This window comes from Lutra lutra, chromosome 17 (assembly GCF_902655055.1).
Source record: "Lutra lutra chromosome 17, mLutLut1.2, whole genome shotgun sequence".
In the NCBI taxonomy this organism is placed as follows: domain Eukaryota; kingdom Metazoa; phylum Chordata; class Mammalia; order Carnivora; family Mustelidae; genus Lutra; species Lutra lutra.
In genome coordinates this window covers 11,227,295-12,169,091 of record NC_062294.1, presented here as the reverse complement: position 1 = coordinate 12,169,091, position 941,797 = coordinate 11,227,295, and the positions used below count along the sequence as shown (strand labels likewise).

The 941,797-nt window shown below is 45.7% G+C and overlaps 20 protein-coding genes, 5 long non-coding RNA genes and 4 pseudogenes across 56 annotated transcripts; 11 read left to right on the top strand and 18 right to left on the bottom strand.

Annotated features, from left to right (window-relative positions):
• Positions 1–5,165: 5,165 nt before the first annotated feature.
• LOC125089553 (armadillo repeat-containing protein 10-like) lies at positions 5,166–12,483 on the bottom strand. Its single transcript, XM_047711825.1, has 3 exons — positions 12,324–12,483; positions 7,656–7,784; positions 5,166–6,660 (listed from the first exon to the last, which is right to left on the bottom strand). The coding sequence occupies exons 1-3, from the start codon at positions 12,481–12,483 to the stop codon at positions 5,867–5,869; spliced, it is 1,083 nt and encodes a 360-aa protein (XP_047567781.1). The 3' UTR covers positions 5,166–5,866.
• On the bottom strand, positions 11,628–59,863 carry FA2H (fatty acid 2-hydroxylase). The gene is made up of 7 exons (XM_047712072.1): positions 59,079–59,863; positions 32,984–33,076; positions 23,058–23,200; positions 22,354–22,460; positions 16,297–16,469; positions 14,557–14,809; positions 11,628–13,116 (listed from the first exon to the last, which is right to left on the bottom strand). The coding sequence occupies exons 1-7, from the start codon at positions 59,724–59,726 to the stop codon at positions 13,037–13,039; spliced, it is 1,497 nt and encodes a 498-aa protein (XP_047568028.1). The 5' UTR covers positions 59,727–59,863; the 3' UTR covers positions 11,628–13,036.
• On the top strand, positions 59,714–60,286 carry LOC125089696 (uncharacterized). The gene is made up of 2 exons (XR_007124021.1): positions 59,714–59,854; positions 60,097–60,286. It is a non-coding gene; the product is annotated as an uncharacterized LOC125089696 (long non-coding RNA).
• A 44,078-nt stretch (positions 60,287–104,364) lies between these two features.
• LOC125089551 (uncharacterized) lies at positions 104,365–105,752 on the top strand (annotated as a pseudogene).
• Positions 105,753–136,482: 30,730 nt separating this feature from the next.
• LOC125089549 (40S ribosomal protein S6-like) lies at positions 136,483–137,672 on the bottom strand (annotated as a pseudogene).
• A 3,526-nt stretch (positions 137,673–141,198) lies between these two features.
• WDR59 (WD repeat domain 59) lies at positions 141,199–236,175 on the bottom strand. Of its 4 annotated transcripts, none has more exons than XM_047710895.1 (27): positions 236,004–236,175; positions 218,339–218,388; positions 213,387–213,522; positions 207,974–208,059; positions 206,900–206,980; positions 203,824–203,861; positions 200,547–200,635; positions 197,299–197,415; positions 192,174–192,251; positions 190,143–190,299; positions 186,819–186,898; positions 185,319–185,451; positions 185,059–185,183; positions 183,171–183,335; positions 180,265–180,360; positions 179,976–180,132; positions 179,434–179,503; positions 171,090–171,243; positions 167,577–167,633; positions 161,957–162,090; positions 160,239–160,320; positions 156,616–156,728; positions 154,940–155,090; positions 154,786–154,858; positions 152,769–152,895; positions 152,472–152,614; positions 141,199–142,019 (listed from the first exon to the last, which is right to left on the bottom strand). In XM_047710895.1, the coding sequence occupies exons 1-27, from the start codon at positions 236,055–236,057 to the stop codon at positions 141,784–141,786; spliced, it is 2,982 nt and encodes a 993-aa protein (XP_047566851.1). In that variant the 5' UTR covers positions 236,058–236,175; the 3' UTR covers positions 141,199–141,783. The 4 variants fall into 4 exon arrangements, 3 of the variants coding, with proteins under 3 accessions (XP_047566851.1, XP_047566853.1, XP_047566852.1); XM_047710897.1 differs by having other exon boundaries at positions 213,387–213,478; positions 236,004–236,142; XM_047710896.1 differs by lacking the exon at positions 167,577–167,633 and having other exon boundaries at positions 236,004–236,174.
• An 8,545-nt stretch (positions 236,176–244,720) lies between these two features.
• Positions 244,721–346,502, top strand: ZNRF1 (zinc and ring finger 1). 3 transcript variants are annotated; one of them, XM_047711734.1, is made up of 5 exons: positions 244,721–245,779; positions 332,255–332,350; positions 342,424–342,529; positions 344,140–344,231; positions 345,466–346,502. In XM_047711734.1, the coding sequence occupies exons 1-4, from the start codon at positions 245,356–245,358 to the stop codon at positions 344,195–344,197; spliced, it is 684 nt and encodes a 227-aa protein (XP_047567690.1). In that variant the 5' UTR covers positions 244,721–245,355; the 3' UTR covers positions 344,198–344,231; positions 345,466–346,502. The 3 variants fall into 3 exon arrangements, with proteins under 3 accessions (XP_047567690.1, XP_047567691.1, XP_047567692.1); XM_047711735.1 differs by having other exon boundaries at positions 345,172–346,502; XM_047711736.1 differs by lacking the exon at positions 345,466–346,502 and adding an exon at positions 344,505–345,165.
• A 1,899-nt stretch (positions 346,503–348,401) lies between these two features.
• On the bottom strand, positions 348,402–353,850 carry LDHD (lactate dehydrogenase D). The gene is made up of 11 exons (XM_047711725.1): positions 353,705–353,850; positions 352,869–352,981; positions 352,514–352,655; positions 352,168–352,309; positions 351,872–352,031; positions 351,441–351,640; positions 351,218–351,346; positions 351,006–351,133; positions 350,342–350,432; positions 350,144–350,255; positions 348,402–350,068 (listed from the first exon to the last, which is right to left on the bottom strand). The coding sequence occupies exons 1-11, from the start codon at positions 353,780–353,782 to the stop codon at positions 349,903–349,905; spliced, it is 1,461 nt and encodes a 486-aa protein (XP_047567681.1). The 5' UTR covers positions 353,783–353,850; the 3' UTR covers positions 348,402–349,902.
• Positions 353,851–362,073: 8,223 nt separating this feature from the next.
• ZFP1 (ZFP1 zinc finger protein) lies at positions 362,074–395,381 on the top strand. 6 transcript variants are annotated; one of them, XM_047711730.1, is made up of 6 exons: positions 368,855–368,996; positions 369,520–369,651; positions 374,207–374,265; positions 390,675–390,801; positions 392,424–395,240; positions 395,291–395,381. In XM_047711730.1, the coding sequence occupies exons 3-5, from the start codon at positions 374,251–374,253 to the stop codon at positions 393,497–393,499; spliced, it is 1,218 nt and encodes a 405-aa protein (XP_047567686.1). In that variant the 5' UTR covers positions 368,855–368,996; positions 369,520–369,651; positions 374,207–374,250; the 3' UTR covers positions 393,500–395,240; positions 395,291–395,381. The 6 variants fall into 6 exon arrangements, with proteins under 6 accessions (XP_047567687.1, XP_047567683.1, XP_047567686.1 ...); XM_047711731.1 differs by lacking the exons at positions 368,855–368,996; positions 369,520–369,651 and adding an exon at positions 362,074–362,128; XM_047711727.1 differs by lacking the exons at positions 368,855–368,996; positions 369,520–369,651 and adding an exon at positions 362,076–362,128 and having other exon boundaries at positions 390,650–390,801.
• LOC125089510 (uncharacterized) lies at positions 389,875–394,069 on the bottom strand. The gene is made up of 2 exons (XR_007123962.1): positions 393,962–394,069; positions 389,875–391,008 (listed from the first exon to the last, which is right to left on the bottom strand). It is a non-coding gene; the product is annotated as an uncharacterized LOC125089510 (long non-coding RNA).
• Positions 395,320–408,281, bottom strand: LOC125089509 (uncharacterized). Its single transcript, XR_007123961.1, has 3 exons — positions 408,195–408,281; positions 396,956–397,221; positions 395,320–395,862 (listed from the first exon to the last, which is right to left on the bottom strand). It is a non-coding gene; the product is annotated as an uncharacterized LOC125089509 (long non-coding RNA).
• Positions 408,282–409,526: 1,245 nt separating this feature from the next.
• On the bottom strand, positions 409,527–421,863 carry LOC125089548 (chymotrypsinogen 2-like). The gene is given in 8 exon segments (XM_047711823.1): positions 409,527–409,541; positions 417,689–417,709; positions 418,197–418,330; positions 418,962–419,142; positions 419,382–419,460; positions 419,562–419,641; positions 419,725–419,828; positions 421,727–421,863. Coding segments are annotated over 8 exon segments (702 nt in total). The 5' UTR covers positions 421,815–421,863.
• Positions 421,864–430,427: 8,564 nt separating this feature from the next.
• LOC125089504 (chymotrypsinogen 2-like) lies at positions 430,428–433,677 on the top strand. Its single transcript, XM_047711733.1, is given in 8 exon segments — positions 430,428–430,519; positions 431,445–431,548; positions 431,666–431,745; positions 432,089–432,167; positions 432,475–432,655; positions 432,733–432,866; positions 433,448–433,484; positions 433,487–433,677. Coding segments are annotated over 8 exon segments (789 nt in total). The 5' UTR covers positions 430,428–430,467; the 3' UTR covers positions 433,609–433,677.
• A 185-nt stretch (positions 433,678–433,862) lies between these two features.
• LOC125089503 (chymotrypsinogen B-like) lies at positions 433,863–452,312 on the top strand. Its single transcript, XM_047711732.1, has 7 exons — positions 433,863–434,186; positions 434,968–435,071; positions 435,161–435,240; positions 435,631–435,709; positions 436,119–436,299; positions 451,404–451,537; positions 452,005–452,312. Exons 1-7 carry the CDS (start codon positions 434,048–434,050, stop codon positions 452,164–452,166), a joined length of 879 nt encoding a protein of 292 aa, XP_047567688.1. The 5' UTR covers positions 433,863–434,047; the 3' UTR covers positions 452,167–452,312.
• LOC125089508 (chymotrypsinogen 2-like) lies at positions 444,812–448,045 on the top strand (annotated as a pseudogene).
• Positions 452,313–452,966: 654 nt separating the features above from the next.
• BCAR1 (BCAR1 scaffold protein, Cas family member) lies at positions 452,967–476,222 on the bottom strand. The gene is given in 14 exon segments (XM_047711724.1): positions 452,967–453,933; positions 457,637–457,726; positions 458,548–458,724; positions 458,727–458,963; positions 458,966–459,294; positions 459,297–459,468; positions 459,470–459,535; positions 459,537–459,650; positions 460,381–460,497; positions 460,674–460,835; positions 466,458–466,759; positions 466,762–467,068; positions 474,144–474,146; positions 475,717–476,222. Coding segments are annotated over 14 exon segments (2,625 nt in total). The 5' UTR covers positions 475,753–476,222; the 3' UTR covers positions 452,967–453,420.
• Positions 476,223–476,841: 619 nt separating this feature from the next.
• Positions 476,842–489,442, bottom strand: LOC125089506 (circumsporozoite protein-like). 2 transcript variants are annotated; one of them, XR_007123960.1, is made up of 3 exons: positions 488,556–489,442; positions 479,595–479,875; positions 476,842–477,618 (listed from the first exon to the last, which is right to left on the bottom strand). XR_007123960.1 is itself a non-coding variant. In XM_047711737.1 (2 exons), the coding sequence occupies exons 1-2, from the start codon at positions 488,902–488,904 to the stop codon at positions 479,676–479,678; spliced, it is 549 nt and encodes a 182-aa protein (XP_047567693.1). In that variant the 5' UTR covers positions 488,905–489,442; the 3' UTR covers positions 478,267–479,675. The 2 variants fall into 2 exon arrangements, 1 of the variants encoding a protein (XP_047567693.1); XM_047711737.1 differs by lacking the exon at positions 476,842–477,618 and having other exon boundaries at positions 478,267–479,875.
• A 17,459-nt stretch (positions 489,443–506,901) lies between these two features.
• On the bottom strand, positions 506,902–634,221 carry CFDP1 (craniofacial development protein 1). 4 transcript variants are annotated; one of them, XM_047711368.1, is made up of 10 exons: positions 634,015–634,221; positions 625,356–625,473; positions 623,655–623,874; positions 623,208–623,335; positions 612,264–612,383; positions 609,375–609,379; positions 606,631–606,721; positions 519,158–519,316; positions 509,812–509,945; positions 506,902–507,145 (listed from the first exon to the last, which is right to left on the bottom strand). In XM_047711368.1, the coding sequence occupies exons 1-9, from the start codon at positions 634,076–634,078 to the stop codon at positions 509,855–509,857; spliced, it is 996 nt and encodes a 331-aa protein (XP_047567324.1). In that variant the 5' UTR covers positions 634,079–634,221; the 3' UTR covers positions 506,902–507,145; positions 509,812–509,854. The 4 variants fall into 4 exon arrangements, with proteins under 4 accessions (XP_047567324.1, XP_047567323.1, XP_047567325.1 ...); XM_047711367.1 differs by lacking the exon at positions 506,902–507,145 and having other exon boundaries at positions 509,618–509,945; XM_047711370.1 differs by lacking the exons at positions 506,902–507,145; positions 509,812–509,945; positions 519,158–519,316 and adding an exon at positions 576,206–576,275.
• A 7,363-nt stretch (positions 634,222–641,584) lies between these two features.
• Positions 641,585–661,122, bottom strand: TMEM170A (transmembrane protein 170A). 3 transcript variants are annotated; one of them, XM_047711991.1, is made up of 3 exons: positions 660,861–661,122; positions 647,621–647,791; positions 641,585–643,371 (listed from the first exon to the last, which is right to left on the bottom strand). In XM_047711991.1, exons 1-3 carry the CDS (start codon positions 660,991–660,993, stop codon positions 643,241–643,243), a joined length of 435 nt encoding a protein of 144 aa, XP_047567947.1. In that variant the 5' UTR covers positions 660,994–661,122; the 3' UTR covers positions 641,585–643,240. The 3 variants fall into 3 exon arrangements, with proteins under 3 accessions (XP_047567947.1, XP_047567948.1, XP_047567949.1); XM_047711992.1 differs by having other exon boundaries at positions 647,690–647,791; XM_047711993.1 differs by lacking the exon at positions 660,861–661,122 and adding an exon at positions 660,130–660,811 and having other exon boundaries at positions 647,690–647,791.
• A 4,680-nt stretch (positions 661,123–665,802) lies between these two features.
• On the bottom strand, positions 665,803–682,147 carry CHST6 (carbohydrate sulfotransferase 6). 2 transcript variants are annotated; one of them, XM_047712373.1, is made up of 4 exons: positions 681,607–682,147; positions 671,305–671,378; positions 670,779–670,927; positions 665,803–670,443 (listed from the first exon to the last, which is right to left on the bottom strand). In XM_047712373.1, exon 4 carries the CDS (start codon positions 670,425–670,427, stop codon positions 669,246–669,248), a length of 1,182 nt encoding a protein of 393 aa, XP_047568329.1. In that variant the 5' UTR covers positions 670,428–670,443; positions 670,779–670,927; positions 671,305–671,378; positions 681,607–682,147; the 3' UTR covers positions 665,803–669,245. The 2 variants fall into 2 exon arrangements, with proteins under 2 accessions (XP_047568329.1, XP_047568328.1); XM_047712372.1 differs by lacking the exon at positions 670,779–670,927.
• A 2,409-nt stretch (positions 682,148–684,556) lies between these two features.
• Positions 684,557–707,986, bottom strand: TMEM231 (transmembrane protein 231). Of its 5 annotated transcripts, none has more exons than XR_007124049.1 (8): positions 706,700–707,983; positions 706,428–706,597; positions 692,221–692,349; positions 691,749–691,892; positions 689,251–689,332; positions 686,835–686,940; positions 686,180–686,465; positions 684,557–685,984 (listed from the first exon to the last, which is right to left on the bottom strand). XR_007124049.1 is itself a non-coding variant. In XM_047712191.1 (7 exons), the coding sequence occupies exons 1-7, from the start codon at positions 706,836–706,838 to the stop codon at positions 686,285–686,287; spliced, it is 951 nt and encodes a 316-aa protein (XP_047568147.1). In that variant the 5' UTR covers positions 706,839–707,983; the 3' UTR covers positions 684,557–686,284. The 5 variants fall into 5 exon arrangements, 3 of the variants coding, with proteins under 3 accessions (XP_047568147.1, XP_047568148.1, XP_047568149.1); XR_007124050.1 differs by having other exon boundaries at positions 684,557–685,836; XM_047712191.1 differs by having other exon boundaries at positions 684,557–686,465.
• A 4,442-nt stretch (positions 707,987–712,428) lies between these two features.
• GABARAPL2 (GABA type A receptor associated protein like 2) lies at positions 712,429–722,869 on the top strand. Its single transcript, XM_047712326.1, has 4 exons — positions 712,429–712,603; positions 712,934–712,989; positions 714,132–714,304; positions 722,264–722,869. Exons 1-4 carry the CDS (start codon positions 712,570–712,572, stop codon positions 722,352–722,354), a joined length of 354 nt encoding a protein of 117 aa, XP_047568282.1. The 5' UTR covers positions 712,429–712,569; the 3' UTR covers positions 722,355–722,869.
• A 10,932-nt stretch (positions 722,870–733,801) lies between these two features.
• ADAT1 (adenosine deaminase tRNA specific 1) lies at positions 733,802–766,730 on the bottom strand. Of its 10 annotated transcripts, none has more exons than XM_047712316.1 (12): positions 766,407–766,630; positions 765,931–766,139; positions 763,027–763,215; positions 762,664–762,732; positions 761,670–761,724; positions 761,091–761,221; positions 757,263–757,863; positions 754,079–754,224; positions 752,222–752,321; positions 744,886–744,972; positions 742,036–742,903; positions 733,802–734,919 (listed from the first exon to the last, which is right to left on the bottom strand). In XM_047712316.1, exons 2-11 carry the CDS (start codon positions 765,938–765,940, stop codon positions 742,771–742,773), a joined length of 1,521 nt encoding a protein of 506 aa, XP_047568272.1. In that variant the 5' UTR covers positions 765,941–766,139; positions 766,407–766,630; the 3' UTR covers positions 733,802–734,919; positions 742,036–742,770. The 10 variants fall into 10 exon arrangements, with proteins under 10 accessions (XP_047568272.1, XP_047568271.1, XP_047568273.1 ...); XM_047712315.1 differs by having other exon boundaries at positions 733,802–734,608; XM_047712317.1 differs by lacking the exon at positions 733,802–734,919 and adding an exon at positions 735,497–737,267.
• A 4,347-nt stretch (positions 766,731–771,077) lies between these two features.
• Positions 771,078–787,911, bottom strand: KARS1 (lysyl-tRNA synthetase 1). Of its 2 annotated transcripts, XM_047712313.1 has the most exons (15): positions 787,762–787,906; positions 784,882–785,061; positions 783,156–783,315; positions 782,030–782,195; positions 777,845–777,938; positions 777,092–777,278; positions 776,880–777,005; positions 775,787–775,906; positions 774,646–774,808; positions 774,368–774,541; positions 774,131–774,216; positions 773,700–773,785; positions 772,940–773,066; positions 771,844–771,987; positions 771,078–771,361 (listed from the first exon to the last, which is right to left on the bottom strand). In XM_047712313.1, exons 2-15 carry the CDS (start codon positions 785,025–785,027, stop codon positions 771,263–771,265), a joined length of 1,878 nt encoding a protein of 625 aa, XP_047568269.1. In that variant the 5' UTR covers positions 785,028–785,061; positions 787,762–787,906; the 3' UTR covers positions 771,078–771,262. The 2 variants fall into 2 exon arrangements, with proteins under 2 accessions (XP_047568269.1, XP_047568270.1); XM_047712314.1 differs by lacking the exon at positions 784,882–785,061 and having other exon boundaries at positions 787,762–787,911.
• A 44-nt stretch (positions 787,912–787,955) lies between these two features.
• TERF2IP (TERF2 interacting protein) lies at positions 787,956–795,440 on the top strand. Its single transcript, XM_047712325.1, has 3 exons — positions 787,956–788,736; positions 792,872–792,996; positions 794,992–795,440. Exons 1-3 carry the CDS (start codon positions 788,055–788,057, stop codon positions 795,394–795,396), a joined length of 1,212 nt encoding a protein of 403 aa, XP_047568281.1. The 5' UTR covers positions 787,956–788,054; the 3' UTR covers positions 795,397–795,440.
• Positions 795,441–801,455: 6,015 nt separating this feature from the next.
• Positions 801,456–807,182, bottom strand: DUXB (double homeobox B). The gene is given in 8 exon segments (XM_053447816.1): positions 801,456–801,839; positions 801,842–801,891; positions 801,894–802,170; positions 803,155–803,199; positions 803,201–803,302; positions 803,605–803,778; positions 806,360–806,571; positions 807,158–807,182. Coding segments are annotated over 8 exon segments (1,113 nt in total). The 3' UTR covers positions 801,456–801,611.
• Positions 807,183–816,351: 9,169 nt separating this feature from the next.
• Positions 816,352–829,461, top strand: LOC125089851 (uncharacterized). Its single transcript, XR_007124078.1, has 3 exons — positions 816,352–816,414; positions 827,650–827,718; positions 829,035–829,461. It is a non-coding gene; the product is annotated as an uncharacterized LOC125089851 (long non-coding RNA).
• Positions 829,462–880,835: 51,374 nt separating this feature from the next.
• Positions 880,836–916,318, top strand: LOC125089850 (uncharacterized). Its single transcript, XR_007124077.1, has 4 exons — positions 880,836–880,924; positions 904,394–904,507; positions 912,067–912,134; positions 916,233–916,318. It is a non-coding gene; the product is annotated as an uncharacterized LOC125089850 (long non-coding RNA).
• Positions 916,319–930,146: 13,828 nt separating this feature from the next.
• On the bottom strand, positions 930,147–931,612 carry LOC125089923 (dnaJ homolog subfamily A member 1-like; annotated as a pseudogene).
• Between the last annotated feature and the right edge of the window lie 10,185 nt (positions 931,613–941,797).

Genomic DNA, 941,797 nt, shown 5'->3' with positions numbered 1-941,797 from the left:
AATAAGGTGCAGAGAACTATTATAGACAGAATACCATATGGGAAGGATTGGATGAGCAAAAAACTGTGGGAGCCTGAGCAAAGGTTCTTGTGTCTGCTTTTGTGTGCTTGAAAATATGGGGGTGTGTATGAGGGAAGAGACACACTTAAGAGGGGGAAATCGTCTCCCCCATTAAGTCAGTGCTCAGCCTTCTTTTAAAGTGTGAGGCATATCTTTAAAAAAAATAAATAAATAAAGTGTGAGGCATGTTTTATTAAAGTTAGCTGTGTTCCCAGCTAGAAAGTCTAAATGACGTCATTCATGTACTCACTATTTTCCTCTGAAAGGACAGAATTGGATCGCAGTTTGGATTGGGAACGCAGAGGTGAAGGATGTCTGCGGTGTTTGCTTATTCATTTATTGTTTTCCATCTATTGTGTCACGTTTTCTTCTTATTTGAGGTTTCCTAGAGGCAGAATCTGAGAAAGAAATTCCGGTACATGTGATTTATGGAAGGAAGGCTCTCAGGATAGAAGTTAAGATAGAGCAGAGGGAGAAAAGAAAGCTAAGCAAGGATGTGGTCTCAGTGAAGACAAGTCTCAGCTAGGTTGCATGGAGAGGTCTGGACCTTGAAACTCTGGAGCAAGAGACAGTTTCTCTTCTGCCCAGGATAAATCACGTTAGGTCACAAAAAGTCTCAACAAATTTAAGAAGATTGAAGTCATACCACATATCTTTTCTGACCACAGTGGAATGAAACTAGAAATTAGTAGCAGAAGGGAAACTGGAAAATTCACAAATATGTAGAAATTAAACAACTCTTGAACAACCATTGTGTTCAAGAAGAAATCAAATCAAAACTACAAAATACCTTGAGACAAATGAAAATGAAACACAACGCACCAAAGCTTATGGGACACAAAAAGAGCACTACTAAAAGGGAAGTTCAGGGATGCCTGGGTGGCTCAGTGGGTTAAGCATCTGCCTTCAGCTCAGGTCATGATCCCAGGGTCCTGGGATTGAGTCCAGCAATGGGCTCTCTGTTCAGCAGGGAGCCTGCTTCTCCCTCTGCCTTCTGCTCCCCCTGCTTCTGTTCTCTGTCTCTCTGACAAACAAATAAATAAATAAAATCTCTAAATATAAATAAAAGGGAAGTTCATAGTAATAAATACACTCGTTAAAGAAAAAGTTCAAATAAATAACCTAGTATTATACCTCAAGGAACTAAAAAAAGAACAAACTAAGTCCAAAGTTAGCAGAAGAAAGGCGATTGATATTAGAGTACAAAGAAATGAAATAGAAAATAGAAAAATAATAGAAAAAGGGGCACTTGGGTGGCTCAGTCAGTTAAGTGTCTGACTCTTAACCTCAGCTCAGGTCTTGACCTCAGGGTCATGAGTTCAAGCCCTTTGTTGGGCTCCATGCTAGATGTGGAGCCTACTAGAAAGATGAGAAAAAGAAGAAGGAAGGAAGGAAGGAAGGAAGGAAGGAAAAAAGAAACCAGTGAGCCCAAATGTTTTTTTTTTAAAGAAAAGATAAACAAAATTAACAAACCCTTAGACTAAGAAAAAAAGAGAGAAGAGTCAAATAAAATCACAAATGAAAGATATTATAGAAATAGAAAGGATCATTAGAGACTATGATAAACAGCTGTATGCCAACAGCCCAGATAACGTAGAAGAAATGAATAAATTCCTAGGAACATACAACTCATCAAGACTAAATCATGAAGAAATACAAAGTCTGAACAGACCTATAACTAATATGGAGTGGCTCAGTAATCAAAAACCTCCCAACAAAGAAAAGTTCAGGGCCAGATGGCTTCACTGACGAATTCTACCAAACATTTAAAGAACTAACACCAATCCTCAAACTGTTGTGAAAAATTGAAGGAGAACTCTTACAAACTCATTTTTTGAGGCTGCATTACCCTGAAACCGAAGCCAAAGATACAAGATAACTAGAGGTAATGTGCTTAATGAATATAGATGTAAAATTCCTCAATAAAATATTAGTAAATCAAGCCCAAAAGCACATTAAAGGGATCATACACTATGACCAGGTAGAATTTATTCCTGGGATGCAAGAATGTTTCAACATATGAAAATCAGTTAATGTGATATACCACATTAACAGATGAAAAGATAAAAACACATGATCATCTCAATAGATACAGAGAAAAGCATTTCACAAAATTCAACATTCTTTCATAATAGAAATTCTTGACAAACTAGACATAGAAGGAAATTATCTCAATTTAATAAAGACCATCTATGACAAGCCCACGGCTAACATCATACTCAATGGTGAAAAACTGAAAGCTTTTCCTCCAGATCAGGAATAAAGCAAGGATGCCCACTCTCACCACTTCAGTTCAACATAATAATGGAAATCCTAGCTGGAGCAATTAGGCAAGAAAAAGAAATAAAAGGCATCCAAATGGGAAAGGAAAAAGTAAAGCTGTCCCTGTTTGCAGGTGACATGATTTTATATACAGAAAATCCAAAAGACTCCATTAAGAAAAACACTGTTAGAATAAATGAACTTAGTCAAGTCACAGGATACAAAATCAACATAGAAAAATCAATTGTGTGTGTATGTGTGTATGTCTTATTGACATACAATGTATTCTTTGTTTCAGGGGTATGGGTCTGTGATTCATCGGTCTTACACAATTCACAGAACTCATCATAGCACGTACCTTCCCCAATGTCCATCACCCAGCCACCCCATCCCTCCCACCCCCTCCTCTCCAGCAAGTCTCAGTTTGTTTCCTAAGATTAAGAGTTTCTAATGGGGGCACCTGGGTGGCTCAGTCTTAAATGTCTGCCTTCGGCTCAGGTCATGATCCCAGGGTCTTGGGATTGAGCCCCACAACACTCTCCTTGCTCAGCAGGAAGCCTGCTTCTTCTTCTCCCACTTCCCCTGCCTGTGTTACCTCTTTCACCATGTATCTCTCTGTCAAATAAATAAAAAATTAAAATCTTTAAAAAAAAAGGGGGGGGTTCTCTTAAGGTTTGTCTCCCCCTCTGGTTTCATCTTGTTTTATTTCTTTCCTCTCTTCCCCTATGATCTTCTGCCTTGTTTCTCAAATTCCACATATTGGCAAGATGGAAAACTACAAAGCACTGATGAGGGAAATTAAACAAGACAAAAACAAATAGAAAGACATCCTATGTTCACAGATTGGAAAACTTAATATTGTAAAATGGTCCATACTACCCAAAGTGATCTACAGATTCAGTGCAATCCCTATCAAAACCCTAATGTCTTTTTTTTTCTTTTACAGAAATAGAAAAACAAGTCTAAAATTAATATGGAACCATAAAAGACCATGAATAGCCAAATTACTCTTGAGAAAGAAGAACAAAACTGGAGGTATCACTCTTTTTGATTTCAAAATATTACAAAGGTACACAATCAAAACATTATGATACTGAATAAAGGCCAACATACAGAACAATGGAACAGAATAGAGAGCCCAGAAATAAATCCACACATATACAGTCCCCTGATCTTTGGCAAGGTCCCAAGAATACACAATAGGGCAAGGATAGTCTCTTCAACAGCTAGTGTTGGGAATACTGGATATCCAAATGCAAAAGAATTAAATTGGACCCTTATCTTATATCATACACAAAAATCAACTCAAAATGGATTAAAGACTTAAACATGAGACTTGAAACTGTAAAACTTCTGGAAGAAGACATAGGAGAAAATCTCTGTAGCGTTGATCCTAGCAATAATTTCATCGATACGGCTCCAAGAGCACAGGTAAAAAAACAAAGCATTATATTAAACTAAAAAGTTTCTACATAACAAAAGAAACAACCAAGTGAAAAGGCAACCAATGGAATGGAAGAAAATATTTCCAAACCATATATTTTGATAAGGGATAAATTTGCAAAATATATAAGGAATTCCTACAACTACAATAATCTGGTTTTTAAAAAAGGACTTGAATAGACATTTCTCCAAAAAAAGACACACAGAAGCTAACAGGTATATGAAAAAATGCTCAACATTACTAATGACAGGGAAATGCAAGACAAAACCACAATAAGATATTACCTCATACCTGTTAGCATGGCTGTTATAAAAAAAAAAGACAAAAAGTGTTGGCAAAGATGTGGCAAAATTGGAACATTTGCATACTTCTGAGAATGTAAAATGGTCCAGTCACTATGGAAAACAGTATGGAGGTTTCCCCCCAAAATTAAAAGTATAACTACCATATGATGTAGCAATCCTGCTTCTGAGTATATGTCCAAAAGAATTGAAATCAGGACCTCAGTACTATTCATGTTAGCCAAGATGTGAAAAAAAAAAAACTTTAAATGTCTGTTGACAGATGAATGGATAAAGAAAATATGGTATATACTTACAATGGAATGCTATTTGGCCCTAAAAAGATGGAAATTCTGCAACAGGCAAATACACAGATGAACCTTGAGCTAAGTGAAATAAGCCAGACATAGAAAGACAAATACTATATGACCCCATTTATTGAGGTATCTAAAGTAGTCAAATTCATAGAATCAGAGAGTGGAATGGTGATTGCTGGGGGCTGGGGTAAGGATGATATGGGAAGTTACTAATTAAGGGACATAAACTTTCAGTCAAGTAAGATGAATGAGTCCTAGAGATTATTGTACGACAGTGTACCTACAGTCAACAGTAACATACTGTACACTTAAAAACTTGTCAAAAGTGTAGATCTCATGTTAAATGTTCTTTCCACAATAAAAAAAAAAGAAATGAAAGTACTGTAATACTATGAACAAATGTTTGCCAAACAATTAGATGACCTAGAAGAGAGAGACAGGTTCCTAGAAACACACACATTACCTAAAGGACTGAAGAAGAAATAGAAAATCTGAACAGACCTATAAAATGTAAAGGGATTGAAAATAAATAAATAAATAAATAAATAAATAAATAAAGTAAAGGGATTGAATCTGTAATCAAAACCCATTCAACAAAGAGAGGTCCATGTCAAATGATTTCACAGGTGAATTCTACCAAACATTTAAAAATGGATTAACGGGGGGGGGGGGGGGGGGGGTCTGGGTAGCTCAGTGGGTTGAGCGTCTGATTCTTGGTTTAGGCTCAGGTCATTATCTTAGGGTCATGGGGTCAAGGTCGGCATCAGGCTCTGTGCTCAGCAGGAGCTTTTTTTTTTTTTTTGTAGAAACCTTTTTCCTTTTTATTTAAAAAAATTACAAAATTTATGCTGATGGTTAAAAAAATTCAAACAGTAGAAGAAGGTATACATAAAAAGGTCCTTTCCTCAGTCCCACTCCCCGGAATCTGGCTATCGCTCTAGAAACTGTTCTCTGGATAGAAGCATAGTTTTCATTTGAAAAACACATCCACATTTTCTGGAGGCCTTTCTACATAAGCACAGTCAGGCTTCCTTGTTTCTTTTAAGGTAACTGATTTCACCAGTTGCCTACAGATGGACAATCAGATTGGCCCCAGCCCGCCACACCCAATGGACGTGGTGAGGACGAGAAGCCAGTCTGACTCAGATTAGACTTGGGAAAGCGGTATGTCTGCGCAACTCCTCACAAGCGCAAGACCAAGGTTGCTCCTGCAGCAGCCCTGAACCAGCCAGCCAGTCACACACGAATGCGGTCTCAGACGGGGGCGGGAGGTTAGCTTACTCGTAAATAAGGCAACTGGCTGGTCACATCAAGGAGGTAACTGAAGTAAACTCAGCAAACGGCAAAATGAAATGATATCAGAACAAGCTCTTCTATTCATTTGAGATCAATAAAGTGGTTCAAAATAAACCGGAAGACCATGGCAGGGTCCAGCTGTGTTAATGATGAAATGTGAGATCTACTGTTTAGATTTGGCAGCTGGAAGATGAAAACTGCCACCATCAGAACCTGGGTAGGACCGTTACCTTTTCCTTCACGTCTGCATCATGGTGTTCAGCTAAAGCTCTCATTTTCTGGGCACATTCTTCTCCATATAGCAGGAAAAACAAGGAACCTTTAGGGAAAGTAGGCTGAACAGCTAAGCAGCCTTCTTTTTTGAGGCAGTTACTTATATTCTGGGAGAACGTAAGAACTCGAAAAAGAATCTCCTTTGCCACGTGGCCATCATAGAGGGAAAGGAATGAGGAGTCCACCTGGGCACTAAGTAGTCCATCTGCCATGGCTGGATTTTCAGACAAGTTCAGAAGCAGTTTCAAAACTTGAACCTTGGTACTTCCATTTCCTGTAAGCAGCACATGGAACAGGTCTGTGATGTAACTGCGAAGCATGTGCTGGTGGTCATTGGTGACCGTCATGTTTGTCAACAATCTCAGTCCGGCCAGTTGCACAGCAGAGTCCAGGGGCCCGGAGAGGACATCCTTGCAAACTTGATTGATGTATACCTTTATCTTGACTTGATTTTCAACATTCACACTCAGGTTATTCAATGCATTTAAAGCTTTCTCTTTAATACTGTGGTTGGGATTGTTGATTTTGCTTCCAATGACTGGAATACCACCCAATTCACGAATAATGACTTGGTTAGCTGAAAAGGCTGCATTGTTACCCAGAGTGACCAAAGCTCTTTCAATAATTACAGGATCATTAGTTGACTCAAGCAGGTAGAGGAGTTTCTGGAGCTGGTCAACGTTGAGGACATCATCATGGGAACCATTGGTTAAGTCTTCTGTGGAGACTGTGATTCTCTCTCCCTCTGCCCCTCCCCCTATTTGCATTCTCTCTCTCAAATAAATAAATCTTTAAAAAGATGAATTAACAGCAATTTTCTCAAACTCTTTCAAAAATAGAAAAGGAGAATATACTTTCTAACCCATTTTAGGAAGCCAGCCTTACCCTGATCCCAAATTAGACAAAGGTACCACAAGAAAGAAAACTAGAAACCAGTATCATTGATGGATACAAATGCAAAACTCTTCAACAAAATTTATAAAACTGAATTCCGGAACATATTAAAGGATTATATGCTGTGACCAAATGGGATTTATTCCAGAAATGCAAAGCTGGTTCTACATATAAAATCAATGGAATACACTACATAAATAGAACAAACGGAAGAAAAGCCACAGGATCATCTCAGTTGAGGCAGAAGAAAACATTTGACAAAACTCAAGACCCTTTCATGGTTGAAACGCTCATCAGACCAGGAATAGAAGGGAACTTCCTCAATATGATAAAGGACATTTATGAAAAACCCATAGCTGACATCTCATACCTAATGGTGAAAGACTAGATGCTTTCCCCCTAAGATCAGGAACAAGACAAAGACACCCATTCTCATCACCACTATTCAACATTGTACTAGTTCCTTCCAGAACAATTAGTCACGAAAAAAATAAAGGCATCCAAATTGGATAAAGAGATGTAAAACTATCTCTGTTCACAGATGACATAATCTTGCACAAAGAAAACTCCAAGAATCCATAAAAGCTGTTTTACTAGAGCTAATAACTCAGCAGAGTTGCAAGATACAAGACTAACACACAATCAGTTGTTCCTATAACTTGGTCATGAAAAATACAAAATGGAAATTAAGAAAACAATTCCATTTACAATAGCAGCCAAAAGAATAAAATATTTAGGCATAAATGTGACCAAGTGGGTGAAAAAACTTGTACACTGAAAAGCACAAAACATTGCTGAAAAAGATGGAAGAGCCGTAAGAATGTGTACCTGGACTCCACTCCTCTCCATCCTGCCAATCTCTTGAGGTACCTCTATTTGCAGCCGATAAGCAAAAGAACACACCAATGCAGTTCACATAGGGTATGGAGCGGAATGGGGGAAAGATGCAGAGTGAATCTGGAGAACAAATGGAAAATAACTAGCACATCTCATAATTTCAGTGTTTGGTGTCTTCGTGAGTCTGTTTCTGTTGCATTTTGTTTCTATCAACTTTTACTCATGGTGCCTTTTTTCCTTGTGTGTTTTGTTTTATTTTTACTGTCAGTTTATAGCCCTTGGAATTTCATCTGTGGGAGTTTTCTGAGGCCTGGTTGACATTGCATTTCTCCACAGAAATCTGTAAATCCTTCTTCTGAGAGCCTTGAGACATACTTTACACTAAATTTTTGACTTGAGGTGTTTGGGACCACATGGTTTGCATAAATGCAGGCTTCAGACATCCATAAGGGCTATGCCTGTGGTTCTGTATTCTCTTTTCTCCTCACCATGCAGGCAATGCCCTGGGAAGGTGGATCTATTGCTGGTTCCCTCTTACACTGATGATATGGACCTTCGGATTCTGTGTTAGATACATATGGTGATTCCTTCTGCCACCTCTGGTCTTAACTTCAGTTGTAGGGGAACGCTGTGTCTGAACATGGTCTCAGCTTTGATTTCGGCCACAGTTCTGCTGGATAATTCCTAGGAAGCTCTCACTCAATTTATACAACCTGCACCCCACTTCAAGTGCACATATCCATCTTTCTGCTTTTGCTCCAGGACTTTGTCAAAGCCAAAGAATCCGGCTGGCTTGCATGTCAGGAAGGCTCATGTGTGAGGAGGGAGTCGACACCCCTGAATATAACCCTCAACCAAAAGGAGAGGAGGCTGGTGGATACATGTCCCAGGCTTTTGTCTTTTAGGTGAACAATCCTGCCAGGTATTCGGTCTGCGTCTCAAGATGCCCCTGCAGAAACTGCATGAGAACTTCACATACTCATCCCAGGTGGCCCCCCACTTTCCCTGTCTAATCCTTTCCAATTTCACACTGTTTCTGCAATTGCCTTCCAAATTAACTACCACATCCATGTTCTCACTTTAGTGTCAACCTAAATGAAAACAGGATCCCACCTTTATGCTTTTTCCAAAATGAGATTTCTTCTTCTCTTTCTTCTCCTCCTTCCTCCTCCTCCCTTCTTCTTCTCCTCCTCCCCTCGTTCTTTTTCTTCCCCACTCCTCCTCCTCCCTCCTCCCTCCTCCTCCCCCACTTCTTCCTCCTCCTCCTCCTCTTCTTCCTCCTCCTCCTTCTTCTCCTTCCCCTTCTCTTCCTCCTCCTCCCCCTCCCCCTTCTTTTCCTCCTCCTCCTTTTTAAATAATTTCTTCTTTCTCCCTACTACAAGCTTATAAAGTATTTGGGATGGAGTGAAAAAGAGACTTCTGACATTTTCCAAATCTCACATTCAACTTGCAGCATCCTGACTAGATAAAATTTATTCATTGTGCTATCATCACTTCACTGTAACGAAAGCTCCAGTTGAATTTCTGCAGCCATCATATCTTCCTGGAAAATTAGAACCGGAAATTCATACACATAGTTCCAGATTTCCTTCAAAAGCAATCAATGAGACAAAACAGTAAGCAAAGTGAACAGGTACAGTGGAAAATTGCTGTGATTTTATAGCCACTGACATCAGATTCCAAAACAGTCACTGCGAGGGTAGCCATAAGGGACAGAGCCTCATGCTGTCACCAGAGGGCAGCAGAGGCCAGGGAACAGGTGGAGAAGGCTCTATCAAACTAGGGAACCTGCCAGAGATCTGACAGAGACAAGACTAACTTTTATTGAGGCCTGTTATAAGTTGGGCATTGTGTTGGGCACAATAAGAAATGGTACAAAGTTCAAAGGCAGAGAACAGAAGCCAGAGCCAATGAGGAATGGAACGGAGTGGAGTTAAGAGGGCAGTTCTTCAGGTCAGCCAAGAAACGCCCAAAGACAGCATATCTGCAAGTACAAGTGCAGCGCCAGAAATTAATGTAATGGCTATGGACTTGTCCTCTGCCAGGCAGCTGGGCTGTTGCTACAGAATCAAGGCGGGGGGTGCTGTAAATTTCGAGGATCCCTGAGAGTCAGTCAGCCTGGATGTTTACACCAATCAGAACTTAAATGGCCCTTTGCCTGAGCAACCATGAAACTTTCTTGATGATTTGTGAATCTTCTCTCACTATAGAAATAAAGATAGTCAGGGGCGCCTGGGTGGCTCAGTCCGTTGAGCGTCCAACTCTTGATCTCAGCTCAGGTCATGGTCTCAGAGTCATGAGATCAGGAGTTGGAGCTCTGCATCAGGCTCCCCATTCGGTGGGGAGTCTGCTTCCCTTCCTTCTCTGTGCCGACCCCCGCCCCGCCCCGTGAACCCATGGGCTCCCTCTCTCCAAAAGGAAGTAAATAAATCTTAAGGAAAAACCACACACACAAAAACTAAACATAAAAGAAACATAGTCATGTGCCACGAGTTCCAGGCTTTCCCCTCATGTTAGCAGTGCTGGCATTTTGATCATGTCTCTTGCGCTTGGTAATAAAATCCCCCAACTCTACCAGATGGTCACCAAGTAGGGAATGCACTGTGAGTGCCAGCTTGCTTGAGGTTAATGGCCTCATGGCACTTACATTCTTTTCTGTACAGTGAGGCTGACTGTCTTCCAAAGGCTCTGTGGAAATTCTTAAGCCCCTGGAAAGTTTTAGTGGGCGCAAGAAGAAGCCCCAGGGGAATCTATCCAGTGTTCACTGAGTGGAACTTTTCATTAATAGATTGGCTTGGTTTCACTATTTTTTTCCCCTAAATCTTCTTATTACCATGCTATAAACTCACTTGGATTTTGGCATGTTCTAGTAGTTCTGTCTCAATCCTTCATATAAGGGGTTTTTTCCAATTTTTTTCCCTCAAATTTGGTCATCTTAGACTTTGGTGGATTTGCCCATTTACACCTAGTGAATCTCTTCCTTTGCTTCTTTTTGTTTCTTGCTATCCCTTGAGGGGCGATGCTCCGTGGGTCAGATCTCCGGTGACACCTAGGAAGCGCAGGTTGTGATTTCTGCCACTTGCACGGGCCCAATTCCAGGAGTTTGTGGGATGGGTGGCTCAGAGAGGTCACACGTATCTTCAGGATGGAAGCCTGGGTGGCTGCTTCAGCCTGAACAGGTGCCAGACGCTGGGACTCCTTCTGGGTTCCAGAGCCTAACCGACATTAGCTTATTAGCTTCCTTCCTCTTCCTCTTCTACTCCTGGTTCTGCCTCTGGAGGGCAAATCTGGTCCATCTCCACCAATCAGATTGAATTAGACACCAAACATTTTGTTTTTAAGATTTTTATTTATTATTTTATTTGTCAGAGAGAGAGAGAGAGAGGTAAGCAGAGGGAGAAGCAGGCTCTCCACTGAGCAAGGAGCTGGATGTGGGCTTTGATCCCAGGTCCCCCATGATCATGATCTGAGCAGAAGGCAGACGCTTAACCGACTGAGCCAACTCGGGCCTCCCGAGTGTTGAGGACAGGTTCCTCTGGTGGGAACGGATGTGGGTGAGAAGACCTCTTGAGAAACTCTTTTATCTGCACTGAGCTAGCCTGAATTTCTAGTTCCCACTGTGGGCCTTTGTTGTTACACCCTTCCCTCTTTGTTTTAGGAAAGTCCATCGGGATCTCAGCTGAGGTCTGATAAATCCCAGAAGAATGTTGTGTCCAGGCGCCAGCAGTGAGGGGCGTTGTGGTCTGGGGAGAATTTACAGCAGTAATAAGACGGAATCAGAGGGTAAGAGTTGGTAAGCTTTTTATCATCAGGATGCTCCCGCAGGTCTACACAGCCTGGTCAGTGAGAAAAAAAAAATGTTCCCGCCCTGCTGGACCAGCCTCTCCCTCCCCCACCCTGCCGCCCCTCCCCCCCAGCCAGGACGTCTGGTGGGGCACCACCCACAGGAGCAGCAAAACTTTCTTGATTTTCTTTTTTCAGCGTTTTTATTTTTCAAAATATACAATTTTTGTACACCTTTATTTCACAATTGTAGTTTGCATATTTATTCTGAAATCTTTAAATAACTCCACGGTAAACAGTACAAATCACAGGATTCCTCACGCTGCTTCTCTTTTTAGCCTTTACCCTCAGCGAGTTTTCAGGAAATTTCAAGTAGTAACGGTTTGTGGGTAAGAAGAAAACAAGAACAGGACAACATTTTTTTACATAAGCCTGACACGGAGGATTAGACAGGGCAGTCTGAGCAGCTACTTGGTCTGGGGCCAGACTAAAGGCATTTATATGGTTTATAAATAAGACTCTCTTAGGAGCAGTGAGGGTTTTGGTTATAAGGAAGAAGGGGCCAGAACCTCATCTGCTGGGGGGAAGGTGCAGGGAAGCAGAAGGTCGGGGAGATAAGGCACCGCATGAAAGCTCCTTCTTGGTGTCAGGAGGCACTAGCTGGAAGGGTCCTGAGTGAGGGGGGTAGAGGCCCACCTGTGCCAGGTAGAGGTCAGGAATGGCCAGACATAGGGTGGGGCTCCTACCCACAGAGAGGCCTCTTCAGCCTCCCTTGGGGAAAAGCTTTGAGATTCTGAAGACAGGCGGGTTAGGGCTAGAGAAGCTGCTGGTTCCTAAAGAAAGGAGCCTGGGCTCCCATCAGGTTGGAGGCCCCACCAGCAGCCCCCGGCCCATCTGCAGAGGCAGGTGAGGGCCATGCGTGTGGGTGCTGGAGGAGATGCAGCCCAAGACATCTGGCCCCACAGCGGGCAGGTGTGATGGGTGGTAGACAAAGGCACTGCCGCCGGAACTGGAGGTGGCCTGCGGGAGGCGTCATGTCGTCTCTTCTTGTGACAAGAGCCCTTCATCTACCTCAGTGTTCTCCACTCATCAGGAGAACAGCAAGAGCCACCAAAGTCTCCCCAAAAAAGGAAGGTTAGGGAGATAAGGGCCACAGGCCCTGCACATCCACTCTTTGCAGCTCCACCATGGGGAGAGGAGTGTCCTAGGGAGTCCAAGCTGTAAGACACAGGTGGGGACTCAGGTTTGGCCTCAGAGGTCAGTTTCCTTCATTCCCCTTGGGAAATTCCCTGTTGGCCTGGTCCTGAAGCAGTCCCATGGGCTAAGGCTCAGGGCAGGGGTGCAATGGAGAGGCCGAGATGCTCCAGGAAAGAACTCATCCCCGAGAGCTACTTGGTGGGTCAGGAGCGCTGTCTCAGGGTCAGTCCCAGCCTTCTTGGTCTTCCCAGCACCCTCACCGAGCGCAAAGGCCCAACAAAGCCTGTCCTGCCTGGCCGAGCAAACCTTTGCAGGGTCTTGGGGGGGGGGGCGGTGGGGATGGGGCAGAGGCCATGGCCGGGCAGAGGGTAGGACGGTGGGGCTGGGAGTTGTCATTGCATCTTCAGGTGGGGTTCTTCCGGTATGAGGGTGTGGAAGAAGTGATCCCACAGTTTACTGCTGATGCCGTATCCTAGAGAGGGAGACAAACGGGGAGAAGATGAGGCACTGGAGAGGACGTGCGAGGAATTTCCTCAGGAAGGGAGCCTGGGGAGGGAGGACCAGTGCGCAGGTGGGGTTTGAACATCTGTTCCTGCTGGCCTTCCCAACTTTCAGGGCCATCCTGGCAGAAGTCGAGAGCCCGGCACTTGTGTTTCTAATCTCCCGAGGATGTCACTGGAATAAATCCAAGTTCCTTATCGGTCCTGAGTTCCGGGGAGAGCCTGGCCCCTGCCTGATGCTTCCCCTCTCTCATACTTCAGCCTCTTCCTTCTCTTTGGAGATGACAAGTTCATTCCTGCTTCACAGGCTGGAACAGAGGCTTTGGATCTGTTGCTCCTGGGATGCTCTTTCCCCGGACACTGGATGCCGGCTCCTCTTAGCAGACACCTCAGCTGCAAAGACAGCTCTGCATGGACACCTTCCTGGACCGCTCGACCTAGGGCTGGGCCGTCGTACATGGGAGACCCTGGCCCGTGTGGCTGCTGGGCACCAACCACTAGAGCTAGAGCTATGGAGGTACTAGATTCCTAATGTCATTTTATTTTACTTGACTTAAATTTCAGTTTGAAAACAGAGAGTTGATTGAGTTCTGGAAAACTTGTAAGCACCGTTTACAACAACTCACATGTATGAATTTATTTTTTTGGCACTTTTTATAGTCAATTTTATAAACTCTAAAAATAGATCAAGTATTTCTAATGAAAACTTAGCACTTGAATTGAGATGTGCTGTAAGTGCAAAGTCCACACCAGATGTTGAAGACTTAATATATGACAGAGAATGTAATATATCTCATTAGCAAATGTCCATATTAGTTACAGGTTGAAATGGTAATATTTTGGTTGTATTTGGCTTAATAAAATATATTATCAAAACTAACTACATCTGGGGTGCCTGGGTGGCTCAGTCATCTGCCTTTGGCTCAGGTCATGATCCCAGGGGTCCTGGGATCGAGTCCTACATCGGGCTCTCTGCTCAGCAGGGAGCCTGCTTCCCCCTCTGCCTGCCCCACCCCATTCGCATGCTGCTTCTCTCTCTCTCTCAAATAAATAAAAATCTTTTAAAAATTTAGAAAAAAACTATATCTGTTTAATTTTACTTGTCAATGAAGCCACTAGAAAATCTAAAATCACATCTGTGACTCGCATTATATTTTGTTAGACACAGCTGGACCCTCCCCCACAACCTGTTGGTTTCTTCTTTCTGTGGCCCTTAACACGGCGTAAAATCATCTTTGTTAATTTATTGATTTTCTTCTTTGTCTCCCAGTGAGCGGGGTCAGAGCTCCTGATTTGCCTTGCTGTAGATTCCCCTGTACCTAGAATAGTGCCTGGACTTTGCTAAGGCTTCAATGGTGATTGGCAAATAAAAGAGTAAGCAAATGGTGGAGGCAGGGACGTGTGGGCCTCACCTGACTTCTGATGTGCAAAGTGATGCTTGGCGTGGTAGGCCTTCATGTTGTACAGGTAGGAGCCCTTGTGTGGCGAACCGAAGTGTAGGTAGTAATGGATCATATCGTAGATGATGTAGCCCAGGAGGCCCCCAGCAAACATTATGCCCCCCACCGCCTCAGGGAGGAGGAGCCGTAGAATGATGTAGAAGAAGGCAATACCCAGAGAAGCTGGTACAGGGGGGAAGACCAGGCGGGATTCATCGAAGGGTGCCTGTGGATGGAGAGGGTCACATGTCAGAAGACAGCCAGGCCAGCCAACCTGTAGTCTCAGCAGCAGAGGATAGGGGCAGAGCAGCCCACACATTCCAGCAACGTGTCATGGGGGGTGGGGGGACTGGCACCTTCGGTGGCTTTGGGGAGGGCAGGCCACCATGCTTGAGAGCCCTTGAGATCCTGTCCTGCTCCCAGTTTCCAAGTCGGGATATGATCTGGAAGCATGTCCCTGAACATGGTGGTGGATGTGATGTGGGTGGGACCCTCCTGGCTCAGAGTCTTGCTTTCTGCTCATGAGGTCACTTTGGCTCTGGAATTTGTAAAGTGCTAGAGAGGAGAGCTACCACCAGATGCCACGCAGGGTCCCCACACCGAGGCCTGATGTTGTCTGGGAGGGCAGCACCCCAACAAGCTGAGGTCAGTGCAGGCTCACAGGGAAGAATGGTACTGGAAGTGTTCACAGATACATTCTCCCCATCCCTACATCCTCAGGGGAGCCCTACTTGGTTCCAAGGGGGTGTGGTCACAGTGAACCAGAACAAAGAGCCAAGACTCAGGCTCTGGAGCATCAGAAGCCAAGGGCTTGGCATGGAGGTACGATTTCAGAGATGCCTTGGTGAGTATTCTGGGAAGAGCCCGACCCTCTCTGGGCTGGGAGGGTGGGTGGGGAAGAGCGAGAGAAAGCAGGTGATAGTCTCAGGGCCATGTGCTGACGTGGGCCTCCCCCCGCCCCCCAGCTCCTTGAAGAGGGTGGGAAGGGAGGAAAGGGGGAGGGAGAAAATAGGGAAGGCATGCCCTGGGTGAGGCGGAGAATAGCACCCTGCAGGAACTGAGAAGGAGGGGTGGGGACTGCAGCCTCCTACATCAGCTCTGGTTTTGCTCCCAGCCTCTGGATGACATACTGTCTGTCCCCCAAGGGACGCAGGGTGGTGGAGGGTTGAGTGCCTGGACTCGAGTTCACAGAATGGGACACAACCTCCTGGGTGCGACTTTGGGCAACTTCCTCTGTTTCTTAATTTCTCCAAGCCTTAGTGTGCTGCTCTGCGGAGGGGGACAACCGTAGCACCGTGTTCCGAAGGAAGCTCTACGGGGGGCTGTGACTTTTTACTGTTTTGTCCAACAGTGTCTAGAACAGTGCCTGCACGTGGTGAGCACTGGGGGCGCGGGAGAGGGGGCGTCTGTCCAATGAATGAATGAATGAACTGGTTGCTGTGAGCAATCAAGGCGATCTCCGAAATGGACCCGGACCTGCCTCGTGCCCGGCGTGAATGAGGACTGCGCGCAGGCACGACGCGCGCTCACGAGGTGCGCTCACAACGCCGATGCAAGGCCCGCGCCCGGTCAGACGAGGCTCTAGTCATCCCTCTGAGCAGCACCGAGTACCCTGATTGCCTCTTGCTCCCCGGCTGCCTCCCACAGAGACCCGCAGGCCCCTGGGCGCTGGGGACAGCTGCCAGGCGACAGGCGGGAGCCTGCCCAGCTCACCTTGTGGTGCTGGCCGTGCAGGACGAAGTGCAGCATGATGAGGTAATGGCTGTCCCTGGGGGGCTTCATGTGGAACAGGAAGCGGTGGATGAGGTACTCCAGCAGGCTCCAGAGGAGCACCCCCATCACGAAGAAGCCCGGGAACGTGGACTGCGGCAGGGCCACCGAGTACTCTGCAGAGCGGCAGGAGAGAGAGGGGCCGCGTCAGGGCGGATGGCCCCAGGGCGCCTCGATGGCTGGCGGCTCCAGGCGGCCAGTCCCGTGTCACTGCCCTGTCGCCTGGGGAACGCCCACCCTCCATCCACAAGCTAGGGGGCCGCGCCACCTTCGAGGGGGCTCTTGGGTCAAAATGGGCAGTGAGGCCTGAGGATCTGTGCTGGGCTGGGCTGGCCAGAGCGGTCCTCTCAGGGAACGATGGCGCTGCCGAGGGTCTGAAATCCTCCTGAGGGAGGCTAAGAGGAGCAGCTGTGACCAGCGCTGGAACTTTCCCTGGTGCTGTGGTCTGAGTGTCCCCCCACCCCCGCCGCCAAATTCTTATGTGAGCCAAAGGGAGGGTGTCGGGAGGTGGGGCCCTTGAGGGGCGCTTAGGTCGTGAGGGTAGAGCCATCGCGGACAGGACTCGTGCCCTCGTGGGAGAGACCCCACTGAGCTCCTCCCCTTTCGGCCTTGGGAGGATACAACAAGTTTGGGACCTGCAAGGGGGACCGCTCACTGGACCAGGCTGGCATCCTGATCTTGGACCTTCAGTCTTTGGAACTGTGAGCAATCAATTTCTGTTTTTTTAATAAGCCCCCCCAGTCTGCGATGTTTTGTTAAAGCAGTTGGAATGGCTGACAGACGTACCTGGGAAGGGTGACCTTGCTTTAGTGGCACTGGGGAGAGGGAGGGATGACACCAACTAAGCCAGTAGAGCCAGGGGATTGTGGGCGAACGATGTTAACAACAAGGGATGAGGGAGGGAGGGGCAGGAAGAACAGAAAAACCCAAGTAGAGAAATCTTAACAGATAAGACTTGAAATCACAGCATATACAAGAGAGATGTGAAAAACCTCAAGATGATTTGCCTGGAGACCAGAAGACCAGAGAGATAGACTTGTCATCAGGTGTGAGGTTCCCCACCCCCAACCCTCTGATGACAGCCCACGGTCTTGGAAGCTCTCACTTCTTGTCCTCACTCATTTTTGGCTTCATGGGGACACCGGCTCTGGCCACTGTTTTCTCCACGCCTATTCTCACTCGGAGTTGTACTTTCCTCCACAAGCCATTGCTTTCGCCAGACTTCCTCTCTCTTTTGAAAAATAACAGCTTTCATGAAATATAATTCACATATCCTATCATTCACCCCCTTAAAGTGTATGATTCAGTGGTTCTTTAGTATAGTCAGTATTGTGCAGCCAATCACCAGTCAATTCTAGAACATTTCTATCACCCCAAAAAGAAACCCTGTCTCTGTTAGCAGTCACTCCCCATTCCTCCCCACCCCTGCTCTTTCCCAGCCCCTGGGAAAGCACAAATATGCTTTCTGTCTATGGATCTGCCTATTCTGGACATTTCCATATAAATGGAATCCTGCCATGTGTGGTCCTTTACGACTGGCTTTTTTTTTTTTTTTTTTTTTTTTTTTTTTTACATATACTATTTTCAAGGCTCATCCTTGTTGTAGTGTGTGTCTGGTTTTCATTCCTTTTTTTCCATGTACCACCTCCGTTTATCCGTTCCTCAGTTGATGGACATCTGGGCTATTTCTACTTTGGGGCTATTACAGATAATGCTGCCATGAGCATTCCAGTACAAGTTTTTGTGTGGGCATGTTTTCTGTCTCCTCTCTCCGCCTGCTGGGTCACTTGGCTTTTCCTCTCTTCTCTAGATGCCCCTCGTCAGGTACCATCACAGAAATGCTACCCCTGTCCTCAGCACCAAAGCCTTGACCCTCGACTCTCACACATTCTCTGCTGGATCCTGGAAGTCAGCCGGGCTCACTGGCTAGCAACCCCCCTTCCCCAGACTTCCACCTTCACCCTGGTCCTGGACAGCCAATAAGCCTGTCCACAGGTGCCCATAGTCAGCAGCTGTCAAATGAGGCCAATCATCTTCTTCTTTCTGCCTATCCTGTCACCCTTCTTCCACAGCCAGGGGTTCTAACATCCACACATGACCAAAGGCTTGACTTATCCCTCCCTCCTGCATCCATCCAGGCACCAGGCCCTGTGGTTTCTCCCTAACAGCTCTTGGTGAAGCAAAAGAAGCCAGAGCCAAAAGCCCACGTGTTGTATGATTCCACCTGTACAGAAAGTCCAGAATTGGCAAATGTACAGAGGCGGAAGGCTTATTTGGTGGTTATAGGGGCTGGGGAAAAGGGAAATGGGGAGTGACTGCTCAGTGGGTACAGGGTTTCCTTTCGGGGTGGTGAAGATGTTTTGGACCTAGGCAGAGGTGGTGGTTGTATCCTGTTGCAAAGGTACTAAATGCCACTGAATTGCTCCCTTTAAGCGGGTTAATTTTAATGTTACGGGAATCTCATTTCAATTAAAAAAAATCTCTCTGGTGGATCCCCTGCTCTTCATCCCTTACCGCATTATCACTTCTTGCCCAGTGAGGCATCTGCTTCCCAGCCCACTCCCCTGCATCCGGGCACTGCTCAAACTCTTCCATGGTGGCTCCTTACCTTTAGATAAAGTGCAAACCCCCAGCAGGGCACTCAGAGTTCCTTGAGTCCCGTCCTGCCAGCCACATCCTTGCCTTGCTTCCCTGTCCACCTGTCCTGGGGCCAAACCAGAGTCCTTAGGTCTCCTTAGATGTACCTCATCCTCCTTCCTCCCCGCTCTCACCATATCCCTAATTTTGCTCATGTTTTCTTTACTTCCCTCTCTGCCCCCTTATCCTTGGAGATTCAGCCCAGATGTCTGCTTTGAGAAACCTCCGCAGATGCCCTTCATCCCCACCTGGGCTGGTTTCCGAGCTCCTACCCCGCCCTTCACATGACGCTTAGGGCTGCCCTGTGGCTGCTGTTTCACCCTCCATCCCCATCTTACAGAGAGTGGGCCCAGTGTAGATGACCACAGGTGGCTGCTGAGGAAGGAAGAAAGCCCAGGAAGGCAAGGGGAGGAGGTGACCTTCTGGCTCTCTGAAACAGAATCCAGGCTCAGCCCCATTCTGACAAAACAATGAAGGACCAATATGAACCTGACCTTTTGTACCAGGCTGAGCTGAGGGGTGGGGGTAAGGGTGAGCAGTAACCATAAGAGAGCCTGGAGGGCTTCTCAAATGGGACCATACTGCTGACTGCTGACCCAGTGGGGTGGGGGGAGCAGAGGCCTTCTGCAACCCCCCCCCCCAGGGCCTACCAGCCATGGAGCAATGATTCACAGCCAAATCCCTAGGAATTGGCACCCGAAGGCAAGCTTCCTCCTCAGTCCACTTGCTCCTAACCTGCAGCTCTGCAGGTGATTCTCCCAGAGTGGTGAGCTCAGTGGTGGAAATTCATCAGGATGTCAGCCTGAGCTGTGTCCCCATTTGGTACAAGATACCTGCCTAACAGTTTTGCGTGAGTGACCATCTGACCTTGGCGGGGCTGCTCAGGTAGGCAAGAAAGCCCTCCTTCCGGGGAAGCTCTGACACCTCTGGAGTCCTTCAGAACACTCTGGTGAAGGACACAGAGCACAGGCTCTGGATTTGCAGACCTGGGTTCAAATCCAGACTCTACACCACCTTGGTGTTTTCTCAACAGTAAAATATCCTACCCACCATGAAAGGCTGTTGTTCGGAGAGAGGAAACAGACTACCTGATTATATACTAAGGATATACACTATATAGTAAGACTAATACACTATTATATATTAATACTGATAATAATATAGTGCTCCTCATATATAATTGGTAGCTACTATAATTTTCAGATGGGACCACTTAAATTTAAGTACGAGGCAAAAATACATCCAAGTCCTAACTTGTGCCCACCTTGTCCTGATTCTCCTTGTAGAGTTCTGGAGGGTCCCCTGTTGAAGGGTCCCAGCCCAGCCTCCTGCCTCCCCCAGCCCACAGTGCAGGAGCCCTACCTCACTGCTTAGCTCTCTTCTCAGCAGGAAAAGGACCGGATACGCAGGAACATTCCTTGGCCACGGACTTTGGTCTTGACCTTGGCTCAGGTGGCCTGCATCCGTAAGATGCCGCCTGGCCACGATTCTGGCATGGTGCTCACTCTCCTCTGCTCCCGGGAACTGCTCTGAGGGCTGTCCTAAATTTGCAGAACCTCTCTACCTTTCCAAGCATTTTCACACGTGCGTCTGGGAATTTCAGCATTGAACTGGCATCTCTGCTCAGCTTCCAAAGCTTCTTGGCACCCTGACTTTTCTGCCTTTATTCCCATTTACCCTCTGTCCAACAGCTGCACTGGGACCCTTTTGAGCATCCCCTCATGGTTCTTATCCTCTCTGCCTGTGGTCTGTGCCTCGCCTGATGAGCTAGGGGATGAGGGAGGGCTATGGACACATCTCTCTCATGCCATCATTCCTGGCCTTGTGGTCACAGGCTCTACACTGGACCTCTATTAGACAGCACAGTTCAGCTCTCTGCAGTGGCCTGCCTCTGGACCCAGCCCTCAAACCACCCTCCCCGCCACACAGAAGAGTCCCCTCCTATAGGTCAAACCTCTGCCCGCCCCCTCACCCCAGCATCACCCCTGTCGGCCCATCCGGCCGGAGCTGGTACCGAGTGGCATCTCTGGAGGAATCCTACAGAGGGACCTGGGCCAAAGCTCTGGCATCCCCTTCCCCCTCCGGCTGCCAGGCTTGGCGGCCCTGCCACTGTTGGTGATTGTTAGGGGAGCGCCGGGTGGACAGTGGGCGATTCAGTGAGCAGGCCTTCTGAGCAACAAGCCCCGTGCTGTGCCTGAGCTATTCAGCGTGGGCAGAAAAGGGTAACCTTGGCTTGCAGGGCGGGCGTGTTAACCCGTGGTGCACGGGAGCAGTTCTGGGTGCTGGGGGACTTCCTGCAGCTTGTCCATCTCCCACCCCTCCCAGGGCTAGCTGGGAAAACGGGCTCTCCTCGCTGCAGCCTCCTGGTCCCTCTCACCTAAGCCATTCAGGCCTCAACTTGCCACTCCCGGCAGAGGTGGGCAGGAGAGAAGCCTTGGAGGGTGGGGAGAAGGAGCCCATATCCGGCAGAGGGAGGGGGGTCTCTGAAGGTTCACAGTCAAGAACATGACAGGCAGTCAGAAGAGGAAAGTCCACCTCAACGACCCACAGCAGCCCTCTCCTGCCTGTCCCCCAACCTCACCTCGGTCTGAGCCACCCTCCCTGCTGCTCCGGGAGCTAGCACCTCCCCGAGGCTGGCTGTGCTGGGACAGGAGACCATCTGGGCAGGCGGCTTATTCCTAGAGGTACAAGCAGGGCAGTAGGCTGTGGAAGTGGCCACACCCAAGCCCGTCCTAGCCACGGGAACTGAACCACCCACTTGACCTGTCTGAGGCACCATCTCCTCATCTCTAAAAGGGCACGGTGACTGTACCACTCTCATGGAAATGCTGGGAGGGCTGAAGGGGATGGTCCCTGGAAAGCAGCTGGCCTGGCACATGGTAAGTGCTCACAGTCATTAGTGGGGTTGGTACTCCAGGTCAGGGTTTCTGCTGCATGGGCCTCTGCCCAGGGAACACGGCAGGATACCCCCACATCCTTCTCTCCCAGGTTCTAACCTGTGCTGTGCTCATGGAGCATTGTGAGTCCAGCTCCCAGCTGTGCACCTAGTGCAATGATTTCATTCTGTTTCTTAACCAGCTCAAGTCACATTTCACAGCACTAGACTCAGCAGGAAGCCCTCTTTTTTATTGCTATGAAATGATTTCATTTAGTTTCTGTTAACATGTGGCTGTTTTGTTTTTTTTCCTTTATCCATTTGGGGTTGGGGTGGGGGGAGCCTGCCATTGTTCTTTGGGAGTCTATTGCTACAGATAGGTCTCCTCTACAAATGTTCACGATGTGGCTTGGGGTTCTAGGTTCTTCAAAACTCAGGAACAGAGACAACACTGGAATCTCCTGCCTTCAGGAAGGAACCAACGTTACCTGTGCTGAAGGACTCGAAGAGTCGAACGTTGCCCTGAGCGAGGGTTCGGTAGTGGGACCAACTGAAGTACAGCATCAGGGGCATCCAGATGATGGGGACATTGTACCTGCAGGAGAGCCATCAGGGTAAGAGAGATACATGCACTGGGGCTCGACTGCGTCCAGCTTCCCCAGAGATGCATCTCTCAACTAGAGGAAGGGATGAATGAGACCGAAGCCTATATGCAAAGCTTATGGAGACACAGGGCCAAAGGGACACTGCTTTGGGGGTGGGGAGGAGAAAAGAAGAGAGAGACTGTAAGTCTAACTGCTTCTGTCTCTGAGATAAGTTATCGGAAGAAAAGAACTGCATCCCTGCGGCGAGACTGTGTGCAGCTGGATGGATGCTGACCTCTTGTGGCAAAGGAGCCAATTGCAGGCAAAATTATTCCCGTGGGCTTTAGAAGCTAGAAAATCCTCCAAAGAGACTGGACTAAAACAGGGGTGACATCAAAAGTGGTTCCGGTTACATGTTACGTTGCCACTGACTCAGTGGATAAGCCTGCAGAGGAATGGAGTATGTCTATGACATGTTCCAGTATTCTCAACAGCTTATAATACAGCTGGAGTCTCTGGGGAGGGCCCCAACGGCCCCTTCCCCTTCTGTATCTGACTAGCAGCATCAGGAGAGAGGGAGCCCACCACGGGCCCAGAGCAGGGCTCACCAGACACTCTTGGAGAGGGCCTCGATGAGGTCAGAGTGGAAGAGGCGGATGGGTCTGATCACTGGCTGGTGGACCCACTCATCATACTTCTCTCCCAAGTGGCCTACCTGCCACAGTAGGGGCTTCTGCCAGTCTACCAAATCCTGCAAGAGACAAAGTCAAGTGGACTTGATATTCCCACCTGTGCACACTCATTCTTCCAATACCCCAATCCCCATCCTCCACCTCAGCTCATGTGGTCCGTAGGGCACTACCCACCCTTCCACTTCAGTGATCCCAGAAGTGACGTGCTTATCTCAGCCCACTGGTCACAGAAATGTGATCTAGGACAGGCCCATGACCTGAGTGGATGCAATGAACTGTCAGACACCCTTTCTTTCTTCCTGCTGGAGATGCTAAGTTGGCAGGGCACAACCCTGGATTTGCTAGTAGAGCCTACTCGAGGACTTGGTCAATACAGAGAATAGCCAAACCAGGAGCTGGGTACACTGAATCTGAATGATGACACCTGTGCACCCAGATTCAGCCACGCCTGAAGCCTAAAGTCCTTCCCAGGACTCGTTAGGTACAGGAGCCAATACATTCTGTACTGGTAATAAGAGGCCTTTTCCCTTTTACCATTGGCTTTCTTCTTGATGTTGACCTGAGCGTTTCATTCATTCATTCATTCATTCATTCATTCATTCATAAATTTGCTTGATATTTCATGTATGTATGTATTTTTATGCAAGCTGCTAAGAAAAATAAACAGTAATGTAAATGACCGTCTTCACTTTACCTAGCTTAGTGCTTAATCAGAGTAGACTCTAGAGTCAGGTCCAGGTATAAATCCTGGCCCCATCACTTACTGTGTAGCCTTGGGCAAATTACCCAACCTCTCTGAGCTTCAGATTCCCCAGCTATGAGATGGAAGTAATAATAATAGTACCTGCCTAAAATGCTTGGCAACATGGAACATGCCATCAAGATAGTTTGTTTAGCGGTGATACAGGCAGGCTGAGATCAGGATGTAGAATGACTGGTACAAATGCCCTGGTCTGGGGTTGGAGACAAAGACTTCGCAGAAAACCCAGGGGTTGGGCTAGAGCTCACACAATATGGAGGACAAGGAAAGGAGGAGAGGGACAGGGTGTAGAGGAAGACGTGGAGTTGAGAATGACTGTGGCCCATTTGGTACCTTGACACTGATCCGCAGGGCAGGAGGAAGAAATCTGCTGACAACTTCAGATGGCAGAACACCCTGTACCAGGCCCACAAGTGGGCACTTCTTCCCCCAGGCCAACTGTTTTCAAGGTAGGGATGTATACATACCCTAGGGGTATTCCCAGGCTGATCCGCAGATGCGGGGAGAGAATATTAGAGACCCTTTCTATTTGTGATATATTTATCTCATTTTTAAACCACATATGAATATTTTCTAATGTACATAATATGAGTACATTAGCACATGCAAATAATTTATACATAATTAAAATGGACATACAATGGAGAAGGCACTCTCAATGTTTTAGTCATAGGGATACAAGATAAAATAAACTTGGAAGCTGCAGCTCTAGGCAAAGGAAAACTCTTAAAGATTTCTGATGAGTCTGGGTATTGAAGAAGATTAATCTGGACCAAAATCAGTAAACTAAAACCAGTAAAGAACAATGAATTTGTAGTGATGGGCCATCTTGAAAGCCAGACTCTGCCATTTATCAGAAATAGGCAAGTGCCTTTACCTCTTGGAGCTCCTCGGCTCCAAAAGCCAGCTGGCTCTGACCTACCACCCACAACAGGAGAGAGGCTGAGATGTGCCCAGTGTGTGGTGGGTGTCAGTAAATCTCCAACATAAGGGAGTAGACATTGAAGGTGAGAAAGGAGATAGTATCAGGAGAGTAAAAGAGGAAAAGGAGGTGTACATGATGGAAGAACCCTTGAGCCTGGGAGAAGGAGTCAACAGTGATTCAGAGACCTGTCTTCCCACATCCCTGGCTGGAGCGTCATTCTTGCCCAGACCTCCGTGCCAAGGCTGGCATAGCTTTAGCAGATCTCCAAGCCCTGCCACAGGTGAAAACAGCCCCACTACCACTGCCTTGGAGCAGGGGTCTAGGGGCCTCAGGGCAAGCAGGGAATTCACTGGGCATTCTTTCTGTTCCCGTGACCAGGGGGAAAGGCCCAAAGATCTTTGTGTTTCCTGCCATGTGAACTTGGTAATTCCTACATAGGGGCTGCCTTCCTGCTTCTCAGGTTAGGAAATGACTCAGGTCAGCCTGGAGACATACCATTCAGCACCAGTTATACCAGGCAACCACCCAAATTCCACCTGGTGCCTGCTCACTTCCTGGCCCCAGTCTCCACTCCTCCTTGACTTTCTCCCTTGGGTCTCATAGGAAACAGATTCATTGGGTACATGCTGTCTCATTCCTTCCATTCCTTGGCCTCATGTGTCTACACATACATGCACACAGCACCACCTACCAGGAAAAAGAACTGGAGGAACCAGCTAGTGGCCTGTATTTACACCCTATCTTGCAGCAGACTGCAGAGCCCCACCTCAGAGGAAGCAAAGCCAGGGTCATGGTTAAGAACTTGAGGCTCTGTCCCAAATGCAATAACCTTGAGAACTAACATCTGCAGAGCATTTGTCATGTGCCAAGCATGGTTCTAAACACATTGGGATTCAATAATTTGATCCTCACCATACCCCTAATGGGGCAGGTACTGTTATTATTATTCTGGAGATGGGAAATGAGACTGGGTAACTTGCCCAAGGTTGCCCAGTTTTGTCTTTTTGATGAATTGGCTCCTTTATCTTTGGGTAATAGCTATCTTGGTCCTTTGTCCTTGTCCTGAAGTCCACTTGGTCTGATTTTAATGGAGCCACTACTGGGCATTTTTTATGCTTGGTGTTTGCATGGTCTATCTTTTCCCACCCTTTTACTCTTCTTGAGTATATCTTTACATTAAGTGCATCTCTTGAGCATAGCATATAGTTGGGTCTTGCTTTTTTGATCTAGACAGGCAATCTCTGAGTTTTAATTGGAGTATTTAGTCCATTTACATTTAATGCTGGGGTAGGTCTACCATCTTGCTATTTGTTTTCTACTTGTTTCCTCCACCTTTCTTTCTTGTCTTGTTTGCATTAACCAAGTATTTATAAATATTCCTTTTTTACAAAAACAGATTTTATTTATTTGAAAGAGAGAATGAATGACTGGGAAGGGAAGAGAGAGGGGGAGAGAGTGAGAAATGGACTCCCTGCTGAGCAGGAAGCCCGATGTGGGGCTTGATCTCAGGACCTGGAGATCATGAGGTGAGCTGATTGCCGACACTTAACTGACTGAGCCACCTAGACATCCTGAAATATTCTATACTATAATCTCTATTGGCTTTTTAGTTATGCCCTTTTGTGTTTTTCCCACAGTTGCTGCTCCAAGGATGATAATATGCATCCTTAACTTATCACCATCTATCCTGAATGAAACCCCTGGAAAAAATGTATTTTATATATTCCATTTTTGCATGTTACATACAACATTTGATGTCTTTTTCCGTTTGTGCACGTAATTCAGACTTAGCTATCTGAGACAGTGAACGTTTCTAGCTATAACACAGTGGTATGGCCAGGCAGGCCCCACCCTCAGCCCAGCAAAGGTTTGGGCAAATACTCACCTATTGATCCATTTTGCCCTTATTTCATAAGTGCGTAGAAAACAGCATAGGATTTACAAGCTTAATTCAGTTGTGACACAGGATATATGTCTAGATGAGCAGCAAACTGGGATTCTAGCCTGAATCTTACACCCTATTGCGAAGGGAGCAGAACAATAGGACAGCATATATGGAGGGCTGGTTGTTTTCAGGTGTGGTGGACAGGTCCAGCCCCCGCAGCCCCCACCCCCTTGAACACAGGGGTCTCTCATTCAATGTCCTGTGGACCATCTGGTCTTTGGAGATGACTTTGGTCCCTCCTTGGGTAGACCAGTGGTCACTGGCCACTGTACAAACGGCAGACTTGCTGTCTAGAGTTGATGGCAAGGCTACCTCTGACCCACTCACTGGCCCTGAAGGGTCTCAAACCTGACTCCATGTCTAGCTCATGGTGTGTTTTTTGTGAGGTCGCCCTCTGCTTCACTCTGGTGGCTGAAGCACCACCCTGGAAGAATCCCAAGGAGGCTCACTCTCCCTTCTGCAAACATCCCCCTCAGTCCTCAATGGCCAACACCTATATTTCCATTACTGGAGCCTTAGCCCACTATTCCAGGGGAAATAAAGTGAGACTTCCATCCAAGTACAGAAATCCAAGCCTGCTGACCTCCTCCCCATTTTATGGGAAAGAACACTGAGGCCCAGAGGGGGACAAATGACTATTGAAATGGGATTGGTTGGTCTTGGAGTGGGCGCTCCCCCAAATCCCCCCAGCCCAGTCTTCCCTCCACACAATCTCCTGGGGGATGGGCCATTCACCATATGCTCATCCTTGGTTTGGATAGGACATGCACCAATGAGGTGCTTTTTCTCAGTTCTCTTCCAGTCTGATCACTGACAGAAATTTTCAGCTGGGTACTAATACATCCAGCACCTCTCACTCACTCACTGGGGCATTTCCAGCATGGCAGCTGGATGGGAACTGCTCTTGAGAAGGGGGATGATGAGAGAGGACAGCTCAGAATCTGATGGGATGGGAAGATGGGAATCCAAATAAATTTCACTTCCTCTTCACCTTGGCTCATGATCCCTTGGCTCCTTAGTCCTTCCAAACAAATGGCTCTCTTTCACCCCCTCCTAGCACCTAGTCCTGCCAGTTCCCACCCATATTTCCTAGATTCTGGAACACAAGGAACACATGGGCAGAGAGGCCTGTGGGTTCTGTATGAGCAGGGAAAGGAGGAGAACAGGACCGTTGACCACACCTCCGGTTGTCAGGTACCTGGGGGCTCCTGTAGCTACCTTCCCAATAGCAAATCCTCTTTTTACAGATGTGGAACCTGGTGCTCAGAGATAGCAAGTGATTCACTCAGGGGTGCCCAGCTCAAGCGGACTGTGTGGATGAGGGTGAAGATATGCCCAGAAACTGCTTGTTGGGGGTGGGGGTCCTTTTATGAACTCAAAAATCCTGTGCAACAGGCTGGGCACCAGGAAACACATGCAAATGGGGGTAAGTTTGGCCAAGATCCTACTCCTCTCCCCCACCAGGCTCTGTCCCTGACCCAAGGGAGGGGGAGGGCTCTCCTGGGCTATGTCAGGAATGCAGCTGCAGCAGGGCCTGCAGGAGGAAAGGGCAGCTGGCTGCCCAGAGGGAGCACGGGAGGGCTTGCACGCTGCCAGGGTTGGAAGGGGGCCTCCCTGTCCCCCCAGGTTCCCCTCCTGTCAGACAGCACAGGGGCCAGGTGGCACCGACCTCTTCCCAGGGGCCGCCCCAGCTCAGGAGCAGCGAGCAGAGACTCTGCTTTTCCCCAGACAGGGCACATGGGAGGAGAGGGACCTGCGGCTCGGTGCCAGCAGTTCCTCCCACCTCCACAGCCTTGACCTCGAGCAATTGTTTGGATTGCCACGTCCACCCAAACCACAGAACTCCTACCTCCAGGGATGCCTCCCAAGCCAGGACGGTCAGGGATGGGCTTCCAACCAGCCATGCCCAGTGGGGAGAGGAGTGAGGACAAGAAGCTCTTCCAGAATCCCAGCCACTGTTTCTCTGTCCCCATCATAGGCCCCCTGGGCCCAGCCTTCGTGTCCATTATCCTATACAAGCTGTGCTTTTGAGAGCTAGAGCCAGAGACGACCCCATTCTACAGACGAGGAGACTGAGGTCAGATGCTCAGCGGTCTGTGCTGCAGACTTGCCCTCAAGCCAGCCGGAGGTCTTAACCACAGGGCTGGGGGGCCTCCTATCAGCTGACTCAGGCCCCCCATGGCTGTGAATTCCCAGTACAGAGGCTTTGGGGGTCTTGCAGGGGCCTTACGGGCCCGTCCTGTACAGTCTAATGGGGGCCCCCAGCTGGACAAGCTCAAGCCCACAGAGTCAGTTCCAGTCCACCCTCTTCCTCCTTGTACCAGGGAAGTGGTAGCCTCAGGCTTCCCCCTATGAGGTTTCAGAGATGAGTGTGGCCGGGAAACAGGGGTGGAGGGCCTGGGAGACAGAAGGCCTGGCCATGTCACATAGAAAGTCAGTGGGACCTCAGTCCTCGGGGCTGAGGAGCGGCTGAGACTCCTGCCCTGCCCCCATCCCAAAGCAGGCTGGCTGGCATTTCACCAGCAGCACACTTTCTCTACTCTTTCCTACATTTCCAGATCCTCCTGAAAACCCCAGACAGTACAGGGTGGGAATAATTTCCCCCATCTTGCAGAAAAACAGGCCTGGAGCTATGTGTGGTCATCCAGGCGTATGTCCTATGCCCCCGCCTGCCCCATCCACGGCCCTCATGGGGACACAGAGGGCAGTACCCACCCAGTGCACCTCTCTGTTTTCGTCCTGGGTTATTTTCTGAGCCCTGCTGTGCACTTTGGAAGAGGGGCCAGAAGCTCTGGGCAAGAGAGTGAGACTCAGGAGACGAGGGCCCCAAAAGGACAGCCTTTAGGAGGTCCCTGTGGGTCTCTCTATGGACTCTCTCAATGCCTACTCTGGGGAGGGTCAAGGTGAGAAAGGAGGCCCAAGTAGACCCAAGGTGACTGGGGGTCAGAGTACGGGGAGCTGAGCCAGGCCTGCTCCCACGGTGCTGAGGTTGACCCTCCCAAGATGTGGGCTGGGCAAGGGGTGCTTGTTCTGATCCGGGGACCCTTCTCCCCAGTTCTCAGTGACTTATCTGAGGGTCCTGAAAGGTTAAACCCATGAAGCCCACATCAACATCCGTGTAGGCCCTGGGGACACCCCGGATTAGCCCCGATGCCAAGGGTTATGTGCATGGGGATGCGTGGACAGGGGACCTGGGGCTGGAGAGCCTGCTGGTGCACTTTCTTTGTAAGGCCCATGGCTGGATGATTCCACCTGTTTCTGAGGGGTAGAGCCTGGGTCTCACCCTCCGGTAGCTGGTAGCCCGCAGGGACCTGGAACAGTCTGCGAGAACAATTCTGGATTCCCCCAAGGCAGGGTGGGAAGGAAGCCTATACCTATACCTCAGGCTATACTCAGCCTATACCTACAGCCTATACCTATACCTCAGCCTCGTCCCTCCCCTCTGCCATCCCCTCTCCCAGGACAGGGTGGCTGTCAGGCTGGAAGGGGTCCCAGATACACAGCAGAAGAGGCTCTGCAGTAACCTCTGGCCACCGCTAGGCCAACTAGCAGGTCTCTTTGGGCATGAGACTTGGGATCTTCCTCATTAGTTAAATCAAGATCAGTCTAATCCCTACCCTGTAGTGTTGTTGAAAGGATTAAATCAGATAATACATAATATGGATAAACGGCCCAGCCCAGTGTCTGGCACGTGGTCAGAGCTCAATAAAAGAAGGGGTCATTCAGGGCTAACCCCGCTGCCTGGGGAGGTTCTGGAAACCCCTCCAACCCCACCAGCTCTCGCTGGCTCCTGGGAGGCTGGCCCCCAACATGGGAAGGGTGGAGGGGGTTGCCGTGGGTATGGGTTGGGGGGGGGGGCTCTGATGAGGACGCAGTCAGTGGTGGAAAGAGGCAGTGGGACAAATAGGACATGTGTGCCTAGAAGCTGGGCCGCTCTGGCCACCTGTACCCAGGCAAGCTCCAGGCTGGCTGGGTTCCAAAACATAGGGAGAGACAAGTAGAACATAGTGTAGGGTGAGTAGCTGCGGTGAGGTTTCTCATTCCACAAGGAAGTTTAGATCCTGCCCGAGTGATAGAAGGAATGATTTAGAAATTGTTCCGGTAAAATCCCATGCAGAGCCCGAAAGTCAGACCACACCGCACCTCTAAGCAGGGCGGGGCACCCTAGGCCACTTCCTGGCCCTTTCTGCTGTCTTTTTAGAACCTTCCACCCTTTGCCCTGGTAACCCACCTCAGCTCCCCCTCACTCATTCCGGTACAGCTCACTCCTCCTCCAGCTCCTAGGGCTAAGGAGGCTGGGGTTCTAGAAGCTAAGCCTCCCCTCCTTGGCAGCACCCAGAGGGGCTCCCGTAGGATGCAAAGCACTAAGGGTTAACTTTGGAAAGTCCTTCTGCCCTAGGAATGGTGTGCAAGTCCACCGCAGGCCGGGGGAACTCCAGCTGAAGAAAAGCTACCACCTCTTGGTCTCCTTCCGCAGGCAGCTCCTCAAGGTCCAGACCCAAAGGACCCACCCAAGCCTCTGGCCTGGGGCAGAAACAGATGTAGGGTTTAAATCAGACCAGGGACTTGGAGGCTCTCGCAGTGTCTCCACTCCCCAGAGGGGGGGTGGGATGGACCATGTGGTAGATGAATTCCAAAATAAGAAAAAGCTAGCAAAGCACTGTTCCCCCTCCCTGGGAAGCCCAGCTCTCCATGCTGTCTCCAAGGCCCCCAGTGGGGTCCGTGGCGGGGGTGGGGGGGGCTTTCCAGAGCAGGTCTCCATGCTGTCTCTCAGCCCGGAGACACAGGAGGAGGGGGAGGAGGAAGAGAGAAAGTGTGCGAAAGACAATGACAGAGCGGCAGGGAAGGTGAGTCAGGCTGTGCTGGCGAGGAGCCAGGAGCAGGCCCTGGGAGGGGAGGCCCCTGTTCCCCTCTGGTGGAGATGGAGGCCTGGGGTAATGGCGGAACAGGATCCGATGGCTCGTCGTCCTGCCTCATGCAGTGACATGGCTCAGGTCAGTCTAGAACGTGTGGCCTGGGGGGACTCGGAGGACCCTTCCCCGGGGCAGGGCCGGCAATGCAGGATCTGCTTGTCCTCAGCAGCCTCTTATAACCACTTGTACCGAGACCCCCCCCTCCCCAACCTCAGACCCCAGCCTGGGCAACAAGCCATGTGGCCAACCTAGGGGTTGAGGTCAGCACCCATTTCTGGGGAGCCCTCTGGGGGAGAGCTGTGCGGCAAGCCCCTCCCTCCAGCTGGCACATTTCCCTTTTGGTTTTTATGTCTCCCTGAGGGGGCTGGGCCCCAGAACAATCTGCCGGCAGCTCCTCTAGCACACCCAAAGGTGTCTTTGCCATGGGCAGAAGAGGTCCCCGAGGGGCAGTGGCAATTTCTACATCACAGATCCTATCTCCGAGTTCCTGGGGTCCCGGCCAAAGGGGCCAGGAAACACTCAGCTTTTGTGGAGTCCTCCCCACCTCGGGCCACCTGTGTTCTCCGGGTGTGCTTCTCCCATCTCCCCATGTGGGAATAATTGTGTGTGGGGGGTCTGTCCTCCCCCTCACCCCCGCAGGGTGTGAGCTCCCTGGGGCTGGGGCCTGTCCTGCTTGTCTCTTGTCCCCGATGTCCAGCACAGGTAGGGGACATTTATGGACGTGCACAATGGGATCTATTCCAGGATTGGGGATAGTCCCACGGCGCGGGTTGGAGGGAAATGGCTCTCAAGGCTGGTTCCCCCCTGATCTCCCAAGTATATCCCAGGCATCCCCCTGCCCCCAGTCTCCCAGGCAGACAAATGTTGTAAATGGTTCCAAGCCCATCTCCCCTGGCTTCAGCAGGCTCCCAAGCCAGTATAGGCTGGCAACTCCTGAGAGTGATTGTTGGTCCCTGGGGGCAGCTCTGCCCTATGTGCTGGTCAAGGTGGGTGGGTCTGGACCTTCTGAAATTATCATTGTGCTCTTCCCAGCTCCAGGTCCTTGTGGGAGACCGCCCTCTGGGGTCTTCAGGGCTGGGGTCTACGTAGACCTCCTTGGGCCCAGCTTCCCCACACTCACAGCCACCTTGGCTGGGGTTTGTTGGCTCAGATTGTGACTGTGAGCTGTGAGCACCTGCTTCCCCATCCTCATTCCTCTTGGGAAAATGTTATGAATAACCACAGCCTTGTGCTCCACACACTCTGGCCTTGGCCATGGGAGCCCTGGGTCATCACCCCGCCCTGCCCCGTGCCAGCTACCTTGTCCCAATCCACTGCTTTGAGCTTTGGTTCCATCCAAGGGTCTGTCTTTTGAGTGTTCCCAGAGGTCACAGTCCCATTCTCCACAGAGCCCTGGGGAGAGAAGATACAGGTGATTACCTAAGGCCCTGGGGGGGGGGGTGGGGGGCTGGAGGACAAGGCAATAGGGAGCCACCCCACAGCAAGGCAGTCCCAAGTGGTGAGAGCCCTATATGATGGGGCAGGGCAGGGGAGTGGCAGATAGGGTGGAAATCAGGACACTGAATGGCTTTGAAAATAGGTAGATACAGGAGAGAAAAGAAGCTGGCAGAGAGGCTATAGAGAAGTGAGAGCCATTAGTGGGTATGCTGTGGGCAAGGGGGCCCTGCCAGCCTCTCTCTCTAGGTCCCCGGCAGGTGTCAGGCAGAGGGAGTCACAGGGTGGCACCCCAGGTACCTGGCAGCCTCACTGTGTCAAGCCAATGACTACCCCAGCTCTCTCCCTTCCTGATAAGATAATGCCACAGCCTGTGCACACCTATCAGAAAAGCCGCAGAGAGAGGGAAACGTCCCTCCAGGAACTCCCATGTGTAGGTCAGCAGCCGTACGTGGGGTGGAACTGGCAGCCAGAGGCCCAGATGGGCTCAAGGTGAAATCGAAGTTGCCAGGAGGCCAGGTCAGAGGGAAATGGAATGTACCAGGAAGGTCACATGGCTGCAGCTGGCCCTGATGTCGCCCAGGGTGAGGCTGGAGAGGTCAGGCCAGTGTGTAGGTGAAACTCACGTCTCTCCGCAGGAAAGGTGGGGAGAGCCCGTGCTGAGGGGAGGCCTGCTGGGGACTAACGGGAACCGTGGTGCCGGCGGCCATGGTGGGGCCTCGGGAGCAGGGTACCAGCAAGAACTGAGAAGCCCGTCTGGGAAGTCCTTTTGGGCTTCTACCGGCACAGTCCTTACAGTTTTTTCCCAGATGAACCGAGAGAGCCTGGTGCTGACAATGATACTGGCATTTTCTGGGGGAAACCCACATTCACCCAAGTAAAATGAGGCTTTCTGTCTTGGGGTGGGTAGTTCTGTACCTCAGTCTGGACCGCTAGGCTGAAATGCAAATTCTTTAAAAAAGCGTCTTGAATGACCTCTTACAGACAGAGAAGAGTGGGTTTTATAGCTATTATATGCTGAAACTCTCTAAGTGTCCAAAATAAATGTCCTCTAATACACCTGCCCCTTCTAGTTCTGTTCTAGCCTCAAAATACCCCAGAGTGCCCCCCCAGCCACTGCGATATTGATTCTCCCTCCCTCCTGGATAATTATTTTCTCCTGGGCACCCCAAATCCTTTCTTAAGTACGGTCATCGGATCCTTCTCTGCACCCATCCCAAACAGGGCAGGGGAGGGTTTTGTGCTAGGCTTTTCAGATTTCCCTGAACGGCAGACACACATCTGTTTGGGGGCACAACCAGCTGACCAACCCTATGGCATGGGGCACAGAGCCCTCATCCACCTGGCCCGTGTTTCTGCTCACTCAAGTCTGGACTGTTCTCTTAGGGTTCCGGTCCCTTCCCTCCAGGATTGTGCACACTTTTTCCTTTGTCACCTGCCAGCCTGACACATATTTGAGGACAGTCAACACCCCAGCCCCTGCCACCTGCCTTTCTCCAAGACCATCGGAGGATGCAACAGGGTCTCTAAGCATCAGGATCGGCCCGCTGTTCCTCTTCCATGGCAGATGTGACAGGACCAGTACAGAACCCAGCGGGGCTCGCACCTTCCTGGCGTGGAATAGCAGGGGAACTGAGCTCCCACTGGCCCTTTGGGCGGCCATCCTGTGCATTCATTCACTTAGCTTAGGGTCACCTGAAGCCTTTTGTACGAGCTGCTGCTGGGGCATCGTGTGCAGAGCTGATGTGGTCCAGGAGGTGGTTTGGACCCTCAAACCTATTCACCGAAGGGCCCCAAAAGGTGGGTGATGACTGGATGCCCAGAATGGGGTCAGGGCAGGGGGCAGGTAGAAGGGCGTAGAAAACAGAGAAAGCCTGGAAATGAGATTGGAGATGGGAAGTCTGCAGTGACAGGAAGCCTTGGTGCCGTATCAGCTTCCTCTTTGGGGCTGATAGTCTCTGTGCAATATCACTGTGGCCCCCTGCCTCTTCTCCCAGATCTTCTTTCCCACACGGCTTTCCTCTGTTCATCCATCACACATGTTTGAGCACCTACAATGTGCCAGAGCACCAGCCCAGAGACTGTCTCTCTGACCCTGGCCCCACTCCTTGCCTCTGGAGAATGTTTCCACATCATAGTCTGGCCCAAAAGCCCCGTGGTTCCCTCTGATGCCACTTCCTACACTTCCCCTGTAAGTCGGCTTCTGGTTGGCCTCCCAGAATCTTTCCCTTCTATTTCCAAACTCCTCCGCTTCTAATGCCCTTGGATGAACATTAATTTTCCCCTGTAGCCAGTATTTTCCTTCTCAAATGTCATCCTTTCAGGATGATGACAAAGGTTAATATTCACAAACATGTACTACGTACCCAGCCTGTCATCATCCTAGGAACCGTACAAACAACTGTATGACCTCTTCATTCTCCAACGTTTAAAAAAATCATACTTTCCATGTGTCCCACTGCCCCCATTGCTTATCTATAATTTACTGCCCCTTGTTGTTTTTTGTATGTTTGGGCAATTATCTTGTTTGTCCAATGGTGTGATAGGTTCCAATAGGGCAGGATAGGTTTCCTCTTTCCTAGGATGCCTAGGATGGTCTCCCCAAAATATTAAATGCCCCAATCGTTATTTCTTGAGTGGGCATGTGTCAGTATTCTCTGCACACTGGCCACAGTTCACCAAGGTACTACAGGATGGTGGGCTTGGCTGCTGGGTTATCATAAAACCCTGGGTTCTGCAGGGTTCCTGCCTCTTGGAAATGGAAATCAAACCTGCTTTGAGGAGAGAAGTGGCCCAGGACACTGAACACACCATCTTAAAATGCCCCTCTGGATAGGACAGTGCCCAGATACAAGGGTCAAACTTGCAATAATCTGGGCGATATATCCTTGGTGCCCTTTGGCCAAGTACAACAGGATAAGCAGGATGAAAATTGCCTCAGACTGATACAGGAGCACTAGCCTTTTATTTTGCCAAATAAATATATTTTAAAAAATTATCAGCAGCAGCATTTCAAAACTGAAAGGAAGTTTCCAGACCAAATCAGTAGAAAAGGCATACTTCCAGAATAAAGGGCAGTTTTTTTCTAAAGAAGGACATTTGGCAACTTTACACTGACATTTCTGTTTTTAAAAAATGGGCCCTGGGACGCCTGGGTGGCTCAGTTGGTTGGATGACTGCCTTCGACTCAGATCATGATCCTGGAGTCCCGGGATCAAGTCCCGCATCGGGCTCCCAGCTCCATGGGGAGTCTGCTTCTCCCTCTGACCTTCTTCTCGCTCATGCTCTCTCTCACTGTCTCTCTCTCAAATAAATAAATAAAATCTTTAAAAAAAATTAAAAAATGGGCCCTACTTGTAAATATTTTTTAGTGCAGGAAAAATTACAACCTAAAATTTTGTTTTTAATTATTTTCTTGGTTCAAAGTAGCCAGTGAGGGGCTCGACAGACTCTGAGTAACAGGAAGTAGAGCAGCTGTTCACTTGTTCCAGTTCTCAGGTGTTTTTTCTTTCTTTCTTTTTAAAAAGATTTATGCATTTATTTGAGGTTGAACGTTGCGGGGGTGCGGGGCAGACAGAAAGAATCTCCAACCAGACTCCACGCTGAGCATGGAGCCCCATACAGGGCTTGATCCCATGACTCCGAGATCACAGCCTGGGCTGAAACTGAGACCCCTATGCTAAAACTATTGAACCACCCAGGCGCCCTGCTCCTAAGGTTTTCTTAAAAATTACTAAAAACCCAGTTTCACAGAGAGGTGTTGGCTTCCAATGGAAACAGAACCCTGACGTTTTTTTCCTTCATCTGGAAATATTCCAGGTGAAAGGACGGGAGCGGGAGGGAGCCACGCCCGCAAGGCATGGCTCATGGGCTCGCATCCCCAGCACTGAACGGGGATTCCCGTAGGAGGGGGAATCCCTTGAACCCTGGGCCAGACCCCCATGAATGAAGCCTGGCACTGGGGTGCACGGCCCCTGTGCACGGAGGATGAGGAAAAGAGGGAGGCAGGGAAGGGGCCAGGTCCCACTTCCTCCTGTCCTTCTCTTCCCTCCTTCTGCCGCCCCAGCTTACTCTCAACTCGAGAGAGCTGGAGCCACCAGGTAGCAATGTCGTGGGTGATAGGCTCTTGGCAAATGCATTCCAGACGGACCATACACGCAGGGTGCTCCCCAGGTGGCCTCCTCGGGACCACACCCCTCACGGGCAGAAGCCCCGTTATTAATCACAAGGCCATCCGTGCCTCTGGTCTGGGAGACTTCAAGGAGAGCGTGGGCGAGCAGCACGTTGGTACGGCCAGGAGCTCAGGACACGCTCAGGCACCAGGAAGTGTCCTCTAGCATGTCTCTCACCGACTCTTTCTCGAGTCCACTGTGAGAGTTCAAAAGCTCTAAAAGGCTTCTCCACTCACAAACAGGACGAAGCCCTTCCCGAAGATGGGCCCGCATCCGCGCTCTGGAGGCCGCTCCCGTCTGAGCCCAGGCGCGGGGGGGTCCCAGGAATGAGTCCTCCTGGGAGCCACTGCACTGCACACACTGGTCTGGGCCGCGTTTTCCAGGCTTCCGTGCCCCAGTGTTTATTTTACAGTTGAGCCGGGCTCACCCTTGAATTCCACAGGCAAACACCATCCATGAATCAGAAGTGTGTAAAGGTCACTCCTGGGAACTAGGCTATAACTCAGGCTTGAAAAGATTTTTTTTTTTTTTAAGTTTCTTGGAAACTTCCACAATGCATTATTTAAAAGACTCTCCTGGTCCTGGAAGCATGCCCCAAAGATCTTCAAAAACCAAGAGTGTCAGAAAACAAAGAATACGTGCGTTCTTCACGAGCTTGGAAATGGCTCTGCCTTCTGGTCGAATGTGTTTCAGTATTGTGGGAAGGGAAGGGAGCGCTCGGGACTCAGGCTCTCAGGCTTTTTCCAGAATGGTCAGCCGTATGAATGAATGGGGCTTGACCTGGGGTTTGTAACCCACCCGTGGAAGGTGACAACTTCAGGGTCTACCTGAAGGACACAGATGGTCATGGGATAGCAAGAATGGAGCTGAAGACCCACCCAGTCATCCCGGGGCCTCCGACCTTTCCACCCTGGGACGGCAGGCTGGAATACGGCTGAAAGCACTTTTGTGATGGGACCCAAGGCTGGGAGAAGCCTGACCAGGGCAGCTGGGTGCTGCTGGGCCGAAAGCATCTTGCTCTCCTCATGCATTGCCCTGTGACTGTCTCCCAAGCTGTACCACGGGCTGGAGATCCCGCTGTCCTGTTCACCGCCGGGTCCCAGGTAGCTGGCAAGGCATCAGCATTTAGGATAATGAGTACATGGTGGCCTGTGGAGGCTCTAGGAGCCTAGGCCTGGAGAGGCCACCAAGGTGGGGATGGGGCAGGTAGAAAGAGAGCTGCCCAAAGTCTCCCAAAGCCCACGTGTACTTGGAGAGAGAAGGTCAGTGTGCTCGAGAATGGCCAACGTGCTCTGCCCGGGAGACGGGGTAGGCAGGCACCACGCACTTTGAGGTGGGAAGTACTGACCGTGTTGAGTAATATGGTGGGGGCAGTAAAGAGGGCATTCCCATCTCCTTGGGTCTTCTAACCACAGTGCGGAGCTGCAGGGAGAAAAGCCAGTGGGACAGCAGGGCCGGCCCTCGCTTCTGCCGGTTCCCAGCTGCTGGGGAGGCATTGTACTTCTTGGGTCTGCCCAAGCCACAGCTCCCATCTCCTGGACACCCCTGCCCCTTCCCCTGGGCTCCATCCTCCGCCCTCTCTCACACTGAGTTCAGCACTCTCAGACCCAAATTCACAGACGACACAGGAGTTATTCCCGCCAGCTCCCCAAGGTTCTGCCAGTGCCCTCCACATACCTGTCCCTCAAGAGGAAGTATCTGGAGCCAGCCTCTAGTTCGAGATGCTGCAGGTTCTCCTCAAGACTAAGGGACCTGGTTCGAGACCAGGCTCCATTCTCAACGTGCTATGTGACCCTCAGAACAAGAAACTGCTTATCCCTGAGAGGGTGCCCCAAGTTCCTGCTCTGTCCTCAGAGGTTGGACAGGTGACACCAGTGAGTGAAGCAGGCAGGGTGTGGCTCATAACACAGACTCAGTTTGTTTGCACAAGAAACATGGAGGCATATCCTTCACCTCCACAAGGAAAGATGCTCGCTCTCATTTTGGAAACATGAGGTACCACCAAACAAAACCACGAGGCACCCTTTTGCTAGAGATGAAAGAAAGAAAGAAAGAAAGAAAGAAAGAAAGAAAGAAAGAAAGAAAGAAAGAAAGAAAGAAAGGAAATGCGCTGAGAGCAGTAATGGAAGGTCACTGTCCCTTGGTCTTGAGCATAGCGGACTGCGGTGAACCAGAGGGAGCAGCCCTGACTTAGGTCCAGGTCAGGTGATGCAGGAACTTGGGGTTGTAAACCTTCTAGTTTCTAAGAAAAGCCAGGAAACCAGCTTTTTAGGGGGAAATCTCCAGATTTTAAAATTTGCTTTGCATTTAAAACAAGCAAACAAACAAAAGACATGGTCCAAACCAAACTGTCTGAACACAAACGTGGCACTTGGTCTGCAGATTTGAAATGTCTGGGGGAGCCGCAGCCCTTCGGCTTCACGGTATAGCCACAGGAAGGACACGCTCAGGCAGGCAGGAGCCAGGGTTCTCGTGCCCAGAACAGGGAGTCTAGAGAGGAGCCTGGGCTGTGCCCACATGGGGCAGGCCTACGGGGTCAGCTGTACCGAGGACCTGGGTGGGTGGGGTGCCAGAGCTCTAAGCAAGGTCCAACGAGTGGTGACCCTCAGCCTCCTCCTCCCTCCAGCCTAGCGGACAGGATTGATTGGCTTCAAGAGGAAGCAGAAGTGGGTGGCAGATGCTGATTTCTACCGGTTCTCTTTCCCCTTGTGTGACTAGAAAGGAGACAAAAGTCTGTTATGGGGAAGGAATCATGGTGGAGACACAGGCCATGTGCCAAGGTGGTTACCTCCAGGGCTCATTTTCCGGTACAGAGGCCTGTTCTGGGTTGAACTATGACCTGCCCACGCCACCCCAAGTTCCTACGTTGAAATGCTGGTTCCCCCAGTGTCTCAAAATGTGACTTTATTTTGGAGGTAGGGCCATTGTAGATGGGATTAGTTAAAATGAGGTCCTCAGGGCACCTGGGTGGCTAAGTAGGTTAAGCCGCTGCCTTCGGGTCAGGTTGTGATCCCAGGATCCTGGGATCGAGTCCCATATCAGGCTCCCTGCTCTGGCAGGGAGCCTGCTTACCGTCCCCCCCACGACCTCTCTGCCTGCCTCTCTGCCTACTTGTGCTCTCTGTCTGTCAAATAAATAAATAAAATCTAAAAAAATAAAATTAAATTAAAAAGTAAAAAATAAAATGAGGTCTTTAGAGTGGGCCTTAGTCTTATATGACTGTGTCCCTAGAAAAGGGTGATATTTGGAGACAGACGCACCCTCAGGGAGAACATTGAGTGAAAACAAAGGCAGAGATGAAGGTGAAGCATCTATGAACCAAGAAAGCTAGGGAGAGGCCTGGAACCCATTCTCCCTCTTAGCCCGAGAGGGAACCAACCCTGCTGACACCTTGGTCTAGGACTTCCAGCTGCCGGAGCCCTGAGACCACTGATGTCTGTCGCCTAAGCCCCCCCTGCCGGGCCGTGGGACTCTGCAAGCCCAGCCAGCTCACACCAGGCCTGAGCCAGTTTCCTTTGGGATCAAGCCAGGGCCACCAAAGGAGAAGGAACTCAACCAGGAATGAAAACAACAGGCAACGAATCTGCATCTCCTCCTCCGCCGAGGACACAGCAGTAACCAGGGCCTTGTCATCCACATAGCCTTCCTACCGGATCCACTGGGGCAGCCCAGAGAGCCCCCCACGAGGGAGACACGCAAGCACCATCTGCTTCCTAGCTCTCTGGTTTCTGTCCCGTCATCAGGGCTGGCCTCAGTCCCCTTCCTCAGGGCCTAGAAAGTCACTCCTCGGTTTTCCCCACTCAGTTTTCAGAGGAACTGGGAGCGGGGCCGGGGTGGAGGGAAGGGGTCAGGCAACCCGCCGTCTTTAGTGGATACCTTGGCCTACTTGGCCCTTCCCCTCTGCTGGGGCACGTGGCCGTCGGGACAGCCAGGCCACGTCCACAGTGAGCACCATCGCCAGCCTGCACGTGGGGCTGGTGTCTCAGTGGTATCCTATGTGATTCTCCCTGAGAGGAGGGAAAAGCAGGGGGCACAGAGGCCCCAAGTCACTGCTTCAAGAAGTCTCATGTGATGGCTGGGACAGCGAGACAGGAAACTACTTCTAGGGCTGTCTCTGGAAGGTTCTTCATGCCCTCCTCTGCCTCCTCTGGGAGCACTCCCCAGGAGGCCCCCAAGGCCCTGGCTTGGACTCGGCCTTAGCCCCCTTCCCTCCTCCAGGGCCCCAGACTCTGTGGTCCCCAAGGAGGGTTTGCTTGGAGGGTGTCTGGGCAGTGGGGGGAGAGAAAAGAGAACAACAGAGAGCCTGCCCTCTGCACACCAAACAAACAAGCCTGCCCGGAGGCGGTGAAAGGCAGCAGTGTGCGGAGGGCGGGGGCGCGGGGGGCGGGCTGGGGAGGGCGGGCTGGCATAAAGGAATGTTGTTCAGGAAAGCCGGGGCTGGGCACCCAGAGATGGACAGATGGCCTTTTATCCCGCAGCCTGGGTTTGGCCTGAAACTCTTTCTCTGAAATGAGCTGGTGCCCAGGCCCTGTGTCCAGCTGTCCCCCAGTCTCTAGAGGCCCGAAGGAGGGCAGGCTCCGGGCGTCCCACGTGCCTGGGGAGCACAGCGTCCTGGGCAGGTAGGAAGGGGCAGGCCTCCGGGAGGAGGACAGTGTCCCAGCCATAGCGGCGCCCAGAGTCTTCCTTCTGGGTTAACAAGCCCACCCCCGAGGACTCCAGGGACCACTTTCAACAGCTAGAAATGTGGCAGCGGGATCCGCTTGCTTTCATTTCTAATAAGCTGCCCTCTGCCAGACTGGGTTTAAATCAGAGGCCAGGCCTGTCCTTAAAACGTTTAACATACAGCCTATCTGTACAAAACCCAGGAAAGCGATAATAATACGTGGCAAGTGACGAGGCATTCCAAAAGCACCCCCACTTCTCACCCACCCACGACGGCTGCAAGGAGAGGGGCTCTGCCCGCGGCTGCCCCTGCATTCGCGACAGGAATAAGAAAGGAGAAGAGAAAGCGAGTGGGCAGTGTGTGCCGGAGCGGTGCCCAGCTTCTCCGGCTCAGGGGATGTGGGGGTACCGGTACCCACAGGCCAGTCTGAGCCTCCTGGATCCTTGACATGGGCTCACCTGGTGCGGCTTCTCCTCACGAAACGGTCCCCCTTGGAGGACGTCACCAGAAACCTCATCCCCGGAAGCAGAGGCCAGTCTAGGTGGACAATCCAGGCCATCAGAAAAGGGGCCCAGTGGATTAAAAATACTAAATTTCTCCTCACATCTCTCCGGAGTACACCCACAAGTTTTTGGGCTGTTAGTGGGATTTTCTACTAGTCCCTGCCATGGACCATCTGCATCCATGGGGAGCCTTTCCTCTCTCGCCTCTGACCTCAGATGACGGCACCATTTCTAGAAAGGCACCAAGAGTCAAGTGGACATGTGATTTTTTTTTTCCCAATGAAAGCCTGACTCTGGGATTTGGAGCAGTTGGGAGCCTGGGGTTGGGTGGGACAGTGCGGGGGGCGACCTGGGCTTGGTCAGGGTGGACGAGAGGCGTTCTCTGAGGCTCTCCTCCTCAGTCCTGCCTTACAAAATCCTGCCGGGCTCCCCGGCCCCTGGGTTTCAACTCCAAGAAGCAGCCTCAGCAGCCTGCAGGAAATGAGTTCCCCAGAATCCCTTTTGGGGATCTGATAGGACGTTTCTAGATCGTAGTCCCTTCAGACTTAGACCTCAAGGCACCTCAGGGCAGGCTTACAGAATGTGCTACGCATGAGGGAAATACATTAAAACCATCTAAAAAATATATTATCACTTCACTGGCCCAATCTCTATGTTAAAATGCATTTTGTTTAATCATGTAACATTCTAATCTGTATGGATTATCCTCAAAATACTGTATTTTGCTGTTTTTATTTTTTTTTTAAGGATTTTATTTAATTGAGAGAGACGGAAACAGAGCACGAGCAGGAGCAGGGGGGAGGGAGAGCAGGAGCAGAGGGAGAAGGAGAGGGAGATGCAGACTCCCCGCTGAGCGGGGAGCCCAACACTGGGCTTGATCCCAGGACCCTGAGATCATGACTTGAGCCAAAGGCAGACGCTTAACCAACTGAGCCACCCAGGTGCCCCTATTTTGCTGTTTTTATTATTATTTTTTTTAAGATTTTATTTATTTGACAGAGAGAGATCACAAACAGGCAGAGAGGCAGGCAGAGACAGAGAGGGAAGCAGGATTCCTGCTGAACAGAGAGCCGGATGTGGGGGCTCGATGTCAGGACCCTGAGATCATGACCTGAGCCGAAGGCAGTGGTTTAACCCACTGAGCCACCCAGGTGTCCCTATTTTGCTGTTTTTAAAAGGAGAAACAAAACCACTGTTTACAAATGACTCCATATATCACTATCCCAGAAACAATATTCCTAAATTTTCCTTTTATAATCTATCAGTTAAAGAGAGATAACTTACTCGTTCTCATCATCGGTTACAAAATGACAAATGATTATATTGCCAAGAACATGAGAGGGCCCTCACCTGTTTGTTTTGTCAGCAAAACAGAACAACCACCCCCCAAATTGACCTACCTCACACCTGCTACTTTTTACAGATTCCAACTTACTGGTCCGAACAATTCCCTCTTCCCTCGCCTGGACCTGGAATCTTCTTTGAGGATGCTTACGTTCAGAGGGGTTGACTGGCTTGTCTCCAGTGGTACAGATAATTCTAGAACACAAGACTGTTGGACTCAGAGCTTATGTCTTCTTTTCCACTCTCATTTAACCTAACCCCAAACGTACCGCACATCTCTTAAACTAGCAGAATCAGCACAGTTAGCCCTAGAACTAGTGTCTCCTGGGGAGTTCTGGTCTACGCGCCCTGTTTTATGCTTATCAAACACTATGTTTGTCCTCATCCCTATAAGGTTCTTTAGCTCCAGGGGATGAAGTCCTTGAACAGTCCTAGGGCAAGCTGTCCTTCTGGGTGGTCAGGGCCTTTCTGATAGAGCCACCATTCAGGGACATCACTTACATACACAGTCTGGTGTGGTCAAGGACAAGAAGGAGCTATTTGTGAACAACACGAGGATACCAGCTTGCTGGACCAGAGTCACCAGATTAGGACGTCATTATTCTAGAGAGAAATACCTTTCAGCTCTGTGGCACAGCTCTAGATGAATGCTGCCCCATAGAATTTCTGCACTGATGGAAATGTTCTAGATCTGTGCTGTCTGATATAGTAGCTCCAGCCCCATATTTCTAACTGAGTGCTTGGAATGTGCCTCATATAACTGAAGGACTGGATTTTAATTTTATTTAATTTTAAATTAAATAGCCACATGTGGTACACAGCTACCATATTGGATAACATAGCTCTGGACTCATACATTCAACGACTATTTGAAATCTCTACATGAGTGTTTCCTTGGCATTTCAAACCTAATGTGGCCCCAGTGTACTCTGATTACCTCACCCCAAACCTGGGCCTCCACCCCAGTATTCACCGTTTCCGTATCTCAAACCATCCATTTGCTTAAGTCACCTTGGCGTCATCCTTAAGTCTTCCCCTTACTCTCAGCATTTAATCCATCAGCAAGTTATAGTGCTTCCGCCCCCACGACATTTCTAGTTCCTAGCCATTTCCTTTTGTCACAGTGGTGGCTCTGTCAACAACAGCGGTGTCCTCTTAGCTTTCTTCCTGCTTCCACTCTTGACCCCCTTCCGCCTCCCCTCTGCAGCCAGAACAACCTAGTAAAATGCACACCAACTTTGCTAGTCTTCCACTTACAGTCCTCCAGTCCATTGTTCTCAGGATAAAATCTAAACCCCCTCAGGATGACCATGAGCTCTGCAGAGACAAGGCCCCTGCTTCCCCCGCCCCTACCCAGACCACATTCCTCCTCACCTGCAATGCTCTAGCAGCACCAGAGCCCCCTTTCAGAGGCCACCTGAGTGACCCAGTCAATTAAGCATCCAACTCTTGATTTTTGGCTCTGGTCATGGTGTCAGGGTCGTGAGATGGAGTCCCACGTCAGGTTCCAAGCTCAGCGAGGAGTCTGCTTGAGATTTTCTCTCCCTCTGCCCTTGCCCTGCTCTCTCTTTCTCTCTCCCTCTAAAATAAATCTTTTTTTTTTCTTTTTACCAAGTTCTCCTTTATGATGACTCCTTGTCATCCATCAGATATCAGCTCTTCAGAGAAGTCACCCTAGACTCCTCCCATCAGAAGTTCCAGCTGTCACTCTGTCGCAGCCCCCATTCTGAAATATATTATCTATTCTGTTGTATAATACATATACACATAGAGACTCTTACAATACACATATATAAAATACTCTATTGTAGCTCTTATCAATCACCTATAACTGTCCTATTTGTCTCCCTCCCTTCACCACCAGCAGACACACCCCAGGAGGGCAGTTACAACATGTCTTTTTGTCCCAAGCACCAGAGCTCAGTCTGAACGTGAAGAGACTATTGTGTTTGTGCAATAAACACATATATCAGGGTTATGTTAAAACAAGAAGAAGACGTGGGGAGAATAAGGTGACTCTGCACACCCCTGGGACCCCTCGGGGCCTTTGCCAGCCTAATATTTGGGGACTGTCCATCCCTGACTGGGGTGAGTTCCCTGGTCCAGCCCTGCCCCTGTCCAGGTGAAGACGGAATGAGGGAAGCAGGTCGGAACAGACCCCCAGACCCTAGCTGGGGGGGAAGGGACAACAGCGAGGGACCAGGATGTCACCACTCCCCAGCTCCCCCAGGGTGCATGGCTTTGCCCAAGAGGGTCTGAGCACATAGCCTCTCAGGTTCTGAAGACATCCATCTCTCAACAGGAATCTACCTTTTCTCAGCGGAAGTTGGGGCTGAGGGGGCTTGTAGTCATCCTGATTCTGTTCAACATACATGTTTGGTCTTACAGATCTCCTGCAACCAAACCCTGTAGGGATGCAGGGAATGATGGAGCTGAGGCCGGGAGAGTTTAAATTACTCACACAGTGTCACATAGTCAATGGGACACACAGCTGGACCAGGGCACAGGTCTTGGGCTGCAGACCCCAGGCCCCTGCTCTTTCTGGCTGTGTTGGGGAGAGGGTGGGTGGCCTGCACAGCTGCTCTGTGCCAAGCCACATGCTCAGAGCTTGGGGATGCCGATTCTTAAGTAATCCTGAGAGATCTACCCACTGAGCAACTTTCACCCTTTCAGTTTTCCATCCCATTTTCCCTCTGCCCTTAGCTTTCTAGAACAGAGGGCAGCAAATTTGACAGAGCTTCTGAGCCACATGGGGTGCTTGTTTAAAACACAGATTTCTGGTCTTGTCTCCAGAGAGTCTTTTTCCTTTAAAGATTTATTTATTTATTTATTGGGTGGGGGCAGACGGGGAGAGAGAAAAATCTCAAGCAGATTTCCTGCTGATTACAGAGCCTGATGCAGGGCTTGATCCCACAACCCCGAGATCTTGACCAGAGCCAAAATCAAGAGTTGGACAACATAACGACTTAGCCATGTCCATCTAGGTTGTCAGAGTGGCAAAGTGGTTTAATGATATTGGTCCTGGGTGGAATGGTGTCTCCAGCCCCTACCCCACCACCCAGACCAAATTCATGTTCACCCGGAACCTGTGAATGCGATTCTATTTGGAAACAGGGTATTTGCAGATGTAATCCTGTTCCTTTAAGGTCATACTGGGTTAAGGTGGACTAGAAATCCAGTATGACTGGTGTCCTCAAAGGAGGGGGGGAAATTTGGAGATGCAGAGATACAGGGAAAAGTGCATTTGTGCAGATGGAGGCAGAGATTGAAGGGATGTACCTGTAAGCCAAGAAACCAAAAAAGAGGCAAACAGATTCTCCGTCAGAGCCTCAGGAAGGAACCAACTCTGCTCCTACCCCAGTTTCAGACTTCCAGTCTCTGGGACTGAGATGAAACATTTCTCTCATTTTAAGCCACCTCCTTTGGGGTACTTTGTTACGACTGCTCTAGGAAAGTAGCACAATATTACTAGAAATGTGATGCACGTAACAGTTCAAGTGTTGTTGCTTTATTTTTCCACTGATTTAAGAACATACATTTCTCTGGAATGCCTATAATGTGACTACTTAGTTTTTCCCCAGTGTTTTATTATTGAAAATTTTTAAACTGCAATCAAACTGAAAAAACCCCTCTACCTAAGTCCTACCATTTATTCATATCCTACGGGTTCTTTTTAAAAACAATCTTTAAAAGTTTGCATATATTAACACATAACACGTGTAATCATAAGGCATATCCAAAGGCAGGATTACCAAATAAATGTGAAATTTATTTGCCTCCCTTTAAAAAAATTGGGTCTAATTTCCATATAGTAAAGATGACCTATCTTTCTTCTTCTTTTTTTTTTTTAAGATTTTATTTATTCATTTGCAAGAGAGAGAGAGTGAGAGAGCACGGGCCAAGGAGGGGGAAAGGGAGAGGAACAAGCTGACCCCTGGCTGATTGGGGAGCTGGACACCGGGACTCGGTCCCAGGACCCTGGGATCATGACTTGAGGCAAAGGCAGATGCCTAACTGACTGAGCTACCCAGATGACCCAAAGGTTATCAATCTTAAGTGTATAGTTTGATAAGTTTTGACAGTCATATGCTTCCTTGTACCCAATGTCCAAATCAAGATATAGAACATTTCCATCATCCCTGGAAGACCAGGAATCTATTTTTAAGGAGCTCGTCTTTTGATTTTGATGAAGGAAGGTGGGGCGATAAGCATCCAGTTCCCTTGGCCAGAGGGCCAAGAAGTATGAGATTTACAGCACTTTGCAAGAAGGACCCTAGGTTCCCTGCTAGTAAACGTGGCTATCTCACTGTTCTTCTAGCTTCTAATGATAGGCTGTGGGTGGACACAATACCAGGAAGGCGCACAGGACCACCCATGTCCAGAATTCTAGCCACAAGCCCGCCTCCACGCACTCTCTCCACACCCCTCCGCACTCTTGCATTCCCTGCTGAAATAATTACCATTCCATGACGACTAGGACACCCACTTTGGATGCCCCCTTCCCTTCCAGTCTTGGTGACTAGGGCCTGTCGCCTGCGTGGGCTTCCTTGAGCTGCTTACTCCCTGCTTTGGCCACATGACCTCAGTGTCCAGGGCATGCTAGACAGCCCCAGCTGTGAAAGTCAGACTTTCCCCAAGACCAGCAACATTGCCCAGAAATGATGCTCAGTCCCTGTCCTGCCCTTTGCTTTCTCTAGTGGAGCAGGTGGGGGCAGAATCCTGGCTGGAATGGAACAGAAGGAAGACGGAGAGAAAAACAAAACAAAACAAAAACTAAAGGCTGAAACCTAATAAAAAATTAGTGGTTTCCATGGTACAGAATAAAGCCCCAAATGGACCAAACCATATCTTTGAATGGTTGATGTATGATAAAGGTATTTTTTAAACCAGTGGGAAAAGTGATTATTCCATAAATCTACTGGGATAACCAGTTGGTCATTTGGAAAAATATAAACCTAAAATAATCTCTATTTTGTTCCTTATACCAAAAAAAATTTCAGGTAGATAATAAATTCAAGAAAAAACAAACAATAACAAAAACATTAAGCATAACATTATTAGCAAGATACAAACATATTTAAGATTTTATGTATTTTAGAGAGAGAGAAAACATGTGTGCAAATACCCGTGAACAAGGAGAGGAGCAGAGGGGGAGGGGGAGGGAGAGAAAGAGAGAAACTCAAGCAGACTCCCTGCTGAGCACGGAGCCCGACATGAAGCTCAGTCTCATGACCCCGAGATCATGACCTGAGCCAAAACCAAGAGTCAGAGGCTTAACCGACTGAGCCACCCAGGCTCCCTAATACTAAAATATATTTTTTAAAGATTTTATTTATTTGACAGAGAGAGAGAGAGAGAGTACAAGCAAGGAAGAGGGAGTGGCAGGCATAGAGGGAGGGACAAGAATGCTTCCTGCTAAGCAGGGAGCCAACGCAACGTGGGGCTCGAACCCAGGACCCTGGGATCATGACCTGAGCTGCAGACAGATGCTTAACTGACTAAACAACCCAAGCACCCCTACAATATATCTTATGTATAAAATCTTCAAGTAGAGGTGGTCTTTCTAAGAGTGATAAAACAGTATGTTTTACAATATAGATATTTTAAAGTTTTTTTTTTTTTAGATTTTTTTTTTTTTTTTTTGGTCAGAGAGAGAGGGAGAGAGAGCGAGCGCAGGCAGACAGAATGGCAGGCAGAGGCAGAGGGAGAAGCAGGCTCCCTGCCGAGCAAGGAGCCCGATGCGGGACTCGATCCCAGGACGCTGGGATCATGACCTGAGCCGAAGGCAGCTGCTTAACCAACTGAGCCACCCAGGCATCCCATAGATATTTTAAAGGTTTAAATGGAGAAAAAAACATTAAAGGAGTCAAAAGACAAATGAAAACTAAAGGACAAATAGTAATACATATGATAGAAAATGATCTAATATCCTTCACATATAAAGAGTGATTACAAATCAATAAGAAAAAGATTCCCCTTGGTTAAGGTTTGTCCCTATGTATGTGCAGTGGAAATACCAGGGACCTTGAGACCCGCCACATTCCAGGATCTCTTAGAACTACACGTTTCTCATCTATGAGATGGGAGAACTAACCAAACTATTAGTTCTAGAAGGATCATTATTATCCAAGTGTTCTTTTTCTGAGTCCCTGGAGATTCAAGTTGCAAAGGTCACCAAAAATCACCTTAACGTGCAACTATCTGCAAGCCAACTGGCCATTTATGAGTTTAGTTCATGCTTAAACATTGACTCCTGCCTCCTCCCAGATCCCCTAGTCTACTCGGCAAAGTGATGGTTGGGGTTGCTGTCATCCGACAACATACAATGTAACAAAATGCAAACCCACAACAAAGTGAAATTGAAAATCAATGCCAAAATCCAAAAATTTCATGAAGTCAATGAAGCGGAAAGAAAACCGTTTTACTTGCAATTCAACTACAAAATAAGGACCTGGCAAAGTTAGGCTGTTTAACACTGAAACACAGGCGACCAGCAAAGGATGAGGCTCTTCAAAAGAGAATGAATGACCTGTTTATCAAAGGATCAAGAGAGATTCTTAGCTCTTAAATACTCTTGCAAAAAGACTCTTAATGTGTGAAAAGCCAATGTGAAGTTTGGAATGCCACATTGTGCTTTAATACACTTTTGCCAGAAAAACTGCTCATGTGCACAAAACCCACATTACTTGATTTATTTGTTCAATCTAAAAACCTGCACTCAAGTGCAATCTTAATTTGGTTGTCAGGTTAAAATAAATGAAAAAAAATTTTCAGTTTCATTTTTGTTTTAATTTTTTTTTAAAGTAATCTCTGTGCACAACTTGGGGCTCAAAGTCATGACCCTGAGATCAAGAGTCTTACGTTCTACCAACTGACCCAGGCAGGCACCCCTTCATTTCCATTTTTAAAGATAATCAGTTCCCGTCTCCCAACCCCTATCCCATTTTCTATGAGATCTAGTCTTCATTTAAAGTAGATTCATTTCAAGTGACTTTTTTCCTAGGAGTCAAGGACCTTCCTATTTAGGTCCAAGGAACAACCGAATTTTTTACGGCACCCTATTTGCAACGTGCAAAAGCCATTACACTTGGCATGCCAATGGGTCTTCCCTGGATAAGAGAAAATGACCACTAAGGCAGGCTACTCTAGCCTTGTCCCTGGCTTGGGGGGAGTGGTATATAGGGTCACAGAAGCCATCTCCAGGTGCCCCAGTGCGGATGTCCTTTATTCTTCCATGGCAGCCAGATTCACAGTGTGGGCCTTGAATTGACTTAAAAATTTTTGAGGTCTGTCTTTCATCTCTGTGGATAAATGAGGCCCCTTTCATAGACTTTTGTTATTATAGAAGACTAAGGACTAGGGGCACCTGGGTGACTCAGTTAAATGTCTGCCTTGATCCCATCATCTTGGGATCGAGCCCCATGTCAGGCACTCTGCCTGCTTGAGCACAAGAACGCTCTGTCAGATAAATAAATAAAATCTTAAAAAAAAAAAAAAAGACTAGAGCTTAGCGACTGAGTGGGTTATTATGGACCACGGACATTTGGAACTAATAAAACTAAAACTATTACTAGAGATCCACTTTCCAGTGGGAAATCTGAGCTAAACACTGTTGGGAAGGTTCTAGGGGCACAGAAGAATGTAGAGAACTAGACTAACTTTTAAATTCTATTCCTTTTAAAGGAGAAATTAAGACTACTTCATGTAGATAATTATCAACCAAGTCTATTGTAGATCGCAAGGTTGACCTGCATAGTCACGCATTCTTGTATCAACAGATTTTCTGGCTGTTAGTTTTCCCAGGACAGGATTTGACGACATATTTATAGGCATCACAGTCCCCCAAATTTGCTTATCTGGTACTACTACTTAAATACCTTGCAATATACTATCAAGGCAGGAAAACAAAATATTTGGCGAACTGTGCCTCACAACAAAAAATCTTGAGTATTGGGTGCCTGGGTGGCTCAGTGGGTTAAAGCCTCTGCCTTCGGCTCAGGTCATGGTCCCAGGGTCCTGGGATCCAGCCCCGCATCGCATCGGGCTCTCTGCTCGGCAGGGAGCCTGCTTCCTCCTCTCTCTCTGCCTGCCTCTCCGCCTACTTGTGATCTCTGTCAAATAATTAAATAAAATCTTTTAAAAAAATCTTGAGTATGAAGTTTAAATATCATATCAACCTAGATGAGCAGTGATTAGAGAAGATGGGAGGACCGCAGTTTCAAGGATATATCCTTTAGAGAAATTTGCATGAAAAGACGCAGGAAAGAGTAAATAGAACTGGAAATCCAGGCATCCTGGGTCCTGCCTGTGCACGTCATACAGGCACTTAAAGCCACATGGGGCTGGCCACAGCCCTGAGAGCAATAAGGGCTCTCGACGGGCATTTTCCGTGACCGACTTCATGCCCATCCCCGCAGGGGACTCATGGGCATGCGTGAATGGCAGTGGCTACTCTAGAAGACACTGGCCACCTCTCTGGCTGAGAATAACTGGGGACAAAGGCAGAAATGAGTGTGTCCCTGGATAGCCCTCCATCCTTTCCACCAAACTCCCAGCCCTTTCAGCCAACAAAGAGGAACTAGAAAAAGATTTTTTTTTTTAACTTTGTAACTCTTAAAGTATCTTGTGTGTGCTAAGATGACCACTTTCCTTTTTCATTATTTGTAGGTTTTGGTTTTCCAAGCAGCTCACTCATTCACCGACTCAAACATTGATTCGTTCCTGTTGGCATACACCGACGTGCTAGTGTGTCTTAGAGGAACCCAGATGAATCAGACAGTTCCAGTGTTCAGAGAGTTTATGGTTTAGACGACAAGATTGGACACAGAGAGAAAAACACAGTAAATAAGGAAGAACGTTATGAACTCTGTAATGCAGGTGCAGGCAAAGGGGGAAGCTCTGTGTAAGAAGCGGCACTGGAGCCAGACTTTAGAAAGGGTGTGGCCGTGGGCGGGCCCTAAGAGCTTGGGAATATTGTTGTGACAGGACAAAAGTCCCTTTAGGAAAGGTCGCAGGCATGGGAGTGCGGGAGAGATCTGCCTGGGAGACTGTTGCAAGAATGAGCTTAGGGGGGCGCTGGCCAGAGTGGGGCAGCAGCAGGGAGACATCCCAGAAGGAATCCAACTAAGGGTGCTCATGAGGATTAGAGCGTGGTCTGTGCCAAGCCAGCCACTCTGTCTTCCAGTTATTCTGCATTTTTTCCGAGAAGCCTATGGCTTCTCGAGGACAAAGAAGACAGTGCAGACAGTTGCCATCAATAGTAAGGAAGGGGCGCCTGGGTGGCTCAGTTAAGGGTCTGCCTTCAGCTTAGGTCATGATCTCAGGGTCCTGGGATCGAGTCCCAAGTCGCGCTCCCTGCTCAGCGGGGAGCCTGCTTCTTGTTCCTTCCTCTTCCCATTCCTGCTCTCTCTCAACTAAAGAAATAAAACCTTTATTAAAAAGAAGTAAGGAAAACACAGATAATCTCCTAGACATAGTACTGAATGGAAGCAGCTATCCAGCAGAGCACGTTATACGGTTCCATTTAACCTCTGCAAACTTCTCTGTGAGATGCGGAGCTCGAGAAACTAGCGAAGAAGCCTGAGAATGAATCACCAGGGCTCCAGGTGGTAAGGTAGGTGCAGCGCTGCACCCACTTGCCCCCCGCCAGCCTATGTCCCCACACCTGGGATCCGGGAATATGTTATCCTACGTGGCAAGAGGGACTTTGCTGATGTGATTAAGTTTGGGACCTCGAGAAGGGGAGATGATCCTGGATGATCCTGGTGGCCTTAGTGTGGTCACAAGGGACCTTAGAAGTGAAGTATGAAGGCAGGAGAGTCAGAGAAGAAGAGACGTGAGAGCAAAGGTTGGAGAGATGCAACTCCTGGCTGGGGAAGCCAAGTATACCAGCAGTTTCTAAAAGCTGGAAAAGGGGGTCCCTGGGGGGCTCAGTTGGTTAGGCATCCAACTCTTGAGCTCAGCGTTGTGAGTTCAAGCACTGTGCTGGGCTCCATGCTGGGCGTGGAGCCTACTTAAGAAATAAGTAGATAAAAACCACTGTTTAAAATAAATAAACAAATAAATAAAAGCTGGAAAAGGCAAGAAAATGGATTCTTCCTTAGAAACTTCAGAAGGAAGCCTGCTCTGCTGACTTATTTCTGACTTCTGAATTCTGGAACCATAACAGAATACCTCTGCGTTGCTTGAAGTCACTGAGTTCCTGGCGATCTGTTAGAGCAGCCACAGAAAACTCAAGCAGGTGTAGAACTAAAGGATGTGGTCTCCAGAAGCCAAGTGAAGAAAGTTTATCAAGGAAAAGGAATGGCGACTGCATCAAGAGTTGCTTCCAGACCAGGTGAGGTAAGATGTGAACTGGTGACTGGGTTAGGCGAGGCAAAGGTCCCGATGACCCTGGCCAGGGGAGTCTGAGTGGTGGGGTAGGCACTCTGAGTCTTCCTGCATTTAGCTATTGGATTACTCAAGCCCTGAGGCTCTGCGTGGCCAGACCCCCAAAGGCTGGCAGAAACACTCATGGGAGATACTGTGGACTTCTCAGCTGGAGAAGGATGCACCCTGTGGGATAAGGACCCAGCGCCCAGTCATTTGGACATCAATTACGCCAACAGCACTGGCTGGGGAGTTGAGGTTTGTCTTCCTCCAAGGTCTTCTCGAACAGAGGGCTTCTATCCAGAAGCATGTGGACCTCCCAAGTCCACACGTGTATGTGTGTGTGTGTGGGGGGGGGGGAGTACGAGCCACCCTTTCACAGTTATTAGCCTCTTGACGGCAGGTTTGGAGTGAGGGGAGGATTCTGGTTGGACTATGATAAAAGCTGTCACTCTCTCACTAGAAAAATGCACAACCCCATTCACCAATCCCAGAAAATGATCCACAGAACACAGGGATTAAGAAGCTCTGCTTTCTGTATTTTCCAGAGTATGATATTTACTCCACCGATGGGACCTGGGATGATTTTAGGAGATACAGGGATAAGCATTTCTTATCTGAATAGCTCTCTGTTTTCAAGTGTACGTAAAACTTGTGATGTCACTGGTATTATTGCCTAGGGTAAGTAAGTGGGAAAATAGAAAGTGAGTCTACCTAAAGATAAATATTAAGTATAATAGGGGCGCCTGGGTGGCTCAGTGGGTTAAGCCGCTGCCTTCGGCTCAGGTCATGATCTCAGGGTCCTGGGATCGAGTTCTGCATAAGGCTCTCTGCTCAGCGGGGAGTCTGCTTCCCTCTCTCTCTCTCTCTCTCTTTGCCTGCCTCTCCGTCTACTTGTGATCTCTCTCTGTCAAATAAATAAATAAAATCTTTAAAAAAAATATTAAGTATAATAGTTCAAGTGGTATACCAATTTAGGAAAAAAAAACTTGACATGGACACCCCAAGTCTGGGAAACACAGTATCTATGATCTTGGGAGGAGATTTGAACCCAAAGCACTTTCCTTTCCTAATTATTTCTTTTAAATGCCGACTGGAGCTCAGGGGCACCTGCTGGGCTCGGTTGTGCATCTAACTCCTGGTGTGAGCCCAGGTTGTGATCTCGGGGTTGTGAGGTGGCTCCCATGTTGGGCTCTGTGCTCAGTGGGGAGGTCTGCTTGGGATCTCTCCCTCTGCCCCTCCCCCTGCTCACATGCTCTCTTTCTCTCCTCCTTCTTTCTCTCTCACTAAAATAGATAAATAAAAGGGCGTCTGGTGGCTCAGTCATTAAGCGTCTGCCTCAGCTCAGGTCGTGATCCCTGGGTCCTGGGATCGAGTCCCTCATCGGGCCTGCTCAGCACTCCCTCCTCCCACTCCCCTGCTAGTGTTCCCCCTCTCTCGCTGTGTCTCTCTCTGCCAAATAAATAAATAAACCTTTAAAAATAAAATAAAATAAATTAGACATATAAAATCTTAAAATAAATAAATAAATGCTGGTTGCAGCTCGATAAATGGACCTCACACCCCCACTAACAACATGAGCTACAGGTAGAAGAACTGAGTTTGCAGTGAGGAGATTGGACTGCCACCCCCAACCCCTGTGGGTCAGGGTGAGAAGAGGGCTTGATTCTCTGCTCAGCATAGCCCTCTCACTCGCTCTAGGTGGGCAGCTCAACTTCCTCAAGTGCAAGACCATGGTCACAGCAGACCTTGTTTCATCCTGACAGTATGTGGGCTCAAACGAGTTTGACTTGTTTTGTGTGTGTGTGTACGTATGTATGTCTTTGTGTGAGTGTGAATGTGTGTTAGAGTACCTAGGGGTGTGTGAGGAGGTGTGGCAAAATGGAGAACAGGGGAAATCAAAGGGACCAGACCTTCTTCCTGGAAATTTCATAGCTGAGCTCCAGGATGCTCCCCTCCAAGGACTACACTGGGGAAGAAGGGCTGCTAGAAGAAGAACCACTCAGAAATGAACTTCAGGGGTGCCTGGGTGGCTCAGTCAGTGAAGCGTCTGCCTTCTGCTCAGGTCGTGATCCCAGGGTCCTGGGAATGAGCCCTCCATTGGGCTCCCTGCTCAGCAGGGAGCCTGGTTCTCCCTCTACCACTCCTGGCCCTGCTCAGGCTCTCTCTCTCAAATAAATAAATAAAATCTTCAAAAAAAAAAAAAAAAGAAAGAAAGAAAAGAAAGAAAGAAAAAGAAAAATGAAATGAACTCCAAACAAAAGGAGCTGGTTAATGACATTCCCCTTTCCCATCTCCCCTCCTGGTCCGCACATTATGGGAGCTGGGCTCGAAGCTCCCCACATGTCAGCATCTCTGGTCTAGCAGGAGGAGAGAAGGGAGGGGAGGAAAGCAATATGAAGGTTGCTTGAAAGGCTGAGCCAGAAAGAAGGACAGAGATGACTCCATTCGGGCCATAAGAAGAGAGTTTCTCTCTGTACAGGATACTCCATTCCAGTTTTCTCCTCTGACTACTTTCTCCCTCAGTTTAAAGACAACACTATACTAGTTTCCAGAAGAGAAATCCGTAGACAGAAGCTGCTGGCAACTGGGTGTGTTGGTTAAGTATGGCTGCTGGTCAAGTTTGAACCTTGGGTCTATAAGCACGTTGTCAGTTTTTAATTTTTTCCCCACATCCTCAGATTGGGGCTCAGATATAAGGATGCCTGCAGCTTGGCCGCATTGGGACTCTGGCTAACAGGTGAGTGCGGGGGTAGGAAGCGGGGGTAGGAAGCAAAGTGTTGGGTGCTTAGCAGAGCTGGGAGGTAGAGCCATTGAGGGCTGCTGGCCTGGGGTGATCCTTGCTTTCTGGGAAGAGAAGCCTCACCCTAAGGCCCCTGTTCATAGGACACAGTTGCAGTGTAGGATGGCTCCCATGAGACATCACAAATCTCAGACTCTGTAGCTCGATTCCAGCCTCTCGTTTCCTGCACTCAGCTTGAGTTGTATCTACAGCTAAACCTCTCTTGCCCCTTCAGCATGACCTGACGCCAAACACCAGCTGCCTGGATTCAGACGGGCTTGCCGCTGCAGATGCTGAGCGCTGGCATTTTACCTATGAAATCTCCCAAATTCAACCCCATCTCCCCTTGGCTACGTGGTAGTCTCCTGCCTGGTCTCCTCACACCCCCTTGGGCTCCCTCTGTTCCTTCTTGGCCCTGGAGCCAGGGTGTTCTTCCAAAGATGCAAATCTGACCACACCACACCCCTGCTTGATTGAATCCCTTCCCTGGTTTCCTGTCCTTCTTAGAATTGGGTCCCAAATCCTGCCCGCAGCCTAGGAGGCGCGGCATGATGTAGCTCCTGCTGATCGCTGGCCTCTTCCCCCTTCTCTCTCCTTGCCCACCAGCCTCTAGCCACACTGGTTTTATTTGTCCCTTGACTGTGCCAAGTCCTTACCCTTCAGGGCCTTCTTCACACATGCTGTTCCCTCTGTCTGGAATGCTCATCCCACCACACTTGACTAGGCGAACACCCAAACCATCAATTAACTCTCAGTGCAAATGTCACTTTCTCAAGAAAGCTCTTCTTGAACTCCTCACCTCCAAATCCACATTCTGATGGTACCAGATGATGAAATAATTATTGTGCCATTAGTATGTTCCCTGATTAGCCTGTTAGCTCCGATAAGACTGTATTGGTTCTGTCCATTGGCACCTCTTCAGTGCCTAGCTCAGTGCTGACAATTATCCAAGGACCAATGAGTGAGTGGATAAATGATTTACACATTAGACTAGACAGTGCCATGTGGAGCCACCAGGAGCAGTGAGAGACACGTCCTTTTATCCAAAGACCTAAAAGCACTTGCTGGGACCTCTCTGAAAACAAGAGGTAGAAGCAAGCAACAACTCTTGGCTTAATGCCCAAGCATGATGGTCCCACGGTCACCAGTCCTATAGCCACACCTGGAGTGAGTTAATCCCTAGCTCAGCCTACCTGGGGCCCTGTGGATGGAGCAATCCCCTGTATCCCAAGATACTTGGGATGGAGATAGCATTGATTTCGGAGTTGGGTACATTTGGCTTTCCCACCAACTAGTTCTTTAACCTTAGACAAATTATAGAGCCTCCCTGAGCCTCAGTTTCCACACCCTAAAATGGAGATTAAAAAAAACTTACCCGAGGATCAGCTGGAGACCTAAATAGCATCACAAGGTGTCCTGCACGGCAGCAAGCGGTTCACAGTGCTAATCCCCGTGCCCACCCCCCCACACCCAAACACTACCCTGTCATTTCACCCTTTTGGACACCCATGCCAGCATGCAAGACAAGAAATAAAGGGAGGTCTGAGGGATGGGAGGACAGAGTCCACCCAAGACACTGCCCCAACCTCTCCACCTACCCAAGGGAAGCCCTAGTGCACCAGGAAATCCAAACTGGCTGAGAAGGATAACTGATCTGTGACTACTGGAAGCAGCCGGAGGCTGAGATGGGGAGGGAAGGGCAGCTGAGGCTGGAAGCTATTATTCGACAGAAATAAAGAACAGATGCAAAGAGGGAGAGGCTGATGAGGGAACAGGAAGGAAAGCTTGGGAGCGTGAGGGGCTGGTAAAAGGTGATCCAAATTGTCAGAGGGCAGAGGCTGCACAAGGAACAACTAGGAAGGAGGGAGTAACTTGGGAGGTGGTGGTAGAAGTAGCAGGTGGAAGAGGGTCAGGTCAGGAGCAAGGCTGGAGAGGAAGGACAAGTCCTGGTGAGGGGGGCGTGTAGTGACCTGTTACCTGGAGAGAAGGGGGAAGCGAAGCTGAGGGCGGAGGCTGTCACCTTGGGTCCTCCTAGAGGGCAGGTGGACCGGGCTTGCCAGTGCGTGGAGAGTGGGGGAGGGAATAAGGGGAGCAAGGGGGAGGGAGAGACCCCGGGCCCGGGATGTACCTGAGGGTCTCCTTTCAGCTCGCCCACGTAGTACTGCTCCAGCCAGCGGCGCGCGTTGGCCGAGTGTCGGTGCGGCGGCCCGTCCAGGTCGGCGCTAACATCCTGGCCAGCCCGCGCCCGCAGCAGCTGCTCGCCCCCCGGGTGGTGCCGCACGAAGCCAGTGAGGTCGTAGAGGCGGGCCCCGCAGCGGACCCAGCAGGCGCCGGCCGCCAGGCGCCGCTGGACCTCGGCGGGCGAGAAGGACACGGCGGGGGGCGGAGCGGGGGCCATGGCGGGAGACCGGAGCTCGCAGCTGGAAGCCCGGACTTCTGCTCGGCGGCAGCCCAACTCTCCTCTAACATCCCGGGAGCCGGGACAGTCTTGACGGGCCGTCCGCCACCGCACCTGCTCATTTGCATGCCGCCCTCCCATTGGCCGCTCGGCCGGACGCTGCCCGAGCCCCGAGGCTCCCTCTTCCTCATTGGCCGAGGGGAAGCCCCAGCGACCCGAACTGGGCGGGCCACCCGCTGAGGGCTGCCGGCCAGGTGGCCCTAGGCAGGTATAGGGCGCGCCCGCCAGGTGTGTCCCGTCGCCAGAGGAGAGCGAAGGGGACGGGCAGAGGCAGGCGGAGCAACTCTTCCTGTCGCGGGTGGCTCCATGGACGGACATCCTTGGTGGCCTGATCGCTTTTGGAATAACTCTTGCTGCTGCCCTTTGGGAGAAACTTGGCAGTTTTCGATTCTCAGGCTCCAGGAGCGGGCGAGGAGTGGGAGAGGCAGGGCGAAGACGAGAGTAAGGTGAGTGAGACTCTGGGCTCGGGCGCCCCCAAACTCCATAATCACAATCTATAATATTTTAATGTGATATTTAAAAAAAAAATCCTACCGTTACACAACAGCCGCGAATGTATTTAAGGCCACTGTACACTTAAAAATGGTTAAAATGGTAAATTTTAGAGACATTATATTTTATCACAATAACAGTATGATAGTTATCACAAAATATAATAAAGTTGTTTGGTTTTTGTTTGTTTTGACAGAGAGAGAGGTTGCGAGCAGGGGAGGGGCAGAGGGAGAAGGAGTGAGAGAAAAACCGAAGCAGGCTCCATGCCCAGCACGGGTCGGACTGGGGCTCCATCTCACCACCCTGAGATCATGACCTGACCCCATCGAAGCCTCACCCAACTAAGCCGCCCAGGTGCACCTCTAATAAGGAATTTTTAAAAATCATGTTTCTGTAAATAAATGGAACGGGGGCTAGTGAGGCAAGAGAAGCAAGATGGTAAAGTGCAGGGTTGGATCTTGTCCTTGATATTTAAAATTTTGGTATTGTGTTCATTATGGATTATTTTTTGCCTTAATTTTGAATTAAATACTGCATTGAAATATCCTTTGTCTTGATTATGAAGTTTTTTTTGGCATGGGCATAAATTTTGCACCCTGAGTGACCGCCTCCCTTGCAAAACTCTAATCTTGCCCTGGGCAGAGGACCCCAAGGGGAGAATAGAGAATCCAGCTGGGCTCTGTCTCTCTTAGGAAAAGTTATTTTCAGGATCATTCTTGTTTATGTTCTGGGACTGGGCACCTCTGCCCAGCCAGCACTGGGAGAAAGCCTGGGCCAGATACCTCAGAGGCCACCCCGATAATAGATGTGCCCAAGGACAGGAGAGTTGTCCTTTCCTTCTCCCCCTTCTAGGCCTCTCCTGGCGCATCTACAGGGAGTAGGCAAGACTTAGGCTGAGTCTGTGGGTCTGGAAGGAACTCCTGTCCAAAAGGCCTGGAGACCTTAGGTCACAAATGGTGCTTTTTACAAGTGGTGAATGCAATGTCACCCTCACCTCATTTCCACACCTTCTCTGTTCCAAATACCTTGCATGTGCAAAGGCAGTCAGGCACACACTCGCAGGTGTCCTCAAGTACTCCTTGCTAACAATATCTTGGAGGAAAACTCCGTTTACATTTCTCACCATTGCCTTAAACTATTATCTGAAGTTGAACAAGTAGTTTAAGGCATCTATTCAGAATCATAACACATTTCTTGCCATAGTAATTCCAATTCTAAAAAATGTGACCTTATGGATGTGTTGAATAAGAATGTATATGTAATGACATTAATTGCAACACTGTTTACAGACTAGAAACAACCCAAATGTTCACCATGAAGGAGGCCTGACTAAAAACTAAATGAGCATGCATTCACAGACAGTGAAATGCTATGTAGCCACTAGGAAGAACGAGGTAGATCTGCATGTACCGATAGAAAATAATCTTCAGGACACTTTAAGTGGAAAACAGCAACTGTGTACCCCTATTATGAACATTCTTGTACATATGGGGTAGAGTTTCTACAGCTTCTGTACCTACGGATGCAGGTGCTGGGTCATAGGGCATGCAAGTTTTCCAGTTTACAAGATAATATAAATTAACTTCTAAGTGGTTATACTATTTTACATCCCCATGAAAGACATATAAAAATTCCTAGCCTTGGGGTGCCTGGGTGGCTCAGTGGATTAAGCCTCTGCCTTCAGCTCAGGTCATGGTCTCAGGGTCCTGGGATCGAGCCCCACAACAGGCTCTCTGCTCAGCAGGGAACCTGCTTTCCTGCCTCTCTCTGCCTGCCTCTCTGCCTACTTGTGATCTCTCTCTCTCTGTCAAATAAATAAATAAAATCTAAAAAAAAAAAAAATTCCTAGCCCTAATTCTAGGTACCAGCCAAGGACATCACTTATATTCAACATTGTATTAGGGGTCCTAGATAGTGATAGAGGGAAAGAAAGGAAAGCAAAGAAAAAGGAAAAGAAAAGAAAGAGAGAGAAAAGAGAAACAAAAGGCATAAAGAGCAGAGATGATGGCTCAAAAATCTTTCTACTTGTAGATAACATTATTGTTTACATTGAAAATGTCAACCAGGGGCACCTGGGTGGCTCAGTGGGTTAAAGCCTCTGCCTTCGGCTCAGGTCATGATCTCAGGGTCCTGGGATCAAGCCCCGCATCGGGCTCTCTGCTCAGTGGCGAGCCTGCTTCCCCACCCCTCTCTCTGCCTGTCTCTCTGCCTACTTGTGATCTCTGTCTGTCAAATAAATAAATAAAACCCTTATTTAAAAAAAAATGTCAACCAATTCACAAAGCAACTAGAACAAATAAATAAGTGGATTTAGCAAGTTCACAGGCTCCAAGGTCAAAATGCATAAATCAATGTGTTTTAATTACTGGCAACTAACGACTGCAAAATGAAATTTTAAAATCCCACTTTTAATAATGTCAACAAGCACAAAATATAGGAGAATAAGTTAGACGATGATAACAAGTAAATCTAAGGCTTCTAACTGAATACCACAAAACACTGCTGCGAGAAATGAAAGTGTTCACAGATACAAGTTCCAAGTTCATGAGCTGAGAGAGTCACTATTAAGATCTCAAATCCTTCAACTGTTTTAAGCATTCAACACAGTTTCGATCATAATCCGACTTTAAGAAATTGTTAAACTACTATGTAATTGAAATTTGCTAAGAGAATAGAACGTAAGTGTTCTCACCAAATAAATAAATAAATGACAAGAAAACAAAAGGAAGGGATGTCCGGGTGACTCAGTTAAGAGTCTACCTACCTTCAGCTCAGGTCCTGATCCTGGGGTCCTGGGATCTTGTCCGCATTGAACTCCCTGCTTAGGGGGGAGTCTGCTTCTCCCTCTGTCTGCCATACTTTCCCTGCTTGTGCTCGCTCTCTCTCTGACAAATAAACAAATAAAATCTTTCTTAAAAAAAGAAAATAAAAGGAAAAATTTGGCAAACTGATAAATCTTTTATATTATTTTTATATATATAGAAAAAGAAAATAAAAGGGAAAAAATGACAAACTGATTAAGTCTTTTATATTGCCACATACATCCTAAAATGTATGTGGCAATATAAACGACTTAATGTATGTGCAATATAAAAGACTTAAAATATCCAGAGCAACATTGAGAAAGAACAAAGTTGCAGGACTTACACTTCCTGCCTTCGAGACTTAAAACTACATATTCAAGACAGGGTAGAACCAACGAATAGATCAATGGAACAAAAAAATCCAGAAATAGATCCAAACATATGAGGTCATTTGCTCTTTTATTGAGATATAATTTACATACAGTAAAACTTGGCCTTTTGTAACATATATGAATTTGAGGATCTTCTGTACTGTTGTTAACGATCAGTTTTGCTTCTCTCTTTGCTAATATCACCCTGTCTTTATCACTATAGTTCACAATACATCCTGTTATCTGGGAAGGCTGATGCCCATACCCTGTTCTCCTTGAAGAGCATCTTGTTTTATCTTGGATTTTTTTTCATATAAAGTTCAGAATCATTTTGTCAATGTCCATGAAAAAGTCTACTGGGATTATGAAAGGAATTGCACTGAATCTATAGATTAATTTGGAGACGATATGTTTGAAATACTGAGTCTTCCTATTTATGAATGTGAGTTAAATCTCTACTTATTCAGGTTATATGTAATATTGTTCCATGAAGTTTCAAGTTTTTTGCATATAGGACTTGCACACATATGCAAATTAATTCCTAAGTATACCTTATAGAGTTTTTTTTGTTATTGTAAATGACTTTTAAAAATTAACATATAATGTACTATTTGTTTCAGGGGTACAGGTCTTACATCAGGGGACATTAGTCTTACACAATTCACAGCACTCACTATAGCACATATCCTCCCCAGTGCCCATCACCCAGCCATCCCATCCCTCCACCTCCTCCCCTCCAATAAATGACTTCTTTTTAAAGTAAGTTTTTTAATAAAGATTTTATTTATTTATTTGACACAGAGATCACAAGTAGGTAGAGAGGCAGGCAGAGAGAGGGGGGAAAGCAGACTCCCCACTGAGCAGAGAGCCCGATGTGGGGTTTGATCCCAGGATCCTGAGATCATGACCTGAGCCGAAGGCAGAGGCTTAACCCACTGAGCCATCCAGGTGCCCCTAAGTAAGTTTTTTGTTAAAGTATGACATCCATAGAAAAAAGTATGTAAAATCATAAGTGCACATACAACTCAATGAATTTTCACAAAATGAACACACACTCATCAGAAGATAGACACTAGCAGCCCCACAGAAGTCTCCTTCACGCCTTTTTGACAGTTACAACCTACCTTCCTCCCCAAAGAAAATCACCACAATGTTTCAAAAACGATATTTGTTTTTTCTACTTTTGAACTTCTTATTTTTTAAAAAGATTTTATTCATTTACTTATTTATTTGAGAGACAGATACATATATATATATAGAGAGAGAGAGAGTGAGAGAGAGAGGGCACAAGCAGGTGGAGGGTCAGAGGGAGAGAGAAGAAGGCTCCCCACTGAGCAGGGAGCCCGATGCAGGACTCTGTCCCAGTGCCCTGGGATTATGACCTGAGCCAAAGACAGACTCTTTTTTTTTTTTTTAAAGATTTATTTATTTATTTATTTGACAGACAGAGATCACAAGTAGGCAAAGAGGCAGGCAGAGGGAGAGAGAGGAGAAAGGAGGCTCCCCGCTGAGCAGAGAGCCCGACGCGGGGCTCGATCCCAGGACTCTGGGATCATGACCTGAGCCGAAGGCAGAGGCTTTAACCCACTGAGCCACCCAGGCGCCCCCAAAGACAGACTCTTAACCAACTGAGCCACCGAGATGTTCCTGAACTTCATACTAATGCAATCATATAGAGTGTGCTCTTTTGTAACTACCTCCTTTGGCTCCCATTATGTTTGTAGATGTTTCGGGGTATGGTCATCATTCGTACGTTCCTATAGCTGCATACTATTCCACTCTGTGAAGCTGCCACACTTAGTCAGACGTTCTGTCATAAATGGCTATTTGGGATGCTTCCAGCTTGGGGCTACTAAGAAGAGTACAGTTCTGAACATTCTTGTACATATCTTTTCATCAGCATTTCAATGCATGTCTGTCGGGTAGATGTTCAGCAGTAGACCTGAGTGTGTTCAGCCTCAGTGGATACTGCCAATCGGTTTTCCAAAAACACATTAAATTACACTCCTCCCCTTTTCCCGAAATTCCAATTTCTCCTCATCATGGCCACACTTGGCATTATTCCTCATGTTTTTATTTAGTTGTTCTGGTGGGTTTATATTGGTCTTTCACTATGATTTACATTGTATCTCCTCAGAAACAATGGGATTGAACTTAAATTTTATTGGTTATCCTTATAGCCTATTTTTCTACTGAATTCTGTGTCTTTAAAATAGTAATTATGTGAGTCTCTTTTATTCTGACCTTCCCTCTTTACATATGAGTCTCTTTTACTCTAAACAGGAGTTCTTTGTCAGCTATGTGTACTGTACATAGTTTCTACCAAGTGTGTCTGGCTGTCTGGCTGGCTTTTCTTTCTTTCTAGATTTTATTTATTTATTTATCTATTTTAAACTTTTTCTAAAGTTTTCTTTTTAAGATTTATTTATTCATTTGACAGAGAGAGATCACAAGTAGGCAGAGAGGCAGACAGAGAGAGGTAGGGGGAAGCAGGCTCCCTGCTGAACAGAGAGCCCGATGCAGGGCTCGATCCCAGGACCCTGAGATCACGACTGGAGCCAAAGGAAGAGGCTTAACCCACTGAGCCACCCGGGTGCTTCTAGATTTTATTTATATTCAAGTTAGTTAACATAGAGTGTATTATTGGTTTCAGGGGTAGAATTTCATGGTTCATCAGTTACATATAATACCCATTACCTTTTATCTTTCTTAATGGCTTCTTTTGAAGAACATGGGTTCTGGTTTATCATAAAGTAATTTGAGTTATCAGTATTTTATTATTTTATGATTGGAGCTTTTTATGTCTTACTTAAGAAATATTTGCCTACCACCAAATAACAAATACATTCTTCTATATTATCTTCTAGAAGCTTTCTTGTTCTACCTTTCATTATTAGATCTCTATTCTACTTGAAATTGATTTTTGAAGATGATGTAAGGTATGGGTCAAGATTCTTTTCTTTCCATATGGACATTCAATTCATTCAGTAATCATTATTGAAAAAAAAAAAAACAACAGTCTTTTTTCCACTTCTCTGTGGTATCAGTTTCTTGGTTCTCAAATCTGTGCCATTAATATATTCGGTCTATTCTTGAACCAATACCATACTACTTAAGTACTATATACTTTTAATAAGTCACAAAATCTGGTAATAAATCCTTCAACTTTGTTCTTCTTCAAAACTATCTTGGCTGTTCATGGCCCTTTTAGTTTCCATGTTTATCTTAGAATCAGCTTGTTCATTTTCACCTTAAAAAGCTGGTGGGATTTGGGGGTACCTGGGTGGCTCAGTTAATTAAGCTTTGGACCCTGTATCTCAGAATTGTGAATTCAAGGCCCATGTGAGGCTCCATGCTGGTTGCAGAGCCTACTTTGAAAAAAAAGAAAAAAAGCTGATGGGATTTTGTTTGGAATTGCACTGAGTCTATAGGCTGGAGAGAATAAGTAATTTTATGTTGTTGAATCTTCTAATCTGTTAATATTGCATTTATGTTAGGCTTCTTTAACTTTACTCAGTGTTTTCTACAATTTTCCATGCAGAGGCATGCACATCTATTAGATTTATTTCCAGGAATTTCATGTTTTTTATACCATTACACACATACACACACACACACACACACACACACATACATGCCCGTGCACATATACTGTTTGCTATTTTATGTATTATTATATATATTACATATATCACAGCTAATATAGCTATATATAACATACAGAGCTGCATATAAAATATATAATATATTAAATCAGCTAATATGTATATAGCTATATATATTATATAATGTATAATATATATGCATAATATATAATATATAATATTAAAATATATTATGCTATTATTATAATATTCCTGATATTGATAACCTAGCCTTTTTCTTCTTTACTGATCAGGACTGCCAGAAGTTTATGAATTCCACTAGTTTTTTCTAAGAACCAAATTTTGGCTTTCTTGATTTTATAGATTATACCTTTGTTTTTTTATTTCATTGATTGCTGGTTTTATTTATTTTTAAAGATTTTATTTACTTATTTGAGAGAGAGCGCATGGGAGCTGGGGGAAGAGCACAGGTGAAGGAACAGAGCCAGAGGGAGAGGGACAAGCAGAGTCCCTGCTGAGCAGTGAACCCTATGTGGGGTTCAACCTCAAAACCCTGAGATTATGACCCCAGCAAGAACCAAGAGTCAGAAGCTGAACTGAGCCACCCAGGTGCCACACTCCTGCTTTTATTTTTATATGCCTTCTATTCTATTATTTTGGTTTGGTGTTCTTTTTTTAAAGTTCTTGAGATATATACTTAATATACTTAATATACTATACACTATATACTTAAATGATCAGTTTTCAGCTTTTGTTCCAATATAGGAATTTAGGCTAAGTATCATCAAACAAAGTTGGCAAAACCTTCCACCATCATGGTAAGTTTGTCTGTTTCTCCTGTAGTTCTATAAATACTTCCTTAACATATTCTGAGGCCACATTATTAGTTGAAAAAAAAATTCAAAGTTGTGACACCTTCCAGTGAATTTGACCTTCTGTCATAAACAGAGTGAACCTCTTCATCTCTTATAATGATTTCTGCTTTTACATATATTTAATATTCCTAGACCAGCTGTATTTTGGTTATCACAAACCTAATATAGGTTCATTTGTGCTTTTTTTTTTACTTTTACTTTTTCCATAAACGTATGTTTAGATATCTCATAAATAGTGAGTAATGGGTTCTTAAAACTTTTTTTTTTTAAAGATTTTATTTATTTATTTGACAGAGAGAGATCACAAGTAAGCAGAGAGGCAGGCAGAGAGAGAGAGGAGGAAGCAGGCTCCCCGTGGAGCAGAGAGCCCGATGCGGGGCTCGATCCCAGGACCCTGGGATCATGACCTGAGCCGAAGGCAGAGGCCCCAACCCACTGAGCCACCCAGGCGCCCCTCTTAAAACGTTTTTGACTGACAGCTTTTGTCTTTTTTTTTTTTTAAAGATTTTATTTATTTATTTGACAGAGAGAAATCACAAGTAGGCAGAGAGGCAGGCAGAGAGAGAAAGAGGAGGAAGCAGGCTCCCCGTGGAGCAGAAAGCCCGATGCGGGGCTCGAACCCAGGACCTGGGATCATGACCTGAGCTGAAGGCAGCGGCCTAACCCACTGAGCCACCCAGGCGCCCCCAGCTTTTGTCTTTTAAAGATTGGGAAGTTCAGGGGCACCTGGCTCAGCTAAGTGTCTGACTCTTGACTGAGGCTCAGGTCATGACCTCAGGGTTGTGAGATCGAGCCTTGGGTGGGCTCTGCACTCAGCAGGGAGTCTGCTTGAGATTTTTCACTCTTTCTCTCTTTCTCTGCCCTTCTCCCTGCTAGCACGTGCACACACACACACACACACACACACACACATACTCTCTCTCAAATAAATACATAAATATTTAGAAAAAAAAAAGGATTGGAAAGTGTAAAAAATTATTGCAAAGGAAAAGTTGAATTTAGCTTTTGCTTAGTTCGGGAGCCCCTTCCAGAATGGCTGACTTTTGTGCATGAACGACCCCTTACCTAGTACCCACATATACAAAACCTTAAATCCCCCAAAACCTATGCTGCAGCCTCCTCCTTTAAAAGGCACCTCCTGGGGCACCTGGGTGGCTCAGTGGGTTGAACCGTCTGCCTTCGGCTCAGGTCGTGATCTCAGGGTCCTGGGATCAAGCCCCGCATTGGGCTCTCTGCTCGGTGGAGAGCCTGCTTCCTCTTCTCTCTCTGCCTGCCTCCTTGCATACTTGTGATCTCTGTCTGTCAAATAAATACATAAAAATAAAAATTTTTTAAAAATCTCTAAAAAAAATAAATAAATAAAAGGCACCTCCTGTGGGGCACCTGGATGGCTCAGTGGGTTAGGCCTCTGCTTTCGGCTTGGGTCATGATCTCGGGGTCCTGGGATCGAGCCCCGCATCGGGCTCTCTGCTCGGCAGGGCGCCAGCTTCCCCCTCTCTCTCTGCCTGCCTCTCTCTGCCTACTTGTATCTCTGTCTGTCAAATAGATGAACAAAAAAATAAAAATAAATAAAAGGCACCTCCTGTAACTCTCATTTCCTTTTGTTTTTTTGTTTTTCAATTAAAAAAAAAGTTTAATTAATTAATTAATTAAAGTAATCTCTACACCCAATGTGGGGCTCGAACTCACAAACTAGAGATGGAGCATCACACGCTGCTTGGACTGTGCCAGCCAGGTGCCCCTCATTTCCTTTTCATTTTAGGAAGATTAAAGTTAAAAGTGACCCAACAGAAGGAATATGGCTCAGTCTTCTCCTCTGATAGATGAACATGAGCCCCGAGATCACAACTCTAGTGACAAGTACAGCTGGGAGCCAAGTTCTCCCTCACTTCGAGTTTAATGTTCATTCTTCTATTCTCCCTAGACCGGAGCAACTCAAGGAGCCTTCTTGCCTCCATGGTCATTGCTTTGTTTCTCAGAGAGCCTCTGACACTGGAGGTGCTTCATAAATATTTGTTGAAATCGAACATCTCTCTGTAACTCGGATGTTCCCCTCATGCTGGGACTAGTGCCATGTCCCTGACAGTCTCTCTTCCTCTGGGCCCCACCCCTCCTAATCCATTCTCAACACCACTGGAGAACTGATGTTTGATTTAGCACGAGTCATCGCCCTGCTCAGAACTTGGCAGAAGTTTCCTCTTGCAAAAACAATGAGATACAAATTCAATCTGGGATACAACCCCCAACGACCGCCTCAAAATCCTTCCAATGGTGAGACCCTCTTGTCTCTCCACCTGGCTGGCCTGACCCCTAGATTCAGGGGCACCTCTCCATAGAATCTTCTCCTTGGCATACAGTGTCCTGTACTGTTACCCAGCCCCTAACTAGATCAGACATGCTTGAATCTCCAGCACTTAGCACGCAAGAAAAATCAACAGATATCTGCTAATAATTATGCCAGTAAATATAAACATGCATTTCCCTCTAGTGTACATGCATACGCAGAAACCATACACACACACACACCCACCCATTTTAAGCACTCATCTGAACACGAAATACTGCTGATATTAGGATATCTGAAGGTAGTATTTTTTTTATTCCACATGTCATTGAATAATGACCTCATTCACTATGGGACAAACCCTAGGTTTTTGGTGGTCTGTTTGGTTGCTTTTCTAAAGGGCAGCCTTGTGTCTCAATGTGGTACGACCATCATCTCTACTGAAATATTTTCTTTATCCCAAAAGGAAACCCTATGCCCATTTCCTTCTGCTCCCACCCCTACCCTAGGCTCTGTCTTCTGGTAATCTATCCTCCAAGTCTGCAGATTGACCTCTTCTGGATATTTCATATAAATGGAAACATAGGACCTTTTGTGTCTGCTTACTTCTACTCAGTATACTTTTCTCAAGGTTCCCCCATCTATAGCATCTATCGGGACTTGATTCCTTTTCCAGGCTGAGCATTCTTCCACCATTGAATGGATATACCGCACTTGGTTATCCATTCATCAGCTGAAGGACATCCACAACATTTCCATCTTCTGACAACTGTGAATGGTGCTGCTCTATTTGGCTTCTTTCTCTGTAAAATGGGGATTTACAAAGCCCCCTGGCCTGGCTGCCTTAAGGGCTGTTGTGAAACAAAATAAGAACACATAAGAAACATCTCATGAGACATCAGCCCCCTGCACGTGCCTTGTGGGGGTGCTGGTAGTGAGATATTATGGTTACAGTTCTGGGCAGGTTTACCCATTCTGGCCTTAGCCTTCCCTCCATGCCAGCTTGTTATCCAATGCCAGCTTCAGGTCTGGGAGAGACCAACTCCTCACAGCTGAATCTAGATGTCCACTTTTGGCCATTTCAGGTAAAGCAATCAGGGCAAAGGGGCTAATTTTCTATGAGGATGAGAACTCCCTTTGGGCTTCTGAGTCATCATCTGGCCTTGCTGCTGTTAGGACTCAGTTATTCATAGCAGAGTAGAATAACATCTAAACAAATCCCCTGCGTGGGGTGCCTCTAGACAGGTAGGATGGGCAGTGAGAGGCTGGGGTTATGAGAAAGTCTTCTTGTGGCTCTACACTAGCCAAATCATCAGGGCAGAGGGTGACCTTCAATTCCTCTTTGTCAGCCAAGTGCTCACTCTCTGATCACTGATCACTGTCTGATCCAGGACACCAAGAAAGGAAAGATATCTATATGCCCCTACGAAGGGGAAAAAGAACATAAAGCTATAGAGTATTTGTTAAGCAACTCATTTATTTATTTTTTTAAAGACCTTATTTTTTTATTTGACAGAGAGAGAGTGATCACAAGTAGGCAGAGAGGCAGGCAGAGAGAGAGGGGGAAGCAGGCTCCCTGCTGAGCAGAGAGCCCAATGCGTGGCTCAATCCAAGGACCCTGAGATCATGACCTGAGCTGAAGGCTGAGGCTTAACCCACTGAGCCACCCAGGCACCCCAAAGCAACATTTAAAAAAAAAAAAATTCTAAATTGCTATGGTGCTGAGTGCCAAAAGCAGAGAGAATACATGCATTGAGAAACGAGAGTTTAGAGAAATGAATGAGAAAATTCCCCCAGGCAGTAGGTACTCAGGTGAGTTAGCACAGGGAAGGGATTGGTGCAGGGTATTTGCCTGGGGGCCAGGGTGCCCTTCTGATCTTTTGTGACATCTACACACTTGCTGGGCTGCAGTGTGTGAGGTGAAGTTTTCATCCTTGTCCACCAGATGATAGTACCATCTACACCCTTGACCTCCATGTTCTTACACTCAACCCCCAGATCGAAGATGAAACGGAGCCAGGGAAGTGAGAGGCATGGATCTCAGGTGCTTGTAGAGGGTTGGGAGCCTCTGCACTCTCACTTTCTGCAGACCAACATTGGCCCCAATATGTTGATGTGAGTATGTCCACCAGCATCTTAAAGATGGCGGCTCTTGTTCTGCTCTCACGCTTTGGCTCTAACTCCTTGCAGATCCCTGCCCCTGCTGGGACACTCATTGTCAAAGGTCAAATGCTTATCAGCCCCTGTCATGGCTCCTCCTTTTTTCTCTTCCATCTCGAGCATATTTTCTTTTTCCTACTGCCTCTGAGATGGAACTATTTCACAAGGTCACCCTCAAGTCTCCATTTTTCCCTCTGCTTCCTTGGCTCAACAATCCTCTCTCATTATTGAATTTTAAATCAATATCTCCCTCCCTAACCTTCTTTCAAATCCAAGGAGGTAGTTCTGGTCACCATCCGAGCTTCCCATGTGCCTGAACTCAAACCCATTATCTTGCCCCTCAAAAATCCAGCCTCTCGGGGTGCCTGGGTGACTCAGTGGGTTAAGCCGCTGCCTTCGGCTCAGGTCATGGTCTGAGGGTCCTGGGATTGAGTCCCGCATCGGGCTCTCTGCTCAGCAGGGAGCCTGCTTCCCCCTCTTTCTCTGCCTGCCTCTCTGACTACTTGTGATCTTTCTCTCTGTCAAATAAATAAATAAAATCTTAAAAAAAAAATCCAGCCTCTCCTATTTCTGCAATGACATCATGAAACTTGGAATACTCAGTGAGGGACCTCAGATCCCGCTTTTAGTCCTCGTCTCCCACAGGATCCAAACCAATCAGCATTGTGTCCTTTTTACTTCTGAGGGGTCCCTCATCTTCACCCCACCTTTGCTGTCTGGATACAGATCCTTACATCACTCACTGGGACCGTCATAGAACCTCACACCATTTTATTCCATAAAAACTGTTGGAATAACTAGTTAATTACTAAGGCAGATGGAAGTCTGTGACTCAATTTGGAGTATAGGAAGCAAACATATGAAATCATTGGCAGAGCTGCCTGGTTTGGGTGAGTATCTACTTGAGAAAGTTGTTAAGAACATGCACCAAGATGATTTTGGAAGTTACCTCCCATGTTTATATTTCCTGCCTTTTTTTTCTCCCTGAAATGAGCATGTGTGGATCATGGGTTAAGCAAAAATAACGTCACTTAGATTAATATATTTATTTATATGGATGGTACACAGATGTGTTATTACTATATAAAAAATTTTTACAAGTGATAAAAATCAGATCAAGGGCTGGAGGTGAAAGAGAGGACTGATTATAAAAGGTCATGAAAGACCTTTTTGGGGGCAAGAGAAATATTTTAAGTCTTGATTTTCGTGATGGTAACATGACTGTATTTGTCAAAACTCATAGAACTGTATGCCTTAATAGGGGTGAATTTTATTGTATGTAAATTACACCCCAATAAACCTGACTTTAAAGGAAAGCGGTATATAATATAGAAACTTATAAATTGGGACACCTGGGTAGCTCAGTTGGTTGGATGACTGCCTTCAGCTCAGGTCATGATCCCGGGGTCCCGGGATCGAGTCCCACATCGGGCTCCCAGCTCCATGGGGAGTCTGCTTCTCCCTCTGACCTTCTCCTCGCTCATGCTCTCACTGTCTCTCTCTCAAATAAATAAATAAAATCTTAAAAAAAAAAAGAAATTTATAAATTGAGTCAGGTAAGCCCTGTTTCAGTCATCATGTCCCCAGCCCAGGGCCCCAATTCTACTTCCCTCACAAGGGGTGGTCACGGTCCACGATGTGGCATAGTTCCTTCTGATTCTCTCCCCACCCACACTTCTGTTCCACATGTACGTCCTTTTTTTCAGGTTTTGAAGATTTTATTCATTTATTTATTTGAGAAAGAGAGAGGGCAGGAGGTGCAGAGAGAAAGGGAAAGAGAGAATCCCAAGCAGACTCCCTGCTGGGCGCTGAAACTGACTTGGGGCTCCTTCTCGTGACCCTGAGATCACGACCCCACCAAAATCAAGAGTTAGAGGCTTAACCAACTGAGGCATCCTGGTGCCCTTATACTTTCTTTAAAAAAATGATTTTATTTATTTAGAAGAGAGAGAATGAGAGAGATAAACAAGCAGGGGAAGCAGCAGGCAGAGGGAGAGGGAGAAACAGACGCCCCACTGAGCACGAAGCCTGATGGGGGGCTTGATCTCAGGAACCTGAGATCATGACCTGAGCCAAGGGCAGATGCTTAACCAACTGAGCCACCCAGGCACCCCAACCCCTATACTTTTTTAAACTTGACATATACCTTTGCATTAGTTTCGGGTACATGTCATAATGATTTGACATATGTATATACTGTGAAACAGTAAGTTTAGTTATATCCATCATCACACGTAATTACATTTTTTGCCTTGTGATAAAAACTTGTAAGATCTATTCTCTTAATAAATTTCAAATATATAGTACAGTATTTTTAGCTATAGTCACCATGTTCTACATTACATCTCCAGGACTTTTTAAAAATCTTTTAACTGGAAATTTGTACCTTTTGACCACCTTTACCCATTCTACACACTCCCCCTCTCTTGCCTTTGGCAATCACCAACCAGTTCTCTGTATCTATGTTTGTTCTTCAGTTCCACATATAAGTGAGATCATACAATATTTGGCTTCTCTATTTCAGTTAGTTTCAGTCTCAATGCCTTCAGGGTCCATTCATATTGTCAGAAATAGCAGAACTTCCTTCTTTTTTATGGATGAATAATACGCCATTGTATTTTTTCCATAACATTCCACACACACACACCACATTTTCTTTATCCTTTCATCCACTGATGGACACATAGTTTATTTCCACATCTGCACCTTTCCTTTTCTACCTAACAATGTCGCTTAGAAATGGGAACACCTGGCTGGCTCAGTCAAAAGAACATGAAAATCTTGATCTCGGGGTCATGAGTTCAAGCCCCAGGTTGGGTGTAGAGAGTACTTAAACAAAAAAAATAAACTTAAAACAAGAACAAAGACAATATGAAATACTACTAACTTATAGAGATTTTCCTCATTTTCTGTTATAACTTTATAGTATTCACAGGGTGGATATATCACAGTGTATTAAACCAGTCTCCTTTTTGTATATGTACATTTAGATAATTATCAGTATTCTGCAATTACAAATTACTCCAGAATGAGTAGTCATGTATATGTGATTTTTATATGACTTAGATGAATATTTTTAGGGTAAATTCCTAAAAATGAAATTGCTGGCTTAGGGGGTAAATGCATTTACAGTTTTATTAGATAGGGTCAAATCCCATTCCCCAGACACCCTTTTGTACTCCTACTAGTAATATATGAGAGTCAACAGTGCGTGGTCAAACTTTAGAATGCTTGCCCATCTGATAGGGGAGAGACTTTGTAGCCAATTTGCATTTTTCTTAGTAAGAATCAGCACAATCTTTTGAAAGCCTTCCTGATACAAGTCTCTTCGCACTTAAATACTACCTACATACTGACTGTTGTCGAGTTAAAAATCTTCTAGTGTGTTGCTAAAAGCTGCTGACTATAACTTACACTCCTTTTTTAGTATGCAATGTCTTCTGCCATCTGTCTCAATCCGCCTTTCATCTGTGTGTCCAGTTTTTGTCCAGGTATCAGAAGAGCAGACTGGATTCATTACTCCTAAATACACTCTTCTCTTCTCTCCTCCTCTCTCTCCTCCTCTCTTTTCCTTCCTTCCTTCCTACCTTTTTTCTTCCTTCCTCCCTCCCACTCACTCCCTCTTTCTTCCTTTCTTCCTTCATTCCTCTCCCTTTCTTCTTTCTTTCTTTCTTTTCCCTCCCTCCCTCCCTCCCTCCCTCCCTTCTTTCTTTCTCTCTTTCTTTTGCCTTTGAGGTTTTGCTCATTGTGGTAGTGCCCTCTTTTGGGGATGGCAGTTGTTCTCTTTCCATGAATTGTTATTTGTCTCTGTTTCAGGGTCCAGATTAAATATCCACCCTAATTTCCCCCATTCATATTTGCTGTATCTGTTCATAAGCCATCCTCCTTACCAGACTATAGATTATACCAAAGACTTTCTCTAGAAGAATAGGGGACATATTGAATCACCAGAGGAGGATTTTTCTTTTTAACACACATACTCATATGTTCAGCTCATCACTCAGTATTAGGTGTATGAAAATTTCTTGAGAAATTTGGCATATTCTAGGGGATGTGGATACAGGGGTGAAGAAAACAGGTAAGTTCTCTATCTGAAGAAACTTACATCCTAGGGAAGACCATTGATAAATAAATCAGTAAATAAATAGGAAGTCAGAGAGGGAAAAGCACCAATCAGCAAATGAAAACGGTGATGTGAAGACATCCTCCTCTATTCAAGATGAAATAAATCAATGTAACCAAAGCTGGTTCTTTGGGAAGACCATAAAAATTGATAAATCTCTAGCCAGATTGATAAGGAAGAGTAAAGAAGACATAAGTTAACAATATCAGGAATGAGAGAGGTGAGCTCAAAATAAATTCTACCACTATTAAAAAGTTAATAAGGGTTTACATTTTTCCCTAACAAATTTGACAATTCAAATGAAATGGACTAATTCCTTGAAAGATACGAACTACCAAACCTATTAAAGAAAAAATAGATCTGGTGAATGGCCTTATAGCTATTAACAAAATAGAATTCATAGTTTAAAACTTTCTCACAAAGGAGATTTTAGACCCAAATGACTTCACTGGTTAATTCTACCAAACATTGTCTTCACTGATTACTTTACAAATATCTTCTCCCATTCTGTCCATTGTCTTTTGGTTTTATTGACTGTTTCCTTTGCTGTGCAAAAGCTTTTTATCTCAATGAAGTCCCAATAGTTCCTTTCTGCCCTTGCTTCCCTTGCCTTTGGAAATGTGTCTAGCAAGAAGTTGCTGTAGCTGAGGTTGAAGAGGTTGTTGCCTGTGTTCTCCTCAAGGATTTGGATGGATTCCTGTCTCACATTTAGGTCTTTCATCCATTTTGAGGCGATTTTTGTAGGTGGTATAAGGAAATGGTCCAGTTCATTCTTCTGCGTGTGCTGTTCAATTTTCCCGACACCATTTCTTGAAGAAGACTGTCTTTTTTCCGTTGGACATTCTTTCCTGCTTTGTTGAAGATGAGTTGACCATAGAGTTGAGGGTCCAATTCTAGGCTCTCTATTCTGTGCCATTGATCCATGTGTCTGTTTTTGTGCCAGTACCATACTGTCTTGATGACTACAGCTTTGAAATAGAGCTTGAAGTCTGGAATTGTGATGCCACCAGCTTTGGTTTTCTTTTTCAACATTGCTCTGGCTATTCAGGGTCTTTTCTGGTTCTATAGATGGATTATCAGGAAACATAGACTTTGAGAGTTATTTCCAGGGGTTAGAATAGCTTTCTGGAGACCGGTCCACATACTCTACCCCAAATTTATGGCACACAGTAGGGACATTAACCATCTTAGGTTAATCAAGCACAATCAAAATAAGGGCAGATCTAAGCTAAGTGGAATGACTCCTTAACCTGACCCCCTTAACTGTAAGGAACTGTATAGGCCCAGGTACAAATACCTGCCTATAAACATCTGTCTCACAGATATACCCAGTAGTAAAGATAAATAAAGCAGGACATTAATTAGTGTTAATCAGAGCAGTGAAAAGAGAATTTATCCAGTAATTACTGCTAGTAGGGAAAAGGGCTGAGCTCCACTCTGATTTGTGCAGACATGAACAGGTATTTAATTTTTTTTTAATATTTTATTTGTTTATTTGACAGAGGAAGAGAGCACAGCAGGGGAATTGACAGGGAGAGGGAGAAGCAGACTCCCTGCTGAGCAGGGAGCCTGACTAGCAACTAGTTCCCAAGACCCTGGGATCATGACCTAAGCTGAAGGCAGACACTTAAACGACTGAGCCACCCACGTACCCCTTGACCAGGTATTTTATTTTATTTTTATTTATCTATTTATTTATTTATTTTGACCAGGTATTTTAAAGGGAGAATGAGGTGAGTAAGGAGGGGAAGAAAGTGGGGCTCTAGTAAAAAATTACAAAGGGTTGGTCAGTGTAAATATGACTAGGCTAGCTCTATTAGCTGACAATGGTCCAAATTAGGACTACATCTTCCCACAGAGACCGGGAGACAGAGACCCCCTCCTTTCTGATAGGAATGGCTTCAGGTCCTTGAGAAAGACACTCCTGAGCTGCAGGAGATACATATGCATCTCAAAGACAGAGGAAAGGGGCACCTGGGTGGTACCCCTTTAAGCGTCTGCCTTTGGCTCAGATCATGGTCCCAGGGTCCTGGGATTGAGCCCCACATCAGGCTCCCTGCTCAGTGGGAAGACTGCTTCTCCCTCTCCCACTCCCCCTGCTTGTGTTCTCTCTCTTGCTGTCTCTCTCTCTGTGTCAAATAAATAAATAAAAGCTTTATTTTTTAAAAAAAGACAGAGGAAGGATTCACTGTTTCAATTGTAAGCCCTTTCTAGTAAATGCTCTAAGAAAGGTGCTTCAAGTCCCTGGAACAGACTAAAATTTCCTAGCAGGCTTGAGCTTTCTTCGGCAGGTAGGGAAGAGCAGGGAGGTCATCCCAGGGACACGGCCTTATGATGCCAGAAGCCACACTAGAATTTAATGGAGTCCTTATATGCGGAGAGTTCTGTAGTTTTCAATGTAGACACCTCCCCACCCGCAACATACATTCTCTTTCAGTACCTTAGTACACCCTCATCGCTACCAGATCCATACTGGAATCCTTTCTCTCCTTTGGAAATCTTGTGGTTGTCCCCACAACTTATTGTGGGGACGAGGCCCAGCAGGTTCCTTCCCATACCCATCTTCTTGGCTTCCCTGAGTCCAACCACACATCCAGGGAACATATCAAGGGGCTTCTCAGCTTCAGCTCAGGACATGTACTTGTAGGTCTACTTGGGGAAAAGGAGAAGCCCCTCAAAATGCCAACCAGTAGTCAGAGCCTAGAAACAACCCGTTCCTTCTGCTCTCAGCATACCTAACCTGGGATCTGGTCTGCATGGCCAGTCCCTCAAGGCTCTTCTACTGAATGCTGAGATGCTGCCCACTGCTCTGCCTTGCTCCCTGTGTTTCCCAAAAGGTAAGATGATTTTACTGCAATAATATTGAATACCACAGTCAGGAAGTCATCCTTACATCAATTTTCTCCAGTCCTTCTGATGATGTCAAAGAAAAAGCCTCAGATGCTACTAGATCTTTAATGCCTTGCTGGAGATTATCTTTGGCAGCCAAACAAGCCTTGCTAGGACTGATTGACAGTAAGTAACTGTTTTGTTTTGTTGTGTTTATCTTTATATCTACTTTGTATTTTTCCAAAGATAGATAGATAGATAGATTGATTGATTTTAAAGACAGTCAGAGAAGGCACAAGCGAGGGGAGGGGCTGGAAAGGGAGAAGTAGACTTCCTACTGAGCAGGGAGCCCAACTTGGGGCTCTCTCTACCCCAGGCCCCCAAGATCATGATCTGAGCTGAAGGCAGACGTTTCACTGACTGAGCCACCCAGCTGCCCCTAAAGTTACTTGGTATTTTTGGCAAGAGATACTGGGCTTTCCATTTGTGATAGTGGTGCAGAGGTTTCTTTTTATATACTTTTTTTTTTTTCAGTAAAAAAAATCCATTAAAGAAAATTGCTGTTTATTTAAATAACAATGGCAAAATTCATCAGGTGGTAATGGCTGTGTTTAGAATTCAAAGAGCAAGGAAGGTCCCTGTATATGCCCCTGGCAGTGTCCTTACCCGCTCTGCGTTCCCTGGGTGAGTGTCAGCACCCCTTACGTATGCCAGGGGTGTGTCCTCAGCACCCTAAGAGCCTGCTGGGGGAGGAAAGCTTTGTGAACACAAAACAGGTTAGAAAGTTGTGTTTAGAAGACTGGATGGGAATGTAACCCTCTCCCTCCCTCATGACCTTAGGCTGTATCCCTCCCTGGGGCATCCCTCCCCCGGCTCTCACCCCTGCCAAGCTGGCAGGTTATCACCTGAAGAACCTTAAGGCTCTTGGAGGCTTCCGCCTGAAGGCCTCAGCGTAGAAGGTCTAGAAGGAGGTGCAGAGGGAAAAATTTAAATTCGGCACCTTGCAAGGGTGTGTTGCGGATGTGTGTTGGGGGTGTGTGTCAGGGGTGGTCACCATCTGGAGTCCTGGAAGTGGATGGGCAGTTAAGCAGGGGCGCTGGACCACCTCTGGGCTGGGAGCTGACTCCCAGTAGGGTGCCCTCCTGTCCCTTCACCACTAGGTGGCAGAGTCTTGCTGACAGGCTGGAACCAGCCACGCCCCTGCCCCTCCGGACCCGCCCAGGACCTCTGGGGGAGGAAGTCAGTCTCATTGCCCTTCAAAACCAAACCCCAGACAACAGGAATGGATCTGGAGGGTATGATGCTAAGTGAAAGAACTCAGACAGAGAAAGATTAATACCATATGATCCCACTCATAATAGAATCTAAAAACAAACAAAACTACCAGTGAATAAACTAACAAAAGCAGGATCAGACCTATAACTACCGAGAACAATATCACGGTTGCCAGAGGGAAGGGAGGTGGGGGGATAGGCCAAATGGGTGAAGGGGAGAGGGCAAAAAGAGGCAGAGCATAAGGAATCCAGTCAATGACATTGTAACAGCCACGTAACTGGGCAGATGGTAGCAACACTTGTGTATAAAGTGACAACGTATGATGTCAAATCACTATGTTGAACACCCGGAGTTAATGTTAACATCATATGCCTCCTATACTCCAATAAAAAACAAGAAAATAAAACAAACAAAGCAAAACAAAACAAACACACACATGGGGTACCTGGGCGGCTCAGTGGGTTAAGCCTCTGCCTTTGGCTCAGGTCATGATCCCAGGGTCCTGGGATCGAGCCCCGCATCTGGCTCTCTGCTCAGCAGGGAGCCTGTTCCCCCCCGTCTCTCTCTGCCTGCCTCTCTGCCTACTTGTGATCTCTCTCTCTGCCAAATAAATTTTTAAAAAAGTAAAATCTTTAAAAACACACAAAAACAAATTCCAGAGATACCTGGTGCACCAGAAAATGAAAATGACCCCAATGAGGGATTTTTTTTTTTTAAGATTTTATTTATTTGTCAGAGAGAGAGAGAGAGAGAGAGAGAGAGAGAGCACAGGCAGAGGGAGAAGCAGGCTCCCCGCTGAGCAAGGAGCCTGATGTGGAACTTGATCCCAGGACCCTGGGACCATGACCTGAGCAGAAGGCAGCCACCCAACTGACTGAGCCACCCAGGTGTACCCCAATCAGGGATTCTTTACCCACTTCATGCTTGGACTCCTTATAGAGGCCTGGTGAAGTTGTGCCACCCTCACTGAATGATGTTTCCAAGTACATAAAATATATAGGAATAAATAAGAAGATCTAGGAATTTTGAAAAATGGGCATAAGCGACTTTTCTAGATCTCTGCAATGACTAATATGACATGAAAATGTCTCCAGTTTCTATGGGTACTGCTAATATCATTATGGTTTATCTGCTGCCTATATCCAAAATGGAAGAAAATCCTAAACACCATGTAGAAGTTGGTAGACAGGTTTTAGAATTCCATGATTTCTACCTGCGAACCCAAGCTTAAGAAACCCTTAGTGAAAATAGAGGTGGTAAGGATGGGCGAAATTTAAACAGAGTGCCTTAAATCATGCCCAGGGACACCTCTGTCTCTCCATGTGGGAACGTGTCAAACATTTTCCTGTTCTGCCCAACCTCAGTGTTTCCGCAGCTTTGACCCCAAGAGGCTGGCTGAGAGCAGCACTAGACAAAGGCATAGTCCAAGCCACCAAGGGTCTCAGGAGACATTCCTAGAGAAAGTAAAGATTGGCAGGAGCCTAAAATACCATCCAGGCACACCCACTTAGTTTCTAGACATTGAGACAGAGACACAAGAGGAAGGGAGTGCCTAGCATCTCAGCACTCACTTGGGACAGAGCCAAAGGTCCATCCTTCATTTCCATTTCCCCACTTTGGTCTAGAGGACAAAGTGGGAGGGACACCATGAGGGAGATCTCCCCAAAGCAGACCAGGGCACGGTCCAGGGTCTTAGTAAGTCTCCAGGTAGGCATGATGGGGAGCCTGGTCTCTTTGGGAGTAGGGGCGCTCAGAGTAAGCCTCCCTAAGAAAACAACATTTAAGGCAAGACATGAAAGAGGGAGGGACTGAACCAAGAGGATATCTGAGGGAAGAGTGTTTCAGAAAGAGGGAACATCAGTGCTAAGCTGCTGAGGTAACAATATGCTTGGCGTGTTTCCGGAAGGAAGTCATGCAGCTAACACAGAGCAAGGGATTAGTGAGGGAGAGAACAATAGGAAACGAGATGGGAGAGGTAACTAACCAGAGACTAGATCCAGAAAAGCATACCACCCTTTTCTGGGACTGTGTGAAATAGGGACCCAGCGGAGGATTTTGAGCAGAGAAGAAATATGATCTGACTTATACTTTTTAAAAAAATATTTTTTTTTAAAGATTTTATTTATTTGGGATGCCTGGGTGGCTCAGTTGGTTAAGCAGCTGCCTTCGGCTCAGGTCATGATCCCAGCGTCCTGGGATCAAGTCCCACATCGGGCTCCTTGCTCGGCAGGGAGCCTGCTTCTCCCTCTGCCTCTGCCTGCCATTCTGTCTGCCTGTGCTCGCTCTCTCTCCCTCTCTCTGACAAATAAATAAATAAAATCTTAAAAAAAAAAATTAAAAAAAAAGATTTATTTATTTGACAGAGAGAGATCACAAGTAGATGGAGAGGCAGGCAGAGAGAGCGGGGGGGGGGGGGGGAAGCAGGATCTCTGCCGAGCAGAGAACCCGATGCGGGACAAGATCCCAGGACCCTGAGATCATGACCTGAGCCGAAGGCAGCGGCTTAACCCACTGAGCCACCCAGGCGCCCTTTTTAAAAAAATATTTATTTATTTTAGAGCGAGCAAGAGAGCACAAACAGGAAGGGTAGAGGGAGAGGGAAAGAGAATCTGAAGCCAACTCGTGCTGAGCGTGGAACCCAACACAGGGCTCAATCTCATGATCCTGAGATCATGACCTGAGCTGAAACCAAGAGTCAAAGGCTTAACCAACTGCACCACCCAGGTACCCTGATCTGACTTACATTTTTACCAGGGTGATCATGTGTTCTGATTCACTGGGGTCAGTACTGGCTTACTCCTCTTGGCCATTGTAATTATTATTAGCACTCCTTTTTCCTCTCAAGAGGATGGTCACCTACAGTCACATTGGTAGGATCACCTGGCTGCCATGTTGAGAAAGACGGGAGTCAAAGGTAGGAGGAAGAAGATCATTCAAGAGGCCACTACTGTAATCTGGGCAAGAGTGAATGGTGAGTTTGGCTAGGGGGTTGTAGGAGTGGAAGTGATGAAAAATGGAGAAATAAATCTAGAATTCAGTTTTTTTTACATCATAATTCTTTAGACTTCTGAGAAGTCATTGGCCAAGAGGTGGATGCTGCCGGCCCATGATGAGCCTCGGGTTCCTCGTACCATCTCTCCTGCCCTCTACTGCCTGGCCCACAGAGACTTGTTGAGGAAGCAGTTGGATGCATAGGAGAAAGGATGCTATAATCTAGGGGTGGTGGGGACAGTCTGGCTGTCCCTCCACAGAGCCTGGACCAGAGAATCTCTTACATCCTGCAGGGATCCAGCTCCAGATATCCAGACAATCTTCTAGTGTCTTCCTGTCCCAACCAGAAGCTCAAGAATTCAGAGGGGGCACTCAATTATATGAGCCAAGCTGTGTTCATGGTTCAACACTCAAAGAGTATCCATCACTTTTTGCTAGGACTTCACACCCTATATCCATGACTGGCTACATAATCTGTGGGGCCTAGTGCAAAATCAAAATGCAGGGCCCCTTGTTAGAAAAATTACTAAGACAAGGGTGGCAGAGCATTAAACCAAGTGCCAGACCTTGTGCAATCACATAGGTCATACACCCATGAGGTCAGCCCTACCTGAAAGATGTTTCACAATCACTTCTGGAAACCAGGAGTGAATGTCAGATGGTATGTAAGAAATGGAAAGACATGGAAACCTAGGTTCACAGAACTCTGAATTGAAATTTCCACCTCCACCACTCCAGATGCAAATAATTATATGTCTGATGAACTTCCTGCTGAAAATAAGCATTATAATGAAAGACCTACCAGATCCAGTAGGTTTCTGGTCTCAGCTGCTGGATATTTTAAAAATGTGGGGCAAATGATCTTCTCTGATAAGTCACATACAGATGGGCAGTAGGCATGGAAAGGAACTGCTGGAAGGAAATTGTTCTTGGTGGGAGGGCAGGCATGAACCAAAAGAAGTCACAGGGTAAAGGGCCAGTTAGTGGCATCACAACAATTAATAAAGTGTCAGCAGCCCCCCACAATGGACTAGCCAATGTGGTAACCATAAGTCTGCTGAGACCTAAGTGTAGAGGTGATGCACAATGATATAGGAGTGCAGAAAAGAGGACAAGATAGGTCCTACGACAGGTCCAGGGGTGGGATTGTGGGAATGCTGCTTCGGAAGAGCAAACAAGATGAGTTGTGAGATTTTCTAGGGGATTTGACTAGGCAAAACCAGTAATTGTTCCAGATGCTCCCCACAAGTCCAGGTGACGATTCTCTCTCCCACCCTATTAAGTTGGCCTTGATCTTTGACCTTGATCTTTGCCCCAGTCTACCTCATTTAATCTGGGCTCCAGGAACTGTTTCACTCTTTAGCAAGATGGTCAATCAGGGTCTGTCCTAGAAAACAGCAACTACACTAGTTATTTCAACAGAGAGAATTCGATGTAGGGAATTCAATAGGGACTAGAACAATAAAAAGGCAAAAAGGGAATATTGACATAATACAGATATTGTAACTTCAAGAAGCAGCTCCCCACTCCAAGGACTAGGAGAACAAAGGAGAGACATTAGGTCTATTGGAATGCAGACAATTATAGGAAGGGGCCCAGGGTGCCACACCTCAGACCTCTTGGGGAAAGTCCCCACCAGGTTAATGTGGTATCTCAAAGGTTGAGGGATGGACCTTCTAGAGCTGGGCCCCAGATTTCAAGGGAGGGGGCACTGTCTGGCTGTTATCTTTAAGGAGAGTGATGAAACTGGTTTGGGAGACATAGAAAGTGCCTGTTAGGGTAGAGCACAGTTGCTGTAGTGAGGTTGGTAGAAACAGAGCAAACAGGATGGAGCAGCTCCCTCCTCCCTGTCCCCACATTTCTGTTCCCCCTTGCACCCTAATTGGCAGACCTCAATGAGGAGCCAGCTGCCAAAATGAAAACATGAATGTCAGAGTCTCAGCCCAGAACTATAAATCAGAGCACAGAGCATAAGTTGGAAGAGGAGAGATAGTAGATTGGACTTACCAAGTCACAAAATTGGACATGCCAGAGTGGTCTGTCATAGGATGGAAGATGGTATACCTGAACCCTAGTCCAGGAAGAACCAGAGGACAAAAGTAAGCTATGTAGGCAGGCAGCCCAGACTTGCATGTTACCCACCAGAGTCACAAGTGTCCCAGATGTAGTGCTCTGAAATCCATCACTGTGACAGCAACGAGGCCATGCCTGCCATGAGCTTTTCTCCACCATGACCACACATGGCACATATACTACAGCATACCTGTTCCTAGTAGACCCAGGACTCCCGTGATGGCTAACTTTGGCTCAAGAACTTCCTGATGGTTTGCCTAAACCTTCCTCAGAGGCCTGGCAATCTATAATTCTTCCATCTATCTCTGTTCCCATTTCCACCCCTCCCCCACTTTGTTTATTTCCTTCGGTCAGGTACCCAACTTCACAAATTCAGTACTGAAAGCTTCTTGGAGCATCTGAGTTTCTCAGCATTGTCAGAAACAAGTCCTCAGGATGGTCAGCTTCTGTTCCAGCCCCCATTCCTCTGGCAGGAAATCCCTCACTTCTGGTCCCCAAATTTCTACTAGAAACAAATATGTTGAAGCCTAACAGCAGCCTCTAAAGATTCTGCAAAAGACTCCACGTGCCAATAAACAAAAGCTCACAAAGTCGAAGGGATGAAAAGTGTAAACATCATTGGTACCCTGAAACAGCTCAGGCCTCCGGATTGCCCAGAGAGCCCCAACTCACCATGGGGGCAGGGGGAAGGTGGGGTTCTGAACTGGTTTAGGAGAAGTGAAGAAAAGGAGAACAGTGGTATTGTCTGGTGCTGTCCTTGAGGACAGACAGATAAGAGCCAAATATTAGAAACTAGGAGGAGGAGGAGGAGGAAGGAGAGGAAGAGAAGGAAGGGAAAGGGAAGAAGAAGGAGGAGAAAATTAATTAATCCTGTCAGTACCTAGTCTAACACATCTAAGCAATGTGTCCGAAGGAGCCAATCAGTTTCAAGAGAAGGCTGGGGGTGGGAAAAGAGATTAAGAAGAATCATTTGGATTAGGAAGAACATCTAGAATGTTCTAAAGCTAAGTCAGAATTCTGAGGATGGTTTTAGGCTTTGGGGATTAGAGAGATTTGTTCTGTGACTGACTTGTAACCCTGGGAAGCTTTCAGACCAGTAGCACCCAGTCCAACTCTGAACACGAATGACAAGGTTCAACCTAACTTGAATCCCAGGGTATTTGTGTGGAAGTGTCATTCCTCTTGCCCTGCTGGCTCTCCTGTTGACCCATGATCATGATTCCTCTGTGCCTTGTTTTACTTGAGGACCACACCAATGACCACCTCTCTTCCTTTCACTGCTAAATGGGATCAGTATTATTTGACTATAAAAATTTTCTGACTTTTTTTCTTTCTTCATCTTCTTCTTCTTCTTCTTTTTTTTTTTTTTTTTTAAGTCAGCTCTAAGCCCACTGTGGAGTACAAACAGAAAGCTGTCTGTTGTGGTGAGGGCACGTGTGATGTGGCATAAATGGCTGTGTCTACCAGAGGAGACTTCCTGTGTGGATAGGAGGCCACATCCAGACAAAACTTCTCTGGCTTCGGGTTTTCACAGGTTTTAGAATGTGGGCAAAGCTTCTAAAGGGAGCAAAGCCCACAGCAAGTCAACACCCTTGAATTTCCTGCTGATCCCTGGAGAGAGTGAGCCCCAGCTCTGATACCACCTCCTCTATGAAGGCCTCCCTGATGCCGCAGGCATAGTTCTCCCTGTGTTCTCTGATGGTGCTTGAAACCTTGCTCTTTGCATGGCCTGGTTCAGAGTAGATATTCAATAAAGTGGTTAAACATGAGCCTAATAAAGTATGCTTTACAGAAAACTATATAGAAGCTACAAATATAAGCTACCTATGAAAACTTAAATTTTCTAGTAGCCAGATTTTAAAAAGATAAAAACAGGTAAAATTAATTTTAATAATATATTTTAACTTAATGTACACAAAATATTATCAAAACAATATGCAATCACCATAGAAACCTTTTTTTAAAAATTGATGTATAATTGACATACAGTATTATATTAGTTTCAGGTGTACAAACTGGTGATTTGACATTTGTATACATTGGGAAATGACCATGGCAATGTCTACTTGCTATCTGTCAGCTTACAAAGCTAAAACAATGTTATTGTCTGTATTCTGCATGCTGTACATTACATCCCATGACTTTTTTTTTTTTAATAACTGGAAGCTTGTATTCTTTTTTTGTTTTGTTTTGTTTTTTAAAGATTTTATTTTTTTATTTGACAGAGATCACAAGTAGGCAGAGAGGCAGACAGAGAGAGAGAAGAGGAAGCAGGCTTCCCGCTGAGCAGAGAGCCCGATGCAGAGCTCGATCCCAGGACCCTGAACCATGACCTGAGCTGAAGGCAGAGGCTTTAACCCACTGAGCCACCCAGGCACCCCTGGAAGCTTGTATTCTTTACCCCCTTCACCCATTTCGTACCCCCTGCCCATGCAACCACCAATCTGTTCTCTATATTTATGAGTCTGGGTTTTGCTTTGTTTCTTTTTTAGATTCTACATATAGTGAAATCATGCAGTATTTGTCTTTGTCTGACTTACTTCACTTAGCCTAATACCCTCAAGGTCCATCTGCATTGTCGCAAATGGCAAGATTTCTTTTTTTTTTTTTTTTTAAGATTTTTATTTATTTATTTATTTGACAGGCAGAGATCACAAGTAGGCAGAGCAGCAGGCAGAGAGAGAGGGGGAAACAGTCTCCCTGCTGAGCAGAGAGACCGATGCAGGGCTCAATCCCAGGAACCCGGGATCATGACCTGAGCTGAAGGTAGAGGCTTTAACCCACTGAACCACCCAGGAGCCCAAATGGCAAGGTTTCATTCTTTTTTATAGCTGAGGATTATTCAACTATATATATTTACCACAACTTCTTTATACATTCATTTACCGAGGGACACTTAGATGGTCTCCGTATATTGGCTATTCTTAGTAATGCTGCAATGGACATACGGGCGCCTGTATTTTTTTGAATTAACATTTTCATTTTCCTTACATAGATATCTAGTAGCAGAATTGCTGAATTGCATAGTATTTCTAGTTTTAATTTTTTGAGAATACTGCATACTATTTTGCATAGTAACTACACCAATTTACAGTCTCGCAACAGTATACAAGCCTTCCCTTCCTTCCACATCCTTGCTAACATGTGCTATTTCTTGTTGTGTGAGTGTTGTTGTTGTTGTTGTTTTTTAATAACCATTCTGACAGGTTAAGGTGATATCTTGTAATTTGTAGCTGCATTTCCCTGATGACTTGTGACATTGAGCATCTTTTCATGTACCTTGTGGATGTCTTTTTTGGAAAAATGTCTATTCAGATCCTCAGCCCATTTTTTAATTGGATTGCCTGGGCTTTTTGTTTTTGTTTTGTTTGTTTGTTTCTTTCTTTCTTTGTTTTGTTATTGAGTTATGTAAGTTCTTCATATATTCTGGATATTAACCCCTCATAAGGCATATGATTTGCAAATATCTTCTCCCATTCAGAAGGTTGCCTTTTCATTTTGTGGATGGTTTCCTTTATTGTGCAGATCTTTATAAATTGCTGGAGTTCCATCTGTCTATTTTTGCTTTGTTTCTGTTGCCTTTGGAGTCAGACCCAAAAAAGCATTGCTAAAACCAATGTCAAGCTTTCTGCCTATGCTTTTTTCTAGGCGTTTCATGATTTTAGTTCTTACTTTCAAGTCTTTGATCCATTTTGAGTTAATTTTTGTATATGGTATCAAATAGCGGTCCAGTTTCATTCTTTTGCATGAGACTATTCAGTTTTCCCAACACCATTTATTGAAAAGACTGTCCTTGAAACACCAGTTATTGAAAAGAATTGTGTATTCTTGCTTTCTTTGTTGTAAATGAACGGACCAAATATGTGTGGGTGTATTTTCGGGCTCTCTATTCTGTTCCATTGCTCTAGATGTCTGCTTTCATGCCAATACCATACTGTTTTGATTACTATCTGCCTGCCTTTCTGCCTACTTGTGGTCTCTCTCTCTCATGTCAAATAAATAAATAAAATCTTAAAAAAGAGAAATATTGAAAGGGGTCCTCTAAGCAAAGAGAGAGAGCCCCAAAGTAACATAGACCAGAAAGGAACAAAGACGATATATAGTAACAATCACCTTACAGGCAATACAATGACACTAAGTTCATATCTTTCAATAGTTATCTTGAATGTAAGTGGGCTAAATGCCCCCAATCAAAAGATACAGGGTATCAGACTGGATAAAAAAGCAAGATCCATCGATATGTTGTCTGCAAGAGACTCATTCTAGACCCAAAGACATCTCCAGATTTAAAATGAGGGGGTGGAAAACCATTTATCATGCTAATGGACATCACAAGAAAGCTGGGGTGACAATCCTTATATCACACAAATTAGATTTTAAACCAAAGACTATAATAAGCGATGAGGAAGGACAGTATATCATACTTAAAGGGTCTATCTAACAAGAACATCTAACATTTGTAAATATTTATGTCCCTAACATGGGAGCAGCCAATTATATAAGCCAAATAATAACAAAAATCAAAAGAAACACATTGATAATATTACAATAGTAGTAGGGGAATTTAACACCCCACTCACTGAAATGGACAGATCATCTAAGCAGAAGATCAACAAGGAAATAAGGGCTTTGAATGACTCACTGGACCAGATAGATTTCACAGATTTATTCAGAATATTTCATCCCAAAGCAACAAAATGCACATTCTTCTCGAGTGCACATGGAACATTCTCCAGAATGGATCACATCCTGGGTCACAAATAGGTCTCAGCCAGTACCAAAGACTGGGATCATTCCCTGCATATTTTTGGATCACAATGCTTTGAAACTGGAATTCAATCATAAGAAGAAAGTTGGAAAGAACTCAAATACATGGAGAATAAAGAGCATCCTACTAAAGAATGAATGGGTCAAGCAGGAAGTTAAGGAAGAACTAAAAAATTCATGGAAACAAATGAAAATGAAAACACAACTGTTCAAAGTCTTGAGATGTAGCAAAGGCAGTCCTAAGAGGGAAGTGTATGGCACTACAAGCCTTTCTCAAGAAATAGGAAGGTCTAGTGCTCGCTTCGGCAGCACATATACTAAAATTGGAAAGAAATAGGAAGGTCTCAAATACACAACCTAACCCTACACCTAAAGAGCTGGAGAAAGAACAGCAAAGAAAGCCTAAACTCAGCAGGAGAAGAGAAATAAAAAAGATTAGAGCAGAAATCAATGGAATAGAAACCAAAGGAACTGTAGACCAGATCAACAAAACTAGGAGTTGCTTCTTTGAAAGAATTAATAAGATTGATAAACCCTTGGCCAGATGAAAAGAAAAGAGAAAGGACCTAAATAATAAAATCATGAATGAAAGAAGAGAAATCACAGCCAACAATTAAGAAATACAGACAATTATAAGAAATTATTATGAGGGTGCCTGGATGGCTCAGTCAGTTGAGTGGCTGCCTTTGGCTCAAGTCATGATACTGGAGTCCTGGGATCATGTCCCACATGGGGCTCCCAGCTCCATGGGGAGTCTGCTTCTCCCTCAGACCTTCTCCCCTCTCATGCTCTCTCTCACTCTCTTTCTCTCTCAAATAAATAAATAAATAAATAAATAAAAATCTTTTAAAAATTAAAAAAAATTAAAAAGAACATATTGTGAGCAACTATATGCCAACAATTGGGCAACCTGGAAGAAATGGATGCATTCCTAGAGACATATAAACTACCAAAAATGAAACAGGAAAAAATAGAAACCTGAACAGCAGACCCATAACCAGTAAGGAGATTGAAGCAATCATCAAAAATCTCCCAACAAATAAGAGCCCAGGGCCAGATGGCTTCCCAGGGGAATTCTACCAAACATTTAAAGAAGAATTCATACCTATTCTTTCGAAGCTCTTTTAAAAAATCGAAATGAGGGGCACCTGGGTGGCTCAGTGGGTTAAAGCCTCTGCCTTTGGCTCAGGCCATGATCCCATGATCCTGGGATTGAGCCCCGCATTGGGCTCTCTGTTTCATGGGGAGCCTGCTTTCCCCCCACCACCTCTCTGCCTGCTGCTCTGCCTACCTGTGATCTCTCTCACTGTCAAATAAATAAATAAATAATCTTTTTTAAAAATAAAATAAGGAGCACCATTTTATTTTATTTTTAAGATTTATTTATTTAGGGGCACCTGGGTGGCTCAGTGGGTTAAAGCCTCTGCCTTCAGCTCAGGTCATGATCCCAGGTCCTGGGATCGAGCCCCACATCGGGTTCTCTGCTCAGCGGGGAGTCTGCTTCTTCCTCTCTCTCTCTCTCTGCCTGCCTCTCCGCCCACTTGTGATATCTCTCTCTGTCAAATAAATAAATAAATAAATTTTTTAAAAAAAGATTTATTTATTTATTTATTTATTTATTTATTTATTTATTTATTTGAGAGAGGGAGAGTGAGAGAGTCTTCCCAGAGGGAGAAGCAGACTCCCCGCTGAGCAGGGTGCTCGTGACCTGAGCTGAAAGCAGTCACTTAAACGACTGAGCCACCCAGGCATCCCAGAGAGCACTACTTTAGATACTCTTTCAAAAGGAGTGAAAAATGGGGTGTCTGGGTAGCTCAGTGGGTTGGGCCTCTGCCTTCAGCTCAGATCATGATCTCAGGGTCCTGGGATGGAGCCCAGCATCCAGCTCTCTGCTCAGCAGGGAGCCTGCTTCCCCCTCAACCCTGCTCTCTGCCTGCCTCCTCTCTGTCTACTTGTGATCTCTGTCTGTCAAATACATAAAGAAAATCTTCAAAAAAAAAATAATCAAAATGGAAGGAAAACTTTCAAACTCTTTTTATGAGGCCAGTATTACCCCACCAAAAAGGAGAATTACAGACCAATATCCCTGATGAACATGGTTGTAAAAATTCTCACCAAAATACTAGGCAATAGGATCCAATAGTACACTAAAAGGACTATTCACCAGAACCTAGTGAGATTTATTCCTGGGCTGCAGGGGTAGTTCAACATCCACAAATCAATCGGTGTGATACGTTGCATTAATAAAAGAAAGGACAAGAACCATATGATCCTCTCAACAGAAGCAGAAAAAGCAATTGACAAAGTACAGCATCGCTTCTTGATTAAAATTCTTCACAGTGTATGGATAGAGGGTATACACCTCAATGTCATAAAAGCCATCTATGAAAAACCCACAGTGAATATCATTCTCAATGGGGAAAAACTGAGAGCTTTTCCCCTAAGGTCAGGAACACATCAGGGACATCCACTCTCACCACTGTTGTTCAACATGGTACAAGAAGTCCTAGCCTCAGTAATCAGGTGATAAAAAGAATGAAAATGCATCTGAATCAGCAAAGAAGTCAAACTCTCACTCTTTGGGGCACCTGGGTGGCTCAGTGGTTAAGCCTCTGCCTTCATCTCAGATCATGATCTCAGGGTCCTGGGATGGAGCCCAGCATCCAGCTCTCTGCTCAGCAGGGAGCCTGCTTCCCTCCCCCCCCCACCCCCCGCCTGCCTCTCTGCCTACTTGTGATCTCTGTCAAATAAATAATTAAAATCTTAAAAAAAAAAAAAACCACCTCTCACTCTTTGCAGATGACAAGAACTCTATGTGGAAAACCCAAAAGACTCCACTCCAGAACTGCTAGAACTCAGGCAGTAATTCAGCAAAGTGGCAGGATATGAAATCAATGCACAGAAATCAGTTGCATTTCTATACACCAACAATGAGACAGAAGAAAGAAATTAAGGAGTCAATCCCATTTGTAATTTCATCAAAAACTGTAAGATACCTACAAATAAAACTAACCAAAGGGGCAAAGGATCTGTACTCAGAAAACTATAAAACACTCATGAAAGAAATTGAGGAAAACACAAAAGAAATGGAAAATGTTCCATGCTCATAGATTGGAAGGATAAATATTGTTAAAATGTCTATCCTACCTAGAGCAATCTACACATTCAAAACTATCCCTATCAAAATACCATCAACTTTTTTCACAGAGCTGGAATAAACCATCCTAAAATTTCTATAGAACCAGAAAAGACCCTGAATAATCAGAGCAATGTTGAAAAAGAAAACCAAAGCTGGTGGGATCACAATTCCAGACTTCAAGCTCTATTTCCAAGCTGTAATCATCAAGGCAGTATGGTACTGGCACAAAAACAGACACATGGATCAGTGGAACAGAATAGAAAACCCAGAAATGGACCCTCAACTCTATGGTCAACTCATCTTCAACAAAGCAGGAAAGAATATCCAATGGAAAAAAGACCATCTTCTTCAACAAATGGTGCTCGGAAAAATGGAGAGCCTCATGCAGAAGAATGAAACTGGACCATTTCCTTACACCATACACAAAAACAGACTCAAAATGGGTGAAAGACCTCAATGTGAGAAAGGAATCCATCAAAATCCTCGAGGAGAACACAGGCAGCAACTCTGTGACCTCAGTCACAGCAACTTCTTACTAGACACATCTCCAAAGGCAAGGGAAACAAAGGCAAAAAGAACTATTGAGGCAAACTATTATATACTAAAAGAACTATTAAAGGCAAAAAGACTTCATTGAGATAAAAAGAATTTGCACAGCAAAGGAAGCAGTCAACAAAACCAAAAGACAATGGACAGAATGGGAGAAGATATTTGCAAATGACATATCAGAAAAAGGGCTAGTATCCAAAATCTATAAAGAATCTGTCAAACTCAACACCCAAAGAACAAATAATCCAATCAAGAAATGGGCAGGAGACATGAACAGACATTTCCACAAAGAAGACATCCAAATGGCCAACAGACATGTGAAAAATTGCTCCATATCACTCAGCATCAGGGAAATACAAATCAAAACCACAATGAGATACCACCTCACACCAGTCAGAAAGGCTAAAGTTAACAAGTTAGGAAATGACAGATGTTGGCGAGGATGCAGAGAAAGGGGAACCCTCCTACACTCTGTTGGTGGGAACGCAAGTTGGTGCAGCCTCTCTGTAAGACAGCATGGAGGTTCCTCAAGAAGTTGAAAGTAAAGTTACCTATGACCCAGCAATTGTGCTACGAGGCATTTACCCCAAAGATACAAATGTAGTGATCCGAAGGGGAACCTGCACCCCAATGTTTATAGCAGCAGTGTCCGCAATAGTCAAACCATGAAAAGATCCGAGATGTCCATCGACAGATGAATGGATAAAGATGTGGTATATACATACAGTGGAATATTACTCAGTCTTCAAAAAAGTAAATCTTGCCATTTGCAATGCCATGGATGGAACCAGAGGGTATTATGCTAAGCAAAATAAGTCAATCAGAGATAGAAAATTATCATATGATCTCACTGATATGTGGCATTTAAGAAACAAAGTAGAGGATCATAAGGGAAGAGAGAAAAAAATGAAACAAGATGAAAGCGGAGAGGGAGGCAAACCATAAGAGACTCTTAATCTCAGGAAACAAACAGCGTTGCTGGTGGGGAATGGGGTGGGGGATGAGATAACTGGGTGATGGACATTGCGGAGGGTATACATTGTAATGAGCACTGGGTATTATATAAGACTGATGAATCACAGGCCTGTACCCCTGAAACAAATAGTAGACATTAATTAATTCAATTTAAATTTTAAAAATTTAGGAATATTTGTTCTGCTTCTGTGAAAAACACGATTGGACTTTTGTTGGGGTTGCATTGAATCTGTAGATTGCTTTGAGTAGTATGGGCATTCTCATAATATCTAACAATTATTTAACAATAATTTTTCATATCTGTGAGCATGGAATATATTTCTATTTATTCGTGTCTTCAATTTCTTTCATCAGTGTCTTATAGTTCACCTCCCTAATTAAACTTGTTCCCAGGTATCTTGTTCTCTTTTTTAAAAATTATTTATTTAATTAGAGAGTGAGCGAGCAGGGGGAGGGACAAAGAGAGAGGGGAGAGAGAGAATCCCAAGCAGACTGTGCACTGAACATGGAGCCCAACATGGGCTCACAACCTTGAGATCATGAACTGAACTGAAATCAAGAGTCACTAAACCGAGCCACCCAGGGTCCCCTATTTTGTTTTTCCCCCCAAATATTTCATTTATTTATTAGAGAGAGAAATGAGGGAGCATGAGTGGGGGGAGGGGCAGAGGAAGAAATAGACTCCCCGCTAAGCAGGGAGCCAGGTGTGGGGCTTGATCTCAGGACCCTGGGATAATAACTTGAGCCAAAGGCAGAGGTTTAACCAACTGAGCCAACCAGGTGTCCCTATTTTGTTCTTTTTTTTTTTTTTTAAGATTTTATTTATTTATTTGACAGAGAGATCACAAGCAGGCAGAGAGGCAGGCAGAGAGAGAGGAGGAAGCAGGCTCCCTGCTGAGCAGAGAGCCCGATGCAGGGTTCGATCCCAGGACTCTGAGATCATGACCTGAGCCAAAGGCAGCGGCTTAACCCACTGAGCCACCCAGGCGCCCCTATTTTGTTCTTTTTTGATGCAATTGTAAACAGGCTTGTTTTCTTGATTTCTCTTTCCAATAATTCACCATTAGTGTTTGGAAATGCAACGTATTCTTGTATATTAATTTTGTATCCTGCAACTTTACCAAATTATTAGTTCTAACAGTTTTTTGGTGCAGTCCTTACGATTTTCTATGTATTATATCATGTCATCTGCAAATAGTAATGGTTTCCTTCCTTTTCAGTTTTCTTCCTTTATTTCTTCCTTTATAATTTGGGTACCTTTAATTTCTTTTTCCTGCCTAATTTCTATGGTCAGGACTTCCAATACTCTGTTCAGTAAAAGTGGGGAAAGTGGGTATCCTTTTCTTATTCCCGATCTTAGAGGACAAGCTTTCAGTTTTTCACCATTGAGTGTGATGTTAGTCATGGGCCTTATTATCTTGAGATAATTTCCTTCTATTTCTAGTTCGTTGAGAGTTTTTAATCATGAAAGATTGTTGAATATCATGAAATGTTTTTTTGGCATCTATTGAATTTTATCCTTTATTCTGTTAATGTGGTATATCACATTAATAGATTTACAAATGTTGAAACATTCTTGCATCCCTGGAACGAATCTCACTTAATCATGGTATATGATCCTTTTAATGTATTGGTGAATTTGGTCTGTAATATTTAATTGAGGATTTTTGCATCTATGTTCACCAGGAATATTGGCCTGTAATTTTCTTTTTCTGTGGTAGCCCTGTCTAGTGATAGCAACATTTAAGGAGATATTTTATTACCTTTTCAATGTATTAAGTCTTTGAAATTCAGTATGAGTTTTATACTCAAAGCACATCTCAATTCAGGCTAGCCACATTTCTAGTGCTCAGTAGCCACAGGTGATCTGTGACTGCTATAATGAGCAGTACAGATTGATTTAGGGCACCAGCTGCACAACAGCCATTATGCTGAACACTTTCTACCCATGTCATGACAATACAAACAATTATAGTCAGATTGTACTACATGTTTCATTACTTATATCCTGCCAGGCATTGTGCTAAGAGCTTCTCTTGGATTATTGCATTTAATCTTCAGATCATTCCTGTTGACTATATGCCATTATTATGCCCACTTTCCATATAAGGTGACTGAGGATTAGACATGTTAAGAAATGAAGCTTACACCACGTAGCTACTGAGTGAAGGAGCCAGGCCAGGAAGGTTTAGGCAGAAACTGCCTTCATGAATAGCTTCTACCTTGTCTCCCCAAATCCTCACATCCACCTGGCAAAGCAGGTTCCTAATATAAGTCTTTTTGAAAAATAAGTTTATCTGTATACTTTTTCAGGCTAACTTAATGAAGATTGAGCTATAAATATGTATTCATTTTGGCTAACTAAATTTTCACCACCACAATATCACTGACTTCTTAAACTAAAGAAACAGAGCATAATGTGCAATCCTCTATCTGCCTTTACTTGAGAAGTACAAAAGCGTAACTTACTTCCCCATTGATTTGATTGGCAATTTCCAGTTATGCAGATTGTTGATGTTCAAGCAGTGATCAGAACAGAATAATGCTGTCTATGCTTCTACCCATGTTCTTCAATGTGGTTTAAGTAGTTTTCACAAAGGCGAAGATCTTTCAAACCACATTACCTTCAACCTTCTTCAGTAGCGTGAAGGGCATTGCAAAAATAGCAATTTTAGGGAAAGCAAGGGTATCAAGCTCCTGTGGCAATTTCTATACTATTTGGACATGGGATCCCTAAGATTAGTGATACTTTCTATTCTCTTTGGGAAAGTGGTTAGAAAAAGCAAGAAAAGAACGCTATGATCATTGCTTGCAGGTTCTGAAGTCCTTACAGCTTCTGGTGTTAGGTAAATTCCACTGTTTTGCCTGCTCAGTAAGGCTGATTTTTAAAATGTGGTGACAAAACAGTGATTTCAAAGTAGTGATTTCTCAAATTTTAGGGTCTGGTAAGAATCACTGGGGATTATAATCACCTGCTTATAAAAATGCAGCTTTTTTGCCCAATCCTTTGAGATGTTGATCTAATTTATTTAGAGTAAACTCACAAATCTACAGGGCATCCCCAAATTTTCTCCTCCATAAAACAATGAGGAAATTGACAAAAATGTCCAGCATCATTTTTTTGGTCAGAATCTTAGAAATTAGCCAAACTCTTGCAGCAAATCAGAGAGCATTTATTCAAGAAAAGTTGCCATATCATTTTCTGTAAGTATGCCAAATAAAAACTTAATTTGTTAAAAAAAAAAGAAAAAGGAAGAAAGAAAAGTGGCCAAATCTTGGTAAGAATTGCAAACATTGTGGTGTTTTAACTTGCCCTAGTCCTTACCCTTTCTCTCCACCTCTATGGTAACCTTGAAAACTAATAACTTGAAATCATGGGTCAATCCAGTGGTCTGGCAGCCCACAGAAGGGGCTGGGTTGGAGTTCCTTGAAAGCATCCTTCCCAGAGAATTCTCATGATGTGACCTGACTTGTGGCTCCCTGGAAGTCCTGTTTGCAGGGCTGTTCTAATTTCACCTGACTTGGAGCTCACCCCATGAAAAAAGCCTTTTCCCCAGCGGCACTGGTCAAAAACATTTAAAGATATTTCATAGTCGCCTGAGGTGGTCGATAGTAGCTGGGGCAAACAATAGGATTTTTTTTTTTTAAAGAGCTTAAAAGGAAAAGCTGGGTTATGAGATTTTCATTGGACTTTCACAAGATCTGACATATTCTTGCAAATTTAGAAGCCACCCATGTGTCAGGTCACGTGTATGCTCAAGAAGGACGTAAGAAAGCCCTAAATTCTTACCTCTGGCTGACACTGAGGCTCTACACAAGTGGGAAGTGAAGGCTAAAGTGGCTTTATCAACTACCAGGATGAGTATTGAAAGCAAGCCCCAGGGGTTGCTCAGTCAATTAAGCATTGGCTCTTGGCTTTGGCTCAGGTCATGATCTCAGGGTTGTGAGACTGAGCCCTGTATTGCGCTCCACATCAGGTTCTGTGCTCAGTGCAGTCTGCTTGAGATTCTTTTCACCTCTTTCTGCTCCTCCCACTGCTCATACTATCTCTCCTCAAATAAATAAATAAACAAAATGAAAGAAAGGAAGAAAGGAAGGAAAGAAAGAAAAGGAAACAAAGAAAGCCAAACCCAGCATACATACAAAATCCCCTGGGAAAGACTTATTGGTTCCAGGCATTTACCCTGTCCAGTCATTAGTTGACACTAAGCAAACCAAAGAGAGTTCAGTGGCCAATATGATCAAGGAATACAGACTTCAGAGAATTACTTCAATAAGGTCACTAAACAAAAAAACGATAACAACAGACAGCAACTACAAAAACCCTGGTGGGAGAGCACAGAGGAAACTGATTTCCAGATTTATCAAACTATATCACTTAAAATGTCCAGTTTCCAATTAAAAGTTGTGGGACATTCAAAGAAACAAGGAGGTACAGACAGTCCCTAGCTTACAATAGTTCAACTTACCATTTTTTGACTTTATGATGATGCTAAAGTGATATGCATTCAGTAGGAACTATACTCTGAATTTTTATTTTTTTTCCTTGGCTAGCAATATGTGGTACAATATTCTGGGGTAATGCTGGATATGGCAGCTCTCAGTCAGCCATGTGATAATGAGGGTAAACTACCAATACACTTACGACTCATATAACCATTTTATTTTTCACTTTCAGTATAGTATTCAATGAATTACTTGAACTAGTCAATACTTTGTTATAAAGTAGTTTTTGTGTTAGATTACTTTGCCCAGCTGTAGGCAAATGTAAATGTTCTGAGCAGATTCAAGGTCGGTTAGGCTAAGCTATGAGGTTAGGTGTATTAAATCCATTTTTAACTTATGGTATTTTCAACTTACAATTGGTTTATTAGGGTACAACCCCGCTGTAAGTCAATAAAAGTCTATATAACCTGCACAGGAAAAAAGCAATCAATAGAGGCACCTGGGTAGCTCAGTAGGTTAAGCCTCTGCCTTCAGCTCAGATCATGATCTCAGGGTCCTGGGATCCAGCCCCGCATCAGGCTCTCTGCTCAGCAGGAAGCCTGCTTCCCCACACCCCTTTGCCTGCCTCTCTACCTACTTGTGACCTCTGTCAAATAAATAAACAAAATCTTTCAAAAAAATCAATCAACAGAAACCATTCTAAAAGAAGCCCAGACACTGGGCTTATCAGATAGACTTTAAATCAGCTTTATTCTATATGTTTAAAGAGCTAGCTGAAACATTTATAATGAACTAAAAAAAGTTTGAGAATAATGTCTCACCAAACAAAATATTAAGAGATGAAACTTTCAAAAGAACCAAACACAAATTTTAGAGTTGAAAAGCACAATAACAAATAAAAAAAGTCATTAGAGGAGGTCAACAACATATTTTATCAGGCAGAATAAAGAATCTGAGAACTTGAAGAGAGGACAACGGAGATTATCCAGTCTGAGGAACGGAAGAAAAATGAATGGGCAAAAGTAAACAGAGCCTCAGAGACCATTAAGTGATACCAAGTGATATCATTAAGTGATATTAAGGGATATCAGTAAGTGTGCCAACATACATATAATAGGACTCCCAGAAAGAGAGGAGAGAAAGGTGCAAAAAGAATATTTAAAGAATCAAGAAAACTCCCCAAATTCAATTTAACAAATTAATCTACATATCCAGGAAGCTCAACAAACTCCACAGAGAACAAATAGAAAAAGAGCCACAAGACACACCATAATCAGACTAATCAGACTTTGAAAGATAAAGAGAGACTCTCAAAAGCAGCAAGAGAGAACTGACTCATCACATTCAAGGGAGCCTCGATAAGATGAATAGCTAACTAATATCATAAAAACCATGGAAGCCACAAGCAATAGGACAACACATTCAGAGTGATAAAGAAAAAAAAATCGTCAATCAAGGATTCTATATTGGCAAAACTATCCTGCAAAAATGAAGGAGAAATTAAGATATTCTCAGATAAATTAAAAACAGAAAGGATTTGTTAGTAGCAAATTCACCCTATAAGACATACCAGACAGAATTCTTCAGGCTGAAATGAAATGATACTAGACAGTAACCTAAACTCACATGAAATAAAGTAAAGGCTAGATTACAGGTAAACATAAAAGACAGTAATCATGTATTTTAGTTTTTAAGTCTTTTTATTCTCCTGTCTGGTTTGAAAGACAACTGAAATCAAGCAATAATTATAGATCTGTGTCAATGTCCCTTAATTAATAAAGATGTAATCTGTATGACAATAATAGCACAAAGGAGAGAGGGGAAGAGAATGAAGCAATATAGAAGCAAAGCTTTTGTTTATTACTGAGATCAAGTTGTATTAGAGTTAGATTCTGACAGGGTAAGAGGTTCATTGGGCAACCAGAAAAACAAAAACTCAGAAATGACAAAGGAATTAAAATGACACAGTAGGAAATACATATTTACTACAAAGACAATAGCAGAGATGTTTGAAGAACAGGCAGAAGCGCAGAATGATAAGATAAGATTGGAGGTACAAGGGATCCTAATAGTCTTGCAAAGCCTGGTAAGCCACCGCTAAGAGTCTGGAGTCTGTTCAAAGGGCAGAGGTACAGGATTCTGATGTCTCTCTCTCTCTCTCTCTCACTCCCTGGTAAATAAAATGAATAGCAGGTAAAGTCTTGAGTGTGCTTCCTGTTTTCTGGGGACCCATGACTGATACAAGTGTAAATAATGTGTAGAACCAAATTAAGAAAGTAAGAAGGTTTAGACCATCAGATAATTACTCATTGAAGGAAAGAACAACTTTGAAAGCACAAAAATAATTCAAAATTAACTGTTTTGATGGATTTCAAACTGTTTTGATGGATTACAAAAATGAATATTTTTCCATAGAAAGTTTCAACAATTTTCCTCCACTATTGTGCTCACTTCTTCATTTGCATTTTGTGTGAAGTCAAGTGTCAATCTGGATGCCTTCTGGAGTATTGGAGTGCTGATTAATGAGGCTTAATTTTATTAAATACTTCCTCGTGGCAACCTGAACAAAATCCTTTCAAAGCCTTTCCTAATGTCTTGGTATGACTCATGAAAGGTGAAGACATAATAATCTCTGCTCTTCATCAAAGTTGCAGGAAACAAAACACAGGGTACAAGTATGTCACCATGTGAGCAGAGTAACCAGAAACCTGGAGGGGTCAAAGTGACTGTGTTTGAAAACCAGTTGTTGAAGAGACCCATAGTGGATTTTGTAGGAAGCTTCAGATAAAATTGAAGACTTGCAACTCAGATTTAAGCAGAGGGATTTTTTTCCTTTTTTTCTTCTACTTCTCCTCCTCCTCCTTCTCTCCCCTCCTCCTTTTCCTCCTCCTCCTTTTTCTCCTTCTCCTTCTTCTTCTTCCTTTTTAAGTAATCTCCACACCCAACATGGAGCCCAACTTGGGGCCTTGAACTCACAACCCTGAGGTCAAGACCTGAGCTGAGATCAAGAGTTGGACACTTAACTGACTAAGCCACACAGGCACCCTAGATTTTTCCTTTCTAACTGCACTTTTAAGAATGGATACTTCATGTCCCATACCTTGTCTTTGTCAGAGCTCCTACATTACAATAACATCAGGCAAACTAAAATCGGAAGACTTTAAATGGGAAACTATCACCCCCCAACCTCACCTTCCACAATTCTTAAAACATACTCATTCTTATCCTACTTTCTCCTTTGGTCCATCCATCTATAAGGTATATTGATGGCTTATAAGATTTCATTAATTCATTCAGGGGACATTTACTAATGCACCAACCCCATCCTTTGGGTATGCAATGATGACTGTGTTAGTTATGACTCTTGGTTGTAGGTAGCAGAAAAAAAAAGAATATTCTGGAAGAAACAGATGGGAAGCAGGAGAAGCGGGCTTGGAAAATGGACAAGAGAAGGAGCAGCTATGGAGAACCAGTAAGCAGGAAGACAACCACCTTTTTTTTTTTTTTTTTTAGCAGAAACCACTTGTTTAGAATGCTACCATTGCCACCACAGGTCACTGCTGGATGCCACCAACACCATGAGCAAGACCTTCTCATCTCATTGTCTTCTGTGTCATTAGTTCAATATTCTGGATGGGAGAAGTGATTGGCCAAGCCAGGTCCCATGTCCATGCCCTGGTGGCTGGAGACAAAGAGTGTTTCTTGTCCTTTTTTGCTGCCATAGTGGGAGGCAAACTATACAATGCCAGGAAAAGGAGGGATCTCAAACAATGGAAAGAGTCTTGGTAAGTAAAAACAACTATAAATTTCAAAAAAAGAAAAGGCATTGACTTTCCCCCTTAAGACTTTCCAAGTCTTGAAAGGAGAGACAGACAGCAAATAGAGCAAACCCAACACAGCACATGATACCAGAGACACAATCAAGAAAAAGTACAGGGGCGCCTGGGTGGCTCAGTGGGTTAAGCCTCTGCCTTCTGCTCTGGTCATGATCTCTCAGGGTCCTGGGATCGAGCCCCACATTGGGCTCTCTGCTTAGCAGGGAGCCTGCTTCCCCCTCTCTCTCTGCCTGCTTCTCTACCTTCTTGTGATCTCTCTCTCTGTGTCAAATAAATGAATTAATTTAAAAAAAAAAAGAAAAGAAAAAGTACAATGTCAAAGTTCTGAGCACGAACTTTCAGTACTTTCAGTCAGTTAAGCTAGGCTTAAATCTTGGATCCACTAGATGTAGATCAAGGTCACACAGTGACCTTGAAGAGCTATCTAGCCTCTAGTTGCCTCCTCACTTGTAAGGAGAGATGAATAAGAATAATCTCTTCAGGGGATGGTTACAAAATAAAGTATACAAGTGGTTGGCATAGTGCGTGGTCCCAGTAACACCTCAATAAATGTTAGCAATGAGTATTATTACAGAGGGCCATGGGAGCCCTACCAGAATAGGCCAGAAAGTTCATTGTTCACACACACAAAACTCAGACCTAGAGGTTTGATCCACTCACATCTTTCCAGAAAATAGAATCATTTTTAACTTTGTCTTTGGGAGCAGGTAAGTGACTCTGCCTAAATCAGGGACATAAACTACCAGCATATCTTTTCCCTGGTTTCTCATTTAATTCATAGAAAAATGGGCAGAGATAGATCAAAAGACTTGCTTCAGATTTACAGAAGGTTTAGCAACTTCAGGGACAAAGTTGGGAGACTTCAACCTAGAAGGAAACCGCGTAGAAAGAGGTTTTGAGAATCTTGATGTTGGGAGAGGAACTGGAATTTTATGCACATACCCAAGTAAGGATGTCCAGGGAAGCCAGCTGAAGTTTTAAAACATTACCCGCCTTCCCTGCCCCTCTATCATCCTACCATATCGAATATTCTGGGATTATTTCAGAGAAGAGCATTTCTCCTTGTGGTTCCACTTTCTTATCCTGTGATTTCTATAAAACCAGATGATCATTTCATTTCTTTCATCCTCTGAAGCTGCCCTGTCCACTAGAATTTTCCACAATGATGGAAACATTCTCTAACTGCACTGTCCAACACAGTAGCCACTGGTTATTAAGTCTAGTTATTAAGAGTATGAAATACGGCTAGCATGACTGAGAGACTGAATTTTTTCTTCTAATTAATTTAAATTTAAATAACTATGTGTAGCTAACAGTTACTATGTGGGATGGTTAATTTTATGTGTCAACTTGTCTGCTCAGATGGCTGGCCAAACATTATTTCTGGCTGTCTGCGAGTGGGTTTCTGGAAGTAATTAGCACTTGGATCAGTACACTGAGTCAAGAAGAAAACCCTTACCAATGTGGGTGAGCATCATCTAAACTGTTGAAGGCCCAAATATAACAAGACAGAGGAGGAAGGGTGAATCAGAGCACAGTCTTCAAGATTTTGGAGTAAGACCCTGCCATTATCTACAGATAACTATTCTGCTTTTGAGAAACAGCTCTTGGCCTCCAGCTGGGCCCAGTAGAGACCGAACACTTGACGATGGGCCATTAGGTTACCATGCCACCTGAACTGCCTGTACTGGGGGTATACTATACCACACCAAGCCATAAAGGTGGGTGTGCCTGGCAACACTCCATCACCAAATGGAAGTGGTATATATGTGATCAGGTGGGAGCAGGTTCTGAAGGCCCAGGAAAGCTATGCAATTGGATGGCCCAAATGCCCACGGTCCCTACTCCTACTACACTGCCTTATCTCTCCCAGGCTTCCCTATGGCCTTATAGGGAGTTCCCTATAATTAGGTGACAGAGAAAACAAACACTCAGGCCTAGTTTACAGACTGTTCTGTATGATATACAGGCCGTGCCCCAAAGTGGAGAGCTACAGCTCTACAACTCCTCTCTGGGATACCCCTGAAAGGTAATGTTCAGGGAAATTTTCTCAGCGGGTAGGACTTTGGGCAGAACACCTAACTATGCACTTTGCTTAGAAGGAGAAATGGCCATATGTGCAATTATGTACCAATTCATGGTCTGTAGCCATGGATGATTAGGGACGTGGAAAGAACATGGTTGGAAAAGTAGTGACAAAGAAGTGTACAGAAAGAGGTATGTGGATAAACCTTCCTGAATGGCCCAAAAATGTGAAGATATTTGTGTCTCATGTGAATGTTCACCAGAGAGTGACCTCAGCAGAGGAAGATTTTAATAATCAAGTGGACAAGATAACTTGTTCTCTGGATACCCCTTGGCTTCTTTCCCATCCCACTCTTGTCATCGCCACATGGGCTCACGAACAAAGTGTTTGTGGTGGCTGGGATGGAGGTTACCCACGCATTGAGCAACGTGGGCTTCTGCTCAACAAGGCCAACCTGGCTACAGCCATCACGGAGCACCCGCTCAGCCAGCCGCTGAGTCCAACCCTGGCCCTTGATACAGAACCATTCTTGGGAGTGCTGCACCAGCCATCTGGGATGGATTGATTACACTGGACCTCCGACATCATGGAAGGGACAGCGTTTTGTCTTTCCTGCAATAGATACCTACTCCGGATAAGATTTGCCTTCCCTGCATGCAATGCTTCTGCCAAAACTACCATCCATGGACTTCCAGAATGTCCTATCACATGGCATCACTTCTGACCAAGAAACTCACTTCACAACAAAAGAAGTGTACAAAGACCCATGCTCATTGGTCTTAGAATGTTCCCTACTGTCCTGAAGCAGCTGGCTTGCCAGAATGACGAGGTAGTACTACACGGCGGGGTAGCAAGGTTCTCCAGAGTCTATATTTGCTCCAAGTCTGTGTCCAATAGACGGTGTTTCTATCCAGTAGCCTGGATCCACTAGTCCAGGGATCACGAGGTGGAAAGGGGAGTGGCACCACTCACTATTACCTCTACTGACCCACTAGCAAAATTTTTGCTTCCTGTGTCCACATCTTTATACTCCGCTAGCTAGAGGTCTGTTCCAGAGGGAGGACTGCTTCCACCAGGGGACATAACAATGACTCCATTGAACCCAAAGTTAACCCCACCATCCAGCCACTTTGGGCTCCTCATGAATCAATAGGCAAAGAAGACTGATCCCGACCACGAGGTGCAAACTGGGCAGCTAGTCAACGACAAAGAAAAGAAGGAGAATGTCTGGAATACAAGAGATCCGCAACGGCGTCTCTTAGTATTTCCATGCCTTGTGATGAAAGTCAATGGAGAATGACCACCATCCAGTCCAGGAAGGACTACTAATGGCCCAGACCCCTCAGATATGAAGGTCTGAAACTCTCCAAGTAAAGAACCATGATCAGCTGAAGTGCTTGCTGAAGACAAAAGGAATATAGAATGAATAGTAGAAGGGAAGTTATAAATATCAGCCATGACCTTGTAACAAGCTACAGAAACAAGGACTGCGGTTATCATGAGTATTTCCTCCTTGTTTTGTGATGAATAGGTCTGTGTGTATATATATGCACATATTAGGCAAATATTTTAATGTATATTTATGTATGATATATATTTATGTATAATATAGAATATATAAAATATACATTATGTAAATATACTATATTATATGTATATACATACATGTATTATATAAGTATATATTATACATAACATATATATTCTATATACATACATATATATTTTATATGTAATTATTATTTATATTAAATACATATTAAAATTATTTATATTTTTTAAACAATTTTTAAAAAGATTTTATTTACTTATTTGACAGAGAGAGAGAGATCACAAGGCAGAGAGAGGAGGAAGCAGGCTCCCCGCTAAGCAGAGAGCCCAATGTGGGGCTCGATCCCAGGACCCTGAGATCATGACCTGAGCTGAAGGCAGAGGCTTTAACCCACTGAGCCACCCAGGTGCCCCTTATAATACATATTTTATCTTTATTATAAATTATATATTTTTATATATTATAATACATATATCTTATATAGAGAAATACAGGTGTAGGTACAGATATAAAGATACAGACAGATCTCTCCATCCTATTGGTTCTGTTTCTCTGGAGAACCCAGACTAATACAAGACCCAAGATTCACAAGCCAGGACCCTAAAAAAAAAAACACCCTTAAAAAGGACAGTGTATGGCTTCAGTAATGGGAGAACAGATTCTAATAAGCTCAGGGGAGACACACATTCTGATGATAACACCAATAACAGCTAACATTTATGATGTGTAGACACTGTTCTAAGCATTTTATGTGATTCCTTTTTAATAACAGCTTTATGGAGAGATCATTCACACACCACACAACTGACCCGTTTAAAGTTTACATACAACTGAGTTGTTTTTAGTATATTCACAGAGTTATGCAACTATCACGACCAACTGTAGGACATCTCATGATGTAGAACATCACCCTTGCTCTACAATTGTCTCCATATTCGCCTATTCCAGACATTATGTAACTCATTTCAACCTTCACAAGCACCTTATGAAGCGGGTACTATAAATGTCCCCCTCTTACGCCTAAGGAAGAGAGACACAGGTCACGCAGGCGGACAGTGGTGGAGCTGGGGTTTGAACCCAAATAGTTTGTCTCCACGGTCCACGCGATATCCCCGAGTTCTCGTCGGCATGAGCAGCCCTTTTGAGCTACGTTTGAGCAAACCTCTCCCTGCATCCCAGGGAGCTTGGAGGCAATGCCCCATGTAAATCTGATAACCCATGAAAAGAATTAACAGCCAACATGCCTGGCGTGAACACGGCCAGCCAAGCACTCACAGTCCGAAACAACGCCGTGAAGAAGAGGACCACAGGGCACCAAGAGGGTTGCTTCTGTCTTCCTTCCTAACAGATGTTGCTGTCATCAAGGGCAGCCTACAGCAAAATCAAAATGCATCCCTGATCTCAAACGTACGGTGCTAGCTGGGAAGAGAGGGATGGCCAGCTTGCAGCTAAATTTTGTTCACTGCTGAGATTCACCTCTCAGGCCCATCTTGGAAGCATCAGGGAAAGAGAAGGGCTGGCGGCCACAACTCCAGGCAGCTGTGTGCAGGGGCTGAGTGTAGGGGGGAGGCTACCTCTCAGGGAGGAGAAGCAAGAGCTGCTTGCTTTCCTACGAGCAAAGCCTTAGTCGCAGAAGTCAATCATCCCTCAGACTGCAAACCTTGCCTTCAAATGTGCCCCGACCCTATCTCAAGGCCCACATCTATCTCCTAGGGGAGGGAATTATTCATCTGGTTGATTTATTTTTTTTTTAAAGAGTTTATTTATTTGAGAGAGAGAAATCCAGAGACAGAGCAGGAGCAGAGGGGGAGGGGGAAGCTTGCTCCCCACTAAACAGGGAACCCGAGATGGGACTCATCCCAGGACCCTGAGATCATGACCTGAGCTGAAGGCAGACACTTAACCAACTGAGCCACCCAGGTGACCCACCTGGTTGGTTTAAGCAGGGCTAACCTTGCCTCAGGCCAGGACTCTGCCGGGAACAGAGGGCAGGACTGCTCCTTTTCCCCAAGCACAGTTGTTAGGTGCAGGACGGTGGGGGGGGACACAACACTGATGAATGCTGTTTTGTTTTGTTTTAAAGGTTTTATTTATTTATTTGACAGAGAAAGAGAGCGCAAGTAGGCAGAGCTGCAGGCAGAGGGAGAGGAAGAAACAGGCTCCCCGCTGAGCAGGAGCCCGATGTGGGGCTCGATCCCAGGACGCAGGGATCATGACCTGAGCCGAAAGCAGACCCCCAACTGACTGAGCCACCCAGGCGCCCGGGATGGATGAGTGTTAAGGAGGTTGCCTGCACCCAGCTCCAGAGTTTACCAACTGTAAAGCTTTGGTGAGGGGGCAGCAACAGGACGGCCTCCGTGTGTGTGGCCTGCGCACTCAGAAGAGCTGCCCCTGGAAGCCCTTAGAAATACTTGGCGCCAAGAACCAGTGGATTTGGGTTTCTTGCTGCTAATATGACCCCCTGAAACTCAGTGTCCAGCCTCTGATTAGGTTTTAAGAAGCACAAAACTGATCCTAAACAGCTTTCCTACTTTATTTTCCTCTTCCTCTAAAATTCTTAGACCTCCCTTGACATTTCATTTGTTCAAGCCAACATTTGTCAAAGCGCCTACCACGTGCTTGGGGTTCTATCAGCCTGAAGATATGGAGCTGGGTAAGAGTGGTCCTTGTCCTGGGGGATCTTATGGGCTAGAGAGAGAAGCAGAGGCAATATGGGCGGGACCAGGCTAGGAGTGAGGAGAGCACAGGGAGCAATTAGAGGGTAAGGAGGCACCTTGTCTTGCGGGGAGAAGGGAAAACCAACAGCTCCACAGTCTCTCCTCTTTTGACTTTGGAATGACAGTTTCCCCCTAGAAACTCTTCCCTGAAGAGTTTAAAAAAAATTCTCTCCATGGCCTAATTCCATATGTCACCACCCATAACCTTCCACATTCTAGCAGAATAAAAACAGAAAGACGATACATTATCTTCCTTATCTTACCCACAAAAACTACATTTAATCACCTTTACCCTTTACCCATTTTACCCACCTCTCAAAAGTTTATACTTTTTTTTAAAAAAAGATTTTATTTATTTTGACAGAGAGAGATCACAAGTAAGCAAAGAGGCAGACAGAGAGGTGGGGGGAAGCAGACTCCCCGCTAAGCAGAGAGTCCGATGCGGGGCTCAATCCCAGGACCCTGAGATCATGACCTGAGCCAAAGGCAGAGGCTTAACCCACTGAGCCACCCAGGCGCCCCTGTACTTTTTGAAGTTGGTTAAAAGGCACAAACTTCCAGTTGTAAGTCTTGGGTATGTAATGGACAGCCTCGTGACTATAGTTTACAAGGCTGTACCATGTCTCTGAAAGTTGCTAAGAGACTCTATCTTGAAAGTTCTCCCATAAGGAAAAAATGTAACTGTGTGGGTGACGGCTGTTCACTGAACTCATTGTGGTGATCATTTCACAATATGTCAAATCATTATGTGTGCCCCTGAAACCGTGTCATTTGTTACTTCTATCTCAATTTTTAAAAACTGAAGAAAGGGAAAAATACATTATTAGTATTTACTCTTCCATTAGACAAGATTGAGTACTGCTTGCAAAACATGGTAGTAGAGTCATGCGAAGAGTATAAAGCAAACAAAAATTTATGCCTTAGAATAAATCAGAGAAAAGGAGAGACAGAGTTAAGAACCAGTTTCCTACTAGTAACGAATTCTATTAATAAGACCATAGTCATAATTATCTTCTTAATTACCTATTAGTTGGGGCGCCTGGGTGGCTCAGTGGGTTAAAGCCTCTGCCTTCGGCTCAGGTCATGATCCCAGGGTCCTGGGATCGAGCCCCACATCGGGCTCTCTGCTCCGCGGGGAGCCTGCTTCCTCCTCTCTCTCTGCCTGCCTCTCTGCCTACTTGTGATCTCTGTCTGTCAACTAAATAAATAAAATCTTTAAAAAAAATTACCTATTAGTCATTACACTATTACCAATAACAATGTTGCTAATTATCAACAATGAATACCCAATAGATGGACCCTCCTACAACCCAGATATTCACAAGCTACTCACACATTCAACCAACCTTCATTTCATGGGATCTTTAGAACTTGAGCAGTTCAAGAGAAGAAGGCATTTTTCTCTCTTTCTTTCTTTTTTTAAGATTTTATTTATTTATTTGACAGAGAGAGATACAGTGAGAGAGGGAACATAGGAGAGGGAGTAGGAGAGAGAGAAGCAGGCTTCCCGATGTGCACAGAGCCTGATGTGGGGCTCGATCCCAGGATCCTGGGATCATGACCTGAGCCGAAGGCAGACACCCAATGACTGAGCCACCCACGCGCCCCAGAAGGCATTTTGCTATACTCTTTTCCTAATTACTCTTTTGGAAAAGCATTTCTAGCTAGAACTAATAGTCTAACAAATTGGTGACCCATGTTACTTCTTACAGAGAAGTAATAGTCCAGGATTTGTCTTTACTTGTCTTTAGTTATTAAAATGCAATTTGTTTTATGACCACTTATAGTTGATTTATTATTATTATTATCATTATCATTATTATTATTAATTGTTTTTCATAGATTTATTTAAAACTTCTTGTGTTTAGGTCAAGTACTGACTAGAAAAGCTCTGGAGGGCACCATCAAGGGTGAGAGAGAAAGAGTCACTGAGCACTTACTCTACTCTCAGGAAAGTACATCTTGAGTAATAGTGTAGTCATTCTCCAAGGTGGCAAGAATGACTTTGTAGAAGAGGTCCCGAGAACCCCTCGCTCCTTCTGCTGTAGGAGGACACAGTGAGAAGACCGTCATCTATGAACCAGGAATCAAATTCTCAGCAGACCCTGAATCTGCCAGCACCTTGATCTTGGACTTCCCAGCCTCCAGAACTGTGAGAAATACATCTCTGTTGTTCATGGACCCCCTAGTCCATAGTAATTTGTTGCAACGCCCAAACAGACTAAGACACCACGGAAGAGAACGCATTCACAGGTTTTGGAATTAGGATGGGCGCGTGTGTGGGGACCATTATTCAGCCTGCCACAGGGAGATTTTAAGCTGGGAGCTGCCTACAATCCTGCTTTTACAAATGAATCAAAAAATGGAATTTTAGTTCCGGTCTTGATTTTATTAGCTCAGCTGTTGTTACCCTACTTGCAATATGGTAGCTGGACGTTACCAGCCATGAGAACCTCTGAGAGCTGAAAGAACCCCTCTTGGGTTGAGCTGCATAAGAATCACTTGGAAAGTCTTGAGGCACTGGGTGTTTTTGGCTTCTCTATTCTGTGAACTGGCCAAGATCTGTCTCATGGCTGGTTTACTCCTTTGGGAAATGTCCAACTCTACTCCCAATATTCATACAATGTTCCCAATGACAAAGTCTTAAAAAAAAAAATCAGAGTCCATGAGAAAAAGGAAATTACTGCCATCAGAGAGATAAATGAAAGCCCATTTACTGTCACCCTTATGAAAATAATAATGCCTCAAGCTAGAATGCCTTAATGTAGATTCTATCTTGCATTCTGTTTTTATTTATTTATTTCATGTTTTTACTTAAGTTCTAATTAGTTAATATAGCATAGTGTTGGCTTCAGGAGTAGCATTCTACTTCTAAAGAACTACATAGAATTTTTAAAGTTACTGTGTAGAATTAGACAAGGATATAATTTTTTTTTAACATTTAGGAGTTTCTAGAATAGATTGTTATTTCACATGTCATAGAAACTGCAAATGTTTCTATAAGACAAGGATAGATCAGCAAGGAACATGGACTAAGTAACTACAAGGTAGCGATAAACTCTACATTTAGATTGGAAATGTGGGGACACCTGGGTGGCTCAGTTGGTTACGTGTCTGCCTTCGGCTCAGGTCATGATCCCGGGGTCTTGGGATCCAGTCCTGCATCAGGCACCCTGCACAGCAGGGAGTCTGCTTCTCCCTCTGCCTGCTGCCCAACCCCCTGCTTGTGCTCCCTCTCTCTTTCTGACAAATAAATAAATAAACAAAATCTTAAAAAAATAAAGACTGGAAAGGTGTTGCTTAACAGTCAAGGGAATAATACAGGTTACTTTAAATAATACCTTCACCTGAAAGCCCCAAGGTCCATTTCAACAAATCAGCACCTGCCATTATTTTATACAACCGAGTGAACAATGGCATTAAAGATATTTTTGTGTTCAAGGAAAACAGATGGCACAATTTGTTGCACTATGTTATTTTTGCCTGCAGCTCATTCTTTTTCAGTGATCTCTCACCTATAGGTATGAGGAAATGGAAGAGCAGAGGTAAGAAGCTAAAAGGCACAGGGCATCCACCTGAACTAACAAGATGAACACCCAAGACAGAATCCAGGTCATGTCCTGCCCACTCATGACCTAGTAATCATGGGGAAGTTGTCCTGAGTGACTGCCCTGGCTTTTCCACTGAAAACTTGTCGTGAGCGACACTTGCTTCATTTCTTAGTGGCTCTGTCTTTACCTGAAATATAGCAGTGAGAATGAGAAACTTGGGCAGGGGACACTCTTCATGTTTGGAGTTCTAAGCTCAGTTGGTCTCCAAACAGCTGTGGAATGGGGTTGACAAGGTAGACGCAGAAACACAGCCTAGAGTAGAGACTCCAGGGAGCTCCTAATGGGACGATTAGCTGCAGCCCACTTTGGGGCTACAGAAGGATCACCAAATTCCATCTATTTAGGAAACAAAGACTGGTACAGAGGAAATGTCAAAGATGACCAGAATGTGGGCACCTGGGTGGCTCAGTCAGTGAAGCCGTTACCTTCGGCTCAGGTCATGATCCCAAGGTCCTGGGATCAAGCCCCACCTTGGGTTCCCTGCTCATCAGGGAGCCTGCTTCTCCCTCTCCCTCTACTCCTCCTCCCTGCTTGTGCTCTCTCTCTCTTTCAAATAAATAAATAAAATCTTTAAAAAAAAAAAAGTAAAAAAATAAACTGTCCATCCTGGTGTGAAAAGTTGTATACATTTTGCTTCTTTTTATAGGCTTTATTCACTTTTCAATGGTTTGAAACATTTCAAATAATCTGATATACTAGAGAATTTAACATGTAATTTTAATTATAATCCTAAGGAAGATTTAACTAAAGGTGCAGTGAACGTTTAAGGCTGAACAGTTCTGGCTTTCTAAATGTGTAAATTTGATCTTTAAAATATAGAAGTGTTTTAAGATTTTTGTCTTGGGCGCCTGGGTGGCTCAATCAGTTAAGCATCTGACTCTCAAATTGGCTCAGGTCACAACCTCAGAATCCTGGGATCAAGCTCCTGCATTGGGCCTTCTGCTCAGTGCGGAGTCTGCTTGCCTCCTTCTCCCTCTGCCCCTCCTGCCTCCAATAAATAAATAAATCTTTAAAAAATATTTTTATCTTATTAAATTTCTTTTATTTATTGGATAAAAGTTATCCAAAGCCTTAGCAAAATTTTATTATTAGATTTGTAAGGCTTTTTTCTTAGGTGTCTGCAAAGTTTAGATTTAAGGAAAAGAAAGACCTTCCTTAACTTTCCTACATAAACCATACAGGAGAATAAGTTTTTTATAGAAGCACCTAATGAATCAGAAGGATAGGCTTGGAAAGGCATCTTTCTGCAAACTTTAATAAAGCAATGATTCTAGGCAATAACCATCACCTGCCAAACTCACCAGTAAAAAGCTGAGGAGTCACGTTAACAACAGATAAATCTGGCAAAACCTGAATCCGGGGATCCTTCTTCACATCACAAAAAGAGAAGCAACCAGTTATTATGTGTCTCCTGATGGAAGAACACAACACAGTATTAAATGTATTTTTGCAAAAAAAAACAAACCTGAATGCAATCAAATCTCTAGATTATGGTTGCAAATTTAGCCCATAAAAATACAAGATGACCAAATATTGCACAGAGCATTCTTATCCTAAAGAAAAAAAAATTATTCACCCTTAAGTTGAAACTCAAACTTTACTGAGATTCCTGTATTTTCTCTAGAAACCCTACTCCAGGTCTACCTATCCACTCACAGGAAATACATGCAATCAGCAAAATGTACAACGTAGAAAGTTCTATAGGACAGATGTCCTTCAACAAATAAAATGTGAAAAAACAATAGGGTTTTGTTCTTGTTTTTGTTTTTGTTGGTTGGTTTTTTTGCCAACTGGAAGAGAAAAATGATTTTTTCCTTGACAGGTAAATTGCAAGAATGGAAAAGAGTGGAAACCTATAGATCCTTTAGATTCAAAGAGATTAAAAAGCATAGCAACTAATTTAATATATGGATTCTGGTTACTGGTTTGAAGAAACATTTGTGGCACAATTTAGGAAACTTGAATGCTAACTAAATATTTAAGAATTATTGCTGGGGGCGCGTGGGTGGCTCAGTGGGTTAAAGCCTCTGCCTTCAGCTCAGGTCATGATCTCCGGGTCCTGAGATCGAGCCCTGCATTGGGCTCTCTGCTCAGGAGGGAGCCTGCTTCCCTTCCTCTCTCTCTGCCTACCTCTCTGTCTACTTGTGATCTCTGTCTGTCAAATGAATAAATAAAATCTTAAAAAAAAAAAAAAAGAAGTTCTAAGTGTCATGGCTCTGTTTCACAGAATATCGGCCTCCTGATGATACATACTTAAGTGTTATGGATGAAATGATATGATGTCCCAGATTTGCTTCAAAACAATCCTAGGACAAAGATGGGATGGAAAAGGGGCCAGGCTAGACATGAAATGAGATGAACAGGGCTGACAGGTGTTGAAGATGGGTGGGAAATGCGTGCGGGTTCTTTATACCGTATACTCTTTGTGTATATTTGGAATTTTTTAATATATGTTTAGAATTTTTTAAAAAGTTTTTTAAAAGGGGTGTTTAAGGAAAACTAAAGCTTAAACGTATAACTTAAATGGAATGTTAAGGTGCGATCAAGTATAAATGTTCATGCCTTCGTAATAATTGAAAGGAATGACACATTTCAAGTATAGCTTAGTGAAAATAAATACGCTATTGTTTCCTCATATGTTTACAGAGACTCCTCTGGAACCCTCGGGGTCTCTCTCCATCCATCTCTGATTAGGAACTCTGAATTAGCATAACAAAAAAAAAGTTTTGGAGGTTCCCAGCAGCGGATTTGCAATGTAGGTGGGGAGGGTCAGCCTAAAGGTGGAGGACTAAGTGGAAGAAACATTATGGAAACAGAAAAATTTATGCCTCACACTTTTAAAATTCCACAATGGCTTGAAAATACAGCTAAAGGGAGAAGCCTCAGTAGGCAATTAGTATTTAGAAAACTTGAAAATAGAGCACGGTTGCTGTACTATCACACCTGGTTAGAATGATTTAGCAAATATTTACCATTTCCCATAGTACTGAAGTAATGATACCGTAACTTCTGTATGATTACCATTGTCCAAACCCACAGAGCGCAGGACAGAAGAGTGGCCCTGAGCACGAGCTTTGGGTGAGGATCATGTCTCAGTGCAGGTCCCTCAGTTGTAACAAACGAGCCACTATGGTAGGGGACGTTGGGAATGGGAAGGCCGTGCATATATAGGCACAGGGGGTATGTGGGAAACCTCAGTACTTCCCATTCAACTCTGCTGTGAACCTAAAAACTAAAAATAAAGCTTTTTTTTTTTTTTTTTAAGTGAGGTATTGGGGCACCTGGGTGGCTCAGTTGGCTGAGCATCCAAGCCTTGGTTTTGGTTCAGGTCATGATGTCAGGGTCGTGAGATCAAACCCTGCATTGGGCTCTGCACTCAGTGTGGAGCTTGCTTGGGATTCTTCCTCTACCTCTATCCCTCCCTGCTCGTGCTCACACTCTCTCTCAAAAGGAAAAAAAAAAAAAAGTGAGGTATCACTGCCTGTTTTGGTCTGCCTCCTACTCCCAGGAACCACACTGATCTGTTTAACATATGTATTTCCAGAATGTCGTTGTTGTTGTTGTTTTAGATTTTATGTATTCATTTGAGACAGCACAAGCAGGGGGAGAGGGAGAGAGAGAGAAGGAGAAGCAGATTCCCCCCCCCACCCGAGCAGAGAGCCCGATAGGGGACTCGATCCCAGGACCCCAGGATCATAACCTGAACCAAAGGCAGACGCTTAACCGACTGACCACCCAGGCACCCCCAGAATGTTTTCAATATAGACACACGCATGCCCCACAGAAAAAGCATAGCATCATACCATGTGTTTTTGTTCACCTGAGGAACTTTCTTGGCGCATCTGACAGGTAAATGACCCTGAATTAAGGTGAGGAAATCAAGATTCTGACTGATAAACACCATAATAACACTCTTGTATAATTTGTTTAAAACAAACATAAAACAACTCCCTGAGGCTCAAACTACCAAGAAGCTAAGGACTTGGTTAGTAGATAAGAACTTGCTGTTACTCCGACCGTGACTTCAGCCTGTGACTTGCTGTCATCCTGCCTGAGGCAGGAAAGCAGCCCCCCTCCTTCCCCCACCCCACCCCGCTGGCTGCCCTCTCATCTAGGTCCTGCTGTCCTCCTCCCCAGCATCCACGGCAGACAGGACCACGCTGAGACCAGGCCAGAGCCAGACCAAACCCGGACCCCGGGGACCTCATGCCCCATAACAGATAGAACCTGAACTCCATCAAGCCACAAAGTACCACCAAGGAACCACCCCCCCAGCCAAGGGGGCACCCCCAGCTGCTGCTTTACCAGTACCAGCTGTAACCCCTCCCTGCTCCCCTTCCTATAACCTTCATTAACGTGTCCAGTCACAGAACGAGCCTTGCCTCTCACAGAAAGGTAACATCCAAGGCAAAGCTTGCCTTCCGAGGCCCCACGTGAGATCAGCTCCCGCCCATGCAGATCCTGCAGTCAGGTCCCACGCCCCACGGAGCGAGCGAGCCAGAGGGCCTGGGGGGTGCTCGGCCCCTCTCCAAGGAGGCAGCAAGCCAGCCTCTTTACCGACAGGGGTGCTCCTCGGGATCCTAGCCTACAAGCTTTTTTTTTTCTTGAAATTGTTAAAAACAGCGGTCCCTGCCCTCAAATGCTCTTAGATCAACCCTCAATGACGATCGCTCCCCACAGAGGAGGTAGTGATCGCCTTCCCGTTACCCAGCTCCCGTGTCTCTGGGTAACCACTCCCCACCCAGCCTACCTGTTCCACTCCTTGGCTTCCAGGGGCCCCAGAGACTTGGATCCTCGACGAGCCCAGTGTAGACCTCCTCTCCCGGGGCCCAGGGAACCACCAGGAACACAGTGCAGGGCTCTTCCAGCTTAATGCCAAGCACCTTCCCCCGGGGCTGGGCGGGCCAGGGCCTCACTTTACCCAGCGGCTGCGAGGCCACAGCTGCTCCACAGGGGAGGAGGTGCCAAAAACTGGACTGGGAAATGAGTCTTATTCCATGTTTTTTTCCCCCTTATTCCATGTTTAAATATGTCCGTGTGCAGGTTGTTGGCTTGATAAAGTTGGAATTCTAACATAAATAAAAGTTCTTCGCTGTATCCTTTTTTATTAATATTATCATCCTTTGCTCCCAATTGCTCCCAATTTCTTGAATTCGAAGGTCTTGAAACAGACCTAGGCTTATCCGTCTGATGTAACATTCTGTCTTTTTTTTAACTCCTTCTGAGACTCTTTTACAACAGTCACTGGGATGCTTGGGTGGCTCAGGCTGTTAAACTCTGGGCTTGATCTTGGCTCAGGTCTTCATCTCAGGGTTGGGAGTTCAAGCCCTGCATTGGGCTCCATGCTGGGTGCAGGGCCTACTTCCATTTTTTTTTTTTTTAAGATTTTATTTATTTATTTGACAGACAGAGATCACAAGTAGGCAGAGAGGCAGGCAGAGAGAAAGGAGGAAACAGGCTCCCCGCTGAGCAGAGAGCCTGATGCAGGGCTGGATCCCAGGACACTGAGATCATTACCTGAGCTGAAGGCAGAGGCTTTAACCCACTGAGCCACCCAGGCGCCCTCTATTTTTATTTTTATTTTTTAAGATTTCTTTTTGCAAGAGAGAGAGAGCGCAAACACAAGCTGGGGGAAGGTGCAGAGGGAGAAGCAGCTCTGCTCGGAGCAGAGAGCCTGATGTGGGACTCAGTCTGAGGACCCTGGGATCATGACCTGCGTGGAAGGCAGATGCTTAACCGACTGAGCCAGCCAGGCCCCCCGGAGCCTACTTATAAATCAATAAGAAGGAGTTACATTTTCTTGGGCACCACTGTTATCCCAAGGACTTTATAATATACAAAAATGCCAGCACTTTTTATAGGGAAGGACATTTAAAATATGGTTTGTCACCACCTATTAACTAAGCTATGAACCTTAAGGTGATGAGGACAGTCTGCTTACTTGAGAGCAAAGTGATGCTGCATCTAAAATGGGAAACACACCCGTGGAATTAATTTAGTGATAATCCTGTTCAATAGAGCCCTAAATCACAAGCACATATTCTTCAGGTGTGGGCTTTCCCGGCCCATATAAACATGTTGCCTCAGGTACAGCTGTCCCACTCAAAGCAAAATTGAGGGGCTCACGTGCTTTAAGCCTAGCTGTCTCCAACAACACGAAATTCTTCTCAGGCACTAAGCAGCCAGGAAAAACTTCTCTTTCTAGATTTAAAGAAAGTTGCTTGTTTGCTTTTGGCAAGGAAGACTTACAGTATTTAACTAGTTTTTTTCTTTTTTACACTAAAGGGTCCAAACAACATAGCAAAAAGAAAAAAAAAATCAAGCCGTTCAAAAAATTAAAAATAGGGCGCCTGGGTGGCTCAGTGGGTTAAGCCGCTGCCTTCGGCTCAGGTCATGATCTCGGGATCCTGGGATCGAGTCCCGCATCGGGCTCTCTGCTCAGCAGGGAGCCTGCTTCCCTCTCTCTCTCTCTCTGCCTGCTTCTCTGTCTACTTGTGATCTCTCTCTGTCAAATAAATAAATAAAATCTTAAAAAAAATTAAAAATAAAACATAAAAATCGTTTTTCACCCCAAACCCTTCCAGGACAATTCTCCAGAAAACATTCCAATGACTGGTGTATGCTTGCATTTATAAATGTATCTGCATATATTATTCTTTTAAAAAAGCAGGAATAGGGGGTTCCTGGGTGGCTCAGTGGTTTAAGCCTCTGCCTTCGGCTCAGGTCATGATCTCAGGGTCCTGGGATCGAGCCCTGCATCGGGCTCTCTGCTCAGCGGGGAGCCTGCTTCCCCCTCTCTCTCTGCCTGCCTGTCTACTTGTGATCTCTCTCTCTCAAATTAAAAAAAAAAAAAAAAAAAGCAGGAATAGGACCACACCTTATACACAGTTTGGGTGTCCTTTCAGTTAATATACATGGGAGCACGTAAAACCTGTGTCCCTGTTTTCCCAATGGTGCATATTATGCTACCCTCTGGACATACCACAGTTTATTTAGGTCCTTCTTTATAAACATTTAAGTTGTTTCATTTTATTCTGCTAGAATAAACAATGTGAAGGTCAACGTTTTCATACTAACATTTTTTTAAAAGATTTTATTTATTTGAGAGAGAGAGAGAGAGAGAGAAAGGGCACAAGCAGGGAGAGCAGCAGCAGGAGAGGGAGAAGAAGACGCCCCCTCCCCTCTGAGCAGGGAGCCCAACAAGGGACTCGATCCGAGGACCCTGGAATCATGACCTGAGCCAAAGGCAGATGCTTAAGCAACTGAGCCACCCAGGCGTCCCCTAACCCTTTTTATTTTAGAAGCATTTTAGATTTACAGGAAAATTGCAAAGACGTAAGAGACAGTCCCCACATGCCTCACACTCAGTCTCCCTCCTTATTAGCAGTTGACATTCGTCTTTCCCTCCGATCACTTTTCTGTTCCAGGATCCTATTCAGGATCCCACATTGCATTTTAGCTGTCATGCCTCCTGTGGTTCCGCTTGGCTGTGATAGTTCTTCAGACTTCCCTTGTTTTTTGATGACCTTGACACTTTTGCGTACTGGCCAGGTGTTTTGTAGAATGTCCGTCAGTTGGGATTTGTCTGATGTTTTTCTCGAGATTAGACTGGGCTTATGGATTAGAGGTGGGGGGGTGGGGAAGACCCCAGAGGAAGAGTGACCTGTTTGTCACACCCTATCCACTATCATATCACACTGTCAACATGACTAATCACTGTTGCTTTTGACCTTGATCACCTGGCTGAGAGAAATATGTTTATAGGGGCACCTGGGTGGCTCAGTGGGTTGATACTCTGCCTTCAGCTCGGGTCATGGTCCCTGGGACCTGGGATCAAGCCCCAAATTGGGCTCTCTGCTCAGCGGGGAGCCTGTTTCCTCCTCTCTCTCTCTGCCTGCCTCCCTGCCTACTTGTGATCTCTGTCTATCAAATAAGTAAATAAAATCTTTTTTTAAAAAAAGAAATACGTTTATAAACTTCCTGTGTTGACATAAGGAAGGTTAAGGTGATGAATTGAGTCTTGAGGGTTTCCAAAGTAAATTGTGGTGGCAAGGCTGAGTATTAGGGGCAGGAGACCCCTAATTCTCTAGGAGACCCTGCCAGGGGAGTGGAGAGAACGCTATGCTACAGTACAATGAACTCTGAGGCAATATTGGAACTATAGAAATACATTACTCAGAATAACCCCAGTGGGGTAAGTACAGTAGTCTTCCCTTATTGCCAGGGGATATGTTCCAAGACCCCCAGTGGATGCCTGAAACTGCAGATAGAAATAAACCTTATATACTGTATTGTGTTTATCCCCATGCACACATACCTATGATAATGTGGGATTTATAAATTATTAAATTATATATAAATTATAAATGTAGTCTCTTTCAACATGCCTTCTCTGTACTGAACTTGGCCCCCATGTAAGGGTGTAAGATGGTAAAGTGCCTACATGATGACCTGAAGTGAGGTGAGTAGCATGAGTGTTGACCTTCAGGCTACTATTGACTTTCTGCCACATGTCAGAAAGAGGATCACTGGCTTCCAGATCAGGGTTGACTGTGGGTAGTTCCACGGTAGTGAGCTGCAGGCAAGGGGGACTACTGTCATGTTACTTAAACTTTGCAGAGGCGGAAACTGAGGCACCATGCCAAGGACACCAGTGAGTTGAGAGGCAGTCCAAGCAGTCTGGACACCGGGTTGCAGGCTCCTACCCCTGTGAGCACTGTCTCACCGATGCTATCCTTAGTCTTAACTTGCATTTCCGTAAGACCGGTTATCTGGCCTTTGGTTTGTTAGCTAATGGAAGTCTTTTCAAGACCTCAGGGTGGTACGCTGTTGGAGCCAGCATCTGGGATCAACCCAAGGTATAATTTCGGTATGACACTGGAATAGGATTGCCGATTTAGCAATTAAAAATACAAGATACCTGGGACGCCTGGGTGGCTCAGTTGGTTAAGCAGCTGCCTTCGGCTCAGGTCGTGATCCCAGCGTCCTGGGATCGAGTCCCACATCAGGCTCCTTGCTTGGCGGGGAGCCTGCTTCTCCCTCTGCCTCTGCCTGCCATTCTGTCTGCCTGTGCTCGCTCGCTCTCCTCTCTCTCTGACAAATAAATAAAATCTAAAAAAAAAAACAAAACAAACAAGATACCTAGTTAAATTTGAACTTCAAATTAACCACAAGCAAGCATGTTCCAGCTGAACTGCAAATTGCCTATGCATCCTGTACCCTGCCTGGAACCCTTCTCTCGGGCTAAAGGGCCCCCAGGTCTGATTTCTGAGGCCACCTCAAGTTTCTGTGACTTACTTCTCTTTCATAAATCTCTTCCCTGCTTCAAAAAGCTGTGGTAAAGTCTGTTGTGTGCCCCTAAGATCTCTTACACCAGGACTCTATCAGTGTGGGAAGGTAAGTGGAAAGACCTGGAAGGCTGAGGGTTTCAAGAAAAGAATGTTGTTGGTTCCCAAAAAGGAAAATGCATTTTGAATGTCTGTGTTCCCACAGTTAGGTGACAGCTCCTTGCTGATGCTGCTTTGCCTGATGTAAATCCAGTGAATCTCTATCTTTGGGATACGTTGAATCTCAAATCTTTAAGCACTAAGTCTAGTAAAGATGTTGCCGTGTATAATAAAGAGCTAGTCAAATTAACTATGTAATGTTAACTATTAATACATTTTAACATTTTTCAAAATAAAAAAAAAGAATGGGAGACAACACAATGACTCATAGAAGAGGAAAAGGCACAGTGTGCTTACTATGCAAAGAGCCTTTCCAGAGAATTCTACTTATGATATCATTATGAAACAAATCATAACATCTGCTTGCCTCATGTTACTTATGTTACGTGCAGGAACGCCACAGGCTTTAGAGTTGGTGACACCTGGAATAGTTCTGCACCTTTGCTTTATAGAGTGATGATTAGGGATTTACAGGAGTCCCGTCCTTGCTCTGCCCACACCCGGCAAAGCGGGGGTGAGAACAAAGGTCTCCGATTTGTCAGCGCCCTTCCCACCGCCCCAGATCGAGAACCCAGAAAGCCCTCCTTATAACCAGCACTGTGCACGCCAAAACGCAAGATCATAGAAGAGCAGGGATGGTGTCCAATTAACAAGTGTGCCTTACAAACGTTTCAGAGTGCCTGAAACCCAACAGATAACTTGTTAAGCGAAGCTATGGAAAAATGGAATCAGAATGAGTGGAACATCCTTTAAGAAATAATCCCTCGAGGGATGCCTGGGTGGCTCAGTTGGTTGGACGACTGCCTTCGGCTCAGGTCATGATCCTGGAGTCCCTGGATTGAGTCCCACATCGGGTTCCTGGCTCCTGGCTCCGCGGGAGTCTGCTTCTCTCTCTGACCTTCTCCTCGCTCATCCTCTCTCTCACTGTCTCTCTCTCAAATAAATAAATAAAATCTTAAAAAAAAAAAAACAATCCCTTGAGAGAAAATGAAACAAGATGGGATCCGGAGGGAGACAAACCATAAGAGACTCTTAATCTCACAAAACAAACTGAGGGTTGCTGGAGGGAGGGGGGGAGGGAGAGGGTGGTTGGGTTATGGACATTGGGGAGGGAATGTGCTATGGTGAGTGCTGTGAAGTGTGTAAGACTAATCAATCACCGACCTGTACCCCTGGGGCTAATAATACATTATATGTTAATAAAAATTTTTTAAAAAATAAAAAATAAAAAGAAATAATCCCTTGAGGGACTCTCGGGTGGTTCAGCCGGTAGAGCGGCTGCCTTCGGCTCAGGTCATGATCCCAGCATCCTGGGATTGAGTCCCACATCTGGGTCCTTGCTCGGTGGGGAGCCTGCTTCTACCTCTGCCTCTGCCTGCCACTCTGCCTGCCTGTGCTCTCTCTGTCTCTGATAAATAAATAAAATCTTAAAAAAGAAAGAAAGAGGGGCGCCTGGGTGGCTCAGTGGGTTAAAGCCTCTGCCTTCAGCTCAGGTCATGATCTCAGGGTCCTGGGATCGAGCCCCGCATAGGGCTCTCTGCTCAGCGGGGAGCCTGCTTCCCTTCCTCTCTCTCTGCCTGCCTCTCTGCCTACTTGTGATCTCTGTCAAATAAATAAAATCTTTAAAAAAAGAAAGAAAGAAAGAAAGAATCCCTCGAGCATCAGTGCATTGAGGCACATTACATATCTGTAAACCCGCAGGTTGATCTTTGCGTGAAACGGTATCAGGAAGTAGGTAGAGGGAAAGACAGTGATTTTCCCTCATGGGGATTCTTGTGGAGCCTCCTAATCAAAGCAAGAACGCCCTCTATGATCCTCTGGATAGATGCTACTAGGAGAATTCTTCCAGTGACCGGGAGCTCACTGCCTTTTGCTAAACAATTCAAAGTTGAAGTCTCCTCTGGTGTAATCAGATACACCGCTCCTGCCCCCACCCCTCCATCTCGCCGATGTCACTTTTCTCTTTAACCCACTGAGCCACCCAAGCACCCCGACTTTTCTCCTTAATATCTCAGCAAGGCAGGCTGTGGGCTGCCTTCCCTACAGCTCTCACTGATTTCCTGGAACCTGATATGGATCCAGGCAGTCTGGGCTGCAACCTATTTGCTTGCAACTCGGAGACAAGATTCAATGCCTCCTTTAACCCATCACTCCATCCTGATCCTTAATCCTCTGCTTTCCTTTCCCCAAACCCAGGGACGCAAAGATACTGAGTGTGGCTGACTTGGATGGAAGGATTGGTTGTAGTTGAGCGTAGAACAGGGAATGATCCGAAAGGGAATGTTAAGTATCACTACTCTGAGAAACTTTTCAGCCATTTCCCCATGTCAGCAAATTTCTCAGCGTGTCCCTCTGTGGGGCCAGACCTTCTGCCAGGTGTCTCTCTCCTCCCCATAGCTCCCCGGGAGTGTGAAATTCCTCTTGCCTTATTAGGAAAACAAAGCTTTATTTTTTAGCATCTTTTTTTGATGGCGTCAGAGGCAGCCCACCTCTCATACCCAAAGGGGCTCATCAAGTTTATTTCCCTAAATGAGAGTACTGTGAGACTCTGAGAGTCACATTATACCCATAATATGTGACACCTGACTTCAGCTTTACTTAACTATTTTACTTTCTCCGTACTTCAGTTTCCGCCTTTCTCATTCACTTCCAGAATTGATACTGGTAGAATCCTCTGAACCACCTCGCCCACCACCTGTATTTTAAACTAGGTTTCTCATTTAAAAATGCAATTTAAAATCAATGTTAATAGCTCAGATTTTAAGGGTACCTGGGTGGCTCACTGGGTTAAGCGTCTATCTTTGGTTCAGGTCATGATCTCAGAGTCGTGGGATCGAATCCCCTGTCGGCCTCCTTGCTCAGCGGGAAGCCTGCTTCCCCCTCTGCCTGCAGCTCCCCCTGCTTGTGATCTCTCTCCCTCTCTGACAAATAAATAAATAAAATTAAAAAAAAAAAAAAGCTCAGGTTTTAGCAGTGCGTGAGACACGTTCATACTCAAGAAGGTGCGGGACAGGATCTCGAACGGCTTTTCTTTTCAGAGGGTTTTGTTCAATCCCTGGATCAATGAAGCTAGGGTGCATTACAGATAAGGCAGATTTTCCATTTCACAAGTAAAGAAACAGGTACAGTCTAGTGTGGATTAATTTTTATCCTCAACCTCGGTTCAGACCTGGGAATTGATCAGATTCTCTGAACAAGGTCTCTGCTGCCACCTGGTGGTAATAATTTCTCAGCTTCAAAGATGTGAATGTTCTGGAAGTCCTGGGCTCTTAAAAATTACACCTTGAGCTCTTTCCGCCCTCTCTACTTCAGATTTTCCAACTCTATCAGAGCCTTTTGTGGAGAAAACAAGAAACAATATATCTTCTATTTGTACTGCACAAACTTTACACTCTGTTGTATCAAATGTGTCCAAAATATTCATAGAAGGGACAAAAAGTTTTGATTCCTTTAAAGTTACAGATTGGGGACACCTGGGTGGCTCAGTTGGTTAAGCAGCTGCCTTCGGCTCAGGTCATGATCCCAGCGTCCTGGGATAGAGTCCCACATCGGGCTCCTTGCTTGGCAGGGAGCCTGCTTCTCCCTCTGCCTCTGCCTGCCACTCTGTCTGCCTGTGCTCACTCTCGCTTCTCTCTCTATGACAAATAAATAAATAAAATCTTTAAAAAAAAAAAATTAAAAAAATAAAGTTACAGATTGACCCAAGTCTTTTAAAGCCAGCAAAAACATTAGTTAGTGGGATGCTTTCCAGATGGGAAAGAAAACTCACTTTTGTTGCACTTTTCTTTCTTTCTTTCTTTCTTCTTTCTTCCTTCCTCCTTCCTTCCTTTCTCTTTCTCTCTTTTTTCTTTTTTAATATCTTTTTTCCATTTCTGATTTCCATTATGAAAAGTAGAAAAAACACAATATTGAGGGGTATTCTAAATTAAGAAAGTAACAGAAGAAGGTAATGTCTGGCCTGGCCCTGGCCTTTAAGACAGAGTCCCTCCCAGCTTGGACCTGTGTGTGCTGGCAAACTTGCAACCTTCCGAAAGCCCCAGAAGGTGAGAGAGAATGTCTTCCTGAATGGCAATCCAGAGAGCCTGACAGCCAAGAGCTGAGTTCAATGACAAAACAAGGTCATTTTAACCTAATCATTTTCTCTTCCTTTATATTATATCTGGACTTAACGCAGCAAAATAAAGGTAGGAATGAAAGATTGTTTCCAGATTTATGCTACTGGAATAAGTATTTTTATGATACAAGAAATGTACTTTTCTCACTGGTCTTCTGTTAGTCCAGTCTCAGAGTTGATTGATGGGCCTTACCTATACATGGACACTCAGTGTCCCTGGCGGCAGCGCTGGGGATTTCTGGAGTCTGGTCCAGTCTCCTAGGATGAGTCGTATATTTTCAAAACAGTGGCAGACGCCACATGTGTCATCGACTCCCGGGAGTTTTAACTGCTTTTCAGACCACAGGTGTGGCTTGAAAATAATGACAACCACCATAAGGGAACAGATGAGAACTAAAATCCAGATGAGACTCTAGACCCTAAGATGGGGGAAGGAATTGATTTTTCCTCTCCTCCGCTGGGCTGGACAGAGCAAGTCCACAAGCCCTTGTATGACTGGTTACAAGATCTGCTGATTGTTACTCAAGAAAATCTTCAGTTAGGTCCAGAGCTGGTCCAGCACATCCCAGGTGATGCCCAAAGCTCATACTTGTTTCTCAGAACCAATTGTGGTGCATCATAGTGTCTCACTTTTCTTTTCTTTTCTTTTCTTTTTTTTTTTTTAGCAATTAAACTTTGAGATAATTATAGATTCACATGCAGTTTTAAGAAATAATACAGGGGCGCCTGGGTGGCTCAGTGGGTTGGGCCGCTGCCTTCAGCTCAGGTCATGGGACCCTCGGCAGGGAGTCTGCTTCCCTCTCTCTCTCTGCCTGCCTCTCCGTCTACTTGTGATCTCTCTCTGTCAAATAAATAAATAAAGTCTTAAAAAAAAATACAGAGACACTGTACCTTTTGTCCAGTTTCCTCCAAAGGCAACATCCTGCAAGACTGCAGTACAATATCATACCCAGGATTTTTTTCTCTCTTTTTTATAGCTTTACTGAGCTGTAATTCGTATTTTAAAAATTGCACACATTTAATGTATACGTTTTGATGGGTTTGGACATATGTATAAACTTGTGATACCATCGCCACAATCAAGGTAATAAACACATCCACATCTCCGCAAGTCTGATCTCACCCAGGATCTTGACATAGATGTGATTCACTGATTATTCACATTTCTGCAATTTTACTTGTACTTATTCGTCTGTAATTCTGAGCAACTTAACACCTGTGTAGGGGTGTATTCACCACAATCAATATACACAACTGCTCCATTGTCACAAGGATCTCTTGTGTGCCTTTGGACAGCCTTACTGCCCACCTGCCCCTCCCCCATCCCCTGACAACCAGTAATCTTTTCTCCAGGCTGATAATGTTGTCATTTCAAGAGTCTTATGTAATGAGAATCATACTAATATGACCTTTTGGGATTGTCTTTTTCTGCTCAGCATAATTCCCATTAGACTCATCCAGGTAGTTACGGGTATCACTGGCTCATTCCTTGTTATTGCTAAGTAGTGTTCCTGGTACAGATGTGCTCTCATTAACCAATCGCTTATTGTAGGACATTTAGGCTAACGCCATTTGGGGGCTATCACAAATCTTGGCCATTTTGGTATGATTTTCTCTGTTTCTTCTTTTTTTTTTAAGATTTTATTTTATTTTTTTTTAAAGATTTTATTTATTTATTTGTCAGAGAGAGAGAGAGAGAGAGCACAAGCAGACAGAGTGGCAGGCAGAGGCAGAGGGAGAAGCAGGCTCCCCATAGAACAAGGAGCCCGATGTGGGACTCGATCCCAGGACGCTGGGATCATGACCTGAGCCGAAGGCAGCGGCCCAACCAACTGAGCCACCCAGCGTCCCTTAAGATTTTATTTTTAAGTAATCCCTATCACCCAAACAGGGCTTGAACTCACAACCCCAAGACCAAGAGTCACATGCTCCACCGACTCAGCCAGCCAGGTGCCCCAGTTTCCTCTGTTTCTCAGGTCTTGCCTTCCTGTGGTTACTTGAACATTTTTAGAATCTCATCTTGATTTATGTATATATTGTTTTCTCCTTTCAAATTTTTCCATTGGGACCAAGCACACAAAATGTAAAATGTATTATTTTAACCATCTTTAGGTTTATATTTACATTGTTGCATAGGCATCACCCCATCCATCTCCATAAATCTGTTCATCTTGAAATTGGAAACTCTACATTCATTAAGTAACAACTCCTCATTCCTTCCTGCCCCTAGCCACAGGCAACCACCATTCCACTTTCTGTCATGATTTTGACAACTCTGAAAACCTTATGTAAGTGGAACCATATAGTCTTATGACTGGCTGATTTCCCTTAGCATAACATCCTTCAGGTTCACCCATTTTGCAGCACATTGCGGAATTCCTTCCTTTATTGAGGCTGAATAATATTCCACTGCATAAATATACCACATTCACTTACCCATTCAACCGACGACGAACTCTTAGGTTCTTGCTTCCATGTTTTAGCTGTTGTGACCAATGCCGCTATGAACATGGTTGTACAGATTACTCTTTGGGCCTTTGCTTTCCGTTCATTCGAGTATGTACCCAGAAGTGAAATTGCCATTAATTCCACATAGAACTGTGTGGTAATTCTGTTTTTAACTTTCTGAGGAACCGCCATACTGTTTTCCACAGCAACTATACCATTTTACATTCACAGTGTTTTTGAGTGTATCACACTATGTAGTTTGGTTAGTGGTGGTTCTGGGTATTACAACATTATGTGTGACACCACAGCCTACTGGTATCAATGTTTTACCCCTTTGGGTGAAGTGTGGAAACCTTCCTTCCATTTAAGTCCCTCTACTTCCCCACTTTTAAATATCATTGTCTTGAGTGCCAAATGATGTTATAATTTTTTTTTTTATTGTTAAACATGATTTATAAAACTATGAGGATAATTATTGCATGGACCCATATTTCTGCTATTGCCATGGTTCCTTCCTCCTTTCTGATGCTCCAACATCCCTTCTTCTAACATTCATTTCTGACTGAAAACTTCCTTTGGCTATCCTTTCAAGGTATGTCCACAATTGCAAATTCTTTTCATTTTCCTGCATTCCGCAGGATAGTTTTGCTGGACATGTAATTCTGGGTTGATAGCTCCTCTTTTTCAGCTCTTGAAAAATGTCCACTTCTTTTTTTTTTTTTATTGTGTTACGTTGGTCATTAGTTTTTGATGTAGTGTTCCTTCTTTCAAGCCTCCAGAGAGAGTATCAGATGAGAACTTAGTTGTCATTTGAATTGGTGTTCTCTTGGAGATAACATGTGGTTTCTCTCTGGTGCTTTCAAGATTGTTTCTTTGTCCTTTGTTTTCAGAAGTTTAATTATGATGTGCTTTGACATGGATTTCTTTGGGTTTATCCTGTTTTGATAAACGAATAAATTAAAAATTTTTTAGACAAATAAATAAATCCCAAGTAGATGAACAGTAGTTTTATGTTTTTCACTAAATTTGGGAAGTTTCTGGCCATTATTTCTTTGAATGTTTTTTTTTTAATTTTTAAAAGATTTTATTCATTTATTTGACAGAGAGGACTAGTAGGCAGAGCAGCAGGCAGAAGGAGAGGGAGAAGCAGACTCCCCGCTGAGCAGGGAGCCCGATGTGGGGCTCTATCCCAGGACCCCGGGATCACAACCCCAGCCGGAGGCAGCTGCTCAACCAACTGAGCTACCCAGGCGCCCCTGAATGCTATTTTTTGAAAGCTTTCAGTCCCTTGAGATTCTGATGGTCCAAATATATCTTTTGTATTGTTCCTAAGATTCTGATCTCTTTTTTTTTTTTTTTTTTCCCAGTCAACTGTTCTCTGTTCAGGTTGGGTAAATTCTAGCCTCAAATTCATGAATTCTGTTTTCTGCCATCTCCATTCTACTCTTGACTTCATCCAGCAAGTTTTAAAAACTTGCTATTGTATTTTCAGTTCCATAATTTCCATTTAGCTATTTTCTTTATAACTTCTTTCTTTGATAAGACTTGTCCATATTTTTATTTCGAGAGAAGTTGTAATTGGTTGTAGAGGCTTTTTTATGATGGCAGCTTTAAATCCTCATCAACAGGACACCTGGGTGGCTCAGTGGGTTAAGTGTCATGATCCCAGGGTCCTGGGATCGAGTCCCGCTTCGGGCTCCCTGCTCAGTGGGGAGCCCGCTTCTCCCTCTGCCTGCTGCAGAGAGCTTGTGCTCTCTGACAGATAAAAAAGTAAAATCTTAAAAAAAAAAAAAAATCCTTGTCAAGAGATTCTAACATCTATTCACCGCAGTGTTGCATCAGTCAATTATTTTTTCTATTCAAGTTGTGTCAGCCTGGTTCTTGGTGAGACAGGTGATTTTCTATTGTATCCTGAACATTTCGGCTATTATGTTAGGAGGCGCTGGGTCCTATTTAAATCTTATATTTGAGCAAGCAGTCACCTTGTTCAGGTTTAATGTTTATAAGTGGGCCTGGCCTACTTTTCTGGGCTGCAGTTCCAATGACAATTTAATTTTCAGAGCTTTTGTGATGTTATTTTGGGATGCTTAATTTATCTGGAGCCACTGGGGCTCCTCTGGTTCCTGCTAATGCTGTCTGAGGGGGCTAAAGGAGTTTTCCAGGCCGGCTGCCTGGTCCCTCTGGGCAGGTAGGACTAAAGAGGCTTCCTGGGCCAGGTGCTGACTATGGTGAGATTCCTCTTGCCAGTGTCTCTGGCCACCTAGTGTCTCAGGGTGAGAGTGCTCACTGGTCACCATGTGTCTTTCAGTGGGGAAAGGGGTCTCAGACCCAGACAGGAGGGAGAGCATCTCCATAGTTGCTAGGCATAAATGGGACTGCCCCCTTCTTGGTGTCAGCAAGTCCCCAATCAATCTTTTGCTGGGGCTGCCTGACTCAGCTGGCCTTGGTGGAGCTCTCATGCCACCTGGGCTGTCTTCTACTGCTAGGCTGGGGGTTGGAAAATGCTGGGAGCAGGTTACTTTCTTCAGCTGGTGGGGGAGGTGGTTGTAAAATGTCCTCCCTCTATGTTGTTCCTCCAGCCCTGGCATCCCAAGCAATTCACCCTTCTCTTTCCACCTTGCAGAATTCTCAGGTTGTCACCTGTACTGTTTCCAGAGTTAACAGCTGCACTTTGCAGGGAGGAGCAGGGAGGAGCAGGGAGAGGCAAGCCTACCCTGTCCTGCCCAGACCAGAGGTCCTGGTCCACTACTGTACCCATTTTGGTATTTCCTAGGTGTATTGCTGCAAATGGAAAGTTCTTCCTTTACATCTATTACTGGAGGGATGTCATAAAGTATTATCAAGTAAGGCTAATTGTGGTGTAAAGCAATAATACAAACACATTATTCTACAAACAAAAAATACCTTCTAGTATTTGTTTGCACATTTGTATGTGAGAAAATTGTGTAAGGATAAGCACAAGGCTGTTAACAGTGATTGCTGGGGAGGCAGGAGGAAGATTATTAATTTTGTCTCCATGTATTCTCTCACCGATTGCAGTGAAAGCTTTTTTTTTTTTTTGAAGAACAAATTAAAATAATTTTTAAAAATCAATTCTGAAGACTGGAAACAACACCAATGTCCTTCAATAGGTGAACAATTAAGCACACTGTGGTCCATCCAGACCATGGAATATACTCAGCAATAAAAAGGGACAAAGCTATTTGGCTGGATCTCAAGGGAATTACAATGACTGGAAAAAGCCAATCTCTAGAAATTATACACTGTATGATTCCATTTATAGAACGTTCTGGAAACTACACAATCTCAGATCTGGAAAACAAATTGGTGGCTTCCAGGAGCTTAGGAGGTGGTGTGTGTTTGAGAGTGTGTGTGTGTGTGTGTGTGTGTGTGTGTGTTGGGGGGACAGTGACAGTGGCTATCACAGGGCAGCATGAGGGACCACTACTCTATATGCTGACTGTGGTTGTGGCGGATACATGAATCTACATGTGATAAAATTGCAGAAAGCTAAACACACACGCATACACAAGTGCATCTAAAATTGGCGGATAAGGTTGATGGATAGTACCAAAGTCAACTTCCTGGTTGTGATATTTATTACAATTACACAAGATGTTCCCCTAGGGAGAAACTGGGTGAAGAAGACACCAGATGACTTTGTATTATTTCTTAGAATCATATGTGAATCTACAATGACCTAAAAATAAAAAGATTAAAAGAATAAATTCTACCAGAGGGGAGTTGGGTGGGGAGATGGGTGAAATAGAGGAAGGGGATTAAGGGCTACAAACTTTCAGTTATAAAATAACTAAGTCACAAAGGTGAAAAGTATAGCAGAGGGAACTCAGTCAATAATACTGCAATAACACTGTGTGGTGACAGATGGTAACTACACTTACCAGGGCAAGCACTGAATAATGTACAGAATTGTCAGATCACTATGCTGTGTAGGTGAAACGAATACAACATTGCATATCAACTACACTTCAATAATAAATAACAAGAAATGAAATCTAAAAAAGAAAAGCTAAAAAATGTTATGAAATGCAATGATGATGATGATGATGATAACAATAATTCTGGCACCATCAGACAGCGGTTCAGGGAAGCATACGCCCCCTGTGCTTGTTCTTAGCGACGGCAGCTGTCTCATCCTGGGAAGCAGTACCAAGGCTGACCATACATTTTTCCCAAAGAGATGATTTTCATCTCTTTTTGTCTTAGAGTCTGCATTCCCACTGTTGCCGTCCTAATTAAGGCACAGAAATAGACTTCTAACCGATGTCCCTTTCCACCATCTCTTCACTTCTAATTTGCACATGGTCAAACTAAGACCTGACCTGTCAGTCTCCCATTTAACCTCCCTCGAAGGCTCCCCATCATCTACAGCAGTTATTTCTCAAGATCCTCAAATCACAGGTGTTCCTAATTGGTCTGCAAGTCAAGCCCTCCAGGGGAAAGAGATAATTTGGTGTGTGTGTGTGTGTTTCCTCAAATTTGACACATAACATTAACTACAATTTTAATAAACATCTAATTTTTTAATTAGTATGTTCTTAATGATATCCCCAAAGACTACATATGTGCATATAAAATTGTGTTGGACATTTCATTTTGTCTATCAAATGAGTGTGTTGTCTATTAAATTTGCATTTTCACTATTTACTGGTATGTATAGCATATCTTCATTTTTCAAAATGGATCAACAGCTTAAAAAGATTAACTGAAAAATAAAAATAGTGATAAAAGTGGACTGATTAACTTTCTTACACACACACACACACACACACACACACAAACTCAAAATGGATTACAGACCTAAATGTAGGACATGAAACTATAAAACTCCTAGAAGAAAACATTGGAAATAATTTATTTGATATTGGCTGTCACAACATTTTTCTAGATACGTCTCATAAGGCAAGGGAAACAAAAGCAAAAGTAAACCATTGGGACTACATCAAATAAAAAGCTTTTGTGCAGCAAGGAAATTATCAATAAAATGAAATGGTATATGGAATGGGAGAAAATATATGCAAATAATATATCTGATCGGGGTTCCTATCCAAAATATATAAAGACATATACAACTCAACATCAAAAATACAAATCATCCAAATAAAAAGGGGCAGAGTACCTGAATAGGCATCTTTCCAAAGACATACATATAGCCAGCAGACACATAAAAAGATGTTCAACATCACTAATCATCAGAGAAATACAAATCAAAACTACAATGAGATATCCCCTTACACCTGTTAGAATGGCTAGAATCAAAAAGACAACAAATAACAAGTGTTGGCAAAGGTGTGAGGGAAAAGGAACTCTCATGCACTGTTGGTAGGAATGTAAATTGGTACAGACACTGTGGACAACAGTAGATTCCCCCCAAAAATTAAAAATAGAAATACCATATGATCTGGTAATTCCACTACTCAGTATTTACCCAAAGAAAACAAAAATGCTAACTTGAAAAGATACATGTTTATGTAGCATTATTTACAATATCCAAGACATGGAAGATGTTATACACAAATCCAAGTGTCCATCCATAGATGAATGGATAAAGAAGATGTAATAAATAGCACATGACATGAGGAATTTAGAAAATAAAACATAAGAACAACAACAAAAAAAGCAGAAACAGACCCATAAATACAGAGAACATGTTGACTGTTACCAGAAGTGGAGGGGTGGAGACTTGGGCAACATGGGTGAAGGGGAGTGGGAGGTACAGGCTTTCAGTTATGCAATGAGTAAGTCATGGAGATAAAGGCACAGCCTTGGGAATATAGTCACTAGTATTGTAATAGCCTATAGGATGACTGATGGCAGCTATAATTGTGGGAAGCGTCTGACCATAGCATAACGTATAGAGTTGTTGAATCACTATGTTTTACACTTGAAACTAATGTAATACTGTGTGTCAACTCTACTTCAATTTTTATTTTTTTCTTAGAGTTCTAGTACTTCATTTTTTTTATCCAACACTTTCATATATCACCCAGTGCTCATCATGACAAGTGCACTCCTTAATCCCCATCACCTATTTAACTTATCCCACAACCCACCTCCCTTCTGGCAACCATCAATTTGTTCTCTATAGTTAAGAGTCTGTTTCTTGATGTGCAGTCTATCTCCCTCTTTCTCTTCCTCTCTCATTTTTTTACCTTTGCTTTTTGGTCTTGTTTCTTAAATTCCACATATGAATAAGATCATATGGCATTTGTCTTTTTCTCACTGACTTATTTTGCTCAGTATAATACTCTCTAGCTCCATCCATGTCATTGCAAATGTCAAGATTTCATTTTTTTTTATGGCTGAGTAATAGTCCATTATATATATATATATATATATATATATATATATATATATATATATATATATGATCACATCTTCTTTATCCATTCATCAATCAGTGGATATTCGGGTTGTTTCCATAATTTGGCTATTGTGGATAATGCTTCTGTAAACACTGAGGTGCATGTATCCCTCTGAATAAATATTTTTGAATTATTTGGGTAAATACATAGTAGTGAAATTGCTGGATTGTAGGGTAGTTCTATGTTTAGTGTACTGAGGAACCCCCATACTGTTTCTGTGGTGGCTGCACCAGTTTGCATTCCCACCAACAGTGCAAGAGAGTTCCTCTTTCTCCACATCTTCCAACACCTGTTGATTCTTCTGTTGTGGATTTCAGCCATTCTGACAAATGTAAGGTATATCATCGCAGTTTTTATTTGAATTTCCCTGATGAGAGGTGTTGAGCATCTTTTCATGTGTCTTTTGACCAACTGTATGTCAAATGCCTGTTCATGTCTTCTGTCCATTTTTAATTGGTTTATTCATTTTTGGGGTGTTTGTTTTCTTTGGGTTTTTAATAGACTCCATGCTGGGCATGGAGCCCAATGAGGGGCTTGAACTCACAACCTTGAAATTAAGACCTGAGCTGAGATCAAAAGTTTGACACTTAACTGAGCTATCCAGATGTCCCTGGGGAGTGAATTTTATAAACTCTTTATGTATTTTGGATACTAACCCTTTATCAGATATGTCATTTACAAATATCTTCTCCCATTCCATAGGTTGTCTTCTAGTTTTTTTTTTTTTTTTAAGATTTTATTTATTTATTTGACAGAGAGAGATCACAAGTAGACGGAGAGGAAGGCAGAGAGAGAGAGAGAGAGGGAAGCAGGCTTCTTGCTGAGCAGAGAGCCCGATGCGGGACTCGATCCCAGGACCCTGAGATCATGACCTGAGCCGAAGGCAGCGGCTTAACCCACTGAGCCACCCAGGCGCCCCTGTCTTCTAGTTTTGTTGATGGCTTCATTCACTGTACAGAAGCTTTTAATTTTGATGTAATCTTAATAGTTTATCTTTTTAAGATTTTATTTATTTGACAGAGAGATGACAAGTAGACAGAGAGGCAGGCAGAGAGAGAGAGGAGGAAGCAGGCTCCCTGCTGAGCAGAGAGCTCGATTCGGGGCTTGATCCCAGGACCCTGGGATCATGACCTGAGCTGAAGACAGAGGCTTTAACCCACTGAGCCACCCAGGTGCCCCTCAATAGTTTATTATTGCTTTTGTTTCCCTTGCCTCAGGAGACATATCTAGAAAGAAGTTTTGATAGCCAATGTCAAAGAGGTTACTCTGTTTCAGGTCTCATATTTAGGTCTTTAATCCATTTTGTACGGTGTTAGAAAAAGTGTTCCAGGTGCGCCTGGGTGGCTCAGTGTTGGAGGACACGTAGAGTAACAAGATGCTGAATCCTGGGCACTTTGGTTCAGGGGCTTCCTCAAAACCTACTGGTGGTCATCATCTTCTTTAGAGAGACTGAAAAGTTTGCGGATTCTGCTAGCTCTTTTGGGTCCCGGGCAACGAGGCACAGTAGTATCAGTGAGTCCAGGATTATCCTTCTTCCCTTTCTTTTTTTGAACAATGACCAAATTGAAAACACTGAGATTGGCATCCACAACCCCAAAGAGATTGGCACTTTCTTTCTCCAGTCCTCCTTGGTCTGTAGCAGGAATGCTCCTTACTCAGCAGCACGCAGACACAGCCTTGGGTCAAGACATGCTGTTTCGTGGGGAAGCCTTGTTTGTCATTGCCACCACTGATCTGGACCACATAACCCTTCCATTCTTCACCCAAAACATCAGCAGCAACTTCTTTGGCCAAACGCTTCTCCTAAAATGTATGAGGTTTCCATTCATCATCCACTTCAATGAGTTCCTCACAGCCAGTAGCTGGGAAAGAGATGTTCAGCTTCACCCGACCACCTCTGAGGTGCCACAACAAAGACAACAGCGTCTTGATCTCTTCATCAGTATTTTATAGTTTTCAGAGTACAGATATTTCACCTCTTTGGTTGGGTATATTTCTAGGTATCTTTTTGATTTGGGTGTAACTATAAACGGGACTGATTTCTTAATTTCTCTTTCTGCTACTTCACTGTTGGTGTATAGAAAAGCAACAGATTTCTATATGTTGATTTTGTATCCTGAAACTTTATTGAATTTGTTTATCGGTTCTAGCAGGTTTTTTGGTGGAGTCTTTAGGGTATCTATATAGAGCATCATGTCATCTGTGAACAGTGAAAATTTTACTTCTTTCTTATTGATTTGGTTGCCTTTTATTTCTTTTTGTTGTCTGCTGTCACTAGGACTTCTAGTACTATGCTGAATAAAAGTGGTGAGAGTGAACAATCCTGTCTTGTTCCTGACCATAAAGTTCTCGGTCCCTGTCCCCGGCCATTTAGGATATTAGTTGTGGGTTTTTCATATGTGGCCTTTATATGTTGGGGTATGATCCCTCTAAATTTACTTTATTGAGGGTTTTTTTTTTTTTAATCATGAATGGATGTTATACTTTGTCAAATGTTTTTTCTGCATCTACTGATCATCACATGGTTCTTACCTTTTATTAGTGTGATATATCACATTGATTTGCAAATACAACTACCATTGCAAGCCACAAATAAATCCCACTTGATTGTGGTGGAAGATTTTTAAAAATGTATTCTTGGTTTTGGTTTGCTAGTATTTTATTGAGAATTTTCACATCTATATTCATCAGGAATACTGGCCTGTAGTTCTCTTTTTTAGGGGCGTCTTTATCTAGTTCTGAGATCAGGATAATGCTGTCCTCATTGAATGAATTTGGAAGTTTTCCTTCCTTTTCTATTTTTTGGAATAGCTTGAGGAGTCGGTATTAACTCTTCTTTAAATGTTTGGTAGAATTTGCCTGTGAAGCCACGTGGTCCTGGACTTTTATTTATTGGTTTCTTGATTATTGATTCAGTTTCTTTGCTGGTAATCAGTCAGTTTCCTATTTCTTCCTGTTTCAGTTTTGGTAATTTGTATGTCTCTAGGAATTTACCCATTTCTTCTTGGTTGTCCAATTTGTTGGCATATAGCTTTTCATAATATTCTCTTATAATTGTTTGTATTTCTGTTCTATTCATTATTTCTCCTTTCTAATTTGTGATTTTATTTATTTGGGTCCTTTTTGTTTCTTTTTTATAAATCTCACTAAAGGTATATCAATTTTATTAATTTTTTTCAAAGAACCAGCTTCTGGTTTCACTGATCTGTTCTATTTTTTTTTCCTTTTCTTAGTTTCTGTATCATTTCTTTAAAGATTTTATTTATTTATTTGACAGAGACAGACAGTGAGAGAGGGAACACAAGCAGGGGGAGTGGGAGAGGGAGAAGCAGGCTTCCCACCTAGCAGGGAGCCCGATCTGGGCTCTATCCCACGAGCCGGGGATCATGACCTGAGCCAAAGGCAGATGCTTAATGACTGAGCCACCCAGGCGCCCCTGTATCATTTATTTCTGCTCTGATCTTTATTTCCTTCCTTCTGCTAGCTTTAGGCTTTGTTCATTGTTCTTTTCTAGCTCCTTTAGTTGAAGGTTGTGTTGTTTATTTAAGATTTTTCTTGCTCGAGGGACACCTGCGTGGCTCATTTGGTTGGACGACTGCCTTCGGCTCAGGTCATGATCCCGGAGTCCCGGGATCGAGTCCCACGTCGGGCTCCCAGCTCCATGGGGAGTCTGCTTCTCCCTCTGACCTTCTCACTCACGCTCTCTCTCACTGTCTCTCTCTCAAATAAATAAATAAAATCTTTAATAAAAAAAAAAAAAAGATTTTTCTTGCTCGAGATAGGCCTGTATTACTATCTATTTCCTCTTAGGACCACTTTTGCAGCACCCCAAAGGTTTTGGACAAGTGTGTTTTCATTTTCATGTATTTTTAAAAATTTCTTCTTTTATTGCCAGGTGGACCCATCCATTGTTTAGTAGCATCTTATTTAACTTCCACATATTTTTTGGTCTTTCCAGATATTTTCTTGTTGTTGACTTCTGGTTTCATAGCTCTGTGGCCAGAAAAGGTGATGGGATGACTTCAATCTTCTTGTATTTGTTGAGACCTGTTTTGTGGCCTCATATGCTATCTATTCTGGATAATGTTCCATGTGCACTTGAAAAGTATGTATATTCTGTTGTTTTAGGATGAAATGTTCTGAATATATCTGCTAAGTCGACCTGTCCCATTGATATAATAGGGAGGTTAAAGTCCCCTACTATTAATGTATTATAATCATAGGCTAGTTCCTTTATGTTTGTTATTATTGCTTTATGTATCTGAGTGCTCCCATGTTGGGTGTACACATATTTACAATTGTTATACCTTCTTGTTGGATTGTCCCCTTTATTATTATATAGTGCCCTTCTTTTTTTTAAAGATTTATTTATTTGAGAGAAAGAGAGCAGAGGGACGGGCAGAAGATGGAGAGAGAATCCCAAGCAGACTCCATGCTCAGTGTGGAGCCCAATGCAGGGCTCGACCTTTAGGTCTAAAATGAGTCACTTGTAGGTCACATATGAATGGGTCTTCGCCCCAAAATCCTCAGTAAGAAATGAATTTACACTGTGACCCATTATACATATATGTGAAGTGTGTACATATACACTCATAAACAGGTCACACAAAATGGTATTTATCCTTTTTATGGTACACACTCATTGTTTCTCCTCTACTCTTTCATTTTTTTAATGCTGTTTTTTTTTAAGATTTTATTTATGTATTTGACAGACAGAGACCACAAGTAGGCAGAGAGGCAGACAGAGAAAGAGGAGGAAGCAGGATCCCTGCTGAGCAGAGAGCCCGATGCGGGACTCAATCCCAGGACCCTGGGATCATGTCCTGAGCGAAGGCAGAGGCTTTAACCCAGGCGCCCCTAATGCTGGTTTTTATGTACTAAATTGATTTCACAATCCATTACTGGGTCCTGACCTATAGTTTAAAACAGGGATGTACAACACATTCTGAGACACGTACTTATATTTCTTAAGTTAATCCACTTGGAATTGTAAAATTCTATGAAACAAATACATATTCCAGTAGAAATATGAAAAATATTTCTCTTTCCTGGCACATATAATATGTGAAGAGTTGGAAATCATTCTGAAGAATAAAACAGGTGGACATCTGAGTCACAGCCACTTGGAATGCAGATAAACAAAAAACAGAAAGTCTGCGAGGGAGCCCAAATGAAGAGTGGTAGGAACTTACTGGAACTCAGCCAACCTGCCCAGTGGCAACAAGAGACTGGAGTATCAATGCTGTGAAGCCAGTTCATTTTCCTTTTGCTAAATGAAATGATTAAAAGACTCCTGGGATTGGGCTTCTGGGGGGGTGTAGCCAGTTGAGCATCCAACTCTTGGCTTTGGCTCAGGTCATGACCTCAGGGTTATGGGATCAAGCCCCACATCAGGCTTTGTGCTCAATGCAGAGTCTGCTGAAGATTCTCTCTCCCTTTTCCTCCTCGCCACCCCTCCACACCAGCCCTGTGCTCTCTCTCTAAAATAAATGAATAGGGGCGCCTGAGTGGCTCAGTGGGTTAAAACCTCTTCAGTTCGGGTCATGATCTCAGGGTCCTGGTATTGAGCCCCACGTCAGGCTCTCTGCTCAGCAGGGAGCCTGCTTCTCCCTCTCTCTCTGCCTGCCTCTCTGCCTGTGATCTCTGTCTGTCAAATAAATAAAATCTTTAAAATAAAATAAAATAAATGAATAAATCTTAAAAAATTCTTGGAATTGGAAAGAAACTTAAAATATCAAATTCTATTTTATCCCATCCAACGACAAGAGTAAATCAGCATTCCTTTGAAAAATCTGAGCACTGACTTTGGTCCTATCCCAAAGAGTTAACTTCAATTAGAAAAACAATTAAAAACAATTTCATTAAAACACTGTTCAATCATCTCCTTTTTTTTCTCCCCCAAACAATGACCTGACTTTTATTAGCCAAGGGAGAGCAGCTTGAAGAGAAATAACAAACATAAGATACATCTTTAGAGTCCGTAAGTACATCATGTATTTATAATTTAAGTGTCACTTTTAAAAGGCTACTATCCATCAGTTCATTGAAACGTACCAACTTGTATCACAGACTCCCTTATCAACTAAGTTAATGTCCACTGTCCTTCGGCTCAGGAGACCATCCTTTGTATCTGACTGTGGTCTGAAATGGCATCAGAAAGGATGCTGTTCAGTGGTTTAAGGTTCATACCTTGAAGGTAAACATGGCTCTGGAGGCAGGTGCTTTACTTCAGGAAGATTTCCACCTGGCTCCGTGGCTCTGCACATCTGTCCCCTCCTTCCCAGTTACCTCTATGCCACCAACAGCCAAAAGGAAGAGAAACAAAAGCTCGTGCACAGCCGGTGCGGTGGCAGTCTTTGAGGGGTACGTGCTCCAGTCTGGTCGGGAATGGCTTGCTGGAGCTTCCCTCCTGGTGAAGAGCTTATCATCCAACATTCATGGAGTCCTCTGGGATTGGCGACAGCTTCCCTGATCCATAAGTTCAGAATGTGCTTTCAAGCAGGCAGTGACATCCACACCCGGTGGGACATACCTCCTGGGTCCGAAACCACTCCATCATGTGGCTGGTGTGCCCACCATGCCCGCAGGTCAGGCAGAAATTGGATGATCCTCGTACCGCCACGTGGCAGATGGCACACTGGAATGTGAAGCCTTTGCAGATGGCACACTGTGTGCCGCGGACCTCGCTCCGGCAGTGGCTGCAGTACACACCGAACTCTGCAGATGGGTGGAGGTGGCCAAAACAAGACACGCGGAAGGTTAGTTCTGCGAAACGCAACTGGGCATGGTGAGTGAGAATAATGTCTTCATGTGAGGAGTCTGCAAGGATTCTATTACAACAAAGATTCTTTTTTTTTTTTTTTTTTTAAAACAGCAGATGCCCTTCTTCCATAATCTTGCTAAGTCTTACAAAGACACACTGCTGTCACTGCAGGCTGGGTGCAGGGGGACAGTGCAGGAGATGCCTGGCTGCTGGGAGGCCCAGGGTGAAAAGCCCAGGCGATGGCTACACCTCATCCTCTCCTATGCTGACGACTGCATGGGCCTGGCTCATAGAGGTGGTCACCAACTGTTGGCTGACAGAAGGTCACTGAAGGACTCAGTGACACCCAGCAACACCTGATCACTGTCACCAGTCCTCCCTATTTGAACACCAAGTGGCACAGATGCGCCGTGTCAGGATCCTGCAGTCAGGACCGCTGGGTCCCCAGCAACCTGGAAGAGACCCCGAGGGCTAAGCCCACCACCTGCATGTCCTAGTGCACCTCGGGCATGACCCTGAGTCCAGGTGGCCCATGCGGACCCCCGTCTCCCCTACCCAGCTTCCAGTGTGCTTCCCCAGGAACAGACCATGGCCACACACTCTCCTCCGACGGCGCCTTCTGTCTGGCCCTGCCTAGAGCCTGCTGCCTGCCACCTCTGCGGGCCTCCGCAGAAAAGGCTGCTTCCGTCTGGGGTCCCGAGGAGCGCTGGGGTGGCAGCGGCAGACCCGCGCCCCATTACTGCCTCAAGACCATCACCTCTCCCCTCGAGGAAATGCCACCTGGCTTCGCAGCCCTTGCCTCTTCACTGCCCTCACCTGCGGCACTCTGGACACACATTCCCAAACCCCGTTCTCTCATGACTTCTGTTTATGGTTTTCTTTCTTCTCTTGACCCCAGTTCTTAGCACCATCCCCGGTGCCTTCAAAACCCAACCCCTGAACCTCTGCACACCCGACCTCCCCAGCAAGGGCTGCCTTCACCCTTTCTGGCGACAGTTTCCCTTGAGGCCAGACCGAATGACATGGGCCAACATTATCATCACGTTTTTGGAAGTCTCCCCAAGTCTCCCTCCATGGCATGAACCAGAACCCTCAGGCCAATGAGTGCTACCGGGCTGCCTACCCCACATCTGCCCCCAGCATTCCTGAGGGAAGGTGCGCCCGCAAGATACGCTTCTTACTAAATACACAACAACCAACCAGCAGACTCCCAGGGCTGCACCGCGGCAGTGCTGCCATTTTCCCAGGGGTGCTTCTTGCCTCCACCACAGCCCGTGTGCCCCTGCACAACCAGCGCTCCCCTCTCTCACCTGCTGGCCTCCCCTCTTCTCTAAGAGAAGCCTTCATCTCTAGCCACCAAACCTTCAAATTTTCCTACTTGTTTCTCTTTTCCTTCTACCTCCTACAACAGAGGAAGGCTTTTTTCTTGAACCTGAGCCAATTTCTTTGACTCAGGACAAATGGCAGTCACAAAGATGTACCAGTAAAGACTTTTAAAATACATGGTAACCAAGGAAAAATTTTATGATGGTCCTAGTTCAGGTAAATCCTGAGATTAATTAGGCTGGTTTGATAAGTTTGGTGAAAAATAGCCCTGTCTTGTCCCTCTATGCACAACTTCTAGGTAAGAGTTTGGTTTATGTTCCTGTGAAAAGCCTAATTAGTTTAAATTCATGAATTTCCTTTACTGGTTTTATTGGTTGGACAAGATTCAACCTTTAAAATTATGAGAATGTGAAAGTTGTGTATTCAATAAATTGAATTATGTCTTTAAAAGGGGGTTGTTCTTTGACATTTGGGATAACTGTAAATGAAAACCCAATTATTCTCCAGATCTATCTCGGTAAAATTATTAAAATGTCATCTCCCTGAAAAACTCAGTATGTCATTAGTAACTGTGCTTCTCCATACTATGTCAGCTTAAATGTGATCTCTAAAATCGTTATTAAGACCTGAACTAATGGGGTGCCTGGGTAGCTCAGTGGGTTAAGCCGCTGCCTTCGGCTCAGGTCATGATCTCAGGGTCCTAGGATCAAGTCCTGCATCGGGCTCTCTGCTCAGCGGGGAGCCTGCTTCCCTCTCTGTCTCTGTCTCTCTCTCTGCCTAAATCTCTGTCTACTTGTGATCTCTCTGTGTCAAATAAATAAATAAAATCTTTAAAAAAAAAAAAAGACCTGAACTAATATTTCATTTAGTTAATTAATGAGTCATTTGGGGAGATGTAGCCAATTTCTAAGTGGATATAAATTCACAAAGATAGGGAATACAAAAACACTAAGTCACTATGTGTAAGTTTAGTATTTCTCTCTTGCCTCTTATTGTTCTACATAATGGAATGGCCATTAGTTGAGAAGGACTGGCATGCATCTGGGCCACGCTGGTGTACAGATTCACTTCCTGCCACATGTGGAGATACAAAGGGATATAGAGTTTGTATGAAAACACAAGCTGTCAAGGTGTCTTTTCCAGGAACCCTGACAAACTTGGGGAATCTCAGGGAAGGAAGCATATGACCACAGGTACAGGCTTTGCATGGGAAAGCTGGCAGAGGCGAAACAGAGCATTCCTGGTTCTCAATGGACAAACTAATAAGGACAATACAAATACATCTGGCACATAAATGATCAAATTATGACTCCTAAGGCTTTATGAAACCCCCAGGCAGAAGCAAGCTCCCAAGGCTTAACACCACATGACCCTACATACAGAAGAGCTATGTGTATTAATTACCAGCAATTACACAAATATAAATAAAACCAGCAAGATGAATAAGATGTTAAATTAATAGACATAGAAGCAGAAAGTGGCTGAACAAAATTCAGGTGAGCAGACACACGCCTCTGAGGCAGGATTTGGGGGGTGTCCCAAATACCTCACCTGTGCCACCATAATTACCAAGCATCGCATACCACAAAGGAAAAAAAACTAAAATCAAAACAAAACAAACAAAAAAACCCCACAAAATCAAAAATCATCTTGTAGAGGAGAAACAAGATAGCAGAGGAGCAGGAGACCTGAATCAGGGCCCAGGAGTTCAGCCAGACAGTCATTAAACCATTCTGAACACCTACAAACTCAACAAGAGATTGAAGAGAAGAAAAGCAGCAATTCTAGAAACAGAAAATTGACCACCTTCTGAAAGGCAGGAAGTACGGAGAAGTAAATCCGAAGCCACTGGAAGATAGACCGCGGTGGGAGGGGCCGGCTCCCAGCACGTGATAGAGCAGAGCACAAAATCAGAACTTTTAGAAGTCTGCTCCACTGAGGGATGTCACTCCAGAAGCTAAGTGGGGGCGGAGCCCTTGCAGAGACACTGTGGTCTCAGGACCCTCGGGGTCACGGGAAGACGGGGGTGTCTGAGTGTGGCAAAGCTGCCAGGTATCGACCCGGGAAGCCCGCCTCAGAGTTGGAGCCAAGGTCAGGGTTCTCAGCTCAGGATTACCTTAAACCGGGATGAGCTGGCAGGGGATGCACAGGTGGTAGACCCCTGGATCCGGGCAGATCCTTTCTCTTCCGGGAGAAGCGGCGCGTGAGCACGCTGAGACTCCAAACGGGGCCAAGTGCCAGAGATAGAAACACTCGGTCACAGGCCAGGTGAGCATGGACCGCCGCCAGAGAACAGGGAGACGGGAGAGACTAATGGCTTTTCTCTGAGGGAGCACTGAGGAGTGGGGCCCCAGCTCTCGGCTCCTCTGGCTGGAGACTGGGAGGCCGCCATTTTCATTCCTGTTCTCCAGAGCTCTACGGAAAGCGTTCAGGGAACAAAAGCTCACGAGAGCGAACCTGAGCAGATTACTTAGCCTGACCCCTGGCAAAGGCGGTGCAATTCTGCATCAGGCAAAGACATTTGAGAATTACGGAAACAGACCCCACTCCCAGAAGATCAGCAAGAACATCCAGCCAAGACCAAGTTCACTGATCACTGAGAACTGTGAAACTCCAGAGCTAGAGGAAAGAAATACACAGAATTCATCGCTTATTTCCCATGATTCTTTAGTCTTTCAAAGTTAAATTTTTTGAAGTTTACTTATTTTCTTATTCTATTTAATTTTTCCTCTTTTCTACTTTAACATTTTAAACTGTTTTATTAAAAATCTTTTAATTTTATCTTTTTAAAAATCTTTTTAAGTTTTAAATTTACCCCTTCCTTATATTTAACCTTATTTTTTGTATACATACAGGTTTTTCTTTAAAATTTTGGGATACAGTTTCTTCTAATGGATCAAAATATACTCTAAATCTAGTACATGGCTTTGTTCTAGTCTCCAGCCTGGTCACATTCTTCCATCTTTTTTTTTTCTTTTTTTAGCCAACTTCTTATCAATTCCTTTTTTAGAATCTTTTAAAATTTTCATATTTACAGTCATATTCCATCCCTTCATCATGTTTACCCATATATATATATATATATATACATATATATATATATATATATATATCTGTTTTTCTTCTTTTAAAATTTTGGGAGGTAGTTTCTTCTAATAGACCAAAATACAGCCAAAATCACATGTGTGATTTAATGCAATCCCTATCAAAATACCATCTTTTTTTTTCAAAGAAATGGAACAAATAATCCTAAAATTTATATGGAACCAGAAAAGACCCCAAATAGCCAGAGGAATGTTGAAAAAGAAAACCAAAGCTGGTGGCATCACAATTCCAGACTTCAAGCTCTATTACAAAGCTGTGATCATCAAAACAGTATGGTACCAGGACAAAAACAGACACATAGATCAATGGAACAGAACAGAGAGCCCAGAAATGGACCCTCAACTCTATGGTCAACTCATCTTCAACAAAGCAGGAAAGAATGTCCAATGAAAAAAAGTCTCTTCAACAAATGGTGTTGGGAAAATTGGAGAGCCTCATGCAGAAGAATGAAACTGGACCATTTCCTTACACCACACACAAAAAGATAGACTAAAAACGGATGAAAATGCCTCAATGTGAGACAGGAATCCATCAAAATCCTTGAGGAGAACACAGGCAGCAACCTCTTCAACCTCAGCTGCAGCAAATTCTTCCTAGACACACCACCAAAGGCAAGGGAAGCAAAGGCAAAAATGAACTATTGAGGCTTCATCAAGATAAAAAGCTTTTGCACAGCAAAGAAAACTGTCAACAAAACCAAAAGACAATGGACAGAATGGTAGAAGATACTTGCAAATGACATATCAGATAAAGGGCTAGTATCCAAAATCTATAAAGAATTTGTCAAACTCAACACCCAAAGAACAAATAATCCAGTCAAGAAACGGGCAGGAAACATGAACAGATATTTCTGCAAAGAAGACATACAAATGGCCAACAGACACATGAAAAAGGGCTCAACGTCACTTAGCATCTGGGAAATACAAATCAAAACCACAATGGGATATCACCTCACACCAGTCAAAAAGGCTAAAATTAACAAGTTAGGAAACGACAGATGTTGGCAAGGATGCAGAGAAAGGGGAACCCTCCTACCCTGTTGGTGGGAATGCAAGCTGGTGGAGCCACTCTGGAAAACAGTATGGAGGTTCCTCAAAAAGTTGAAAATAGAGCTACGCTATGACCCAGCAAATGCACTACTGGGTATTTACTCTAAAGATACAAATGTAGTGATCCAAACGGGCATCTGCACCCCAATGTTTATAGCAGCAACATCCACAATAGCCAAAGTATGAAAAGAGCCCAGATGTCCATCAAGAGATGAATGGATAAAGAAGATGTGGTATATATGCAATGGAATACTATGCAGCCATCAAAAAAATTTGCAGCAATGTGGATGGAACTAGAGAGTATTATGCTAAGAGAAGTAACTCAATCAGAGAAAGACAATTATCTTATGATCTCTCTAACATAAAGAATTTGAGAGGCAGGGTAGGGGGTCGTTAGGGCAGGGAAGGAAAAAATAAAACAAGATCAAAGCAGAGAGGGAGACAAACCATAAGAGACTCAATCTCAGGGAACAAACTGAGGGTTGCTGGGGGGTGGGGAGGGCAGGAATAGAGTGGCTGGGTTATGGACACTGGGGAGGGTATGTGCTATGGGCAGTGCTGTGAACTGTATAAGACTGATGATTCATAGACCTATACCACTGAAACAAATAATACATTATAGGTTAATTTTTAAAAAATGAAAAAAAATAATCTCGTAATGGAGATGGTTTATTAAAAAGTGTTCTGTCTAGGACTATCCTTTCAAGATAAATGAAGCCTCAAGCCCTTTCTATAAATGTAACCCCTCATATGAAACCAATTTTATCCCTAAAATTTGCTGCTGATATGGGATGCCCCTTGCAGATGTGATGAGCCCAAGAGGAAACTGCTGGTTTCCAGCAATTTCGAGACTACCTGTAGCCCTGGTAACCCCGGAGTATTTCTCTTTCAATATCTGCTGTTTGCTAGATTTGAGCAGTCCAATTCTTCCAAAGTAATAACTAATAAAGACGAAAATACGTAATGCTTTTGTCTGTGAGTCTCTCTACCAGAAACCCTCCCCTATAAAATCTTGCAATACCATTTACAATGGTATTAGGACTCACTATTCATGCTTCAGGATTACTGAAGTCTCCATGAGTTCCTGATTTGCTTCTCTGATTGGAGACTTTTTGACAGCACCCCCCAAATCACACCTCGTGTTCCCTTGCATGGCCAACAGAACCTAGCATGATGCTAATAATAATAGATGTCATAAGGGTGCAATGTATCCATTACCTATCTCTGGGATTCATATATTTTCCTGAAAACTAATTCTAAATGACAAATTGCTCCAGGCCTTCATTATTCTCTCTGATAAACTTCCATGCACTTAGATGCTCTGAAAAATACAATGTCCAAACAGCATTTTGCATCTTTGCATTCCCTCAAGTACATACACCAAAATAATCCATATTAAAACAAAACTTGTTTTTTGATACCTAAATCTCCATATTACTCTGGCTTGGTTTTTGTGGTTTTTTTTTGTTTTTTTTTTTAAAGATTTTATTTATTTATTTGACAGAGAGAAATCACAAGTAAGCAGAGAGGCAGGCAGAGAGAGAGGAGGAAGCAGGCTCCCTGCTGAGCAGAAAGCCCGATGTGGGGCTCGAACCCAGGACCTGGGATCATGACCTGAGCCGAAGGCAGCGGCTTAACCCACTGAGCCACCCAGGCGCCCCTGTTTTTTTGTTTTTTTAAAGATTTTAAGTCATCTCTACACCTAACATGGGGCTCGAACTCACAACCCCAAGATCCAGAGTCCCACGCTCTATCGACTGAGCTAGCCAGGCACCTTGTTTGGGTTTTTTTGTTTTGTTTTGTTTTGTTTTTTAGATTTTATTTATTTATTTGACAGAGAGAGAGAGAGATCACAAGCAGGCTCAGAGGTAGGCAGGGAGAGAGGGGGAAGCAGGCTCCCTGTTGAGCCGAGAGCCCGATATAGGGCTCAATCCCAGGATCCTGCAATCATGACCCGAGCCGAAAGCAGAGGCTCAACCCACTGAGCCACCCAGGGGTCCCTTGTTTGGGTTTTTTAACTGAAACCACATACACACAACTTAAAGGGTCAAATAATACTATACGTTTGATTAACAAAACCAGCATTCCCTTCCACCCCCTCGCCCATCACTCCCGGGAGGAAATCCTTCCAACTCATTTAACTTTTTATTTCTACCTTCTATCTCCAAACACCCCTTTATGAAGCTAATTTTTAATTTCCACATTTAAGCATTCTCTACTTTCCCATGGAAGCTTCTTTCACTCCCCAAATGCCCCCTAACCACACACACCCCGTCCCTCATCTTCCCCACACAGTTCCATTATTACTTGGTTAGATCAGCCTTCTGTTTTCACATGATCTACCTAGGTGAGCGTTACTCAAGCCAAGCCATGTACCATGACCACTTTTCCCTTCTTGCATGCTTGGCTTTTCTCAGTAACCGTCTTATTGTTGTTTGCTTAGTTTGTTTACCGCATTTGCAAACCCTCTCTCAAATACCTGAATCTCTAAAAACAGAGCAGACACTGAAATCCAGTAGCTATTTTTCTAACTTTCTCTTTTTGGAGACGATGCTTCTCAGCACTAGGCTGGAGGGGTCTGCCTCCAGGTCAGCTGGGTGGGTCCCCCTTCACCACCATCCCGACTCCCTGCCTTCCCGGATAGGCAGAAGGTTTACTTTCACACGGGGACTAATCATCTGGGGCAGGATTCTAGGGCAGAAATCATTTTCTGGAGAATTCCGAAGGCAATGCCGCCTCATCCTCTTCTTCCCAGTGTCTGGTTCACCGCTCCTGAGAAGTGCAGTGCTGCCCATATTCCTTATCCTCTGTGTGGGACCTGTGCCCCCTGGTAGCTCCCGGGTCTTTCTTTATCCCAGGTCTTCAGTGACTATACTAGGTGCTTGGTGTACCCTTTCAATCTGGAAAGCTGTCTGCCTTCTCTGGAGAACAAAAATTCCCGAGTTTCTGTTGTGATAGAGGAAGGCTCATAACCTGCTCGGCAAACTGGGAGCAGGGACCTGGGGACCCTAAAAAAAGCCACCCAAGAATAATCCTGTGTTTAGTCTCACCTTCGTGCCACTTCCTGAGGTGCCAAGCATCACTAAATTCTGAGCCACCAAGGTGGGGGGAGGGCGGAGAGGGATGAGGGTTCTGTTACGTGTCGTACTGTTTTTCTGCCTGTCTGTTCAGGCCCCATAAAATCAGTAACCACTAAGCTGTCTCCCTGGTCCCAAATGCTATCAACAACATGATTCTCTTTGCATGGTTATACCTTTTCAGGAAAGCTCTGGATAGATGCTTATTGGGGTGGGGGGCCTCTGGGGGAGAGGACATCAATGTGTGTTCAGACCACCCTCTCCGGTGACCTTCCACATCACCCTTTAAAACTCATCTCTTGGGGCGCCTGGGTGGCTCAGTGGGTTAAAGCCTCTGCCTTCGGCTCAGGTCATGATCCCAGGGTCCTGGGATCGAACCCCACATCGGGCTCTCTGCTCTGCGGGGAGCCTGCTTTCCTTCCTCTTTCTCTGCCTGCCTCTTTGCCTGCTTGTGATCTCTGTCTGTCAAATAAATAAGTAAAATCTTAAAACAATACAAAAAACTCACCTCCTAGCTCCTTTCAGATCACACTCTTGCTTTTCCTCAAAAACTGGTATCTCCTTCTGAGTCTGTCTCTGGCCATTCCTCTAGACTTAAGTTGCAGGTACTGGCTTCTCTCAAAGCCCGGAGTGGGTGGGCTCTTGCTCTCCCTGTACTCTTCCTCCGCGCCCCCCAGATGCCAGGTCAATATACCCATTCTCACAGCTCCAGGACCACTTACATGCTGAGAATGCCCCAAACTGCTAGTTCTTGCCCCAGGCTCCCCTTTGAGCTCCCGACTCATATCTGGCCACCTACGTGACGTTCCAGTCTGACAGCTCACACACATCTCCAGCTGTCCCAAATACACCTCTTAACTTTCTTCCAGCCTCTTCTATCTTAGATTGTGGCACCATGACCTACCCAGTTGCCCAAACTGGAAACCTAGGAATCATCTAAGCTTTGTCCCTTCCCCTCAATCCCACATCCAGTTTGTCGGCCTATCATGCGGAGTCTACCTCTAGAAAGTATTTTGAATCTACCCCCTCTCTCCATCCCTGGTGCCCATCGCCCGAGACTAGGCTGTTGATCTCCCTCTGACTACCCTAAAGTTCTTCCAACTTCTACCCCACCCTCTTCCGATCCTTTCTTCATTTAACAGTCAGTGATTCTCTCAAAACAGAAACCAGAGCATGTCACTTACTTCTTAATACCCTTTGAAGCTTACCATTGGACTCAAAATACAGTCCCAATTCTGTACCATGACTTGCAAGTCCCTAATTATCCTACAATTTAATTTGGTACCCCTCTCACTCACTGTGTTCTAGCCCTGCGCTTCCTCTCCTAATTTAATGTCTGCTGCTCTCCTCACAGATGGCTTCTCATCCCTCCACCGCAGCCCCTCAGAAAGGCCTTCCCCGCACACGGCCAGACATCACCTGAAATTCCCCCTCCCTGCTCTACCTGTGCCAACATCCTTTTTGTTTGCTCATCAACAGTGACCACAACCTATAGTTATTTAATTTTTCTCCCCCACTAGTCTGTGAGTTCCAGGAGGGGAAGGAATGTGCCAGCACTGTGCCTCACAGGAGCTCAGTATGTATTAGTTGAGTAAGTGAATGACTACCCGTCCTCCAAATCAGCATCTGAGTACCGTATGGAAAATTACTTCCCCTTAGAAGAGAAACGTACTCTTGTCATGAAATGCAAGGGTTTTCGGAAGGTTAGAGCAGACTCAAAATCCCTTAGAAATTTCTGTTTCTAAGTGAGAAGCTAGAAGACTTTTCACTCCAAGTCTTACGTTTAAGGACAAATTAAATTATAGGACCTTTCAGACAGTGACGGAAAAAGAAAGAAATTCATATTCACCAATCCCTTTGTGAGGATCAGGAGGACAGGAGACAAACTTCAGCACCTCAGCTCGTTTCTCTCTCAGACCCCAGCGATAGAGGATTTCTCCATAGCATTTCTTAAAGTCATCAAATTGCTGGGTATTGGCAGGGTCCAGAAGCCTGGATAAAACTCAAAAGATTTCCTGTCAGTCCTTTTAAGGAAAAACAAGCTCGATCCCTAATGATCTTAACACACCTTTCTTATAATAAAAGTCTTGATTTGGGGGACTCCAAGCATTATGAAACTGCAGCTCTCGCCAGAGAAGGTGGTTACCTTTTATTTTTATCATGCTGATCACGTTCTCGCTCACGGGGGTCACTGTAGGTGAGACTCCCAAAGCGGATTTCTTCTGGAGAAGACTCTCCCCAAGGTGAGGAGACATGTTCTGCCTCTCTTCCCGCTGAAGCAAATCAAACAGGAAGGGAAGAGGGAAATCAGAGAAGGCGTAGAAATTGTCTGGAAACTCTCATAATGCAGAGTGTGCTCAAGTTAGCTGCCAGAAGGAAAATAAGCTGAGTGGAAGATGCTGAGAAATGGACCTAAGGGGAGCTCTTTCGTAGCCTTACCTTTTTATTTACATATTTACTGTTAAGGTAACCTAATAATGAAGTGCACACAACAATTAAGCAGCAGATTACGGTAGAGTGATATAGGATATTAGATAAAGCAGTCATTATTGATAAAGACTTTTTCAATGACGTGAGAAAATGCTCAAGATAAAATTAAAAACAGAACACAAAATCATATATATATATAGAATGACCCTTCACACACTCACACACACAGATTGGGAAAAGTGTTTTGGAATGCTAATAGACAATATTTCTAGGTGGAGGTTCAGTGATGATTATTTTCATCTTTAATACTTTTTAATACTGGGCATGTATTTTTTTTTAAAAGATTTATTTACTTATTTGAGAGAGAGAAAGAACAAACACGTGCGTAGATGTGCACATGCAGGGGAGAGGGGCAGACAGAAGGAGAGAATCTCTAGCAAACTCACATCCCTGAGATCATGACCTGAGCTGAAACCAAGAGCTGGACACTTAACCAACTGGGTCACTGAGGTGCCCCCATTGTAATTACTTTTATCATCAAGAAAATCAAAGGAACAAGGTTTCTGTCTTCCCTGCCCTACTTACCCGAATGGGTTTTCCAAGAAAGAAAAACTTCACTTTGTTGAAACATTTTAAAATTACATAGTTTTTTTTTTTTTTTAAGATTTTATTTATTTATTTGACAGACAGAGATCACAAGTAGGCAGAGAGGCAGGCGGGGGCGGGGGGGGGAAGCAGGCTCCCTGCTGAGCAGAGAGCCCAATGTGGGGCTCGATCCCAGGACCCTGAGATCATGACCTGAGCCAAAGGCAAGGCTTACCCCACTAAGCCACCCAGGCGCCCCAAGTTTCATAGTTTTAAAACTATTCTGAATATAATAAAATGACTTTTCATGACTTCTTGTGCAAATGGTACTGGTAAAATGTTTTTCTGCACAACCCAGAATCATGGTTGGCAAGACAGTGATATTCTCTCAGGAAATTATTTGACACTGTACTTACTAAGCACAAACTAATGTTTTTTGTTTGGGTCTTTTTTTTTCTTAATACTTTTTATCTCTTCCTATCAAATTACTGTAACTATGACTTCTTTGCCTGCCCTGCCTCTAACGGGCTCCACCTTTTATTTCCAAGTCTCTGTATCTGTGGCTTCTATTTTATAGACTAGGAAACTAAATCACCAAGCTCATTGAAGTTCAACATAAGAGAAGAATAAATTGAGTAAGAAAAAAAAAAAGGGAAGGAAGAAAAGAAAATTAAGATGATTTTTAAAAAGAAATTTCAAAAATCCAGAAGCCACAAATACACTTGTTCGTTAAATAGACCTTTATGGCCAGCTGGAATCAGGCTCATCTTTATTTCTCTACCTTGAAAGGTGGCATGTGGGAAGAGACAGCTATCAAGTGGCCCCACCTCGTCTGGGGTCGGGCAGGGGTGGCGTGTGAGGGAGAAAGGACGAGGGTCGGGTTTACCGGAACACTGAAGTCCCACTGCCAGTCTTTCAAGGTTACAAGTTGAAAAGCCACCCAGCCGGGCACAAAGACATACTAGAAACTGGCCTGTTCAAGTCCAGGCCTTGCTAACGACAGCATCCCCATCACATTAAATTGGAAGAGAAATGAGAAACAAGGATAACACAGAGTGCATATACCAACCGAAGCTGACACAGTAACAATTCACACACAGTGTTCAGAGCGCCAGAAATCAGCGTGGCCAAGGCAGTGCCAAACCAACCTATGTTCCAGCCACCGGTGTTGAGCCCTGGGTCTGACATGCTTGAGCAGGAGCCCGAGGACGTGAAGCTGGGCTGCAGGACAAACAGAAGCGGCGTCAGAACAGGCTTCCCTTTAGGAGCAGTCGGATACAACGCACAAGGCCGCAGGCTTACGTATCGGCTGTGGGACACCACAAGGTTAGACGACCGGCCGGGAAAGGGTCCAAAGGGGTTTGGTATTCCCTGAGGCCGAGACTGGGCTTCAAACACGCTGCAGAGCATGGCCAATGTCTGGACGTCCCGGAGTCGGCAGTAGTGAGCCAACCTGAAGAAAAAGGTAAGAGGAGAAAAAGTCAAGAGGACAGAGAGAGGAAGGATAACTGTCACATTGTGGTGGGCTGCGGACCGAGAGTAGAAGGGAGGATTCTTAATTCTGCCTCACAAAATCGTCAGGATCCAGGGCTTTCTACAGATCCAGCAGCTTGTACTCTGAGTCTGGCTAAATTTGTTCTGGAAAAGAATGTATCCAAGTATTACAAATGAGCTGGATAACCCATGTGAAAGCTTCTGTTTGGGATCCAGGCACGGCTTAGACAAGCATGTAGCCTCTCCAAGAACTAAGTGAACTAAGCTAACATCTGAATGGGGCCATGCATGTGCTCTTGGTTTCCCAGTTCCAAGAAGACTCCCTCTTCACTCATAACCTAATGCTACATTAAAGGTGCTCAGAACACTGTACCATCACCATAGCGTGGAGAGTTGACAAAAGACACAAAGGTGGAATTATGAATATGAGCTATTAAATAAGAATAACAAGGGATATTCTTACCTTTTACCCGCACCCTCTTTGCCCCTTTTAGGACCACTACGCTAGGATGTGAGATAGGGATCAGAGCAACATGGCCTCTGTGATAGAATGATACTGATACTTTTCTGCCAAGCAATGTATGGTGGGTTTTTAAATTTTTTTAAAGATTTCATTTATTTGACAGAGAGAGAGGGGAGCACAAGCAGGCAGAGCAGCAGGCAGAGGGAGAAGCAGGCTCCCCTCCAAACAGAGAGCCCAATGCGGAACTCGATCCCAGGACCCTGGGATCACGACCCAAGCCGAAAGCAGATGCCCAACCAACTGAGCCACTCAGGCACCCCAATGCATGGTGTTTCTTAAAAGTGTTTTCACACCACCATATTTGAGCCTTATGTGATGTGGCTAGAACAACCATTATCATCCCTGCATCACCATGATGCAACTGAAGCCTCAGCACAGGGCCCAGGTCCAGCCTCAACAAGTAAGTCCAGCAATCCTCCACCTGAAGGCATCAGAGCTTCTCTGTCTCTCTGTCAGGCTCTGAGCCTCACAGTTATGAAGGTTCAAGTGGTTGGACGTGGTGGCAAACCATTTTCACACTGTATTTCCAGCCCGCCACATTTCAGAGCAAGAAATCCAACCTTCATAAACTGCCAATAGGGTGAAAACGTCATCGCCCTTAGGAAACATGTAAGTCAACACAGAGCTAGAGAATCTGCTCTTGGGGCCAAAACTCTATAGCACCCCAGAAATCTACCATTTCAAGAGTTCATTCTCCTGTGTTTCAGACTAGTGTGACTTATGGGCTAAGGCATAAATCTCTAAAGGACACATGAATCTCAAATCCTTGTTGTAAATAAAAAATACTGTATACTTCCTTCTGCTGTAAGAATTCAGTTCTGCACAGAAATTACTAAAGCACTAATGGGAAAGAGCTCATATTTTCCCATTTCTCAGACCTCCTCGATGAAAACACTGGAAAGGTTTACAGACCTAAAATTTATATCACTTGTTTTCCTCACTTTTAGCTCTCAAAACCTACAGAGACTCCAGCAGCTGTCGCCCAAATGGATGTCGAGCCCAGGGTGTTTCCAAATCTGGGTCAGACTTGGGACCAAGGCAAAGATCCGTAGCGACTGTAGCCAGCGACCAAACCTGGAACAGATCGAAGAAAAACACTTGAAATCAGACTGGTGAGGACAGGACCAGGAAGCATGGAAGAACCCCACTTCTCCTCCACACACAGCCTACAGCCTTGCTGCTCTGAGGGCAACAGAAACGGGGAACATCAGGCCCCCTTCCAGACACAATGAATCAAAATATGCATTTTAACAAGATTCTCTGGGGACTGTAATGCTCAAGAAATGCTAGTCTTAAAAACTTTTATTAAGCAAACCTCAAAGAAATGACACCACATATTAACCTCAATGGGTTGTCTCAAGTGACTTCTTTTGTGGCTTCATTAGTGAACAGGCAGGGAAAGATGGGGATAAAAGCATTCCCTATCACATTTCAGATCTGTCCTTTGCCCAAGTAATGGGAAACTTTGTTGCTTTCATCACAGAAGTTTCAGAATACTCTTAAAGCTAAAGAAAACTAGGCCAGGACAAAATAGACTTGACTTTCTTTTTGTTGACATCAAATCTGAGGAGTATCTTCAAACCTGAACTCTCACGGGGCTTGGGGTCATCAAGCAGAAACTAATATCCATTAGGTACCTATTAAATTCAAGACTTAGCACACACTATATTAAATACATCATGCCATCAACAGAGCCTCCTTCCTTCCACACTTTTAAAAATGGAGTACTACTGGGAAATCTTTCTTAGGGGCAATACATCATTGCATGCCCACTAACTGAAAAACACTAAACTAGACTCTGTGAGAAATTTGAAAGGAAGAAAATACAGAGTTTAATCAAGGAGTCAATAATCTAAGAAAAAAGAACAAACAAAAATACTGAAAAATGGGTAGAGAAACACATCAGATATACAGTAAAAACCTATTAAATTAGGTGGCACTAATATACTTAAACACACAAGTATCGATTAAGACAAGAATCACAAGGTTTCCTTTCATCTCTCTAAACAGTGACCTGCCTGAATGATTGCTGGGAGAAGTTAATGTCTTTCTGGGATGGGAGAGGATGTTTACTACCCTGACAATTTAGGCATGTTACTTCCTTGGATTAAAAAAAGAGAGAGAGGGGTACCTGGGTGGCTCAGTGGGTTAAAGCCTCTGCCTTTGGCTCAGGTCATGATCCCAGGGTCTTGGGATCGAGCCCTGCATCGGGCTCTCTGCTCAGCAGGGAGCCTCCTTCCCCCCCTCTCTCTGCCTGCCTCTCTGCCTACTTGTGATCTCTGTCAAATAAATAAAAATAATATCTTAAAAAAGAGAGAGAGATTTCTTTCCTTTGAGAGAGAGAGAGAACACGGGAGGCCAGAGGAGAAGGAGAGAGAATCTCAAGCAGACGTCCCGCCCAACACGCACCACTGAGCGTGGAGGAGCCTGGAATGGGGCTCGACCTCACAACCCTGAGATCATGATCTAAATCAGAACCAAGGGTCGGAAGCTTAACCAATCAAGCCACCAGGCGCCCCCTTACGTCCTCACTTTTAATACACATTTCTTGAATGGCTTTAACAGGAATAGTGGACACTTGGGATTATTTCTACAACTTTCTGCATTACAGTAGACACATCATCATCAATATATGTATAAAAAAGAACCAGAAAGGGGCACCTGGGTGGCTCAGTGGGTTAGGCCACTGCCTTCGGCTCAGGTCATGATCTCAGAGTCCTGGGATCGAGCCCCGCATCGGGCTCTCTGCTCGGCAGGGAGCCTGCTTCCTCCTCTCTCTCTGCCTGCCTCTCTGCCTACTTGTGATCTCTCTGTCAAATAAATAAATAAAAATCTTAAATTAAAAAAAAAAAAAAAAAAGAACCAGAAAATATTCTTCAAGCATTTGCACCGATTCCATTTCTGTCCCTTTACAAGTACCATGCCACTAATGACCACGATAATTACAGGAACAATGGCGACTATCCCATACGTTGGATATTTGCCATCTAGCAGATATAGACATGGGAGTTTCACATATATGACCTTATTTCTTCCTCACTGGTACTAGAATCAGGACTATTTCATACTCGAGGAAACTGAGGTTCAGAAAGATTAAGTGTTGCCCAGGATTACAAAACATTTTTTTTTTAAAGTAGGCTTCACACCCAGCATGGAGCACAACGTGGGACTTAAAAATCATGACCCAGCCCGGCTAGCTCAGTCGGTAGAGCATGAGACTCTTAAAAATCATGACCCAGGGGCACCTGGGTGGCTCAGTGGGTTAAAGCCTCTGCCTTCGGCTCACGTCATGATCCCAGGGTCCTGGGATCGAGCCCCGAATTGGGCTCTCTGCTCAGCAGGAAGTCTGCTTCCCTTCCTCTCTCTCTGCCTGCCTCTCTGCCTACTTATGACCTCTGTCTGTCAAATAAATAAATAAAATCTTTTTTTTTTTTTAAGATTTTATTTATTTGACACACAGAGAGAGAAATCACAAGCAGGCAGAGAGGCAGGCAGAGAGAGAGGAGGAAACAGGCTCCCCGCTCAGCAGAGAGCCCGATGTGGGGCTCGATCCCAGGACCCTGAGATCATGACCTGAGCCGAAGGCAGAGGCTTTAACCCACTGAGCCACCCAGGCGCCCCTAAATAAATAAAATCTTAAAAAAAAAAAAAAAAAAAAGAGAGATTAGAAATTTAAAAAAACAAACAAAAAAAAACCATGACCCAGAGATTAAGACCTGAGCTGAGATCAAAGTTGGATGCTTAACCGACTGAGCCGGCCACGAGCCCCTTAAAGATTTTATTTTTAAATAATCTTTACACCCAACATGGGGGTTGAACTTACAACCCCACGATCAAGAGTCACATGCTCTACTGACTGAGCCAGCCAGGCCCCTCCTTGAAGTAAAGCATTAAAAAAAAAAGATTGATTGATTGATTGATTGATTTGAGAAATAGAGAGAGCACCAGCAGGAGAGGCAGAGGAAGAGGAGGAAGAAAATCTGAAGCAGAACTCGGACCCCAAAAGGGGGCTTGATCTCATGACCCTGAGATCACAACCTGAGCCGAAACCAAAAGTTAGATGCCCAACTGACTGCGCCACCCAGGCACCCCTGAAACAAAGCATCTTTAAAAGCATAAAAACCCCAGCAAAACAGAATTGACACTACAAATGGCAAAGGCACAGATACCCACATTTGTGTGTACAATAATCACCATGGTACCAGAGTAAAAGAGAAATGTAATAAAAAAAAATTATCAGTATGTGCTTTAGGATCTTCTCAACTAAGCTCTAATAAGAAAAAGACCCAGAGTGGGGTGCTTGGCTGCCTCAGTTGGAAGAGCATGCAACTCTTAATCTCAGGGTCATGAGTTCAAGCCCCACACTGGGGGTAAGATTACTTAAATAAAAATTTTTTTTTAAGAGAGAGAGAAAACCCAAAGGATTTAGAAAGCTACTCTAGCCCTGTAGTTGGGCAAAGAAAATGGTAGAGAAATTGCAAAATAGGAAGCACCCCTTGAAAGGTCACTAAACCAAAATTATGAAGTGAAAACGATCAGCTCAAAAAGAAAACTCCAGATGGGCATGAGAAGGGATGCGCAAACCTGGACAAGGTCCTTCCTTCCAACAAGCAAGGCAGAAGTGGCATTCTTCTGGCATGTTTCTTGAATATCATTCACATTTAATCTGAAATGTAAAAAGAATTAAAAAGTTTCTTTCTGGTCTCACCTCCTCAATCAGTGACGCATGATTTAACAAACTAAAAGTTGCCCCTTTCATTGTTATCCAAAACGTTTTATCTACGTTAGCCTTAAGCTTCACCCTTCAAGTCACGTAATGGAGAAAAAGCTTACCCACAGTTCAGGCTGCAGGCTCACGCCTGGGAAAGATGAAGTTGTTCACCTCTCTAAAGTCAGGACGGGAAGCCAGCCCTGAATGACAATTTAGCAACCAGCTTTTCTGTGGATTTCCCCACACTTACGGGTTGAATAAAAAGGAATTTAAATATGTGCAACACTGTGGTTTCTAACACAAAGAGTGGTGTGCTGTGTATATATTACAAAATAAACACTTTTTGTTATGTGTTCAGTTCAAGAAGGGTGACCACAGGGCAGCCTCTATACGCCTGGCACTGGCCTCCCAACTCCCTTCAACCGAAGTGGCTCTGCTTTTAACTGTTTTACATATCGGTATGGAAAGCAGAATTCTGAGGCTGTTCACAAGATTTCTGTGCCTCCCCCCACCACACATCTAATATAATCCACTCCCTTTAATTACAGGTGATACCAGTGAATATTGATGGGCTATCACACCCAAGATTAGATTATTAATCCGTCCACTCTGAATGTGTCAAAAGAGAGATTATTTTAGGTGGGCCGGACCTAATCAGATGAGACCTTAGAAAGAAAGTGAAGCATCAGAGAGAAACTCCTACTGGTCTCGAAGACGAAAATCACCGAGTTCTATGTCTTCAAGGAAGTAAATTCTGCTAACAACCTGAATGAGCTTGGAAGAGGATTGTAAGCTTTAGATAAGACCACTACATGGCCACCTCTACAGTTTCAGTCTGGTGAGACGTGAGCAAGGACCCGGCTAAAGCCATGCCTGGACCCTGACCCACAGAAACCCGAGATAGCAAATGTATGTTATTTTAAGTTGCTAAGTTTGTGGTGCCTTGTTATGCAGCAATAGAAAGCTCATATACTGGTCTCCTCCTAAAACTTCTGAAGAAAAGGTTCCAACCCTTACCTTTTTTTTTTTTTTTTTTTTTAATTTAAGAGAGAGAGAGAGACACTGGGGCGCCTGGGTGGCTCAGTGGGTTAAAGCCTCTGCCTTCAGCTCAGGTCATGATCCCAGGGTCCTGGGATCGAGTCCTGCATCGGGCTCTCTGCTCAGCAAGGAGCCTGCTTCCTCCTCTCTCTCTGCCTGCTTCTCTGCCTACTTGTGATCTCTGTCTGTCAAATAAATAAATAATAATGAAAAAATCTTAAAAAAAAAACAAACAAAACATAAAAAACAAGCAAAACATATTTAAAAAAAAGAGAGAGAGAGAGAAACACAGAGAGTGTGCAGGGTGGGGTGCGGGAAGGCAGAGGGGCAGGGAGAGGGAGACAGAAAATCTCAGGGAGGCTCCATGTCCAGCACGGAGCCTGACACAGGGCTTGAACTCACAACCCTGAGATCATGACCTGAACAGAAATCAAGAGCCAATCGCTTAACTGACTGAGTCCCCAGGCGCCCTGAAAGGTTTCCAAAACTTTAAAAAAAAAAAAAGAAAGGAAGCCACGTGGATTATGATGTGTGATAAGCACAGCAGACTTACATGTACAGTTCCCCCAGTGATTTGTGAACAGGAAGAAGGCACGCAGTGTCCTGGATGATAACTTTCCCGGCAGCCTTGATCGGTCGATTGCCTGAGTCTGACCCCTCACGCTTGCTTTTCCATCTCCTGGATTTCTGGGGGAGATGACGAGATATAACTAATGGGGACTCTGATGAATGGAAATCTACAGTTGCAGAGCACATCAGAGTTGGGTCATTGGTTATTTGCAGAGACTTTGAATTACATCATGCCCACAATTACATGAATCAGCATCTGTAGGAAATAAAAGGATGGCAGAGGGCATTGAGCTGTCGGTTCCAACATCCTAACAGGAAAATATGCACCTACTGCAGGGCTACATACATTGTGCAGGTGCCCAAAAATAGATACCTCGGATCTAGAATTTTTAAAAAAAGAAAAGAAAAGAAAAGAAAAAGAATGAACAGCAGGTAAATAAGTTAGTAAAGACCACGAAAATGTGGGAGAAGAGCAACTTTTAAGGTTGGGATTAGCCTTAGGGACAAAGTTCTTGCTTGAAACTAATCAAAGTTTTGTTTTTGTTTTTTTTTTTCTTCTCAGACAGCTTTAATAGGGTTTGTGGAAAATTTAATTCAGACACAGCAGTGTGGGCTCTGCAAACCTTAATCTGTGGCAGGCAGACCAAGAAATGTAGCAGCTCAAGGAGAATTACCCGGTTTTTCCTGGCAGACTTGAATTACTTCTAAGAAGTGATCGTCTTAGAATGTCAAAAATACTTGAGCAGAGGTACCTGGGTAATGGACATGGAAGACCATGAGCAACTGGCCTCTTTCCCCAGGGCACCCCCTACAAAGAAGCCCTGTGTGTGGGAAATGAGAGATGTCCTGGAAAGGGAGAATTATCAGTGTAGCCCCATCTGGTATCCTCAAAATGACAAGTAGCCGAGGAAACAATATTTTACTTTATTTTATTGCTGGAAGTTAAAAGGGGGCCCACCAAAGTGACTCAACTCAGGGGGGAGGTGACATACTTATTAACAAAGTTGCTAGCGAAGGGGTCTGCGATCTGGAGTCAGAAAACCAAGGTATGCGGGTCTTATTACCACCTGTGCTGGTTCAGTGTGACCCTGGGCGAGCTCCTTATTTGCTATGAACTTAGTCTCATGTCATCCTCTTTGCTCGCTGAGAACTATGCCTCACGATGAGCTCCATTCCGATCTTGCAAGTATAATAAGGCCACAATGGAAGGGTGAGAGTGCAGACTGAAAATGTGCAATTAAAAAGTCTGTAATGATTATAAATGTATGATAAGCCTTCAGGAATTTAGATTAGATCATTACTTAGGTTACTCACAAATAATTGATTTTCTGCAAGTGATTTTTATACAACTGCTCTTCCATTCATGAGTCACGGTCTGTATTTAGTCGTTTCTGACCAGCGATGTCCGGTCTAATCCCCAAAGATGCCCAATGCATGTAGCTTCCTATGGGCTCCGTAAGTGGTATGGAACCGACTAGACCCAGGACACCTGGACTTGGATCGTGGCGGGTAAAGGTTGGCTGAGGATGTAAACTGTTTATCATAATTTGTAAATACATGTGCTACATTATCCATTTGGAACTCTGACCCAGTTACCTTTGGTAGCAACTGAGTTTCTCTGTGATCTTGATTCGTACACCTCGTTACTATCAATCCAAGAGAAGCCTCAGCTACTACGTCCAGTAGCCCTTTGATTCTCTATTTGTGCAGGCTAGTTTCTAAAGAATTATGTACCCACTCACAAAAATACTAGCTTTGGAGCCACAGATATCCTGACAAGGACGCAATACAGGGAGAATGGGCTGAAGAGTGAACCGCCTGTCAGAACGGGCTGGAGCCAGGCGGCGTTAACCGACCCAAGACAGATGCCACCCATGTGCGTGAGATCATTGGATGTGACTGGCTGGAGGTAGGGTACTTTCGTGGCCATCTACCGGGCAGCGACAGGAACAGCACAGTGTGGTGAACTGGAACAGGGAGGGTGTTAGGTACACAAACTTTTTTTATCCAGGTTTCCAGGAGTTTAAAAATTCCAGGAAACAACACCCATAGGTCCCACATAATTGAATACCTCAAATGAGATTTAGGGTACTGGATTTAAAAAGAAAGAAAGAAACAAGAGGAAAAGATGGACACTAAAAAGATTCCACCTGGAATGGAGTATGATCCATCTCGTTGGTTTTCTGTGCTGGGTGGAAGGCGTCTAAAACACTGTTCCAGGCAGACACTCTGGCTCGTTGTTTATAAGAGAAAATGAGCAGCATCCGAAGAACTGGCCACTTCACCACAGCTCCACATAACTCAACCGTGGAAATAAATGGAGGCCTCATGAGGGACGGGGTCTGCTACCTTTCAGGCCACACAGAAAACCACCACAATTTCCTGTCTTTTTAAGCAAACTTAATGAAAACAGAATATTAAGGCCCGTGTGCCAAAAGTGGTCCCTTCGCCTATAGACTACTCATTTAAAAATGTTTTTCCTAGCAGACGTGTGTTATTTCTGAAAGTGATCACTTCAGAATGCCAAATGGACTTGAGCAGAAGGACCTGGGTAACATGGAACATGGAAGATTATGAGCAACTGTCCCATCTCCCCACAGCCTCACCTTCAAATGGCCACAGAGGGTCCTCTGTGCAGGAAATGAGGGATGTCCTGGACGCAAGTCCAAGCGCATAAATATTTGACTTAGGATTTACAGATTTGTCTGTTATTATGAACAACATGAGCTCCTGCTCTGGGATGTTCCCTCGCTGCGAGTGTGGCCATCACCACAGCTCTCTGAAAGAGGGGCTGCTGCTTCCGTTTGACAAATGACGATGTGAGTCTTACTTGAGGCCACACTCCTAAGAGCTGAGATTTGAACGCAGGCTGTCAGGCTGCTAAGCCCATCCTTATTAACCTGCTTTTGAGTGCATGATTTTGGATTAAAAAGAAAAAAAAAAAAGCCCTAAGACTAAGCTACTTGTGACTATGTGAACTGTTTGGCCCATCTTTAAATGCATCCATCTCTGCATAGAAGGAGATCAACATCTGATGGGAGTGAGGCCTGTCTGACACCCCAGCCTCTCTAGTTACTGCTCATTTCACTTTCCTGCCAAGTACCCTGAGCCGAGCCAGAGCTGCAGGCTAAACACCAGCAGAGACAAGAGACGGCCATGGCTACTGGCTTCACATGGGGGCTCCCCAGGCTCAGCCCCAGATGCTATATTTCAGGCCAGGCTTGAGAGCCTGACCCTCACTCTGTTTCACCCCCTCTGGGGGAGTGGGAGGGGTAGGCACGGTCAGAGGGAAGAAAACAGAGTCCAAAGAAATGCCTTAGGACTTTTCCCTCTGCCCATCTGGGGTCCTTGGTTGCAGAGATGGGGAGGAAAAAACCCCGTGTGAGTCAACAGGTACTTGATGAAAATGTAGACAGCGGTTTTGGACAACCTTCTGTAATCGCCCTTCACTGAACTATAGAAATCGTAGTCCGGATTTCCTGAGACTTGCCTGGCAACTTCTTGAGATGGCAGGCTTCTAGCTGGTTCCCCTGATCCGTTCTGATGTGCAGGCGATGTGTGGTGGGAACTCACTCAGCTGCCTCTGAGCCTGTAACAGGACATCTGCCAGCACTGGATGGGTTTGAGTACAGCTGCCGCCAGGCCTCAAACTATAAGAGCAATTATGGGACCGCACTGCGCATTCATCTAATCCAGCAAGGAGCGAGTGCAAAACGTTATCAAAAATCTGTAAGGGGCCATAAAAGAGTCTCGTTTTTTCTATTTAGTGGTTGGTGGTTTTTAAATAGGAAGTGCCGCCCCTGCAGACTAGGGGAGTCACCCAGTACGCCAGGCTAGTGACCGTGTATCCTGGGGACGCAGATATAGCCAGTCTGCCTACGTACGTAAAGACATGCTCAGTCTCCGAGCAGATGTCAGAGCCTTAGGTCCTCGCTGCTCCCGAAGGAGCACAGGTAACTTCCTTGCAGCAAAGGGTTCATATTCCATCCACATTTCCCCAAGACTTCCTCTTCCCTTACATCTTGCTGGTGATTGGAGGAATCCCTCATCTGTGCCACTGTCAGGTGACAACATGCAGAGAACAGCGACACACCAGGCTGAGGTGTGGCCGAGTGTTCCAGGTGAGCGGAGGGCACTCTGGTCTGACAGCCCCTGAAACCTCTCGCATTGCTCTAGTCCCACTCTGACGGGCTTCGAGGGGTCGCTTTTCTGTGCAGTAGGCTTGGTCCCTCTGGGAGGCAAAGGGCCCGTGTTTCTCTTAGGTCTTCTCAATGCCCCATCCCAGAAAACGCCCCTGCCCCACAGATTTCATAAGCAGGGATTGAGGAAGAGAGACAAAACGAGACAGACAATTATCACATGATGAGCACCAGAATACTCCTCTGAACATACCAAGAAGGCGTTCATGGACTCATAGGAAGGAGGACAGGGAGGAAAGGACTGGGAGAGGTGGGGGCGGGGGGAGGCATTGGTGCAAATAGCACTGAATGACAACCAATATAGCCAGCTTGCGACTGTACCACCAGTGTTACTGCTACAATCGGAGGCAACATCAATGCCAATAAATGGGTTAAATGTAAAACAGCCCAAGAATAAGCCACCAACTGCTTCGCAGCAACCCCACCAACAATGCATAATGAGCAGAGTGGGCAGTGAGTCAACATGAGTTCCTATTTCAATAGCAGCGGGAGCAGAGACTTCTGGAAATCACTGGAAATCCAGCAGTCAGGTTGGCTGGGACAGGCTTTTGGAGGGATGGCAGCCACGATGGCCGCTCCACCTGCAAGCTATCAGCAGCCATGGTACGTGCTAGTCAGGGCTCCTGATTTCAACTGGTTTCGATATGAAAAGGCTATAAGGACTCTTCCCCCACCAAATTTTTTACACCGAATGAAATTTACACAAAAGGCGCAAGGCTGCCTTTCACAGCCCGAGGCCACCTTGGCACTAGTGAAACATGAAGGGGATGGGAGAGGAAGACAGAAGAGGGGGGATGGCCAACAGGAATGAGGAAGAGAGAAAGAAAAGGAAGAGAGGATGTCCACAGCAGAGGTTTCATTGCAATGCAAAATACTGTTGGTAAGGAAAAAAAAAATTGTTCCAGAAAGTTCCCGAAGGATTAAAAACTAGCTTATGCATCATGCCAATGAAGCAGGTGAGCACTTCCCTCTTTAAACTAGACCAAGACGATAAAAACAGAGAGACAAAATGGTGGAAGCCTCTTCTATCTTCCTCTGCTTCCCCCCATGCCAAAGGTAGGCTTTTGAAAGCTCCAGGAAACGATACAAATACTCCAAATGAAATCAGGTGAGCAAAAGGCTTACAGTTGGGGTTCTTTCCAAGAAACCCAGTGTCTGGCTTCATTTTCAAAGAAGCTGGTTCACAATCCTTAACGGTCTCAGTATTCGCCCATTGGAAACTGGATGAAACGAGGAGGAAGTCCTTGGGGCCTGACTCCCAAGAAGGAAAAATTTATTGTGCTGGTCCTGAAAACCAGCCAGCCTGTCCCTCAGGTTCCTCAAAGCCAGCCAGGTGGCATTTTATTCTTGGGCCTTTGGGCAGACAGGATTAGTCAAGGAGAGCATTTGCACAGCGCACAGTACCGGGAAGTCGTTAATTGCTTGTATGGACCAACGTCGCCGGGCAGAGCGAGGAGACATCTGTGCGTGAAAACGTTACACCCAGGAGGAGGGAAGAAAAACACCAAGAAAATTAAAAGGGAAAAATATAGAATAAAATGAAAGCTTCCCACACACCTGATGGATTAAAAGGTACCACAATACACTGCAAAACTGGGTTTGCGTGACTACCGATCTGAACTTAAACACAGCAGTATCTGAACGCCTTCACCTCCCTCCCGACCCATCGCACTCCGAACCCAGCTTCAGTGTCCTCGTTCTTCAGCTCAAAACGAATTTCAAGATATAAGGAGGCTGAGCTCAAGCTTGGGATTCTCTAGGGAGGATCCCAGGGCAAGTAGAGAGATGGGTGGAGGGTCTCCCCTTTCCATCAAGAGCATACGTATGTGCAAGAAGATTCTCATTCCTAAAAAGGTAGAAACTGTTTCTGGTGTGTGGTTTGGGGGGCACTGGGGAAACTGGGAGCCTTGACCTCAGGCCCACAGGTCTATTTTCGGAGTGATGGGTAAGCAAGCACACGCGGGAAATGGAGGGAAAGAGGGAGCAAGGTTGAAGAGCTGCTCTCCCGAGGGTGCTCGCTGATAGCATGAGTGCGGAACTGGGGCGGAAAAGCACTGTCGATGGAAATCAGAAATTATTCTATTAACTTCAAGACCGCCTCAGTTATTTACATTAGAGCTATTTTAGTGACATAAACTGAAGCATGGGTGGAGGTTGCAAAATTTTAGAAATGTTTATAGGCCAAGGCCTAATGTTTATCACAAGTTCTGGGTCCTCTGATTTGCCCTAGGACTAAACAATATTTCATCAACTATTAATAGTTGGTCCAGTTACCAGATGAATGTTAGCATCTCTCTGGGCTTTCTAACTTCCTGTGAAATTTGATAGTTGGCTTTGGTTGTTGATGTTTTTTGTTAGGTCTCTCACATTTTTTAATATTTAGGAATGAACCTTGGAATTCCATCCGGAGAACATTTGGGGGAATATAATAATATGACCTAAGTAGGGCAGGTTAAAAACACATAAAAACAAGAGAAACAAACAATAAAATCCCCAGTGGGTCCATAAAGCTTCTTATAATCTTCAAAACACTCTATAATTCCTTCATGCTTTACTTTACATGCTATACTTTAATGCAGTTATATTCTTTTTCCTTTACTCTTACTCATTTAATGATCTCAGGGGTAGAGATCTGAAAGAGAATAAAAATATGTAGGGGAAAAACGGGGGCTGAAAATAAAGACTTAAGCACAAAGAAATGTAGTAATCTAGAATCATTTTGAGAACAAAAGTAATAAAAGTGGTATTATTTGACATGTCAAACTAGATACCTGAGGATAAAAAAATACTCCTCGAGGGATAAAACTGTATCGACCTCTAAAAGGAAGGAAGATGGTCTCTATAAGATATCATGGCCGTGTTTCATTTCCCTCACTCCCCCAGCCCCCGCCTTCTGCCCCATGTAATGGGATGGACATGAACAAGGTTCAAGGAGAGATGAATTTATTTCAGATTCATCACAAAATGACTCATTCATTTAACTGCGTATGAGGTTGAACCACATGAAACTTTTTGAGGTTAAAAACAGTCAAGTATCAGTAATTTCATAGGATTTCACCTAATTACTATATGTTACCCACTGAGATGTGCTTCCCTCCCCCAGAGCTTCTAGGGTTCTTACGATGTTCTATTTCTTGGTCTGTGTGACTGTTAATTCACTGAATTATATGCTTATGATCTGTGAACTTTTCTGTATGTATATTACACAGAAATACAAATGTTTCATATAAAATTACCATAAGTGACTACCCGTATTTTATTTGGTCCGTCTCTGAAATACAACGTCAAGATCACTTACTATACTAGGTCATCCTAAGGGACTATAATAACCTGTGGAGAAACTGTATACTGGGAGTCATCCCAAAGTGAAGTATCACAGTCCTTCCCCTCCTCCCCAGCAGATCCTGTCTGGTAAAAGGTAACTAACTATCTATGTGCCTTTGGTCCCTCTTTATGATTATGGTGTTTATGGCAGACCACGAAAAACATGAATATAAGGCTGTACAAATGCTTTGGCAATAGGAGAGGTCCCATCGTGGAATGGGAGTTATTTTGACTAGGCGTGGCCTTTCTGCACTGTCAGAGTCAAAATGCTAGTCCACCTCTTTTCCCAATCCAAACCCAAGCATGAGTAACACATGACATGACTCAGAGGAGGATTCAGACCTCTCTCTTGGCTAAAAGATCTCCTCAGCCTGGCCCTGATGCTGAAGAAAATACCCCCATTTACCTAACCACGAGTTTGTTTGACTGTTATGTCAATAAAATGCCTGCTAGCTTGCTTAAAGGGAAGAAAACCCAAGAATTTTTAATGTAAAGGACTTGGGAAGATATAGGTGCTCCAATAAAGTCAGTGACAGCCAGCACAATTCTGCCAGAGAGGTGAAGGGGACTACAGAATGGCAATAATCACTGTCTCCATTTAACAGAGTGGTCTTGTCCAAGGTTGGTCCACCTCAAGCATCAGCTTCTGCTGTCCATTTCAGTTGCATACAAACTCTAAGACCCGACAAGTCGGAGGTGACCACCTATCAGTGTGAACCAAGGCCAGACACTACAGTGCAATCGAAGTGCAGGCACCTCTAACACTAGCTGGAAATTGGGTTTTTATTTAAAATAACTCAAGTTTTTAAAAAACACATTCCATCTATAGTCAATCCATCATTTCCCAATTAGTTGAGGACAGCAACAAAGAATTCCTAAGGACTGAGCTGGTTAATAACTCAGTGGTAGCTCTGTTTAAAACATCATTGTCAGTTAAAAGCCAGTTTAAACCAGCCTCTCAATCTGACAACACAGAGAGAGTTCTTAGCATTCCTACGCTCTGCCAACATTCTCTACATTATTGTCACCAAAGGCTTCTGACAGCTAAATAGCTACATTAGGGATGATGAGTTCTTGAAGAACCCAGGAACACAAGGATGGGCTCAGGGGATTTTCATATAAACTTTTCCATTCAGATGGGCACTCTGGTGTAGACAGTAAAAGCATAAGACCCCTCACATATCAACTTTAAAACTTCTCACCACTGTGACGTTCTAAATATCTTGGATCTCAAGCCTTCAGAAGCATCCCTTAATTTGCGGATAAACATAAGAACACTAAGGAAGATCTGCAGGTTAATAATTCTACCTGAAACAATGGGAGTCACCTTAACAAATGGGGTAACAGGATAGGGTTAAATGGGGAGTGAAGAATATGGATTATAACAGAACCAACCCACCCCTCCACACACGCAATTCACAATAGTTAAAATCAACTGTAAGGAACAAAGCAAAGGTCCTTCTTGAACAAACTAATTTTGAAAGTTAAAGACTAAGGGGGATTACTAACTTAGCTGCTGTGCATAGCAGGCAGGGAGACAAAAAACAAGAATCCAGTCAGAATTAGAATCAAAGACCATGGCCTGCTGCTTACCCGCTCCTTGTAGTAGAAGGAGCTGATGGAGACTTGCTCCTTCTCACTGCGAGTGGGGCTCCCACTGTATAAACGAAGGTTCCCAGGGGCTTCTGTGCGGATCTTCATGGGCGCAATCAAGCCAGTATGATAAGCAGACAAGGCTGACAGAGACCTGTGGTTGAAAATGCAGAATTATCCATACTGGCTACAGTCTTCCCATCTTTCCAAGTAGTGTTGCTCTTAAGCATGTGATGAAACCAAGAGAAAAGATGGGTAAAATGGGAGAAAAAAAAAAAAAAGAAAACAAAACAAAAAAAAAGACCAAAATGAACTTACAAAACAAAAAAAACGCTTTGTCTGCTAAAGCAGAGAATACTTCCAATTGTATATATAGACAATTCAAGAAAATCAGCAAATTAGTAGAGCAAATAAGTGAATTTAAATAGGAGGCCAATCTATAAAAATCTACTTATTTCTATACATTAGAAACAAACATTTGGAAATAAACATTTAAAAATTTTCATTTACAATAGCATCAAATACCTAGAAACAAATTTAATTTAAAAATGTGCATTGAAAATATAAAATATTATTGAGAAATTAAAGAAAACCCAAACCAATAGAGGCATATATGATGTTAGTGGATTGGAAGTTTCCATTTATTATTGTCAAGGTGTCCGTTTTCTCCAAATTGATCTACAGAGTCAACACATTTCCAATTAAAATATGAATAGGCTTTTTTTCTGTAGAAACCAATAAGCCATTTCATATTTTTATAAGACTACAAAAGACTTAGAGTAAGCAAACAATCCTGAAGAATAATAAAGTTGGAGGACACACCCTTGCAGACCTGAAGACTTACTATATAAAAGCTACATTAAGAGTATAATATTAGGGGCGCCTGGGCGGCTCAGTCATTAAGCATCTGCCTTCAGCTCAGGTAATGATCCCAGGGTCCTGGGATCGAGTCCTTCATCGGGCTCCTTGCTCGGTGGGAAGCCTGCTTTCCCTCTCCCACTCCCCCTGCTTGTGTTCCTGTTCTTGCTGTGTCTCTCTCTGTCAAATAAATAAATAAAATCTTTAAAAAAGAATTTTTTTTTAAAGTACAGTGTTAGATAGCATCCAACAGTACATTAAAAGGATTATTCACCACGACCAAGTGAAATTTATTCATGGGATGCAAGGTTGGTTCAACACCCCCAAATCAACCAATGTTAATCAATACATTAATAAAAGAAAGGACAAGAACCATATGATCCTCTCAGTAGATGCAGAAAAAGCATTTGACAAAGTACAGCATCCTTTCTCAATTAAAACTCTTCACAGAGTAGGGACAGAGGGTACATACCTCAATATCATAAAAGCCATCTATGAAAAAACCACAGCAAGTATCATTCTCAATGGTAAAAAACTAAGAGCTTTCCCCTAAGGTCAGAACATGGCAGGGATGTCCACTCTCACCACTGCTATTCAACATAGTACTAGAAGTCCTAGCCTCAGCAATCAGACAACAAAAAGAAATAAAAGGCATCTGAATCGGCAAAGAAGAAGTCAAACTCTTACTCTTTGCAGATGATACGATACTTTATGTGGAAAACCCAAGACTCCACCCCAAAACTGCTAGAACTCACACAGGAATTCAGCAAAGTGGCAGGATATGAAATGGCACAGAAACCAGTTGCATTTCTATACATCAACAATGAGACAGAAGAAAAAAAAAATTAAGGAGTCGATCCCATTTACAATTGCACCAAATACTTTAAGATACCTAGGAATAAACCTAACTGAAGGGGCAAAGGACCTGTACTCAGAAAACTATAAAGTACTCATGAAAGAAATTGAGGAAGATACAAAAAAATGGAAAAATGTTCCATACTCGTGGATTAGAAGCATAAATATTGTTAAAATGTCCATCCTACCTACAGCAATCTACACATTCAAAGCTATCCCTATCAAAATACTATCAACTTTTTTCACAGAGCAGGAACAAACCATCCTAAAATTTGTATGAAATTTTAGCCAGAGCAATGTTGAAAAAGAAAACCAAAGCGGTGGCATCACAATACCAGACCCCAAGATCTATTTCAAAGCTGTACTCAAGAGAGTATGGTATGGCACAAAAACAGACACATAGGTAAATGGAACAGAATAGAGAGACCAGAAATGGACCCTCAACTCTATGGTCAACTCATCTTCAACAAAGCAGAAAAGAATGTCCAATGAAAAAAGCCTCTTCAATAAATGGTGCTGGGAAAATTGGATGGCCTCATGCAGAAGAATGAAACTGGACCATTTCCTTATACCACACACACAATAGACTAAAAATGGATGAAAGGCCTCAATGTGAGACAAGAATCCATCAAAATCCTTGAGGAGAACACAGGCAGCAACCTCTTCGACCTCAGCTGCAGCAACATCTTCCTAGACACACCGCCAAAGGCAAGGGAAGCAAGGGCAAAAATGAACTATTGAGAGGGCACCTGGGTGGCTCAGTGGGTTAAAGCCTCTGCCTTCGGCTCGGGTCATGATCCCAGGGTCCTGGGATCGAGCCCCACATCGGGCTCTCTGCTCAGCAGGGAGCCTGCTTCCTCCTCTCTCTCTGTCTGCCTCTCTGCCTGCTTGTGATCTCTGTCTGTCAAATAAATAAATAAAACCTTTTTTTAAAAAATGAACTATTGAGGCTTCATCAAGATAAAAAGCTTTTGCACAGCAAAGAAAACTGTCAACAAAACCAAAAGACAACGGACAGAATGGTAGAAGATACTTGCAAATGACATATCAGATAAAGTGCTAGTATCCAAAATCTATAAAGAATTTGTCAAACTCAACACCTAAAACACCTTGATTTAATCCAATCAAGAAATGGGCAGGAGACATGAACAGACATTTTTGCAAAGAAGACATACAAATGGCCAACAGACACATGAAAAAGGGCTCAACGTCACTTAGCATCAGGGAACTACAAATCAAAACCACAATGGGATACCACCTCACACCAGTCAGAATGACTAAAATTAACAAGTTAGGAAACGACAGATGTTGGCTGTTGGCAAGGATACAGAGAAAGGGGAACCCTCCTACACTATTGGTGGGAACGCAAGCTGGTGCAGCCACTCTGGAAAACAGTATGGAGGTTCCTTGAAAAGTTGAAAATAGAGCCACCCTATGACCCAGCAATTGCGCTACTGGGTATTTACCTGAAAGATACAAATGTAGGGATATGAAAGGGGCACCTGCACCCCAATGTTTATAGCAGCAATGTCCACAACAGTCAAACTATGGAAAGAGCCCAGATGTCCAGCGACAGATGAATGGATAATGAAGATTGTATATATACAATGGAATATTATGCAGCCATCACTAAATGAAATCTTGCCATTTGCAACAACGTGGATGGAACTAGAGCATATTATGCTAAGCAAAGTAACTCAATCAGGGAAAGACAATTATCATATGATCTCACTGATGGAATCTGAGAAACAAGGCAGAGGATCATAGGGGAAGAGAGGAAAAAATGAAACAAGAGGAAACGAGAGAGGGACACAAACCTATCATAAGAGACTCCTAAACTCAGGATGCCTGGGTGGCTTAGTTGGCTGGGCATCTGCTTTCAGCTCAGGTCACAATCCGGAGTCCTGGGATCAAGTCCTGAATCAGGCTCCCTGCTCGGTGGGAAGCCTGCTTCTCCCTCTGCCTGCTCTACCTGCCTTCCTTCTGCTTGTGCTCTCTCTCTCTCTGTGACAAATAAATAAAAATCTTTATGAAAAAAAAAAAAGAGAGAGACTCCTAATCTCAGGAAACAAACTGAGGGTTACTAGAGTGGAGGGTGATAGGAGGGATCGGGTAGCAGGCAGATGGACACTGGGGAGGGTATGTGCTATGGTGAGCGCTGTGAATTGTGTAAGACAGATGAATCACAGACCTGTACTCCGGAAACAAGTAATACATTATGTTAATAAAAAAAGGGGGGGGGGACAGTGTTGGCATACAGAGAAACCTATAGATCAAAGGGGATTTTTCCCAAAGGGGAAAAATAACAGACTCCAGAAACAGACCCACAAACAGGGTCAACTGATTTTCAACAATGATATCAAATGCAATTTTATTTAAAGTGGGAGGTTGGGGGAACCAGGTGGTGGGTATTAGAGAGGGCACGGACTGCATGGAGCACTGGGTGTGGTACAAAAACAATGAATACTGTTATGCTGAAAATAAATTTTAAAAAATGATTAAAAAAAAGAAGAAGAAAAAAAAAAGATTTTATGTACTTATTTGAGAGAGAGAGAGTACAAGTGAGGGAAGGGGCAAAAGGGGAGGGAAATGCAGATTCCCCACCAAGCAGGGAGCTCAACACAGGGCTTAATGCCAGGACCCCAGGATTGTAACCTGAGCCAAAGGCAGAGGCTTAACCAACTGAGCCACCAGGCATCCTAATGCAATTTTTTTTAATCAATGCAAATTCAATGAGAAGATTCCATTTTTTTACTTAAATGGTGCTGGAATAATTATATATCTCAATTGAAAAAAGTGAACTTTGGCCCCTACTCACATCATAGACAAAAATTAATTTGAGATAGACTATAGTCTTTAAAGAAGGAATCTAAAACTATAAATTTTTAAAAGAAATTGGAAGAATATTTTTGTGACCTTGGGTAGGCTAAGTTTTTTTTTCTAGAACACAAAGGCACTAATCATAGAATTTTTGAAGTGATAGACTGGACTTCATCAAAACTAAAAACTTCTTGGGGCACCTGGGTGGCTCAGGCTCAGGAGCCTCTGCCTTCGGCTCAGGTCATGATCTCAGGGTCCTGGGATCGAGTCCCGCATCGGGTTCTCTGCTCAGCAGGGAGCCTGTTTCCTCCTCTCTCTGCCTGCCTCTCTGCCTACTTGTGATCTCTGTCTGTCAAATAAATAAATAAAATAAAATAAAATAAAATAAAATAAAATAAAAACTTCTTGTTTATTAAAAATCATTAGGGAAGGAGAAAGATAAGCCACAGACTCAGAGAAAATCAACACATACTTCTAGGAAAGGATTTACAACTAGAATAAAATATTACCACAATAGAGCACCTGGGTGGCTCAGTGGGTTAAGCCTCTGCCTTCAGCTCAGGTCATGGTCTCAGGGTCCTGGGATCGAGCCCTGCATTGGGCTCTCTGCTCAGCAGGTAGCCCACTTCCCTGTCTCTCTCTGCCTGCCTCTCTGCCTACTTGTGAATTCTCTGTCAAATAAATAAATAATTCTTAAAAAAAAAAATTACCACAAATATGTAATAAGAAAAATAGTCCTAAAGAAATGGGCAAAATACTTGAACAGGCATATCACAAAAGAAACCCAAATGTTCAATGAGCACACAAAAGCTGCACAACATCACTAGCCATTACCTTGATGAGATACCACGCACCCACCACAATGGCTAAAGTTGAAAAGACTGAAAACACCAAATTTTTGAGAGAATGTAGAGCAACCATGTGGTAATTTTTATTTTATCAGGCCCCAAACTGGAAATAACCCAGATATCCCTCAAGAAGAGAATGATAAATAAACTGCATTATTTCATACAATGGAACCACTGACATATATAGCTATATGGATCCATTTCAAAAACATTAAGTTGGGGGCACCTGGGTGGCTCAGTTGGTTAAGCAGCTGCCTTCAGCTCAGGTCACGATCTCAGAGTCCTGAGACTGAGCCCCACATCAGGGCTCCCTGCTCAGCGGGGAGTCTGCTCCTCCCTCTCCCTCTCCAACTGCCCCCACCCCCGACTCATTCTCTCTCTCTCAAATAAATACATAAAATCTTTAAGAAATTTTTGAAGAACAGGGATGCCTGGGTGGCTCCATCAGTTGGGTGGCTGCCTTCGGCTCAGGTCATGATCCTGGCATCCTGGGATTGAGTCCTGCATCGGGCTCCTTGCTCCACAGGGAACCTGCTTCTCCCTCTGCCTCTGCCTGCCACTCTGCCTGCCTGTGCTCTCTCTATCTCTCTGACAAATAAATAAATTAAAAATCTTTAAAAAAAATTTTTTTTAAAAACAAAAACATTAAGTTGAACAAAATAGGTAAGACACAAAATAGCACATGCTGCATGACGGTCTGCTTAGATGAAGTTCAAGCACAGGCAAAACTAGAACTACAATGATGGAAGTCACAAGACTGGTTTCATCTGCGTGAAAGGACAGGGAACCTTTGCTCTGTATCCTGGTCTGGGTGCTGGTCATCAAGACATGCAATTCACATTCGTGTACTGTGAATTAGACCTCAGTAAAATGCTGTTCTGATCCGAAGTCCGGATACTCATCTTCTGGTTTCCCTTTGAAAGTAGATGATTGATTTTTAGTACAATGTTTCAAATAAGAAACCCCAAGCAATGTACGGGGTCTCTGACATGTAACTCCCCAGTCCTGTTGGCCAAGGTCTCATCTGCCTGGATTACTGCAAAGACTGGCAGACTCTCAGGAAAGCAGGAGGTGAATCTCCTTTCTTTCCTATAAATATGCTGATTCTATTCCAACCAGCACACCCAGGTGTTTGCACCAGGAGGGCTTCCATGTTATCCTGGTTGCTACACTGCAGAACCAGAAGTCTACATATGCAACCGGTAATATTTAAGCTTAAAAAACCAGTGGTATGGGCAGGGGGGCTGCACATGTGTGGGTACAAGGGTATGTACCCAAACTTCCCACTCAATTTTGCTACACATTTAAAACTGTTCTAAAACATAAAGTTGATTAATGAAGAAAAAACAGCCTTTACAATATGCCTCAGCAATTCCTCTCCTAGATATGTACCTGGGAAAAATGAAAATCTAGGCCCTCACAAAAATTTGCATACAAATGCTCCTAGCAACATCATTCGTAATAGCAAGGAAGTGGAAATAACCCAAATGGCTATCGACTGATGAATAAAGAAAGAAAAGGTGGCATATATGTATGATAGAATATTATATGGCAATAAAAAGAAAGGAGGTTCTGATACGTGCTACATGTATGAGCACTGAAAACAAAACACCAAGTGAAAGAAGCCTGTCACAAAGGGCCACGTAACTATATGATTCTATTTATATAAAATGCCCAGAATAGGCAAATTTACATGCAGCCATCACTATAGTCAATTCTACAACATTTTTAATGACCCCTAAATGAAACTGTATCCCCAACCTGGCAACACTCCCAGGTTCCCCATTCCTCCAGGGTTAGGCAAACACTATCTACCTTCTGTCTCTGTCTGTGAATATACAACAATTATTTTAAATGGGTCAACTATATCCTGTGTGAATTATATCTCAATAAAACAGTAAAAACATAAAAAACAAGTACACAAACACACACACACACACACCAACAACCAGTAGTAATAATAGGAAACACAGAGCAACATGCCAGCCATTGTTCTAAATGCTTCTCAGGGATTTACACATTTAATCTTCCCAGCAACTGAAGGAGGCAGGTGCCAGGATCATCCCCAAGTTATTGTTGAGGAAATTTCAAGCTCAGTTTAGTAATTTGCCTAAGGTCACAGAGCAGCAGGGCCAACATGAGGCCCCAGGGGCTTGGCTCCAAAGTCCACATTCCCATTTGCTACTTAGATTGCCTCTTAAAAATAGACCAAAACAAATAAACCAAAAACCCCCACACAGAAAAATAACGGAGACCAGACAGAAAGCATGTTGAAATGCTAACAGTGACTCGCCAAGGAAAAGGAGAGCTTTCAAATTTTAATTTAAAACTTCCATATTGTGAGTTTTTCCAACCACTTAATGTCATTTTTAAAAAAATTTAACATGTTTCAGTAATGTTAGGAGTGCCATACTGGCGCCGTGGACCAGCAGATGATTTTTCATTACTTTTTAATTTTTATTCAATGTTCAAGTGATACTTTAGCAATAGGGGAAAAGCACATTAAAAAAGAATTTGCTTTGTGTTGACAACAGCTTTTTTTTTTTTTTTTAAGATTTTATTTATTCATTTGACAGACAGAGATCAGAAGTAGAGAGGCAGGCAGAGAGAGAGGGGAAGGGAAGCAGGCTCCCTGCTGAGCAGAGAGCCCAATGCAGGACTCGATCCCAGCACCCTGGGATCATGACCTGAGCTGAAGGCAGTGGCTTTAACTCACTGAGCCACCCAGGTGCCCTGACAACAGCTTTTATCAAACTACTTCTGATGGTTTGGTAGTAACTGGACCTCCCAAATCTCAGCTTAGTGGCAATTTCATAAACCTCATCTTTCTCGAATAAATCTTATAGTGGGTATTTACTGAAGAACTAAAAGCACCTGTCCAAAGATAAACTCTGCACATTCTCAGACGTCTGCCCACTTACGGCCCCGTGAACACAGTGGACATCTGCATCTCTCAGGCTCACCTCGGAGTAGGTTCTGTTGGAGACACTGCTCGATGCATCGTCATTGGCCTTGTGAAATACACCAGATACCCTGACAAAGGAGACACCACATGTGCACATCAAGGTCAGTGAGCTGCACGTGGGAAATCCTAAGGCTGCCCTGGTTAGTTCTGACTGTAGCCATACATAACAAGGACAAGGGTCAGAATCTCTAGGATCCAGGAGGGATGGGATGTGTGTGGCATGGAAAAAATCTTCCCAGATACTTTATATTTCTTTTCTAGGGGACCTGTCCTGTGTTGAGAATCAGGGATCTGAATAAGACTCAAATTCATGCTCATGAGAATGCAAAAAATTAAAACTGTAATTCTGTTGAACATTCTTATAATATGTCTGCAGAAGTTAATTCGGCATCAGACCATTCAACACTACAGCAGAGTTCCCAGGAAAACAAAACCAAATGACAATTTCCTGACTTCTCTGAGATTTCTTTATAGGCTACAGGACATTCTGGGCTTCTTACTCTCAAAATCTAGAATCAGAGAATCAAAAAAGAGACCCACCTGCTCCGCAGAACCTGGCCCCCGAAGTCCTAGGAAAGGGAATATTGGCATCCTGGTATGACCCGTAGGCAGTGGTCACCCGGGCAAACGTGGGTAAGGGTGGAGTGACGGAGTTTGGGAGTGCAAAGGGGTTGCTGGAAGTGCTGTCTTCTTGGTTCTGAAATTTAAAAATTAACAGACTAAAACCCACAAGCTGTCTTAAAGCTGACTTACAAAATACGGATACATTAGTTTGGGGAGGAAGAAACAAAACGGAACATCAAAGCAGAGGTTGGTAGGAGAATCCCACCACAAAAGACTCCAGGCAGGAGACGAGCTGGCGCAGGCAGGGCTCCAAACAACTCTGGTTTCGTTTCACTTTTTGCAGAGAAGTGTCTTTCAGGATCTAGAAAAGGCACGAAACACAGTCAAGAATAGCAACATTCCTTCTCCTGATTCACTTTTATTCTTCAAAGCAGTGGGAAGTCGTGAAGATGCAGGGAGACAGGAGCGTGGCTGTGTCTGAGGCTTCCAATGAGGCATCCTCCTTCCCACCTGCTCTAGAGGCTCACAGAGCAGATTCGAGAAGCTCTCTCTTTAGCCAGGGCAGGCATAGTTTGAGAGAACATGTTGTTTTGTTTTGTTTTGTTTTGTTTTGTTTGAGAGAACACATTCTTTCCTGTGAATTCTACTCCTTTCCTCTCGTTCCAGCTGAACCCCCACCCCCTCATGAAAATCTCAGGATCCCAGAAGTAATACCCAATACAAGCCAGGGTGAACAGATTTCACTTCAGTGGAAATCACAACGTATCTTTTTTTTTTTTTTTTTTTTGCTTCTTTAAAAACACAAATCCTAACATTTTAAAGCACATGCTGTAGACATAAACCAACATACATACTGAAGACAGGCGTGTTAACTGGGCTTGTGGGGTGCACTACAGAAGTCATTACCCACGGGGGCTACACAGCATGTGAAGAGAGGTTAAGTCTGAACTGAGATGTGCTGGGGCGTCTGGGTGGCTCAGTCAGTTAAGCGTCTGGCGTCAGCCCAAGTCATGATCTCGGGGTCCTGGAACTAAGCTCAGCTTCAGGCTCCCTCTGCTGCTCTCCCTGCTTGTTCTCTCTCTCTCAAATAAATAAAATCTTAAAAAAAAAAAAAAAAAAAGGAAAGGGCCAGTGTCAGCTGTAGGCATGCTGAATTGAGATGTGTTGTAAGTGTAAAATTCATACCAAGTGTTGAAGATTTAGTACAAAAAAAAAAATGATGCAAACTCTTGCGATAATTTTTATATGGATTACATGTTGAGATGAGAATACTTTGCATATATTGGATTAACTAAAAATATTACTGAAATTAATTTACCTTTCAATTTTTTCTTTTTTTAGTGTGGATACTAGAAAATTTTAAATTACGTGTAGCCTGCATTCTATTTTTATTGGATGGCACTGAATTAGACCTTTAAAGATACCTCTTAATCCTATCATTTTTATAACAATAGCAACATCTATGTTTTTTGTATGTGCAAATAAGACAATGAAATATTCAAATTCCAAGTACAGACAAACAAAAAAACAGACTCATAACTCTAGAGAACAAACAGATGATTACCAGAGGGGAGGTGGGTGGGGACAATAGGTGAAACAGGTAATAGGGATTAAGGAGTGCCCTAGTGATGAGCCCTGAGTAATGTACAGAATTGCTGAGTCACTATATTGTATACCTGACACTAATCTAACACTACGTGTTAATTATACTTGGATAAAAAAAAAAAATTTCCCAGCACAAAATGTACCTATATAACAAAATCAAAGTAGCATTTGAGAGATCCTTACAGCCCTTGAAAAATTTCTTGGTTACATATCTCCCTCCAGGAAGATGGGTCAAGTGTCTATGATAGAAACTAGGCAAAGGGTGAATAGCGTTTGGGTCATCTTGGTTTGTCAAGACATTTCCGTTATTTCACTCATGATGCTGCTCATGAGTGAGCATGAGCTACCCATGAGCTACCATGCCCAGCTCGTGGGGCATTTTTTTTTATTTAAATATTTTATTTATTTATTTGATAGAGATCACAAGTAGGCAGAGGCAGGCAGAGGTGGGGGGGAAGCAGGCTCCCTGCTGAGCAGAAAGCCCGATGTAGGGCTCGATCCCAGGACCCTGGGATCATGACCTGAGCCAAAGGCAAAGGCTTTAATTCACTGAGCCACAAGCGGCACTTTTAATAGAGATTCTGCCTTATCAGCTCTGCACGAAAAGCAACTTTCTGAGTCCATAGGAGCAAGGACCAGATGCTAGGCTATCCCACCTCCATTCAGGCACTGCTATCTCTTCAGACATCTCACCTGGACAGATAGCCTGCCTCACCTGAGCATGGCACCACCTCCTTCTATGAAATGAATTTTTTAAATTTTTTAATTTTTATTATTTTTTTAATTTTAATGTTCTGAGAATTCTTTTTTTTTTTTTTAAGATTTATTTATTTGTCAGAGAGAGAGAGAGCACAAGCAGGGGGAGTGGTAGGCAGAAGGAGAAGTGGTAGGAGAAGCAGGCTCCCCGCTGAGCAAGGAGCCCAATATGGGGCTCAATCCCAGGACCCTGGGATTATGACCTAAACCGAAGGCAGATGCCTAACCGACTGAGCCACTCAGGCATCCTGGAATGGATTTAAAAGAAAAAAAAAAAAAAAAACAGAGAAAAAAGACCTGAGCTGAGATCAAGAGTTGGACACTTAACTGACTGAGCCACTCAGGTATTCCTTGTTTCCCGATTATAAAATATCTTTTAGCTTCAGAATACACCTAGCCTACTGTTCCCAGATAAATGAAAATGTACTGCAGGGTTCTTAACCTAGGATTCGTGCAGAGCTTTAGTGAGATCTATGAGCAGATTATATACAATGACAGAACTACAACTATTTACATGCAATATTTCTAAGATTATATAAGGCATCTGTACAAATTTCTCTGGGGAAGGGTCCGTTGTTTTCATTTAATGTTTGAAGGGGCTCCACGATCCAAAAAGGTTAAGAACCACGGCCCTGACGCTTTCTACAGACAATGAAGTTAACAGAGAAGCACATCCGCACAGATGGGACTTTCAAATCTCATCTACTGGAGCTTTCATTCAACTTGACCACGAAGCTTAAGACGCTAATGCCCATGAACAGACGTTTCCTCTTACGACACTAAGGAGAATGTGTGAACAGAGAGCCCTACCTTTAGCAGCTTCGCTTTCATCGTGGATGTGATGGTTGTAGGGTTGATAAACTGGAAGGAAGGGGCAGCGTTGTTGGGGTACTGTGCGGGGAATTTCACCAGCATCTTGACGCGGTGGCCGCTGCAGTGCACTGACACCGTGCAGCTCCTGTCCGCCGCATCCATCTGCAGGCAACAAAGGGGCAACAGCTTAGGAGAGGAACCATCGGGCATCTCCGGACACAAATAAATTTAAACAAGCTGACTGCAAGCTCGAGGTTCCCGGGACCGGGGCGAAGGGAGACTTTCCAGAGACAAACCAATTTGGAAGACTGAGACAACTCGTGTTCAAGACAGATTTTTAATTTTAGCACTGATTTAATAAGTTCAAAGTATTGTGACTTAAAAAAGCTTCAGCCTGAAGCTGTGAGGTAGACTGAAACTTGTTATATTTATTTTGAGATGAGAAAAGAGAGCAGGAAGAAGTGAAATACCGGTCTGAGTTAAAAAAGCACTCCTGGGAAAATCCACGGAGACAGCGGATTAGCGGTGCCCGGGTGGGGGTGGGGGTGCCCCCCCCCCCCCCGCAATGGACCGTGACCATGAATGGGTATAGGGCCTTTTAGGGATGATGAAATGATGAAAATGCTTTGGAATTAGGGGTGATAATGACAGAGCTCTGTGACTGTTCTATGAACCACCAAATTATACACTTTAGAAGGGCAAACTTCATAGTTACATGAATTACATCTCAGTACTTTTAAAAAAGCACTCCTGGAAAAGGAATCAAGACCTCCTTCTTAAACTAGAATCACTTGGCTATCCACACCGTTCTCACGTGTTCTCAACAGAGGGGTACGATCTGAATTGATACAGATAATCAATTAATCAAAGAATCCTTTCTCTCTCTTGATTTCTCGCACTGCCAACCAGAGACGGCAGCTGCAGTAGAGCAAAGAAAGGCCCACACATGGGAAATCTGGAGACAGATTCAAACAGCTGCTGACTTCAGACAAGTCATGACATCCCTTAGTGTCAGCTTCCCCTCTGTGAAGTAGGGATAAAAGCATGTATTGCAGAGTTGCTTTAAAGGCCATAGGAGGGGCACCTCATCCAATTCTTGACTGCAGCTCAGATCATGAGCTCAGGGGTATGAGATGGAGCCCTGCCTTGGATTACGTCCTGGGCATGGAGCCTGCTTGGGATTCTCTCTGTCCCTCTGCCCCACCCCCACCCCCCAAAAGGCCAAAGGAGATAATTATGCATACACACATATCCATACCTGTTAGTTGAATCTAGGCAAAAAAAGAACAAAATCAAGCTTCAAAACTCAGACTCAGTTGTCTGAAGGAAAGCATTTCAGTATCTCCCCAAAAGGAAGAGAGTAAACATTTCCATGTGTTAAATGAACAAAGAGGTTTGATGACCTTCTTACTATGAATCTAAGTCATTAAGGAAATGACCAGCTTTAAGGGAAGACAGTACAGCAGAGCACAAAAAACCTGGGGGCTGGGGGGTGGGGGGCTGGGGGTCAGGATGTCTGGCTTTCAAACTCAGCTCTGCCACTAACTCTACCAGTAACCTTTGCCAAAGCACTAAGCCTTCCTGACTCTAAGTAACTTCACACGTGGTAAAACGAAGTGTTGGAGCAGCTAGGAGGATTTCAACACACATGAGCATCAGTTTACTCCTCAGTTCATCTGACGAGAAAATACTATGGTAAGGCTATAATTTGCATTTGCAAAACATCTATTTCTCTAGAAAACCTAGGAAATAAAAAAGCCAGCAGAGAGGTTCACTTGTTGGAGCAGTAAAGCTCTCTGCTAGCCGAAATGAGAGCTGGAGGAGTCTCCTCGCCCACCAACGGCCACCAGCCAGCAGGGGAACGAGGTGGTAAGCCAGTGAGCACCTCCACGTTGACATTCCGGATCTGCACATTGATCAGGGAGAACTCCTGCTGCAGAGTCTGCGGGAGCCCCAGCTGCTCCGATTTCTTCTCTTCCAGGATACTGCTTGGGGGGTCTTCCTTTAAGACTAGCAGGAGAGAGAGGTTCTTTAGTTGTTGGCAAACACTTTTGAAAACGCGTCTGAGGGCCGTTCTAGGGTATGTGCTGAAACTCTGAGATGCACAGGGGGCACGTCACCTGAAACACCCGTCTGACCAATTACCTTCCTCCTCCCCGTGGCTCAGGTTGTGCTGGTGATCTGTATCTTGAGCGTGCAGGGTCTTCTCTGGTTCCGGCAGAAGAGAAATGCTCTCAATGAACTCATCGACGCCATCTAGTATGTCATTTGCACAAAGCTGCAACAAAGGGTAGAAGATCTAGGTCCACAGAAGTCAGTAGAAATGATCTCCATGTCTGGTTAGGATTCTGACTTAAAAATGGGAAGCACAAAAGCTAAAGGTGTCAGCCAAAAACTGATCAAAATGGGCTTTACCCACTACCAAATCTCCCTGGTTAAATACACAGGAGTGAGAGTTTCAGCTACCCTGGAAATTTTTCATCCTGTTCCAAGTTTATGCAAGCCTCAGAAAACATTATTTTAAATTCCAAGCCTTTATGGAGTTGTTCAGCTAACCCAAGACCAAAAATGAACAAATGGTACTTTCTGGAAAAAATATATTTGAAAGGCAGTAAGGTGAGGATATTTGACCCAAATGCTCAAGAGTGACTTTGTACTGAGCAGTGCTGCAGATTTTTTTTTTAAGATTGAAGGACTGATGGATCTGCTGATTTTTAAGTAATTACTACAGCCAACGTGGGGCTCGAACTCAAAATCCTGAAATCAGGAGCTGCATGTATCCTGGGGCGCCTGGGTGGCTCAGCCGGTTGAGTGTCTGACTCTTTGGTTTTAGCTCAGGTCATGATCTCAGGATCATGGGATCGAGGCCCACATCAGGTTCCATACTCAGCCAGGAGTCTGCATGTCCCTCTCCTTTCCCCTCTGCTCTTCCCCAGACAGGCGATCTCTCTAATTAATTAATTAACTAATTTTTAAAAATCTTAAAAAAAAAAAAAAAAAGAGAGAGAGAGAGAGTTGCATGTTCTCGTTTCCAGGTTTTGGCACCAAAAAAAAAGGAGCTGCCTGTTCTACCAACTGAGCCAGCCAGGCACCCCCGTGCGGGAGGCCACACGAGGACGCACAGTTCCTGTCTGTAAGGCACGTCGCCACGGAATGGAAAAACCGTGTTGAGGCAGAGCACAGCCAGGGCCACGGCAGTTCACACCAGGTACCAACCACTGTGGTTCATGTAAGAAACAGGTATCATTTATGGGGCAAAAATTGAAAAGGGCTTCACAGGACAGGTGCCGCGGGTGGGCGTTAAGGGCTCTGAACACTGCAGGTAAGGTCAGACGTCCCAGTTCAGTTAGAAGAAGAGAAAGAAATGAAGCCCACAGGCCATCTGCTTGGTAGGCTGCCCACACTCTCATGCCGGGACCAGAGAAAAGGCGGTCAGAGGCTCTTGACGCTTAAAAGTGCCCAACGCTGGAGTTGGCTCTTGAAGCCCTAAAAGCCTCAGTGTGGCCTCCACACGCCACTCGGCCAACAGCAAGTGTTAGTGAATGTCTCTCATGCATCCTCTGACTCCAAGTACTCAGGCCTGTACTTTCTGTAAGTTGCGAGCACACCCAGGCGCACTCCTCCACTTCAGTGCTTAGTACATACCCTCTGCATCTGGGAATCCACCCGCCACATCCTCAAGGTCTGATCCCGTGACCACGTAACCAGCTGGTAGTCCTTGGACCCTAGAAATCACCAAATAAGAATCCTGGAAATTTTTTTTTTTTTTTTAATTCGACATCACTTTTGCTACAGGTTCCAATGGGGCGAGACTCCTTCACCCATCCAGTCAACAAAGACTTGCCGACCCTCTTCTAGATGCCGGGCACTGCTCCAGGTGCTAGGACAAGCAGGACTGCTACAGCGTCTGTCTTTACAGATCTCACAATCCAGCGGTGGCAAGAGAAGAATGGATAAATACATAATAAAATGTATGGTAGGGATAGTGTTATTTAAAAAAAAAAAAAGAAGAAGAAACAACAACAACCAGGATAAGAGAACTGATGGCGAAGCTATTTTTAGACAGGCCTCCCTGAGGAAGACACATTTGAGCAGAAACTTAAATGAAGTGAAATGATATCTGGCAGCCCAGCAGGTGAAGAGGGACGCTGGGATTTAACGTCACATTGAACTTTCGCCTCCACAAATGTTCCTCCTTTTATACGCTCCAGAGGAGCTGAGCGTGAATATGATTTTTGTGAAATGAATTGCTTTAAATGCATAATGGAATCTTACCACTGAAAAGAATTCTTTGGTAAAGAGAAGCACCTCTTTATGAAATGGATAATCGATCTTGAGTGTTCTTAACTGACTGAGTTATATTTTCACATGTCACATCTGGTCAGAAGGAAATTATTCCAAAATCATTCAGGGAGCTTTATGAAAAGATCAGGGCACTTCGGAGTAATTAGGTCATATCTAGAATCTCCTTTATGGCCATCCTTAGAGGGCAAAGAATTTAGAAGAGTTTAGAATTGAATTTCATCCAATTCCTTCATTTTACAGGTGGGAAAATGGAGGTCACAGAGAACATGATGGGTCCAAGCGAAAAGGGTAGGTAAGCGACAGAAGTTCCTTCTCTGTGTCACTGCCCTCAATCGGGCCTTCACTCCCTCAGTGTGTTACCATATCCTTGTGTGTGCCTAACAGGACACAAGTCTTCTGAACACCTGCCTGCCAGGAGTCCCCCGGCCAACCCCGTGCAGACTCAGGTTTACATCAGCAATCGTCTGCCTCCACATCTGGCTTCTTTTCGTGTCCCTGACTGTGGAGAAAAGTTATCCCTAATTCCGTTCTAATCCCAACCCCTCTACCACTGCCTCCACCCCCATTCCCTCTCACCCTCACAAGGCCCTAGCTTTCCCACATACCCACTCTCTTGCATCCTCTCCTCACCCTCAGAGGGAGAAGGCAGCGGCTCTAAGATCGATTCAGTCTGCTCCTTGCCTGTGAAGGGAACTTCAATCACAAAACCAGTTCCTGCTGCCTCTGTCCATGCTGCCTTACAATTTGGCCTCTATCTTCAGTCTGCTTCTGGAACTCGTCTCCTAATAATCACATCGCTTCCTATTTGTACAATTAAGGGCTTTTCTCTTATTCTACAAGGTGATCCTTCAGCAACATCTGAAACCAGTGACTGGCGCCTCCTTCGTGAAACACCCTTGCCCCTTGGCCAGGACACCCCGCTTCTCCTGCTAGCTCTCTAGGAGCTCCTGCACCACAGTGAAAACCCAAGTCAAAGCTTGAGATAACCCAGTAAAAACTAAGAAGACATGGTAGTAAAATAAAACGAAGTGGCAACGGTTGAAAAAGAAGTAAAATACAAGAAATGTGCGGGGGGATTACATTTACGAAAGGTCCAACAAGTGAGCTGAAGCCATTTCAGGGGCCACGTAAACGGGTAGTAAACGATAAAAATAAGAACAGCAATCACTCTCATAAATATGAGGACAGCGTTTCCTTCCGGGAAAGGGACAGGACTGTGGTCCGAGGCTCGAGCAATGTTCGCTTTCTAGACCATGGTGGTAGTTACACAGATTTTCTCTTTCAAATTTGTAAGACTGTACAGGTTTTATGCAACTTTCTAGACAGATGATATACTTTGCAAGAAAAAGGAATTTGAAGAAATACCTGTAACTTGCACTCGGAATCTCACTACTGACTAGATAGTCTCAATTTACACAATTCACCTTGCCAGCTTACAGATGACAGATAACTGAAACGGGTTGCTAGAAACTTTTCGTTTCAAGCCAAAACTACAGGCCAACCTCTTCCTGCCAGACCACAAGAAACGACATCATCTGTTTACTATGGCAAAATGCAAGAGATGAAGATGAAAGCCAAAGTCATGCATGCAAATTGATGGGATAAAGACCAAGCAGCCTCATGTTTCTAGAAGCAGGGATATTTGGGAAATAAAGATGAGAAAATTAAGAGGATGACCAAAAGAGTCCCTTCAAAAACTATCCTGGAAGAGAGGCTCATGAAGGTCACAAAGAAGCGGGGATAAGATGAGCACTCTAATCCCAGGTCTACCCAAGACCTTTCCTGGGACTCTGGACAGGTCACACCACTCCACTGCCTGGTTTTCCTTCTTTAACACAGAAAGACCAAGAAATATGCTTCTGTTCCCTAAAACCTTTAGATATCGTGACAATAAGATCTCAGGAAAAGAGAAGCTGCTACTAAGTTTGCATGGTGAGTTGGTGGAGAAGTGAAGGCCAAGGGCTTCGGACTCCATTACACTTGACCTTGCACTGGTCAGGGCTAGCTAGACGAAGCTGCAATAATGAACAATGCCCAAATCTCAGGGGCTTAAAGCAAGGACACCTTGCTCACGGGTGCAGCTCCAGCTGGAGTTCTGCCAGCTGTGGTGGCCATAGCAAAGACAGCGTGTAATTGTACAATGGCTGCTAATGCTTCAACCCAGAAGAGATCGCATCCCTCTGTTTATGTCTCATGATCAAAGCAAGCCATATGGCCAAACCCATCTTCAAGGAGGTGCAAGATAAAACACCACTATGTGTTGTGAAGGGAACTAGGAACACGTGGTGGGCAGGGTGCTGATGGCGACCTCAGGTCTCCTTCCTCCCCAGAGTGGCAAGGAGCGAACATCAGACTTCTGAGGACTGTGACTCCAGAGTTTTTCAGCCCTAGAGATGATCCAACAGCAAGTCTATCCATCTCTTACAGATCTCTTCCGTGCAGGTGAGAGATGGCACTGAACCTATGAGAAGGGACACTAGCTTGGGACAGAAGCCACAGGCACACACCCCTTTTGTCATCTACAGTGAATGGTGGCAGTCCCCGACTCTCCCATTCCTCAAGCCCAGTGCTGAGGGGTCTGCATCCTCCACACTGGCCCACACAGGCAACCCCACTGGAGCTGCTGTTGAACAGGGCTCAGAAGGAAATCAGGCTCCCACTCACCCTCCTTTTGCTTCCTCCACTGGAACTCCAGCACCACGTCATCGTGCCCCACGAAGGTATGGACCGGGGTGTTCAAGTCAAAGACGTTCCACAAGAGAAGACTGTTTTCCCTCCGAAGCTGGGGGACCATCACAGTCACCAATCCATTGCTGAAAGGCTACGGCAGGAAAGGGAAAAGCAGGTAATTATTCCAGGGAGAGTCAGCTGAATCTTGGAATTACCAAGGCTGGCATGCTTTCCTAACTAACATAAATGAGGTGATGGAAGGCCCCAACCCATCTGGGGAAATGTTTTCCAAATACCGTAAGTTAACCATCCTTCTACTTTTCTTTTGCATTTATCCTGCTTTTTCCTGTGCATGGAAGGGACCACAGCGAGTAAAAAAATAAAGCTAAGCCAAATACTTGGAGAACTTGAAATTCTAAAATAAGCAAACGGCTCTGACTGCTGTACACCAGAACACTCTGTTTCACATCCAGAGCGAGTATGCAAGACACGCTGGGGAAAACCCCAAAGCAGCGGGCGGGATTCTTGTCATGTGGAAACGCACCAGCAGCACGGCAGCCACACGAAGCATCACCTTCCCACGCCCCCCCACCCAAACCACAGCTATTCAGAGGGAAACCCTCCAATCTCAGGACTGGCATGCTTTACCTATCGACACCTCATCCGCTAGGTAGCAAAGGGGCCCACTGGGTAAACAATCAGACTCTGTTCTTGAAGGAATAAACTACGGTCACCTAAAAGCACATTTATCTTCACTTTCCCTCCTGGCAGTACTCCTGGACTTCTCTGTTTATTTTTTAAGGTAAACATATTAATCCAGAGAACTATTTCAATTCATAAGAACAATGTCTGGTTTCTTGACAAGCACTCCCAGATGCAAAAGCCATTTAATACCTAAATTATCTTCTATGTTCCACAGCGCGTCAGAGTGACAGCCTAACACATAAAGGCAGCTTTATTCATCTCTGTGCGCTCCCTTTCAAGTTGACAATGAAGAAAATATATTATCTCTGATCAGAAGTTATCAATGTGACAATGGAAAAACTGCTGAAAGACTAATAGCTTTATTCTGCAGCATTTTATGGTTTATAAAGCATTTTCACATACCATTTCTCAAAAGGAAAGGCATAGTGTACATGTGCTAAATGCCACTGAATTGCATACTTTAAAATGGTAAATTTTATCACAATAATAAAAAGGCCTGGTAAAAATTATTATTCAGATGCTACAGAGAAGGAAACTATCGCTCAAAAGCATCCAGCAGCTTGCCCAAGGCCACACAAAGATTAAATGGCTCATTGCAAATACGGAAACAATCTAAGTGATCTAAGTGTCCATCAATGGATGAATAAAGGGGAGCCTGGGTGGCTCAGTCACTTCCAGTTTGAAGATGAGCAAGTTCAGGGGATCGAATACACAGCCCGGGGATGATTGTTAATAACACTGTATTATATTCTTGGAAGTTGCTAAGAGAGTAGATGTTAAATGTTCTCAACACAAAAAAGAAATGGCAATTATGTGATGTGACAGAGGTATTAGCCCCCCTGGGGTACTAACAGTCTTGCAATATCAAATCCATGGGGGTATACCTTGAACTTACACAATGCTACAGGTCAATTACATCTTAATAAATGTTGGGAAAAAATTAAAAGGCACCAATGGGCCCAAAACCCAGGTCTTCTGAATCTAAAGCCAGACTTCTTTCTACCATGGTCCACTGACTGCAAGCCGCAAACCCTCTGGCCCTGTCTGCCCCGCTTTCCCTGCCAGTAGTGACCACGTTCAGGGGCCCGGCCTCCCAGGCTATGGTCAGCAACTCTTGCACAGGTTGTTCCCCAACATTTCAAAGACAAGTTTTTAAATACATACCAGCTTTTATGCCATCATTACTGCCTTTGTCCCACCCCTCAGCCAAGACAGAAAGAGAAACTGCCTCACAAAGAAAATAAGAGAAAAGGGTCCTTGACCCCCATGTCTGGACACTAAGGAGAAGCTCCCCAGCAGGAGGTGGGGTGTCCCACTCACAGTGTATCTGGCCTTCCAGACAGGCACCTGGCAAGGGAGAATACTGAGGTATTTCCGAGGCTGGCGGTAATCCCAGAACTAGAAGAAAGAAAACAGGGTAATTTGTTAAACAGATGCCACTAAAAAACCCAACAACTGGGGCGCCTGGGTGGGTTAAGCCTCTGCCTCCGGCTCAGGTCATGATCGCAGGGTCCTGGGATCGAGCCCCGCATCGGGCTCTCTGCTCAGCAGGGAGCCTGCTTCCCTCTCTCTCTGCCTGTCTCTCCGCCTACTTGTGATCTCTGTCTGTCAAATAAATAAATAAAAATCTTAAAAAAAAAAAAAAAAAAAAAACAATTGAAATAAGCACAGCCTGTGGACCCTCCACTCTCTGTCCTCGGTGTGTCCCCGGCAGCGCAGCCAGCCAGGGGAGCGGGGCAGACACACAAACCTTTCCTATATATCAACATTACAGGAGAATTTCCCAACATCACCAGGACCAGCCCTTGGGGCCGATCAGCTTCAGCCCGCCTATTAAACGGGCCTAGAGATGAAAGGTCAGAGTGACAAGCTTTCCCCCTGTGTCACTTTTATACCATGCAGGGCAAAGTAAGAACTAACGACAGACAACGTGCTAACTACTTACTGCATTCCAGACCGAGCTGAGAGCTTTAGGTTTTGTGATCCCATTTAATCTTTGCGACAACCAAATTAAGGATGTCATTCAGTTATTTCTCAAATGTAGAAGCTAAATGACGAAACAATCCAGCTTGCCCAAGGTCCCACAGGGAAGATGTGGCTGTTTGGACACCAACGCACTCACATACACGGTCACCCACTCTGCCACTGACCATACGGAACTCGAGATTGCAAAATGCACAGAGGTGAGCCAGACACACTCCGCCTTAGGGACGCCTGCGCTTTCAATGAAGGGACACAACTATACTTGGGAGCCTGAGCCTCGGCTGTGAAGCAGGAAACCGTATAGCACCAAAGGCAGGAGGACCAAGACTGCAACTCTGCGCTATTCCAGTATTAAGAAATTATTATCAAAAGCAGATGACAGTTTGGCAGTTTCTTAAAAAGTTAAACACGCATATGCCATTGACCCATTGACCCATATGCCTTTGATCCCAACTCCTAACTATTTGTCCTGGAAAAGTGAAAAGTTCCATTCGCAGGAAAATCTATCCGTGAATGTTTATAGCAGCTTTATTCACAATCATCAAAAACTGCTGACAGCCCAGTCAATGTTCTTCAACGGGGCAACAGATGATCAACCGTAGTATGTCCATACAGTGGATTACCACTTGCCAACTAAAAGTATATGATCTATCGATTCTTGAAGTACCTTGGATGAATCTTGAAGGTGCTATCCTGAATGGAAGAAACCAACTCAGATAGTTACATACTGAATCATTCCATTTAAATGACCTTCTCAAAACAACAAAACTACAGTGATGGGGGCGCCTGGGTGGCTCGGTGGGTTAAGCCTCTGCCTTTGGCTCAGGTCATGATCTCAGGGTCCTGGTATGGAGCCCCACATCCAGCTCTCCGCTCAGCGGGGAGCCTGCTTCCTCCTCTCTCTCTGCCTGCCTCTCTGCCTGCTTGTGATTTCTCTGTAAAATAAATAAATAAAATCTTCAAAAAAAACACAAAAAAACCTACAGTGATGGAGAACGTTATCAGAGGCTGCTAGAAGTTGGGGGTTGGAGGGTGTGGCCATAAAGGGATCACATGAGGTGATTCTTGTTTCTTCTGACAACTCTTTTTTTGACAAATTCGGATTCCACATTCAAAACAATAAAATTGTTAAGATGTGTTTTCCACCGAAACTGCGGCTGGGTTTCCCTGATGGCTATAGGGAAAACTGTAACTTGCTCCCTCAACTTACAAAAGAAGGGAAACTAGAAATCATTAGGTCAGTGTGGCATTCTCTGGATTTTTAATTAGATCAACACTTCGTGAACGTCTTCCTATTATCAAGTCAACCAATGTGAAAAACTAGCAAAGGAAAAAGTTCAACCTCCCTTAGTTAATTAGGTACAGGTAAGATCATAGTACTACTGAGTATATTTCGGCAATTGGTTACTTTTCATGTTTATTTACAGACTGTCACGAAAACTGTTAACAAAATCAATCCTTTAAAAAAAAAAAGATTTGTGGGGTGCCTGGGTGGCTCAGTGGGGCAAGCCTCTGCCTTCAACTCAGGTCATTATCTCAGGGTCCTGGGATCAAGCCCCACATCGGGCTCTCTGTTCAGCGGGGAGCCTGCTTCCCCCGTCTGTCTCTGCCTGCAGCTCTGCCTACTTGAGATCTCTCTCTGTCAAATAAATAAATAAAATCTTAAAAAAAAAAAGGATGTTTCCAGATTTAAATATGCTCGACTAGTGAGTATTATAACATATAATAACAACATATAATTATGGAACAAGTTAGAGGACCCTGGGGATTGAACTGAGTCCTCACTCATTTCATAACATGATCTTACTCTCGAAGGAACCACTGTCAGTCTTATGAAATGATGATATGCTGCATGTGAATGGCTTCAGTGTATTTAATCTGACAGACTGGTTAGTAAAAGTACCAGAGCAGCCATGCCATCCTCTCGCCCATAGGTGATCTCTGCTTTTCTCTTGCTTGCCAAGAGACCCTTGCTACAAGTTACAGATCAGAAAGGAAGGCTTCTGAAGAAATATCAGAAGAGCCTCAGGCAAGAAAGAACCAGGTTTTTGAACAGCCTTGTGGGTACAGGACTCTCAGTTAGGCTGACCTTGACCCAGAGGCAGACACACATCTGTCAGGATGGACTAAGGATCTGTGTCTGGATTTCCAGGGCTGCTCGTCTAGAAGAAGGCAATATCATAAATTTGACTGCTTAGCCCAAGATCAGGGACAAAAACAATCATTAACTGGTATGAAGTCATCTCATTGTGGTTAATGTTCTATTTTTAATAGCCAGATAAGAAAAATCCTTTTCTTTCTTCTCAGTCTAGCTCTAACCCTCAATTCAACAGTTTCACAGTTTAACAATTTACAAACTCAGGTGAAACATTCAGTGGTATCTTGTTCCGGCGTACCCCTTCAATTCAGAAAACAAAAATATAATAAAAATGTGTTACTACAGGGGCGCCTGGGTGGCTCAGTGGGTTAAAGCTTCTGCCTTCAGCTCAGGTCATGATCCCAGGGTCCTGGGATCAAGTACCGCATCGGCTCTCTGCTCAGCAGGGAGCCTGCTTCCCCCTCTCTCTCTGCCTGCCTCTCTGCCTACTTATGATCTCTCTCTGTCAAATAAAGAAATAAAATCTTTAAAAAGAATGTATTACTACAAATAATAAGCTAACCTCTTGTCAGGTAAACTTAAGAAAACAATTATGTAGAGGGGCACCTGGGTGGCTCAGTGGGTTAAAGCCTCTGCCTTCGGCTTGGGTCATGTTCCCAGGTCCTGGAATCAAGTCCCACATCAGGCTCTCTGCTCAGCAGGGAGCCTGCTTCCTCCTCTCTCTCGGCCTGCCTCTCTGCCTACTTGTGATCTCTATCTGTCAAATAAAGAAATAAAATCTTAAAAAAAAAAAAAAAAAGAAAACGATTATGTAGGGAAAAAATGACATATTGATACTAACAAATTACTAAAAAATATGGTTGAATATTATGCAAGTACCTCTGATACGGCTTCAATTACAATTATGCTATTTATATACATTCAACAGAAACGCCTTCCTTCCACCAGGATATGGTGGAATAAATTAAATACCATGTCAAAAGTCTCATTTAATTCCTCAGCCTACAAGTAAGGAACAAAGACTGAGTCTCACATGTGGAAACTGACCTGTTGCCTGCTTCAATACCCACGGAATCCAGCCTACAGGTAGTAAAGATGTCACTGAACAGGACAAACTTGAGGAAAGAGGAGGAGGGGAACTGGATGGTTTCTGGGTTCTGAACTTGGGTGACAAGGTGCCAAAAATCCAAGCCCCAAATAAACAAACAAAAAAAACCATTCCGGCACATAAAAGTAAATGACAACCCTAAGGGATTTACAAACCTCAAGACAGAAGTTAACTTTTCAGGCTTCGGTCTTATGGTTCTAGTTTTGCTCACCATATCATAAAATGACATTGTCTGTGTGCCCATGTAAACAAATCATTACATTAATGATGCTGAATCAGAAAATTGCTAAGCCAACTTGTGTGGTCAAATCTCTGTCCTTCCAGACAGAGACCTGACCACAAGGAGGGCCTGTGGAATGAGGCTGGCCCTGTGCCCTGCATCCTTCTAAAAGCATCAGTCGGGACAGGAAAAACAAACAAGAAATGCTGCACTCTGAGATAAACCAAAATAATAGGGTTACAGAAACACATAAACCTGGAGCATTTCCTGTAAGTGAGAGAGACTCTCTGTCAACTCTGTCCCTGACTTTTTTTTTTTTTTTTTAAGATTTTATTTCTTTATTTGACAGAGAGAGATCGCAAGTAGGCAGAGAGGCAGGCAGAGAGGGGGAAGCAGGCTCCCTGCTGAGTGGAGAGTCCAGATGTGGGGCTTGATCCCAGGACCCGGAGGTCATGACCTGAGCCGACGGCAGAGGCTTAACCCACTGAGCCACCCCGGCGCCCCTGTCCCTGACTTTTGCAGTGCTGCTGGCTGAAGATGTCCTAACTTTTGTGGATGGGATAATCATATTCGAAGAGTGCTGGTTTTCCATCCCAGGGAGTCTAGTCAGAAACTTGGTAACCTTAACAATTTTGTTAACCTTAACTTTAACAAAAACAATATCAGCTTTTCTCCTTTATGATATATCTGGTTTGGTTTGGTGTGGGGGTGGTGGTGGTGGTGGTTTTTTTTTTCCCCCCTACAATCTGATTTCCTGGCAACTTCTTGGCAAATAAACTTCTCCTTTCTAAATGGTTTAGTCTCCGACTTCCTTTCACAAATGGAAAGAAGAAAAAGCTCCAAGCAGATCCCGGGAACCCTCTCAGAGATATGCTACTCTTCGTTCCTACTGGCCCACACGACCAGGCTTACCTGCCCGGAACCCCTCCAGCACACACGCTGTGCTTGGCGTAGCTTTCCTTCCAAACCAGGTGCTGGTTCAAAATCTAATGCTTCCCGCACGCAGTGCCCCCAGCTGTCCCCGGGGGTCACTCACCTTGACAGAGTTGTCCTGACTGGAGGTAGCAAGAATGTGCTCAATGTCTGGGTGCCAGTCCAGGCCATGGATCTTGGAGAGGTGCGCTGCGAGATACTCCACCGCCGTGCTGGGTTTCTACGACAGGATTGGCAGAGTGTTGTCAATTTATAAAGAGCTCCCTGAGTGTCTACCATAGAATGGTCTGCTGGGGGCTGGGTGGGGACACAGAAACACTACCAGATACTGTCTCTATCCTTAGGAAACTCCACTTTGTTTTGTTTAAAACAAAACAGAGAAAGACTTCTCCAACCCTCCTTCATACATGCTCTGTATTCGGGCCTGTGAACTTCTTTTCTTTCTGCTCCAGCCCCGGGCGTGGCTTTAATGAAGGACCCCGGGTAGTGGGAGCTCTTCCGCTGACTAGTGGAGTCTGCAATCCCCACTCCCCTTCCTCGCTATCACCCAAAGAGAGGGGCTGCGAAGTTCAGACAGACCCCACCTCGAGACCGGAGGGAAAACCACCAATCTTAAAGTAATCGCGCACCAAGACCCCCCAAAGAGAATGAACACACATCACAAAAGATAACTCTTCATGATTAATAAGCTTATATAAAATAAGCAAACTCGGGAGGAAACCTCAGAAATATACATTAAAGTCAGATTTTATTAAACTATCAAGTTATGGGCGCCTGGGTGGCTCAGTTGGTTAAGCGACTGCCTTCGGCTCGGGTCATGATCCTGGAGTCCCGGGATCGAGTCCCGCATCAGGCTCCCAGCTCCACGGGGAGTCTGCTTCTCCCTCTGACCTTCTCCTCGCTCATGCTCTCTCTCCCTGTCTCTCTCTTCTCTCAAATAAATAAATAAAATTTTAAAAAAAATTACTTTAAAAAAAATAAACTATCAAATTAGAAGATACTTGTAAATAATACTCGACACTGGCAAGGCTCCATTTGTCACTGCTGGTGTTTATACAAAATAGTACAACCTTTCGGCAAAAACCTTTGACAATTTTTACCAAGCAACTTAAGATTTTCCTTTCCTAGGAGAATATTCAAATTTCACAAAAAGCTTTAGATAACTAAAGATGTTCATCTTGGTGATACTGGGAATACCAGAAAACTAGAAGTAACACAAACAGTACATGAGGAATAATTAAATTTTAGATCAACTACGGTACAGCTATCCAACATAGTATGGCAGAGTGACTAAATGTTAGACACAGGGATTATAGGACAGGGAAAATGCTATTAAATGGAAAAAGTATCTATGACCATGTACGTAACAGGATAAACCATGTTTTTTAAAAAGCACAAAAAAAACACCAAAATGCTAGCATTTGTTCTTGGGGAATGGGCCTATGAATGTTTTTTATTTTCTCTTCTACAGTTTCTACAAAGAGCATGTATTACTTCTATAATCAGTGCTGGTCTGTGAGGTTAAGAGCAGTCTTCAGAGCCAGCCTCCCTGAGTTCAAATCCCAACAACAAACAGGCCTCAGTTTACTCATCTGTAGAATGGGGATAAAGACAGTGCTTACTTTAAAGACTAGTTATAAAGCGAGTTCTTAGGACAATGCCTGTGCATAAAAAACATGTAGTAAATGTTACTACTACTCGTCTTTGGGGTGTTTGAATGAAATCCAACATTGCCACTGATACTGCACTTTTTTAAGCCTCTGATGCCTGGTGCCAAGAGTGCTACTTCGATACTGGAAAGTGCCAGAGAAGTAAAAATATGACCTACGAGTTTTACAACCCCTCTGAGCAAAAGTCCCAAGTATTAATTATGGGTGTCAGGCGAAGTTAAAATCCTTTAAACAAAACAGATAAAATTGTTGAGGGAAGTCAGGATTCTCAGTAGACTGACAGGAAGACTAGGCAGGAACAGTCTGGCCGTCTCTTTCTGGAAGATAAGGAACACTACTAGTTTTTCAACACTAGTTCAGAAGACATGTACTGACAGGGATTAAGGGCGTACTACCAAATGGTTTATATTGCTGATGGCCTGAAAACAGTCTAAAGCAAGTCTGTATGCACTACAAACTAACCAAATGTTTTATTTAAGCCATTTACATATTTAAACACTATACTAGTGATGAAAGAAACAAAACCAATCACCACTTTAGGGAATCAAGAGAGGGCAGAATGGCTAATGTGAGACCACACTAAGGGACAGAGACAAAAACTAACACATAGAAGACGTACCCATCCAACCCTTATGTACAAAGTCACCTTCTCACCCAAGAGCCACGGAAGGCAGAGGGCTTCAGCCAGCCCAAGCTTCCCTAGCAAGCTGTAGCACCCACTTCACCCGACCCCCAATCTGCTTCATTTCCTTCTCCTCTGCCCAACCGTCTGACCAAATACCTGCCACAAGGGAAGGGACGGGGCTGCCAGAAGCCGTGCTGGGATGAGACCGCATCCCGGCTGACAGTTTCGGGAAAACTACAAGTGGCTGCTTCCCACAGGAGCTGAGAAGCTCTAGCCTCCACTGTCGGAAAGCAGGAAGTGGCATGACACCCACATCTTACAAAGTCAACTGCCCCGTGCATTATGACCCCATCATCTGGGAGTCGGACACCGGGGAGCATTTTCCCGCATCTCTGTCCTCACTGATGCCAACAAACCAAACTCTCAATAGACTCTCCACTGCGGCAGCCACCGGGGGCCTGCCCTTCTCCCGTGCCCACCAGGTACACAGGTTGTGCAGGGAGAATATACGCTCTGCGAGCTTCTGTGAGGCTGAGGGGACAGCTGGATGTCTAAGGGAGGATTTGAGCACCCTAAGTACCTCGCCTTGGTGATTTCTACCAGAAACACCCAAGGTGGAATATGTCCTAGAACAACCAGTTTGCACTCTGCAAGCCGGAGCACTGACCTTCTAGAATAGTGTCTGGTCCCCGGGCTTGACCTCCTCAGTGACACACTCACTATCAGTATCTTCGTTTTGAAGATCACGTAACCGAGACTTGGAGAAGTGTAGTGGCTCAGCTGATAATGTAATTAGGAGGTAGCAAAATGGGGCTCTAACTTAGCAGGCCCAGTTCATTTTCTTAACCACTGATCCTAATACTCTCTATCTTCCTTCAACATCAGTTTTGATCAGGAAGCACATGTCTTCCGGGACTATGATCTTAAAATGGTAATTTGCTGCAGTGCACGGGGCACCCTGGCCTTGCTAGATGAGTCCTGCTACTACAGCACCGTCCTCACACCCCTGGGGAGGGATTAAGGACCAACTGGGGTGGGAGACAAGAGATTACTCACCCGCTTGTCCCATATCCGCACATCCCCGTCATGACTGGTGGCGAGGTAATTAGCATTTTTTTTATTCCATTTGACCTGTGAAGCACCGGCTGCAAAGGAAAATCAGGGGAAGAAAGCGGCTGCCCTCAACCCCCCTGGCACCAGAGTAGAGAGCGCTTCCAGGGCGGCTGGATAATGAGTTCCCGCTGAAGGAGAACAGAACCCGTCAAGTGCCTGTGACTGCACCAGCCCCACATTAAAGAGAAAATGAAGCCAAAAAATTAATGAATTAACTCATCGGAACAGGATCAGAGTCACCTAATTGAAGAAATAATCACACTCAGGAAAAAACCCTACTCGTGACCTCCGCGCAGAATCAGCAGGGAAGCACGTTTTCTAATGAGCAGCAGCCCAACATGGCGCCATGGGGGGTGGGGGGAGGAAATGACTACTCCTCACACGGTCTGTCTCTTCCTCATCCCCATCACCGGGGCCAGCCCAGCTCTCCCACTCAGAAGAGCCTCAGCTCAATGCTGGTTCCCACCTAATCCCTCCCTCCCTCACTCCCCTATTCTGGAGGGCAACCTTGGAGAAACAAAGGTTCCCGAAGCTCAACTGAAGAATAAGGCCCCGAGTTGCCCAATTCTGCCCTCAGAAGGGTGTGTGCACCAGCCCCCTCCTGCGCTCTCCCCTCCCATCAGCGGCTGCACATGACCCCCGGCCCTGGATTCAGTCAGAGAACGGGAATATCCCCCGACACTCTGAACTGAGTCCTTTTCCCACTCTGCCAACACAAAGAGGTAACAACAGTAAGAAGGGAGCTATCTGAGAGGAGGCATTAGCGTAAGATGCTAGATGGGCTGAGACCTGTGAAAAATCTAGGACATATCAGCACTGGTAGTTGGCTCTGAAAAATAACCAAGTTCATTCAGTTACACCAGAACAACACAATGGCTCTCCTTCCCATCTCTTCTTGTCCTTGCTCAGACCACAAGCATTTCTCCCTTTAGGTGGGGTGTTTATTACTGGGGACACTGTTGGGCCCTGATCCAAGAAGAGTGGGAATGACACAACAAGGACTCAGAATCTAACAGGAAATGGAGTTAAGACCCAGAAGTTATCCTTGCTTGGCTTTGGCTTTTTGTGTTTTTTTGCTTGAGACACAAGGCATCTCAAGTCACCTAGGAATGAACAGTGGAGACCCCTAAAGGAGGAAGCTAGCGTAGGAGACCCAGTTTCTTTGCAAGAAAGGGTATCAACTGCAGGAGAAAGTGAGTAGGAAGAGTCTGCCCCATTTCCTCAAGACAGATTACTTGAAGACTTCCAAAAGAAATATACTTTCCCCAGTGTGGAGGCCATCAGACCATGAGGACTGCCAAAGGGTTCTGGGAACCCCTGATTCAATCTACTAGAGTTGTGACAACAGGGTCAAACAGTTCCCAGACCTTGGGTATTCTCGAACAGAGAATAGTCTGGAGTACACACAGGCTCCTACTTACTCCCTACCCCAAAGGCATAAGCAACGCGCTCATGGAGAGATAAAGGACCACAGACTCCAGGGAGCAAAACTGGCCAAGTTTCACCTTCAGGGAATGGTAGATCAAGCAGCTCACCAAATCCACAGCATCTCATTAGCCTCTTTTCTCCCAAAGCAGCTTTGCTACCACTGAGAAATCTCACTGAGCGGCGCCTGGGTGGCTCAGTGGGTTAAGCCTCTGCCTCCGGCTCAGGTCATGATCCCGGGGTCCTGGTATCGAGCCCTGCATCGGGCTCTCCGCTCAGTGGAGAGCCTGCTTCTCCCTCTCCCTCTACCACTCCCCCTGCTTGTGCTTTCTCACTCTTGCTCTCTGTGTCACTTGCTCTTGCTCTATTGGAAATAAATAAATGAAATCTAAATAAAAGAAAAAAGTGCCAAAAAAAATACAAAGGAGCAGGATTTAAGAGACAGACAATGTATATTTTTAACAAAGATGTCAAAATACAACACTGATGGGACACCTGTGTGGTGCAGTCAGTTAAGCCACCAACTCTTGGTTTCGGCTCAGGTCATGATCTCGGGGTTTTGAGATCGAGCCCTGCGTTGGGGTCTCTGGGCTCAGTACAGATGTCTGGTAGATTCTCTCCCTCTTCCCTGTCCCTGCCCCACTCTCTCTCTCTTTCCAAAAATAGATGAATAAATCTTCAAAACACAATGCTGATGACTGGGCTTCATCACCGTAAGATACACCATTTCTGGGCCCAAATTCTACTCTCTGTAAATACCCCACAACAGCCCCAAAGCAGAATTCCAAAACAATCAGTTCCAACTGAGAAAACAGGGGGACCGAGAAGTAATTTCAAAGTTTCAGTACATCCACATTAAATGACAACATGGGAGACACAATCAGCTTCATCTAGATTATGGGGAAATCATAAGACAAACAACCTGGTTTCCTCAATAAATAAACTTTAGGAAAAGAAAAATAAACCAAAAAAGGAGAGGGGGAAGAAACCTACCAATTGTAAAAGATGAGAAATATAACAACCACTTATAAGTATGTTTTTTATTTGGATTCTGACTTAAATAATTTGTAAAATAACAACTGAGATTAGGGAAATCTGCGTACTGCTTAAATATCTGATATTAAAGAGCCACTGTTAACCTTTTTAGGTCTGCTTATGGTACTGTGATCATCTTTTCTTACAGGGTTCTTCTCTTGCATAAATATCACCTACTGAAATACTCATTGAGGAAATGATATGACACCCAGGAAATGCTTCAAAAAAAAAAATTTTTTTTTTTTTTAAAGCAGGCTTCATGCCCAATGTGAGGCTTGAACTCACAACACTGAGATCAAGACCTGAGCTGAGATCAAGAGTTGGACCCTTAACCAAATGAGCCACCCCACCCAGGCACCCCTTCAAAATCAATCCAAAAGAGATGGGAGTTGGGGCTGGGACAGTGGGTAGAGGTAAGGATGAAATAAATAAGACTGGCCAGCCAGTGACCGATGTTGAAGCTGGATCGTGAACATAAAGCAATTTCATCTTCTATTTTCATACGTGTTTGAAATTTTCCACAATAAAAAGTTTAAAAACAAACCATTTTGGCTCCTGTCCCTGAATCCTGAAATGAGTTCCTGACCATGCTTAGCACTCCTGACTCTAACTTCTGAGAGCAGCCTAAAACAAGCCCCTTGCCAGGAGGGACCTAAAATCCCACCCATCTGAGCCGGAGACTGGGGCAGGGGCAGCCCCATGCGAGAAGGGACGGAAGGAATGACCTAAGCGGGGGCGGGGGTGGGGAGCATACACTTACCTACAGCAGACAGTGCAACCGTGGGCTTCCTTGTGTCTCTGGAATAGAAAAGTCAGAGATCAAATGCCCGATCCGTATGCCACCACCCTGGTACTTTCTGCCCTCTGCACACAGTTCTCCCTCCCCCTTCAGTGGGAGCTTAGAGTTCAGAGGGAACACGAGGGCCTTAAAACAAAGGTAAAGAGAGCCTTATCTCCCTTCAGGGACAAACTTTCTCAGCTCCTTCAAATGAGGCTGAGGCTGAATTTCAAATCACAAAGTTGAAGCCACAGAAAGCGAACTACATGATTCAGCATGGCCTGCGTGACCCTGATGTAGGGATGGAAGAAGCCAAAAGAATCCCTTCCCGGGGCCATTTCTCCTAGTGGCAACGAAGTGACAGTCATGGAGGCTTAACTCTGCAAGGACCTTCCCGGCAGGACTTCAGAGCTGAAGTAAAAGGTGACTCTCAAATTCGCAGTTGCTAAGAGGGGGAAGCAGCCCAAGGGTCCACCAACAGAGAAATGGATACCCAACACAATGTGGTCTATACATACAACGGGATATTATTCAGCCTGAAGACGGAAGGAAGTTCTGTCACAAGCTACAAAAGGAACAGCCCTTGAGGACATTAAGTTAAGTGAGATAAGTCGGTCACAAAAAGACAAACACCACATGATTTCACTTCCACTTATATGAAGTATCTCAAGTAGTCAAATCCACAGAAATAGAAAGTGGGAAGGTGTGGAATGAGTAGTTTTAGCTTTGTAAGATGAGAAGTTCTGGGGATGTGCTGGGCATACACTTTACTGAACTGCACACTTAAAAATGGCAAGGATCTGGGGCGCCTGGGTGGCTCAGTGGGTTAAGCCTCTGCCTTCAGCTCGGGTCATGATCCCAGGGTCCTTGGATCGAGCCCCATGTCGGGCTCTCTGCTCAGCGGAGAGCCTGCTTCCTCCTCTCTCTCTCTGCCTGCCTCTCTGCCTACTTGTGATCTTTATCTGTCAAATAAATAAATAAAATCTTAAAAAAAAAAATGGCAAGGATTGGGGCGCCTGGGTGGCTCCATTGGGTGAGCAACTGACCAACTGTTGATTTCAGCTCAGGTCATGATCTCAGGGTCCCAATACAGAGCCTTTCATCAGGCTCTCAGCTGGGTGTGGAGCCTGCTTGAGATTTTCTCTCTCTTCCTTTTCCCCTCCCCTTGCTCTCTAAATAAATAAGTAAGTAAATAAATAAAATCTTTTTTTTTTAAATGATGAAGATGGTAAATTTTATGTTTTGGGTTTTTTTGACCACAATTAAAAACAAAACAAAAACAAAACAAAACAAAAACCTACTCCTGGATAGAACAGGAGACTCTCAGAGAGAGACTCCTGGGTTCACTATAAAGCCAGAGGGCGACTTCACCTCCAAATGGTAACGTGACAGGACTGGGCGTCAATCCAGACCTAGGGGATGGATGGCCAATCTGCAGCTCAGACTTACTATCCGGAAAACCTGAGAAGGAATCATCTGTTCAGTGTCCCTTAATCTTTAAATTATGAAAACAAATTATTTCACATCAGTGAGGAATACTCTAACCTTGCCCCGTAGTTCCTGGGGGTTTTGTTTTGGTGTTTGTTTGTTTGTTTGTTTTAAAGATTTTATTTATTTATTCGTCAGAGAGAGAGCGAGCGAGCTAGCACAAGCAGGGGAGAGGCAAAGGGAAAGGAGACTTCCCGCTGAGCAGGGAGCCCGATGCAAGACTCGATTCCAGCCCTCTGGGACTATGACATGAGCTGAAGGCAGAGGCTTAACCAACTGAGCCATCCAGGTGCCCCCTGGGGGGGGCAGCCTCCTCCCATCACCCCCGGATTCTGTGCCCTTGCCCACTCGGTGCTGCCATTAGACCAACTGCCACTGAGGCACTAACGAGAGGGGGTTGCGGGTGAAGTCCGCCACGCACATCCTGCGCCGCGGCTCCCTTTCCCTGGTCTGCCCACTTCTTAGAGTAAATCATCCCAGGGCCCCTGCCATTTGGGAGCAGAGCAGTCTGCCGGCGGGAGGGGGTCCTGTCTGGGGGACTCTACAGACTACACCCTCTGGTTAGTCGCAGCTGCTATGGCAAAGGGAACTTTGCTCTATGAAGGGAGAAGAAAAGATGTTTACTAAGAACTTCCGACACGCCAGGCCCCAGGCCGGGTGCTCCTTCACTTGTCACCTCATGAAGATGAAGAGTAACCCTGAGAGGTGGCTCTCAGTGGCACTTACAGGTGGGCGATGGAAGTTTCGCCAAGAACAAAGCAGACGTACCTTAGAGCACTGCCTGCCGTAGCACATATGTGTCTGTACCCACCAAGCCCCCCCACTGTCACCTGTCACTTCAGTTAAACTTCCACTGGACTTCCAGACACCAGCACCTAATTCTCCGCCAGAGGGATTTCCCTGCTTGCTGAGGCCTGCTTTGCAAACCTCCGTGACGGGCCTGAAGTGCCAGGGAAGGGGGGGCCCAGGGCACAGGCTTCAACCAATGACTGCCAATGGATGGCACCCCCACTTCCTTAGCTCTTGAGGGCGGGACACCTCCAAGGAGGGAGTTCTGCACTAGCACCTAGCAGCCCCCAGTAGAAGTAAAGGCCATCTGTTCACAGGGGTACCTGAAGGATAACATGCCCCTGCCTGGAGCCTTCCTGGTCCTGTCTCTCTTCTCTATCCCCCACCGGCATTTCTGTCACCTCCTAAATAATGTGCCGGCGACGTGTCCTCATCTCAGGGTCCGCATCCCAGGGAAACCAAACTAAGACCCCTGATTTCTTTTTTTTTTTTTTTTTTAATTTTATTTTATTTTTTTTTTTTTGAAGATTTTATTTATTTATTTGACAGAGAGAAATCACAAGTAAGCAGAGAGGCAGGCAGAGAGAGAGGAGGAAGCAGGCTCCCTGCTGAGCAGAAAGCCCGATGTGGGGCTCGAACCCAGGACCTGGGATCATGACCTGAGCCGAAGGCAGCGGCTTAACCCACTGAGCCACCCAGGCGCCCCTAGACCCCTGATTTCTAAAACAAAAGTCCCAGATCGTCCCAAAGCCTGGTGGTTTGGCATTTTAATTGTTCTTACTTGATATCCCAAATGTAGATGTAGGTGTCCACGGAGCTGGTAACCAGGAGATCCGGCTCAAACACGGCCCAGTCCAAGTCACTGGAAATATGAGATATAAACAGAACAATTCAGAGTTCAGTTCCAAAGTGCCAGCAGACTCAGTTTCTAGTAGCTTCCAAGAGTCACCACTCATAGGCCTCCCTAACATGACTTAAGGCAGCAATCTCCAAACTTCTCTAAGCAAGACTTAAGTGAGCACCAGGGGAAACTTCCAGGCCCTCCCCCTTGTCATCCCCAGCTATACTATCACCTGCTCCCAAAAAAGAAATGGAGGATTTCAATTTCAAGTGCATGTGCGTGTGCACACACAGCAAAAACACAAAGTAATTTTTGACTTATCATTCTCTAAATCAGGTTCAACCACAGGTACCTTGAGTAAAACCAACATCTCTTAGAGCAGTGGCAAACTGCCACGTTGCCACATAGCTTTCAAGAAGGGCAAGGCCACCCTACCCATGTCCCCCCTCCTAGAAAGGAGGTTCCTGTGCAATTAACACAGGCCAGGGACCCAGCCTTTCCCAGCATTTCCTGGGCCAGCTGCCCCACTCCTGCACTCTCTGCTTGCTACCTCCCAGAAGGAGTATTCCCCACGCAGAAATAGGGACCTAAGGACAGGATGGATCAAGGAACACTCCAGAGGCCAAGGCCACAGGCAGGAGGTGACCATGCAGCTAGGTAATGGACTCTGCTGCAGGAGATCTGTGCCCCAAGCGGCTGAAGAAAAAGCAAAGGGCTGCGTCCTGCTTTCTGTACTCCTGGGCACTGTCAGTTGTCAGCGGAGTAATTCTGCTAGCTCCCTCCATGGCAAAAGATCGGCTCTAATCCTTCACTCCAGACTGGGCTGTATCTGTCTTGAAGGTCTCCTGGGATCGGGGTTAGTGGTTACACCAAAGCTGGTTGATCTTGGCTATGAGGGCCATCACAACGCAACACAGAGGGTCAGGCCATGCAAGGAAGATGGTGTCTTCGTTTGTTCCCATGAGACTACAACAAAGGGACACAGGCCAGGAGCTGCGGAGGGCTGGTACCTACCTGATGACACGAGTATGGCCTTGTAGGGTGGTGCCAACTTCCCCGCTGCCATCTTTCCACTTATAAAGGTCGACCCGCTGGTTACTCTGAAAAGAAACAAGGGAAAGAAGGCAGCCAGGAGCACATCAGAACATGTGCTCTCACCGCAATCTGCCGAGGGCTGAGAAGGGGAAGCCATGAAGAAACCAACTCGCATGGCAGAGATTTACAGACTGACTTCCTTATGAAGCCAAGAGAAATGAATACACTTAACATCTGAGCCACCCTTAGCTCAGTCCACAGCACTAAAGGGCAGTGCTATCTTCAGAGTAAAGATACCCTGAACAGGTACAGCTGAACGGAAGCTACAGAGGCAGTACTGAATGCATGAGCAATGGAAATGTTCCTGGCCGCTAGAGGGACCGCCTCCCAACTCGGAAGGTCACACACCCATCTCTCCAGCTGCTGTCACACTAGATGTTTTTAGTTCGCCTTTCCCACTTATCAAATGCCTGGAGTCCTTCCACCACGCTTTAAAAACACATACGCACGAGAAAGAAAACAGAACTAACACCAAAGGCATGTCCTAGGAGGCAAAATTATACAGATTCCTTGAAATATGCCTATACTTTCTTAAAGGGTTAAGTAAAAAGACACGGGGAAAAAACTGGCCAGAAGAAACCACACTACAATAGGGAAAGGAGAAAAGAAAAAACCATGTTTCACTAAAAGAAACAACCAGCCAGCAAAATACTTAAATATCAAGAGCTTGGGGCACCTGGGTGGCTCAGTGGGTTAAAGCCTCTGCCTTCGGCTCAGGTCATGATCCCAGGGTCCTGGGATGGAGCCCCACATCGGGCTTCTCTGCTCAGCGGGAAGCCTGCTTCTTCCTCTCTCTCTGCCTGCCTCTCTGCCTACTTGTGATCTCTCTCTGTCAAATACATAAATAAAATCTTAAAAAAAAAAAAAGAAAAAAGAAAAAAAAATATCAAGAGCTTAAGAAACACACCAAAAGTGAACAAAGATTATAACAGTCTGATTACTAATAGTTATCTAATAATTTCTGAACAGATACAGAAGATGCAGGTACATTAATATCTATATATTACCAGACTGATTTTCATTTTAGGCTCAGAGATAGACAGATGTACAAAGTTCTAAAGTTTTAATCCAGAAATGCCAGTTTCCAATTCTAAACAGATAAGGTTCCCAGTCTAAAGGTTAGGATTCAAAACAGCTTCCAAACGGGAACAGGAATGAGAAGTGAAGTTCCCCTCATCTTACAACACTACCCCATCTCCACTGGGCGGCTCTGGGAGTCTACATCCTAGGAATCTTAAGAGCCCTGCTTCCTGCTCTCCCGCACCATATATGCACACTGGCTGCCATCACCCACCTTACAAGGGAGGCAGCTGAGGCTTGGAGAGCTGGGAGAGCACTAGAGATAAAATAGTGTCAAAACTAGGCCTTGACCTCAGATGTCCGTAACTCCAAAGCTCTTTCTCCTGAAAAACGCTGTCTTCCAACCAACAGCAATAAAACAAAAAAATCAATAAATTAAACTTCATCAAAATCAAAAGTTTCAATATATCAAAGGACATTATCGGGGCGCCTGGGTGGCTCAGTGGGTTAAAGCCTCTGCCTTCGGCTCAGGTCATGATCCCAGGGTCCTGGGATCAAGCCCCACATCGGGCTCTCTGCTCTGCAGGGAGCCTGCTTCCTCCTCTCTCTCTCTCTGCCTGCCTCTCTGCCTACTTGTGATCTCTGTCTGTCAAATAAATAAATAAAATCTTTTAAAAAAAAAAAGGACATTATCAATAAAGTAAAAAGATGATTTACAGAATTAGAGACATATTTGAAAATCATATCTCTGGGGCCTGGATGGCTCACTCCTTAAGCGTCTGCCTTCGGCTCAAGTCGTGATCCCAGAGTCCTGGAATCGAGCCCCAAGCGGGCTCTCTGCTGGGTGGGAAGCCTGCATTTCCCTCTTGCACTGCCCCGCTTGTGTTCCCTTTCTCGCTGTGTCTCTCTTGGTCAAATAAATAAATAAATAAATAAATAAATAAAATCTTAAAAAAAAAAAAAAAGGCCAACTTTAATTAAAAAAGAAAATAAATGAAAAGAAAAGTATATGTCTGAGGCATCTGAGTAGCTCAGTGAGAGAAGTCAACTCCTGGTTTTGGCTCAGGTCATGAGCTCAGGGTCATGAGACTGAGCCCTGAGTTGGGCTCTGTGCTCAGCAGGGAATTTGCTTGTCCCTCTCCCTCTGTTCCTCTCCCTGCTCTCTGTCTAAAATAAATAAATAAAACCTTTAAAAAAAATCTTATCTTGGGGAGCCTGGGTGGCTCAGATAGTTAAGTGTCTGCCTTTGGCTCAGGTCATGATCTCAGGGTCCTGGGACTGAGCCCCAAGTCAGACTCCCAGCTCAGCAGGGAGTCTGCTTCTCCCCCTCCCTCTGCCTCTCCCCCTGCTCATGCTCTCTCTCTCTCTGTATCTCTCTGTCTCAAATGAATAAACAAACAATCTTTTTTTTTTTAAAGATTTTATTTATTTATTTGACAGACAGAGATTATAAGCAGGCAGAGAGACAGTCAGAGAGAGGAGGAAGCAGGCTCCCTGCTGAGCAGAGAGCCCGATGTGGGGCTCGATCCCAGGACCCTGGGATCATGACCTGAGCTGAAGGCAGAGGCTTTAACCCACTGAGCCACCCAGGCGCCCCAATCTTTTTTTTTTTTTTACATAAACAAACAATTTTAAAGAAAAAATTGTATCTCTGAGAAGAGTCTAGTATCAAGAATATATAAATAACTTTGACAACTCGGCAGCGAAAAGACATACAGTCCAATTTCAAAATAAGCAAAGGACTTCAAAAGACATTTCTCCAAAAAAGATGTGCAAGTGGCCAACGGGCACACGAAAAGATGCTCAAAGCATTAGTCATTAAGGAAATGCAAATCAAAAACCATAGTGAAATACTACTTTATACCCACTAGGATGGCTGTAACTTAAAAATTAAAGAAAAAAGGGGCACCGGGGTGGCTAAGTCAGTTGAGCATCTGCCTTCAGTTTGGATCATAATCCTCCAGTCCTAGGATCAGTCCCTACATCAGGCTCCCTACTTAGCAGGGAGTCTGTTTCTCCCTCTCCCTCTACTCCTCTCCCTTGCTTGTGCTCTCCTGCATGCCCTCTCTCTCAAATAAATAAGTAAAATATTTTTTTAAATAAAAAAATTAAAATTAAAGAAGAAAAACAACAGAAAACAACAATTTTGGTGAGGATATGGAGAAACCAGAACCTTCACCCATTGTTGGTAGGACTATAAAACGATTCAGCTACCATAGAAAAGTCTCACGGTTCCTCAAAAAGTGAAACACAGACTTACCATATGACCCTGCAATTCCACTCCTAAGTATATACCCAAAGGAACGGAAAACAAGTACTCAAAGAAGCACATGTACACCCATGTTCATTTCTGCTTTATTCACAACAGCCAGCCCAAATGTCCACGGGTAAAAGAACCAGTAAACAAAATGCATTACAGCTGTACAATGGAAGAGTATTTGGCCATAAAAAGGAGGAAAGCACTGATTCATGCTACAACAGAGATAAAGAAGGTAGAGACAAAAGGCACGTATTGTGTGGTTTTGTTTATGTGGAATATCCAGAACAGATAAATCTACAGACAGAGCACAGGCCGGTGGTTGCCAGGGGCTGTGGGGAGGGGGAATTCAGAGAGATGCCTGAATGGTAAGGGGTTTTACTTCGGAGTGATGGAAATGTTTGGGAACTAGAGAGGAGTGTGGTTGTATATATCATGAACGTAGTAACTGACATTAAATTGTCCACTTTAAAATGACTGCCAAAAGAAATTAAGAAGAAAAAAGAAAAGAAAACAACTGTTTCCCCCCACGCCCCCAAAAAGGACTATCTCACCACTCGTAAACAAATGCAGGGCTAATCCACTCCGGCCAAGTACTGACTGGTCGGCCTCAATCAGCGGTTTCTCATCAGAGCAAGTTTACTTGCCAGGGACATTTATCAATGTCTGGAAGCATCTTCGGTCGTCATGATGAGGGGGAAGACGAGGAGGCCACTGGGACTTGCGGGTGGGAGCCAGGGATGCTGCTGGAGCTCTCACAATGCAGGGGACACCCCCCACCACAAAGAATTATCTAGCCTGAGATGTCACTAGTATCCAGGTTGAGGACCCCCGGACCAAATGAACAGGGGCTGCGGGTGAGAGGGGAAAGAAAGTCCTAAAGGTAGAAGCCAACAAAAAGAGCACTGTTCCTAACACAGCGGGAAAGGGTCAGGAATGGGAAAGCAGGAGACTGGCCCCCGTTTCTCCTTTGGAACAGTCCCTAAACCAGCTCCACCTCAGATGTCTATGGTGAGAGTGAGACAGATTCTATTTTGGAAATGACGGGGAAGAGCAGCTTTTTGTTCCTCCTGAGGCTGACAACACTGCTCTTCTTTCTCTTTCCTCAGATGCTTTCCTCTCACAGACTGTCATTTCTGATAAGAAAAGACCCAGACAGCCCCGTGAATGGCTGCGTCTCCTGGATGATAAGACGGGTTTCCTTTAAATACTGTCCTCCTGGCCCCATGCAAAAGAGCAAAAGGTTTAGATTTCGAATTGTTCTAGGAGAATAGAAATGCTAATAGAGAATCTGGCGAACATCTAGCCCAGATCTTTTTTCAGTCATGAATCCCTTGAAAAACCTAGTAAAACGTGTGCACATTTTCCCTGGAAAAATTCACAGATAAAGAGGCACATAAAAATCTCAGAGGCTTCGCTGATCTAATAAAATCCCAATCGAGACTGAATCCCTTCCTTTGAGTGGAAGGGTGTGTGGAGTCTTCTGATCCTTCCGAAAAGCAATGAAGGTCAGAGTCACTAGCCAGTTACCTTCTTGCCAGTGAAAACAGGTTCCTATCACACAGAGGAACAGAGGCATCTACTCATTTCCCTTTCAAAATGTGGAGCCTCAGAAACACAAGATCCTGCACCATGGGTGCCAGCAAATCTGCTCCCATCTACGAACACACGCACGTGTATATACATGTCAGCAATGTGCCTCAATCTTCCTTTTAGAACCATCCATACTTCTTTTCCGCCTGACAAGTGAGGGTTACATTCTCTTCTCTACATAGAACACAGACCTACCGGCCCCAGCTCATACTTCTAAAAAGCCTTTTCCTTGTACCCCTTAAATGACCTCACCGAGGGGCGCCTGGGTGGCTCAGTGGGTTAAGCCGCTGCCTTCGGCTCAGGTCATGATCTCAGAGTCCTGGGATCGAGCCCCGCATCGGGCTCTCTGCTCAGCGGGGAGCCTGCTTCCTCCTCTCTCTCTGCCTGCCTCTCTGCCTGCTTGTGATCTCTCTGTCAAATAAATAAATAAAATCTTTAAAAAAAAAAAAAAAAAGACCTCACCGAGGCTGCAAAGTAGTGTGCGAAGCTGTCATGAGGGTTCCACTGCACGGCTCCAATGTCCCATTTGCTCTGGCGAGAGATCTTTCGGTGACCTTCGAAAGGGGCATCTAGATTAACGATGTATAAGAATCGGCGGCTAGGAAAACAACATCAACATTATAACGAGAGAACAGCATTAGCATTAAGACAGAAAAGCACATTTGGAATTACATATGGTTTGCAAACAGAGTTCAAAAATATCCCTGGATGTGTACGACCTTTACCTCATCTGAAAGGCATATGAGGGACAAGAGGACGTCAAGGTGAGTATTCAGTGAGCGGGAGCCACATCCCTGGGAGAGCCTGTCTCTAGACATGGCCTTCCCCACCCCAGATCTTTGGGAGTCTGACATCTGCCCACCGGATTCAGGTCCAAGCCTCTCTGGTCTTTCCCAATCGCAATGCTAGGATAGGTCCCTGCTTCCACACTACGCCCACTGAGCAGTTTGCACTGTGACGGTAGCATTCATCTGTGTAGGACAACTACTGATGGTAAGACTTCAGTCCTGAACCGAGTGAGTGGAGTAGGGACCGTGTCTCCCATCTCTGCAGGTCCCTCCTCACCAGGCACAGTGCTCTGCATTCGGTAAACAGGCGCTACACACATCACTCATCCCTTAGCCAACTACTCTGGAGAAAATCTCAAATTCCCTTGCAAGTCGGTAACCTGGTGAAAGCATCTAAATTAAGTCCACCGGGAAGGAAATAATAACCAATAAAGTAATAATGAAAATAACATATTAAGCGCTGATACCGTTCAAGGTGCCAATCAGTATAAAGGCTCTGAAAACAGAAGTGTCCTGCGCTCACCTATCTTCCCTTTGCTTTAAGCAAAAAATCCTTGGTGTGTGAATGAATCAACATCCCAGCAGCCATCAGCTGTCGTTAGAGAACACTCCGAGCCCCTGGGAATCCCCAAGGAGAGGTGGGCCCAATGATGAAGAAAAAGATTAATCGTCCCTGCTCAGAAGAGATAGGAAACGCGAGGTAAAATGGCACGTCAGACTCTAGCAGAAACCCCACAACAGAGGGCTGGGAAGGAAGCAGGAAAACATGGGCAAGACACAAATTCACAGCACTTCCAGAACTTCTGGTGCAGAACAAAGATCTAGAATGTCTGAACCCCTCCGAAGTAATCACCTGATCCTGCAGCAGGGAGGCTGGCACTTTTGTACCAGCAACAACAACAGAGAAAGGCCGAGAGCTAACTGTGTGGGGCGCGTGTCAGCCGGGCAGGTGGAAGGCATGACAGAAGCATAACAGAGCCATGGCAGAGTCGCAGGATGCAAGCACTTCAGCATAAACATGTCTGATCGAACACACGTGTGTATCTTCATTCCCCCAGAAGACCCACCAACTATGTAAGAGTGAAAACATAAAATACAGAAACCCACAAAGACAAAGACAGAGAGAGGAAGTGGAGAGTGCAAGGACAAATGGTAACTGATGGAGAGAAAGCAAACTGCAGAGGGGCCAGGAACGACAGGCAAGCTGATTCACGCTGCAGAGCCCAGGCCAGCCAGGGAGCTGGAAGCTTGGGCCTCCAGGCAAGGGGAACAGAGAGGGCTGGAGAACCAAACACTGAACAGAAGAAACACAGTTCGAAAGAGCACTAAGGAGAGCAGTTTATGCGTACCCCAAGAGAGCCAGGTGACCACCTCTCCTTCACCTGGCGGAGCAGGGGGGATGTGCTTCAGAGAAACTACTTGAGGGGAGCCCCAGGCCTGGGACAACAGGCACAGGGGCGGGTGAGGATGAAGAGCTGTGCTCAACACAGGGCATGAGGTAGAGTATGAGGCCCCCCGGCCTCTTCCCTCCTCAACACCCACAACACTGAGCTTTTGTCTTCAGATAACATGTGACAAGAGGATTCTTCTCAGGGGAAAATGACCAGCCCAAGAAAGAAACAAAAGCAAACAAGTTAACAACACAGAACCCAAGAGATAACGACATCTGGGCACCCTCTGAGAAAAGGGGGTCTGGTTCCCACCTGATCTCCCTCCAATGAACCCCACCGTCACACATGTAAACTGATCACTCTTTGACAGCAACAGAGAGCCCGTGAGTATCAGTCACCAGAGGAAACATGAAAGGCAGGCACCAACTCGGTCGAAAGAAATAGAAGGAAATAGCAAAGAGGAAAGAAGAAACCTAGAATGAACACCTTCAGAGAGGTAAAAGAAAACAAGGTAAAGAACAGAGAATAAGAGAGAGCTCCTGGAAATGAAAAGCATAACTGAAATAAAGAAATCTGATCGAAGAGTGGGAAGTTAAAGATGAAGGAAATGCCCAGAATGTAAAACAAAATGGACCAAAAGAGAATTCACATAGGATATCCAACACAGACTAAGCGCAGCTCCAGAAAGAATGAGAGCAGGAAGTTGGGGTGTGTGTGTGTGGAATTGAGACTCAGTGCAGGAAAACTTCTCTGGAAGACACAGACTTCCAGACTGAAAGGGCCTTCCAACACTGCTAAAAATTACTCTGGATCTCACTCTGACTAGGGATCACACAGGCGTATACACCTATAAATTTACTTAAGCTGTTCACTTAAATACATAAATATATAATATATGTTTATATATCATATACCTATATATTTTCAAGTTTATATATTATATATAAACTTTATATAATAAAGTTATTATGTTATATATTGTATATATTTTTCATATATTATATGAATATAAATATTCATTTATATATTTTCAAGTTCAATGTAAGAATATGAAATGGTGAACCTTCAAGATCTTGTTGAAAAATAAGATGAATATATTTGTATCTAAGAGCACACCAAAGCAGGAATGCCGGCCTGATCTCCAGTGACACGATCCCATTCCCTCCTACGATGCTACAAATGACAAGAGCCACATCAGTGAATGCAGAAAAGTCTAACATTTGAGACACAGTTATTCCTAAGCACCTCAGTATTTTATGGGTTGTTAATGTGGCTACATGATGCCAGGTATATGTTATGTTTCATCTGTTTAGATAAAACAAGGCAAGATGGAAAAAAAGAGGGGCCCGCCAAGTGCCCAGCACAATAAATGAAAAAAAGACATACACCAAGGCAGTGGGGGTAACAATTTCACACACCTGGAGGTAAAAGTAACACTAGAGACGAAGATAGCATTTTAAAGCTTCCAAAGACAAAAAACAGGTCACTTAAAAAGTCCAGAAACAGAATGGTACAGGACCTCTCAAAATTACTCTGAGAAAAGAACCCCAAATACCAATTCAACCCAAAAACTGTTATATAACTATACTGGAAGGAAGGGGAAGGTACTGTAAGGGACTCACAGAGGAAAATAAAAGTGCTAACTCCTCAGCTGTTTTTAGAAGTCAATTTGTTAGATCTTTGATGGATAAATCAAGATACCAAGTATAGGTATACTATTTTGAAAAATGGAGGCAACCCCGAAGAAATAGCTAAAAGAGTCTCAATTAGTTGCTTCTAGTGAGTGGGATCAGGGGTAGGGAAAAGGTAGGATTCTGCTGTCTGACAATATAATCCTTGTAATGCTATACTGACTTTTTCAACTATATATATGTATTTCCTTGATTTTCAAAAAACAAGGCTTAAAAACTGAGTAGTTAATATCCCCAAAACCTCTGACTTGTATGCTTAAAATGGGTAAACTGCATAGTCTGTGAATTATATCTCAATAAAGCTGTTTTTTCTTTTTTTTTCTGAGTAAGAAGGCGGCAGTGAAGAGACATACCAATCGTTCCTTATCTATGCAGCCAGTATGACGTAAGAAAATGGTAATGGTAACTGTCCCTGGGGAAGGGGGCCAAAGGGAGGAGGAAATCTTACTTTTCAACCTATAGCCTTTTGAATTATTTAAATGTTTGCTACATTTTTTAAGGTAAGTTAAAATATTATTTCAAAATAAAACAATGAAGTAGAAAATAATTCATTGGGCGCCTGGCTGGCTCAGGTGGTTGAGCAACTGCCTTTGGCTCAGCCCATGATCCTAGAATCCCCAGATCAAGTTCTGCATCAGGCTCCCTGCTCAGCAGGGGGTCTGCTTCTCCCTCTGACCTTCCCCCTCTCCTGCTTGCTCTCTCTCATTCTCTCTCTCTCTCTCAAATAAATTAATAAAATATTTTTTTAAAAGAAGGAAAGAAAATAATTCATTAATTTATAAGTGGGTTCAGGGACACCTGACTGGCCCAGTCAGTAAAGCATGTGACTCTTGATCTCCGGGTTGTGAGTTCAAGTCCCACATTGGGTGTAGAGATTACTTAAAAATAAAATCTTAAAAAAAAAATTTATAAATGGGTTCATAAACAACTAAGTTAATGAAAATACAGCAAACTTGGAGAGATAGTGATTATGAGAGGGGAGGTGAGATTCTGGCCATTAAGTGGGATCACTCTGGTACAGTGGTGGAATAACTAGCAATGCTGGGATGGTGCTTACTTGCCAAAATCTTAAATATGCTGGGCCAGAAGACACCACAGAAATTATGTTGATTTCTTCATAATGAAATCAAATTCCTTCACAGGAAAACTGAAGTCCACAGAGGCCGACTGGATAAATGTCCCAGGACTTGTCATTAATGGCAGTGCCAAACTAGGACCCAGATGCCCTCCATCCCTGTAATTACCTGTGAGACCACAACAGAGAGCATCCTTCTACAGAGTCCATGCAATGAACAGAAAACTGTATTCCAAGACCAAAGTCCCAGTCACTAAAATTTCAAAGGAATTTTATTGCTTACATGTTAGGACAGAGACAAAAATAAACTGCTAACAATCCCTCTAAGTGCCCCCGAGGTCACTAGGAGAGAACTAAGCCCTAGGGCCACAATCCTTAAAGAGGAGTATTTTCCGACTTCCCAGAAACCTTCCTGATTTGCCATTTGTTCCCAGAAATCGCAGCAGAGGAACACTGCACACTCACTTACCCGGAAAGCACAGCATGCTGTCCCAGACAGTCCACAGACATCGCCGTTGCCTGCGAGAGAGAACACACATTCAGTTCTGCCAGCAAAGCGAGCTCAGGATAGAGAAGACACACGGGTTGTCACCTCGGCGTCTTCTCTTCCTCTGGCCCGGGGGAAGTCCCCAGCGGGCAGGAAGGATTCACTGTTTGCAGTGGACGCTTTTACCCCCTTCTAAATCCTCATCCACATCTCATACTCACCTGCCACAAGAGGGTGATGCTATCTGTTCCCCGACACCAGGATTACCCACAAGCAAGCTGGCATATTCTAAATTGAGAAGACATCGTCCTAGGACCCTTAGAGGATCTAAGTACCTCAGAGCTAACAGAGCAACTAAGAGCCCCTCCCCTTCTGAGCAAAACCTAACCTGGGACATCACACATGCATACACACACACACACACACACACACACACACACACACACCCCATCCCAGACCACACCACCCCCATCCCTTTCCCAAAGGGCATAGACTCCTCCTCCGAGCCAAATGGCAAGAAGTAATATTCAAACACCACCCATGCTGAATCCATGGCCACAGTCTTGTTATTGAGATGCTCAGCTCCCATTTAATCTGAGATTTCTAGCACATTCTAATGATTTCCATTTCCCAAGTATCCCAGTTCCTAGGGAGCACCATCTTTTCAGGATCCAATGTCCAATTCCCAGAAGACCAGAACGAGTCAAATGAATTTGCATTCAGGCTGAAGCATGAGGCTAACTTTAATCATGGCAATTATAGCCCTAAATTCTCTTAATTTGGACAAATTCAAATCCTGCTGCATTCTCAGGACATTACTGCATAATCTCATACATCCTCAAGAAGTATGTCACAGGTAATATCAGGGACGAGAAGCCAGAGCGCCCAGTGGAGGCTGAAAAGTCATTGTTATGCATTCTTCATCCCACCAGAGTTGTGAGCAGAGAAAAGCCCAGCTGGAAAGGCAGGCAGTGAAATGAGATGTGATTTCCACACTCTTCTGAACAATTTATAGACAAAGGTATGAAAGAAGGCAAGACGGTACCTCCAATCTTTCTAGAAGGTGTGTGGTAGGCAGAATCCAAAGATGGGGGCGCCTGGGTGGCTCAGTGGGTTAATAAGCCTCTGCCTTTGGCTCAGGTCAAGATCTCAGGGTCCTGGGATCGAGCCCCGCATCGGGCTTTCCGCTCAACAGGGAGCCTGCTTCTCCCTCTCTCTCTGCCTGCCTCTCTGTCTACTTGTGATCTCTGTCTGTCAAATAAATAAATAAAATATTTAAAAGAAAAAGAAAAAGAATCCGAAAATGGCTCCAACATTCTGGGCCCTTAATACATATACACACTCTCCCCATTATTCAAACACTAATCTAAGGACTGCTGAGAAGGGATTTGGCAGACATGATTAAATACCCGAATCGGCTGACCTTAAGATAAAGAGACCCGAAACAACCCAAATGGCTACCAGCAAAGGAATAGATAAGCAAAACGTGGTATACACATATAATGGCCTACATACCACGATAGGGGTGAAACTTGGAAATATTACGCTAAGTGAAACAAGCCAGGCACAAAAAAACAAATGCTGCAATGCTCCACTTCCATGACGTACCTAAGATAGGTATATCCATAAATCCACAAAGTAGAATAGAGGTGGAGGGGGCAGGGAGTGGGGAATGGGGAATTACTATTTAATGAATACAGAGTTTGTGTTTGAATTTTTTTAAGATGTTATTTATTTATTTGACAGAGAGAGAGCACAAGCAGGGGAGCGGCAGCGGGGGAGGGAGAGGGAGAAGCAGGCTCCCTGTTTGAGCTGGACCCAGGGCTCAATGCCAGGACCGAGCCAAAGGCAGACGCTTAACTGAATGAGCCACCCAGGCGCCCTCAGAGTTTCTGCTGAGATGATGAGAAGTTCTTGAGGGTTGTGGGGAGACAGAGAAACCCCATCCCGTCAGCCCTTTAACTCTGGGTCCAGAGGTCAGAGACAGAGGCAGTCAGAGATTCTAAAGGTGAGGCATTTAATGTGAGGAAGATGGTTGCCAGTTGTGAAAGACGGGCTTTCAGCAAAGCCCTGAAAGTGGCCTCTAGAAGCTGACAGTGAACCCTATTTAACCATCAGCAAGAAAATAGGGACCTCGGGACACCCAGGTGGCTCAGTCAGTTGGGTGTCTGACTCTTGATTTCCGCTCAAGTCAAGATCTCACAGTCGTGGGATCCGTGCTGAGTGTGCATCTGCCCTCCCTCCAGCCCCCCTCAGTCCCGCTCTCGGGTGCTCTCTCTCCCTCCCTCTCTCTCTTTCTCTCAATTAAACTAATAAAGTAAATCTTAAAAAGGGCGCCTAGGCCCCGCCTGGGCTCCGTGCTCGGTGAGGAGCCTGTTTCTTCCTCTCCCTCTGCCTGCTGCTCCCCCTCCTTGGTCTCTTTCTCCCTCTCTCTGTTAAATAAATTTTAAAAAATTTAAAAAGAAAAGAAAAAAAGAAAAAGGCTGGGGTGCTTGTCTGGCTCAGTGGAAAGAGCATGCAGCTCTTGATCCTGGGGTCATGAGTTCAAGCCCCGTGTTGGGTGTGGAGATTACTAAAAAATAAATAAATAAATTTTTAAAAATAATAAAATAAAAGACATCAAGCCTATTTTATTTATTTTTTTTAAAGATTTTATTTATTTATTTGACAGAGAGAGATCACAAGTAGGCAGAGAGGCAGGCAGAGAGAGAGGAAGGGAAGCAGGCCTCCTGCTGAGCAGCGAGCCCGATGCGGGACTCGATCCCAGGACTCTGGGACCATGACCTGAGCCGAAGGCAGCAGCTTAACCCACTGAGCCACCCAGGCGCCCCATCAAGCCTATTTTAAATATTTTTTTTTAAAGGAGTGCCTGGCTCTGACTTGGCTGGTAGAGCATGTGACTCTTGATCTCAGGGGTCATGAGTTCGAGCCCCATGTTGAGAGTACAGGTTAATTTAAAAAATGAAAGAAAGTAAGGAAGAAAGGAGGGGAGGGAGGGAAAGGAAGGAAAAAAGAGAAAGAAAACAGGGATGGACCTCAATCCTAAAACCCCCAGGAAGTGAATTCGGCCAAAAACCTGAATGAGCCCATTAGATTCTTCCTTAGCCAACCGAGTCTCCAGAGGACAGCCCAGCAACTGATACCTGGACTTCAGCGTGGGAGACTCAGAACAGAAAACAAGCAATGCCTGGACTTCGGACCTACCGAACTGGGATCTAAAAAATGGGTATTGTTTCCAGAAGCTAAGTTTGTGGTGATAACAGAGAGTGGCCCGGTAGTAATAATAATAATCATGATGATAAAAAAGTTATGACTTTGACTCAAAAATTCCACCTCCAGAATCCACCCAAAACACAGAAAAACTTCTATACACAGAGTGGCTTATTTCATGTTATCTACCAGTAAATGATGCACATTTTTATAACAATATTCTCAAAGTGTTTAAAAATGACACTGAAAAACACAGGATCCAAAACCGCAAAGAGAGCAGCATAACTCACCATATCACCTCATCAGAGGAAGCTATTTTTAAAAAGACACAAAAGCACACCGAACTGATGTGTCTCTACTACCCCAGAAAAAAAAAGGGCCAACATCATGTTCGTAGCACACTGAGGAACGTCATGCCAGGCTGTCACAAATAGAGAATGGAGAGGAAGAGAAGGGGACCTAAATCAGAGTAAAGCTGGCGCTTCAGGGTGGGGCGGGGATAGGAGTCCCCCTGGAGGCCTCCCCACCTCAGGGCACCGGGCAGGGAGCAGCTGAGAGATGCTAAGTCTGGGAGTCAGGGAGTTAAGAATCCAGGGAACCACAAGATCCCACTGCAAGAGAGGGAGCGCAGCCCCAACGATGACTGACTGAGAAATAGAGAGAGAGGGAGAAAGAGAGAGAACTTCCAAATAGCCCGCAGGAAGGGGCTTAGGGCAGATTACGGACAGCTTACAGGAGTGAAGGAAAGTGGTATTTTATACTGTGCTATGAACTGAAATTTCAAGCAGCTACTTATGCCTAAAAAACCCTGAAGAAAGTCCATCAGAATGCTCAGATGGTAGTTATTCCTATGGGGTTTTTGTTTTATTCCTCCACATGAGCCTACATTTTTGTATTACTTACAAATTCACATGATTTTATAATAAAAAATACTATTTTTCTAAGGCATCCCAAGCCTTTCCTGTTTCCATGCCTCTCATCCTGGCCTGGGCCCTCCAGGCCTGCCAGCCTACAGCAACTCCCTCCCAACAGTGCTCCTTCCGCTCTCCATTTTCCGTTCCTGCCCCACACTGAAATTTCTGAAAGCAGACTTCTGATTACATCAATCCACTGCTCTAAAACCTTGCAGGTTTTCCACTGAAAATAATCAAGTGGCAACTCCTCAGCCTTCAGACCCTTCCAAATAAGATGCTTATAGAACCTTCCAGTCTGACCTTCCCTCTTCTACCTGCCCAGGCCATACCCATTCGAAGCATTCACCTTTCTGGAAGGTCAGCAAAGCTCCCAATTCTAAGAAGATGCTTAAGCTCGTCTTTCCACCTGGCAAGTCCTTGTCTCCTACTCTGCTGTGAAAATTCTGCTCACCTTTTAGGTCCTAAGACACACCTCCTCTAAGAAACTCACCCAGAGTCCACCATGGGGATTCTACCTTCTCGAAAAGCACCTTCTAACCCCGACACAGGAATGGCTGTCACCTGCTATGTGGTAATTGTTACTGTACACATTTATCTTCTCCCACTAGCTGGGGATCCCCTACAGGGCAGGATCTATCTTATTTCTCCCAGAGCACCCAAAGAGGGGCTCTGTGAACATGTGCTGTTTGGAAAGAATCAGGTCAAAATCTAATGAGCCAAGGCGTTCCTTGACATCTCAAAGAATTTTTTTCAGTAGTTTCCCTTGATAATTTACCATGCATGAATTTATCTTAGCTTCCTTTTCTTCTGTAATACCTTCTAGAATAATAAACTTCAGTAGCTCACTGCCTGCTATGTGAAGCCTTCAACTAGAATAGAGAAACCCAAGGAACAAAATGTGTGCATCCTAGCCACGCTTTATAATGTAAAATTCCAATCATACCTTCTTTCAACCTTTGTTTTTAGATACTGAAAAGTCCTCTCCCGCCTGCAGGAAAATAGACTTACTGTTCAGAACTGCTTCCTGTCAAAAGCAGTATCTTTAAACCAAAGAGAATAAAGTTCTTCCTAGCCCTTGTTCCTCCAAATGCAGGATGGTGGCTTTGGTGACACACTTCAGGAGTCATACGACCTTTATGAAATAAGACTACCATAGCATTGACAGTGCTGCTTGATTCTTGCTGGCCTGGAAAATATGTAACTAAGGGATGTGGAAAGGCAGGCTGACGGCAAATAAAAAGATATCAACTCCATGAGACTGTGTAAGCCTCCACACAAAAAAGGCAGTATCAGAACTAATAACGGGCACCTGGGTAGCTCAGTCGGTTAAGCCTTTGCTTTCAGCTCAGGTCATGATCCCAGGGTCCTGGGATCGAGCCCTACATCAGGCTCCCCGCTCAGCCTCTCTCTCTGACAAATAAATAAATAAAATCATAAATGAATGAATAAAATTTTAAAAACAAATGATCACTCCCTCCCGAAAACCTATGGCTACCATGACATGACTGACCTTCTTCTGAGCTCCCTCCTTACTCTGGATGTCCCTTTCTGGTCTATTCCTCATCAATCCATTTCTCCCGATCTCTGCCTCGGTCAGACCTGTGTCAGTCCTCACCCGGTCAGACACCTGTGCAGCAAGATACCTGCCTTGCTCCTCCCTCCTCAGGGCTTCTGCTGGATCCAGGGAGTGTCACAGGGTTTACTTGGTCACCTCTTTTAGTGGTTCCCACACCCCACACGATGAAGGACAGCATCATTAGCATGACAGTAAAGATCACTTAAGACCTCTCTTGGGCTCAGCTCACATCACTCACCTTCCAACCCCATCCCAACACTCCGGCCATGATGAATTCTTTACTATGAATCCCCTCCAAACTCAAGCAAGCACCAGCCTCCCTCTCACCTCTGGGCCCCCACACCTGCTGCTTCCTATGCCTGGATGACACTTTTTTCCCTTCTTTGCCTGGCCAATCCCTTCTTGTCCTTCACAGTTCAGGGCATGCTTGTCCCAGAAAGTTCTGACCCACCCCCTCCTGCACACACCCAGTGGCTCACCAGTGCTTCCCTCGTGCTTCTGTAGTACGCAAGGGTTATCTGTACACAGTAGTTGTGATATTTTATAATAACCCTCTACTTACTGATACATCCCCATTATTTGACTGCAATTGCTTGAGGGTAAAAACTGACTCACTAGCACAATGCCTGGCGTAGCCCACGGTATGTACTGCATAAATGCGAGCTACCACGGACAACAGAAGTTTATGCGGCACCAAAACTTATACACAAACGCTCATGGCAGCATGAGTCCTAACAGCCAAGATACAGAAACCACCCAAATGTCCAACGGTTGATGAATGGATAAACAAAATGTGACATAGCCCTACAATGAAATATTACTCCGCCATAACAAAGATGAACCTTAAAAAGATCTAAGTGAGGGGTGCCTGGGTGGCTTAGCTGGTTGCATGCCAGGCTCTTGGTTTTGGCTCAGGTCCTGATCTCAGGGTCATGAGACGGAGCCCGTCCTCGGGCTCCTCGCTCAGCAGGGAATCTACTTGAGATTCTCTCTCCCTCTCCCTATGGCCCTCTGCCGACTCCCCGATGCACATGCTCTAAAAAAAAAAAACAACAACAAAACAAAAAAACTAAGCAAAACAAGTTAATCACGAAGACCACATACTATGTGATTCATTTTTTTGGTTTCTTTTTATTTTTAGTTGTATTTATATGAGAATATATATTTTTTACATTTATTTTTTCCTCACCATAGCACATACCCTCCCCAATGCCCATCACACAGCTACCCCATCCCTCCCACCCCCCCTCCCCTCCAGCAATCCTCAGTTTGTTTCCTGATATTAAGAGTCTCTTACGGTTTGTCTACCTCTCTGGTTTCATCTTGTTTCATTTTTCCCTCCCTTCCCCATGATCCTCTCTCTTCTTTATCAAATTCCTCATATCAGTGAGATCATATGATAATTGTCTTTCTCTGATTGCCTTACTTAGCTTAACATAATACCCTCTAGTTTCAGCCACGTCGTTGCATATGTGATTCCATTTCTATGAAACATCCAAAAAGGCAAATCTATAGAGAAGACACCAGATCAGTGATTGCTTAAGGCTGGGGGAGTTGGAGGACTGAGGGGTGATGGCTAAAGGGTACAAGGTTTCTTCTGGGGGTGAGGAAAATGTTCTACAAATGATGGTGGCACTGGTTTCAGTCGGTGAATATAATGAAACCCACTAAACCGTGTACACTTCAAGCAAGTGAATTATATGATGTGTCAACGATATTTCAATAAAACTACCACCAAAAAAAGGCTTACACTATAATATTCTCATCTTTTAGATAACAACAGGGATGATACTTCACAATGGTCAGGAGACAATGAATTTGGAGATAGACTGCATTTCCAATCCATGTTGGATTTACAGTTAAATTTTGGTACAAACACAATGCTTCTCTCAGAAAGTTTATCTCTCTGGGAAGAATCTGTAATATATAACTTCATAGGACTACCTTTCTACCCTGATTCAACACAGAAGAAAGCCCCTCTACAGAGACCACTGCCATCTGCAGAACAAAATCTCAGTTTACTTGAAGGGGCTAGGAAAGAAATCAACTCTTCCTCTCTCAACCCCAGCTGAATTAGAAAGAGCTGTTCAAAAATACAAAAACACTTTGCCCATTCATTCTTCGAAATGATGCAGAGTGGAAACATCCAATCAACACAAGTCAGAGCTAGGTCAGGTCCCCGAAACTCAGTCTGTCACGTGTCCAAATAACGACTGTAATGTACATACGCTTGGATTTCATAGAATAAAACCACAAACTAAAACCGATGGATATAAAAAGGATCAGAACGTTTCAAATGACGAGATCCAGTCTCTAAATCAGAGACAGACACTGCTGCTAGGGCTGCTTTTGAACCATCCTCATATAATACCTTCTAGAGGTTTCTATCTGAGGTTGTGTTCCCACACTCAGCACAGTGGGTGTCTTCTGGGAAGTCTCACTATTTTTTTTTTAAAGATGTTATTTATTTATTTATTTATTTGACAAGAGTGAGAGAGAGCACAAGCAGGGGGAGTGGCAGAGGGAGAGGGAGAAGCAGGCTCCCTGCTAAGGATCCTGGGATCATGACCTGAGCTGAAGGCAGATGCTTAACCGACTGAGCCACCCAGACACTTCCGGGAAGTCTCCCTCTTTAAAATGAGAACATCCTTGCGTTCTCACAAGCTGAAATGGCTCACACTGGGTATGACTAGGAAAATCACCTCTCCTTCCTGAGTCCCCAGTTCCCCATCTATAAAATAAGGAAGTGGATGAGCTGTCTTCCAAAGGTTCCCTCAGCTCCATAAGGCTCTTTTGTCCGGCTATTTGTTGCTTCCTTACCAAGTTTTCTGATATAACCATAATAATTAACATGTATCAGGTACTTAAAATAAGCTGGTCACTGTGCCAAGTGCTGGGGGGGGACTATCTCATCTAATCCTCGCAGTCACTGTCACATGGCATTGCAGAAAAGAGCGTAGCAGGCACGAGACTGCTCACCTCAGAAAGGCCCGCTTGCAAGGCTGGTTCTTGGCTGGAGCCTGGGAACTCGGGATCTGGAATGTTCCCACCATTCCCCAACTGATAGGAGTGGCTCACTCTACCCACACCTCGAGTACAATGTGGTTTATGCTGAGCACCTGCTGCCCTTCTGAGGTATGGTTCACACTAGCTGGAGGGTGGTTCCATGACCAGCCCCAAATAAAAACTCGGCCACTGAGACTCTGATGGGCTTCCCTGGTCACATTTCCTAGGTATCGCTAGAATTCGATGCTGGAGGAATTAAGCATGTCCTGAGTGACTCCACGGTGAAAGGTCCCTTGCACCTAGCTTCCTCTAGACTTCACGCCATGTGCTTTCTCGCTCTTGCTTTGTGTCCTTTCCCTGCAATAAATCCTAACTGCAAATACAAATGTGAATCCTCCTGGTGAAACTAGACATGGCATGGGGACTCCTGGACACAGGCAGATACTATTATTCTTTGAGGCTAAAAAGGAACTAACTTGTTCAAGATCACATGGCAGAGAGATGATAGAACCTGGGTCCTAACACTGGCACTCCCTGGCGGTACCCTACTCCTCCCCCATTCTTCACTGCATTTTACTATCAAATTTTCTAGAAAACAAATAATTGGCAGCTTTCACAACCTAATAGTCACTTCCACCCAAAAGAGCCCTCTGTGCCCTTCCATCCCCATAGTTTCCAAAATGAACTTGAAGAGAAACTAGAAAAGCAGGGACCAAAGCTGGATGGCTCCAGGAAACGTCTGGACTATCAACTATTCACAACATTCCTCTTAGCTAACAAAATTGCCAAGTTGTGTTTTGTTTCTTATTTTATTTAGAGCAGAAAACAAAACAAGGTCTCAATTTTTTATTTTATTTTATTTATTTATTTGACAGAGAGAAATCACAAGTAGGCAGAGAGGCAAGCAGAGAGAGAGGAGGAAGCAGGCTCCCCGCCGAGCAGAGAGCCCGATACGGGGCTCGATCCCAGGACCCTGGGATCATGACCTGAGCCGAAGGCAGAGGCTTTAACCCACTGAGCCACCCAGGCACCCCAAGGCCTCAATTTTTAACCCACTGAGCCACCCAGGCGCCCCAAGGCCTCAATTTTTATCTGTCTGGAAAAGTAGCAGTAATGCTGAGACTAGTAAGTCACCCAATATTAGGGTACCTAAGCAGGGTAGCTCTCTAAAATAAATAAATATATCTTTAAAAAAAAAAAAAAAAGAAAGAAAAAGAAAAGAAAAAGTAATGCTTCATAAAGATTATACCACAGGGGCACCTGGCTGGCTCAGTCGGTGACACATGGGATGGCTGACCCTGGGGTTGTGAGTTCAAGCCCCAAGTTTGGTGTAGAGACTACTTGAAAATAAAATCTTTTTTTTTTTTTTTAAAGATTTTATTTATTTCTTTGAGAGAGAGAGATCACAAGTAGATGGAGAGGCAGGCAGAGAGAGAGAGAGGGGGAAGCAGGATCTCCGCCGAGCAGAGAACCCGATGCGGGACTCGATCCCAGGACCCCGAGATCATGACCTGAGCCGAAGGCAGCGGCTTAACCCACTGAGCCACCCAGGCGCCCTTGAAAATAAAATCTTAAGGGGCATCTGGGTGGCTCAGTCAGTTGAGGTCCCGACTCTTGGTTTCAGCTAGGTCACGATCTTGGGGTCATGGGATCGAAACCAGTGTCTGGCTCTGTGCTCCATGCAGAGTCTGCTTAAGATTCTCTCTCTCTCTGCCTTCCCCCCTGCCACCCTGCTTGAGCACACACAAGTGCACTCTCTCTAAATAAATAAAATCTTTAAAAACTAAATAAATAAAGTAAAATCTTGGGGAGGGGGGAACAAGGAGTACCTGGATGGCTCAGCGAGTTGAGCATCTGCCTTTGGCTGGGGTCACGATCCCAGGAGCCTGGACTCAAGCCCCAAGACAGGCTCCCAGTTCAGCAGGGAACCTGCTTCTCCCTCTCCCTCTGCCTCTTCACACTGTTTGTGCTCTATATCTCAAAAAAATAAATTAAATTAAATTTTAAAAAAACAAGACTGGAACACAGTGTGGAGAAGTGAAAAGGCTGCTTAAAAATGATGAAAACCTTAGTGAAATCTGTAAGACTAACGGGGAAAAGAACTGTACATAAGCACTGTGCTCTAGTATATAAAGTCCCTGCTATACAGGTGAACAATTCTGAAGCCACTGTACAAGTCTTTTGGAATGAACAAGTACGTAAATGCATGGAGGATGGCAGGGGGGGCCCTGCTTCTCACAGTAAGAGTGGGAGGTTACTAGTAGGCAAAGGGTGGCACAATGACACTTGTGATAATGGATTAGAGTAGAAGATGCTAAGTATGAACTCGTGTTCAGCTTAATATACAGATAATTACATATGGAAATACACACACACACACACACACACACACACGGATTAGTATGCACATACATTTCCTGTTTTGTCAGATAAGAGTGCCTATAGGCAATAACACCTCAAGAGCAGTGAGCACATCTAGCACCAGATCTTGGTTTCTGATGTCATTCTCCAATAAAAGAAACCAGGGATCCTTAGAGAAATGGCTAGTTTGGGGACTACGGCAGGAAATATACATGTTAAGAGTTAAGCATCTTGAAGGCACCTGGGTGGCTCAGTCGGTTAAACAACTGTCTTTGGCTCAGGTCTTGATTCTGGAATCCCAGGATGGAGGCCCACATGGGGCTCCCTGCTCAGCGGGGAGTCTGCTTCTCCCTCTGATCCTGCCCCCCATGCTCTCTCATTCTCTCTCCCTCAAATAAATAAATAAAATAAAATAAAATAAAAAAAGAGTTTAGTAACTTGCAGTGCCAAAAAATAAGAAAGTACTGTATATTTAAAAGACACACAGGAGCACCTGGGTGGTTCAGTCACTTAAGTGTCTGCCTTGGGCTCAGGTCATGATCCAAGGGTCCTGGGAACGACCCCCACATGGGACTACCTGCTCAACAGGGAACCTGCTCCTCTCTCTCTTCCCTGCTTGTGCTCTCTCTCACTCTTACTCTCAAATAAATGTTTTTAAAAATAATAATAAATAATAAAAAAGTAAAAGACATACAAACAAATGAAAACAATGATGGGGGTATGTCACAAGAACACATGAACCACCTGAAGAGCTCCCAAAGGTGAAGGCTGGGACAATCTGAGAAACAAAGTAAAAATAATAAAAATAAAGTAGTACTGGATTATAATCTAAAGTATAAGTATCTAAGAATTCACACTGATATAAGCAACTAAGTGGAGAGAAAGAAAGATAGGAAGGAAGGAAGAAATGAAGGGAGGAGGAGGTAAGGAAGGAAGAAAGAAGTCCCCACTCTTTAATTTGGGCTGCATATACTGACTATTTTCCAAAGAGTACTGAACAGACAGAAAGCAAAAAGAGTCAAGTTTACAGTAGGGAAACCAGACAAGCACTACCTCAGCCAGGTCAACATCAACAGTGATCTGCCATGTTCACAGCAAGTAGCCTTGATATGATGGGATGAGAATGACACCTTATCTCTGAGGTCTTCCTCCCCAAAACCCATAATCCCAGGCTAATCACGAGAAAGACATCAGACAAATCCCAACTGAGGGACATTCTATAAAATGCCTGATTGGTACTCCTCAAGGTTGTCAAAGTCATCAAAGACAGTCTGAGAAACTATCATAGCCAAGAAGTCTGAGGAGAAATGATGACTGCATGGAATGTGGTAGCTTGAATGGAATCCCAGAACAGAACAAGAACATTAGGTAAAAACAAAGGAAATATGAGGAAAGTACGGATTTGCGTTAATAATATCAATACTGATTCGTTAATCATGGAAAATGTACCATACTAGTGCAAGATGTTTTTAGTAGGGACAACCCGGTACAGGGTATATGTGAACCCTCTGTACTATCTTCCCAGTGTTTCTGTACGTCTAAAATTATTCTAAAATCTATTTTAAAAAACCATGATAACCTAAACACTTTTTCCTAATTCCTATTAATACTATTAATCAACATAATTGATTTTTTAAAATTTATTCATTCAACAAATACTTGCTGGGTGCTACTGCGTACCAACCAGTATTCAAGGCACCAGGGAGACAGCAGGAGTCAACAAGACAAAAATCTCTACCTTCAGGGAGCTCACACTAGAGCAGCTGGAGAAAGATGAAAATAAACAGGGACAGAGGGGGAAAGTAGGTGTAAGATGTGATCCGAGAAGTAGGCTGAGACCAGCACATTAAACAGTCCAAAATAAGGAATTTATATTCTACACTCAGTCCAACAGGAAGTCACTGAAGCATTTCCATTGAAGGAGGGATAAGTTAGGAGTTTTTGTTGTTGTTTGTTTGTTTTAAAGATTTTATTTATTTATTTGACAGAGAGAGATCACAAGGAGGCAGAGAGGCAGGAAGGCGGGGGGGGGGAGCAGGCTCCCTGCTTAGCAGAGAGACCGATGCGGGTTGATCCCAGGACCCTGAGATCATGACCTGAGCCAAAGGCAGAGGCTTAAGCCACTGAGCCGCGCAGGCGTCCCAAGTTAAGGGTTTTTTTAAAAAGATATTTATTTATTTGAGAGAGAGAGGATAAGAGAGAGGGAGAGCACAAGTAGGGGGAGTGGCAAAGGGAGAGGGAGAAGCTTACTCCCCACTGAGCAGGGAGCCTGATGGGGCTTGATCCCAGAACCCTGGGATCATGACCTGAGCTGAAGTCAGATGTGTAACTGACTGAGCCACCCAGGTTCCCCTAAGGTTTTAAAGTTAGGTTTTAAAAAATCACCTTGATATTTTATGACAGCTCTATATTTTTTAAGATTTTATATTACTTATTTGTGAGAAAGAGCAAACTCCCCACGAAGCAGGGAGCCCCACATGGGACTTGATCCCAGGACTCCAGGATCATGACCTAAGCCAAAGGCAGCCACTCAACTGACTGAGCCACCCAGGCACCCCTTATCACAGTTTTAATCATAATCACCAAAAAGTGGTAACAACCTGTATATCCACAAACAGGTGAACTGATACAGACTGTGGTCTCTCTATACACCAGAGTACCACCTGTGGGCAACAAAAAAGAACAGACTAGGGGCACCTGGGTGGCTCAGTGGGTTAAGCCTCTGCCTTCGGCTCAGGTCATGGTCTCAGGGTCCTGGGATCGAGCCTCGCATTGGGCTCTTTGCTCAGTGGGGAGCCTGCTTCCCTCTCTCTCTCTCTGCCTGCCTCTCTGCCTACTATGATCTCTCTCTCTCTGTGTCAAATAAATAAATAAAATCTTAAAAAAAAAAAAAGAACAGACTAACTGATGCTCAACAACATGGATCAATCTCAAAGGCACTCGGTTAAGGGTGAGAGGCCAAATTCAGAGGTTTCCACACTGTCCATTCCTTTTCTTACAGCAATTATCTCAGCAGCTGCCAGAGGGAGGCACTACGACTGGCTACACAGGGGCACCAAGGAACTCTGGAGTGTTACTCTTGAGTGTAACGCTGGTTACAGGACTACATACATGGGCAAAACTCAACAAACTATCCACATAAAAAGGGGAATTTTACTGTACATTAATTATACTTCAATAAACCTGGTTGGGTTTTTTTTTAAGATTTTATTTACTTGACAGGGAGACATCGAGAGAGGGAATACAAGCAGGGGGAGTGGGAGAGGGAGAAGCAGGCTCCCCGCTGAGCAGGGAGCCCAATGTGGGGAATGATCCCAGGATCCTGGGATCATGTGAGCTGAAGGCAGATGCCCAACAACTGAGCCACCCAGGCACCCCAGTAAACCTGGTTTTAAAGGAAAAACAAAACAAAACAAAACAAAACAAAAAAACCTGCTCTGGCTCTGTGGAGGATGAACTGGAAAGCAGCGAAAAGCTAGGGTGCAGGGAGAGTGGTCCCCGAGTATGGCCGGCTACTTTGGAAAACTGAGTTTGAGACATCTCACAGATGCCAAAGAGGAGACATTAAGCAAACTGTTGCTATGAGCCATGAGTTCAAATTCCTGTCTTCATCCCAATCATTTTCTGAACTGTTTCTGCTCTTTCTGTTGTTTTAGAGGCTTGTGAACTATGCGTTCTGCCATCTGACCTCTTTGCCAGGGGTACTTATCTCATCTCCCATGCACTTTGGAAAAGCACAGCCACTCGATACAAGTGGCTATTTACATGGCAATTAATTCAATTTTAATTAAATTAAAAATGCAATTTTTTGGTTGCACTAGCCCCATTTCAACTGTTCAATGCCACATTTCCATCATCGCAGAAAATTCTACTGAATTTTCTAGAAAGTTATCTCTAAGTTTTCTTAACACTCATCCATTCCAGGGATCACTTCAGAGTAGTTGTTAAGTACCACAGTTTCTTCGCTGTTAATCAGGGATGGTAACATCTGAAGGCATGGTTTCATAAAGTGAATGGCACTTGTAGAAACTGAAGAAAAAGGGACACCTGGGTGGCTCAGTCGGTTAGGCCACTGCCTCAGGTCATGATCCTGGGGTCCTGGAATCGAGTCCCGCATCGGGATCATTGCTCAGCAGGGAGCCTGCTTCTCTCTCTGTCTCTGCCTGCCACTCTGCCTGCTTGTCCGCTCACACTCTCGCTCTCTCTCTCTCTGACAAATAAATAAATAAACTCTTAAAAAAAAAAGAAAGAAAGAAAGAAAGAAACTGAAGATAAAGAATTTCACCTTTCAGGCTGGGCATTTTCTCTGAAAAACCAAAATATTTTAATTAGAGGCAGGGTTTTGACAAGTTTATTGGTCTGTCCTCCCTTGTGAGAAAAACAGTATGAAGAGCTTTGGAATTTTTTCTTTCCACATGAATAAATAAAGTTAATAAAGTGGGTCTAGATCCCTTCCAGTTGCCACCAGAAACAACCACAAAACCATACTAATTCAAACTAAGTCGTACCCTTCCAACTGAATAGAAAAATCAAAAAGAAAAATAGAAACCCCCACAAGGCAGTTAAATTACCCAATTTACTTTGTTCTCTTACTATGACCACTGCTGTTCAGGTTTAATTACTTGATATTACATACATCCTAATATATGTGTCAGCACCCTCTCCGCAGGTCTCCCCAATTACAGCTCTATACAGAAGAAGGGGTGAGACTACCTGAGTTTCCCTGAGAATTAAAGCATTTGCAGATTAGTAGCTTCCAAATTAATAGGCTCAGAGGTAACTATACATGACTGTTCCCAGTCTCCAGGGAAAGCAATTAACAAGAAGGGTAACAAGAATACAGTTCTTTTTCCCTAGGGGTCTGGCGCCTCCCATGGGACAGCAGGCCTCCCAGAGACACCATGCTGACAGTGCAAAGTACCTTAGAATGCTTTAATCTGTATGTTGCTGCTCAAATTCTCCATGGGGGCTATGTGTCAGAGGGAACCACAGAGCAAATCAGTGGGTGGCTCCTCCACTTGTAAATCTTTATGGCAAAAAAAGGGATGGAGTTTTAGAAAGAAAAAACCACATCATCCCTTGTTGTAATCCAGATTTGCCTTCAGTATAAACCATCTGAGTCCTGATACCCGGTGCAGTGTTCACCTAGCAAGGGCTCAGTAAATTCTTGTTGAATAAATCTGTGGATGAAAGCCTGGCACACAGAAGGTAGTCAATAAATATTTGTTGAATAAATGGAGAGAATCACCAAGACACTGTCCTAGGTGGTGGGGAAGAGGAAATGGGTTAGTTGTTGTGGAAGGACTGGACGACAGATTGCTAAAACATGAAGCAAAGTAACAAGAGCCCTGAGGTCAGATGCCTGCCTTCAAATCCCAAATGTGTCACATAATGGGAGAGCTTGACCAAGTCACTTGAGATCAGTCATACACGGATCAATCCCACCCCCAATTTGGATAAAAGGGTTAATAACTATTTATCTTGGTTCTCTCATGAATTAGAGAAAGTAAATGCAGATAAATCACTTACCACAAGGGCTAGCATTAGCAAGGCACGAAATACAAAAATGGTAAAAAAACAAACAAACAAAAAACCCTAGTAAATCCTAAAGTTCCTTGAGGCTAACACGTGCCCGTCACTGTGCCACATATCCTAAATATAATAATACATCATAAAATTCTCACTCCAGCCCTGTGAGGCAGGCACGACTCTCACCTTCACACAGGTGAGAAAGGTGACGAGGTGAGAGGGAATGACAGGCTAGGGTTGAGCTGGGATTTTGAACCAGGTATTCGAATTTGGGCAATACGTACATCGCACACTCCTATTCCCTATAAGGTAAAATACCACTATTCTAGCATCAGCAGCCACCTCAAAGCTTAGCTGCCGAAACAGGCACTTTATAGTTTTGTGTTAATTTTTTTTTTAAAGATTTTTTTATTCATTTATTTGACAGAGAGAGATGACAAGCAGGCAGAGAGGCAGGCAGAGAGAGAGGAGGAAGCAGGCTTCACGCTGAGCAGAGAGCCCGATGCGGGGCTCGATCCCAGGACCCTGAGATCATGACCTGAGCAGAAGGCAGCGGCTTAACCCACTGAGCCACCCAGGCGCCCCAGTTTTGTGTTTCTTTTAATCGAATCCATTCCAAAGTCCTGTGAGGCAATGATACATCCAGGCAGCTGAAGCTCAAAGAAGTTCTGCGACTTATCCAAAGTCACTAAGCCTCGAATCCCCCAACCTTGCAGAGCAAACCCACTCGCTCACCACCCGGGTGTTGGGAAGCCTCCCCTCAACACTCGTTCGCGCGCAGTCTCCGCGCTTCGGTGTCCCAAGGCAGACCCTATTCCCCGGACCCCCGCGGGTAACCCATACCCCGTCCATGCCCGCCCCAACCGCCCCCAACGGTCATAAAGGCTCCCCTCGCTCGCTCGGGTCTGACAGCTCCGGGTCACCCCCTTACCCATCTCCCCAGCCCAGGCTGGAGGGTCGCTCCGCCACCCGGGAGACGGACCCGGCAGCGTGGGGGAGGGGAACCAGAGAGGGCGCATGCCCAGAAGGCTCCATTTGGCCCCCGACTCACCTGGGAGTCGCGGAACTCCACCACCACGTTCTCGCTGCTCCATCGCGCCGCCATCTCCTGCACCCGACCGCCCCCACCCCAGGATTTCGCGTTCCACTCCCGCAAACTCGCGTTCCTGGGCTCGGTGAGCCTCAGGCAGCCCGCGAGTAAGCCCTGCCACGCCCCGTCCCCCTCTTCCTCCAGACCTCAAACCATTGGCTGACCCAAATACCGGCTCCGCCCCTCCTCCCGGCTCCTCCAATTGCGACACAGCACCGACCCAAAACAGGCACGCCCCCTCCACTTCCGTCACTCGGCCTGAGTGACCCACGCTCCCTGCCGCTGTGGTACACGCCCCCTTGCCGCAAGCTCTACCGGGAGTCGTAGTCCGAGGGTGAGCAGCGCGTGGGTAACTCGCCGAGAGCTCGCGAGTGCGGGTTTGGCGAGGGGAGGCGCATGCTGTCCTCCCTATCTCGTCGCTCGTGTCCCCCGCAAGGCCCAGATGGCCTAAAAACCAAAGCCCAGCATTCGCGCAAACCAAAGGTTTACTCCATCCCCGGAGGCCTGCCGTAAAGGCAGGCTGAAGTCTGAAGGCACGATTTATTCTTAGAGTGCAGCAGCGCCTACCAAAGTGACCAGGGACCCCAGAGGGTCTCCAAAGGCGAAAACTTCCCATAATTCTAATAAGGCCATTATTTACCTTCTACAGTTTCTTTCTTTCAACAGTGTACAGTGGTTTTCCAGAGGCTACGTAGTATATAGTGACAAGCTGAACGTCAGAAGCAGATAGGAGAATCCAGCGGTTTTCTATTAAGCCAGACATTGAAAAGATTTGCCACTCTTCCTACTAAATATTTTTCATTTTATGATACACAGATATTTTTACTTACAAAATGTATTATTAATATTAATGTGCATTAATATTCAAGTGAAATCATGAAAAATATTTTTTAAATTCTCAGTTTTAATTTCTTTTTTTTTTAAGATTTTATTTATTTATTTGACGGACAAAGATCACAAGTAGGCAGAGAGGCAGACAGAGAGAGAGGGAGGAAGCAGGCTCCCCGCTGAGCGGAGAGCCCTATTCAGGGCTCCATCCCAGGACCCTGAGATCATGACTGAGCCCAAGGGAGAGGCTTTAACCCACTGAGCCACCCAGGCGCCCCTCAGTTTTAATTTCTAATAGTTATGGGGTGCCTGGGTGGCTCAATCAGTTAAACTTCTGCCTTCAGCTCAGGTGATGATCCCAGGGTCCTGAGATGGAGCCCAACATGGGCCCAACATGGGCTCTCCTGCTCCCCCTGCTTATGCTCTCTCTGTCGAATAAATAAATAAAATCTTTAAAAGATAATAAAATAATAATAAGAAGAAATAATCATTCCTAATAATTACTTATTATCAGTAGATACAGCCCACATATAAGTTTGGTGGGGAGGATCCTTAATAATATTTAAAAGCATAAGAGATCCTGAGATCAAGAAGTCTGAGAATCACTGTGCTAACATGGTGGTGAGTAGAGTTCTCTTCTTCTGTCCCACCCTTTCAAATCCTAGCTTACCTAGCTTAGCTTTAGTTTCTTTATGAATAGGAGAAATAACCTATTTTGTTAGTTTGGTTCTTATAAGGAGTTAAGCACAAGGGCCAGGAATATAGTCAATACTCTTGCTGTTGTTAATATTACCATTATTTCTGTATACAAGCTCTTGTGTGAATACGGATAAGAAAGATTGCCCTCCCTCCTGGAGTGTTGCATATAATGCGGAAAGAAAGACATATTAACAAATGAGGGTGACCAGCTTGCCCAGGAAACCCTTCCGTCCAGACAAAGTGGGACAGTTGGTCGCAGGACAGCAAGTATACACTTGGGAGAATGAATTTTTTTTTTTTTTTTAGATTTTATTTATTTATTTGACAGACAGAGATCACAAGCAGGTGGAGAGAGGGGGGAGAAAGCAGGCTCCCCACTGAGGAGAGAGCCCGACCTCAGGCTCGATCCCAGGACCCCAGGATCATGACCCGAGCCGAAGGCAGAGGCTTTAACCCACTGAGCCACCCAGCCACCCCTGAATTGGGCTTTATAAAAGACTGGCAAGCAATGTACTAGGAAAGGACACCCTAAATAAGAAACCCGACATGGCATCCCATACAAGGTGACATTTAAGGTTCTCAGTATAATATCAGCATTTTCATAGAAGACACTATAAAAAAAAGCACTTCAGCACTGAAAGTGAGCAAAGACCCTTAAGTGTGAAGACGGGGGATGCGTTCCAAAGATAAAGCAGTTCCCCGAAAAACAGTCACAGAGCCGTGCTGCTTTCTTTTCCTTCGGAATACACATCACAATTTGTAATTCAATATTTGTTTGTTTAATATTTTCAAGCTTCGGGAGGCTAGGGACCAGATCTGTTTTGTTCAGCCTTGCTTCGTAACTACGCATCAAGGCCTTCCATATTGGTCCAATTAATGAATGGAAAAAGCATATAGAGTCAGGCCCCCAGAGTACTGTCTAGGCCAAAAGGATGTCTTCTGTGAAACCGAAAGTAATTTCTAAAACCATTCAAGGTCTTCACTTGTAACTCTTTACACCCACAAGGGAATACAGAACCACACCACCTTCTCCTCAAAACACTTCACTTCTTAGTTATTCTCACACGCCGCAGCCCTTCAAAAACCCCTCCAGGCCTGGCCTTCACACTTCTGTAGTGGCCTTTCTTCTTGCCTCTCAAGTTTTCTCCCAGTTCTCTATCACAAAGGGCCAAAGGCTGCTCTGGAGAGAAGAGCCTCAGCTCACCAGGCCAGAAAGCAAAAGAAACAAAACAAAACAAAAATTCCAAGGCAGGTTCAAGGCCGGAGAAAAGAAAAAATAGAGAATATTTTCTATGCGCGTTCACACTGTCACAGGGGAATAAATGAGTCCGTTCATCTAACATGTCATATTCTTGTTTGTTTATTTGCCTACAGCCTCCGATATAGTAGGTGCTCAATAAATATCCACTAAGTGACTAGCAAATAATCAGGTATGGCTATAACTTAGGGTATGTGACAGGATGTAGCGAGAACTACAGCTAAAAAAGCTGGAAAGGGCTAGTGAGGAAGGCCCCTGCTTAGGCCTTTGAGTTTTATTTTGGAGATCGAGATAGAGATACAGGTATTTCAAAGCTCTCTGTCTATATATAGCTTGGTAATCTGTTTCCCACTGGAACTGGTAGGTTTGCCCTCGCCTGAGCATTTCTGCAACCCTCCCCCACTCCCACCTCTTTGCTTCGTATTTGTCTAGTTCTCCAAATCTGCTTGTCATGGTTCGTAGGCACAGAAAGTACTTCGGGTTTCAAGTCCTTGGTGCTCTCTGTTCTCTCAATATTTTCTCTCTTAGATGTGGAAAGGGCCCCGGTAGAATTTTGAGAGAAGGAGCATGAGCACCATTCATACTGCCCCCTGGGGCCCTTCCTTTTTCTGTCTCCCACCCACACTGTCATCACAAAAGAGTGGGGACTCTGGAGCTAAATCTAGAGCTCTCTGGCTGCTTCCTGATTGCTGTGTGCCTCTGAGACCCACAGATGAATGTCCCGCCTCAATCAGAGACTGGGAACTGTTGGTGGCGGGGGACAAGACCGGCGGGGGGGCGGGGGTTCCCTTGTCAAATAGATTTCAGCTTGCTGACCTGGCCACAGGGCTCTGATCACCAAGCAAGCTCTTTTCAGAAGGTCACCTGCCAGCCATCCCAGAGGAAAGCAGGGGACATGGTCAACCCAGAAATCCAGGGCTTTTGCTGGCTGTTATCAGCAGCTGCCCTTGCAAAGTTTTAACTTAGATCCTTTATCTTTCTAGTCCTTCGTTTCCTCTTCTGCAGAATGCAGAGTTAGCCCACCCCTCAGGCTCTTTACATCTGGGAATCTTGGAATCCTGCCCTGAGCCCCACTAGTAATTTTCCTCTCCATCAATCAACAAATATTTGTGAACGTGCACACACGCTCGTGCTCCTGGCTTTGTGCATTTGGTTGCCCATTGGCCTGGTTTCTCTAAGTTTTCTCTTTTCAAGCAAAATAATACAAATGTAAAGAGCTCTGAGAAATCTGGGGGGAAGTTTCTTACTGGGAGACACTTATCTACCCCAGAGGGACTGCTGGGGACTTCCCCCAAAGACGTGGTTCATGGAGACAGAGAGGAAGGAGGCCACAGGTTTCCCAAGGATTCTCAGGAGTTGGCACCAGCAAGCAGTTTCCCTCATTTTCCAAACCTTTCAGGAATCTCCCAGACTTACATTCTCCCAGAGATGTTTGAAACTGGGGCTTTGTAACATTGTTATGTCCTGGCATTTGCAGGGTTTGGCAACACCAGTCTCATCAGCCTTTTCTCCTATCAGTTCTGGTAGGTGGGTCGGTGGTTTATTAACCCTGTTTCACAGCTGAAGAACAGCCAGGAAGCAGCTCACCCAGGGTCAGCGAGAGCAGGAAGTTAAAAAATAATAAAACAGAGTTTTCAATCTAGCTGGGGCCCTTTCTGCATCTGACTGCCATGCATCGAGACCATCCAAAATGACTCAACACCTCCCCAGACCCATTAACTTTCAACCAAGAATCCACAGGAGAAACTTGCAGCCCCCCTACTGGACTCTGAATGCAACAAATGACAAAATGAAACTAATCAACTAATTGGAGCTTGCAAGTCTCTGTGCATGCCTGTTGCTATGCCCTGAGTCACTCTCCCTAAGATGTAAAGGGTAGAGCCAAGCTACTGAATGAGGAACTTGCCCTGCTCTGCATTTGAATATTTTAATTTCAAAGGAAATTTGTTCTTTACTAAGTGCACAAAGAGATAACAAGGGCATTGCCTGAGAGAGGCTGCTAGTCAGAGTCCCACAGGGCACCTGAGCCTGGTGTCATCATACTGGGGAGAGTAGAGGCTTCACCCCCAGCTCAGGCTCTCAGCTGTTCCGTGGTGCCAGATGCGACAGAGGCTGGTGTCTCCTAATCAGTGGACAGGACTATAAATCCTAATGGCAAATTCTTAAGTAACAGAAAGAAATAGAGCTGTTAAGCAGATCTACTCTTTTGCACTCCATTGGCGAGCATGCAGAGAAAATGAACTTGGCGTCCAAAGAGTCCTTGATGAGCCAGTTTGCTGGGAAGCGTAGAAGTCTGGCTCTACCCCTACTAGCCCAGTGACTTGAATGCCCGGGTGTAGACTTTATCTCTCTGTCTCTCTCTGTTTACATGGCTCCAATATTAAAATACTGAAAAAGTACATGATGAGGGGTGCCTGGGTGGCTCAGTGGGTTAAGGCTCTGCCTTTGGTTCAGGTCATGATCTTGGGGTCCTAGGATCAAGCCCCACATTGGGCTCTCTGCTCAGCGGGAAACCAACCTGCTTCCCCCTCTTTCTCTGCCTGCTGCTCTGCCTGCTTGTGATCTCTCTCTCTCTGTTCAAATAAATAAAATCTTAAAAAAAAAAAAGTACACGATGAAACAAAATCTTTGTCATCCATCCTGTCATCCCACTGTTCAGTTCCGATGATGGCCCACCCCCAGGGGGGCTACCTCATATTGTTTCATGTCTCTATCTAGTACCTTTATGAATCTAGAAGCTAAGAAAAATATAGATCTTTAGGTGGGGAGGGGGCAAGTTTCTTAATTTTTCAAGTCTTGACATCTTCATTGCTCATTAGTCATTGGCCATTCTTATGTGTACTGATAATGATTTTGGTAAATCTTCCCAGAGCTCTGTACACCCTCAGGATATGGTCTGTGCTCTCTGTTGTGGCTCCTAGGACTCTCAGGTTTGCCCCCTGAGGACCAGCTTCATCTTTGGTTCCCACATCCTCTCTTATCAGCTCCACTGCTGCTTTCAGTCCCTTGAAGATGCAATGTTCTCTAGGCCTTCGAACATGCTAGGAACATGCTTGGAACATGCTCGTCTTCCTTCAGCGCCACTCCCTGCCACCCCATTCCCAGGCTCATCACCAGCTCATCTTTTAGGCCTTGGCTTAAGATCGCTGCTGGTGCCTGTCTCCTTCCACCAGCACCAGAATCTTTCACTCTCATGGCACTTCCTCATTCACTCATTCATTCCCATGAGGGGCTAACCACATGCCAGGCACGGCGCTAGGCATATCTGTCACCCTGTACTGTCACTGCTTACTTCAGTATTTGTATGACATTGCACTGTCATTCACATACCACCAAATTCACCCTTTTAAATGTGTAATCAAGCAGTGTTTAGTATATTCACAAGATTGTGCGAACATCACCACTATTCTTTAAAAAAAAGATTTTATTTTTTTGAGAGAGAGACAGAGAGCACAAGCAGCGGGTGGGGCAGAGGGAGAGGGAGAGGCAGACTCCCCACTGAGCGGGGACCCCAGCAATGTGGGGCTCAATCCCAAGACCCCCGGACCACAACCCAAGCCAAAGGCAGATGCTCAATTGACTGAGCCACCCAGGAGCCCCTCCTTTTTTTTTTTTTTTTTTTTTAAGTAGACTCCATACCCAACATGGAGCCCAATGCAGGGCTTGAACTCACAACCCTGAGATCAAGACCTGAGCTGAGATCAAGAGTCAGACACTTAACTGACTGAGCCACCCAGGTGCCCCAAACATCACCATTATTTAATACAGAACATTTTCATCACCCTAAAAGGAAACTAACACTTTAGTGGTCATTCTCTATTTTTGCCAGTCCTTCGGCTCCGACAACCAGTAACCTTTCTGTCCTAGTGGATTTGTCTATTCTGGAAATTTCATATAAGTGAAATTACACAATATATGGTCTTTTGTGATTAGCTTCTTTTACTTGGTGTAATGTTTTCAAGGTTCATCCATGTTGTTACACATATCAGTACTTTATTTCTTTTTGTGGCTGAATAATAGTCCACGGTATAGGCACAACACATTGGCTTTATCCATTCATAAATGGATACCACAGTTGGGTTGCTTCCACTTTTTAGCTATTTTGAATAATGCTGTTACGAGCATTCACATACATGTTTATCTGTGCATATAGGTTTACATTTCTCTTGGAAATAGACATAGGAGTGGAATTGCTGGGTCATATGATAACTGTTTAAACTTTTTGAGGAATCACCAGACTGTTTTCCAAAGCAGCTCTACTATTTTCCATTCCCACCAGCAAGGTATGAGCGTCCCAATGTCTGCACATCTCACCATTTGTATTTATCACCTTTGATTATAACCATTTTAGTGGGTGTGAAATGGTTCTTCTGAAACTTTGTGAGAACCCAGACTCCATCTGTCTTGCTCGCCACCAAATCCCAGAACCTAGTGCTGTGCCTGGCACTTACTAGACATTCATATTTTGTTCTATGTGCTAAAAAAAAAAAAAAAGTGTTGAATGGATAGGTAAATCAAAAGTTACTTAGATGGTTACAATAATGCTTACTGATTGTGGATTCTTCTCCCCAGTAGAGGTCTGTCAAGGGATCCAGTATCCTTTCTCCTGCACAGAACTGTACCACCCCTTTTCTGTTACCATACTTTTTCTTCAGGGAGAAAGGAGGGTTAAATGTAAGCTTTCTTATTTTCCTTCAGACCACTCATTTGGATCTTAGGTGTGCACAAATTCCTTATTTAGCCACTTAACAGATAATTTCTTGGGTATTGGAACATTTTGTTTTTTTTCTATGTTGATTTCTTAAGGAGAATTTCTGCTCACCTCTAAGCACTCCATGCTTGCAAATAAATATCCTTCCTCCTGTTTCTTTCCAAGCTGCTCACCCTGGGACAGTCAATACCTGTGACAGACCAGCTCTGCTTTTGGGGGGATGGGTTCTTTTAATATCTCTCTACCCCCTGTTTTGGCTCCTTGATGTGGAAGTATATGAGGGACGTTTAGAGCAAGGAAGGTGGACTAGGTACTGGGTGATGCTCATAGCCAGCACCCAGCACTTGAAAAATGGTTCTTGAATGAATGGATGGATGGATAGATGGATGGATGTGAATATGTGAGAGAGACATATTGCAAAATGCAGACTCAGTGGACAAATACTTATTGAGTACCCACTGTGCATCCCACTACGGTGCATGTTGGAATAAAAGGTAAACAAAACCGGTGACTCGCCTTGGACTAGGAAGTTTCTAAAATTACTAGTCCTGGCTGTGTCCCTTTCTTCTCACTTTCTATGTCACACCTAATCATCTTCAGGACCGCATTTTAGATAAGGAATCAGTCCACTGCTTAAGCCTCAAGTAGGAAGTTCCGATCTACTCTCAGCAAAATCCGGAGTCACAAGTGCCCCAGTGCCAAACAGCTAAAAATTCCCCAAATGCTAGGCTTCCCGATCTGATCTTAGGGGTTCCTGGTTGGGAAACCTCCGCAAAAATGGACAGCACATCCACCAGAGGGTGCTGTGGGGGCAAATTTGTGCCGGGAGGGAGGCTTGACCAGTGACCCTCAGAGCCAGGTAGGCGTCTCGAGTAATTTTCATTCTTCCTGGCTTTTCCTTCCCAGCCCCTTGAACCGTCGCCGCCCCTCCTCCCATAGGTGGTTCCCCCTCAATAATTAGCCATTTTCAGGACCTCTAAAGAGCGCTTGCTTTGAAAAGACGCCTGGTTTCTGTTCCTGACGCCCCGTGGCTCGGGCCACTCGGGTCACAGGCCGGTCGCGCTGGGTGGGTGGGTGGGGACCTCCTGGGCGTCAGCGGCCGGGCGCCGCAGGGGCCGCGAAGGGGTTAACCCGGCGGGGGGGAGGGGAGGGGGCGCGGGCCGCGCCTGCGCTCTGCCGCCCTCCATTGTCTCCACGGCGGCGAGGAGCGCCGGCGAGCGCAGCCCGGGACCGAGCGGGGCGGAGCGGCTGGCGGGGCCGGCGGCGGCAGGAGCGAGAGCGCGACGCGACGCGACCGCGGCTTCCCGAGCTCCGCCTGGCCGCCCAGCGCCGCAGCCCGCCCGAGGCCTGGAGGGGTCCGGGCCGGCGTCCATGGTCGCGGCGTCCTGAGGCGGGGGACGCGCCCGGTGCCCCCAGCCCTCCTCCGCCTCCTCCTGTCCGGCGGGCGGCCTCCTCCGCCGCCTCCCTGCGCCCGCCCGCCGCCTCCCTCCCTCCTTCGCTGCGGCTCCCCCGGCTTTCGGGAGCCCGGGGGCGGCCTGTGGCGCGCCGAGCCCGCGCCGGACTGCGCTTCTTTGGACCTTGAGGGGAAACATGCGTTTGGCTTGGATCGTTTTAAATTCTTAGTTTGGGATCCCCGCCCGCCTGCCTCTTCCGCCCCGCGGGTTTTCTTTTCTTTTTTTCTTTTTTTTCCTTTTTTTCCTCCCGGTCTCCTTTTTGACTCCCTCCCCCTTTATGCTCGCCCAACCCTCCCCCCGCTGCTGAGAAGTGGGGGAGGGTCTCGGCCTCCAGGTTCCCGCCCCACCGGGGCCCGGGCGAGCATGGGGGGCAAGCAGAGCACGGCGGCCCGCTCCCGGGGCCCCTTTCCGGGGGTCTCCACCGATGACAGCGCCGTGCCCCCGCCGGGAGGGGCGCCCCACTTTGGGCACTACCGGGCGGGCGGCGGGGCCATGGGGCTGCGCAGCCGCTCAGTCAGCTCGGTGGCGGGCATGGGCATGGACCCCAGCACGGCCGGGGGGGTGCCCTTTGGCCTCTACACCCCCGCCTCCCGGGGGACCGGCGACTCGGAGAGGGCGCCCGGCGGCGGAGGGTCTGCGTCCGACTCCACCTATGCCCATGGCAATGGTTACCAGGAGACCGGCGGCGGTCACCATAGAGACGGGATGCTGTACCTGGGCTCCCGAGCCTCGCTGGCGGATGCTCTACCTCTGCACATCGCACCCAGGTGGTTCAGCTCGCACAGTGGTGAGTCCGCGGGCGGTGGAGGCCTGGGAGGGTGGAGTGCAAGGGAGGGCGCGCCGGGGCGCCCCAAACCTTCGCGCGCGCTTGCGAAGATTTGGATGTGGAGTGCGCGACCTGGATCTGTCCACCTTCCCTTTGGTTCCTGGGGATGAATGGGCTATCTGCCCTTTAGAAAAGAGGCTTCCTGCGAGGCTGCGGAACCGGGCGTTTTAGGACTTCAGGCGTTGGTTCACTTGTGGATGAGCAGAGTGAAACCTGCCCATTGAAGTCCCATGTATCGGCATCACCGTCCTCAGAGAGAAGATCTTGTCTGGCTTATAGCAAGTCGGCCTCGATGCTTCCTTTCTGTCACTGCAGCATTGTGCCTACCTCCCCGTTAACAGGGAGAGGGATCCGGTTTGACCAAGCGGTGTCTCCCAAACAAAGAGTGTGAAAAGAAGGAAAATTGGGGGCAAGTGTTGTTTGGATTAGGGCTCCCACTCTTGCTGAGAGAAGGGGGTGCCCAATTTTGCCACCCTGCTGGAGAGCTGTCTGAATTGTTTAAAATGGAGCAGCCGGAAGGCTGCTGCCATAGACAGGTGTGGCCTGCCGAATGGAGGGCCTAGCCAGGGAGCCTCCCTCTGAGGCTTTGCAGGACCAGGGCTCTGGTGGCGGGTGCTGCATGCATGCAGTAGGCTTGGCTGGGTGACTCTCACATCCCTCCATCTTTTTTCTTCCCCTTCATGCCAAGTGCTAGCTCTTCCTGGTAATCTCTACCTTTTTGTCATGGGAGGTGGGACTTCATTGCCTGGATGTTGTTGGTGCGTTACCGGGGGAAGAGGGGGAATTCAAAAAATCTGGGTGATTTCATTTTGTGGACTTCTGGTGACAGGCCAGCAAAAAAGCTGGAGGAGGATTTCCCAGGCCCTGACGGGCAGGGCGGAAAAGGCACTGGCAGGAACTTCTGGAGGAAAACAGGTCTGTCTGCTCAGCTAACCTGAGAAGCCAGGTTAGGCTGCTAGAAAATTGGTCAAAAGGGGTGTGGGGCCGCTATTTGCTAATTGACAGGTCAGTGTGAAGAAGTTAACATTTTCAGACTCTTTGGGAGAGTTAAGCAAATCTAGATATTGTGTAGAAAGAAGGAAGATTGCCTTATGGAGAGTGTATCTATTGGAACACTGTTCTAGCTATTGTGAAATAGGGTAGACTTTTTTTTTTTTATAAATTTTTTTTAAGATTTTATTTATTTATTTGACAGAGAGAAATCACAAGTAAGCAGAGAGGCAGGCAGAGAGAGAGGAGGAAGCAGGCTCCCTGCTGAGCAGAAAGCCCGATGTGGGGCTCGAACCCAGGACCTGGGATCATGACCTGAGCCGAAGGCAGCGGCTTAACCCACTGAGCCACCCAGGCGCCCCTAGGGTAGACTTTTAAAATCTTTCTTATTTCTGGAAATAGTGTTGCTTTTGTTTCGATTCTATGAACTTTAATTTGTGAAATAATTTTTGAAGGGGAATTAGTGACTAATTTAGAGTAACACTGGAAAGGGGCTTTTGAATTGCTAAAATGGTATTTTAATTTTTTTAAAAGATTTTATTTATTTATTTGACACAGAAAGAAATCACAAGTAGTCAGAGAGGCAGGCAGAGGGAGGGGAAAGCAGGTTCCCCACTGAGCAGAGAGCCCAAGTCGGGGCTCGATCCCAAGATCCTGAGATCCTGAGATCATGACCTGAGCCGAAGGCAGAGGCTTAACCCACTGAGCCACCCAGGCGCCCCAGTATTTTAATTCTTTAACGGACCTCTAAATACCATCCGAGCTTCCTTGATCTACATTAATCTCTGTCCTGAATAAGATGCAAGGTGTGACTGCTTTGGGCACTTTTAGACATTTGATCATTTTTAGACATCTTGAAATTAAAATTTTTTCTTATGATATTAGATCCAGAAAAAGGAAGCTCTATTTGTGAGATGACTGTGATTAACTTTTTTTTTTTTTAAGATTATTTATTTATTTATTTGACAGAGAGAGATCACAAGCAGGCAGAGAGGGAGGAGGAAGCAGGTTCTCTGCTGAGCAGAGAGCCCGATGCGGGGCTCCATCCCAGGACCCTGAGATCATGACCTGAGCCGAAGGCAGCGGCTTAACCCGCTGAGCCACCCAGGCGCCTGTGATTAACTTTTTAAAAAGAACTGTCATTAGTATCCGATTTTAAACTGAAAAGCAGTGCTTGACGGTTCTCTAAAATCACAGAATTTTGTGTGTTGCAAAACACATGTAATCTTATGGATGCTTATCTGGGGAAGGAGTGTCCGTTTTGAAAATTTCTTAACTGTTTCTTACTAGAAACTTCTTTTTCCTTATTCCACCTGGTACCAGGTTCCATGATGGAGTTATGAGCTTACAGTTGGATTCCAAAATTTCAGACTCCTCAGCTGCGAAACCTGAGTTTAATTTTTTTCATCTAGCTGTGTGAGGGTAGGAAGAGCCACAGAACCATGAGAATACAGGAAAAGCTGGGGCATAGTAATCCTTCTGGGATCAGTATGAAAGTGTGTATGAGGCAGCTCCTAATATTTTGGGTAATACATTCGTTTTCCAAATTTTGTGTATATATATACATACACACTTTTTTTTTTTTAAGATTTTATTTATTTATTTGACAGAGAGAGATCACAAGTAGACGGAGAGGCAGGCAGAGAGGGGGGGGGGGTAAGCAGGCTCCCTGCTGAGCAGAGAGCCCGATGCGGGGACTCGATCCCAGGACTCTGAGATCATGACCTGAGCCGAAGGCAGTGGCTTAACCCACTGAGCCACCCAGGCGCCCCATACACACTTTTTTAAAGTAATCTTTATACCCAATGTGGGGCTTCAACTCACGACCCCAAGATCAAGGCTCATGCTGTGCTGACTGAGCTAGACAGGCCCCCTAGGTAATACATTTTTTTATAGGACTGTCCTTTTCTAACATTTTGAGCACACCTGCCCCTGCCCACTACATGCCTCCACAAAATTTCCAAATGCTCTTGGTGCAGGAGCGGGACACCATCCTGACTGACAACCACTTGTTTAGGGATTCATCCTTTTATTCAAATAAAATAATTAGTTTTTCCTTTGCAGTTCATTTACCATGAACCTTCATATTTCCAGTCTTCTGCACTGGTAGTTCTGTCTCACTTTCCGGAACAGGCCACAGGACCTTCCTTCCAGGACATCCCTTTCCTCTCTTGTTTATTGCTGTAAGAAGAGAAACTTGTTTCTACTTTGGAGCCTTTGAGTAAGGCCAAGCAGTTTTTGCTCCTGTGTCGTAAGAATGAAGGATAAGGACTTCGGTGCACAATTGACTAGATGCCTAGAAGTTGATGGGATGTTGTTGCTTGTGTTTTTAAGGTGCTTTGGAAATCTTCACGGGCACCGACAACAGTTGTCAGTGAAGTAAACAGGGGAGTTCAGGGCACTCGAAGCTTCCTCGGAGGGAGGGAGCTGATGTTGTGTCTGGAGGTAAAATACTAGGGTCTCTGACCCTCCTCAGAGTAGCTGTGACCTTGGGGAACACACATCACCTCTCTTGAGCCTTGTCTTTGTTATTTTAAAAATAGACGTGTTAGTCTTTGGCAGCCAGCCTGGAAAGGTTATTCCCCAGGTCCCGTGAGGATACGTAGCCGTCACATTTGTCTTCCCTCCGTTCCTACGCTTCCCCAGGTTGTGAACCTTGCACGCCCTGGTCCCTATAATTGGAATGCTTTCCCTTCCATTCTGTTTTTGGGTAGTTCTTTCTGATCCCTCATGACTCAGACTTAAATTCCTCCTTAGAGACCGCTCTTAAAATTTGCCTCCCTCCTCTGAATCTTTCCAGCCACTCACCTGTTACCTTAACAGCACTTCCCACACTTTATAAGTATTTTATTTTCTCTGTTTGCCTTTTCTATTTAGTTTGACTGATTTTTAAGCTCCATGAGAATAGGATTGGGCCTCTTGCTCACTACTGTATCGCCTGCACTGTGCGTGCCTGGCACACGTGTTTATCGAGGGATGAATCTGAGTGCCTCCTGTCCATCATCTCATTTAATCAACCCTGTAACTGTGAGGTAGGCGGTTTTGTCCCCATTTTACAGGAGAGGAAACAGAGATGTAGGGCAAGGTCAGGAGCAGACACAAGGTCAGATAGTGAAGAGGTGGCAGAGCTGCGGTTGGAATATAGGTCTGCTGTTGTCAGAACCTGGGCTCCTAACCATTACACTGCACTGCCTCCCATCCCAGAACACCAGGAAGCTGGCTAGTGTCCTGGAAATTGTGTTGGCCGGCGAGCCAGAGCGCTAGGCTCATCTGCTGGTCGGGCTATCAAATAACCTCCTGACTTGTGACCTTGGGCACGTGACTCATTTAACCTCAGAAGTGCTGTTTTCTCATCTGGAACATGGACGTAATGCCTGTCCTGCTTACCTCTCAGAGTCGTCCGGGGGGGGGGTCTCATGAGCTAGTATTTACAAAAGCCAAATAGCAGACGTAAGCAAAGGGGGGTTCCTGTAGGGGCACTTCTACAGTTCTCTGCCTTCTTTCCTCCGAGCAGAAGGTTCCTGGCAGGGAGATTGAGAACTGTGTGAACTTTTCCCCAAAATGGAAGCTACTGCTCTCTGCTGAAACCTGACCTACATTGGCGGGCCGTTGATAATAATGAACGCCTCATAATAACGAACGCCGTGGAGAAGAGCTGTTTTAGAAGAGAGTTAGTGTCCCTTCCTTTCCACTTTAAAGTGTCAATTTTGCTATAAGGTGTTTAACCTCCAGATGGTCTTCTGGGTGATGTTCTGGAGATCTGGTCTCAGAACATGGATTTCTGGGGCGTCTGGGTGGCTCAGTTGATTAAGTGTCTGCCTTCGGCTCAGGTCCTGGGATCAAAAAATCTGAACTGTTCTTTGTTGTCACCAAGTCATCAGTGGGGCTGATAGAAGGTAGCTTTTGCTAAGTCTTGGACCAAGCTAGCAGGACATCTCCTGGATTCTATTTGCTGCCATTCTAGGGTTCTCAAGTGATTTAACTGTTTCCTCTTAAATAATTTAAACAGAGTTGCCAACTCCTTTAGAGGGGATCAGGAAGCCTCTTTGTGCCTCATCATAGGTGTGCTAGAGGTAATGGTCCTTTACATGGCTTTTGGGGAAGGAAAAGTATTCTGTGGTCTTCAGAGAGCAAGATGGGTCTCCTACGCTGCAAAAGTTCTATTCTTAATGAAAATCTTTCTGTACGGCGGAGTTTATAGTTCTCTGTTACTATGAGGGCTTACTTTCTACAAAATAAAAATTTAAAAAGTTCCCTTGAGAAGCTGATAATTCCTTGAAGGTCACAGTTCACTCTTCCTCATTGGGGTTTGAAAGGTGTTGCAAGAAATAGTGGCTTGGCTCTTAAAGTGTTTGTTTTATGGGATGTGTGCATTTAGCTATTAAATAAAGACACACCCCAAATATGTCATAAGGAGTACTCAGAGCCAGGCCATTCTGCACCAAGGAAATGCAATTCTAATTCCTTTTAAGAAAAGAAACCTGCTTTGTATTGTATAAATGTGATACTCAACACAAGCTTCTAGGGCACTCACATTTTAGTAAATCTGATTATAAAACTAAACATCAATTTCAACAGTTCCAAAATTAGAAAAAACTTCATAGAGAAGTGGTCGTAACATAGACAGACTAGTCTTGCTCCTGCTAACCCTTAAATAGGGTGCTTCTAGTGATCGTGGGTCACTGAAGCTATAGTACTAGAATCTTTTTTTTTTTTTTAAGATTTTATTTATTTATTTGTCAGAGAGAGAGAGAGGGAGAGAGAGCGAGCACAGGCAGACAGAATGGCAGGCAGAGGCAGAGGGAGAAGCTGGCTCCCTGATGAGCAAGGAGCCCGATGTGGGACTCGATCCCAGGACGCTGGGATCATGACCTGAGCCGAAGTCAGCTGCTCAACAACTGAGCCACCCAGGCGTCCCTATAGTACTAGAATCTTAAAGATAGCTCCAAGCCTAAACCCTAATCCCAGTCAGGGATTTAGAATGCTGGAGGAGTTTGAATTACCATCTCTTTCTTTTCTAAGCGTTGTCATGGCCTAATCTGTATCAGATCATCCCTAGTGATTATTAGTGTACAGAAGGCATTTGTCATAGCACCAGCAGTTTTCACTTCTGAATCTTATTTTCTCATAAGGACAGAGGTTTATCCTTGAATGCAACACATGGGTTCCTGTTTTTGGTAGTTGAGGAGTAAGTTTTGGGTATGAATGAATAACCTGAAAACCAGTTACAACCCTCAAGTGTGAAGCAGATAAGGAGCTAAATTTAATCTTAAAGCAGCAGCTAGGGGTAGCTTCTGGACCGAAGAGACTGTTTACCCCGAAATCTCCCTGGAGTTAGAACTGAGAGTGCAGCCTTCCTCTGCTGGAAGTAAAGAGGAAGGGGGAATTCACTGGGTCTCTATAAACACCAAGTTAAAGGAGTCATGGTAAGAATTTATAGCGCACTCTTTAGATCTGTAACGAGGCAAAAGCAAGAGCGCTCTTGATTTCTGTGAATGGTTCAAAGGGTTTTCAAACTTGACGGCCCCCGTATTCTCTGGGGGGCTTGTTAACAATGCAGATGACTGGACCTCACTCCCAGAATTCAGTAGAGCTAAGGAGACACCGAAGAAGCTGAACTTGGAACAAATGATTCTGAAAATTCTCATCCCAAACAAAAAAAGAAGTCTGAATGCTTTTCGGTGCACTCATCAGTGTTATTTTCAGTATTACTAAACGAATCGAGTGTCACCGAAGCAGGATCCGTATAGATCTTCCTTTCAGCTGCTCCAGAGGCTGGATTTACCCAGCAAGAGCATTGCTCATGGTTTGATGTTTTTCTTTTACATGGAACTGAGCATTTTCCTCCCAGAGATAGGCCTGAGCCCATCTGCCTTGGTCCTGAGAATTGAAGTTGCTCAGAACAGAAGGTAATTGTGGCAGTGTCCCTTCTCCTTCTGTGCTCGCCTTCCCCCTGATTTTTCTCCTAAGGCACCAGCTGCCTTTGGCTGCTTGTGCTACAGAAGGGCTTGCTGAGCTAGATCCTCTTTTATGTGTCCCCAGCCAGCAGCTAGAGAAGATCCTCGAATGAATCCAGACTTTAAATGGACAAAATACCTACTTTTCCTTTTTTCCTGGAGACCCAAAACTCTGAGACCTTTTGAGTGTGTGTATGGAGATCTGTTGAGCCAAGACATTCATTTATTCAACTGCCAGTTACTGAGAGCCTCCAGTATCCTAGGACTTGTGTGAGGTGCGGGGAATATATTTTTATTATAAGGGTGATTAACATTACTTTGTTCTTTCTAAGAATTTTGCTTCCTTACTCCTTGAGAGAGAGTCGGAATCTTGCAGCTTAAGGGGAGATTTTTACCTTCTCCATCAGTTCTTCTGTTGAACAAACAAATTCAAGGTTTCATCTCTGAGGCTGCTATGTGGATGGTGTTTGCTCCCTGCTCTTCACGGACAGTCTTCATTCTTTCCTAAACCCTGTTTCTGGGCTGGAGCAGGTGATTTTTCTTTGGGTTGCAGACCAGTGAGTGTTAAGAAATTCCTCATGTAGCCTCATACAAGTGGTCCTGTATCTTCTCAGTGAGAATATCTAAAGGAAAAACTGTTTTGCAAACTCTTTGTGTGTACCTCTGGCTTTGGTGTCTTTGTCATCCCTAGAGCCACATTTCTTTCTGGTCATTGAACACGGCTTTCTAGAAGCATGATCCACCACTTTAGTAATCTTGTCTCTGTAAAATTTTTCCCAAGCCACAAATACCCATAAGGAAATATGAGGAATGGTTTTCCCCCCTGGTCTTGTATGTCTCTGAGCTCCACAACGTTGACACTTAGTGCTATTTTTGGTGATTTTTATTTTTAAAGATTTTATTTATTCCTTTGAGAGAGAGAGGGTGAGACAGACAGTGAGAGAGCGTGAGAGGGGAGGTCAGAGAAGAAGCAGACTCTTCATGGAGCTGGGATCCCCGTGTGGGACCTGATCCCTGAACTCCGGGTTCATGACCTGAGCTAAAGTCAGTCAGTTAACCAACTGAGCCACCCAGGCACCCATTAAGTGATTTTTAAAGCTTTGTTTATGATAGCCAACGTTGGTGACTGAAACGTCCTCTCTACCTCCCCCGAATAATTATTAAATGTGTGTTATATTTGAGTTTTTGGTTTTTTGGTTTTTTGGTTTTTTTTTTTTTTTGCTGAAAATAAAGGGTTTAAAAGAATGTTTCCTGCTCAGAGACTTAATATGGGCTTTGGCTGTAGGGTGATACCTTAATTTTTGGAGAAACCTCACTTTATATTTAGGAATATGTAGTCATCTTGATCTTAGTGAATTAGGTTTGTCATAGCTTGGCTCCAGCTTTCTCGTTGGTAGTACCTTTTAGCCCCCTAAAAAGTATGATTAAATAAGCCATTGCTTCACAAGGAGTTGTTCTGAAATTGGTCAGCTTTGCCGTACAGTATCTCTTAAGGTCAAAATTTATTTGTTAGCATGTGGGAGAAACTTACATCTGGAGTCTTCCAGATGATCTGGGCAGAGGGGGGAGAAACCCAAGACCCTAGACCCCAGCTGTTTGGTCACTTTGCCCATATTTCTCAACTCTTTGAAGATGTTTTCATTTGATTCCTCTCCAGTAACCCTTTTTTTTCCTGCTAACAGGTGCTTTTCCTTAGGGAGAGCCATTAGAATTCTTTTATCCTGATGTCTGCCTAAGTACTCTGGGAATCCTACAAGGATTTGAGGGAATCCTTGGGATTCCAGCCCAAACCAATGAAGTACTTGCCTACCATAAATACAAACTAGCTTTTTGTGATAATGGTTCTATTCTGTTTAGATAATTTATACTTTTAATGCCTTGTAAAATATAATGCTATCTAAGACAGCTTTTCAGAGAAACTCTGTTATGACACCACTCACTACGGTAACAAGCATCACCACATACCCCATGTACACCGTATATTATTAGATTTCCTCCATCCTGGTCAGATGTGGCCGCAGTAGTCCTACCATTGCAGCCAGCTGCCCTGGGGAACTATGGCAAGTCTCATACCTCCGATGAGGGCTGGTTTACACGCGCTGACAAGCCCAGCCTTGTTGGCTGTATTTAATCCGTCTATTCCCTACCTCTTTCCTCAGCCCAGAGGCCAAGTGCAACATAAAAGGATAGTGAATCTGAGCATCTCCAGTATTTTGAGGTATAGGGATCGCCTATGAAGTAGCAGGCCTTTGAGAAATAGTATTATGAGCTGTTCTGTTTTTGCTGTGGCTTTAGAAAACCTTTGGATTCTTCTACTGAAAATTTGTTTGAAAAAAAAAAATCTTTTTAATGAAATAGTGAGTCACAAAGCAGCCACTCCTTCTCATAATAGCATTTCTCACCAGGGGAATTTTTGGTAGCTGTTGGGGGAGGGATTTGAGTAGGTTGTGGATGATAAATCCCTGGGTGGAACATAACCAGAGGCTGCCATATCAGAACTCTGGTGCTTTCCACGCTGACAGTGAGCCCTGAATTCAAAGTGCAGGACAGCAGAACAGAATGGGGAAGGCCTGTGCCCAGTGAATTGCCACAGTAGCATGACCAATGAGATTGGAGTTGAACATTCAAACTCAGTTCATTAAAACACCTTTGTCGTGTAAGAGGATCATGAAACTGAGGCCTTGGGTGAGAGGGCCTGAGGCCCCTTACGGGAGGAGCATCACATTTCTGGATTAAGGGATGGCTGTGGACCTAATGATGACAATATGAGAGTCAGGAATATGCCTCCTTTCTCCATAGTGTGAAATGGTGGCCTGGCGCTTGGTGCTGACTGTGGGACTACTTTACAAGGAGACAATTCATACAAGGTCATCTGTGCTCTAAAGGTTTTAGGTCCTAATAAAGCGTTTACAGTGACACCCAAAGTGAACCCATGACCCACCCAGCCTCTGTAGGATGGTGAAAAGGAAATGTTAGCGATAGTAAGAGTTTAGAACACACCAGGATTATGCTGTCTGCATCCAAAATGCTGTCCTCAACCCCTCTGCCCGCCCAAACCAGAGCTTTAACTGTTCCCAACTTCATTGACCTACAACTCCTCAGTCCTCGTGTCTGAACCACTGTCTTATGTAAGCTACAGACAGAGGAAAGTCTGAAAGGTTATTACAACCATGTTAAGATTTGCTTTCCTTTGGAAAGTCATGGCTGTCTCCACTCCGTGTTTTCCTGGCTTTGTACTTTTCTTCAAAGCCTCTTCCCAGTTCCAAGGCCCCAGAGCTCAATAAAGGGGAACAGGAAGTCAGTATTTAATGCCTAAGAGCCAGCAATAACTAATAGAGAAAAGGGCACAAACAAGGGACTCAGAGGGGGTTTTCTGGGCCTGAAAGCTCTCAGGCCTGTAGGATTATAGATCTAGCCCTCAGAGATGACTTTGACCAAGCCTTCAAACAAGGAAAGAGTAAGAGGAACCTCTACTCTGAGAGGACTTTTTCTTGGGTTATATAGTGGAAACTCCACATTTTTTTTTAAAGATTTTATTTATTTATTTGACAGAGAGAGATCACAAGTAGGCAGAGAGGTAGGCAGAGAGAAAGGGGGAGCAGAGAGCCCGATGCGGGGCTTGATCCCATTACCCTAGGATCATGACCTGAGCCGAAGGCAGAGGCTTAACCCACTGAGCCACCCAGGCGCCCTGGAGACTCCACATTTTTAACTGATGTCATAATTACAAAGTATCTTTTGCCTAAGGAGTTTAAAACACTGAAGGAAAAAGTGATGGTCACTTTTTTTTAATTAAGTTTTTAATTTTAATTCCAGTATAGTTAACTATAGTGTTAAATTAGTTTCAGAGATGCAATATATACAATATATAAAATTCAATATATATAATATACAATTCAACAGTTCTCTACATAACCCAGTGTTCATCACCGATAAGTATACTCTGAACTCCCAGCACCTATTTCCTGTATCCCCCCACCACCTCCCCTCTGCCATCCATCAGTTTGTTCTCTGTAGTTAAGAGTCTTCCTTGGTTTGCCTCTCTTTTTTTTTTTCCTCATTTGTTTTGTTTCTCAAATTCCACATATGAGTGGAATCATGTGGTATTTGTCTTTCTCTGACATATTTCATTTAGCATTATACTGTCTGGTTCCATCAATGACATTGCAAATGACAAACTTTCATTCTTTTTTATGGCTGAGTAATATTCCATTGTATGTATACACTACATCTTCTTTATCTGTTCAGCTATTGGTGGATTCTTGGGTTGCTTGTCGTTTGCTATGTAGATGATGCTTGCAGTAAACATAGAGATGCATGTATCCCTTTATGAATTATCGTTTTTGTACTTTTGGGATAGATACCCAGTAATGTGATTATTGGGTTGTAGGGTAGTCCATTTTAACTTTTTACATTTTGCTATTTAAGTGATCTATACACCCCAAGTAGGCTCCAGCCTCACGACTCTGAGAATCAGGTCTTCTGACTGAGCCAGCCGGGTATCCCTTTGTGTGCCTATTTTTATGCCAGTACCATACTGTTCTGATTACTACAACTTTGTACCATAACTTGAAGTCTGGAATTGTGAGGGGTTTTTTTGTTTTTGTTTTGTTTTTGTTTCAAGATTGCTTTGGATATTTGGGGGTCTTTTGGTTCCATACAAATTTAGGATTGTTTGTACTAGCTCTGTTGAAAAATGCTGTTGATATTCTGATGGGCATTGTGTTAAATGCGTAGATTACTTTGTGTGCTATACTTTGGGTACTCTAGGCCATTATAGACGTTTTAACAATATTTGTTCTTCCAACCCATAGCATGAATGTCTTTCCATTTCTTATCGTCCTTCTGAATTTTCTTTCATCACTGTTTTACAGTTTTCAGAATGCAGGTCTTTCACATCTTTGGTTAAGTTTATTCCTAGATATCTTATGTTTTTGGTGCAATTATAAATGAAATTGTTTTCTTAATTTCACTTTCCGCTGCTTCATTATTAATATATAGGAATGCAACAGATTTCTGTACATTGATATTTGTATCCTGCCACTTACTAAATTATCGGTTCTGGTAGTTTGTTGGATTTTCCATATATAGTATGATGTCATCTGCAAATAGTTGAGCTTTTACTTCTTCCTTACCAGTTTCAATCCTTTTATTTCCTTTGATTATCTAATTGCTGTGACTAGGACTTCCAGTACTATGTTGGATAAAACTGGTGAAAGTGGACATCCTTGTCTTGTTCCTGACCTTAGGGCAAGAGCTCTTAGATTTCCCCATTCAGTATGATGTTAACTGTGGGTTTTCATACATAAGACTTTTATAATTTAAGGTGTGTTCCCTCTAGACCTACTTTTGGTTGATGGTTTTTATACCAATGGATGTTTCCTTTATCAAAATTTTTCTGTAAGGCAGTGATCACTTGCCTTTTTTTTTTTTTAAGACTTTTATTTATTCATTTGACACACAGAGAGAGCACAAGCAGATAGAGAGACAGAGAGAGGGAGAAACAGACTCCCCAAGCCTGATGTAGGGCTCAGTCCCAGGACCCCAGGATCATGACCTGAGCTGAAATCAGACACTTAACTGACTAAGCCACCCAGGCACCCCGATCACTTTCGTAAAATATCACTAATTACTTGCCCACCTTCTTTTCCTTGAGGGTCCTCAGGGTCCTCAGGGTACATCTTGTCATAGGATCCAGACTGCAGCCTGACCCTTCCTTCTCCTATCTGTTTACTTATATTAAATGAACTCTAAAGTTTTTGTCCAATGATTGCAAAATGGAATAGTTGCAGGATTTTATACTGTCTCAATTTTTGGCTTCATTTGCATATTTCAGGAGATCAGATACTAGTGTGACTGAATAGGAGCTCTGATGTCTTGGAATCTTTTCCAAAATAACTATCGTAGGCATTCAAAAGAGATAATGTATTTACCTACCAAACAGATTAATAAATAAATAAACCATTACAGATGAAATTGCATAAATCCCACCCCATTCCCATATTTTTTCTTCCCTCCCCAAAGGTATTCACTGCCTGACTCTCCTGTTCATCATCCTCTCCATATATTCTTTATTTCAGGTTTCTGCTAAAACAATATTCATTTAATTCATATAAACATTATCGTAATGACTCTATCCTTTTATTTATATCCATATATATATATATACATGGAGATACATATATATATCCCCAAATGAATTTGAGATCTGTCAGTCCCTCATCATAGTACTTATTGCTTACGTTGACACATTCATTTTCACTGTTGTATTCTGTTGTATGACTGACTCTACCACAAATATCACCATTTCTCGATCCATTCTTTTTTTTTTTTTTTTAAGATTTTATTTATTTATTTGACAGAGAGATCACAAGCAGGCAGAGAGGCAGGCAGAGAGAGGAGGAAGCAGGCTCCCTGCTGAGCAGAGAGCCCGATGCGGGGCTCGATCCCAGGACCCTGAGATCATGACCTGAGCCGAAGGCAACGGCTTAACCCACTGAGCCACCCAGGCGCCCCTCTCAATTCATTCTTTTACAATGGGTATTAAAGTTATTTTCAGTTGCTTTGAGAATTTTTTCTGTTTCTTTACATACTTGAGTGAGAGTGTTTTTTAGGGTGCATCCTTAGTTGTGAAATAGCTGGGCCATAGGTATATATATCTTCAGCTTTTAGAGAGATATTGCCCACTGGCTCTCCAATATGCTTGTACCTGTTTACATTCCCCAAAATAGCATATTTTCACTTTCTCCGTGCCCCTTGCCAAAACTTCATTATCATCATACTTTAATTTTTGGCAAGCTCTGGTGGGTATGAAATAGAATACCACTGTGATTTTGTTATTTATGTATTTGATAAGGTGCATTTACATATAATTAATATATTAATATAATATATTTAAATGTTTTTCTTCTATGAAATGCTTGTTCATGTCTTTTACCCAGATTTATGTTGGATCTTTTATCCTTTTCTGACTAGTTTGTATGAATTTGTGTTTTTGTTTTGTTTCCAGACAATTATTAATTGTTGTCATATGTAATGCAGATGTATTCTCCCAGTGTGTGGCTTCTCTCTTTATTCTTTTTGTGATTTGTTACAGTTAAGTTAATTGTGTAATTGAATATTCCACTGTTTTTCCTTATACCATATGCATTTTGTGTCTTAAGAAAGATTTTCTTTGCCCGAGGTCATAAAGATACTATCTTACATTTTCATCTAAAAGTTTTTAACTTTTGCCTTTCACATTTAAGTCCTTAATTCCTGGAGAATTAAATTGTTTGAATGGAGTAGGGTAAGGATATCTTTCTTTTCGGTATGACTACTAGCTCTCCCAGCAGCAAGTGAAGAATGGTGAAGTCCTTCCCCACTGATTTGCAAAGCCCCCTCCGTCATATATCAAGTTTCCTTCCAGGCCTGTATTTGTTCCTGGGCTTTTTATTCTGTTCCATTGGTCAATTTGTCTATCCTTGTGCTAACACTTACTTAATTACTGTAGTTTTGTCTTGCTGTGTGGAAGGGCAAATCCTTTCATCTTGTTATTCTTTTTCAAAGCTGTGTTGTCTAAGTGAAGCTTTCTAGGGGACAAATAAGGGAATCAGGATAGAATAAACAAAATGAAGTACAGAGTACTAGGAACTGCTTTGTTTATAGCTGGTGTACTTAATGACAGGACATCTGGCAAACTGACCCTAATGGGCAGTTTCAAATTTTTTCCCTTACTATGTTGTACAAACAATAACGTTTCCCTGAGTCTTTGTATTGCAAACAGCAGAATAAACAGTTCTTTCTGTATGTTACAGACAACAACAATAAAAACAACAGAAACCGGTTAGCTATTTTTGGCACTTTCTGCTCCCAGAATCAGCTTTGTCAACTTCTATGGGGGAAAAGCCATTAGAATATTTATTGGAATTACACTGAGTTTCTCAGTTGCCATCTTTATAAATTTGAGTCTACCTATGAACCTGATGGGAATGGGTTTGTAGATGCAATAGAATTGTTAAATATTTTTTTAAATTTTTTTTAAGATTTTATTTATTTATTTATTTATTTGACAGACAGAGATTACAAGTAGGCAGAGAGGCAGGGAGCAGAGAGCCCGATGTGGGGCTCGATCCCAGGACTCTGAGATCATGACCTTAGCCGAAGGCAGAGGCTTTAACCCACTGAGCCACCCAGGCGCCCCGTTAAATATTTTTTAAAGCTTTGAAATAATTTCAGATTTACAGAAAAGGTGCAAAATTTGCACAAAGAAATATTGCATTTGTGTCACCCAGAATCCTCGGATGTTACTAGGAAGACATAAATAATTGAATGTCCAATTCAATTGGACAAAAATGTCCAGTGACTCTGTAAAGTAGCTTAAGATTTTAATGAAACTTCTCAAATATGAGGAGCCTACATTGACCTGCTCCTAGAAATGGGAAAACCACATGATCTTAAAAATGACCCGGTGTCTGAAGGGGTGGCTAGATCTAATGCTGATATCTATTTTCATCAGAGTTGGTCTGTATCCTTACCGTGAACCTTTGCTCCCAAGGTTTGTACTCTGGTCCCATCTGTTGAAATAGGGGCTTGTTGCCCATAGTTCAGGTCAAATCTGCCTCCATATGACATGACATGAGACTATCTCCTAGAGTCTTGACTCAGCTGAGCTGGAGGTGCCTTCATGGGAGGAATGGGACACCCCCCTCTTGGGAGAGGCAGTGTAGGATACCCGTTAAGATTGTAGGCTTGGAGGGGTGCCTGGGTGGCTCAGTGGGTTAAGCTTCTGCCTGCAGCTCAGGTCATGATCTCAGGGTCCTGGGATCAAGTCCCGCATCGGGCTTTCTGCTCAGCAGGGTGCCTGCTTCCCCGCCCCTCTTTTCCTGCCTCTCTGCCTACTTGTGATCTCTGTCTGTTAAATAAATGAATAAAATCTTTTTTTTTAAAGATTTTATTCATTTATTTGACAGAGAGAGATCACAAGTAGACAGAGAGGCAGGCAGAGAGAGAGAGAGAGGGAAGCAGGCTCCCCCCTGAGCAGAGAACCCGATGCGGGACTCGATCCCAGGACCCTGAGATCATGACCTGAGCCGAAGGCAGCGGCTTAACCCACTGAGCCACTCAGGCGCCCCAATAAATAAAATCTTTAAAAAAAGAAAAGATTGCAGGCTTGGAGCCAGACTGCCTTAGGTCTGAATCCCAGGGTAACTGAGTTTTAGTTCTGGAATCTTGGGCAAGTGATTTACCCTTCCTTGCACCGTAATTTCTTTAATTCTAAAGTGAGGCTAATAATAATTATATCTATCATGTGGGACTATATGAATTAAACAAATTTGTAGGCATAAACACAACCATTCAAAATAATGCCCAGTAGATAATAAGTAGTCTTTAAATAGAACCTCATTTTATTACTTAATGTTTTTGGATAAAGCTTTAGAATTTTTAAAGATCTTGAATCCCTTTTGTTAGATTTATCACTAGGTACCTTGTTTTTGCATTATTACTGTAAGTTGCTTTACATTTTTTAATAATCTTTTCAGATTTCTTGTATATTTGGCAAATTTGCTGAACTCTTAGAAAGAAAGAGACTGAGTATAATAATTATAATGTGAAATGTCTACAGAGAAAATTCAAGAGGATCACATCTGCAAATAACCACTCTTTAGTTCCTTTTTTTCTAATCCTCTTCTGTGTCACATCTTTTTCTTTTAAGATTGCGGGCTAGTTCCTCCAGTAAAAAGTTTGTGTGAGTCGGTAATCATGGGCATCCTTGTTTTCCTCTTATTAAAGGGAGTGTTTCTTGCATTGGACCCATTGTCTGTTTTGGGTCATTTTCCTTTATTCCCTTCTATTCTTAATTTGTTAAGTATCACAGCTGGCTCTTTGATCAGATTTTTCCCTTGCATTTATTCAGATGGTCTTTCTCCCTCCATCTATTAATGGTTACATTAATAGGTTTTATAATGTTTAACTATCCTTATCTTCTTATTTTTTTTTCTTTTTTCTTTTTTTTTTTTTAAAGATAGATCACAAGTAGGCAGAGAGGCAGGCAGAGAGAGGGAGAAGCAGGCTCCCCGCTGAGCAGAGAGCCCGATGTGGGGCTGGATCCCAGGACCCTGGGATCATGACCCGAGCCGAAGGCAGAGGCTTTAACCCACTGAGCCACCCAGGCGCCCCAACTGTCCTTATCTTCTTGAAGTAAGCCCTACTTGGCTGTGGTACATACATTTTTTATAAATTGCTAGATTTAATACGTGAATATTCTACTTGGGATTTCTGCATATATGTTATGAAATTTCACTCATAATTTTATTTTCTTCTATTGCTACTATGGTTAATGTAGAATTTTTTTTTAAGATTTTATTTATTTGTCAGAGAAAAAGGAGAGCAAGTGCACAAGCAGGGGGATCGGCAGGCAGAGGGAGAAGCAAACTCCCCGCTGAGCAGGGAGCCTGTCGTGGGACTCCATCCCAGGGCCCATGGACTGTGACCTGAGCTGAAGGCAGATGTTTAACCAACTGAGCCACCCATGGGTCCCAAAAGTTAATGAAGACGTTTAAAAGGAGTTTAGGAATATGTATATGTTCATTCTCTTCTAGAAGAATTTGTACAAAGGCCTGTTAGAGTTCTGGCTGCAAACAGATTGCACACTCAGAGAGGTAATGGAATCACATTTAATTGAAGAGACAGTTTAAAGGTGTGGGCAGGATTAAAGGCACTAACAGTGGAGGCTGAAGCATCCAGAGATTGGCCACAGTGGGGGTCTGTTAGCACTCCTGGATCCGAAGTGCAAGGGGACCAGAGTTCTTATGAAACCTGGTAAGAGGGGCGCCTGGGTGGCTCAGTGAGTTAAGCCTCTGCCTTTGGCTCAGGACATGATCTCAGGGTCCTGGGATTGACCCCCGCATCGGGCTCTATGCCCCGCGGGGAGCCTGCTTCCCCCCTCTCTCCGCCTGCCTCGCTGCCTCCTTGTAATCTCTGTCAAATAAATAAATAAAATCTTAAACAAACAAACAAACCTGGTGAGAACTCTGGCTCTGGGAAAGATCTTGCATGTAAAATTGTCCTGTAAAAGTGTCTGGGCCTAGCGGTTTTTTTTTCATGGGTAGGTTTTTATTTAATACAATTCAAGTTCTTCAGTATTCTCGGCGTGTTCGAGTTTCCTGTTCTTGCGTCAGTTTTGATAAGGCACATGTGCGGCCTCTGTGTCTATGCCTGTGCTATGTCCTCCTTTCCATTCCTATTATTATTTGTGAGTTTCCTTTTATTCTTGACTAGTCTTACCGGAGCTCGGTTTTATTAATTTATTTTCAAAGGATCAGCTTTTGATTTTGATTACCCTTTATCCCCCCCACATTTTGTTACTTTCTGCTTTTTTAAAAAGATTTTGTTAGAGAAAGAGAGAGAGAGCACGTGCAAGCAAGGGGAAGGGCAGAGGGAGAGAAAATCTTAAGTAGACTCCCCACTGAGTATAGAGCCTCATGCTGGGTTCGATCCTTCAACCCTGAGATCATGACCTGAGCCAAAATCAAGACTTAGAGCCTTAACTGACTGAGACAGGCTCTGTGCTTTCTGCTCTTAACTGTATTTTATCTTTCCTTCTATTTCCCTTGGGTTTACACTGTGTTATTCTAATTTCTTGAGTTATCATACTTCATCTGAGTTAAAGTTTTGTCTTCCGAAGGTAGGCTTTAAACTTTTTTTCCATGAGCCTCTTAATGGCAAACTCTTTTTTTGCTTGCCTCAAAGTGTTTTTATTTGTCATAACCATTGAATGATAATATGGCTTGATGTAAAAATCTGGGCTGACAGTTATTTTTTCTTTGCAATTGAAAGATGTTATTCTGTCGCATTATCTTCTGGCTTCTAATATTGCAATCGAGAAGTCTGCTTCTCCACTCTTAATCTGTTTTTTTTTTTCTTTCTCTCTCTCTTAGCTGCCTTTTTTTTTTTTTTAAGATTTTATTTATTTATTTGTCAGAGAGCGAGAGAGGGAGAGAGAGCGAGCACAGGCAGACAGAGCGGCAGGCAGAGGCAGAGGGAGAAGCAGGCTCCCCGCCGAGCAAGGAGCCCGATGTGGGACTCGGTCCCAGGACGCTGGGATCATGACCCGAGCCGAAGGCAGCCGCTTAACCAACTGAGCCACCCAGGCGTCCCTCTTAGCTGCTTTTTTTTTTTTTTTTTTTTTTTTTTTAAGATTTTATTTATTTATTTGACAGAGAGAGATCACAAGCAGGCAGAGAGGCAGGCAGAGAGAGAGGAGGAAGCAGGCTCCCTGATGAGCAGAGAGCCCGATGGGGGGCTCGATCCCAGGACCCTGAGATCATGACCTGAGCCGAAGGCAGCGGCTTAACCCACTGAGCCACCCAGGCGCCCCTCTTAGCTGCTTTTTTATCTTCTCTTTGTTCATAGTGTTCTGCACTGTTGCTGCCATGTGGGTTTATTTATGCTGCTTGCTGTTTGTCTTCGAGTCTGGGCCTTCATGTCTTTCAAAGCACCTGAGAAATTTTCAGCCGTTTATCCCTTCAAATTTTGCTTTTCTTTTATTTCCTTCCATCTTTCCTTTGGAAATCCTGGATGTTCTGTATTGGACTTTCTTATTCTTTCCTTCATGTTTCTGAAACAGTTTCCTATTTCCCACGTCTTTAGCTCTGTATGCTGCGCTGTGGGTAGTTGCTTACCTACGCCTTTCAGTACACACTAGTTCTTTCTTCGTCTGCTTTTTAACCCATCCACTGATTCTTCTGTTTCATTGAACTGCATTTTAAATTCCTTGGAATAAGTTGGTGGATTGTTTACTTACTGCCGTCAACTGCATAAAAACAAACAAAAAAAATGAATAAATCACTTCATTTCCATGGTTCTGATTTTCCTCATTTGGAAAGTAAGTGGGGCTGGCTAGTTGCTTTTTGTTCTCGTCCTCAGAAATTCCATGAAGCCATATCACTGGCTTTATACCCTTGAGCAAATAAGCACTAGAAGCAGGGAGGCAGGAAGCTGGAAGCCCATCTTCATTTTGGTTCCTACTCCCAAGGGAAGAGTAGCTCCTGAGTCATCTAGGGAAGCCTTTTAGCACTGTACCTCTTTGGGGTGGAGGGAGCTGGCTCACAGCTGGGACAATGACCCATGTCTATGGCCACAGGAAGCTTAACTCTTTCTCTGTACTCAGGATAAACTTAGAGCTTTCCATTTTCTCAGGAGGCTGAATTTATTCTTTTTCTTCTTCTCGACAGCACCATCCAGTACGGTAGCTACTAGCCACATGTGGCTATTTAAATTATAATTAATTAAAATTTAAAATTTAGCTTCTGACTCACACTAGCCACGTTTCAAGTTCTCACTAGCCACAGATTGCTAGTGACTGCTGTAATTGGACAGCACAGATATAGAACATTTCCGTCATTGCTGAAGGCTCTGTCGGGCAGGACTCTTTCACACTCTTCCACAGTATTCTGAACAGAAGATAGAGAATTGGTAAACATGAAGTTTCAGGAAATGAATCAAATGGACTTGTTGATACCCAGAATCTAAAAGGCTCTCTTTAGAGTTACCATAATTCTGCACCACCTACATTTGGAAGAATCCAGAGAGGGCATTACATTCTAAGAATGATTTATGGGATGAAATGGTGTATGGAAGCCTACTTGTCTTACTGTAACTTGGTGCCGTGGGAAGAGGGGGAGCCAGGTAAGTAGAAAGGTGAATGAACCCCTGATGTTCAATCATCTTTGGGAACATGGAGAAAAATTACTGCAGGGGTATCTGAAGTTATGCGATTGTGATTAAGCTGAGACTAGGGAAGGTGGCCTTGTGAGGTAACTAGAGAAAACCAGCCCAAGTTCTTATGACTTGAAATTTGACGCAGGTTGGAAATTCCTTGTAATGAAGTCATCTTTTTCCACCCCCTTAAATTGACATCTCATTCTTCTTTGAGTTGCTGTAGAAGAGTTAAAGATTCTCAAGAAAAGAAAAGAGGTACTTTTGTTCTCCCCGCAACCATATACACACAAACACCCACACTATCTTCACATGTAGCCGCGTTTTGCAGTGACTGGTCTCCAGATAGGCCAAGAATAAGAGCAATGTAGGTCACCCCTGGCCCCAGCACGCTGTAGAGTGAAGAACCACCAACCCTAACTTTTTTCATCACCCATGGCAGACAGTGCTAAAACTTAACCTCACTCTTTATTATGGAGCTCGGTGTGGACTCAGAATCCTTCTCAACACAGTGCTCTCGGTTCCCAAACCATATTAAGTAGCTGGAACTGGCAGGTGAGACTGAGACTAAACCTCTTTACTGCCCTTTGCTAGGGATTGAGGCTTGGGATTTGCCGTTCACAAAAGGGACATTGTTCTTACTGATTTCAGAGTGTAGTACCAATTATAAGCCGGATGAAGTAGTTTAGCTGTCTGGCTGGCTCAGTGGGTAGACCATTCAGTTCTTGATAGTGGAGACGTGAGTTCAAGCCCCATATTGGGCCTAGAGCCTACTTTAAAAAAAAAAAGTCTATCTTGAGTATTTATGGCCCAATGTAAGAATGGATACCAAAATAAAAGTTTTTAGTGAAAATGGGTGGTAATTTTAGGGGAGAAGGTAAAGGGAATTCGTAATGGAAAGGAGTTCAATACTTAGTTCATTCCATGATTTTTTGTAGGGTTGGCAAAAGTAAGTTGGAGTTGACTTTCTGGAAGAAACTGATCTGAAGAAAAAGATGGCTTGTAAGATGACTGGGAGGGATTTTGGAGGAATTCAGAGACAGCATTTGTAAAAGGACAAGGAAGTTCTAAAAAAATGTCTTACAGCAGGTGAAGGAGTAGGAACGGATTAACTAATAGGTAATAGGCACTTTGCAGAAACACAGAAGTTAGTAGACATTTGTGATCTCTAAATCAGTGGGGTTTTTTTTTAAAGGTTTTATTTATTTATTTGGCAGAGTGAGAGAGATCTCAAGGAGGCAGAGCAGCAGGCAGAGAGAGAGAGAGGGAAGCAGGCTCCCCGCTGAGCAGAGAGCCTGATTTGGGGCTTGATCCCAGGACCCTGGGATCATGACCTGAGCCGAAGGCAGAGGCTTAAACCACTAAGCCACCCAGGCGCCCTGAGTTGTTTTTGTTTTTGTTTTTGTTTGAAGCAAATCTGAAAGCATGGGTTCTTCCCCAAGTTTTCCCCCCAATTACAAAAATGATCAAAATATTCATTGTAAAGATTTCAAGCATTAATGTAGAAAGCAGGTTTCCCATGGTTCCTCCAGTATGTATCACAGACTTTTGCTCTTGTGGATGAATGGCTATGTATAAGAAAGTAGCACCGTGTTACCATTTCACAACTTGTCTTTTCTGTTTAATGCCTTTTTCATTGTTCCACTTCCACCCATGTGCATGTGTGGATTTCTTTTGTTTTGTTTTTGTTTCTGTTGTAGTTTCTGGAAACTGGTACATTGGAAGTAGAGCCTATCACAGCAAATCCCTCCCCTTGTCCCGTTGTCATCATGCCTTTTTGGGTGAAGTCACAATGAGTCAGGTCGCTGTCTGTGAAGTTTGCCTAGAATAGCTTTTGCTCCTTTACTTTTTTTTTTTTTTAAAGATTTATTCATTTCATTTGACAGACAGAGATCACAAGTAGGCAGAGAGGCAGGCAGAGAGAGAGAGGGAGGAAGCAGGCTCCCTGCCGAGCAGAGAGCCCGATGCGGGGCTCGATCCCAGGACCCTGGGATCATGACCTGAGCCGAAAGCAGAGGCTTTAACCCAATGAGCCACCCAGGCGCCCCTGTCCTTTACTTCTTTGCTAGGAGAGACGATATCTACTATTTGGTCCAGACTTCTCTGTAAGTTGCTATAAAAATGCCACAAGGAGGGGCTCCTGGATGGCTCAGTGGGTTAAGTGTCTGCCTTTGGCTCAGATCATGATCTCAGGGTCTTGGGATCGAGTCCTGCATTGGACTCTCTGCTCAGCAGGGTGCCTGCCTTTCTCCCTCTCTCTCTCTGCCTACTTCTCTCTCTGCCTTCGTTGTGATTGCTCTCTGTCAAATAAATAAATAAAATCTTAAAAAAAAAAAAGAATACCACAAGGAGAGTTCATGAAGCCCCTCCTGTAAATTTAGTTCATTTTCATAGAGCAATTAAATTATGAATTAGAAAGAGCTCAGAGCGCAGCCCCAACGGCAGAGGATGTTTGGTAAGGAAATCACACCAGGCGAAAGGATTCATAGGAGCCCTCGTTCTCCTCCAGTCTTCAATTCTGAACAGTCTGAGTGTCTCTCACTTGTTCCAGAGTTCGCTGCTTCTTTCCATTTTTCTTTCTGATGAGATGATTGCTCCTGCCAGTAGCTAGGCTTTAAAGCAGGAGAGATTTGTCTCTGGGGTCTACAGTCTCAGCTACTCTAAAAGAAAACACCAGGCGGGGAATGGGGGTGGAGACATTTCAAGCCTGGCCTGTAAGAGGCCGCTGATCGTGGCTCTGCGCTTGGCTGGTGCTTTCGCTTCCTTGTGGGGTTGCAAACAGAAACTGTCAAACAGGCAGCGTGCTGGTGGGGTCTGCAGCCGTCTCCCGGGACCTAGCGACTGTCCGGGATTATATCCCACAGGGGAGTCTCACGTGGGCCTGAGTCGCACAGCCCCACGGTCTGAGGAGCTGTCAGGTGCCAGTCGGGCAAGGGTACGTTCCTCCTCCTCCTTCCAGTAACCTGTGGAATAAAAAAAGTACCCTTTCCCGAGGTGTTTTATTAAGATGTTGCTGTTCCATGTGACCGTCCCGTTATGTGGGCAGGAAATAAAGGCGCTGGCCCAGAACCTGGAAATGGAGTTTAGGATGAGGTGAGACCCCTCAACAGCCAGGTTCGTTGTTTATAGGATTCCTATCCTTGAGCCTACAGCCCTTGCGGATGGCGCGTGTCGTTTCCCCCCAAGCCCCTGGAAAGTGGAGAAACCGGAGCAGAGTGGGAAAAGTACTTGGAAGAATTCTGGAATGACTGAACACTTGAGTCTCTGAACTCTTCCTACAGGGACTTTTGCTCTGATCACACTCTGTTTTTGTTGGTTATTACATCTTTTTAAAATAAGGAACATGCACAGCCTCAGCAAATGCTAATGCTGTTCCTCAGAGCAGACGTTTATCTGTTGCTTACAGAGTGCCGGGCCCAGTTGTAATGCTTCTCAGATGTTGCTCGAGTCCTCATCCTGTGAGCGGTTACTCTTACCCCCATTTTACAGGTAACTGAGCCCCAGTGGTTAGGGAATTTGCCCAGTGCCCCACAGTGAGGGAGTGATGGGGCTGTAGTTAACAGCACCTCCTGTTGTTACCAGATGCCGTCAGTTTGGACGCCACATATCACATGGTGGGAGTCTTTTCAGTCCTGTGTCCTTCCTGCCACTTAGGAGCCTAGAGCGTTCGTTGTAGTTTCGTGAAATGGTGGAGAAATAGACCTGATTGCCTTACCACGTCAGTTCTAAGAGTTGCCGCTCTTGAGTGCGCTTCTCTGCTCTGTATCATAACATCAGCCCTGTCAACAGTCTGCCCCTGGCAGGACCTACCGTCCTCCTTTCTCCCTATCCCTCATGCCCTCATGCTCTTACTTTCTTTCTTTTTTTTTTTTTAAGATTTTTTTTATTTATTTGACAGATAGAGATCGCAAAGTGGGCAGAGAGGCAGGCAGAGAGAGAGGAGGGAAGCAGGCTCCCTGCCGAGCAGAGAGCCCGATGCGGGCTCGATCCCAGAACCCTGGGATCATGACCTGAGCCGAAGGCAGAGGCTTTAACCCACTGAGCCACCCAGGCACCCCTCTTACTTTCTTTCTTAAATAACTTGCATTCCAAGGAATTATCTACACGGCCTCAGGTAACACACGGTTAGTCCCCTTCCCCTCTTTTGCTTTGCCACAGTTAACTTGGCTAAGCCATAACTCTGATGAAATCCAAGTCTCTGCCTCCTGTGTGGCTGTGCTTCTGGGTTGGAGGAACCGAGCATGTTGGCTGACCTCACTCCTATTTCACGGTCACTCACCTCAACCAGGCCTCTAATGCTGCCAGGGAATCCTACTGTGTTTCCACAGTTCATTCATTCTGCCCCCATCCTAGAGGACTAGGCTATACCTTCCCCTCTCTTCTCAAAACTCCTTTCTCAGCCTTTGCTGATGAACATACTTCTTCTGATTTCATCAAGGAAACCTGTTATTGACACTCACCACCACATCTGTCCACCCATTTGCATCTCTGCTGTTTGCCCCTTTCCTATAACTAGTACATCTGAGTTGTCTGTGCCCCTGGGAAGGGCCAGGATGTCCACTTGTGTGCTAGACTTCATGCCTGCTTGCTGAGTCAGGAACGTCGCTCTAGCCTTCCTCTCTGTCTCCTAAATGTTGCTTCTCTGGACTGGCATGTTCTCTCAGCCCACAAACGACTCATGTTTCTTCCATCTTGAAGACAGTAACACGTTCTCTTAGTTCTCTAGTTCTCCAGATACTACCCCATTTCTCTCCTTCCTTCTATAGCAGATTCCTTAAGAGTTCGCTTTTCTTGATTTTCTGACTTTTCTCCTTCCAGTCTCTTCTAACCCACTCCAGTCAGGTATTTCCCCACACTACCGAAGCAGAACTCCTCCTATCAAGGTCACCGAGGACCTTTGTGTTGCTAAATCCAGCAGTTGCTTCTCGCTTCTCAATTTGGGAAAGCCAGCTGCATTTGGTCTCCTTGAAACACTTTCTTCACTTGCTTCCAGGAGTCCACCTCGCCCTGGTCTTCTTCCCATCTCTCGTTACTCTTTTTTTTTTTAAACTCTTTTTTTTTTTAAAGATTTTATTTATTTATTTGTTAGAGAGAGAGAGAGCAAGCACAGGCAGACAGAGAGGCAGGCAGAGGCAGAGGGAGAAGCAGGCTCCCTGCTGAGCAAGGAGCCTGATGTGGGACTCGATCCCAGAACACTGGGATCATGACCTGAGCTGAAGGCAGCCGCTCAACCAACTGAGCCACCCAGGCGTCCCCCATCTCTCATTACTGTTATCTCCTTGGCTCTCAGCTGCTAATTTTGGAGGCTTAGTCCTGGGATTATGTCTCATTCAAAATTGTATATCACAACCTTGGTGAAGTCTTCCAGGTTGGTGGTTTTAAGCATCGCATGTATGCCAATGTCTCCAAAATTTACTCTCCTGCTCAATGGCTCCCTTGGCCTTTTTTGATTTAACGCTTTATTGAGATATAATTCACATGCCATACAAGTCACCCATTTTATTTTATTTTATTTTTAAAGATTTTATTTATCCACTTGACAGAGATCACAAGTAGGCAGAGAGAGAGAGGAGGAAGCAGGCTCCCCGCAGAGCAGAGAACCCGATGCGGGGCTCGATCCCAGGATCCTGGGATCACGACCTGAGCCGAAGGCAGAGGCTTTAACCCACTGAGCCACGCAGGCACCCCACAAGTCACCCATTTTAAATGTACAGTTCAGTAATCTGTTAGTGTATTAAGAGGATTGTGCAACCATCATCACAGTCAATTTTAGAACATTTTCAGTACCCCAAAAAGAAACCCTATAACTGTTAGAGTAACTCTGTTTCCTTCAATCTACTCCATCCCAGGCAACTGCTAATCTACTTTCTACCTATTTGTCTGTTCTAGACATTTCATAGACGTGGAATCATACAAAATGTCGCTTTTTCCACCTGATTTCTTTCACTTAGCAGATGTTTTCAAAATTCATCCATATTGTAGAATGTGTCAGTACTCCATTCCTTTTTATGGCTGAATAGCATTCTGTTCTATGGGTGTATCCCATTTGGAACACTACATCAAAAACTAATGATGTACTATATGGTGACTAACATAACACAATAAATAAAATAAAATAAAAAGAATTTTATAGTCTTAGCTCTTATGCTTAGGACTTTGAACTGTTTTGCTTTAATTTTAGTATTGCAATGTGATGTAAGTGTCCAACTTTATTCTTTCACATGGGGATGTCCCCTTGTCTCAGCACCATTTATTGCAAACACTATTCTTTCTCAATTGAATGGTCTTGGTACCTTGTTGAAAATTAGTTGACCCATAGATATTTGGGGTTATTTCTCTTGCACTGGTCTATATGTTTATCCTTATGCCAGTGTTACTTCTGCATTATCATAGCTTTCCAGTAAATTTTATTTTAAAAAAATTTTTTTTAAAGATTTTTTTATTTATTCATTTGACAGATAGAGATCACAAGTAGGCAGAGAGGCAGGCAGAAAGAGAGAGAGGAGGAAGCAGGCTCCCCGCTGATCAGAGAGCCCGATGCGGGGCTCGATCCTAGGACCCCGGGATCATGACCTGAGCCGAAGGCAGAGGCTTTAACCCACTGAGCCACCCAGGCACCCCTTTAAAATTTTTTTTAAAGGTTTTATTTATTTGACAGATAGAGATCACACGTAGGCAGAGAGGCAGGCGTGGGGGTGGGGGGAAGCAGGCTCCCTGCTGAGCAGAGAGCCCGATGTGGGGCTCGATCCCAGGACCCTGAGATCATGACCTGAGCCAAAGGCAGAGGCTTTAACCCATTGAGCCATCCAGGTGCCCCCATTTTATTTTTTTTTTAAGATTTTTATTTATTTATTTGACAGAGATCACACGTAGGCAGAGAGGCAGGCGGGGCGGGGCGGGGGGGGGGGGGAGGCTCCCTGCCGAGGAGAGAGCCCGATGCATGGCTTGATCCCAGGACCTTGTGATCATGACCTGAGCCAAAGGCAGAGGCTTAACCCATTGAGCCACCTGGGCACCCCTCCAGTACATTTTAAAATCAGGAAATATGAATGGTTGTTTGATGTTGCTTGCAGTTTAATTTGAATTTTAGGATCATCATACCCATTTTTGTGAAAAAGGAACTTGAGATTTTGATAGGGATTGCCCTGAACATCTAGATCAATTTGCCATTACTAATATTAGGTTCTTCAGTGCGTGAATATGGAATGTCTTTCCATTCAAATACTCCTTTTTTTCTTTCAGCATGTTTTGTAGTTTTCAGTGTACAAGTCTGGCACTTCCTTTGAAAGTTCATTTTCCCCCCTAGTTGTTCCAGCACCACATGTTGAAAAGATTATCCTTTCCCCTACTGAATTACCATGGAACCTTTACAGAAACTCCATTGACCATTCGTGTCAGAGTCTACATCTGGACTCTATTTTGTCCTGCTCTATTTGTCTGTGCCTATGCCAGTGTCACACTCTTGAACACTGTGGTATTAAAGTAAGTCTTACAGTCAAGAATTGTAAATCCTCTACCTTATTCTTTGTAATTGTTTAGGGTATTCTCAATCCTTTGAATTTCCATACACTTCATTTATTTATTTATTTATTTATTTTAAAGATTTTACTTACTTGAGAGAGAGAGTGTGCACACATGAGCAGGTAAGGGGCAGAGGGAGAAGCAGACTCCCCGCTGAGCAGGGAGCCCAGTGTGGGATTCCATCCCAGGAACCTGGAATCATGACCTGAGCCAAAGGCAGATGCTTAACCACTGAGTCACCCAGGTGCCCTCCATACACGTTTTAGAATGAGCTTATAAATTTCTAGAGAAAAAAAGCTGGCAGGGATTTTGATTTGGATTGAATGAAATTTGTTAATAAATTTGAGGAGATTTAATGTTTTAATATTACAAATTCCAGTCCATAAAAGCGGTGTATTTCTACATTTATTTAAGTGATCTCAGTAATGTTTTATACTGTTAGAATGAAGGTCTTGCACACATTTTTAATTTTTTTAATTTATTTATTTATTTATTTGAGAGAGGGAGAGAGAGAGAGACAGCAAGAGAGGAAACACAAGCAGGGGGAGCGGGAGAGGGAGAAGTAGGCTTCCACCAAGGAGGGAGCCCAATGTGGGGCTCGATCTCAGGACCCTGGGATCATGACCTGAGCTGAAGGCAGATGCTCAATGACCGAGCCACCCAGGAGCCCTTTGCACATATTTTTAAAACATTATCTTTAAGTATTTCATGTTTGTTTAAAAATTTTTTTAAAATTATTTGTTACTACACACAGCATGAAATTTACCATCTTTTTTTTTTTTAAGATTTTATTTATTTATTTGACAGAGAGAGAGATCACAAGTAGGCAGAGAGGCAGGCAGAGAGAGGAGGAAGCAGGCTCACTGCTGAGCAGAGAGCCCGATGCGGGGCTCGATCCCAGGACCCTAGGATCATGACCTGAGCCGAAGGCAGAGGCTTAACCCACTGAGCCACCCAGATGCTCCTGAAATTTACCATCTTAACCACTTTTAAGTGTACTGCTAAATGGTGGTAAGTACAGAATATTTATATTGTTGTGTGACCTCTAGATTCTCCAGAACTTTTTCATGTGGCAAAACTGAAACTTTCTACCCATTCATTAAACAACTCCCCCCTTCTCCTTCACCCAGCCCTTGGCAGCCACTATTCATTCTACTTTCTGTTTCTATGCATTTGACTGTTTTTACTTGACTTACCTCATGTAAGTAAAATCATATGGTATTTGTCTTTTTGCAACTTCCTTATTTCACTTAGCATAATATCCTCAAGGTTCATCCATTCTGTAGCAAGTGCCAGATTGTGTTTCCTTTTTAAAGGCTGATTAATATCCCATCGTATGTATATGTCACATTTTGTTTACCCATTCATCCACTGATGGACATTTGGGTAGCTTCCATCTTTTGGCTACTGTTGAGTAATGCTGCTGTGAACATGAGTGTGCAAACATCTCTTCAAGGCCTTCTTTTCAGTTCTTTTGTATACATACCCAGAAGTGGTATTGCTGAATCATAGGGTCATTCTATTTCTAATTTTGTGAGGACCTGCCATCCTGCTGTCCACAGTGGCTGCACCAGTTTGCATTCCTGCCAGTAGGGCACTAGGGTTCCCTTTTCTCCACCTCCTCACCAGCCTTTGTCATCTCTTGTCTTTTGGATAATAGACATCCTGACATGTGTGAGGCGATATCTCGTTATGGTTTTGATTTGTATTTCCCTAATGATTAGTGATGTTGAGCATCTTTTCGTGTGCTTGTTGGCTATTTGTACATCTTCTTTGGAGAAATATCTATTCCAAGTCCTTTGTCTATTTTTAAATTGGGCTACTTGTTTTTTTCTTGTTGAGTTATAGAAATTCTTTATATGTTCTGGTAATAACTCCTTATTGGGGGTACCTGGGCGGCTCAGTCAGTTAAAGCCTCTGCCTTTAGCTCAGGTCATGGTTTCAGGGTCCTGGGATTGAATCCCTCATCAGGTTCCCTGCTCAGCAGGGAGTCTGCTTCTCTTTCTGCCTCTGCAGCTCCCCCGCCAATGCTCTCTCGCTCATTCACTTGCTCTCTCAAATAAATAAAATCTAAAAAAAAAAAAAAAACAGCCAACAAACCTTATCAGATATATGACTTGCAAATATTTATTCCCATTCTCTAGGTTGCTTTTTCATTCTGTTGTAACCTTTGATGCATAGAAGTTTTTAATCTTCATGTGGTCCAACTTACCTGTTTTTACTTCTGTTGCCTATGCTTTTGATATTATATCTGTTGATGGTATTTTTTAAAACTTTATTTTCCTATAGTTCATTGCTAGTCTATATAAATACAATTGACTTTTGTATATTGATCTTGTATCCTGTGACCTTGCTAAATTAACTTACTGGTTTTAGCAGCTTTTGTGTAGTCCATAGAACTTTCTACATACTTAATTACATTATCTGTGAATCAAGACAGCTTTCCTTCTTTTCAAATCTATTTGCTTTACTTAATTGCCCTGGATAGGATCTCCAATACAATGTTGATTACAAGTAGTGACACAGATATCCTTGGCTTGCTCCCAGTCTTAGGGGGAAGCGTTCAGTTTTGTTATCTGTTATTAAGTGTGATACTAGCTGTACGTGTTTCATAAGGTTTCCTTCTATTTCTAGTTCGATGAGAGTTGTTATTAACAATGGCTGTTGAGGGAACCTGGGTAGCTCAGTGGGCTAAGCCTCTGCCTTCAGCTCAGGTCATTATCCCAGGACCCTGGGATCGAGCCCCACATCAGGCTCTCTGCTCAGTTGGGAGCCTGCTTCCCTTCCTCTCTCTGCCTGCCTCTCTGCCCACTTGTGACCTCTCTCCATCAAATAAATAAAATCTTTAAAGCAAACAAAAAACAATGGCTGTTGAATTTTGCCAAATGCTTGTTTTATATCTTTTGAGATGATCATAAAATTTGTCTTATCTGTTAATATTGATGAAAACCAATTTATTTCAATTTTTAAAATTTTAAGGATTTCTGCTTTTATGTTTATAATTTTTCCATGCAGTTTTTGTCTTGTTTTGGTATGAGTAATGTTGCCTCATGCAACAAGTTGGGAAGTGCTTCTTTTCTATTTCCTAGAACATGTTGTGGAGTATTTTTTTTTCTTAAATGTTTGATAGAGTTCAATTAAATGTTAAATAGAGTTCAAATTAAATTTAAATGTTCAATAGAGTAAAGCCTTTGGAGCCTGGAGTTTTTTTAGTAGGTATAGAGCTATTAGGGTTATTTATTTCTTATCAAGTAGGCTTTAGTAATTTGTCTTTTTTTTTTTTTAAGATTTTATTTATTTGGAGCACCTGGGTGGCTCAGTGGGTTGGGCCTCTGCCTTTGGCTTAGGTCATGATCTCAGGGTCTTAGGATTGAGCCCCGAATCGGGCTCTCTCCTCAGCAGGGAGCCTGCTTCCCCCTCTCTCTCTCTGCCTGCTTGTGATCTTTGTCTGTCAAATAAATAAAATATTAGATATTTTATTTATTAAAAAAATATTTTATTTATTTATTAGCAAAAAGTTGTTACAGAGAGACACACAGTGAAAGAAGGAGCATAAGCAGGGGTAGTGGGAGAGGGGGAAGCAGGGTTCCCACCAAGCAGGGAGCCTGATGTGGGGCTCGATCCCAGGAACCTGGGATCATGACCTGAGCTGAAGACAGACGCTCAATGACTAAGCCACCCAGGCACCCCGGTTATTTGTCTTCTTCTTTATTTATTTATTTAAAATATTTTATTTATTTATTTGACAGAGAGATCACAAGCACGCAAAGAGGCAGGGAGAGAGGGGAAAGCAGGCTCCCTGCTGAGCAGAGAGTCTGATTGGGGGCTTGATCCCAGGACCAAGATCATGACCTGAGCCGAAGGCAGAGGCTTAACCCATTGAGCCACCCAGGTGCCCCCGTAATTTGTCTTCTTTTTTTTTTTTTTTTAAAGATTTTATTTATTTATTTGACAGACGGAGATCACAAGTAGGCAGAGAAGCAGGCAGAGAGAGAGGAGGGAAGCAGGCTCCCCGCTGAGCAGAGAGCCTGATACAGGGCTCGATCCCAGGACCCCGGGATCATGACCTGAGGTGAAGGCAGAGGCTTTATCCCACTGAGCCACCCAGGCACCCCTGTCTTTTTAATGTAATTTGTCCATTTCACCTAGGTTGTTGAATTTAACAATGATTTGTTAATATTATTATGCTTATTATTATTAACAAAAAGTTGTTTGCTGTGTTTTTTTGTGTGTTTTGTTTTCATTTTAACAACCATAAGGATGTATAGGGGTGATCTTTCACTCCCAACATCTTTCACTCCCGACATTGGTGATTTGTGTCTTCTCTTTTTTCTGATTAGTCTGGCTAGAGATTTATCAATTTTATTGATTATTTCAGTGAACTAGGTCTGGGTTTCGTTTATTCAGTTAGTCTGTTGTTTTTCTGTCTTCCATTTTGTTGATTTCTGCTTTTGATTTCATCTTACTTTCAGTTTAATTTGCTCTTCTTTTTTTAGCTCCTGAAGATTGACTTTTAGGCCTTTTAGACCTTTCTTTCCTAATATAAGCATGTAAAGCTGTAAACTTCCCACTCTTTTATTTACCTCTTTTGTATTATGTATTCCATAAATTTTGATACATTGTACTTTTATTTTCATTCATTTCAGTGTATTTTCTAATTTTTTCTGATTTTTTTTCTATGACTCATAGGTTATGAGAAGTGTCTTATTTAATTGCAGATATTTGAGGGTTTTCAAATATTTGAGGTATCTTTCTGTTGTTGGTTTTAGATTAATTCTGTTGTGATTAGAAAACATACTTTGTATTACTTGAATCCTCTTAAGTTTTTTCTTAAGTTTTTATTTTGATTCCAGTATTATTAACATACAGTGTTACATTAGTGTCAGGTGTATAATACAGTGACTTAACAATTCTATACATTAAGCAGTGCTCATCCAGATTAGTGTGCTCTTGGTCTCCATCCCCTAAACGCCACCACCTCCCCTTTGGTAACCATCAGTCTGTTTTCTATAGTGAAGGCTCTATTTCTTAGTTTGTCTCTCTCTCTTTTCTCCCTTTGCTCATTTGTTTTGTTTCTTAAATTCCACATATAAGTGAAATCATGTAGTACTCGTCTTTCTCTGACTTATTTTGCTTAGCATTATATTCTCTAACTCCATCCACATCGTTGCAAATGAATCCTCTTAAATTTTTCAAGATTTGTTTCGTGGCTCAGAGTGTTTTCCGGTTTGGTGATGTGCCTCATGAATTTGAGCCAGAAGTGTTTTCTGCTGCTTTTGGATGGATTTTCTATCAGTGTCAGGTCAATTTGGTTGATAGTGTTGTTTAGGTGTTCTGGAATTATACTGATTTTCTTTCTTTTTCTAAGAGATTTACTTCTTTTTATTTGAGAGAGTGTGTATGCTTGCATGTAAGGAGGGGCAGAAGGAGAGGGAGAGGGAAAATCTCAAGCAGATTCCCCTGGATGGAGAACCCTGTTGTGTGGCTCATGGTGTGGCTCTATCCCGGGACCCCGGGATCATGACCCGAGTCGAAACAAAAAGTCTGTTGCCTAACCTACTGAGCCACCCAGACTCCCCATACTGATTTTATATTTACTTGCTTTATCAGTCACAGGGGAGAATGTTAAAATCTTCTGCAATAATTGTAGCCAATCCAGCTTTCTTTTGATTGGTGTTTGCACGATTATCTTTTTCAGTCTTTTTTCTTTTTTACCTATCTGTATCTTCCTATTTATTTATTTATTTATTTATTTATTTTAAAGATTTTATTTATTTATTTGACAGAGAGAGATCACAAGTAGACAGAGAGGCAGGCAGAGAGAGAGAGAGAGGGAAGCAGGCTCCCTGCTGAGCAGAGAGCCCGATCTGGGACTCCATCCCAGGACCTTGAGATCATGACCTGAGCCGAAGGCAGCGGCTTAACCCACTGAGCCACCCAGGCGCCCTGTATCTTCCTATTTAAAGTTGATTTCTCAGAGAAAGCATGTAATTTGGTGTTGCTTTGGTTTTTCCAGACTATCTTTGCCTTTTACCTGAAGTGTTTGCATTTAATGCAGTTACCAATATGTTTGGATTTATATTGACCAACTTGCTTATTTCTTTCTCTTTGCTCTTTGCTTCTTTTTCCCTCTTCCTGACTTCATTTGGACCAAGAGAATCTTTAATATCCCATTTTATCTCCACTGTGGGCTTGTTAGCTTTTTGCCTCTTTGGCTTGTTTTATTACTGATTGCTCTAGGTTTTACAACATACGTCTTTAACATCACAGCGTTCCTTCAATTAGTGTTTTATCACTTCATGTACAGGATGAGAACTCTGCAGCAGTGTTCCGTTTATTTGCCTGCCCCAGAAAATCTCTTAAGTCCAGTTCAGCCCCTGCACCCGAGAGGAGAGTGAATGAGTAGGCCCTGAAGGACAAAATTTAGATTTCACAGTTCATTTAGCAGACATCAGATATTGAGCAAATCATGTAAAATTGAGTCCTGAAAAGCAAACGTAGTCTCATTTTTGGGGGGGTTCTTTGATTCTGTTGGCTAAAAGAGTAAGGGAAAAAGTTCAGTGTAACAGAGATAGGTGAAGCCTGGGCTGTGATTAGTTCGTGGCTGCCCTTATCAGTTTAATGCCAATTAAAGGTGAAGATTCAGGTACTACCTAAGAATCAAGAAGGGTTCCCTTGAGAACCATCAGTCTCCTGAGTCCTAAGAGTTAAGCTCCTCTACCTGCCAGCATCCTTCTGAATGCTAAGACTTGCCCCTGTTTTAGCCAAGGCCTTCCTTTCTGTCAAGCAGTAGACTCAAGGACTTGTTACTTCCCAACACTGAAGTTCACTCGCCATCTCTCAACTGTGAGTTGAGATCATCAGACCTGCATAGCTGCTTTGAGCTAAGAGCTCATCTCTGCAGTTCTCCTTTTAAGGATCCATCTCTAGACAAGCACAGCTTGCTCTCTGGCAGCTAAGTTATCTGCTTTCTCATCCAAAGAACTTTGGACAACCCGTCCGGAAATGCAGATGCAGCTTCATTCATTTTCTTTCTCAGATGTTGACATTTTAAACACTTAAAAGGGATAGTAATACCTGTATGGTACTTGGAGGAGTAGGGTTTGTCCAGTGCACCTGGATGGTGTATGTTTACGCGTACAGACATATGTTTATTTCCCTTGGGCACGATTAACTGAGCCATATGCGATTTAGTTTCTTTGTATTTGCTTAGAAGACATTCAGGGACATCCTAAGGCTATGCAACACCTTATAGGTTCGGCTGCATTGATTTGGGAGAGAAGAGAGAAGGGAGACATGAACTTGACATTTCTTGAGTGCATGTTCAGGGCCAGGCCTCCCATCTCACAGATGGGAAATAGCAGAGCCAGAATTTGCATCTGCCTGACTCCCGTGTCATCTTTTGCAGCCTTTGTCATGGGTGGCATTTTAAATGTGGTTACGTTTAAACTTCTTTCCGATTATAAATGGATACAAGGTTCTGGTATGTAGAGAGAAGAGCAGAATGGATGATCCCATTGAAGTCTACATCTTCAGGATCTTTCCTTCCCCCTGTTTCAGCAAACTCTTAAGAGTGGAGCCACATTGATAGGTTGGTGTGTAAGGGTGGAGCCATGTTTCAATTGGCCTTTAGAAAGGATATAAAATATTCACATAAGATGCTTTTTTAATATAAAATTTGGAAAGCAGTGACACCTTTTGCTGCCAGACATGGAAGACTTCTGTGAAAAGGAAGCAGATCAGGTCTGGCTTGTGGATATTTATATTCTGCCCCACCCCAAGCTAGATTCAGGCTGGCCCCACCCCTGAGGTGTCCAGATCTAGTCCATACCTGTTGATTACAATCTGCATATCATTTACCTAGAAGAATGTTCTAGAACAGGATTGAAACCTCTTTTGTTGTCTCTCATTGGGTAACAAAACCCACTCCCAGACTTAAGGCTTAAGACCACAGCCATTTTATATTTGCTCACGATTCTGTGACTCAGGAATTCAGGCAGGGCTCAGCCAGGCGGTTTTTCTCTGCGTGGCCCAGCAGGGGCCTCTCACGGGGTTATAGGAGTCAAGAGAGCGGCTGGAGGTGGACCATCTAAGATGGCTTCACTCCCATGACATGTCTGGCATCGTGGTGGGGATGGCTAGGAGGCAAGGACCTCTCCTCCCCTTGGCTGACTGGGATTTTGTTACATGGCAGCAGGGTTCCAAGAGCGAGCATTCCAAGCTGTGAAGGCGGAGTGGCATTTCACTCAGGGCCAGCCTCAGAAGTCGCCTCCTCCCCATCCTGTGGGCTGAACAAGAATCTGGGCTGGCCCTGTGATAAGGAGGGGGTGGAGAGCGGCCATTCAGGAGGAGCCCACAGGTTGGACAGAGGCGTGTCACGACTATCTTTTAGGAACACAACCTACAAGAGAATCCTTTCCCTGGAGTGCTTGAGCCCCAGCCCCGGCCGGTTCAGTCAGAATCTGATGGCACAGCCAGGAGCTACTCGGGAAGTCCTGTGTGCGTACTCCTGCAAGCATGGTTTGCATTGAGGTCCTCAGTCTGGCTCTTCTGGCTCCCGCACCATGGCATTGCAGTGTAGAAGACTACTCCCACTCCTTTGAGCCACACTGATAAGAGAAATTGGAAATAATTTAAGTGCTGTTACATTTTTTTCTAGGACACAGTCCTATTTCTATAAAAATTTCCCCTGTCTGTTCCCGCATACACTGATGTCGAGTACTATTGTTTTTATAATGGTTGGAAAGTATGGTGAATTCCTGGTATGGACGAGGTCTTCTGTGTCTTCGACTTCTGTGATAGCCCAGCATTAGACTTCGGTAGGTATTTAGGGAATTGTTGTAGGATTGAACCATTAGCACTGCTGCTGCTGAGTGTTATTAGTGTCTGTCAAAACTGTGCTCTTATAGATCAAACAATTACACATCCCTGTTAAGAATTCAGAAAAACATGTGATCTTGCCACTTACACAGATTTAAAATTAGATTCAACTTGAAGAGTGACCTAAACACTTTCAAAAGAAAAACATTTTTTTAAATGTGGGAGCATATTTAGAATACCTCGAATAAATATAATTTACTTCTGTCAAATGACTTCATTTAGAAAGGCCTAAGGCAGAACTCTTCTGACTTTGAACCATTTAAAATATAGGACGTCTTTGGGGTGCCTGGGTGGCTCAGTCATTTGGGCCTCCGACTCTTGATTTCAGCTCAGGTCGTGATCTCAGGGTCATGAGATCGAGCCACACTCATCAAGCCCCATGTCAGGCTCTGTGCTGGGCATGAAGCCTGCTTGGGATGCTCTCTCCCCTTCAGCTATACCCCCCCACCTCACCCACATGCCCCCCCCCCCAATAAATAAATAAACCAACACGAACGTGTGCATAAATACTAAAACACAGGACATTTTCTTTATTGCTTTCAACACAGGAACACACAGATTTTACTCTTGAAACTACTTATTAATGGTCCATAAGGGTGTTGTAGCTCATGGAGTACCAAACTATGAGATTGTTCAGTCATGATTCTGTTCTGTAAGAGGTACAGGTTACAGCTCTGATATAATCTCTGGGGGGACTTTGGAAGCTGTATTTTTCCTTTGTGTTCCTGGAGCTTTTTACAGATGCAAATTAATGAGCCCCAACCCTGACCTATCTGGGGTGGAGGAATATCTTAGGGGTCTGTGTTTCCAAGTGACTCTTATATGCAGTAAAGCTGGAAAACCACTCTTGCAGAGAAATCCGTATCTCCGTCCTCTGCCTGAAAGTTCCATTTCTACTAGAAAGTATCCTAAAAGATTTTCCCAGTGTAGGAACCTGCAGTTAGGGACCCTTAAGATAATACAGATGGTTGGTTGTTGGTGGTTTTTTAAATTGAGTTGTGGTTTACATACCATAAAATTCATCTCTTGTAAGTGTACAATTCAGTGATTTTTTTTTTTTTTTTAGTAAACATACAGAGTTGTATAACTATGACTGAAATCCAATTTTGTAATACTTCCGTCTCCCCCAGAAGTTCCAGGATATCTGTTTGTGGCCAGTCCCTGCTCCCTTCTCCAGTCCCAAACAAGCATTTATTCTGCCCTCTCTAGATTTATGTTTTCTGGAGATTTCTTGTAAATGAAATAATATGTAGTCTTTCACATTTGGCTTCCTTCACTAGGTTCATCAACATGAACAGGTTCCTTTTTATTGCTAACTGGTATTCTGTTGTATGAATTTACCGTGTTTTTTCTATCCATTCACCAGGCAATAAGACATTTGAATTGTTTTTGGTTTGAGGCGGTTATGAATGATATGAATGATGCTGCTACGAACACTCACATGTGGGTTTCTGTGTGGCCATGTATTTCCATCTGGCAGGCCTACATTTAACCTTTTAAGAAACCGAAGAGCATTTTCAAAGTAGCTGTACATTTCAGCAGTGAGTGAGGGTTCCAATTTTGTCACATCCGCCCAACACCTGGTACTGTCAGTCTTAGGAATTATAGGCAATCTAGCAGGTATGTAGGGGTATCCATTTGTGGTTGTAATTTGTATTTCCATAATAAGTGATGATGTTGAGCTTCTTTTCATGTATTCTTTAGCAATTCCTGTATCTTCTTTGGTGAAACATTTTCAGATCTTTGCCTGATTGTTTTTTATTGGGTTGTTTGTTGTTGTCTTATTGAGTTGTGAGAGTTCCTTATGTATTCTGGATTCAAGTCTTTTTTTTTATATTTTATTTATTTATTTGAGAGAGAGAGAGAATGAGAGAGAGAGAGCTTGAGAGGAGAGAGGTCAGTGGGAGAAGCAGGCTCCCTGCTGAGCAGGGAGCCCAATGTGGGACTCCTCCCCAGGACTCCAGGATCATGACCTGAGCGGAAGGCAGTCGCTTAACCAACTGAGCCACCCAGGCACCCATGGATTCAAGTCTTTCTTCAGATGCGTGACTTGCAAATATTTTCTCCCAATGTGTGGCTTGTCTTTTCATTTTCTTATATGGTTGCCTTTTGAAGAACAAATGTTTTTAATTTTGACTAAGTTCGGTTTTATCAGTGTTTTTCTCTTCTTGGTCAGTTTTTAGTATCATGTATTTAAAAATCTATGCCTTGGGGCACCTGGGTGGCTCAGTGGGTTAAGCCTCTGCCTTCAGCTAAGACATGATCTCAGGGTCCCGGGATCTAGCCCTGCATCGGGCTCTCTGCTCAGCAGGGAGCCTGCTTCCCCCTCTCTCTGCCTCTCTCTCTGCCTGCCTCTCTGCCTGCTTGTGATCTCTGTCTGTCAAATAAATAAATAAAATCTTTAAATAAAAATAAAAATAGGGGCGCCTGGGTGGCTCGGTGGGTTAAAGCCTCTGCCTTCAGCGTGGGTCATGATCCCGGGGTCCTGGGATCGAGCCCCACGTCAGGCTGTCTGCTTGGCAGGGAGCCTGCTTCCCTTCCTCTCTCTCTGCCTGACTCTCTGCCTACTTGTGATCTCTGTCTGTCAAATAAATAAATAAAATATATTTTTTTAATTAAAAAATAATAAAAATCTATGCCTTGTCCAAGGTCACGGAGATTTTCTCCTATGTTTTTATCTAGAAGTTTTATAATTTTAGCCCTTAGCTATGTCTGTGTTCCACTTTGAGTTAATTTTGGGGTATGGTGTGAGGTAAGGGTGTAAGTTCTTTTTTCTTTTTTCTTTTTTTTTTTTTTAATCAGTACAGGCAGTTGTCTTGACACCATTTGTTGAAAAGACCATCCTTTCCCCCACTGAATTCCCTTGGCAAAACCAACTGGCCATAAATGTTTTAAAGGATTATTTCTGGGCTTGGTTCTGTTCCATTGACTTATATGTCTATCACTATCCTGGTTACTTACAGTTTTACTGTAAGTTTTGCAATCTGGTAGTATATGTTTTCCAACTATGTTATTTTTCAAAATTGTTTCACCCATACCAGGTCGTTTGTATTTCCATCTCAATTTTAGGATCAGCTTGTCAATTTATACAAAATCGTTATCCCTTTTTAAACCTTTCTATTTTTCATTCAGGAGTCTGAGACTTCTCAGCGAGAAGCTGAAGCTGACTCACTGCTCTTTGAGAGGTTGTAATAAACGGTTCCTGAGAGACACTTGCTGTCATGGCATTTCTCCAGGCGAGGCATGTTACGTGTAACAGCTAGTGAGAACACAGGCCAAGGCCAACTCCAGAGCACCAGCGGGGGCAGGGTGGGGGTAGAGTTCCCTTCCCCGCGGAGTCTCACCTCTATAAATACGTAATAGGAGTGAGAGAACATCTGCAGTTAAAACAAAACAAACAAACAAAACAACCAAGTTGAAGATGGAAGCATTTATCTTCTCTCTTCTGTTTGAGCCTTCCTTATTTGAAAGCCATCTTGATACCAGTAAGTTTTGCAGCAGCCCGGCCAAGCATGGCTCCCTCTCCACTGGATTATAGGCAGTGTCTTGGCTGATGACTTTTATCAGATTTTTTTTCACCTGTTCTTGCCTAAGCCTGTAACACATTATCACTCACACCAGACATGCTTTTATCTCTTCAGAAGCTTGTAAGAGGAAGCTCTGGTGCTTTCCTTCCTCAGTTGTACTTAGAGGAACATTTTATCTTTTTCTGGCAAAGGTTGGCTGTTCATCTTTTAACATTTTTATTTTATTTATTTATTTTCTTTTAAAAGATTTTACTTATTTAGTTGACAGAGAGAGATCACAAGCAGGCAGAGAGGCAGGCAGAGAGAGAGGAGGAAGCAGGCTCCCTGCCGAGCAGAGAGCCCGATTCGGGGCTGGATCCCAGGACCCTGAGATCATGACCTGAGCTGAAGGCAGAGGCTTAACCCACTGAGCCACCCAGGTGCCCCCATCTTTTAACATTTTAAATGGGCATTTCTTTTGAACAGGTTGCCTTCCAAAAACTGTATAGTTCTTCTACTTCATCAGGCCTCTGGTGCCAGATTCACTGAAGCCCAACTAATATTTATTAAGCGTTTGAAATATTCAGGCTGCCATTTGAGGCTCTCACAGATGTGGAGAGGGTTCTTGCCCTCACGGAGCTTATAGTCTGGTCAAAGAGACAGTGTGTAGTGTAAGCACACAGATAGCTATGAGGAGCAGTAATATCAGAGACTGGAAAGATCTCAGGGCTTTCCGAGGAACCTGCTGTGAACTAGGAGCTGCCTTTGCTTTATATTTTAAAAACCATGATCTTGACTTTCAGAATTTAGTTCTTGGAAATCTCCTGTGGTGGTTTAGCCTTGCTGTCTGTAGAACAGATAGAGTGCTTGACTTCCTTGTTCTGCTGACTCACTTTGCTATCTCTGATTGTACAAGGCTCTAGGATATATTTTTCATTATTGTTATTTGATGGGCATTCTGTTTTTCCTTGGAGAAAGGGCTGTATATTTAACAAATGAACCATGAGTGACATGCTTGTAAAGGGAGTAACATGATATTTTAAGCATTTCATCTGTTATTTAATATATTGTTAAAAGTGGGATTCTTTTCTCTCACATTGCTTAGTACTTCCACCAGAAAAAGGAGGTGGCAGAGGATTTGAAATAGTGATGCTGTTAGCTGCCCCCCCACCATCCCTTCCTTTCTTTCTTTCTTTCTTTCTTTCTTTCTTTCTTTCTTTTCTTCTTCTTCTTCTTCTTCTTCTTCTTCTTCTTCTTCTTCTTCTTCTTTCTTTTTTTAAAATTTTATTTATTTATTTGAGAGAGACACAGCGAGAGAGGGAACATAAGCAAGGGGAGTGGAAGAAGGAGAAGCAGGCTTCCTGCCGAGCAGAGAGCCCGATGTGGGGTCTATCCCAGGACCCTGGGATCATGACTTGAGCAGAAGGCAGACGCTTAACGACTGAGCCACCCAGGCGCCCCCCCGCCCCCTTTCTGTACTGTGGGAAACCCTATTGATCAGAATCTCCTGGCAGGTGTCCTGGTTGGGTCCATGGGCGGTGCTAGTCTGGTGATCTCATGGATCTGGTTTGGGGACCTGTTTGAGCACTTGGGGTGAGAGTTTGTTTGTCTGTTTTTAATATAACCCACACCCATGCAAACCACGTTCCCCATACCAGTACCAAAATAACCCTGGCCAAGACTCAAGAAAAACCTAGTAAGTGACCTAAAATTAAATGCATGAAGTCTTCCTGACCTTTGCATTACAATCTGTTGTTGTTGTTGTTGTTGTTGTTGTTGTTGTTGGGTATTCTTGACTTTTTTCCCCAGGAAGTCTGGAGAGTAGAAGTTTGAGTCATTATCCTAAGCCTAGAGAAGGGATGGAGGATTAGGGAAGGAAGGTTACTGCTAATAAGCATAGGTGGGGTCAGTGCAAATTTTAGCGGAGCTAAGATTTTCTTTTTAACCTAGCCATAAAGATTCCATGACATTACCAGTCACTGGTTTTATCCGAGAGAGCGCCCTATTATGGTCTTGACTTTGTGAATGTGAACCATATTGCTCCTGGTGCCTGTAAGCTGGCTTTGCCCTTTTATTCTCAGCTGAGTCTTCTTGATGAGCCCAGGTGTAGTTTACCCCTGAAACCTTTCCGATTATAGGAGGTCATACAAGCCTTGAAAAGGGCTTGGTCTTTACTCTGACTTGAAAATAAACGTTTTTGGGTATTAAAACACTTTCTTTCCTAGTTTTACCTTCCTACTGGTTAGTGGTAGTTATGGGAGTGAGTTTATTGTCTTCAGAAAAAGAATGTGGTGTTGTGGGGTCTTTTTAAAACATCATGAGCCCTTTAGAATTTAATGTTTACATTTATCTAGATCTCAGAGTTTTTTATTTTTACCACAAAAATTAAACATGGCAAGTATATAGGAGAGTATAGAAAATAATGTGGCAGACATCTATGTGCCTATCCCTGAGATGAAATGTTTACGTTATTTTTTATCATTCCTGTGAATTTACCTGTACTTGTACCACTTTCATGAATCCCCATGATTTTGTGTCTTAAAAATGAATAGATTAATGTATTGTTGTAACTTGCTTTTTTGTCATTTTTAATTCAGAGTTATGTTTTTGTGATGTATCCAGACAGATCCAGCCCATTTATCTTAACTGTTGTGTCGTGTTCCCTTGATATGTGGATAAATATATTGGAACTTATTTATCTGTATGCAACAGAGAGGGACAGTTAATTAATACACCTAAATTTCTGGGCGCCTGGGTGGCTCAGTGGGTTAAGCCGCTGCCTTCGGCTCAGGTCATGATCTCAGGGTCCTGGGATCGAGCCCCGCATCGGGCTCTCTGCTCAGCAGGGAGCCTGCTTCTTCCTCTCTCTCTCTCTCTGCCTGCCTCTCTGCCTGCTTGTGATCTCTCTCTGTCAAATAAATAAATAAAATCTTTAAAAAAAAAAATACACCTAAATTTCTAATTGTTTTCTAGTTGTTGGTATATATTGATTTTTGTGTGTGTATCTCCGTATAGCAGCTTTACTCAACTTATATTAGTTCTGGCCATTGTCCTGGCAGATCTTCTTGCCTTTCTTAATACATATCACACTTGAGTTTCTTCCTTTCCAGCCCTTGTATCTCTCCTCTCTTCTTCTTCTTACTGTGTCACTTTGCTAGGGCTGCCATGACGAGGTACGACAGACTGAGTGACTTAAACAATATAACTTTATTTATTCGCAGTTCTAGAGGCTGGGAGTCCAAGATCATAGTATCATCAGGGTTCATTTCTTCTGAATGTCCCTCTGTGGCTTGTAGATGGCTGCCTTCCCGTGTCTTCACGTGGTCATCCTCTGTGTGTGTCCTATCTCCATTTCTTCATTAGGAGATAGCCACAGTGGATTAGGGACTTTAACAGCCCCTTCTCCAAATACAGTCACCGTCTGTGTTCCTGGGAATAAAGACTTCAAGGTAGGAATTTTGAGGGGACAGAGTTCAGACCATAACACTATGCTGGGTCAGCCACCCAATATACCACTGAATTCAAGTACTGATGGTGGGGTCCTTGATTTCTTTCTGACTACAGAGGTTTTTAAAGAGAATGTTCTTGGGCCCCCTGGGTGGCTCAGTCCATAAGCGTCTGCCTTTGGCTCAGGTCATGATCCCAGGATCCTGGAATTGAGCCCTGCATCGGGCTCCCTGCTCCTCGGGGATCCTCCTTCTCCCTCTCCCAACCCCCTCTGCTTGTGTTCCCCCTCTCACTGTGTCTCTCTCTGTCAAATAAATAAAATCTTTAAAAATAAATAAATAAAGAGAATGTTCTTGAAGTTTCAGCACTGAAAGGGACTGTAACTGTGGGTTTGTGGATACCTTTCACTAGATTAAAGAAATTCTTTTTTGTATCTTGTTTGTTCTCATGAATGGATGTTGGAGACTTTCCAGCCCCATTAGGGCCCCTTTGCAAGTCAGAGTCAGAAAAGGCAAACACCTGGCTTTCCTGATGGCAGGGTTTGGAGACATGACCTGGGATCCATCCAGAGGCTAATTTGGAAAGAGCAACTTGAGGTGGAGGAGGCAGCACGCTGTCAGAGTCCAGTTCGAGTGGATACATGGCGTGATGGGGGGCAGGGGGGACGCTAAGGTGGCGGTTTCCTCAAGTGCCCGAGGTGGACAGCTCCTCATCAGTCCAGTTCTGTGGTGTGGTGTTTGGCTTTGTCACTAGAAGCTTAGCTTCCAGGTCCTGGTACTCTGCTACCATCCTTTTAATGAGCTCCCTTTCCTCCTCATCACCATGGCCATTTTCTGCTGGTTGCAGTGAGGAACGTTTTGTGGCCCAGTCATCCTCCCTTCCACTCTGTGACTATGCTCTCTGGTTTCCTCCTAGATTTTTGAGTTGGACACTCTTAAGATTTTCCATTATGTTTACTTTCTAGTATGTACCTTTCTCATGTTTTTATTGAGCTATAATTTACATATAATTCACCCTTTCAAGGTGCATTGTTCAGTGGTTGTTAGAATATTCAGAGTTTCAGAGGTGCCTGGGTGGCTCAGTGGGTTAAAGCCTCTGCCTTCAGCTCGGATCATGATCCCAGGGTCCTGGGATTGAGCCCTGCGTTGGGCTCTCTGCTCAGCAGGGAGCCTGCTTCCCTTCCTCTCTGCCTGCCTCTCTGCCTGCTTGTGATCTCTGTCTGTCAAATAAATAAAATCTTAAAAAAAAAGAAGAATATTCAGAGTTTCATAACCATCACCAGCATCAATTTTAGAACATTCTCATTACCCTAAAAAGAAACTCCATGCTCTCTAGATATCTCCCATTTCCCCCCAGGTCTCCTGGTACTGGGCAGTATACTTCCTGTTTGTATAGATTTGCCTCTTAAGTATATGCATTTTAAATCGCCCTTAGGTTTTGCTTTGCGGTGTCCCACAAACTATTTTTAATCATAGAAGAATTTTTTTTATCACCTTTTATTGTTTCTTTCTAAAGATCACTTTGATATTAACTTAAGAGGCTTTATGCTTGGTAAGTGAATAATCAGGATTCATGGCTATTGAATATAGAGTGGAAAATATTACTCTGAGATCTTTTGGTGAAGATCTTTTGGTGAAGCAATTACATTTCCTCAGATGATCCAATACAAATGTGTACTATCATCCACTCTGTTCTAAGTGGTATGAAATCTAGACTCCCTGAAATACAGGAACTAATTCTCCCTTGAGTGAGCTCCTAGGGACTTACTTCCCTAAGTTACTTGGATTGGAACCCCAATGTATCATTAAGTGGTTCCAGTGTTTTCATCTTTGTTTTGTAACCCTCACCCTCATTACCATATTTAATTGCCTTGATATGAACACGGGTTTTTCTGTTTATAGTTGTTCAAGATAGGTTTCTTGGGTGCCTGGGTGGCTCAGTTGTTTAAGCGACTGCAGTCGGCTCAGGTCATGGTCTGGGGGTCTTGGGATCGAGCCCCGCATCGGGCTGCCAGCTCATGATCCTCTCCCTTCTCATGCTGCTTCTCTCTCTCTCTGTGTCTCTTAAATAAATAAATAAATAAATACATACATACATACATACATACATACATACAATCTTCCCCCCCAAAAGATATGCTTCTTCTTTTCTTCTTTTCTTCATCTTCTTACTTTGAAAAATTTCAGTCCTACAGAAAACTTGAAGGAACAGGACAAAGAACACCCACGTCCCCCTCACCTAGATTTGGCCACTTAACATTTTGCTGTATTTGAAGTTCTCTCTGTGTCTCTCATATTTTCTTCTGTACCTTTTAAAAGTAAGTCGTAGACACCATGACATTTATTCCTGAATATGAGCTAATTAATACATCTAATATTCACATCCTTACTCAAGTTTCCATTTGTCCCCAAAAGGCCCTTTTTCTCATCTCCCTTTTCTTTCCTCCTTCCCTTCCTTGTTTCCTTCCTTCCACAGTGTCTTACTCTTTGAAAATTGGGAATCCTTATTTATGTCTTTAATTTCAAATGTACTTACTTTACAGGGCCTGTCAGGCCGGACTGTTTTCAGATTCCTGCGTACAGTGGGTTGCCCCCCTCCTGTGTTTTGTGATTTTTAACACGAAGCTCATCACAAGCAGGATGCAGGAGGTGCAGGCCTGTAGTCACAGGTCTCGGGGGAGACTGTTCTGTCCTCTCTTCGTGGAAAGACAGGCCTTTCTCCAGTCTCACGTTCTCTTCGGTTCTCTCTCAGTTTCTGACACTTGGGGATTTCCAGTCCTTTTCTTTTGTTCTCCAATTGTATAAGGTACTTGCAGCGGTAGGGTTTTCTGGTTATGTAGGCCATCATATTACTGTAACTGGAAGGTCCCCTGACTTTCATTTTCAGAACTGAGACTTGGCGCTTCAAAGAATTTTTAAGGCTCAGGTTTACTCTTCTGCAGACTTTCAGCAAGTATCCAATGTGGTTGTCTTCCCCCGCACCATCTCACAAGTCCAGGAATCTTAGCTTCCAAACGATTAACCCCGATTACAAAGATCTTGCAAATTCTTATTTTTTAAATGACGTGCAGGTGGAGAAGGGATGGAGTTTCAAGAACGTGGTACGGAGGCTAGTGAAGTTGTCCCAGCGGTGGAGTTGTCCAAACCGCAAGTGCCTTGTTTTGCTAAATCTTTCTGTCCTTAAGGGCGTCCGTACATCAGCATTTGAATGTGTTAGAACGTTTTGCTTTGCTGCATGATCAAGCCCCAGCAAAGTTACTACGTTTTATAAGATGAAAAGAATAGTGGTTCACTCCCCTGCTGAGGTTGTAGTTTGAAGGATTTATGACTTTTAACATTTTCTTTTTTTAGACAGGATCTTATTTTCAACAACAGATGGAAACAGCTGTGTCTAAAGCATGTTCCCTCCTGCGTCTTGTGAAATTTACCAGCAAATGATTTAGGAGCTCTCAAAGCTGAGAGAACCCCATTTTGACAAATCCAGGCTTGGGTAAGGTGGGTGTGAAGCACTTAGTTTTTTTTTTTTTTTAATCTTCTCTATAATTTTCAGTTTGCAAATTTGTAGCTACCCCCATGTAACTATAGAAAACATCTGTTTTTTGTTTTTTTTTTCTCCTTGCGGCCCACTTGACCTAAATTATCTAATGATCTCTTCATATTTCATGCAATGCCAAGATTCCTATCCCGAGGAGGAAGGGAGGAGGTCTTTAGGCACAGATGGCTCAGAAATATTCATTAACATTTTTGGTAATTGATTAACTGTCCTTTAGTTTTGAAATTAGAAGATAAAGGATTCTGTGATTGAGAAACCTCTTTGGACTTTGGTTTTCCTTTTCTACAGTAAGTGATTAGATGACGTTAGTAGCTCTTAACTAGGGAAAGGTTTCAGAATTGTCTGAAGAACTTTTCTTTAACTTTCTACTTTGAAATAATTAGAGATTCTCAGGAAGTTGTTAGAATAATACAGAGTGGCCCATTGTACCTTTATGTGGTTTTCCCCTGTGGTACATCTTCCATAACTCATGGTATTATAGCAAAATGAGGAAATTGATGGTAACCTTGGTACAACCCCCAGACCTCACTCAGGTGTCACCAGCGGGACCAGCACCCATTTGTGTGTTGTGTAGTTTGTGCAACTGTATCACCTGTGTGGGCTGGAGTGTCCACTACCACAGTCGAGAGACAGAGTGCCCATGGCTGCAGAGACCCCTGGTTCCTCCCTTCGTGGTCACACACACACACACACACACACTCCCGTTGCTCACCCCTGGCAGCCGCCAATCTGTTCTCCGCCTCTGTAATTTCACTGTTCTGTTTATGCTGTATAAATGGAATCCTACGAATGCACCCTTCAGGATTAGCTGTTTTCACTTAGTGTAATTCCCTTTCCATATTGTTGCGCATATCAGCAGCTTCTTCCTCTTTGTTTGGGGGTTAAGTGTATTCCATGGTATGGACGGACCATGGTTTATTTAAGCCACCGGAGGGACTTTCCCAAATGCTCGTCTGCTGGTGCTGCCATACCGTCGCTTCCACACTGCCCCCCTCTAAGACACCTTTTACTCCACTCTTGTGTGTCCATCACTCTGATGGTTTTGACGCATTTCAGAGTAGTTGCAGACATTCGTGTACTTCCCTTTAAACATTTCAACATGCGTACCATCAACTAGTATTCAGTACTGGTTTATAGTTTCTCTTGGCGTAAAATTTGCATCCAGTGAAAGGCACGCATTTTAAGTATATGTTCGTTGAGTTTTGACATGCGCATAGACAAACACACCTCACACTCCTATCAAGACAGAAACGTGACGTCTTCCCACTAACCTCAGACTGTGGCTCCGGAGACTTACAGCCCAAACATGAGCTATTTGTAAAAGGTCCCTAATTCTGAGAAGACTGATTCTAACGCATCCCATCTAAAGAACCCCTGGGGACTTGATAGACCTCCTTCAGGCCAGAAGAAAGTGAGGGTAGTTCTTCTGATCTCAGGGGTACGTGACATCCTTACTCTGGCAAAGCTGCTGTCATCCTCAAGCAAACAGGTCTGCCGGGGACAGTAAAATGAGAGAATTATGCAACAGACACCCATGTGACCACCACCTCAACTCTACAGTAAGCATTTCCCCATGTTTGCTTTATCACAAATTGTTCGTCAGTGCAGTCCTTCACCGGGCCACCCTACTGTTCTGCTGCCTTTCACTGCATCTCTGCAGGATCTCTGGGATTCCGCCCCTGTGCAGCACCAGCTCAGAGAATTAACACAGATCTGGTAACCATGTGAAAATGAGGAGAATCTGAGCCTACAGATGTGAGCAGCGTGCTCGCTTGCTGCCAGTGGGGATATGACGTGTGTATTCCCGAGGCGAGCTAGACGTCCTATGACTTGGCTCCATAAGGCGTCTGTACTGGAAATGAAGGACGAACCACCCGAGGAAATGGACTCTTTCTTAAAGTCCTGGCGAGGCAGGCCGACTGCCTTCCTGAAGCCCTATTTATAGATCCCAGAGGAAATCTAGGGGATTTTATCTCGCTTCCCACCCTACCTTACAAAATTAGTTCAGGTGGGTGGTTAGAATCCTAATGTTAAACACCAGTTATCTAAATATACATGTAAGGTGGGAGCGGAGGGTCAGAAAAGACTGATATTCTCCAACTTGAGGACTCCAGCCTGCAAGATAAAAAACAATATGCGCCTGGTGTCTGTAGCTGTCAACGGCTACTTGTGAGCCCAGAGGTTTTCTTCTCTTTGCATCTGTAATTAACCGTCATGGGTATGCCTCCTGCTGCAAAACACGACGGGTATTAAATAAGCAAATTTGACTCATCTAAATAGTTCTTCTCATGAGCTCAATTATGTCCTTTCAGTTTGTGCTTTGGTTTGGCACATCACATTGTCAAGAAAATCTAGACTTCAGGAGAGAATCTGTAGGGTGTTCCTGGTTGGTCTGGGGCCCCTGGGCTCCCTATTCTGGCCGCCTTTGCTGTAGGAGCCATTGGCTTGCTTGGCTCATCCTGGTGACTCAGATTCTTCTGTTACATTCCCTTTGGTGGTCAGCATCTTCCCAGGCTCAGGTCAAAACTTTGCTTCTCGTTGAATGAACTGTGTGTCTCTTCCTTCGGCTTCTAAGTTTGCTTCCGTTTTAAATTATTTCTTCCCTCCTGTTAACAGTTTGCCTTGTACTACCCCCTTTCCCCAGCCAGGCCCCCCTAGTTTCCTCTGGTTTTGTGGTTCCCGTGGAAATGGCAGGGGCCCCCGTGGAAACAATGCACCTGCTGTGTGTTTGAACGGCGTGATATCTTCATGTATGCTTTTTGTGTTCCAGAGCCCCTAGCTGTTCTGCCTTCCTCGCTGATCTCTTCCTGTCAGAGGACAAGATAGGCACAGGCCTCAGATCCGGGGCAGAATTCCCCGTCAGGCCAGCATGAGAGGGAACAGTGGGGAGGGGGATCACAGGTGGGGACAGCCATGGAAGAGATCACTGTGGGCTTCTTGGGCCACATGCTGCGTTTTCAGTCTTGACTCTGGTCTCTGAGTCAGGCATGTCTAATTAAGGGTCTAGAATCATTGGTTTTTACTTTAAGAAGTAGTTTAATAACTTAATAGTGATACTGTTCTGTGCTTCTCTGACCCCTCCGCCATCTAAGTGCTTTGACAGAATTACTGTATTGCTCTGTGATTTCCCTCCTGATACCAGTTCCACTGGGGGGGCTGGCCTTAACCTGTTCACATGAAGCATCACCTCTCCCGGAGCAGGAGACCTGCTCCCTGTTGATGGTGCCTTGGCTTTCACTGGCCCCATTAGATGGACGATCTCAGCCTCTCCTTATCTCTCACACCTGGCGTTCCATGCTGGTCAGGTCCAAACAAGAGGCTCTGACTCTCTTCCTGGTCTGTTCTGCTGTGTAGCTCTCTTGTTTTAGAGCAGTAATTAAAGGAGCAGGGTGTCTGGATGAACCTGTTCCTGTGATCCTATCAGCGTCCCAAAGCAACTGCAGAAAGAAGGCCTTTGTAACAGGCAGCGTGGGTGGGCCACGTTCTCTTTCATTTACGGAGGGATAGCTTTCCTTTCTCAGCAGGTAGGGCCCAGCTTCGTCCTGTGCTGCATTGATGCAGGAGAGAATTGAGAAGTGTGGGAACATCGTTTCGACTTTTCCCCTTGCTTCTGTGTTATTGTTTTCTAAAGGAACTATTTCTCTGGTTTAAATAAAGTGGCAGTAGCACTAGCTAACTAGAATTGAGAACCACTCCTCCTTTGTTCATGCTCACTCTGCTTTTCCAGTCCCCCGCTTATTAGAATTTCACCTTTCTTGCGTAGGTCCAGGGTCCTGATTGAAGGTCCTGGTGTCTCTTGTCAGGAAGAACTTGGTCCCAGCACTTCCTGTGCTGCTGGCCCAGGAATAGGTCATGTTCTATCCTCAGACACTGGGGTCTTCTCGGAAAGGCTGCAGGCTTGGTGATGGGCACTGCTTATCCCTTTGGGAGAGAGGTCTTTTCCTCCGCTCCACAGAGCTGGAGATTTTGTGGACATGCCAGCTGCCTTCTAGAGCAAGAAACCCCTTCTTGCCAGTCTGTGGAATGTTACTTCTGCTGGAAACACGTACAAATGCCGATTGACCCCTTCGAGTGAGCTTGGAAACCAAAGACTGATTTTACAGAAGGAAAGGCAGCATAAATATGCAGCCTTCTGGGGGGTAATTACTGCCTTTCCTGAAATGATCTTTCCCTGGGAAGGTCAGCCTCATCTCTAACTAGATGTGTCCTTGAAGAACCAAGAGGGTGTCTCTTGCACAACAAGCTCTGAAGAAAACAAGTAATGTTCCTGCTCCACTCTTTCCTCAATAAAGACATTAGCTAGTCCATGACCCAGAGCTGTCCCTGGGCTGCTCAGAATTTAGATCTATTCCTTTGCTGACCCGGCAGGTTATATTTATGTATGATCGGGACTGTTTGCTAGTGGAGAAGATTCTGAGGACTGCAATCATTTGAGCTGTTAAAGCTGATGATTATTTCTATAGGCCCCCTTTCCCGTTACCACTTCAGAGGCCTCTTTTCATGTCTGTTTGAAATGTAAGGATACATAAGAGGAGCTGGAATCTTCCTCTTCGGAGCTCAGGCCTTCAGGAAGTAGGCTGAAAGGATCATCTCTTTCCACAGATCCCAGTGGCCATTCTAGTTCACATTCCCATCAGGTGGCTCTGGCCAGAGGCTCCATAAACTAAGGTATTGGCCCAAGAAGTCCATCTTTTCCCAATGACAGTCATGCTCCTAAGTTCTAGTGGTCATGACCAGATCAGAGTCAGGTACACATAGTGCTGTCTGATGTTGGTGTTTACCTTTCTTGGCTAAACAGTAAATCCGACACTGGCGCCCTAACAAGAATGGGAACTGTGTTCTTGTACAACGACTTGAAGATCATGAAGTTCACATGTCGTGTGCAGGAGGACAAACCACGGTGCGCTTAACTCACAGAAGAGACTTTTAATACCAGCCAAGTTCAGCCACTCACTGTGGGAATCTGCTTGAGAAGCAACTAGAAAACTCAGCAGTTCTCTGCCTGTGGCCATTTTATTGCCAGAAAGGTAAGGCCCAGGGCCACCTTGGTGGCTTAGTCGGTTAAGCAGCTGCCGTCAGCTCAGGTCATGATCTCAGGGTCCTGGGTTCTAGTCCTGCGTTGGGCTCCCTGCTCCACCAGGAGTCTGCTTCTCTCTCTGCCCCTCCCCCTCACTCAAGCGTGTGCGTGTGCGCTCGCGCGCGCGCGCGCACACACACACACACACACTCTCTCTCTCAAATAAAATAAAATCCTAAAAAAAGAGAGAGAGAGAAAGGTCAGAAGGATTGCAATGCATGGACGTCACTCATTTCTTAGAGTTAACCAAAGTGAAAATGAGTCAGTGTTACCTGGCTTCCAGCTTTGAGAAACAGTTGATGTCCTTCCATTTTTTCAGTGGTAAAATTTCCCAGCTGGCATGTTTTTAGAATGACACTCTAATGAGTGTGAAGCGTTTGAACTCTGAAGGACAGGTGAGTATCTGCCCAGGGGCCCGTGGCCTGAGCTTGCTCAAGCAAGGCGGTGAGGCTGACACTTGGCTGCGAGACCCTGTCTCTGTGTCGACTTGTCTGTTTTCTCAGGAGAACTTTCCTCAGACCCCGGTGCCTATGGTCCTGTGGCATCTTCCCGTTCAGTTTCTCGGATTGTTGGATTCTTATTCTGACGGGATTTCTCCTTACAGAGTCAGGCTGTTGTCTTTTTCTTTCTGATTTTTTCAAAATCTCCTGGGGTTTTCCCTTATTCAGAATGGGATGGCTGCTGGGCTTCTCTGAAAACCTCTGCCCTGCCAGCCTCCTCTTCCTTTCCCTGCTCCTCTGACTCCCGTGTAACTCAAATGCTTGTTCTGTGCTTTTTCACGCCAAGTAGATTTCTGATCAAAATGCGTTTACTGAGGTTATCCCAGTGCAAATACAGATGGCAACAGAGTTTGGTTTTCTTGTCTGCTCAGCAGGAATCATCAGGTTCTGTCAACACCTGGAGAATTTTAGAAATGACTTAATTTGGTCCTGGATTGAAAGGGGCTCGAAGAAGACGAGGGCCTTCAGCCCTGAGACTAAAGAGCCTTCCCTTAGCCAGGAGGTGGGCCAGGTCAGGGCGGCAGGCTGACCAGATTCCTGCTGTTCTTTCTTGGGCTTTCTCTGCATTTTTCACTTTTGAACCTTCTAGTTTAGTTCCAGAGTCAGAGGTCTTAAGACGTAGGAGTGGAAACAGCTTTATGGGAGCAAATGCAGGCTTCGTACAGGAATGGGATTCACCATCCCTGGCCTCAGGATGGTCATCAGCATCTGCTTTGTTAGGATGTCGCTGGAGAGGGTTCTGGAAGTCTGCCTTGGAACTGCCCTTCCCACAGTGAGTTGTGCGTGGAAAAAGTAGGGACCGGTACGCTGTAAGTCCCCTGAACACATGCAGGGTCTGAGAGAAAAGAACCTCTACTGTGCCCCTCTGGTCCTATCAGGACTCTGATATCTGGCCTTCCTCCTTTGCTTTCCCTTCTCCACAGGAGCGGACAGATAGGATGAGAGCCTGGGGCTGTCCCATTTGGTGGGCTGTGTTCATCAGGGGTGTGCAGTGTTTTCCTTTCTGGCTCTCAGTCCAGGGACGATTTCCCCCAACCTGTGGGGTCAGCACCACTGCAGGCAGCAGGAACTAAAGGGAAAAAAAGTGGCCAAGGCCTCACAAAAGAGTGGGAGAAGTGGTTAGAGATGGGAGCACCTTGGAGGGGAGTTGAGCCCTTCTGGACAGCAGGGCTCCCAGCCCTTCATAGCGTATTTGGGCAGAAAGTACGTATTTGGGCAGAAAGTACTCGGCTAATCTCATTGAATTGCTTTGAAAAGAGTTTGGTAACTTGATACCAGCTTAAAAGAAGCTAGTTCTTGTCCCGGGCTCTGGTGCAGCTTTGGGTGGCTGGGTCCAGTAGAATTAGTCCACGTGGTCCCTTTCCTCCTCTCCTTTCAGTAAATCACATCTCACCAGCCAGAAGATGCACTAGGCTCTCCGCACACCTCAGTTAAGAGTTTTTGACCACACTGATTTTTTCTTTATTATTTTTTTATTAAAGATTTTTATTTATTTCTTTATTTGACAGGAAGAGAGAACACTAGTAGGCAGAGAGGCAGGCAGAGAGAAAGCGGGGAAGCAGGCTCCCCGCTGAGCAGAGAGTCCGATGCAGGGCTCAATCCTAGGACCCTGAGATCGTGACCCGAGCCAGAGGCAGAGGCTTAACCCACTGAGCCACCCAGGGGCCCCGACGCTGGTTTTTTCTTGTTCTGGTTCTGAGCCACTGCCGTCCCAGGGGCTGCTACTTGCTAAACTTTACAAATTTAAATATAAATGACTAGATACTGGCCTTGATGTCCAGCTGCATGAGCATTTGGGAGCTGTGAAGGGAGCCCTAAGAATGTCCCAGACCTGCCTGCTCTAGGAAGAGCCTGCTATCAGAACCATTTACAGATTAGATTACAGGACTCATTACAGACACTTTGAAATTACCCTTCCCGTTTCAGGCTTGGCCACAAATATCCATGGAATTAAAAAAAAGAACACCATAATAAATCAAGATCAAACACGATAAGTCTCTGATACTGCGAGGGTATCAGAAAACTATGGTCTTTTTATTTTTGTTTGTGGCGAAACGATTTAGCTAGTTGGTCTAGGAACCGGTGTCTGCCATCAAAACACTCCAGTCTCTTGAAGTTTGTTCTTAGGTCTTATTTTGATCCTTCTGCTTTTAGGTGTGAGCAGAGAAAGATTTGGAGCCAGCGGTTGGATGTTTTACTCTACCTGCAACGACTGGAAGTTGTATAAATCAGTTTAAAAGTGGACCAGGTGCCTGGGTGTCTCGGTCCGTTGAGTATCCAGCTCTTGATTTCAGCTCAGGTCATGATCTCAGGGTCCAGAAATAGAGCCCGCCTCGGCTCTGTGCTGGGCGTGGAGCCTGCTTAAGGTTTTTTCCCCTCTCCCTCTGGCCCCGCTCGCATCTATGCACTCACAGTCTCTCTCTCTATATCTCTCTCAAGAACAAACAAACAAAAAAACAGTGGACTAAACATGTTAGGCTGAGAGATTTGACTGCTCTCCTCTCTCTCTCAGGCCAGCTTTTTGTTTTATTTGACCCTTGGAAGTCATAGTGTTTATGTTCCTGTATCTTTTCTGCCCCCCATTTCTCCCTCTACTCCTTTCCACTTACCAGGTCTGGAGGAGCAGAGAGTTGAGGAAGAATTCTGTGACCAGACATTCCGGTATGATTATTTGGTATAGTCCAGAATATGAGGATCCCCTCTCATTCGTGGAAAACCCAGAAGCACTTGGGCTTGCCATTACCAAACCAAGGCGATGGGCAGTTTTCTAACTTGGGTGGTCCATCCTGGCCTGTGACAGGACTGGGGAGACAAATCCCAGCCACACATGGAAGCACCAGAGCTGTGAAGTTCACCCTAGCACACCAGCCTCAGAGGAGAGTTTAGGAGTCCAGAAACCTGGATTTTAACCTTGACTGTACCCTTGGTTTGGGGGAAGACTTCTGAGGTCATCTCTTCATTCCTCCTCCATGCTGTTAGGGTCCGGGCATCTCTTCACTGCAGGAGGGGGAAGCTAAGAAAATGAGGCAAGAGGATCTCAGTTATGCCTAGCAGTGACTTCCCTTCAGGGGACATGGTAAATCCAGACCCTGCCATGGAGCTCTGGTATTCTGACCAGCAGGGTATATGACAGCTTCATCAGAAGTGATAAAGGAAAGAAGACAGGAGAAGTATGGCACTTCTCAGCTGGTCCCTGTGCCCCAGTACACGTTTGAATCCACCAGTTTTCCTCACAGAATTCATCGCTTTGCCACCAGCTTGGTTTAAAGCATTAATTAGAGGAACCAGCCTTGTAACAGCTTCTGACCTAGCTGAGGCCTTTTAAAGAAAATTGGCCTAAGCGTAGTAGTGCTATAAGAGGTTTCTGGGCAGGAACGGTGGAGAACGGTGGTTTATGTTGTATTTCCCTCCAGTTAATCTGTAAAAGAAACTTAAAACCAGGTTATACTTCTGACTTGACAAAGTATCAGTGTTCTCGCTGTTAATGCTGCTTAGAAGGATCTAAGCAAATGGCTGTTCAATGACTTCAAAAGAATCGAGACAGTTGAAAGAACTTGCTTTGACAGACCTGTTATATCTCATTTATAGTAACATGCTTAGAACCGTATCTGTTCCGGGGCGCCTCACAGGAAGGTGGTGTCGTGTAGCTGTTCCCTTGGAAGCACCAGTAAGCCGCACCCTGGGAGGCCGGGGTCTCAGGGGCGGACACCTCACGTCTCTTCCGAAATTGTATTTCTTAGTCACATGGGAAATACTACTCCCTCCATAAGCCCTCTCGAGGCCTCTCTGAAGACCTGGAGAGGTTTCTGCCTGCCGTAGCTCAAGGTCAATGCCTTGACCTTCTGCCAAGGTTCAGAGTTGCTGAGGTGAGACAGATTATTTGCCAGAACGAGTTGGTTAAGAGAGAGCTAAGAGAGAGTGCGGATATGAGCTACTTTACCTTTTCACGGCAGCCGTGGCCACCTGCTCCTGAGTTCACTTTGCCATCCGCGTGCCCAGCAGTCGGTGTGAAGCTGGGTTACCCAGGAACTAGGGTGTTCCTATTTTGGCCTCCTCGTGGCACTTGTGGCAAGACGATCGGCACTGCTCCACCTCTCAGTCTTTAATTGCCTTGTGAGAGTCTCTCTCCTTCAGGTCACTGTAAGTGACAGAAGCTTTGGGGAGAGGATTGCGGGGGGTGACTGGGGTGCTGCACCAGGGGTCCAGAGAGAAACATCGGGAGAAGTCTTTCGGAGTTTCACAGTCAGTGTGGGAATAACAGGTATCCCCTTGCCTTTTCTCACAGAGGCTTTAAAAAAAAAACAAACCAGGAGTATTAATTCTGAAAATATTTTAGGGGGCACCTGGGTAACTCAACTCAGATCATGATCTCAGGGTCCTGGGATCAAGCCCCACTTCTGGTTCCCTGCTTAGCAGGGAGTCTGCTCCTCCCTCTCTCTGCTCTTCCTCGACTCGTGTTCTCCTGTGCTTTCTCTCTCTCAAATAAATAACAATCTTAAAAACGAAAATATTTGAGAATATTTATCATGTGAGGCTTCCCAAGTCCTTTTGTACACCTGGGAACAGTAATACTGCCATTCTTCAGGGGCAGAAAAACCCAGGGTCCTCCCTGAACTGAAGGGGACCTTCCCAAGGGGAGAAAAAAACCACAGTGATCCCTAACTTTAAATCCGTACGCCTTAGAATTAGCAGGAATCTCAGAGACCTGTCAGTCTCCTCTTTTTACAGGTGAAAAAGTGGAGAGTCAGAAATGCTAAGATCTGTCCAGGTTAGAGACAGATCCTTGATAAGAGTGCTCATGTTTTAGCTCTCTGATTAGTCCTTTTTCTACCACCCCACCCCCTTACCCCCACCGCCCTGCCCCCCACCACATCAGTGGCAAGTTGGACACTTAGAGCACCTTTGGGGCGGTAGGGAAGGAGGCCTTCAGTCTGTGAATTGCTGGAGGCCAGGGCTAGATTCCAGCCTAGATTGGGGTGGGTGTGGATAGCCAGGCTCTACCTGGTTTGACTTTTACCTTATCCCCCCTTCATCTCTGACCCTCCCACCTCCCCCTACTGGCTTCAGCATTTGCCTTGGATAGGTTCTCACGTTATGTAGCTTTGAAAAAAAACGTGGTGGCATTCATTTGCATGTTTCAAATTTTAGCCCAAAGATTTTTATTTCTTAGAGTATTTGAATTAATAAACAAATGAAGATACATTGCTGGTTTTGAGAAGGGACGATGAAGTCTGTGAAGTCACTTTGTGAGCTCTGTGGTCCTGCCGCAGTCAGAGGTGAGTGAGTGCCCGTGAGCACATGGTCCGGCTCCTGTGGTAAGGAAGAGACCATTCTTACCAGAATCTGAATGAGAAGGGAGAAAACTCCTGGCAGAAAGCCGTCACCACTTTTGTTCTCAGAAGTAAATGTGGGGGATAAGTGGCCTTTTGAGTTGGCTGTGACCTCCCTGTGTGCTCTGCCTCCCTGGCCCCAGGTGGGGCCTGACAAGGAGTGGGAGTTTCCTCCCTGCGTAGGATTTTTGTTACAACAGGGGTGTCCATTCCCCGTTATTCTTATCGCCCTTCCTGTGTAATTCTACATCACCCAGAGCAGTGTAAGGTTATTATTCCTGAAAACATCTCCCCAACCTGGAGTCTTGCATCAGCTAATCTTTGAGATAAGGACCTGATTTTAAACCAAAACTCTGTTGCTCTGTCCTTTATTGAAAAGGCAGGACAAGTCAGTTGGGGTTGGTTGCTTCCATCCCTCCCTCCCTCTGTACCTCGCTTCTCCATCTGGTTTTTCATATTGTCCTGAGGTCTGTCTTCCTGGGCTGTGCTCACCCCTCCAATCACTCACAGCCGTCTGACCTTCAGTTCCCCGTGCCGCCTCCTCACCGGAGTGCAGAGGTTGGAAGCGATAACACGCAGGGAAACCATCAAGCCTCCCAGAACCTGGGCCAGGCACCTACAAGCGGCTCTGAAAACGCGGGCTGCCCTGCTCATTTGTGCTTCCTCTTCCTCCTCTTCCCACTGTCCTGGGTGGATGGAGAAGCTAAATGAACAGTGGATTCGGTTGTTGTGACAAGAGAATGGGGAATGTTTTTCTGGCTACTCTTGGCTATCCTCGCAATATGTGCCACTGGCGTGGCTTGTGTTGGTGAGAGCCACAGGGGCTTTTCAGAAGGACTTACTGCCCAGCCCTGCCCTTGGCTCACCATGTGTCCTCCCCAGCATCACATGTGCTGTCCCGTGTCTCTCGGAGGGCCCAGCAAAGGACACAGTGAATGCCAGCAGCTGGACCTCTCCACTCAGACCTGGTGGTGTGGGAACGTAGCATCAGTCAGACTGATGAAGCTGCTTTTCCCGGGGGCTTAGCAGGTAGTTCTCCCCTTGACTTCTGTAAGAGATGGGCCATGTTCCTGCATTCCTTCCTCAGTAGTTCTTGGGCCTTCAAATAAGGAAAAGGGGAATATGCTTTCATGGAAACTATACCAATCCCATTGCTTTGATAATTATAGTATTACCTGAGATAAATGCAGGCAGTCAGAGCTGGGAAGGGAGAAGCAGGAAGCAGAAATAAGAAGAAAGCTAAGGAGAGACTCTTCACTGCTCTTTCCAGCATGGCCATCCAGCTAAGAAGTGCTGGCTGCTCCAGCAACTGGGATCTCTGGGGCAGCCCACCCTCCCACCGTTGCAGGGCTAGTCAAGGTAAGCAGCTCCGCATGGGGAACACGAGATGGGCGAGAGGCAAAGGGACAGGCAGACTCCCCACTGAGTGGGGAGTCCCAGCACGGGGCTCAATCCCAGGACCCGGAGATCATAACCTGAGCCAGAGTGAGATGCTTAACTGAATGAGCCACCCAGGCACTCCTCACTGCAGCTTTTTAAAAAACCTGTTATTATAAAAACTTTGAAACATTCAGAAAAGTTAAAATGATACCCCAGTGGGCACCCACATATGCACTACCTAAACTCAACACATACCATTTTTGCTGTATTTCCATTATCTATATTACATATATATGTATTTTTTCTAAACCATTTGAACTAAGTTGCAAACTTTGTGACCCTTTATCTGTATATACTGCTGCATATGGGTGTTTCCCAAGAGAAAGGATATTTTCCTGCAGAATCACAGTATAATTGTCACACTTTAAAATATTAACAATTGGGTGTGCCTAAGTGGCTCAGTTTGTTAAGCATCTGCCTTCGGCTCAGGTCATTATCCCAGGGCCCTGGGATCGAGTCCCGCATCGGGTTCCCCGCTCAGCAGGGAGCTTGCTTCTCCCTCTCTCTCTGTCTGCTTGTGTGTGCGCATGTTCTCTCCTTGTCAAATAAATAAATGAAATCTTTTAAAAAAATTAACAGCAATTCTATAATATCGATACCCAACCCATATTCAGACTTTCCCCATTTATCCCCAAAGTGTTTTCCCCATTCAATAAGTGCTTATTGAACGTTGAACATTATTTGTTTTTTGTTTTGTTTTTTAAGATTTTTTATTTATTTATTTGACAGAGATCACAAGTAGGCAGAGAGGCAGGTAGAGATTGAGAGAGAGGAAGAAGCAGGCTCCCTGCTTAGCAGAGAGCCTGACTCTGGGCTCAATTCCAGGACCCCTGGATGACAACCTGAGCCAAAGGCAGAGGCTTTAACTCACTGAGCCACCCAGGCGCCCCTGTTTTCGTTTATTGAACAATGTGTAGTGAACATTAATGAATACCTTAGTAGTCACTATGGAAAATGGAAAAATAAATTTTAAAAATTCAATTAGGTACGCCTGACTGGCTCAGTTGGTTAAGCGTCCAGCTCTTGATTTCAGCTCAGGTCATGATCTCAGGGTCATGAGGTTGAGCTCTGTGTTAGGCTCCACACTGGGCATGGAGCCTGCTTAAGAATCTCTCTCTCTCCCTCTCCCCACCCCCTTATAATCAATCATTCAGTCAGTCAATAAGACCTGCTCCTTGTCTTCATGAACAGTCTAGTGTGAGAGATGCAGACGTGCGCAAGAAACATGATGCAAGATAGACTGCAGAATCCAGCTCTGTAGACGTGGGGCCTCCTCCTGCTGTAGGTTGTGGGGGGAGCTGCCAGGTCCCTGGTCCTAACCCACCTCTCTCTTGGCTCCATTCGTGGATTCTAATTTGAGGGATATTTGGTCTCCATCTAAAAAATACTTTTTTTAGTTGTCTTTATTGAACTAAGATTTAGTCAAGGTTCATAAGTTGCATTTGGGGGTTGATCTGTTTCTTGAATTTCTCTTGATCCAGAACTCCAAGTGTATGTGTGTGTGTGTGTGTGTGTGGTACTGACATCTTATAAAGACCACAACCAACTGACAGAATGTTCCTCATTCTGGATTTGTCTGATTGTTAACTCAGGGTGTCATTTAACCTGTTTCTCTATACTATCCCTGGTATTTATTTATAAACCTGAAGCTGGGTTTAAAGGCTTGATTAGTTTCAGCTTAAACATTCTGGGGAAGAGTGTGGGTGTTACAGCTACATACTTCATATTATATCATGTAAGGGGATATGTAATGAATGTCAGGTTTTCCCACCATTACAGTTCTGTTAAGTTTGATCATTTGGTAAGATGGTAACTGCCAGCCCCTCCCCTTGTAGAGGTTCGCTCTTTCCCTTGGCCGTGAGCACGTTACTAACAGGGCAGTTTCCTTGTTAGGAGATACCCTGCAGATACCCTGGTCTCTGGCAACCAAATGACTTTATTATCATCTTAATGATAAAATTTAATGGTTTTAATATCTATTGGTGATCCTTGCCTGGATCAATTACTTCTAGGGTAGGTCACTTCAAAACTGTTCATGTGTGTAATTACATGGTATTGTCCTAGACTTTAACAGAGCTGTTGTCACTTTTCTTAAGTCTGGAACACGCTGAATTCCAAAATTCCCAGGCCCCGAGGTTTGCAGATAGGGGCTTATTTAAAAAAAAAAAAAGGGGGTAGGAAAAAATGCAGAATGTCTTTGTGTCACAGGAGCAAGGAAGAACTTTTTTAAGCACAAATAAGGCAAAAACGCAGATGGTATTTAAAGCTTCAATACTCGGAAGGGAGCGGATGCAGAAAGAGAGTAGAGGGTCAGGACTGAGGCTTGGGACATCGACCGTTATCAAGTGGTTGGGAGGGAGAGGAGAAAGAAAACAAAAGAGGAGACAGAAGGAGCAGCTGGTGGGGTGAGGAAAACCGAGGAGTGCCATGTGGAAGCCACATGAAGAAAGACAACCTGATCTTGTGCTCCTGGGAGAGCCCGAGTAGACAAGAACGTGAGTGGACTTGGGTTTGGCAGCAGGGGGCCAGCGGTGCCTTTGATGAACCATTCTGATGGAGTGATGAAGGTGAAAGTCTCATGGGGGTGGGCTTCGAGTGAAAGGGAAGAGAGGCATTGATTGGTAGGGACAACATTTCAGGGGAGGTTTGCTGCAAAGTGATGCAGAGAAATGGGGAGATAGCTGTTGAGGGAAGCTGAGTCAAGAGAAGGCACTTTTCTAAAATTGGAGAAATAGCAGCATATTTATTTGTGGATGGAAATGATTGTGTAAAGAGCAAAAAAGTAAAACAGCCCCATTCCCAAAATGACTATCCACATTTTGCAGGCACACCTGTAAACCAGAGGATGCACGGGACGCACACTTAACGTGCTTGCTTTCAGAACAGAAGGTTGTACGGGGAGGAGAATGGGATGATTCTTGGGGATGAAAGGACTCCAGAGTGCCATGAACTGTGGCGTGTGTTACATCAGCCCTTGCAGCCAGAGGGTAAAAACAGAGATCCGGGATGAGCGTGACATCTCTGACATCTGGCAGTGAAACCACAGCTAGCCCCCCACCCACGGATAGGAGGTTAGAGCTAAGTCATTTGTGAAGTCTCAAAAACTCGCCCTTTCCCAGGAAAATGCTGATGTATGTTGTTCAGTCCTAATGAGGGAGCAAACCAAGAAAGAGGGAAACCTGGAATCCCAGGAAGGGGCCCTACCAAAGGAGGAGATAGTGAGAGGGCTGTGTCCTTACAGAATGAAAAAGATACCGTTATCAGTAATTACCTTTGGGGAGTTGAACTGGGAACTTCCTACTCCTACTTTTAACCTTGTACCCTTTCGTAGTGGGTAGAAGTTGTTGTAAAGCACCTGCATCTTAACTAAGCAGTTTTACTTTGTGAAACTTACCCAAAGGATGAAACTGGTAAGTGCCCAAGATACTCAGGTGTAGTCAAGACGGTGTTGTTTCTGATACCAGAGAGCTGGAGACAATCTAATGTCTGTCTGTAGGAAACCAGCTGAAGGAATTATATCTCTGTACAATGGGGTGCAAAGGAGATGAGTGAGATGATATTATTTCCATGTAAAGAAAATGTATTTTATTCTTTTTTTTTTTTTTTTAAGATTTATTCATTTGTTAGAGTGAGCACAAACAGTGGGAGAGGCAGGCAGAGGGAGAGGCAGGCTGTTCACTGATCAAGGAGCCCAGCACGGGACTCAGTTCTAGGACCCCGGGATCATGACCCAAGGCAAAGGCAGATGCCCAACCAACTGAGCCACCCAGGCATCCAAAAAATGTATTTCAAAATGGGAAAAAAAAATTTTTTTTTTTTCAAAATACTGTAGATGGCATGGTATATTTAAAAAAAATCAATGTCTAAATATTTTAGTCCAGAAATATGTTTTACAAATAAAAATCTATTGATCTACACTGGGGAAGGAGGGTGTCATGCCAAACAGGCCTTGGAGTTCACAGCCGAGTGCCGGCGTTCCTAAGAGTACAGTCCCCTGGTAAAGCTTTGAACAGAAAGAAGATGGCAGTTAAAATTAGCTAATACTTCACAATATGCTTAAGTGATTGGGGGGGAAATCCCCAAGCGTTGTGCCATCCCCAGGGAAGGCACCTTACCAGGCCAGGAGTCTCCGTGTGCTTGGGGAACAGGCCGTGGGGCCGCCGCGTGGGTGCGGCAGACCCCTTTCTCAGGAGGCAGAGCTGAGCTCTCATCCATACCCGCTGTTCCTTTTTCACAGATGGTCTAGTTAGTTGGTTTGCCTTTTAGAGCCAAACTCAAACATCAGGCAGTCCAAAAAATTAAAGACCCAATGATCTGATTTTGGAGCATGGCCTCTGGAGACAGAGTGCCCCCGGCGTGTTCGAGGGCCTCTAACACCAGCTGGCGTCACAAGTGAGGCCAAGGCCAGTTCTGGGGTCTGGAGTCTGTACGGCAAGCCTCCACGTCTCCAGCCAGCCTTCCTGCTTCCCTCTGGGGCACAGAGTATCATCCCCCTCCTCCAGGTTTAAAATCTGGCTCTGGTGGCCAGGACTGGAGAACACGCTTCCCTCATCACCCCGTGTCCATTTCCTTACTCATGTGAGCCTTTTTCCTCTTCTGCAAAATGGGCCTGAAGCCACCTCACCAGCTCATTTTGGATGCACTCAAAAAATGAGAGGGTCCCTCCCTCCACTCCCGCCGCTCCCGTTCCATTCAGCAAACGGAGGGAATCAAGCTGACACCCGAGGAGAACCAGTGGGACTGAAAAAGAGAGAGAGAAACGGTACTTTCTGCTGCTTGTTACACGAGGGGACCAGTGTTGTTTAATCATTTTAAAGATCTAAGTTAGCCCAAGTCAAGAGGTAGTGTTTTAGTAATACCACTTTCCAGCTAACAAACACAGGAACAGAAGGAAAGTCCGTCAGAAGAGTTGCTTTGCAGATAGATATCTACAGTTTGGGAACTTCATCTGGTTTTTTGTTTTGTTTGCTTTGGATTTCAGGGTATGCACTGTAAATATTATTCATGGCTGTGCCCTTCTTCGTCCACTATCCACGATATTTGCACTCATGTTTAGATGTGGTCCCGTAAATGTTATTTTCCCTCAGGGCCCAACCTGGGATCCTTATACATTCTCCTAAAGTGGGCTTATCTGTTCCCATGGACATTTTTTTTTTCCTTCCCTATTTTATTTTTTAAAAAGATTTTATTTATTTATTTATTTATTTGACAGACAGAGATCACAAGTAGGCAGAGAGGCAGGCAGAGAGAGAGAGGAGGAGGCAGGTTCCCTGCCAAGCAGAGAGCCCGATTCGGGGCTTGATCCCAGGACCCTGGGATCATGACCTGAGCCGAAGGCAGAGGCTTTAACCCACTGAGCCACCCAGGCGCTCCTTCCTTCCCTAATTTAAACTGTTTCTGCCCTCAGGCACATCCCCCATCCAGATCATCTGGGCCTCGGCTCCTCACCCCACATACACCAGCTATTTCCTCCCTCGCGTCTCTCCGATTCCTCAAACTCAGTGTGTTCGGAGTAGCCCATCATCTTCATCCCCACCTCCTTCCAATAACTCATCCTCTTCTTACGATTCCCAATGTCCATAAAAACCACTGCTTACCCGCTTTCTGAAGCCAGAAACCTGAGCATTATTGTTAACTACTTCTGCACCCACTCCTCTGACTTCTACAATAAAAAACCCCAGAATACGAACCCCTTCAGGATCTTTTTATCCCTATATTCTCCGCCGGGGTTCGGCACAATGCATAGGAGGACGCCAGAAAAATTTTGGTGATCAAGATAAATAATCGTTCTGGGTTGCATCGACCAGATGTCCCTCCTGGATTCTGAGTCTGCCAGATGGCTCATTGGGCAGCCAATCCAGAGGCCTTAGGGGTGTCGGGGACCTTAGTGTTTACCAGCGGTTGGCAGGGCAGCAGGGTAGCCTGGCCCATGCCTGTTTTTCTCTATTCACCCCACTTTTGGCCTGAATGACTGCAGCAACTCCCTAATTGCTCTGCAGGCTTTCAGACCAACCCAGTCTGTTTACTGCACTGTGACCACAGTGGTGTTTTAAAACCTCATCCATGTCAGACTTGCCGGATTGCTTGTAATATTTCTGGAATGATGCACGTAAGTCTTCAGTGTGCCTTACAAGGCCTTCTCAAATCTGATCCCTACTTCCCTCTTTAGCTTCCACATTTTTTTTTTTGGCCCCTCTACCTGTCAACACTTAAAAAAAGGAAACTTTTTTAAAATTACGGTTCTTGTACATTCAGAATAGTGTTTCTGTTACATCCTAAATGTGCATCTTGATGAATCTTCACAAACTGCACAACTCTGTAAGCAGCGTCCCAGGAGACCCTCCCTTGGCCCTTTCCAGTCCCTGCTCCATAGCAGGGAATGGTTCTCCCGACTGGTAACCGCGTGGATTTGTCTTACGATTGTACTTTAAGTAGGTAGAATCATAAGCTTTGCACTCCTGTGTCTGTTCCCTTCCTCAGCAGCATGTCTGGGAGACGCACCCATATAGGTAGAGTTGTAGACCTTCCATTTGCTCTGCTGTAACAGTTCTCCATTATCTGAATGCGCTGTATTTTATGTGTCCATTTGTTCTTGCACTTGGGCTACAGAGCAAAACTGCCCCATACTATGAGGTGTAAAATCACTCTCGTGCTCCCGGATTGTGTGGCTCTGGTATTTGCATAGGGGATGGTGGGAGCAGCTGGTCTCTGCTTCATGATATTGGGGGCTTCAGCCGGACAACTGGGTGACAGGGCACAGTGTCTCTTGATGGCCCATGACTCACCTGACTGGCTCGCAGCCAGAACGCCAACATGTGTGGCCTCTCCTTTCGGCCTGCGCTTCCTCCCAGCCTGGCAGCTGGGTTCTGGGTACAGGTCCTGAGAGCGCGCGAGGTGGCAGCTCTGTCTTCCGTGCGACAGCCTCACAAGCGTTTCAGCTCTGCTCACTCGGTCAGACCAGTCACAACCATCCAGGTTGAAGGAGAGGGAAAACAGGTTCCAGAGCCTGGTGAAGACAACAGGGTTCTGGAAGTGTGTGTGGAACCGGGAATAGTCCTAAGGCCGTTTCTGGAAAACACAGTCTGCTCCTCCATTCGACTGGTGATGATGGGTTTTTGCCTTTCTGATCCAGCAGCCACACTGATAATTTTTTAATTCTTTGAAAAAACAGCCTCTCCGTCCTCAGGCCTTTGCATGTGCTGTTCCGTTCACTTAGAAGGAGAACTCTCTTCTCCCTTTCCTTCCTTGCTCTCTTCTGCTCCCCACCCCTCGCTGCCTGGCTGCCTTCCGCCGTCCTTCAGTCTCAGCGTAGCCGGGCCCACTTCCCGGAAGCCTTTCTCACATCACTGCCGTCAGCCCCGGCCTCGAGATCTCCGTGAGGGCTGCACTCCCCCTTCCACGTGGCACCTTGTCCTGTGCTGCTATCAGGGCGATTGTGAGGTGGTTCACCGGCCTGCGTACCTGTATGTGGCATCAGAGTTGAAGCTCCAGGAAGGCGCTCTTTCTGCCTTGTCTGCCAACAGGGCCTGGCACTTCGCAGCCCTCAGGAAAACAGAAAAAATGGACACCATTCAGTGTCCACCCAGTATATCTGCACAAAATTGAGCGTTAACACTTTAGTATGTTGGATTAATTGTGTTGTAGGACACACACTTGTGCGCACAAGCACTGAGTATGAGAGCAAGCAGCCGTCGTGGGTTTAGATCGTCCCATCAGACCCCTCCTTTTGCTGGTAAGAAATGTAACCAAAGCTGTGACATGAGTCACCGTGCCCGAAACAGGGGCCTCCGGGACCCTCAGTTAATTCTAGGTCCACTCTGTGAGGGGAGGCATTGCAGTGAACGGGACTGGGTTTGAAGCCCCCGGCTCCCTTCACCTCTGAAACAGGGGGCTAGCAGGATGAAGGCCAGGCACCGCCATTCGTCATACCCTTCCCACATGCAAGCAGCGACAAGGAGCGAGGCCTCCTCTGTCAGTCCCCCTGCTCTACTGTCCCCCGTCGGGGGCCGTTTGTCAACCAGTTAGCTAGGCGGGTGAAAGGAAGCGGTAGAAAAATTGAGGCCAGGCAGCTTTTCACAAGTATTGATTGTTTGCTGGCTTCTGTTAATAGAGTGCTTCCCGCCCCCCCCCCCCCCCCCCCCCCCCGTCTCCCTCTGGTGCAGAGTTAATACTGTTCCTTGGTTTGTGGCATTTTATCATTGGTCTGGGCAAGGCCGTTCTCTTGGTTTTACTCATTTGTACATTGATTTACTCCCTTTTATTCCTGTTCTCCATTCCACTCCACAGCCAACATGCCCATGTGCTTGCGGTGTATTCCCTTACTGGTGTGTATTGTGAATTGTTGCTTTGTGTGCATATGTGTGGTGTGTATTTATGTTTTTGCATTTGGATTATAGTTAATCGTGGGCATATGTTTTTCACTTAAGTAAATGGCTTGGTACTACATATCCTTTGTTTCTTCCTTTTTTTTTTTTTTTGCTCGGCACTGTGTTCATCTCTCTCCTGTGTGTGTGTACAGTCCATCGCTGCTGCCTGCTCTATAATGCTTCGTAGGGTCCATGCTCAACGTGAACTCCTGCCTACCTCATCTGGGCTGCCTGGAGCTCACTGCTACTCGCCTCTGTGCTGGGGTAGATGTCCTGCGCTGTCTTCTGGTTGGCCTCTAGCAAACATATCCAGACCAGGAAGCTTTCTAGGATCATTTCTTCTGAGGACATAAAAGCGATGGCTGTGTCTGATTTGTCTCCCTAGTCTCTCCTAGATACAAAGAAGGTGGGCTACTTAGATGCCCCAGCTTTTAGCCTGGCTCTGCAATCTTGCAGTGATGCCATCCAGAGACAAAGGTTGGGGTTTTATTCTCTCGTTGGTCAGTTTGAACTTTGAGTTTCTTCACTTTGAGTTGTTCAGAATCACATTGCTCCTTTTGTGTCCACGTGTAAAACAAGCCACCATTGCCAAGGTCTGTTGCATTAGCCTATTGTCCATGACTGTTCCTAGACCTCCTGTGTGGAGGCAGCTTGGTGTAGTACGAGGAGGCCATACAGTGGAGTCAGGCAGGCAGAAGACATAGCTTGCTTCTCCATGTGCTTGGTAGCCCCGTCCGTGAGCTGGGGTCATACCATCGGCCCACAGGGTGTGTGTGGGGTCCCACATGGAACCACATAGCACAGAGCCCATCCAGGGGGCAATTCAGACTCTCTTCTTGGCTCTCCTGCTATGGGACATGAAAGTCCCCAACAAGAGTGTTGAAAGAGAACAGTGTCTAATGGGTGTTGATCTGTGTTAAAATATTTGTTACCACATGGTAAATTATTTATAGATGGTAAATTATTTATAGATGGACTTATGTCTAGAATTTGTTTCAAAATAACCTGGCACGTGGTGGGGGGTGGTTGGGGTAGAGGTCAGGTAACCATATAATTTATTGTCCAGTCCTAGGCATGTTTGAGACTGAAAAAGGGGGCTCTTAATTACACAAGGAGAGGAGCCTGGGTGGTTCAGTCAGTTAAGCATCCAACTCTTGGTTTCTGCTTAGATCATGATCTCATGGGTCGTGCTCCCTCTGCCCTTTCCCACCACTCATGTGCACTCTCTCTCTCTCAAATAAATAAGTTAAATCTTCAAAAAAAATTACACCAGGACAAGCTTAAACCAGGATTGTCCAGGCAAACCAAGACATGGACGTCCCAAGAGAAAATGAGACAGAATTGACCCTGAGTTGATCATTGTTGAAGCTGGATGATGAGTACCTGGGAGCTCATTCTATTCTATTTTTGTTTGTCTAAAAAACTCCATAATAAAAAGGGTTTTCTTTAATTTTATTTAATTTTTTAAACATTTATTTTTAAGATTTTATTTATTTATTTGACAGAGAGAGAGAGATACAAGTAGACAGGCAGACAGAGAGAGGGGGGAAGCAGGCTCCCCACTGAGCAGAGAGCCCGATGTGGAGCTTGATCCCAGGACCCTGAGATCACAACCTGAGCCGAAGGCAGAGGCCTAACCTGCTGAGCCACCCAGGCACCCCGATTTTTCTTCAGTTTTAAAGAAATATATCTTTTAGACTGCTGAAGCATTCCGAAGTCCCCACCATCCAGGAAATGGCCATTGGGTCCTTAAGCAGCTCCTGCCTGGAGTAGAAGGGTCACTGGTACTGTTCCACCTCCTCTAGGCACTTCCACGTGGGGAGAAGTAGGTAGAGAGGTCTAGCGGAATGAGACACTAGAGAGGATTCTAGCTCAACTGGACTTGGTTTAGCATGGGGGCAGGGCTGATGTCTTTCCTGCCTGCAGGACTTTCAAGTCCTGCCCAGGTGGCAAGCCAAGCCGAGCCCTTCGCATCCGCTCCACACTGTAGTGCTGGGGGGCAGGGGGGCATGTGATTACAATCTGCACCCTGTGTCAGAACCACGGGCTGGGCAGGAAGCAGCATGACCGCAGCAGGTTTTTAACTAACCTTCTGCCTCATACACGCTGCACCATCCTACTTAGTTCTCAGTGTGATCTGGTGGTTGGTGGAGCCTTGAGTGGTAGAAGCTAGCCCCTCTGGGAATGGACTCAAATACAGTCTGATGTACCCTTAATTTGTTATCTCTTTCCAGTTGTACAGCTGGGCCTTCTTCACACAGTTCCATGAAGTGTGATATCCATACTTCCAACTGATAGTTTCAAGAGCCTATCAGATGCCATGATCTGGGAACATAGCAGTAAAAGAAAAAGACTCCGCCTTCAAGGAGCTTATATTGAAACGGGGTGACAGATAGCAGGTGCAGCGATGGTGAATGCTAAGAAGAATATCAAGCACGTTGGGCTCTGGAGGGTGGGTCGAGATTGGTGGCCGTTAGAGCGGTTGTCCAAGGAGGTGAGAGGAACTAGCCAGATGTCGAGGAAAGGGCATGATAGGGGACCAAAAAGCAAGTATAACAACGTGCTGGGGGCAGGTGGAGGAGGGCCTGATTGTTGGATAATTGACTTTAGGATTCTATCATGTGGAGGTCCTTGGTAGTGGCAATTTTGGGCATTGGAGTAGTTCAAGAGGGAACAAAAGGAGAGGCGGTGTGAAGAAAGCCATGGTAGAGAAGTTCTTCGCAGGTGCTCCTCATTGTAAATGGGGCCGTTGCTGAAGGTGTAGGTGGCACTGAGAGTGTCCTGTAGGCTGAGGATGAGTGTGCGTGCATGGATTCAGTAGAGAGGGAAATTATGTTTACTGTAACTTGTTGTAAGTGGCCCTCTGGTATGCTTTAGTCAATGCGAAATGACCCTGATATTGAGGTATGGAGCCCTCAGGGCCTGGTTCAGTTTTCTTTTTTCTGTTGGCAGTCCCTCTTCTCCATACTAAAGGTAACTCACAAGTGCTGGGACTGTTTTCAAAATACCACAAAATACCAGGTAATCTTCTGTCTGTAATCCTAATTATACAAATAGTTATTAACTTTTGGGTTATAAACCCAAACCCTTTTGACAATCTAAGTGTGTGGATCGATTCCCCAGAAAAAAAACATCCCTGCCACAGAACCTGCCATATTATTTTAGGAGGTTGAGGGATCCTGTGATGTCCATTCTAGAAGTGTTCAGGTCAAGAAGCCGCGATATCAGGTATGCTCAGTAGATGCTCACTTAAGCCTAGAAGAATCATGAAAAGAATAAGAGCTCTGTGGCCTTGTTGCTTCTTTTCTTCCCTAATAGATCATCAGTTCCTTGAGGGTAGAAATTATATTCAGTCCTTTGCCATGTTTCCTTACCACTTAATAACTAGAATAAAAATGAATGGACAGACCCACTGATTGACTTGGCTGCTCATCCTACTTGAGTGTGGCAATTAGTTGTGCAGTTGTCAGTGGTGCCCCAAGAGAGGATATCATGCTCCAGTAATTTTTGGTAGAGTCATGGAACCCCACCTATGTCCCTCCTTTAAGATCTGATCCTTTAGGAAAATAACGATGCCTGTAACAATCCACATTCGTTTCCTATTACTACTACAACAACTTACCACAAGTTTGACAACATAAATTTACTCTCTTGTATTTTTGGAGGTTCAAGTCTGAAATGGTCTGACTGGGTTAAAATCAAGGCATTGGCAGAATTGCATCTCTTCTGGAGGTACTAGAGCAGAACCCATAGAACCTGTTCCCTTGCCTTTTCTAGCTTCTAGAGGCTCCTGCCTTTGTGATTACATTGGGCCCCCCTGGATAGTCTGGAATGATCTCCGATTCTAAAATCCTTAATTTATCCCATCTGCGAAGCCCTTCTTGTCATGTACGCGGTATCTGGGATTAGGATGTGGACATCTTTCGGGAACCATTATTCTGCCTGTCATGCATTTGTATAGCTTTTTACACACGTTTTCATTGAATGGCTAGACAAAATTATTCCTGTTTTATAGACCCCCCAAAAAAAAAAAGGGAGTTCAAGGAGGGTAGGTGACTTGGCCTTGGCCACGGAACTGATGACTCGAATGCCAGAATTCTTTTTTTTTTTTTTTTAAAGATTTTATTTATTTATTTGACAGAGAGAGATCACAAGTAGACAGAGAGGCAGGCAGAGAGAGAGAGAGAGAGGGAAGCAGGCTCCCCGCTGAGCAGAGAGCTCGATGCGGGCCTCGATCTCAGGACCCTGAGATCATGACCTGAGCCGAAGGCAGCGGCTTAACCCACTGAGCCACCCAGGCGCCCCGAATGCCAGAATTCTGAGTCCAGATCCAAGTTGTTCATTCTGTTCGGTTGCTTGTGTCTTTTTTTTTTTTTTTTTTAAGATTTTATTTATTTATTCGACAGAGATCACAAGTAGACAGAGAGGCAGGCAGAAAGAGGGAGGTAAGCAGGCTCCCTGCTGAGCAGAGAGCCCGATGCGGGACTCGATCCCAGGACCCCGAGATCATGACCTGAGCCGAAGGCAGTGGCTTAACACACTGAGCCACCCAGGCGCCCCAGGTTGCTTGTGTTTTTGATACTCTTATCTTCCACAGATTTCATTAAGTGATATTTGTCTATATTTAGGTATCTGACACCAGTATTTTGGGAAGTGATGTACTGACGTGAAATGAGGGGATGTCAGAATCTGCAGAAAAGTCATCAAGGCAAAGATGTCAACGTGAAGGAGGAGTTACCATTTTAAGTGGTCTTCCCATTTCACAAACATATGTAAGGGGCAGTGCAGGGTCAGCTCACTGGCTAAATATTTTATTTGCTGACATGCAGTTGATTTTACATCTTACATCATATCACAGGCTTTTTGCTTGCCAGCCAGATTACTTAACCATGACAAGACCCTTGACTTTCTTCACCTTGGACCCTAGTACTGTGGGTAAAGATTTGTAAGGTATGGCCATGTTCCTGCTACCACATTGGCCTCTTTCCCCTTGCTGTCCTCTCTCCATCTACCATTTTAGTCTACCAGCCTCAAAGCAATCTAAACCAGAGATGAAGAAAACCAGTACAGTAACACACTTTATGCGTCTTGATAGGGGTCATACACTATTTTAGGGAGCTTAGAATTGACGATCCTTCTAGCTCGTGCTTTGTGTCTGGAGGGTCTCTGGGGAATCCTTTTTTAACTCATCGGTTGGTCAGTACCTCCTAGCTCTCTAGGGTCTTTCCATCTCCTCTGTGGTACTCACAGCCGTGGATGACAAAAAAGCAAGGACTGAGGCATGAAGGCCTTCTCTTACCCTTTGAGTTCCCTTTGATAAGATTGATTGTTCTACTGCTGTTAGGCTTTCAAAAACAACCCCATTCTATTCTTCTGGCCTCTTCCTCTTTAGATGCCATTTCAAAGCACAGTTGTGGCCTACAGGACTGTGTCCTCTGAGTTCCTGCTTCCATCTACTTCGGTGTTGGAGGTACAGCTGAGCAGAGGGTGCCCTGCTGGGCGGAGGCCAGGTCTAGACCCAGGCAAGAAGCCAGCCAGCATTCATTCTGCCAAATAGCCACACTCAGCCTGCAGTAGTGCCCAAGCCGGAGCTGCTTATTGTTAGGACAGGAATACAGTGGCACGTGTGCTGCATCCCGAGATTACATAGAGAGCCGTGAGGAACTTTCCAGCAGACCTCCAGGGACATGAAGGCCAGGGTTGTCAGCATCAGTAGTGCCAGGCAAAGGGTGTTTTTCAGTATAAGCAGTCACTTAGTTGTGAGTGTCATGTCCATTTGCCTGGTGAGTCGGATTCTGGTTGAACGTGGTATAGTAGTATGTTCAAGTATTTTCCTTCTTGTCAGTGAAATTCCTATCAGCCATATGGATATTGGGGCAGACGATGCCTTCAGGAGCTCAAAAATAAACTATTGATCTTCTATAGATTTTGTGTGAAACTTTCCTTCTTTGTCTTTTCCCTTCCATAACTCTCCTTTTTCCTTCCAATTCTACCTCCGAAAATTAAAAAAAAAAAAAGCAAAGTTCATTAAAAGTTGATTTTTTTTTTTAAACAAATCAATCAAGGCCCCAGGATTTGAAAAAATATATATTCAGTAGCGAAACAGGCCAGCAACAGGATGGTTCCAAGCCCAGTCCTGGCTGGTGTCCTACTCAGACAGTGTCCACCTCTGTGACTGGGAGAAGTGAGGCTCCCTTCATATTGCTAATCAGTCCACAAATCTCTTCAGGTGTTAACTGCCCTTCTTTGCCTAGAGACCAGATTTTATTGTTTCCTTTGTCTTTTTTGAGGTCCTGTGGCCCCACTCTTTGCCATTGAATCTGTGAAGAAAAGGCAGAGGATTTTTGCCCACTCCGAAGAGTGTTCTCTGGCGTTGCCCAAACACTGGAAAGCCCACCTGGGTGTTGGGTCCAAGGGCCATTGGAGGCATGTGGTGGGTTAGGGATTGTAATGAAGGTGGGGCAGCCATTGAGAGGAAAGCATGGCATTCAGCTAAGTAACTAGGTATTTCCTGGCCAGACCTGTCTATCCCATTGCCTAGCTTTTGGTGATCACTAATAATCTAAGAATTTAAAGAAATTCTGGCTCGACTCCTTAGATACTATTACTTTTGTAACAGATGGTCTATCCTTCAAATAAGACATATCTAAAATGAAAGCCAAATGTTCATCTGGAGTCCACATACACATTTTCTGAATCATGATTAGATGTCCTTAAGCTTGCCTGAGGATGCTAGCCAGGTGACAAGGGGTTATATTTGACATTCATCTCCCCTGGCCTTGATCATACTCACTCTTGGGCTTTTGCCTTTTCCATATTCACACTTGCTCAGTCTTGGGTCATCAGACCATCATGTCCCCATCACTCCCTCTTCAACAGTCCTGGGGCCTCTCTCTGGAAGAAATGAGTTGTAGTGTCAAAGGAAAGAGAACCGATTAGTCGCCATAGCTCCTGTTCTGGCGAATGCCTTTCCTCTTCTTCACTTGGCTGCTGCTGGGCTCCCCCTGCTGAGAGTCGCTGTAGCACCCGGGTGGGTCTGATGTCATCAGGCACGGATCCATGTGCACACCCTGCAGGTCTTTGCTCTGTGCCCTCTGTAGATACCATCACTGAGCCTGTTCTCATTTGTAGTAAACGAACAGGAATAAGTAAATGTATTGGGTATATCGTTGGGATTTGTCTATACATATTTTTAAATATCCATATATGTATTTCTCATATATTCACTGATTCTAATTTGGTTATGATTTAACAACTCAAAAATCAAGATGTATCATATAATCACATCTTATAGTTAAAATTAGCAGGGTTTTGGGTTTTTTTCCTCTCTTAAAGGTTTATAATGATGTCTCTTTAAATTGATGGCATCTTAGGATCCACAAAATATGTGTGGTCAGCTCATTTTCCATTGCTTTGCTTGAAGAACAGGCAAAGAAATGAAATAGGGAGATCTAACAGCCTCAGTATATTTGAACTGTACTGAGCGCAGCCTAGTAAAATGACCACCCCACGTTCCACATGTCTTTTTCTCCACACAGAACACTCATACATCCATCTTTGGTTGGACTTTAAAACAAACTGGGCACTATACAAATATTGCTAAGTAGCTTACACAAGGCCACCTGGCTAGTGCAAGGGAGAGCCTTCTTCTTCTGACTCCTGATAGGATTTTCTTTCCTCTAAACCAGTCAGCCCAGAGTCCAGAAACAGCAAAAACACGTTGGGGGTAGAATATACCATGCTCGGAATAGAGAATGGAGATCACTACTGAGAGAATCTTTATAGTAGGTAAAAGTTGGAAATTCAAACACCCACAGAAGAAAAAAGCTAAGCACAATATATTATCACTATAGAATACACAGACATTGAAAATGATAAGTATGTGGATCGTTGCTGATGCAAGTAAGGATGTATATTTAAAAAGCAAAATATAAATATCCGGACAGAGAGGATTCTGGGAAGATAGTGGCTGGAATGCATGCCTCCTCTTTTTGACTTACAGTGCCAGCTCTTTCCCTCTTCGAGCCAAGCAGTGGGGCAGGCAGTCATGGCCTAGGAGTTAGAAAGGCTGAGCTCCTGAGAAAATGCTAAGACACAGAAGTTATGAAGGTGGAGATTGGAGATGATAAGACACCTAGAAGATGTACAAGACATTTGACATACAAGTAATAGGAATAATGGAAGGAAAAGAATGTAGAGGAAGAATGTATTGGTCAGGATAGGCTAGAACTAGGTCGATAATGTAATAACAAATAAACTCAGTAGTTTAAACTCAACAAATTCATTTTTTCCCCACACTACAGTATCCAGTACAGGTCATGGCTCTGGCGGGGGCGGGGGTGGAGGGAAGAGGTGCATGGAGTAATGGTCTGCTCATTGTTATTTAGGAACCTAAGGTGGTGGGCTGCAGTGCAGGGCTGTGGTAAATCATGAGCTAGTGTTTAAAGTCTGCTTGGAAGTGCATAGATTACTCCTACTCACATTTCCCTAGCCATAGCAAATCACAACCTCACCTTTAACTTCGAAGTGGGTAGGCAAGTGCAATCCTACTGTAATATATAGCTATAAGGAGGAACACTAGAAATACTTGGTGGACAGCCCTCATACCTTACCACGAGGGGAATAACTAAGACACATCTAAGCATATCCTCGTAAAATATCTGAATCCTAAGGATGAAAGGAAAAATCTCTTAAGCTTACCGTCCCAAGGAACATATTTACAAGGGGAAAAGAACCACACTGGTGGTTCAAATTTTCTATTTGCAACACCAAAAAGCCAGAATATGATAGAATTTTTATCCGTAGACCATTGAGGAAAAAAAGGAAAACAACTTAATGATCCTATACTCAGGTAGGCTTTTATTCAGCATAGCATTAGAAGTCTTAGCCAGAGCAATTAGGCAAGAAAAAGAAATGAAAGTCATCCAAATTGGAAAGGAAAAAGTAAAGTATCGGATGATGTAAAATTGTATAGAAAACCCTAAAGCCTCCACCAAAAAATTGTTTTACCTAATAAACAAATGCAGTAGTCAGTAACATATCCAAAAATGAAATTAAGAAAACTATTCCATTTACAATAGCATCAAGAACAAGTACTTGGGAATAAATTTAACCAAGGAGGTAAAAGATTTGTACACCAAAAGCTCTAAGACACTGACGAAACAAACTGAAGAAGACAAATAAAAAGATACTCCATGTTCATCGATTGAAAGAATGTATGTTGTTGGGGCGCCTGGGTGGCTCAGTGGGTTAAGCCTCTGCCTTCGGCTCAGGTCATGGTCGAAGGGTCCTGGGATCGAGCCCTGCATCGGGCTCTCTGCTCGGCAGGAAGCCTGCTTCCCTTCCTCTCTCTCTCTGCCTGCCTCTCTGCCTACTTGTGATCTCTGTCAAATAAATAAATAAAATCTTTAAAAAAAAAAAATGTATGTTTTTAAAATGGGATCTTCACATTCAGTGCAATCCATATCAAAATTCCAGTAGGATTTTTCACAAAAAATAGGAAAAACAATCCTAAAATGTGTATGAAGCCACAAAAGATCCTGAATAGCCAAAGCAATCTTGAGAAAGAAGAATAAAGCTAGAGGCATCTAAAGCTAGATTTCAAACTATGTTGCTAAGCTATTGTAATCAAAACAATATGGTATTGACATAAAAACAGATACATAGACCAATGGAACAGAATAGAGGCCAAAAATAAACCCATGCATATATGGTCAATTAATTTTTTACAAAGCACGGAGAGTACTCGATGGGGAAAGGATAGTCTGTTCAGTGGTGTTAGGAAAATTGGTTATCCACATGCAAAAGAATGAAACTGGATCCCTTACACCATACACAAAAATCAACTCAGAATGGATTAAAGGCATTAGTATAAGACCTGAAACCATAAGATCCTGCAATTTATTATTGAAATTTATAAGAGAGCATGTCCCCACTGTCACCTGCCACTCCTGGTACTTATTGTGCTTGTGAAATTGATTATCACTGTCCTAACACACCCAAGTTCTCTGGCACCTGTCTCCCCTTCGGAGGGGCTTCCTTGACCACTGTAGCTAAATTAGTGCATGCACGCACGCGCGCGCACACACACACACCCTCACTGCTTGCTACTTTTTTGGTGATTTATGATGAAAATTTCAAATGTACAGGAGAATGGAAAGAAATTTAACTTAGGCATCACTTTTTGATGCATTTCATTTCAATGCACATCAGTACATGTTGCTTTAAAATGCTTCAGCATGTGTATCATTAACTGCAGTTCAATATTTGCTTAATTTTTTCCTGGTTGAGGTAAAATACAAAACAATGGAATTTCAAATCTTAACTGTCCATTCATTGAAATTTGAATTCATTGAATTTTTACACATGCATATGTGTAACCCAAACGCTCTTCATGATCTGGAACATTTCATCACCCCCAAAAGAGCTCTCATCCCCTTTTCAGTTCATTTCTGCCCAAACTGCTACCTTCTAGAGACGGGCTGTGTTCTAATTTTTTCCACTACAGAATTTTCCCTGTTGTAAAACTTCATACATCTGGAATCATAATATGTGCTCTTTTGTGTCCTTCCTCAGCATATTTTTCATATCTGTCCATGTGGTTGCATGTATCAGTAGTCCTTGCTTTGTATAGCCAAGTGGTGTTCCATTGTATTCCATCAAGCCACAGTTTGTGTACCCATTCGTTGATGGACAGTTGAGTTATTTCCAGTTTTTGCTTGTCATGAATAAAGCTGTGATGCAAATTCTTACAAACATCTATTTGTAGACATAGGTCTTCATTTGTTTTGGGTAATTATGTAAATGAGGAGTTGTTTAGGTCAGGCCACGTATATGTTTTGTTGTATAAAGAACTCCCAGACTGCTTCCCAGAGCGGCTCCTGCCAGCAATCCCTGAGAGTTCTAGTTGCTCTACACTGTTGCCAGTATTTTAAATTTTACTGTTTGGCAATTGAGTAAATAGATGCATTGGGGTTCTCCAGAGAAGCAGAGCCAATGGTGGGGGGAAGGAGAAAGGGAAAGAGAGAGAAAGTGATTTATTATAAGGAATTGGCTCATGCAGTTATGGAAACTAAGAAATTCCATGATCTGTCATCTGCAAGCTCAAGATCCAGGAATGCTTTCTGGAGTTAGTTCCAGTTTGAGTCTGAAGGCCGGAGAACCAGGAGAACCAATACTGTACATCCCGGTCTGACGACAGAAGACCAGTGTCCCAGATCAGCCAGGCAGACAGCTCAGAGCCTCCTTTTCTCCGTCTTTTATTCTGCTCAGCATTTCCAGTGGATTGGATGATGCCCGCCAACCTGGGGGTAGGCAGTCAGCTTTATTGAGTCTACCAACTCAAATGTTGACTTCATCCAGGAACACCCTCACAAACACACCTAGAAATAATGTTTAAGCAGATATTTGGGCACCCCATGACGCAGCCAAGTTGACACATAGCGTTAACCATCACAGCAGACATGTTAAAATGCACACATATGCACACACACACACACATTAAACTGATTCTAGGTGTCAGTGTGGCTGTGTCCTCTTATAGCCACTTAGGAGAATTCTCTTGGCTCCTGAGGCAACAGGTAAGCCTCAGTCCCTGGAATGGAACTGCGGAAGGCAAGTCCGGAAGAGAGGTGTTGTTAAAAGAAGCAAGTCAGAACTGCTGGGCCTTTTCCTAGTCCAGAATGTTCTTCAGGCAGGCATGCCTTACCAGCTCATAAATTGTGCCTTGGTGTCCAGTTATGTCTCAGAGGTTGTGTGGGAAAGTATGTGTGAAGAATGTGATATCTGCAGCCTCTACTCTTGGGGACATGTCTCTTCGGCAGTTAGAAATGTCAAAGAGAGTCATCCATGTTACCCCTTGATCTTTTTCCTATAATCCCATTTTACAGGGGCACCCGGGTGCCTTAGTCAGTTAAGCATCTGCCTTCAGCTCAGGTCATGATCCCAGGGTCCTGGGGTAGAGCCCCGAGTTATTGGGCTCCCCGCCCTGCGCAGGGGAGTCTGCTTTTCCCGCGCCCTCTGGTGTTCCCCCTACTTGTACATGTTCTTTTTCTGTCTCTGTCTCTCTCTCTCTCAAATAAATAAATAAAATCTTTTTTTTAATCCCATTTTAGCAAATCATTTGGTCAAGTCCCATTTCACAGACAAGCCCCACAGGATGTGAGAGGAAAGATCCAGGCTGGAAACTAGGAACTGAACCGTGGGGACAAGGTGTTGAGGGTGGGGTTAGGGGAATGTACATCAGCCCCCCCTTCCCCGAGACAGAAGGCCCTGCCTGGACAGCCTCGCTTCCTTTTCCCTGGTTGCTTCTTCAGATTCTTCTCCCTTTAGGTGATCCCAGAGACAGGCAGAACTGGGGCAGCGTTAAAATAGCGCATCAGCCTAGGAGGGAGGGTCAGGGAGGGAACTGGGCCAACATGCGGAGCACACGTCCTGCCCGAGAAATCAGGTCTTAAAGGAGAAGGTTGCAGTTTTGGGAACTGAGAAAAACTGATTTACATCACAGGATGGATGTTGTGGAGGACTGAGAGGGTGGTGACCTGAGCCAATTGCTCCTGTCCCTCCTCAGTTGCCTCGTCAGTCCTGGAAGGACCCGGGTGCAGGCAGAGGCTGACCATATATGACTGTGTGCGCGTCCCGGGGTCTCTGCGGGTTCATCTAGCGGGGGGCTTACACTGCCCTTGCGGCGACAGGGGTCCAGGCCCTGCACTGGGTGCCGAGTGGAGGTTTGTCTTCTCCCAGGCGCTCTGGTTTGTAGCCCAGCTGAGGATTCCCCCGTTTACGCAATCTGCTGTTGAAAGACAGGAAGCAGCTGGGCTCTGGCTGATCACACACTCGTGGGCTGTTCTGGCTGTATAATTTTGAGCGGCTCTGATGACGAGAAAGAGCAGAAGTTAGGTCCCCATCAGAAGGGCTCCTCTCAACTGGGGTAGAGGAATCCTGTGGCAGCATCTGCTTGGCAGAGCCCATCCTGGGCAGAATCGTCAGGTTACAGACAAATTCCCCTTGGTGCCCTGTCATTCGTCCCTTCCTCATTTTGAGAGGTTGGCAGAGAAGGGCTAGGAACTGTGTAACTTCTGTGCCTCTGCTACAGTCTGGTGGGAGCAGATGACGACTTAGGGGAACCACGGTCAGACTTGGCCAGCAAGCTGGGCGCAGTGAGTGAAGCCGGCCCTTCACTCTCTGTTCAAATTAAAGACCCAACATGTGCAGGGCGCTGCTTCTGAATAAGATCGGGAGAGGGAGAGTGGCTGGGTGCGCGTGCTGCCTGCCTCCCAGCTCCTGGGGTGCAGTGGGCAGTCAGGTCTCAGGGGCAGGCAGGGAGCACCTGTCCCAAAGGCTCTACTGTAGCTTTCTCATGAAGGAAAAGAAAGCATCTCGTGCACACACTTCTTGAGTGCTGATGAAGGGCTCTCCTGAAATTTGACTCAATCTCATCAGTTGAGCGACTCTGTGAACCTTTGTCCATGGGCTGATTTCAATTTTGCTCAAACTTTTTTCCAAAATGGTATCAAAATTTCCTAGATACTTTAACTTCCCGATAGCTCATAAGGATCACAGTATGTATAATTCCATAGCGCTGTAGATGTTAAATTGTGACTGGACATTTACACGAAAAGGTTGGGCAATAGAGTGGTAGCACCCGTCTGAATCATGGGATGACCTTTCAGGAAAGAAGGTGGGGACATCAGTTATTCCCCCTTACCTCTTGTCTTTTATTTTCCGTTTCAAAGGTGATTTGCAAACTCGGCCTTTTAACCCCCAGTGTTACAGGCTCGGCGCCAAGTAAAGAGCAAAGCTCTGTCCCTCCATGTGAGCAATGCCCAGGAGGAAAAAAATGACCGATTGCTTCCGTGTATGGGATTATCCAGGCCCACGTACTTCAGAAGAAACTGCTGGGACAGTGTGGAGGATTTGAAGTTATTATTTAGTAATACCCAGCCTCTGTGTGGCATTCATGTTCCTTTTGTCATAGAACGCCATCCTCCTTACATCAGCCCTCCTGTCGCCCAGCTCGGCAAGCAGGGCACACGCCAGGTGGTGAGGCTTCCTGGGCGCTGTGTGCTGCCTCTGCGAGGTCGAGCTCACAGCAGTATCCCCTCCGTAACCCATAAGTGAGGAGACACACACACAGCCCAGCGGCTGCTCACAGGGACCACTCAGTGCACTCGAGCTGCTGTCGTCACCCGGTGCAAGAGCAGGAGCCACAGGCTGAGCAGGGAGCCTTGTTCCACATGGGGTTTAGGAAAGTGCCATGCGCGATGCTCCAGAAGTGCAGAGGGAGCCAGTGGGACAAGCAGAGGTGGCCACTCCTCCCTACCTGCTCTGCAGGCCCACTCTGCGTGACCTGTGGCCTCTGTGCCCTGCTGCTCCGCCACCCCCCAACCCCCGTCTCCTGGCCCCCCAAACCCTTCCCCAGCCCTCTTCTTCCTCCTTCCTCATTCCGTGCTGCCGGGCCGGATGATACATTTGATTAGCTGCTTCCTTGGGTACTCGCAGGTTTCTTACCTCATCCGATCCTTGCAAGAGAGAGGCCAAGTCCTCTTTCTTTCTGATGAGAACACGGAGGTCCGGGGAGTGCAGATTACTTAACCACACCTTGAAGCTGGAAAACCCAAGTCATCTTGTCATTTCCCACTCACGTAATAGTCTGTGAGTTCTTTATTCATCCTTAACCCTGCCCCCCATTCCAGAGGAAAGTCTCGCAAGTGGCACTAACCCTGCTTTTGCTAAAATGTAGGTCTCTTCCTACCACGGCGCTGCTTCCTCTCCTGATGTAATGTTTCCTGACCCATCTCTTCTTAAAACCCGGTTCTGAGGTGTTTTCCCGGTACCACTGAGCAGTTAACCCAGTTTCAACCCTGTCTCCCCAGAGATAACATCAGACCGCACAGGTTAAGGGCTCCGTCCCCTGAGACTGCCCCCCACTTCAGACACCAGTCACAAATTCAGGTTGTCACCTCTGCTTCTGCCTGACTGGCACTTAATGAGATGTTCCCATGATCCCCTTCTCAAGTGCATTTAATTTGCTAGAGCAACTCACAGGACTCAGAGAAATATTTTACTTACTTGATGACCATTTTATTATAAAAGGATATAACTCAGGAACAGCCAGATGGAAGAGATGCAGAGAACAAGACATAGGGACAAGGCATGGAGCCCCCATATCCTGTCCTGGGGTGCCAGCCCCCCTGAATCTTCATGTATTCATTGCCCTGGAAGCTGTCTGACCCCCATCCTCTGCGGGGTCTATGGAGGCTTCATTACACAAGCACAATTGATGGAATCAGTGGCCATTGGTGACTGACTCCATCTCTAGCCCCCTCCCCTCCCCAGGGGTTGAAGGGTGCGACCAAAAGTTCAGATCCTCTAATCAGCTGGTTGGTTCCCCTTGCAACTAGCCCCCATCTTTAGTTTACCAAGGAAGTTTCCCAGAGTCACCTCATTAACTTAAATTTTGGTGCCTTTGAAAGGGACTTGTTATGAGTAACAAGACGTTCCTTTCACATTACAGCTCTGGAACTATTCAGGAACCAGTGACAAAAGACCAAATACTACTGGTCTTATTATGTTAGGAAATTCCCAGGGTGTTAGGAACTCTGTGCCAGGAAGGGGACGAAGACCAAATACATAGTTCTTACTGTAAGTCACAATATCACGTGTAGTCAGCTTGTTCTTCCTAGATAGAAAGGACTTTCAGTGGCCTGCTAAGAAATCTGACCGGCCTCAGCCCCACCCTTTCAAGTGTTTGAGCCTGAGTCTTCTTCAAGGCCTCTTTCTCTTTACAATGAGGGCACTGGCCTAACCCTGGGAGTCTCACCTTGGTTTGTTTTTCTGGGACATAAATGTCCAATGACGTTTCCTTGTAGACCTTCTCGTTGGGTGGCCTACTTCCAGTACCTTAGCTATAACTCGACTCCCTGTCCTGCATTCAAGGAGTCATGTTGGGACGCGGGGGTGATTGATGCTATTATAGTGATAACCATGAACCTGTTCTAGGTTATCAGAAAAGTAAGTAATGCGGGGCATAAGGCCTCCTCTCAGTAGTAACAGTTCACGTCAGCACTTCCCAGCGACTGTGTTGCGGCCTGGTGTTGGAGGAGCTGGTCCAGGCCACATCCAGCCTGACGTGTTCTCAGCTCTGAGCCCTCAGCCTGCAGACAGGGTGCTTACGTGTAACAAGTTGAAACTAGAAATGTCCTGTAGTCATTTAAGGTGTCATAAAACCTTGGTCTTTTGAGCCTGAAAAAAAGGTGGAAGAACTCTGAGGAAATAGAGACAATCTCCCAATGGTTGGTAATTCTGTAGAATGTTCCTTAATATTAGTTTATAGGCATGAGGGCAGAACCAAGGCTGCAGAGGGACTTAGGGTAGATGTGAAGACATCCTCGTTGTACAAGACTCAAGTTCTTTACTCTCCTGTCCACCACATGTGTCACACTGGGTCTGTAGATTTCTGACCTGGGTTAGAGAAGAATCAGCCTGGCACATCTGAGATCTGGTTTTGCCAGAAAGCAGGGGATGGACCCTCCGCCCACCATGTTTCTTTTCAGTCTTCTGGTTTTGTTATTAATGGATTCATAACCCACCCAGAGATCAGGAAGTGTAGCCCTTGCTCAAAGCTTGGCCAGGATCCTTGGATTGGTAGCACTTGCAAGACTTTTTAGCTGAGACACAGGATGCCCACGATCTTTGAGGAAAGGGGTCAGGGGAATAGGGATTGTGCCCCGGAGTCTGAGGTCCACTTTGTCCTTAGTTAACTGGACACTGGATTTTCTGTCTCGTCCTATAGTTCATTGTCACTGAAAAGAGGAAGTTTTGGAGAAGACTTTGAGCAAAGTGCTTATGCCCTACATGGGGACACAGGAGCTGGCTTGCTTCCTGTCTCTACACCTGCAGCTGTCAAAGTCCAAGGCTCCCATATAGAGTGAGCAAGGCCCTGGGAAGAAAAGTGTGACCTCATCCTCTGTCCAGGAGCAGCTAACAGTCAATACGAGCCTTCCACTTCTTACCTGTTTCATAGGAAGTGTTGCCAATAGATATTACCAGCGTCCAGTGAAACTGGGCATAGAACGCTTTGGAAAGTTAACAGGAGAGTCAGATTTTCACAACAAGATTTAGATGTGCTATATTGAACCTAGGAAATCCAGGCTTGGGGACAGGTAGGAATTATGGTCACAAAAGGGAGAAGCTGCAATGTATGAAATTTTTTTTTTCAATGTATGAAATTTGATGTGGACAAATGAGTAATAACTTTCCAGTGATATTAGATCCTTTTGGTAGAATGGAGCAGAATTGATCGTTTGAAAATAATTTTAATAAAAATGAAATGGGGGAAATTGGAAATTGTTTATCTTTAAAAAGGTGTTTATAAAAAAAATAAGTCAAGGGACTGTGTTCATTTACTCGAGTTCAGCTCAGAAGATTCTCGGCGGAAATCTCCAATACTGGTACAGTTCTGACTGAACTGCTCGGATGTATGAGCAATCCAGACTCCAATGGTGGTGGGACGGCGGGGTCACACCACCCTGTGTTCGTCTGGTCTTGTGCAACAGCTGTTACTCTTAGTGGCACACGGCCAAGGCGCGCGTGGCATCTAGGAGTGCTCCAGAGGGCCACCCTGCTGCTCCACACACTCAGAGGACAGCTGCCTGAGCCACGGGGAGATCTGGTGGGACGGAAGTGCTACCTGGTTTGGGGGGCGGGGCGGGCAGGTGAAGGATGCACGTGCTGACCTGACTGCTGTCATGCTTCCTCCCACAGGTGCCCAGCCCAGTGGTTTGAGGGCTGTGAGGAGGAGGGCTATTAAACGCTTTGTTACCCCAAGACTGTTGATTTGTTTGCCTTGATTGCATCCCCGCTTATCCCTGCTGTCCACTAGAGCCCCTTGAGAAAGGGTCTAAAGGAAAATAAAACTCAAACCAGCCCGGGGCCTTCGGATAAGATTCGCCGAGGGGCCTGGCAGGGACAGCACTGGCGGGACAGTGGGAGTTGGGAGGTTGTGAGAAAATAACAGAATGAGTGAAGGAGGGATCGGGTCTAGGGTCTATCTAGATTGTAATCCTCCACGTTGGCCCTGAACCCCTGGCCATAGCTGTCTTGGGGCCTCTCTGTTGGTTGTGGGTGTGCTTGGCTTGGAGGAAGTGTTTCATACTGTTCTCCTCTCTTGCAGGTTTCAAGTGCCCCATTTGTTCCAAGTCTGTGGCTTCTGATGAGATGGAAATGCACTTTATAATGTGTCTGAGCAAACCTCGCCTCTCCTACAACGGTAAGGATTTGGTGGGGGGACCCTCCAAGGGAGGGTCTTCAATTGGTGTGGCTCTGGGCAGCGTGGCCACCCCATTCTCCGGCGGGAGCGCCTGCGTGGTGTTGAGGAACTGACTGTTCAAGGGATCTTGGTGCAGCAGCTGGGAAGGAAGCGGAGCAGAACAGGAAGGAAGGCCCAGGGGTCAGGCCTGCGGCCCTGGACAGGCTCTCAGTTTGCTCAGTTAGGCCTTTGCCCATTTATGGACCTGCCATTGGGGGCCTGGGGAAAACGCCCCCTCCTCAGGGGAGGAGGCTTCAGTGCCGCTGGTGTGCATAGCACAATAGCTTCAGCGAGCGGACACCCTTCAGGGAATAAAAGTGCTGACCTGCCACCTAGTCAGTCCGCCAAGCCCACACTGCTTCCCACCTGGGAGGCTGCCTCAGAGCTGAGCAGTGAGTGCAGCAGGGGTAGAATCACCGGGCCAGGCCGTCCCGTGAAACACACTACCTCTGTGGACGAAGGAAGTATCAGCATGGGCCTGGTATGCTGTGGGTCAAGATCTGGGACCCAGCCAATCTGAATTCAAAGTCTGCCTCCATCACTTACAAACTGTACAGGCTTACACAAGCTGCTCAGCATGGCAGAGCCTTGGTTTTCTGTCCATGAAATGGGACTGTCAGTAACCTGGCTCTTGGGTTTTCTGTCCAAATGAAGTAAGATATTTATACCTCAAACCCTTCAGTACAGAGCCTGGCACATGGTCAGTGGTCAGGAACTTACAGCGGCCATTGATTGAGACAGTCACCCTCAAAGATGTGAACCCCTCTGTGAGTTTCCTCTTGTCATTTTCCAGAGTGGACTGACCTCTCCTTAGTGCTGGGTGCTGTGGGCTGCCAGCAGCTCTCTGGTCTTCCACTGTTACGTGCTTAATCTGGTCTTCAGACCACGTTCACTGGAGAAATTCGTCTTCTACCAGAGCAGGCGCTGGATCGGAGGGGGTTGTGTCCCAGCGCTGTCACTGGGCTGCTCCCTGGGGTTGAAGTCAGAGCAGCACTCGGGAAGGGTTCTGCGAGTTCTCAGTCTGTGGACTGGATGGGAGGTGAGCCTGGGATCACTTGAGCCCCATCCTGACAATGAAGTGTCCCGGGTAGACTCTCCTTCCAGAGCTGTCCTTGGCCTCCTGCCTCCTCAGACCCAGATGCCCTCCTGCCTCCACACAACGTTAGTCTAGGGAGGCCTGATGATTCCAGATTGCTCCTACAAAGTGCATCTGAAAATCTGATCTACTCCTCCTAAAAGCACTCACCCTACTATTCTCTTCTCTCTTACTTACTTGCTTAGCTGAAATTTCTGCATGCATGTGGGCAGGCTAGTTACCTTCTTGTCCCAGCTACCCTCAGTCAGTCGTACTTGGTCGGGTCAGAGGCTACAAGGCAAGTTGTGGCCCCTGCCCCCACCCCCAGCGTTGCCATCCCCTCTATTTCCTGGTATCCAGGAAGCCCCTGTTCTACCCTGAGGACACCTTCTCCCTGTCCCCGGACACTGCTGCCATTCTCTGAAACATTGTCATGTGAGCTCTGGGCTTCCTGTCAGACTCGTCAGTACACGTTCCTTAAAGGATGCTCCAGCTCTACTTGGTTCCGCTCCTTGTCTCTGCCTGGGACCATGGAGGGTGTCGAGTCTTCTCCCGTTGCCCACAGCCCTCCCCAGCCGTGGCCTCAGAAACTGTGTTCACTCATTCTCCACATGTGCAGAGCCCTCATGAAGACCGCTTTTTGTCCTGTGGGTGGCTGGGGAGAGTTCTCTGTAGACACTGCCTTGCTGTCATAAGAACACAAAGCAGCCTCAGAGTGGGCTCCATCCCACAGGACTGGGTTCTTGACGTCATCAGGGAGAACTTTGCAAGGGCAGCTGTGGAGGACAGAGCGCTCTTGGGGCCACCTGTGTGACAGGTACCCACACACCCCATTCACTGAGCTGGGAATGAGGGCCTTATAAGTGCCTGGTGCTGCCCAGAGCTCTCTGTGCCCACAGCCACAGGGCAGGGCCCCCTCTGCCTGTCCCCTTCACTGCTTGGCAGCCCAGTCTGAGCACATGCCACCCGCAGAAGTCACACTCACAGTCCCCTTAGAGGAAGAGGAAGTTGGCCAACCAGCCCAAGACAGAAGTGCTGCTGTTTCCATCCTCGTCCCATTTTCCCCTCCTCCTGTAATTGAAAGCTACATCTTCAGGATGTGTGTGTGTGTGTGTGAGAGAGAGAGTGTGTGTGTGTGTGTGTGTGTGTGTGTGTGTGTGTGTGAACTAGAGGCTTTAAATTCAAGGTTCTCTTCTGCAAAAGCCATTCCTTCCCAGCAGAGACAAGGAGCAGTGTGTTGCATCTGGTCCTGTCAGTGGAATTTGACTTAAGGCCATGAAGATGCTTCAGAAATGATGGCCAGCCTCTCCCTGGACACCTACGCATTAATGGCCGGGCTCCTGGGAGCCAGTCTCTATGTTTGCTCAAGACATTTGAACCTTCCAGATAAGAGAAGGTGTTTGCCACCTGGAGTGTGTATATGGAGTGGAAGTCTCCAGAGCTCGTCTAGGGCCTGTTCTACTTCACATGTAGGACAGGCCTTTCAGGGGCCATGGGCCAACCAAGTCTGGGCCTTTGGGTGTTTATTCTGGTTTTGCCAATAACATACTTTGCCCATGATTTCTCATCACCCCATCCTCTCCACCTTCTACTTTATCTTTTCTGTCAAAAAGAAGTGTGAGAAGACTTAAAGAATCTATAAAGCGTGGATCTCCTGGAATCTTCTGGAAAGTGGGCAAGATGAGCCTTTCTTAGTGGATAGAGAACAAAGTGCCATTTTCTTTCTTCTTCTTCTTTTTTTTTTTTTTAGATTTTATTTATTTATTTGACAGATCACAAGTAGGCAGAGAGGCAGACGGGGGTGGGGGGGAAGCAGGCTCCCCCTGAGCAGAGAGCCCGATTCGGGGCTCGATCCCAGGACCCTGGGATCATGACCTGAGCTGAAGGCAGAGGCTTTAACCCACTAAGCCACCCAGGTGCCCCACCAAGTGCCATTTTCTTATGAAGATTCACCAGAACTCCTGGTCACTCCCCTGGAGATTTCTCATTAACACACACATACACACACTTTCTGTAATTGCTGGCACTAATTGGGGGAGATTTCTAGAAAATTTACAGTGGTTATATAAGATGAAATTTAGTTAACCACCAAAGGAAAAAAAGTAGAAACCTCCTAAATGAGGCAGATAGAAAGTAGTATTTTTCTTATTATGAGGGTTGGCCTGAGCTGTGGGCTGGAAAGCCTCCAGTAGCGGCCTGCCAGATTTAAAAAAAAAAAAAAAAAAAAAAAAAAAAAAACCACAACAGCTTAGGAAAGGCAAGACTAGTTTAACTGGTCCACCCAGTGCTCAAGAGAAGTGTGAAGAACAGGAACGGCTGCTCCCAGGGCCAGCACCTGGCTCAGAAGGCTTTTGAGTTGCCTGCACAACAGAGGGTGCAGAGCGCGTGCAAGACCCTGGAGCAATGAGCTTGCCATCCCTCCTCCTCCTCACCCAGGGGCCGCTGTGAACTCAGGACCCCTAGGAGATGAGTTAGTCCATCCCACTTCTCTGGGTAAATGTGGTGAGCTTTAATGGGCCTCTGATTTCTCTCCTGTTCTAACATCTGTTTATAGTCCTGAGAGCTGAGACCTCGCCTTCAAGAATATGCATCCCAGTTTCGACCTTCACGTTGCTCAGCTGGCAGAATGAGCCTTGAGATGGGCTTCGGGACCTGATTTTGTTGTGAACAGAAGAGAGTCCCAATACCGTGACGGGGCGGGCACAATAGATCACCAGCTGTTCGTGGAAAGTTTAGGAGACCCTGATTCCAAGACCAGCCAGGGGTCTGTGGCTCCGGTAGATTCTGGGGTGTTTCAGGTTCCTTTGCCAGCAGCACTAAGGGAAGCTTAGTGCCTGGTAAAGCAGCTTCAGGAGATGCTCAGCTCTCTTCTAGAGTGCAAACCATGTCCTGCGTTTTAGGTCCTCACTATCCTCTCTTCTCCTCTCTGCCAAAAGTCATTGCCCCCAACTTCAGGGATCTGAAAATGCTGCATGTCATGCAAAGTTTCTTTAAAGGAGCGAGAATCTGACTCCCCTAAAAGCAGGAATACCTCCTGCTAGTTTTCCCCAAGCCAGCAGACATGTGTAAATGGTGCTTACTTGGCCTGCGTCCCTGCTGAGACCCTGTGGTTGGGATGGAAGTGCCTTTTCTTAGGCCTGGAGGAACCAGGTCCTGGCTGGCCGAGGAGTGTGCCCAGCCTAGTAGGGCCCTGCCAGGGGCTATTGTTAGACTTGTGGCAGTGCCAGACTCAGAGGTGTCCCCTCCTCCAGGAGGGAGGGCCAGAGGGAGCTCCAGCACTGCTGACCAGTGGGCTGCTGGGTGAGTGAGGAGTCAGTGAGTGAGGAGACACACAGGGGCTTGCCACAGTGGGGACACAAGAATCAGGTGGCTGCAAGAGAAGGGATGGAGTGGGGTCACCGTGGGGAGCCCCATTGAAGAGGAAGCCCTCCAGGCCTGCACTTTATTGGCTGACTCTCGCTGGGCTTCCATTATTGGAACAGTCTGGGGTGTCTGGGTGGGGATGCCACCACTGGTAGGGGATCTCTCTGCTCTAGGTTTCCCTTTTCCTGGAGTTTTCCCAAGAAAGGAACTGGCAACACCTGGCATTGATGGCACCACCCCTCCCTAACCCGCAGGAGACAGGGCCGGCAGCTCTGTATTTGCTGGGGAGGCTACAGGGGTTCTCCTTCTGGCTCCTACCTTCCTTTCCAGCACCAGGGGAAACGCATTATGTATGGTCCTGCCCTCAGCGGCTGACTCAGCTGTACCAGCTTCAGCCTCCCCGTCCCCCGACCCATGACGCCAGCAGCTCTGGACGTCCCCTGGGGAGTGTGGGGGCTGGGGCTCTCCACAGGGCAGCGCAGCCTCACAGTGGCTGGGGCGGGGCGGGGGGCGGGTGGCAGTGCTGCTTCCTGCACCTAGGCTTCTCCCCCCTTCTTGGGCCCCCGCATGCACAAATCCACAAGGAGAGAAAGAGCTGAAACTGAGATGGCTGGTGCTTTCCAGCCTCAAGGGAAGAGACCCTGTTGCCTGGTCTCTTGGAGACCAGGAGAGGAGGTAAGGTCACCAAGTAGAAGGAACTTGTCTTGGAAGCCATGGCCACTTACCAGCTACATGGGCTGATTCAGAGACACCCCCTCCCCACCTGTGCAAAGGGTCTTTAGCATTCACTGAGCTGTTTCTGTGAAGTCCTGCCATACAGCTGACCCCAAAGAAGTGAAGCCTCCTTTCTCTCCTTGTCCTAGATCTTTCTTTGACAAACAGCAGCTCTCAAGAGTGCTCCCCCTGTATCTCAGGGAGAGAGCAGAACTAAGCAATCACTTCCCACCCTGCCCTACCCCAGCCTCTGCCCAGGCATCCCCTCTCCCCCTGCTGTGGCACCGGAGAGCTTTGCCTCTGGTTTGGCTCCCTGGTATAGTTGGAGGGACAGGCATTGGCATCATTGAGCACCACCCCCAGCCAGACCAAACACTTCGAAGACCCCCCCTTGGGCAGTGACATTGGCTTTGCACAGGGCATCAGGAAGCTTGGGCAGGGCAGGGGTGGGTGGGGGCAGTGGTTAAGAGCTAGTAAGACAAAAGCAAAGCCAGAGCTTCATTTCTGGGTTCTCAACAACCAGCATAGGTTAAGGCCCCGTCCTGTGGGTACCTAGGGATACCAAGGGACATGTGCGTCTGTCTACCAGGTGGCCTCAATCTGTGCCAGGCCCAGGGTCCTCGGCTTTGGGCCTGGAGGTTCCCAACAGCGGGCAGCAGCCTCCTGCAGAAAGGATGTGGAAATCACATAGGAACCTGTTGATAGCCAGGCGTCAGTTTCAGCCACTTCCACCCCCCTGCTGAGCACCCAGGGGCATCTGGGGGCTACCGGCTCCAGAGCTCCAGGGACTGGGACAGGAAGTTTTACTCAGCCCACTCAGGCCTGTGGCCGGATCTGTGTACCTCCTGTTTTCCGCTCTGGGAAGAATGCCACTCCCTGGGCACAACACTGGGTGTGGACACCGCTGGCCTCCCCAAACTGTCAGGTTCCCAGCCCCCAATTCCTCCCTCTCCTCGCCACTCCAGGCCACGGTGAGATGGGCTCCCCGCCACGTGCCAGCTGGGTGGGCCAGCCTCCAGTTCATTCCCACCCATGCTGCAGCCCCAGGCTGGCTGGTGAGGCACAGCACGGTGCTGTTTGTGAACGTGCTTTGCGAAGTGTCATGTGTTGGTAGTTGACTGTTAGGACGAAAATGCATCTGACCTTCATGTGCTCAAGGCTGAGTCCTTGGTAAGAAAAAGGAACCGCCTTTGTGCCTCCTGTCTCCTACGCACGCCTGGCCCTTCCCTCAGTGACAGCCAGTATGAAGAGAGAGGAGGGTCAAGTCCAGTCCTGTTGAAGAAGCGAATCTGAAGTCTTATCTCCATTCCCGGCTCCCACCCCCTAGCTCCGTCACCTCTACCCTGGCCAGAAGCCCGTGCAGGTGGATAGCATAGCTGGCCAGGCAAGGAGCTGTTTGGAACCCAGGGAATTCCAACCTAACCCCTTGGCCTCACAGCTGGGGTGCCAGTCAGTGGGGGGAAATGGAAGGGATGATAACTTGGATCTGTAACCTTACTGTCCCGCAAGGAAAGGAACTCAGCCATTAGTGGAGAGGGAGGCGTGACTGGGACCCAGGGCCCACACTCCCTGTACCAATGAGACTCCTGAGGCAGGGAGGGCAGAAGTCAGCGCCCAGGAACGTCTACAAGACACCTCTGCCTTCTCAAAGCCAGACCAGTTTTCCTTCCATCCTTATTGGGGATTTTTCCTGCAATGTTTTATTTTGAAAGTGTCAAACATAGAGCACAGTTTGAGGGTTTTACTGTGAACGCCCAGATCCCCACCATCCAGAGTCTGCGTTTCCCTGCAGGCGCTCAGTTACTTGGCTCCATCCACCAAACCCATCTTCCCCGTGGACACGTTTCAGAGCCACATGAGAACACCAGTACGCTTCCTTCTTGGGGTTTTTAATTCTACAGGTAATGCATGTGCGAGTAAATTCAAAAACACATAAAAACATTCTGCTTTTAGTCTTCCTTGCCTTCAACACTGAAGTGTAGCTCCTCCAGATGTTTTCTGGGCTTACTCAGTAAGGAGGGCATCTGGTGCCACAGGACATGGGATCATGCCCTTTTGCTGATCCACTGCTTGCCACACTGGGAGTCTGAGGTGACCACTGGTAGACCGATGATGCGCCACCTGCTTTTTCTGTTAAGGTGGGCTATGGGTTAGCCTGATGTTGGCAAGGGACAATCCCAGGTCGTCATGGCTGGGCAGCTGAGAGTGACTTTTCCCACAGCTCATATGCCCAGGAATGTCAGTACTGAACTGTTCCTAACTTGGGCTTTTTCATCAGGGTTCCTGGTAGGGAGCTTCAAGGCACTTTAGCTCTCTAGGCCTTGAAGAATCCTCATTTTCTGGGCCCCAGATGTTTCCCTTCCCACCAGAGCAATCAGTGGGGGGCACCAAGTGAAGGGTTTTGGGCCCTGCAGAGGCAAGATATTTGACTTCTCTGGCTTCCATGTCCTCCTTGGCAAGACAGGGATGACACATACGTCCTGCCTCGCTTGTGAAACTGCGGCTCAGTTGAACACACACCATCTCGGTGTGTGTCATTGGCAGTGCTCGAGAACAAGTAGTGAGGAACTGATCCTGTTTCCAGCTCGCCTTTCTCCACATCCATCATGCCCCTCCTTGGCATTTCTCCTGTGGTTTGGGGAACTTCTGAGTAACCTTGGCTTCCCTCACCCTTGCACCTGCCTTTCAGATGTTAGAGTTAACCTTGTGTTTTGTCTTCTGCCTTCTTGGATTTCAGCTGAATCTCTATCCCACATCTACACTCGTCACCCACGTCTCTCTTCTAAACCCCAGCTCTAGACTGCAGTGGACTCCTGGAGGTTTCCATTAGCGTGTCCCAATGGAGACACCTGGTCAGCACCTCGCACCCAGCTCTGAACTCACTTCTCATGCCTGACCTTCTCTTCCTGGGTCCCCTCTTCTAGGCACCTGCCACTTGCCCCGCTGCCCTGGTCAGCACATGCCATCCCTCCCTCCTTGCCCCCGTGGCTAGTGCAGGCCCTGAGTCCTTCCCTCCTGCACTGCTGCCGCGGGATCCCCATCTCTGAGCTCTGCGAGCCCATCCTCCAGTATTAGCAGAGGCCAGTGGTGATCAGAATGCGTCTCCAGAGGCTCCCGGTGAACCACATGAAGCCTAGGCACCACAGCAAAACATGAGTTCGTTCTGGGGGTGTCTGTCTCACCCCATGTGGCCCCCATGTCTCTCTGCAGACGTCTTAGCAAACTTCCCAGTCTTCCCAGTGCACAGATACTGTTCCCTTTGCCTGAAATGTCCCCACCCTGATGGGGCATCAGTCATCCGTTCTTACCTGGGCTTTTATGCATCGTAAGGCTTCCTAGAAGTTCATGTGCTGTTCATTTCCATTTTCTTGTCTGCCTCCTCTGTGAGACTGTGACTTCAGTCCTGAGGCCGTGGCTTCTTTGTGGAGTTGCCAGTGCCCAGAATGTCATAGAAATTTAATAAGGGGCTGCTGCCCCAGCCACAGTGCTCCCTCTGTGTGCTCAGGCTTTTCCAACCATGGCTATGCGAAGGGCCTGGGGTGTCCAGTAGCTTCCTCCTGTTCCTTTTTTTGTGGGGGACCTTTTCTTCTTTTTTAAATTGAGTCATAGTACCATTTAGAACCTTCCCAATGCTACTACCACCACCATCTCTGTCTAGTTAGGATTTTCCAAAGAAAACCCCTTGCGTGATTGTACTTTTACCTGAAATTAGAGTCCATCTCACAGAGCCAGAGGGTAGAATAGTGGGTCACCGGGGCCAAGGGGACGGGGAAATAGGGAGGTGCTATTCAATAGGTGTAGAGTTTTCAGTCATGTCGGATGAGTAAGTTCTAAAGATCTGGCTGCAGTTAGCAGTACTGTTGTGCACTTTTTTTTTTAAAAGAGTTTATTTATTTATTTGACAGAGAGAAATCACAAATAGAGAGGCAGGCAGAGAGAGAGAGAGAGAGAGGGAAGCAGGCTCCCCGCTGAGCGGAGAGCCCGACGCCGGACTCGATCCCAGGACCCCGAGATCATGACCTGAGCCGAAGGCAGCGGCTTAACCCACTGAGCCACCCAGGCGCCCCTGTCATGCACTCTTAAAAATCTGTCAAGAGGGTAGATCTCATCGTAAGCATTCTTAAGAACACCACCAAAAGAGGGGAAGAACACCCCTGCCCCATAGAGCAGTCATCCCCCACCCCCCTGCCCCCGCCCTGGGCCTACGTCTTGTCCGGACCGGCCTGCGCTGCACATTTCATAGGAGTCGTTGAGTAGGGGACTTTTTGTGTCTGGCTTCCTTCCCTTCGCGTGATGTTCTCCACGTCCATCCACACTGCAGCCCGCATCCGTGTCCGCCCCTTTCCCATGGCCGAGTGACACTCCGCTGTATGGATGGATCCCATTTGTTGATCCAGTTCTGAGCTGGGGGCACCAGCCTGCTGCTGCGGACATGCTCGCCCAAGCCCCAGCCGGAGCTGTCGCTAGAGCTCCCGCCTCTTCCATCCTCTCTCGCCTCGCACCCCATCGACGTGCTTTGCCAAACCAGAACTCCAGGCACCTGGTCCACGTGTATGTTTGGGGGAAGGTCTCCTCAGGGAGGCAGCTGCCCTCTGCGACATACCTGTCCCCGCCCAAACCCTTTTCACCCTTCATCCCCTGGCCACTTTCTTGGTGACTGGTCCCACTTGGTCTTGAGATCACTGATGTGCAGTATGCATGTCTTGTCTCTGCAGGGAGGGCTTTCAGGTCAGCGAACCCTTGGGCTCCTGTGTCATCCACACAGCCTTGCCCACTTCAGGTGGCCCAAGGGTCCCAACCAGTTCCCAGACCTGTGCCCACTTTGTGCTACCTGCTAGTGACTGACCATCTTCTACTCTCCTCTGTCCACCCCCCTTTGCAGATGATGTGCTGACGAAAGACGCGGGTGAGTGTGTGATCTGCCTGGAGGAGCTGCTTCAGGGGGACACGATAGCCAGGCTGCCCTGCCTGTGCATTTATCACAAAAGGTATGGAAGGGCCCCCAGGGCCGGCTCAGCTCCATCTGCAATCCCAGAGGGCCCCTTCCCTGCTGCTGGGGGAGGGGGGGGCACCCGCACCACTAGCCATTCAGTCCCCTCAGGTGGTGGGACAACCTCTTTGCCAAGGGCTCTAAGTGGGGGCAGAGCAGGTCTCTGGTGTGATAGCCTGGATGGTGAGGGCTGACAGAGAGACCTGCGGAGCCCCACAGGCGAGAGGCACTTAAGATCCCACCCGGAAAGAGGTTGCTTTTGCATGTCTCCCTGAGCCTTTTCTTCCTCCACGGGCCGCTCCACAGCACGAGAACTGTCGTCTGTGCCAGAGAGGCCGCACAGAGGGCTAGTGCGTGCAGCCTCTGTCCCTTCTCCCCTGAGGGCCACAACTTGGGCAGCCACGCCATGAAAAGCTGCTAGAATTAGCAGGGCTCAGAGTCATTCTCAGGCTCCGGTATGAGCCACGTTCTTGCTTCCAGCTAGAAAGAAGATACCTCTTTTCCCAAGATGGGAGGACACTCTGTGCCATCTGCTCTTGGCTCCCTGAGTCCCAGAACTACTTCTGACACACGGGCTTTTTCACAGCCCGCCTCACGGGGCTACTGGCCACGAGGCGGTGGTGGTGTCTGGCACACAGATGTGGCTGGTGCATGAGAGGCTCTAGGTTGGCCCCGGGGGAGGGGGTCTTGGCCTGGGTCTGGCACAGATAGCTCCAGCCCCCCAGGGAGGCACAGCTCAGAACCAGAAGATGGAAATGCTGGGCTCTAGGGGAGAATTATGCAAATTATCTACCTGGTTCCTGTGTTTGAAAATACCCAGATGTTGGCTTACAAATCAGAAAGCTCTCTTGGGGCAATCTGTTTCCTGTCTGGTTCAGATGGTCCTTTCTCTAAACACTAGAGACCAGGGTTTCACTGTCAGCCTCCTGTCTGGCCCTGTCTGACCGTCCCCAGCAACGTGGCTGAGCCAAAGCGCTGGTCCTCCCCTTCCCATCTCCTCCAGGAAGGGTTCTGGCCATCCGCTGACCACAACTGACCAAGCCATGTAGAGCTTGGCGGGGGTGGGGAGGGAGGATGTCTCCTGAGAAGTCCCACCGGGGACAAAGCCTCAAGGCCGCCCCTTTGACCGAGGAGGGGCTCTCCAGACCCTAGAGCTGGAGCGACAGCCAGCCTGCTGGGTCTTGGCTCCCGTCTTCTTGTGCTTTAAGCCCGAGAGATGGTGGGCTCACTGGCCAGCACGGCTGTCCCGCTCTCACCCTCTCCCTGATAGCTGTTACCCCCCACCACCCCGACCCCATCCAGGCTCCACTCGGGTGAGGCCTTGGTCCCTCTCAGGGCCACACTCCCTCATTCCTGCAGCTCCCAGATCCACCCAGTCCTATACCCACCCTGCTGGGCCGATGCCTCAGGCTGAGCTGGCATCAGTCTTGGTGTTCTCCCTTCTTGCTTCAAAAAGTGGGTGTCTGGGGACATACTTGTTTTCCCCTGAGGTCCTCATGAGTGAGATTTAGCAAACCCCTGCTCAGAAGCCTAACCCCTGGAGAATACACCCTAAGGAACAGCCTGGTCAATGGTAACGTGTCTCCCCTTGCCACCTCCCTGCCTCAGTTGCATAGATTCATGGTTTGAAGTGAACAGATCTTGTCCAGAACATCCTGCGGACTGACCCTGCTGGGCTTGCTTGCGGACTCCTCTCAAAGGTGAGCCCGTGGCTGGGGGTGCTCTGGACTCCGGGCCTGGGGTCAAGTCACTCTGGGGCCTGGAGGGTAGGGAGCTCAGGTGCCCTTAACACACCCCACCAAGAAGGGAGCATCTTATCAGTTAACGGTTCTGTGAGGGGGCAGGTATGATTCTCCAGGAAGACTAGCAAATAAACTCCTAACCTGATGAAGGAGAAGCTGCTCAGTAGAATTAGATTCACTGGGAAAAGACCCATGTATTCTGGACATCTAAAGCGAGTCTCCCTGAAGAAGGCTCAGAAAGATCCCGTGGAACGTGCCGGGTGGGAGAAGCAGCGGCGAGCTCTAGGACCAGACGCTGGGTTTGTGTCCTGCTCCGCCTCATGCTGGAGGAGTGGTGAGGGCAAGTCCTGCTTCTCGGGGTCTCTGCTTCTTCGGGGCAGGGGGATAACCTCACTCCCTGTCTCCATATGGACATCCCACTTATTAAACTAGACAGCCTGTGGGATGGTACGCTGTCCTCTGCGGTGCTCATCCGTGATCATGTCACTGCTGGTTCTTCCTGCCTTTAGGCCACCTGCCTCCCACACACACTCACACGCTCACCCATACTTACGCACACACCACTTCCAGATCAATCTCTGCAGCAGGCCGGCACAGCCTTCCCCACCAGATGTGCACACGTGGTCCCTATCTGTGTGCTCTGACTCCCCATCTCTTCCCCAGGGCACCTTGCTTCTCTACTGACCACCCTCTCCTGTCCCCATCCTCCCTGTCCCTTGTGAGTTCTGAGGCGGCACTTTCTTTTTTCTGGCAAACGAACAAAACCCCTAGAGAAAACCAAAACCCTGACTCCACCTCATCTCACATTGAAAGGTTTTGGGGCCTCCTTTCTTTTCTCTCTCTCGCTGTCTTTCTTGTTTTTGTTTGTTTGTTTTGTTTTCCTTTGTTCTTTCATTAGGTTTATTTTATTTATTCCAAGTAAGCTCCCAGAACAGCTGATGATGTCAGACAAATCAGGGACATTTGCTCTTTTTACCTTCCCCTCAAAAACTGAGGACACGGGGAGAAGAAAAAGCAAGGGTGAGAGTGAGGCAGAGGGACTGGGCCAGCGCCGGAGCGGGAGTCCAAACCCCAGCGGGACGTTTGGCTTCGGGCCCCAGAGTGGAACCACAGACGCCCGGCCAGCCTCAGCGGGATGCACGCGGCCGGCCTCGGCTGCCAGAGCGCGACTTACGTGTTCCGGTCCACACAGGGACAGCCAGCCCCCGTTCCTGAGAGGAGGCATCGGACACGGGCAGAGCTGAGCTGGGGACACCAGTGGGAACAGGGCACCCCTTCTGCACTGACTTCCAGAGAGTGGTTCTCCCTTTCTCCCTGAGGACACCAAATTGGATGAGAGCGAGTTTGAGAGAAGAATCAACTGCTATCTTTCCCCTCAGCCCTCGTCCCAGGAGGGAAAGGGCATTTTCTTTTACACCTTTGAAAGGCATTGTGGGTCTGTCTAAAGTGTTTACAAAAAAAAAAAATTATATAAAAAAAAAAAGTCTAGTGTCGACTGGTGTTTTCCCTCGTGATGTTTACAGATTGCTGTCTGCTGCCCAGCTAGAGCCCACTCAGTGACAGAGACGAACGGGGCCGCGCACACGGTCTCCTCCTGTGCCCAGCGCCATCCCACCCCCACCCTGGCCCTGTCTATCACCAACCACTCTGCCTTGGGTGTTTTTTCTTTCTTTCTTTTTTTTTGGTTTTTTTGTTTGTTTGTTTGTTTTGTGGGGGGTTTTTTGTTTTTTCCCCCCTCCATTTTTCTGGCTTGGTTTTGCACATATCTCACCTTGGGACCCTGATATGTAACTTCATTGCCAAAAAAAAAAAACCCAACCTATCAAGGACCTTTTCCTCTCCCTACCCTTTATCTCTCCCCCCTTCCCTCCTGGTTCTGGTCAGTTCAGAGGATTTAATAATCACAAGTGTCCTGCAAAAATGCCAGAACATTTTTCTTAGACCCTTGTGGATTTTTTGTTTCCAGAAAACTTAAACACACAAAAGACTTATTAAAGGAATATGTACAGTTATCCCTGTTTTCAGGCACTCTGTTTGAGAACATTTTAGCCATTGATGTTCACAAGTGGCATCAGCCCATGCAAGATAGGTTTCTGTATTTATATATTAAAATAAAAAAAAAAAAAAAAAAAACCTTATAAAATGTTTAAAAAAATGTTCAAAGCTTGGGGGAAAAGCTTTCTTCATTAGTCAAGGTGTTTTGATATGGTATTAAAATGTCTAATAAAAGGTGCACTGTGTGACTTTATTTTAATGAGGTATTGTTACACATTCAAGAATTGGGGGTTGAAGGCCTGTCCCCCACTCCCTCACCTACCTCCTTAGCCTTCCTCCAGGCTGCTACTTGGCACTACAGGAGTATGGAGTGGTCCTCAGAGCAGTCATGCCTGGGCAGAGGGAACCTGGCAGGTCAGACCTGAGTCCCTCAGGGTTTTTGACCCTCCCAAGCATCATGGAGTCCGTCTGCCATCACCTGCGGAGTGGTTGTGACAGAACTCTTCAGGAAAGATCTGCGGGGGCAAAAGATCCTGCAGCCAGTGGAGGCTGCAAGGATGCAGACTCAGGTATCGGCCCAGTCCCCGCCTTCATCCTCAGTTCCCCATCCCACGTCCCGTCTTGCCTCCCCTGTTGCTCAGTCTGCATCTCGGTGCTGACTCATGGGCATGCTTCATTGAGGCCGAGAAGGAGGCCCTGCTTTGGGGCTGAGCCAGCTCAGAGCCCTTGAACTGGAACCAGCCACTCTGGGCTCACAGGAGTTGGCACACCTCGAGCTGGGCGGGAAGCTCGGAGCAGGGGGTAGCAGCGCATGCCTGGCCTCTGTCCCTGTGCCAGACAGGCTCCTGGAGTGGCATTCCAGAGCCTCCTGCAGAGCCTGTGAAGGAAGGCTCTGGAGGGAGATGCCTCCAAGCTTCTGTGCTCACACCCCTCCTGGGGCCTCTCCATTGCTGTTGCCTGGAGAGTGCTCTGGCTCCCCCAGGCCCTGGCTCTGCAGTCCTCTAACGTCAAGTGCTTCCCGAAGCACCTACTCTGTGCAAGGGCACCGCAGGCCAGGGGGCGGATGTGAACCGAGGCACAGGCACGCTCGGAGTGTTCAGAGAAATGCTAAAGAATTTGTGGGTCTGAGCCTGGGCCTTAGCGTCAGACCCACCTGGGGTGGGGAACCCCCAATCCTCCCCCCCGCCCCCCGGGGACCAACCCTTCCCAGGGTAGCAAGAGCATGAGCTGTAAACTGTCTGTAGGTGGGCTCCTCTGTTGGGCAGAATGATCTTGGGGGGACAACTTGGCCCTTCTGAACCTGAACCCCAGGTTGGATCGCATTTGAGTGGGGACAGAGCCACACACCTCAGGTCACTGTGAGGGGCAGACAATCCGCCTGGAAGCTTCTGGCACATGCAGAGCAGGTTGCCTCGTAGATCCGTCCCCGCAAAGAGCACTGTTCTATTCACAGCACCTCCTGCTTCTGCCTGGCAACTGTGTCTCCCTGTTCTAAATTTAATTCCTGTAGCAGAACTGGCCCTGGAGATCTCCTTGCCTGACCCCTGGGCCGGCAGGCAGAGGCCTCTGTGACCACCTTGGCGGTTTTGGCCCGGGGGCCTTGGCAGCTCCCTGGGTGAGCCAAGTGGTCGCGACCCAGTAGGGCAGGCTGCAGCCCACACTGGGCACTATTCCAGGCTCCTGGGCCAGTCCCTGTCCCCACCCCCAGCGCCTTGCACTCCTACCCAGCGCACGGCAGCCCTCTGCTGGCTGCAGTGTTCTCAGAATCTACCCAGATCGCCGGCTCCGAGGGCAGGGTGGACCGGGCTGGTCCAGGCTTCCCAGGTAGAGCTGCGCTGTCATTCATGCTCCCTCCAGGCAGCTCTCCCAAGCTCTGTCCTTGGGGGGGGGGGGGGGGGGAGGGAACCAGCAGGAACTGGGAGGTGGCTAAGGGCCTTGCACACTTTGGGGAGCTTCCTGGGCAGAAGCAGCTCACTAAGACCGTTCAGCTAGCAGCCATTTAACAGTGTTGAGTTTCCTAGGAGAAGGTCCTTATGCTTAGGCAGTAGATGTTAAATTCTATAGGTAAATGGTGTCAGGAAATGTGTAATTCAATTCCAGATGGTTCCCCAGAAAGTACACACACAAAGCAAATTAGGCAGAAATAGTAACTTGAATCCTCAGGGGCTGGTATTTCAGTGAACAGGGTGCTTGTTCTTCCAGCTCATCTAAGAAGAGCCGTGCCCAGTAAGGGGAGACACCTCCATTGCAGACTTCCCCCTGAGCTGGGGGGCGAGGCAGCCAAGTGGGGGTGGGGGTGGGGCCAGTGAGCTGTACACTGCTGAGGCTTAGATGGTGCCTGGAGCTGGTTGCTTGGGGAGAGCCAGTGAGGCTTGCCCCCACATCACCCCTTAGCCGAGCGACTGCTTGTAGCCTGGGGGTAGAAACGTCACAGAGGAGCAAACTGGGCTCAGCCCAGTGTTCGAGTGGCTTCCAAGGACCAAGTTGGGCTGAAAAGTCCCAGAAGGGTGGCCTCTGTCCAGGGCCTGGACAGCTGATGGGGAGAGGCGGGGAGGGGCCCAAGAGGTGGAGGCAGGGAAGGAGCTCAACAGGTGGTTTATGGGAGTGAGGTGAGATGGGAGGGTCCCACTGGCCTTCCTGCTTTGCTGAGCTAGCACCTTTGCTTAGGGGCCAAGGGAAATGGGCCCACAGGATAGGCTCCTGGGACGGAGTTTAGAGACTGACTTCCAGGACACCAAGCCAACCCCATCTCAACCTTGGGGAAGTAGGGAGGGGATCCAGGGCAGAGTTACAGGCCCTGGAGAGGGGAGTCCTGGGTGCTGCTGCCCAGCGCAGATGCTGTGGTGTTGGACGCCCTCTCGTGGGCTTGGGAACAACTGATAAGTTTGAGGGCCAAGTTGGTCTGGCCAGGGATCCTAGGGCATGGGCAGGCCCAGGGGAGGGCAGATCCTGACTTCAAGGGGGAAAAGCTAGTAGTAAAATACATCACACCATGGAGAAGTATAATACAAGGACAAAAATTTCATTTCCTTTTCAATTGACTGGCAGCAGCCATTTGAAGAACATGTTCAGAATGTTCTCGGGCCCAGTCGAGGCCAGTTGTGAGGGGTGTCAGCCATGGGCAAATCCTCAGGCTCTCTGTTCTCATGAGCAGCAGTTGCGACAGGGACTTTCGTCCCTGAAAGCGACTTTCTGTAACCTAAGCACCATCCCCTCCCTCCCAGGCTGCGATAAGTCAGAGGACAGACAGGGGAGATAGGACGAGGGACAAGGACAAAGGTTAGAGAACCTGAAGGAGGTGGTGAGGGCAGGCACAGGAGGCCATTCACAGGTACTGTCTGCTCATCTCCAAACTGCTGCAAATGGGGTTCTGGTTTATTTCAGGGGCCCAAGGGCACCTACACCAGGAAAGGCATGTTCCTGTCACCACACTAGACAGAGTAGGGCTGAGGGAGCTGAGACCCTGAAGTCTTGCCCCCAGCCCTTAGCAGCAGGGAGGGCTGGACCAAGGGGAAGGCAAGCAAGGACACCGGCAGATCTGGGCCAAGACAGAACTGTTCTGTGACAAGAAGGAAGGTTCCAGAACAGGAGGTTCCACTGTCTGGGGGCTTGTGGGCCAAGCACTTGGAGCCCCTCACAGCACCTTGCCTGGGTTCATGAGGTCTCGGGGATCCAGCATGGCCTTCAGCTGCCGCATGATCTCCATGCCCACGACGCCCACCTCTTCCTGTAGCAGCTGCCGCTTGCCCAGCCCAATGCCATGTTCCCCAGTACACGTCCCGTGGAGTGCCAGTGCCCGCCTGGGAGGCATCGAAGAGATCCTCAGCAGGGTGCTCCTCCCCCACCTCCCCGCCAGCCAAGGGGTTTTCTCTTACCTGCCCAGCTGTTTTCCAAAGTCCCTGACCCTGCGGACCTCCTCAGTGTCCTCTGGGTCCACCAGCAGGATGCAATGGAAATTGCCATCACCCACATGTCCAACAATGCATCCTGGGGACCCAGAGGATAGAGCTGCTGCCCCAGTCCAGGCCTCCCCCTTCCCTCCCACATGGTGCTCCGGCAGTGGGCATACGGACCTGTGAGTCCTGACGCCTTCAGGTCCTCCTTGGTCTGCACCAGGATCTCCGGCAGCCGGGAGATGGGCACACACACGTCGGTGGAATAGCCCTGGGTGGGGGCAGGTTTGTGAGGTTGTCCCCCCTCACCCCATGCCTGCCCGGAGGTAAGAGGTCCTTGTGGCCAAGGTTAAGAATAGGTCAAAGGAGGCTTGGCCTCACCCCCACAAAACTAGCTGCTTTTCTCTAGGCCTGTTTGCCCCGGACGACCAGACACATGGCCAGAGTGAGTGCCCTGCCCTGCCCACAGAGGCTTCGCCAGCTCTCACCTTGCTCCCTGCCGGGCCACATACAGGGCACACGTGGAGGGGCCCAGGTGGCCACGCCTTCGCACATGCTGCCTGGAGCCCAGTCTCCCCTTCCATTTGGCTGACCCCTTCTGCTTCATCCTCCCTCCAGCCAGCCTGCCCCCTGTGTGCACGGACCCTAAGAGCACCTGCACTGTCCCTGTGCCCAGGCCGGGGCTCCCTCCTGAGGGTTTGGCAGACAACTACTTCCCCGATAAACAGTGTCTGAGAAGCAGACACTGGGTAGGGGCCAGGCTGCCCACAGTGGGTCTCAGCCTCCTGCTTGGGACAGCATAACGGTGGGCAGTGGCGGCTACCTGCACCCCAGCCCAACTCACCTTGCAGCCCGGCCGCAGGGCCAGAGCGGCGTACCAGGCGTTGTGCCGTGCCGCCCAGAGCCGGCTGCGCTCCTGGGCACCCTTGGCCCAGGAGAAGTGGGAGGCTCCGTTGTGCTGGGTGATCTCCTCTGCAAGGGCGGGGTGGGGGGAGGTTCACATGGGGCCTCACTCGGGGCCAGCCTGAGACCCCACCCCACAGGAGCCCAGCACACCTGCCCGCTCTATCTGCTCGGCCAGTGCCCGCTCAGACCCATGGAACTCGAGGAAGAGTGTGGGTGCCACGGAGGAGTTCAGCTGGCTGTGCCTGTTGCAGGCATCCATCATGACTTCATCCAGAAACTCTGGGGCCAAGGAGAGGGCAGGTGAGGTGAGGCCCAGGCTTCAAAGAGGGCCTCTTCCAGGAAGCCCACCCAGACAGCCCAGCCCCCAGCTCACCAATGCGGGCCACGGGCACTGCAGCCTGGAGGATGTGAACGGTGGCATCCACAGCCGCCTGGACACTGGGAAATGCGCAGGTGGCGGCCACCATGGCCTCAGGGGCAGGGTGCAGGCGCAGGGTGGCAGCTGTGATGAGTCCCAGTGTCCCCTCAGAGCCCACGAAGAGCCCTGTGAGGTTGTAGCCGGCTGCACTCTTCCTGGACCCCGGGGACATATAAGGCAGGTGAGTGCCCGGCCATGAGGTGGTGGCTTTCTGGCCACCAGCCTGAGCTGGAGGCCCAGCACCGTCCCCCCGGCCCCTGCCAAGTGGGGAGTCAGCCCAGCCTGCCATCAAGACAGGTGAAGAACGTTGGCCCGTGTGTGTGATGGGAGCCTCAGAGCCCTCAGGGGCCCCCCAGTCCCATTTCCGGGAGGGGGAGGGTGCTCACCGGAAGTGCCGGCCCAGGCCCGCGGTGTGAAGCAGCCGGCCGCCCGGCAGCACCACCTCCAGGTTCAGCACGTTGTCCCGCATCGTGCCGTACCGCACAGCGTTGGTGCCGGAGGCCGCGGTGGCCACCATGCCCCCGAGGGAGGCGTCCGCGCCGGGGTCTGCAGGGCAGAGTACAGGCAGAAGGCGGCCTGGGGTACGTACCCGGGGACGGAGGGCTCCCCTCGCACCTGGAAACAGCCCTGCCCCCCTGGGAGCCCTCAGGGCACCGGGGAAGGGCCTGGAGCTCCAGCCTACCCACGGGAAACCAGAGGCCACTGTCCCGCAGGTAGGTGTTGAGAGTTTTGCGGGTGACGCCGGGCTCCACCACCACAGAGAAGTCCTGTGGGTTCACCCTCAGGATTCGGTCCATGTGTGTCAGGTTGATGCAGACGCCGCCCTGGTGGGAAGGGATGCCAAGGAGCTGATGGACCTCCGTCCTCCCGGGGCCAGGCCACCTCCCATAGGACCTCCTCTCCAGGCTGAGCTGCGGCTGGGTCAGGAGCCCCAGGAGGGAGGCCAGGTAAGGCGGGGAGGAGGCAGCCACAGGTGTGACAGGCAGGAGCGGGGGCCAGAGCCCAGGCCTGGGGAGGGGGGCGCCTACCTGCATGGCACAGACTCCACCCTCAAGCCCCGTGCCCGTGCCAAATGGGACGATGGGCACTCCTTGGCTGTAGCACAGGGCGGCCAGCCGGCTGACCTGTTCCACATTCTGGGGCCACACCACAGCGGCTGGAGGTCGGCACCTGGAACCAGACCATCAGTAGTTTCTGCAAGTACGGTGCATCCTCAGGTCCTGCTCATGTCGGAGGAGCCCCAAGGTATCATAGGGCCTGAGGCTACACGTGGGAGAGGGATGGGTGGGGAGGAGAGGCAGAGAATGCAGCCCTCCCCCCAAAAAACGAAAGGGTGGGGTAGAAGACAGCCCAGGACTCTGATGGGGGAGGGGCCCCCCACACCTGTGCATGGACTCATCGTGCCCGTGCTGCTCTCGGTCAGCAGCAGTAGTGGACACATGAGGGCTCCCCACAACTGCCTTCAGAGCCTCCACAAAGCCTTTGCTGAGCTCGCCCTGCAAAGAAGAAACAAACTGCCAGAGTCGCTCAGAGCCCCCCACCCCCGGCCCCCCTGGGGCAGGTCCAGGAGTGGGGGAGGGGCTGCCAGCACCCCACTGATACCAATGGGAGGGCCAGCACAGCTAGGCCTGGCCCGTGGACCCACAGGAAGTAAACCCACTCTACAAGAAGGCACCTTTCTAAACAGAACCATCAAGGTCAGTGTTTCACTTGGGAAAAAACAGCACCTGGGTCAAAATAGGAGCCAGATTCACTCTACGGAAAGGACCCCTACAGGGTTCCATAACGTAGCCAGTCCTGCCCTAGTGGCTTGGAAGAGTTACTTATCTCTGCCCTTCCTCCAACACTGCCCCAGGCACGCCAGGAAGCTGAGAGGGATAAAAGAAGAATGGGAAGGGAAAGCCCCATCCCCAAGCCACTGAGGTGCCTCCCCCCACCATCCTTACCTCCTAGGTATTGTTTCAAAATGTGTCTACACATTTGGGAGCCCCAAAGAGAGCGTTCTGGAGCCCACACACTTTCAATTTTACACCCCCCAGCCTCATTTGTGGCAGCTGTGGGGACCTCAGCCCATCTCACTCAACACCCACGCTTGGCACAGAGTGAGCCCAGTGATCCTCCGCTCAAGGTCATAGGGTGCTGGTGCAGCACACAGAGCCTGGTGGAAGCTTGACATCTGGCCTCCCACCCTCCAGCGGGCTTCCCCGTCCCCCACCTACCTGCGTCCCCCTGAAGCAGTAGCCCCTCCAGGGGAACAGCCCCCGGGGATTCGCAGCAGCCCGGAGCAGACTGGCCATTGTGGGGCAGCAGCCTAAGGGGAGTGTGCAAGGTGGCCAGGTTGCTGCCCCAGCCCAATGGCCGTGCTTGGCGAGGGCGGGGGGGGGGGGGGGGGGGGGGGGGGGGGCTGCTTAAGGTGGCACGGCCTTAAGGTGGCCCTGCCAGCCCTTGGTGAGTCAGGCGTGCACCCCGTAGGCGTGTGTCAGTACTCCCAAAGAGGTGAGGGTTACCTAACACAAAGGGAAACAGGCTAGCGGCCCCTCTCTGGCTTAAGGCTCTGTGGTGGCTTCCCTTGGTCTTTAAAATAAAGGCAGCATCCTTGCCATGGACTTAAAGGTCTCTATGGTCCCTGCTGTCCTCGACATCTACCCACTTTTTTCCAGTCTCCTCTTTGGCATCTGAGTTCCAGTTTCCCTTTGGGTTCCTGTATCCCCTGAGCTCCAGCCCAGCTCAGGGCCTTGGCACACACCCTTTGTCTCTCTTACCCTGCAAGTCTCAGGACTCTGAAGAGGGAAGTGCACGGAGGCGGAGGTGGGGAGGGAGTAGGGCAGTGAGGCAAGCCTGGAAGTCTCCCTGGAAGAGGGGAGATCTAAGTAGGCACTGCTCTAGTTCACCAGCTAGGTGAAAGGAAAGGAGGGTGTCCTTTCATCTCCACTGTTCCACTGGGTGGATTTCAGAACCATCCTGCAGTGATGTGGCTGCCGCTCCTGAAGTTCTTCCAATCTCCGTTTTCCTTCCACAGCAAATTTGGAGACGCATGTTGCTAACATTACTAAGATAAAGCTATTCCCAGCTTTGTTTTTCTTCTCAATTGAATCACGAATACAAACTCCTACTTGGGTCCTTCTCCCCAGCCACGTTTGAATGAATTCACATTTCCACTCCCAGTGTGTTGCTTAACTGGCTTGTCTCAAAAAACGTCTCTTACAGTTGGCTAGTTCAAATCAAGATCCTGTGAAAGTCCACACAATGCATTTGGTTAACATGTCTCATAAATGGGGCACCTGGGTGGCTCAGTGGGTTAAAACCTCTGCCTTCGGCTCAGCTCGGGTCATGATCCCAGGCCCCGCATCGGACTCTCTGCTTGGCGGGGAGCCTGCTTCCTCCTCTCTCTCTCTGCCTGCCTCTCCGCCTACTTGTAATCTCTGTCTGTCAAATAAAATAAAATTTAAAAAAAAAAAAAACATGTCTCATAAATCTGTTTTCTTCTCTAGCAGTTTCCCTCACCCCATACCTTTTTTCCATGCCATTTATTTGTTAAAGAAACTGGGTCTCTTGTGTAGAATTTTCTACCTTCTGTTTGTGGATGATTGCATCCATGTGGTATTGTTTGATATCTTCCTCTGGTCCCTGTATTTCTTGTAAATTGTTAGATCAAGGTGTGGCGCTGTGCAGTACAACTTCCTGTTAACTTTTAGAAATATTCAGTATCTGTGCTTCCATTAGCCACAGGTAGCTAATGGTACTGGAGGTATCTGTTGTTTGAGGAGAGATGCCAGGGAGAGATTGTGGCAAACCCTAAAAGAAGAACTGCAGAGCAGATCCCTAAGGTTTGGAAGCAGGGTCATGACATTTGCAAGAGGGACTATATACACCATTCAATAAAGTGCCCCTGGCCTGTTACCAGGTCCTGGTTATGATGGTGAGTATGAGCACATCAAGTGGCTACCTGGCTGGAACTGGGCATCATGGGCTGTGTTTTTTGTTTGTTTGTTTGTTTTTAAGATTCCATCCATTCATTTGTCAGAGAGAGAGAGAGAGAGAGAGGACAGCAGGCAAGGGAGGGAGCCCAATGTGGGACTCAATCCCAGGACCCTGGGATTGTGACCTGAGCTGAAGGCAGAAGCTTAACTGACTCAGCCACCCAGGCATCCCCATGGGCTGTATTCTATCAGACTCACCAATTCATAAAGGCAGGTGGGTCCAAAACAACCCATCATTAGACAAAAGAGTAATAGGCAAAATTGGGCACAACCAGGGCCAGAAGGCAAACTAAGCTGCACAGGTAGACGGCTTGGATCCCCAGGTCACCCACCATCACCTGGCCAGCACCTTTCCTTCAGCTCACACCTTTATGGCCATAAGGGGAACTTTGATGACCAGCTGATAGAAGAAGGAATAGTTCAAGCTCGGTTCATGAATGGGTAGGCTCAGTATGAGGGTGTGAGCCAACAGACTGTTGCTACACTAGGGCTCCACTTAGGGGTAAAGGAAGTCCCTTCAGTTGGCAGAGCTCCAGGTCATGCACCTAATCATCCCCTTTTGTAAAAAGAAAAATGGCCCCGTAGAAGAATAAGTATAGGCTCCTGGGCAATGGCAAATGGCTTGACTATGTGGTCAAGGTCCTATTAAGGAGAAAGATTGGAAAATCAGGATCCAAGAGGTTTGGAGAAGAGGCATGTAGATGAATCTCTAGGAGTAAGCACAAAGTAGGATCTCTGTAGCACAGGTATCACACATTACGCCCACCAGCCAGTATCTGACACGGAAGAGACCAAATGAAGCAGATAGCATGATTCTGCCAGTTATCATTGGCCAATGATATCAGTGGTCAAAGACCACTCCAGTGCTGGCACAATGGTAGCATGGATAGAGGCTAATAATGGATCCGCCAGCGTGGAAACCATTCACTAAGGCTGATCTGGGCTGCCACTGCTGGGCATTCACCCTATTGCCACATTGAATCCCCCACAGTACCATTCCTCAAGGAGACCAACCAGCCATTTGGTCACAAGTCAGTTACAATGGACTGCTTCCACTCTGAAAGGGGAGCAATTTATGTGGGCTGAGATCAACACAACACATGTTATGCATGTGGGATTGCCTCTCCTGCCTCCATGGCCTCAGCCAACCCTACTGTCTGGAGGTTCACAGAATATTTGATCCACCAACACAGCATACCACATAACATAGCCTAAAGCCAAAAAACCCACTTTTTTTTTGTTCAGTTCAGAGGCCATTGACCTTACAGAACAGTGGTGGAATGGCCTCTGGGAGGTACAACTAAGACAGCAGCTTGGAGATACATCCACTCCACTGCAGTGCCAGAAGAGGAAGAGATTTTCATATAACTAACAGATAAAAGGTGAGTATCAAAATGACTTTTAACCTTTTATTTTGAAATAATTTTAGACTTCAAGAAAAATTGCAAAATTAGTACAGGGAGTTCCTATATACCCTTAACTTGGTTTTCACTAGTGTTTACATTATATATAACCATAGGACAGCTGTCAAAACTAAGAACAAGTAAAATATTCATCAATATAGTTAGAGAATTGGTGCAAATTTGATTTCACCAGCTCTTCCAATAAAGTCCTCTTTTTGGGGGCTGGGGAGAGGAGTTGTTTGGTCCAGGATCTAATCCATCATCTCATTCTGCCATTAGTTGTCTTGTCTCCTTTGTCTCCTACAATCTGTTGCAATTCCTTAGTCTTTTCTTGTCTTTCTGACCTTGACATCTTGAGGAGTACTTGTCAGTTACTTTATTGAATGTTCTTCAGTTTGGATTGTCTGTTGTTTTCTCATGAGTATATTGAGGTCATGTGTTTCTGGCAAGGATGCCACAGAAGGGCGATGCCCTTCTCAATATATCATATCAGCGGTTTCAGATGTCAGTATGTCTTATTAGCAGTGACGTTTACTTTGAACACTTGGTTTAGGTCATGTCTGTGGGGTTTCTGCACTGCGAAATAACATTTCTCTCTCTCTCTTTTTTTTAAAGATTTTATTTATTTATTTGTCAGAGAGAGAGAGAGCGCACGCGAGCGAGCGGAGGCAGACAGAATGGCAGGCAGAGGCGGAAGGAGAAGCAGGCTCCCTGCCGAGCAAGGAGCCCGATATGGGACTCGATCCCAGGGCGCTGGGATCATGACCTGAGCCGAAGGCAGCTGCTTAACCAACTGAGCCACCCAGGAGTCCCACATTTTTCTCTTTTTAATTAGCAAATATTTGGGGTAGATACTTGAAGACTGTACCAATATCCTGTTTCATCTCACTTTCATCCACCATTCTTAGCTTCTACTGGTGGATCTTGCCTGCAGTCGTTGTTATTGTGGTATTGTGTGTTCTGATGGTGATTTTCTACTTCCCTTATTCCCTCAGTATTAGTTGATTAGAATTATTCTCTAAGGAAGAGCCGTCCTTCTGCCTCATTTATTTATTTACCTACTCAATTATTTATATATTACCAGTATGGACTGATGAATACTTACTTTATTCCACAGGTTATAATCTAATACTGTTATTATTTTGTTGCTCAGTCAGTTCTGGCTTTGGCCACTGGAGACCTCTGTCATATGGATTTCTCTGCCCTTTAGACACCCACAGCTATTTCTGAGCACTGCCTTACTTTCTAGAACTATAAGATGCTCCAGGCTCATCTTGTCTTCCCCCTTCTCACACCAGTAACCACTTTTCCAAGGACTTCTGGCTCCTTTTAGTGGAGAATAGTATTTTGAACTCGAGATTTGCTTGTTAGATGTGCTCCTAAACTGAACAATAAGAAAACAAAAAACGTGTTTTAAAAATGTGCAAGAGATCTGAACACTTCACCAAAGAAAACATACCGGTGGAAAAAAAGCATATGAAAAGATGCTCAACATCACCTGTCATCACAGAATTACAAGTTAAAACAAGACATGCACCCATTAGAATGATGAAAAAAAAATTAAAAAAAAAAAACAAACCTGACATCAAACGCTGACAAGGACACAGAGCAACAGGAATTCTCATTCACTGCTGGTGGGAACGCAAAATGGTACAGTCACTTTGGAAGATAGTTTGACAGCTTCTTACAAAGAAATGCCATAGTCTTACCATATGATCTAGTGATCATGTTCCTAAGTACTTATCCAATTGAGTTGAAAACATATGTCTCTACAGAAGTCTGCACGTGAATGTTTACAGCAGCTTTATTCAAAATCTCCATAAACTCCACCTCTCCAAGATGTCCATCCAAAGGTGAATGGTAAGCCGACCATAGTGCATTAAAACAAGAGAATACTTAGCTCCTAAAAGTCACAAAAAGACATGGAGGAATCTTAAATGCATCATGCCAAGTAAAAGAAATCAGTCTGAAAAAAGCCACATGCTATATAATTCCAACCATGTGACATTCTGGAAAAGGTAAAACTAGGCAGGCAGTAAAAAGACCAGTGGCTTCCAGGGACTAGAGTTGCAAGGGAGGAATACATGAACTACAGGGGATTTTTAGGGTGGTAGAACTATTCTGTATACCTTGGTAATGGTGGGTACATGACCTTACGCAATGCTCAAAACCTATAGAACTTTACAACACCAAGAGTGAACCTTACCGCAAACAAATTAAAAAAAAAAAAAATCATTTAGGGGATTAGAAGATCCCAGCAAAGAATGCAGGCTTTGACAAGAGGATCTAACTATATTTTTCTAAATGTATGAAGCAAACTCACTGAAAGAGGTGGGGGAAAGTAGTGCTGACCCAAGGAACTTTGGGAATGGAGTGTATAAGACTAAAGGCAAAAGGAACTGCCCATGTACCTAGTCAGTACCACAGAGGTACGAATTAACAGTTCTGATACAACCATACATATATGCTGGATTGATTGAATAAAGTAATCAATGGGGAGAAGAAACGAGCTCCCCATGCAGAAGAATTCCAAATAAGTTATGTAGGTACTCAACCCTAAAGATAGGGAGTATAACTTCCCACTCCAAAAACGTGGACTGTTCATAGTGACTTCCTTGCCAAGAATAAAGTATGGAGAGGGGATAAGAAAAGAGTCACTTTGCAGTGGGGAGCTCTAACAAACACTACGTGGCCAAGGTCAACACCAACAGTCATAAATCATGTTGATAGCATGGGTTCAAGAGTATCCTCCCAAAATTCATGTCCTTCCCACGACCTCAGAATTTGACTCTATTTGGAAATTGGGTCATTGCAGATGTAATTAGTTAAGATGGGGTGATTCTAGGGTGCCTGGGTGGCTCAGTGAGTTAAGCCTCTGCCTTTGGCTCAGGTTATGATCTTGGGGTCCTGGGATCGAGCCCCATATCAGGCTCTCTGCTCAGTAGAGAACTTGCTTTCCTGTCTCTCTCTCTGCTTGCCTCTCTGAGTACTTGTGATCTGTCAAATAAATAAGTGAAATTAAAAAAAAAAAAAGATGAGGTGATTCTGGAGTAGGGTTGGCCCTTAATTCAATATGACTTGTCTCTTTGTAAGAAGAGGAGAAGAGACATAGGGACAAGAGCTGAGAATACCATGTGACAAAGAGGCAGGGCCCGACATGCTACAGCAGGAGCCAAGGAAGCTAGGGAAACCACTGGAAGCTACAGAGAAGCAAAGAAGGATTTTTCTGTGGTTTTCAGATGTGGGATGGCCTTGCCAACTTGATTTCAGACCTCCAGGCTCCAGAACCAGGAAAGAACAAATTTATGTTGCTTTAAGCCAGTTTGTGGTACTTGGTTATGACAGCCCTAGGAAATTGATACAGTGCCCTTGACATGGTATGATGAAAATGGTCCTTTATCTTTCCTCCCCAGAACCCATAACTCCTGTCTAATCAGGAGAAAAACACCAAACAAATGCCAAACATCCTACAAAAGTCCTGACTAGAACTCAAAACTGACTAGAACTCAAAACTGTCAACATCATAAAAAACAAGGAAAGTCAGAGAAACAGTCACAGCCAAGAAGGGCCTATCTCTTAAGCCACTAGAGCTGCTGAAACCATTAACAACATGTGTTTCTCATAGTTCTGGAGGCCAGGAAGTCCGAGCTTTAGTTTTTCCATTTGTAAAGAAGTATTTGGACCAAAGAGATCCCACAATCCATCCTGTTTCTGGATCCACTCATGAAAAATGGGACTCTTTGATTCAACTGCTTAATTTTGTAATAATACTTGGCCCAAGAGTACTCATACCCATGTCTTTTTTTTTTTTTTTTAAGATTTATTTATTTAAGAGAGGGAGTAATGAGAGAACAGGAGCATGAATGGCGGAGGGAGAGGAAGAAGCAGGCTCCCGCTGAGCAGGGACCCCATTGTGGAGACCCATCCCAGGACCCTGAGATCATGACCAGAGCCAAAGGCACAAACTTAAACCAACTGAACCACCCAGGCACCCCTACCTATGTCTTTCTGATCCATATGAAATTATCTCTAAATCCTCTACAAAAATAATGCATCCAGTACTGAAACTTATTCAAAATGACTATTATTTTGTTTTTTCACTTTACAAACTATTCTTCATTCTGTTTTATTTTTTTTAGTTTTTGTTTTTTTAATTTACATTCGATCAGCCAACATCTGGTACATCATTAGTTTCCCATGTAGAGTTCAAAAATTCATCAGTTGCGTATAACAGAATGATGATTACTTTTTTTTTTTTAAGATTTTATTTATCTGTTTGACAAGAGAGACACAGTGAGAATGGGAACAAAGCATAGGGAGTGGGAGAAGCAGGCTTCCTACTGAGCAGGGGGGCTCAATCCCAGGACCCTGGGACCATGATCTGAGCCGAAGGCAGATGCTTAACAACTGAGCCACCCAGGCATCCCTGAGGATGACTTTTTTGCAGAGCCAAGATCTGGCCAGCAGGAGAAACAAGCTAATGGGGCAGCTCCCTCCTCTGGCATGGGTACCGCTTGTTCCCCTCTGTGACAAAGAAATGTTGGGTGGTGCTGGTAGCCACCCCCCGAGGCAAGAGGCAGCCTGCACAGGCAGCACCTGGTAACCTCAGGTGGACAGGACTACAAGATTGGATGATCTTGGTCATGGCTGCATTTCAAGCATCATAAATTCCTGCTCCTCTTTTTTTTTTTTTTTTTTAAGATTTTATTTATTTATTTGACAGAGAGAAAGAGATCACAAGTAGGCAGAGAGGCAGGCAGAAAGAGAGGGGGAAGCAGGTTCCCCACTGAGCAGAGAGCCTGATGCGGGGCTCAATCCCAGGATCCTGAGATCATGACCTGAGCCGAAGGCAAAGGCTTAACCCACTGAGCCACCCAGGCACCCCATCTTTTTCATTCCTTATCTATCCCAAATAGTACTGGAAAGACAGAGAAAAATGAAACAGTCCCTGTATCCCCAGGGACTCCTTGGATAAAACCTTTCTAAGCCATTGGCCATGTGAGAATCCTTCACTTACCAGGGAGAAAGATAGACTTGTCAGATGCTCAGTAAGATAACTGGATTTTGCAAGGTTCAAGCTGTTCCATTTATGTTTAATTTACGTTTAAAAATGGAGGAATAAAAGCACGAGGTGTTTACTTTGCTCGGATTTGGGAGAATTTTTTGTGGGCTTCCTACTTTGTAATTTTGCAGGGAGAGAAAAAGAGATTGAAGGCCATTTCTCAGAGCCCCCAGATGAGGAAGAAGAAGCTGTGATCAGGTATCATTCCCTTCCATCATCTCAGGTATGAAAGGGGGAAGCAGGTTGGCTTGCTGGGAGGAATGGAAACCAGATGGAGTGGTGTTGTCGGACACTGGGAATAATCAAGGGCATCTCCCACTAGGGGTCTGCTGATAGAGTCTTGGAATTATGATTACGGAGCCTCATACCTGACTGCAGAGTCTTGGCTCAAACCTCACCTGCTTCCCTAACCACTCTGTTCCAAAATGCACCCCACCACAGCGCTCCTGATAGGTCCTCCTTAGTGGTGAATGCCACCTGACTCGCTGTATATTTTGCTTTTTGTTTATTGCCTGTCCTCCAACAGGAATGTAAGCTCACAAGGGGAGGGAGCGTTGTGTGTGGCTCACAGCTGTGTCTTCACGGGTGCCTGATAAACCTTGATTGCAGGAATGCTGAATCGAGGGGTAGAAAATAAAGACACCTGGTGGAAAAACCCGACCCTGTCACTAAGTATCTTTTTTTAAATTTTATTTTTAAAAGATTTTATTTATTTATTTGACAGAGAGAGACAGCGAGAGAGGGAGCACAAGCAGCAGCAGAGGCAGAGGAAGAAGCAGGCTTCTGGCTGAGCAGAGAGCCCACATGGGATTCAACGCCAGGACCCTAAGATCATGACCTGAGCCGAAGGCAGATACTTACGGACAGAGCCACCCAGGTGCCCCTGTCACTAAGTATCTTAGAAAAAGAATCATTTTTAGACCTGGCAAGGAGTAGGGAATCGCTATTAATATGTGGCCAAAAATTCTTCCTAAACATTGACCTCAGGTTTGGAGTCCAGATAAAGGAACAGAAAGTTGTTAATTAAAATTTAACATGATCAGGAAAACCCAAATGTGGAAATTCTTCAGGAGAAACAACACTGTGTTTTCAACATATAAACGGCAAAGAAAGAAAAGATACAGATGGAGAGGGCGCCTGGGTGGCTCAGTGGGTTAAGCCGCTGCCTTCGGCTCAGGTCATGATCTCGGGGTCCTGGGATCGAGTCCCGCATCGGGCTCTCTGCTCAGCAGGGAGCCTGCTTCCTCCCGTCTCTCTGCCTGCTTCTCCGTCTACTTGTGGTCTCTCTCTGTCAAATAAATAAATAAAATCTTTAAAAAAAAAAAAGATACAGATGGAGAACCTACGATATGGAGTTATTTGGATCTTGAGTTATAAAAACTTAAAGAAATATATGATGTTTTTGAAAAGAATTGGGAAATATGAGAGCACCTGGATGGCTCAGTTGGTTAAACATCAGCCTTCCACTCAGATCATGATCCCAGGGGCCTCGGATGGAGTCCTGGAGTGGGTTCTCTGCTCAGCGGGAGTCTGCCTCTCTCTCTCTCTGCCCCTCCCTGCTGCTTGTGGGCTCTCTCTCACTCTCTCAAATAAATACACAAAATCTTTAAAAAAAAAAAGGATTTGGAAATACGAACAGCAACTGGATATTTGAATACCACTAAGGAAACGATGTTAATTTTTTTAGGTGTGATAATGGCACATAAAGATTATGCTGTTAATGTAGTCTGTAGACTCCTGGGGTTCCCAGGATACTAGCAGGAAATCCAGGAGGTCAAGATTATTTTGATAATAATACTTAGACATTACTTTCTTGCAAAAGCAGTTGGAGGGGAAGGGGGCTTTCCTGGGGGCACCGCAGGATTGAAGAGAGTGGCACCCCACTGAACTAGCCCTCATTGCATTCTGTGCTCTCATGTAATTCTAGAGAAGGAATGCTTGGTTTACTTAAGAATGACCTTAATGGAGCAGTAAACATTATTAATTGTATTAAGTCTCAACCTTCCGAGCATGTCTTGTTTTTGTATTTGTTTTTAAGACTTTATTTATTTGAGAGAGCACAAGCAGGGGGAGCGGCAGGCAGAGGGAGAGGGAGAAGCAGACTCCCTGAGGAGCAAGGAGCCCCACGTGAGACTTAGTCCCAGGACCCTGGGAACCACGACCTGAGCCAAAGGGAGGCACTTAACAACTGAGCCACCCAGGTGCCCCGAATGTGTGTTTTTAATAATCTGATGAAACAAGAACGCACGAGTATTCTGTCCCAGGCAGGGGCCTGATGATTGTCTCCAGGAAAATCACTCCTGCAGTCCTTTTTGAGTGGTGAGCTAAACGGGCTGCTTTTCTCATGGAACACCATTTTTACTGGATTGGCTGACAGTCAAACGAAGCCTGAGTGTTTGGCAGACATTTTCTCAGAAATGAATGAAGAGAGCTGTCACTTCAAGGAAAACAACTGACTATATTTGTTGCTCAATGATAAAATGAGCTTTCAAGTGAAGATCAGAGTTTTGGCAAAGACTTGTGTCTGCTTCCGAATACTTAAAGCTTTTCTGATGAGACCAGTGGTGATATTATTGCTGTCCTTTGACACTATGTAATGAAATCTATTAACACTTGAAAGATCTTCATGACTCAGTGAGCCAGTTATTTTTCAAATGCTCATTTTCTCTCTCTCTCAAAACAATAAAATCTTTCAGAAATAAATAAATAACTTATTTATTTATTTATTTGAGAGAGAGAGAGAGAGAGAGAGAGAGAAAGCACACGTGGTGTGGGGGAGGGTCAGAGAGAAGGGGAGGAGAAGACTCCCCACTGAGCAGGAAGCCCAATGCAGGGCTTGGTCCCAGGACCCCAGGATCACTACCTGACCTGAAGGCAGACGCTTAACCAACTGAGCCACCCAGGGGCCCCCAATGGATTTTAGTATAACAGATTACAAAAGTTCATTGATATGCAATGTGGCAACACCTGGATGCCTTCCTTGGCTGAGCAGTTGGTTGAATAGTTGCTTCCAGCTGAGGTCATAACTCCAGGGTCCTGGGATCAAGCCCCGCATCGGGCTCCAGCCCCCGCATCGGGCTCCTTGCTCAGCAGGGAGCCTGCTTGTGAGTGCTCTCTCTCTGACAAATAAATAAAATCTTTAAAAAAAAGCACAAATAAAAATGCAATGTGTTTGGGGCACCTGGGTGGCTCAGTGGGTTAAGCCGCTGCCTTCGGCTCAGGTCATGATCTTAGGGTCCTGGGATCGAGCCCCGAATCGGGCTCTCTGCTCAGCAGGGAGCCTGCTTCTTCCTCTCTCTCTCTCTCTGCCTGCCTCTCTGCCTACTTGTGATCTCTCTCTGTCAAATAAATAAATAAAATCTTTAAAAAAAATGCAATGTGTTTTCCAAAAAGCATTCTCTACACTTGTCCTTTATTCCTAAGAGGAAATTAATAGAAAATAATGTGGTTTTGAATTTTTCAAGCTCTTCAGAAACAGTCCACACTACACAGTATTCTGTGTTGTTAAGCATAAGGCATAGGAGAAATTATTTTGTGTGTGCATATGGGGGATGGGTTCTTCCCTTTTTGTATATTCCAGTAGTTTTTTCAAAATACACCCAAAAGTTTTTCATTATTTTGTGTAATACATGTTTATATCTATTAGCTATTAGTCTGTCTTTTTATTTTATTTTATTTTATTTTATTTTATTTTTTTTAAAGATTTTATTTATTTATTTGACAGAGAGAAATCACAAGTAAGCAGAGAGGCAGGCAGAGAGAGAGGAGGAAGCAGGCTCCCTGCTGAGCAGAAAGCCCGATGTGGGGCTCGAACCCAGGACCTGTGATCATGACCTGAGCCGAAGGCAGCGGCTTAACCCACTGAGCCACCCAGGCACCCCATTATTTTATTTTATTTTAAAGATTTTATTTATTTATTTGACAGAGATCACAAGTAGGCAAAGAAGCAGGCAGAGAGAGAGGAGGAAGCAGACTCCCTGCCGAGCAGAGAGCCCGATGAGGGGCTCGATCCCAGAACCCTGGGATCATGACCTGAGCCAAAGGCAGAGGCTTTAACCCACTGAGCCACCCAGGCGCCCCACCCAGTTTATTTTTTAAAATTCTGATAAAATGTACATAACATAGGGCGCCTGGGTGGCTCAGTGGGTTAAAGCCTCTGTCTTCGGCTCAGGTCATGATCCTGGGGTCCTGGGATGGAGCCCTGCATCAGGCTCTCTGCTCAGTGGGGAGCCTGCTTCCTCCTCCCTCTCTCTCTCTCTTTCTGGGTGACTCTCTGCCTACTTGTGATCTCTGTCTGTCAAATAAATAAATAAAATCTTTAAAAAATAAAATATACATAACATGAAATTTACCATTTTAACCATTCCAAGCATACAATTCAGTGGCATTAAACATATTCACAATGTTGTATAGCCACCAGCATTATCTGTTTTTTTTTTTTTAAGATTATTTATTTTTTTGAGAGAGAGAGAGTGTGAGCAGGGCTGGAGGGGCAGAGGGAGAGAGAGAGAAGTTCAAGCAGGCTCTGTGCCACCAACCACGACCTGGAGATCATAACCTGAGTGGAAATCCTGAGTCAGGCACTCAACCGACAGCCACCAAAGCACCCCATCACTATCTCTTTTCAGAACTTTTTCATCATCCTACACATTGTCCCCATGCCTCCCTTCCTCTAGGCCTTGGTAATCTCTATTCTACTTTCTCTATGAATTTACTTAGTCTAGATACTTCCTGTAAGTGGAATTACACAATATTGGCTTAAGTCACTTAGCATATCTTCAGTGTTCAGCCATGTTGCACCATGGGTCAGAACTTCATTCTTTTTTTTTTTAAGATTTTATTTATTTATTTGACAGAGAGAGATCACAAGTAAGCAGAGAGGCAGGCAGAGAGAGAGAGGGGGTGGGGAAGCAGGCTCCTTGCCGAGCAGAGAACCTGATGCGGGACTCGATCCCAGGACCCTGAGACCATGACCTGAGCTGAAGGCAGAGGCTTAACCCACTGAGCCACCCAGGTGCCCCTTCATTCTTTTTTTGGCTGAATGATACTGCATCATACATATATACCACATTGATTTATCCATTCTTTTGTTGGTGGGCACTTGGGTTCTTCCTACTGTTTGCCTATTGTGAATACTGCCACTATGAATATTGATGTACAAGTACCTTTTTTTTTTTTTAAAGATTTTATTTATTTATTTGAGAGAGAGACAGTGAGAGAGAGCATGAGCTAGGAGAAGGTCAGAGGGAGAAGCAGACTCCCCATTGGAGCTGGGAGCCTGATGTGGGACTCGATCCCGGGATTCCGGGATCATGACCTGAGCCGAAGGCAGTCGTCCAACCAACTGAGCCACCCAGGCGTCCCTACAAGTACCTTTTTGAAATCATATATTGTTTTAATTAAAAGCTAGTTGTTACCACCACACACCTATTAGAATGGCCAAAATCCACAACAGTGACAATACCAAATGCTGACAAGGATGTGGAGCAAAGTGAATTCTCATTCACTGCTGGTGGGAATGCAAAATGGCACAGCCACTTTGAAAGACACTTTGACAGTTTCTTACAAAATGAAACAAACTCCTCCCACATGAACTAGCAATTATACTCCTTAGTGCTTACCCAAATAAGTTATTTTGTTTCCCCACAACCCTCTGCACATGAATGTTTATAGCAGCTTTATTCCTAATTTTCAAAACTTGGAAGCAACTTGGGACACCTGGGTGGCTTAAAACAAAACAAGACAAAACTTTAAAAAAGTGAACTACCAAGCCATGAAAAGATATACAGGAACTTCTAATGCATATTTCTAAGTGCAAGAAGCTAATCTGAAAAGGCTACATTCTATATGATTCCAACTATACTAAACTATGCACATGTAAATATCAGTGTTTTCCAGGGGTTCGGGGAGAAGGAGGAAGGGATGACTAGAAGGAACACAGGGGATGAAAAACTATTCCATATGATGTTATAGTGGTGGATATATGTCATTATGTATAATACTTTATATATACATATCAAAATCTATAGAATGTACAACATGAAGAGTGAATCCCAAAGTAAACAACAAGAAGAGTGAAACTGTGTCAATGGACATTTCATTATAACAAATTTACCACTGTGGTTAGGGGATGTTGATAGTGGAGGAGACTATGCAGGTTCAGGGGCAAGTGGTGTACAGAAATTCTCTGTACTTTCTCCTCAAATTTTGCTGTGAACATAAATCTGCCCTAAAAAATAAAGACAGAAGAAGCTAGTTGCAGCCTGTGATATCTTTATGGCCTTTTTTTTTTTTTTTTTTTGCTTTAAAAAAAGATTTTTTTTTTAAAGATTTTATTTATTTGACAGAGAGAGATCACAAGTAGACGGAGAGGCAGGCAGAGAGAGAGAGAGAGAGAGGGAAGCAGGCTTCCTGCTGAGCAGAGAGCCAGATGCGGGACTCGATCCCAGGACCCTGAGATCATGACCTGAGCCGAAGGCAGCGGCTTAACCCACTGAGCCACCCAGGCGCCCCTAAAAAAAGATTTTAAGTAATCTCTGCACCCAACATGGGGCTTGAACCCATAACCCTGAGATCAAGAGTTGCATGCTCGGCGCCTCTTTAGGTTTTATACATATTTTCTAATTAGTTACCATAGATTACCTATGTAATCTTTAGAAGCCAGGTTTTTATATTTTTGGGGAGGTGGTGGTTGTAATTCATAACCCTTTCTGCGGGAAATGAACAGTTCAGGGGGGTGATTATCGCCTCAGCCAGGGATTATCTCCGTCAGGCTCAAGCCACCCGCCAAACTAGAAACCTTCCTTAGGAGTCCCTACAGCGGCACGCCCAAAGACTTATGGGAAATGTAGTCCCGGAATTTGATAAACCACCCCTCAGAGGACCCTGGGACGGCCAGCAGCCCTTGCATCTGCGCATGTGCAATGCTGCGAGCGCGCCGGTGGCTGCCCTTCCCCCACCTCCTGCCGCGAGTGGGTGACAGGGACCCGGTCTCCGCGCGTCTTCGCCGACTCGCTCCCTGACCCGGCTAGGCACTGAGCCACAAGTGGAGGCTGTGCCCCTCCAGGTATGAAGGTGGCTCCCACGCAGCTCTGCGAGGCCTGGGGGCTGAGGGGAAGGAGTTGAGGGATGGGCTCCTGTCCGCGCGGGGTGGGAGCCCAAACTTCCGCGACTCGAAGGCGGCGACGACCCTCGGGGCGGCGTCGGGGGCCGCCTGGCGTTGTTTTCGGCGCGGGGCTGGCGGGACCCGCCTGGCCGGACGTGCGGGGGCGGAGACGGAGGCTGGGGGGGGGCGGCGGCGAGGGCTCGCCTTCCTCCCTTTGTCAAAAGAAGCGCCGCCGACCGGCCGCAAGTGTCTTTTGCCGCGCGGGAGCGAGTCCGGAAGCTCGCGCGGGTGCGCGCGTGACCAGTTCCCGGGGACGCGGGGCGAGGCTGGGGGCGGGGCCGGACACACCTGGCGGCGCCGGGAAGGCGCGTGCGGCGTGCAGGAGCCTCGCCAGGTGCAGGGAGGAATGAAAGCCCCGGCGAGTTACCTGAGGCACACGGGGTTCCTAATAAGAGCTCTGACCTCTTAGGAAAAACCTTTTCAGCCAAATCTTCCTCTGATCCTTACACCTGGCCTGCGACGCCGCTAGTATCTCAGTTGCAACCGGAGGAAAAAGGGAGGCTCAGATGGGTGGAAGACCCGAGATCATACAGACAGCCAGTACTTTGTGTAAATGGCACGTGTTTTTTCCATTTGCCTTTTGATTTCGCTCACTGATAGTTTTGCCATGCAGGCGTTTTGAATTTCTCTGCTATTGAATTTACTGCTCTTCCCTTGTATGACGTCCAGAAACCTTCACCACTTTGAGATTATGCAGGTTGACTTATGATTCCCACTGTACTTTAGAATCAGTTGTATTTTAAAAAATCTGTCCGTACTTTTATTGTTATCCAATTAATGGCTGCATTTAATGAGGAATGGACTCCTTTATGATAGGCCTTCCCAGTGTTCAAGTCCCTGTTTTGTTTTGTCCCCTTCAGGGCACTTGATAATTACAGTTTGTCGTTTTTTCAGCTTTATTCTTTTTTTTTTTTTTTTAAGATTTTATTTATTTATTTGACGGAGAGAGATCACAAATAGGCAGAGTGGCAGGCAGAGAGAGGGGGAAGCAGGCTCACAGCTGAGCAGAGAACCCGATGCGGGGCTCAGTCCTAGGACCCTGAGATCATGACCTGAGCCGAAGGCAGAGGCTTAACCCACTGAGCCACCCAGATGCCCCTTCAGCTTTATTCTTTTTTTTTTTTTTTTAAGATTTTATTTATTTATTTGACAGAGATCACAAGTAGGCAGAGAGGCAGGCAGAGAGAGGAGGAAGCAGGCTCCCTGCTGAGCAGAGAGCCCGATGGGGGGCTCGATCCCAGCACCCTGGGATCATGACCTGAGCCGAAGGCAGAGGCTTTAACCCATTGAGCCACGCAGGCGTCCCTTCGGCTTTATTCTTATGTAGTATTTTATTGAAGATGTAATCATTTTTCCATTATTTCATGTTTTCTCTTGCTTTTGTTCATATTTTCCACTGTTCTTATTTTGTATCTTGGGACTTCTCCCCTTTTTGTTTTTGCCTCCTTTATTATGGTAGCTAATGTTATTTTTATTATTAATAAATTTAATATCTGTAGCATCTGTAGTAGTGTCTACTCCGTCATTTTTTATCTTGGAAATTGGTGTCTTTTTTTTTTTTTTTTTTTTTTCACTTTTGGCCAGTTTGCTTAGAGGTTTTTCAATATTATTGATGTTTTCAAATAACCAGCTTTTTGGTTTTATTGAATTTCTCTGTTTTTCTGTTTTGAGGGTTTTTAAAAAATTTCTATGCTTACCTTTATTATTTCCTTTCTTATGTTTGCTTTGGGTTTAATTTCCCTTTTTTTCTGATTTCTTAAGGTGGAAGCTGAGATCATTGATGAGAATCTTTTTTTTTTTTTAAGATTTATTTATTTATTTGTTTGTTTGTTTGAAAGAGAGGCAGTAAGAGAGAGCATGAGCAAGGAGAAGGTCAGAGGGAGAAGCAGACTCCCCATGGAGCTGGGAGCCCCATGCGGAACTCGATCCCAGGACTCCGGGATCATGACCTGAGCCGAAAGCAGTTGTCCAACCAACTGAGCCACCCAGGCGTCCCTGTTCTTTTCTGATATAAATAGTGTAATGCAGTGGTTTTTAAAATTTTTTTAATTTTTTAGGATTTTATCTGTCAGAGAGCATAAGTAGGGAGAGCGGCAGGCAGAGGGAGAAGCAGTCTCTTTGCTGAGCAAGGAGCCCAATGCAGGACTCTATTCTAGGACCCCAGGATTATGACTGGAGGCGAGGGCAGAGGCTTAATTGACTGAGCCACACAGGTGTCCCTAATGCAATGTTTATAGTTACAGTTTATACAGTTAGTAGTTTAATGCTGTATTACTACTTCAGCTGTATCCCTCAAATTTTGTTATGTTGTGCTTTCATTTCCATTTAGTTCTTTGGTTTTTTAAGCTTTTCCTTGTGACTTTTCACCCCTTGGCTATTTAGAATTCTGTTTAATTTCCAAGTATTTGGAAGGAAGGAATTTGCAGATCTCTTCCCATTAATTGATTTTTAGTTTAATTCTGTCAAGGAATATACATTGTTACAAATTTCAGTTATTTAAAACTTAAGGTTTATGGGGTGCCTGGGTGGCTCAGTTGGTTGGGCAACTGCCTTCAGCTCAGGTGGTGATCCCGGAGTCCCGGGATTGAGTCCCACATAGGGCTCCCGGCTCCATGGGGAGTCTGATTCTCCCTCTGACCTCCACTCTCCTGTGCTGCTGTCTCTCTCTCTCAAATAAATAAAATCTTTAAAAAAAAAAAAAGCTTGAGGTTTGTTTTCTGACCAATCTTAGGAATTTTTTTTTTTTTAAAGATTTTATTTATTTATTTGTCAGGGACAGAGGGAGAGAGAGCGAGCGAGCACAGGCAGACAGAGAGGCAGGCAGAGGCAGAGGGAGAAGCAGGTTCCCTGCCGAGCAAGGAGCCCGATGTGGGACTCGATCCCAGGACACTGGGATCATGACCTGAGCCGAAGGCAGCCGCTTAACCAACTGAGCCACCCAGGCGTCCCTTAGGAATTTGTAATATGTATTTTAATGACTATTGTGCTGTTGGTGGTAGAGTCTTCTATAAATTTGAAATGGGTCAGGGTCGCTTATAGTATGATTCAGTTCTTCTGTATCCTACTGGTTTTCTGTCAACCAATTCAGTCACTGAGAAAAGAGTATTGGTGTCTCCAACTATAATTATGGATTCATCTATTTTTTCTTTCAGTTCTGTCAGTTTTTGCTTCATGTATTTTGAAGTTGGTAGGGACAATACATTTAGGATTGTTAGGTCTTCTGGTCATTTGACACATTGATCAGGTGTTATCTATCACATCTATCTTGATCAGGTGATATTTATAATATCACTCTCTGGTAATATTTTGAAGCCTACTCCATTTGATATTAATATAATCACTCTAGCTTTCTTTTGATTAGTGTTTACGAAGCATATCTGTTTCATACTTTTACTTTTTTTTAAAAGATTTTTATTCATTCTAGAGAGGGAGAGAGAATGATCGTGTGGGGGGAGGGGAAGCATAGGGAGAAGGACAAGCAGACTCTGCTCAGCATGGAGCCCCAAGTGGGGCTTCTTCTTTGGTCCCCGAGATCGTGACCTGAGCCTAAACTAAGAGTCAGACAAAGACACTGTGTCAGTCAAGTGCCCCCATCCTTTTACTTTTGATCTAGCTATGTTTTTATGTTTCAAACTGTGTATCAACAGCACCTAGTTTGGCCTTGATTTTTTTTTTCCCAGTTGGACAGCCTCTGTCATTTCATTGGTGTATTTATACCAATTATCAGTGTGGTTTGATTAAAACCTACTGTCTTGCTAGTTTTTTCTACTTGTCCTATTTGGTCTTTGTTCCTATTTTCTTCCTTTTCTACTTTTGGATTAGTGGGTACTTTTATGATTTCATTTTTTTCCTCCACTATTGGCTTATCATTTATATGTCTTAAAAAATTTTTTTTGTGGTTGCTCTAGAGTTTATAATGTAAATCTGGAGTTAATTCACAGTGGACCTTTAAGTAATATTATACTGCTTTATGTATAAGACCATATATATACTCCCAATTCATCATCCCATCTTTTGTGCTATTGTCATGTATTTTGCATATGCCATAAGCCCTCGAAACTATTTTTTGACAAATCAGTTATCCTTTAGAATGATTAAAAGTAAGAAAAAGTTTCCTTTAGAGTCATCTTTATTTTAACTACTCCCAGAGATCTTTATTTCTTTGTGTAGATCTAGGTTTTTGTCTGGTTTTATCATATTCCTTCTACCTGAAGAACTGCTTTAAATATTTTGTGTAGTACAAGTCTACTGGTAATGAGTTCTCTGTGTTTTTGTTTGTTAAAAAAGGTTTGGATTTCACTTTCATTTTTTGAAGAATATATTTGCTGCATATAGAATACTGGGTTGATAGTTGCCCCCCACCCCTTTTAAAGTACTTCACAGATGTCACTGCATTATCTTCTGGCTTGTATAGTTTCTAAGGAAAAATTGGCTGTGACTCTTTATCTTGGTCCTCTATATAATGTGTCAGTTTTCCCTCTGGCTACTTTCAAGACTTTCTCTTTAACCTCAGTTGTCAGTGGTTTGAATATGTTGTGTTGCGTATGGTTTGGCTTGCTATTTATCCTATTTGGATAAATTATTTGAGCTTCTTGGATCTATTGTTGGTATCATTCCTTTTTTTTGGAGAATTCTCAGTCATTATGTCTTCAAAACTTCTGTCCCATTCTCTCTTCTCCTTTTGGGATTCCAGTGACGTGTTTGTTAGGCTGATTGATACTGTACTACAGCCTTTGGATTCTCTAATTTTTCATTCTGCTTTGTCTTTGTGTTTCATTTGGGTAATTTATTTTTAAAAAGGATTTATTTATTTGAGAAAGAGAGACTGTGAATAGGGGGAGGGCAGAGGGGGAGAGAGAGAGAGAATCCTAAAGCAGACTCCCTGCTTTATCAAGAGTCAGGAGTCAGCTGCTCAACTGATTGAGCCACCCAAGTACCCCCTTTCTCTCCATTCTGAAGAGACAAGGGACTATCCCAGTAGGTGGTGTTTCCCCCAGTGATGTGTAAAGCTCTATAAACAAGTTATTGTTTGTAGGGATTGTAGGGGTTTGTAGGGATTCCAAGATAGGTCAGATCATTAATAACAATATCTTCCTTTTTCTCTCTTCCAGTTCTGCCTTCATAGTTCCTAGGCTTCACCCAAATACTGCAAAAAATGAACAAATCCCAGGTGAGTTGATTGTTTTTCTCAACTTTATTTTTCAGCGCGTCTGAGGAAGTTTATAAGGACCCAGAGAATGAAATAGAAGGGAAAACATAGTAAGAATGGTTGATCGATACTAGCAGCCAAAAAGCAAACAAGTTGTCTTGAATTGATTCTTGGTTCTCTGGTATTAGTTCTGAACAAATTTTATGGACCTTCACGTAAATGGTGTTTTGGACAACATCCCCAGATACCATGGGTTTATCAGTTTGTCTCTGGTTGTTTTATATTGCATTCTTCACTGCAAATGCAGGGTTTTGTGTGTATTTTATTCTTTCAGTCAAATTAGCATGATGCCAAAGAATTCAGTAAATCTCTGGGTGTGTATTTAAATTCTCCACCAGCCTCCATGAGTGCCACTGTCATTACTTTCTTGACTAGCTTTCCAGAGTTTATATGTACATATTTATACAAGTATAGGTTATTTTAAGATAGCATATTAATCATGCTGGTTTGTTTATATGTGTTTTTTAAAGATTTTTTTTTTTTAATTTGAGAGTGTGAGTGAGAGAGGGAACACAATGAGAGGGAGTGGCAGAGGGAGAAGCAGGGTCCACACTGCAGAGGGAGCCCAATGTGGGGCTTGATCCCAGGATCCTGGGATCATGACCCGAGCCAAAGGCAAATGCTTAATGACTGAGGCACCCCTAGACTTTTAGATTTTTTTAGAGCAGTTTGAATTTACAGAAGATGTGAGCAAAAAGTACAGAGTTCCCATATACTCCTTCACTCCTTCCACACAGTTTACCCTTATTAACATCTTGCATTAATGTGGTATACCTCTTATAATTCATGAGTCAATATGGACACTTCAAAATCTGTAGTTACATTAGGGTTCATCTTGGTGTTGTACAGTCTACGGATTTTGACATTATATGACAGGTATTCCCCACTATGGTTTCCTAGGATAGTTTCCTGGCCTATCTGTTAATCCTTCTCTCCCTCTCCCTGAGCCCCTGGAAACCACTGATCTTTTTACTGTGTGCATAGTTTTGCCTTTCCCAGAATGTCATATAGTTGGAATCATACAGTATATAACCATTAGTTTCTTTCACTTAGAAATATGCATTTGAGTTTCCTGTATATCTTTTCATGGCTTGATCATTTCATTTTACCACTGAACAATATTCTGTTTTATGGTTGTACTAACATGTATTTTTCCATTCATCTATTGAATGGTTGCTTCCAAGTTTTGATAGTTATGACAGGTGCTACAAACATTCATTTGCAGGAGATAAAATAACTTGAGTAACTACAGAGGAGTGTAATTGCTAGATCATATGGTAAGGGTGTGTTTAGTGCTTTGATAAACTGCCAGAGTGTCTTTCAAAGTGTCTGTGCCATTTAGCATTCCTGTGAGCAATGAATGAGAATTCCTGTTGCTCCATATCCTTGCCAGCATTTGTTGCTGTCAGGGTTGTGGATTTTGGCCATTCTGATAGGTGTGTAGCAGTATTTCACTGTAATTTGAAATTCCTTTATGACATGATGTTGAGTATGTTTTCCTATGTTTATTCGCCATCTCTGTATTTTCTTTGATGAATTGTCTGTGAAGGTCTTTGGCCCATTTTTAAATCAGGCTGTTTGCTTTCATATTGTTGATTTTTAAGAGCTCTTTTATAGAATTGGATACCAGTCCCTTTTCAGGTATGTGTTTTGCAAAGATTTTCTCCCTATCTGTGGCTTGTCTTTTCATTCTCTCAATTTTGTATTTTTATCACTCTATAACATGTCTGAGGTCTCCAGATCAGAACAGTTTCCTGTTTTTTTAATTGTATAATGTAACATATATACAGAGGAGTGTTTAAAGCTTTGTGAAACTCTTTATATACATTACAACAATGTGTATAATAAATATGTATGCCTTGGGTGCCTGGGTGGCTTACTTGGCTAAGCGTCTGCCTTCGGCTCAGGTCATGGTGTCAGGGTCCTGGGATCGTGTCCCTCATCTGGCTCCTTGCTCAGTGAGGAGCCTGCTTCTCCCTCTCCCTCTCCTTCTGCTGCTCTCCCTGCTTGTGCTCTCTCACTCTCTCTGTCAAATAAATGACTTTTTTTTTAAAAGATTTTATTTGTTTAATTGACAGAGAGACACAGAACACAAGTAAGCAGAGTGGCAGGCAGAGGGAGAGAGGGAAGCAGGCTCTCCGCCGAGCAGGGAGCCCAATGCAGGGCTCGATCCCAGGACCCTGAGATCATGATCCGAGCTGAAGACAGAGGCTTTAACCACTGAGCCACCCAGGCGCCCCTGTCAATAAATGACTTTAAGAAAATAAAAATAAATAAATTTGCATGCCTTAATAATAAAATGGGCATCCATGTACCATACCCAAGTTAAGAAACAGAACATTCTCTGGGGTGCCTGACTTATTCATTTAAGTGTCTGCCTTCTGCTCAGGTCTTGATCCCTGGTCCTGGAATCGAGCTCCACATCAGGCTCCCTCCTCAGCAGGGAGCCTGCTTTTCTCTCTCTTTCTGCCCCTCTGCCCTGGTGCACATATAGGCGCGCTCTCAAATAAAATTTTAAAAAAGCAAAACATTCTGTGTTCCTTATGATACATTTTCTGATTCAGTCCTCCTAGTAGGTAGCCACTATCTTGATATTTCTGTGAATTCCCCTCCTTTCTTTAAAGATTTTATAGCTTATCTATATATATTCCTAATCAATATAAAATTCAGTTTTGAGAAACTATAACTGGAATTTATATTACTTTGTTTTGCATAATTTTCTTTCTGGTTGGTGGGGTTTTTTTCTTTTTCTTCCAGACAATAAGATCTAAAGATGTCCTTTTATGCACCCGTGTTCCCTTTGTCAAGACTTGGGTGTTTTTTGTTTTTTGGGGGTGGTTTAAGAAATTCAATTAATTATTATGTAGTATATTATTAGTTTCAGAGGAAGAATTCAGTAATTCATGAGTTGTGAATAACACCCAGTTCTTATGACATCATGTGCCCTCCTTAATGCCCATCACGCAGTTACTCTATCCCCCAACCCACCTCCTTTCTAGCAACCCTCAGGTTGTTTCCCATAGTTAAGAGTCTCTTATGGTTCTCTCTCTCTCTGGTTTCATCTTACATAATTTCCCCCTCTCTTCCCCTTCTCCTATGATTCTGCTTTGTTTCTTAAATTCCACATATGAGTGAAATCATATGATACCTGTCTTTCTCTGATTGACTTATTTTGCTTAGCATAATATCCTCTAGTTCCATCCACATACAAATGTTAAGATTTCATGGGTTTTTTTGATGGCTGAGTAATATTCCATTGTATACATGTACCACATCTTTATCCATCTGTTGATGGACATCTGGGTTCTTTCCATAGTTTGGCTATTGTGGACTTTGCTGCTCTAAACATTGGAGTGCAGGTGCCCCTTCAGATCGCTACCTTTGTATCTTTTGGGTAAATATGTTTTTTGGTAATCATTGTTTTTTCAAGTTACATTAGCCAGTGTTCACTAGAGAGATGTAACCACTCATGTGTTATTGGTGATAGTCTAAAATGATACAACCTTACTGGGGAGCAATATGGCAAAAATGATCAAGTAAGCATAAGTCTAATTGTATCTAGAAATTTTGCTGTATTGGGTAAAGGTTTCTAGGAGAAAATGAGCTGAATAGAGTCTCTGGGTCATAGTCTGGCTTCAGCTTTTCTGAGAGTTTCCAAAAATCCCATTGGGAGATGTCATTGGCAAGGTCATGAGAAACATAGGAAAACATAGGGCTCACATAGTTGGGCCATCTGGCAGGGTCAAAGTGTGGATCAGGTATAGAATGTCTGGTAGAAATATAATTAGAGCAAGTGGGTTGCTCTATATTCTTTATTTCTTAGCTCACTGGGCAACGGCCACCTCTCAGGAGTAGATTACAGCAGAACACAAGAAGTGAGTGTCTTCATCTGATCTAAGGTAGCCTGGTGTGGAGGGGAGAAATAGATGCCATCACTACGTGTTCAAACCAAGTCAAACCACATATGGCTAAGAATCTGGGCCAGGCTCACCCAGGCATTCTACCCTCCGGTTGAAAAGGTGGTACAGTGCGGTAGGCATCTTGTTTATGACAACCCTCAAAATGCTTGCTTTTGAATCAAACTATTACAATCTCTATGACAAGCAGTTTGGTATCAGTAGAGAAATCAATGCCATCCTGCAGTCTCCTTGAAACTTTGCCTAGCGATTTCCCTCAGCTCTGATATTGATCGTTTCTTTGCCCCTTCCCATGTCTTTGTCTTATTTGGGTTACTGTTGTTTTACTGGAATACATTCATTCTCCAGTATCTTCTTAAGAAAGGGTATGTGAGAGATACGTTTTGTAGACTTTGCATTTCTGAAAATGTCTTCCTTCTGTTGTGATACTTGCTTGATAAGATAGTATGAATGTGTATTTGTCCATTTGTTGTTTTAGTTCTCTCTGGTGTTGCTTCTTGTAATTTGAAGCTGTGTTATTGAGTGTGTGTGCATTTATGATTGCTCTGTCTTCCTGGTGGTTTTACCCTTCTGTCATTTTGTAATGCCCTTCTTTATCTGTGGTTATAGAAATACAGCCATACCTGCCTTTTTATGATTAGTGCTTGTATTTTTTAAGTGGTTTCTGTAGGGATTACAGCTTATATACTTTACTAATCATCTTGAATTAATATTTTACGACCTGGGGACACCTGGGTGGCTCCGTTGGTTGAGCATCTGCCTTCGGCTCAGGTCACGATCCTGGGATCCTGGGATCGAGTCCCACATTGGGCTCCTGGGATTGAGTCCCACATTGGGATCCCGGGGTCCTGGGATCAAGTCCCACATTGCTTCTCCCTCTGTTGCTCCCCCTGCTTCTGCTTTCTCTCTCTCTCTCTCTCTGACAAATAAATTAAATCTTTAAAAAAATATACTATACCACCTCAATATGATCCAAGAACAGTATATATTATATTGCAATGAATTGCAGCTTTTGTTTATCTCTATGTATGCCTTTATTTTACCTTTTTTTTTTTAAGATTTTATTTATTTACTTGACAGAGATCACAAGTAGGCAGAGAGGCAAGCAGAGAGAGAGGAGGAAGCAGGCTCCCCGATGAGCAGAGAGCACGATGCAGGACTCGATCTCAGGACCCTGAGATCATGACCTGAGCCAAAGGCAGAGGCTTAACCCACTGAGCCACCCAGGCACCCCTACCTTTTTTTTTTTTTTTAAAGATTTTTTTTTTTTTTAAAGATTTTATTTATTTATTTGACAGAGAGAGATCACAAGCAGGCAGAGAGGCAGGTAGAGAGAGAGGAGGAAGCAGGCTCCCTGCTGAGCAGAGAGCCCGATGCGGGGCTCGATCCCAGGACCCTGAGATCATAACCTGAGCCGAAGTTTTTTAAAGATTTTATTTATTCATTTGCGAGAGAGTGCACGCCACACAAGCAGAGAGGAGGTTCAGTATGGTTCAGAGGCAGAGGGAGAAGTAGACTCCCCACTGAGCAGGGAGCCTGACATGGGATTTGATCCCAGGACCTGGAGATCATGACCCGAGCCAAAGGCAGACATCCAACCATCTGAGCCACCCAGGCAGTGCCCCTATTTTACCTTTATTTTTATTTATTTATTTATTTGACAGACAGAGATCATAAGTAGACAGAGAGGCAGGCAGAGAGAGAGAGGGAAGCAGGCTCCCCGCTGAGCAGAGAGCCCGATGCAGGACTCGATCCCAGGACCCCGAGACCATGACCTGAGCCGAAGGCAGTGGCTTAACCCACTGAGCCACCCAGGCACCCCTATTTTACCTTTATTTTGAAAAATATTTTCCCTGGGGATAGAATTCTAGGGTTTGTTTTTTCTCTCAGTACTTTTTTTTTTTTTTTAAGAGAATTTATTTATTTGATAGACAAAGATCACAAGTAGGCAGAGAGGCAGGCAGAGAGAGAGGAAAAGCAGGATCCCTGCTGAGCAGAGAGCCTGATGTGGGGCTTGATCCCAGGACCCTGAGATCATGACCTGAGCCTAAGGCAGAGGCTTAACCCACTGAGCCACCCAAGCCTCTCTTTCAGTACTTTATTATTTTTTTCATTTTTTAAAATTTTATTTTTTTTCAGTGTTCTAGAATTCATTCTTTGTGCACCACACCCAGTGCTCCATGCAATACATGCCTCCATAATACCCACCACCAGGTTCACCCGACCCCCCACCCCCTTCCCTCCAAAACCCGCAGTTTGTTTCTCAGAGTCCACAGTCTTTCATGGTTTGTCTCCCCCTCCAATTTCCCTCAGCTCACTTCTCTCCATCTCCCAATGTCCTCCGTGTTATTCCTTATGTTCCACAAGTGAAACCATATGATAATTGACTCTCTTTGCTTGACTTATTTCACTCAGCATAATCTCCTCCAGTCCCATTCATGTTGATAAAAAAGTTGGGTATTCATCCTTTCTGATGGAGGCATAATACTCCATTGTATATATGGACCATATCTTCTTTTCCATTTGTCCATTGAAGGGCATCTTGGTTCTTTCCAGTTTGGCGACTGTGGCCATTGCTGCTATGAACACTGGGGTACAGATGGCTCTTCCTTTCACTAAATCAGTATCTTCGGGGTAGATACCCAGTAGTGCAATTTCAGGGTCATAGGGAAGCTCTATTTTTAATTTCTTAAGGAATTTCTACACTGTTTTCCAAAGTGGCTGCACCAGCTTGCATTCCCTTGAACAGTATAAGAGGGTTCCCCTTTCTCCACATCCTCTCCAACACTTGTTGTTTACTGTCTTGTTAATTTTGGCCATTCTAACTGGTATAAGATGGTATCTCAATGTGGTTTTGATTTGAATCTCCCTGATGGCTAATGATGATGAACATTTTTTCATGTGTCTGATAGCCATTTGTATGTCTTCTTTGGAGAAGTGTCTGTTCATGTCTTCTGCCCATTTTTTTTTTTTTTAAGATTTTATTTATTTATTTGACAGACAGAGATCACAAGTAGGCAAAGAGGCAGACAGATAGAGAGGAGGAAGCAGGCTCCCTGCTAAGCAGAGAGCCCAATGTGGGGCTTGATCCCAGAATCTTGGGATCATGACCTGAGCCGAAGGCAGAGGCTTTAACCCACTGAGCTACCGAGGCGCACCTCTTCTGCCCATTTTTTGACGTGATTATCTGTTTTGTGTGTGTTGAGTTTGAGGACTTCTTTAGATCTTGGATATCAGCTCTTTGTAGTGTCATTTACGAGTATCTTCTCCCATTCCATGGGTTGCCTCTTTGTTTTGTTGACTGTTTCCTTTGCTGTGCAGAAGCTTTTGATCTTGATGAGGTCCCAAAAGATCCATTTTCGCTTTTGTTTCCTTTGCCTTTGGAGACATATCTTGAAAGAATTTCCTGTGGCCAATATCAAAGAGGTTATTGCCTATGTTCTTCTCTAGGATTTTGATAGATTCCTGCCTCACGTTTAGGTCTTTTATCCATTTCGAGTTTATCTTTATGTATGGTGTAAGATAAAGTCGAGTTTCATTCTTCTACACATAGCTGTCCAGTTTTTCCAGTATCATTTATTGAAGAGACTGTCTTTTTTCCACTGTATATTTTTTACTGCTTTGTCAAAGATTATTTGATCATAGAGTTGCAGGTCCATATCTGGGCTCTACTCTGTTCCCCTGGCTATGTGTCTGTTTTTGTGCCAGTACCATGCTGTCTTGGTGAGCACAGCTTTGTAGTAAAGCTTGAAATCAGGCAACGTGATGCCTCAGTTTTGTTTTTCTTTTTCAACATTTCCTTAGCAATTTGGGGTCTCTTCTGGTTCCATACAAATTTAGGATTGTTTGTTCCAGCTCTTTGAAAAATGCCCGTGGAATTTTGATCAGGATGGCATTGAAAGTATAGATTGCTTTAGGCAGTACAGACATTTTAAAAATGTTTATTCTTCTGGTCCATGCGCGTGGAATGGTCTTCCATCTTTTTGTGTCTTCTTCAAATTCTTTTTTTTTTTAAAATAAACACAATATACTTATCAGTATTACTGTTTTTGTTTTTGTTTTAAAGATTTTATTTATTTGACAGAGAGAGATCGCAAGTAGGCAGAGAGGCAGGCAGAGAGAGAGGAAGGGAAGCAGGCCCCCTGCTGAGCAGAGAGCCCGATGCGCTGTGGGCTCGATCCCAGGACCCTGGGATCATGACCCGAGCAGAAAGCAGAGGCTTTAACTGCCTTCCTTTCAGTACTTTAAAGATGACATTCTGTTTTTGTATCACTTCTGTGATTTCTTTTTTTTTTCTTTTTTTTAAATTTATTTGACAGAGATCACAAGTAGGCAGAGAGGCAGGCAGGCAGAGAGAGGAAGGGAAGCAGGGTCCCCACTGAGCAGAGAGCCCGATGCGGGGCTTGATCCCAGGACCCTGGGACCATGACCCGAGCCGAGAGCAGAGGCCTTAACCCACTGAGCCACCCAGGCACCCCTATGCAGAATTTTAGAGCCCCTTCTCTATGTCTTCTTTATCTTCATTACCTTACCCCCAAATCTCAGTTGCTTTACAGACCCACTTCCAAATTTTTTTTTTTTTTTTTTTTCAAGGTAGCAACAGTGCCACTTTCTGCATGGGTTCTATTTCTCTATGCTACTGTTTAGAGAAGATACCTTTAGGGACATTTTTGCTGTATGTAGAATTCAATATTGGTTTTTTTCTTCAGGGCTTTTATCATCATTTGAATGTGGGGCTCCCCTCATGTTCACTGTTCTTTCTGTAATTGTAGCCCTGCAGTGGTTGCTCTCCAGTGCCTGCAAATTACTTTATATATTTGCCCAGCTTTTATTAAGGTTTTTCTTTCTCAGAATTTTAAAGTGATTGCTTTTCAGTGTTGTAGGCATGAAGTCCAAATGCTTTCTGCTTAACAGAATGTGACCTTTGAGTTCTCTCCAGAAACTTGTATCCTTTTCTCTTTGTATCCAGTATTTTTAAATTTTCTGATTTGTCTTTAATTCCTGTTTGCATGATAGTTCCTGAGATATTTTTGTCACCTTTTTGTGTTTGAGTTTGTGAGGTGTGAAAGTGCAGAGAAGTACAAATCAAATTGTACTAGGTTTGAGCTGTATGAAATTCCAGTATTTGTATGTCAGAATAGTTGAAGGGCATTGATTTCAATGTGGTTCAGCCTAATAACTATCGACCTATTACAGTATCCAGTAGTCAAGACTTAACATCTTGGCTTGTTTGCTCCCATTCTGTGGGTATATATAATATGTGCATACACTAGAGAGAGATACTATATGTATATAATGTATATACTATGTATATATATGTAAGTTTTGTCTTTACATTACATAGTTGATATGTGAATTCTGTCTCAGTCTTTCTCACTGTCATGGTTCTGATCTCCCTAGCAGGCTGTCACTCCTGGTATTGTCACCTTATTCAATGTTAAAGTCTTCTTGACCTCACTTTAGAGGTAGCCACTATTACAAGTTTTGTGCAGGTGTAGCCACTTCTCATTTTTTTGCATTCTTTTGTATGCATTAAATAGAATGTATAGGTTGTGGCATATACATATTTTTGGAATTCTGTTGATTTTTTTTTTGTTTAATGTTCCTGTGGCAGTGTTTCTGTGCCTTTTATTTTGAAGCTTTACTATTCAAGTTTGCCTCTTGTAAAAAGTATGTGGTTTTTTGTTTGTTTTTTTAATTATCTGGAGGCATCTGGGTGGTACAGTTGGCTAAGTGTCAAGCATGACTCTTGGTTTCAGCTCCAGTCACTATCTCAGAATCGTGAGATCGAGCCCCATGAAAGGCTCCGCACTCTGGGAAGTATTTGTAAGTTTCTTTCTTTCTCCCTCTTCCCCTGCCCCCACCTCTAAAATAAATAAACCTTTTTTTTTTTTTTTTAAGATTTTATTCCTTTATTTGACAGAGAGACAGCGAGAGAGGGAGCACAAGCAGGGGAGTGGGAGAGGGACAATCAGGCTCCCCACTGAGCAGGGAGCCGCATGCGGGGCTCGATCCCAGAACCCTGGGATCATGACCTGAGCGAAAGGCAGATGCTTAACAACTGAGCCACCCAGGTGCCCCTAAATAAACCTTTAAAAAGGAATCTTCTCTGAGGATCTTAACTTTTTTTTTTTTTAAAGATTTTATTTATTTATTTGACAGAGATCACAAGTTGGTAGAGAGGCAGGCGGAGAGAGAGGAGGAAGCAGGCTCCCTGCTGAGCAGAAAGCCCAATGTGATGGTGGGGCTCGATCCCAGGACCCTGGGATCATGACCTGAGCCAAAGGCAGAAGCTTTAACCCACTGAGCCACTCAGGTGCCCCTTGGTGCTTATATTTAACAAAGTTTAAGAAGTTAATTACAATTTATATTTTCTCCCCACGCACAATACTTTCTGCTACAACTCCCAGATTGCTGGAATCCAAAAATTAGTTTCAGCTAATTATTTAAAACCTCCTTCCCACATCCTTTATATCCTTATTTTAACAGCATATTTTGCTCTCTTATTTGCTCCTTGATGCTTTTTGCATTCAACTGACTCTTACTGGATTTAACTGTCCTCTTTATGGTTCATATCATTTTATAGTAGTGAAAATACCTAACATTTACCTGACATTTATTATTTAGGAGCCATCATTTTTTTTTTAAGATTTTAAAAAAATTTATATATTTGACAGAGAGAAGGAACACAAGCAGGGGGAGTAGTCTCCCCCCTAAGCAGGGAGCCTGAGTGGGGCTCGATCCCAGGACCCTGGGATCATGACCTGAGCCTAAGGCAGAGGCTTAATGACTAAGCCACCCAGGCGCCCAGTAACCATCATTTTAGATCAGGTTGTTAAACTAATGCCCGTGAGCCAAATGCCCTTCAGCCTTCTTTTTGTATGACCCACAAGTAAAAGTGGTTTTTACATTTCCTTAATGGCTAGGGAAAAAAATCAAAAGAATAGTATCTTATGGTATGAAAATTATATGAAATTCCCATTTCCGTGTCCATAAATCAAGTTTTGTTGGAACACAGCTATGCCCATTTGTTTACATACTTCCTGTGCCTGTTGTTGTGGTACAGTGGCAGACTTGATTGGTTGTAGTTGAGACTACATGTGGCCTGTAGAATTGAAAACATTTACTATTTTCCTTTATAGAAAATTTGCCAACTCAATTTCTAGTATCTTCAATACTTTGGTGATAGTCTGTTGTTTTCTGGCTTACATTGTTTCTGTTGAAAAGTCAGCTGTTGGTTTTATTGTGCCTTTGTAGACAGTGCATCTTTTTTCTCTGGGATTGTTAGCAGTTTTATGATGTGAATAAATGTGATTTTCTTTTTATTTTTTCTTCTTGGGGTTAATGGTGTTCAGTGGTCTGATGTGTGAGCTGTTTTGGAAAAATCTAAGTAAGCCACTGTGTCTTCAAGTATTGTTTCTGTTGCGTTTTTGCCTCTTGTATTGGGACTCCCAACTGCAAGTATATTAGGCCTTTTTAGTTTGTCCCATGGATCTTTTAGTCTTTTCGATGTGTTGCCCACCCTTTATTCTTCCTCCATTTCGGTCTAGATTCCTTACTGACCTATCCAGTTTTCTCATCATTTTTTAGAAATGTCTAACCTGCTGTTAAATCCAGTTACATACTTTTAAAGCATCTTTTCTAACACTCTTTTTTTCCTGTTCAATTTTACTCTGTGCTGTTCCTTTCTTTTGTGAGAGGTTATGTGGCCCATGACTTATGCCTGAGTGATGATGAGTCATATTGTATGTCTCTACTTACATTATGCTGAAAATGTGATGATTTCACTTACACTTACTCCATGAATGTAGTGATCATATCCTGGATGCCGAAAAGCTGACGAACCACTAGTAAAACTGATACTGATCAAATATATTGCCAAGTACAAATACAGCCAGAATTGACCTAGGAATCATGTAGATTACAAACTGAATAAAACACTTTTAATGAAGAGACAAGCATACTGGAGCATGACATCTCAGGAAAATGAGCCAGATATTAGGGTTCCCCATGTATTACCAAAATCTTTACATAATCTGAGTATGAACAACTGCTCTATTATTTTGGCTTGCTACTTAGGATATTGCTGTAGGAATTATGTGGCATGTCTCTTCAGGAAGAAGAAGATAATGAAAACCAAAGTTGAATACTCCATTCAACTCGGTATTATTTTGTTTGTGCCTGACATATACTTATGTACTTTGTCTAACAGGAATATAAAGATGAGCAAGGTACAATTTCTGGTCTAAAAAATTTTGGCATCTAGTAGGGATAATGGAAGGAATAAAACACACTTAACAAAAGAAAGCAAGGCAAAATTGCCACAAGAGATAGAAACAAAATACCTAGGATTTAAAACCAACCAGGGACTCACAGTATGGAAGGATCACATCTAAGTGATCTAGGATATGATCTTACCGGAAGGATCTTTGCATAGAGAGGAGAGCCATGGGAAAGAGGGATGGAAAAGAAATTTGAATGATGTTGAATATGAACTAGTCATTGTTTATTAGTTTTCAGTGGGTAAGGAATGATTGTGTCTACCCAAGGTCATCATGTACTAGAACTATTCTTTAGGAAAATGATGTTAGCTGTAGAATGTGGGGTAAATGAGAATAAGGGGAGACAGAAAATAAGAGGCTTTTGTAATAATTGGGGTGGTAGTGTAAACAGTAGGCAAAGGAAAAACTTGAGGGGCTCCCTAGCTTGCCTCTCCGGATGAAGACTGATCTTGTGTTTTGTGTCCCTAGTACTTAATTTAGTCCCTTGGAAATTTCCTAGTGATTCTGTTATTTGAACTGTAATTTCAGAAGTGATATGATAAAGGAATAAATTTTTACTACTGAGAAAATGTTGACACTATGATTGTTGACCCTCCGTGGCCTTGATCTTAGGAACTGACCCACCGCCCATCTTCTCCGCTCCTATGCCAAGTGGTTAAAGAATCCTAGAAGGTGTCGTGAGATAACGCAGCTGAGGCTACCTGCAGACTTGTGCAGTATGACTCCGTCATTTGTAGTACTCAGACCTTCATGTCATTCTTTTCTTACAACTTTTCCCAAGGCTAGGAGTTATCAATGAGAGATGGTGAGAAGTCAGTAGGGCAAGGCTTTTAAAGATAAAGATGGGGACAAGTGTAATCTAGATTTTGGAGGTATGGAATCTAAGAGGGGCACTGACAGGAAGAATCACAGAGGCCGAAGGAATCAAAGGTCATCACTGAAGATGAAAGATTCAGAATAGAATGCGCATAGGTTAAAGAAGATTCTTGTACTCAAAAGTAAATTGGGAGGTGACAGTTTAGATGTACAGACGGTCCCCAGAATGAGATTGTTCATGATTTTTTTACCTTACGATGTTGTGAACGCAGTACGCATTCGGTAGAAACTGTACTTGGAATTTTGAACTTTTCTTGGCTTAAGGGTACGTGGTAGCATGTACTTGTGATGCTGGGCAGCGGCAGCGAACCACAGCTCCCTGTAAGCTACACAGTCAAGAAGGTAAACAACCAATATACTTAAAACCATTCTGCACCCCAAATAATCATTCTATCATTTTCAGTACAGAATTCAATAAATTACATGAGATATTCAGTGCTTTATTATAAAATAGGCTTTGAATTAGATGATTTTGCGTACATGTCTGCTAACATCAGTGTTCTGAGCATGTTTACAGTAAGCTAAGCTCCATGGTTCAGTGGGTTAGGTGTACTAAATGCATTTTCAGCTTACGGTGTTTTCACATTATGGTGGGTTTATCAGGATGTAACCCCACATCATAAGTCAAGGAAGATCTAACAGTTTGAAGAGTTGAAGAAGGGGTATTAAAACATGGTTGGCTCTGGATGTCAAGTATGCTAGGCACACCTCTACTCATGGCCATCGGCTTTCTCCCCAGAACTCCAAATTCATTCCAGATGGAAACTATACTGTCTTGGCAAGTCTTTGAAGTCAGTCATGCTTGATGTCCCTTTTAATGCTGTGGTATCCGAATTGTGTTTTATGAACAGTTTTTTTTTTTTTAAGATTTTATTTATTTGACAGAGAGATCACAAGTAGGCAGAGAGTAGGGGCGCCTGGGTGGCTCAGTGGGTTAAACCGCTGCCTTCGGCTCAGGTCGTGATCTCAGGGTCCTGGGATCGAGCCCCGCATCGGGCTCTCCGCTCAGCAGGGAGCCTGCTTCCTCCTCTCTCTCTGCCTGCTTGTGATCTCTCTGTCAAATAAATAAATAAAATCTTAAAAAAAAAACCAAACAAAAAACAAGTAGGCAGAGAGGCAGGCAGAGAGAGAGGAGGATACAGGCTCCCCGCTGAGCAGAGAGCCCGATGCAGGCCTCAATCCCAGGACCCTGGGATCATGACCTGAGCTGAAGGCAGAGGCTTAACCCACTGAGCCACCCAGGCGCCCCTTATGAACAGTTTTTTGAGTTGTTTGTATAAGTATGGAAAATGGCACTGTGAGAAAAAAGTGTTTTCACATTTGATGTTGGAGTCATTTCTAAATTATAGTTACTTTGGGGCACCTGAGTGGCTCAGATGGTTAGGCATCTGCCTTTGGGTCATGATGCCTGGGTCCTGGGATTGAGTTCTGCATTGGGCTCCTTGCTCCGCGGGGTTCTGCTGCTTCCTCTGCCTCTCTGCCTGCTTGTGCTCTTTTCATCTCATGCATGCATGCACTCTCTCGCTCTTAAATAAAATCTTGAAAAACAAAACCTTGTTTACAAAATAAATTACTGTAACTTGAGTCAATGTAATGTGCCAGAGGCTTATCCCCCTTGTTGGTCTGGCAGCCTGCAAAAGTTCTTATTGTACCTGTCACTTGGCCAAGTGGATGTAGGTTAATAAAATCCATATAGGCACCATTCAGGCCAAGAAATAGAAATTACCCAGGATTCTTCAAGCTCTTATGAAATCTTCCCTGTGTAGCTGGAATTAGTTCATTTTCACTGCTTTATAGGACTCCGTTCTAATAGACACAGAAAATCAGTCTACTGTTGATGAATGTTTGTCTTTGGGCTCTTAATGTAAAATGGGACTGTGAACATTTTTTAAAAATTTTTTATTGAGGTATAATGACATAGGACTGTTTCATGGGTACAGTGTAACGATTTGATATTGGTATATATTGCTAAATGATCACCTCAGTGAGTCTGGTAAACATCCGTCACCAATACATGTTGCAATTTTTTTCTTGTGAGGAGAACTTAACAGTTTTCAAATATGCAGTGCAGTATTGCTAACTCTCGTCACCGTGCTCCACATTCCATCTGCACATCTTGTCTAATAATTGGAAGTTTGTACCTTTTGACCTCCCTTCCCCCATTTTGCCCAGTTCTCACTCTCCACTCTGGCACCCAGACTGTTCTCTGTATCAGTAAGCTTGGTTGTTTCGGGATGTTTTAGAGTCTACATACAGGTGAGAGGATACAGTATGTCTTTTTGTGACTTATTTTGCTTAGCATGATACTCTCAGAATCCATCCATGTTGTCACGACCAGATTTTCTCGTATGTCTGAGTAATAACAGTCCATTGTATGTATGTGCCCCATTTCCTTTTCCATTTGGCATGCCTTGGACATGTAGGTTGTTTTTATATCTTGGCTGTTGTAAATAAGGTGGCAGTGAACGTGGGAGTGCATGTATCTTTTTTTCCTTTTAAGATTTATTTTTGGGGGAGAGAGTACATGCACGAGTGGCGGGGGGTTGGGCAGAGGGAGAAACAGACTTCCTGCGGAGCAGGGGGCCCAATGCTGGACTCTATCCTTGTATCCTGAGATCATGGCATGAGCCAGAGGCAGACACCCAGGCGCCCTGCATGTAGCTTTTCAAGTTAGTGTTTTTGTTTTCTCTGGATAAATACCCACAGGTGGAAGTGCTGGATCAGGAGGTGGTTCTGCTTCTGGAGGCAGCTTCCCACTGGGTTTCTTAGTGGCCATACCAGTTTGCGTTACCACGAACAGTGCATTGGGGTTCCCTTTTCTCCACATCCTCAAGGAATTCTTTGTATATTTGGATATTAACCCCTTATTAGATGATTTGCAAGTATTTGATCCCATTTGTAGGTTATGCCTGACATTTTGCTTTAATTCTTTAATACTATCTGGTTTGATACCACAGAAGTACCTATATGAGCATCATCTCTGCACTGGTAACACTAAATACTGCATATTTATGCATTTATCTCCCTATACACATTTTCAGAGAACAGTGTTTTCTTAATCTTAGATGCCTGTCAAATGTGATAGTGCCGGAGGTATAAGGGAATCTAAATAAATGCTCTATTATAAAAATATTTTTTGGAAATATGACAAAACCATGAAGATATATAGTTGGTGTTCTATATAAATTTTCATGGTGAATGACTTTTATAACAAGGTGAGAATAAGTTTTCACATATCCTTTCTACATTACCAAATGTTGATCATTGCAGAATGAATAGCAATATGCCATTTCAGGGATCTGTTTCATTCACGGATGTGACTGTGGACTTCACTCAGGAGGAATGGGAGCAGCTGGACCCCTCCCAAAGGATCCTGTACATGGATGTGATGCTGGAGAATTACAGCAACTTACTGTCAGTGGGTAAGGGCCTCTTTCTGGTGCAGCTCAGTGTCCATTACCAAAAACTCTTGAGTTTCTGAATTTGAGTGGTTTTGGCCTTGGGCTCCAGTTGTTTAGCCGTGAGAGAGCAGACTCTTAAGCTGTGCCTTCTTTATTTTGGAGATCTCGGAGGTCCGGGCTCTGTTCCATTAGCAGTTACCCGATATCAAATCAGATGTGATTTTCAGGCTACAGGAAGAGAAGAATGGATAGCATATTAACAATTGCCAGTTCACAAATTTCTAAGGAAGATGGCAAAAGAGGGAAGGAGAATCCGAAGCCAGTGGAAGTAATATTGTAGGAATTATGAATGGGTTGAAATACTTTAAAACATTTTTTAAGAATCAGTTTTTCAGGTTCCCAAACCTTTAGGGATGGCCAAGACCAGATGACCTATATTGCTCAGATCTCAGAATCATACCTCCAACTACCAGTTGTACCAGTACCAGTTGTACCTGCAAAACTTTTATATTTTTCCCTCACTCTTAGCATTTGCCTAACCTGCCCTAAACCTTTGTGATTAGTATTCTCAGTTTGCCAGAATGGTGACTTTGACATTTTAGGTCTTGGAATTGGTGTAATAGCCGTAAGGAATTTTTTTTTTTTTTTAATTTTTTTAGCATAAGGGTGATATCTTTGTCCTAGACACAAATGGCAGCAGGATCACAAGAGTCAGGAATAATCAGGAACACACAGATGAAAATAAAGGTTATTTCAGGTCTAGGTCAAGGGAATAAATCTGATCCTTAAGATTTCTTTCAAATTAAAGCAGGGACAAGATGGGTTTAGAGAAGAAATTAAACATAGTAGCATAAAAATGATTGTCTCAAGGATATGGGACTCTTGGATTAATTTTATTTCCTACAAAATAGGAGTTCTGGATCTGGTCATCCACTTGCAAAAGTAAAGAGATGTGGATCTTTGCAGCACTATCAGCTCTGCAGACCCGTGAGAAGTGTTGGCTCTAGGAAGTTATGTGGCAGAGATGAGCAGCCCACAGTCATTCAGAGCCTAAGGGGAGCTAAACTCAGATCAGTTTGGCCTTTTTTCCCTTAACATCTTCATCTGTGCTGTTTGGTGTCCTTGAGGACAATTTTTTTTTTTTAAGATTTTATTTAGTTATTTGACAGAGATCACAAGTAGGCAGAGAGGCAGGCAGAGAGAGAGAGGAAGGGAAGCAGGCTCTCCGCTGAGCAGAGAGCCCGATGTGGGGCTCGATCCCAGGACCCTGAGACCATGACCCGAGCTGAAGGCAGAGGCCTAACCCACTGAGCCACCCAGGCGCCCCCCTTGAGGACAATTCTTAATCTCCTTTGTCCCCAGACTTGCCAGCCTTCCCACATCATTTGTGCCCTGTTCAGTGCTCTTTGTTTTTTATTTCACCTTTTAGGGCCATTTTGTAATCTGTCAAGGCTACTTACATCGTCAATTTCTACTTATTTTTTTATTTTTTTTTTTTTTGCCAAGGGCTTTTGTCTTTCAAAGCTTAAGAAGTAGGTAAAATTTGCATTGGAGATTCTAATACCGGAAGACTGGATCCCACACTCAAGAGGCAGCCTCACACTTCCATTCTCTAATGTGGTACTTCGTGTGCTCTTTCCTAGAGGTGTGGAAGGCCGACGACCAGATGGAGCGGGACCGTAGCAGCCCAGATGAGCAGGCGAGGCCATTTATCATTTTTAAGAACCAAACCCCAATGGAGGAAAGAGGTAATCTCTTCGGAAAAACATTTAATCTGAGCACAGATTTTGTTTCTTTAAGGCAAGTACCCTATAAATACGACTTATATGAAAAAACTTTGAAATCGAATTCAGACTTACTTAATAGTAATCGAAGCTACATAAGAAAGAGACCTGATGAGTGTAATGGATTTGGGAAAGCACTCCTCTATCTGAAGCAAGAGAAAACCCATAATGGGTTAGAGTACTCCGAATATAACAAAAGTGGAAAAGTCTTTAAAGAAGGCATTTTTAAACATCAGAAAATAAGAAATTTGGTACAACCTTTTATTTGTAATTACTGTGACAAGGCTTTCTCCTTTAAGTCACTCCTCATCAGTCACAAGAGAATACACACTGGAGAAAAACCTTACGAATGTAATGTATGTAAGAAAACCTTCTCCCATAAGGCAAACCTCATTAAACATCAAAGAATTCACACAGGGGAGAAACCCTTTGAATGTATTGAATGTGGAAAAGCCTTCACCCACCAGTCAAACCTCATTGTCCACCAGAGAGCACATATGGAGAAGAAGCCCTACGAATGCAGTGATTGTGGCAAGACATTTGCCCAGAAATTTGAACTTACTACACACCAGAGAATTCATACGGGAGAACGACCCTATGAGTGTAATGAATGTGCAAAAACCTTCTTCAAGAAATCCAACCTCATTATACATCAGAAAATTCACACCGGGGAGAAGCGCTATGAGTGCAGTGAATGTGGGAAGTCCTTTATCCAGAACTCTCAACTCATTATACACATGAGAACTCATACGGGAGAGAAACCCTATGAATGTACTGAATGTGGCAAAACCTTCAGCCAGAGGTCAACTCTGAGATTACATTTGCGAATCCATACAGGAGAGAAACCATATGAGTGTTCCGAATGTGGGAAGGCCTTCAGCAGGAAATCCCGCCTCAGTGTCCATCAAAGAGTTCACCTGGGGGAAAAGGCTTGAGACTGCAGCCAGCCGGGCCTGTGGCAACCCCTCCCACCCCAGCCCTTCCCGAGGGGGAAGAAACCGCACAAAGGTACTGAAGGAACATGGAAATTCACAGTGAGCTACAATCCATCACATCGAAAAATGTGTAAAAACAGGGTCCCCTCCATACAGTGTTAGACCAGAAGTTAGCTGTGATGCCCAGCTAAAGAAGATCTAGCAGCTTATAGCCAAGTGTAAACAGACATGCTCAGTTGTATTACAGTGAGTATTTTAAAATCTTGAATTACCCAAGAATGAACTATTCTGGGCAGCAGCATAAAGGATCAGTACCTTAGGAATTTAGCGGTTACGTGTGCTCCTATCTTGGGTCTACACGTGTAAATTTGACACAGTCACTGGGAGTTTGAGATTCTTGTCCTCTGACAGTAGGGGCACAAATAAGATCTTCCATGCTAAACGTCGCGTGTTTTTTAGTACCTTTCCAAGTCCGTATGCATTCCACGTGAAACGCGCGACAGTCTCTGGGGCGTACGGCCGCTGTTCTCTACTTGCTGCCCTAGGGAGTCGGTCTGCCATCGGTCTGCCTCTTCACTGAACAGAAGACAACGCTGAAGTTTTAACTTGCTTCTGGGGTTGCTGGAAAGATTCTTCCCATCAGTATGTAAGTGAGCGATCATCAGGAGGGGACTGGGGGAGTGCAGGAGCCCGGTGGGCCGGCACCCCGTGCCCCAGCCCACGAGGCGCCATCGCTGGTGTGCAGCTGCCGTACAGGTGCTTACTCTGGTGCATGTCGTTCAACACAGCATATAACCCAGAAACTACGTGTACTTTTATTTGTGCGTTTCCCTGTTTCTCCTAATATTTTACAAATTGTCTTACAGAAAAGTAGGATGTGTATGTGGTTCGCAGATGTTACATTTTAGAGACCTTAGAGAAAAAATTTAAGAAACTGTCAGTAAATGTGTTACTGCTTTTTAAAATGTCCATGTGCACAACACACTTTAGAAATGCACTCTTGCCACATTCTGTTTAAAGGAGGCATTTCCACTCCCTGAGTTTCATGGTCACCTCCCAAAAGCATCTCCCTTCGGAAGTCGAGTAGAAGTTAAGCCTTGCCTTTAAAGGTTCACAAACACCTTAGAAGTTAGACTTTTGGGTGATCTCTCCATATGTTTAACAATTAACCTAAAAAGCTTTTCGCATAACTCAGAGGCAAACCATCTTAGTACTGATTTCAAATTCCCAAGTTTCTCTCCTGATCTGTCATAAATTGCACACCAGATTTGTCACTGGCAACTATAACTGGCCTTGTGTCTTCCTTGTTCCTGAATGTCACTGATGTGTGTGAATCTGTATGAGTGGGAGAGACTTTCTGAACAGATTTACCAGAACAGCTATAGTCCAGGAAATCTCTTTCTAAATTGTCATCTTGTCTACTACCAACAAGGAAGCAGGGGAAAAGATTCATTTCATACACTGCTCTTAGAAATGTGTCAAGTGTGACTCTTAACATTAAGAATACACCTACCCTTCAGTCCAGGAGTCTCACTCCTGGGACTCTATCCCTAAGACAACAAAGTGCCAGTACTTAAGATTATATGTTTATCAACGTATATTGTATTTTTTGATAAGGACAAAAAAAGGAAACAATGTGAATGACCATCAGAAAGAGAATGATTGAATAAACTGCAGTAAAAATGTACCATGGCTGGACGGTATTCCATGGAAAAGAATGTGTAGGAGCAAATGCCTCCAGGTCAATTTTTAGTATATGTGCTGCCGAAGCGAGCACGCAAATGCCTCCAGGTCAGATGAAAAGAAGAGAGGGCGGGGGGAGAGGAAAAGGGGAGAGAGCGTTTGTGTGTGTACACATTTTTAAAATAAAGATCTAAGTATACGTGTGTTTGTGTGTATTTGTATGATTTTATGGTCCTGGATAATAAATTCTAAATATCATTAAGTCTAGTGGAAAATGTTTCATGCATTCCTTGGTCCCTGAATTAGCTCATTTATACTAAAATGCCATAACTCACTTGTAACACAATTAAATCATTATTCATAATTAAGTAATTAACTTTAGTTAACACAACATGAGGCAGGTTCTCGTACTTTATAAACAGCTCTAGCTTTCATAGCTGTAGGGTATGCTTGAGACTGTGTTCACCATGATAACACATATTTGACACAAGGAAACCTTTAATACAAAAACAAAAACAAACAAAAAAACCGAAAAGGAAAAACCCATGAAAAAATTTCAGGGAAGCCAAGGTCATCACAAATCAAGTTGCAAATGCTTTGCGAAAACATACCTACCTTTACACATACAAAGGTAACCATTGGGGTGACTGTCCTTTCGTGGGCTGTTTGCTCCCAAGGTCCTAGAAATCCAGATCAGGGGGAAAAAAAAAATCCCTTGTAATCCTCATAAATCAAAGTGGTTTTAGATGAAACTTCTCCTGAAACAGGTTCTTACAGCCTGGGCATAGAGCCGCATTTCAGTCTTGCAGGATGCTGGGGACAGTAGGCCAAGAGGCAATGCACTTTGCACAGCAAAACCCAGCCCGGAGGGGTCTCCAGATTCTGACCTCTGCCTATGTGACTCCCAACACCCACGTCCACTGCACTTGACCCCATTACCGGTCTTGATTCCATTTGATTTTTTAAGATTTTTTTTTAATTTGACAGATCACAGCAGGGGACCAGCAAGCAGAGGGAAGGGAGAAGCAGACTCACCAAGCAGTCCGGGACCCCAATGCGGGACTTGATCCCAGGGCCCTGGAACCATGACCTGAGCCAAAGGAAGACACTTCTATTTCCACAGATAACCTTTTCATAACTAAAATGCTTAGATACTTACACTTCTCCCCATTGTTTAATGCCTTATAAATTTAAAGTCGGGGATCATGTTGCATAAAGCGGGCATGGATAAATCTGATTGGCATCTCTCTACTCTGAAGTCTAGGGATGGTGGGGGGTTGTAGGTCGGAGGAAACTGCGGGGTGAGAGGCTGAGGCACAGCTTGCAAAAACGTGGCAGTGGGGCGCCTGGGTGGCTCAGTGGGTTAAGCTGCTGCCTTCGGCTCAGGTCATGATCTCAGTGTCCTGGGATCGAGTCCCGCGTCAGGCTCTCTGCTCGGCGGGGAGCCTGCTTCCCTCTCTCTCTCTCTCTCTCTCTCTGCCTGCCTCTCCGTCTACTTGTGATCTCTCTCTGTCAAATAAATAAATAAAATCTTAAAAAAAAAAAACAAAACGTGGCAATGTGAGACGCTGTGGGTCCTCAGGGTTGGGGGAGGAGGTGACTTTGTGGAACGCAGCTAGAGGTTTCATTCCAGGCCCCCCCCGCCCCCCACTCTGTCTTCGTTCTCTGTGGCTGCACGATGACACGGAGCCCCTCTCCCAACCAGACAGCTGGTCTGGACGTCAGGAGCCTGGGCCTCTTTTGGCTAGAATGTTTCTTGACTCAGATCCTTACCTGGATTGTCCCATCAAATCCAGCCGGCCTGAGGAGAGTGGACTCTTGGTACCTGGTCTCCACTTCCATCTTCTGCCTTGGCTAGGTCTGTACTCCGGGGATTCTGAAGGCGAAAACTCCCGCAGCTCATCCTGCCGAGCCCGAGTCAGGAGAACGGGTCTGGGACCCTGCTCCGGTGCTCCAGATCTCAGCGCGGTGTTGGTGACCTCATCCTCAGTCTGACTCTTCCGTCCCGAGAGGCTGCTCTTCCAGCTCGGACGTACACACTGGATTGTATGTGATAGGTTTGAATTAAGGACAATCTACCTTTCTCCGTTTTATAAGGACTGTCAGAATGTTAACCAAAATACAACAAACCAACCAAAACACCTCTCGGGGCTAGTGAGACTCGTGAAAGAATCCAGAGATGGGGACCGAGGACTTCAATTACCGGAAAGGAAAGGGAGCATAACCACCCGTGAGAAGCCCGGACCACAGCTGGGGACACTGACGGTGGACGCGAGGACATGCATTCACTCCAAAAGACATTTTGAGCACCAACAAGGCAGCAGGCATCTGTGGCCCACCAGGGACACAGTGGGAACAAGAGCCTGCTGGGACGGAGGGCTCCTGTCTGGGAGGTGCTCGAGTACCGGCTGTGCTTCCCCAGAGCTGAAGGGAAACCCGGCCCCAGGGGCCGTGCTGCGGGAGGGTGGAGACACAGGTATGGGCTGGGCCTGCCGCGGTGAGAAAACCCAGAAGCCACAGGAAACCTCAAGTAAGGAAGAGCATCATCTGCTTTTTAAAGAGTGAGCTTGATGCTAACTGGGAGGGGCCCTGGGGTAGGTGCCCAGAAACAGAAACCCGCCACTTAACAGGAAACCCTAGGAGCCGAAGTTCTGCCACATCGTGGCCCCCCTTCAACAAAATTTGCTTTCAACAAAATTTCAAATAGCAACCAAATGCTTTCTCTATTACCGACTGGTGGCAATCAGAGAGAAGTCTTCTTGCAAACTCAAGTTCACTTAAATTCCTGCTTTCCTAGATTTTTTTTTTTTTTTTTGAGATTTTACTCATTTATTTGACAGAGACACAGCAAGAAAGGCAACACAAGCAGGGGGGAGTGGGAGAGGGAGAGGCAGGCTTCCCGCCGAGCAGAGAGCCCCATGCCGGGATTCCAGGATCCCAGGACTCGGGTCATGACCTCAGCGGAAGGCAGATGCTCAAGGACTGAGCCACCTGGGGAACCCGCCCCTGCCCAGATCTCTTCCTAATGTCTCCTGGTGTTTGAACCATTCCTCTTCCTGCAGCCCACCCAGAGTCATGAGAATTACCCGTTCTTACCCCAAAACCCTGGAATTCCACACCCCAAAGAACATTTAGAGTAACCGTCCAGGTGATCAGGGACAGGCCAGACCTGAGCGCTTCCTCCACCGGGTCGAGGCTGAATGTGGGACGGGGAGTTCTCTGAGGCTGGTGTCCGTGCGAGTGCCGGAGTCGTTACTGAAAGTGCGAGAAGGGTAGTGATGCCTCTTAGCAAAGTGAGGAGAGGCCAGGACGGAGCCGGGGCTGCCCCCTTTCAAAGTGACGTGGCAGAGACCAAGACGTGGGAAGAACGCTCGTGCTGGGCAGTATGTGTTTCAGGGTAGCAGGAGGCCTGTGGGACTGTGGCCTCATCACTTTGCTCGGGACAGCAGACACCGTAATGTTGAAAAATAGCGCCAGACTCCGTTAGCGGCAGGCGTCGGGCTGGGGGTAGGGCAGGGAGTGGCTCCGGCCCGAGCGCGGGAACAGGCCGAAGGGCAGGCGCAGGGGGACCCGGTCTGGGCAAGGAGGGCAGCTGAGGGGTCCCTGCTGGGACGAACGGTCGTTGATGGAACAGGCCATCCGGAGGGACGGGTGACGGACGGCAGGTGCGAAAACATGACCAGACGGGTCAAGCTGCTGAGGGTGCTTAATGGCTGCCCGTGGCCCGAGGAGGTCAGACGCTTCAGACGCCAGTAACAAGTACTAGCAACAGCGGCCGCCCTCTGGGCAGCACGCTGCGCTCTGCTCTCTGCGCGTTCGCTCACCGAAGAGTCACCTGCTCCCGCCCCCGTGTCATTCCGAGTCCCCGGGCCCCACGGGGTATCGTGGGTTCGTTCAGTCCCTGGCGGGATGTCACTTAAAAAAGGGACAAATATAAATGTCCCCGATGAGGGAGCAGAAGGCTGAGGACAGGCCGAAGCGGACGCCCCACAACCCCCACCTCCAGGGGACATCTGTGACATTCCTCAGGCACTCCTGGACGCCCTCAAGGAAAAACAAATAATCTATAGGGACTACAATCCCGCAAGACAGGAGTCTCCCTCAGTTTAACAAAAGCCTTAGCAAATGACAAGAACAAAGCATTTCTACCAATAACTGAGCTTCCAGAAGGAAATGTAAACACAACTAAATGTTCTCAGAACCTGCAGCCCGTTGACAGCCACTCGAAGCGGGCAGAGTGTTGTGTTCCTCCAGGAAGCTCCCGACTGTCTCACTGTTCATGCCTTACCGGAAGAAAAACCACCTTAACCTGACAATGGCAAGACCTAGGGTATCCCAAGAGTCTTAACATACAAAAATCCTTTAGAAACCCTCCCTTTTCCTTACCTCCCCCGACTCCCAAGTACCTCATCAGCCGCACCTCCCAAACCAGCTGCTCACAGAGAGAGGTTTCAAGAATTCCTTCTTGGCCTTCGGCTCCAGACCTCACCTACATTCCAAAACCCCATCATCCCAAATGTGAGCAACCAGCATTTCCTAAACACCCTGAGGGGTGCATCAGTCCCCTGGCAAAGGGAAATCCTCTGTGGAAGGTTCCTGGGTGTTGCCCAGTGCCTCGGCGAACCCACTGCCCCGCGTCTGGCATGAATGTGCCAGAAGTTGAGGGGCTGTAACCAGAGGCAGACCCCAATCCCAGGGAATTCCTGGAAAGGGAAGGGGCTGCCTTGGAAGAGGGTACACAGGAATATCACCCACAAATTTTTCCAGCAACAACACAAGATGAGGGTAACAGGAGAAAATCATCAAGTAGAAACTGGGATCAGAAACTATCTTAACTGAAACTCAAACCTTTAAGATTTTATGCAGCAGGACAGAGAGAAGGGAATTGGCGGGCTATCCCAGGTTTGGGGGCTGAGTTCTGCATTATGACTCACGGCTGCTCTAACGCTTTTACCGGCCAGTGTCTCCGGAGACCCTACAATGCTGACATCCATAACCCGCTCAGACATCCGTCCAGGCCATAGGCTTGCTTCCCCTGAGGCGCCACAGACCCTGCGCCCCTCGGCTCTCGCCTGACTAGGGCAGAACCAAGCAACGTATCTCACAAGGCGCCCCCCCCCCACCAAAGGGAAAGCTAGCGGAGTTAGAGACCTGCAGTGATGGGGAAGGCGGGGAAGGGAAGGCAAAGGCCCCAGAGCCACCCACGCGTGCCAGGCCCTGCCTCTCCTCGCTCGGATGCTTACTGCCGCGCGCTGTGCCTGCCCTTCGGTCCCCGCGGTGACAGCTAAGGCTCACAGCGAATGGAAAACATGGACGAGCTGTGCAAAGGTAGCAGCCTCCCACGCCTGATCCCACTGCGTGTGTGGGAGAGGGGTTCCCCCCACGCCCACAAGCGATTCTCGGACACCCGCGGGGTGCTCTAAGACTCAGCTCAATTCTGACGCCTCCCACTTAGAGATCACATCAGATGCCGCAGGTTAAAAGGTCAGTCCTAAACCCCTTGTGCTGTTTGGGTCCGTGATCAAAGGAGCGAGACAGATACAGAGCGAAGGTCAAGCAAAGCTTTATTTCACACCAAGCATCGAGAATCAAACCGACCGGTGGGGCCGTCCCTTGTGGAGAGAGCGACCCCTCCCAGCCTCACAGACTAACTTTTATAGGGCAAAGGCCCTGTGGTTGAGGCTGGCCACACACGGGTGGCCAGTGAGATTGTTACACACAGAGAAAGCTGCACAGTCCTGCTCGGTCCCACACAGGTGGCCAGTTGAACTACAATTCACCCCATAGTAGCTATTTGAACCAGCCTATCACCTTGGTCAGAACTGGCGCCCAAAAGGCGCCCAAAAGGCGGGGCCCACACTCCTTGGTAGTTAGGGAGACAGTATGTGCGCTTTACTGATTGGATGTCTCCACCTGGCCTGACTCGTCCTTGTATTCTGGGCTCTGTTACCTGGACTTGCTTTTAAGTAAGTTCCCCTGGGGGCGGCAGGGTCAGTGTAAGTTTTACTGCATCAACAACAAAATCACTGTTGAACCGAGATGGCATCGCTCTGGCTGAATAGGCCCTCACAGGGCGCGTTTATGAAGCTTCCTTACGCAGCAGGATTGATCAAGTCACTGACAGGGACTGAACGCAGTGTCCAGGTTCTCTCCTCTCCCTAAAGGACAAGGGGTGGGACTCAAAGTCCCAACCCTCTAGTCTCCCGGTTGGCTCCACTGGCAACCAGCTCCCCCCCTTAGGAGAGTTCCAAAAGTCAGCTCATTAATGTAACAGAAGACATCTTTACCCCTCTTATCACTTAGGAAGTTCCAAGGATTTCAGTAGCTCTACGCCAGAAATGGGGACAAGAGCCAAATACACATTTATTATAAATCACCACATCACAGCCCATCCCCTCTTCTCAGAGGTGGATCCCTTAGAGCAAAACAGTCTTAGAAGTCAGAAGTTACTAGCATCTTCCTAGCATCCCATCCAGTCCTGGTAAGCACCCAGTCCACGCCATCCTGTGACAGCATCTCTGCTGGCGAGGTCACTCAGACCCGCAGGTTACTGTTCAGTGCCCTCGGCTTCCCAAAGCAGGAGTGGTCGCAAGGCTACAGCACCCTTTCATGCCTCTGGGGTGGTCCAGTAAGAGACCTACCGCCTCTTGCTGGGAGCCTCTTTCAAGATGTGAATGTAACATTTTATTTCCCTCGTCACATAACCCACGTATTCAATCCTTGACCCACAGCTACTATTTTTTCCTTCTCTCCATTTATCTCCCATTTTTACCCTTTTGGAAGGGACGTTCCGTACGGACCCTGTGCTGGCCTTGACTGCACGCAGCTTCCGGACAGGGTGTTGTCCATTCATCTGGGCGCCGCCCACCGTAAACCAAGCAGCTCTTTGTTCGTGAGAGGAGAGCTGTTCCTAGAGCCCGGTGCACAGGACACTTGGTTCTGGTGGCTCCTTGCATGGCCCCAAAGGCCGTCCGAGAGAAAAAGAGGCTCCTGCTTGTGGATCCAGTGTGCTCCCGTATGAACGATGTCCACGTTCTTATGGAATCTTCTGGGCAGAGTGTGGTTCTCTGTCATCACCCAAGACATTAGGAGAATCTCACCTTTCACGGTTATTTTACATCCTGGAAACCCTCCCAATCAGTCCCCAACTGCAGGCTAATAACTGTCGCTCTCTGGTATACCCTGTCAGCAACATCTGTGCCCGCTAGTCTGGTCCAAAATCCCCCAGTCACTGCGGGGAGGCTGTCCCAGAAAAGCACCTATGCGAGCGGTGTCTTTCCACAAAGACATGACTTTATTCAATCCTAAAGCAAGATTAACGCCACAGTCCAGCAGTTTCAGGATTCCCAACTCAATGACATTTCACACGCATTTAACTTGGCTTCCTTTGCGCCCCACAAGGCAAATCCAGAAACACAAACTCACAACACAAAGATTCAACCAGGGGTAAGAAGCTCAGGAAACGAACGTGAGGTCCGTCTGTGACCGGTTGAGAGGAGGCCTCCGCGGGGTCTGAACTTACTGCTTACTCTGTTCAACGGCCGAGCAGCTAGGCTGTGTACAGGGATCAACTGGGCAGACATCTGGTGGCATCGTGCCTTCCTAACGTGGCCAGACGCAAAACGGTCACCAAGTGGGGAGTCTGACAGCTCGTTGCCGAAGTCCTCACTTTCTAGCGGGGTGTGATCAGCCTTGGGCCCCTGCGGGTCTCCTGGAGCTAGTGATTGTCCTCTCAGTTCTTCCAGGTTCACACGGCCTCACGGACTATCAGTCCTTAGTCCTACTGGTCTGTGCTGGCTTCGGGGAAACCTGGCCATGGCTCCAACGCCCTTTGCCCGCTTGCATCACTGCTTGACATGAGTGACTCCATCTTGCTCTCTACAGAGGCACTCATGGGCTTTTGCCTTAAGCCCCCATCTGGAGTACAGGTGGCAGACACTTCCACATCCCCTGCGAGTGGGGTGACATGGTCCAAAGGCACTGGGAGGGCTTCGCCTTTTGTAGTGCAGACACGGCCTGCCTTCGTTCAGGTCCCCACTCAAACACAACCTTTTTGTGGGTTTAGAGACAGGAGTGAGCAAATCCCCAGGGAGGATGCATTCTCCAAAATCCAAATCAACTAACCCAACACCAGCTTCCTGTTGGTCCTAGGCACGGGCAGTGACACTTACTGTTAGTTGCTTGCTTGATATCCCTAGTGGCTCCTGCCCACGTTTTCCCCGAGAATTTCATGGCTTGAGGAGACCTTGGCCCCTTCCTGGATTTAGGACCCAGGACGAGTGGGTCACGTGCATCACGGTCACATTCAAATGAGTCCCAGCCTGACCTTCATTTTCCCAGTCTTTCATGTCATCGATGTAGCATGTTAGTACACTGGACACCTGCATCAGTTCGAATCCCTTGTGACCACATCACTGACAGCACCGGCGACATCACATAACCAGAGGCAGCTCAGTGAACATTAATCGAGATCCTTCCCACACGCAGGCAGACAGCAGTGGGCTCCTTTCCAAGAGGAAGAGAGGAAAGCTTTTGCAAGACCAGTCACCGAAGACCAGCCTCCTTTAGCCTGTTGTGTTTTCTTTTGACCTCTCTTTTTTTTTTTTGTTTTGTTTTGTTTAAAGATTTTATTTATTTATTTGACAGAGATCATAAGTAGGCAGAGAGGCAGGCAGAGAGAGAGGAGGAAGCAGGCTCCCTGCTGAGCAGAGAGCCCGATGTGGGGCTCGATCCCAGGACTCTGAGATCATGACCTGAGCCGAAGGCAGAGGCTTTAACCCACTGAGCCACCCAGGCGCCCCTTTGTTGTTTTAAGGTTTTATTTTTAAGTCCTCCCTACAGCCAACGTGGGGCTTGAACTCCCAACCCTGAGATCAAGAGTCACGTGCTCCACTCCGTGGACTGAGCCAGCCAGGCGCGCCAAGCTTGTTGTGTTCTCTGCATGGCCGGAGCCGCGGAGGCTGTGGGCCTCTGGGTTCCGTCCTCGGAGTCTTACTGTTGGTGGCCACGAGCCCTCGATGCTCCCACTGGGCACACGGGGCTACGGTGCCGAGAGCGTGTGGCCACAGGACTCCGGTTTCTAGCACATCATTACCCAGAGTCACCACCTCCTGTTCACCGAGTGTTCAATCAACTGCTTATGTGGGCTCAGGCTGGCCTCCACAGCGCCCCGATCTAAGCTCGGCCCCTAGTAAGACTTCGCCCACAGGTTTTGCCAGCACAGCGCATGGGCTCCTGCGTCAAGGAGTCCCCGAAAAGGCTCCTCTCCCTATCCACCCCGCCCCCGGCACATCTGAGAAGCTTCCAGAACTGCTGTTCAGTTTTCTAACCGTGAACTTACATGAGCTAAAGGCGCCCACTCCTCCCAGCTAGAATATGGGTAATGGGCACATTCAGTGGCTGAAGATCCCAGTTACCCCAGAGCTAATCCCACGGGGCTCGCCTACTTCATCTGGGGTGTCCCACCTGGTATTTGTAAGGGGAGTGAGCAGTCCCGCTTCTCAGGACAGACACCCCTCATAGGGCCTTTTTTCCAGGCCGCCCAGCCGGCTGTACCCTCGGCAATAACCTTGTGTGTCGGGATCGGGGCAGCCATGTCCTTGCAGTCCACGTGGGACACCACCTCCCCAGGAGGGCACCCGACCCCTGTTGGAGGAGATCGTCGAGAAGAAAGGCCCGCAACTGAGCCACCAACTAGACCCAGTCCGCCAGAGGCTCCCGCCCCTCCCCCGACCTTGGAATGCGTGTTCCCCGCTGTCCCTGTCCCAGGACCCCTGCGAGGATGAAGCCTTGAGAGATTAATGTGTTCGAGGCCACCTGGACGGTACACGTGACTGAACCCCACTGACGCCTCTCTGTGAACATGAGGTTCTGGACGGCGGGTGTGGAGATCTGCTCCTGGGGCAGCGGCCCATGAGAGCCTTCGTGGAAGTCCCCTCCTCACGAAGCCTGCCGTCAACCAGGCCTCGGGGGTCCACCTCTTCCTCCCCACAGTGGAATCTGGTTTCAAATCTTACCCGGAGAGCTCCCGGGGTTGTAACCCACCAGTTCCGAAGTGACAGGGCTCAGCCCCACAGATGACACGTGCACCCCTCCCCCACTCTGGACACGGTCACCAGGTCGGGTTGCCCCCCGGGGCCTCCGACAGACTCGCCGTACACCGGAGCCCTCCCTTGTGCCAGTTCATTCGCCGGAGCAGCTCAGAATTCAAGAAACCCGTTTCCTCACTAGGTTACTTTCTTATTGTAAAAAGATGTAACTCGGGAATAGCCAGACGGAAGGCAGAGGGGCCCCGAGCGTCCGTGCTCTCCGGGGGCCCACGCTTCTGAATCTTCGCCTGTCCTCCAACCCCGAAACCCCCAACTTAGTTCTTCCGGGCTTCTGTGGAGACTCCATTACATGGGCACGACCGATTAAATCATCGCCCACCGGCGACTGAACCCCATCTCCAGCTCCTCTCCTGTCCCCAAGGGTCAGGGCGTGGGACTCAAAGCGCCAACCCTTTTATCCCATGATTGGCTCCACTGGAAACCTGCCGCCCCATCCTTAAATGGCTTCCAAAAGTCCCCCATTAACCTAACAAAAGATGCCTCTAGGGCTTTCACCACTTAGGACATGGCCCGGTTTGTAGAAGGTCTGCACAGCGACAGGGACAAAGACCAGGGATGTATTTATTATACGTCACAGTGTCACAACTGGGTTTACCCTTCACAGGACCATAGTGACCCAAATGACCCCTTCTTCATTTCCAATCCTGAAGAGGCTCACCTCGCCCAGAGTGGAGAGAAATTTTCCTGGCAAGGTCCTCCCCCTAATCACAGGACACGGTTACTACGTTGACTAGGATCGCTAAAACCGTCCCCAAGGCCCTGCAGGGCACGGACGTGGTTCCTAGACACAGAGGAGACACCCATCCCAGACACGCAGATCCTTCCGACCCACGTCCCTCCACTCCTCCCACCCCGGAAGTGTCCCCCCCCGCCAAAAAAATTTCTTTCAACAGAAAAGGCTGCCCGCTTCTTTCCAGTAAACCTGTGGTCCCGTTTCGCCCACTAAGGTAAACCGAACAGTAAACCTTTCTTGGGAGTCATGAAAACTCAAGGTTCCTGGCCACTTGCTGTGGACAGCGGCTCTCCGGACGCCAGGCCCTGAAGCCAGAACGCTCCCAGCTACAGCCCCCTCTGCTGCCCACTGTCCTGCCACACACTGCCCCCATGACCCTGTCCCCTGTCCCGGCTCTGTCCCCTTTACTAACCTCCAGGATTGGCAGTCACCTAAGCACCTACCCTAAGACACGGGCAGCCCCCAGTGGGCCTGTCCCACTTCCCGGAGAGAATCGTCCCTATTCCAGCTGGTGGTCCGCCGAGACGATAAAAATATGCAGTCGGGGGCGCCTGGGTGGCTCAGTGGGTTAAGCCGCTGCCTTCGGCTCAGGTCATGTCGTCAGGGTCCTGGGATCGAGCCCCGCGTCGGGCTCTCTGCTCAGCAGGGAGCCTGCTTCCTCCTCTCTTTCTGCCTGCCTCTCTGCCTGCTTGTGATTTCTGTCAAATAAATAAAAATCTTAAAAAAAAAAATGCAATCCGTTTGGGCCCAATGAGGCCCCAGCGTCCAAGTCAGTATCATTCTAGGAAATCCCTCTAAATTCTCTGAAGGGAAGTCCTTGTACCCACAAGGCATCGCCAGTGAAACTGTCACAGGTATACGGACCCACTGAGATGTAACCACTTGGACGCTGACCTCAGCTTCCCCGGGGGTGGCCCCCGGCTCGGTCTTCCCAGGTGTGGGCGCGTCCACACCACCTTCGCGCAGGGAACAAGCCCAAGCTCTCAGCCTCGCTGGTGGGACTCACCATGTGGGGGCCGGCGACTCTTCCTCCCCCCATGAGGACAGAAAGCCCTCCGGAGTACGGAATTACACCTGCTGCGATGACAGGAGTCGCAGAGCCCACCCTCTCCCGCTGAAACGGCCCCACGTGGCCGGCACGCAAGCCGGTCACGAATGATGGTGCCTCACCCTGGACTGGGTTACCCCGAGGCTCTGACGGCTCTTTTCACAGAACCGACTGAGCACACAGGGTGGACGCAAGGAGCGTCCCTCACAGTCACTGATGTGGCTAGAATGTTCTACCTGTTCTCCCACAGAGGAACTCCAGGACCGATCTGGTTTCATTTTGGAAGTGGCCACTTTTTTTTTTTTTTAAGATTTATTTGCTTATTTATTTGGCAGACAGAGATCACAAGTAGGCGGAGAGGAAGGCGGTGGGGGGCGTGGAGGGGGAAGCAGGCTCCCTGCTGAGCAGAGAGCCCGATGCAGGGCTCAATCCCAGCACCCTGGGATCATGTCCTGAGCCGAAGGCAGAAGCTTTAACCCACTGAGCCACCCAGGTGCCCCGGAAGAGGCCACTTTTACGCAGTTCCCGAGGGGATGTGTTTTTTCATTTTTTAGACAGAGAGCAAGTTGGGGATGGGGAGAAGGAGGGAGAGAGAGACTCTTAAATAGGCTCCACACCCAGTGTGAAGCCTGACATGGGGCTCGATCTCACGACCCTGAGATCCTTCCCTGAGCCGAAATCAAGAGTCCAACGCCAGACTCCCTGAGCCACCCAGGCGCCCCCACGACGGGTTATTTCAACAGCCCTACAATGACACGTAGCCTCCACCACCAGGATTCAAGCACCTCACAGTAAAAAGTATTGCTTGGGGCACTCCAGTGGGGACGTCATGCCGAGGGGTCCCTCTGAGGAGGCGGTCCTGGCAGCATCATACCCCGCACAGGCCACCTACCCCTCACGCGCTCCACCTTACAGCCCATCCGTGCTGTCTCTGGGCATCACCTGGTTCTCTAAGGCCTGAGAAACCCCCAAGGGTCGCACAGGCCTCACTGGCCCTTAAACCGCCCAAACAGGCAGGACACCTGCTCGGCCTTCTCGTGCTCCAGAGGACACGCTCTCCAACCCTCCAGACGCAGCCACGTGCACGTCCACCCCTCGCACTTGCAGGCCAGCACCCCTCACCGTTAGCCCCACACAAGTCCTCGGAGTCTCTGCAGCAAACCCCCGTCTACCTGGCTTCCTACGGGGTCGATGCCTAAACGCCCTCCCCCAGCGCCAGCACAATATATGGCCCTTGAGCGCCAGGTTCTAGAATCCTATTGGACTCTTTGAGAGTCCAAGGCCCTACCCAGCCCCACCCACTCTGAACAAGTCCCCGCACTGGCTGAGGTTAGAGACGCCACCGGCAGAAGCTCCGCCCCGGCTCTAATGCCTAAAGGGTGGAAGGGGGGGCTTCAGGAGGGGCTGACCCTGGCGTCAAAGGCCTTTCCCTTGCCTGAGAGCTGAGAAGTGAGAGTGACACCCTGCTTCCTCTTTCTCCTGGTGCTTCCTGGGGGGCCCCTTGGGACCAACTGTCTGCCGTGGATGGGTGTCTTCTTCACTGATGGTGACACCACCGTCACACGCAAGCAGCTGGCGGGGACCACGGCACCCCGGCCTCGGGCGCTCCGGCCCAGCCAACAGGTAGAACCTGTAGCTGCTGGCCTCGCCCTTGAGGAGATGGCGAGACGGGCCTTCTGCGGGTCTGCACTTCCACAGACCGACCTTGTGGTCCGGTCTGACCAACAGCCAAGGGACGAGCCCTCACAGAGAGCCAGCCCACCTGGGCCGCCCGCACAGGCAAGCAGTCAGCACCGGCCCCAGTTCCCACCGCTATTCGTCCCACACACTAACCGCTCCACCGGAGGCCATTCGCGGCAATACCTCGGACCCCCTCCCTCCGGCCAGCGCCCACCCTTCCCAGCGCGCGAAGGGGCCCACGCAAGCTCAGGTCGCAGGGGGATTCGTGCCTGAACAGCCCTGGGCTTGGGACTCCCCCTCTCCACAGCCACAGCCAAGCTGGGGACAGACAAATACGTTCTCTGCTCCCTGATCAGATCATGGACACTATCCTGCTGGGGACACGGTCCTGGGGAGACCTCCCCGCCCCCACCCACCTGCCAACAGACTGCCCTCCCTGGCCCCCGCCGCCCTCTGCTGGGCCTTCCAGAGGGGCCAGCGATGCCCCTGATGCTTCCCCAGGGCTCCCCTCGGGGACCCCCCCCCACAGCTCCTCCTCAAAGCAGGCCAGCTCCTTCCTTGTTAGCTCTGTCCCCTGGGACCACCTGACAGGACAGCTCTCTGGAGACTCAGCCATGGACACTCTACCACAGTGCTCCCCGGAACTCACTACCGCCCCCAGGCGGCCGGCTCCTTCAAGACACCCTCCGCCTTGCTTCTTCCCCGGGGGCCTTCACACCCCACGCACCCCACACACCAAGTGTTACAGATCCCCCAACCGAGTTCCACTTCGTGTCACTTCTGGCAGTCCTCGCACCTGCACCCTCCAGGATACTGTCCTCATTACTTTGTCCTGATCCCACGCCTCGCTTCTGTAGGATTTTCCCAGCAGCTCACCCTCCAGTTCACACTGGTGAGCTCAGCAAGGCACACAGCCCAGCGTGAGGCCCGCATCCCTGAATCCCCCCGCCCAGGTCAGGAGCCCATCAGGTTAGTGGGAGAGGACTTCCCGGGGAGTCCTGACAACAGTGGGGACGCTCCAAAAGCAGCCACATACCCACCAGTCGCTCTCCCCAGATACGGCAGCCGCGAGGGCTGCCTCATGAAGCTAAAATCCCGGCTAGTTTTCAGGCAACAGAAACCCTCTCTGGGGACCCACCAGTGAGCTCAACAAACGCGGTTTTGGAGGTCGGGAGTGGCTGACCTCGGGCTGCGCACGGCCTGGGGGTTAGGGTTACTGGTAGACCTGGGGCCTCACCATCGCACAGACGCAATGCTGGAACACGACGGCTCCCGCCTGCGACTGCACCACAGGATGGAAATGCCGGGAACGTTGGAGAGCCCATTTGGCAGGGCTCAGGCCAAGCACGCCACGCAGCTGGGCGGCAAAGGGACTGAATCTCTTTTTAGGCGGTGTCCCCCTGCAAGCAATTCCAAAGGACACTCGCCCCCTCCCCATTTCTGCACACATGTGGCTACAAGCTGATGCCATACGACTGTGTGTCAGAGGCCTTGTCGATGGCCCAAGATGTTAAGATATTCCACGACAGTGCCTCAGTCTCTGAAGGGATTGCCAGGGCCTTGGAGATCCCCATGCCACTTTGACGGCTGGACTCGAAGTTTGGGGCCGGGCCACGCACTGGATTTCAGACGAGCGCCCGTGCAATTAGTGCAGGATTTGCTTCCATCATCTTCACTCGATGGTAATGAAGTAATGGTTGGTTAAACGTGCTCTACCTACCTGACTTCTAAGCCATCCTCTACCGGTGCTGCTAACACCGGCCCCCCGCCAGGAGCTCCCCCAGGCATCACAGCAGGGGCTGATCTAGGGCTCGGTTGTAAGAAAGCATCTGACTAGAGCTGGTGATCCCCAGGGCCTCCCTTCCAGAACCGCTGCCTCAAATAAACCCTCCGCCGGCTGCTTGCCTCTCCACTGCCATACCCCTGCTCTCCTGCGTTTTGGAGATCTCACCCTTTGACCTCGCTTTTCCCTTCTCGGGCTTTTTCATTCCTGCGCGTCTGGTTGAAATTCACCGATAAAGAGAGAGTCCGGGAGATGCCGGGCGCGGGCATCCCTGAGTCCCCACAGGATGCGGCTGGGGTGAGCTCCCTGCTCTGCGGAGCCCCACTCACAGAGGAACGACCCCTGCCCCGCAGGACCCGCGATCCAGATGCAGGCGAGGCCGGCGCAGGTCAGGGTCTCCGACAGCAGGCGGCCCGGGCGCGCCGGAGGTGGGGGGGAGCGCGGAGCGGGGCGCGCACCTGACGCCGGTTAGGAGGCCGCCTGCGAATCGGGCCCACAACGCCAGACTGGGAGGCAGCTCGGCCTGCGGGTCATCGTCCTTGATTTCTTTTGCCTGCACAGACTGAGCAGGGCCCCTGGTAGCGCTCCCTCTATTATGCTCTGGAGGACAGGGCCCCGGAGGCCACTCTTCACGGGGAGGGCACCCACACACCCGCTACCTCAGGGGTCCCAGCACGCGGTCTCGGCAGCTCTGGTCGGTAGCAGCGCCTCCGTCCACCCGCCCTGGCCAGTGGCCAGGCCCAGGAGCCCTGCTTTCGGCTCTCTCCCCGGCACATTCTCCCTGGCTTTGCCGGGGGGGGGCACGACTCCTGAGCCTTCCCGTGGAACAGCCCCTGGGCCTTCTGCCTGACGTGGTGCCTTCCCTCTGCAGCACCTTCTTCTGCACCTTCTATCCCTACACCCCACCCCGACCCCGCAGACCCTCTTGGCATTTCTGCCTCATCGACTGTGGCCCAGGGCTGGTTTCGGTGCTCTTGGGAGCCATCTTGGCAGCCCGGGGGCACCATCCCCTGGGGGCCTGGCCAGGGGCCCAAAACCTGTACCCTGGAAGAGTGCTCCCGAATCAATAAAATCTCCCTCCTCCAGGGGGAGGTCCTGCCCCCTTGACCCTGAGCACTTGCGGGCCCCTTGGGGAACAGCTTCCTTCAGCTCTTACCAGGCCTGGCACAGCCTCAGGGCGGGGGTGAGGGGGTCGACGCCGGGGTGTCTGCTGGCCTGCAGGGCCCTGACCTAATGGCAGGCCTGTGCCAGCCTTGGTCAGCCTTGGAACCCGGCGGCGCTGTGACTCAGTCCTGGACCCAGGCCTCAGCTTTCCTCACCAGGCGGACTCCGGAGGGGAGCGCCTCCTCCCGGGCTCCCAACAAGGCACACCGGCTTTCACAGCGAGCTTTTAATTGCCCGAGAATCACTCTCAGCTTTTCCTTTTCTTTTCCCAAAACTTAACTGGGCTTAGCAACAGCCACACCATTTCATGGACCTTATATTTTCTCCCTCACTCGAGGGTTTTCAAACTCCTGACAGACGGAAAGCCCTGGTGAGTTCTCTCCGGCCAGAAGAGCACCCCAGCTCATCAGCGGTAAACATTTTAACAACTTCATGGTTACGTTGTTCCAGGGGCACAGAGGCCAGGAGTCTCCCTGCCAGCCGCGGCCCCCGGTCCAGCTCAGAACCCCACCCTGCAGCTGCTTTCTGGGGCCCACTCCTAGATGAAGCCCCCCCATAAAGAAAGCTTGTCAGAGGGCGCTCCCTACCTGGTTCAGGAGCCGCAGCTGTTGGGCAGAGGGAAAAGCTTCGAGAAGAGATGGGGCCTTTATAAACCCGCAGCCCTTCAGGGCTTTGGGCTGCCTGGGAAAGGAGGCAGGGCCTGGCTCTCAACAATTCTCTTCAGCTGAGGAAACGCCCAGAGAAGACGGACAGCGGAGAGCTGCCTGGGGTGTCCACCATCCCTGTGTAAGCTGTCCCAGGATCCAGCAGGCTGTGGGTACCGATGTGGGCTGATAGGTGGCCAGCAACTAGTGTGACATTGTCCAGAGGTAAATGACGAACATTCTCGTCTGATCAATTCCAATGTTTCAGTTGGGTAGAAGCAAGTTCACCTGTGCCCGGACACAGAGAAGGTGGGGAGCGTACATTGAGTCAAACACGCCTAACTCGGAACAAGAATATGGGGCAGCAGATCCTGTCTTCCAGAGGCTCTGTCTGCAGACAGGCACAGACTCCTGGTTCAATTGTGGACAGTTCGATTAACTGTACTTAACTGATAGCAAAAATGTATATTTGGAACAGGGATATGTAAACCAACCTTTTCAACTGTAATTTTTATGAAACTTAAAGGCGGATCAAGTATTCAAGATCTGAGCATCTTGCTTGAGATGTGCTGTAAGTGCGTGTTACACACTGGATTTCAAAGACCAAGTATGAGAAAAAGAATGTAAAATAAACCGTTAATTCTAAAACATTGATTATATGTTGAAATAATAGGTGCCTATACTGGGTTAAATAAAATATAGTAATAAAATTAAATCACCTATTTCTTTTTGCTTTTTTTGTAAGGCTAGCGGGTAATGCAAAAACCACGGATTTGGCTTACCTTCGGTTTTGCACACACCTAGTTGGAAGGAAGTCAAGACGCAAGGCACTGCCATGTGGTTCTCGTACTGGCCACTAGATGGCAACCTTAACCCAGGACTGCGATTTTCAGATTCCAGGTGGCAGCTTCTCCCAAGATCAATCTCGAGGGAAATCTAGAGGACAATATGGAGACAGGAAAAAAGTGAGAGAAAGACCCGGGAGAGGAAAGGACACTCCCGAACTGCGGGTTGTGTGTGGCTATGACTGTGACCAACAGCAGGAGGCTGCGGGCTCAGCTCTGGGAGAATAAAATAGAAGTGCATTGTCTAGGGTGCATCGTCCCAGGTGGGTGGCTCAGCGGGTTAAGCCTCTGCCTTTGGCTCAAGTCATGATCTCAGGGTCCTGGCATCGAGCCCCACATTGGGCTCTCTGCTCAGCAGGGAGCCTGCTTTTCCCCGTCTCTCTGCCTGCCTCTCTGCCTTCTTGTGATCTCTCTGTGTCAAATAAATAAAATCTTTTTTTAAAAAAAGTGCATTGTCTACCTGCCCCAGGCCCGCCTATGCCGGCTAGTGCAGATGTCCTTGGATAAATGGGTCATGCAGAAATGGTGCCGGTGAGGAGCCGAGGTGGTCAGAGAGACCACCTCCCTGCCCCCACCCATCCCTCCCAACTGCCTCTGGGTGCTGCTTTTCCTTGGAGACAGAGCACAAGTGCAGCCCAGAGCAGTCTCCTGGTGGAAAAGGCAGTGACGAGCTGTGGCTGTGTACTTCTGGGTCCTGATCTCAAGGGACTGACACCACCAGCAGCTTTGGCCTCTCTCCCTGTGTGTTGCGCGACCCAGTACTCCATGCCCCATATGCCAAAATAATGGGAATTCTGAGGACATCAGCTCCTTCAAATGGAAAATTTCAGATTCCACTGGAAACAGACATGAGGGGGGGAAAACAGACCAAGACTTAAAATAGGCATAAACACCATACAAAATAAGATAATTTTCCAGCAATATCGAATTAGAACAAGAAACTAGGAGACACCTGGGTGCCTCAGTCGTTTAGGCGTGACCTTCAGCTCAGGTCATGATTCCAGGGTCTTGGGATCGAGTCCCTCATCAGGCTCCTTGTTCAGTGAGGAGCCTGCTTTTCCTTTTTTTTTTTTAAAGATTTTTATTTATTTATTTGATAGACAGAGATTACAAGTAGGCAGAGAGGCAGGCAGAGAGAGAGGAGGAAGCAGGTTCCCCGCTGAGCAGAGAGCCCGATATGGGGCTCGATCCCAGGACCCTGAGACCATGACCCAAGCTGAAGGCAGAGGCTTTAACCCACTGAGCCACCCAGGCGCCCCTGGGAGCCTGCTTTTCAAACCTCCCCCTGCTCATGCTCTCTCCTTCTGCCAATTAGATTAATAAAATCTTTAAAAAAATTTTTTCTTAAAAGAAAGTGTTAAAAAAGAAAAGAACAAGAAACTAGAAAAGGAGCCAAGTAGAAGTGATAGACATGAAAACCACAGTGATTAAACTAAAGAACATAATAAAAGACTCAATAGTAGAAGACAGTTGAGAAATTGTGGGGTGCCTGGGTGGCTCAGTTGCTTACGCATCTGACTCTTGATTTTGGCTCAGGTCATGATCTCAGAGTCATGGGAAGGAGCTCTGCATTGGGCTCCTTGCTGGGCATGGAGCCTGATTAAGATTCTCTCTCTCCCTCCACTCTTTGCCCCTCCCCAACTGCCCTGCCCGCTGCACACTTTAAATAAATAAAATCTTAATTTAAAAAAATAAATAAATTGATGGGTTAGAAGGTAGGTTAAGAAACTCTCTTGGAAGAAGCAGGAAATGAAAGGAAATAGGATTAAAAAGGGAAATGCTAGTGCCTAGAAAACAGGGATGCCAGAAAACGAGATGAAGAAAAAAACAGAAATGGATACAACTCTCTGGGAGAAGGAACTGTAGAGATTCCTCTGATTGCAGGAAAGATTTTAAAAAACCTTAGGATGGAAAAACTCAAGGGTGCAGCTCTATGATTCCATTTGTATGAAGTTCCAAAGGGGCAGAGCCAGGCCATGGCACTGAGGTCGGCAGAGTGGCTCTGCTGGGGCTACAGGAGCACCGAGACCGAGGGGGCGACCCGGTCTCGGTGCTATTCCCGGGTCAGCTTGCTGTGTGACTGTGCGCTCACGACAATTCATCTAACTGGGGCACTGGGCTGGCTCAGTCGGAGCAGCGCGTGACTCTCGATCTTGGGGTCACGTGTTTGAGCCCCATGTGGAGGGGTGGATTGTACTTGAAATTTAAAAAAAAAAAAAAAAAGTTCATCAAACTACCCACGGTTTGTGCTTTTTCTTGTATTACGTCATTCTTTGATAAAAAGGTCACTGGACCAGGAGAGAACACACTGCCACATAACTCATAAGTTGAAGAAATGATAACAGAGGTAGAAAAACTTAGGACAACATATATAAAAATTTATGGGCCGCAATGAAAGCAGTGCTTTGAGGGAAATTCAAAGTCTGAAATATTTATATTAGGAAAGGGGAAAGGCAGAAAATGAATGAGCCACAGGGCCAAACTAAGATGTTAGAAAATAACAAATAATCAACACAAAATAACTAGGAGGCTAGTGTTACCCAGATACCAAAGCCAGATGAAACGTTACAAAAAATGACCAGCATGACTCGTAAGTATAGAAGCAAAAGTCCTCCATAAAACATTAGCAAACCAAATCCACCGGGTACTAAAAAGATTACCCACCGTGGCCAAATGGGATTTATCCCAAGCTCGAGAGGGTGGTTGAACATAAGAAATGGACCAGTGGAACACACTGTGTTAACAGAAGGAAGAAAAACCCAAATAATGATCTCAAATGACACAGAAAAAAACCTTTGACCAAATTCAACAGGCTTTCATGATAAAAAGCACACAGACAACTAAAAAATACAGAAGAACCTGCTCGATGCTAAAGGGCATTTATGAAAAAGACACACAGGTAACGTTGCATCCAATGGCGAAGAAGTGAAAGCTTTCCCACTCAGATCAGGAACAAAAACAAGGTGTTTGCTCTCACCACTGCGAGCAAATACTGTATTGAAATTATGGCCAGAACAAATTAGACAAGAGGAAAAAAAATTAATAAAAGTCATCGAAATGGGAAAGGAAAAAGTACAGCTACCTCTATTTGCGCATGACATGATCCTACCCACAGAAAAGCCCAAAGAATCGACAAGCGAGCGATTCAAGTTAATAACTTTAGGAAAGTGGCACGATGCAGGAGAAACACAAGAAGATCAGTTGAGGTTCTGTACCCCCGTGCCTATAACAAACATTCTGAAAAGGAAATTAAGAAAGCTGCTCCAGGGGCACCTGACTGGCTCAGTTGCTTAAAAAATCCAACTCTCGGTTTCGGCTTAAGTCATGACCTCAGGGTCGTGAGATCGAGTGTGGGGCTCCGTGCTCAATGTGAAGTCTGCTTGAGAGTCTCTCCCTCTCTCTCTTTCTGTCCCTTCCCATGCTCTTTCCCTCTCTCACAAATAAATAATTTTTTTAAAAAGATTTTTATTTATTTATTTGACAGAGAGAGATCACAAGTAGACAGAGAGGCAGGCAGAGAGAGAGAGGGAAGCAGGCTTCCCGCTGAGCAGAGAGCCCGATGCGGGACTCGATCCCAGGACCCTGAGATCATGACCTGAGCCGAAGGCAGCGGCTCAACCCACTGAGCCACCCAGGCACCCGCAAATAAATAATTTTAAAAAAGAAAGCTACCCATTAACATAGCATTGAGTTAATGAAATAGTACAACTAAAAGAAACCGGGGAGGTTTTAGACAAAGAGCTGACTCAGGCACTCAGGGAGCATCTCGTCACCCCAGACCGCGAGGAAACCCTGAAACCCTGTTTCAGACGTCAGGGCGTCTCCGAGCCAAGGGGAGAAGCTCCCACCGGTCGAGGCATCACGGTCTGAGCTTCAATAAGGACAATAATTACAATGGAGCGAAACCCTCACATACATTTAAATGTTTATTTATCTTTTTATTTTTTTAGAGGGGCTGGGGAGGGGCCAAGGGTGAGGGAGGGAGAGAATCTTAAGCAGCTCCAGGTCAGCATGGAGCCCGATGTGGGGCTTGATCTCATGACCCCGGGACCATGATGCGAGCTGAAATCAAGAGCCGGACACTTAACCGCCTGAGTCCCCCAGGGGCCCCCACCATTGTATACACTGAAATCTGCAGGAATGTCATAATTCTAGAACACAAAAACGTAACGGGCTGGGTCACTTTTGGAGGATGATTGAGGACAAACATCCTGAAAATCAGTGAGAGAAAAAGTGTTAAAAACTCTGTGAAGGGGGCACCTGGGTGTCTCAGTCAGTGGGGCGGCTGACTCTCGATTCCAGCTGAGGTCATGACCTCAGCATCATGAGATAGAGCCCTACATTGGGCTCTGCCCTCAGTGCAGAGTCTGCTTGAAGTCTCTCTCTCCCTCTCCCTCTCCCCTGCCCTTCCCCAGTGAGCACATGCTCTCTCTCTCTCAAATACATAAGTGTTACCAAAGAAACCCGCAAAGGAAAAGTTGGTAAACATTTCCCCTCCACCAGGGGGCCCCCAGAGTCGCCCTGCAGGAGGACAAAGGACTAGTTTCCAAGCCCAAAGTGGGGTGCCAAGGCCCCAGTGTGCCCTGACCTGCCCCAGCCCAGGTTCTGTGCAGAGAAATGACATGCCTGGGCACGGTGACTGAGAAGGAGACCCTTCAGTGTGGGCCCCACAGCAGCCCCAGCTCTGTCACCAACTCCCGGAGGGCCTGGGGCAGGTGGCCAACCCTCTGACCCGGCCAGTGCCTGTGCAACAGGCCACAAACCCCCAGCTCCCAGGGGCTGGTGTGAGGGGGCCATGGCCGCCATGGCCCCCAGGAGCCTGGCAGCACACCCAGGCCAGAGAGAGCCCTCAGGCAGAGGCCCCTGCTCCTGTGGGTCTGGGCTGGGGCCTGGGCAGCTGGCCTGATTGAGGGGGCCAAGACACACGCAGACAGGACCTGCCCTCTGGGCTGAGCAGGGGCAGTGCGAGGTCCGAGGGGAGCACCAGGGTGGCAGAGCCGGGCCATACCGAGCAGGAGGACACGCCGCTGGCGCCTGCGCAAACCATCACGGCTGTGATCTTGCTGCCCCAGAACTTCGTGCACTCGGCGTTGGACAGGAGGGGCAGGGCCGCCTGCTGCAGCTTGTTGGGGGTCTTGTAGGCTGGAGGGACACAGCAGGCCCGGAGGGGTCGGGGCCCCTCCCCCGCCCACCCCGCCGGACTCCCGGGGTCCCGAAGCACACCAGTACGTCACACTCCCAGCCCAGACCCCCTGGCCAGTGCCACACACAGCCACCAGCCTCGAGTCTGGAGAGAAGTCGGGCCTGGAAGTGGGGCATGGCAGTGAGGGGGGCCACGCTTGCCGGTGCTTCCGTGCTTCTCCGCAAAGTGGTCTTCAAGGCCAGAGTGCTTAAGCACATCTTTTTTTTTTTTTTTTTTTAAAGATTTTATCCATTTATTTGAGAGAGAGAGACAGCAAAGCAGGGGGAACAGCAGGCAGAGGGAGAAGCAGACCCGCTGCTCAGCAGGGAGCCTAACGTGGGTCTCAATCTCAGGACCCCGGGATAGTGACCGAGGCCCAACCAACTGAGCCACCCAGGCGTCCCTAAGCTCATCTCTATTCGTGTTTGGTAGGTTTTCCATTAAGAGGGTTTTAAATAGAGAAATGGAAAGATTTACAGCTGTGTTGCAATTTAGACAAGAAAAAAAGGAAAAGCCACAGGGGTGCCCCCCGCCCCCTGAGACTCCCAAGTGCATACACGTTTCCTGGGTGGAAACACGGGTCGTGCTCACCATTGTACTTGGTCCTTCCCCAGCCAGAGGTGGTGCACAGCAAACCAGAGGGAAATTCGTCTGTCACCTCAGGCAGGCATACAGGGGACACCGTCTGGGAGAAGCGGGCAGGCGTGGCCAGCTTCCGCAGGGCAATGTCATGGCCAATGGTGAACATGTTGAACTTGGGGTTGTTGAAAACCTATAGGGCAGAGCTGAAACAACAAAATTAGGCCCTCGGGTCCGTTGGCCCTCAGGTTGCAAGGAGATAAGCTCTTTTTTTGGAGGCCACCGTGCAGGAAACAGACCCACAGAAGCCCGCAATGAGAATTCAGAGGGCATCCCCATCCATGCTGGGCTCCTGTGTCTCCAGCAGCACAAGGGTTCTGTCCTTCCTGCTCCTGTCCCCACCCAGGCCAGTCGCACCCGGCTCGGGCGTACCTTGGCAATCTTCAGGACCTGGATGTTCTCCTCATTTGAGCGCTGGTTAAACTACCCAGCCACGATGAGGTGAGACGTACTAGGGCGATCACATGGAAATTAAGGACTGGGAGTGGGCCTGCTCCCTCCTCACTCCCAAACGTAGGCAGAATCAGAGCGCTGAGCCTGCCCAGGTCTCACCTGATCCCACAGTGGGCGGCAGTAACCACCCAGTCCTCACTGATGAGGGAGCCCCCGCAGAAGTGGAAGCCAGTGTTGTCCTGGAGGAAGACGGGGAGGTCAGTGCTGGCTGGATGCCGGCAGCCCCCGGCCTGGCTAATACCGCAATGTGTCTCCCACTCACCTGCAGGGACACCTGCCAGGGCCAGGAGCCCGGAACAGTGTTCTCCCCATTGATGATCCTGGACAGGCCACTCAGCATAGGCTTGATGGCGGGGACCCCGCAGTCTGGGGTGGGGCAGGAGGAGGGGGAAGAAGGCTGAGGCCCAGGGCCAATCTGCAGGACTCCTGGTTTCTTCCAGGCCGGTGCAGGACCCCACACCACACTCTTCCCACCCCCACATGACTGCTGCTGCACTCTTCAACCTGTAGGCACGATGGTCCCCCGTGCAGCCTGCTCGCCCCACTCATGCTGCCCTGCCCAGGGCCTTCCTTTAAAGATTTTTATTTATTTATTTGACAGACACATCACAAGTAGGCAGAGAGGCAGGCAGAGAGAGAGGGGGAAACAGGCTCCCCACTGAGCAGAGAGCCCCATGCGGGGCTCCATCCCAGAACCCTGGGATCATGACCTGAGCTGAAGGCAGAGGCTTTAACCCACTGAGCCATCCAGGCGCCCCCGGGGCCTTCCTGATGAAGGAGCAGAAAACAGGCTGAGAAATCAGACTGCGGGGCTGGACACCCAGCCTGCGTGCTGTGAGCCCTCAGAGGGTCGCCGAATCGCCATTGCTCGCTTCCTCAGTAAGCCGGGGAGCAAACGAGGCTCACCGCTCGGGTCAAAACTCACCTGTTGAGTGGGGGAGTGAAATTAAAACCTGGCTAACCCCAAGTGCACAGGGGACCCTGGAACGCGGACGCCTGCCTTGGCGAAGCAGGTAAGAAATGGGGCCTTCCTCCCTGCTGAATTTTCTTTTCCAGAGATTTCAGGAACTATTCATGCAGCAAGTTTACATTTCTTAATTATTAAAGAAAACAGGACTTCAGTTCTGCCCCATCAAATGACCCACGGGGAACACAGAAAACGTGGGGTTGAATTGTCCCCGGCTCTGAGAAAAGACAGGTGTCCTCCATAGGTCCGTGAGGACCGGGGGAGTTCTCGGCACCCGTGCAAGCAACGTTGGGCTCCCGGAGCCCCCGCGGACAGGCAGCCCTCCCCCGGGGAACACAGGCCGGCGCCTGCCCTGCTGCCCCCGGGTCGCCCAACACAGCAGAATCTTGCCGAAACACGTCAGCACGCTAATCGCTTTCTCCGCAACAGCAAAGACGTTAGAACTACACCGGGATGAATTTACACAGCTGACCACTTTACAGTGAACGGGTATCCGCACCAGTGGGGATAAATCCGTAACATAACACGGGCAGGGGAAAGCACTCTGTCTTTTGTTTTTAAAGTACGCTCGATGCGCAGCATGGGGCTTGAACTCTCCACCCTGAGATCCAGGGCGGTATGCACCAAGCCAGGCGCCCCGGGCACGCTTTAAAATTGACGGAGTGTGGGGCGCCTGGGTGGCTCAGTCTGCCTCCGGCTCAGGTCATGATCCCAGCGTCCTGGGATTGAGCCCCACGTCGGGTTCCCTGCTCAGCGGGAAGCCTGTTTCTCCCTCTCCCACACTTCCTGCTTGAGTTCCTTCTCTCTGTCGTCCCTAGTTCCTGTTAAGAAGAAAGTAATACTCGTGGTTGTCATATTATTTCCTGTACTTTTTACCATTTCCTCTTCTTTTTTAGTGGAAAATAAAACACTTCACATGTGCCTGGCACAACAGATGAAAATCTGAGGAGAGGCACTGAGAGTCCCCTGTGACCGCACCCGGCTCTGCTCACAGCACCCCTGCCTGAGCCATGCCTGGGGCCGTAGGACTCAGCAGAGGCCCAGACTGGGCTCTGGCACCCTCCTGGCTCAGAGAGCCCCAGAGGACCCCGGTGTTCCCAGCAGCCTCTGGGGAGAGGCCCCCAGGTACAGGGAAGGGGGCTCCAAACACCCTTGTGGCCAGGTCCTAGGGCTCGCCCTGGACAGGGCACCTCGAGCTCCTTCTGTGGGGCTGGCAGCAGAGCCACTGAGGGCTCAGGCCCTCCTCCTCAGCCTGCTACAGGTCTGGTAGGTCCACACCTGGGGTCCCAACACTCACAACCAAAGGTAGCTCCCACAAGGGAAAAGCAGGAGAGAAGCCAGAGAAAGGCCATGTTGCCGTCGTCAGAATGATATGGGACAACCATGCTGGGGGCCCTGCTTTTAAGTCCCCTGGGCAACCCCAAGCCCTGCCCAGCCAGAGGAGCCCGAGATCCATCCTCCCTGTTATCAAAGGACCTTGAGCAATAAGTGGGGGTCAAGCCCCTGGCACAGCTGGGCTGGACTCTCAGCCTGGGATGCCCCAGCCCCTGGGAAAAGGGCAGCTGGTCTGATGCATTGTCACCCCTATGACTTGGCAACACCTGGAATCCCGAAGGCTAAGTGGGCGGTGCAGGCACCCCAGCCAGGAGCTCAGGTCCCCCAGAGCCCAGCTCTGTGCAGGCTTTAGCCAGTATCAGATGCGGGGACCAGCCACTGCCAGGGCAACAGGGAGCAATCCCAGCTCCTAACCATAGGCAATCCCACCACGGGGTTTGAAGAACACCGGCTGTGGTCACCAGGAGGCCTCCAGTATACTGAACAGAGGTAGCAGGTGCTCAGCAAAGAGTATTTTCAGTGAGGGGAGCCTGGGTGGCAGAGTGGGTTAAGCCTCTGCCGTCAGCTCAGGTCATGATCCCAGGGTCCTGGGATCGAGCCCCACATCGGGCTCTCTCCTCATCGCGGAGCCTGCTTCCCCCTCTCTCTCTGCCTGCCTGTCTGCCTACTTGTGATCTCTGTCTGTCAAATAAATAAATTAATTAAATAAAATCTTGGGGGAGGGGAGTATTTTCAGCTCTATGTCATCTAGAAGTGTTGTACAGGTGGTCCAGGTCATCGAGGGGGTCCCCTTCAAACCAGCCCGGCCAGGTAGCTCCTGAGCGCGGCTGAGGGGGTGTGTGGGGGTGAGGACATTGCCCTCACGGAGGCCACAAGCAGGTTCTAGGTGAGCAAACAACTGACAGGCCATCGTGCCCCTAGCCCTGGGCTCAACTCGGTCTCTTCCTTTGGTAACTCACAGCGTAAGGAACTAGTCACTGTAGACAGCTCCACGTCCCGTAAAATGGGGCACTGGTTCCACGCCATTAAATGACCCACAGGGAAACAACAGAAACGATGTGATGATCCCAGAACACTGAGAAAAGGAGGGGCGGGTAATAGGATGGGGATACGTTTGCCACAAGTAGGGGCCCAGTGACCTCTCGGCAGATCCTGGTGTAGACGCTGGGCTGGGTGCTCCCGTGCGCATGGCACACGGCGCCCCTGTCCTCATGAGGCCCGAGCCTAGTGACAGAGTCACACACCGAAACGACAGAAATATGACGTGGTGAGTCCCATTGTCCAGGCAGGGCAAGGAGAGCGCTGTGGTTCTGGAAGGTGGTCTGGGCTTCAGCCCTGAGCCGGTTTGTCGGGGAAGCTAGGGGTGGCCAGAGGGGTCTCCTCCCGAGGCTTCTGGGCACTGAGCTCCCCAGGCCTGCGTCAGCCCGGGAGAGGCCGGCCAGCGCGAGCGGCACAGGGTCACTGCTCCTGATCCAGCCGCCAGGAGCCTTTGTCTTAGGTCTGTGTGGGCTCGGCATGGAGTTTGTTCCAAATGCTTCCCGGGGGGTAAGCAGGGGCTCTGACCTGTGGGGACAGTGGCCACGGGCGGGGCAGGCTTCCAGAGGGACCCCGTCTCTAGGGCAGAGCCGAGGGAGCCACATTTCCAGGAAAGTTGAGAGCCACCAGGTCTGAAGCTTTTCGACGCCCCCCGCTGTGTGCGCCCCCCGCCCTGGGGGGTCCCAGCCGAGTGTCCACCTTGGCTGCGAGTGTGAGGAGTCCAAAGTTAGGGTCCACGGCAGGGTCATTTACATTTGCTGCGGTTTTTTTCTTTTTTCCTTCGCTCATTCCAAGCAGGTAGCCCAGCCGACTGTATTTCCTTGCCTCAGGGACTTTTCCAGAGCAGAAAGAGCTGGAAGTCTCTGGCTCTTTGGGTCTGTTGCAAAAGTAAACTCCTGGCCCAGTGGAGTATAAGAGGAATCTTCTGGAAAGGCAGGGACGGCTCCCCCACTTGCAGAGGCGAGCGTGGGTGAGGCTCGGAGCCCCGAGGTCACGGCTACTCCCACCTGCTGCCACGTCTCCTACTTTGACAGTAAACCAGGCCTGGAGCTGAGCAGCAGCAGCAGCAGCGAGGCCTCCGCGTTGCCTGCCTGAGCCCTTCTCCCTTCTCCTCCACACAGAGGGCTGCCGCAGAGGGTCAGCTCGCCCCAGCTCTCAGCCGGGAGGGGAGGCTCTGACTAGTGTCCCTGGGTCCCCGCTGCCGCCCAGAGGTTGTGACGAAACCGGCCCCCGCCCCGCGGCGCCCGGGGGTCTCGAGTGCGTGTGCCGCTTGGCCCGCGGGCCGCCATCCTGGACCCTGACTCGGGACTGCGACAACCCCCTCCCCCAACCTCCCAGGGGAACCTGCCCCCCTCAAGCTCCGTGAGAAGCTCCTGTGACTAGAGCCCTGCGCACCTCACCAGCCTTGTGTGTTTTTCCTAAACCTGCCCACACCTTTGTAAAGTTCCCTTCATTTAAATTCAACTCAATAACCCAATTTTGAGGGGCGCCTGGGTGGCTCAGTGCGATAAAAGCCTCTGCCCTCGGCTCAGGTTATGATCCCAGGGTGCTGGGATCGAGACCCGCATCGGCTCTCTGCTCAGCAAGGAGCCTGCTTCCCCCTCTCTCTCCACCTCACTCTCTGCCTCCTTGTGATCTCTGTCTGTCAAATAAACAAATAAAATCTAAAAAATAACAAATTAAAAGATAACCCAATTTTGAGGGTGCCACCCGTTTTCCGGCAAGACCGTGACTGATGTAGTGCTTGCCTCCCCGGCCCAATGAACATGGCGTTCTGGGAAGGCGTTGCTCACAGACTGGAGAAGTCCAGGGGTAACCTCTTTGTCAGAGAAGAGGAGACCCCGCTGGCCCACGGGGTGGGGCCGGGGCATCGCCAATTAGCACAGGCAGAGGCCGAAGGACAGGTGGAAACAGGCCCTCGGAGGCAGGTGGCTGTGGCACCGAGTCCCTCCAGGGTCAGCAGTGGTCACAAATCCTGCGGAGTTGGACCAAGCGTGCAGGAGGACACAAGAAGCTGATGACAACCACGAGTCTGAGGGAGACGACATCAAAACCACAGTGAGATACAGCTCATTTCCATACAGGATGGCAACTAGAAGCCGAAACCAAAAACCAAAACAAACAAACAAGCAAACGAACAAACAAAACCCCAGGAAAGAAGAATGAGAAAGGATGTGGAGAAATGGGATCCCTCGCACACTGTCGGTTCCTCAAAAAAAGAAGAACAGATTTACCCCATGATCTCGCAATTCCACCTTGGCGCATACACCCAGAAGAATTCAAAGCAGGTATCTGTACGCCCATGTCTGTACCAACATTATCTACGGTATCTAAGACATGGGAGTAACACACGTCTAACCACAGATGAACACAGAAACAGAAGGTGCTCTATGTAGAGAAGGGAACATCAATTCGGCCTTAAAAAGGAAGGAAATCCCGGGCGCCTGGGTGGCTCAGCGGGGTAAGCCTCTGCCTTCGGCTCAGGTCATGGTGTCAGGGTCCTGGGTCGAGCCCCGCATCGGGCTCTCTGCTCAGCGGGGAGCCTGCTTCCCTCTCTCGCTCTGCCTGCCTCTCTGCCTACTTGGGATCTCTCTCTCTGTGTCAAATAAATAGATAAAATCTTTAAAAAAGAAAAAGGAAGGAAATCCCAACACAGGCTACAGCATGGACAAAACTGTAGGGTGTCAGGCTCACTGAAAGAAGCTAGTCACGAAAAGGCAGACTCCGTACGATCCCATTTATAAGTCATCGGACAGCAAGTAGAATGACGGCTGCCTGGGGCTGGCGGGGGAGACAACGGAAGGTTACAGTTTAACAGATGCAGAGCTCCACTGTAGCAAGATGAAGAGAGTTCTGGACGCAGCGGTTATGATGGGAAAGCACTTAACACCACTGATGGAGCTGAACATGGTCCAGACGGCAAATTACCACAATTTGAAAATTAAGAAAACACACAAAAACTGAGATGCTGCTTCCCACCGACCATGATGGCGATGATTTTTAAAAGGGGAAAAAAGAGGTTTTGGCAAGGATGTGGAGAAACTGGAATCCTTGCACACTGCTGGAGGGGATAGGAAATTCGGTAGTCTCTGTGGAAAACGGTATGATGGCTCCTCAAAGAGCTAAACATTGAATCATCCTATGACCTAGCAATTCCCCTCCTAGGTACATATATTCCCTCCAAAGACGAGAGCAGGGATTCAAACAGATACTTGTATGCCAATATTCACAAAGGCCAAAGCTGGAAACAACCCAAATGTCCATCAGGGGACAAATGGATAAATGAACTGGGCACAGGCACACAGTGGAATATTACTCAGTCACGAAAAAGAACAGAGTACAGCTGTATCCTACAACACGGGTCAACCTTGAAAACATTAGACTCAAAGACACAAGCCGGTCCCAGTGGCCCACCTAGTGCACGATTCCAGTTCCGAGACACATCCATAATGGACAAATCCATAGAGACGTACATTAAATTGAGGTTACCAGGGCTGGGGGAGAGGAAAATTGGCGTTATCCTTCAGGGGACACACTTGAAGTGATGAGAACGTTTTGGGAATAGGGAACATGGTTGTGCAAATTGGGAATGTAATTACTGCCACTGAATTGTACACTTAAAAACGGTGAAAATGGATGGACATTGGGGAGGGTATGTGCTATGGTGAGCGCTGTGGATTGTGTAAGACTGATGAATCACAGACCTGTACCCCTGGGGCAAATAATACATTATAAGTTAATAAAAAAAATTTTTTTAATGGTGAAAATGGGACCTTTCATGTTATATATATTTTAACACAATTTTTAAAAACTAATGCAATAAACCCAAAACCTTTGCTTCATCCACTTGAAATGGGTGAATTGTACGGCCCGTGATTCACACCATACCACCACCACAGACAAGCCTGGAGCCTGACTTTGGGCTTGGAGTCTTACAGAGCCTGACAGACACACAACCCCACCAGGTAAGGAGCTGGTGGGGAAGGAGTGGTGTACTTACTTTAAGCAGACAGAGCAAGGCTGGAGAACTCTGAACCCCAAATCTCCATGAAGCCCCCCTTGCCAATACAGGTGCTCCCCGCCCCTGTCCGAGGGAGCCAGTCTCCATCTGCACAAATGCTCTGTGCCCACCTGGGGCGGCCGCCTTCTGAGAGAGAGCCAGTTCTCCCCAGAACCTACCCCACCCATCCGCACCCCTACCCCTGCCCATGGCACGAGTTGGTCCTTTCCATTTCCCTGTACCCACACCTTTCACCCTTAAACTTAAGTGGAAGGTGAGACACTGAAGATACAAACAGATGAGAACCAGACCACAGAGCACAGAGCTCTGCCCCCTCCATGCCCCCAACTCCCCACCCCCAGCCTGCAGCAACCACCCCACCCTTTCTCTATGACAAAGCTTTCCCCTGCCACTGCCTGCCTTGGATTTGTGCCTGAGGCCAGTGATGGGGACAGACCACCTCGCTATGGATAGCAAGACCCCTCCCCACCCGTTCCCCTTGGGCGATCTTCACCACCTTTCACAAAGGCCAAGCTCCCATGACAGGCCTCCCCCAGGCGTCCCCCCACCAACCCCGTGGGGTACAACGGACGTGGCCTGCATTTCCAGCCAAGAACACAAGTGAATCACAAAACCATTCGGCTGAGTGAAAAGAATCCACATACAAAGACAACAACATATAGTCCGCTTCCGTGTATATCAATTTCTAGAACAGGCAAAACTAATACGTGGTGAAAGAAATCAGAACGGTGGTTGCTGGTTGCCTCAGAGGAGGGATAGCTGGAAAGAGGCATACGGGAACTTTCTGGAATGATGGCATCATCTTATACCCTGGTTGTGGTGTTTCTTACACTATGGTGTGTGTGTGGGTGTGTGTGTGCCTGGGTGGGTGTGTGTGTGTGTGTCTCTGTTTGTCCCTCTGCTCACTTAAGACCTGTGCATCGCATCACATGTAAATTATACTTCAATATACGTTATTTTTAATAAAAAGAAGAGTCTGGGATTTGACCTCCTGAGAGGCAGGGCTTCAAGAAGAGGGACCCCTTCACCTAAGGAAACTGACATTTGAGTTTCGGCCTCGAGCAATACCCCAGTCGTAGACCTGTCAGCGGTGGAAGGACGCACTCCTCCGCGCCTCGCGAACCTGGACCACCCCCCCACCGCGCCCCGCACAACCCCCACCAGAAGCCAGATTCTAGGAGGCAGCCTGGCAGGGACTGGCTCAGGGCCTGCTGTCCCCAGCAAAGCGCAGGCGTCCCTGGAAAGAGCGTTCCCATGCTGTTTGTTGCCACGGCGCCCTCGGAGCCGGTCATCCTGAGACACCCGCCCCCCTTTTCCAGGAATTTCTTCAGCACCGCCCGCCAACACACCAGCTGCTGCGCCCTTGCAACGAGGTGACCCGCGCGGTTAGCCTTCCTGAGATGGCCCGCCACCCGCAACCAGGGCCATACCTTCTCCCTTGGGGTGTGCAGGAGTAGAGACGGGTGCGCTCCAGGAGCCCAGACGCAGGGTTCCAAACCCGAGGGTGGGAAGTTAGAAATAGCGACAAATGGAAACCAGGGAAATACTCGATACGGTCAGCTTCGTTTGGCTGAACAGCCGGGTCCGGACACCCGGAGGCTCAGCCTGGGACCCCGACGACTTGGCTGCTTGTCCCAGGCCTCAACGCGCGAGGGTCGGAGGAGCCCCGCGTCGTGAAAGGACCGGAAGGGCGCGGGCCAAGGGGTCTTTCCTCGGGCTCTGGGGTGGCGACGCGGCAGGCTGGAGGGCCTCGGGCCCCGCCCCCCGCAGGAGTGCGCGCACGTGCGGCCCGCCCTCCCCGCCGCCACCTGCAGCTGCGCGCCTTCCCACACCTCCGCCGCCCGTGCGCGAGGGCGCGGGCTGGGCGGGGTCCCGGCGCTCCGAGGCCGCGGCCCCACCCCCACCCGCGGCGCCCCTCCCACCTTGGGTCCTGCGGGCCCTCCGACCGCGGCCACCTCGCTTTCCGACAGGTGGAACGACGCACCCAGAGGCTGCAGCATCGCGTCAGCGGCTACCCGACCGCGTCTTCATAGGGCCCCGCCTCGGTCCCCCAGCCCGCGCCCCCGGCCTCCTGCCTTCCAGACTCACGAGTGCCCTCGGCCTCCAGAGCGTGGCAAGTCGCTCTTGTCATTGCCTCGGCTTGGGCACAGTCCCCGAGGCGCACTCCACCTGCTCCTATAACTTATAGGATGTCCCCTCTGGGTGAGGCCCTCCTGCCTTGGTATTAACCATGATAACTCCTTAGCCGGTGGGAATGTACATTTTACTCCCCCCCCCCCCCCCCCCCCGCCTTTTCAGTAAATTCTCCCGCTCCTGTCCCCATGCATGCTTCCTAAAAGCAGGAGAAATCTGTGTTTCTTTTCTTTTGTCCCAGCCCGCTCTGGGCCTGGTAAACTAGGCTGGAAAGGATGAACGGGCTTGCACGGATAGCAGGGTCTCACAGAGGGGGCCACCCTCCCGCCTCCTGTTTGTGCCCTGCTTTCCCCCCTGATACAGTGTGGCCACCCCTCGCTGTCATTAGACAGTCTTCTAGAATGCAGAAAGGGCACCGATAGGAATTCAAGAAGGAGTACAGAGGACCAACCGACATGGATTGTCGTTAGGCCGGGTCCTAGCGCAGTCCTTTCATAATGCCGACAAGCATCCCCATTTTTACTACTTAGAAACAAAACCAGAGAGGTCACATAACCTGCCCAAGTCTGCACAGCTGTTTCTGTGCGGAGCCCTGTACTGCGGAGCACGCTACCGTCAGTGCGACGGAAATGAAAAGCAGCCACGAGTTACCATTTTCCTTGCGTGTTTTGCGGGACTCACGCTGTACCTCCCGCTCGCACCCTCACCCTCAAATTTCTCCTTCCCTGGATTCTTAAGTGCTGAGCAAGGCCCCACTGTCCACCTGTCACCCAACCAGAAGCAGTCCTCCTTGCCTGCCCCGCCCAATCCCATTTCCTCCTGCCTGACCCAGTCCTCCACCAGTTCTCACTGAGAGCATAACCCCAGGAGGCGCCATGCTCCATTCCAGGGTCCGTGGCATCTGGGTAATGAGAGACACGGCCTGGTGTGCACAGGCATTGGGTGGCTTGCCCCCCTGAGCCACGCTGCACATAGCCCAAGTGACCACCCCAGATGCTGAACAGACCCTCACAGAGCCTTCTTGACCATCCCAAGGCCAAAGGAACATTCTCAGCCCTGGCCGGCTGCGCCTTGGTCCCCACTCCTCCTCCCTCCTTGACCACACTGCCCAGGGCTTTAGAATAACTAACACACTAACACACCAACTCAGTTACTTGTCCAAGGTTCTCCAGCCCATGAGAGAGTAGGCTGGGGCTCCAACCATGCCCAGGCCTGGCTGCTGTCCCAAAGTCCACTTCCTGGAAGAGGAAGCCCAAGTTCTCTGAGCTCTTCTCCGTGGCTACCTTGTTTGGAACCACCCTTTGCCCTTGACCCAGACCCAAGCAGGACCCTGGGCCACAGCTGCTGCCATCACACACCCCGATGCCAGCCCTGCTCTGGCACATTCTACCTCCGCGGGCACATGCCCAGGAAAGGGACTGCCACCTCAAGGTTTGCAGATAACAGCTTGGTGCACGGGGATATAACGGGGAGCTCCGCAGGCAGGCACCCTACAGCTCTCTGACCACAGCACCATGGCCTTCCTCTGGCTTCTCTCCTGCTGCGCCCTCCTGAGCACAGCCTTCGGTGAGTTCGGGGCAAGCAGAGGCCGGGAGGGAGGTCTCTGCCCCCCTACCCCCGCTGGGGCCAGAAGGGGCAACGGGGTCCCTGCTCCCTGTTCAGCTGCCAGCGGTGCTGTGAGCCTGAGCGGGTCTCTCTCCCCCTCTGAGCCTCACCAGCCCCACTGCCACAATGGGACCAGGATGGGACCAGTCAAGCCAGGGCAAGGCCACCAGGAGGACAGGGAGGCCAAGTCCAGAGGGAGTGAAAATTCTTCTGAACAGCTAGTGGCTCCCAGTCAGGCTCAGAGGACGAGCAGGCGGGCAAGTGAGGCTTGGCCTTCACCAGCCCTTCGGGACCCTCGAACCCAGCACTTTGAAGCTTGCGTTCATGGAGCCCTTAATCTGTGCCAGGAACAGAGCAAGTTCCTGCTTTGCCTGCTGAGTCTTCTTGCAGCATTCTTCCTTCCTTCCTTCCTTCCTTTCTTTTTTTAAGGATTTATTTCTTTATTTGAGAGAGAATTTGAGTGAGGGGAGGGGCAGAGGGAGAGAGAGACAGAGTGAGGCAGACTACTCTGAGCATAGAGCCAGACAGGGGGCCAGACCTCAGGACCCCGAGATCAAGACCTGAGCTGAAATCCAGAGTCGGATGTCCAACCCAGGCACCCCGTCTTCCTGCATCCGTATCCCAGCTCTGTGAGGGTAGCAGCTGTACGATCCCCTCTCTGCAGATGGAACGATGCTCAGAACAGTAAGGCTAGCCAGTGGTGGGGCTGGGCCCACACCCCCAGACCCCTGCCTCCAGCCCGTGCTTGGGCCCGGCCACCCCCTTGCAGCCAACCTGCTGGGCTTGTCTGGGCTGAAGCACACCATCAGACTGAGTTGTCCCTGGGGGTTTCTGGGAGAGTGGGGAGCCCGGGCCCCCATCCCTTACCCCATGCTCCCACCCCCAGGCTGCGGGGTTCCTGCCATCCACCCCGTGCTGAGTGGCCTGTCCCGGATCGTCAATGGGGAGGACGCAGTCCCGGGCTCCTGGCCCTGGCAGGTGTCCCTGCAGGTAAGGGGGGAGTTCTACCCCTGAGTGGGGGACACACTGGGGTACTGGCCCACCTGGGGTCAGCCCGGGGGGCTGCTGGTGTCCAGCCAACACAGACCCCTCCCCGTCTTCCTCCAGGACAGCACTGGCTTCCACTTCTGCGGGGGCTCCCTCATCAGCGAGGACTGGGTGGTCACTGCCGCCCACTGCGGGGTCAGGTGAGGACCCTGGGTCCCCAGGAAACCCCTAAGTCGGGGGCAGACTCTCAGCCCCCTGAGGGCTGGACCTTTAACTCCTTGTGCCTCAGTTTCCTTGTTTGGGAACATGTAGAAAACCCGACTCGTGCCAGTCTCCCAGGGTCCTCGGAAGGAAACACCCGCTGTACACCTGTAGGCGCAGGTGTTCCGGGGACAGTTACTAATATTTTGAGGTCCTATCTCTGGATCAACAACTAGGAGCACAGGCACGCAGGTACACACGCTAACACACGCAGCCTGCACCCTGCTGTGTGTGCCCCCTGCCTCACAGCAGGTCCCCCCTTCTCTCTCGGGCCCGCTCCAGAACCTCCCACCGGGTCTGGGCTGGGGAGTTTGACCAGGGCTCCGATGCTGAGGACATCCAAGTGCTGAAGATTGCCAAGGTATGGTGGCCTGGAGTCCAGGTGTGACCCTGGGGTGGAGCGGGGGGCAGGCCCTGGGGTGTGTGGTGCCCAGGCTAATGCCTGAACACCCCCAGCTGCTCCCAACCCCCGCGGGATCCCGTTGTGACAGGGCAAAGCAGAAAGCAGGGTGTCCTGGGCCTGGCCCCAGGCTCCTGGGGCCGCAGAAGGGTTGCCATGTTGAAGACAGAAGCACTGGGGTGATCCGGGGTGGCCCAGCCCCCTGGTTCGGCCCCGTGTCAGCCTCTTCCCGGACCCCAACCACAGCCACCCGCCCCTGCCCCCGCAGGTCTTCAAGAACCCCAAGTTCAACATGTTCACAGTTAACAACGACATCACCCTGCTGAAGTTGGCCACGCCCGCCCGCTTCTCCCAGACCGTGTCCCCCGTGTGCCTGCCCAATGAGAGCGACGACTTCCCTGCGGGGACCCTGTGCGCCACCACTGGCTGGGGCCTGACCAAACACACCAGTGAGCGCCCTCCAGCTGGGTGGGTGGGAGACGGGGGGCCGGGCTGCGGTCACTGACCGCCACCCCTATCCTTCCAGATGCCAACACCCCTGACAGGCTTCAGCAGGCGACCCTGCCCCTCCTGTCCAACACCGAGTGCAAGAAGTTCTGGGGCAACAAGATCACCAACCTCATGGTCTGCGCCGGGGCCAGTGGCGTGTCCTCCTGCATGGTACGGTCTTCAACTCTCCCTGCGCCCCTTCCCTCCCAGCCCGGCGTGGGTGCCAGCAAAAGCCCAGGTCAGGGGCTTGGCCCGAGAGAGGAGGTAGAAGCCACACGCAGGCCTCTTTAGACGGCCCGACACTCTCTCCCTGGAATTCCCGCTGGAGCTGTCGTAAAGACGCTCAGTTCTCCTGGCCGAACGCCCCCGCGCCCGGGAGCAGTGCCGGGTACAGCCTGGGTAGTGGACCATGGCGCCCAGAGGTCCCCAGACGGGGTCGGGCTCCATGGCCCATGGCTCCATGGCCCACCCGCAGCACCCGTGCTTCCTCCCTGTCAATCACACCAGCTTTATGAGGCGTCTATCACAGGGTCCCAGGCGACGGCCCAGCCTTTCAGGGGCACAAACCACGCAAGGAGCTGCTGGAGCTTCTTTTGTAATCCCTCATAATCCCTCATAATCCCTCCAATAGGCATGTGGCGTGTGTCCACGGGCTGCCAGGCCCTGGTCCGGGCTCTGGAACGACGTCCAGGGGCCCCTGGGCCAGGCCGCCCGGGCTGCCAGATCCAAGCCCCCCGTCTCTCTCCCTGTAGGGCGACTCTGGGGGTCCCCTGGTCTGCCAGAAGGACGGAGCTGGACCCTGGTGGGCATCGTGTCCTGGGGCAGCGGCACCTGTTCCACCTCCACTCCTGGCGTGTACGCCCGCGTCACCGAGCTCATGCCCTGGGTACGGCAGATTCTGGAAGCCAACTGAGTCTCCGGCCTCACCCTGCCATCCCTGCTGACCTGCTCCCACAAAGCCTCAATAAATCAATAAAACACACATTGATCATGTGCTCTCCTGTGTTGGGGCCCCTGAGACCTCATTCTGCTCGTGAACTTGGGTCTCCACTGGGACCAAAGGCGGGAGGTACCTGGAGGTCCTGCCTTTGGCCTTGCTCCCAAGAGATGACATGTGACCACGGCCCCCACTCCTGGCTCCACGCTTCCACCCCGGGAAGCAGCAGGGGCCTGGCCCTCCAAGCCACGCTCAGGGTGCTCAGGGCCCCACCCCGGGGAGTGGGCAGCTGGGGGATGGGCCAGCTGCCGGCTGCACACACCTGTGGTTCCCAGGAGCCTTCCCAGGAGCAGCTGCCCAGGCCTGCCCAGGAACCAGGTGCTCCTCAGCCCAGGGACTCACGATAAGGAAGGGGATGGCGAGGCAGGCTGCGATTGGTGGGCTGGGGAATATAATGAGGGTCCTTCAAGCAGACCCCATTCCACCTCCTGAGTCACACGCCATGACCTTTCTCTGGGCTGTCCTTGGCTTTCTCCTCTTTGGCGGCAGCTCGGGTAAGCGCAAAGTTCAAGGGGCGAGGCAGCCCCACACCAGGCCTCTCCCACCCCCACCCCCGACACCCCCAGAAGCTGGGACCTGCAGGGCCAAGTCATAGCACCTCTCCTCACCTGCCCCACCTGACCCCCCAACGGCCCCGCGGGCTCCCCTCTCAGCCTCTGGGTGCCTCTCCTGGGCTCCCCACTCCTGCTCTGCCTAGAGGTCCCTCGGGCCCCCCAGACTCCACGGGTCATGCTGGACCTGCCTCATCTTGGCCTCCTCGGGTGGCTCAGAATCGGGGGTCATCCAGGCTCCTCCAGCATCCACATCCGTCCCCGAGCCACTGGAGTTCGGCCTCCGGAAGGTCTCCCAGGCCCGTCCCTTTGGCCCTGCCCCTTCCGTTCTCCTGACTCCGGCAGCCTCCTGGGCTTGTGCTGTTCCGGTGGGAATAACACTCCGCTGCTACCGCAGACTCGGGGGCCACGAGAGCACCGGGGACTCAAGCAGGATGTCCCAACCCGAGGACGACCCAGGACCCTGGGTTTGGAGGATGGAGGCTCCTCTTGGGGCACACAGTGGGTTGGGGAGCTGGCTATGTAGAAGTCTCCAGACCCAGGCTTCTAGCTCCGGGCCCCACTTCCGGATGTCCCCAGCCTCCAGGACCCTCCACAAGGGCACCAGGGCAGCCGCCGGCTGGGGCAGCAGGGGCTGGGTGCTGGGTGGCTACAGAGGCCAGAAGTCCAGTTCTTCCGCCTCGGCCCCCGTCCATTGACCAGCTACCCTGGCCCTGGCCCCCAGGCTGCGGGGTCCCTGCCATCCACCCTGAGCTGAGTGGCCTGTCCCGGATCGTCAATGGGGAGGACGCTGTGCCCAGCTCCTGGCCCTGGCAGGTGTCCCTGCAGGTGAGGGGGAAGCTGAGGAGGGGGCGGGTTGGACTGGGAGGGGTCAGGCAGGAGCAGCGAGGCTGACTGTCCCGCTCCCCTCTCCCCAGACCGGCTCGGGCTTACACTTCTGCGGGGGCTCCCTCATCAGCCAGGACTGGGTGCTCACCGCTGCCCACTGCAGGGTCAGGTGAGGCCCGGGCTCGGGCAGCAGGGGCCCCCTGGGTGTCAGGGAACAGCCCTCACTCCCTCCCCAGGCCCCCTCCCAGGCACCGCGCCCTGAAACGGGAAGGGTCTGAGGCCAAGGGCAGGTGGGGAAGACGCTGTTCCTACCTCCTAGCCACAGGCAGAGCCATCACCTGCAGGAGAAAATCCCAACCCTTGTGGCCCCTGCCGCCTCGGACCCCCGCTTGGTCCGGGAGAGCCGCTCTAGTCCAGTGCCTTCGGTGTACAGCTGGGGAGCCAGGCCCCCACGTCCTCGTGGGAGGGAGAGGTTCAGCCGGGGCTTCCCGCAATGGGCGTCGTCCCCGGGCACCCCTCCGGCACCCCGAGCCCCCTCTGCCACCTCCTCTCCCCCCAGGAAGAGCCACCGTGTGGTGGCCGGCGTGTCAGATCTCGGCTCCGATGGCGAGGCTGTCCAGGTGTTGAGGATCGCAAAGGTACCTCGAGGGTGGGTGGGTGGGGAGGCTGCCCCTGGGGGCCCAGGTCGAGGGAGGGGCAAGGTGGGCAGGGTGTGCGGGCACGGATGCCTCACCCCTGCACTTCTCAGTCCAGAGCCTTCTCTCCCAAGGAGAAAGCTCCTTTACAAATACGGAATGCTGCTTCTGATGGTAAGATGAAATTTTGCTCATTGTAGAAAAGCACAAAAGTACAAAAACTAAATACCACCAATGTGTCAATGCCAGTTTCCAGAGATTCTGTCTGTACAGCTCCATCTGTGCTCCTTTCTCAACGACTGCCCGCCTGGCGCGGAGCCCTCTGCGTCTCCAGACCTCTGTCCCCACCTCCCCACGGCAACCCCCAAGTCCTCCGTCTGAGCTCTGCCCAGGCCCCACCACGTCTCCCCAGGTTTTTGAACACCCGCTGTGGGACAGGATTATGGACACCAATGACATCGCCCTGCTGAAGCTGGCCACGCCCGTCCTGCTCTCCAGCGCCGTGTCCCCCGTGTGCCTGCCTGGCGCCAACGCCAGCTTCCCCCCGGGCTCCATCTGTGCCACCACGGGCTGGGGCAAGTCCCAGTACAACTGTGAGTGGCCTTGCAGGGCCTTTTCGGAAGGGAGCCTCATTCTGATTTTGGTCTAAATCCCAAGCATGTAAATCGCAAACCATAAATCTTTCTTTCCTTTATTGAAAATTCTCTTAATGAAAAATCTACGAAACATGCATAGAGGTGACCTTAGGGGCGCCTGGGTGGCTCAGTCGGTTGGGCGACTGCCTCTGGCTGGGGTCAGTTGGAAACCAGTCTCCTGTGGGGCTCCCTGCTCAGCAGAGGGTCTGCTTGTCCCTCTCCCTCTGCCTGCTGCTCCCCCTGCTTCACTCACTCACTCTCTCTCTCAAATAAATAGATAAGATCTTAAAAAGTGGGGGGTGCGGACGCCCGGGTGGCTCATTCGATTAAGAGTCTGCCTTAAGCTCAGGTCATAATCCCAGGGTGCGGCGATTGAGCACCACATCGGGCTCTCGGCTCATCGCGGAGCCTGCTTCCCCTTCTCTCTCTGCCTGCCTGTCTGCCTACTTGTGATCTCTATCTGTCAAATAAATAAATAAATTAAATTAAATCTTGGGGGGGGGAGTATTTTCAGCGCTATGTCATCTAGAAGTGTTGTACAGGTGGTCCAGGTCATCGAGGGGGTCCCCTTCAAACCAGCCCGGCCAGGTAGCTCCTGAGCGCTGCTGAGGGGGTGTGTGGGGGTGAGGACATTGCCCTCACGGAGGCCACAAGCAGGTTCTAGGTGAGCAAACAACTGACAGGCCATCGTGCCCCTAGCCCTGGGCTCAACTCGGTCTCTTCCTTTGGTAACTCACAGCGTAAGGAACTAGTCACTGTAGACAGCTCCACGTCCCGTAAAATGGGGCACTGGTTCCACGCCATTAAATGACCCACAGGGAAACAACAGAAACGATGTTGATGATCCCAGAACACTGAGAAAAGGAGGGGCGGGTAATAGGATGGGGATACGTTTGCCACAAGTAGGGGCCCAGTGACCTCTCGGCAGATCCTGGTGTAGACGCTGGGCTGGGTGCTCCCGTGCGCATGGCACACGGCGCCCCTGTCCTCATGAGGCCCGAGCCTAGTGACAGAGTCACACACCGAAACGACAGAAATATGACGTGGTGAGTCCCATTGTCCAGGCAGGGCAAGGAGAGCGCTGTGGTTCTGGAAGGTGGTCTGGGCTTCAGCCCTGAGCCGGTTTGTCGGGGAAGCTAGGGGTGGCCAGAGGGGTCTCCTCCCGAGGCTTCTGGGCACTGAGCTCCCCAGGCCTGCGTCAGCCCGGGAGAGGCCGGCCAGCGCGAGCGGCACAGGGTCACTGCTCCTGATCCAGCCGCCAGGAGCCTTTGTCTTAGGTCTGTGTGGGCTCGGCATGGAGTTTGTTCCAAATGCTTCCCGGGGGGTAAGCAGGGGCTCTGACCTGTGGGGACAGTGGCCACGGGCGGGGCAGGCTTCCAGAGGGACCCCGTCTCTAGGGCAGAGCCGAGGAGCCACATTTCCAGGAAAGTTGAGAGCCACCAGGTCTGAAGCTTTTCGACGCCCCCGCTGTGTGCGCCCCCCGCCCTGGGGGGTCCCAGCCGAGTGTCCACCTTGGCTGCGAGTGTGAGGAGTCCAAAGTTAGGGTCCACGGCAGGGTCATTTACATTTGCTGCGGTTTTTTTCTTTTTTCCTTCGCTCATTCCAAGCAGGTAGCCCAGCCGACTGTATTTTCCTTGCCTCAGGGACTTTTCCAGAGCAGAAAGAGCTGGAAGTCTCTGGCTCTTTGGGTCTGTTGCAAAAGTAAACTCCTGGCCCAGTGGAGTATAAGAGGAATCTTCTGGAAAGGCAGGGACGGCTCCCCCACTTGCAGAGGCGAGCGTGGGTGAGGCTCGGAGCCCCGAGGTCACGGCTACTCCCACCTGCTGCCACGTCTCCTACTTTGACAGTAAACCAGGCCTGGAGCTGAGCAGCAGCAGCAGCAGCGAGGCCTCCGCGTTGCCTGCCTGAGCCCTTCTCCCTTCTCCTCCACACAGAGGGCTGCCGCAGAGGGTCAGCTCGCCCCAGCTCTCAGCCGGGAGGGGAGGCTCTGACTAGTGTCCCTGGGTCCCGCTGCCGCCCAGAGGGTTGTGACGAAACCGGCCCCGCCCCGCGGCGCCCGGGGGTCTCGAGTGCGTGTGCCGCTTGGCCCGCGGGCCGCCATCCTGGACCCTGACTCGGGACTGCGACACCCCCTCCCCCAACCTCCCAGGGGAACCTGCCCCCCTCAAGCTCCGTGAGAAGCTCCTGTGACTAGAGCCCTGCGCACCTCACCAGCCTTGTGTGTTTTTCCTAAAACCTGCCCACACCTTTGTAAAGTTCCCTTCATTTAAATTCAACTCAATAACCCAATTTTGAGGGGCGCCTGGGTGGCTCAGTGCGATAAAAGCCTCTGCCCTCGGCTCAGGTTATGATCCCAGGGTGCTGGGATCGAGACCCGCATCGGGCTCTCTGCTCAGCAAGGAGCCTGCTTCCCCCTCTCTCTCCACCTCACTCTCTGCCTCCTTGTGATCTCTGTCTGTCAAATAAACAAATAAAATCTAAAAAATAACAAATTAAAAGATAACCCAATTTTGAGGGTGCCACCCGTTTTCCGGCAAGACCGTGACTGATGTAGTGCTTGCCTCCCCGGCCCAATGAACATGGCGTTCTGGGAAGGCGTTGCTCACAGACTGGAGAAGTCCAGGGGTAACCTCTTTGTCAGAGAAGAGGAGACCCCGCTGGCCCACGGGGTGGGGCCGGGGCATCGCCAATTAGCACAGGCAGAGGCCGAAGGACAGGTGGAAACAGGCCCTCGGAGGCAGGTGGCTGTGGCACCGAGTCCCTCCAGGGTCAGCAGTGGTCACAAATCCTGCGGAGTTGGACCAAGCGTGCAGGAGGACACAAGAAGCTGATGACAACCACGAGTCATGAGGGAGACGGACATCAAAACCACAGTGAGATACAGCTCATTTCCATACAGGATGGCAACTAGAAGCCGAAACCAAAAAACCAAAACAAACAAAACAAGCAAACGAACAAACAAAACCCCAGGAAAGAAGAATGAGAAAGGATGTGGAGAAATGGGATCCCTCGCACACTGTCGGTTCCTCAAAAAAAGAAGAACAGATTTACCCCATGATCTCGCAATTCCACCTTGGCGCATACACCCAGAAGAATTCAAAGCAGGTATCTGTACGCCCATGTCTGTACCAACATTATCTACGGTATCTAAGACATGGGAGTAACACACGTCTAACCACAGATGAACACAGAAACAGAAGGTGCTCTATGTAGAGAAGGGAACATCATTCGGCCTTAAAAAGGAAGGAAATCCCGGGGCGCCTGGGTGGCTCAGCGGGGTAAGCCTCTGCCTTCGGCTCAGGTCATGGTGTCAGGGTCCTGGGGTCGAGCCCCGCATCGGGCTCTCTGCTCAGCGGGGAGCCTGCTTCCCTCTCTCGCTCTGCCTGCCTCTCTGCCTACTTGGGATCTCTCTCTCTGTGTCAAATAAATAGATAAAATCTTTAAAAAAGAAAAAAGGAAGGAAATCCCAACACAGGCTACAGCATGGACAAAACTGTAGGGTGTCAGGCTCACTGAAAGAAGCTAGTCACGAAAAGGCAGACTCCGTACGATCCCATTTATAAGTCATCGGACAGCAAGTAGAATGACGGCTGCCTGGGGCTGGCGGGGGAGACAACGGAAGGTTACAGTTTAACAGATGCAGAGCTCCACTGTAGCAAGATGAAGAGAGTTCTGGACGCAGCGGTTATGATGGGAAAGCACTTAACACCACTGATGGAGCTGAACATGGTCCAGACGGCAAATTACCACAATTTGAAAATTAAGAAAACACACAAAAACTGAGATGCTGCTTCCCACCGACCATGATGGCGATGATTTTTTAAAAGGGGAAAAAAAGAGGTTTTGGCAAGGATGTGGAGAAACTGGAATCCTTGCACACTGCTGGAGGGGATAGGAAATTCGGGTAGTCTCTGTGGAAAACGGTATGATGGCTCCTCAAAGAGCTAAACATTGAATCATCCTATGACCTAGCAATTCCCCTCCTAGGTACATATATTCCCTCCAAAGACGAGAGCAGGGATTCAAACAGATACTTGTATGCCAATATTCACAAAGGCCAAAAGCTGGAAACAACCCAAATGTCCATCAGGGGACAAATGGATAAATGAACTGGGCACAGGCACACAGTGGAATATTACTCAGTCACGAAAAAGAACAGAGTACAGCTGTATCCTACAACACGGGTCAACCTTGAAAACATTAGACTCAAAGACACAAGCCGGTCCCCCACCTAGTGCACGATTCCAGTTCCGAGACACATCCATAATGGACAAATCCATAGAGACGTACATTAAATTGAGGTTACCAGGGCTGGGGGAGAGGAAAATTGGCGTTATCCTTCAGGGGACACACTTGAAGTGATGAGAACGTTTTGGGAATAGGGAACATGGTTGTGCAAATTGGGAATGTAATTACTGCCACTGAATTGTACACTTAAAAACGGTGAAAATGGATGGACATTGGGGAGGGTATGTGCTATGGTGAGCGCTGTGGATTGTGTAAGACTGATGAATCACAGACCTGTACCCCTGGGGCAAATAATACATTATAAGTTAATAAAAAAAATTTTTTTTAATGGTGAAAATGGGACATTTCATGTTATATATATTTTAACACAATTTTTAAAAACTAATGCAATAAACCCAAAACCTTTGCTTCATCCACTTGAAATGGGTGAATTGTACGGCCCGTGATTCACACCATACCACCACCACAGACAAGCCTGGAGCCTGACTTTGGGCTTGGAGTCTTACAGAGCCTGACAGACACACAACCCCACCAGGTAAGGAGCTGGTGGGGAAGGAGTGGGGTACTTACTTTAAGCAGACAGAGCAAGGCTGGAGAACTCTGAACCCCCAAATCTCCATGAAGCCCCCCTTGCCAATACAGGTGCTCCCCGCCCCTGTCCGAGGGAGCCAGTCTCCATCTGCACAAATGCTCTGTGCCCACCTGGGGCGGCCGCCTTCTGAGAGAGAGCCAGTTCTCCCCAGAACCTACCCCACCCATCCGCACCCCTACCCCTGCCCATGGCACGAGTTGGTCCTTTCCATTTCCCTGTACCCACACCTTTCACCCTTAAACTTAAGTGGAAGGTGAGACACTGAAGATACAAACAGATGAGAACCAGACCACAGAGCACAGAGCTCTGCCCCCTCCATGCCCCCAACTCCCCACCCCCAGCCTGCAGCAACCACCCCACCCTTTCTCTATGACAAAGCTTTCCCCTGCCACTGCCTGCCTTGGATTTTGTGCCTGAGGCCAGTGATGGGGACAGACCACCTCGCTATGGATAGCAAGACCCCTCCCCACCCGTTCCCCTTGGGGCGATCTTCACCACCTTTCACAAAGGCCAAGCTCCCATGACAGGCCTCCCCCAGGCGTCCCCCCACCAACCCCGTGGGGTACAACGGACGTGGCCTGCATTTCCAGCCAAGAACACAAGTGAATCACAAAACCATTCGGCTGAGTGAAAAGAATCCACATACAAAGACAACAACATATAGTCCGCTTCCGTGTATATCAATTTCTAGAACAGGCAAAACTAATACGTGGTGAAAGAAATCAGAACGGTGGTTGCTGGTTGCCTCAGAGGAGGGATAGCTGGAAAGAGGCATAAGGGAACTTTCTGGAATGATGGCATCATCTTATACCCTGGTTGTGGTGTTTCTTACACTATGGTGTGTGTGTGGGTGTGTGTGTGCCTGGGTGGGTGTGTGTGTGTGTCTCTGTTTGTCCCTCTGCTCACTTAAGACCTGTGCATCGCATCACATGTAAATTATACTTCAATATACGTTATTTTTAATAAAAAGAAGAGTCTGGGATTTGACCTCCTGAGAGGCAGGGCTTCAAGAAGAGGGACCCCTTCACCTAAGGAAACTGACATTTGAGTTTCGGCCTCGAGCAATACCCCAGTCGTAGACCTGTCAGCGGTGGAAGGACGCACTCCCTCCGCGCCTCGCGGAACCTGGACCACCCCCCACCGCGCCCCGCACAACCCCCACCAGAAGCCAGATTCTAGGAGGCAGCCTGGCAGGGACTGGCTCAGGGCCTGCTGTCCCCAGCAAAGCGCAGGCGTCCCTGGAAAGAGCGTTCCCATGCTGTTTGTTGCCACGGCGCCCTCGGAGCCGGTCATCCTGAGACACCCGCCCCCCTTTTCCAGGAATTTCTTCAGCACCGCCCGCCAAACACACCAGCTGCTGCGCCCTTGCAACGAGGTGACCCGCGCGGTTAGCCTTCCTGAGATGGCCCGCCACCCGCAACCAGGGCCATACCTTCTCCCTTGGGGTGTGCAGGAGTAGAGACGGGTGCGCTCCAGGAGCCCAGGACGCAGGGTTCCAAACCCGAGGGTGGGAAGTTAGAAATAGCGACAAATGGAAACCAGGGAAATACTCGATACGGTCAGCTTCGTTGGCTGAACAGCCGGGTCCGGACACCCGGAGGCTCAGCCTGGGACCCCGACGACTTGGCTGCTTGTCCCAGGCCTCAACGCGCGAGGGCGGAGGAGCCCCGCGTCGTGAAAGGACCGGAAGGGCGCGGGCCAAGGGGTCTTTCCTCGGGCTCTGGGGTGGCGACGCGGCAGGCTGGAGGGCCTCGGGCCCCGCCCCCCGCAGGAGTGCGCGCACGTGCGGCCCGCCCTCCCCGCCGCCACCTGCAGCTGCGCGCCTTCCCACACCTCCGCCGCCCGTGCGCGAGGGGCGCGGGCTGGGCGGGGTCCCGGCGCTCCGAGGCCGCGGCCCCACCCCCACCCGCGGCGCCCCTCCCACCTTGGGTCCTGCGGGCCCTCCGACCGCGGCCACCTCGCTTTCCGACAGGTGGAACGACGCACCCAGAGGCTGCAGCATCGCGGTCAGCGGCTCCCGACCGCGTCTTCAATAGGGCCCCGCCTCGGTCCCCCAGCCCGCGCCCCCGGCCTCCTGCCTTCCAGACTCACGAGTGCCCTCGGCCTCCAGAGCGTGGCAAGTCGCTCTTGTCATTGCCTCGGCTTGGGCACAGTCCCCGAGGCGCACTCCACCTGCTCCTATAACTTATAGGATGTCCCCTCTGGGTGAGGCCCTCCTGCCTTGGTATTAACCATGATAACTCCTTAGCCGGTGGGAATGTACATTTTACTCCCCCCCCCCCCCCCGCCTTTTCAGTAAATTCTCCCGCTCCTGTCCCCATGCATGCTTCCTAAAAGCAGGAGAAATCTGTGTTTCTTTTCTTTTGTCCCAGCCCGCTCTGGGCCTGGTAAACTAGGCTGGAAAGGATGAACGGGCTTGCACGGATAGCAGGGTCTCACAGAGGGGGCCACCCTCCGCCTCCTGTTTTGTGCCCTGCTTTCCCACCTGATACAGTGTGGCCACCCCTCGCTGTCATTAGACAGTCTTCTAGAATGCAGAAAGGGCACCGATAGGAATTTCAAGAAGGAGTACAGAGGACCAACCGACATGGATTGTGCGTTAGGCCGGGTCCTAGCGCAGTCCTTTCATAATGCCGACAAGCATCCCCATTTTACTACTTAGAAACAAAACCAGAGAGGTCACATAACCTGCCCAAGTCTGCACAGCTGTTCTGTGCGGAGCCCTGTACTGCGGAGCACGCTACCGTCAGTGCGACGGAAATGAAAAGCAGCCACGAGTTACCATTTTCCTTGCGTGTTTTGCGGGACTCACGCTGTACCTCCCGCTCGCACCCTCACCCTCAAATTTCTCCTTCCCTGGATTCTTAAGTGCTGAGCAAGGGCCCCACTGTCCACCTGTCACCCAAACCAGAAGCAGTCCTCCTTGCCTGCCCCGCCCAACTCCCATTTCCTCCTGCCTGACCCAGTCTCCACCAGTTCTCACTGAGAGCATAACCCCAGGAGGCGCCATGCTCCATTCCAGGGGTCCGTGGCATCTGGGTAAAGAGACACGGCCTGGTGTGCACAGGCAGTGGGTGGCTTGCCCCCCTGAGCCACGCTGCACATAGCCCAAGTGACCACCCCAGATGCTGAACAGACCCTCACAGAGCCTTCTTGACCATCCCCAAGGCCAAAGGAACATTCTCAGCCCTGGCCGGCTGCGCCTTGGTCCCCACTCCTCCTCCCTCCTTGACCACACTGCCCAGGGCTTTAGAATAACTAACACACTAACACACCAACTCAGTTACTTGTCCAAGGTTCTCCAGCCCATGAGAGAGTAGGCTGGGGCTCCAACCATGCCCAGGCCTGGCTGCTGTCCCAAAGTCCCTTCCTGGAAGAGGAAGCCCAAGTTCTCTGAGCTCTTCTCCGTGGCTACCTTGTTTGGAACCACCTTTGCCCTTGACCCAGACCCAAGCAGGACCCTGGGCCACAGCTGCTGCCATCACACACCCCGATGCCAGCCCTGCTCTGGCACATTCTACCTCCGCGGGCACATGCCCAGGAAAGGGACTGCCACCTCAAGGTTTGCAGATAACAGCTTGGTGCACGGGGATATAACGGGGAGCTCCGCAGGCAGGCACCCTACAGCTCTCTGACCACAGCACCATGGCCTTCCTCTGGCTTCTCTCCTGCTGCGCCCTCCTGAGCACAGCCTTCGGTGAGTTCGGGGCAAGCAGAGGCCGGGAGGGAGGTCTCTGCCCCCCTACCCCGCTGGGGCCAGAAGGGGCAACGGGGTCCCTGCTCCCTGTTCAGCTGCACGCGGTGCTGTGAGCCTGAGCGGGTCTCTCTCCCCCTCTGAGCCTCACCAGCCCCACTGCCACAATGGGACCAGGATGGGACCAGTCAAGCCAGGGCAAGGCCACCAGGAGGACAGGGAGGCCAAGTCCAGAGGGAGTGAAAATTCTTCTGAACAGCTAGTGGCTCCCAGTCAGGCTCAGAGGACGAGCAGGCGGGCAAGTGAGGCTTGGCCTTCACCAGCCCTTCGGGACCCTCGAACCCAGCACTTTGAAGCTTGCGTTCATGGAGCCCTTAATCTGTGCCAGGAACAGAGCAAGTTCCTGCTTTGCCTGCTGAGTCTTCTTGCAGCATTCTTCCTTCCTTCCTTCCTTCCTTTCTTTTTTTTAAGGATTTATTTATTTATTTGAGAGAGAATTTGAGTGAGGGGAGGGGCAGAGGGAGAGAGAGACAGAGTGAGGCAGACTACTCTGAGCATAGAGCCAGACAGGGGGCCAGACCTCAGGACCCCGAGATCAAGACCTGAGCTGAAATCCAGAGTCGGATGTCCAACCCAGGCACCCCGTCTTCCTGCATCCGTATCCCAGCTCTGTGAGGGTAGCAGCTGTACGATCCCCTCTCTGCAGATGGAACGATGCTCAGAACAGTAAGGCTAGCCAGTGGTGGGGCTGGGCCCACACCCCCAGACCCCTGCCTCCAGCCCGTGCTTGGGCCCGGCCACCCCCTTGCAGCCAACCTGCTGGGCTTGTCTGGGCTGAAGCACACCATCAGACTGAGTTGTCCCTGGGGGTTTCTGGGAGAGTGGGGAGCCCGGGCCCCCATCCCTTACCCCATGCTCCCACCCCCAGGCTGCGGGGTTCCTGCCATCCACCCCGTGCTGAGTGGCCTGTCCCGGATCGTCAATGGGGAGGACGCTTTGTCCCGGGCTCCTGGCCCTGGCAGGTTGTCCCTGCAGGTAAGGGGGGAGTTCTACCCCTGAGTGGGGGACCACATGGGGTACTGGCCCACCTGGGGTCAGCCCGGGGGGCTGCTGGTGTCCAGCCAACACAGACCCCTCCCCGTCTTCCTCCAGGACAGCACTGGCTTCCACTTCTGCGGGGGCTCCCTCATCAGCGAGGACTGGGTGGTCACTGCCGCCCACTGCGGGGTCAGGTGAGGACCCTGGGTCCCCAGGAAACCCCTAAGTCGGGGGCAGACTCTCAGCCCCCTGAGGGCTGGACCTTTAACTCCTTGTGCCTCAGTTTCCTTGTTTGGGAACATGTAGAAAACCCGACTCGTGCCAGTCTCCCAAGGGTCCTCGGGAAGGAAACACCCGCTGTACACCTGTAGGCGCAGGTGTTCCGGGGACAGTTACTAATATTTTGAGGTCCTATCTCTGGATCAACAACTAGGAGCACAGGCACGCAGGTACACACGCTAACACACGCAGCCTGCACCTGCTGTGTGTGCCCCCTGCCTCACAGCAGGTCCCCCCTTCTCTCTCGGGCCCTCTCCAGAACCTCCCACCGGGTCGTGGCTGGGGAGTTTGACCAGGGCTCCGATGCTGAGGACATCCAAGTGCTGAAGATTGCCAAGGTATGGTGGCCTGGAGTCCAGGTGTGACCCTGGGGTGGAGCGGGGGGCAGGCCCTGGGGTGTGGGTGCCCAGGCTAATGCTCCTGAACACCCCCAGCTGCCTCCCAACCTCCGCGGGATCCCGTTGTGACAGGGCAAAGCAGAAAGGCAGGGTGTCCTGGGCCTGGCCCCAGGCTCCTGGGGCCGCAGAAGGGTTGCATGTTGAAGACAGAAGCACTGGGTGATCCGGGGTGGCCCAGCCCCCTGGTTCGGCCCGTGTCAGCCTCTTCCCGGACCCCAACCACAGCCACCCGCCCCTGCCCCCGCAGGTCTTCAAGAACCCCAAGTTCAACATGTTCACAGTTAACAACGACATCACCCTGCTGAAGTTGGCCACGCTCCGCCCGCTTCTCCCAGACCGTGTCCCCCGTGTGCCTGCCCAATGAGAGCGACGACTTCCCTGCGGGGACCCTGTGCGCCACCACTGGCTGGGGCCTGACCCAAAACACCAGTGAGCGCCCTCCAGCTGGGTGGGTGGAGACGGGGGGCCGGGCTGCGGTCACTGACCGCCACCCCTATCCTTCCAGATGCCAACACCCCTGACAGGCTTCAGCAGGCGACCCTTGCCCCTCCTGTCCAACACCGAGTGCAAGAAGTTCTGGGGCAACAAGATCACCAACCTCATGGTCCTGCGCCGGGGCCAGTGGCCGTGTCCTCCTGCATGGTACGGTCTTCAACTCTCCCTGCGCCCTTCCCTCCCCAGCCGGCGTGGGTGCCAGCAAAAAGGCCCAGGTCAGGGGCTTGGCCCGAGAGAGGAGGTAGAAGCCACAACGCAGGCCTCTTTAGACGGCCCGACACTCTCTCCCTGGAATTCCCGCTGGAGCTGTCGTAAAGCCGCTCAGTTCTCCTGGCCGAACGCCCCGCGCCCGGGAGCAGCTGCCGGGTACAGCCTGGGTAGTGGACCATGGCGCCCAGAGGTCCCCCAGACGGGGTCGGGCTCCATGGCCCATGGCTCATGGCCCACCCGCAGCACCCGTGCTTCCTCCCTGTCAATCACACCAGCTTTATGAGGGTCTATCACAGGGTCCCAGGCGACGGCCCAGGCTTTCAGGGGCACAAACCACGCAAGGAGCTGCTGGAGCTTCTTTTGTAATCCCTCATAATCCCTCATAATCCCTCCAATAGGCATGTGCCGTGTGTCCACGGGCTGCCAGGCCCTGGTCCGGGCTCTGGAACGACGTCCAGGGGCCCCTGGGCCAGGCCGCCCGGGCTGCCAGATCCAAGCCCCCCGTCTCTCTCCCTGTAGGGCGACTCTGGGGGTCCCCTGGTCTGCCAGAAGGACGGAGCCTGGACCCTGGTGGGCATCGTGTCCTGGGGCAGCGGCACCTGTTCCACCTCCACTCCTGGCGTGTACGCCCGCGTCACCGAGCTCATGCCCTGGGTACGGCAGATTCTGGAAGCCAACTGAGTCTCCGGCCTCACCCTGCCATCCCTGCTGACCTGCTCCCACAAAGCCTCAATAAATCAATAAAACACACATTGATCATGTGCTCTCCTGTGTTGGGGCCCCTGAGACATCATTCTGCTCGTGAACTTGGGTCTCCACTGGGAACAAAGGCGGGAGGGGTACCTGGAGGTCCTGCCTTTGGCTTGCTCCCAAGAGATGACATGTGACCACGGCCCCCACTCCTGGCTCCACGCTTCCACCCCGGGAAGCAGCAGGGGCTGGCCCTCCAAGCCACGCTCAGGGTGCTCAGGGCCCCCACCCCGGGGAGTGGGCAAGCTGGGGATGGGCCAGCTGCCGGCCCTGCACACACCTGTGGTTCCCAGGAGCCTTCCCAGGAGCAGCTGCCCAGGCCTGCCAGGAACCAGGTGCTCCTCAGCCCAGGGACTCACGATAAGGAAGGGGATGGCGAGGCAGGCTGCGATTGGTGGGCTGGGGAATATAATGAGGGTCCTTCAAGCAGACCCCATTCCACCTCCTGAGTCACACGCCATGACCTTTCTCTGGGCTGTCCTTGGCTTTCTCCTCTTTGGCGGCAGCTCGGGTAAGCGCAAAGTTCAAGGGGCGAGGCAGCCCCACACCAGGCCTCTCCCACCCCCAACACCGACACCCCCAGAAGCTGGGACCTGCAGGGCCAAGTCATAGCACCTCTCCTCACCTGCCCCACCTGACCCCCCAACGGCCCCGCGGGCTCCCCTCTCAGCCTCTGGGTGCCTCTCCTGGGCTCCCCACTCCTGCTCTGCCTAGAGGTCCCTCGGGCCCCCCAGACTCCACGGGTCATGCTGGACCTGCCTCATCTTGGCCTCCTCGGGTGGCTCAGAATCGGGGGTCATCCAGGCTCCTCCAGCATCCACATCCGTCCCCGAGCCACTGGAGTTCGGCCTCCGGAAGGTCTCCCAGGGCCCGTCCCTTTGGCCCTGCCCCTTCCGTTCTCCTGACTCCGGCAGCCTCCTGGGCTTGTGCTGTTCCGGTGGGAATAACACTCCGCTGCTACCGCAGACTCGGGGGCCACGAGAGCACCGGGGACTCAAGCAGGATGTCCCAACCCGAGGACGACCCAGGACCCTGGGTTTGGAGGATGGAGGCTCCTCTGGGGCACACAGTGGGTTGGGGAGCTGGCTATGTAGAAGTTCTCCAGACCCAGGCTTCTAGCTCCGGGCCCCACTTCCGGTGTCCCCAGCCTCCAGGACCCTCCACAAGGGCACCAGGGCAGCCGCCGGCTGGGGCAGCAGGGGCTGGGTGCTGGGTGGCTACAGAGGCCAGAAGTCCAGTTCTTCCGCCTCGGCCCCCGTCCATTGACCAGCTACCCTGGCCCTGGCCCCCAGGCTGCGGGGTCCCTGCCATCCACCCTGAGCTGAGTGGCCTGTCCCGGATCGTCAATGGGGAGGACGCTGTGCCCAGCTCCTGGCCCTGGCAGGTGTCCCTGCAGGTGAGGGGGAAGCTGAGGAGGGGGCGGGTTGGACTGGGAGGGGTCAGGCAGGAGCAGCGAGGCTGACTGTCCCGCTCCCCTCTCCCCAGACCGGCTCGGGCTTACACTTCTGCGGGGGCTCCCTCATCAGCCAGGACTGGGTGCTCACCGCTGCCACTGCAGGGTCAGGTGAGGCCCGGGCTCGGGCAGCAGGGGCCCCCTGGGTGTCAGGGAACAGCCCTCACTCCCTCCCCAGGCCCCCTCCCAGGCACCGCGCCCTGAACGGGAAGGGTCTGAGGCCAAGGGCAGGTGGGGAAGACGCTGTTCCTACCTCCTAGCCACAGGCAGAGCCATCACCTGCAGGAGAAAATCCCAACCCTTGTGGCCCCTGCCCGCCTCGGACCCCCGCTTGGTCCGGGAGAGCCGCTCTAGTCCAGTGCCTTCGGTTGTACAGCTGGGGAGACAGGCCCCCACGTCCTCGTGGGAGGGAGAGGTTCAGCCGGGGCTTCCCGCAATGGGCGTCGTCCCCGGGCACCCCTCCGGCACCCCGAGCCCCCTCTGCCACCTCCTCTCCCCCCAGGAAGAGCCACCGTGTGGTGGCCGGCGTGTCAGATCTCGGCTCGATGGCGAGGCTGTCCAGGTGTGAGGATCGCAAAGGTACCTCGAGGGTGGGTGGGTGGGGAGGCTGCCCCTGGGGGCCCAGGTCGAGGGAGGGGCAAGGTGGGCAGGGTGTGCGGGCACGGATGCCTCACCCCTGCACTTCTCAGTCCAGAGCCTTCTCTCCCAAGGAGAAAGCTCCTTTACAAATACGGAGTGCTGCTTCTGATGGTAAGATGAAATTTTGCTCATTGTAGAAAAGCACAAAAGTACAAAAACTAAATACCACCAATGTGTCAAATGCCAGTTTCCAGAGATTCTGTCTGTACAGCTCCATCTGTGCTCCTTTCTCAACGACTGCCCGCCTGGCGCGAAGCCCTCTGCGTCTCCAGACCTCTGTCCCCACCTCCCCACGGCAACCCCCAAGTCCTCCGTCTGAGCTCTGCCCAGGCCCCACCACGTCTCCCCAGGTTTTTGAATACCCGCTGTGGGACAGGATTATGGACACCAATGACATCGCCCTGCTGAAGCTGGCCACGCCCGTCCTGCTCTCCAGCGCCGTGTCCCCCGTGTGCCTGCCTGGCGCCAACGCCAGCTTCCCCCCGGGCTCCATCTGTGCCACACGGGCTGGGGCAAGTCCCAGTACAACTGTGAGTGGCCTTGCAGGGCCTTTTCGGAAGGGAGCCTCATTCTGATTTTGGTCTAAATCCCAAGCATGTAAATCGCAAACCATAAATCTTTCTTTCCTTTATTGAAAATTCTCTTAATGAAAAATCTACGAAACATGCATAGAGGGACCTTAGGGGCGCCTGGGTGGCTCAGTCGGTTGGGCGACTGCCTCTGGCTGGGGTCAGTTGGAAACCAGTCTCCTGTGGGGCTCCCTGCTCAGCAGAGGGTCTGCTTGTCCCTCTCCCTCTGCCTGCTGCTCCCCCTGCTTTGCTCTCTGTCTCTCAAATAAATAGATGAGCTCTTAAAAAGTTGGAGGGTGGGGACGCCTGGGTGGCTCATTCGATTAAGAGTCTGCCTTTGACTCAGGTCATGATTCCAGGGTCCTGGGATCGAGTCCTGAATGTGGTTCCCTGCTCAGCAGGAAGCCTGCTTCTTCCTCTCCCTCTGCCTGCCATTCCCCCTGCTTCTGCTTTCTCTGTCAAATAAATAAATAAAATACTTAAAAAAAAAAAAAGATCAGCTTAAGCACTCTGTCCTTGAAGACCAGCTTGTGGAGAAGCATGGAAGCACCGGCAAGTGTGGCCCCCCTCACTGCCATGCCCCACCTCCCGGCCCGACTTCTCTCCTGACTTGAGGCCAGTGTCTGTGTGTGGCACTGTCCAGGGGGTCGGGGCGGGGGAGGGCCCTGACCCCTCCGGGCCTGCTGTGTCCCTCCAGCCTACAAGATCCCCAACAAGCTGCAGCAGGCGGCCCTGCCCCTCCTGTCCAACGCCGACTGCATGAAGTTCTGGGGCAGCAAGATCACGGACGTGATGGTTTGCGCGGGCGCTAGCGGCGTGTCCTCCTGCTCGGTATGGCCTGGCTCTGCCACCCTGGTGCTCCCCCTTGGACCTCATGCCACCCCCGCTCAGCCCAGAGGGCAGGTCCTCTCTGTCCGTGTCTTGGCCCCCTCAATCAGGCCAGCTGCCCAAACCCCAGCCCAGACCTGGACCCGCAGGAGCAGGGGCCTCTGCCCGAGGGCTCTCTCTGGCCTGGGCATGCCTCAGTCCCCTCACGCCAGCCCCCGGGAGCCAGGAGTTTGTAGCCCGTTGCACAGGCACTGGCCGGGTCAGAGGGTTGGCCACCTGCCCCAGGCCCTCCGGGAGTTGGTGACGGAGCTGGGGCTGCAGTGGGGCCCACATTGAAGGGTCTCCTGCTCAGTCACCGTGCCCAGGCGTGTCATTTCTCTGCACAGAACCTGGGCTGGGGCAGGTCAGGGCACACTGGGGCCTTGGCACCCCACTTTGGGCTTGGAAACTAGTCCTTTGTCCTCCTGCAGGGCGACTCTGGGGGCCCCCTGGTCTGCCAGAACGACGGAGTTTGGACCCTGGTGGGCATCGTGTCCTGGGGCAGTAGCTGGTGCAACCCATTCTCACCAGGGGTGTACACCCGCGTCACCAAGTTCATTCCCTGGGTTCGTGAGGTTCTGGAGGCCAACTGAACCCCTGCCCCACCCCCCAACTCCTGCAAAACCCAAATAAAAGCCTGAAAGCAACCACATGCCTTTTTCTGTCTGTGTCATCGCCAGGGTGCTGAGGGGTGGGAGGATGGCTGCCTTCACTGGGGTCCCCGCTATGGAGGGTTGACAGATCCTGCCCTTCTTCTTAGGGGTAGGAGATCGGGGCCCAAGGTCACGTGCAGGACAGTCAGGGCTAGGAGCAGCAGTTCCTGAAACCCAGGGCAAGGGCCCTGTGGATCCCCAAGTCCCAACTTAGAGGCCAAGTCTGTGTGTAATTCAAGTAAGACGCTCTGGAATAAGTCCCTGGGTGAAATTATGAGCTTCTAAGAGCAAAGCTCTGGGTGAGGTCTGTGAAAACAAGTTTCTGTGGTGTCCTCCACAGGTTCTCTGCCTTGGAGCGTAGGCCCCAGTGGAGCCCAGCGTGCTCCGGGAGCTGCTTCAGTCCGTGCTGGCTTCCCGCCGACCTGGCCACAGGTGCACCCCTCCTCGGCCATCGCGCCCTGTTGTTTGAGGATGACTCAGCTTCTCTCCAGCAGCCTTGGCTCTCAAGGTCTCGGGGTCATGGGCAGACCTGCCCCCACTTTGCAGGAGATCCCTGGCCTCACATCCTTGGCCTGGTTCCTGAAGGGACCCACTTGGTCTTCACACTCCCAAAAAGCTTCCCACAGCTTCACCCCAAAACCCCTCCATCTGTGGCTCCTACCCCGTGGCATCCGTGAGCAAGGACACCCCTGCCTGCATCCATGAGGCCTGTTGGCTCTCAAACCTCTCACACCAGAGGCTTTCCATTTTTAAAATTTTATTTAAATGTAGACTATTAGTCAAATGATTGGAAAATCAATAATGAAAAATAGTGTTTTAGAGTTTTTCTCCTGGTACAGTGGCGCTTGCGGTGTGGGGGGGGGCGAAGGAGAGGGCCCCCCTGTGGGGCTAGGATCAGCTCAAGGGGTCCTCTGAGGCCATGGGGATCGAGGGGTCTTTGGGCCCCGGCGCCGTGTACGCAGAAGACCCCAGCCTACTCCTCAGCCTTGGCTCCCGGGGGCCCAGCTCTGCTTGGGCTCTGCTGAGGAAATGCTGTCCCATATCCTGCCCCGTCATAAATATGTACAAATCCCTGGACAGTCTGGGGCACCAGGCCCGGGCAGAGCTGGGGTGCCTGTCCCCATGCCTGCAGCATGGCAACTCTCTCGGGGCAGGTGCCCTCCTCCCAACCCCCATCCCTCCAGTCACCAGCTCTCAGGCTGCTGCCAGCTGGCCCAGGACTCGGCGGAACTGCTGGGTGCTGTGGCCCAGCTCCTTGACCCTGTCCACCATGTCCTGGGCAGCGGCGGGGGACGGGTACTGCAGGGCAGCGGCCTTGGTTGTGGCCACGATGCCACGCAGAAGGTCACACAGTAGGTTGCTGTAGTGGGTCACCTGGCTGCGCACGTCGGCCGCCTTGGCCTGCCGCGACAGTGTGTCCCCGATGAACACCAGCTTGTGGGCGCTGAGGATGACAAACTTGCTGTGTGCCACGAAGATCTTGGGGGGCTGGTTGGTGGCCACGGCAGTGAAGAAGGCGTCCACCGCGTTGGTGAGGGTGGTCAGGTTGGCCTCGCACTGCTCCAGGTAGAAGAGCAGCAGCTGCCGGTCCGAGGGCCCCAGGCTGCCTGTCCGCCCTGGGGCCAGTGGCTGCGCCGGGGTCCAGTTGGCCAGGTCGTGCTCTATGGGCCGGGATACCTCCTGCTCCAGCCGCTCGAACTGCTTCAGCTGCGGCAGAGGGAGAGCACAGTGAGAACCGCAGCTGCACTGTGCCGAGAAAGAGAACAGGACGGCTCCCAGTGGGAGCGGGGACAGGCGCTGTCTCTAGGCCACAGGCAAAGCATGCGTCCGCAGCGGCCTCCCTGACACTCGCCAGTAACTTCTGCCAATCTCAAAAGGTAGGATTCCATTTATGTAACTTTTTTGAAACCATGAAATGATCGACAGAGAACAAATGAGCAGCTGCTGTGGTTGGGGACGTCAGTCTCTGCTTACTCGGGAAGCAATCACTGCGGGAAAGTGCGTGCTTTATACTCTCTGCAGCTTCCTAGGAACCTACCCATACTTCAGAATGAATTTTAAAAGCCCCACATTTTGTCTTTAACATATACGTTGTAAAAAGATTCAAATGGGGGGGGTGCCTGGGTGGCTCAGTGGGTTAAAGCCTCTGTCTTCGGCTCACGTCACGATCCCAGGGTTCTGGGATCGAGCCCCACACTGGGCTCTCTGCTCAGCAGGGAGCCTGCTTCCTCCTCTCTCTCTGCCTGCCTCTCTGCCTACTTGTGATCTCGGTCTGTCAAATAAATAAATAAAATCTTAAAAAAAAAATAAAAAAAAAAAGATTCAAATGGGGACACGTGGGTGGCTCAGTCAGTTAAGCATCTGACTCTTTTTTTTCTTTTTTTAAAGATTTTATTTATTTATTTGACAGACATCACAAGTAGGCAGAGAGGCAGACAGAGAGAGAGAGAGAGAGAGGAGGAAGCAGGCTCCCTGCGGAGCAGAGAGCCCGATGCGGGGCTCGATCCCAGGACCCTGGGATCATGACCTGAGCCGAAGGCAGAGGCTTTAACCCACTGAGCCACCCAGGCGCCCCAAGCATCTGACTCTTGATTTGGGCTTAGGTCATGATCTTGGGGTCATGGGATCGAGCCCTGTGTAGAGCGTGCTCAGCAGGGAGTCTGCCTGATTCTCCCCTCTACCCCTGCCCCAATCACGCTTTAAATAAATTAATCAATTCTTAAAAAAGAAAACTTCAAATACACCAAGCAGAAAACAAGACAGCTGTCCGCTGGTATCTCGGGTCCCCGGAAGTCACCGTGGTGGAATATAATCCAGGTCAATTATCTTTTAGAACCAAACACTGAAATATTTGCAGACGAAAGGGTGTACGTCTCCAAGATGGTTTGTGAGGCAAGGCTGACAGATACCAGCTTAGCAGCTGTACTGAGAGGGGCTGGGAGTGGGTGAACACACCCAGGGGACTGCCTTCTTTAGTTTTATAAGGGAATTCAATTTCCCATTATAAAACTTTAAACAGAAGACATGTAGTAGGGTGTGCCTGGCTGGCTTAGCTAGGAGAGCGTGCAACTCTCGATCGCCAGAGTTGGGAGTCTGAGTCCCACAGTAGCGATTACTTAAATAAATCTTAAAAAAAAGAAGAGAAAGAAAGGTCATGGTATTTGTAAAACTTGTTACATGTACCAAATGCTGTTTTCTTACAATACATAATTTTTTTCAGTATTTCTAGGCTACATGGTTCATCTGCACATGTTTTTTCAAACTTAGTCTCTAAAATACTTCTCCAATGTACTTATTAAAACAAAAATCCAGCTCTAAGCGGATCCATACAGTTCATACCCATGGTGTTCGAGGGCCGACTGTTCAAGGGCCGACTGTTCGAGGGCCGTCCTTCCCGCCCCAAGCCAGAGGGCACAGGCCCGCAGTCAGCTGGCCTGTGTCAGTGCAGGGGGAGAAGGGCTCTCCACGACCGGCAGCCCCCGCCATGCAAGCTGCCCGTGTGGACTGAGCGGACTGACCAGGGGCCTGCGGGGCTGTGATCAGCTGTGCACAGGCTCAGGCACAGACAAGTTCTGTTTCATCCAAGATTTCAAGCCTTCATTTAATTAGCAAAATCAACATGGAATTGCCCCTTCCTCATCCCCGAAACAATCGGCGGCAACCTGGGGAGACTCACCATTTGGCCTCCTCAGCCAGGGAGAAGATGCACCCTCACTTTCAGTTCGAACTCTTTTCCATTCTTTGACAATTCTTTTTTTTTTTTTAAGATTTTATTCATTTATTTGACACAGAGAGAGAGATCACAAGTAGACAGAGAGGCCGGCAGAAAGAGAGGAGGAAGCAGGCTCCCTGCTGAGCAGAGAGCCTGATGCAGGGCTCAGTCCCAGGACCCAGAGATCATGACCTGAGCCGAAGGCAGAGGCTTAACCCACTGAGCCACCCAGGCGCCCCTATTCTTTGACAATTCTTAATAGCTACCTAAGATTTTACTGTATGTTTGTGTTTTATTATTCAAGCAATATTCTGGGGCGGAGGGCTCCAGATTTTTCACTGATGTGGAAATGCGACAACCAACATGCGTGTCTACATTTGATGAGCCTGTACCATACTGGTGCTTTAGGTCCCTGGCCGAAGGGCACTCGACCTTTCTAGAGCTTTTCATGTATATTTCTATCTCTTCTTCCAGCTTCTAGTAATTTACTTTTGGGATCAAGCAGGTCGGTGAAGTGCTGTTCACGGAAGTAATTCTGGGAATACCGGAAATGGCCCACCAACAGGGACCAGATAAATAAATGCTGGTATAGTCCAGAGAAGACAGTTTGATAAAGTGCATGTCCATTTCTTAAATCAGTGGAGATTCCATACATCAGACAGATGATGGATGGATGGATGGAGATACCTCTAATTATGAACTTTTATCCCTTTATGGAGTATGTTCCATGGGCCAGGCTCCTGCACGTTCCTCCCTTAATTCTCACACTGACCCTGAGATGGACCCACTATGGTCCGTACCTTATAGCTGGGCCAATGGTGGCTCTGCAGGGGGCAGGGTGGAGCTGGGAAGCTCTCCTGGCTCCGCCATCCTCCCATGCCCAGGGTGGGGGTGGAGTGTGGGGTGCGGAAAACCTGATGGGTGATTTTTCTGAGCTTACTTCGTGCTCGTCTGTACTTTTTTTCCCCATCTTCTTAATCAGAATAAAAGTACCTTATTTATTTATTTATTTTTTAAATCCCTTTCCTACTCTTAGGAAATGATCCGAAGTATGAAGAAATTCTGTATCTGCACACAAGTACAGCAGTACCATTATAATCAGGGAAACTGGGTACAATGTAAGCATTTAATAATCGAGAAATGTCACGTGACCTTTAAAGACAACTGAGGAGGAATGTTTAAAGCCATGGGACAATTCTGAATAAAAGCAGATGTTCTGGGGCGCCTGGGTGGCTCAGTGGGTTAAAGCCTCTGCTGCAGCTCAGGTCATGATCTCGGGGTCCTGGGATCGAGCCCCCATCGGGCTCTCTGCTCAGCAGGGAGCCTGCTTCCCCTTCTTTCTCTGCCTGCCTCTCTGCCTACTTGTGATGTCTGTCAAATAATAAATAAAATCTAAAAAAAAAAGATATTCCCACTCACAACTCAAGAACACAAAAAATAGAGGCTCCTCTGGACGTAGAGGCAGAGCTACAAACCAGCCCCAGGGTACCCCCACGCTCGGGGGCCTTGTTTCCTGCCTTTTTACACCTTTTCTCTGTGTTCCCATGTCTACCACGATCACTCTGATAGTAACATACAGAAATCCAAAGACGCACGGAGACAGTTCTGCGGCAGGGAGGGCCGTGGGAGGCTCGGCTCCAGAGGGGCTGCTGGACTCCCCGGCGGCCGGAGGCCCCAGCCCAGAGAAAGCATGCTTACCTGCTGAAGCTCCAGCTGGCCCTTCCCCTGCCGCATGATGTTGCCCTTTTCCAGCAACTCTTTCTGGGTCTTCTCAAACTCTTCCTTCCCCTGGAGGCAAGGCACAAGGACTGGACTGAGTCAGGAGCCCCACTAGCCTGGGGGAGTGCAAGGCCCAGTCGGCAGCCACCAGGTGGCACTGCATGCCAGACCCAGGCTCGCACTGCAGGCACCAGGCCCACAGCAGAACAGCCTCCCAGGAAGGTGCTCTCCAGGCCCCTTCCGCCAACTGCAGGCCCCTCCAGGTGGCCGGGCCATCCTCCCTGCCCCGGCTCCCATACCAGGAATCACATTCAAACCCTTCCCCTTGGCATACAGGGCCTATTCATCCATCCCTGACCACTGGACCTTGGCACCTGCTGACTCAACCTGAAATGCTCCCTACTGGGGTACTTGGCTGACACCCGGGTCTCTGTGCTCAGAGGCCCACCTTCCCATCTCCTGGTTTTCTTTCTTTCCCAATGCCTATAACAATCTTTGTTTTTGTTTATACTTCAAAATCCCTCTCCCCACACACAAGAGAGCTGCTTCTGTCCTGCTCACTGGAGCAGCTCAGCCCCTGCAAGTGCTCAAGGGCCGTTCCTGGCTGGCACTGCAGGGCCTCTGATGACATGGCCACGTCAGCCCAAAGGCCTGAGGCGGGTAGAGGAATGGGTCTGGGCAGGGGTTGCATCTGGCCTGGAAGGTCAGAGAGTGGGCACAGGGACTCACTGAGGCCTAATGGAGCCCAAATTCTTCTTTTGGCCACAAGAAGACTCAGTGTGGAGGGGATCAAGGTGCCCACGACAGGGGTAGCAAACTTAGAGACCTGAGGAGGCCAGCAGGCTTCCCCAGGGGGCTACCCTGGGAGCCGGGACAGGGCTGGCACTTACCTGCAGGTGGACGTAGTCGTAATCCTCCATCCAGCCCCCCTCACTGTTCTCATACTGCCCATCTGGGGAGTCCTGCGAGGTGAACTTAGGGGGTGAGGGCAGAGGCCGGGACTGGATGCTGCTGGCCTTGTCGATGGGGTTGGGGTGCAGGGGGCCGCCCCCCCTCTGGCCCCCCCCATGGGGGCCTTGGTCCGTCTGAAGAGCAGTGAGGCGTTGCCGTGCAAGAAGGAGGCCAGCTGCTTGGCGTCCTCGGGCACAGCCCGCGAGCAGGCCACCAGGCGGTCCACGTCTTCGGGAGTGGTCCCCGCACCTCCGCGGCCCCCCTCGAGGGCCTGCCCGTGGGCCACCAGCGTCTGGTACACGTCCTCCATCTTCTGCAGCTGCCGGCTAAGCTTAGCGTGCAGCGTGCGGTTCGGACGTTGTGCGCAGCATGCCTATGGCGCCGCGGGGCGAACTCCAGCAGCTCGTGGACAGCGCCCTGCACGGCGGCCACTGTAGCCCGCAGGTCCTGTCCCAGCGGCTCCTGGGCCTCGGGGGCACAGCGCCAGCCCCCGCCGGTGCCCGCGCTGCCCGCCAGGTCCAGCAGCTGGGCGACAGTGGCGCTCACGGCCTGCTGCAGCCGCGCCAGGGCCTCCACTGCCACCTCCAGTTCCAGCGGCTCGCGGCCCCGGCCCGGTGGCCTCCAGGGAAGAGGCCGACTGGCTGCTGGCGTGCTGCCGGTGCTGGAGGCCGACAGCCGCTGGCCTCACTCGGGGGCTCTCGCTCCACAGGCGGCGGCACCGCGTACACGCTGTCGTCGGTCACGCTGCCGTCGGCCGCCTCGGCAGGGAGGAGCCGCTCGCGGGGCACGTCGTAGAGGGGGCCGGGGCCGGGCCGCCGCAAGCCGGGGGGCACGTCGTAGAGGTCAGGAGCGGGCGGGGGGCACGTCATACACGTCCTCAGCTGGCAGCGAGTCCGGGGGCGGCGCAGCCAGGACCAGCGGGTGGCGGGGTCGGGTCGAAGGGCTTGGCCTTGGCGAAGGCGGGGGGCACGTCGTAGGTCTCCTCACGGAGCAGCGGGTCATCGGGCATGTCCTTGCTCACGGACGGAGGGACATCGTACACCTGGCGGGCAGAGGATCGGTCAAGGCTGCCTACCCACCCGCCCATATGGAGCCCCCAGCGCAGGACTGGGCCACTCATACAGATACAGCACCCGGTGTCCCGGTTCCTACCCACACAGGTTACGGTTAAGAGCCCAACTCTGGAGCCAGCCCTGAGCTCAGAATCCCCGCTCCACCGCTTACTGGCTGTGTGACTTAAGGCAGGTGACTCAACCTCTCTGTGCCTGTCTGCTGAGCTGTCAGAGGGGATAACCCACTCACAGGTTTATGACCAGGATCTACAGGAGTTTGTCACTGTGTAACTACAAACACGTGCTGAGAGGACAGCTGTGACACCACCTCACCCCCATCACCAGGAACCTGGCTGACCTGTGTGTTGTATTTAGAGCAACAACACCCTGGTTCACCCAGGACAGCGATGGTTTGTTCCTGACGCCCCCTCATAGTTACTGGTCCCCGCTCACTCTCAGAAGGGTCCTGCTTTGAAGAACGAATTCTGTGGTCTCCTTGCTAATATCCTGTGTGGTCCCCTCAAGAACCCGCGAAAGGCCCATGAGGGGGGTCTCTGTAGAGATGACGAAGTGGAGGCTGGAGCGCTCAGTCTGCACTTCTGTCACAGGACTGAGGGCAGAGCCGGGCCTGCAGACATGGGTCCCCACCCTGGCCCACTCTCTGTCACACCCAGCCCTGTATACACACCAGGCCCAGGACCCCGCCCCCCGACTGCTTACCGCGTGGTGGGTGGACAGCGGCAGGCCTTTCTCCACACTGGGGGGCACATCGTATACATCCAGTGATGGGTCCCGGCCATTAGGACCCTTGACAGCCATGGGTGGCGTGTCGTAGACCTGAGGCAGAAAAGGTATGGTGACACGGGTGCCAGTGCCAGGGCCACCAGAGGGTACAGGAAGAGCAGAACCACCACAGCACCAACCCCAGGACAACCCTGGCCGGGGCAGGGGTAGCCCAGCTCCCTAAGCTGGGCTGGGCCAAGGTGCCCCCAACTCCTAGACCCAGTACCTACCTCTTGGCCATACTGGCTGGGCAGCAGCCCCCGAGTAGGGGGCACATCGTAGATGTCCTGGGGCCCCGGGGCCAGCAGGTGGCGGGGGATGTCATACTCGTCCTGCTCTGGCTGGGAGGCCTCAAACACATAGCCCTGGCCACACGGGGTGGGCACCACTACCTGTGGGCAAGAGCCATCTGTCACCAACCTGTCACACCAGCCTGGAAACCATCTTCCAGGGACCCACCCTCAGGTCCCCAGGGAGAGTCTACACAACGGGGGCGGTCTCCAAGGGTGGGCTTGGAGGCCAGTGAGAGACAAGGGTATTCTCATCCTCTGTGTTCTTTACCCTTTCTTCGATGTGATACAGCATCTGGAGAGCACACGAACCCCCAGGGTTTGTCCAGAGTCATCTGGTTCTGGCCAGGAAATGACAGTAGTCTACAGCTGGATGACCTGGGAAGTCCCAGAGGAGGGTCTGCCCTGGACTGAGATGGCTTGCCTGATGTCACCTCCTAGCTGCCCCCTCCCAACTTGGGGGGACAAACAGAGACGATGGTGCCAGGCTGTGCCCACCTAGAGGTAGCCTGCAGGAGGTCCCAATGGCTGGGGTGTGGTGCCTCCAGAAGCTGGTGCCCCTGCCCTCAGCCACTGAGCACATCCTGGGAAGACTCCTGAAGGAAGGCCCACCAAGGACTCCCACTCAGGGCTGTTCTTGGGCCCTGCTGGAAAGCTGGGCGTGGGCGTGAGGGAGGGGTCAAGACTAGAGCCAAGAACCCTGCACTCCCTAGCATACCACACCCAAAGGGTCACCCAGACCATCTCTAACCCAAAAGGGTAAGACCTAAGTCAGGGGCCTGGCACCCAGGGACAGCAGGCTGCCGAAAGCGCCCCCACGACAGCCTCTTCTTTCCTGGCAAGCACCCTGGCCCTGTGGGGACCGGGGGCCGGAGTGGAGTCTGGGGTCTGGGAGCCACCGCCCAGTGGGAGGGGCGTGCAGGATCTAACCCAGCGCAGGCAGGGCACGCCTCCCCCAGAAGGCTCCCTGCTCAAGCGCTCTGGGACAGAAAGGCCTTTTGTTCCCTAGTCAAAGGGGATGTCTGGAACTGAGTTGACTCAGGCCCTCCCCACAGATCCCTGGGAGCAGCAGGCCTGGCCCTCGGGCTTGGTGCTCCCAGAACCCTGCATCCTGGGCCTGCAGTGGGCCCCATGGCACTGACAGCCGGCCCCGCACGCCCGTGTCCTGTGGATCTGCAAGCACTGGTACTCTGGAAGCAGCAGAGCACCCCAGGCCTGGGATGTGGGACTGGCACTTTTCTGCACAGCCCCGGGCTTGGCACGGCCTCCACTGATGAGGCCTGTGCCCTCCTCCCAGGCAGCACGGCAGACAGTTAGCTGCTGGGGTGAGTGCCTGGGGGGGGTGGGTATTCCCCGCCCACCACACCCCACCCCCAGCGTGTCTGGGAGTGGAGCTGGTGGCCCTCCCCAGACTCATCTCCCTCCTTGAGCCCCAGACTTGAGTCTCCTCCAGAGCTATTTTTAGCCGCTAGAACCTGCCAACAACAGGACAGGCGGGGCAGGCGGGGGCTGGTGGGACGTGGCAGGTTGGCAGAGCTTTGGGGTGAGACCTGAGGCGTCTCCAGGCCCTGCAGACAGCAGATGCCCCACGAAGAGCCCCCACAGTGCATCCCGAAGACAGAGACAGTGGGGAGAACCAGCGGAGGGGCACAGGGGCCGGACCCCAGGCCCAGGCCGTCGGCAGCCTGCCATCCGCTGCTGCAGCTGAGCCGTGACAGGAAGCAGCTGGACGGGCCAGCAAGTGCTCTCCGTCAGAAGGAAGCGGGAAGGCAGCCCCCGGTGAGGAAAAGCTTGTCAGGGAAACCTACTCTCCGGGGAGCTGCTAAGCCCGCTAATCACAGGCTGCCCCTCTCTGCACCTGAGGCCCCATGAGCAGGTCCCTGAGGTCCCCGAGGTCCTGGTGACACAGCCAGAGCCCGGGAGGACACACAGAACTCCTGACCCAAGGCCCTCAAGCTCCCACACAGACACATCTCAACAGAGAGAGAACACACAAAGACACACACAAGACCCATGCTGGGCTGGGCATATGCAGAGAGCAGGGGTGAGCCCAGAGACCCCACTGGGAAAGGCCACACACACACTCTGCTGCCTTCTACCTGGGCCAGCCAGCCCCCTCCGGGCGGCTCAGCTACTGGTCTCCCCCCTTCTGCAGAATGGACATCACCCCACGTGACCCAGGGTGGCTCTGGCTCTGGCCCACTCCCCTCTAGAAGCCTCGGCATCTTCCTCTGGAGCACTGCTGGAGTCCTGTGGGACTGAGTAGGTGACAATCTAACCTCTCACCCAGACTGAGGGACGTGCTGGACACGGGTCCCTTCCAAGCTCCTGGGCTCCCAGGAGGTACAGGACTGAGCTCAGCTGTGTCTGCCCAGGCGCCTGACCCAGCACCACAGCTGTCCCCTCAGCACAGCTGCGGCCCCTAACCCAGAGGCACTCCCCCACAAGCGACCTCACAAAACACATCCCTCTCTGAGGGCCCCATCTGCTTCTGCTGTCAGCGTCCTCAGGCTACACCCCAGCCTGGAGGGTGCTAATACAGCGGTGTGGGGGTGCCTCTCTCCCCAGCCACACATGCCACTGGGTCCCAGGCTCCTGGATGATCCTTCCCTGGCCAGCGGCATCACTCGCCCCTGGCTTCCTGGGGAGCAGGACCTCCCACCCCACCCACAGTCCTGGCAGGGTCCCTCCTCACCCAACCTCACCTCTACCCCCGAACTAAGAGCCTCTGTTTCCCAGACTTCTGAGGAGCAGCACAAGGTTTATGAAAGCACAACCCTGAAATGTGGGCAAAGAGGCCTGTACCGAGACATTTACTGCCTCACTGTAATCCAGACCCGTGCGATCAGAAACGTCCTGGAGCCCGCTCCAAGGGGAGGGGCGACACAACAAATCTGAGGTGCCCATTACAATCACCTTAAAGACCCAAGAAAATGCTTCTGACATCTGTGGGACTTACAGTCTCAAAAATGCAAAAGTCTGCATACAAATCTGTTTAAGACAGATAAAAAAAATGCAAAGATAAAATGTGCCCAAATTTCCACTGATCACCTCTTGACTGGGCAATATCCTCTCCAGGCCTTTTCTTTTCTTTTTAAGACTTAATTTACTGATTTGAGAGAGCAAGAAACAGAGTACGAGCCGGGGGCAAGGGGAGAGGGAGAAGCAGACTCCGCACTGAGCAGAGAGCCCAAAGCAGGGCTCGATCCCAGGACCCTGGGATCAGGACCTGAGCCAAGGGCAGACACTTAACCAACTGAGCTACCCAGGTGCCCGTCTCCAGACTTTTTCATAGAGTATATGTTTTCTAAGACAAACGAGCACTGCTTTCATGATCAGAACATAAAAGCAAAAGCTCTTGAGGCTGCCTAGACCAGGAAAAACGAGGCTTCACAGGGGAGGGCAACCCAGGCAACCCAGGCCAGGGCCCTCGGGACACAGTCCCGAGCAGCGCTACCACTGGGCCCAGCCAGCTGAGCCCAGATGTCACCTGAGAGCCAGCGCCTCACCTGGGAGGGTCACAGAACCCACAGCCAAACTGTGGGATCAGGTCCACAGCCCAGCACATGCTCCCGCTGCTGTTTCCCGGCCCACGCGCTTCCAGTGCTTGGAAGGACTAGGGCACCAGGACCAGCCTGTCCGTTTAGGGAGGGAAGTGGGAGGGGGAAAGGGCATGCCCCCCCAGGGTGTGTGTGAAGTGTGGATTGTGTGTGTGTGTGTGTGTGTGTGTGTGTGTGTTTGAGTGTGAGTGTGCAGGGGATGGACTCTGGCCTGTCCTGAGGCTATCCAGCTGGGCACTGCTCCCTGGGCCTCCCCACGGGTCAGGTGTTTCCCCGGCAGGGCTCTGCTTCTCTCCCTAAAGCCACCTTGGGAATGGCCTGTCTGGGCTCTTCCAGTCCAGCACGGGGTGCTTCTGCCCTGGCCAGGCAGCTGAAGGAGCAAGTAGGGCAGGAAGTGTGAGCTAGTGATCCTGGTGACCAGGGTCCAGGCGCCTCACCTCAGCCAGTCAGCCTGATCCCTGGCCAAGTCTCCCAGTCGCCATGCTGTGCCCCGAGGGCAGGCGCCCCCATTAGCCCTGGACACACCCTGAGGACAGAGGCTCAGGGCCATGGGGGGAGCGCCCACTCAGCCACTGTCTCTCCGGGCACGGTGGCTGGAGAGGAGGCATGGCACAAACACGAGGCCTGGTCTGGGCGGCAGGGAGCGGATGCTCCAAGTTCAGCAGCTTCTCCCACGGGCCAGCTACTGCCCAGCACCTGGCCTCTCCCGCCAGGGCTTCTGGGGCATGCTGGCTGCTGGGGTCTCCCCTCTGCAGAGGGCTGAGCTGGGCAGCGGGGGCTGGGCAGGCTGAGGGCCCTCCCTGCTGGCACAGGCTGGGTTTCTCAAGGTCCTCCTAGATGAGCTGGAATGAAGAACAGCGATGGAGGGGACAGGGAGAGCGGGTGTGGCAACCCGGTCCTCCAAAGTATATGGGACACCTCCTCTGTTTCTGGGCTCCCAGAAATTCCACTCCCCAAATCTTCAAGGGACGTGGGCACGGAAAGACACAGGCCAAAGGTGAAAAGAGGCTGCTCCTGTCTTGGCCGAGAGTGGGCTAGGGGCTCCCACTTCGGTCAGCCTCCTTCTCACGCGCAGATGGACTTGGGGGTACAATGCACAGGCAGGCCGGTGTGGAGCCAAGGGTGCTGCCCCCAGGGCCCTATCCCCCCGCCCAGCATCCCCTGGCAAGAGCCCACACGGTGACCTCTGAGAGGCCCTCCTCCGGCAATCCCACAGGCAGTGTCCTCCCCACGGCCCGGGCTCCTGTGGAGCCAGGAACGGCCGGAAGATGTGTTCCACGCCCACCCAAGGAGCGGACTTGCACACCCAGAGGACTCATGGGAGCCCCTCGGCACAAGGTAGCCGGCCTCTCCGCTCTGTGTGCCTCCCTCCCCTGCTGGCCGGGATGCCGACTCGCTGGCTGGAGCTCACGCGGCAGCCATCCGGGCCTGGGAGATGCAAGCCCCGGGCTGAGGACGGTGGCGTTAACAAGACGGACTGGGGTGGGGTGTGCTGAGACCTGTGGAGGTGCTTCCTCAGCCAAACGGTGACATGTGAGAAAGCTAAGTCTCTGACTCCATCGGCTCCTATGGATTTTTGGCCGTGCCTACCCAACCGCCACACTGAGCTCCTTCCTTCCAGTGCTGCCCCCAGGGACCCCTTGCTCTCCTGGGTGCCCCCCACCCCACTGGGCCCTGTACCCTGCCCTCTGTAGGCCGAATAACATCACTAGAACATGGTGGGGGCAAGTCCCTTCTCCTCAAAACCGCCCACCGTGAGGCAGGGGTCTGGTTGTTCTGGAGCATCAAGCCCCCCGCTGGGCTGACCACCGCACCCCCGCCCCCAACCACTGTTTAGGGTTCATCTGCCCAGTCCTGCCGGCCCACCCCGTCCGGACTTCCAGGCCTTTGACAGACACTGCATCCTTTGCTGGGGACACCCTCCCACTGGGGTCTGTCTGCTGAAGGCCACCTCACAGTCCGAGGCCAGCTGGGATCTCTTCTCTGGGAGCTGCCTGTCCATCTTCAGTAGCCAGATAACACAGTCCCCAAACGCTCACCTCCTGTCCCCGCCCAGACCAAACATGCAGCTGTTGCTGGAGCCCTTGAGACCCCAAAGGTCTGGCCTGGGCCCAGAAACCAAAGCCTGGGGATGGATTGCCCGCTCAGGCCAAGACAGCCTTACCTTTGCTGGTGGCTTCGTTCCCTCCCAGCTGCGCGTGTCCATAGATGGGGGAACCTGGTAGATGTCATGCCCTATCCCAGCAGCAGGTGGCACCTGGTAAATGTCCTGGGCGGGGCTGCCAGGCCCTGGGGGTACCTGGTAAAGGTCTGGGGCTGGGCTGGGAAAAGGGTGATGGGGCATTTGCTTTGAGAATGTCGATGTCTGCTTCGCTGGGGGAGACTGGAACTGTGGGCTGGGCCCAGGCGCTTGGTAGAGGCCTTGCTGAGTCTTGCTGGGGGTGGGCACCAGGTAGACGCTATCGGGCTGGGCTGGTATGTGGCAGGAAGCATGGGCGCGTACTGGGCAGCCGGGGTGTGGAGGCCAGGCTGGGGTTGGGCCGCAGTGGCAGGTGGGCCAGGTCCGGGTCCTGCTGGCTTCTTGTCATGCATGCCCACCAGGATCTTAAGGCGGTTTCCGGGCACAATGCCTTGGCGCCCATGCAGTGAGCAGAGCCACCAGCCATCCAGGCCCTGTGTGTCCCGCTCCAGCACGGTCATGATGTCGCCCTTGCGGAAGGAGAGCTCATCTGGGGACTCGGCCACGTTGTCATAGAGGGCTTTGGCCAGCACGTTCTGGGGAGAGAGGACACAGGGGTGCATGAGGATGGATGCCGGGGGCTTGGCGGACCGCCTAGCTGCCACCCGAGGCAGCTCATCTTGGCACTGAGAGGAGGAGTGTTTGAGGAGATTCTGGGGCCTCTGCCCCTCCTGCTTCCAGCAGAGACGCCCAGCTGATCCCAGCGTCTCTCAAATAAGCCTAGACACTACCTCAGAATCCTCCAGGATGCAGCTACCCTCTACACTCCAGGGATGGCACTCCACAAACTCTTGGAAACCACTACGAAGTCACGCTACAACCCGCACCAACGCTGGGGAGGACAGCAATAGTGACAATGATGACCAGCAGGTTCTGGGAAGAAAACAGGATGCACACCCTCCCTGCTCCAACCCCAGGGTCCTGTTGCCCTGCCAGCCAAGAGCAAAACACGGGAGCGTGGGGAGGGGACCTGCCGGGACAAAGTGGTCATCATTTGCAGACCATATGACCAACTCTGTAATAATTCCAACAAACCAGAACCAGCAACTGACGAGAGAGAAATACAGAAAAGCCTACACCACCACCACCAGCAGCTACTCGTTACTTAGGAATTAATCAAGCAAAGACAGCAGGAGACCTCAGGGCAAAAAGTGTGGACGTTCTGCCAAAAGGCTCAAGGAAAAACCTGAATAAAAGAGAAAACACACCAAGTTCACGGTGGGAGGACTAAGCACTATGAAAGGCCACTTTGCCTGAGCTTACTTAATAAGTTACAATTGTAACAAAAATGCCAGTTTTCTTTTCTTTTCTTTTTTTTTTTTAAAGGAATTTAACCAAAGGAAAAGAATCCTTCTAGAATTAACAGAGAAAGAGAGGTCCTTGAATAAGCAGGTCAGTTCTGAAAATGAAATGCAACGGAGCTCACTCTTTTTGGAGTATGAGGACGTGCCAGGACTTTGGATCAGCGAGCATGCTGGGGACCAGTACCCAAGGACAGGGTTGGCAGACAGCGATGCGGCAGAAGCCCCGCGGGCAACCCCTCATGGCAGCACCCCAGGGCAGAGGGCAGGCCAGGGCTGTTTCACAGGTGGTATTAGGAAACTCATTCACCGTAGGAAAAAAAATCAATTCTCACACTCGCCTCAAGTTATAAACAAAGAACAATTAAAGACCCAAGAGTCAAAGATACAACTCTAGCTCTAACAAAAGAAAAAACTGCAGAGAATATCTTTGTGACCTTGAAGTGGGAAAAAATTATGACATACAACTCTAAAAACAAAGACCGCAAAAGCACAAAACATAAGGTTAGCAACGAGGTCAAACAGACAGATTCAACCTCACCAAAGCGGAATGGTTTCCACCGGGGGGAGGCGGGTAACACAAAGCTGATGGGGTAACAGGTCACCAAACGATGAGAGAGGGATGAATCTAGAATCTGCAGCATTCTACATATCAGTAAGGCAAAGACAAGACAGGCACCAATGGAAAACCAACAAGATACAAACAGCGCGTTGTCTGGAGGGGAAAAGACTGGCTAAGAGCACCACGGAGGCTGCGCAGGGTCCCCGCAGGCATGTGAGGACACATCTGCCACCCTGCTCTGGGCTCCAGCAGGTGTCCAGGTATCCGGGAGGGAGGCCAGCCACACCCCCGAGTTAGAGTAACAAGCCCACAACCCTTTATGTAAACATTATAAACGTTCATGAAACACTCTACGTATTTTCTTTCCAGCAGGACTGCAGACACATGACACCGGCATGTATGCTTCTGGAAAAGGGACAGGCAACAGGAATCAATGAGGAAGATACAGCAAAACAAGAAAGGGGTCTCATACGGACAGCATATGGCCGAAGAAAAGCAGTACCCTCCCCTGGCCCTACTTTTTACCCTATCATTTTCCTGCTAATTCTCCCAGCCACCCAAGAAGCAGGCACTGTCGCGGGGCTCTCTTAGTCAGCAAACCCTCCTGGAGAGGGACAGGAGCTGCACATGGCCCCGGGCACAGAGAGGCCGCGTTGCTAAGCAGACTGCATGGGACCTGGGGAGGGCCTTGGGGAAGATGGGGTAGAGGCAGGAGGACCCCAGCACTGGCGGACACCAAGCTGGCAGGCCCAGAACCCCGCTGGTTCCTGTGTTCTCCATCCTCAGTTTCTGCCCTGCCGCTCCCCTCCGGCAGGTGCCAGGATTAGGGTGGTCCCAGAGATTTCAGAGGGTCCCAGAAGGGGGTAGGAGGGAAGGAGGCACCTGGGTGACAGGAGGCCAAGGACTGCTTGGGCCTCCCAGGGAAGGGACGAATGGGGATCAGCTGGGAATCCATTTCTCCAGAGCCACTCAGAGTCTCCAGACCCAGAAAGAGCCAGACGCTGGGGGCCAGGCTGGGGGTAGAAGTCAGCCCAGGTGGGCAGCTCACAGAGAGCACAGAAGGCGGGTTCACTCTGGCACCGTGGCTAGCACCGGGGCAAAGGCCCTTGGAACTGCTGGCTGCTGCAACACTGCCCACGTCACGACTATGATGGTCACAGACACACGGAAGCATTAACTACATGGTCACAAAATGTCACCTGAGCTTAAAAAAAAATGGAGAGAGGGTAAGAATAACAGTGTGAATGTTTGGGACAATGGGGGATGCTTTCTCTTCCTGTTTTTCAGAATTTCTCAGTTTGTATTTAATGAGCATTTCTTGGCTTGGGCTTTGAAAAAATACACATCCTGAAAAAGAACAGCGGACTACCTCCCCAGCTCCAAGGCAGGATGGGACAGAGGCGGCTGAAGCGGGTCCAGAGGCCACAGCCCCAGGAGGAGCAGGCAGGGGCAAGGGCCATCCTGCAGCACTTGGGGGCCCATGGGCCCCATCCCCAGGCTGCCTGAAAGAAAAGCAAGTTTCCCAAATATGGTCTGCAGCCTGCCTTGGGGAATCACATCCCGTCAGGGGGCGGGACACCCGGCCCACCCTCCTCCCCCTGTGACCCCAGAACACAGAGCCACCCCACTGGGTCCCCCCCAGCCCCTGCCCTGGTGACCACAGGAAGTGCCAGCAGAGTGAGTCACAGGAAAATTCCCCTCTAGCCCAGTCAGAGGGGGCGGGGTGCAGACGGAAGGGACTGCCCCTCAGAGGCCCCTCACCTCTCAGGAGGGCAGCTCAGGGAAAGCTGGCAGAGGGGTCTCGGCCAGACCCCGCCAGGCAGTGCCGGCTGCTCAGGAAAGCTGGGAGGCTCTGCGGAGGGCAAGGTCTGGTGGGGAAGAGGGAAGGAGGGGGAGGGTCTGCCCAGGCCCAGGAGAGCTACTGGGGCCTCCTGCACCCAGGGTGGCCAGCCCCCACCCCCTTGGCGTGAGCTCACTGAGCAGTCAAGGCCAACAACGACTGCAACTGTATAGTCTGGGGCGGCTGGAGCCAGGCAGGGAAGCACCTCCAGGGCTGGGCACGTGGCACAGAGTGCCTGGCACCAGGGGCGCCTCCGTCTGCATCAGTGGGTGCCCCCACCAGGAGCCCCAGAGGCAGTCTCTCTGCAGCCCCCTTGCTCCAGCTGGCCAAGCACCCCAGCTTTGGGCCTCTAAGCCTCCCCAGCTGTTCCTGAGACACGTTCCTCCTTGCTCCTCCTTCCTTCGGAGTCGCTCAGCAGCGGCTCAAACCAGTCCTGGGTCTGGCCTTCCCTCTGCTGCTGGGTGACTCTGAGCAAGTCCGTGAGCCTCTGTGAATATCCAGATCCCCATGCTAAAAGGACAGTCCTGGTTTCACAGGATTGTTCCTTTGTCCCACAAAAAATCTGACCGGCTCCTGCTCTCTGCCAGGTGCTGGGCCAGGCTCTGCAAGGCAGTGCAGGCCTAGCTTACGCAGCCCCTGTCTGCATGGGGCTTACGTTTCAGTGAAGCAAAGAGCAAACGATTTATTAGGGCAGGGGGGGAAACCGGGGCACCTAAAATAATGTGGGAGACAGGGCCACTGGACATAGGGCAGTCAGAGAGGACCTCCCCAAGGAGGTGACATTTCAGAAGACTCATGAAGAATGAAAACCAGGCACCGTGACACCAGCTAGGGAAGAGTGCCCAGGCAGAGGACGGACAAGAACCAAGCCCCCCTCCCATTAAAAAAATTTAAAAAGTAAAATAAAGAAAAAAAGAGCCAAGGCCCCGAGGGAGGAAGAGGCTGCAGGGAGACAGGGTTGTGGCCCTGGAGTGGCAGGTAGGCGGTACTGGCGAAGACTCTAGGACAGTGCCTGAGAGCTCAGGAGAGGTCATCAAACGGTGGCCGCCCACGGCAGGTAAGGCCAGCCAGGGCAAAGCGTTCAGACCGCACCTGAGCATCTCTACTCCGGACACACCCCAGGACCCAGTGTCGAGCCAGCGTGCAAGAAGGACCAGCCCCCCCAGAGGCTGGGCCAATCAGGTGCTTCTCCCCACCTGGTAAGGGGGCTCAGCCGTGACCTCTAGAGGTGCCATCACGGTCTGGGCGGACACTGCCAGCTATCTGTGCACAGGGACCACGGAGAGCACTGCCTGACTCACCCCAAGCTTCTGGCCAACCTCATTCCTGCCTCAGGAAACCTTCCACAGTGCCCCACTCCTCCAGGGACGTTACCAGGCCTCTTCTTGGGTACGCACTCCCTCTCACCCCCAAGTCCAAGTGATGACCAGAACGTCTTGTTACTGCCTACTTCTTGCCTCTGACCCCGGTGCCCAGGATGGGGGGTGGGGCTGTGTCCTTCAGCACGGACCCCGCAGGCACACGAGCATGGGGCCTGGTTCTCAACGGGCAGGCTTAGCCAGAAGTACCCCTTGCAGAAGCTCGAATCCTAGCCTCTCTGGGAGCCTCCAGGAAGACCCTCTGGGGCTCACTCACCCCAGAAGGGCGGGGAGAGAAGAACCCCCAGTCTGATGCCCACACTCCCCAGGCAGAGGCCGGCCCACCAGGCCCGCTCAGAACAACACCCTGGCTGTTGCACACGGGAGCCCACGGGGCTGCCCCACAGACCCTGCCTGGCTCTTAGAACAGCGCGCATTGTGTCCTTGGGGCCTGTGGGCACCAGACCCACCGGGCGGGGCAGGCTCTCAGACAAGGAGTCGCTGGGCTTCAGCCACAGGTGGGTGCATGTCTGGCGGACGGCAGCAGCCATCCAACGGCTTTGTGGGACTCTTCCTTGGCTTCGCCAGCTGCCTTGGGGAGCACTGGATACGTTCTCGGTATACCCCCAAACCCTGACTCTGCCGGAAGGTGTGACCTGGTGGTTGGGACTGGTGAGAAGAAACATGACCGAGAGGTTCACAACAATAACGGTAACGACGAGCTCTGCCGGGAGTAAGCTCTTCGCATACTCGAATCATCGCTTTTAGCCTTATGGGACACTGATGTTTCCACCTTACAGACAGGGAAACCCAGCAGAACTGTGACCTGACTTGCTAGGGACACAGGCAGATCTGCACCCTGTGATAAAGCAGAGCTAGATGGCTTGCAGTGACGCTTAGCTTCCTAGAAGCCAGGAGGAAGATCTGACAGGACTCTTCCTCTCCCCTGTCCCTCAGTCCCAATGCAACACCCCAACACACACACACACACCCCAGCCCCAAGCACAGAGCTTCACACACAGCAGTCACTCGGGAAACACTAGTTCCCTTCATACCCAGAACCATCTCACACTCGGGCCAAGATTATTTCTGGGGTATTCTGTTTGCTTGTCCCAAGGAGCCCCCATGGCTAATGGATACAGGCCCAATGCCCGTGTGTCTGAATGGCAATCCACACCCACAACCCCTGCTCATTGGTGCCCTGGGAATCCCCCTGGAAAGACAGCAGCCAGGGGCCCACCGGTCAGGGTCCTGACCATCCCCTCCTACTCTGAGGATAGTCTCTTCCCTTCCCAGAGGTCCTTGGTGGAACTCCATCCCAGCCAGCCTGATCATCACTCCTCTAATACACCCAGGAACAACTGACTAGCCAGGGTCTGGGCTCAAGTCCTCAGGGTTGACTACCAAGGAGCAAAACCGTGGGCAAGCCTCTATTCCAGAGCCGTCCCAAGGGGAGCGCAGCTCCTGCCCTACCCACCTCAGGACAGGGCTGGGATCGTATGCGGGTCCTTGGCCCTCTGTCTGACACTCAGCACCTGGAGGGCAGCGCTGCTGAAGGAAGGACTAAGAGCCCGCACGTGCTGGCCACCGCCAGCGGCTCCCTTCCGCAAACACGAGCTCTGGCTGCAGCTGCTGGACATGCTTCCCTGTCCCCGGCTGGCTCAGCACTGGAGACAGCACCCTGCCCCCACCCCTGCCAGGGCATCCCAGACACTGTCCCCAGGAGGCTGGCAGAGAAGGAAAAGTGGCATGGGCAGGACCCTCCTGCCAGGGCACAGAGCACCTGCATCGGTCACACACTGCAGATGGTGACCACAAGCAAACCGGAGTAAGGGCACCCAGAGGGTGGGAGGCAAAGTCCTGGATCCTGCAGCCCACTCCCACTGCCAGCAACTTGGGAAGGGTCCCCAACCCCTCTAGAACCCTCCCCACTGCCACCCAGCCCAGGCAAGTGACCCAAGCTGGCAGAACCCTGACCTGCACACTTGACTACCCATTCATTACTCTCCTTCTCTGTTCCTGGAACCTTGCTGGAAGGACTCAGGATTCTGGAATGGTTGGCTGGTTCACTACTGGCATTTGGTCTCTCGGAGAGACTCGGCATGAGGCAGACCTTCACTTCAGGGACAACACCAGCCCCAGATATGCCATCATGGAGGGGAAGAGGCAGAAGGAACAGCCCCAGCAGGGACAGGAGGGACCTCACTCCTTCTAAGACCCCAGTTTCTCTACCTGGACATCTAAAGCCCCCTGCAGCTCTGCCACTCTCCAGTCCTGAATGGTAACTTTCAGCAACCCTTCAAGCAGCACCAACCAACTCAGCAGGAATGGAGGGGGACACAATGGTACAAAAGTGGGGTTCTCACTCAAATAAAAGTGCCAAATCCCTGATTTCTGGGATGCACATTAGAGATGAGGGTCTGAGATAGGGCCCTGCCGCCCTCCTGCCCCAGGCCAGTACCTCACTCCTCACTTAGAAGTGGAAGGAATCAGGGCAGCAAGACAGAAGAGCCAAGGCCTCTCTCCAGTGCCAGAGGGCCCAGCCCTAACCCCCTCCTTGAAGGGCAACCACCCTTCAGCCCCTTATTTGGGGGCCTTGAGGGCCCAGAGAAAGAGAAGCTTGCCCAGTGTCTTTGCTGGAGAATGATCCCTATCACCCCAGCCCTACACCTTGTTCTCCAAGTGTCCCTCACCCCTCTGGGAAGCCTCCCGGGGAGCACACCTGGCCTCTGCTTCTGGCCACCCCAACTGGTTATGGGCTCCTGGGAGCTGGGGGAGGGAGTTTTCCAGGCCCATGAGAAAAGGGTGATGAGAACTCCCAGAACAATGGATGCCAGGAGGGGACCACAAAAGCACAGTCCTGGACCCAGAAGGACCCCACCAAGTTGGCAGCCAGCAGAGCATGGCAGCACCCGAGGCCCCAGAGCACTCCCAATCCAGGGGTGGGGGCGGGAGAGCACACATGAGGCCGGGCATGCGGCTGTCTTGGGAGACTAAGCTCTGAATCCAAGCCCAAGAGAACAAGTACCTGTCCCTCTCTGTGCCTCAGTCTCCCCGTGTGCATGACAACAGGGAGAGCAGCTGTCTCAGGGGCCCTTCCCACTCAGGAGGCCCTACTGCTGCTGCCCTTACTTCTCGCCCCTGTCCAGGCCCGAGGAGATGGTCCTGGCAGCCCACAGCCCTCACACCCTGGTTCAGCACAAACTGTAATGGCCAGAGGCTCCAGTTCCCCTTCTGGAACCAAGGCTGACTGTCCCGGCAGAACTTGGCCCTGCCCTGCCTCCACCCAGTTCCCACGGGGCTCCTTCGTGGCCCTGGGCAAGCGGGTAGTGGGTGCCGCTGCCAGAAGGGCATGTCAGCAGCTCCTCCCAGCACCCAGCACACACCTGCTTTCCTAGGCCCTGCCACCCTGGGACCCCACATCATCAGCTCTGGAGCCAGGAAAGGAAATGGGACACAGGAGGATGTGTCTCCCCGCCCCAAGGATGAGGAACATGTCCCAGCCTGGCTGAAATCTGGAGTCATGCAAACAGGGAGAGTGCCTCCCAGCCTAGACCTTCAGGGCAGGGTAGAGAAAAAGAAGCCCCATGTCCCCAAGATTGACAAGTGAGCCACTACCCCCACCCAGTCTGGGACCCAAGACCCCAAAATCTCCCCAGGCAATAACCCGCACAGGGACCCCATGCACCCCAGCCCTCAGCAAGTCTTAGCTTCTCCAACTCCTTCAGCAGTGCTCTGAGCTGCGCCTCCTGCAGCAGTGAGGGGCTGGGCGCTCTGGGGGGGCCCGAGTGGCTGCCCGCTCTTCCCTGAGCTCCACACTCTGAGACCTCGAACGCTGAGACCCAGGGTCACAGTGTGGCCCTGGATGCCGCCGCCAGGAGGCTTCTACCTCAGTATTTGCAACCAGGGTAGTAGGTAAAGGCGGAAAAGCGCCTACCCCCGGGCCGGGAATCCAAGCGCACACAGGCCGGGGGTGAATCATTAACAGACCCAGGATCTGCTCTCCCGCACCACCAACACCTCGGTCACCGGGCACTGGTTCGCTCGATCCCTAGCCTGGGGGCGGGGAGGGGCAGCGCCCCACGCCAAAACACAAAGATGGACCAAGGATGTACTACCATACCCGCGTCCTGGAAATCCACGCCTCCTGGAAGTTCATGGTCCAAGGAATCTCTGACCTGTCCCTGTTGCTGAGGAAACTGAGGCTCGGAGACGGGTCTCGCAGGCCCAAGGTCACCCAGCAGGCGGCGGCCGGCAGGAGGAGAGCGGGACTTCGGCCAGCAACTTTCCCGGATCCAGGAACTTTCCTGCCGGCCAGCGGCCCCTGAGTCCCGCCCTTCCAACCGCCCCGTGAGCACACAGGCTCTGGGATCCTCCGCAGTCGTCGCCTCCGCGCGCTCCCGCCACGGCGGAAGAGGGGCTCCAGGACCTCGGCCCCCTGCCCGGTCGCGGCCCTGCGGAGACTCCAGCGGCCAGCGGTTCCCAGGACCCGCAGGTCCGGCAGGAAATGCCACTCATTTAACTCTTTCTCGCTAGGGACCGCCCCGGGCGCGGGCTGGACGGCCGCCTGGAAGCCGGTACGCGGACGCCAGCCGGCGCTCGCCGGTGCCCGGACGCCCCGCGCTCCCGGACCCCGGCCGCGTCCGCCGCACTCACCAGGTAGTTCATCGTGTCCGGCCGGACTAGGGCCCCGCCTCCCCGCAGGGGCGCACACCAAGCTGCCCGTGCCGCGCTCTCTCTGGGCCCCGAGAAGGCCGCAGCCGCCCGGGTCCCGGCCTGGGTCCGACCGCTTCAGCCACCACGCTGGCTGCCGCCACCACCGCCCAGAGAAGGTCCCAGCTCGCTCCGCCCGCCGCCGCCGCCGCCACCGCGGCGGCCCGACCGCCCCAGCCCGGCTCCCAGCATGCCCGGCCGCGCGCGCCCATTGGCCGCTCCCCATGCAAATGAGCCGCCGGCCTGCCCTGGGGGCGCGAGCGCGCACCGCCCAGTGGGACCGCCCCAACCCCCCTCACCCGGCACCGGGCTCCAGGCGCCCGCCTGCTACCAGCCTTCGAGGCTGGCACGGGGGATGTCACCTTTTCTCCAAATGCACGTCCCCCGCCCTCCATCAATGGCGAGAACGCATCCTTCCTCACGGACTAAGCAAACGCATCCTCTTCTGGGAAGACCGCTGGGATTACCCCCCCCGCCCCCAACATGCGCCCCTGCAGCCCCCATGCAGCCCTCAAGCTGCTGGCCTCAAGTCGACTTCTGCCTTAACCTCCCACCAAACCGTGGGCATTACGCACGTGTCCATAGGACTGACCGACTCAGATATGAATCTATTAACGAGAAGGGGCATACCGCAGCTGGCAGAAAACTAATAATGACCCCCCTCACCAACTCTGGTCAGGCCCACCGTGAAAGCCCCAGGAAATGACGACTCAAGGCAGGGAGGCTGGGAACTCCAACAGGTCCCATAATCCATGAGGCACAGAGCCTCAGTTCCATCAGACATGCCTGAGGTTCCAGGTCTACCCAGGGTCAAGGAGCTCACCACCTCCCACCTTCTCAACTGAAACGAACCAAGTGACCCTGAATCGTCCCCCATGGTCTCAGTTCTACCCTAGGAGTTCTGCTCCCACCCCAATCCCTCAGTCAGTGCTGTCCAGGCCTAACGGCATGCCCAACAACATGGGGGTGGGAGGCATCCAGGAATGAGAGGGAAGGAAGAGGCACCCCAGGGAAACTGAGGGGAGACCACCTTGGTTTTAGGGAGCCTCCCTCCCTAGGCTTCAGGACAGTGACCATCACCCCACACAATACAATCAGGGTGTGCCAGAGTCTCTGAATACCTCCAGGGTTGCACAATGGTCTGCAGCGAGGTCTAGGGTAGAACCAGACCGCGCAGTGCCTTACCTCCAGGATCCTCAGCTGTCCTCCTAGACCATTGGCTGAGCTTACAGACACCATTAGGCAGTTCTCAATGCCAGAGAAGCAGGGAGTCAAACCTGGCTTTGTCCTGCAGGGAACCCTCTGGCATGGCCTAGAAAATACATACAAGCCCAAGATGGACCCACAGCTACCCCTACACCTGAAGCACCTATCTGACACCCAGGGCTCAGCTGACTCAGCCCCTGGCCAGGTGTGCCGCCTCAGCCCTCTGCCATCTGTAAAAGGAAGGCATTGGGCTAAAGGCCCATGGACAGCTTGTTCAAAATCACATTCCTTGGGGCACCTGGCTGGCTCAGTTGGTAGAGCATGTAACTCTTTTTTTTTTTTTTTTAAGATTTTATTTATTTATTTGACAGAGATCACAAGTAAGCAGAGAGGCAGGCAGGGGTGGGGGTGGGGGGAGGGAAGCAGGCTCCCCGCTGAGCAGAGAGCCCGACCCTGGGATCATGACCTGAGCCGAAGGCAGAGGCTTTAACCCACTGAGCCACCCAGACGCGCTCCACCCCTTATCAATCTTAAACTGCCCGCTTCCCTACAAGAGGAGCCAGTTGTCAGGAAAACACTACCTACAGAGCCCCTCCTGCTGTTCCCAATGTCTCTGCACCAAAGTCAGTCATGGAGCCCAGTCCCTCCAAAACCCTGACCCTGTCCTCAGCCCAGCTAGCACCCGAGGTTCCAAAGAAGCAGATCAGAACCAACAGGGCCATCCGTGAGAATCTGTCCGTGCTGGATGCTAGAGGGTTCTCCTGGGTCTCTACTCTTGTGGACTGAGGAGGTGAGACCAGTCCTCATGGCCTGGCAGAGAACCCAGCCCGCAGGGCTCCAGGCGGGTCTCTGCAGGGGTGGGCGGGGACACAAAAGGCCTGGCCCTCAGCAGGCTGGCCCTACTCCATCCTAGCTGGCCTTGGGAGAGAGAGGAGGTGGCTGGCTGGGACCAAGGGAACTGGAGACCCACCCTCCCGACTCTGGCTCTGGATTAAAGCAGCGCTGGAGGCAGGGTCGCTGGTGTGGGCCGGCAGGCGGGGGAGGGGAACCCTGCTCAGGCAGAGGCATTTCAAAAATTTGCTCCTTTTCCACTTAAACTCCCTCCCACTCCCCAAGCCTGTGCCTCCCAGAATGGCATTTCCGCTTTGTAATCAAGGCCCTGGAATCTGTGCCCCACTGTGATGGAAGGGAGGTAACTGGAAGCGGAGAGGAATGCCCACTCCCAGGTCTGCAGGTAGATGGGAGGGGGAGGGGCACCAACTGAGCAGACTCTGGCTGGGGTGTTTGGGGAACCCTCAGTGCCAAGAAGCTCTGACAGGGATTACAGCCCCCAGGACAGCCTCCATGCTGGCCCTAGACAAGGGCTCTAAGACCATGTGCTCATTTCATGCCCACAGCAATCCTGCAAAACAGGCTTCATGATTAGCCTCATTTTCCTGATGAAGAGGTTGAGACCCAGTTTATGGCCCCTAGCCTCATCCTATTGGCTCCCAGCCACGAAGGGATCAGAGCTGGTGAACAGGGAAGGGACGATGAGGCTGCTAGACTGGTAGGGCTCTGGGACAGGGCAGGAAGGGAACGAAGGAGGCACTAGGGCTCAGAAAGTCAAAGAAGCTGTCACACTAAGAGACCCCAAAGGACAAACAGCACTCCCCCAAACATGGCTGAGTTCAGAACCGGGGCCCCATGCCCTCACTCCGACACGAAGGGCAGGGCACGTGGGGGCGATGAGGTGGGGAAGGGACTGTTGGCTGGAGGCAGCCTGGCATCTCCTGCCTGCTTGCGGACTCCCAGTTCACAGGCTGGAGGGAGGATGTCACCAACCCCTCCCCTGAGGCCCAGAGCAGTGGGAAACACGGTGGGACCAGCACATGGGGGCAATGGCTCCCATCTGTCCATTAAAGGCGCTGCTGATTATCCCAGACCCTAAATGGAGAGGAGAGCTTGGAACCCTGCTCCCGCTCTCTGGGCCTTTGGGGTCCTCTTCTTTGGTCAGACCTGCCGCACGAAGAACTATTCTTGCTTTAGGGCCAACAATGTCTGTTGCAGTGTTTGTAAGAGCAAACAAAAGGGGGGCCTAACCTAAAGGTCCAACTGTAGGGGACTGCTTAGACGACCATGGCCTCTCCATGGAATACCATGCGGCTATGACAGTGGCCACGTTCAAAGGCCGAAATCACGCGAGAAGATGCTTGTGACGATGGCAAGTGGAAAGAGCAGGCTGAAATGGCTTGCGCGGTGTGACTGCAGGCGGCCCCTTTCCCAGCAGCGCGAGAGGGTGGCTGGATGGGTCAGCTGATGGCCAGCTCTGGGAGCGGCAGCAGGAAAGGATTTCCTGAGGCCAGAGGTGAGTCCTGCCAGCCCTGGGGACAGGAAGAAATGATGTATCTGGAGGGCCACAGGGTATTGACGCCGTCCCCCTGCGCTGGGCGCTCACACTGGCAAGCTCACAACCAGCCTGTGCGCCAAAGCCAGCGGCCATCGGCCCCGGAAAGCCAGGCGTCCAGCTGTGTCCAGAAACCCTGCTGCACACAGGATGGACCCCCGCACATGGGCCGGCGGAACTGCCACTCCCCAGAGCCCCAGACAGGGGACGTGCTGGGCCCAGGTCCCAGCACCAGAACTGAGCTATGACTACAGCCCACCCACCCAGCGACCCAGGTGTGTCCCCGCGGAAAAGCACCCCAGGTGACCCCAAACAGGGCAGAGCACATACTCCTAGGATGAGGTGGCAGATGTCCGACATGAAAAGCTTTCTCATTCTCCTCTGTTCTCTGAGGACAGAGTGACCAGTGGCCAGTGGGGCAGTTCATTCGTGGTCATGAGTGGGACTGGGGGAAGCTGGGCGGGGACACCAGCCTGGAGCCAAATGGCAGCCTGCCATCCTCTTCCACGTCCCTGCAGGCTAGCACCCGGAGACCTGGGTTCCAGGGTGAGGGCAGGGTGCCACCGCCAGGTGCAGGGACATAGCCAGTGTGGGCCGAAGGCTGACTAGCCTCCAGCTCCGAGCTCCAGGCCTGGCTCCCAGCCATTGCAATGCCCCCGCTTCTCACAGCTGCCTCCCCTCCTGCTCTGGCTCTTTCAAGGAGGGAACTCGAAGGAACTCAATACTCCTCTAATTCTTTTACCGATGCTTTTCTAATTTGAAAATTAAAGAGCAGCAGAGGCACCTGCAGGGCCGTGCCTGCTTGGGAGAGGAGCTCTGTTCACAGCAGGCCCCAAGCTGGAGCTGCTGAACCCTGCGTGGCTGGGCCCCGGAGCACTTCCCAAAGGCTTCCTGCCACACCCAGGGCACTTACTCCCAGGGTCCCAAGTCCCCTTTCTCCTCTGCACCCCTTCTCCCTCATCTTCCTCTGAGACCACCTCTCCCGACGGGATCCCCCTGGGTGCTGGCAGGCAGGTGGAGGCTTGGACCAAGAACCAGGCCCCCCAGGTTTGTAAGGAGAAGGTTAGGGCCTGGGTGCATCTGCCCTCTCTGCTGGGGCCAGAACACTACTCCCTGCACCCTCACTGCCCCCCCACAAACACTACCTGGGAGAGGAATGCAGAAGAGCCTGCAGGAGAAATGGGGACAAGGGAGAGAGGAGCAAGGTCCTGGCTGGAAGTGGGGGATGAAGACAAGTCCCTGTCCCCAGCGAAAAAGCCTAGCTGCTGGTGGCTGCCCAGGCCTGGCTGACAGCCTGAGCCGGCGGGGACAAGGGTGCGGTCAAGAAGCCACCCCAGCTAGCCATCTGCTCTCGCCTCTCCCCATAGCAACCAACCCCAGCACATCAGGGCAGTTGGAGGGGGATGACTTCAAATGCCATCTGCCAAACCCCCCAAGCCTACTTCCGCAGGAACACAGGTGCCCACACCCACAGAGACCCAGGAGGGGCAGAACAATGTGGCCCAGCCACTTGGGTGGTGGGCAGGGGGAGGCTCGAGGGCGCAGTGGAGTGACAGAAGGGGACTCTGGGGGTAGCTCCGGCAGGCAGGCACCGGAAGGCGCTGCTGCTGCTCCCTCCCTGGATAGTACTGTTGGGGCATCCCACCCACCCTGCTCCACTCCAGTCCACAGAGAAAGGCTCCATGGACACCAGGACAGCCAGACCCCAGTCCTCACCCAGCTGGAACCCACAAGGACAGGGGCGGAGCCTGTAAATGGCTCCAGCCGGCATGGGACTCCCAGCGTCCCGGCACCTTTCAGGGCCTTGGCTGGCGCCTGTGTTCAGAGTAACGACACCAGCCATCACCAGGCTATGAGACTGCCGTGGATCAAGGCACCCTGGTGTCAACAGCCCAGACAGGCACCTGCCGGTCACACAGCAGCCCCTCCGGGGCTGGCACGGGGCGGGGGCGGGGGGCGCTCCCTGGGGCACTCCACTAAGCCCTCCCAACTCTCCCAGCCTCCACTCAGGTGCCCTGAGCTTCCCGAGTCCCTGAACCACAAGAGGAATAAAACTTCCTCTGACACCCTTGGACAAAACCTTCCTGTGAAGCCCCATTGCCCCCACCTGGACCAGCCAAGGCTGGGGGCACTGGCCATCCGGGGAGGGGCCAGTTACGGGGTCTCTCACTGCCAACGTCACAGTGTGCCGGGGATGCCTTCAGCACCTGTCACTACCAGCATAGAGCTGCCGTGAAATTGGGTCCCTGGCCTGGGGGAGGTGGGGGTGGGGGGAGACACACACACACACACACACATGGGAACGCCTGTGGGGACGAGAGCCCTGGAGGGGACTGCAGCGGACCGCAGGGGACAGCAGGGGCTATGTTATACAAGGTGCTGGGGGAGGGTCCTCTTTGAGAAGGTGGCATTTAACAGATGTGCAAATCTTCTACCAGACTCACTGTGCATTAAAAATAACAGTAAAGATTAGTAAAAATAGCACAGGCTCGTCAATGCCCTCTGTGTGAAGTGCTCTGGACGTAGGGAGCAGTTCTCAAGCAGCCCCTCCCCCATTCCTTGAGTAGGGGGGTGTCCACCACGCTGGGGCTCCCCAGAGTTGAAGTAGAGCAGCCCTGAGTGTCTGCCCAGTGCGGTGTCTCGGAACAAAGAGCAGCGAGCCCAGGAATCTGTCTGGACCCGAGAGAGTGGAGGGACAGGGGCAGCTCTCAGGTAAGGCTCCATCCTTTCCTCCCTCCTGCTCTCCTAGAGGTGTCTCCCTGCCAGGACCACTGGAATGGACTGGAGGGGGACTCCAAAACCTAAGACTCCAAATGGACTGTTCACGGGGGACTCCAAAACCTAAGACACTTCACCTCCGGGACAACCTAGAAAGAGGGAACACAAACCCCAGATACCTGGACAGGGCTGATCAGAAAGGTGTGGGGGTCACACCACTTCCTGAACCAGATGGAACTTTGGGGGACCCAGGATCTGGAAGCACAGACAACTCTCTAGGCACACGTGCTTGGATATCGGGCTTTATAAAATATTGAAATGGAGTATTACGCCAACAGCAATGCCAGTGTCCCAGTGCCTAAAAATACCCAGCATACAAAAACCAGAGGCAGATATCCATCAGCAAGAGGAGGGCTAAGTACATAATTTCATATTCATAAATGGAACACTACTCAACACAGCAGAGAGGAAAGAACTCTCGGTACACACTGCATGGATGAAAACAAGCAGACCTCCAAGAGCACATCGCTATATGCTTCCAGTTACAGAAAATTCGAGAACAGGGGTGCCTGGGTGGCTCCACTGGTGGAGCGTCTAACTCTAGGTTTCCAGCTCAGGTCATGATTTTAGGCTCTGTGCTCAGCAGAGGGACTGCTTGGGATTCTCTCTCTCACCCCCCGACCCCTCCCCCAACATGCATGTGCTAGTATGTTCTAAGATAAATAAATAAATCTTAACAAAAAAAAGAAAAAAAAAGAAAAAAGAAAGCTCAAGAACAAGTTAAACTAAGCCACAGTGTACAAAATCAGAACACAGGCCACCTTACAGAGGGCTGGGGACAAGTGACTACAAAAGGGACACTTTCAAACTTTCTGAGATGATGGAGATGTTAATTATCCTGATTTGACTGATGGTTACATGGGATCTGCATTAGTCAAAACTCATCTAACATCTGTCCATTTCAATATATATAAAATATTCTTTAATAAGAAGAGTCTCACTGGTAAAAATTAAACAAAACACAAAGGAAAACATACGTGGAATCAGGAATACCAAAAATAGGTATTGCAATCCTAAACCCACCGTGTTACCCTTTTTGCCCTGACTGTTAGGGAGCTTAAAGTTATGTATGTCTACCTTCCCCATACATTACATAGTTCTGTATCTTTTGACCATCCCAGACTATTTGTGTCTTTCACTATAATCTGCTTCAAATCCTTCTTGGAACTTGGAGAGTTTTAAATAATAAATTTAGATTACTGAAAAGCCCCTTCAGGCTCTAATCTCCTTTAGAGAAGGGATTAATTTTAGAGCTGCAACTTGTGACCATCCATCCAACCAGAGCAGGCATCCAACACCACCTCTACCACAGTCCCCAACCTGTCTCTGGCCATTTTTCTTTTTCTTGAAGGGAGGGAGAAAATGGCCCAGCAAATAGTGACTGAGAGTAAATCAAAGAAAACAATGGGGTTGGACCAGGATGCAATCAGAGCAGGCAGCTGTGACAAAGCCCGAGTCAAAGGCTGGGGAGGCGACAGTGACCCAGTGGTGAAGGTGACACAGTGGCATGCTGGGGGGTGGGGGGAGGGGCAGGAGCCCAGGCACCCCTGACCAGGGAGCACAGCCTCATGCCTCCTTCCTACAGAAGAGCAGTCCCTTCCTGAGCAGGTGGCCCAGATCACACCTGAGGACAGACTGCAGGGCCCCAGGCTTCTACCGCCTGCTGGTCTGTACCCACTCCTGGTGGCATCCAGCACAGGGCGTGCCCACCTGGCCTGGGGCCCGGCGGGCCAGTTGGTGGCCATAACAGAGGTCACTGTGTGTCAGTGGGATGAGGACAAGTACCGGCCATCCAAAGCCCAAGAGGCAGGGGTCCTGTAGGCAAGGGGAGCAGGCGAGAGTCTAGGGTCACCCCATGCCAAGGCCTTGGCAGGAAACACACCAAGCAGCCAGTAGTGCAGAATAAAGATCATAACCTCAAACAAAGGAATTGCTATGACTTATTACCCTCTTACTAAAAGCTTTCTGCAACCCTTGCCAAGTTCTCACAAAACTCCATGAGTTATTGTGGTTAAGCTCCCTGTAATACAGATGGGGAGACAGGCTCAGAGGGCTTCAGTAAGAGCTCAAGGTGTAGACAAGCCAGCACGATTCATTCTGGAGCCCTTGCCCTCAATCCACCCTAAGTATCCCCCATCCCGAAGCAGCCTCTCTGGGAACCCTCATTCGGTCCCCAGCCAGGCCTCCAGGACAGCAGCAGAGGCGCCCAGCTCTCTGTATGGGGCCAGGCTGCCTGTCCACGGGGCTCCCCATACCCCACTGCCTGCTCTGCAGGTAGTCAGGGCCCGCTAGGGCAACGGGGCAGACATAGGCAAGCCAAGCAGGCCCGAGTCCGACCTCAAGGAAGCCTGCAGCCTGGGGAGGGAGCCTGACAGCAACCAGATAACCCTAACAATAAATACAAAATCACAGATGTCAGTCCCAGAGGGCTTTGCAGAATGGTGCCCTCTGCCTGAGCACTTGAGGGTGAGCAGGAGTGAGCAGGAGTGACCCGGTGAGCAAGGCAGTGGCTGGAGATCACTTCCTACAGAGGGAGGGCCAGGCAGAACCATGGCCAGGTAGGAGGAGGGGCAAGCCAGGAGCTTTGGAGACTGACCAGCGGACTTTGATCTAAGACCTGGCCTCCTCCACTGTCCTCTTCTGAGCCCAGTCCATCAGGCCTCAGCTGTCCACAGCCTGGAGCAGTGAACCCAACGCAGAGCCTCCCAGCTTCCTGGCCAGCTCTCCCATCACAGCACCGGCGGGCATGGAACCAGCGACCACTGGTTCCTGGGATCGCTGGTGGATCAACCAGGTGCCACACCTGGTCCACTGATCTCCACCAACTGCAGCAGGGACCCACGGGGCTAGATCCACCCTGCCTTGGAGCTTACAGTGCTCGGGGCCAGCTGCCTGGACTCTCCGAGTCTCAGCTGCCTTATCTCTCCAGGGTGCCGAAGGGGTTACACAAACTCATACTTGAAAAGCCACAAGCAGAGGGTCAGGCTCTTAGCAGCCTTGGCCTCTGCAGACAGCTCAACAGGCCACAGCCCCCACAATTAGAGAGGCCATGCAGGATGATGCTCACTTTCCGACTCTGCGTCCTGGCAGACCCGGCTCCCACCCCGACGTCGTCTCTCAGTGGCCACGAAACCCTGGCGAGACACAGGTCCTCCTCGACCCTGTGAAGCCTAGAGCCCAGCACCTGGCACGCACACCAGCACCTTCACTCCTTGAAAGGACCCACTGGCAACCAGTAAAGGAGCAGAAGGAAAGATAGTATTAATTTTAAAAAGGAAAATAAAAAGTAATAAGATTAAATTAAATGAATAAATAAAATACAAAGGAGCAGAGAGGTTAGCATGGTCGTGTCCATTTCACAGACAGGAAAGGAGTGGCAGGAACAGACATCAGGGGACTTATCCACAAGCTGGAAGCTGGGCTCTTGCCTCACAGTGCCAGGGGCAGGCAGCACCTTGTCACTCCTACACATAAATCATGCCAATGCCCACCAGGGTTCTGGGGGGGGGGGGTGGCACAGCGGTTTGCCTTTCAAACGCTTCCTGCCTGACCAGAGGGAAGAGACAGGCCTGGGGTGCCAGATGGCCAAGCCCAAGAAGAAGGCCAATGTCAGGGAGCAGCCAGGAAGTAAGTCTCCAGGTGCTATGTGGGCCCTTCCCTCAGCTCAGGGAAGAGGAAGGGGCAACTGAGCAGGGATGCAGGGTGCCCCCGTGTGCCCTCCCGCCTCTGGGCCCCAGAGCCCATGTGGGTCAAATATCAGAGTGAGACCAGCTAATCCCTGCCCAAGTCCCTGCTCTAAGAGGAAGTCACTCCTGGCTCAACCTGGCCCATCCCAACCTTTTCTCTCCCTGCCACCACCTCCCATTCCATTCTGAAGCATCTCATAATTTATATGGGCCAAAGTGCTTGCGTCAGCCCCATCCAGGAAAAGACTGCCCAAATGAATGGGTGTGCTTAAAACCCAAACACATCCGTGAGGACCACACGGGCAGTCACCATTCTGGCTTAAGGAGGCGGCTTAGCCTGGAAGCCTCCAAGGGGCCGCACCACTCACAAGCACATGAAAGCAATTTTCAGAACATTTCACGGAAGGTCCAAAAATGAATCTCTCCTCCCCACCCCACCAGCTTATACCCTGCCCAAGGTCCCAGGAGAGGGCCAGGGTCCCTGCCATACCTCTCCCTCTACAGAGTGGGCCACTGAGGTACAGAGCCCAGGATGGCTGCCCAGAGTCCTGTAAGGCAAGGGGTCTGGCTGCCATCCTGGACTCTGCGTCCAGACTATGACTGTGGACACAGATCTCCCAAACTGAGACCATTCCAGCTTGTGAAGTGGCCTGAGTCACATCCCCTGTTCAGTACTGCCCTAGAGCCCCAGGCCCTCAAGCAGGCTCAGATGGTCCACTTCCCTTCCAGCCAGTGCCTACAGGGTCACAGCCGGTCCCTTGATGCCCTGGGCCAGAAAAGATCCAGAGCTTTGCAGGACAGCGGAGCAGGAAGGAAGAAGGCTTGACAGGCATTTTCTGTCTTCTTTCTTTCTTTTTAAAGATGAGGCAGTTATGCTCTGAACCAGAGCAGATGTTGGGGGATTCGGGGGCGGGGGAGGGGGTGGAGTTCACCTCGGCACAGTCTGGGAGACTTACTTTTTTCATCTGTAACTCTGCATTAGCGCTCTGGGGGCGGCAGGAGCTGGGGGTCTCTGGTTCCATAATACCAGTGCTTTGCACTTACACAGCTCCTCTGCTCTCTACGCCCTGCAGGATGGTTGGCCAAGAGGCCACTGCCCTGCCAGGAAGCCCCTCCTGTCTGCCTCACCCTAAGAGTGGGGTCGAGAGTGAGGAGCAGTCTCAAAAAGGAGGTCAGGTGGGCAGGCGCAACGGCCCACCGCGCCTTCCTGTCAGAGGGAAGAGACCCGGAGTCAGCAGAAACAATGGCTGAAAGCCACCGCTCTTCGGCCTGCAGGTGGCGCCCCTTCCGGGAAGGATCCGGGACTTGGGTCCCTACCTCAGTCTGTCCATCTGTAAAGCGGGCGGGGGCCTGCACCTGAGGCCTGCTGACGGGGGGTGGCCACGACCACTTGACACCCTCAGGAGGCGGCACCAAAGCCTCCAGATGCAGGCCTATGCCCGGAGCCATGATGGCCTGGGCACTGGCCAAGCCCGCCGGGCTGGGCCAGAAAGAGGGGGTGACAGGCGAGAGGAGAAGCCCCCTTGGCTAGGAGGAAGGGCTGGTCCCAGCACCCAGGGAAAGTGAGTGCATCAGCCTTTCTGGGGGCAGGCACAGATCCGCACTCCGACCAGCAGTCAGTCCTGGGGGGCGGGCTGTCCCGGGAGAGATACAGAGCCGGCCCCAGGCCTGACCATCCCGGGGACGTCCCTGGAGCACACCAGGGCAGCCATCCCGGGTGGTTTCCTGTGGGCAGCACAGACCTTCCCCCTTCACCCGGCCCAGTCGTCCTGGGGGGGAGTTCCCGGCGAGAGACACAGACCTCTCCCCACTAGGCCTGGCCATCCTGGTGGGGGAAGGGGTTCTGCGGGACAGCACGAACTCCGACCTGACCCAGCCGTCCCAGGGTTTTCACCGGACCAACAAAGGCCCCCGCGAAGCCGGCCGTCCTGGGGGGCTCCCGAGGGGAACAGCACGGAGCCCAGACAGAGCCGGCTCCTGGGATGTGGAAAGAAAGGCAGAGGCAGAGAGGCCGTTTTGGGGGAGACGCCCCCACGCTAACTCCCATGCCCGGCCCGGGAAGGCCCCAGGTGGGGTGACCCCCGCCCTAATGTCCGGAGCCCCCGCGGCATCAGGCCTGCAGCGGGCGGCGCGAGGTCTCAGGCCCGGCCAGGAGCAGCAGACCCGGGGTCCCAGCCGGCGGTCGGTACTCACCGGCACGGACATCTTGGCCGCCGCTCCCGGGCCCCGGGCGGGCAGCGGCGCCGGCAGGCTGGGGGCTCCGGTCCGCCGCGCCGCTCAGAGCCCCCCGCGCGGGGTCCCGCTGCTCTCGGGGTTCCCCGCGGGCTCCTGCGCGCTCCCGGCGGCCGGACTGTCCGGCGGCTCCGGCCCGCCCCGCGCATGCGCCGCCTCGCGTCGCCCCTCCCCCTCCCGTCTCCTCCCCGGGGGCCGCGTTAAAGGCGAGGACCCCGGACCGCGGCATTTTTCTGTCGGCCCAACGCGGCGAGGAGGCTCGGTCTCCACCCCTCACCCAACCTTCAAGGGCCACCTCGAGTCGCGCCATCTCCTGCTCTCCCACCCGGTTCTGGAGACCAGAGCCCCCACCCCCCACATTGGCCAACCCAGGATGCTGGGCGCCTGCCCTGCGGTCTGGCGGGGCTCCCAGTCCCTGTGCCTGAAGGCGATTGCAGGTCAGCCTCGCAGGGCTCCTAGAAACCGTCCCCGCTCCTCCCGCTGAAAGCCCAGAGACCCGGGCACCCCCACGCTGCGCTGCCCAGACCTCCTCCGCCCGCTGTGTCCTCCCCCTCTGCCCCTCCCTCGGTGGTGGGGAGCTCCCGACTGCCTGGGAACAGCCTAGCGCATTGTCGGGTCATCTGACAAATAGAGCTGACGGATAGAGCTGGACTGGCTTTTAGGGAGGATCCTGCCTCCCCATAACCCCCACTCAAGGGCCACCCACTGTCAGGCCACCCAGGGCCAAGGGCTAGCCCTCAGACGCTGGAAGACGGGCCTTAGCGGCCCCAGCCTTTCCTCTCCAAGGTTAAGCATCCCCAGTTTCTTCAGCCATTCCACATCTGCCATGGTGTCCACTGATAGCAGCCAGACCTGTGCGCCCTAATTTCCCACCCCCTGCCAGGTGGGCCTTGCTGTTCTCATGTTACATTTAATAAACGGAGGCTCTGCTACCAGAAGGCAGAACCAGGAGTCTGACCACTTGGGTCCACCACTTATGGTATACAGCCCATCCCCGTTCCCTGGTGACCCTTCCTGGGCAAAGCTGCACCCAGAGAAAGGCTGTTACCGCCCAGAAAGGATGAGTGAGGGGCGCTTGGGTGGCTCAGTGGGTTAAGCCGCTGCCTTCGGCTCAGGTCATGATCTCAGAGTCCTGGGATCGAGCCCCACATCGGGCTCTCTGCTCGGCAGGGAGCCTGCTTCCTCCTCTCTCTCTGCCTGCCTCTCTGCCTGCTTGTGATCTCTCTGTCAAATAAATAAATAAAATCTTTAAAAAAAAAAAAAAAAAAAAGAAAGGATGAGTGAGCACATACACCAAGGAGGAAAGGTAGAGCGGGCTCCATGAGGCAGGCTGGCCACAGATGTACTTCATGGTAGGACCTGGGGGACAGTGCTCAGGCTCTCAAAGAGGTCTGTGGGAGCAAGTGCCCAGGGCTACAGGCTCTTCCATCCACTAGGTGTGCAGTGCCAAGAGTCCTAAGGTCATTGAACAGAGGGACAAAGTCCAGGGGAGAAGAGCTTCCTCAGAGACTCAGATCCGGCCCCAGGTACCCAGGCCTCAATGGCAGATCACCTGTTGGGGTTTAGGAGGCTTTCCAGCCTTCTTCCCCCAAGAGGTGGGGCTGCCTTCGTCTTCTCTAGGATGCTCCTAGGAAAGTCCTAACAGTGGGCCCCAGCAATGAGAGGGGTACTAGATGTGCAAGAAAGGGGGGAAATCGAAGCCTGCTATGAAGCCCAAGTCCCGATTCTAGGACTGATGAGCTGGGGTCCCTTCCTGCTCCACTTAAGCAGGGTTGTCCGCCCCTTGAAGCAGGCGTTATCAAGTATGTGCCTCAGTTTCCCCAGCCCCGGTACTTGGTAAGGCATTGCTGGAGGGAGCAGGCAGGGCCACTGCAAACAGAGGGGGTTCTGGGCTGACAGCTGCCACCTCCTCAAAGGGTGCTCTGTGTGTGTGTCTGGCAGGCAGCCCTGCCCGTGCCCACCCGACCGCATCCAGCTGGCACTGGGGCTCCTGAGCTGGGAGCAGCAGCTCAGCCTGGCGCCTGGGCTCCCAGCCACATGCACCCGCTGTCTCAGAGGTCCCCACTGCCACCCTGGCCCCTCCCTCCCTGAGCCCGGGCTGCTCCTCCTTCCTTTTCTCCAGCTTTGGCTGGATTCTTTTCGCCCACTGTTTCTGTGTTCTTTCCCATCAGCCCCTTCTCTAGGAGCCCAGGCCAGAACGGGGCACCCCCTCCACACCCCTGAGTATAGGGAAATGGAAATCCCGGGGAGGGGTGGAGCAGGGGTCATGACCTCCAAACTGTCTAGCCCCTGCCTCCATCTGGTCCCCAACAATGGCTTACAGCTGCTTGTTCGGGGATGGTGTCACTAACTCATCCCTTAGCACAGGAAGAGGGATCTCTGGCCAGAGCCTCACTTATTCCAAGGCAGGGATCCAGCACTCTGGGAAGGGGGTTGTCCCATCCCACCCCGACTTCATTCCCCCATTCCCCAGCAGGCAAATGATCCCAGCATGACTCAGTCCCACGGAAGACAGGCTCTGGAGGCCTCACAACTAGCAATTCACACCAGAAGGAACAGCTGGGGTGCCTGACCAGTTGCCAGCACCCTGAGAAGATCCTTGAGGGCCAACCAGGGCCCCAGGGAGACAACGATTATTATTGTTCCTGGCGCTGGGAGGGAAGGGAATTTGGACCCGGCCACAGAGTAAATCTGGACAGAGGAAAGCTTCATACTCAGGTGACTGGACACCGAGGCCTCGCTGCATCTAGAAGGCCGAGGCCTGGGAGGTGGCTCCTTCTCCCCACCCCCACGCAGGTAACCAGGGACCTAACAGAGGTACTCCAGGCCCAGGAGAGCACAGTGAGCCTTTTGGGGCACTTGTGGTCCCCGTGTGATAGTCCTACATTAGCCCTGTGCTTTTTGTCACCATTGATGAACTGACATCAATACACCCTCATGGGGTGCCTGGGTGGCTCGGTGGATTAAGTCACTGCCTTTGGCTCAGGTCGTGATCTCGGGGTCCTGGGATCGACCCCCCATCGGGCTCTCTGCTCAGCAGGGAGCCTGCTTCCTCCTCTCTCTCTGCCTGACTCTCTGCCTACTTGTGATCTCTCTTTCTCTGTCAAATAAATAAAATCTTTTAAAAAAAATTAAAAATACACCCTCATTAGCTAATATTTAATGTAATAGTTTACACTCTGTTCAGACTGTCTTAGTTCCACCCCCCCACCCCCCCCCCCCCGTCCTTGTCCTTTTCCTGTTCCCAGATCCCATCAAGAATCCCACATTACATTTAGCTGTCATGTCTCCTTAGGCTCCAATGGGCTGTGGCCATTTCTCAGACTTTCCTTGCTTTGGATGACCCTGCCAGTCTTGATGAGTACTGGTCAGGGATTTTGTGGAATGTCCCTCGACTGGGATTTTCCTCTTGTTTTTCTTATGGTTAGACTGGGGTTACAGATTTTTGGGAAGACCTCTGAAGTAAAAAATCATTCTCGCCACATCATATCAAGGATGGATACTGTCAACGGGACAACTTACTATAGTTAGTCGGCCTTGATCATGAGGCTGACACAGCATCTGTCCGGCTTTCTGGTCTGTACTCTTTGGAAGGAATGAGGATTTATGCTCCATCTCCTGAGCACAGAGTATCTACATAAAAGCGCTGGGAACTCTTCTGTGGGAAATGTCTCTCTTCTTTTTTTTTTTTTTTAAGATTTTATTTATTTATTTGACAGACGGAGATCACAAGCAGGCAGAGAGGCAGGCAGAGAGAGAGAGAGAGGAGGAAGCAGGCTCCCTGCTGAGCAGAGAGCCCGATGTGGGGCTCGATCCCAGGACCCTGGGATCACGACCTGAGCCGAAGGCAGCAGCTTTAACCCACTGAGCCACCCAGGCGCCCCGGAAATGTCTCTCTTCTTCATTTATTTATTTGCTTATATCAGTATGAACTCATGGATATTCATTTTATAGCCTGGGTTATAATCCAGTACACCTTGTTCTGGCAAGTATTGATCTTGCTTTTGGGCAATATGGAGTTCTTTCAGTTGGTGCATCAGATTTTCTCAAGAGAATCTAGAAATCCAGATTGTTTTTTTAAAATCGTTGGATTTTGAAATGTTGACTGAGTGAGCCAAACAGAATGCTTTCACAGGCCAACCCCAGGCAGCTCGTGGCTCCCGTGTCAGAGTACCTGGTTTGAGTCCTGCTCTGCTGCTTGCTCCTGAATCATTTTGGGCAGGTGCATGAGTTCATCTGTCTGGGGCTCTGTTTTCCTCATCTGTGAAACGAGAGGATGATACTTCCTGGGTGGTTGAGAGGATTCAGTTGAATGACTGAGGGAAAGTTTGGGGCACTGGAGCTGGCACAGAGCCCTTGCTTTGTAAACGGCAGGGACCATCATTGCCACATGCACGAGCCAGGCAGCTTCCTATGGAGAGCAAGATCTGGGCTTGTTTGAAGGAGACCTAGAAGAAGCCTTAGGGTTGGGGGTGGCCAAGGGGACCCCATGAGCTCTGGAGTGGATGAGAACAGGGACTACCACCCAAGCCTGGTTTTCAACTTAAAAGTTGATTTCTACTTCTCTGTATTAATACCACATTGATGGGGGGGGTGTACCCAGACTAGATGTCCTTACTTACTCTAAAGTGTGAATGACTACCTCTCCCAGGGATGGCAAGTCAGCCTGGCACAGAAAGTGATGCTCAGCTTAGTGAAGTGTGTGGGGAACCCACCAGTCCACCAGATGAGACCTTGGCAGTCTATCTTAGCATCACTTCAGACTTACCCTGTGACCTTAAGCAAGTCCAGTTTCCAGTATCCTTGAGGGTAATTCCACAGTCTCCTGGAGGGTGGGCCCTAGCGGCTAGGGAAGGGCACTTCCTTGTGTCTCCCCCATTCACAGAACCTTCGGTATGCTCTGCCTGAGAAGCTTCTGGTTAGGAGAGGGGGTTCATGTTCAGGTCACCGGATGGCTGCGTACCTAGGGAGACCATTGTGCCCCTGACAAGGCATCTTTAGGACCTGATGGCAAGAGGGAGATAGACGTATTAGTTTCTTATCGACGCTGTAACAAATTCCTACACACTCAGTGGCTTAACAATATGAACTTAGTATCCTATAGTTCTGGAGGTTGAAAGTCCAAAATGGGCTGGTGGGGCTACCTTCCTTCTGGGGCTCTAGGAGAGGATAGCTTCCCTTGACTTTTTCAGCTTCTAGAGACTGCCTGCATCCCTTGGCTTGGGGCCCCTCATCACTCCAACCTCTTCTTCCCTCCTCCCATCTTCTCTGCCTTTGGCCCTCCTGACTTCCTCTTATAAAAACCTTGTGACTTCCGTGGGATCCATTCAGGTAATCCAAGACAACCTCTCCATCTCCAGATCCTTAATTGAATCAGAGCTCCAAAGACCCTTTGCCTTGTAATGTAACCTAATCATAGTCTCCAGGGTTTCAGATGTGTACGGGAGGACCGCTGGCCCCCCAAACTGCTCCCCATCTGAGCCCCATAGCTTGAATCCTGGCAATGGCTGAGTGTGGCCAGAGCAGGAACCTTCTTACTCAGCTCAAGTGGCATCTCTTGCTGGTGGTAGGAAAAGCTATAAATGACCTATGACTTCCGCATACCATCTGGCAAGACAAGGCAAAGAAGCCCAACAGGCAGGGACCCCTTGACCTTGAAATTCCAGAAATTTATCTTTAAAAATGCACTCATGAGTAGCCAAAGATATACATGACAAGGCTGTCATTGGCAGCTCTCCTTATTAGCAGGAAAACATGGGAACAACTTAAATAGTCAATACTGGGCTCTACTTAAATAAATCGTGTAATATTTACATGATAGAATTCCATCCTGGCCATCACCACCAACGACAGAGAGTGACATGGAAATATGTTTTCTATAGACTGTTAAGTGAAGAAAAATAGGCTTCCAAATAAGTATGGTCAGATCCTATTTTCATAAAAATTCACATATTAATATTTATGTCATATATTTGCATTGGGGAAAATAGTGGAAGGATAGATAACAGAGTTATCAGCCGTGGTTATCTTGGGGTGGGGTCAGATTTTGGTCACTATGTGTAATATTTAGAGAGGGCCTATTGGGAGCTCGAACTATGCTGGTTAATAAGTAGGGTTTTATCTGTCTTCGTGGATTAGAATTTCACAGGAGACTGTTTTCAGAGGAGGGAATGGGGTTTTGTTGTAACTAAAATTATTTTCTCTGTTTTCCAATTTTTTTTAATTTTTAATTTTTTTATTTTTTTTAATGATTTTATTTATTTATTTGACAGAGATCACAGGTAGGCAGAGAGGCAGGCAGAGAGAGAGGAGGAAGCAGGCCCCCCACCGAGCAGAGAGCCCGATGCGGGGCTCGATCCCAGGACCATGGGATCATGACCTGAGCTGAAGGCAGAGGCTTTAAGCCACTGAGCCACCCAGGCGCCCCTCCAATTTTTTTTAAAGATTTTATTTATTTATTTGACAGATGGAGATCACAAGTAGGCAGAGAAGCAGGCAGAGAGAGAGGAGGAAGCGGGCTCCCTGCTGAGCAGAGAGCCCCATGTGGGGCTCCATCCCAGGACCCTGGGATCATGACCCAAGCCGAAGGCAGAGGCTTTAACCCACTGAGCCACCCACGCGCCCCACGTTTTCCAATGTTTTTCAAATGAACATCATTACTTGTGTGTTTTTTTTAATAGTATATACTTTTTTAAATCCTGATAAAACACACATAACATGAAACTTAACGTTTCAGCTGGGGGTTTTTTTGTTTTGTTTTGTTTTTAGATTTTATTTATTTGACAGACAGAGATCACAAGTAGGCAGAGAGGCGGGCAGAGAGAGAATGAAGCAGGCTCCCTGCTGAGCAGAGAGCCCACTGTGGGGCTCCATCCCACGACCATGGGATCATGACCTGAGCTGAAGGCAGAGGCTTTAACCCATTGGGCCACCCAGGCGCCTCTCAGCTGTTTTTTTTTTAAAGTTTATTTATTTAAGTAAACTCTACAACCAACGTCGTGCTTGAACTTATGGCCCTGAGATCAAGAGTCACATGCTCTTCTCACTGAGCCAGCCGGGTGCGCCCCATTTTAACTATTTTTAAGTGTACGATTCATGTCTAGAACTTTCTCATCATCCCACACAGAAAATGTCTCATCAAACCAAAACTCCCCTTCTCCCCCTTCCCAGCCCCTGACAGCCACCATTCTGCCTTCTGTCTCTAAGAGTTTGCCTGTTCTTGGATGATTTTTTTTTTTTAAAGATTTTATTTATTTATTTGACAGAGAGAAATCACAAGTAGGCAGAGAGGCAGGCAGAGAGAGAGGAGGAAGCAGGCTCCCTGCTGAGCAGAAAGCCCGATGTGGGGCTTGAACCCAGGACCTGGGATCATGACCTGAGCCGAAGGCAGCGGCTTAACCCACTGAGCCACCCAGGCGCCCCAAGGATGATTTTTTTTTAAGACAGGTTTGTGAGGGGGAAACGCAACTGCCCAGTCCTAGGAAAGGCAAGCCACCGTGGACGGGTTCCAGACACTCTGGGGCCTGACACCCTGGAGATCCAAGCGAACAGCCAACAGAGTGGAGGCCCTGCGGTCAGTCCCCGGTGGATCCCCGCTGCCCAATCTCCGCCCCCGCCCCCGCCCCCAGCAGGCAGGAGGCCGAGGGGAAGGGACTGGCCAAGGGCTCCCTGAACCGGACAGCTGAGCTGGGTGGAACCACAGGCTCCCACCTCGGCTAGCTCCGAGGGCCCTGGCCATTGGCCTCCTGGTTTTCTAGGATGTTTGTAAACACCCAGAGACCAGAGCCCCTTCCAGGAACAGGCCTGCGTTCTCAGTGACTGTGACAAGTGGAATTTCACTGTCCGCTGGAAACAATCCCCAGGGCATTGTGTTTCTGAATCCAGGGATGAAGCCGCCCGCCTGAATAGTATGAATTCTCTAAATTAGTAAGGACCTCCAAAGAGCTGTCGCCACATTGAGGTCACGAGCATGAGTCCCCAGAGCAGCCGTTCGGTTCTCAGTGAGGCCGCCGGGCTGGCCCTCACACCCCTGTCAGCTGCTCTGTTGCCTGGAGGCCGCGGGTCTGCCACAGGGGCGCTGGGAAAGTCTCCCTGCTCCCTGGGACTGAGATGGACCCTTGTGGAAACAGGACGGAACTCACGGTAGGGAGTGAGATCTGCACTTTGGCAAAAAGCTGGCCTCCCTGTCACCTTTGGTCTCTGCAGGCAGGACAGGACCCGGGTTCTGGTCCTGCCTTATGAACTTCAGCATGGGACTTATGCTCTAAGCATGTGTTCATCCCCTCTGTCCAATGGGGCTTAATAAAGCAGCAAAGCGGCCCCCAGCTCCAGGGAGCCCCCTCCCTATTTCATTCTATGTGAAAGCCATCCCCCCCACAACGCGCCGAGAACTGCACAGTTCGTGGCCCTGGCTCGCCCGTCCTGGAAGGACTGGGTCTACGGCAGACAAGGGCTGCTGTGGCACCCAATGGGGAGATACCCATTAGCTGCTGCGTGGGAGTCAGAACCAGTGATTTGCCTCTCCACCCACCAGCTGGCCTTCTCTGGCCAGGAGCTTTCTACTTCTGCTCCCCTGAGACAGGAGTGGCCCCACCCACCCTTATCGTGCTAAAAGGGGAGCTTAATAAAGATGGTGGAGGCTGGCCCAAGTCCTGGCCTCGAGGGTAACCTCTGGCAAGTTCTTTGCACAAGGCCTTGGGCTTAATGTATGATGGGAACAATGTCTGGCGGAATTTTCTAGAAAGACAGGGCTGCATATCACTAGGATGACAGACCTTCCCGGTGGAATGGAGTGATGCTTACTGCGGGGCATCCCAACAATGCCAGGCTAAGACCTGGAGACCCAGATAGAGGAGCGGAATTGGGCTCTGCCCTCCTGGCCTGCCTGCGATGGCAGGGGCTTCCTGGAGGAGGCAGCCCTCAAACAGGACCATGAAGGATGAGCAAGAGTTCAGGGGGCCTGTGTGGGCAGCAAAACCTGTATAGAGAGGGGCTCCCCTCCAGGGTCCAACGGCCTGAGACCCACCTGTTCCTGGGGAGAGACAAACCAAGGTTCCTGAAAGCAGACCCTTAGTGGGCAGGCCTGCATTCAAAGCACCACAGAGCTAGGGCTAGAACCCTGGTTTTCTGACTTCTAGTTCTTTCCCTGCTGGGGAGAAAGCCCATGTAAGGAGGACCAGAGTCTCCCTTTCATCAGGGTAAGAGAGGGAAAAACCCCGCTTGGTGAGCCCAGGCAGCATCCCCTCTTACTCTCCAGCCTCTGGGCACACGGGTTTATGCTGCTGAATAACCCAGGCCACAGTGAGATGAGGGAACAAGGACACAGCAACCTCTGGGCCAGCCGGCAGCCGGAGGGCGCCTCATGGCCATGACTCAGCTTGGAGAGAAGCCAGGGCAGCTGCCCGAGAGCTCGAGGCATTGTGGTATTGTTCTTGCTGCCAGCATCTCAGGCTCTTGAAAAGGATCTGCCTTTGGGTTGATTTAATTTAACTTAATAAATATATTTGAGAGACAGTGAGAGAGAGTGAGGGGGTAGGGGCAGAGAGAGAGGGAGAGAGAGAATCTCAAGAGGATTCCCCGTAGCGCAGGGAGCCTGACGTGGGGCTGGATCCTATGACCCTGAGATCGCGATCTGAACCAAAACTGAGAGCCAGATGCCCAACTGACTGAGACACCCAGGTGCTTCGTGGGTTGGTTTTAAATGGTTTCCTTCCAGATAATCCGTGTAGCCACCAATCTCCAAGGAAGGAGCCTTCAGCAGCCCTAAGGCCCGGGGTAACCTAAGCCCAGCTCCTCCCGGGGGGCCTGGGGCCTTGCCGTGGATGGCAATGAACCAGTTTGCCATCAGCATGCACAGAAGCCCAGGCAGGCGTGCTCTGGGTATCCTGCTGCCCCAGCCTCGCAGGCTGCCTCTTGTTCAAGGGCCCACTGAGTGGGACAATTGCCATAGCCCCAGTCTGTACTGCTTTATATTTGCCAGGAAGCACCCCCATCTCACAGAGCAAAAGTGAGGCTGCACGAGGCGGCCAAAGCTAAATAAGAAACAACGGGGCCAGGGCTGATGGTTGGGTGTGGTCCCAGCTCAAGGTCAAGGTCAAGACGGTAGACCTGGAGAACACACAAAGAGGCTGAGATGAGAAAGGGGCCTGGCAAGCCATCGGAAGGAGGGGGAGGGACACCTGGCTGGCTCCATCAGTAGAGCACCAGACTCTCGATCTCAGGTTTGTGGGTTCGAGCCCCACGTTGGGTATGGACATTACTTAAAAATAAAATCTTAGCCGGGCGCGGTGGCGTGCGCCTGTAGTCCCAGCTACTCGGGAGGCTGAGGCAGGAGGATCGCTTGAGCCCAGGAGTTCTGGGCTGTAGTGCGCTATGCCGGTCGGGTGTCCGCACTAAGTTCGGCATCAATATGGTGACCTCCTGGGAGCGGGGGACCACCAGGTTGCCTAAGGAGGGGTGAACCGGCCCAGGTCGGAAACGGAGCAGGTCAAAACTCCCGTGCTGATCAGTAGTGGGATCGCGCCTGTGAATAGCCACTGCACTCCAGCCTGGGCAATATAGCGAGACCCTGTCTCTTAAAAAAAAAAAAATCTTAAAAAAACAAAGAGGAGAAGGCTTAGTTTGGGAAGATAAAGACAGAGAGGGATTGAGAATGGAGATTGAGCAGTTGGGAATAATACTTTAAGGCAAATTCAGACTTGCTCACTAGACCTCAGAACCGCTGGGCAAGTGTGAAAGAAGGGTAGTGAAGCCCCCCTCTTTTTTTTTTTCTTTTTCTTTTTTTTTAAAAAGCAAGGTCTACACCCAACATAGGGCTTGAACTCATGACCCTGAGATCAAGAGGCACACATTCTATGGACTGAACCAGCCAGGTATCCCTTGAAGGCCCATCTCTTAACTGCATAAAACCCATCTGCTCCGGGGCACTGGAGCAGTGCCCGGTGGCTCAGTCATTTAAGTGTCTGCCTTCAGCTCAGGTCATGATCTCAGGGTCCTGGGTCCCATGTCGGGTTCCCTGCTCAGTGGGGAATCTGCTTTTCCTGCTTTCTACTTGTGTTCTCTCTCTCATGTTCTAATATGTAAAATTAAAGAAAAAAAAACAAACTCATCTGCCCTGAGAGGAAAGGCTAACTGGATTCAAAAAACGTTGAGAGCAACTCACAGATGAACGCACCACGAAACTAGGTTTGTGATGAATCAGGTCCTGGGGCATATTCCTGTTGCATTTGTTGGGTTCTTCAGAAAAGCAGAAGCAACAGGAGACAGAGAGGCTGCCAAGTCCCATGGTTGGCCATTCATGGGCTAGAGACCCCAGGGAGCCAGGGTTGGGGGGAGCTGATGGTGTATGTCCAGTCCAAGTCTGGAGGCTCCTGGAACCAGGAGCACTGGTGGGTGGGTGAGAGAAGGATGTCTGAGCTCAGGGAGAGAGCAAATTTGCCTTTCTCCACCTTCTGTTCTATCCAGACCCTCAATGGATTTGATGATGCCCACCCACACTGGTGACAAGAGTCTTTACTCAGTATACCTATTCAAATGCTAATCTCTTCCAGAAAAAGTCCTTACAGACATGCTCTACCACTTATCTTGGCATCCCTTAGCCCAGTCAAGTTCGTACATAAAATTAACCATCATGCCTGCCTTGTTCAAGTGCCCCTTCCAGAGACGGGGCTGGTACAAAAGAACGTTGGGCGCTTGGGTGTGATCTAGTTCAGTCTCCTCCATGGATGGCCATTCTCCTCCTAGTTCCGGCCACATCTAACCCAGAGCACTGAGCTCTATGCTCAGAGACAGGCAAGCAGAACTACTTGGCTGACTCTTGGTCTTCTCATTTGGCTGAGCGTTGGAATCTTGAGTTTGGCTCAGGTCATGATCTTGGGGTCCTGAGATCGAGGCCCTCACTGAGCCCCACACTTAGTGCAGAGTCTGCTTGTTCCTCTCCCTCTGCTCCTCCCCCAACTCGCACTGTCTCTCTCTCTCTCTCTCTCTCCCAAATAAATAAATAAAATCTTAAAAAAAAAAAGTTTGACTCAATGGGGAAATGCTCATGGCATTTACTACAGGGTAAACAAAGGCGCCAGTGCAGTCCAATATAGTTTTATGATGATGGAAACGTTGGGTGCCCGCACTGCCAACAATTATAGCCACTAGTCACAGATTGATTACTGAGCACTTGAAATCTTTGGTCTGTGTGAGAAACTGAATTTTGAGTTCTTTTCTTTTTCTTTTTGGATTTTGAAGGCTGATGAATTTAAAATTTAAATTGAGGGGCACCTGGCTGGCTCAGTCGGTAGACCATGTGACTCCTGATCTCGGGGTTGTGAGTTCAAGCCCTACTTTGGGCGTGGAGTCTACTAAAAAAATAAATTTTTTTTTCCCTTAAATATCCACACGTGGTCAGTAGCTCCTGTGTTGAGCTGCCTGGGTATGAGTAAAATTCCAACTGCCTTAAGAAAAGTTCTGTAAAAACATGGGGAAAAGTCTGAAAGTATCCCGAAACGTAGCAGTTTTCTTTGTTGATAAGATGATGAGAGATTTTAAATCCTGTTTGATTTCTCTGCTTCCAAATTTTCCAACAATGAGTGGCTTCTTTCTGTGATCAGGGGAAGGGAGAAGAGGGAGAGGAGAAGCCTGGAGCAGGCCAAGCTCACGCTGGCAGGAAGGCCGGCCCATTCGCCTTGCACGGCGCTTGTTTTGACAGGAGTGTTGTGCCTCTGGTGGCTTGGGGCTTCTCCAGGCTGCAGGGCAACCTAGCTGACACACTGCAAAGCCCGTTTAGCGGGTGTGAGCACGTGTGTGTGTGCATGGGGGCCCCCATCTGTTGCCAGCCTGCAGCGCGGTGTGCCCTCTTCAGCTGTTTGCTGGGACTTGGGTGGATTTTGTCGTCTGATTTGCTCGCTTGCTTTCCCTGGAGCCTTCCTTCAGCTGCTTTTCCCAGTCACTGCTAACTTTAAGGGGCTTCCTGCTAAGCTCTCTACGGGGGCCTCCGAAGACTCCTCGAAGTCGGAGAAAGTTCCTGCGGGTGCCGGGCATACTCATTACGGTTTGCTGATGCGTCAGGAATTTAGGAGGCTGAATTATTTGAAGTGGCAAGACTAAAGGAAGATGGAATTTTCCTAAATACATAGCTGGAGGCTTTTTATTTTTAATAAGTAGGGAGGCGACGCGCCGGGGTTCTCCAACTTGAGAGGGTCAGCGCCACCTGGCTGCTTGTGGGAAATGAGATTCCTAGTGTTCGCTGCCCACCCCTGGATTGTTTAATCCTTCCCCTTTGCTTTACAGATACAGAAATGCGGGGAAGGGGAGGCAAGAGGCCAAGCCATGTACCCAAGCAGGTCACTCTGCAATGAGGGTGTCTCCCTAAGACCGCGCCAGGGGTAGATGACTGGGAATGGGCAGAATCCCCTCCCTATGTCTCAGGACTCCCAACCTCAAATTCAAAGGCCCCATAATGGAGCTCAACAGCAGAGCATAATGGAATCGTGGGGTCTGGCTTGAGACTGCAGTAAAGACAGGGCAATCTTGATGAGGCAACTGAGACCCAGAGGGTCACCCCTGCCCCGATGGCTGTTCTCTGCGCCCCAGAGCTTCCAGACTTAAAATGTCTTCTGATTGTCAGTCCTGGGGCCTCCAACACAGATGGGCTTGGGTTATAATGTGAAGATGTGGGGCGCCTGGGTGGCTCAGTGGGTTAAAGCCTCTGCCTTCGGCTCAGGTCATGATCCCAGGGTTCTGGGATCAAGCCCCACGTCGGGTTCTCTGCTCAGCGGGGAGCCTGCTTCCCTCTCTCTCTGCCTGCCTCTCTGCCTACTTGTCATCTCTGTCTGTCAAATAAATAAATAAAATCTTAAAAAAAAATAATGTGAAGATGTTAGGGTGGGAGAGGGAGGGCTGAAGAGAGCAGAGCAGCTGGGCAGCGACCCTCTGCACTCTGAAGACTCTGGCCACCACTCCCTCTGAGGGGGCACCCACCGCAGCCCCATGTCACAGCTGTGGCCCAAGGGCTGGGACAGCTCAGGACGCTGGGCCGAGTTTGAAGACGGGCAGCTCCATAACTTCTACTAGAAACCCCACACTCCGTGATTCATTTTGGTGCCTTCAAATTTGAAGCTCGTTTCTCTGGGTCAGGGACCATTTATCTGCATCTAACAAGTCGAGGCTCGCTGCATCTTTCCAACATAGGGCCTGCGTGTGTCCTGTCTCTCTGCGCCTGTCAAAGCCATGTGGGCAAGGGGAAGGCTGACTCGGCGGTGCTGGAACCACGGGCTATGCTGGGAGGGGGCACTTTGCCTCGTATGGGCTCATCAGCTTCCCAGCCTCCCATCCCGGTTTTCAGAGAAAGGGAAGTTGGGGGGCACCTGGTAGTTTACCTGAGGGAGTCCTCATCTCCTAGGGAAGCGTTCCAGGGGCCGAGCTCATCGCCACGGCAAGCCCGCATCCCTGTGCTGCCCACCCCTCGGACACCTCTCTGTGAGATGGACAGGGGAAGTCTAAACGGGAGGTTGTTTTTCTTTTTTAAAAAATTATCTTGAGGGCGCCTGGGTGGCTCAGTGGGTTAAGCCGCTGCCTTCGGCTCAGGTCATGATCCCAGGTCCTGGGTTCGAGCCCCACATCGGGCTCTCTGCTCAGCAGGGAACCTGCTTCCTCCTCTCTCTCTGCCTGCCTCTCTGCCTACTTGTGATTTCTCTCTGTCAAATAAATAAATAAAAAATCTTAAAAAAAAATTATCTTGAAATACTTCAGAAAATAAAGGCATAATGAATAACGTAAGAAAAATCCATGTCCTCACCTCCCAATTTAAGATATAAAATCACATCTGTTAACAAAGCTCCTTTTCTTTCTCTGATCATAGAACCTTCCCTATCCCATGAGAGGTAACGGCTATGCTGAGTTTAGTGTCGATCACCCATTCATTATACATAATTACACTTATATACATGTTGTATATATATAATTATATACCCTTCTTATATTCTGAACCAAGATATAATATCTTTTGCAAGTTAAAACATTTTTTTTGAGGTGAGAGTCACGTAACATAAAATCAACCATCTCAAAGTGTAAAATTCAGTGGTATTTAGTGCGCTGGCAGTGTGGGGCAACCACCACCTCCATGTTCGTGTTTTTGAATTTGAATAACGGGGATCACACGTTAGGACTGATGCTGCTGGCTTTTCGCTTTGGCGCTGCTTACGAGCCTCATCTGTGCTGACGCGCGGCTCTCCTCACTCGGCCCACCGGGGTCCCGTGTCGCCGCACCGTGTGACTGCTTCACGACCGATCCCTTCTCCTGATGGCTACTGGGTAGACTCCAGGTTTTAATGATCACCAGGGGGCCTGCCTCCTTGTGCTGCTTCTCCAGGATGTCAACCCAGGAGTAAAGTTGCGGTGTCAGGGGCTGACAGCAGTCCCAGATTAGACATCGCCGAAGTGCTCCTCAAAGTGCTAATTTATGTTCACAGAAGCCTGGCTGTCTTGGGGAGCGGGGGGCCAGGTGCACAATGTAATTAGAGTAACCTAACACTTGGGAGAGTGTGTTTCGTTTAATAAGACTCCGTGAGGGAGGCTCTCAGCAGCCTCCTGAACAAGGTGTCTGAGACTCAGAGGGACTCGGCCCCAGATCCCAGCACAGGGTTAGGATTGAAGGTTAGAGGCAGGACAACCTGGGACGGTGCTGTCTCCCCCGCCCCCTTGTACCTTACTTCAGCATGGGTCACAGTGGACCCCGTCAGCTTTCTGAGGTGACAACACAATGAACGCCGGCTGGCAGACCACGGAGAGGAGACCCTCAAAGGGTCTCGGTGGTGTGGGCCATTCCAGGCTGCAGGGAAGCAGGGCAGACTCTCCTCGACTCGCACATTCCATTTTCCTTGTGGTGGTCGACGTGCTTGTGCCTGAAGATCGCAGCTGATAGTATTTTGGGATCTAAGTTGCCCTAGGAGGGCACAAAAAAAAGAAAAGCCTTTACAGAGAAGTCGGAGGGAGGAAGTGTGAGCACACCCAGGGAAGGAGGTACAGTGGGAGAGGCAGTTAGGATTCCTGGACTGTTCAAGAAACTGTCAACTGGGCACCGGGTCCGTCCTCCCCGCACTCCCTGAAACCAGGCGGCCTCCCAAGAGGGCAACCCTGTGTACCTTGCTTAGCACAGAAACCTGGTTCTGGAGCAGAGCTTAAGCCTGAAGTGACCCTTGAGCAGAGGCCTGTCTGGACAAGACCTCGGGGTGTCTCCGTTGCAGAGGGTGGCTGGGCCGCTGCCCCAGGGCGGGGGCAGAGTTGAAAGCTGAAGGGGTATGCCCACACCTCTGGGGTCCTTCTGCCACAAACTTTCGGCACTGGGAGCGCCAGCAGCCACTCCCCAACTGCAAGCACCTCCCCGTCTTTGGTTCTTCCGGCCCCTGCACTCAGGTCTGCGGGTCTGGAGCCAGAAGGCGGTGAAAGGCAGTTTCGCTTGGCCTGCCCGGCCCCCATCTGACCCTCCAGTCACGAGATGCAGGTGTGATCACCGGTGGTTTCGCAGTCTGACCTCAGGCAAGTTTCCTCTTGTGAAAAATGAGGAGGATCTGACAGATGGCCCTCGAGGAAGCAGCTGGTGGTGGGACCTCCTCACCACTTGCCCGCCAGGGCTCCCGGCCCAGGTCCCCCGCATCCGCTCCCACGGAGCTCAGCTCACGCACGATTCAGCTCGCCACGCCGTCTCTTCTTCCCTAGAGACCTTATGGCGCACTCCTAATTGGAGCACCAGGTTTCTTAGGAAATAGGTGAGCAGAATCGCATAAGGAAGCTCGTTTTATTCTTTGACCTTATGCTGTTCTGGGGCAGTTTTTCAACATTGGGAAGGCATCGGATGCCCTAGAAATCTGACACACCCATCTGGGGCAAGGAGAAGACAAAGACTGATGGCAGAGCAGGGCCAGGAAACAACCTTCAGGGATTCTCCACAGGCCACGGCCCAGCCAGGAGGTGTCCTTGGGCCATCCCCCTGCCGTTCACACCGGGCCACGGCCCCAAGGCCCACGGTGTCCTGCCCAACTGCCTCTTAGCACTGACTCGGTCTTTCCACTTCCCTACCCCAGGGCAAAGGGAAATTGTTTCCTTCGGAGTTAGGCAGAAGACTTTTCACTAGATGTGGATGTGAAGAGCTAGATATAACATTATCCACTTGTTCTTAAAAGCTGTGGGCTAGGTGGTACCTGGGTGGCTCAGTCGTTAAGCATCTGCCTTTGGCTCAGGTCATATCCCAGGGTCCTGGGATGGAGCCCCCTGTTGGGCTCCCTGCTCAGCCGGCAGGCTGCTTCTCCCTCTCCTTCTGCCCATCTGCACCCCCATCCCATCCCCTGCTCGTGCTCTCTCTCAAGTAAATAAATAAAATCTTTTAAAAATTAAAAAAATAAAAACAAAAAATAAAAAAAAACCTGTGTGCTAGATGATGTCTGCCACGGTTCAATCAGGACAAATGGAAAAGAGGATTCTGGATTGAACATGGTTAACACCTCTGTCGGCCCCACTACCCCGCTGGACTCAGGGGGCCCACCAGGAAAGGCCAGGCATTCACTGAGGCAGCTCTCAGGCCTTGGTGAGCAAGGTAGGTAGAGGTGGGGACAGGTGGCCATGCTGGCCATGAAGGCAGGTGCCACTAAGGGCATGGACGGGGCTTAGGCAGGAGCACAACCGACAAAAGGAAGGCCCGAGGGTGGTCACAGGAGATCTGAGGCCCACGCCACTCTGCAGCCAGAGCGCCCGGCATGCTGCGCGAGGTCAGGCAGGGCTGGGGACTCCCGTCTCCTGGGGCCTGGTTTACACTTAGGAGAAACAGCCATTCATACCCCTGCCCCAGCACCAGTCTCGCCGGCCGGGTTCTGTCGCTGGGAACTGAGCCCCAACAGCAAGCAAACATAGGGGGCAGAGGGGTCCAGGAGATGGGACAACATGTAATCTGCAAAGACCAGGCTCCGAGTTGTTAAAACAAGCCCAGGATCTGGGGAGGCGGGGAGTGTTCCCGCCACTACATTCCTGGCCACGGTCAGACCTGCAGGGTGGGAGCGGGGCTCTGGAAGGTTGCCCATTCTGCCCTGGAACAGCTGGGCACTTCTTAGTCCTTTCCTATACACAGCTCCGTTCTCTCTCTGGCACAATTGAAAAACAAAACCAAAAACAATTCATTATTAAAAACTCAAATCCAAAGAAAAGTACAGAGAATAGTGTAAAGGACGGGCTGTCTTCCTCACTCAGATTCAACAACCAACACATGGCCCATCACTTCTCATCTCTGAGCCCACCCACTCCTTGGTGACAATTTTAAGGACCAAATGGAGAAATGCCTGTTGGTTTATTATGAAGAATTGAGTGTTCTGGGTACCACTGTTTGGCTGACTTATCACTGATCACCTAATTCCACCCCCCGTCTTCCACAACAGGCTCCAGGCTCCGCTCCCGCTGGGGGCAGTCAGATGATCCAGCGTCGGACGGTGAGATACACACGACAGCCGGCTTCGAAGCTGCTTTTAAAAGTCTCACTGCAGGATGACACACGTGGGCACACACAGACACACCTGCACCTGTATCAGCCACAAGAAGCGATTTCATCAATACGATGAACTTAGTTCAACACAAGTGACTTTTTTTTTTTTTAAAGATTTTATTTTTAAGCCATCTCTACACACAGCCTGGGGCTCGAACTTAGAACCCCGAGATCAAGAGTCACACGCTCTACCAACTGAGCCATCCAGACGCCCCAATGCAGGTGGCTTTTCAAGAGGTTCTATGGAGATGAAGAGAGAGGCAGCTGAAGTCAAGGCAAATGCAACTGTTTTAACTGTGAATGTCTGGGAACACGGAAGCAAGATGCAAAAGCTGGCAGAAAGGGCATCTGTGACAAGAATGGGGTAAGAAAGGCGCCTGGGTGGCTCAGTGGGTTGAGCCTCTGCCTTCGGCTGAGGTCATGATCTCAAGGTCCTGGGATCTGGAGCTCTGCGTCGGGCTCTCTGCTCAGCAGGGAGCCTGCTTCCCCCCACCCCTACCTGCCTCTCTGTGTACTTGTGATCTCTCTCTCTCTCTCCATCAAATAAATAAATAAAATCTTTAAAAAAAAATGGAGTAAATAGCTGCACATTCCTTGACAAGCGGCCGGATTCTGCCAAAAGGGGTGAGGCTGGAGGGGCTTTCTGTTTCTCTGGCCACTTGGAGTTCATTTTCTACTTAGTGCAAGACACATGGTTCCAGAGTGTCAGGAAGGCCTGCAAGTGGCTTTGGAGAGTAAAGAGGGGTGGGGGTTCTCTCAACTTGCTTACGGCGCTTGCTGTTTTGCTATACAAGAACCCCACTGCTTCTGCTTGTGGCAACCTGCCTAGTCTACAGGGAGGGGTTGGTGGGGCCCTGATGAACCCAGAGCCTCCTGAAGTCTGGTGGCCGGTGGTGGCCACGCAGGACTGGGGAGCAGGAGGCTTTCTAAAAAGACGCGTGGATGTGTAAAAAGTCACCGAGCGGAGATGAGATGTGTGTAGCAAACCCGCTGGGAAAAGACCCACTAAGTCCAGACGGCAGAAAGGAACAAACCTTTGTGCGGCTGTCAATTTCATCTAATGCAGGGCCCAGCAGGGATGCCTGTGTGAGGGCCGGTCGTGGACAGAAACTGAAGGGCAAACACGTTAGGGTGCTCTCTGACTCATCCGCCTTCTCGCTCCGCACCTTGGAGCACAGCAAGAACAGCAAACCCACCGCGCCAACAACCCAGGGTGCTCTCGCAGCTGCTGTCCTAATCTAGGTGGCTGCTGTCCTAATCTAGATGGGCTCAGCACCGTTTATTCGGGGGGATTCCAGATCATTTCTCAACCCCGAAGAGGCGCCGGCTCTCGCACCGCTGCTGCGGCCCAGAGGCTGAGACAAAGAACCGCGGGAGGGAGCGCGGGCTGGAGGCCTCAGGACCCGGAAGGTGAGGGGCAGTGAGCAGAGAACAATGCCTGGAGGATGCCACGTGGCAGGACTGGCGTCTCAGTCTGGGCTGTGGCTTCTGCGGGTCTGGATGTCCTTGCCCTGACCAGAGCGCTGTGTTGTCTTACCTTGCAGGACTTCCCCGTTACTCCTGTATCCTGCACAGGACCGTAACCGAGGCCTCACAGCCACCTTTCCTGATGCTGGGCCGAAGGGCTCTCTGGTCATTTCAAAAATCCTTTATTGGAGTGGATGTGAACAGACAATGTGTTCCAATGCAGCCAGTAAACTACCTTGCTGAGTAGTAAGGTCCATGGCCCCCTAACTATGCAGTGTTGAGGATGAGGGCTTGGTTGCCATGAGCTTCTGACCACGTATCCGAGGACTGGATGGGGGAACCCCAGGTGTGTCATTAGCTCATCTCAACCTTACTATGAGGTAGTAGGTGTTCCTTGTACCATTTACAGACCAGAAAACAGAGGCTCAGAAAGCCCAGCTGTGGTCAAGGTCACAAGGCTGGTACGTGTGCAGGGAGGGACTGGCTCCCAGTCCTTCGGAACACTACCTTCCCCTAAACCTGTCCATGTTACTCAGGACACCCTGACAAACATATCCCAAAAGCAAACAGTGGGGTTTACTACTTTATTACTATTAAGTTCGGAATTTAAATTTTCCTAAGGAGCATACAAAAGTCTTCTGCAGTCTTCTTTGACTCACAAAAGAATTGCTGAGGCGGGGGCACATCTTAAACTGACTTGAAGCTTTGGGAAGAGGAAACAAATATCTCTAATTCAGCAATAATACATGCTTATTTTCAGCCTAACCTTACATTAGTAAGTGGAAATTCCGTTCAGAGAGAGGAAGAGGGCAGGAGAGAAGCAGCAGCGGATCAAGAACAAAACTGCCAGGGACTTGGCATTCCACCCACCCTCGTGAGCCTCCCTCCCTTGGTCTCTGGGGCAAGGCCGACTCCAGAACAGGCCCCAGAAATCCACCTAGGGTGGCCGGCTCTCCTCCCGGGGGCCAGTGCAGGCAGGCTGGGACGTGCGGGCCTGGCTGGTGGCCTTTGCAGGAGAACAAAGGGAAGGCCAGTGCTGTCCTCATCTTCACCAGCCTCTCGCAGGACCAACTTTTATTTTTATTTTTTTCAAGGACAAACTTTTAAAAGTAAAATGGATGAAACCACGTGGGGTCAAGATACAAAGACAGAAATTCAACGTAGAAAAAAGACCTTGCTGGGAAACAGCTGGATGAGAAACACCAGAAACGTTTCACAGACGCACCAGAAGCTCACATTGTAAACGGGATTAAGCTGCTATTGGTTTCCCGCATTAACATCAGGGTTTCATTTTGCTCAGCCGGAGATCTCGCTCGATTTCAAACTGCCTGTGGTCCACTCGGTCTAGAAAAGCCTTCCGTTCAATGTATCTGGAAGAAAATATAAGATGTTTGTGAGCAGACTTCTGTAGGAGAAAACCGTCTCCCCTGCACTGTCCGGCCCCCAGGTATCCCCTTGACCGGCGGGCTCCCCGAGTTAGAGCAAATGCAAACAGATGACCACATCTGGTGCCCGGAGTGACCACCCACAACTCGCCCAGGATCACCCAAACCACTCGCATTTGGTCTAAACAATGATGCTTCTGGCTCCGAGGTCACTGCAAGTAAAATGGAAAAGAGAAAGCAACCACCTGTCTGGGGGTTCAGCAGCAGGAATATGCGATGGTTTTATAACAAGTTTTTAGGTACAGAAGAACACGGGCTGAGTCAAGCGTGGACTCAGTGGGGGCCCCTGTTACCCATCAGCTGGGCCACGCTGGTCAAGGGCTCAACATCTCTCAGCCTCATTTTTCTCAAGAGCAGTGAGCCGTGTTTCTTGGTCTCGGTGGTGGGCTGAGATGGTTGGGGAGAGGAAAGTACACATCCTGCCTATCTACAGTACATCAAACCGAGAAAAGGAGCATCTGACAGTGGAAGAAACAGGGCTTTGTAGGAATGACTTTCTGGGGCTGTCATGACGCTCCGGTGGGCACATAAAGCGCTCACTTTAAAGGGATTCCACTGCCTTCAATGCTCTCCTTCCTTCCCCTGCTCCTCTCCAGTGCCCTCTGCCCACTTGGATCCAGAAGAGGCCTCCCCGAAATTTCTCTAGGGGAATGAGAGCCAGAGCGGCCACCCAGAGTCCACCTACAGGGGCCCCTTAAAAGGCCGGTGCTCGGCATCCGGGGCCAGGTTCAGCAGTCACGGCTTCCCCAGGTCCTCCCAGGCGGGATGGGAAGGAAGGAGGCGCAGGGCAGAAGCGGGCAGAGGAGGAGCGGCTGGCAGCTTAACGAGACACAGCTGCATCTTAATGTACCTTCTTGCCATAAAGTGGGCCATGTCCTGCCTGGCGTGGGGGTGGGGGGCGGTTCTCTTCTGCTAATTAATCTACTGAGAGCAAAACTGCCATTGAAAATAGCAGACATAATTGAATCTCTGCACTCATTTTTCTTTTGTTACACTGTGTAGAACGTGCATCTGTCATTACAAGGTCATTATGTTTATGGCAACAATGTCAGCAGGCTCAGGAGCCTGTATTTCTTGGCTGGGTTCGGGGCCTGCTTGCCCTCCTGGGCTGCCCTGCGAGCTGTGGCCCGTCCCCACAACTTCCCGCAGAGCCAGAGGTGGCTCTGAGTTCAAACCCTGACTGCCACTGGCCAGCTGTGGGACTCTGCATAAACCACATAACTCTGCCAATTCTGTTTCCTAATCTGCCAAGAGAAGAAAAGAAAACGAATCACCATCCATACTCTGGAGGGCTGCTGTGTGCACTGAACGAAACTGTCCACTGTCGGGAGCAGATGCTCCAGAAAATGCTTTCACTGTTGTTTTGGGAAGCCAGCTTCTGCCAGGGTCCTGAGGACAACAGATCCCAGAGGGGAGCAGCCAGGTCTCTTGATGGGTATTATCAGCGACCAGGTCAGGGATCAGGAATAAGCTGATGTGTCCACACCGCCAATCAGAGGCCAGAATGGCTGGAAACAAACAGTAGGACCTGCTCCTGGGTTTGACATAAGCCCTCAAATTTATGTCATCGATTTAGCCATCAGACTTAGCCACTGAAGCGCAGGACGCCTGGCTAAATGGAAATTTCAGGTTCCCCGGCAGACAGGAAAGCCACAGACACCATGGACCCCCTTTTGATAAAGAGAGGCGACAAGGCGGGCTGCAGCGGGGAAGCAGACAGCCGACAACTCGCTTGCCTTCCACCCATCACCAAGGGGGTCGTGATTCTCGGGGTGGGGGCTGCTAAGCAAAATGGACCAAAGGGCTCGGCCACACTACAACCACCGTCCTTCCCCACCGTGGTTCCCCAGCCCTGGGTGAAGGTCGAGATGGGAATCAGTACTTTGATAGCCCTAACTGCCCCTTGAAGTTCAGCAGGAAAGAAAGGGTGCACCCTGGCTAGAGAGGAATTTAGGACGTGTTTCAAGAGAATCACTACCCAGCGCTATCTGTCAGAGTGCGTGGAGGGAAGGAAGAAGAAGTATGTGGCTTTGAGCATTTATGGTCCTTCTTGATTGTCCTCGAAGGAGGAAATGAGACTTCAATGAGGATCTCACTGAGCATGAATGACGGCCTGGCCGGTTCCTGGAGCAGTGCCAGGTCCACCCGACTTGGAGACTCTCAAGACTGAAGCCAGGCTGGGGGCTACGCAGGCAGGTGCAGGCAGAGCTCAGGTTCAGGGGAGGATTCAGGCAGCCAGGAGGGGCGCATGTGCAGAACACAACTGAATTCTCGAGGGCGACCCAGACAAAGGCCATCAAGGCAGGCCGGGCGACTTCATCTCCCCATTCAGAGCCATGTGCAGCTGCTAACAGCATCCAGCCAAGAGCTGCCCAGGAACCAAACTTCTATCAGACACGGACCACCCGCTTCCCGCCTCCCCCCATCGCCGGCAGAGACAGGAAAGGTGCCGAGGATGAGACGGCTCTGATATTTACTATTTGTTTGCATTGGGCAAGATACGTAATTTCTGTGCCTTATTTTTCTTCTCTGTCAAACAGGAATAAAAATGATAGCACCCCGAGGACAGTGCAGTGAGCCTGTGGGAAGGGCTCTGTAAACAATAAAGAACAGCTGAGCACTGAGGGTTCTCGCTTCCCATTTCTGACCTGACTGCATCACTACCAAGCCTCATACCCCGGGACAGCTGCAACAGGGGCCAGGAGACAAAGGGTTTGTGGGGCAGCCGCCTCCTCCAAGGTGGCCCAGGTAGATGGCCTACTTAAATCGTGCTTCAGGAAGTTTCAGGCACCCTAAGTGGGTTATAGCCCCAGAACACAGGCATCAGCTGACGAGAGCAGGGGTACCTTTCTGGCCTGGGCCTGGCACTCCTGGGGGCCCAGCCTGATTGGGCCCAGTCCGCTGGGGAGCTGGGGGCTGTGGGTGGGGGACATCATCCCTTCCTGTCACTACTGCTCTATGTGGCCCATTTACGAGGAAGTGGCTCTTTCGTTAATCAAACATGCTAATAGCACCAAAACCTAAGGGACTTTCTAGCTTTTCCTTTCAGAACCAGGTTAGATACAACAGGTTCTGGCATCTTTTGATCTTCCGACCCAAATTACTTTTCTGGTACCAACTGTTTGAGATCCAGGCCAACAAGGAGGGATAGTATGCGACCTGGAAACCTCTTGAGGCCCAGAGTAGAAGAATGGTGACTTTAATGAAGTTTCTCCCTCTGCTTTCCTCCCATCTCACCAGATGCCGGTGCTGAGAGCATGACGCCTGGGGTCATGGAGGGAGACTGGAGAAAAAACGATTTTCTCTGGGCTCTCCTTCATGCCTCTCCACATCACAAACACACCTGGTTTCCAAACATCTTGCTCCCTGACCCTCAATTTGCTTGCCAGCGGCAGCCAAGCCCAGGCCTGCAGTCCGCTCAGGCACTGTGCCACGCAGGCCTGCTGGCCTCTGGCTCGGCTGGCCGTGCCCGCTGCCGGGGAAGCGGTGTGGTCAGGGATGGGGCTGGAGGCAGCAAGTGCTAAACGCTGCTCCAGAAATGCTGGGCCGGCCGGGGGGGTCTGGGGCTCAGGGCAAGAGCAGCGGCTCTTTGCTGGGCGGACGACTGACCGTCGTGGGTACGGGCATTTTAAATGACTGCTGCCTGGGCAGAGACATCACTTTGATGGATCGATCGTCCCCTCTTCTCTGGAGGGGCTGATTCTTGTCCCACTGGGTTCCATAACAAAGTCATGACTGTCTGGGGGCCACTGGGTCAGGCATCTTGACAGTGAGGTGGCTCAGCACCTGCTCTGTGCGGGGTCCTCTTCTGGAGGCTCACTGCATACGGAATAGGAGATGACGACACACTCCAACACAGTGACATGACTGACGGTTCCTGGGTGGCGGGGGGCGGTTATTCTAGAGAGTGGTATCCAAGTCAAACCCTGAGGACAAGAGTGTGGCATCATGGAGAAGGAGCTGGAGGAGCCCTACAGAGGCTGAGCCATCATAAGCAGGGCAGAAGGGGGTATGAGGTGGGCAGGGAAAGCTCCGGAAGGGCCTAGAATGCTAGGGGAAGGAGCTGAACACTGACTGCTAGGGCTGCTGGGGGCTTCCAGCAGGGAACAGAGGAAAAGTAGTTTGCATTAAAAAAAATCCTACTAGTAGGGGGCGCCTGGGTGGCTCAGTGGGTTAAAACCTCTGCCTTCAGCTCAGGTCATGATCCCAGGGTCCTGGGATCAAGCCCCACATCGGGCTCTCTCCTCGGCGGGGAGCCTGCTTCCCCCCCACCCCTCTCTGCCTGCCTCTCTGCCTACTTGTGATCTCTGTCTGTCAAATAAATAAATAAATCTTAAAAAAAAAAAATCCTACTAGCTACTGTGGTGGAGCAGGGAAGGAAGGGGATGGACAGACAGAAGCAAGGACCACGACAGATGTCTATGGCCTGTACTAGAGTGGTGGCAGTGAGGCTGGTCAGAGGGTATGGACTAAAGTATTTTACGATACGACTGTCTACTGGCTTTTCAGCATGTGAACTGAAAGAGGAAAGCAAGGATGACTCTTAGGTTTTTAACAGTTGGGGGGATGGTAATGGTGTCATTTTCTGAGAAGTCCAAGGAAAGAGAGTTCATGGAAAGAAGGGCAAGTATCTGGTTTTGCAGGCTAAGTTGGCTTTGTGTCTTGGACATCAAATGGAGATGTCAACCCAACAGTTGGTATGGGAGTCTGGAGCTCAGTGGAATGGTTGTGCAGGGGAGAGCTTTTCTGGGAGTCAGCAGAACGCGGCACCTAAGCTGTGGAACAAGTGAGCTCTGCAGGGCGGGGGTGGTCTGCAGGGAATGCAAGGACAGACAGCTACCCAGAGCTCAGCCCTGGGACTTCCCAAGTTTAAAAGCCCAGGGAAGGAGGAGGGAATAGCCAGGGAGGCTGGAAGGATATGCCCCCAAGCCATATTTGCCACCTCTGTGGAAAGCAATCCTGAAGGGTTGACAGGAAGGCATCATGAGGGAATTTAAAGGAATAAGGCACCCAGCTTCCCATCTGCAGTGACGCCCCTGACAGTGTGGTCAGGAACGGCAGATGGGAGAAAGAAGAGTGAGCAGAGGACTCCCGATATTTATACACACACCAGACAACTCCTGTTCTCATTTAATTCTCATCATAAACTTGAGAGGTATAGTATACTGAAGACTTTCCGCTTTATAGACGAAGACATGGGCTACAGCACACGGCAGATTGGTAGCAGAGCCAGGATTTAAATTCAACTGCAGTTTTCTTTTTTTCTTAGATTAATCTGAGAGAGACAGAGAGAGAGATGGAGCACACGAGCGAGTTGGGGTGGGGAGGGGCAGAAGGAGAGAGAGTCTCTCCAGACTTCCCACTGAGCGAAGAGCCCAATACAGGGCTTAATCTCACACCCTGAGATCGTGACCTGAGCTGAAATCAAGAGTCGGACACCTGACCAACCGCACCACCCAGGCGCCCCAGTTTCAATTCAGTTTTGCCATAAAATGTAACACAGATTAAAGTGAATAAAATGGGGAAGGCAAACGCCCCGTCATAAAGCAAGTGCTCTTGTGGCCATCGGCAGGTGAAGAAACGGAATGCAGGAAGCCCGGAGGAGGCCCCTGCATAACTCTCCCGCCGATGCCAGCCCAGCCAGGTGCGAGCTTGCTTGCATTTAAAGGTTCTGTGCTCTCAACATTATGGCCTAGTTGTGCCTAATTCTGAACTTGACATAAGCAGACTTATACTGTGAATTCTTCTGTGACTTCTTTCATAAAGTGAGTCAACAGATGCACTACTTTTGCCTGTTTTTGACCTTTATATAAATGAGATCATGCTGTGTGAACTCGGCGTTACCATGTTATTGAAATTTATTCGTCGTTCCAATTGCTAAAGAGTATCCCCATCTATAAACTGTTAAACCCTGAGGCCCAAAATGGTGTCACGTAGGTTAAAATCCCAAGTCAGTCAACCCAGACTTAATACCTAACCTCACTGCAGTTTCAACCCTCCAGGAATGTAACCTTTCACCGGTCAGTCAGGAATTTTCTGGTCAGCACCGATAAGGTTATATGTCACATGGGCCTTCATCCTCCAAAGGAAGGTGGGGTAATCCACCTACTAAAACCCGTTTGTCCCCAGATGGAGGTGACCTCACCTGAAATAATCCTTCTTTCTATTTATGACTTCCTTGTCCTGCCTTTAACAGCCTTTCCCTTTCTGCAGCCCTCTGGCACTCCCCTCTACCTGGTAGATGCTTGTGTGTGTATTTCAAGATGGCAAAACTACCTTTAAAATAACTGGACCTGAGCGCCTGGGTGTCTCAGTGGGTTAAGCCGCTGCCTTCGGCTCAGGTCATGATCTCAGGGTCCTGGGATCGAGGCCCGCATCGGGCTCTCTGCTCAGCAGGGAGCCTGCTTCCCTCTCTCTCTCTCTCTGCCTGCCTCTCCGTCTACTTGTGATCTCTCTCTGTCAAATAAATAAATAAAATCTTTAAAAAAAAATAAAAAAATAAAATAAAATAACTGGACGATGATAACCCAATACTGACCAATATGCTTCAAATTCTATCCGGTCTTTACAAAGGGAAAGGTGTGTTAGCATTGACTGAATTGGAGTTAGTACCAAAACATAAAAAGCATGACATGAGCTTTTGCTCTCAATCCAATCTTACTTTACTCAGGACTGTGTAACAGGAATATTTTTACCACCCTTTATGACTCGAATTCTTGTATAAGAGATTAATTTAACTTTGGTACTTGTGAAAAGGTCTTACAGACAGCAGAATTCAATCAACACTCATAGGGAGCTCTGCTGAGATGTTACCAAGTACAACTTCCCCACTTCTTGGCTTCTTGGCTTCAGCAAAGAGGACTTTTACTCTAGGGGATGCCCTTGGGACTCTCCACATACTCCCTCAGAGTATCCCCTCTCCGGTAGTGCCTTTGCTGTGGCTGGAATCTGTGTAAGAGAATTCGGGGGCCTGACTTGCCTCTGCCCAGACATACCTTACAGGTTTGGTTCTTGTCCTTCCTTTCCTTCAACACTGTGGCACTCACTGGGCACACTTCTCCGGAGGAATCTTCTTGCCTTCTTGACATTCCTGGTTTTGAACCTGGCTCTCTAGTTATGTATGTGTTGGAAAGGCTCAGCCAGCAGCTCTTGCTCTCATTGCTAGAATTTCGAAGCTACAGTCTAGTGATTCTCAACCCTGGCTGTGCATCAGAAGCACCCGAGGAGTGAGTTAAAGATACAAGTCTCTGTGACTCTCGACTCAGCAGCTCTACGTAGGAGTGGCCTTGTCACCCCAACTCTGAAACCAGCCCCCCAGGACAATTCTCATGCTAAGCCGAGGTAAGAACCAGAGCTACACGCTGTTCCCTGGAAGTTTGGGCCCCTTTAATCTTCTTGCAAAAGCTGGGAAAGGCAAGTGAGTGGAGGTGTGGGGGCGGGCACTAGAGGGAAGGTGAGAAGAGCCCAAGGCAGAGCAAAGAAGTCATCAGATCTCCACTGGAAAAACACAATCAGATGGGTCGAACCGTCTGGTGCGGGTAAGAATCTCAGAGAAGGTGGGGAAAGCAGGGCGCTTAAAAGCTCTTAGTAGTTCCTGAACCCAGTTACGTGATTTTCCATTGCCTGAAAAGTTCTCACCATTGGGCAGATGTCCTTTTAATCTTGTTTTCTCTTCCAGTCTACATATTATTAGCTCTGCTTATCTTCAACGGCACCACTCCCTACTTTTATAAGACCTCTATTAACCTGAGCAGAAAGAACATTGTCCGACCCATATAATCAATACTCAGAAGACCAATAAAGCGTCATACACACTGGCAGGTCCCTGCTGCCTTAGATCATCGGGCGGATGTGGAGAAGAGGAAGGAGCTGTGAGCAACCAGAGCAGAGTCAAAGACGAAGAGGTCTGGGGCAGACCTCAGAGGCCTTCTCTAGTAACCGCGGCTCCTGCCTGTGCTTTGTCCTGGGCCTTCCTCAGAGGACCCTGGCACTTCTGCCTCTGCCCTGTGGCATTCCATCTTCGATAGACTGATTCAGAAGTCTGATGGTGAACTAAGCCCATAAAGTCATTTAACAGAAAACAATTTTAAACATACTGATCAGCTTCTAAGTTCATTCAAATAACCTCGAAGCCAAAGTTAGAAATGTGACCCAGAAAATAAACTTCTCACCTGTCTGTATTATAACTTAGCTGACGCAGAACCTAATGACTACCACTTAATGTACGCTTTGTGCTCTGCAAAGCATGTTATGTGCTCCATGTGCATTACACGTATGCATCATACACGTGCTACACACGTTATCAGGAGAGCCTCACACTCGCCCCCAGTGCGGTATCATTACCCCAATTCGCAGGCAAAGGAACTGAGCTTCAGAAATGCTCTGTGTGCTGCAGGGAGAGCCCTTCCTGGTGAGGGGCTGGGGCAGGGAGGACCCAGACTGACAGCCACATGACACTTTTCACCGTTAGCAGAATGGAGTGATGAACTTGAGCCACAGACCCTGTTCTGCAGTAACTTTGCTTCTGAGCTCCTCCTGAGGTTCCTAAGTGCTCACTGAACACTGCCTTTCTCGATATTCTGGACTACAGAGTGTATCGACAGCCTCTTCGTATTCCAAAGTGAAGAGGAGGGGTGCAAGTGACAGCCAGGGGCCGTGTGAGGGCTGGCATGTCATACAGGTTGGAGCCCCAGCCTGGGCCACAATGACACAGACAGAAACAATCTGCAATAAGACGACAACATCCAGGTACTCTGTTGGCTCTGCTCTGGAAGCCCGGGGCCGGTCTGGCTTCAGAAGACCAAATCACTCTGATCAGGCCAAGGCTGATACGGCGAGCCAGATATGAACATGTGACAAACGAGGTGACTTATAGTTCACCGGAGCTGCCTGTCATTCGGCGAGCTCGGCTTGGCAAATATGATTGACCCGAGAGTGGGGCTGTTCCCATACTGCACCCCCAGGGTTCTTTTCTCACCCACAGCACCACCCCACGTTAGAACAGAGCTTTGCCAACAAACTGACAAAATTCGCTTCACCATGAAAAGTGCATGCTTACTTAAACTGGGTGGCCTGTCTACAATCAACTATTTCAGATTTTTTGAGTGTTCAGAGCAGTAGAATCTACTAGTTCTTACCCCTCCTTCCCTCGATTATGGATGGCTAGTTCCTCGCCAATGCCCTCTTCCTCCTTGAAGCTCTCCCAGTCCAATTTGGACTTTTCCAGGGTGCTCATCTTCTGCTTCTTGGCTCCAATTTTCCCCAAAAGGCTGCTCATGCCACTTGATCTTTTTAACCTAGAGAAAGTGAAAAAATGAAATGTGTACCACATAAGAACTATTAAACTTTTAATCCATGTCTTGTACTGGTTGGCACGGAGTCCCCTAGATTCGGGCTATTTATCTTAATGGAAACCATTTTTGTATGTAGGGCACTTCCTGTCTGCTGTGGAGAGCACTCTAAGTAGACCGGAATTCGGATGCACTTTTCCCACCTACCAACTCTGACTGCTCCAAGGACCCAGGGAAAGGAAACCCTGCAGCCCTCTGTAAGCTCTGTAGGACAGGTCTGTGCTCGCAGGCAGGGAGAAGCACAGCATGAGTCAGACACGCTTTGGAATCACATGCCTACGTTCATATTCCAGCTCTGTGTGACTTCAGGCTACTGAACTGCATCTGCCCTGGCTTCCTATCACCTACCGAGTGAACAGTGACTCAGAGGGCTGCAGTGTATTTTTTTTTTAAATATTTTATTTATTTATTTGACAGAGATCACAAGCAGGCAGAGAGAGAGGGGGGGAAGCAGGCTCCCCACTGAGCAGAGAGCCCGATGTGGGGCTCGATCCCAGGACCCTGAGATCATGACCTGAGCCGAAGGCAGAGGCTTTAACCCACTGAGCCACCCAGGCGTCCATGCAGTGTATTTTCTATGTCAAGTGCTTTATGACAGCACCTGGCACAGAGTAAAGGTATAATAAATGCCAGCCACCCTGAGTCAGTCATCATTCATGCCCTCAAACCCCAGGGAATGCTCATAAGAGAAAGAGAAACAGATCCCAACACTGATGGGCAAAAAGTCACAGTATCTCAAAAGGACTCTTAAGGTCAGTTTCTTTTCCACTCCTGTGAGTCAGAACCCTGGGTTTTCCCAGGAGGTGGAGAACATTCCTCACCCTGAAACGAGGGAATATATAGCCTGTGTTCCCCTTGCTGGTGACATGATCATGGACTGTGGGAGAAACTCCACATGCCCAAGTTCAAGTCTTGGCAGGTCATGTTTCCAGTCATTGTTAAATGCAGGAGGAAAAATAAGGAAAACAGAATGTACCTAGTTAGTAAGAAGGTGGTATTAGGGGAAAGAACTATGGAAGGGACATGGCCCTTGGTTTCTTTAGGAAACTAAAATTTGTCATATGCCACTATGCAGGAAAGTTTGGAAGTGACTTCCTGTTTTCCTGGGAAATGTAAGAGAGTCAAACGTGTACAACTGTGAGCTAGCATCACAAGGCCTTCTGATAACATCAACAGTAATAACCTTTCACTTGCCTACAATGCTAATTCTCGAGGTGCTTTATTCACGATTTTCTCATCGTCCTCTCACAATGGCCTATGAAGGAGGACCACTGAGCTCTGGATAGCGGGAAGAGACTTTGAGGGGATCTAGTGTCGCACTACCCCTTCTGGACCCCACCTCCCTGCAGCACAGGGCCAGTGAAGGATGCCCCGTTCCTGCTCAAGAGCGAGCAAACAGGCCAGTGTCCACACTGAACACATGACTCTCGGGGCTGAACCATGACCCTCCACACCCTCGTCCTATTCATGCTGGTCGGGAGGATGTCTGCTTCCCTGTTTTGGGCATTTCCCACCACACGCTGTTAGCTTAGCACCGACTGAGAACAGGCTGGGCAGGCATCATCATTCTCATTTTGAGTTGGACAAATAAACAGAGTTCAGAGAGGTTAAATGACACAACAAAGGTCAAGCCAATAGGAAACGCGGAACCAGGACAAAGCAAGGTCTTTCTGACTCCCAGCCTGGTGCCCTGTGCCGTCTCACGACTAAGCTAGAACTCCTCGGAGATATCTCCTCACAGCTATTTTACCTTCCGGTTTGCTTAACAATCTTCCACATGGCTCTCTATGAGCTTTCAGTTCACATCTTCTAAAAATTCGTTTGTAGATAACTCACTCCCTATACCAATCTCTCATCTAAGCGTGCGCGCGCACACGCGCGCACACACACACACACACACACACGCACACAGGCTGTATTTACCAGGAGCAGAGCATGAGTGATGACAGAGAAACTCATTATGTGTCCCCTGCTCTCCCTGTTACAGCCTCTCCCCCGGAGAACTGCAATCTCTCCACTGGTCTCCCTGACTTCTCTTCTGTCCCACACTCACTCACCGGCTCACCCTCACATCCCTTCCACATACTGTCATTAGGGTGATTTTTCTAGAACAGAAACCTTATCGTGTCTTTCTGCTTCAATGTGTCCTCCCTGACTCCTTATTTGCTCTTACAATGAAGACTACGCCCCTTCCCTTGTGAACTTCTTCCTGATCTTCTCTCGCCACATCTACCCTTGCCATCTAAGCGTCAACTGTACAGTCCTGAACCTACAGTTCATCTCCCATTCATCTGGTCTTATCTCAGCCTAGAGGCCACTTCCTCCAGGAAGCCTCCTGGGACCCTGTCCCAATCTCTGGATGAGATGCCTCGCAGTGGTGTTTCTAGTGCACTCAGTCCTTCTCCCATTAGGCACCGATCCCTCCCTTAGCAGATGCTTAAGGACTCAGATTCCAGCTGCCGCCATACTGGCCAATTCTGTGCAAGTTCAGAGTCAGTGCCGACAAGATGCACCAAAAGCACACACCTTGAGGCTTTCCTCTGCTGCCTGCAGGGGCTCCTCTGACCCTGCCTAAAGTCAGAAGCACTGCCTGGGCAGGTGATGGGAGTTCATGGCATTGGGGCCACCCTCATGGAGGACAGGGGCTATGGCTACAGAGCCCAGCCTCCTGTCCTCACTCAGGCAATTCTAAGGGGACCTCTGAATGCTTCTCAGAAGTTCTGGTGGCAAGGAACCCTTGCAGTCCTGGAAACACACTCTCGTATTGGCTTTCCCTCCTTCTCAACCTCACTCCCTCTACCTCCTCATGCCTACTTCCCAAGGACGGTTCCCAGTGAATGACCTACACTAACAGACTTACCTAAGGTTGTGCTCTGAAGGGAATCAACAAGATGCTTAGTAGCAACACTATTTTCCCTCTCTCTCTGAGGGCACATAAGCTCTGGGTCGCCAAATCTCTCTACAGCACATGGACTGAGTTGCACAACAGCAGGAATTCAATAATGTCACTCGGATCACATAAGTAGAGGCAGAGAATCAGATTTCTGTAGTTTAAATAAAAGGTGTTCAGAACACTTTTAAATTGGGGGATCCTAAGGGGTGTAATTTCTATTTCCACTCATTCACCAATCAGCTCATAACAATCTAGAATTTCTGCTTTTACCTGGGCAGCCCCCTCGGTTCTGTACACCATCTCCCACTCCCAGCCTATAGCTCTGATGGCATTCCCAAATTATACCACCTTTCTGACAAAGTACTTCAAGAAGCCTAAGAAAATGATCTTTTGCTCCAAAGCAGTGAAGACAGTTCCAGAAAAGTAAAAAGCCATAAACCCCCATTGCCTGTTCACCGCTAAACATCAGCAAATTGTCACCAGTGCTCAGACGCTTTAAGGGAAAGCTTTCAGGTCTGCCTTCATTGGCTCATGAACGTGGTTTGTGATTTCCTAATCTGACAGTCTCAAAAGCAAAATTACCTGTCTTGTTTGTATTTGAGGCTAAATCAAAGTGAATGACATATTCACAGCAGTAGCCAAAACATGTCGAGGCTCATCATGACTGAGAGCCCATATTTCCTGGAACCTGGCACGTGGGGTCCCTGCAGGCTTTCCAGCACTCACACTCAGCACCCCCTTCACATGGGGCTCCCGTGGCACAATCACTCCATCACAGCTTTCTGGATGGCACATTTACCATGACCTTGGTCCTATCTCTGCCTTGAGGGTTCATCTATCGGGCATACAGGAAAGAGCACGGCTAAGAGCACTGCAGCGCTGCCCAGAGCTGCCAGAGAGGAGGGAGGCCAGCAGCACCAGCCTCCCCCAGGCCTCTGGCAGCTGTGGAGATGGGGAGGTCAGAATTCCAGGGGAGGGGCGCCTGGGTGGCTCAGTGGGTTAAGCCGCTGCCTTCGGCTCAGGTCATGATCTCAGGGTCCTGGGATCGAGTCCCGCATCGGGCTCTCTGCTCTGCGGGGAGCCTGCTTCCTCCTCTCTCTCTGTCTGCCTCTCTGCCTACTTGTGATCTCTGTCAAATAAATAAATAAAATATTAAAAAAAAAAAAAAAGAATTCCAGGGGAGACCGCTCTGCTGTCAGCAGGAACTGGTGCATTTTGAGGCACCACCACAGGAGAACCCCCGATTTCTCTATTTTTTGGATCCTAAGCCACAAGGGCAAGGTATGACCATAGAGTTGGCTTTGATAGACCACCCCCAACCCCCAGCCATGGATTTTCCGGACTAGGGTCTAAAGTGTGGTGTGCTGTGCCACAGAAGCCCACAGTATTTCATTCAGGAGACTCTTCATCCACCTGTTATAAGGCAAAGTCCAAAGAAATGCACCATCCACTTGCCCACCGGCAGATTCCATCCATAATGTTATACTCAGACATGGCCAGCACTTTGCTGCCTAGATGTTTCCAATATTAACAATGGCATTTCAACCACCTCTTCCTGAAGGTCACAGTCCTCTACTGACCCAAGACTAAGCCTGTCCAAGCGGCATGGGCTCTGCTCGCCTCTGCTCTAAGCAGCAGGCTTTCATGCCACAAGAGCATGGTTGAGGGCAGTGGGCATGCTGGTGAAAAGAGGCTCCCACTAACACTTCTTTTTTTTTTTTTTTTTAAGATTTTATTTATTTGAAAGAGAGAGAGAGAAGGAGCAGGTGGAAGGACAGAAGGTGAAGCAGGCTCTCTGCTGAGCAAGGAGCCTGATGCGGGACTGGATCCCAGGATCATGGGCTGAGCCTGGGATCATGGCCTCAGCCGAAGGCAGACACTTAACCGACTGAGCTACCTGGGCGCCCCAAGCCCTTCTTTCTTACGCATTGTGTCTAGTCATCCCTCAATAAGCAATTATCGTCAATTCCCTTTCCACAGCACCCAGCCCAACGTTCTGTGCTGCACTAGACACGAATGAAGACCTCACACACAGATTCAGGACTCAAAAAAGTAAAGGGACAAAATAAAGGCAAAATAAAGTCATCTTTTTCCTTTCTGAATTCAAAGTTTATGGTGATAGTTTGCTAAAAATTCTTCTACTCCTCTTTAGCACCAGAAATGTAAGTTTAACAAAATTCACTGCAACCAAGTGATAAACTCTATCCTGTGGAGTCTGTCAGAAAGATATTATAGTAACTTGTTGTCTTTGTTCCAGCCCCATAAGTGCGGACTCAGATTTACTCAACCAATTCGTTTTGTAGCCACCATCAAGACGCTCTGGACCCTGCTGTTTATTTACAAGAGGGGCTGCGGGGCACCTGGGTGGCTCAGTCCTTGGGCGTCTGCCTTAAGCTCAGGTCATGATCCCAGGATCCTGGGATCAAGCCCCACATTGGGCTCCCTGCTCAGTGGGAAGCCTGCTTCTCCCTCTTCCATTCCCCCTGTTTGTGTTCCCTCTCTCACTGTGTCTCTCTCTGTCAAATAAATAATAAAAATAAAATCTTAAAAAAAAAAAAAAAAGAGGTGCTGGAAAGGAGCCGGGAAAAGTACTTAAGTGGAAAAAGAGGATGACAGGACACTGCAATTGTCTATGAAGGAAAAGGGGCGCATCTTTCCCCAAGATCTTTAAAAATTGGCCTCAGGCACCCAGCCAGCCACAGAACAGAATTTTAGGTTTGGGAGTGAATTTAGAGTCCGTCATTCATTGTACTCCTCCAACAGATTACTGAAAAATGACTGTATCCCAGACATTGTGCTTGGAACTGGGGACACACACATATATAAGGCATGATCTCTGGCTTGGAAGCGACGATGTAATAGAGGAGATTGTCATATGGACTAATTATAACGACAGACTGTGAGGGCACAAAAGAGGGACCACCTGAGAGGCTGTTTAATTCAATCTCCATATATCAGAGATGAATCAACTAAGATCCAAGAAGGTTAAGAAAACTGCCCGAGTTCCCACGGGGAGATATGGGACTAGTACTCAGTGCTTTTGACCTCCAGCCTGTCTTTTCCACTTGGCTGATGCTGGAGCTGGGGACAACCAGCCTCTGGGGACCGTTCCGCACTTTAACGTCTATGATTGCTAATTTGGGGGGGGTGGCATTCTCACTTCCCGTTGTCCTGCTCCCTGTACACAGCGCCTGTGTCTTACTCATTGCCGCCTGACTCACAGCGTGGCACGAAGCCTTGCTGTACTACATGTTCAGTGAACTGAATCACCGTGATTTGACAATGGGCTTATCCAAATGAGTTTTTTTTCTCGTAACAAAGAGTCAATGCTGCACTTAAACGGACAAGCCAGAAAAGGTAGTGCAGAAGGGGACCAGCAAGGATAGGGTCAACACACGTACAAGGAAGCACTAGTGACCTTTACTTAGAACTTCAGCACGAAGTGCCTGGCTCCACCATGCCTTCCGTCTCGTAACTTGCATAACCACTAAAATGCAAATTATTTGGAACAAAGATTCTTTGGCATAGATACGCAGTTTCCTTAGTATTTGTCATCTGTTTACAAGGCAGGAGTAGATTTTTTTGGTAACTCACACATGGACTATTTTCCAGAGCCGTACAACGGGTCTGGAACTGGCATGCTACTCCCTGAGAAACGGGAAGAAAGTTTGCATTGATGATTCTTCGGTCGAGTTGTCTGCTTGGAACCACTGTTCTCTCTTAGACCTTCTTTGGACTTAGCTGAAATCTGTAGGAATGAAAAGCAAAGCCCGATTCCCTGGGCCAGTTTCACGCCTCACCTGTGCAAATCTCTAAGCAATCGCCCCAAAGCCCAAGACCAGAGCACTCAGGGAAACGGCCTGGAAGCCAGGAGTACAATAGGGAGAAGGTTTAAATCGCGTTCACTTCCCAATATTGTGCTGGCAGTATTCTATGGGACACTGAGCTCAGGAAAGTAGAAAATACTAACTTGGACAAGAAGTTCCAAAAGATTTTAAAACATTTTGTGGCTAAAAAATTGTCAGTACTCTTGAATCTATTATTAACATTGATACAGTGCCAGCCCTTCCTTCCCCACCAAAGTGGCATCTCTCAGCAAAAGGGGACATAAAGGCCAGCAAATGGTAGCAGCTTCAGTGTTTACACAAATAGCAAGGATCTGCCACTCAATTCTACTGCTCTTACACCAGTCCAAGAATGAAGTATACTTAAGTCTGTCTGATTCTTTTTTTTTAAATTTTATTTATTTGACAGAGAGAGCGAGAGATACAAGCAGGCAGAGCAGAAGAGGGAGAGGGAGAAGCAGGGTCCCCACTTAGCAGGGAGCCTAATGTGGGGCTCAATCCCAGGACCCTGGGATCATGACCTGAGCCAAAGGCAGTTGCCTAACCAACTGAGCCACCCAGGCGCCCCAAGTCTGTCTGATTTGATTTCAGCTGTGCCACATCTTTAAAACATGTCTCTGAAACAAACCTGGTTATTTTCGTGGCAAAGTCCTGGATTTTCATCTCTTCTGAAACAATGTATTACAGAAAGCGCTTTCTAGCTCTTGCTTCCTTGTCTGTGGAGCACAGAGGCGGCTTGTGCCTTGCTCTGGCCTCTCAGCTAATGCTGGAAGGCCAATCACTCCAGCTGACGTGGTTCTGCTGACACAGACAGCTCTTCCTGGAGAGGACGCACCATCCCTTCAGTCAGCCATGAAGTGTTCTCCTCTACCTGCACCGTCTCCTGCTCATTCTTGTAATCAAGGCCATTCACCTTGAGACAAGTAACTGGGGTTAGGGGCTCTGTAGTGACAATGAAAAGGACTTTTTTTGGGGGGCAAGCTTTTTTTTTCTGGGATCTGCTGGACACTGTTTATTAGCATCACACGCCAAGAGAAAGTTAATGTCCCTTTTCTCTGTGAAGAACAGTCCTCTACTGGTCTATTGTGCGCGGAAACCAGCCAGCTCAGTGAGCTTGGGACTCTTGCCATGAAGGGCCATTTTTTTTTTTTTTTAATTGTTGTTTGTTTTTATTAATCTGCCTAGTGCAGACCTTTCAAAGAAGGTCAAAGTTAGACGACTGTTCAGGAGGAACAGGTCCTTCCCCGCCGGCCACCCTTCCTTGGTGCCCAGGGCGTCTGCAGTGCTCAGTTCACAGGTAAGACGCAGAGAGAAACCTACTGGGAAACCCACAAGGTCTTGTACTGCAGCTGGGAGAGCGGGAGTTTGAGTGTGAGCTTGAACGTGAAGGACCATCCCACCATGGCTTCTGAGGGGTGGGTGATGGCAGCTCTCAGCACAACTCTGGTGTGGTCTGGCAGAAACTCTCAACTTTCCAGTCTGAAAAATGTCACGCTGACAGAAAACTTGAAAGCAGAGAACAACTATTATCTGAATGCCCTTTGCTTAGTTTCGCTCATTATCAACATTTTGTCACATTTGCTTTCTCTCCCCCCGCTCCGCCGCTTTCTCTATTTAAATGTTCTTTTTTGGAGGCGTGAGACCACTTTTAAGTTGCAGACATCATGCCACTTCAACAGGACACCTCACACTGCATGCAAGGACTGTGACGCCGATACAACAGTGTCATCCAAAGTCCCTGCTCACATTCCCCTCACTGCCTCTCCAGATGGCCTTGACAGTCATCCCGTGCCCTCCTTCCAGGCACTACATCTGAGGTCTCCTTGGCCTCCTTTACCTTTTCATTTAGCACAGTCTCCTGCCTTGTCTTCTGTTTGGTTTCCGGTCTTTGATGCCACTGCCAGTTTCTGGAGTCCAGGTTGGCAGTCTTACGGAATATTGCTCTGTTAGGGTTTGTCTGTTTCTTACGCCAAGTAGGCAGGAAGGGGAGGCTGGGGCCATTTACTAGGCCGTCACCCAGTGATGGGTGCAGCGGGTCCACCCTGGAATCTGATGCTCCCTGTGGTCCACTGGCGCAGGTGGGGACTGCTGGAGCCCTCACCTGTAAAGGTATTCTCTCCCTTCTGCAACAAATCTGTAATTAATGCGTAACACGTAGGATAGTATTCTCAGATGTTCAGGAAGTTCTGACTGCTACTTAATTCTGGTACCTCACTCTATAAGTGCCTGGCAATGTCTCAGGACAGACTGAGGCGGAAAAAGTGAAGGATCCTATCTGAAGGCGAAATATTTGGGAAATCTCGAAGGGATCAGGAAAGTCTCTGAAAAGTGGAAGAGCAGTAGCTAGAGAAAAGGCCAAGGGTTACAGGATCGTCAGCAGAGTCCTAAACTGGACAGGCCAATGGTGAGCACAGAGATCTCTGGCCAATATGGAGGCATTCACTTAGGTACCTGGATACTCTTCGTAAGGGTCTGGGGGCCTGCTATGCCTAAGGGTTAAGTGGCAGAAGTCAGTGGCAAAAAACAGAAACAATACCTTCTGGCTGGCCCACCAGACCTCTAGGAAACGATACTCCTGAATTTCCTTTCTCCTTTGTTCCACCCCCTGTGGTTTCATCTCACTCCCCATGGAGGAGATAACGCCACATCCCTTCCTGCCTTTGCTCCGGCAATTTCCTTCCTTACACTATTCCCATGGTGGGGGTCACGGCAGAGCAAGGAAGGGCCTCCATCATTTTGTAGCAGCTGGGGAGTGAAGAAGGCCTGCCTTTCCAAGGTGGAAACCTTTAGTTTAGTGGGAATGGGGACGATGCCGGGGAGGGAGATGTTCTTCCCTGAGGTGCAAACTGCTGTTGCTTTCATTTGTATGATTGGGCACAGCTGGGAAGAATAATTTATTGACCAACACAAATAGACCAGTTACAGTTCTGAGGCAGGATTTTAAAGGAATTATTAAATACAGCTTCTAAGGGAGCCCATAGTGACATTTTTCTTTAGGCAGTTGAGCCTGGGAGCTCAAGTGAGGAGGGCACAGGTGTTTTCCAGATCCTGGCTCTACACAGGCTCCCAGCCAACAGCAGCCAGAGGCAAAGAAAAGAGGCAGAAGCAGGACCTGGCCGCTAGCAGTCAATGCCCTCTCGGAAGGACAGCCTTGGTGGCTTTCTCCTGTGACAGTGCTAAGCCACTGTGGGTCTGCGGACCACCTGCCTGGTCTGAGAGCAGGAGCCACACTCAGCCAGATCACTCCCATCAGGAAACGTAGTTGAGCAAACACCACATCTCTCAAACCAGCCACCATGAGAAGCAAAGCACAGGGCACTGAAGATAAATGTGCCTCAATTATGGATTGTTTGGCTAATTGCTGATTAGGGACTTGGCATGCTTTCCCAAACCGCAGCGCTCTGCCGCTGCTTTGACTTTCAGCTTTATTCCCTCCCCGGCAGGTCTCTATCTCCTCAGGAAAATGGCAGGATGTCAACGTAAAATAAATGTTAAATTCCTGGGCACCTCCCAGATGGAGATCAGGTTAAAGATTCAGGATGTGGGGGTGTCCTCAGAGCAGAAATATTCCTTTTGTTTTACATCACGGGGACTTCATGGGATAGGAGTCACGCCTGCGCTGCTCTCACAGACATGGCTAGGCACACGACCACATGGCTTTCAATGAACTCGTGCGCACTGGCTACCATACGTCTTGCGAAATGACTCCCCCTCCGTTCCAAACTTCCCACGGCTCCTGAAGAAGTATGCTACATTCCAAATGCGAGGACATAGAAGTTGGACACAGCTGGGATTCCTGACACCTCAAAGTTCTGTCTGGAGGGGAGTACTCTTTATGGTCCTTTCACCTGATGAGGCTGAAGTGATAAGAAAGGTCATTTCTCAGCGCTTGGCACTCCTTCTTGGGGCCCTGATGCCAGATTTCTCTCACAGTGGTGTCTGCAACATTCCTGGCTCACTCCGTAGCCAGGGTACCTTCTGGAGCCTCCCAGAAGCTGCAATCCTGTGAACCTCAATGGGCAACTCCAAGAGGCTTAGACTCCAACCTCCCTACCTCCTCAGGGCTGCTCCCACCTGTCCTCAAAAAGCATCAGCAAACCAGCACCAGCAGCTTCCCTGTCAGGCACCCTCTCAATCCAGCGCTTAGGAGCCCTTGGGAAGCAATTACCTGCACACGGCGATCAAAAGAATGGGGCTGTTTCAGCCCGAGCCCAGGATGTCACTTTGCTAAGGCAGAGCAGCAGATTTCAACAAAGAGAAACGTCTGTTCCCACGGAGTTTGGTAGAGAAAGCAGAAGACTTTCTTTATACTGTACGCAGGAAATGGTTTTCATAGAAGCTAACCACAGCTGGGCAATCTGTACAACCACAACATAGTTTCTCTTTAATAAATGGAAGATTTTACCCATTGCATCACTAACCACCAAAAAGAATTCCCACCCTCCATCTCTCAGGCAAGAGAAAGCGTAAGTCATCTCTCTTTCCTTTATCTGCCAGCCAAGGATTGCTAGAGCAGCTTTTTCATTCAGAAATGAGGCTTGTTCTACAAGGTTCTGTGACCCAACCCTACTGATGAGTGATACATGAACCCTGAACAAATTCAGTTTCTTCGTGTTCTGGGGTCCCCTCACAGCATGTGCCAAATGACCATGATCCACCATGGGTCAATGGCCAAAAGGTCTGAAAAAGGCGCTTTAGCAACTGCTGGCTGAGAGATGAGGGTCTGCTAAAACAGGGCTGGCCAACCCTGCCATTAAGAGATGGCTTGAGGAAATCAGAACAGGACTACAGCTCTGACCTGTAGCTCCTCGCCCCCAAGCCAGCAGAGCAGCCTGTGAGAGTCTGCACCCCTCTCCTGGGATGACGGGTGGAGGGGTGTGGGGGTGGACAGGGGCTTCATGATGCCCTTCCTGTCCCTGTGAGGCTCAGCGCTCGTTCAGCAGACTGCGTGCGTTTTCACGGCCCAGATGAAGAAAGGAGGCTTGGCGCTGGGAAACACGGACGCTCTCATCTGAAGGCTACAGCTCAAATGAAAACAAGCAAGGACACCGAAACAAAACCCCAAAACTACCCAGCTGTACTGGGGAAGAGGTTTCCTTGAAGAGTGAAGATAATGGAGCCAATAACCCAAATACAGAAGCTACTAAATTTACTAGGATTTTCAGAGTGCTGGAAAATCTGATGACCAATCACTTCTCATTCTCAGCTAATACTTTTAAAAACCACTTTACTGAGATATAATTCACGTACTAAAGAATTTACCCGTTTAAGTAAGCAAGTCGGTGGGCCTTAGTATTATCAGTTATGCAGCCATTACCACAACCTAATTTTAGAACATTCTGTCATGCCCTTAAAAAAAAACCTCATACCCATCAGCAGCATCCCCATGTCCCCAGGCTTAGGCAACCACGAATCTACTTTCTCTATTGATTTGCTTATTCTTTCAACTAATACTCTTTAAAAAAAGATTTATTTATTTATCCGAGGGTGGGGAGGGGTGGAGGGAGAGGGAGAGATAGAATCTCAAGCAGGCTCTGAGCTGAGTGCACAGCCTGATGTAGGACTCTATCTCGAGACCCTGAGATCATGACCTGGGTCAAAACCAGGAGTCGGAAGCTCAACTGATGGCACCACCCAGGCGCCCCACCCCCTCAACTCTTACTTCTAAATTCTAGGTTTAAGACTATCTTAAAGCCTTCAGGAGCAACATGTTTCTCAGTCTGTACTTACTACATCTTCCTACAGGAAATGCACTGAAACTCCCAATCCGTCCCTTATGTTGACAGTCACACAGAAATTCTATGGCGGTGGGCGGGGGGGGGGGGGGCGGGCAGGAAAATCAGAAATATAGACTTGAGATGAGAACACTGGAGTATCTGAGCACTGCCTGGATGGCCAAGTCCCGCACATCACCAGCGCTAGTCTGGATCTGTTTATAAAATGGTGGGGCATGTTGGCTTGGCACTTGGTGCAGAAACCTGCCTTTACCATTTAATTTTTGTTGTTTTTAAATCCCAGGCGAGTTAATTTCTCTGAGCCGTAACTAACCAATTAGTAAAATGAAGATAATAATAACTGCCTTGAAGCATGACGATTACATGAGATCTTCATCAAGTCACCCCTTGTTCGCTGGGCGCCTTGCGTGTGCCAGACTGCTGGCCGCTGGAGAGAGAGACATAGGTTTCTTAGGCTTATTTGATTCTCTCACGCAAGACAGATATATAAGCAGCTAATTACATTAGGAGAAAACTGCTGCTTAGTGCATTAGGAGCGTGAAGGCTGCGGAGGGGGGTGGGGGTGTCTGAAGGACGAGATGGAATTTGCCAGGAGGACAAGCTGGGACAGAGAAATCCAGGAGATTTAAATAATGCCCGCAGTGCACGTGAAAGTACTTAGCACAACGCCTGGCACAGAGCAGATAATCAGGATTTCCTGTTGTCCCCACTTTTACTCTCGTAAGTCCTTGAAAAGATGCTCTAAAATCCAGAAAGAAATTACAATCTTGCTGTTGCCAGAGAAAAATCAGTGGGTCTGGTGCTTGAGTTGCTTGCTCTTTTTCTGAGGCTAATTCAGCTGCGACAGCAAGGAGATTTCCAAATTTTGATTTCTTCCCCCACCCCCAAACTTTTCATCTTGAAAAATTTCAAACCCAAGAAAAGCTCATCTCCTTAATCTAGAGCAGTCCCCCGGCCTGTAGAACAGTCCCCAGTTTGGACCTGCCTGGTTGGTAACCTCAGCTTCTTCGAAGGCACCTGGGAGTTCTCGGGCACTGATGCCCGGACGGCTCTTCTCCGTCTACACCCGCTTCCTGAGCGACCTCATCCAGGCCCAAGGCTTACATACCGGTTCTAGGCCTCTACCCGTGGTGTCTTTCTTATCCTTGGCCCAGCCCTCTGTCCCGAACTCTGGCCTGCTACACGCTCCCGCGCAGGGGACCCCGCCTGCAGCAGCCTGCCACATCCTGGCGGAGGGCGACGACACATGGCCGTGCTTAACTGTCAGCCCTCCTCCTCTCCTGGGACTACCCCCACCATCCCGCCTCAGGCACGGGTCCACCGTGTAAGGCCTTCGAACCCCGCCGCCCCCAGCGGCCCTCAATACCCCCTTCCCAGACAGTGTCTTGGTTACTTCCTCATCGCTGTCCAGTCTCGGCTCACCCGACTGTCCTAGCCCACTCTTCAGCCTCACCCCACACTCCCGATCCCCTCCCTGCCTCAGATTTCCCTTCCCGCCCTAACACTTAGCATTTTCTGACACAGCGTGTCGTTTGTTGTCATGTGTACTGTCTAGCTCCGTGCTGGAAAGGAGACTCCACAAAGCTGGAACCAACGTGTGTTTTGTTCACTGAGAGAACCCGAGCACCTGGCACAGCGCCACGCACATGGCAGGCACCTGATATTTATTAAAAGATCGTATGAATATTAAGAAAACATAGCAACTTCACACATTATAAATAGTTTCCAATAATGATACCTACTAAAGTAACAGTTCTCTGTGCTGGCTAACCTCAGAGCTGCTGCCCGCCTTTGGCTAGGTTTTCTATGGAACCTAGTACTTCAGAGCCGGCCCAGGAAAAGCATTTCTTCACTGCGACAGATGGCAGACCCTGAATGACTGTCAGGAGCTTGGAATTTGTCCTAGGCTGGCCTCAGCGCCACCCCAAGAGCCTGTAGAATGTTCAATGATCTCGTCATAAACTGCAATCTGGGCTACCGGGGGCTGAGATGCCTCATTTTTTTTTTTTTTTTTTAAGATTTTACTAATTTATTTGGTAGAGAGACAGAGAGAGATTGAGCAGGGGGAGGGGCAGAGAGAGAAGCAGACTCCCCTGCTGAGCAGAGAGCCTGACTAGGGTTTTGATCCCAGGACCCCAGGATCGTGAACTGAGCCCAAGGCAGACGCTTAACTAACTGAGCCACTAGGGCGACCCTAGGATACCTTAACTGAAACACAAATAGGGGCAGAATTAAGGGAAATGCTGAACGAATCTTTTGCCCCCCCCTTTTTTTGATCTCCATGATAACAGAATTTACAAAGAAAACAAAAGAACACAAAAGTGGTATTTCCGGGCGCCTGGGTGGCACAGTGGGTTAAGCCTCTGCCTTTGGCTCAGGTCATGATCTCAGGGTCCTGGGATTGAGCCCCACATCTGGAGGGGGGGGTCTCTGCTCAGCGGGGAGCCTGCTTCCCCTCTCTCTCTGCCTACTTATGATCTCTGTGTCAAATAAATAAGTAAAATTTAAAAAGTGATATTTGGATTTATTTTATATGAAAATGCAGTTCTGGAACAATGAGGTCAGGAGACCTGATTTGTTGTGTGTGGCAAGTGAGTTTTTCCCTTTGCCATTGGCTACCTTATACAGGGGGCTTCTGTTTGGTTGGTTTTAGAGGACTAGTTTTAAAGTCATTCACAGTACTATGTTATGAGCCAGAAGCAATGTCTGAGTCCAGCTCTGAAGCTAAAACCAACTCTGAATAGAAGTAATTGCAGCAACGAGCTAACTCAATACTCAGCCAACTGAACAACTTCTTGTCAGAATCTGCCAGAAAGAATTAGCCAGGTGTACAGAGTTGCTACAGGCAGCAAACTGAGTTGCAGAAAAGATGATCACTCCCTCCAGCTGTCACACCAACCATGTCAAGGTAAGAGAATTACGCAGATACTAATTTTCTCTCTTGCTCAGTGAGAATCTGAGCTGGTAGACAGAATCTAAGAGGTAAGACGGTGACAAGAAGCTAGAAAAGGATGCAAAAAGGAATTGGTTCTTCTCACTGCTGGGGGTCTTGGTACTTGGCCAGAATCCCAGGGATAAAAAGAAGATTCTAAAAACTTCCAAAGGGACCAGGGTGGCAGGGGTGGGGGTGGGGAGTGGCAGGGGGCGGGAAATTAGGTCATATACAAATATTCAAGAAGTCCAAATGGCTTCAGACTTCTAGAAGCCTAGCAGAGCACTGTCCTCACAATTTTATTTATTTATCTATTTATTTTTAGAGATTTTATTTATTTATTTGACAGAGAAAGACACAGAGAGAAAGGGAACACAAGCAAGGGGAGTGGGAGAGGGAGAAGCAGGCTTCCTGCTTAGCAGGGAGCCTGATGCGGTGGGGCTTGATCCCAGGACCCTGGGATCCTAACCTGAGCCAAAGACAGATGCTTAACGACTGAGCCACCCAGGCACCTTATCCTCACAATTTTTTTTTTTTGAAAGATTTTATTTATTTATTTGAGAGAGAGACAGTGAGAGAGAGCATGAACGAGGAGAAGGTCAGAGGGAGAAGCAGACTCCCCATGGAGCTGGGAGCCCGATGTGGGACTCGATCCCGGGACTCCGGGATCATGACCTGAGCCGAAGGCAGTTGTCCAACCAACTGAGCCACCCAGGCGTCCCTTATCCTCACAATTTTAAAGACAAATGATTTTCCACCTGCAACATTATACCTAGGAAAACCAGTATTAAAATGTGAAGTTAGCACAAAGTCATTTTCAGAAATGCAAAGTCTCAAAAACATATCCCCCATAAACCAATTCCTCAGGATGTTACTGGACGATGAGCTCTATCAAAATGGGAGAATAAACCTAGAAAGAAGAGGACAAGGGATCTGAGAAACAGAGCAGGTATGCAAAGAGGGATAAAACAGCTGGACAGAAAGCCAAGAGAACAAAGAGCCCTGACTTGAGAGGAGGGTGGAAGGATCCAGAAGGGATGGGGGGGCGGAAATGCCAAATTTTCTGACATAGTCAAAAACAGTACTGAGAGGGATTTTACAGCCCCTTTGAAAGAGTTTGGAAAAAAATTTGTGACAGGGACATAGAAAACCAAGCAACGAACAAATATATATATGGGGAAATATAACGTTAGTCCACATCCAGCTCAGCAGTGAACAACACTACAGTGACAACAGTGTCATTCACCTGGGAGAGTGGAAGAAGGACTTGTGTTGAGGGGCGGAGTGGTATAAGAGGTTATTCCTCTTCTTCCCAAACAGGGGCTGCTGCTTCTTAAAAACCAGTTAACAGGAAGTTAATAAATAATGTCTAAAATTGATAAACCAAGAAATAATAGTACATTAAACACATTTAGTTTAAAATATGAACCAAAAAACAGCAGAACTAGCTGTAGGAGTTTAAAGCAGTTGCCTCTGGAAAGCAGGACCCAGGACTGTGTCAGGAGACTGAACAGTGTATCTGACTTTGCAAACTGTGCACCTGTATGACCTTGACTGGATACCTAATCTGGGTTAATACATCTTCGTGTTCCTTGAGCAGAAGAGGAGAGAGAGGGATTTTTCTGTGCAGCTATAAGTCTGGCAGGATTAGGCTCGCAGCCCTCCTGATTGGCAATGTGTCCTCTCTGACCTCTGCTACTCTTGTCATTTAACACGTTGCTTACTGTTTATCCTTAATAAAGATTTTCTACAAGTACAATCCTTCCCATAACACTGAAGTACCTGAATTGAGCTGTATTTGACAGTGTTCTCTGCATGGGTCACTTGTTCCTTTAATTAATGTATTTACTCATTCAAAATGTCTTAACACTCCTGCCATATGCTAGCAGACACAGTGATGGCAGCCACACAAAGACAAGGACAGCCTCATTAGGGTTCTGATGGAGCTACAGCCCCTGAGGACACCTGACACTTTTCAGGGACGAAATCCTCTCCCCATTCCTCCCTGAAACACACAGTGTAACGGTGTAACATTTTCAGTGTTTCTCAGTACTGTCTGAGAATCCCCTGTGGGTATTTAAAAACACAAACTCCAGGGTCCACCCTGCCTCCAGAATCACAACCTCTGGGCACAGGGCCCTGGAAATATACACGGAGCATACGATGATTTGAGGGCCATTATTTTAGAGAAAGTTCCTGATGCCTCCCACTGAAGCACATTACCATTTAAGTAATTATCCAAACATTATAGTTTGAAGAGAAACTGAATGGGCTGTCTAAACATTTGGGTAAGGCTGGTGTACTCAATTTGGGTCAGCCAGGCCATGTCACTGAGCAGTCACAAGGCTAGTTTTCCAAAATAATGATAGATATGTAGATTGAGGATTTTTTTTTAGTCTTTTTTTTTTTTAAGATTTTATTTATTTATCTGACAGACAGAGATCACAAGTAGGCAGAAAGGGAGGCAGAGAGAGAGAAAGGGAAGCAGGCTCCCTGCTGAGCAGAGAGCCCGATGTGGGGCTCCATTCCAGGACCCTGGGATCATGACCTGAGCCGAAGGCAGAGGCTTTAACCCACTTAGCCATCCAGGTGCCTAAGGACTTTTTTTTTTTTTTAAGATTTTATTTGCCAGAGAGAGAGAGAGAGAGAACACACAAGCAGGCAGAGAGGCAGGCAGAGGCAGCGAGAGAAGCAGTCTTCCTGCCAAGCAAAAAGCCTGATGCGGCACTCGATCCCAGGATCCTTGGGATCATGACCTGAGCCAAAGGCAGCGGCTGAACCAACTGAGCCACCCAGGCGTCCCAGGATTTTTTTTTTTAAGAAAAGATTTTTATTAATTTGAAAGAGCGCATACAAGCTGGGGGAGGAACAGAGGAAGAGGAAAGGCAGAGAATCCCAAGCATACTCTGCACTCAAGGGCTCAATCCCACGACCCTAAGATCATGACCTGAACCAAAACCAAGAGCTGGACACTTGACCGACTGAGCCACCCAGGTGCCCCTAGATTTAGGATTAAGGTGAGGCCAGGAAGAGGGTCTTTCTGTCTTCTACATCTGGTTCTGAATTCACTGGGCAGAATCAGACCACTGAAATGACCTGTTGTCCAAGGAGTTCACTGCTGAAATGATGAAAGAGATGAAAGCTAGAACATTCTTCCAACACTTAACAGAAAAGGTTTTCTAGAATCACATTTATTTCTCAGTAGGTTCTGTATACTGTTAACTAGAACATGAAGAAAATAAAACTGTTTATAGCTCTCTTAAGATGAGAATACCCCCCATTTTATTAACAGTCAAGCTTCACTGTCCATCCCCAAGTACACAGAGTCCGAGTAGTACAATTTTGCTATTATTCTGAAGACTGTTTCTGAGGCAGACAAGCCAGCCCTTATGATGACAAAATGAAGCACATTCCAGTTATTGAAAGCTGGAAAAAAACACACAAAGTGGCCTTATTCACCAGGGCTACTTCAAGGGGGGCAATGGCACTCATTCCACAGCTACTGGGGACGGGCTCCTCTGCCGTCAGACACTGCCCCACCTGCTATGTGGGCAATTGGACACGGAGGGCCACGGACTTAGAAGAAGAAAATCAAACTCCACAGTGCCTCAAACTTGCCCCCCCCAACCCCACAGAGGTGACCAAATGCAGTCAGTCCCCCCACCTGCCCCACCCTGTGCTCAAGCATTCCTGCACTGATGGCAGGGGAGAAGGAAGAGAGGCCCCTCTGGCTGTCACTTCGGTCTTTCCCAGCAGCACCCACCTGCCCCATTTCTCGGCACTGAAATTTACTACAGTGAAATGCACAGATTAAGGGTACATTTTGTCCTCCAGTTTAGTAAATGCATACCTCTGTGTAACTCATGTCCCTAATCAAAATACAGAATATTTCTATCATCCCAGAAAGCTCCTTCTCAATCAATTCCCATCCCCCATTTTGACTTCTATCTTCATAAATCAGTTTTGCCTTGTTTTGAACTTATTCTTTATTTTTTTGCGTCTGGCACTTTCACAGAGCACGTTTCTGAGGTGCAGCCACGCCGTGGGTATCAGTCCGTGCTGTCGGTGCTTGGTTTGCCCACACTTGGTTTAGCCATTCCCCTGTGAAGAGGCACCTGGGCTGTTTCCAGTTTTGTGCTACCATGAATAAAACATTCTTGTACAGGATTTTTTTTGTAGACATGACATGTTTTAATTTTTGGATGAAAACCTCAAAGTAGAACGGTGTGTCACAGAGTAGGTATACGTTAAACTTAACGAACCTCGAATTACATAGCCAAAATGATTAACCCCCCACGGTTTAGGTTCCCACTGGCAACGCTTCGACACTTCCGGATGCTCCATACCCTCACCAGTGCACAGTGATCTCGGTCCTTTTCATTTTAGCCATTTCAGGGGGTCTGAGCAGAGCTCTACTATGGTCTGAATTTGCAGTCGCCTGATCCTGATGACTAATGCTGACGAACATTTTTTTTCATGTGCTTATATCTGAAATCTTTTGTGAAATGTCTGTTAATTTTTTCCCATTAAAAAACTGGTTTGTCTTTTTTATTGTCATAGTTATTTTAAGTATATGTATATCGGATCTATATTTTGCAAATATTTTCTTTCATTCTGCAACTTGCCAGTCCACTTCATGGTATCTCTAGAGGATCGGGGAGTGGAGGGAGCGCTACTGGGTCAACATAAAAGGGAAAAAAGCAGTGATGTTCCAGATTTAAAGGAACACGGTGATCAGCATTTCTTCTTTAGCAAATGCAAACTCATATTCATTCCTTTGTCAAAGATCAAGCTAAGTTTCAGAAGAGACACAATCTCTGATGGCCGCCTTTCAGAAAGATGCTGGGGCTGCGGAGCCAAGGTAAATTACAGGAAATGGCTAAGAGGGAACGTGCCTCTATCAAATGAGAATCAGAGAGGGAAGTCCTGAAATGCCACCAAGACAGTCATCAAACCAGAAAGTTTTTGTTTTTGTTTTAAATATGGGGAGGGAAGTGAAAAAGGCAAGGCGAGGAAGTCTTGAAAGCCTTCATACCACATTCTGGTTATTATACGGCCCATTCCTTTTTTTGCTCTCTCCACAAGCTGATTAAAAAATAAGGAAGGAAGTTATGGTGGCGGGAGCAAGGCCGTACAACCACGCAGCTTCTGGACTGCACTCAAATTCATCTGCCGGGTGGGCTGCCCCCACCCTGGAGCAGTCACTCCTTCACATTTTCTACTTCAGTGACCGAGACACAGAGAGACCAATTTAACCGCAAGAAGCCGTGAGCATTATTAATCATTAATGCTCTGCACCAGCCCCCAGGGCACAGAGGTGTTCCAGTAGTAGTTACTCCTGATCATCCGGAAAGACCAGCAATCATCGCCACCCCGCCCCCACGGCCTCCCACTGATCCCCGACTCGCTGCCTCCTTAGAGCACCTGATCTACTTGCAGCTGCTGCAAACTTTGCTTTCCCCCTCTCCTGCAATTAATCAATCCAAACAAAACTCTTTGAAACAAATGAAACAGGTGAAAAGGAACAGGAAAGAGGATAATAATAAGGATAAACTGCTGCAGAAATCCCAACTGTCTAGACCATTCTGCCAGCCTGGAAAGCTCTGGAGAACACCGCCCTTCTCCTGAGAACACGGCTGCGGCGCGGCAGCCGGGTCAGGTGCGGCAGAAGCCTGGAGCGGGAGGCGGTGCAGGGGGAGGCGGTGCAGGGGGGAGGCGGTGCAGGGGGAGGCGGTGCAGGGGGTGGCGGAGGTTCCCATCAGAAGGCGGGGAGAAGGGGGAAAAGGTAGGATCTTTTGGACTCTGCCTGTGAGATAGTCAAAACAAGGCTACAAAAGAAATGAAAGGTGGGACACTGCCAGCACAGTGTAAATCTTACCAATCTGAAAGAAGTCTGGAGACCAAGAAAAAAGCCTCTTCACCAAGTCAACTGATGGGCTAAGGTGCACACACAGCGGGCTGAGAAATGGCTCAGGTGCCCCTAAAATTAGTCTCCTAGTGGGGACAGGCCATGGATTCGACTAATTCAGTGATCCTTCTGAAGCCAGCCCTCTATTCTGTTGGCCTTGCCATCTTATAAATGCTGTAATCTGCCCTCTGGTTGGGTTTCAAAGACCCCAGATCTCTTGATTCACAATGAAATGTTTGAACTACTAGAACATCAAGTTCCTATTTACCAGAAGTCTTGACAGTGACTCTTTGCCATTGGTGGGGGGTGGAGGGGTAGACTTAACCCTTTGCTTGGATCATGCAGGTGGTCAAAATCCAAAATGATCAAAAAGGGACCCAGTGAATATAACATCTGATCAATCCCCTAGTCATCAATTCTTTTTTCGGAGGCAACCATGGTTACTGCTTTCTTGTGTCCTTCCAGAGCTGTTCTCTGCATATGCGAACACAGACAATTCACAGACTACTCCTCAGTAGTAGCTGTAGTAGTAGCTGCTTTTGTAGCTTTGTAGGTAGAACTTAACTTCCTACCTGATCTTTTGTGGCAAATCTCCATATATTTAGTTTCTGGCTCCGGAAATAAAGCTCTGCAAATCAGATTTTAAAAATCCTGTTTCCTCCTTCCAGAGCCATTTCATGCGTTTCCAAACCATGCAGGTAGTGGTATATCTGCTCTCTCCCTTCTTAATACAGATGACTATATGCTCCCTACACTATTCCGCTTCTTGCCTTTTTCACTTACTTATATATCGCAGAGATTGTGACCTTTAAGTACATAAAGCACATCCTCATTCCTTTGTTCTACTGCATGGAAGTACCATAACTTACCTGACAGTCACTTCTGACAGTCAATAACTATCTTTGCCACTACAAACACAGAGAGCCACATGTCTTAGTTCAAACAGACTTCCCCATTAAAGCGGGGGATACGCATTTTTTAAAGATTTATTTATTTAGAGAAAGAGCACTGGTCACCAGGCTTTCCTGCTCCTTGTCCCTCCTCTTACCATTAACACCTACTAACTTGTCCAGCTACTTCCCTGTGACTGCTTGCTTGCTTGCATGCGTCCTCCCTCTCTGTCAGGTAACTTTAATAACCACAGATGATCCAAACCTGGCCTCTCAATTTTTAACTTTCTCAGAGACAAGTAACTTTCTTCTTCTTCTTCTTTTTTTAAAAATATTGATTTATTTGGGGCGCCTGGGTGGCGCAGTCGTTAAGCGTCTGCCTTCGGCTAGGGTCAAGATCCCAGGGTCCTGGGATTGAGCCCCATGTCAGGCTCCCTGCTAGGCGGGAAACCTGCTTCTCCCTCTCCCACTTCCCCTGCTTGTGTTCCCTCTGTCACTGTGTCTCTCTCTGTCAAATAAATAAATAAAATCTTAAAGAAAAAGGACTGATTTATTTATTTGGTGGGGAGAGAGAGACAGAATCCCAAGCAGACGCTCCGCTATGCGAGGAGCCCGACATGGGGCTCAATCCCACAACCTGAGACCATGACCGAGCCAGAACCAATAAGAGTCAGATGCTCAACCAAGTGAGCACCCAGACACCCACTACCCCCAAGTAACTTTTTCTTTAGTTCAACTCAGCCACCTATCTCCATGGACATTCTCTGGTACCAATAAACTCCCCACAAACTTATTTCAAAGGTTCTACTCTCTGATTATTTCCTCTTAACGTTTGTAGCTTGAATACATTCGTAGTTCCACTAACCTCAATGGCAAATCCAGGAAGGAAGAGGAAAGGGTATTTGGGAGCAGTGACAGGGTGTAGGGAAGACATGAATTTCACCTTCAGGCCTTGGGGAATGTGAAGCGCAGGAGATAAAAACCAGCTTCTGCCTGAGGGTGCTCTACAGGATCACTGGGCCCAGTTTCCCACAAAGGCAGAAGATCAGGATCATTCATCAAAGAAATTGAAACTATAGGGGTTCAGAGTGTGTAACCCCAAAATACACCACTCTGGCATTGATTATTTTGAATTAAGGGTCCTTGAGAAACAGCCAATGCAAGAAGGACACTCTGACCCTTCTCCACCCTCTTAAAAGCAGAAGATAAATTTCCCACGTGAAAGGGACCTTCACTGTGTCAGAAGGGTAGAGGGCATCCTTATCACCAGAGATGGGAGAATTCAGGGCTAAGAAGGTCATAAAAATAAACCTTTACTTCACCAGCTTACTACCCCCAGCCCAAACCCTTTGTCTTGTCAATGCTTTACAAATTTGTTTCTTTGTTTAAAGGGTATAAAAGCTTCCTGCTTTGGTCACTTGTTGAGTCTCATATTTTACAGGCTCCCAAACATACAAACTAAAAATTTTCTCCTGTTAATCTGCTTTGTGTCAATTTAATTATTCGTTCCGCTGGAAAAAATTTTCCACTCCTATAAAACTAAAGAGACATCACTCAATCCTAAAGTGCACAGGGGTATCAGAAGACAGGGAGGGGAGGCATGGGGACCAGTACCTCCAGATTGTGTGTAATCTGGAGGGCTGGACTTCTGGTGACAACCACAATGGATGTCAGAGCACTTGACCATAGAGGACCTCTGGTGTCTGCTTTTAACTGTCTACAGATGCCACTACTGTCAAGAGCACGGAGTTGCTCAAGTTCTAGATTACTGCCTTAATGTGTTCTCTGGGGTTTCCTCCCTCTCCTCATCAATGCTTCTTCGGTTCCCTTTTTCATTTTTCTGGATAGTATCTCTCTTGCAATTCTATAAAATAGGCATCATAAGTGGGAAACTGAGTTTCTGGGGCGCCTGGTGGCTCAGTCAGTTAAGCGTCTGGCTTCAGCTCAGGTCATGATCCTGGGGTCCTGGATTGAGCCTCATGTCCGGCTCCCTGCTCATGGGAGTTTGCTTTCCCACTCCCTCTGCTGCTAGCCCCCCTGCTTGTGCTCTCTGTCAAATAAATAAAATCTTTAAAAAAAAATAAAAGAACAAAAACTCACTTTCTGTATACCTGAAAAGGCTCATTTGCCTGTAACACCCAAGGGATAGCTTTCCTGGTATGGACTCTTGGGCTCTACATTATTTTCTCTCAGAACCATGAATACATCTTTTTCTTAAGAAAAAAATTTTTTTCAAATCAAAAAGATTGATTTATTTATTTTAGAGAGAGAGAGCACACAAGTGGGGAGAGGAGCAAAGGAAGAGAGGGAGAGAGAAGCAGAGGTTCTCTGCCAAGCTCAATCCCAATACCCTGAGATAATGACTAGAGCCAAAACCAAGAGCCAAGCGCTTAATGGACTGAGTGAGCCACCCAGGCACCCCAGAACCATGACTGTGTTTGTTGGGTCATCATCTTCTTGCACCAAATGTTGCCAATAAGACACTGATGCCAACTTGATTCTTGCTTCTTTTTAGGCTGGGCTGTTTGCTCTCTCTCTGGGATTTTTCCTTATCTTTCCTGTTCTGAGACATCTGTTACATGTGTTTTTAAAAAACAAAATTCAACAGATTATATTTTAAAGATCTAATCTGCCTTATTAATCAATTCATGAATCAGTATCCATTCTAGCAAGTGGAGGGGAGCTCCCAGAAGTTGTACAAAATGGGCGATATTTATAAGGAAGCGGGGCAGCAACTGACTGGCAAAAGAAAAGGACTGTTAAGGGTGGATTCCCTTCTCTGAGGTTTTATGAGATCAGTTTACCTTCCTTTGAGGGATGGAGAGGGAGAACACACAGAGTACTTCGCAGGTGCCAACCAGAAAATTCCAGATTAATTGTGGTAAAATTCCACTCCAAGTGAGGTTGAGTCTGCACTTCAGTCTGCAGGGGATTTACCTTGAGCCTGGAGTTTTAAGACTTTATTTATTTATTTGACAGAGATCACAAGTAGGCAGAGAGAGAGGAAGGGAATCAGGCTCCCCAGTGAGCAGGGAGCCCCATGCGGGGCTTGATCCCAGGACCCTGAGATCATGACCTGAGCCGAAAACAGAGGCTTTAACCCACTGAGCCTGCCAGGTGCCCCTGGAGTTCTTTTTTTAACAGTGTAAAATGTGAGTCTTCTCACACTGATAAATTCACAGTGGACACGCTGGTGAACCCTTCCATTCTAAGGATTCTTGCTTTTCTTCTGTTTGAGAAAATTTTTTTTCATTATTTCTTTGCTTGTGTTCCCCTCCATTTTCTCTTAGAACTCACTGGATAAATCCCGGAACCTCTGAAAGGACCCATTATTGTACTTGCTATTCTTGTCACTCTCTTTTTGTTATTTTGTATTCTAGGAGAATTCTTTGGCTCTTTCCTCTTGTTCTCAAATTTCCTTTAGTTGTACCCATTATACTATGCAGCCCCTTTAAGAGGGTTCTAGCCAAACAACAACATTTTATTTCCCAGATCAAGGAAATAAACTTCATTCTCTCCCATAAGAGCTTGTTCTTATTTCACGAATGCAATATTCTCTTTTTATCCTTTTCAGGGTATAAACACACTATCCTTAAAGTCTCCTTCTTTATATGGTATCTGGGTGGCTCAGTCAGTTAAGCATCTGACTCTTGGTTTTAGCTCAGGTCATGATCTCAGGTGGTGAGAATGAGCCCTGAGGCAGGCTCTGTGCTTAGTGTGGAGTCTGCTTGGGATTCGCTGCCTCTCTCTCTCCAGCTGCCCTTCCCTTGCTCTCTCTCAAATAAATAAATATTTTAAAAAGTCTCCTTAATGTTCTATTTACTTGGATCCTCCCCTGTTAGCTTCTCAATTTCTTGAACTTGGAGCTTCTCTTTTATGACTGATGTTGGTTTTCCTCTGATGTTGGGTGACTCTGAGCTATGCGCTTGCTCTGATGTCTCAGATCCCCAGTACGTAAATCTATTTACCACGGCCCACATCTGGTAATCACAGGGAGGGATGGGACACACGGTGCTTTTAGACTTGGATTTCTAGGGGCACCTGGGTGGCTCAGTCATTTAAGCATCTGCCTTCAGCCCAGGTCATGATCCCAGGGTCCTGGGATGGAGTCCCACATCGGGCTCCTTGCTCAGTGGGGAGACTTCTTCTCCCTGTCTCTGCCGCCGCTCCCCCTACTTATGCCCTCTCTGTCTCAGTCAAATAAGTAAATAAAATCTTTTTTTTTTAAAGATTTTATTTATTTAGTTGACAGAGATCACAAGTAGGCTAAGAGCAGGCAGAGAGAGAGAGAGGGAAGCAAGCTCCCTGCTGAGCAGAGAGCCGGATGCGGGGCTCGATCCCAGGACCCTGAGATCATGACCTGAGCTGAAGGCAGAGGCTTAACCCAATGAGCCACCCAGGCACCCCTAAGTAAATAAAATCTTAAAAAAAAAAAATGACTCTGATTTCTACTATCCTATGACTCCATCTGCCTTCTATCCTTCAGGAGTTCCTCAAATTTCTAGTATATGTGCTGCCGAAGCGAGCACAGGAGTTCCTCAAATTTCTAGACTACTCAGGACATTCTTTTTTCCAGCACCGTTAAAGACTATCTTTCTGATATATTTAGGGATTTGGGGTACATGTATGGTGGCATGTGTTCAGTTTACCATCTTGAGACATTTTAGCAGTGGCCATATAGCACTACCTGTTCTAAATATGAGCCACTAATACCAGGTACACTTCTTATAGCAGAATACTATAAGATTACTATAATACTGTACGATTCTACTAGTCTCAAAATGGGCATACATCTGAGGTGTCTTTAAGATGACGGACCCCCCCTTTCTCCGTACCCACCAAACGAAGCCTCCTGTTACTTTCTATGATTTTCCAGCTACTGGTTTTGAGATGCCTCAACAGACAAACTCTTCTGCTTAATGAAATAGGAATTATAAGTTAAGAAACATTTTCTTTTTCTCCTTCTATTTTTTAAATAAACATTTTCTAAACCAAATGTAACATCAGCTTTAGGAGCAGGGCTGTCATGAATCATTTCCCCTGTATCTAATCAACTGATAAAATCACATTTCTAGAATTGCAAAGCTGAGAAATGACCCTGGGACAGAGACATCCACAACAACCCTGGGGCCCCCTGGGGCTCCCTCTGAATCATGGAACATTACCAACAACCAATCACTAAAAGGAAAAACAATTTGGGAGAAGAAATAATTTCTAGGACTTGTCCAAGATAACTCCGATTTAAAGGAGACTGTTTTTTCTCTAGTAAACTGAAGAGAGGATATGCCTCCCGTAATAAATGCCAGGTTAATCATGTTTGCTTAGAGAAGTTAAAATTTCTCTTTCCTACACTGAAATATTCACATTAAACTCAAATACCTATCTCGCTCAATTCAAAGCTGTTTCTCGTCAGAGTAACGCATGGGGAAATTCTTCAATAAAATGTCATTGCCTTAGGGTAAAAAGCAACATAAGAAATAGAAGACTGTTTTTTTTAAGGTTCTGCAAAAAGAAGAAAATATTTTTTAAATGAGATTCCTGCCTGCAAGTGAAGTTAATGCTGAAATAAAGAAATGAAGCAACAGAAGCCATCGGTAGGCTCCGAGCTTCTCTGCCACCGGGGTTCTCTAATCCCTGACTGCTCCTCATTTGCTAAATAAGAAAGAGTTAACTCATAAATTAGAGGAATGTTGTTTCAGCTCCACAGAAAGCTTTTAAGAACAGGGTCAATGCAAGGACTAGATTCTTCATTAACTCATTAACAAGACAGGTCACCCGGCCTCAGGGTTCATTTATCAGCAGGAAGACCAAGGCTGGTAATGGCTAGTTGTTTCCTGCACATCTCAAAATTCAGAATGGAGAAGCAGACTCCATTGTGAGTCGGCTTCCTGACTTGGAAGGAAGGAAAATATTTTCATGATGACTATTCTTTTCTCAGGCTGGTGTTACACTTGACCAAAGGCCCAATGGGCAATCGTGGGGCTTCTACTCCCGGGGCTGTTTTAATGCTTTCTGTTCCTAGTTAATTATGTTCTAATGATGTGATGTGTAACCTCATTGGGTTTTACTGACAAGGCACTACTTTTTAAATGAATTTTTAATGTAAATGGTAATAGCTGTAAATGAGGCAGGTCTCCGCAGTGACTGCCCTTCTGCCTGTACCACATACCAGCCGCTTCCATTCTCCTTGATGGCCACTGTTCTTGACTGTGACCTACTGTTCAGAGTCCAAAATGGATTCAAAGCTATCAACAACCCTATGGTTTTGCTATAATGTTCAGAAAGGCTTTCTTTTGTACTGCTGAGCCTGGCATCTACCTTGAGGAGGAAAACCATGAGAGATCATGCAATCGTCACACAGTTAAAAGACTGGCAATTTCTTTTCAAAATAAGCAACTGGTTGGATTAGCAGAGAACTTAAAGCAAAACTCCAAAGTAAAACCTCTCAGTGGGGGAATTATAAGTTGCGTTCCTATGTATTTGGCACCACTCCGGCCATTAAGCCCTGGGAAGGCTTCTGGCCTTACTGCTAACAGCAGGTTTCACCAGGGTAAGAGGAAAAAAAAGACCTGACGTCCCCCCCTTCGCAGCCCTGAACCAGCAATGCTGACACAGCTTCCACTGTGCCAAGAAAAGGAAAGGCAGCCACAGCATTTCCGAGGAGGTAGAGAGGCTGTGTTTTCTTGCCACTTCTCACTTTTGCAACCATTTCTAAGACTCCCTTTCTGCGCTCAATTAGGCAGTGTGCTGTCAGTGGAGCGGGCGGGCTGCGGGATGGAGAGGCCTGGCTTTGAACTCTGCTCTGGTCCTCAGCCTCTCCGTGCTCCTTGCCCGTGCTCTCTTTCACTTCTAAAACCCTAGTGGCACTTTCTTAATTCCCCATACAAGTATAGAGCATGTTTTCCAAGCTAAACACTTAAAATCTGCACCTCTGGTGCCTGAATGTCACAGGGAAACATCAAGGATGTTTCCAAATGCTCTCAAGCGAGGGGCTTTAGAGTCTTCTGATGACACCAGAGTTTACTTTTTACTGTAACATGGAGAGACCAGTGCTACTTTTCTAATTATTTCGTTGGGGAAAATGTCTGATTTATTGCTTAGAACAACTGCTACTCACATGCTGGCACTTCTATTTCACTGGTCGCCCCGCTCCAGGAAGAACAAGTCAGCAGTACGACAAGCACGTACGAGCACAAAACTCTGTTGTCTCCACTTCACAGCAGTTTTGGCGAAAGAAGAGTGTTTTCTTTACCAGCTGACTCATTAACAGAAATATCATAAAAATGTGTTTAATTAGAATAAGAGGGGCAGGTAGTAAGGCCACACTGCTGACTCATCACTTCCCATCCCCAGTGGACGCCAGAGTCAAACCCAGGGACAGTTCAGACCGACTCACACAGCAGCAAACCTGCTGGCTAGCTGCACACAAGAGCAGAAGAAAGAAGTATGATGGGCAGCGTCCCCAGGTTCTGTCCACTGGGTGTCCATCATACCTCGTTCTTCTCTAAGTTGGGACAACCAAAAATGCCTCCAGTTGTTGCCAAATGGGGACAAAATCACCCAAGATTGAGAATTACTGAGCTCCCCACAAGAAGGCACGATCCGGGCCAAACGTCTGGGGTGCAGGCCTTGAGGAGCCCCGCCCTTGGTGAACCGGCACCCTGCGTCCAATGGCAGCAACCCGGTAGAGCGGCAACAACGGGCACCGCAGCCTCCTCCATTTAGCACTCTGAGCTCCTTGGAAGAAAAGCAGATTTAAGGTCAGATTCAACAGTGAACAGGCTCCCTGAGCACCAACTTCTAGTTGCTCTTGGGGAAGACAGAGACGAGCCTGGTTCTTGGGAAAATGGAAAAAAAAAAATCTCTGGGCTAAAAGTAAAGATTCTATTGCATGACACTAAGCATTTCTAAATAGCATTAGCAAAAGCCCTTCCACATTTCAGCTGGTTAGAGAACAAAATGCTGGCGGCACGCGACACCCAGGTTTCCCAGTATATGCACGCTCTTCTCTCTGGCCTCATGACAGCTCCTTGGTTGAGGAATCCACCTGTGAGCAGCCCTCCAGAGGCCTGGGAAGAGCCTGGCTAGGACTCCCTCACATCAACGTGCCGACTCCATTTTTCTCCAGCAAAAAGGGTGCAGGTCCATCCCATGGCGATGAGAAACAATCGCTAATGGAACCATTCCAAGATGGGAGGGAATTTGAGAGAAAATATACGTCCATGACAAAACAGCTGGGGCAATTCCCACAGTCCTAAGGGGAGCGTGAGGCCCCAGAGCATGAGACGGAAGCCTGGGAGGGATTTCATGACCTTATCACTAACCCAATTATTTTAAGAGCTTCTAAATAGAAACCAAGCACTGGATGCCTGGGTGGCTCAGTCAGTTAAGCATCAGCCTTTGGCTCAGGTTGTGACCCCAGGGTCCTGGGATCCAGTCCTGCATCAGGCTCCCTGCTCAGTGGGGAGCCTGCTTCCCCCTCTGCCTGCCGCCTTCCCTGCTTGTGCTCCCTCTCTCTCTCTCTCACTGTGACAAATAAATAAACAAAATCTTAAAAACAAAACAAGCACTAAGCTTTGGAATTACCTTAGTTAGTAAACAAAGTAGAAAGAACCCTCAAAGGTGGCCTGATGAGCTAAAAATGATCAATCTCCTAATACTGAGGAACCCTACTCCTTCCTGCCATACCACTGTACCTCAGTCAATGCAAGATCAGCTCTTGCAAGGCTGATCTCCTAAGGAGTCAAAGGAAAGGGAATAATTCAGCAGATGACTGGATAGCTGAATAGACTGGGTAATGAGCATGCGATTTTTATGCAGAATTTCAAAAAGGCATTTGTTTAATTATGTGAACATTTTAAGAATCCCTAGTAAGAAGCAGTTTCTCCCTTATCTCCAAATTAAACCAGCATGGGTGATTTTAGAGCTCTTATTGGGTGCAATTATGATAAGACAATGGGCTTTAATAAACCAGTTACTTAAAACCCAGTGGATCAATTGCCTGGCTGCTGGAGGCAACTAACCAACCTCTAGAAGCCGCACACAGACTCTGAACCCAATGGGAAGCTTGCCCTGTCAGCACACACGAAGCTCTGGGGGCCCATACATATTTCTTTCATCGCTACATACAAACATAAGAAGGAATCAGGGTAATGACTGCACAACAATATGAATGTACTAAATATCACTGAACGTATGCTTTAAATTAATTTTATGTTTTGTGAATTGCACCTCAGTAAGAAAACAAAGGAATCAGGAGTTGAATCAGTTTAAGTGCTTCAGAAAACAAAGTCACCAGGGCACCTGGGCAGCTCAGTCAGTTAATGTCTGCCTTTGGTTCAGTCTGCCTGCGGCTCAGGTCATGATCTCAGGGTTCTAGGACTGAGCCCCCCCATGAGGCTCCCTGCTCAGCAGGGGTCTGCTTCTCCCTCTTCTTCTGATTCCTTCCCCCTGCTCATGCTCCTGCTTTCTCTCTCTCAAATAAATAAATATAATTTTTTTTAAAACCTTGTTAAAAAAAAAACCAACAAAATCATGAGAAGTAGGCCCATTCGACAAGTACCTATAAAATAATGGTACAATTCATGACCAAACAACTCTATTATAAAAACTCATGTTCAGATGTTTTATAGAAGTGTATTCACAGGGTCTCTGGGTGGCTCAGTCCATTCAGCGTCTCCCTTTGGCTGAGGTCATGATCCCAGGGTCCCAGGAGCCCTGCTCAGTGGGGAGTTGCTTCTCCCTCTGCTTCCTCCCTGCACTGCTCATGCTCTTTCTCTCAAATAAACAAAATTAAAAGAAAAAGAAGGTGTATTCATGTAAGAAAAAAAAAAAAAAAAAAAAGGAAGCTAAATGAAAGACTACTAAGCAAATTTTTTTAGAATGAGAATAATCTTTAAGAACAACACAGAAGTGATACCTTTTAGGAAAAATTTCCCCAGAACATGTGAGAGAATGTGGTTAACAGGAGTTTAAGATCATTTGTTTCCTGTGATGACTGGTTTGAGATATGCAATGTGGAAGTTGGAATATAAGGAATGTAACTGAGTAAACCTTAAGATCTTGAGAAATGTTGATTATTCTTCTTTAAAGATTTTTAAAATTAATTAATTAGCAGAGAGCCACACAAACAGGGAGAGGGGCCGAGGGAGAAGGAGAAGAGAGAATCTCAAGCAGACTCTGTGCCAAGGGCAGAGCCTAACGTGGGGCTCAATCTAACAACCCTGAGATTATGACCTGAAATCAAGAGTTGGATGCTTAACCGACTAAGCTACTCCCAAGTGCCCCAAGAAATGCTGACCTTTCTAAGACCTGTGTTAATTTGGTCCTAAGTTAGTCCCAGCTGCCACAAAGCCTGTCTGGTCTTGGGGTAGTATCTGTATTTTCAGGCTGCACTAGGGAATAATCAAGGTGTTCTTTAGATGAGGTCTGGAAGCTTCCAGATTTCTAATGAAGGAGAAATCTGCATGTTCATTAAGAGAAAAATAAAAGAGGGACACCCGGGTAGCTCAGTCAGTGGAGTCTGCCTTTGGCTTGGGTCATTATCCCAGGGTCCTGGGATCGAGTTCTGCCTCCGGCTCCTCACTCAGCAGGGAGCCTGTGTCTACCTCTCCTGGCTCCCCTGCCCCTGTTCTCTCTCTCCCTGTGTCAAATGAATAAGTACAATCTTAAAACACACACACAAAAAAACACATAAAAGAGAAAATGAAAGAACTGGATGGTAGGGTGAACAGCATGAAGTGAAGGTTCAAATGTAAACATTTAGTGTCCAACTACACTGCCCATGAGGACGCTCCTCGCTTACATACTCTGTGGGGCACAGAGCATGCTTACTCGTCTAGTGTGAACAGAAAGGAGGTGAGACTATGTCCTAGATTCCCACATAAAAGCTCCTGGTGAAATGGGAATTAAATAGCCCAAGGGCCAGGAATGTTAATTTGCCGAAGTTCTTTGAGAGGAACTGCTCCACTGCACATAGTACCAGAGGGACAGATAGAGTGAAAGAAGAATAAACTACTAAGTTTCCAGATATTCTACACCAAGCATACTCGGATTTTCCAAAATAGCTCTAGAAACTTTTACTCAGAAAACAAAGCAAAACAAAACTCAACACCTCCTGCAAAAAAGATTAGTATGCCGTCCAAACTCTGGAAATAACCGTGCTCCATTCCTCTCCTCTGAGGTAGTATTTAGCGGCCTAATAAAGATTTGGAAATCCAGTCAGTCATCAGGACTTCCCTGCCCCACCCCAAAAAGTGATTTTGCTTTCCTTGGGAAAAGGCAGACGTTCTCATCTACCCTCCCCACAGAACAAGTGGGCCAATAGTTGATGCCACAACAAACTCTAGGAGCCTAAGCTCAGGAACTACAGTCAGTGTTCCTTGTTTTAAATTTTTTAAAGACTTTATTTTTTTATTTGACACAGAGAGAGCATGAGCAGGGGGAGTGGCAGGCAGAGGTAGAGGGAGAAGCAGGCTCCCATTGAGCAGAGTCCGATGTCTGACGCCGGGCTCCATCGCTGCACTCTGAGATCATGACCCAAGCCAAAGGCAGACGCTTAACTGACTGAGCCACTCAGGCACCCAGTGTTCCTTTATTAATATCAAGAAAACACTGACCTAAAGTACCCCCAAAAACTGAAAAACAGAGCAATAAAAATTTTCAATTTAAAGGGAAAAATAGTAACTTTAATGGTGGAAAAATCTGGCAGACTCTACCTTAAACAAATGATCAAGGTTAACATCACCACTAATAACGTCGGTATTGCGTGCAAAGTGAGGAACACGCCACCTCTCTGGCAGTGTTCACAAACACCCAAGACCGGTCCTACCATGAGCTACCGCAGGGCTAACCCAAACGGAGGGATATATATAAAACACCTGACCAGGACTCATCAGAACCGTCCCAGTCATGAAAAAATCAAGACTGAGAAAGTGTCAGATTCGAGGGGACTACGGCGAACTGACAACTAACTGCAAGGTAGAATCTGAGCGAGGCATCTGGGTGGCTCAGTGGGTTAAGTCTCTGCCTTCGGCTCAGGTCATGATCTCAGGGTCCTGGGATCGAGCCCCGCATTGCACTCTCTGCTTAGCGGGGAGCCTGCTTCCCCCTCTCTCTCTGCCTACTTGTGATCTCTCTCTCTCTCAAATAAACATATAAATAAATAATCTTTTTTTTTTTTAAAGATTTTATTTATTTGACAGAGAGATCACAAGCAGGCAGAGAGGCAGGCAGAGAGAGAGGAGGAAGCAGGCTCCCCGCTGAGCGGAGAGCCCGATGCGGGGCTCGATCCCAGGATCCTGAGATCATGACCTGAGCCGAAGGCAGCGGCTTAACCCACTGAGCACACCCAGGGCCCCCATAAATAAATAATCTTAAAAAAAAAAGGTGGACTCTGAGCTTGGATCTTGAACACAGAAAGGACATAGTAAGGAAACTGGTGAAATGTAAATATCACGTCTGCATTTTAGTGAACAGCACTGTAGCAATGTTAATTTCTTCATTTTGATTAAATGTACCAGGGTTACAGAAGATGTTTTAACACCAGAGGAAGTTGGATGAAGGGCTCATGCCACTCTTTGTACTATCTTACAACCTCTTCAGTAAATTCAAAATTATTTCAAATAAATTAAAAAATAATAACAAAAACAAATGAATTTAAGCCCAATGTCTAAAATTTCTGGCGTCTGCATTGACAGTCATTGTCTTGTCTTGAATGGGAAAGAAATGCTGATTAGCATGAAAAACTGGAAACCCCCAGTAAAACTGTTCTTTTGGTTATCTTAAACCAAACTATGAGGTAGTAATTTATTACAAGCTCTTCTTTTTGATGGAGACATGTTTGCGCATCATAAAATGCACTCCAGTTTAAAGTGCACACTTCAGTGGTTATTAGTATAGTCACAAACTTGTATAACCATCACTAGAACATTTCCGTTGGGCTTCCTCTTGCCAACCCCCCCCCCCCATAACTATCAGCAGCCAGCTGCCCCTATTCCTTACCTCTTTTCAGCCCCTGACAACTATTAATCTACTTTCTCTGCATGGATTTGCTTACTCCGGATACTCACGTAAATGGAATCACAATATATGTGACCTTCTGGCTCCTTTCACTGAGCATAAGGTTTCTGAGGTTAACCTATGTTATAGCATGAAATCAGTACCTCATTTTTTGTGGCCAAATGATATTCCATCATATGGATTTTATACCACATTTTATTTTTCCATTCACCAGCTGACGGACATCTGGATTGCTTCTACCCTTGGGCTATTACAAATAATGTTACTATGCTACTACGTACATTGTTTGTGTGGACAAGAGATATTCACAGATTTCAACTGTCTGTTGAAAAGATGACACTACACCATCTCCATTATTGTCTCGGCATCATGGTCAAAAGTTAACTGACCAGGGCACGTGGCTGGCTTAGCTGGTTAAGTGTCTGCCTTCAGTTGGGATCAAGCCCCACGTTGGGCTCTCTGCTCAGCGGGGAGCCTGCTTCTCCCTCTGCCTGCCGCTTCCTCTGCTTGTGCTCTTTCTGTAAAATAAATAAAACCTTAAAAAAAAATTAACTGACCATAGGGGTGCCTGGGTGGCTCAGTCGGTTTGAGCATCAGATTCTGGTTTTGGCTCAGGTTACGATCTCTCAGGGTTGTGAGATCAAACCCTGCATCAGGCCCCATACTCAGCAGGGAGTCTGCTTTGATTCTCTCTCCTTCTCCCTTTGTTCCACCCCCAACTCACGGTCCCCCAATCAAATAACTCATCTTAAAAAAAAATTCAGAAAAAGTTAACTGACCATAAATGTGAGGGTGTGTACGTATAGCAGCCCCCCTTATCTGTGGAGGGTGCCTGAAAGCAAAGATAGTCTAGAACCCTATATATATTATAGTAACTAGTAACAGTCATGAGTGGTGGTGTCTCCCTCTCTCAAAATACCCTTATTGTACTGTATTTCTTTACTCTTCTCGTGAGACGTAGATGATACAACACCTACGTGATGGGAGGAAGTGAGGTGAATGGTACAGGCATTGTGACACAGCGCTAGACTACCAATGACCTTCTGACCGCACATCAGAAAGATCATCTACTTCTTGACCATGACTGACCACAGGAAACCAAAACCCTGGAAAGTGAAACCATGAATAAGGAGGCACTACCATTATTTCTGAACTCTCAATTCAACTCCACTGCTCTGTGTTTTCTTATGCTGTACCACACTGTCCTCATTATTGTAGCTTTGCAGTAAGTTCTCAAGTCTGAAAATGTGATCCTCCAAATTTGCTCTTCTTTTTCAAAACTATTTTGGCTATTCTGAGTCCCTTAAGTTTCCATATGATTTTTTTTTTAAGAGATTTTATTTATCTGTCAGAAAGAGAGAGAGAGAGCACACAAGCAGAAGGACTGGCAGGCAAAAGGAGAAGCAGGCTCCCCACTGAGCAAGGAGCCAGATATGGGACCCAATCCCAAGACCCTGGGACCATGGCCTCAGCCAAAGGCAGAAACTTAAATGACTGAGCCACCCCAGTGTCCTTGATTTATTTTTAAAGAATGTACGTATAGGGGGCGCCTGAATGGCTCAGTGGGTTAAAGCCTCTGCCTTCGGCTCAGGTCATGATCCCAGGGTCCTGAGATGGAGTCCTGCATCGGGCTCTCTGCTCAGCGGGGAGCCTGCTTCCCTGTCTCTCTCTCTGCCTGCTCGTGATCTCTGTCAAATAAATAGATGAAATCTTTAAAAAAAATGTATATAATATATAATCTCTATACCCAACATGGGGCTCAAACTCACAACCCTGAGATCAACAGTCATGTTTCCAACTAGACCAGGCAGGTGCCCCTCTGTATGATTTAGAATTAGCTTATCATTTCTAAAAGAACCAGCTGGGATTCTGATAGGAACTGCACTGAATCTGTACATCAATTTTGGGAGTACTGCCGTTTACCCCACATAAGTCTTCCAACCCATGAACATGGATGTCTTTCCATTTATTTACATTTCTAATATCTTTTACAGTATGTTAGAGATTCCATTGTACAAGTCTTAAAGATCTATTGAATTTATCCCCGAGTATATTATTCTTAATGCTTTTAAAGTAGAATTATCTTAATTTCATCTTTGGATTGTTCATTACTACTTTATAAAAATACATCTGATTTTTGTATAATTGATGGGGAGAACAAAGGCGAAAGAAATGTAGAAAAAAATTCAGTCTCTTTACAACTTCCAGCCCACTGACAAGTTCTTGAGACAGGCAGGGTGACCTTCCTCTAGAAGCTTAACTGCCTCAATGTTAATACTTTGCTGGAGGTGAAGGCAACCTTAGCTTGACATTAGCCCGACCTCCAGGATGCTGTAAGTCTTCTTTAACATCTAAAGATCCTTTTGGAAACTTCCTTTATCTCTCCTCCCCCACCTCAAGATATATGTTAGCAACCATCCTTCAAACATATGGCCCAGTGATATCCATCTGAAAGGTCTCATGAATCAATCCTAACAGCAGCTAGCTCCTCCTCAAGGTCCTGAAAGCCTTGCTTCCAAATTCCTTAGAGACACATGCTCTCCCTAACTCCCTTGCAACTTAAAAGTATATGATCAGTCACTCCTCAAAATCCCAGCACAGCTCTTTCTGCTTAATAAAACCACTTTTTGTACTGAAAACATCTCAAGAATCCTTTCTTGACAGTTTGCTGCCGGACCCCAACATTCCCCATCATAACAATCTTGCATCCTGCCTTGCTGAACTTATTAATTCTCACAGTTTTTTTCGGAGGATTGCTTAGACATTTCTATATGTAAGAGCATGTCATCTGTGAACATAGTTCAACTTCTCCCTTTCCAATTTTGGTGACTGTTAATTCGTTTTCTTATGTAATTGCTATGACTAAAACCTCTAGCACAATGCTGAATAGGAAGGCATGAGGGGACGTCCTTGCCTTGTTCCTATCTTGGGAAAGCATTCAGTGTTTCATGATTAAGTAAGATGCTAGCTGTGAGTTGGTTTTTCATAAACTGACCTTCATCAGTTTGAGGAAGTTCTCTTCTATTCCTAGCATACTGAGTGTACTTCTTTTTTTTTTTTTTTTTTTTTTTTAACAACTGTATAATATTCGACTTCCAGTTTATGGATGTGGTATAATGAGAAATAAATTTGGTCTTTGTCCTCAGTTCCTGGCCAGAGCTCTTAAAAACCTCAGAATTTCCTGTTCATAGGAGTGTCTTTTGTTCTTCATACTAAAAGCCCCTTTTGATCACACAGGGAGTTTAATGCTAATGAAGTGACTTAAGGTGGAGCCCTTAGACAGAGCCTCAGGATGGAGCCGGGCACCAGAAAGACCAAATGACTACAGTGTTGAAACTTTTAGTCCAACCACTGGCCTCAGGAAAGGGGAATGGAAGCTGAGATTAGGCTCCATAAAAACCCGAAAATGCGATGTGATGCACTTCTAGGTTAGTAAACACATCCAGGTGCTGGGAGGGTGGGGTCCGTGGAGACAGCCTAAAAGCTCTGTATGCACACTCCCTAACACCTACGCATATCTTCCATCTGGCTGTTCTGGACTTGTATCCTTTATGATAAACTGGTAAACTTACGTGAAGTGCCTTCCTGAGTTCTGTGAGCCATTCTAGTTGATGATAAAATCTTAGGAGGTGATTGTGATTGTTAATTTACAGATAACTGGTCAAAAGTAGGGATAGCCCAGGACTTGTGACTGGTGTCTCAAGTGGGGAGTAAGTAGTCTTGTGGGGCTAAGCCCTTGTCGACTTAGTGGGTATATGCCATCTCCAAGTAGTTAGTATCAGAATTGAATTGTTGAACCCGCAGTTGATGTCTGGAGAATCAGAGAAATGGCTATTCGTATTGGAAAACTCTCCAGAAAGAAATGGTCTTTTTGTTTATCAATTTTTCAGTGGACAGACATTGGGCTGTTTCTAGTTTTTGACTACTGTGAATAATGTTATGAACATTTGTGTTAAAGTTTTTGTGTGGACATATGTTTTCATTTTCTTAGGTATATACCTAGGAGTAGAATTTTTGGATCATATGGAAAATCTGCGTTTAACTATTTGAGGAACTGCCAAATTTTTTCTAAAGCAGTTACACTATTTTAGACCCTACCAGCAATTTTTCAATGCCCTCATCAACACTTGCCATTTCCATCTTTTTCTTATTTTTTAAATTTTTTAAGTAGGCTCCATGCCCAGCATGGAGCCCAGTGCAGTGCCCTGAACCACAACACTGAAATCAAGACCTGAGCTGAGATCAAGAGTAGGGCGCTTAACCAAGTGAGCTACCCAGGTGTCCCACCATCTTTTTGATTATAACCATCCTAATGGGTGTAAAGTGGTACCTCACTGTGGTTTGATTTGCATTTCCCTAATGAATAATTATTTATTGCAATCTCCTTTTAATTACATATTATTTAAAATCATTGCAGACATTTAATTGGATACAATCTAAGTAAGGATAGCTTTAAATCACATTGAAATTCTAGCCAGAAACCACAAAAACACATCAGCATAAGATTATTCATTTCAGGACTTTTTATAATAGCCAAAGATTAGAAACAACCCACATGTTTACCAAAGAAAGCTAACTGAATCAACTCTGGTACATTTATACAATGAAATAGTTTGCATGTTAAAAGAAATGAATGCAGAAACTCCAAGTATTACTATCAAGTGATCTGCAGAATATATTACTAAGTAGAAAAAAGCAAGGCAGAGAAAACTATATATAGTATACCATTGTTAATCTAAGGGGAGATAAATATAACTTTTTTTTAATGGAAGGTTAAACCATTAAGAAAAGGTTACATATGGTCCAGAGAATAGGTAGAGGGAACACAGAAGCTAAATTCATTTGAAAACGTGTTTATAAACTTTGCATAAGTACAAAATAAAATTTAAGTAGAAACAAAAGCAATCCCTAAAAATAAGAAATAAAACAAATGAGGGTGCCTAAGTGGCTCAGTCGGTTAAGCGTCCAACTCTTGGTTTTGGCTGAGCTCATGATATCAGGGCTGTGAGACTGAGTCCCACATGGGCTCCGTGCTCAGTGTGGAGTCGGCTTGGGATTCTCTCTCCCTCTGCACCTCCCCCACTTAAAAAAAGGAAACAAAACAAATGAACCTAATATGCATCTAGTTGGTGGCATTACCGTAAAAAGAAAAAGCATTCCAAGAGAGCTTAGAATTTGACTCTGCATTTCTAGTGAAATATACCCTGAGGACAAAAAGAACTGCAAAAACAAAAAACTCAATTCAATCCATTTGTACCAATCTCACTCTGTGATGGTAGTGTTGGTCCCGTCATTCTCAGACTTTCACTGCCTACTGGAATAAAGCAAATGGGTATTTATGTGATATTCTATCATCCCTCTTGTTTGATCTCAGTTTAAGAAGGTAGAAGTTTCAGATGTTAAGATAACTCAGGAGTCCTAAATTTGAGGAACCAACATACAGTTTTCCAGAATTGCTGAATCACTATACTGTACATCTGAAACTAACATAACACTGTACATTAATTATACCAGAATAAAAGAAAAAGACCTAAATTTGACTTGGAAGTAGCAGCATTGTTAGTGTAGGGAAATCAAAATAAAATTCTTTGCTTGTGTATTGAAAAGTCCTTGTGTCACTGACCTCCTTCCTCAGCAGCAAACAGCAACCCCTTATCCCTAGTGTGTTGAAATAATGTTTCCCACTGAAAGGCCCCAGGACTCCTACGCTAGCAGCAGACACCAGGTCTTGGGCAGGACATGTACAAAATGGGCCTGGGATATTCTGACCCACCAGATAACATGGAAGCAAGGGTCACTGTCAACAGGACTCATGAACTTACTTGAAGATACACTTAGTGACCAAATGAAATGACCTGAGGATCAGTAATAAGGACTGCAGTGGACTGAACCAGCATCAAATGTTTAACTTTCTGAGTTCAAAATAAGAAACACTACTTGGCTACTACTGAAGTGTGTGAGTGAACCAACTCATTTTGAAAAACAGGTAAATAAAAACAAAGAATCAAGCATTTATCCTGTCTTTCCTACAAGAATTGGGAACCAAACAGAGGTTTATACTTATGGAATTATTACAACTAATAATTGAAGAAGGAATGACAGAATTAGACTGTCCATGCCACAGACTGAATGTTTGTGTCTCCCCAAAATTCATGCCAAAATCTAATCACAATGTGATGGTATCCGGAAGTGGGGCCTTTGGGTGGTGTATAGGATATGAGGGTTGAAGCTTCATAAACAGAATTAGTATGCTGAAAAAAGAAATCCTAGAAAACTGCCTAGCCCCTTCTGCCATGTAAGGACAGTGAAAGGCCAAGGACCAGGAAGCAGGCTCTCACCAGACATCCATCTTCATCCTGAGATTTCCAGCCCCCAGAACTGTGAGAAGTAAATCTCTGTTATTTATAAACCACCTAGATTCTAGTAATCTATTACTTCAGCTTGAAGAGACTAAGATAGTCACCATTTTGTACCACAGATGGACCAAAGATCAATAGCTATGAACATCACAAAAAGAGAAAACTAGGAATTACGTTTCCTATATAGCACTTGGATACAGTTTTGAAAATAAAAATTATATATATAATTGGAACCTAATCAAATCTTTAGATATACATATCAACTTATAGGAAACAGAGAGGCCAAAGGAACATGGTAAACTCTATTATGGGGATGTAACCAATAAAATCTAGGATGTGGGAAACTCTACAGGACAAACAACCTAGTTTCTTCATTAAATACATTTCAAATAAAAATAAAGGAGATGGAACGGAAATTTTAAGATTAAAAGGAACCAATAAGATATAACAACCAACTGGGGTGTATGGGTGGCTCAGTGGGTTAAGTCTCTGCTTTTGGCTCAGGTCATGATCTCAGGGTCCTGGGATCGAGCCCTGTAACGGGCTCTCTGCTCAGCGGGGAGCCTGCTTCCCCCTCTCTCTCTGCCTGCCTCTCTGCCTACTTGTGATTTCTCTCGTCAAATAAATAAATAAAATCTTAAAAAAAAAAAAAAAAAGATATACCAACCAACTGCCAAGCCTGGGCCTTACTGAATCCTGATTCAAAGGAACTACAGAAAAATCACCAAATCCAAGACAAATCAGACAATTAAACAATGACTGGATATTTGACAATATTATAAAAACAATGTTTTTTCAAGTGTGATATGGTAACTGTGGTTATGTTTATAAATAAGAAATGCATACTAAAATATTTATAGGTAAATATTTTTCTTTTAGAGATAAGTATTAAAATATTTATAAGTAAAATTATACCCTGGGATTTGGTTCAAAATAATATGGTGGGGTTAGGTAGAAGTACAGATGAAATAAGACTGGGCACTAATGCTTAATTACTGATGGGCAAAAAAAGAAAAAAATAAGTAGGTCATGGTACTAGAAGAGAAATAACAGTAATAAAAGAATCTTTATCAAAGTTTTTTTTTTAAGATTTTATTTATTTATTTGACAGATAGAAATCACAAGTAGGCAGAGAGGCAGGCAGAGAGAGAGAGGAGGAAGCAGGCTTCCTGCTAAGCAGAGAGCCCAATGCGGGGCTCGATCCCAGGACCCTGGGATCAGGACCTGAGCTGAAAGCAGAGGCTTTAACCCACTGAGCCACCCAGGTGCCCCTTTATCAAAGTTTTTAAACCACTTTTTTTCAATTTTAAAGCTTTTAATCATTTTACTGAATCATAATTCTATGCCTCTCTCTGGGAACAGAAGAGACTATTAGTAATTGAAGTAGAATGCTTATATTCTCTGCTGTAATTACTTTTTGTGTTTAAAAGAAGAATTTCCACAGAAACTACCATAAAATCCATTCTAAGAATCTTAAGTATACAATCATGTCTCCAATGAAATAGTTGTTTATGTGATACCAATATTATAAAAGATCTTTTTTAAAGATTTTATTTATTTGACAGAGATCATAGGCAGAGAGGCGGGAGCGGGGGGACGCAGACTCCCCGCGGAGCAGAGAGCCCAATACGGGGCTCGATCCCAGGACCCCGAGACCCTGACCTGAGCCGAAGGCAGAGGCCTTAACCCACTGAGCCACCCAGGCGCCCCATAAAAGATTTTTTTACTGTAATATAAAGCAAAAGTTAACAGAAAAATAAGCTTGCTTGCTTTAATGAGCTAAGTGGTTTTCACTGGGAGTATACTTAAATACAAGAAAAGTTAAATGTGAATCACAACCCTCATATAATTCCTGTTTCTCAAGGAATATTTAAAGTCCAGACAGCATGAAAGCTATTCATTTAGAAAACTGATGGGGTAAATGTCCAAAGGGAAAATTATCACTTACAGCAGGGATGACAAGTATCTAGCAACCATGTCTTTGCTTCCTGGCTTCCCTTTCCTTTGGAATAGCATCATAAGGGGTGTCTGGGTGGCTCAGCTGGTTAAACACCCAACTCTTGATTTTGGCTCAGGTCATGATCTCAGGATCCTGAGATCGAGTCCTGAGTCAGGCTTTGTGCTGGGTGTGGAGCTGGCTTGGGATTCTCTTTCTCTCTGGTCCCTACTCCAGCTCTTTCTCTCAAAAGAATTAAATTAAATTAAAAAAAATTTTTTTTAATGAAGAAGGAAAAAAAGAAGGATAAAGCATCATAAGACAGAGGAAGGATTTTGAGCTTTGTAGTCAGACAAATCCGGGTGTGAATCTGGATTCTGTCTCTTACTACTTTGAGCAAATGAACAAATATATCTAAAACTGTTATCTATAAAATTTAGTAACTATTATCATCATTCTCTCCTGAGACTGGCTGAAGAACAGAGGGCCAAGCCATTACTGCTACCACTACCTGAAGGGTAGGAGAATATCCAGCAGGGCTGTGGGAAAGAAGATACTGGCCCACAAAGAAATACTGGACTCCCTGCCTTCGGGATCCACGCCTATGTGAGAAGTTGTATGTGAAAGCCTGCAGTGAACTGTGGTGATCTGTGAGGAAGGAGCATATAGGGATGTGCACGAGCCAAATGATTCTTCTTCTTTTTTTAAAATGAGTTTTCTATTTTATTTTTATTGTTATTTAATTTAGCTTTACAGCCAATGTGGGGCTTGAACTCACAACCCTGAGATCAAGAGTCACATGCCCTACTGACTGAGCCAGCCAGGCACCTCTAGTCAAAAAATTATTTTTTTCAGATTTTATTTATTTGAGAGAGAGAGAGCACAAGCAAGCAAGACAAGCAAGGGGAGGGGCAGAGGAAGAGGGAGAAGCAGACTCCCTGCTGAGCAGGAAGCCCAGTGCAGTGTGATGTGGGGTTTGAGCCGAAATCAAGAGTTGGACGCCTAACCAACTGAGCCACCCGATGTCCCCAGGTGATTCTTTATGTGGGCCAAAGATGACTGCTTCACACCAACAATTAAGAATGATTTGTGTTAGCTGTAGAGATATTTCCCTTTCCACTAGGATTTGAGTCCTTTTGAGGACAAAGACTTTTTTCTTTCTTCTCTGTATCCCTAGCACAACACTTTGCCAAAAGTATTCTCTACTGCCAGGCAAAGGAAGAAGGGAGAGAAGACGGGAGGGAGGGAGAAAGACAATTTCACTTCAGAACGAAGCAGCGGGGCACCTGGATGGCTCAGTTGGTTAAGCATCTACCCTTGGCTCGGGCCTTGATCTCAGAGTCCTGACAATGGAGCCCCGCATCCGGCTCCCTGCTCAGTATGGAGCCTGCTTCTCCATCTGCCTCTCCTTCCACTTGTAATCAATCTTTCTCTCTCTCTCTCAAATACATTAAAAAAAAAAAAAAAAAAAAAAAAAAGAACGAAGCAGCAGGGGCACCTGGATGGCTCACTTGATTAAGCATCTGCCTTCAGCTCAGGTCATGATCTCAGCGTCCTGGGATCCAGCCCCACATGGGGCTCTCTGCTCACTGGGGAGCTTCTCCCTCTGCCCCTCCCCCTGCTTTCTCTGTCAAATAAATAAATAAAATCTTAAAAAGAAAGAAAGAAGAAGCAGTTTGCTGGGAGCCTGCCACCAGCACTGCGTTTGCCCACCTGTGAGGAGGAAGCGGAGGTTCAGGGAGGTCACACAGGAGGACATGGCCAGGTGGGATGCAAAACCCTGGTCTGCCTAGCTGCAAGCCTCACAGATACGAAGATGCTGAAAAATCTATGACACATCTCCAGGGGAGGTGTCCTCAAGAGGATAAAAAATCATGGTGGCCTCAGAGGTCTATTAGTTAGGAAATATGCACTGTGGTTAGGCAAGACATTCACATCTAGGGAAAATGGGTGAAGGGTACACGGCGCTCTGTTTTATCTTTGCAACTCTTCTATAAATCTAAAATTATTTATGTTCTTAAATATGGTAGGGCAAAGGCAGAAAGTGCAGTTTAAAAATTAGCTGCCTAGGGACGCCTGGGTGGCTGTTGGTTAAGCAGCTGCCTTCGGCTCAGGTCGTGATCCCAGAGTCCTGGGATCGAGTCCCACATCGGGCTCCTTGCTCGGCAGGGAGCCTGCTTCTCCCTCTGCCTCTGCCTGCCACTCTATCTGCCTGTGCTCACTCTCGCTCTCTCTCTCTCTCTCTGACAAATAAATAAATAAAATCTTTAAAAAAATAAATAAATAAAAATAAAAATTAGCTGCCTAGGATGCTGGATGGCTCAGTCATTAAGTGTCTGCCTTCAGCTCAGGTCAGGATCCCAGAGTTCTGGGATTGAACCTCACATCCGGCTTCCTGCTCAGGAGGGAGCCTTCTTCTCCTTCTCCCCCTGCTTGTGCTATCTCTCTCTGTCAAGTAAATAAATAAAATCTTAAAAAATAAGTAAATACAAATTAGCTAAATGCGAGGGCGTATTCTGGATTGGATCTTGGAACAGCAAAAGGTCACTCAGGGAAAAACTGGAATAAAGTCTAGAGTTTGGTTAATAGTTCTGTCTCACTGTCAATCTCTTAATTTTAGCAAATGTTCCTGGTCATGTAGGATGTTAACTTTAGGAGAAGCTGGGTAAAAAGTATATGGGAACTGCACTCATTTTAACAACTTTTCTGAAATAACAATCTATTCAGATTATTCAATTAAAAAATAATTCTAGGGGCGCCTGGGTGGCTCAGTGGGTTAAAGCCTCTGCCTTCAGCTCAGGTAATGATCCCAGGGTCCTGGGATCGAGCCCCACATCATCGCATCATCAGGCTCTCTGCTCAGCAGGGAGCCTGCTTCCCTTCCTCTCTCTCTGCCTGCCTCTCTACTTGTGATATCTGTCAAATAAACAAAAAAAATCTTTAAAAAAAAATTCTAAAATAACTTTTTTCTTCAAAGTAAGCTCTATGCCCAATGTGGGGCTTGAACTCATGACCCTGAGATCAAGAGTCTCATGTTCTACCAAATCAGCCAGCTAAGTACTCCTAAAATAACTTTATTTTTATAAAAAAGAACAAAGAGTAAAAATTAAGTAAAATAAATATTTTATATACCATATTAAAAATACAATTACATTTGTAATTAAATAATTTTATTTAAAAATGAGGTTAATTTATTAAACCTTAATTCTTAAATAGGTATCTAATACTGTTTTACAAAATGGGAAGTAAGCCACCCCTCTGCTCAGTGTGATGATCTCCAGGAAAAGCATCTGTGCAACTGAGCTGCAAGCTAAATAACCTGCTTTTCCCAGATAAACTACGGTTATTGATACTTGGGTATTTGGGAGACATTTCCTCATTTCTGAAAAATGAACAAAGTCTGTCACTTCAAGGAGAACAACGACTGTAGCCAATGATAAATTTTGAGCTTTTGAATTTTGGAAAACTTCAGTCTACCACTGTGAGCTGGACAGCTCCCCAGTCCTTAAAGCCTTTCTGATGAGATTGGCAGTATATTAACGAATGTGGCTTGTTAATGAAATTAGCCAATATTAGATCTATATAACCCAGTAAGCTATTATTTTCCAAATGACTAATGCATGGTGTTATAAATCATGTATATTGATACAAAAAAATTCATTCAAAGTACAAGTGCTAAAGACTTTGATGTAATAGTTCAAAAACTTTATGATGTGGTGCCAGATCCTGTTTTGCACCAAACTTTAAGAAACTACCAGCATTAGGGATACCTGGGTGTCACAGCTGGTTAGGAGTCTGACTCTTGGTTTCGGCTCAGGTTGTGATCTCAGGGTCGTGAGATTGAGCCCTGCACTGAGCTCCACACTCAGTGTGGGGTATCTTGAGAGTCTCTCTCCCTCTGCCCCTACCCCTCCCCCTGCACATGTTCTTTCAAACAAATAAATCAATCTTAAAAAAAAAAGAAAGAAAGAAAGAAAGAAAGAAAGAAAGAAAGAAAGAGAGAGAAAGAAACTACTACCATTCATATTTTGGTGTAGTATCACAGAGTGATGTCCAAAATTATATAAACAACTACTAGGATACTCCTTCCTCTGCAACTACATAAATGTGTGAGGCTAGATCTTTTTCATATAATTCAAAATAATGTATCAAAATAGACTGAATAGAGAAGCCGACCTGAGATCCAGCTATCTTAAGCTTGACACTACAAAGATAAAATCACAATATGGCAGCCCCTCTTAACTAGTTTTGCTTTCCATGGTTTCAGTTACCCACAGATTACCCTCCTCCTGCCCCACAGCAACGCCAACAGCAGCCTGACACCACATCACAACGCCTACATCATTCCACTCACTTCCTCTCATCGCATAGGCATTTTATCATCTCACATCATCACAGGAAGAAGGGAGGAACAGTACAATAAGCTATTCTGGGAGAGAAACCACATTCACATAACTTTCACTACAGTGTATTGTAGTAATTGTTCTATTACTAGTTCTTGTTGTTAATCTCTTACTGGGTCTAATTAATAAACTAAACTTCATCACAGCTATGTATGTATAGGACAAAACACAGTATGTAGAAGGTTTGGTAATATTATCTGGGGCTTCAGGTACCACTGGCTGTCTTGGAATGTAACCTCCACAGATAAATGGGATTACTGTACTACTCTCCCCACTAATTTTTTCTGGGGGAAAATACAGTTATTTACATTATATTAACATGTCATAGGTTTATTATTATTTCAAAGTGAATTAATAAATATTTTAAACTGCTCTCAGTTTTAGACCCCACATCATCTGTTTTGACTCATTGCAGGTAAGTGAAAAATTCTGTTTAAGTTCTAGATTCTATCTTGCAATAATTATATCTTTGTTAACTAAAAAAAAAAGTTCTCAGTTTTAATTTCTTACACTATAAACGACAGTTATGACCCACTCAATAATTGTACAGAGTTGCAAAGAGGTCCTGGTAACAAAATGTTTAAGGATAGTTGGTGTAGGGTCATGTGCACACAAGCTTCATTTCTGCAACGGGAAAAAAAAGGTCAGATTCTTACTAACAGAATAATTCACACCATTGGCTCCAAAATAGCAAAGCTCTGCAGAGGCTGATACGCAGTGAAGTGGATTAAGTTCTGACTTTAGTTAGTTTGTGCCCTGATTTTTTTACTCTTAGAGAGAGAGAGAGAGAAAAAAAAAAAAAAGAAGACAAAACCACAAAATCACTGAAACCTTACGCCCTGGGTTTGGCAAACCATTAAGCCAATCCTCCTAGACTCCTGCCTCTGTGGCTTATAGGCAGCTTCCCAGACTATCGCCACCTCCACCCAGCGCTAATGCAGGCTCACTTTCTATCTGATTTTCCCATCTCCTTCTCCAGGGATAAGAGCCCAAAACAAATTTGGAGACATAGTCAGGACCATGAAAAATAACTGCTTTTGGGGGGGCACCTGGTTGGCTCATGCGACTCTTAATCTTGGGGTCCCGAGTTCAAGCCCCACATTGGGCATGGAGCCTACTTAAACACAAAAACAAAACACCTGGTTTGAATTCAGAACAACTAACCACCTCTGGCCCCAAACGGATGTGCTTTGCTTTCGACTGGACCAAAGTCAGTTTCTCTGAGTGCCAGTGTTTCATAAGTACCATCTAAAGTTTTCCACGTTTTGTTTACTGTGCTAGCAAACCAAACCTCACATTTGCAGTGCTAATGGCTACTCTCCAAAGAAAACTGAAAACAATCTCCTGAAAGACAACTAGTTTCTACTTGGCTAAATATTGTCTACTTTCTACCTTTTCAAATGTTCATCTCCCAACACAGCTTGGAATACCTGTTTTGTGACCTACCCACACATGCCTTCTTATCACATCAGATGAAGGATGGCTTCTGGAAGGATGTCGTTTCAGAAACGAAACACACAGGTCCCTACACCACAATACAGCTTTATTTCATAGACTTGGGGACTGTGCGGTGTAAGGCACGGAAGAGCTAGAGGCGTCTCTGAAGAGAATAATGCATGTCATCAGTCTCAACCCGACTGGGTGTTGAGTCAGACAAGCTGGGTGGTGAATAAAGTTCCTTGGAGCCAGAGTGGTGGGATAAATTCTAAATCCTGGCATTAGATGAATAAGAAAACAGAGGGGGAAAACAGAGCTAAAAAAATTTCTATGGTACTGGCAGATAAAGAAAGTAGAAATCATTTTTCTTTTAAGATCAATTTACACATATAGAATTATATCCACCTACTAATTCTACCAGAAACATGAGCAAATTAGGTTGTGTGTAAGTGGGGCCCATGTAATTCTTATCAGTTACCATGGTGTCACCAAGGCCTCAAGGCTACTGGATTATCCTGTCTATTAAGGTTTAAATGAAATTGGTTTGATCTGTCATCTTGTATCTAGGGAAAACATGCATCCTCCCACTCTCTTCTGGATATTCTTTTTTTTTTTTTTAAAGATTTTATTTATTTATTTGACAGAGAGAGATCACAGGTAGGCAGAGCAGCAGGCAGAGAGAGAGGGAAGCAGGTTCCCCGCAGAGCAGAGAGCCCGATGTGGGGCTCGACCCCAGGACCCTGAGATCATGACCTGAGCCGAAGGCAGAGGCCCCAACCCACTGAGCCACCCAGGCGCCCCACCTTCTGGATATTCTTAGGATCTTTCATTTATTAGTTGCTTCTCTCTTCAATTCTTTTGATTGTGTGGATTTCATAACCTGCACTGTCACTCATCTTTAGCACACACTGTCCATAAACATGGCATTCTATCTGCTGGGGCCCCATGATGGATACCAACTCAGATTCTGCCACCAATGCAAAGCTGCGGGTCATTTCAAACCTTTACAGTAGGTTTTGGGATGGGAAGGTACCAGGAGAGTTTGGTTGTGAAGGAAGGGTGTGAAATCTCAACACAGCACAGTAAATGACTTCTGTAATAGATAATCAGCCATCTCTCTTTTCTGGAGTCTGTGGGAACTTCTCACCAGCTATCTGTTCCCCTGAAGGTCCTGAATGGTTAAGAACTCTCTGAAGTTTTATGTCGAATTTATGTATGTGCATATATGTAATTTTTCTAGGAGGCAGGTCCGTAATTTTCATCTGATTTTCAAAGGCCTCGGAGAACCAAGAAAGGTTAAGACCTACTTTATATTTAGATGAACATCAAAGCACACTCTAATAACAAGATGAAATCACTCTCTCTCTACCAGATAATCTAATCAGTAATAGGGAAGAGGGATATGCAAATTAAAATTATAAGACATACCATTTCACACCTGTGAGACTGGCAACACTGAGTCTGCCAAGGACCGGAGAAACAGAACTCTCACTTGCTGCTAGACTGAGTAACCACGTTGAAAAACAAATCGCAGGGATGCCTGGGTAGCTCAGTCAGTTAAGCTTCTGCCATTGCTCAAGTTGTGTTCTATGGTCCTAGGATCGAGTCCTACATCCAGCTCCTTGCTCAGTGGGGAGCTTACTTCTCCCTCTGCCTGTTGCTCCCACTGCTTGTACTCATTCTTTCTCTGACAAATAAATAATATCTTTAGAAAAGGAAAACAAATTTCCCTAATCTTTTTTTAAGATTTTATTTTTAAGTAATCTATCCACCTACTGTGAGCCTCAAACCTACAACTCAAGAGATCAAAAGTCGCTTGCTCTACCAACTGAGCCAGGCAGGCACCCCTAAATCGCCATAATCTTCCTCGGTTAACATTTAAATATATTCTATCCTCAGCAAATTCATTCTTAGAGAAATTTTTCAAACTGATTTTTGTATTCCAATGGACCCCTAGTCAACTTAGTGGGTCAAAACCAGTATTTTATTTTAATGAAAGAGAACAGAATAGAATGTTATATTTTTACCTCACTACAAACAACTATTGCATTTTACCTTATTATACATTAATAAAATTTTTGTCTCAATAGCATGTGCATGTGCACTGGGGTCATAATGAAAATGATTTCTTAATATGGGCTCACCTTCCAGAACAGTGACCTGGGCAAGCTTTTATGCAGGTACAGGAGGAAACATGTATAGGAATGTGCACAAAAATATTTTTCCAAAAGCAAAAAAACTGGAAACAATGTAAAAAAAAAAAAAAAAAGACTGTGGCATACTCATACAATGGAACATAATAAAGCAGTGAATATGAATGAACCAATGCTAATTCAACACCGATCTCAAAATAATGTTGAATGAAAAAAGTGAGGGAAAAAAATATATCATAAGACAGCATTTATTTCAAGTTTAAAGACAAGGAAAACTAAATAATGATTGTCTAGGGGCACTCATACAAGTGATAAAAATTATAAGGAAAAGAGAATAACAAAAACATAAATTAAGATGGTGGTTACTCACCTCTCTAGGATGGAAAGGGGATGAAATATAGGAGGGTTCACAGGGAACTTTCTTTTTTTTTTTTTTTTAAAGATTTTATTTATTTATTTGACAGAGAGAAATCACAAGTAGGCAGAGAAGCAGGCAGAGAGAGAGAGGAGGAAGCAGGCTCCCTGCTGAGCAGAAAGCCCGATGTGGGGCTCGAACCCAGGACCTGGGATCATGACCTGAGCCGAAGGCAGCGGCTTAACCCACTGAGCCACCCAGGCGCCCCCACAGGGAACTTTCTGGTTGAGTAATGGACTCTTTTTTAAGCTGGGGACGAAGTATGAGGGTGTGTGTTCTGTGTGTATCTCTTTTATGCACATTACACATATATTTTTTTGTAAGTAGAAGTATCTTGTAACGAACAGGAAAACAAAGCTGTCACTAAAATCAGTTTAATGACAACAGCTTTCAAGCACTTTTGCTGATCACCATCACTCATGAGCTCCCTTGAGTCCAGATTTGACCTCTAATATTACTCCCCACTAAAAGGAATAAAGACTCCTAGACTTGGAGGTGACTACAAGGCTTGGGGCAAGAAAACAATCAAAACTGTTCTGGCACCTTCCCGCACTGCCAGAAAGCAAGAATATCTAAGTCAGTCTGACTTGGACAAAGGGAAAGCACAGAACGAAGTGGTGAGCTTAAAGACAAAGCCATTAGACTACGACAGCTACAGCATCAAAAAGAAAATAACCATGGCTAAGTGAAACAAACTAATTTTGTAAAAATAATTTAGCATCACAAATGGGATGTCCAGAGCTTCTAAAACGGGTTTTTGATTATGGCAAGGAAATAGCAGCTCTCTTTTCCTCCAACTCAGTAATGCCAAAAGGGAGCATAAGATAAAGACAAAAACAGCAGATATGGTAACAACTTTTCTATAGCAGATTAAAATTCCCTCCCTCCTACTTTTCTATTAGCTGCAAAAAAATCAAGATGATTGGAAATTAGCACCAGTTTACCCCCAAGCCAGAGAGTAATAAGTTGTATATTTTATCTGTTAAGTTGTTTAGTGTTTAGAAGAACAAGCCACATTAAATTTTAATTAATGTTTAATATTTAAACATTAATTTTCAGTAAACAAATTAAATATTAAACCACAGAAATGATAAAGGCAAAATGTTTAAAAGTTGGATATAAGGGGTGCCTGGGTGACGCAGTTGGTTAGGCATCTGACTCTTGGTTTTAGTTCACGTAATGATTGCAGGGTCCTCAGATTGAGCCCCTTCTCGGGCTCTTCATTGAGTGGGGAGTCTGCTTGGGAGTCTCTCTTTCCCTCTGCCTCTCCCCACTCATGTGCGATCTCTCTCTCAAATAAATAAATCTTTAAAAAAAGTTGTATATAAAACTTTTTAAAAAGCGATAATAAACAGCAGTTCATTGTCTACATGGTCTCTAGTCTCTAGTATCAATTCAACTTCTTGAATGTTAAGAGAAATTTCTGACTAACTTTCCAACACATCCCCCATTCCCCAATTGTCTTCCTATAACCAACCATTTGTTAATTCAACAACTATTTATTGAGTGCCTATTTTTAACATACACTGTTCTAAGTGCTGCTGCTACAGAGGTAAGTAAACAAAGACTGACTTCCACGGCCTTGGGGCTTATGAGCTCATCATATAAATATGGCCCTGTATACATTAACATTACCCAACCAGTGAAATTCTGGGTTTAAGTCACAGACTCAAGTCCCCATAAATGCCTCCTAGAATGATAACGGCTGTCAGTGTTATAGAGGTTGTTGCTTTGGGACAAGAGGTACAGCAGGAACTGTAATTCTCATTTCAAAACACAATCTTAGGTCTGATATTACAAAAAACTTAGAAAAGGTTAATGATATGAAAACTCAAAGAATGAAAATAACATTTACAATACACAACAGAACTGCCAAGGCACCTGTACCCTCCATAAATACGCTGCAGAAAATAACTGAACACACGGCCTTGTGTGTTCTCTACTTGTCTGGTTTCTTTCTGAATTTCTCATGTTTGTTCCTTTTTGGTTCCCTTGGTTTCCTTGTATTTGTTTTCAGAACTTTTGTTATTTCTTTGCTCTCTTCCTTCTCCTATTCTGCAGCGTGTAGCTTACAGCAGAGGCTGGAAGTGTGGCCTAAGAAAAACAAGTCAAAGAGCCTGTCTTGACCAATAATTCCCATACCTTCAGGAAGTTATTTGTATAAGATGAAGAAAGCTCAGAAAAAAACAAAGTATTCAATGAAGTTCTTCTTTCCCAGAGGGCTTTTCCTAGCATTGAACACTTGCATGTTCCTACAGTGCCTGACCTCTACAGATTAGGGGATGACAGGCACACAGGACAGTCCTGGGTCACTACTGGCTTGTCCTGTTCCCACTTGTCTGCCCTGCAGGCTTCAAGGCGTAAGTGGCCTTCATGCCAGAAGCCACATCTGCACGCAGACTGAGGGCTGGGCCTGCAGTCCAAGGTGGAGCGGCTGGGCCAGGGTCCAGCCCTGGCAGTGCTGATGTCAACACTGTGCTGAAAGACCAGCAAAGGAAAACTTACAATACAGCACATCGCTCTTTTAAAGAGTCAAACTCTTGTCTTCCTTCCAGACAAGGCAACCCTGTCGGCTGGATTCTCCAGGACAGTCCCAACTTGTTAACTTTATACTCTTTAATGTATTAACTTATTTAATATTAACATTTATTAACATTCAACTTATTTCTTACACCACTGTAATACCCATCTGGTACATAAATCTGCAAATAAAAAAATCAGGTGGCACCATAATGAAGCTAATCTCCATCTACAGGACACGCTGGGAGCCACAGTACCTTCCACAAGAGCACTCTGGGCTCTTCACGGCTACGCTTACAAGCAAACGTATAGTTCAGTTTACAAGAAGGAAAAGAATTACTTCACCGTAAGACTGTAGTTCACCGTGGGCCCTACTAACGGCTATAAACCTTCCACTCTGTGGGTTGTTTTAAAGAGAAAAGACACTAACTCTTTTTTTTAAACCATGGTGTTACGTGGCACCAGAGGCAAGGGCAGGGGCAGATCTTGCGGCAATTGAGGGTCTTGGAGCCATTCAAGCAAACGGCTGGCTCCGCGATTCGGCTGTCTGCCTCTAATGACCTCTTGGTGAATGAGCGGAGAATGCTGAATGCACAAACCACCACAATGAAACCGTTGAAACATCTGGCCAGCTTCATCCAGACCCAAAATGTTGTTGTTGTTTTTCTTTAAGTAGACTCCCATCCAGTGTAGAGCCCAATGTGGGGACTGAACTCCCAACCCCGAGGACAAGACCTGCGCTGAGATCAAGAGCTGGACTCTTAACCAAGTGAGACACCCGGGCATCCAAGGCACAAAATGTTTTGGTGTAACGCTCTTTACCCTGGCACTAGAGTCAGGTTTGGTACAAATCCAAATGGGTTTTTTTCTTTCTTTCTTTTTTAAGACTTTATTTATTTATCTGACAGACAGAGATCACAAGTAGGCAGAGAGCCTGATGCAGGGCTCGATCCCAGGACTCTGGGATCACGACCTGAGCTGAAGACAGAGGCTACCCAGGCACCCTGGTTTTTTCTTTTTAAAGTTTATTTAGAGAACAGTATAACAAAAGGATGAGAAGGAAATCTTTAAAACAGCGAGATGACTTCATGTACAAAAGTCTGAACACAAAAGATCCATTTTGTGGCCCCCTCTTCTGACACATGTCCTACCTTATAACCTGCTTATTAATACTTATTGCTCATCTCGCACAACTGGGAAACTGGAAAATGCAGGAAGCGTTTTACCCACACAAAGCTGGTGTTTAGGCAGGATATCTTCTTCTGGCAACTGCCCAGAACTGCTCAGCACTGACACATGGGGAACTCATGTGAGCTCTCCAAAGATCCCCACTCATGCATTTAATAACTATGCCCCGACGAACTATTATGAGCCAAGTGCAAGACTGAGAATGGTATGCCAATTCAGGGAGCTAACAGTCTAGCAGAGGAGAACAGAGGTGAAAAAATAAAACTGACCTGAGTGCCACGGAAGACTCTGAGAGAGGACGATAGTTGGAACCAAGGAGACTGGAGAGGTCATCTCCTGAGGATCTTTTGTATATGTTTTAAGTTTTCCATAATAAAAATATTTTTTTTAAAAAAGGACTCTGAGATCTCGATGTTTCACTGGTCAGCACTTTCATTTTTCAATAATTTAAACAAAGTAAGAGTAAAATGTAACAAAATATCCCAGTACTTGCACTATCCTGTCTTGCTTTATGAAGACCAAGACACTTACGTGGCCGATGAGCTAATGTATCAAATTTAAGGTATGGATAAAAATAGGTAGATCAGAAACAGAAGTTAAATAAATATATACACATATACATATACATATATATGTAATGTAAATAAATATGAGTTGCTCAAAAGTCAAAAGTAAATGTAGTTCTCCTTTATAGTTTTTAAAGTAAAATGAAACTGATTTAATTAGGCATAGAGAAATTTTTTAAAATTGGAATAATAATAGCAATAATAAAAGAAGCTTAAGGCACATATGGCTATTACAGGCTTAGGTGGAGGTGGGCTTGTGCTTTACTCTATACATTTAGACTCACGGCTTTGAAGGGAGTAGCCTATTTTTCTGCGATAATCCAAACACATACTATTGCTAGAGACATATGACCCCACACTTGTTTCCCCTAATGAAATTGGAAAAGCAATGATTGCAAACAGTCCATCAGACACAAAGGGGATTAGGAGGGGGAAATAGAACCAGTCTGTTCTCTAGGCAAAGGCGATCTATTCTCTATTATTCAGTCTCAAGAACTGGTTAAGGAGCCAGATCAGAGTTTTGAAACTGGCCTGCTTTTGTCTGACCCCCACAATGTTTTTTTTAAAAACAGGGAAAAAATTCACACACAAACTCACATGAAATCCAGATCCCCAACATTTCTCAAGAAACGGTAAGATTTGGTAACATTTCATGAGGCAAAAACTGACTGGTAGATATTGGGAGTTTGAGACTTCTGTCCTAGACTGATATAAAGACAGACACAAGACATTCCCTGTCCTTGTGTCAATCAGGCAGAATTAATGCAACTGTAATGAAGGTGGTGATGGTGGGACTGTGTGTGTGTGGGGGGGCCCTCTTAAAATTTTATCATTTTTTTAATTTTAAGTACAATCTACTCCCTAATGTGGGGCTCAAAGTCATGACCCCAAGTTCAAGAGTCGCTTGCTTTACTGACTGAGCCAGCCAGGTGTCCCCCCGCTTACAATTTTTCAAATTCTCTTTTTAATGCTATATATTCTGGCGCTCAGACATGGCCATCTTATATTTTGGGAGGCTTCATGTATCATATATATCTTTAATATAAGGGCTATATCCAACACTTCATTTATGTTCCTTAGGAGTCTTTAATTGGCACTAGGCTCAAAAGAACAGTCCATAAATCTTACTAGACAACAGTAAAGATCAATCTGCAGAAATCAACTCATTTGCAAAAGGGCCTGCCCACAACAGAATTCAAGACAGGACCTCCCTTACTTTATTTGTTTGTTCATTTATCAAGTATGTCCTATATATGAGCAAATACTGTGGCAAGTACAGAAAAAGGCACATTTTAGAACTGTAAAAACAAAGAGCTAAATATTCACATGGGCTTCACTGTAGTGCTACACAAGGTTTTTCAACCTGGGAACTGCATTTCAAACTGGACAATTCTTTCTGGGGTGGGGGGCGCTGTCCTGTGTAATACCGCAGGAAGTTTAGCAGCATCTCTGGCTTCTAGCCCCCTGGACGCCAGGACTGGCCTTGCTTCTCCTGCACCCAGTCCTGCTTATATCTGCAGACACTGCCAATGTTCCCTGGGACATGCTACAAATTCAAACATTTTAAATAGTGTCACCAGAAACACATACAACTTCATAGTTAGTGACATCTTTCACTGTATATACACATATATATAAACATATATATGTAAAATGATGAAATATCAGCTAATTAATGATATAAGTAAATGAAAATGAGGACTTAAAAAGAATAGAAATACCAAAGCACACTGAGAAACTTAAAGATTTAGAAACTCAAATGAATTTTTTAAAGGTTAATATCTTCATAAATCCTATGGTTAAGTTTCCTCTGGAGCTGAGAAGTTCTTATTCTGCTAACTTGGGCTCTTTTCTGGATATACGTTTATATATTCCAATATATTCAAACATTAATATAGCCTAACATTCATGGGAAGAACCAGTTTCTGGGTCTCCCCCCTCAGAAGTTTCTTTATACATTAGGATAAGCAGAGGAAAGTACATTCAGTGAAGTTCCAGCCGGAAAGCATTCTCCTCTAATTCAAAGATTTCACTAGAGCATTCTCCTCCAATTCAAAGAGTTCACTGGAAGGAAAAGGTTGTAAATACAGGTTAGAACTACACAGGTTTTTCATCAGTTTTAAGTTTCACCTCTTTGTTAACTCTGCCTCCTATTTTTCCCGATCATTTTATAATTTCCTTGTCCAAATATTCACTAGTAAATGAAGATCAACCTTTTATTTAAGAAGGGGTCAAAGGGACCAAGAACTAATTTTTATTGAGTCCTTCCATGCCAGCGACTATATCAAGACACTTTATCTCATTTCATCTCAAAACAGCTCTATGAGGTAGGAATTATGATCCCTATTTTACAGCTTAAAGAACTATGTAAAGCTAGGGTCTGAACCAGGCAGGACTGTCCAAGTCAAAAGCACATATAATTATACTCGACCTACTTCCAAAGAAGGAGCCAAGAGTAATATTAGTGAGAGCATTCTCTTCCTTTACTATAAAATACCAGAGGCTCAAAATAATGGTTATAATAAGAAGGGTCTTAATTTGAGGAGTCTGATAAAGAGCCAAGAATCTCTACAGAAATACAAATAATGTGTAAGGTTTCCATATCTGTTCACAAATAACAATACCGGGCAGAAGGAACACACCCGCGATTTCAAGACTCCAGCTGGGAGTGCTGAGTCAATAAAATGTCAACTTCTGTCGAAGGGTCCAGATCAGTGAAACTTTCCAGTTCTCTAGGAAGCAATATATAGTTGCCTGCAAAAATGGTTCCAAATCCCAATCAGGACTACAGTGTTTAAAAACTCAAGACCAGGCACAGAGCAGCAGTATCTTCCTCATGAAAGAATCAATAGAAAACCTAAGAGAGGTTAAGGTATGCCTTAACCCAAGGGTTTAATGTCTAGAAGTCAGTCTACTTTTTCAACTGCTTGCAAAGTTCATTCAACTTTTTTTTTTAAAGATTTTATTTATTTATTTGACAGATAGAGATCACAAGTAGGCAGAGAGGCAGGCAGAGAGAGAGAGGAGGAGGCAGGCTCCCCGCTGAGCAGAGAGCCAATGTGGGGCTTGATCCCAGGACACTGGGGACCATGACCTCAGCCGAAGGCAGAGGCTTTAACCCACTGAGCCACCCAGGCGCCCCTCATTCAACTTTTTCTTCCAGGTTTTGTTTCATGAAAAAAGAGACAGCCACCACTTTTATTTTTTTTTAAAGAGTTTTTATTTATTTGACAGAGAGAGAGAGCGCGCGTGAGTGAGAGAGGGAACACAAGCAGGGGGAGTGGTAGAGGGAGAAGCAGGCTCCCCACTGAGCAGGGAGCCCAATGTGGGGCTCGATCCCAGGACCCTGGGACCAGGACCTGAGCCGAAGCCAGACACTTAACTACTGAGCCACCCAGGTGCCCCAAGCCACCACTTTTTTTTTTTAACACAAGAGTGTTAACTTTTCCTTCTGGCCCCTGTCTCCCACATATTTAAAAGCACACACACACACACACACACACGTGTATACGTACACTCACATACATACTTCCAATGCCTGGATGAACCCTAAATAAACCAGGACACATTTGTCAGCGAGAGGAAAATAAAAGCCTCACCAAGTAAACATTTTAGGTCCAAAATTCTAAAGGCAAACTGTTAACTAACTGTAAAGGGAAATTCATTTTATCAACTGTAACATAAAGAAAAAAGTTCATGACCTCATTGTTTTAAAGGAATTCCCAGGCAGGGAATCGGATCACAGACTGAATTCCCAGTTTAGGAACTGAAACAACTCTAGTCTGGGGATAAAACAGGCATGATGCCCTGGACCCAGTTCTGCTGGAGCAGCTGCTACCATCTGTCCACTTTCCTCCCTTCATCTCAAAACTACTTCAAGGTCTGGATTTATCAGCTCCATGTGCTAACTGAAAAGAAGGCATATTTCCCAGGCCATCTAATTTATGGAAATTAGATGATGACCCATTTCAGCACTCACAAACAGATGTTAAATTGGCCAAAGTACATTTAAATAATCTCATTCATTCCTGCTAATGCTCACAGATTTTTCTTTTCTGGGTCTTTCTTCCCACAAAATGACTGGTCATACATTGTTTTATAAATATTAGGAAGGTTGCTTTACTCTGAAAAAAAAAAAAAGAAAAAGAAAGAAAGAAAGAAAGAAAGAAAGAAAGAAAGAAAGAAAGAAAAGACTTGGAAAAGAAGGAAGCTTTTTGAAAGAATTTCCATATGGCAGGCATTAAAAACTCCCCTAGGTGGGGCACCCTGGTGGCTCAGTCTGTTGAATGTCTAAGTCTTGGTCTTGGCTTGGGTCATGGTCTTATGGGTCATAGGACTGAGCCCAGAGTTGGACTCCACACTCAGTGGGGAGTCTGCCCAAGATCCTCTTCCTCTGCCACTCCCCCCCCCACTTCTTCTTGTTCTCTCTCTCTCTCAAATAAATAATCTCAAAAATGAAATAAACAAAAAAAAACAAAAAACCCACGCTCCCCTAAGCTGTTGGTTGAGCTTCCAGTCTTGGTTTCTGCTCAGGTCATGATCTCTGGGTCAGGAGATCGAGCCCCACACTGGGCTCCATGCTTGGCATGGAGTCTGTGTGGGATTCTCTCTCTCTCTCTCCCTCTGCCCCTCTCACTTGTGCTCTCTAAAATAAATAAATAAATATTTAAAAAAACAAAACACACACACACACAGACAAAACAACCCAAAAAATTCCCCTAAGCTGAGATGCAGAACGCTGGGTTCTTTTCCTTTGTGACCCTCTATCCTGTCTAAACTCACAGAACAAGAGAGGCACAGTCTGAACTCCAGCAGGAGAAATATATTATATTGTATTTTTCCCCTTAAAATTGTTCAAAACAGAGATGAGAGATTCTTTAGAGAGAATAATCTTTAGCTACGAAGTTATTCTGTCCTTTACAAGGGAAGCCCTGACCTCCCCTCTACAATTCACCCACCCTAGCAGGAACCACCATTTCTATTTAGGAAGAAAATTCTAGTAAGTTTTATCGCCTTTCTAAATACAAAGCTGTCTCTACAAACATATTTTTTATCAGACAGCAAAAAGGTAAATAATCTAAATGTCTTTATAGGGAACTGGCTCTATAAGATACAGAACATTCAAAACAGAACACTATGCAGCCATTAATGAGAGTATCAGATATATCTACATATACTAACATGAAATGTCATAGTGTATGCATACATTTTGTATTTTTAAGCAGAAATGACAAATTTCAGGAAAATAGGCTTAGAGGATACTATTTATGTAAATAAAAACAATTTTATATGTGAAGAAAAAAATCCCATACACAGATACATATACACAGATACTAAATACTCAGGGAAAGGTCTAGAACAGAGCTGTCCAACTGAAATATAATGAGAACCACAAATGGGAGTCACATATAGAATTTAAAACTAGAAAAAGCACATTAAAAATTGTAAGGTAAAATGAATTTTAATCATTGATTCTATTTAACCAACATGTTACCACCTTACTAGAGTAAACAGACATAAAAACTACTGAGCTAGTCTGCTTATGATTTTCTTAATAAGTCTTTAAAACTTAGTGTGTATTTTACACTCAGCAGGCATGGGAAGCTGGACCCCCCACATCTCAGGTGCTCAGCAGCTACACGTGGCTGTGGATACTGTACTGGACAAAGGAGCCCAAGAGAGAGAAATGTCACACTATTAACGTCCATTTCATCTTCATCTTTTAGCATTATTTGATTTTCTTAAATAGCCGGGTATTACACCTTCATGACACTTAAAAAAAAAAAAGATTTTAATTATTTATTTGACAGAGAGAGAGAGATCACAAGCAGGCAGAACAGCAGGTGGGGGTGGGGAAGCAGGCTCCCTGCTGAGCAGAGAGCCTGATGTGGGGCTCGATCCCAGGGCCCTGAGATCATGACCTGAGCCAAAGGCAGAGGCTTAACCCACTGAACCACCTAGGCGCCCCCCTTCATGACACTTCTAATAAAACCTAAAATGTGTCCATATATAAAAATTAATCCAACATAGCACAAATCTAAACTTTAGCCATGAACCATAAGGTTTTTTTTTTTTTTTAATTTTAAAAGATTTTATTTATTTGACAGAGAGAGAGAGATCACAAATAGGCAGAGAGGCAGGCAGAGAGAGAGAGGGGAGGAAGCAGGCTCCCTGCGGAGCAGAGAGCCCGACGCGGGGCTCGATCCCAGGACCCTGGGATCATGACCTGAGCCGAAGGCAGAGGCTTTAACCCACTGAGCCACCCAGGTGCCCCGAACCATAAGGTTTTTTTAAAAAAAAAGAGAGAAAGTTTCTCAGCCTTAAGATAGGCAGTTTTCTTATGACACAAAAAGCATAAACCATAAAAGGAAAAAACAGATAAACCGAATTTCACCAAAATTTTAAATTTCTGCTCATCAAAACACACCAGAAAAAGGTGAACAGGCAAGACAAAGACTGGTAAAAATACTCATAACATTTATATCTGACAATGTACCTATATCTAGAATATATAAAGAACTTCTACAAATCAACAACAGAATGATGACCAACCCAATACTAAGTGAGCCTGGAAGAGACACTTCACAGAAGAAGAGATAAAAATGGCCTATCAGCACACAAAAGGATGTCATCAGCATTAGTCTTCAGAACAATGCAATTTAAAACCACAAGAGATAGCATTTCACATCCACTAAAATAACACCACCAAATGTGGGCAAGGAAATGGACCAAGTGGAATCCTCATACACTGGCTGCAGGGACATAAAATCGTACAATCATCCAGAACTGTCTGGAAGTTTGTTATAATATTAAAAACACATTTGGGGCGCCTGGGTGGCTCAGCTGGTTGAGCGATTATCTTCGGCTCAGGTCATGATCCTGGAGTCCCAGGATCGAGTCCTGCATCAGGCTCCCTGCTCAGCAGGGAGTCTGCTTCTCCAGCTGACCTCTCTCTCCCTCATTCTCTCTCTCTCTCAAATAAATAAATAAAACCTTAAAAAAATATTAGAAACACATATACCCTGTGCCCTAGAAATCCCATTCCTAGTATCTACTTACCCAAGAGAAATAAAAACATATTAAAAGACCCGGAAACAACCCAAACGTCCATCACTAGGATGGATGGATAAACTGGTATATTCTCATACTATGGAAATAAAAATGAATGAACTATTGATAGACACAACAACACAGATGAGTCCCAGAATCACTATGCTGAGTGCAAGAAGACAGGCACAAAAGAGTTATACAACAGATGATTTGATTTATATGAAGTTCTGCTATAAGCAAACCTAATCCATCATAATAAAAATGAGCGGCTGCCTGAGGCCGAGGATGTTGAGGGGGTGGGGAAAAAGAACCAACTGGAAGCCACACGATGGAACTTTCTGGGGTGATGGACTCACACTAGGTCTTATTTTGGGTAGTGGCTACATGGATGTATACAACTGTCAGAATTCACTAACCTGAACATTGAAGGCTGCTGTGAAAACTAAGCTATCTCCTGCCAGGAGGGTCAAGTGCTACCGGGAACTCAAAGGGACTACCTAATGGACACTATTTGATACATCTTTTGAACAGATGAAGATAGAAAATAATGAAGCAGGGAATATGGAGAACTACCACTAAAATGCTCTCCATCATTTTTACCACTATACTGATGTGAGTCATCACAAATCTCTTCAACGTACTTTCCTATAGTTTTGTAATTTATAAATGAGTTGAAGGAATACTAATTGCAACTAAAATGAACTTTATCTTTCTGAAATTTTGCTTTATTTATATCTCACCCCTTCTTGAATATTTTTAGTGAATGTCCATTTAACAAGGCATCTAGCTGAAATTACATCAACAACAAAGAAAGAGAGGGGGGTTGGGGGAGAGGAAGGAAGGAAGGGAGGGAGGGAAGAAAGAAAGAAGGAAAGAGTGGCAGAGAAGATAAGAAATGAAGTATGAGAGAAGATCTAGAAGGGACTTCCCATGTTCAAGTGCAACCTAGTCAATTTAGTTTCAAAAGAGGAAAAACATGAAGCCACTAACTATGTTCATAAATGAAAATCAGGGAAGTCACTTAAAAAATCCAACAGTTTATTTCCCCGCTGCCCCTCCCCACAGGTTCACTCAGTTCTATTTTTTTTTTTTTTACAGTAAAAGCCGTAAGAAAATCCCCCAAAGCAACAAAGAGACAGTCACTCCAAATTGCCTTAGCAATAGGAAAACATGCCAAGTGGCAGAATATTTAGCTCACATCCCCGTCACGTCTCCTACATCTATCACATGTACTCCACACAGGAATTTTACTAGTAGTCACCAGTCACAGCTTGAACACTTTGATAACAGGACACCTTCTAGTTCAGAATCCCTCAGACACATCTTAACCTGGTACCTATGCTAAATGGGTGAAAACAACTGAAAAGGTTATCCGTAAGGAAACCCAAAGTTAAGTTCAGGAAAGGCTGAGGGAATGCCATGTGCTTCCTGACTGGGAAACAAGGCTTCCAGGCACACATCAAAGCTTTTGCTCACTCTGACAAGAATGTGCACTGCGAAATGCACTGCTGTAACAACAGTTCTATCAAAGGACAAGTCAACCTGAAATAAAGGAAATAGTAGGAGTTGCAAAATAAGTCTTCTGGAATGAGTAAGGAACTTCCCACATGTCTATGCTTGAACTACGGTATGATTAAGCTGAAATAAAATGCCATTCCAATCATAAAATAGATATTGCAGTCTGTTTCCGAGGTTGATTACTTGCTGAACAGCTGTGGAACCAAAAGCATTCTACTTTTAAGATGAAGACTGGTAGAACAGATATAACGAAAAAGATACGAACTCTCCATAGATCAAAAGTCTACCCAAGGCTTTTAAAAAATGGTGATCATTAATAAAAGCTATTTATTTATTCATTCATTCATTCAACAAATGCCTATAAATTACTTACCATGTATCGGACTGGACATACAAAAGAAAAGATACAAGGTCTATGCCCTTAAGTTCACAGCTCAGTGGTAGAGACTAATATGTAAACTGAGTGAGTACAGTAAGTGCTAAAATAAAGACTTTTAACAAATGCAGCTTGAGAGGGGTACTGAGATTTTTAGATGAAGACACAGAAACTGACTCTCACTAACTTAGACAGAAAAGGAGTTTATTTAAAAGACACTGAGAGGGGGCGCCTAGGTGGCACAGTCAGTTGAGCATCTGACTCTTGGTTTCGGCTCAGGTCATGATCTCAGGGTCATGAGATCAAGGCCCACGCTGGGGGTCTGTGCTTTGTACTTAATCTGCTTGGGTTTCTCTCTCCCTCTCTCATTGGTCTCTCCCCTCCTCTTTCACTCTTCCCCTTCACCTAAATAATAAAAGCTTTATTTATTTATTTATTTTAGATTTTATTTATTTATTTGATGGAGAGAGATCACAAGTAGGCAGAGAGGCAGGCAGAGAGAGAGGAGGAAGCAGACTCCCCAATGAGCAGAGGGCCAATGCGGGACTCGATCCCAGGACCCTGAGATCATGACCTGAGCCGAATACAGAGTCCCAACCCACTGAGCCACCCAGGCGCCCATAATAAAAGCTTTAAAAAAAGATATTGAGGGGCACCTGGGTGGCTCAGTGGGTTAATTAAGCCTCTGCCTTCGGCTCAGGTCATGATCTCAGGGTCATGGGATCGAGCCCCGCATTGGGCTCTTTGCTCAGTGAGGAGCCTGCTTCTCTCTCTCTGCCTGCCTCTCTACCTACTTGTGATCTCTCTCTGTCAATAAAATAAATAAAATCTTTAAAGATTTTTTTTTTTTATTTATTCATTTGACAGATAGAGATCACAAGTAGGTAGAGAGACAGGCAGAGAGAGAGAGGAGGAAGCAGGCTCCCCACCGAGCAGAGAGCCCGATGTGGGGCTCGATCCCAGGACCCTGGGATCATGACCTGAGCCGAAGGCAGAGGCTTTAACCCACTGAGCCACCCAGGCACCCCAAAATAAATAAAATCTTAAAAAAAAAAGATATTGAGAGGAAAAGAAGGAATATTGGGCCTTACAAGTGTCCTCAGAATATATACCAAGACAGATCATAAAACTAATGTCAACAAATTTAAAAGTTTGAAATCATAAAGAGTATGCTCTTCAACAAATGTAAATATATGCAAATGCAATACATAAAGCAAGCAGAAGTAAGGAAATAATAATGAGAAGTCAATGAAATCAGAGAAAAACCAATATATACAAAAACTAACTCAAAATGAAACAAAGAGCTAGTTCTTTAAAAAGCAGTAAAACTGAAAATTTTCTAGCAAGACTGACACAAAAAGAGAAGACACAAATTACTGATATCAGGAATGAAATGAGTCATCACTACAAACCTTACAGACATCAAAAGGATCATAAGAGAACGCTATAGAATCTTACTCACATAAACAATACCGATAAAATGGGCCAATTCCTCAAAAACACAAACTACCATAACACAGCCACTCTGAAATAGATGATCTGATGAGCCCTGTAACTATTAAGGAAAGAGAATTTATAATTAAAAAAACTATCAAAAAGGAAATATCCACGTGGTTTCCAGATGGTTTCATTGGAGAATCTATCAATTTATACAATCTCTTCCAGAAAACAGAAGAGGAGGAAACACTCTCTGATACCAAAATGATAAAAGATAGTACAGAAAAAAAAAAATAAAGGAAGAAAGAAAACTAATACCAACATCTCTCATAAAAAAAATATACACTTAGGGGCGCCTGGGTGGCTCAGTGGGTTAAGCCGCTACCTTCGGCTCAGGTCATGATCTCAGAGTCCTGGGATCGAGTCCCGCATCGGGCTCTCTGCTCAGCAGGGAGCCTGCTTCCTCCTGTCTCTCTGCCTGCCTCTCTGCCTGCTTGTGATCTCTCTCTGTCAAATAAATAAATAAAATCTTTAAAAAAAAAAAATATATATATACACTTAAAATACTCATAAACAGAACTCAACAATAATAAAAAGAATTACACAACATGACCAAGTGGGTTTTACTCCAGGGATAAAAGGCTAGTTCACTATTTGAAAATTAATCAATGTTTACTGGTTTGAGGATAGACATAGAGATCAAAGGATAGAGCTGAGCTGAGAGTCAAAAAATAAACCTAATTAAAATCAACTGATTTTTAACAAAGTTATCAAATTCAATGGGGAAATAATATACTTTTTTTAAAAAATGGCACTGGGACAATTGGATATCCACATGCAAAGAAGGAAGCTGAACCTTCTATATCACACTATATGCAAAAATTAACTCAAAATGATCAAAGACCTAAATGTAAGCACTTAAACTAAAAAATTCTTGAAACAAAACATAAAGGTTAAATGGATCATTGGTTAGGCAATAATTTCTTAGATATGCTACCAAAATCACAAGTGACCTAAAAAAAAAAAAAAAAAAAAAGATTCACTGGATTTCATCAAAATAAAAAATGTGTCCTGCAAAGGACATGATCAAGTCAAAAGATAACCCACATGAGAATATTTACTAATCATCTATGTGATAAGAATCTATATTTAGAATATACAAAGAACTCTTATGACTCATAATAAAAAGACAACCCAATTAAAAATGGGGAAAGGATGTGAAAATAGATACTTCTCCAAAGATGATATACAAAAGGCTAATAAGCACACTAAAGATCATCAACATCATAAGCCACCAGGGGTATGCAAATCAAAACCATAGTGAAATAGCATTTCACACCTCCTAAAATGGCTATGATCAAAAAGAGGGATAATGACAAATGTTGATGAGAATGTGGAGAAACTAGAACCCTAATATACTGCTTGTAAGGACTGTAACAGTACAGCCACTGTCTGTCACTTCCTCAGTTGAAAAGTTACCAAATGATCAAGCAATCCTACTTCTACCCATCCAAAAGAAATGAAAAAGGTTCCACAGTAAAACTTATGTAGAAATGTTCACAGCATATCCTAATAGCCAAAAAGTGGAAACAACTTGAATCCCCATCAACTGAAAAATGGATATCCATAGGATGGACTATTATTTGACAATAAAAAGAAATAAAGTACAGGGGCACTTGGGTGGTACAGTAGGTTAAGCATCTGATTCCTGGTTTCAGCTCAGGACATGATCTCAGGGTCGTGAGACTGAGCCCAGCATCAGGCTGTGCTCAGTGGGGAGTCCATTTGAGATTCTCTCTCTCTCTGCCCCTCCCCTCCATATGCATGCTCTCTCTTTCTCTAAAATAAATTAAAAAAAAAAAAAAAGGAAAAAATAGTGAAATATACTACGACATGGATGAACCTTGTAAATATTATGCTAACTGAAAGAAGAGACACACAAAGCCACACACTGTATATATTTCATTTACATGAAATGTCCAGAACACAGAGAAGACCATATAGAGAGAAAGACTAGTGGTTGCCTAGGCTGGGAGTGGGAAGAGTGGAAAGAAATGGAAGCAAGACACCTAAATGAGCGAGTGATAGCTAACAGGTGCAGTATTTCTTTTTAGGGTGATGAAAATGATCTGAAATTAACTATGGTGATGTTTGCCAAACTCTGTGAATATATAAAAACCAATGAATTATACATTTTAAATGGGTGAATTGTAGAATCATCTCAACCAAGCTTATAGAAAAGATTGTAACAGGAGCTCCAGTAGCACAATCGGTTAGCGTGCAGTACTTACAAAAAAGATCATAAAAAAGTTATAAAAAATAAACCAATGTAATTCATCATATTAATAGGCTAAAGGGAAAAAAATCACATGACTATCAATCTACACAGAAAAAGCACTTGACAAAATTTAATACCTATTCACAATAAAAACTCTTGAAATTAAGAACAGAGGAGAATTTACTCAACTTGATTAAAAAGCACCTACTAAAAACCTGAAGCTGATCAAGAGACTGAATGCTTCTCCCTAAGTTGGGAACAGGGCAATGATGTCCACTCTCACGGTTTTTATTCACCACGGTGCCAGAAGTCTGACCCAGTGCAATAAGGGACAAAAGGAAAAAGCAATAATGATTACCTATGTAGAAAATCCCAAAGAGTTTAATACTCCTAGTAAAAATATGTAAGTTCAGCAAGGTTGCAGGTTACAAGATAAACATACAAAAATCAATTATATTTCTATATACTAGCAGTGAACCAGCAGCCACTGAAATTTTACAGTACTACTTATAATCACTGAAAAGAAAAATAGTACATAGAAGTCTAACAAAACATGTACAGGACTTGTAGGCTGAAAACTACAAAATGCTGATAAATGAAAGAAAATCTAAATGAATGGAAGGACACGGACATACCATGTTTATGGGCTGGAAGACTCAACATAGCAGAGATATCAATTCCCCTCTGATTGATATATAGGTCTTTACTAGTCGGCTTGGGCTGTCATGACAGAGTACCATACCCTAGGTGGCTTAAACAATAGAAATTTATTTTCTCACAATTCTGAAAGCTAGAAGTCCAAGATCAAGGTGTCTGGTGAGACCTCTCTTTCTGGCTTATAGATAGCTGTATTCTTGCTGTGTTTTCACATAGCCTCTTCTCTACGCTCACTTGGAGAGATCTCTGATGTCTCTTTCTTTTTTTTTTTTAAGATTTTATTATTTATTTGAGAGAGAGAGAGAGAGAGCGCACATGAGCAGGAGGGGCAGAGAGAAAGGGAGAATCTCAAGCAGACTCCATGCCAAGCACAGAGCATGACGCGGGGCTTGATCTCATGACCCTGAGGATCACAACCTGAGATGAAACTAAGAGTCAGACACTTCACCAACTATACCACCCAGGTGCCCCTCTTCCTCTTTTCATTCAGACATCGGTCCTAATAAATTAAGACCTTACCCTTATGACCTCATTTAACTCTAAGTACCTCCTTAAGGCCCTATCTCAAAATATACTCACATCTGGAGATTAAGGCTTCAACCCATGAATCTGGGGAAAAGACAGGCAATTCACACTTGATCTAAGCCAAAAGGCCGAGAAGCATGGGACAGGCAATTCAGTCCTTGACAAAGCTTAACGCAATTCCTACCAAATTCCCAGGATTTCTGAAGATAGAGACAAAATTATTCTAAAAAATATATATATGAAAAGGCAGGGGTGCGTAGGTGGCTCAGTCGGTTGAGTGTCCAACTCTTGGTTTCAGCTTAGGTCATGGTCTTAGGGTCGTGGGATCAGGCCCCATGACAGGCTCTGCACTCAAGGCAGGGTCTACTTGTCCTTCTCCCTCCCTCTCTCCTCCTCCCCTAACTTTCATGCCACATGCGTGCTCTCTCAAATAAACAAAATCTTGAAAAAAAATTAAAATATATATGGAAAGGCAAAGGAAATAGAATATTAATTTTGAAAATAATAAAGTGGGAGGAATCAGTCCACCAGATTTTAAGACTTATATAGGTTAGTAATCACGGCTGTGTCATACTGGCGGAAGGATAAATACATGTAAAGAACAGAGTACAGAAATAGAGCCACATAAATATGCCTAATTTTTTATAAAAGTGCAAAAGCAATTCAATGACAAAGGTGCAAAAACAATTCAAAGATGGTCTTTTCAACAAATGGTGCTGGAAAATGGACAGACAGTATAGGCAAAAAGATTGACCTTGACCTAAACATCCTAACTTATGTAAAAATTAACCCAAAAACGCATCATGGGTTTAAATGTTAAACATAAAATTATAGGGGCGCCTGGGTGGCTCAGTGGGTTAAGCCGCTGCCTTCGGCTCAGGTCATGATCCCAGGTCCTGGGTTCAAGCCCCGCGTCGGGCTTTCTGCTCAGCAGGGAGCCTGCTTCCTCCTGTCTCTCTGCCTGCCTCTCTGCTTACTTGTGATTTCTCTCTGTCAAATAAATAAAATCTTTAAAACAAACAAACAAACAAAAAAAACCCCATAAAATTATAAAACTTTTACAAAAAAGCAAAGGAGAAAATCTGGGATCTAGGACTAGGCAAAGAATTCTTAGACTTGACACCAAAAGTGCAATTCATAAGTGGAAAAAATGAAAAACTGGACTTCATCAAAATTAAAAACATTTGCTCTATAAAGAAGACAAGCTACACACTGGACGAAAGTGTTTGCAAACAACATATCTGATAAAGGACTAATATCTAGAATACATAGAGAACTCTTAAAATTCAAGAGTAAAGGGGCGCCTGGGTGGCTCAGTAGGTTAAAGCCTTTGTCTTCGGCTCAGGTCATGATCCCAGGGTCCTGGGATCGAGCCCCGAATCAGGCTCTCTGCTCAGCAGGGAGCCTGCTTCCCCACCCGCCCCGCCCCACCTCTCTCTGTCTGCTTGTGATCTCTGTCAAATAAATAAATAAAATCTTAAAAAGAAAATTCAAAAATAAAAACCTAAATAATACAATTAGGAAGTGGGCAAAAGACACAAATAGACATTTCACCAAAGATACATAGGTGGCAAAAGGGTAATTGAAAAGATCTTTAACACCATTAGCCATTAGGTCAACGTAAATTAAAATCATAATGAAACATTAATATATACCTATCAGAATGGCTAAAATGACAAAATTGGTGACAACACTACATGTTGATGAGGATATGGAGAAACTGGATCTCTTACACACTGCTAGTAGAAATGTAAAACGGTACAGCCTTTCTGCAAAAGTTTGGCAGTGTCTTACAAAAACTAAACACGAGGGTGCCTAGCTGGCTCAGCTGGCAGAATATGCAACTCTTGATCCTGGGGTCTGAGTTTGAGCCCACATGTGGTGTGGAGTTTACTTAAAATTAAAAATTAAAAACAAAAAGCAAAAAAACTAAACATGCAACCACCATCTGACCCAGCAACTGCACCCCTCTCCAAGCATTTATCTCTGAGAAATGAAATTTTAAAAGGGCTACCAGAAACATCCACACCCTTTCCCCCCTGCCACCAAAATCTGTGAATTAGTTACCATATACAGCAAAAGGGATGTGATTAAGAGTATAGACCTTGGGATGGGGGAGATTTATCCGAGATTTATCTGTGTCGGCCCAGTCTAATCATAGGAGTCCTTAAAAGCAGAGGACCTTTCCCAGCTGGGTCAGAGAGATGAGATGAATGGAAGGAGGAGTCAAGATCACAGCTTGAGAGAGAAATCAACCAAGTTGTTGGTGGCTTTGAAAACAGAAGAAAGGGGCCATGAACCAAGAATAGGAATGGTCTCCAGACGGTGGGAAGGGTCCAGAGCTGACAAGATCCCAAGAAAATGAGAACCTAAGTCCTACATTCACAAGAAACACAAACCTGCTTTGATTTTCTTACAGTGAGACCCATCTTAGACTTCTGTCTACAAAATTAAAAGAGAACAAATTTATGCTGTGTAAGCAGTTAAATTTGTGATAATTTGTCATAGTAGCAACAGAAAATTTATGTTAACAAAAAAACCTGTGCATGACTATTTACAGCACTTCATCTGTAATAGCCCTAAAACTGGAAACCCAGATGTCCTTCATTGGAAGAACATGAAACAAGCATTCACAGCACAGAATCCTTGTCAACAATAAAAATAAATGAACTACTGATATACACACAACCTGGATGAATCTGCAGAGGGAAAAAGACCAATTTCAAGAGGTTTTATACCATATGCTTTCATTCTTAAAATGACAAAATTACAGAAATGAAGAACAAATTACCAGTTACCAGAGGGGCAGCAGGAAAAATGGGTGTGGTTATCAAAGCAACATGAAGGATCTTAGTGGACTGGAAATCTTTTAAAGATTTTTTTATTTCAGAGAAATAGAGTTTGCACATGCATGCGTGCAAGTTGGGGGGAAGGGCAGACAGAATCTTTAAGCAGACTCCCTGCTGAGTGCAAAGCCCCACATGGGGGCTAGATCTCAGGACCCATGAGATCATCAGCTGAGAGCTGGATGCTTAATCAAATGAGCCACCCATGCACCCAGCCCGGAAATGTTTTCTATCTTGACTGTATTGATGTCATTATTCTGGTTGTGATATTATAAGATGTTACCATAAGGGGAAACTGGGTCAAGTGTTCAAGAAATCTCCCTGTATTATTTTAACAACTGTATATAAATCTACAATCTCTCAAAATAAATGCCTTAATAACAATAATTAAAAGCTATTGGATCAGGCACCCAGGTGGCTCAGTGGGTTAAGTGTCTGCCTTTGGCTCACGAGTCCTGTGGCAGGAAGCAGACACACAGGGAGTCTGCTTTGCCCTCCATCCCTCCTCCCAGTCATTCTCTCAATCTCTCTCCCTCTCTCTCAAATTATAAATAAATAAGATTGAAAAAAAAAAAAAGGTATTGGGTTACTCACAAAATCTGGGAGGACTCAAAAAGCACATTCAGAGGCCAGAAACAAGGGCTCCCAATCACACCACAGACTACACTGGTGAAGACACAGCCATCAGGGTTGCTATGCATACGCTACAGCTGGTACCCTCAAGAGGGCCCAAGATTTGCAGTGCTCCTTGCCTCTGTCTCACCAGCCATGGATTCACACCTTGGGCAGATGTCCGATTCATGAATCCGAAGTTCCTAACTAAAAGAAGCAAAGGAGGGTGGGAAAGCAAGGGTTTTTAATAGCTTCTTGCCTCCCACAAAGAGTGGCATCTACAAGTTTGAGGGGGTCAGAAACTAGACAGACAAAAAGGTCCACAATAATGAAGGATAATGATTTTTTTTTTTAAAGATTTTATTTATTTATTTGAGAGAGAGACAGTGAGAGAGAGCATGAGCTAGGAGAAGGTCAGAGAGAGAAGCAGACTCCCCGTGGAGCTGGGAGCCCGACGCGGGACTCGATCCCGGGACTCCAGGATCATGACCTGAGCCGAAGGCAGTGGTCCAACCAACTGAGCCACCCAGGCGTCCCGAAGGATAATGATTTTTAAAACGGTAAGCTGGGGCTGAAAGGGGGGTTACAAATAAATTGATACAGATACAAGAGAATTTCACACAAGAAAATTCATGGATGTTTTAGAGATGATATCAAAAAGTTATTTCCAGATACTTTATCTCAAAAAAAAAGAATACGGAAACCCAACAAATAGAACAATTCAAATAGCTCAAAAGAGAAAAAGAGCCTTGAACATTTAAGAGATGCAGTATTTTAATGACGAAAATTAGCAGGTCTTGGGTAGGAGAAGCAACAGCTTCTCCGACAGCTTCTCTTTCTAATATGAAATATTAGATATTAGAAATATGAGATGTATTTTTAAAGGTAGTGGCTATTTCCTCTTAAGCTCAGAGTCATCAACATGTTTCCTTTAAGTCATTTCAAAATCATCAAATGGAATGGACAGGTTTGTGCTAGTGGCAGGGAAATGTAGAAACAATCAATGTAGGGTATTAGACCTTAAAGAGCTCACAACGAACTTCTTAGTTCACACAAAATGGATGTTTAATATAACCTAAATGTTTTCCAGATAAAGACCTAGAAATGCCAGATAAAATATACCCCAAATTATTTCAGATGCGTAGCTAAACTGACAAGAGACAAAGGGAAACCCCAAGAGCCAAGATCAGAGAAGGAAGTACAAACCCCAGCAGAAACACATGAGCAGACACAGTGGCTATAGGGCTGCGCATGGGGAGGGGGAGAAGTTTCAATAACTTCCACTGGGGTTTTGTTATACCCACGTAACGGGACTGGTCTTGGGCTCACAGAAGGTGAAGAATTAGAACTAAGACCCTAGGGATGCCTGGGTGGCTCAGTTGGTTAGCCAGCTGCCTTCGGCTCTGGTCATGATCCCAGGGTCCTGGGATTGAGTCTCGCATCGGGCTCCCTGCTCGGCCAGGAGCCTGCTTCTCTCTCTCCCTCTGCCTGCTGCTCTTCCTGCTTGTGCTCGCTCACTCGCGCTCTCTCTCTCTCTCTCTGTCAAATAAATAAATAAATAAATAAAATCTTAAAAAAAAAAAAAAAAACTAAAACCCTAAATAAAGTGGAACTTTATGCATGCTCACGGAAAGGAGAGATCTGGAAAAATTCACCTAACAGCCTGGGGAGCAAACAAGAAAGCCTCTCAGCCTGGGCTGTAGGGAGAAGGGAAAAAGTATCTCCTGAGAACTGAAACCCTGGGTCTGGAGTCACACAGATTTGAGGGTCACAATTCTAATTTCAATTGTAATATGTGAGTATTCCAGGAGCTCCAAAGCAAGAAATTAACAATAAAAATTAGCGCAAGCCAGGGCATCTCGAAGACACAACTTCCCCCCTACTTTTGAGAAATACAACTCATCCCAGGCCATAGGATATCACCTCATAGACAAAACATTGCTAAAGATGAATAAAAAATACTAAACACAAAAGAAAATAATCCACGGGAAAAGGGCCAACAGATAAAGTAAAGATAACTTTAGAACCCCAAGAACTGGGGCGCCTGGGTGGCTCAGTGGGTTAAGCCGCTGCCTTCGGCTCAGGTCATGATCTCAGGGTCCTGGGATCGAGTCCCGCATCGGGCTCTCTGCTCAGCGGGGAGCCTGCTTCCCTTCCTCTCTCTCTGCCTGCCTCTCTGCCTACTTGTGATCTCTGTCTGTCAAATAAATAAATAAAATCTTTAAAAAAAAAAAAAAAAAGAACCCCAAGAACTTCTCATAAAAGACCTATCAGGGGTGCCTGGGTGGCTCAGAGAGTTAAAGCCTCTGCCTTCAGCTCGGGGCATGATCCCAGGGTCCTGGGATGGAACCCCGAGTCGGACTCTCTGCTCAGCGGGGAGCCTGCTTCCCTTCCTCTCTCTCTGCCTGCCTCTCTGCCTACTTGTGATCTCTGGCAAATAAATAAAATCTAAAAAAAAAAAAGACCTATCAGACAGGAACTATAAATAAGTATACACTTAAAATGATTACAAATATAAAAGAAAGCCTCAAAATCAAGATCCAAAAAAGAACAAGCAGATTTGAAAACAAACCAAACAGGGGTGTCTGGGTGGCTCAGTTGGTTGGGCATCTGCCTTTGGCTCAGGTCATGATCCCAGGGTTCTGGGACAGAGCCCCCATGTCAGCTTCCTGCTTAGTGGGGGGCGGGGAGTCTCCTTCTCCCTCTGCCCCTCACTCCACTTGTGCTCTCTCACTCTTTCTGTCTCTCTCTCAAATAAATAAAATTTTAAAATTTTTTTTCAAAAAAATCCCCAAAATTTAAAAAAAATCAAGTGCTCAGCCACTGAATTAAACCCAATGGACAGATTAAAAGAGATCAGACACAGCTGAAGAAAAAGCAAAGCCCTGGAAACCAGAAGTAACTGGAAGGCCACTCAGACAAATAATGAGATTAGAAATACCAAAGAGAAGTGGAATAACATGGAAGACAGACTACGAAGATCTGACATACACCTAACAGGAGTTGTAGAAGACGACGGCAGAATGCCAAAGAGGTAATATTCAAAAGACAAAGCTTGAGAATTTTTCAGAACTTTCAAAAGCCATGAAACCACACTGTATTAAAACTGCAGAAATCCAAAGTCAAGAGAAGAGCTTAAAAGAGCCTCTACTCTTTGTAGGCCACAAAGAAGAAGGAATAAAATAACTATACTTCATGGTCAAACATTTAAGGGACCGTTAGTGGAAAAGAACTACAACGAGGGTATGTTATCAGGGAAGAGTATGAGGGCAGAGATGGGGCTTGAAAAACAAGCAGGGTTCCAATCGATGGGGAGAGATGAGGGCACGTAGGGGAGAGGAGAGAACAGCTGAATAAAGCTGAGGGAAGAGAAGATGGGTAAAGGGAAGGACTCCTCTCTGGTTGTCAAAGTAATTCAGAACTAGGGATGGTTGGCTACGGCTACAGTACGGTGTTCACAAACAGGCTGCTGAAGAATGTGAATGTAACTGTACATGGGTATCAAACTGTTGAGCAAGTGTCATAATCTAAACTGAATCTCTGCCAAATTATCCCACCAGTGGCATGCAGGGTGGATGCAGGAAGAGGGACTGCAGCCTTTAAGTAAACTTAGGAAATGATTACAATAGTCCAAACCTTGAGAAAATAATTCCAACCACACAGAGACAGACGCTTAAGATCCAGAAAAAAGGCAAATGGGAATGGAGATGAAATACAGAGAGAAAGAGGGGAGACGAGGGAGCAAAAAGAATAGGAATGAGTATTTACAGACATTGTGAATGTAGAAGTAAAAGCTATGAATGGATTGGGCAGTTGGGGAGGCAAGGAAAAGAAAGGGAAATAACCAAACACGCCCTGAGTGACTGGGGGAACGATGGTGGCACATTTTTTCCTCCAGAGACAGGCAGGCAGTTTGGCCCAGCAGATGACCACGCTGGACTGGAAAGAAACCTTTAATTCTAGTCCATGCCTCTCCCTTGGACAAGCTACTTAACTTCACAGGCTCCATTTCTTCAGCTCTGTAAAATGGGAGGACTCAGAGAAAATGAGTCAAATGTTGGACCAGTGTACACGTGTCAAGGAAATCCAAAATAAATTTCTAGTAAGCAATAAGAAATACGGGTCTGGAGCTCAGGAGAAAGGCAGTACTGGAAGGGCAGAGCACAGAATCACCAACATCAAAGAGATGGGTAAAGCTATAAAGTAGAGGAACAGTATTATTAAATGCACAAAGAAAAGAGGTCTGTGAACCCTGAGAAAACCTTAAACAAATACGGAAAAGGTGGCAGCAGAAAGCTCAGTGGCAGCAGAAAGCTCAGAGGAGTTCCAGTCTTATCAGGAAGGAGTGGCCTGAGACAGTGTATCATAGGGAGAAAGGACTTGTGTTTCATTTTCCATTGCCAACCAATTTCGTCAGCAACTGATAAAATAGAAGGAAAATAAACGTCTTTATCACAGACCCTCCCTACCATGGCTAAGAAACATCAATGCTTTGCTTTCATTATGGTGTTAACCAAACTCCTACCTCAAAGGGGTTTAAAAAAAAAAATACAACTCTAATTTCATAAAGACAGATACTTTAAAATCTAGCCCTTCATGCAGCTGGAATTCCACCTGGCTGGTTCTTACACAATACTGTCAAACACACAGCTGACCGAAGTTATAGACCAATGGGAAAGCTGGCTTTACCACATCAAGACTGAGAAATTGAGGTTCAGATTGGTCCAACCAAAGCTAAATCGGAATGACTTTCTGAAATGGCATAAAAATCTCGGAATTACTTCAACCACAGCACAACACAGAAACATGGCTGGACAGCAGACATGATGCTTGTGGTTACTGTTCTAAAGGGAATTTCTCAAATCTTTTTTTAAAGCTCGCTGCCATTAGACAAGAGACCAAGATCAATAGTGTTTTGCACATGGTTATTCTTGGATCTGATTCTCATTTCTGGTCCAAACAAGTCACTCTCCATCTGACTGGAGAGAAAACTCTCCTCCTTTGGTTTCTCCCTCCTACAGCTCACCATCTATCTCACAAGCAACTGGGCTAAAAGATCCCAGTTTAAAGCAGAAGCCAAGGCGACACATGGGTTTTTCCCATTCATTCTCAAATTAGCAGCGATTGAAATTGTACCACATTTCAAATTCAACAAGAGGCTAATAATCAAAATCCCATGACTTTTTTTACGGTCTTATACACCCAGAATTATTAGATCTAAAGATTAATGCTTGTTCAGAATCTTCCATTTTCTCAATGACACAGAAATATTAGCCTCGTTTAGAAGTTTTAAGTGAGTTCAGTTTAAATTTATCATAGGTTCCCTTGGGTAGCCATTTTGGCAAGAATCCAGGGCTAAGCAAATGAATACAGGAAGTGCTGGACTTAAGATCAGACTGATTTTCAACCCCTGACCAAAATAATTAGAACACATCTGCCTGGCCTCTCCCATAAGAAAAATTCCCTGATCCAAATTAAAATATTTACCTAATATGAATCTGTGTGATCACAACCTTCCATAAAATGGCAGCAAGATGCCTATATGAAAACCTGATCAGAAAACATGAATCACTGACTGCTATGCTTAGGATAAGTAACATTCTTCACTGACTTTAAAACATTTGGGAATACTAACTTCGAACATTAAGCACTTAAGAAAGAAAGAGCACAGAGCACTTTAATGGACCAATAATACTGAGTTCCTAAAATTGGCTCACAATTTCTCTCAGTGTTTATAAAACTCAGATTTTTATAACTGAACTCTCAGATGACTGAGAATTGGTAACTGTGATGACTGGAGACAGTATGGAGACTACCTATGGGCGATACTCAAATCTTAACGGACATTTGGCCAATATACAGAAATATAGCATTAGGTTGTCTCGAAAAAAATGAAACCAGGAGGCTGTGAAAAATCCAGTTTATGTCTCGACTATGGAGAAAGCCCTGACTTTCTCCTGAAAGACCTGACTGAAGTCACGGTGTGCAGAAAGGGCCCTCTCACCTAACACCAGAGCCACTCCATTCAGATGGGTCGTGCCTATCTGGTGGCGTCTGATAGGATTTAAGGTGCATCTACCTGATGACCCAGCAACCCCATTTCTAAGAATCTGTTCCCCAGAAACAACAGCATGAGAACATAAAAATGCACGTGCAAGGATCATTAGAGAATTTTTCATAATTGTAAAATTTGGAAGACTAAATGTTCATCAGTAAGGGAATGGTTAGTCAAACCAAAGAATATTTATATAATGGGGTACAATGCAGGGATAAAGAATATATAGATGTTTATAGAACCTGAAAAGATACCCAATATAACTGTTAAGGAAAAATACACGTTACAGGCTAACACACTCCATTTTTGTTTTAATGGGTTTGAACTGCACAGGTTCACTTATACGTGGTTTTGTTGTTCTTTTGTTTAGGCTCCTTGCTCAGAGTGGAGCCCAATGTGGGGCTTGAACTCACAACCCTAGATCAAGACATGAACTGCAATCAAGAGTCAGATGCTTAAAAGACAGAGCCATTCAGGCACCCCATACTAGATTTTTTTTAATAGGACAGTACTATAAATGCATTTTCTTTCCCTTATGATTTTCTTGTCTCTAGCTTATTTATTATAAGACTGTAGTATCTAATACATGTAACATTTAAAATACGTGTTAAACAACTGTTTATGTTACCAGTAAGGCTTCTGGTCAACAATAGGCTATTAATGGTTAAGTTTCTGGGGAGTCAAAAGTTATACTTTTGACTGCTTGGAGGGGGGGGGGGTCAGCAAAAATAAATACCATGTTGTTTAAAAGTCAACTGTGTCAGCCTCTGGGGTTGGGAATAAAGAACAGGCAGGTGGCAAGGAAATTTCATTGCTCTTTTATGAAAAAATTTAAGTGGTGGAACTCTGGGTCATTTTTACTTTCTTATTTGTAATAAAAAAGCAAACAGTGATAAAAGCTTTTGCAGGGGAGCCTGGGTGGCTCAGCTGGTTGAGTGACTGCCTTCAGCTCAGGTCATGATCCGGGAGTCCCAGGATCGAGTCCTGGGATCCAGTCCTATGTCAGGCTCCCAGCTCCACGGGGAGCCTGCTTCTGCTGCTGACCTTCTCTTCTCTCATGCTGTCTCACTCTCTCTCTCTCAAATAAATAAATAAAATCTTAAAAAAAAAAAAAAAAAAGCTTTTGCCTTTCCAAGAAAAAAATGAGAGAAGAAAAACCATCTTTCATTTTCTAAGCACAATGGTAGAGCTGAAAACAAAACAAATTTTAATTTAGGAAAAATGTAGAAACAGTGTAGCATACAGAAATCTCATGCCAAAAGACTAATCTAATTAGGCAAAGAAAACTGTATAGCACTCATATATCAAAGCTCCAAGCTCCTTGTACCCTGACAAAGAAGTATCTTTTCCAGGGCGGTTCTGCCCTCTAGTGTACACTAAAAGAATACACATGAAACAATGAACTCAACGAATCAGCATTTTTATTAGGTAACCGAAATAGTTCCCCTTCATTCCTAGAGCATCACAATTCTCTCCTTAAAGAAAGGTTTCCACAACCTTGTTTCCAATCAATTTCCAATTACCATGCTAAGTAAGCTCTGTGAACACCACAACTTCAGCCATCCTTCCTATTCTTCCTACACTCCCAGCAAAGCACCCCATGTACTTTCCTGACTTGAATTTCACACCAAGAGAAAACTGGTACAACCAAGGGTACAGTATTGTAGCAAAACAAAAATTTTTTGAAAGGTTTTATTCATTTATTTGACAGAGAGAGACACAGCAAGAGAGGAAACACAAGCAGGGGGAGTGGGAGAGGGAGAAGCAGGCTTCCTGCAGAGCAGGGAGCCAGATGCAGGGCTCGATCCCAGGACCCTGGGATCATGACCTGAGCCGAAGGCAAAGACTTAACCACTGAGCCACCCAGGCGCCCCTATAGCAAAACGAAGTTTTAGAAGTTTGTAACACATATAGCCATCCCGTTCTTGAACTCAGATTTTTTAAACTTGCTGCAACTATAACTCAATGATAAGAGCAAAAGGAAGAAAGCTGCTCTGTGTAATAAGTACAAATCCTCTAAGGATTTTCTAAAAACACTAGAATCTGTCCCACTGTGGGCAACCTTGAAAACCACTAGGGACACTTCCTACGGTCACAGTATCTGCTGTAGGTATTCAATCCAAACCGATAGAGGTTACCCCAATCCTGGTGACCACAAATGAAAATTTTTCTTGCTTTGAAAGCTTTTCTATGTTTGAGATCTCATTTAGATACTCACATTGGCTGGCACTTCACTATTTGACCCAACTGGTCAAATCTTCTACCACCCTCCCCAAACCCAAAAAAAAAAAAAAAAAAAAAAAAAGAGTATTACTAGTCTCTCCATTTGTAATTATTCTGGTTCCTAGCTTAGCCTGGAACAGTATCTTCAAATCAAGAATGTGAATGAGGGGCGCCTGGGTGGCTCAGTGGGTTAAGCCGCTGCCTTCGGCTCAGGTCATGATCTCAGGGTCCTGGGATCGAGCCCTGCATTGGGCTCTCTGCTCAGCAGGGAGCCTGCTTCCTCCTCTCTCTCTGCCTGCCTCTCTGCCTGCTTGTGATCTCTCTCTGTCAAATAAATAAATAAAATCTTAAAAAAAAAAAAAAGAATGTGAATGAGATAACCTTGAATAAACTCAAAATATTCCAACTATTCATGGGGAAATCTTTAGGGAATTAATTTAATTTCAACTTCAAACTCATTTACTCTGTACCTGCAAAATCTACAGAGGTATATTTAAAAAGCAAGTTAAGAATAAGTTAAAACTGGGGTGCCCGGGTGGCTCAGTGGGTTGAGTGTCTGCCTTCGAATTAGGTCATGATCTCAGGGTCCTGGGATGAAGCTGCATCGGTCTCCTTGCTCAACCAGCAGCCTGCTTCTCCCTCTCCCATTCCCCTGCTTGTGTTCTCTCATGCTGTCAAATAAATAAATAAAGTCTTTAAAAAAAAAAAGAAAAAAAAGGATGAGCTAAAACTGAATGAAGCTAAATAATTAGTATCCACTGAAGAACATGAAGGTGAAAGTCCAGTGCAGAGTTTTCTTGCCCCATTACAAAACACATTATACTGGAGTGCCAAGTAAAATAAAAGCAAGACCACCAACACTGCCAGAATCAATCATTTCAATGGTCATAGCAGGTCCTTAAAAAATCATCTTGGGGCACCTGGGTGGCACAGCTGGTTAAGCATCAGACTCTTGGTTTTGGCTGAGGTCATGATCTCAGGGTTGTGAGGTTGAGTCCCGCATGGGTCTCTGCACTCAGCGGGGAGTCTGCTTGAGATTCTCTCTCTCTCTCTCTCTCTCCTCTTCTGTCCCTCTCATTCATGCTTGCTCGCTCTCTCTCAATAAATGAATCTTAAAGAACAAAAGAAAGTAGTATCTTCTCGAAAGCTATTCTCCTACACTGGAACAAATGACTGCCAGAAGAAATGCACTGAACCCAACTGGGCAAGGATTATCTCCCAACCTGGCTCTCCTGGCAACACCCTCACATAAGCTGTGAACAGTGTCGGACTCAGACCTCAGTAGGAGCCAATTACCACACAGAAGCTGCAATAACCATTACCGCTCTTACCCCTGGCTGACTGATCACATCTTGTCCACAGCTTCACTGTTGCTTGCTGATAGATTATCAATGTACAAACATACCTGCAACACATTTTTTTAAATGTGCTACACCTTCAATTTCATGAGAGAGTAATGGGACTGAAATCCAATACAGGAGACCTGAATTAGCTGTGGTTATTAATGGGGGGAAAGCCTACAAAGGAAAAGGGAAGAAACATTCATCTCATTTCCGTAAAAAAAAACAAAAAAATTCAAAATAGCTTTCAAAGAGCCCCTCATTAGTTATAAAGCTGAAGAGATACTTTTTACCTAAAAAGACCAATTAGGTGGGTAAGAAAAAATGGTTGTATGACACTGGCCGAGAGTTCAGCCTTTATCTCAAATGGATATGGACTGGAATCCTGCCTTCACCATCAACTAGAGAAACTCTACAAGTCAATGGTGCCTCCCTAAGCCTCAGTTTCCTGGTCTGTGAAATGGGTACCAAGTTAGCACTTAACTCTTAAAAGTATTTATATAGATACAATAAAATAATACATGTGAAACACAGCACTGTGCCTTAAATTTGGAAATCCGTCAATAGGAGCTATTTATCCTTTTGAAGAAAGGTAAAAAACACTTAACATGCAATATCAGAAGATAGTATGTCTGATACTTAATCTAAAGGACAAACTGGTGCCAAAATGAAACTGATCTGGTCATTGAAGGGAAACATGTCAACCCAGTGTTGAAAACATCTGACTACAGCAGGAACCCAGCAGGTAACAGGAAGAGCGAAGGAGTGGAGTCTGAGCTAGGAAAGGTCAAACCTCATCCACTCTGCTCCAGCTCACTGCTGCTGTAAGGGAAGACGGAGGGCAATGGCACAACTTCTTGTTTCTAAAGAAAAGCCAGTAATCCAGATTTTTATGTTAGCCTCCTGGTTTTTAAATACCAGCCAAATAAAAACATCCAAGGACAGGCTTGGTCCATGGATTGCCAGTTTGTGAATGCCTGCCCTAGAGTGGAGTCTCAAACCAGAAACTGAAGAAAAGCCCAGTGGTTATATAACTGAGGGACTCCAGCTCCCGAAAACAGTGTCTCTCTAAGGGGATTTTGGAAAAGAAAATTCTTCCCTGTACAAACTGTCCTAAGCCATGCAGATATTTAGTATTCCTGAACTCCACCCACTAAGTACCAGTGTGGTCTCCTCAAATCTTATGACAACCAAAATATCTCACCACACATTTCTGAACACCTCCTACTGACAGCACCACAACCACTAAGAATAACAAAGTTAAATCCAAAAGTTAGTGGTAAGGTCAAGAACATCTATTTACAAACAGCAATAAAATAAGAACAGGGCCGGCCCTGAGTCAACCAAACTAAAATCCCAAATTAGCATCCAACAGGAAATCTCACTAAGTAGAAAGCTTAAACCTCATTGTGGGAGCAAATCTAAAGGCTTAAATCACTCTTCCTACTTCTAGAATTAATTAAGAAGGAAGGAAACTGCCTTACCTTTTTTCTAGCCATTGCTTTAATAATGTTACTGAACATCATAGTTTTCCATCCATCTTTTTTCCTACAGCTGGAGCTTACATATAGAACGGTACATGCTTCAGAGAAATCACAGTGGAAGAAATCTAGGCACCCAAGGCACCCACCCTTCGTAACATTCCTGGATTTTCTTCTTATGGCTCATTCTCCTACTCAAGAGCGTGTCCAAGTTACCGTATGACCGAGCAATTCCACACCCAGGTACATACCCAAGTGAAATGAAAACACACGTCCACATGAAAACCTGCACATGAACGTTCAGAGACACATTATTTGTAATAGCCAAGAAGTGTAAACAATTCTGTGTCTATCAACTAATAATAGGTAAACAAAATGTGGTATAGTCATACAATGGAGTACTACTTGGCCATAAGAAGGCATGCAGTTCAGAAACACGAATAAATCTTGAAAACATGTATGCTAGATCAAAGCAGCCAGACAGAAAAGGACAAATATTGTATGACCCCAATTCCAATTATAAAATGTTCAAACAGGCAAACTTAGACACGGAAGTTTGGTGGTTGCCTGAGAGCATGGAAGATAGGTAGGGATGGAGAGAGACTGCATTTCTTTTTTGGGGTGATGGAAATTATTGTGGTTGCACAGCTTTATGAACATACAACTATGCAAATAGGCTAAAAACCAATGAACTGTGCATTTTATTTATTTTTTATTTTTTTAAAGATTTTATTTATTTATTTGACAGATCATAAGTAGGCAGAGAGGCAGGCAGAGAGAGAGGAGGAAGCAGGCTCCCCGCTGAGCAGAGAGCCCGATACAGGGCTGGATCCCGGGACCCTGAAATCATGACCTGAGCTGAAGGCAGAGGCTTTAACACAGTGAGCCACCCAGGCGCCCCGAACTGTGCATTTTAAATTGGTGAATAAACAAAAATAGCTTAATAAAGCTGTTCCTAAAAAGAAAAAAAAGCACATCCAATTTTAAATCATTGACTAATACCATTTGTTCTCTCTCTTTTTTTTTTTTTTAAATTTTTTTTTTATTTGACAGACAGAGATCACAAGCAGGCAGAGAGGCAGGCAGAGAGAGAGAAGGAAGCAGGTTCCCTGCTGAGCAGAGAGCCTGATGCGGGGCTCGATCCCAGGACCCTGGGATCATGACCTGAGCTGAAGGCAGAGGCTTTAACCCACTGAGCCACCCAGGCGCCCCATGTTCTCTTAAAGACTATATAATATCACAGGTCACCAGCTGAAAACCCACTTTCTTCCAATCATCTTAGTTATTATAATAATTACCAATATTCCCTTAATCATATTTACTCTTGAAACAAGGTGATCTTCCTCTTCTTGGAGTGGCCATTCTCTAGGCATTAAAAGAACCTCACTGGGACTCCTGGGTGTCTCAGGTTAAGCATCTGCCTTCAGCTTGGATCATGATCCCAGGGTCCTGGGACTAAGTCCTGCATCAGGCTCCTTGCTTGGCAGGTAGCCTGCTTCTCCCTCTGCCTGTCGCTCCCCCTGCTTGTACTCTCTCTCTCTCTCTCTCTCTCTCTCTCATTCTCTCTCTGGTAAATAAATAAATAAAATGTTAAAAAAAGAAAAAAAAAAAAAGTAACCTATGTACATCTCTTCAGCAGGAACGGGGGCACACGCCAACTGACCAGGCATTTCACAAGGGTATCAAACTAGGAGATAAAAGTAGGATTTCTGGGGTAGCTTGTCTTTTTTGTTGTTGATATGAATTCATTTACTGTGAATAACTTGGAAGTCCTTTCTTCTGTTAGTAAAGACACCTGAAATATAATTAGACCTAGATTTTTTTAAGGATTAATTAGGATAGGGATATAAGGAACATAATAATCTGTCGCATTTATGAATAGAATACCAGATTTTCAATGAGTTGTTTTTTAAGTTCATCTATAGATTTCTTGCTGGAAACAAAGCCTTCTCCTGTGGAAAAAATGCTTAGGTATTTTTTAAGATTTTACCTATTTATTTGAGAGCGAGAGGGAGCACAAGCAGGGGGAGGGGCAGAGGGAAAGAGAAGCAGACTCCCCATTGAGCAGGGAGCCTGACATGGGGCTCAAACCGAGGACTCTAGGATCATGACCTGAGTTGAAGGCAGATGCTTAAATGACTGAGCCACCCAGGCACCCCTAGATCTAGCTTTTAAATGTTCTTCTCAGCAAGAAAGCAACCCCTTTAAAAGTAAAGGGATTTTTAAAAAAATCAACACAGATCAGAGCTCTGATTGATCATTATAACAAGAAATTCTGATAAAAAATTAGAAATGGGGGCACCTGGGTGGCTCAGTGGGTTAAAACCTCTGCCTTCGGCTCAGGTCATGATCCTGGGGTCCTGGGATTGAGCCCCGCATCAGGCTCTCTGCTCAGCAGGCAGCCTGCTTCCTCATCTCTCTCTCTCTCTGCCTGCCTCTCTGCCTACTTGTGATCTCTCTCTGTCAAATAAATAAATAAAATCTTTAAAAAAAAATTAGAAATGCTTCCACCTAATATTGTGGCTTGCCTAATTCTTGCTACTTTAAGTGACATGCACACGATGCTCTCAATCAGAAGACTGTATGTTGAAAAATGCAAAATCTTAAAAGCCAGTAAGGTCTTATTAACTCCTGTCTAAGGAGGCTGGGAGGGACGAGGTACCTGCTCAGGCAGAAAGAATGTTGCACCCATGAAAGGCTCCTGGGTGCCAACTGGTCAAACACACTGAGCACAGACAAGGCACAGAAACAGGCAGGGGCTACTGTCTTCACAGGTCTCTAGCCTGGGTCTTCTACCTTCAGCAGGACACTGCGCAGAATTCTGACTTTTCTATATGGGAGGAAAACGTTGCTAACCTGACACTACACACGATGTTGTGTGGAGACTCAACAATAAGGTCTTTGTTTTTTTTCTCTCTCTTCTGTCAAAAGACCAAGACGACAAGACAAAAACCACGTGGGAAAATGATGTTTTTCATTCTTAAATGTTTTGCTGCTTCAGGTCATTCCCAATCTATAAGGTGGCAACTAAACACTAAGCCCTTAGTGTAACAAGCTGATGCCTGTGGCTACGATGATCAACTTTAACAAGTCTAATAGTAGCCTCCTGCTGGAATAGGTGAGTAATAAACGTGGGGTGAAGGCTGATTTAGCCAAATACCCACGAAAGCTGGGTTCCAACGGCCATCAGTGCTGGAGTGAGGACTGGGGCAGGGGGCTGGCAGGGCTGCGGGACGGGTGGAGGGCAAGAAATGGATCCGGTGGATCAATGGGTTAGAGCCACGGAACTGCAGGAATTCAGGCACACCAAGCTGAGTATACTGTGCTTTCTACAGCCAAATGTGGAGAACGCTTCCTATTGTCTGTGATTCCTGCCTCTAATTAAAACTGGGTGTTTGGTTTACTTCATTCCCAAAGCATAAACCTTGGCTTTTTATAGCCCAAGCAGTGTGCTATTTTAAACATGTAGAGGAAATGCATTTTCAGTTACAAACATTTGCTCCTGTGAATCTGTTCTTATTTGCTAGCAAAGAATGTGGGACAGGATGTTTTACCCTCCTGCTCTGGTTTTCCTGTATTGCTTACATCTGTTTAGAGAGAAGAAAAATAAACAAATAAAGTGTTTCTGCTGGACAATTTCTATAAACTGAAGCAATTTCAAAAATGAAAATGAAAAACATCTGTGGAAAAGTATTATAATAATTTTATTTTAATAAATTGGATTATTTCTATAGATTCTTTCCTGAAAAGACCTCCCACACCAGGCATGTGCAGGCTGCAGCATATACTACTATCTGCACTGATAAAATGTGCCCACTTGGACACCCCAGACCAGATGCATTCCTCTTGACCCTGTCTTCTTCCACACACAACTACAACTTGGAGAAGCTTTCTGAGATGCATTTCAGAAAAATGATCATGCCAACTTTAAAGGTCACCTTCTGGATTTATCCAGCAATTTATTCAGAAATTTTCACGTACAACTCTGAGCACTTTTTTTTACTCAGTTAGACATATCCTTGTACTCTGTTACATTTCACTACTGCACCTTCGAAGAAACGGGGGTACTGGGGGGCTCAGCTGGTTAGGTGCCCAACTCTTGGTTTGAGCTCATTCAGATCATGACCTGAGGGTTATGAGCTAGAGCTCCATGTTGGGCTCCATGCGAGGCTACAGCCTGCTTAAGAGTCTCTCTTTCTCTCTCCCTCCACACCCCCCACCCCTGCACTCAAATAAATAAATAAATAAAATCTTTAGAAGAAATCGATCTCAATCAAGAAACTGACTTAGTGAAATTTCACTTGACCCTTTTATAAGGGAGTTAGCAGTCCACTCATCTACTGAAAGGTATTTTACTGGTTGGTCCCTCTAGATTCCATCTGTCCTTCTGCTCTCTGTCCCACATGTGATCCTGTATGAAGAGCTGGAGAAAGACACTCTTCATCAAACTTTGGTCAGGCTCCTTTGAGCCCTCTCCTCAACTAGGCCTCCATCCTTGCTGGGTGTGCATTTTAACAATTTAGCCCAATTTTAGCAAGAATCCTGCTAGCTCAGTTTTAAGAGAATGCTCCACTCTTGATATCTGATCAGCCTGGATATCTGATTAAGTTCCTCATTCCCCACCCTCGACGTGTAAGTACGTATTCAGCCTGCCTTCAGTGAGGATCCCGTTAAGTCTGTTTAGCAAAAATCTCCCTACCCCTGGGGTCTCTCGTAACGTTCCATCATCAGACACCTTCCTACTGCCCTCATTCTGCTCCCTGGCCATAAATCCCCAGCTGTCTTTGCTGTACTGAGAGCTGAGCCCCATCCCTCTCCCTTATCGTGACAGTCCTGCCACCTACTGCAATAATCCCAATGATGTCTTCCTTACCATTTTAATAGGCATCAGAATGGAGTGTCCTGGCAAGACATGGGAGAAGAGGAGGAATGGGAGATCTGGGTATTAATGTCCCTGGCTTCCCCCTGCAGAGTCCATTGCTCAAGTGAGGGGCTCAGTTCCTGTCAGGAGGTCCTCCCTATCTTCAGTGCCAAAACTGTCCCCACTCTTGCCCCTTCAGGTCTAGGGGAAGTAATGCAGCCCCATATTACTAGTCCCAAGTACACCACACTATCCTATCTCTGGTTTTTCATCACTTTGTGAGTTATTACATTCTCTTCAAAGTATCCCAATTTGAGGATGCCATCTGTTTCCTGCTGGGTCTCCCTAATACAGATATCATCTCAGCAATTTATCCTTCAGAATTATTGGCTCTTTCTAAGAAAGGAAGGCATGGATCCAGAAAGCAGTGAGGCTTCGCCGTGTGACTTAGTGACTGAGGCAAGCTGACCTTGTTAAGCTACTACTTCTCCCTCCTCTAGTTATCTTCATCATTATAGCAACAGAATGTTTTCTGAAACACACATGGTTTCTAAGCAGAATCTCTAAGCATCAAAAGGGGATTATCTAAAGAAATATTCAAGGAGGCTAAAAGTAAAAATTGTGCTAGTTGAAATGAACTATGCTTGAACCCTAAGGTACAAGCAACTTTGCCTTTATTTCTATGTGGTACTTAATCCAGAGTTAACTTTTACAGTAAAACTTTTAATAGATGTCAGAGACACTGTTCAATAATACCACATATATGTCTGGTAACCCAAGTAAAAAACTTGGGTTAAGTTTTTTCAAAAGATGATCTGTCAAATTCAGACTGTAGTAGATTATGAAATCAGTTCAGTGGCCCGGGACATTTTTTTAGAAAAATGATACATATTCCACACTATTATGTAAGACAGAAAATCAGAATTCATCATATGTAACAAAGGTAAATATTTCACCAGGTTTTCTTTCACTTTTTTACATCTATTGTTATGAGCGTACTAGGGCATCCTATAAAATGCACTCCTTACTGTGAGTCAATCAAGTCTGAAAGCTACTGGTCTGAAGAGAATCCCTTTCAAACAATTTAACAATTACAAGGCAAAAAACAGGCTGCTTCAGCCTACAGCCTCACATTTTTTTATCTCAACCCTCACTAAAAATAGTTTATTTTGTCACTCAGTATAAAAACTTTATGAAATAATACTTACCAAATAGTATAGTATGCTATTTTAAAAAGAGATTTTATTTATTTATTTGACACAGAGAGAGAGACAGGGCGCAGACAGGCAGGCAGAGCAGTAGACAGAGGCAGAGGGAGAAGCAGGGTCCCCATGGAGCAGGAAGCCTGATGCAGGGCTGGATCCCAGGACCTTGGGACCATGACTTGAGATGAAGGCAGACGCTTAATCAACTGAGCCACCCAGACACAACCCCCCCCTCCCCCCGTTTTATTTCTTTTATTTATTTATTTTTTTTAAAGATTTTATTTATTTATTTGAAACAGAGCGAGATCACAAGTAGGCAGAGAGGCAGGCATAGAGAGAGAGGAGAAAGCAGGCTCCCCGCTGAGCAGAGAGCCCGATGCGGGCCTCTATCCCAGGACCCTGAGATCATGACCTGAGCCAAAGGCAGAGGCTTAACCCACTGAGCCACCCAGGCGCCCCTATTTCTTTTAAATGATGGTTGTAAACCACAGCCTGAAAACTGCTGGCCTAGAATCTGAGCAGGGCCAGTGCGAAGAGCCCTGTTCACTTCACTCCATTCCTCCCACAGCTGCTCTCTTTGGTGTTTACATCGTTTCCACCGTTGTAGCAAGCTCTCAAATCCCTTTCTTTCTTACGTTTCTATGTAACCACTATGTGACTTCTGCCACCTACTCGCTCCAGTGAGAGCGAAAGCCTTGGGGTAAGGAGCAATGAAGAGTATATGGGAGGTGTGGACAGGGCCTGGCCATGGACTTGCATTCACCATCACGGCACAAACGGAGCCACATCTTACTGCAAGCAACTGCCGCTCACAGCCTGAGGACTGAGGGCATGTGGATGCAGTCCTGAGCCAGTGACAGATGGGAGCTGGAGAACTACCCCAGAATCCTTGCCCTTGCCGTGTTCTTCACCACCTCTCTGAGATACTAGAAGAATGGAGGGAGCACCAGCCGCTACTGGCAGTAACCTGCCAGAATCCGCATCCTACCCGGGCTTCCTTCCCAGCCTGTCCACCTCCCTGCTAGGGCTTCCTGGAGTCGGCTCCCACACGAATGACCTGTACCCACACCTCTGTCTCAGGGTCTGGTTCTGGGTAAACACAACCTAGATGAGCACACAAGCTTACACAGCACTGTGTGGAGCCAGCGCTACAAAGATGAGAAAGGCCTTTTGAGCTTTATGAGGAAAGCTCATAACCTGATAGAAAAACCTATGATTTTTTTTTTTAAATGAAAAAAATAAGAACCAAAATTTTACTGTTCCAGTAGCAACGAGATAAGTACATATGTTCAGGGAAGGAAGGAAGAAGTGACAAGCTGTGTGACTGAAGGGCCAGAGAAGCACCTGGAGGTGACATGTTCCTCCCCAAACCCTCTAGAAGACAGCCCTCCCCACAGGAGTCAGCGGCTGGTGAGTGCTGCCAATGGGCCACAGTCCTCGTTCACATCCCTGCAGGCTAGTGCCCTGGCTTATCGTATTTACTGTGATGCTTTACATCTTACGTACGGGTTATAAAGAAGGGAATTTTTATTTTCCCCAATGGAAAAAAATTCTAGTTTTCAGCTAAAAATAACTCAAGTAATATGGAAAATACGAAGAAAGAAAAACTATTACGTTCCAAGCAGTGTGTCAAAAGAATTACTTGCAAATCAGCTCTGACCTTCCAATGTTCCTTTGAGGTCCTTGGGGGATGGGACTGAGGGCTCAACCCCAATCTCCACTAGAAGTTCTAATAAACCGCTGACATTTTCATTCAAAAATTATTTTTAGGGGCGCCTGGGTGGCTCAGTGGGTTAAAGCCTCTGCCTTCGGCTCGGGTCATGATCCCAGGGTCCTGGGATCGAGCCCCGCATCAGGCTCTCTGCTCCGCGGGGAGCCTGCTTCCTCCTCTCTCTCTCTCTCTGCCTGCCTCTCTGCCTGCCTCTCTGCCTACTTGTGATCTCTGTCTGTCAAATAAATAAATAAAATCTTTAAAAAAAAAATTATTTTTAAATGTAAAATCTCCTACACGTTCGGGTCTGTGGTCAATGCTGTAAATCAGCACTTTCTTCAGGCTGGAATCAAACGAGAAACCTAAGGCTCATTTTTCATTGCACCTTCTATTTTGGCAAACATTTCAGCAAAGGCAAACGAACATTTTCTGCCAGCTACAGTTTCAACAGGTGCTTGTACCAAGAACAGCTTCTGCTGCACGCCAGGCACACCCGAGCCTGAGACCAGAACACTCACCCAGACCCGGCAGGGAGTGATGGCAGCGCAGCAGCGACAGGAGCTGGTGGCTTCTCCTTCTCATTTTGCTTGAAGAAAGATTTGGCTTCTTTAGATGTAGCATCCACTTCCTTAGTCACCCTGTGCCAAGGAGGAAAATGTCAAGTTTTTAAGAAGAGTAAGAAGAGAAACAAAATCTAAGGAAAGGGGTAAGTAACAACAAGGAAAACACCCAGTGGGCTTCCAATGAGTTCTGGCTGCTGAGGTTTCTAATTCAAGTCCACTACCACAGTTCTAAGTAAAGGCATCTTCCCTCACTAAAGAACAACAACGTATGTACTTGATCTCCCTCAAATCGCCTCCGTTTCTTCTGTCAGCTTGCCACACACACCAGTGGTCACTGCTGAATCACAGCTCCTGTGGGCTGTGGATGGCAAGGCTGAGAAGGTTCTCCCACTGCCCCTCACATGTGGATTAGGACTCACAGTTAAAGGTCTGGGGAGCAATGGAGAGATGGAATCTCTGGGAGGAAAACACTAGCATTATTTTGAGAAGAAGAGTAACAATATAAACAACTGGAAATATTCTGCAGAATGCTCCTGTTTCACAGCTAAAATAACCCAAAGATGGAAGAAAATGCCTTCGAGCTGGCTAACCAACACTCATGTGGGAGTGGAAAAAAATACAGGATGGAGAATCCTGTCCAAGTTCAAATCTGGAAAAACGGTCTTCAATAAAACTGAGTCCTGGGGCGTCTGCGTGGCGCAGATGGTTAAGTGTCTGCCTACAGCTCAGGTCATGATCCCAGGGTCCTGGGATCAAGTCCTGCATCAGGCTCCTTGCTTGGTGGAGAGTCTGCTTCTCCCTTTCCCTCTGCTTCTCTCCCTACTTGTCCTCTCTTGATCTGTCAAATAAATAAATAAAATCTTAAAAAAAAAAAGGTAAAAAAACAACAAAACTGAGTCCTAAAGGTTCAGACAATGCCTGAGATTTCAACTAAAGAGAGAACAAGTGTTTAATGCCTGCTTAGTCTTGCCAAGTCAACAAAAACATCTGAAGAATTTTATTTAAATTCCAGTCTATCTGTAGGAGGGTCCAAGATTAAGGTCACTGTACTGTGAGCGGTGAGCCAGGTCCTCCGGAATAAACTGGTCAAGACCAACTGCAGGTGAATCAGATAAACTCCATCTCCACAGGGATGTCAGTCTCTGTCTCTTCTCTCCTTCCAACCGGGATTCTGGGGAGCAGAAGCAATTTTTCTTCACACCTACACTATGTCACCTATCAAGTGGCCCAGAGTAAGAGTCTGAGAGTTCTATACTGAGAATCTTCACTAGGAAACACTGGCAAGTTTATATTGAGCGGCGACTTAAAACACCACCACCTTTTGTTACTCCCCATCCATGGTCTTGCAATGGTCAGTATTATTCAGAGGATCAAATGGAAATTGCTGAACTTCTAAAATCTGGTCTCACTCTTTCCCGGGCTTAATTTGTGTGTCTCTCTACTCTCCCCAATGACCTTCTCAGTAATGAGAGCCAAGAGTAAAAAATAAGAGGGAGAATATACACCACAGATTAGACCATCACTCAGCAAATACATACTCCTTCCCTCGAACCACAAAGAAACTTGTCTAACCTACTGATGTTGAGCTTAGGTACATGTCTCAATGGTCAATGAGACGGGAGCTGATCTGACAGGAAAGCAGCTTTAATGCTGGTGCTGCTTCACCTGCCCCTTGAGTTCCTCCCCTTTGCCTCGTAAGAATACGCCTTAAGTACCAGCAGGTCCAAGACGGCTGAAGGACACACACTGAAGATCTGAATCCAGCAAGCAGCCTGGAGCCACACGCAGACTGGCTGAACCCCAGACGCCCAGAAACACACAGACAACAAATGCTTACTGCTGTATACCAGAGGTTTGGAATGGCTTGTCGCATAGCATTTCTGTAGCAATGGCAGACACATTTACCTTTCATGAGCAAAAAATCAGAAATCTAAGAGGCTAAGTTACTAAGGTCAGTAGGAGTGGCACCGCATGACTTCGGAGACCTGCTGATAAAAAGTGACACAGCTCTCACCTGCTGCTCCCTCTAGAGTGCAGCTCTGACACACGAAGCCTGGCTACTCCGGATCCACCAGCTACACAGAACGCCTGGGATGGCCATAGAGAAAGAGATGCCCGAGGAGCCTGTTCCAGTCCAGGCCCAAGACGTGGGAGCAAGCAAGCCTTCGAGATGGCTCCACACCCAGCCACTAACTCCAGCTGCACAAGAGACCCCAAGCAAGAGCTGCTGGAGCCCCACAGCCCTCCACAACTATGGCAAATGACAAGAACACAACTGTTTAAAGCCACTACATTCTGGAGTAATTCCCTACACCGATATACAGATGACCAGAATAAACCTACATCCAAACATAAAGCTTAATGCAGAGTCCAAGTCTACTGGACTAGAAAGAGGTACTTTAAATCTCCTTGCCCTAGCTAGAGTCTGGGGCAGACCTGAGATGGCTCATGAAAAACAAGTGGACGCCTGCACTTAGAAATGACAGTTTGAACACAGACTTTATTCTCTACTCCTTACTAAAACCCTACAAAATAGTGGTAAATAAATTTACAAAGGCAAAACCACATAAGGATCTGGAGAAGAGATATAACAAAGAAAATATGCCAATCGAGTTTTCTGAAGGTAGAAAGTAAACAGACAAGTAGAAATTGGCTTTGGTTTTTGTTTTTTCTAATCTAAGTCTGTAGCCATATGGAATGGCCAATAACAAGCCAATCTACACCACGGTATTCTACAAAGGCTTAGTAAATTAAGATACCAGGAACCTTTGAAGGGAGAGGAGATGAGCAGGGCTAAAAATAAGTTGAAAGTTAGTCTCGGAAGCAACTAAGTCCAGATCACCTTCTCCAACCTCATACCATAGGCCACTGTCCCCCACCCAACCCAGCAAAACCCATTACTCCTTGGAGAAAATAAAAACCACGGAAGTTCGAAACTCACAGGGCAGGGCTGAAGTCTCATTCCGAAAACAAGGTAATTAAATGAAAATCTATTTATTCACTCTTCCTTTTTGCACAACAACCTCAAAAGCTATGTGTTCCAGACGGCTGAGTTGGTTACGAGATGGAGTGTGCCCAACCTGTGTAGGACTTTGTATCAATAAGAAACAGGCAGAGTTGACCCTTGAACAATGTGGGGTTTAGCGGCACCAACTCCCCGCACAGTTGAAAATCTGCGTTTAAGTTTAGACTTCCCCAGAACTTAACTACTAATAGCCTACCGCTGACAGAAAACCTTACTGGTAACATAAACAAATGGTTTAACACATATTTTGCATATGTATTTTACACTGTATTCTTACAATAAAGGTAAAGAAAAAATACTGAGAAAATCATACAAGAGAAAATGGATTTACAGTATAGCAAAAAAATCCATATACAAGTGGACCCGTGCAGTTCAAACCCATGTTGTTCAAGGGTCAACAGTACTGTGTTACGCTACTGAGTTTCTGGGTTTGTTGCCACAGCGTGGCCTAGCATAACTTTACTATTATATCTATTTAATAGGAATTTCAGAAGAAGAGAAAATATGGAAGAGGTTGTCAACAAAAAAGAAAATTTCCTAGAAGGATAACTTCTCACAAAAAGAGCCACAGAATACATGACGTGGCAAGTTTTAAGATTCATTGTAGTATCACTGTAAAATGTTAGACTGTTCACGATAAGAGAAGATAAAGATCAAGTGGGTCAAGGTATAAGGAAAGTAAAAGAAGCCTTTATGCAGAGCATCTTTTGTTTGGTTTACCCATTTTACCACAGGACTGACAACGCTCCTGCAGCAGCCAAGCAGAGCAATTCGGGGTGAACATTTTCTAAAAAGCACCCGGGATCCAGGCATTGCGTTGTATGTCGATCTTAGAAATAAAAATATAGGGGCGCCTGGGTGGCTCAGTGGCTTAAGCCTCTGCCTTCGGCTCAGGTCATGATCTCAGGGTCCTGGGATCGAGTCCCGCATCGGGCTCTCTGCTCAGCAGGGAGCCTGCTTCCTCCTCTCTCTCTGCCTGCCTCTCTGCCTACTTGTGATTTCTATCTGTCAAATAAATAAATAAATAATCTTAAAAAAAAAAAAAAAAGAAAAAAGAAATAAAAATATGCATGGTCTCTGCCTTTCAGGGGTTCGGGGTCCATCAGGACAGCAAACCATGAAATAAGTTATGAAACACGATATATAGTAATTACCACAAAGAAAGTACGAAATGAGTACAGCCTATGGGAGTATCTCTGTTAACTTCTCAATGCCAAAGTCCTATCCACAGTCACAAAGAAATGACATCTATAAACTGCTGTTTCTCTCAGGGACCTTGGAAATCAATACAAAGTAATACAAGCAGATTTTTAGTCTTCATTAATAGTATGACTGGAAGAATTCCATTTTGAACAAGCAATAAGAGATTCAGCTCTCAAAATATCTTCAAGGAGGAGAACAGTTCAATAACAGACCACTTCTAATAGATAAGAGGGAACCCTGATAGGAAAGGCCCACTATTAGCAATAGTTAGTTCAAGTGTTATCAGCAGAAATGTCATTTTAACTTCATTTCACTTACTTAGAACTTCCTGAAAACTCTTTATTAGGCAGAAACTTTCCATGACCGGCCTTTTCCGAAAGGTGATTCACTCAGGAAAGTCTGAGCCAACTGGCTCAGCTGGTTATCAGAAGGGTAAAAAATACTATTTTTCCTCATTCCCAAAGGTTAACAAGCTACACGTTTTTCAAGAAGGAAAAAAAATAAAACCAAAAAGATAAAAATTCAAAGCTTAACAATTAAAACATAATTAGAAAAAACTAAAAGACTAATTTTGTGCCAACACTACCTTATGCTTGTACTTACAAATTCTTCCTAGTCATTACTAGCTCTTTCTCACCTTCCTTAAATATGTAGTAATGCTCTTAACTTGATACAAAGGAAAAAAGAAAAAGCAGAATAATGACCTCAAGATATTAAAAGATATGCTCAAATCCATATATCAAGTTTATATCTCGCTGTCAACTAAAACTCAGGACTCCCAAGTTCCTACGTGAGGGCTCCTTGCAATACCTAAATTTTACATATAAGCAATTTAAGTTAAAAAAAAGAAAAATCCTGGGGCGCCTGGGTGGCTCAGTGGGTTAAGACTCTGCCTTTGGCTCAGGTCATAATCTCAGGGTCCGGGACCAAGCCCTCTTCCATCAGGCTCTCTGCCCGGCAGAGAGCCTGCTTCCCCCTCTCTCTCTGCCCACCTCTCTGCCTACTTCTCTCTCTCTCTGTCAAATAGATAAATAAAATCTTTTAAAAAAAGAAAAAAGAAAAAAGAAAAATCCTGCCAACATGCTAATTAACAGGGTTTTCTTTTCTTTTTTTTTTTTTTAAGATTTTTATTTATTTAATTGAGAGAGAGAGAGATCACAAGTAGGCAGAGAGGCAGGCAGAGAGAGAGGGAGAAGCAGGCTCCCTGCTGAGCAAGAGAGCCTGATGTGGGGCTCGATCCCAGGACCCCAGGATCATGACCTGAGCCAAAGGCAGAGACTTAACCCACTGAGCCACCCAGGCGCCCCTACAGAATTTTATTTTCTTTAGGAGGAAGAATTTATAGAGAACATTTGTTTATTGTTATTTATCTCAGTAATGTATGTTTTTTAAAGTAATAAGCTTGTATTTCTTTTGAATACAAAATATATATGTGTGAGAATATGTATATTTGTAGGGGGAAAAAAGGTGCTTCCCTGAGCGTACTTCTTTGGGTTGCTTTTTTTTTTTTTAATAGACATGGTGCTGCCCTCTTCTGACAAATGACCAAAATAGCAGGCTCCCAAATACCCATCCAGTACTTAAAATTACCATCCATTTGTTTTATAAAATGAAATATGAAATGTGTGCCATTAATATAAATATTAATACATCCACAAAATTTGTTTATCAGGAAATTTAATGATTTCTCCTAACAGATATTCACCAGCTTTTCTCACTCTCTCTGTTGGGCTGATGGTAAAATTGTAATAAATCTTTCTTGGGTATCCTATATGACATATGGAAACTAACACAAACCAAGAAAGATTTCTAAAAACTTTAAATATGTATTTCTAATGGCATATCACATACTTCCTGCATTATTTTATAGGATTTCCAAACTATTAAAGGCTTCCTGTCAGTGTTCTGGTACCCCCTACTGGACAACTAAATAGTTCCAGTGTGATTTCTGGCAGCAAAATAACATTAGTAATTCACATCACCAGGAATTACCTAATGGATCCCCAAATGATTGATTATCAGAGAAATGGTGTCTTTGCAATGGAGAATTCTGAAAGGTATTGCCTAAGTGGTCTAACTTATCACCACCAATACTGAGTGTTATTGATGTCAAGTACTGGGGAAGACAAAACATCAACAACATATTTGTCTAGGTGACTAATCTTAAGTTAGTCATGAGGAAACTACGCAAAATTCCAAACTGAGGACCATCCTACAAAACAAATGGGCTCCTAAAAACATACAGCTAACCCCTGAAAAAGCAGCAGTTAGGGGCACTGCCATCTGTCCACCCAACAGTTGAAAATCTATGTGTAACTTTGACTCTCCCAAAACAACTAGTAATAGCCTACTGTTACCGATAACATAGAGTCAAATAACACATTTTGTATATATATTACAAGTTATATTCTTTTAATACAGTAAGCTATATAAAAGAAAATGTGATTAAGAATATTATAAGAAAAATATATTTATGGTACTGCATTGTATTGAAAAAATATCTACATATAAGTGCACTTGTGCAGGTCAAACCCGTGTTGTTCAAGGGTTAACTGTGTATGTCAGTGTCATGAAATACTTAAAATGAAAGGCTTTAAAAAGGAACTTAACAAGAAAAGACTAAAAAGACTAAATGCAGAGTGTAATTTTACACTGGATGTTGGACTGAACAAGTAAAACAAGCTGTATAAAGAATATTACTGAAATAACTATTAAAAAATTTGAATAGAATCACATCTAGAGCTACTTAAAATATGGGCTACAAAACTAGTTGTTACTGGTCCAAAACAAGATGGGTACAGAAAATTTTAGTATTTGCAAATTTGTTTAGCAATTTGACAATGTCACAACAGTCAAGACATGACAGGTAGACTCACTGTGTTAACCCAACATAGACCAATTCGGATACTGTCAAACTGGCCAGCTGGTCACATGTGACATAGCATATTAGTCACGCACAGTGAGACATAATGCATATGTTAGTTTAGGGTTATTTTATCAAGACCCAAAAATGTGATAAAATGTAATGATTTTTTTTAAATGTAACCATTATTTTTATAGATTATTTTTACAATCATTTTAGTTGTTAACCAAGTGTGACTTTTTAAATTCATATTAACCGTTAACTGAATATGACTTCTTAACTTTACAGTTTAAACTAAGTTAAAAAAAGTAAAATTGGTATTATTTTCTTAATCCTAATGTACTGATAGCAAAACGAGCCTCACTGTATATTTCTATAAAGAAAACACATCTTCTGAATGCAACGGCAGTAGCAAACCACGTGATGATAATGGGAATTAATTCCAAAGAAACAAAGGCCAACTGAACTCAAACTGCTTTTACTTCATGAGCCCTCACAGAGTTTGGTTATTGATCATTCAGTGCTAAAACCATAGTGAGTCCATGAGTTCTTTGCAAATGTTTTGGCTAATGGAGCAACGAATTCATCAAAACTTCAGTGGCATTTATATACAAAACATAAAGAAATCCGAAATCAAAAGAATTCTTTGAAGGAAAGAGTACTGATCTAAAAAGCCAACAGAAAGAGATGTAAGATTCCAAAAATTAATGTTAGTGCATTGTAGTCTTCTGTGAAAGAAGCATTTTTGGTTGCTAACTAAAAAGAATAAGCCACTGCCAAGATATTAGTAAAAGACTCTATCAATGATGTCTGCTTGGAAAGCTTGGTGAATATGTAACTAAGAAGGTGATTCAAGTGCAGTATTCTACGGATGCCACAGCTTGAAGTCCTCAGAATCTGGCTTATGACAGTAAGAACAATAATCAGATTAGCAGAATGTTTTCTCAATGCAATGAAAGAATGCCAGGTTATTATTAACATAATATGAATATATATGTGTGATTTAAACATGACAGTGATATGAAGGATTCTTTTATTGGTTTCTGGCTGACTGACATAATTGACACTGATCTCTAAAACAAAACTAGAATTACATTGTCAACAAATGTGATCTGAAGTTTCAGTGTATGCAAGAGTATGTTCTAACAGCACAGGCGCAAGACAGGAAAACAGATTAGATTAAGGAGCCAGTGCTAGAACATAGAATTAAGACATTGCTTATCGAGAAAAATCTTGCTGCCAAAACAAACAACCCCACTGTTCTTAGTACAGTAGTAAAAACTGTAAACTATATAAGACTAATGCATTACATTTTTCAATGACTGTCTCTATGTGTGACAAGCTGAAAGCTGATCATAAATGTGCACACGTCACATCGCACGCTGAGGTACCATGGTTATGCAAAGGGAAAATGCTGCTAAGAATGATGAGCTTTCAAATAAACTTAGTGTCTTTATTTTTTTTACTTTTTTTTTAGGATTTTATTTATTTATTTTCCAGAGAGAGAAATCACAAGCAGGCGGGGTGGGGGGAGGAAGCAGACTCCCCACTGAGCAGAGAGCCCAATGCGGGGCTCCAACCCAGGACCCTGAGATCACGACCTGAGCTGAAGGCAGAGGCTTAACCCACTGAGCCATCCAGGCACCCCAACTTAGTGTCTTTAAAAGAAAGAAAAAAAAAAAAGTTGGGTTTCCAATTTTAAAGGTCTTAATCAGACAGTAAAACTTGGTTTATTTCTCTGATCTTGGTATTTTTAATAATCTTAAGAGTACTTTCATGCAATAAAATGTTTCAACATGTTCTTCAGTAGTAAATAAATTACCAGGGTAAAAATGAAAGCTAGAAGGCTGGAGGAACAGAGCTTCTACAGATAAACATGTTTCACTGAGGGGCACCTGGGTGGCTCAGTGGGTTAAGCCTCTACCTTTGGCTCAGGTCATGATCTCGGGGTCCTGGGATCGAGCACTGCATCCGGCTCTCTGCTTAGCAGGGAGCCTGCTCCGCCCTCTCTCTCTCTGCCTGCCTCTCTGCCTACTTGTGATCTCTCTCTCTGTCAAATGAATAAAATCTTTAAAAAAAAAAAAAACACCTAAATATACACTGCATTTATTCAAAGTGTGCATCTAGAGGTTAAGTATTGAGAATTGATTTTTTTTTTTTAAAGATTTCATTTATTTATCTGACAGAGAGACAGAGATCACAAGTAGGCAGAGAGAGAGGGGAAGGCAGGCTCCCTGTCAAGCAGAGAGTCCGATGTGGGGCTCGACCTCAGGACCCTGAGATCATGACCCAAGCTGAAGGCAGCGGCCTAACCCACTGAGCCACCCAGGCGCCTGGAGAATTGATATTTTACTCTTAGTCTGTTTCAATTATAGAACGTAAAGGTATAAATATAACAGTGATTTCCTATACTAATTATTTATACCCACGCTCTCGGTAAACAGCATGTGTAACTATACAAATCTTTTCCTATTCCTATTTGATGATCATTTTGACTGTTTTATTGAAATGTCAGATAATGTCTGTTGAATCTCATTGTTAAAAATCTGAGCTTGTATTTTCTACAACTTTTCAATTTAGTTTTCTAGCTATTCCTTTTCATTGTGTCTTACGAAAGTACTGGTCTGCAACAGGTTGAAATTTTAAAATCAGCTCCTTCCACCTCAGATGTAGGTAATAATCTATCTACATTAATGTGAAATTTACTAGATGTGACACCTGCATTGTATCATAAAGGAGAATGCCCTTTGTTCTTAGGAAACTGCTAACATATTTAAGAGTGAAGTGTCATGATGTCTACAAGCAATTCTCAAATGGTTCAGGCAAGACAAAAAGAGAAATACAGATCTAGACGGAGAGAGAGGCAATCAGTAACGTGTATAATAAGTATATGGGTGATCACTGTAAAGCTAACTCTGGCAACATTTCTGGGTATAATATTTCAGAAGAAAAAGTTGGGGAGAAAAAAATTGAAAAATAAAGTTTTGTTCCATACCCTTTATAAAACTAATAATGCCAAATTCTTTACACCAACATTTGTTTTAGATGAAATAACTGAATAGATACTATTTTTAAAATATAACTTTGGACGCAAATTCTATTTTCAGAGAGCATACAGGTCTACTTAGTTACTGCCAAGGAAAATAAATGTGACCACCTATAAAATTACTGACTGGTACCTTATCTGTTCCCATTTAGCTCTAAATTATAGATCTGCTGTTTTCAAGTAATAAAATTTAAATAAATAGGGAAAAGGAAATTCTAGGCATGTGGCTCTCAGCTAGAAAAGCCAGGAGGTTATTAGGCTTCTACCATTTTTTTAAAGTGGTAACAAACCTATAAATCAATTTTAAAAATAGTATCAAGATCAGGAAATAATACAGGAACTGAATTTCTCTCCTAGTATTTTCAATTTTTACCTGATTTCAGGTGCCTCAGTGGGCTCAGACTTCACAGGTAAGAAAAGTAATAAAGGGAAAAATGACTCAGCCGAAGTCACAAATCATGACAAAGAGCGGAACCGAACATTTAACTCTTACATTTTCTTGTTTCTGTTCGGCCAAAAACTTCATGATACCCACAACTACACCACCATATGTGAAAGGACTTTTCCTCCCACGTTCCCTGCTAATTCATGAAGCCACCATTCTCCTGGAGTGAAAAAAAGAACTCTTCCAAAATATTATGATGATAGGGTGGAATGATGACAGATGTCCAACACCATTTAATAAGATATGTTTTTTTTTTAATTTAAATTTTTTTAAAATTTTAAAAGAACTAGTTTTGAAGTTTGTGAAGGTCACCATACCTGACTTCTTCACCAGCAAAATCAAACACCTTAGTGATTTTAACTTTTTCAGCTTCTTTTGGTTTCTCAAGCTCTTCGGCTCTAACCAACGATTTACTTGAACTTGTCTCTTCAGTATTCTCTGCTCTCTACAAAATAGGTAAGAAATGCAATCAGTTTCACATAAGGATGAAACGTAAGAGAACCTTTCCACCATCTATTACGGCTATTCTTACATGTTCCATCTCTAAACAGTTAAAGACCTATCAGAAATTTATTTGATTAAAAAGGCTTATTTTCTCTACAATAGGGAATGCTCTGCTTTTCACATGAAAGAGTTATTATTAAAACGGATCTGGTTTGATTTCTGCTGTAAGCATCGAATCTCATTTTGGAAATAAAAACGTCTATCTGGGGAACGTAGGGTACTTCTGGGGAAGTTTATATCTCATTCAGTTATCAACTCACGTTAACTTGTGTACTTGGGGGCCCTTTAGGTTTTGGTCCCACATCATTGAGGAAGCTGGCCCACAGCTCGTCCTCCTTCTTCCTCCTTGCAGCCTCCGACCCCAGGCCTTCTTCCTGCTCTGCAGCTGCATCTCCCTCCTCACTGCTACTTCCCTCGGACTCCTCGTAGGCATCCTCCTCTTCTTCGTCTTCTAATGAGAGGCCACCTTGTTTTCTCTTCCTAATCACCAGTGGTCACAAGAAAAAGGAGAGACAAGACAGATCAAGCAAAATGATTTCAGCTATCCCTTCCTCAATTCCAAACATAACGCTGCAAACCTGAGAAAACTTTAAAATCTGGGGACTACAGATTAACACCCACCCTAGGGGGAAGCAAGGGGGGTAAACTGACATTCTGTGGAAGAAAACAAGAACTGAGCTCTTGCAGTTAGCAATTTCCCCCAAACACTTAGAATCAAAATGCAGTGTTCTACTTCCAAGTCAGGATCAGCTATTTTCACCAAGAACACACTCAAAAATCACCTCGCTGAATCAGTCTGTCCAGAAAGTGTGTTCCAAGAATATATACCCCAATTGGAGAACACGTCTATTGACTAAAGCCTTAAATTTATTTGCAGTTTCTTTCTAGAATTCTCAGGGAAGAGGGGTGGGAAACCCATCTTTTTCTCCCACTTTCTGAAAATTTGACAGCTGGACTATAGAAAAACTCAAGGACAAAAGAACTGGGCCCAAGACCTAAAAGAGTAAATTGTTTCTTAGTCTATTTTGATTTCAAGTGAATCATCTAATACCTAAAATTCTTTTTTTTTCCTTTTTATAAACTATAACCTGCTTTTTTGCTTCAATGCCCAGAAAGAAAGAAACACTAATCAAAGAGAAGTAACAGACTTCTACAGAAGCTTTTCCTATCTGAGCTAAATAACCTGTCAGAATTTTCATAATTGCGGGGGGGGAGGGGGGCTGTAATTCAGTACCAGGCCTGTGGAAGGTAATTTGCTAATCTTTATGAAAACTTTTTTTACTACAGATTAACGCCGGATCAAATAATTCTACTTCTACAAATCTGATTTACAGATGTACTTGTACCTGTATACAAAGCCATAACAAAGAATATTCACTGCAGTCTTGTTTGTGGTAGTAAACACAGGTATAATCTCAATGGTCCTCAGTAAGGGAATACTTACAAAATGCGAGGTGGACCCATATAATGTAACCTTATGCAGTCACTGAAAAGAGTAAGGTACAGTTAAATGTGCTGGCACAGTACACATCTCCAAGATGCGAAACAATGAAAATGAGAAACTGTAAGTAGAGGATGCCACTCTTTGTTCTGGAGGGGTTTTTGGTTTGTTTTTTTAAAGAGTAGGAAATACATGCCTACCCACACACACAAGCTGTGTCTGACAACATAGTTCTTCTGAGGCAAAGAAAGCAACAAGCATACACCGAGGGTACCCATTTTTGCAGTAATTGAGTTTTTAATTTTTACCAAGTATACGTGATACCTATTAATTTTTTTTAATTAAAACTCGAAAACTTTTAAAGCTTCCCCGAGACTGAGAATTTAATCCTAAGATGTCACCAAACGTTTCCCTTGAATAGACAAAGGTAAGAAGCCCCTTTAGGAAGAACTCATGAGACCAATCCCAGCCATCTGTGACAGTAGCCCCTCACTCCTAAGGGCCTTGAGGGCAGCATCACCTGGCCGGAATGCTCTGAGCCTTTCTTTTTTTCCCTTTGGTTTTCTGTGTCTGCTCTTCACCATCCACTTCATCTTCCTTCACTAATTCATTTACATCATCTTCACTATACTCTCCACCTGCAATCACATAATAGAGTGGTCAGACATATGGGAATAAAGGTTTTCACATCAAGACAAAACATTTTCTTTCATTAAAAATCAAGTCTAGTACTTTCCTCTATTCTCTAACTAAAATATTATTTCCTTAGGGAAGTCTTCCCATCCCTGAAGACTAGGCTAAGATCCCCTATTCTAGGCTTCCATGACAGGCCAAATGATCCTCCATAAATGTACCCACTTTATATTTAATGTTTGCAATTTCTGCTATGCTCTACATACCACGAGGACATGGATCTTGTTTAAGTATGTGCTGAATGAATGAATAGAAACTGCAACTGTACAACTAAACTGTTCAAAGAAATTAACGTTCCCACTGTATCTTAGATATCTTTCAAAAGTAATCAAAAGAGACCTTGACAAAAAAGAGGCCTAAAGACTTCCAGTTAGACACAACAGAAAGAACAAACATGTCTAGTTCCCATCTTCAGACACTAACAGTCAGGGGTCCCCAACAACAGGGGTTACCTGGACGACCAGGATAAGCACACTCTGTGGGCACCAGTCAATAAATCCCATCCACATGAAGATTCAACTGGATTTTTTCTATTTTACTTCATGTAGCCTTTTATTTGAAGTACAGCATACACGCTGAAGAACACACAAGTCTACTGTACTGCTCAATGAAATTACACAAAGTGAACACACTTGTATAACCAGGCCCAGTTCAAGAACCAGAACATGAACCAGCATCCCAGAAGGCCCCTCAGCATCCCTGGAATGCCCCGTTCCAGGCATCAGCCACTACCCTATCCAAGAGTCATCCTGACTCCAAATACCAGAGATTAGCTTTGCCTCTCTTTGACCCTTAAACAAACAGAAGTCTACAAAATGCACACTCAAGTGTCTGGATTTTTTCACTCAACATTCTCTGTTGGTCACCCATACTGTTTGTTGTAGCTCTAGTTTATTTACTCCCATTCCGAAACAGTGTGTCATTGCGTGACACCATGTGTTTATCCATTCTGCTGCTGATGAACAATATGGCTGTTTCCAGTGTGGGGCTATTACAAATAGTACTGTTTTGAATATTCCTGTACATCCAATCAGCTTCTAAATATTTCGCTCACAATCAATCAAGGGCCACCAAACACTTGAGGAAAGCCTCCAAAATGAAAGGCAAGACTAAAAACAAGAAAGGAATTCAGGAGAAACAGAATTTTTAAAAACCCAACAAAACCCTTTATAACTCTGGCACCTGCATGGCTCAAAGGGTTAAGCCTCTGCCTTCAGCTCAGGTTATGATCTCGGGGTCCTGGGATCCTGGGATCGAGCCTGGCATCAGGCTCTCTGCTCAGCAGGGAGCCTGCTTCCCCCCACCCCCTCTGCCCGCCTCTCTGCCTACTTGTGATCTCTCTCTCCCTGTCAAATAAATAAATAAATAAATAAATATCTTAAAAAAAAAAAAAAAAAACCCTTTATTATTAATATCCTCAAAGAGGGTCCCTGGGTGGTTCAGTTGGTTAAAGGTCTGCCTTCAGCTCAGGTCAAGATCCCAGAATGCCAGGATCAAGTCCAGCATTGAGCTCCCTGCTCAGCGGAGAGCCTGCTTCTCCCTCTCCCTCTGCCTGCCGCTCTGCCTGCTTGTGCACTCTCTCTCTCTGTCAAATAAATAAATTAAATCTTTAAAGAAAAATAATATCCTCAAAGAGATAAGAGAAAATATGGCATTTGTGAAATAGTGACTTAAACATTTTTCAAAACACTTTAAATTTTAGGGCGCCTGGGTGGCTCAGTGGGTTAAAGCCTCTGCCTTCAGCTCAGTCATGATCCCATGATCTCTCTGCACAGTGGGGACCCTGCTTCCTCCTCTCTCTCTGCTTGCCTCTCTGCCTGCTTGTGATCTGTCAAATGAATAAATAAATCTTAAAAAAAAAACTTTAAATTTTTTTTAAACTCTTGCAAAGTACAAATATAATGGCAGAGATTTAAAAAAAGAACAAAGCTGATAAGAAGAAGCCAGTCATGTGAAAATACTCAGAATACACATTCAAGGCTGAATACCACACACCAAGTGATAAGTGAAAGTGTTTCCTGAACAAAGGACTGAGTTCCAGGCTAAGATGAAGGCACAAATTTCTGAAGACACAAATGTCATTCCGCTTCCCCTGAAACCCCAGTAAAATCATTACAGCAAAAAGACTTTTAAAAAGCATAAACCTAGGGGCGCCTGGGTGGCTCAGTGGGTTAAAGCCTCTGCCTTCGGCTCAGGTCATGATCTCAGGGTCCTGGGGTCGAGCCCCGCATCGGGCTCTCCACTCAGCGGGGAGCCTGCTTCCCCCTCTCTCTGCCTGCCTCTCTGCCTACTTGTGATCTCTCTCTGTCAAATAAATAAATAAAATCTTAAAAAAAAAAAAAAAAAGCACAAACCTACAAGCTAAGTTGATATGTAGCTGCATTGTACTAGTTTATATTTGCAAAAAGCAACACAGGAAGGATAAACAAAATACTAATGAAAATAGGTACCTTATAAGGGTCAGGGTAGAACAAAGTGGGATGGTCAGGGGTAGAAGCAAGAATTCTCTGTGTTTATCTTTCTGAAGAATTTTGAAAAGCCCTTAAATTAAGAACAGTTTAAATAAACAAATACTTGTTTGAATAAATGTTTGAAGCAATAACAAAACTGACAAGGGAAGGATTTATTCCAAAGACTTCAGAAACAGTATTTTGACTATACACCCTTAGCAAGACCCACTGTAATGACAAAACAAACAAACAAATAAAAACTCTATTCTGTGTAGTAATACTGATTTTGGTTTTTTTTTTTCCTTTTTAATTTTATTTACTCGTTTGAAAGAGAGAAAGAGCATGGCAGGGGGCAGAGGGAAAGAGAAGCAGACTACTTCCCACTGACCAGGAAGCCCAATGAAGGGCTCCATCCCAGGACCCTGAGAGCATGACCTGAGGGGAAGGCAGAGGCTTAACCGACTGAGCCACCCAGGCACCGAATGTTGGTATTTTGAAACTATTTCCTTTATATAATAGGCTAAAGCAAGTAAGTATTATGTTAATGTCAGGCATCCAAATCTTCAAAGCAAGAGAAATGACCCACGATTATAAAAATCAAAGAAATCTGATGAATATTCAAATGTTAAAACTGAACTAAAATATCAATGTGAGAAGCACCTGGCTGGTTCAGTAGGTAGAGCAGGCAACTCTTGACCTCAAGGGTGTAAATTTGAGCCCCATGCTGCGTGTAAAGATTACTTAAAATTCAAATCTTTAAGAAAAAAAAGTATCAATATGAACTCTCTTTTTAAGATAAATATTTTCTAGTCTGTTCACTGAAATGGCATAGAAACAATGTCACTTTGGTAGCAATGGGCATCTGTTTAGAGTCCAGATTATATACCTTGATATAATTCATGATGAAAAGGGCTCTCAGTTAATTTCAGGTCTGAAGGAAGGAAAGCATAAGGTGAAACTGGGACATCTTGCTCTGTCAGAAAGCAAGGAAGCTATTTAAGAATAAAGGGTCACATTAAAAGGATATAGATCCAGCTTGAAAGAACTCCTAGTGGCCAAAAGTGATGACTTGAGCATTAAAAGGAGTAACTGTTAGTAGACTAAAACACACTGAATCAATAAAATCTCTAAGTCCTTTATGTTGTTCTTAAAAAAAGACAAAAAATACATTGTACAGGGGTGCCTGGATGGCTCAGTCTGTTAAGCATCTACCTTTGGCTCGGGCCATGATCCCGGGGGTTCTGGGATGGAGCCCTGTGTCTGGCTCCATGCTCCTCGGCGAGTCTGCTTCTCCCTTTCTCTCTGCCCCTCCCACAGCTTGTGCGTGCGTGCGTGCTCTCTCTCTCTCTCTCAAATGAATAATTTAAAAATCTTTTTTTTTTTAAGATTTTTTACTTATCTGACAGACAGAGATCACAAGTAGGCAGAGAGGCAGGCAGAGAGAGAGAGAGGAGGAAGCAGGCTCCCTGCTGAGCAGAGAGCCCAATCCCAGGACCCTGGCTTCATGACCCGAGCCGAGGGCAGAGGCTTTAACCCGCTGAGCCACTCAGGCGCCCCAGTTTAAAAATCTTTAAAAAATAGCTTATAACACTGTAATTCACTATATTAACATGAAGAAAAATCACACATATTCCTACCAATAGATGGAAGAAAAGCATTTGACAAAATTAGCCTCTCAGCAAATCAGGAGTAGAGAGAACTTCTTTAACCTGATAAAATGCCTCGGTGAGGAGCAGTATACACACACTGCTAGGGTTCAAATCCCAGCTCAGCTACTCTGTAGCTGAATGATTTTGCGCAATTTGCTTAAATTCTCTGTGCCTCAATTTCTTTGTCTGCAAAATGGGGAGAAGAGCACATACTCAGTAGTGTTATGTAAGTGAGCTAGTAATGTGTTAGTCAATGTAATGGACTTAAAACATGCAGACACAAAGGGCATCTGTAACCCATAGTTAATATGGGTTTCACTAAATAGTGAAACATTGATAATCTCCTCTTAAAATTGGGAATAAGACAAGGATGTCTGCTCTCACCACATTCAACATCATACTGGAAGTCTTATCAAGAATAGTAAAGCAGGGGCACCTGGGTGGCTCAGTGGGTTAAAGCCTCTGCCTTCGGCTCAGGTCATGATCTCAGGGTCCTGGGATAGAGCCCCGCATTGGGCTCTCTGCTCAGCGGGGAGCCTGCTTCCCCTTCTCTCTCTGCCTGTCTCTCTGCCTACCTGTGATCTCTGTCTCTCAAATAAATAAATAAAATCTTAAAAAAAAAAAGAGTAGTAAAGCAAACAAAAGAAACAAAAGGCATACCTATTGGAAAAGAAGAAACTGTTTCTTTTTTTTTTTTAAGATTTTATTTATTGGGGCGCCTGGGTGGCTCAGTGGGTTAAGCCGCTGCCTTCGGCTCAGGTCATGATCCCAGGTCCTGGGTTCGAGCCCCACATCGGGCTTTCTGTTCAGCGGGGAGCCTGCTTCCTCCTCTCTCTCTGCCTGCCTCTCTGCCTACTTGTGATTTCTCTCTGTCAAATTAAAAAAAAAAAAAAAAAGATTTTATTTATTTATTTGACAGAAATCACAAGTAGGCAGAGAGGCAAGATGGGGGCGGGGGGGGGGGGGACAGGCTCCCTGCTGAGCAGAGAGTCTAATGTGGGGCTCAATCCCAGGACCCTGGGATCATGACCTGAGCCAAAGGCAGAGGCTTTATAACCCACTGAGCCACCCAGGCGCCCCAAAACTGTTTCTATTCAGATATCATGGTCTGTGTCTTATTTGGAGGGGGCCTTGGAACTATTAATTTTGGTGATGGTCACTCAACTAGTATTTATCAAAACTGATAGAACAGTACACTGAAAAGAATAAATTTTACTGTACATAAGCTAAACATCAAAAATTTTAAATTAGTATCAATACCCATAGAGCAATAAGATACTTCACTATGAAATGAGAACATGAGCTATAAAAAATGACTACAGAAGAAAAAAGTTATTCAAATTTAAAAATATGAAAGAAGGAAAAAATACAAGAGTTTAAGATACTGAGAATTCTTCCACTGAGTGGAAAAAAAGTTAAGAGTTAGAAAATATGGGGCACCTGGGAGGCTGTCATTAAGCATCTACCTTCGGCTCAGGTCATGATTCTGGGGTCCTGGGACTGAGGCCCGCATCTGGCTCCCCCCTCAGCAGGAACCCTCCTTCTCCCTCTCCCACTCCCCCTGCATGTGTTCCCTCTGTCTCTCTCTCTCTCTGTCAAATAAATAAACAAAATCTTAAAAAAAAAAAAAAAGAGAAAATAGGAGATAAAATTAGAGGGCCAGTCCAGAAGATCTAAAATAAGAATCAATATCTCAATAATGTTTCCAGAAAATGAAGCAAGGAAATTACCCCCCCCAAAAATTCCAGAAGCCAAGCACTATGGATGAAAACTGACTCATACCACACTACATCATTGTGAAATAGCAGAAAAATCAGGAATAAAGATTCTATCAGCTTCCAAACACAAACAGGTCTTATATAAATGATCAGAAATCAGCAAAACAGACTTCTTAATTGAAACACTGGAAGCTAGCAAGTAATAAAACAACACCCTTAACATTCTGATGGAAAGCTATCACTACCATTACCATATCATTACAAAGCCTAGAATTATTATTACAAAACACAGAATTCTATACCAGACAAATTATCAGGTATGCCCTGGGGTCACATAATTGCTTTTAGAAATACTATTTTGACACCTTGAATGTCTATTATACATACATCTTCTGTCCTCAAGAAGTTGAGAATTTATTCTCATTTTTGTGGAACATACCAAGAAAAAAAGATAACACAAGATCCAAGAAACGGAATCCAACAGAAAAAGGAGATAAATGGAATGCCCAGAGTGGTGATGGAGACAGAAGATCCTAGGTTTAAAAGTGATAAAACTGGGACGCCTGGGTGACTCAGTTGGTTAAGTGGCTATATTCAGTTCAGGTCATGGTCCCAGAGTCCTGGGATCGAGTCCCACATCTGGCTCCTTGTTCAGCAGGGAGCCTGCTTCTCCCTCTGCCTCTGTCTGCCTGTGCTCTCTCTCTCTCTCTCTTTCTCTGACAAATAAATAAATAAAATATTTTAAAAATAAATAAATAAATAAAATTTTAAAAAGTGATAAAACCAAGGCAAACCAGAGGTCAGAAGGCAAAGATGGACTTAAACATGAAAGTAAAGGATTCTTTAATAAATCTGATTGCCTTGGGAGACGATTTATAAAATTCTGAGAGTTTAGGGTCAAATTAACATTAAGGTCATGGACAACTACGCAACGACAAAATGACAATTATTAATTCCACACAAAAAAGTAGAGTAGGAAAAGCAATCAGGGTATACACCACATGGTTCAGACCTGAATGTGGTGTTCAGTTATTACAAAAAAGTAAACAGGGAATACTGATCTAACCAAGATTGGGGCATAGGAACAATGGCAGTCTGGGGAGTTGGGGAGGGCCTGAGGGTGGAAGGGTGTGTGTGTTAAGAATGACCCAGATGACCTAGGAGGGTATTAAAATAAGATCTACCAAGCATGGGTTAAGTCAACACAAAATGAAAATAGATTAAAAAGTGGATAAAAAAGTAGATTTAAAAGATTAAAAAGTGGAAAGCAGCTTCTCCTGAGGAGGAATGAACAGGGATGCAGAGTGATGGGAACTGTTAGTTTTCAAATAAAGGCTTTTGAGCCTTCTTTTTTAAAAAAGATTAATTTATTTTAGAGATGGAAGGAGGGGCAGAATCTTAAGCAGGCTCCACCCCTACCAGGGAGCCCAACCTTGGCTCAATCTCACCACCCTGAGATCACCACCTGAGCCAAAATCAAGAGTCCCACCCTTAACAGACTAAGCCACCCAGGCGCCCCTGACTATGTTTAAGTATAGGTATGCACAACTTTGATTAAAGTGAAAACTAGTTTACAGGGCGCCTAGGTGGCTCAGTTGGTTAAGCGACTGCCTTCGGCTCAGGTCATGATCCTGGAGTCCCAGGATGGAGTCCCACATCGGGCTCCCTGCTGGGCAGGGAGTCCGCTTCTCCCGCTGACCTCTTTCGTCTCATGCTCTTTCATTCTCTCTCAAATAAATTAATAAAATCCTTAAAACAAACGAAAACTAGTTTTCAAATAGCCACTTTGGCCATTACCGTAAGACCAAAGTTGATGGACAGCAATGGAAACGTAATCAGGGAAACCAGTTGGGAAGCTATGGCTAAAACTCGTGAAGAATAATGGCAGCTCAATAACAGTGAGATTGGCGAGGAAGCGGTCAGAAACCCATTCCCCACGTAGACACAACAGAACTTACTGACTGCTTGAACCAGAAGACAGAAAGTAAGGATGAATGATGGGTTTTTGGGCTTTTTCTCCCTGAGCGACTGCGTGGATAGATACTTTAAATGACATGGAAGTCTGGGGAAGGCGTAGGTTTGAGTGACAAGATTTATTCTGGGCCCCTTTAGTTTGTAACAGTTTATACCAAAGAGAAAGAGAGAGACCCGAAAAAAGAGAAATAGGTATATGTCGCAAAGAGACAAAATGCACCATCAGATGAACTTTCCAATAACCATGCGAGGGCAAAAGGTAGAGAGATCTTCGACGTGGTGATAGCCAGCAAGTCCCTCGGGACGGACGGTCTGACGATAACGTCAAACGCTCACACTGCCTCGCCTCAGACGTGAGCGCCGGTGCAGTCGGTCCGCGTACCGACCGACACCGACTGCATCCCCAGAGGCGGGCCGCGTTCACGTGCGGGTTCCCGCGCGCCGAGAGGGGGCGGCAGCCCGAGGCAGGCCGCGGGCAGCGGCTGGCGAGATTCCCCCGCGCACAAGTCTCGGCCCGCGGCGACCGCGCGGACGGAGCAGGCGAGCGAGGAACCGGGGCTTGTGCGGCACGGTCGCTCGAGACCCGCGCCGCCGGGGCCACCGGGGCCACCGGGCCACGCACGGCCGGCCAAGCGCGCCTCACGTGAAGCGCGGGGCGGAGCAAACCTCCTCTCGCCTCCGGCCGAATCGCTCACCCGACGGCACGTAGTCTTCGTCCTCCTCTGAGGTAGAGAAGTCTTCAGAGTCGAACTCCTCCATGTCGCTGCCGCGCGGGGCGGGCGGAGCCACAGGACTTAAGCAGCTGTCCCGAAAGGCAAAGCTCTAGGGAGAGACCATAGAGCTTCAGCGGGGGCGGCGGCGGCTGGGGTGGGCTCCCCCCATCCCCGCAACTAGTGCGCATGCGCAGAGAGTGCTACGCAGTCCAAACGCGACATTTCCGGGGCCAATGCCTCGTGCTTGACGGTACTGTAGTGGTTGACAGAGCACGGGCTCCGCGCTGGAGCGATGCATGCTGGAACTTGTAGTCTTGTAGTATTCAGCACCGTCCCGTCGCTCTGATTTAATAAATGCGCTTAAACAGAATTACGTGTCTTTGGGCACAGGTTGGTATTTTCGAATTCGCTTACTTGCTTAAACTTATGGTAACCCCCAAATCAATATTCGCCGTGCTCTCTGGGGTTATTCTCGGACATGCGCAGACGGTGAAGCTCTTGAGTCCACCGCCGCTGCGATGGGCTGAGGTTGAACCAAGCAGATGCAAGGGGCTTTCTTGCTTCATCTCTCTTGATGTAAATGTCCTTTTCGCAGTCTATTTAGAGGCACATTTTGTGCTTTTTGGTGGTGATTTTGCTGTTTAAAATGACCCCCAAGCGTAGTGGTGAAGCGTTGCCTAGCGATCCTAAGCGCAAGAAGGCTGTGATGTGCCTTATGGAGAAAATACGCGTGTTAGATAAGCTTCGTTCAGGCATGAGCTGTAGTGCTGTTGGCCGTGAGTTCAATGTTAATGAGTCAACAATCCGCTACATCAAGAAAAAGGAAAAGGAAATTCGCCGATCTGTGCGTGAGGCTGCCCCGGAAAGTGCTATAATAACGTCTATAGCGCGTGAGGAGGCAATGGAGAAGATGGAAAAGCGGCTGTTTATGGATTCATGAGATGACAACTGATTAAAAAAAAAAAAAAAGTGTGGTGGACAGCATTGTCGTGAAGCTGAAAGCCAAAGAAATTTATGGTCATGTTACCCAGGGCCAAAAACATGTTAAACCTTTCTTCGCTAGCGCTGGCTGGCTTGCCCGTTTCAAAAGGCGGTATGGTGTGAATAATGGGAAACTTGCAGGGGAGGCAAGTTCCACAGATGAGGAGGCTGCGGAAGAATTTAAGAAATACTTGGTGAGTGTTATACAAGAGAAAGGATATGTGGAAGAGCAGGTTTTCAACGCTGATGAGACTGGCTTATTTTACAAGGACTTTGGCAAAAGAACCTAAGTAACCCAAATGGCCTGCAAAGCCCGAGGCTTTAAACCATTCCAAGACTATGCAACCTTACTGTTGTGCGCCAATACCAAGGGCGACTTCAAGTGCAAACCCCTAATGGTATACAGAGCCCAGAACCCACCAGCACTGACAGGGAAAAGCATAAACCATATGCCGGTCCACTGGAGGTGGAACAGAAAAGCATGGAGGACATCCGATTGGTTCCACAACTGCTTCATACCGGAAGTTGATTGCTATCTCCAGGGCAGAAATCTTGCCTTCAGGGTTTTATTAATTTTGGATATTCCCCAGTACATTGCTGTGAAGAACTCAAAAACACCCACCCCAACGTAAAAGCTCTTTTCATGCACCCAAACACTACGTCTCTCATCCAACCCCTGGATCAGGGTATAATAAAAGCTTTCAAGGCACACTATACCAGGGAGCTTTATAGCAAGGCCCTTGAGGCTCTCAAGTCCAACATGGAGACTACCATGTTGGACTATTGGAAGTCAGTCACTCTACACAACGTTATTATGTTGGGACAGCCTGGGACAGCATCAAACAAGTTACTATCAATAGCTGTTGGAAAAATGTTTGGCCAGACTGTGTGCAAGATTTGGAAGGCTTCGAAGGTGTTACAGAAAATATAAAGGACAGTGTCAAAAACATAATGCATATCGCATGGCAAATAAGTGGGGAGGGCTTTGATGACATGAAGGAGGAAGATGTGGAGGAAATCCTGGCAGAGAAGGCAGTAGAACCCACCAATGAAGACCTGGACGAGATGGCAAAACAAGGCATTGGAGTCAGCAATGATGAGGATGGTGATGAAAGTCAGCCTAACACTTCAAGAACAGACCCTCTTACAGTGACTAAAATATCAGAATGGAATTCTGCCTTGGAAAGAATTTTCAGTGACATGGAAGAGTGTGACCCTATGCTTGATCGCAGCCTCAAATTTAAGCGCCTCACCTCCACGGCATTTGTCCCTTATGCCAAGATGCTTAAAGATGAGGCAAAAAGCAAAGCAGACAAGGCTGACCCAACTTTTCCAGCTGGTTTGGGGGGGAAAGTTGCCGACTCCACCAAGTCATGAGAGACATATGCCTGATGTTGAACTGCCGAATGTGGACATGCTGCCCTCTTTCTCTTCCACAGAATAAATTCTACCTACTTCTTCCTTGGTTTTCGTGGGGGCAACCAAGGTTTAACCACATTGTGTGCTGCCACCATCACACATCCCGCTGTTCCGTCAACAGTAAGATTCTAGTTAACGTTTTCATGAAATGTCTGATTTTTTTCAGGACTCTGTTTGCATTACTGTGTGGTATACGGTATGTGGTCACAGTTCTCTGTGTTTATGTGAATATTGTATGTCATACCATGTGCTTACTACATCACGGCATGTGTGCATATGACTGGGAAAAGAGTTAATACAATCCCAGTATTGTGGAGGACATTTCACAAAAGTGCTGTAACTGAAATATTGTTTTATTATAAACACTGCACGTAACTATTATAAGAAATATGTATTAAATAAGGTGTCTTTGAACAGAAACACACATAAGCAAGATCATGTATTGATGAGTTGACAGAAATGTTGTGAGCAGAGACTCACAGGAACCCAACCCTGTATTTCCCCCGGTAGTGGTGCAGTATGCGCTGAGTGTGCACGATGACCTTAGAGACATAACCACTATCAACAGGAATTGACTGCATTCTAGAATTCAGACATCATCCACATGAATCCTTCAAGTGAATCCATATGGAGATACAGCCACATAGAATCTTTATAGTTTTACCAGACTAAAAATTTTTAAGTTATATGTACGAGGGTTTCAGTTTCTGCGCATCTTGCCAATACTCTTGTCTCTTTGATTAAAGCCATCCTAGTGATGCAGAAGTTATAGTAACAAACATTTGGTTGGGTGGGAAACAGCATTTCATGGGGTTTTAGATTTGCACTTCCCTGTTCAATAATGATGTTAAGCATCTTTTCACGTCTTTTTTGGCCATGGTTTATGCTCTTTGGAGAATGTCTATCCAGATGCTTCTCCCATATTAAAATCATGTTGTCTTTTTATGGTTGAGTTGTAAGAGTTCTTTATGTATTCTGAGTACCAGTCTCAGAAACGTAGGCCTTGAAAATACTTCCTCCTGTTGTATGCCATTGCCCTCTTGATGGCATCCTTTGAAGCATAGAATGTTCTCATTTTGATGAAGTCCCATTTCTCTATTTTTCTCGTCCCTGGTGCTTTTGGGCTTCTAAGCCCTTGACTGACTCAAGATCACAAAATTCAACTCCTATTTTAAGTTTTATGGTTTTCGTTTGTGATGTAGGTCTATGATTCATTTCAGATCTTCCTTATGGGAAGAGAACAGGAAAATAGATGTGAGATTAGGACCCAATATTTGGACGTTTAACATGCTCAGCCTTTTCCCTTGGACAGGATAAGTGGAAGCTGCAGTGACAAACTATGGTGTAGCCTTTTGCCCCATCACCGGGTTCCAAGTCTGGGGAAAACGATGCATTGAGGTTCTCTAGCCAACTCTCTTCTCAAGCATCATCTCATTTCTCCCAGTCTCCTTTTTATAGCTCACTAGCATGCCATACATTTGTTCAAATTCACTAAGTTTCTAACCACTTGAAGGATAACCAGGGTATGAGCTGTTTAGCATTGTCTCAACTAGTTTAATGAAGAGGCCAACTCCAGCTCAAAGGCATGGGTTGTTTGACACAAATAGCATTTTATGTGGATTCAAATTAGTTGCAAGAGCTTAAAGACGTGTATTTCAAATAATCTAGATTTCCAGGTCACCTGGGTGGCTCAGTTAAGTGTCTGCCTTAGGCTCAGGTCATGATCCCAGGGTCCTGGGATAGAGCCCTGCATAGGGCTCCCTGCTCAGTGGGGAGCCTCCTTCTCCCTCTCTCTGCCTACCTCTCTGCCTACTTGTGATCTCTGTCAAGTAAACAAAATCTTGAGAAAAAAAAAAAAAACAAATAATCTAGATTTCCAACTTCCCTTGAAAAACTGAAAATCTGGCTCAAAAATCCCACCAAGTAGAAATAGGCTGGAACTAAGCAGTGGTTGGCCCCTATAGACAGGGCTCTCCAGTTGGCCAGAGTACAAATTCCCTAACTCCCTAGAAGATTCCGGGTTCATTATTACTGTTGTCTTAGCAATCGTTTATGGGGCCCACTCTACCATACTCAGCACTTTTAGCCCCTCATCTTACACAGTCTCTTTCCATTGTCCAATCTGGGGTTATCGCCTTTTGAAAATTGAGGAAAAGTTCCTCTTGCCTTGGGTCCTGGATACATACAATCTTGGGGACTTCTGGCCCCACTCTGCATGTAGGGTTCTCCTGGAGTCCTTGAAATTGTTCTTTTCCTTGTTGTGAGTAGTATTCACATAAATGTATGAATATGTAAAAAGTCATCAAGCTATACATTTAGGATGTGTGCACTTTAATATATTATACTTCAATAAAAAATAATGAGAAAGAATGGATGGGCGGTGTCCTGCCAGACATTGTATGTCTGTCTACAACTCCTGGAACTGTATGGGTCATGTGTCTTGTGCCCATGATGTCAGACACCCAAACTGGATAATTTGCTGAAAATGGCAGAGCAGAAAAAGACTTCTGTGATGTCAGTGAGAGTGCTCAACTGACATTGTAGCTGCTCTTCATGTGAACCTACTGTTGAAATAATTTTTTTCATACACTTTATCAACTCTCAGCCATCCCAGTGTGGAATCAGACAAAAAGCTTCTTGATGGCAAGATACAGCCCGTAAAGTACAGTTAACAGGACTAAAGTTCCCATGTGCATACAGTTTAATCACATCTTAGAACAAGAATTTTACCATAAATTACTAAGAAGTTGAACGTAAAAGAAATACAGGTAAACATATATTAAGTAGTAAACTATTTAAAAACCCAAAAATCTAAGTCAGACAACTTTATTGCAAAAGATTAAATTCATTGGTCACTGAAAAAAGAACAATTCCAGTTCACAGAATTGAAGTTCTTTATTGATAAACATTTATATTAGAATTAGAAATGTCAGTAGAAAAATAAAATTTAAATAATTTTCTGTTGTACAAAGATTTGATCATTTTGACTATAGCAGTTAGTGAAATAATCTAATACAAAAGTTAAGCTGATTTTAGTCACAACCAGCCTAACAGAGTGCACAAAAAAGAAATGCATGTACACAAAACTTACTGCGTTTGGCTAGCTAATGGTACGAGGGCTTCACATTCCAGGAAATGGTGTCTTAGGAAAGGTTGGTATGCACTGCAGTTGTAACAAGAGCTTAATTCAAACCAGAGCTGTCAGAAAGGACACATACAATTTAAAATTTCAAAAACATAGGAGTGGTTTAATTATTTGCATCAACTTTTTCTCACTGATTTAAACATTTCCTAAGAAGTAATGTTTTGTGCAAAATTTAAAAATGAGTTAAGGGCACAAAGAGCGGCACCTGGGTGGCTGAGTAGTTAAGCGTTTGCCTTTGGCTCAGGTCACAATTCCAGGCTCCTGGGATGGAACCCCACATTGGGCTCCCTGCTAGGCGGGAAGCCTATTTCTCCCTCTCCCATTCCCCCTGCTTGTGTTCCCTCTGTGTCTCTCTCTCTGTCAAATAAAGTCTTAAAAAAAAAAAAAAAAAGAGACATCCTTCTCTTGGAATATTCATTATACATTTGTATATGGACTTGTCTTCATGAATGCCTTCATCCCCAAACCCCCACATTAAAGAATGAAGCTTTTATGGTTGGGAGCTGCCTCCCCTGCATTAAAAAAAAACATTGGAGTGGGGGGAGAAAAGTGAATGTCTAGCTAGGAAAGTATGGGTTGCATAGGCCCTAAAAAAGCCAGTTGTTGGCAAAAATTTTTAAAAACCACATATAGTAAAATAAAATGTTCAACACATATGTGAATATTTTTCCATCTGAGTGACTGCCCCCAAATAATTGTGTATTTGAAAAAATTTTTAAAAGCAAAAAAAAAAAAGAAAAAACCCAGTGGGAACTAGACATATTCTTTATCATTCAAATAGTTTCTCCTTAAAAACATTTCAAGCTACAAAGCTCCATGTATACAAAGGTTTATATAAATTTATTCACAGGAGAATGTTCACATACTGGGATGGATGAAATATTCAATAATTTATTTTTTTTTTAAATCTTTTTTTTTTTTAAGATTTTATTTATTTATTTGACAGAGAGAGAGAGATCACAAGTAGGCAGAGAGGCAGGCAGAGAGAGAGAGAGAGAGGAGGAAGCAGGCTCCCCACTGAGCAGAGAGCCCGATGCGGGGCTCGATCCCAGGACCCTGAGATCATGACCTGAGCCGAAGGCAGAGGCTTTAACCCACTGAGCCACCCAGGCGCCCGAAATATTCAATAATTTAAAGATACATCTTATATTTAAAGTTTTTAAAAAGCATGGGTAATCAAAATATAGCAAAGAAAACAGATGGAAACAAAAACACCTTTCAAAACGCATTAGAGGCACCTGGGTATCTCAGTCAGTTAAGCCTGCCTTCGGCTCAGGTCGTTATCCCGGGGTCCTGGGATCAAGCCCCACATCAGGCTCCCTGCTCAGGAGAGAGCCTGCTTTCCCTCTCCTTGCCACTCTGTCTACTTATGCTCTCTATCTTCTGTCAAATAAATAAAAATATTTTTTAAAAATGCATTAATTTCTGTGTCTTGGCTCTAATAACCAAATACTGAAATCATCGATCAATATGTTCAAAAATTAGTGTTCAGGGGGAGGGGCCTAAAAACCATTGGCCCATATGTTCCATTTGTAAAATTCTATCCAAAAGAATGTTCTAGATGTGAATCTTAATAAGAGGCATACTCCAAGAGAAATGATTAAAAATGATTTTCTGTAACAAAGGATATAATGTCCTGAATTTCTTAAACAGAAGGGTTACTTTGCAAAATCACAGCTCCTTGAACTGAAAAATGTGGAGTCTTATTTAAAGGCTTAAGGGCACCCGGCTGGCTCAGCCAGGGGAGCCTGTGACACCGCATCTTGGGGTTGTGAGTTTGAGCCCCATGTTGGGAACAGAGAGAACTTAAAATCTTGGGGCACTTGAATGGCTCAGTTGGTTAAATGTCTGCCTTTGGCTCAGATTCTGATCTCAGGGTCCTGGGATAGAGTCCCATGTCATCATTGGGCTCCCTGCTCAATAGGGAGTCTGCTCTTCCCACTATCTCCCCCTGCTCGTGTTGTCTCTCTCTCACTCTCTCAAATAAATAAATAAAATCTTTAAAAAAAAAATCTTAAAAGACTTAATATTTGCTTGAAAGAAGGATTTCCACACTGGAGAAAAACTTGTTGGGGAATTGGTAAAAACATTCGCTGGCATTCCAAGTCTACTTTTAACTTTCTACCTAGTCTGAGCATATGTCACTGTAATTTTGATCAGTGGTCTAACGGCCTCTTAGTTAAAAGAAAATGGCCAATTGATTTCTAGGATCTCTTTGTAATTCTTCCTCTTTGCCGTCCCCCCCCCCAGCCCGTAAGTTGGTCCCTCTGGCAATTTTTAATCAGAAGCCAGAGGGCATATTGCTTTAAATGGAATTGATATGTTTGTGTGTACGTAACCTCATGGGCTGTTAGCCTTACTGTCACAATGAAAACTTTCCTTTAAAAACATCAGATTTAATGATCAGAAACTATTCTGAACACAGAGATCAGTGACTATATTCCATTCAACACAGCTGAGGCGGTAAGGATCAATCGAGACACTTAAATTTTGCAATCCTTTCTCTTTTGAAGGTCACAGTTTTCAGGCCTTTTAATGAAAAGGAAAGTGAGGCAGTAGGAGAAAAATTAAGATAGCTAAAACTGGGTTTAAAAAACTCGATGTTTAATTCTCTAGAAAGATATATATTCTCTTGAAGGGAAACGTAAAGTGGAAATTAAACTTTAGGCACTTTCTGGGAGTGACACCCAATACTGTTAAGAGTGGTGACTACACTAAGACTAAGAAATGAATAACCACCACCTCTAAGCTGCATTTCTACAATTTCAACCAAAGTCACCAAGAAAAACTAACAGAATGTTTAAAAAAATTTTTTTGGTACCTCAATGTCCAGAGAGCATCCTAACCTATCTGGCTTAAAGTTTTGAATTCAAACTATTTAATAGGGTATGTTTCCAATTAAAGTAAACAAAATCAACAGAATGAAAGTGATGGGAAAAGGGATACAGGAACTCTGGGGGGGGAAATGTCTCGATTAGTTAGCTTATTTTGATAAAATGTACAAAACAACAAATGCACATCTCTTAAAATATTATTAAGTCATCAGAGGTCAAGATAGTTATCCAGAAAATATCACATCATATTATTCTTTCAGCAGTAGAACGGAAGCCACTACTTCTGTTGCAGGATTTTTTTTCCTGTTACATGTCAACAGATTTGTTCTCAAAGCTCTACTTGGCACTTAATGTCATGAAGATGCAGTAAAAAAAGAGTCTGCTAGATGTTAATCGAGTTAGATTAGATAAGATTTTAGTATAGTATGCTCAGAAAGAGAAACTATTTTTCATAGTTTCTCTAACATAGGCGACACTGCATTTTCTCACAGAATATTGTACATTTCGGTGTGAAGGATCAGCCCAGAAGCACTGATGACCTAGGTGGGTAAAGGTGCACCTGTGAAACTGCTTCAATTAATTAAAAAAAAAAGGGGGGGGCCCTTAGAAACTTAATTTGTTTTGGTTGAGAACAATAGGGAGTCCAGAAAGATCTTCAATTCCTGGAACTTCCAACTGAAGAAAGGGCTGAGATATTTCATTTTTCACATACTTCTTCATCCAAGTTTCCTCCACTTGAAGAATTAAGAAAACACTACATTCCATAATGTATTCTTTCTGTGAGGAGGCTCTCAAACTTAGGTTCAGCATCATGGCCTAAGGGTATATGCTACAGAGTAGCTAAAATCCGTAAAAAGGAGACCACCACTACACAAAATGTCTGCCCAGTGCCCAAGGTGAGGGCTTCAAATGGTATCATTTCCTTTCCTGCTGCTCGGTACACTCCAGCAATTGCAGCACCTGTTAAAAAAAACAGTGTTTAAAAAAAAAAAAATTAAGGTTAATATAATCAGGAAAATGCAGCATTTAAAATCCTAACGTATGTAGAATGTTCTAGATTTTTTACATTAAAATTTAAATATTATAGAAATGTTCTGTTTTCCCTATACCTTTTTGCTGCCTACTCTAGGTTTTAAGTATTCCCCATACAACTTACAAATCACTGGTTAGTGCTTTCAGATGTTGAAAAGTGTGTCCTTAAAACTGAGTCTCCTGGATTTACTGAATAAAATAATCTGGAAGTCATAACCAAAATCATGAAGATATAGCAATTTCCACATGACCTAATTACACACTCAAAAACTTCTCTTATTTGCCATGCTTAACATTTAACAGGTACCTAAAAAAATCTTGGCAATAAATGCCAACAAAACTTCTGTGTGAGACTAAGCAAGAAATATTTCAGAAGCCACAGGGAGTAGGGACTCCACCTTCTACTGTACTCAGAGCTCCTCTCCCAAAGTGGATAGAGGAGAGAGCAGAGGATGGAAAGAGGAGAGGATGACTCTACGCTTAAGAACTGTTATTAATTCGGGGTGCCTGGGTGGCTCAAAAGGTTAAGCCTCTGCCTTCGGCTCAGGTCATGATCTCAGGGTCCTGGGATCGAGTCCTGCATCGGGCTCTCTGCTCAGGGGGAACCTGCTTCCCCCCGACTCTCTGCCTCTCTGCCTACTTGTGATCTCTGTCTCTGTCAAATAAATAAATAAAATCTTAAAAAAAAAAAAAAAAGAATTGTTATTAATTCAAAGGGCATGAGGGGATAGATCCTAAGAGGATCCTTTCTGTTCCCCATTATCATTAATTGCTTTTATTATATTAGTCACCACAACTTCCTAGAAACTGAATAAACCAAACAAACACAAACATCTTTCTTTCTTTTTTTTTTTTTTTAAAGATTTTATTTATTTATTTGACAGAGACATCACAGTAGGCAGAAAGGCAGGCAGAGAGAGAGAGGAGGAAGCAGGCTACCCACTGAGCAGAGAGCCCAATGTGGGGCTCCATCCCAGGACACCGGGATCATGACCTGAGCAGAAGGCAGAGGCTTAACCCACTGAGCCACCCAGGTGCCCCAAAGGCAAACATCTTAATCTCCCTAGAAACCCCTCTTATAGCTACAGGGACTCAGCATTACACCAAGAAAGCCAAGATTTCATTAGTTGAACAAGAAAAGAGCCAAAGTTCCCAGATGACCCTCCTCTTAAAAACTGTTCCAAAGAGAATCCTCTTTGGTCAGTGTGTTCATTCATGCAAACTATTTGTTTATCTCTATGTCTAATAAGGTATGATCCCTGTTCTCATTAATGCTCAGAATCAAGCTGAGATACAGAAAGAAAGCATAAGCATGAAGCAGATTTTGAATAATGCAAGACAGTATACAACATCTCAATCAAATGTCAACACATTTTATACATGGGATATGAGAGCATATTAACATATTTTAAGAAGAAGAAAGAGGTGCGCCTGGGTAGCTCCGTGGGTTAAACCTCTGCCTTTGGTTCGGGTCATGATCTCAGGGTCCTAGGATCCAGCCCCGCATCGGGCTCTCTGCTCAGCAAGGAGCCAGCTTTCCCTCTCTCTCTGCCTGTCTCTCTGCCTACTTGTGATTTCTCTCTCTGTAAATAAATAAATAAATAAAAAGAAGAAGAAAGAGCAAATGAACCGTTTTCCATATTGGCTGTCAGAAGTATCTGTGACTCTGAAATGCCCGTCTGCAGAGGCTAGGCATACAGACTGTGTCACTAACATCCTCAAGGCACCTGTTACATTGGGCCCCTTCGTAACTCAGCTCCCAAAATGGTGCGTTGGGTAGACAGAAGCATAAGAAAGTTGAAATGGGCCCTAAAGTCGGGTTTGGATGATGAGGTAGGGAAGAAAGGGAAATGCAGAGCTACAAAATGGGAAACAGGCTCTATTCACACTGGAGTCTTAAAAATCGAATGGACTCACTCATTGCACAGTTCCCAAGTGTGAGGTATTATGTTAAGTTCTTCAATAAACATTTCATTTTATCGTCACACAGCCTCTGAGGTGGGTGGCCTTATCCTTATTTTACTGAGGAAAAATCTGAGACAGGTCCTCAGAGCCAGGAATCCAATAAGGAAACTAGGGCAGAAGGTCTCTGAAGAGCAGCAGTAGGTGATACAGTTAAAAATACTATGTAAAGCCAGTTATGGAAACATCTTAATGCAGACGGGAGAAAACTGGCCTCCTCCTATTGTTACCACAAACGTTTCATGACCTACAGAACACACAGAAATGAGGCCACTTTGTCCCCCCAAAAAACTCAAGTCAAAGAAAGAGGGACAGTTCTGTTTAGAGCTCAAGGCTTAAATTCACAGACGCATGCACTCACACACGTTACAAATTAGTAGGAATGTTACATTTCTAATTTTTATTTTTTTTAAACATTTTTAATTTTTTTTAAGATTTTATTTATTTATTTATTTGACAGAGAGAGAGAGAGAGAGAGATCACAAGTAGGCAGAGAGAGGGGGGGAAAGCAGACTCCCCGCTGAGCAGAGAGCCCGATACAGGGCTCGATCCCAGGACCCTGAGATCATGACCTGAGTCAAAGGCAGAGGCTTAACTCACTGAGCCACCGAGGCGCCCCACGTTTCTAATTTTTTTTTTTTAAAGATTTTATTTATTTATCTGACAGAGAGAGATCACAAGCAGGCAGAGAGGCAGACAGAGAGAGAGGAGGAAGCAGGCTCCCTGCTGAGCAGAGAGCCCGATGCGGGGCTCGATCCCAGGATCCTGAGATCATGACCTGAGCCGAAGGCAGCGGCTTAACCCACTGAGCCACCCAGGCGCCCTCTAATTTTTTTTTTTAATATTTTATTTATTTATTTGACAGACAGAGATCACAAGTAGGCAGAGAGGCTGGCAGAGAGAGAAGGAAGCAGGATCCCCATGGAGCAGAGAGCCCTATGCGGGGCTCTATCTCAGGACCCTAGGATCATGACCTGAGTTGAAGGCAGAGGCTTTAACCCACTGAGCCACTCAGGCACGCCCCCGACGTTTCTAATTTTTATTTTTATTTTTATTTTTATTTTTTTAAAGATTTTATTTATTTATTTGACAGAAAGAGACCACAAGTAGACGGAGAAGCAGGCAGAGAGAGAGAGAGAGGGAAGCAGGCTTCCCGCTGAGCAGAGAGCCCGATGCGGGACTCGATCCCAAGACCCTGAGATCATGACCCGAGCCGAAGGCAGCGGCTTAACCCACTGAGCCACCCAGGCGCCCGTCGTTTCTAATTTTTAAAAGCATGTATTTATGTTGACCCGTATACCTAGGAACAAAGCCTGAAAGCACATACCAAATTGCAAATTGTGGTTTTTCACTTAGGGATGTGATAATGGAGGGTTTTTAGTTTTTGCTTTCTTATAATTTTTAATTTATATAAAACAGAGATGATATTTATACTTAATCGTGCGCTTAAAAATGGTTTAAATATATTCTCATCTTTGTGACATGACCAAAAGCCAAAAAATGAAAAAAAAGTAAAAATAATTTATAATTTGTTATTCCAATTCTTATTCAGAAAGTTGTGAGAGGGGACTCCTGGGTGGCTCAGTCCATTAAGCATCTGCCTTCCGTTCAGGTCATGATCCCAGGACCCTGGGATCGAGTCCCACATCAGGCTCCTGGCTCAGCGAGAAGCCTACTTCTCTGCCTGCAGCTCCCCCTGCTTGTACTTCACTCTTTCTCACTCTGACAAATAAAATAAAATCTTAAAAAAAAAAAATCTGAAAAGGGGAAAAAATAACCAGAAGACAAATCAGGTACTTCTCTAAACAAGAATTCTTGTCATCAGAATTAGCCTTCCATCCTTAAAGAAACCACCCCCGAGTGAGTAGCAGTAACTCATCAGTGTTGCTAGCTGACGAGAAAGAAGCAATTGCTTCCGAAAAGATAAACAGCTTCTCTCGATGGCGACCTATCTCATAAAACCTCACCTGGCTTATCTGAAAGACAGGAGAAAACACAACATAGGAAGTCAAAGATGTTAGCCAAATAATGGGGGACGGGGGGGAGGGAAGGTGTTAGAGGTCAGAAAAAAACAGTACACCAAAAAAGAGGCCCATGGTTAAAAGCCACTCTATTTTTCTCTTTAATTCACTCAGACACGTTTCCCAAGTGGGTCCTGAAATTAAGTGACTAGTCATATGAAACGTTTTGACTGGTATTTGAACGTCTAACATACTTGTCAAGATTCCAGCAGTAATTGGTCCCACGATGCCCATCAACAGGATGCTTACAGACATGAACCTACCATATTTGTGATGTCTGAGGGTGAAGAGGGCCAGTAATCCAGCAGGGACATGGAAGAAGAGAGAGGACACCAGTGCCCACAGGAACACACCATACCACATCTCTGCAAAGAAAAGCAGAGAGGTCACAAGTCATTTCCTAGTACATGGATTACCGGGGGCTACTCACTGTACCCGCTTATTCCATTTTCAAAGCCGCCCAGCCACAGTGTAGGCTCATCAATCAAATATCCAAAGAGTGATGGTTCTAGAGGGATCAGCAAATTGCGGCCCATAGGCTGCCTGCAGTTTTGGGCATACACTCTTCCTGGAAAATGGCCATGACATTCAGTTAGGTCTTGCCTTTGGCTGCTTTCAAGCGACAGGAGCAGAGCTGAAATGGCACGCGGCCAGTAGAACCTGAGCTATTTACTGTGTGGCCGCCTCCAGAACAAGATGGTCAACCTCTAAAATGGCCCATCATGTTAATCTTCTCAAATGAAAAAGCAAAACGATCTTATTTGTTCAACAATCATTTTTCAAGACAATGCAGTAGCAGGCCATCGCCCCTTAGAATAGCAAAGCTCTTTTTTTTTTTTAAAGATTTTATTTTTATTTATTTGACAGACAGAGATCACAAGTAGACAGAGAGGCAGGCAGAGAGAGGGAGGGAAGCAGGCTCCCCGCTGAGCAGAGAGCCCGATGTGGGACTCGATCCCAGGACCCTGAGATCATGACCCGAGCCGAAGGCAGTGGCTTAACCCACTGAGCCACCCAGGCGCCCAGAATAGCAAAGCTCTTTAAGAAATGAAATAACTAGGGGGCGCCTGGGTGGCTCAGTGGATTAAGCCGCTGCCTTCGGCTCAGGTCATGATCTCAGGGTCCTGGGATCGAGTCCCACATCGGGCTCTCTGCTCAGCAGGGTGCCTGCTTCCCTCTCTCTCTCTCTCTCTGCCTGCCTCTCCGTCTACTTGTGATCTCTCTCTGTCAAATAAATAAATAAAATCTTTAAAAAAAAAAAAAAAAAAAGAAAAAAAAGAAATGAAATAACTACCAGAAAATAGAAATGTCTAGCTTAGAGACAAATAGCACGTAAGTGAGGGGGCTGGATGGAGGAGCTGGTTCCTATGGAGAATGTCTAGCTAACTTTTAAGATGACTGCAATTCAGGCAACCTTAAAACATTTGATAACCAACTCTTGTCTAAAAACCTATGCATGAGTCCCCTTGGGAAAGAGACAAAAGGAGCAGATACCATTCTGCCGTCATGTCTTTGTGATCTGATAAACAGCGGATGAAGCAATTTCCCCCACTGAGCCCTGGCAAGCCTTTACAATCTCAAAATAGCCCTTTAGCTACCCACATGGATACAATGAAGGTGTCACGTCACATGAAATCTGTTGTACATCCTCGCGCTAGGAGCAGGTAAGTAACAGGCAATTTCAGAGATCAGTCAACAGCTTAACTCAGTACTACTGGACATGTGGACCAGTTAGCTCTTTGTCATGGGGGACCGTCTGTGTACTGCAGGACATGGAGCAATGGCCCTGGCCTCTCACCCTCTCCCAGTTGTGACAACCAAAAAATATTTCCAGACTGCCAAATGTCCTGGTGGGGGAAGGAGGTGGTAAAAAATCACCCTGATTGGGATGCCTGGGTGGCTCAGTGGGTTAAAGCCTCTGCCTTCAGCTCAGGTCATGATCCAGGGGTCTTGGGATCGAGCCCCACATCGATAGGGCTCTGCTCTGCGGGGAGCCTGCTTCCTCCTCTCTTTCTCTGCGTACTTGTGATCTCTGTCTGTCAAATAAATAAATAAAATCTTAAAGAAAAAATCACCCTGATTAAAAACCACTGGTCTGAGGCACCTGGGTGGCTCAGTTGTTAAGCATCTGCTTTTGGCTGAGGTCATGATCCCAGGGTCCTGGGATCAAGTCCCGCATCGGGCTCTCTGCTCAGTGGGGAGTCTGCTTCTCCCTCTCTCACTCCCCCTGCTTGTGTTCCCTCTCTCGCTGTCTCTGTCAAATAAATAAATCAAAATTTTTAAAAACCTGGTCTGACTGAAGCAGAGGGTCTATAAAAATAAAAGCAGTTAAAACAACAAAAATAGGGGCGCCTGACTGGCTCAGTTGGTAGAGCATGAGACTCTTGAGTTCAGAGTCATGAGTTCAAGGCCCACAATGCGCACGGAGCCTACTTGGGCGGGGGGGTGGGGGGCGGGGGTGAGAAGCTACAAAGACAGATTCGGTCATGTTACAGTGGGTTTTGAAGGTCAGACTAAAGACTTCAATGTGAAAACCCTAGAAGCACCATTAAAGCTTCTAAGCAGTAAAAGCTGTCCGACCATTATTTCATAGGTCCAACCTTACACTCCCAGGAGGAATACAAACTAGAAAACCTTTCTGGAGGGTAATTTAGAAGCATGTATCCAAAAAAGTCAAGTGTGCATGCCCTTGGCCACAGCGACCTCACTTCCAGGAATATTCCAGGAACATCACCTCCAGGAGTATACATGCAGGCAAGGGTGGAGGTAGCAAGGTTCCGGCAGCGCTGTCTCTAACGGCAAAGACCAGACGCCAGCTGCGTGTCTGTCAGTGGAGGACTTGTCAAACATATCTGGTGCACCCACGTAACGTAACATTGCACAATCACATAAAAACATGGGCTATGGGGCACGTGAGTGGCTCAGTGGGTTAAAACCTCTGCCTTCGGCTCAGGTCATGGTCCCAGGGTCCTGGGATCGAGCCCCGCATGGGGCTCTCTGCTCAGCACAGAGCCTGCTTCCCTTCCTCTCTCTCTGCAAGCTTCTGTGTGATCTCTGTCTGTCAAATAAATAAATAAGCTTAAAAAGAAAAAAACATGGGCTACATTTTTATATACCAAGGGGATTAAAATGCCCAATCCATCTTTGGAAGTAAAAAAAAAAAAAAACCAATGTGCAGAAGAGTGTATAAGAGATGCTGTGGTTTGGGTTTTTTTTTTTTTTTTAAGATTTTATTTATTTATTTGACAGGCAGAGAGAGAAGGGTAGAAGCAGGCTCCCCACTGAGCAGAGAGTCTGATGCGGGGCTCGATCCCAGTTCCCTGGGATCATGACCTGAGCTGAAGGCAGAAGCTTTAACCTGAGCCACCCAGGCGCCCCAGAAGATCCTGTTTTTATAAAAACAAAAGAAACACCAACAAATGTATGTGTAAATAATTCTATGCCCTTGGAGAAAAGTCTGGACATAGATGTATTTAATAAGTATATATGACATGCACAGGCGCTGTTCTAAGTGCTTTATAAATCTTAACCCATGCAATCCTCTAACACAACTCTATGAGGCACAGATCATGAATATCCCTGGCTCCTGGATGAGGAAACCAGAGGCAGAGGGAGGGAAGGAACTTACTGGAGCCCACGGTGCTGGTGAGTCCACCAGGCCAGCAGGAGGCAGAGCCCAGTTGGAGGCCTGTTGGAGCCTGACACCCGAAGCCACGCCCTTCTCCTCTATGCTGCACAGCAAGTAACAGAAAGCAACAGAAAAATGTTATATCTTGGGGTGCCTGCGTGGCTCAGTCATTAAGTTTCTGCCTTTGGCACAGGTCATGATCCCGGGGTCCTAGGATGGAGCCCCACAGCGGGCTCCCTGCTCAGCTCCCCCTACCTGTGTTTCCTCTCTTGCTGTCTGTCAAATAAATAAATAAAATCTTAAAAAAAAAAAAAGTGTTATTTCTGGGGAGTTGGATAGGCTGGGGAAGGGCTGATGAGCATTAACTTTTTACTTTGACTTTTTCCCTCTCTTTTTAGGTAGGCTCCACGCCCAGGGGGCCGGGGGTGGGGGTGGCTTGAACTCACAACCATGAGATCAAGACCTGAGCCAAGATCAAGAGTGGGAGACTTAACTGACTGAGGCACCCAGAAGCCTCTACTTTGATTTTTTTTTTTAAAGATTTTGTTTTTTATTTATTTGACAGACAGAGATCGCGAGTATGCAGAGAGGCAGGCAGAGAGAGGAGGAAGCAGGCTCCCTGCTGAGCAGAGAGCCCGATGCAGGGCTCGATCCCAGGACCCTGAGATCATGACCTGAGCTGAAGGCAGAGGCTTTAACCCCCTGAGCCACCCAGGCGCCCCTGATTTTTTTTTTTTTAACTTTGATTTTTTTTAAAGCTTTTCTAGTTGTTAACTGGTTTTACAAAATTATTATAAAAAGAAACTAGATAAAGAAAAAAAAAGAGCCTTTGTTTCTAAAAGAGCATTTCAGGAAGGCTGATTTGATTGGAATGAACAATTGCAGAAAAAAATCAGCTTGGGGACAGTGGAGAGAGGGAAGGGGAGGACCAGGGGCTTTTCTCAAAGCTGTCTCTGAGGCTGTCCTTGAAGCCATTGTAAGAATTCCTGCTGTGCACGTTTTCTTTCCAGATCAGTTTTGAATTGTTGGGGGTGGGAGATTAGGAGTGGAGGCCAAATCCCTCCACGCCACCCTTGGCATTGTCAATGATGACCGGTGCAATACAAAATCAGATGCTCAGAAATTCTGACTCACATCAAGTTTCAATTAACACCATATTCTACACCTAAATTAGGACACCTAGCTCAAGCTTTGGATGATAGGCTCCAAATGAAAGTATCAGGCATGCCCCATCTAGGGCTCAAAGTTTATTAAAAATAACAAGTGACTAGGGGCGCCTGGGTGGCTCAGTAGGTTAACCGTCTGTCCCTTGGCTCAGCTCACGATCCCAGGGTCTGGAGGTCGAGCCCCTTGAGGGGCTCCCTGCTCAGCTCAGCTGGGAGCCTGCTTCTCCCTCTCCCGCTGCCCCAATCCACCACTCAAGCTCTCTCTCAAATTAATAAATAAAATCTTAAAAAAAAAAAAATAACGACCGAGGCACTTTTGCTCTGGTGAAAAGCTATCAGACAGCTATAAAAAGTTTCAAACCATTCGTGAAACTTTTCTTTCCCCCTGCTGAACAGGATATATCCTCCGAATAATTTTTTTTTTACTGTTGAAACTCGTCGGTTTGATGGCGTTTGGCAAATTCTGCTAAACCAAGTTAGATCATGCAATACGGAGCATGAAGTGATTAGACAGTAAGGTCCCAAGCTTAAAAATTAAATATGTATAACGTAAAAAAAATGTATAAAATATATAAGTATATATACATGCACTAATTAACTACTGTCCCTCCTCAGCCAAAGCAAAAAAGCCTCTCTCCAGTCAGGATATCGATTAGAAAAGTAGGCAGGGTTCGCAATCCCTGGGGTTTGAGCCCCGTTCTCTTTGGAAATAAGCCTGTCTGCTACCATAGGCCTCCTTTCCAGCCTCGGGCCAGGAGATCCTCTTGCTTCCACGACCTAGGACACTTGCCCTCTTTTGTGGGCAGTGGCTCTCAGAGTCCCTACTGGAGAGCAGACAGTCCAGGTATGGTCCCTCCAATAAATGTGCACCTGCCAGAGCTCTGGCGCCCACAAACCCCTCCTGCCTGGGCAGCCCCTGTTGCACCCTGGCTCAGGGAGAGCAGCCTGGTCTTCTCAGCCTAAGCCACCCCCCCACTGGCTGGATCCTAGGCCACAGCAAGGCACCATGCTGTTCCCTTCCAAAACAGTAACCCCTATCTTCAGTCCGAGTCCTTACTAGCTACTCCCCAGTTCATGCGCAGACTCTGCCCGCCATCCCACCACCTAGCCTGCAAAACACTATGAGGGCACCAGGAACACCACTGTCCTGGAGGGGTTGGGCGGGGGTGAAAATGGAATGCAAACCTGCCTCTGAGGAGTCGAGTAGCAGCCATCCTGTCTGCTGGCTGCACCAACTGACTGGAGACCCCGCCACCAACCTGGCACCATTCTCAGGTCTTGCTGGGGCTCCCCGAGTTTCAGAGGTGACCTGGGGAGCCAACTGGGAGGTGAGACACACCAAACTTGGTAAGTTCCATGAAAGTGGGTCTGACAGGACTGAGGCCTTATAAGAAGAGGAGATCTCTCTCGCGCGCGCTCTCCCTGCCATGTGAGGACATAGCAAGAAGGTGGCCCAAGAGTGCCCTCACACCATGGCCATGCTGGCCCCTGGTCTTGGCCTCCCAGTCTCCGGGGCTGTGAGAAACTAAGTTTCTGTTTTTTTAACCACTCAACCTAGGGCATTCTGTTACAGCAGCCTAAGCAGACTAAGGCACCGACACTCACTGACTCCCAATTTCCCTGCAGTACAGCTGCTGCCCCAGGAGGACTGCTGGGCCACCAACCTACTTCATTTTCCTGAAAGCTGAAAGGTCTATCTGTAAACAAGGGCTGGCACAGCAGGTCAGCACTTCCTTGGGTTTCTGAGAAGGGGATGCGCACCGCCCCCTCCTACAACCTTGAGCTGCCTCCATTAGCTACCTCAGTGCCTACATATTTTATATAGTGACTCTTAAGAGTCACATTAAGTAGCAAAAGAAAGTCTTTATTATGTTAGATGAGTAGGACACTTTATAAAACACTTTTCAGTTGGATGAGATTATTCCAGCACTCTTAATAGCAAAGGCAAACCCCGATCAATAAAACACTTAGAAGAAAACTAAGTGATTTCCTTTTAACCTACTGCACCTTAATTTGCTATCTATTTAATAGCTATTTATTGATCATCATATAGTACTTTTCATTTCTCTGGTTCAATACGCTGTCAAAGATCTATGTCTCAGGGCGCCTGGGTGGCTCAGTTGTTAAGCGGCTGCCTTTGGCTCAGGTCATGATCCCAGGGTCCTGGGATCCAGCCCCGCATCGGGCTGCCTGCTCAGCGGGAAGCCAGTTCCTCCCTCTCCCACTCCCTCTGCTGTGTTCCTTCTCTTGCTGTGTCTATATCAAATAAACAAATAAAATCTTCAAAAAAAAATCTGTGTCTCTACATCTCACAGCATTTCTTTGTTCACTGTTTCAGATCCAGTGCGTTACCTTCAGCTTTCCTTACTCTGACCGCTCCCATTGTTGAAGTATAAATCAGAAATTTATCTGTAGCAAGAAAATTCTAAGGCGAAATGGGATTAAGCACTGGTGGGAGAATGGGCCCTGAAGATATCCTCGCACTCATCCCCAGAACTTGTGCATACGCAAAGTCAGCCTGCAGGTGTGATTACATTAGGGGTCCTGGGACAGGCGAGGGGGCCTGGCTTCTCCAGGTGAGTCTAATGTCATCACAGGGGTGCTCGCAGGAGGGAGGCAGGAGGGTCGGAGAGATCTGAAGATGCTACTAGGCTGGCTTTGGAGATGAGGGGAGGGGCCGTGAGCCAAAGAATGCAGAGGCAACTTAGAGAAGCTAGAAAAGGGAAACCAATTCTTCCTTGAGCCTTCAAAAGGAAGGCAGCATTGCTGACTTATTTTAGATTTCTGACTTCCAGGACTCTAAGATGATAAATCTGTGCTCTTTTAAGCCACTATACCCTAATAAGTTGTTACAGTGGCAAGGGCAAACTACTACCAGCGCTGAGTTCATTCACTCAACAATCAAGTGTTTACTGAGCTCTTCGCCCAGGTCAGCGAAACAAGACGAAACAAGACAAGACCCAAGATGCTGCCCATAAGGAGGTTACTAGCTTTAAGAATCTGTTTTTCAGACAGACACTTCAGTTAGAGAGCTAAGCCACAGAGACTGTAGAGTCCTCTAGGTGAGTTCTGTATTAACAAAAGGGGTTGGTAACGGCGGGCCCTCTAACTTCTACAACTGAGTCATCCGATTTCCAAGCAAGCCCTCAACACCAACCTGGCCCCAGTTAGCAGGAGTGGAAGAAGCCTAAGCCAAGGGGGCAGGGTGAGGCTCAGCACTTAGCTATCCTTTTAGCTGGCCCCACTCCACCCTATGCTCCGGGTCAAACAACCATATGAATAGTCAGCTCCTCCGAAGCTGGGGTTCTAAGTGGACCACATCAGTCCTCCTGGGAACTGGAGTCCTACCTGGCCCTGCAACTCAATGCTGACCTGCCTTGATATTAACTGTTCATGAGCCTCCCTCTCTCCCTGGTCCCCACTGTAAGGACCCCCCCTTACCGAACCCCACCCACCAACTGGGGGGTGGGGGGGGTTCCATCTGTTCCCCTGGGAAATAGTAAAAAATATATATATATTGGTTCCTGACACAGAGCTCCTAAAACCCTTAAAATGGTGGTGCTGGGGGGCACCTGGGGGGCTCCACCTGTTAAACATCAAGTGATGATCTCAGGGTTGGGGGATCGAGCCCCATGTCAGGCTCCGTGCTCAGCAGGGAGGCCAGTTAAGATTCTCTCTCTCCTTCTGCCCTCTCCCCACTTGCATCTGTGATCTATCTAAAATAAATCTTCAGGAAAATCTTTTGTTCTAATATTTAGTCTTTGACCCGGGTTGCTGATACAGAACTAAATCCTTTGGAATTTCCAACACCAATTTCATTCTCATAAGGCAGCTCTCGGTGGGCTCCAGGATGGAGGCTGGTCACCAGAGAGCCATGATTATAAGCATGGAAATTTCAGGCCCACCCCCCATTCTCTGGAGCAGGGAGAAAGGCTGGAAGTAGAGTTAATAATCAATCACGCGTACGTGATGAAGCCTCCATAAAACCCTGAATGCATGGCGTTCGGAGGCTTCTGGGTTTGGTGACTACACCTATGTGCTGGGAGGGTGGCACTCCCCCAACTCCACAGGGACAGAAGCTCCTTTGTTCAAAATCCCTTTTGAACTTCGCCCTACGTATATCTTTATCTGGTGCTCATTTGTAACCTTTAATATCCTACGTAATAAACCAGCGATCTAGTAGGTAAACGGTTTTCCTGAGTTCTGTGAGTTGCTCTAGAAATTAACTGAACCGAGGAAGGGGGTCGTAGCTATCACCAACTCCGAGCCAGCTGGTCAGAAGCACACACGACAACCTGGACTTCTGACTGGCATCTCAAGTGGGGAAACTGATCCCTTAACCTGGGAGATCTGGTGCTAACTCCAGGGAGACAGTGTAGAACTGAACCGAATGGCAGGGCACGGCACCCAAACGGTGTCACAGGATCGCTCGATGTAGAGAACCCATAAAACTGCTGTCGGAGTACCGTGAATGGGGGAATCATGTAACAGTGAAGGAAAGCAGAGAGTTAATTTCCTAGAGACGCTTCCACTCCACCCTAACAATGACAACCTGCCCACCGGGGTCACCCACTGTGGGCTGCCACCTCTCCCCTGACACACCTGCCTGACTGCTTGCTCATCCCTGGCTTCTGAGTGTGCCTGTCTGGCCTTTCCCCCCACAGTGGTCTCTTGATCCCCAGCCTAGCTAGACCTTCTCTGTCCTGATCTGCCCTTCTCCACACAAAGCTAATGAGGATGAGGTTTCTTGTTGGTGATAAAATATTCTAAAGTTGTTTGTGGTGATGGCTGCAAACTCTGTGGAGGCTAAAAATCTTTGAATTGTACATTTAAAAGAAAAAGTCCATCAGATCATCCCTCCTCTGATCAAAATCCTCCAACACTACCTTCTGGAATCTGACCTCACCTCCTCCTCCCCGCTTTGCCTGCACGGTCCCATCCTCCTTGCTGCCCTTCTTTATGTCTCCTAAGCAAACTCCCGTTCCAGGGCTCTGAACCTGCTGTGCCTTTGCCCAGAATGTCCTTCTCCCAATAGCTGTGTGTCTCGTTCCTCCGTACTTTAGATTTCAGCTCCAGTGGCATCATTGTTAAGAGCTTCCTTGTGATCTTAAGGAAAACAGCATTCCACCAGGAAGCCCGGGTGGCTCAGTCAGTTGAGCCTCTGCCTTTGGCTCAGGTCACGATTGCAGGGTCCTGGGACTCTGTCCTGAATCAGATTCCTTGCTCAGCAGCGAGCCTATTCCTCCTTCTGCCTGCCCGTCCCCCTGCTTGGGCAGGTATGCACTTGTATTCTCTCTCTCTGACGAATAAATGAATTCGTTAAAAACAAAAACATGGGCGCCTGGGTGGCTCAGACGTTAAGTGTCTGCCTTCGGCTCAGGTCATGATCCCAGGGTCCTGAGATCAAGTCCCATTATCAGGCTCCCTGCTTGGTGGGAAGCCTGCTTCTCCCTCTTCCACTCCCCCTGCTTGTGTTCCCTCTCTTGCTGTGTCTCTTTGTCAAATAAATAAATACATTACTTAAAAAACAAAAACAGAAATAAAACAGCATTCCAACCCTGACACACAAGGGCCACTGCCTGCCCGCCCTACCGTCTTACACACCACCAGTTATTCCTTTCCATACTTTTAATTTTCTCTCTATCCCCATCAGAATGAAAGCTCCTTTATTTTGTTCCCTACCACATCCTTACTTGGTGCCTAGAAAACAAAAGGCAGGCAACAGACATTGAGCAAATATTTTTTGAGTGAATGAATAAGTAACTGCTCCAATTGTGACTCATTTCTTTAACTGTTGACCCATTCTTGACTCTAGCAATGGTGCAACCGAACATAAGTAGGTTTAATTATAATACACATACTTTTACATTGATATTCATAAAATTCATACCTTCAGAGAGTTAATGTCATTCCTGATAAAAGGAAAGCTCTGCCTTTCTTGGCCATCAGATTTACCAAAAAAATGATGACAACAACAAAAGAAATCTAAACATCTTGGAATAAGGAGGGTTAGTCAGAATCTAAATGGCTAAACTGCAAATGCAGATAAAAAAAAAATCAATTCTAAGCTTCCTGATAGTGATGAACCACAGGGTCTTTTAAAGATTTTTTTTTTTTAGGGGCCCCTGGGTGGCTCAGTGGGTTAAGCCGCTGCCTTTGGCTCGGGTCATGATCTCGGGGTCCTGGGATCGAGCCCCGCGTCGGGCTCTCTGCTCAGCGGGGAGCCTGCTTCCTCCTCTCTCTCTGCCTGCCTCTCTGCCTGCTTGTGATCTCTCTCTGTCAAATAAATAAATAAAATCTTTAAAAAAAAAAAGATTTTTTTTTAATTGGAGAGAGAGAAAGGGAGCCTGCTTCTCCCTCTCCCTCTGCCTACAGCTCTTCCTGCCTCTGCTCTCTTTCTGTCAAATACATAAATAAAATCTTTAAAAAAAAAAAAATAAAAGCAGTGTGTGATCCTTGATTAGATCTGGGGTTTTTTTGTAAAAAAACAAAACAAAAAAAAAACTATAAAAGACATTATTCAGACAACTAGAAAATTCAAATAAGGCCTGTACATTAGACAACGTTATTCCTTTTTTTTTTTTTTTTTATAATTTTAAGTAGGTTCCATAACCAACATGGGGCTTGAACTCAAAACCCTGTACTGAGTCACATGCTCACCTACTGAGCCAGTCAGGTGATGCCAGACACCATGGTCCTATTGTTAAATTTCCTGGGTGTGATAAAGGTTTTTTGGCTATGACAGAAAGTGGACTCATTCTAAAAGATACATGCTGAAGTATTGGGAGTCAGGTGCCATCACTTCGATAACTTCCTTTCAAATGGCTCTGCAGAAAGTAAAAATGTTACATGTGTGTGTATATATATATATATACACACACACACAATACACACAAAAATATGCATATATATGCACAACACATACATAGTACACACAAATATGCATATATATGCACAGAGATTCAAAAGAATAAAAATACTAAAAATGAGTCTAAGTAAAGGATATATGCTCATTATATTAGCACTTCCATTTTTCAGTATGTTTGAAAATTTCAAAATAAAGAGTTGGGAGGAAAATAAGGAAGCAACAACAGACTAATCTGGTCCAGTAGTATCTCCAGACTGCATGAACACTTCATTTTTTAAACAGTGTCTGCAGAATGCCATATATTTCTGTTGTCAATGTCAAATGTGATCTTAGTAGCTTTTGAAACAATGAGAGTTGCCAGATCATCATTTTAGGTATAGTTTTGTTTTTTTTTTTTTAATGATTTTATTTGTTTACTTATTTGACAGAGATCACAAGTAGGCAGAGAGGCAGGCAGACAGAGGTTGGGGGGAAGCAGGCTCCTCGCTGAGCAGACAGCCCGACGTGGGTCTCCATCCCAGGACCCTGAGATCATGACCTGAGCCGAAGGCAGAGGCTTAACCCACTGAGCCACCCGAGCGCCCCATTTTAGGTATAGCTCTAAACTAACATCTGCATCCGCACCAACACGGTTATTACCAGCTGTCCGGGGAAAATACTAGGCAGGTAAAATACACAGCAAGTCCCGGGTGTCCACTGAATGGCGCCGGGCAGTCGCTTCCCAGTGGATGAGAAATCACAGGTGCCTTGTTTATGACCGAAGTCAGTAATCCAATCGTCCCTCCTTTGCAGGTCTCAAGCCCAGGTCTCAGGCCCAGTTCTCAAATTGTTTACCAAGTCAAGGTACCAGTCAGCTTTGCTGGGCAGCCCAACCTCACCCTTCAATCGCCACCGTAGTGTCTTCTTGCCTTTAAAGGTCCAACACAGAACTGTGCCCTGCCCTCAAAGCCTTTATCAGCTTCCCAAATAATTTCTCTTCCTCCCATTTTTCTGAGCACGCAGAGCTTTCTACCTTGTATTATAATTTTGAAAAACCCTTACACGAGAGCCAGCAGAAGCTCCCGTGGACGTTAAGAAGAGTGATAAGGAATCTGTGTCAAAGAGCTCGAACGCATGAGTGGGGAACTCGGCAACAGGTCTCAGAAAGTGATTCCTAGAAAGAGAAGCTGGCGGAGTGGGCGCATTTGGACGCAGGTGCGAGCGAACCGCAGACAACCTGGGGGTGCCGGGGGCTGGGCGAGACCGGACCCCGTCGGAGCCGCAGCGCTGCGTTCGGCCCCTCAGCCCGGCGGGGACGGTTCGGCGTCTGAGCTGCGAGAGCTGCGGAGAGCCGCGCGGCTGGGCGGACCGCAGGGGCCAGGCGCCTCGCGCCCCAAACAAGGAGGGGCCACCGCTTCCGGGGCTCCTTCGAGTCCCAGTCCGACCCTGGGGCGTCAGGAAACTCCAAAAGCAAGATCAGTCCGAGTGGCCGCCGAGCTCCCTCCACTGACCAGTCCACTCCCCGCCGCTCCCTCCGCTCTGGCCCCCAGCGCGGGGTCGCAGTGACGTGCCCGAGGTGCGGGCGAGGAAGCGACGGGGGAAGGGCCATATTCCCCAGCTCCCCGCCGAGAGAGCGGGAACCTCCTCTCAGGAGGGAAACAGCCCCGGGAAGGTGGGACCACCGGACGCAGATGCCACCCGCCCACTCGCGGGCTGGGGAAGAGGCGCCCCCCTACCGGGCGGCGACGCCAAAACGCACAGTGCGCAAGCGCGGCACGGGGCGGGGCCGGTACCTGGGAAGGAGCAGAGAGAAGTAGAGTTTGGGCACAGGGTCCCGTTGCCCACCCGTGGCACAAGCTTCAGGCTGAGGATCTGCTGTAGGAGCCCGGCCGACCCCCCGCTGCCGCCGCTCCCCTCGTGCTCCATCCCGCCGCCATTCACTGCAGAGAGATGGAGAGAGCGTCCAAACTGCCGCCGAGGTTCGCTCGCACTCACGGACCGAAGCGCTACCCGTACCTCAGCCGCCTCAGCTTCACCCTGGAATGGGGCCCTCTTCCTCCCACCCCAGCCGCGCGGCCAAGTGATGGCCCTTCCTCCAATCACAGGGCGCCGCAGATGGCAGGGGCGGGGCGAGAGTTGTTCCCGCCCCTGACGTTGCGCACGGCTCTCCGGTGGCACCCACGGGCTACGCCCCTTACTGGACAAGTCTCTCCTGTCCAGGAGGGTGCGCTCTTCTCTGCCCTTCTCTGCAGCGCCACCTCCAAGAAAGTAGGGGAATTGCATACCCACCCAGACCTGACGTGCAGATTTAAAAGGGATCTGGAAGACAGTAGCAGTACCTTCAACAGTTGGTGGGGAAGCTATTTTTTTGAAAACTTAAATACTTTAAATTAAACGTTCCGTGAAAAATTCATAGTATTTTACGTAATATTAAGCATTGCGTGGAAAATTCATAGTATTTTACGTAATATTAATTCAAGAACATTAGCAAATTGTTTATTAGAGTTCCCTCTTGAAGACTTTGTTGTTGTTTTCTTAAGATTTTATTTGACAGACAGAGATCACAAGTAGGCAGAGAGGCAGGCAGAGAGAGGGGAAACAGCCTCCTCACTGAGCAGAGAGCCAATGTGGGAATCCCAGAACCCTGAGATCATGACCTGAGCCAAAGGCAGAGGCTTAACCCACTGAGCCACCCAGGTGCCCCTGAAGACTTTGTTTTGAGAGCTAATGTCCATGCCTCAACACTGCAACTGCGATTTTGCATCACCCAAGAAACCTATCTCAAATAGCAATAGTAAGCATAAAAAAGTCATGAAATATTTAATAATACTATCTTTTGGTACATTTCCCAGACCACCCGTGTGTAAGAAGTAGAAGAAACCACTTAATTTAGGGTTATATGACAATCAATTGTGTGTCACATTAGGGAACATTATTTTGAATTTACGGTTCTATCCCCAGTCAAATTTCAAATTGAAAGGTTGAAAAAAAAGACATTTAGGGAGCCCAGGTGGCTCAGTCAGTTAAGCACCTGCTTTCCACTCAGGTCATGGTCCCAGGGTCCTGGGATAGAGTGCCGTGTCAGGCTCCCTGCTCAGTAGAGAGGCTGCTTCTCCCTCTACTTCTCCTGCTCCCCCTGCTAGTCCTCTCTGTCTGTCTCTCTGTCTCTCTCTCTCTCCCCCTCTCTGTCAAATAAATAAAATCTTTTTTAAAAAGACATTTATACTTGCAGGACTCAGAAAATGTATGTTTTATATGTTCTTCCTAAGAAAGTTAGGAAAGTTTCTTTTTTTTTTTAAACATTTTATTTATTTATTTGAGAGAAGAGAGAGACAGTCAGAGAGAGCGTGAGCGAGGAGAAGGTCAGAGGGAGAAGCAGACTCCCCGTGGAGCTGGGAGCCCGATGCGGGACTCGATCCTGGGACTCCAGGATCATGACCTGAGCTGAAGGCAGTCGCTTAACCAACTGAGCCACCCAGGCGCCCTTTTTTTTTTTTTTTAAACATTTTATTTATTTATTTGAGAGAAGAGAGAGACAGTGAGAGAGAGGAAAGTTTCTTTTTTTTTTTTTTAAAGATTTTATTTATTTATTTGACAGAGAGAGATCACAAGCAGGCAGAGAGGCAGGCAGAGAGACAGGAGGAAGCAGGCTCCCTGCCGATCAGAGAGCCCGATGCGGGACTCGATCCTAGGACTCCGAGATCATGACCTGAGCTGAAGGCAGCGGCTTAACCCACTGAGCCACCCAGGCGCCTGAGAGGAAAGTTTCTTAACTTCACTGTCCTCCAGTGAAGTTAAGAAAGAGAAAGATGTGCAGTGAAAGAAATGATGGATTTAACCAGGAGTGTTAGCCTGACTTCTGTGCACAAGTCCTAACAGCCACCTAACCAGATTAGAACAGAAAGAAGAGTGTCTTCAGGAAAATCAGTGTAATTGATTTCAAGCTATGGACAAAATGGTTAAGAAGTTCCACTTTTTAAGGGTAAAGAAGGTACCTATTTCTTCTCTTAATGTGAAAAAACTGAAAGGCAATACTAAGTCTAGGAAAAACAGAAGCCTGCAAGAAAATTATGAAGTAACAAGATCTTTTGTTTGTTTTTCAGAACTCCATCACTTGTCTCACTTATTTCACTTATAGTGAGATGCAGAACTATAAAACTTTTAGAAGAAAATGCTGAATATCATTATGACCTCATAACAGTGAAGGAGCTCTTAAAGTAGATAGAAAAAGCAAAGGTTATAAAGGAAAGGCTTGATAAATTTAAGTACTTTAAGAACTTATGTTATTCAAGTGTTATTATAAAAACAGCAAAAAGACAAGCCATAAACTGGGCAAAGATGTTTGCAATACATGTAACTGGTAAAGGAGTGGTATCCAGAATCTATAAAACACTCCTAAAACTCAATAAGAAAATGACAAAGAGGGGCGCCTGGGTGGCTCAGTGGGTTAAGCTGCTGCCTTCGGCTCAGGTCATGATCCTAGGGTCCTGGGATCGAGCCCCACATTGGGCTCTCTGCTCAGCAGGGAGCCTGCTTCCTCCTCTCTCTCCACCTGCTTCTCTGCCTACTTGTGATCTCTGTCTGTCAAATAAATAAAATCTTTACAAAAAAAAAGGAAATGACAAAGAGACAAAAGACCTGAATAGGTTACTTCATCAAAGAGAGAATATAAATTGCCAACAAAAATAGAAAAAGATGCTTAACATCATTATTAATCAGTGAAACACAAAATGAAGTCACAATGAGATAATTTATCAACCACCCAATAACTAAAAATTTTAAAGTCTGAGAATGTCAGTGTTTGGTGAGGATGTATAGCAACTGGAGCTCTGGAGGGCTAAAATGACAACAGCCATTCTGGAATAATGTTGGATGAAGATTCTCATGATCTAGCAAGTCACTCCAAGATGAATATCCTATAGCCTTTGTAGCAGGAGAGTCATACGAGATGGTTCATAGTAGCATGGTAATAGCAAGCAAGTGAAAACAAGGCAGGTGTCCATCAAGACAAGAATGGGTAAACAAAACTGTGATATAATTTTCAACAAAATAGTGTTGAGTAGTAGAAATAAATGACTTAAACCTGCAAGCAACGTTATGAGGCCCAGGAATATAAAGGTGAGAAGAAAATCTAAGTTGCAGAAGAAGGCCACAGTGTGATTAATTTTTTTAAGGTTTATTTTTTATGTAAGTAATCTCTACACCCAGTGTGGGGCTCGAACTCACAACCCCAAGATCAAGAGTCACATGCTCTTTCAACTGAGCCAGTCAGGTGGCCCCCCACAATGTGATTAATTTAAATCCAGTAAAAAAAAAAACTTGAAAAACTGACAACACACTAATTCAGAATACTAACATAGGCAGTGATATAATAATGAAATATTTATTTAGCTGGGTACTTCTATTATTTTTAAAATATCTGACATATTATACACATATATAATATTATATGCATATGTATTTGTTTGACAAAGGAGTGCCACAGAGCAACTGTGGTCTTGGACACCCTCTATCTCATTCCAAGTAAAAGCCCAAGTCCTCACCAAAGGCCAAAAAGTCCTACATGATCTGACTCCCTCCCTCTTACCTTCTCACCTCCTAGCAATCTCCCTTTGGCCCACCACAACAGACCCACTAGCCCCTTGCTGTTCTTCCAATATACCAAATGGGTTCCCTCCTTAATGATTTTTGTATTGTCTTTTTCCTCTTCTGGGACAGTCTACCGGTAGTTACCCCTTAATTAACTCACTTCCTTTAAGACTTTGCTCAAATGTCACTTTCTCAATAAGACCTACTCTGATCACCCCATTAAAAATTGCAATTCACAACCCTATGTGCATACATTCCTAATGCCATGATCATTCCCTGCTTGTGCACTGGTCGACACTCAATTCATAATGTGTATTGAACAAATGAATGGAGGTGCGGAGGACTTGGAGACTGGGAGCACAATGGCACTACAACTATAGGGCCAACCAGGTTCTCCAGTCATAACCCTAAGGAAGAGAACCCACGATTGGCTGAAGGACTTGCCATTCCAGGAAAATTCAAAGTCCAATCTGAGGTGATTGCTTCGGTCTCTGAGTGGTCGGCCAAACCCTCTCTTCTGAGCAGACTCTCACACCCTCCTGAGGCTACCAATGCTTTTACTGCAGTTTTTAAAAAAGACTTAACTTCTTTAGAAGAGATTTAGGTGTACAACAAAATAAAGAGATACAGAGATGTCCCATACACCACCTCCCCTCACACATTCATGGCCACATTCATGGCTATTATCAATATCACTTGCCAGAGGGGTACATTTCTTACCCAGAATGAACCTACATGCACACATCATAATCACCCAAAGTCCCTAGTGTACCTTAGAGTTTGCTCTTGGTGTTGTACATTCTATGATTGTGAACAAATTGTTAGTGACATATCCCTATCACTATAGGATCATGGAGAGTATTTTTTTTAATAAAGATTTTATTTATTTATTTGACAGACAGAGATCACAAGTAGGCAGAGAGGCAGGCAGAGAGAGAGGGAGGAAGCAGGCTCCCTGCCGAGCAGAGAGCCCGATGCTGGGCTCGATCCCAAGACTCTGAGACCATGACCGGAGCCGAAGGCAGAGGCTTTAACCCACTGAGCCACCCAGGCGCCCCGAGAGTATTTTTTTTTAAGATTTTTTTTTTTTTTTATTTGACAGATCACAAGTGGATGGAGAGACAGGCAGAGAGACGGGGGAAGCAGGCTCCCTGCCAAGCTGAGAGCCCCATGCTGGGCTCCATCCCAGAACCTGATCCCAGGACCCAAGATCATGACCTGAGCTGAAGGCAGAGGCCTTCACCCACTGAGCCACCCAGGTGCCCCTCATGGAGAGTATTTTCATTGCCCCACAAACCCTCGCTCCATCTAGTCATCCCTCCCCTCCTTGTCCCCTGGCAACCACTAATCTTTTTACTGTCTCCATGGTTTTACCTTTTCCAGAATGTCATATAGTTGGAATTGTACAGGATGTGACTTCTTCACATTGGCTTTTTTTTCCCCTCACTTAGTAATAGGCGTTTCAGTTTCCTCCACGTCTTTTCATGGCTTGATAGCTCATATTTTTTAGCACGGAATATTCTATCGGGCAGGTAAAAATGAAAGGACTGATTTACCCTGCACAGGTGATGGTGGTGGGTGGGGGTGGTGAGAAGGAGAGGGATGGGAAGGGCATCTTGACCCCATTCTGGAGGATATAAGTTGCTATTCCGCCTTTAGAGTCATTCGGCAGTTTCACCTTTAGAGACATGAAAGCTCTCTGATCGAGTAGTTCTCCGTTACTAGAGACACACAAACTTGACCACCTCTTGGGGGCTTCTCTCATCTCATGAGCCTAAATTTTAATTTTTTCAAGGAAACCGATTCCAAGGGGACCCATCCCTCACTCTTTCTCTGGCTCCTTTTCTTCCCCCTGTCAAGGAGTTTGATGAGCTCCTATCCATCCTTCATGTATTCAAATCAATGCTTCCTCTCCAAAGAGGTCCTCCTTACTCCCCATACTAAAGTAGGTCATCCTCTCCCCACTTTTATTGTTTCTTCTTAGAGCACAATTGACATCTATGTTTGCATGTTTATCTGTGGGACTATTTGTTCTGGGTCTGCACTCCCCGCGAGAACAAGGTTTGTGACACCTTGGTCTCCCAGTATGTCCCCAGGGTCTGAACTGGCCTGACTCATTGAACCACTGAGTTGGGTGCCGCCTGTCCTTGTCCTGAAACTTGATCTGGGTTCACCCCCAGGCTTGCTTAGAACCAGATATGTCAGGGAACTCACCCAGAGGCTTACCCTGAGTTCACTATACACAGGGAGTGAATTCTGGGAGCCAGTCATCCCCTTTCTGGGACTCTGGGTGTGCAGCCAGAATGGATAAATCACATAGCAAAGATCATTAATTGTTGCTGTTAACACAGCCTGTAACCAGAGCAGAGGTAAATGAAACTTGTATGATGCCATGATCAGGCTGGGCTTTGAGCTATCCCAAAAGCCTTCCTGGACCCCACAAAGGAATTGTGTCTTTCTGTTCTTGGCACCATGAACTTCTTGCTTATCCCTCTTCGCCTGAACATATTACATTGTCCAGGAACCTTCCTAGGCTGACTCCTCCAGTTGACATTACACTCCTTCCGGGCAGACTAGCAGGCTACTTTTATCCCCAGTGGCCAGCACAGGGAGGGACAGGAAGGGAAAAAGTGGTCAACAGCAGGAGCCCCAGTGCCCCAGGCCACTGCTTACCATACCCTTCAACATCCAGTCCTGGAGATGTGTGCAGCCCATATGCCAGCCAAATGCTGGGATGGCTCGCTCCCTCACACCTAGAGACCCCGTCATTACTGGAGGAAATGATCTGGCTTTCCAAGCCTGTAGTGGGGTCCTTTACTGCAACCCAGTTCAGTTAGAATTGTAAGCCCTGAAGTCAGAGATGTGAGTTTGAGGTGTATCCCTTATATGAAGCTATGTGGCCTAAGCCTTTCTAAGTTGCAGAGTCCCCAATGATAAATTCAGGGCTTTCAATTATTTATTTATTTAGTTAGTTTTTATTTACTTGAGAGAGAGCTTGAGCAGGGCCGGGGGGAGGGACAGAGGGAGAGGGAAAAGCAGACTCCCTGCTGAGCGGGGAGCCCAGTGCAGGGCTCCATCCTAGGACCGTGGGATCATGACCTGAGCCAAAGTCAGGCACTTAACCGACTGAGCCACTCAGGTGCCCCAATACATTCAGGGTTTTAAATATCCTCCCCATGTTAATATGAAGGGCAGATTGAGGTTTTATGAGGCCTAAAGTTTTTACAGCTTGACAGATCCTTAACTGAGGTGTGCTGAGGCTTCAGCTTCAACGTCAGTATCTCTCTGCTCCCTGCAAGAAAATAAGTGGAAAACACCAGACTCCCCATTGACCACCTGCTCCACAGCAAAAATAGGGATCCACAATTGAGGTCCCACCAATCCAAGGCCACACTCTTGGGCTGAAAAAAAGAAGCTAGCAACCTCTTGGGCTGAAAAAAAGAAGCTAGCAATTGATGGCAATAGCCCACTCCTTTCCAGAGGTAACTGGCACACATGTGCTGAAAACTATCAGTCCCGGCACCAACTCCATGCCCTAAAGTTTGTGCACACTCAGTTCTGCATCCCTGTTCTTCCCAGAGGTTCTGGGAGCTTCCCTCCACCCCTTCTTCCTTTCTCCCTCTACCTTTCCCCCTCACTGCCTCCCTTGGTGCTTATCCGGTAGCTTCTCTAAGGTTCTGCACTCTGGGCCCAGATATGCCATCACCCCCTATATCCTGCGGCTGTGGCCCCAGCTATGGCTGCTTGCTCTTCCATTACACAAACGGATAGAAAAATCTCACCCTCCTTCAGGACGGAGACAGGTCTCTGCAAGCCTGATTGACCCTCTCCTTCTAAATGCAGCCTCAGAGCAAAACCCCCTCCTCCCTTCCTCCTCCTCATCACGTGACCTTGGACAAGTCCTTTCAGTTTTGCGTTTTGCTTGTCAAACTTTACAGACTGTGAAGTCTCGCATCACAAGCTTAATTATGATGTCTATTTCTGTGGGTAGGATCATTACTGTCAGGACAAATCAAACGTTCGCCCCAGGTTAATTGGGAAAGCAATGGGGGCATGTGGGCTCCCAGGAGATGGGGCAGAGAGAGGCTATGGGGAGACCACAAGGTAAGAAGCATCTTGTCTGATTTCTTTCTGAAAGTACCGAGTGAATATAAAGGCCAACAGCTCTGATTGTGGTGGTGGGACATGGGGGAACGAAGTCGGGAATGCGGGCCAGCTCACCACAGTGCCTCTCCCTACTCCCAGGCAGGGCTGGGAACCCCTTCTCAGTTGCTGGATAACGCATCCAATAGGAAAAGAAACTTAGGAAGAAAGCGCTGGAGGAGCAGCCAAGTAGTCTGAGCTTATTCCCTGCATGCAGAGGAAGGGGCAGACACAGTTTTCCATGAAGTGTGCGCCCGATGGGAACCCAGCTGCTGAGGAAGACTCAAAAGAAAATTCAGAAGCAAGAAAAAACACGGAGCTCTGGGGACCCAGTCCGTTCATACTACAGAGGAGGACTCCCAAGTTCCTGGCCCCTCCAATAAGCGGCGTGCGCCCTGCGTGCCCCGCTCCCTCCCCAGCGCCGCAACTAGGGGCGTGCGTTAAGGTTAGGGGTGTGCATCCGGGGAGGACGCCCAGCTGAAGCTGCTAGGGCGACGCGGCAGCACCAGGTCCAGGGTGAGGTCGCGCTGCTCGCTCTCGGAGGAGACGGGCCGGTAGCCCAGCAGCTGCAGCGCGCCGGCACACAGCTCCTGCACGTGGCGGATCTTGGCGAAGGGCAGCGCGTGGCGCCAGGCCTGGGAGACATTGACCGCGTCCCTGGACGAGGTCTTGAAGGCCTCCCGGCGCGCTCCGGGCCCGGACCCGTGCGTGACATTGTGGATCCAGGCCTGCAGCTGCGGCGTGAGGCTCAGGCCCGCGAAGGCGTAGAGCGCGCGGATCTCGGGCAGTGGCGCCCGCGCCAGGTCCTCAAAACGCACCAGGCGGTAGCGGCCTCTTAGGAAGGGTGGCGGCTTCTGCGTGGCGGCCTCGGCGATGCGCACGTGGCTGCGGCACACCTCGCGCACCACGCGCAGGCCGGGGTCGGCCTCCACCCATGTGCCGTTGGTGCCCAGGACGATGCCGTTGTCGCGCGCCAGCGCCTTGGCGGTCTGCTCACGTGAGCGCAGCACGGCCCGTGGGTCGCGCACGAGGTGCACGATGCGCAGGTTGAGCGCCGGGTCGTTGAGCAGCTGGTAGAGCACCTGCAGGTTGAAGAAGCGCACCTCCTTGAGCACCACGTGGCTGTAGGTGCGGCAGGCCTCCTGGGCCAGGCTAAAGGGCTGCCGCGCGCACAGCGGCTTGCACACCGCCTCGCTGCTGATGGCGCCGCGCGGGAAGGCGCTGCAGGCGGGGGGCGAGCACAGCGCGCGGCTCACCGCGTACTGGAAGAGGTCCGACAGGTTGCGGCGCCACGGCAGGTAGGCGTCGAACACGTCCATGTCGCACAGGAAGACGGAGCGCACCACGTCGCGCACGGCCATGTGCAGCGCCGGCGCGCTCCCCTGCGACAGGGTGGTCCACACGTGCCACCCGGGCTCCATCAGGTAGAAGACGTCGGGGTGCTGGCTGAAGAGCTGGCCCACGAAGGACGAGCCCGAGCGCCACGAGGACAGCACCAGCACATGCACCCGCTCTTTGCCGCCGGCTGGGGACGGCGGCCTGGGCCAGGAGACCAGGAAAAGCAGGATGCAGGTCTGCACCAGCAGGAGCACGGTCACCGCCGTGCTGGAGACACGCGGCAGCCACATGCCTCTCGCTGGGGGCCTGCGGGAAGAGAGTGCAGCCGTTAGGGGCTCGCCCTGCCACACCCCAACGCCTTGCAGGGAGCAGTCCCCTCCCTCCCCAACCCCCACTCTGACCACCCGCCAGATGGGGGCTTCCTCCCCAACCTGGACTATGGCCATCTCGCTAGGGCACTCTCCGGGGAATAGGACTTTAAGACATCTACCAAAATCTAGTCTATGCAGAGCAAAAGGCCCCTTGCAGAATGTCTTTGGAAATGTATATTGTCCTTACTTTCTCCCTCCCTCTTCTCCTCCCCTTTCTCTCTCTCTCTTTTTATGGCGAGGGAAATATTATTTTTAAAACAGAATTCCCACCTTTTGCTTCAGAATTCCTTTTAGGGAGACAATTTTAGGTTTAGCTCAACAGCTTGACAGGTGATTAGACTCCCTCACCAGGCTCAGCCACTTTCTAGCCTGTGATCCCGGACCACACGCTTCATCTGTCTGTAACTCAGTTTACCCATCTGTAAAAAGGGGATTAGTATTGGTATTGGAGTAATGGAATGAGCCTGGGGGGCGGGGCATGTCCTAACTCCCATAACGGATAACATGTCCTTTCTGCCCAGTGTGCTTCTGGGTTGTCTGGCTTCTTTTAAACAAGCAGATGCAGCTTCTATTATTAAAAGTAAGTAAACAACATAGGACACCCCAAATATTGCTATCTACAGGGAGTCAAGTGCTACAGGACGCATGAACTGCAGAGGGAGGGAATCCTTCTGGAGCTGTGGGAATGTGCAGAAGAAAGCAGTAAAGGGCGAGAGGAAGCAGTAAAGGGCGAGAGGACGGCAGGCAGGCTTGCTCCTGGCCCCCATCTGCCCTTTTCCATGCTGAGGTTACTCACATAGCTCAGGGCTGCTGGGAGAGCTGCCCGCCTCAATCACAATCCATGGACAATGCCTGCAGATTTTTCAGGGCCTGAGAAAGCGGGAGAGACGCTGGGTCAGACTCTCACAGGAGGAGACGTCCCTGCACAGTGGGAGGGCTTTGCATTCCCAGACGTACAGAAAGTCCCCTGGAGGTGGGAACAGAGCAGCCCAGCCCCTGAGCACATTTTTTCAAGTTGGTGTGAACTGATGGTGTTTCCTGCTGGGTGGAGGAGAGAGGGCTGCAGTGAGCCCTCTGATGCCACTTAGGAGCTGGGCACAAGTGACTTGACTTCTCCAAGGCTCGGTTTCCTCCTCTGCAAAATGAGGATGGTAACATCCAGCCTCTTGGGCTTTGCCATGAAGAAGCTGCTAGAACACACACGTGATAGAAGGCTTGCTAGTGCCATACATTGCCCCAGGGCTACTGTGGCTGGTGCTGTGTTGGGAGAGGCAGCACCAGGGGAGGTCTCCACCTGGATAAGACTCTGAGGTCTTATCTCTGAGACCACTCTGAGGTCACCCACATTGGGAATCCCAGCATCTCCTGCGCCCACCTCCAGGGTCCTTTACTGGATCTTAAGAATATCACACTTGTCCCACAGAGTGAAAGGGATGCAGAGCCAAGCTTGTGCACCCTGAGGTCCCAGACTTCTTCCCTCCTTGCACCTGTTGCTTTTACCACGATCCCAAGGAAGAGCTGCTTTGGGAGGGCGGGGCCTGAAATATCCTCCTTGCTTTCACAGCATTTGCTCCCCTCGAAGCCCCTTCCCTGCCCATGTCACCTCCAGGAGAAGGCAGGTCTAAATTGTGAGCAGATCCCACTTTTCCAGAGGCTGCCGGAGCAGACAGGGGTCACCCAGCAGCTCTGCCTCCTGAACCACAAGGGCTAGATGTGAGGATTTCACTCAATGGCTCCATTTGGTGGACATTACGGTTTCCATTTTTTACGTGAAGGATGCCAGGCTCAGAGAGACAACAGGGAAAGAGGGACCCTCGACCCAGGACTTCCATCTCTAAGTTCCTGGCACTTTCTGATTACAGTCAGCTGACCTCTCCCATTTCTGGAAAATCCTGCAGAGCACTGGGGACCCCAGTATTGGGCCCAAACACAGCTGCCCTGGCCAGCCTATCCCTTTCCTGGCTAAGGAGGATCTTGACCGTAAGCTACCAGTGTGTGTGTTATCTGCCTTCCAGGGAAACCAGAGGTTTTCTTAGGCAACTCACACAACACAGAACTGATATCTGATCCTATTATTGGAGCTGGAGAACTAAGAAGAGGATTGACACAGGCAACCCCATGCAGAGTGTCTGAAGAGGTCCAAGTCCTATGGGAGAGTTTTCTGAGAAGGAGCCTTAGGTACAGGATACCCAGTGGCAGGTCAGGAAGACACTAGGATAAGTGTTTTATCTTCGTGATTGAACTGCATCCTCCCAACATTCATGGGAGGTAGAAATTACCTCCATCTGATTTATTTATTTATAAAGATTTTATTTATTTATTTGAGAGAGAGAGAGACAGAGAGCACAAGCAGGGGGAGGAAGAGGGGCAGAAGGAGAGGGCAAGGGCTGGGTGCCAAGACCCTGAGATCATGACCTGAGCTGAAGCCTGCCGCTCAGGGGGCTGAGCCACTCAGGCGCCCCACCTGTTTTAACTGAGGCAATGAAGCTCAGAGATACGAATACTCACTGAGGACAGGGCAGAGAGATAGGAATACTTTTTGTTCTGTTTTGTTTTAGAGAGAGAGAGAGAGAACAGGAGCGGGCCAGGGGGGTGGGGGCAGAGGGAGAGGGAGGGAGAGAATCTTAAGCAGGCTCCACAGGCTGCACAGAGTCTGACTCGGAGTTTGATCTCAACAACATGAGATCATGACCTGAGCTGAAATCAAGAGTCAAGGGCTCATCTGATGGAGCCATCCAGGTGCCCGACCCTAGGGCAGAAGTTTAAATCCAAAGGCCAGACCCCCAGAGTAGAGCTCTGGGGTAGGTCTCACTCCTAAGCCTTTCCCCCAATGAATCCCCCATCTTGGAAGCCCTAGGCCATTCCCCTATAAATTTTTTCATTTTAAAATTCCTTCGGAGGAGGGGGCGCCTGGGTGGCTCAGTGGGTTAAGCCTCTGCTTTCAGCTCAGGTCATGATCCCAGGGTCCTGGGATCGAGCCCCGCATCAGGCTCTCTGCTCAGCGGGGAGCCTGCTTCCTCCTCTCTCTCTCTCTCTCTCTCTCTCTGCCTGCCTCTCTACCTACTTGTGATCTCTGTCAAATAAATAAATCTTTAAAAAAATAAAAAATAAAAATATTCCTTCGGGGGTATATATATATTATTTATGCTTCATTTTTTCAACAGATGCAAACTTCTAGAGGTACAAATGAGGTCATCATGGACTCATGTCTTCTTTGTGAAAACTGGAAAGGGGGGCCCATCTTTTGGCAGACACAGCCCCACACCGGAGCGCAAGGGCCAATGAATCAAAGGCCAGTGACATTCTCTGCCCCTAGGTCTCCCCTAGGTCCTCCTTAGAGCAACTCTGCCTCTAACTTCCACCAAGTCTTGGATGATAGTGATAAAAATAATCCCACCTTTTTGGGGAGGAGGGCGGGTATAAAGTACAAGGAAACCAAAGAGGGAACAGAAAGTTCCCTACTACCCTACTACCCAGGACCACTTTATGGAGTGGGCTTTGTCCCATAACTGAAAGTTTCCTTGTAGTAAAGTCAATATTTAAAACTGACACCATTCGTAAACCAGCACACAGCTGAAGCACACAGTGTGTTAGCAGCCCCTTTCCTCTCCTGTATAACCCTTTGTTTTCCCTGGAGTTAAACTGCCCTAGAGATTAAAATTGTAGGGTTGAAAGATAAAATTGAAGAAGTAGAGAGGGTAGAACAAAAAGATCAATGATGGATAAAAGATGGAAAAAAGATAAAAGACAAGAAAGAAAGCAAAAGAATCAATCCAAGAGGTCCAAGTCCAAAGTCCTTATCCTAGCAGAGGTGACAATCTAGCTAGGAACCTCAAAGACACACCCATGAAGTGGCCAAGGGAGCAGATGGTAGTTGAGCCAGCGAGTGACCCAACTATCCAGGGCCAGGGGAGGGTGAGGCTAGTCCTGCCATGCATATCTCTCTCCCGGATTCTGGAAAAATCCCCCAGCTGGTCTCCCTGCATTTCATATTGCACAGAGCCCCCAGAGCTGCCTACACCGTATTTGATCCTGTCATTCTCCTTCTCAGCAACCTTTGGCTTTACCTCACGTCCCAGAATTCCCCTCCAGTGCCCTCTGTGTGTCAGGTCACCTGGAATCGTTATTCCATGTTCCTCTCTGCTCTAAGTGCCCAGCCCTGATTCCCCCCAAGAGTCATCCTAGCTTCCTTCTAAGTCACCTCACTTGTGTGTTTCTCAAGGCATGTACCTCCTCCCCCAGTGACACTTTGCTTCCCCTTCTTGCCTGTGAGCACCTTGAGGGTCAAGACTATGGTTATTCTGCAAGTGAGCGAGTCTGTTCCCAGGCACCCCATGTGGGACTCAGTCTTGCAACAGGTTGTTGCAATAGACAGGGTTTGCTTGGGTCCACTCATACTTGTTCCTCCTATTCTGCTAAGGGCCTCGAGATTTTTCTTCGAGGAACTGACCTCGCTCACACCAAGTGCATGTGGTTTGCGTGGGGCTGACTGCCCACATCGTGGTTCCTAGGGAGTCAGGTGTCTCCAGCCTGGTTCATCTTTCTATTCTATACACTATCCCCTGACCTAGTGGTGGGCTTAGCAATGGACATCTGCCCCAAGTCCAATCCCAAGATATTTGTAGATCTGCAGGGAAGAGGGAAACTGCCTGGGTATAAGCCAACATAGAAGACAACTGAGCAGAGAAGGAACAGTCTGAGAGCCTGTGAGCGGCTGGCAGCACGCAATTCAGCTGGCCAGACTCCCTCATAGACTTCCCAGTGGGGGGAAATGCTCCATTATTTGTCAAACCAGCGTGAGTTCAGTTTCTGCCATTTACAACCGAGTGTTTTGATTAGAGAATGGGTCCCCTTGGTGGGGTGGGGGTTGTGGGGGCAGAACTGTCAGGAGCACGGAGGGAGCTTCGGGGGGCTAGTCATGCTGTGTTTCTTGAAGGGTGTGAAAGCTGTGTGATCAATCTGTGTTTTTTTTTTTAAAGATTTTATTTATTTATTTGACAGAGAGAAATCACAAGTAGGCAGAGAGGCAGGCAGAGAGAGAGGAGGAAGCAGGCTCCCTGCTGAGCAGAAAGCCCGATGTGGGGCTTGAACCCAGGACCTGGGATCATGACCTGAGCCGAAGGCAGCGGCTCAACCCACTGAGCCACCCAGGCGCCCCTCAATCTGTGTTTTTATGACTTGTGCTCTTTTCTGTATGTGTGTTGTTTTTCAATAAAGAGTCAAGAACCCTGGGGCACATGGGTGGCTCACTCTGTTAAGTCTCTGCCTTCAGTTCAGGTCTTGATCTCAGGGTCCTCGGATCAAGCCCCGTATCTGGCTCCTTGCTCAGCAGGGAGCCTGCTTCTCCCTCCTGCTTGTGCTCTCTTTCTCTCTCTGACAAATAAAGTAATTCATTAATTAAACAATAAAAGAGTTGGGGTCGGGGCGCCTGGGTGGCTCAGTGGGTTAAGCCGCTGCCTTCGGCTCAGGTCATGATCTCAGGGTCCTGGGATCGAGTCCCGCATCGGGCTCTCTGCTCAGCAGGGACCCTGCTTCCCTCTCTCTCTCTCTCTCTGCCTGCCTTTCTGTCTACTTGTGATCTCTCTCTGTCAAATAAATAAATAAAATCTTAAAAAAAAAAAAAGAGTTGGGGTCCCTGGGTGGCTCCATCGTTAAGTGCCTTTAGCTCAGGTCATAATCGCGGGGTCTGGTCCCAGAACTGAGCCCCACATGGGGCTCCCTGCTCTGCGGGAAGCCTGCTTCTCTCTCTCTCACTCCCCTTGCTTGTGTTCCCTCTCTTGCTGTGTCTCTGTCAAATAAATAAATCTTCAAAAAAAATTTTTTTTAATAAAAAAAAAATAAAAGAGTTAAGAACTTTGACTAAGACAGACAGTTAAGTGTCATGTCCGGGAATGTCACAAAGACTGAACGAGTAGATGGTATTAATAAATATTTGCCTACTTGATGTCAGATACTCTGTGATCCAGATCCCCATGTAACCCGCATTCCTTCCCGCTAAGTAGTTTACCTTTTTTTTTTTTTTAAGTAGGTTCAGGGTGGGGCCCAACACGGGGCCTGAACCCACAATCCTAAGATCAAGATCTGAGCTGTGATCTGTTGTCTGATGCGGGGCTGCCACCGCCACCGCCACCACCACCAGCTGAGCTCCTCCAGTGCTCCCTTGCTGAGCATTTTAAAGTGATGATATCTTCTAAATATCCCTGACTGTTGGCCTGAGAGACACAGGAAGGAGCTATTTTTCTATCTGATTGGCAGATTGGGAAATATGAGCTACAAGGAGGGACAGTTTGCAGTAGGAGGGGGTGAGCCTGAGCCCCGGAACCTAGGTCTCTGGGAAATCCCCACCTGTACCCCAGCTCTGCATGCCCTTCACTCAGCAGCCTCTCCCAGCCCTGGCGGGGTATCTAAGGAACTAAAATGTAATACTAGGTACAAATTCATGGCTCAGATTTCTCTCTGTTTGACATCGGCTGGAGGCCATCCCTGTTCAGGAATCCCAAAGATTAGAGAAAACAGATTCCAGATCAGGGATCAGTGGACTCTTGGCATCAAGGGCTACCCCAGGGGGCAAACCAGCTCTGATGGAGCCCGGGGCATGTTAGGGAGAAGGCTGAAAAGGAGGGAAAGAGAAAAGAAAAAACGAGAGGGGCGCAGGGAGAAAGAGGAGGAGTAAGATGAACGTTTATGGTGGGATGGAAATAGAACACCAGTAAATACCATCTGTTGAGGTCTTCCTATATGAAGACTTTTCGTCCATTTTCTGATTTAATCCTTACAACAACCCTAAGACATGGACCTGATACTCCTCCCTATTTTACAAATAAGGAAACTAGGGTGTAGAAAGATTAGGAAACTGGCCTAAAGGACCCACACACCATCTGAGTCAGAATTTAAGTCCTAGCCTTACAACTTTAGAACTCTTAACTACATGGTATCCAGTGGAAAAACCACAAGTACTAAAGCAAAGAGTGGTGTTAAAAATGCACAAATATAGTCTACGGCCATACCACCCTGAACGCGCCCTATCTCGTCTGATCTCGGAAGCTAAGCAGGGTCGGGTCTGGTTAGTACTTGGATGGGAAAAATGCACAAATATAAAAAAATACACAAGTATCAAAGGACATCATCAAGAAGGTGAAAGGACACCCCCAGGAGGGAGAAAATACTTACAAGTCATATGTATAGCAAGGGACCCAGAACATATAAAGAGCTCTTACAATTCAATAATAGAAGATAAATAACCCAACTCAAGAATGGGCAAAAGCTTTGAGTAGACCATTTTTCCAAAGATATACAAATTGCCTACAAGTGCAAGAAACGATGCTTGACGATCCTAGTCATTAGGGAGTGCCAGTCAAATTATAAGACTACGTCCCATTAACTAGGGAGTTATAAGAAAAAAGGTAGATAAAAACCAGTATTAGTGAGAAAGTGGGGAAATCAGAACCCTTGTACAGTGCAGAAAATAGGTAGTTCCTCTAAAGGTTAAACATAGGGATGCAACAATGCCGATCTAAAATACATATCCAAGGGCTCTGTGGGTGGCTCAGTCCTTTACGTTTAAGCATCTGCCTTCTACCCAGGTCATGATCTCAAGGTCCTGGGATCCAGGACTGCATAGAGTCCCTGCACAGAGGCGAGTCTGCTTCTCCTTCTCCCTCTGCCCCTCCCCCCACACACCCGCACACCTGCACTCACTCTCTCAAATAAAACTTAAAAAAAAAAAAGAATAAAATAAATACATATCAAAGAAGACTGAAAACACATGCCCACACAAAATCTTTTTCATAAACTTTCATGGCAACATTATACCTATTGGCCTCAGAATGGAAATATACCAAATGTCTATCAGTTGATGAATGGATAAACAAAATGTGGTCCATCCATATACAGTTGACACTTGAGCAATGAGGAAGTTGGGGCATCAACCTCCACATAGTCGAAAATCCATGTATAACTTCTGACTCCTGGAAAATTTAGCTACTAATAACCTACCACTGACCTTAACATTAACAGTCAATTAGCACATATTTTGTATATTATATGTATTAAAGTAAGCTAGAGAAAAGAAAATGCTATTAAGAAAATCATAGGAGGGGGACACCTGGGTGGCTCAGTTGGTTAAGCAGCTGCCTTCAGCTCAGGTCATGATCCCAGCGTCCTGGGATCGAGTCCCACATCGGGCTCCTTGCTCGGCAGGGAGCCTGCTTCTCCCTCTGCCTCTGCCTGCCATTCTGTCTGCCTGTGCTCGCTCTCTCTCCCTCTCTCTCTCTGACAAATAAATAAATAAAAAATCTTTAAAAAAAAAAAAAAGAAAGAAAATCATAGGAGGGCTCCTTGCTCGGCAGGGAGCCTGCTTCTCCCTCTGCCTCTGCCTGCCATTCTGTCTGCCTGTGCTCGCTCTCTCTCCCTCTCTCTCTCTGACAAATAAATAAATAAATAAATCTTTAAAAAAAAAAAAAGAAAGAAAATCATAGGAGGGCCCCTGGGTGGCTCAGTGGGTTAAAGCCTTGGGGCTCGCTGTTCACTGAGGAGCCGGCTTCCTCCTCTCTCTCTGCCTGCCTCTCTGCCTACTTGAGATCTGTCAAATAAATAAAATCTTTTTTTAAAAAAAGAAAATCATAGGAGAAAATACATTTACAGTGATGTACTGTATTAATCGAAAAAACTTGCATACAGGTGGATCCACACAGTTTAAACCCATGTTGTTCAAGGATTAACTGTAATTCAGTATTATCTGGCAATAAAAAGGAATGAAGTATTGATATGTACTATAACATAGAGGAAACTTGGGGTGATTAACACACCACATGAATATACTGTAAATCCCTGAACTGTACACTTTAAAAGGGGGAACCTTAAGGTATGTTCATTGTATCTCAATAAAGTGGTTATTTAAAAAATACGCAGGGACACCTGGATGACTCAGTGGCGGAAGACAGTCCTGGCCCCAAGCCCTGGCCTGCTATCTCTCTGCCAGTCTGAAACAGCAGCTTCCTGGCATCAGCCAGGGGCAGGGAAGCTGGAGTCACACAGCCCAGATGCTGCCGATTGGCAGCAGACTGGCCTGTGGGAATCTATCGGGAAATGAAATCAAATTGTTCAGCGAAAGGAGCTTCAAGTCTCCCTAGCTCAGAGCTACCCCGCAGGGCATTTCAAAGCAAATGAACAGTTAACACGTAACACCTCTCCCTGGCCCTGAACTTAGGGGATCCTCTAAATGCACTTTGCACAGGACCCAATCATAGAACCTTACAGCCAGGGAGACCTGAAGTCTGGGGGGCTTCCACCTCTTCTCTGAAGTAACACATGCAGGGGATGGGGGAAGGGAGTGCACATTTAGCACGCACCCCGTGTTTCCCTAGGTGTTGACTGAGCTCTCTTGTTACAGGGATAATCTGGAATGTTCTCTGGTTTATTTTTTCAACGTTTTATTTTGACTAATTTATTATTATTTTTTTAAAGATTTTATTTATTTATTTGACAGAGAGAGATCACAAGTAGATGGAGAGGCAGGCAGAGAGAGAGAGAGAGGGAAGCAGGATCTCTGCCGAGCAGAGAACCCGATGCGGGACTCGATCCCAGGACCCCAAGATCATGACCTGAGCCGAAGGCAGCGGCTTAACCCACTGAGCCACCCAGGCGCCCGACTAACTTATTATTTTTGAAAAGTAAGTCATTCTTAGAATTCAATGACATAAAAAAGGGCAGGGAGGAAGGGGCTGTTTTAGAAGAAAATGACTCAAAACATGTAACAGCTGGATCCTGTGTGTGGACGTTGTTTGGATTCTGATTCAAACAAACCATGTGCAAGAAGGTATCTTTGAGGCAATAGGAAATTTCAACACGGACTGAGTATTAGGTAATTTTGAGAAATCATTGTCAATGCTACTGTCATCCTACACAATACTCTCGTTTTTTATGCATTTCTGTACTTATCTCCCCTTACTAGACTAGAAGCAGGATTCTGACTCATGACAAGGAGTAGGGATAGCACAGCGGCTAATGAACCCCATTTGATCATTTACTGTGTGATCTTGGTCAAGTCACCTAATCTCTCGGTGCCTAATGCTGTTTAATCTATAAAATGGGGGAAATTCACCTTGCTGGCTCCGGCCATAGAGCATGCAACTCTTGACCTCTGGGTCATGAGTTCAAGCTCTAGGGGGCCTAGAGCTTACTTAAAAAAAAATAAAAATGAAATGGGGGAAATAATATCACCCAAGTCAGGGCTTGATTTTAATTCAGTGAGTTACTATTGCTAAAGCACTTAGAACAATGTCTGTCATACAGCACATTTCTGTTTGCTCAGAAATCCTCCAAATCCTGGGTTACAACTACTTTCTATGGATCCAAGCAATAGCCTCTTCATAAGGAACGCTCAAGAACAACAGCCAGCCCTGGTTCAGGGGACCTCGCACCCTAGGAACAGAATGTGGCAATCCCAGGCAGGGGCAGAACATGGACCCGCAAAGCAGGCACGAAACAGGCCAAGAAGAGAGGAGTAAGTGGAACCACATAAGCCTTAGTTAGCACAGCCAACGCTCTAGGAGCCACACACACCATTCCCATTAGCTCGGGTACTTAGCAAACTCATGCACTCTCGGCCCCAGGGGCAGCCAAGTCCTTCCTGCCCTTGAGGCCTCAGTTTTCCCACCCTCCTGCCTCCGGCTCAAGATGGGGAAAGAAAAGAGGGTGAACTTATCCCGGGGGTCCTATGCTGAGACCAAGAGAGACCTTTCTCGTTGCTCAAGAGCCAGCAGCGAAACAGGCCAGACTCCCATTCAGGTGCTTATGGTTCTAAATTCGCTCACCAAGTTGCTTTTCCTCAAGAATGCCGTGGGGGGAAGCTTTCTAGATTAATACCATGCCCTTGGAAACTCACGTTTCCAGAGTCTAGGGATCCCCAGGAGGGATCTCAGGTGAGCTGAAGCCGCAGGAAGACACTTTCCCACCAGCGCCAGGGGCTACCGTGTCCTTGCCATGTTCGGATAGAAACACCACCCGCAGCTCTTCTCTCCAGACCCGACTCCCCGGCTACGAGCTCCGTGGCCCTGACCGCGGGCATCCCGTGCGGAGGGAGGACCAACCAACGTACCCCAAAGCTGGCGCCTCTGCCCGGGCTGGCGCCGCGCGGGAGGCGGACGCCCCACTCCCGAGGCTCCGCAGAGGCTCCCTGACGTCTCCTCTTCCAAGTTCCAGTCCGCAACCGGCCGTGTCTTCCCTGGGCGAGTCCGCAGGGGCTGATGTGCTCCGTAGGCTCTCAAGGCTAGGAAGGGACCCCCAGTGACACCGGGGGGAAGGCTCGGAGAGGCACGGGCGCGGATCAGCAGACACCGAGAGAGTGGAGGCACCTGGAGACCTAAGGCGGAGGGAACCTGGAAACAGGGCGGGAGTGTCCTGGAGAAGGAGAGGCGTCTTAAGAACGGGATGGAAGTGTGGGGGGCGCAGTCGTGCGGCCACGCCCAGACACAGACTCGGGCACCACTGCTCCGGAGACCCCCCGACCCCGGGACGGGCGCCGCCCCCCGCGCCGGAGCCCTGCGCTGCCCGTGCAGCCGCTCCGCGCCGCCGGCCGCAGAAGAGCGCACACAATGAGGCGCTTTCAGACGTGGCTGCGGTCCCGGAGCCGGCGGGCGGGAGCCGGGGCGGGAGGGACGGAAGGAAGGAAGGAGCCGGTTGGCCCCCGGCTCTTGCTACCCTCCCCACCCCGGGGGAGGGGCGGCCGCCCAGGGGCGGGCTCGGGAGGACCCGGGGAGGGCGGGCACAGGTGGGCCCGGGGGCGCGGGAGGACGTCGAAGGGCGCTCGCGCTCACCTCTCATGCGGCTATATGACCAAAAAAGTTGCTTCCTGCTCCGTTCCCAGAGAAGGAAGCCTCCCCGGGGCACAAAAGGCCCTTGTGAGGGAAAGCGATTTTTTTTTTTTTAATTTTAAAGAGTGTATTTATTTATTTGACAGAGAGGGATCACAAGTAGGCAGAGAAGCAGGCAAAGAGGGGTGGGTGGGGGGGTAGCAGGCTCCCTGCTGAGCAGAGAGCCCTATGCGGGGCTCGATCCCAGGACCCTGAGATCATAACCTGAGCTGAAGGCAGAGGCTTAACCCACTGAGCAACCCAGGTGCCCCAAGGGAAAATTGAATCTTACTTAATCTTGCCCGTCCTCACGCTCAGTGGCATCTTCACAGGGAGGTGACTTGGAATCCAATCCGCTTCCCAAGCCCCCAGCCTCAGACCTAAGTCAAATGTTTCTCAATGCCAGGCGGACACACGCGTGGCCTCCCCAAGCAGTAGCCGAGCTGAGAGGGGCCCAGGCGCCAGGAGCCGAAACACTGAGGGGCTGGGCCCAGAGCTGGCTGTCCCCCTCCCTGTTCTAGTCTCAACCCAGAAGCCCAGGATTGATAGCAGGTCGGGATAAATACAGGACATGTTTCCATAAGTACAGCAGTCCACCCCCCTCCCTTCCCCGCCCAGATAACAACAGAGTCCAGGCATCTGAAAAAGAGAATTCTGACCTCTTGTAATCTGTGGTGAGATCTAAGAGAAGTCCCTGCTGCTGGGAGTATAAATCAGTGCATTCTTTCCAGGATGCGGTTTGGCAAGATGAATTTAAATCCTTAAGAACAGCCATAAGCTTTTTGAATTAGCAATTCCTTTCTAGGATTTCTCTCTCTCTCTCTCTTTTTTTTAAGTAGGCTCCACACCCAGCGTGGGCCCAACAGGGTTCTTGAACTTAACACCCTGAGATCAAGACCTGAGCTGAGATCAAGAGTCAGATGCTTAACTGACTGAGCCACCCAGTTGCCCCCCCAACCCAGGATCCATCTTAAGGAAATAACTGGCAATAAGGATTCATACACAAAGTTCATATAAGTGTTGTTTATGATAGAGAAAAATTAGAAACAGTACAAAAGATTGAAAAGACATGTACCAGAATGCCAATAGGACATCTAAGGACAACTTATTTCCTTTAGGTTACTATAATTATATATTTTCCCCAAAAGGGATTTAGAAATTGGTCTAATTGGCATTTAGAATCTGGTCAGAAAGAAATAAGACTTTTTTTTTTTTTTTTAAGATTTTGTTTGACAGAGAGACACAGCAGAAGAGGAAACACAAGCAAAGGGGAGTAGGAGAGGGAGAAGCAGGCTTCCTGCTGAGCAGGGAGCCCCATGCGGGGCATGATCCCAGGACCCTGGGATTGTGACTTGAGCAGAAGGCAGATGCTTAACTGCTGAGCTACCCCGGCACCCCAGAAACAAAACATCTTAAAGAGCATGAACATGATGGGGCGCCTGGGTGGCTCAGTCAGTTGAGCATCTGCTTTAGGCTCAGGTCATGATCCTGGGGTCCTGGGGTAGAGCCTTTGGGGAAGAGGCGGGGGGGGGGGGGGGGGTCCCTGCTCAGTGGGGAGTCTACTTCTCCCTCTTCCTCTGACCCTCTCCTGCCCCTGTGCTCTCTCTCAAATGAGAAAATAAAAAATCTTTAAAATTTAAAAAAAAAACCATGAATACGAGGAGAAAGAAATAAAACCAAGAATTGCTTTTTAGTTGATGGGACCTAAGCAGGGTCTTAGGGGCCCTACGTGATTCACACAGAAACTGGATAATCATGTCACAAGATTAGAGATCTTCCCCATCCCAAATATCGCATAATTGTCTCAAACCCTGACTTAGCTATGAGTTACAGCTCAGTTGATAAAATCCTGTGTATTTCTCACTTTTTTCCCTCTTGCCACTATACTGTATCATTCAGGTTTCGATGCTACCAACATCTGATCTGTAAATAATTTGATATTCGCCAGACACAGTTGTAATTTTCCAGCCTGTGGTTTCCACATGCCATGTGGATTCCACTGAAAACTCACATGGACTTGGGACTGGACCAGGAGACTCTGCCAAAGAGCCAACAAAAGCTCCAGGGTCTTAGGGCAGAGCCCTGGCAAGGCAAGGTGGCCAGTGAGTAACTTGGAGAAGTGTGCGCAACCTCTCCCCTCCCCACCCCCTTTCCAAACTCTTCTCCTTGAAAAAGCCACACCCGAGCCTTCAGTTTTGAATATTTTAATTAGAAAGGTACAAAACATCATGGTTCTTTATACAAATTCTGCATTAAAATAATTTAACAAAACGCAGTGTTTATTTACATCTTTAGCTATCTTTTCACATCTCATTACCTTCTTGTGATTCAAACCAGAAACCGTTTTTCTTTTTTTTTTTCCATTTATATCTCAAGAGAAAATCTTTAGGTATTATCAACAGCCCTAGATGTTAAAAGAAAAGGCAGAGGGACCAGTGGTAAGCTATTTTTGTGCTTGAATCCTTCAAAAGATTTCTTATTTTGGTCAGCCTGAAAGACAAGGTGCTTTGGAAACGAGAACTGAACCTCCAAGGTAAACTGAGGCATACGGTGAGGAGAGTGTTCGTGCGTCGGCATAATGCATGGGTCAGAACAGGCATGTCTCCAGTGCCAATATCTTGGGATCATAAAGCAGATCCATTTGTCCTTTGCGGGCAGCTTGTCTCTACATGCCAAGAACGGAGAAGCAGTCTTCCATGAGCAACAGGGGCCCATTTCAGTGGCCCCACCCTGCAGACGCTCACTAGAGCAAGAGGATGAGCCTGCTGGCCTGCCTGACATTCTGCTACCCGCCAGGCCAGAGTGGGCTGCCTGGGTGAACACTCCCTTGATCCCCTCATCGCACCTCGTGTGTCCCCCGCAAAGCCGCTCACCCTGATCAGCACCCTGTTCCTTCATCAGGGGGACATTCGAGTAGCCGGGCTTCCCGCCGGCGGTCCAAAGGAGCTCTGTGACGGTTGGCAGTGGGAGCCAATACCAACAACAGCTCCTTTGTCACCCACGTCCTCTTCAAGAAGGGGCAGGGCTGTCAAGGACAAAGTGGCAAGTGTCCAGGCTGTTGGAGGAGGGCCAGAGAGAAGGCGACTGTGGTTCTCATCCTTACTTCCCCCCTGCTGTTGCTGCGGGGATTTGTGGACTAAACAGCACTCTGGCTGAAGCCTGCTGTTCCAGGGGGCACAGACAGGGCGAAAGGCAGGGCAACAAGCCAGCCCCGGCAGGGCAGGGATAAAGGGCCCTGCAGCTGAGCCGATGACAGACGACTGTCTGTTAGGCCGACGGCAGGTGGACGGTCCTCGTGTCCTGGGGTCGCCCACCCGCACACGTGTGCACGCATGTGCTCCTAAGGGCTCCCTTCTTCTCGCTCCTGTTCTCCCCTTCATGGCCTCTCAGCGCTGAAAACCGAAGTTCTGAATGGGAAACTTAGAGGCTCAGGAGTGGAAAGTGCTGCTGATTTGCATCTCTCTCACAAGAGAGCCCTGAAAAGAGTAATAAGTGGTTTACAATAGTGGGAAGAAATGTATAGCAAGCTTCTCGGTTCAAAAGAGGAAAAGTCTTTGCTTGACCAGAGATGGGACTCTTTCCAAGAGGTCTGAACTGATTGTAGTTTTCTCCTGAAATTCAAGCCTAAGGCAAAAACAAACAAAAAAAAAAAAAAAAAAAAAAAAAAGCAAATTATAGCCTTCGGGAACCCTTGGATGTTTCCACAAACTAGTCCCTGATGAGTAGTGCTTATGTGCCAGGTGCTTAGAAGATATGGATTTGTGTAGAGAAAAATAAGAAAGGACTGTCCTTTTTCTTTGACAGGAAAAGCACACACACCGGCACGTGTCCACAGGCTCTTTGCAAAAACTTCTTAAGATGGCAGTTCTCAGAAGACCACAATGAGGTAGCCAGGATCCTGCTGAGTTCTCAGAAATGGTCTTCCTATGACAAGTGCTCCTTATACACTTCTCCCTGGGGCATCCCTGCGACAGGGATTGTGGTCACCACTTGATTTTGAAACACAAATCTTTTGATTCTTTCAAACACCCAGAGGAAGATAAGCAGGATACTGACATACTGGACCCAGGCAAACTTGATCATTTCCCAGAATCCTGGTAGATATGTATAGACCGTTAAGGAGTCACAGATGATGTTTTCCCAATGGAAGTTAAACCAAAGGTTTAGTTTAGACAGGAAATGGCAAAAATGTTTCAAATACTCTTAAGATAAAAGGGAATATGATTAAAGATTATTAAGGCATAAATATGGATGATTTTGACTTGGAAGACTTGCCCAGAAAGAAATAGGAAGAGGAAATGAGTTTTATTTTGTTTTCCCCTGTATGAATAGCAGACAGAGTCATCTGAGTGGGGCCACGAACTGTAGCCAATTCCAGTCGAAGGCCTCCTGCGCATCTGTTCCTTCTTGGGATGATGGAGGAACCCTCCTTTTTTGAAACTGAGCTACTGTGGCTCTTTAATAGAAAGGATATGAAATGACTTCCACCGGGTATTGGATGACAGCGTTAATCACGAATGGAGCTTCAGCAGCCCTTCCCACCAGCCAGATGGGGTGGGGGCCAGTGAACACGGTGGTTACTGTAATGCAAGCCAGAGTTAATCCATGAATAAAGTAATGAGGGCTAGAAAAGTATAACCTCTCAGGCAAATTCTGCACACCAGAACTTATTCCAAAGAAATGACCCCAAAGAAAAGAGAACGGAATGTGCAAAGTTGCTCACAAATTATTCATTAAAATACTCATCAAAATATTTATGTTTGATGCGCCTGGGTGGTTCAGTGGGTTAAAGCCTCTTCCTTTGGCTCAGGTCGTGATCCCAGGGTCCTGGAATAGAGCCCCGAGTTGGGCTCTCTGCTCAGTGGGGAGCCTGCTTCCCCCTCTCTCTCTGCCTGCCTCTCTGCCTACTTGTGATCTCTGTCTGTCAAATAAATAAATAAAATCTTAAAGAAATAAAAAATAAGGGGCGCCTGGGTGGCTCAGTGGGTTAAAGCCTCTGCCTTTGGCTCAGGTCATGATTCCAGGGTCCTGGGATCAAGCCCCACATCAGGCTCTCTGTTCGCCGGGGAACCTGTTTCCTCTCTCTCTGCCTACCTTTCTGCCTACTTGTGATCTCTGTCAAACAAATAAATAAAAATTAAAAAAAAAAGAAATAAAAAATAAAAAAAATAAAATACTCGTCAAAATATTTATGTTAAAGGGGCGCCCAAGTGGCTTAGTCGGTTGTGTCTGACTCTTGATCTCAGCTCAGGTCTTGATCTCAGGGTTGTTAAGTTCGGGCCCTGCACATTGGGTTCTACTCTGGTCGTAGAGCCTATTTAAAAAAAACAAAAAATTATGTTAAAAACGTGGAACGTCAGGGTGCCTGGGTGGCTCAGTTGGTTAAGTATTAAGCATTGACCCTTAGTATCGGCTTGGATCATGATCTCAGGGTCATGGGACTGAGCCGAGTGTAGACTGCGTTCAGCAGGGAGTCTGCTTCAGGATTCTATTCCTCTGCCTCTCCACTCACACTCTCTCTCTCTTTCTCTAATAAACAGACAAATCTTAAAAAAAAAGAAAAAAATCTTGGAACGGTCTACATGTTCTATAGTTGTTGAATGACGAAGTAAAGGAATACTATGCTACCACTAAAAATAATACCAATTAAAACCTTGTAGCAGGGTGGGAAATATTTATATTTCAAAGTACAGGGGTGCCTGGGTGGCTCAGTCAGTTAAGTATCTGCCTTCAGCTCAGGTCATGATCTCAGGGTCCTGGGAATGAGTTCCATGTCCTGCTGGGCTCTCTGCTCACTAGGGGTCCTGCTTCTCCCTCTCCGTCTGCTGCTCCCCATGCTTGTGATCACTTTTCCCTCTCTCTCAAATAAATAAATAAATAAATAAATAAGGACAAAAAAATTGGATCCTAAAATGTTTCTAAACTATGGTAAGAACTGAATGTAAAAAAATCTGCTATGGACAAGGACTGAAAGGACTACAGAAAGCAAAGTTGTAGATGAGTGCTTTTGTCTTAAAATACCTTTAGCCTTGGAATAATGCCACCAGTGCGTTACTCAAAAATCAGGACTACTGGAACTGCAGTCCCCCTATTTGATAAATATGTGTGTATAGCATCCCTGATGTCTGGCTGCCAAGGAACCCTTCAGATGCCTTTAGAGAAAACCTCAGACCACCAACCTGCCAAATGCGCTGAGTCAAGTACACTGGGCTGGCCTGACAGCCTTTTCTCTGTAAGGAATGGACACGCTCTGCCTTCCAGCTAGAACCTTGGGCCCTCTGATCTACCTCCACTGCTCATGTCAGGTAAGTCACTCACATTCTTTAGTTCTATCTGAAAACCAAGGATAGCAGTTTGTGTGTGGTAGTGGGGCCAACTCAACTAGGCATTTACATTAAAAAGGAAATATATCAAGCCAGTGGTGGGATACATGTGGCACTTAATAAATAAATACAGGGCATAAATCAGCAGTCACCTGCTGGACCATAAGACTAGTGGTAAGGTGCGGGGTATGGGATGGGTCTTTAGATCAGGAGGAAAAAAACAAATAGGGGCAGCCTGTTCCCCTCCCATCACTGAGTATTCACTGCTACTGACATTTTCATCATGAGAAGGGCTCCAATTCTATTTTTTTTTAAAGATTTTATTTATTTGTCAGAGAAAGAGAGAGAGAGCACAAGCAGGGGGAGAGGCAGGCTCCCCATTGAGTAGGGAGCCCCATATGGGATTTGATCCCAGGAGCCCGGGATCATAACCTGAGCCCAAGGCAGATGCTTAACCGACTGAGCCACCTAAGGCATCCCAAGGGCTCCAATTCTGTTTTTGTCCGATTTCCCCCTAACCTGGAAAGTCCTTGAGAAGGGGCTGAACGAACTGTACCTATGACTCACCATTCCTTTCCTGATAAGCAGCAACAATGTGGGTGAGATCGTAGTCATAGGCAAAAGGGCTGGTCCCATTGATTACGGACACCTGGGAAATGGCAGGAGGATAGGGATAAGCCCCCAGCCACTTCTCCACTCGTCTTTCTACCCTCCCTCCCCCCCAGGCTCATCTCACAGACCTCCCTCTTGGGCTTGGTGACCTACTCTAGCATCAGGAGTCCTTTTTTCAAGGATGGATGATAGGTGATCTCCCCTGCCCCCTCTCCCCCAGCCTGCCTTGCAACAATTTAAGTCGTCTACATTCAGTCTCCGTGACCCTTTTAAAAAGATTTATTTACTTTCCAGCAATAGAGAGCGAGAGAGAAAGAGGCAGCATGAGTGGGAGGGGCAGAGGGAGAGGAAGAGAGAAAGTCAAGTGGACAATTAGCTGAGTGTGGAGTCTACCAAAGGGTTCAATCTCATGACCTGAGCCAAAAGCAAAAGTTGGTTGCTTGATCAACTATTCCCCAAGGTGCCCCCAAGTCTTCCGTTTTACAGGGATGGAAAAGAGGCCAATATCCACCTTTAACGGGTTTTAGTTCCTTATAAAACACCCCCCCCACCCTGTTCCAAGGGGAGCAATAATTCTTTGAATTTTTTATTTTATTTTTTTTTAAAGATTTTATTTATTTATTTGACAGAGAGAAATCACAAGTAAGCAGAGAGGCAGGCAGAGAGAGAGGAGGAAGCAGACTCCCTGCTGAGCAGAAAGCCCGATGTGGGGCTCGAACCCAGGACCTGGGATCATGACCTGAGCCGAAGGCAGCGGCTTAACCCACTGAGCCACCCAGGCGCCCCTGAATTTTTTTTTTAAGGAGTCCATATTTTCATCTCTTTTGTCTTTCTTGCTTTTCCTTGGACACTCCGTAATTTATCTCTCTCTCTCTTTTTTTTAAAGATTTTGAGAGAAGAAGACTCCCCAGTGAGCAGGGACCCCGATTTAGGGCTTGATCCCAGCACTCTGGGATCATGACCTGAGCCGAAGGCAGATGCTTAACTGGCTGTGCCACATAGGCACCCCTGTAATTTCTCTCTTTTAAATCTAGAGATGAAAATAGGATAAAGGGCAAATAATAAGCATATAATCCTTTGAAGAAGTAAACTATCTCCTGCCTTGTAATATTACATTCCTATTGATATAATCAATATCTAAATCTTCAAATAAAAAGTTTTTATCTTATAGTCCCCCTCCTTTTTATGTAAACCTATATTGAGGGGCGTCTGGATGGCTCAGTCAGTTAAGCGTCTGCCTTTGGCTCAGGTGTTGATCTGGAGGTCCTAGGATCAAGGTCAGGCTCCCTGCTCTGTGGGAAGTCCGCTTCTCCCTCTGCCTGCCACTCCCCCTGCTTGTGCTCTCGCTCACTCACTCTCAAATAAATCAATAAAATCTTAAAAAAGAAAACGAAAACAACCTTTACATTGACTATAGGTGGAGAGACCATAAATCTGTTTATCTGGGGCAGTCCTGGTTCATGCCTGTAGTAACTGATAAGATCACTCATTTTCAAAAGTAGCCTGGCCCAGCTTACACAGGCTCCCTTGTGATAAAAGAAAGATCAGTAATGAGTCACTGTATGTTTAAGATCCAGTCCTGGACAATTTATGGCTCTGTTACTTTCAAGTGGCAGGACTTTGGGAAAATTAATTAAGCGTTGTCTGCCTCAGTTTCCTGATGTTAAAAACGAGAGTTCAATTCTTTCAACAAATCTGAGTGCTTCCAATGTGCCAGGCCCTGTTTTAGGCTCCGGGGTGACAGTGGAGAAGATGTCTGTGCTTTTAGCACTGGGGGAGACAGGAGGCCAACAAACCAAAACCTGATCTTTACTATTTCCGGTGGAACTAAGGAAAATCAGTCAAGGTGAGGGGTGACGGGCAGGGAGAACGGTCTTTAGAAAGAGGAGTCAGAGAAGGACTGAGCTCGGGCACATTTGGACAGGGACCTGAATGGAGTGGGAGAGCAAGCTACGTGGATATGTGGCAGGAGGAAAAACTGGGGGGCAGGAGCTGCTCCGTGGGACTGAGGAACAGCGAAAGGGCCTGTTTGGCTGGAAAGGAGCCCCGGGGGACCATGACAGGACAAGCGGCTGGAGAGCTGGAAAAGGACAGGGGCAGGATCCCCGGAGGCGGCTGCCTTTTAGCAAACAGCGGTTAGCTGTGACTTCCCCAGTGTTTTACACGAACTGGAAAAGGCCACTTGGCATAAGCCACGTGTGTGCGCGCGCATGCGCATCCGCAAAGAAGAAATGCTTCAGTTCTTAAAGGCGTGTTTCTGGTCTCTTTATAGATGCAAATACCAGTGTATCTGGCCTTGTATTCTGAAAGAACTCAAGGCGAGAACTCCACAGAAATCCTCTTCTGGGCCACCTACAGAGAAATGCTATTTCCAACTTTCACGCCTCCCTCTTTATGATAAGCAGTTAACAGAGAGAAACAAAAGCAACGACAACAGCGCTGAGCCTCCTTACGTTGTATCTCACGTCCAGGCCGCCGCAGCTTAGGGGCTGCTTCTGCTGCAGCCTCAGGTCCCCGTGCACATACAGCTGCGAGCCTGGAACAGCGAAGGAGGACTGCAGAAACGCCATGCTCTGCATCACGAACGTGGACATCCTCTGAAATCATTAGAGGGAGAGACAGTTTTGGGGGATCGGAAGGCTCTGGGCCCTGGGCATCCCTGTCTGGGGCGGCAGCGTCCCCGCCCCTCCAACACCTGCTTGGCCATGCGGGAAGCTATCGGCCCGAAACCCTGCGAGCTGTGAATTGCCCACGCACACCAACACGGCCCCCATGAGAAACGTGCGATTTGCCTCAATTAAATCCCGCACAACACTTCGGAAGAGAGCCTTCGGCAGCAGGGGTTTTCCTAGGAATCAGACAGAGGGCTCAGTTCTATGAAGGCACAAAAGGGAGGGGATGGGCTTCCCTGAGGAATGGACTCACGTGCAATTGGTAGGAGAAAGTCAGGATGAGCTGCACACCGAGAACGTGCTCCGTGGACTGCAGGGGAAGCTCCAGCTTAAAATGTAACATGTCCATTTTCCCATCCTGGTTCCTGTCTTCTTCTCGAGTCTAGGAAACCCAAAGACAGCCAGTGGCCCTGGTCCTTAATAATTCCGGGAAGAATCCGGACGCCTGCAGTAACAGAGTGACCCACTGTTCTGCTACACATGGGAATTAGCTCCCTCACCGGAAGTAAAAAGGAAGAATAAATAGGTATAAGGGGATCAAGAGCGGGGAAGGAGACCCGGGATGCTGGCCCCGGACTTCACACTCGTGCTTCTCAAATGTTCAAGCGCCACACTGAACAGGAACTTGAAGTGGCAAGAACAACATCTGGATGGCTTTTTTTTTTTTTTTTTTAAGTTTTCTCCTTGGATCTTTTTTGTTTTGTTGCTGGTGTTTTCTTTTCTTCTTTAGAAACACATCTGAGTTTGTACGGAATATTTATTTATTTATTTATTTATTTAGTTAGTTATAAGATTATTTATTTATTTATTTGACAGACAAAGATCACAAGTAGACGGAGAGGAAGGCAGAGAGAGAGAGGGAAGCAGGCTTCTTGCTGAGCAGAGAGCCCGATGCGGGGCTCGATCCCAGGACCCTGAGATCATGACCTGAGCCGCAGGCAGAGGCTTTAACCCGCTGAGCCACCCAGGGGCCCCTGTACGGAATATTTAAATAGCATGTTAGTACTGACTTCTACTTCTCCAGGAGTCCTTTTTTTTTTTTTTTAAATAGAAAAGAAACAGATTCTAATCATCATGCATTCATTCCCCAAACAGACTTAGGAGAAAAACACCAAACTCTATTTATACTTTCTTCGGCCACAAGTGTCTTTGCTTCAGACTATCGATAGTGGAACTCCTTTTCATCACTGATGTTGGGACTTGAAAGCCTCGTGCATCTTTTAGTACCAATCGATACAGTGAAAAAGGAAGCTAAATCAAACCAGCAAGTCATTAAAACTACACAGACAGTTTATAAATTATGGATACAAAAGGAGGGAAAACTGAGATCTAAGGAGGGAAAAAGACAAAGGACAGCCCATAGAAAACACCAGAATCCAGTCTCACCACCCATAGTATGACCTCATACTGATCCTTTTAGTCAACAGGAAAGATGGCACTGAAATGTGATCACTGGGGACATGATTCTTTGGGACAGCCCTGGATCTTGTTGCTACAACTGATCCTTTCCTGCTGTAGGTTCCCAGAAGGATTCTGCTATGGCATATCAACATTCCCAACGGCATGCTCCGTGATTCGTTTTGCTTTCCACTGTTACTATGATGTAAGGAAGAGATTCTTTGTTCTTTTTCAGGCTCCTAAGGTTGATTGAGATGGAGCTCAGTTTTCAGGACCTTTCAATCATGTCCTTCCTTCAGATAATAATGTCCTTATCCTAGGCCTTGTTATAGAGAAACATACCCTCTTTCTTCTGTTGGATTCTGTTTTCTCTGTCCTGTTCCATCAGCTTCACAGGTGTAGGGGAAGGATATTGTTACCGGGGTTGACGGTCAAGTTACTAAGGCAATTATGTATTAGCAATTATGAGTAGGACAGAAAAGAGGCTGCCTTGTCTTCCTGTGAATTTTCTTCAGTTGGAAACACTTGCAAGACAAAGTCAGATTCACTCTCTGTAGTGGACCCATACCTTCTGGATTTTTAGGGCTGAACAGGAAGACAAAGATCAAATGTCTCAACTTGCAAGACAGCATGGTGGGCGGTGGCGGCGGGGGGGATTGCCAGAAGAATCCAGACCCCAACACAGTGTGGGAGGGAGAGAAACACATTTGTTCATTTGATCTTTACAATAAATCCTGATGTAAGCAAAGCAAAGATTATACCCACTGTACAGATGAGAAAATCGAGGTTTGGGGAGATTGAGGGATTTTTTTGGGTGTGGCTAGTAATGGTAAAGATTTGAAACCATGTCTGTGACTCCAAATTGGGTCCTCTTTCCAGAACTAAAATGTCCAGACTTAAAACAAAAAACGCTCAAGGATAAATAAAATCTTAAAAAAAAAAAAAAAAACACGCTCAAGGAGAAAATTTTGGGTAAGATAAATCTTTTTGCAAAAAGCCAGCATCAAAGTTTGAAAGCAAGTCAGTGTGGTGTTTGTGCAACATTTTCACTCCACGTTCACATGGGACAGAGATCTGCCACAGCACCATAGTTAGTGTCTGCTTGTTAAGTTCACTCATTACTCTGTCAAGTATTTTTTAGGGGCCCGCTATGTGCCAGGCACTGCCAGGGGCTGGAAATACAGTGGCAAACGAAGTACATAAACTCTGTACCCTAACAGGGCTTACATTCCCAGCCAGGGAGGCAGAAAATAAATCCATAAACAAATAAATGTGATAAATGCCACAAAGGGAAATGAGGCAGGCTTCAATTAAAGGAAAGGGAGGATCTCACAGCCATTTTTTATAGGAAATACTCAGGAAGATCTGACTGTGGGTAGCTGGAAAGAAGTGAGGTGAAGAGGTACAGAAACATCTAGGGGCAGGGTGATCCCCGCTGACAAAGTCCACCTGCTCTGCGAAGTGGGTCAGTGCTTACCAGAGCGGTGAGGGCAGTGAGGAGGAGGGAGGTGGAAGCCAGGGCCCAGGCAGTCCTGGGCGGGGAGGGGACGATGCTAATGCTGCGTCCCCACGAATGCCCATCACCAGGTCCCGCTCTCATCCCCACAGGGTTGGCGACGTGGGCCAAATTCCTATGCCAGCAATCGGACCAAGGATGAAATCCACCTTTTTATTCCATTTAGTTCAAATCAGGCTTAACGCATGTGGAAGTTACAAAGGGAGGCACTTCGAGAGCTAATACTTTAACACAACTTCAAGTTCAGTATCTAAAACCCAGTGGGTATGTTTGGCGAAGGGAATTCATCAATTATATCAGCACCTAATTTTTATAAGGCATTTGTGCCATGGGAGCTCTGTGTCTAAAGCTGGAGAAGGAAGGGAAGAGGCTGGTGTTACCTCAAGGAGCTGGACCAGACCTCAGAAGCCTGGACAAAGAACCCACTAGAGGGAACAGTAAGGTTGCTCCTTCCTGTTTGCATCCTCCCCACCCCACCAATGGTTCTTCACTCTGGTTAGAGTCTTTCTCCCACTGCCAGAAGGCTCATCATGCCTCCTACAGGAAGAACCTCACAGAGAGCCAGTGAGCAAAGGAGAATGTGGTTTTCAGCAACAGCATGACCATTACAAAGCAGCACACAGGAGGGTGGCTTGGGGCAGGCATAAGACTCACTAACCCACACACCAACTTAACAGTCACTGTAAATCTGGGGTGCCTGTGTGGCTCACCTGGTTAGCGTCTGCCTTCAGGTTAGGTCCTGATCTCAGGGTCTGGGACCGAGCCCCACACTGGGCTCTCTGCTCAGCAGAGAGTCTGCTTCTCCCTTGCCCTCTGGCTCCTGGCTCCTGCTCTAGCTCTCACTTTCTCTATCTCAAAATAAGTAAGTAAAAATCAATAGTTAAAAAAAAAAAAGAAAAAGAGTTCCATGCTATACTGAGTCAGCCAGGTGCCCCAAGGTTAACGTCTTAGTTTATACCAGTGTCTGTTTTACCATATACTTGTCATCAATGGGTGTTTCATTTTTTTCCTTTTTTTAAAAAAAGATTTTATTTATTTATTTGACAGAGAGAGATCCCAAGTAGGCAGAGAGGCAGGCAGAGAGAGAGGAAGGGAAGCAGGCTCCCTGCTGAGCAGAGAGCCCGATGCGGGACTCGATCCCAGGACCCTGAGATCATGACCTGAGCCGAAGGCAGCGGCTTAACCCACTGAGCCACCCAGGTGCCCCCATTTTTTTCCTTTTAATGTTGAAAATACTCTTTGGCACCAGTCTTTGGGTCTCCAACAAAGTAGGGACCAACACTTCAGGGCTCCTAGACTCATCAAATCCTTGCTGCCTGTGTTTCAATGAATCTAAGATACCATCAATTATAAAATGCACCATTACTTTAGATACCAGCAAAAAAGCAAAACTACTTCTAGTTAAACTATGACACAATGCTTTCTAATTACTGAGAACATTTCTTTTACACTTATTAAAAGCTTTTAGACTCTAGGGATATTTATATCAGATATCATATTTATGCACATAAAAATATAAGGAAAATAAATGGCCCTAGGGACTCCTAAAACTTCTTTACATTCTGATTCTTTCGCATCATTTTGTGACTCAATGATAACCATCCTTTTCTATGTACTTTTGTCCTTTGTGCCATCAAGCATATTGGAGATACAACATTAAAAAAAAATCCATAAATGGAACTAAATCCATTGGTCTGGGCTCTTACGCAGGCTTTAGGGGCACCTGGTGGCTCTGTCAGTTAAGCATCCAACTCTTGATTTTGGCTCAGGTCATGATCTCAGGGTTGTGGGATCAAGCCCCACACTGAGCTCCATGCTCTGTGTGGCGTCTGCTTGAGATTTTCTCTCCCCCTCTGCCCCTCGTCTCGCTCCCACTCTATAAATCAATCAACCAATCTTTTAAAAAGGTATGTAGATCTGGCCTATGTTTAAGTGCCTCTTGAACCTTCCCTGACCTGCTCAACATTTGGATCTCGGGGTTAAAATAATGTCTTATTATTGTTTCTAGGGTTTTCTTTCAAGATGCTGATGTCACTTCTCCAAGTTTTGATGCTGACACATCTGATGTTTGCACATGTGTAGGCAATAAGGACTAAGCCAAGCCTGTCTCCTGGCAGCAGCAACATTTTTTAAGATTCTATTTACTTAAGTGAGAGAGAGGGAGCACGAGCGCATGAGCAGGGTTTGGGGGAGAGGCAAAGGGAGAAGGAGAAGCATATTCGCTGCTAAGCAGGGAACCCCAATGTGGGACTTGATCCCAGGGTCCTGAGATCATGACGTGAGCCCAAGGCAGATGCTTAACCATCTGAGCCACCTGGGCATCCCACAGCAACAATTTTAAGATACCACAGAGAGGACACATTCTGATCTCAGAGATGTGAAAGCTGTATCTCAGATACGACAATGCTCTCCACTCACCTCCCTGCACTGCCCATAGCCTTCAGCCCCCACAGTCTCTGGGCCCACACATGCCTTAAAAACTCAGTCAGGCTTGAAAGGACAGGTCACCCTGTGGTTTTTCCTTCTGTCCTTAACCACAATAGCAACAACAAGAAACTTGGATTTACAAAGCGTTCAAAGCACAGGGACTTTAGAGATGCTGTCCAAGGTGAGCTGACCGAAGCAGAAGCAAGGCCATTTCTGGCTTCTGAGGCATTTTCCCAAGTTAGTAACCACAGAACCATCCCCCAGCATTTGGTCAAACCTTGACCTAAAACCACTGCTTCTTTGGTCTTCTGCACAGTTTCTCGGACAGGCTGTGGTTAGTCTAGCTTTACCTTGGGAGTTGGAGGGGAAAAGAAGTACTTTGTTGCAATAAGGGTTAAGAATATATGCTGTAGATGGGCACCGGGGTGGCTCAGTAGGTTAAGCTACTGCCTTCAGCTAGGGTTGTGATCCCAGAATTCCAGGATCGAACACAGCATCGGGCTCCCAGCTCGGCGGGGAGTCTGCTTCTCCCTCTGACCTTCTCCCCTCTCATGTTCTCTCTCTCTCTCTCTCAAATAAATGAATAAATAAAATCTTAAAATAAAAGAATACTTGGGACGCCTGGGTGGCTCAGTTGGTTAAGCAGCTGCCTTCGGCTCAGGTCATGATCCCAGCGTCCTGGGATCGAGTTCCACATCGGGCTCCTTGCTTGGCGGGGAGCCTGCTTCTCCCTCTGCCTCTGCCTGCCATTCTGTCTGCCTGTGCTCGCTCTCTCTCACTCTCTCTCTGACAAATAAATAAAAAAATCTTTAATAAATAAATAAATAAATAAATAAAAGAATACATGATATAGAATGACAAACCCTTGTGGTGCAGTCTTGACTGTTTGGTTAAGAACTAAGCAAAAGAGGTCACTTCTCTGAGTCTTGGTTTCTTTACCTGTAAAACAGGGATATAGCCTCTATATCACACAGTTACTATGAGGATTAAAGAGGCAGAGATGCCTGGGTGGCTCAGCTGGTTAATCAACTGACTTTCATTCAGATCCTGATCCCAGGGTCCTGGGATTGAGACCCACATCGGGCTCTCTGCTCAGTGGGGGGCCTGCTTCCCTTCTCTCTCTCCCCGTCTCTCTGCCTGCTTGTGATTTCTGTCTGTCAAATAAATAAAACCTTAAAAAAAAAAGAGGTAATGTATGTAAAAAAAAATTAAGAGTTAACACTTAGTGATTATCACAGGCCAAGTCCTATGTAAAGGACTTTAAACATATTATCTAATGATGAAATGCTAAGTGTATGCCTGAAACACAGTAAATCAACAGTAATTTTTATTACTATGGCTCATAAGTATATCACCAGGGGATCGCCCACCTGCTTTAAAACAAAACTGAGGGCGCCTGGGTGGCTCAGTGGGTTAAGCCGCTGCCTTCGGCTCAGGTCATGATCTCAGGGTCCTGGGATCGAGTCCCGCATCGGACCCTCTGCTCAGCCAGAAGCCTGCTTCCTCCTCTCTCTCTGCCTGCCTCTCTGCCTACTTGTGATCTCTGTCTGTCAAATAAATAAATAAAATCTTAAAAAAAAAAAATAAAATCTTTAAAAAAAAAATAAAACAAAACTGAGACATAATTCATGTACCATAAAATTACCTAAAATACAGTTTGGTAGATTTTAGGATATTCATGAGGTTGTGAAACTATCACCCCTACCTAATTCCAATTTCAAAATGTTTTCAACATCCAAGAAAGAAACCCTCTTCCTATTAGTAGTCATTACCTGTCTCTCCTGACCGTCAATTCCCCAAGCCCCTGGAACCCCTAGTTTCTGTCTCTGCAGATTTGACTTTTTTTTTTTTTTAAGATTTTATTTATCTATTTGACAGACAGAGATCACAAGTCGGCAGAGAGGCAGGCAGAAAGGAAGGGAGGCAGGCTCCCTGCCCAGCAGAGAGCCCGATGCGGGACTCAATCCCAGGACCCCAGGATCATGACCTGAGCCGAAGGCAGAGGCTTTAACCCACTGAGCCACCCAGACGCCCCAGATTTGACTCTTCTGAACATTCCATATAAATGCCATCAGACGCTGTGCTATCTCATGGCTGAATCCTCTCTTGGCCTGTTCTGAAGGCTCATCCATGCTGTAGCATGTTTCACGACTCCATTCCTTTTGGTGGCTGAGTAACATTCCATTATATGGCTAGAACCCATTTCATTTATGCATTCATTTGTTGATAACATTTGGGTTGTTCCTACTTTTTTGCTATTAGGAATAAAACTTCTGTGAACATTTGTGCCTGAGTTTTTGTGCAGACATAACTCTTCAGTTCTCTTGGGTACGCATATACCTAGTAATTCTATGTTTTACTTTTTGAGGAAATGAAAACTATTTTCCAAAGTTGCCATGTCATTTTATATATTTACCTGCTTTTGAATTTTGGGGTTCGTTGCTTTGTTTTTGCCTTTCTTGGGCACTTTCTAAATTTTCTTTGAAAAATTATTGTCATTACAGGGCATCTGGATGGCACAGCAGATTGAGCGTTCTACTCTTGGTTTCGGGTCAGGTCATGATCTCATGGTCTCGAGATCAAGCCCTGCATGAGGCTCTGCTTGAGATTCTCCCTCTCCCTCTGCCCTTCCCCCTGCTCACCCGCTTTCTCTCTCTAAAATAATCTTTAAAAATTGTCATTATAATGTAAAAATGTTGAATGTGTATCACATTTTCATGATACAAAATTTAAAAGGTACAGAAGGATATATAGTAAAAAAAAGCTTCTCTCCCACCCTAACCTCAGCCACTTAGTTCTTTCCCCAGAGCAATCAGTGCTGTCTTTTGAATCCTTCCAGAGAGAGTAAGAGCATTCATGTATGTATATGCATATGCACCCATACACATATCCTTTGTTATGTTTTCTATTATTTTTATGTGAATGGAAGCATATTATATACAATTTTTGTCTTTTCTACTTATCAATTTCTTTTGGAGGTAATTCCACATCAATATACAGAGATCCACTTCATTAAAAAAGAAAGAGCTAGGCAACATTCCACTGCGTAAATGTACCACAATTTCTCTGATGAGTCTTTTTTTTTTTTTAAAGGTTTTACTTATTTATTTGACAGACAGAGATCACAAGGAGGCAGAGAGGCAGGCATAGAGAGAGGAAGGGAAGCAGGCTCCCTGCGACGCAGAGAACCCGATGCAGGGCTCGATCCCAGGATTTTGGGATCATGACCTGAGCCGAAGGCAGAGGCTTTAACCCACTGAGCCACCCAGGTGCCCCTCTGATGAGTCTTCTATTACTACATTGGTTGTTTACCTTATTACAATGCTGTACCATGTGACTTTTTATGTATGTCATCTCACCTGTTTGCACAAACCCCAAAGTACCTTACTAGAAGTGGAAGCAGGCACATCCATCTCTAATTCTGATAAATATGGACAAATATTGGGGCACCTAGGGGGCTCAGTCAGTTAAGCATCTGCCTTCAGCTCAGGTGGTGACTCTGCTCAGCAGGGAGTCTGCCTCTCCCTCTGCCTGCCACTCCCCCTGCTGTGGTCTCTCTCCCTCTCTCTTTCAAATAAATAAATAAAATCTTAAAAAAATATATGGACAAACATTCCTTCAAAGATGTGCATCAAGCTACAGCCCCACCAGTGATACACACAAATGCTCACAAGTTTCCCGACATCTTGGTCACAGTGTGGTCAAACTTCAATTTTTGCCTATTTGATAGATTAAAAAACAGCATCTCAATATATTCTTTGCAATTCTCTAATCATAACTGTGACTTCCTAAGAGTCACATGTGCTTCTTTTTCTTTGAACTGTTTACATTCTTTGCTCGTTTTTCTGTTAGATGGTTAGTCTTTTATTTATAAATCTACAGGCATTTTATGTTAGGAAAATGAGCTTTTTACAAGTGATACAAATGATAAAGCTTTTTTTTCTAGTTCTATTCGTGCTTTGATTATGCTTATGGTTTTACCATGCCAATAATTTTTTAAAAGATTTTATTTATTTATTTGAATGAGAGAGATAGAGGGAGGGACAGAGCAAGAAGCAGACTCCCCTCTGAGCAGGGAGCCTGATGCAGGGCTGGATCTCACCATCCTGAGATCATGACTTGGGCCAAAATCAGATGCTTAACTGACTGAGCCACCCAAGTGCCCCTATTCCATATTTTAAATTGAATCTTGACCTATCTGGACATTAATTCTGGTGTACAATCTGAGCACTGGCTCCACCTTAAGTTTTTCCAGATGGCTTCCCAGTCTCCCCTACATCATTTTATTATATAAGTCATCTTTCACCACTGATTTAAAATGCTATCTTCGGGACGCCTGGGTGGCTCAGTTGGTTAAGCAGCTGCCTTCGGCTCAGGTCATGATCCCAGCGTCCTGGGATCGAGTCCCGCATCGGGCTCCTTGCTCATCAGGGAGCCTGCTTCTCCCTCTGCCTGCCATTCTGTCTGCCTGTGCTTGCTCTCTCTCCCTCTCTCTCTCTGACAAATAAATAAATAAAATCTTTAAAAAAAATAAAATAAAATAAAATGCTACCTTCATCATATTTGAGTCTTTTTCTATACTTTTTATACAAGTCCCCCAAGTCACACTGCTTTATATATTATGGCTTTAAGGTATAATTTAATATCTTGGAGAGCTAGTCTCCTCTTACCCTTCTCTTTTTTCCTAGAATTTTTCTTTCTTTTTCCATATGGCTGTCTGTCCCTGCATACTGTCATGTTTTCACTGAGAATGCATTACAATTATAGATCAACCAAGGAAGAAGAGGCATCTTTATGATGTTGAATTTTCCGGTCTAAAAATATGACAGATATTACCATTTTTTAATCTCCTTTGTGTCAGTCATCAGTCTATTTAAAGTTTTACTCACATAGTTCTTGCACATTTCTTTTATTTATTTATTTATTCAAAATTTATTTATTTATTTACTTACTTACTTACTTACTTAAAGTAGGCTCCTTGCCCAGCCTGGAGCCCAGTGCTGGGCTTGAACTCACAACCCTGAGATCAAGACCTGAGCTGAGATCAAGAGGTGGATGCTTAACTGACTGAGCCCCTGAGGAACCCACACTTTAAAAAAAAAATTTTTTTTTAAAGTATACATTTCATGTTAAGCCTATTCCTAATGAGTTTATATTTTGGGGCTGCTGTTGAGATCTGTACTTCTACTATATCTTCTAGCTCATTTATCTGTGTCTCATGATTCCAAACTATTCTCAAACCCAAGAGCTCAGCTAAGAAGAAAGCAAATCATTTACTAAAAAATACTTATAGACACGGCGCCTGGGTGGCTCAGTTGTTAAGTGTCCGCCTCCAGATCAGGTCATGATCCCAGGGTCCTGGGATCCAGCCCTGCATCAGACTCCCTGCTCAGAGGGAAGCCTGCGTCTCCCTCTCCCACCCCCCCTGCTTGTGTTCCCTCTCTTGCTGTGCCTCTCTTTGTCAAATAAGAAATAAAATCTTAAGAAAAAAATACTTGTAGGGCACCTGGGTGGCTCAGTGGGTTAAGCTTCTGCCTTAGGCTCAGGTCATGATCTCAGGTTCCTGGGATCGAGCCCCACATCAGGCTCTCTGCTCAGCCGGGAGCCTGTTTCCCCTCCTCTCTCTGCCTGCCTCTCTGCCTGCTTGTGATCTGTTTGTCAAATAAATAAATAAAAATCTTAAAAAAAAACCAACAACTTATATAGACAGTGCCCTAGAATGGAGGGGGGAAAAGACTAGGAAAAAGGAGCTTTGGTTCTGCATTTTAGAGTGTAAAATTACCCAGTATTATAAAGGATTAATAATTCTGGGCACCATAAGAATAGAGGCAGTTTTGCTTTCATGGATCAAAAATTCTCAATCTCTCTCTCTCTCTCTCTCTCTCTCTCTCACACACACACACACACACACACACACACACACACACACACACACACGAAAACGGGGGGAACAAGGGCGGTGCTTTCAAGGTCACGGAGATAAGAGCCTATCTAACCAGCCATCCAACTGGAGAGTCCATCTGCTGTGTTGGACTAACACATGAAAAGAAAAAAATGAATGAAACCTAATGCTTCATGATTAACTTTTCACAATTATTTCTTACACTTAAGTAACCAGAGAGTATGACGGAGAGGAATACACAAATGTAAGAAAAACAAAAAACTTCTACAAAAAACAGGTAATGTTAACCTAAAGTAAGACTAACAAGGGGTTTCCGGGGGGCCCGGGAGTCGGCTGAGTGTCGGACTCTTGATTTCCACTCAGGTCATTATCTCAGAGTTATGGGAACAGCACTAACTCTTCCAGCACGGAGCCTGCTTATGAGTCTCTCTCTCCCACCTCTCTCCCTTTGCTCTGCACACCGCACTCCCCTATTCCTACTCTTTCTCTCTAAAAAAAAAAAAAAAAAAAAAAAAGTAAAACTAAAAAGTTAATATTTCTGTTTGTTTGGAATAAAAAGAAACATTTTGCTTTCACTTTTAGAAACGAAACACATGCATGTAGAGCACCAGAAATACAGTGGATTTACCGGGAAAAGTAAGCATCCCTTGACAAGGCCTCTCATCCACAGTCACCCTTCCCCGCATTCATTATCATCTCAAAAAAGCATAAAAATGGGCTGGGGCACCTAGGTGGCTCAGTTGGTTAAGCATCTGCCTTCAGCTCTGGTCATGATCCCAGGGTCCTGGGACAGAGCCCCATATGGGGGTCCCCACTCAGTTGGAAGCCTGCTGCTCCCTCTGCCTATCTCTCCCCCTGCTTGTGTTCTCTCTGTCAAATAAATAAAATCTTAAAAAAAAAAAGAATAAAATTGGGCAACATGTCATATTAGTGAGGAGTTGTTCACAGAAATTTGTCAGTCCTCCAGTTCTACTTTTTTTTTTTTTTAAGATTTTATTTATTTATTTGACAGACAGAGATCACAAGTAGGCAGAGAGGCAGGCAGAGAGAGAGGGAAGCAGGCTCCCCCGCAGAGCAGAGAGCCCGATGTGGGGCTCGATCCCAGGACCCTGAGATCATGACCTGAACTGAAGGCAGAGGCTTTAACCAACTGAGCCACCGAGGTGCCCCCTCCAGTTCTACTTCTTAAAATCCATTTGAAAGACCTGATCATTTAAGAATCAAAAGCAGCAGACTTCCAGCCCCATGGCAAATATTTTTATCTCATTTGCCTGATTATTCAGAAATCTATCTCCATGTCTTTTTTTTTTTTTAAGATTTTATTTATTTAGTTGGGAGAGAGTGAAAGCTAGAGAGAAAGAGAACACACAGAGGGAGAGGGAGAGGGGAAGGGAGGGGGAAAAGAGAGGGACAAGAAGACTCCCCACTGAGCTGGGAGCCCTGTGCAGGGTTGGATCCCAGGACCCTAGGATCATGACCTGAGCTGAAGGCAGAAGCTTAACACACTAAGTCACCCAGGCACTCCCTCCATGTCTTTAAATAACCTGTGCACTGGCAATTCTGGATTTCTCAGGTTCAGGCATCCTCTATTGACTTCCCATGTGAAAAGATGAAGTTTTAGTTTTCTTCCCTCCACCACCCCCCACTGAGTTAAACTCTCATTTTGCTTAGTCAATCAATATTCAGTGTTCATTTACTTATGACTATGTGAATCCTATTCCTTTCTCCCCTTTCCTTACTTTTTATTTCTCTGAATTTAACAATTATTTGCTTGCTTAGTTTTCTATTTACGGGTACAATTTCAAAAAACAGCTTGCATTCCAATTCCTCACCACTGGCTGCTTAAAGGTGTAAGATTGATTCAAAATCTTGTTCACTGCAGTATCCTAAATAGTGAAAAAATAGAAGTCCATCAAATATCCACCAACGGAGAGCTGGTTAAATCCAATAGGTTTTCCCTATCATAAAAATTTTATGCAGATCATGGGACGCCTGGGTGGCTCAGTTGGTTGGATGACTGTCTTCGGCTCAGGTCATGATCCCGGGGTTCCAGGATCGAGTCCCACATCGGGCTCCCAGCTCCATGGGGAGTCTGCTTCTCCCTCTGACCTTCTCCTCGCTCATGCTCTCTCTCACTGTCTCTCTCTCAAATAAATAAATAAAATCTTTAAAAAAAAAGATTAATTAAAAACAAATTTTATGCAGATCTTAAAAAGAATAAGTTTGACTGACAAATGTACATGTTCCAAAGTCAGCCTTTAGTTTTACATCATGATGTATACCTGTAACTCTAATATTTTACAATAGGAATGCATTTTTATAATCAGAAAAAAATATGAATTACATTTTGTAGTTATTCATATGATCAATCAGATATAAAAAGTTTTTTCTTTTTCATTTTATTTGGCTGCTGGAAGAAAGTCTGATTTTTTTTTTCAGCTACACAAGTTGTCTTGTAGGCCAATCATCTCTGAGATGTGTAAAGAGATTCAACTTTGGAAGAAGAAAAAATAGAATTTTCCTATTTCTAAGGGAAAATGTTTTCGAAAGTGAGCAGAAAGGGAATGACTGTCAAGTTAGCACTCACTCATCCTGAACCAAATACTAAATTAAAAACAGGAAAATGCTTCCTTTTCATCCTCGACAACTGCAAGCTGGGGCCGCATCTAGTCCTAAAGCCAGGGAGGCGGGACGGGGACCCCCAGCACATTCTGGGTAGGTCGCTTAACCAATCATCCCGGCTTCCACGTGTCAGGTCTGCATAAAAATGTGTGCCCTTACCTTACCAGTGGTCCCCTCCCCACTTCGAGGCACAACTGCAGCCACACGTTAGGTTAATTCCTAAGCACAGCGCTCAGCCTTCGTGACTCAAAGAAACTTTCGCGACCACCCATCCATCAGGCCAGGCCCAGAAATGGCGGGAGGCCAGAGACTGGCTCTCCCCCAGCTTCCGTAGGACACATGCTCACGGCAGTGGCTAACATTCTTGGCGCTGTGGACGGCTTGGAGAAGTCGAATGAAACAAGAGAGTCACTTCCCGGGAAATTAAACGTATGCTCAGGCCAACGCGCCTGTGTACAAAACCTCCGTGGGTTCACAAACCCTTAAGACCCAACCTGGGCTTCCCTTGGCCGGGGCCGTTCATCCTCTCCCCGCCACCCCCGGCCACCCCCGCCCAGTCCCGGTGGGCCTCCGGGCCCGGACAGGAACCACGCACCGAAACCAGCGGGACGCGCAGGTGATCCCCCTGCAGCCGGTTGAAGGCGGGGAACGTGCTCCAGGCCAGGAACCCGCCGCGCTCCGGTCCCAGTAAGGCCACGAGCAGCACCTGGTGCTGGAAGCGCACGGTCGGCTGCTCCTCGTAACTGCTCCGCTTCAGCCAAAACCCTGAGGTAGAGAGGGCGGTGGGGAGGAGGTCATGGAGGCGGGCGCGGGCGCAGCAGGCCTTGGGGAGCTAGCTGAGCGCGCCGCGGCCGCGAGCAGGCTCACCGTGGCTCCGGAAGGCCACCAGCAGTGGCGGGATGTACGTGAGCGCGGCGGCCAGCAGCAGGAATAGAGCGGCCTTGGAGCAGAGCCCCGCGCGGTAGCCGCGCTCCACCGGGTGAGAGAAGAGCTCGTAAAGCGCCATGAACGCCGCGCGGATTCCGGCCGCTTGCCTGGGACCCCTACGCGGTCGGACAGGAAGGACCAAGTTTGGCTTCTCCTGGTTGCCATAGCCTTGGTCTCCACGGCAACCGACGGGAGCCGGGAAAAGAACCAATAGGAAGGGCGCGGGGCCTTGGCAGGGGTGGGGCCAAGCGGGGGCGGTGCCTCTGCTGGTGGGAGTTTCCAAAGGCTGAATGGGGTTAGGGAGTGTACGGGCTCAGAATCGTGGCCATTTCCTGGGTTAACATTTATGTAAAATAAGATTTCCATAAAAATTGACTTAAAGTGCTTACCTGTTTATGTGTCATCTGTTAGTCCGCAATGTGGTTCGTACTTAAATCCAACCCGTCACAGCACACTCTCCATTTCAGGAAAACCCAAAACATGGGTGGCTGTGCTCCTGGACCTGGCCTGGGCTAAGACCAAACCCCGGTCCCTTTGCCCCCAACTTTCCCGTCGCTTCCACTACCCGCCATAGCAGGACAGACACAGAAACAGGGCACAAATCCCCAGCTCTTCGAGGATAATTACTACATGGCTCTCTCTGCTGAATTTCATCGCTTTATACTGGGTACAAACTTGGCGGCGGGTTTTAGAAGCTGTGGCCCCCCTCAAAGATGACAGTAGCTTATCACTTAATTGAAAGCTTCCACTTCCACCTCCAACCAGTATTTTGAACATGGCAAAAGGATTTTTTTTTTTCTTTATCATTGTCAACAGCCAAGTTCTTTATCAGAAGGTCCTGAAGGATCACATTGCAGTGCCAAACGATAGTGTGAGGTTTGTGGTCTGAGCGCAGTCCAGGAGGTAATGCCTCTATTTTGAAGGCAACCTAGAAATGGCTTTTAGATGAAGAATACACCTGAGATCCTAACAACACAGATGCTTGAGGGGTCAAGACCTGATCATTTGGAAAAATTATCCAGGGTCCTCACCACAGTTCAAGATGACAAATAGTATCAGCCAGAAGATTTTGTCATTTTGGGTCCAGTACTACTCGTTCTTGCTTTAAAGCTTTTCTGGGGTGGGAACACAGCTCCTAAATACAGTAATTGTTAGGCTTAAATCTACATTATTATTCTGACATTATACTGCATCTGTGATTTAAGTGAATGACTTTCATTTATTGAAAAACTGTTAAGGGGCGCCTGGGTAGCTCAGTGGGTTAAAACCTCTGCCTTCCGCCCACGTCATGATCCCAGGGTCCTGGGATTGAGCCCAGCATCCGGCTCTCTGCTCAGTGGGGAACCTGTTTCCTCCTCTCTCTGCCTGCCTCTCTGCCTACTTGTGATCTCTGTCTGTCAAATAAATAAATAAATAAATCTTAAAAAAAAAAACAACTGTTAAAACCATATGATTTCACTCATATGTGGAACTTAAGGAAACAAATGAACAAAGGGAAAAAAGAGACAAACCAGAAAAAGACTATATATTACTATATAGAACATATATAGAACAAACAGATGGTTACCAGAGGGTGGGTGATTGGGGGGATGGGTGAAATAGGTGAAGGGGATTAAGAGTGGACTTTTCTTTTTTTTTTTTTAAGATTTTATTTATTTATTATTACAGACAGAGATTACAAGTAGGCAGAGAGGCAGTCAGAGAGAGGAGGAAGCAGGCTCCCTGCTGAGCAGAGAGCCCAATGTGGGGCTTGATCCCAAGACTCTGGGATCATGACCTGAGCTGAAGGCAGAGGCTTTAACCCACTGAGCCACCCAGGTGCCCCAAGAATGGATTTTTCTTGATGAGCACTAATATATGGAATTGTTGAATCACTATATTGTACACCTGAAACTAATTAATGCTATGTTAACTACACTGTAATAAAAATAAATAAATAACCATTAAAATAAGATTCTGGAATAGATGGTTCTAGTGTCACCTCCCGAGGGTAGCTCTACACTGAGGAAGGAGGTATTTGCCTTCAAAGTTCCTTCTTTCAGCACAAGAAAACACATACTGTGGCTAGTGTCAGCTTAGTCACTGCTGAGACACAGGGTGGTGATTGCTAAGAATTTAGGTGTGTGAAGTGCCTCCCCTGAGAATCCATGAGCTTTGCAAGAGTATTTAGTAATAATGGATACTAAGATTTACTCTTTGCTTCCGTGGTTTGAAGAAGCTAGTCTTTGTGGGTTTGATTCTTTAAGATGGAATATTAATTTTTAAAAATGCTAAAGATCTGTGTATATTGTGTCATTTTCATATATTCATAACTGAGAACTGACTTCTCAGTTTCCATTCCCATAATTTTCTCATGTTTCATACAACTTACTTTTTAAAAAGATCTATTTATTTTAGGGAGAAAGAAAGAGAGCCTGTGAGCATGGGGAGAGGCAGAGAGAGAAAGAGAGGGAGACAAGCAGACTCCCTGCTGAGCACGGAACCTGATCCCAGGATGCTGAGACCATGACTTGAGCTGAAACAGAGTCAGGCAATTAACCGACTGAGCCACCCAGGCACCTCTTGATACAATTTTCTTTTAAGGGCAAAGAGAGTTGTTCTCTTAAAACTACACATTTTGATCATGTTCTACTCCTCTCTAGAAGCTCCCTTTCAGGGTTATCTTCATATTAGAATGTCTGAAAGTATGCATCAAGGCTTTCCAGCATTAATCTAGATTACTTACCATTCCCTCTCCCAAACCTACCCTTTGTTTCTATCTATTAAGGGAAGTTTATCCTTTGGAAATTGTACCCTTCTCTCTGAAGCATAAGATTCACATTCTCTGTGAAGTCTTTCTTGATAAATCTCATTTGGTTTGGTGTCAGCCCCCCACTGTCCTAACCACCCCTCAGCATCCATGTTTACAGACCTCTCCAGCATTTGAAATTTATTCTGCATGTTTTATGAGTCTGTTAATATGTAATTGCATACTTTCATTACCCTATTTTTTTCTTCTGACTCACCTTTTCAACTAGCCACCCCCTCAAGGGAGGCATTTGGTATCTTTAGAGCCTTCAATAAGCTACATATAATGACCCCATAGGTAAAGAAGAGGATGCATATCATCAGGGCAGATCAGGGAAGCCAGTTAGAATGGTGAACTGGAAAAAGACATCAAGAAAGTAGGTAAGGATAGACGATAGAAAGATACTGCCCCGTATTGAGACCATCTGGTTACATGCTTATAAGTGGGTAACTGACAGGATCTTTCCCCTGAGAGGTATATTAAGGTCTTCCAGCAGCAAGGTGGTATACACATGCCTTGGATTAGGATACAATGACCAGTTCTGTAAAAGGAAGCAGTGGTCTTCAGTCCAATTTCAAACTCCTCCACTGATTCACTGACTGTCTGATTGTGAACATCTACCTTATTCCCCAGTGTTTAATTCTTTTTTAAAAAAGATTTTATTTATTTATTTATTTGACAGACTGAGATCACAAGTAGGCAGAGAGGCTGGCAGAGCGAGAGAGGAGGAAGCAGGCTAACCCAATGTGGGACTCGATCCCAGGACCCTGGGATCATGACCTGAGCTGAAGGCAGAGGCTTTAACCCACTGAGCCACCCACGCGCCCCTCCCCAGTGTTTAATTCTATTTGCAAAATAGGTATTTTCAATTTTTTGATTTAGATCTCTAGCTGATCTCATCGAGCTCAATAGCTTTAAATACTTCTCTCTTGAATTTGAGACTCATAGACCTATTCACTTACACCATGTCTTCATTTGGTTGTGTCTCTTGGGCATCTTAGACTCAATATAGCCCAAACCAAACCTTGATTCTCACCCCTCAAGCTGCCTCCACCCTATTTCAGTAAATGGCAATTCCATCCTTCTAAAAACCCTGACTTTGACTTGTACCTCACACTTCATATCCAATCTATCATCAATTCTGTTGCTCTACCTTCAAAATATATCTACAATACAACTATTTCCCACCAACCCTACAGACACTATCTTGGTCTAGGCCTACATTATCTTCCACCCAGATTATCACAACAGTTTCTTAACTGTTCCCCTGGCTTCCATTCTCAACTCCTTATAGTCTGTCTATAAAGAAGCTAGCCTGCTCACTTCAAAAGGAAAGCCATACCATGTCACACCTTTACTTAAATTCCTCCACTGACTTCTCCTCATTCTAAAGAACCAAAGTTCCTCATACGGAATTCAAAGCTCACTAGTTTTATTATACATCTCTATGATCTCATCTTCTAACACACTCCCTCTTGTTTATTCAGCTCCAGCCACAAAGGGTTCCTTCCTGTCCCTATGTCAACCACTTTACCTAATTAGCATTCTATCCCACCATCACTCTTCACCAATCCTGCTTTATTTTCTAAAGAGCACCTACCATTACATAACATATTTATTTTTCATCTTGTTCCACTAGAATGCAAACTCCATGACAGCAGAGGTGTTGTCTGTTCTGTTCATTGCTTTCCCCCAATACCTAGAATAGTGCTCCTCTGTGTAGCAGTAGTAATTTCCAGGTATGAAATTCAAAGGATTTTTCATTTCATTGGAGACAAGCAAGCAAAAAACCTTTTGGTTGCTCAGACGATCTTAAAATAATCAAAATACTTCTAGAATGAAGCTAGATTCCACAGCATCCATCAGGATTTACAACTGTAGGAAATGATGAATGACAGTGTTCAAATATGCAAGCCTTTCAGATGCATCAGAATCACAAGAACATGGCAAGAATCACGTGCCCAATTAAATGAATATTCTTGGTACGTATTCACCAGCTCGTAAACAGATGTTGACCCTGAGCAGACTGTCCTGATGACTCTGCTAGGAAGAAAGGAGTGACATCACTGGAGAACCTCAAGGCATATGCTCAGGCAGGTGACACACACGCACACACCGCCTAGGCTGTCATTGCTGAAATCCATGCTGACTGCCAAAGAAACCTGTCTTATGACCAACTCTCAGGGGAATTCTCCCAGCCTGACGATCACCTCTAACTCCTCTGCAGTTAAGGTTATGGGGTCTCTCTGTGATCAGTGCTATGTTACGCTCCTCAAATGCATATTTGTGATACCTTTTCTTGTTTAGTCAAACACTTATTCATGAAAAAAGGAAGGAAATAGAATTTGTTTAAATTCAGTTTCTAGGTCCAAGGCAACCTATTAGGGCTGTCTCCAATACTGAAGCCCCGGTTGTCGTCAGTACCTCTCTCCACAGTCCCCTCAAACTACTTACTCTCTGTATTGCGCCCCCAACCTATTATCACCCTAAGCAATACTCCCCAAACTGTCAATGCCTCAGATTCCTCCTGCCATCACCAACCACCAGAGACCCCTCTTCTGTCATTCATACCTCCAGAATTCCCGCCGCACCGAGACTTCCCTCAAGAAAGCCCACTATGAAAGCGCTATCCTATCAGCCATACCCCCAAACTCCTCTTCCTGTTACCAACGTGCACCGAACCCCGACTCCTGTTACCAGCTCCCGACAACATCCCCTTCCCAGTCACCAAAACCCTCAAAGACAGCCCTGTAGTGAACGTCATCATCCCCACTTCTCCGCGGTAGCCCCTCTTGGAGCCGTCTCCTGCCCCGCCCCTTTACGTGTGGCCTCGCCCCCCGGCGCGCGCCCCCAGAAAGGCGCCGGAAGCCCCGCCCCCGGCCGGTTGCTAGGCTCCGGCAGCCGGAAGTCCCGCCTGTCGTGTAGTCGCCGCCGCCGCCGCCGCTGCCGTCGTTGTTGTTGTGGTTGGTTCGCTGAGCTCCGCGGCTCCGAGAGCCGGCTTCATCCCTTCCCAGCCGCCGCCATGAAGTGGATGTTCAAGGAGGACCACTCGCTGGGTAAGGGCTCCCTGAGAGACCGGGTGGTGGGGGGGTCAGGACGGTGGATGGGCCCCCTCCCCCACTCGGGCCGCCTTGGGCTGGACCGGGAGGGGCGGATGCCGCGCTCCGGCCTCGGGTCGCTGAGGCCTCGGCGCCCCCGGCGGCTGCCCACGGATCTTGTCCCGCCCTTCGCCCTTCTGCCGGGAGGCAGGGGCCGAGGTCTGAGGCCGCTGAGACTCCGGAACAAGGGCCCCGGGGCGTGCGCATGTCGCTGGGGGAGGAGGGTTGGGGACCTGGGAACCTGAGGTCGGGCAGGAGCGACCACCAGCAGGTCTATGTCTCCCACAGAACACAGATGTGTGGAATCTGCGAAGATCCGAGCGAAATATCCCGACCGGGTTCCGGTGAGTGCACTCCCCGCCCCCTCACCTCGCTGTCACCCCGTCGTTTAGGACTCGTGATAAGGCCCCGGGCTATTCAACAGTTGACAGGTTGAGGTTCCAGTCCCAGTTATAGTAGCAGACAGGCCAGACTGGGTTAGGGGCCTTCCGGGTCCGTGGCGTGAGGGGCTTGAGCTGGTGCTGTTCAGGGTGTCTCAGTGCTGAATCTCCTGATCTAGGCCAGCGAGCTGTCTGCAGCCTCTGGGCTCCCTCGCCAATTATGTAAGGAACGATGTTCTAGGACAGGGCAACAGGTCACTGCCACTTTTGGGAACAACGGTGGAGGTAGACTGTGACTTTGGTCTTAGAAGTGGTACTTTAGTCTCAGGACACTCACCTTTAACTTTGAGCCTCTATCTTTGCTTGACTTCTGGCTTCCTTTCCTCACCAAAAATCTGAGAAGCCTCTGAGAACGCTTTCTCTAGTTTCTCCTTAATCAGTAATTAATATGATCCTATATTTCTTCTGTGGTAGGGGGTAAGTTTCTGTAATCCTTAACTGATTTTTAAAGGACATCCATGCCTGTCATTGTAGCTCATTGTTTGAACAGTTCCTTTGAGGAGGGATCAGGAGGGACACATTTGAAACCTAGTTCAGGGAGAAGCAACAGGCCAAATGAGGAGCTTGGTTCTTGGCTGTCTGGGATTGCCACCCATTCCTATTAGGCCATCCTTTCCCGTTTCCTGTGTTCCTTGGGATCTTCTCCTCTAGTGTGAAGACAGATCCATTCTGGGGTCCTGGAGTAACTGGCTGTAGATGAAACTGTTACCAGATAGTCTCAGTTCTGCCCAGACTAAGTGTTGAAAAGCTTTGTAGTAAGGGCTGTGTTTCTCTTATGCTTGCTGAGATCCAGGATGATAAACATAATTGACCACAGAAAAGCACTTTCTGTTTCTGTATCATACATTTATGTCAGTTCTTAACCTCCAGAGTTAAGAGTTTGTGGTTTATTAAATCAGGGGCCTATTTTCCAGTGTTGTGCAGTTTCCCTCCCACCTCCTTGCCCACATACTATTCATCAGCTCCTTGACAAGGCAAGGCCAGAAGAACACAGGGCCAGAGCCTCACTTTAGAAATCCAGTCCTGATCTCTGTTTGCTTTCCTAGGTGATTGTGGAAAAAGTCTCAGGTTCTCAGATTGTTGACATTGACAAACGGAAGTATCTGGTTCCATCTGACATCACTGTGGCTCAGTTCATGTGGATCATCAGGAAAAGGATCCAGCTTCCTTCTGAAAAGGCAATCTTCCTGTTTGTGGATAAGACAGTTCCACAGTCCAGGTGAGAGGTGTTTACTGGCATTGGCCATCTGTTTGGCTATTTACAGAACTCTAAATTTTGGAGGTCAGAAAACTCTTAGAGGTCCTGACTGGAAGTCTGGATTTTGTGCTCCCTGACATGAGGAGTTCGAGGAAAATAAGAAAGGGCTGTAGTGCATGGGAATATACTTTGGATCAAGAAAATAGAACAATGGGGCGCCTGGGTGGCTCAGTGGGTTAAGCCTCTGCCTTCAGCTCAGATCATGATCTCAGGGTCCTGGGATCGAGCCCCACATCGGGCTCTCTGCTTAATGGGGAGCCTGCTTCCCCTCAGTGGGGAGCCTGCTTCCCCTGTCTCTCTGCCTGCCTCTCTGCCTACCTGTGATCTCTGTCTGTCAAATAAATAAATAAAATCTTAAAAAAAAAATAGAACAAGTTTGGACTTAAAAAAAAAAGAAAAACCTGAAATCTAGCCTCAGACCCTCACGAATCCTTTAAAACAGTTGAGGATTTACTTAGGCTTAAGCCATCAGTAGAACTAAAGCCTAAAATGAGGTTTTCTTCAAATGACCCATGAAATAAGTCCTGCCATTCTCCACTGGGAGCCTGTGGGCCCTGCTGAGGCTCGGCTCCAGTTAATCACCCTGCTGCTGGCTCTCCAGACCTAGTTCTGTGCCCCTGGCGAGCCCATAGCTGCCTGATCCTCAGGTATGCTGGAATGGCTACTGTCCAGCAAAAATTCCCCAAGGTCTCTTTATAGACTTACACCTCCCTCGTACCACCTGCTCCGAATGTCAGAATCATTGCCCCCCCCCCCCGCCTTGCTCTAGCTGTTGTGCTGCCTGGAAGCTTTCTTTGGGATAACTTGGGGCCTGAATCTAGGCAGGGGCATTACACTTCTCTCCTTCTGTGTAGTTGACAACCCAGCTCTAGTCCCCTGTAGGAAAAAAGAAAATGGACCGGCTCCTTCTGGATTCCTGGTGAGTCCTTTGCTATTACTGGTTGAGTACTAGTCCCTGAGCCAGATGCTGGGCCCTCTCCCCTGAGTGTGAGTTCCTGGCTGCTTCTCATCTTGGAGACCCAAACTAAGCCTCATTTGTTACTCCTCCCAAGTAGTACTTCTAAAAGCTAAGGCTTTCAGAAGCCCAGGGAACGAGGCCCGTGTGGCCAAAATATGTTTCCTTTGAAAACCCTTGAAAGCTCCAGAAAAGGTGTAAGCCAAATTCCAGTCCTTTTCCTATGAAAAGTAGAGTGCTATGGCTATTTTTTGGTTTGATTTTATTGCTTTCTCAGTCTCAACTACCTCCATTTCCTGTGTTGGGCAGAGAAGCAGGTCAGAGGAGAAATGAAATGCTCTGCCGGAGGAGGTAGGCCTCGGCCCTGCCTGCTAGGTGCCGTTGGCCTACTACAGCTATAGTTCGGGAAGCTGCGGTGTTGGCAGAGGCCGTCTTGCCGCCTGCTGGAGCTCTTCCAGGTTTCCTTCCTGGGCCTGTAGGCTTCGTGGTGCTGGGTGCCCTTTTCATCAGGGTCGGAAGCCGTGGGCATCGGTGGTCACGCTCAGCTTCTCTCAAGGTGGTGGGAAAGTAAGTCCTCACTCTTTCCACCTGCAGCTTCTGCGGAGTCTTGGCCACCCTGTCTTTCCTCCTTCCTGGAGGTGGCTACTTAGTAGAGGAAGTAGGTGACTATGACCTGTGGCATTGAATTTATTTTGTCAGTTCTGATCCCATGATACTTCTTAAAGGAAAGGCTTTTGGAGACATTGTTACTCTGATGGCTCCACGTTAATCTAGCAATTAAAATGGCTGCAGATTAGCGACTGCCCCCTCCCTCCATTATCCCTGAGCTATAAATAGAATTGGAAATGAAAGTGATTCTCAGGGCAGCAGAGGCTGCTTCCTTTTCTCTCTCAGTCCCCTTTGCCTTTCCAGGCTGCTAAGAATCAACTCTAAAGCAGATGACACCAGTGACCCAAGTCAGGTTTTCAGAGAATGACTAACCAGGCTTGCTCTGCCCAGGCCTTTGGCCTCAGTTAATGGCTTTCTGTCCCACACTTAATGCAGCAGTTTGGTTTCTAAAAAATAGTTCTAGAAAAATGGTTTCTAAACAAAAGTGGTGTGTGACATCATTGGGCTTTATGCAAATGCTGATCACCTGACGGCAGCACACACACAATCACACAGGGTCTCCCGTGAAAGCTGGTGTGTGACTCAACCCTGCCTTCTGCTCCCCAAGGCACTTCAGCAGCAGCCTCTTCCTCAGCTCCTTCCAGCCTCCTTAGGGAGGTGCGGGGCCTCCGTTAACCTTCCACCAGGGCTTGCAGCCTTAGGAGAGTCTGGGGACACGGGAGTTGGGAAAGGGTGAATCCAGGCCTACAGGAGCCCTCTCCCATCCCGTAACAGACAGAGCTGCGGGAGCGTCACGTGTGAGGTGGGAGGCGAAGCAGGGGTAACTTCAGTTGTTCTAGCCTTGCAGTGGAACTTTGGGAGTGTGTTCTGGAACACAAGTGATTATCATGTAAAAGTGTGGTGATCGTTTAGAGTAGTGAGTATTAAATACTGATTCTAGAAATAGAGACCAAGGCAAGTCCCTGAGAGTTTTACTTCCTGAATTCTTTCTGAGTTCTATTTTTTTTAAAACAGGGCTGGGGGAGGGAATCTCACTCAGCTCCCTTTTCCCATTTAGCATTGGAAATCTGAATTCTCTGCCTAGGTTCCTGTATCCAGAATCAGCCCCAAAACAAAAGAATTGTGTCTTGGTGCAGACCGAGCTTGAGAAAGAGTATCAGTGTACAAGCTTCCCAGTCATGGCATTAGGGGAGAACCCAGACCTGGCAATAGTATTTACGTTTTGGTCTTTGTTTAGAACACAGACGAGTCTTGTTAATCCCCATTTAAAATAGAAACAGTAGTATATTATTAAGTAAAATATCTCTAAGATGTGATAATTTGGGAATGTTAGTTACATTTGGAAACCAGTTTGTTTAATATTGTGGCGCTTAGTTGCTTCTTCGATTTTAAAGAGCTATTAAGTAAAAGTTGTGACATCTTACAGCCCATCCTTTATTTAGAAATGTGCTTAGATTAATCACTTCTGATCATTTCTAGGTAAATATCTCTTCAAAGGTTTATTCTCGCAGTAACAGAATAGGGTTTATTTATATCCGAGAAAAATCTGACAAAAGGAAGAGCCAGTAGTTAATTTTTATTTTTCAGAATGTTGGGAGCCTTTCTGGCTACATTACCTCTCACTTCGAGGTGGTTGCCTTCCTTTCCAGGGTCCACAGCAGTGGCCATTGTCCTCCCCCCTCACCCCTGCTATCCTCCCCATCCTCCCCTCCTGGAAAGAGAGAAGTCCAGGTCCAGTGGAAGCACGTGGGCGCCAAAGCAGATGGGTGTCCAGGTGTGTGCCCGTCAGGCCAGCCAATTCCTGAGTCAGGCTGGAGCCCACAGCTTTCATGACCTAACCTTGGTCAGGGGCTGCGGAGGTTCTGCAGGGCTTAGGCACCCACACACTTCTATGTCGGCTGCCCCCGCGCATGTGCTCTCGAGTAGCTTAAAGCCAGAGTTCGCCCTCAGCAGCACGGCCGTTGCTGGATGGGGACCCTTCTGAAAGGTGCCGTTGTTATTGGCTGGTTTGTCTGAATCTGGGTGACTCCGAATGGAGGGTGAGTGACCGTTTTCGCAGTCAGTTTAGGTTCATTAGACTCGGTTCTTCAGGGCCCCACCACACCTGAGATGGGTTCCGTGGCTTGAATCTGCCATTGGCTTTTCCCATCTCTTTCCTCGTCAGACTCACGAGTGTGGAAGGTGGCGGGCCTCCTGGTGCTCAGCCGCACCCTTCCGGGGTGAGTGCCTGTCCTCGCTGATGTCACAGTGGTGAGCTTTAGGGTCTGAGGTCATCTCTGCGTGTCTTCCTTAGCCAGTAACTTGGGTGGGAAGCTGTGGAGGAGCAGCGTGGCCCGCAAGTTGTCGGGCCGTCCCGCAGGCCTGTGCTGCTTAGCCCGAGGGGCGCGTCAGAGCCGCCGGTACGAGCATCCTCGGGCATCCCGGCCGCGGCCTGCCCAGCGCTGTGGGGCTCGGGCTCTGTGGCCTCTGAGACGGTGGAAGCTCCTCAGAGGCTTGTGGAACTTGTCCTAAACTGACAGGCCAGCCTCCTGTTGGAGACTGTCCGCTGACTGGGGTCGCGTTTTGTCCCCCTGCACTTCCATTTAACTCTCTAACGGGCCTCAAAATGTCAGCTGTGTTTGCGGCCAGCTCTTTTTGGCTCCACACCAAATTATTCGGCTTTGTATGTGTGTGGCCCGATCCCATAAGAGCTATTTTGAAATCATACCGTAAGATGTCTCGGTGTTCTCCTGTGGCACTCAGTGACTCTCAGAATCGGGCATTCGGTCCCGGGCTGCTGAATGGAGTGTGCGGCGGCTCCCCGCCGTGAGTGTCGCCACTTTCCAAGTGCCTGCCCAAGGGCTGTCCTCTGCGTGTAACACCCAGGGCTGCTGCCAGCCGAGTCAGGTTTCCGACGAGGATGCGTGACAGAAAAGGAGAACGGCAAGAGGACTCTTAAGAGTCGTAGCACAACCAGCCGGTTGTCCCGTTACAGGATCTGAAGGAGGGAGTCGTGTGACGCGGAGGCTGGGCGGCTGCCTTCCTCGGACATCTGTTACAAATGTAGAGTCTCGGGCTCCGCTCTGACCTCCCGAATCCAGAGAGGCGCTGGGAGCAGATGCGCGAGTGATTTCGGGTGTGCGTGCGTGTGCGTGTGTGTGAGCAGCTGTGTTCTCGGGAGATCTGTGCAGAAGGTACAGGATGCTGACGTGAGGGCAGGAGGACAGATCTGTGTGTTCACTTGGAGGCGGCTCGGCTTAGTGCGAAGCACGTGTCCTGGCGTGAATCATGTAACTTCCCTGTGTGTCATTTTTCTTATTGTTTCACTTCTGTTGTTCTCTGTAAACTGTGCCTTGTGATTCCTGTGAGGGTGATGTTGCCTCTGAAGACTGCCGTGAGGATAAAAAGAATAAACTCAGAACAGTGCTTGGCACATAAGTCTGTTATAATTCGGAGTGTTATGATCCCCCTCTGCAGCAGCTGGGGCACAGGTTAAACAAATGTATAAGCCCAAGTTTTACTTAAAAGACAGTGCAGTTTAGAGACAGGCGGGAGCGAGAGCCACATGGTGACCGGCCTCTGCTGGCACAGTCTTCAGGCCTGCCATAGGCAGCGAGGGACCCTTGTTCACCACAGGCCGAGTCTGGGGTGGGCCGCCGGTATTTACATAGCTCCTCAGGTATTTCTTTCCTTTTTTTTCCCCTAAGATTTTATTTATTTATTTGAGAGAGAGGGAGAGAGAATCTGAACCAGACTCCCCAGTGAGTACAGAGCCCAGCATGGGGCTCGATCCCATGACCATGAGATCACCGCCTGAGCCGAAACCAAGACTCAGACGCTCAGCCAACTGAGCCACCCAGCCACCCCTTCTCAAGTATTTCTAATTCAGCAGTGGGATTTGGAGTATATGCACTGGGGCTTCTGACTTGCTAGGAACGGCATACTTAGTCTGTCGGGTGGAACTAGATGTGACATTGGTATCAAGCGGTGGCTGCCTTTGAATTGCACACAGTCTTTTACTTTGCCTCTAAATCCCTCTGGTAATGAATGGCCTTGGGGAGATGGTGGCACAGGTGCTCACCAAGGTCATCCTGGACATGTGGATGGGGTGGGCTTAGAGAGCTGTGCAGTAGCTGTGGCTGTTTTCCCTGTCCCCTCACCCCGAGGCATCTCCGAGAAAAGCGGGAGTCCTGGGGCATTCCCAGCCAGCCGGGTGGAGGTCTTGAGAGAGGCAGCTACGTGTCAAGCCTTTGGCTGGTCTCTGGCTCCTCACGGCATTTCCTAATCACATGGCTCTTAAAGATGAGCGTGGCAGACAAACAGAAAAGACAGATGGGACGCCTGACTGGCTCAGTCAGGTAGAGCCTGCAAATCTTGATCTCAGGATCCTGAATTTAAGTCCCGTGTTGCTTGCTTAACATAAGAAAAGCAAATACATTAAAAAGACAAGCACAGCTCCCTCTGGTAGAGAGACTGTTTTTTCCACCTCGCTTCACCTGGAATCATCTTGGGCAGTTTAAAAACCTACTGATGCCCGGGCTTGAGCCTGGAGATGTCTCAAAGCTCCCCTGTGATTCTGTTGTAGAGCTGAGGCTGGGACCCACTGCTCTCGGGGGCCTCATGCTGGGGCTTCCTCCCTCTATCCACCGTCCCTCAAGTCCTCGCGTGCTCCAGGGCAGTGCTGTTGAGAAATGGCATGTGAGCCACATGTTCTAGTGCATTAAAAAGGAAACAGGTGAAGTGAATTATATTTTATGTATCCAGTATATCCAAAATGTCATTTCAACATGTAATAAAAATTGAGATTTTTACATCCTTTTTTTCCCAGCCTGCTTGAAATCTTGCGTATGTTTCACACGATGTTGTTACACAATGTAACAACACATTCCAGTTCAGACGAGTCTGAGCGTGCAGCCTGGAGCCAGCGGCTATGCTACCGGACAGCCATACTGCAGGACATTTCTCTCCTAGCAGAAATAGTGCGTGTAGACAGTGCTGGGCCAGGGCGTCCTTATTTTACACATCCCAGGTTAGAGCTCGGAAGCACCCTGTTAGTTACCAAATGCTGATGACAGGTCATTTGTATTCAGACTCATCCGCCCTCATGTTGTTACTTAAGAATTCTCATCTGCCCACGCAGCCAGCCGGGCCAAGCTGACAGTTGGGCAGGAAGAACAGGAAAAGGAAAACTCCCCCTTGCTCCGTGCGGCCCGTGTCCCCGTTTACATGGAGGTCCTTGCGGCCCGCCAGGAGCACACCAGCAGAGTGGGGCAGTCCCAGTTGTACCAGCTTGCGGCCCTACCCCCCTGTCACCCCGTGGCCCTTGTTTTACTGAGTCCTGCTTATAAGCTGCTGTTGTGGCCTGTGCAGCTAGTGACCTGTGCCGTCTTTGGCTGGCTGTTAGACTGCTGTCTCACTGGTTCTCGGCGACCCCACGTGCGGGGGCACACTGACGCTCAGCACACATCTGTGCCGCCTGCTGTTCTCATAGTGCAGTCACGTGGCCACAGCTCTCCTGGGGTTCCCCGTGGTACTAGTCTTAACTCTGGAGCCTGTACAGCTCAGATCCGTGGCAGAGAACTAGATTAGGTCTCCTGTACTGCATGCAGTCTGTTTTACCGCTTAGGAAGACCAGCTTTCCTGCCCACACATGTTTAGTTTCAGCAGTATCTATTTCTGGAGGGTTCTTAGGAGCTTTGGGCAGGGTTTCTTCAGATCCCAGATACAATCAGGGCTTTTTGCATTACACGTGAGGAAAATAGCTTCTCTTTGATGGCACTGATGCTGATCGCTGGGTCACGAGGGTTTTGGTGGGGGGAGCTTCCACAAGACTGAACCCACTAATATTGATCATGTTAGGTTCAGATTATAAACCTTCACATAAGCCTGAAGGAGAAGCAAGCCCCATGTAGTTTCTTTATCTTGGTCCTTCACCCATGCAGGGATGGGCCTCTTAGGCTCTTAATTTTGCTTAGGTTTTATCTCCTGCCCTTGGCATCCAGAAAGCATTCAGGTGCTAACCAGGCAAGCCCACTCAGGGAGCCAGCACTGGCCTCTGAAGGAAGAATTTGGCGTGAGTGTGCAGCGGATGGCCTTGCCTCAGGGCAGGAGGGTGGAGATTTGATTCTAGTCTTATTTACTGATTGCCAAGAGCCTAATTTATTTTAATCTTTCCTGGCTCCATTTCCTTTCCGTAACACGGATTGTTGGCACACAGCAGTGCTGAGATTGGAATTACTTTCACTTTCATAATCTATCACCCAGGCAGAGCAACTGGTCCCAGCGGTCTGCGCCTTATCCTCAGATCGTCTTTCTTCAAACACCCAGACTCAGTGACCAAACCCAATTCTCAATGTTGTTTTTTCTTTTCTTTCAAGCCTAACTATGGGACAGCTTTACGAGAAGGAAAAAGATGAAGATGGATTCTTGTATGTGGCCTACAGCGGAGAGAACACTTTCGGCTTCTGAGGGCCAGCGCTGGGCTAGGTGCACCGTTCCTGCTTGTGTATCTTGTAAATAGCCGGCCGTTTTCAGTTACCAGACCTCTTCACATAGACCTAAGTAGTGCATTTGTAACTGGATTTATTTCTTAATATATTGGAAGGTTTTGTTTCCTTAGATTAGTAAATTATCATACAGAGTTTTATTTTGAGTTTTCCTTTTTGTGCACTGTCCTCATGGCTGTACCCTCCAGGGAACCTATTCTCTGAGGATCATTATTTAATGAAGATATTTCCATATTAAAGTGAGGTAGGTGGGGTATTAAAGTGAAAGGGAGGGAGATGATACATTTCTTCTGGATTATGTTTGAAGTGTTGAAGATGGCTAAGTATTAAAAGCACCCAAATTAAATCCTTAGCAATCAGACACTTGCTTCACTAGATTTTGCCAACTGCCAATCATGTTGGACTGAGCTAATCTGTTCCTCTTTCTGAAACTATTAAGGTAAATAATTAACAATAAAACTTCCTCTTATAAAGGCATTGCAGTGTGACCATGTCCTTTATTCGCTTTCTTCCAGAAGGGTCAGAGCAGTGGCTTGGCGTCTGCTAGCCAGCATCAGTAGGGTTTGTGGAGCCGCTGGCTGCACAGCCTGGGACAGGAAGCAGTGATCTGTGTCGTAAGAGAGGCTTTTTTTTTTTTTTTAAAGATTTTATTTATTTGACAGAGATCACAAGTAGGCAGAGAGGCAGGCAGAGAGAGAGGAGGAAGCAGGCTCCCCACCGAGCAGAGAGCCCGATGTGGGGCTCGATCCCAGGACCCTGGGATCATGACCTGAGCCGAAGGCAGAAGCTTTAACCCACTGAGCCACCCAGGCGCCCCTGGGAAACTACTTTAACTAGTATCTTATTTCTTTCCAGTATTTATTTTTGGAAATATAATTAAATGTGAATATATGTCCTTATTCTATTTTTTTCCTACAAAAGAAAACATGTATTTATGTATGTTGTTTTTTTTCATTTAACAGTATATCCTGCTGACCTTTCCATATCAGTTCATAGGGAAACTTTTTTTTCATTTTCACAGCTGAATGGTATTGTGCTGTGTGAATATGTTATTACATACCTAGTACCCAGACCCCTATTAATGGCCTTTGGGTTATTTGCAGCCTTTCACCATTACGTATAGTGTTGGGATGATAACTGTACACACACGGCCTCTTACTTACATGTACTTGCACTCTTCATGGGGCTGCTCTCCAAGCCCTCTTCCTAGAAATCACAATTAGATTTTCCCATGCCCACGAGTTTCATGATTTGTCACACATAAATATGTAGGCTTGCCAGAACACAAATGCATCTAAAAGGAAAACTTACTTTCCCAAATCTTCCAAGGATAGCCTGTGTTGGAGGGTAGAGCCCTACATAGAGAATCACTAGGTATCACCCCACGATCAACATGTAGTTTAAATGACTCCCTTAAACTCTGTCCTGGGGAAGAAAGATCTTTAGCTTTGTCTTCACCAAATTATAGAAGCAACCTGTCAAGGCCATCTACTGAGGTCAGCTCCCCAACTGGGATCAGAGGAATCACTTGTCATTAAGCATCGTGTAGGTCTTTCTCAAACCTGCCCCAACAGAATCTTCGGTCTCTTTGCTGGTAGTCTCGAACTAGAAGCAGGTACAGGCTGACCTCTGAGGGAGCAAGGGAAAGGAAAGGAACAAATTCTGTGTTGAAGGGAATCTGTTTGCGGTGATGTACACCCAACTTGAGCTGGCTTAAGCTCTAAAGAGGCCATTAACTCAGTTAGTTCACTGGCTTCAGACATAGCTCGCACCACAGGTCGGTTGATAACATCAAAAGTCTTTCGTCTTGGTTTTGTTTCCCTCTGTGTTGACCTCACTCTCAGGCAGACTCCTCTCATGTGACCGAAGAGTGGCCCCATCAGTGTAGCAAATCCAGCGGAAGAGCATTTCTTCCGAGGGCAGTGTCAAAAGTCCCCTGGAGGACTCCAGCCTCACTTGAATTACCAAAGAGCCCTCACCCTTCCTGCCTGAGACTGGGACTGGTGGGAAGGAAAGGTAAAACCCTCCTTAACAGTATGAACAGAAGAGGATTGTAGAGAAATGGGGGAGGGCTAGCTTTCCAAAAGCGTTTTGATCTGTTTGTTTCACAACCACAAACCCACAAATGCAACTGAACAGACATAGTAGGGGAAGAAGAAAATAAAGCAAGGGTCACCAAAGCCAGCTGTTTTTCTTTCTTTTAAAAGTAATTTTTTAGGGGTGTCTGGCTGGCTCAGTTCGGAGAGCATGTGACTCTTGATCACTGGGTCGTTGAGTCTGAGCCCCATGTTGGGCATAGAGATTACTTAAAAAATTTTTAATTAAAAGATAAATTTTTATAGTTTTTATCAAGCTCTCGTTGGATAGCAGATGATTTATAAATATTATTAAAATTAGTTTTCAAAAGGCACTCATGAGATATAGGTAGTGTAATTCTCATAGCTATACCGCTACCAAGTGACAGCAAAGACACCAGACTTGAGATTTAAGAGGAAAGACAGTTGGCCGTGTGAAATCATGTCATGGTGTTTGTTTTTTCTATTTACAATGTGCTTCACACTGCTGGACAGTGAGGCATAAACAGGAATAAAAACATTAGCTCATCCTCCAGAAGCTTACAGTATGGGGGTAAACCTACACATAAACAAATAATTAAAAAGTGATACTAGAAAGTATTCTTGGGTCAGAGGAGGGAGCAGCTGTTATCTATAAAACAAGCTACTGAGGAAAGCAGCCTTATTTGTAATACCAATAAAAATGGATTTGTCCATCTTGCCTTTAGGATGTAGCATCTGAATGAAGGTTTGAAAAGTTAAAAAAAAAAAAAAAAGCATCTAGTTTCCCCTAATTCCAGTCCTTAAAAGACAGTAGCAAAGTTTTACAGATGAATTTTATCAAACTATATAAGGACACCTTAACCCATTCTTAAATTTTCAGAGATTAGAAAACGAATGATCACAAATTGATTTTGACACTGAAATCCCAATGCCAAAACTTCGTAAGAGAAAAATTACAGATTGATCTCATTTATCACCACAGAAAAATCCTAAATAAAATACTAATAAATAAAATTTTGCAGTATACTAGAACAATTATGACCGGGGCACCTGGGTGGCTTAGTCAGTTAAGCTGGGTCATGATCCCAGAGTCCTGGAACCGAGCGCTGCTTTGGGCTTCCTGCTCAGTGGGAAGTCGGCTTCTCCCTCTGAACCTCCCTCCTCCTGTGCTCTCTCACTTACTTACTCACTGTCTCTTAAATAAACAAAACAATCATGATCAGGTAGAATTGAGCTCAAGAATGGGTAGTGTATCACCAAAGGCAAGGGAAGGAAGAGCAAAAATGAACTATTGGGACTTCATCAAGCTAAAAAGCTTTTGCACAGCAAAGGAAACAGTCAACAAAACCAAAGGACACCAACAGAATGGGAAAAGATTTTTTTTTTTAAGATTTTATCTATTTATTTGACAGAGATCACAGGTAGGCAGAGAGTGAGAGGGGGAAGCAGGCTCACCTCTGAGCAGGGAGCCTGATGCCGGGCTTGATCCCAGGACCCTGGGATCATGACCTGAGCCAAAGGCAGAGTCCTTAACCCACTGAGCCACCCAGGCGTCCCTGGGAGAAGATATTTGTACATGACAGGGCAAGTATCCAAAAATCTATAAAGAACTTATCAAACTCAACACCCAAAGAACAAATAATCCAATCAGGAAATGGGCAGAGGACATGAACAGACATTTCTCTAAATAAGATGTCCAAATGGCCAACAGACACATGAAAAAGTGCTCGATATCACTCAGCATCAGGGAAATACAAATCAAAACCACACTGAGATACCCACCTCACACCAGTCAGAATGGCTAAAAGTAACCAGTCAGGAAATGACAGGTGTTGGCAAGGATGCAGAGAAAGGGGAAACCTCCTACACTTACACTGTTACCCTCTTACCCTCTTGCATACACTGGGAATGTAACCTGGCGCAGCCGCTCTGGAAAACAGCATGGAGGTTCCTCAAAAAGTTGAAAATAGAGCTACCCTATGACCCAGCAATCGCACTACTTGGTATTTACCCTAAAGATACAAATGTAGTGATCCGAAGGGGCACATGCACCCCAATGTTTATAGCAGCAATGTCCACAATAGCCAAAGTATGGAACAAGCCCAGATGTCCAACAACAGACGAATGGATAAAGAAGATGTGGTAGGGGCGCCTGGGTGGCTCAGTGGGTTAAAGCCTGTGCCTTTGGCTCAGGTCATGATCTCAGGGTCCTGGGATCGAGCCCCACATCGGGCTCTCTGCTCAGCAGGGAGCCTGCCTCCCCTGCCCACCCCGCTCTCCCTACCTCTCTGCCTACTTGTGATCTCTGTCAAATAAATAAATAAAATCTTAAAAAAAAAAAAAAAAAGTCTACCAGGGCTTCTACTCACCGTGTCCCGGCATAAAGCCAGCTAATACAGTAAGAGAGGAAAAGTAAATGAGAGGCATAAAAATGAGACAGGACGACTCAAGTGTTCTTATATGTAGACAGTAATCGTCTATACAGAAAAATCCAAGAGAATCTGTAAAACTTCAAACAAAGTTCAGCACGGTTGCTGTATACCAGAGGAGTTACACATATGGATGCTGTTTCTACATATCATCTGTAACCAATTAGGGAATATAATAGGCAAAAAGATCTCCTCAGTTAGAGCAAACATCTATAAGTGCATAGGAATAAATTTCATACGATATTCAAGACCTTCATGGAGAAAATGACAAAACATTATTGAAGGACATGAAAGAAGACCTAAATGAAAGGAGATACACTAATATTCCCAATATCTGAGGATGAGAACTCCCAGTATTGTAAAGCTGCATATTGCTGTAGATTAAATATAACGCAATTCCAATAAAAATCCCAGCCAGTTTTGTTTTGTTTTGTGGAATCTGACAACTGATGCTAAATCCATCCAGAAGAGCAAAAGGCCAAGAATAACCAAGAAGTGTTAAGAAAAACAAGCTGGGGAGACTTATCTTAGCAGTAGTTAACTAATTAAGACTGTACCATATGGCACAGAGATAGACAAATAAACCAGGAAACACAACAGAAGCCCAGAAACAGACGAATGTTTAAAATGTAACAGTGACAGCATGAAAAGCAAAAGGGAAAGGACGGACTGGTTAATCTCGGAATCTGTCATTGGCTATATATATGGAAAAAATAGATCCTGGGTCATCGGGCTCAGTCGGGAGAGTGTGCAACTTGATCAAGCTTATGGGTTCAAGCTCCATGTTGGGTATGGTAAATATTTACTTAAATATTTTTTAAAAATAGATCCTCATATTTCACCAAGATGAATTAAAGATTTAAGTGTGGAAAAGCAAAACTTTTTTAAAAAATCTAGAAAAATCTAGAAAAGAAATTTAGAATATCTGAGACTTTGGAATAGGCAGGGAGTTCTTAGACATGAGACAAAAATACAATAGGGGCGCCTGGGTGGCTCAGTCTATTAAGTGTCTGCTTTTGGCTCAGGTCATGATCCCAGAGTCTGGGATTGAGCCCCATGTCAGGCTCACTGCTCAGAGGGGAGTCATCATCTCCCTGTCCCACTGCCCCTCCTCCCTCGCCATTCATACCCTCTCTTTCACTTACTCTCTCTTTCAAATAAATCTTAAAAAAAAAAAATACAATAAAGTAAAAAACTGATATATTTAAGCTCATTATATTTAAATTTCCTTTTTTTTTTTAAGATTTTATTTATTTATTTGACAGAGAGAGATCACAAGTAGGCAGAGAGGCAGGCAGAGAGAGAGGAAGGGAAGCAGGCTCCCCGCTGAGCAGAGAGCCCGACGTGGGACTCGATCCCAGGACCCTGAGATCATGACCCGAGCCGAAGGCAGCGGCTTAACCCACTGAGCCACCCAGGTGCCCCACATTTAAATTTCTTAATTAAAAAAATGAGGGGCGCCTGGGTGGCTCAGTGGGTTAAGCCACTGCCTTCGGCTCGGGTCATGATCTCAGGGTCCTGGGATCGAGTCCCACGTCGGGCTCTCTGCTCGGCGGGAAGCCTGCTTTCCTCTCTCTCTCTCTCTCTCTCTGCCTTCCTTTCTGTCTACTTGTGATCTCTGTCAAATAAATAAATAAAATCTTTAAAAAAAAATGAAAGAATTTTGCATAAGGAAAAAGGTACTATAACAGAATAGGAGCCACAGATTAGGTGAACACATTGGCAACAGATACACATTTTTTAAAAGTATTTATTGGGGCATCTGGGTATCTCAATCGGTAGGCATTTGCCTTCGGCTCAGGTCATGGTCCCGGGGTCCTGGGATCGAGCCCCACATCGGGCTCCCTGCTTGGCGGAAGGCCTGCTTCTCCCTCTCCCACTCCCCCTCTTTGTGTTCCCTCTCTTGCTGTGTCTCTGTCAAATAAATAAAATCTTTTAGGAAAAGATATTTTCCTAAATCTTTTAGGAAAAGGTTTTATTTATTTGACAGAGAGAACATGGCAGCCGGGGGGGGTGTGATCAGAGGGAGAACCAGACTCCCTGCTCTTGATCCTAGGACTCCAGGATCATGACCCGTGCTGAAGGCAGACACTTAACCGAATGAGCCACCCCGGCACTCGCAACAGATATAAATTTAAAAAAGAATTCATATCCAGAATAAAGAACTCTCTTTAGAACTCTTCCAATTAGTAAGGTATAACAGCCCAACAGAACGAGAACAATAGAAAATCCTTACTGTTACTTAGGGCCACTGTATACTTTGCACATTGCACGAACTCTAGAGTGTGTTTTCAGACTACAATGTGAACAGTGCCCCCTAGAGTTGTGCAGTGCACAAGCTCTACACTAAAGGATACACTCTTATACTATATGGCTGGTGGCCCTGTGAAAGTGCAAAGGAAAGTAAACTAGGGGATCCCATTTCACACTTGTCAAATTGGCCAAATTAAGTTGTAACATTTAAAAATGGTAGGGAAGGGGCGCCTGGGTGGCTCAGTGGGTTAAAGCCTCTGCCTTTGGCTCAGGTCATGATCCCAGGGTCCTGGGATTGAGCCTCGCGTCGGGCTTCTCTCCTCGGCGGGGAGCCTGCTTTCCTTCCTCTCTCTCTGGCTGCCTCTCTGCCTACTTGTGATCTCTGTATATCAAACAAATAAATGAAATCTTAAAAAAAAAAAAAAAAATGGTAGGGAAGGGGCTCCTGGGTGGTTCAGCTGGTTAAGGGTCCGGCTCTTGATCTCAGGTCAGGTCTTGATCTCTGTCTACGTCGTGAGTTGTTTTTTTTTTTTTAATTAATTTTTTAAAAGATTATTTATTTATTTATTTATTTGACAGACAGAGATCACAATTAGGCAGAGAGGCAGGCAGAGAGAGAGGAACTATCCCACGTTGGGGATAGTTTACTTAAAAAAATCTTTAAAAAAAAATGTAAAAACATGCAAAATAATAGTATGCATTGCTTAAGGATACAAACTTATGTAGGAAAGTATAAACCGTACAGTTGAGGGTGGTGGCTACCTAACGGAGGGAGGGGACAGTATTGGGGAGGCTGGGGGGGGCAGGTATTGGTAAAACTGGGGTTTAAAATAAAATAAAATAAAAATAAAACTAGTCCTGTTTTATTTCTCCAGAAAATAAAAACATGAAGCAAATCAGTAAATGTTCACTGTCAATTGTGTGGCGGGTGTTCTTTTTATTGTTATGTGTGAAATATTTCCCAACTTTTTGTTTCTAAGTTACATCAGCAAGAACAGAGACTGGCCCTTCTTGAGGAAGAACACACAGTGCCTCCATTTCTCACTTCCCCTTCCCTTAGTCCTTAGCCCGGGAGAGGCTGGCTTCACCAACGCTTGCTGAGGATGCCAGAAATAACCTTGTCCACCGGTGGGGAAGGAGGAACAAGGTTCTCAGTTCCTACCTTCTTTGTCTCTTTTTATATAGTCTACCCTTTAGGTTATGTCTGCCGCCCCCTCCCCCAGCTTGAAGCTCCTATCTTTTCCCTCTGGCCTCCTGGTGACACTCTTTCTCTGCTTCTCCACTTGCTCTCGAGCCCTCCATGGCCTCCAGGGCTCCGTCCACACCCCCTTTCTCTTATCATTCCACCCACATTCTGTCTGGATGCTTTTACCCTAACTCATGTCCTCAAGGACTTCCTGAAAATAGATGACCCACAAATCTCTACCTGCAGCCCATCTCTCCTGAGCCCCAAGCCAGCCCCTGCAAATGCCCACCCACAGTCCTTATCCCAAGATAGTGCAGAAATCCTAAACTCTGAAACTGAGCCGGTCGTCCCCGGCCTGCAGCTCCTCTCCCCGGGGCCCCTTTGCTGATGCATGGCACCACATTCTGTCTTGTCACCCAGCAGGGACCTGGGAGCATTCTTATTACTCCCTCCTCCTCATCCCCTACCTGCAACTAGCTGATTAGCCTCGCAGGTCCCCTTCCTATGGCTCCTAACACCAGCATTGTCTGGGCCTCGTCATTTCTCCTTGAATTACTCCAGTAACCCCAAGCTGTGATCTCCCCACCAGCATCCCTGCCCCTGCCGTTCCAACCTCGCTGCCACAGAGGAGAGTGATCCTTCTAACATCCATCTTTCATCCCAATACCCTTTTCCCATAATCCCTGAATGGCAGAGTTGTCAGGAGAAAACCTTTCTCCTTTGCAGGATGGACAAAGTCCTCCCTGACTCGCCCGAGTTCCTCTCTGGCCCTCATACTCCACCAGCGCAGCCGTGCCCTGCTCTTTTCTCTGGCCTGTGTATATGGTGATTGGCCCCAGATATCCTCCCAAAACCGTCCCGCACACACCACCATTTCTCTTGGCTCGCTAACCCCAGATCCTTCCTTCTGCCTTTGCCTCTGCCCAAGTGAACCTGGGCCCATGAGATCTTCCTGCGCCTCCCCCCCAGGTGGGGTGTTCGACCTCGATCACAGCCATTCTCACACTGCGCTGTTGCCACTGGAGGGGTCTTGAACGTCCGGTCCAAAGCAAAATGCCTGGCATAGCGATGGTGTTCAGAAGGCATCTGACTTACGTGTGAGTCACTTACGATCTGAAATACCAAGGTTGGGGTTCGCTGTGTGCGAGGCAGGGAGTCCTCCCCATACCCGTGTTATCCGTGGTTTCAGCTCATCCCTGCGACCCTCCTGCTGGCGGGAGTGGTGCCCTCATTTTGAAGGTGAGCGCGGACACTCTATGCACGTACCAGCCTATCCGGGATCACACCGGCGGTGCCGCCTGGAGCCGCAGTTCCGCCTCAGGCCGATGGCCCCAAAGCATCCTTGTTCTGCTAGACCAAAGGATCCACACTGAAGGCCCGTGTCTCTGCGTGGCCCCCAGACAGGTAACAGCCCCACTTTCCTGCTTCTCCCGAAAAAATTCTTAACATCTGATGACGATCAGCTGGAACAAAATAGTGGCTCTTCGTTGGACAAGGACTACACTTCTCGGTTCACTCCGCCTGCTTTGAGTTTCCGAGACCCCTAGAAATGCTTGGGTTTGCAACCCCCTGCGCCAGTTTTTGAACATTCCTGTTTAGGAACAGAATTCCTCCAAAGTGGATGCGAGCAAAATACTAACCCATGTGGCCCTTCATCTTTCGTGAAGGAGGCCAAGGGGTGGGAGGCCCCGTCTGGTCCGCCCGTGGCAGCACAGGTGAAGGGGCGCAGTCGTCTGGGCCTGGTGGAGACTGTGCTGCTACTCTATCGCCCGAAGCCTTGTTTCTCCCGCCGCCCCCTGGTTTCTCGGCTTGGCAGTATGGACGGGCTAGGACAGAAGGGTGTCCACAACAGCACTGGATCAACGAAGAACAAAAAGTATGGCGTGAAAATATCAGCTGAGGGGCGCCTGGCTGGCTCAGCCGGTGGAGCACAGGCCTCTTTATCTCTGTGTCCTGAGTTCGAGCCCCATGTTGGTCTTAGAGATTACTTTAAAAAAAAAAAAATATATATATATATATATATATATATATATATATATATATATATAGAAGAAAAAAGAAATACCAGCTGGAAAAGTACTGACTGGAGGTCAAAAGAGCCCACAGTCATCGCAATAAAAAAGGAACTGGGTGAAATCTTGGTGGCAATGGGGGAATATACCTCAAGAAGAGCTCTTCTCTATTGAAAGAATCTAATTCAACCAAGACAGGGTGAATTGGATTGAGTGTGCACTTATTGTTGAGCAAGCCTTGGGGGGCCCATAGCAGAACTTCTCAGCGATCTCCTGAGGTTGCACAGAAAGGTCTTATTGTTGGGAATGGGCTCGGTTATCCTGCTTTGTTGACAGGTTGGTCTCACCAGGAAGGGGCCCACCGTACCTCTCCCTGTGGAGACACTGCTGGGTTTCAATGCGCTTTTCATTCTCCTGGCTGCCTGAGCAAACAGCCATCATTGTTTCCATTGTGAGCTCTTCTCCTCTTGGAGCCAAGCCCAAGTTCAGGGAACATGTGCTTGAGCCCAGCATTTGGCAGCCTGTGTCCCCACTTGGAGTGAATCTCTGTCTTTCCCTTTTTCCTATTAAGACACTTCGCTGAATTTGGAGATTGAAATGAAGTGCTGAACATGCTTAGTGCTAAAAGCTGGTTCCTACCCCCTGCTGCCTTATTCGTATAAGGGGCAAAAAAAAACCACACCCAAATTCAGAACCCTAGTGACTAGGCTAAGACAAGAATTATTTCCATCTCTCTCGTCACCAACATGACTGAGGCCATATGTATCTCAAAGTGTCAATGGACTCAGATTCCTGGAGAAAATTTCTCTTTGCATTATTGACCCAGTTAAGAATTTATGAGAAATCCTACCTCACAGTTGAAAAAAACACCAAGCATCCTAATTTCTGGGACCTCATTTTGTACAACCGGGTGATAGACCAGAAGTCAGATTAAATACTTTCCCCACATCCACACAGATACGAAATAACAGGACTAGGGTTTATTTGTTTCTACATTTTTAAGTTGAGGTATAATGGCATAGAATAAAATGCACAGATCTTCAAGGCAGAGTTTAATGAATTTTGACAAATGTTTATACCCATGTAATCAACACTTCAATCAAAATTTCCATAATCCTAGGGAGTCCCCTTAGGCCTTTTTCCACTCAATGTCCATCCCTCTTCTTCCCCCACCAGGCAACAACCATTCTTTGATTCCTATCCCCGTTGGTTAGTTTTGGGGTTTTAAGAACTAAAAACTGAACGCATGCAACCTTGCCGGCAGCCAAGGAGTCTGTCTCTGCAGATTTTCCTCCCCTTTCCTCCCGACAAGTACTACTTAAGATTTGTTTTGGATCTTGGGATGCCTGGGTGGCTCAGTTGGTTAAGCAGCTGCCTTCGGCTCAGGTCATGATCCCAGCGTCCTGGGATCGAGTCCCACATCGGGCTCCTTGCTCGGCGGGGAGCCTGCTTCTCCCTCTGCCTCTGCCTGCCATTCTGTCTGCCTGTGCTTGCTCTCTCTCCCTCTCTCTCTCTGACAAATAAATAAATAAAATCTTAAAAAAAAAAAAAAAAAAAAAAGATTTGTTTTGGATCCATCTGGACAGCCTTCCAGGAAGTCCGTCTTAACCGCAGTACAGACACATTTAGGTTTAAAGGGATTCATGTTTTAGGAGAGATGAAGGCCAACTATGATTCTTCAGCATGTTGTACAAAAAGAACGCTTCTTTCTGGAAAGTCAAGTTTTCTTCAATGAATTTGCTTTCTTGACTCTTTCCGTGTCCCACCTCCCCTTCAGGATAGCTGGCTTTGTATCTGTCGGAAGAGCTGGCCGAGCCCTTGTGAGCGAGCACATGTCCGCCATCTTTCAACGGAGAAGCCACTTCCTAGTCCTGGTCACCTTCCTGCTGTGCGGGGCCTCCTCTTCCCAGCTCATCTGGCCTCTCCACACAGCATCCCAAGAGGACAGGGCTAGTTGAAAATCTAATGCTGTCCTCAGCCACTTAACTAGCGTGCAAGGAAACTGAGTTTTAGAAACTGGAAAAATTGGGTGAAGGCTTGCTCAGAACACTGCTTCCAGGCCAACAAACGGAGCCAAGGCCCAGGTGTAGGCAGCTTTCCACCAGCCACAGACACGACCCAGTCCGATGGGGCCTGCTTCCCTTCCAAGCCGAGCACGGCAGCCACGGAGGGTCATTTTCTCCGTAGTAGCTTCGTTTCCCCAGACGGTGAGCTAATGCTTGGCACTGGCAAACTCCATAAAATGAGGCAGTTAGGCCCGTGCTTTCAGGCAGAAATGACTGCATGGAATATATGCACACAATTATTTCAATCAAGCCACATGTTAAAAATTCTAAAGAAAAAGAATAAAAATGAGGCACACATAGACATAACATTAGAATCCACTTGCGAACCCAGAACAAAGCAGCAATGCTGGAGGCATACAAGCCCCTCTGGAGCCAAACTCCATAAGACGGTTTGTTAGATGAGTCTGCGGAATTACAAGCAGAGGTGCCAAAAATAGTCTGGAGAGTCTCTCGTCCCTACACAATGTCACTTCTGAGTATTTCCTGGGGTTTTTGAGACTTTTTTTTTTCCATTTTGTAAATTTCTAAAACAGGCATGATATTAACATTGTTCAAAATTAAAAAATAACAAAATACAAGGGGTCTTCGGTAAGAAGTCTCCCTCTCCCTCCTGGGCCCCAGGCATTCCCTTACCCTCCCATGGGCCCTGCGTTTAGTGGTTAGTGGCTTCTTGTACTGAGTCAGAGATAGTCTGGCATATACAAGTAAAACACAGATATAAATTTCTCACTCTTCTTTTTTATAGAAATGGAATTTACTAACGCTCTCCTGTATTTTGCTTTTCTTTTTTCTTTGCACTCACTGTATTTAGAAACAGAACCTTGAAGATGGATTTCAATAAAGAAAAACTATATGTTCATTTACCAATTCACCCAGCAAATCCTACTTCTTTTTTTTTTTTTTTTTAAAGATTTTTTATTTATTCATTTGACAGACAGAGATCACAAGTAGGCAGAGAGGCAGGCAGAGAGAGAGGAGGAAGCAGGCTCCATGCTGAGCAGAGAGCCCGATGCGGGGCTCGATCCCAGGACCCTGAGATCATGACCCGAGCCGAAGGCAGCGGCTTAACCCACTGAGCCACCCAGGCGCCCCAGCAAATCCTACTTCTAAAAATGTATCCAAAGATACCCTGGCGAAAATACAAAATACTGTATGGAGGCTCATAACAGAGCATTTCGAAAAGCAAGAAGGAAATGACCACCAATTACTAATAAAAATTGCTGGTCAGTGCTGGACCAAGGGACAAACGAGAGGGAGAGGACGGGCGATGTCTCTGAATGTACCTTGCTTTTACCCCTGATTTTTTTTTTTACTGGTTTTAACTCTGGAATCATATAAATACTTTACATAATTTTTTGAAAAGCCACTCCCCCCTTCCCCCCAAATAGAAAAGCCAAATGAAACAAAGTTAACTGTGTATAGATTTGGAAGAGGAGCAATTTCAAGTGACTTTATTTTTAAGGATTTTATTTATTTGAGACAGAGAGACAGACAGACAGACAGCATGAGCGGGGGAGGGGCAGAGGCAGAGGGAGAAGCAGACTCCCACCCAGCAGAAGCTCCATCCTAGGACCCCAAGATCACAGCCTGAGCTGAAGGCAGATGATTAACTGACTGAGCCACCAGGCGTCCCCTCAAGTGACTTTAAAACACAATCCCTAGATGAGGGCTTCTCACCTTCAGCACTACTGACATCTTGGGCCAGATCATTCTTTGTGATGGGGTGTGGCCCCACGCAAGCCCCATGGCAGCTGCACTTGAAGCAAAACTTTGGCTGTACGGTCACGCATCATTGCTGGGAGAATTAAGTGCCCCGTGTGCAAGTCCGCTGGGAGAGTTTGCGAATGTAGGAGGAGAGGACAGCTGGGCCACAGCCGCCCTTCCATCTGATGGAGAAGTACCAGGGTTGGTCAGGAGGCAGAGGGAGCGAGGACATGCGAGCAGGAGGTGTTATGATAAGGGCGAAGGGAGGGATGAGGCAGCTAAGCAGACTGGGGATTGGCTAGTTTGATTCATTTCAGTGGCGCCTGAGGCACAAGGGCTGTCCCTGGTTTTCCCGACCGCGAGCCGGGTGAGGAGCAGGTGAGGAGCGCAGGCGGCCAGCGTGAGCGCCCCACGCAGCAGGTGGCTGGGCTATGAGCTTTGCAGTGCACGGCCGGGATCTTTTACTCTCGCCGGGAGTCGGCTAGACTCCTAGAGGCAGTCTCTTCAGGGTAAGGGAGGCCCCAGATGTCAAAGCGTCAGACGCACGTGGTTAACACAGGGAGGACGACTGGAAACTTGCACCTGTTTTCTGCTGGACTGAGCCGGGCTGCCTTTTCTCTTTGCCGATTTTAATCTGTGCCCTTTCACTGACATAAATGGTAACTTTGACAGCTTCGGTGTGTTCTGTGAGTCTGTCCAGTGGCTCGTCAAACCTGAGGGTGGTCTTGGGGATCCCTGACCCGGCTGCCAAAACCATTAGGTGAAAGGATGATAGGGAACTTCACGGTGGGAGAGAGAAGGCTGACACCACTGAACCCACTGCTCGGTCACCGAACATGGGGCAACCAGATGTTCCTCTTCACATTGTGCAACAGGTGTATGCAGAATCGCTTAAGAAGTTTTCTTTCTTTTTTGAAGATTTTATTCATTTATTTGAGAGAGGGAGAAAGAGAAAGAAAGAGAGAGAGCGCGTGCGTGTGAGCGAGTGCATGGGGGTTGGGGGGTGCACTATTCTATTTTTGTGTCCGTTTAAAATTTTCTCAACATGTTTTAAAAGGGTAGAAAAAAATTAATTTAAAAATTAGAAGCATCCATAAAAATCCTCGAGAAGAACACAGGCAGCAACCTCTGTGACCTCAGCCGCAGCAACTTCTTGCTAGGCATGTCTCTAAAGGCAAGGGAAGCAAGGGCAAAAAAGAACTATTGGTACTTCATCAAGACAAAAAGCTTTTGCACAGCAAAGGAAACAGTCGACAAAACCAAACAACAACCAACAGGAAGGGAGAAGTTATTTCCAAATGTCTTATCAGATAAACGGCTAGTACCCAAAATCTAGAACTTATGAAGCTCAACACCCAAAGAACAAATAATCCAATCAAGAAATGGGCAGAGGGGGCGCCTGGGTGGCTCAGTGGGTTAAGCCGCTGCCTTCGGCTCAGGTCATGATCCCAGGGTCCTGGGATCGAGCTCTGCATTGGGCTCTCTGCTTAACAGGGAGCCTGCTTCCTCCTCCTCCTCCTCCTCCTCCTCTCTCTCTCTCTCTGCCTGCCTCTCTGCCTACTTGTGATCTCTGTCAAATAAATAAATAAAATCTTAAAAAAAAAAAAAAAAAAGAAATGGGCAGAAGACATGAACAGACATTTCTGCAAAGAAGACATTCAGATGGCCAACAGACACATGAAAAAGTGCTCCACATCACTTGGCATCAGGGAAATACAAATCAAAACCTCAATGAGATACCACCTCACACCAGTCGGAATGGCTAAAATTAACCAGTCAGGAAATGAGCAGGTGTTGGCGAGGATGCGGAGAAAGGGGAAACCTCCTACACTGTTGGTGGGAACGCACGCTGGTGCAGCCACTCTGGCAAACAGTATGAAGGTTCCTCAAAAAGTTGAATGACCTATGACCCAATGACCCAGCAATCACACTACTGGGTATTTACCCCAAAGATACAAATGTAGTGATCTGAAGGGGCACCTGCACCCCAGTATTTATAGCAGCAATGTCCACAACAGGCAAACTATGGAAAGAGCCCAGATGTCCACTGGCAGATGGACAGACAAAGAAGATGTGGTGTATATATACAATGAAATACTACTCAGCCACCAAAAATATCAAATCTAACCATTTGCAATGATGTAGATGAAACTAGAGGGTATTATGCTGAGTGAAATAAGTCAATCAGAGAAAGACAATCACCATATGATCTCACTCATATGTAGAATTTAAGAAACAAAACAGAGAATCATGGGGGAAGGGACGGAAAAGTAAAAAAAGATGAAATCAGAGAAGGAGACAAACCATAAAAGACTATTAATCATAGGAAACAAACTGAAGGTTGCAGGAGGGGAGGCGGTAGGGGGCTGGGGTAACGGGTGATGGGCATTAAGGAGGGTATATGACATAATGAGCACTGGGTATTTATAAGACTGAGGAGGGGTGCTAGGTGGCTCAGTCGGTTGGGTGTCTGCCTTCAGCTCAGATCATGATCCTGGAAACTCGGGATTAAGTCCCATATTGGGCTCCCTGCTCAGTGGGGAGCCTGCTTCTCTCTCTGCCGCTCATCCTGCTCTTGCTGTCTCCTAAGTAAATACAATCTTTTTTTTTTTTTAAAAAGATTGTATTTATTTATTTGACAGACAGAGATCACAAATAGGCAGAGAGGCAGGCAGGGAGAGGAGGGGAAGCAGGCTCCCTGCTGAGCAGAGAGCCCGATACGGGGCTTGATCCCAGGACCCCGGGACCATCCAAGCCAAAGGCAGAGGCTTTAACCCACTGAGCCACCCAGGTGCCCCATAAATAAAATCTTAAAAAAAAAGATTGATGAATCACTCAACTCCACTTCTGAAAATAATAATGTACTATATGTTAATTGAATTTAAATAAAAAATAAAAATAAGGGACGCCTGGGTGGCTCAGTTGGTTAAGCAGCTGCCTTCGGCTCAGGTCATGATCCCAGCGTCCTGGGATCGAGTCCCGCATCAGGCTCCTTGCTCGTCAGGGAGCCTGCTTCTCCCTCTGCCTCTGCCTGCCATTTTGTCTGCCTGTGCTCGCTCTCTCTCCCTCTCTCTCTCTCTGACAAATAAATAAATAAAATCTTAAAAAAAAAATAAATATAAATAAAAAGTAGAAGCAGTTATCAAATATGGGTTAAGAAACACGAGTTAAAAACACATGATCTAATTAAATGTATGAAATTTGAGAACCTCCCAATATTTCAGAGAGGTGATTTTAAGGCATAGGTGAGAAGGTAAGGGTTTTAAGAGGTTAAAGTAAAGGGTAGGAAGTTGGAAGTCCGAGCACCCCTTTCAGGTCTTGAGAAAACAGGTGGAGCCCAAGGTGAAGCTGCCTTTTGTCTGAAGCCTTCAGGGTTTTCCCAGCTTCTGCTCTAAAGTCTAAATGTAGGGGTGGTTTTTGTATTTAGGGGTTTTCTTGGTACTGATTTGACAAATCTACCACAAAACCTTGGAATAAAAAGATACCACTTCCTTATATTCTTTTTTTTTTTTTTAATTTATTTGACAGAGAGAGATCACAAGTAGACGGAGAGGCAGGCAGAGAGAGAGAGAGAGGGAAGCAGGCTCCCTGCTGAGCAGAGAGCCCGACGCGGGCCTCGATCCCAGGACCCTGAGATCATGACCTGAGCCGAAGGCAGCGGCTTAACCCACTGAGCCACCCAGGTGCCCACTTCCTTATATTCTCATACAAATCTTTAACTTTTAAAGACCATCTCATAAGAGAGAGAGAAGCATAATCTTCTGTGGATAAGAGCTCCTGCTAGTTGTTACCATAACTGCTGTCATAAACATGGGATTTGGGGTCAGGTAAAGAATCTCCCCAATTAAAGCAGCATATGGGAGAGCCTGGTCTTCAGGGTGTGATGTTTCTGCCTGCTATCTAAAAAGATTTCTTGGGGCACCTGGGTGGCTCAGTCAGTTAAACATCTGACTCTTGGTTTCAGCTCAGGTCATGATCTCGTGGCTACAGGATCGAGCCCCACATTGGGCTCTGTGCTCAGTGCAGAGTTGACTTCAGATTCTCTCTCCCCCTCTCTCTGCTCACTCACTCTCTCAAATAAATAAAATCTTTAATAAATAATTAAAAAAAAAGATTTCTTATGGAAAAAAATTCAAGGATAATTTGTTAGGACAAAAATGTTTTACTTCCATCATTAAAAAAAATTTAAGAACATATGTTCACATACAAACTAGTACAAAAATGTTCACAGCAGCACTATTCATAATAGCTCCAAAGTGCCAAGAACCCTAGTGCCCATCAACTGATGACTGGATAAATAAGATGTGATACATCCACACAACTGAATGTTACATTTTTTTTTTTAAGATTTTATTTATTTGAGAGAGAGAGATCACAAGTAGATGGAGAGGCAGGCAGAGAGAGAGAGAGAGAGGGGGGGGGGGAAGCAGGCTCCCTGCTGAGCGGAGAGCCCGATGCAGGACTCGATCCCAGGACCCTGAGATCATGACCTGAGATGAAGGCAGCGGCTTAACCCACGGAGCCACCCAGGCGCCCTGAATGTTACTTTTATTCCACAGAAAGGAACACAGTACTGGTCTGTGCAGATTCTTGCTATCGCATCACGAATCTTGAACACATTATGTTCAGTGAGAGAAGCCAGTCACAAAAGACCATGTATTCTGTGATTCCATTTATATGAAATGTTCAGAATAGGCAAATCTCTAGAGACAGAAAGTAGATGCTGGTTGCCCTAGGGCTGGGTGGGGGTGGGGCTGAGGGAAAATGGGCAGTGGCTGCAAATGGGCACCCTACTGGGTTGATAAGTGTCCCTTCCCCCAAATTTAGAACAAAAATGTTCCAAAATTGATTGTGGTGATGGCTGTGCAACTTTGTGGATAAACTAAAAGCCACTAAATTGTATAATTTAAATGGGTAAATTGTATGGAATGTAAATTATATTCCAATAAAGCTGTTATTAAAAAAACATTCAGGGGTGCCTGGGTGGCTCAGTGGGTTAAGCTTCTGCCTTCAGCTTAGGTCATGATCCCAGGGTTCTGGGATCGAGACCCACATTGGGCTCTCTGCTGAGCAGGGAGTGTGCTTCTCCCTCTCTCTCTCTGCCTGCCTCTCTGCCTACTTGTGATCTCTGTCAAATAAATAAATAAAATCTTAAAAAAAAAATTCAAAGCTATACAAAAATGGTGGGCACCTGGCTGCCTCAGTCAGTGGAACACATGACTCTTGATCTTGGGGTTGTGAGTCTGAGCCCCATGTTGGGTGCAGAGATTACTTAAAAATAAAATCTTAAGGAGGTGGTTGGGGGATTGTGGTAACTGGGGGATGGGCATTAAGGAGGCACCAGAGGTAGTGAGCGCTAGGTGTTCTAGGCAACTGAGAAATCACTAAATTCTCCCTCTGAAAGCAGTAATACAGGATATGTTAACTAAAATGAATTTATATAAAAAGTTAAAAAATAAAATCTTAAAAAAAAAAAGGCTGAAGAACTTTGAGAAGGATCTTGAATAATCCCAACAGGGAGAACTTCCCTTGCTGTCAGTGACTGAAGGTATGGAGAGGCCGAGAGTTAAATATTACATGTTGGTTGCTAGGTCTGCTGCCGATCTGCTATACAGACTTTTGGCCTTTTATTTTTTTATTTTATTTTTTTAAAAAGATTTTATTTTATTTTTTTGACAGACAGAGATCACAAGTAGGCAGAGAGGCAGGCAGAGAGAGAGGGGAAAGCAGGCTCCCCACTAAGCCAAGAGCCCGACGTAGGGCTCGATCCCAAGACCCTGGGATCATGACCTGAGCTGAAGGCAGAGGCTTTAACGCACTGAGCCACCCAGGCGCCCCAAACTTTTGGCCTTTTAGACAGAACTCTTTCAGTTGCAAGCTACAGAAAACCTACTCAACCAGGCTGAACCAAAATAATACAAATTTAAGTCACGTACTTGGGAGTCCAGGGTGAGCAGGGGCATCCAGACAAGGTCACGGGAACAGATTTCCTTCTTGACTGCTTACATTCTCAAGCTCCCCGTTGCTGTGTGATGGCAAAAGCAGCCACAGGTGGTCCCACGACTCTGTGGCCTTTAGAGCTCCTGGTACAAGAGAGAGACTCTTCCCTGCTAGCTCTCGCAGCAGTTCCGGGATTGTCGGGCTGGCTCCCACTCTCACAGCCAGGGAGAAAGGTCTGCTTCAGCCAAGTGCCGTGGGTAAAGCAGGAAAGGGTATTTCTCCCAGGAAGAAAGGCTGGGTAGAGAAAACCCGTCCACAACACCAAAGGAAGCGCTAAAACGTGCAGATCTGAACATCATCTCCATCCCATAAACACTTGCCAAAGCAAGAACACACAAAACACAGCAACCACAGAGTCCTTTTAAAGCATCCCTTTCCACGTTCCTATTCCATTATTTTAGAGAAGCAATAACACACGAGTCAGCACAGATGCGAAGGTCATCAGCTAGATGCCATTTCAGCAGAGAGCGTGACTTCAGTCAAGGATAGCCTGTTCCATGTTCCAGAGTTCTGTCTGAAGTGATAGTTCACTCTGGTAGATGGCAGATCTTTTTTTTGCCTGACTCGGCCACAAGAAAAGCTCCGTTTTGTCCAGCACCAAAGAAAGCAGCGGTCCAGTGTGAAGAGCCGGAAAACTCTGCCACCAACATGCTTGATGCAGTTTGCCCTTCTTATTTGAACTGGTGATAATCTGGTGGGTTTCGGATCCAGGATCCAAAGGCCTGCTTTCGGAGCGCACTCCAGGCTTCCTGGTAAGCAGACGCGGCCTCCTTGTACTCGTGGTATGTCTCCAGCTTCCGCAGCCTAAAGCACACACACCAGCAAGCACACGGGTTCTCCATGATCAGCTCAGCAGGGCGGCCAACTGAGCCAGCGGCCGGACAGATTTCTAACCAGAGACCTAGGAACAGAGCTAGGAACGGGAGGATTTTGTATGCTTTCCTACAGCAACTCTATTGTAAGAAACTCACTAGAAAGCAACATGGATTGAAACAGGTGATAATAATGCTAGTCTTGTTTGGTCCTGGTGGAATCAGACAAATAACTACTTTTTGGCTTAAAGTGTTCCGGGAAATGGCTTACTGCAAAGAAGTCCCCTTCCCTGTAAGACTCACAGATGCCCGCTAGGCCTACCTATGACAGATGCTCCAAACTCCCATTCTGTCTCAGCGACTAGCTGAACTGTTTGTACATTACACCAAACTGGACAAAATTCTTGCTTCTGTGACCAACATTAGTTATGCTTCTGTCCTTCTCCCAGGCCCTGAACTCTGATCCACCCTCAGCCTGAGCCAGCATCAGAATGTGTAGTGAGCCCTTCTTAACAAACTATCCCCCCAGCGCCCCCCACCCCACCGAGAATCGACTGATCCCGTCCACCTGTCCCCTCACCCTGACCGAGTCTCCCATGCCCCCTTCCCGCTTCTTTCTAGCCTTGCTCACGGCTCCCCACAAAGGAAGGCTCTTTCCCACCTGCCCTGGAGGCTTACAAACCAAACGACCTCCACGCCCTCACTTTGGCATCAATCCTGCTGCTGCTCTAACGGCCCCTCTCTTACCGCAGTGATCCTCTGGAATCAAGTTTCTCCTGATCTTAGTTCAGAGTTGTTTTCACTGACACACAAAATGTCTGGAACCCGCCCCCTGGTCAGTTTGATTCATTTTTCTAGATAAAAAACCGAGCAAATGGACTGCAGGGCAGCATTACCGACTATAGTGTGCACAGTGGTGACAGCAAGGGGCTAGCCTGCTCGGGGAGAAGTTTCTAGCAATGCCTCAGCTTCCCCACTGTACACAGAATGATAAAGAATTTGGCAGGTCTTGCTGTCAGTTGCTGAGACGGAACCTCCAAACCTTCTCAATTTTCCTGGGGGCAGGAACGTCTTTGTTTTTCATGGTTGGACCCCTGTGATTACCCGAGTTTACACTAAACGAGGTGACTCCTGGTGGGCCCTAACCGATCAGGGTGCGGCTGCCATGCCAGAAAGACTAACCACAGAGTACAGTGGGTTATCCTATCGGTCTGATCTCCTGACCGGAGGGGGAGATTGCGAATGAGTTCAGTCACATCACGTGGCCAACGATTCGGTCAGGCTGACTTAATGAAACCAGCGAAAACTCTGGACACTGAAACTTGGGTCCCCCTTCTGGCTGGTGATACAAGTGATGTGCTGGGGGGGTGACCCTTCTTTTAGCTGGTTCACAATACAAAGGAATTGTTCAGTACAGTGCTTTCCTGAATTCATGAGTTGTTCTAGTGAGTCTGTAGGTAGTGGTCAGAAGCCTGAGCGTCTTGTGGCTGACGTATGAAGTGAGGGGCACCGACCTCCGGTAGTTAGTGTCTGAACTGTCCCACCCAGCTGTGCCAGCAGCAGACTGAGAGTTCTCTACATTCCTGCTTGGTGGCAATTTCATTCATGGAGCTGCAGCTCACAACCACTGATGTGAGCAGAAGAGAATTGAGTGACGCTCCTAACACACTCTACTCTCCCCAAACCCTCATATGTCAGCCTTGCTCTCCATGTGGAGGAGGGTGAAAGGAGAGCCTGGAACAGGCCAAACCCCGATTCCTCCCCACCTCCCCAATATCCTCTGTAACAGCACCACTAAGCCAACCATCCTGCACACCTCAGATGTGCGTTGGCGATCAGAGCCCCAGAGAGAGAGGAGCGCACGAGCGGTAATTAAGTGCCCACGGACTCCCACCAAGGCTTCCTGCCTTTCGTAAGGCAGAATTAACCCACAAATCTTCCTAAATATGAAAAAACATGGGTCAACAGCGTCACCTGAGGGAGTCTGGCCACTTGTCCTCCGAAATACTGCTTAGCAGTTTCTGGAATGATCTAAAGAGTTCCACTTTGCTAATCCGGGATCTGTTTGGAAGCAGAAGACAAAGAGGTTTATTAGAAGTGCTGAGCGCGTACCAGCCCCTCCGAGATGCTGGGCTTCACATGGAGCTTTCTTATGTTTGAATGCACCAGGGCCCCATTTCTACCTGTTCTTCACATGAAGGACATCTAGACCTGATTAGGGTGAGGGAGAAAAAGCAATCTCATCTTTTTTTTTTTTTTTTTTAAGATTTCATTTATTTATTTATTTGACAGAGATCACAAGTAGGCAGAGAGGAGGAAGCAGGCTCCCTGCTGAGCAGAGAGCCCAATGTGGGGCTCAATCCCAGGACCTGGGATCATGACCTGAGCTGAAGGCAGAGGCTTTAACCCACTGAGCCACCCAGGCGCCCAGCAATCTCATCTTAAGAAGTGTCATCAGGGGACGCCTGGGTGGCTCAGTTGGTTGGACGACTGCCTTCGGCTCAGGTCATGATCCCGGAGTCCCGGGATCGAGTCCCACATTGGGCTCCCAGCTCCATGGGGAGTCTGCTTCTCCCTCTGACCTTCTCCTCCCTCATGCTCTCTCTCACTGTCTCGCTCTCAAATAAATAAATAAAATTAAAAAAAAAAAAAAAAAAAAAGAAGTGTCATCAGCAGGGGCGCCTGGGTGGCTCAGTGGGTTAAAGCCTCTGCCTTCGACTCAGGTCATGATCCCAGGGTCCTGGGATCGAGCCCCGTGTCGGGCTCTCTGCTCAGTGGGGAGCCTGCTTTCCTTCCTCTCTCTCTCTCTCTCTCTCTCTGCGCCTGCCTCTCTGCCTACTTGTGTTCTCTGTCAAATAAATAAAACAAAAAGAAGTGTCATCAGCAGCAAAATCATCAAGATGACATGCTCATGTGAGGTAAAGGCGGAGATGGCATTACTAAACTCTCTCCAGGACACCCACAGCCACACCGGGCTACCTCTCCTCAAGGGAGCTGAGCTGGTGGGTAATACTGCTCAAGGCACTGCAGTGGTTTCAGCCTCGAGGGCTGTTCCCTGTGGGAGCTATGGTCATAAAGTCCACTTGGATGAGCTCTGGACACAGAGCCTCCTGACTCTTCTCTGGGCACTGTGCGCCTTTGAGGCCAACCCTTGGCTTCCACCACAAAGCCTCATGCAGGCCCCAGTTTGGAACATCAGGCAAAATGAGTGTGGCCAGGCCACCTGGCCACCGGCCCACCAGGGCCTTCTTGCTTTTGGCCATCCATGCTGCCAGGATCTGGCCTGTATGTGCCTCCTTTCCCTCCCTTACACAGCTCCCGAGCTGACTGAGAGTAGGGAAGCATGTCGGCCAACAATGGGTGGTCTCATCCTTACACACCAGAGCCTTCGCTGTTCTCACAGACTGTACCATTAGCTTGGACGCCGTGGCCAAACCGGGATATGTGAAATAGGGAAGTGTACCATCTGTCAAGAAGTTCCCTTACCTGGCTGGCACCTAGGCTACTTAGCAGGGGGCCCTGAGCCCTCACACGCTGCTCTCCCTGGCCCCTCACTGAGCTGGTGTGGCAGCTGGCGCTTGGGAACATAAGGTTCCTCTAACATTTAAAAAAAACAAAAACAAACAAACAAAAAAGCCAAAGCCAAAAAACTAATGAAATTTATTTTGTTAACAGATTAAAGGAGAAATGTAATATAATCGTGAGAAACTCCCCCACCCCATAAATAAATAAGTGAAATCTTAAAAAAAAAAAAAAAAAGCGGGGGGCAGGGTGGAGCTCTGGGTGGCTCAGTTGGTTAAGGGCTGGCTCCTGATTTTGGCTCAGGTCATGGTCTCAGGGTTGTGAGATTGAGCCCTGCATCGGGCACCATGCTCAGGGCAATCTGTTGTCCCTCTCCCTCTGCTCCTGCCCCCTCTCATGCTCTCTCTCTCTCTCAAATAAATAAATAACATCTTTGAAAAATTTTTTGTGAGAAAAAACATGCAGTGAAGCATCTGTTAGAATTCAACATCCACAGAATGATTTAAAACCATTTAGCAAATGAGGATTAGGAAAAAGACAGTATTTATGTCTGTAAGGGATGTCTATAAAAACCTGCAGCAAATTCATGTCCTTAAAATCAGGAATAAGACAAGGGCACTGCTTTTATCCCACGTTACCCAGAAGGTTCTGGCCAGTAAGACAAGAAATAAAAGGAGTAAGGATTAAAACACAAAAACCAAAGTCATTATTTGCCAATGACTGGCAGACTGTCAGTTCTAGCCAGGAGAGTAAATCAAGGAAAAATAAATAAATAAAAGGAATGGAGGGTTGGAAAGGAAATATTTGCAAAAGATCGTTTACTTTGGGGGCGCCTGGGTGGCTCAGTGGGTTAAAGCCTCTGCTTTCGGCTTAGGTCATGATCCCAGGGTCCTGGAATCGAGCCCCGCATCGGGCTCTCTGCTCAGCGGGGAGCCTGCTTTCCTTCCTCTCTCTCTGCCTGCCTCTCTGCCTACTTGTGATCTCTGTCAAACAAATTAAAAAAAAAAAAAAAAAGATCGTTTACTTTGGAAAAAAAAAAAAAGGCAACAGAATTCCCAGATAAATTAGGAGAGTAAGAAGTTAACAAGGTTGCTGGATACAAACATTAGCTGCAACAGGGAAAAACAAAAAACTGATTACAATAGCAGTGAGCAGAAAATGAAATAAAAAGGAATTACTTAAAATAGCATTGTAGGGGACGCCTGGGTGGCTCAGTTGGTTAAGCAGCTGCCTTCGGCTCAGGTCATGATCCCAGCGTCCTGGGATCGAGTCCCACATCGGGCTCCTTACTTGGCGGGGAGCCTGCTTCTCCCTCTGCCTCTGCCTGCCATTCTGTCTACCTGTGCTCGCTCGCTCTCCTCTCTCTCTGACAAATAAATAAAATCTTTAAAAAAAAAAAATAGCATTGTAGTAGCTGACCTCCAAGAGGGTGATTTTTTTTTTTTATAAAGATTTATTTATTTGAGGGGGGTGTGGAGAAAGTACACAGCTGCGTGCACGCACACACAACCCAACACAGGGCTCAATTCCAGGACCCCGAGAGCACGACCTGAGCTAAAATCAAGAGTCACTTATCAAACTGAGCCACCCAGGTGCCCCATGGCGATTTTTTAAAAAACTGATGTATAGTTGACTTACAATGTTATATTAGTTTCAGGTGTATAACACAGTGATTTGACAATTATTTATGTTATGAAACGCTCATCATAGTAAACACAGTTTCTGTCTCTCACCACATGAAGTTATTACAGGATTACTGATTGTACCTCGATGCTGTACTCTTCGTCCTCATGATTTATTTTAGAACTGGAGGTCTGTACTTTTTTTTTTTTGAAGATATTATTTATTTATTTGAGAGCGAGAGAGAAAGAGAGAGTACAAATTAGGGGAGGGGTAGAGGGAGAAGCAGGCTCCCCAAGGAGCAGGAAGCCTCATGTGGGACTTGATCCCAGGATCCCGGGATCATGACCTGAGCTGAAGGCAGAGGCTTAACCAACCGAGCCCCCCAGGCACCCCTGGAAGTCTGTACTTCTTAATCCCCTTCCTCTATTCTGGCCCATCCCGAACCTTTCCCCTCCCCTCTGGCAACCACCAGTCTGTTCTGTATTTCTGAGTCTGTTTCATCATTCTAGGGGATAGGACCATACATCTTACTGTTCAAGAAGTCTAGAGAGTCTTATAGACTCTCTTACAGACTCAACACTTGAGCTGCCCACCCACCCAGAATAGGTAAAGGAGAAACATCAAAAATAAACTAGCGTCTTGCCTGACGCTCCTGCTTCCTTCTGAAACACTGATAGGTGAGCTCCTGAAACTTCTGCTACAGCCCAGGGGCCACTGATGTGCAACTATGCGAGAACATCTGGGTTTATTTTTACAGAGCGTGAATGAAGCATACGAAGGCCTTTCATTCACCAAAACAAGAAGCCTTAGCAATCAACCATTCCTATCCGGAGCTGGAGATGGTTCCCCATCAAGGTGTGTTAAAGAAACACATCACTTAAACCTCCCTGGAAGGAGCCCTAATGGATTCCGTTTACCACCAACATTGTAGTGCAATGTCAAGGCCTCCAGGTTCACCGTAAGAAGCCATCAGTGTGAGTGAGCTTAACAGCTTCTGGAGACCAGGTCTGTAAATGGTTCCAACATTTTTCCCTCGGGAGGAACAAATAGCCCTTTCTCCTATCAATGTTTCCAACCCAAGGCAACGGCCTTGTGAGTAATGTTAAGGTACATATACCTATAAAGACAGAAGGGAGATGCTGGGAACCTCTCCTCTGCTGAAACAGAGCTCCCTCAAGAGAAATAAGACCTTACTGAAGATCTATTCAACAGCAGAACGGAGTGGCCATACTAGTTACTCCTCCGTCAATGAGACCTACTCAGTAATCCCCACTCGGGTCATCTGTGGAGCACAGCAACCCTCCACAGCAATCATGGCAGCTGCCACTCTCCAGGGAGCCCTGGTTCCTTTCAGCAGCAAGGATTACACTCTTGGTATTAGGTTTTCCTCAGGAAAAACATTGCTGGTTGGTGCATCAAGGAGCCAGAAAAGATATACACACAAGTATACTTTCTTTAAGATTACACATTTACATTGGTATTCTTTTTAAAAAAGATTTTATTTATTTGGGAGGGGGCACAGATGGAGAGTGAGAGGGAGAAGCAGCCCCCTGCTGAGCAGGGAGCCCAACACAGGGCTTGATCCCAGGATGCTGGGACCATGACCTGAGCCAAAGGCAGACGCTTAACCAACTGAGCTGCCCAGGCACCCTCTACGTTGGTATTCTTTTTTTTTTTTTTTTTAAAGATTTTATTTATTTATTTGAGACAGAGAATGAGCAGAATGGGGAGGGACAGAGAAAGAGGGAGAAGTAGGCTCCCCACTGAGCAGGGAGCCCGATGCAGGGCTCGATCCCAGGGTCCGGAAATCAGGACCTGAGCCAAGGGCAGAGGCTTAACTGATTGAGCTACTCAGACGCCCCAACATTGGTATTCTTAATCTAGCCTTATCTTTAAGAAACTCAGATGCACTTAGGTTTTCTGTGTTTTTTTTTTTTTTTTTAAATTCCTCATCCTTTTCTTTTATAATCCAGTGAGGCATGTAATGATCTCTCCGGGATCCTCTGGGATGGGAAGAGGATCTGCCACTTACAGGAAGAGTAAAATGAAACCTCTTGAAAATGAGGGTCTGTTATTATTGCATTGTGTGGAAAAGAACACAAAGACTTAAATGAAATATTTTCTTCTTGTATTGCATTAGTATACTAAATGTCTCTACCATCCCAGTCCACGTTCCTGTTCCCCACAGTTCTAAAGAAGGTGGTCCCAGGATACCAGCATGAGGGCATGATCCGTGAGAAAACCTGGGAGTCTTTAGAAGAAACTGACTCTTCCACACAGAATATGAAGCTTCTCTGAAGAAGGGAAGGGGAAATGAATCTTTTTTTTTTTAATAATTTTTTTTTTTAAGATTTTATTTATTTATTTGACAGAGAGAGATCACAAGTAGACGGAGAGGCAGGCAGAGAGAGAGAGAGAGGGAAGCAGGCTTCTTGCTGAGCAGAGAGCCCGATGTGGGACTCGATCCCAGGACCCTGAGATCATGACCTGAGCCGAAGGCAGCGGCTTAACCCACTGAGCCACCCAGGCGCCCCAGGGGAAATCAATCTTAACAAGATGTCTGCCCTAAGCCTGCACTACCTTTGCCAGCACTTCTCACCACATTCGTGGGTGAAACATACTTTTAGTTCCCCTTGCTCTACAGTTGGGGAAACGGAGGCTCAGAGAGGTAAAGTAATTTGCCCAGGGTCACACCCTGGGGAGGAAGCGAACCAGGAATTAAACATCAGTCTCTTGAACTGTAAGGTTTCTGTTTTTGCCCCGCTCTACTTCCTCCCTTACGGAGTCTGCCTTCTAAATGGAGAGACATCTACAGCCTGTCAGAGATCTCAGATCATCTACTCCAGTATCCTCATCTGACAAGAGATGCACGCACGGAGGCCTGGAGAGCAACTGGCCTTGTCCAAAGTCACGTGGATACTGGAGACAGAGAGAGCATGGGAATATGAGGTGCTCCCAGTCAACAGAGAGCGCCAACATACTGGGACAAGCTGCAGAACAGCACTATGGAAATTTGAAAAGAGGACGGTAATTGTGAGCCAGAAGGCAGTAGTAGTTGAGTTGAGGTTTGAAGGTAAAACACACTCTGGTTGGTGGCTAACAGTTGGTCTCCTGAGAGATGCAAACAATGGCCTGGAGCCAGGAGGCCCTTGGGAAATCAGGCAATGGTTTCTTACCTGCGACACTAAAAGTACAAACCACCATAGGAAAAAACCAGATAAAACGGACTTCATCAAAATTTAAAACTTCCGTGCTTTTAAGGACCCTTTCAGAAAGTGAAAAGATAACCCACAGAATTGCAGAAAATATGTTCAAATACATATGTGAAAAAAGACTGGCATCCAGATTATACAAAGAAATGTTTCAACTCAACAATAAAAAGATAAACAAATGGACAAAGGATCAGAATAGGTATTTCTCCAGAGAAGATACACAAATGGCAAATAAAACACGAAAGAATACTCAACATCAAAAGAAGCTCGAACAGTTATTAGGAAAAGGCACATCAAAACCACGAGATAGCTCTCATGCCAGCTAGAGTGGTTCCAATGAAAAAGAGAGGCCACAGTGAGTGTCGTAAAGGATGTCGGGTAACGGAGACGCATCCATTGCTGGTGGGAGTTCAAATTGCTGCAGCTGCTACGGAAAATGTTTGGCAGTTCCTCAAAAAGGAGAAAAGCTAAAAACCCCCAAGGTTATCACAGGACTCAGCAATTCCATGCCACGTTATACCCAGGAGAACTGAAAACATATGCCTGCCTAAGAGCTCATTATATAAATGTTCACAGCAGCACCATTTCCGATAGCCCAAAAGCGAAATAACCCAAATGGCCATGGACAAAAGGACGGATGAACAAAAAGCAGCGGGCAGACCCCCACGAAATACCACAATGGTATATAGGAATGAAGGACTGATACGTGTTACAACACGGACAAGCCTTGAAAACCTTGTGCTAAGTAAAATAAGCCGCATCCTGTATCTTACACAGCAAAATGTCCAGAAAGAACAAATCCACAGAGACATCACATCGATTCATGGATGTCAGGGGCCGGAGTAGGGCCTGGGGAATGACTGCTAAGAGGGGTAGGGCAATGAAGATGTTCTGGAATTAGTGGTAAAGGGTGCCTGCACAGCCACCATCTCCTTCTGTCTCAACCTGCTTACCTGGCCTGAAGGCACCTGATGGCTTTCTTCGTTGTTCCCTGCGGAAAGCCATTGGCAGTGACATCCAGCGGCTGCTCGGGAACTGCGCTCCAGCTGATGGCTGTGCAAAGACAAGATTCTAGAGTTAAAACTCCTCAGTTTCCTGTGAATGTCAGACGTGTTTTCACAAAAATACTTCCCTCTCTCCAAAACAGAGTCAACGGCTGCCACTCTGATGCCCGACCTCCAGAATACAGTGATTTAAAGAGGTTCATCATTCATCATCTTCATTCTAAGATCCAATAACCACTAAGCACTCATTACATGCTGGACACACAGTCAGCGCATGGAACGGAATTTCTCATTTAATCCTTGTAACAATCCCGATAAGAAAATGACACATTGTTTTCTTTACTTTTCTTTTTTTTTTTTTTAAGATTTATTTATTTATTTATTTGACAGAGAGAGAGAGATCACAAGTAGGCAGAGAGGCAGGCAGAGGGGGAGGGGGGGAAGCAGGCTCCCTGCTGATCAGAGAGCCTGATGTGGGGCTCGATCTCAGGACCCTGGGATCATGACCTGAGCCGAAGGCAGAGGCTTAACCCACTGAGCCACTCAGGTGCCCAAACACATTGTTTTCATAAGCATACTCTTGTAATCCCCATTCGAACCCCCCTCCCGCCACGCCAGTAACATCAGTTTGTTCTATAGAGCTAACAGTCTCTCCTTCTTGGGGCACCTGGGTGGCTCAGTCAGTTAAGTGTCTGCCTTTGGCTCAGGTCATGATCCCTGGGACCTGGGATCGAGTCCCGCATTGGGCTCCCTGCTCGGCACGGAGTCTGCTTTTCTCTCCCTCTGCACCTCCCCCTGCTTGTGCACTGTCATATGAATACACAAAATATTAAAAAAAAAAAAAAGACTGTTTCTTGGTTTGTCTCTTTTTTCGCCTTTGCTCATTGTTTTGTTTCCTAAATTGTACATATGAGTGAGATCATATGGTATGCCTTTCTCTGCCTGACTTATTTTGCTTAGCATAATACACTCTAGCTGCATCCAAGTCCCTCCAAATGGCAAGATTTCATTTTCTTCTATGGCTGAGCAGTATCTTTATCCATTCGTCCGTCGATGGAAACTTGGGCTGCTTCCATAGCTTGGCTACTGTAAATAATGCTGCAGTGAACGCAGGAGTGCATGTTTCCTCTCAGTCAGTGTTTTTGTACTTTTAGGGTAAATACCCACTAGTGTGATTACTGGATCATAGGGTAGTTTTATTTTTAATTTTTTGAGGAACCTCCATACTGTTTTCCACAGTGGGTGCACCAGTTTGCATTCCCACCATTCCTACCAACAGTACAAAGAGGTTCCTTTTTCTCCACGTCCTTGCCAATACTTGTTTCTCGTTTTGATTTCAGCCATTCTGACAGGCGTCAGGTGATAGCTCACTGGGGTTTTGATCTGCATTTCCCCAATGATGAGTGACGTTGGGCATCTTCTCATGTGTCTGTTGGCCATCTGGATGTCTCTTTAAAGAAATGTCTGTTCATCCCTTCTGCCCGTTTTATTAATTGGATTAATTTTTAAGAACTGATATTAAGAATTAAAAGAATTCTTTAATTCTATTAATTAATAATTAATAAGTAATTAATTAAGAAATGACATTCTTATCTGAAGATGAAGAGCCTGAGGCTAAGACAGGAAAAGTAAGTTGCCTGGTGTCTTGCAGAGCATGTCCCTGACTCAGTGTGGTCAAGCCTCTGCTACTGAGGACTCAGGTCAGAAGCTGCCTCCCTGGGCTGGGGGATGCAGCCCCGCTCCAGACCACTCCGTGGTCTGTGCAAAAGTTCCTCCAGGGCAAGTGGAATAGGGCAGATACCTTACCTGCGCCGCAAGGAGCAAGTCGGCCCAGGCCGTCCGTCCTTCTTGCCCGCACCGTGCCGCGGCTCTGTTCAAACAGTAAACCAGACTGCTGTATTTTCACTTCCTGAACTCCAAAGCCTTTGGGTAGCGCAGAGACGTTCCGACACCTAAATGTGAGGGAGAATGCACTCAGTTCCAGCACGGTCCTCTGGAAGACAGTGTCTGCACCCGTGGACCACTTCACCGCCCCGGAGTCTCGGTGAGAGGGTGTAGAAAACCGAATCACTATCTTAGGAGCCACGTGGTCAGAGAAAGATCCCTTCCTAGCTCCCTGAAGTGAAAATGATTAGCTGAGCCGCCACCCCTCAGAGACTTTAGGGACACTAAACTCCAGTCCTGGTACTGGTTTTGAAAGACTGCAAACCCTCAAAGAGCAAGATTAACTTGTCAGGATCTCTTCCTAGAGAATCGTCCAAACACACCAGAAACCAAAGCTCTCCTGTAACAGACAAGCTTCATTTCTCCTTCTTGGGTCTTTCACACCATCTAGAGGCTACCATGACGCTGCTCCGGAACTGAGCAGACTAGGGAAAGCACAGAAAACACCGAAAATGTCTTGGGCATAGTGCTTAAGAGTGCTTTTGTTGAAAACATCATGCTGGGCTATAGTTGTATACCACAGAATTCATCCATTCTCAGTGTACAATTTAAGGTTTTGTTTGTTTTTTACCATATTCACAGAATTGTGCCACTGTCACCATAATCTGAATTTATCATGTTTGACCCCTGATAAGAAACCCTGCACCCATCAGCGGTCATTCCCCATGCATTTCTCCAGCACCCACCAACCTACTTCTGGATTTGCCTATTTTGGACATTTCGCTCCATGAAATCATCCGCTACATGGCTCCTCTCACTTAGCACGGAGCTTTCGAGGCTCATCCGTGTGGTAGCTTGGGCCAGCCTTTGCTCCTTTTTGGGGCTGATGACCTAACAATCTATTACCTTTCGTTGATCTGTTCACCAGTTGATGCACATCTGGGCTGCTTCGTTTTGCGGCTGGTGTGACTTGTACCACTGTGAACCTTCATGTGTCGGTATTTACGTGGATGCATGTTTTCATTTCTCCTGGGTACACTCCCTGGGTGTGTTCCCTGGCCCTGGTCTCAGGAGCAGTGCAGCCGACACCACGGGCCTCCCCCCAGTGGTGGCCTCTCCCTGCCTTCTTTTACCACAGCCTTAACTGGGCTTGGCCACGCTTCCTTAGGGAGACCACACTTGAGTGATCATCCTTTGTCTTTTATCTTTTTTTTTTTTAAGATTTTATTTATTTATTTGACAGAGATCACAAGTAGGCAGAGAGGCAGGCAGAGAGAGAGAGAGGAGAAAGCAGACTTCCTGCTGAGCAGAGAGCCTGCTGTGGGGCTCGATCCCAGGACCCTGAGATCATGACCTGAGCCGAAGGCAGAGGCTTAACCCAGTGAGCCACCCAGGCGCCCCTGTCTTTTATCTTTTAAAGATGTTGATGGTTTCTAAAAATTAGAGTAGTAGTGGGGAGCCTGGGTGGCTCAGTGGTTAAAGCTTCTGCCTTCGGCTCAAGTCATGATCCCAGGGTCCTGGGATCGAGTCCCGCATTGGGCTCTCTGCTCAGCAGGGAGCCTGCCTCCTCCTCCTCTCTCTCTCTGCCTGCCTCTCTGCCTACTTGTGATCTGTCAAATAAATAAAAAAAAAAATCTTAAAAAAAAAAAAAGAAAAGAAAAAAAATTAGAGTAGCAATATATATGTACGGGGCAGAACAATGAGAAAACAGAGTAACCACAAAGAAGAAAAAAAAAAAACACCCGTAATATCACAACTCAGAGATAATCATACTAATACCTTGGTGCATATCCTCCCATGATTTTTTTTTTTTTAAGATTTTATTTATTTATTTGACAGATAGCGATCACAAGTAGGCAGAGAGGCAGGCAGAGAGAGAGGAGGAAGCAGGCTCCCCACTGAGCAGAGAGCCCGATGCGGGGCTCGATCCCAGGACCCTGGGATCATGACCTGAGCCGAAGGCAGAGGCCTAACCCACTGAGCCACCCAGGCGCACCCCCTCCTATGATTTTTTTACTATGTGCATATATACTTTACGACCAACACGAACTCATTGTATCTTTAAACTTGCTCTTTAAAAATTATGACCATCTCCTGCAACTGCACTACTGATTTACCACAAAATACAGATGTGGTAAAAGGAAGGGCCACCTGTACCCCAATGTTCATAGCAGCAATGTCCACAATCGCCGAACTGTAGAAAGAGCCCAGATGCCCTTCAACGGACGAATGGATAAGGAAGATGTGGTCCAAATATACAATGGAGTATTATGCCTCCATTAGAAAGGATGAATACCCAACTTGTGTATCAGCATGGATGGGACTGGAGGAGATTATGCTGAGTGAAATAAGTCAAGCAGAGAGAGTCAATTATCATATGGTTTCACTTACTTGTGGAGCATAAGGAATAACAGGGAGGACATGGAGAGAAGGAGAGGAGAATTGAGTTGGGGGAAATCGGAGGGGGAGATGAACCATGAGAGACTATAGACTCTGAGAAACTGAGGGTTTTGGAGGGGAGGGGAATGGGGGTTTGGGTGAGCCTGGGGGTGGGTATTACGGAGGGCACGTATTGCATGGAGCACTGGGTGTGGTGCATAAACAATGAATCTTGGGGGGGGGGGGCGCCTGGGTGGCTCAGTAGGTTAAAGCTTCTGCCTTCGGCTCAGGTCATGATCCCAGGGTCCTGGGATCGAGCCCCGAATCGGGCTCTCTGCTCAGCAGGGAGCCTCCTTCCTCCTCTCTCTCTGCCTGCCTCTCTGCCTACGTGTGACCTCTCTCTCTGTCAAATAAATAAATAAATAAATAAATCTTGGAACACTGAAATAATAAAATAAAATTTTTAAAAAATTATGAGCATCTTTCCAGGTCCAACAGTCATCAATATTAGCTTTAAACCATTTCACTGGTTTCCTTTTTTTTTTTTTAAAAAACATGACTACACACAAAGCTAAATGTCTGAGCACTTTCTTAATTATTTCTTAGGACAAATTCCCAGCAATAGACCCAATGGATCAAAACGTATGGGTATTTTAGTCTCTTCGGACATCTTCTGAGACTGCTTCTTGGAAAGGCTGTTCCAGCTGTACCCTCCCTCCCGGCTCACCTCCCAGTCAGAGCTCTGTGCATCGCCTCCTGGCTGTATGGGCACCTCCCAATCACCACAGCTGACAGGTAGACGGGCTCTTCTAGAAGGTGCATCAACAGTGCCCCCTGGCATCCGAGGACGTTCCACCGGGCCAGCTTGTCACTGCAGGACAGGGAGCAAGTCCGGTCTCCCCGGCCAGGCTTCACTCGGAGCAGCCCCACCTGGTGATACGCAGCACCAGGCTGCCGTGAGTCTCCAGCTTCTCCGGGCACACACTTGGCTCCGGTTCTATAAACGTCCACCACTTTGACACCACCGGGGGCCATTCTGGTGACAGGGGCCTGTTCCTGTGCAGTAAAATGAGAGCCGCTGACATCTGGTGTGACTGGGCCACTTTCCTGATGGCCAAAACTCTGATGCTGAGCTACACTGTCAGGAGTCCCGGGCTCAAGCCTCATCTTTTTGGTCACAGGACTACCCAGGCCCTCACATCTCTCTGTGTCCTCAGGAGCTTCCAGGTCACCACTGGCTTCTGATGGCTTACTGGCCCAGTCTCTACAGACAGGATAGCAGGGCTGATCTTCAAACTCGAGCATTGGAATGATGGAGGCATCCCCACCTGCAAGAGAAGAGACCGCTTAAAAACCAGTGGTTCTCAAAGTGCGGCCTCAGGACCAGCCACATCAATGTCCCTAAGGAACTTGTTAGAAATGCCAATTCTCGGAAGCCACAGTCGACCAGCTAAGTGTGAAACTCTGGAGGTGGTCGCCCACAGTGTGTATTTTAGCTCTCCGGGTCATTCTGATGACCGGAGAACCACTGTCTGAATCAAAGTCTAATTCTATTTTCCTAGCTGACCTGAGATTAGGAACACTTGCCCAAATTTCCCAAGTAAGAATCCTTCGTGGCTCTATCCTACCTAGACCCAGTGAGTTAGAAACTCTGGGGTGGGGGTGGGGGGTCTGGAAAGCAGAATACTTTAACAAAGATCCCAGGTAATGCTCATCACAGGAAGTTTTGGAAACACTAGCTTTGACCAGGGTTTGTCAACATTCATAATACTGATGTTTTGGGCCAGGTAATTCCTTTTGCAGGGGCTATCCTTTACATCATAGGATGGTTACCAGCTCCTCGGTCTCTACTTACTAGATACCAATAGCACCCCAAGTCTGGCCATCAAAAATGTCCCCAGATGTTGCTAAACGGCCTCTGAAAAGCAAAACTGTCCTGAGTTGAGAACCCTTGGTTTACAATGAGCACAGTTTCCCAAGTGTATTTTGTGGAATGTTATCCTGTAAGACGCTTTGGAAAACAAAAGTGGGAGGTTGGTTTCATGGTTAAATATTTGGCAAATATGTTCCCAAATTCCCCATCTTGGAGATTTACGTGCATATCTTCACAGTAAAGGCTTTGCAGTGAATTACACAAGTGGTGTTTCCCGGTGCTGGGTTAGAGATTTCTGACTCAACTCTGTGCTTAAATAGAAACACAGAAAACCAGAGGTTAGCAAAAAGCACAGCATCCCCGGAGAAGGGAGCTACTTCTTCAAACACTAACCTAGTGTGTGTGGCTTTTCTAAAGTGTGTAAATAATACATCTGTAGCCTTTATAACCTAAGAGTGGGAAAGGCAAGAAATGTAGAACTGGGACTGTGGCCAGAGAGGCTGGCTGGCGGACTTCCAGAGACCTCACAAGGGGACAGTGACTTTGGAGAATTGACTGGGCCCACCTCCCACTCTGAAGGCTCGGAGATTTGATCCAGACAGATGCCTAAACTTGAGAGGCTGACTCATGCTAATAAAACTCACAAGTAAGAGTCTGAAATAGCTAATCCAGGCACCAAATTATCAATTAGTAATGAGGAATAAATGCAAAGGGAGACAGTTACATTCTCCAGGTAATATTCTTTCCTCCTGCAGACAAACCATGCATGGGCATCGCAGTACAAAAGATGACCTATTAGCCCAGGGTAGTTGGGTTGGTGGGTTTAGATTTTTATTTCATAGACCAGTAAAATTTCCAGAAGATTTTAAGATCAACAAAGGGGGTGGTCAATTTTGTATTCCATCAACTAAGGTCTTTAAAAATCCTAATTACTACTATTTTTTTTCCTAATTACCACTATTTAAAATAAAAAAAATCAAAATCTCATAACCTTTTCATGGAAAGAAATTAGATTTAAAAAAAAAAAAGAACTTATTTATTTATTTGACTTTTAAAGATTTTATTTATTTATTGGACAGAAAGAGAGAGACAGCGAGAGAGGGAATATAAGCAGGGCATGTGGGAGAAGGAGAAGCAGGCTTCCCGCTGAGCAGGGAGCCTGATGTGGGGCTCGATCCCAGGACCCTGGGATCACGACCTGAGCCAAAGCCAGATGCTTAAGGACTGAGCCACCCAGGCGCCCCAGAAATTAAACTTTTTGAAAAACTCACTATAGTCCAGATTTTTCCCATCTGGCTATAGACCAGCCTGTGGACCACTGATCTATGTGGTCTGATTAGTGGGTGAGGCTAGCTGTGATCCACAGATGCATCTCTCTCCATCATAAGGCTACACCTACCACTGGGTCAGCCAAGCCCTAGCTACTCCAAGTGTGGTCCATAGGCGAACACCACTGACATCATGGGGACTTGGTTAGAAATGCAGAACCTGGGGCACCTGGGTGGCTCAGTGGGTTAAAGCCTCTGCCTTTGGCTCAGGTCATGATCCCAGGGTCCTGGGATCAGGCCCTGCATCGGGCTCTCTGCTCCGCGGAAGGCCTGTTTCCTCCTCTCTCTCTGCCTGCCTCTCTGCCTACTTGTGATCTCTGTCTGTCAAATAGATAAATAAAAAATCTTAAAAAAAAAAAAAAAAAAAAGAAATGCAGAACCTTAGGTTTCATCCCAGACCTAATGAATTTGAATCCACATTTTATTAAGATCATTCATTTGCATTTTATAGTCTGAGAAGCACTGAGTTAAGAAACATCCTTTGGTTCTTGGACCAGGGTATCCAGGGCTAGTAAGAAAGCAGAGATGAGCCCTGCCTTTCTCTGTATGTCATTTTCTGGCCTTTGACTCAACCGATTCTTTTCTGAGACTCATCCTTCCTTAAGCTGTATTGTATTTTGGATTTGAATTATGACAAGTCTTGACAGCTCTTCTGTCTCTTCAGAGCGAGTACCTATATCTGCTCTAATTGCATGTGTAGTTTTAAAATTTAATACTTAGAGAACACTGTTAGAGCCCTCCTTCAAAGGTTTTAGAGTGGGTGAAGTTTACTGCCATCCCTGAGCTGCTATCTAAAGAGAGCAGAAATTCTCCATTTTCAAAACAAAAAAACCAGTGCTCTCCTCTAGGCTAAGGCTGGTCCTCCTGCTTGATGTAACCACAGCCCCTGAATGTCCCCATATAACTCGTCAAAATTTAACTTAACTGATCATGACTGTCTGCACTCTATGAGGCTAAGTGAGGGACAAGTCTTACTCCCTGCTGTACACCCAACGTCACATTGTACCTGACAAGTAGCAGAAAATAACTGTTGAAGGAGTGAATGAATGGAATGAGTTTCAGGATAAATTACTACAGAACTCAGGGCTTTGGACTTCTAAGCCCAACTGCTGGTTTAAGACCTTTGTGGGGTTTCCGCTTGAAGCTTCCCAATCCTGACTGGGAACCGAGAACCACAGTGTTGTTCCTTGATAGAGAAGTGGTCAGGCACCGTGGCCCGTTCAGAAAAAGGCAGTGTCCACTGCTTGCGGCTACACTGCAGCCAGAAAAGCTTTTCTGAGGAATATATCTAAGGATAAGAGAACATAAGGAAGGAGACAATGTAATAATGATCCAAAGGGTTGGCTATACTTACAGGGTGTATGGCTGGAGAAAAACACAAATGAGAGGTCTGGCCTGAGTTTCCACAGCCCTCTCTGAGTTCCAGGAACAAAGATGCTATCCTCCTTCAAGGCAGCCGCCAAATAGAGCTGATGGAGAAGGTACCTAATTGGGGCACAAGGTGTGGCCAGAATGAACAACCAAACACTTTGGTGAAGTGTAAGACTGGCTGGTTGATGATTAAGCGAGAGTTACTGCAGACCGATGGGACTGGCAGTGATTTGGAATTTTGAGGATGATGCAGACCAGTGATTCTCAAAAGTGTGGCCCCTGTCCAGCAGCATCAGCATCATCTGGAATTTGTTAGAAATCCAGGTCCCGCCCCTGACCTGCTGAATCGGAATTTCCAGGGGAGGTCCCAAGAATCTGAGTTTTCACAAACATAGGTAATTCTGATGCACACCAAGTGTAAGGACCACGGTCTAGACCAGGGCTAATCAAAGTGCGGTTCACAGACCGACATCATCAGTGTTACTCGGGAGCTTATTAGAAATGCAAATTCTGGGGCTCCCCATGGCAGGCTAAGTCAGATTCTCTGGGGTTGTCCCTTTACCTTTGGAAACTCCTCCTGGCTATGACCTCAGCGTGGCTATCATTGAGGATGTCTCCTGTGGCAAAGACAGGACACTAGTGAAGACACAGAGAACCAGAGGCCCTGTTTCCCTGCAATAGAACACAGCAGTTTCCCCAGCTACCAGGATGGCCATGGAGCTCCTGGAGGGCTCTGTCAGGAAGTACTGCGATCACTGATGGCAATACAGGGCCTCCTCAAATCAGTACTACTGACACGTTGGGTTAGAAAATTCTTTGTTGTGAGGCTCTGTCCTGTGGAAGGGAGGATGTTTAGTAGCATTCCTGGCCTCTAGCACCAGAGGCAGGTAGCATAGTAACACCCTCCCCTGACTTCTGGCAACCGAAAATGGAAAATGTCTCCAACCACTGCCAGAGATCCCCCAGGAGACAAAATCTCCCCATAGTTGAGAAGGACTAATTTACAGGAAAATAGATGGAGGAAAGGGGTCCAAATCTTTTGTGGCCTGATATCACACTTGAGCTTGTGGTGATACGATTCCATCAAATTCAATCCACAGTGTTCCAGGCACACAAGAGGCAAGGCTAGGAAAATGGGGAAAGCAAACCTGGGAAGGAATCTGCTAACTGGAAGCAGGAGGTGAAGATGCCAGATTTCCAAAGGATTTCCATGCTCTTTTTGTTGTCCAAATCTCCATCAATTTGAGATTGCTTTGGGGGGGCTTCAGACCTAATGGGGAGGAGCTGCTCCAGGGAAATTTTGGTTTGCGCAGGAAAATACCGGCCAACTTCCAATCTACGCAGAAAGCATGTTCCTGGCAGCCTTTGCTTCCACTGTTTATTCTGATTCTTAAATTGAGTTCTGACCTTCCCAGTGGAGTGACAGTGGGAAAGGAAAGGTCAGCCACCTCAGTGATGTGGCTCCTTTTAACAGGATGAGGAGAGGAAAGGACAAAATGCAAAGTGCTTTCCAACGGGCCCTGGATGAATGCTGTTCAGACCCCACCCGGGCTTACCGCTCTTCCTCATTTTGGACTGGCCTATACATTTCGTTCCTGTTCCCATTGAGACAACTTCCTTTGTCACTGAGAAGGAAAGAACGAATCATTAGGTGAGCTCCCATACTGTGAATGGTCCCGCCCTCAGGTTTCACACATGCACACTCCTCCCGGGCATTCCTATAGGGGACCCAACCCAGGGCTGTGTTGTAGCACCGCAGGCTCCAACCACAAGTACTGCGCCCCCTGGTGGAGAGCAGGGGGAACATGCCCATTGCTGTGGCGGACGCCTGCCAGGACTGTCCCTGCACAGCCTTGAACAATTCTCCTACCATCTCTGATAGTCAGGAGAGGGAGCGCTGGAAGGTGAAAAGGCCTCACCTTGTGCCGGTTTATTAGTGATGCCATGGGCCTGGTCAGCTGCAGGTTGTATCTTTACCACGGCTGCTAGTAATGTCCACTCACGGTTGGGGTCAGGCTTCCCCTGCTTGGGCAGTCTGGTCCTATAGTGCTCATAACACATCTGGGCAATCTCATCTGCAGTCCACATGGTCCGCGTTAGTGCTGAGCCTGATCAAAAATCACAACCATCAGAAGAACAGAAAAGAGAAGCAACGCAAGATGCTACAACTTGCCCAGGCGTTTCAATGGGCTTTCAGGGTAGCCTGACCGTGCTCATACCGAGGTTTCTCTATCTCGAACTCTAATGGGTCACTTTCTTCTACTACTTCCCTGTCCCCTCTCCACACACCACCACCCCCTTTTTAAAAAGATTTTATTTACTTGACAACAGAGAGATCACAAATAGGTAGAGAGGCAGGCAGGGAGAGGGGGCGAAGCAGGCTCCCTGCTGAGCAGAGAGGCCCATGCGGGGCTCGATCCCAGGACCCTGAGATCATGACCTGAGCCGAAGGCAGAGGCTTAACCCACTGAGCCACCCAGGCGCAACCCCCCCCCCCCCCCCCCGCCGGCCTTTTAAAAGCCGGCTTCATACCCAGCATGGAGCCCCACGCACAGTCTGAACTCACAATCCTGAGATCAAGACCTGAGCTGAGATCAAGAGTTGGAGGCTTAATCCACTAAGCCACCCAGGCACCCCTCCCCTTTTCATTTTAAGGAAAGATCAAAGAAGTTCCAGTTTCTTAAAGATGTTTCTTTTTAAATGTTGGACATCTGACATGTATCTAATGAATCTCAACCTACTACTCAAAAATAAAAGTGCATGAGAGGGAAGTAGCCTTGCTACTCCAATTTTCATTTGGAAGTAGCACGTCAGGTACTACACACCTCTAACCATACAAGGTTTATCTTTCTGGGCAGATGTTCTTCTTTTACATCCTCTTTTTCTGACTTTTTTTCTCTTCTCCGACTTCCTCCCAGCAGATTGACTCTTGATCTCCCTCTAATAAATCTCCGATGACCCCATCAAGAAAACAACACTTTAATTCCTCCCATAATGTTTTATGAGGCAGGTGGGAGAAATGACAAAGCCCAGAGCTTTCTCACCAGTCAACCATTCTCCTCACAGGAGTCTGTGATGGAGTGTGGGCTTTGGAGTTACCCTTTCTGTATTCTAATCCCGACTTTGCTACCAACTGGGTGATACTGAGTAGATTACCTAACCTCTCTGTTTCTGTGTCTTTATCTGCTAAAACAGGGATCACAGTAGTATTTAATCTATGGTTTATTGTGAGGATTAAGTAATTTTTATAAAAAGCTACTGCTACAATGTTAAGCATAATTAATGTCAACTGTGATTAATGTTTCAAAAAGGAACATTTCATGTTCCTGATTGTCTTGAGCCCCCTGGGCTGCAAAGGCAATGTAAAGCCATGAATAAAAAACCATTAAGCATATCAGACCAGAGAGGCTACTTTGCTAGAAACCTGTCTACTCTTGACTCTGTGCTCACTCAATAATTTCATTTGGACTCAAATGTCCGAAAAGCTTCTTAGCAGAAAATGAGATCATATGGTGATGGATACAGCTAAGCATTAAAAAAAAAAAAAAGGCAATGGGGTGCCTGGGTGGCTCAGAGGGTTAAGCCTCTGCCTTCGGCTTGGGTCATGATCTCAGGGTCCTGGGATTGAGCCCTGCATGGGGCTCTCTGCTCAGCAGGGAGCCTACTTCCCCCTCTCTCTATGCCTGCCCCTCTGCCTACTTGTGATCTCTCTCTGTGTCAAATGGATGAATAAAATCTTAAAAAAAAAAAAAAAAAAAAAAAGAGGGGCGCCTGGGTGGCTCAGTGGGTTAAAGTCTCTGCCTTCGGCTCAGGTCATGATCCCAGGGTCCTGGGATTGAGCCCCGCATCTGGCTCTCTGCTCAGCGGGGAGCCTGCTCCCCCCCCCCTCTCTGCCTGCCTCTCTGCCTACTTGTGATCTCTGTCTGTCAAATAAATAAAATCTTAAAAAAAAAAAAAAGACATTACTGAGTCCCATTGCATGCAGCTTCTGAAAACTGCTATTTCTACAATAAGCTCCCAGCACGGAGTTAAATTAATTAAACAAGAACGCCATTAATGATGTGCTATGGTGGCCTATAAAGCAAACCGTGATGTAAGTCTGTACATGCCTGTAGGTTACAAAAGCACAACGGTAAGGATAACTAGTCACAAACAGCCAGACCCAGGCTTAAACTTTTGCCAACCACCCAACTTCCCTTCTTGCTGTACTCTTTGGAAGTCTCTTCCCTAGCTCTGATCTGCAATGCTCCTAACCACTTGCAGTTTGGTGCTGCCTAACTGGAATGGATTTTTGCCCCAAAAAAGGCTCTTAAAATTTTTAATATGCTTCCATTTATCTTTTAAGAGTTCTAATGTGGAGCCTGCTGCTGCAATAAATGGTCATGGTAAATCAGGCCACAGTGATTGAAAACGAGAATCTGCCAGGAACTGACATAAATTGTGACTTGAAAGTCAGAGAACCAGGAGCGCCTGAGTGGCTCAGTGGGTTAAGCCTCTGCCTTCAGCTGGGATCTCAGGGTCCAGAATCGGGCTCTCTGCTCGGCAGGGAGCCTGCTTCCTCCTCTCTCTTTGCCTGCCTCTCTGCCTACTTGTGATCTCTCTGTCAAAAAATAAAATAAAATAAAGTCAGAGAACCAGCAGGCCATGTATCTCTCCAGGCAAAAGAAAAGTATGGGGTGGGGGTAGGGAAGAGAAAAAAAAGAAAGTATGGGAGATCCTAGAATCCTCTATTTGGAAGGGATTTTCCCCCCTCATTTTGGGATTGGGTGGGGGAGAGCGGGCATCTCAAGGCATCAACGAGATATTAAACCAGAGGCACATACCACGAACCATAGTAGCCAGGGAAGACAGAACTTGCCAGAAGTACCACTGACTCCCTAAGATGATGCAGCCCGGAACTCTTCCATCCTCTCATTCACGTAATTGTCTGGGTGAGCGTGCACGGTAGCTGAAATGAATCCATGTTTTGCTAAACTAGGTCCACTAAAATCCAAACTCCAAATCCACTCTCTCTTAGGTCTTGAGTAACGTCCTATGAAACAACAGCTCAGTTAAATAGGCAGGTCTTTGCCCACAAGATCGCATGTGGCAACACGCACAAAAAGCCCAAGAACCCACTCCCTTTTCAAAGTAAGGTGAAGGCAGCTCAGCTGCCACGGGAGAAAAGGCTTTGGCTGTAGTCCCCTCTCCTCAGTAACCCCGACCGCAGCCCCTCCTCGGCAGGCTCTAGAGCCGGAGTGAGGCCCATTCGGCCAGAGAAGCTCTGGGCCGGTGAAACAGCGACAACCTGCGCGCGCACCTCCTCGGAAGGGCGCAAGCTGCGGCGAGGCCACGCGCACCACGCCCGCCGCGGATACCGGCGCTTCCGGGAAACGGGACGCGCGCCCGGGGAGGCACGGTCCATGCCACCACTTCACACACAAAACCGGCTCTGGAAGGCAGACCGAAGGCAGCTCCCCCAGCAGCCTTGGTGGAGGGGGTCCCCCACACTGGCGCGCCCACGGCCCCGCCACCCCGCCACCTGCCGGACGCTCCCCTCGAACCTCCAAGGTACGCGCCCTAAGGGGCAGCGAAGAGAATCGCGGGACGTAGTGGACGTAACTTCCCAAGGAGGCCGCTCTTTCAGGCCCCGCCCCCAAGGGCGCGCTGTGCACTCTGGCCCTTGTAGTCCTTCTCGGTTGGAGCCCCGCGTGTTGGAGTGTGAAATGGCCCAACGGAAGCTGGTAAGATGGTTCAAATAGTAGAATGATGTCGTATCTTGAAACACTAGTCTGAATTTCTGTCTAAATCAGTAAGGTCCTGCAGAAATATACGATGAGCCACAAAATGCAATTTAAAATTTTCTATAGCTACATTTTAAAACGTCAAAAGAAACAGGTGAAATTAATTGTAATCATATATTTTATTTAGCCCAGTGTGTCCAAAGTCTTGTCATTTCAGCGTGTAACCAATATATATTTTTTTAAAGATTTTATTTATTTATTAGACAGAGAGAAATCACAAGTAGGCAGAGAGGCAGGCAGGGAGAGAGGAGGAAGCAGGCTCCCTGCTGAGCAGAAAGCCCGATGTGGGGCTTGAACCCAGGACCTGGGATCATGACCTGAGCCGAAGGCAGCGGCTCAACCCACTGAGCCACCCAGGCGCCCCGCGTGTAACCAATATTTAAACAAACAAACAAACAAACAAACAAAACAGATATTTTACATTTTTTTTTTCATACTTTAGAAATCTGGTATGTGTTTTACACTTAAAATGCCTCTCAATGTGGACCGGCCACATTTCAGATCCTCAACAGCCACACGTGGCTAGTGGCTGCTCTAATGGATAGCCTGGGTCTAAAACCGTCAGGTTGCCAGGAATAGTAGCATACCTTGTCTGGATGATTCAGGAGCCCGTGCCATCCAGCAATTGTATATCTCAGTTCCTAAAGGTGAGAGAATTCAGTTTTCTTCTCGGTAAACTTCAAAAGTTAGAGGAGACAGGAGTGCAACTTACTTGACCCCATTCTTCTCTCCAGTTCAGGGGAAAAGGGCCACAGACCTCCTCCAAGGCTAAGGACCCTGCTCATTATCCCTTTCTAACATCTTTTACCTGCAACTGCCTCCCTCTTCTGCCTTTAAAGAGGCACTGATCCTGGCGGTGGGTGGGGTGGGAAGTCATCAATCTCAGGGATGGGTACCATCATCAGTGTAGTCAAATACACCGTAAAGTGAGTCACTCTCCTTGTCATTTTCCTTCCCGTAACCCCCACAATGTAATCCACTGCCAAGTTCTGTTCCTAACTTCTTGTCTTTTGAATATATCCATTTCTGTCCATTTCCATGGCAATAGCCCAGTCTGTCTTCCCCTTGGATTGCTGTACTAACCTCTAGACTTAGACCTTTCTTTGCCCAACTCCAATTCTTTTTCACAGAGCAGCCAGACTGCTGTTTTTAAAACACAAATGTGATGTCACTGCTTAAATACTTTAGTGGCTTTCCAGGACTCTCAAAATACAAAATCCCATAGCAAGGCTCAGAGATTACTCAAAATCCCATAATAGGGCTCATACCCCTGTATGACCAACTTCTTCCTGCCTCATCTGGTGGCATGTCTTATGGGCCCTCTCTAGTGTCATTGGCCTTTTCTATGCTCTTTCCTACCTCAGGGCCTTTATGCTTGTTGCTACACCATTGAAAACCCTCTCCTTTGACTAGTTAATGCTCCATTTTCTTTCAGATCTCAGATTCTGATATCCTTTGGGAAACCTTCCTTAACAGAGTCTGTTAGAGTTTCTCAATACCGCATGGATCTCTCCTTCAAAGCATTTATTAGAACTGCCATTCTACACAGTTGAAAAATGATTTAATAAATGTCTGTTTTCCATACAATTCTAGAAGCTTGATAAAACTGGAGACCATGCCTTTGTTTTCGCTCCAGTATAACAGTTAGCAAATTGTGAGCTTCAACTGTTGAAGGAGGTAATGAGGACTTTATAATTGCAATCCTTCTGTTCCTTCTGGCTTTCATCCTGTTTTGTCATTTTTCCCTGTCACACCCCACAAACATGTTGTCTACTGCTTCAGTTCATCTGTCTCCAGTCTTCTTTTTTTTTTTTTAGATTGATTATTTATTTATTTATTTATTTAATTTGACAGACAGATCACAAGTAGGCAGAGAGGCAGGCAGAGACAGGAGGAGGAGGCAGGCTCCCCGCTGAGCAGAGAGCCCGACACGGGACTCGATCCCAGGACCCTGAGATCACGACCCGAGCCGAAGGCAGAGGCTTTAACCACTGAGCCACCCAGGTGCCCCAAGTCTCCAGCCTTCTTGAGGACAGACAGCTGGCATCTGCACCCAGCCTACTACTAAACAATTCTATTTTTTTTTTTTTTAAGATTTATTTATTTGAGAGAGAGAAAGCAAGCACAAGTAGTAGGGGCAGGAGAGGGAAAGAGAGAGTCTCCAGCAGACTCTCCGCTGAGTGTGAGCCTGAAGTGGGGCTTGATCCCGTAATCCTGAGATCATGACCTGAGCAGACACCAAGAGTATGCTCAACCGACTGCCCCAACCAGGCGCCCCTAAACAGCTCTTCTAAGGTCACTCGGGACCTTGATGGTCCATGTTGCCTTTTCCAGTGGTAGCGTGGCTTGCAGTCCAGTAACATATCTTGAACCTATGCCGTCTCCTTTGGGGAGGTGGTTTTCATTTTAAATGAATACTGTCTTGTGAAGGATGTGCCATTTGGAAGTGTTTCTTCTGAAATGCCACCTGGTCATCCACCACTACTGCCAAGTGCTCCCAGAGCCTGTGTTTAAATGCCAGCGAGGGGTGGAGGTGCTCAACACTGAGCTTAATTCCCAGCGAGGGGATTCTGTGTGCTCAGATCAGTGTACCAGCTATAGAAGTGACACCCTGCTGTCAAAGTAGACTCCTTGGGACGCTTGCAGGTTTTGCTGAGATGAGAAAGACAAGTTGTTCAGGGTAGGACTCACCTATAGCTTCCCCCAGCTGCCTCACGTGTTGGGGCTTGGGGGCTCCATTTTAACAGCAGGCCCTCGGCCGTACCCTTGTCTCATTCCTAGCCCAGCTGAAATGAGCCGAAGGTAATGAGAAAAGTCCAGACTTAAAATTCATCATACTTACTGTTCCTACCGGACATTAAATGAGGTCTGAAACCCAATGCTCATTCTTTCCTCTGAAATTGCACTTCCTGTTTGTCCCATTTCAGTAAATGACAACTCTTCAGTTGTTCAGGTCCCAAACTGTAAAATCCCCAAACTGTAAAATCATTTAAAAAAAAAAAGATTTTATTTATTTATTTGACAGAGAGAAAGAGATCACAAGTAGGCAGAGAGGCAGGCAGGGGGTGGGGAAGCAGGCTCCCCACTGAGCAGAGAGCCCGATATGGGACTCGATTCCAGGACGCTGAGATCATGACCCGAGCCAAAGACAGAGGCTTAACCCACTGAGCCACCCAGGCGCCCCTAAAATCATATTTTTGAATTCTTTTTCTTACAACCCAAGTCCCCTCACCAAATCCTACGAATCTCAGGACCAGGCGGAGTCCAATGACATGTAACCAACTCCATTACTTCAAACCATCAGCCACCGTCTCCCTCTAACTCTTGCCCTCCCTGTACTAACTGCAGCAGTATTTTCAAAGCACTCTGCCAGAAACCCTCCAATGGCTACTCATGTCACGCATAATAAAACACACGCTCCTCAGCATGGCTTACAGCGGCCTGTGTGATCTGGCCCCTTACGGCCTTTGCTTACTCCTCTCCAGCCACACCAGACGCTTTGCTGTTCGTCAAAAACAGTCCTTGGGGCGCCCGGTTGGCTCAGTTGGTAGAGCACACAACTCTTGTTCTCAGGTAGAGTTTGAGCCCCACGTTGGGTGTAGAGATTACTTAAAAATGTTACCTAGGGGCGCCTGGGTGGCTCAGTCATTAAAGCCTCTGTCTTTGGCTCAAGTCATGGTTCTGGGGTCCTGGGACTGAGCCCTGCATCGGGCTCCCTGCTTGGTGGGGAGCCTGTTTCTCTCTCCCACTGCCCCTGCTAGTGTTCCCTCTCTCACTGTGTCTCTGTCAAATGAATAAATAAAATCTTCAAAAAAAAAAAAAAAAAAAGTCATCTAAAAGTTTCCCCTCATTATATATTTAAAATAGCACTGTCCCCCAACCACCTCCTTCTAGAATAGCACTTCTGTCCCCTGACCTGTTTTTTTTCTTAGTATGTACCAGAAATGTGTATTTACTTGTTTCTTGTCTAGTTGCCCTCAACCCCTAAATGAATACAAGTTCCACAAAAGTAGGAACTTGGCTTTTGCTCACTGCTGTCTCCAACCCCTCAGCACAATGCCTGACACAGAGCAGACATGAATACAAAATTGTTGAATGAATAAAGTGGTATAATCTTAAACATCCACTAGGACAGCTGTCTGAGTAAAAGTTGACATTCTACAGAAAACATAGTCATGAGACGCAAGTAGAGACAAATGGTTTATTTGGGAACAAGAAGTAAAAAGGAATTTTTAATTCCTCTTCTCTCTTTTGGTGGCAGAACCGAACTGTGATTGTTAAATGGAGAGCAACACACAAATATTCCCCCGTAGTCCTTGACTGAGTTATAGGACTTGCCTGAGGCCTGAGTTATATGACTTGCCGTCGTTTTCTAGACAGAAGTGCCAGCTGTTGTGTTTTCTGACGTATCAGTGGTGGCCCCACTCTCTTTCTTGTCTTCGGGTTTCATGGCAGGAAAGAGAAGTACTTCCTACAGGAGAGAAAATGCATTCTGAAGGAAGCAGCATGCTCTTTTTCACAGCTGTCCACTCATTCCTTTTGCTTCTGGTTACCGTGGCCCAAATCCAGAGATCTCAGCTTTTACTTCAACTTAGTCCCTCTCAAATACAGGGGATGGAAAAGAATGTGTGAACACAGAGGTTCTCTGACAGTAGAATTTCCCTGTCTGTAACAATGGGAGTAACAGTTTCTGTGCCTCCCTCGTAGGGCGACTTAAATTACATGAGATAATGCACGGAGAGGGCTTAGTGTGTTCCTGGGATCCTCAAGAAATGCAAACGACAAGTACGCTTTCTGCCTCAGGTAGGAAAAAACCCAAATCCTATGAGGTCAGATGCCCTGACTGTCCTCCTTCCAGCCTAGAGACCCCTCCTTTCTTCTCTAGGTCCGCATTACCCTGGCTCTGAGCGCGGAGCTCCTTGGGGCAGTGCGCACCGGAGGCCCGCCATGTACCTTGATGTTATTGGAGTCTGTGAGAAACATGGTGACGCGGTCGATGCCCATGCCCCAGCCAGCCGTGGGGGGCAGCCCGTATTCCAGGGCAGTGCAGAAGTTTTCATCTATGAACATGGCTTCGTCGTCGCCAGCAGCCTTAGCCTGCAAGAGAACCAAAGAGCGACAATGTTCCAGGCCGCACGGTCTCTCAGGGTCTGAGTGAGCGCATCAGCACATTCCCAGGGACAACCATTCTGGGAATGCTCTGGACACCTAGCATGTCTAGGGAATTGGCTTCCCAGTAACTTCAGGATGGAGCCATTTCTTTCCAAGACCAGGTCGGGGCAGGTGAGCTCCACTTCAGAACCCATGAGAATTTGTCTGTGAAATGAAAACACCTCCACTGCCCCAGAATATCAGTGAGACTGATATTCGGAGACTGAGGATTCCCAAGAGTCTTTCCCTCATTTCCTGAAACTACCCATCTGTGGCAGTGCTGGTGCAGGCAGCCGGTGGGGGCTCTGTCTTCATTAATCTATCTGCCTCTTGCCCCAAAGTCCCCTTAATAAAAGTATCATTTAAGAAAAATGATGTTCTTGGGGCGCCTGGGTGGCTCAGTGGATTAAAGCCTCTGCCTTCGGCTCAGGTCATGATCCCAGGGTCCTGGGATCGAGCCCCACATCGGGCTCTCTGCTCAGCGGGGAGCCTGCTTCCTCCTCTCTCTCTGCCTGCCTCTCTGCCTCCTTGTGATTTCTGTCTGTCAAATAAATAAATAAAATCTTAAAAAAAAAATTTAAAAAAAATTAAAAAGAAAAAAAGAAAAATGATGTTCTTGTTAGGCAAATGTATTTTCAAGGCAAGCATCACACTCCCCACACAGATATGATCATGCTATTTCCTCTATGTGGAAATTCTAGGGCCCAAACCAGCCAAGTTCTCCTTCTTGAAATGGGACTTCCTCCAGTGAAGCTGGTGGCTTTACCCTTCGTTTCTGCTGAAGCCACCAAGAGATGCAGACAATGACAGAGACCAGGGTTCAGGCTGACATTGTCTAGTGAGTGGGCACAGGAGGAAACAGCTGCCTCTGCCTCCCCCCTCGCCCCCCCCCCCTTACCTTGGCCTGTTCTTCAAACAGCTGTCTCTGCCGCACAGGGTCGTTGAGCTCGGTGTAGGCATTGCAGATTTCCTTTTTCATGACAAACAGCTCAAAGCGCTCAGTCAGACCCTCTTTAGAGCGGTGCCTGGGGTAGGAGACCAAAGGGGAGGCTGAATATACAGGTTCACTGTATATACAGGTTCACTAATAACATCTGCTACAATCACAGGAGTTCCTGAATTTGGGTTGATTCCACAGTGCTGCAAATTGAGACCTGAGGCCCGTATGCACTCTAGCACCAAGTCATTTGGTACAGTAGTGAGGAGGGTGAGAGATGTGGAAGCTTTAATCATCTTCACAACATGCCTGTGTGGGAGATGGGTGTACTGCCCATACCTCCTGTGTTCAGGCCCTGCTGTGCCCTGTCACGCTGACCCCGAGCTGCCCACAGGACTTGCTTTGGCCACTGGGACATCAGCAGAGGCTTGACATGTGTTTGCACCTTGGGGTTGGTTCTGGAACCTGGCTATCATGTAAGGGAGCCCAGGCTATGCTGCTAGAGAGAGGCTACATGAAGAGGTTCTAGAGGACGAGAAGCCATGGGGGGACACGAGGCACCTGAGTTCCTAGTTACAGCCACTTTAGTCACCCTTGCTACCACTCAGTAGAGAAGAGTACCCAATGGACCCACAAACTCCTGAGAACTTCCGCTTTGTGTCACTAAATTCTGAAGTTGTTAGGCAGTAACAGTTAACTGAAATACCTTGTTTTACCTTACCATTTAGCCAAAGGGCTCATTATCTGCGGGTGATCACAGATGAATGTAGGATTGATGCATGTCGTTTCCAGGAACTCCCCGACAAGCTTAAGGAAAAAAGCAAAGCAGAGCTAGAGATCCTTTCTGAATGGCATTTTGATTGTCCCGGTTCTGGTGGAGGAGGACTCTGCTCTACCCACTACCTGCTGCTACCGGGGTTTATCCTAAGTCTCTCCCTGGCTGGTACAGTTTAACTGAGATTACCTAACTTCTTGGCACAGAGCTCAGTACAACAGGAGTTCAAAATCTGTGAATTCTCTTATTTCTCTCTGCGAGGGCTTTCCTGAGAGGCTGGGGAAGCTGGTGCTCCACAGCGGAATTCACCTTCGTATGGAGCAGGGGGCTGGTTAGCACGGGATGAGGGCATGTACTTGCGGAGCACAGTCTGTCACCTTATCAAGGAGCCTGGCTGTGGTCCGAGGCGGAGGGCATTCAACAGCTCTTGCCACGCAGATGTCATCAAGAATTCTGCGAGCTTCTGTAATACAAATGTACGAGTCAGGACAGAAGGTGTTACACAGTAAAAAAGTATGTAAGAAATGGTGTGGGAAATTCTTGCCCTGACCTCATCTAATTCAGGGCTGAACAGGAAGGAGCCGTTCCGTGGAGGCGTGCATCACTTCACCTACCTTCAGTTTCAAATAGCCTGGTGTCCGGCAGCTTCATCCCCAAGGCCTTCTCCAGCTCTTCTACCATGCGGATTCTCCGGAAAGGCGGGGTGAAGTCGATCTCACAGGCTTCGCCCTCTGGGCCATCTGGGTGGTAGGTGACCTTGTAACTGCCTGTAATGTGCTTCACCATCCCTGGGAAAGAAATCTGTCATTTAGAGGACCCACCGGAAGTCCTCCCAAAAGCAGCACCCCACCCCTTCAGACGTGTGAAAGACAAAGGAAACGGGACAGGTCACCTGATACCATCTTTTCCGTGATTTCCATGAGATCATGATAGTCTGCATAGGCCATGTAGAACTCACAGGTGGTGAACTCAGGATTGTGAGTCAAATCAATTCCTTCATTCCGGAACTGGCGTCCAATTTCATAAACACGGTCAATGCCACCAACCACCAGTATCTAATAACACATGGCCAAAGTCATGACAGCTAATAGTAATGACTCTGGAAAGTCTGTCTACAAAAGCTAATTTGGTTTTCATAGCTCAGGCCTGTTTTCAGGTCTCTACCCAAATGCTGAGTAACCTACCATCTTCAGACCTCTGTAGTGGACAGTCATCATTCATTCTGGTTGCTGAGGACCTCTGAATACTCTTCCTCTGCTGGGAGAGGACTTTCTCTTGTGAGTGTGAGCCTCCTCAAGAAAGGAGCCTCTTGGGGTTAGGATGCAGGCATCCTAAGCTCCCCACCAGTCAGACATGACCATACAGCTTTTGAAAGCTACTGATCAAAGAAGTAAGTACTATAGAAGTCCTAACGGCAACAACCTGTGCCAAGAGCCAGGGTCATGAGCTGTGTTAGTTGTCCCCCGTGGAAAAGATCCAGCTTCTCCATAGGAACAGCCCAGATAGGCCTGAGAATCATTCCTAGCCCTGTGGTCTCCAAGCCTGAATCTCTGATCCCTTTGGTTCCTGGGAACCGTGAGCTTCCTTATATATTTGAATACATTCTTCTTGTGTTTAAACTAGTTGTAACAGCTTTTGTTGTCTGCAACAATTTCCAATGACAGTCTTCTATATTTGCTCTGGTCATTTATAACACTTATTGTCAACTTCTAGGCAGAGGTCAAACTTTTCTATAAAAGACTAAAATCAGATTTAATCCAAGGAGGACTATAAACTTAAAATATGAGAACCAAAGCAGGTTAGGAGGAGCTCTACACCTGGGAAAGACAATCCCTTTGCCCTCAGACCTGCAATGCTTTACTGATCTTGTAGAGAACTTCTGGGAAGTATAACATTCACAGGACTGGCAGATTGTAATACTCTCCTGGCTGTTCTACCCTCACTGTTCCTCTTATTTCTAACTGCACCTACCCAGCCAGTGGGTTTCCAGCCTTCTGCTTCTTGAAGGAACAAGGCATCCTCTTACTGCTTACCTTATGGTAGAGCTCTGGAGCAACTCTCATGTATAAATTCATGTCCAGCTCATTGTGGTAGGTGATGAAAGGCTTGGCCACAGCTCCTCCTGGGATGACGTTCATCATGGGAGTCTCAATCTAAACGACAGGGAGAAACATTTAGTCTTCACACAGAGGTCCTCAAACCAGAGGCCTTTGGGCTAACTCAGGTTTTGCATGGATATGTTCTATCCCTGTCATATCCCCAAGTAAAAGTCAAGTCTAATAGTCATATGCAGGTGGTGCTTGATAAAAAAGTAGAGATGACCTGATTTTCTAGAAGCATCTCAGTTTCTTTTAACACCAAACAACATTAATATATAATACCATAAATTTTCATAAACTGTAAATTAAATTTTTTTTCAAAGATTTTATTTGTCTGAGCAAATAAAATTTAGGGGACTCGATCCCAGCACCCCAGGGTCCTGACCTGAGCCAGAGGCGGATGCTTAACCACCCAGGTGCCCATAAATTAAAATTTTAAGAAACACTGTAAGTTGAAATGATTTTATCTTTTGACTCAGTTATTACAGACATGCAAAACACTCCAGAATATATTGGGAAGGGGGAACCAGGTCCATCAGAATACATACAGTGTTACTTCATTTATGTTTAAAGCAAAAAAAAAAACCCTTCTAAAACATTTCACCACAAACCTCATTTGCAGCAAGCTTGGGTACATATGCACAGCATATATTTTTCATACATCTCTGTTTCTTTGAATTTGTTTTACAATAACATGAATTTACTTTTCTTGCACAATTAAAACCTATTCTTTTTTTTTTTAATGCTACAAGAAAGCAAAATGAGTCGATAACACACTGAACGTGACATCATTAGCGTGCGGAAGGCCCTATATTTTGTCCATTATTTCAGAATTCAGGTCCTGCCTTCTTAATCAGGGCACTGAAAAAAATAAGGTGGAATGAAGACACTACGAAGAAAGGGGAGGACTTTTCCTTGAGCATGAACCATATGGACATAGGACATGGAGACGGGAAGAGAAGGAATAATTAGAGGTAGGCATAACAAGGCAGCTAGCTCATCGCGTAAGGTAAGAATTCTCCCTCACCTCTAGGAATCCCAACTCATCCAAGAAACTCCTTATATATGTGATGATCTTAGAGCGGATGATAAATTTCTGCCTCACGAAGTCATTCAGGATCAAGTCCAAGTATCTCTGGCGATACCGTGTTTCCTAAACCAAAAGCAACAGACAGAAATCACTGCTAAGTCTGATTCAATGCCACAATAAATTGCAGTGAAGAGGCCACAAGAGCTTACCTTGTCTTTGAGGCCGAAGTGGAGATGAGGTAACATATGCAAGCAAGGAGACAGCAGTGTGATTTCATAGGGAATGATGCTCAGCTCACCCTTCTTGGTTTTCCCAGGATTCCCCTGAACTCCAATTATGTCTCCCCGACGCAGCTTGTTATTGATGTGAATAAATTCTTCTTCTGATTTGTAATTCCTGAAAGTAAAACGTACTTCAGTATACAATACTCCAAATTAAAACTGACCACAGATTTAGTTTTGTTTTTTTTTAAAGATTTTATTGATCTTTTTATAGAGAGAGAGAACACAAGTGGGGGGAAGGGGAGAGGAATAAAGGAATTCCGCGTAGACTCGTGCTGCGCAGGAGCCTCCCTTGGGGCTCTATCCCATGACCTGAGCTGAAATGAAGAGTTGGATGCTTAACTGACTTCACTCCCCACTGGTTTAGTTTTTCAAACCGACCTCTGGAATCCTCACCAAACTGCAGATGCCTAGTTAGTGTGCACCCGAGAAGCATCTCTGATTCTTCTGTCAACTGCTGTATTGTGATCTACCACCTGTACCTGCTGCAAAACCTGAGAGCAGCTGTTATTCTCTAGGTGACCAGATGGACTTTTTATTCGCTTTTTCAGCCTTAATCAACCATAAGCTACTTTTTAACTTTAAATACCAACAGGAAAGGGAGACCCATATGGGCCTTTGTCCCCAACCATGTTGCTTTGGGGCCATCTGAAAGGCCTGTAATGGCATATTTCTACATACCTGGAATTGGCCATGACTTGCAACTTGACCCCCTCTCCTCTAAGGTCATAGAAGATGAGCTTTCCCCCAGAAGCTCTTTTGGCATGTATCCTACCTAGAAAAAGAACAACAAAAATACTGACCAATAAAACCAGAAGCCATTTTGTAGTATCAGTGCTAGAAAAGTTCCCTCTGCCATTGTTTATGTATGGGTAGAATGTCCTATGACCACGGACTAAAACAGTTTGATTTTAGCCTGAGAATTAAGCTCAGTCTTTTTCTTCATGGCAACGATCCTCATTAAATCAGTTAAAAATGTGCAGGAAGATTAGGATTTAAAGCTGTTTACTGGACTCCTGGAACACGGCTGTGTCAGTGGCAGCATAGTCTTTGTATCTATCTCAATCCTCACATAAAAATAGAAAGCACAGGGGCGCCTGGGTGGCTCAGTGGGTAAAGCCTCTTCCTTCCGCTCAGGTCTTGATCTCAGAGTCCTGGGATCGAGCCCTGCAGTGGGCTCTCTGCTCAGCAGGGAGCCTGCTTCCCCCCTGCACCACCCCCACCTGCTTCTCTGCCTATCTGGGATCTCTCTCTCCCTGTCAAATAAATAAATCAAAATCTTAAAAAAAGGAAGCAAGCAAGCAAGCAAGCAAGCACTACTAGACAGGCAAGGCCAAAAAGTTATGGACAAAATTTACAACAAAAGTATGTGGGAAGATATTCCCAGAAATCTCCAAATACAAGCCATGGGGCAAACCACCAAGAAACCTAAGGAAAAAGCTGTAGGGAGCAATAAAGTGTCTGATGAGTCTGAGAACTGGAAATTTCCAAAATAGCCATAGGCAGTTACTGGAAAATGTGGCAGCTGAACCCAGGAGGGGATGTGCCCACTGCCACATGCATAAGTATAGGGGGCTGGGGCTGAATAGAGTCTAAATGAGCTGACGCCCTTCAGGGTAGCCTCAGGAACCTACTAAATTTAACAGCCAGAGCTCCCTTCTAGGGCAAGGCCCACAAAACTGAAAAAGACCAGGAACACATAGACAAAGGAAAGAGAAGGTCCAACAAAAGTGAGGAAAGGGAAGAGAGCCTGGAAATCTCAGAAAGCAAGCTGCTTTAATTCCGAACACTGGACAAAACAACAGAAGAGGGAGCTCAGCTAAGCTGGAAAAGCTATCTAAACTAAATTTCCTTTTAATATTTCAGGAAAACTAATTTCACATAAAAATGAACAAGATATAAGCACTGAAGTAAAATATCAGTTATTAAATAAAAAAAGAAAGCACTTGGGGGGGGGCGCCTGGGTGGCTCAGTGGGTTAAAGCCTCTGCCTTCAGCTCAGGTCATGATCCTAGGGTCCTGGGATCGAGCCCCGCATCGGGCTCTCTGCTCCGCAGGGAGCCTGCTTCCTCCTCTCTCTCTGTCTGCCTCTCTGCCTACTTGTGATCTCTGTCTGTCAAATAAATAAATAAAATCTTTAAAAAAAAACAAAAATAAAACAAAACAAAAAAAAGCACTTGGGACAGACAAGTGCTCAGAAAAAAACAATGCTGGGGCGCGTGGGTGGCTCAGTGGGTTACAGTCTCTGCCTTCGGCTCAGGTCGTGATCCCAGGGTCCTGGGATTGAGCCCCGCATCGGGCTCTCTGCTGAGCAGAGAGCCTGCTTCCTCCTCTCTCTGTCTCTGCCTGCCTCTCTGCCTACTTGTCTGTCAAATAAGTAAATAAAATCTTGGGTGCCTGGGTGGCTCAGTGGGTTAAAGCCTCTTTCTGCCTTCGGCTCAGGTCATGATCCCAGGGTCCTGGGATTGAGCCCCGCATTGGGCTCTCTGCTCAGCAGAGAGCCTGCTTCCTCCTCTCTCTCTGCCTGCCTCTCTACTTGTGATCTCTGTCTAAATAAATAAAATCTTAAAAAAAAAATAAGTAAATAAAATCTTAAAATAAATAAGTAAATAAAAAATAAAAAAGCACTTGGGACAGACGTGCTCAGAAAAAAACAATGCTGGGGCGCCTGGGTGGCTGAGTGGGTTAAAGCCTCTGCCTTTAGCTCGGGTCAGGATCCCAGGGTCCTGGGATCAGGCCCTGTGTCAGGCTCTCTGCTCAGCAGGGAGCCTGCGTCCTCCTCTCTCTCTCTCTGCCTGCCTCTCTGCCTGCTTGTGATCTGTCTGTCAAATAAATACATAATTAAAAAAATCTTTTTTTAATTAAAGATTTTATTTATTTATTTGACAGAGAGAGATCACAAGTAGGCAGAGAGGCAGGCAGAGAGAGAGGGAAGCAGGCTCCCTGCAGAGCAGAGAGCCCGATGTGGGGCTTGATCCCAGGACCCTGAGATCATGACCTGAGCCGAAGGCAGAGGCTTTAACACACTGAGCCACCCAGGCGCCCCATAATTAAAAAAATCTTAAAAAAAAAATACCAATTCTATTTCACAGTGAGTTGCAAGACCTGTAGAAAGGGACATGAAACCAAAAGCCTCACAAATTAGAGTCACAGAAAAACTAAGAAATGAAGTGACACACGAAAAAATCAGAAATAAAGTCACTTCAGAAAAGAAGACTAGGGGCGCCTGGGTGGCTCAGTGGGTTAAAGCCTCTGCCTTCGGCTCAGGTCATGATCTCAGGGTCCTGGGATCAAGTCCTGCATCGGGCTCTCTGCTCGGCGGGGAGCCTGCTTCCTCCTCTCTCTCTCTTTGCCTACTTGTGATCTCTTTCTGTCAAATAAATAAATAAAATCTTAAAAAAAAAAAAAGAAAAGAAAAGAAAAGAAGACTAGAGAAAAATAAGAGTGAATACAATAATGCTTTAAAAGACACCAGGTGGGGAAGAAGAATAAAATTTAAATATCAAAGCATAAAGAAAAGGATAAAAAGGGCTTGAAAAGTGACAAATATTAAAAAGGGAAGATCCAACATATGGATATAAGGAGTCCCAAAAGAAAAACAAAGCAAGAAACAGAACATAAAAAAAATCGTATTTAAGAAAAATTTCCTGGGGCACCTGGGTGGCTCAGTGGTTAAGCCGCTGCCTTCGGCTCAGGTCATGATCTCAGAGTCCTGGGATCGAGCCCCGCATCGGGCTCTCTGCTCAGCAGGGAGCCTGCTTCCTCCTCTCTCTCTGCCTGCCTCTCTGCCTACTTGTTATCTCTCTGTCAAATAAATAAATAAAATCTTTAAAAAAAAAAAAAAAAAAGAAAAGAAAAATTTCCTAAAAGACTTGAAAATACCTATTTGAAGAGTACACTGTGTGCCTGAGAATACGGACTCAGAATGACTAACATCATGACACGTTTTAATAAAATTACTAGGCTTGAACCTTTGGGCATTTAGGTACTGGCAGAAGTTTTCTTTGGGTAGCTGAAATTATGGGTAATTAAACTTTTCTCCCTGCTGCTTTAAATGTTCTAAATTTTCTACTATTAATAGTTTCACTTTTTGGGGGTGGGTCAAATAAGACATTTTTTTTTTTACTTTTTTATTTTAGAGAGAGTGTGAGCCTGTGTGCAAGCAGAGGGAGCAGCAGGCGGAGAGACTCTCCAGCAGACTCCGTCTGTGCTGAGCGCAGAGCTTGACATGGGGCTTGATACCAAAGACCCTGAGATCATGACCTGAGCCGAAACTAAGAGTCAGATGTTCAACCAACTGAGCCACCCAGGCACCCCAAAGACATTCTCTTTTTTTACAGTAACCTCTATGCCCAAGGTGGGCCTTGAACTCACGACCCCCAGATCAAGAGTCTCCTGCTCTATGGACTGAGCTTGCCAGGTGCCCCAGGTTTTTTTTTTTTTTTTTAATTAAGGAAAAGATCCCATGCAAGATATTAGAACTCCAAAATAACCATGTTCTAGAAATATAGTCTCAGTGCAAAACATCCTCAGGCCACAGGTGGGAATTTTTAGGAGCATGGGGCCACAGCTCCCACTGGAAAGAGGAAGTCCTCCTGAAGCACCGTGAATCAGCAGCAGCATCAGGTCAGGAGCTCTGCTCAGAGAACGCACCTTCCTCTGCTGTATCCCCTCATCCGGAATACACGCTCATGTCTTAGGGCTGCTCTGTTTCTTCCTGTGATGGAAAGAGAGCAGCCCTGTCCCTCATTAAGTAGTAGCCTCAGACACAGACTACTTGAAAGCAAGACCAACCCTGACCTTCCTCTGTGCTCCTGCAGAGGGCTGTGCTGTGGGAGCTCAGCAAACTGCCAGGGAGTCCTCATACCTGCCACCTTTAAGGTGATGTCAGTTAGGTGGTCCCCAGGCTGCAGGTGACTGTATTCTTGGATGAAATCAGTGAGCGAGATGTCAACATGGAACTTGTGTGGGTACGGGTCTTCCCCACTGATCTTCAGCTGCTGGACTGCTTGGCTGCGGATCTTGAAGTATTGCTATTGGAGGGAAAAAAAAGGCCTCTGAAAAGTTGAACCTGGTCAGACCAGTGGCCCATCAAGCAGAGTACTGTATTCTGCCCCAGAGCGGCTCCAATGCATTAAGGTTTCCTAACCTGAAACCTCCAGATCTTTGAAATCCCAGGATTTGATATGGATTGAGATTTGCACTTAAGTTATGCAAGGTGGCCAAATCCACAGGTGGAAATCAAGACCAGAATTCCAAAACGTAAGATTCAGTGAAAAGAAAAATTGAAATTCTGCCTAAAGTAAGTTTAATTTGTACCAGTGGCCTTGGTTAGCACTTTTGTGGATACATCTGCATGGTGAGTTACGTACCTTTTTTCCTACTCTCCCACCTCTGGCTACATATCAGATTTTCCCCAAGACCAGCCTTTGGGGCCTGGAGGATGTACAAAGGGAATATTCTAAGGCAGGGGCCAGCACACTTTTTTGGATGCAACCACCCAACTCTGCTATTATGTGAAAGCACCTTAGACCAATGTAAACAAGTGGGTATGGGCTCCAACACAATTTTATTTTCAAAACCAAGGAGGGGGGATGAAAGGAAAGACAAGGAAAAGTGGATCTGGCCTACAGACTACAGTTTGCTGATCTATAGTCCAAAGTAAACCCTAGCCAATCTTTAGGGAGATAGCCTTTCTGGATTTACTCTAAGGCCCAGCTAGTTTCAGGGGACATTAGCTAGACACTTGAAAGTCCTGAATCCTCCCAAATGCCCGCTGAGAGTTCATCAGGAAAATGCTCATGGCCTGTGCCTTTAATAGGATGGAATAACAGACCTCCCTGCCCACCCCCCACCCCATTTGCAGCGACCCAAGGCTCACTGCTTGTTCCAGTTCCTATTTATTTTCTTAGTGACTGGTCCCAAGGAATTTGCCTTAAGTCTCATCAGAAGCTTCCCCAATCTCAGCCAGAGTGGTGGCCCAGGGGACTCACATTTGGGTCCAGAGTCTCCTCCTCAGCACCCACACCATTGTCAGCGGTGTGGTTGGTGGCAGCAGCGGTGGCCTGGCTTAGTTGTTTTTCACTGAGCTCCTTCTGCTTGGCCTCCTTCTCTGCGATTTTCTTCTCAGCTTTCAGGCGTCTCTTTAGCTCACTGTTGGGAAGATGGAAATGTTCAATGTGACAGTTGCCTGAGAGTCCTCTACTATGTTCTGCCCCATAACCACTTATCAAAAATATGAACAGCCTGGGGGGAAATGCTCTTGCCTGGTTCTACACCCCCACTTCTAGTCTCTTAGTCAACGATATAAGTGAATAAGATAAAGGAAAAGTAAGTTTAGCCTAAAGATGTGAAAGGTCTTTCTCAGACTGCTTTCCAGTGTGAGATCCTAATTAAAACCAAGATACCCCAGAACGAAGAAAATCTGAAACAGGCAACATCTCCAGCTCTGTCTGCCACCCCTCTCTACATCTTGCCAAGGAATGGGTTAGTTGGGGGTAGGACAGGGTGGGGGAGAGGTGGCTCTTCAGAGTTCAAGGAGACACGTCACTGACAATCTCTCCCTCAGCATTGGTCAATGCACTGACAACAGCCCTCAGTACTGGTCTGTCTGCTGGAGCTTGACTTTGACAACAAACTGGCAGGACAGTGTATAAGCCAGCATAGAGTAGGGCATCATACAACAGCTTTGGAGTCAGACTGCCTGGGACTAAATCCTGACATACCTGCCTAGGAATTATAGGACCCCCATATGTAAAATGGAAATAACAGAAGACACTCCCCTCCCCAAACGTTGTGAGGACTGAGATGACCCTGCCCTCAGCATTTAGTAAACACGCAAATGTGAGCCATCCTGGCTATCCTTCACTATCTTAAACCCTTCATTCTCTGCACCTAGGACAGAAATCTTAGATTTGGATATATTTTAGTCAAACCCCTCACCATCTACACTCTGATCTGAAATCTTGCTATCTGAACCCAGAAACCAAACAGATTTCAAAGAGAATCGATCATTCATTCAAACCACCAGTGTTCACCAAATATTCTACAATAAATGAACCATGGCAAATGATACCAAGTCATGCTGCAAATTATCGGGCTTGAGGGCACATTCTTAATTTTCAGTATGAATTTAGAATAACTCAGTTAAAAAAATAAACTGGTGATGTAAAATAATGATTTCTAAGTAAGAAGACTGACTCCAGGGGCTTCAAAGTAGGTGTCTCTGGATGTAAACTGTCCTGTAACAGCTGTGAAGACAATCATTGCAGAACTGTATGCTAGGCCTATTGTGCTGTAATTCAGTCATTTGGCATTGGAGCCTTTTTGGTTTTTCCTAGCACTAACATAAAAAAACCTGTTTTCCATTCAACCAGATGTTGTTCTTTAAATCAAATTAATCCTAAGGAAAATCCAAAAAGGTCCTAGAGATAGAACAAAGACTAGAAACCAAATTACTCTCAGGAGCAAACCAAGTCAAAAAGACAGGAAAGGGAAAATAACGTTTGTTCTCAACATTGTTCTAGTATAAGATCCATAAGTCACCTCTAGGATCTGAATTTATTAAAGAGAAAATAAGAAACAACTACTGGTTTTGGTAGTGGAGCTCTCTTTCTTTAGCAACAAGTCCAAAGACTTAAGCAGAGGCTTAACAGATAAGGACCTAAGTAAGGGAAGGATTTCTGCTCCCAGAGCAACAACAAAGATAAGGGCACCAACCTTCTTTTATCAGAAAGTGGCTTGTCCTTGTGAAGTGCTGTGAAAGGAGCAAGTTGATACAGTCGCAGCTCCCTCTGCCCCCACAGTGCCCAGGAGGTTTGGCGCAGGGACCCCCTAACAAGCCTTACAGCAGCTTGCGTCAACATGGCAGAACACCCCGGAACTAATGATTACCACCACCTAACAGGAAACAGAGATGTGGTGTCAGATGGGACAAAACAGTATAAATACACCCAACCAGCACTCCTACTGTTACGGGTAGGGGGCAAGGGGAGGTTGCACAAGCTTTTAGTGTTCCATTGAAGACCCTCTTAACTGACAACAACCCTGTAACACTCACTGTCCTGCACCTCTGACAACGGTCTGTTCTTGCTATGGTAATAAGCTGATACCTGGGTCAAAACGCAAGAGCAAGGCCCTCAACACTTTATAGGTAGAGATGATCACAACAATCTAGAAAACAGGAAGACAGGACCAGAAGCAGTGTCTCTGAAGCCCCTGACATGTGGCTTCTCTCTTGGAGATTAAATATGTGGCCACAAAGATGGCAATGGGAAGCATATGAAATGTCACTGTCAACTGCAAACCCTAGATGAAGCTAAAAGTAAGTCACGCAAAAGCACCTGAGTCCAAGATAAGACTTGTTTGAGCTCTAGGAACAAGGAGGAAAGGAGAATTTCAGGAAGCGCCCTGGACTACATTAATATGACCTTTCATTTGGGAATCAGTCACCTGGCAGGCAGCCCATCTGTTTTTAAACTTGGAGAAGATAACTGGCATAGCATGGTGCTCACTAAAAATGCAGACCAAGGAAGTCCCAAGAACAATTAAGATACAGAAGGAAATGTTAGTCATTAAAAAAATTAGTTTAGCCCCTGGTAACTAGAGGAATATACACCAACAGCAGATTTTTTTTTAGACAACGTGAGGAGGTAAGGTGCAGGCAGTGTAAAAGGCATGGGCTGTGGAGTTCTGGACTTGGCTTTAGATCTCTGCTCCAGAGTCTGAGTCGGTGACAGACACTTTAGGGATGCACACTTCAATGTATTTAGTCACTCAGAGCCTCATTAATTTGAAAAATGGACATTAATACTTTCCCTGTAAGGTTATTCTTGAGATTTGAAAGTTTACAGTTCTAGCATAGTGTCTGACACACAGAACCTGCTTTAAAAAATGGTAGCTGTAATTAATCTAGAGAGTGAGTAAAAGGAATTAGCCAAGTTCCTCAATTTATTTCAAAACTGCACTCAGTTGGAAACCTGTTTAGGAGGCATTTATGATTTACAACCCTTAAATTCAATTACAGTTGATCTTTAAACGACCTGGGTTTTGACTGTGCAGGGCCCATTTATATGCAGATTTTGTGGGGATATAGTATAGCACTGTAAATGCATTTTCTCTCATGATTTTCTTAAAAAACATTTTTTCTGTTGCTTTATTGTAAAAGTACGGCACATATTTAACATACAAAACACATGTTAATCAGCTGTTTATATTATTATTATTTTTTAAAAGATTTTATTTATTTATTTGACAGAGAGAAATCACAAGTAGGCAGAGAGGCAGGCAGAGAGAGAGGAGGAAGCAGGCTCCCTGCTGAGCAGAGAGCCCGATGTGGGGCTTGAACCCAGGATCTGGGATCACCACCTGAGCCGAAGGCAGCGGCTTAACCCACTGAGCCACCCAGGGGCCCCAGCTGTTTATATTATTGATAAACTTCCAGTCAACATTGATTATTCAGTTTTGGGGGAGTCAAACGTTACACTCGAACTTTCCATTATATAGGAGGATGGTGCCCCTAATCTCTGAGTTGCTCAAGGCTCAACTATACCGATGTAACAGATCAAAGTCCAAGCAACTTTCCTAAAGGCATAAGTCCAAGACCAGGTTCCAAACATCAGATGCTCTCAGAAGGACAACATAATGGGTGCTGTCAAACCATCAATTCAGATGTTTCCTTTCTCATTTTTCTAGAACATTTGATGCGTAAATCCAGAGACATAGAGGAAAATCAATTTTTGCTGGTTGTCTATTCCATCAGGGTTCAGCAAAAGAACTGAGCCCTAATGCACGAAGGCAGCCATTATTTTTAATGAATTAACTGCTCTCCTATGCCTCTGGAATGGTACTCGTTATGCACCGTCCTTGGGAGTACTAAGAAAACAAATCACTGCCTGTGTTCTGTGCTTCAACTGAAGAAAGCTAGTTGAGAGAGAATATATTATATATACCCAGAAATACAGGACACAGCCAGTTAACGGAAGGCTAATCTTGATACATTTATATTTATCGTTACACTCCAAGGATTTAGGGTGGTTAACCAAGATCTATCCAGCAGTGCTCCAAAGTGCAGCCTTAGTAAGACGGTTGAATCAGACCCTACTGCTAGACTTCGGTCATTCACTCAATACTCACAGATCCTTTAAATAACCCATGTAGATAGGTGCACAACAGCTTTAAAAAGGATCCATTTAATACATAATATTCAGAATAACCAGACTGAGGCCAAGGAAAACTGGAAGGTCTTTCCGAAAAGCTCGGGTATTTAGCATTTCTCCAAAGGGTAGCGAGGCGTGGCTCAATAAGGAAAGAACGCATTTTTTCAGAGGGAGGGCAAGGAAGGAGTAAGTTTCGCTTTTCTCTAGTCAATTCTCAATTCTCGTAACTCCAGAAATACAACCACAGGGCTCCAGCAGAGCCCGGCCCCGGGGCAACCTGGGGGATGTAGTTTCGGGGCGCAGCGGCTACGTCCCGGCGTGCCTGTACCCACGAGAACCGGCAGAAGGCCCCAGGCACAGCCGCCTAGGCCGGAGCCTCGAGGCGCTTTCTAGCCCGGACTGTCAAGCCGTAAAGACTCTAATAACTCGCGGCAACACTTACTTCTTGCTCAGTTTTGGCTCGCCGCCGTCCACTTTCACCTCAGCCCCTTGCACCGCAGCCATCTTTCCCGCGGCCGGATCTAAAAGGGACAAGAGTCGCTCAGTAATTTCCAGGTCACGGCCGGAAGCTCCGCCTCTTCTGAGAAGAGGGGGCGGGAGCTCTTCGCACGCTGCTACTGCGCAGGCGCAGGGCGGGGCTTCGCGGCCGCCGCGGAGGGAGCGCTTGTTGGTTCTATTTTGTTCTGCGCGTCAGAGCTTGTTTGGGGGCAGCTACTGTGGTACCTGGCGTCAGCTATGGCGGAGACGATGGATTTGGGCAAAGACCCCAACGGGCTCACCCATTCCTCGACTCTGTTCGTGAGGGAAGATGGCAGTTCCATGTCCTTCTACGTGCGTCCCAGCCCGGCCAAGCGCCGGGTCTCGACGCTCATCCTGCACGGCGGCGGCACCCTATGTCGGGTGCAGGAGCCCGGGGCCGTGCTGCTGGCCCAGCCGGGGGAGGCGGCGGCCGAGGCCTCGGGCGACTTCATCTCCACGCAGTACATCATGGACTGCGTGGATCGCAACGAGAGGCTCGACCTGGAGGACTATCGACTCGGCTCGGCGGCCGACCAGGCACCGGAGACGAAGCCCGGGGCCCAGGCCGAGGGGGGTGCCGCGGCCGCGGCCGCCGCGCAGTCCGAGCCGCAGCCGCACGGGGGGCGCATCGCCTTCACCGACGCGGACGACGTGGCCATCTTGACGTACGTGAAGGAAAATGCCCGCTCGGCGAGCTCCGTCACTGGCACCGCTTTGTGGAAGGCGATGGAGAAAAGCTCGCTCACCCAGCATTCGTGGCAGTCCCTGAAGGACCGCTACCTCAAGCACCTGCGGGGCCAGGAGCATAAGTACCTGTTGGGGGACGCCCCAGTGAGCCCCTCGTCCCAGAAGCTCAAGCGGAAAGCTGAGCAGGATCCCGAAGCTGCTGACAGCGGGGGTGAGGCCTCCGCCGCGAACGCGGGACCTGCGCTGCACCTGTGCGGGTGGGGGCGGGGCGCCTTCCCCTTTCTGATAGGCATCCATGTTGGCGCGGCTGGTGGCGTCGCCCGGCCCTCCCCCCTCCCCTTTAGACATCCGGGTAAAATTGCACCATTTTCTTCATCGCACTTAGATGTATTTTTCCAGTAACTAGGGAATTGAGGTGGTTTGATGTTCAAAAGGTACAAAAAGACTATATAGAGATACCTACTCCCCCTTCTTACGAACCACCTACCCAGTTGTCTTCCCCAGAGCCAATGTGTTGTTAACCAGCTTTTAGGGTTTCTTTTCCAGAAACTTGTTAAAAAAATATATTCCTATGTGTTCAGATAGAGTATATGCCTTGTTAAAGGCATGCCGGACCAGTTTATTTCATGTTTTGGCTTCTATGCGTATTCACAGCAGGTTTCATCGGTTGGAATAGACTTGCTGGTCTCTGGCTCAGGTGAAGTGAGTTTTTAATGCAGTTGAATTGGACGTGGGGATTCAGGTTGCTTAGGACTTAGTGCAGAGCTGTGAAGATGCTTCACTTCCGATGTAACCGGTATTGAGAGCTTAAACTGACAGACCCTTTTGTTTAAAGAAGCATGTTACCCTCCCCATCTCCCCACCCCCTTTCCTTAGGTGGCTGGCTATTCCATGGAACGCTTCAGGTCTGGGGAGGTAAATTTATTTCGAAGTTCAGCATGCTTAGTAGGAATTTTGTTTTTGGTAAAAGTGACATTTCAGATTCATTCATTCAACAGATATTTGAGTGCCAGACACTGTTATCCTGCTGGGATATAACAATAAGTAAAAGTCCCTGTGGTCATGGAACTTAACATGCTAGCTGGGCAGTGGTAAGTGCTATAGAGAAAAATAAAATCAGGGTAATGGCTGGGGAGGAGGTTGTTTTCTACAGGTTTCCACAGGTCTCTGTTTGAACAGAGACCAAAAGAGCAAGCCAGGTGGTTATCTGAGGAAGTGTTTCAGGCAGAGGGAATATTAAGTGCACAGGCCTGGAGGTGGGAATGTACCTGGTGTGTTTCTTGGAGCAACAAAGACCAGTGTGGCTAGAATGGAGTAAGCAACAGAGAGTTTTGCAAGAGAGGACAAGGCTGTGTGTATGGGTGGAGTAGGTCGTGTAGGGCTTTGCTTTTAAATCGGTAGTGTTGGGACTATAGACAGGCCGTTTGGAACTTTGAGAAAATTAAGCTGGCTTCACCATACTCTAATATTTTGTTGGTCAGGTATTTAATTGTAAAGATTAAAATCCTAAAATGACTAAGAAGATTTGGATAAGGGGGTGCCTGGCTGGCTCAGCTGGTAGAGCATGTGAATCTTTTTTTTTAAATTAATTAATTAATTAATTTGACAGAGAGAGAGAGAGAGAGAGAGCGAGCGCACGCACACAAGTAGGCAGAGAGGCAGGCAGAGAGAGAGGGGGAAGCAGGCTCCCGGCCAAGCAGAGAGCCCGATGCGGGGTTCAGTCCCAGGACCTTGAGATCATGACCTGAGCTGAAGGCAGAGGCTTTAACCCACAGAGCCACTCAGGCTCCCCAGTGCTTTCATTTTCTTCAGATTGATACCACAGAGTGGTATTGCTGTATTGTATGGCAGTTCTGTTTTTAATTTTTTGAGGAACCTCGTTGGTTCTATAGTGGCTGCACCAAGCTTACACTCCCCCCAGCAGTGCCCAAAGGTTCCTTCTCTCTATATCTTGTTCAATACTTGTTATTTCTTGTCTTTTTGTTAACAGCCGTTCTGACAGGTGTGTTGTGATACTTCATTGTGGTTTTCATTTGCATTTCACTGATGATCAGTGATGTTGAGCATCTTTTCATGTGCCTCTTGGCCATTTGTATGTTTTCTTTGGAAAAATGTTTATTCAGATTCTCTGTTTATTTTTTAATTGGAATTTTTTTTTGTTAAGGAGTTGTATGCATTCTTTATTCTGGATATTAACCTCTTATTGGATGTATTATTTGCAGTAGGTTGTCTTGAATATACTTTTTAATATTTGCATGGTGGTAGTCCTGAAACCAAAGAGTTTAAAAAAAATTTTTGTTCGATTATTTGAAATTAAAAACTTCTCATGATAAAGTCAGAGAGCAAACTGGAAAAATAGTCCTAATACATGGCAGCATAGTTTCCTTAATGTCCAAAGAGCTTGTAGAAGTTAGTGAAAGGAAACTAATAGGACAATGAGCAAAAGAAATGGAACTAGGATTTTCCGGAAAAGGAAATGAATGGCCGATAAGCAAATGCAGAATATTGTTATTAAATAAAAATAAACTGGACCCTGATCAGAGGATCGATAGAAACCATGCCTGGACTTATGACCCATAGAAACTTAAATAACAAATGTGTGTGGTGATGTTTTTCAGGAAAGTAAATCAGAACAAAGAGGTGTTGTTTTTTATTTATCAGTGGGTACATGAACAAAATGGGTAGTATCTAGAGATATCTTTTTGGTAATATATATGTTACATAAAATTTGCCATTTTAACCATTTTTAAAAAAATTTTATTTATTTATTTGAGAGAGAGACAGTGAGAGAGAGCATGAGCTAGGAGAAGGTCAGAGGGAGAAGCAGACGCCCCATGGAGCTGGGAGCCTGATGTGGGACTCATTCCCGGGACCCCGGGATCATGACCTGAGCCGAAGGCAGTCGTCCAACCAACTGAGCCACCCAGGCGTCCCCATTTTAACCATTTTTAAGTGTTCAGTTTGGTGGCATTAAGTACATTCATGTTGTCATGTAACCGTCACCACTCTCTGTCTTCAGAACTTTTTCTGAAACTAAAACTCTGTACCCATTAAGCACTGACTCCCCTTTGCTACTTCCCCCAGCTCCTGACAACCACCCTTCTCCTTTTTTGTCTTTATGAATTTGGTCTGTCTACTTCATGTAACTGGAATCATACATTTGTCCTTTTATGATTGGCTTATTTCATTTAGCATGGTGTCTTCAAGGTTCATCCATGTTGTAGTGTGTGTCTGAATTTCCTTCCTTTTTAAAGCTGAATATTCTGCTGCATGTATAGACCATATTTTGTTTATTTGGTCATCCGTCAAGGGACACTTAGGTTATTTCCATATCTTGGCTGTTGTGAGTAATGCTTCTGTGAATATGGGTGTACTAATAGCTGTTTGAGACTCTGGTTTCATTTCTTTTGAGTATACATTCAGAAGTGGAATTGCTGGGTCACATGGTAATTTTGTGTGTAGTATTTTGAGGGACCACCATACTATTTTCCAGTTGTGTATTTTAGTATGTATATAATTGTTGTAACCACACCTAAATCAGGATACAGAGCAGTTACATCACAGCTTTCTCCTGCTGCTCCTTGGTAGTCAGTTTTTGTTAAGTGGAAAAGAAAGCAGAATTAAATCCTTAGCTAACAAAGAGTAAAAGAGACACCAGAGGATGCTGAGCTTTAGGAGACCCTCCTTTCTGTAGATGGTATGTAGTGGCTTGTGGTACACCCTCCTAATTGTCTTCAGCGGCTGGGAGAGCCATCTTGCCCAAAGTCTTGTCATCTTAGGATGGCTAGCATTTAGGGACTGATCTATGGGGAATCATGGCTTGTCATGGCTTCCTCACCTCAACTTGGCCAGCTCCAAACTTCCCCATGGTTTCAGCCGAGGCTTTGTTGGAGCTTTTTCACCGCTCAACGTCGCTCCCATTCCTGCTTTCTTTTCAACAGGTGTTTTGCCAGAAGTGCACCCTACTAAACACCTGTGTGTTAATCTCCATTTCACAATCTGCTTCCCAGAGAAGAGAACCCGATTTATGGCACGATTTTGTTAATTTACACATTTATAAACAGAAAGCAAAAATGAATTACACTTCAAGAGTATTTTTATTTTATGTGTTAGAACCTAGGAAAAATACCATCATTTGGATAGTACAACTTTTCAGAATCAAGGTAGAAATTTTTGAATATGCATATCTTATGTTCTTCTAATCCTTCAGATCCAAAACTGGTGTCTTCTAATAGAAAAAAATGTATAGGCTCACTTCTGGCTAAGAGCTCATAGAGCATGTATTGTATTTTTGTTTTCTGTAAAAGAGGCTACTTCTAATTTGGTGGTGTTCTTCTCTTTAATAGAACCACAGAATAAGAGAACTCCAGACTTACCTGAGGAAGAATATGTAAAGGAAGAGATCAAGGAAAATGATGAAGCAGTCAAAAAGATGCTTGTAGAAGCCACCCGGGAGTTTGAGGAGATTGTGGTATGTTGACTAGGTTTAACTTCTTCCCTACTTCCATTCTTCTTTAAAATTGGTTATTGAATTAACTCTTTTTGTACACCTAAGGCCCAGCAAGGTAAGGGTGGGGGTGGGGGAGAGGGAGAATAGAAAGTGGGATTGATCTTGGTTTCAGATATGTAGCTTTGAGGTTTTGGTAGGAAAACTTCAGAGCCGGGGAGAGGGAGAAAAATCGGGAAGAATTATTTTTAAACCATATAAAGCACCCCATTTCAAGGACTCTGTTCTCAGTTTAGGGTTTTCAAAATAAGACCGTGGATTTATCTTTTTTTTTTTTTTTTAAGATTTTATTTATTCATTTGAGAGAGAGAGAGAACACAAGCAGGGGAGAGGCAGAGGGAGAGGGAGAAGCAGGCTCCCCACTCAGCTGGGAGCCCGATGTGGTGCTCAGTCCCAGGACCAGAGATCATGACCTGAGCCAAAGACAGACACTTAGCCATCTGAGCCACCCAGGCACCCCTAGATTTATCTTTTAAATAAATTATTTTTAAAAGTTTATTTTAAGGCTTTTAAGGAAAATAAATGGAATCTTTAAAAGAGTTTAATTTTTTTAATAAGCAAGTTTAGCTTTTTGTGTACTTAGGGTGGTTTTGGGATTTTTTTAATGCTTCCATATTTAGTTGAGCTTCTGTTAGTCAGTTGGAATCCCATATTTAATCATAGTTAGAGGGAAAGGTAGGAGCTATAAAGTAGGAGTAATTTTTTTTTTTTAAAAGATTTTATTTATTTATTTGAGAGAGAGGCAGTGAGAGAGAGCATGAGCAAGGAGAAGATCAGAGGGAGAAGCAGACTCCCCGTGGAGCTGGGAGCCCCATGCGGGACTTGATCCCAGGACTCTGGGATCATGACCTGAGCCGAAGGCAGTCGTCCAACCAACTGAGCCACCCAGGCGTCCCTAAAGTAGGAGTAATTTAAAAGAAAGTCCAAATTATATGTGCATATCTTCTCCAAAAAAAGGATTTTGTAAATTAATTTTTTTCTTATTAATAAAGGAAAATGATTGGGCCTCATTGTAAAACAGGAAAAAATGTAAAGTTCTGTAATTGGTGAGTGAAGGAATGCACAAGAATTGGCAGAATTTAGTGATTGTTGTCTTTTTAGTCTGAGTTTTGTTTTATTTTTATATTTGGTCTATTATCCATAAACTTTTTTTTTTTTTTAAGATTTTATTTATTTATTTGACAGACAGAGAGATCACAAGTAGGCAGAGAGGCAGGCAGAAGCAGGGTCCCGCCAAGCAGAGAGCTGGACGCGGGTCTCGATCCCAGGACCCCAAGATCATGACCTTGGGCCGAAGGCAGAGGCTTAACCCACTGAGCCACCCAGGCGCCCCAGTCCATAAACTTTCAAATGCAAACATGGTTTACCTAGTTCTCTTCTCACATAACATGCTTTGTAATGTGCCTAAATGTAGTACAGCGTGGAGGTCCTAGTATGGTTGTGCTTGTACAGCTGTGTGTTTTGAGTACTTACCTGAAAGCATTAGTAGGTATAGGGGACGTAGTGAAGTGTAAAACAGAGACAATGTCTGCTCTTATGGAGCTTACAATCTGAGAGTGAAGTCAAACTTTTAACAGATCATCTAATGAATACGTGTATGCACAAACATATTTTTAAATATTTAGCGTAGCTTCTAGTGTTTTGTGGGAATACTGTAGTTATATGTATACATGTATGTGCTCATAAAGTATGCATAAACACTGCATATTTTCCACGTACACACACATGGTCACTCCCCCCTTAACCCATTGTCTGTAAGTATATGTAAACACGTCTAACATGAATAATATAAGAAGGAGCATGATGGTACTGAAGGGCCTGAGGGAAGTTCAGTGTGATTGGCGTGAAAAGGACAAAGCGGGGGGGGGGGGGGGGACTGTGGTTGAGAGAGAGTAGATACTGAAAGAGTAAGTTGGGACTTGGTAATTAGGAACTGGTCATATTCATCACTTTCTCTAGGTTGATGAGAGCCCTGATTTTGAAATACACATAACCATGTGTGACGATGATCCACCCACACCTGAGGAAGATTCTGAGACACAGCCTGATGAGGATGAGGAAGAAGAAGAAGAAGAAAAAGTTTCTGCACCAGAGGTGGGAGCTGCTATTAAGATCATCCGGCAGTTAATGGAAAAGTTTAACTTGGATCTGTCAACAGTAACACAAGCCTTCCTAAAAAATAGTGGTGAGCTGGAGGCTACTTCCTCCTTTTTAGAGTCTGGTCAGAGGGCTGATGGGTATCCCATTTGGTCCCGACAGGATGACTTAGATTTGCAAAAAGATGATGAGGATGCCCGAGATGCATTGGTCAAAAAATTTGGTGCTCAGAATGTAGCTCGGAGGATTGAATTCCGAAAGAAATAATTGGCAGGATATGAGAAAAGAGAAAACATGTGGCAAGTGAGGTTTAAAAAAAAAAAAGATTTGTGATCATTGAACTTCAGAGATTTGTACATTGGAACTGACACTTGTCTTCTGACCAATGCTGCCATTGCCCTGCATAGGCTTCTCTGTGAGTCTTAGATTTTGTAGCCAAGCAGAGTTGTGTAGGAGGCTAAAAGTAAAAGACATTGGATATATTTAGAGCTGTCCGTGGCAGTATCGGTGTGTTTATGAAAGGAAAATCTAAACCAGGGGGAGGTTGGCCTGTGTAGTAGTAATCCTTTCTGAATGGATTCCTTACTATATTGTTTCAGGAGCTAAGGACAGAGTCAAAGGAGGGAGATTAGGAGATTGGTCTTTCCGGGCAGCATGAATAAAGAGCTTCCAGTCTTTTGGCAGAAGCTCCTCTAGATTGTATAGATTCCAAATCAAGAATCTAGAAATGTGGAAAGTTTTAATTACAAGGCCTTGAATACAGACTTCCCTAAACCCTTGCATCTTCTCGTGAGCTCTGATTTCTCAACTGCTTTGGAAATCCCATATTCCCTTTGCTAACTTACTATTTGGGGACCTGCTCCTTGGATGTTCTTTTCTTCCAGTCTTTGTCAGTCATACTTGTGACACGTGTTTCTTTATCTATCACACAGTTTTGTTTAAAACAGACACAAAACCCTAGAGAGTCTTAAGAACAGTCTTACTCAGTTACTAGTAATGTGTTTTTATTTATTGAAAATAGTTTGTGCTAAGGATTGTGTTAGATTTACAAATTAGTGAATTGATTCCTCTTTGTTGTGTTGCTTTTATTGTTGAAAATAAATAGAACTTTGAGTCTCCAAGTGTTTTTATTTGATTGTGTTCACAAAACATTTTTAATATAAAAACCATGAAGGAACTGACATTTTTTGGATCTTAATTAGGTCAATAATGAACAGAGTGGTTTCATTTTAGAACTAGTAGGCTATTAAAAAGATGATAGTTCTTCCGGATGGAGCAGAGAGAAGATCTGCATCAAGGACTGTGAGAGAAGGCAGAACACCGTGAACTGCTGATAGCTGGAGTGGAGAGGAGCGAGTCATGAACCAGCAGGTGTGTAACAGAAGGAGTCAGTGCCCTACCCATGTGTTCAGGGCACTCACCATTCCAGCATATTCCATTGGTAGGAGTCCCATGGCAAGTTCCTGCTTGAAGCTTTCCCTCTGCTTAAAGTGCTGTGGAGTTTAGTGCCTTCGGGAGTGGCTTTCACTCGATGTTGAATGAGAATTAGAGGATGCAGACCCAGTGTCCTTGCTGTCCAGAGAAATGACACAACTGAATCTTTGAGAATTAACTCCTGAGTGGGATAATGGTGCCCATGCCATCTGTTAGAGATTCCCAGCAGAAATAAGCATAGTGGCCCTCAGTGGCAGTCTGTGTATACATGTGCCCTGCACAGGCTTCCTTTTCTTGTTTCACATCTCCACTCCCCTGATCAGTACATCTTGAAATCATCAGTTACACACACATTTGTAGAGTTCAGTTCTGGGGGAACTGACCTAAATCAAAATGCTTTACTTTGTTTTTCTCTTTCGTATGTTGAAAGGCTACAACTGCTCCCAGTAGTACCTAGCTCACTCCAGGAGTAATTTTTAAGTAAGTATTGGGAAGGATTGGGTGGTGGACATTTGTTTAAAATGTGTTCTCACCAGGGGCATCTGGGTTGCTCCGTCAGTTAAATATCCAGCTCTTGATTTCTGCTCAGGTCATGATCTCAGGGTTGTGAGACTGAGCCCCACGTTGGGCCCCGTGCTCAGCACAGAGTCTGCTTAAGATTTTCTCCTTCTGCACCCCCCCACTTGTGCTCATGTGTTTACACTCTCTCTTTCAAATAAATAAAAATGGAGATGTTATTTAGGTTGTTTATAATCTAGTAAAGTTACTACAGCTTTTATAGGGCTGGAAATTTCCGTTTTGTCAGTCTTATCTAACTCCTAAGAGATGTGTAAACCAAAGCACTCACTGTAAACCAATAACTTTGAAATAACGGTTTTTGCAATTTCTCTGGCTTTTCTTATTTTAGGCTGAGAAGTATATGTGGGGAAACAAATTATCAGAAGTATTTTTGGGAGCACAGGTCTAAGCAAGGAAAATGAATTGAATTTTAATGGTTAATGGTATTGAGCTATGGCTACATCTGCTGTAAAGATCAGCTGTTCAAGTCCTAAAGTCAGGATACCTCTCCCCTGAGCTCCCAAATTCTTGTTATTTGCATTTTTGGAACATTATGAGATTTGTGGTTTGGGAAACATCATTTCTTTTTTCTTTTTTAAGTTTTTTTTTTTAAAGATTTATTTACTTATTTATTTGACAGAGATCACAAGTAGGCAGAGAGGCAGGCAGAGAGAGAGGAGGGAAGCAGGCTCTCCGTTGAGCAGAGAGCCCCATGTGGGGCTCGATCCCAGGACCCCAGGACCATGACCTGAGCCAGAGGCAGAGGCTTTAACCCATTGAGCCACCCAGGTGCCCCTGGGAAACATCATTTCTTACTCATTTTAGCTCTTGAATTCTGGACCTTCCTCATTATTCCCCCACCCCCCACTTAAACTTTTGAAATTTTCTAGGACTTAAAATAACTTCTATACCTTCATTAGTGGCAGAAACATTTTTTTCCTGTCTCCTCTTTGCAAACTGCAGCAGTGGATTATGCTCCCGGTGTTCAGTATTCCTTTGTTCCCTGTCCCTTTAAAGCAGATGCATTTGCATTTTAAAGGTTTAAGCTGCTGCTTGAATTCTTGAGATCTCTTGTTTTTGGTCTAATTCTGTTTGCTGGATCATATCCCTCCTCTGCCTATATCCATAAGTTGCATTTAATTGTTTATAACAGAAAACTTAACCTACAGGACTTCAAACAAGGGAAATGGGATTATATCTTGTATATATAATAAGAAGTCCTGAGGCAGTTAGCTTCAGAGTTTTTTTAATTTTTCTGCTCTGCTATCTCTAGCTTGTCTTGTAGGCTGCTTACGTCATGGTCAGAAGTTGGCTGCTGTAGTTCTAACAGTGGAAGAGGGACTGTTTCCTCCTTGGCTTCTCCTTTATTGGCCGGCCATCTTTCTCAGAAGCCCCTAGACTTCTCATTGCCTAGAATTTTGGCACATGCCCCTTCCTAACTTCTTAAATGACTAGATTGACTTAAATTTCAAGGTCTGTCTTTCTTGGGCTGCAGATTGTATAACCTTCCCTGGGAATGTGTGAAGGGGAACGTAAATCCCCAAATAAAAGTCATCTAAAACCTTCAGTTGTACAGATAAATCCTTGTGACCTTCTCTAGAAACAAGAATATCTACCCAGTAGTGGATTATTACCTGTTATCATCAGCCTGGACTTAACCTTTTGAGTTCTCATTTTTCTGTGCTTTAACTTAGGGTTTTTAATATGTTTCTTTAGCATATTTTCTTTTATTCTCCCCCTTTAAAAAAAAAAATATTTATTTACTTGAGAGAGCGAGCACAGAAGGGGAGGGAGAAGCAGATCCCTGCTGAGCAGGGAGCTCGATGTGGGGCTCAATCCCAGGACCTTGGGATCATGACCTGAGCCAAAGGCAGACACTTAACTGAGCCATCCAGGTGCCCCTTGAGCATATTTTCTTGAAGCAAATGCCATTTATGCTTCTCTGTCAATAATAAACATTACCATAAAACTCATTCTGCTTATCTTTTTGCTCTTTTCCTCTCAGATTCTCTAGTTTTCCGTATGGTTGTGCCTGTCAACAAGGAGGGCTTCCTCAGTTCTGCAGCATTCAGTTTTGATAATTTGTTGCCTTTGGGGTGTTTCTGGGGAATGAATCAGGTTTTACAAGCTTGGTGCCTTGGCACCGTGGGCTGCCTCAGGTCATAAATTTGTGTCCAAAGATATGAAGAGCTCATCCGGGCTCTTCAGAGAAGTTTGCTGCTAACTGTTCTGCCTGTTTTGTGTATTTAACTGGTGGCTTTTCCACAATATAGACTCAAGTAAATCAAATTATTTTCTAATATTTTTAAAGCAGGTAGTGGAAACTTTTTACAAATAAATTTTTACAGAGGTTAAAGTAGTTAAAACATGGAGCTCATTAGACGGGGGTGGCTCTAGTGCCTTTGGCAAGCAAACCAAAACCTAAACCACAGACCATATACTGAAAGCTAAGAAAACCAAATGCAAGAAGAGGAAATTTGGATACATGGAGAGGTGCACTGCAGTGTGTGCCCAGAGGGAAGACCATGTAAGGACGCAAGAAGAAGATGGCCATTCGCATAGCAAAGAAACAGGCCTCAGAAGAAACCAAACCGGTAGATACTTTGAGAACTGTGAGAAAATGAATTTCTGTCATTCAAGCAACGTAATCTGTTCATTCACAAACACCAAATCTGTCAGGTTCTTTTTTTTGTTTTTTCTGATAGATGCCACAGTAATTTGAGTGTCCCTTATTTGTGTATATGTGTGAGTTTTAATTTGTTAGGTGGTAAAGTCCAGCTAATATTAGGAAAAGTAATTTCTGCTGAGTGTAATTTGACCATAAATACTGATGTTGGAATATTCTGGCGCTTGAGTGTTAGTGTGTGAACATCTAGAGAAACTCTTGCGCATAACGCACGCATATATCACCGGTAAGGATGTATACCTCATACCTGTTTGTGTTAGTGTAAAATGGCTATCTTTGTAGTACTGGATGTATGTGCAAGGCCCTTATTCTGACACCTTCATATGGAAAGTAAACAGCAAATATGACAATGCAGATTGATAAAATGAACAAAAAAATACTTTTCAAAGATATTTTTACTGTACCAAAGTAAACCATTAATACACCTTCATACATCAAAATCTACTTTGAAAAGTTACCATTTCAAAAGAGAGAAAAATGAAAATGACAATGGTTATCTTCAGGTTTAAGTTTAATAGAGAATTTATAATAAAATGAGGAATTTTCTGGATGTTTATGTGTGTGTGTGTATATATATATACATATATGTGTGTGTGTGTCTATATATATAGACACACACACTGGTGAATATATGAAAAACCTAAAAATGTAGAAATACTAGTATTAGAGTAAGTAGTTGTGTCACTACTGCATTTTCATTGTAAAATTTATGTTTTAAATAGACAAAGGAAAAAAATACAAGTGAAGATTACTCAGTATCGTGGATTTATCCTAATTCATTTGATCATTCTTTTTTTTTTTTTAAGATTTTATTTATTTGACAGACAGAGATCACAATCAGGCAGAGCAGTAGGCAGAGAGAGAGGAGGAAGCAGGGTCCCCGTGGAGCAGAGAGCCCGATGTGGGGCTCGATCCCAGGACTGGGATCATGACCTGAGCCGAAGGCAGAGGGTTTAACCTGCTGAGCCACCCAGGCGCCCCATATTTGATCATTCTCTTGTTGGTAGATACTAAGTTTCTAGTTCCTATTAAAGCCCTTAGAGCTTTGGAGAAAAGCTTACTTTTATAAACTCACATCAAGAAATACACTATCCTTTTCATTTTCTACATGATAAACTAATTTCAAGTTTGCTTTCCCATCTTGCTAGCGGGGAAGGGTGTGCTGATATGTCCCTGGTAGACCTATTTTCGCTTGGGTTTGGTTACGGTTCATGGATGTTCCCGATTGGTGGACGTGGTGATTACAGAGAGGAGGTCATGTTTGTCAGAAAAATATTTGGTTCAGAAGGATTCCGCAGGCCTGTCTGGTGGCTAATGCCTATGGTGCTTCCAGAGGCCGGATGCAGCTTAGTCAGTGAAGGGAGTACGGAAAATAACCACTGCCCACAAAGAAGTTAAGACTTCCATTTGGGTTTCTAGTAGTTTTCTCCTTCCTCTTGCATTAATCCTGTCCCAAACAGGATGACTTCATTGTTTACTGTTCTTTAAGTTGTACTGATTGTCCATCAAAAGAAGAGAGGCCTGGACCAGGTTCTGAGAATGACTTCTTCCTTCTGAAACTCAGGCCCTGGTGAGCTTTGTAGCGTATGGAACACAGCCTGAAAATCATCTTCACTGAAGCACAGTTGGGGTCCTGGAGCGTTCTCTTTCTGTGGATTGGGACTCAGAAAAGGTAACTTTTCCCTCAACATCTGTGGGTAACAGGAGCTGACATAAGGCTTGAGGTTTCTACACATTGCTGGTGCAGTTGGCTGAGGGAGTGGGCTAGTTCTTCACCTGACTGTGTGCTGTAGCCGTGTGTATCTCAGTATGTACCTTCTTGAGGATCCCATTTTGCTATCAGAGCCTGGCAGACCTCATCCCACCTTTGCAGAACGTGAGTTATGTCCACCTGTGGCAGATCCTGCGACTGGTGTTGATGCTCAGGCCGAGGCTCAGAATAGTCCTTCAACTGCAATACTCCTGTGCCAGTCTGTTCTATGTGATTCTGGCATTTTTCTTGGTTTGGGAACCAGAAAAGGGTCTGAGTGTCTGAGAGGTCCCCTCCTGAAGTTGAGCATATTGGTAGGTAGTTCCTAAGGGTCAGAGTAGAGAATCTCTCCCTGCGTAGCCTGTGTAGGCTGCACTATCATGACACTTGGTCCTTGGCTCACACAAGGGACAGGAGCAGGTAGAAATGTTTGGTTCCTGCTGAAAGAATTGGAGAAAGCAAATTGATGAGACCTGCCCAGGGGAGTGGACAAATGAATTTGGTACTGTTGAGCTGTCAGATCTGGTCTTCCATTTGGGCCATCTGCCAAGGAATTCATGGACTCACTTCTGCTCTGCCCTGGGTATAGGGATCTTTGGTTCTGAAACCACATCTACATGAAGAAAAGAGAGAAGATATAGGACAAGTGATTGCGGCTCTGTTTCTCGTACTGTGTAAATTGGAAAGGGGCTATTAATATAGGCCCCAATATCAGAAATATAACTATTCCATATGTGTGAAATTCATTACTCTGGTTCATGTGTTCAGTACGTATGTGTGTGTGTATATATATGTGTGTGTGTGTGTGTGTGTGTGTATGTACAGATGTGTGTGTATACACATAAAAACATAAATTGAGGTCATAACACTCAGCAATCAATGATCGAGGAATTGAAACTGGCTGAAAAGGCATATGATCTGGATCCTTTCCTCCCTTTAATTTCAACAGTGGATCAGAAACAAATTTTCTTGACAGGTTGACATTTTTCTCTTTGCTAACGTGCATAAAAGTCCCTAAGTTATATACACATGTATAAATCTGATCGAGGATTGTTTCTGTGCTGATAAACTGATGATTGCTGCTTTGTCATGAGCATTTAACACATACTAAACCACTGTCTCCTTAACTTTAGAAGGTACTCAATGAGAGTGATTTTGTTCTCCCAACTGGAAGACATGTGACTAAGTATATAGAGTTCTGGGGGTGTCACAAATTGGGGGAGGGGAGGTGGGCAGGGTATCTAGTTGGTAGAGGCCAGGAGTGCTGAAAATACCTACTAGGCACAGGACAGCCTCACAATAAAGGAATTATCGGACCAAAATGGCAGTTCCAACTGTAGAAAACTTGACACAGGGTGTTCTCAAAATAGATACTAACTTTCACATTTCCTCACTATTTGCAGCTGGTGATTCTAAATGGGTATACCACTGACAAGAGTTCTTCATTTTGCAGGAGTGGGACTTGTAGTGTTAGATGTTTACCATCCCATACTTTTACATAGCCTTGATGATTGTGATAATCTAAGATAGGTCAATTTTTTCAGCAACCCACCGGGGGGTAATATCGCATATTTCATGTCACAGACACAGAACTTACTTGAATTCTTGGTTCCTGAATGCCTGTTTTTTTGGCCAGTTTTTTTCCTGGTTGTAATATCAAGCATTCGGTTCCTCTCAAAGGCTTGAAGTAGGACTTGTGATTGAGATCTTGGGACAGTCTTGTCTGGCTGCTGTTGGTAAGTATTCTAAAGGAGAACATGGGAGCAGAAGGTATCTTTTAGAACAGTTTTCATGTTTAAACTGGAAACTTGAGCCTGGTAAGGTCATGCTGATTACACTTATTCTCCTTGAATCCCCGATGGTGACAGAGAGGATGCTTGGAATCGAAGGACCAAAAGGCCCAGAACCTTGCCTGCTGAGAACCTGTCTGTCCTAGCAGCTATGGGACTGTGCTTATCTTTCTGACACTAGGGTGGCCAGAATAAGCTGTAAGTGCCTCTCAAGATAATGATTTATTTATTTTTTTGAGAACATGGGCATGACATGCCGAGTTGTTTCCATTTTCACTGGGACCCGCTGAAGAAATGCATTTGAGCCAGTGGTTTTTTTTTTCACCTTGAGTCCAAGACTGATGATGGTGTTGTCCTTGGGTTTTGTCTTTTCCTAAGGAGCATCCCAATTCCAATTGTCTCTGTTTCTATCTGTGGTTTTTAAACCAGACCTAAGTGGGAGAAGAAGATGTGAAAGTCATGTAATTCAATCTGTGTTGGTCCAAATATCAGTATAATTAAAATTGATTTGATCAACTACCATTGTGAAAATATCCATAAGAAAAAGTGATGTATTATCCTAGGAGTTACATTACTCTTAGCTTACAATTCAGGACAGCATTTCTTTTATCACATCATGGTATCTTAAGAAAAATTCCGACTTAAGAGACACTGTCAGTTCTATTGCAGGAGATCAATATTTCTTTTTCTCCCTTTCCAAACTCTCATAACAGGTCTTCAATCTGTGAATGTCTTCTTGGCTTACCATCTGTTTATAAGAAACACCATTTTATAATGTGTAATACATATAGAATTGATTGTGGAAAAGAGTTTCCTTTTTTTTAAGTATGTATGAGTGTGGGGCACCTGGGTGGTTCAGTGGGTTAAAGCCTCTGCCTTTGGCTCAGGTCATGATCCCGGGGTCCTGGGATTGAGCCTCACATCAGGTTGTCTGCTTCCTCCCCCGCCCCTGCCTGCCTCTCTGCCTACTTGCGATCTCTGTCTGTCAAATAAATAATAAAAGAAAAAAAAAATCTTAAAAAAGTATGTGTGAGCAGGGTGGGGAGAGGCAGAGGGAGAGAGAGAACTTTTTTTTTTTTTTTTTTTTTAGATTTATTTATTTATTTTAGAGTGTGTGAGCCAGGGGGAGGGGCACTGGAAGACTGTGAGAAGCAGTCTCCCTGATGAGTGTGGAGGCCTACCCAGGGCTCAGTCTCACAACCCTGAGATCATGACCTGAGCTGAAATCAAGAGTTGGACACCACCGACTGAACCACCCAAGTGCCCCAAGAATATCTTTAAATGGAGAGTAAATTAGCAAAGTTGAGCTGTACTAACACTCCTCAATATTCCCTCTTACCTATAATCAGCAACACATAAGGAGACTCCTGGGAACTTGTACACCTTGCTGTGCAACTTGTCACATATAAAACCTATGGAACTCCTTGTTTCCTCATTTCTGGAGTAGGGTTTGCAATGTACTTTCTAATTACTTGTTTTTTTTGTTTTTTTTTTTTTTAAGATTTTATTTATTTATTTGACAGAGAGATCACAAGCAGGCAGAGAGGCAGGCAGAGAGAGAGGAGGAAGCAGGCTCCCTGCTGAGCAGGAGCCCGATGCGGGGCTCGATCCCAGGACTCTGAGATCATGACCTGAGCCGAAGGCAGCGGCTTAACCCACTGAGCCACACAGGCGCCCCTCTAATTACTTGTTTTATTTTGATAATTTGTGATAAGATTTAGTGTTAATGACCACCAATATTTAATAAACCACTCCTTTATCCAGGCATTGTGCTAAAAGGTTATCTGTGCTCTAAATTAAAATGTTTCCAGGTAAGTCTTAAGCACATCACCAGATAGTCCCATGGGATCCACTTTTATTACTGGGATTTGAGTAAGCTGTCTCTTTACACCTAGAACAAATGCATGAAAAGTAAAATATTTCTCCCCAGCATCCTTCAGACAAAGGACCTTAAAGCCAATGGCTAATTGGAGGCTCTCTATATATAGACACAAAAATCTGAACTGATTATTTTCCTGTAAGAGCACATTTTTACTGATCTTCATTGTTTTAAATACTGTCTCACCAGGTATAATTATATTGTCTACAATTATCGCCTTGCTAATTGAAGAAATCCAACTTAGTTTCATTTTCATATCAGTAGCTCTATTCAAATAATACAATATGGGATTTTATTTCGTATACTCCTTTTTTTTTTTAAAGATTTTTTTTTATTTGACAGATAGAGATCACAGGTAGGCAGAGAGGCAGGCAGAGAGAGAGGGGGGTGGCGGGAAGCAGAGCAGAGAGCCCGATTAGAAATCTCTATTTCAGAGCCTGAAATAGAAACCTATGCTTACCTATGCCGCTGAGCAGAGAGCCCGATTCGGGGCTTGATCCCAAGACCCTGGGATCATGACCCGAGCTGAAGGCAGAGGCTTTAACCCACTGAACCACCCAGGCGCCCCTATGTCGTATACTCCTGTGTATGAATCACACTTCGGGTATTTAAAAAAAAAAAACTAGCCTGAAAATTGGGAACGTACGTGAGTTCTTCCCCCATGGTTTCTTTATAACTACATATTAATCCTCATCCTGCAGTATTTATCAATTAAAAAAATTTTTTTATTTTTAAGTAATCTCTATACCCAATGTGAGACTCGAATTTACAGCTCCATGATCAAGCATTGCTTGCTCTACCAACTGAGCCAGCAAGGTGCCCCGGTACATTTCAATACTTAATGATACCTTATCATTAACATAGTGTTATAATTTCCTAAATTATGTAAATCTTAAAAACTTACCTCCTATTGGGAGAGCCTGAACCAGTCTGTGTATTCTCCTGCCATCAGTGAACATACCCAGCCAAAATTTCCACAATTGGTAAAAGATACAAACGCGGTTCTTGCTTTTAATATACAACAAAAAGCCCCTGAGCAACATACTGGACATAAGAATGGCTTGGAGGTCCCGAGCCCGGCCTTTCTCTTTACCTTTAATCTGACAGATAGTGAAGTAGAAACCTATGCTTACCTGAATTTTGGAATCCGAAATACCAATTTCTTTGGCCCATTGTTTCCTGGTAGCTCTGTCAGGGTAAGGGTTTTGTTTAAACCATTCTTGGAGGATATCCTTTTGACTCTGGTTGTAAATAATCCTGCCTTGGCAGGTTTCTTTTTGTAGTATGCCCGATGAAGAGAAAATGGGAAGAGGGGTATGGAGGATATGTTCATGGATTAAAAACTCTGTGTAAACCTAAGTCTTCACTTTTTTTTTCCAGGTTGAAAGCCTATAGGTTCAACAATGATTCTCTATTTTTACTTTAGGGGTACAGCTAAAGTCATGCTGAATTGGAGACATGTATGTTAAGTATGTACGTATAATAGAAAAATGACAATCTGTGATATGAGTTATGAAAATACGAAAAATTACTCAGAGAAAATAGGAAGCAATAGGAGCTGGGAGACTTAGTGGAAATAAACAAGTAAAACCTTAAGAAATTGAGCTAAATTACACAGGAGCTGGTACTTTGTGGTAAAATACATTTTAATATGAAACATTAGGTTTTCCATGTGTATTTTCTCCATTTACAGTGTCAACTTCAGAACTTTTGACAACCCACTTGTGGGACTTATGGCCCTTATTTTAAATTTGAAATTCCAGTCTCCAACTTGAAAGCACTTTCCAGTCCCCCGACACAGCTTACAGATGCAAACAGCTCCTGCTCCAACAATATGCTTCTCTAATTATGATTGTGTTTTTAACTTTTATAAACTCTTGAAAATAAAGCATGTGGCATTATCCAAGAGCAAATTGCAGATGAAAACTTACCACTTTTAGTGCTGTTCAAATCCATCTTGGGAAGAGCTGCCTGGATCTCACAGAGGTGAGTGGGCAACTGAGCAGGACTCAAAAACACACCTTATCAACACCCAGGGTGACCCATCCATTTTTTAAATGCCCTTCTATTTAATCCCTTCACTAAATGTTTAGCACTTTTAGAAAGGAACTTGAAGTAATCAGATTAAGAAGTACAGATTCCACCAGGCAATTTTACATCTCTTCTGACGTCTTTCCAAATATGACTTAGAATCTGTGCTCTCTAGTTTACACACACATACACACATTTCTAAGTGTGTTGTTTTCCACAATGTTTTAGTACTCTATAATTATTTTGGCTTGATGATGATATGATATTGTATGGATATACATATGTCACTTGATATTTTTCCTGAGTTCTTACTGAAGCACTTTTTAAAAATTCTGTTCAGTAGCCACTGTATAGTAAGTATATCATTAGTTTTTGATATGTGTTCAATGATTCATTAGTGAAACACTTTTTTAAAAAGGTATTATTTATTTATTTGAGAGAGCGTGAGTGGAGGGGGAGTGGGAGGCAGACAGAGACTCAGGCTCTGGCTCCCCGCTGAGCAAGGAACCGCACACTAGTCTCCATCCCAGGGGCTCGGGATTATGACCTGAGTGGAAGGCAGATGCTTAACTGACTGAGCCACCCAGGCACCCCAAAATACATTTCTTTCCATCATTGATAGGAAGGTGTACATGCCATCTTCACTAGTCTGTATTCCGTAGTTATTTAAAAAAAAAAATAAGAATCTAGGTTTCAAGGTATTTTGTTGATTGAATTATACAATCAGTTGGGTTTAAGTAAAGGAGATTATCCTTTATAATCCAGGTGGGGCTGATAGAATCATGGAAAAGTCTTTTTTTTTTTTTAAATTTTATTTATTTATTTGACAGATCACAAGTAGGCAGAGAGGCAGGCAGGGGGGGGGGGGGGAAGGAAAGCAGGCTTCCCACCGAGCAGAGAGCCTGATGTGGGACCTGATCCCAGGACCCTGAGATCATGACCTGAGCCGAAGGCAGAGGCTTAACCCACTGAGCCACCCAGGCACCCAGAATCCTGGAAAAGTCTTAAGAGCAAAGCTGGGCATTCCTGGTGGGAAAGAAAGGTGCAGCTGTGGAAAGTAGCTTCATTCACATGAGAGTTTCAGCCTTCCGCAGGGTCTGACCCAGAAATCTCATTCTTGCCTATCCAGGTGTTACAACTGTATAAGCCCATAATAACAAAAGTCTATATATGTTTATATACATGAGCACACATGTGTATGTATAATTTCACTAGTTTCTTATGAGTTCCGAATGCTACTGATCCTGTTTCTCTGGCTGAGACTAAATGATACAGGTGTTAGCACTAGAGGTAGTTCTATAAGAACAGACTTAAAGATAAATATTTGTATATATTACATATAATTTAAATATATATAAATATAAATAAGTACTTGGGTCACCTGGCCAGAATCAAAGCCGTGTGAGGTGGTTGCTGAGGTCAAAGGAAATACTGTTAATATTAAACTTTTAATACCAGCTACTACCTTGTGACCATTTGCAGAATTGAGGATATACTAGTTTTGAGAGTTTTGTTATGAATCTGTATATGTGATAAAATATTTTGTTTTCTTCCCACAGTTATCCCCAATAATCCATTAATAATAGTTAACTTTATTATTATTTCAAGTAGGCTCCATGCTAAACTTGGGGGTCTGAAATCATGACCCTGAGATCAAGAGTCACATGCTCCACCCGCTGAGCCAGTAGGCATCCCAGTAATAGTTCACTTTAAAGATTTTTCATTTTATTTTTTTATTTTAGAGAGAAATAGCACGAGCAGGTGGAGGGGCAGAGGGAGAAGGAGAATGCCAAGCAGACTCCACACTGAGCACAGAGCCCCACATAAGGCTTGAGCCCAGGATCCTGAGATCATGACCTGAGCAGAAGTCAAGAGTCAGATGCTTAACGACTGAGCCACCCAAGCACCCCAATAGTTTACTTTAAATCACTGTATTTAAGGTATATCAAAAGAGAATGATGCACATCACTCAAGGAGGTTGTGTCTTCTTCTTAGGAAAGGCTTCTTAGTGTGTTTCTACTATAGGCAGGATAGTTGTACTATATTAGGCAGAAATATCACTTTTTTTTATTTGGAAGTCATATATGGTTTCAGGAGAGGTGTATGGCTTACACAGCTCAACAACATGTAGACAGAAATGACTAGTTCTATGTGTCAGTATGGCTAATCTATAGAACTTATTCTCTCATCTAGTTGTTTCTGTGAAGGTATTTTGTAGAAGTGAGTAAAGTCCACAATCATTTAACTTAAAGGGAGATTATCCTATATAATCTGGCTGGGCCTAAGTCAATCAACTGAAAGGCCAATGGAGACTTCCCTGTGAAGGCATTGTTCCTGTTAATTGATGTTCAGCTCATGCTCAAGAGTTCAGCCCATACAAGGAATTTTGGAATTGCCTAGTGAGTCTCTAAAGTCCCATAGGCTAATTCCTTGCAATTAATCATTATATATACTGATTCTGTTTCTCTAGTTGGATGGCTGAACTCTGCCTTATTTGGAAATGATGACATTTAACAGGGAAAAAGTGTATATGTGGATTTGTCACGGAGACAAACCATCGGTGGTGGAAAACTTTGTTGAATCCTAGAAAAATGCCTACTCGTGTTACACCACTATAAATTTTTTTGGTAAAGCTAAGTTAGCTGCGAAAACCTGCAAGGCAGAAAATAGGTGAAACCCACTTGTGCCTTGAATTATGGATAACATAATTTTCTGTCATTATTTATTTATTAAAAAAAAGATTCTATTTATTTGACAGAGAGACAGTAAGAGAGGGAGGGATACAAGCAGGGGGAGTGGGAGAAGGAGAAACAGACTCCCCGCCGAGCAGGGAGCCCGAGGTGGGGCTCCATCCTAGGATCCTGGGATCATGACCTGAGCCAAAGGCAGACGCTTAGCCATCTGAACCACCCAGGCGCCCCATTTGGCCACTGTTGCCTGGGACCATCTAGAAAGAAATGAGCTCAGAAAGGAATGTGTTAATAAAGGCATAATCTATTACTATTGAAAAAAAAAAGAAAGGAATGTGTTGTTCAACAGGAAGGGTAGGAGAATTCATGAACTTCAGGGTAAGGGGTACAGGTAGATTTTATACTCATTTAAATGAAGACATAAAAAGTTGGAGACCTACTTTTTAAGAAAAATTTTATACATAGTTAAGAAATGCAAAAATCAAAGCTGGGTTGTGATTTAAAACCTTTGGTCTATGGCAAGGATTGCATTGAAACTTCTACCAGTAAGTCATTTCTCTATTATTTAAGCATTCCTGTAAACTGCCACGGGGGAAAAATGAAGTGTGCTTTTGCCACAGACAACTGATAAGCTCGAGATATTTTAGTTAAGATGAGAGAGAAATTAGGCGTAATGAGTTAGGGGGTGAGCTAACTGCACCCGGAAGTAAATGGAATCAGGGTAATTGGTTCGTACTTCTGTTTTCCTTTTTCTTTTCTTTCTTTCTTTCTTTCTTTCTTTCTTTCTTTCTTTCTTTCTTTTTTTTTTTTTTTTATTAATACTGCAGTCTCTAGGGTCCCTACTAATGAGGCCAAGCAAGATAAGGGACGATCAAGGATCTGGTCTGGGCACTTTAGTCAGGAAGCAGAAATTGATCTAAAAAGGGGGGAAGCATGCTCCCTTAAAGGTCTACACCTAAACATCTCCCCAGCTGAATCTTGCTACTGCTCTGTTCCAACGGATGCCATCTCCCCCCACTCTTCTCCACAGATGAGAGGATGCTCACTACATGGGTCCAGTCCCTATTTCAGCTGCCTCATAGCCTGAGCTTTTGCTCTTTGAGATCTTGATGAAGGAACTATAGTGGGATCTCATTGCTTTTGGTGTAAATGGAGGTTTCATATTGTGTCTGGTGGAGAAGGGTAAGATTATTTGGTGTACTTTAGAGATGGAAGCTAATAACTTTGACCAAACATATGAACCATGGTGTATTTAATAGGGTCCACTTATTTCATGCCCAGCATCATGTCACTAGCCCCGTTAGACCTTGTCTTCCAGGGGGACTGGACTTCACGAATTATTGATTTCAGCCTTTGCCCTGTGATTTCTTTCAGCCAGTGAGAGATAGGAATGGGTTTAAGGAAGCAGTCTGTACCATCTTTGAGCAGAATCCTCCATTTTTGGGGGCCATTGCTCTTTTCTCACTGCCATGACTCTTCTCTGTCCTACATAATGATGATCCCATTAAGCTGAATCCCAGAAGGATGAGAAATAGACTTTTGTTGAGGTAAGTCACTCGTGTTTGGAGGTCACTTATTGCCATGACAGAATTGAGGCTAAGGTGGATGTACAAATTTGGTTTTTGTATCTTAATCTCTGAGATCAGAGTTAAGGCTTTAAACAATTATCTGAATATTCCAAGAAACCAGTTTTTATAATTTTTATAACCCCTTCTCTTTTTTTTTTTTTTTAAAGATTTTATTTATTTATTTGACACAGAGAGAGAGATCACAAGTAGGCAGAGAGGCAGGCAGAGAGAGAGGAGGAAGCAGGCTCCCTGCGGAGCAGAGAGCCCGATGCGGGGCTCGATCCCAGGACCCTGAGATCATGACCTGAGCCGAAGGCAGAGGCTTTAACCCACTGAGCCACCCAGGCACCCCTAGCCCCTTCTCTTTTAACTGCAGTAAATTTCCATGAAATTTAGAAGGGCATGAAATTCATTCTCTAAACAGAAAGTTCCAAGAGACTTACCCTATCTCAGGTGTGAAACCTAAGGGGGCACTAGAAGGATGGGATCCATTTGGTTGAAGATCATGGGAAGTTATTTGCTCAGCTGGTCATGTGACCTGCAGAAAATGAGGGAATCTCCCTGGACCTGACACTCAGAATGTTGCGTACATGTGCAAGAAAGGAGGGAATCCATATGTGTCCTTCATCCTGGAAAAGATGTTTACTTGCTCTTTAAGAAGAAAGGACACAAAGAATTAAAGACCTCCCTGGATTTCGTTATCCGGTTACCCTGATCGGTTTATTAAAAACTGGAGACAAATTCACAGTCTCAGGGCCAATAGAAGGGGGAATTTGGTTCAGAAAGTAACTGAGATGACATAGTTTTGGGCCTCGTCAGAGGGGGTGAGGACCTCTCTCCCTGGTGGCAGAAGGGACAGAGTGATGTCAGGACATAGACAGTGGGTTGAGCATGTGAAAAATGAAGGCTATCTTTCCCAGGACTGTGGTGGTGCAATGCCCTTTTCTAGAACCACAGCCTCTTCCAGTAGAGGCAGTGGCCCTATGGTTTATATGTGAATCAAGGCCTCCTCAGAATCTGACCCATTTGCAGTCCCCTGACCCTTGTTCACTAAGACGCCCTTTCTGTCCTACAAGAGGCTCCCAGCCATCCCACCCACACAGTGCATCTTTCCTACAACCGTTCCTTTGCTCAAGCTGCCCCACCAGGTGAGGTAATGACACACTTTCTGATACCCCAGATATCGATTTCTTCTATGCACAGAGTTCTTAGGTAATTGATATTCACAGATTTGACCACGGATTGTTGTAGGACTCTATTTCATTTAACTTCCCTAATGCTCATTTTATTCCATCGGCTCTAATTTCACTGCAGCAGTAGCCTGGAAGGTGTCAACCCCGAATGGTGCTCCAGCTAAGAAGGAAGATGCACTTGTGTGGGACACTGTGGTCAAAGAGACCTTAAGTGACAGGGGGAATGGAATCCAACCCTGTTCCCCCAATAGAGTGACAAGGATCCCGCATGGCGCAGCCCCTGTAGGAGAGGGGCAGGGAGGAGGGCACCTTTCCAGCCAGCATTTTCCTGATGGCCCTGCCCCAGGCTGCAGGGGTCGAAGGGACTGTTCTGACCCTTTTGAGGGCCCGCCATCAGTGTTCCCGGTCCTGCTGCTGAGTTCCTTGCCCATCTTCCTAAACCCCATGGTTTGGCATTTGTTACTCTTGAAGGAAGTCCTTATAGGATTTCCACCGAGGCCGGGTGATTTTGGGGTGAGGTCACGGAAACAGACATTTTTCTCTGGATTTTGTGCTACCACATACAGGGATGATTCTATGATTGGTATTTTAATAAATCTTATCTTTAGGAACCAAAGCTTGAGCAAGGCCGGTGCCATAATTGTGAAGGAGAAGCCGTCGCCTGTGTTGGTCAGGAGAGAAGACAGTTGGTATTTTGTGGTTTAGACAATGTTCTAGTTTGTCTGTTCTGCAGAAGAACACCAAGACATAACTGAGGGTACCAGGCCTGGTCCTGGCCATCGGGTGCGGCTTTGCTCTTTCTCATACATTTCATCAAGAAGTAGGGGCAGGAGGTGAGCTGGAGAATTGCAGCCCATCTGCTGGAGCCGTTGTGCTGTCTGCTCTCAAGTATGGGTCTGGAGTAAAGACGGAAAAGAAAAGTGTTGTCAGAAAATAATGGAGCCATGAGGAGTCCAACTGGGGGAGGAGGGAAACCTGGGCTGGTGACATCCAACCTGCTGCAAAGGGAAGAACCAGTATGCAGACACCCACGGTGCTCTGTGGCATTCCCCTGAGAACCACCTCTTTCCATTCTCTCCCAATGTCTGATCCTTCTCTACCTTCCCCTCTCCAACTCTCTTCCATCTATTGCTGTCCCCTCCCTCCCTCACATCAGCCATCTCAGTCCTGGAAAATGCTGAAATGGCAGCTTAGGGCTGGTAAGTGCTGAGCTTCCTCACTGCTAGATGCCGCCTGGGGAGGGTAAGGGGGTAGAGGAGGCTGAGCAGTGACCCCATTGGAACACCGCAGCATCTGTCCTGTAGCACATCTAGGAATATTCCAAAGAGATAGTGGAACTGATACAAAACAGAAATTTCTACTATGGAAAGCATTTTGAGTAAAATATTCACAGCACTGAAAAAGTACTTCAATTCAGGGAAAAAAAAAATTGGCTCTTACCCTAAATAAATGTCAAAGCCATTCGTGACTTTAGAGAATAAAATGGCAGTTGTACGCTGGATCCAGTAGGAGTGTGTGTGCCTATGTGTGCACACGTATTTCTTTGATAAACGTTGGGTGCCAAGTTGACTATTGAGTCATTCTTGCCTGTGCCCAGTGAATTGAGTCTCTTAGAGACAAATTTCCTCATGAGTTTACGTTGTATCTTTGTAAAACAAGTCCTATCCAGTTTTTGGGGGTGGCACCTGAGGACTTTTTTCTCCTCCAGGAGGGCACACCTGTTTCCCAGATTTTATTCTCAAGCTCTTAAGAAGAATGACGAGGAAAGATGTTGGTAATCACTGAATGTTAGCCTTGGAGGCCTCCTTTAACTGATGAATGGACAAATAAAATGTGGCGTATTTTACAATGCAATATTATTCAGACATGTAAATTAATGAAATACATGCTATTAACACGGGTGAACCTTGCAAAAGCAAACATTACGCCGAATCAAGGAAGCCAGACACAGAAGGCCACCTTTTGTTTGATTCCATTCCTACTGAAATGTCTGGGGTAGACAGATACATAGAGGCAGAAAGTAGGTGCGTAGTTTCCACTACCTGCTAAGGGAGGAGGGAGAATGGGACTGAGCGCTGGTTGATAGAGGATTTCTCTTTAAAGATGATAACAATTTTCTAAAATTAGCCAATGTTGATGGTTGTACAACTCTTCCAATATGCTGAAAACCACTGGATTGCACACTGTAAAAGGATACATTTTATGGTGAATAAATTACATCTCGATAAAATTACATCTCCATTCTCTGTTATCAAATAGAGAACAACTCATAGAAAGACAGTATAATGGAAAGGGCCGTGAAATGTTTACCCTCCAAGTAAGTGAATGTGTGAGGAAATTTTCCAAAAACAGTTCACATTGAAAAACTGCTTCCAATGAACATGTAAATTAAGGAGTCACACACTATTATCAAATTTAAGGCCATTGCTATTAATGGTTGTCAACGTACTGTATTCACAGGGCACACATTTTAGATTAAAATCATCTCATTTGCTGTAACTTGAGTACTTATATAACATATCTTTGGCCAGAAAAAAAAATTTTTTTAATGCATTTAATTGTGTGGATAACTCCAAAAAAGATACCGACAAATATTGGAAATTTCTTTTTTCTCCTTTCTAATTATTTATTTATTTATTTATTTATTTATTTATTTTTAAAGATTATTTATTTATTTGACAGAGAGAGATCACAAGTAGGCGGAGAGGCAGGCAGAGAGAGAGGAGGAAGCAGGCTTCCCACTGAGCAGAGAGCCCAATGCGGGGCTTGATCCCAGGACCCTGAGCCCATGACCTGAGCCGAAGGCAGAGGCTTAACCCTCTGAGCCACCCAGGTGCCCTCTTTTTATTTATTTATTTGAGAGACTGAGATCACAAGCAGGCGGAGAGGCAGACAGAGAGAGGAGGGGAAACAGGTTCCCTGCTGAGCAGAGAGCTCAATGTGGGGCTCTATCCCAGGACTCCGAGATCATGACCTGAGCTGAAAGCAGAGGCTTTAAACCACTTAGCCACCCAGACGCCCCAAATATTGGAAATTTCAAAAGCATGGAATGCATAGTACAATCTGATTAATGTTGAAAATGAAAGGACATTAAAACATAACTCAAAAGCGTCCATTCATTTCCAGTGGTTCACTTTCTTTTTTCAAAAAGAAAATAACATCAATATACGGAATGTCACTGTGTTTATTAGCCAAGAGATAGTGCATGTGATTAGGAATAAGTATTAATGTTAAACTTAGGAAGTATTGCCCTAAAAATTATGAAAATATATTTTACCAATCACTAACATTGGTAACAATAATTTTATTCAAATTAAGTTTCTATTAATCAATATTTTAATAGTACTACCTCATTATATTGATAAAATATAATTATTAATTATTTCATAACCCTGTCTCAATAATATGAGCCCAGATGATATAAATATATGAATAAATTTAGAATTTATGATATGTTTCCTATTAGAACACTCAGTTATAATCGTTTAATATTTTTGTTAATTATTATATCATTTTAAATTATAGTTATTATTATATCTTTTAAAGTTACCCTTTTATTTTAGATGCTTTCACATTGTTCTGGTTTCCTAAGATATTCATGCCACTTTTCTCTTGACTTCCAGACTTCATAAAACTCAACATATCACTGAATCCTGCTGTCTTAAAATCTGAGGCCTCTCACTGTCTGGGTGCTACCGGAAGATATGTAAGTTCTATTGTCAATCACATTTTATTTGTAGTATTCAAATTAAGAAGTTCAAAATAAAAAGTGAAATTCCAAGAATGTGAATTTTATTAAATTTATTATAAATTATAAAATTCACATTTTATTAAAAGGATCCTGGGATCCTTCAGAACTCTCTCATGTGTGTATGACCATGGGGGCCGGGGCATTTCTCCATGAATAAATTGGGGAAGCTGGGATGCTAATAACATGCGAGAAAGTGTGAGGCCCTGGGCACTTGACATAAGTGGCCAGAAATAACATAATGTGTTCAGATCTTAAGATTTCCATTGCACAAACTTTATGTCCTATCACATCTTATCTCATCTTGCATTCATTATAGCACATACCTTACTGTTTATTGCTAATAATCTAGGGTAACACTTTCTTCATATTCCTTAGAACAGAATGCATACTATTTATGAATAAATATATATGTATATATATTTATTTATAGAACACTTATGCACTTATATATTCTGATAATATTCTTCTTTTTTTTTAAAGATTTTTTATTTATTTATGACAGAGAGAGAGATCACAAGTAGGCAGAGAGGCAGGCAGAGAGAGAGGAGGAAGCAGACTCCCTGCTGAGCAGAGAGCCCGACGTGGGGCTCAATCCCAGGACCCTGAGATCATGACCTGAGCCGAAGGCAGCGGCTTAATCCACTGAGCCACTCAGGCGCCCCTGATAATATTCTTCTTTTATTATTTTTTATTCTTCTGTTATTTTGTCTCAGAAAAGACCAGTTGGGGCGCCTGGGTGGCTCAGTGGGTTAAAGTCTCTGCTTTCGGCTCAAGTCATGATCCTGGGGTCCTGGGATCGAGCCCCGCATCGGGCTCTCTGCTCAGCAGGGAGCCTGCTTCCTCCTCTCTCTCTGCTTGCCTCTCTGCCTACTTGTGATCTCCGTCAAATAAATAAATAAAATCTTAAAAAAAAAGAGAGAGAAAGAAAAGACCAGTTGCCTTTCTGAAACCTGAAGTGTCCCAAATATTCTAACAATTCTATAAATTAGATATTCTATTTGATAATATTCTATCAGAAGAAATATGTAAAGAATGGTTTAACCAAATAATCATGCCTCAATTCTAAAATCTCTCCTCCTTTCTGATTTTGTTTTTCTTGATTATTTACATATCTCTCAGTCCACTGAGGAAGTACAAAGTATCATTAAAGAAAATGATCCTATCTGCTGAAACTCAGATTCCATATTTTGTTTTAAGGCGCCTTGGTTAATGCAGTTATTTAAAAAAGTTTTTGTTTTTTATTTTTATTTTTTATTTTTATTTTTTTTTTTAAAGATTTTATTTATTTATTTGACAGAGAGAGACCAAGCAGGCAGAGAGGCAGGCAGAGAGAGAGAGAGGAGGAAGCAGGCTCCTTGCCAAGCAGAGAGCCCGATGCGGGACCCGATCCCAGGACCCTGAGATCATGACCTGAGCCGAAGGCAGAGGCTTAACCCACTGAGCCACCCAGGCGCCCAAAAGTTTTTGTTTTTTAGAACAAACCATGAAGTCATGCTGAATAGCTTTTGATTTATTCTGGAATGTATATTCACTTGCTACATGACTTTCCCCTCAACATCTGATTCTAAGACATCCTTAAGTTGAATTCAACATCCTAATCAAAATTCACAAACTTACACGCACATCAAGAGGAATACCAACTAAAGTTATGAAGAAAGACATAACTGGGAATGGGGTACCAAAGGGAGGGGTGGACACAGTGCCCAGCACGGTGAGCTCACAAACAGTTCTTCCCTGGGAGCTTGTTTGTCTGGGCCCATGTTAGGCTTAGTCCTGGACACCATCTGGGCACTCAGGCACCTTTGATATCGAGGGACACTTCATGTAAATCAGTACTCAGTGATGTGTCTGGGTGTCAGGTCTCACCTTGGGTCATGTCAGGGGTGCAGGGCATCGGGCCTGGCCGTTATGACAATTTGTTCAGGTACAGGTTGTATCAGGAAGCCTCCAGGCAGAGACCGTGCTAGATAGTCACTTAGGATGAAAATACATCAACCTGGGGCGCCTGGGTGGCTCAGTGGGTTGAGCCTCTGCCTCAGCTCAAGTCATGATCTCAGGGTCCTGGGATCGAGCCCCACGTTGGGCTCTCTGCTCAGCAAACTCTTGCAAAGAGGCGACCCTGACCCGTCAGTTTGATTCTCGATGCTTGGCGCAAAATAAAGCTTTGCTTGACCTTCGCTTTGTATCAGTCTCGCTCCTTTGATTACGGACCCTAACAGAAATAAAATTCCTTCAGAGAGGATGGATGCTCTGAGGCCCTGAATAGGGAGAAGGAAGGGCAGGGATGAGTGAGCGAGCACAGACGCTAGCCTGCGATGGTCAGGAAAGGCGCTTCCAGAAGCCAGGGCAGCGTTGGTATCTCAATGAAGAAGGCAGCACCCACCTGTCTGGGGGAAAGGTGCTCCTGGCAGAGGAAACAGTGTGGGATCTGAGACAAAACAAACAGACAAACAGACAAAAACTGACCTTGACATATTAACAGAACGTTAGGAAGCTTAGAGTTCTAAACTGTCCATGAACCTTCATTCCAGCTGTCACTGGGCTGGCAGGCAGTGGCTGAGGGTGGATGGGGCCATCTATGAGGGACAAAGGTTGGCAGCTTGGCCTTTGATATCCTTTCCAGCCCCAAGGCCAGACTTGTGATGGGGACAGGAGGTGAAGGGCACAGAATAGAGCAGTGGGTCAAGGTCCTAAAAACGTCTCTGTTAGAGTCATCATAATCCTGCTGGGAGCTGGCCTGGCTGGAGTGCTGGGTTTGTCCAGTGAATTTGGGAGGGGCCCGCCTGGGACACCTTTCAGAGATGAGACTGAGATTCGGTCTGAAGGATCATCCCAGGGAGCTTAGCTTGTGGACAGTGAGAAGCGCTTGGCCTTAGGGTTAAATATGAGTTCAGTGTTTCTCTTACACAATCTGATGACCCCATTTTTTCTGTGCCAACCTAAGTGAAATGTATCCTTTGAAAGGCTGGTTCTGGCATGTGTGGTGGTGGAGAGCCACATCAGGCTTCTGGTGGTGGAGAACACTGACTCCCAAGTGTAGGAAACTGGTTCACCTCTAAGAGCTGGTACCCCGTGCCACAGTTCCACTCCGAGGGTAAGGGGTGAAGGTAGTGGCATCAATACAAGTACGCGTGATAACTAGTGAAGAAAGGGATGCTTGGCCATACAAAATGTTTCATACCCTTACCCTTTCTTAAGTCAAAACTTGATCTTGTTAAACATATTAATGTTGTAACTAGAGTAGCTCAGCTCTTGTTATATCTGAAATAAATGTTGCATTCCAAATCTGGAGAGCCCACTCCTGTAAAATTCCCTCTTAGCTTTCATGGTAAGGGGACTTGTCAAACAAAGACAACCAAAATTCTGTTCTTACTTACACACCAGCAAAGAAAGCAGAAGAAAGAAAAAAGTCTCATTTTAAGAAAAAAGGAAATTCTGTTTCCGATGATGTTAGTGGACTCGTTAGTAGCCACAAAATACCACCTACAAATAGAGCAACAGGGAGACGCTGAATTTCAGAGCCACACCCACTGTTCTAGAGCACCGGCTAAGAATTACAATCCTATCAAGTTCCCACATGGGGCAGTGAGTGGTCTGAGTGAAAGCTTTTCCGGGCCACCCATGGCCAGGGGGAGGCAGACATCTTGCCACGCTCTGAACTAACGCCGGTGATACCGAATTGGATGTGAGGACTCGGGCAGAGGGAGCATCCCTGGGTTTCAGCTGTCAGTGTTGCAGAGCAACATAAGTTAATTTCCAGTGTTGCTTTATGGGCCCTCTCCCCTCTGTTCCCATGGTTACCTCCAAAATGTTTTTGCCACTTGCAGAAAGAACCTCTGGTTCTAATTAGGACTGCATTTGCTCGTTTGCTGGTTACACTCCCATCGTTTCTTACCCACTCTCGGTGAGCCGGGAATGGCCGACTTCCTCTTCCCTGACCTTGCTCAGCTCCCAGGCCTGTTCCCGGGATCTGCACTCAAGGCTGAGCCCCTTCCCCCTGTGCCTGCTGAGGTCTGGCTTTGCCCTCGGAAGAGTGTGCTCGTAGGCCTCCAACCTGTGCACATGTGGCCTAAACGCATGCATACTTGCAGTCTCTGGAGCAGCTCCTCTTGAGTAAATGACCATTTCCCTCCACGAGAGGTCCTTGTACTGCCTCTGGTTGCCAACCAATAACAGCTTCCACAGAGGCGAGGCCAGGCCAGGCAGCTTTTCAGAGAAGGGGAAATGAGTGGAAATTCGGGGCGGATGTCCCAGACTGAGTGCTGATAACTTAGAAGGGGATCATAAAAACAGCAACTTCTTTTATCATGTGCTAAGAATTCTCTGCAAGTTCGTTTCGTTTAACCTGAGTACCTCGGTCAGAGTTGAGGCATTTGAGGGACCTGGTTTAGGGGACTTGGCCCCAAGAAACCCAGTTAGAAAGGTGTAGAGGCGAGCCCCATCCTTGGGCTTTGGAGCACGAGCTGACAACCCCATCTCAACGTTGCATAATTTGGAGCTTGTTTGAGCCTCAGTTTCCTCATCTCTACATGGGACTCCTGCACAGAATGGGGTCATCAGCGGGTTTTGAGGGGGTAACGTAGAGAACAGGGTGGAGTTCCTATCAAGGTCGGTGCTTTGTTGAGTTCCGCGCCTCACAAATATTGGCCGTGACTCTTAGCAAAGAGCTGAGTGTTGAGTGCTTGCCAGTCCCTCCTTGCTAGGGACTCTCCAAACCAGTGAAAAACCTGGGCTGGAGGTCTGGTGGCCCTCCCTCCCTCCCCACCTCTCTCCCCGCCCCTCCCTCCCTTCCTTCCTTCCTTCCTTCCTTCCAAGATTTTATTATTTATTTGGTTGTCAGAGAGAGAGAGAGAGAGAGAGCAAGCACAAGCAGGGGGAGCGACAGGCAGAGCAGGCAGAGGGAGAAGCAGGCTCCCCGCTGAGCAGGGAGCCCAATGTGGGACTTGATCCCAGGGCTCTGGGATCATGCCCTGAGCTGAAGGCAGATGCTTAACCAACTGAACCACCCAGGCATCCCTGGTGGCTTTTCTTTTACCACAAAAGCACCTGAGCTCCTTCCTGCTCAGTGCCCAGGACAGGAAGCAGGGCTACCCTACCATGTCTCCTCTTCTTTCCCCACAATCTTGACCTTCCCCTCCCTTCTCCGTGAGCAGTGTTAATCTGGAATCTTTGGCCTGAAACCCACACCGGAGAGAGGAGCCATTTCTAGGGCAAAGCCTGTGTTCTTCAGGGAACGTTTGGCCCATGGGAGTAGCAGGGTCCAGGCAAGTCTCCAAGGAGGCATCACCCGTATGTGGGTCCTGCCCTGGGAGGCCCACAATGGCTGTTTGGTCAGGTCTGAAGTTTCATGGGTGTCTTTCCACTGGATTCACTTGTTCATTTCATGCTTAGTTTCCCAAATCCTTGAGTGACTGTCAGGTGCTTGACAGGAGGGAGGGCTTAGCAGAAATAAGATCATCTCTCTGCCCTACTTGCCCTTGTAGTACAAGTGATGCAGAAATACATGTGAATAAACATGGAAATAGATGATTTCTGAAAGGATCATGGTTCTAAGGTCATAAATAGGGTGAGGGAATAGAGAGGAATGAGTGAGCAGAGCCACTGTCCTGGGGTGGTCTGGAAAGGGCACCTTCAGAAGATAGGACCAGTATTGGTATCTAAATGAAAGAGGCAGCACCCACCCATCTGGGGAAAGGTGTTTCTGGCAGAGGAAATTATTCAAGTGACCTTAAGATGCTTTTCGGATAGAAGGATGGTCACTGTCTGAGTAGGAGGGTCTTGGACATAAGCATGTCTAGACCAGGAGCATGGATTTGAATCTCAGTATGATTTGGAGTCATTGGTGGGCTTTAAGCGTCATGGACTCATGGTATTATTTAGGGTGTTAAATTGTTTCCACTGGCTGTGCTGTTGTAAAGGTGAGACAGTTCAGGGAAGGAGAGCCTTCTCCTCAGGCCTGAGCCAACCTCAGGGTTGAAGCCTCTGAGATCCTGTCTAGTCCCAAATCCAGGCTTGTGATGGGGCAGGGTGGTACAGGACACAGGACAGGGAAGGGAGGTGGGGTCACCTTTCTAACTTTGTCTGGGGCAGGCCTTGGGTAAAGAGTGGCTGGGCTAGGGTCACCTGGGTGGCTCAGTAGGTTAAAGCCTCTGCCTTCGGCTCAGGTCATGGTCTCAGGGTCCTGGGATCGAACCCCACATCGGGCTCTCTGCTCAGCATGGAGCCTGCTTCCTCCTCTCTCTCTGCCTGCCTCTCTGCCCACTTGTGATCTCTGTCTGTCAAATAAATAAAATTTAAAAATTAAAAAAAAAAAAGAGTGGCTGGGCTTGACCTATGAACTTGGGTCGCCTTTCAGTGTCAAGGTTAAGGTTGCCTCCCAGTCAAGCACCCCAAGGAGGGCAGGTTGAGCAGGGTTAAATCTGATTCCCATTCACATCAGGCACAAAATAATCCACAATCCTCAGTGTTGTAATTTGATCAGGTCCCCCATTGAGATGTTGTGTAATCACTTTCTACAATGACAATAAAACCAGAAGAACAACATCAAAATTATTTTTTAAAAAAGGCAAAATGAAACACTGGCCTCCTGGATTATTTTAGAAGACTTGCTAAAAACAATAAAAAGCTGTAATTAGGGCGCCTGGGTGGCTCAATGGGTTAAGCCCCTGCCTTCGGCTCAGGTGATGATCTCAGGGGTCCTGGGATCGAGTCCCACATTGGGCTCTCTGCTTGGCGGGAGCCTGCTTCCCTCTCTCTCTCTCGCTCTGCCTGCCTCTCTGCCTGCTTGTGATCTCTCTCTGTCAAATAAATAAAATCTTAAAAAAAAAAGCTGTAATTATGCTGCTTGCAAATAGGATAAAATGAAGCAATTAACTTAGTGTCACATTGAAGTAATCCACAACTATAGAACATTGTCTATGTAGTATAATCCCAAGTGGTTTTCACTGTAGACATTACAGAATCAATTAATAGCCATAAGACTCAAATAGTATTAGAAAATTATTTGAGTGGAGAGAAAACATCTTGCTGTGGTCTGGTTCTGTAGCTGTAGGATCAATGGAAGGTGGAGTCAGCTCAGTGGTGACTCACTTCTGTTTTCAGGCTGTGTAGACAGCCTTCAATGTGGAGACATTTCCTGTGGCTGATGGAGGATGGAGAGGCCAGGGAAGCCCCTTGGTGGAGAAGATTCCTAGGCAATTTCTTCTGAAATTCTGGAATGGGGGAAGACCAGAGAGTTCTATCCCCCATGAGCAATCCCCTTAAGGTTTTCTAAAACATCTGAAGTCTGAAAAGGGGCAAGGGGGGAGGACCAGAGTCTAGGTCAATGGAATTTGGATCCTGTGATTTGTGGAGTCAAAAGAAATTCCCAAGCTGCTGTCTGCACCAGGAGGACCAGGATACCCTGGCTATCCTGAGATCTTGAAAAAGATCTGTGTCAGGATGGAGCTGACCTGCCAGAGGGGTCTTTCCCCTGGTCTCCCGATCCTTGGAGGGACCCTGGATCCTCAGCCAGCCATAGCCTAATGGGGTTCCTTCCTTGGGGGGTCTGGACATCCAGAGGATGTCCTGGTGGTCTCTGTCCTCTGCCAAATGTCCTATTTGTAATATCAGGGACATAAAGATATTTTTTCGGAAACTTACATTGTTTCTTAGTTTTTCTTTTTCCTTCTCCACCCTCCCCCACCAGGTATGCACTTTCTTTTCTTAAGCTATGGAGGTGTCTCTCAGCCAACAGTGCTCCTGACTCATAGTCATGAGCTCTTTGAATAGGATTCAATAATAACACATGATTCTTTAGAATTTTCCTGACAGAATTTTGGCTTGTATTTTGTAGGTGTCCAGCTCTTTGCATTAATGGTCTTGTCATATGATTTTGAAGGAGTGTCCTACATCTCTGCAGGGTACATCGTCTCTAAATCAGGTATTTGGTGAAAATGATTTTTATGCAGATATACTTGAAGGAGGATAAGAGCTGTGGTGTCTCCCTTTCTAACTGTGCCTTTTTTTTTTTTCTTTTTTCCCTGATTTCTGTGAAACTTTTCTGGTTTAGAGACATTTCAGATGATCTTTCAAGGCACTGATTATTTCCTATTTTTCAGTTCAGTTAGAATGGTCTCTTTAGGAGTTTTTAAATGAGTGTTTAAACTCAAGCCACACCAATCATTGTATTTCCTTTGGTTCACCTTGCACTTGGTCCCGCCTTCTGGTGAACTTATATCATCCAGTTCCAGGCTTCCACCATCCAGTCTTCTCCTGGAGCAAGAGCCCCAGCCCTCATCTTCGTCATTGTCTACCCAGAAACTTGATCTGACTTTGTAAAAAGAGTTTTGTAATATTATTTTCTTTTGTGCAACAGATGTCTTCACTCTCTTGTTCATTCATTTGGTTTCTTTTGAAAACTGTGTCAGGCCTCCTTGAAGATGAGAATTTTTCTCCAGAGCATCTCTGAGAGCTCCCTGAATTTTTCCTTCATTTTCCCCGATGGTTTTTGCAGATGTTAACAGCTGCAGGGACTCGATTTGGGTACTCTGATGTAGCTGGTAAAGACTGCGTTTTTCTGGTATGTTGGTGATTAGCTCGACTTGTTTTTTTATCTTGACATTTGTCCTCTTTTGGTAGTTTTGGAATGTGTACTTTACACCCAAGTAAAAGGTCAGATGTTTCGGTCTTTATTCATGGTCTCCAGCTTTCCTGTTGCTGATACTGTGTCTCCCAGAAATGTGCCACTGAACTTGACTCAGGCCCTTCAAATTCAATTTAAAGATTTTTAAAAATTTTTATTTATTTATTTGACAGAGAGAGAGAGAGAGAGAGATCACAAGTAGGCAGAGAGGCAGGCAGAGAGAGAGGAGGAAGCAGGCTCCCTGCTGAGCAGAGAGCCCAATGTGGGGCTCGATCCCGTGACCCTGAGATCATGACTTGAGCCGAAGGCAGAGGCTTAACCCGCTGAGCCGCCCAGGCACCCCTCAAATTCATTTTAATTAGTCATAGCTACTCAAAAATGTGTTGTCTTTCCTCCAGAGGGACAGAATTTCCAGTGTCCACTTTTTTCTTTTTCGTTTTTCAAAAAGATTTTATTTATTTATTTGAGAGCGAGCATGCACACGCACAAGAGAGAGTGAGCACGGGGGAGCGGCAGGCAGAGGGAGATGGAGAAGCAGGCTCCCACTGAGCAGGGAGCCCAAAGTAGGGCTTGATCCCAGAACCCTGGGATCATGACCTTGAGCTGAAGGCAGATGCCCGATGGACTGAGCCACCCAGGCATCCCTCCAGTGTCCACTTTGTCTCTGTATGAAGTCAGATCTTTTTATTTATCTTTTTTTTTTTTTTTTTTTTTTTTTTTTTGGCGCCTGGGTGCCTCAGTGGGTTAAAGCCTCTGCCTTCGGTTCAGGTCATGATCCCAGGGTCCTGGGATCGAGCCCTGCATCAGGTTCTCTGCTCAGTGGGGAGCCTGCTTCTTCCTCTCTCTCTCTGCCTGCCTCTCTGCATACTTGTGATCTGTCTATTAAATAAATAAATAATCTTTATTTACCTATTTTTAAACTCAGATCTTGATAATGAAAAATCTGACCTTGACTATCACAACTGCACTGCACACAGCAGTGAGTGGGGAGCGGGGTCTGGTCTAAGGTGCCCTGGATGTGCTGCTACTGATTGGCCCCAGGACAAGCAGGACACAGAGGATCATGAATATGACATGAGGCCACTGTGGAGTCACCTCACATCCAGAGTTTCATTAACTTCAGAGAACATCAAGAGCATTATGCCTGGAACCAAACCAGTGCTGGGCAGCCAGGCGGACCTCAGCCGATGTGGGGGAGAGGGACAAATACAAAACCCTGGCCAGTGCTCTTCTTTCAAACACCTTTACTTGGGTCCCCAGGGGCACCCCCAGAGCTCCAAATACCTTGCCCCCACACACTATGCAGAGCAATTTTAGGTTTACAGAAAAAAATGAGCATAAAATACAAAGAGTTCTTATAAATACAGAATTTCTCCTATAATTAACAGCTTGTATTAGTGTGACACAGTTACAGTTGATAAGCAAATATTGACACATTATCATTAATGAGTCAAGATCCCCGGCTCTCTTCCTCTCCTTGCCTGTGGCCTAGGATCTCTTTCAAGGCAGAAATCAGAGGAAACTGTAGGGCTGACCTTGTTTGTTTCCTGTTTCACAGGACTCCTGTCCTTTATTGCCCGATATCCAGTGTCTTGCAAGTAGTTGTGTGGTGTATTTTATCTGTTTTTTTTTTTTCCCCCTCCCTGGGGAAAGGGCAAATTCATCTTGTATCATTCCACTATGGCCAGAAGCTAAGGTCTTATAGAGAGTATCTTTGAAACTGGGAAGACAGGATTGATTTACTGTGTTTTGAAGTCTACCACTAGGTGGCGATGTTGTACAACTGAGATGCTTTTCAGAAAAGGCCCAGGGCACAGAATTGCTAAGTTCTTTTTTTTTTTTTTTAAGATTATTTATTTATTTAGTTGACAGAGAGAGTCACAGCGAGAGAGGCAACACAAGCAGGAGGAATGGGAGAGGGAGAAGCAGGCTTCCCACAGAGCATGGAGCCCGATGTGGGGCTCCATACCAGGACTCGGATCATGACCTAAGCAGGAGACAGTCGCTGAACCAACTGAGCCACTCAGGCGCCCCCAGGATTTTTAAGTTCTTTTAAGAGATCTATGAAATCACATAGTTGTTATTAGTTTGGGTACACACATCTGTCTTGTTGAGCTCTACTTTATTTCTATATCTCTTTTTACTTCCATGTAAAATTTATAAAGATATTTTGCCTAGGGGCGCCTGGGTGGCTCAGTGGGTTAAAGCCTCTGCCTTCGGCTCAGGTCATGATCCCGGGGTCCTGGGATGGAGCCCCACATCGGGCTCTCTGCTCAGCAGGAGAGCCTGCTTCCTCCTCTCTCTCTCTCTCTCTCTCTGCCTGCCTGCCTGCCTACTTGTGATCTCTGTGAAATAAATAAATAAAATCTTAAAAAAAAAAAGATATTTTGCCTAAAATCATACATGTCATAGATTGACTATCATGTCTACTAGGACCCTGTAGGAGAAATGCTACCGTTGTTAAGAGTAGTTTTCCACCTCTAAATGGATTTAGATATATTTATGAAGAGTCAAGTAACATTCATTCCTGACGTGCAGAGAAGGATAAGATGTGTTTCTTTCCTCAGAGGGCTCCTGTCCACATGGCAGAGACACAGATGTGGACCCGCAGTGACCAACGAGGCATGCTTCACAGAGTAGGTGACCATCTATCGGGGTGCAAAGATGTGTAGAAATTTTTCACTGGGGAAGGGGGCAAATAATGGTCCATCCCCAGCAGTAGAAATATTATGTAGAAGGAGGTAGGTACTCAAAATATCATAACCAGATCAGAGACGATGGAGTGGGTCCACGCAGTTAGGAGGAATAAAAGAGTGGTAGGAAATAAGGATAAGGAAGGGGACCGGGACCACAGCGGGAAGGGCCAGATTTGCTACCTAAGGGCTTGGAATAGAACTTGTAGCCAGTGGAGAGTGAATAATAGTTTTCAATTAAGTGATCGATGTGATTAACATGGTGTTTTTGACTAGAGTCTCTAACCTACTATGCTGAACAGCCTTTATAATAAATGTTGTTTTAGTGAACATCCAATAAATTTTTACGTATATATAAGGTATATATATGTAGCACTATGCAGACATATTATGCACATTATAAAAGTTGCACAAAACTATGAAGCTTGTGGTAATAATGACATCGTCTTTGACAATTTAGAATTTTTTGCGGATTACGCATCAGGTCTGATTAGATCTGTGTTTTCAGTCATAGCAGAGCTAATTTGAGTGGGACGGAAGACATCTGAGTCTCAATGTCTTTCTCTTTATCTCTGGATCACTTCAAGGTATTTGAACATGGCAATGAATTTGCTCTCTTTCTTCAAGCCTGGCATACTGCCCACCTCACACACAAACAGTAGGATTGTTCTCCCAAGTCAATATTAGAGGTCTAACTTCTTTGTTATTTATTAATATAAGACAAGTGCAAATTGGAGACTTACTGTTTGATTTGTCCCCTGTGGAGCATCCGGGCAGCCTACAATACCCGTGTGCTCACACCCACCCAGGCTTTGTGGCTCTGGCTGCAGAACGTAGGTGGGAGACCAACGCAGACACCAATAGGAGCTTTTTGTCTGTTGGTAATCAGAGCAGAGATCAATTAAATCTGAGATAAACAGTTACCGGACAATTCAAATAATACATATTTCACTTCAGCCTCTTATAAATTAACAAAGCAAAATATTAAAAATAATAATTGTGTCCCCCAAAGTTCAGGTATTACAAGTGAACATAGTTTAGAATTATTTCGGAACAATACTTTGTGATAGATTCTCTGGTCAATGTGTTAGAAACAAGACCCCTTCACTGGTGACAATACAGCGAGAAGTCAGTAGCCTGTGACCCAGAAGAGAGGTTTCCCCAGAACCCGGCCATGCTAGCACCCTGTTCTAGGACTTCCAGCATCCAGAACTGTGAGAAGTAAGTATCTGTTAGTTACAAGTGGTGTTTTGTTACAGGAGCTCAAATGGACCAGGACCAAGAACAAAGATGAACAGGAATATTTAACCTAGGTTCTCTGCTGCAGTATTACAGAAGGTGCCCAGGGAGACTTGAATTGGCATTCATCTCTCCGTCTCTCTGCCCAAACACTAGCCCTTCATAAATGCATATGCCTACCTCACTGAAGATGTTGAGCCTCTCCCAGGTAGCAAGGAGCATCACACCCCCGCCTCAATTTTCCAGGTAGCTTTATTGTAAACCTTATAAATTACTGTTTATAAATTGTATCAAGTACATGAGAGATATTAAATAAATTCTGAGAAGGTTTGTTTCTTAATTAATATCATGTGAAGTATTAAGACCGCTGGCTTGAAAGAAATGGTTGTAAAAATCTATAGCTAGACCATTTGCAGCGGCCATTTCTTCACGCCCAGATTGCATCTTGACCTTGTTCATTGGTTGATTGGAAAATTGCATCCCTTTTCTTACTTCTGAGTGTGAGGGTGATATCAGTTCAGTGAGGCATTTCAGGATTTATAGTTTCTGAATTCCGTCTTCCAGAGAAAGTTGAAAGTATGCTTTTTCTCACTGCTAAACAGCAGAATTGTGGCTGTCTTTAGGCAAACACCTTTTGAAAGCTGAAACAGGTTGGGGTATCTGGGTGGCTCACTCAGTAAGCGACAGACTCTTGATTTGGGGTCAGGTCACGATCTCAGGGTCTTGAGATCAAGACCTTGCTTGGGGTTCTGTGCTCAGCAGGGAGTCTGCTTGTCCCTCTCCTTCTGCTCCTGCCCCTACTTGCCTGTACTCTCTCTCATTCTCTCTCTCCCCCAAATAAATAAATAAATAAATAAGTAAAATCTTGAAAGCTGAAAAAGCCTGGAGCTACATGTGTATAAAGGTATATGCACCAAATCTTAGGGGAGACTTTTTAAAGCAGACCCCGGTATAAACCTGATGTGAGTGGGACGCTTTTATTGATAAATTGATTTCTTACTTGGCCTTCAAACATCCGTTATTGGCATATGTCATGTTTCCACAATATTCTCTCTATAGGAGCTCCCTTGGTGTTTGCAAGCACAGGATGGCCCGATGAGCTGACCACTTCCCTGTGCACTTCAGTGAACTTTGGGCATGGTTTTGCCTGATCACTTCCTATCTTATTATTCAACTGTATTTTCTCCATAGCACTTACCGGTATATGAAATGATATTGTTTACATATGCTGTGTTTACTTTCTCCCCAGCTTCACTGACATGTAAAACCACAGGAGGTCAGGGGCCTTGTTTTCCTTTTCCTCAGCCTGTCACCACTGCCAAGACCGGATGTGGCACAAACTGAGTGGTCAATATGAAGTCATTGATTGTGTAAATAAATGAACATATGCAGTAGTACCTGATGTCATGTTCATTGTCATGAAGCATTTACTCAACGTTGTACCCATACAGCATTGTGAAGTGGAACATACGTGAAGACTGAATAGGTCATATTATGTGTTCTAACCCCCAAATCAGTAACAAATGAACTGACAGACAAAAAACCCACAAAAGGACAGAAGGAAATTTGGGGAGGTGATGGTTATGTTTCCTATCTCGTCTGTGGTGATGTACGATGAGTACACACAGATGCCTAAACTCATCAAGATGTATACATTAAACGTGTGCAACCTTTCATATGCCAGTTATAGCCCAATAAAGTTTTTTAAAATAAAAGATTTTCCTTATTTATTTGAGAGAGAGAATGAGAGAGAGCACGAGACGGGGGAGGGTCAGAGGGAGAAGCAGACTCCCTGCTGATCAGGGAGCCCAAAACACAACTTGATCTTAGGAAGGCAGTCACTTAACCAATGGAGCCACCCGGGCGCCTCAAGTTTTGTTCTGTTTGTTTTTTGTTTGTTTGTTTTTGTTTTTTAAAAGAAGTGTTTGTTAAGCAGCACCACAGTGTTGCACAACCCCAGTGGGCTGTGTGTGTGCATGTGTGTGTGTGTGAAAGACCAGGCCCAGTGCAGAACGGACTGATGCCAGGAAGACCCGACTATATAGAAATTTGTAATCCAAGTAGCTCCTGGATTATGTGCCTGTGGCTTCCTTTATATTTGGAATCATAGCGTAATGAGGATGTCTGGGTGGCTCAGTAGATAAACCCTTTCGGGTAAAGATCCCCACAGAACCCTCTGAAACTGAGTACCAACCCTGCTCTGTCATACACAGCATTAGAGGCAGACAAACCCCACTTTGTTCCCACATTTCATTCATCGTCACAGCAAGATACTTTTAAAAATAGAAACAAGTAGGGGTGCCTGGGTAGCTCAGCCGGTTAGGCTTCTGCCTTTGGCTCAGGTCATGATCTTGGGGGTCCTGAGATCCAGCCCTGCATGGGGCTCCCTGCTCACTGGGGAGCCTGCTTCTCCCTCTGCCCCACCCCTTGCTTGTGCTCTCTCTCTCTGTCAAATAAATAAATAAAATCTTTAAGAAAAATAAGAAATAAAAAATAATTTATTTACTTAAATAAATGACAAGAAAAATTATCAAAAATAGAAACAAGTATACAAAGTATTTTTTAAAAAATCAAATTGGGGGTGTGCCTAGGTGGCTCAGGGGGTTGAGCCTCTGCCTTTGGCTCATGTCATGGTCTCAGGGTCCTGGGATCGAGCCCCTCATGGGGCTCTCTGCTCGATGAGGCGCATGCTTCCCTCTTTGTCTCTGCCTGCCTCTCTGCCTACTTGTGATCTCCCTCTCTGTCAAATAAATAAATAAAATCTTAAAAAAAAAACAATCAGGGGGTGCCTGGGTGGCTCAGTGGTTAACCCTCTGCTTTGGCTCAGGTCATGGTCTCAGGGTCCTGGGATCGAGCCCCGCGTCGGGCTCTCTGCTCAGCGGGGAGCCTGCTTCCCTCTCTCTCTCTGCCTGCTGCTCTGCCTACTTGTGATCTCTCTCTCTGTCAAATAAATACGTAAAATCTTAAAAACAAAACAAAACAAAAAACCAATCAAATTGGGATTCAGTGCTATCTAACACTAGAGAGAGAGTTAAATTTAATTGATTTGGGTAGGGTAAAATGGCAATAATTGTTGGACATGGTATTTAAATTTCATTATTTGAATTTCTTATGGCTCCTTTTCACGTGAGAATTACCTCTGCAAATCCGACATCATAGAAAACTTTTCAAAGAGCTCTTACTTGCATTTTCTCTCTGAGGGGCCAGTGTCGCGCTCAGGGATTGGTGACTGAGAAAGGCATAACGAGAAGATGAATGTACTTCAACCTTCGAACTGTCTCCAGCTCCTGGCTTTGTTCTTTAGTTCAGGCTGAACGAGGTGAATACAGAATATTTTGCAGTTGAATAATTTGGATTGCTTTTAGGCAAGAATTTTTGTGATGTTAAAAAAATTGAGATCTAAAAGGAAACTTAACCTTCAGTTCATTCTTTTGATGTATTTTGCCCGAAGCATGGTGCTAGGACCTGTTATCTTAAATAGGCAATATAAAAATATCTTTCTAATTCGCTCCTACAGTTGAAAGTTCCTCATGGATTGAAATTACTGTGATCTATCAAAATTTACTATGTTGTGGAAATAAAGTAAAATCACATGTCAGGCGAGGAATGATGACAACAATGGGCCGGCTTATTATGAAGCTTAAAATGAAAATGCTTTACTGGAAACACTATTGGACTTTTGGAAGATTGAGGATGTGTGTCAGAATCAGAAAAGCCACAATTCCTGGTGTTCTCTTTATTCTTATTGATGTGGCTGGTTTTTCCTCCATGCTTAAGGTCAATTTTTTGGAATCCGTAACAGTATTTGGTTTAATTGCATGTTGTTGTTGTTGCTGTTGTCAAGATGTAATTAAGATACCGTAAGAGTAATCATTTTAAAGTAGACATTTTGGGGGCTCCTGGATGGCTCAGTTGGTTAAATGTCTGACTCTTCATTTTGGCTCAGGTCATGATCTCGGGGTGGTGAGATTGATCCCGCAGGGTGTGGAGGCTGCTTGGGATTCTCTCTCTTCCTCTCATCTGCCCCTCCCCTCCCACGCATGCTCTCTCTCTCAAAAAAAAAAAAAAGAAAAGAAAAATGAAGTGTACATTTCAGTGATTTTGAATACATGCACCAGGTCTTGCAACTTTTGTAACTAATTACAGAATTTTTCATTAATCCCAAAAGATGTTTGAAACCACCCATATACCATCTGTGGCTATGGATTTGCCTATACAAATCATGTGAGCGGAGTCCTTTCCTGTGCCTGACTGCTTCCGCTTAGCAAAGACTTCCACGTTTCTCCATGTGGCAGCCAGAGTCAATACTTCATTTCTTTTTATGGATGGATTATAGCCCTTTGGACAACTAGCTGTGCCACATTTTATTATCCATTTATAAACTGATGAACATGTGCTTTGTTTCCATTCTTTGACTGTTATGAATAATGCTGCTGTGAACATTCATGTACATGTTTTTGTGTGATCATATGTTTGCACTTCTCTTGAGTATATAGCTAGGAGTGGAGTTGCTGAGTCATGTGGTAACTCTATGTTTTACTTTTTTTTTTTTAAAGATTGTATCTCTTTGTTAGAGAGCGTGAGTGGTGGGGAGAGGCAGAAGGAGAAGGAGAAGTAGACTCCCTGCTGAGTAGGGAGCCTGGTGCTGGGGCTTGATCCCAGGACCCCGAGATCATGACCTGAGCCAAAGGAAGACGCTTAACTGGCTGAGCCACCCAGGTGCCCCTGTGTTTCACTTTTTGAAGAATTGCCAAACTGTCTCCCACAGCAGATGTGCAAGTTTTCATCCCCATCAGCAATGTATGAGGATTCCAGTTTCTCAAATCCTTGTCAACACTTGCTATATTCCACTAACAAAAAAAAAATTATAGCCAATCCCCATTCTGTGGGGTGTGTCTCTTGATGATGCCCTTTGCTCTCTCTGGCACCTAGGAATTCAGACTGTTGGTCTCCAAGGCTATTGTCAGATGGGCAAGGGAGGATGGTACTAGGGTAGGTTAAAACACCACAAGGCAGGGCACCTAGGTGGCTCAGTTGGTTGAGCGTTGGACTCTTGGTTTTGGCTCAGGTCATGACCTCAGGACTGTGCGACTGAGCAATGAGTCAGACTCCACACTCAGTGGGGAGTCCGCTTGAAGTTTCTCTTCCTCCGTCCCTCTCCATCTCTTCTCTCTCTAAAATAAATAAATAAATCTTAAAAACAAAAAACAAAAAAACAAAACCCACCAGAATCTTGCTGTTCTTATGACTACTTAGCCTTTTTTTTTTCCTCTTGGATAAATATTCCTTGGGTTACTGCAGGTCTTGGTTTAATATCCAAGCTCCGAAAAAGTTGGTTCTGACGATCTTTGCCATTAGTGTTTCATTGCTCTAATGAGGGCATAAAATTTCCAGAGTTTCTTATTCTGACATTTTCTCTGTTATCACTTCAATTCTTTGACTGACACAGCAGTGAGATCACTGCTTTGCCTTTGCTTATTTTCATAGAGACTTGTCGAAGTCGTGTGGATGCTATGGAGAGATTGACTCAAGCTTCTTTTAAGTCTGTCATCACAGATCTTTCTTACTGGATATTAGCCTCTTCTACTTTTATTATTTATAAAGTTTGGGAGCTGTTAAAAGCCTCAGAGGGTGGCTAATGGATTGATGCTTTTGTTTCACACATGAGAAAACTGGCACCTCTTGTGGAGTGAAGTGAATTGTTTGGCTTCTTCCTGTAGTTGGTAGTTGAGCTTAGAATCGAAGTCAGATGACAGGTTAGAGCTCAAACAAAAATGCTCAGTACATAACCTTTGCAGTTTTCCCAAGTCTCATCACCCAGCCTTCTATACGTGTTTTCCCTTTTCACTTGGGCATGTGGCAAGTCCCTGTGAGACTTTGAAAGTGATAAGATACCATAAGGCGTTGCATAGCCCCACAGCTCTTCTCATGGACTTGGCTTTGACCTTGGTATTATTTGGGGATTATAAACATTCCCAGTCTCCAAGAAGCAGCCGCGCTTGAGCCACGTGAAATCTGTATGATGGCAGACACATTTCTGTCTAACTTTCCCTGCTTATTATTACTTTCCCTGTTTATTTCTACAAAGGAAACAAATGGTTTCAAAATAAAAGTTTGGTGCTGCAATGTAGGTACATGAATGTACATTGGAAGAACTTGGGTCCATCCTCCGATTGGTGTTTGTATTAGTTTGCTGGGGCTGCCATGAAGGTGAGTGCCTTAAACAACAGAAATTATTTTTCTCACAATTCTGGGGGTTAAAAATCTGAGATCAATGTATCTGCTTGGTTGTTTTCTTCCAAGGCTTCTATCCTTGGCTTGTATATGAGTGTCTTCCCCCGCTGACTTCACATTACTTTCCTTTTGTAACTATGTCCTAATTTCTTCTTCTTGTAAGGAACCAGTCATATTGGATTAGGACCTGCCATAGTGACCTCATCTTAACTCAATTATCTCTTTAAAGACCCTGTTTCCAAATATAATCACATTCTGAGATACTGGGGGTTAGGGCTATGAATTTGAAATCTATGAATCAAATTAGCTTCATAAAAAATGAGTAAGATACCATCAAAGCGAACACCATACTCTCTCTTCCCAAACTGAAAAAAGAATGAAAATATGGAGCAGAATATCCAAGGGCTGTGGGACAATTGCAGAAGGTGTAACATACACAGAATGGGAATAACAGATGGAAAAACTAAAAAAGGAGCTGAAGAGATATTTGAAGTAATAAGGCTGAGAATTTTCCAAGTGAATGTCAGTCACCAAGTAATAGAACCAAGAAGCTCAGATAATATCAAGAAGAATAAACACCAAAATACTATACCTATACATACTATATTCAAACTACAAAAAAAACAAAGACAGAGGAAGAAGTCAGGAATGTGGGAAGACTTCTCTTTAGAGGGACCCCTATATGAATTATATTCGACTCCTTGTCAGAAACCATGCAAATAAGAGTGTAGTGAAATGTTTAAAGTGTTTTTTTTTAAAGGATTTTATTTATTTTTTTATTTGAGAGAGAGAGAGAGAGATAAAGAGAGACTCTGTGTGTGTGTGTGTGTGTGTGTGTGTGAGAGAGAGAGAGAGAGAGAGAGAGAGAGCCAAGGGAGGTGCAAAGGTGGGGGAAGAAGGACAAGCAGACTCTGCATTGAGTGCAGAGCCTGACATGAGACTCGATCTCATGACCCTAAGGTCATGAACTGAGCTGAAACCAAGAGTCAGATGCTTAACCAACTGAACCACCCAGGTGCCCCTAATGTTTTTTTTTAATTAATTAAAAAAAATTTTTATAAACATATAATGTATTTTTATCCCCAGGGGTACAGGTCTGTGAATCACCAGGTTTACACATTTCACAGCACTCACCATAGCACATACACTCCCCAATGTCCATATCCCCACCATGTTTTTTTTTTTTTTTTTTAAAGACCTACCAGTTTGGGGGTGCCTGGGTGGCTCAGTCGTTAAACGTCTGCCTTCAGCTCAGGTCATGATTCCAGGGTCCTGGGATCGAGCCCCACATTGGGCTCCCTGCTAGGTGGGAAGCCTAGTTCTCCCTCTCCCACTTCCCCTGCTTGTGTTCCTTCTCTCACTGTGTCTCTCTCTCTCTGTCAAATAAATAAATAAAATCTTAAAAAAAAAAAAAAGACCCACCAATTTGGAATCCTGTGTCCAGAGAAATCATCTTTCAAAAGTGAGAGAGAAATAAAAACTACTTTCTCAGACAAAGAAAACTGGGGAAAATTGTTGATAGTAGATATGCCTTATAAGAAATGTCAAAAGGAGAAGGAAAATGCATGTCAGAAACTCAGATATACATATATGAAGATGAAATAAGATATTATTATTAATTGATATGATAGAAAACTATTCAAGAATAGCAACAATGTATTGGGTGATTTTAGGTAGAGATTTTTTTAAAAAGATTTTATTTAATTGACAGAGAGAGAGAGCACAAGTAGGCAGAGTGGCAGGCAGAAGGAGAGGGAGAAGCAGGCTCCCTGCTGAGCGGGGAGCTTGATGTGGGGCTTGATCCCAGAACTCTGAGATCATGACCTGAGCCGAAGGCAGCTGCTTAACTGACTGAGCCACCCAGGCGCCCCTTAGACAGAGATTTATTTATTTAAATTTTATTTTTTTTGCATTTATAATTTTTTTATTTTTTAATAAGCATATAATGTATTATTAGCTCCAGGGGTACAGGTCTGTGAATTGCCAGGTTTACACACTTCACAGCACTCATTAGGTAGAGATTTTAAGTGAAATAAGTGGCATCAATGTTACCAAAGATGGAAGGAAGGAATTGGAGGAGATATTTTGTCATGAGATACCTGCAATACCGAAGAAAGGTTATGATGTTCTTTGAAAGTGAATTTTGATTAGTTGTAAATAAGTATTGCAAATTTTATAGCAGCCAGGAAAATAACTTTAGAAAGAAGTATAATTGATATGTTAGAGGGCAGAGAAAATGGAATCATTTAAATGCTCAGTTAAAACCAGAGAGGCAGAAAGGGAGGTGAGGATTAAAGCAAAGGAATCAAAGAAGGGCAACAAATAGAAAAGTTATAAATATGGCATATTTTAATCCAAAATATCAATCATTACTTTAAATGCGAATGGTCTAAATACACCAATTAAAAGATAGGGACTGTTAAAGTGGATAAGAAAAAAAGGCCCAACTATATATTGTCTATAAAGAAGCCATTTTATTTTATTTTTAAAAAAGATTTTTATTTATTTAATTGACAGAGAGAGACACAGCAGGAGAGGGAACACAAGCAGGGAACAGGGAGCCGGATTTGGGGCTGGATCCCAGGACCGTGGGACCAAAACTTGAACCAAGGGCAGACACCCAACGACTGAGCCACCCAGGTGCCCCAGAAGCCATTTTAAATATAAGGACACAGATAGATAAAGAGGGAGGGGCTGTAGGAAGTTCCACCATGCCAACTTCAATCAAAACAAAACTGGGTAACTATATTTCAGGTCAAGCAGACTTCAGAACAAGGAAACTTATCAGGGTTAAAGAGAGGTATTGCACAGAGAAAATGGGGTCAGTGCTCTAAGAAGTCAGGACAATCCTTAATATGCATGTTCCCAACAAAACAGCATCAAAATACATGAAGTAAAATACTGAAAGAAGGCGATGCCTGGGTGGCTCAGTGGGTTAAAGCCTCTGCCTTGGGCTCAGGTCATGGTCTCAGGGTCCTGGGATCAAGCCCCGTATCGGGCTCTCTGCTCTGCAGGGAGCCTGCTTCTCTCTCTCTCTCTCTCTGCCTGCTTGTGATCTCTGTCTGTCAAAGAAATAAATAAACTCTTTAAAAAAATACTGATAGAACTGATCATTACTCTGGGGCACCTGGGTGGCTCAGTTGGCTAAAAGTCTAACTCTTGATTTCAGCTCACATTGTGAGGGTGGTGAGCTCGAGCTCCCCATCATGCTCCCTGCTCAGTGGGGAGTCGACTGGAGATTCTCTCTCTCTTTCTCCCTCTGCCCCCCTGACCACTAACATGCTCTCTCATAAATAAATAAATAAATCTTAAAAAAAAAAAAGGAACTTTCATTACTCATTCCATGGACAATAACAGGGTAATAAAGGAATTTTGCTTACACCTCTATAACACAAGTTTGGTAACTTAGATAAAATGGGTCAGTGGAATAGAACCACCAAAACTCAAACAAGAAGAAATAGATAATCTGAACAGGGTGGTATCTATTAACGATTTTGAATCACTATTTAATAAAATTCCCAAACCAAAAGCACCAGTTCTAGATGGCTTCACTGGTGAATTTTACGAAGCATTTAAGGAAGAAATTACACCAATTCTCGCCAACCTCTTATAGAAATTAGAAGGAGAGAGAACACTTTCTAACACATCCTATGAAGCTCACATTACACTAACCTCCCCTGCCCCAAACCAGATAAAGACATTATAGAAAGGGAAACAACAGACTTACATCTCTTCTGAACATACATGCAAAGTCCTCAACAGAATATTAGCAAATTGAATTGAACAGCGAATAGGAGATTATACATCTTGACTAAGTAGGATATGTGTCAAGTGTCTACAACTAAAATCCAGTAATACCAGGAGCTGGTGAAGATATAGGATGACAGGAACTCTCCTTCATTGTGGGAGAATACAGAATACATTGTGGGAATACAGAATACATTGTGGGAATACAGAAAGGTGCATTCACTTCGGAAGGTAGTTGGGCAGTTTCTAGGCATGGTCTTACCAGCAAACTTCTTGGTGTTTACCCAGATGAATCGAAAATATATCCATTAACGCACACAAAAAAACCTGCACATAAATGTTTATGGCAGTCTTATTCATAGTTGTCCAAACTGGAAGCAATCAAAACGTTCATCAATGGGAAATGGATAAACAAACTTTGGTACATCCATACAATGGAATATTATTCAGACAAAAGGAAATGAACTATCAAACCACAAAAAGATATGGAAGACCCAAAAGTGCATATTGCTAAATGAAATAAGCCAGTCTAAAAAATACACATACACACACACACACTCAGTAAGATTTATTTATTTATGTTAGAAAGAGAGAGCACGTGCAGAAGAGCAGGGGGGAGGGGCAGTGGGAAAAGGAAAGAGAAACTCCAGCAGACTCTGTGTTGAGCATGACTTGGGGCTTGATCTCAGGACTCTTAACTGTCTCTGTCACCCACATGCCCCCAAAATACATATTTTATTATTCCAGTATATGTGTATGTGTCATTCTGGAAAACTATAGAGACATAAAAAAAACTGTAGAGACACTAAGAAAGATCAGCGGTTACATGGATAGCGGGGAAGAGAGGAAGGATGAAGTTGGCAGTGAAACTATTCCCTGATACTATAGTGGCAGATATAGGAGACTGTGCAACCTTCCTGTAAACTATGGATTTTTATTCCTAGTAATATACTAATATTCTGTCATTAACTTTAGCAAATGTACCATAGTAATCCCAAGTTGTTAATCATGGAGGAAACTATGGGGGAGAGGAGGGTAAGGGAGCTTTGTATTATCTGCTTGATTTTTCTGCAAATGTGAAACTGCTCTAAAAGTAAAGTCTATCAATTATAGAAAACAAAAATATTAAAAATATCAATACAGATTTTTTTCATTTTTTAAAATTTATTTTCAACATAACAGTGTTCATTGTTTTTGTACCACACCCAGCACTCCATGCAATCCGTGCCCTCTCTAATACCCACCGCCTGGTTCCCCCAACCTCCCACCCCCCCACCTCTTCAAACCCTTCAGATTGTTTTTCAGAGTCCATAATTTCAGTTTGCCTATAACATACTCAGAAATCTTTCATTAAAACAAATTTCAGTTTGGAAGTTATCAGATTGTCCAAAAGAGGGTGCCAAAGACTTACAAAGATGTCCTCTTTGGTTATGCAAGAGGAAGGTAAATAATAACATAGAATTAATAGAATAAAAAACCAGAAGGCTGTAATAAGTCAGCAGGCACCACACTTCCTGTATCTTGCCCAAGACTTCTATCTTCCTTCTTTAGGACTCAGATTCATTACCTTTGTGCTCTGGTGCTGCTGCTTTGTTGTCTATGCAGGTGTAATGGCCCCTGAGGAGGCACAGCTGTGACCTGGGCTCCAATGAGACCTGAAGGAAGCTGAGTTGGCACAATGGCTTTTGGACCCTACTTTAAGCAGCTATAGACATAAGCTTGTATGAATTGAATTTCAGTGGGAGTTTTGCAAATTTATTTTTTTTCCAATTTATAATATTTGTAGTGATATAAATTTGGAGATTCTTTTCACTTTTTGATAATAGCCTTTGAGACTTCAATCTTGAATTTCTCTGTTTCTAGCACCTTCAGTCAAGGAGCCTATAATCTGTAACTAAGTATAAAAGCGCCAACACAATTCATTCCTCAGGGTATATATATATATATTTTTTAAAGATTTTATTTATTTATTTGACAGAGAGAGATCACAAGTAGACGGAGAGGAAGGCAGAGAGAGAGAGAGAGAGGGAAGCAGGCTTCTCGCTGAGCAGAGAGCCCGATGCGGGACTCGATCCCAGGACCCTGAGATCATGACCTGAGCCGAAGGCAGCGGCTTAACCCACTGAGCCACCCAGGCGCCCCCTCAGGGTATATTTTGATGAAGAATTTTGATGTGGATAGAATTTCCTTGTTAGGGCTATAATATTACAGGTAGGCTCAGTTTCTTTTGTGTTATATTGCCTTTTTAGATTTTCGAAACATCTTTACTTTCTGTTGGTTGCAAAAGTGTAAAAAAGTGGTGTAAAAATATACACTTGGAAAATAATGAAATTAATGAGGTTTGAAATGAAAACTTACTAATCTTAGTTGAAGAGATAAATCTATCTAGAATTTGTTATGCAAAGTTCTAAATATTTCTATATATGTTTAGAACATGAAGAGCCCTCACTAACCATGTTCTCTGGTAGAATACTTTCCATGCCCAAAGATGACATCATTCCTTCTTCTCAATGGATGCCTGTGATTGCATTTTATATGTATATTATACTTCAGTCAATACTGTATGCAATTTAGTTCTTTCTGTTTTGTGCTATCAAGATTATCAATTTAATAAAAAATCCTATAGATACATATTACTATATTTGTTATCTCTGTTCAATTAATTCCCAGAATTGAAATTCCAAGTCAAAATGTAAACAGACGTACATTTTGATATATATTACCATCTACTGCCTGATAAGTTTTACGAATATAAAAATGTACTCACTTGAGTATTCCACTGGGGTTCTCTTAAAGCAGAGAACAACTATATCTAAGAATGAATAATTTTATTTATTTAGTAACTTAAGTTTTCATTATTGAAGTATAGCGGGCTTACAATGTTTTATTACTTTCAGATGTACAACATAGTGATTCAACAATTGATTATATTATACAATGCTCACTACAATAAATAGAGTTACCATCTGTCACCATACAATGTTATTACAATATTATTGATGATCTGTCCTATATTTCGTCTCTGTGACTTTTTAATTTTTTTTATTTTGTAATTGGAAGTCTGTACTTACTAATCCCCTTCACCTATTTCTCCCATCCTCCTCCCATCACCCTGGCAACCACCAGTTTGTTTTCTGTATTTGTAAGTCTTTTCTTTTCTTTTTTTTTTTGGTTTGTTCATTTATTTTGTTTTTTAGATTCCACATAGACATGAAATTGTATGGTATTTGTTTTTCTCTTGTCTGATTTATTTCGCTTAGCATAATACCCTCTAGGTCCATCCGCATTGTCAAAAATGTGAAGACCTTAGGATGAATCATTTTAGTTCACGCTGTCCAGGATGGATATATCCCAGGGCCAGACATCATTAGCATTTACCTCTTTTGCTATGTGCTATAAAACTGTTCCCTTAGTATCACTGATCTTTTGCATTCGAGGTCTTTCTTTCTCTTTCTTTCTTTCTTTCTTTCTTTTTTTTAAAGTATTTCTGTTTTAAAGGTAGATGTCCTTTGACTGACAGCTGGGGCTACTTCTTGCAAATCTCAGAGCCAGCTACATGTTGAGGTTTAGCTCTGTTCTACTGATGTGGCGATCTGAGTTATCTTGAGCTGTCTTTGGTGCTCTGTTAGCGGCCACAGCTTTAATTTCAGGAAGGCTTTCTTCTCTGTAGGGCGGAAGCCTGGAGTGATGGAATTATCTTATTGGTGTACATTTCCTCTTCATTCTGTTTTCAAAATGTTTCTTTCTGAGAGAAAAATATTGGCATCATTATGATGGCGGGGAGGAGGTTCGGATAAAAGGACTATTCATTTATTTATATTCCTTCTCAGAAGATATGGCTAATGTAGTTTTCCTGGTTATTTTCATAATTATTTTAGTGAGAAGGACTTATAGTACACATTTTATTTTGCCGAGTGAGACTATCATAGCACACACACACACCTCCCCAAACTTTCCCCAAAACAACTAACACTATCAACTTAATACCAAAATGTAAGAATATTATTATTGACTCCATCATTTACTAGCCATATGAGCTTGGTCAGGTTAATATCTCTTTTTATGTATAAAATAAGGTAATTGTGAATATCAAGTGAGATAAATATATACAATATACATATGTTTATTATATATTATATAATTATATATAATATTTATTACATACAACACATATTTATTACATATATACATATACATATACATATATATTTATGTATATTCACGGCCTATGATAAATACTCAGTATGTGTTAGCATATTTGGGTTTTTGTTGTTATTAGTTGTTCCATATCAATATTTTTGAATAAGTTTATTTTTAAGGAAAGCTCACTGCTTATATTTATTTTTCTTAGTTTGGGTTCTCCCCAAAGCAGATTCTGAGATGCAAAGTAGGGAAGCAAAGGGGACGTTGGTAGGAAACTGGTAGGAAGGGAAGGACCAAAGGGAACCAGATGATGGGGGGGGCCCCAGGCCAGTCGCCATCATGGGTCAGCTGGAATGATCCCACAAGGAATCTGGGAAACGTGCAAAGCTCATGCTTCAGAACTTACTAGTAAACAGGCTATGAAGCTAAGTACAACTCCTGATAGTCATTTGCTGAGGACCATTCCTTGGGCTGCTACTTCCTCAGCACTTCCTGCCTGCCAGGCCAGTGTTCAGGGAATGGCCCTCAGGTGCCATCCTGTCCATGGAGGCAGCGGGAAGTCGCCTGGCGCACTTGAAAGGTGCCTCACCGATGCTCTCAACCATGGGCTGTTGAAACCTGGCCTTGGACATGGCGTAGGAACTACTGGGGAAAGCTGTGTGTGTCTCTTATCTTATTCCCTTTTTTCAAGGGTGGACAGGTAGATTAATTAGACTGAACCGATTACTGCATTTTATATAAACCACATTCCATTCTAAATAGAATCTAGTTAGCCCATTGGAATAAAAAATACATGACTCTGGACCACAAGCCAAACCATGAGTTTTATTTTTTATTTATTTGCAAAAATTTTTAATGAAAATTTCAAACATATAAAAAGACGGAATAATTTAGTGATCAGCCATGTATTCATCATCCTAGTTCAAAAATTTTGTTTCAAAAATAAACTCACCCCACTCCCACCTGGATGAATTTTAAATAAATTATATTGTTTGTTCATGAATATTTCAGTGTATATCTTTAAAATATAAAAGTGATTTCATTGTTAGGCTTAAATTGTTAATAATAGTTAATGCAATCAAACACCTGGTGCTTGTATCAATTTTCCTGTCTTCCTTTTTCCTTTTCCTTCCTTCCTTTCTTCCTTCCTCCCTCCCTCCCTCCTTTCTTTCTCTCTTTCTTTCTACATCTGGGGCAAAATAATAAGGGCCTAAATGGCTCCAAATTGCACTTATCAATATGTTTTTTTTTTTAAGATTTTATTTATTTGTCAGAGAGAGAGAGGGAGAGAGAGCGAGCACAGGCAGACAGAGTGGCAGGCAGAGGCAGAGGGAGAAGCAGGCTCCCTGCCGAGCAAGGAGCCCGATGTGGGACTCGATCCCAGGATGCTGGGATCATGACCTGAGCCGAAGGCAGCTGCTTAACCAACTGAGCCACCCAGGCGTCCCATCAATATGTTTTTAAGTCTCTCTGAATCCATAGATTCCATCCTTTTCTTCTTCTTTTTTTTAAATTAATTTATTTTTGGTGCTGTGCCCTTTTCTGGATCAACATCATGCCCCACCCTTGGTTTTCAGTGGATGTCGAATGGAGAAAATAAATATCTTCTCATCTCATTAGATTAGTGGCATGTCCATTTCAGGTGCCATTTCTTCTTCTTTTTTTTTTTTTCAGGTGCCATTTCAATAATTGGCCTAATCATGTGCTGAACACTGGGATTCCCAGACCTGTGCTTTGAAGTGATAAGGTGAGCTGCAGTGATGGGAATGGATAGTGAGATTGAAAATAGAAAAGAAAAAAATGGATGAATTTGACTACATGGCCTTAACGAAAACAGTTGACTTTTCTCTGTCATCAAAAATTATCAGGGGGGCGCCTGGGTGGCTCAGTGGATTAAGCCTCTACCTTCGGCTCAGGTCATGATCTCAGGGTCCTGGGATTGAGCCCCGAATTGGGCTCTCTGCTCAGCAGGGAGCCTGCTTCCCCCTCTCTCTGCCTGCCTCTCTGCCTACTTGTGATCTCTGTCTGTCAAATAAATAAATAAAACCGTTAAAAAAAATTATTAGGGACCCCTGGGTGGCTTAGTCGGTTAAGCGTCTGACTCTTGATTTTGGCTCAGGTTGTGATCTCATAGTCATGAGATTGAGCCCTGTGTTGGGCTCTGTGCTGGGTGTGGAGCCTGCTTGGATTCTCTCTCTCCCTCTCCTCTGCCCCTCCCCCTTCCCTCACTGCTTACACATGTGCTCTTTCTCTCTCTCACTCTCTAAGAAATTCAGATACCAAATGTTGATAATATTAACATTATCAGAATGTCACTAACAAAACTTCTTGACAGATCTTGGCCTTGTCCCCAGAGAACTAACATCTCAGAGATCACAAAACAGTCTAATTTAACTATTAACAGGCATTAAAAAATAATGTGCTAATTGTATAAACTATTTTCTTTTCTTTTTTTAAAAATTTATTTATTTATTTATTTATTTATTTATTTATTTATTTATTTATTTGTCAGAGAGAAGGAGAGAGAGAGAGAGCACACTAGCAGGCAGAGAGGCAGGCAGAGGCAGAGAGAGAAGCAGGCTCCCTACTGAGCAAGGAGCCCGATGTGCGACTCAATCCCAGGACCCTGGGATCATGACCTGAGCCAAGGCAGCAGCTTAACCCACTGAGCCACCCAGGTGTCCCTGTATAAAATATTTTCGAACACAAAATTTAAGTTGTTATACTATAACTATGGGCAGGAATGTTCATGGATCAGCTATTAGCACTCTAATTTAACATCTTAATATAAAAACTGTTTTGGTGTTTCAAAAATGTAATCAGAGCTTGCAGTCCTTGTTATCTGCATTAATATATTTGCACATTTAAAAAAATTTTTCATTTTATTTTATTTTTAAAATTTTTAAGTTAACATATAATGTATTATTAGCGCCAGGGGTACAGGTCTGTATTTGCACATGTTTTAAGAACACGTCACAAATACTGTATGTTTCGAGAATTATTAGTGATCCTTTTGGATTGTTTATATCTGGTAACAGACACTAGCATGCTGATTGGTTATGCTATTTGTCTCTCAAATACAAAAACTACACACACATCTATCACTTTTAATTGTACGTAACAATCTGTTGTAGCACACTGTTAATATATGTTTTCCTCCAGCTGTAAGGGCTATCTTATACTCTCAGGCAATGTGAGCTTGATCATATTTTTCTCTGTTTTATTTCTGTGACCATGAGTAGCGGAATGCTCTTGGCTTATGAGTGACCTACTACTCTATATAGATGATGTGGTTTTCTAGCTGATGTTAAGAGCTGTTTACTACACAGTGACCTTCTTTCTACAATTTATTTTGTGTTCTTATGAACATTTTTTACGTATAAAGGCTGGAAAAGCTGTGTAAATGGTAGAAGTAAACTTGCCCCAGAGGAACAAAGGATGTCATCATGTGTATTTGGTAGAATGTAATGACCAAAACAGAAATTAGGGACCACTGGAAATCCTTACGGGGGTCATAACAGACATTATGGCAACCTAGAGGGGTTAGGTCACAATTTGGTCAGGCACCTGGAGAAATCTGTGGCAAGAGGTATGGTGTGGATCCAGGGAACTTGGGTCAATCAGTCTTTGCTAATGGTCCAGCCCAGGAGGGCATCTCGGTGGGAGGAAGTAAGTAACATTGTGCGGCTGGGACTGGAGCTGGGTCAGGGGACAGCCTGGCACAGCCCAGTGCCCGTTCTGACTTCTTCCATTTCATCTTTAGGAAGAAGAAAACAGTGTTTACAGACTAGGATTGAGTGACAACAGCCCCCCTCCCCAATAAGAAGAGCTGAGAGAGATGATTTTACAGTATTTCCTTTCATCAAAGTAACACGGGCTTGTCTCTCGCTTCCTGACACAGAAAATTGCATTTTGTCACCCATTTGTCAGTTCTTAGAGATTTTAAGATAATTAAAGAACATTATAGCAGGTGACAGCTGTCGCTGAATGCCGTGTTGCTAGTTCTTCTGCTTGTTGGACGCCCGTGAATCTCGGATGATGATAGCTTGGCGCTCCAGGTTTAATTAGCTGGTTGTTTTGAATCTGTTTGGGCTCTCAGGTGTGGGGTTAGCAGGCTGGCAGCTAGTTGAGTCTGAGCTGTGCTCATCACTGGCTGGAGGACCTGGGTCCGAACACCTCCCGGAAGGGCCAGGTGGTGGGGCCTTGACCTTTATCAGACAAGGACACTAAAGAGTTAAGGATGCAGTTTTCTAGGTGAGGCTACTGAGATCAAATGCTGGTTGGCACCAAAGCATGCCTTTGTTTTTGGTGGAGAGCAAAGCAAAGTTTATTGAGCCGTAGCAAAGTGATGGTGCAAAGCTCCCAAGGACGGAGGGAACCCGAGAGGTTTGCCACCAGAGTTTCTCAGTCGAGGGGTCTTTATGGGCTTGCTGGTAGGTTGTTTTAATCTGATGAACCTTCCTGGCGCCTATCATCCGATCAGGTTTTTGTCACCTACCTATCATGTGGGAAAGGGTGGAGGGCTCCTTCCAGCCTGGCACAAAATCCTTTTTTTTTTTTTTAAGTTAACATACAATGTAGCACAAAATCCTCATTTACTTATTTATTATTTTTTTAATTTATTCTTTGACAGAGAGAGACACAGTGAGAGAGGGAACACAAGCTGGGGGAGTGGGAGAGGGAGAAGCAGGCTTCCCGCTGAGCAGAAAGCCCAATATGGGGCTCGATCCCAGGACTCTGGGGATCAGACACTTAACGACTGAGCCACCCAGGTGCCCGGTGCAAAATCCTTTTAAGGGCGGTTTCCTTTTAGGGTGGGGTGGGGGCCTTTGTCCCTGACTGCCTGCCTTCCAACTATCCTTCATCATTTTCCCCCTTGAAGAGGTAACCCCAACTGCTGTTAGGGAAGAAGAGTGACCACTGATTGTAGCTACTTCCTGCTGGTCAGGGGCAGTGATTGGATGGGGCAGCAGTCAGTGTTCCCCCTTGTCCCCATCTATTAAGGGGTCCCCTGTCAATGTTTGGTTTGACCTCCATGGGAGGCTCCATCTGAACCACCATTTGGAGTTTGATGACCTTTATTCCGGAGGATATAAAGCAGCTTAGGGCATTTAGAAGGCAAGGCCCAAAGCACAATGCAAGACAGAGTACAGCCAGGGGTCCGGAAGGAGACAGAGGCTGTCTTAGTGAACTTCCCGCATGCTGTGAGGAGAGGGCAGGCGAAAGGAGTGCATTAAGGATTATGATTTTTTTTTAGGATTATGATTTTGATGGGATATAGGGAAAATAACATTTAAGAAGACTTATCTAGTCACTTCAAGACTAGTTTGAGGTTCTTTCTGGGTTCACAGAGGGATTTTAGTTCCTTGTTGTTGGGCTCCATGGTGGACCAGAGTTTGAGTCCGGAATGGTGAATCCAGACAAAACATGCTTTTGATTTTGAAATTTATTTTCTGATTAAATCTCTTTCAAAGCCATTTCTTCTATTATACAGCATGGCAGTGGTTTCCTATGTGGTTTTATTTCTAAGTTAGTTTACCGAGAATCCCCTGACATGCAGGAGGAGAGAGATCTAAATGGTCTCAACTCTGGCTTTCAGTAGGACAGAATATTTCCTTTTCTCTCCTGGAGGGTTAGAATGCTATCACACTGTATCAGAGAAACTATGAACCCTGTTGGAAGCTCCATGCTTCCTTTCTTTTTAGCTCTCCCTAGGTGAGAGTGAGGTTCTATATGTTTTAACAATTTGTTCTTAAAAAAAAAAAAATCTATTTTGAAAAAAACCGGCTTGAGTTTAAGTTTGTCTCTCCAAATTATATTTGTTTTGAACTAATCTTAAAACACTAAAGGGGTTTCAGGAATAATTAGAAAAAAAATCATTCTTATACACAAAGATCATTCCCAATAATATATTCTAAATCATTAAAATTAATAAAATAGAAGTACACCAATTGCTATTATAGAACCAGAATAAAAGCCTTCTGCTTATGGAAACTCCTTAGAGTCCTTTGGACCAAACACATTCTTCCAGACCTTTTTGTACACAGTGATATGCCCTGAAATTCTTTCTTCTTTCTGTACATGGGTCAAACTCCCGTTCATTTTTCAGGAGGTAGCACGGAGGTCATGTCTTCTTTGAAGGCCTTTCCCAATCTACTTAGCACAGCATGGCCCCTCTTCCTTTGGTTCTGCTTCCTCTACTCTTTGCGTTCATGTACATTGAGAATTGAAACCATCTCTGTGGCTCACTATCTCTGCAGTGTGACTTAATTATTCCATTGTCTTTGACATGACTTCAATATTTCGTGAGACTCTTTCCCAGAAAGATACAACATGTAACTAGCTTTTTCATTCCAAGGACTTCCAGATAGTTCTATCAGCTCATGAATCGAAAGCACCTGTGGACAGTTTACACCAGACCCTGACCCCTCACCTCAACGGTCTCACATTGCTATACCCACTAGTCTAAGCCATTACATCATGACTCCTGCTCAGTAGTCATCAAGCCTCCACACTGAAACCCCCGCCTTAAGCAGACTCCAAAATCTCAATGGACATCCCGACTTTGTCCTTCCCTCTCTATGACATTACTAGACTCTGTTGACCTAGTGTTCTCCGGTACCATGGTGAGCAATTAACTGCTTTGTTTTATCAATAGATGCTTTGGTGACAGTTTGGGAAACAGGCACTTGACAACATCCTTGCCCAAGTTACTATGTCGTGTACTTGATTGTGGCTTTCTCTTTTCAGTCCACCATGAACTCTGTACCTTTGCTTATCTGGGAGTTTTATGTTCAACACAGAGCATGAGAAAGAAATAAGTATCTTTTGGTAAAATGGACTTAGTGGAATGGAGAGGAAGTTGATGTCTTGATGCACAACAAACATCTTTCTTGACTAGACTCAACTTTACTGGTGCTTTTCCAGTCCTTCCTAGCCTGAATTTTCACAATCTCCATGTTCTAGCCTCAGTCTCTCCAACTAACTGTATTTCCTGCACGTTCTTCACTCCAAAGAGTCATTCTCCTTGTTGGTCCATTCTCTTATGCACCTGTGGGTTCTCATGTATTCTGTTCTCTGGGCTAAGAATACATGTTTCCCCTTACCTGACGCTAAATCTTACCCAAAATTTAAGGCTGAATAGTTCCAAATTCTCTATGTATTCTCTTCCAACTTCTTCATTAAATTCCATTCTCTCTTTTCTTCTGATTTTTATAGTAGTCACTATTTTTGCACTATTCTTTCATGCCTGATGTTTATTCAAGTTATTTTTGATACCTTGAATTCAGACACAAGGTCCTGTCTTCATCCATTCACTTATTTATTTAACTAAAGTTTTAGAAACCCACCTTTAGTAATGTACTGCGATAGGTCCTAGGGATGCAGCAATGATTAAGACAATAAGCTTCTGTATCGTTGGGGATCCTTCAGTTCTGTAACACGAGGCCAACTAAAATATCAATGTATGGGTAATCCCTTTAGTTAGTTGGTATCTCTCCAGGTCTTCTTCATATTAGTCAAAACACTCATAGACACATAGAGAGAGTGGGTCAATATTTTATACCAGTTTTGTTGTAGACTTCATCAACCTTGTTAAAAAGAAACTTACTATAGAGAGACCTGACATCAGTTCTGAGCCATTACTATAACTGCTGGCAAATTTTGGTTATTTGGAGTAAGAAACAGTGACAAAAAGATGAAATTAACCTAAATTATATGAGCTGTTATAGGACTTAGAATGTTGGCTGGTGTGGGGGAGCAGAGAGAACCAAGAAAGGTCAGGGGATAACTAATTAGTAGGACAAATTAAAGGCTGAGTTGCCTTCAATGAAGTGGCTAAGTCTCCAAACATTATCCGTGGGGGAAGTGCTGAAGAGAACCATATTCTAGCCAGCTATGGCTTTCTACAGGGCTGCTTTATTGAGATCTCTAGGTGGTGGACATACTTGTCGTAAGTGAGTGGTACAGATTTCCCAAGGGTATGTCTAGTTCGAAACAGTGTCTGATGTTACAGGCTCAAATTCTCATCCCTGGGAGAAGGGAGCAGGCAAGGGGGAGCCAGCTGGTGTGTGGTTGGAAATTTACCTACGTGAGGGCAAGAGTGAGGAGAACTCCAGACCCTTCAGAGAAGACAGATTATCAGTCAGGAAAAGGAGGTAGAGCTGTATTCTTTAGGAGAAATTGATTTGGAGGTAATGGAGGGAATTCTTAGTAAGCATGCCATTTCCAAGGCTATCTTGTATTAGGGAACCAAGATTATTGGTAACCTCACAGGCATGGAGCTGTCATGTTTATTTCCACATAAATAGCCAGGCTTGGCAGAATTGGCTGCATCTCTGAGTAGGGCAGAGGTAGAGCTGCATGTCAAAAGTTGTTTCTACTCAGGGCAGTGAGGAAGGAAGGAGGTGGACCCAGGGTCAGCGGGCACAGACATTTGGAGCAACTGTAGTCCCTTTCTAATTTTTTTCTCCTTCGACACTACCAGAATAGCTTACATTATTTTGTCTTTTTCTCACTTGGGAGGTAGAGAAATTAATTAGCTGTGAAATGACTCAAGGCAGAAACAAAGATCAAATATGAAGAAAAAGCAAGATGAATAAATACAAATGAATTGGACAGCCAATTCCTGAATATTCAAGGCAAAAAAACCCCACGGGAATTATTTTTGAAAGTGAAACACCATAGTGATGAAAGATGGGGTGGTTTCACGAGAATCTGGGTGAGTCTTCATGTGTGTCGTCCCCTACCTCCCCTGCAACTTACAAATAGAGTATTTAATTTAAGGAAAAATAATACATAGTAAAGATCAATATACAATCATTGAAGCAGAAATTATTGGAAGAAAACAGTGCAAATTGAAGTATTCAGAAGAAAATGAGTATCAGAATGTGCCTATCATTGTATATGAACCTATTAAAACATAATTTGCAACTTTCATCTACTAGAATATTATTCCCTTTCACAAACAGGTATTGGCATCCATTCAGACACATTAACTATGTTCCAAGTAGTGCTAATTTATTTTTTCTCATATCCCCAATTACCATAGTATATTCATTTTGATTTAAAAACCCAGAGCACAGCTTAATTTTAACAAATAATTTAATTTAAAAGAATTATTTATTGAATTTTACTAAATGCATTTTTTTCCATTGTGTACTGCTATATAAAGTTGAATCATTAAATTTGCTTCTTATTTCTAGTTTTTTTCCCCTTTAGGACTTTTTCACTCTTTTATCTGAAAGACGTGATCCTTCATTCATTTTCATATTAAACATTATTTTATCTGTAACTGAGCAGAACACAGGCATCCCTGAAGCAGATTTATTCAGAGGACAGATACTAATCCAGTTACTGAGAAATTAAACTGATGAATCAGTTCTTTCTTTTTTTTTTTTTTTAAAGATTTTATTTATTTGACACAGAGAAAAACAGTGAGAGCAGGAATACAAGCGGGGGCAGTGAGAGAGGGAGAAATAGGCTTCCTGCCGAGCAGGGAGCCTGATGTGGGGCTCGATCCCAGGATCCTGGGATCATGACCTGAGCTGAAGGCAGATGCTCAGCTGACTGAGCCACTCAGGCGCCCCATGAATCAGTTCTTAATCCTGATAAACTCTGTGCTTTAATACATGTTGGTCATGCCTGCAAGTTTCTTCTTGAGGTCATTTATATTGTCCATACCTGCACTATCCACTTTCCCTCAGCGGAGACAGAGCCTGATGAGGTGAAATCAGGCATTCCCGGAGGGACCGGGCTCTCGGTACCAGAAGAGGCCACTGAAAGCCCTTCCTGCTGTATTTGGCAGATGATTGTGAGATCTCAAAAATAGTAAGAGCCCTTTGTGACTTGATTTCTCCAATCTTGAAAGGGGTACAACATGAATCAAAATCCATCCGGCACTAGCAGAAGATAATACGCAAGAGTTAATTGTTCCTAGTTTTGATGAAGGTGTTCTTTAAAAAATTTTTAAAAAAAATTCCAGTGTAGTTAACATACAGTACGTTATTAGTTTCAGGCTTACAATACAGTGATTCAGCAATCCCATGTAACGTCCGGTGCTCGGCACAAGTGTACCCCTGAATCCCCATCACCTGTTTCACCCCCCCCCCCCCCCGCACCCCCTTTCCCCCCGCTGGGTAACCATCAGTTTTTTCTCCATGGTTTAGAGTCTGTTTCTTGATTTGCTTCTCTCTCTTTTCCTCTTTGCTTATTTGATTTGTTTCTTAAATTCCACATATGAGGGGCGCCTGGGTGGCTCCGTGGGTTAAAGCCTCTGTCTTCAGCTCAGGTCGTGATCTCCGTGTCCTGGGATCGAGCCCCACATCCGGCTCTCTGCTCAGCAGGGGGCCTGCTTCCTCCTCTCTCTCTGCCTGCCTCTCTGCCTGCTTGTGATCTCTGTCTGTCAAATAAATAAATAAAATCTTAAAAAGAAATTCCACGTATGAATGAAATCATATCGTCTTTGTCTTTCTCTGACTTATTTCACTTAGCAGTGTACTCTCTAGCTCCATCCATGTCATTGCAAATGGCAAGATTTCATTCTTTTTTTAATGTCTGAATAATATTCCATTATATATATGTATATTATATATTCATTATATATATACATATGTATATGTATATATACACCTCTTTGTCCATTCATCACTTGATGGACCCTTGGGCTGCTTCCATAGTCTGGCTATTGTAAATAATGCTGCAATAAATATCAGGACCTTTGTATCTCTTTGAATTAGTGTTTTTGTATTTTTTGGGTAAATACCTAGTAGTGTGATTACTGGGTCATAGGGTGTATATATATATATACACCCTATATATATATATATATATATATATATATATATATATACATACACAATGGGTAGAGAGAAAGAGAGGTTGAGAGAGAGAGAGAGAGAGAAAGTACAAGCCCGGGGTGGGGGCGCGGGGGGTGGGGCGGGGCGGAGGGACAGAGGGAAAGGGAGAGAATCCCAATCAGCTCAATCTCACATCCCTCAGATCATGACCTGAGCCAAAACCAAGAGTCCCACGCTCAACTGACTGAGCCACCAGGTGCCCCAGTTCTATTTTTAACTTTTAAAGAATTTCCATACTGTTTCCACAGTGACTGCACAAGTTTGCATTCCCACCAACAGTGCCCAACGGTTTCTTTTTCCCCATATCCTCACCAACACCTGTTGTTTCTTATGTTGTTGAGTTTAGCCATTCTGACAGGCATGGGGTGATATCTCACTGTAGTTTTGATTTGCCTTTCCATGGTGATGAGTGATGTTGAACATCTTTTCCGGTGTCTGTTGGCCATCTGGATGTTTTCTTTGGAAAACATCTGTTCATATCTTCTGCTCATTTTTTTAATTGGATTATTTGTTTTTAGGGTGTTGAGTTTTATAATTTCTTTATATATTTTAGATACTGGCCCTTTATCATATATGTCATTTGCAAATATCTTCTCCTATTCCATAAGTTGCCTTTTAGTTTTGTGGATTATTGTGCTCGCTTCGGCAGCACATATACTAAAATTAGTTTTGTGGATTATTTTCTTCATTGTAATGAAGATTTTTTTTTTTTTTTTTGGTCCCAATAGCTTATTCTTGCTTTTGTTTCCCTTGATTCAGGAGACATAACTAGAGAAAAGTTGCTACAGCTGATGTCAAAGAAGCTACTGCCTGTGTATTCTTCAAGGGTTTTTATGGTTTCAGGTCTCACATTTAGGTCTTTAGTGCATTTTGAATTTATCTGTTGTGTATGGTATACAAAAGTGACCCAGTTTCATTCTTTTGCACGTAGCTGTCCAGTTTTCCCACACCCTTTGTTGAAGAGACTGTCTTTTCTCCATGGATATTCTTTCCTGCTTTGTCAAATATTAATGACCATATGGTTGCGGGTGTATTTCTGGGTTTTCTATTCTGTTCTGTTGCTCTATGTGTCTATTTTTATGCTAATACCATACTGTTTTGATCATTACAGCTCTGTAATATAACTTGAACTCTGGATTTGTCAAGCTTCCGGCTTTGCTTTTCTTCTTCAAGTTTGCTTTAGCTATTTGGGATCTTTCGTAGTTTCATACAAATTTGAGGAGTTTTTTGGTTTTAGTTCTGTGAAAAGTGCTGTTAGTATTTTGATAGGGATTGCATTAAATGTGTAGATTGTTTTGGGTACTTAGACATTTTAACAATATTTGTCCTTCCAATCCATGAGGATGGAAGGTCTTTCCATTTCTTTGTGTCATCTTCAATTTCTTTTATGAGTGTTTTATAGTTTTCCAGAATATAGGCTTTTCACTATCTGGTTGGGCTTATTCCTAGGTATCTTATTATTTTGGGCACAATTATAAATGGGATTGCTTTCTTAATTTCTCTTTCTGCTGCTTCATTATGGATATATAAAAATGCAACAGATTTCTGCATATTGATTTGTATCCTGTGACCTTTCTGAATTTGTTTATCAGTTCCAGCAGTGTTTTGGTGGAGTCTTTAGGGTTTTCTCTATATAGTATCATGCCATCTGCAAAGAGCGGAAGTTTTACTTCTTCCTTCCCAATTTGGATGCCTTTTCTTTCTTTCTGTTGTCTGATTGCTGTGGCTTGGACTTCTAGTACTATGTTGAATGAAAGTGGTGAGAGTGGACATCCTTATCCTGTTCCTGACCTTGGGGGAAAAGGTCTCAGTTTTTCCCCACTGAGTATGATGAAGGCCAGATAAACCAGATACTTTGCCTGTGTGGACTCCTTGATGCTTTCGCCTGTCTATGACCCAATTCCTTCTTGCCTGTGAGCAGCTCCCAACCACTGTTTCTGCTTTTCCTAACTTCTCTGATAGGGCTTTTTCTCGACAATTAGTAGTGGAGCTTGTTCTGCCAGGCTTTGGATGGTTCTCTGGTTTATTTCCTTGGATGTGAGTGGTATCTAGTTATAAACGTGGGATATCTACGTTTAGAGCTTGGAGTCCTACTCTGCCAACTTACACTCCCTCTTTGATGAAGATATACAGTTTTAAAATTTTATCCTGTCCTCAGGTAATACAACTGTGATCGTAGGGTAGCTTGGAACACTAAGCTTATTTTTAGAAGATAAAAAAAAAGACAACACCCACATATCCTATATTTACTATGACTTAAAAAAAACTGTTCAAGTGAATAATGTTCTGTGCAAACCATGAAAAAGAGACTTTTCAAAATGACTACTAAAACAATTATTACCTTTGTTGAACTCTTATAACCACCATGCTACTATGATATAAAGTGAAAAAAATATCATTTATGCTTCTAGTAATCACTCTAATGAAGATTTTACTGATGGAACAAATTGGTTTGCAAAGTAGCTGGTTTAATGTCAATCTCGTTATTATTGCCATTATTATAACAACAGAGCATGCACTAGATACTAAATATGGCACACAGTGGATGGAGGAAATATACTCTGAATGATGCAAAATGACTCTTCTAACACCTTTGGGTCATAATCATGGGCAGGCATATTTGAGTCTTGCTCAAAGCAAGAAATGCATCCTAGCTTTTAGCTATCAGAGGAGAATGTGGGCTCTCTTTTGGGTTGGGTAATTGTCTGGCGTTTTGGAGTGCAAAAAGAGCATGGATGACAGCTAGCTTGTTTTAGAATGGATTCAACCATTTGGAATGGAAATGGGTTAGGTGACCTGAAAAAAAAAATCTCTTCCAATGTTGATATTCTGTGAGTCTAGCTTTATTGGGAAAGCAATTCATAGATTTGTCCCTGTACCTTAGGACTTTATACTTTACAGCAGACACAAGAGAGATGTACATCTGAGATTGTTCACCCGGAGAACCTAATATGTTTTCATCAACGCCTGGCTGGTTATGCCGCTGATTTGTACAACACCAGCAAATAAAAATAAAGACTCGTTCTATCTTGGTCTACTGCCACCGTCCATGTGTACTGTGTATATGGCTGCTTTGTTACCGTAAATGTAACTTGGGGAGGGAGAGGCTTAGAAGCTCTGCCTGTGGTAGTAAGAGGAAGGAAGTTAGAGCCAGGGCATTGATGGTGACATGAGTACAGCCATAAAACCCCTGATCACTCTTTCCTAGTTCTGATTAAACTGAATGTTGATGGGTTGATTACGGTCCCTTCTAAACTTCTAGGACATCTGTTGCCACCAAATGTTAGTGTCTCATAAGCATTACACAGTCATAAAAGATGGGAAACTTTAACTCTTCTTATTTTCTATCTGTGAAGAGCAAGTAAATTGTATCTTGGAGTTTTGTGCCTCCTACCTCTAGTAATCATTAAATGCTATCTTGGAAGGAGCCTTTATTTAGTTGCTACCATTATTAGAATACAATAGAGAGTCACTTATCCATAGGTCAAGTTTAATGCATTTAAAAAGTTCTACTCCTTTTCATCTCCCAAAGCCACTGACAGCATGATAGACCAACGTAGTGGAAGGAGAGAGGATTTTAAAGAAAAGTGAATGTTGTTCACATTTTTTTTTAAAGATTTTATTTATTTATTTGTCATAGAGAGAGAAGCGAGAGTGAGCACAGGCAGACAGAGTGGCAGGCAGAGGCAGAGGGAGAAGCAGGCTCCCTGCCAAGCAAGGAGCCCGATGTGGGACTCGATCCCAGGACGCCGGGATCATGACCTGAGCCGAAGGCAGCTGCTTAACCAACTGAGCCACCCAGGTGTCCCTGTTGTTCACATTCTATGTCCACCACTTACTAAACGTGGGACCTAGAGGGAGTTAGTCTTCCTGAGCGTCAGTGTCCTCCTCTATAAAATAAGGATGCTAAAACATAGTTTATAGTGCTGTTATACCAGACATACAGGCAGTAGTAAGGAAGCGATATAGAATTTGGGATTTGTTGGGGGGATTTCACCTCTGACAACTGAGAGATCTCATTAAAGAGTTTATGTACAGTTATGGCGTCTATGTTAGATGCTACAGCTTGGAGTCAGCAGGGTTGGCAGTTAGGAAAAAAGATGGATGGGAAGCAGGGGCAAGTAGGCACAAACTGGAAATCCAAGGATGGGCTGGAGCCCTCAGATATGAACTGGAACCCTCACGGGTCTTGCACTGCTTCCAAGTCTCCCCCTTCAAGGAGATGGATCTCCCCAAGTGGGAGAGACAGCAGGAGGGCACTGGAGGTATCTGGAGGAATTGTGGTATGGTTGTGACCTCACTCCCAGGTGAATCAACAGATGAGGGGTGCTCCGTGGGCTGCACCAGGGCCTGCTACGGAGCCTTCTGAGTATGGAAGGAATGGGCTTGACTCCCTCCCCTTCCAATTCTCATGTAAAACATCCCCTGTGGCCCACAGGAGTCTAGAACCACACAGGAAGAGGGATTCTGGCAAACACAGTCTGTGGTCAGCTAAATCGATACAGAACAAAGCCACCACAGTATCAGCTGTTATTAAAAATGTCTTTCCAAGAAATTCTCTTAATCACCCAGCCCATTCTCAGGCTTTGTATGCTCTTAGTGCTCTAAGTTCAATAGGGAAATTCTCTCTTTTCAATATATTTCTCTATCGGCGGATCTCAGCCAAGGTGGTTTTTCTCTAAGAGGATAGTTGGGGTTGTCACGATGGGAGGGAGTGCTGCTGGCACCTAGTGGGTCAAGGTCAGGGATGCCAAATGTCCTGTCGTGCACAGAACAGCTCTCTCACAACAAAGAATCATTCAGCTCAAAATGTCAGTAGTGCTCAGACTGAGAAACCCTGGTGAACATTTCCCTTCTTGCCCATCCTTATGGTTTCTGAGGAAAAGGTACTTCTTTCCAAAAATCAATTCCTTCCTTCACCTTTGCCTGTTGTTCACATCGCCTCTCATCCTTCAAGAACCCCACTCAGCCTCTTCTGACTCCATTTTACCACACAAATTTAACAGATTAAAACAATCACATTTGCTTTCCCCTTAGATCTTGCAAATTATGCTGCACTTACTACCTCTTTCTTTAATTAGCAAACTCTCTAATTGAATGAGTCATGTTGGTTACTCATTTCCTCCGTACCTCTAGCCGTCTGGTGTCTCTCAGCGTAAGTTTTCTCTTTTCTCTTAGTAATGAGCTTAATCTGGCCAAATTTGTGGATTTTTTTAAAAGCAAAATTAATTGACTTTCCAGTCCATTTCATTTCACTTCCTGTAGATACTATATTTAAATTCTCTCTTATCCCCTCCCCTCTCTGCCGTCATCATGTTAATCTTCCATCTCCATTATTAGAAATTCTCTAGACACTGTCTCTGAGGACTTGCATTTGCTAAATCCCATAGACACTTCTCAGACCTCTTCTAACTCACCTGCGCAGCAGGACTGGACATTTTTGATCTCCCCTTCATTGAAAGTGTCTTCACTTGGCTTAACAGAACTCCACAATCTCCTGGCTTTTCTCCTACCACATTTCTTCTCAGTCTCCTCTGCTCGGTCTCTTCTCTTCTTCTAGACCTTTTAATTTTGAGGGCTGTCGTGACTACGTTTTTTTAGCCTTTTCTATTTTGTATTTATAGTCTGGTCCAGATGATTTCCTCTAGTCTTATCCATTAGATGGCATCTCTATACTGATAATACCAAATTTATAGCTATTGTCTGGACCTAGAAGCTGATCTCTGAACTCCCATATTCAATTCAATTTTCTTTCCAAAATCTCCACTTTTTTCTTTAAAGATTTTATTTATTTATTTGAGAGAGAGACAGTGAGAGAGAGCATGAGCTAGGAGAAGGTCAGAGGGAGAAGCAGACTCCCCATGGAGCTGGGAGCCTGATGTGGGACTTGATCCCGGGATTCCGGGATCATGACCTGAGCCAAAGGCAGTCGTCCAACCAACTGAGCCACCCAGGCGTCCCACCACTTTTTTTTAAAAATGGAAATATCAATCTATTATGCTAAAAACTGACCTCCTGGTATTTTCCTATACATTTATCTTAGGAAATGTCAACTCCATCCTTCCAGTTATCTAGACCCAATGCTTTGAAACAATCCCCAACCTTTCTCTCTCACAAATTATGTGCATTCAATCAGAAAATATCATCAGTTCTGTCTTCAACATATATCCAGAACTTGGGGGTGCCTGGGTGACTCAGTGGGTTAAAGCCTCTGCCTTTAGCTCAGGTCATGATCCCAGTGGGCTCGGCCCCGCATTGGGATATTTGCTAGGCGGGGAGCCTGCTTCCTCCTCTCTCTCTCTGCCTGCCTCTCTGCTTACTTGTGATCTGTCAAATAAATACATAAAATATAAAAAAAAAAAACCCATATATCCAGAACCACTTTTCAGGACCTGTAGTGGTGGACCACCACGCATAATTCCTGGACCAGTGCACCCTTCTTTTCACCTAGATTGCTCCAGTCCCCCAACTGTTGCTCCTCTTAGCTCATGCTTAATCTCTTGAGCCTTCTTTCCTGAACTCATGCTTAATCTCTCCAGCCTTCTTTCCTGAGCACGCTTTCATAACATCGAATCTCCTGATTTTAGTATCTTTTGCAACATAGACAGTCTGGGAATTTCCCAAGTCATCAAGTCCTGGATCCTTTTCGCTTAATGATTCTTTCCTCACTTTATCTCTTTCCTCTAGCATTTTAGCATAAAGAGCAAGAAGAAACCAAGCTGCATTTTCTGTGGTTGGCTTGGAAACCTCCTCAGCTAAATACCCGCATTCATCACTCGCAAGTTCTATTTCCCATGCAGTGTTACATCCCAACTCAGTGAAGTGAGCTCTCTGCCACTATATTACAAGGATTGCCTTTCCATTTTCCAGAAGCACATTTACCATTTTCTTCTGAGACTCCTGAGTAGCATCTTTAGTGGCCATTTTGCTTCCAATATTTTGCTGATGGCAATATAGCCATTTTCTGAGATGATCCAGGCTTCTTGTATTATGCTTCTCATTTCTTTCTGAGTGGTCCCAGTGTTGTCTTTAATGTTTGTATTTCTACCAATAGTCCATTTAAAGCAATCTAGGCTTTGCCTCAGAATTCTTCCAGCCATTGTCCATTATCAATTTCAAAGTCTCTTCCATAGTTCTAGGTATTTGTTACAGCAACACGCAATTTCTTAGTACCAAAATCTGTACTCTTTTTTTTTTAAAGATTTTATTTATTTATTTATTTATTTATTTATTTATTTATTTATTTAATTTGAGAGAGAGAGCATCCAAGCAGAAGGAGGAGCAGAGGGAGAGGAACAAGCAGACTCCAGATGAGTGCAGAGCCCAATATGGGGCTCTATTCTGTGACCTCTGAGATCATGACCTGAACTGAAATCAGGAGTCAGTCTCCCAACTGACTGAGCCACCCAGGCACACCTGTATTAGTTTTCTGTGGCTGCTATAACAAATTAACACAAACTTGGTGGCTTAAAACAATTTTTTTCCACTTGTAGTTCTGGAGGCTAGAAGTCCAAGATCAGTATTGCTGGGTCAAAGTCAAGATGTTAGCAGGGCTGTGCTCACTTTGGTGGCCTTAGAGGGGAAAACCTCCTTCTCTCTTCTGGGTTTTGGTGGATACCAGGATTGCTTGGCCTGTGACCACATCACCCCAATTCTCAAATCTCTCTCTGCTCTATCTCTGTATCACCTTCTCTCAGGGTTAAAATCTCTTTCTGCTTCCATTTTCCCTTTGGTAAAACCAATATTTGAACACAGGTGACCTATGATAACACCCAGGCCAGCTTCAAAAAACCCTCCTGCCTGTAGTTTTACTGGAATCAAGTTCAGATTGGTCTTTCTCCCTTACTGCAACCACCCTGAGTAAAGTCTTCCTTGCCTGTTTAACTTTGTCTGGTGTAGTGGTTTTGGCAATGGTTTCATACATTAACCATCACCCTTTAATCATTTCCATCAAGACTTCAGTATGAATGTAAAAGTGTTATTACTTTAAGAGAAAATTATTAAATAAATCTTCATTTTCAACCCCCCTAAATTATGATATTTTTATGCTTAAAAAAGGATGACGGGTGCCTGGGTGGCTCCATTGGTTGAGTGTCTGACTCCTGATTTCAGCTCAGGTCATGATCTCAAGGTCCTGAGATTGAGCCCCATGATGGGCTCTGTACTCAGTGGGGAGTCTGCTTGAGAGTTTCCTCTCTCCCTTTGCCCCTCTCCCTGTTCATGCTCTCTCTCTCTGAAAAGGCAAGCAAGCAAGCAAGCAAGCAAGCAAAGCTTGAGAGAATATGACTCTTGGTCCCCTCTTGCTGGATATGTCCTCTTTCCTCATCTCATATTTATACATTCCCTGATTAGTACTCCAGTTCTGTTTCTTTTCCCTCATTTGGAGCTGTTAAATAATAATTTCCAAAACAAGATAAAATTGTGGCTCCTGTGCTGATATAAAGTGAATAATTATTAGAGATTTTCTTTAACTGGTGAATCAATGGGGGAATCAAGTAGACAATTAATAGATTCGAAAGAAAATCCTGGCTTCTCCACAGCTGGGGGGAGAGGCCAGTTGGCTCTCTGTGGACAGGGCAGGTTTGCATTTCTTTAGATAAGAATTATTCTTCATTGCTATCAGTGATCTAGAGTTTGCAGAGATGGGGAGGAGTTGTCATAGAATCATAATTAGATAACAGGAAGACACGTGCTGTATAGACGATGCATTGTTTCCCTTTGAAGCACAATTTTTTCCCCTACAGAACCTTGATTCAATTTTTACTATTGGAATAGAGTTGCAGGTTGAAAGTGCTAGAGACGTAGGAAAATTTCTCCAGGTCTGGACAACTGTTTTACTCATTATAAGAAAGGGATACAAGGTTAGAGTATTTTCAAGAGAAGCAATCAGTGAGCCTGAGAGGATTTAGGAAAAGGACTGTTACATTAAAGGAGAATAAAGTTCAGAATCTCAATATGGAAGGAGCTTTAGCTTTTGTGCTATTGACACATAAGATGGGGAAAATGTCAATTTGACCAGAGCGCACAAGATTTTTTTTTTTAATATTTGAAATGGAATTGGCCTGAAGGATAACCCCTGAGCCCTTTGAACCTCTTGAAATACAATTCTGCTTACCACAATGTAGGACCAAGATAACTGAGCCAGACACTTCTGGGATGAATCTGCAAAAGCTTAGGCAGGAGGTAAGCTCAGAGGCAAGATTCAGTGGGCATGACTTGAACCTGGTGGCTCATCATGACTCCACCAGTCCTCCATACCAAGCATCCATCAAATGATCTTTGCCTTCAGTTTGGTGTGCCATGTCACATGGCATAAAGTTTTGCTCAATGTCCTCGTATTTTAGGGACAACGGGAACAATATGCAAATTAACCATGGGTAATGTTCCTGGCCATCCACAATTATGGGTATTTAAAATTTTTAGATGAGAATTAAACCCTAAATTCCTTGTCAGTAGTGTCAATCTGCCTCCAAATAACATGTTACAGAGATAGAATAATTTACCATAAGTGCCCGCACCAGCAACAGTGGCTGGCACGTACATAGATGCTGTTCAGTAAGCGTGTGTAGTCTTGACTGACTGGAACAGTGTCCAAGAAGAGTTTCCACGTGACGCTCAGTTATTAAAAAAGAAGTGGCTGACTTCGAGCAGAGTGGTAGGGTGGCAGTATGTTACTGACATGCATACCAATGATGCCTTCACTTTTCTTGGTGTTCCTGTATGTTAATGATATTTACACCCTCTCCTCATCACAAGGGAACCAGAATCCAGGAACACATTGGCAGTATTAGTGTAAATAAACGTGCATGTTTCATGGGAAAAAAAAAAATCCAGCCCCAGGGGAAGCTTTCTGCACCTTGGTGGTGTAGGATTGCTTAGAACCTCAGGGTCTCCAAATGTGTTTGTAATTACATGATGTGTCTTGTTTGCTGAGACATAGGCCTACTGAACTAACACATGTAAATAAATGCACTGACCTGTTTGATTACAGAAACTCTCTATTAGCTATTTGCTAGTGAACCATGAGGGTATGCAGTACGGAGGGTTCAACTTTGACACTCTTCAGCACTTTCTGCTCCTCCACCCTCTCCTCTTCCTTCTTTTGAGTTTGAATCAAAATGAATGAACAAATCTTTCCAAAAAATAGCAGTGTGTTAGGATACATTTTGAAAACCAGTTTGGAAGATTATATATCAAATTGTGCTCATAGTCTTCTCTGGTGATCTTTTGTTTTCTTTTAAATAATTCATTGTAGGGGCACCTGGGTGGCTCAGGGGTTGGGCCTCTGCCTCCAGCTCAGGTCGTGATCTCAGGGTCCTGGGATCGAGCCCCGCATCGGGCTCTCTGCTCGGTGGGGAGCCTGTTTCCCCCCACCCTCTCTCTGCCTACCTCTCTGCCTACTTGTGATTTCTGTCTGCCAAATAAATAAATAAAATCTTAAGGGAAAAAAATAAATAATTCATTGTAATTTACCTTAAAAAAACTTAGTTTAAAAACCCTTTTGTTGGGCGCCTGGGTGGCTCAGTGGGTTAAGCCGCTGCCTTCGGCTCAGGTCATGATCTCAGGGTCCTGGGATCGAGTCCCGCATCAGGCTCTCTGCTCAGCAGGGAGCCTGCTTCCCTCTCTCTCTCTCTCTGCCTGCCTCTCTGCCTACTTGTGATCTCTGTCTGTCAAATAAATAAATAAAATCTTTAAAAAAAAATAAAAAAAAACCCCTTTTGTTAGTTTTTAGTTGTTAGGCATCTGCCTTCGGCTTGGGTCATGATCCCGAGGTCCTGGGATGGAGCCCCACATCTGGCTCCTTGCTCAGCAGGAGCCTGCTTCCCGCTTCCGCTCCCCCTGCTTGTGCTTCCCTCTCTAGCTGTCTCACTCTCTGTCAAATAAATAGATAAAATCTTAAAAAAAAAAACCCTTTTACTTTTTTCAAAATGGACATTTATTATCTCCTTAATGAGGAACACAGTTACAAAAAGTCTTTGAAATCTGTGCTGCAGTATCTCTCAACCATCTTGTTTTTATGGCAGTTATATCCTGTATACATTACAGGTATTTTACATATGACATAATGACTTGTTTGGGTAATTTTTAATCTATCGCATAGTTTAAAAATATTTTTGTACCCTTTTCATTTGGTATATTGATGGTTTGCAATGTAATAAAAAAAACTTCCAATGTATTATTTTAGAAGTATAGTTTAATTCTAAATAAATCATACATGTACACATGGGATATATGTGTATATAAAAATGAAAAAGGGGGCACCTGGATGGCTCAGTCGGTTCAGCGTCTGACTTTGGCTTAGGTCGTGAGCTTGGGGTCTTGGGATGGAACCCTATATCGGGCTTCCGCTCAGTGGGGAGTCTGCTTCTCCCTCTTCCTCCGCCCCTCCCCCAGCTCATGCTCTCTCTCTCTCTCTCAAATAAATAAATAAAATCTTTAAAAACAAAAAAGGTATATTTCATTGGAATATATACATGTGCACATATATATAGATGTATATAAAACACATGTGTATGTATATGTTGAATCACTCTCTTCTATTATTAGGCATTCAGTTTGATTTAAATATATTAGGAGTAAACATTATATAGACAGAATGAAGAGACTTTATGTTATAATTCTTCAATAAGCCAAGTTCTTTTCACTTATTCAAATGTGTAATACTTTTCAGATAATTATCTCAAGTTTTCCTTCCATAAAGCAAGCATTCCACTTTAATTTATTCTTAAGCAATCAAAAATCCTTGAACATTTTCTGAACAAGTAATCTATTAACCTATTGTCATCTCAAAAGAAACCAGTAATATTTCTCCCACATATTCTATTACTTTCAATTTTTGTTAGTCATACTCTAGACCATTTGGAACTTATCATTTATCTGTTACATTAAAATTACATTCATTGCATTCTTTTTCTCAACTTTTTTTGTAGAATTGATACAGATCTCAGATATGTGCCTCTCTAGTTTCTGCTAGAGGGCACAAGAGGATGATGGCAAGGGGAGTTGGTCTATTCATTTCAAGACCTTTAGCAGAACATATTATGAAAGTAGAAGATATAGCAATCAGAATTCTAGTTACTAAGCCAAATTTCATCTTGTCAGACAGAAAGCCCCTGCACACAGTGAGAAATGTATCTGATGAATCAGCAGCTGAGCTGAAATGAGATTTATATAGATCAACTATTTGAGGCAGCTCTTCATTAGCCTTCCCTGTTAAGGAATGATAAGATGGGACATCTAGCCATTGAGAAGTCTTTAGACCACTTTAGAATCGCCATTCCCCTATTCAATAACTCACACTAAATATAGGCTTGCTTTCTATAGAATTGAGACAAGAAAAAAAGAGAGTCTTACAGCTTTGACTTCAAATAGGTTATCCAAAATTTTTAGTAGAAATTCTCTAGCTCTTTGAAAGTCTGCAAGGAATAATGTTTAAATTCATGAGGAGCTTTTTCTACCCCATAAATGAAAAATTAGTCTTGTTACCTTGTTTTGGAAATAAAGGAATATCCCCCACTTTCAAGTCTGCTGTAGAAACTGCTTTCCTGTATTTCCACGTCTTATGAACAACTAGACTTGAATTTCAGTTGGTAGTGTTACTGCCCCGGATATTCAGAGCTTCACTGCCTTTTATACTGTTACTCTGGAGATTTCTTCTTCCTTCCTGAAAGCGGCACTCTTTTCTGCCAGACCTCATGTTGGCAACTGATGGACACCTTTAAAGATTTACTTGACACATTTGATAGGAAAATCAGATCAGCCCATAGGTAGAGTGAAGGGGAGTCACTGTACAGGAGAATTATAACCATTTTGATCAAAGGCTTGGTGTTTGACTTTAGCATGATCTACTTGGATCAGAAGTTGAGAAAGTGTATGGATAGAATGATGGGAGGGCAAAGGTCCAGGATTGTTTGGTTATTAGTAAACTCAGTTTTTTAATGACAATGAGAATGATGTAAGTATAAAGAAGTCAGTCCCCAGAGGAGAAACATATCTCTTTCCAAGATCACCTCTGTGTCCCGCTGAGCCACAGTTAACTCCGTGGTGTCCAAGACTGAGAAGTGAGGCTCGTCTTCTCTTAGAGCTGGTAATATTGGTAGTGTATTTCTAAAATTTTTATGTAATTGTGGGTCAGAGGACTCAGGGAGCACAGACAGTCTTCCATATCATGGAGAGGGTTTTACACTATCCCCAGGGTATAGATACACTGCCAAACTCTACTGAGAAACCTCCAAGTGTAGAAGAAGAAGATCTAGGCAAACCTGAGATCAGATATAGGATAGAAAAACTGCTTTTGTCTGCTAAGGAAATTAGGTGAGGTCATGTTAAATCCTTCTCAAAAAGATGTTTTGTGGGTGAAGCCAGAGAAAAAGGCTATTCACAAAAAAGCAGTGACCACTCAGTACTATTTTGCTCTCCTTGCCTAGTGGAATATTTGTTTATTTATTATTTATTTATTTTTAACAGACAGTGTGTTATTAGTTTCAGATATACAATGTAGGAATTCAACACTCCCATATAACACCTGGTGCTCTTCACAAGTGCCCTCCTTAATCCCCATCACCTATTTCATCCATCCCCCCTGCCCTCTCATAACCATCATTTTGTTCTCTATAGCCAGGAGTCTATTTCTTGGTTTGCCTCTACCTCTTTCCCTCTCCTTCTCTTTCTCTCTCTTTTCCCCCTTTGCTTATTTGTTTTGTTTCTTAAATTCAACATATGAGTAGATCATATGGTATTTGTTTCTCTGACTGACTTGTTTCAGTTAGCATTATACTCTCGGGCTCCATCCGTGTCTTTGGAAATGGCAAGATTTCATTCTTTTGTATGGCTGAGTAATACTCCATTATGTGTACATAGTGAAGCTTCTTTATCCATTCATCAATTGATGAATGCTTGGGCTGCTTCCATATCTTGACTATTGTAGATAATGCTGCTATAAGCATTGGAGTACATGTATCCCTTTGAAATATTATTTTTGTATTCTTTGGGTAAATACCTAGTAGTGAGACTGCTGGATCGTAAGGTAGTTCTGTTTTTTTTTTCCCATTAACCTCCATACTGTTTTCACAATGCCTGTACCAGTTTGCATTCTCACCAACAGTGCCCAAGGGTTCCTTTTCCCCTGTATCCTCACCAAAACTTCTTGTTTCTTGTGTTGTTGATTTTAGCCATCTGACAGGTGTGATGTGATACTTCACTGTTGTTTTGATTTATATTTTCCCAATGATGAGTGATGTTGAATATCTTTTCATGTGTCTGTTGGCCATCTGGATGTCTTCTTGGGAGAAATGTCTGTTCACATCTTCTGCTCATTTTTTATTCTGATTATTTGTTTCTTGGGTGTTGAGTTTTATCAGTTCTTTATGTATTTTTTTTAAAAAAAGATTTTTTTTTTTGACAGAGAGAGAGAGATCACAAGTAGGCAGAGCAGCAGGCAGAGAGAGAGGAGGAAGTAGGCTCCCTGCTGAGCAGAGAGCCCGATGTGGGGCCTGATCCCAGGACCCTGAGATCATGACCTGAGCTGAAGGCAGAGGCTTAACCCACTGAGGCACCCAGGTGCCCTTCCTTATGTATTTTTGATACTAACCCTTTATCAGATATGTCATTTTCAAATATCTTCCCCCATTCTGTAAGTTGCCTTTTAGTTTTGTTGATTATTTCCTTTGATGTGCAGAAGCTTTTTATTTTGATGTGGTCCCAACAGTTTATGTTCGCTTTTGTTTCCCTTGCCTCCTTCGAAGACATATCTAGAAAAAAGTTGCTAGAGCTGATGTCAAAGAGGTTACTGCCTATATACTGTCACATACAACTAATGAGTCATTGAACACTATGTAAAAAACTGATGATGTATTAAATGTTGGCTAATTGAACATAATTTAAAAAACAAAGAGGTTACTCCTGTGTTCTCTTCTAGGGTTTTTATGGTTTCAAGTCTCACATTTAGCTCTTTAATCCATTTTTTTTAAAGATTTTATTTATTTATTTGACACAGAGAGAGATCAGAAGTAGGCAGAGAGGCAGGCAGAGAGAGAGGAAGAAGCAGGCTCCCTGCTGAGCAGAGAGCCTGATGCGGGGCTCGATCCCAGGACGCTGGGATCATGACCCGAGCCAAAGGCAGAGGCTTTAACCCACTGAGCCACCCAGGTGCCCCATCCATTTTGAATTTATCTGTTGTGTATGGTATAAGAAAGTGGTCCAGTTTCATTCTTTTGCACGTTGCTGTCCAGTTTTCCCACACCCTTTGTTGAAGAGACTGTCTTTTCTCCATGGATATTCTTTCCTGCTTTGTCAAATATTAATGACCATATGGTTGCGGGTGTATTTCTGGGTTTTCTATTCTGTTCTGTTGCTCTATGTGTCTATTTTTATGCTAATACCATACTGTTTTGATCATTACAGCTCTGTAATATAACTTGAACTCTGGATTTGTCAAGCTTCCAGCTTTGCTTTTCTTTTTCAAGATTGCTTTGGCTATTTGGGATATTTCGTAGTTTCATACAAATTTGAGGGTTTTTTGGTTCTAGTTCTGTGAAAAATGCTGTCAGTATTTTGATAGGGATTGCATTAAATGTGTAGGTTGCTTTGTGTACTTAGACATTTTAACAATATTTGTTCTTCTAATCCATGAGGATGGAAGGTCTTTCCATTTCTTTGTGTCATCTTCAATTTCTTTTATGAGTATTTTATAGTTTTCAGAATATAGGCTTTTCACTTTCTGGTTAGGCTTATTCCTAGGTATCTTATTATTTTGGGCACAGCTATAAATGGGATTGCTTTCTCAATTTCTCTTTTTGCTGCTTCATTATGGATGTATAAAAATGCAACAGATTTCTGCATATTGATTTGTATCCTGTGACTTTCCTGAATTTGTTTATCAGTTCCAGCAGTGTTTTGGTGGAGTCTTTAGGGTTTTCACTATATAGTATCATGCCATCTGCAAATAGTAGAAGTTTTACTTCTTCCTTCCCAATTTGGATGCCTTTTCTTTCTTTCTGTTGTCTGATTGCTGTGGCTTGGACTTCCAGTACTATGATGAATGAAAGGCATGAGAGTGGACATCCTATGGTTTTCCTGAACTCAGGGGAAAAGGTTTCAGTTTTTCCCCCTTACATATGATGTTCACTGTGGGTTTTTCGTATATGGCCTTAATTATGTTGAGGTATGTTCCCTCTAAACCAAGTTTGTTGAGGGTTTTTTTTTTTTCCTTAAAGATTTTGTTTATTCATTTGACAGACAGAGATCACAAGTAGGCAGAGAGGCAGGGAGAGAGAGAGAGAGAGAGAGGAAAGCAGGCTCCCCGCTGAGCAGAGAACCCCATGTGGGGCTCGATACCAGGACTCTGAGATCATGACCTGAGCCAAAGGCAGAGGCTTAACCCACTGAGCCACCCAGGCGTCCCCCAAGTTTACTGAGGGTTTTTATCATGAATGGATGTTATACTTCATCAAATGCTTTTGCTGCATCTATCGAGATGATCATACAATTTTTATCCTTTCTCTTATTGATGTGATGTATCATTTTGGTTGATTTTTGAATATATTTTTTTAAGATTTTATTTATTTATTTGACAGATGGAGATCACAAGTAGGCAGAGAAGCAGGCAGAGAGAGAGGAGGAAACAGGCTCCCTGCAGAGCAGAGAGCCTGATGCGGGGCTCGATCCCAGGACCCTGGGATCATGACCTGGGCTGAAGGCAGAGGCTTTAACCCACTGAGCCACCCAGGCGCCCCTGATTTTTGAATATTGAGCCATCCTAGCAACTCAGAAATAAATCCCACTTGGTCATGGTGTATGATTCTTTTGACGTATTGTTGGATTCTGTTTGCTAGTATTTTGTTGGGGATTTTTGCATCTACGTTCATCAGGGATATTGGCCTATAGTTGTCTATTTCTTGTGACGTCTTTATTTGGTTTTGGTATGAGGGTAATGCTGACCTATAGAACAAATTTGAAAGTTTTTCTTCCTTTTCTATTTTTGAGAAGAATAGGTATTAGCTCTTTAAATGTTTGGTAGAATTCACCTCTGTAGTTTTCTGGTTCTGGATTTTTGTTTGCTGGAAGTATTTTGATTACTGATTCAATTTCTTTGCTGGTTATTAATCTGTTCAAATTTTCTTTTTCTTCCCGTTTCAGTTTTGGTAGTTTATATATTTCTAGGAATTTACCATTTCTTCTGGGTTGTCCTAATTTGTTGGCATATAGTTTTTCATAATATTGTTTCATAATTGTTTGTATTTCTGTGTTGTTTTTTTAAAAATTTTCTTGCTTCTTGAGGTAGGCATGTATTGCTAAGAATTTCCCTCTTAGAACTGCTTTTGCTGCATCCAAAATTTTGGATTGTTGTGTTTTCATTTTCATTTGTTTCTGTTTATTTTTTGATTTCTCTTTCTATTTCCTGGTTAACTGATTCATTGTTTAGTAGCATGTTATTTAACTTCCTGTATTTGTGCTTGTTCCAGGTTTTTTTCTTGTGGTTGACATGTAGTTTCATACCTTTGTGGCCAAAAAAGATTCATGGTATGACTTTGATCTTTTTGAATTTGTTGAGACTTGTTTTGTGGGCTAATATGTGATCTATTCTAGAGAATGTTCCATGTGCACTTGAAAAGAATGTGTCTTGTCCTATTTTAGGATGGAATATTCTGTAAACATCTGCTAAATCCATATGTTCCAGTATATCATTCAAAGCCATGTTTCCTTATTGATTTTCTGTTTAGATGATCTGTGTATTGATGTAAGTGGGGTGTTAAAATCCCCTACCATTATTGTTTTGTCATTAGCTGTTTTATGTATTCGGGTGCTCCTATGTTAGGTACATAAATATTTACAATTGTTATATCTTCTTGTATAATTGTCCCCTTTATTATTACATAGTGTTCTTCTTTGTCTCTTTTTATAGTCTTTGTTTTAAAGACTATTTGTCTGATGTAAGTATTACTACTCTGGCTTTCTTTCTTTTCTTTTTTTTTTTTTTTTTTTGGAGATTTTATTTATTTATTAGAGAAAGAGAGTGCAAGTCAGGAGAAGGGCAGATGGGGAGCCCGATGCAGGGCTTGATCCCTGGACTCCTGGATCATGACCTGAGTTGAAGGTAGATGCGTAACTGACTGAGTCACCCAGGCACTCCAACTCTTTTGTTTTCTTTTGACATCCGTTTGCATAACAGATGTTTCTCCATCGCCTTACCTGCAACCTGCAGTTGTCTTTAGGTCTAAAACCAGTCTCTTATAGGCAGCACATAGATGGGTCTTGTTTTTTTAATCTACTCTGTCACCTTATGTCTTTTGATTGGAGTGTTTAGTTCACTTACATTCAAAGTAATTATCGACAGATAAATATTTATTGATATTTTATGACTTATGGTTGTTTCTGAAGATTTTCTCTGACCCTTTCTTATCTTTCTTTCATGTTTTGCTGATTTTCTTTAGTGATATATTTGGATTTCTTTCTCTTTATTCTTTGCATACTTATTAGTGGTTTTTGATATATGGCGACCATAGGTTTGTGTATAACCTCTTCTGCATGTAGTTGTCTATAATAAGCTGATGGTTGTTTAAGTTTTAGTGGAAAAAAGTTATAGTGGAATAGTTGAATGTACCATGTTGACTTTTCTCTTAAGCAATGTGAAGCATTGTAATAAAATATCTGTGGAGGAGCACTGAGTCCAATCATCATCAAATCTAATAATATTTTCCCCAATAACAAGCAAATTATCTCTGCCCTTGATGTTCTATCAGTTTGAGTTTTCAAAAGTGACCTGCAGCTTCTTTTAATTGAAGTAGTATATGCAAATCTCTTTCTTTCCCTCTCTCTCACTGTGGAAAACAAAATCTAGAAGCATATTGTACAAAATTCCAAATTTCTGAAATTCTTATTAGCAAGTAGTTTGCAAGTATCCAGGAAGGAAGGGCTGTATTTCAGTATATCCTCCATGGAGAGTTTCATAACAGAAATAAGTAGTTGATTTAATTTTGTGGTAATCAATTTTTAATTTCAAATTGTATTTTTCAAATTTAATATTAAAAAAACTTGAAGTGTTACTTTTAATATGGGGTCCTCCAATGACAGAGCTATAGGGCAGAGAACAGACTTAGCATAAGGAACATGTTTATTAATCAACTGCTATTTTAAATTACCATAAAATGAATAACATTAGGTTTATCTGTAGGAGTCAAAAAGTTAACAATAAAAAAATAAATGAATGAAGGGGGGTGGGAGGTTGGGGGCACCAGGTGGTGGGTATTGTAGAGGGCACGGATTGCATGGAGCACTGGGTGTGGTGCAAAAATAATGAATACTGTTATGCTGAAAAAAAATAAAAAAATTAAATAAAAAAAAATAAATGAATGAAATGCTATGGAAATGTGCTTGGCAAACAAGTATGTTTTCCGTTGGAAGATTTTTTAATGCTAGAAATTGATAAACTAACCACCTCACACCAGTCAGAATGGCTAAAATTAACAAGCCAGGGAATTACAGATGCTGGCAAGGATGCAGAGAAAGGGGAACCCTCCTACACTGTTGGTTAGAATGCAAGCTGGTGCAGCCACTCTGGAAAACAGCATGGAGGTTTCTCAAAAAGTTGAAAATAGAGCTACCCTATGACCCAGCAATTGCACTACTGGGTATTTACCCTGAAGATACAAACGTAGTGATCTGAAGGGGCATGTGCACCCGAATGTTTATGGCAGCAATGTCCACAATAGCCAAACTATGGAAAGAACCTAGATGTCCATCAACAGATGAATGGATAAAGAAGATGTGGTATTATATATACAACGGAATACTATGCAGCCATCAAAGGAAATGAAATCTGGCCATTTGCGACAACGTGGATGGAACTAGAGGATATTGTGCTGAACGAAAGAAGTCAATCAGAGAAAGACAATTATCATATGATCTCCCTGATATGAGGAAGTTGAGAGGCAATGTGGGGGGTTTGGGGGGTAGGAAAGGAATAAATGAAACAAGATGGGATCGGGAGGGAGACAAACCATAAGAGACTTTTAATCTCACAAAACAAACTGAGGGTTGCCGGGGGGAGGTGGGTAGGGAGAGGGTGGTTGGGCTATGGACATTGGGGAGGGTATGTGCTGTGGTGAGTGCTGTGAAGTGTGTAAACCTGGTGATTCACAGACCTGTACCGCTGAGGCTAATAATACATTATATGTTAATAAAAAATAAAAAAAATTAAAAAAAAGAAATTGATAAACTAGTTCTGTCCAATAGAACTTTCTATAATGATGGAAATATTCTATAATAGAGTGGCTATTGAACACTTGAAGTGAGGATAGTAGGACTGAGGAGGGGAATTTATTATTTTTTAATCTTTAATTAATATGCATGTAAATTTAGGTAGATACCTATGGCTGCCATCTTAGAGAACACAGCTATACCATGAAAATTAAGACACTGAAAGAAGGCTGTGATCATTAGATGTTTAGAGGAGTATTTATCAATTGTGACTATAAACTCCAGAGTGCATTAATAAAAATGGAAGTAAGGCTAAGTGACGACATTCTTTTTTTCCTCAACACTTTCTTAACAGAGAATCTGTATGGTATTTCATAATTATCAAATTTCAGATTTCCAACCAATAAACGTTGCTAACGTTGCTTGAGATATTAAACTATAAAACGTGCTACACAAATGTTTAAACCCTAGACAGTCATAGAAATGGCATCAACACCTCTCCCAATGTGCATTTCCATTTCCGGCTTATGTTACTGTTAGGCTCTTTATCTTGTACTTTGAACCCTCATTGTCTGACAGAGAGTCTGCCGCATGGTGGGTGTAATTTAATATATGATGAACAGCTGGAAGGATGTTAGTTGTATGCACATTGCCTAGTCTGTGGTTCTCAAAGGCAAGCAGCTCAGTATCTACCCCTGGCAAGTGGCACAGTGAGTGGTATAGAGCGGGCAGCAGTAAATGCCTGTAAACTGACAGGTAGACTTGGCACCTGTTTATTCCTCTAATTCTTTTTTTTTATTTATAGATTTTAAATTTTTTTATTTGTCAGAGAGAGAGAGAGAGAGAGCACAAGCCGGGGGAGCAGCAGGCAGAGGGAGAAGCAGACTCCCCGCTGAGCAGGGAGCCCGATGCAGGACACCATCCCAGGACCCTGGGCTTATGACCAGAGCCGAAGGCAGATGCTTAACCAACTGAGCCCCCCAGGTGCCCTATTTCTCTAATTATCATCAAGAAAAACTAAATGGAAATCGTGTGTTTAATATGAATATGAATACATGAACATCACCACATGCACGTGTATACGTACACACACACACACACACACACACACAGATGCTTTCATTTTTGTGTGAGCCAGAAAAGTTCAGTGTCTCTCTCCCCTCTGTTGACTTCCTGGTTTAGACTTCTGCATGTTAAATGCTAAATTTATTACTAAGAGCTGTGAGTTTCACACACTTGGAAAAGAAGTAGATTTTCTGGAAGGAGTACGTAAAATGCAAAGAAATGCATGTATTTTAAAATGTTATGTGACTTGCAAGTTGCCTTTATTTAGAAGCAAAAGCAACCTTGTCCTTCAAGAAATCAATCATGTCTGCAGTGACAGAGAAGCCAGCCTGCGGCTCAATCATCTTTTCCTTTGTACTCGGAATACCCCTTAAAGAGAAGAGCCTTTTTCTTTTCCTACCTTTCCTTAACCGTATTTTTGGGGTGTTGGCATGGAATGGCAGAAGTCTCAGAAAGAGGTTGCTGGCTTTAGCTTTGTGGAGAGGGACAAGAAGCAAGGCAGCCAAGTACGCTGCAATGGGCAAAGGGAGTGTTGTACCCAGGCTCTTGTTATCTGGGGGTGCTGATGCTGTGTGCCAAGGAAAGTGCCCTTTGGCCCTCTTGAGAGTCTTGGAGAAACATTCTCCATTAGGACCTCTGAAAGAGCATGATAAGCTTTCTGTGAAAAGGAGGGAGGGCAGTGACTGTCGGAATGCTAGGCAAACTTTGTTGGGGGTTATATCTATTTCCTCCGAGTTGAACTTGGGTCATTTTTTTTTTTTCACAATAGAAGTAATTCATTGAAGAATTTGGGGGTGGTTCTGGTTCTTCAGTGTGCTGAATGCAGTCCACAGTGGTTTGTATTAAGGAAATGTCGATGGTTGGGCAATGTCTAGGACTCTAAGGCAACCTTTCCTTGTGTTTTAAGTGTTCTGGTGGTTGTAGAAAGCACAGGTAGTTCTTGGATCATTTGCTCTGGCAGAGCCAGCTGCTCTGCCCTGAGGACATTCAAGCAGCCGCCAGAGACATCCATGAGTGGAGGATGCGTGACTTCCTGCAAACAACCAGTACCAGCTTGGCTTTGGCATTAGCGAGTCACCTTAGAGTTCGTTGTCCAGCCCCACTTGAACTTTCATGTTATTGTAGTTCAGGCAAACAGGTCAACTGCAAGCCTGTGAGAGACCCTGAATGAGACGTACCCATTCCAGTTGTCCCGAATTCCTTAGCCACCGGAATCGTAGATTTTCCACTTCTGGCCATGTTGAAGTAACTGGTACTGGGTTTGTCTTCTTGTTATAAAATTTTTAAAAACTGGAAAGACGTGTGAAACAATGGTTTTTCAGAATTTGGGCAACAGGCAGCGAAGGACTGGGATCCTGGGGAAGGGATAAGAGATGATGGGATCCCTACCGTTGCTCTGGTTACAACTACCTGGAGAGCCTTTGTGCACCTCGGCACCAGAAGGGATAAACCAGGCAGGGTATAACACTCCCATGGAGTTAAGAAGACAGATATTAGAATCTGGGGAGGAGGAAGTGGGTGGAATTTGCCAGGCAGGGTGCTCCAGAAGGGGGAGTCATACAGAAAACAGCTCCAGAGATCAGAATAGGGGTCCTTTTGAATCTGTCACTGAGTACTAGGCTTCACGTATGTGGGATGTGAAACTCTATGAGACACCACAAAGATGAGCGAGGGAGCTAGAAGCTCAGCCACTTCCCAGAATTCACCGTTGGCTGGGAGACAAGTTACACTGAACCTGGCTGGTTAGTCAGTGGAGAGAGCTGAAAGGTCAGGCTTTAGTAATGAGGTCAAACTAATAATAATTGTAATACTTATTCTAATAAGCCTAATAATAATAATTCTAATCTAGACCCAGTAAAGCTTAAAAATAAGCCAAACTGAAAGTTACTTAACTGCCTGCCAAAACAAATTTCAGTATTCTTTATAGAAAGGCAAAACCTGATAACCTCATAATATTTAACATCTATCACAAAACTGTTAGACATGCAGAAGCAAATATATATAATGAAGTAAAATAAATACATAAAATATTCATAATAAAATATATAGCTGCATATGTTATAAACATATGTATATATACATATGTACATACATACATATGTATAATTATAGTTAACCAAGAAAAAAATCAGGCAATAGGTACTTAGAAATAGCAAAGGTGAGAAAATTAGCTTAAGGGCTTTACAATGGTTATTTTAAATCTTTGTGTTTAAAATAATCATTATGTTTAAATCATTATGTTTAAAATCTTCACTTTAAATATAATTAGGACAGGAATGGAAGATATAAAAATAAACCATGAACCAGTGGACATAAAAGTACAATATACAAAATGAAGATTTTACTGGATGGGACTAAGAGCAGCCACCGAAAAAGGAAAACTCAGTGAACCTGAAGATGTACTTAAAAGAATTACACAAAGGAACAATACAAAAAAATCTAAATGTATTGAATATACATTATATATATGTGTGTATCCACATACATGTACATATATTTATATATATTATATATTAAATATACATAATATATTATGCATATATGTATGCACATATATGTATATATATACATGTATATATATTATATACAAATATACAATTAAGACAAGAAGCCGAGAAAAGTAAACACATTAAAAAAAGAATAGAGAGCCCATGATTTGTAGGACAATATCAGTTCTAATTTACATTCAGTTGGTGTCCCAGAAAACATGAGATCAGAAAGAATTTCTAAACAAATAGCTGAAAAATTTCCAAAATTAATGAACGCTCTAAACCCAGAGATCTAAAAGATTCAGTGAACCCAACCAAGTGAGATAGATACAAAAAAAGAAAACAGATGGTGTCCCATCATAATAAAATTTGTGAAAACCATTGATTAAAAAAAATCTTAAAAGCAATTGGAGATAAAAGATACATTACAGGGTGCCTGGGTGGCTCAGTGGGTTAAGCCGCTGCCTTCGGCTCAGGTCATGATCTCAGGGTCCTGGGATCTAGTCCCGCGTCGGGCTCTCTGCTCGGCAGGGAACCGGCTTCCCTCTCTCTCTCTCTCTGCCTGCCTCTCTGTCTACTTGTGATCTCTCTCTGTCAAATAAATAAATAAAAAAAAATCTAAAAAAAAAAAGATACATTACATATTGGGCAATAAAGATAATAATAATTTCAGATGTCTACTCAATAACTAGGCAAATCAGGGGACAATGGAATTCTATCTTCATAGTCCTAAAAGAAAAGGAAGAAGCCCTATAATGTAGAATGTTAAATCCACAAAAAGTATTCAAAAGTGAAGGCAAAATAAAGGCTTCTTCAGACAAATATGTATATGATTTGACACCAGCAGACTTGCACTATAAGAAATGTTAAAGGAAGTTCTTCAAGTGTAGTAGAAATGATAAGAGATGGGAAATTGGACCCACACAAAGGAATGAAAGGTGCGAAAAATGAGGAAAATCGATGTACAAAATGATGTGATTACTTACTGACAGTGATGCAAAGAGAAACAAAAACAACTGATTCTGCTTTTATTAGGGAAGTATTTTAACATATATTTACTTTAATTGAATAAAGCGCGAGGAAAGTACTCATGAAAACAAGATAAAACACGACAACCGCAGAGTCAGTGCACACTCAACTGAATTCGAACAGGACTAAAGTGATGGGGAGGGGGTCTCCAAAGAGAAGGCACAGTCTTTCTGCCAGTCCAGGCCGCTTCAGGTCTATTCAGAATATTTGCTGAAAAATGGCAAAGCTGAGGAAGTTCCATAAATCTATCGGATATCTGAGTCTTACAATTCTGACAAGATGACACTCCCCCCAAATGTGACATTTTCAGGAGAATTCAGTCCGTGGTAGGAGATACTCATCTGTGCTTTGACTTTTTCTTGTACTCCTTTGTTTCTCTGTCTCTTTTATTTTTAATTTTGTTTTTTTAAAGATTTTATTTATTTATTTGACAGAGAGAGCGAGAGATCACAGATAGGCAGAGAAGCAGGCAGAGAGAGAATGGGAAGCAAGCTCCCCGCTGAGCAGAGAGCCTGATGTGGGGCTCGATCCCAGGACCCCGGGATCATGACCTGAGCTGAAGGCAGAGGCTTTAACCCACTGAGCCACCCAGGCGCCCCTGTTTTTTAATTTTCAAATGTGAAATATTAAGGTGTAATTGACATGTAATATTGTGTCCCTTGAGGGTATACAATGTGTTGATTTGATACATTTATAAGTTGCAGTGTGATTACTGGTGTGCTTTTAGCCAACACCTCTATCATGTCACATAATTATCATTTCTTTTTTGGGGTGAGAATAATGCAGATCTAGTCTCTTAGCAACTTTGACGTTTATCATACAGTATGGTTGGCCATCATCTCTATGCTATGTATTAGATCTCCAGGACTTATTGATCTCCTAGTTGCCTGTCTGACCTTTAAACATCTCCCCAGTTTTCCCACCCACAACTGTCATTCTACTCTGTTTCTATGTGTTCGGGTTTTTTAGATTCCACAAGTGAGATCATATAGTATTTGCCTTTCTCTATCTGACTTATCTCACTTAGCATGATGCCCTCAATTTCTCTGTGTTGTTGCAAATGTCAGGAAATCTTGCCTGGGGAAACACTGTCTACTGAGCCCCTTCTGCGATTGGTCTTCATGCTGGGTCCTGCTGGTGTTTGTGAGCATTGCCCCTGCCTCGGTTGGACAGGATCTGCCCATGTCGTCCAAGTGCCCTTCAGAGTAATTTAATTAATTATTTTAATTGATAAGATTCAAAAGCCTTTTGAGAGTTGTTTGGCAACTTGGTGCTCACTCAGTCCTCCCCTGGTGGGGGGGGGGGAGGGAAGGGAGGCGACAAGGACAGGCAGGAGCTAGCCCTTATCAAATGTCCTTTCCCACCTGAGCAGCACTGCTTGTCGAGATCAACTTGTTTTTAAGGAAGGATGAATATGAATTAGGAATCCCGGCTTAAGTATCCTTCTAGGAAGAAAAAATACATTTTGATGGGAAGCCTGTACTTGTAACTACTGAATTGAAATATTTGGTAATAGTTTTATGTGTGATATTTTCCCTGGTGATTTCTAAAGACCACAACAGGTATTTAATAAGTTTCAATCATTGTGGCCACTTTCCCACCAGCTCTGCGGAGAATACAAATCAGGCACGTCTGCTGGGCGCCGCTCTTGTTCTGGGATGAGCTTCAGAATGAGATTGTTATTGGAAGCGGAGAGGAAGGAATGGAAAAGAGGTGTGAATGGAAATGAGAGTTTCTGGAACAGGCTCATCGAAGGTGCATATAGAGCACATGTGCAGTCAAGTGTTAAATTTTTAGATTTTCCTGGACGTGTAAACATAAAGCAGGATCTCTTTACGTGGCAGCAATGATGATGCCACGATGTCTCATTTTGTGAGATAATAACCCCCTTGGGCTGACGCGGTCATGGTTTCAGGCACTCCTCTATTTGCAGGTACCTCTGCCCAGAGCTCGAGCTCTCTGGGGAGCAGAGAATGGCAGTGTCACACCTCTGGGTAGAACTGGGGTTCTGTCACTAACTGAGGTTGTCCAAAGCTGACCTTGTTACTTCCTTCCCCAGGGCAGCGGCTCCTGCTTCCAGCCCCGGAAGTCACAGAAGTCTCTGATCTTTCTCTTTACCATCACCACATGCCTTCCCTTTTGTTTCACAAGGTACTTTATTTTTTATTTTTTTTTAAGATTTTTCTTATTTATTTGACAGAGATCACAAGTAGGCAGAGAGGCAGGCAGAGAGAGAGAGAGGGAAGCAGGCTCCCCGCTGAGCAGAGAGCCCGATGTGGGGCTCTATCCCAGGACCCTGGGATCATGACCTGAGCCAAAAACAGAGACTCTAACCCACTGAGCCACCCAGGTGCCCCCACAAAGTACTTTAATTAATAAACGATGAATCTTGGAACACTGAAAAAATAAAATAAAATAAAATAAAATAAAATAAAATAAGAAAGGAAGCCTTTCCATTTCTGTGCCCATCCCTCTAGGCAAAACCAACCACAACACATCAGCACTACTACACATACCTACACACAGCCGTGTGTGTGTCTGTCTGTGTGTGTGTGTGTCTGTGTGTCCTCATCTAGGCTCTTATAGGTAGACTTTTAGCTTAGAAGCCATTTGCTGGGACGCCTGGGTGGCTCAGTCGGTTAAGCTGCTGCCTTTAGCTCATGATCCCAGGGTCTTGGGATCGAATCCTGCATCAGGCTCCTTGCTTAGTAGGGAGCCTGCTTCTCTCTCTGCCTCTGCCTGCCACTCTGCCTGCTTGTGTGCATGTGTTCTCTCTCTCTCTCTCTGACAAATAAATAAATAAATAAAATATTAAAAAAACAAAACAAAACCATTTGCTTTCCTGACTACTGCTCATGATAATTAGCAAAATGTTAGGCCCAGCAGATAATACCATACCATTAATTAAATGAACTACCATGGAAATATGAAGAACTCAGGATACTTCAGAAAAAAATTATATGGGAGGGATAACCTCTGTTAATACAGATTCTGGAAAAAGTGCTCTTGGCCTAGTTTTGTCCATCACCGATACCCGTATCTCACTTTATAATAGATAATAACATCCACTCCCTATTTTCAAAAGCTTGAGCGAAGTTTTACATGAGAGATGTTATGATGATGTTGAAATCATTTCTTTAGGGCTTCTGAACCTTTTTATAATATTAATCTTAGTAATAATGACCATGTGTAGAGAATTTACTCTGAATCTGTGTATGCTTGAAGTTAAGCTTGATGAAATTTTTTTTAAATTGTGTGCTAGAATCTTTATTCCTCTATGATACGTGTTGCAAAATGCTGACCGTTTCCTGGTTAGTTGAGGGAACATTTTAGTTTGTGTAGTCTGGCAGTTGTCTTTTTCCTCCAAATAATCTTTTCTCACTGTGCCCATATTAAGAGGCAGAAAGCGTGGCTTGCTGCTGGATTCAGACGGAGGTTATATCCCACACCAGGCCGCTGTGCTGTTCTCCCCGCAACCTCACTTAGCCGAGGGATCTTGCTTTTGTACTACATTCTAGCCACAACCGTGTAGAATAAATTTCTTGGTGGAGAAATTTATTTCACCTTGAAGAGATTTATTTAAAGCAATCACAAGCTTGGATTCGTTGAGTCACTGCGATTAGTTGATTTACTGTGATGCTGTTCACAATTATTTTGTTGTAACCATCAATGACGTGGTTCAGCTTTGAGAGCTATATTGAGAGTTCTGTTCAAGTTCTTGCCTGAGACACGGGGCTCAAGGGTCAAGATTTAGAGGAGTCAGAATGGTTACTTTTTATTCTTTGCCTTTAGGAGAGAAGATTTGCATACCTGTGCCTCTCAGTCCCCCCCAGGTAAAGGTTTTCCTTGGCAGCTCTCTGCTGATCTCTTTTTCTTTAAAGAGCAAAGGGGCGGAGTCACACAGTCTCAAGTCCTTAAAATTGAGGAAAACAGAAAGCACAAGGAGGGGAAATATTTTCTCGGAGGGAGAGAGAATACCCTTGAAGAGTGAGGGGGCTGTTTTGGCTTAGGGCATATTGGGACACGTGTTCATCTCCCCGGCTTCCCCCCCAGATTCTCCTGATCCTTTAATAATTAACCATTTATCAGCTGCTGGTGGGACTGTAACTCGGTCAAGGTCAATTTTATATTCCTGCAAGCTAGGCAAAGCATTGCAAACTAAATAGATGGTCATTTTTTTTTTAAATGGGGTTAATAGAATTCTCTGACTTCCATTAATGTATTTTAATGCTCAACCTTTAGTCAATAGGTTTTCCTTAAAGTTAGCTCAAATCTTTCCTGCTGGGAAACTAGGAACTAATGTCACTGGTCATCCGTTGGAGATGGGCCAACCAACCTATGTATCTGTGACTATATAAATATAATTTATACATTTTTAGGCTGACAGATCCTTCCTTCAGCCCTTCATGCCACTTCCAGAAACTCCTGTTAATCTTTCTTATAAGTAACATATTGCACTGAACACCAAGTCTTTCTTCACGTTACCCGCATAACGCACCAGTTGTTGGGCTGTGAATTAGAAGAGAGTCTGAGTCATGAACTCATTCTTAGCTTGAGTTCTCAAAGCTCCCCAGGTTTTTCCATTATATGTGTCTAAAGCCATTTCTCCTCCTCTTATGTTATATTTGTACCGATTTTTTCTTCCTAAAGGGATTACATCCACATCTGTTTCTATTAAACACCACTCTGCTTATCTTTCCTTTTCTCCAAATTGTCAAGGGCGCCTCTTTCTTCTTAATTCTGTGTCCTAGCCTCATCTCTATGGAGATTTATCTAAGACCTGCACTGAGGAAATATCTTATTAAAATGTAAATAGATTCTCAACATTCCGAACACATTCAAGTCATCCAAATGTGGCTATTTATTTGTTGGGTTCATGTTTCTATTTCTTAAAAAAAAAACCAAAACAAAACCAAAGACAGCAACCTTAATTAAATAGGGCTTTTGCATGGGGGGGGGGGCAAGACATTTGGGAGTTTATGTATAAGTGTTCTTATGGCACAGTTATCCATGTAGTAAAATCAACAATTCACTTTATATTCCTTTCCTTATATCTTAAGAAAAAGAGTCTTTCCCGTTTGTTTGAGGAAAAAATGTTTCAAGATTTTCATACCTGGTTGACAAAACAATTCATCTTTTCTGACTGCTTTAAAGGACTTTGACTCCTGTTTCGACCCATGCAGAATGGAAGTGTGTCCCCTCTCCCCACTCCTCTCTTGTGATGCAGTGTTTTTTATTAATAGGGAAAAAATTCCAGAAATGGGAAACTGAGATGTGGTCCACATTACTTCAGAGATATGGCCAGTGAAACTCCAGTATTTGGTTCATCTGACAATCGTTGAGATGGCACAAATGAAATCACGTGATATGACTCAGTGCACTGTGAACATTAATTAATTGATACCCACAAAAATAATTTAGGGACAAAAAGGCTATAGCAGTGGAAAAATATTAGTGTAGTGATGGCTACATATCACAAGCAGCTTCACAACCATCTTTCCCTCTTGTCAATGTTCTCATCCCCGTTGTTGACTAAGCTTGTGCCATACTTTGACTCTCTGGTCGTACAGGCTGGGATGTCCTCTGCTGTTGGAAACTGTGAAGAAGCTGAGCAGAGATGGTAGAAGGAGTCAGCTAGGAGGATGGCAAGCTGTCACTCGTGATAAGATGCAGGCCGTCTTGCAGATGAGAACCAAACTGTAGTAGGAGGTGAAAATACGAAATAATTTCAATACACACTGTTTATATGCACACAGTCACACTCACACACAACCAGTGAGGAAAGCAGAGTATTCCTGAAGAAAACACGAATAGAACATTCTAGAAGTCAACAAAGGCACACAGTTTTTTTGCTCATTTACTCATTCATGGGTCCACGGAAAAAGCCCACAGGTGGTAGGCAGGTAGTAATGTAGTAACTTATACCTTAGCTTTCTTCTAGTGGCCAGAGAAATGCAACAAACTAGTTTGTGTTTGATTGAAGACAGGGAAAAGGAAATAAAGCACCAAATGGATTTCACTGGCTCGCAGAAAATGAACTTCTCAATTCCTGTTTACCAGCTGCATTGGTTGGTTCTGCGAGCTTGCCAGAGCTCTATATGGATTGTTTAAAAGGTTAGCTGCCATGACCCTGATGGGACAAAGGGACACGCTAGGATGTGGATGTCAGCAGTGCTTGAGTGCTCCTAATGGGAAAATGTTAGAGCTTTAAAGGTGGAAACATCAAGACAGTGGATTAGAGTATAATGTTTCCACTGGTTCAACTGAGAGAGAGTTTGATGGGTCGTTTTCCCAGACTAATGAAAGGAAGGATGTTTCCTTTATGTGGATGGGGTGGTTCCAAATGAATTTAATGGTCCCCCCAAATGAGCATCATTCTGAGTGTCATGTATTCCATTCACACCAGGGGCACTGATTTATAATTACCCTAATGGAGCCCAGAATTGGGACAAATGGATATTCACGTTGCATTTTCTTTTGAGGCACTGTGTATATTGGGCACAGACTGCCGAAATGACAGGGTGCAAGTGAGGTTTGTTTATTTCAACTTGCTTGCAGTGGATGTGCATTTCTAGGTCACTGATTCCAGCACAGCAGTGTTCATGGCAAACAGTGTATAGAGGGGGATTTACACACAGGATGGCTGACATAACTGGGTGGACTCTGGCTTGGTCTGCTTGGGTGGCTGACTCTAAATGAAGTCTGGGAATCTGCAGGTAGTGTCCCAGCTGATGAAAAATGCACTTGAGTTTGGCTTACTGATATCCAAGTACATAAAAGTAAAGCATATACTGAGCTGGGAGCATGGAAGAAAATCTATTATGAATAGCAAGAGAAGGGGTGACTAAAGTGTCTCATTGAGTCCCAAATTCTGTTTGCTATTTTATTGTGAGGGAGTCCATTAGCAAAAGAGATAAGATTTCAGGTTGAAGGATGCCTGGGTGGCTCAGTGGGTCAAACCTCTGCCTTCAGCTCTGGTCCTGATCTCAGGGTCCTAGGATCAAGCCCCGCATGGGGCTCTCTGCTCAAGCGGGGAGCCTGCTTCCTCCTCTCTCTCTGCCTGCCTCTCTGCCTACTTGTGACCTATCTCTGTCAAATAAATAAATAAATAAATAATCTTAAAGAAAAAGATTTCAGATCGAGATCTTCCAAGTAATGTTAAGTACCTGTCTATCAGATCGTATCACTGGGGTGCCGTTAGCTGTGTTACTAGGTTCTAGGAGCGTATACTCACTTATCTTTCTAAGTTGGTTACATTCAGCCATGATGGTATTCAGGCTGTTGACACATGATTTGTAAGAGGATTTAGTTTTCCTTAAACTGCAATTGAATTCTGAAATAGAAATCTAATCTTAAAACTAGTACAGGGGCAATTTGCAAAAACATCTTAAAACATGAGTGCTGGGAATCTTAAAATAGTAGGAAGAATAATTTTCCTGGTGTCAGGAGAACATACGGTAGAAAGAACAGGGTCATTAGTAGCTGATTTGTTCAGCCAGATGCAGGCGCTGTGACATATTTAAGGTGATCCAAAGAGTGGTATTTGTGTAAGGGTGCAAATGGCTATCTTTGTGTTGAATTCTAAAGCCAATGCTGGAATATAAAAATAGATCCCTTATTCTTTAGTCCTGGGATGAAAATTAGGTTATTTTTCGTTGTTATTCATTCCAGCCTCCATACTGGGTTTATAAAGAAATCAAAGACCAAACAGGCTACTGTCTGTTCCTGCAGGTTCTCTTGGGGCAAGTTTATAGCATTGAAACCAGAGGGATGGGATTTCCATTTACTAAAATGAGAAGCTTATTGGAACATCAGGTTTGGAAGATCAGGTGTTTGTTTTGGGGAGATATGCATTCAGTTTTGGACACAGAAAGTCTGTGATGGCTATTTGCAATCCTAGAGGAAATGTCAAGTAGACAGCTAGAATTTGGGGCTGACGTTGGGAATTGTCATATACATGGAGTATTGGAAAGCTCCAATTCTAGGATTTGCAAAGTCAAAACAGACAACAACAAGAAAGCTCCAAGGGTGAGCATTCATACAGACAGAGATGTCCTTGGGCAAAGTCTAGTGGCCCCACAGTGTTCAGAGGTCAGGGAGGTAGGAAAGAACCATAAAGGAAATTTAGATGAGTGATCAGTGAGGAAGAAGGAAACACAGAAAGTGGGATAACCCAAAAGCCAAATGAAGGAAATGTTTTGAGGGAATGACTGACCACATGAAAATGGCTGTTACACCAACATGGGAGAAGATGCTTTTAGAGAGGAATGAGGACAAAACCTGTAACCTTTCACCAGCTGGGAATGGAGTGCTATTGTCTGTTCTGACTTTGCAAATCCTAGAGTTTTTGGACTCTCTCTGTGCCTTTTTATTCCTGCTTACAAGTGGAAATTCTTTTCTCAGCTAATCTCTCTTGAAACGCTTTGTCAAATATATTCAATAACAAGCAGCTCATGCTATTAACCTTCTGTTGTCTAATTATTTCCCATACAAGCACCATATGATTAGGCACATGGACACTCTCTAAGGTTTTCAGACATGACTGCTTCCCAAATACTGTGCTCCTTCATAATGTGGCTCGCTATCTATCTCTCCAGCTTGTAATGTGATTTTCCTTACTGCTTCTTTAAGCCAATGCTATGCTAAGATTTATATTTTAAGGTTTTTAGCATGAGAATGAATCAAATGCTAGGCAATCCCCAAATTCCAATGGCCTAAAGAGCAAGAATTTATTTTTCACTCATAGAAAGCCCACTGCCTGTTTGGGATTCCACTCCTAGGTCACTTCTCCATGTCCTGGCTCTGCCTGGGACCTTCAGACACACCCAGGGCAGTGAAGGCCTCGTTGGAAAGATGAAAACAGGCAACTAAGTTCTTCCAGTAGGAAGTTGCACACACCACTCCCAAAGCAAAACCAGATGGCCAGTTCCAGTTTCTAAGCCTTAAAGTAGAGGAATAGGATTTAGTAGCAAAGCCTGACTCAGTACATAAATCAGTGTAAAGCCACATGAATTTACTTTTTATCTTCTTGCATAATATCAAACTAATTTTTCTGTAGAAACTGTTTTACTTCATTCCTGGACCTGGTACTCTAAAGACATAATAGCTAGTGTGATATGAACAGGCAAGGTTTTTCAGTCAAACTTCAATAATCCTCTTAGAGGGAAAAGTGTACTTCATTTGGCTTTATGATTTGAACTCTGTCCTGAAGTAATTTATGCCAGTTGTTAGCAGAACCTAGAAATAAAACCATACCGGTTGTCACCTAAACCCCTGGTCTGTTACTGATGCCATGTTTTTTTCCCAAGGCCTCACGTTTGTTGTTCTATTTTATGTTTTTACAAGCTTGCACTGAAACAGCCCCTATTTTTAGCTGCCGGTCCCCTCACCTCTCTTACCTTTTCAATACTGCCATTTGTTTGTTGTTGGTATTGTTATTCTGACAAAGACTAACATGCGTTTCTCTAAGTACTTTAGGTAGAATTGATGACACCATAAAGCAGCCATATCACTCTTGAAGTGAACGTATTTATACACAGTTGATCTAGCGTTACCTGAGAATGAGTTATTTTGCCATTAGTAAATCCAGGTGTTGGTCAAGGAAATTCTCTCTACTCCGTTAGGTAAAGAGGAACTGGCAGGAGTGACCAACCCCGCTAAAGAAAATCTGTGTGTCTCCTATTGGATTTTATTTCTACTCATATATTTGTAGTAGATAAGGAAAAATCAGCACAAATAAAAGTGGCTTTGTCTGGCCAACAGACACATAGAAAAGTGCCCAACATCACTCGGCATCAGGGAAATACAAATCAAAACCACAGTGAGACACCACCTCACACCAGTCAGTCAGAATGGCTAAAATTAACAAGTTGGGAAATGACACATGTTGGTGAGGATGTGGAGAAAGGGGGACCCTCCTACACTGTTGGTGGGAATGCAAGCTGTGCAGGTGCTTTGGAAGACAGTAAGGAGGTTCCTCAAAAAGTTGAAAATAGAGCTACTCTATGACTGACCAATTGTACTACTAGGTATTTACCCCAAAGATACAAATATAGTGATCCAAAGGGACACCTGCACCCCAGTGTTTATAGTAACAATGTCCCCAATAACTAAACTGTGGAAAGAGCCCAGATGTCCATCGATAGATGAACAAATAAAGAAGATGTGGTATATATACACACCCAATGGAATATTATGCAGCCATCAAAAATGAAATCTTGCCATTTGCAATGATGTGGATGGAACTAGAGGGTATTATGCTAAACAAAATAAGTCAATCAGAGAAAGACAATTATTGTATGATCTCACTGATATGTGGAACTTAAGAAATAAGGCAAAGGATCATAGAGGAAGAGAGGAAAAGAGGAAACAAGACAAAAACAGGGAGAGAGACAAACCACAAGAGACTCTTTTTTTTTTTAAATTTTATTTTTTATAAACATATATTTTTTATCCCCAGGGGTACAGGTCTGTGAATCGCCAGGTTTACACACTTCACAGCACTCACCATAGCACATACCCTCCCCAATATCCATAACCCCACCCCCCTTCTCCCAACACCCCTCCCCCCATCAACCCTCAGTTTGTTTTGTGAGATTTAAGAGTCACTTATGGTTTGTCTCCCTCCCAATCCCATCTTGTTACAATTATTCTTCTCCTACCCCCTTAACCCCCCATGTTGCATCTCCTCTCCTTCAAAACCACAAGAGACTCTCAATCTCAGGAAACAAACTGAGAGTTGCTGGAGGGAAGGGGGGTGGGGAGATGGGGTTACTGGATGATGGACATTGAGGAGGGTATGTGTTGTAATGAGTACTGGGTATTATATAAGACTGATGAATCACATACCTGTACCACTGAAAGAAATAATACATTATATGTTAATTTAAAAAGGTAAAAAAAAAAAAGTGGCTTTGTTTTGGACAGGTCTACAGTTCTACGAAAATAACTTCTCACAGGTTAACATGTTCTTTGTGTGTAGCGATATGTAGTTCACAGATTGTTTCAGATTTGTGCTCATTTGCATCTCATGAGGTAAATAAGGAATGTGTACATTATCCCTCCTTTATGGACAAGTAAATACAGACTTTAAAAAAAAATTCCAGGGGCGCCTGGGTGGCTCAGTTGGTTGAGCGGCTGCCTTTGGCTTGGGTCATGATTCCAGGGTCCTGGGATCGATCCCCACATCGGGCTCCCTGCTTGGTGGAGAGCCTACTTCTCTCTCTCCCTCTGCCTGCTGCTTACTTGCACTATCTCTCTGTCAAATAAATGAATAAAATCTTTAAAAAAAAAAAAAATTCCAGACTTGCTAACATTCACACAGTCAGCTATTGACAAAGCTGGAATTAAAACCTGTGTTATCTGGTTTCCTTCTGTGCAATTTCCACAAGCAATTTCCTAGATAATACAAAATGAAGAGTATTATTTTTTTTTATCATGACCCGAAATTTATTTTATCTCATTAAATAAATAGCTGTACTAAGCACAGCACTTGAGGCAGTTCAAGTAGTGGCCTTAGTTACCTGTGTGTCTGTGACTGTTGGAGGTTCCTTTTGTGTACCTGCCCATGGGGCATCTGACAGTGATTCATTTGTGGATTCTTCAAATATACTCCCAACATGAAAGAGGAGGGATTCTTTTTATAAGTCACTCTTTATGAATTAGTCAGTTTTTAATTGTTCTCAACTGGTGGCAAATACTTCAGCACCTTGAATGGTGTTCTTGCTGTTTCGGGATCTTACCAGGAGACAGACTGACTTGTTATAGAGTTCAAGCCTGCACTTCTCTCTGACCCCTTTCTTTTGCTGATCATACTTTGGAATTAACAATTTGAATTAATTAACAATTAACAATTAACAATCATACTCTGGAATTAACAATTTGAAGGGGTTGGACCATAACCCGTCTCTTATCCACACTAGAAGGATTGAACCATAAATACAGGGGGGCACTGATTGAATCAAACAGAGGTAGGAGCCAGAACTCTAACAAAGATAATCCTTGAAATCTGGGCTAATTTTATTTTTTTAATGTTTCTAACAGGTAATGCTGTACTCTTCGGCAATTTACTTTACCTCTCTGTACTTGTATTTCTTTATTAGATACATGGAGGGAATTACCACACAATATTTAATAATGCATAATAAATAACATGTCCAGTTTTATTTTCATTTCTATGGAATAGGTATCATATAATCTTAAGAGAATTCAATGATTAATATTTTCTCTAAGGCAATGTCAAAAGGAACTTTTTAGCTGATCCCACGAGTGGCCATTCTCTATGGGATAAGAACAAAGCCAAGCACTTCTGGTATCAATTTCTCTGGAGTAGAGAATATATTGAAATAATAAAATTTTCTGCAAGAACACCAGTTAGAATTCAAGGTCAAATATGCCATTTATTAGAAAATTGGACTCCCAAGCTTAAATAAAAACAAGGTTTCATTTTAAACTTACTTAAAGAATATGGGCAAAATATATCAGACCAGAATTAAAGGAGGATGACCTGACTTCTGCTCCCAGGACCGATGTAATGGGACACCGCAGGGAGTATGCTTATGCCCTCCAACCCAATCCTAATAAAAAAATATTTTGAAGATATCAGAGATATGTGGAAGCACAGGGTTTAGATGAACCACAACTTATGGGAGGAGAGAACGGTGAGGTTGTGACCTTTGCCTTTTTCCCCCTTAAATTTGTGAGAGAAGCATTTCCTGATTCTGAATGTGACCTGGGAGCTTGGGGACAGGCACAAATGCTATCCTGGGGGAAAAGAGTAACCAGCAAAGCTTTTCCTGGTCACGCAGGGCCCATATCACAATACAATAGAGGGTGTTTTTCTTTTCTTTTCTTTTTTTCATGGGAATTTTGAGCCAGTTTTGATATGTAATGGAAGCGAGGGATCTTGGTCAAAATATTTTCAGAGGTAGAGTGACATGTCCTGCACTCTTGAGGTGCATAGGGAATAAAGATCCAATTTGGGAGAAAACACAGAGCTGGTCTTTCCAGCAATATTTTTTAGGGCAGATTTTGAAACTCTTAGAGGTGGCAGGTTAAGAAGTGTGGGCTGGAAACTCTGAAGGCAAAGTTCTCTTACAGAGCTTTTCAGGCCAAGGACACGGGCCCACCATGCTCTCAAAGGATGTTTATCAGTCCGCTGAGCGTTCCAATTCCTAGAGAAAGGACTTCTGTCACTATAAGATAATTCGACTCCAAGAATACCCTCAAATATTTAATTTCACGTGCATAGTGAGACTCAGAGAGCATTTCCACCTGCTGTATTTCATTTGTTTGCCCTTCTAAGTTGGTAGATGTGGGGCTAATTCTGATTTTGTAGATAAGGACCCTGGGGTTCAGTGGTCAGAAGGAGAGTGGGGCTGGAAACGGGATGTTCTGGCAGCTCATGCAGTGGCCACATACTATATTAATACAGGCACTGAGACTGGCTGCTCAGCAACTCTGAAGCTACTTTAAGCCTCATTGTAGGAAGGGACCCTGTTCGAGTCATTTGTATTTGCAAAGATTGGTCTTTCCCTGGCACTTATAGCAAAGCCACTGCTCAGAGCCTGGAATCAGTATCATCCTCCCCTGGAACTTGGATTACAGAAACTGGTAGAAAGATTGCAGAAACTAGAGAAGGTGCAGGACGTGGGAGCGTGAATTTTGGTTTCAAGATACAAATTAGAGCTAGGGTTTCATAGTAAATTATTTGTCTTTCTGTCACCTGAGGCGCTCCAGAGGGCAGTTGGGTTAATTCACGTACTGTAATTCACCAAGCTATTCCAAGCTTTTATTTTCTAATAAACCGTGGAGAGTTCTTAATTGGTAATTAGAAAATGATTATACCTTGTCTGTAAAAACCACATTTCTTTGACTATATTGATGTGATTATGTAATTACATTTCAAATTAGCTTAAACAATGTTCAACACGGGAATTCTAGTTCGGGTGTAATCCGCAGTAACATGGGCGGGGCCAGCAGTGGGGGCATCCTCGAGTGTGAGCACACGCTCCCTGGTTTTGAAGTGGGTTTTCAACTCGCTTCCGTGTTCCTTGTAATACTTGGGGGACAGCAGCAAGGGTTTAATTTCATCATTCAGTCTTAATTTTGTACATAATTCCTTTTTAATTATGACTTAAGCCAAGATCTTTAGTTTTTTATGGAAACCAAGTGGCTTTTTTATTTCAATGTTATTATTTTTTTACTTAGTAAGAACATACTGTAGTTAATCAAATACCTGTAACAGACATTTGCAATGATCAGGCCAAGAAGGAGAATTTAATCATCATCAGCATCATCATACGTTGATTATTCCAAAATGTAGCCATCCAAACAAATCCCGCTCGGGATTGTTGGTGAAGAGTAGGGATTTGGTCGAGTCTGAACAGTGATACTTTTGAGACTCCAAGACGCTCACAACCAGATGGGGACATTGGGACCGCTGGTTTAAACCTGTGTTGCCTACGTTAAACCTGCATGCGTGTAACCCTAATTATGGATGTGTCTATGCATGTGTGATATTCGACTATTATGCTGCATAGACTGACTTGTACCTAAATGAAAAAAGCAGCATATACGCCTTGTTGTGTATGCATTCACTGGACATTAACATGTCTACTCTGTGCCCGGCACACGAGGAGATGGTTACACAGAGATCGAAAAAATTTAGCTCCAGGGATCACAGACATATTTTGTGAACTCGGTAAATTCTGAAGCAGATTATGAACCGAGGCAGAGGAGTGTGGGGTGGTCTTTCCCTGGCACTTATGAGTGACGTACCATCCCAGGCTGTGTTTCTCCAGCTAACTTGACTCTTTGGCACTGATGTTTAAAACTGGCATAAACATTCCAAACTGCGATTTGAATTAGTTTCTTTTTAACATTGTTTGAGGGCTCTCAGGAAATTATTTTAGTTTTTAAAGGGACAGGAATATTTTTTCTGGACCAAACATGTATAGATTCATTTAAAACTGTACTGTCCTCTTTTTCATCTTTTTTTCTAAAAGATTTTATTTGTTATGAGAGAGAGAGAGAGGTGGGAAGGAGCAGAGGGAGAGGGATAAGGAATCTTCACGCTCAGCCCCACTCAGGGCTCAATCTCATGACCTGAGACAAAACCAAGAGTCAGACTCTTACCTGACTGAGCCACGCAGAGCCCCTGCACTGTCTTCTCTCATAGCTGTATATGGCTATTTAAATTTAAGTTAGTTAAAATTAAATTAAAAAAAAAAAAAAGTTCAGCTCCTTAGATGCACAAGCCACATTTCAAAGGCTCAGTAGCTGCATGTGGCTGCTGGAAACCATACTGAACCACACAATGTAGAACACTGCTATCGTCTTGGAAATTTCTGTAGGATAGGGTTGACATGAACAAATCACACACCTCTAAACACATATAGTAATTTCCTTTCCTCTTCAATATCAGAATGTTTATTTATTTATTTATTTAGATTTTATTTATTTACTTAAGAGAGAGATAGAACAAGAGTGGGGGACTGGGAGAGAGAGCAGCAGGCTCCCCCCATTAAGCCGGGAGCCCCATGTGAGGCTGGATTCCAGGACCCTGGGATCATGATAGGAGCAGAAGGCAGACGCTTAACTGACTGAGCCACCTAAGCGCCCCCAGTATCAGAATATTTAGACCGTCACACGTTCTGCCCAAATGTGAAATGCTCTCATTCATTCACTTACTTGTTTGGCATATGTTTATGAAGTACCTCGTCTGTGGCAGGCACAAGAAGGAATCGGATAGGAGACACGTGTCATTCTTTTTTGATTCTAACAGTGTAAGTATTATAGGTATTGAAAATCTCTTCCTTTCACGTGATTGAGCCTTCTAGCTGGGAAGCAGATTAATTTGTGTAGAGCTTCTTAACAGGGCAAAGTTTGGAAGTTACAAAGACAGTATGAAATGTGGGTGAGGAAAATAAAAATACAAGAGCATCCCGGTCAGGAACATCAGAGGACATCTTTCCTAACTTATTGTAGACATTCTTTCACTTTTTGAAAAAGTGTAACTTAAGTAACATCAAAACTCAAGGAGATGATTGGAGGTTATAAGAAAGTGTAAGTGGGACCAAGTTTCAAATGGAGTAAGTAGGCAGATTCAGAATATTTGAACAACACAACAATTAAGAGATTGTAAGCAATGGGGTGCCTGGGTGGCTCAGTCGGTTAAACGTTTTTAACTCTGGATTTTGGCTCAGGTCATGACCTCAGGGGAGTGAGATCGAGGCCGCTATGGGGCTCTGTGCTGGGTGTGGAACCTGCTTAAGATTGTCTCTCACCTTGTCCCTCTGTCCTCCCCCCAAACCTCTCTCCCTCTCTCTAAAAAAGAAAAAAAAAAAGGTTATAAGTAATACAAGATAACATTTGCAAAGACATAGCGAATTATGGTTTATGTGGACTTTTGAAATTAGTGACAGAGAAATATAATCACATACAATTACCCTTTCAGCCTCTTATTTCAAGTTTTATATTCAATGTACGGAAAAGGCAGAGTAAAAGTTGACAGTATTTGAAGAGATGGTTGGTTTGATCATGCAGTGAGAAGAGATTATGGTCCTAAAATAGTCTGCGGTATGGAGGAATTAACTAGGATTTAAGGGCATTAGTTTGTAAAGCTGGGGTTAAACAGTAGAATGAGTTACTTAGCGAAGGTTAACCTACTTCCCGTTTCTCAAGGGCATTTTGCTGAGAATTAAGAGTGGAATTGGACCGAGGGTTGTTTGTAAGATGGCATAGGGAGGGACTAGGCTTCGGTGTGCCAGCTGTTTTCCCTCACCTTCCACATGAGATCAATATATCTTTGATTTATAAACCATTGCCATCTCTTCTCAAAGTCAAGTTATCCACACTACCGATTTTCCATGGATTTTGTCAGGCTGGTTTCCTGAGACCCTGTCTTCTGTGAGTAGCCTTATGGCTTCTCCCCCTCCGCTGAGGTTAGCGGGGACTTCCATGTCGTTAAATGCAATGAGACTTCTTTAGTGTATATTTTCTCTATCTTCAGGGATAACATCTTTCTCATCTCTCAAGCAATCTCTCCTGCTGTCATTCATGGCACCACACCAGTGTGACAATATCCCATCTTGTTCTAGCTTCTGAACCACTGTCCCGACTGGTGACTGGAGCCACCAACAACCTTGGGTTACTGCTTCCTTTCTGCTTCCTCCAGTTATCACTCTTGTTATAAATTATAAACTTATTATGTAAATTAGATCGTATCATTCCCCACTCAAAACCTTTGATGACTTGCCATTGCGTTTAGGATGAGATCGAAATCCCATAACCTGACTTATGAGCCCTGGGTCATCTGGCCTCTCACTAACTCTTCAGGCTCAGCTTTTGAGTTGCCATTCATTCCTTCATTTATTCTTTGCTTATGAATTCTTTCCCTCATTTAGCAATTATGCGCTGAGCACTGTCCTGGGATCCGAGTGAGGAGCACAGGCTAAGATTATTGCTTTCTAGGAGTTCATATTCTACCAGTACCCAAGTCTGATCTGTCAATGGGATACAAATAATAAACAGGTTAAAAAAGAAAATTATAATGCATTAAATGATGATAAAGGCAAAAGAGAAGAATAAAGCAGGGAAGGATGTGTGCAGGGAAGGTTGAAAATACAGAGAGGTCAGTGAAGGAAGTTTTCACTGAGAAGCTGAGTAAAGACTCACAGAAGGGAGGAAAAAACTATGCAGGTGTCGGGGGGAAGAAAATGCAGGGAAGAACAAAGGTAACATCCTAAGTGTACCTAGAATGTTCTAGAAATGGCAGGGAGGTCAGTATGAGTACCACGGATTGTACAAATGAAGTGGTCATACTGAGAAATGGGACAGAGGGAGCGGGCCAGATCACGTAGAACGTTGTAGGCCATTGTAAGGACTTTGGTTTTATTTGCAATGAGATGAGAAGCCATTGCAGAGTTTTAAGCAGGGAAGTGAAGCTTCTTTCTTAACCCATTAGTTCTTTACATTGGCTGGGCCCCCTTTGTCAGATACTGTGCCAGGGTCCAGACTTTGTATTTTCCCGTGAAGGTTCTTTATAAGATTGACTTATACGGGGCGCCTGGGTGGCTCAGTGGGTTAAAGCCTCTGCCTTCGGCTCAGGTCATGATCCCAGGGTCCTGGGATCGAGCCCCACGTGGGGCTCTCTGCTCAGCAGGGAGCCTGCTTCCTCCTTTCTCTCTGTCTGCCTCTCTGCCTATTTGTGATCTCTGTCTGTCAAATAAATAAATGAAATCTTAAAAAAAATTGACTTACTCATGTAAATTAAAGGCTTTCTGGTAAGAGAAATAAATATTCTTTTATAGTTGTGATAATTGTTCACACTGCCAGCATCCCAGGGGAAGGAAAAATTATGTAAATGGGAGCCCAACTAATAAAGACCATTTTGATTTGGAAACGTGGATTATCATAGGTTGTGAATCATATTAACTGATAAATGTTACAGACCTTGGGTTATTGTTAAACATACATTGAAAACAGGGAGGATTGGAGATTAAAAATGGCCTCTATTGTATCTTTGCATTTGGGTACTATTCTCTCTCTCTCTGTTTTTAAAGATCTTATTATTTATTTGATGAGGGTCAGGGGAGAGAGAGAGAATGCACTGGAGTGGAGGGAGGGGCAGAGGGAGAAGTAGACCCCTGCTGAGCAGGGAGCCGGACACGGCTCCATCCCAGGACCCGATCCCAGGTCCCAAAATCATAACCTGAGCCACTGAACACTCCGAGAGGTGACTGTTCTCAATACGACCTTCTTTTCAGCTGGATCTTCAGTTTTACTCTATTTTTGAAATTTGGCACGTTAAGCCCTGTCACTCACTGAAGTCCTCTCACATAAAATTTAATCTTTACTACTTCTATAATTATTTTTGTTCTATTGAGTCTACTATAAACCATTTCTAAATATGTTTTTGAGAATAAAGTCAGCTTCTTTTCTCTTAGAATGTGATCACATTGGTTTATTCTAGGAATTCCAGTGCACAGGTAATGGTTGTTCCAGGAAATGTGGAGGAGAAGGTACTAGAGTGATCATGCAATGTCCTCACTAAGACTTGCAAAAGGACCTGGGTCTTCAGATTGTCTATCTGTAGCAAGTTCCGAACAAAATGAAGAGAAGGAAACCTTCATTTTTCAACACTTGGCAAATTAAATAAAAGCCCACACAGAAGTTTCTTGGGAAGGGGAAAAATGATCACTTCAAGGAGGGGAGGGAATTACAATGGTATCACAAATCTCAACCACAGAAATAACATGGTACAGAATGAGCCGTGCTGTGATGATTCTGAAGAAGTGATTTTTAACCATCAATTCTTTAATCAAATAAGCAAAATGTCTTGTAGAGTAGAGACAATATGAAGTCATGTAATTACTTAGAAAAATGAAGGTACCATGTGCTTAGTCTCAGGAATTCACTTGAGACTGTGATCTGACAACAATAAAGGAATGACATGTGGTGTAAGTGCCATATGGAATAGCTTGCCTTCTATTTTGTATTTTCTAGTGTTTAAGGTCTATATTTTATTTTGCATTCTTTTCATGTCAATTCTTTAATACATATTTTAAAAATTACTATGGTTAAGAAAAGTAACTTGACTTCCTCACAGTATACTGCAGATAAGTGGGATGTATGGGTATGTGGGGAAATTTACCCAAGCTCAAAAGATACGCTCATGACCTCCAAAACCAGATCGATCTTTAGTGAAAGTATAACTTATTCTACTGACAGTGGAGGGACTCTTATAGGAACTTTTCATATAAAATGCTTCTCCAAAGGGAAAAATGAGACCAACTTCATTCAAAGTCAATAACAGAAGAAAACAGAAATTGAGAATCAACCCATTTCAGTGGACAAAAATTCCCAGCAAAGCAGAATAAAGCTGTACATAACACTCAAAAATAACATACGAAGAATTGAAAGGGAAAAATCCCTAAAATCAGATATTCAAAAACCAAGAACAAAGATGGAGAAAAACCAGGAAGAAATATTACCAGAGTTGGCTGAATTCAGGATAGAAATTGAAATAAGATACGTCAGAAATAAGATACATCAGAAATGGCTAATAAATTAACATGGTGTCAAGGGAGAATAGATGTGAATGAAAATTTAATAAAAGGCATTAAAGAAAGTCAGAAAAACAAATAAGGTGGGCACCTGGGTGGCTCAGTGGGTTAAGCCTCTGCCTTTGACTCAGGTCATGATCCCAGGGTCCTGGGATCAGGCCCCACATCGGACTCTCTGCTCAACGGGGAGCCTGCTTCCTTCTCTCTCTGCCTGCCTCTCTGCCTACTTGTGGTCTCTGTCTGTCAAATAAATAAATAAAGTCTTTAAATATAATGAAATATATGAATTATGAATTATAATATAATATTATAATATGAATATTTACTTGCATAACAACCATAGAGTCATCGAATTCAGGGAATTTAACATCAAATAATACTGTTGCTTATTCTATAGGTCATATTCCAAGTACATCAATTGCTTCAATAATATCCTCCCTAACTGTATTAAGGACCCACACTGCATCTTGTTCTTATGTGTCTAATCTCCTTGAATCTAGAGGAGTTCCGGGGTACCTGGGTGGCTCAGTCGGTTAAGTGTCTGACTCTTGGTTTCCACTCAGGTCATGATCTCTGGTCTGTGGGTTGTAGCATTGAGCGCTAACTGCACTCAGCACAGAGTCTGCTTGAGATTCTCTCCCTTTCCCTCTCCCTCCCTTCCTCTCTACCCCCACCTCCTGCGTCCTCTCTCCCCACTCACGCACATGGCCTGCTCTCTCTCTAAAATAAATAAAATTTAAAATTTGTATATAAAAAAGAAGAGTTCCTTAGCCTTCTCTGACCTTCCGTGAAAAAACATGGGGCAGACATTTTGTTCGGGTTGGTTTGATGTTTCCTCATCAGTGAATCATGGTTATGCATTTTGGACACGTGCGTTGATACGTCTTTCTTAATCAATTGTGTCCGGGAGCACATATGACTCTTTCTGTTGATGTTTTGTCTCTTTCTGTGAATTTGAAATTATTGGCTAGGTTGTTATCTCTCTTCACCATTATGAGTTTATTTTATTTTGTAATTTGCAAAAAGTTATGGGAAGATACTCAAAGCCTATGTAAATAGCCTTCTTTTCTTTAAAGCTTTTCCCCAGTTTAACTTTAGCATCCATTCATAATGCTTGCTTGGAAATGTTCCAGACTCATCTGGTGGCTACCCCAGGGTCGCCCCAGCGAGCCCTCTTTCCTTTGATAGGGGAATGACATTTAGAAGTCATGGCCTGGAGTCGAGTTCTCCTGGGGTGTCATTTGCTGTGGGCCCCTTTGTAGAAACTACGGAAACCGTATTTTCCTCTTCTAATTCCAGCCCTTTGGCTTCCCTCATTCATTGTTTGTCTCTCGCTTCTTCTGTCGGGAAAAACATGACTCACATATCTATATATTTACTCATTGTTTAGTCCTACAGTACACACAAAACAGTTTTAACTTATTAATAGTGTCAAAAAGTTTTGCGGAGTGGTTGTGCCAATTAACACTCCCATTGGCAGTGCGCATGGAATTTCCAAGTGTTCAGAGCCTTGCCAACACTTTAGGGACGTCTCTGTTTTTCATATTGTTTATTTTTAGACATTCCGGTCTATGTACATTGGTGTATCATTGTAGTTTTAATTTTCATTTATATGTTCTTGATAACTGATGAGGTTTGAACCTACTTGTTTGTTTATTTGCCATTTGGACATCTTTTTTGGGGAGTGTTTCAAATGTATGTTCATTTTTTTCTATAGCATTGTCTGTCTTTTTGTATAGTCTGTCTATACACACACTCACATTTAAACATTGTAGATAAGAGTAATTTGTGGCATTTGTTTTTGGGACTGTCTTCTCTCATTCTCTTTGCTGCCCTGAGCTCATTAATATTTTCTCCTTTGTTTTATTGTAAGAATTTATTATTTTGCCTTTACTCTTTATATCTTCAAAAAGTCTAGAATGCTTTTGTGTATTGTATGAGGAAGAGTCAAGAATGACTTTTTTCCACGTTGAGATTTTACTGGAAGGAACATTCTTTTTGACACTTCACTGGAGTGTCCCCTTTTTTTTTTTTTAAAGATTTTATTTATTTATTTGACAGAGAGAGATCACAAGTAGACGGAGAGGCAGGCAGAGAGAGAGAGAGAGAGAGAGGGAAGCAGGCTCCCCGCCGAGCAGAGAGCCCGACGCGGGACTCGATCCCAGGACCCCGAGACCACGACCCGAGCCGAAGGCAGCGGCCCAACCCACTGAGCCACCCAGGCGCCCTCCCCTTTTATTTTTATTTATTTGTTTATGTATTTATATTATTATTTTTAAGTACCCTTCGGGGGCGGGGCCTGAACTCATGACCCTGATATCAAGCCCTGAGCCAAAATCAAGAGTCAGATGTTTAATGGAATGAACCACTGAGGTGCCCCTGAGTGTCCCCTTTGTAAAAATGTGCATGGGGATATTTGTGTAGCTGTGCTTTTGAACTCTATTCTGTTTACTCGGAATTCAGAACTGTCTTAGGTTGTAACCCTTTAAATTTACATATACATTTTAATAGCAGTTTTTCAATTTCCACACGATAAAAATAGATCTGGGCTTTCAATTTGGGTTGTATTGAATGTATATATCAGTTTAGAAGGAGTTATCTCTACAATGTTGTGTCTTGCAATTCATAGACATTTGTCCTCTATTTAGATCTTTTCTGTTTTCTCTTAATATTGTCTTTAGTTTTCTGTGACAAAGGATTGTACATATTCTGTGAGGATAATGCCTAAGGATTCTTTATGCTTTTTTATGTTTTTGTTATTATTATTATTATTATTATTTTTAAAGATTTTAGTTATTTATTTGACAGAGAGAGACACAGTGAGAGAGGGAACACGGGCAGGGAGAGTGGGAGAGGGAGAAACAGGCCCTGCCCTGAGCAGGGAGTCTGCCGCGGGGCTCGATCCCAGGAACTGAGCTGAAGGCAGATGCTTAACGACTGAGCCACCCAAACGCCCCTTCTTTATGTTTTTATAAGGATCATTTAAAAAGCTAGTTTTCTACTTCTTTTTGGTAGATAATAATGAAAATTTTCCACCCTGATTTTATTGAGCTATTTTCCTTGATTCATTTTAATAGTTTTCCTGTGGAATATTTTTGGATATGTGACATAAATAACCATGTTATCAGTGACTAATCACAGGTATATTTCCTTTTGCATTCTGTATGCTTTCGTAGTTCTTTTACTTACATAGGTGCACAGCCAAAGATCTAAAATGCGGTGTTGGATAGACGTGAAGATAGATGGTACTCTGCCATGGTCCTGATCTTAGGCAGTAAGGCTTCTGTATTTTACCAAAAATGTATACCATTTTATCATGAAGCATTTTGTAGTCCCTCAATATCAAACTAATGTCAGATTCTTCTATGTCTACTTTGCTTATTTTTTTTAAAGATTTTATTTATATATTTGAGAGAGAGAGAGAGAGAATGAGAGGGGAGGGGTCAGAGGGAGAAGCAGACTCCCCGCTGAGCAAGGAGCCTGATGTGGGACTCGATCTGGGGACTCCAGGATCATGACCTGAGCCGAAGGCAGTTGTTTAATCAACTGAGCCACCTAGGCGCCCCAACTTTGCTTATTATTATTATTATTTTTGCTTATGTTTTTATAATGAATTTTTTAAAGTGTTTTTCTGGCACCTACTGAAAAGATTTTTTTTTTCTTTCCCTTTCTTCTTCTAGAGTGGTGAATTGTTTGGTTTTTCTTTCTTCTTTTTCTTTCTATTTTTTTTTCTTTTAAGTGTTCCTAATATGGGAACAGCATTGCATTTCTGAAATAAATGCAAATGGATTCGGATGTATTATTTTTTAAATATATCTATGAATTACATTGAAATCAACTTTATAACCATGTTCATTAGTATATTGAAATCAATTTTACAACTATGTTCATCTCTAATTAACTTTTCTTGCAATGTCTTTTCAGATTTTATTTTTTAAATTATTTTTATTTTTTTAAAAGATTTTATTTATCTTATTTATTTGACAGAGATAACAAGTAGGCAGAGAGGCAGGCAGGGGGCAGGGGAAGCAGGCTCCCTGCTGAGCAGAGAGCCGGATGTGGGCTTCGATCCCAGGATCCTGGGATCATGACCTGAGCCAAAGGCAGAGGCTTTAGCCCACTGAGCCACCCAGGTGCCCCTCCTTTTCAGATTTTAATATGAAATTGGGGTCAGCCTCATGAAATAAATTGGGGCACATTCCCTCTTTAATTCGGATTTTAAAAAAAGATTTTATTTAATTATTTAGACAGAGAGAAAGACAGCAGGAGGAGGGAGAGGGAATCTCAAGCACACACTGGGCTGAGCACAGAGCCTGGTGGGGGGTTCCTTCTAATGACCCTGAGATCATGACCTGAGCTGAAATCAAGAGCTGGCTGCTTAACTGGCTGAGCCACTCAGGCACCCCTATTTTGGATTTTTAAAAATCCTTTGCCCTGGGTATGAATCCTCAAGTGCTTAAAGGGAAGGGGACCCAGAATGCTTAGTTAACTTTTCTGGTCTTTCCATCAACTTGGCTCCTTGAATCTTGGCTGATTTGGTAACTCTCCAATACCTTTGACCTGATGTTTTCTGTATTTTATTCATCTTTTAAAAATTTCCTTGCTGGGACGCCTGGGTGGCTCAGTTGGTTAAGCAGCTGCCTTTGGCTCAGGTCATGATCCCAGCGTCCTGGGATCGAGTCCCACATCGGGCTCCTTGCTCATCGGGGAGCCTGCTTCTCCCTCTGCCTCTGCCTGCCATTCTGTCTGCCTGTGCTTGCTGTCTCTCCCTCTCTCTCTCTGACAAATAAATAAATAAAATTAAAAAAAAAATTTCCTTGCTGAGAGGTTCATTTTCCTACAGCCTGGCCCCTTGTAGTTGGGAGTGGACGCCTTTACCTCATTTTTAACCCCACCTCTTCTCTTGCTATTTTTCACAAAGGTTAGACAGATTAAGAATTTTTTGGCTTGTGTGTTACAAGTATTCATTAGAGACTTTTAGACTGCTGTCTGTGCTCACCTTCTCATGGTTGAGTGCTTTAGGGATGAAGAAGAATATTTACTGAGACAAATGCTTCCGTCAGCCTGACAATGCTCTTTTCAAACTGGGTGCCTCTCAAAGCCAGTGCTGCATGGTTCATTACCCATATGGTGCCCTACTCTCATCTTTTAGGATTTGCTTTAGATGATGCTGGTCTGCAGAGGTTTCTGTTTCCTGGTACGTACAAGTTTAAGTTGTTTTAGAAGTTGTAGAAAAAGAACATGTTCTTGGTTTCACTAATAAAGAATGCTTGTTTTAATTTTTTGGGTAAAGGCAGAGGGAGAGGGACGGAGAGAATCTTAAGCAGGCTCCACACCTCGTATGGAACCTGATGCAGGGCTCGATCTCACAACCCTGAGGTCATGACCTGAGCAGAAATCCCCTTTTAATTTTGATAGATTCTCTTATCAATATGTCCTGGAGAGATTTCTTTGGGTAGAATATGGAAAGATGTTAAATGAGGCAGCAAGGCAAACACACACAAAATAATTTTAAAAGAAGAAATCAAATTTCTAACAAATAATATTTTCACAGGGAGTGACACCAGCAAGATGGCAGACTAGGAGGTCCCACCACATGCCTGCTCAGCAACAACCATTTGGCAGCCATCTTGGACAGAAGTGCCTTTATGGGAACTTTGGGATCCAGGTAGGAGACTGTAAAGTGCCAACAGTAAGACCCAAGTAAAATGCCAAGACCCAAGAGGGCTGTTTTGAGAAGGCAGGCCCATGCTTGGGCTTTTGAATTGCCAGCTGTGGTCCCAGCGACAGACCCAGAAACAGTGTTCTGTGGGGCCTCGATCCTGCCGCCAGCAACATCTGCCAAGGGACTCTGCAGGAGTCATGCCAGCCTATGCCTCAGGTGTGACAAATGATACAGAATTGAGAGCCCAGAAACAAGCACACACATACACAGTCAACTTGTATTTGACAAGGGAGCCAAGGATACTCAATAGAGAAAGGACAATCTCTTCAATAAATGGTGTTGGGGAAATCGGATATTTAGATGTGAAGGAACGAAACTGGACCCTTGTCCTCCATCTTACACCACTTATAAAAATTAACTCAAAATGGACTAAGGACTCAAATGGAAGACATAAAAGCATAAAACTCCTAGATGAAAACAGGAAAAAAGCCCATTGACATTGGTCTTGGCAGTGGTTTTTTGGGCTATGACATCAAAAGTACAAGCAACAAGAGCAAAAATTAACAAGTGGGACTACATCAAACTGAAAGGCTTCTGCACAGTGAAGGAAGTGATCAGTAAAATGATAAAGCACCTTACGGAATGGGAGAAAAATTATTTGGAAACCATCTATCCCATAAGGGGTTAATATCCAAACTATATGAGGAACTCTAACAGCTCAATAGCAAAAACCAAAGAACCTGGTTAGAAAATGGGCAGAAAACTGAATAGACGTTTTCCCAAAGACATACAAAGGACAAAGGTGCTCAACTTCACTAACGATCAGGGGAAAACAAATATAAACCATGATGAGATACCACCTCACAGCTGTTAGGATGCTGTTATCAAAAGACAAGAGTCACCAAACACTGGTCAAGGTTTGGAGAAAAGGAAAGCCTCGTGCTTTGTTGGTAGGAATGTAAATTGGTACAGCCATTATGGAAAACAGTATAGAGGTTCCTCAAACAACCAAATGTAGAACTATCCTATGATCAGCAATTCCACTTCTGGATATATATCCAAAAGAAAGGAAATGAAACTGTATCCCAAAGAGATATCTGCACTCTCTTAATCATTGCAACCATTGTTCGTGATACCCAAGACGTGGAAAGTAACTAAAGGTCCATCAGTGGATGAATGGGTAAAGAAAAGGGTATACCCACCTACCCACTCACACACCCGTATGCGCGCACGCGCACGTGCACATACACACACACACACACACACACACACACAGACACTGAAATAGGATTCAGCCATAAAAAGAAGGAAATCTTGACATTTTCAATGACATGGATGAACCTGGGGAATATCACGCTAAGTGAAATAAGCCATACCCCGAAAGACAAATCCTGTGTGATCTCATTTACACATGGCATCCAAAGATGTAAACTCATGGAACCAGAGAGTAGATGGGTGTTTGCCAGAGGGGATGGTGGGTGAAATGCGGGGGGGCGCGGAGGAAGGGCATCAAGAGGTATAACCTTCTAGTTATCACATAAATAAGTCATGGGGCTCTAATGTGTAGCATGATGGCTAGAGTCAACAATACTGTATCGCAGATTTGGAAGTTGCTAAGAGAAAATCTTGAAAGTTTTCATCGTGAGATAAACATTTTGTAACTTCGTGTGGTGACAGATGGTAACTAGACTTAGTGTGGTGATCATTTCTCAATGTATACAAATGTCAATCACTGTGCTGTACACCTGAAACTAATATAATATTGTATGACAATTATACTTCAATAAAAAAATGAAAAGGAAGCGAACCTGCTGCTGAGACCATAGTTGGTTGATGGCACCAGCTGCCACCACTTTGGTTTCTCCCTGGCATTCACGCTGAAATCAGGCTTTCCCTGGGCTGCCTTCAGTCTAGACTGAGCACCGTGGAGACTGTGCTATAGGCTTAACACAAGAGCCCTTTAACGAGCGACTTTTAATCAGGGATGCACCATTGGCTTGGTTGAAGTTTTCTCAAACCGTGCTGTACATGAGGGCTCTCCTTCCCCACCCCTTCCTCCTCTCTTTTCTTTTGCAGGTGTCATTCTGCATCACAGTCTGAAGGCCCACCCTCCCTTTTTCTGCTCCCTCCCTCTTTATCCACCACAGGCTTGTCCCTCATGCCTAACCCTGACTTGGTTTCTGCTTTTGGGGAGGCTCGAATTGACAGGCATACCACCATGCCTGGGTGGGGTGCCTGGGTGGCGCAGTCGGTTAAGCATTGGACTCTTGATTTCCGCTCAGGTCATGATCTCAGGATCGTGAGATTGAGCCCCATATGGGGTGTGGAGCCTGCTTAAGATTCTCTATCTCCCTCTTTCTATCTGCCCCTCCCCACTGCTCATGCTGGTTCATGTGCTCTCTCTCCCTCAAAAAAAAAAAAAAAAAATTGGTTGAGGACATCCCTACATTCAATTGGCTTGCACTGGGTCTTTTGTTTTTCCATTTCAATAAAGATATCAAAGTAACGTGCTTAACCTTGGACTTACATAATGTTACACATCAAATTCATTAAAAAAAGACAATCTAGGTTAAGTGTAAATCTTGTCTGCTATTACCTGATTTAGCTGGTTCTAAATTACATGGAGAATGACTATATAGTCCTGATGTAATAAAACAAAGAAACAAAACAAAAACAAAAAAAGTAGGAAAGGTTAAGTCAGTAAAGAGTGAATTACAATGCCACATTCTCAAAGAAGGTCTGATTCTTGGTGTACCTAGATGTACCCAGCTAGCCAGGGTACACTGAAACTTGGCGTTGAATTTATGCATACAGTTAAGCCCTCAGTGGTGGTGGGTAAGGGGCAGGGAGAGTGGTTTGTGCTGCTGTCTGCCTAACAACCCATGGCATTGGGGGAAAGCTTCCTGGAGAGTGAGCTCTACCCCTGCTCATATCTCCTCTACAACCAGCCCCAACCATGAAACTGCTGGCCAATAGGAACTGAGCAAGACAACCTACTTTAATATACCCTGACTTATTCAGAGTGGTTACAATTTCACATGTGGGAGAAAGAGCAGTCTTGTACCACCAACTCTGAGACATACTCATGTTCTCTGGTTGAACACATTCTCCTCCTGGAGCCAAAGTGTTCCATATATGATTCCATCCGTGATCCCCTACACAAATACTTTCTAAGCTTCACCCCGTCTCCTCCCTCTCTTTTGGGCCTCAAGATTGCCAGAGTATACATTCTCTTCCTCTTTCTCATGTCTGCATTTCCATAATGTACTGAGCCATGTCTATTTCTACCATTTCAGTAATGTTTTATTTCCACAGAGCGAATAATCACACCAAACATGCCTAAATGAGTTTGAATAAGTATAGAGATGTTGCTAATGCGTATTTTCTATGAGTATATTTCTTAATATCATTTTCATTTTATGTATTTATTTTATTGAATATTTTATTTATTAGTTTGACAGGGAGAGACACAGCGAGAGAGGGAACACAAGCAGGGGGAGTGGAAGAGGGAGAAGCAGGCTTCCCACCGAGCCAGGAGACCAACTTGGGACTCCATCTCTGGACCCCGGGATCATGACCCAAGCCCAAGGCAGATGCTCAATGATGGAGCCACGCAAGTGCCCCTATTATTTTCATTTCATTTTATTTTATTTTTTAAAAGATTTTATTTAGGGGCACCTGGGTGGCTCAGTGGTTGAAGCCTCTGCCTTCAGCTCAGGTCATGATCTCAGGGTCCTGGGATCAAGCCCTGCATCAGGCTCTCTGCTTAGAGGAGAGCCTGCTCCCCCCCCCCCGCCAGCCTACTTGTGATCTCTGTCTGTCAAATAAATAAATAAAACCTTTAAAAGGTTTTATTTATTTATTTGACAGACAGAGATCACAAGTAGGCAGAGGGGCAGGCAGAGAGAGAGGGGGAAGCAGGCTCCCCGCTGAGCAGAGAGCCTGATGTGGGGCTTGATCCCAGGATTCTGGGATCATGACCTGAGCCAAAGGCAGAGGCTTTAACCCACTGAGCCACCCAGGCACCCCTCATTTTCATTTTAATAAAATAAATTTCCCTACTTATTTTATCACGACATTCAGATTTAACTTTATTTTTCTTGTTACTATGAGTGCTAGGTATATGCCAATTCATATCAGTCACAGCCACTGGTGCCCCCCAACTTACCTTTTAAAACACAGGCTTACATAGGGTAGTTTTCATTGAGACTCTGGTTGAGAATGTAGGGCCTGTAATTTAATCTAGAAAATTATCCCTTAGTTTCTCATCTCCTCAACTCGAGTTTACATTTGCTTTTAAAGATTTTATTTTATTTTTTTATCAGACAGAGAGAGAGAGAGAGAGAACAAACACAAATAAGGGAAAGGGGCAGGCAGAGGGAGCAGCAGACTCCCCAATGAGCAAGGAGCCCGATGCGGGACTCGATCTCAGGACCCCAGTATCATGACCTGAGCCAAAGGCAGACGCTTAATCGACTGGGCCACCCAGGCATCTCAAGTTTATGTTTTAGAATTGATCTTCCATTCTTGAATAATGACCACCCTTTTCTTGGCTTCATAAAAAACTTTTCATGTACTGCTGACCTCAATGCCTTTTCACTAAGTGTGAGCATCCTTTGTTGGCAGAATTGCCAGATTAAAAAAAAATATAGTCTACCTTATTCTGTATTTGAGAGCTTCTCATTTTAAAAATTGATGGATTGTTTATCTAATATTCAAATTTAACTGGGCGTCCTTTATTTGACCTGGCATTCCTATTCTTAGGGAAAGAAAAAAATGAAGTTAAAATTGTACATTTTGTAAAGTGGCCAGGAAAGAAGGAGATAGATATTATAGCTGAGAATTTTATGTTTTCTTTGTGTTTTGTCCGTGTGTGCCCTCACACTTCTGAGCTTCTATAATAATAGAGAGTAACTAGTGTTAATTTGAGGAAGGATTTTTTAACCGTGAGGATTTAAACTTGTTCAGTTTATAAGACGACTCTTCTTTATTTGAATATCCCAATTATAAGCCAAATCCAAATTTTATATGGTATTTGGTGCATATTTTATGAGGGTTAGATTAATCAGTTATATCAAAAGCTACGTTCCAACTTGAAGATTCAGATTTTCTGAATAGATACCTTCACCGCTCTCTCTCCGAGTCCAGAGACCAGTACTTATTAGGAAGAAGTTCAATGGCATCAAGAAAAGAGTCTGGGAATTGGGATATTTATGTCCTGTTCTCGGCACTGCCCCTGGAAAAGGGGCATCAGTCACGAGTCTCTGCTTTGTCTGTAAAATGAGGCAGCTGGACTACATCTGTGTGTCTCATGGTGTGTATGTCCTAAGAACCTTCTTTATAACAGTGCTTCTGGGGTTAAGCAAGTTATATAAAACTGCAAACTTCTTTGGGATATCCGAACTATAACTACATTTTAGCAACATGAGTCTCAACAAGTAACGGCAACAAATTAACAGTGCAAAGTGTGCATACCCCAAACTTTTGGACAAACCCCATTCTGAGCCATCTACCAACACTGCAGGGGCCACCTGGTGAACTCTGGGTTTGTCTTCTTCAGCTTTAACAGGCTGTGGGATCCCCAGCAAGGCCTGGCTTTAGTGAAATGCAACAATGGCTCATATTTCAGGAGATTGAGCTATTGTGGATCAAACTGTGCAAAGAGTGAGAAAACCTTCAATGTTCAGAGCATGCAGCCAGCACAGGGGGGCCAATGAGCCGCCTTCTGATTCACTCACATACCATGTCAACTCCCCCAGAGTATCTTCTTTGACTGTTAGAAAGCCCACATCAAGGTATGTGTATAATCTGCTCTTCTCAATTTCCTCTTGATTTTCTGATCTGATGAGGATGTTGCCATGGAAGGTTTGTGTTATAGTATATTCTCACCATATTTTAAATTTTCTTGGAGAGTCATGGCTCCTTCCGTCACTTCTCAACTTCTCTCCTTTGGCTCTCGCTAAATGCCTACACAGGGTCTCAGAAATGAAAATGTCAGTTTTATTCCCATTATTCTGATTCTAGTCTGGGGTATAGTCTCAATTCACATTTATGTCACATGAAAGTTTAAAAACCCGAGATCCTAATTTATTTTGTAGTTGAAATCCTTCTCTCCTTAAGTCTGTTCAAATGACTTTAGGCAGAAAATCATCAGCTTTTGAAGTCATTGATGTGGCTTCTGAGAAACGGGGCGGCTGCGATTGATGTCTCGTTCCCAAAATACCCAATCTTCTCAGAACATGGTAGAGAGCTGTGAGGAGGCGTCAGTGCCTGGATACAATGCTATGAGCTGAGTTATGTCCCCCCAGATTCACGTGCTGCAGTCCCACCCCCCAGTATCTCAGAATGTGACTGTATTTGGAAATAGGGTCTTTAAAGAGGTGATTAAGTTAAAACAAGGTTACTAGGATAGGTCCTCATCCAATATGACTCTTGGAGGTAATTAGGAAACGGAGTGAATGGAGGGAAGGCCACATGAAGACACGGGAGAGGCCACCAACTGCAAGCCAGGGAGAAAGGCCTCAGAAGAAACCAAACCTGCCAATACCTAGATCTTGGATGCCCGGCACCCAGGATTGTGAGAAAATAAATATCTGCTGTTTAAGCCACCCAGTCCATGGTATTTATTATCGTAGCCCAAGCAAATGAAAACATCCAGGTGTCCCTGGAGGCAGAGTCCCACCGCCTTCCCACACACAGGTGCGCCATTGCCCTGTGAAGGTGGGCAGGGAAAGGCTCCCTGGGCTTCTCAACTCCTATGTGGATGTCATAATGTAGGCAGTCCCTTCCGCATGACTTCCAGAAGAATGATCCACGAATAAGCATCTTTATAAAGAAATAGCATCCAAACACACAGTGTGTATTTTCGCAGAAGCCCTCCATTGCCCACGGCCAATTCTTGTCATCCCCTGACAAGGAATATTACAGAAACAAAGCTGAGACACACTCTGCTGTGTGGAGCGGCTTTGGTTCAGCTGCAAAGCTAGACTATCCCGCTCAGTCCTGAACTGGAATCGGCCGTGAATGATTACAAATGAAAATCTGTCACCGTTGAAGGATCTTATCTGCAACAAAAGGCAAGAACAAGTATTTCTTAGAATTCCCGTGTTCTAGCAGGTGCTTTAGGCACCGGGGCTCCTGAATGCTTTTTGGGGTGTTGTTAAGCATATTGCTTTTCTGGACTCCTTAGGAGAAAAATCACTTTAAGGAGAGAAGCTCTGGGCAGTGCCATGACGAGCTCCTGCCCAGACTCTTGTCTCGTGTTCTAACCCCAGTGCATTTGCTCAGTGGATTCAACCACCTCCTCCATTCTCCTCCCATTTGTCTAAATGCATTCAGCCTCTTGTTTAAGTTAACTTCATTTGTATATTTGTTTCTTGATCTGATTTAATTTGAACTCCTACTTAAACTTTAATCGGTTACAGAAATCATTCTTTCCCCTTGATGTTAGTGCTACAGAGGACTTGTTCTAGCAAACAGACACTGCAGACATAATTGCTGTTTTATCTAGACCGCAGTCATTGGCTCCACTCTTATTTCTATTCCTATGTTCATCCATCCAGGGACAAAGAGAATGCAAAATGTGCTGTGACATCAGAGCTACAAAGGAAATCAAAATGCCTATTTACAGGTGAGAGGATCTTCCAGAGCTGCTGGAGACAGGTAAAAATTCTGCCTCTGAACCCCCTAGCAAGCTCAGTAAGAAAGAAAACATATTCACTGGCAAAGAGGACAGTGTAAGTGAAGGGGGGGCGGGGAGAAAGCTAGTTATGAACTGTATGACCTTGAGCACCTGAAGTCATGCCCCTGTGGCTCAGTTTCCTCCCAAGTTCAATGTGGATGATAGATGTAGCTTCTTTATACAGGCATGTGGTGAGGATTGAATCAGATGTGCCAGTATTAGCAAAGCATTTAGAACGGTGGCTGGCACCCAGTAAGCCCTGTTCAAGTGTTTTTAAAATAAAAAATAAAATAAATGCTGAGGAAATTTCTCAAGGAAATGTAAAGTTTCAGCCAGCACCTAATTTTATTTATTTATTTATCTATCAGATTTGTTTGGTTTTAGAGAGAGAAATAAAATCTATTTTTATTTATGTATTCATTTCTTTTTAGAGAGATTTATTTATTTATTTTTAGAGAGAGATTTATTTCTTTATTATTTATTTTTATTAGACTTATTTGTTTTTATTAGATTTATTTACTTATTTTCATTCATTTATTTTAGAGCTCGTGAGTAGGGATAGGGGTTGGGGGTAGGGAGAGAGTCATTCACACAGTCTTCACACAGACCCTCCCCTGAGGGAGGAGCCGGATGCGGGGCTTGATCCAACAACTCATGAGACCCTGACCTGGGTGGAAACGAGAGTCAGACACCCAAGAACCCATCTGACTGAGCCACCCAGGCACTCCACCCCTCCCCCGTACCTAATATTAAAGGCTAGCTCTCCTCTGGGAGCTTCACCTTGTCGATAGGTCAGTGAGAGGCAAGAGGTTTCTCCACTGCAAACACATCTGTGGGACTCATGGCATGTTTTCTCGGCTCATCCTTCGAAAAGTACCGAGGCCAACGTAGTACGTTCCAAACCTGCCATGTTCTGATGATGAGGCTTTCACTCTAGATTTAAAAGAAATAGAGGGGTTCCTTGCCTTCAAAAAACCTTACCTAGGGTGCCTGGGTGGCTCAGTGGGTTAAGCTTCTGCCTTTGGCTCAGGTCATGATCTCAGGGTCCTGGGATCGAGACCCGCATCAGGCTCTCTGCTCAGCAGGGAGCCTGTTTCCCTCTCTCTCTCTGCCTGTCTCTCTGCCTACTTGTGATCTCTCTCTCTCTGTGTCAAATAAATTAAAAAAAAAAAAAAACTTAAAAAAACCCCTTACCTAAACATCACTTCTCTTATCTGGGTATTTCCATAAATTGTGCAGTGGGCGCAGGGGGTGACAGTCTCTGCTGGGGCTTCGCTGGGAAACGCTGCTGGTAGCACTGGGGATTCAGTGTGGTCTTTGCCACTCTCGAGCAGACACACCGGCTTTCTTCTTGGGCTGTGCTCCCGGTTGCCTGGGTGGTCTTGGGCAAGTTACTTCTTTGGCTCCCCGGCTTTACTGTCCGGACCTCTGCAATCTCAAAAAAGTGCTTTGAGAAAGAAGGAGATGATGCAAGTGCAGCAGTAACTCCATGAGGGATTACATAGTCAGGACCACGGAAAAGTAGAGACTCTGACTTTTGCCAGTTCAGTGACTGGGGTGAGCCTCCGGCTCCCAGTCTGTAACGGCTCCATTCCTGTAGGTAGCGAGGATTAAACACAGGCGTGAACCGCAGCGATGAACACAGGTCTCCTGCTGTTATGCTCTATTCAATCTTCTATTAGGTAGTATACATAATACATTTTAATTATTTTAATTCAATGAGCACTTGGTGACTATGGCATATTTGGGGGGGCAGAAATGATTTCTCAGCACTGTTTTCACAAACAAAATGCAAATTATTCATACAAACTTTTCTTATCATAGAAACAGTGCTTGTGCATTTTGTAAGATTAGAAAAAAGCATGTAAGCAAAAATACAGAATAAAAGCATACTTTCCCATGGCATAGATATTACCAGGGTAGCACCCTGGAGCATTTCCACCTGCACTTTTCCTAGGACGATATGTGAGCAATATTCTATGTATATTTAAGACTTCATATTTTCAAGCAGTTTTAGGTTCACAGAAGGATTGAGAGGAAGATATGAAGATTTCACATATACCCTCTCTCCCAGCACATGCATGCCTTCCTTCACTATCAGCATCCTCTGGGAGTGTGAACATTTGTAACAAATGACGAACTTACAGTGACACATCATATCACCCAAAGTCTGCAGTTTATGTGAGGGTGCGCTCTTGGTGCACATTCTGTGGGTTGGACAAATGTATGACGACGTGGGTCCACCATGACTGTATCATACGGAATATTTTCACTGCCCTAAAAATCCTCTGAGATATATATATCTATCTATATCTATCTATATCTATATCTATATATAAAATATTTCATTTATTTATTTGACAGAGAGAGAGAGAGACCACAAGTAGGCAGAGAGGCAGGCAGAGAGAGAGGGGGAAGCAGGCTCCCCACTGAGGAGAGAGCCCAATGCGGGGCTCGATCCCAGGACCCTGAGATCATGACCCAAGCCGAAGGCAGAGGCTCAACCCACTGAGCCACCCAGGCAACCTGTAATATATTTTTGAGGGTACAATACCATAGTGGACACGTTGTTTTATAATATGCTGTTTTTAGCTATCTTGGTCTTTATAGTTCAATAAATTTGATCTCACCTAATACCATAAACACAATAAAATATTTCCATATGTCCTCATTTTGTTTTTTATAGCTCATTTGTCCAAATCAGTATCCAATCCAGAACTACACAATAGCTTGTGTTTCAAGGATTTTTTATTTGTGTCTCGATCATTCCTATATTGGTCTAGCTTCTGTACAGTGAAATGCACAAATCCTAAGTGTAAGTTCAGTGAGTTTTGACACATTTATAAACCTATGAAAGTAACGTGAAAATGAAGACATAAAATATTTCTCCATTTCCAGAGTTCCTCTGCACCCCATTTCAGTCCATTGCTCTTCCAGAGATAGCCACTGTTCTGATTTCTGTCATTTTATTGATTTATTTTTGATTGTTCTTAAACTTCATGTAGATAGGGTGATTCAGTATTTACTACTCCTTTGAGTCCGGCTTCTTTCACTGAACATTATGTTTTTGAAATACATCCATGGTGTGTGTATTAATACTCCTGTCCTTTTATTGCAAAGTAGAAATGCATTGTATCTATCAATATACCACAGTTTGTTTATTCTTTCTCTTATAAGATATTATTTATTTGACAGAGAGAGACAGTTCAAGCAGGGGGAACTGCAGGCAGACAAAGAGGGAGAAGTAGGCTCCCTGCTGAGCAGGGAGCCCAATGTTTGACTTGATCCCAGGACCCTGGGATCACTACCTGAGCTGAAGGCAGACACGTAACTGTCTGAGCCGTCCAGGCACCCCTGTCTCCACATTTGAAGTTGGGTTCTGTGGCTGCTTGACGATAGAAACCAGAAGCTTCTACTTCCCATCTCTTGGGACAGCTGTTCTTGGCATCCAGCCACCCTTCTGTGAGGAAGCCCACATGCACTATGGAGAGACCCCCACGGAGAAGTCCAGGCAGGGACTGACTCAGCCTCCAGCAGGATTCAATTGCTTTTTTAAAAACTTCATTTCTTTTCAGTTTGATAATTTGAATTTTCTTTATTTTTTAGTTTACACATCTCTTGTAAAATCTACCATCATGTGACCTATTCATCCTTTTTTTTTTTTTGGATCAGCTTATTTAAAACAGTTGTTTTAAAATCTTTGTAGATTTCAGGGGTACCTGGGTGGCTCAGTTGGTTGGGTGAACAACTCTTGATCTCAGCTCAGGTCTCGATCTCTGGGTCTTGCTCTCAGGGTCATGAGTTCAAGCCCTGCATTGGGCTCCATTTTGGCAATGAAGCCTACTTAAAAAAAATAAAAAATAAAATCCTTGTGGATCTCAGTAGCGGATTCATTAGTAAGTCTGTCTTAAGTGAATTTCCTTTTATTCATTATGGGTCAAACTTTCCTACTGTTTACATACATTACGAATTTTTATTCTATACCGGTCATTGACGAACACTGAAATATGATCTTTGTTCTTTCTTCTTCTTTTTTTTTTTCCTCAGAGGGTACAAGAACTTTCTTCAGCCAGGCAGCCACGCCTGTCCCTTTTGGTTCCACTGACTTCGAACTGGGCCAGGACTGCGCTGCAGCTTGTGGTTAGTTTATGTCTGATTTCAAATATGGTTTAGGGGATTTAACTTTGTCCTTCAGCTCAATCCCCCACTTTCTTTACTACTGTTGCTACAATGAGGGACAAATAAATCCTTTAGATCCTCCCAGGATTTGAACTTGAAGAGGTTTGATTTTTAGCTTAGCTGGTTACGATTCCCATACGGAGTCAAATTTTGCAGGGGCCCTGGGATCCGAGTACCATGAAATGGCTAAAATTTTGTCTTTTAGCCCTGTCCTCATAATGATTTCTGCAACTTTCTCAGAAAAATGTCTTGGGGATGGGGGGTGGGGGAGTATGTTGGCCTCAACAATGATTTCACACTTTGAGCTGTTACAGATTTCACCTCCTTTTGCTGGCTTCACTGTTGCCAAAGCATGGCTAGTTTCTCCCCACACCTCCTGCTTCCTTCCGTGACAAGCGTACTCTTCCCCATATCTGCAGTCGGGTTGGAATTTGCCGCTAGGTGTGGAAGCATCTGCAGCTCTTTGGTCGTCTCTCTCCGGAATTTAGCTCATTAAAGCTTTTTTTTTTCCACCCCCTGCATTCATCCACTGCTTTTTGATAGCTTTATAGAAAACTGTTTTTTTTTTTTTTTTCGTTGTTACCATGGGAATGATGGTCTTGTGCACCATTCCACATTCTAATCAGAGGCAGAACTCCCCCAACAACTTTAGAGCATTTATTCATTTCTGATAATAAACTTTGGGATCCGTTCTGTGATTTAGCAGGTTTGTCTTAGAGGATTCCTTTAAATATTAAGCAGGCAGTAGAAGAGTATTGGATATGCAATTGGAATTTCTGAACCACCAAATCTACCACTTAGGAGTTTGTGTGAGTCTCTGCATGTTGTTCCCAAGGGAGAACGTGATTGACAGCGAGGTATCAACAGACACAGGCAGAGGATGCAGATGCCTTTAATGGAAGTGAAGAATGAATGGTGAGGGCTGTACCAACTTGGAGACTCAGTGGCATTCTCCCTTTTGGAGGTCAGTTCTCATGGCTTTAAAATTCCTGGAACAATGCTTGTCAGTCAGGAACACACCCTGTCTGTGGAGAGGCTCTCCTTAGGCAGGTTTTTCAGGAATCCCAGTCTGGGTCACAGAAGAGGTCATTCGGCCCCTCTGGCCTTGACGTGCCTATAACTATATAGAGAAGCACCAGTCATTTTCGGTCCGTGCTATGTGCTCACCTGCTGCACAGGGGAATCCAGGCAAAACCTTAAATTAACCCTCTCAGTTGTCCTGAGGATGTCATTTGCTTTTTATCACTTTGGGTGCACTCTGGTCCTCAAGTCCTTCTGGGAATATGCAGGGTGTGCAAAATCAATGATTGCTTCTATCACTCCTGGAAATCTGATCATCTGACAGAGAAATGGGCTTAAGGTCTTTCCTTTCCTCTCCTCTCCTTTCCTTCTTTCCTTCTTCCCTTCCTCTCTTAAAGGGTGTGGGACAGAGGAAGAGGGAGAAGCAGAATCTTAAGCAGGCTCCATGCCTAGCGTGCTGCCTGATGTGGGCTCAGTCTCAGGACCGTGAGATCACAACCTGATTTAAAATAAAAAATTAAAAAATTGAGTTAAGGGGGTAGGAGAAGAGTAAATGAAACAAGATGGAATTGGGAGGGAGACAAACCATAAGTGACTCTTAATCTCACAAAACAAACTGAGGGTTGATGGGGGGAGGGGGGTTGGGAGGGGGGTGGGATTATGGACACTGGGGAGGGTATGTGCTATGGTGAGTGCTGTGAAGTGTGTAAATCTGGCGATTCACAGACCTGTACCCCTGGGGATAAAAATATATGATATGTTTATAAAAAATAAAATAAAAAAAATAAAATAAAAAATTGAGCTCTTAACCCATTGAGGCACCCAGGTGCCCCAGGCTTCAGGTCTTTCTTAAGTCTTGTCCTGACACACAAGTAAGGTATTTAAACTCTCTGCATCTAATTGCATATGTTAAATATGTGCAGGTTTTGTATATTATATCTCATAAAGCTATAAAAATAAACACTATTAGCATCAGGTTTCTCACAAATAAGGTGAACTAGTAGTGATATGTAACTCACTGCTAGTGATAATAAGGTAATAGGTGTGTACTTGCTTTGAAAAATGTAAGGTACTAATCAGATTGGGATGTAAGGAGATTTTATAAGGCTTTTGGGTTTGGATGTGACACAATGATTGCATTCCCCATTTGTAAACCCTATTATGTAAACGAAGGTATTAGGTAATTATATTAAGAGATTTGGCTATTTCGAGCTCTTAGAAGTAGGGAGCAGTTCCTCTCTATTCATGAGAAGACACTGAGTGTCAGGGATGTAGGAACAAATGCAAAGTGAGTAAAGGGAGAAATTTGATTTGGTCCTTTTGCCAAAGGCTTTGGTCTGGTAAGGTGATTTATTTTATACTTTAAGTAATTGGAAACTACTGAAAGATTTTAATAGAGGAGTTTGATATTCCCTAGCTTTTTCCCCTAAGACTCAATGCTCTTCTCATTTGTCTCTGTGCTACACTTAATCTTTCTACATCTTTCAGTAGAAATATTTTAGAGCTAAATTAACTAGTTTAATTATATTTCATATTGATAAATGTTTGATATGGTTATGTTTTGGAATTTGTACCTTTACCCATCTATAATACATCTCCAAAGTCCTTATTTTGTAAAGTCCTATTGAGATGTATTTTTATTTTGAAAGAAGACATACAAATGTTAACAGGTTTGTGAAAAGGGGCTCAATGTCACTAAACAGGGAAATGCAAATCAAAACCACAAGGAACTATCACCTCACGCCTGTCAGGGTGGTTATTACTTAAACAAACAAACAAAAAAAAACCATGAGAGAGCCCCACCCCCACCCCCAGAACCAGAACCAGAACCAACCGTCTCCAACTCAGCAGAGTGCAAGCCCCCCTCAGAAACCCAGCCAGTCTCCGGGACATGGCCTTCCGTCGCCGCTCACGCCACCCAATCCTCTGCAGAATCCGGTGTTCATTACGGTGGAGTGAAACTTTGAACTCTGTGGACAACAGTCTTCTCGGAACACTGTCAACATCTTATAGATCTCTCTACTGGCCAGTGAAAGCCAGGTGTAGACAACCCATCTGAATGGCTGTTGACAGGACTTGTGGATGAGGTGACCAATCCGCCCCATGGAAATAAATTCTACTAGGAGAAAAAACAAAAAAAAAACAAAAAAACCAACAAAAAAAAAAACCATGAGAAAACGAAAGGTGAGAGTTGGGAGGATGTGGGGCAAAGGGAACACTTGTGTATTGGTGGGCATATAAACTGTTGCTGCCACTGTGGAAAACAGGATGTAGTTCTCCTCGAAACCTTAAAATAGAACAGCCGTATGATCGGGCAATTCCACCCTGGATACATATCCAAAGAAATTAAGTCACTATCTTGAATAGGTATCTGCCCTCCCGTGTTCACGGCAACGTTATTCACTATAGCTAAGACACGGAAGCAACCTGAATGTCCATCAACAGATGAAGGCAAATGTGGTATATACATAAAATGAAATACCATTTAGCTTTAAAAAAGAGGGAAATCCTGTCATTTGCAAAAACCTGGATGAACCTGGAGCCCATTATGTCAGTGAAATAAGCCAGGTACGGAAGGTTAAATGCTGCGTAACACCACTTAGCTGAAGAACGTACATCAGGGTGGCAGCAAGTGGAAAGGTGGTTGCCAGGGACTGGGGGGAGGAGACACAGGGAAGCATTAGTCTTAGAGAACAAGGTTTTAGTTATATAGGATGAACAAGTCCCAGAGATCTGCTGTGCATATAGGGAACAGTACAGTGTTGCATATTTCAAAATTTGCTAGGAGGATAGATCTTATATTAAGTGTTCTTAACACACACCAAATTGGTAAAGAGGGTGCAAGGAAACTTTTGGAAGTGATGGACATGTTTATGACAAAGATTGTGGTGACGGTTCCACGGGCATATACTTATCTTCAAACTCACCAAGTTGTATGCATTAAATATGTACAGCTTTCGGTATCTCAATCATACCTCAATAAAGTGATTAGAAAAAAAAAAAAAGAAATGCATTTATTTTGCAAGTTGCTTTGCGGCATCACCATAATGACCACCCATAGAAGTATTTCAAGGGCTCCATCTTCAAATATGTTAAACTCTGATATTTATTTATTTGTTTATTTATTTATCATTTTTAAAAGATTTTATTTATTTGAGAGATAGAGGGCAAGCACGAGTGGGGGAAGGGGCAGAGGGAGAGGGAGAAGTAGACTCCCCACTGAGCAGGGAGCCCAACTCAGGGCTCGATCCCACGACCCTGAATCATGACCTGAGCCTAAGGGATACGCTTAACTGACTGAGCCACACAGGCACCCATAAACTCTGATATTTATACTGAAATAGATACAGGAACTGAAACCATAATATTACATGTTGATTCACATATATGAACACATGCTTATATAGAGAGGCCATTGTTAGATGTGGTCAGTTCTTAGATTAGTCCCTCTGCTTCAGGAGGTTACAATCTCTTAGAGACTGGTGTGAGATGTGACTAGGTGAGTCACAAGTAGGGCTGGGGTTGAATTTTGTGGCAAATACATCCCAGAATATTTTCATTCTTTTGCAAATATGTGTCAAATCAAGAATAGCAGAGGGTACAGTTTAACAGGCAAGGAAAGCTTTATTCAACGCTGTTGCAGTAGGGGAGAGGTGCCAGAACTAAAGTCTGAACTCAACTCTTGAGACAAAGGCTGGGAGAGTTTTGAATTGCTGGGATATGGAGGGATCCCTTCGTGTTTGCTAATTGGTCTTGCCCAAAGGAAAAGTAAACTTTCTCTTATCTTCACTACAGAAGGTCATTTTACTTGGAGCAAAGTGCCCATCCACGTTGGGCTCCTTCATTCTCCTGGAAACTGGGAGACACCCTTTGATGTTAACATTTCAAAAAGATGGCTCTCAGCTCCTAGATTGAAAAATGGGCAAGAGGTCTTTAAAAGGATTTACATATCGAAGGGGCAGAGAAAGAAGTTACAGGTTTTTAAAAGAAAACCCTCAGAGGACAGGGAGGTCATCACCCCGAGTCAGGAAGAAGGGGGCTAAAGTTTAATCAAACTGAAAAGGACCTTTTGGGTCATCTGGATGCTTGGAAGTTTTCAACCATGTTGTGGTCCCATTTAATGTCAATTCAATAATAAGGTAACAAAATGGCACTTGATAGAACTTTACAGTTTGCAAAATATTTTCCTACATCCCATTTCTTTTTATCTTCACGTCATGAATAATGTATAATTGTTATATCCCATTTACATATGAGAAACTTGATTCTCAGAAATGTTTAATGAATTAACAGAATCATGGTCCTGGTAGATGGTAGAGGAGGTGTTTTAAGGCATCTGACTCCTCTGCCCTTTCCAACCTGAACTTCTTATTTAAGAGAAATCTGTGATAAATTCTTCAGACAAACGAAGGAGAACAATTGCTCTAACATTATATTTTTTGATTTGAGATTCCTGTGTTTTGTTTCTTTAAATTGTAATGATATAGTAGATTAGTAGATAAGCAAAATAGATAACTACTATTAACTTTGGATGAGAAGTAAAGGGTCAGGTCAATTCCCTATTAGAAATGAGTTTATGACTGTGTAAGAACATTATATAGAAAAAGTAACTCATGAAAGCCAATTTTTATTTGCTACATATATCTAATCTAATTTCTCCTTATTCTCATTAAACATTTCCTGGAGTTTTTAAAGTTTCTTGCTCAGAAATCTCCAATGGGATATGCCCTAAAATTTTAGCACAAATAAAAGAAGATGGGGACTTTTATTCAGGTGTGAGTTTTAATTTCATGAGCTATTTAACAGCTTCCAAATGGAGTTTCTCTGTAGCCAGAATCAAATATAAAGATTTTCTTTGCCACGGTTTCAACTTAATTTGAAAATGATTTGGGTGACGGAGAGAAGGGTTTATCTAAACACTACCGTCTAGACTGTCTTGACAAATTTCCACCGGGTTTCTAAGTGTCTTTTTGCTCACCAGCAGCATCAGACCACTCCCTGCGTGCAGCGCTGTCATGGTCTGAACAGTCCTCCCATTTTATGCATTGAGCATGTTCTCACTTGAGATTTTCTACCAGTCCTTTATGCCTCCTCCTCATCATTCTTCTCTTTTGAAATTTACTGCAGTTTTGATTTCCTGCCATGGTAATGGGTTTATCTTTTATAACTGTGAAGATGAGTGCTTTCATTTGGAGAAAGTCTACGGCATTCCTGTCGGTCTGGGGATAATAGCTTAGAAGCGCTATTCATCGAGTTTCTTAACTATGTCAATAGTTCAGGACACCTTGTCATCTATTTCACAGGGTCCGACCGTGTTTTCAATTCCTACAATACAGGTTTGGAATGTTATTGAGGCAAACAGCTCAGCAAGTTTTACAATTGGGTACAGAAGAGGATGGCATCTATAATTACAAAGGTTGGTTGAAAAGGGAGGACGGGGTAGGTTCAATGTGTTCAGTGTTATATTCGGGCATCAGTATGATGATAAAAATTTGGAGCTGAAATGTATCATCTAGTGACAATTGTAGCAGATCTCAACATGGTTGTGTGTGTGGGTTCTCTCTCTGCCCTGGCATATGGCAATGTCCTGAGACGTTTTTTGGTTGTCATGCTAGAGGAGGCATACTGGCATCTAGTGGGTAGAGGCCAGGGATGCTGGGAGACATTCCCTTATGCACAAAAAAGGCCCCACAACAGAGAATTGTCTAGTTCAAAATGTTAAGTGCTGAGGTATGTGCTGTATTTTATTTTGTTTTTTAAAGATTTTTTTTTTTTAAATTTCAAACAGACAGAGATCACAAGTAAGCAGAGCAGCAGGCAGAGAGAGAGAGGGGGAAGCAGGCTCCCGGCTGAGTAGAGAGCCCGATGCAGGGCTCGATCCCAGGACCCTGAGATCATGACCTGAGCCGAAGGCAGAAGCTTAACCCACTGAGCCACCCAGAAGCCCCTCTGCTGTATTTTAATACTATTTTGATTACACTATTACAAGTAGTGCTTACATTACTTCCCAGTAACTGATATTTTTTCCTTGTTTATTTTTCATTGCGTGTTTCTCCATCTTGACAGTGTTGGTTGGCCACCTCCATTTCTTCATCACACTGATCAATGCTCAGTTAAAATGTTCTTTAAAAGGGAAATTATTTCTGTTTCATTAAGGTTTTTTTCTTGAGGTTTTATCCTGTTCCTTTGTTCATAGAATATTCCTCTGGTTCTCTGCTTGACTCTCTGTGTGGTTCTGGACTCTCTGTTCATTAGATAAAACAACCAACTACCCCAGTGTTGAAGGAGTTAGTACCTCCTGTGGGATATTAACCTTATCGTTCAAATCTGCCCTAGTTCTTGGTTGTCTTTCAAACATTTGTGTTTGTCCAAGCAGCCTATTTTTAGTGGCTTCTAGTAGTTGAGGGCGTGGAAAGACCTGTCCGTGTCCCCGAGGGGTGGCATGGGGGAGAATCTAAGTGGGCGCCAAGATTCAGGCTGATTGAAAACCAGACTTTCAGACAGTAGTTTTAAAGTATGCAAATATATACTACTCTGGGACCGCAAGTGTAAGCCTTGTTGGCCACCAAAGCCAGGTGAGAGCGGTGTCCCCTGCTGGCAGCCACAAAAATGGGGGCCTCGGGCATAAAATCAGGGCCTCTGTGTTGAAGCTGAGGCCTCAGATCTAAGACTGGGCACCAGAGGTAAAACGGGGCACCCCATATAAAAATAGGATGCCCGGGTGGCTCAGTGGGTTAAACCTCTGCCTTCGGCTCAGGTCATGATCTCAGGGTTCTGGGATCGAGGCCCGCGTTGGGCTCTCTGCTCAGTGGGGAGTCTGCTTCTCCCTCTCTCTCTGCGTACCTGTGACCTCTCTCTCTCAAATAAATAAATAAAATCTTAAAAAAAAAAAAAAATAGGACGCCCTCTTGACATAAAACCCAGCACCTGACGTAAAGCAGACACCTGGTGTAAAACCGGGCATGTGACGTAAACCCGGCACGTAAAAACGTGCCACTAACGCCGCACGTAAAATCTCCCCTCCGCAGGCCACGGCCGCTGTGGAGGGAAAGTGCAAAGATGGCGCCCACCAGTGTCGGGGGGTGGGGTGGGGGAGAACCCCTCAACAGGCTTCCAGACTCCAGTCGAACCAGGTGCCTGCCCCTCACATCCTCGCTCCAAGACGAGAAAGGAGCCTCAGCCACGCGGAGTCCCGGCTGCCCCGTCGCCGCTTCTGCGCTGGACCCGGCCGGTGAGTCTGAGCGCGGCCTGTGCAAACTGTTTTTCACATCTGTGAGGTCTGAGTCTGTCTGCTGGACGCGAGCCTGGTTGGTTTCCAAAGCTGGAGGTTATGGGGAGTTGTCTCTCAGGGGCAGGTCTTCAAAGCTGGGAGTTCCCGATGTGGGACTCAAAGTCTTCACTCTTCCAGGAGAAGCTTCGGTTTTGAGTTCACAAGGGCTTATTGGGTCTCTGGGTGGGGTGAGGTTGGAGGGTTTACAGAGAGATTCCCTCCCGGGTTCTCCTCCGACTTTTGGGTCTATGTGGTCCTTTGCTGAGGCACAGGAGTCCTTCAGCCAGTTTTGGGTCCCCTCCCCCCACCCCCCAAGAGGACGTTGTTCTATAGGTAGCTGCAGATCTGGTATGTTCGTGGGAGGAGCTGAATTTAGGATTCTTTTATGTCACCGTCTTGAACGGGAACCATCTCAAGATTTTCTTGAATATTCTATGTTCCACTGCTGTTGTTTCTTTTAACAAGAGAGGAAACTGAGGACAAAAGTGGGCCAAAAGGTTATAGACCAACGTGGTGGTAGTTAGGTGTCAATATACTGGGATCTTAATTTGCAAGTCAGTGTCCCATCCTGCTCGTGTTTGTCCCCCTTTGAGGGACGCAATTTTGTCCTCTGGTTTGTTTTTAAATGTAGAAATCAAGAGAAACAGGCAGCTTCTCATCTGTATTCCTAATGTTTCAAGAGACTCTCATATTTCTTAGCAATATTTTCCCGATAGCATTAAATTAGATACCTGGTACAAAAGAACTGTACCCAGTTCTCCACATCATGTCCATCATGTCCTATTAGTGGTGATAGGAAAAAAAAAAACAAAACTACAGGAGAATGAAAACTTTGTAACAATTATGGAGTATGTAAATATTCTCATAGACTCTGGATAAATTGCTCTAAGAAATTTATAGAAATGGTTTGTAAATATCACAATTCTTTTTTTTTCCTACTTTAATCAGACATCATAATTTATGTGCTATGCTAGTACACCTCAGCTTGACTTTGACTTTTGGTGATCCATACTTGTTGATGAATTTCTGGAATCTTGCTAATGTCTATCTCAATTACAACTCCCAGAAAACATTTTTTTTTCTCCATATGATGTGTGTAATCAGAATTTAGTAGTCTGCAATGGGTTACCTCTTTTGAAGTGAGCTAGTAAGGTGTGGCTTAACTCACCTTTACTGTGGAATCAGCCAGTAATATCCAGCTTAAAAACTTCCTAAAAACAGAGCAGGGATCCAACCTCCATTCTGGATAAAATCTTTCTGTTTTAACTTACATGTTTATTTTATATTACATTTTCTTAGTGTTTTGTGACTTACAAAGCATTTTTGCTTTTAATCTTTATAGCACTTTCTTAGGTATGTAGGGAAATATATTCCTAATTCCGTATGCTTTCTACTCCATCATAAAAATTCATCTCTGAATAGCCCCAACAGACTGTAAGCTTTTGTAAGGCTGGAAGCACATTTTATACTTCTTTGCATCACATCAGTGCCCTTAATAGGAAAAAGTAAACGTGTTTTTGTTGATTTATCCATTGTAAAAATTTAGTACAGGGGAACTCAAAATACCTAGACAACATGCCAGATTTGGCAAACTCTTTTAGGATTAAGCAAATTCTAAATTTTTAGGACCCCAGTCAGTCAATTCCCAATGTGTATTTGAGATGTGAAATTCATAGAGTTAGTATGAAATATAAGTTTCTCCATGCCTGTTTAAAGTTTAGTTTTATTTCATTTCCTGAAACTTGGTCTGTTCTTATAATGTTGAAGGTAAAATTATAGAGAAATCATTATATTATTTACAAATATAAAGAAATGCAAGAATTGGCTGCCATCTAGACTCTCCAGGAATTGCCTTTATTATTATTTTAAAAATTTCATAAGAACATATGAATGTATGACGAGACAGTCTATTTGGAAATATCAAACAAAGGACCAATGCTGTCAATTTTTTCATTGTCATCTAGCATTTTTACACAGATAAAATTTTTAGCCACTGAAAATATTTCACCACATGTGAAAGCACAGTGTTGAGTGGCATAGGAATAAAATGGTATGGTTCTGAGTCTTGATTGTGATATTAAGCATTTGTCCAAATCTCTGCAACTCATGATAATTATACATATTTCACATGATACTTATAAAAATTAAATGAGATTATATGATTGTACTTTGTAAATGGAAAGGTGTTACAAAACGTTAACTATGATTTGTTGGAAGTTTGGGGAATGGTCAGCAATATTTTGCATAATAAGTTACTCCAAGACTTACTGGTGTGAAAAAAATGATTTTATTTGCTTGTACTTTCATGGCTGAGGAAATTTGGAAATGGTTTGACTGGGCAGCTCTTGATGGGGTCTGTTGTGCAATTGTGATCACATGTTGACTATCCTTGTAATCATCTAAAGACTTGAATGACAGGATGTTCTGGATGGGTCACTCACATGACTGGGAACTGAAGCGGGTGGTAAGCTAGAACTGTAGCCGGGGCTGTAAGAGCTTCTTTCGTTACTCCTCCTCTTCAGGGTGGTGGTTTCAGGGTAGCCATTTATTAAATGAATTCCCTAGGATGAGTGTCCCAAGAAAGCCAGATAGAGGCTTTGGAGGTCCTGCGGCATCATTTAGTCTTCATCTGCTTGGTTACAAGCAAGTCACTAATGTTTAAGAAGGGAAGATAAACTTCCCATCTTTCAATGGGAGGAGTATCAGTGATATCACAGACATGTTTTAAAACCACCTCTTGTAATTAGAAAATTCCGAGTAGAGAGAGAAATTAAGTGGGCATGTTTTGGAAAATGAGTTAGACCATGTATTTACAAAAATTTTTAAAGAATATTTTCCTCTTCCTAATTATATTCTATACCAACATTGTTTTGATGATTCGGCGAAAGTGGTGGTGGGATTTCTCATATTTTAGAGAGACCCATCTTGTTCTCTAGGAAAATCCTCTATGTCCCATTATTTGAGGGGATGGCCTATCCCTGGATATCTTCTTTGTTGCTTAATAGGATGCAGAGTTGTTTTTTGTAGTTTCATTTGATTCATTTATTTGAGCTTCATGGCTTTGCCATTTTCAGGAATTCTGTAATCAATAGGCAAATATTCCTAACCTTTTGGCAGTTTAATAACCAATGACTCTATACTATTATTAGCTTGTATCTCTTTCAGAGGCCAATTATCCCAGCAGGTGATTAGGTTTTATCTCAGGCATCCCAGGTGGGGATTTTCCCAGCCTGCTTTGTAGCAATCCCCAAGGTACCTCACAATCACATCTTCTCTATCTGGCACTCCTATAAACTGGCTGCCAGGTGCAGTTCACTCTTCCAGAGAAGGATTAGCTAATTTGCATCCATATGTGCTTTGTCATGTAGAAGGATTGGCAGGGAAAGTTGCTGGTGGTACAATTCCTGCCCCCAGGTGAAGCCAAACCTCTCACTGTGAAGTCCAGTGGGCATATTTTGAGGCGGCTGCCTGCCAAAGAGAAGGCTCTGTTGTTGCATTGTTCTCAGCAAAAAGCAAATCTTTGCTGTAAGAGCCTCAGAATTTCCAGCATTGGGTTAAGAAAGTTGAAGGAAGTGTGTGTTTCATGGAAGAATAGAAGATAGCTAGCATATCTTCTAGTGACATGTGGGGAATAATGTTTGTGTGATTGTTGTTATTGTATTAAATTCATCCCCTTTAGTCAGCCTTCTTGTTAGAGCTTTTCTGATTCTTGAGAGCCCCTGTCACTGGACCTGTGTGGCAATAGGTTCTCATGGCATCTTAGAAAGTACATGCCTGCCACCATGAGCTGCCTGGGACAATTTCCGCAATATCTGGCTAGAAGGGAGAGATTTCAGAATGCAGATGCTGCCACAAAACAATATACGGTGCTGGTTACCTTATATTGATTTTACCAAAAATGTTCATAGCGACCGCTCTCTGACAATACTTACTATGGTGAAGTCATTTACTGTGGCAGGAAGAGTTCAGGCACAAGATTTCAAATTCCTATAATTCCTGAAGGTGCGACCTAGGGCAAGTCATGCAATATCTCTAAGCCTTGGTGTTCTCAACTGTAAGTTGGAGATGATATGATAGATTTGTGAGGTCATTGTCAACATTCAATGAAGTACAGTGCTCATTGGTCAAATGAATGCTGATGAATCAACTGACTGTATGATAAATGATCCCAGGTTGTGGCAGAGGGCAAAGTGTGGTTGGAAATGACTCATTCGAAATATTATCATCTGACTCAGTAGAAATACTCATTTTAAATTAAACCCTGGCTGTTTGGACTAAATAAAATGAACTTTCATTTTTCAGTCTACTTGAGAATAATTTGTGTTGTTTATTGGATTAGTCAGGAGTTGGTCAGGAGAAAGGAAATTACTTCAGGTATTTCAAACCAGAAGGAAATTAATATAGGGGATTAGAGGCTTTCAAAACAAAAGGAAGGGGTAAGGGAGAAAACATCTGTAATAAGTTCAGGAATTTCAAGGTATCTCTGCCAATGAGTCCATTTGCCCACATCCCTAAAGTTGGTGATATGCAGGAGGACACTTTGAAAGGCTTGGAAAATTGCCTCATCTGCCATTTGCTGAAACCTTCACTTTGCCCCACCATTGCTTCATGGGAATTGTTGTCTCTTTCATTTTCACCTTCCAGATCTCTGTGCTGTGCCCCTCACTTTGGTTTAAAGGACAATGACACTGATAAATATCTCATGGATAATTTGTGTATGTGGATTAGTATCTGATTGAAAATAACTTTGTAAACTTGAACATACTGTATTATGGATTTTTTTCTAGAAGACAAGCTTTGCTTCATGAGATTCAGCCTTTAGAATAATTTAACAGGGAAATAGTAAACTGATTTAAGAAAATATAGGTGGATACAAATTCAATTTGGATTACAACCTCTCTGAATTACTGCTTTATAATGGACAGTGAGCTGTTTTCCAAAGCTTTGCTCTGGGTGGGATTGTTGAGGAGACACAGTGTGCTTATAAGGCCAAGCTGCTGGTCTCTCTGAAGGATAGATTCTCTGGATCTTTAGCTCCTGGGCTCTACTTTTATAAAAATTGTTAGGTAATCAGCTTTGAGCCACTAACTCAGATCCAGCAGGCATATGAACTGCTTTGCAATCCATGTTGATTTTTTGATTAATTGACAATATGGTACATTGAATCTATAATAGAGTGAGAAGAATCCATAAAAAACTCTACCACTTCAGGTCTTTTTTCCTTTCAGGGAGTGCTCTCTGTAAATAGGGAACCAGGATATTCTCCTTTCAACTTTGATGAAAAAGATTTTCTAATGTACTTGTGCTGAACTTTGGGGGTTGGAAAGATGAATGCTTTAAGGATTGGTACCCTTTGTGGAAAATTCTGTACCCATGTTTAGACAAAGCTCCCTCCTTTTTGAGCAGCCTGGCATGTTTTTTTGGCGCCTTCCAACTGTGTTCTTCCTTGTGCCTCCTTCCTTTTTTTTTTTTTTTTTTTTTTTTTTTTGAGCTTTTATATTTGAGTTTATTCTTCATTTAACTTTTAAAACACTACTATAGTTGAATATTAAAACAAAAACAATAGCAAGTAGTGAGCTATGATTATAGTCCTTCACTCATTCACTACTGCACATAAAATGCCAGCAGTGTTATTCATTGGCCCCATTAAGAGGTCTGACACTGAACACCACCCCTGGGATGATGTTCATCATCCTCATATGCTTCCCCATTGTAATGGCGCCGTCTTTCCTGATTTGGATCAAAGTCCACCAGTTCTACCTGGTCCATTTCATCAGTCTCTTCTACTTCCTTCCTCTCAGGTAGGAGTTTTTCCAGCAAAGAGAGTTTATCAGGAGACAGAAAGCCATTCTCAGGAAAGTTTACCTTAAATTCGATGATGAGGCGACCCTTCTCATATGGCCTACGATAAATTGGCATGCCTTCATTTAGCACACACTTGATATCTCCATGCTTGACAATTTGACCTGGATGAGAGGTGATGACAATGGTTCGGTTGTCCAGAGTAGATATTGGCTTTTGGAAACCGCACAGTGCTTCAACCAGCTGTATGTCCATACACATGAAAAGGTCTTCTCCTCGCCGAGTAAACACAGCATGGTCCTTCTGATCTAAAACAATGATAATATCTCCTGGTTCCAGTCCTGGTTCTTGGTCTCCTTCACCATGGAATGTTATCTTCTGGCCATCTTTCATGCCTTTGTCAATATGAACTTCTAGAATCTTCTTCTCTCGAACTATCTTCCTTCCATTGCAGCTTTTACATCTATCTTTAGGACTGATCCGTTCCCCATGGCCCTGGCACTCCATGCACACAGACTGAATTTGCTGAACCATTCCAGGTCTTATTTGATGAATTCTTATTTGCATTCCAGTACCTCGGCAATTGGGACAACACTCAACTGCTCCTTTCTTACCACCTCGGCCTTCACATTTATCGCAAATCACATTCTTTTGCAGAGCTAGTTTTCTTGTTGCACCATTATATAAATCTTCTAAGGTTACTGAGAGCTGATGCACAACATTTTTACCTCTCCTTTCTCTCTGCATTCTTCCTCCTCCTCCAAAAAAACATATCAAAGATGTCCATGGGGGAGCCAAAACCACCACCAGCTCCACCTTCTTTAATTGCCTGTTCACCTCCTTTGTCATATAATTCCCTTTTCTTTGCATCAGAGAGTACTTCATAAGCTTGAGAAATCTGTTTAAACTTCTCTCCTTCATTTGGATTCTTATCAGGGTGGTACTTTAAGGCCAGTTTCCTGTAGGCCTTTTTCAGTTCTTCTTGGGTGGCATTGGGTTTGACCCCCAAAACATCATAGTAAGTGGTTTCTTTCACCATTTTCTACAGCCGGTGAGAGGGCCGAGGCCGATGTGGGGGAGCGGGAAGGAGCGCGTTGCTGGGCGCAGCTCGGGTAGCCGCCGCTCCTCCGCGTCTCACCGAGCGTTCTGGAAAGTTCCGCCCTTGTGCCTCCTTCCTTAAATGTAATGACCAGGTATAGACACCATTGTGTTCTACCCTATCCTCTGAGGACATTGTCCCTGTCTCCATTCCCTGATTTCCTTTCTGTAACTGCATACCCATAAGGTATCAGTTATATCCTTGGATTGCCCTTGAAGTGCCAAAAAAAAAACTAAAGGAAGCAGACCTTTGTCATAGTGAAACTGTAGTCCCATGTAATTGGGCTGGAAGTAGTGATTGCAAATGAAATTTTGAACGAGGAAGCTGTGGAACTTTTTTGGGTATTTGTCTTCAAGACATTTGAACCATCTTTAAAGCTCTATTAATCAGTCCTCCTTTCTATCCCAGCCCTGACTGCTGACCCTGAGCTGGCAGTAGAAGTTAAGCCCCTCTGTGGAAGTGATTTAGTGTTACTTCTCTGTGGATAAAGACCCAGAATCATGGATAAAGACAAAGAAATGGCAATCTGATGTCACTTACAAAGCAGAAGTTAAAACAAAGTCATTAATGGTAGATAATGTTTTATGTGTATCCTATATTGAGTAGAGGCAGCTGGTGTTCTAAAAAGGGTAGATTTTTCTTCATATGTGTAAATGTGTGTGTGTGTGCATGTGTGTATAGCTTTTATATATATTGTCTACAGATTTTCAGATTGTTAAAGAAAATAAGTTTGGAACAATACTGTCATTCTTACATATTTTGCTTCCCTTTGAGAGTTTATTAGGCAGTTACCATATTTTTATTTTTATTTTTATTTATTTATTTATTTATTTTGAAAGATTTCATTTATTTATTTGACAGAAATCACAAGTAGGTGGAGAGGCAGGCAGAGAGAGAGGGGGAAGCAGACTCCCTGCTGAGCAGAGAGCCTGATACGGGCTTGATCCTAGGACCCCAAGACCATGACCTGAGCCGAAAGGCAGAGGCTTTAACCCACTGAGCCGCCCAGGCGCCCCAGCAGTTGCCATATTTTAAAATGTGATCTATATTTGCAATATGACAGATTCAGATTTTTGGCTCATGAGAACTCCCTAAGAACATATTTGGCAAAGGGTGTCCACTTGCCTTCAGTGTCCATGAAAGGAATGAAGCAAAGTAGCAGGTAATGGGGCAATTGTGATACATGTACTGGTCAGAGTTTGTTTGTTTGTTTGTTACTGGTCAGAGTGGTGTTGAGAAGAATTAGAGGGAAAAGGAACAAGCAGTCTTTACTCTGCCCCTACTCTTCTTGCAAAGCATTGTATTCTCATCTCTTTCCAACTTCCTGCACTTGTGCATGTGCTTGTTTTTCCTGCTAGGTTATAATAACCTTTAAAGAAACCTTAGTTCATTTTTTTCCCCTCAAAGCACCTAGTGGTGCTCCTTGAATACATTTTAATAACCCAGGAGGTAGACTTAATTATTTGTAATTCTTAGGCTAAAGGATGAGTGTGCTTTGTAAACCACCATTGGTAGCGAGAAAATTCAGGTTATTAGGTTATCACTCTCAGTTGAATGTGGCTTGCAAAAAGATATGTCCAAATCCTAATTCCTAGAAACTGTGGTTGTGATTTTATTGGGAAAAAGAGTCTTTGTAGATGAAATTAAGGTAAGGATCTTGAGATAAAGAGATCAGCCTGGATTATCCAGGTCGGCTCTAAATGCAGTAAGTTTCCTGTAAGAGACACGTGAGGGAGATTCCAAGAGAGAAGAGGGGGAGGCAGCATGACCATGGAGAAGGGATGTGGCCACAAGCCAAGGAACAACATTATGGCAGCCACTGGATACTGGGAGAAAGACATGGAATGGATTATCAGCCCATGATAGTACCCTGAGGCAGTGTAGTCCTGCTGGTATTTTGATTTTGGACTTTTGGGCCCTAGGACTATAAGAGAACAAGTTTTTGTTTATTTACCGAGTTTGCCACTGCCCTAGAAAACTAACACACCTTAGTTATTTCTGGACAAGTTCACTAGACACTACCCTCCCTGTATCTGGAGCACGTGGGAGGCAAGGTCCTGCCCTAGGTTTCCTGATGTTGTTTTCTTAAATGCTTTACAACCCCATGCTGGAGGGCTTCTCCTTGGCATATAGATTCAGGGGCAGTGAATACATGTCCTGCCTGAAATCAAAACTATAGTTTCTGCACTATCCAGAGAACAGCTGAGCCCAGGAGTTGAGGGTCAGGCAGGGTAGGTGCTGTTGTTAAAACCTCCTGCTTTTTTGAACAATCTGCCAGAACCCTACATTTACTGTTGTTCAGAATTGAATTCCTATAGGGAGACAAGGTACTCTTAGACGACAGAGACTGTTTCAAGATAACAGCCAAACACAGTGATGACAGTGCAATAGAGAAGGAAATCATAGGGAAGGGAGTGTTTGTATGTAGACAAATACTTTCTGGAGGAAGTAAGTCATGAGCTGGACTGTGATGAAAAAAATAGAGGGTTTGAATAAGTGGCGTGTGGAAAGGAATATATTTTAGGTGGTAGCACAGAAGAAAGAATAAGCAGAAGGGATGGAAACTAGTGATTGCTTGAAGGGAAGACCAGGAGAACCATGTTCTAGATGGGCTAGAGTGTTCAGTTTGGGTTTATTAATCTAGGGATGCACTGAGGTTTGGTGAGCAAGGTAGTGAGTCTGCATGCTTTGAAGAAGTTATCACCAATGATGTGATGACATTGTGGGTGGCATCCATTACTCCATCCAAGTCTCCTCCTTCAGCAAACTTCCTTGACTTCTCCAGGCAAGGATAAGTGCCCTCTTTTCCTATGTATCCCATGCATAACCCCATCACTGCTGTGGAGTATCTCTCTCTGTGGTTTGGATTCTTCCTAACCTTAGAAGGCCCCCAAGGGAAGTGTATTTCAAGCACCTGGTATAGGACATGGCTTCTGGCAGGTGCTTGGGTTCTAGCAGGAACTCAGCAGATTTTCAGGAGTGACACCCCTAGGAGATTAAAGACCTATATTTCAGCTATAAAGCTGTAGTATGGCCAGAAACTGTACAAAGAGTTTTAAGGCATTGTTCATGCTTGGTCAAAGCATGACCATGGTGCCTAACTCAGGAGGAACACTCTTTCACGTTTTCAGTTTTTGCACATGGCCCCCCTAAGTGGAAAGCATGTCTTCATTGAGTCAGTGTCAGGTTCAGAGGAAATGTGTCACTAAAGGACAGGGAAATTGCTAGTGTTTAATTGAGGACCAATTGTGTACTGAAAACTGTATTTGAGATCTTATGCTAAGCAAGAGTTTTTCTGCCTTGGATATCACTGAACTTGTATTCTGTCCACTTTCTTCTAAGTGTGTAATGTGCTAGGGTGAAGGAAAGAAGGAGCCTGGGACCAAAGATGTACTGGCAGGATTGGTGGGAAACATGCCAATTACCCTCCTCTCTGGGAGACATGAAAGGGAGACACATTAAAAAGGAATGTGAAGGGATGGGGTTGGAGAGCAGAGAGACAACATAACCTAACAGCCTGTGCTGTCTTTGCTGTGTGAGCTGCTGGATGCAGATGACAGTCGAAGGCATTTGTTGTGATGGATGTGTAAAACATAGTTCCTGCCTTCAGGGTAGTGGATGAGAGACAGGAGATGTGTATTTCCTGGCTTTTATGTATCTGAGCAGTTTGCAAACAGCAGCCAAGTATCTTAGAGTGCTGGCTTTATAGTTTCCCCTCTTACCATGGCTCCCTCTACATACCTATAAGCATCAAGGATGCATTGCCTAAAACAGGTTCCCAAATATCTGGATACATTTAGTCCTTTAGAAAAAATGGAGAATAGTGGGAAGCTGATAAAATTTTATGCCAGCAATTCTACATTTCACCTATGCCACTATCCACGCTGGGTGTTTATATCTGAGCCTCTTTCCCTTCTTAGTTGGCAACTTTAGGGCATATCATTATTGATTTTAGATCTGGGTTTAACCTATTTCCATACAGAGTAATTAGTTGGAACATAAGATAATTTGTGTCTTCTTCTAAAAAATTCTCTCTGCAAAATAGTCCTCTACCCTCTTCTAATGGGTGGCAATCCAGGCTTGAGTCTCAGTGTGATGAAATGACTGTATAATTTTCTAACCATCACCTTTGTCTTATCCTGGAACAGGACTTAGAAGACCTTTAGTGTGTTTACTTGCTTTTGTAAAAGGATAAGCAGGGGTGCCTGGGTGGCTCTGGCAGTTAAGTGTCTGACTCTTGATTTTAGTTCAGGTCCTGATCCCAGGGTCATGAGATGGGGCCCCACACTGGGCTCTGTGCTGGGCATGGAGTTGGCTTAAGCTTCTCTTTTTCCCTTTCCCTTTACCCCTCCTTCCGTTCATACTCTTTCTCTCTCTCTTTCTCCAAAAAAGGATAAGCAGATTTTATTTATATACCTCACTGAATCACAACGCAACATGGTTCAACAAAATAAACTACTCACACAATATAGTTAGGAAGGAATGTTTTGAATCTCATAAAATGCTTTTATTCAGTGGGAAAGCTGATTAAGAGTGTATACAGTGGGAGTCCAGGAAGTGATGGCATAACAAGATATATTTGTTAAACTCTCCTGGAGTAGAGGCATAGGTGCTTCAACATTTACATCTCTCTATGTTTGCTATTTACACAAAGTGTGTAGTACAATTATCTGTTAAAATGTATTTTCACTTTGTGAAAACACTTTGTGTTGGGATATCAAATGTTTTACCCCCTAATATCATCAGTAAACTCTCTCATAAGTTTTTTTTTTAATATTTTATTTATTTATTTGACAGACAGAGATCACAAGTAGGCAGAGAGGCAGGCAGAGAGAGAGAGAGAGAGAGGAGGAAGCAGGCTCCCCGCCGAGCAGAGAGCCCGATGCGGGGCTTGATCCCAGGACCCTGAGATCATGACCTGAGCCGAAGGCAGAGGCTTTAACCCACTGAGCCACCCAGGTGCCCTCTCATAAGTTTTTTAAAGAAAGAAATATAAGTAAATCTGGACATAGCCACCGAAATACCCCAAATAAAAATACTAACAATATTTAGCATGGTTGGAGATACAGAGCAACTGGGATCTCTCTCTCTCTCTTTTCTTTTTTTCAGTTTATTTTTTTTTTAAAGTAATCTCCACATCCAATGTGGGGCTCAAACTCATGACCCCAAGATCAAGAGTGGCATGGTTTTCTGACTGAGCTAGCTGGGTGCCCCACAACTGGGATTCATATACATTATGGATAAGAGCATAAATTGGTACAACCATTTTGGAAAACTGTTTGGTACTATCTGCCAAGCTAGGTATATACACACCCTTTAAGCTAATAATTTCGTTATTAGGTGTGGAAACAACTGAAAGGCCTGTCATATTCACCAAAGACACTAGAATGCTGGTAGCACCATTTGTAATATCCTCAAACAAGAAACCACTCAAATGTCTACCAAGAGTTGAATAAGTAAACAAACAAACAAATATCTATAAAGTATCCTACAATAATGAGAATGAAGTGTTGCTCTAGGTGACAATAGGAATAAGTCTAACAAATATAATATTGAGTGAAAGAAGCCAGGTAAAAATAATACCGTAAATAAAATTTAAAAATTGGGGGTGCCTGAGTGGCTCAGTTGGTTAAGCATCTGCCTTTGGCTCAGGTTGTGACCCCAGGGTCTTGGGATTGAACCCCACATTAGCCTCTCTACTTAGTAGGGAGCCTGCTTCTCCTTCTCCCTCTGGCTGCTGCTCCCTCTTTCTCTCTGTCAAAGAAATAAAATCTTTAAAAAAAATTTAAAAATGGGCAAACTCTTCCATGATTTAAGAGTTCAGGAAAGTGCTTAACTTGGGGTAAGGCAAGTCAGAGGGGCATATAGTGCCTAGGAGAGGGGGGTTCTGAGGTTTGCTGGTAGTGTTCTAGATTGTGATTTGAGTGATGGGTCCATGGAGTGTTCACTTGTGAAAATTCATCAACCACTCACCTTTTGTTTTTTTAAACTTTTGTATTTTTTTCTTGTTTCATATTTATTTTTTGTTAGTCTACCAATGTACCTTTTATTTAGTGACATTTGTATCTATATTATACTTTATAGTATAGTATAGAAGTATAGAACATTTTACTTACAAAAATTAAAACAAACCTAATGCTATGCCTATCTTGGTGTGTTATTGGTCTCAAAAGAATTGGAAAAAATAGTTTATATTTCCTTATACTTAATATTAAGTGATTTCTAGTAGTTGGATGAAAAAATATTTGAAAGAAATTAGAAGGTAGAACCAAAATAATTTGTTTAAGTTACCTTTTTAAATTTTATTTTATTTTATTTTATTTATTTATTTGACAGAACAAGATCACAAGTCAGCAGAGAGGCAGGCAGAGAGAGAGGGGGAAGCAGGCTCCTGGCTGAGCAGAGAGCCCGATGCAGGGCTCGATCCCAGGTCCCTGGGATCATGACCTGATCCAAAGGCGGAGGCTTAACCCACTGAACCACCCAGGCACCTCTAAATTACCTTTTAACCAGAGCTTAAGTATATTAAGAATTAAGGATAGTCTTAGATTAGGAAGGAGATCTTTTCATACTAAAATTCCTACAAAGTGTTAATGACTGAAAAAAACCCAGTGTTTAAGAATAAGTTGAAACAACATGGCTTGATAAGTTTTAGAGAGATGATAACATATTTTCATGAAAGAGAAAAACAACTAAGAGTAATCTTGTTAAGACTGTAGATAGCATACCTAGTTTGTAATGGCAGTTTGATTTATGTATGTATAATACTTATCAATGGAATAAATATTTGCTATGCAAAGTAAAGGAGATCAAATTGAAGCAAATGAAGTATCAACTTTGTTTTAAATTAATCCTAAGAAATATGAGGAAAAGATAATTAGCACTTAGACTTGAAGATATGGGAAGAATATGACAAAGCCAAAATAAGGAAGCAATAAAGTAAACGACAGTAGAACATTTCCTAAAATAACTACCTGCGTATATTGCTTTCTGGGGAGATAAAGAGAACAAAACAAAATTCTAAACATCTTCACTTAATATATATTTAAGTCTTAAGCCTTTAAAATTTGGCTCAAAGGTCATAAATATTTATAAAACATGGCTTAAGAAATGTTATTAAAAACCAAGCAATTGCTGAAAGAATTATGCTAAAATTAAAAAAAAATCCCTGAGAATTTCCTTTAGATTTCTCAGAAACACACATGTATAAGTGAAGTATGGCTGAAATAATAGAGAAGATATTTAAAGGACCATAACTATTTGTTAGAATGTAAATGTGGTATTACAAATATCTCAGATTTTTTATGTGTAGGACTGCCTAAATACCCCCAAAACCCCCTGAGTGCCATTGATAAGGTGTTCACATAAAACAATCAAGACTTTTGCTTAGTATCTCTATAAAATAAAATTACCAGTTTTTTGGGGGACATTTTACACATTTAATCTGAATATTCATAGTAACTAAGGTAGATGTGAATGAATGTAGAATTGTATAGGTGCAGGACGGTTCTAGTTATCAAGTTAAGAATCTGTACCTGTAGAGGCTCCTGGGTGGCTCAGTGGGTTAAAGCCTCTGCCTTCTGCTCAGGTCGTGATCCCAGGGTCCTGGGATCGAGCCCCGAATTGGGCTCTCTGCTCAGCGTGGAACCTGCTTCCCTTCCTTTCTCTCTGCCTGCCTCTCTGCCTACTTGTGATCTCTGTCTGTCAAATTAAAAAAAAAAAAAAAGAATCTGTACCCATAACATAGTTTAGGAGAACTCTACTTTTACCATATTTTATTTGTTATTTATTCATTTGAAGAAGGAAGAGAAAGAGGAGAAGGAGAAGCAGGAGGAGCGGGGAGGAGAATAAGAAGGGGAAGAAGAAGGAGATGAGAGGAGAGGAAGGGAAATGAGAAAAAGCAAGAGAACAAACCTGAGGTTTTAGTTTCCAAATCTGGCTGAAAAACAGATTTTTGGGCTCCCCCTGTAGCCTATGGAATTGATACAAATCTATGGTGGCTCTGATTATCAGCAGAGCTAGGGATATCTGGGTTAGAGAATACTGAGATTGTCAGAGCATTGACCCTCCTGGGTTCTACTCTGTAAGGGTTTTAGCAAGTTTCAATGAGATTGTGTACTGGTTGTCCTCACAATTGCTTTCAATGCCTCACTCCAAAAGAATGAAGAATGTAGGAATCTCAGACCCTATGGCCAGGCCGAGTTAGCAAGTATTTTGGAACAGAGAGGGTTTCCTGGGCTCCTTAAATTACAACAAACTCCTTGAGGACAAGAAATGTGTTTTTTCTAACTCTACCTCTGGTGCCCAATGTAGAATGATAGTAAATGTACTTAATTTAATGCATTGTGCAGATTTTGTGGGTGCTGCCCAAGACTGAGTTCCAGCAGAGACCTTCAATTGTTAGAAGTTAGTATTAGCTGATAAGAAGCCTGTGGTACAGGAATTAGATTTAAAATAAATTCATCTAGGGGAGAAGTCCAAGATGGCAGAGGAGCAGATCTTAGTTTTTTTCTGTCCCAGGAATTCAGCTAGATAGCTATCAAATCATTCTGAACACCTGTGAACCCAAGTGGAGATAAAAGATAAGAATAGCTGCAACTCTACAAAGAGAAAAGCAACCACTTTCTGCAAGGTAGGAGATGTGGAGATGCCGAGAAGTGAATCCAAGGGGATGTATGGAAAGATAGACCGTGGAGGGAGGGAGCCTCTGTCAGCCACCTACTGGCAAGTGATAGAGCAGTGGAACACAAAATCAGAACTTTTAGAAGTCAGCTCTGGTGAGGGATGTCCCACCTGAAAGGTACTCAGGTGAGTAAGTGATGGTGGAACCCTAGGTGGGTCAGTGAGGTCTTAGGATCCCCAGGGTCACAGGAAGACAAGGGGTGCCTGAGTGTGTCAGAGTTCCTGCACATTGGAGTGGGGAAGCCAGTCGCAGTCAGAAAGCCCAGGAGTGGGCTCTCGGTTTGGGGTTGCCATAAACCATGAACTGTGGCACAATCAGGCAACTACTCCTTGAGCCGGGACCCAGCAAGCAGGAGAACCAGCGAGACCACCTTTCCTGCTCTGGAAGAGTGGTGTGGGAGCACCCCACAGGAGTCAGCAGGGTTTGGAGACTCAAAACAGGGACATGTATCTGAGATAGAAATGCTCTGTCATAGGCTGGGTGAGCACAGAGTGCAGGCAGAGACCAGGGAGACAGGAGTGATTGACTGCTTTTCTCTGAGGGCTCAATGAGGAGTGCGGCCTAGAGCTTTTGGCTTGGGACTGAAGATTGCAAGGCCGCCATTTTCATTCTCATCTTCTAAAGCTGCCTGGAAAGCCTTCAGGGAACAAAAGGTATAAAGAGCAAACCGGAGCAGATTACTTAGGCTGGCTTGCTGGTGCAGTTCTGCCTGGGGCAAATACACTTGAGAATTAAAGCAACAGGCCCCTCCCCCAGAAGATCAGCAAGAACATCCAGCCAAGACCAAGTTTACCAATCAGTGGGAACTGCAAAACTCCAGTGCTAGGGGAGTACAGCACAGAATTCATGGCCCTTTCCCCATGATTCTTTAGTCTTTCAATTTTTTAAAAGATTTTATTTATTATTTTGACAGATCAGAAGCAGGCAGAGAGGCAGGCAGAGAGAGAGGGAGGAAGCAGGCTCCCTGCTGAGCAGAGAGCCTGATGCGGGGCTTGATCCCAGGACCCTGAGATCATGACCTGAGCCGAAGGCAGAGGCTTAACCCACTGAGCCACCCAGGCGCCCCAGTCTTTCAATTTTTTTTAAAAAAAGATTTTATTTATTTATTTGACAGACAGAAATCACAAGTAGGCAGAAAGGGAGGCAGAGAGAGAGAAGAGGAAGGAGGCTCCCCGCTGAGCTGAGCAGAGAGCCCGATGATGGGCTCGATCCCAGGACCCTGAGATCATGACCTGAGCCGAAGGCAGAGGCTTAACCCACTTAACCCACTGAGCCACCCAGGCACCCCTAGTCTTTCAATTTTAATTAAAAATTTTTTTTCTATCTATTTTCAACCGATTTCTTATTTTATCAACTCTTTCTAAAAATCTTTTTTAATTTTAATTTTTACAGTTACATTCTATCCTTTCATTGTATTTAATTTGTGTGTGTGTGTGTGTGTGTGTGTGTGTGTGTGTATATATATATATATATATATATATATATATTTATTTATTTATGTTTTTCTTTCTTTACAATTTTGGGATGCAGTTTCTTCTAACAGACAAACATACATCCAA

Bases quoted from the DNA above. Each gene is read 5' to 3' on its own strand.
- WDR59 (XM_047710895.1), bottom strand. From the start codon at position 236,057: ATGGCGGCGCGATGGAGCAGCGAGAACGTGGTGGTGGAGTTCCGCGAC. The intron at 180,133-180,264 runs GTGGGATTCTCC...TTTAAATTTCAG, and splicing joins CCTGCCTGGAGTCTTTTGTG to AACCAAGAAGACAGCACTTC. The intron at 156,729-160,238 runs GTTTGCGCATCC...GATCTGTTCCAG, and splicing joins GAAGGAAGGACCTTGTCCAG to GTTTGGTCGCTGGCTACAGT.
- KARS1 (XM_047712313.1), bottom strand. From the start codon at position 785,027: ATGTTGACGCAAGCTGCTGTAAGGCTTGTTAGGGGGTCCCTGCGCCAA. The intron at 782,196-783,155 runs GTGAGTCCCCTG...TCCCTCCAATAG, and splicing joins AGGAGACTCTGGACCCAAAT to CAATACTTCAAGATCCGCAG. The intron at 777,279-777,844 runs GTATGTAGAAAT...TTTTACTTTCAG, and splicing joins CAAGTCATGGCCAATTCCAG to GAATTACAAATCAGAAGAAG.
- FA2H (XM_047712072.1), bottom strand. From the start codon at position 59,726: ATGTCCGTCCATGGAGCCACCCGCGACAGGAAGAGTTGCTCCGCCTGC. The intron at 16,470-22,353 runs GTAACGTTGGTT...GCCGCTCTGCAG, and splicing joins CTTCGAGTCCTTCAGCACAG to AGTACTCGGTGGCCCTGCCG. The intron at 13,117-14,556 runs GTGAGGCCCACA...CTCCCTCTCTAG, and splicing joins CTTTGCACATCAGAAGTCAG to GATACGGCATCAGCAGTAAA.
- LOC125089553 (XM_047711825.1), bottom strand. From the start codon at position 12,483: ATGACGCCTCCCGCAGGCCACCTCCAGTTCCGGCGGCAGTGCCTTTGT. The intron at 7,785-12,323 runs GTGGGGCCTCCA...TTTGTTCTCCAG, and splicing joins AGATGGGCCGGGGGCTGCTG to ATTCACTCTGCATCTTTCCC. The intron at 6,661-7,655 runs GTACACATTCTT...AGAGAATCACAG, and splicing joins TGGAGAGGAGTGGAGTCCAG to TCTCCACAGAAGACTTAACC.
- TMEM170A (XM_047711991.1), bottom strand. From the start codon at position 660,993: ATGGAGCACGAGGGGAGCGGCGGCAGCGGGGGGTCGGCCGGGCTCCTA. The intron at 647,792-660,860 runs GTACCGGCCCCG...TTTTCTTTGCAG, and splicing joins TTCTCTCTGCTCCTTCCCAG to AGATGTGGTATGGTGTGTTC. The intron at 643,372-647,620 runs GTATGTTAGACG...TTTTTTTAACAG, and splicing joins TACTGCTGGAATCTTGACAA to GTGCTGCAATTGCTGGAGTG.
- ZNRF1 (XM_047711734.1), top strand. From the start codon at position 245,356: ATGGGGGGCAAGCAGAGCACGGCGGCCCGCTCCCGGGGCCCCTTTCCG. The intron at 245,780-332,254 runs GTGAGTCCGCGG...CCTCTCTTGCAG, and splicing joins GTGGTTCAGCTCGCACAGTG to GTTTCAAGTGCCCCATTTGT. The intron at 332,351-342,423 runs GTAAGGATTTGG...CCCCCTTTGCAG, and splicing joins ACCTCGCCTCTCCTACAACG to ATGATGTGCTGACGAAAGAC.
- LOC125089503 (XM_047711732.1), top strand. From the start codon at position 434,048: ATGGCGAGGCAGGCTGCGATTGGTGGGCTGGGGAATATAATGAGGGTC. The intron at 435,710-436,118 runs GTACCTCGAGGG...ACGTCTCCCCAG, and splicing joins AGGTGTTGAGGATCGCAAAG to GTTTTTGAACACCCGCTGTG. The intron at 451,538-452,004 runs GTATGGCCTGGC...GTCCTCCTGCAG, and splicing joins GCGGCGTGTCCTCCTGCTCG to GGCGACTCTGGGGGCCCCCT.
- TMEM231 (XM_047712191.1), bottom strand. From the start codon at position 706,838: ATGGCGCTTTACGAGCTCTTCTCTCACCCGGTGGAGCGCGGCTACCGC. The intron at 691,893-692,220 runs GTGAGTCCATTC...TAATGATTTCAG, and splicing joins CTTTCTCCTACCAATTGCAC to AGGATGTCCACGTTCGTGAT. The intron at 689,333-691,748 runs GTAAGGAGGCTC...GCCATTTCCCAG, and splicing joins GCCTGGACGTGAGATACAAC to GTGTCCGTAATCAATGGGAC.
- LDHD (XM_047711725.1), bottom strand. From the start codon at position 353,782: ATGGCCAGTCTGCTCCGGGCTGCTGCGAATCCCCGGGGGCTGTTCCCC. The intron at 352,656-352,868 runs GTGTGGGGGGCC...GTCTGGTTCCAG, and splicing joins CACGATGAGTCCATGCACAG to GTGCCGACCTCCAGCCGCTG. The intron at 350,256-350,341 runs GTCCGTATGCCC...CTGGGTCCCCAG, and splicing joins GAAGGCGTCAGGACTCACAG to GATGCATTGTTGGACATGTG.
- CFDP1 (XM_047711368.1), bottom strand. From the start codon at position 634,078: ATGGAGGAGTTCGACTCTGAAGACTTCTCTACCTCAGAGGAGGACGAA. The intron at 625,474-634,014 runs GTGAGCGATTCG...ATGTGATTGCAG, and splicing joins CGAAGACTACGTGCCGTCGG to GTGGAGAGTATAGTGAAGAT. The intron at 612,384-623,207 runs GTATGGTGACCT...TCCTTGGCACAG, and splicing joins TTTGCTGGTGAAGAAGTCAG to GGTGACTAAGGAAGTGGATG.
- GABARAPL2 (XM_047712326.1), top strand. From the start codon at position 712,570: ATGAAGTGGATGTTCAAGGAGGACCACTCGCTGG. The intron at 712,604-712,933 runs GTAAGGGCTCCC...TGTCTCCCACAG, and splicing joins CAAGGAGGACCACTCGCTGG to AACACAGATGTGTGGAATCT. The intron at 714,305-722,263 runs GTGAGAGGTGTT...TTTTCTTTCAAG, and splicing joins AAGACAGTTCCACAGTCCAG to CCTAACTATGGGACAGCTTT.
- ADAT1 (XM_047712318.1), bottom strand. The intron at 762,733-763,026 runs GTGAGGCCTTTT...TTTCCTTCTCAG, and splicing joins CACTAATAAACCGGCACAAG to TGACAAAGGAAGTTGTCTCA. The intron at 757,864-761,090 runs GTAAGTATAGCC...CTTCTCTTGCAG, and splicing joins TTTCTCCAGCCATACACCCT to GTGGGGATGCCTCCATCATT.
- TERF2IP (XM_047712325.1), top strand. From the start codon at position 788,055: ATGGCGGAGACGATGGATTTGGGCAAAGACCCCAACGGGCTCACCCAT. The intron at 788,737-792,871 runs GTGAGGCCTCCG...TCTCTTTAATAG, and splicing joins CGAAGCTGCTGACAGCGGGG to AACCACAGAATAAGAGAACT. The intron at 792,997-794,991 runs GTATGTTGACTA...CACTTTCTCTAG, and splicing joins GGGAGTTTGAGGAGATTGTG to GTTGATGAGAGCCCTGATTT.
- LOC125089506 (XM_047711737.1), bottom strand. From the start codon at position 488,904: ATGGCGCGACTCGAGGTGGCCCTTGAAGGTTGGGTGAGGGGTGGAGAC. The intron at 479,876-488,555 runs GTGAGTACCGAC...TCCTGTCCCCAG, and splicing joins CGGCCAAGATGTCCGTGCCG to GGCTGGCAGGACTCACCTCT.
- ZFP1 (XM_047711727.1), top strand. From the start codon at position 390,651: ATGAATAGCAATATGCCATTTCAGGGATCTGTTTCATTCACGGATGTG. The intron at 390,802-392,423 runs GTAAGGGCCTCT...GCTCTTTCCTAG, and splicing joins CAGCAACTTACTGTCAGTGG to AGGTGTGGAAGGCCGACGAC.